The sequence below is a fragment of the Anomaloglossus baeobatrachus genome, chromosome 1, assembly GCF_048569485.1.
Source record: "Anomaloglossus baeobatrachus isolate aAnoBae1 chromosome 1, aAnoBae1.hap1, whole genome shotgun sequence".
Classification (NCBI taxonomy): domain Eukaryota; kingdom Metazoa; phylum Chordata; class Amphibia; order Anura; family Aromobatidae; genus Anomaloglossus; species Anomaloglossus baeobatrachus.
Genome location: NC_134353.1, coordinates 269,197,245 through 270,350,677, shown reverse-complemented (window position 1 = coordinate 270,350,677; position 1,153,433 = coordinate 269,197,245). Strand labels below are relative to the sequence as shown.

Sequence of the window (1,153,433 nt, the reverse complement as noted above, 5' to 3'; positions counted from 1 at the left end):
TGATTTCCACCACATATGAGGTATCTGCATACTCGGGAAAAATTGCACAATACGTTTTATGGTGCATTTTTTCCTGATACCGTTGTAAAAAGAAAAAAAAAAGCTACCTTGTTGCTGCAAAAATTTAAAAAAAAAACAAATTTTCACGGTTCAACGTTATCAACTTTCAGTGGAGCCCCTGGGGGTACAAGGGGCTCACTAAACATCTAGATAAATTCCTTGAGGGGTCTAGTTCCAAAATGGGGTAATTTGTGGGGGAGCTCCACTGTTTAGGCACCATAGGGGGGGTCTAAAAACGTGACATGGCGTCCGCTAATGATTCCAACCAATTTTGCTGTCAAATGGTTCCCTTCTCTTCTGAGCCACGCCATGCGCCCAACAATTGCTTCCTACCACATGTGAGGTATCTGCGTACTCAGGAGAAATTGCACAATACGTTTTATGGTGCATTTTTTCCTGATACCCTTGTGAAAAAAAGCTACCTGGTTCAAGTAACAGTTCTGTGGTAAAACAAAAGAAAATTGTATTCATGGCTCAACATTATCGACTTCTGTGGAGCCCCTTGGGGCTCACCAAACATCTAGATAAATTCCTTGAGGGGTCTAGTTTCCAAAATGGGGTCACTTGTGGGGGAGCTCCACTGTTTAGGCACCTCAGGGGGTCTCCAAACGTGACATGGTATCCGCTAATGATTCAAACTAATTTTGCTGTCAAATAGTGCTCTTTCTCTTCTGAGCCCCGCCATGCGCCCAAACAATTACTTTCCACCACATATGAGGTATCGTCGTACTCAGGAAAAAATGCACTATAAATTTCATGGTGTATTTTTCCTCATACCCTTGTGGAAAAAAAAGCTACTTAGTTGAAGCAACAGTTTTGTGGTAAAAAAAAAAAATTCTTTTCACAGCTCAACTTTATAAACTTCTGTGAAGCCCCCAGGTGTTCAAAGTGCTCACCAAACATCTAGAAAAATTATTTGAGGGCTCTAGTTTCCAAAATGGGGTCACTTGTGGGGGAGCTCCATTGTTTAGGCACCTCAGGGGGTCTTCAAACCCGACATGGCATCCGCTAATGAGTGCAGCTAATTTTGCGTTCAAAAATTCAAATGGCACTCCTTGCCTTTCGACCTCTGCCGTGCACCCAAACAATTGATTTTTACCCCATATGGGGTATCAGCGTACTCAGGAGAAAATGCACAATAAACTGTAGGGTGCACTTTCTCTTTTCTCCCTTGTAAAAATGAAAATGTTATGGCTAAAGTAACATTTTTGTGTTAAAAAGTAAAATTTTCATTTTTTCCTTCCACATTGCTTTGGTTCCTGTGAAGCACCTAAAGGGTTAATAAACTTCTTGGATGTGGTTTTGAGCAGTTTGAGGGGTGCAGTTTTTAGAATGGGGTCATTTTTGGGTATTTTCTGTCACCTCGGCCTCTCAAAGTCACTTCAAATGTGATGTGGTCCCTAAAAAAATTATTTTGTAAATTTTGTTGGAAAAATTAGAAATTGCTGATGAGTTTTGACCCCTTCTAACTTCCTAAAGAAAAAAAAAATTCTTTCTAAAATTGCGCTGATGTAAAGTAGACAAGTGGGAAATGTTCTTTCGTAACTATTTTGTGTGACATATCACTCAGATTTATGGGCATAAATTTTCAAAGTTTGAAAATTGCGAAATTTTCAAAATTTTCGCACAATTTCCTAAATTTTTACAAATAAACGCAAAAAGTATCGGCCTAAATTTACAACTGACATGAAGGACAATATGTCACGAAAAAACAATCTGAGAATCGCCAGGATCCGTTGAAGCGTTCCAGAGTTATAACCTGTCAAAGTGACACTGGTCAGAATTGCAAAAAATGGCCCGGTCATTAGGGTGTTTTAGTGGCCGGGGGTGAAGGGGTTAATACGCCTTTTATTGAATTAAAAATGCATTTAGAATAGAAAAAATAATTTACTATTTGGTACAGAAACCTTTGTTTGCAATTACAGAGGTCAAACGTTTCTTATAGTTCTTGACCAAGTTTGCACACACTGCAGCAGTTATTTTGTCCCACTCCTCCATACAGAGCTTCTCTAGATTTTTCATTTTGCAGGGCTGTCACTGTGTAACATTGAGTTTCAGCTCTCTCCAAAGATTTTCTATTGGGATCAGGTCTGGAGGCTGGCTAAGCCACTCCAGGACTTTGAAATACTTCTTACGGAGCCACTCCTTAGTTGCCTTGGCTGTGTGTTTCGGGTTGTCATGCTGGAGGACCAAGCCATGAGCCATTCTCAATGCTCTTACTGAGGGAAGCAGGTTGATGACCAAAATATCACTATAGTTGTCCTGTCCCCTTTGCAGAAAAGCATCCCAAAGTATGATGTTTCCACCCTTATGCTTCATGCTTGTGATGGTATTCTTGTGGTTGTACTTATCCTTCTTCTTCCTCCAAACATGGTGAGTGGACTTAGTACTAAAAAGTTCTATTTTGGTCTCATCTGACCACATGCCTCCTCTTGCTCATCCAGATGGTCATTGGTGAACTTCAAATGGGCCTGGAGAGGTGCTGACATGAGCAGGGGGACCTTGTGTGCCCTGCAGAAATTTAATCCATGACGGCATAGTGTGTTACTACTGCTAATCTTTCAGACTGTGGTCCCAGTTCTCTTGAGATCATTGACCAGAGGTCCTCCAGTGTAGTTCTGTGCTTATTCCTGACCTTTCTCAGAATCATTCTTAACCCTTAAGATGAGATCTTACATCAACCCACAGACCGAGTAAGATTGATAGTCATCTTGCGTTTCTTCCATTTTCCAATAATTGTGCCAAAAGTTGTTGCCTTCTCACCAAGCTCCTTGCCTATTGTCATGTAGCCCATCCAAGCCTTCTGCAGGTCTACAATTTTGTAACTGGTGTTCTTAGGCAGCTCTTTGGTCTTGGCCATTTTGGAGAGGTTGGAGTGTGATTGATTGAGAGTGTGAACAGGTGTCTTTTATACAGGTTCAAACACGTGCAATTAAAACAGGTAATAAGTGTAGAGCAAGAGAGCTTCTTAACCTTTTCACCTCCCAGAAAGTTTACATTTTTCGATTTTTCTTTTAAGATCCATATTTTTTAATCTTTCGGTCAATATTGCCATATGATGGCTTCTTTTTTTGCTGGGTGAGTTGTACTTTTGAATTAAATAATTCGTTTTACAAAAGGGTGTACTCGAAAATGGAAACAAAAACCCTAGTGTGGTGAAATTGCAATTACATGAATGTTTTGGTGGTCTTTTATTTCTCACTTTCACTATATGGTAATGTCAGTTTGAAGTTTCACATCGGTAAAAGTTCGTAGATATCATACATATATACTTTTACTTTTATTTAAGAGGTGAAAAAAATTTCAGCAGTTTGTCTAAAAAAAAGTGTTTTTGTCACCATTTTCCGAGACCAGTAGCAATCTATTTTCTCTGAATCTAGGGCTCAGTGATTGCTTTTTTTTGAGTCTTGAGCTGATATTTTAATTATACCATTTTTGCATAGATATAACATTTTGATAGCTTGTTATTGCATTTTAATGAAATATTGTGGTGACCAAATAATATATTTTTGCCGTTTGGTACACTGCGTAGCAATAAAAAATCAGATTAATTGATTTTATACTTTGTTTGGGCATTTCTAAATTCAGCGATACCAAATATGTGTATATCTTTTATCTTTTTAGTTGTTTTATTTTCAAGGGGAAAAAGGGGGTGATTTGAACTTTTAGACTTTCTATTTTTTCTAAAACTTTTTTTAACTTTTTTATTGATTTTACTAGTCCCCCTAGTGGACGTTAACACTACACTGTCCGATCACTTGTGCTGCAGCATCGCTCTGATCAGAAAAAATGCTCTGTTGATGTGAGTGCTGGCGCTCCGTCAGTTCTCACAGGAAATATGTTATGGTAGTGTCAGGGATCATTAGCTGACCACGCTCTACCATGGCACTGATGGGGCGAGGAATGGCGCGATCTCCGCCTTGACCATTTAAATCATGCTGTCATATTTTGAAAGCGCAATTTAAGTTGTAAGCAGGCGCAGATGGATCTCCGATCCGCCCGAGCCTGTTCACCACACATGTCTTCTGATCGGACCAGCAGATATGTCCAGGGATTACCACGGGCTCACCACCAGAGCCAGCGGTTTCTGGGGGTACACAATGTAGGACATATATATACATCCAAGGTCATGAAAAGGTTAAAGAAGAAATAACAGGTCTGTGAGAGCCAAAACTGTTGCTGGTTGATAGGTGATCAAATAATTATTTCATGCAGCAAATTAATTATTTAAAAATTATACAATGTGATTCTCTGGATTTTTTGGGGATTCTGTCTGTCACAGTTGAAGTGCACCTATGATAAAAAAAATACACATCTCTCCATTCTTTGTAGGTGGGAAAACTTGCAAAACTGGTAAGTTTTTCCCCCGTGAAACGCTCGTGCGCATTGGGGTGGGCGTCACAGTTAGGCTATGTTCACACTGGGCATTTTTGCAGTGTTTTTTAGCTGCATATTTGCCTTGTTTTATGCAAATCCATGCTTATAAAATGCTGTTTTTTACAGTCCAAGCAAAGTCTATGAAATTTCTCATGCAATATCAACATAGCAGAGCTAAGATTGCACCATATGTACAGGAGAATATTGCACTATACACTTCCTTGAACACTGGTTTTGTTTGTCAAACATTAAATGCTGCATCCCTGGTTTCTCTTCCCCTCCAGTCACAAACACTGACAACAGCATACTGACAACAGCTACTTCAGATAATAAAAAACATTCAGGCCACGTCTCCTTGTTCTGCTCTTGAGCTGCTCCCATCCTGTCACAACATCAAAAGGGCTTCAACAGTGGGAGCTGCCCATTAAAGGGAATGTATCATTAGGTTTTTGCCTCCTCATCTGAGAGCAGCTTAATGTAGAAAAAGAGACCATAATTCTAATGAAATATCACTTAGTTTACTGGGTGTATAGCCATTATGACACAATCAGAGTTCTTACATGTACCATGAAGTAGAACTAAGAAAGCTAACCCCGCCCACACCAAGCCCTCAAAGTACATTGTCTGTTGATAGCTGCTCACTAGGGGAGGAACTGTGGTCAAACTATGTTTAACCTCATAACGACGGCCATACGACTTAAAGCGTCGGGAAAAGAAGGGTACTTATTCTGTTCCGACGCTTCAAGACATCAGGCCAAAAAAAGCCTGTAGCGCCCCCCACAGACCTAAAATCTTGGAGGTTTCAGCTACCAGGGGTAGCTGAGACCCCCCAGATCATGAATCGGGGTGGTTTTTTTGGACCCCGATGATGTGATCGTCGGCATACACCATATACCGACGATCACATAGAAAAAAAAGAAATGGCTTGTAAAACGGATTTCTTTTTAATCTGACGTGATCAAACATGTAAGATGAGAAAGAAATATAAACCCCTAGTGCCCCCAAGGCCCCTGGTACCAGAGAATACCCCCCCTACCCCTAGCCCCCTCCGGAACATTCAAAATGGCGCCGAAAGGCACCGAAAAGTGCCGTCGCCGCTGGCTCTGCATTAATTTCCCTCCGATCTGAAATGATCAAACATTTCAGATCATAGAGAAATGTCCTCCCCATGAGCTTTCCTCCGGGACATCGGAGCTCTCTGGTCCCCCGGAGCCCCCTCCGGTTCTCCAGAGCCCCCCCTTCCCCACTCGGGAGCATGCAAGATGGCGGCGTGCACAGTAGCGCACGGCCGCATTCATCCTGTTCTCATTTCTGTCGCATGTTACACATCACATGCGACAGAAAAGTCGTCCCCAGGTCCTGCCAGCTCTCCTGCCATCAGCATCCGGTCTTCCCCGCTACCTGGCTGCTGCTCCGGTCCCCGTGATCACTGCGCCTCCTTCTGGAAAGCTGGCGGCGCATGTGCAGACAGCAGCTGTCAGCCAGCTCCTTGCAAGCAGGGATGCTGACCTCACTGCTGCTCATGCTGCTGTACTGTGGACCGGGGGAGCGTGAGTGCAGTAATCTGCAGCCCCACTCGTCACATGGAGGGCCTGCTGTTCTAGAAAATGGGGGTATTTTCTCTGAGCGTGACCCTCATATTCTGGAATGAGGTTACTGCAGGTCACTCTTCCCTGGGTTGGACCGGGGGGAGTGTGAGTGCAGTATTCTCAGATTACTGCACTCACAGTGCTCACATGAAGAGCTTGCTCTTCCAGAAAATGGGGGATACATTCCCAGAGTGTGCCCCCATATTCTAGAAGGTCCAGAGTCATCGTGGGACCTCCAAAGTGGATTCAGCGGACCGGAGATTGTTTATTTTCAATAAATTGGTGAAAGAGGGAATGTGTTGGGGAGCATTTTTTCAAATAATTTTTTTTTTTGTCTTTATTTCTTTTCTATTACTGACTGGGTTAGTGATGTCGGATATCTACTTAGATGCCTTTGGGCTTGATGCCAGGGGACATTACAGCTGGTATCAGCCCCGTATATTACCCCGTTTGCCATTGCACCAGGGCACAGGATGAGCTGGGGCGAAGCGCCAGGATTGGCACATCTAATGGATGCGCCACTTCTGGGGTGGCTGCGGCCTGCTATTTTTAGGCTGGGAAAGGCCAAATAACCATGGCCTTTCCCACCCTGATAATACCAGACCACAGCTGTCTGCTTTATTTTGGCTGGTAATCCAATTTGAGGGGGACCTCACTTTTTTTTTAGTATTGTTTCTAAATAATTATAAAAAACAGCCTGAGGTGACCTCCAAATTGGATGACCAGCCAAGGTGAAGCTGCCAGCTGTGGTCTACAGGCTGCAACCGTCTGCTTTACCCTAGCTAGCTATCAAAAATGGGGGGACCCCATGTTGGTTTTTTTTTATTATTTATATTTGGGCTAAATACAAGGCACAAAACAATGAAAGTCACTAACGGGCACCAGCTTAGAATATGCAGGTGGTAGGACATTATATATGTGTTAGACATCTATCCATCCATCCATCCTAGCTCCTTAGGCTATGTGCCCACAATCAGGATTTGCAGCGTTTTGGAGGCAGAGTGTTTTACTGCGTCCATAACGCTGCGTTGTGCAGTACAAGCACAGAGGAAGGATTTTAAGAAATCTCCTGCCCACGTCACTTCTTTTCTCTGCAAGAAGGCCTGCGGAGACACCATAACATGTTTCTCAACGCTGGCAGGAAACTAGCCAGATCTTTCACCGGGAAGGAACAACCACGGGAAGGGCAGTCTCCAGTCAAGGAGACCACCTATGCCAAACATGGTATCCATCCACAGACAGCCGTTTCGGGGTATTTGCCCCTCATGAGTGTGGAGGAGGAATCTGGCTAGTGGGAGCATTGCCTAGTAAAAGACTATGTGAGCAAGGATGGTTGACCTTAGGGAGATCAACATCCACCACTGCGGAGACACCATCACGTGTTTCTCAACGCAGTGATTCTAGAGCAATGCCCCCTGGGAAATATTCAAAGCAAGAAGGGGGGGGGGGGGTTTCTGCTATTTATCCATCTTAGGGGCCCTACAAATGCGACATGGTTCCTGCACTTTTTCAGCCAAACTTCCTTTCCAAAATTCAAATATTGCTCCTTCCATTCCAAACCCTCCCAATTGTCCAAACAAAGGTTTGTGTCCACATGTGAAGTATCCCCACGCTTATAAGAAAATGGGTAACAAACGTTGGGTCCAATTTTGGAATTACCTCTTGAAAAAGTGAGAAAATTGATGCTAAAACAACATTTTTGAGAAAAAAAAATGAAAATTTTCAATATGACAACGTAATGTTATCAAAATCTGTGAAGTACCTGTTGGTCCAAAATGTTCACTATACCCCTAGATAGAAGCCTTGAGAGGTCTAGTTTCCAAAATAGCATCACTTGTGGGAGTTTCTGCTGTTTAGATACCTTAGCGGACCTGTAAATGCAACATGGTGCCCGCAATCTATTTCAGCCAAATTTGCTTTAAAAAATTCAAATATTGCTCCTTCTGTTCCGAGTCCTCCCATTTGTCCAAACAGATGTTTCTTACCACATGTGGCATATCGGCGTGCTCAAAAGAAAGTGGGTAACATGTTTTGGGGTCCATTTTGTTGTCTTATTTCTTCTAAATGTGAATAAATTTGGAGTAGAGCAACATTTTTAGGTAAAAGTTTATTTTTTGCTTTTTTTCATTCCACATTGCTTTAGTTCCTGTGAAGCACCTGAAGGGTTTTGAGTACTTTGGGGGGGTGCAGTTCTTTAGAATGGGGTCACTTTTGGGTATTTTCTGACACCTCGGACTCTCAAAGTCACTTCAAATGGGATGTGGTCCGTAAAAAAATGGTTTTGTAAATTTTGATGTAAAAATGAGAAATTGTTGATGAACTTTGAACTCTTCTAATTTCCTAACAAAAAAAAAATGTTTCCAAAATCACGCTGATGTAAAGTAGACATGTGGGAAATGTTATATATTAACTATTTTGTGTCACAGAACTCTCTGGTTTAACGGTATAAAAATTCAAATGTTGAAAATTGCAAATTTTTCAAAATGTTTGCCAAAATTCAATTTCTTTTATAAATAAAATATTGTCCAAAATTTTGTACTAACATGAAGTCCAATATGTAACCAAAAAACAATCTTAGAATCAACGGGATCCGTTGAAGCGTTCCAGAGTTATAACCTCATGAAGTGACACTGGTGAGAATTGCAAAATTTGGTTTTGTCATTAAGGTGAAAATTAGCTCCGTCACTAAGGGGTTAATGCCCTGTTATAGCCTATGTAGTAAACACAATGATAAGCTCTTGGTGCTAAAACATGCAAGAAATAGCATGCAGCCTGATAAGAGACAAATTGTTGAAATCTGTGTTTTAACCTCCACAGCATGCTGTCCTTAGATTACATAGCAAAAATCCCTTTAAATTTGAATAACATTTGTGTGCATTGAACTTTTCTGGAAAAGCTGCAAGAACAGGCAAATTAAAATTTTGCATGATACGCTCACATCTAGGTGATTGGAAGCTACTGTTTTGGCACATGACAGAAGCTATTCTCCACAAATCAAATTTCCCAAGAAAAGCTGCACAAACAGGGGAATTTGAGTGGCTGAAGAGGTGTGTATAAGGTTTTATTATTTTTTTAATATGTTGATGGCCTTTTTTTGAGTGCAGATGCCAGTAGTCATCATTGTGATAAATCCATGCAGAAGTTACAAAAAAAAAATCTATGTTTTGGCACATACAGATTTTTGTAAAATTTGAGTTCCACTCAGATTTATTCTCTTCTTACTCCAGCACAAGGTACCTCTAGTATTACATCAGAATCTTAATTGGGAGCAGCTCTTCCCACACTTATAGGCCTCTTTTACACGTCCGTGAAAATCACGCACGTTTTAAATGGATGTGTCAAAGGTGCGTATTGCCCTCGGTGTGCCGTGTGTATGGCACACATATGTTCTCCGTGTGTTATTGTGTTATGTTGAGTTATTGTAAGAATGGGAATTTTCTACTCACCTGTCCCTGGCGTCGCAGTCCGTGGTGCTGATCTTCGGTCTCCGGTCCTGTCAACTCCCCGCTGCTGTTGCTTCTGGCCGCAGTGAAGTGAATATTCAATGAGTATAATGAGCAGTGGTCGGCAGCAAGTGACAGCAGCGGCAGAGACAGGAGGGCTGGAGAAGGTGAGTAAAGGTTTGGGGTTTTTTCTCACAGACACATGTCTTTTCTCCGGTGCGTGTCACATGGAACACATCCGTGTGGTCCATTTGCATTACATGTGACATGTTTGCGTTCTGTGTGACACCCATGATGCCGGAGAGAAAACAGACATGTTGCCGTGAGAAACACACGGACACAAGTAAGTACGGAACGGACACACGTTCCGTGCGAAAATACTTACGTGTGTCCAAAACCATAGGAACACATAGGTCTACATGTGTACGTGTCTCCGGTACGTGAGAAAACTGCCAAACACGTACCGGAGGCACGTATGTCTGAAAGAGGCCATAGGTGAAGGAGAGCTTCTGCACATACTCATAGGAACCTGCCCTGACATTTTATGACAGATTTCTGTCAGTGTAACATAAGTCATTTTAATTCTTCTAAAGTGATTACCTTCCTACACAAAGCAATTGTGATTTACTAATTACCGTAAATGCATTTAGGAATCTACTTATAATGACATCTCCTTAGTTATTTCTTTTTTTACTACATTTTAAAAAGTTATCTGGAAAAAGCAATTTTAGACACAGGAATAAAGTTAATAATTAGTGATGAGCAAGCAATAAAATGTTCGGGTGGTTGGTACTCTAATCAAACAAATCGGAAAGCTCAGATGAATGTATCAAGTAAAGAGTATAATGGAAGTCAGACCACCCCAAAAAGTCTGAATGGCAGTAAAATTGCTTAAATAGACTGATAAAGTGCTCAACTGGAACGGGAATAGTATGGGGAAGATGCATGGACACATCTCTGACTCCCATGCAGCTGCTGGGAATAATGTGGTCCGAATATTACACCACTTTTAAGGATTGATAATAAAACATACCAAACTGAAGATAATATGAATGTTAGAGTAAAAAAAATATTAGGAAACATTATTTTTTTGAATAATGACTTGTATATAAGGCTAATTTAAAAAGAGGGGAAAAAACACCTCCTCCCCCCATTAGGTTATGTTCACATGTACTGTTTTTGCTGCATTTTTGTACTTTCTCAAATTAATTTATTGAATGCAAATTAAAAGCTGATTTTACTCTCCCAACAAAAGTAATGAGATTTCATAAAGCTAAGAAATAAAATTGTTTATTTTTTCTGACTGAAATAGGAAACTGCTGGGTTTCTGCATGAATGCTAAGACAGTGCAAACTGTGCGTGTTCATCTTTTTTTATGCGGTTTTTAGTGCAGAATAAAATCTGCAGCATGTAAATTCTTTCATAGTTTTTGCAGTGTTTTTTCATCCCAGAATGTACAGATTATTACTTACAGCAAAGATGGATCTGCAGCTGTACGTTACCTTGGCCAAAAACTACTACTCCAGCAGGATACAGCTAAGCCCCCACTAGGGGGAGGTATCACAGGTGCAGGAGGAGCAAATCACACACACACCCACTTCCAAACATGGAGAAGGCGATTGCTGAATGGTAAAACTGCACACTGATGGCTTTCATAGAGCGTTGTTCACACTAATAGGCTGCGGGTTTGTGACTGTGCATCTGCAAGTGTGAACATCGCTTTATGTAAGCCATCAGTGTGCAGTGTTACTATCCATTAATCGCCTCCGCCATGTTTGGAAGTGTGTGTGGTTTGCTTCTCCTGCACCTGTGATGCCTCCACCTAGTGGGGGCTTAGCTGTATCCTGCTGGAGAAGTAGTTTTTGGCCTAGGTAACGTACAGCTGCAGTTCCATGTTTGCTGTAAGAAATTATATTTATTCCTCTTTTTTATTGCTTTTTTATATTATATAGTGTAGGGACCTACAAGAATCAGTTTCCCATGACGAGCGTTGTAGGCTCCCGTCTTATGGCCATAACACCAACAAAAATCCTCATTTTTTTTGTACAGGATACAGCCAGGCCCTTTCAGTTAGACCTTGCATATTAGAGTTTCTGTCCCTGTATGATGCGCAGTGGAGTACGGCTTGGCAGCCTGCCTGATCTAATAGTATGGGCGTCACCTAATAGGCTGCGGGCTTGTGACTGTGCATCTGCATGTGTGAACAGCGCACTATGTAAGCCATCAGTGTGCAGTTTTACCATCCAGCAATCGCCCCTCCATACTTTGGAAGCATGTGTGTGATTTGCTCCTCCTGCACCTGTGATGCCTCCACTTAGTGGGGGCTTAGCTGTATCCTGCTGGAGTAGTAGTTTTTGGCCTAGGTAATGTACAGCTGCAGTTTCATCTTTGCTGTAAGTAATGACATTTATTCCCCTTTTTTATTGCTTTTTTATATCAGAATGTACAGAGAACACATTGAAGAAACGCATACAAAACACTCAACAAACTTGTACCGAGGCAGAAACCCGATGCAAGAGATGCAGATTTGGTGCAAAAATTTCTACAATTAAATACTCTGCGTGAGCACATAGCCTAAGGCTGTGTGCACACAGGGCTTTTTTATCTAGCTATTTTGATGCATTTTATAATGCAACTTGGTCAAAAAACTGCAAGCAAATCCATGTGCCCGCAAAGTCAATGAGAAACCTGTAGTGTAGTGTACATGTTGATTTTTTTTTCTTGAAGATTTGGTGGAGAAAATAATCTGCAGCATGTGAATCCTTTGAGCATTTTTACCTGTGCTTTTCACCAATACAATAAAATACGCATGCTAAAAAGCATAATAAATTAAGTAAAAAACAAGGCAAAAAAGCATGTTTTTGTGCTGCAATTTTTCTGCCAAGAAATGCAAAAATGGCTAAGAAATTTGTGCAACAAAAGACTCAATATATGCCATACCCTTGGTGTGAATGTAGCCAAAGGGGTGTAGCAGGTAGTTTTTCTCTCTAGTTAAATATGCCTTAGAAACAAGTCCTTAAACAGGAAAGAATGTTTCCTAAAATTTTGTTCATTAAAATCCACTTTACTTTTGGCTTTGTATGTTTTATTGTCAGTTGGTTAAAGGGGCATTATACTCTGATAACATAGTTTTCAGCAGCAACTTTAGAGTCAGAGATGTGATCAGGAATCTTCCCCATGCTGTTCTCATTCCATTTCAGCGGTGTTAACATCCATTTCAGTGATTTTCAGGCCCCACCAACTTCCAGGGGGGCTGCCAGAAAAATTCTTGCGCTTCCCATTAACTTTCATAATGGCCATTACTCAAGACGAGCAATTGAGCATTACAATTTGCTCTGCTTGAGTAACAAGCATCGGAGCATTTTAGTGCTCACCCATCCTTAACTGTAAGGCCTGTTTCACACGTAGTGAAAAACACAGACGTTTTTCACTGACGTGTTATAAACGCAAATGTCCCTCCGTGTGCCGTGAATCCCGGCACACGTGGGTTGTCCATGTGCTATCTGTGATCCGTGCTCCATGATACGTGATTGCCCATGGAAATAAACTCACCTGTCCCCGCTCTTGCTGTCAGTAGTGCTGAAGAGTCCCGCGATGCAACATCTGTCCACCACTGTCTCACCTCTGCTGCTACTTCTGGGTCACGGTGTCATGCATAAATGAATAGGCATGCCACTAATTGGCTGGGCATGAAGCTGCGGAGAGCAAAGGCCGAACACCGCATCGCTGGAAAAGATGAGTTTAAAAAGCTTTTTATTTTCAAAGTCTGTGTTTTTCTGGTACGTGTTTCACGGATCATACCATAGTGTGGTCCGTGGGACATCAGTGATGCCAAAAAAAAATGGACATGTGTCCGTGCAGAGCACATGGACACGCGTGTATGCCACACGGAGACATAGTCAGTGAAAAATCACTGATGTGTGTGGAGACCCACTGATTTTAATGGGTCTGCGTATGTCAGTGATTCTGGTATGTATAAAAAAAGCACATACATACCAGACTCACTGACGTGTGAAAGAGGCCTTATGCAATGAAACCTGCCTAAATGCCTCAATTAAAACACATTTTCAGACTAAGAGCAGTATTATTAGAGAATAGAATGTATTTAAATTTACCCTGAAAATGACTGCTATGGTCTGTTAGGTTAGAATAAAATCGATTTCAATTAGCCCTGAAAAAAACTGTTATGCGGGCGTCACACGGGACGATCTATCGTGCGATCGCATGAGCAATCGTACCCGCCCCCATCGTTTGTGCGTCATGGGCAATTAGTTGCCCGTGGCACACAAAGTCGTTATCCCCCGTCACATGCACTTACCTGCTGAGCGACGTCGCTGTGGGCGGCAAACATCCTCTTCCTGAAGGGGGAGGGACATTCGGCGTCACAGCGACATCACACAGCCGCCGGCCAATAGAAGCGGAGGGGCAGAGATGAGCAGGACGTAAACATCCCGCCCACCTCCTTCCTTCCGCATTGCCGGCGGGACGCAGGTAAGCTGTGTTCATCGTCCCTGGGGTGTCACACAGAGCGACGTGTGCTGCCATGGGAACGATGAACAACCGGAGCACAGAAGAAGAAACGACTTTTTGAAAATGAGCAACGTGTCAATGAGCAATGGTAAGGTGAGTATTTTTGCTCGTTCACCGTCGCTCGTAGCGGTCATACGCTACGATATATCAAACGATGCCGGTTACGATGTGCGTAACTTACGACGTGACCCCACCGGCATATTGCCCGATATATTGTACCGTGTGACGCCTGCATTAGTTTAATGTTACACCAGCAGGTACTGTGATTATATAAGATACTGTCCCTACTCCAGCAGTATCTCTCCTTACTCTTAATGCAGATGAAAGTGGTAATATTAGAGAATAGATAAAATTATTTTTTATAAAGCAGCAGCAAGTGTTGTAAAACTAGAATCCCTGCATACATGTATCTAATACAGTATCCCTACTCCAGAAGCTAAACCTACACTACTTGCCAACTAAAAGCAGTATTATTAGAGAATATAATGTATTTAAATATTTAAATTAGCCTTGAAAAGGACTGCTTTTTGTGTGTAGCAGCAGCAAGGTCAGTAAGGCTAGAATCCCGGCCTATATGCCCCCAAATACACTATTCCTACTCCAGAAGCTGACTCTACACTAGTTGCAGACTAACAGCGGTTTTAGGATTAAATATAATCTATTTCAGTTAGCCCTGAAAAGCACTACTGGTTTAATGTTGCACCAACAGGTTCTGTGACAGCATAAGACACTGTCCCTTCTTTAGCATTGTCTGTAAATATAGAAACCCTGCCTACATGGATCTAAAATACTATCCCTAACCCCGAAGCTAACCCTACACTAGTTGCAGACTAATAGCAGTATTAGTATAGAAAATAATCAATTTGAGTTAGCCCTGAAAAGGACTGTTGGTTTAATATTGCACCAGCAGGTACTGTGACGCTCTAACACACTGTCCTTTCTCTATCTGAAATTGTCCCTACACTATTTCCAGGTACAGTGAAATAATCATGGTGTCACCGGGTCTTATAAAGACCTGATAACACTAAGCGGCCAACCAATCACAGTAATGTAAGTAGCAAACATGGATATGGCATTACCGTGATTGGCAGCCAATTACCACATGCTTAGTTGTTGAAAAAAAGCCACAAAACAAGCAGAGCAGGGAGTCCAGCATGGCGCCTGAGTCGCAGGATATTCAATTGAGTATCAAGTGATTAAAAAATCTCAATGCTCAATCTAGTACCAAGCCGTGCGGTGTACACTCGCCCATCACTATTAATAAGCAAAAACATGCTAATTGCACCTCACTTATGCCGGTCAGTTCTCTCTAGTTGCTATCTAGTCCTCCATTGATCTCTTTTTATTATTACAGCAATCATGTCCTGTCACAGAGACTTGTGACCACTACACTCAATCAATCATTGGTTGTAATGGATCATTGTAGCAACCATTGATTGCCTGCAGCCTTTTCATATCCCAGTGTTGGGATGTCCTCACTGCAACCAAAAAGGAGAGCAGGATCAGGGACATCCCTGAGATAAAACATAGTTTTGTCCCTTAACTTATCTCTAGCATTTCAGAAAAATTTGCTCTCCGCAGATAACCATTGCAAATTTTTTTAGATAGCATTCATATATATATATAAAATGATAATAATAACCCCTAAACTTTTATATATTATTTTAGAATTTAAAAAGTTGATATGGAAAGGACAAAGAACAAAACTCAACAAAAAACTCTAACTGTGAAGTAGAGTAGAAAATATGACTGTGAACCCTTAGGGAAAGTTGATTTTTACAGGCTTAAAACTCAATAAACAGCATGTTCAATGACTTACAGTATTCTTTTCGTCAGATTGCATTGACTTCAAAAAATCAGTGAGTCAGTATATATTCCAACTAAAAGAGTTAACAATTACAAATTTTCACTGAATTTCGCAATAGAAAATGTGTATACTGTTATTTTACTTTTTATAGTCCTTTGATGAAAAGAGTTACAAGTGATGTTCTTAAAACATAATATTTTATCTGCTGATCACTTAAAAGTATTATTTTATTTCTACAGATGCATAACAAATATTAAAGGGAACCTATCATGTCTCCAAATGCTGTGAACCTGCAGATTTATAGCATTCTTATAGTATCTTACTGAAAGTGCGACTACTCAGACTTTTTCCCTTTCAGGTGCCGCTGGCTTTCAGTCATAGAGGCGGGCTCAGAGTGATGTTAGCTAACGGCATTGTGAGTGGCAGCTGGAAATATGCCTCTGCACTTTGATTGACAGTTCGCTCTGCAGTGCATCTGTGCTGAGTGAGCTGTCAATCCAAGTGTCGGCGTCTGCTTTCAACAATCACTCACTGTTATCTGACCTCTGATTTAAAGGGAATCTGTCACCAGATGCCTATAATACTCACCTAACAGTCGGTGCAGAGCAGACGGGTCAGATGGGCGTCTCCGTTCTCCGGATTTTGGATTCAGATTTTCTATTTTGTGCTGCTCCAAACTTTTTGTCTTTTTATACATATATATATATATATATATATATATATATAGATAGATATATATATATAGATATATAGATATAGATATAGATAGATAGATAGAGAGAAAGTTAAGCTGGGAGTTTTCCAGCTCTAAAAGAGTCCAACTGAGTGCGAAGTCCCTGCACTCAGCTGCTTAACACAGTGTGGCAGCTCCAATCATTGAAAGAAGCTGCTTCATTTGTAGCCTAAGCATTCGAGCACCAGCACCATGCAATGCTTGGCACGACTCCTTCATCAATAAAGCATCCAAGCATACAAATGCTTAATAGAGTATCGCGCAATAAAAAGCATGATTGCTCATTAGTGAAGAGAAAGCACCAAAATGCTCGGTTGCTTGTTACTTGAGTCAAACAATTACTAATGCTTGGGTTCTCATCCCAAGTACAGAGCATAATGATAGTCAAAGGGAAACTTGAGCATTTTTCATGCAGACCTAACCAGGAGGTCTAGGGGTCTTAAAATTTCTGAAATGGAAGGAAACACCACTGAAATGGAATAGGAACAGCATGGGGCAGATGCTTGGACACATCTCTGACTACCAGATCGCTACTGGGAACTATGTTGTTAGAGTATTACCCCACTTTTACAGACTAAAAGTAAAATATACAAAACCAATGATAAAATTAGCTTTGACCCCTTCACTCACCCAGCCTGTTTTCACCTTCATGTCCAGGCCATTTTTTTTTCAATCCTGACCAGTATCACTTTATGAAATTATGACTCTGGAATGCTTCAAAGGATCCCGTTGATCCTGAAAATATTTTACCGTGACATATTGTGCTTCATGATAGTTGTAATTCTAAGATGATTTGTTTTGGTTATTTGTGAAAATATCAGAAATTTAGCAAAAATGTTGAAAATTTTGCAATTTTCAAATATTGAATTTTTATGCTCTTAAACCAGAGAGTTATGTGACACAAAATAGTTAATAAATAACATTTCCCAGATGTCTACTTTGCAGCAGCATAATCTTTGAAACATTTTTTTTCTTAAGAAGTTAGAAAGGTTCAAAGTTTATATGCAATTTCTCATTTTAAAAAAAATGCACAAAAACATTTTTTTAAGGATGACATCACATTTAAAATAACTTTGAGAGGCCTATGTGACAGAAAATATGCAAAAGTGCCATGGTACTAAAAACTGAACTTCTCAAAATGCTCAAAACCACATCCAAAAAAAATATTTACCCTTTAGATGCTTCACAGGAACTAAAGCAATGTAGAAGGAAAAAAACTTAAATTTTACTTTTCCAACAAAAATGTTAATTTAGCCATAAAATTTTGCATTTTGCATTTTCACAACTGTGACAAGAAAAATGCACCGTACAATTTGTTCTGCAAGTTGTCCTGAGCACATCGATACCACATAAGTGCTGTAAATATACTGGGCTCAAAAGGGAAGGAGCATCATTTGAATTTTAGAGTGCAAAATTGTGTGGTATAGATAGCGCATTCCATGTCTTGTTTGTAGAGCCCCTGATGTGCCTAAACCATGGAGCTCCCCCACAAGTGACCCTTTTTGGAAACTAGATCCCTTAAGGAAATTTATATTTTTGAACCATGAAAATATAAAAATAAATTTTTACCACAAAATTTTTCCTTCAACCAGATACCGTTTTGTGATAGTCGCATGGCAGGGCTCGGAATGGAAGGAATTTTAAAGCGCAAAATTGTCTGAAATAGATAGTGGATGCCATGTCATGTTTGGAAAGCCCCTAATGTGCTTAAACAGTGGAGAACTACACAAGTGACCGCATTTTGGAAACTAGACTGCTAAAGGAATTTATCTAGATGGTTGGTGAGCACATTGAACCCGTAGGTGCTTCCCCGAATTTTATAACATTGAGCCATGGAAATGTAAAAATTAGGGATGAGTGAGCATGCTCGACACTACTCAGTGCTCGCCTGAGCATCTCAGTGCTCGGTATACTCGGCGAGCTTAGAGTACCGGCGAGATGCTCGGACAGATGCTCGGCTCTCCCTCCCTGCATGTGGATGCTGTTTACAGAGTCAGCCCACATGCAGGGATTGGCTGTCACACACTGTAAGGCCACAAACAACATGGCTGTGGCATTATAGTGATTGGCTGGCCGCACAGCGTCATCAGCTCTATAGGACAGCTGACACCACTGTGCTTGGCAGTGTGATCCACAGTCAGCTAGTGTAGGGGGAGGTGTTCTGAGCCAGGGACAGATTTACTGTGTGTGTCTTAGGTAGTGTAGGTACTAGGAGATGTAAGGTCACCGCTGCCACCATTGCCATAGTAATCTACCGAGCGGGTTACTATAGCATCGGTGATCTCTAATCACGTGATTACTGGGGCCGCTATGCACTGGCTCCTGCAGGAGCTGCAGGAGTTAACTCCCTGTTTACCGGCTCCACTATTCAGCGGCTTATGCAGGGAATGTCCAGCCATAAAACCTCTCAGGAAGGAGACGGGTTCTGTGTACCAGAGAGGAATGTGCTTTAGGCTAGTTTCACACTTGTGTTGGACGGGATCCATAGCATTGTGTTGTGTGACGCATGCAATGGATGCGTTGCATATAGTGGCACAACGGATGCTACGGATCGTACAAAATAACGCAATCCATTATAGGTTTCTTTTCCTTGACTTTACACATCTGGGCATGCGCAGTTGTGTAAAGACGGATGCGTTAACGAAATCCGTCAAAATGATGTCCATTATAAAAACAACGGACGCCGACGGAATCCTGCAGGTTGCGTCTTTTTGACACTCCGCCAAGTGCAGAAAAACGCTACATGCAGCGTTCCATCCGCCCGACGGTCACTGATGGTCAGCGTCAAAACAACTGATGCACCGCGGGGCGGATGCAATGCAAGACCATCCGTTGCTATCCGTAGCTAATAGAAGTCTATGAGGAATATAACGGTTTCCTGCAACGGTTACCGGAATTCCTCAAGGCTGCGGATAGCAACGGAAGCCGTCCAACGCAAGTGTGAAAGTACCCTTAGACAAACATATCAACCCCAGAACAAAGGCAAAAGCCTTTGTGAAGATGTTGGCAGAACATGGTAAGATTGTGTCATTATCCAGAGTGAAACGTGTACTGTACCAACATGGGCTGAAAGGCCACTCTGCCAGTAAGAAGACATTACTCCAAAAGAAACATAAACAAACAGATTAATGTTTGCAAATGCACACCGGAACAAAGACCTTAATTTCTGGAGACATGCCCTGTGGTCTTAAAAACTAAAATTGAACTGTTTAGTCATAATGACCATCATTACTTTTGGAGGAAAAACACCATCCCAACTGGAAAACAAGGGGGTGGCAGCATCCATTGTGAGGTTGTTTTACTGCAGGAGGAACTGGTGCGCTTCACAAAATAGATGGCATCATGAGGAAAGAAGATTATGTGGCAATACTGAAGCAAAATCTCAAGACATCAGCCAGAAACTTAAAGCTTCGGTAGAAATGAGTCTTCTTTATATATAAAGCTGAGTATATGTATGTAGCTATGCATGTACAGTACAGACCAAGAGAATGCCAAGAGTGGGCAAAGCAGTAATCTACTTTGAAGAACCTAGAATATAAAACATATTTTCAGTTGTTTCACACTTTTTTGTAAAGTATTTCATTCCACATGTGTTAATTCATAGTTTTGATGCCTTCAATGTGAATCTACAATTTTCAGTCATGAAAAGAAAGAAAACTCTTTGAATAAGAAGGTGTGTCCGAACTTTTGGTCTGTACTGTATGTATGTGTGTACGTCCGCTAAAGGAATCAGCACTGTCGCATTCACAATCACAAAATTTGTATGGGCTCTATTGTTTGGGATCAAGTTCAAGATCAAATTTGCTTGTCGAACCAGATTTTCGAACTGTGATGGTTCAGCGAACCCGAATATAAACGCACTTGTTCATAACCAGTAAACCCATATTTTTAGACAGTTACAGACTTTGCTGATTCTCATGGTAAATTGATTAATTGTAATTCATAGTTTTCAAAAATGTGTCAAGTCTAACGTATTTAAATTTAAATGTACAAAATATTGTGTAAACTTATCTTTTAGTGTCAACCTAATTTCCATTTATGTCATTTAAGAAAAAAATACATACGTGATAAAATATGCATTTGCTTTATATTGCTCCTACGGTACAAACATAGTATGGATAATGTAAATAAATTATAGTATAATTTAAGTAATAATAATAATTTATAATCCATGTAAGATACAAACAAAATACTGAAAAATAAAATAAGAAAGGAAACAATTTTAAATTATAATTTTTTAAATATCTTTTTTGCCCCTGTTGGAGGTTTGCAAACCTGATATTTTTACAGAATAGAGCCACTAGTTTATTAAAAGTCACCAATATATTACAAGCATAGCTTACAATAAATGTTTGCTTTAAAAAGTAATTTGAGCTTTGATGATGATGATGATGATGATGAAATAAAGTGAACAGATATGTTTAAATTAGATTTAACCCCTTCAGCCCCCAGGCGCTTTCAGTATTTCCGTTGTTTTTTTTTTGCTCCCCTTCTTCCGAGAGCTGTAACTTTTTAATTTTTCCGTCAATTTTCCCATATGAAGGCTTGATTTTTGTGGAGCGAGTTGTGATTTTAAATTAAATTATAAGTTTTACCATATAGTGTACTGGAAAACAGCAAAAAAAATCCAAGTGTGGAAAAACTGCAAAAAAAGTGTGATCGCACAATAGTTTTTGAGATATTTTATTCACCATGTTCACTATATGGTAAAAATGATGTGTTGTTGTGATGCCTGAGGTCGGTGCTAGTTTGTAGACATTAAACATGTATAGGATTACTTGTATCTAATCTAAAAAAATTCACAAGCTTGTCCAATAAAAGTGGCATACGTTTTGCGCCATTTTCCGAAACCCGTAGCGTTCTCATTTTTTGGGATCTATGGCTCAGTGATGACTTATTTTTTGAGTCTAGAGCTAACATTATTAGTACCATTTTTGCTCAGATGCTACGTTTTGATTGCCTGTTATTGCATTTTGCGCAAAACTTGCGGTGACCAAAAAATGTAATTTTAGCGTTTGGAATTTTTTGCCGCTACGCCGTTTACAAATCAGATTAATTGATTTTATATTTTCATAGATCAGGCATTTTTGAACGCGACGATACCAAATATGTGTATATTTTTTATTTTTTTTAATTCTTTGATTTTCAGTGGCGTGAAAGGGGGGGTGATTTGAACTTTTAAGTTTTTTTTTTTAATTTTTTAAAACTTTTTTTATTTGTTTTTTTTTTGTTCTACTAGTCCCACTAGGGAGCTATATGGATCAACAATCTGATCGCTCTGCCCTATCTGCTGATCACAGCTAAAAAGCTATAAACAGCAGATATGTTCACTTTCTGCTTCACTCGGCTCTGGGCCGAGTGAAACCGAAAGTAGTTCAAGTTAGCTACTGGAGTCATCACATGACCCTGTGCTACCATCTCAACCACCGAAAGTCACGTGATCACGCATGTGACTTCCGATGGAGGCGGCGGTTAGTGAAAGTAATGGCCGCACGCATATACGTCTCGCTGCCAGACTTTGGCAGCAAGATGTAAGGGGTTAAAAGTTGCAGGTGGAAGTGATTCCACTTGTAACTTGCAGGTGCACCTGTCAGCTGTTAAAAACAGCTGATATGTGCGCGGATCACCGTGACCTGCCCATGGCAGGGGGCGGGGATTAACCTCACACGATCCATGATGGATATATCCATCATGGGTCGTGAAGGGGTTAAGGCAATTTTTATTCATATGGTGTGTAAAAAAATAAGAAAAGTAAATATTGCTGACTCACCAGCTCTTCACTACTGCCACTGACAACTTTTTTTTTTTTTTACACGAATCACTACACTGTACTGCATGACAACACATTGCATGTCTTGCCACTGTATCATCACTTCTGTAATCTGTCAGCAAAAACTAGGGACAGCAATGGGGAGGCATCACTTGATCTGTGGATGGTGAGTAAAGCCTTTTATATTATTTGAATAAATATTCATGTATACCAGAAGAATTAAACAAAAAAAATGTAAAACCTAAATTAAAGTGTATCTGTCACCAGGTTGTTGCTACCCATCTGAGAGCAGTATAATAGAGTAGAGACCCAGATTCCAATGCTGTGTCAATTACTGAGTTGTTTGCTGTCATTTTGATAAAATCAATGCTCTCTGCAGACCTAGCAGTTATATAGAGCTCATGAATATGCTGGACTACCTGCCAGCACGTCAAGTAGTCCTCTAATGATAATCTACTGCTGATTAAAGAGTGATTTTATCAAAACTACACTAAGCAACCCAGTAAGTCAAACACCATTGGAATCAGGATCACTGACCCTATGTCAGGCAGCTCTCAGATTAGGATATAAATCCGTGTATAAATTAGTGCATAGTCACACAGTAAGGACAATATTTGTATTGGGTCTTCTATGTCTTGTAATTAATTTAAATAAAAGATAATGAAAAGTTAACTTCTTTTGTAATCTTGCTTGTTTTTTAGTAAACTAATACTGAATTTTAAAAAACTTGTGTTTAACAGTTTCAATTTACCATTCAGTACTAAATTTGAAAAATATAAAGATGTTTTCATTATGAGATGCAAAAAAACCTATATATTGCTTCTTTTTATGTCACTTTAGAGTGTTTTTTTCCTTTTACTGGCCAAGTAAAATGTAGAATGATTTGGCTGATATCAAAATATCTCCTTTCTCCTTCATGTAACCTAGACATTAGCTTTCAGCTTCAATTATAATGGATATACTATTTATGTGCACTTCAAATGCTTTGAAAACATGTCTTTAAGAGAAACTCCACAGGAGGCCAGAAGACTTCAAAGTAACCGTAGGACAAAACAGTTAATGTACTCAATCAGAACAGTTGTTTGTTCAAACCTTTCTTGCCACAAACATGCAATCTTAAAAGCAGACATAAACATCATAAAGTAACATACTCAAGCACCAAAGACAAAAAGTTAAAGAACAATTGCAAAGAGAATCACAGCAGACTACAATTCATTTGGGCTTAGCAATACAAATGATCAAATCTGAGAAAATTCAAATTCACTAAACTGCACAGATTTTACAGAGAAATTTGATTTAGAATATTAAAAATTAAAAATGGAGTCGAGGTTTTCTGTAAAACCAAAGAAATGTACCATGTGGATGGAGGAATCAAAATGCTCAGTCTTTGTCATGGCCAGGGGTGAGATCAAGCCCTAAGTGATAAAGGATGATGCGATCCAAAATTGGCTACATCCACTCTCAAAGAAACAAGGAAGAGCGTTTCTGGGGATTCTGGGATACTGCTATCGCTTCATTTTTAAATTTCGTCATGGTAACCATACACCTGACTGACCTCCTGAAGGGTTGGCTATGAACTTGTGGTCTAGAGGTTGGATTAGGCAGTGAACAGAGAAAAACAACCAGAAATGTCCCTGAGTTGGAAACTGTAGTTTTGTGAGAAGAATTAGTTAATTGTAAAGAAGGAGTGTGTTATGAATTGGCGCTGACATAGCAGCAAGCAGCCTGCTGTGGTTTCTGCTACACCCAGGCACCGGCCGCCATTTTTGAATGTGCCTTGGGTTGTCCAGCTGGCTGCTTATTCTTCCACGTCTAAGTGTGGAGTGGCGGCTAGGGTGCATGTGCATGCCGATTTTATCTTAGCCAGAGCCTAAGGCGGGCTTTGCACACTACGACATCGCAGGCCGATGCTGCGATGCCGAGTGCGATAGTCCCCGCCCCCGTCGCAGCAGCGATATGTGGTGATAGCTGGCGTAGCGAAAATTATCGCTACGCCAGCTTCACACACACACCTGCCGTGCGACGTCCCTGTGGCCGGCGACCCGCCTCCTTGTTAAGGGGGCGGGTTGTGCGGCGTCACTGTGACGTCACACGGCAGGCGGACAATCGGAGCGGAGGGGCGGAGATGAGCAGGATGTAAACATCCTGCCCACCTCCTTCCTTCCGCATAACCTACGGAAGCCGCAGTGACGCCGGTAGGAGATGTTCCTCGCTCCTGCGGCTTCACACACAGCGATGTGTGCTGCCGCAGGAGCGAGGAACAACATCGGACCGTCGCGTCAGCGTAATTATGAATTATGCCGACGCTGCACCGATGATACGATTACAACGCTTTTGCGCTCGTTAATCGTATCATCTAGGATTTACACACTGCGATGTCGCATGCGATGCCGGAAGTGCGTCATTTTCAATTTGACCCCACCGACATCGCACCTGCGATGTCGCAGTGTGCAAAGCCCGCCTAAGTCCAGTGCTTTACCTGGTGATCATGCTCAGCCTGTTAGTACTATTTCTGAAGCTAAGTCCTCAGTTCAGGCAATTGAGCATGCTCCCACACTTAAGGCCACTTTACACACACAGATAAATCTTTGGCAGGACTGTGGTTGCAGTGAAATCATGGACATATTGTTCCATTTGTACACAGCCACAAACCTGCCACTGATTGTCCACAATTTCACTGCAACCACAGATCTGCCGCAGATTTATCTGTGTGTGTAAAGTGGCCTTTAGTGCGAAAAGCCTCTTTGCAGAGGTACTTGAACGTTGTGCCTACTGAGCATGCTCAGGTTTATTTCTGAGGCTAAGTCGGTTATTCAGGCTACTGAGCATGCTCAGGCACTTAGTGGATTGGAGGCTAAGTCTGTTAAGGACTTCACTAGGCATGTCTGTGAGGTGGCAGGCTCTGATAGACCAGAGGACATCAGATGTCCTGATGACGTGGCCACTCCAGAAGGACTCGCTGTGGCTCGCCCCTAAGACCTGGCACCCCACTATTGGTCGTCAGACGATGACTGGTGAGGTGTTTAGGGCAGTGCTGCTAGTGTGTATTCAGTGAAGTGGCAGTTCTGGATAGGCCACTGGTGACATCACTGATGATGTGGCACTCCATTATTGGTCCCTGGAAGCACCATTGTGGCCCACCCTGGGTTTGGAGCAGACCCTAGGTGATAAAAGGGGCTGGAGACAGCATTGAGGTACGCAGTCTTCATATATGCTCTGTGATAGCACACCTCAATGTGTAGAGCCCATTGTAGCTACAGCTTATTAGATTGAAAGTTTTTTTTTTAAGATATATGGTGTGCACACGGCCAAACAAAGGGGGTTGAGGTGCAAATGTGAGGACCAAGGTCCCGAGACACAGTCAAAATTGCAACACTGCACTCTCAAGAGCAAAAAATGAAGACTGAACAAGGTTTGTTCTTTGCAAAACTCTTGTAGTTTTATTTTTATTGAAAATGTGACAGAGGAACGTTTCGGCCAAATAAAAGGCCTTTCTCACGCCTAGTCACTAGGATGAAGGAAAAAGTGATAATCAGTTTTATACAATAATATACAATATTTACATATGTACATATAAATAACACAAAACCATGAGAGGTATGGTCTTGATGCATTTGAGACAACGACAAGAAGTAAGAAGAAGGTGAGGAAAAATCTGAATAAAAGAGATACATATAAAGAGTAAAAAGTTATTAGTTGAGAAAAGATAGTAGCTTAGCATGGGGAGGGGGCGAGGGGGAGGGGGAGAAGGAGAAGAGAAAGAATAGGGGGCATTGGCATACCTTCAAGTGGGAGATTTGACTTTTGTAAAGGAGATTCTGCAGGTGCAGGGATACATGTAATAGAGGTAGTCCACCAAGAATATGGCTGGTTTGAGTTCACAGTGAACAATTTCTGCAAATAAATGTTATATAAACATGTGACTAATTATGTACATATCTCATGTAAATAATCTTTGGTATGTGTTTAGATACCTGTTTTGTTACCCTTAAAAGGGGGTATACGTCCTCCAAGGTGTATATAGTAATTAAGAGGATATTTCAAACGTTGTGCCTTTAATATTACAAAGTGTATTAAGCGCCACATGTAGTGTACATTTTTCTAAGCAAACATCTAGTCAAGTTACTACCTTAAGCTTGTTGAGAATGGAGAATCTTGTTTCTAATGTAGCTCTAGCTATATGGTAAAAGGAATTTCCATCTGTAAGACAGTAAAGTAAATGACCAGAGTGCCATAGTGGGGTGTATACGATTGGTATAGGGCTAAATGCCTAGTAAGAGGAATAAAACACCATATAGTACAAGGATCAGCACATAGTGTAAGAGTAGAGACTGATATTCAGTCTGTTTGTATTCAAAAAAGGAGCTGCAGTACCTGTGGCTTGTTCATCAGGGGTTACTATGCAGTGGTGGACTGAGCCCTCTAAAGTAAAATTGGAGTTTATATTAAGAGTCTGCATAACAGTGTTCGCGGTTACCCTCCAGAGCGTTGTGGACATACCTTGCTGCCTCCTTCCCAGGATGTGGCTGAATGCGCTGTATGTCAGGGTTAGCCGGCTATTTAACGCCACCACCCGGAAGTGCCCAATGCCGTCCGCGCATGCGCGGTAGGGGTATGCGTCAGTATTAGGTTATATGTGGTACCGTTGAGTCTGCAAGAGAAGCGCCCGCGCATGCGCAGTGTGTTGTATTATGGACTTAGAAGAAAACACGCAGCACTAGAGACATGCTGGCCACATGTATATGTAATTAAGTCTGTTAACAGTGGAAAGTAGGTCAGGAAAGGGAAGAGGGAGCCGCACTACTAGTAAAAAAGCATAATACTAAGGTGGGAGTTTTTTAGAGAAGAAAAATACATATGTATTAGAAAACAACAGGAACAATAAACCAGAAGGCCTGGACATGTTGGATATTGCATGATTATATACTTAGAAGGATAGTATAGAGCCAGGGCTCAGAGGAATAGTACAGTATAGACTCTTTTGAATTCCAGAGATATATAACAAACAGTAGAAGAGTTACATATTGATATAAGATAATAGACTTCTTTCTTATTCAAAGAGGACTAGGAGGAGATTCGGAGCTGTAAAAATGCTTAGTTAATTGCATATAGTTCAACTTTATTGTTTTTTTGTACATTTCTTGTATACGTTTTTATTGTATACAAGTGGCAGAGGGTCCCAATATACTAACAAGTGAATTATTGATTATATGATTATATAGAAGTGCAGATTTATACTTTACCATCTATTGAAGGGTGTGCGATGGAAGAAGAGAGAAAGATGGCAATGATGCCTTTTTTTCAGGGTTTCTGCAAATAATATACACTAGTTAGTATATAGATGAGAGGAAAAAATACATGCTAGAAAAGAAAATATTGAATTAATCAATGTAATGATATTATAAATTTTGGGCATCGACGGGTGATAGGTGTGAACAAACGGAATTCTATCTGTTGATGTCATATTTTTGTCAATTGAGGTAGAGGCAATTGCTATTTCTTTTTCCGCTTTTAATAGTGTATTTGGATATTTTCGCTCTGTCTGTCATTTCTTCTAATCTCTCTTGTTGAGTGGTTTTGTCAGATACTATCCTGGTTACCCGTTTAAATTGGGACCTGGGTAGACTATTTTTGGTTGATTGGGGATGACAGCTACTGTACAACAACATACAGTTGCGGTCTGTGGGTTTTCGGTATAGGTCTGATGACAATTTTCCCGATTTGTCCTTTTCTATATTGGTGTCTAAAAAATTGATTTTATCAGGGCTGTAGTTCAGTGTAAATTTCAGTTCTGGCCATATGGTATTGATATGTCTGTCAAATGTTAAAAGGCTATCAATGTCACCTCGCCAGATGCAGAACACGTCATCTATGTAACGAACCCATAGATGAGACAGTTGATCAAAGGATGGATAAGAGTAGATGTAACGTCCTTCAAAGTAGTCCATGTATAAATTAGCATAGGCCGGGGCCATGTTCAAGCCCATCGCGGTCCCTTGTGTCTGTACATAAAAGTCGTCCCCAAATAAGAAGTAGTTCTCATGTAGAACCAAGTTAAGAAGGCCTACTGTGAAATCTATTGATTCTTGGTTGAGTTTGGAGTTATTGAGGGCTAGTTTGGTGGCCCTAATGCCCTTATCATGTGAAATTGAAGTGTACAGACTGCTGACATCCCATGTACACAGAATGCTGTCAGGGGGGATGTGTCCCAATTCTCTAATTTTTTGTAAAAAATTATTAGTGTCCAAAATGTATGATCTGGTGTTTTTAGTTAATGGGGTCAAGATCTTCTCCAAGTAGATGGAGAGTGGTGCTAGAACAGACTCTGTGGAGGCGACGATTGGTCAGCCATGGGGGTTTGTGAGAGATTTATGAATTTTGGGTAGAACGTACAATACTGGGGTTATAGGGTGTGATTTGGTCAGGAAGGTACACGTAGTATTGTCAATAGTACCATTGTCTAAATAGACAGATAGAAAGTCTTTGATTTTTTGCTGTATTTTGAAGATAGGGTCAGAGGAAATTTTTTGATAGGTGGTTGTGTCTTCTAATTGGCGTTTGATTTCCCTGATATAGTCATGGGTATTCATTACTACAATGGCTCCCCCTTTATCTGCTGGTTTTATCGTGATTTCCTTGTTATATTTTAGGGAATTTATGGCCATTCTCTCAGATGCATTAAGGTTGTTATGTGTGGGGAAAAAAACAAGTGCATGTTCATGGATATTATCCTTTATGTCCCGGTCTACTAAATCTATAAATGTCTCTACTGCATGATGTGTCTTTGGAGGCATATAGTGACTATGGTTACGTAACCCTAATGTTTTGATGCTAGTTTCTTTGGGTAGTGTAGAAGAGTCTGTGGTTTGATTAGGGTTAAGACCAAAATGTGTCTTTAATCTCACTAGTCTATAAAATTTCTTTAAATCATTTTCTAAAGAGAAGGCGTCCCATCTAGGCGTGGGACAAAAGGTGAGGCCCTTATTAAGAACAGAAAGCTCATTAGGTGCTAGAGTGTAGTCTTATATATTAGCCACTAAATTGGGACCCTTACCTGTGATCGAAGAGTCATCCCCCAGTCTCCTCCTCCTCGACCTCCTCGTGGGTTGCCTCTTTTTTTCTCGCGTCCTAAAAAAGAAGTGGAATTTACTCTGCTGCCGCTGGACTCGCTCCCGGAGCTTGGTGATTGATTGTAAGCACTTTGTCTTTGCCATTGTCTTGTGGTGTTTAATGACCGGTCGTTCCACCTATACACTCGGTTGTGTAAATAATCCTCGGTGTCCCTTTGGAACTTTTGTCTTTTCTTATCTTCAAGATTTTCTTAAACTCTTTTAATGTTTCCTCTGTTTTATTCTTGAGAGTAGTCAAGTCACTAGGAGTCAGGCTGTCCGCCAATTGTGTTTCGATGGTTAGAATCTTTTCTTTAGATTCTTTGATGGCAGTCTGTAAGTATTCAATAGTAAGAACTATTAGGTCCAGTGAGCACTTATTCAGAATTTGCTGATATTTCTTACAGTAGTAGACAATGGTACTATTGACAATACTACGTGTACCTTCTTGACCAAATCACACCCTATAATCCCAGTATTGTACGTTCTACCCAAAATTCATAAATCTCTCACAAACCCCCCTGGCCGACCAATCGTCGCCTCCACAGAGTCTGTTCTAGCACCACTCTCCATCTACTTGGAGAAGATCTTGACCCCATTAACTAAAAACACCAGATCATACATTTTGGACACTAATAATTTTTTACAAAAAATTAGAGATTTGGGACACATCCCCCCTGACAGCATTCTGTGTACATGGGATGTCAGCAGTCTGTACACTTCAATTTCACATGATAAGGGCATTAGGGCCACCAAACTAGCCCTCAATAACTCCAAACTCAACCAAGAATCAATAGATTTCACAGTAGGCCTTCTTAACTTGGTTCTACATGAGAACTACTTCTTATTTGGGGACGACTGTTATGTACAGACACAAGGGACCGCGATGGGCCCGAACATGGCCCCGGCCTATGCTAATTTATACATGGACTACATTGAAGGACGTTACATCTACTCTTATCCATCCTTTGATCAACTGTCTCATCTATGGGTTCGTTACATAGATGACGTGTTCTGCATCTGGCGAGGTGACATTGATAGCCTTTTAACATTTGACAGACATATCAATACCATATGGCCAGAACTGAAATTAACACTGAACTACAGCCCTGATAAATCAATTTTTTAGACACCAACATAGAAAAGGACAAATCGGGAAAATTGTCATCAGAACTATACCGAAAACCCACAGACCGCAACTGTATGTTGTTGTACAGTAGCTGTCATCCACAATCAACCAAAAATAGTCTACCCAGGTCCCAATTTAAATGGGTAACCAGGATAGTATCTGACAAAACCACTCAACAAGAGAGATTAGAAGAAATGACAGACAGATTCCGAGAGCAAAAATATCCAAATACACTATTAAAAACGGAAAAAGAAATAGCAATTGCCTCTACCTCAATAGACAAAAACATGACATCAACAGATAGAATTCCGTTTGTTCACACCTATCACCCGTCGATGCCCAAAATTTATAATATCATTACTCAACACTGGCCTCTATTGAAAAAAGCGTATCCACAAATTGGGACCTTTCTTCTCCCACCAATAATGTGCAAAAAAAGACCCAAGAACATAAAAGACTCTTTAGGTAGGGCTGACGTAGGGAGAAATATTAAATCCGATACACAGACCTTTCTGGCAGCAAAACGCACCGGCACCTTTCCATGCTTAAATTGTCCATCCTGTTCCAATGTAATAAAAGGTGACCATTTTACTCATCCAAGGTCTGGTAAGAGCTTCCACATCAAGGAATATTTCACCTGCGAGAGCAATTTTGTTATTTATCTTATTAAATGTCCGTGTGGCCTCCTTTATGTTGGTGAAAGAATTCAACATGTGGGTGCTCGCATCGCTAGCCATAAATCCACCATTAGGTGTGGCAAACTATGGTTACCTATCCCCTACCACTTCAATGAGGCTAAACATACGGTAGCACAATTATGTTACCAAGTGATCGAGAAAGTGCATAGAGCAAGAAGGGGAGGCAACCATATTGAATTTCTTAAACGAAGAGAGACCTATTGGATTCATAAGTTACAGACACTCTCTCCCAAAGGCCTCAATAGAGAAATGGATTGGCCTTTATGATTAATTCAATATTTTCTTTTCTAGCATGTATTTTTTCCTCTCATCTATATACTAACTACTGTATATTATTTGCAGAAACCCTGAAAAAAGGCATCATTGCCATCTTTCTCTCTTCTTCCATCACACACCCTTCAATAGATGGTAAAGTATAAATCTGCACTTCTATATAATCATATAATCAATAATTCACTTGTTAGTATATTGGGACCCTCTGCCACTTGTATACAATAAAAACGTATACAAGAAATGTACAAAAAAACAATTAAGTTGAACTATATGCAATTAACTAAGCATTTTTACAGCTCCGAATCTCCTCCTAGTCCTCTTTGAATAAGAAAGAAGTCTATTATCTTATATCAATATGTAACTCTTCTACTGTTTGTTATATATCTCTGGAATTCAAAAGAGTCTATACTGTACTATTCCTCTGAGCCCTGGCTCTATACTATCCTTCTAAGTATATAATCATGCAATATCCAACATGTCCAGGCCTTCTGGTTTATTGTTCCTGTTGTTCTCTAATACATATGTATTTTTCTTCTCTAAAAAACTCCCACCTTAGTATTATGCTTTTTACTAGTAGTGCGGCTCCCTCTTCCCTTTCCTGACCTACTTTCCACTGTTAACAGACTTAATTACATTTACATGTGGCCAGCATGTCTCTAGTGCTGCGTGTTTTCTTCTAAGTCCATAATACAACACACTGCGCATGCGCGGGCGCTTCTCTTGCAGACTCAATGGTACCACATATAACCTAATACTGACGTGTTACACGTCGTGGCTCTCTTATTGCAAGGAATGAGGTGTTCCCCCATTCCTTGTCTGCCACGAGCCCTCCTGCTCAGCGGCGCCAAAGGTCTGGGAGACTGTGCAGTCTGCAGGAGTTGCCTTCTCAGAGACACAGCAGAAGGGTGACACCTAGTGGTTCTCCCCTTGCAAGGAATGGAGCGGTCTCCCATCCCTTGCCTGCCACGAGCTCTCCTGCTCAGCATCACGGAGGCTCTGGGAGGTTGCGCAGTGTGCAGAGAATAGATGCTCAGGGAAGCAGCAAGACTTCCCATGTCTCTGCACATTGTGAAACCGGGGATCCCGCCTTTATGACCCAGAGGCAGGAAGATGAGCATGTGCTCCACGTGACATCTTCTGATTCGCTCACTGATATCACACGGCCCGATGACGAGGCTGGTGATGTGCTGAATCCTGCCTGGCTGGGCCAGGACGTCACGAATCCTGATTGGGTCACGCCCATCTCGTGCCCGCCCTTGGGTGGAGCTACACCTCCTTAAAAAGCTCCCCCTGCCATCATGGCGGCGTGCGACCGTCCTTCTATGTTTGGATGTCTGGCAGCGTGCTGCCACGCCACTGCTCAGGCACTATTGTCTTTGGTGGGCTTTGCCCTTGCTGCTCAGGCAGCACCTAGTTTGCAGGTCTTGCCCCTGCCTTGCTGCTCCGGCAGTATCCCGTTTAGCAGGCTGTGTTCCTGTCCCAGGTGAGCTCCTCGAGTCTCTGTCGGACTCACTTGGTTTCTGAAGCACACGTGCGTGGGCACCTCTGTGCTACCCCCGTGCCATATTCCTGTGACTCCCGCTGGCACACGTGTGTAGGCACCTCTGTGCGTCCCCGTGCAACAGGTACACCGTACGAGAAGCCCCGAGCCATATAACCCTCACGGGTTAGGGCGGACCGGTGTACATAGATTGTCTGTGACGTTCCAGACGATCACTAGCAGCAACCCTCTCACTCTTTCCTGACCATAGCAGCGGTCCCTTACACCGCACAGTGGACCTTGACCGGCGGAAGCTGTCCATTTCCCATCTTGGCACGCTTCCCCGGGTCCCCCTCGTAACACTGACGCATCCCCCTACCGTGCATGCGCGGACGGCATTGGGCACTTCCGGGTGGCGGCGTTAAATAGCCGGGTAACCCTGACATACAGCGCATTCAGCCACATCCTGGGAAGGAGGCAGCAAGGTATGTCCACAACGCTCTGGAGGGTAACCGCGAACACTGTTATGCAGACTCTTAATATAAACTCCAATTTTACTTTAGAGGGCTCAGTCCACCACTGCATAGTAACCCCTGATGAACAAGCCACAGGTACTGCAGCTCCTTTTTTGAATACAAACAGACTGAATATCAGTCTCTACTCTTACACTATGTGCTGATCCTTGTACTATATGGTGTTTTATTCCTCTTACTAGGCATTTAGCCCTATACCAATCGTATACACCCCACTATGGCACTCTGGTCATTTACTTTACTGTCTTACAGATGGAAATTCCTTTTACCATATAGCTAGAGCTACATTAGAAACAAGATTCTCCATTCTCAACAAGCTTAAGGTAGTAACTTGACTAGATGTTTGCTTAGAAAAATGTACACTACATGTGGCGCTTAATACACTTTGTATTCTTTAAGGCACAACGTATGAAATATCCTCTTAATTTCTATATACACCTTCGAGGACGTATACCCCCTTTTAAGGGTAACAAAACAGGTATCTAAACACATACCAAAGATTATTTACATGAGATATGTACATAATTAGTCACATGTTTATATAACATTTATTTACAGAAATTGTTCACTGTGAACTCAAACCAGCCATATTCTTGGTGGACTACCTCTATTACATGTATCCCTGCACCTGCAGAATCTCCTTTACAAAAGCCAAATCTCCCACTGGAAGGTATGCCAATGCTCCTATTCTTTCTCTTCTCCTCCCCCTTCCCCCCCCTCCCCATGCTAAGCTACTATCTTTTCTCAACTAATAACTTTTTACTCTTTATATGTATCTCTTTTATTCAGATTTTTCCTCACCTTCTTCTTACTTCTTGTCGTTGTCTCAAATGCACCAAGACCATACCTCTCATGGTTTTGTGTTATTTATTTGTACATATGTAAATATTGTATATTATTGTATAAAACTGATTATCACTTTTTCCTTCATCCTAGTGACTAGGCGTGAGAAAGGCCTTTTATTTGGCCGAAACGTTCCCCTGTCACATTTTCAATAAAAATAAAACTACAAGAATTTTGCAAAGAACAAACCTTGTTCAGTCTTCATTTTTTGCTCTTGAGAGTGCAGTGTTGCAATTTTGACTATTAGATTGAAAGAGCTAGGTAGGGCTAGGTGTCCAGTGCCTGTCACACCAAGACTCGGGGTTCAGCACAATGGGGTCAAGCGCCGCGCTTCCCTCCTACTGTCCAGTCCTGCTTGGGCAGCCCAGTGGAGTTAACTGGGCTGTGGCTGCTGCGCCACCTGTCTTTTGCTGTGCACCTTACGCGCAGGGACCCTTTGGTGTTAACAGGGGTGTTCTTGGTCTGGGTGTGTGGACCCTGTGGCATGAACAGGGTCCACAGTCTCCTGATCCAAGTGCTAGTGTCTAGCCTTCCCATTGATATGGATGCATGAAAATATATGGAATAATGCCCCAGTAACCAAATGGTTCCTAGCACTCCAGTATTTTAGATTCCATGTACAGCGAAGGCCCGAGAAACTACATGGCAATGCTGATGCTCTGTTGGATGTCCACTGTCTGATGGCAGAAGGTGCCAAGACCTACAGCTTTGGGAAGAGAGGGGGATTAGGAAGATGACTGGTGGACACATCATGATGGTAAATAAGTATCAGAAAGGTGGTTATTGTCTGTGGTGTTAGTCGGGAAGCAAACTCCAGTTCATTTAGTACTGAGAGTTTTAATATAGGGCGTGGCAAGGGAAGGGTTTACAAGCAGTGAGAGAAACGGGTGGGATTGGTTGCTTAGATATCTCAACCCCAGGGCATGGTAAAGTGTACAAAAGAAAGTCCAGGTGAATTCATAATTGTCTGTATGCAAAAGTGTGCAGACCTATATTGTTGTTTGTCATTGCTAAGGACTAAGGGCTAGACATAAACCTGAGCAGGCAGATCCCCACTATTTCATCCCTAATATATATATAAACCCTGTCACAGGGCAGCTAGGTGAGGAGGAAAAAACACACTCGCATGACTTACAGAGTGACACTTGCATGTCACTTGCATCTCACTCCAAGACTGTTTCAGGAGCAACAATGGAGCCATATTTCACATGTATGAATGAACTCTTAATTAGGGGTTATTCACATAATTAGAATAAGGATTTAGGAATTCAAACTATTTCATATGTACCCACCACTCCTTTAAGGGACCAAAGAAATAGGACAATTGTCTCAAAAGCTCTTTAAATGTCACAATGTGAACTGTCACTTACTCTAGGGGACCCTGCACTATTCCTGACCTCTGGATTACCCCTGAAGGTGGAGACAACAGAGTCCCATGCCCTACTGTTCTCCTGACTAGATCTAATCTGTTACTTCCCCCACCAGGGAAGGAAAGGTCAGGAGGGTGATGCAAAGATTAAGACAGTCAGGTGAAAACCACAACACAGACACCTTCAAACTCAATAAGAACAAACAGTAAGAGACTAAAGAGAAAAGCAACAGCATGAAGACAGCAAGAAAAAGACAATAAGGGTTAACACTAGAGTTGAGCGCGGTTCGTGGTTCGAGGTTCTCCAGTTCTAGGCTCGAGAAATTTTGGGGCCTGTTCTAGATCGAACTAGAACTCGAGCTTTTTGCAAAAGCTCGATAGTTCTAGAAACGTTCGAGAACGGTTCTAGCAGCAAAAAAACAGCTAATTCCTAGCTTGGTTTCCGCTGTAATAGTGTAAGTCACTCTGTGAATCACACTATTATGACATTTCAGTGTATAGTGTGCGTGAACAGCGCCTTCAGATCACTGCTGTTTCTATAATGGCGATCGTCATTGTTTGTTTTTTTTTCCTTGTCTTCCTTCCCAAAGCGCGCGCGTGTAGTGGGGCGGGCCAGCATGTCAGCCAATCCCAGACACACACACAGCTAAGTGGACTTTTAGCCAGAGAAGCAACGGCATGTGTGATAGGATGTCCATGTCACATGTCCCTGCATTATAAAACCGGACATTTTCCTCCAGGACGCCATTATCTCTTCTGCGTCTTTGGTGTCAGACATCACTGTCGCAGCTCCGTCCTCCTGAGTCCAATCGCCGATACAGCTGTATGCGCTCCATACACAGCGTTAGACAGCTTAGGGAGAGCACTTTCTATCAGTCCTTTTAAGGGCTCAAACCGGCAGGGTCAGAGAGCCATAGGTGACAGGTCCTGAAAACAGAGACAGCGTCTGTGTAGCCAAGGCCAGGGATTTCGTCGCTGCATTTCACCATTAGGGGGGAATAGAAAGGCAGGCTTCCATTCCTCTACCCAGAGCCCCACAATCCTGGTACTGTACCCTCCTGTCCTCTGCACACTCCAACTCATTATAACTAAGCCATTATACTAGCAAACAGTCAGTGTACCTAGTGGCATCCTAAACGTGGCTATTGGACTTTGCTATAGTCCCACTAGTGCAAAGACATTTGCAGAGCATGTCTGCCTGCATTGCACACTCCAACTCTTTTTAACTAAGCCATTATACTAGCAAACAGTCAGTGTACCTAGTGGCATCCTAAACGTGGCTATTGTACTTTTGTCTAGTCACACTATTGCAAAGATATTTGCATCACGTCTGCCTGCATTGCACACTCAAACTCTTTTTAACTAAGCCATTATGCTAGCAAACAGTCAGTGTACCTAGTGGCATCCTAAACGTGGCTATTGGACTTTTGTGTAGTCACAGTAGTGCAAAGATATTTGCAGCACGTCAGCCTGCATTGCACACTCCAACTCTTTTAACTAAGCCATTATACTAGCAAACAGTCAGTGTACCTAGTGGCATCCTAAACGTGGCTATTAAACTTTTGTCTAGTCACACTATTGCAAAGATATTTGCATCACGTCTGCCTGTATTGCACACTCCAACTCTTTTTAACTAAGCCATTATACTAGCAAACAGTCAGTGTACCTAGTGGCATCCTAAACGTGGCTATTGGACTTTTGTCTATTCACACTATTGTAAAGATATTTGCAGCACGTCTGCCTGCATTGCACACTCAAACTCTTTTTAACTAAGCCATTATACTAGCAAACAGTCAATGTACCTAGTGGCATCCTAAACGTGGCTATTGTACTTTTGTCTATTCACACTATTGTAAAGATATTTGCAGCACGTCTGCCTGCATTGCACACTCAAACTCTTTTTAACTAAGCCATTATACTAGCAAACAGTCAGTGTACCTAGTGGCATACAAGAAGTGGCTATTGTACTTTTGTCTATTCACACTATTGTAAAGATATTTGCAGCACGTCTGCCTGCATTGCACACTCAAACTCTTTTTAACTAAGTCATTATACTAGCAAACAGTCAGTGTACCTAGTGGCATACAAGAAGTGGCTATTGTACTTTTGTCTATTCACACTATTGTAAAGATATTTGCAGCACGTCTGCCTGCATTGCACAGTCCAACTTTTTTTAACTAAGCCATTATACTAGCAAACAGTCAGTGTACCTAGTGGCATCCTAAACGTGGCTATTGTACTTTTGTCTATTCACACTATTGTAAAGATATTTGCAGCACCTCTACCTGCATTGCACACTCCAACTCTTTTTAACTAAGCCATTATGCTAGCAAACAGTCAGTGTACCTAGGGGCATCCTAAACGTGGCTATTGTACTTTTGTCTATTCACACTATTGTAAAGATATTTGCAGGACGTCTGCCTGCATTGCACACTCCAACTCTTTTTAACTAAGCCATTATACTAGCAAAAAGTCAGTGTACCTAGTGGCATACAAGAAGTGACTATTGTACTTTTGTCTATTCACACTATTGTAAAGATATTTGCAGCACGTCTGCCTGCATTGCACACTCCAACTCTTTTTAACTAAGCCATTATGCTAGCAAACAGTCAGTGTACCTAGTGGCATCCTAAACGTGGCTATTGGACTTTTGTCTATTCACACTATTGTAAAGATATTTGCAGCACGTCTGCCTGCATTGCACACTCAAACTCTTTTTAACTAAGCCAATATACTAGCAAACAGTCAGTGTACCTAGTGGCATACAAGAATTGGCTATTGTACTTTTGTCTATTCACACTATTGTAAAGATATTTGCAGCACGTCTGCCTGCATTGCACACTCCAACTCTTTTTAACTAAGCCATTATGCTAGCAAACAGTCAGTGTACCTAGTGGCATCCTAAACGTGGCTATTGTACTTTTGTCTATTCACACTATTGTAAAGATATTTGCAGCACGTCTGCCTGCATTGCACACTCAAACTCTTTTTAACTAAGCCATTATGCTAGCAAACAGTCAGTGTACCTAGTGGCATCCTAAACGTGGCTATTGGACTTTTGTCTATTCACACTATTGTAAAGATATTTGCAGCACGTCTGCCTGCATTGCACACTCAAACTCTTTTTAACTAAGCCATTATACTAGCAAACAGTCAGTGTACCTAGTGGCATACAAGAAGTGGCTATTGGACTTTTGTCTATTCACACGATTGTAAAGATATTTGCAGCACGTCTGCCTGCATTGCACACTCAAACTCTTTTTAACTAAGCCATTATACTAGCAAACAGTCAGTGTACCTAGTGGCATACAAGAAGTGGCTATTGTACTTTTGTCTATTCACACTATTGTAAAGATATTTGCAGCACGTCTGCCTGCATTGCACACTCCAACTTTTTTTAACTAAGCCATTATACTAGCAAACAGTCAGTGTACCTAGTGGCATCCTAAACGTGGCTATTTTACTTTTGTCTATTCACACTATTGTAAAGATATTTGCAGCACGTCTGCCTGCATTGCACACTCCAACTCTTTTTAACTAAGACATTATGCTAGCAAACAGTCAGTGTACCTAGTGGCATCCTAAACGTGGCTATTGGACTTTTGTCTATTCACACTATTGTAAAGATATTTGCAGCACGTCTGCCTGCATTGCACACTCAAACTCTTTTTAACTAAGCCATTATACTAGCAAACAGTCAGTGTACCTAGTGGCATACAAGAATTGGCTATTGTACTTTTGTCTATTCACACTATTGTAAAGATATTTGCAGCACGTCTGCCTGCATTGCACACTCCAACTCTTTTTAACTAAGCCATTATGCTAGCAAACAGTCAGTGTACCTAGTGGCATCCTAAACGTGGCTATTGTACTTTTGTCTATTCACACTATTGTAAAGATATTTGCAGCACGTCTGCCTGCATTGCACACTCAAACTCTTTTTAACTAAGCCATTATGCTAGCAAACAGTCAGTGTACCTAGTGGCATCCTAAACGTGGCTATTGGACTTTTGTCTATTCACACTATTGTAAAGATATTTGCAGCACGTCTGCCTGCATTGCACACTCAAACTCTTTTTAACTAAGCCATTATACTAGCAAACAGTCAGTGTACCTAGTGGCATACAAGAAGTGGCTATTGGACTTTTGTCTATTCACACGATTGTAAAGATATTTGCAGCACGTCTGCCTGCATTGCACACTCAAACTCTTTTTAACTAAGCCATTATACTAGCAAACAGTCAGTGTACCTAGTGGCATACAAGAAGTGGCTATTGTACTTTTGTCTATTCACACTATTGTAAAGATATTTGCAGCACGTCTGCCTGCATTGCACACTCCAACTTTTTTTAACTAAGCCATTATACTAGCAAACAGTCAGTGTACCTAGTGGCATCCTAAACGTGGCTATTTTACTTTTGTCTATTCACACTATTGTAAAGATATTTGCAGCACGTCTGCCTGCATTGCACACTCCAACTCTTTTTAACTAAGACATTATGCTAGCAAACAGTCAGTGTACCTAGTGGCATCCTAAACGTGGCTATTGTACTTTTGTCTATTCACACTATTGTAAAGATATTTGCAGCATGTCTGCCTGCATTGCACACTCCAACTTTTTTTAACTAAGCCATTATACTAGCAAACAGTCAGTGTACCTAGTGGCATCCTAAACTTGGCTATTGTACTTTTGTCTATTCCCACTATTGTAAAGATATTTGCAGCACGTCTGCCTGCATTGCACACTCAAACTTTTTTTAACTAAGCCATTATGCTAGCAAACAGTCAGTGTACCTAGTGGCATCCTAAACGTGGCTATTGTACTTTTGTCTATTCACACTATTGTAAAGATATTTGCAGCACGTCTGCCTGCATTGCACACTCCAACTTTTTTTAACTAAGCCATTATACTAGCAAACAGTCAGTGTACCTAGTGGCATCCTAAACGTGGCTATTGTACTTTTGTCTATTCACACTATTGTAAAGATATTTGCAGCACGTCTGCCTGCATTGCACACTCCAACTTTTTTTAACTAAGCCATTATACTAGCAAACAGTCAGTGTACCTAGTGGCATCCTAAACGTGGCTATTGTACTTTTGTCTATTCACACTATTGTAAAGATATTTGCAGCACGTCTGCCTGCATTGCACACTCAAACTCTTTTTAACTAAGCCATTATACTAGCAAACAGTCAGTGTACCTAGTGGCATACAAGAAGTGGCTATTGTACTTTTGTCTATTCACACTATTGTAAAGATATTTGCAGCACGTCTGCCTGCATTGCACAGTCCAACTTTTTTTAACTAAGCCATTATACTAGCAAACAGTCAGTGTACCTAGTGGCATCCTAAACGTGGCTATTGGACTTTTGTCTAGTCACACTAGTGCAAATCTATGTGCAGCACCTCTGCATGACACCCTCCTGCTCTGTTTTTAATAAGCTATAATGATAGCAAAAAATACTGTCTTTTTACAGAGACTGTATTTCATGCTACTGAGCATGCTCAGGCACTTACTGCATCAGAGACTAGGTCCGGTAATGAACTCTTTGGCCCTGCCCCTGATGTGGGGGGGCACATATAGACCACAGGGCATCAGGTGTCCTCCCAAATGGCTTGCAGAGGCCCACCCCTATGACTTTTCACCGCATTATTGATGGTCAGACGATGACTGGTGAGGTGTTTGGGTCATGGCAGCCATGAGGTCATCATTGAAGTTGCGGTTCCAAATAGGACGCTAGTTATGCCACTCATGACGTGTCACTCTACTTTTGTCTCCAGGAGGTGCATTGTGGTTCACCCTGGTTTGGGGCGGACCCAGGTTATAAAAGGGGCTGGAGCCAACAAGGAGGTGCGCAGTCTTCTATTATGCTCCGAAAGAGCACACCTCCATGTGTTGAACCCATTGCGGCTTTAGGCCAGAGGTAGGCAGGGATAGGGTGTCGATGCAGGCCACCACCACAGTTGGTAACGCAGAACGGTTAAGACCAGCTCCTGTCGTACCAGTCCTGCTTGTGCAGCCCAGTGGTATTAACAGGCCTGCTGCTGCTGATGCGCCTGCTGTCCACAGGTGTGCCCCTACGCACACGGTCAGCATACTCAATGGCCCCTGTGTTGTTAACAGGGAGTTCCTGGGCTGGATGGGCATGTGGACCCTGTGACGCTAACAGGGCTCACAGTCTCCAGATCCGAATGGCGTCTAACTCGGTTCAGGCTACTATTAGTTTCATAGCCACACAGCTCTGTATCCTCCACCAAACCTTCCAGTTGCCAACCTCTCCTTTTCCAACTGGGAGCACGGTGGACACTGACTGCTGATGGGGATATATACCTTTCTCTTTCTTTTCTTATTAATTTTCGTTATATAGCGGTAACATAGTATATACCACTTTATCCAAATCTGCCAGTCCCACTGTAACAGATGGTGTTTCTTCAGCAAATGTTACTGTTGCTTAACCACAAAATCCACGGACCAAAACTTTTTTCCCCTTTCCAACACAACTGTTCCCCTTTCCACCAGCATCTGTCCTTTTTCAACTCATTTTGGTATATGACCAAAAGTGCAACTCTGCAGGGACACCGTACTCAACGCCATCTCAGCACAGCAGCCATCCCTCGGTCCCTCCGATGTGGACAAGTAAAAGACCATTTCCTTCTATCCATGACAAAGCGTTGAGATTCACTCTGTGCAGCACTGGTGTTTAGTGGAAAAGTAGATCTAAGATTGCGTACCACATTCTGCAGATACTCCTGTATATGTGCGTCCATTTCTATGGCAGGAATTATTTTGCCAAATTTTGTCTTGTACCGGGGATGTAACAGTGTGGCAACCCAGTATTCTGGATTACTTTGAATTCGTACAATCCGAGGGTCATGTTGTAGGTAGTGCAGCTGGAAGCCGCTCATGTGTCTTGTGCATCCAGGAGGACCAAGTCCTTGGTGTGTTGGTGGCAGAGAGGTGAGAATCGTGCCTCCTTCCTCTGCCCTCTCCCCACAACCTCGCACAACCGAAATGTGAGCAAGCTCTCACTCATCTGCTGAGTCTTCCATGCCCATCGCCAGTTCGTCCTCCATTTCTTCATGGGCTCCTGCACCTTCCTCAACACATTTTGCTGATACTATGCGCCCTTGTTAATCCCTCTCCCTCACCATTACTGCCGCATAGGTGCCGCTGACCATCTGGACCTCGTAGATCTTGTTATCCCTTCCGCATTTGACTCCTCCTGTACTTCCTCCCCTTCCTCTTGTCCCAACACCTGACTCCGAATAATAATTACAGTGCGCTCCATCATGTAGATGACCAGAATTGTCACGCTGAGAATGACATTGCCAGTGCTAAACATCTTCGTCGACATTTGTAAACTGTGTAGCAGGGTGCATAGGTCCTTGATCTGACACCACTCCAGCAGCGTGATCTGCACCACCTCTGGATCAAGTTTTTCCAGGCTATATGTCATAACGTATTGCAGCAGGGTTCGGCGGTGCTGCCACAAACGCTGCAACATGTGCAGATTCAAAATCCTGCGTGTGGGCACATCGCATTTCAGGCGTTTAACCACCAGACCTAAAGACTTCTGTAGCGACGAAAGTTGTTGAGCTGCTGTGTGCGCACGATGGAAGTGAGCACATAGCGAGCGTGCACGCTGCACAAGGCCATGTAGGCCGTGATGGTGTTTTAAAAATTGCTTGAGAATTAGGTTCAACACGTGAGCCATACAAGGCACGTGTGTCACATTGCCCTGACGATGGCCCGCAGCCAGGTTTGCATCATTGCCGCACACGGCTGTTAAGTCACCAACGGAGTCCGCTCCGTCAATTTGTACTCCGGTCGCCAGGTGACAACGTGTTCCTTTCATGAATAGTGCTGATGATGGGAGAGGAGTCGATGCCAGCGGCGCAGGTGGACGCAGGTTATGCTCACCCACTGGGCTGCATTACCTTGACAGATGCAGAATCTCTGGCTGAATGTAGCTGGTGGGTATCTCACAGATGAAATACCATCATTCAGCTACAACCAATGGGAAGACACCACACCCTTTTTTATGCCCATCCTGTCTGCAGACCACTGCCAGACATAGCTATGACCTCTGGTTACTTTTACCCCCAGTTCAGTTTTATGATTTTGTGTGCTTGTTACCTGACTACTTTTCCTGCTTGCTGTTTATGTACCTTGTTGGCCGATCCGCATTTCACCTCTGCTTGTTTTCTGATTAAGTCCTGGCCGTCCCATTCTGTTCCTGTTCCTCAATTAATGTTTTGACCCTGCCTGACTACTATTCTCTGGAACTGCAGCCTTCCACAGGTATTAATCACCTTGGGCCCTGTGCAATTCCTAATCCCTCACAAAATCAAGGCACTCGGAATTTGAAGAGGAAATTTGAAAATAAACAGCCAAATAGGAATAAACAAGGGAGAAAGGACTTCAATGATGATCCGCTTAAGGTAATCAACCTATCTGATTTTGAATTAACACCGACTGATATTTCAGTCCTTTCTAAAGGACTAACTTTTGCACCATCTGCACGTTTTGACATTTTTACAGCCATAAAAGACCTGCATCTCTTTGGTCGGAATTTGATCTTTAAGAAATGGTTTCATAATGAGGATGAAAGAAGTCTCTTTCCCTCAGATGAGGAACAAGAATCTATCCGTATTCTTGAAGAATTGGCATTGGAGCATACACTTGGTGACAAGGGTAAGATACCTGAAACTATCTGACAGAAGTCTCAAAAATTTCCCCCATTGGCTTCTTGTCCAGCAGTAGACCTCTTTGTAAAACTGGTCTCGGAAGATTTTGGTAAAATCTCTAGAAATATCTATAGAGAGAATTTGTCCCTAGAAGAGAGGCAGAGTCTGAACCGCCTGAAAAAAATCCCGGGAGTTCTATTTAAACCCTCAGATAAAGGGGGTAATGTGGTCCTTTGGCCACAGAAAATGTATGAGACAGAAGCATATAGGCAATTGAGAGATGGACATTGTTATAAGAAATTGACCTTTAACCCTTTAAATTCCTACAGGAGTATTTTGACAAACATCTTGGAGAAGGGTGTATCATCAGGACAGATCACCAGGAAATTATCAGAGGCCTTGAATGTTTCCAATCCAACTGTACCTACCCTGTATTTTTTACCAAAAATACACAAAAATCAAGAAAATCCCCCAGGTAGGCCAATTGTATCTGGTGTTGGTGGTCTTATGGAAAATGCATGCCAGTTCATCGATTTTCATCTTAAAAAATCTGTTGAGAGTTTACCATCATATCTTCAAGATACCTCAGATCTTTTGAAAAAATTGGATCAGGTTTACATTGAGGACGACATGCTCTTGGTGACCTGCGATGTAGAGGCGCTTTATACCTCCATCCGTCACCAAGATGGTATTAGAGCTACCTCTTTCTATTTAGAAATGAGTAACATGGAGGCTGACTTCACTGATTTTTTGTTGGAATTACTGAATTTCACTTTGACGCACAACTTTTTTATCTTCAACAAAGCTTTCTACCTACAGCTCCAGGGAACAGCGATGGGGGCGGCTTGTGCCCCATCGTATGCAAATCTTTTCCTGGGGCTGTGGGAGAGGGAGCTGTTCCTCTCGGATGGTGATTCATCAATGGACCGGGTCATATTTTGGGCCCGGTACATTGATGATATTTTCATCATCTGGAGGGGAAGTGTTGAAGAATTAAGGATATTTTTTGAAGCCTTAAATGTGAACCGATACAACCTTCGCTTTACATATAAATACGACACAAAGGAGATTGATTTTTTGGACGTTGTAATAAAGAGAGATCAGAAAAACCAAATCCAAACGGATATGTTTAGGAATAGAGTTGAGCGCGGTTCGTGGTTCGTGGTTCTCCAGTTCTAGGCTCGAGTGATTTTGGGGCATGTTCTAGATCGAACTAGAACTCGAGCTTTTTGCAAAAGCTCGATAGTTCTAGAAACGTTCGAGAACGGTTCTAGCAGCAAAAAACCAGCTAAATCCTAGCTTGGTTTCTGCTGTAATAGTGTAAGTCACTCTGTGAATCACACTATTATGACATTTCAGTGTATAGTGTGCGTGAACAGCGCCTTCAGATCACTGCTGTTTCTATAATGGCGATCGCCATTTTTTTTTTTTTTTTTTCTTGTCTTCCTTCCCTAAGCGCGCGCGTCTTGTGGGGCGGGCCAGCATGTCAGCCAATCCCAGACACACACACAGCTAAGTGGACTTTTAGCCAGAGAAGCAACGGCATGTGTGATAGGATGTCCATGTCACATGTCCCTGCATTATAAAAACGGACATTTTCCTCCAGGACGCCATTATCTCTTCTGCGTCTTTGGTGTCAGACATCACTGTCGCAGCTCCGTCCTCCTGAGTCCTATCGCCGATACAGCTGTATGCGCTCCATACACAGCGTTAGACAGCTTGGGGAGAGCACTTTCTAGCAGTCCTTTTAAGGGCTCAAACCAGCAGGGTCAGAGTTAAGGTGACAGGTCCTGAAAACAGCGCCAGCGTCTGTGTAGCCAAGGTCAGGGATTTCCTCCCTGCATTTCCCTATTAGGAGGGATAGAAAGGCAGGCTTCCATTCCTCTACCCAGAGACCCACAACCCTGCCACTGTACCATCCTGTCCTCTGCACACTCCAATCCATAACTAAGCCATTATACTAGCAAACAGTCAGTGTACCTAGTGGCATCCTATACGTGGCTATTGGACTTTGCTATAGTCACACTAGTGCAAAGACATTTGCAGCACCTCTACCTGCATTGCACACTCCAACTCATTATAACTAAGCCATTATACTAGCAAACAGTCAGTGTACCTAGTGGCATCCTAAACGTGGCTATTGGACTTTTGTCTATTCACACTATTGTAAAGATATTTGCAGCATGTCTGCCTGCATTGCACACTCCAACTTTTTTTAACTAAGCCATTATACTAGCAAACAGTCAGTGTACCTAGTGGCATCCTAAACGTGGCTATTGGACTTTTGTCTACTAAAACTAGTGGAAAGATATTTGCAGCACGTCTGCCTGCATTGCACACTCCACCTTTTTTAACTCAGCCATTATACTAGCAAACAGTCAGTGTACCTAGTGGCATACAAGAAGTGGCTATTGTACTTTTGTCTATTCACACTATTGTAAAGCTATTTGCAGCACGTCTGCCTGCATTGCACACTCCAACTCTTTTTAACTAAGCCATTATGCTAGCAAACATTCAGTGTACCTAGTGGCATCCTAAACGTGGCTATTGGACTTTTGTCTATTCACACTATTGTAAAGATATTTGCAGCACGTCTGCCTGCATTGCACACTCCACCTTTTTTTAACTCAGCCATTATACTAGCAAACAGTCAGTGTACCTAGTGGCATCCTAAACGTGGCTATTGGACTTTTGTCTATTCACACTATTGTAAAGATATTTGCAGCACGTCTGCCTGCATTGCACACTCCAACTTTTTTAAACTAAGCCATTATACAAGCAAACAGTCAGTGTACCTAGTGGCATACAAGAAGTGGCTATTGCACTTTTGTCTATTCACACTATTGTAAAGCTATTTGCAGCACGTCTGCCTGCATTGCACACTCCACCTTTTTTTAACTCAGCCATTATACTAGCAAACAGTCAGTGTACCTAGTGGCATCCTAAACGTGGCTATTGGACTTTTGTCTATTCACACTATTGTAAAGATATTTGCAGCACGTCTGCCTGCATTGCACACTCCAACTTTTTTTAAACTAAGCCATTATACTAGCAAACAGTCAGTGTATCTAGTGGCATACAAGAAGTGGCTATTGTACTTTTGTCTATTCACACTATTGTAAAGCTATTTGCAGCACGTCTGCCTGCATTGCACACTCCAACTCTTTTTAACTAAGCCATTATGCTAGCAAACAGTCAGTGTACCTAGTGGCATCCTAAACGTGGCTATTGTACTTTTGTCTATTCACACTATTGTAAAGATATTTGCAGCACGTCTGCCTGCATTGCACAGTCCAACTTTTTTTAACTAAGCCATTATACTAGCAAACAGTCAGTGTACCTAGTGGCATCCTAAACGTGGCTACTGTACTTTTGTCTATTCACACTATTGTAAAGATATTTGCAGCACGTCTGTATGCATTGCACAGTCCAAGTTTTTTTAACTAAGCCATTATACTAGCAAACAGTCAGTGTACCTAGTGGCATACACGAAGTGGCTATTGTACTTTTGTCTATTCACACTATTGTAAAGATATTTGCAGCACGTCTGCCTGCATTGCACACTCCACCTTTTTTTAACTCAGCCATTATACTAGCAAACAGTCAGTGTACCTAGTGGCATCCTAAACGTGGCTATTGGACTTTTGTCTATTCACACTATTGTAAAGATATTTGCAGCACGTCTGCCTGCATTGCACACTCCAACTTTTTTAAACTAAGCCATTATACTAGCAAACAGTCAGTGTACCTAGTGGCATACAAGAAGTGGCTATTGTACTTTTGTCTATTCACACTATTGTAAAGATATTTGCAGCACGTCTGCCTGCATTGCACACTCCAACTTTTTTAAACTAAGCCATTATACTAGCAAACAGTCAGTGTACCTAGTGGCATACAAAAAGTGGCTATTGTACTTTTGTCTATTCACACTATTGTAAAGCTATTTGCAGCACGTCTGCCTGCATTGCACACTCCAACTCTTTTTAACTAAGCCATTATGCTAGCAAACAGTCAGTGTACCTAGTGGCATCCTCAACGTGGCTATTGTACTTTTGTCTATTCACACTATTGTAAATCTATTTGCAGCACGTCTGCCTGCATTGCACACTCCAACTCTTTTTAACTAAGCCATTATGCTAGCAAACAGTCAGTGTACCTAGTGGCATCCTAAACGTGGCTATTGTACTTTTGTCTATTCACACTATTGTAAAGTTATTTGCAGCACGTCTGCCTGCATTGCACAGTCCAACTTTTTTTAACTAAGCCATTATACTAGCAAACAGTCAGTGTACCTAGTGGCATCCTAAACGTGGCTATTGGACTTTTGTCTATTCACACTATTGTAAAGATATTTGCAGCACGTCTGCCTGCATTGCACACTCCAAGTTTTTTTAACTAAGCCATTATACTAGCAAACAGTCAGTGTACCTAGTGGCATCCTAAACGTGGCTATTGGACTTTTGTCTATTCACACTATTGTAAAGCTATTTGCAGCACGTCTGCCTGCATTGCACACTCCAACTCTTTTTAACTAAGCCATTATGCTAGCAAACAGTCAGTGTACCTAGTGGCATCCTAAACGTGGCTATTGTACTTTTGTCTATTCACACTATTGTAAAGATATTTGCAGCACGTCTGCCTGCATTGCACAGTCCAACTTTTTTTAACTAAGCCATTATACTAGCAAACAGTCAGTGTACCTAGTGGCATCCTAAACGTGGCTATTGGACTTTTGTCTATTCACACTATTGTAAAGATATTTGCAGCACGTCTGCCTGCATTGCACACTCCACCTTTTTTTAACTCAGCCATTATACTAGCAAACAGTCAGTGTACCTACTGGCATCCTAAACGTGGCTATTGGACTTTTGTCTAGTCACACTACTGCAAATCTATGTGCAGCACCTCTGCATGACACCCTCCTGCTCTGTTTTAAATAAGCTATAATGATAGCAAAAAATACTGCCATTTAGTGGCAACATAGAACTGGCTGTTGTATTCCATTAGTGCCCCACTGGTGACAAGCTATTTATAGCACCTCTACATGACACTCTTCTGCTCTGTTTTTAATAAGCTATAATGATAGCAAAAAATACTGCCATTTAGTGGCAACATAGAACTGGCTGTTGTATTCCATTAGTGCCCCACTGGTGACAAGCTATTTATAGCACCTCTACATGACACCCTCCTGCTCTGTTTTTAATAAGCTATAATGATAGCAAAAAATACTGCCATTTAGTGGCATCATAGAACTGCCTGTTGTATTCCATTAGTGCCCCACTGGTGACAAGCTATTTATAGCACCTCTACATGACACCCTCATGCACATTTTGCTACGCTAATGTTATAGCAAACTCATGGAATTCATTGCTGCATTTCATAATTCGGAGGGATAGAAAGTCAGGCTTCCTTTAGCTTTTCCTTCTGTTCATAGACAGCATCTCCAAGAGCAATTTCCCCTCCACGTCTAAGTGTGGAGAGGCAGCTAGTGCGCATGCGTGTGCCGATTTACCCCAGCTGCAGCCTAATTACAGTGTTTCGCCTAGTGAGTATGCTCAGCCTGACTGTGTTATTCCTGACACTAAGTCTTCATTTCGGGATACGGCGCATGCTCCCACACTAAGTGTGAAAAGCCTCTTTGCACAGGTGCTTGCATTCCGTGCCGGGTCTAAGTCCTGTTTTGTGCCTAGACACCATGCTAAAGCTGATAGTCTTTTTTCAGAGACTGTATTTCATGCTACTGAGCATGCTCAGGCACTTCCTGCATCAGAGACTAGGTCCGGTAATGAACTCTTTGGCCCTGCCCCTGATGTGGGGGTCCCATATAGACCACAGGGCATCAGGTGTCCTCCCAAATGGCTTGCAGAGGCCCACCCCTATGACTTGTCACCGCATTATTGATGGTCAGACGATGACTGGTGAGGTGTTTGGGTCATGGCAACCATGAGGTCATCATTGAAGTTGCGGTTCCAAATAGGACGCAAGTTATGCCACTCATGACGTGTCACTCTACTTTTGTCTCCAGGAGGTTCATTGTGGTTCACCCTTGTTTGGGGCGGACCCAGGTTATAAAAGGGGCTGGAGCCAACAAGGAGGTGCGCATTCTTCTATTATGCTCCGAAAGAGCACACCTCCATGTGTTGAACCCATTGCGGCTTTAGGCCAGAGGTAGGCAGGGATAGGGTGTCGATGCAGGCCACCACCACAGTTGGTAACGCAGAATGGTTAAGACCAGCTCCTGTCCTACCAGTCCTGCTTGTGCAGCCCAGTGGCATTAACAGGCCTGCTGCTGCTGATGCGCCTGCTGTCCACAGGTGTGCCCATACGCACACGGTCAGCGTACTCAATGGCCCCTGTGTTGTTAACAGGGAGTTCCTGGGCTGGGTGGGCATGTGGACCCTGTGACGCTAACAGGGCTCACAGTCTCCAGATCCGAATGGCGTCTAACTCGGTTCAGGCTACTATTAGTTTCATAGCCACACAGCTCTGTATCCTCCACCAAACCTTCCAGTTGCCAACCTCTCCTTTTCCAACTGGGAGCACGGTGGACACTGACTGCTGATGGGGATATATACCTTTCTCTTTCTTTTCTTATTAATTTTCGTTATATAGCGGTAACATAGTATATACCACTTTATCCAAATCTGCCAGTCCCACTGGAACAGATGGTGTTTCTTCAGCAAATGTTACTGTTGCTTAACCACCAAATCCACGGACCAAAACTTTTTTCCCCTTTCCAACACACCTGTTCCCCTTTCCACCAGCATCTGTCCTTTTTCAACTCATTTTGGTATATGACCAAAAGTGCAACTCTGCAGGGACACCGTACTCAACGCCATCTCAGCACAGCAGCCATCCCTCGGTCCCTCCGATGTGGACAAGTAAAAGACCATTTCCTCCTATCCATGACAAAGCGTTGAGATTCACTCTGTGCAGCACTGGTGTTTAGTGGAAAAGTAGATCTAAGATTGCGTACCACATTCTGCAGATACTCCTGTATATGTGCGTCCATTTCTATGGCAGGAATTATTTCGCCAAATTTTGTCTTGTACCGGGGATCTAACAGTGTGGCAACCCAGTATTCAGGATTACTACGAATTCGTACAATCCGAGGGTCATGTAGGTAGTGCAGCAAGAAGGCGCTCATGTGTCTTGTGCATCCAGGAGGACCAAGTCCTTGGTGTGTTGGTGGCAGAGAGGTGAGAATCGTGCCTCCTTCCTCTGCCCTCTCCCCACAACCTCGCACAACCAAAATGTGAGCAAGCTCTCACTCATCTGCTGAGTCTTCCATGCCCATCGCCATTTCGTCCTCCATTTCTTCATGGGCTCCTGCACTTTCATCAACACTTTTTGCTGATACTATGCGCCCTTGTTAATCCCTCTCCCTCACCATGAATGCCGCATAGGTGCCGCTGACCATCTGGACCTCGTAGATCTTGTTATCTCTTCCGCATATGACTCCTCCTGTACTTCCTCCCCTTCCTCTTGTCCCAACACCTGACTCCGAATAATAATTACAGTGTGCTCCATCATGTAGATGACCAGAATTGTCACGCTGAGAATGACATTGCCAGTGCTAAACATCTTTGTCGACATTTGTAAACTGTGTAGCAGGGTACATAGGTCCTTGATCTGACACCACTCCAGCAGCGTGATCTGCACCACCTCTTGATCAAGTTATCCCAGGCTATATGTCATACCGTATTTCAGCAGGGTTCGGCGGTGCTGCCACAAACGCTGCAACATGTGCAGATTCAAATTCCTGCGTGTCGGAACATCGCATTTCCGGCGTTTAACTGCCAGACCCTAAGACTTCCGTAGTGATGAAAGTTGTTGAGCTGCTGTGTGCGCACGATGGAAGTGAGCACATAGCGAGCGTGCCCGCTGCACAAGGCCATGTAGGCCGGGATGGTGTTTTAAAAATTGCTGGAGAATTTGGTTCAACACGTGAGCCATACAAGGCACGCGTGTCACATTGCCCTGAGGATGGCCCGCAGCCAGGTTTGCATCATTGCCGCACACGGCTGTTAAGTCACCAACGGAGTCCGCTCCGTCAATTTGTACTCCGGTCGCCAGGTGACAACGTGTTCCTTTCATGAATAGTGCTGATGATGGGAGAGGAGTCGATGCCAGCGGCGCAGGTGGACGCAGGTTATGCTCACCCACTGGGCTGCATTACCTTGACAGATGCAGAATCTCTGGCTGAATGTAGCTGGTGGGTATCTCACAGATGAAATACCATCATTCAGCTACAACCAATGGGAAGACACCACACCCTTTTTTATGCCCATCCTGTCTGCAGACCACTGCCAGACATAGCTATGACCTCTGGTGAGTTTTACCCCCAGTTCAGTTTTATGATTTTGTGTGCTTGTTACCTGACTACTTTTCCTGCTTGCTGTTTATGTACCTTGATGGCCGATCCGCATTTCACCTCTGCTTGTTTTCTGATTAAGTCCTGGCCGTCCCATTCTGTTCCTGTTCCTCAATTAATGTTTTGACCCTGCCTGACTACTATTCTCTGGAACTGCAGCCTTCCACAGGTATTAATCACCTTGGGCCCTGTGCAATTCCTAATCCCTGTATAGGGGTTAAAGGGTTTCAGGGTTCTAGGGGTCCTGCTTGGTGGGTGGCTTCCCTCTAGCCTATCATTAACAGCCCATCTGAGTGTGTGGATCAAGGAAGGCGTTACACCGTGCTCTCTGCAGAAGGCCATGTGGTCCAGGATAGTGCTTTAAAAATGGCTGGACAACCAGGTTCAACACGTGAACCACACAAGCCATGTGTGTCACATTGTCACAGCGAAGGGCCGCACCCATGTTTGCATCATTGTCGCACCCGGCCTTCCCTGGCTGCTGGTTGAGTGGAGACAACCATTGATGAAACTCGGTATCCAGAGCTAACCGTCCACAACTTCTCAGCGGTGTGACTCACATTTCCCATACATTTCAAAGTAAAACTTTGACCGCCTGATGGCATTGAGCTCTGCTGCCAGCATAGTAAGGAGGTGTGTGGTAGTCCTTGTGCGCAGTTACAAGGAAGGGTGGCCTGACCACACAGGGTTTGCGCCAAGGTGGAGGACCCACACGAGGTTGAAGAGGCAGAAGCAGTGTATTAACTTATACATACAGAAGAAGGATTGAAACAACTCGTGGGGACGGCAAGACTTGGACAGCAGACCCTTCTCCATCTCTCACCATAGTTTGCCAGTGCCCAGTCAGTGACATGTAATGACCCTGTCTATGCTTACTGGTCCAAGTATCTGTGTTGAAATGCACCCTGTCGCACACAGAGTTTCTCAAGGAAGTGGTGATGTTGTGTGCGACATGCTGGTGTAGCGCGGGCATGCTGTTCTTGGAGAAGCAGTGGTGATTGGGCATCTTGTACTGGATCACAGCGACAGACATAAGGTCTCTAAAATCCTGTGTGTCCACTAGGCGGAAAGGCAGCATTTTGGTAGCCAACAGCTTACAGAGGGATAGAGTCAACCTCTTCGCTTTGTCATGGGTCGCAGGAAGTGGCCTTTTATTTTACCACATCTGAGGGACAGAGATCTGGCTGCTGTGTGTAGACGGTGTTGAGTAGGGTGTCCCTGGAAAAATGCAGGTTTGTGAGGAAAGTGCAGGCGGAGACATGATGTTGCCTTCATCCAACGTTGGTGCTATCAATGTCTGAGAGAGCTGTACACACGTACTTGTTTCCCCTTCCAAACCAACTGACGACCTACCAAGCAAACTGCTTGTTGCGGTTACAGTGGTGGAAGTTGTGGGTGGAAAAACAGGTGTGACAGCTGTCCCCACAGTCCTAGAAGATGACGAGCGCGCGGATGCACTGGAAGGGGCAGGCGGTGGATGGTTCGCTCCGCTAGGCCGCATTGCAGCACGGTGAGCTTCCCACCGGGCCATATGATATTTATTCATGTGACGATTCATGGAAGAAGTTGTCAAACTGCTGAGGTTTTGACCTCTACTAAGAGAACCATGACAAATTTTACAGATCACATAATTTGGGCGATCTTTTTCTATGTCAAAAAAGGACCAGGCTAGGCAAGGCTTAGAGGCCATGCGACCTGTTGATCCACCCCGAATAATGCTCAGAGGCAGAGTGGTGGCTGAGGATGCAGTTGTAGACGTGCTACCAGTGCTCTGACTCTGTCCAGGAAGGCGCAAGGTAACTTCGTCGTCGGTTGCATCCTCCTCCACCGCCTCTGTTGACCTCCTCGAGTGTCTGACTGTGGGTTGACAGTAGGTGGGATCTAGAACTTCATCATCAATTGTTGTGTTTGCACTCCCCTCCCCCTCACACCGAGTCTCTTCTTGCCCTGACCGAATATTTCAGTTGTCATCCCAATCGGGTATCTGCGTCTCATCTTCATCAGTATGTTCCTCATTGTCTATAACCACAGGTGTTGGAAAGGCAGCATTTTGGTAGCCAACAGTTTGCAGATGCTGAAAGTCAACCTCCAAGCCATGTCATGACCTTCTAAAAGCATGTAAAACACAGCGAGGGGACTCCAACCACAGTCTCCCTCGTTGCCACTAACTGGGCCACACACACCCCACTTGACTGGCATCAGTTGACCCCCCTTTTGAAAAAGAAAAAGATGCTTTGCATGAAGCACTCTCAAAAATACGCGTGCCTTTCCCGTCCCCTGGCTGACCCAGGGGAAGAAAAGTCCTCTGAGACCCATGACTTGTTCATCTTGGTTCTTTTAGAAACACAGCGAGGGGACTCCAACCACAGTCTCCCTCGTTGCCACTAACTGGGCCACACACACCCCACTTGACTGGCATTAGTTGACCCAATTTTCAAGATGAAAAAGATGCTTTGCATGAAGCACTCTCAAAAATACGCGTGCCTTTCCCGTCCCCTGGCTGACCCAGGGGAAGAAAAGTCCTCTGAGAGCCATGACTTGTTCATCTTGGTTCTTTTAGAAACACAGCGAGGGGACTCCAACCACAGTCTCCCTCGTTGCCACTAACTGGGCCACACACACCCCACTTGACTGGCATCGGTTGACCCCCCCTTTTGAAAAAGAAAAAGATGCTTTGCATGAAGCACTCTCAAAAATATGCGTGCCTTTCCCGTCCCCTGGCTGACCCAGGGGAAGAAAAGTCCTCTGAGACCCATGACTTGTTCATCTTGGTTCTTTTAGAAACACAGCGAGGGGACTCCAACCACAGTCTCCCTCGTTGGAACTAACTGGGCCACACACACCCCACTTGACTGGCATCAGTTGACCCAATTTTCAAGATGAAAAAGATGCTTTGCATGAAGCACTCTCAAAAATACGCGTGCCTTTCCCGTCCCCTGGCTGACCCAGGGGAAGAAAAGTCCTCTGAGACCCATGACTTGTTCATCTTGGTTCTTTTAGAAACACAGCGAGGGGACTCCAACCACAGTCTCCCTCGTTGCCACTAACTGGGCCACACACACCCCACTTGACTGGCATCGGTTGACCCCCCCTTTTGAAAAAGAAAAAGATGCTTTGCATGAAGCACTCTCAAAAATACGCGTGCCTTTCCCGTCCCCTGGCTGACCCAGGGGAAGAAAAGTCCTCTGAGACCCATGACTTGTTCATCTTGGTTCTTTTAGAAACACAGCGAGGGGACTCCAACCACAGTCTCCCTCGTTTCCACTAACTGGGCCACACACACCCCACTTGACTGGCATCAGTTGACCCCCATTTTCAAGATGAAAAAGATGCTTTGCATGAAGCACTCTCAAAAATACGCGTGCCTTTCCCGTCCCCTGGCTGACCCAGGGGAAGAAAAGTCCTTTGAGAGCCATGACTTGTTCATCTTGGTTCTTTTAGAAACACAGCGAGGGGACTCCAACCACAGTCTCCCTCGTTTCCACTAACTGGGCCACACACACCCCACTTGACTGGCATCAGTTGACCCCCATTTTCAAGATGAAAAATATGCTTTGCATGAAGCACTCTCAAAAATATGCGTGCCTTTCCCGTCCCCTGGCTGACCCAGGGGAAGAAAAGTCCTCTGAGAGCCATGACTTGTTCATCTTGGTTCTTTTAGAAACACAGCGAGGGGACTCCAACCACAGTCTCCCTCGTTTCCACTAATTGGGCCACACACACCCCACTTGACTGGCATCAGTTGACCCCCATTTTCAAGATGAAAAAGATGCTTTGCATGAAGCACTCTCAAAAATACGCGTGCCTTTCCCGTCCCCTGGCTGACCCAGGGGAAGAAAAGTCCTCTGAGAGCCATGACTTGTTCATCTTGGTTCTTTTGGAAACACAGCGAGGGGACTCCAACCACAGTCTCCCTCGTTTCCACTAACTGGGCCAAACGCACCCCACTTGACTGGCATCGGTTGAGCCCCCTTTTGAAAAAGAAAAAGATGCTTTGCATGAAGCACTCTCAAAAATACGCGTGCCTTTCCCATCCCCTGGCTGACCCAGGGGAAGAAAAGTCCTCTGAGAGCCATGACTTGTTCATCTTGGTTCTTTTAGAAACACAGCGAGGGGACTCCAACCACAGTCTCCCTCGTTTCCACTAACTGGGCCACACACACCCCACTTGACTGGCATCGGTTGAGCCCCCTTTTGAAAAAGAAAAAGATGCTTTGCATGAAGCACTCTCAAAAATACGCGTGCCTTTCCCGTCCCCTGGCTCAACCAGGGGAAGAAAAGTCCTCTGAGAGCCATGATTTGTTCATTTTGGTTCTTTTAGAAACACAGCGAGGGGACTCCAACCACAGTCTCCCTCGTTGCCACTAATTGGGCCACACACACCCCACTTGACTGACATCAGTTGATGCCCCTTTTCAAAATGAAAAAGAAGCTTTGCATGAAGCACTCTCAAAAATACGCGTGCCATTCGCCTCCCCTGGCTGACCCAGGGGAAGAAAAGTCCTCTGAGAGCCATGTCCACATTGTCAGTGGACAGACGCGTGTGCTTATCTGCCAGCAGACCCCCAGCAGCACTGAAGACAGGTTCCGAGAGAACGCTGGCTGCAGGACATGACAAGATCCCCAAGGCGTACGTGGCGAGCTCAGGCAATTTATCCAGATTGGAAGCCTAAAATGAGCAGGGCTCAAGTTGCACAATAATGGAATCGATGTTTCCTTGCATATACTCATATATCTGTGTGTCCTCCTCTTTTTCCTTGTCCAGCTGTTTTGTTTTCGCATGAGTATATGTCCTTGTCACTTTCCCATGTGTTTGTGTTGTGTTGTGAGTTGTTTGTCACCTTTTGGACACCTTTGAGGGTGTTTTCTAGGTGTTTTTCTGTGTTTGTGATTGCCTGCCATTGTTTCCTATGCAGTTCGAGTTCGGTTCGTCGAACGTTCGACGAGCCGAACTCGAACGGGACCTCCGTTCGGCGAACCGACCTCGAGCCGAACCGGGACCGGTTCGCTCATCTCTAGTTAACACCATAATCGCTCACAGCATAATGAACAACAACCACCAGTGCGTCTGGATCACAACACCCCACCAGCCCAGTTTAGGTAAGCTATAGCTGGCATTAAATGAATAATCCAGCTAGCGTATATAAGACAGGAGCAAATGTGACTGGCTACCCCACAGCACGTAATCAAAGAGACTAACAAGCAGCCCAACATAAATTAACTCTTGTTAGCCTGCTAAATCTGTGGGTCAATGCCCCATCTCCCTGCACTGATCACAAACATCAGATAAGTTAGCAGGTAGAGTGCCAGAATCTGTATTTTCCGAAGATGCTGCCCGCCAGCACAGTTGGCGATGCCTGCATAAATCTTTTTGTGACAGTACCTGTCCTTCTAAGAAGGGTCTCTGGACCCATTTTATTTGGATAGCGACAGTGAAAACTACTGACCAGTCCCTCAGCATGGATATCCAAGGCTGGTAGCCAAGTCCTTCCTTCATGATCATAACCCCACCAATGAACCAAATGGTGCAACAAATGGCGCACAAAACAGGAATCAAATTTTTTTTAAATCTGAAACTAATGCGCCATTAACTAAGACCAGAGGGAGAGGTAAGGAATAGAGATGAGCGAACCAGTCGCGGTTCGGCTCGAGGTCGGTTCGCCGAACGGAGCTCCCGTTCGAGTTCGGTTCGTCGAACGTTCGACGAACTGAACTCGAACTGCATAGGAAACAATGGCAGGCAATCACAAACACATAAAAACAACTAGAAAACACCCTCAAAGGTGTACAAAAGGTGACAAACAACTCACAACACAACACAAACACATGAGAAAGTGACAAGGACAAATTCTCATGCGAAAACAAAACAGCGTTACGAGGAAAAAGAGGACGAGACACAGATATAGGCATGGCATGCCCTTCTAAAATCATGTAAAACACCGCAAGGTGACTCCAAGCAGAGTCTCCCTTTTTTCCAAAAATTGGGCCACACAGACACCCCTTCAGTGGCAGCACTTGTGCCCCAGTTGTACACTTCACAGGTAGACTTACATCAAGCACATTCAAAAATACGCCATACTTAACCGTCCCCAGGATGGCACCGGGGTAGGTAGTAAACTCTTTCCTGATCCCAGCTCTGTTCATCTTGGATCATTTTTAAAAAACACAGCAAGCAAGGGTTACTCCAAGCGGAGTGTCCCTTTTTCCAAAAATTGTGCCCCACACACACCCACCCATTCAGTGGCAGTACTTGTGCCCTAGTTGTACCCTTCACATCTAGATTTGCATCAAGCACATTCAAAAATACGCCATACTTAACCGTCCCCAGGATGACACCGGGGTAGGTAGCAAAGTCTTTCCTGATCCCAGCTGTATGCATCTTGGATCATTTTTTAAAACTATGTAAGCAAGGGTTACTCCAAGCGGAGTGTCCCTTTTTCCAAAAATTGTGCCCCACACACACCCACCCATTCAGTGGCAGCACTTGTGCCCTAGTTGTACACTTCACAGCTAGATTTGCATCAAGCACATTCCAAATCCACAAGCATTTACTCTCCCCAGGATGACTCAGGGGTAGTAAATTCCTGGTAGATCCATGACTTGTTCATTTTGATGAACCTTAGTCTGTCCACATTGTCACTGGACAGACGCGTGCGCTTATCTGTCAGCACACACCCAGCAGCACTGAAGACACGTTCAGAGACAACGCTGGCAGCTGGACACGACAAAATCTCCAAGGCGTAAGTTGCGAGCTCTGGCCATTTTTCTAGATTTGAAGCCCAAAATGAGCAAGGCTCCATTTACAAAGTCATGGCATCGATGTTCATTTGGAGATACTCCTGTATCATCCTCTCCAGCCGTTGACTATGTGTCAGACTTGTTGTCTCTGGTGGCCTTGCAAAGGAGGGTCTAAAAAAATTATGAAAAGATTCCATAAAATTGCTGTTACCAGCACCAGATACAGTCCTACTGGTACGGGTAGACTGTTGAAGATGAAGAGACCGTCCGATGTTTGTCAAGTTACAACTGTGAGATTCACTCCCTGCGCCTGCATGGTTGTTTGGTGGAAAAGCCGAGCTAAGATCGAGTAACAGCTTCTGCTGATACTCCTGCATACGTGCGTCCCTTTCTATGGCTGGAATTATGTCACAAAATTTGGACTTGTACCGGGGATCTAATAGTGTGGCAAGCCAGTAGTCTTCATCACTTCTAATTTTGACAATATGAGGGTCATGTGGGAGGTAGTGCAACAAGAAGGCACTCATGTGTCTTGCGCAGCCATGCGGACCAAGTCCACGTTGTGTTTGTGGCATAGAGGTGCTACCCGTTCTTTCTTCCTCTGACATCTCCCCCCAACCTCTTTCAACTGAAATTTGACCAAGGTCTCCCTCATCCGCTGAGTCTTCCATGTCCATGGACAGTTCGGCCTCCATTTCTTCATGTTCTCCTGCACCTTCCTCAACATTTCGCCTGCTACCATGCGCCCTTGTTGATCCCTGTCCCCCATGGTCCCATGCCTGCTGCGTTGGTGATGATGAACGTCTGGACCTTGGTGATGTTGCTGTCCCTTGCGCATATGAATCCTCCTGTAGTTCCTCCCCTTCCTGTTGTCCCACCCCCTGACTCCGAATAGTGTTTAGCGTGTGCTCCAGCATGTAATTGACTGGATTTGTCATGCTGATAATGGCATTGTCAGCGCTAAACATATTCGTCGCCATGTCGAAACTGTGCAGAAGGGTGCATAGGTCCTTGATCTGAGACCACTCCATCAGGGTGATCTGCCCCACCTCTGCATCTCGTTGGCCCAGGCTATACATCATGACGTATTGCACCAGGGCTCGGCGGTGCTGCCACAGTCGCTGTAACATGTGGAGAGTCGAATTCCAGCGTGTCGCCACATCGCATTTCAGGCGATGAACCGGCAGGCCGAAAGACTTCTGGAGTGATGCAAGTCGCTCAGCTGCGGCGGTTGAACGGCGGAAGTGAGCAGACAGTTTTCGTGCCCTGGTCAGAAGGCCATATAGGCCGGGATAGTGTGTTAAAAATTGCTGGACAACAAGGTTAAACACGTGAGCCATACAAGGCACATGTGTCACCTTGCCCAGGCAAAGAGCCGCACCCAGGTTTGCAGCATTGTCGCACACGGCCTTACCAGGCTGCAGGTTGAGTGGAGACAACCATTTATTAAACTCCGACCGCAGAGCTGACCACAACTCCTCAGCTGTGTGGCTCCTATTACCAAGACATGTCAAGCTAAAGACCGCCTGATGCCGTTGCGCTCTGCTGCCAGCATAGTAATGAGGGGTGCGTGATTCCTTCTGCTCAGTGAGAACGCTGGTGGCCTGACCAGGCAGGCTTGGGGCGGAGGTGGAGGACACAGATGAGGTGGAGGAGGCAGAAGCAGTGGCGGAACTTGGACAGACAGAGGATTGACACACAAGTCGTGGTGACTGCAAGACTTGTGCAGCAGACCCTTCACCATCTATCACCATAGTTACCCAGTGCCCAGTCAGCGACATGTAACGTCCCTGTCCATGCTTACTGGTCCAAGTATCGGTGGTGAAATGCACCCGTTCACACACAGAGTTTCTCAAGGAAGCGGTGATGTTGTGTGCGACATGCTGGTGTAGCGCGGGCACACCTTTCTTAGAGAAGTAGTGGCGACTAGGCATCTGTTACTGAGGCACAGCGACAGACATAAGGTCTCTAAAATCCTGTGTGTCCACTAGGCGGAAAGGCAGCATTTCTGTAGCCAAGAGCTTACAGAGGGATAGAGTCAACCTCTTAGCTTTGTCATGGGTCGCAGGAAATGGCCTTTTATTGACCACATCTGAGGGACAGAGATCTGGCTGCTGTGTGTAGACGGTTTTAAGTAGGGTGTCCCTGGAAAAATGCAGGTTTGTGAGGAAAGTGCAGGCGGAGACATGATGTTGCCTTTATCCAACGTTGGTGCTATCGATGTCTGAGAGAGCTGTACACACTCACTTGTTTCCCCTTCCAAGCCAACTGACGACCTACCAAGCAAACTGCCTGTTGCGGTTACAGTGGTGGAAGTTGTGCGTGGAAAAACAGGTGTGACAGCTGTCCCCACAGTCCTAGAAGATGAAGAGCGCGCGGATGCACTGGAAGGGGCAGGCCGTGGATGGTTCGCTCCGCTAGGCCGCATTGCAGCACAGTGAACTTCCCACTGGGACCTATGATATTTATTCATGTGACAATTCATGGAAGAAGTTGTCAAACTGCTGAGGTTTTGACCTCTACTAACAGAATCACGACAAATTTTACACATCACATAATTTGGGCGATCTTTTTCTATGTCAAAAAAAGACCAGGCTAGGCAAGGCTTAAAGGGCATGCGACCTGCTGAGCCCCCCCGACTAGTGCTCAGAGGCACAGTGGTGGCTGATGATGCAGTTGTAGACGTGCTACCAGTGCTCCGACTCTGTCCAGGAAGGCGCAAGGTAACTTCGTCGTCAGTTGCATCCTCCTCCACCGCCTCTGTTGGCCTCCTCGAGTGCCTGACTGGGGGTTGACAGTAGGTGGGATCTAGAACTTCATCATCAATTGTTGTGTTTGCACTCCCCTCCCCCTCAGACCGAGCCTCTTCTTGCCCTGACCGAATATTTAAGTTGTCATCCCAATCTGGAATCTGCGTCTCATCGTCATCAGTATGTTCCTCATTGTCTATAACCACAGGTGTTACAGTTTGTGACAAAGGGTCAACATTATGCTCAGAAACTTCGTCCTCACGGCCTGAATCAGAGTCACAAAGGTTCTGGGCATCACTGCAGACCATTTCCTGGTCTGTACTCACTGTAGCTTGGGAGCAGACCTCTGATACCCAGGCTATAGTGTGACTGAACAGCTCTGCAGACTCAGCCATCTCAGTTCCACCATACTGTGCAGGGCTGATGGAGACTTCAGGGCTGGGAGAAAGCAAGTTTGATTGGGATGACAACTCAGAGGACTGGTGTTTTTTGGATGCGGTAGTTGAGGTGGCTGAGAGGGCACTTGTTGGACCACTTGAGATCCATGCAAGCATTTTCCTTTTTTGGCCATCATCTACCTTTGTTCCTGTTGTTTGTGTCCGTAAAAAAGGGAGCACATCGGATTGTCCACGGTAAGTAGTAGACATCTTACTTTTGCTGGTAGATGGTCTATCTTCAGCAGATGATAATGGAGCTTTGCCACCTTCCCCACGGACAAACCCTTTTTTTCCTTTTCCACCACGCCTCTTCCCCTTTCCACCAGCATCTGTCATTTTGCCACTCATTTTGATTGCGACAAGATTGTGCACTGAAAATGTGGTAGTAAAAATTGGGAGGAGGTGTAGATTGCTGCGGTGGTCTAGCTTTATTAACAGCAGAATAATAAAGAATAAATATCCCTGACAATGCAACTACGGCCCTTAAACTGGCAGCATAAATTGCTAGTATAATGGCTTAGTAACAATGAGTAGGAGTGTGCAATGCAGGTAGACGTGCTGCAAATATCTTTGCAACACTGGGACTATACAGAAGTCCAATAGCCACGTTTAGGATGCCACTAAGTTCACTCAGTGTTTGCTAGTATAATGGCTTAGTTATAATGAGTTTGAGTGTGCAATGCAGGCAGACGTGCTGCAAATATCTTTGCACTACTGGGACTATACAGAAGTCCAATAGCCACGTTTAGGATGCCACTACGTTCACTGAGTGTTTGCTAGTATAATGGCTTAGTTATAATGAGTTTGAGTGTGCAATGCAGCCAGACGTGCTGCAAATATCTTTGCACTACTGGGACTATACAGAAGTCCAATAGCCACGTTTAGGATGCCACTAAGTTCACTGAGTGTTTGCTAGTATAATGGCTTAGTTATAATGAGTTTGAGTGTGCAATGCAGGCAGACGTGCTGCAAATATCTTTGCACTACTGGGACTATACAGAAGTCCAATAGCCACGTTTAGGATGCCACTAAGGGCGGCTTTGCACGTTGCGACATTGCATGTGCGATGTCGATGGGGTCAAATCGAAAGTGACGCACATCCGGCGTCGCAGTCGATATCGCAACGTGCAAATCCTTTTTGATACGATGAACGAGCGCAAAAGCGTCGTTATCGTATCATCGCTGTAGCCTCCGACATTTCCATAATGCCAGTGCAGCGACAGGTGCGATGTTGTTCCTCGCTCCTGCGGCAGCACACATCGCTGTGTGTAAAGCCGCAGGAGCAAGGAGCTTCACCTTACCTGCCGCCGGCTGCATTGAGAAGGACGGAGGTGGGCGGGATGTTTACATCCTGCTCATCTCCGCCCCTCCACTTCTATTGGCCGACTGCCGTGTGACGTCGCTGTGACGCCGCACGACCCGCCCCCTTAGGAAGGAGGCGGGTCGCCGGCCAGAGGGACGTCGCACGGCAGGTATGTGCGTGTGAAACTGCTGTAGCGATAATAATCGCTATGGCAGCTTTCACTAGATATTGCACGTGTGATGGGGGCGGGACTATCGCTGCAGCATCGGTAACACATTGTTACCGATGTCGCAGCGTGCAAAGCCCGCCTAAGTTCACTCAGTGTTTGCTAGTATAATGGCTTAGTTATAATGAGTTTGAGTGTGCAATGCAGGCAGATGTGCTGCAAATATCTTTGCACTGCTGGGACTATACAGAAGTCCAATAGCCACGTTTAGGATGCCACTAAGTTCACTGAGTGTTTGCTAGTATAATGGCTTAGTTATAATGAGTTTGAGTGTGCAATGCAGCCAGACGTGCTGCAAACATCTTTGCACTACTGGGACTATACAGAAGTCCAATAGCCACGTTTAGGATGCCACTAAGTTCACTGAGTGTTTGCCAGTATAAAGGCTTAGTTATAATGAGTTTGAGTGTGCAATGCAGGCAGACGTGCTACAAATATCTTTGCACTACTGGCACTATACAGAAGTCCAATAGCCACATTTAGGATTCCACTAAGTTCACTGAGTGTTTGCTAGTATAATGGCTTAGTTATAATGAGTTTGAGTGTGCAATGCAGCCAGACGTGCTGCAAATATCTTTGCACTAGTGGGACTATACAGAAGTCCAATAGCCACGTTTAGGATGCCACTAGGTACACTCAGTGTTTGCTAGTATAATGGCTTAGTAACAATGAGTTTGAGTGTGCAATGCAGGCAGACGTGCTGCAAATATCTTTGCACTAGTGGGACTATACAGAAGTCCAATAGCCACGTTTAGGATGCCACTAAGTTCACTCAGGGTTTGCTAGTATAATGGCTTAGTAACAATGAGTTGGAGTGTGCAAAGGGCAGGAGGGTACAGTGGCAGGGTTGTGGGTCTCTGGGTAGAGGAAAGGAAGCCTGCCTTTCTATCCCTCCTAATGGGGAAATGCAGCAAGGAAATCCCTGACCTTAGCTACACAGACGCTGTCATCTTGTGTAGCTATTAAACTCTGTTTTCAGGACCTGTCACCTATGGCTCTGACACTGCCGGTATGAGCCCTTATAAGGACTGATAGAAAGTGCTATCCCTATGCTGTCCAGCGCTGTGTATGGAGCGTATACAGCTGTATCGGCGATAGGAGCTGCGCCAGTGATGTCTGACACCAAGGACGCGGAATGCAGATAATGGCGTACTGGAGGAAAATGTCCAGTTTTATAATGCAGGGACATGTGACATGGACATCCTATCACACATGCCGTTGATTCTCTGGCTAAAAGTCCACTTAGCTGTGTGTGTATCTGGGATTGGATGACATGCTGGCCCGCCCCACTACACGCGCGCGCTTAGGGAAGGAAGACAAGGAAAAAAAAAAAAATGGCTATCGCCATTATCCAAACAGCAGTGATCTGAATGCGCTGTTCCCGCACACTTTACACTGAAATGTCATAATAGTGTGAGTCACAGAGTGACTTACACTATTACAGCGGAAAGCCAGCTAGGAATTAGCTGGGTTTTTTGCTGCTAGAACCGTTCTCGAACGTATCTAGAACTATCGAGCTTTTGCAAAAAAGCTCGAGTTCTAGTTCGATCTAGAACAGCCCCCAAAATCACTCAAGCCGTGAACTGGAGAACCACGAACCGCGAACCGCGCTCAACTCTAGTAAGGAAATATAGGTTCTAGAAGCCATTTAATTTTTTAACATAGCTGAACTAAATAACTGTTTGAGATCCTTATCTTCTTCCACTCTTTTAATCAGATTCATGGTGCTAAAAAGTTCTTTATACTTAATCTTAGGTGCACCTATAATCTAATTTGGGTCAAACAGAGGTATGAGTGGAAAACGGCCTTTAATACACTGGAGGGGCACTTAAAAAACCTGGTTATGCTGTTTAGGCTTACCAGCACACCTGCTGCATTCAAACACTGTTAATTATGTATTTTCTCTTTTTTTGGGGACATCTGTAATCATATACCTAAATGACTTTCTCATATACTCAAGGCATTATCCGTCTGATTCTGGACATTTCAGACAAGTACTTACTAATTCTGAGAGAATAAGTTGTATGCTAAACTTGAGAAGTGTCTATTCGCTGTACAGGAACTTCCTTTTTTGGGGCATATCATTTCTGTGGCAGGTTTCTGGATGCATCCCACTAATTTACAGGATATATTAAAACGTTGTTTAGGTTTTTCAAATTATCACAGGAAATGTATTAAAAACTTTTCTGCCATAGCAAAACCTTTCACTGACATAATTAATAAAGCTATGGACTTCTCAAGATGGTCTTGGGTGGTTTGACCATCTCAAAAAATGCTTCTCATTGGCACCTTTATTCATACAGCCTTATGTATCTGAGCCTTTTATGACGGAAGTTGATGCATTAGAAGTGGGTAGAGGAGCTGTGTTGTCTCAGGGTCCCTTGTTTTGGTAAGCTGTGCATATGCTCCTTTTTCTCTAAGAAACTATTGTCAGCAGAACATAATTATGATATTGGTAACAGGGGGTTACTTGCAATCAATTAAGCATTTGAGGAATGGTGACAACTTTTGGAGGGAGCTGTCCATCCTGTTACAGTAATTATCAACCATCTTTTCTACCATGAGTCTGTAAGGCATCTTACACCTTGGACCAAAATTCGTCATTTGCCTGTGTAACCTGTACGCACTCAAAGGCATCACACTCTGAATGCTTGCAGCCTTTAAGTGTTCCCAGTCGACCTTGGTCAGAAATCTATGGATTTGATTACTGATCTACCGTACTCTGCTGGTAAAACAGTAATGTTGGTGATTGTTGATAGGTTTTCTAAAATGACACAATTTATCGTCTTACCAACCTTATCTAATGCCAAGACTTTAGCTCAGGTTTTTGTTCAGGAAGTCATTAAACTCAATTAAATTCCCTCTAATAATGTCTTGGATAGAGGAACTCAGTTCTTTGGCACGTTTTGGACAGTGTTTTGCTCTCGGTTAGGGATTAAGTTATCAAATTCTGGGCAAAGAGACCATGTAAATTAAAATTTTGAGCAGTATTTACATTGTTTTATATGTGATAATCAGGAACAGTGGTCCTCCTTCCTTCCTATTGCCAAATGTGCCATTAATCATCGTCATGAATCCACTGGGTATCACCATTTTTTGTGTCTATGGTCGGCATCCCCATTTCTGTACACTTCAGAAGGAGCATTAGTCGGGTGTACCTCGGGAAAATGTATATGTCTTATCTTTATCATGTACTTGGGAGAATGTTCACCAACATTTGCATGACATGGGTTCTAAATCTAATAATGCGACTGACTGTAGATTTCTACTTTATCCAGACGTGTGTAGGTGATCTGGTGTGGTTTTCTACCAAGAACATTAAACTCAAAATACCTTCATTGAATTTAGGACTTTGGTTTATTGATCCTAATAAAATTACTGCGGTCATTAATCCTGTGGCCTTCCACCTGGAACTTATGGCATGATTTAAAATCCGTAATGTTTATAACAGGTCTTCTCTGCAAATGAAGACGTCCTAATGTGTCCCTTCACCAAACTCTTTGAAAGCTGATCTCTCAGGACCAAACAAATTATAGAGTTTTTACTTGGTCAATTATGCACCCGGGATCAACCTTATGGTGCTGTCTTTAGGCCTATTGAATGACATCTCCTGACTTACTTCCTCTGAGAACACGTCACAAAAATCAGAGACCGGAACAGGAAGGTTAGTAGTGACTGCCGAAAAATAGGTGCAAAAACAGTGGTCTTTACAATATGTCCTCCATTTCCTTATCTCTGGAGTTTGCCAATCTATGGTCGGCTTATATAAGGCTAACCATGGAAACCCCAATACCATTTGTGCAGGAAAGCATTGAGAACAAAACATGAAATTCATTCAAATGCAGTACCTCTATACAGAATTCCACCTTTAAGAGGTAAAGAATTCATTGCAAATATCTAATCAGGATTTGATAACACCTTCAAATCCAATCCTGTGGAATGAGCAAACTGTTCATTGATCATAGGAATCTCTTTACCTCCAAGCTTTACCCTGGTGGGTATTACACATTTAAACACCATTGTGGAGGATATACATATACCCAGGTTGGGATCCCCCAACAACCTGGGTTTAGGAGTTCTCCAACTGCCATTTTTCCCTGGGCAGAAAGGGAAAAGCACTGATAAAATGTCCCTTTTTGCCATAGAAAGTACAGTGGAGGTTTTCCCTCCACGGGACATCCCTCTGAGCTCCATGGGCTCGGGTGAGGCCTCTGAAAATATTAGAGGTACAGAAACCCATTCTCCAGATAACTTAGATTCATGGGTACTCTGCTTAAATCGGAAATCAATACGCATTACCAAGGATATAGCCCACTTTAAAGAAGATGTTGTCTCATACATAACCAATGCCTACTTTACCCTCTCTGACAACCCATGAATAAACTTGCTTTTCAACTCAGAGTCATTCCACATTGTGTCTGTGGACCAGCATTAGAATTCAGCACAATAATAGGCATAAGTAAGTCGTATGTCCGAAACGCACAAACCGGGGCTGGATGCCCGGTATACGCAATTTTAAAGAAGGATTTTAATGTGTTAATAAAGTCTTGCAGAATTTTATGAGGAATGGTGTGCGGGATTCCTTCATACTATTCTTTTAAAGAAGTTGTGAAGAAATATCTATATCAACAACACAGATGAGCGAATCGGTCGCGGTTCGGCTCGAGCTTGGTTCGTCGAACGGAGGTTGCGTTCGAGTTCAGTTCGGCGAACCGGTTTGACGAACCACTCGAACCCCATAGAAAACAATGGGAGGCAATCACAAACACATAAAAACACATTATAAATGTATACATACAGTTAATAAACATTGCCATAACACTTACCGGTGCCTGCGATCCGTCATGCACTCTGTCTCCTGTCGCTATTCCTCCCGATGATCGCCGCATCCTCCGGGAACCAGCACTGATGACAGGTCCCATCATAACGTCAAAATAGCCATGTGACCAGTCACGTGTCTATTATCTCATTGGCTACAGAATGGTCACATGGCTTTGACGTCATGCTAGGTCCTGTCATTGCATCTCTCCAGTACACGGTGCACGTGTGTGTATCGCCGTGTAACGGCGACATGCGTTGGCATATGGTCGACTCCCCGTTATGCTTTGCCGTTCCGTTAGGGACCGGCTGACACAGCCGGTCAATAAAGGAGATTACCGTTGCCATAGCAACGCGCCTGTTAGCGGTGATGTCACTGCTAACAGCAGCACTGGGAATCACATGATCAGAGCACCGTTGCTATGGAAACCGTGTGTCAGCGGTAACGTTACCGCTAACAGCCAGCAGCACTGATCACTCACGGAGTGAAGACTGCACGGGGCGCAACAGCGTCTTTCTCTCATGCTGTGCTGCTCATGAAGCAGAGCTGCATGGGCTGAAGGAGAAAGACAGAAGAGCATGGATCATGGAGGGATAAGAGGGATTAATAAACATGGAGTCTCTAAGTGTGTGTATTTATTTCTATTAAAGTATTTTTTTCTCTGTGTGGTGTCTTTTTTTAACCATTTATTGGAGATTCTTAATGGCTGGGTCAAACTTGCCTGACATTAAGAATCTCTGACTTAATACTAGCTAGTAAAACAAAGCTAGAATTAACTCATAATTACCCAGCAAGCCACCCGGCTCCAGGGCAGCTGGAAGAGTTGGATACAGCGCCAGATGATGGTGCTTCTATGAAAGTACCATTTTCTTGGGCGGCTGCGTATTGCAATTCCAACCCCCAACCCCCAGCTGCCTATTTGTACCCGGCTGGGAACCAAAAATATAGGGAAGCCCTTTTTTTATTATTTCATGAATTTTATGAAATAATTAAAAAACAAATGACGTGGGCTTCGCCATATTTTTGTGTCCAGCCAGGTACAACTAGGCAGCTGGGGATTGGAATCCGCAGCACTGGTTGGCCTGAGCTTTCTGGGCCCCTCTGCTGCGAATTGCAGTCCGCAGCCGCCCCAGAAAATGGCGCTTTCATAGAAGCGCCATCTTCAGGCGCTGTATCCAACTCTTCCAGCTGCCCTGGTGACGGGTAGTTCGCTGGGTAATAATGGGGTTAGGGCTAGCTGTATATTATCAACTGAAATCATTATTACCCAGCGAGCCATCGGCATCAGAGCAACTAGAAGAGTTGGATACAGCGCCAGAGAGTGCTATGAGAGCGCCATTTTCTGGGGCGGCTGCGGACTGCAATTCGAAGCAGAGGGGCCCAGAAAGCTCGGGCTAACCTGTGCTGTGGATTCAATCCTCAGCTGCCTAGTTGTACCCGGCTGGACATAAAAATGGAGCGAAGCCTAAGTCGTTTTTTTTTTTTTAATTATTTCATGAAATTCATGAAATAATTAAAAAAAGGGCTTCCCTATATTTTTAGTTCCCAGCCAGGTACAAATAGGCAGCTGGGGGTTGGGGGCAGCCCGTACCTGCCTGCTGTACCTGGCTAGCATGCAAAAATATGGCAAAGCTCACGTCATTTTTTTTGTAGTTTTTTGGCAAAAACAAAAAAAAATGGGAAGGTAACACCAAGCAGTGGGGGTTAGCAGCCAGTAGCTGCTTGGATTACCCTTAGCTAGCAATACAAAAAATGCAGTGGGAGCCCATATATATTTTTTTAATTACCTTATTTTTTGCTTTATAAGAGGCACCTGATTATAAGACGCACCCCCAAATTTGGTGAAGGAAAAGAGATTTTTTTTAATGTTAAATGGGGTCCATCTTATAATGCCAGTGTCCGTCTAACAAATCATATAGGGTATATGTCCCTCATAGCCCCCATCCTAAAATTAGCCCCCTTAATCTGGATATGGCCCCCTTATATTGAATATAGCCCCCTTGTGCTGGCACACGTTCCTCAGTGCTGCCTATGGCCACCTATGGATTGCACACGTTCCCTGTGCTGCCTATGCCCCCCTATGGATTGCATAAATTCCCCTGTGCTGCCTATGGTCCCCTATGGATTGCACACGTTCCCCTGTGTTAGATATCGCCCCATGCTGCTGCCCATAGTAAAATAAAACACTCTTTCCTTACCTCCTCCAGCGCTGATCTCCCTCCTGTCTCCCTCCGTGCTTCTGTTTCTCCACTTCCTGGTTCTTGCTGCCGGTCATGTGATCGGCACAGCAGAGTGAGCTCATCTCTGCATGCCTGATCACAGTGGAAGCAGGGACACCAGGGAGAAACGCTGGAAGAGGTAAGTAAAGCTTTTTTATTTTAGGATGACCAGCAGCATGGGGGCCATATCTAGCACAGGGGGGCCATGTGCGATCACAGGGGGCCGCAGACGCATATATTATGCACCGCTCCCCCAGCCCGTCATTGCAGTGCGATTTCAGTGCCATGGTGATGGACAGCGGCTGTGCATATTATATGAGCGGGAGCAGGAGATCTAACGCTGCCGCCCGCAGAGTTAACCTGCCCCCAGCACCGCTTCAGAGCTGCTGCCCCCACCTCCCCTGGACCCTGCAGTGTGTATGTATATATATATATATATGTATATATATATATATATATATATATATACACACCCTTCCTATATTCGACTTATAAGACGCACCTCCTACTTTCCCCCAAAATTTGGGGGAACAAAAGTGCGTTTATAAAGCGAAAAATACGGTGTTTATTTAAATAACTAAAAACAAAAAGGGCTTCCCTGTATTTTCATTGCCTGACATCACAATGCTGTAAAAATAAATCTTTAAAAAAAATGACATAGCGCTCCGCGGTATTTTTGATTCTCAGCGCAGATAAAGCAGACAGCTATTGGTTGCCACCCCCATCTGCCTGGCGTTACCTTGGCTGGCAATCAAAATACAGGGAAGCCCATTAATTTTTTTTCTTTAAAAAAATAGTTAAAAAAAAAATGACGTTGGGTCCCCCATTTTTGATAGCCAGCTAGGGTAAAGCAGAAGGCAGTAGCCTGAAAACCACAGCTGACAGCTTTACCGTGGTTGGGGATCCAATGTGGAGGTCACCCCAGGCTCTTTTTTTATAATTATTTTACAGCTGTGGTCTGGTATTCTTATGGTGGGAAGGTCCATAGTTATTGGCCCTTCACAGCCAAAAAATAGCAGGCCGTAGTCGCCCCAGAAATGGTGCATCCACTAGATGCGCCAATCCTGGTGCTTCACCCCAGCTCATCCCGTGCCCTGGTGCAGTGGCAAACGGGGTAATAAATTGGGTTGATACTAGCTGTAAAGTCACCTGACATCAAGCCCAGCAGTTTATGATGTCATGGCGTCTATCAGATACCCGACATCACAAACTGTCAGTACTAACAAAAAAAATAGACAAAAAAAAATTCATTTGAAAAAACACGCCCCAAAACATTCCCTCTTTCACTAATTTATTGTAAGGAAAAGAAATAAGGGGGTCCCACGATGACTCTTGACCGTCTAGAATATGGGGGGACACGCTCAGAGAAGTTATCCTCCATTTTCTAGGAGTGCAGATCCTCCATGTGAGGAGTGTGGGTGCAATGAATCTGCACCCACTCTCCCCGGGTTCACAGCAGCAGAGTCCATGTCGTAACTGTTGCTACCAAAGCTGCAATGCCCTGCTCATGAGGTAAGGGCATGCCTAATCAGTAGAACTATTCTACATTTCCAAATATTGGTATTTGCTGATATTGTTGCTATTCCACTTACTATATATTGGGGATAGGATCTTGGAGATGGAATACCCCTTTAAGTCCAGTTATCCAGCTGAATGAATACTTAACAACAGAGCTCGCTATTTAGAGATGTTTTTTTGTGGCGTATAACGGACTCTCATGTTTGGTAGTCGTTCAGCAGGGCAACTATAAAATCAAATACCTCCATTTGAAAATGTAGTATAGCTTTCCTGAACAACTATGTCCCTTACCTCATGAGCAGGGCATTGCAGTAGCTTATAGATGCATGGTTAAAACCACTCACTGTGTCTGAACACAGGAAGCTGAGCTGACAGCCGCTCTGTGCATGCGGCAGCGTCTATTGTGAAGGATGGGGCCGCGGGAGATCAACGCTGCACAGGTACCGTGGGACATCGGGGAACACTGGTGGGGTTATAGGAGGTAACCTGGCAGGGCCTGGGGAGGAGTTTTCTGTTGCATGTGTCATGGCACATGCGACAGAAATCAGAGGAGTAGAGTGAATGCGGCCGGCGCGCTGCTGTGCGCGGCCATCTTGGATTTACGGCAGGGGGTTGGGGGGGTCACTTTGGCGACACCGGGGGACCGGGGAGCAGATTTATCTCCCATCTGACATGTTTGTTCATGCCAGATGGGAGATAAATAATTTTTTACCGGTGCTGCCATTTACTGTAATGTGATCATTGGTATACGGTGTGTACCGGTGATCACGTGAGCGGGGATCAGAAAAACCGGCTTGAATCATGATCTCTGGGGTCTTAGCTACCCCTGAAACCCCAGAGATTTTCTGACGCTGGGGGGCGCTATTCACTTATTTCTGCCTGCTGTTTATAAACGGCAGATTAGAATAAGGCTACATTCACACTACTGATCTGTTTTTGCGGTCCGCAAAAAACGGTCCATTTTTTTCACAGGTGCATCTGTGGGGCATCTGTTTCATAAGACTTATGACTAAGGACTCTGTTGGTTTTAAATTTGAAGTCCAAAACGTGTTACGTTTTCCTATGAACTGATGCATGTTTCTACCTTTGGTCTTCACATGTTTTTAAGTGCATCAATAAAGGAAAATAAATCTTTTATTTTAAGAAGGAATTCGTGCTGGATCCTTCTTTTTCTTTTGCTGCTGTCCATTACATGCTGGTTAGGACTTACCAGCGGATCCCGTGCACCCTGAGGATTCAGCAGTTCGGGTCACAGGTGAGCTGAATTTTCCTTTTGTTATAATGAGACTGTTTGTCTGAGCACATGGCCCTTTGTGTTTGGAAGTTGCAGACTTCTTGGAAGACACTGAAGGGGAGAGTACAGCCAGGATAGAGAGGCTGTGCTGTGAGACACAGTCTCTGACAGTGGCAGTGCTGTGCTTGGAAAGAAGCAAGTTTCCAAAGCACGTGGAAGGTAACCTTTCTGGAAAAGGGGTTGTTTACTGACTGAGGTCAGTGAGTGATTGTTTCAATACTTTCACTGAGATTCTTTTGCTGGATTGTATCCGAAGCCGTGCGGTTGTACCCATGGATGAAATGGACTGTGTTTCATATACCCTTTCTTGCTTTGAAGCCGCAAGAAGGCCTATGTTATGTTGCTGGAGTGTCGGTTTATGTGTGTCAATAAGCCAACTGAACTATTTGAAAAAAAAAACTGTTCCTATGTGTGCCTCAACAAGCAGCCAAGCAAATGTCCTCCATTACATTCAGTGAGCGCAATCTCACTATATATATACAGTACATATACAGTTGAAGATTTGTGTCCAGCTTAATTGAATTCCCATTAACTTTATAATTTACAATGTCCAAGTACAATTGAAACCAGAAATTTACATACACTATCACTTTATCTAAAAAGACACCTATGCATGTTTTTCTCACTTTTTTGACATGAAATCAGAATAAAACTCTCCCATTTAGGTCAATTATCTTAAGGTATTTGTATTACTTTCTGCAGAGTCAAAGGTTTACATACACTAAGGGGTACTTTGCACGTTGCGACATCGCTACTGCGATATCGTCGGGGTCAAATCAAAAGTGACGCACATCCGACGTCGGTAACGATGTAAAGCCTAGATGCGCCGATAAACGATTGCAAAAGCATCGTAAATCGGTGATCTGTGTAGTGTCGGACATTTTCATAATGTCGCACCAATAGGAGATACGATGTTGTTCCTCATTCCTGCGGCAGCACACATCGCTGTGTGTGAAGCCGCAGGAGCGAGGAACATCTCCTTACCTGCCTCCACCGGCTATGCGGAAGGAAGGAGGTGAGTGGGATGTTTACGTCCCGCTCATCTCTGCCCCTCCGCTTCTATTGGACGGCTGCCGTGTGACGTCGCTGTGACGTTGCATGACACGCCCCCTTAGGAAGGAGGCGGGTCGCCGGCCAGAGCGACGTAGCAGGGCAGATAAGTGCGTGTGAAGCTGCCGTAGCGATAATGTTCGCTACGGCAGCTATCACAAACTATCGCATGTGCGACGGAGGCGGGTACTATCTCGCTCGGCATCGCTAGCATCGGTCATCACAGCAGCATCACAGCGACGTGTCTGAGTTGCCACCCAATAGCAGCGGAGGGGCGGAGCTGAGCGGGACGTAACATCCCGCCCACCTCCTTCCTTCCACATAGCGGCCGGGAGGCAGGTAGGGAGAGCTTCCTCGTTCCTGCGGTGTTACACGGAGCGATGTGTGCTGCCGCAGGAACGAGGAACAACCTCGTTACTGCTGCAGTAACGATTTTTGAGAATGGACCCCCATGTCACGGATGAGTGATTTTGCACGTTTTTGCAACGATGCAAAATCGCTCATCGGTGTCACACGCAATGGCATCGCTAATGCGGCCGGATGTGCGTCACCAATTCCGTGACCCCAACGAGTTCGCATTAGCGATGTCGTAGCATGTAAAGCCCCCTTAAGAACACCATCCCAACTGTGAAATAAAGGGGTTGCAGCATCATGTTCTGGGATTGTTTTGTTTTGCAGCAGGATTGACTTGTGCACTTCACAAAATAGATGGCATCATGAGGAAAGAAGATTATTTGGAAATAATAAAGCAACATCTCAAGACATCAGCCAGGAACTTAAAGCTTGAGCGGAATGACCTGAAGCATACTGCCAAAATGGTTACAAAGTGGCTTAAGGATAACAAAGTCAATGTTTTAGAGTGGCCATTACAAAGCCCTGATGTCAATCACATTGAACATTTAAAGGCAAAGCTGAAAAGGCAGGTGTGAGCAAGGCAACTCAAAAACATGGCTCAGTTACACCAGTTCTATCAGGAGGAATGGGCCAAACTCCTACCAACTATTGTGAAAAGCTTGTGGAAGGATATCCATAATGTTTGATCCATACAGTTTAAGGGCAATTGAACCAAATACTAAGGAAATGTATGTAAAGTTTTGACTTTGCAGAAAGTAATAAAGCTTTAAAACATTCTCTCTCTCATTGGTCTGGCATGTAGCAAATATAAATAATGTTGTAATCCTAATTGACCTAAAACAGGAAAGGTTTATTCTGATTTCACGTCAGAAGGTGAGAAAAACACGCATATATAACTTTTTAGATAGTGTATGTAAATGTAGCGCCTCAAGGAGCAGGGTACTCATAGCGTACTCATAGCCGGGCCGTTGAGGGTTAGGTCTGGAGATAGCATGGGTGGACTTGCCCGGTTTCATTGCCCTGAGGCGTACACAAATGGAGGGGAAAGTTGGGTGATTGGAATGGTTTGTCATGACATAACCTTTGGTACGCGGCCAGGTATTTACCTGCCGCTGCAGGGATCCTCGCTGGGGCCGGTGTTAATGTAGCTCAGGTGTTGTCACTCCCCACAGGCGGAACAGGACCCGGGAGGATGATGGGGGTGGCAGTCCCTGGGAGAGCTGAAGCGCGGGGCGATAATGTCGGTAATCAGTCTCAGAAAGCAGCTGCGTTTCCTGATTGGATGCTGCACCCCAGGTACTGGTTTCTGCCGTCACGGGCTCCGGTTAATCCTAAAAAAGCCACCACCAGTGAGAGAGAGAGAGAGAGTCCTTTCTGCAGTGTGTCCCCGTTAGAAGTGTGGAACCCAGGCTGAGCTCCTGCTCCAAACCTCGGGCCCCGTGAAGAAGAAAAGTCCCAAGTGGTTTGTGTTGTCAGAACTGTGGTCCCGACTAGACTGAAGTGTGTGTGATGGTTGCACCTACCTCTACCCCAAGTAGCACCCGCCCCCAGGTGGTTGTCCTGGGGACTGGAAAGTTCCATGTCTCGAGATGGCCACCCCCGTCTGCCCCAAGCCAACCCCCCATGAGAAGGCACCTAACTGTATGTAAGATGAAATGTGACAACACCGATGGTTAACCCCCTCCTCACCTGAGATGAATACCGCACCCTGACTGAGGCGCAGTACCCTGTAGCCACCGGAGCCTCAGGGGCGCCACATAAACTTCTGGTTTCAATGGTAATTAAATTATATATATATACATATACACACACACACGAGTGCATCTCAATAATTTAGAATATCATCAAAAAGTTAATTTTTTTCAGTAATTCACTACAAAAAGGGAAACACATAATATAGAGACATTGCAAACAGAGTGATCTATTTCAACACAAGTGACCACACACTTAGGGGTACTTTGCACGCTGCGACATCGCTACTGCGATATCATTGGGGTCAAATCAAAAGTGATGCACATCCGGCGCCGGTAACGACGTCGCAACGTGTAAAGCCTAGATGCGCCGATAAAAGCGTTGAAAATCGGTGATCTGTGTAGCGTCGGTCATTTTCATAATGTCGCACCAATAGGAGATACGATGTTGTTCCTCGTTCCTGCGGCAGCACACATCGCTGTGTGTGAAGCCGCAGGAGCGAGGAACATCTCCTTACCTGCCTCCACCGGCTATGTGGAAGGAAGAAGGTGGGCGGGATGTTTACGTCCCGCTCATCTCCGCCCCTCCGCTTCTATTGGCCTCCTGCCGTGGTACGTCGCTGTGACGCCGCACGACCCGCCCCCTTAGGAAGGCGGCGGGTCGCCGGCCAGAGCGACGTTGCAGGGCAGGTAAGTGCGTGTGAAGCTGCCATAGCGATAATGTTCGCTACGGCAGCTATCACAAGATATCGCATGTGCGACGGGGGCGGGTACTATCGTGCTCGGCATCGCTAGCTTATGCTAGCGATGTCGCAACGTGCAAAGTAACCCTTAGACACTTCAAGGTGCTCGTTATCTTTGATTTTATGATTTTTGGTGGTACCTTTCACTTTGCACCTTTAACAGGGACATGAGGAGATCATGTGCGGTGATGCCAAAATATTTCAGCAGCAACTGTCAGAAGAAGCCAATGGTGGGGAACGGCAATTACTGTTTCAACAGGTGGATTATGATGAGACACAGTTGCCAACAAGTCATGTTAAGTCAACAAGTCAGCAAGTCAGGACAAGGAGTAGGTGAAAGAGTAGGTTGTGGATGATGATGTCACTGACCCAACCTGGCAAGGTGGCATGCAGAGCGAGCACAATAGTGCAGAGAGGGAGGGATCCACAGCACTGCAACAGGCAGGATGAGGCCATGGGGTGGCCAAAGAAAGACATGGTTTTCACTACTACCTACATCCCCTCCTGCTTTTCTTCCTCAACCTTCATCTACAAATTTTCATTGCTATCATTCACAAGCTGAATCACTGCAGCAGTGCCTTGGTGAAGCTGCAACAGACTCTGCTGAAACTCATATCTTTAGGTGACAAACAGCTCACCACCATAGAGTTATGAAAAGGTCTAACAGACCGGATAGATATCTGGATCTCACTGCTGAACCTCCAACCAGGCATGGTTGTGTGTGATAATAGCTGTAACCTTGTTGCGGCTCTGAAGCTTGATAAGCTGACACATGTACCATGCCTGGTCCAAATGCTCAATTTCGTGGTTTAGCACATTCAGAAAACTTTCTCAGATTTCCCTGAGCTACTTGTCAAAGTACATTGCTTGTGTGTCCGTTTCCGCAAGTCAGCTACAGCTGCCGCCGGTCTGGAAATGTAGCGCTTGCAAGCATCAGCTAACCAACTAGTTTGCGACATGCACACATGCTGGAAGTCAAAACTACACCTATTGGCAAGACTTTGTGAGCACTAGCGAGCAGTAGTTGAGTATCTGCTATTACATGCCCATCGATATTCCAGTCAGCCTAAACACATAAGAACAGATGAGTGTGGAAAAGTGAATCTAAGCAGAAAAGGTCAGTGTTCATACCAGACACCTGGTGTCTGTGTTCAATGTTCGGGTATTGTTTGTATGGGGTGTGACGATGTGGGCCTCAAGGGTATGGGGTGCTACGCATCAGGTAGCGGGATTAAAGCATGCCAGATCAATTTGACACTTTAACAGCCCATACGGTTTATTAACAGCTCCATAAACCATACTAGGTCACATAACATAAAGATGCCGTTCCTTGGCTTTCTCCTCAAAGGCCAATACATAATATAAAGTCCACACACTGTTTGATTTCCACACAGGTGTCCCTGACCCTTGTCAGTATTCAGACACCGGTTTCAGTCCTGGTTACCTTCCTCTGAAGGTTGCTAGTGTCCTTACCAGGTTCCCCCTGGCTCCAGCCAGGCTTTACACATGGACTTATACCATCTCCAGAAGGTCTCCTTAGCAGAGCAAAACCCTGCATCTGCTCTCACCCTCTGCAACACACACACTGACAGTCTAGAGCCAGTCTCCCCTAGACTGCCCTAGACACTCTGCTCCAGGTTCAAAAACACAGGATTGATTTAACCCTTTGGAGCCACACCCACAGGTGGTAAGGAGTGGTTAATCAGCCTCACACACCCTTCCATGACTCTGCATGTAATGCAATCCTGTGGAACCACAGGTCCCAGCCAACTTCACATTGCAGAGCACCAATCCTTCTGCAAAACATACCGGCCATTTACAATGCTGCCGGTTGATGCCTCGCATACCTTCCCCCTCTGTTCAAACCTGTAGGGGAGAACACTTGCCCATGACCTGGGGCGCTGAGACAGGGAATCCACGCTGCAGTGCCCCACCAGTCGAGAGGGCCATCTCAGTCGCCCAAGAGCATCAGTCCCTGAGACATAGTCCGGCACTGTCACCAAACCCTGTCTGGTCAACCTAGGGTCAAAGGACGTCCCATTTCCAGACCGATCTCTCCCTGACCCCCTCCCAGGGTCACCGCAGTAGAGAGACTCATTACCAGTCAAACCTACAGTCTTGTCCGAACCTAGGTTTTCTCGTGTACCCCCAGGGTTACTGTCAGGAACTCTAAGCTCATAGTGGCCACTATCTACAGGACATCATAGGTTGTTTCTCTGTCAGCGATTTCTTTTATCGCGTGTCTCAACTACTGGACTGACACTCCACTTTCCTCTTCTTTCCCCCGAACAACGGGTTGAACACGGCTTATGTCTTCCACACAGGCGGCGAACCTGCTCCTCAAATTTCAGATTTTCTTGCCTCAACTGCTCCATGTCATGTATATATTTCACACGATATTCAAGAAGACTTCATACGTTTCCAAGACTCTCTACAGTCCCGACACCGACGAATGGAACCATACCAGCTTCCCGGGGTATCTTGTCCTCGTCATCATCTGGGATTCTTAATCTCGTCACTCCGGATTTGTCCATGGATTTGTCCATGGATTTGCATGACTCGTCCATTTTTCCCGAGGACTTTCCTTACTAGAACACTGGGTATCTGGATGACATCTTCTACCAGACTTCTACCAGCTTTCCTTGGATGCTCGAGCCGTCTAGCGGCTTCTTCGTTCTGCAACCGGAAGTTCCACTTCATGCAAACACATCTGAAGTGCATGTCACTCAGTATAGCCACCCGCTTCACTGTGGTTTCAGTGGTGGACAATACAACTAATTGTGCAGCCTCCGGCGACCAGTACACTTTACGTGCTTCCACAGCCTTCTTAAACTCTTCACGCTGGACTCCCTGGTACATGCTTCTCTCAAGTCTTCCGGTACATCCACCATGCACTTGGCCAAAGATGTCTCATCCTTCTTTGCTGACACCACATGATTGTCTTGTCGAACTTTCAGGGTCAGCTCTCTTTGGGCTTCACCTGCTTCAACCTATTTGGCCAGGAGAGACACTTGTTGCTCTATCTGCTCCAAGGCTACCTGGGACCTGGACTGGCACTCTGCCAAGCAACTTCGGAGCTCTGCCACTTCTTTCTCCAGCTCGCTTACTCTACTCTCAGTAGTCTGCCTAAGAAGTATTTCTTGTTTCAGATGGTCTTTGACCATCCTGTTGATTGAGTCTTCACTTGCAGACCTCTCTGGTCCATGACAGACTTTGTCAGGGGCTTCTTCGACCTCTACACCTCCGGCCTCTTCATGGGGTACGACTATATCATATTCAACCCTCTCTTGGGTCTCAGCTGCTTCACCTTCAGCACCAGCTGTTTCTTGGGTCTTCACTGCAGTACCTTCAACTTCCTCTGGGGTCTCTGCAGTGTCACCTTCAGCCTTTTCTTCCATTCCTGCCAGGATGTCACACCCTTCAGTGTGGTGCTCTGTTTGTTGTAAAGCTTTGGTGCTATTTTCACTGTCCATCATCCTAGCACTGGATGGACCACCAGTCTTCTTACCATAATCTTTGTGTTTTTTCTCCCCATCACCACTCTCTAGGATGTCATCTCCTACAGTGCTTTCCAGGATTTCATATCCTATAGTGCTCACACTCACCAGACTATCAGCTTCACACTTGGCAATTATAGGGGACACCACCATTATTACCTTGGTCAGCTCCTTTTCTGCAGTTTCAGCCTGCTGATTTCTCTTCTTACAATGTGTCAGCTTAGATTCCTCTTTCTTTTGCAGGACCTCGCTGTCTGGCTCTACATTAGCAGTTGTCTCTAGCAATGAGCCTTCCTCACCAAGGAACTCAACCTTCTCTTCCCCCTCAGACGGTATACCCTGCGCTACCTCTCGGCGCTTATTATGTCTTCGGCGTCGGGAGGAGGTATTACCCATCTCACTTATCTGCCCCTTACTGTACTCGTTCATCACCTTTCTTGAGTCAGTGTCTTTACTGGAGTCATCGTCACTCCCCCTGGTGTCCTGGACTACCATGTCCCCGCTTAACCAGGTATTGGTCTCCTCCCCTGGAACTACTTGGATTTTAGTGGTCAGACTGTCACTTCCCTTTGGAGACATCACGTCACTAACTTGGGGAGACCCTCTATTTACCTTGGTCACCCCTAACTCTGGACGCTCCTTATTTGGAGGTACCATCTGCTCATTGCATCTCAATATACCACAGGAAATCTGTATAACCTCATATGAAAAAGAGTCTTCCTTAGGCGGGGGCCGACTCATTGCTGTGCAATTGGTCCCGGCCTCTGTCTTCCATAAGTCCTTAAATAACTCAAAGTCCCGTCCTATGATAACTGGATAGAGAAAATACGGAACTACACCCACATCAGGGTGCCCCAAACGGCTGCCCGCCTGAATCATCACTCTGGCCAGGGGATATTCTTTAGTGGTCCCATGCACACAGCTTCCTTCTATTGTCCTACCGACCGTAAAATGGAGATTGGGTATGAATCTCACCATGGTCAGCTGGCTCCCCGGGTCTAACAGACCAGTCACTCTTATACCATTCAAGTCCATGGAGCACTCCTGTGGCCTCATACCGGATGGATAGTTTATACCGCAGGTAGGACATATGTAAGGTGAACTCCATTACCCCTTACTATAGTCCACCCGCTCTAATGTGGAATGCTCCACCCCCTTGTGGGCAACTATTCCTCTAAGGGCCTCCACCCTCTTTTGGGCAACCACCCCTTTATGGGACTCCACCCCCTTTTGGGCCTTCAGAGACTCCCTTTTAGTGTCTTTAGACCCCAGTTCACACAGTTCCTTTTTATTTCGCTGGGCACCCTGTGTCCGCACAGGCCCTAGAAGGGAGTTCATAAACTGGTCCACTGCTGCCACATCACTGAGCACAGTTAGCTCCTGCGGTCCACACACAAAAAAACACCTCCATAGCTTCCATTTGAGGTCCCTCCATGCTGAAACGAGAAGACAAACAGGTGGGGCGCTCCAATGGGTAATACCCGGTGGTCTAAAGAGGGGGAGGGTTAGAGTACCGCTAACCTTACCAGGCTGTTCCACCCATACAACCAGTATCTCAAGCCTGTGTTGTATCACTGCTCACCAAGCAGGACCCAGCAATCCCGGATTGGCCTGGAACCTCTAGTCACAGGTCTCCCGCCACTGCAGCATGGAAGCCCGCAGACCTGCCAATCCACCACCAGCTGCTTGAGTGCGCAGACAAAAATTTTCGTGGACCCGCCGATCCACCGCAAACCCCTTGTATCCACTGAAATCCATCTTAGGCCATTGCCCTTAGCAACCAGGCTGCATGCCCCTAGCAACCAGGCCGCATGCCCGCATTCTCCACCATAATGTGACGATGTGGGCCCCGAGGGTATGGGGGGGGACGCGTCAGGTAGTGGGATTAAAGCACGCTGGATCAATTTGCCACTTTAACAGCCCATACAGTTTATTAACAGCTCCATAAACCATACTAGGTCACATAACATAAAGATGCCATTCCTTGGCTTTTTCCTCAAAGACCAATACATAATATAAAGTCAACACACTGTTGGATTTCCACACAGGTGTCCCTCACACTTGTCAGTATTCAGATACCAGTTTCAGTCCTGGTTACCTTCCTCTGAAGGTTGCTAGTGTCCTTACCAGGTTCCCCCTGGCTCCAGAAGGTCTCCTTAGCAGAGCAAAACCCTGCATCTGCTCTCACCCTCTGCAGTACACACACTGACAGTCTAGAGCCAGTCTCCCCTAGACTGCCCTAGACACTCTGCTCCAGGTTCAGAAACACAGGATTGAATTAACCCTTTGGAGCCACACCCACACGTGGTAAGGAGTGTTTAATCAGCCTCACACTCCCTTCCATTTCCATGACTCTGCATGTAATGCAATCCTGTGGAACCACAGGTCCCAGCCAACTTCACATTGCAGAGCGCCAATGCTTCTGCAAAACTTACCAGCCATTTAAAATGCTGCTGGTTTATGCCTCACAGGGGATAAAGTTTATATAGAGACTGCAGCGCAACCAATCAACAAGCTGTATTACAAGTTACATTTCTACTGCTGTGAACAATAAAGAAAAAAAATTATGTGGGCTCCTGCCTATTTTGGATAATCAGTGCAGGTAAAACAGACAGCTGGGGGCTACAACCCTCAAATGTCAGCTCTACCTTTGCTGGTTACAAAAATATAGGGGACCCCATACCAATTTTTTTATTTAAATAAATAAATTAAAAAACAGCATGGCTTTCCCTTTATTTTTGATAACCAGCCAAGGTAATGCAGAGAGCTGGGAGTTGGTATTATCAGGGTGGGAAGGATCATGGTTAATTGGCCCTACCCAGCCTTAATATAGTAGACCGCAGCCACCCTAGAAGGGGCACATCTATTAGATACGACACGTCTGGCTCTTTACCCAGCTCTTCCTGATTGCCCTGGGGCAGTGGAAATTAGGGTAATACTTTTAGGGTTGATGTCAGCTGTAAATTGACAGCTGTCATCAAGCCCAGGGGTTAGTAAAGGGGAGACATCAATCAGACAGCCAAAATACTAACCCTAAAGTAAAGATTTAAAATAAAACACACAGAACAAAAATAGCTTATTTGATTAAACACTCCCACACAAACCCTTGTTCACCAATTTATTAATAAAAAAAATATTCTGGAGGTTCCAACGTAATACAAAGATTATTGTAGCACAACACCATCAATTCCTTTGTTGTAAGAACATTCCTCAACTGGATTACGCAGGAACATCAGAGGTTTTTTTTACTAATAAATTGGTGAACGAGGTGTGTGGGAGAGTCTTTAATCAAATAAACTTATTTTTTCTGTGTGTAGTATTAATTCTATACTCACCAAGGTAGTAATGGGGGTGTCTGATAGACGCCAACCCATTAGTAACCCTTAGGCTTGATGCCAGCTGTCAATTCACAGCTGAAATCAACCCCCAAAATATTACCCCAATTTCCACCGCATCAGGGTGATCCGGAAAAGTCAGATAAAGCACCAGAATTAGAAGATTTAATGGATGAGCCACTTCTTGGGCTGCAATTTCCAGGCTGGGAAAGACCAAATTACCGTGGTTACTCCTACCCTGATAATTCAAGCCCACAGCTGTCTGTTTTAACTTGGCTGGTTATCAAACAAAAGGTGTGGGATTCCCTCTATTTTTGATAGTCAGCCAAGGAAAGCTGACAGTGGAGAGTTGCAACCCGCTGGTGCTGCTTTACCATCTGCTCATTGTCAAAAATAGGCAGGACAGCATGTCTTTTTGGTAATTTAATTCCTATTAGCATTTGTTTGCAGTGTAATCATATCCATTTAACTTCCTTTTGCAGTCTCCTAGCCCTTACTAAGAACATTTTACAGCCATTTTACAGCACACAAGTTGCCCTATATGGGCTTTGGCATCCAAGGTCAATTTCAGGTACAGTCTGGGTTCCGAATCAAAGTTTTATTTATAGTCCGGCCAAACATCCACAGGTCTGCTCATCACTACCAATGATTGGCTATTGATATCCGACATCTGTGTGGTTCAGCGAATCATTGAGGACTCAATCAAGATGGTAATCGGCGATAACACTGTAACCGGCGTAAGCATCCAGCTTCTGTGTCTACTCAAAAGGCCCCTTTACACACTGAAACTTTCTAGCGATCCCACCAGCGATCCCAACCTGGCCGGGATCGCTACAAAGTCTCTGGTGAGCTGTCAAACAGGCAAACCTGGCCAACGACGCAACAGCGATCCGGACCTGCAGAACGACCTAGCTAGTCATTGGGGACGTTGTAAAGCAGCTTTTTGAAAGGGAAGTCGCTAACGAAGTCGCTGTAAAGTCCCCTTTACACACTAAAACTTTGCTGCACAGCGGGAAACAAAGGACCAAAGAATGGTCCTGAACGATTTGTAGCGATCACAACTTCACAGCAGGGGCCAGGTCGCTGATGTGTTTCACACACTGCAATGTCGCTGGGGAGGTCGCTATAACGTCACAAAACCGGTGACGTTACAGCGATGTCGTTTGCGATGTTGCAGTGTGTAAAGCCACCTTAACACTCACTGCTCACAATTAAAGAGAATATTTTGCATGCAAGTCAGGTGGAGATGGAAGAAGAAGGTACAAGGTTATCCTGCCCAGCTTTGTCTCAGCTGCTACAGTACTTGGACAATGACATGGCAGTGGTATGGTGGATACCTAGGGCCCAAAACTATCCACACCATCAGTGCCTCTAGTGTTGATCTGTGGACTGCTTATTCATGCTTCTCGATATCATTGTAAGCCAGGGTTCAATGGTCCAGAGGGTCCATGTTTGATCACCCGCACACCTATAGAGTACCTTCTCTATGTCTCTTGCTGCGTGTATTGCGATTTCTTGTTCAAATTTAAGCTAGGCATTCCACTGAGTGCATAGACTTAACCAGGTTAGGAGTCTGAATTTTTTTTAAAACTGTCCCAAAATGTAATCAAATCCTCCACTTCTCTTGTAGCGTGTATTGCAATCCCTCCTTGGAATTCTTGCTAGGACAAGCAATGAGTGCATAAACTTTAGCAGGGTAGGTGTTGTGAATGTCAGTTATGCTTTTGCTGCTGTGAGGCTCCCTCTTGTAGCCAGGAATGGTTTGGACATAGGCCAGGTGTGCTGGAGCAATGGGCGTTTCCATTGCTAACTCTCTGCCTATTTAAACCTTGGCCTAGTGGCAGACTGAGCCGGTTACCATTATCCTGTAGCTCTCCAGCCTTTTCATCTTGCTTCTGACCACATCTACCCCTGATAAGTGCTTGGTTCTTTCTTATTGTGTTTTTGTTCTTTTGTTCTTATCTGGGTTGTCAATTATTGTGGTTGGTTTCAGTTTATTTGCATGCAGGAATCTTCCCTCTCTGTTGCTTTACTGGGAAGCTCCCTGCAGCCATGTTTGGAGTTTTGCTCCTATAATTCCATAATTCCATGTGTTTGTTGCTTCTTGAATTTGTAATTGTTCCTGTTTTCTGTTCATTGGTTTGACAAGACCGCCTGATATAGGACGGAGTTCAGATCGTGCGATCTGAGGACCTTTTTACACTATCAGGTATTTGGATTTTTGAAGGGTTTTTCTCTGGCCACCATCAGCCTCTTTCCTATCTTTTCCTATTTAGTCATTGAGGCCTTACCTTTGCTAATCCTATCATCCATCTGTGTATTGTATTTTCCTATATCACTGTAGTCTTTGAATGTGGGGGGCTGCTATACGTTTTGCGGTCTATTTCTGAGGCAGAGTTATTCATCCTTCCTTCCTTTAGGATAGCTAGTTCTCTGGCTGGGTTTGCGGTGCATAGGATGTTAGTTCACCCCTCAGCTACTTCTAGTGTTGATGGTTAGTAAGGGGCCAGATTAGTTGCCAATGCTCTTGTCCCCTTTTTGCCAATGATCTATTGTGATCTTCCATGGTTCTGGATCATAATGTAGGAGTCTGAATGTTTATAAAATTGTCCCAAAATACTTTTTTACCAGTGTACTTGTCTGAATGGCTTCAAAATTGTCCCAAAATGTAGTAAAAGGCCCTCCTCTATGTCTCTTACTGCATGTATTGCAGTATGCAAATCAAAAAGGTCCGTGAAGCCTCTGAGGCATATCTGGCTTTTTCTGTGTCGAGACTCCTAAAAGCGGCTCCACTGACCTTTTTGATTTGCATACTTCCCAGGGGGCAATGCACCTAGGATTTCACTGTGTTGAGCGCCCTCGCTGGCTGCCGGCAGTGTTTTCTCTGGCTAGTCTCCCCGAGATCATTGATTGTTTTGTCTTGTTTATCTAACATTTGGCGACTTTTGCAGCTACTGCATAGGCTTTTTGAGTATAGGAGTCCCACTTACTAACAATTTTAACAGAAGGTGTTGCCATTCTCACCAGATATGTTACCCATTGATTATGTTTGGGATGCTCTGGATCAGCGTATACTGTATGTTCAAGTTACTGTCAATATCCAGCAACTTCACACAGTCATTGAAGAGCAGTGGACTAACATTCCACAAGCCACAATCAACCGGATCAGCTATATGTGAAGGAGATGTGTTTCACTATGTGAGGCAAATGGTAGTCACACCAGATTCTGAATGGTTTTCTAACTCACCCCCTAATTCTGTAAATCTGCACATTTTAGAGTGGCATTTTATTGTAGCCAACCTAAGGCACTCCTGTGCAATCTTACTGTCTAATCTGCTTGAATTGCCAAACCTATGAAGTGGATTCGTTATATCAGCATAGAAGTTCTCACTAACACAGATTTTGACAAATGTGTGAACAATATTTGAGAAACAAATTTATGTACATAGAAAAAGTCTTAGATCTTTGGGTTCAGCTCTTGAAAAATGGGAGCAAACACAGAAGTGTTGCGGTTATATTTTTGAACAGTTTATAAATATACACTCTGTATTTTGCATGCTTTTATTATGGTCATACTGCATGATATAACAAAAATGTATTGTTTATAATTGGTGCGAAAAGATCAAATATTTCTTATAATTAAATGTATTCATTTCAGAGAAAACGTTTGCACACTAACATTTTTGTAATTCATATGTGATATATTCAGTGTATTCAGTTTAGTCTCATGTAGCATGGTCAGATGGAAGAAAAGCTGTTTATTATCTTGTCTTGGAATTTACAATACTGCTTAGGGAAATGCACTGTTTATTCAAGGGTTCATAAACACTTTTAAACCATCTGTGAGCCTCAGCTTTATGCTTTCAGAAATGACAGTCATGTCAAAATTCTTACAAGTAAAATTGACCTTCATAGAGGAATAGATGAATATATATTTCCCCTTGTATTGAAAGATTGAGAATTTGGTATGTTTCATACTAAATTTGTATGAATAAAATGTATATTGTTGAACAAATATATATGTTTGTATAATGTAACTTTAAAATGTTTAATATATGTCAGATTTACCATTGTTATTTCGTTGCTAGACAATTGATTAAAGTGTGGCTGAAAATCATATAAGTATATGGAAGTAACCCTTTCATGTCATCCTTTATTATTTCTTTCCCTGGAATTCTGTGTATTCTCCTTTAAGTTGGTATTGTCTAGAGATAAGTGGAAGATCAAGTTTGAGTCAAGTTTCCTGAAATTTGTGCTTCCTCACAAATTTATAACATATTGCAATTCAATTAATGATTCTTGAAAACAAGACATGCCTGGCTACAATTTTGGTAAATTATTTAAGGCCAACATATGATGCTTATAAACTAAAAATTGTCACTCACCTCGCCACTTACATGTCCTGCTGCTCACTGCCTTCCATTTGTTCCTCTTCTTTCAAACGTAGTGCATCCCATCACTGGCATCTTCAGTAGGGATGGGCGAACCCACCAGTGTTCGGTGTTCAGGAGCCTCGCCCAAACATTTTGCAAAGTTCTCATTCGGGTTCTGATATAATGCGAACCCCGAACTTGGACTTTACAGTTATGTGATGGGGCGAGGGGGGCTGTAAAATAAAAAAATATAGCTAATAATAAACATGTCATTATACTTACAGGTCCCGTGACACGTCCTGCAGACTCTATCTCCTGCCGCTTCTCCTTCTGAGTACAATCATCGCTGTGTCGCCCGGTAACCAAAGGACCTTCTGTGACGTCATAGCATGTAACCAGTCACGTGTGAATTTTGTATTATCTCATTGGCTACAGACTGGTCACATGGCTATGAAGTCATGCTAAGTCCTGTCAGTGCCTCTTGCCGGTATGCGGTGCTCGCCCAAGAGATGCTCGGGCACATGCTCGGCTCACCGTCCCTGCAATTCGGTGCTCTTTACAGAGTTAGACCACATGCAGGGATTGGCTACCACAGCCGGTGAATCACGGAGCTGGGAATCAGGTGATCGGAGATCACCGTTGCTATAGTAACCCACCCGTCAGGTTACCAATGACAACGGATGGCAGCGGTGACGTCACCGCTTACCAACCCGTAGCTTCTGCTCACTCATTGAGTGATCACACAGCACAGGGGAGCAGAAGCGTTCTTCCTCCCCTGTGCTGTCTGATATAGCAAAGCTGCATGGGCTGAAGGAGAAGGAAGACAGAAGACCAGGATCGTGGAGGGGTGAGAGGGAGTAATAAACATGGAGTCCCTGAGTGTGTCTGTGTATTTATTTCTATAAAAGTATTTTTTCTCTCTGTGTTGTCTTTTTAATTCTTTATTGGAGATTCTTACTGGCCGGGTCAAAATTGCCTGACATTAAGAATCTCTGACTTAATACTAGCTGCTAAAACAAAGCTGGTATTAACCCCTTATTACCCAGCGTGCCACACGTCAGAAGGGCCCCTGGAAGAGTTGGATACAGCACCTGAAGATGGCGCTTCTATGAACGCGCCATTTTCTGAGGCGGCTGCAGACTGCAATTCGCAGCGGGGGCGCCAGAGAGTTTGGGCCAACCTGTGCTGCGGATTCCAATCCCCAGCTGCTTAGTTGTACCTGGCTGGACACAAAAATGGGGCGAAGCCCATGTCGTTTTTTTTAATTATTTAATGAAATTCATGAAATAATTAAAAAAGGGCTTCCCTATATTTTTGGTTCCCAGGCGGGTACAAATAGGCAGCTGGGGGTTGGGGACAGCCAGTACCTGCCTGCTGTACCTGGCTAGCATACAAAAACATGGCAAAGCCCAAGTCATTTTTTTTTTTAGTTTTTTGGCAAAAAACTTTAAATTTAAAAAAAAAAAAAGGCTTCGCTGGATTTTCCATTGCGAGTGAAGGTAACACCAAGCAGTGGGGGTTAGCAGCCAGTAGCTGCTTGGATTACCTTTAGCTAGCAATATAAAAAATGCAGCGGGAGACCACACATTTTTTTAAAATTATTTATTTAAATAACTAAAAAAATGGGCTTCCCTGTATTTTGATTGCCTGACATCACAGTACTGTAAAAATAAATAAATCATTAAAAAAAATGACATAGCGCTCCACGGTATTTTTGATTCCCAGCGCAGATGAAGCAGACGACTACGGGCTGCCACCCCCATCTGCCTGGTGTTACCTTGGCTGGCAATCAAAATACAGGGAAGCCCATTATTTATTTAAAAATATAATTAAAAAAAATGCGTGGGCTCCCCCCGTATTTTGATCGCCAGTCAAGTAAAGCCAAGGATCTGGGGGCTGGGATTCTCGGCAGCCCGCAACCGCCCCTGGAAATGGCGCATTGTTTCTTAGCGCCATTTCCAGGCACTTTATTTGGCTCGTCCAGCGGCCCTGATGGCAGTAGCTCACTGGGTAATAAAGGGGTTAATACCAGCTTTGTTTTCTCAGATGGTACTAAACCCAAAATTCATGGTGTCATGCCAAACTAGACATGGCCACCATAAATTTCTAACAGTAAAAAAACACAACACAGAGAAATTTTTTTTATTAGAAATTAAACAAAAAAGACTCCATCTTTATTATAAAAAAAAATCCTTAGTCCGACATAATCCACAGGGACAGCAATGTCAACTCTGCTTCATCACTGTGCACAGACAGTGTCTATACATAGTGAGATGCACAGAGAGCCATGTCAGGTCTGCTACATCGCTCTGGACAGAGCGATGAAGCAGATGCTGACAGTGAGTGGATGATTGCACTTGCGTCTCACATTGCATCACCCCACTCTCCCGGCAGGAGCACTTCAGCTGTGGAAATACATGCAGCTGACTCGCTGCCATTGGGATATTGTGCGCTGTGATGCAATGACACTCGCATAACAGCGCACCAGGACCTTTGATGACGTCATAGTCACGTGACCAGTCTGTAGCCAATGAGGTAATACAACATTCACACATGACTGGTCTCATGGGTATGACGTCACGGTCACGGCAGGTCCTTTTAGCCAGAGGTGCTTACCGGGGGGGAACAGTAATGATCGGACGGATGAGGAAGCAGAAGCACTTTGAGACTGCAGGACGCGTCACGGAACCTGTAGGTATGATCATAATGTTTTTTTAATATTGTGCTTTTTTTTTAACAGCCCCTGGAGCCGAACTGTAACACGAGCTGTAACACAAACATCCCAGAAAGCTCGTGTTCGGGGTCGTGTGCAAAAATACCATGTGTTCGGTACGGACCCTGAAGTTTACAGTTTGGGTTCTCCCATCCCTACTCTTCAGTATAAATCATGTCTTCTAGCTGCAAGCAGGCTTTGGGGGTGACTTAACATCATACCGAGAGATTAATGGCTAGGTAAGTTTTAGGGAGGGATTTTTTTACATCTTAGGCCTCTGCCACACTCACGTGTAAAAAACGTACGTTTGCAGTAGTCCGTTTTTTGTGTCCGTGTTCCGTATTTGCAGTCCGTTTTTCCCCTCCGTGTAGTGTCCGTATGCATATCGTGTGTCATACGTGTGTACGTGTGTGCGTTTTCCTGTGCGTGAAATACGTCAGTGTGTGTTCCGTGTGCAGTCCGTTTTTTGTGCGTGTTTAACATGTTTCACACATTGAGATAATGGTGATTACTTGGAATTAAATGACACATAGGTGTATGTGATTAGGACATAAATATAAGTTAACTATAAACTGTTTCCTGCTTGTATTTTGCCTTGGAGCACCTATGTGTTGTGACAAAATTTTCGCAATGCCATTATCCACGGAGGCCTTAGTGTTTTTATGTTGGATTATATCTCGTCGTTTTGGCGTTAGACGGCACATGTTGCAATATGATAATGTAAGAAGAACCAGATTGTGGGTGCATCAACTAATGATGATGCGGCCTATGCATGGTCATTTCCATACTTTATTTTTTGAGTTACGGAATTTCCCAGATAAGTTTTTTTCATACTGCCGTTTGTCAGTTGAGAGTTTTGATTACTTACTAAATATTTTACGACCTCATTTGCAACATCAGGACACTTGGATGCGGCTTTCCATTTCCCCAGAGGAGAGATTTATGGTGACTCTGAGGTATTTTTTTTTTATATAATTTTTTGTAAATGTGTTATTTTTCACATTGAAATGTGTAATTGATCTTTATTGATGTAATATCTGTTTTGAATCAATGTTTGTGTTTTCTTTTGATTGCTTTAATTTAAAATAACATATTGTTAATTGTAAATCATTGTTTGTCTTGTTTTCATAGATTCTTGGCGACTGGTCAATCTTTTAGTGCTTTACATTTTGATTTTTTGTTGGGGAGATCAACCATTGCCGTTATAGTACGTCACACATGCGACATGATATGGCAACATTTAAAAGAACAAATGATGCCTCAGCCAAACAGAGAAGATTGGTTGAAAATCTCTAAGGGCTTCAAGGACTCTGTTGACTTTCCTAACTGCATAGGAGCTTTGGATGGCAAGCATTTCAGAGTTAAAAAGCCACCAAACTCTGGGTCACGTTATTTCAATTTTCATAAGTTTTTTTCCGTTGTTATTTTGGCATTGGTTGACACAGAATACCGTTTTATTTATGCAGACATTGGGGCCTATGGTAGTGCCTCAGATGCCCGTATTTTCCGTTTATCAAGATTAGCCCAACGCCTGCAAGAAAATGCATTATTGATCCCCCCACCAGTTGCCCTACCTGGTACATCTGGACCGTTGGCACCATATGTGATGGTAGCAGATGCAGGATTTGCATTATCCAAACATGTTATGCGACCATATCCAAGGAGATCCATTGATGACAGGAAACAGTACTTTAATAATCGGCTAACTAAAGCAAGACGTTATGTGGAGTGTGCATTTGGTATTTTAGCTAACAAATGGCGCATTTATCAGACAACTATTCAGTTGCAGCCAAACTTTGTCACATCTGTCCTCAAGGCTACCATAGTGCTTCACAATTTCTGTCGGATACATGAAGGAGGAACTTATGTGGATGATGAATTTCAGATAAACCATGTTGTTAATCCAACAGGTGAACCTATGTCTCATAATTCCGTGACATCTGGTTTACAAATTAGAAATTTATTTACTGATTACTTTAATTTTTTTGATGATAATAATAATAGTGATGTTTGTTAAGATTGGCATGGATTTATTTCGATAAAAATTTATTATTTTTTCTTATACGAAAATGTGTAATTTTTTCTAAACATCTAAGAGCTTAAATCTTACTTGTATTAAAGTGAAAATGCGTTAATCATCAACTGACATTTCTGTTAACAACATGGATTTCTGAATGTTGTATGTATGTTTTTGTAAATTTCTGTGTTACTATCATGTTTTTTTTGTTATTTTAAACTTACAACATTAATAATGTTAAACGTCTATTGAAAAAATGCAATATTATTTATAAATTTAAATAATAAACATGATAGTTTTTTTCACAAACATATTTTTTTATTAATAATAAGCATATTAATCCATAAAGTAATGATGTTATTTTTTCACATCAAAATAAAAAATGAACATATTTTTCATCTTCTGTAAAATTTTACAAAATGTAAATTTTTATGGTATTCTTTCTAAAATTAAAAATATACTTTACTTACAAGAGTACATTTTCAAAAATGTGTGCATTGCTTACAATGTTGTAAAATTGTCGAACAATTAAGTTGGTCTCATGTTGGACATTGACATAGACATAATAAATGTAAACTGTGTTTTGAGAATATAAGAAGTAATCTAACCATCAAATTGGTTGGGTACAAATGTGTTCCTAAAATTAAAAAAAAAACCATGCCATCAAACATATATGTGATCCGTCACTAAATATAATCACACATGTTTTTTTTTTTTTTTAAACTCAGAGTTTACACATTTTTGGAAATCCCTCTTTTTTTAAATTTTGACACATTCATCATATTTGTTGTTTGAATGTAAAGATTACCAAAAATGTGTATCATAAGTCAACAAGATCTTCTAGTGAAGTAACCTGAGTGTTGCTGAGTATGTTGTTTTGTGTGGCCTCAGAAATGGTATTTTCAGGAATGGAAGCAGTTGTTTGCTGAACAACATTCCTATTACTAACTACAGTAGTGTGTGGAACAGTCTGTTGCATGCTTGTTTGTCCCAACACATTGCCTGTTGTTGAGTACACCTGTGGATCTACATGGGTAATTGGGTATTGTGTGTGTGTATGTTGTTGACCTTGAGGATAGTTGACTGATGTTTGTAAGTGTGGTGTAGGTAACATAGTTGAGATTGGATAATGAGGCATCATGAATGATTGTGGGTATGTTGAACCAGGAAACAAGTTAGGTAAACCACCAATATTTGTGGGTTGAGTAAAGTAACTAGTACTTGGAGTGGGTTGTAAATTCATATAGTTTATGGGTTGCTGTGAGGTAGCACTTTGTACAGTGCTTAAGGCACCAGTATTGGTTGCAACATACCCTTGTCTAATTGGTGTTGGGAATAACGTACTTGAAGCAATTGAAGGTTGACCAGATTGTTGTAATACTGGATTATTGACTATTACAGTTGCCATTGTTGTTTGTGTTGAAATTGTATTTTGATTGTCTGTTGTGTTTGGGACTGTATGTTGTTGCATAATGGTACGCCAATTTTCTATGGCCTCATATACTCTCACTGGTTCCTGTTCTGCCTGACTAGCTGAAAGTAGGGTCAGCATAGCAGCACGTACACGTTCCTGCCTATCGGATGGAATTTTGGTTAAGCTAGAAGATAAAGACCGACAAAAGCGCTCGGCATCTGTTTCTGGAATTAGAGTGTTCATTATGTGAATAATGCGTGTGTCAATTATTTCCGGTAAGGATCTCATTTCCTCAGGTCTGCGGATTCTTCTTGCACGTAGAGGTTGTGGTGCAAAACGTGGAAGTACATTTGTTTGTGTTGATTGTGTAGCTGGTGTGGTTGTTTGTTGTGTGGATGAGCCTTGGGTGTTGGTTTGTGCACTCTCTGTCCCACCCTCATGTGATTCAGTTGCTGCATCTTGTTGAATCTCTGGATTTTCACTGTCTTCTCTGCCAGGTTCTTGTTCTGATGCTGAGGTGGCTGTAGCAGAGGGACCTGCTGTTGGTTGATCATCTGAATCGTCTAGATTATCCTCCGTTCTATAAGAAATGAGACAACATATTACAATCTTAACATTTATATTTGTACAATTATCTTCATGAAGTAAATGAATGTAGCATTTTTTTTTTTTTCTTCTAAAAAAAAAACAAAACTTACTGTGTTACTTCTAAGATGGGTGCTAGGAAGCTTATTTGTTCATAATAAACATATCTGCGTTTGCGGCCTTGGCTGGATGAGGATGGTATAGGGTTGTACTCCCTTCGGTACTGATCACGTGCTGAACGCCAACGCCTTTTGACCAAGTCAACTGTGTAATTTTAAAAAATATGTCACTTGCAACATTCACCATAAATCTGCACACATTAATTAAAATAATGTTTGCTAAATGTAATATACAATTTAACAAAATAATGTTGGCCAAATACTTTTGAGGAAAAAACATTTTTTTATATATTCTTCATTCAAAAGCATTTTTAGACATTCACACATAACAAAATATTATTTCTGATAAATTATCTTTGAAGTAATTGTCATATATATTTAAATTTTCCTTTTTTTTTTTTAACAATATCATTTGGCAATAAATTAATAGAAATATTATTTAATTAATGTAGGTCATGATATTGAAATGTTATTTAACTAAATTAAAAAAAAATATTAAAAATAACAAAACATGAATTGAAATTGTGATACTAAAATTAGACTAATAAAACAGGGAATTTAAAAACACATGACAGTTTAATCAGTTAATTAATTAACTTCATGAAGAATTTAAAGTCAGATTACAAAAATAAGTATACTTTGATTTTTGTAAGTTATGAAATGTTTGGTTAACTTTTAAAAAATTTAACATGAACTCAATATATAGAGTAGTACATATACCAATTCTTCACAAAGATTTTTTAACTAAAAGACAACATAACTATAACAAAACATTCACAGTTTGTAATTATTTGAAAAATCCTAATATATATATTAAATAAATAAATATAAAAACATACAACAACTTACCATATTTAGCACGCTTTGCAGGCGAACATCTAGCCCATGCATTATTGGGGTACACTTCCTCAGCTACTTGATTCCAATGGCGGTCAACTGTCAGTCGGTCATGGTAACCATCAACACGTGTATCCCATAATGGTGGGTGAGTCTCGACAGCTGTTATCAGTTTCTCCGTGTCCACCCGTGGTGCCATTATTATATTTCGAAGCCGAAATTTTGCTCAAAATATATCTTACAATACACAGAACTACAACTGCTTGCTTGCTCACTCCTTCTGCAAATGCATAGTTAGTTTTGTGCAAAAAAAATATGTTAGCTACGCCACCTGAAAGTATTTGAGATTGTAACAACCTTTCTAATTAAAACACGGACACGGACCACACGGATAGCATACGGAGGCCATCCGTATCACGTACGTGTAAACACGGACCCATAGGATTTAATGGATCCGTGAGGACGTTATGCCGGTGGAAAACGGACATGTCAGCGCTTTTTCGGCACGCTCAAACGTACGCACGGAACGGACACACGCTCCGTGCGCAAACACTGACGTGAGGCTTTTTATATTAAAAATACTGTGTCAACATCAGCACGTGTCTCCGGTACGTGTAAAAAATGCCAAAAACGTACCGGAGACACGGATGTGTGGCGCAGGCCTTAAACTGTGTGCAGAATTATTAGGCAAGTTGTATTTTAGAGCATTTTTTTATTATTGATTAACAACTATATTCTCAATCAGCCCAAAATACTCATAAATATCAAAGCTTAATATTTTTGAAAGTTGGAGAGGCGCTTTTTTTAGATTTGGCTATCTTAGGATACCTGTTTGTGCAGGTAACTATTACTGTGCAGAATAATTAGGCAACATAATAAAAACCAAATATATTCCCATAGCACTTGTTTATTTTTACCAGGTAAACCAATATAACTGCACAAAATTTAGAAATAAAAATTTCTGACATGCAAAAAGAAAACCCAAAAAAAATTAGTGACCAATATAGCCACCTTTCTTTATGATGACACTCAACAGCCTACCATCCATAGATTTTAGGACTGGTAACAGGATAATGAAAAGATTTTCTTTTTTATTTCAGCAATCCAACGCGTTTCAGAGATGAGGACCGTCTCCTTCTTCAGGGAAAAAGAAATCAACATCATGATTCATGAATCATGATTTCTTTTTCCCTGAAGAAGGAGACGGTCCTTGTCTCTGAAACGCGGTGGATGCTGAAATAAAGAAGAAAATCTTTTCATTATCCTGTTACCAGTGTTTTTTAATGCGGCATATACCCGTTTTCCTCTATGCACTAATTTTACTACGTCCTGCACGGGGCCCCTGCTTGAACCACGCGGACACTCACAAGCGTTATAAGGAGTTGTGACTGGAACAATCCAATTATGTGAGTGTACCTCTTTTATTTCCTAACGGTAATACCGGGTAAGACCCTATTGCGCCTTCTGTCTCTCCATCTCTAGCAGATCCATAGATTTGGTCAGTTGCTTGATCTGTTTACTATCAACATTGAGTCCAGCAGCCACCACAGCCTCTCAGACACTATTCCGAGAGATGTACTGTTTTCCCTCCCTGTAGATCTTGCATTTTATCAGGGACCACAGGTTCTCTATGGGGTTCAGATCAGGTGAACTAGGGGGCTATGTCATTATTATTCATCTTTTAGACCTTTACTGGACAGCCACGCTGTGGAGTAGTTGGATGCATGTGATGGAACATTGTCCTGCATGAAAATCATGTTTTTCTTTAACGATACCGACTTCTTTCTGTACCACTGCTTGAAGAAGTTGTCTTCCAGAAACTGGCAGTAGGTCTGGGAGTTGAGCTTCACCCAAAAAGGTCCCACAAGTTCATCCTTGATGATACCAGCTGATACCAGTACCCCACCTTCACCTTCTTGGCGTCTAAGTCAGAGTGGAGCTCTCTGCCCTTTACTGATCCAGCCTCTGGCCCATCCATCTGGCCCATCAAGAGTCACTCTCATTTCATCAGTCCATAAAACCTTTGAAAAAACAGTCTTAAGATATTTCTTGGCCCAGTCTTGACGATCTATCTTATGTTTCTTGTTCAATGGTGGTCGTTTTTCAGCCTTGCTTACCTTGGCCATGTCCCTGAGTATGGCACACCTTGTGCTTTTTGATACTCCAGTAACGTTGCAGCTCTGAAATATGGCCAAGCTGGTGGCAAATTGCATCTTATCAGCTTCACGCTTGATTTTCCTCAATTCATGGGCAGTTATTTTGCGCCTTTTTTGCCCAACATGCTTCTTGCAACCCTGTTGGCTATTTGCCATGAAACACTTGATTGTTCAGTGATCACACTTCAAAGGTTTGGCAATTTCAAGACTGCTGCATCCCTCTGCAAGACATCTCACAATTTTGGACTTTTCAGAGCCCGTCAGACTGACTAAGAGCCATTGGGTTCGAAATGCATCCTCTCTGACAGTTGTTTATACCCTGTTTGGACCTTTTTTTATATGAATTTTAATTTGATTTAATACAATTTTTGGATTTTAATATCCCTTGGACTTTGTTGCTGGATTACCCTCTGTCTACAATCTGGATTGCCAGTATACTCTTTCCCTTGCACGAGTCCTGGATACGGTGACCCCTCCTTTGGCTACAAGTGAGCGGATACCAATCTTTCTTTTTGTCCCTGTATATGGCCACAGTATTAGCAAGTGGAATGTATGTATTACCACACAGTATGGGGAGAGAGGATGGGGAGGGTGAATGTATATATGGCCACACAGTATGAAGAGAGAGGATGGGGAAGGGGGATGTATATATGGAAACAGTATGGGGAGAGAGAGTGAAGAGAAAATGTATACAGACATAGTGTGGTGAGCAAGGGGGATGGGGAGTTTCAGGACTATATGCGAGCAAGGGGGGAATTTTGAGTACATGGTATGGGGAGCAAGTGGACAGAATGGGGAGCTAGGCATAAATATATGGGGACACAGTATAGATAGTGAGAGGGAATGAGTGCAGAGGTAGTGAGGAGACAGTATAACAAATGTGAGCTGGCACATAATAGAGACTGGGTGGTGGGTGGTATGGAGAGGGGACAGCATGGGGGGACTGTATGAGGCCATAGTAAGGAAGAGTGTGTGATGAGGGGCACAGTCTAAAGAATGGACAGTAAAGTGGAGATAGTGTAGAGGACAATGTGGAGAGGGGGCTTAGTATGGTCTTCTCAGCTTATAAATAAAAGCCTGCTGCCACCCCATAAGAGGTGCATCCATTAGCTGTGCCAATTCTGTCAATTTTCCTGGTTCTTTCCGATTGCCCCAGTGCAGTGGTAATCAAGGTAACCCATTACTAATTTTTCAAGTGTAAAGTTAAAAAACACACATAGAAAAAAAATAGTTTATTTGAATAAAGACTCCCCCACACTCCTTGATCACCAGTTTAATAATTATAAATAAATCCTTGACAATCTGATGTAATCCAATGGTGTAATATCCCACGATGCCCATTGAATCGTATGGAGATTCGTTCTCAGTACTTTATGAGAATAAGGTTCCATAGGTCCATCCTGGTCAGTGTCAGGCACGGAATTTCTCACTGTTGCGAAAAATTCCATGCCTACTCCTGACCACGAGTGACCTATGGAGCCTCGTTCTAAGAACAAAGCTCCTTAGGATTCAATGGACATTGTCGGACATTACACCATTGGATTATGTTGGAACTTTGAGGATTTCTTTTTATTCAGTAAATAGGTAAATGAGGGATTGTGGGTGAATCTTTATTCAAATAAGCTATTGTTTTCCTCGGTGTATGTTTTTTAACTGTACACTTGCCAGGTTTATTTTTAATGTTGCAACTGTTCTCTGTCAACTGAATGCATTGGTGGTAGGATTGAATCACTGGGGAATTCTATATGCAGTTTTATAATTTGATTTCATTTTACTTTTCATGGTTCACTTGATCAACTTAGTGGTAAATGCTAATAGTAATGAGCATTAACAATAAAACAAGAGGGTGCCTTTGCATATTTCACCTCATTATATTAACACACCTCAGCTCATCATATACATAGTAACTTAAGCTACAAATCTGTGCTTTATTTTATGAGCCTGGGGAAGAAAAGCACCTTCAGCAAATTGCATGCTGATTTTTCATATAACTTGAAAAATAAAAGATGGTTATTGGTAATTAGAAATCAGCAGATGAGGCAAAATTAGTTTGTGTAGATTTTCCCAGGAAATTTCATTAGCAGATAAGTTATTCTCTGTTAATTTAATGTCCTTTATCATCTTTTGGGGGTCTCAAGACCTCACAGCATAATAAATTTAACATATAAAAAAAAAACCTTATACTTACCTCACTGCTTACATCTCTGGATTCTCTGCTCCTCACCATCACCCGTCTGGTCATCATTGCATCTTATCACAGCTGCGGAATCTGAAGGCCTATTGGGACTTCCGGCTCTGATGAGGTCCGTAATTGTTCTGCACAAGTGGGGGTAAGGTCAAGATATCATGGCAAGTACCACACCCTTATGTGTGAATATTTCCAAGACCTCCTCCGAGGCAGAAGTTTCAGCAAAATGTGAAGATACCTAAGGATTCATCGTTAGAAGGTTGTGGTAAGAAGATGCAATAAGTATCTGACTGGAGATGGGCACAGCAGAGAAGCCAGAGAGGTGAGCAGTAAATGAGTAGAAGTAATTTTTAAAAATATTTTTTTTCCAATGACCCATCAGCAAAACAGTGGCCAACAGCTGTTATTTTACTGTATCTGAGCAGAAGTGAATTGCAAAAAATCGGAATTTTGATGAATACAGATTTTTTTCTCATATTGGAGTAGAATTCAATTCCAGTCAAATACATCTACTCATCTATAATTACAACATAAGAAACCTTTAGTTATTGCTGTGTTCACATTTTCAGTCTGTGCCGAAAATAAAAAAATTAGGAATTTCAAACTTTTAATTTTTATGTCCTTTAACCAGAAAGTTATGTCACACAAAATAGTTAATAAATACATTTCCCACATGTCTGCCTTATATCAGCAACATTTTTGAAACATAATTTTTGTTTGTTAGGAAATCAGAAGGTTAAAAGTTTATCAGCAATTTCTCATTTTTCCCAAAAAATGTACAAACCAATTTTTTAAGGACCACATCACATTTGAAGTGACTTTGAGAGGCGTATAGTGGGGAAAAATTATTTGAAACACTGCTGATTTTGCAAGTTTTCCCACCTTCAAAAAAAATGAAGTGACAGACAGTATAAATAATACATTCCAAAAAATAGCATTATATGATTTCTGAATAACTAATTTGCATTTAATTGCAAATTTATTTTAATTTGCATTTTATTGCATGAAATAAGTATTTGATGCAATAGAAAAACCCACCTTAATATTTGGTATACAAACCTTTGTTTCCTGCATTTCTTGATGAAATTTGCACACATTACAGCAGAAATTTTGGATCCTTCAGGATTTAAGGCTGTTGCCAGGCAACATTGTGTTTTAGCCCCCTCAAAAGATTTTTTATTGGGTTCACATCTGGAAACTGGATAGGCCTCTCCAGGACATTGCATGCTTTTTTGGATCCACTCCTTAGTTGCCCTGGCTGTGTGTTCTGAGTTATTGTCATCCTGAAAGACCCCTCTTCAATGCTCTTACTGAGGGAAGGAGATTTTTTGCCAAAATATTGCAATACATGAGCCCATCCATCCTCCATTCAATATGGTGCAATTGTCCTCTCCCCTTTTTCAGAAAAGCACCCCAAAGTATGATGCTTCCACCCCTTGCTTAACTGTTGGGATGGTGTTCTTGGGGTTGTACTCATTCTTTTTCTTCCTCCAAACATGGCGAGTGGTACTGATACAAAATGTTCTGTTTTGGTCTCATCTGACCACATTGCCTTTTGCTATGCCTCCTCTGGGTCACCCATATGGTTATTGGCATACATCAATCGATCGAGACTGAACATGTGCTGGTATGAGCAGTATGACCTTGCATGCTCTGCAGAATTTTAATCCATTACTGTGTTGTGTGTTACAAACAGCTATGTTTGAGACTCTCCTCAGGTCATTGACCAAGTAGCCCCGTGTAGTTCTGGGCTGATTACTGACCAAGTCAGATTGACAGTCATGTTTTGTTTTTTCCATTTTTTAATAATTTCGCTATCAGTTGTTGCCTTCTCACCAAGCTGTGTGCCTATTGTCCTGTAACCCATTCCAACCTTGTGCAGGTCTACGATTTTGTCCCTGGTCTCCAAAAATAATTCTTTGCTCTTGGCCATGGTGGAGAGGTTTGAAGTGTGGTTGATTGATTGGGCGGCATGGTGGCTCAGTGGTTAGCACTGCAGTCTTGCAGCGCTGGAGTCCTGGGTTCAAATCCCACCAAGGACACTATCTGCAAGGAGTTTGTATGTTCTCCCCGTGTTTGCGTGGATTTCCTCCGGGTTCTCCGGTTTCCTCCCACACTCCAAGGACATACAGATAGGGACTCTAGATTGTGAGCCCAATGGGGACAGTGTTGCCAATGTATGTAAAGCGCTGTGGAATTAACAGCGCTATATAAATGAATAAAATTATTAATTATTATTATTGATTGAATGTGTGGACTGTTTTTTTATACAGTTAAAAAGTTCAAACCTGTGCAATTAATACAGGTAATGAGTGCAGATTATTGGGGCTTCTTAAAGAAAAGATAACAGGTCTGTGAGAGCCATAATTCTTGCTTGTTGGTACAGGTGATCAAATACTTATTTTATGTAATAAAATGCAAATCAATTAATTATTTAAAAATCATACAGTGTGATTTTCTGCAATATTTTGGGGGGATTCTATATGTCCCAGTTGTAATGTACCTAGTATAAAAATTACAGACCTCTCCATTCTTTGTAATTGGGGAAACTTTCAAAATCAGCAGTGTATCAAATACTCCCCCGCCCACCCACTGTATGTGACAGAAAACATCCAAAAGTGACACCATTTTAAAAATTGCATCCATCAAAGTGCTCAAAACCACATGCAAGAAGTTCATGTATTCATAAGATGCTTGACATGAATTAATAATCCACAGTGGAAAAAATAAATTACATTTTACCTTGTAATGTTGCTTTAGCACCAATTTATTCACTTTTACAAAAAGTAGTATGACGAAAAGGAACCCAAATTTGTTACCCAGTATTTACTGAGTACAGCAATATCCCACATGTGGTCAGAAATCTCTGTTTGGACAAATGGCCAGGCTCGGAAGGAAAGGAGTACTATCTGAATTCTGGAAAAGCAAATTTGACTGTAATATATTTTGCGAGCACCCTATTGCATTTGCAGGGTCTCTAAGGTACTGTAAAAGCAAAAAACCCCACAAGTGACTGCATTTTGGAAACTATACACTTCAAAGATTTTTCCACGAGTAATGAGTATAGTGAGCATATTGAATTACAGGTACTTCACAGAATTCGATAACATTAGGTTGTCATATTGAAAATTTTCATTTTGTTCACAAAAATGTTTTATGCTTTAGCACCAAATTTTTCACTTTTATAAGAGGTACAACGAAAATCATGATTTGTTACTCACTTTCCTATGAGTGTGGGGATACCACAAATGTAGTCAACAAGTTTTGTTTGTACAAACAGGAGGGCTTGGAACGGAAGGAACAATATTAAAATTTTGAAAAGCAAATTTGGCTTAAATACTTTGTGGGCACCATGTCACCTTTGCAAAGCTCCTATGGTACCAAAATATCATAAACTCCTACAGTTGACCCCATTTTGGAAACTGGATCCCTTAAGGAATTTATGTTAGGCCTCTGCCACACTCACGTAAAATTCACGCACGTGCCGAGAGACACGTATTTCCCCTGCGTGTTGCGTGCAGGTAAGTACGTGTCTCTGGTACGTGCGGGCCACGTGTGTTCTACGTGTGCTATCCGCGATAGCACACGTAGAACCGGTAATTTACATACTCACCTGGTCCTTCCTGCTGTCCGCGCTGCTGTCCGTGGTGCTGATCCTCGGTCTCCAGCCCTCCCGTCTCCCCGCTGCTGCTGCTGCTGCCAGGCAGTGAAGTGAATATTAAATGAGAATAATGAGCGGTGGTTGGCAGCAAGAGGCAGCAGCGGCAGAGACAGGAGGGCTGGAGAAGGTGAGTTAATGTTTTTTATTTTTTTTTCACTGACACGTGTGTTTTCTCCGGCGCGTGTCACATGGGACCGCATCCACACTACACCTGTGTGGTACGGGTGCGGGCCGTGTGACACCCGTGCTGCGGGAGAAAACACTGACATGTCAGCGCTTTGAAAAACACACACGTACAAACGCACACGGACACATGTTCCGTGTGGTTTTACGTGTCTGTGCCTGCTACAATAGGGTAGCATTGCTTAACGTGTCTCCGTGCCGCCGGTACGTGAAAAAAATGACAAACACGTGCCGGCGGCACGGATGTGTGTCGCAGGCCTTAAGGTGTGTTGAGCATTTTGAACCCATGGGTGCTTCACAGAACTTTTTAAAATGTTAGTCATGTTTTTTCCTGTAAAGTGTTATTTTAGTCGAAATGTAATTTTCACAAGGGATAATAGGAGAAAATGGACCCTAAAAATTTGTTACAAAATTTCTCCCAAACAAAGTGATATCCCATACATAGTAAAAAAATATATAATATTTGGGCACTTGACAGGGCTCAGAAAGTGAACACGGCTATTTGATTTTTGGAATGCAAATATGGGCAATGTGTTGCATTTGTAGAGCCTCTGAAATGCCAAAATTGCAGAAACACCCACTTGTCACCCCATTTGGCAAACTAAACCCTATGATAAATTAATCTATTGGTGTGTTGAGTATTTTTAACCCACAAATTACCCAGAATTGTATTAGATTGGACCTTGAAAACAAAAAATGTTGAGTTTTTCAGCTAAAATGTATTATGCCATTTATGCCGAATATGTCAGTGCCCCATTTGAGGTTGTAAACTACTGTCTGAGTACATGGTGATGATCAGATGGAAACATGACATGTTATTTAGATTGCAGATTCCATTTCAACTTATTGTGGCCTTTCTGAGCCAAGCCCCTGAGGTTCTAGATCAGCAGAACCCCCACAAGTGACCCCACATTGGAAACATCACTGCATAGGGTATTCATGTAGGGAAGTAATGAGTATTTTGAACCCACTGGTGGCTTGCAGAATTTTATAACAGTGGGATGTAGAAACATAATATCTAAGTGGTAAAAAATGTAATTTTTTTTTTATTAGCGGCAAATTTGTCAGTTCCACAAAAGTTAAAAGGTGAAAGTGGACCTCACAGTTTATTGGGCAATTTCTCCTGAAAGCGGTGATGCCCTATATGTCATCACAAACTATTGCTTGGCCACACAGCAGGGTTGAGTATGATAGAGCACTATTTGGCTTTTAGAGTACAGTTTGTTACAATAGTTTGCGGGCTACATTTGTAGAGCCCCATACCATATGTGTCAAAAAACAGAAAAAAAAATAAAAGTGACCACATTGCAGAAATTGCTCTTCTCAAATTATTTATCTATAGCTGCAGTAACTTGTAGTATCCATGCCACACTCCTTTTCTGGAGACTTACAAATATGCCAGTTTAGTCCCCAAATATTGTGCCCCATATATTGTAGTTCCCCCATGCATTATGCTTAGCTTTTGATTCTGGAGGCACACAACCCGTAAAATACTAAGTGCCCTTTTACCACTAAAATAGTGTGGCTGCTTATTGCAGTTTAGGCACAAGGAGGCTCAGAAGGAGGGGGCATTTACATATGGAAGCTCAGATTTTACTGGATTTTATTTTGGGGTTGGGAGTCATATCCCTTTTCCAGAGTCTTGTTTTACCAGTAACGTGGGACCCCTCTATATTGTCAGTGACAGATGACAGACCTGAATGGGTCTGGTTTGTGGGGGTAAGTTAGGGGATTATATTGGTAACATATTGAGATACAGAACATTTTTTTGATGATTTTCAGTATAACCACTTTAACCCTAAGCTTCGTTTTCCCCTTTATGGCCAGGCCACTTTTTGCAATTCTGACCGGTATCATTTTGACAGGTTATAACTCTGGACACTTCAACAGATCGCAGTGATTCTGAGATTATTTTTGGTGACATATTGCACTTCATTATAGTGGTATACTTTGGCCCAACTTTTTTTACATTTGTTTGTGAAAATATCAGAAATTTAGCAAACATTTTGCAATTTCCAAACTATAAATTTTTATACCATTAAATATGAGAGTTATGTCACATAAAATAGTGAATAACATTTCCCACATGTCTATTTTACATCAGCGCAATTCTTGAAACATACATTTTTGTTAGGAAGTTAGAACGGTTCAAAGTTCATCAGCAATTTCTAATTTTTACAAAATCATTTTTTTAGGGACCACATCACATTTGAAGTGACTTTGAGAGGCCTAAGTGACAGAAAATATCCAAAAATGACAACATTTTAAAAACTGCACACCTCATATTGCTTAAAACCACATCCAAGAAGTTTATTAAACCTTCAGGTGCTTCACAGGAGCTAAAGTAATATAGTGGAAACCTACTGTTTGGGCACAGAGCAAGGCTCAGAAGAAAGGAGCATCATTTGACATTTTGAATGCAAAATTAGCTGTCATCTTTAGCGGACTATATTTTGGAAACTAGACACCTCAAGGACTTTATTTAGATGTTTAGTGAGCACCTTGAACACCCAGATGGTTCACAGAGTTGTATAACATTGATCCATGAAAATAAAAAAATACATTTTTACCACAAACTTATTGCTTCAACCAGATAGCTTTTCTCCCACAAGGGTAACAAGAGAAAATTCACCATACAAATGAATGTGCAATTTCTCCTGCGTTCGCTCCTACTACATGTATGGTGGTAATCTATTGTTTGTGCACAAGGCAGTGCGAGAAGTGAAGGAGCACCATTTGAATGTTTGAAGGCAAATTTAGCTGGAATCATTAGCAGACATTATGTTGCATTTGGAGAGCCCCTGAGGATCCTAAACAATTGAGTTCCTCCACAAGTGACCCCATTTTAGAAACAAGAATTCTCAGGCAATATATCTAGATGGTTTGTGAGCAACTTGAATCCCAGGTGCATTGTAGAATTTTATATTGAGCTGTCAAAATGAAAATATACATTATTAACCACAAAAATGTTGCTTTAACTGCAAATTTTTAATTTTCACAGTGAAAACAGGACATAATGAACCAAAAAATTTCTTGTGCAATTTATCCTTATAAAGTTGATACCCCATATGTGGTAAAAAACTACTTTTGAGGCACAGTACAAAATGAAGAAGGGAAGGAGCACCATATTTGAGTTCAGATTTAGTTGGAATGGTTTGCGTGTGTCTTGTCACATTGGCAGAGCCACTGAGGTGCCAGAACAGCAGAAATAAAAAAAACAAACACATGACCCTATTTTACTGAAACCCTCAATGAATTCATCCAGGGGTGCAGTGAGAATATTTAAACTACAGGTGTGTCACAAAATTATATACTATTGGGCAGTGAAGAAGAAAAAATTACATTTTTACCACTAAAATGTTGTTTTAACACCAGATTTCCAATTTTCCAAAAAGGAATAGAAAAAAAAAGCACCATAATGTGTTACATATTCTCTTTTGAACGGGGCAATACCCCCCACATGTAACTGTACAATACTGTTTGGCCGCACCGCAGGTCTTGTGAGGGAAGGAGCGCCATTTGATTTTTGGAGCACAGATTTTCCTAGAGTAGTTTGCAGACACCATTTGCAGAGCCCCTAAGTGCATTACGCTGTCTGGGAATTCATCTACGGGTGTAGTGAAAATTTAGTCTCTAGAAAACACCAATGGTGTGAAATGCAATGAATGTTGCAGAATTAAAAAATCTAAGTAAGCCCTTGTTATGCCCAGTACATTGTAGTGCCCATAAGTTGTGCCCAGCTTGTGCTTCTAGAGACCTGCACCCCGTAAATTAAGCAGGATCTCCTCACTTCAGTAAAACCAAACATGTGGATGCTAACTGTGGTTTAGGCACATTGTGTGGCTCAAGAAGGAAGGGGCATTTGAATTCGGGAGCACAGATTTTGCTGGACTTCTTTTTTGAGAGGGGAGCCATAGCGTTTTTCCAGAGCCCTTGTGTTACCAGTATCGTGGAAGACCCCTATATTTCCATTAACAGATGACAGACCTGTGTGGAGACTTGTATTTTTGTGGGTTGAGTTGAATGCTATTTGGTGGAGATTTGGGTAAAGAACATTTTGGATCAGTTCCCATTTATCCTTTGCTCTATGCTGAGCACTTTCATCAGTGTTTCCATCTACATCTCAGGTGAAATCCACAATGTATCCATTCAATAATGGTGCTGCAGAGTTACTCCAGACTCTCTTTGGCCTCTGTTCAGCGGTGTTGGTCTTTTCAAAGGTGAACAAAACTGTTATTGACCGCTCTTTTGTGCACGAATAAAAAGATGGACACCGCTGGACCACACCCTAGACAGGAGGTCAAAGTGACTCCCTCTGTCTCATTACAGTGAATTTTCTATCGGGAATTATGTCTGAATCACGTTTTCAGAGATTTATATGTAATCCCCAATGTACACGCTCAGCATAGAGTGCAGGATAAATATGAGCCACGCCTACTGCAATCTTTGGGAGACAAAATGAACAAATTAACTTGAAGAATTGGCTTTATTTATTCATTATGCCATTCACCTTGAGAAAAACAAAAGACCTCATAACCAGTATATATATGAAACCATCAGAGACCTCCTCTAGTGAGGGGCCCTGTGGTGAACACCTACTCCATGGAATACATAAAAAGAAAGGAGGAACAGAGTATATATGGTGCAAAATAATAACAATGTTTATTTAGAAATGCATGATTAAAATGATACACACAAAATCAGGGCCATGATTAAAAGGGTTAAAACCACATGGAAGGGTGGTGGCACTATACGACTCAGAGTGCCTTGGTTTAACACTGGATATAAAGTTACATAGAGAATGAAAAATCCATGAAAGGTAAACAACAGTATGTAATACAATGAGTCACAATGCAGTAAAACCAAATTGAATCAGATGCTGTGAACAGATTCTGGCTGAGTATTTATGTCCACTAAAGTGCATGTGCCAAATAGGGACCATGAGTCATAATAGAACCATGGGGATAATAGTGTAGCAATTACCATAATAGGATTAACGTATGTTTCGCTAAACAGTGAATCACAGTAGCTCCAGCTTCATCAGGGAAAGGCGATTTATATGTAATCCCCAATGTACATGCTCAGCATAGAGTGCAGGATAAATATGAGCCACGCCGTACTGCAATCTTTGGGAGAAAAAATTAACAAATTAACTTGAAGAATTTGCTTTATTTATTCATTATGCCATTCACCTTGCAGTATAAATGATTGGGCGGCTTTACGTCTCTGGTCAGTATGATTACAGCAATACCAGGTTTATATAGCTTTTTAGGTTTGGCTACTATCACACTAAAACATATTATTTTTACAAAACAAAAGTTTTTTGCATCACAGAATTTTAAAGTCTATAGATATTTTATTTTTCTGCCAACATAGTCATGTGAGGGTTTGTTTATTTGTTGGTTGAGTTGCAGTTCTTATTGGTACTATTTTGGGCCACATAATATTTTTTGATCGCTTTCTATTCCACTTTTTGTGAGGCAGAATCATGAAGAAACTGCAATTTAAGAATTGTTTTTTGTTTTTGTTTTTTTACGCCATTTACTAATAGCATAAAAGCCATTCACCATTGCCATAAAACTGATAAGACAGCTGTATTCTTCACGTCAGTACGATTACCACATTTAGGGTATGTGCCATATTGCAGATTTTTTTTTGCACATAAAACTGCATCTCTTAGAAGGAAAAATGCTGTGGTAAAAAGCATGCATTTTTTCAGTTCTTCATGTGTTTTTTCATGCATTTTTTACACATTGAGATAAAAGATCTGCAATATGGGCACAACACTTCAGGATTCTCATAAACTTTGCTGGGCTGCATTTATTCTAGAAATATTGATTAAAATCTGTAAGAAATTTAAAAAGTGCAGCACACATTTTTTTTTTGTTTTGACACTTTTACATCGTAAAAACAACTTTCCATAAAAAAAAATCAGTTTTTGCATTGCTGTATTCTGAATTCGCTATCTTTTTCAGTTCTCACTGACAGAGCTGTATTGTGGCTTTTGTTTGAGGGACAAGATGACATTTTCAGTGGTGCCATTTTTTTCATATATGCCTTTTTGATCATGTTTTATTACACTTTTTATGTGAGCTGTATGATGAAAAGACAGACTTTTTGCTACATTTTTTATTTTTTTTTTTTTACTATGCTCACTGAAGGGGTTAACTAGTGTGACATATTTATAGATTGAGTTGTTACAGGTGCAGAACACCAAATATGTGTACTTTTTTGTTTATATTTTTTTTACAGAAATTTACATCTTTATTGGAATTTTTTTAATATTTTTTTGTTCTTTATTTTCAGATATGTATTAATTTTTTTTAACTTTTTAACTTTTTTACTTAATTTATATGACAATACCTTTCAGTAATCTGATCACTGATCTAACCCACTGCAGTGCATGATCACTGCAGTGGATAAAATCTGTTAGTGCTGCACTCCGCACTGACAGATTGCCTCACACACCATGCATCTGGCATAGTCTGTGAAACTCTCTGTACCTCAGTAACCCAGGGTAATCATGACGACCCTGGGTTTCCATGGCAGTCTTCAAGGATATGATCACCTCGGAAAGGTAACCGATCCTTCCCCGTTTACAGCGCAGGAACCCCTCTATCGTCATGACGTACTGGGTATATCATTGGTCAAAATGACACCAACTTTCATTCCATATCTAGTATGACCAATGTAATAAAGAGGATAAGGCTGAGATCACATTCTTGTGGTCTGCCCTAAGTACCATATAAATCCACCAAAAATGTTATTCAGACAAAACCCCCAACAGAACCACTCACTCTAATGAGGCAAATTAATACATTTTGGATTCTGTTGGGAATCTATTTTGGTGGTGTCTACATTTTTGGATGTGCACAGAACTGTGGTAGTCTACACTTCTGGGCTAAAAAGATGCCTAAAATAATGTGACACCTCTAAATAAATAGTTTTTTCATCGCCATGTTCTGAGAGCTTTACCATTTTCAATTTTTGCAAAACAGGGCTGTATGAGGGCTTTTTTTTCGCGTGACTAGGAGATTTTTTTGGTAACATTTTTGGGAACATACATTTTTTAAATTTAATTTTATTCAGATTTCACAGCTGGAGAACAAAGAAATATCAGCAATTCCCTTTTTTATATACTGTATATACAGTATATATATATATATATATATATATATATATATATATATATATATACACACAGTACAGACCAAAAGTCCAAAAGTTTGGACACACCTTCTCATTCAAAGAGTTTTCTTTATTTTCATGACTCTGAAAATTGGAGATTCACATTGAAGGCATCAAAAGTATGAATTAACACGTGTGGAATGAAATACTTAACAAAAAAGCATGAAACAACTGAAAATATGTCTTATGTTCTAGGTTCTTCAAAGTAGCCACCTTTTCCTTTGATTACTGCTTTGCACACTCTTGGCATTCTCTTGATGAGCTTAAAGAGGTAGTCACCGGAAATGGTTTTCACTTCACAGGTGTGCCCTGTCATGTTTAATAAGTGGGATTTATTGCCTTATAAATGGGGTTGGGACCATCAGTTGTTTTGTGCAGACGTCTGGTGGACACACAGCTGATAGTCCTACTGAATATAACTGAATAGGATAACTGAAGTGAGCACTAATATATATATATATATATATATATATATATATATATATATATTATGAGTGCAAGCCAAAAAATACATACTATATATAAGGATAAGGCTGCACATCAAACTTAGATAATGGTATAATGCCTCAAGCATATGGAAAAATATTGGAATATACAATGAAAAATGCTACTTGCTAATTTGAACATGTGAATAATGAATTGCATACCTGCCATGAATATAAGGAAAAAGGAGATATTTAGCAATCACATTGATCAATGTAACTGAGCCCCAAGACCTCGTCAAGGTATATCTCTATATTGGGGTCCCTAGCTCTGTGACCCTAACTGTGTGTCATCTCATTGCAATTAAAAACTGCTGTGGGTGGAGAGGGGTAACTAAGGACTTTCTTATATAGGAGATGGAAAAAACATGGCCGAAAGGGGCAGAGCTGTGTTCACATTCAGAAAAAAACTACATATAACTGAATAGGATAACTGAAGTGAGCACTAATATATATTGTGAGGTAGCACGGTCGGCTGCGCAGCAGAAGACACGGGATCCAGGCATTAAGGTTCACAGCACACGGTTTAAATGTCCAAACGAAAGTCCACAACAATATACATGTGCCTCTCCAGCAGAGAGCTCAGGGAGTTCTGTTCACTCCCCCACACCCGGCACGCCTGCCCTTGTTCCTGTTTCCATTTAACCCTTCCTTCAGCCTGTAAGGAAACAGCATTAACCCTAGAGTGGATTTACTTTCTATCATGGAGTGAGCACAACCGGGGCGAGACATACCGGCCGTCATAGATAACCCTGGTCACAGTCTCACATACCCCCCCCCTCAGTTCAAGCGTGCGGGGTTGAACTCCCGCCATCAAACACGGGCCGCGGAACAAGGCATCGGCGTTGCCCTGCAACCTACCGGCCCGGTGTTCAACCGTAAACCGGAAGTTCTGCAGAGAAAGGAACCACCGGGTAACCCGGGCATTCCGTTCCTTGGCGGACCTCATCCAGACCAGTGGAGAGTGATCCGTCACCAAGCGAAACTGCCGTCCCAGCAGGTAATAGCGTAGGGACTCCAAGGCCCACGTGATCGCCAGGCACTCCTTCTCCACTACGCTATAATTCCGCTCGGGAGGGGTGAGCTTCCTACTTAAGAAGGTGATGGGGTGTTCCTCCCCCTGAACCACCTGAGACAACACTGCCCCCAGGCCGACCTCTGAGGCGTCAGTCTGTACTATGAACTCCTTCCGGAAATCAGGGTGTACAAGAACGGGCTGTCCGCACAGGACCCCCTTCAGGGCCCGGAAGGAGTCCTCGGCCTGTGGAGTCCAGCTCACCATGACGGACTTCTTGCCTTTGAGAAGGTCCGTCAAGGGGGCTGATAGTCCCGCAAAATCCTTTACAAACCTCCTGTAGTACCCCACGATACCCAGGAAGGCCCTAACCTGCTTCGTGGTCAGGGGTCTAGGCCACTTCTGGATCGCCTCAACCTTGTTAATTTGGGGCTTAATCACTCCTTGGCCTATCACGTAGCCCAAGTAGCGGGCTTCCGTGAGTCCCAACGCACATTTCTTGGGATTGGCTGTCAATCCGGCTGTTCGAAGCGCGTCCACCACCGCTTGTACCTGTTCCAAGTGGGTCTGCCAATCGGAGCTGTAAATAATGATGTCATCAAGGTACGCTGATGCATACGCCTGGTGGGGTTCCAGCACTAAGTCCATCAACCTCTGGAACGTGGCCGGAGCGCCATGTAACCCAAAAGGCAAGACAACATAGTGGAAGAGACCCTCCGGCGTAACAAAAGCGGTTTTCTCCTTGGCGGACTCCGTCAGTGGCACCTGCCAGTACCCCTTGGTCAGGTCGAGCGTGGTAAAATATCGCGCCTGTCCCAGCCTATCAATCAGCTCATCCACCCGGGGCATGGGGTAGAGATCGAACTTGGAATATTTCGTTCAATCTCCTAAAGTCATTGCAGAACCTTAAGGAGCCATCGGGTTTTGGTATTAGGACAATCGGACTAGCCCATTCACTTCGGGATTTTTCGATGACCCCCAGGCGTAACATTGTCTTTACTTCTTCCGATATGGCTTGTCGTCGAGCCTCCGGTACCCGGTATGACTTCAGGCGTACCTTCAGGTGGGGCTCGGTGACAATATCATGTCGTATCAGACTGGTCCTACCGGGCAGCTCGGAGAAGACATCGGGGTTCTGCTGAACCAACCGTCTGGCCTCTTGCCTCTGAGTCTTGGTGAGGGCTTCTCCAATCCTTACTTCCGGTTCGTCCTCTCCGGAGGTCGCTGGAGCCGGATGTGAACGACCCGAAGAGGAGGGAGGTGGGGAAAAAACAGCCATCAGGCTTTCCCGTTCCTGCCAAGGTTTTAATAAGTTGACATGGTATATTTGTTCAGGTTTCCGCCTATCGGGCTGCAATACTTTATAGTTAACCACCCCGACTCTTTCCTTTATCTCGTAGGGGCCTTGCCACTGAGCCAGGAATTTACTCTCCGCCGTGGGGATTAATACCAACACCCGATCCCCGGGTTTAAAGGTCCGCAGGGTGGCTTGTCTATTGTAGCGGCCGCTTTGCGTGGCCTGAGCCTCCTGTAAATGCTCCTTCACAATTGGCATGACCGCGCTTATGCGGTTCTGCATACCCAAAATGTGTTCAATCACACTTTTATGGGGGGTGGGCTCTTGCTTCCATGTTTCCTTTGCCAGGTCCAACAATCCCCGGGGATGTCGCCCGTATAACAATTCAAAAGGCGAAAACCCCGTGGATGCCTGTGGCACCTCTCGTATGGCAAACATCAAATAGGGAAGCATCATATCCCAGTCTTTCCCGTCTTTTGAAATCACCCTTTTGAGCATGGTTTTCAGGGTTTTATTGAAACGCTCGACTAAACCGTCCGTCTGAGGATGATACACAGACGTACGCAACTGCTTGATCTGGAGTAGCCGGCATAGCTCTTTGGTCACTTTAGACATGAACGGGGTCCCCTGATCCGTAAGGATCTCCTTGGGCAACCCCACCCGGCAGAACACAGCAAACAACTCCCGAGCTATAAGCTTTGCTGCAGTATGTCTGAGAGGTATCGCCTCGGGATACCGGGTGGCATAGTCAACGATCACTAGGATGTGTTGGTGCCCTCGAGCGGACTTTATGAGGGGCCCCACCAGATCCATCCCTATCCGTTCAAAAGGGACTTCTATAATGGGTAACGGTACCAACGGACTGCGAAAAAGGGTCAGGGGTGCGGTAAGCTGACACTCCGGGCAGGTTTCGCAGAACCGTTTTACCTCCCCAAAGACCCCGGGCCAATAGAACCTTTGCAATATTCGCTCCTGCGTTTTCTTGACCCCTAGGTGGCCACTCATCAGGTGTTTATGAGCCAAGTCGAGGACCCGCCGGCGATGCGGCTGGGGCACCACCAACTGTTCTAGCCCACGCCCCGTATTTCTTCTACCCGGTAGAGTAAATCTTGCTTAAGAGCGAAATGGGGGTACCTTACCTGGGCACCGGGCAGCTGTGCCACCCCGTCAACTACTGTCACCCGACTCCGGGCATGTATTAACGTAGGGTCCTGGAGTTGGGCTGTCCCAAACGTATCCGGGGACGCCTCCAACTCCGGGATGGGCTCGACCATCTCAGCCTCTCCTGCCAATACCTCTGGGGGTGACCTATCGGGTTCACACTCTGTCCCTATCATGGTGACCCCTACGGCAGGCGGCCCGGATTCAGGATTGTAGGGCTCAGGTCCCGGACTGACCAATATCTGAGGGGACTTAGGGGGTCCCCTCCATAAAGTCCAAAAATAGGGCAGATCCCTTCCTAGGATCACGTCATAAGGAAGAGTGTTAAGAAGTCCCACCTCATGTTGCACCTGACCGCAAGGTGCTGTGATGGTGACAATCCCCGTGGGATAGTCTCGGCGGTCCCCATGTATGCAAACCACCCCCACGGTACGTCCTGTGGCCTTTACTTTAGCCCTCAAGGTGGATCGCACAAGGGTCACTAAGCTTCCGGAATCCAACAATCCTATAACCGGACATCCATTCACCTGTATTTGGCACAAGTGGGGCTCCGTCTCTGGGGAGACCAGGTCAGCGGTACACACCACCTGAGCATACATTGAACCCCGCCGGGTAACCCCACAATCCATGGGCTCCGTGGTGAGTGGACACTGGGCTTCCATATGTCCCACCCGCTGGCACCGCCAACATCGAATGGGGACGGAAACCCCCTTGTTGGGTTGTCGTTTAGGGTACAGAACCTTCCGGACCTCAGGAATGGCGGCCGCGGCCTCAGACGGGTCGGTAGGGGACTCCTGCACCGTTGTCAGCGGTGGGTCCTTGGCCCTAGGCTTGGAGGGGCCGGACCGACGGGCGGTACGGAAAGTCTCAGTGTCCCGTATCAAGTCCTGCGTAGCCACATGCCGCTCTACCAGGGACACTAATTGGTCCAGGGTACTCGGGTCACCCTGTCCTACCCACCGTTGAACGGTGACGGGTAAAGTGCGCACAAAACGATCCACTACTACCCTTTCCACCATTTGCGCCGGGCTCAGAGTGTCAGGCTGCAACCACTTTTTTACAAGATGCAACAAGTCATAGGCCTGGGAGCGTACGGGTTTGGCTTCCTCATAGAACCACTGATTTACCTGCTGAGCCCGCACATAGGTATTCACCCCCAACCGAGCCAGTATTTCGGCTTTCAGGGTCACATAGTCAATGGCGTCCTCGGTACAGAGGTCCAGGTACGCTTTTTGGGGTTCCCCCGTCAGATAGGGCGACAATACCTCAGCCCACTGGGGGGTCGGCAGCTTTTCCCGCTCGGCCACCCGCTCAAACACCACCAGGAATGCTTCCACATCATCCCCCGGGGTCATCTTTTGCAACGCTTGTCTCACCGCTTTCCGGACGCTGCCGTCGTCACCCGGTCCCGGGGTTGTTGCTGCCGGTCCGGCACAGATCGACTTGGCCAGGAGAACCATCTGTTCTTGGTGCCTTTTTTCCTGCATTTGCAAGGATTGCTGCTGACATTCCAACGCCCGGAGCAGGTGTGCATTGGTCTGTTGCTGCTGTGCATTAGCCTCTTGTAGCTGTGCATTAGTCTGTTGCTGCTGCCTTAGTATGTCCTCCATGGCGTCGTCGGGTTTGGGCTGTAGTATAGCCGCTCGAATCCAGGACATGTGCTACTGGGTCACCAGGGATGGATGCTACACCTCACCGGCTGTCATGCCCGCCGATTCTCCACCATATGTGAGGTAGCACGGTCGGCTGCGCAGCAGAAGACACGGGATCCAGGCATTAAGGTTCACAGCACACGGTTTTAATGTCCAAACGAAAGTCCACAACAATATACATGTGCCTCTCCAGCAGAGAGCTCAGGGAGTTCTGTTCACTCCCCCACACCCGGCACACCTGCCCTTGTTCCTGTTTCCATTTAACCCTTCCTTCAGCCTGTAAGGAAACAGCATTAACCCTAGAGTGGATTTACTTTCTATCATGGAGTGAGCACAACCGGGGCGAGACATACCGGCCGTCATAGATAACCCCGGTCACAGTCTCACAATATATATATATATATTATGAGTGCAAGCCAAAAAATACATACTATATATAAGGATAAGGCTGCACATCAAACTTAGATAATGGTATAATGCCTCAAGCATATGGAAAAATATTGGAATATACAATGAAAAATACTACTTGCTAATTTGAACATGTGAATAATGAATTGCATACCTGCCATGAATATAAGGAAAAAGGAGATATTTAGCAATCGCATTGATCAATGTAACTGAGCCCCAAGACCTCGTCAAGGTATATCTCTATATTGGGGTCCATAGCTCTGTGACCCTATATTCCAATATTTTTCCATAGTCCTACTGAATAGACTGTTAGAATTTGTATTATGGCAAGAAAAAAGCAGTTAAGTAAAGAAAACGAGTGGCCATCATTACTTTAAGAAATGAAGGTCAGTCAGTCCAAAAAATTGAGAAAACTTTGAAAGTGTCCCCAGTGCAGTGGCAATAACCATCAAATGCTACAAAGAAATTGGCTCACATGAGGACCGCCCCAGGTAAGGAAGACCAAGAGTCACCTCTGCTGCAGAGGTGTTACATCACCACCGGAGTCCGCTCCAGCAACATCTGCTCCGATCGCCAGGCAACGCCGTGTTTCTGCTGTGGATGGGGCTGGTGATGGGAGAGGAGTCGATGCCAGCGGCACTGGTGGGCGCAGGCTCCGATCATCCACTGGGCTGGTTTATCTTAGGATTTGCAGTACCACTGGCTGACTGTGGGTGGCGTGTGTCTTCCAGCTGAAGTTGCCAGCGTTCAGCTACAGCCAATGGGAAGACACCACACCCTTTTAGTTCCCCCTCCTGTCTGCTGACCTCTGCCAGAGATAGTTCTGATTTCCTGGCTCCTGGTCCGCCCTATTCTGTTTTGTGATTCCTATGTGCTGACTTCTGCGTGTTTTCTGACTATCCTTCTGCCTGCTGTTTTTGTACCTCGCTGCCCAATCCGGATTTGACCTCTGCTACATTTTCTGGTTTTGTCATTGCCTGCGGATTCTGTCCTTGTTCTGCTATTCCTGTTTTGACCCTGCCTGATGACTACTCTCATCGGACTGCAGCCTTCCACAGGTAGTGATCTCCAGGGCCCTGTGTAATTCCAAATCCCTGTATAGGGGTTAAAGGGTTTCAGGGTTCTGGGGGTCCTGCTTTGTGAGTGGCTTCTCTCTAGTCTGTCCATTACATCCCACCTGAGTCTGTTGATCCAGGCAGGCGTTATAAGTATACATTTATATGAGTCACCAGCCTCAGAAATCACAGGTTAACTGCAGCTCAGATTAGAGACCAGGTCAATGCCACACAGATTTCTAGCAGCCGACACATCTCTAGAACAACTCTTAAGAGATGACTGTGCAGCAGGCCTTCAAGTTAAAATAGCTGCTAGGGAACCACTGCTAAGGACAGGCAACAAGCAGAATAGACTTATTTGGGCAAAAGAACACAAGGAATGGACATTAGATCAGTGGAAATCTGTGCTTTGGTCTGATGAGTCCAAATTTGAGTTCTTTGGATCCAACCACCATGTATTTGTGCGATACAGAAAAGGTGAACGGATGGACTCTACATGCCTGGTTCTCACCGTGAAGCATAAAGGAGGAGGTGTGATGGTGTGGGGGTGTTTTGCGGGTGACACTGTTGGGGATATATTCAAAATTGAAGGCATACTGAACCAGCATGGCTACCACAACATCTTGTAGTGGCATGCTACTCTATCTGGTTTGCGTTTAGTTGGAACATCATTGATTTTTCAACAGGACAATGACCCCAAACACACCTCCAGGCTGTGTAAGGGCTATTTGACTAAGAAAGAGAGTGATGGGGTGCTACGTCAGATGACCTGGCCTCCACAGTCACCAGACCTGAACCCAATCAAGATAGTTTGGGATGAGCTGGACCGCAGAGTGAAGGCAAAAGGTCTAACAAGTGCTTAGCATCTCTGGGAACTCCTTCAAGACTGTTGGAAGACCATTTCTAGTGACTACCTCTTGAAGCTCATCACGAGAATGCCAAGAGTGTGCAAAGCAGTACTCAAAACAAAAGGTATCTACTTTGAAGAACCTAGAATATAAGACATATTTTCAGTTGTTTCACACTTTTTTGTTAAGTATTTCATTCCACATGTGTTAATTCATAGGTTTGATGCCTTCAATGTGAAACTACAATTTTCAAAGTCATGAAAATAAAGATAACTCTTTGAATCAGAAGGTGTGTCCAAACCTTTGGTCTGTACTGTATATATATAAAATTTGTTTTTTGCATGGTTCAGCATGTGGAGAAAGTGATAAGTAGAGATGAGCGAACCGGTCGCGGTTCGGCTCGAGTTCGGTTCGCCGAACGGAGGTCTCGTTCGAGTTCGGTTCGGCGAACTGGTTTGGCGAACCACTCGAACCGCATAGGAAACAATGGGAGGCAATCACAAACACATAAAAACACCTAGAAAACACCCTCAAAGGTGTCCAAAAGGTGACAAACAACTCACAACACAACACAAATACATGGGAAAGTGACAAGAACAAATTCTCATGCGAAAACAAAACAGCGTTACAAGTAAAAGAGGATGCGACACAGTCATAGGCATGGCATGCCCTTCTAAAATTATGTAAAACACCGCAAGGAGTCTCCCTTTTTTTCAAAAATTGGGCCCCACACACCCACCCCTTCAGTGGCAGCACTTGTGCCCCAGTTGTACACTTCACAGCTAGATTTGCATCAAGCACATTCAAAAATATGCCATACATAACCGTTACCAGGATGACCCCGAAGTAGGTAGCAAAGTCTTTGCTGAACCATGACTTGTTCATCTTGGCTCCTTTTAAAAAACACAGCAAGCAAGGGTTACTCCAAGCGGAGTCTCCCTTTTTTCCAAAAATTGGGCCACACACACCCACTCCTTCAGTGGCAGCACTTGTGCCCCAGTTGTACACTTCACAGGTAGATTTCCATCAAGCACATTCAAAATCCACAAGCATTTACTCTCCCAAGGATGACACAGGGGTAGTAAGTTCCTTGTGGATCCATGACTTGTTCATTTTGATGAACGTTAGTCTGTCCACACTGTCACTGGACAGACGCATGCGCTTATCTGTCAGCACACACCCAGTGTTACGGTTGCTGCGAGCGCTGGAGACTAAGTCCAGATTTCTTGCTACTGCACATGTGCGAGCGCTGGAGACTAAGTCCAGATTTCTTGCTACTGCACATGTGCGAGCGCCGGAGACTAAGTCCAATCTTGGAGCCATTGCACATGTGCGGGTGACATCATCGCTGACACGAGGTCACATGTCTCTGACACCTTCTATGCCGATTGGTCGCTGGTCATGTGCTTGTGACGTCTTGCTCGGTGATAGGCCAGCATGACGTCACTCCTGTCGTTCTGGCAGCGGATTGGCTCTGGTGTCCTCCATCTTGGATGAGGCACAGAGTCTATATAAGACCCTGACACACACCGCATGGTGCTCAGTCCTCTTGGTTCATGCATATGAGTAGACGCTCTGTGCGCGTTCCTCTAGGCATTCCTCTGTCTATGCTAGGTGAGCGCTACCGGCAGGGTAGCGTTCTTATACCTTACAGCTTCGGCTGCTGTCCGTATCCTTACCTCTTAGGGGAGCGGACATAGGCAGGTGCCTGAGGCACATGGTCTGGCTGGGCCTTGTGATTCTACTCGTAGGTGGACGTTGCCGCTAGGGTAACGTTCCTTATACTGCGTCTGGCAGTTGTTCGTATCCTCGCACACTAAGGGAGCGAACAGAGGTAGGAGCTTTGTGCGGCTTACGCTGCTGTTCGTCTCTTTTGCACCACTAGAAGAGCGGACCTAGGCAGGTGCCATATCTAGTGGTTCGTGTCCTCGCACACTAGTGGAGCGAACGCAGGTAGGAGCTTTGTGCGGCTTACGCTGCTGTTCGTCTCTTTTGCACCACTAGAAGAGCGGACCTAGGTAGGTGCCATTTCGCACACATTGCCTTTGTCTCTGTGATTATTAACAGAGATCATTCCACACACCCTCCAAGTAAGGGAGGAATTGCTTTACTTACTTATTATATCCTTCTGTGAGTTAACAGAGGTATTGCACTCTGCCATAGTCTGCAGCAAAGTCTTTGCACGGTGGACCCTGACTGTCTGATACTCCTTTCGGTTATTATCAGACAGCCCCCCGTAACATTAGGACTGAGCCAAGGGTCTGGCAGTTATGGCAGAATATCAGCAGTTACACCGTTACATACAAGTACTTGAGTCACGGCTCAAGAGTATAGAGGATAAACCTCAGACCATGGTGACATCTGCACATGATCCTCGACTTGCTCTGCCAAACAGATATTCTGGCGATGCCAGATCATGTCGTGGTTTCATTAGTCAGTGTCAGATACACCTAGAGGTTAACTCTTCTCGCTTCTCTACGGAGAGGTCCAGAGTAGGCTTTATCATCTCCTTACTTCAGGACAAAGCCTTAGAATGGGCGACTCCCCTATGGGAGCGCTCTGATGTGGTTACTCTGAGACATCAAGACTTTCTTGATGCTCTTAAGGCGGTATTCATGGGTCCGCAGGTTACCCATGATGCGGCCCTGAGACTGTTAGATCTATCTCAGGGTTCGTTATCCACTAGTTCTTATGCCATTGCTTTTAGAACTCTGGTGGCAGAACTAGATTGGCCAGAGAAGGTGTTGATTCCTATCTTCTGGAGAGGGTTGGCAGGCTATGTCAAGGATGCCCTTGCTACTCGTGAGGTCCCTGCTTCTCTGGAGGACTTGATCACAGTAGCAACGAGGATCGATGTACGCCATAAGGAACGTAGACTCGAGGTCTCTTCCTCACGCCCTAAGCATCGGGCTATTCCAGTTGTTGAGGGTCCACTACCATCTTCCTCAGCATCTGAAACATCTCCCACTCCTATGGAGTTAGGTCATACGTCTTCCAGACTACGCAAGTCTGGTCCTCCTATATGTTACGTATGTCGTCAGGCTGGGCACTATGCCAACAAGTGTCCTAGTCGTCAGGGAAACTCCCTGGCCTAGTAACCATTAGAGGGGGGTTACTAGAGACGTCTTCTGCACCCTCTAAGTGTTGTATCCCAGGTCAGCTCTCGTTATCTGAGAATACATGGCCTATTATGGCTTTTGTGGATTCCGGAGCTGACTGGATTTTTGTGTCCTCAGGATTTGTAAAGGGACACAATATTCCCTCTATCATGTTAGAGGCGCCTATTCCTGTCCGTGTTGTTAATGGAACTATGTTGTCTGACTCCATTACATTGAGGACAGTTCCCTTGCGCCTTTCCCTGTCTTAGGGTCACATAGAGGAGATTTCTTTTCTTGTTTTGCCTGAGGGTATAGACGACATCCTTCTGGGTCTCCCATGGCTTCGGACTCATGCTCCTCACATTGACTGGGAGTCTGACAGCATTATTAGTTGGGGTTCGAAATGTCAGTCCCGATGTCTTCCCTTACCACCTAAGGTCATTGCGGTTGCATCTACTGATCTCTCTCCCATACCTACACCCTATCTGGATTTCGCTGACGTGTTCTCCAAACAGGGTGCTGAGGTTCTTCCACCCCATAGGCCGTATGACTGTGCCATAGACCTTATCCCAGGTTCGGTTCCACCTAAAGGCAGGGTTTACCCCCTGTCGATACCTGAGTCGGAGGCCATGTCGACCTATATAAGAGAGAGTTTAGAGAAGGGGTTCATTCGTAAGTCTGTCTCTCCCGCGGGAGCTGGGTTCTTCTTTGTTCGGAAGAAAGAGGGTGATTTGCGTCCCTGCATAGATTACAGGGGTCTCAACGCAATCACAATAAAGAACAAATACCCATTACCTTTAATTTCGGAGCTCTTTGACAGACTGAGAGGAGCTCAAGTTTTTACGAAGTTGGATCTGCGGGGTGCGTATAACTTGGTACGAATTTGAAAGGGTGACGAATGGAAGACCGCTTTTAACACCCGAGACGGTCACTATGAATACCTCATCATGCCTTTTGGGTTATGTAATGCACCCGCAGTATTTCAGGACTTCGTAAACGATGTGTTCAGGGATTTACTGTTATCCTCAGTAGTGGTGTATCTGGACGACATCCTGATTTTTTCTCCTGATCTGGAGACTCATCGTCAGGATGTCGTTCGTGTCCTTTCCCGTTTAAGGGAGCACTCTTTGTTTGCTAAACTCGAGAAATGTGTATTCGAGCAGTCCTCATTGCCTTTTTTGGGTTACATTATCTCACAAGAGGGTCTGGCTATGGATCCTGCGAAGCTCTCTGCTGTCCTGCAATGGTCCGAACCTCATTCCTTGAAGGCGGTGCAACGCTTCTTAGGATTCATAAATTATTACAGGCAGTTCATACCCCATTTTTCTACTTTGGTGGCCCCTTTGATGGCCTTGACTAAGAAAGGTGCTAATCCCAAAGCCTGGTCTACTAAGACATCTCAGGCTTTTGAGGCAGTAAAAAGACACTTTTCAACTGCTCCCGTTCTTCAAAGACCCGATGAGAGTAAGCCCTTCCTCTTAGAGGTTGATGCCTCTTCAGTGGGTGCTGGTGCGGTCTTGTATCAAAAGAACGGTGCAGGTAGAAAAAGGCCGTGTTTCTTCTTTGCTAAAACCTTTTCACCGGCAGAGAGAAACTATACCATTGGGGATAGGGAACTGCTCGCCTTGAGATTAGCCTTGGAGGAGTGGCGTCACTTGCTGGAAGGAGCGAAACATCCTTTCCAGGCCTATACAGACCATAAGAATCTGACGTACTTACAAACCGCTCAGCGTCTGAATCCTCGCCAAGCCCGCTGGTCCTTGTTTTTCTCCCGCTTTCACTTCTCCATCAACTATTTGTCTGGGAGTAAGAATAACAAGGCAGACGCCCTGTCTCGCTCTATGCTTTCTACCCAGGAAGAGATTGACGAACCTCGTCTTATCCTTCCCTCCAGGGTTTTTCATACGCTCTCCCCTGTGACGTTAGACCAAATCCCACCGGGCAAGACCTTTGTTCCGCCTGATCGACAGAATGATATACTGTCATGGGCCCACACCTCAAAGGTGGGTGGGCATTTTGGTATTAGGCGGACACGAGAGTTACTGGAGAGGTGGTATTGGTGGCCACACTTAGCCAGCCACGTCAAGAGATATGTCGGTTCCTGCTACTCGTGTGCTCGCAACCGTCCATTACGGCAGAGACCGGCTGGGCTCTTGCATCCTTTACCAGTGCCAGATAGACCATGGGAGGTGGTAGGCATGGACTTTGTGGGTGATCTTCCATGTTCACAGGGACATAGATTTGTGTGGGTCATTACGGACCATTTCTCCCGGATGGTTCATCTCGTACCGTTATCGAGAATCCCATCTTCCAGGGTACTAGCCAAACTATTCCTCAAGCATGTCTTTAGGCTTCACGGGATGCCAGATCGTATCATTTGTGATAGAGGCCCGCAATTTACTTCCCGTTTCTGGCGAGATCTTTGTAGCCTTCTGCAAATTGAGTTGAATCTCTCTTCGGCATACCATCCGGAGACTAATGGTTTGGTTGAACGTACCAATCAATCTATGATTATATACCTTCGACACTTTGTTGCTGAGAACCACGATAACTGGTCCTCCCTCCTACCCTGGGCAGAATTTGCCCTTAACAATTCGCTGGCTGAGGCCACTGGGCAGACACCGTTCGTACTCAATAATGGGCAACACCCTAGGGTACCGGTACCGTTTCCCGCTGCTGCACCTCCTCCTCTTGTGGCCGACTGGGCAACTAATGCCAGAGAGGTTTGGGATCGGACTCAAGAGTTGATCCAAGCAGCTAAGGACCGTATGAAGACGGTGACCGATCGGTTTCGTCGCCCGGCTCCTGTCTTTTCTCCAGGGGACTTTGTGTGGCTCTCTGCAAAACACGTGAGACTTAGAGTGAGCTCTGTCAAATTTGCTCCTCGCTTCCTGGGTCCTTATGAGGTTCTTCGACAGGTAAATCCTGTAGTCTATCAATTGAAGTTACCTGTCCATCTTAGGATTCATGACAAATTCCATGTCTCACTGCTAAAGCCGGCTATTTTACCTCACGCTCGTGAAGTGCACTCTCCTGCCTCTGATTCCTCTCGCTCTAGCTATGAGGTACGAGCCATAGTTGGTTCTAAGCTGGTTAGAGGGCGCAGGTTCTTCTTGATAGATTGGGAGGGCTATGGCCTGGAACATCGCTCTTGGGAGCCTGAGGAGGCTGTCCATGCTCCCGACTTAGTTGCCGATTACCTGCGTCGCCGGGAGGGGGGCCCTTGAGGGGGAGGTACTGTTACGGTTGCTGCGAGCGCTGGAGATTAAGTCCAGATTTCTTGCTACTGCACATGTGCGAGCGCTGGAGACTAAGTCCAGATTTCTTGCTACTGCACATGTGCGAGCGCTGGAGACTAAGTCCAGATTTCTTGCTACTGCACATGTGCGAGCGCCGGAGACTAAGTCCAATCTTGGAGCCATTGCACATGTGCGGGTGACATCATCGCTGACACGAGGTCACATGTCTCTGACACCTTCTATGCCGATTGGTCGCTGGTCATGTGCTTGTGACGTCTTGCTCGGTGATAGGCCAGCATGACGTCACTCCTGTCGTTCTGGCAGCGGATTGGCTCTGGTGTCCTCCATCTTGGATGAGGCACAGAGTCTATATAAGACCCTGACACACACCGCATGGTGCTCAGTCCTCTTGGTTCATGCATATGAGTAGACGCTCTGTGCGCGTTCCTCTAGGCATTCCTCTGTCTATGCTAGGTGAGCGCTACCGGCAGGGTAGCGTTCTTATACCTTACAGCTTCGGCTGCTGTCCGTATCCTTACCTCTTAGGGGAGCGGACATAGGCAGGTGCCTGAGGCACATGGTCTGGCTGGGCCTTGTGATTCTACTCGTAGGTGGACGTTGCCGCTAGGGTAACGTTCCTTATACTGCGTCTGGCAGTTGTTCGTATCCTCGCACACTAGGGGAGCGAACAGAGGTAGGAGCTTTGTGCGGCTTACGCTGCTGTTCGTCTCTTTTGCACCACTAGAAGAGCGGACCTAGGCAGGTGCCATATCTAGTGGTTCGTGTCCTCGCACACTAGTGGAGCGAACGCAGGTAGGAGCTTTGTGCGGCTTACGCTGCTGTTCGTCTCTTTTGCACCACTAGAAGAGTGGACCTAGGTAGGTGCCATTTCGCACACATTGCCTTTGTCTCTGTGATTATTAACAGAGATCATTCCACACACCCTCCAAGTAAGGGAGGAATTGCTTTACTTACTTATTATATCCTTCTGTGAGTTAACAGAGGTATTGCACTCTGCCATAGTCTGCAGCAAAGTCTTTGCACGGTGGACCCTGACTGTCTGATACTCCTTTCGGTTATTATCAGACAGCCCCCCGTAACACCCAGCAGCACTGAAGACACGTTCAGAGACAATGCTGGCAGCTGGACACGACAAAATCTCCAAGGCGTAAGTGGAGAGCTCTGGCCATTTTTCAAGATTTGAAGCCCAAAATGAGCAAGGCTCCATTTGCAAAGTCATGGCATCGATGTTCATTTGGACATACTCCTGTATCATCCTCTCCAGCCGTTGACTATGTGTCAGACTTGTTGTCTCAGGTGGCCTTGCAAAGGATGGTCTAAAAAAATTATGAAAAGATTCAATAAAACTGCTGTTACCAGCACCAGATACGGTGCTACTGGTACGGGTAGACTGTTGAAGATGACGAGACCGTCCCATGTTTGTCAAGTTACAACTGGGAAATTTAGTCCCTGCACCACGGTTGTTTGGTGGAAAAGCGGATCTAAGATCGAGTAACATCTTCTGCTGATACTCCTGCATACGTGCGTCCCTTTCTATGGCTGGAATTATGTCACAAAATTTGGACTTGTACCGGGGATCTAATAGTGTGGTAAGCCAGTAGTCATCATCACTTCTAATTTTGACAATACGAGGGTCATGTTGGAGGTAGTGCAGCAAGAAGGCGCTCATGTGTCTTGCGCAGCCATGCGGACCAAGTCCCCACTGTGTTTGTGGCATAGAGGTGCTAACCGTTCTTTCTTCCTCTGACATCTCCCCCCAACCTCTTTCAACAAAAATTTGACCAAGGTCTCCCTCATCCGCTGAGTCTTCCATGTCCATGGACAGTTCGTCCTCCATTTCTTTATGTTCACCTGCACCTTCCTCCACATTTCGCCTGCTACTATGTGCCCTTGTTGATAACTGTCCCCCATGGTCCCATGCCTGCCACGTTGGTGATGATGAACATCTGGACCTTGGTGATGTTGTTGTGTCTTGCGCATATGAATCCTCCAGTAATTCTTCCCCTTCCTATTGTCCCACCCCCCTGACTCCGAATAGTGTTTAGCGTGTGCTCCAGCATGTAAATGACTGGAATTGTCATGCTGATAATGGCATTGTCAGCGCTAAACATATTCGTCGCTATGTCGAAACTGTGCAGAAGGGTGCATAGGTCCTTGATCTGAGACCACTCCATCAGGGTGATCTGCCCCACCTCTGCATCTCGTTGGCCCAGGCTATACGTCATGACGTATTGCACCAGGGCTCACGGTGCTGCCACAGTCGCTGTAACATGTGGAGAGTCGAATTCCAGCGTGTTGGCACATCGCATTTCAGGCGATGAACCGGCAGGCCGAGAGACTTCTGGAGTGATGCAAGTCGCTCAGCAGCGGTGGTTGAACGGCGGAAGTGAGCAGACAGTTTTCGTGCCCTGTTCAGAAGGCCATCTAGGCCGGGATAGTGTTAAAAATTGCTGGACAACAAGGTTCAACACGTGAGCCATACAAGGCACATGTGTCACCTCGCCCAGGCGAAGGGCCGCACCCAGGTTTGCAGCATTGTCGCACATGGCCTTACCAGGCTGCAGGTTGAGAGGAGACAACCATTTATTAAATTCAGTCTCCAGAACTGCCGACAACTCAGCCACTGTGTGACTCTTATTTCCAAGACATTTCAAGCTAAAGACCGCCTGATGCCGTTGCGCTCTGCTGCCAGCACAGTAATGAGGGGTGCGTGATTCCTTCTGCGCAGTTAGAACGCTGGTGGCCTGACCAAGCAGGGTGGAGTAGCCAGACGAGGTTGAGCAGGCAGAAGCAGTGGCAGAACTTGGACAGACAGAGGATTGACACACAAGTCGTGGGGACGGCAAAACTTGTGCAGCAGACCCTTCACCATCTATCACCATAGTTACCCAGTGCCCAGTCAGCGACATGTAACGTCCCTGTCCATGCTTACTGGTCCAAGTATCGGTGGTGAAATGCACCCGTTCACACACAGAGTTTCTCAAGGAAGCGGTGATGTTGTGTGCGACATGCTGGTGTAGCGCAGGCACACCTTTCTTAGAGAAGTAGTGGCGACTGGGCATCTGGTACTGGGGCACCGCAACAGACATAAGGTCTCTAAAATCCTGTGTGTCCACTAGAGTTGAGCGCGGTTCGAGGTTCGTGGTTCTCCAGTTCACGGCTCGAGTGATTTTGGGGGCTGATCTACATCGAACTAGAACTCGAGCTTTTTTGCAAAAGCTCGATAGTTCTAGATATGTTCGAGAACGGTTCTAGCAGCAAAAAAAACCAGCTAATTCCTAGCTGGCTTTCCGCTGTAATAGTGTAAGTCACTCTGTGACTCACACTATTATGACATTTCAATGTATAGTGTGCGGAAACAGCGCATTCAGATCACTGCTGTATGGATAATGGCGATCGCCATTTTTTTTTTTTCCTTGTCTTCCTTCCCTAAGCGCGCACGTGTAGTGGAGAGGGCCAGCATGTCAGCCAATCCCAGACACACACACAGCTAAGTGGACTCTTAGCCAGAGAAGCAACGGCATGTGTGATAGGATGTCCATGTCACATGTCACTGCATTATAAAAACGAATATCTGCCCGTCCGGACGCCATTATCTCTTCTGCGTCCTTGGTGTCAGACATCACTGGCGCAGCTCCGTCCTGAGTCATATCGCCGATACTGCTGTATTCGCTTCATACACAGCGCTGGACAGTTTAGGGATAGCACTTTCTATCAGTCCTTTTAAGGGCTCATACGGGCAGGGCCAGAGCCATAGGTGACAGGTCATGAAAACAGAGTTTAACAGCTACACAAGATGACAGCGTCTGTGTAGCTAAGCTCAGGGATTTCCTTACTGCATTTCCTTATTGGGAGGGATAGAAAGGCAGGCTTCCATTCCTCAACCCAGAGACCCACAACCCTGGCACTGTTCCCTCCTGTCCTTTGCACACTCCAACTCATTGTAGCTAAGCCATTTTACTAGCAAACACTGAGTGTACCTAGTGGCATCCTAAACGTGGCTATTGGATTTCTGTTTAGTCCCACAAGTGCAAAGATATTTGCAGCACGTCTGCCTGCATTGCACACTCCAACTCATTATAACTAAGCCATTATACTAGCAAACACTGAGTGTACCTAGTGTCATCCTAAACGTGGCTATTGGACTTCTGTATAGTCCCACTAGTGCAAAGATATTTGCAGCACCTCTGCCTGCATTGCCCACTCAAACTCATTGTTACTAAGCCATTATACTAGCAAACACTGAGTGTTCCTAGTGGCATCCTAAACATGGCTATTGGACTTCTGTATAGTCCCACTAGTGCAAAGATATTTGCAGCACCTAAGACTGCATTTCACACTCCAACTCATTGTTACTAAGCCATTATACTAGCAAACACTGAGTGTACATAGTGGCATCCTAAACGTGGCTATTGGACTTCTGTTTAGTCCCACTAGTGCAAAGATATTTGCAGCACGTCTGCCTGCATTGCACACTCCAACTCATTATAACTAAGCCATTATACTAGGAAATACTGAGTGAACTTAGTGGCATCCTAAACGTGGCTACTGGACTTCTGTATAGTCCCACTAGTGCAAAGATATTTGCAGCACGTCTGCCTGCATTGCACACTCAAGCTCATTATAACTAAGCCATTATACTAGCAAACACTGAGTGAATCTAGTGGCATCCTAAACGTGGCTATTGGACTTCTGTATAGTCCCAGTAGTGCACAGATATTTGCAGCACGTCTGCCTGCATTGCACACTCAAACTCATGACTCCGGAATGTCTGACTGAAGGCCTGTGACCTTCCCCAACAACACCCTACCCCCTAGGGTTCTTATCTAAAATAAACACAAACACTGTGTGACGTTGGAATATAAAGGCCACAGCAGCCCCATTTATTCATGACATAAACATCAGCCATGTAACAATACAACTCTTCATTGAAGAACCCGAAAAGGAAGGGGGGGGTACCTGAAGGTTAACCAAAATGTGCTTTGCAACATCAGCCTGTCTCCTGACCCTCAGCCGCAACACACCGACTCGAGAGCCCAAGCCAGATGTTGCCCCCACTACGTCCCGCTGAGACTCAACCCAGCAAGGACCCGTTTACCAAACAATTGCACCGCTAGAGGTAACCCGCTCCGGCACTGGGTTCCGTCCTCTCCTCTGTGCAAACCCCCACCTTCAGACACCCCCCTCCTTTCCGCCGCTGCGACAAATACGATCTTCCTTCTTTTCTTCATCGATGTCGAATCCACAATTAGGGCGGGCGGGCGGGAACGATTCCAGTCACGTCCAGGTAGGAATGGCCCACCCCCCTCTGACCTGCCCTATATACGACCCCCTATAGCCACCACCCCCTGACCAATCACACTGACCCCTGATCCTAACTGCCCCTTAGCACCACCCCCAAATTTCGCGCCCAAACTGACTTTCTCCATTAACCCCTTATTAACCCTATGGCCTGGCATCCCTCCTAGTCATGTAGCCCTCCCTTAAGCCCCTTCGGGTCAGCAGTCCGGGCTCTTCCTTGACTCCGGAATGTCTGACTGAAGGCCTGTGACCTTCCCCAACAACACCCTACCCCCTAGGGTTCTTATCTAAAATAAACACAAACACTGTGTGACGTTGGAATATAAAGGCCACAGCAGCCCCATTTATTCATGACATAAACATCAGCCATGTAACAATACAACTCTTCATTGAAGAACCCGAAAAGGAAGGGGGGGGTACCTGAAGGTTAACCAAAATGTGCTTTGCAACATCAGCCTGTCTCCTGACCCTCAGCCGCAACACACCGACTCGAGAGCCCAAGCCAGATGTTGCCCCCACTACGTCCCGCTGAGACTCAACCCAGCAAGGACCCGTTTACCAAACAATTGCACCGCTAGAGGTAACCCGCTCCGGCACTGGGTTCCGTCCTCTCCTCTGTGCAAACCCCCACCTTCAGACACCCCCCTCCTTTCCGCCACCGCGAGCTCGCATGACCCCTTGTGCGCGCGAGTCCTCCCACACCAACAAAGCCTTCTCAAGCCCCTCCATCAGCCCTAAGGCCCAAATATCATTTCCCACCGAATTTAAATGGACCCCGTCCCGGCGCAACAAGTCGGCGGACGCCGCTTCCAACTCCGGGTGCCGAACAGAGACACCCCCAACCCGGGAAATGAACCGCCCAATCTCCCGATTCACTTTACTTCGCGCCCTGTTTACTGCCTCCACCGACCTGGCGTGCCGCCATGTCAGCCGCGCAACCATATCCGACCAGACAATTACTAGACCCGGGTGGGAAGACAGGAGCCGCAGGCAGTCACATTTTATGTCTTGTATCAGGTCCCTGGAAGCCCGGAGACCCAGGTCATTCCCACCCGCTTGTAGTACTACCACGTCCGGTGCTCTGTCCAGCTGCGAATGGTGGCGCCAGGTAGGCAACACCTCACTCCACAGCATGCCCCTGACCCCGATCCATCGCACAGTAGCCTTTTCTCTGGGAACCCCCAACTGGCGGCCGTCCGGTCGTATTCCCGCACGGAACGCCCCCCAATACACGTATGAGTGGCCGAGCACCCACACCAACAATGGGAAACCTACAAAACAAAAGGTGATAACACAACAGGGGAGAGGGGGAGGGGGGGGGAGGGGGGGGGGGCACAAGGAAGAAAATGGGTAATGATTACCAAACCAATACAGCCCCCGACCCCCCCCCCCCCTCCCCACCCATAGCTCACAACAAGTTCGGCCGGACGTAAGATCGAAACCTGGCCGAGTCCCATCGTCCAATCTTACAGAGAGCCTGCGCGCCCAGACCCCAACGAGCCGCCTGAGTCGCAGCCCCAATCCGAAAGGAGTGCGACGCGAACTCAGCCTCGTTGAGACCGCAACACTGCAGGCACCTCCGAAAGATGCAGACAAATTGGTAACTCGACAAGGCTGACCCGTCCTGGTGGGACAAAAGGGACCCCGAGCGAGCTCCCCTCACCTCTAAAAACGCCGACAGCCATCTGACAGGGCACTCCGCTAAACCAGGTACACCCCATAGTTCCACCATCCGACCTCTACCCAGCTGGTCCGTCTTTGACTGTCTCAAGCAACACCGCACCACATCCATACCGCATTCCACGTCCTCCAGCAACAAACCTCCGTGACTCCTCGTGTTTCTGCTCACCAGTTCACTAATTCTAAACGCCCCAAAGAAGGCCAAAACAAAAGCGGTCCCGAACAACTGGCATTCATACTCCGAACAGCACACCCGAGGCAACACCGACAACAGCTTGCCCAGCAGCTCAAAAGATACCGGGCGCCGAAGGTCTCGGCGCGCCCCTGCCCTCCGGTAACCCTTCATCACCTGGCGCACCCAGAAATCCTTCGTAACGTCCTTCCAGCCCAATAACTTGAAAAAGAAGGAAATGCCCGCTAACCTGCCCGCCACGGCCGACCACGAAAGGCCTTCTTCCTTAGCCCTGCCCAACATAAACAAAACTAAATAAACTCTGTCACCTTCAGATACATGACCTCCCACCTCATCAACCAACTCGAGCCAACGGTCCCACGCTGAATTATAGCTGCGCCACGTACTGGGTGCCACCGAATGTCGGATCAATTCCCAGGCCGGCTGCAAACCAGGTCCCCCAACCAGACGGGCCATACGGTCTCCTGCTGCTCCGCGTCCGGCGCCAGCATTCGAAAGCGGTCCCACTGGAAGCGAGATAAAGCATCAGCCACAGAATTCAGCACCCCCGGCACATGTACAGCGCAGACCCACAAGTTCAACTCCAGACATTTCAGCACCAAGTGACGCAAGAGGTCCACCACCGGGGGGGAATCAGCTGTCAACTTGTTAACACACTGAACCACCCCCAGGTTGTCACACATGAAACGCACCTTCCTGTCTTTCAAATCCTGTCCCCAAACCTCTAAGGCCACGACAATAGGGAAAAGTTCCAACAGGGCCAAATTCCTAGTCAGACCGCAAACCCGCCACGAATCCGGCCACCTGCCGACACACCATCTCCCCCCAAAATATGCGCCAAATCCACTGGATCCCGCCGCGTCCGTATACAGCACCAACTCCTCATTTGACACCACCTCACGAAGCCACAATGACCGTCCATTGTACAGCTGCAAAAAACGGGACCACACTCTCAGGTCCGCCTTATGCTCCACCTTCAAACGCACAAAATGCAAAGGGTGCAACACACCGGTGGTGGCTTGAGCCAAGCGACGGGAAAAAACTCTCCCCATCGGCAATATTCTACACGCAAAATTCAACTTCCCCAACAGGGACTGCAAGTCCCGTAAACGAATCTTCTTGGCCTCAATGGCCCCTGGAACACAACGCCTCAAATCCACCAGCTTGTCCTCCGGCAAGCGGCACTCCATGGCAACCGTATCCAGCTCGATACCCAGGAATTTCAAAACCGTAACCGGACCCTCCGTCTTCTCCGGCGCCAACGGAACGCCAAACCGGCGAGCAACCTGCTCCACTGTCCGAAGCAAAAGGGAACACTGCGAGGATCCCGCAGAACCCATGCACAAGAAGTCGTCCAAGTAATGCAACACTGAATCTAGACCCGCCTCCTCCTTAATTACCCATTCCAAGAAACAACTAAACTTCTCAAAATAAGAACATGAAATTGAACAGCCCATAGGCAAACAACAATCTACATAAAACTTGTCCTCCCACCAACACCCCAACAGGTGAAAACTGTCCGGGTGCACCGGCAACAGGCGGAAGGCCGCTTCTATATCTGTTTTCGCCAACAGCGAACCACAGCCCAACTTCCTTAACCATTCCACAGCCTTATCAAAACGGACATACGAAACCGAAACCAGCTCAGGATCAATACCATCGTTCACCGACCGGCCAGTAGGATAGGACAAATGGTGGATGAGCCGGAACTTGTTAGGTTCCTTTTTTGGGACCAACCCCAACGGGGACACAACCAAGTCCGGCAATGGAGGGGCATCAAAAGGCCCCGCCATCCGTCCTAGCTCCACCTCCTTCCGTAACTTATCCGCAACAACCTCACCATGTAGGCGCGTCGACTGCAAATTTTTTAAACGAATCTCTCCCGTCTTAACCACTGACGGTATCTTGAAACCAAAACTAAAACCGTCACTCAACAATTCCGCCGATCCCCGGTCCGGGTATCTACTTAGAAACGGCGCCATCCGATCTACCCTCACCGGGGTCCTCCCTTTTTGACGAAGACTCCGCGGCCTTTCCTTTTCCCTTCCGGAAGCACTTAAGGTGACTGTGGGCGCCACCACAGCCCGAACACTCGTGCTTGAACCGGCAGGAAGACCCAAACCGGCATTCCTTCTCATTAAACTGCCAGCAAACGCCCTTTTTGGGCCCCGACGAGGTGCCAAACGATCCCCCGCCGGTGCCCCCTGGAAAGGACTGTGATGCCGACTTCGGCGCAGCCATCAGCCGCATCCATAGACTAATTTCTTTGTGGTCCCACCGTAAACTGGGTCTGACCGCCTTCCTCTGGCGAAACTGCTCGTCATATCTTAGCCAAGCAGTCCCCCCATAGGTCCTATACGCCTCACAGATAGAATCCAGATAACAGAAAAGCGCTGTACAGTTATCCGGAGCCTTTTCCCCCACCACACCGGCCAGTATCACAAAGGCCTGCAACCAGTTCTGAAAAGTGCGGGGAATAAGGCGATAACGCCGCCGTTCTTCCTCGTCCTTTTTGCTCTCATCCGGTTTAACCCGATCCAGATTAAACTTTTCCAACGGAAGCAATGAGAATATTTCGACATATTCATCCTTCCATATTTTTTCCCTGGTCTCCTGCTTCAGATGCGCCCCCAACGGGCCATCAAAGCAAACATACACTTCCCCTCTCGCCTTGTCATCCAATCGAACAATGTCCACTGCAGCCGCAGCTGCGGCAGCGGGAGCCGCAGCTGGGGCCGCGGGAGCCGCCACCACCGGCTCACCAACCGCATTGCCACTAGCAACCCCTCCGACCGCAGGAGTCGCAACCTCCTGCCCCGTCGCTCCCTGCCACACCAAGCTAGGGCCCCCCACAGGGGCAAACAAACCCCTAACCAACCTCAACAACTCGGATGCCACACTGCCGTCACCCGTCACCACATTCACGACCCGCCCGCCACTCGGGCCACCAAGTAAACCACCCGTACCACCAACCACATTCACGCCCTGCACGCCATCCGTATCACCAGACACACCATCCATAGCCAAACCAGGTGCACGAGAAATAGAAGAAACTGTGGTCTTACCAGGCTGACTCCGAGAAGATCCCGAAACAGCCGTCACATGTTCTCCGCGTCGCACTCCAGCCGCCTCGCCGACCTCCACGATCTGGTCCCCGTTGCCGTCCTCCGCGACGTCCTCCTCCAGAGTTGCCTCCTCGTCCTCACTGGACCCAGGCCCAGGGAGCCCGCCGTCCGGCAGACTCGACCTTAGGCCCCGTCCGCCCGCAGCACCATCCATCCTCCGCGACGATCCAGACGCTGGCTCCGCCACATAAACGCCGCCTGGGGCATGCCGTCCGGCATCCCCGCGTGCTCCGGCTGATCCCGACGCCGTCCCTTCGTTGTCCCTCTGCTGCGATCCCAGGCCGGGCCCCGCTGATCCGGGCCGTCTCCGTACGGACTCCCCCGCCGCCACTGGGACCCCATGCTCCTGCATGGGCCCCGCTCTGCTCCTAAACCTTGCCGCCGCCGCCACTGTGGCCTCATCTGCGCCCCGCGATCCCGCTGGCCCACGCAACCCAGCTGGCCCCCATGACCCCGCTGGCTCATACGACCCCGCCAACCCACGCGACCCCGCCGACCCACGCGACCGCGCCGGCCCACGTGACCGCGGCGGGTCAGGTGACCGCACCGGGTCAGGCGAGCCTGCCGGATCGCGAGGACGCGGCGGGACGGGTAAGTACGCGGGGTCACATGACCGCGCACGGTCAGGTGACAGCGCCCGGTCAGGTGACATCGCCGCCCCACGTGACCGCGCTGCCCCACGTGATCGCGCCGCCCCACGTGACCGCGCCGCCCCACGTGACCGCGCCGCCCCACGTGACCGCGGCGGGTCAGGTGAGCGCGCTCGGTCAGGTGAGGCCGCCGGAGCACAGGGGGACGCCGGGTCACGCGAGCGCAGCGGGCCCCGTGACCGCGCCGGGTCAGGTGACCGCGCCGGGTCAGGTGACCGCGCCGGGTCAGGTGACCGCGCCGGGTCACGCGGGCCGCGACGCGCGCGTCACTGCCGTGCGCCGCGACCCGGAAGAGGAGGGGAGGCCGGCCGTGTCGCTCACCGCCCCGTTGCCTTGGCGCCCGCGGCCCGACTTCCGGCCGGGGCCTCGCGACGTCCCGGCTCCCGGATCCACCGCCGCACATCCACTCGGGCTCCGTCTCCGCCGCCGGCTCCTCGGCGTCATCTCCGGGCTGAGGCGCTCTGGGGGCCGAGTTCTTCGCTGCCGCTTCGGAGGCAGGGGGGTCCCATCTTCCTCGCCGACGCCGGACCATCGCTGGAGCTGCTCGTCCATCCAACGCTGTCCACGCTGCTCCGCCATCCTCTTCATCTGTGCCATGAAGTCCTCCATCTTCGGGATCCAGCCACAACGATTCCAGTCACGTCCAGGTAGGAATGGCCCACCCCCCTCTGACCTGCCCTATATACGACCCCCTATAGCCACCACCCCCTGACCAATCACACTGACCCCTGATCCTAACTGCCCCTTAGCACCACCCCCAAATTTCGCGCCCAAACTGACTTTCTCCATTAACCCCTTATTAACCCTATGGCCTGGCATCCCTCCTAGTCATGTAGCCCTCCCTTAAGCCCCTTCGGGTCAGCAGTCCGGGCTCTTCCTTTATAACTAAGCCATTATACTAGCAAACACTGAGTGAACCTAGTGGCATCCTAAACGTGGCTATTGGATCTCTGTATAGTCCCACTAGTGCAAAGATATTTGCAGCACGTCTGCCTGCATTGCACACTCCAACTCATTATAACTAAGCCATTATACTAGCAAACACTGAGTGAACTAAGTGGCATCCTAAACGTGGCTGTTGGACTGCTGTGTAGTCCCAGAAGTGCACAGATATTTGCAGCACGTCTGCCTGCATTGCACACTCCAACTCATTATAACTAAGCCATTATACTAGCAAAAACTGCTGCAACTTAGTGGCATACAAAAATTGGCTGTTGTACTCCATTTGTGCCCCACAGGTGCCAAGCTATTTACAGCACCTCTGCATGACACCCTCCTGCTTTGTTTTTAATAAGCTATAATGATAGCAAAAAATACTGCCATTTAGTGGCATCATAGAACTGGCTGTTGTATTTCAGTAGTGCCCCACTGGTGCCAAGCTATTTGTAGCACCTCTGCATGACACCCTCATGCAGATTTTGCTACGCTAATGTTATAGCAAACTCAGGGAATTCATTGCTGCATTTGATAATTCGGAGGGATAGAAAGTGAGGCTTCCTTTAGCTTTTCCTTCTGTTCATAGACAGCATCTCCAAGTCCACACCCAAAGAGCAATTTCTCCTCCACGCGTAAGTGTGGAGAGGCAGCTAGTGCACATGCATGTGCCGATTTACCCCAGCTGCAGCCTAACTATAGTGTTTCGCCTAGTGAGTATGCTCAGCCTGACTGTGCCATTCCTGACGCTAAGTCTTCATTTCGGGATACAGCGCATGCTCCCACACTTAGTGTGAAAAGCCTCTTTGCACAGGTACTTGCATTCCGTGCCGGGTCTAAGTCCTGTTTTGCGCCTAGACACCATGCTAAAGCTGATAGTCTTTTTTCAGAGACTCTATTTCATGCAACTGACCATGCTCAGGCACTTACTGCATCAGAAACTAGGTCCGGTAATGAACTCTTTGGCCCTGCCCCTGATGTGGGGAGGCCCATATAGACCACAGGGCATCTGGTGTCCTGACGATGTGGTCAGGCCACTCCCAAATGGCTTGCAGAGGCCCGCCCCTATGACTTGTCACCTCATTATTGATGGTCAGACGATGACTGTTGAGGTGTTTGCGTTGTGGCAGCCATGAGGTCATTATTGAAGTTGCAGTTCCAAATAGGACGCTAGTTATGCCACTCATGACGTGTCACTCTGCTTTTGTCTCCAGGAGGTGCAATGTGGTCCACCCTGGTTTGGGGCGGACCCAGGTTATAAAACGGGCTGGAGCCAACAAGGAGGTGCGCAGTCTTCTATTATGCTCCGAAAGAGCACACCTCCATGTGTTGAACCCATTGCGGCTGTAGGCCAGAGGTAGGCAGGGATAGGGCGTCGATGCAGGCCGCCATCACAGTTTGTAACGCAGAACGGTTAAGACCAGCTCCTGTCCTACCAGTCCTGCTTGTGCAGCCCAGTGGCATTAACAGGCCTGCTGCTGCTGATGCGCCTGCTGTCAACAGGTGTGGCCCGAATGCACACGGTCAGCGTACTCAATGGCCCCTGTGATGTTAACAGGGAGTTCCTGGGCTGGGTGGGCGTGTGGACCCTGTGACGCTAACAGGGCTCCCACTTTCAAGATCCGAGTGGCGTCTAACTCGGTTCAGGCAACTATTAGTTTCATAGCCACACAGCTCTGTATCCTGTATCCTAACCTTCCAGTTGCCAACCTCTCCTTTTCCATCTGGGAGCACGGTGGACATTGACTGCTGATGGGGATATGTACCTTTCTCTTTCTTTTCTTATTAATTTTCGTTATATACCGCTAACATAGTATATACCACCTTATCCAAATCTGCCAGTCCCACTGTAACAGATAGTGTTTCTTCATCAAATGTTACTTTTGCTTAACCACCAAACCCATGGACAAAAACTTTTTTCCCCTTTCCAACACACCTGTTCCCCTTTCCACCAGCATTTGTCCTTTTTCAACTCATTTGGTATATGACCAAAAGTGCAACTCTGCAGGGACACCGTACTCAATGCCATCTCAGCCCAGCAGCCAGCCCTCGGTCCCTCAGATGTGGACAAGTAAAAGCCCATTTCCTCCTATCCATGACAAAGCGTTGAGATTCACTCTGTGCAGCACTGGTGTTTAGTGGAAAAGCAGATCTAAGAATCCGTACCACCTTCTGCAGATACTCCTGTATACGTGCGTCCCTTTCTATGGCTGGAATTATTTCGCCAAATTTTGTCTTGTACCAGGGATCTAACAGTGTGGCAACCCAGTAGTTAGCATTACTTCGAATTCGTACAATCCGAGGGTCATGTTGTAGGTAGTGCAGCAAGCAGGCGCTCATGTGTCTTGTGCATCCAGGAGGACCAAGTCCTTGGTGTGTTGGTGGCAGAGAGGTGAGAATCGTGCCTCCTTCCTCTGCCCTCTCCCCCCAACCTCGCACAACCGAAATGTGAGCAAGCTCTCACTCACCTGCTGAGTCTTCCATGCCCATCGCCAGTTCGTCCTCCATTTCTTCATGGGCTCCTGCACCTTCCTCAACAATTTTTGCTGATACTATGCGCCCTTGTTAATCCCTCTCCCCCACCATCCCTTGACTTCCGCCTAGGTGCCGCTCACCGTCTGGACCTTGTAGACCTTATTATCCCTTCTGCATATGACTCCTCCTGTACTTCCTCCCCTTCCTCTTGGACCAACACCTGACTCCGAATAATGCATACAGTGTGCTCCATCTTGTAGATGACCAGAACTGTCACGCTGAGAATGGCATCGCCAGTGCTAAAAATCTACGTTGATATTTGTAAACTGTGTAGAAGGGTGCATAGGTCCTTGATCTGACACCACTCCAGCAGCGTGATCTGCACCACCTCTGGATCAAGTTAGCCCAAGGTATACGTTATACCGTATTTCAGCAGGGCTCTGCAGTGCTGCCACAGACGCTGAAACATGTGCAGATTCAAATTCCTACGTGTCGGAACATCGCATTTCAGGCGTTTAACCGCCAGACCCTAAGACTTCAGGAGCGAAGAAAGTTGTTGAGCTGCTGGGTGCGAAGGATAAAAGTGAGCACATAGCAGCGTGCCCGCTGCACAAGGCCATGTAGGCCGTGATGGTATTTTAAAAATTGCTGGAGAATCAGATTCAACACGTGAGCCACACAAGGCACGTGTGTCATATTGCCCTGACGAAGGGCCGCAGACAGGTTTGCATCATTGCCGCACACGGCTGTTAAGTCACCAACGTAGTCCACTCAATCAATTTGTACTCCGGTCGCCAGGTGACAACGTGTTCCTTTCGTGCATAGTGCTGATGATGGGAAAGGAGTCGATGCCTGCGGCGTAGGTGGACGCAGGTTATGGTCACCCAATGGGTTGCGTTACCTTGACAGATACAGAACCACAGGCTGAATGTAGGTGGAGGGTATCTCACAGATGAAGTACCATCATTCAGCTACAACCAATGGGAAGACACCACACCCTTTTTTAGGCCCCTCCTGTCTGCAGACCACTGCCAGACAAAGCTATGAACCTCTTGTTACTGTTACCTCCAGTTCAGTTTTATGAGTTTGTGTGCTTGTTACCTGACTACTTTTCCTGCTTGCTGTTTATGTACCTCGTTGACCGATCCGCATTTCACCTCTGCTTCTTTTCTGATTAAGTCCTGGCCATCCCATTCTGTTCCTCTTCCTCAATTAATGTTTTTGACCCTGCATGACTACTATTCTCTGGAACTGCAGCCTTCCACAGGTATTGATCAACTTGGGCCCTGTGTAATTCCAAATCACTGTATAGGGGTTAAAGGGTTTCAGGGTTCTGGGTGTCCAGCTTGGTGAGTGGCTTGCCTCTAGCCTATCCTTTACAGCCCATCTGAGTGTGTCGATCCAGGCAGGCGTTAGATCGTGCCCTGTGCAGAAGGCCATGTAGGCCGGGATAGTGTTTTAAAAATTGCTGGACAACCATGTTCAACACGTGAGCCATACAAAGCACGTGTGCCACATTGCCCTGAAGAAGGGTCGCAGACTGGTTTGCATCATTGTCGCACCCGACCTTCCTTGGCTACTGGTTGAGTGGAGACAACCATTGATGAAACTGGGTCTCACTCTCCAGAGCTAACCATCCACAATTACTCAGCGGTGTCTCACATTTCCCCTACATTTCAAAGTAAACATTTGACCGCCTGATGGCCTTGAGCTCTGCTGCCAGCATAGTAAGGAGGTGTGTGGGATTCCTTGGGCGTAGTTACAAGGAAGGGTGGACTGACCACACAGGGTTTGGGCCGAGGTGGAGGACCCACACGAGGTTGAGGAGGCAGAAGCAGTGGAGGAACTTGTACATACAGAGGAAGGATTGACACACAAGTCGTGGGGACGGCAAGACTTGTACAGCAAATTCTTCTCCATCTCTCACCATAGTTACCCAGTGCCCAGTCAGCAACATGTAACTCCCCTGTCCATCCTTACTGGTCCAAGAATCTGTGGTGAAATGCACCCTGTCACACACAGAGTTTCTCAAGGAATCGGTGAGGTTGTGTGCGACCTACTGTGGTAGCGCGGGCACGCCTTTCTTGGAGAAGGAGTGACGACTGGCCATCAGCTCTTGGGGCACTGCAATGGGCATAAGGTCTCGAAAATCCTCGGTCTCAAAAGGGTGTAAAGGCAGCCTTTCTGTTGCCAACAAGTTGCAGATGATGTCTCCCTCGTTTACACTAATTGGGCCACACACACCCCACTTGACTGGCATCAGTTGACCCCCCTTTTGAAAAAGAAAAAGATGCTTCTCATGAAGCACTCTCAAAAATACGCGTGCTTTTCCCGTCCCCTGGCTGACCCAGGGGAAGAAAAGTCCTCTGAGAGCCATGTCCACATTGTCAGTGGACAGACACGTGTGCTTATCTGCCAGCAGACCCCCAGCAGCACTGAAGATAGGTTCCGAGAGAACGCTGGCTGCAGGACACAAAAAGATCCCCAAGGCGTACGTGGCGAGCTCAGGCAATTTATCCAGATTGGAAGCCTTAGATGAGCAGGGCTCAAGTTGCACAGTAATGGCATCGATGTTTCCTTGCATATACTCATATCTGTGTCTCCTCCTCTTTTTCCTTGTCCAGCTCTTTTGTTTTTGCATGAGTATATGTCCTTGTCACTTTTGCATGTGTTTGTGTTGTGTTGTGAGTTGTTTATCACCTTTTGGACACCTTTGAGGGTGTTTGCTAGGTGTTTTTATGTGTTTGCGATTGCCTGCCATTGTTTCCTATGCAGTTCGAGTTCGGTTCGTCGAACGTTCGACGAACCGAACTCGAACGGGAGCTCCGTTTGGCGAACCGACCTCGAGCCGAACCGCGACCGGTTCGCTAATCTCTAGTGTCCCCAAGGCGGAAAGGAAGCATTTCGGTAGCCAAGAGCTTACAGAGGGATAAAGTCAACCTCTTAGCTTTGTCATGGGTCGCAGGAAATGGCCTTTTATTTGTCCACATCTGAGGGACAGAGATCTGGCTGCTGTGTGTAGACGGTGTTGAGTAGGGTGTCCCTGGAAAAATGCAGGTTTGTGAGGAAAGTGCAGGCGTAGACATGATGTTGCCTTCATCCAACATTGGTGCTATCGATGTCTGAGAGAGCTGTACACACGCACTTGTTTCCCCTTCCAAACCAACTGACGACCTACCAAGCAAACTGCCTGTTGCGGTTACAGTGGTGGAAGTTGTGCGTAGAAAACCAGGTGTGACAGCTGTCCCCACAGTCCTAGAAGATGAAGAGCGCGCGGATGCACTGGAAGGGGCAGGCGGTGGATGGTTCGCTCCGCTATGCCGCATTGCAGCACGGTGAGCTTCCCACTGGGACATATGATATTTATTCATGTGACGATTCATTGAAGAAGTTGTCAAACTGCTGAGGTTTTGCCCTCTACTAACAGAATCATGACAAATTTTACAGATCACATAATTTGGGTGATCATTTGCTATGTCAAAAAAGGACCAGGCTAGGCAAGGCTTAGAGGGCATGCGACCTGCTGATCCACCCCGACTAGTGCTCAGAGGCACAGTGGTGGCTGAGGATGCAGTTGTAGACGTGCAACCAGTACTCCGACTCTGTCCAGGAAGGCGCAAGGTAACTTTGTCGTCAGTTGCATCCTCCTCCACTGCCTCTGTTGACCTCCTCGAGTGCCTGACTGTGGGTTGACAGTAGGTGGGATATAGAACTTCCTCATCAATTGTTGTGTTTGCACTCCCCTCACCCTCGAGCCTCTTCTTGCCCTGACTGAATATTTAAGTTGTCATCCCAATCTGGTATCTGTGTCTCTTCGTCATCAGTATGTTCCTCATTGTCTATTACAACAGGTGTTTCAGTTTGTGTATAAGGGTCAACATTTCGCTCAGAAACTTGTTCATCACGGCCTGAATCTGAGTCACAAAGGTTCTGGGCATCACTGTAGACCATTTCCTGGTCTGTACTCACTGTAGCTTGGGAGCAGACCTCTGATTCCCAGGCTACAGTGTGACTGAACAGCTCTGCAGACTTAGCCATCTCAGTTCCACCATACTGTGCAGGGCGGATGGAGACTGGTGCTGGGAGAATGCAAGTGTGATTGGGATGACAACTCAGAGGACTGGTGTTTTTTTGGATGCGGTAGTTGAGGTGGCGGAGAGGGCACTTGTTGGACCACTTGAGATCCATTCAAGCATTTTCTGTTTTTGGCCATCATCTGCCTTTGTTCCAGTTGTTCGTGTCCGTAAAAAAGGGAGCACATCGGATTGTCCACAGTAAGTAGTAGACATCTTACTTTTGCTGGAAGATGGTCTATCTTCAGCAGATGTTAATGGAGCTTTGCCACCTTCCCCATGGACAAACCCTTTTTTTCCTTTTCCACCACGCATCTTCCCCTTTCCACCAGCATCTGTAATTTTGTCACTCATTTTGATTGTGACAAGATTGTGCACTTAAAATGTGGTAGTAAAAATTGAAAGGTGGTGTAGATTGCAGCGGTGGTCTATATTTATTAACAGCGGAATAAACAACAATAGCTATCCCTGACAATGTAACTACGGCCCTTAAACTGGCAGCATAGTTTGCTAGTATAATGGCTTAGTAACAATGATCTTGAGTGTGCAATGCATTGGTGCTGCAAATAGCTTTGCACTAGTGGGACACTGATGGAAATCCAACAGCCACTTTTAGGATGCCACTAAGTTTACTCAGTGTTTGCTAGTATAATGGCTTAGTAACAATGAGCTTGAGTGTGCAATGCAGTGGTGCTGCAAATAGCTTTGCACCAGTGGGACAATAATGTAAGTCCAACAGCCACTTTTAGGATGCCACTAAGTTTACTCAGTGTTTGCTAGTATAATGGTTTAGTAACAATGAGCTTGAGTGTGCAAAGGGCAGGAGGGTACAGTGGCAGGGTTGTGGGTCAGTGTACAGGAAAGGAAGCCTCACTTTCTATCCCTCCTAATGGGGAAATGCAGCAAGGAAGTCCCTGAGCTTAGCTACACAGACGCTGTTATCTTCTGTAGCTGTTAAAATCTGTTTCCACGGACCTGACTGTCACCTATGGCCCTTAGCCTGCTGTTATTAGCCCTTACAAGGGCTAATAGAAACTTCTATCCCTATTCTGTATAGCGCTGAGTGTAGAGCGTACACAGCAGTATCGGAGACAGGAGCTACACCAGCGGTGACTGACACCCAGACGTAGAAGAGATAATGGCGTCCGGACGGGCAGATACCCGTTTTTATAATGCAGGGCCATTATCCCAGCAGCAGTGATTTGATGCGCTGTTCCCGCACACTATACGCTGAAATTTTATATTAGTGTTATTACAGCGGAAAGCCAGCTAGTAATTAGCTTGGCTTTTTGCTGCTAGAATCGTTCTCGAACGTAACTAGAACTATCGAGCTTTAGCAAAAAGCTCGAGTTCTAGTTCGATCTAGAACAGCCCCCAAAATCACTCGTACCGCGAACTGGAGAACCACGAACCGCGAACCGCGCTCAACTCTAGTGATAAGACCAGTTTATTCTTTGGGTCAGTTTTTCTTGCAGCGATACCATATTTATAATACTATGTTTATATTTTGATACTTTTACAAACTAAAATGTATGTTTTTCAAAAATTATTTTGTTTTGCATCGCAATATTCTGAGCACTGTAACTTTTTTATTTTTACATGAATGAGCCATATTAGATCTTGTTTTTGATGGGATAGTTTAGCATTTTTATTTCTAACATTCTTTTTACATATGACTTTTGATCTGCTTTTAATCATATTTTTTGTATGATTGAAAAATGCAATTTTTTTCATAATTTTTCTTTTTATTTTTTTTTATAGTATTTGCCATACAGAATAAATAACGTGACATTTTTATAGATTTAGTTGTTCCGAACACTGCAATACTAATATGTTTACATTTTTTGTTTATTTTCAACACAAAAGCTGCATTGTTAGTGGCAAAGAAAGTTTTTGTGGTTTGTGTGCACTTTTTTCATGTTTTTTTTTATTTTTTTACACATTTTATTTGCTTTTTTATTTTTTTTTTACATACCACTGTGGTACATGATTTTTTTTTACTTTGATCACTAATTACATGTACTGATGTACTTGTATATTGCAGCACATGAGACCTGTCAGTAATTCACTGACACAGCCTGTAAGACCCAGCATAGCAGGATTGTACAGACGAACATACCCTGGGGTTATTAGATGTACATTTGGTCATGGTACCACAGCTATGACCGGCACCTGCGGTTATATTCACGGGGGCAATCCAGCCATAAGGTTTTTGTAACACCCCTTTAACCTCTGAAATGTCACTGTTGCAATTGACAGTGGTATTAAAGGACTTAATTGGCTCCAATAGGTTATAAAATCCGTCGTGGCCGATGCCAGTGTGTGTCTGCTGTCATATTCAGCTTTCACCATTGGAATTTTCTCCCGTTAGGTAGTGCTAGTTACTTAATCCTTAGTGTTGTGAAAAAGCAGTGCATAAGGCCCCTCAATAACCAGAGTAAAAGGTGTATCAGCGGTCGTTAAGGGAATAATTCAGGATGGTGAGGCAGGAATAAATTTATGAAGATTCAGTGGACTTACTCACTGGAGAAGTTGATCTAATGCTCTGAACCACCTTTCCAGCATTTTCAATTTTATTTTTAATTCTTCACATATATTTAAAATATATGTTCTACAATTAATTTGAAATTGATTTAATTGATATTTTCAATCAATAGGGCTTTGGTACTTTCAAGATATGCACATGATCTGTCTAAGCTATTACATTTTTTGCCAGAGGCCCAACTGAGCTTTACACTTTATTGCACACTTAGACAATATTTGAAAAATGTGATTTAAAAGATATTCTTCTTTGATATTAATTAACAAAGGAGCTGTCATGCTGCTTTAGGCTATGTTCACACTTTGCGTTTTCACCTGCGTTTCCGCTGCTTTTAGAGTCAGTTTTGAACTGCAGCGTTTTTGTGCCCAAATGCATGCGTTTTGATTTTCCATTAAAGTCAATGAGAAATCATGAATTCTTGTACACACTTTGCGTTTACAAACGCATCACAAAATTTGCATAAGTTTGGTCAAAAACCATGCGTTCAGAAAAGGACCCTGTCAATTGTTTTTGCCATTTGTGCTGCGTTTTGTTAACATTGAAGTCAATGAGAAGTTGCAAAAAGCAAGAAATATCAAAATTCCTGCGTTTTACCTGCTTTTTCATTGCAGAAAACATGCGTTTTGGACTACCAAAACGCATGCTTTTTGGACATCAAAATAATGAATTGATATGTTCCTTTACACACACACATAATCCGACAATTAAATTTAAGAAAAATATGCATTTATTGTTATTTTACCGATAAAATGTATCTTAACGCTATAATTTTATTAAATATATCTTTTTCCATTATTTTTCCCATTAATATAAATTTGTCCCTTTTTTTTCTACTTTTTCATTCCGTCTGAATGTTTCAACTTTATTTAGTAGTGTCTTGATGTTCAAAACGCATCTGTCAAAACGCAGGTGAAAAAGCATGCAAAAAGCGCTGAAAACGCATCTGAAACGCGGTAAATACGCATGCGTTTTCAGCGCTAAATTTCTTAAAAAGGCAACTTTGGCTAAATCAATTAAGCCCAAAACGTGCGTTTACAACTGCATGTAGGATGACGGAAAGTGCGCACATAGCCTAAGGGCCCGAAGTAAGATTGTGACATGATTAAACGGCACCATTTTTGTCTTTTAAAGACAGTTTTCAATGCCACTAAAGTATGTGCTTTTTATAGTATGAGATGGTGTTATCAGCTGATAAAGATTATATTTCCGTGTATTATTTAGGTATGCTATTTATATGTAAGTTTACTTTCAAGAAAAATTAAACAGATTTGGAGAGAAAGCCTAAAGCCAGTGTTACCGTAAATTCCTTTTACTAATTTTCTCTTTCCTTTGATAAATGATTTATTAGTTACGGTATATAATACATACAGTGAAAATAAAATAAAATAGCATGAAAACTGGAACTAAAATTGTTGATTTTCTTATTTAAACTAAACAAGTATTCTGCATCAGATTTATCTTTTTGGGTTTTGCTCTTCTGATTAACTACTGTAAATGATCTATGAGATAAGGATAAAACCAGCTTTCCAATCCCTATCTAATAGTAGTAAACCCACTTCCTAATTAGAAGAAATCTTACCTTCTTTTCCTTTTGTTAAACTTTTCTAAACATAGTATTTTCACTGCGTTTTTGAGCTTTTAAAACAACTTTATTTCATACATTATTTAAATTAGGAGCATTTTTTTGGATAACATTTTTTTTCTGGGAACATCTCCCATGTAATGTTTGAGCATTTATGAAGTCCTCTAAAAATCAATAGTACACCTAAAATAAAGACTAGGACATGATATTTGTATTACCCCAACACCAGAAGTGCCAAAAAGATCCACAAACAGAAAAAAACACCATTTATTAATAGTTTTATACTTAGATTCATAGAATGCTAGAGTTGGAATGGACCTCCTGGGTCATCTAGTCCAACGCCCTGCTCAAAGCAGGATTCACGAAATCATTCCAGACAGATGTCCGTCCAACCTCTTTTTAAATACGTCCATTGAAGGAGAACTCTCCACCTCTCGTGGCAGCCTGTTCTACTAGTTGATCAGCCTCACTGTCAAAAAGTTTTTTCTAATTTCTAATCTGTGTCTCCTCCCCATCAGTTTCATCCCATTGCTTCTAGTCTTTCCTTGTAAAAATGAGAATTAGGCCCTGTGTGCACTTACCAGATTTTGCAGCGGATTTTCTGCGGATTTGCTGCATGTTTCGCTGCAGAAAATGTTCATAACATCTGTGCAGTGAATCACCAGCAAAACCTATGGGAAAAAAAAATCCTGTGCGCACTAGGCGGATTTTGACAGCTGCATGTTTTGCTGCGGGATTCCCGCAGAAAAAACAATTGCATGTCAATTCTTTTCCGCACGTCGCTGCGGGATTTCACTCCATTGACTCCAATGTAATCGTGAAATCCCGCAGGGAATAACGCAGGCAGCAAATTCTGTGCGGTTCACTGCGTTTTCCTGCGTTATTCCCTGCGGTATTTCGCGGTTTACCTCCGGTAATGTACTTGCCTGCGGTTTTGCAGGGAAGTGATGTCATTATGACAGGAAGAGGAAGTCGTGCAGAGAGTAAACACACAGACATCACAGACACACACAGACATCACAGACATAGAACACAGACACATAGAACACACATAGAAATCAAACGGAAATATAGAAAACAAAACACGTGAGCTCCGCTGTATTTTTACCTTCCAGCCGAGATAAGCACACAGCGGCGGCCCGGTATTCTCAGGCTGGGGAGGGAGAGGGGCAGGGTTAATGTCCCCCGCCTCACTCCCCCTCCCGCAGCCGAGAATATCAGCCGCAGCTGCCCCGACACTGTCGCATGCATTATGCGGCAGTACCGGAGTGTCCCCGGCTCTTCTTGCTGCCGTGTAGCAGCGGCAGTCAAGGTAATACAAGGGGTTAATGGTGGCGGATCACCGCTATTAACTCCAAGCTTGATCATGGCAGCGTCTATGTGACAGCTGACATGATCATCCCGTAAGTAAAGTGAAAAAAAACACACACCGAAAAATCCTTTATTTTAAATAAAACACAAACAAGCCTCGTTCACCCTTTTATTAACCCCCCTAGAAACAAAGCTCTGACGTAATCCACAGCTCTGGCGTAATCCACAGATCCTGCGCTGCTTACATCCAGCCACGACTGACACTGTCACAGCGCTGAATGCAGGCTTGCAGCGAGACAGCAGAGGTAACCACAGGGCATTTCCCATGGCCAGTAATGTGAACTCACTGCCAACCGTGAGAAATGCAGCTATCTGTCCTATCTATCTATCATCCTTCTATCTATCCCTCTGTCTGTCTATCTATCTATTCTTCTATCTATTCTTCTGTCTATTTCTCTATCTCAGAATGAAATTACTTTTTTTTTTTTTTTGCAATGTGCTTTATTTCATTGAATACAATAAAGCACATACCAACCCGCACGCGGCAAAACCGCGGCAATACCGCGAACAATACCGCGGAAAAACCGCAGCAAACCGCGGCAAACCGCATGCGGTATTCGGATGCGGTTTGCCGCGTTTTTTTACCGCGGGTGCGGTAATCTTTGAATACCTGCAGAATTTTCTTGAGAAAATTCCATTTTTCAGTGCGCACAGGGCCTAAAACTGATCCCTCTACAGTGTGACTTTATTATTGGATGTCAGCAAACATCTGAATTTGGAAAGCATACATACTTTCTGGTTATGGGTAAATTTTAAAAACACTGTACATTGCAAATACAGTATAATTGAGGGACACTTTTCATGGTGATAATGATGATGGTGATGGCAACACCTGTTGGGTCAAATTGCCTCCACCTCAAACCTGTCACTAACCTCCTTACAGCCATATCAGTCCTCTGTCCCTGCTAAGGGTAACATCAATCTTTGCATTCCCTAGTTTGGGAATCCTTACCTTGGGTATAGTACTCTCAGACCCTGGGCTGGCTCTTGCTTCTCAACCACACCACACATTCGTTTCATTATACTACTTATCAGTGGATTGGGTTTCCCTATCGAGGATGATTTGTTTTATAACCATTGTGATGTTCCATTATTATATGGTGGTTATCTGAGGCTACTATCATTTTACTTGTGAGATATACAATATATGTACTGTATATATGTGTTTGTGCTGTTTTATATTGACTACAATAGACAGTACAATTATAAATATAAACCCCTACAGCAATATATAGCTGTAGGGGTTTATATTATATAATTGTATTGTCTATTGTAGTCATTATTTATGGCAATTATGTCCTTTATTGGGGCTATAGGGTGCTGTTATGTGTTATTTTAAATGTTTTTAACCCTTGTTTGCTGTGATTGGCATTTAATAAAGTCTCATAATTTTAAGATTTATTGTTATATTTAATTCCTGGTGTGCACAGGTTTACATGTGGTGCTTTTTTCTTCTTTATATGTATTCTCTTGTCTGCATGATGTAGCACCCGTGACGGCCATTTTCAGTATTTTGGTGCACCCCATCTCTATTTCATTTTTTGATGATGATTAGGATGTGGATGATAATGATAATATTAACTCCTTCACACCACAGCCTGTTTTCAACTTCATGATCAGGCCATTTTTTTAAATTTTTAAATTCAAAAGAGGTTTATTAGGTTAGAACTTTGGAATGCTTCAGCATATCCTGGTGATTACCCAAATGTGTTTTTTTTGTGATAAATTGGACTTCATGTTAATGGTAAATATTGAACAATATTTTTTGTGTTTATTTGTGAAAACATTAAAAATTTGTTGAAAATTTTCAAAACTTTCAAATTTTTAATTTATGTACCCTTAAATCAGAAAGTTATATCACACAAAATAGTTAACAAATAACATTTTCCACATGTCTACTTTACATCCGCACCATTTTTGAAACATATTTTTTTTTTGTTAGGAAGTTAGAAGAGTTAAAAGTTTATTAGCAAGACCATTATTTTTTTTAGGGATATAATATATGAAGGGATTTTGAGAGGCCTGGGTGACAGAAAATACCCAAAAGTGACACCATTCTAAAAATTCATCTACAGGTGTAGTGAAGATTTAGTCTTTGGAAAACACCCAAATCAAATGCAGTGAATGTTGCGGAATTAAAAATTGCAAACAAGCCCTTGTCACCTCCAGTACATTGTAGGGCCTGTACATCATGCTCAGCTCATGCTTCCGGAAACCTGCACACTGTAAATTGAGTGATCTCTCCTCACTACAAAAACATGTGGATCTTAACTGTAGTTTTGGCACATTGTGGAGCTCAGAAGGGAGGGGGCATTTGGGTTTTGGAGTACAGATTTTGCTGGATTTATATTTTGAGTGGGGGAGCCATAGTACCATATTTTTCGGACCATAAGACGCACTTTTTTTCCCCCAAATGTTGGGGGAAAGTTGGGGGTGCGTCTTATGGTCTGACTGTGGCTGCGGGGAATGAGGGTGCTGCGGTGGAGCGGGTCATCGGGGGCACGAGCAGGCTACTATAGCAGCCTGCCGTGACCACGTGTGCCCGCTCATTACATATGCACGCCCATCCTCCCGCCCATTTCTCAGCGCAGAAGCCGGCGCTGACAGGTGGGTGGGAGGACGAGCGGGGACGCGCGCATAGTAAAGAGCCGGTCCACATGATCACCCCTGGCAATTACAGCCTGGAGTGATCATGTGCGGCTGTATTCACTGCCCCCCGCACATCATTATCAGCACGGGGTTCAGTGAATCAGTACACTCACCCGTCCCCGTGTGTGGAGCCGTTCCCCCACAGCACGCGATGTCTTCCTGTCTGTGCCGGTCAGCTGATCGGCACAGACAGGAAGACATCGCGTGCTGCAGGGGAATGGCTCCACACACGCAGGTCAGCGGCGCAGAGAGGAAGATGATCGGTGCTGGAGGGAGTGAGGAAAAGGTGAGTATAAACATTTGTTTTTTTTTCTCTGTGCTATAGGATACAGGCCATATACCAGGATGGTATATGAGCACGATGGGGGCATATAGCAGGATGGGAGTATATGAGCAGGAGGGATGGGGGGTATATGAACAGGATGGAAGTATATGAACAGGATGGGGGTATATGAACAGGATGGATGTGGGGTATATGAACAGGATGGAAGTATATGAACAGGATGGATGGGGGGTATATGAACAGGATGGGGGTATATGAACAGGATGGGGGTATATGAACAGGATGGGGGTATATGAACAGGATGGGGGTATATGAACAGGATGGGAGTATATGAGCAGGACGGATGGGGGGTATATGAACAGGATGGGGGGTATATGAACAGGATGGGGGTATATGAACCGGATGGGGGGTATATGAACAGGATGGGGGGTATATGAACAGGATGGGGGCTATATGAACAGGATGGGGGTATATGAACAAGATGGGGGTATATGAACAGGATGGGGGTATATGAACAGGATGGGGGTATATGAACAGGATGGGGAATATGAATAGGATGGGGGAATATGAGCAGGATGCTGGTATATAAGCAGGATGGGGGTTTATAGCAGGATCATATACAAGGCAGGAGGATCATTACCAGGATGGGGTACCTTAGTAGAGAATTTGGGGACATTACCCCCATAACAGTGTCAGCAGCAGATCCTCGCCCCATAACAGTGTGTCATGACCACAATTTTTTTGCTTAAAGTTTTATTTTCCTATTTTCCTCCTCTAAAACCAGGGTGCGTCTTATAGTCTGATGCGTCTTATAGTCCGAAAAATACGGTATTTTCCAGAGCCTTTCTGCTACCAGTAACGTGGAATTATATTTCCTTTATTAGATGACAGACCTGAGTGGGGACTTGTGTTTAGCTAGAGTTGAATACTCTTTGGTGACAATTTTGGATGCAGAACATTTTAGATAAGTCCACATTTAAGGGTGCTTTACACGAGCGATAGCACCCGCCCACGTCGTTGGTGCAATATGTGGTGATCGCTGCCGTAGAGAACATTATCGCTATGGCAGCGTCACACACACATACCTGCTCTGCGACGTCGCTCTGGCCGGCGAACCGCCTCCTTTCTAAGGGGGCGGTTCGTACAGCATCACAGCGACGTCACATGGCAGCCGTCCAATAGCAGAGGAGGGGCAGAGATGAGTGGCCGGAACATGCTGCCCACCTCCTTCCTTCCTCATTGCCGGTGGATGCAGGTAAGGTGATGTTCGTCATTTCTGTGGTGTCACACACAGCGATGTGTGGTGCCGCAGGAACGCCGAACAACATCGTACCTGCAGCAGCAACGATATTAAGAAAAGGAGCGACGTGTCAACGAGTAACGATTTTTCACGTTTTTGTGCTCGTTGATCGTCGCTCCTTGGTGTCACATGCTGCACTGTCAGTAATGGCGCCGGATGTGCGTCACTAACGACGTGACCCCGATGATATATCGTTACCGATATCGCAGCATGTATAGCACCCTTTATTCTTTGCTCAATACTGAGCACTTACATTGGGGTTTCTATCAACATCTACATCTCTGAAAAACATGATTCTGGTATAACCAAGGGATCCATTCACTAATGAGACAGCACAGTTACGTTGGCCTCTGATCAGTGATGTCCATATTTTCAAAAGTGAACAAAATTGTTGTTGCCTGCACATTTGTGCACACCTAAAAAGATACTCTAGTACATGCCCTTATTATCTCCCGCCTGGATTATTGCAACCTCCTGCTCTGTGGCCTCCATTCTAACAGTCTGGCACCCCTAAAATATATTTTAAACTATGCTGCCTGGCTAATCCACCTGTCCCCCCGCTACTCTCCTCTCTGCCAATCCCTTCACTGGCTTCCCATTGCCCAACGACTCCAGTTCAAAACCCTAACTTTGACCTACAAAGCCATTCACAACCTGTCTCCTCCCTACATCTCTGACCTAGTCTCCCGGTACTTACCTGCATTTGACCTTCGATCCTCACAAGATCTCCTTCTCTACTCCCCTCTCATCTCCTCTTCCCACCATCGCATCCAAGATTTCTCCTGTGCCTCCCCCATACTCTGGAATGCTCTGCCTCAACATATCAGACTCTCGCCTACTTTGACAAGCTTCAAAAGAAACCTAAAGACCTACCTCTTCCAACAAGCCTACAACCTGCCGTAACTCTCAGTCTGATACAGCGCCGCACAATCAGCTCTACCCAACTTACTGTATCCTCACCTATCCCTTGTAGACTGTGAGCCCTTGTGGGCAGGGACCTCTATCCTCCTGTACCAGTCTGTGCTTTGTATTGTTTATGATTATTGTACTTGTCCCCATTATGTATACCCCTTTTACACGTAAAATTCCATGGAATTGATGTCGCTATATTAATAAATAATAATAATAATAATATCACTTTTATTATCCCCTTCATTGAATGAATGTCATACAAAAATAAATACATATTGGGGCAAAAACCTATGTTTTTTTTGTCATACAGTAAAAAAAAAAAGAGATCACTGGCTTTGTATATGATAACAGGGATTTCATCAACTATAAAACACAAGGATTGGTATATTTAGTGATTTATTACTTTAGCAAAAATGATGTCAGAAATACATTGGACAATTTAGAAGGAGGATCTTGGCACACAATTGGGATATCTGTTGAAAGGAACATACCCCAATAGCCAGGTGTGTCTGTCTTGAAAATAGCGTTGACTTAAGATGCATTAAGTTTCAGAGTATTGATGCTGTTAGACCGTCCTGTAGAATAGGGGATTGGAACAATATGATCCTTAGAAAGGATGCCCAGTAAATCTATAAACTAAAATCTCTGGCACCACAAAACGTGAATGAATTGGTGTCTTATACACCTTTTATTTAATTCCTATAAATATGGTAGTTGGAGTTAACATATGGGTTTCACCTAATATATGAGAAAATAAAAATTATTTGGTCACTTTTTGTTGAATTTGTACTTATGTATCCCTTTGCCTCTATTGTTCTGTAGTAAGGGATTCTTGAGTGACATATACCTGTATCATGGTGAAATTCATATAGTTCCTAGTGGTCTTTTATAGGAATAAAGGACACTATATAATGTAGGTATCTATAATGGCATACATGTATTGGCATACATGTAATATTATCAAAGGTCATCCCCCTTGGTAATCAAATATATGTATATAGCCAGTGCCTGATAGTATTGTCATTGTGCACTCTGAATTGCCTGTATTTCAGCAGCACCAAGGATGACGGATACGTAATCAGTATTAAGCATTGTGCTGTCATAGCTCTAACCGCACCCCCAAATATGTGCTATCTTGTGACTGCTTTCAGCCAGATCAGATTGGCTATATGGTACGATCTCATCAATTGGCTGTTTGGCACATCAGCTTGGATGCGTCTAGTTGTTTTTAATAGACCAGTCCATGTAGGCATGTACGGATCCAATCGTGGTCACCAGAGTCCCCATGAGGCTCTGATGACAATAATAAATAATAATAATAATACCGTGTATAATGTGGCTATCCATTACATGGTTGGTGAAATGCATAGAGATGTGTGACATTTGAGAGACAGGGGTATCTTTCTAATATTATACTTGTACTGATCTAATCTCTCATCACTTTTAATTAACTATGGAATGGAAATGTAGTTAATGTCTCTATTCATAATATACATTACTAGCAGGGGATCTCTTTGAGGGATTTTGCAGCAGCCTAATGTTTTAGAAATTACATCAACGTTTCTAGCAATGGACATAATAAAATCATATTCCATTGTTATTGTGGAATTAAAGCAACATGAAATACTGCACAAAGGAATTAGCGTACGTATTCCTTAGCAATCCCTTTGTAATATGGATAGTATTTATTAGGGCTGTATTTTTCATAAGACCCCTTAGAATGTTCTAACATTATTTAAAGCTATGAGTTTAATTATTTATTATCTAGTAGTGATGGGCGGATCTGGACTGTAAAAATCCGGATCCGCACAAGTTAAAAAGTATCCATGCACGGACCTCGAGTCTGGGGTCCTCAGGGATTGTCTAAATCCAGCAACTTTGTAAATTAAAAAAATAAATGAAAAATAAATAAAAAAGGGAAAAACAGACATGCTATACTTACCAGTTTCCCGAGTGGCTGTAACTCTATTTTTGGAGCCACTTATACTACGTCCGGGGCTGCTCATAAGCCAACAGCTGGGGGCTGTTATTTTCAGACTGAGGAGATGCATGTTTATTGTGCCCCAAGCCTAAAAGTAGCAGCCTGCAGTCACCCAAGTTTGTCGCAGCCATTAGATGTCACATTTCCGGCTTATCCTATTTGCCCTGGTGTCGTGACAATTGGGGTAATAAGGGATTAATGATAGCTCACAGCTGCCAATAAGCCCTAAATTGGTAATGGAGGAGCCTATGAGATCCCCCATTACTAATCTGTAAGGGAAAAGAAATAAAACACAAAAACACAGCAAAAATTCTTTATTTCAAATAAAATACAAAAAACCCCACCCTCATTCTCCCTTTTAGTAACCCCCGACACCCAGGTCCGACATAATTAACATGAGGTCCCATAATCATTCCAGCTCTGCTACATACTAAAGTCAGCACATGGGCACAGAACATGACCACACACTGTTGTCTTCAGGTAGAGAATGATTAAACCACAGCTATGAGCGTTGATGTTACTGTTTATTTAGTCACAGCTTGAGGTTCCTCCACATATGACCTCAGCTAACTTGACCTCAGGTGACCTCATTGAACTCAATGACCTCATCTGTTGTCACAGAGTTCATAGACCTGCATCTCTTGTCCATAAACTGCATTTTTTTGCCAATAGATGCAGATTTGATGTCGAAATTTATACACCATATTCCTGAACCACATCTGCAAAAATAAATGCACACAACGCTTTTAATGTCATTTTGGTGTGGTTTTCTGCCAGAATGTGCAAATTTAGTGCTGAAATCTGGTGCAGACACGAACATTTTGACACCATATTCTTGTATCAAATCTCAATTTTCTGGCAAAAATGACATCACTATCACGCAAAAACTGCATCTTGTTTTGATGTGGTGTTTTTTTGCCAGAAGATGCAGATTTGGTGCAGGAATATCATTTATAAATTTCAGCACCATATCTGCATCTCTTGGCACAAAAACTGTGGATTTCTGCCAGGAGATGCAGATCTGTTAATTCACCTGTTAATAAATTGGAGAAAGATTTATTTGTATTTTATTTCAAACAAAGGATTGCCGCATCTAATGAATGCAACAATTCTGGGTGGCTGCAGGCTGGTATTTTAGGCTGGGGGCGGCCAATAACCATGGGCCTCCTCAGCCTGAGAATTCCAACCCCCAGCTGTTATTGATTTCTAGTTACTCTCCAGCTGTTTGCTATATGTCAAACTTTTACATTATGCTAGTGCATTGAATGGCCTAAAAAAAACGTGTTTCACAACTCAAAGAAATTGTTTCTACCACTGAAACTGCTGCTGCTAATGTTACTGTGATATCGACTTGATGTTTCTGGTGTTGGAAGTCTAGAACTGTGATGCACACTTTGTGCCTCATTGCTGCTTTGATTTGGGCAAAACCACTTTTAAGATTGTGTACAAGCTTGTTTTGATACTCCAGCATGCACGCGTCCATTTCCAGGGTGGAAGCATCTGACAAAATTACACTTGTACCATAGATGTAACAGATCGGCCATACAGTAGTCAGCACAATTTTAATCATAACAATATGAGCATCATGTAGCAGCAAGAAGGCGCTCATATGTCGGACGCTTCTGTGAGGTCCAAATACATGGTGTGTTGGTGGCGCGGTAACACCCAAGTTTGCTTACTCCCTCCACTCCCACCAACTATAGACAACAGAGAGGGGATCAGTATCTTCTTCATATCTAGACTGTTGTGCGCCCATCACCTCTTCCTCCTTATACTCCTCCAATTGCTCCCCAGCTCCTGCACCTTCATTAACAGTTTGTTTGGCATCATGAGCCCCTGTCAATTGCTGTACTCCACTCTCCTATGCCACTCGCCTCAACGATGACAGTCCAGACCTCAGAGATATTGGTATCCTTTTTGCATCCTCGTCTGTTTCCTCCTCTTCCTCTGGAAAAACCACATCCTCCCGCAGACAATTCAAAGTATGCTCCAGCATGTAGATAACTTGAATAGTGATACTGATGATGACATTGTCAGCGCTCACCATATTAGTAGGTGTTTCGAAACTGTGCAGAAGGGTGCAGAGGTCCTTCATCTGTGACAACTCTGCAAACATAATTTTCCCCACCATAGGACTGAGTTTGCCTAGGCTATGCGTCATGACATACTGCACTAGGACTCGTCACTGCTGGCATAATCTCGGCAATATGTGTATACTGGAATTCCATCATGTTGGTAAATTGTATATTAACCAGTTAACCGGCAGACCGAAGACCTCTGTAGTGATGCTAGTCGATAAGCCACGAGGTTCGAACGGCAGAATTTAGCAATCAGCGACCATGCCTTTTGCAGCACCTCATCCAGGCCAGGATAGTATCCAAGTGTGCACCGTTATTGCACACAGCCTTCTGTGACACCTTGTTGAATAGAGGCACCAGTTGCTCAGACTTGGCCTGGATACCTGTCCACAACTGTACAGCTGTGGGACTGCATTCTCCAATTCATTTGAAGTGCAACATTGCCTGACTGCGGTGAGCTCTGGCTATGCAATACTGAGGTGGGAGGTATTCTCTCTGCACTGTTGGAACGAAGGTCACATTAAAGGAGAGTTTGAGGGTGAAGACTAGAGATTTGCGATGTTCTAAACGAACCGTTCGCCAATTTCAAATTCGAGTGATTTTGGGCGGTGTTCCAGTCGTTCAACAAACTAGAACGATTTGCGTCAAGTTCGGCAGTTAAAGTTACCGTTCGATAACGGTTCGATCACCAAAAGCGTGGCTTTTCACAGTAAGGCTATGTGCGCACGTTGCGTATCTGCATGCATCCTGCGTCCCCAGCACAATCTCTCTCTCTTTCCCACTCACCGATCACGGGCGTGGCGCTGCACGGCTGTCACAAAGCTACGGTGGCTTTTTCTCTTTTGAAAATGGCTGCCGCTCATTATTCAATCTGGTATTCCCTTCTTTCCCCACCCACCGGTGCCCATGATTGGTTGCAGTCAGACGCCCCCACGATGAGTGACAGCTGTCTCACTGCAACCAATCAGAGCCGCCGGCGGGCGGGTCTATATTGTGCAGTAAAATAAATAAATAAATAATAAAAAAAAAACCTGCGGTTCCTCCCAATTTTGATACCAGCCAAGATAAAGCCACACGGCTGGAGGCTGGTAATCTCAGGATGGAGAGCGCCACGTTATGGGGAGCGCACCACCCTAACAATATCAGCCAGCAGCCTCCCGGAATTGCCGCATCCATTAGATGCGACAGTCTCTACCCGACTCACCCGAATTGCCCTGTTGCGGTTGCAATCGGGGTAATAAGGTTAGGTTAATCATGACAGGCATCTTCCCGAGGTACCTTCCATGATTAACGTGTAAGTGAAAGTAAATAAACACACACAACGTAAAATCCTTTATTTGGAATAAAAGACAAAAAAACCACTCGTTATAATCCCTAAACAACAATCCAGGTCCGAAGTAATCCACACGACTCTTTCAGCTCTGCTACATGAAGCTGACAGGGAGCGCTGTAGAACACGAGCGCTCTGTATCAGGTCCACGCAGCAACTGAAGTGAGCCGCGCTGTCACCCCGTAGACTTCACTCAAGTAGTGCCTGCGTGTGATATCGCTCTCTCTCTCTTCTCTCTCTCTTTTTCTCTCTCTTTCTCTCTTTCTCTTTCTCTCTCTTTCTCTCTCTCTTTTTCTCTCTTTTTCTTTCTCTCAGACCTGGCGATGATCAGCTGATGCGGTCACCTGACAGAATCAGCTGACACTATAAGTCGAGTGGTGAGGCCGGCTTTTTACCGCCCGGCCAGCTAAACTATCAGCTGCTGCTGTCAGACAGGAGTCTGCACAGAAGTGTGTAGTTTTTTTTTTTTTTGCACTGATGCATCAGCTGATTGTATAAAAGCCGTTTATACAATCAGCTGCTGTGTGATGTGATTCAGGCCCTTGAACCTAATACATCATCTGATCGCTTTGCCTTCCAGGAAACAGATCTGATGATATTGGATCCGGATTGGACGACATGGGACCCTTGACCCAGGAATACTGCGGAAGGGGGTTCTTTATTTCAATAAAGATGGAGTCACTAATCGTGTTGTGTTTTATTTCTAATAACAATATTTTTCTGTGTTGTGTTTTTTTTTACCTGTACTAGAAATTCATGGTGGCCATGTTTAATATTGGCATGACACCATGAATTTCGGGCTTAGGGCCAGTTGATAATATACAGCTAGCCCTAACCCCATTATTACCCAGCGAGCCACCCGTCACCAGGGCAGCTGGAAGAGTTGGATACAGTGCAAGAAGATGGCGCTTCTATGAAACCACCATTTTCTGGGGCGGCTGCAGACTGAAATTCACAGCAGGGGTGCCCAGAAAGCTTGGGCACCCTGCACTGCGGACTCCAATCCCCAGCTGCCTAGTTGTACCTGGCTGGACACAAAAATTGGGCGAAGCCCACGTCATTTTTTTAAAAAAATTATTTCATGAAAAAAAAGGCTTCCCTATATTTTTGGTTCCCAGCCGGGTACAAATAGGCAGCTGGGGTTGGGGGCAGCTCGTAGGTGCCTGCTGTACCTGGCTAGCATACAAAAATATGGCGAAGCCCATGTAATTTTTTTTGGGGGGGGGAACTATCTGCTGTCTGTCCGTATGGAGGAGAGCAGACAGCAGCTGCAGAACTACAAGGCTCAGCATCCTCCATCCAGAACTGTATGCTGGAGGGAGAGGCAGGGGAGCAGAACTGCAAGGCTCAGCATACTTCATCCACTAGTGTATGTAGGAGAGCAGAAAGCAGCTGCAGAACTACAAGGCTCAGCATCCTCCATCCAGAACTGTATGCTGGAGGGAGAGGCAGGGGGAGCAGAACTGCAAGGCTCAGCATACTTCATCTACTAGTGTATGCAGGAGAGCAGAAAGCAGCTGCCGAACTACAAGGCTCAGCATGCTCCATTCACTAGTGTATGCAGAAGAGCAGACAGCAGCTGCAGAACTACAAGGCTCAGCATACTCCATCCAGGACTGTATGCTGGAGGGAGAGGCAGGGGGAGCAGAACTGCAAGGCTCAGCATACTTCATCCACTAGTGTATGCAGGAGAGCAGAAAGCAGCTGCAGAACTACAAGGCTCAGCATGCTCCATTCACTAGTGTATGCATGAGAGCAGACAGCAGCTGCAGAACTAAAAGGCTCAGTATACTCCATCCAGGACTGTATGCAGGAGTTTTTTGCCCACCAAAAAAATTACGTGGGCTTCGCCATATTTTTGTATGCTAGCCAGGTAGAGCAGGCAGGTACGCCTGACCCCAACCCCCAGCTGCCTATTTGTACCCGGCTGGGAACTAAAAATATAGGGAAACCCTTTTTTTAATTATTTCATGAATTTCATGAAATAATTAAAAAAAAACGACATGGGCTTCGCCCTATTTTTGTGTCCAGCCAGGTACAACTAGGCAGCTGGGGATTGGAATCCGCAGCACAGGTTGGCCTGAGGTTTCTGGGACCCTCTGCTGTGAATTGCTGTCCACAGCCACCCCAGAAAATGGTGCTTTCATAGAAGCGCCATCATCTGGCGCTGTATCCATCTCTTCCAGCTGCCCTGGTGACGAGTGGCTCGCTGGGTAATAATGGGTTAATACTAGCTTTGTTTTACTAGCTAGTATTAAGCCAGAGATTCTTAATGTCAGGCAAGTTTGACCCGACCATTAAGAATCTCCAGTAAAGGGTTAAAAAAAAGACACCACACAGAGAAAAAATACTTTAATAGACATAAATACACAGACACACTTAGAGACTCCATGTTTATTACTCCTGCTCACCCCTCCACGATCCTGGTCTTCTGTCTTCTTTCTCCTTCAACCCATGCAGCTCTGCTACATCAGACAGCACTGCATGGGAGGAAGACGCTGCTGCTCCTGTGCAGTCTAATCACTCAGTGAGTGAGCAGAGGCTGCGGGTTGTAAGTGGTGATGTCACCACTGCTACCGTTAAAATAGTAATCTGACAGGGGGGTACTATAGCAACGGTGATCTCCGATCACCTGATTCCCTGTGCAGCTATTCACCGCCTGTGGCATCCAGTCCTTGCATGTGGGCTGACTTTGTAAAGAGCGCCGACATGCAGGGACGGGGAGCCAAGCATATGCCCAAGCATCTCGCCGGTACACGAAGATGCTCAAACGAGCACCGCGTACTGGAGAGATGCACTGACAGGACCTAGCATGACGTCTAGCCATGTGACCAGTCTGTAGCCAATGAGATAATACAAACGTGACTGGTCACATGCTATGACGATGTCACAGAAGGCCCTATCATCAGTGCTGGTTACCGGGAGGGCACATCGATGATCAGAAGGAAAAGCGGCGGGAGACAGAGTGCAGGACGCATCGCGGGGACCTGTAAGTATAATGGCAATGTTTATTAACTGTATGTGTACATGTATAATGTGTTTGTATGTGTTTATGTTTGCCTGCCATTGTTTTCAATGGGGTCCGAAGGTGTTCGTCGAACTTTCGCCGAACTAAGCCACCGTTCAACGAAACGAACCGAACTCGAACACTAGGGGGGTGGCTCAACACTAGTGAAGACGAAGGCCTTAGAAGAGGTGGAGAAGGCAAAATCAGTGTAGTAACTGGTAGTTAGAGAGGTTTGTCCCGCAAGCCTTTGGGAATTGAAGACTTGTGGAGCAGCCCCTTTCCCACCTGCCCCCGCAGCCACTAGAGTCACCCAGTGCTTAGTCAGTGAGATATAACACTTGTGGCCATGCTTTCTCATCCAGCTGTCAGTGTTGAAATACACCCTGTCAGACACATATTCTTTCCTCAGACACATATTCTTTCCAAGAAAGGGTGATGTTGTTTGCAACATGCTGGTGTAGTGCAGCCACAGCTTTATCATGAAAGTTCAGGTTTGTTTCATCATGGGACATTGCTATGGACTACGGTGGACCTTTTTTTGAGAAAAGAAAATCATGAATGAAAGCTGTAATCTGAATGGGAGGGGGACTTGTTGTACAACCTCATAATCTTTGTTGTCCACTCAAACAAGGGAAATTGGGATGCCACCTCCGAGGACTGTACTGTGTGTGATGATGAGTTGGAGGAAGAGGTGGAGAGATCACTTGATGCAACTTATTTATATAATGAAGAGAAATATTTTTGTCTTTCAGGGTATATGGCTTATTTGTTTGGTTTTATGCAGAATATATGATTGTATACAGTTTTAAAGTTTTGATCTCCAACAAATCTTTATTATGAATATTCATATAGACAATTTTCCCATAATGGCAAACTCCGCTTATGGGGAGACAGTTACCGTTATTCCACTTACTCCTTTTATTTGATATCTGGCTGTCACATCACAAACAATATTTGGATTTTTCGGTCACCTTCATTATACTAGCTTCATGATTGATGTACCCTTTGTTTTAGTGCAGTAAGATTCCCAGACTACTGCAGATTGGGTCTCCTTATTGTGGGTTGCCTGTAGCAGGAGGGCTCCCAGATTGGCAGGAATGCAGCTACCTTTCACTCATTCACATCTCTTACTATCCTTAAATGTGTCTAGCAACAACAGCCTGTGAAGCTAGTAATACTGCCACCTGACTAGGGCTGAGCAGAAAAGCAGTTTTAGCTGTTGCATGAGGTATGAGGGCTCCCAGCAGAGTAGGCCTAAACTGGTCACTCACCCACCCACCTCTTTAGTTTAACTTAATTTAAAAGCTGTACATTCTGGGCCAGACCATGAATGGTGCATGGCTCATGCCTGACTGCTGTGCAAAGATATTATGAGTACTGTGGAGCTATCAATGAGACTGTCTGCTCTAAATATTTGGAAATGTGGAGACTCCAAGTTGGGTCTCAAAACTGTGTCTTGTCTGTAGTGGCAGGGATCTCAGAGGAACAGACCTACTCCTGTCACTCATCCACCTCTTTATTTGAAAGCTGTAAATTGTAGATCAGACCATATGTGTTGCATAGCCCATGCCTCACTGCTGTACCAAAACACTGGGTTACTGTAAGCCAATTGATGCCTGGTGTCTGCCCCTAATTGTTGGACATGTGTAGACTCCAAGTTGGGTCACAAAATTGTGTTTTGTCTGTAGTGTCAGGGGTCTAAGAGCAACAGGCCTACTCCTTTCACTCATCCACCTCTTCATTTGAAAGCTGTACATTCTGGACCAGACCCTGTCTGCTGCATGAGCCATACCTGACTGCTGTGAAAGACACAGCACATAGGTGCTCTGGGGCAATTGATAAAACTGTCCTGTGTCTGCCAATAATTTTGGGAAATAGGGATGGGAACTCATAGTTTAAAGTCTTTGTTGTGTGTTGCCTGTAGCAGGGCTCCCAGACTGGCAGGCACTCATCCACCTAAATATTTCTTATGTTAATATTCTAGGAAGCTAATGGCTGTGCCACAACAGTGTGGTTCCCACTGTAAAATGATGTGACCTGTTTTGGCAGCTTTTGGGCCCCTAAAAGCTGTTGCCTAAGCCTTTGTTTTTGCCTCCCATTGAATTCAATGGGGTTCAGATATGTTTGTTGAACCGTTCAGAGAACACAGGTTATGTCAGCGAACATGAACCAAACTGAAGCTTGTGAGGTTCGCTCATCTCTATACCTCACCACCTAATATTTCTTATATTTCTGATGCAACACATGCAGTTCTGAATTACATCACATTTACATTTTTTTAACCAATCAGTTCAGTGAAAACCATTCTGTTGTTGCAAGTACTGGCTTTTTTTTAAGTACCCATAAACTCTTCTGATAATCAGCACAACCTATTTGTAGCTTATATAGTTTTATAAAAAAAAAATTTGGATGATGAAATTTATGGTGTGTGCCATGCAGAGAGCATGTGTTACATTGCCTAAATGCATGGAAGCCACAATGTTTCTGGCAAGTTATTTTAATATTTCTTCCATAGTTACGACCAATCATATAGTGACAGTTAGTTAGTAGCATCTAGTCATAACATGGATACTTAAGTTCCTGCAATGTCTTGCACATGATGTAAGTGACATAGTGAATCAAGAGAAATATACTACATTTCAAATTCGAGTATTGGCTAATAATATTAATTATACCTACTACATATTGGGATAAGATCATGAAGATGGGAATACCCCTTTTATTATTTTTCAACTCTGAAATGGTGCTTTAAATGTAAGTCCCCTGACTCTTCTCATAAACTCATGTTCCGTCGGCTTCACTTTTTCCACTCCAGGCCAGCAGTGCCTTCTTGTAACTGTAAATTCTGACTGGCCAGAAGTCAGAAGTAACAATCTCCCAATGCATCCCTTTGAGAGCCAGAACGAATCTGGAGCAAGACTGCGTAGTGACCTCTTACATGCTCCTTGAGACACTGGAGCTGCCGGTAGGTCACAAATGCCCGGAGATTGACTGGAGCAGCAGCAATAGAAGATGAAGCCGCCAGAGGGTGAATATGAGACAGGGGTCAGGGGACTTAAGGGGGCTTTACACGCTACGATATGATATCGTTAATGTTTTATCGTCGGGGTCACGTCGTTAGTGACGCACTTTCAGTGTCATTAATGGTATCGCAGCATGTAACACTTACTAGTGACCTTAAACGTCCTCCAAAGTGGTGAAAATCGTTCACCATGGAGAGGTTGTCCTAAAACCAAAAATTGTTAATGGTTGTTTATAGACGTTGTTCCTTGTTCCTGGGGCAGCACACATCGCTGTGTGTGACACCGCAGAATCTAGGAACCTCACCTTACCTGAGTCCCGCCCGCAATGAGGAAGGAAGGAGGTCGGCGGGATGTTCGTCCCGCTCATTTCCAACCCTCCGCTTTGATTGGCCGGCCACTTAGTGACATCGCGGTAACGTCGCCGTGACGCCGAATGCACCTCCCCCTTGAGGGAGGGATTGTTCGGCAGTCACAGCAAAGCCGCCGACCAGGTAAGTGCGTGTGACGCTGCCATAGCGATAATGTTCGCTGCGGCAGCGATCACACGATATCGCATGCACGACGGGGGCGGGTGCTTTTGCATACGATATCGCTAGCAATTGCTAGAAATATCGTAGCTTGTAAAACCCGCTTTAGATTGAAAGCAACACTCCAGCGGTACAATAATAACAAATTCTGTGGTGGTCCTTGAAACAGTTGTGTCAAAAAAGGCTTGCACAGTTAAGTGTCCTCATTTATTGTAACTTTTATTTTTTAAATATTTTTATTTAAGTAGATAAATAACTTCAACCCATAAGGATAACTTAACAATAAATTACACATGACCTCTGAATGTGGCAACATCTCACAGTATAGTTCTGGGGTGTGCAGTTGTAACAATTTTGAAAAACTTAATTTTTTTTGTTGTTTTTTTTGGTTTAAATTCTGTCCCACCAGTTCCATAAAACTTAAAAATTACATTGCCAGTTAGGTATATCTATGGAAAGGAAGATGCACCAGAAGTCAGAGGTATTATTGTTTAATTTGCTGTTATTAAATTAGGTTAGTAAATCAGTCATGCAAAATACTAAACTTTTTAGAAAATGATTATATATTTTTTTTAGTTTAACCCCTTAACGACCGTGGACGGTAAAATTACGTTCTAGTGGTCATAGGGTTAATCTCACGCTGCTACCACCGCACGTCAGCACACATCTCAGCTGATTTATCTAGGCACGAGCGGAATCGTTATCCACCTGTGCCGTTTAACCCTTTAAATGGTGCTATCAATAAGTGACAGCGCCATTATAATCATGAGCACGGTAATTGTTTATATACTGAGGATACTGGAAGTCACGTGACGCGATCACGTGACTTCTGGTGGTTGTCATGGTAGCACAGGGTCATGTAATCACTCCTGTAGCTCACATGACTCACTTAGGGCTGCTTCTCACTTGTGAGTTTCTCACAGTAGAGCAATGCGAGAAAAACTCGCATTGGAATCGGACACATGTTAGTCAATGATTCAGCTCGCATTTGCAGTTTTTTTCTCAGTCCATATCGGACTGAGACAAAAATCGCAGCATGCTGCTTTTTTGCGAGTTTCTACTGCGAGTCTCTCCAATGCAAGTCTATGGGAGCGTATAAATGATCGGATGTCACGGGACGGCACTCACACCATCCTAGTGATATGCGATTTTCTAAATACATTTCTCGCATGTTTCCTAAAACACTGGAAACGAGTGATGTGTCACAATGTCTGTCAATCACTATTCTCTGTCAGTCGGTCTCTCCCTCTCGGTCTCTATTCTCTCTCTGTCGGTCCATCACTATCTCTGTCCCTCTCTCACAGTCTGTCGGTCATTTTCCCCTCCTCTCTCATACTCACCATTCCTCGATCCCCGGCACGGCGCTGCACGGCGTTCACACTGCTGCGGCGGCTTTTACTATTTTGAAAAAGTCGGCCGCTCATTAAACAATCTCGTATTCCCTGCTTTACCCGCCCACAGGCACCTATGATTGGTTGCAGTGAGACACGCCCCCACGCTGAGTGATAGGTGTCTCACTACACCCAATCACAGCAGCTGGTGGGCGTGTCTATACTGTGCAGTGAAATAAATGATTAAATAATTAAAAAAAAGGTGTGCGGTCCCCCCAATTTTAATACCAGCCAGATAAAGCCATACGGCTGAAGGCTGGTATTCTCAGGATGGGGAGCTCCACGTTATTGGGGAGCCCTCCAGCCTAACAATATCAGTCAGCAGCCGCCCAGAATTGCCGATACATTAGATGCGACAGTTCTGGGACTGTACCCGGCTCTTCCCGATTTGCCCTGGTGCGTTGGCAAATCGGGGTAATAAGGAGTTAATGGCAGCCCATAGCTGTCACTAAATCCTAGATTAATCATGTCAGGCGTCTCCACGAGATACCTTCCATGATTAATCTGTAAGTTACAGTAAATAAACACACACACACCTGAAAAAATAATTTATTAGAAATAAAAAACACTAACAAATTCCCTGGTTCACCAATTTAATAAGCCCCAAAAAGCCCTCCATGTCCGGCGTAATACACGGACCTCCAGCGTCGCATCCAGCTCAGCTACATGAAGGTGACCGGAGCTGCAGAAGACACCGCCGCTCCTGTCAGCTCCACACAGCAACTGAGGTGAGTAGCGCGATCAGCTGAGCTGTCACTGAGGTTACCCTGTGGCCGCCACTTGATCCAGCGGTGGCCGCGGGTAACCTCAGTGACAGCTCAGCTGATCGCGTTACTCACCTCAGTTGCTGCGTGGAGCTGACAGGAGCGGCGGTGTCTGCTGCAGCTCCTGTCACCTTCATGCAGCAGAGCTGGAAGCGACGCTGGACCATCCTGGATTACGCCGGACATGGAGGGCTTTTTGGGGCTTATTAAATTAGTGAACCAGGGAATTTGTTAGTGTTTCTTATTTCTAATAAATGATTTTTTCAGGTGTGTGTGTGTGTTTATTTACTGTAACTTACAGATTAATCATGAAAGGTATCTCGTGGAGACGCCTGACATGATTAATCTAGGATTTAGTGGCAGCTATGGGCTGCCATTAACTCCTTATTACCCCGATTTGCCAACGCACCAGGGCAAATCGGGAAGAGCCGGGTACAGTGCCAGAACTGTCGCATCTAATGTATGCGGCAATTCTGGGCGGCTGCTGACTGATAATGTTAGGCTGGGGGGCTCCCCATAACGTGGAGCTCCCCATCCTGAGAATACCAGCCTTCAGACGTATGGCTTTATCTGGCTGGTATTAAAATTGAGGGGAACGCACGCCTTTTTTTTTAATTATTTAATTATTTTTTTCACTGCACAGTATAGACATGCCCACCAGCTGCTGTGATTGGGCGCAGTGAGATACCTGTCACTCAGCGTGGGGGCGTGTCTCACTGCGACCAATCATAGGTGCCTGTGGGTGGGGAAAGCAGGGAATACGAGATTGTTTAATGAGCGGCCGGCTTTTTCAAAATAGTAAAAGCAGCCGCAGCAGTGTGAACGCCGTGCAGCGCCGCGCCGGGGATCGGGGATCGGTGAGTATGAGAGAGGGCTGCTAACTTCAGTCACTCAGGGGATTACCGGTCACCGGTGAGCCCTTCACAGGTGACTGCTAATCAGGACGCGGCACAGACAGAGCCGCAGCATGACAATGAAGTCGGGTGAAGTTCACCCGAGTTTATTCTGATCGTGCGGCTCTGTCTGTGTCTACTGTCATCTGCCATTTAGCTCTGCTACATGGCTGTCTGTGTCTGCTGTCAGCGGCCATGTAGCAGAGCTGAATGGCAGATGACATAGTAAAAAATACGCATTACACACGCATTACACACGCATTACACACGCATTACACACGCTAGTAAAATTATTAATTTATTCAGAAAAAGCATCACAGTTGTGTTGCACTCGGACCTAACGTGAGCTAAAATCAGCCGAGTTTTTTTCAGCCCAGTCGGACCGATTTTACTCGCATAGATGTGTTTCCAGCCTTACTGTTTCACCCGGCCCAGAACTGGGTGAGACTGCTGTGCATCTGTGATCAGCAGATATGGCAGAGCGATCAGACAATTGATCCATATAGTCCTCTAGGGGATCTAGGAAAATAGAAAAAAAAGCTTAAAAAAAAGTTTTAAAAAATTTAAAAAAAATAGAATAAATAAAAGTTCAAATCACCTCCCTTTCGCCCCATTGAAAATGAAAGGGTTAAGAAAATAAAAAATATACACATATTTGGTATCACCGCATTCAGAAATGCCCGATCTATCAAAATATAAAATCAATTAATCTGATTGATAACGGGCGTAGCGGCAAAAAAATTCCAAACGCCAAAACTACGTTTTTTGGTTGCCACAAATTTTGCACTAAATGCAATAACAGGCGATCAAAACGTAACATTTGCTCAAAACTGTACCATTAAACATTTAAGCTTGAGACATAAAAAATAAGCCAAACTGAGCCATAGATCCTGAAAATTGAAAACACTACGGGTCATGGAATATGGATTAAAATGTACGCTACTTTTTTCAGACAAACGTCTGATTTTTTTTAACCCCTTAGCTAAAAGCAAATCTATACATGTTTAGAGTTTACAAACTCACAATGACCTCAGGCATCACAAGGACACATCAGTTTTACCATATAGTAAACATGGTGAAAAAAATATCTCAAAACAATAGTGCTATCACACTTTATTTTGCAATTTTTCCGCATTTGGAGTTGTTTGCCATTTTCCAGTACACTATATGGTAAAACTCATGGTTTCATTTAAAAGTACAGCTTGTTATGCAATAAATGAGCCCTCACATGACCATATTGACTGAAAAATAAAAATGTTACGTCTCTCGGAAGAAGAATGGCGAAAAAAAATGGAAAGCGCAAAATCTGCCGGTGATGAAGGAGTTAAAATTCTCACCCTCGTGACTAAAAATACATATTCATTTTTTTTATTGAATAGCGCACTAACCCATGTTATTCAATGAGGCATTTGCAGATGACTGATCTTTTTCACTGACATAATCAGTCTGTTCTAATAATTGTAGCATGCAAAAATGGACGAGATTCACAATTGAAGTCTATGGGTGCAAGAAAAAAATCCGATGCCACAGTATAGCATCCTATTTTTATGGATACATTGCAACTCTGTAATAGGAAAGTGTAAACAGTCCAGTAAATCATTAATAGCTGCTAAGTAATACAAATGGATTATATACGGACTGCACACAGATCTTTTATACTGTCATGTGAACCTACCCTACACGCAGCGACATCGCTAGCAATGTCGCTTGTGAAAGCACCCGCCACTATTGTTTGTGCGTCACGGGCAAACCGCTGGCCGTGGCGCACAATGTCGCTAACACCCGTCACACGAACTTACCTTCCTAGCAACGTCGCTGTGGGCGGCGAACAACCTCTTCATTAAGGGGGAGGTTTGTGTGCCATCACAGCAATGTCACACAGCGGCCAACCAATAGAGGCAGAGGGGCGAAGAGCAGCCGTATTAACAACATGCCCACCTTGTTTCAGGAGGACGAAGGTAAGCTTATGTTCGTCGTTCCCGGGGTGTCACACGTAGCGATGTGTGCTGCCTCAGGAATGATGACAACAACCTACGTCCACAACGACCAACGAGATTTTGAAAATGAACGACGTGTCAACGATCAACGATTAGGTGAGTATTTTTGATCTTTAACACTCGCTTGTAGCTGTTACACGCAACGACGTTGCTAACGACGCCGGATGTGCGTCACGAAATCCATGACCCCGATGACATATCGTTAGATATGTCGTTGCGTGTAAAGCCCCCTTTAGACGTTACATTACTAAGTTGTAGTTGTGAAAAAATGAAGATGCAAAAAATGATGGCATATACAGTGGCTTATTTGGAACAAAATAAAAAAAGAGATCTTTACGGATCAATCTATTTACAGTCACACGGACTATGCAGGTACAGCAGAGATGGAGAAAAAGGGATTCATTGACAATGAAAGTTAAAATAATCCAAATATGTTATTTAGTGCATAAACAGTAGGAAACTCAAAATTGATAGTGTTGGTGCCTCAAAAATTATCTGGGTGAAATGGTGGAAGAGCACGAGAGAAAGGCCAATCTACGAAACACTGTTTATCTCTAAAGTACAGTACATTTAAGTACAGTATGTATCTAGAAAACTATAGAGTAATTTTCTATTTAGTTATTTTTTTTTTATAAATGAATATCACTAAATAATATTTGTTTAATACTGTAAATTAAGTGAAGCAAATAAAGGCAATATGTTGTGTTTGCATTTGTGTATTCACTAATGAGAAACATACAGTTACTGACAAGGTCAACATTAAGACATCTGCTAAGTTAAATGCAATATGTTGGGTAGATTTTAAGAGATATAATATTTATTGATAGATGTTGATGGAAAGTATGTATATGTACTTTCTTGTAAAATCCTCAAAATGTTGAAATTACCACTACACTACTGTACAGCACTTAAATAGTTTGTAAATGTTTACTTATATTCTTGATGAAGTACTCATAATTAGTTTTGAGTGAATATACTCGGCACTGTTAGTAACTCACATAAATATTAAGGTATTCGCGATATCTGTTACTAGTAGAGTATTTTGGTATTCACCTCATGAGTTTCGAGACCTCTCCCCACATGTTTAGCACCTGTTAGTCAGCCAATAAACATGCAGGGATTGCCTTCCAATCACAATAATGTCATAGCCATCTTTGCTACTGGCATTACTTCGATTGGGAGGAGCAGTGAAAAAAAAATGACTAAAGCGGGCTTTACACGCTGCGACATCGCTAATGCGAACTCGTTGGGGTCACGGAATTCGTGACGCACATCCGGCCGCATTAGCGATGCCGTTGCGTGTAACACCGATAAGCGATTTTGCATCATTGCAAAAACGTGCAAAATCACTAATCGGCGACACGGGGGTCCATTCTCAAATCTCGTTACTGCAGCAGTAACGAGGTTGTTCCTCGTTCCTGCGGCAGCACACATCGCTGCGTGTGACGCCGCAGGAACGAGGAAGCTCCCCTTACCTGCCTCCTGGCCGCTATGCAGAAGGAAGGAGGTGGGCGGGATGTTACGTCCCGCTCAGCTCCGCCCCTCCGCTGCTATTGGGCGGCGGTTCAGTGACGTCGCTGTGACGCCGCACGGACCGCCCCCTTAGAAAGGAGGCGGTTTGCCCGTCACAGCGACGTCGCCGGACAGGTATGTATGTGTGACCGGTCTGGGCGATGTTGTGCGGCACGGGTAGCGATTTGCCCGTGTCGCGCAACAGATGGGGGCGGCTACCCACACTAGCGATATCGGGACCGATGTCGCAGTGTGTAAAGTAGCCTTAAGGCTATGTGCGCACTAGGAAATGGAATTTTCTTGAGAAAATTCCGCATGCTCTCAAAGATTACCGCACCCGCGGTAAAAAAACGCGGGAAACCGCACCCGAAAACCGCATGCGATTTGCCGCGGTTTGCTGCGGTTTTACCGCGGTATTATTCGCGGTATTGCCGCGGTTTTGCCGCGTGCGGGTTGGGATGTGCTTTATTGCATTCAATGCAATGAAGCACATTGAAAAAAAAAAAAAAAGTCATTTAATTCTGAGATAGTAGATAGATAGATAGATAGATAGATAGATAGATAGATAGATAGATAGATACATAAAGAGACAGAAGAATAGATAGAGGGATAGATAGAGGGATAGATAGATGACAGATCGCTGCATTTCCCACGGTCGGCAGTGAGTTCACATTACCGGCCGTGGGAAATGACCGGTAATTACCTCTGCTGTCTGCTGCATTCAGCCTGTGTCTGTGACAGTCGCGGCTGGATGTCAGCAGTGCAGGACGCCGGAGCCGGAGCTGTGGATTATGCCGGAGCTGTGTGGATTACGCCGGAGCTTTGGTGCGGGAGGGGTTAATAAAATGGTGAACGAGGCTTGTTTGTTTTATTTAAAATAAAGGATTTTTGGTGTCTGTGTTTTTTTTCACTTTACTTACGGGTTGATCATGTCAGCTGTCACATAGACGCTGCCATGATCAAGCCTGGGGTTAATGGCGGTGATCCACCACCATTAACCCCTTGTTATATTACCCTGACCGCCACTGCTACACGGTGGCAGGAAGAGCCGAGGACACTCCCGGTGCTGCCGCATAATGGATGCGACAGTCCCAGGGCAGCTGCGGCTGATATTCTCGGCTGCCGGAGGGGGAGTGAGGCGGGGGACATTAACCCTGCCCCTCTCCCTCCCCAGCCTGAGAATACCGGGCCGCCGCTGTGTGCTTACCTCGGCTGGACGGTAAATATGCAGCGGAGCCCACGTTCTTTTTTTTCTATATTTCCGTTTTCTTTCTATGTGTGTTCTATGTGTCTGTGTTCTATGTCTGTGATGTGTGTGTGTCTGTGATGTGTGCGTGTGTTTACTCTGCACGGCTTCCTCTTCCTGTAATGACATCACTTCCCTGCAAAACCGCAAGCATGTGATGTACATTACCGGAGGTAAACCGCAAAATAACGCAGGGAATAATGCAGGAAAACGCAGTGAACCGCACAGAATTTGCTGCCTGCGTTATTCCCTGCGGGATTTCACGATTACATTGGAGTCAATGGAGTGAAATCCCGCAGCGATGTGCGGAAAAGAAGTGACATGCACTTGTTTTTGCTGCGGGATTCCCGCAGCAAAACATGCAGCTGTCAAATTCCGCCCAGTGCGCACAGGATTTTTTTTCTCCATAGGATTTGCTGGTGATTCACTGCAGAGATATTATGAACATTTTCTGCAGTGAAACATGCAGCAAATCCGCGAAAAATCCGCGGCAAAATCCGGTAACTGCGCACATAGCCTTACTGAGTTTTCTTGCAGTTGCCACACTGCTTCCAAGTCCGCTCATTAGATCTTTTATATATGCACTGCTTCCCCCGCCCATTCCGCTTCTCTTGGCTGCAGCCAGGCTGCCTGCGTGCCACTGTCTCTCATTGTCTGGTTCCCCTAATGGAGTGTAAAAATAACCAAATTAAAAAAATGTTGCAGAGTGACCCATATATAGATACCCAGCACAGATAAAGCAGAAGACTACAGGCTGCATCCCCAAGCACATTATCTTGCCTGTTTATCAAAATAAGAGGGACACAATGCATCTTTTATTTTTTAAATAACAAGCTTAAAAATGGAGGGGTCTCAAAGATCTCTCCCCATTACTAATTCCCAGCTTGATAAGAGCTGTGATTTGTTGACAAATCACAGCTGTCATTAACCCCTTATAACACCTAAATTGCCACTGGGAAAAGCTGGAAAAAGCACCAAAATTGTCGCATCTAATAGATGCGACAATTCTGGGTGGCTGCAGTATGCGCTTTCTTGGCTGGGGAGGGACCAATAACCATGGGCCTCCCCAGGCTAAGAATACTATCCCCCAGCTGTCGGCTTTAGCTTGGCTGTATATAAAACTTGGGGGGACTAGATGCTTTTTTTAAAAAAATATTTATCTAGCCCCTTCACCCCCAGCTACAAAAACACCCTTATGACTAAGCCATTTTTTGCAATTCTGACCAGTGTCACCTTGACAGGTTATAACTCTGGAACTCTTAAACGGATCCCGGTGATTCTGACATTGTTTTTTCATGATATATTGAACTTCATGATAGTGGTAATTTAGGCCTTTGTTTTTTGATTTATCTGTGAAATATTTGGAAATTTGGCAAAAATTTTACAAATTTTGCAATTTTCAAACTTTGAAATTTTATGCACATAAATCCGAGAGATGTCACAAAAAATAGTTACTAAATAACATTTCCCACATGTCTACTTTACACCAGCGCAATTTTGGAAACAAGTTTTTTTATGATAGGAAGTTAGAAGGGTTCAGTTCGTCTGCAATTTCTCAAAATTTGCAAAAACATTTTTTTGAGACCATATTACATTTGAAGTTACTTTGAGAGACCTAGGTAACAGAAAATACCCAAAAGTGACACCATTCTAAAAACTGCACCCCTCACACTGCCCATAAATTACATCCAAGAAAGAAGTTTATTAACCCTTTAGGTTCTTCACAGGAACCAAAGCAAAATGGGAGGAAAAAAAATGAAAATTTTACTTTTTTAGTTTTTTTTTAACAAAAAAATGTTAGTTTAGTCATAACATTTTGCATTTTCACAAGGGTGTCAAGAAAAAATGCACCATAAAATTTATTGTGCAATTTGTCCTGATGACACAGATACCTCAAGTGTGGTGGAAATCAAATGTTTGGGCGCATGGCAAGGCTCGGAAGGGAAAAAAGCTACATTCGAATTTTTGAAAGCAAAATTAGCTGAACTCATTAGTGGACACCATGTTGCGTTTGGAGACCCCCTGAGGTGCGTAAACAATGGAGCTCCCCCACAAGTGACCCCATTTGGGAAACTAGTTCCCTCATGGAAGTTATCTAGGTATTTGGTGAGCACCTTGAAATTGATAATGTTGAGCCTTAAAAAGGAAAAAAAAATTATTACCAAAAAATTTTTACTTCAACCAGGTAGTTTTTTTTCACAAGGGTATCAGGAAAAATTGCACCATGAAATATATTGTGCAATTTCTCCTGAGTACGCAGATACCCTATATGTGGTTGAAATCACCTGTTTAGGCACATTGCAGAGCTCAGAAGGCAAGGAGCGCCATTTGACTTTTCAAACACACGAATGCCAATAAGTGATGTGCATCGCTGAACGGTCGCTGCACTGATGAGGTGCAAAAAGTGATGGGGATATGGACAAAAAAAAAAGTCCTGCCCAAAATTGAGCACATACGCAGATGCGTGATGTGCATCACTGATCAGCGCTCGGCCAGACACATGGACAGATGAGGTGCAAAAAGGGACAGGGGATGAGGGGCAAAAAAATTATACTTTCAGGACCAGAAAATTAGCAGGAGTATCACTGACAAGAGCAATAGCAGGAGGAAAAAAAGGCACAATGATGGACGGCTTAACACAGGACGCAGCAGCAGGCAGTAAGATAGACAGCTCACCGAAGACCCAGGAAGGACCCAGCGATGGAGGCAGATGCAATTGGACCAATGAAGACCTCAGATGACCTAGTGGCAACAGGTAGGGGATGTCAGAGGGGAATAGCAGATGCCTAGTGGGAGCTAGTAGAAGCCGAGGGATCGCACCAAACACAGAGGCAGGAAAATCTGGGCAGCAGGAGAGAACACAGGTGGGGCAGATAGAGAGATCACAGGGGGAATTTAAAAAGATCACAGCAGATATGGGGGGACAGATAATCAAAGGGGAAGCACACAATACATACAGCGGCAGCAGGATGCAGGAGCAGTGAACGGACAGCGCCAGTGACATGGCACTACAAGTACCAGTAGCGGCATGGTGCAGACATGCTGGGAGAGAGCTATTCAGGACAAAACAAACCTGAGAAGGGTAGTCACCGCCATGTCAGACTGCTCTCCCTTTACACTGATTGGAGGAATTGCGCATCATAGCTTGATCGCACCAATCAGTGCTGCACGAAGGGGGCCATGTTTGCTGGCCTGCAGCCTATGACCTGCTGCTGCTGCAGCAAATCATAGCTGAATCTCATCAGATCCCACTGTTTGGGGCATTTTTTTAGCCACAAACAGTGCGATCTTTGTGATTGGCAGCTTAGATTTGAACAGCCAATCACAGCGATCGTGGATGGGGGTCAAGCCTGGGGTCAAGCAAAGGTCCCCTGCTATAAGAAACAGCTGGGGGCATAATTTGAAAGGCTATACCGTTACATCCCTGGTCTTTAACTCACATAAAAATAGGACGTAACAGTACAGCCCGCGGTTGTGAAAAGGTTAAATGATTTGACAAAAAGCCACATGGGGTCCCTCTTATATTGATATAGTGCTGGCTGGTCATCTTTAAGTTAAAAGTACTCTAGATCTTGCATTGCGTTACTTTTGGTGGCCAAGAGTCTGGAGGGATGTGGTATACTATGTGTCTGTGTCACGGTCTGGGGACAGATCACAACCGGGGGGGCGTTCGAGGCACTCAGATCTGGGTGGTGGCTGTGGCTCGAGTGGCAGCCGGATCTGGGGCTCGCACAGTGGTCCATCGCCCACGAGTGAAAAGGGGTTATTTACAGGGGATGGAGTCTTTGGCGGTGACGCCACCAGTGGGATGCGGTGAGGGATGCTGACACCGCCGCTGCCTTGTATGTAGATGCCCAAGGCCGATGGAGTGGTGCAGCAAGGTGGGATTCCCTCCACGGGTAGGGGAGGTGTAGCCTCATTGACTATGCAATACTGTCAATACCTAATGCAAGGCTTAATCTCAGGTGTTTGCACATGAGATTGTCAAACTCCATGGAGTCCCCTCTAATATTCTCTCTGATACAGGAATTCAGTTTATTGTCAACTTTTGGAAAGATTTCTGATCTCAGTTAGGGAATTAAACTATCAAATTCATCAGCATTCCACCCTCAGTCTTATGGGCAAACAGAACGTGTGAATCAGAATTTGGAACAGTGTTCGTGTGTTTTGTTTCTGATACTCCAGAAGAGTTGTCCTTGTTCCTTCCTCTCGCTGAATTTGCCATGAATAATTGCCTCCATAAATCTTCTGATATATCTCCTTACAGTTCTGTACATTTCAAAAGGGGCGCTCATCAGAGGTACCTGGCAAGGATCTATTTGTCTCAGCATTATGATCCACATGTGAGAGGGTTTACTAGCATTTGCATGACATGGGTTCTAAGTATAAACGTGCAGCTGACTGTAGACATGTGCCTGGTCCACACCTGTGTGTGGGTGATCTAATGTGATTGTCTCCAAGAAACATTAGGATTAAGTTACCGTCACTGAAGTTAGGATCTCAGTTTATTAGTCTATACAAAATCACAACAGTTATTAATCCGGTTGCATTCCCCTTGGCATTACCAATATGTTGCAAGATTCATAATGATGTCCATAGATCTCTGTTAAAAAAATATGTGGGTTTGGGAACCCCTCTTACCTTGCCTTTGAATCCTGTCTAAAGGCCCCGTCACATGCAGCGACATATCTAACGATATATCGCCGGGGTCACGGATTCCGTGACGCACATCCGGCATCGTTAGTCTACCGCTCCGGGGCTCGGCTGGCTGCCGAGCCACTCGGATCTGTGCTCATCGGTGGGTGGCTCGAGCTCCTCCTGGACCCGGGGGTCACGTCGCTTTGAAAGGAAGCTGGCGCTACGTGTAGGGACTTGGTGGGGAAGGTTCACGGCCGAGGCCGTGGCGTTTAGGGATGTAAGTTCGTGACGCCACCCATGGGTTGTGGTGAATGTGGACACCACCGCTGCCATTGAATAGGCTCCTGGGGACGGTGTTATGCAGCCTGGTGTTGACCCCTCCATGGGCAGGGGCTGATGATTCCGGGGCCTGGTGGTTGTGAGGTGCGGGCGGGATGGTGCGGTGCTGCGCGCAGCCCGAGTGCACTGTTGTACTCACTATGACAGATACTCCGGAGTCTCTGGTAAACCAAAAAGGATGGTGGTCATCCCGCATCTCCGATTCTATTGGGTGGCCGCTTAGTGACGCAGTTGTGACGCTGCACGTTCGCCTTCAGCCTATGACCTGCTGCTGCTGCAGCAAATCATAGCTGAATCTCATCGGATCCCACTGTTTGGGGCATTTTTTTAGCCAAAAACAGTGCGATCTTTGTGATTGGCAGCTTAGATTTGAACAGATAATCACAGCGATCGTGGATGGGGGTCAAGCCTGGGGTCAAGCAAAGGTCCCCTGCTATAAGAAACAGCTGGGGGCATAATTTGAAAGGCTATACCGTTACATCCCTGGTCTTTAACTCACATAAAAATAGGACGTAACAGTACAGCCCGCGGTTGTGAAAAGGTTAAATGATTTGACAAAAAGCCACATGGGGTCCCTCTTATATTGATATAGTGCTGGCTGGTCATCTTTAAGTTAAAAGTACTCTAGATCTTGCATTGCGTTACTTTTGGTGGCCAAGAGTCTGGAGGGATGTGGTATACTATGTGTCTGTGTCACGGTCTGGGGACAGATCACAACCGGGGGGGCGTTCGAGGCACTCAGATCTGGGTGGTGGCTGTGGCTCGAGTGGCAGCCGGATCCGGGGCTCGCACAGTGGTCCATCGCCCACGAGTGAAAAGGGGTTATTTACAGGGGATAGAGTCTTTGGCGGTGACGCCACCAGTGGGATGCGGTGAGGGATGCTGACACCGCCGCTGCCTTGTATGTAGATGCCCAAGGCCGATGGAGTGGTGCAGCAAGGTGGGATTCCCTCCACGGGTAGGGGAGGTGTAGCCTCATTGACTATGCAATACTGTCAATACCTAATGCAAGGCTTAATCTCAGGTGTTTGCACATGAGATTGTCAAACTCCATTGAGTCCCCTCTAATATTCTCTCTTATAGAGGAATTCAGTTTATTGTCAACTTTTGGAAAGATTTCTGATCTCAGTTAGGGAATTAAACTATCAAATTCATCAGCATTCCACCCTCAGTCTAATGGGCAAACAGAACGTGTGAATCAGAATTTGGAACAGTGTTCGTGTGTTTTGTTTCTGATACTCCAGAAGAGTTGTCCTTGTTCCTTCCTCTCGCTGAATTTGCCATGAATAATTGCCTCCATAAATCTTCTGGTATATCTCCTTACAGTTCTGTACATTTCAAAAGGGGCGCTCATCAGAGGTACCTGGCAAGGATCTATTTGTCTCAGCATTATGATCCACATGTGAGAGGGTTTACTAGCATTTGCATGACATGGGTTCTAAGTATAAACGTGCAGCTGACTGTAGACATGTGCCTGGTCCACACCTTTGTGTGGGTGATCTAATGTGATTGTCTCCAAGAAACATTAGGATTAAGTTACCTTCACTGAAGTTAGGATCTCAGTTTATTAGTCTATACAAAATCACAACAGTTATTAATCCGGTTGCATTCCCCTTGGCATTACCAATATGTTGCAAGATTCATAATGATGTCCATAGATCTCTGTTAAAAAAATATGTGGGTTTGGGAACCCCTCTTACCTTGCCTTTGAATCCTGTCTAAAGGCCCCGTCACATGCAGCGACATATCTAACGATATATCGCCGGGGTCACGGATTCCGTGACGCACATCCGGCATCGTTAGTCTACCGCTCCGGGGCTCGGCTGGCTGCCGAGCCACTCGGATCTGTGCTCATCGGTGGGTGGCTCGAGCTCCTCCTGGACCCGGGGGTCACGTCGCTTTGAAAGGAAGCTGGCACTACGTGTAGGGACTTGGTGGGGAAGGTTCACGGCCGAGGCCGTGGCGTTTAGGGATGTAAGTTCGTGACGCCACCCATGGGATGTGGTGAATGTGGACACCACCGCTGCCATTGAATAGGCTCCCGGGGACGGTGTTATGCAGCCTGGTGTTGACCCCTCCATGGGCAGGGGCTGATGATTCCGGGGCCTGGTGGTTGTGACGTGCGGGCGGGATGGTGCGGTGCTGCGCGCGGCCCGAGTGCACTGTTGTACTCACTATGACAGATACTCCGGAGTCTCTGGTAAACCAAAAAGGATGGTGGTCATTCCGCTCATCTCCGCATCTCCGATTCTATTGGGTGGCCGCTTAGTGACGCAGTTGTGACGCTGCACTTTCGCCAGCAACAGCGACGTCGCTAGGCAGGTAAGTCCATGTGCCGGCTCCTAACGATATTGAGCACCACGGGCAGTGATTTTCCCGTGACGCACAAATGACGGGGACGGGTGCTTTCACCAGCAATATCGCTAGCAATATCTCTGGATGTAACACCCCCTTTAGTCGATAGATCATTAGAATTTCAGATATCCAAAACCATTGATTCTCTTTTAATTCACCGATCTTTATAGTACTTGGTTCATTGGTGAGGTTATGGTCCTGAGGAGAGGACTTGGGTACCAGCCTCAGATATCCATGCTGAGCACCTGGTTAGGACATTCCATTGTCTCCTTCCTGAGAGACTGGGTCCTGAGGCCCCTCTGAAAGGGAGGGGTTCTCTCACATGGAGTTTTGCACAAACTTAACCGACTGTCATGGTGGTGTTGGGCTCTGTTCTGCCACTCCAATCAATGTTTTCTCTGGTGTCTGGCATTAACACAGGCAGACTCAGACATCGACCTGCTGTATGCTGCTCCACCCATGCCAGATATACTATACTGTGTCTATGTTGGTCTGTGAGGTGTGGTGTTCCAGATTTACTGGTAAAAGTTGTGCTTATTGCTTGGTGTGAATTTGCAGTTTACCCCTGTAGTTTTGTAGCTTCCTTCCTGCTCTTTTTTTCCTCCAGAATCTCTTATTGTCTTTACCTTTGTGCACGTGCTGTGTGACAGAATTTAGTTTTTTCCTTGTCTGTCTTTATTTGTTGGTTTCATCAGACTCCAGCCTTGTCCTTCCCTGGAGGGAGGGGGAGGAATCAGATCATGACTGTTCAGGAGTAGGTCCAGTTTAGGAGCCCCGATTTCCCAATATCCCATAGTAATCATGACAGTGTCCTTTATCTGACTGACAACATTCATCAGTGAGAACCCTTTACTGTGTTATAAATTGTTTATGGAACATGGCTTTTGCTGTAAAATTTAATTAATAAATGTCAGAAAATTCCTACTAGAACAGCTAAATATAAGAATATGTTCACAATTATGCAACCCTATATCAGCAGGTAAATTGAGATTTTGGACATCTTATAAAGTCACATGAAGGGGAAAAGGAAAATTTAGCTCACCTATCAGCTGTTCACCGACTCCTGCTAGGATCCCATGCACGGATAAGTAGGGCTGCCTTGTAAATCCACATGGAAAGAAAAGAAATCCAGCGCAGTTCCTCAGGATGAATTAAAATCCATTTTATTGGTAACAACTAGTAAAAAGTAAAAATCTCCGGTAAACAGCAAGCGTAAATGACCACACAGTGTAACTTGAGACTACGCATTTCGACATGTTGTCTTATTCATGAGAAAACGAGAGAACAATAAGGGTACTACCGTGCTGGTGCATAATGACTTAATACCATGTATGAAAAATTTGCTTTTATTGATACAAAAGTGCACAACAATAGATACATCAATAGTAGTAAAACAATTTTGTATAGGATAAGAGTCTATGGAAAAGATAACCTGATACAGAGGCAGAAGGAGCAAAAAAGGTCCCGCATGAGGAAGAGAGGCTCCGCCCAAAAAAAGAGACTCCCCCCAAAAAAAGTGTTTTGAGAGATCATACAAGGGGGTATGATGGGAGTCTGTCAACCACACATGCGGGAGTGGTCCCTACACGTGTTTCGTGTCTGCTGCTTCATGCGAAACACATGTCGGGACCGCCCCCACATGTGTGGTTGACAGACTCCCCCCACCCTCGGTATATGCTATAAGCAGGTAGGTCTCCAGGTGCCACATCACCACCAATGATTTCTTTTACATGATGTTTGTTCTGCACTTTGTCACTTTTGGTCATTGGTGGGTATATCAAAAATGTGGCCCTCTGATTGACTCCTTATCATTGCTTGCTTCAGCATATACCTTTTACTTGCCCCCCCCCACTTTTGATCTACATGGACGACACTCATTAGTGGGATCATTCCTACTGCCCATACCCCCTTGTATGATCTGGTAAAACACTTTTTTTGGGTGGAGCCTCTCTTCCTTTTTTGCTCCTTCTGCCTCTGTATCAGGTTATCTTTTCCATAGACTCTTATCCTATACAAAGTTGTTTTACTACCATTGATGTATCTATTGTTGTGCACTTTTGTATCAATAAAAGCACATTTTTCATACATGGTATTAACTCATTATGTACCAGCACGGTAGTACCCTTATTGTTCTCTCATTTTCTCATATTATGAATTGTGGTATGTGCGAATTACTCTTCTAATGAGGTCTAGCGCTCTTGCTCTTTGTTTTTTTATAGTTGTCTTAGGCCATGTGCGCACGTTGCATTCTATTCCGCAGCATGTAAGTCACTGCCTGTGCGTCTCAGAACGCAGCCGAAAAAGCTGCATTCTGAGACGCATTCAGCAGAACGCAACGTGCGCACATTCCTGGAGAATTCGTGCATTCTGGATGCTTGCTCTGCCATAGACAGAGTGGGAAAAGCATCCAGAGCGTACATTTTTCACAGTGCAGTCCCATTTGGCTCTGCAGCATCCCCATAGTCTTGCAGCAGAGCCGAGTGGGACCGCACTGTCAAAAAGAGCATGGCTGGCTGCGAGACAGAGCCGTGCGATCAGAATGAACTCGGATAAACTTCACCCGACTTCATTGTGATCGTGCGGCTCTGTGCGTGTGCCGCGGTTTGATTTGCGATCACACGTGAAGAACTCACCTGTGATTGCAAATCCCCTGAGTGACTGAAGTGAGCCGCGCAATCAGCTGTGTTTTAACTCAGGTTACTCACGGCCACAGCTGCAGTCCTCCACCTGAGAGCGGTGGCCGCGAGTAACCTCAGTGACAGCACAGCTGATCCCGCGACTCACTTCTACCACCGCCCCTGTCAGCTTCCGATGTAGCAGAGTTGAAAGCGTCGTGGGACCTTGCGTGGATTACGTTGGACCTGGAGTTGTTTTTGAGGGGTTAATAAAGTGGTGAAAGAGGGTGGTTTTTTGTCTTTCATTCCAAATAAAGGATTTTTTGGATGTGTGTGTTTATTTTCTTTAACTTACAGGTTAATCATGAAAGGTTTCTTGGGAAGACGCCTGCCATGATTAACTTAGGACTTAGTGGCAGCTATGAGCTGCTGCCATTAACTCCTTATTACCCCATTTGCCACCACACCAGGGCAATTTGGGATGAGTCGGGTACAGTCCCGGGACTGTCGCATCAAATGGATGCAGCAATTCCGGGCAGCTGCTGATATTGTTAGGCTGGGGGGCTCCCCATAACATGGAGCTCCCCATCCTGAGAATACCATCCTTCAGCCATGTGGCTTTACCCTGGTTGGTATCCAAATTCGGTGGACCGCACATCGTTTTTTTTTTTTAATTACTTATTTATTTTTTTTATTGCTTGATTTAGAAACGCCCACCGGCGGCTGCGATTGGTTGCAGTGAGACAGCTGTCACTCAACATGGGGGCGTGTCTGACTGCAACCAATCATAGGCGCCGGTGGGCGGGGGAAGCAGGGAATATGTGATGGATTAATGAGCGTCCGGCATTTTCAAAAGAGAAGCCGCCACAGTGTGAACGCCGTGCAGCGCAGCGGCGGCGATCGTGGATCGGTGAGTATGAGAGAGGGGGTTGGAGGGAGAGACTGAACATGCACAGAGAGAGAGTTAGAGACATAGAGAGAGAGAGAGAGACCGACTGACAGAGTGAGATAGACGAAAGACCTGCCTTTGTTATGTTAAAAAAACATGTGGATCGCAACAATAATACAGTGCAAATGCACTGCTTAACATTTTGGCAGTGTTTTTCTACAACTCATTGATTTCAATGGGTGTAGAACGCTGCCAAAATGGCAAAAATAATTGACATGTTGCTTCTTCAAACGCAGAGATTTTGACGAATTTTTTACACCAAAAACGCTGCGTTTTTAAAAGCATCGTGCACACAAGAAAGCCCTATTTTCCATAGACTTTGCTTGGAAATCAAAACGCATGCAATTTTGCATTAAAACGCAATGTGCGCACATGGCCTTATTCATGTTCCATGGGATTCTGAATGCCGGTATCGTAAAAATGGATGGACTGTTTTTAGGATACCGGCATTCAGAATCCCATGGAACATGAATAAGACAACACATCGAAATACGTAGTCCGATGTTACACTGTGTGGTCATTTACGCTTCCTGTTTACCGGAGATTTTTACTTTTTACTAGTTGTTAGCAATAAAATGGATTTTAATTCATCCTGAGGAACTGCACTGGATTTCTTTTCTTTCCATTTGGACATCTTATATTCCCTTTATAAGGTATCTGTCAATAGATTTTTGCTATGTAATCTGGGAGATACATGATGTAAGGGCAGAGACTTTTATTGCATCTAGTATCTCTTACTGGATGGCTTGGCTTAGTTTAGATAGAATTGTTTTCTCTATTGTAGATGTAGCAGTGGTCAGAATGCTGTGCCATGTATACCCCTGCCCACGGTCAAGCTGCTAATCAGTGGTGGGGGCTGGGTTGCATAGGTTAGCCTGAGTGAACTTTACATAACCGTATACATCGGACGAGTGTAATGTGAGAAAATCTCGCATTGCACTCTGACCAATGTTAGTCAATGAGGGAGAGCAGATTCTGGATGAGAGAAAAGTCGCAACATGCTGCGATTGTATTCTGAAAACATCCGAGACTCGCCAATACAAGTGAACGGGTGTGAGAAAAAAACGAACGTCACACGGACCATCCTAGTGACGTCCATTTTTATGGATACATTACTATCATGTAGCACAGAACACTGTAAATGCTCCTGTAAATGAGCGTAAATAACTAACAGCTGCTGTGAAAGAAAACGGATTGCACACGGACAGAACATGGACAGCACACGGACAACACTAAGAGCACACAGATGACAAGTGAGAAAAAATCGTCCTACTCTCCTGGACGAGAATGGGACTGTTTTTACATACGTTTATGTGAGTCCAGCTTAAGGCCCAGTAAGGCAGTCATAATCTTCTGCTGATAAAATGTGTCGCCTCAGGGATGCTGAGCCTCTTCAGGGATGCCACAGGGTTTCTTTAATATGGCAACAGGTACTGTTAGTTTTGTATATGTCGTGACGCCACTCACGGCTTGCAATCAGGGATGTGAGTGATCACCGCTGCAGGTTTTTACGAGTGTCTGGGGCTGATGGGTCTGCAGCCAGATGATGTAGCCTCCCGTGAGTGAGGCAGGCCCCAAGGGCTCGGGTGAGCAGAGAAGTGAGTCCTGGAATAACACAAACTGAGTCCAAAAGTCTTTAACTGGTCTTTACTCACTTCAGTTGTTATGGTGAGGTGACCCGGGCGATGCTGTGATTAACCAGGTAAGAACCAGGGCTCCTTCGGACCAGTCTGAGGGTAACCTGTTAGATCGCCTTCCTAGCACTTCTGTGTTGGGATAAACCCCTGACTTGAAGTACCATGGGGGTCTATTAAGGGAGTCGCAACTACCTTTTCTCCCCTGTGTTTGGCCCGTTTGCCGGCAGCGTGGACCAGGTGAGATGGCTTCAAGCTCTGTCTCCTTATGGGTCCCTGCGTTGCTGCTGAGGCTCAGACTCTGTGTGGTTGGTGAGGCACTTGTAGTTCCCCTCACTGGCAGGTTTAGCAGATAGTTAAACTGGAGTCTGCTCTAGACACCTGTCCCCGTACGTGCCTAGTCACCAGGATCACCTCTTTATTCTGATTACCCGGTGACCGTTCTCCCCCCGCCAACTGTCACTACACAGCGCAAGGTCTGACTAGTGGCCACACGCCTATCCCCTAGCGACCGCCACTCACCACTACCAGACTGGCTCACTCCACTCTTTTCATGACAACCTCTGCACTTTAGCTCTCAGCCTCTCTGCTCCACCTCTTGATGAGATTTGAAAGCTAGCCCCCTTTGGAGACTACCCAGGGGTCCCCTCTAAAGGTGTGGGAGACATGGTTGCTATGTGTCTGTGCGTACACACTTCGTTCTGGCCCTTTGGATTTCCTGGAAGTACTGTCCCAGCATGGGTGCAGTACTCAGTGTGGTGCCGGACTGGGTCAAGGGCGCCACAAAAACACTGAATTGAAATTACAGCACAAAGCCAACAAGTGACATGTCAGTGTCTTCAGGCTATCTGTTCCTACATTATGCTGCTTTAAGATTAAATAACAAAAACCTGCTCCCTTTAATTACTTCAGAATTTAACTAAAATGGGGAGGCCCAGGAATTCAGTGCTCACGGAGGTCACTAAAGATATGACGAGCACCAGATTGAGGGTCGTAAGGCCCTAAAGAGTAAAGGGGACAGTGAGGTAAGAATATTCTTTTTTTTTTATTCTTTATCCTATCAATGGCTCTTTATGGTTCAAAAGAATGGCAGCTAGTGGCTGCCATTTTGCTAAATCCATGCAGATATTACAAAAAAAAAAAAATCTAAATTTTGTCCAATGGGATTTTTTAAAAATATTCAATCAACATTCAATTCTGCTCAAATCTATTTGCATATATCTATCCCTTACCAATTTTCGCCCACATCTAAAATCAAGGCATTTTCTTAAATGTAAGTAGAAATAGCATGCTTTTAGAAAAAATGCACAAAGCTTTTGTTTTCACTTGTTATATACAGTATATAGTGGTAGATCAGCCCACTCAGCTGCTTCACAAGGTAGCCAGAGGAAAAACGTCTCATTTCAATTTCAACAGGTTTATGCAAGGCATCATAAACCATATGAGTTAAAGTAAAAATTAATGGCCTTACCGGCATAAAGAAAACAAATAAACAATAGTCAGTCCATACATATGTGGTTTCCGCCCGCCAGGATCAGGGTTCACCCTCTTGCACTGAGAGCTAGCTCTGGAGGTACTGCTGCCACCCAAACACAGAACAGCTAAAGCATTTTCAACCCACCCGTCTTCAGCGCTGCTTGTCTCCGGCCTATGCTGGATGCTGCTTAAGACCCGCAACACACATCCGTTTTTTTTGTACGTGTGCGGTACGTATTTGCACGTACCGGAGACACATACACATGGAGACCCATGTTATTCAATGGTAGATGGTACACACACGTAAAATCACACGGAACGTGTGTCCGTGTGATAAGTACATGTGTGCGCTTTTCTGCACGGACGACATGTCCGTTTTTGACCGGCAGCACGCAGGCACGGACCCGCTAAAGTCTATGGGTCCGTGCCTGCACGGAGTATGTCCGTGTTCAGCACATTTCGTGCGTGTGCGTTTTTACACTAGCGATCTTATTTTTATTTTTTTTTAAATTAAATTCAGTATACTTACCTTTTTTTCTGCTGTTCTCAGTCATACTTACATTGGCGCTCGTTTTTTTTCTTCCCCCGGCTCATACCGCTCCCCGATCACCAGCGTGGCGAGGAACAGCTGTGCAGAGAGTACGCGGCAACAATTACTTTGAATATGCCGGCCGCTCATTAATCAATCTCGTATTCCCTGCTTTCCCCACCCACGGACGCCTGTGATTGGTTGCAGTCAGACACGCCCCCCACGCTGAGTGACAGGTGTCTCACTGCACCCAATCACAGCAGCCGGTGGGCGTGTCTATACTGTGCGGTAAAATAAATAAATAATTAAAAAAACTGGCGTGCGGTCCCCCCCAATTTTAATACCAGCCAGATAAAGCCATACGGCTGAAGGCTGGTATTCTCAGGATGGGGAGCCCCACGTTATGGGGGCCTAACAATATCAGTCAGCAGTCGCCCAGAATTGCCACATACATTATGTGCGACAGTTCTGGGACTGTACCCGGCTCTTCCCGATTTGCCCTGGTGCATTGGCATTCGGGGTAATAAGGAGTTTTTGGCAGCCCATAGCTGCCAATTAGTCCTAGATTAATCATTGCAGGCGTCTCCCCGAGATACCTTCCATGATTAATCTGTAAATTACAGTAAATAAACACACACACCCGAACAATCCTTTATTAGAAAAAAAAACACTAACAAATTGCCTTGTTCACCAATTTTATAAGCCCGAAAAAGCCCTCCATGTCCGGCATAATCCAGGATGGTCCAGCGTCACTTCCAGCTGTGCTGCATGAAGGTGACTGGAGTTGCAGAAGACACCGCCGCTCCTGTCAGCTCCACGCAGCTAATGAAGGGAATAGCGCGATCAGCTGTATTTAGCGTTGGCCGCGAGTTACCTCAGTGACAGCTCAGCTGATGGCGTGGCTGTCTTCAGTTGCTGCGTGGAGCTGACAGGAGCGGCGGTGTCTTCTCTGCAGCTCCGGTCACCTTCATGCAGCACAGCTGGAAGCGACGCTGGACCATCCTGGATTATGCCGGACATGGAGGCTTTTTCGGGCTTATAAAATTGGTGAACAAGGCAATTTGTTAGTGTTTTTTTTTCTAATAAAGGATTGTTCGGGTATGTGTGTTTATATACTGTAATTTACAGATTAATCATGGAAGGTATCTTGGGGAGACGCCTGCAATGATTAATCTAGGACTTATTGGCAGCTATGGGCTGCCAAAAACTCCTTATTACCCCGAATGCCAATGCACCAGGGCAAATCGGGAAGAGCCGGGTACAGTCCCAGAACTGTCGCATATAATGTATGCGGCAATTCTGGGCAGCTGCTGACTGATATTGTTAGGCTGGGGGGCTCCCCATAACGTGGGGCTCCCCATCCTGAGAATACCAGCCTTCAGCCGTATGGCTTTATCTGGCTGGTATTAAAATTGGGGGGGACCGCACGCCATTTTTTTGAATTATTTATTTATTTTACTGCACAGTATAGACACGCCCACCGGCTGCTGTGATTGGGTGCAGTGAGACACCTGTCACTCAGCGTTGGGGGCGTATCTGACTGCAACCAATCACAGGCGTCTGTGCGTAGGAAAAGCAGGGAATACGAGATTGATTAATGAGCGGCCGGCATATTCAAAATAATTGTTGCCGCGTATTCTCTGCACAGCTGTTCCTCGCCGCGCTGGTGATCGGGGAGCGGTAAGTATGAGAGAGGGCTGCTCACTTCAGTCACTCGGGGGATTAGCGGTCACTGGTGAATCCTTCACAGGTGACCACTAATCAGTACACGGCACACAGACAGAGCCGCGGCATGACAATGAAATCGGGTGAAATTCACCCGAGTTCATTCTCATCGCGCAACTCTGTCTGCTGTCAGCCGACATGTATTAACGACATTGTGAAACACACAAACGGACATTCCACACGGACATTCCACGTATACATACACGGGCATTTTACACACAAACACGGACATTTTACACGTACACACGGCTCGCATACGCCATCACACAGATGCCATACGTACCAGAGAAACGCCCCAAAAAAACGGAACACGGACCCGAAAAACGGACCGTGTCACACGGACGTATTTTATGCGGAAGTGTGTTTTAGGCCTAAGAGCTGGCTTATTACTGGCATGCATATTCATGTATGCAGCCACAGCTGACCCAGAAGTAGCTGCAATGGAGGTCAGTGCCTGCCGGAAACACAGCAAAGGCAAAGAGTTCAGGACCACGGAAAGCAGGAGCGGGGACAGGTGAGTTATACGTTCATGTGCAATCACGTATCACGGAGCACGGATCACCGATTGCACATGGACAACCCACGTGTGCCATGAAACACGGCATATGGAGGGACATATGCGTTTTTAAAACGTCAGTGGAAAACGTCTGTGTTTTTCACTGACATGTGAAATAGGCTTAAGGTGGAGATAAAAGAACAGCCGTGCCACCCATCTCTTTGAGGCATCTTTCACATGTCCATGTGTCTGGTATGTGTGAGGTCTGTTTTCACATGTACCGGAGACACAGACACACGTAGACCCATTACAATCAATGGGTTTGGGCCCCGTGCATGTTTTCACAGAGACCGTGTGTCCGGGTGTCACATGGACCATATAGACTGCACATTGATGTGCTCCGTGTGACATCAGTGTGACACGTACTGGAGAAAACCACGTGTCTGTGAAATAAAATGATTTTCTATACTAACTACTAACCTGTCTCCTGTGCTGATGTCTCCAGCAGTGCTGTCACTTGCTTCCGATCCCCGCTCACTATGCTCATTGCATATGCACTGCACCGAGGACCGGAAGCAGCAGCAATGCTGGAGACAGCAGCATCATGGACAGGTAAGTATAGAAGTTCATGCTGTCAGTGTGCTATACGGATGTCACACAAAAACACACTGACAGCCCACGCTGAACACACACACGGACACACACATACGCACCTACACCACAGACCGTGCAATACGTGTGTGTTTTGCACAGATGTGTGAATGTGGCCTGACTGTTCACAAAAAACACAGCCCTTATCATGGCTGATTAACCCTCTCAACACCATAATGATGCCGGAGCTTATATTCTGGGTTTCATATCACTGAAGTAAATAACTTAAGTGAAAAAAATCTCCCCTCCAGGATTTTACCATTGACCATCTAACAATATACAGTATATATACTATTTAATCAGTGACTGACTTGATACTCTACCTTTCAACAAAAGAACCAGTGCAGATAGATCAAGGTAGGCAGACACATCCTTTGTTATTTCTTGATTAGCTATTTGCTAATGATAATTTACATGTTGAAAGGTGTAATTTGCATTAAGATGTTTGCTGGGGTAGAAGGAAGTAGGAATACTTATTTGCTTATAAGAATTTTATATTTTTAAAGGATTTTAATGGATTAAGGTGTTTGCAGAGGAAAAGTTTGTAGATAGATGTGGAAGTGCTGCTAAAGGTAATTTTTGTTTTGGTTATTTCTGTTATGTCTTCCTAAAGGCTGACCAACAATTTTTCACTGAGCTATGTATTGTTTGCAGAAAAATAATTGAGTCAGAAGACACAAGAGCACAAATATGAAATAGGTTTCCATTAATTTTCATTCCACATTGCCAGAGTTCATGATCTGGTGGCAGTGATTTGTTAGAATGATGTATGTATTCATTTTGCGCAAACAAGCTCCTTCCAAATTACTTAACGCATACTATATAGAAGCTACAAACAAGGAAAATTACACTGGCCTTATTAATAATACTCTATATAGTTTTATTTGCTTCTTGGCTATCAGTTACTTCTAGAGAGGGGCAAATAGTGAAATATTTGAGTTCGGATTATTCAAGCTAAATAATTTCTAATATTTGTATATTCATACCAAATAATGAACCCAATGCAAGTCAATGGGAAACTCAAATAATTTTGAGGATGACCTTGGAAGTAGGTCTGGGAGGGATGTAAAATGCTGCAATAGATGGAAAAGTGCTGAAACTGAATGAGGACAGCATGGGGAAGATGCCTGGGTGCATTGTTTGACTCACATTTTGTCTCTTGGTATATTGTTGTCAGAGTATTGCACCACTTTTATGGAGCAACACTAAAAGCTCCAAAACCCAATCAAAATTGCATTTTGCATGAAAAAATGTCCAGAAACATTCTATCCTGTATAATGTACTTATATACAAGGCAAAAAAAAAAATATTATTAAAAAAAAATCCTTCATTCATGAGGTTCTACTAAAACATTAAAATGAAGGTTCAGGGGAACAAACGACTTGCTTACCAAAACCCTAGATGGTGCATCACATTGAGCCTTAGCAATCTCAGAATCCACCACAGTCCTGAAAGCCGACACCTCCACTGCCTTCTGAAGAATGGGGACAAGTTCCTCACAGGGTTCTCCCCCTGGAAAACTCCTGGGCAAAGCATCGACTTTAATGGTTTTAGAACCAGAGCGATAAGTAACTAAAAAATTAAACCTTTTAAAAAATAATGACCACCTAGCTTGTCTCATCGAAAGACGCCTAGCTGACTCAAGGTTAGGAAGGATTTTATGTTCGTTAATTACTGTCACAGTGTTAAAAAATAAATGTCCCTTATTTATTTTTCTTTAAGTATACGAGGAGGTGCAAGAGAAGAATGACTTCAAAATATAAAAATAAATAGATATATTTTATATTGAATAAAATTGATCGATAAAAATAAACGAGTTCCTTATATGTTAATCAGTAACAGAAAAGGAAAACAATAGTATTGTTCTTCAGCTTGCGTGATAATCTGTTTGAAGTTTATAGTAATAATAATCCATTTCTCTACTAAATTAGTAAAGTGAGTTTCTTCTTTCAATTATGCTTGCATGAGGCCTAGTTCATGTGCTTCCATCGAGTGTCTTCCTGTATGTCTGACATGCTGTAGCAGCGAGAAGTGACCCCACCCTCCCCCCGAGGAGTGTCTCCCTGAATGTCATATGGTATGGTATACAGTCAATGACAGAAGTTCTGTCACTTATCCATGTTATGTAAATAAAAGCTTATAACCTGACTTTAAATTCATCTATTGGTTTCATAAATTACTCTTTTGAAATCTGAAACTCTCCCAAATTTAGTTTAAGTTATGAAAATAAAGTTGCTGCAAAGCTCAAATATTGATCATTTAATGAACACAGAAAGGTCAGATTTTGGTAAGACAAATGTTTTGCCGCCTTGTCATATAATGCACCCAATCCTAGTTTACATCCTCACCTGTGCTCACTAAATGATTGGTTAATTAGTGGGTGTGTATAAAAAGAAACCCAGCACCCCAGACCTTCAGTTGAACTGCAACTTGACCTCTGACAACATGCCAAAAATTCACCCTGCGACCAAAGCCTTGATTATCAAGAGGCTGAAGAACAGATCCACTGCAGAGGAGGCTGGCACCTTTAATGTGTCTCAGCGTCAAGTACAAAGAATTAAAAAAAGATTTGAAGAGACTAGAGATGTTTTTGACAAGCCCAGGTCCATCAGGCTCTGCAAAACAACTGCTCAGGAGGAATGTTGTTGGTTAGAAAATCGAAAGCCAGCCCCTCATCCACTGCAGCAGAGCTCCAAAAGGCCTGGTCACCTCAAGTCACTGTGTCAACTAGAACAGTTTGTAGGATTCTGTCTCGAAATGGACTCCATAGTGGAATCAGTGCCCAGAAGCCAGCACTAAACAAAAGGCAATTCTAAAGACGTGTGGCATTTGCCAAGTCCCTCAGCCTGCTAAACAGATGGATGCTGGAAAAGTGGCAGAAGGTGGATTTATCTGATGAATCTTCAGTTGAAATATACCACAGCCACCGCAAATACTGCAGGAGACCTACTGGAGCTCGTATGGATCCAGAAAACAGTTAAGTTTGGTTGTGGAAAGATCATGGTCTGGGGTTACATTCCGTATGGGGGTGTGCAAAACATTTGCAAGGTAGAAGGCAATATCAATAGCCTAAAATATCAAGAAGTATTAGCTACCTCTTACATTCCCATTCATAAAAGGGGTCAAATTCTGCAGCAGGATGGTGCTCCATCTCATACATCCATCTCTATAATAAAGTTCCTCGTAGCAAAGAAGATCAAGGTGCTCAAGGATTAGTCAGCCCATACACCAGACATGAACATCATTGAGCATGTTTGGGGTAGGATGAAAGAGGAAGCTTGGAAGACAAAACCAAAGAATCTAGATGAACTCTGGGAGGCATGTAGATTGCATTCTTTGCTATTCCTGATGACTTCATCAATAAATTGTATGAATTATTGTTGAACCACATGGATGCAGTCCTTCAAGCTCATGGAAGTCACACAAAATATTAAATATGGCTCTAATTGGAGCACAACTTCATTCACCAATGTTATGCAACATATTTTGTGTATTAGAAGTTAATTATTTGTTTGAATTTCACATTACTTTCTGTGGACGACAAAACTTTTGTCTTGCCAAAATCTGACCTTTCTGTGTTCATTAAATGATCAATATTTCAGCTTTGCAGCAACTTTATTTTCATAGCCTAAACCAAATTTGGGAGGGTTTCAGCTTTCAAAAGAGTAATTTATAAAACCAATGGATGAAATTAAAGTCAGGTTATAAGCTTTTATTTACATAACATGGATAAGCGACAGAACTTCTGTCAGGAACTGTATATAGTTTTCTAATGCAGCTGTCAATGTCCACCTAAGGGAATTCTGTTTTACACATGATGTAAGTTTCCGTTATAAATAGACAAGACTATATCAGCATATATATATATACATTCAATACAGACTCAAAATATTAATTATTAAAATTATTATTAAACACACAGGATGAATAGCTCAAGTGCCCTCAATTCTTGAAACGTTAATTTCATCACCAGTAATTCTCTGTCACCAATATCATAATTATGTTCAGCCAAAGATAATTTCTTATGAAAGCAGGCGGATGGGAGCAGTTTACCAAGAGATGGACTTTGAGACAATTCAGCTCCCACTTCTGTTGCATAAACCTCCACAGTAAAAGGTTGAGATTCATCAGGCTGTATCAATACGATTGCCAACAAGAAGCATTTTTTAAGACAATAGAAAGCCTCCAAAGCACTCTGAGTCCATTTAGAAATGTCTGTACCTTTCATAGTCATGTCAGTAATAGAAATTGTTAATAAACGTCCGCTAAAAATAATTCATAAACCCTAAAAAAGTTACACAGCTTTAAGGTTCTTGGTAAAGTACCATTTTAAAATAGTCTGTACTTTAGTGCGATCCATCTGAAAACCTGCAGCTGAAGTAATGTAACACAAAACAGATGTTCCTGAATGGTTAACACACATTTTTTAGCTTAGCGTACAATTTATTCACTCTGAGAATTTGTAATACTTGTCTGACATTCCAAATGAGACCCCAAATCTTTTGAATATATGACAATGTCATCAAGGTAAATGATTACAAATTTCCATAACAGATCAGAAAACACATTATTAACAAAATTCTGGAAAACTTCAGGCATGTTGGTTAGACCAAATGGCTGCACCAGATTTTTGAAATGCACCTGTGGCAAATTAAATGCCGTTTTCCACTCATCCACCTGTTTGACCCGGATCAGATTATAAGCCACCCTAAGGTCAAATTTAGAGAACCATTTAGCATCAGCAATCTGATTAAATAGCTCAGGAATGAGTGGCAGGGGATATGGATCACAAACCATTTTCTGGATAAGCACACAAATTAAAATTTTGTACGAGCCGTAGTATGTTCGTTCAGGTTTGGTAACCCTGAGCCCTTTCTCTAAAAGTCGGTAATGTTCGGTTTTGTTCGATCACTGATCGTGTTTTAAAAAAATGCTTTTCTAATAATATGTTATGCCTTTGGATAGGATTGTGGTGCTGTATAATGAATGAGGGATGTGTTTAATGAGGGGAGGCGGTGGGGACTCGTGAGAAGCCAGACACACTCGGTGGCATTTTATTGTCTTAAACTTTATTCGTTTTTAATCCTGCAGCCAATCACAGCACAGCAAACATCCACAAGGTTCAGACACAAGGGCTTGTGTCATTGGCTGCCTAAGTCACATGTCTATCTGTGTATAAAAAGCGTACATGTGGTATCAGCGCCATTTTGTGAATATTAAACGTTACGGAAGATGCTGCCTCTACTGCTGGCAATGGGGCTGCTAGACAGTTAGCTTAGCTAAGGGTTTAATGCTAAGTAGTTGAGATAGCTGGGAGAGCAGTAGGGTAGAATAGGGATGTGCAGTGTAGGTAAAACTGTGTGCCATAAATTGCCAGTTAAGGATGGAAATAGGGATAGGTACTTGCCAGTGCCTGCTAAAGAGTTGCAAGTGAAGGCTCTAAATAGCTCTTTCTAATTATTACAGCCTGCTACCAATGAGCCAATCACATTTCTAGGTATTGTTATTTAGTACTGTTTGCTGTCAATTTGCTAGTGAACTAGATAAAAAGGTCTTGGCAGTTTTCATTGCCTGGTCAAAATTACGCAGTCAATCATATTTCTAGGTATTGTTAGTTAGTAGTGCTTGTTGTAAATGTGCTAGTGAACTAGATAAAGTCTTGGCAATTTTCATCACCTGCTCAAAATTCCACAGTAATTCACATTTGTAGGTGTTGTTAGTTAGTATAGCCTTCTGTAAATTTGCTAGTGAACTAGATAATAAAGTCTTGGCAGTTTTCAGACCTAGTCAAAAGTACAAAGTCAATCATATTTCTAGGTCTTGTTTTTAGTGCCTGCTTAAAATTTGCTAGTGAGTTAGGTAAAAAAAGTCTAGGCCTTTTAATGGCCTGGTCAAAATTATGCAGTCAAACACATTTCTTGGTATTGCAATTTAGTATTGCATGCTGTAAATTTGCTAGTAAACTAGGTTAAAAGGTCTTGGCAGTTTTCAGGGCCTGGTCAAAATTACTCATTCACTCACATTTCTAGGTCTTGTTAGTAGTGCCTGCTGTAAATCTGCTAGTGAACTAGGTAACACGATTTTGGTAGTTTTAAGGGCCTGGTCACAAAAACGCAGTTAATCATATTTCTAGGTATTGTTAGTTAGGAGTGTTTTCTGTAAATTTGCTAGTGAACTTGCTAAATAGGTCTTGGCATTTTTCAGTGTCTGCTCAAAATTACAAAGTGAACCACATTTCTATTTATTGGTACTTTTCATTGCCTTCACAATATTGCCAAATCAGGCAAGAAATAAATAATTTATCTTTTGTGTCAGGTGTTGAAAGATGTGGGCAAAGTGTGTGCAAAACATCTGCTTGAAAGGGGAAGAGTACATCAACCATGAGTGGTAAATCCCAATGAGGTTGTGGTGAAAGAGTGAATACGTGGCATGTTTGAGGTGTACATGTGGGAAGTACTGTTATTCAAAGCTCTAGTGAACAAATACCAGCTCATCCTATCTCAACAGAAATGAGAACTCCTGTAACTGGACAGCCTATTCCACTAAATTTTATTGGCATCCGCACATCACTTCAACTTCAAAAGGAGGCTGATAAACAGCATGTGTTAGAATGGATGGCAAGCGTTGCATCAAGTGGCCTCTCCTCCTCTTTCTGCACCTCAACATCACACGCAGGTTCATTCCTCAGAAGTGCCACCCCAATTACACTTGTTTACCCCAATGCCACAAATCTCCAACTGGCAAACTGACTCTGTTGAGCCACATATGGGCGAGTCTGCGGAGCTGTATCCCATGGGCATCAGAGGTGTGCTCCAAAGATTTCCAGATTTAAGAGAAGGAAACATCTGCACTGATGCCAAAGTTGGATCCTGGTCCGGATTAAATAGGGTCCGAGCAGGATCCCCATCCTCATTAACTGATGTTAACCTCCAGGGGTGGAGGTGATGATGATGAGACTCAGATACCTGAGATGCACAGGTACTGTTATGTGATATCAAGTCAGGAAGAGGAGTGGGACCACATAGAGCCTACTGATGAAATTGGAGATATACTTGATGTGAACCCAGTGGCATGCAGATAAGTAGCTCAGCAGATGAAGAGGAAGAGGGGGAGGAGGAAGCCAAGGAGGTTACATTGGCAATTGCCATACAAACACGTAGTGATGCAACCATAAGAAGCACAGCATCCGCAGCCACAACTCTGGCTGAGGCAAGTGGGGCTGCAGTTTGAAAGAAGGGTAGCCTAGCCTGGGCATTTTTGAGACAGTAAATAATGACTCTATGCATGAACTGGCAATGCGGAAGCAACATGCATTACTGTGAGAGTCTTGCTGCTCTAAAATACGGTCTACTGGGCATACTCAACCACCAGTCGCTCATCTCTACTCATGAAAGTTTAGCCATGGCCAAAGTCCCACCATTCTTCTTTTTAACAAAGAATAAACCAGCAGCCACCAGATACAAGGGTGGCCTAATGTGTCATTTATCCAATTTCTACATAATATACTCCTTGAGAACTAATCTCTCAGGGTCCGACAAGTTATGCAGTCTTCACTAGGGCAATTTTTCCCCTAGCCTCAACATTATGGTGCAGTCATAAGGTCTATGCAGCGGCAACTCCTGACAACCCTTCTCAGAAAAAAAATTTGAAATTTGAGATAGTATCCGGAAGATTAGATGTAACCACTGAAATACAAGAAATACAAGTTCCTACAGAGCATTTTTTATGTCTCTTGTCTATGTGATGTGTGTAATTGTGCACCTATGTGTGTCTGGTGCAGCTCATCTCTGTGGATGTGATGTGTGTGTGATGGTGCACCTGTGTGTATGTATGATGCCCCGCTGTGTGTATGTGTGTGGTGCAGCTCGTCTCTGTGAATGTGATGTATGTGTAATGATGTGCCTCTGTGTATATGATGCCCCGCTGTGTTTGTCTGGTGCAGCTCATCTCTGTGTATGTGATGTGTATGTGATCGCACAACTGTGTCTGTTTGATGCCCTGCTGTGTGTGTCTGGTGCAGCTCATCTCTGTGTGTGATGGCACGGCTATGTGTATGATGCACTGCTGTGTGTCTGGTGCAGCTCATTTCTGTGTATATGATGTGTGTCCTGTATGTGGTGATGCACCTGTGTGTGTGTATGATGCCCTGCTATGTGTCTCGTGCAGCTCATCTCTGTGTATGTGATGTGTGTGATGGCGCTCTTTTGCGTGATTGATGCACTGCTGTATGTGTCTGGTGCAGCTTTTCTCTGTATGTATAATGGCATTGATGTGTGTGTATGTTGCCCTGCTGTGGGTATGGTGCAGCTCATTTCTGTGTATGTTGCCCTGCTGTGTGTCTGGTGCAACTCATCTCTGTGTGTGTGTATGTGTGTGATGTATGTGTGATGGCGAGCCTGTGTGTGTACAATGCCCTGCTGTGTTTGTCTGGTGCAGCTTATCTCTGTGTGTGTTGGCGCGCCTGTGTGTGTATGATGTCCATATGTGTATCGGTAGCAGTTCATCTAAGTGTGATGTATGATGTCATGCTTATGTGTGTATGATGCGCCAATGTGTGTCTGGTGCAGCTATTATGTATGTATGTGTTATGGAGCGCCTGTGTGTGATGCCCTGCTGTGTGTCTGGTGCAGCTCATCTGTGTGTGATAGCACATTTGTGTGAGTGTACAATGCAATGCTGTGTGTTTCTGGAGCAGCTCATATCTGTGTTTGTGATGTGTATGATGGTGTGCCTTTGTGAGTATGATGCCATGCTGTGTTTGTCTGATGCAGCTCATCTCTGTCTACATAATGTGTGTATGATGGCACAACTGTGTGTTTGATGCCCCGCTGAGTGTGTCTGGTGCAGCTCATCTCTGTGTGTGTAATGTTTGTTGTTACATAGGACTGTGTATCTACATTATTGTAGTCAGAAAGTTCAAGGTGTTATCGGTGTTGTCACATAGGACTGGTGGGGAAATTACTACATTATCTGTAATCAGAGAGTTATCACTGTGTTATCTGTGGTGTTACATAGTACTGCAGGTGACATCTACAACATTATTTGGTGTTACATAGGACTGCAGGTGACATGTACTAAATTATCTGTAGTCTGAGAGATACATTTTCTATTTGACAGGAGTGGATGGCTGCAAAACATATGCCTCTGGATTTGGGGCCCCGATCTTTTCTGACCCTAGCAACACCCCTGGTTGCAAACATGGCCTAATGATGCTATGTGGCCAACTAATCACAGTATTGCCAGTAGCCAAGATGTCTACAACATTACCATGATTGGCAGGCAATCCCTGCATGTTTACTGGCTGATAAAAAGATGGGAAACATGAGGGACGGGGATTTAAGAATGGCACCCAAACAGCAGAATACTCAATCAAGTATCAAGCATCTTGAGCACAGTCATGCTCGATCGAGTAACAAGCAGTACCAAGGACGTTCGAACATCACTAATAATAACCTGCTGCCTTAACCCCTTAAGGACGAAGCCAGTTTTGTACTTAATGCCCAGGCCATTTTTTGTAATTTTGACCAGTGTCCCTTTATAAGGCTATAACTCTGGAACGCTTCAATGGATCCCGGTGATTCTGAGATTGTTTTTTCGTGACATATTGGGCTTCATGTTAGAGGTAAATTTAGGATGATATTTTTTTTTTTTTGTGAAAAAATATGAAATTTGACAAAAAAAATTAAAATTTTGCAATTTTCAAACTTTTAATTTTTATGCCCATAAACCAGAGAGTTATGTCACACAAAATAGTTAATAAACAACATTTCCCACATGTCTACTTTACATCATCACAATTTTTGAAACAAAATTTTTTGGGGTTAGGAAGTTATAAGGGGTCAAAGTTCATCAGCAATTTCCCATTTTTTCAAGAAAATTTACAAAACCATTTTTTTAGGGACCACATCACATTTGAAGTGACTTTGAGAGTCCTAGGTGACAGAAAATACCCAAAAGTGAGCCCATTCTAAAATCTGCACCCCTCAAGGTACTCAAAACCACATCAAAGAAGTTTATTAACCCTTCAGGTGCCTCACATGAACTAAAGTAATGTGGAATGGAAAAAAAAAAAAACATTTTACCCAAAAATGTTGCTTTAGCATCAATTTTCTCACTTTTTCAAGAGGTAGCTCCAAACATTGGAGCTCACACTTTGTTACCCACTTTCTTATGAGCGCGCCGATACCCCACATGTGGCGAGAAACCTCTGTACGGGCAAATGGTAGAGCTTGGAATGAAAGGAGCAATATTTGAATTTTTGAAAGCAAATTTGGCAGAAACAGATTGCGGGCACCATGTTGCATTTACAGGTCCCCTAAGGTACCTAAACAGCAGAGACCCCCCTCAAGTGACTCCATTTTGGAAACTAGACCCCTTAAGGCTTCTATCTAGGGGTATAGTGAGCATTTTGGACTGACAGGTACTTCACAGAATTTGATAACATTAGGTTGTCATATTGAAAATTTTCATTTTTTTAGCAAAAATGTTGCTTTAGCATCAATTTTCTCACTTTTTCAAGAGGTAGCTCCAAAAATTGGAGCTCACACTTTGTTACCCACTTTCTTATGAGCTCGCCGATACCCCACATGTGGTGAGAAACCTCTGTACGGGCAAATGGTAGAGCTTGGAACGAAAAGGATCAATATTTGAATTTGGGAAAGGAAATTTGGCTGAATTTGGAATATAATCTCAAATTTGCAGAGCTTTTTGGTTTCAAGAACAGAAAAAACCTATAAATGTCTTTGTAAGTTATACCCTGTAATGTATTTGTTTACAGAGGTAGGGAGTAGTTTGACACCATTTTTTATGCAGCTGATGCCTATTTTATAGATGGTGCACCATTTGGTCTTCAGGGTAAAACTGATGGAATCCCAGAACCTATTCAAAGCTTACAGAGACATTGTGCTACCAAACAAGAAAATCCTTCCAGGAATTATTACTCACAAAGGGCGGCATGCCCCTAAAAACACATTTACTGGACTTGGTCTTGCTAACAAAACAGTTGTAGAAGGAAGAATAAACTTTATTGGATGGAAGGGCAAAATGTTCAAATGTGGAGGAGTTGGCAGCCACTATGTGGCAAACCTGAGTGTGCCAAAGATGACAGAACACCAGCAGGGCCGGAAGGACAGCCTTATCTTCCAAATAACTGGTCGTACAATGTCTTCTTAGCTCCATCAATCCCTATATGAGGGACAAATGTGCCAAGCGACATGGTACACCATAACAGGCTCCTGCCCGCCAAGGTAAGAACCGCTATGTGCACAAAACGACCAATTCGTTACAGAATTCTGAAAGTATTGTTCGATGCAGGTGGTTCGGCAAGAACCCTGCAGTAAAGCCCATAGTGTTTGAATATGGCACAGCATCATTGTTAGGGGATCCTCCAATAAAATGATCATGCCCAAGATAAATGCAAAGAAATGTTTTGTGTAGTAAGACCTAGTGGTAATATGAGTCAAACTAAAATAATTGGTAAAAAAAAATGTTTGAGTAATGAAGTCCAGGAAAGTTGTCAAATGATGAGACTTTTCAAGAACATTAGTAGAGTCCACACTCTGGAGTCTAAAGACGTGGGCATGTGGACTGGGTTTTGTCTGAATAATTGTTTGGTATGTGATGATAAAGTCCTGGAATTAATTGTGAAATGGGGTAAAATGTGTTTTACTGCTGAAAATTTTCTCTTTATTACTAGTCCAAGAAAAAAAAATTATTGAACAGAAATATAAAAGTAAAGTATTTGCAAAATTAAAAAAAAGCTGCTACCACACAGTTTGGTGTAATTTATTTATGCCAATTAATAATTGAGGGATGTGTGGTAGGTTTCAAAACAGGGGGAGATGCAAAGGCCTGGTTGGGAGGGGCACATGGGGCAGTAGTACCGGGAATCACTCCTTGTGCCGTGCTTTCTACAAACACGGCATCTTTTTTGGGGATACCTTTGGGTGGGAGTGTAAGGGATGGGGTGAATGAAATGACGCTCGGAAAGTCTCCGGACATCCTCTGACTCGAAGGCTTCCTCCTGTGCCTCCGAGTCAAAGAGGAGGCTCTCAATAATTTTCTCCTGGTATTGGAGGAAAGAGAGCGGTCCTTGAGATTTTTTATAGAGGATGAAGCTATTATAGGTAGCAACCTGTAGGAGATAGATTGCTACCTTTTTATACCAGGTCCTGGTTTTCCGCTTCACTAGATAAGGCTGAAGCACCTGGTCAGACAGATCTACACCTCCCATGAACTTATTGTAGTCTGCGACACAGAGCGGCTTCTGTTTGTCCCTGGTGGCGCCCCTGTCCCTGACCGTCACAGTGGTGTCCGCATGCAATGTGGTGAGCATGAAAACGTCCTTGCGGTCTCTCCATTTTATGGCAAGAAGATGGTCACTTGCCATTGAGGAGGACGCACCCTTCTCCACACGTTTAGACACCAACTGTGAGGGTAGACCAACTCTGTTTTTTCTGATTGTTCCACAGGCCCCTGTGTTTGCAGCGTGGAGGGATTTAGAAAGGGGGACACCGGTGTAGTAATTATCGGTATACACGTGATGGCCTTTCTCAAGGAAGGGGGTCATTAGCTCCCAAACAATTTTGCCAGGGATGCCAATTGCCTGGGGGCAGTTTGGGGGGTTGATTTGGCGATCCCTCCCTTCGTAAATGAGAAAGGTACACGTGTAACCGGTTGTGCTTTCGCACATTTTGTATAATTTTATACCATATTTGGCACGCTTGGAGGATATAAATTGGCGGAAAGACAGACGGCCCTTATAGCTCATAAGGGACTCGTCTATAGAAACATTTTTGTCAGGGGTATACGAATTTAGGAAGGTAGTTTTTAGAAGGGATATTAGGGGTCTCAATTTATAAAGTCGGTCATAGTTTGGGTCATTTCTTTGGAGGGCTTGGGAATTATCGTTAAAGTGCAGGAATCGCAAAAGGGTCTCATATCGGGATCGGGTCATGATGGCTGCAAACACAGGGGTGCTGTGCACTGTTTTTGTTGCCCAGTACGAGCGGAGTGTAGGTTTTTTCACTAACCCCATGTTAAAAGTAATGCCCAAAAATTTTTTAAGTTCGGGGACATTTGTGGGGATCCAGGAGCGGGAATGGATGGAGGTAGGATGTTGGGATATATGTTGACGGGCATATAAATTGGTTTGGTGGACAAATAATTGGAGGACTTCTGGGGTAACATAAATTTGGAAAAAATCTAATGGGGTAAAATTTGTGACATTTACATTTATACCGGGGGTTGCTACAAATGGAGGAATTTGAGGGGAGAAGGACGGGTCAGGATACCATAGTGGCCGGGGAAGGGCACTACTTGGACCTGCCTCTGACGTTTCAGCAGTGACGACCGACTCCGCTACCATCGGGCTGTCAGATCCCGAGGAGGAAGCCGAGTCGTCACCATCCGAAAATCGCTCGATTTCAGAGGCAGACTCTGTATCCGAGCCTGAACTGCCGGAAGCAAGAAGCATGTATGCCTGCTCGGCGGTAAATGTTCTCTGCGCCATTACGGTATTTTTCACTGCCTAGCAAAAAAAAGAAAAAAAAAATACTACAATTTTTTTTTTTTTAAATTTTTTGAAAATTTTTTTTTAGATTTTTTTAACCCTAACCCTGATCCTAACCCTGATCCTAACCCTGATCCTAACCCTGATCTAACCCTGATATAAGAAAAAAAAAAATCTAAAATAAAAATTCTAACTAAGGGGGGATTCTGACGGAGGTGATGAAGATATTTGGGGGGGGGATATTTTGGGTGAGGATATTGGGGATGAGGATGAGTGATTTATAATAAAAATTGGTGGGTTTTTTTTCTGACAGAAACGGCAGCAAATGTAGTCTCTCTCTCTCTTCTCTCCCAGATCAACTACAAGGGAGAGAAGAGGGAGGCAGACCCAAATGCTGCCATTTCCAAAATATTTGGGGTATTTGATCACTGTGATAGGGTCTAACACAGTGATCAAATGTCAGGAACCAATGAAATTAATTCCTGACGTTGCTAGGTGGAAGGAGGCAGACTTTGGCGGTCGAACTGCGCATGCGCCCGCCATTTTACACGGACACGAGAAGGAGGGGGGCCGGGGGAATGCCGTGGGAACTCGGTAACGAGACCCAGGTACCGGGGGGGACCGAGAGGGACCGGACAAGGACCATTCTCTCACATTTGACTGTTAGATCACGTCAAATGTGAGAGAAACCATTAAAATCCATTAAAAACCGGCATTTCATTTTGCTGGTACATGCTTGCCGTTATTCGGTTAATAACGGCGATCACCGTACCTTTAAATGAAAAAACCGGCCTGAACCGTAATCTCCAGGGTCTCAGCTACCCCCGGCAGCTGAGACCCCGGAAATTTTCCGACTCTGGGGGGCGCTAGACCCTTTTTTCCGAGCGCCGTTAAAAAGCGGCGGATCGGAAAAAGTACCCTAATATGTCGCCGTTAAAAGGCGTATCGGCGGTCGTTAAGGGGTTAAGATAATGTAGCAGGTTTTACTAGTAACACCAAATGTGGCATCACAAGCTACTATATGTGGTATGTCCACTAACAAACCCACAGGGATCTTTCTGAGGAATCTGGAGGCTGTACAGTGAAGAACACAGCATAAGCAGTCCTTGGCTCATCCCTTGTATAAAATTGTATGAAACATCATATACACCCCAGATTGATATCCACAGTGCCTACAAGTAGTATTCCTTCTGCTGCAGATTTAGCAGGTTTGATAAGATGCAAATAAGTTAGAGCCTGCAAACTTCAAACAAGAGCAGGATTTATTAACAGATGCATAAATCTTACAAACCAATAAGTTATGTTGCTCAGTTAAATTTTAATACATTTTCAACATAAAAGTGTGGGTCAATTATTATTCAACCCCTAGGTTTAATATTTTGTGGAATAACCCTTGTTTGCAATTACAGCTAATAATCGTCTTTTATAAGACCTGATCAGGCCGGCATAGGTCTCTGGAGTAATCTTGGCCCACTCCTCCATGCAGATCTTCTCCAAGTTATCTAGGTTCTTTGGGTGTCTCATGTGGACTTTAATCTTGAGCTCCTTCCACAAGTTTTCAATTGGGTTAGGTCAGGAGACTGACTAGGCCACTGCAACACCTTGATTTTTTCCCTCTTGAACCAGGCTTTGGTTTTCATGGCTGTGTGCTTTGGGTCGTTGTCTTGTTGGAAGATGAAATGACGACCCATCTTAAGATCCTTGATGGAGGAGCGGAGGTTCTTGGCCAAAATCTCCAGGTAGGCCGTGCTATCCATCTTCCCATGGATGCGGACCAGATGGCCAGGCCCCTTGGCTGAGAAACAGCCCCACAGCATGATGCTGCCACCACCATGCTTGACTGTAGGGATGGTATTCTTGGGGTCGTATGCAGTGCCATCCAGTCTCCAAACGTCACGTGTGTGGTTGGCACCAAAGATCTCGATCTTGGTCTCATCAGAACAGAGAACCTTGAACCAGTCTGTCTCAGAGTCCTCCAAGTGATCATGAGCAAACTGTAGACGAGCCTTGACATGACGCTTTGAAAGTAAAGGTACCTTACGAGCTCGTCTGGAATGGAGACCATTGCGGTGGAGTACGTTACTTATGGTATTGACTGAAACCAATGTCCCCACTGCCATGAGATCTTCCCGGAGCTCCTTCCTTGTTGTCCTTGGGTCAGCCTTGACTCTTCGGACAAGCCTGGCCTCGGCACGGGTGGAAACTTTCAAAGGCTGTCCAGGCCGTGGAAGGCTAACAGTAGTTCCATAAGCCTTCCACTTCCGGATGATGCTCCCAACAGTGGAAACAGGTAGGCCCAACTCCTTGGAAAGGGTTTTGTACCCCTTGCCAGCCTTGTGACCCTCCACGATCTTGTCTCTGATGGCCTTGGAATGCTCCTTTGTCTTTCCCATATTGACCAAGTATGAGTGCTGTTCACAAGTTTGGGGAGGGTTTTAATTAGTCAGAAAAGGCTGGAAAAAGAGATAATTAATCCAAACATGTGAAGCTCATTGTTCTTTGTGCCTGAAATACTTCTTAATACTTTAGGGGAACCAAACAGAATTCTGGTGGTTTGAGGGGTTGAATAATAAATGACCCTCTGAATAAACTTTTCACAATTTAAAAAAAAAATAAAAAAAAGAAATAACATTCTTTTTTGCTGCAGTGCATTTCACACTTCCAGGCTGATCTACAGTCCAAATGTCACAATGCCAAGTTGATTCCGAATGTGTAAACCTGCTAAATCTGCAGGGGGTTGAATACTACTTGTAGGCACTGTATATAACTGTCATAAAACTGTCAGCTCATCATGCAAAAAAAGAAAACCCTTTCACACGGCTCAGTTGATGGAAAATGAAATGTCTATTAAAAAATGGAGACACAAACCAAAACAATATTTGATCAAATTTTAGATTCCACTTAAATGAAAAAACAATTTGAGCAAATCTAGTATCTATGTAATTTTACTGATCTGATCATGATTCAGGCCTAAAACACACTTCCGCAAAAAAAACATCCGTATGACACGGTCTGTTTTTCGGGTCCGTGTTCCGTATTTTTGGGGCGTTTCTCCGGTACGTATGGCATCCGTGTGATGGTGTATGCGAGCCGTGTGTACGTGTGGAATGTCCGTATTGACACAAAATACGTACGTGTGCAGTCCGTATGCCGTCCGTTTGTTCAGATCCGTATTTTCACACAAATAACCTTGTTAGCCCTTCTAAATGTGCTCCTGGTGTGAAATTGGTCAATTAACTACCCAATTTGTTTAGTTTGTATAAAAAACCTTTAAAAACATGGCTTCAGAGCTAATTCTCACATTAGACACACTCCAAAATGTCTCTCTCCAATGAAGCAACCATGTATTTGCTCTGGTTGATATCTAGGAGATTTGGGGTTAGGCGACATATGATTGAAGAAGAGCCACCACGGGAGAAAAGGATGTGGATTCACCCCCTTGTGAAGCGCAGGAAAACACATGGGCATTTTAATATTTTATATAGAGAAATGTGGAAATTTCCTCCTAAATTCCAAGCCTACTGCTATCTCACCATGAATTAATTTGACAACATCCTTGGCCTTGTGTACCATCGTTTGAAGCATCAGGACTAGAGATGAGCGAACCAGCCGTGGTTCGGCTCGAGTTCGGTTCGTCGAACGGAGGTCTCGTTCGAGTTCAGTTCGGCGAACGTTCGACGAACCGAACTCGAACCAATAGGAAATATTGGGAGGCAATCACAAACACATAAAAACGCATTATAAATGTACACATACAGTTAATAAACATTGCCATAACACTTACCGGTCCCCGCGATCCCTCCTGCACTCTGTCTCCTGCCGCTATTCCATCCGATGAACGCTGAATCCTCCCGGTAACCAGCACTGCCAGCAGTGATGCAGGACTCATCGTGACGTCAAAATAGCCATGTGACCAGTCACGTGGCTATTATTTCATTGGCTACAGACTGGTCACATGACTCTGACGCGTCATGTAGGACCTGTCATTGCACTCTCCGGTACACGGTGCACATTTGTGTATCGCCGTGTACCGGCGACATGCTCTAGCACACGGTCGACTCCCCATTCCGTTAGGGACCGGCTGACACAGCCGGTCATTAACGGAGATCACCATTGCCATAGCAATGCAGTTAGCGGTGACGTCACCGCTAACCGCGGCTCCGGGAATCACATGATCGGAGCCCTGTTGCTATGGTAACGCGTCTGTCAGCGTTACCGCTGTTACCGCTAGCAGCACTGATCTCTCACGGAGTGAAGGCTGCACGCTGCTTCCCGTGCAGCCTTCACGGAGTGAAGGCTGCACGGGAAGCAGCGTCTTCCCCCATGCAGCAGTGATGTAGCAGAGCTGCATTTGTTGAATGAGAAAGATAGAAGACCATTTGTCGTGGAGGGCTGACAGGGGGTAATAAAGATGGAGTCTCTAATGTGTCTGTGTATTTATTTCTATTAAAGTATTTTTTCTCTGTGTGGTGTTTTTTTTAACCCTTTATTGGAGATTCTTAATGGCTGGGTCAAACGTGCCTGACATTAAGAATCTCTGGCTTAATACTGGCTAGAAAAACAAAGCCAGTATTAACTCATGATTACCCAACAAGCCACCCGGCTCCAGGGCTGTTGGAAGAGTTGGATACAGCGCCAGATGATGGCGGTTCTATGAGAGCGCCATTTTCTGGGGCGGCTGCGGACTGCAATTCGCAGCAGAGGCGCCCAGAAACCTCGGGCTAACCTGTGCTGTGGATTCCAATCCCCAGCTGCCTAGTTGTACCTGGCTGGACACAAAAATGGGGCGAAGCTCACGTCATTTGTTTTTTAATTATTTCATGAAATAAGTGAAATAATAAAAAAAACGGACTTCCCTATATTTTTGGTTCCCAGCCGGGTACAAATAGGCAACTGGGGGTTGGAGGCAGCCCGTGGCTGCCTGCTGTACCTGGCTAGCATACAAAAATATGGCGAAGCCCACGTCATTTTTTTGGTGGGCAAAAAACTTCTGCATACAGTCCTGGATGGAGTATGCTGAGCCTTGTAGTTCTGCAGCTGCTGTCTGCTCTTCTCCATACAGACAGACAGCAGCTGCAGAACTACAAGGATCAGCATACTCCATCCAGGACTGTATGCAGAAGTTTTTTGCCCCCTGAAAAAATTATGTGGGCTTCGCCATATTTTTGTATGCTAGCCAGGTAAAGCAGGCAGGTACGGCTGCCCCCAACCCCCAGTTGCTTATTTGTACCCGGCTGGGAACCAAAAATAAAGGAAAGCCCTTTTTTTATTATTTCATGAATTTCATGAAATAATTAGAAAACAAATGACGTAGGCTTCACCCCATTTTTGTGTCCAGACAGGTACAACTAGGCAGCTGGGGATTGGAATCCGCAGCACAGGTTGGCCTGAGCTTTCTGGGCCCCACTGCTGCGAATTGCAGTCTGCAGCCGTCTCAGAAAATGGCACTTTCATAGAAGCGCCATCTTCTGGCGCTGTATCCAACTCTTCCAGCACCTGCCTGCTATACCTGGCTAGCATACAAAAATATGGCGAAGCTCACGTCCTTTTTTTCTATTTTTTTGCCAAAAAAAATAAAAAATGCTTCCCTGGATTTTCCATTGCCAGTGAAGGTAACACCAAGCAGTGGGGGTTAGCAGACAGTAGCTGCTTGGATTACCCTTAGTTAGCAATACAAAAAATGCAGCGGGAGCCCATATATATTTTTTTAATTATTTATTTAAATAACTAAAAACAAAAAGGGCTTTCCTGTATTTTGATTGCTAGACATCACAGTGCTGTAAAAATAAATCTTTAAAAAAAATGACGTAGCGCTAAATGACGTAGCGCTCCGCGGTATTTTTGATTCTCAGCGCAGATAAAGCAGACAGCTATGGGTTGCCACCCCCATCTGCCTGCCGTTACCTTGGTTGGCAATCAAAATACAGGGAAGCCCATTAATTTTTTCTATTTAAAAAATAGTTAAAAAAAATGACGTTGGGTCCCCTCATTTTTGATAGCCAGCTAGGGTAAAGCAGACGGCTGCAGCCTGCAGACCACAGCTGGCAGCCTCACCTTGGCTGTTAATCCAAAACTGAGGGCACCCCACGCTGTTATTTTAAATTCAATAAATAATTAAAAAAAAAACACGTAGGGGTCCCCCCAAAATTGGATCATCAGCCAAGGTAAAGCAGACAGCTGGGGTCTGATATTCTCAGACTAGGGAGGTCCATGGTTATTGGACTCTCCCCAGCCTAAAAATAGCAGGCCGCAGCCGCCCCAGAAGTGGCGCATCCATTAGATGCGCCAATCCTGGTGCTTCGCCCCAGCTCATCCCGTGCCCTGGTGCGGTGGCAAACGGGGTAATATATGGGGTTAATACCAGATGTGTAATGTCACCTGGCACCAAGCCCTGGGGTTGGTGAGGTCAGGCGTCTATCAGATACCCGACATCACCAACCCAGTCAGTAATAAAAAAAAATAGACGACAAACACATTTTTATTTGAAAAAACACTTCCCAATACATTCCCTCTTTAACCAATTTATTAGAAAGAAAAACAAATCCAGGTCTGCTGTAATCCAAGGGGTTGCCATGACGATCCACACTGTCCCAGTCAATGAAGAGCAGGATGTTCCCCATTGGCTGGGAGAGCGGTGCAGTGACCTGAGCTAACATCAATGGGTCAGCCCAGGTCACTGCAGGGGATGACAAGTGCTGCTGTCAGCGAGGTACAATACCTGCGCTGATCTCCTGCACACTGACTTCAATCATATTCACAGCCAAGTATCGCGAGCGGCCCGTGACGTCACCGCTAGTCAGTCTCGGGTCGGAAGTGAGAGAAGGTGATGTGACAAGCGGCGGCCATGGAGGACAGTGACAGCGCTGAGGTCTGGACTTCATCACCGCAGGTAAGCCGAGCGGGACAATGTGTGCAGAGTGCCAGGTGGGTGGAGCCTAGTGGGGTAATGTGTACAGAGAGTCAGGTGGGTGGAGCCTAGCGGGACCATGTGTGCAGAGTGACAGGTGGGCGGAGCCTAGCGGGGTAATGTGTGCAGAGTGACAGGTGGGCGGAGCCTAGCGGGGCATTGTGTGCAGAGTGCCAGGTGGGTGGAGCCTAGCGGGATTATGTGTGCAGAGTAACAGGTGGGCGGAGCCTAGCGGGACAATGTGTGCAGAGTGACAGGTGGGCGGAGCCTAGCGGAGCCATGTGTGCAGAGTGCCAGGTGGGCGGAGCCTAGCGGGACCATGTGTGCAGAGTGCCAGGTGGGCGAAGCCTAGCGGGGTAATGTGTGCAGACTGTCAGGTGGGTGGAGCCTAGCGGGACCATGTGTGCAGAGTGACAGGTGGGCGGAGCCTAGCGGGTAATGTGTGCAGAGTGACAGGCGGGCGGAGCCTAGCGGGCCAATGTGTGCAGAGTGCCAGGTGGGCGGAGCCTAGCGGAGCCATGTGTGCAGAGTGACAGGTGGGCGGAGCCTAGCGGGACAATGTGTGCAGAGTGCCAGGTGGGCGGAGCCTAGCGGGACCATATGTGCATAGTGACAGGTGGGCGGAGCCTAGCGGGACCATGTGTGCAGAGTGACAGGTGGGCGGAGCCTAGCGGGGTAATGTGTGCAGAGTGACAGGTGGGCGGAGCCTAGCGGGGCATTGTGTGCAGAGTGCCAGGTGGGTGGAGCCTAGCGGGACCATGTGTGCAGAGTGACAGGTGGGCGGAGCCTAGCGGGGTAATGAGTGCAGAGTGACAGGTGGGCGGAGCCTAGCGTGGCATTGTGTGCAGAGTGCCAGGTGGGTGGAGCCTAGCGGGATTATGTGTGCAGAGTAACAGGTGGGCGGAGCCTAGCGGGACAATGTGTGCAGAGTGACAGGTGGGCGGAGCCTAGCGGGACCATGTGTGCAGAGTGCCAGGTGGGCGGAGCCTAGCGGGACCATGTGTGCAGAGTGCCAGGTGGGCGAAGCCTAGCGGGGTAATGTGTGCAGACTGTCAGGTGGGTGGAGCCTAGCGGGACCATGTGTGCAGAGTGACAGGTGGGCAGAGCCTAGCAGGTAATGTGTGCAGAGTGACAGGCGGGCGGAGCCTAGCGGGCCAATGTGTGCAGAGTGCCAGGTGGGCGGAGCCTAGCGGAGCCATGTGTGCAGAGTGACAGGTGGGCGGAGCCTAGCGGGACAATGTGTGCAGAGTGCCAGGTGGGCGGAGCCTAGCGGGACCATATGTGCATAGTGACAGGTGGGCGGAGCCTAGCGGGACCATGTGTGCAGAGTGACAGGTGGGCGGAGCCTAGTGGGGTAATGTGTGCAGAGTGTTAGGTGGGTGGAGCCTAGCGGGACCATGTGTGCAGAGTGACAGGCAGGTGGAGCCTAGCGGGGTAATGTGTGCAGAGTGACTGGTGGGCGGAGCCTAGCGGGACCATGTATGCAGAGTGACAGGCGGGCGGAGCCTAGAGGGGTAATGTGTGCAGAGTGACAGGTGGGCGGAGCCTTGCGGGACCATGTGTGCAGAGTGACAGGTGGGCGGAGCCTAGCGGAACAATGTGTGCAGAGTGCCAGGTGGGCGGAGCCTAGCTGGACCATGTGTGCAGAGTGCCAGGTGGGCGGAGCCTAACGGGACCATGTGTGCAGAGTGCCAGGTGGGCGGAGCCTAGCGGGGTAATGTATGCAGAGTGACAGGTGGGCGGAGCCTAGCGGGGCAATGTGTGCAGAGTGTCAGGTGGGTGGAGCCTAGCGGGACCATGTGTGCAGAGTGACAGGTGGGCGGAGCTTAGCGGGGTAATGTGTGCAGAGTGACAGGTGGGCGGAGCCTAGCGGGACCATGTGTGCAGAGTGACAGGTGGGCGGAGCCTAGCGGGGCAATGTGTGCAGAGTGCCAGGTGGGCGGAGCCTAGCGGGACCATGTGTGCAGAGTGCCAGGTGGGCGAAGCCATGTGTGCTGGCAGCGAAGTGCGAAGTGGGTGGAGCCTAGCGGGGTCATGTGGCGCTGAGGACGTCAGTGTTGTGGACTGCTTGGCTGGGGACAGGTGAGTGTATGTGTGTGTGTGTGTGTGTGTGTGAGTGTGTGTGTATATGCCGCATGCAGGAGGGGGCGGAGTGAGCTGAGCGGGGAAGTATCGGCTTCCTGCACGTAACTAGGATAAATATTGGGTTACTAACCAAAGCGCTTTGCCTGGATACCCGATGTTTATCTTGGTTACCAGCTTCTGGCAGGCTGCCAGCGATGGCTCCTGCACACTGTAGCTGTAAAAAGCCCTGCTTTTTGCTGCTAGAACCGTTCTCGAACGTAACTAGAACTATCGAGCTTGAGCAAAAAGCTCAAGTTCTAGTTCGATCTAGAACACCCCCCAAAATCACTCGAACCGCGAACTGGAGAACCGCAAACTGCGAACCGCGCTCAACTCTAATCAGGACAGCTCTATGCGCCTTAGCATCTCCCCTGAGGAACAACTGTTGGTGACTTTACGGTAGGTGTTGTCATGTATACTCATGCTTTAACGGTTATATTGAAATACATGTTAAGTTGCTAAGGCATCATTTTGTAGATCCCTTAACCATAGTGCAATTTAAAATTAAAATCTGAGAAGTCCCATCTACCATTCTATCTCTACCAAAATTGAAGAAACAAGAGGCTTAGGCTGCTTTCACATCTCCGGTTTCTGCAATGCGGCACACTCCGGCAATTTGCAGGAAAATCGCAACCGGTTTTTTTTGCTGCCGGTTGCGATTTTCCTGCATAGACTTTAATTAGTGCCGCATTGTGCCGCATGGCCTTGCGTTCCATCCGGTTTTTGCCGCATGCGGCAGATTTAGCCGATGCGGCGGCCGGATGGAACGTTGCCTGGCACGTTTTTTCATGCGGCAAAAAAAACCGCATCACGCCGCATTCGGCCGATGTGGCGCATTTTTCAATGCATGCCTATGGCGGCCGGATGCGGCGCGATGCGGCAATAACCGCATCCGGCCGCCGCATGCGTTTTTTGCCACTGTGCATGCTCTGTAGCATGCCGCAAGCGGCAAAAACCGGACTGGCCGCAAAGGAAAAACTTATGCAAAGGATGTGGTGTTTTCACCGCATCCGTTGCATAGCTTGCACAGCCGGATTGAGCCGCAGAGCTCAAGCCGGATGTGTGAAAGCAGCCTTAACTCAAATAAGCTTGTTTATTAAACACAAAATTAAATATTTTTCCAATATGGAAAGTAAAGATCACATATGCTTTTACCAACCAAAGAAATTATAAAACAACATACAAAGTATCTCGCCAGTCATTGGATGATACAAATATTTGGTGTGAAATGCAAATTACAGGAATAGTCAAAGTAATGTCATGTTTTTATTCTATTTCAGTTACCTAGCAACTGGGTAGAGTTGAGCGCGGTTCGTGGTTCGTGGTTCTCCAGTTCGCGGCTCGAGTGATTTTGGGGGCTGTTCTAGATCGAACTAGAACTCGAGCTTTTTTGCAAAAGCTCGATAGTTCTAGATACGTTCGAGAACGGTTCTAGCAGCAAAAAAAACAGCTAATTCCTAGCTGGCTTTCCGCTGTAATAGTGTAAGTCACTCTGTGACTCACACTATTATGACATTTCAGTGTATAGTGTGCGGGAACAGCGCATTCAGATCACTGCTGTATGGATAATGGCGATCGCCATTTATTTATTTTTTTTCCTTGTCTTCCTTCCCTAAGCGCGCGCGTGTAGTGGGGAGGGCCAGCTTGTCAGCCAATCCCAGAGACACACACAGCGAAGTGGACTTTTAGCCAGAGAAGCAACGGCATGTGTGATAGGAAGTCCATGTCACATGTCCCTGCATTATAAAACTGGACATTTTCCTCCAGCACGCCATTATCTGCCTTCTGCGTCCTTGGTGTCAGACATCACTGGCGCAGCTCCTATCGCCGATACAGCTGTATTACGCTCCATACACAGCGCTGGACAGCTTAAGGATAGCACTTTCTATCAGTCCTTTTAAGGGCTCATACCGGCAGGGTCAGAGCCATAGGTGACAGGTCCTGAAAACAGAGTTTAACAGCTACACAAGATGACAGCGTCTGTGTAGCTAAGGTCAGGGATTTCCTCGCTGCATTTCCCCATTAGGAGGGATAGAAAGGCAGGCTTCCTTTCCTCTACCCAGAGACCCACAACCCTGACACTGTACCCTCCTGCCCTTTGCACACTCAAACTCATTGTTACTAAGCCATTATACTAGCAAACACTGAGTGGCATCCTAAATGTGGCTATTGGACTTCTGTATAGTCCCAGTAGTGCAAAGATATTTGCAGCACGTCTGCCTGCATTGCACACTCAAACTCTTTATAACTAAGCCATTGTACTAGAAAACACTGAGTGAACCTAGTGGCATCCTAAACATGGCTATTGGACTTGTGTATAGTCCCAGTAGTGCAAAGATATTTGCAGCACGTCTGCCTGCATTGCACACTCAAACTCATTATAACTAAGCCATTATACTAGCAAACACTGAGTGAACCTAGTGGCATCCTAAACGTGGCTATTGGACTTCTGTATAGTCCCACTAGTGCAAAGATATTTGCAGCATGTCTGCCTGCATTGCACACTCAAACTCATTGTTACTAAGCAATTATACTAGCAATTTATGCTGCCAGTTTAAGGGCCGTAGTTGCATTGTCAGGGATATTTATTCTTTATTATTCTGCTGTTAATAAAGCTAGACCACCGCTGCAATCTACACCACCTCTCAATTTTTACTACCACATTTTCAGTGCACAATCTTGTCGCAATCAACATGAGTGGCAAAATGACAGATGCTGGTGGAAAGGGGAAGAGGCGTGGTGGAAAAGGAAAAAAAGGGTTTGTCCGTGGGGAAGGTGGCAAAGCTCCATTATCATCTGCTGAAGATAGACCATCTACCAGCAAAAGTAAGATGTCTACTACTTACCGTGGACAATCCGATGTGCTCCCTTTTTTACGGACACGAACAACAGGAACAAAGGTAGATGATGGCCAAAAAAGAAAAATGCTTGAATGGATCTCAAGTGGTCCAACAAGTGCCCTCTCAGCCACTTCAAGTACCGCATCCAAAAAACACCAGTCCTCTGAGTTGTCATCCCAATCAAACTTGCTTTCTCCCAGCTCTGAAGTCTCCATCAGCCCTGCACAGTATGGTGGAACTGAGATGGCTGAGTCTGCAGAGCTGTTCAGTCACACTATAGCCTGGGAATCAGAGGTCTGCTCCCAAGCTACAGTTAGTATAGACCAGGAAATGGTCTGCAGTGATGCCCAGAACCTTTGTGACTCTGATTCAGGCCGTGAGGACCAAGTTTCTAAGCATAATGTTGACCCTTTGTCACAAACTGTAACACCTGGGGTTATAGACAATGAGGAACATACTGATGACGATGAGACACAGATACCAGATTGGGATGACAACTTAAATATTCGGTCAGGGCAAGAAGAGGCTCGGTCTGAGGGGGAGGGGAGTGCAAACACAACAATTGATGATGAAGTTCTAGATCCCACCTACTGTCAACCCCTAGTCAGGCACTCGAGGAGGTCAACAGAGGCGGTGGAGGAGGATGCAACCGACGACGAAGTTACCTTGCGCCTTCCTGGACAGAGTTGGAGCACTGGTAGCACGTCTACAACTGCATCATCAGCCACCACTCTGCCTCTGAGCACTAGTCGGGGGGGGCTCAGCAGGTCGCATGCCCTCTAAGCGTTGCCTAGCCTGGTCCTTTTTTGAACTAGAAAAAGATCGCCCAAATTATGTGATGTGTAAAATTTGTCGTGATTCTGTTAGTAGAGGTCAAAACCTCAGCAGTTTGACAACTTCTTCCATGAATCGTCACATGAATAAATATCATAGGTCCCGGTGGGAAGCTCACCGTGCTGCAATGCGGCCTAGCGGAGCGAACCATCCACGGCCTGCCCCTTCCAGTGCATCCGCGCGCTCTTCATCTTCTAGGACTGTGGGGACAGCTGTCACACCTGATTTTCCACGCACAACTTCCACCACTGTAACCGCAACAGGCAGTTTGCGTGGTAGGTCGTCAGTTGGTTTGGAAGGGGAAACAAGTGAATGTGTACAGCTCTCTCAGACATCGATAGCACCAACGTTGGATGAAGGCAACATCATGTCTCCGCCTGCACTTTCCTCACAAACCTGCATTTTTCCAGGGACACCCCACTCAATACCGTCTACACACAGCAGCCAGATCTTTGTCCCTCAGATGTGGTCAAATAAAAGGCCATTATCTGCGACCCATGACAAAGCTAAGAGGTTGACTTTATCCCTCTGTAAGCTCTTGGCTACCGAAATGCTGCCTTTCCGCCTGGTGGACACACAGGATTTTAGAAACCTGCAAGTATGTAATTCATTATTCACATGTTCAAATTGGCAAGTAGCATTTTTCATTGTATATTCCAATATTTTTCCATATGCTTGAGGTATTATACCATTATCTATGTTTGATGTGCAGCCTTATCCTTTGTATAGTATGTATTTTTTGGCTTGCACTCATAATATATATATTAGTGCTCACTTCAGTTATCCTATTCAGTTATATGTAGTTTTTTTTCTGGACGTGAACACAGCTCCGCCCCTTTCGGCCATGTTTTTTCCATCTCCTATATAAGAAAGTCCTTAGTTACCCCTCTCCACCCACAGCAGTTTTTAATTGCAATGAGATGACACACAGTTAGGGTCACAGAGCTAGGGACCCCAATATAGAGATATACCTTGACGAGGTCTTGGGGCTCAGTTACATTGATCAATGCGATTGCTAAATATCTCCTTATTCCTAATATTCATGGCAAGTATGCAATTCATTATTCACATGTTCAAATTGGAAAGTAGCATTTTTCATTGTATATTCCAATATTTTTCCATATGCTTGAGGCATTATACCATTATCTATGTTTGATGTGCAGCCTTATCCTTTGTATGGTATGTATTTTTTGGCTTGCACTCATAATATATATATTAGTGCTCACTTCAGTTATCCTATTCAGTTATATGTAGTTTTTTTCTGAATGTGAACACAGCTCCGCCCCTTTCGGCCATGTTTTTTCCATCTCCTATATAAGAAAGTCCTTAGTTACCCCTCTCCACCCACAGCAGTTTTTAATTGCAATGAGATGACACACAGTTAGGGTCACAGAGCTAGGGACCCCAATATAGAGATATACCTTGACGAGGTCTTGGGGCTCAGTTACATTGATCAATGCGATTGCTAAATATCTCCTTTTTCCTAATATTCATGGCAAGTATGCAATTCATTATTCACATGTTCAAATTGGCAAGTAGCATTTTTCATTGTATATTCCAATATTTTTACCTTTTGCTTGAGGCATTATACCATTATCTATGTTTGATGTGCAGCCTTATCCTTTGTATAGTATGTATTTTTTGGCTTGCACTCATAATATATATATTAGTGCTCACTTCAGTTATCCTATGCAGTTATATGTAGTTTTTTTTCTGAATGTGAACACAGCTACGCCCCTTTCGGCCATGTTTTTTCCATCTCCTATATAAGAAAGTCCTTAGTTACCCCTCTCCACCCACAGCAGTTTTTAATTGCAATGAGATGACACACAGTTAGGGTCACAGAGCTAGGGACCCCAATATAGAGATATACCTTGACGAGGTCTTGGGGCTCAGTTACATTGATTAATGCGATTGCTAAATATCTCCTTTTTCCTAATATTCATGGCAAGTATGCAAATCATTATTCACATGTTCAAATTGGCAAGTAGCATTTTTCATTGTATATTCCAATATTTTTCCATATGCTTGAGGCATTATACCATTATCTATGTTTGATGTGCAGCCTTATCCTTTGTATAGTATGTATTTTTTGGCTTGCCCTCATAATATATATATATTAGTGCTCACTTCAGTAATCCTATTCAGTTAAAGCTAAGAGGTTGACTCTATCCCTCTGTAAGCTCTTGGCTACCGAAATGCTGCCTTTCCGACTAGTGGACACACAGGATTTTAGAGACCTTATGTCTGTCGCTTTGCCCCAGTATCAGATGCCTAGTTGCCACTACTTCTCTAAGAAAGCTGTGCCCGCGCTACACCAGCATGTCGCACACAACATCACCGCTTCCTTGAGAAACTCTGTGTGTGAACGGGTGCATTTCACCACCTATACTTGGACCAGTAAGCATGGACAGGGACGTTACATGTCACTGACTGGGCACTGGGTAACTATGGTGATAGATGGTGAAGGGTCTGCTGCACAAGTCTTGCTGTCCCCACGACTTGTGTGTCAATCCTCTGTCTGTCCAAGTTCCGCCACTGCTTCTGCCTCCTCCACCTCATCTGGGTCCTCCACCTCCGCCCCAAGCCTGCCTGGTCAGGCCACCAGTGTTCTTACTGCGCAGAAGAAATCACGCACCCCTCATTACTATGCTGGCAGCAGAGCGCAACGTCATCAGGCGGTCTTTAGCTTGACATGTCTTGGGAATAAGAGTCACACAGCTGAGGAGTTGTGGTCAGCTCTGCGGTCCGAGTTTAATAAATGGTTGTCTCCACTAAACCTGCAGCCTGGTAAGGCCGTGTGCGACAATGCTGCAAACCTGGGTGCGGCCCTTCGCCTGGGCAAGGTGACACACGTACCTTATATGGCTCACGTGTTGAACCTTGTTGTCCAGCAATTTTTAACACACTATCCCGGCCTAGATGGCCTTCTGACCAGGGCACGAAAACTGTCTGCTCACTTCCGCCGTTCAAGCGCCGCAGCTGAGCGACTTGCATCGCTCCAGAAGTCTTTCAGCCTGCCGGTTCATCGCCTGAAATGCGATGTGCTGACACGCTGGAATTCGACTCTCCACATGTTACAGCGACTGTGGCAGCACCGCCTAGCCCTGGTTCAATACGTCATGACGTATAGCCTGGGCCAACGAGATGCAGAGGTGGGGCAGATCACCCTGATGGAGTGGTCTCAGATCAAGGACCTATGCACCCTTCTGCACAGTTTCGACATGGCGACGAATATGTTTAGCACTGACAATGCCATTATCAGCATGACAATTCCAGTCATTTACATGCTGGAGCACACGCTAAACACTATTCGGAGTCAGGGGGTGGGACAACAGGAAGGGGAGGAACTACAGGAGGATTCATATGCGCAAGGGACAACAACATCACCAAGGTCCAGACGTTCATCATCACCAACGCAGCAGGCATGGGACCATGGGGGACAGGGATCAACAAGGGCGCATAGTAGCAGGCGAAATGTTGAGGAAGGTGCAGGAGAACATGAAGAAATGGAGGACAAACTGTCCATGGACATAGAAGACTCAGCGGATGAGGGAGACCTTGGTCAAATTTCAGTTGAAAGAGGTTGGGGGGAGATGTCAGAGGAAGAAAGAACGGGTAGCACCTCTATGCCACAAACACAGCGTGGACTTGGTCCGCATGGCTGCGCAAGACACATGAGTGCCTTCTTGTTGCACTACCTCCAACATGACCCTCGTATTGTCAAAATTAGAAGTGATGATGACTACTGGATTGCCACACTATTAGATCCCCGGTACAAGTCCAAATTTTGTGACATAATTCCAGCCATAGAAAGGGACGCACGTATGCAGGAGTATCAGCAGAAGCTGTTACTCGATCTTAGCTCGGCTTTTCCACCAAACAACTGTGCAAGTGCAGGGAGTGAATCTCCCAGTTGTAACTTGACAAACATAGGACGGTCTCGTCATCTTCAACAGTCTACCCATACCAGTAGGACTGTATCTGGTGTTGGTAACAGCAATTTTATGGAATCTTTTCATAATTTTTTTAGACCCTCCTTTGCAAGGCCACCAGAGACAACAAGTCTGACACATAGTCAACGGCTGGAGAGGATGATACAGGAGTATCTCCAAATGAACATCGATGCCATGACTTTGCAAATGGAGCCTTGCTCATTTTGGGCTTCAAATCTAGAAAAATGGCCAGAGCTCTCCAGTTACGCCTTGGAGATTTTGTCGTGTTCAGCTGCCAGCGTTGTCTCTGAACGTGTCTTCAGTGCTGCTGGGTGTGTGCTGACAGATAAGCGCACGTGTCTGTCCAGTGACAATGTGGACAGACTAACGTTCATCAAAATGAACAAGTCATGGATCCACCAGGAATTTACTACCCCTGTGTCATGCTGGGGAGAGTAAATGCTTGTGGATTTGGAATGTGCTTGATGCAAATTTAGCTGTGAAGTGTACAACTAGGGCACAAGTGCTGCCACTGAATGGGTGGGTGTGTGTGGGGCAAAATATTTGGAATAAGGGACACTCCGCTTGGAGTAACCCTTGCTTACATTGTTTTTAAAAGAAGCCAAGATGAACAGAGCTGGGATCAGTAAAGACTTTGCTACCTACCCCGGTGTCATCCTGGGGACGGTTAAGTATGGCGCATTTTTGAATGTGCTTGATGCAAATCTAGCTGTGAAGTGTACAACTAGGGCACAAGTGCTGCCACTGAATGGGTGGGTTTGCGTGGGGCCCAATTTTTGGAAAAAAGGGAGACTCCGCTTGGAGTAACCCTTGCTTTTATTGTTTTTAAAAGAAGCCAAGATGAACAAGTCATGGTTCAGCAAAGACTTTGCTACCTACCCCGGTGTCATCCTGGGGACGGTTAAGAATAGCGTATTTTTGAATGTGCTTGATGCAAATCTAGCTGTGAAGTGTACAACTGGGGCACAACTGCTGCCACTGAAGTGGTGGGTGTGTGTGGGGCCCAATTTTTGGAATAAGGGACACTCCGCTTGGAGTAACCCTTGCTTACATTGTTTTTAAAAGAAGCCAAGATGAACAGAGCTGGGATCAGGATAGACTTTGCCACCTACCCCGGTGTCATCCTGGGGACCGTTAAGTATGGCGTATTTTTGAATGTGCTTGATGCAAATCTAGCTGTGAAGTGTACAACTGGGGCACAACTGCTGCCACTGAAAGGGTGTCTGTGTGGGCCAAATTTTGGAAAAAAGGGAGACTCCGCTTGGAGTCACCTTGCGGTGTTTTACATGATTTTAGAAGGGCATGCCATGCCTAAATCTGTTTCTCATCCTCTTTTTCCTCGTAACACTGCTTTGTTTTCACATGAGAATTTGTCCTTGTCACTTTCCCATGTGTTTGCGTTGTGTTGTGTCTTGTTTATCAACTTTTGGACACCTTTGAGGGTGTTTTCTAGGTGTTTTTATGTGTTTGTGATTGCCTGCCATTGTTTCCTATGCAGTTCGAGTTTGGTTCGTCGAACGTTTGACGAACCGAACTCGAACGGGACCTTCGTTCGGCGAACCGACCTCGAGCCGAACCACGACCGGTTCGCTCATCTCTACAACTGGGCAATCTATCAGCAGTCTACATTTCGAATTCTTATTGGGAAGGTCCACAATTGGCAAGATTATCCTGCATACCTGCACTGTGCTTTGGGAGATCCTTAGGCATCATGTCATGCAGCTGCCTTCAACACAGGAATGGATGCACATTTCAGATGAATTTTTGGAGAAAACAGCTTTCCCAAATTGTATTGGTGCCATTGGCGGAAAACACATTAGAGTGAAGAAACCACCAAACTCTGCATCAAGATATTTTAATTATCATAAATATTTTTCTGTAGTTGTTTTGGCCGTGGTAGATATAAACTACTGCTTTTTATTTGCTGATATTGGGGCCTATGGCAGTGCCTCAGATGCACGCATTTTCAGAAGTTCACGTTTAGCAAGACGATTAATGTCTGATAGTTTAAAGTTTGCCTGCACCAAGACCATTGCCTGGTACTAATGGCTAAATTGTCCCTTATGTAATGGTTGCAGATCAGGGGTTTGCATTGTCTAGGCATTTGATGCGTCCATATCCCAGAAGGGGGCTGGACAGATCAAAAGCCCTATTTAATAGCAAATTGGCCAGGTCACGTTGCTATGTTGAACGTGCCTTTGGCATTTTGGCCTCAAGATGGCGCATTTATCAAACCACCATCCAACTCCAACCAAGCACCGTCAAGGCTGTCATTAAATCGACAGTAGTGTTACATAATTACTGTAGATTACATGAAAGCAATGATGAAGACATTGAGAAGTTGCCTGCTTTAAATGCACCATTTGTAGAGAATGGTAGTGTCAGAACCACTGTGTCCATTTCTGGTCTACAAGTGAGGAATCAGTTTAAAGAATATTTTAGTTTAAATCGCCATAGTCATGTATAATTTTGGCATTGTTATAGTTTTGTTTCACTTGGTTACATAAGCACAAACACATATGTATTACAAAAGAGAAAATGACCATACATAGGTATAATTTGAGGTTTTTTGGTTGGTTGGTTGTGTTTATGGTCCCCATAAGCTATTGTGATATAACTATATTGTTTTAACATCAGAAATTTTTGTTAATCTAAAAACAGTACTACTGAATGTACATGACTAATAAAATTATGGCAAATTTGATTTGAAAAAGTTAGTCCAGACTTATTATTTTACCTATGTATGTATGTTATCTTTTGCAAGACACCCTGTATTTTTTCTTTTTTTTTTAAATACAATTTTGTCAGGGACATTAGCCCATACAAAACACCATACTTTATTATGTAATAATGTCACGCAAACATAATTTGTTTGACACTATTGGAATACAAGTATGGGACCAGACCATATGCAGATACTGCATAGTGGCTGGATTTTTAATAATAAAGGTGTCTGAATGTTAGTGTAGTAGTTTATGTGCGTGCATTTTTTCCCTAAACCCAGTTTATTCTAATGGGTGGTCCAAACAACATGTCCAGAGCAAGGCATCATTCTAACAGGCTGGTATTGTTTTTGAAGTGACAGACTAATTGCTACTGTTTTTTGTAAATGAAAACAATCAAAGTAATGTGTTACATTTTGATATGTTTCCCCACCAGCAATACCCTAGAAAACATACCAAAATGTAATATAATACATACAATATCAATTATGATTCAACTAAATCCTCTAGGCTAGTGATGTTTTCCTGTGTAGGCTCCATTGCATTGACATCTACAGAATATGTTTGCTGCACAACAGTAGATGTTGTAGTGAGTGACTGATCAGTGTTTCCACTAGTAACAGTTGTTGTACTTGGAACAAATAATGAGGCAGTTGTTTGAGCAGATGGAAGACCAAGTGTAGGTGGTACATAATGATGTGTTGGAAGAGGCTGAGTATGTGTGTATGTGAAGTTAGATGGGTAAGTCTGTTGTTGAAAGTACTGTTGTTGTAGATTATTAGGAACATGATATGCTGTTGGTTGTTGAATCATTTGAGGTAGTCTATGAACATTACTAACAATACTAGGATAGTTAAAAGAGGTTTGCATTGGTGTCTTTTGGGGTATTTGTGGGACAAATGTTGGTTGTTGAGATGGCCTTTGTGTCACTAATGTACCTGTTTGGTGTGGGACAACTGTTGGCCTAATTTGTACATCAGTTACCATAGAAGAAGATGGACACTGTATATGTGTTTGTTGTACTACAGGATTTAGTTGGTTCATCTGTTTGGCTTTCCACAGTTTGTTGAGTTGTGTTTGTGTGTGGGCCACGTGGATTGGCTCTCCATTGTTCTATCACTTCAAAACAATAAATGGGTTCTGGCTCACGTTGGGTAGCAGATATTAGTGTTATTAAGGACGCCCTCAATCTGTCCTGCCTATCAGGTGCAACCAATGCAAGAGAGGGAGAAAGGGAGCTGCAAAATCTTTCTCCATCACTCTCTGGTATCAGTGAATTCATCATGTGTATAATTCTGGTATCAATGATATCTGGCAGGGAACGTAAATCTTCATAATGCCTATGTCTGCGACCACGGATAGATTGGGCTACTGTGCGCATGGTATTAGTTGATATTCTTGGCTGTGTGCCTGCATGTTGCTGTGGACTACTCTCCGCAAGAACTGGTGAAGGGCCACTTTGTTGCCCTGTAGACTGGCCTGCAATTACATTAGTGGATTGACTTGTGCCCAAACCAAAATCAGAGGACATTTCTTCTGCGTCTGGCTGACTGGTGTTGGGGATTGGTGGAGGTTGATATGAAGTAGGCTCCATCTCAGAAGCAGAGGTCGCTGTTAATACTGCTGACTGGGCTTCCTCACTATCTTCCAGGTTATCCTCTGTACTTTGATGACAAAAAAAAAAAGAAAATTAGTGTGTGCCTTTTAAATAAAACCACCATGTGATGTAATGGTAGAAACTTACTTTGGTACTTCCATAATGGGCATAAGGAAGCTCAGTTTTTAATAATGGACATATTTTTTCTTTTTTGCAGCGGCACCTGTGGTGGCCACAGGGTTATACTCTTTTCTGAACTGGTCACGGGCTGAGCGCCATCGCCGTTTGACAAGATCCACTGTAAAAAAAATAAAAAAAAATATAAAAAATAAGATCACAAATTCTAACAATTGTAGATTCCAAAAAATTAGACATTAGTCTTTTATTGCAGCAATTGTAAAAAATAGGAACACACATCCATGTGTATGAAAACAACAACCCATAACACTCATATAGTGACATAATAGCACAATAACCATGGGAAACAAAAAAAGTTCACCGGTAAAAATCTTAAACCACTGAATAATCATTCATCTCCTTATAATTTAAAAAAAAAATAAAAATAAACCTACAGTAAGCCATGAGCAACAAAATGACTACTAACCCATGAAGTGCCATATGTTCCACATATATTTTCCATTATACAATACACATTACTGTTACCATTCCAGACATGGTGACACCAAGGAACTTGCATAATAAACCAAACATAGAAATACAACTCAAAATGTATAGACAAATCACAGCACAATTGCAATAGACAAAGCACAGAAATGCAAACAAAACCAAACCGAAAACATGTTTAATAGTGGCTTCCCCACCCTGAAATGCCATTTGTGCATGCATAAAATACTTTGCAGACCACATATACAAATGCTGATGTCGCGGGCGGGGAGGAGGGTGTCAGCACACCGCGCTCACCCCTTCTGCTCGGGTCCGGCAGTTGCTCCTGGTGGCTCGAGCTGCGGGCCGGATCCCGGGGTGTCTCGAGCGACACTCCTCGCCCGTGAGTGAAAAGGGGGGGTGTTTGTTGGGATTATAGTTCGTGACGCCACCCACGGTTGTGGTGATGGCACCACCGCTGCTCAGTGTGGGGGTCCCGGGGATGGTGATGGGAGCAGCCAGGTGTTGTGTTGCCCCTCCGTGGGTAGGGGTTGGTGATCCCGGGGCCCGGTGAAGAGATGTGAAGTGTAGGGCCTGGAGGGCGCAGGGACGCGGGGGCAGCGCTGTGCCTTGCGGCACTGTGGTACTCACTCAGCCTGAGACACGGACACAGTTTGTACGGTAAACCAACGGCTGGTAGGACGGTCCCACAGACGGTTGCACCTGCACTCCCGGTAGGTGACGGTGACGTCTCTCTTCCTTGCACCTGTTTGACTGATGGTAGCGGTGGATTCCCTCCGGTTACCCGCTCCCCGGCTGCAATCTGGGCCGGAGGAGCTCTACACTTTGCCCGCAGGCGCTGGCCCTGGGGAAACTGGTGCCTTGGCGGTGGCGGTCTCTCCCCGGTAATGGTCGGGCTGTTGCCGTGAATCGGGACTTTGTTGCTGGGGGATCTGCGTCCCCGTCGCTGACGGATTCGGCAAATTGGGCGACTCCAAGCCTTGCCGGGGTCCGAGAGGCCCCTGCCCTGGTGCTGACTGTCCTTCGGAACACTGCTCCAAACCACCGGGCACACAGCCAACGGGGTCCTTCCAGGAACTTCCAAACGGTCCCCCTCCGGACAGTCACCGCCGTCGCTGACCTTGCTGTTCTAGCCCTACACACAGCTGGGCTCTCAGGCTTTGCACTCTCTCTGCGCTGTCTCCACTTCTTGCTTTCCTCCTTTTCCACTTTCCTTTCCTTACTTTCACTTCTGGTTGTTTACTCTAGCCCCTGCCTGGGCTAATCTGCTGTTCACTCCTTCATGTCCCTGACAGTTCTGCCTGGTAACTTCCTGCCTCCAGAGTTGTGAGCTCCTTGGTGGGCGGAGCCAACCGCCTGGCCCACCCCCTGGTGTGCATCAACAGACTCTTGGAGGAAGGCAACAAGGGTTTCTGGTTAGCAGGTGTGCCTACCTGGAGTGTGGGGTGTAGTGGTGTTGTTATCTGTGTCCCCTGGCTTGCCCAGGGCGACACATTCCCCCTTAGCAAAATGCAGACCGTCCGCGGGCTGCCGTCCTACACCGGTTTTATTTTTCTGTAAAAAGGGGATAACAGGGTTAAACATAACATAAGCATTTTCAATAAACTCTTCCCAAGACGGGAGGCACATTTTACTTTTTAACGTTTCAACGGTGTACGGTCACGGTTTCCGCTCTCTCCCACCCAAGTAACCTGGCCCTGATGCTGCCCCTAAAACCCAGGCAGCACCCCTTGACCCACAGTCCAGCACAAGTCACCCGAGCGGGATCTGTCCTTCCCTCCAGAGGGTAGCCACCGGTCCCTTTGGTGGCTGGGCCCTGGCCTGCTCTGCTCAGGGCCCTCCCTCCAACCTGCCTCTCCGGAGGCGGCATTGCGGAAACGGTAACGGTACCCAACATATTTACAAGCCACTAACGTTTGTGGTTGCCCTGCAGAGTTCACGGGCTTGTCCATGGATAGTTCCCATGCATTTTTAAACTTTAAACGGTCCCCACGGGGACAACGGTGCCGGCTCCTGCCGGTTGCTAATCACAGCTGACAATCAGGTGACTTCTCGGGTAATCATTTTCATCTTTCAAAACTTTCAACAAACTTTCAAACAAACAAAGCGCTGGTCCCTACGGGGACGGTGCTGCGGGCCTCCATTGCCCTACTCCGGTCCTGCTGCTGCTTCATCCGAGGGAGGGGGTGCAGAGCTCATCTTGCCCTCCGGGCTGCCCCTCAGCTTTACATCCAGGGCAAACCACCCCCTCTCTCCGCAGTGCCGAGTGTACCGCACCATGTCTCCCGGGATAAGATTGCGGCCAGGATGCTCTTCGGGCAGGTGAGCATGCACATCCCGCCGAGCTACAAATACCTCGGCCTCCAGGCCCGGCTCGTATATGAACCCGTAGCCCCGGCGGATATCGAATCGCCTCACCTGCCCCTCGTAGAACGGGCCCCGGACACGGAAGGTCGCTTGCCGCAGGTTCTCCTTTTCCCGTATGACTCGGGCCACCAGCTCGGCTTTCCTACGCTCCCTCTCCGCGATCTCCAGGCCCAGCTTGGTCGGCTCCCTGTCCCAGTATGGCTCCGGCGCACGGGTTGAGCCCGGCGGGACATTCAGCACGTTACCCACTGTCAGGAAGGTGGGTGGCGTATCCCGCGGTGTCATGGCCTTGGGCGCTGCCTTGCAGCAACAACCCGGCGCCACCTCAGCCGAGGTGTGGGGGATGGGCACAGGGGCTTTCCGCAGTTGGGCCTTCGGCTCGGTGCGGGTCATCGGCTCCGGCTTGGGGAACTGCTCGGGGACTGTCTCTGGCGCAATCTTCGGGGCCTTCCATGGCAATGCCTCCGGTTTGCTTCGGGCTCCGGCTACAGGTCGGTCCGCTGGGGCGGACGGGCTGGGTATCGCTACCGGTTGCGGTGGCAGCGGGCCTAGTGGCGGGGTCACGGCCTCCGAGACAGGTGGCGAAGGAGGCAACGGGGGGAGAGGGCTTGGACCGGGTCCCTCAGCCGCAGCGACCGGTCCCTCCGGGACATAGGGGCGTGGGTCACTCACCCTCCCTTCCTCCGCTTCCTCCTCGCGTCTCCGCACGGCTGCCAAAACGTCCGCCATGTCGGTCTCCCACTCCTCCAGGAGGAGCTGCATTTTGACCTGCAGCCTTAGATGGAGCTGCGCGGTCCGGATCTCCACCCACGCTGCGGTTCCCGGTGCGGGGGCCACGGTGTTTCGGGACGGCATCCACATGGTGTCTTTGCTGTTTGCTTCCAGGAACGGGATGTTTGCAGAGTCCTGGCGTCCCTGCTTTTATAGCGGCGACTACATGCCGCCAGCCGCCATCGCGTCCCCCTTAGCTCTTTCCGGCCCCTCCTCTCTCGGGGCGGAGTTTTGGCCTTCGCGCCTCTACTGCTCGAGAAGACGCTCGAGCGGGAACTTTTCGCGCCAAAGATGGCGGCTTCTGAAATTTTTCTGCCGGATACCTCCGGCGGTAACAAGGCGCACCTCTACCAGACGGCAGAGCGGTAAGATCCTGTTCGTGACGCCAAGTTGTCGCGGGCGGGGAGGAGGGTGTCAGCACACCGCGCTCACCCCTTCTGCTCGGGTCCGGCAGTTGCTCCTGGTGGCTCGAGCTGCGGGCCGGATCCCGGGGTGTCTCGAGCGACACTCCTCGCCCGTGAGTGAAAAGGGGGGGTGTTTGTTGGGATTATAGTTCGTGACGCCACCCACGGTTGTGGTGATGGCACCACCGCTGCTCAGTGTGGGGGTCCCGGGGATGGTGATGGGAGCAGCCAGGTGTTGTGTTGCCCCTCCGTGGGTAGGGGTTGGTGATCCCGGGGCCCGGTGAAGAGATGTGAAGTGTAGGGCCTGGAGGGCGCAGGGACGCGGGGGCAGCGCTGTGCCTTGCGGCACTGTGGTACTCACTCAGCCTGAGACACGGACACAGTTTGTACGGTAAACCAACGGCTGGTAGGACGGTCCCACAGACGGTTGCACCTGCACTCCCGGTAGGTGACGGTGACGTCTCTCTTCCTTGCACCTGTTTGACTGATGGTAGCGGTGGATTCCCTCCGGTTACCCGCTCCCCAGCTGCAATCTGGGCCGGAGGAGCTCTACACTTTGCCCGCAGGCGCTGGCCCTGGGGAAACTGGTGCCTTGGCGGTGGCGGTGTCTCCCCGGTAATGGTCGGGCTGTTGCCGTCAATCGGGACTTTGTTGCTGGGGGATCTGCGTCCCCGTCGCTGACGGATTCGGCAAATTGGGCGACTCCTAGCCTTGCCGGGGTCCGAGAGGCCCCTGCCCTGGTGCTGACTGTCCTTCGGAACACTGCTCCAGACCACCGGGCACACAGCCAACGGGGTCCTTCCAGGAACTTCCAAACGGTCCCCCTCCGGACAGTCACCGCCGTCGCTGACCTTGCTGTTCTAGCCCTACACACAGCTGGGCTCTCAGGCTTTGCACTCTCTCTGCGCTGTCTCCACTTCTTGCTTTCCTCCTTTTCCACTTTCCTTTCCTTACTTTCACTTCTGGTTGTTTACTCTAGCCCCTGCCTGGGCTAATCTGCTGTTCACTCCTTCATGTCCCTGACAGTTCTGCCTGGTAACTTCCTGCCTCCAGAGTTGTGAGCTCCTTGGTGGGCGGAGCCAACCGCCTGGCCCACCCCCTGGTGTGCATCAACAGACTCTTGGAGGAAGGCAACAAGGGTTTCTGGTTAGCAGGTGTGCCTACCTGGAGTGTGGGGTGTAGTGGTGTTGTTATCTGTGTCCCCTGGCTTGCCCAGGGCGACACACTGACATTACTAGAAAACTGCAATGAATACTTCAAAAGGCCAAATAAATACACTCTCCTGTTTGTGAGTCTCCAGTGTAGCTCAAAATGAGTCAGGCCCATTAATAAATGCCAAACCAACTATATAAATATGTTTCTAATCTGCCTACAGAATGTGCACATGTAGGTATAGACAGAAGCAATGCAAATATCTGTACTCACCATATCTATTTTTCTTTCCTGGGGTACATTGAGACCATCCATTCCTAGGGTAGACTATCTCTGCCACAGGCATCCATGCTCGCTCCACCATTAACCTGTCATGATAGCCATCAACACGTGTGTCCCACAGCTCTGGATGCCTCTCCACTTCTCCATTCAGCCTCTCTGTATCGATTCTGGGCGCCATGCTCAGTACCTGTGTTGTTCTCTGTGCTCAAAGTTCCCCTGCAGTGAGAGGACAGGTGCCCAGCTGCTGTCTGGCGTGCAAATGAGACAGGAAATGTATGTTTGGCGCCAGAATTAATGACCATCAATTGACCTGATAGATTGGTAACAAGTGTTTCAGATTTTGTGATGAAAAACGAACACGGACGATACATACTGAACGCGGACATACTCCGTGTGCGGTCCGTGCAGGCACGGACCCAAAGACTAAAGCGGGTCCGTCCCTGCGTGTTGCTGGCCACAAACGGACATGTCGTCCGTGTAGAAAAACGCACACACGTACCTACGACACGGACACACGTTCCGTGTGATTTTACGTACGTGTGCCATCTTCCATTGAATAACATGTGTCTCCGTGTGTACGTGTCTCCGGTACGTGCAAATACGTACTGCACACGTACAAATTACACGGATGTGTGTTGCGGGTCTCAGAGTGATTTTTACCACTCTAAAACCAAAACTCAAAATACAATGATGGAATTGCATTTTCTTCTCAAATTTACCACACTTGATTTTTTTCTCCCCATTTTCCAGCCAAACAGCTAAACGGGTTCTTCAAGCATAGAAAAAAAATGAAGTAATATAATGATGTCTTGTTAAGTAAATTCTTAAGTTCCCTTAATTAGCAAATCACAATAATGTTTTACGGAGATGTTTACTAAAGAACATTATAAGAAGCATATAGGGAGATAAGCTGAAGCTTCTCACACTAGAGGTGAATATAGGTTTTCCAGCTCCTAGGGCAAGAATTCTGTTTCACGACCACCCCTCACATGTGGTTTGAGTAGTCATCTTCTGACTGCTTATTCGTATGCACACTTACAGTCACATGTGAAGGAGCTGTTATTCATACTTCTCAATGTTCAGTGGAAAGCTGCTACCCTTACTTCAATGAGGGAAGCAAAAAGAGACGTTCAATGTCACATGACCATAAGCATGAAAATAAAATATGAGTGGAGTGGACATGTGATGCCTGCTGGAATCAGCAAAAAGAGCTGAATCATTACAGTCAGTATATTGCACACTGTTAGGATTGGTCGTGCTACAGTGTTTAGTTTTATAATTAAATGACTTGTCCAGGTTTGTGATTAAAGTCTGCAGTTACTGTGTGACTGCAGACTTTTGAATCCTCATATCGTGAACACTAAACACTTTTCAGATTGTCCCATGCTGGTGGCAAGAGTGGATGGGCATCTGAGAGCAAGAATGTGATTTGCATACTTTCGACCACATACTGACAAGACGTGTCCAGCCTCACTCAATTCACTTGCATTGTGAGAGACCAGGCATGTCTTTTTGGCCCGGAACTGCATGTATGTAAGTCACATACTTGCGAATTTGTGACCTTCCTCTCTCACCGCCGGCACCAGAGAATTCTGACATCGTTCAGTGAAACCTCTGCAAAAATTCAGAAATCTGCAGTCACATAGAATGACCCCTTTTATTCTCCTATCATACATAAAAACATAGTAACTTTTAACTTGTCATATGGTGCAATACTTTACTAACCTCTTACCGACATTGGACGTACTGGGTACGTCATACCTCATGTCGATATACTCACTGCCGGCTGCAGCGGGCTGCCAGTGAGTTTCGCACATATCAGCTGATTTGAACAGCTGACATGTGCGGCTATAAAGCATGAGTGGATCTCCATTCGTGCCTATTAACCCCTTACACCGTCCTGCTGTCAAAATGTGACAGTGCGGTGTACATCGCAGCCACGGTAAGCTCTCACTCACCCGGCTCTATCGGAAGTCAGATGATGTGATCACATGGAGCCGATGGTTTCCATGGTAGCACAGGGTCATGTGATGACTCCTGTAGATATCATGAGTCAATGCCCCTTACAGCCAGCAGAAAGCCATGTGTGAGAGGAGAGCAGCTTTTCTGCAGATCAGCACAATGCTGCTCTGATCTACAGAAAGGAACAAGCGATCAGACTGCTGAACCTTATAGTCCCCTAGGGGGACTACTAAAATAAACAAAAGTGAAAAAAAGTTTAAAAAAAACCCCCAAAAACTTAGAAGTTCAAATCACCCCCCATTCACCCCCATTGAATACTAAAGGGTTAAAAAAATAAAAATATACACTTATTTGGTATTGCTGCGTTCAGAAATGCCCAAACTATCAATATATAAAATCAATTAATCTGATCAGTAAATGGTGTAGTTGCAAAAAAATTTCAAACGACAAAATTACGTTTTTTGGTCGCTGCAAATTTTGCACAAAATGCAATAACAGGCGATCAAAACATAATATCTGTACAAAAATTATAGCATTAAAAACGTCAGCTCTAGATGCAAAAAATAATCTTTTGATGAGCCATAGGTCTCAAAGAATGAGAACGCTAAGTGCACCACTTTTTTGGACAAACAGCCAATTTTTTTTTAACCCCTTATATAACAGTAAACCTATTAATGTTTGGTGTCTGCAAATTTGTACTGACCTCAGGCATCACAACGACACATCAGTTTTACCCTATAGTGAACACAGTGAATAAAATCATGCAATTGCAGGTTTTTTTTAAATTTTTCCGCACTTGGAATTTTTTTGCCGTTTTTCAGTACACTATGTGGTAAAAATTATCATTTCATTTAAAAGTACAAGTCGTCCCACAAAAAATAAGCCCTTACATTGCAAGGTTGACCGAGAAATGAAAACGACATGGCTCTCGGAAGAAGGGGAGCAAAAAACAAAAATGGGAAATCACCCAGGGTGAAGGGGTTAAAGGGAATCTGTCACCAGGTTTTTGCTACCTCATCTGAGAGCAGCATAATGTAGAGATAGAGACCCTGATTCCAGCGATGTTTCACTTACTGAGCTGTTTGCTCTCATTTTGATTAAAATCAATGTTTTCTCTGCTGCAGATCTAGCAGTTATACAGAGCTCAGGAATATACGGGACTACCTGGCAGCACACCAAGTAGTCCTCTAATGATAATCTACTGCTGTTTAAACTGGGATTTTATCAAAACTACACTAAATATCTCAGTAAGTGACACATCACTGGAATCAGGGCCTGTTATGCTGCTCTCAGATTAGGTGGCTAAAACCTGATGACATATTCCCTTTAAAAATAGCCATGTATAATGTAATCTTACAAGTTACTTGTTGTTACATGCACAGGATCAGAACTAATAACAGAACAAGAATACATCACCAGAAACACAGCACCACAACCCTCATCAGTACAGACCATCATATGTACATGGTACATAAATTGTTCTTTACAATGGACAGAAGATGCTGAGATTTCTTATCAGTAGTGATGAATGAGCTAGCTCGCCACTGCTCGTTACTAAAGCAAGCATCGGAGTGTAAAAATGTACAAATTTCCCATTGACTTCCATTTTACTTGGTACGTTAGTTGCGCTGGAGAATACAATGCCCTATTTAGTAAGGAGCAGTGGTGAGCTTATCACTACTGATCAGTCATCATAACACTGCATCACATACATGAACCACAGTATTGATGAGAATTAGTCAGTATCACAAATATTCATTTACATTCAGGTACCTTTATAGCTGATGTTGTCTCTGATTGGACAAGATGAAGAAAAGAAAGAGAATAACTCCAGATGCCATGATAACTTTTCACTTTCACAGATCATATTTGAAGACTTCCACCTTATCCGGTCTTCTACAGCACATCCCAGTACGATACCCTTTTTTAATAACAGAATGATTATAGTGCTCTCAAATAAAAACATTTTCCATATTCTGTGCTCCTGAATAAATAATTTCCCCTCACTGTATTTCCTGCATAAAATATGACACACACTGTCCCTGAAATGGTATATGCCTTCCACACTGCCCTCTCCTTTTCATACTGAACCCCCTCTTCAGACTGTCATCTACACTGTGTCCTCCTACACTGCCCAGTCTTTATACTGTGCCCCCTCCTCACACTCCTCCTCCTTAGGATACTGTACACTTCTGTCTGTGCTCTTTCCTCCCTTCCTCCTAGTGTCCCCTCTCCCATTCCCCCTCTAACCATACTGTCTCCTCAGATATTTCCCCCCTTACTCCCCAACTGTTTCCTCACACATCCCCCTTGCTCCCTATTTTGTATCTGCACCCATAACACTCCGCTCACCATACTTTTTCCGCACCCGTCCCCCATTCGCTTCTCATACTGATCATACTCTCTCACCCTCACTTCCTAATCTGTTTCCTCAAATTCCCCCTTCCCTATTCTGTATCAGCACCCATCTTCCCATCACTCCTCATTCTTTGCCAGCACCCAGCACCCCCTCCTTGATCCCCAAACAATGTGCTCAAATAAACCCCAAATTACAATAAATCTTCATTGTCTTCTGCTCCACTGGAACATTTATCACCAATGCTGTGTGTGTGCTTTGGACTTGACCACACTGCAGACGTCGCCCTGACCCGAAAGTGACAGCGGTTAGGGCTTCAATTGTACTTGCATGTAAAATACAATTTAGCTCTGGGAGCCGGCGCTTTGTACCTTGTCTCAGCTAGCATCAGTTTCACAACTGGCTCAGAGAACGGCAGAATCCCAGTCTGGGGGGCAGCAAAATGAATCTGCCTGGGAGACACCTCAGACCACTTCATCAGATGACCAGATGACACCCCTCTGCTAGATTTGCCCAAAACAAAAGCCCTGCCTTGGGCCCCCTGGGTATGCTAATGCCTATGGTATGTACTCTAAAGCTATGTCCAGGTCAACATTGAGAAGAACAGGGTGGCAGTTGTATTACCAGTCAATTCTTATCTCTAGCCCCCCAATATCTGCAATTTTAGATCAAACTACCCACTATGAGCAAATTTTCCTTTTTGGAAAAAGAGTGTGGTAGAGCTTCCTTCTCCACATACATACACCTTGTTGCCTTTCAGGACAGTTTTCTAACAATGTAGCAAGAAAACATGAACCTCTTTGGTATACTCCAGTGACAATTCCTAGACAAAATAAATGTGATTTGCCTATTAAAAGGTGTTTAGGAATATTTTTTAGAATAATATTTTCTCTCATTTTATATCTTTTCTCTTCCCATAACACCTTTATTCAGTGATTTTATTTTCTGCAATAATAGATACCGGTAATTTTTTTTTCTCCTACATCTGACAGATCCTAAAATGTACTCTGTGCTTCATTCTTTCTTTGTCCCCAATAAAATAACTCCTTTGTTTGTTTTTAGATGGAGAAAGTATCTAATACTTATTTTATGGCTCAATTGTAAAGCAGTCATCTCTGAAATTAAAAGGTACAAATTTGAGTTTCTGCCTTCATTCCTTTATACAATTCAGTGTATTTCTGTTTGATATTTTTATTGTATCCACAATTTATGTAACTAAGGTTGTACTATATAGATCCAAATTACTGTGTGTTTGCTTGGAAAAATTTGACACTTACAGAAAGCGCACGCATTTTCCATCTTCTGTACATGATCTAATTTCACAGAGCATTTACTTCAAGGAACAATACATACAGGCATAATATTAATTCAATTGTGCTACCAGAATCTCTGGAATAAACCCACATCGCATAATTGCTTAGAGAAAGTAAAAATTGTAGATTAATTCAAATGTAATAATACAATTATGTCTGCAGTATAACTGACTAGATATGAAATTTGGAGCACATATTTTTAACACAGCTTGCATGCACATGTAATTTCACTCTTTGTCATAAAGATTTTATGCACAATATGTATTATGTTATTATGATAGTATTAAAGACTTAAAAGTGCTGCAAGAATAGGAAAATCTGTTGGTAAATATTGAAAAAAGTATAATATTCTGATTAATTTGGGCTGTATAGCTTCAATTTAAAGGGACCCTGTCACCAGGTTTTCTCCATATAAAGTACAAACACCTTCATTAAGGCTTCTTTTACAGTATAGTAGAATGCTGTATAAAAAAGTCCCATATCCCCTCTGTAGATCCCCAAAAGTTATTAAGTATTAAGTATTAATTCCACAGACAATGTGGTCCGGTCCTGAGGGCATCACTGGTCTTCTTCCGGCGCCTGCCTTCATCCTACAATGGCCATTCTCCAGGATCCTTCATGTGAATGACACATCTACATATTTTCACTTATTCATGCTCCTGCGTAAACTCAACTCTCTCGGCCTTGACAAAGACAGAACAAAGTACTATCATGAGCATATGTCGGGAAAGGACAGAGAAAGAAAGCCATGGAACCCATAGGGTGTAGGGGCGACATGACAGTCTGGAGGGTAAAGAGTTGATGGGGTTAAATGGTGATATTATTATAGGAGGGTGGAAAAAGATGATGATTGGTTAGGGAAGTGAGTATGATGGGAGGAAAAAGGAGGAGCTGCATGGAGGAAGTGGGGGTCAGTTACCTTCTCTTGCACTTCCTGGACGACAGCTTAAAGTAGTTAACGGGCTTTAGGGGTTTGGGTTCACAGTTATTCTTATGCACATGGGGATTAATCCATAGGTGATTGATGCCTCATATCTGTGGCCTGGAGGTTTGCAGCCGGGGATGATATTGGGTTGGAGGTAAATAGTAGAGTTGAGCGCGGTTCGTGGTTCGTGGTTCTCCAGTTCGCGGCTCGAGTGATTTTGGGGGCTGTTCTAGATCAAACTAGAACTCGAGCTTTTTTGCAAAAGCTCGATAGTTCTAGATACGTTCGAGAACGGTTCTAGCAGCAAAAAAAACAGCTAATTCCTAGCTGGCTTTCCGCTGTAATAGTGTAAGTCACTCTGTGACTCACACAATTATGACATTTCAGTGTATAGTGTGCGGGACAGCGCATTCAGATCACTGCTGTATGGATAATGGCTTGTCTTCCTTCCCTAAGCGCGCGCGTGTAGTGGGGAGGGCCAGCATGTCAACCAATCCCAGACACACACACAGCTAAGTGGACTTTTAGCCAGAGATGCAACGGCATGTGTGATAAGATGTCCATGTCACATGTCCCTGCATTATAAAACCGGACATTTTCCTCCAGCACGCCATTATCTGCCTTCTGCGTCCTTGGTGTCAGACATCACTGGCGCAGCTCCTATCGCCGATACAGCTCTATACGCTCCATACACAGCGCTGTACAGCTTAGGGATAGCACTTTCTATCAGTCCTTTTAAGGGCTCGTACCGACAGGGTCAGAGCTATAGGTGACAGGTCCTGAAAACAGAGTTTAACAGCTACAAAAGATGACAGCGTCTGTGTAGCTAAGGTCAGGGATTTCCTCGCTGCATTTCCCCATTAGGAGGGATAGAAAGGCAGGCTTCCATTCCTCAACCCAGAGACCCACAACCCTGGCACTGTACCCTCCTGCCCTTTGCACACTCCAACTCATTGATACTAAGCCATTATACTAGCAAACACTGAGTGAACTTAGTGGCATCCTAAACATGGCTGTTGGACTTCTGTATCGTCCCACAAGTGCAAAGATATTTGCAGCACCTCTGCCTGCATTGCACACTCAAACTCATTGTTACTAAGCCATTATACTAGCAAACACTGAGTGAACTTAGTGGCATGCATCCTAAATGGGGCTATTGGACTTCTGTATAGACCCAGTAGTGCAAAGATATTTGCAGCACGTCTGCCTGCATTGCACACTCAAACTCATAGTTACTAAGCCATTATACTAGCAAACACTGAGGAAACTTAGTGGCATCCTAAACGTGGCTGTTGGACTTCTGTATAGTCCCACTAGTGCAAAGATATTTGCAGCACGTCTGCCTGCGTTGCACACTCAAGCTCATTGTTACTAAGCCATTATACTAGCAAACACTCAGTGAACCTAGTGGCATCCTAAACGTGGCTGTTGGACTTCTGTATAGTCCCACTAGTGCAAAGATATTTGCAGCATGTCTGCCTGCATTGCACACTCAAACTCATAGTTACTCAGCCATTGTAATAGCAAACACTGAGGAAACTTAGTGGCATCCTAAACGTGGCTGTCGGACTTCTGTATAGTCCCACTAGTGCAAAGATATTTGCAGCACGTCTGCCTCCATTGCACACTCAAACTCATTGTTACTAAGCCATTATAATAGCAAACACTCAGTGAACCTAGTGGCATCCTAAACGTGGCTGTTGGATTTCTGTATAGTCCCACTAGTGCAAAGATATTTGCAGCACGTCTGCCTGCATTGCAAACTCAAACTCATAGTTACTAAGCCATTATACTAGCAAACACTGAGGAAACTTAGTGGCATCCTAAACGTGGCTGTTGGACTTCTGTATAGTCCCACGAGTGCAAAGATATTTGCAGCACGTCTGCCTGCATTGCCCACTCAAACTCATTGTTACTAAGACATTTTACTAGCAAACACTCAGTGAACCTAGTGGCATACTAAACGTGGCTGTTGGATTTCTGTATAGTCCCACTAGTGCAAAGATATTTGCAGCATGTCTGCCTGCATTGCACACTCAAACTCATTGTAACTAAGCCATTATACTAGCAAACACTCAGTGAACCTAGTGGCATCCTAAACGTGGCTGTTGGACTTCTGTATAGTCCCACTAGTGCAAAGATATTTGCAGCACGTCTGCCTGCATTGCACACTCAAACTCATAGTTACTAAGCCATTATACTAGCAAACACTGAGGAAACTTAGTGGCATCCTAAACGTGGCTGTTGGACTTCTGTATAGTCCCACTAGTGCAAAGATATTTGCAGCACGTCTGCCTGCGTTGCACACTCAAACTCATTGTTACTAAGCCATTATACTAGCAAACACTCAGTGAACCTAGTGGCATCCTAAACGTGGCTGTTGGACTTCTGTATAGTCCCACTAGTGCAAAGATATTTGCAGCATGTCTGCCTGCATTGCACACTCAAACTCATAGTTACTCAGCCATTGTACTAGCAAACACTGAGGAAACTTAGTGGCATCCTAAACGTGGCTGTCGGACTTCTGTATAGTCCCACTAGTGCAAAGATTTTTGCAGCACGTCTGCCTCCATTGCACACTCAAACTCATTGTTACTAAGCCATTATACTAGCAAACACTGAGTGAACCTAGTGGCATCCTAAACGTGGCTGTTGGATTTCTGTATAGTCCCACTAGTGCAAAGATATTTGCAGCACGTCTGCCTGCATTGCAAACTCAAACTCATAGTTACTAAGCCATTATACTAGCAAACACTGAGGAAACTTAGTGGCATCCTAAACGTGGCTGTTGGACTTCTGTATAGTCCCACGAGTGCAAAGATATTTACAGTACGTCTGCCTGCATTGCCCACTCAAACTCATTGTTACTAAGACATTTTACTAGCAAACACTCAGTGAACCTAGTGGCATACTAAACGTGGCTGTTGGATTTCTGTATAGTCCCACTAGTGCAAAGATATTTGCAGCATGTCTGCCTGCATTGCACACTCAAACTCATTGTAACTAAGCCATTATACCAGCAAACACTCAGTGAACCTAGTGGCATCCTAAACGTGGCTGTTGGACTTCTGTTTAGTCCCACTAGTGCAAAGATATTTGCAGCACGTCTGCCTGCATTGCACACTCAAACTCATAGTTACTAAGCCATTATACTAGCAAACACTGAGGAAACTTAGTGGCATCCTAAACGTGGCTGTTGGACTTCTGTATAGTCCCACTAGTGCAAATATATTTGCAGCACGTCTGCCTGCATTGCACACTCAAACTCATTGTTACTAAGCCATTATACTAGCAAACACTCAGTGAACCTAGTGGCATCCTAAACGTGGCTGTTGGACTTCTGTATAGACCCACTAGTGCAAAGATATTTGCAGCACGTCTGCCTGCATTGCACACTCAAACTCATAGTTACTAAGCCATTATACTAGCAAACACTGAGGAAACTTAGTGGCATCCTAAACGTGGCTGTTGGACTTCTGTATAGTCCTACTAGTGCAAAGATATTTGCAGCACGTCTGCCTGCATTGCACACTCAAACTCATTGTTACTAAGCCATTATACTAGCAAACACTCAGTGAACCTAGTGGCATCCTAAACGTGGCTATTGGACTTCTGTTTAGTCCCACTAGTGCAAAGATATTTGCAGCATTTCTGCCTGCATTGCACACTCAAACTCATAGTTACTAAGCCATTATACTAGCAAACACTGAGGAAACTTAGTGGCATCCTAAACGTGGCTGTTGGACTTCTGTATAGTCCCACTAGTGCAAAGATATTTGCAGCACGTCTGCCTGCATTGCACACTCAAACTCATAGTTACTAAGCCATTATACTAGCAAACACTGAGGAAACTTAGTGGCATCCTAAACGTGGCTGTTGGACTTCTGTATAGTCCTACTAGTGAAAAGATATTTGCAGCACGTCTGCCTGCATTGCACACTCAAACTCATTGTTACTAAGCCATTATACTAGCAAACACTCAGTGAACCTAGTGGCATCCTAAACGTGGCTATTGAACTTCTGTTTAGTCCCACTAGTGCAAAGATATTTGCAGCATTTCTTCCTGCATTGCACACTCAAACTCATAGTTACTAAGCCATTATACTAGCAAACACTGAGGAAACTTAGTGGCATCCTAAACGTGGCTGTTGGACTTCTGTATAGTCCCACTAGTGCAAAGATATTTGCAACACGTCTACCTGCGTTGCACACTCAAACTCATTGTTGCTAAGCCATTATACTAGCAAACACTCAGTGAACCTAGTGGCATCCTAAACGTGGCTGTTGGACTTCTGTATAGTCCCACTAGTGCAAAGATATTTGCAGCACATCTGCCTGCATTGCACACTCAAACTCATAGTTACTAAGCCATTATACTAGCAAACACTGAGGAAACTTAGTGGCATCCTAAACGTGGCTGTTGGACTTCTGTATAGTCCCACTAGTGCAAAGATATTTGCAGCACGTCTGCCTGCGTTGCACACTCAAACTCATAGTTACTCAGCCATTATACTAGCAAACACTGAGGAAACTTAGTGGCATCCTAAACGTGGCTGTTGGACTTCTGCATAGTCCCACTAGTGCAAAGATATTTGCGGCACGTCTGCCTGCATTGCCCACTCAAACTCATTGTTACTAAGCCATTTTACTAGCAAACACTCAGTGAACCTAGTGGCATCCTAAACGTGGCTGTTGGATTTCTGTATAGTCCCACTAGTGCAAAGATATTTGAAGCACGTCTGCCTGCATTGCACACTCAAACTCATAGTTACTAAGCCATTATACTAGCAAACACTGAGGAAACTTAGTGGCATCCTAAACGTGGCTGTTGGACTTCTGTATAGTCCCACTAGTGCAAAGATATTTGCAGCACGTCTGCCTGTGTTGCACACTCAAACTCATTGTTACTAAGCCATTATACTAGCAAACACTCAGTGAACCTAGTGGCATCCTAAACGTGGCTGTTGGACTTCTGTATAGTCCCACTAGTGCAAAGATATTTGCAGCACGTCTGCCTGCATTGCACACTCAAACTCATAGTTACTAAGCCATTATACTAGCAAACACTGAGGAAACTTAGTGGCATCCTAAACGTGGCTGTTGGACTTCTGTATAGTCCCACTAGTGCAAAGATATTTGCAGCACGTCTGCCTGCGTTGCACACTCAAACTCATTGTTACTAAGCCATTATACTAGCAAACACTCAGTGAACCTAGTGGCATCCTAAACGTGGCTGTTGGACTTCTGTATAGTCCCACTAGATCAAAGATATTTGCAGCACGTCTGCCTGCATTGCACACTCAAACTCATAGTTACTAAGCCATTATACTAGCAAACACTGAGGAAACTTAGTGGCATCCTAAACGTGGCTGTTGGACTTCTGCATAGTCCCACTAGTGCAAAGATATTTGCAGCACGTCTGCCTGCATTGCCCACTCAAACTCTTTGTTACTAAGCCATTTTACTAGCAAACACTCAGTGAACCTAGTGGCATCCTAAACGTGGCTGTTGGATTTCTGTATAGTCCCACTAGTGCAAAGATATTTGAAGCACGTCTGCCTGCATTGCACACTCAAACTCATAGTTACTAAGCCATTATACTAGCAAACACTGAGGAAACTTAGTGGCATCCTAAACGTGGCTGTTGGACTTCTGTATAGTCCCACTAGTGCAAAGATATTTGCAGCACGTCTGCCTGCATTGCCCACTCAAACTCATTGTTACTAAGACATTTTACTAGCAAACACTCAGTGAACCTAGTGGCATCCTAAACGTGGCTGTTGGATTTCTGTATAGTCCCACTAGTGCAAAGATATTTGCAGCACGTCTGCCTGCATTGCACATTCAAACTCATTGTTACTAAGCCATTATACTAGCAAACACTCAGTGAACCTAGTGGCTTCCTAAACGTGGCTGTTGGACTTCTGTATAGTCCCACTAGTGCAAAGATATTTGCAGCATGTCTGCCTGCATTGCACACTCAAACTCATAGTTACTCAGCCATTATACTAGCAAACACTGAGGAAACTTAGTGGCATCCTAAACGTGGCTGTTGGACTTCTGTATAGTCCCACTAGTGCAAAGATATTTGCAGCACGTCTGCCTGCGTTGCACACTCAAACTCATTGTTACTAAGCCATTATACTAGCAAACACTCAGTGAACCTAGTGGCATCCTAAACGTGGCTGTTGGACTTCTGTATAGTCCCACTAGTGCAAAGATATTTGCAGCACGTCTGCCTGCATTGCACACTCAAACTCATAGTTACTAAGCCATTATACTAGCAAACACTGAGGAAACTTAGTGGCATCCTAAACGTGGCTGTTGGACTTCTGTATAGTCCCACTAGTGCAAAGATATTTGCAGCACGTCTGCCTGCGTTGCACACTCAAACTCATTGTTACTAAGCCATTATACTAGCAAACACTCAGTGAACCTAGTGGCATCCTAAACGTGGCTGTTGGACTTCTGTATAGTCCCACTAGTGCAAAGATATTTGCAGCACGTCTGCCTGCATTGCACACTCAAACTCATTGTTACTTACTAAGACATTATAATACCAAAAATTGAGTAAACTTAGTGGCATACAAGAAGTGGCTGTTGTACTCCATTAGTGCCCCACTGGTGCAAATCTATGTGCAGCACATCTGCATGACACCCTCCTGCTCTGTTTTTAATAAGCTATAATGATAGCAAAAAATACTGCCATTTAGTGGCATCATAGAACTGGATGTTGTATTCCATTATTGTCCCACTGGTGCCAAGCTATTTCTAGCTCCTCTGCAGGACACCCTCATGCACATTTTGCTACGCTAATGTTATAGCAAACTCAGGTAATTCATTGCTGCATTTGATAATTCGGAGGGATAGAAAGTGAGGCTTCCTTTTAGCTTTTCCTTCTGTTCATAGACAGCATCTCCAAGTCCACACCCGAAGAGCAATTTCTCCTCCACGTGTAAGTGTGGAGAGGCAGCTAGTGCACATGCGTGTGCCGATTTACCCCAGCTGCAGCCTAACTATATTGTTTTGCCTAGTGAGTATGCTCAGCCTGACTGTGCCATTCCTGAGGCTAAGTCTTCATTTCGGGATACAGCGCATGCTCCCACACTTAGTGTGAAAGCCTCTTTGCACAGGTACTTGCATTCTGTGCCGGGTCTAAGTCCTGTTTTGTGCCGAGACACCATGCTAAAGCTGATAGTCTTTATTCAGAGACTCTATTTCATGCAACTGACCATGCTCAGGCACTTACTGCATCAGAAACTAGGTCCGGTAATGAACTCTTTGGCCCTGCCCCTGATGTGGGGGGGCCCATATAGACCACAGGGCATCAGGTGTCCTGACGATGTGGCCAGGCCACTCCCAAATGGCTTGCAGAGGCCCGCCCCTATGACTTGTCACCTCATTATTGATGGTCAGACGATGACTGGTGAGGTGTTTGTGTCGTGGCAGCCATGAGGTCATTATTGAAGTTGCGGTTCCAAATAGGACGCTAGTTGTGCCACTCATGACGTGTCACTCTGCTTTTGTCTCCAGGAGGTTCATTGTGGTCCACCCTGGTTTGGGGCGGACCCAGGTTATAAAACGGGCTGGAGCCAACAAGGAGGTGCGCAGTCTTCTATTATGCTCCGAAAGAGCACACCTCCATGTGTTGAACCCATTGTGGCTTTAGGCCAGAGGTAGGCAGGGATAGGGCGTCGATGCAGGCCGCCACCACAGTTGGTAACGCATAACGGTTAACACCAGCTCCTGTCCTACAAGTCCTGCTTGTGCAGACCAGTGGCATTAACAGGCCTGCTGCTGCTGATGCACCTGCTGTCCACAGGTGTGGCCCCAATGCACACGGTCAGCGTACTCAATGGCCCCTGTGATGTTAACAGGGAGTTCCTGGGCTGGGTGGGCGTGTGGACCCTGTGACGCTAACAGGGCTCCCAGTCTCAAGATCCGAGTGGCGCCTAACTCGGTTCAGGCAACTATTAGTTTCATAGCCACACAGATCTGTATCCTCCACCTAACCTTCCATTTGCCAACCTCTCCTTTTCCATCTGGGAGCACGGTGGACATTGACTGCTGATGAGGATATATACCTTTCTCTTTCTTTTCTTATTAATTTTCGTTATATACCGGTAACATAGTATATACCACCTTATCCAAATCTGCCAGTCCCACCGTAACAGATGGTGTTTCTTCATCAAATGTTACTTTTGCTTAACCACCAAACCCACGGACAAAAACTTTTTTCCCCTTTCCAACACACCTGTTCCCCTTTCCACCAGCATTTGTCCTTTTTCAACTCATTTGGTATATGACCAAAAGTGCAAGTCTGCAGGGACACCGTACTCAATGCCATCTCAGCCCAGCAGCCAGCCCTCAGTCCCTCAGATGTGGACAAGTAAAAGCCCATTTCCTCCTATCCATGACAAAGCGTTGAGATTCACTCTGTGCAGCACTGGTGTTTACTGATAATAGCAGATCTAAGAATCCGTACCACCTTCCGCAGATACTCCTGTATACGTGCGTCCCTTTCTATGGCTGGAATTATTTAGCCAAATTTGGTCTTGTACCGAGGATCTAACAGTGTGGCAACCCAGTAGTTAGCATTACTTCGAATTCGTACAATTCGAGGGTCATGTTGTAGGTAGTGCAGCAAGAAGGCGCTCATGTGTCTTGTGCATCCAGGAGGACCAAGTCCTTGGTGTGTTGGTGGCAGAGAGGTGAGAATCGTGCCTCCTTCCTCTGCCCTCTCCCCCCAACCTCGCACAACCGAAATGTGAGCAAGCTCTCACTCATCTGCTGAGTCTTCCATGCCCATCGCCAGTTCGTCCTCCATTTCTTCAAGGGCTCCTGCACCTTCCTCAACAATTTTTGCTGATACTATGCGCCCTTGTTAATCCCTATCCCCCACCATGACTTCCGCCTAGGTGCCGCTCACCGTATGGACCTTGTACATCTTATTATCCCTTCTGCATATGACTCCTCCTGTACTTCCTCCCCTTCCTCTTGGACCAACACCTGACTCCGAATAATGCTTACAGTGTGCTCCATCTTGTAGATGACCAGAATTGTCACGCTGAGAATGGCATCGCTAGTGCTAAACATCTTCGTCGACATTTGTAAACTGTGTAGAAGGGTGCATAGGTCCTTAATCTGACACCACTCCAGCAGCGTGATCTGCACCACCTCTGGATCAAGTTAGCCCAGGGTATACGTCATTCCGTATTTCAGCAGGGCTCTGCGGTGCTGCCACAGACGCTGAAACATGTGCAGATTCAAATTCCTGCGTGTCGGAACATCGCATTTCAGGCATTTAACCGCCAGACCCTAAGACTTCAGAAGCGATGAAAGTTGTTGAGCTGCTGGGTGCGAAGGATGAAAGTGAGCACATAGCAGCGTGCCCGCTGCAAAAGGCCATGTAGGCCGGGATGGTATTTTAAAAATTGCTGGAGAATCAGATTCAACACGTGAGCCATACAAGGCACGTGTGTCACATTGCCCTGACGAAGGGCCGCAGACAGGTTTGCATCATTGCCGCACACGGCTGTAAAGTCACCAACGTAGTCCACTCAATCAATTTGTACTCCGGTCACCAGGTGACAACGTGTTCCTTTCGTGCATAGTGCTGATGATGGGAAAGGAGTCGATGCCAGCGGCGCAGGTGGACGCAGGTTATGGTCACCCACTGGGTTGCGTTACCTTGACAGATACAGAACCACAGGCTGAATGTAGGTGGTGGGTATCTCACAGATGAAGTACCATCATTCAGCTACAACCAATGGGAAGACACCACACCCTTTTTTAGGCCCCTCCTGTCTGCAGACCACTGCCAGACAAAGCTATGAACCTCTTGTTACTGTTACCCCCAGTTCAGATTTATGAGTTTGTGTGCTTGTTACCTGCCTACTTTTCCTGCTTGCTGTTTATGTACCTCGTTGGCCGATCCGCATTTCACCTCTGCTTGTTTTCTGATTAAGTCCTGGCCATCCGATTCTGTTCCTCTTCCTCAATTAATGTTTTTGACCCTGCATGACTACTATTCTCTGGAACTGCAGCCTTCCACAGGTATTGATCAACTTGGGCCCTGTGTAATTCCAAATCACTGTATAGGGGTTAAAGGGTTTCAGGGTTCTGAGTGTCCAGCTTGGTGAGTGGCTTGCCTCTAGCCTATCCTTTACAGCCCATCTGAGTGTGTCGATCCAGGCAGGCGTTACACCGTGCCCTCTGCAGAAGGCCATGTAGGCCGGGATAGTGTTTTAAAAATTGCTGGACAACCAGGTTCAACACGTGAGCCATACAAGGCACGTGTGCCACATTGCCCTGAAGAAGGGTCGCAGACTGGTTTGCATCATTGTCGCACCTGACCTTCCCTGGCTGCTGGTTGAGTGGAGACAACCATTGATGAAACTCGGTCTCACTCTCCAGAGCTAACTGTCCACAATTCCTCAGCAGTGTCTCAAATTTCCCCTACATTTCAAAGTAAACATTTGACCGCCTGATGGCCTCGAGCTCTGCTGCCAGCATAGTAAGGAGGTGTGTGGGATTCCTTGGGTGCAGTTACAAGGAAGGGTGGCCTCACCACACAGGGTTTGGGCCGAGGTGGAGGACCCACACGAGGTTGAGGAGGCAGAAGCAGTGGAGGAACTTGTACATACAGAGGAAGGATTGACACACAAGTCGTGGGGACGGCAAGACTTGTACAGCAAACCCTTCTTCATCTCTCACCATAGTTACCCAGTGCCCAGTCAGCGACATGTAACGCCACTATTCATGCTTACTGGTCCAAGTATCTGTGGTGAAATGCACCCTGTCACACACAGACTTTCTCAAGGAAGCGGTGATGATGTGTGCAATATGCTGGTGTAGCGCGGGCACAATTTTCTTGGAGAAGGAGTGGCGACTGGGCATCGGCTCTTGGGGCACTGTGATGGGCATAAGGTCTCGAAAATTCTCTTTAAAAATGGTTAGAAAGACAGCATTTCTGTACCCAACCGTTTGCAGATGCTGAAAGAAAACCTCTAAGTCATGGCATGCCCTTCTAAAATTATGTAAAACACACAGCGAGGGGGTCCAACCACAGTCTCCCTCGTTGCCACTAATTGGGCCACACACACCCCACTTGACTGGCATCGGTTGACCCCCCGTTTGAAAAAAAAAAAGATGCTTTGCATGAAGCACACTCAAAAATACGCGTGCCTTTCCCGTCCCCTGGCTGACCCAGGGGAAGAAAAGTCCTCTGAGAGCCATGACTTGTTCATCTTGGTTCTTTTAGAAACACAGCGAGGGTACTCCAACCACAGTCTCCCTCGTTGCCACTAACTGGGCCACACACACCCCACTTGACTGGCATTGGTTGACCCCCCTTTTGAAAAAGAAAAAGATGCTTTGCATGAAGCACTCTCAAAAATACGCGTGCCTTTCCCGTCCCCTGGCTGACCCAGGGGAAGAAAAGTCCTCTGAGAGCCATGACTTGTTCATCTTGGTTCTTTTAGAAACACAGCGAGGGGACTCCAACCACAGTCTCCCTCGTTGCCACTAATTGGGCCACACACACCCCACTTGACTGGCATCGGTTGACCCCCCTTTTGAAAAAGAAAAAGATGCTTTGCATGAAGCACTTTCAAAAATACGCATGCCTTTCCCGTCCCCTGACTGACCCAGGGGAAGAAAAGTCCTCTGAGAGCCATGACTTGTTCATCTTGGTTCTTTTAGAAACACAGCGAGGAGACTCCAACCACAGTCTCCCTCGTTGGCACTAATTGGGCCACACACACCCCACTTGACTGGCATCGGTTGACCCCCCTTTTGAAAAAGAAAAAGATGCTTTGCATGAAGCACTCTCAAAAATACGCGTGCCTTTCCCGTCCCCTGGCTGACCCAGGGGAAGAAAAGTCCTCTGAGAGCCATGACTTGTTCATCTTGGTTCTTTTAGAAACACAGCGAGGGGACTCCAACCACAGTCTCCCTCGTTGCCACTAATTGGGTCACACACACCCCACTTGACTGGCATCGGTTGACCCCCCTTTTGAAAAAGAAAAAGATGCTTTGCATGAAGCACTCTCAAAAATACGCGTGCCTTTCCCATCCCCTGGCTCACCCAGTGGAAGAAAAGTCCTCTGAGAGCTATGACTTGTTCATCTTGGTTCTTTTATAAACACAGCGAGGTGACTCCAACCACAGTCTCCCTCGTTGCCACTAATTGGGCCACACACACCCCACTTGCATGGCATCGGTTGACCCCCCTTTTGAAAAAGAAAAAGATGCTGTGCATGAAGCACTCTCAAAAATACGCGTGCCTTTCCCGTCCCCTGGCTGACCCAGGTGAAGAAAAGTCCTCTGAGAGCCATGTCCACATTGTCAGTGGACAGACACGTGTGCTTATCTGCCAGCAGACCCCCAGCAGCACTGAAGACAAGTTCCGAGAGAACGTTGGCTGCAGGACATGACAAGATCCCTAAGGCGTACGTGGCGAGCTCAGGCAATTTATCCAGATTGGAAGCCTAAAATGAGCAGGGCTCAAGTTGCACAGTAATGGCATCGATGTTTCCTTGCATATACTCATATATCTGTGTCTCTTCCTCTTTTTCCTTGTCCAGCTCTTTTGTTTTCGCATGAGTATATGTCCTTATCACTTTCCCATGTGTTTGTGTTGTGTTGTGAGTTGTTTGTCACCTTTTGGACACCTTTGAGGGTGTTTTCTAGGTGTTTTTATGTGTTTGTGATTGCCTGCCATTGTTTCCTATGCAGTTCGAGTTTGGTTCGTCGAACGTTCGACGAACCGAACTCGAACGGTTCGCTCATCTCTAGTAAATAGTTAGGTGTAAGGTTTGATGTACAGTTGATGGTTAATGCTACTTGGGGTTTTAATCCATAGGTGATTAATGCCTTGTATCTCTGGTTCGGTCTGTTGCGGCCAGGGATCTTGTTATGGTGGTGGAATATGGTTTCTGGAGTGGACCTATGGCAGGGTGGATCTTGTTCAGACGCAGTTTACCGAAAAATGTTATTTGATTGGCGAGTCACTTGTAGGATATGGTGGCTCCGGTTACAGGGATCTTGCAGGCATGGGGTTCTGCAAGGTTGGGTATTGATCCGTAGGTGATTAATGTCTCGTATCTCTGGGACGGTGTGTCGCGGCCAGGGATTGTGTTCCGATGGTGGTGTATGGCTTTTGGACCGGACTTGTGGCGGGGGTAGGTCTGGTCCAGAGGCGGTTTCACAAATAATGTTATTTGATTGGAGAGTCACTTGTAGGATATAGTGGCTCCGGTTACAGGGATCTTGCAGGTATGGGGTCTTGCAAGGTTGGGGTATTGATCCGTAAGTGATTAATACCTCATCTTCGGCCCGGTGTGTTGCGGCCAGGGATCATGTTTTGGTGGTAGAAGGTGGTTTCTGGACCGGCCTACCCAGGGTTACGTATTGTATTATGTACTGTATTATTATGGTATTACCTATTGTTAAATGTTGGGGACGCCCGTTGGATGGCACCCTCTTGTGTTAGTGTGTAAGCAATAGGCAATAAAGGGCTGCTGTGGCCAATTCAACCAAGTCATAAGCAGTGTCCGTGTATTATTTATACAGGGTAGGGGTAATTAGGAGGAGTAATACTGGAATCAACGACAGAACAAATCCCTCCTGGAACTGTCATGCCAATGACCTAGAAGTCAACAGGCACATGCGCCCAGCATTACTTTGCCTTGCCCCTGGCAGGGCAAAGGGAAGTGCGATTGTGCTGAGCATGAAGGAGGTTACTGTGTAGATGACGTAGGACGCATCATCCACATGATGGAAGCTGGAGGACACCCATAGTAGGAAGAGAGAAGATGCCCAGATTAAGATTTAAAAAGCCCATAGGACAGTACTGCGCCATCTGTGGGTATATTAATAAGTCTTTTGTGGAATCTGAAAAGGACATTCGGGACTTTTTTAGAGCATTTTAGTATGCTGTAAAGCAGGCCTTAAAAGTGTTGACCCTTGAGCAAACCTTCTGCTGGCTCTCCTGAGCACCCTAGATAGGTACAGTACCTATTCACTTAGCAGGATACCTTGCCCTGGCTGAGTCTAAACTGGGCCCTTGTTAATGAATGGATGTAATTAGCACTTAGTCAACCCCACTAAGCTATAAAGAAGACACATGAAGCAAAAACAGGGGTAAGTGAACAAACAACTTACAGTTAGGTCCAGAAATATTTGGACAGTGACACAATTTTCGCGAGTTGGGCTCTGCATGCCACCACATTGGATTTTAAATGAACCCTCTACAACAGAATTCAAGTGCAGATTGTAACGTTTAATTTGAAGGTTTGAACAAAAATATCTGATAGAAATTGTAGGAATTGTACACATTTCTTTACAAACACTCCACATTTTTGGAGGTCAAAAGTAATTGGACAAATAAACCAAACCCAAAAAAAAAAATTTATTTTCAATATTTTGTTGTGAATCCTTTGGAGGCAATCACTGCCTTAAGTCTGGAACCCATGGACATCACCAAACGCTGGGTTTCCTCCTTCTTAATGCTTTGCCAGGAGTTTACAGCCGCAGCCTTCAGGTCTTGCTTGTTTGTGGGTCTTTCCGTCTTAAGTCTGGATTTGAGCAATTGAAATGCATGCTCAATTGGGTTAAGATCTGGTGATTGACTTGGCCATTGCAGAATGTTCCACTTTTTTGCACTCATGAACTCCTGGGTAGCTTTGGCTGTATGCTTGGGGTCATTGTCCATCTGTACTATGAAGCGCCGTCCGATCAACTTTGCGGCATTTGGCTGAATCTGGGCTGAAAGTATATCCCGGTACACTTCAGAATTCATCCGGCTACTCTTGTCTGCTGTTATGTCATCAATAAACACAAGTGACCCAGTGCCATTGAAAGCCATGCATGCCCATGCCATCACGTTGCCTCCACCATGTTTTACAGAGGATGTGGTGTGCCTTGGATCATGTGCCGTTCCCTTTCTTCTCCAAACTTTTTTCTTCCCATCATTCTGGTACAGGTTGATCTTGGTCTCATCTGTCCATAGAATACTTTTCCAGAACTGATCTGGCTTCATGAGGTGTTTTTCAGCAAATTTAACTCTGGCCTGTCTATTTTTGGAATTGATGAATGGTTTGCATCTAGATGTGAACCCTTTGTATTTACTTTCATGGAGTCTTCTCTTTACTGTTGACTTAGAGACAAATACACCTACTTCACTGAGAGTGTTCTGGACTTCAGTTGATGTTGTGAACGGGTTCTTCTTCACCAAAGCAAGTATGTGGTGATCATCCACCACTGTTGTCATCCGTGGACGCCCAGGCCTTTTTGCGTTCCCAAGCTCACCAGTCAATTCCTTTTTTCTCAGAATGTACCCAACTGTTGATTTTGCTACTCCAAGCATGTCTGCTATCTCTCTGATGGATTTTTTTCTTTTTTTTCAGCCTCAGGATGTTCTGCTTCACCTCAATTGAGAGTTCCTTAGACCGCATGTTGTCTGGTCACAGCAACAGCTTCCAAATGCAAAACCACACACCTGTAATCAACCCCAGACCTTTTAACTACTTCATTGATTACAGGTTAACGAGGGAGACGCCTTCAGAGTTAATTGCAGCCCTTAGAGTCCCTTGTCCAATTACTTTTGGTCCCTTGAAAAAGAGGAGGCTATGCATTACAGAGCTATGATTCCTAAACCCTTTCTCCGATTTGGATGTGAAAACTCTCATATTGCAGCTGGGAGTGTGCACTTTCAGCCCATATTATATATATAATTGTATTTCTGAACATGTTTTTGTAAACAGCTAAAATAACAAAACTTGTGTCACTGTCCAAATATTTCTGGACCTAACTGTATATATATATATATATATATATATATATATATATATATGTTTTTCCAAGAGTAGTGGCGGGAGACAGAGTGCAGGACGCGTCGCGGGGACCTGTAAGTATAATGGTAATTCGGTTCGTAATATGTATAATGGCAAACCGAACCGAACTCGAACGCTAGGGGGGTGGCTTATCTCTAGTGTTATATTCTGACTGACAGTGCTATAGATCTAGCAACCCAAGATAATGCATCCACAATCAAACTATTTTATACAATGCAAATCTTAAAAATATTTTTATCTTCTTAATATGTATTGTATACAATGAAGTGATAAAGATAATATTGAAACAAAAATATAAAAAAATAAATAAAATTAAAAAAAAAAATTGGTATCATTATTTTTTTAATAAAACACTGATGGGAAAAATGAACATACTGGCCAAATATTTAAGGAATCTGATACAAATTACTGCTTGAAATCGGGCCATTTTTCTCCATGTATGAGAATGGGATACCAGAATTAGACCTAAGAATTTGTTTACAAAGTTAGTTTTCAAGTTCAATAAAATATGTAATGTAAAAAAAAATACTATTAGGCCCTGTCTCACTAGAAAATGGAATTTTCTTAAGAAAATTATGCAGGCTCTTAAAGATTTCCACACCTGCGGGAAAAAAACGCAAAAAATCTGCACCGAAATCCGCATGCGGTATGTTGCGTATTGGTGTGGATTTGGTGCGGAATTGCCGCAGGTTGTTCCCTGTGGGATTTCACAGTTCTCCCCGCTCCTGCTGTCCGTGGTGCTGAAGTCTCCGGGCCGTGCTTTTGTCCCGCGCGGCTGCCTCTGGCGCTCTGCTGTTTGCGGGTCAGCTGTGCACTGTATAACTGCATATGCATGAGCCGGCCTGGAAGCAGGAGAACAGTGTCCGGAGGCAACCTCGCAAGAGAAGGTGGGTATAAGATCAGCAGTGACTTCAGCCAGCTGATGTGCAGTGACTGCTAGAGTCCTCCACCTGGAGTCCTCCACCTGTCACTGCAAAGCATATCAGTGAAGTCACCGCTGATCCCGTGCGGCTCACTTCACTTGCGTCCTGACCCTCACAGTGAGCAGTCATGGTCTATGGTGCTCACTGCAAGTGCCAGGTGTAGCAGAGCTGAAAGCGTCATGTGACATCTTGTGGATTACGTCGGACCTGGAGGGCTGTTATTAGGGGTTAATAAAGTGGTGAAAGAGGGGGCTTTTTTGTCTTTTATTTCAAATAAAGGATTTTTGGGGTGTTTGTGCTTATTTACTTTCACTTACAGTTTAGTGATGAGGGGGTGTCATATAGACACCTGCCATCACTAAACTAGGACTTACTGGCAGCTATGGGCTGCTGCCATTAACTCCTTCATTACCCCGATTACCACTGCATCACGGCAATGGGAAGAGCCAGGAAAAGTCCGGGACTGTCACATCTAATGGATGCGGCAATTCCGGGCGGCTGCTGGCTGATATTTTTCGGCTGGGGCCTCCCCATAACATGGGGCTCCCCAGCCTGAGAATACCAGCCCCCAGCTGTGAGGCTTTTTCCTGGCTGGTTATCAAAATTGGGGGGGACCGCATGCCGTTTTTTTTTTAATTATTTATTTATTTATTTTACTGTACGCTATAGACCCACCCACCAGCGGCTGTGATTGGTTGCACTGAGACAGCTGTCACTCAGCATGGGGGTGTGTATGCCTGCAACCAATCACAGGGAAGGAGTGAATATGAGATGGAATAATGAGCCGGCTCTGGAAGATGAAAGAGCCGCCGCGGGAGCAGTGTGACAGCCGCCCGGTCATCGGTGAGTATGAAGCACTTGCTCCTACCCATTTGGGCCAGATTCTGTTCCCCATAAACTTTATATGGGTAGCAGCATCTGGCCAGATACCGGGGATCAATCGTCCGCCAACGCAGAGTAAGCGGGTGATTGATTTGCCAGCCCTCGAAACCGCAGGGACTTGCGGAAAAGAAGTGACATGCAATTGTTTTTGCTGCGGGAATCCCGCAGCAAAACACGCATCTGTCAAAATCCGCATAGTGCGCACAGCATTTTCTTTCCCATAGGATTTGCTGGTGACTCACTGCAGAGATGTTATGAACATTTTCTACAGCAAAACATGAGGCAAATCCGCAAAAAATCCGCCGCAAAAAACGGCAAATACGCACAGGGCCTTAACATGCTGATATATGGTTAATCTGCAGGTTAATAGTGTTCCAACACCGTGCATCCGGCTCACTGAAAGCCTCGCAGCTGGGAGAAAATTAACATTATTCCTAGTGGCAGCCTTGGGTTTTCAGTCATGGGTTGGCTGTTTAAGTCAACCACTCAGTGCACAGTGATCAACAGGTGCAGGGCCGGCGTCAGCACCCGGCAAACCCGGGCAAATGCCGGGGCCCTGGAGAGCCGGGGGCGCCCACTCGGCCTCGTCAGTTCTCCTGTCCCTTGGCCGGGGCCCACTAGCCTTTACAGTTCTGCTGCCCCCGGCCGAGTTCCAGGGACCGCAGTCCTCGGCAGCAATCTGCGGCGCCGTCACTTTAAGGCGCGCAGACATCCTGGTTTGAACTTCATCTGTGGGCGGAGCTACCACCTTCTTAGTCCCACAGATGAAGGAGGCGAGCTTCTGTCCGGCGCTGTGTGGGCCCCCTCTCCACCATGACCTAATCGGGTAAGTGCCCTCCCCGCCTCCCCATTATGGGCCCCCGTGAGCTGCTTCTACCCCCCCAGATGTATGCCCTGCCAATCCCCCCCCGCCGATGCTGCGGGTGCTGTCCCCGCTGAGCCGCGGGTGCTGTCCCCGCAGAGCCACGGGTGCTGTCCCCGCCGATGCTGTGTTTGCGGGCCCCGCCGATGCCGCGGGTGCTGTCCCCGCTGATGCCGCGGGTGCTGTCCCCGCCGAGCCGCGGGTGCTGTCCCCGCCGAGACGCGGGTGCTGTCCCCGCCGAGACGCGGGTGCTGTCCCCGCCGATGCCGCAGGTGCTGTCCCCGCTGAGCCGCGGGTGCAGGCCCCACAGAGCAGCAGAGTTGTGTGTGTTTGTCTGTATGTAGCAGAGTTGTGTGTGTTTGTCTGTATGTAGCAGAGTTGTCTGTGTTTGTCTGTATGTAGCAGAGTTGTGTGTGTGTGTCTGTATGCAGCAGACTTGTGTGTGTGTGTGCTTGTCTGTATGTTGCAGAGTTGTGTGTGTGTGCTTATCTGTATGTAGCAGAGTTGTGTGTGTTTGTCTGTCTGTATGTAGCAGAGTTGTGTGTGTTTGTCTGTCTGTATGTAGCAGAGTTGTGTGTGTGTTTGTCTGTCTGTCTGTATGTAGCAGAGTTGTGTGTGTTTGTCTGCCTGTATGTAGCAGAGTTGTGTGTGTTTGTCTGCCTGTAGCAGAGTTGTGTGTGTTTGTCTGCCTGTAGCAGAGTTGTGTGTTTGTCTGCCTGTATGTAGCAGAGTTGTGTGTTTGTCTGCCTGTATGTAGCAGAGTTGTGTGTTTGTCTGTATGTAGCAGAGTTGTGTGTGTTTGTCTGTCTGTATGTAGCAGAGTTGTGTGTGTGTGTGTGTGTGTCTGTAAGTGTATATGACTGTATAGATTTGTCTGTTTATATGTATTTTTGTGAGTTTGTCTTTAAATATGTATATGTACGTGTTCGTATCGGTGTCTGTGTGTGGATGGGGCCCACTGGGACTCTTCCGCCCGGGGCCCACAAAAACCTGGAGCCGGCCCTGAACAGGTGTAACCACGTCCCAAGCGCTGACTGTCAGCTGACTCAGCATTGCATCAGTACAGAGCCAGCTAACAGTTAGTACCGAGGCGTGATGCCACCTGTGGTTTGCGGCTATTAAGCCGCCGCTGCTGTATGAGGCCTTCGGGGCTGGTGGAATGGCAGCTTGGATGGTCCTGCTCCCCACAGGTGGAGCGGTGCCCCGGGGCAACAGTTGGTGTTTGTAAGAGTCTATGCAGTGATGGAAGTCTATGCAATGATAGAAGTCTATGCAGTGCAGATGAAATAACAGAGGCAACACCAAGGGTGCAGTCTGGACCTCGGTTTTTACCTTTGGAATTGACTGCTCTTCCTCCAGTTTCTAGGGACCGTCCCCTGTCTGCAGCTTGATCCCTCCACCTGATCTTTCTGTGGAACAGGCCCTGTGCTTGTAAGCGGTCCAGTGGCCCTGGAATCCCTTCTGTATTTCTCGGTCGTGGTGTCACCTGGACCTAGCTGGGTCCCAGGGTCGTCACCAGGAAGCGTCACTTTCTCCTTCTTGCTCCTGACTGACTAGAGCACCACTCTTCTTACTCCTCTCAGCTCTCCTTCTTACTTCAGCTCCAAACTCTATCTGACTAAACTTGACCTCCCTCTTTCTACTCTACTCTCGGCTGGCTCCTCCCACCTCCCCAGTTGCTAGGCCCCACCCAATGGGAGAAGGGATGGGTCTTATGCCCCCCCATCATACAGCATGGGGGTGGCTGCCACTATCCCCGGTCCCAAAATATGCCTAACAATGGGTGTAGTGCAGATTTGCCCGTGGACCGGCGTTTACTCCTTTCCTTACCCAGGATGGGACATCACACCTCTGGCTGGGGTGCAATGTTCCTGTGGCGACGGGAACCCCAGGGGCGCCACAATAGCGTTTCTTTTTAGATAACAGTGTCCCCTTAATGGGAGCTGTCTAAATCTGTTTGTAATTGATGGTAGTAACGAGTTTGACTCTCTCCTAGTACATGTCTCATGGCAGTCACATGCTTTTCCTGAATGATAGGTATGACCCTTGTCATTTTTAGCTGTCAATATAATCTTTCCAGAAATAGTAATACAGATTAGTCCAGCTCACCCCGTGAACCCTTGCATTAATCGGCGGTCAGAAGCACAGGATCTCACTGCTGCTCAATGCTGCACTCAGGTGAAGGAGGTAACTGCTCCAGCTTCCACACTTCTTGAAATAAAATCCAGCTATTAACGAAAAATATTTAGAATGAACAGTTCATCACAGTACATTTCATAAGTGACATAGCAGGTCCTTGGCGAATTGCACAACCGACACCAGACGCATTTCGAGCATACAACTCTTAAACTTGGTGAGTACTAATATAGCCACCAGAAATACATGGTGGCTTTATTAACAACTGAAATATGCACCAAATATAATCATATATAGTGATAAAAAAACTGGTAGCATTTTGTTTCTTGAACTTTCAGTCAGAGCATGCACATTCTTTATTTAAAGTACTTCAACAAGAGCATAATTCCATACATCTAAACAAGAACATATGTTGCTAAAATAATGTCATAAAATATTGATTTTGCTAATACAGGAATGCTTGATACTTAGGGTGTTATAAAGCAGGATTCCATTTTTTCAGCTGAATAATACATTAAGAGAAAATATAATGTTTGAAACACAAGCAAAAATTTCCAGTGAATGTAGAGGGAATAAAGGTTACCCTTCATAATCCAGGAATATAGTGTCAATCATTGATTTTATTGTTGTTCATGAAAGTATGTAAAAAAGGTGAACTCTAGGTTCAGCTATAATTTATGACAAGAAGATTATTTTTAGTAGTCGTTTTATTATTTTTCCCTGGGTTTTAGAGTCTTAAGGTCACGGAATTAATACAAGATTTCGAAAGCATACATTTTTATATCATTTTTAACAGTAACATTTTTAGATTTTAAAAAAGTATTTTTTATTTAACCTTATTTTAATGAAGGCCTGTTGATAGAACAACCATGCCCATATAACATCACCACAGTTTCTGGGTGATTAAACAATGCTTACAGTGATTGTTGGAATATTTTGGACTCATTTTGGCTATTAAAAAACACCTATTCTTGTAATGCCATATATAAATTGTGTTAAAAGGGCTAATCAGCTTACCTACACTTTATCATTAGTTAGTTACATCTCCTCCCTTCCACCAACAGGATTTTGATTGATAGTTAAAGGGAATCTGTCATCAGATTTTTGTCACTTAATCTGAGAGCAGCACAACGTAGGGACAGAGACACCGATTACAGTGATGTGTCACTTACTGGGCTGCTTAGTATAGTTTTGATAAAATCACTGTTTAATCAACAGTAGATTATCATTAGAGGACTACTTGGCGTGTGCAATCAGAATGTCCAGCATATTCATGAGCTGTCAGATAGTCCAGCATATTCATGAGCTCTGTATAACTGCTAGATCTGCAGCAGAGAAAACATTAATTTTAATCAAAATGACAACAGTCCAGTAAGTGACACATTGCTGGAATAAGGGACTTTGTCTCTACATTATGCTGCTCTTAGATGGAGGAACAAAAACCTGGAGGCAGAATCCCTTTAAGAAACCTTTCTGAATTCGGGCAAATTTACTATATTGTACCCATGATGTGAACACATTGAAGATAGAGCTGGAAGATGACCTTCTTCATACCTCATACTATGTAGACTGTAATTTCTACTGAGCAAGTGTCAGGTTTCAGCAGCATGTTAGGTGTCAGCAGCATGTCTGTTCGCTGTCCAAGCTTCAAATAATGGCGCCTGGAGTCAGCGTGTGCTGAATCCAGCTCTCTTGGATGAGAGCTTAATCTGCGCATGTGCCACTCCAGGCGCCATTTCTTTGAAGCACACTCATCACACCAGCCTGCTCTACCACACAACCACCGCAGCTTCCGCTGCCAGTACTGATCTGTCACTGCTGCTAGCACTTACCTGCCACCGCGGTTACCACCACTGCTGCCAGCACTGACCCACAGCCGCTGCTGCCAACACTAGCCCGCCGCAGCTACTGCCAACATTGATCCGCCGCCGCTGCCAGCACAGCCTATGCCTCCTGTGACCCCCGCTCCACCAACACTGCCGCCCTCCTCCAGTAAGACAACACCAAAGTATGAGACGGACCCTATTTTTTTTATGGTTTTTTATTTCTAAATTTCTAGTGCGTCTTATAATCTGGTGTCTTATTAAATACTGTATATATATATATATATATATATATATATATATATATCTGTCTGAATTTACATCTTTGGGATCATTTCAGGACCTGTGGGGAAAAATGTATGATTACTTGTTGACTGACATGTGATGGACAGGATATCATGTAAACTGCTGAGTACACACAGTTTTACTAAAGGGGGCTTTACACGCTGCGACATCGCTAATGCGGAGTCGTTGGGGTCACGGAATTTGTGACGCACATCCGGCCGCATTAGCGATGATGCTGCGTGTGACACCGATGAGCGATTTTGCATCGTTGCAAAAACGTGCAAAATCGCTCATCGGTGACATGGGGATACATTCTCGATTATCGTTACTGCAGCAGTAACGATGTAGTTCGTCGCTCCTGCGGCAGCACACATCGCTATGTGTGACGCCGCAGGAACGAGGAACCTCTCCTTACCTGCCTCCCGGACGCTATGAGGAAGGAAGGAGGTGGGCGGGATGCTCTTCCCGCTCATCTCCGCCCCTCCGCTTCTATTGGGCGGCCGCTCAGTGACGTCGCTGTGACGCCGCATGAACCGCCCCCTTAGAAAGAAGGCGGTTCGCCGGTCACAGCAACGTCGCCGGGCAGGTAAGTATGTGTGACGGGTTTGCGCGATGTTGTGCGGCACAGGCAGCGATTTGCCCGTGTCGCACAACAGATGGGGGCGGGTACCCACGCTAGCAATATCGGGACCGATATCGCAGCGTGTAAAGTAGCCTTTATACAATGAATAAGGAGACATAAATCCAAAACCCTTTTGTGTGTAAACGTGGATATTCCTTGTTATGCATTTTTCTGTTTTTATGAAATTAAAGTTTTTTAAGAGAATTTCTCAATAAATCTGGATTTTATGGAATTTGGATGCCAACATTTATCCCACAGTTTTGTTATCCAATTTCTTATGACTGCAGGGATACCCCACATGTGGTCAACAACCTCTGTTTGGACAAATGGTAGGGCTCAAAACAAAAGGAGCAACATTTGAATTTTAGAACAGCTGAAATAAAATGCGGACACCATGTCGCATTTGCAGGGCCCCTAAGATACCTATACAGCAGAAAACCCCCACAAGTGACCTCATTGTGGAAACGAGACTCCTTAATGATTTTATTCAGGGGCATAGTGAGCATTTTGAACCCACAGGTAGTTCATAAAAATGTTCCTGTAGCAGCAAGTTGCTCACTTTTAAGCTATGTGTCCACAATCCAGGATGCAGTGTCAGCCCTCCTGCAGAGATGTGAGTGTTGTCCACAGTAGAACGCAGCAGCCAGTGCCCACTATCAGGGCTTGAGCCACTGCTGACTTTAGCTATATTGTCCTCACCGAGAACATTCGTGTCTCCGCAGCATAAATTGACATCCTGCAGTTTGGGAAGCCACGCTGCAGGTCAGTTTATTCTGTGGAGAAAAGAAGCACTGTGGGCAGGAGATTTCTAGAAAACCTTTCACTGCGGTTGTACTGTACAATGCAGAATTTTGGACACAGCAAAAACACTCTGCATCCAAAACACTGCAAACGCTAATCTGGGGCACACAGCCTAAAAAGCTAGGATAGTTAGATAGAGAGATGACAAACACATATATTATAACTCAACCCCCTACTTATTCTAAGCTTGTACACTTTAATGGCTTTCATGTGGCACTAAAGAGTGTTTAAACTTGTATTTAGCCAAAAAATAAATAAATAATTTAAGAAACAATGTGGGTTTTCCCCCATTTTTGATAGCCAGCTAGGGTAAAGCAGATGGCTGCAGCCTGCAGACCACAGCTGGCAGCTTCACCTTGGCTGGTAATCCATAACAGAGGTCATCCCATGATTTTTGTTTTTTTTTATTAAATATTTATAAATAAATAATTTTTAAAAAAGGTGGGGTCCCCCTAAATTGGATTACCAGTCAAGGTGAAGTTGACAGCTGTGGTCTGGTATTCTCAAGGTGGAAAAAGCCATGGTTATTTGGCCCTTCTAGAAAAAAGTACCCCTGCGATTCATAAAATGTAACTTTTAATAGTACCAACAATAAAATGTATAAAAATACTGAATGAAACCCAGATGTTCTTTAAAAACCAAAGGTACCACAATAATTTTTGAATATTTGGGTACAGAAATTTGCAATATGCCAATCATAAATGTAAACATATACTGTATATGCTAAAGATTTTATGCAAAGTACATACCTATATAAAACACCATGTGCTAGAAAAAAGGAAAGCAAAATATTATGTCACAACAACTAACTCAATAGAGGGAGAAAAAAGGGGCATGCAAATATTGCACTATGTCCAATTCATACAGTATATATAGACACAGAAATTTATATCTATGGTAAAGATAATATTCCACTACAAGGTATCATCTATGGGAAGAAATAGTGGTGCAGAAAACCAAGGGTGGGAGTTTTCTTGCGAGATGGATGTTCAGTGTATTCCCATACAGGAGTAGGTCTCCATCACCATCAGAGGTTTTTGGTGTATACAGGAGGGATCGTTGTTGAACCCAGGCTTAGCCTAGTAACAACTACATAATGGGTGAACGATTCCATGTTTGTCCTGTTAGTTCTGGGCACCACATTTTAAAAAAGACATCAACAAACTGGAGCAAGTTCAGAGAAGAGTGACTAGAATGGTGACTGGTCTGTAAACCATGTCCCATGAGGAACGGTTACAGGATTTAGGATTGTTTAGCTTGCAAAAGAGAAGACTGAGAGGAGACTTAATAGCTGTCTACAAATATCTTAAAGGCTGTCACAATGTAGAGGGATCAGTTTTATTCTCATTTTTACAAGGAAAGACTAGAAGCAATGGGATGAAACTGATGGGGAGGAGACACAGATTAGATATTAAAAAAAACTTTTTGACAGTTAGGGGGATCAACTAGTGGAACAGGCTGCCACGAGAGGTTGTGAGTTCTCTTTCAGTGGAAGTCTTTAAAAAGAGGTTGGACGGACATCTGTCTGGGATAATTTAGTGAATCCTGCTTTGAGCAGGGAGTTGGACTAGATGACCTAGGAGGTCCATTCCAACTCTAAAATTCTATGATTCTATGTTTCTATGAATAACTACTATACCCATCATCATCCCCCATTTCTTAGGGGAGGATAGGTTGTGCTCAGCTGCTATAATCCTGGTGCTCGGGAGAAAAAATAGTCAATCAAGAGGGATAGTCCCGGCACACAGTGTATGAAAAAATAGGGCAAGTCCAGGTATAATATGCTTGAACAAGATTTCTTTATTTTTCACCAAAATACTGTACTGCCCGCCCAACGTTGCGGCTCACGCAGGAGCCTTCACCAGGGGCCAAGAGTACTAAGACAAACATGGTATGAGAAAGAAAACAAACAGAAACAATTTTTACAATATGCATCATGACATTACATCAAGGGAAAACATGAAAAAAATAACCTATTTGGGACTGAGAAAGTAATGGAAGACAATTGTCGTGGTGTGAGGCGTAACACAAAAGGATATAACCGCTAAGGAAAAAAGGGGAAGGAAATCCTAAGGATATGAAAAGAAAAGAAAAAAAGAAGAAAAGAAAAAGAAAGCAGAGACAAAGGAGGAACATAGAAAAAATAGTGAGGAGGGGAGGGAAACATAGGAAAAAGAGAAAGGTATGCAGTGGTCAAGAGGCAAAAAATGATAGAGGACATACCCGAGGTAAATGGTTATGGTAAAAGATCATGTAGGTACATCAGGACCTGAGAACAGGAGGGAAAATTAGGGAAAGGAAAAGAGGAAAAGGAGATGCACAGGATATAACATGGTGTAAACAGGGAGGAAAAAATAGTAAGACCATGGTTGACTTACTTAGTAGAGTCAGCTAAAGGGATATTCCGGCAAGAGGAGATTATTGCTACATGTGAAGCAAACAAGGGAAGCGCCTAATGTGGAGACATATGAATAGTATAAGCGGAAAGAGTTAGAGGGACAACAGTGATAAGAGAGACGAGAGGGGGGTTGTATATAATGGATACGTACCAATAAGGGGCTAGCATACAATGTGAAGGGGCTCACACGGTGGATTAGGGTACAGGATGAATGCTGCCAATTAAAACTAGTGTCAGTAAAAGGTAATATATTGTAAAAATAAAGCAGGTATAAAGATGGGAATACATACCAATGGGACACTGTCATATTTGTACTACAATTATTAATCATATGTAGTATGACAAATGAATTGTCAGGATGACATCAGTGGTGCTAGAGGAGAAAGATAATAATGACTGTAATGGTATGTAGATGGCAAAAAGAGACAAGGGGAGGATAGGAACATACCTAAGAGCACTAGGATAAAGGTGAGAGCACCAGGAGAAAACCTGCAATGTCATCAAGATATAGAGTAAGTCACAAGGAGAGTGAGCAAAGAGATCATAGTAAAGCAGCATAAAGGAAACATCTTACCTAGAGCGGCATGGTGATATGATCACTACGTGGAGGGAGCCCAGGGACTGTGAGGAGGGTGAGCCTCTATATACCGGCTTATGAATATCCATTGGTGGAGTATAAATCACCGCTTCCAGGTGTGGGGATGGCCCGTGGGTGTGTGTGTGACGCGCAACCACCGCCCCCCAATGGGCGGAGCATAGGCGGTCGGTGCGCGCCAGGCATCCACACACAGGAGTGGCAGTGCAGGTGTGCGAGCGTGTGCGTGACGCGCGGCACCCGCCGCGCCCACCGGTGGGCGGGACATCGGCGGGCGGCGCGCGCCAGGCACACACACAGTGTGGTGTGTGTCAGAGGAAATGATATATAAGTGTACGCGTGATGCGCGGCGGCCGCCACGCCCCCGTGGGCGGGGCATAGGCGGGAGACGCACGCCAGGCACACGCCCATAGTGTGTAAGGATTCAGGGGTAAATATATGACGCAATGATGACGTGCATACGCATGCGCGTTGCACAGTACCCATTCCACGCTCCAGTATATAGAGCGCAGATGGACGGTATGGAACGGACGCATGCGCTGTGCAGAGGGATCAGTGATGAACATCATTATCCGAAGCTACTCCTTGTGGATAAGGAATCCTAGGTGAGACAGATAGGCAGCTGTGGAGCATGCTGTAGCGGAAGACGGCCTGAGTGCATATTATAAGGCATGTGGAGGGTGTTCTAGGATATCTAAGAAAAAGGGATAGAAAATATCATTAAAAACATAAGTAAAATCACATACATGGAATTACATGAGTGATATGCTAAATAGGTGCTAACACATTTATCTCAGATAACTGTGTATTGACTAGTAAGATCTAGAGAACAATACTATAGTGCCAAAACATGATACAGTATGCCATAATGGAGGCAATATAATACGAAGTACATTACAGTGGGGTCATATAAGATGTCAAAGTGCAAAAGTTGTAGAAGATACAAGGACAAATGAATACCGTAATGTCAAGGATAAGTACCATAGGTACGATAGGACTCCTTTAGAACCTCATAAAACATATAAAAAACCATTATGAGCAAATATGATTTCAACAGACAATTTCATATTCCCTATTGAGCCCCATGGGCTCCAGGGTTTTAAGTGTATGGATCCAGAAGGCTTCTCGCAGCTTGAGTCTCTGGATCCGACTACCACCTCTGCGAATCGGGGGAACATGTTCGATAACCTGGTACCGCAACTGGGCTATGGAGTGGTGGTGTGAGATGAAGTGAAAAGGGATTGGTAGTAGGGTTTGTTTGCAACGAATAGTGGATTTATGCTTGCTTATGCGGTCTCGGATATGTTGGGTCGTCTCCCCAACATACCCGAGACCGCAGGGGCATTTAATGAGATAGATGACATATGAAGAGTCGCATGTGAAAAGACCCTTAATGGAAAAATGCTGACCGGTATGTGGATGAGTGAAGGTGTTCCCCTTAGTCACATTAGAGCATTGTGTACAACCTAAACAGGGGAAGGTTCCATTCCTCTGTGTGGTCAAGGTGGACTGAAAGTGAGAGGGTTTTGAAGAGCCGATGTCGGCTCTTACCAAATGATCTCTCAGATTTTTAGATTTCTTATGGCAGAAGAGTGGAGGATGGCTGAATTCAGGAATAGATGGATAAGACCGGGAGAGTAAGGGCCGGTGTTGGCGGATGATATTCCGAATGGGTGTCTTAAAAGGATGGTATGTTGACACAAAAGGGATCCTCGTAGGCATAACGGCTCTAGGAATATTATCAGTAGGTAATACATTATGGTGGGATATATGTGGTGGGTAACCACGTTCCTGAAATTTCAAGCTCATGTCAGCATGACGAGTGTTTCTGGTCTCCGGGTCAGATACAATACGGGCAATCCTATGGTGTTGAGAAAGGGGTAGAGAATTCTTTATGTGTTTGGGATGACTACTGGTGTAGTGTAAGAGGCTATTCCGGTCAGTTGGCTTGGTATATAAGTCTGTGATTATATGACCATCTATGTCCAGTGTTACGGTGGTATCTAGGAAGTTGATAGATCTGGGATCATGATGTAATGTGAAGGTAAGGTTAGGGATACATACATTCAGAGAGTCAAAGAATGAAAGTAAATCCGGGAGCTCACCATGCCAGATGACAAACACGTTATCAATGTAACGTTTCCAAGTCAGTACGTGAGACTGAAATAGTGGAGAGTTGTAGACATGGCGATCCTCGAACCAGGCCATGAAAATATTGGCATACGGGGGTGCCACATTTGACCCCATCGCAGTACCCTTCCGCTGGATATAGTATTGGTCACCAAATAAGAAAAAATTGTGTTCCAATACAATGCGTAGAAGGTCTTGGCAGAAAGTATGTTGCTGCTCAGAAAAAGGGCTGTACCGTTCAAGGAACCAGTTAACAGCCTCTATACCAAGATGGTGGTCAATACTGGTATAGAGGCTGTTAACATCCATTGTCACTAGTAGGCAGTTGGTGGGTAGTGTTCCAAAGGTATGAACATGGGATAGGAATTCTGTGGTGTCCCTAAGGTATGAGGTGATGGAAGGAACCAGAGGGGACAAAATTTTATCAAGAGTAATGGCCAGAGGGGAAAGGATTGAATCGGTGGATGCAACGATGGGTCGTCCTGGAGGGCGGATCAAATTTTTGTGGATCTTGGGTAAGATATAGAAGACTGGTGTAATGGGATTGGTCTTGTGGAGATACTCAGCTAGCTTTTTATCAATAGTGCCGATCTGTAGATGATAATTGACTGTGTTAGTGATGACACTACATATGTTAGAAGTGGGATCTCGTGTAATCGGGGTGTAAGTATTAGCATCACTTAGTTGGCGAGTAATCTCAGAGAGATAGTAGGCTTTGTCCAAGACCACTATGGTCCCGCCCTTATCCGCAGGTTTGATAATAATATGTGAATTGTTCTTGAGACTAGAAATTGCACGTGTCTCGTCAGGTGTTCAATTGTGTTTAAGGCGGAATGTGCCTTTGTGTATACTATCCACGATATGGTTGATATCGTTAGAGACCAAGGAAATATATGTCTCCACTGGATGGTGATTTTTAGGTGGAGAGAAAGTACTAGGAATACGTAGACCTAAACCCTTTAGACAAAATGTATCGGAAGACACAGGACTACTAGTGTCCATGGGACTAGGTTGTAGGTTGTCAAAGTGCACCTTGAGGCGGAGGTTCCTAAAGAATCTCCTTGTCTCCTGATCTAAGGTAAAGGAATCGAAGGGTGGGGTGGGACAAAACGATAAGCCCTTCTGGAGGACTGATGACTCGCTGGGGGACAGAGTGTAGGAAGAAATGTTGAAGACCAGATTGGTCTTACCTGCGAACGGGTCGTCACGGTTCTCGGGACGAATTCCCTTGCTCCGCCGCGTTTTCCTTTTTGCGGTCGTCGCTGACCTGAAAAAAGAGAAGAGTGAGCTTGATTCTGCTCGCTGTCCGAGCTGTTGGACGAGGTATAATGTCCAGGGTAGGGTGGACGTCTTGGATAGGTGTAGCTGGATGAACGCCATGTATACACTTGGTTCTTAACGTAATCTTCTTGGTCTCGCTGGAATTTCGATCGTTTGCGTATTTGTAGGTTTTTACGAAATTCAAGGATCGTGGATTCAGTTTTGGTTTTGATGGACGAAAACTCTGTGGATGAAAGGGTATTCTGTAGTTGTTGCTCAATGGTGATAATGTTGGCACCAATTTCGTTGATCTCCTTCTCTAAGAATTCTATGGTTAGTAATATAAGGTCCATTGAGCATTTATTTAAAATGCTCCCATATTTATCGCAGTAAGAGGTATTGTCCGAAAAAAGGGTCGGTCGTAGGGGGATGCGAAGTCCGCGAGGAATCCTCTTCGCCCTATGGTACTCGGCTAGAGTGATGTAGTGTAGTTCCAGGGCGGTGTGTCGGCGTAACTCCTTCTCGTAGTCCTTGCTTCGAATCTCCTCAGTGGGAGTCACAAGAAATTGATTAGATACATGCACTTTAGATAATATAGCGGAAGTATCATCATCATTATATGAGAATGTAGAAAACGACATATCCGGAGGAGGGATAGAAAAGCAGGAGCAACAACCAAAAAAATCAATAGTCACAGGGGAGGATAGGTTGTGCTCAGCTGCTATAATCCTGGTGCTCGGGAGAAAAAATAGTCAATCAAGAGGGATAGTCCCGGCACACAGTGTATGAAAAAATAGGGCAAGTCCAGGTATAATATGCTTGAACAAGATTTCTTTATTTTTCACCAAAATACTGTACTGCCCGCCCAACGTTGCGGCTCACGCAGGAGCCTTCACCAGGGGCCAAGAGTACTAAGACAAACATGGTATGAGAAAGAAAACAAACAGAAACAATTTTTACAATATGCATCATGACATTACATCAAGGGAAAACATGAAAAAAATAACCTCTTGACCACTGCATACCTTTCTCTTTTTCCTATGTTTCCCTCCCCTCCTCACTATTTTTTCTATGTTCCTCCTTTGTCTCTGCTTTCTTTTTCTTTTCTTCTTTTTTTCTTTTCTTTTCATATCCTTAGGATTTCCTTCCCCTTTTTTCCTTAGCGGTTATATCCTTCTGTGTTACGCCTCACACCACGACAATTGTCTTCCATTACTTTCTCAGTCCCAAATAGGTTATTTTTTTCATGTTTTCCCTTGATGTAATGTCATGATGCATATTGTAAAAATTGTTTCTGTTTGTTTTCTTTCTCATACCATGTTTGTCTTAGTACTCTTGGCCCCTGGTGAAGGCTCCTGCGTGAGTCGCAAGGTTGGGCGGGCAGTACAGTATTTTGGTGAAAAATAAAGAAATCTTGTTCAAGCATATTATACCTGGACTTGCCCTATTTTTTCATACACTGTGTGCCGGGACTATCCCTCTTGGTCATCCCCCATTTCTTGACACCGCTGGGGTCACGGAACTGGGCCTAGCTGCTGTGACATCCCACCCCCTACACCAGCCCGGTGATGAGTAACCCCCCAGACCCCGTGGGCGCGTCACAGGAGAAAGTGAACTCATGTTTCCATATAGAGCAGAGAAGAGAAAAGAGAAGAATTAACTGTGTATAAAGGCAAGATGTGTTATTGTAAGTACACAGTGCTATATTATATGATGATTAGAACATATTAAGAAGATAAAAACTTTCATGGGAGTGCTTCTTTAAAATGCTGACTTGGCTTACAAATTTCACATATTAAAATACAATTAGAGGAAAATCCTAAAAAGAAATTCTAATAAATGGAGATCTTACTGTGCTATTCACAGGTGTTAAAGAATATGCTGCTATGTATTTGTCCAATGTTTTTGTCCATACATCAACAGGTCAAAGCTTAAAAAAAGATTCATGATTGCTCCCCTTGTAGCTCAGATCTGTTTAATCTAGGCCAGGACTTTAGTCTGTGACCAGTGAGACATACACTGTGCAGTGAGCTCCGAATACTGATTGTGGACAGGATCCACAGCCAAGAATATGCAGGTTGTGAGATATGGTTTGCAACGAGACAAAAAAAAATGTCTGAATTTGGCAAAATAAAGGGATAAGCAACTTCCATGGCACCTCATGTCTCAAATTTTGTCTCTGAAGGGCTTAATAAAGATGGCCATAAACCGCTAGTCAAGTCATGTTCCCGCCCTGATGCCTGTACCTTGTATGTTCTTCCTTCATTGTTGGTGAACACACTATTTAATATCATATGAACCATGTGTAAGTCTGGCTTCATATGCTGTCGACACTACTTATCTATGGAATGGTTGGATATTACACCTTTCCAGATGTGACAGTCTCAAGCTAAAAATATACCATACATTAGCAATAATCGTAGCATTTATATGTGCAATAAACTGATTAGCAAAAAAGGTGTTCAGCAAAGCAAGAAATTGATAACATTCACTGCAGGGTTACCCGGAGCTGCTCCTTCACAGAGATACATTTTCTTAAACATGTGATTTGGAAGGTCATCCCCAGAAGCAGCTCCTCCAAAAGCAAATCAAACATTTCAATGGTCATTCGTGTGTAATCATGAAACCTCTCTGGGTGCCTCCTCATTTTCCCATACATCCATGAAAAGTGTCTTCTGGTCTGGCGCTTGCCTAGTAATGGGTGGACCCAAATTCAATGACGCCTCCTTGGACCCTGTCTGGTTGGGCAAGTTCCACCATACTGTTGGGATATAACCCAATAATTTAGGACACGTTCTGTCAGGCTCAAACATGACATTTGCAAATGATCGCCAGACATTTTCAAGTAAACAAAGGCTTCTCAGTTCGGTGTGATGTGGAGAGATGGTGAAGGCCCAGAAAATAGGTATGTACACACAGCAAAAATGGCCTGAAAGAGGGCTTTATATAGGGTTTCCTAACAAATAATACAAGTGGTCAATCAAATATCAAATATGTGGAATCTGTTCAAAAAACACATGGCATACTCAAAACACACACGAGTCATACGGAGGTCAATCGCATTAAAAATGCACACATGCATTACAGTGGACTGACACTCGCAGGACAAATGAATTTTAGGTGGAAAAATGAAAATAACTTGCAGTACACTCGCATGACATACGCAAGTCACGCTAGGAAAAATACGCAGAAAAGCATAGCACACGCTGAGACAACACAGGGTGGCTGAGGAAAAAGTCAATTGCAGAGCACTCGCATGACATACGGATGCTAGGCGAGGAAAAAAAACGCACACTCGCATTACATATGCAAGACCATATGCATGACACTCATCCCACTTTTTGGGACGACTATCGGAGATATTATTTGTACACAAGTCGAACCATACCCTAATGCGACTACAATGTGAGTGTGCGATTATTTTCTCACCTAGTATCTGTATGCAATGCTTTTCTTCTCAGCAGTTATTATTTCATAATCATTTACAGGACTATTTACAATGTTCTATGCTACAAAATGGTAATGTATCAGTAGAAATCATACGGAAGATCCATGTGACGGAGGTTTTTTTTTTCTATACCCATTGACTTGCATTGATGATTCTCAGCCAGGTCGAATACTGATGAGGAAAAAAATCTCAGATCAGAACTACATCATGGAATAACTTTGATCCAAGACCAATCCGATATGTTATTGGATTGCACTCATCCAATTTATGTGAGCATACCCTTAGTATTATTATATAGCAAAATTATCTCCATAATTTTAAACATTTTATATCAAATATTTATTGTCTCTTCCTAGCACTATTTTTCTAGCTTAAATACATGGTATATATGCATAAGAAGAAGGGTATATTCAGATTGCTTTTTAAAACTACATAAAGCAGAGCTTATTAATTCTGGTAGTGCTGTCTTCTTTTTGACAACCTTGTCTATACACATGCCAGACTCATGACAAGACCATGACTCAAATAGCAAAAAAATGGCAAGTGGCCTTTAGAAAAGACATTTTAGCTGAGCCTAGATGCCTTCAACTTAAATGATAAGATGGATTGTAAAATATATATTTTTAGGAATGATTAAAGTGCTGTCACAGTTGTGTGGTATTGGACTGGGGAAGGATTTAGTGCAAAAATATACCATTTTTATGGAAAAATCTATAGCTGCCTAATAAAAGAAACAAATAGTAAATCTTTACTTGAGCAACCTTTCTGGTTCCAGAACAGACATGAATTTCCTTTTCTGTTTCAGTATTTAAACAGTTCCTTGAAAATGTATTCATACCATGTAAACTTTTACACTTTATTTCACGATACAACTGCAAACATAAATGTATTATTTTTTTAACTTTATGTAATATGCCAACAAAAAATAGCAAGTATTTGTAAAGTGTAAATGAAACAATGCATTGATTTTTCAATATTTTATAAATATAAATTTGAAAATTGTGACTTGCATTTGTATTCAGATCACTGTAGTCTGAAACCCTTAAATAAAATCCAGAAAGACTAAGTGCTTCTAGAAGTCACCTAATTAGTAAATTGAATCTACTTGTATGTGTATTGTGTAGTTTTTTTCTCAATATAATTAAAGCTGGTCTGTGAAGGCCTCAGAGATTTATTTGAGAACATTAGGATTTAAGCAGCATCATGAAAACAAAAGTACACACCAGAAAGGTCAAGGATAAAGTTGTGGAGAATAGTAAAGTAGAGATACTTATATATAAAAAAAATAGCTCAAGATCTAAAAATCTGAAAGGAACACTGATCAATATGTAAGAATAGTGGACTGTTGCTGTCATGTGACTTCCCCTTAAGATGCTGACCGTATTGTGTAGTGTAATGTAAATAATGTCTTGCATCTTTTGTAAATATTGTTATATGTGAACTGTGATGTATTGTAATTAGGGATGATCGAATACGTCAATTTTTCGGCTTTGCGATTATTTTCCGAATAGGTCACCATTATGCAAATATTCGATGCGCAATGTAAGTTTATGGGAAGCCCGAATAGTTCCAAATAGCTGTTATTCGGGGTTTCCCATAGACTTACATTGCGCATCGAATATTCGCGAATAGTCGAATAGCGGTGATTTATTCAACATATATTTGCAAAGCTGTATATTTGAGGTATTTGATCATCCCTAATTGTACTGTGTTCCTGTAAAATGCATAGTGTAAACTTTGATGTGTAGTGTTGATAATGTGTACTGTGAAGTATGGCAAAGCACTTTTTTAGCAAGTTACCAGATCATAGGGTAAAAAACAGATAGGCTAGCCCATATTTTGCAGGATTAGTTGACAGGGTAAGAGAAATGTCTACAACCAAATACTCATTGTGTGCACATCATCTAATCCAATAATCCAGCATTGAGTTCAAGGACTTCACCAAAGGTGAGGTCACTTAATTCAATGAGTTCACCTCAAGTCAGTTCAAATGAGATCACAACTGGGGTACTGAGGGAACCTCAACAATGACATCAGGTGAACTCACTGGCATCACCACTCTTGCAGCTGTGGCTCTGTCAGCGAGTTCCTGACGCTGCAGTGATCAGTCACATTTTCAAATATGACCTGTCAGTGTGACCTTAGATGTAGCAGGATTGGGATTGTCGTGGAAGCTCTTTTGGATTACATCGGACCTGCAGGGGTGTTTTGGGCGTTAATATATTTGTAAAAGAGGGTGTGTTTTGCATTTTTTCTCTGTTTTGTATTTATTTCGTTTGACTTGCAGGGTTAGTAATGAGGAGGTCTCATAGACCCCTCCCCATCATTAACTTCGGGTTTGATGACAGCTGGGATTTTTTTGACAATTCACAGTTGTCGTGAATAGAGCTGGGAGGACTCGCAGAAAACCGGGACTGGCGAGTCCCTGCTAAATTTGAAAAAAATCAGTATCATGTAAGTCAATGGGGACCAGAATCTGTAAATGAAAAATTTTGGTAGAAGGGAGAGGGGGGTAGGAGTCCACACGGTGTACTCACAAAAGATCAATCAGGGCCGCAAGCTGCTTCCATCCACTTCCTGAGCCAACAAGTAACTGTCATTGAATTTTCACAGCTTTACCCGCCCATTGGCACGTGTAATTGGTTGTAGATAGATGTGCCCCCACCCTGAGTGTCAGCGTGTCAGCTGACTGCAACCAATTACAGGTGCCAGGATGGCCAAATTAAATTGGGTCCATCTTGAGAACCGTAAGGCTCTGAAATGATTCTTAGGCTTCGCAAATTAGTATAGGAAGTTAATTAGGATTTTTTTGACCATTGCAAGACCCCTGACCAAATGACCAAAAAAGGGGCAGACTTTACTGACTGGTCTGACAGTGCTTTGAGTGCATTTGATTCTCTTAAGAAATGCTTTGCGTCAGCTCTGGTATTTATTCAGCCCAATGTGTCTCTTTCTTTTACTGTGGAGATGGAGGCATGTGAGATAGGGTTTGGGGCATTTGGGGTTGTGTTGTCTAAGGGTCCATCACCTGGTGAAACTCCGTCCTTGTCCTTATTTTCTAGGAAGCTGCCACCAGCCGAGCATAACTACGATATTGGGAATAGGGAGTTACTTGCCATCAAATTGGCCATTGAGGAATGGAGCACTTCCTGGAGGGGGCTGTCCCCCCAGTTGTTGTCATCACCAGCCATAACAACTTATTGTATCTCAAGTAAGACAAGCTCGGTGGTCCTTGTTTTTCAATAGGTTTAACTTTATTGTTACCTTCTGCCCTGGGTCTGAAAACACCAAGGTGGATGCTTTATCCAGATGTTTTCCAGATGGAGAACCCCAGGAGGAACCAGTGCCCATCCTGTAGAAAGGTGTAGTGGTTTCAGCACTCAGTGCTGAGGTGGAGTTTGAGATTGATAAGGCTTAGGATGAGGCACCATCCGGTGTCCCTGCTAACAAGTCATTTGTTCCCTAGAACCTTCGTTTTAAGGTTTTGGGGGAGCACCATCATGTAGTCCTGCCTGGTCATCCAGGAGTGAAGGGTACTCTGGACCTCCAGTTGTATCTTTTTTGGTGGCTTAAGATATGTAAGGATGTTGTCTCTTATGTTTCCGCATTTACCATATATGCGCAATATAAGCCATCACACTCCCGTTCGCCTGGGTGTTTGCTTTCGTTATCCATTCCTAGCAAACCATGGACAGATATTTCTATGGATTTTATTACTGATCTGCCCTCTTCTGCTCGTAATACGGTGATTTTAGTTGTGGTTGACAGATTTTCCAAAATGACCAATTTTGTTGCTTTGCCCTCCTTACCTAATGCCAAGACTTTGGCTCAAGAATTTATACAGGAGGTTGTCAGGCTCCATGATGTATCGTCTGATATCATTTCTGATAGTACACAGTTCATTGCAAATTTTTGGAAAGCATTCTGTGCTTGCTTGGGCATTAAGTTGTCGCATTCATCTGCTTTCAACCCACAATCTAATGGTCAGAATGAATGTATGAATCAAAATTTGGAGTAATCTTTACGTTGCTTTGTGTTGGACAATCAGGAAGAGTGGTTGGCGTTCTTTCCTCTGGCTGAGTTTGCCATTAACAATTTAGTAAGACGGTGGCGTCTTGTACTGTATGGCGGTGTCACACACAGTGATGTGTGATGCCGCAGGAACAAGGAACAACATCGCTAACAAGCAGAAAATGATTTTTTGTTTCAGGACGACCTCTCCGCGACAGTACAAGTCGGTGGCATCATTAGTCCTTTGGTGTATCACCGTGTTTCTGTGTCTATGGTCAACATCCTCAATTTTGTAGATTACGTGAGGGTCACTCTTCCGGGGTACCAGAGGAGGGTCAGGTAGGGTCTGTTTTGGCATCCACATGGAGAAATGTTCAGCAACATTTGCTTTGCACGGGGACTAAATATAAGCATGTGGCAGATCTGTGTGTTGGTGATTGGGTGTTGTTTTCAACTAGAAACATCAAGCATAAGTTACCATCACTAAAGTTGGGACTGCGTTTCATTAGTCCATTTCAGATTTCCCGTCATCAATAAACTTGCTTTCCAGTTAGCGTTACCGGCTGTCTACAAAATCCATATTGTGTTTCATAAATCCATTTTAAAAAGATTTGTGGGTTCTGTGACCACTTTTCCCACCCCTCCACCTCCGGTTTTGGTCATTGGTTCTTTGGAATTTGAGGTCTCTAGAATCATTGATTCCTGGTGGATTCATCGTTGTCTGCAATATTTGATGCACTGGCATGGTTACAGTTCTAAGGAGAGGACATAATCAGGCTTTACACGCTGTGATCTCGCTAGCGAGATCGCATGCGATCGTACCCGCCCCCGTCGGTTGTGCGGCACAGGCAAATCGCTGCCCATGCCGCACAACCTCGCTTAACCCCGTCACATGGACTTACCTGCCCTGCGAAGTCGCTCTGGCCGGCGAACCGCCTCCTTTCTAAGGGGGCGGTTCGTGCGGCGTCACAGCGATGTCACACAGCAGGCGTCCAATAGAAGTGGAGGGGCGGAGATGAGCAGGACGTAACATCCCGCCAACCCCCTTCCTTCCGCATTGCCGGTGGAAGCAGGTAAGGAGATGTTTGTTGCTCCTGCGGTGTCACACATAGCGATGTGTTATGCCACAAGAACGAGGAACAACATCGCTAACAAGCAGGAAACGATTTTTTGTTTCAGGACGGCCTCTCCGCGGCAAACAATTTTGATCGCTTTTGCGATCGTTTAAGGTCGCTCATAAGTGTCACACACTGCGATATCGTTAATGATGCCGGATGTGATCACAAACACCGTGACCCCGACGATAATTCATTAACAATATCGTAGCGTGTAAAGCCCGCTTTAGTACAAGCGTCAGATATCCATGCAGAGAACTTGGATAGGGGCTTTTGATTGCTGCCATCCTGATAAGCCAGAGTTGGCAGTCTCTGAGGGTCCTGAGGCCCCTTGTAAAAGGAGAGGTACTGTCATGCGGTGTTCTACTTTACTCTTGCTGGGTGTCTTGGCGACATTAGACTTTGTTCACGCTGCAGAGTCCAACAAGCTACCTTGGATTCTTTAGTTGCACGGCCTGCCATGGGCATCAACTGGTTCTTGCTTCACTGCTCTCCAGCACAGCGGTAGTTAATTTTTGCTGGTCTGTCATCAGCTGTTGGGAGCTCAGGCTGCTGATCACCATCTCATGCCTTTATTCATAAGCTTATGGAGACTGCAACTCTATGGTGGATATAGCTCTTTGGTTCCTGTTGATATCCAGTCACATAGTGATCATCAGTTTGCGGTTCAGCTTGGCATATGAGTTCTTCAGTTGTGAAGTTACTTCCTACCCCTTTTACGTTACTCCTCAGTTCACATATTGTCCCTCCTTTGTGTTTGAGTGCAGTGTGCATGAGTTTTCGTTTACCCTTGTCTGTGACTATTTGTGAGGTGTTGGCACTGGGTCTCTGACCCGCTCTCTGGGTGGGAGAAAGTAGTATCAGGACTTAGATGGGAGACAGGGTCACGTTGGAGGTTGAACCCTGACTACCATCAAGTTTACCATCGGGATAAGGAACAGCACAGAGGTCCCAGTCTTAGGGTCTGTTCCATCCTGTGACAATCGTCCTACTAACTATCTCAACTATCTAAAATTAAACCCCCCAGCTAAGCTTTCTGTCTAGCAGAACCGCAACCGCGAACAGTTGTCAAACAGATCCAATCTTTGCCGATTTTTTAGAAAATTGCTTGTGAATGTGAATGTAAGCCCAATCTGAATGAGCCAAGGCTCGTACGGAATTTTTCTCATCTCTAGTCAGGAGAATAGTCAGGCATGGGACTAAAGCGGGCTTTACACGCTGCGACATCGCTAATGCGGAGTCGTTGGGGTCACGGAATTCGTGACGCACATCCGGCCGCATTAGCGATGCCGTTGCGTGTGACACCGATAAGCGATTTTGCATCATTGCAAAAACGTGCAAAATCGCTAATCGGCGACATGGGGGTCCAATCTCAAATCTCGTTACTGCAGCAGTAACGAGGTTGTTCCTCATTCCTGCGGCAGCACACATCGCTGCGTGTGACGCCGCAGGAACGAGGAAGCTCCCCTTACCTGCCTCCCGGCCGCTATGAGGAAGGAAGGAGGTGGGCGGGATGTTACGTCCCGCTCAGCTCCGCCCCTCCGCTTCTATTGGGCGGCGGTTCAGTGACGTCGCTGTGACGCCGCACGGACCGCCCCCTTAGAAAGGAGGCGGTTCGCCCGTCACAGTGACGTCGCCGGACAGGTATGTATGTGTGACGGCTGTTGTGCGACACGGGCAGCGATTTGCCCGTGTCGCGCAACAGATGGGGGCGGGTACCCACACTAGCGATATCGGGACCGATATCGCAGTGTGTAAAGTAGCCTTTAGACATCTCCACCAATAAGGGTAAACCAGGGTCCTCTAGCTTGTGGGAGAGCTTAGGAGCTACCCTATCTCTGCTATCCTGCAGTCAAAACATGGCAGAAGTACTCCAAAGCAAGCAGGAATTATAAATGAAAAGGACATAATGAAAAAGCATAAAAGAGCAAACAACATAAAAAGAAAAGAAGAAACTTGTAACAGATTTTTTTAAACATAAAGAAAGCTAGATCACAGAATTTCCCCTACCAGTGTCATAACTTAAATTGAATTATGCCTTTGAAACTCATAAAATCGCACAATATGTGTGGGGAGGTAGTCAGGGAGAGGAGGAGGGGGCTAGCTAAGAAAGCTGCACAGTAAAATAAAAAGCAAGAATAAATTATGGTTTAATATGTCCAAAACTTTATGAAATTTTAAACCATCAGGGCAGGAGCTGGATGCTGAGGTGTCATGGTGGATGCCTATTGACGTGGTGCCCGCATGATCATTTTAATGTGGTAACCTCAGATTATGTTGGTCTGTTTGTAATTTATTATAATGAATATAGTCAATTACCCTAACTGTATTATTATAACTCGATTAGTGTGTTGTTCTTCCACTAAAAATATGCACGATTTGTACTGTATATAACACAGAAACAATATACTGTCTGCATAGTGATAGTATGATGTTCCTTAATGTCTCAAGTTACAGTTTGTTTTCTTAAGTCTGATACTCTTGCAACATGATACCAATAAAATCCAATAACCATGACCTTGAAGAACTGTTACGGAGTCTTATTTATAGAAAAAGTGATTGCATAAAAATTGGTCTCACAGCGAGAGGTGGAAAATGTGAGCTATTATGCACCATGACCTTTGAAATTGACCTTTCAAGTGAACATTATAGCATTGATAGAAGCTACTGGTTTGATCTTCCCTACAACCAAGTTACTCAGCCTTATTTGTATTAGCACATACTAGCATATTGCCTTTGCATACTGTATACTTATGTGGTTATAGGATGTTAAACTCCTACAAATATTGCAGGGTTAAATGTAAAATAAATACTTTATTGCCATAATATATACTGTATAGAGACATGATAGTATGAAGCCACAGTGTCTGTGAACAGCCAAGCGATTATGTAGTTATTCAACTGCTGCCACTGATTTGTCATAAACAGCACTCCACTGCCTCCAATTGTCAGCACAATCCACAATTGACTGATAATTTATTGAAGAGGCCACGGCTGCTTTCACTACTATGTCGATGATTTTACTGGGTGGTGGCACAGTGAACATATAGTATATAAACATCTAATTCCAACACAAGGGAATAAATATACTTCAGTACAGCTCCGCAATAACTAAAGAAAAACTATCTGCCTCCACCAATCGTGTATACAGGCCAATTGAACACCGTATATAAAAGATATTACAAAGAGGACAAAACAAAACAGTATACCCAATGACATAAAATAAAACTAATAAACAAAAAAAAAGTACCAGACCTGTGGTCACAGGTATGGTATTGATCTTTATGGAGGGGAGTACTCAATTAAAAAATGGTGCCTTAAGGGTTCTTTACACGCTGCGACATCGCTAACGATATATCGTCGGGGTCACGGTGTTTTTATGTCGCACATCCGGCGTCGTTAGCGACATCGCAACATGTGACAGCTAGGAGCGACGATCAACGATCGCAAAAACGTTAAAAATCGTTGATCGTTGACACGTCGCTGATTTTCATAATATCGTTGGTGGTGCATGCCGCTGGTTGTTCGTCATTCCTGCGGCATCACACATCGCTATGTGTGACACCGCAGGAGCGACAAATATCTCCTTACTTGTGTCCACCGGCAATGAGGAAGGAAGGAGGTGGGCGGGATATTCGGCCCGCTCATCTCCACCCCTCCGCTTCTATTGGACGGCTACCGTGTGACGTCGCTGTGACGTCGCATGAACCGCCCCCTTAGAAAGGAGGCGGTTCACTGGCCACAGCGTCGTCGCAGGGAAGGTAAGTCCGTGTGACCGGTGTAAGCGATGTTGTGCGCCACGGGCAGCGATTTGCCGACAGGGGTGGGTACGCTCGCTAGCGATATCGATAGCGACATCGCAGCATGTAAAGTGCCCTTTACAGTGAGCTTTAGCTCCCAGAACTGACAATGCCAATAATTAAGAATTTGATTTATCCAGGTAAAATTAATGCTCATATACCTTCTCTTGTCCAAGATGAAAGATATTAATGCCATGTTTCCTATCCTGTTTTTAGCTTTCCTTATATATAAAACATGGCATAAGACAATCCCATTGATCTGGCTGATATTAATTTGGGGCTGATTGGCAGAACATACTGCAATGAAATTATATGCAGTGCATTCGTGCCAAAAATATGTCTCCCATAATATAGGATCTACATTGGTCACAAACAAAATAATATTAATAAGTAAAATCTGATGCCATCCTCTCTTCTTGTAATTCTTTTGAACATAGGAAAACATATCTCAATATATCCTAAAAGTCACGCCCCCAGCCTCTTATACAGACTTTGTATCAGTTATCCATTCTATAAACATCACAGAAAAATAAACAGTCCTTAACAAGAGTGATGGGCAAGCATGCTCGACACTGCTCTGTACTCGATAAAGCATTGGGGAGCTTAAGAAACGCAGTCTTGGATTGAGTACCATGGGTGCTTAAGCCAAATGCTTGAGTCTCCGTTCTTTTAGCTGCCCTAACACATCCCCTGGTCATCTCAGTGACCATCATCCACATGCAGAAGGCAGCAGCAAACTTCGACCGGCAACCTCCATTCTGTCTTCCGGCCACTACAGTCCCTTTCATCAGTTGCCATCACCTGGCAACTTCCATTCCATATCCACTGTTGAAATGCTCCAACGTAACATGCCAAAGTAACTGTGCAGTTAGTTACGCTTGAGTCCCCATTATGGAAAAAGAGAAAATAATTTATTTTTTGAACCAATCATTAGAGCAGAACTAACTGCACAATTTTTTTGCTGTGGGGAACATTTGTACAGTGCACATGGAACAGAAGTGGCTGTGCCTTACCAGCTGCATGCAGATGATAGGGACTGAGGTGGCCAGGAAGACAGAAAGGAGAGTTTTTGGCCAATGTCTGCTGCCTGCTGCACACAGATGATGAGTGTCAGACGGAGGTTTGCTCAAAACTCGCCAATTGTCATGGCGGCATCCGACATTGTTCACACTACAGATTCTGACACTCCATCCTATGGTTTCTCTGGTGTATCTAAGTTAAACAGGCAGGTTTGGGTGTAGACCAGCTGTGTGATCATTCATTGTCAAGCTAGCAAGTTAATTTCTGCTAGCGTTATGATCACCTCTGGGATCACATTTTGTTGGAAACTTATCAAATTTGCTACCAGCCTTTTTAATATGGTGGAATGTATCTACCCCCGCCAACTATACTTTATTGCTTTGTTCGTCTGTGTGCTGTTGTGTCCCAGTCCTGCTTGGGATTTTATTGTATAGTGCTTGGAGTTGTTGTGGAGTTTGTCTTGTTATTTTCTGCCTGCTCTTATTTTCCTCCTTATTTCTTATTGTGTTATACCACTGTGTGAGCGTGCTATGGGATAGATTTTTGGCTTCCTCTTTTTGTCTATCTCTGTGGGTTAAATCACAATACTGGCCTACCTTCCCCTTGGGTAGGAAGGAGGGGGTATAAGATCAGGGCTGGTCAGGAACAGAGCCAGGTAGGCGGCTCAGACATCCTCCGTTTCAGAGGTAACTCTGAGATCAGGGATAGCTAAGGCCCTTCTTGCTTGAGGATCAGTCTAGGAGCCCCTGTCCCCAGCTTTCTCCATAACCACTGTTACAAAGGGACTGTGGAGGCTGGGGGCTGTATTAGCCCACATCTTGGGGAAAAATATTCTCGAGACACCCATTAACTCCTTTTGTTCTCGGTACTTGAGTCTAGTGTAGCACCCCTGAAACCATCAGGGTGCTACAAGGTTCTGCACCCCCACAAGGATGCAGGGCCTACCCCCTTAGGGACCCAAAACCCCAGTGCCGGTAACAACAAAAGCCCAGGTAATCTCAGTTTTCCCCAACAATCCCCCATACAATGGTAACCAGCTAGGGTGTGACCATGGATGGCCACCTAGAGGTGGAGCCACTCTAGTGCACTGGTTTACTAGGTGGGAGGGGCAGACTGTGGACAGAGTAGTCAGTCTAAGAAAGAGTTGATGGAGGAGACATCCTGACTCGGGTTAACTGTGACCTGGTACCCAGGAGAAGAAGTTGCCGGTGGAGTACAGTGGAGTACTCCCGTAGCTATGCACAGACGGGGTACAGGACCCCAGGACAGGAAAGAGCTTCAAGTCGACCTGTTAACACCTGCACAGCAAGGGGACTATCAAGGACCTTGATGACCCTAAAGAATCCAAAGACTCAGTAGCAAAGGGAGAACCGGGGACAGGACCAGAGACTCCAACCCCACAGGGCTCATGCTACTGTCAGGCGGACAGAAGTGGACAAAACACAGAACGGGGACACCCAGTGTTCTATACCATGGGGACCCACTTTCCAAAGACAGGTGCAGGGGAAGAAAGTACCAGAGAAAACCAGGCTGGCACTGGGAAGAAGGGGACCTGGAGGCAAAACCATCCAGCCTCGGGCCCCCCAGTTACCATCTGAAGAAAAGTGAGTAAACCAGTTGCACTGAATATCTGTGTGGACTCCCATCTAATGATGCCCACTGCACCATACACCCGCTGGGGCAAAACCCTACTTGCAGAGTCACTACCATACTAGTTGTCAATACCACCAGCCCCAGTAGAGCCATTCTGCAGCTGCGGCTCCCTATACTTAGCTGCAACACCACAAGTGGCGTCACGTAAAAACTTTATTCAACAATTCTCTGTAAATATCCCCATTACAAAAAGGGCCCAGGGCACAGAACCGGGTAACGGCCACCACTGTGACATTCACCAGACGTACACTGCCCAGAACCGAGTACCCCATATCCCTGGGTGCGACACTAGCATTTTCAAGCGTCCAACATGCTCGATTCATGTATCTAGCACCCAAGTACATTTGTGCTCGCTCATCACTAATTAACAACTACCAACAGGGTGAAGATAAGCCACGCCCCTGGCGTTCGAGTTCAGTTCGGTTCATCGAAACGGAGGCTCCGTTCAATGAACCGTTCGACAAACCACTCGAACCCCATTGAAAACAATGGCAGGCAAACAAACACATAAAAACACATTGAAAACACCTTCAAAGGTGTCCAAAAGGGGACAAACAACTCCCAAGACACCACAAACACATGGGAAAGTGACAAGGACATATGCTCATGCGAAAACAGAAGAGCTGGATGAGTAAAAAGAGGAGGAGACATAGGCATATCATGCCCTTCTAAAATCATGTAAAACACAGCAAGGGGAGTCCAAGCAGAGTCCCCCTTTTTTCTAAAAATTGGACCACACACACCACTTTAGTGGCATCACTTTTGCCCCAGTTGCAAACTGGATGTGTGGATTTGCATCAAGCACATTCAAAAATACGCCAGCCTTAACTGTCCCCAGGATGACACCGGGGTAGGTAGCAAAGTCCTTGCTGAACCATGACTTGTTCACCTTGGCTCATTGTTAAAAACACAGCAAGGGGACTCCAAGCAGAGTCTCCTTTTTCTCCAAAAATTGGGCCACACACACCACTTCAGTGGCATCACTTTTGCCCCAGTTGCAAACTGGACATGTTGATTAGCATCAAGCACATTTAAAAATATGCCAGCCTTAACTGTCCCCAGGATGACACCAGGGTAGGTAGCAAAGTCCTTCCTGAACCATGACTTGTTCATCTTGGCTCATTGTTAAAAACACAGCAAGGGGACTCCAAGCAGCGTCTCCCTTTTTTCTGAAAATTGGGCCACACACACAACTTTAGTGGCATCTTTTTTGCCCCAGTTGTAAACTGGATGTGTTGATTTGCAACAAGCACATTAAAAAAAAAGCCAGCCTTAACTGTCCCCAGGATGACACCGGGGTAGGTAGAAAAGTCCTTGCTGAACCATGACTTGTTCATCTTGGCTTATTGTTAAAAACACAGCAAGGGGACTCCAAGCAGAGTCTCCCTTTTTTCCAAAAATTGGGCCACATACACCACTTTAGTGGCATCAGTTGTCCCCCAGTTGCAAACTAGATAGGTTGATTTGCATCAAGCACATTCCAAAATACGCCAGCCTTTACTCTCCCCAGGATGACACAGGGGTAGTAAAGTCCTTGCGCATCCATGACTTGTTCATCTTGATGAACGTTAGTATGTCCACATTGTCACTGGACAGACGCGTGCGCTTATCTGTCAGCACACACCCAGCAGCACTGAATTAACGTTCCGAGACAATGCTGGCTGCGAGACAAGACAAAATCTCCCATATAACCATGAAAAACCTCTAAAAAAACAATTTTATTAAATATTCATTAAAATACTCCCAATCAGTTCAACACTAGACAAAAAGTCGTGCTTGTGAATAGTGTATAAGGTCCTAAAAATAGGGCAGTAGGCCAAGGGCGTGCTCCCCCCGTTCGTGATTTTTAGGGGGTATCGCAATATGGGATGGAGGGACCTAGTATTCCCTAATGTTTATCCCTACCTGGCAACGGAGGTGAATACACCTTAAAGTTTTTGGGTGCCCCCGTTCCTCGGTGGCTAGCCCTAAATGCCCCTGTCACTATTCCTGGCCTATAACCACCACCAGTGCGTTGTGTTGGGGTGATTAAGTGGTCATGCGTCAAAAGTCCTATGTCAAGACCTTATATAAATCAAACACAGATATTGTACATCACCAGTATTCCAGTTATATAGTTTCAAACACTATCCGCCCTCAATCATTAATTCAGCTAGTACATCATATTGTTGAGGGAGATATCAAAGGAATTTCTGGGGAGATGAAAAAAGGTCTTGGCAGAAGGTATGATAGGCCCAACTGTCCTAGTACTTATCTTGCCAGGACTGTTATTACTCCCATTGCTCCCGACACGTTTCTCCCCAATATAGCAGGGTTCATCAGGGGAGATGTAAATTGCAAGTTGTCACTATCCAAATTAGGCCATCAATCTCATGCTTCCATATGTCCTTCCTATAATTAGGTCGTTTTTAGTTACCCTGTGGGGGTCCGGCTGCTGTCCTGGATTACCCCGTCACGTGCTGATTGTAATGGTGAAAATCTCCTCCCAGATCAACAATGCATCATAAGGGAGAGTCTGAAAACAGTGAGTGCTTGGAATAGCAGCGTTTCACTGTGGCACTGACTACTTAATAGTAGAAACTGTGCAGAAGGGTGCATAGGTCCTTGATCTGAGACCACTCCAGCAGCGTGTCCTGTCCCACCTCTGCATCTCGTTGGCCCAGGCTATACGTCATAAGGTATTGCACCAGGCGGTGCTCGGCGGTGCTGCCACAGTCGCTGCAATACGTGGAGAGTCGAATTCCAGTGTGTCGGCACATCGCATTTCAGGCGATTAACCGGCAGTCCGAAAGACTTCAAGTCGGTCAGCTGTGCCGAATGAACGGCGGAAGTGAGCAGAGAGTGACCGTGCCCTGTGCAGAAGCCCATCTAGGACGGGATAGTGGGTTAAAAATTGCTGGACAACAAGGTTCAACACGTGAGTCATACAAGGCACGTGTGTCACCTTGCCCCGGTGTAGGGCCGCACCTAGGTTTTTAGCATTGTCGCACACGGCCTTCTCTGGCTGCAGGTTGAGTGGAGACAACCATTTACTAAACTCGCTCTCCAGAGCTGACCACAACTCCTCAGCTGTGTGACTTTTATTTCCCAGACATTTCAAGGTAAAAACCGCCTGATACCATTGAGCTCTGCTGCCAGCATAGTAAGGAGTTGTGCGGGATTCCTTGTGTGCAGTTAAAACGCGGGTGGCCTTTCCAGGCAGGCTTTGGGTGGAGGTAGAGGACCCAGATGAGGTTGAGGAGGCAGAAGCAGTGGAGGAACTTCCACATACAGAGGATTAACGCACAAGTCGTGGGGACGGCAAGACTTTTACAGCAGACCCTTCTCCATCTCGCACCATAGTTACCCAGGGCCCAGTCAGCGACATGTAATGCCCCTGTCCATGCTTACTGGTCCAAGTATCGGTGGTGAAATGTACTCTGTCACAAACCTGGTTTCTCAAGGAAGTGGTGATGTTGTGTGCAATATGCTGGTGTAGCGCAGGCACACTTTTCTTGGAGAAGTAGTGGCAACTGGGCACCTGGTACTGGGGCACTGCAACCGACATAAGGTTTCAAAAATCCTCTGTATCCACCAGGCAGAAAGGCAGCATTTCTGTAGTCAACAGCTTGCAGAGGGTGAAAGTCAACCTCTAAGCTTTGTCATGGCTCGGAGGAAATGGTCTTTTTATTGTCCACATCTGAGGGACCGAGATCTGGCTCCTGTGCGGAGATGGTGTGGAGTAGGGTGTCCCTGGAAAACTGCTGGTCTGTGAGGAAAGTGCAGGCGGAGACATGATATTGCCTTCAACCAAAGTTGGTGTTCTCCATGTCTGAGAAAGCTCTACAACAGCACCTGTTTCTCCTCTCAAAACAACTGATGATGACCTTCCAAGCAAACTTCCTGTTGTGGTTAAAGAGGTGTAAGGTCTGCGTAGAAAAACATGTGTGACAGCTGTCCCCACAGTCAAAGAGGATGAAGAGCGTGCGGATGCAGTTGAAGGGGCAGACGGTGGTTGGCCCGCTCCGCTAAGCCGCATTGTAGCACAGTGAGCTTCCCACTGGGACTTATGCTTGTTATTCATGTGACGGTTCATGAACGAAGTGGTCAAACTAGTGAGGTTTTGGCCTCTACTTACAGATTGGCGACAAAGCCTACAGATCACATGAGTTGGGTGATCCTTTGCGATGTAAAAAAAGGACCAGGCAATGCAACTATTAGAGCCCATGCGACCTGCAGAGCCACAAAAACTTGTGCTCAGAGGCAGAGTTGTGGCTAAGGATGCAGTTGTTGACGTGCTTCCAGTACTTCGTCTTTGTCCAGGAAGGCGCAAGCTAACCTCGTCGTCAGTCTCATCCTCCTCCACCGCCTTTGCTGATCTCCTCGAGTGCCTGACTGTGGGTTGACAGTAAGTGGGATCTAGAACTTCATCATCAACCGTTGTGTTTGCACTCCCCTCGCCCTCAGACCTAACTTCTTCCTGCCCTGACTGAATAGTTAAGTTGTCATTCCAGTCAGGTATCTGAGTCTCATTGTCATCAGTATGTTCCTCATTGTCTCCACCAAGAGGTGTTACAGTTTGTGAATGAGGGTCTACATTATGCTCAGAAACTTGGTCATCAGGGCCTGAAGCAGAGTCACAAAACTTCTGGGCATCACAGCAGACCGTTTCCTGGTCTGTACTAAATGTAGCTTGGGAGCAGACCTCTGATTCCCAGGCTATAGTGTGATTGAACAGCTCTGCAGACTCACCCATCTCTGTTACACCATACTCTGCAGGGTGGGTGGAGACTTGAGAGCTGGGAGAAAGCAAGTGCGATTGGGGTGACAACTCTGAGAGCTGTTGTTTTTTGGATGTTGAGGTGGAGGAGAGGCCACTTCTTGGAGCCCTTGAGATCCATTCAAGCATGTTATTTTTTTGTGCATCATCTACCTTTGTTACAGTAGTTCGGTTCCATAAAAAACGGATCACATCAGATTGGCCACGGAAAGTAGTAGACATCTTACTTTTGTTTGAAGATGGCCTTTCTTCAGCAGATGTTACTGTAGCTTTACCACCTCCCCCACGGACACAAACTTTTTTTTCCCTTTCCAACGCGCCTGTTCCCCTTTCCACCAGCATCTCTCCTTTTGCCTCTCATTTTGTTTGTGACCAGATTAGACACTTAAAATGTTGTAGCAAAAATGGAAAGGTGGTGTACAATGCAGAGGTGGTCTAGCTTTATTGACAGCTGAAGAACCAACACTGACTACCCCTGACAATGCAACTATGGCCCTAAAACTGGCAGCACTGTTTGCTATAAAAATAGCGTAGGAAAAATGGGCAGGAGGGTAGAATGCAGAGGTGGTGGACCTTGCTTGGCACCAGTGGGACACTAAGTTAGTATAGCAGACACTTTTTTCATGCCACTAAGTGTCAGAACTGTTTGCTATAAAAATAGCTTAGCAAAAATGGGCAGGAGGGTAGAATGCACAGGTGCTGTAGGTAGCACGACAGCAAAGGAAGCCTCAGTTTCTATCCCTGCCAATGAAAAAATGCAGCAAGGAATTGCCTCAGCTGATGAAAATCCCTAAAGCGCTGTGTAGATTGCACTGTATGGCTATAGCGCACACAGCAGCAGCAGCGAGAGCGGGAGCAGTGACTGTCACCCACCCACAGCAGAGAGATAATGGCGGCGACGGGGAAAATGGCCGGATCTTATAGAGCAAAGACATGTGACATGCACAGCCTATGACACATGCCCTTGCTTGTCTGGCAAAAATCCACTTTGCTGTGTGTGTCTCTGTGATTTGCTGACAGCCTGGCCCGCCCCACTGTACGCGCGGTTAGGGGAAAAAAAAATGGCGATCGGCATTCTTTCAACACTCAGCAGCAGCACTGATCTAAACCCCGTCACCCCCGCACACTATACGCTGAATTTTGATGATAGCGTGAATCACAGTGACTCACACTATTACAGTGAAAAGCCAGCCAGTAACTAGTGAGGCTTTTTTTTGATCGAACCGTTCTCGAAGGTAATTCGAACTACCGAACTTTTACCAAATCGTTCGAGTTCATCGAACAACTCGAACACCCTCCAAAAACACTCGAATATGAAATTGGCGAACCTCGAACATTACTCATCTCTACAAATTACACAATTTATTCTAGTAAAACCTTTTAACTTGAATCTTATTTTCAGCAAGATTTACAGTGGGGGAATGAACAAGTTTACTTTAGGATAGTATGTTTCAATTATTAGGGCAGAATGGTGGCTCAGTGGTTAGCACTGTAGTCTTACAGAGTTGGGTCCTGGGTTCAAATCCCACCAAAAACAATATCTGCAAGGAGTTTGTATGGGTTTCCTCCAGGTTTCTTGCCACACTCCAAAAGACATACAGATAGGGAATTTAGATTGTGAGTCTCAATGGGGACAGTGTTACTAATGTATGTAAAGTGCTGTGGAATCAATAGCGCTATATAAGCAAATAAATATTATTTATATTCTGCATAATTGCATGCCAGAATTCTACCCGGTTCCATTGGTCAAATATAAACAAATTTGTGATGGCTGTGGAATAGGCTAATAACCTACAGTTGTTTTTTTTTTCCATAGCAAAGAATTTTGTTGATGTGAGATTTTGTTTAAAGTATTAAATGAAAATAAATTTGTGAATAATTTGCCTGCATTTGTAGCACCCCTGAAGCCATCAGGAGCTACAAGGTACTGCATCCTGTCAATGATATAGGGCCTTCCCCCAGGTACCCAGAAGACCAGTGCCGGTAACAGCAAAACATGTATTTTAATCACTGTTTGCCCCATTCCCAAAGACTGGTGACAGATTGGGGTTGGACCCAATGGCTAGCCACCTAGGGGTGGAGCCAATCCAGTCCCAAAACAACAACTAGAGGGGAGGAGTCAGATAGTCAGTAAGTGGAAGTGAGAGGAGACAGATGTAACCACACTGACAGTAGAGTGTAACGTTGACCTGAGGGCCCAGGTGTGTGGTTGCCAGTGGAGTACTCCTGGAACCATAGCACAAATGGGGTACAGAACTCTAGGTCAGGCAAATGCTCCTGGTAGACCTGATAAAATCTGCACAGTGAGGGGACCATCGAGGACCTCACTGACCGTAAAGTTCAGGACACAGTAGCAACGGGAGAACCGGGGAACAGGACCAGAGAAACCGAGCTACCTGTTATATGGACTAAGACTGGAAGAGAACCAGGAGGGGACCCCCAGATGCTCCAAGCCACAGGGCCCCCCCAACCAGAGACAGGTGCAGGGAAAGACAGCCACCAGGTCATCACACCGGCACTGGAACTAAGGGTACCAGTGGTGAGGACCAGCCTTCATTGGGTTGTCAGCCATAACAAAGCTGTGAGTAAAAGGAACCAGTTACACTGCAATCCCGTTGTGTGGCCTACATTCTTTCCGCACCCAACAACATCATCTATTCCCTGGGGCCTGGCCCTACTTGCGGAGGGCCCTACATCCAGGCTGCAACTAACACCAGCCCCAGTAGTGAGAACTGTGCAGTGGTGGCTCCATCTACCTAGCCGCAACCCGCAGTGGCGTCATGGCAAAAACTTTTATTACATTTCACCTGTAAATAACTCCCTTTTTAAAGCAGCCCCCAGGGTCACGGAACTGGGCAACGCCTACCCAGTTAACTGTCCCAATGTAACCAGGCCTGGGACTGAGTACCCCATAACCCTGAGGCACGTCACATTGTTGAATATAGTAACCTACATTACCTTTCATAAATCTTTCCTCGGCATATGTGTAAGGTTTCATGCACATTGCAGAAAAGTGTTCAGAAAATTAAATGATGGACCAAAGGAATTATTGTCCCCAACAATTTGGTATCTAACAGAATATGCCACATAATATGAAATTTGAAAAAATAAAAAAAATATTTGTGCCTCCTAATGAAATTTGAGACAAATAAAGACAGAATGGGTGCATTTTTTATAAATATTAAAGAAAATAATGTCTGATTTTTTAAAAACTAAAAAATCATAAGTGGAAATACATAGCAGATACTCACTTCAATCCCAAACTAGTTCATTGGAAAGAAATACAGTACACAATCCCTTAGGCATGACATGTTTTCTGACAAAGTATAACATTGCAATGATTTACAAAGATATTAAGATGGAAATGATGATGTTGAACAATATTTTCAATAGCTGTAAGTGTGTTGTGGGAATCGTGATTTCTGAGAAAGAAAATTAGTTATGTAGGTAACATTATTTTATAATTTCCCAAAGGACATTTACACAGGGAAGCATTTTATTATACTGTAAAATAAAGTTGTCTTGTGCTCACTTTATATATAATCTACTACAGAAATATTCTCATCAAGGCAAATCAGTGCTCAAGGAATAAGTTGTCGCCAACAAGAATTGTTGCAAAAAATGAGAAAGTCTGCAAAGTGCTGCCTGATAATGTATTTTTATTGCAAATGAATTCCTTTGGTTTCATGGGGTTTTAAGTTTAAATTTAAAATTGTTCTTAGATGAATGGCTCTGTGATCAGCTAGCTGGCCATTATTCTGTTTACTTGTGACTGGACTGACACAGTATAACATAACAGTAGCCTAAGTTGCGCTAATGTTTTGCTCCCATTTTGAAGAAAAAGTACATAATTGGTCAAATGTTAACTAAAACAACTAAGCTTCTTCATGGCAATGTCCATGGCAGACAGGTAGCTGTTATTAGGGCTTCAATGGCCAGTCTTTGCACAAACCACTCCATCTATCAAATCACCGGCTTTCTCCCTTTAAAACATATGCAAGGGTCTGGACTTAAGCGGGCTTTACACTCTACGATATATCTAACGAGATGTCGGAGGGGTCACGTCGTAAGTGATGCACATCCGGCATCGTTAGTGATATTGTAGCGTGTGACAGCTATGAACGAGCAGAAATACTCACCTTCTCGTTCATCGTTGACACTCATTTTCTAAAGATCGAACGTCCAGTTGTTCATCGCTCCCGAGGCAGCACACATCGCTCCGTGTGACACCCTGGGAATGATGAACTGCAGTTTACCTGCAGCTGCCGGCAATGCTGAAGGAAGGAGGTGGGTGGGTGGTATGCGTCTCGCTCATCTCCGCCCCTCCGCTTCGATTGGCCGGCCGCTTTGTGATGTCGCTGTGACGCTGAATGTCCCTCCCCCTTCAGGAAGTGGATGTTCTCCGCCCACAGCGGGGTTGTTTGGAAGGTAAGTACGTGTGACGGGGGGGTTATAACATTGTGCGACATGGGCAAGAAATTGCCCATGCCGCACAAACGATGGGGGCGTGTGCGATCGCAAATGTGATCGCACAATAAATTGTAACATGCAAAGCAGCCTTTACACAGGGGCCCCTGAATTGGTCAATTTCTGGATGATGGAGCAAGCTGGTGGCGAGAAGACGCATCACACAATGACTACCATAAGGTAAAAATTAAAGGCAGAATCTTTGGGCAGTAGAATAATCAGAAAATGGTGTAATGTCAGAAAATAGTAAAACAGACTACAATCACAGTAGTATTCACTGTAATTGGCACTGGAAACTGAAACTCATGAATTTAAATGGATCCAGTCACCAGGTTTTTCCATAAAAACTGTGGCCACCACCAGTAAACCCCTATATACAGCATTTTACGATTCTAAATCAGTATAAACTAAAAAGCCCTAAAAAATATCCTCTTTAGGCTGGTTTCACACTACGTTTATTTAACATCCGTCCATAACGTTTTTTAGCGGAAAAACGGATCCAGTGCAAATGCGTTTTCACTTCAATGCATTTGCAATGGACTCGCGTCCACCTGCGTTCGCATGCGTTTGCGTGCGTTAGACACAGGATCCGTACTTTTGCGTTATTTTAACATGTTTCAAAAACGCTACTTGTAGCGTTTTTTACCTTTGTCAAAATAACGCATCTCACAGGATCCTTCACATTGCGCCGCGAGCTGCAATGCATTTCAATGAGTGCTGGATCCTGCCTAGCAGAATGCGTTGAGTTGTGTTGTAACAGGATCCTGCTTTTGTACTGAGCATGCCCAGAAAGTACTGAGCATGCCCAGAACCAGTCTCGCGTGATCTGTCTCTCTCTCCTCCTCCCTCCCTCACCCTCTCCCTCTCTATCTCTGTCTTTCCCCCTTCCTCTCCTCCCTCTCTCTCCCACCTGAGAGCTGCGGACACTCGTAACCAAGGTAAATATCGGGTAACCACTTCTCTTAGTTACCCGATGTTTACGTTGGTTACGTGTGCAGGCAGCCCTGCTCCTAGCAGCTGCAGACACTCGTAACCAAGATAAATATCGGGTATCCAAGCCCGATGTTTACCTTGGTTACGAGCGTCTGCAGCTGTCAGAAGCCGGCTCCCAGTCTGGCACGTTTAGTTCCCCTCACTCCCGATCACATGACTCCAATGCCCGCCCCTAAACATCCAGTGACAGGATCCTGCAAAGTAAGACATGCGTTTACATGCGTTTTTTGCTGTAAAAGCAGGATCCGCTTTTGCAGCAAAAAAACGTTCAGGACGCATGTTAAATAAACGTAGTGTGAAAGCAGCCTTAACTGCTTTGTGTGGATGATGCGTCTTACGTTATCCATACAGTTTCCTCCATTGCGCTCTTGCACATGCACACTTCTCTCTGTCCAGCTAAGAGCAGAGGAAAGTATTTAAGTACACATTCACCAACGTTCTTTGACCTTCTACCCATGCGCATTATAGTACTTTGTTCTGTCCCCAGGAAAGGCAGAGGGCAGAGAGAGCTGCATGTGTGCAGAAGCAGGGAAAGAAGATGGCAATCGCAAGTGTGATGCCCTGGCCTATCAGGTCGTCACAGAGTATAGTGAAATCTGCCCTTCTGTGCAATATCCACATCCTCCTTGGTTACGGGTCCCTAACCAAATGGTTTTGCCAAAGACCAGCTAATCGAAACCCTAGGAACACTCTGCACCACACCCATCAGACACAACAGTGGACGTGCCTGAGTGGAATAGGGTCGCCCACCTGGGGGGGTTGGTTAAGGGGAGGTCAGAAGTGTCAGGAGCGGTTCAGTTGAAGTTGAAGGTGAAAGTGAGAGGAGGTCAGGAGATGGGCTTCTTGAAGTTACTAGGTAGCAGACATTGGTCTAGGCCTGGTAGGAGCTGGACCCCTGGTCACAGGGGATTGTGACAAGGGGCACAGCATTGTCGTGGAGGACAGCCGGCGGCCTTGTACCATCACTGGGCTGGGACAAGGGCACGACGGGGTGCGTGGACCCTAGGTCAGGGACTAGCTTCAGGCAACCTGACAATTTACCCGATAAGAACGGAGCCTTCAAGATCCGCTCTCCACCCGCTCCAAAATCGGGTACTAGCGCAACGAGAGGAATAGGACTTTCCACAAATACGTCCAAGAAATCCCAAGCGTGAACCCTTAGAGCAAGCTCCCTCAGTTAGCCATACTGGAGAGCGAGATTCGACTAGTTTCAGGCTACAAGGACCAACCAGTGTGAAACAAGGTGCCAAGGGAAAGGTCACAAATCAACAGGCAACACCAATGGCAATGGGACCCAGGCGTGCTCCCTCTCAGCGATAGCCATGTCCAGAACTTTGGTTTACTATGGTTGTCGTTGTCAGCGTTATTGGAATGAGTGAATACACAAGTCACCCTTATCTCCCCAACGGCACCTCCCTGTCACCATCACCGAGCCTCGTGGAGGGGTTAAACACCTGGCTGACCACTTCATCGCCACCGGGTACTCCCAGCTGCAGCAGTGGTACTCCACCTTACCACACACCATGGGTGGCGTCACAAACTATTCCATATAACGCTATCCCCTGTAAATACCCCCCTTCATGCAAGTGGCTGTGAGACCCTCGGATCCGGATGCTCCTCGAGCCACTGCGTATCTGCATCTGAGCAGCTTGGCTGCTGACACGGGGACGGTACACAAGCATAAAGGAGGCACCAAATCTAGACCAGCAAAGCCCATCGTGCTGGACCACCCCACAGCTGAGTATAAAAAAGGTCTTTATGTTATTTAGATGGAGACATATACGGTATTCTATAAAACTATGTGCATGGGTTTACTTGTGGCGGCCACAGTTTATATGGGAAAAACCTGGTGACTGGTACCCTTTAAATAGAGGGTAACCCTGTCCAGAGCTGACAGCAGGTAGAAACACAGGTCTACCATATTGTGGCCTTGCATCACTCACCAACCAAAATGGACCCAGAGAGAGAAGGCACCAGTGTGGATGTTACATTTGGCAGCATTGTCTGTAAGGCTAGAATCCTTGCCTCCAATAGACTATTCCTTCTCCAGTAGCTTCCTCTTAACTAAATTCAGTTAAGGTCAGTATTATTAGAGAATAGGATAGATTGGTTTTATGCAGCGGCAGCATGGTCTTTAAGGCTAGAATCCCTTCCTGCAGGCCTCTAATTCACTAACCTTTCTCCAGAAGCTCACACTACACTAAATGCAGAATAAGAATGGTTTTTATTATAGAATAGAATAGCATTCAATCAGCCTATTGGTTTACTGTTGTATAAACAAGTGCTGTCACACTATAAGGCTATGTGCACACGTGTGCGTAATTCATGCAGTTACGCTGCGCTTTGTAGCGCAGCGTAACTGCATGCGTCCTGCGTCCCCTGCACAATCTATGGAGATTGTGCAGGGGCCATGCGCACGTGGCATATTAGAACGCAGCGCTTCGGCTGCTGCCCGAATCGCTGCATTCTAAGAAGTGACATGTCACTTCTTCCGTGCGCTTTGCCGGCAGCCCCTGCTCTGTCTATGGCAGGAGCTGCAGGCAGAGCGCACGTTCTCTGCCGGCACCATGCGCTTCAGAACGGAGCTTTTCAGCTGCGCTCTGAAGCGCACCTTTTCGGTGCGGTGCAGAGCGCACACGTGCGCACATAGCCTAACAGACTGTCTCTTCTCCAGCAGAATCTCTCCCTAAGCCCTACACTACTTCCAAGTACAGTACGGCAAACATGGCATATCTCAGTCTTTTATAGACCTGATGACACTATGCGGCCAACCAATCACAATAATGCCTGTAGCCAAGATGTCTACTGCATTATCAAGATTGGATGGCAATCCCTGCCTGTTTACTGACTGATATAAAGCTGGAAAACATGTGTAGCGGAGACTCGAGCATGGCCAATGTGCAGCAAAATGCTTGATTGAGTATTGAGCACGTCAAGCACGTTAATGCTATATTGAGTACCGAGCACGTTCATCCATCACTAATTATAGCATATTGTGATAAAAGAGGAACAATGATACTAATTTATTACTGCATTTGCCCCTTTTTGTTACATTTTTGGTGTTATGCAATTTTTGTTGACAGAAAATGTATCCATTCACCATTTTTGACTTTTCAAAAGGTTTCAAAATGTGTCTTAATTTACCTTTAGTCCACCTCCATAGTGCTTTTAGGAACACTAGCAATTTTTGCAACATTTTGAAAAACATAATAATATTTATTCATTTATATAGCACTGTTAATTCCATAGCACTTTACATACCTTGGCAACACTGTCCCCATTGGGGCTCACAGTCTAAATTCCCTTTCTGTATGTTTTTTTTTTTTGGAGTGTGGGAGGAAACCAGAGACCACGGAGGAAACCCACACAAACACAGAGAGAACATGCAAACTCCTTGCAGATGTTGTGCTTGGTGGGAATTGATCCCAGGACCCCAGCGCTGCAAGGCTGCAGTGCTAACCACTGAGCCACCGTGATTTCTTTGCTCTAAAAAGTCTCAAACATAGTTACGAATAGAAAAAAACCCTGTATTTTTTACTTTGTGCAAAACTGAAGAACAATGTGAACCATTTTGATGAATGTGGCTTAAGAAACGACTACCACAGAAAGAAAAGTGACTTAAAAACCCTCCAATGATAAATTGGGCATAATGTCTCAACACATGATGATACTGTATATTATTTTAAAGGTAGGAACTCATATTTTCTCAGACACAATCTTTTCTCCTACCTTCCATTCACATAGCCATAGAGTTACACAATAAAATACTGTCAGCCTGCAGGTTACACTAGAAGAAACGTTAGAGCTTCCTCCGCTTTCGGGTTATTTTAAAGCTGATGTTAAGAAATTGACTTTAAAGTACGTTAACATCACTTACTAATATCTCCTTTTTAAGAAAACCTACACATGCGCAATTGTACAGGCTGAATTATTTTGTTTGAACGTGGCCTAATTGAATTTTTATTTTTTGCCATATACTTCTTTTAAGATTAGCTAATATAAAAGTTATCCAACTTCACTTTTTTTTTCAAAGGCAACTAAATGACTATGTTGATTTTATCTTATTAGCTTTTTAGTATTTGTTTACTTGACTGCACCACTAAACAGCTTAGCTAGCAGTGTTTTCCAGATTTATTATAGCCTATCCATGGTAAAATAGGAGCCATGTCTCAGCACATAAGCATGCTTCATGGATATGGTAATGAGGCCAGCTGTTATATAAAAGAGTATAGATTCCTAAAGTATTATTGCTTTAAAAAAATAAGTAAAACATTCTGTATATTTGTACTTTGTATTTAATGCAGATATTACATTGGCTTTATTCCTAGTAAACATCTGTGTCATTTTGGAACAAAATGAACCGAACGATGACCGTCAACTGCATTCATAAATTGTTGTGCCTTGGTTTTCTTGGCTTATTGCCTAGCTTACTGTAATCATTGTGGTAGTTTAACAGAAGGCAGATAGTTGTATTTTCTATTTGATTGCTTAGGTCTGTCTTTTTGTGCTATATGCTGTGTGTCCAATATAATCTACTGTATAGGCTGGGTTAATTGTCCTTCTATCGCCTGTTGCAGTTTACTTCTGCATTGTAATAACTACTGAAACTGTAGTTAGGTATATATATTTTTTTTTAATATAACTTTTGGGCGTTTTAGATTGTCTTTGGCCTAGGTAACATTCTACTTTTGGTATGACTATTAAAAAAAAATGTTACCTAATATTTTTATTATCAGAGGAAATTGATATTCTGCAATAATGCTAACTAATATTACTAATGCTTTGTTTTCAAAATAAACATTTATTGAAGTTTGATTTTGTAGCACATCAGGTAAATTTACAAAAATATAAGGAAATATAAAAATAAATTAAAATGTGTATATGAAGTTGAGTATGATATGAGTCAAAAAAGGGTGTACAATGATAAAATATTACATTTCCAAAATAAATATAATAAATAGTCGTAAAACAATTTTCAGAAAAGGACAGAAATTCAACAACCATAACAGAGATAAAGTCAGCCTTCCTTATCAATACCAGATCACAGTATCAAAGCACTACAAGATGCAGCAAAGCCCCATAATATAGGTATGGGCAGCCAAATACTGTGCATCACACGCATCTGTATTACTGACATCCTAAAGCCAGCCTCATCTGTGTGCATGAAAAGGTATTCACAGAAAAAAATGACAAGGGTCATAAAATATAATTAATTTTATTAGTATATTTAATAAAACCAAGAACTAAGGGCAAAATAGTCTCACAAAACATATAATAATGTGCTCAATATAGATTATACAACATTAATAAACAGCAAAATCCATTACAAAAAAAATCAAAAAATACAAAAAATTATAGTACCAAAAAATATATAAATGTTCTTTCATAAATCTTACACATAGTCATGTAGAAATTAGTATAATATCCAGATGATGAATAATTAGGTATAAATATAAAGTGCAGGAATGCAAAGCTTCATAGAAAAGCAAAAATATGGAAAAATGTATATTAGTAATTCATTATAGTATAGTATCCAGATGATAAATAACTAGATATAAATATAAAGTGCAATTATGCAAAAATTAATAGAAAAAACATGAATATGAAACAATTTATATTAGTAATCCATTATAGGTGTAATCAATGATGAAAAATAATATCTATGATATCCCACAAAAATATTAATTGTTCAATATTAAATAATTAGGTGCAAGTGCAATGATAAATATAGGAAGATTATTAACCCCTTCACGACTGGCCGATTTTGCGCTTTCTTTTTTTTTTCGTCATTCTGCCGAGAGCTGTTTTATTTTTCAGTCCATATAGCCATAAGTAGGCTTATTTTTTGTTGAGCGAGCTTTATGTTTAAATGAAACTATTACAGTAGTTTTACCATATAGTGTACTGGAAAACGGCAAAAAAAATTCCAAATCAGGAAAAATTGCGAAGTACAATTGCACGATTGTTTTTGAAATATTTTATTCACTGTGTTAAATATATCGTAAAACTGATATGTTGGTGTGATGCTTCAGGTCAGTGCGAGTTCGTAGACATCAAACATGTATAGGTTTACTTTTATTTAAGGGGTTAAAAAAAAAAAGTTTTCCGCCATTTTCCGCGACCTGTAGTGTTCTCATTTTTGGGGTCTAGGGCTCAGTGACAGCTTATGTTTTGCGGTTCAAGCTGATGTTTTTAAGGGTACTATTTTTATGCAGATGCTATGTTTTGATCACCTGTTATTGCATTTTGTGCAAAAAAAATAATTTTGGCATTTGAAATTTTCTGCCACTACGCCATGTACCGATCAGATTAATTTATTTTATATTTTGATAGATCAGGCATTTCTGAACTCGGCGATATCAAATGTGTGTATATATATTTTTTTTAACTCCTTAATGTTCAATGGGGCAAAAGGGGGGTGATTTGAACTTTTAAGTTTTTTATTTTTTTTAATTTTTTAAAACTTTCTTTATTTTACTAGTACCCCTAGGGGGCTATAAGGATCAGCAGTCTGATCGCTCTTCCATAGCTGCTGATCACAGCTACACAGCTGGGAACACAAGATATGCTCATCTCCTGTCTCACACAGCTCTCGGCCGTGTGAAACAGGAAGTGAGTCATGTGAGCTACAGGAGTCAACACATGACCCTGTGTTACCGAGACAACCATTGGATCCCTATGATCATGTCACGTGACTTCCGGTGTTAGGTGGTGAGTAGACTTTAACTGCGACTGTGATTATTATGACGCTACCACATTTTGACAGTGCTATTTAAGGGGTTAACAGGTACAGACAGATCTCAGATCTGCTCGTGCCTGCTAGGCACACATGTCAGCTGTAAAAATCAGCTGACATGTGCGCGGATCCCTTCGGCTGCCCACACTGGCCGGGTAGGATTAACACTATGACAGCTGGGACGTAATTTCACTGCCCACAGTCATTAAGGGGTTAATAAATTATATTGATACATATGAAATAAAAATGTGCTAATTGCATTCCAGCTGCACTTTTGTCTATGGTGTCCAAAAGCCAAGCAGGATCAATGCTGTCTAATATACCATTGACTAATAGGCAGGACTATCAGGATCATATACATATAAAGTGAAAATTGTGCATTAGCTTTATGAAATCTCATAGCTTTTGATGGCACTGTAAAATCAGCTTTCATTTACATAAAACTCATTAAAAATGCTGCTTAAAAACACTGCAAAAATGCAACGTGTGAATATAGCTTTAACAACCAGGCCATCACTCACCATATTTCCCTGTCACCTCTGATTACAGTAGATAACATATTAGAGAGATAAAGAAAACTAAATGCCAGTAGTCACCGGTAAATGTAATTGTAACATTTTACTACTTTATCGTGGTGTGTGACATGGTCCGGCAAATCCTATTCAATTTATGAAACAGGGGCTCTGAAACTCGCAAAGCCCATGCAGTCAATGCAAGACAAGGCAAAAGTTAGAAAAAACATTGACACCAATATTAGACATAATGAAGGTCCTCACACTCAGGGTGTTAATTGTTAGGAAGTGGGACTACTATACTCATAAAGCCTGCTAGTGTAGTACGTTCAAGGGCTGCCACAAATTAGGAGTGACTGCAATATGGCCAGTGAGATATATAGAGAATAGAGTTTAATTCAATTGTCATACAATATTACAAAGAATCTGCCTCTAAGGGCGGCTTTGCACGTTGCGACATTGCATGTGCGATGTCGATGGGGTCGAAAGTGACGCACATCCGGCGTCGCAGTCGATATCGCAACGTGTAAAACCTTTTTGATACGATGAACAAGCGCAAATGCGTCGTTATCGTATCATCGCTGCAGCCTCCGACATTTCCATAATGCCGGTGCAGCCACAGGTGCGATGTTGTTCCTTGCTCCTGCGGCAGCACACATCGCTGTGTGTGAAGCCGCAGGAGCGAGGAACTTCACCTTACCTGCCGCCGGCTGCAATGAGAAGGACGGAGGTGGGCGGGATGTTTACATCCTGCTCATCTCAGCCCCTCCACTTCAATTGGCCGCCTGCCGTGTGACGTCGCTGTGACGCCGCACGACCCGCCCCCTTAGGAAGGAGGCGGGTCACCGGCCAGAGGGACGTCACACGGCAGGTATGTGCGTGTGAAACTGCCGTAGCGATAATAATCGCTACGGCAGCTTTCACTAGATATTGCACGTGTGACAGGGGTGGGACTATCGCTGCAGCATCGGTAACACATTGTTACCGATGTCGCAGCGTGCAAAGCCCGCCTAAGGCTAAGGGCCCCACTTTGGGTTATCTACTTGCAGTTCTAAACGCACGTTTTGGGCTTAATTGATTTGACCAAAGTTGCCTTTTTCAGAAATTTAGCGCTGAAAACGCATGCATATTTACTGCGTTTTAGATGCGTTTTCAGCGCTTTGTACATGCTTTTCCACCTGCGTTTTGATAGATGCGTTTTGAACATCATGACACTGCTAAATAAAGTTTAACTAGTCAAACTCAATGAAAAAATTGGAAAAAAAGTAACAAATCTATATTTTTGTGAAAAATAATGAAAATAGATTAATTTAATGAAATTATAGCGGTAATATGATATTTTATGCAAAAATTGCAATTTATTAAAAATCTTATTTTTAATTGTCGGACTATGTGTGTGTGTAAAGGGACATATGAAATCATTATTTTGATGTCCAAAAAGCATGCATTTTTGAAGTCCAAAACGCATATTTTCTGGACTGGAAAAGCAGGTAAAACGCAGGAATTTGCTGGAATCTTGGTTTTTGCCATTTCTCATAGACTTCAATGTTAGCAAAACGCACCCAAAATATCAAAAACAATTGACATGTTGCTTCTTTGAACGCATGATTTTTGCCACAAAATATGCAAATTAAATGCAGCGTTTTAAAACGCAAAGTGAGGTCAGAAATTTCACAATTTCCATAGGATAACATGGAAAAACAAAACGCAAGCCATTTGGCCATAAAACGCTGCAACTCAAAACGCTGCAGAAACGCAGGTTCAAAACGCAAAGTGGGGCCCTAGCCTAAAACTGGCAAAGACTAGACACTCAGTGCAAGGCCTAACTAGAATTCCATGGATAGATTGTAATGCACACAGCAAGAGATGAAGAGTAGGGCCTCTTACTACATGTTGTGTCAATTCTAAAAAGATTCAGACTCTTACCCTTCTACAGCTTATGCAATCATTGCAAGGACTTTCTAGAATTTTAAGGAGGGATTGTAAACGCAGCGAGAAATGGAGAGGAGGGCCTCTGACTTCATTTTGTGTCACATCTAAAAAGATGCAGTCTCCAACCCTGCAACAGCCTATGCACTCATTGCAAGGACTTTCTAGAATTCCAAGGAGGGATTGTACACGCAGCGAGAGATGGAGAGAAAGGCCTCTGATTACATTTTGTGTAAATTCTAAAAAGATTCAGACTCCTACTCAGATACAGCCTATGTACTTATTGCAAGGAATATCTAGAATTCCAAGGAGGGGTTGTACATGCAGCAAGAGCCGGAGAGGAGGGCCTCTGACTACATTTAATATCAATAATAAAAAGTTTCTGACTACTTCCCTTGTACAGCCTATGCGTTCATTGCAATAACTAAGTAGAATTCCAATGAGTGATTGCACACAGCAAGAGATGAAGAGAAGTGCCTCTGACTAGATTTTATGTCAATTCTAAAAAGATTCATGCCACCACCCTGGTACAGCGAATGCAGTCATTGCAAGGACTATATAGTATTCCAAGGAGGGATTGTACATTCAGCAAGGGTTGGACAAGAGAGACTCTGATTATTTTCTGGGATAATTTTAAAAACATTATCTTCCATCAAACCGACACCCTCGTAGAACTATTCAGGCTTCAGTGGTGTTGTGTCTTGCCCCCCCCAGATAGGGGGACAGTAAGTTTGGTCTCATGCATGAGCATTTTTGTTGTGCTCACGAAGCAGGAAGAGTTCGACCTGCCGCACGATCTTGACCTGTGCGTGTGACGTCAATAGCACGTCTATTTCCCAATTCCTTACAGCACGGCTGGAGATTTTTAAATAACAGAGCCACCTGACATTGGTATTAAAAGGTAATAGAATCTAATATATGTAGGCAAGAAAACATATTTCGGTTATAAGTTTCAGCTTCAAGGAATTTAAGTTAAAACTTTTTTTATATGCCAATAATGGTAAGCTACCCCTTTCGTCAGCAGCTAGCCCTTTAGTATAAAAGCCTATGCACTAAGTGCAAGAACTGCCAAAAATTAGAATAAAACACTCGGACAAACCTTTGAAGAGATGGAAATGAGGGTCTTTTAATACATTTTGTTTAAATTTTAAAAACATTCTTAATTTCTGATGCGCAAACTGGAATAGAATCTGCAGTCAGTGCAAGGCCCAACTAAATTTACCAGGGGGCATGTAAATACAGCCAGCAATGGATATAAAGGAGAAACAATGATTCCATTTTTTGTCACATTTTGAAAACACTCTAATTTCATTACTCTCAAAGTGAGAAAGGAGCTGTAGTCAGTGCGAGACCTAAGTAAAATAGCCAGGAGGCATGGCAGTACAGCCTTCAACAAACATATAGGAGTAACTACAGTGCTGCTCACCATTATTGGCACCCCTTACTTTTTTTTTACACTGTATAATATCTTCAGAAATAAATGGAAATGTAACGGAGTTATATCTTCAGGATATTTTAATTAGTGGTCCAAAGTAATAAACAATAGAACATTATTTGTCAAGTTGCATGTGGCAATTTCAAAGAAGAAACAGAAGAAACAGCATGCGCAGCAATAAAGGCACCCCTAATTAATACTTGGTTGCATACCCTTTGGCATTTATAACAGCCTCCAAATGTCTCTTGTAGCCACCTATAAGTTTCTTGCACTTCTCAGGTGGTATTTTCTCCCATTCTTCTTTGCAGTTTGTTCAAGCTCTTGAATGTTTGCAGGGTTATTTTTCCAATTGCAGATTTCAGTTCGCCTGAAAGATTTTCAAACGGATTGAGGTCAGGACTTTGTTGGCCATTTTAAAACAAAAAAACAAAAATAGCCGAGCAGAAGTATATAAATGTGGTAACGATTAAAATATAACCTTTAATAAATAATGTCTAAAAGAAAGGACCACACAACATAAACATAAAGGTTTGTAAAACCAACCTAATGAAGGAGCAGATTTTAGGCTCCAGTTATTGTCAATACAGAACAAAACTCCACAAAAGAAGGGGTTACCCTCCACCGTGGTAATAATTATGACAACACTAGACAGGTTGTCAGACACAATTGTTAAGCAAGGTCAAGTAAATATAACTTACTACTATCTCAATAATGAAAAAGAGGATTGTCCAATATATAGAGGGGGGGCAAAATTATAGCCTCACACTACCCCTCAATTGGTAACAATCTGACCTTAGATGCTCCAAGACCTCCCGACGCGTTTCATAATTAGGCTTACTCCTCAGGGGATTATGGTCATGAGGGAGCTGTAAAAATGAGCAAAAGTGGTCAGAGTAATCACTGAACCTACATCAGGAAACTAGCACATATTGTAAGAGCACACATGTCTTTACCTTTAGTACAATGGACCTCCAGCTTGATGTGTCTGGGCCTGGCATAAAGCACCGAGCTTTCAAAAAGCCGCCCTTAAATGTCATATGATTAAATGGGGGTGGCCAAATCTAGCCCAATGAGGTGAAGAAACACACACACACCCCATACACCCCCAGCTGGGCGGAGCCCCCATGAAATGTGGGCAGGGTAACATCCCCCTCAATGGCGTTAACCTACCGCCAGTCGGAAAGTCAGAGCGGTGAGTATATCGCCGCCCACCACAATGACGTTCAGTAACGTGTAAGCCCCGTCAGCACCCACTTCCGGTCGCGCGATAGCTAAGCACAACACTATGCGCAATCGCCGACCGGAAGTGCGAACCACGTGTAATCGGTCACGTGACGCTCAAGGAGATCACGCGACCGCCGTAATGCGCAATTGCCGACCGGATGTATAAACCAAGTGTAATCGGTCACGTGATACTCCAAGAGATCACGCGACCACAACATTCTCCATTTTAAAACAAACCATTTTTTATTTTTCAACCATTCCAGTGTACTTTTAGAAGTGTGCTTTAGATCCTTGTCTTGCTGGAGGACCCATGATCTTTGACTTCATGTCTTTTCTTCAGCAATGGTTTCTTCCTTGGCCTTCACCAATAAAGATCTGCTTGGTTTAGTGTGGAACGTAAGTTACCTGTTGAAACCATAGCTCCAGACTGTTCCAGATTGGCCTTCAGGTTTTTGGATGTTTGGCTGTGGTGTTTTTTCCCCCATTCGCACCAATATTCAAAGACATTTCTTGTCAATTTTGACAATGACTGTGGACTCAGGTGGACCCAGGTGTTTGGCCCACCTAGGCAGTTGTTCGTATAACATGTGCCTTAGTATGCTGGTGGATGTCACAATGGTGGTGGAAATGATCCCAGATATATGGCCGGACACTGGTCACCACCGGTCCCCATATAAGTCTGGACAGAATCTGGTACTTAAAAATGATTGTAGAATGGATAGGGGCATAGGGGACCCTGCCCCGATCATTAGCCGGATGTTTCTGAGACTTCCAGGCCCGGATCTGGCACTCGGATATTTTTAAAACCGCACGAATCTTTACTTTTACAGTCCGGGTCTGCGCATCACTATCTGTAATACAGCCACAGACATTATTGTTTGGAAACTGCCCATGTCCACCAGCCTGAATGACAGCATTTTAAAGGCAAGCATTATGGAAATGCTGTCATTCAAGACCAGAGCTCGTGGGTAGCTAGGGGAGTATTTCCTCCTTCCATTGAGACTTTGGCGGATGGAACACTGCAGACTTAAAGACTGCAGGCCATTACTGTAGCAGAAGAAAGAACAAGAGTAGGTAGAGTTCTTTTCTTATTTCTCAGGAAAATATACCACCAAAGCTTGTGCTTGAAAGTTAGATGACGCATCATGCAGGTGCAACTACTACTCTCTTGTCATCAGCACATTCCTAGAAGAAATGCTATATTAAGGAGTTCTATTGAGCAGGCTTTGCTGGGCGGTTTGTACTGACATGAAGGCCGGTAGCTGACTTACTGGCTATGGACCTTCCACAAGGCTTTTGCCCCATGTTATTTCTTTTGCTGTGCTGCCAGTTCATCAGCCACCTCTTCATTACAACTACACCCGTCCCCATCAAGGCCTTGACTCCAAGTGGGGTCAAACACCTCGTCATCACCATCTTCCACCCACTCCTCAGCTCTGCCATCCTTCCCATCTCTGTAAACTTTTTATTTCTGAAACCATATACTGCATTACATCACACAGCTTTGTGTAGTGGTCCAAAACAGCAGTGTACAGGCAGTGTTATCTAATAGTGTAATCTACCAAAAAACAGAGTTTTTTTCCAATGTGTTATATTCTGTGAATATCTCACAGAAACTTTATGTTGCGTTGCATCATGCAGCTGTGCATAGCGGTCAAAACAGCTGCATGCAGGCTTTGTGATAATCTTTCTCTGTATGCAGGTCGTTTATTAGTCTGAACTTGTTTGTGTGCCAAAGAATGAGGAGAACATCTAATGGACAGGTAACCATGGTGGTACTGCTGGTGCTTTAGCTGCGTTAAGGTGAGGACATGGTAAATCTATGCCTGCTATGCTCCAAACTGAAACACCTTCATCCACTGTAGGCAGGCCACAGGCTGGTCTTTGTAATTTCTTAGGCCCGAGTACCACTGTACGAATGGTAAGGCTAGAGTATGTTGAGGTGGTTTTAGATTATATTTCTATGAGTGACTCCAGTTCCTTTGCATTGTATTCCACACAGTACACACCTGAAAATTCATAGTCATCTGCTAAGTTCCATAGTCATCTTCCTTTCACCTCAACACTTTCAAAATCAGCCAAGAAGTGTGAGCCACAAGTCATGCAGCAGTCTCTTTTGCTTTTTGATGACTCTGCTGGCTGAGGTTCCATGACCCATCCACCTGTCCCTGCCCCAGAGGTGAAGGAGAATATATGCACTGATGTCCAACTACTTGTGTTGTAGGATGAGTCCGTGGTAGGGATGGTAGACACTGCATGCGGATCACCACACCACAGATCAGAGGATGATAAAACACAGGTGCAAGGGGGAATATATAATCTGGTCATGGTGTGGAATTATTTCTCCCTTGAATGTGGTATTTTTTCTCACTATATAGCGGTAAAATTTGATCTGGTCAAGGTGTGGCAGTATTTGTTTCTTGCAGGTGGCATTATTCTGTCACTATGTGGTGGTGATATGTAGTCTGGTCATTGTGGGGTGGTAATTTTCCTTTGTATGTGCTATTAGCCAGTCACCATGTGGTGGTAATTTGTGGTCTATTCATGGTGTGATTGTATTTGTCCCTTGTATGTAGCATTCAATCACTATGTGGTGGTAATATCTGATCTTGGCATGGTGTGGCAGTATTTGTCACTTGTATCTGGTATTATTTGGTCACTATGAGGTTGTGATATGTGGTCTGGTCATTGTTTACTGGTATTTCTCCTTAGTATTGGCTATTATTCAGTCACTATGTGGTAGTAATGTGTACTATTTCTCCATTATATACAGTGCCTACAAGTAGTATTCAACCCCCTGCAGATTTAGCAGGTTTGATAAGATGCAAATAAGTTAGAGCCTGCAAACTTCAAACAAGAGCAGGATTTATTAACAGATGCATAAATCTTACAAACCAACAAGTTATGTTGCTCAGTTAAATTATAATAAATTTTCAACATAAAAGTGTGGGTCAATTATTATTCAACCCCTAGGTTTAATATTTTGTGGAATAACCCTTGTTTGCAATTACAGCTAATAATCGTCTTTTATAAGACCTGATCAGGCCGGCACAGGTCTCTGGAGTTATCTTGGCCCACTCCTCCATGCAGATCTTCTCCAAGTTATCTAGGTTCTTTGGGTGTCTCATGTGGACTTTAATCTTGAGCTCCTTCCACAAGTTTTCAATTGGGTTAAGGTCAGGAGACTGACTAGGCCACTGCAACACCTTGATTTTTTCCCTCTTGAACCAGGCCTTGGTTTTCTTGGCTGTGTGCTTTGGGTCGTTGTCTTGTTGGAAGATGAAATGACGACCCATCTTAAGATCCTTGATGGAGGAGCGGAAGTTCTTGGCCAAAATCTCCAGGTAGGCCGTGCTATCCATCTTCCCATGGATGCGGACCAGATGGCCAGGCCCCTTGGCTGAGAAACAGCCCCACAGCATGATGCTGCCACCACCATGCTTGACTGTAGGGATGATATTCTTGGGGTTGTATGCAGTGCCATCCAGTCTCCAAACGTCACGTGTGTGGTTGGCACCAAAAATCTCGATCTTGGTCTCATCAGACCAGAGAACCTTGAACCAGTCTGTCTCAGAGTCCTCCAAGTGATCATGAGCAAACTGTAGACGAGCCTTGACATGACGCTTTGAAAGTAAAGGTACCTTACGGGCTCGTCTGGAACGGAGACCATTGCGGTGGAGTACGTTACTTATGGTATTGACTGAAACCAATGTCCCCACTGCCATGAGATCTTCCCGGAGCTCCTTCCTTGTTGTCCTTGGGTTAGCCTTGACTCTTCGGACAAGCCTGGTCTCGGCACGGGTAGAAACTTTCAAAGGCTGTCCAGGCCGTGGAAGGCTAACAGTAGTTCCATAAGCCTTCCACTTCCGGATGATGCTCCCAACAGTGGAGACAGGTAGGCCCAACTCCTTGGAAAGGCTTTTGTACCCCTTGCCAGCCTTGTGACCCTCCACGATCTTGTCTCTGATGGCCTTGGAATGCTCCTTTGTCTTTCCCATGTTGACCAAGTATGAGTGCTGTTCACAAGTTTGGGGAGGGTCTTAATTAGTCAGAAAAGGCTGGAAAAAGAGATAATTAATCCAAATATGTGAAGCTCATTGTTCTTTGTGCCTGAAATACTTCTTAATACTTTAGGGGAACCAAACAGAATTCTTGTGGTTTGAGGGGTTGAATAATAAATGACCCTCTGAATAAACTTTTCACAATTTAAAAAAAAAATAAAAAAAGAAATAACATTCTTTTTTGCTGCAGTGCATTTCACACTTCCAGACTGATCTACAGTCCAAATGTCATAATGCCAAGTTAATTCCGAATGTGTAAACCTGCTAAATCTGCAGGGGGTTGAATACTACTTGTAGGCACTGTATAGTACTATTTGGTCACTATGTGGTGGTAATATACAGTTATGTCCAGAAATATTTCGAAAGTGACACAAGTTTTGCCATTTTAGCTCCTTACCAAAACATATTCAAGAGATATTATTTTATAATCAATATGAGCTTAAAGTGCAGACTCTCAGTTTTAATTTGAGGGTATTAACATTCTAATTGGAGTAAAGGTTTTGGAATTATAGCTGTTTAATATGTAGCTGCCTCTTTTTCAAGGGACCAAAAATAGTTGGACAATTATCTCAAAAGATTTTTAATGTTTTTCACAGGCTATTCTCTCATTAATCTATTCAATTAAGCAGGTAAAAGGTCTGGAGCTGATTCCAGGTATGGCATTTGAATTTTAAAGCTGTTGCAGTTAGCTCACAACAAGTAGTCAAATGACCTCTCAATGGATGAAAAATAGATCATCATTAGGAGAAAAAAACAGAAGAAATACATCAAACAGATAGTAGAGATGTTAGGAATAACCAAATCAGCTATTTAGTACATTCTGCAAAAAATAGGGCACACTGGTGAAATTGGGAGCTCAAAAAAGCCTGGACATATATGGAAGACATAGCGGTGGATGATCTCAAAACCCTTTCCATGGTGAAAAAAAATTCACAACATGCAACCAAGTGAAAAACACTCTCCAGGAAAGAAGTGTTTCAGTACGTAAGTCTCCCATAAAGAGTAAACTTCATGAGAACAAATACAGAGAGTTCATCCCAAAGGCAAACCATAAGTAAGCCTTAATAATAGAAGACCCAAATAAGACTATGCCAAAAACATCCAAAGAAGCCAGCCCAGTTCTGAAAAATCATTTTGTGGTGGTAATATGTGGTCTGCATTCAGGCGCCATGTTAAAGATAACCTGTCAGGTCCAATATGCAACCAGAACCACGAGCAGTTCTGGGTGCATATTGCTAATCCCTGCCTAATAGCCCTTGTATACACTAGCATAAATAAGTGCTGGCGACTCCAGCTCATGCGCAGTGTGCATCCATCCTCTGCTGACCACCATTAAGAGTGAGGTATGTGCAATACCACTGCACATTCATTAGAATGTTAGTGCTCCCACAGGGACGTGCTAACATGCTATGTGAGTCGATTAGCCAAGAGAAGTAGCGCCCTTGCGACAAATTGCTGACCTCATTAACATATAATAAACAATCTTTAGAAATACTTTTTCAAAAGATCTGTTTATTTATGCTATTATAGACAGGGACTGCTAGGCAGGGAATAGCAATATGCACCCGAAAAAGTGAAAAAATAGCAAAAAAAGAGAAACTCTGCAATTGTTTTTTTTTTTTAATTTCTAGAGTTCACTTTGCCATAATACAACCTGGCAATATTATTATCCAGGTCCATACAATGACATAGAGTGACTTGTGAAAGTATTCGGCCCCCTTGAATTTCTCAACCTTTTCCCACATTTCAGGCTTCAAACATAAAGATAAAAATTTTAAATTTTATGGTGAAGAATCAAAAACAAGTGGGACACAATTGTGAAGGTGAATGATATTTATTGCTTATTTTAAATTTTTGTAATCATGATTAAGGGTGATTGTTTCACCTGAAACGCATAGTGCTGTGCTGGTCATGTCATCCGCTGTCTGCATGCTAAAATAAAGACCATGGCTTTCCTCGCCTGAAGAGCTGGACGTTTTTCCTTTCTTTTAGTTGTCCTAAATGACTGATGATGATAAATATAATCCACCTGTATGTAATGAAGTCTCCGTATAAATGCACCTGCTCTATGATAGTCTTAGTGTTCTGTTTAAAGCACAGAGAGAATCATGAAGACCAAGGAACACAACAGGCAGGTCCGTGATACTGTTGTTGCGAAGTTTAAAGCCAGATTTGGTTGCAAAAAGATTTCCAAAACTTTAAACATCCCAAGAAGCACAGTGCAAGCGATCATATTGAAATGGAAGGAGTATCATACCACTGCAAATCTACCAAGTCCCGGCCGTCCCTCAAAAATGTCATGTCAAACAAGGAGAAGACTGATCAGAGATACAGCCAAGAGGCCCATGATGACTCTGGATGAGCTGCAGAGATCTACAGCTGAGGTGGGAGAGTCTGTCCATAGGACAACAATCAGTCGTTCACTACAAACATCTGGCCTTTATGGAAGAGTGGCAAGAAGAAAGCCATTTCTGAAAATATCCATAAAAAGTGTTGTTTAAAGTTTGCCACAAGCCACCTGGGCGACACACCAAACATGTGGAAGAAGGTGCTCTGGTCAGATGAAACCAAAATCGAACTGTTTGGGCACACTGCAAATCATATGTTTGGCATAAAAGCAACACAGCTCATCATCCTGAACACACCATCCCCACTGTCAAACATGGTGGTGGCAGCATCATGGTTTGGGCCTGCTTTGCTTCAGCAGGGACAGGGAAGATAGTTAAAATTGATGGGAAGATGGATGGAGCCAAATACAGGATCATTCTTGAAGAAAACCTGTTGGATTCTGCAAAAGAAGACTCAGACAGAGATTTGACTTTCAACAAGACAATGACTCAACACATAAAGCAAAATCTACAATGGAATGGTTCACAAATAAATGTATCCAGGAGTTAAGGCCCCGTCACACTAAGCAACATCGCTAGCAACATCGCTGGTAACGAACAACTTTTGTGACGTTGCTAGCGATGTTGCTGTGTGTGACATCCAGCAACAACCTGGCCCCTGCTGTGAGGTCGTTGGTTGTTGCTGAATGTCCTGGGCCATTTTTTAGTTGTTGCTGTCCTGCTGTGAAGCAGAGATCGCTGTGTGTGACAGCGAGACAGCAACAACTAAATGTGCAGGCAGCAGGAGCCGGCTTCTGCGGAGGCTGGTAACTAATGTAAACATCGGGTAACCAAGAAGCCCTGTCCTTGGTTACCCGATATTTACCTTTGATACCAGACTCCTCCGCTCTCACTGCCTGTGCTGCCGGCTCCAGCTCTGTGCACAGATAGCTGCAGCACACATCAGGCAATTAACCCGATGTGTGCTGTAACTAGGAGAGCAAGGAGCCAGCGCTCAGTGTGCGCTGCTCCCTGCTCTGTGCACATTTAGCTGCAGCACACATCGGGTTAATTAACCTGATGTGTGCTGTAACTAGGAGACTGGGGGCTGGTCACTGGTTGCTGGTGAGCTCACCAGCAACTCGTGTAGCCACGCTCCAGCGATCCCTGCCAGGTCAGGTTGCTGGTTGGATCGCTGGAGCGTCGCAGTGTGACAGCTCACCAGCAACCTCCTAGCAACTTACCAGCGATCCCTATCGTTGTTGGGATCGCTGGTAAGTTGCTTAGTGTGACTGGACCTTTAGAATGGCCAAGTCAAAGTCCAGACCTGAATCCAATCGTGAATCTGAGGAAAGAGCTGAAAACTGCTGTTCACAAACGCCTCCATCCAATCTCACTGAGCTCCAGCTGTTTGCAAAGGAAGAATGAACAAGAATTTCAGTCTCTCGATGTGCTAAACTGATAGAAACATACCCTAAGCAACTTGCAGTTGTAATCATAGCAAAAGGTGGCACTACAAAGTATTAACTTAAAGGGGATAAATAATATTGCATGCCCCAATTTTCAGTTTTTTATTTTTTACGAAAATTTAAAATAAGCAATAAATATCGTTCACCTTCCCAATTGTGTCCCACTTGTTGTTGATTCTTCACCATAAAATTTAAAATTTTTATCTTTATGTTTATGTTTGAAGCCTGAAATGTGGGAAAAGGTTGAAAAATTCAAGGGGGCCGAATACTTTCACAAGGCACTGCAGCCACCAAACAAATAGTTTTTGTTTTATGTAAGTCATGGGAAAAGAATTAGAAATTTTTGAAAAAAAAAAGTAACTACTTTACAAGAGACATAGTGTTTTCAATTTTTGGGATATGGAGCTGTGTGAGGACTTATTTTTTGTGCTTTAAGCTGATGTTTTAATCATAATATTTAGTGGTATATATGATGTTTTGATCGCCTGTTATTACATTTTTTTCTGCTGTTGCAGCATCTGAAAAACTGCTATCCTGAAGGTTTTTTTTTCTCATTATGCTGTTTAACGATTGGATAAATATATTTTATATTTTTATATATCAGACTTTTATGAAATCATCGATATAAAATACTGTATGTGTATTTTTTGTTTATTCATTTTTAATATGGTAAAAGGAGGGTGATTTGAACTTTTAGTTGGTCATTTTTTTAAAACTTGTTTTCTACTTTTTACTGTATTTCATAATCCTCTTTGGGGAATTGATCCTTCAATAGTCTGATCCCTTGCTCTACATAAAGCGATGCCACAACTTTGCTATATACTGAAGAAATCACAGTCTCCTATGAACGCCGGCCATAGGCTATTTTTCATAGGAGTACTGTAATTACAGACACAGGTATCATCATCTCACTGCTGGTTGTCATAACAATTCATTGGTGTTCCACGATCGCGTTGCAGGCATTTTGATGGGGGGGTCAGAATAGCGTTTCCCCAGTGGCATTTTAAAAGGCTAACAGCTGTGGGCAGAGCACCACTCTACCTGCTGCTATTAGAGGCACTTATCAGCTAATTAAATCAGCTGACTTGTGCATTGAAAGATGCAAGCCCGGCTTCTGAGCTCGCATCAAAGGCAGGTAGATGAGCCATAGTATGTCATAGGGCATTTAGGGGATTAAAAAAAATAGTTGTGGTGTAGTTAGTTTAGTTTGATTAGTAAGACCAGTTTCAATTCCACATACTTAAGTATAAAGGCCACTTTACACACAAAGATAAATCTTTGGAAGATCTGTGGTTGCAGTGAAATCATGGACATATTGTTCCATTTGTACACAGCCACAAACCTGGCACTGATTGTCCACAATTTCACTGCAACCACAGATCTGCCACAGATTTATCTCTGTGTGTAAAGTGGCCTTAACTCTGGTATTTGGAGGGCTTTTATTCAAGATCAAGATCTTCTCTCCTGTAACATGACCTCTTCTTAAAGTAGCTTTCTTATACGTTTGAGCAAAGAACACCAAACTAGTAAGTTGGTTACGTGGATTTATTAGCATGATTGGTAAGTATTTTTTAACCACTAGAGGTTAAAAAAAAATTGTCAGCAGCTTTTTGCTACCACATGTGACAGCAACATAATGTAGGCAAGGAGATTCTTAATGCAATGGTATATCACTTAGATTACTGGCTGAAGCTGTTCTGAAACAATCAAATAATTTAGATTTAAGAACACAGTAGAGCATAGAGCTGCCATATGAGGCGCTCAATAGAGATTGTGCATTCACTGTGAGGTGCCAATCACAGCAGGCGGTGTGTCAGACTGTCAAGCATATGTGTCATGTAATGGTAATCACAGCTTAACAAACCCTTCAGTTAATGTAAACAATTGCACACACACTGATAAGAGAAGCACAATTGCTTTTTATTTTTTAACTCTTACAGCATGCTGTCCTCAGCATACACAACAAAAGCCTGCTGCCAGATTCCTTTTCAGTATGTTTAATAACAAAACTTGAATGGTCTTTCGAATAATAACCCATTAAAGTATTCCTAAATTATTTATTAAATTGTACCTCAGATTACAGTGGCTTGGATTATAGAAGTTTTATAATTTCAAAATAAAATTTAGCAAGTATATGCCAAGAAATTTCCATGAACATATGGCTGATTAAACATTGACCTTTAAAGAGATATTGAAATACAGTCTTCAGTGTTATACAGAAATGTTATACTCAGGGTAGCATGTATAGTTTTTACATTTTAACCATTTTTGAGAAACTTTAAACTATTCCTTACTGACATATTACTTTAAAATTGAGAAGTTGTCAAATATTTCCCTTAGTAATCAATATGATAAAAGCCATTACAGGCTTACCTTTTTCTATAAGGAAAATTAAAAAGAAGATTCTAACAATTTTAGAGAGCAAATGTGGACACATAATATGAATATATTAATATGATGATATAAAAAAGCTGCTATAATTAACTTCAATTAATCATCTATGTGAAAAAAAACAACAGAAATACATTGGGAAGAATTGATCAAGACTGGCACTTCATACAAACAGGCGAGGCCTAGGTAAGTTCTGAAATGTTCTCATTTTGGGTCATGTAGCTTCTTAATTGAGTAGATTCTCAGTTAGAACATCAAGGTGGAATTGACCTGATCACATAGTCTAAGGCAATGCTAAACAGTAGTGATGAGTGAATATTGTCAGCACTACTCATTACTCAAATGAATATTAAGGTATTTGTGATATTCGTTATTTTAGTATTCACTTCATGAGTTTCAAGTCCCCTCCCCGCATGTTTGGTGCATGATTTTCACCCACTAAATATGCGAGGATTGCCTGCAAGTTACAGTAATGCCATTGCCATTTTTCCTGCTGCCATTACTTTGATTAGCAATTGGCAGGCGCAGTGGAAAAAAAATGATGTGTGGTCCTCCATCTATTTGTGATAACCAGTGCAGGTAATGTAGATAGATGAAGGCTATAACCCCCAGCTGTGTTATGTATCTTGTCTGGTTATCACACTGCTTTTATTAAAATTGTTTAAAAAAACAATAAAAAAAAATATGTGGCTCCTGTCCAATTTTGATAACCAGATACATTTTGGTAACACAGGCAGCTGGGGACTGGTATTCTCAAGCTGGGAAGGTCCATGGAATTACACCCCCAGCTTTAAAATAGCAGCCCACAGCCACCCCGTAAATGGCAATTAAATTAAATAGACCAATTGGGGGGCTTCACCCAGCTCATCCCAATTGCTCTAGTGTAATGACAATATGACAATTTGGGTAATATATTTTGATGTTGTCAGTTTTGATTTGTCAAAAATCACAGCTGACATCAAGCCCTGTGTCGGTAATGGAGAGGTGTCTATGAGACCTGCACTACCAACCTTGTAAGTATAAAGAAAAAAAACCCAAACACCAAATGCCAAGATAAACCACACAGCTAAGGGGCTGCAGCTCACAGATGTCTACTTTACCTGCGCTGGTTATCAGAAGTAAGGGGGGACATCACTTCAAAATGATGTAATACTCTGACAACATTGTTCCCAGTAGTGAGCTGTGTTTCAGAGATCCAGGTATCTTCTCCATGCTGTTTTCACTCAATTTTAGCAATTTTCCATCCATTTCAGCATTTTTACAGCTCCGCTAGAAATTCTGAGAGGTTCCGTCGGAAAATATTTGAGTTTCTCATTGGCTTGCACTAGATTTGTTATTCATGCCAAATATACAAGTAGTACAAAATATTTGAGACAAACAATCCGAATCACAGACCCTGTCATTAAGCCTAAGCCGCCAACTAGGGGGGTCATGAAGATATCTACAAAGAAGTGCAATGAGCAAAAAATTCTCAGATGCCTACCACAAACTGGTTATGACCTCCCAATACGTTGCATATTTCCAGACACAGACATGGCAGACAAATGCTGCATACCCACCAGCTGCCTGGGTTCTGCCAGGCGTAGTGCTTGAAGATAGTCTTGTAGCTACTACTGAATACTGCATGCATCAGCTTGCAGCCTATGTAAGAACTTAAGCGCTTGCAAAACGAGGCCTGTGGTCAAAGCACTGTGGTCCCTGGGTTTCTGGAGTGACATCACTTGCAGAAAATGGCCCATAGGCTGGAGGTTCTGCCCTCCTGCTCTAAATACTTGCATAGATTATTATAAGGCAGCAGGTATTCTGTTTCTCCCAGGAAATACAATATTACTATTGAACAAAATGAAATTATGATAATTATCGGAAGAATTTTCCATCATATTTTTGTTTAACTAGTTAACATATGGCAAGAGTGAAAATATAGAATGAGGACTTTTAAACAACAGAAATCTGTATAAGGTGATGGTAGTTTCTACCAAAAATATGTATTTTTTGTCATATTAATGTCTGCAGGTGTAGTGATGTTTGAAAGATATTGTAAACTATGCTGACATATAATCTTTGTAACTGACAATAGCTGTGAATTTTATTCAAAGAAAAATGCATTAAATAAAAGTAAAAAATCAATAGCCTGACTATGGCTTAGCAATAACACAGAATGCTTATATTTAGTTCATATCACTGGGGAGTAGGAAAATTGTTACCTGAGATGTTTAACCTGTTTTTAAGTCAGATTTTGCTTCTTATTCTAAATTTTCGCTTTTTAATGAGCTCTAGTTAATGAAATGTGATATATTCTATGTATATGTATATGACCAATCAAACACTAGGACTGATGTCTATTAAGAAATGTTTTTGTTTGCCCACTTGGTAATTAAAATTAATTCAAACATGTAGAATTTTTTTATTTATGAAAAATGTAAAAGTGTGAAGTGATGTTCTTGATTTCTGAATAAAGAAGCAAATGTAACTGTGCCTGATTCCCCTGCTTCCAAGCTTTGGCGCCCAAATAAAAGCACTGCACTTTCTCTTCTCTCTTTCTGTGTGTGTCTTTGGGTGTGTCCCTCTGTGTTTGTCTGTGTGTCTGTGTGTGTCTCTATCTCTGTGTGTCTCTGTGTATGTTTCTATGTCTGTCTCTGTCTCTGTGTGTCTGTCTCTCTGTGTCCCTCTTTGTGTGTGTCTCTGTGTGCCTCTGTGTGTCTCTGTGTGTCACTATCTCTGTGTGTCTGTTTCTGTCTGTGTGTCTCTGTATGTATCTGTGTGTCTTTTTGTCTGTCTCTGTGTATCTCTGTCTTTGTGTGTATCTGTCTGTCTGTCTATCTCTGTGTGTCTCTCTGTTTGTCTCTGTGTCTGTCTCTGTATGTCTCTGTCTATGTGTGTGCCTTTGTCTCTGTATGTTCTATGTGTGTGTGTGTCTGTCTCTGTCTCTGTGTGTTTACATCTGTGTGTGTCTATTTATGTTTTTCTTTGTGCTTATGTCTCTCTGTGTCTCTGTGTGTCTCTGTGTCTGTCTCTGTATGTCTCTGTGTGTCTGTTTCTGTGTGTCAGTCTCAGTGTGTCTCTGTCTCTGTGTGTCTCTGCCTCTTTGTGTCTTTGTCTCTGTGTGTCAATCTATGCGTCTGTCTCTGTGTGTCTGTGTCACTGTCTCTGTGTGTCTCTGTGTGTGTCTGTCTCTGTGTGTCTTTCTCTGTGTCTCTGTGTGTCTGTCCCTTCATATTACCTCACACATAAGCTTCTTATACTAAGAATGTCCTTCTTTGTCTATAGCAACCAGTCAGAGCTCCTATTAAAGAGTTGTAGCTCCCAGTTCTATTGACTTTAATGTAAGTAGTTTTTTTGGTGAATAACAATAAAACATAGTCTATTACACTCTCTGAGTTACATGAGGTGTCTGTGCAAAATTTTGTGATTGAAAATGCGACGATGCAGATTATTTTAGCATACATACACACATTCATACGTACATACACACACAAATACACAGACACTCCGTTTTATGTATTAGATTATTATTGTTATTATTATCATTGTTGTTATTAATATTAAGGCACCATTGATTCATTGGTGCTTTATATGTAAAAAAGAATTAAAATGCAAAATACAAATATAAACTACAAACTAAAAGTGACAGACAAGTAGAGAGGGGAAGAGGACCTTGCACTCATGGGCTTACTATATACAAGGTAAAGGAGAAAAAGAATATAAATTAGTGGGTTGCAGTGACTCCGTTGGTAGTAAATTGGCAGAGGATTTATTGCAGGCTTTAGGCTTTTTTGAAGAGATGAGTTTTCAGGTTATGTTTGAAGTCTCCAAATGTTGAAGACAATCCAAAGTGTTGGGGCAATAAATTGGGAATGAGGATTGGGTAACTCAGGAAAAATTTTGAGGGTGATATTGTGAGGAACATACTAGAGAGTGTAGGAAACAAAGGTCTTTTGAGGACCAGAGATTACATGTGGGAATAATTGTGAAGAGATTAGGTTGGAGATGTAGCTAGGACAGTGTTTCTCAACTCCAGTCCTCAAGACCCACCAACAGATAATGTTTTCAGGTTTTCATCAATCAGGTTTTCAGGATTTCATTAACCCCTTAACGACCGCGGGCAGTAAAATTACGTCCTAAATGTCATAATGTTACTGCCCGCGGTCCTCCGGCGGCAGCATGCCGCGATCGGCGCACATCTCAGCTGATTTTCACAGCTGAGATGTGTGCCTGCTAGGCACGAGCAGAATCGTTATCTGCTCATGCCGATTAACCCCTTAAATGGCGCTGTCAATACGTGACAGCACCATTATAAGCGCGATCGCGGTAAACATTTACTTACCGCCCGATACCAGAAGTCACGTGACGCGATCACGTGACTTCCAATAGTTGTCATGGTAGCACAGGGTCATGTGATGACTCCTGTACTACACAGGACTTGCTTTCACTTTCGCTGTGCCCGCTGCACAGCAAAAGAGAAAGAGAGCGTATCTGCTGTTTACAGCTGTGTAGCTGTGATCAGCAGATACTGCAGAGCGATCGGATTGCTGATCGCAATAGCCCCCTAGGGGGACTAGTAAAATAAAAAAAAAAAGTTAAAAAAAAGTTTTAAAAAATTAAAAAAAAACAAAAAAACCTAAAAGTTCAAATCACCCCCCCATTCGCCCTATTGAAAATTAAAGGGTTAAAAAAAAAAATATACACACATTTGGTATCGCCGCGTTCAGAAATGCCCGATCTATCAAAATATAAAATCAATTAATCTGGTCAGTATACGGCGTAGCGGCAAAAAAATTCCAAACGCCACAACTTTTGCACAAAATGCAATAAGAGGCGATCAAAACGTAGCATCTGCGCAAAAATTGTACCGTTAAAAATGTCAGCTCGGGATGCAAAACATAAGCCATCACTGAGCCATAGATCCCGAAAAATGAGAACGCTACGGGTCACGGAATATGGCGTAAAACGTGCGCCACTTTTTTCGGACAAACTTCCGATTTTTTTTAACCCCTTATATCAAAGTAAACCTATACATGTTTGGTGTCTACGAACTCGCACTCACCTGAGGCATCACACCCACACATCAGTTTTACCATATAGTGAACACAGTGAATAAAATATCTCAAAAACATAGTGCTATCGCACTTTTTTTGCAAATTTTCTGCATTTGGAATTTTTTTGCTGTTTTCCAGTACACTATAAGGTAAAACTGATGGTTTCATTTAAAAGTACAGCTCGTTCCGCAAAGAATGAGCCCTCACATGACCATATTGACTGAAAAATAAAAAAGTTACGTCTCTCAGAAAAAGAATGGCGAAAAAAAAACGGAAAGCGAAAAATCGGCCGGTCATGAAGGGGTTAATGTTGCACAGGTGATTGAATTATTCCCTGTCTAATATTGAGGAAAACCTGAAAACATGATCTGTTGGTGCGTCTTGAGGACTGGAGTTGAAAAACACTGATCTAGGAGATAGATTGTGGACAGCTTTTTAAGGCATTGTTAGTAGTTTGAACTAACAATGTTGAGGAATTGGAATTCAGTGAAAGGATTTGCAGAGGACAGAGGTAAAGGAGTAGTGAGCGGAGAGGTGGATTAATCAGATTAATGGATTTTATGACTTGTGGAAATATTATAGACAGCTATTCAGACATTTTGAAGAACAAGTAATGTATACTTCTAAGAATGTAAAAAAAAATAAAAATATTTAGTAAGATGTTTTAAAATTTGATTACCGTATTTTTCGGACTATAAGACGAACCGGACCATAAGACGCACCCTGGTTTTAGAGGAGGAAAATAAAATTTTAAGCAAAAAATGTGGTCATGACACACTATTATGGGGCGAGGATCTGCTGCTGACACTGTTATGGGGGTAATGTCCCCAATTTCTCTACTAAGGTACCCCATCCTAGTACTGATCCTCCTGCTTTGTATATACAGTATATGTCCCTCATCCTGGTATAGCCCACATCCTGCTATATACCGTCATCCTGGCATATGGCCGCATCTTGCTATATACCGTCATCCTGGCATATGGCTGCATCCTCCTATATACCCCATCCTGTCATATGGTCCCATCCAGCTATAAAACCCATCCTGGCATATGGCTCCATCCTGCTATATAACCCATCCTGCTATATGCCCCCATCCTGCTATATACCCCATCCCGGTGTATGGCCCCATCCTGCTATATACCCCTAACCTGCTATATGCCCTCATCCTGCTATATGCCCTCATCCTGCTATATGCCCTCATCCTGCTATATGCCCCCATCTTGCTATATACCCGCATCCTGCTCATATACTCCATCCTGCTCATATACTCCCATCCTGCTATATAGCCCCATCCTGCTATATACCCCCATCCTGCTCATATACCCCCATCCTTCTCATAATATACTTCCATCCTGCTCATAATATACCCCCATCCGGCTATATGCCCTCATTCTGTTATATACCCCCATCCTGGTATATGGCCCGCATCCTGTAGCACATAAAAATAAATAAACATTCATACTCACCTTACCTCACTCCCTGCAGCATCGCTCCTCCTCTCATCTGTTTCGGCTGCAGCGCCGCTGACCTGTGTGGAGCCGGCCATGATCCCTGCAGCATCGCAATGTCCTCCTGTCTGTGTCGGCCACTGCTGCATGTGGACATGTGCGCACAGCGATGATGTCATCACTGTGCGCACTGCTAGTGTCCACACAGCCGCCGCCGGCACAGACAGGAGGAGATCACGGTACTGCAGGGATCATGGCCGGTGAGTGTACTGATACACTGCACCCCGCATGGATGATGATGTGCGGGGGGGCAGTGAATATAGCCGCACATGATCACTCCAGGCTGTAGTTGCCAGGGGTGATCACGCGGGCCGGCTGTTTATCCCTCGCCCATCCTCCCACCCTCCTGTCAGCGCCAGGTTCAGCGCTGAGAGATGATGGGCGGGATGATGGGCGTGCATATTAAATGAGCGGGTCCACGTGATCACGGCAGGCACTGCTACAGCCTGCTCTTGCCGTCGATGACCCGCTCCCCCGCAGCACCCACATTCCCCGCATCCCTACATTCAGACTATAAGACGCACCCCCCACTTTCCCCCAACATTTGGGCTAAAAAAAGTGCGTCTTATAGTCCGAAAAATACGGTATATAAATATTTGCAAATATTATTTTGGACCTTACAGTCTTCTATTAATATTCTTCATGTCCTTCACTTGAACCTGCCATGTTAGATTTGTGAACACATCAACTTTTACTGCCCTGCAGGCCACTCAAGCTGTGTTTGCTTGCATTGTTATGTTACAGATGAATATGATATTAATGTTATGTTGTGCTACTGGATGCAATCTTTCTTCATGATGATATTACATGTGGCTACTGTGTGCATCCCTGAATCCTAGTCTGAAAACAAATCTTGAAGTTATTTTTTAGTATTTATTTTTTAAATATTACAAGTCTGTTAAGAAAAGGGGAAGAAAATATGAGCATGATGAGTAGTACAATTAGTTATATGCTCCTCTATAAACACTCATATGCTCAAATGTATGCAGTTTATTTAATGGTTAGTTTAAAGCTGATACAGATTTATTTAAAGCTATTTTCAAGGCAGTGAGCGAGTAATTTTACCATACCGCCATATATTATCTCAATGCAAATCAGATATCATCTGGTGCATTGTATTATGTCTCAGCAATATGCCAATACTGGTATCATGTTAAGCATGTTGGTTGATCGTAAAACAGAAAAACCTGCTGGCAGGGCAAACACAGTGTTTCTTAAGGTGGCTTTACATGCTACGACATCGCTAAAGCCACATCACGGATTTTGTGACGCACATCCGGCCGCGTTAGCGATGTTGTTGCGTGTGACACCTATTAGCGATTTTGAATTGTTTCAAAAACATTCAAAATCGCTAATCGGTGACATGCCCCCTAATCTCAATTATCGTTGCTGCTGCAGTAACGATGTTGTTCCTCGTTTCGGCGGCAGCACACATCGCTACGTGTGACACCGCAGGAACGAGGAACCTCTCCTTACCTGCGTCCTGCCAGCAATGAGGAAGGAAGGAGGTGGGCGGGATGTTCGTCCCGCTCATCTCCGCCCCTCCACTTTGATTGGGTGGCCGCTTAGTGACGTCGCTGTGACGTCGCGGTGACGCCGAATGCACCTTCCCCTTGAGGGAGAGATTGTTCGGCGGTCACAGTGACGTCGCAGAGCAGGTATGTGCGTGTGACGCTGCCGTAACGATAATGTTCGCTACGGCAGCGATCACCACATATCGTTACAATGACGGGGGAGGGTGCTATCGCGCTCAACATCGCTAGCAATTGCTAGCGACGTCGTAGCGTGTAAAGCGGTCCTTAGGCTATGTTCATACACTGCATCTTTTACTGCGTTTTTGGTGCTGCACTTTTGAGGTCACAAAGATTCACCTAAATGCATGCATTTCCTTCCCCCAGCAAAGTCTATGAGATTTCTATCTTGCTGTCCACACTGCATTTTTGAAGATGCACCCAAAATGCACCATGTCAATTCTTTAAGCCTTTTTTGCCAGCAATTTTGAGCCCTTCCAGTCAATAGATTTGACTTAAAAAATGCATTGGGCAAAATATGGTTAAAAAGGCATCAAAAAGGTGTCAAGAAAACTCATGCGCTTTTTAACGCGTTTTTGTCACAGTTGCGTTTTTTGGGGCCAAAAACGCTCCATCTTTGTTGTCAAGAAAAATACAGTGTGTGAACATAACCTAAGAAATGCCACCACTTGAGCATAGTGACTGATTCAGAAAAATGAAATTGGCCAGATTATGGCATTTGTGTATATAAATCTGTTGCATGCTACATTTCTGTTTACGCAACCTCATGTTCACGCAGGCTTGTTACATAAATTTCAGTGATGGGAAATGCTTAGAAAATGTTCACAAATTGCATTTTTGCTCCTTTTTTTTCATTGGTTTTATGCAAATAAATACTAATAAAAAGCTGCTTTCTACAGTACTAGTAAAACCTGTGAGATTCCAGAAATCCTCTGCACAGACACACATCTACTTTTTTTCCTGAGTTTAATAAAAAAAATGCTGCGTTTTTTAAAGATGCATCATGTCAATTCTTTCACTGCTTTTGCTGCTTTTTTTCCACCATTGAAAGCAGTGAGTGAAAAAATTCAGATGTGATGTTTGCTGCATTGTTTTACTACATTTTTCCTGCAATTTTGCTCCTTTTTTGCTGCTTTTTTGGTGAATGAAACTAACTTTCTTCAAACATGTACTGTAGACAAATAACACCAAAGACATTGGAAAAAAATGCGGCAAAAATGCAGCAAAAATGCACAGATTTTACACTGCTAAGAGATCAGGTTTTGCTGCCAAAACAGCAGCAAAAACACACTGTGAGAACATAGCTTTACTAGTCAAAACAGTAGAATTAATTTTTATTTGCATTGTACTTTAAGTATGTTTGAATAGTTTTCTCCTGACATTTATTCACAGTAATTTTAATAAGCTTATATTATTATTATTTTATATTTTTTTTTATTTTATTTTTTTTTTCAAATACCATTAGTTACATGTGCTGTACATGTAAAGAGGGTTTACAAAAAAAATAAAAAAAATAAAAAAATTACATGTAACAGTGAAAGACTGGTACTGATGAGGTTATGACCAAGCCCTCACTACCTATAATCTACACAAATCGAAAGTAAACCCATTTTAAAAACTCAAGGAAATACCATGTCTCCAGCTTATTAGCCATATTTATGTATTCTAAATAAATATATACAGTATTTTGAGCATAATTTGCATTATATACATAAATTTGAAATACCATATGGATTATTACTAAGTATTTAAGTGAATTTAACACTCTAAATCTTGTGGTATACAGTGACCTGCAGCGTCAATTGGTTGTCTCCGATCTTTCACTATTAAGTGTGACACGATCGTATAGCGCGCATGCCACTAGAGTTCTCACCTATTGAAATGTATTAGGCCATTAGGTAATGCCATGAAAGCAAAATTGACAGTTTTAATACACTGTAATATGGAAATATTTTAATGCATTATATTAAAGATTATTCCCAGAGTCTAAAATGTCCTAAAAGTAAAATAAGTAAATTTCCCTTGTCTTGCTTTATAACTGCTTCATTATTGTTAAAAGAATTAAAAAGAATTAAGAGTTGTTTATCGCCACATCTATAACGGCATTAACTATAGTTTATCTGAAAAAATAAAAATATAAACACCAGAATTTGTGCTTTTTGGTCATCTTGTTAAAAAAAATACAATTGTATAAAAAGTCATCAAAAGCCCAGAACTCTCAAAATAATACCAATTATAACTATGATTATTTATGCAAAAAACAAGACTTTAAGATCTGTTGACAAAATGTTTTAAAAGTTAAACTTAAAATATGGTGAGAGATAAAAACATTTTTAATAAGATATTTATTGCAATTCATAATAAAACATACATTAACTATACGTTTGATATTGCTGTATCTGTAACAACAAACTATAAAATAAGCATGCTCTTTTTAACACTAAGTAGGGAAAGTAGAAAAATGAACCAAAAACTCCAATACTGCTGCTTTTAGTCACATTGCATCTTCAAAAATGGCATAAAAGTGATCACAAAATGGCATGTCGCCCAAATGGTACCAATAAAAACTGCAATTGTTGCCCCCCACCAAAGAAAAATAAAAAAAATAGGCTGACTTTACAGCTTGTGGATTTCACAATATGATGACGCAAATATATTTTTGTTTTTCTAAACTATATTTTTATTTTGAAAACATAAGTAAAGGTGTAAGACATGGTAATCAAGTTAATCAAACACACAATGTAGTTAATATATAGTTTATACCACATGGTAAATGTTTGTTTAAATTATTTTAGCTTTTAACATTTGTTGCACATTAATTTTATAAAGCCATCTTTGGGGTAGAAATGATTACTACACTCTTGATAAATGCATTGAAAGGGGTAGTTTCCAAAATAGGATCTAGTGATGGGCGATTAGTAACTATTTGTGTTTGGATTATTCCTAACTAGGGCTGAGCGAATGTATTTGCCACTATTTGGTATCCGACGGATAATAGGGTACCGAGGTATTCGCTATCCAACGGCTAATATGATATTCGCTCTGATACTTTCATTTTCGTTTCTGGACTTCCTGGCGCCTTTTCCAGCCAATGAACACATCTGACGTTGCTTGCCCTCACAGTAACGCAGCAGCCATCTTTGTTGTGGTGTTACTGTGGTTGGCTTGGCCGCACAGCGTCATAGGGGCTATATAAGGCAGCCACCATTTTGTGTGCACGCATTCATTCCTGAGCTGCCGGTGTAGTGAGACTGTATTGTGTCTGGTACAGCGTTTTTCTAGCCAACTAATACTAGTCCTTCTAAGGGCTGAAGCTATTTAGCGTTACATGTTAGCGACTGTGTAAATCATAGAAACAGGTATTGGGACAGTGCAGTGCATTCTATGAGATACTGTTCCTGCTGCACAATCCAAAATAGTCCTTTTAAGGGCTGAAGATAGTGTCCACTGTGTGCTAGCAGCTGTGTAAATCATAGCACTGCTGCAAAAAAAATAAAAAATCCTCTTATTAGTGGTGCATATGGTCTGTTACTGCAGTGTGAGATATAGTGAAAACTTATTCACAGGCAGGGAGAGATTTAAAGCTGTCCTAACATCTGTTACTAATAATCAACAATCTCAGCACTGCTACATCCCTTGTGTCTGTTATACTAGCAATAGGTATTACAACTTGCAAAAAAAAAGGTCCCAAAATTGTAAAAACAACAGGTCCAGGTGTAGTGTAGTGCCTGTCAGCCACTATCTCAATTCACAGTCTCAGTGTGCCTCAAGTCCAGTACCTTCCGAGAAACAACCTAGCATACTTTTGGGGGCTTCATATCTTACAGAACCTACATAGTGGCTTGCTGCAACTAACACACAGTCTCAGTGTTACCCAATTTTTATTAATACTTGGTGTCAGGGGCAAAACTTCTGCCTCAAGGCCAGTACCTTCCTATCAGCCACCTAATGTAATTTTGGGAGCTTCATATCTTACAAAACCTACATAGTGGCTTTCTGTAACAAACACACAGTCTCAGTATTACCCAATTTTTATTAATACTTGGTGTCAGGGGTACAACTTCTGCTTCAAGGTCAGTATCTTCTTACAAGCAACCTAGCATACTTTTGGGGGCTTCATATCTTACAGAACCTACATAGTGGCTTTCTGCAACTAATACACAGTCTCAGTGTTACCCAATTTTTATTGATACTTGGTGTCAGGGGCACAATTTCTGCTTCAAGGCCAGTACCTTCCTACAAGCAACCTAGTGTAATTTTGGGAGCTTCATATTTTACAGACCCTATCTAGTGGCTTGTTCTTACTAAAACACAGTCTGAGTGCCAAAAATCAATACTAAAATAAATGTGTTGTCAAACCTTGTTTTCTTTAGGGGCTGAAAGACATTCACAACATCTTTGTCAACTCCTCCAAGTGGTAGTTTGTCCAATAAAGCTACCTTTTGTTTTTTAGACTTATAGAATCAGCTATCGTGAGAAACTATTAACACAAATTTAACAACATAAGTGTTGTTCCACTGCCTATAGAAAAGGTCACGTTAAAGTATTCACCTTGAATAATCAAACCAAAAAATGGGAAAAAGAGGGGGTAAGGGTCGTGGACGAGGTGGTAGTGACAGTGGTGGTCACTAGAGATGAGCGAACCAGTCGCGGTTCGGCTCGAGGTTGGTTCGCCGAACGGACCTCCCGTTCGAGTTCGGTTCGTCGAACGTTCGACGAACCGAACTCGAACTGCATAGGAAACAATGGCAGGCAATCACAAACACAGAAAAACACCTAGAAAACACCCTCAAAGGTGTCCTAAAGGTGACAAACAACTCAAACACATTGGAAAGTGACAAGGACATATACTCATGCGAAAACAAAACAGCTGGACAAGGAAAAAAAGGAGGACACACAGATATAGGCATGGCACGCCCTTCTAAAATCATGTAAAACACCGCAAGGTGACTCCAAGCGTAGTCTCCCTTTTTTCCAAAAATTGGGCCACACACACACCCACCCCTTCAGTGGCAGCAGTTGTGCCCCAGTTGTACACTTCACAGCTACATTTGCATCAAGCACATTCAAAAATACGCCATTCTTATCCATCCCCAGGATGACACCGGGGTAGGTAGCAAAGTCTTTGCTGACCCATGACTTGTTCATCTTGGCTTCTTTTAAAAACAATGTAAACAAGGGTTACTCCAAGCGGAGTCTCCCCTTTTTCCAAAAATTGGGCCACACAGACACCCACCCCATCAGTGGCAGCACTTGGGCCCTAGTTGCAAACAGGATGTTTTGATTTGCATCAAGCACATTCAAAAATACGCCATTCTTATCCGTCCCCAGGATGACACCGGGGTAGGTAGCAAAGTATTTCCTGATCCCAGCTCTGTTCATCTTGGCTTCTTTTAAAAACACATCAAGCAAGGGTTACTCCAAGCGGAGTCTCCCTTTTTTCCAAAAATTGGGCCACACAGACACCCACCCCATCAGTGGCAGCACTTGGGCCCTAGTTGCAAACAGGATGTTTTGATTTGCATCAAGCACATTCAAAAATACGCCATTCTTATCCGTCCCCAGGATGACACCGGGGTAGGTAGCAAAGTCTTTGCTGATCCCAGCTCTGTTCATCTTGGCTTCTTTTAAAAACACATCAAGCAAGGGTTACTCCAAGCGGAGTCTCCCTTTTTTTCCAAAAATTGGGCCACACAGACACCCACCCCATCAGTGGCAGCACTTGGGCCCTAGTTGCAAACAGGATGTTTTGATTTGCATCAAGCACATTCAAAAATACGCCATTCTTATCCGTCCCCAGGATGACACCGGGGTAGGTAGCAAAGTATTTCCTGATCCCAGCTCTGTTCATCTTGGCTTCTTTTAAAAACAATGTAAGCAAGGGTTACTCCAAGCGGAGTCTCCCTTTTTTCCAAAAATTGTGCCCCACACACACCCACCCATTCAGTGGCAGCAGTTGTGCCCTAGTTGTACACTTCACAGCTAGATTTGCATCAATCACATTCAAAAATACCCCATAATTAACCGTCCCCAGGATGACACCGGGGTAGGTAGCAAAGTCTTTGCTGATCCCAGCTCTGTTCATCTTGGCTTCTTTTAAAAACACATCAAGCAAGGGTTACTCCAAGCGGAGTCTCCCTTTTTTTCCAAAAATTGGGCCACACAGACACCCACCCCATCAGTGGCAGCACTTGGGCCCTAGTTGCAAACAGGATGTTTTGATTTGCATCAAGCACATTCAAAAATACGCCATTCTTATCCGTCCCCAGGATGACACCGGGGTAGGTAGCAAAGTATTTCCTGATCCCAGCTCTGTTCATCTTGGCTTCTTTTAAAAACACATCAAGCAAGGGTTACTCCAAGCGGAGTCTCCCTTTTTTCCAAAAATTGGGCCACACAGACACCCACCCCATCAGTGGCAGCACTTGGGCCCTAGTTGCAAACAGGATGTTTTGATTTGCATCAAGCACATTCAAAAATACGCCATTCTTATCCGTCCCCAGGATGACACCGGGGTAGGTAGCAAAGTCTTTGCTGATCCCAGCTCTGTTCATCTTGGCTTCTTTTAAAAACACATCAAGCAAGGGTTACTCCAAGCGGAGTCTCCCTTTTTTTCCAAAAATTGGGCCACACAGACACCCACCCCATCAGTGGCAGCACTTGGGCCCTAGTTGCAAACAGGATGTTTTGATTTGCATCAAGCACATTCAAAAATACGCCATTCTTATCCGTCCCCAGGATGACACCGGGGTAGGTAGCAAAGTATTTCCTGATCCCAGCTCTGTTCATCTTGGCTTCTTTTAAAAACAATGTAAGCAAGGGTTACTCCAAGCGGAGTCTCCCTTTTTCCAAAAATTGTGCCCCACACACACCCACCCATTCAGTGGCAGCAGTTGTGCCCTAGTTGTACACTTCACAGCTAGATTTGCATCAATCACATTCAAAAATACCCCATAATTAACCGTCCCCAGGATGACACCGGGGTAGGTAGCAAAGTCTTTGCTGATCCCAGCTCTGTTCATCTTGGCTTCTTTTAAAAACACATCAAGCAAGGGTTACTCCAAGCGGAGTCTCCCTTTTTTTCCAAAAATTGGGCCACACAGACACCCACCCCATCAGTGGCAGCACTTGGGCCCTAGTTGCAAACAGGATGTTTTGATTTGCATCAAGCACATTCAAAAATACGCCATTCTTATCCGTCCCCAGGATGACACCGGGGTAGGTAGCAAAGTATTTCCTGATCCCAGCTCTGTTCATCTTGGCTTCTTTTAAAAACAATGTAAGCAAGGGTTACTCCAAGCGGAGTCTCCCTTTTTTCCAAAAATTGGGCCACACAGACACCCACCCCATCAGTGGCAGCACTTGGGCCCTAGTTGCAAACAGGATGTTTTGATTTGCATCAAGCACATTCAAAAATACGCCATTCTTATCCGTCCCCAGGATGACACCGGGGTAGGTAGCAAAGTCTTTGCTGATCCCAGCTCTGTTCATCTTGGCTTCTTTTAAAAACACATCAAGCAAGGGTTACTCCAAGCGGAGTCTCCCTTTTTTTCCAAAAATTGGGCCACACAGACACCCACCCCATCAGTGGCAGCACTTGGGCCCTAGTTGCAAACAGGATGTTTTGATTTGCATCAAGCACATTCAAAAATACGCCATTCTTATCCGTCCCCAGGATGACACCGGGGTAGGTAGCAAAGTCTTTCCTGATCCCAGCTCTGTTCATCTTGGCTTCTTTTAAAAACACATCAAGCAAGGGTTACTCCAAGCGGAGTCTCCCTTTTTTTCCAAAAATTGGGCCACACAGACACCCACCCCATCAGTGGCAGCACTTGGGCCCTAGTTGTACACTTCACAGCTACATTTGCATCAATCACATTCAAAAATACCCCATAATTAACCGTCCCCAGGATGACACCGGGGTAGGTAGCAAAGTCTTTGCTGACCCATGACTTGTTCATCTTGGCTTCTTTTAAAAACAATGTAAGCAAGGGTTACTCCAAGCGGAGTCTCCCTTTTTTCCAAAAATTGGGCCACACAGACACCCACCCCATCAGTGGCAGCACTTGGGCCCTAGTTGCAAACAGGATGTTTTGATTTGCATCAAGCACATTCCAAATCCACAAGCATTTACTCTCCCCAGGATGACACAGGGGTAGTAAATTCCTTCTGGATCCATGACTTGTTCATTTTGATGAACGTCAGTCTGTCCACATTGTCACTGGACAGACGCGTGCGCTTATCTGTCAGCACACACCCAGCAGCACTGAATACACGTTCAGAGACAACGCTGGCAGCTGGACACGACAAAATCTCCAAGGCGTAACTGGAGAGCTCTGGCCATTTTTCTATGTTTGAAGCCCAAAAGGAGCAAGGCTCCAGTTGCACAGTCATGGCATCGATGTTCATTTGGAGATACTCCTGTATCATCCTCTCCAGCCGTTGAGTATGTGTCAGACTTGTTGTCTCTGGTGGCCTTGCAAAAGAGGGTCTAAAAAAATTATGAAAAGATTCCATAAAATTGCTGTTACCGGCACCAGATACGGTCCTACTGGTACGGGTAGACTGGTGAAGATGACGAGACCGTCCCATGTTTGTCAAGTTACAACTGGGAGATTCCCTCCCTGCACCTGCACGGTTGTTTGGTGGAAAAGCCGAGCTAAGATCGAGTAACAGCTTCTGCTGATACTCCTGCATACGTGCGTCCCTTTCTATGGCTGGAATTATGTCACAAAATTTGGACTTGTACCGGGGATCTAATAGTGTGGCAATCCAGTAGTCATCATCACTTCTAATTTTGACAATACGACTGTCATGTTGGAGGTAGTGCAACAAAAAGGCACTCATGTGTCTTGCGCAGCCATGCGGACCAAGTCCACGCTGTGTTTGTGGCATAGAGGTGCTACCCGTTCTTTCTTCCTCTGACATCTCCCCCCAACCTCTTTCAACTGAAATTTGACCAAGGTCTCCCTCATCCGCTGAGTCTTCCATGTCCATGGACAGTTCGTCCTCCATTTCTTCATGTTCTCCTGCACCTTGCTCAACATTTCGCCTGCTACTATGCGCCCTTGTCGATCCCTGTTCCCCATGGTCCCATGCCTGCTGCGTTGGTGATGATGAACGTCTGGACCTTGGTGATGTTGTTGTCCCTTGCACATATGAATCCTCCTGTAGTTCCTCCCCTTCATGTTGTCCCACCCCCTGACTCCGAATAGTGTTTAGCGTGTGCTCCAGCATGTAAATGACTGGAATCGTCATGCTGATAATGGCATTGTCAGAGCTAAACATATTCGTCGCCATGTCGAAACTGTGCAGAAGGGTGCATAGGTCCTTGATCTGAGACCACTCCATCAGGGTGATCTACCCCACCTCTGCATCTCGTTAGCCCAGGCTATACGTCATGACGTATTGCACCAGGGCTCTGCGGTGCTGCCACAGTCGCTGTAACATGTGGAGAGTTGAATTCCAGCGTGTCGCCACATCGCATTTCAGGCGATGAACCGGCAGGCCGAAAGACTTCTGGAGCGATGCAAGTCGCTCAGCTGCGGCGCTTGAACGCCGGAAGTGAGCAGACAGTTTTCGTGCCCTGTTCAGAAGGCCATCTAGGCCGGGATAGTGTGTTAAAAATTGCTGCACGACAAGGTTCAACACGTGAGCCATACAAGGTACGTGTGTCACCTTGCCCAGGCGAAGGGCCGCACCCAGGTTTGCAGCATTGTCGCACACGGCCTTACCAGGCTGCAGGTTGAGTGGAGACAACCATTTATTAAACTCGGACCGCAGAGCTGACCACAACTCCTCAGCTGTGTGACTCTTATTACCAAGACATGTCAAGCTAAAGACCGCCTGATGCCGTTGCGCTCGGCTGCCAGCATAGTAATGAGGCGTGCGTGATTCCTTCTGCGCAGTGAGAACGCTGGTGGCCTGACCAGGCAGGCTTGGGGCGGAGGTGGAGGACCCAGATGAGGTGGAGGATGCAGAAGCTGTGGCGGAACTTGGACAGACAGAGGATTGACACACAAGTCGTGGGGACGGCAAGACTTGTGCAGCAGACCCTTCACCATCTATCACCATAGTTACCCAGTGCCCAGTCAGCGACATGTAACGTCCCTGTCCATGCTTACTGGTCCAAGTATCGGTGGTGAAATGCACCCGTTCACACACAGAGTTTCTCAAGGAAGCGGTGATGTTGTGTGCGACATGCTGGTGTAGCGCGGGCACACCTTTCTTAGAGAAGTAGTGGCGACTAGGCATCTGGTACTGGGGCACAGCGACAGACATAAGGTCTCTAAAATCCTGTGTGTCCACTAGGCGGAAAGGCAGCATTTCGGTAGCCAACAGCTTACAGAGGGATAGAGTCAACCTCTTAGCTTTGTCATGGGTCGGAGGAAGTGGCCTTTTATTTGACCACATCTGAGGGACAGAGATCTGGCTGCTGTGTGTAGACGGTGTTGAGTAGGGTGTCCCTGGAAAAATGCAGGTTTGTGAGGAAAGTGCAGGCGGAGACATGATGTTGCCTTCATCCAACGTTGGTGCTATCGATGTCTGAGAGTGCTGTACACACTCACTTGTTTCCCCTTCCAAACCAACTGACGACCTTACAAGCAAACTGCCTGTTGCGGTTACAGTGGTGGAAGTTTTGCGTGGAAAAACAGGTGTGACAGCTGTCCCCACAGTCCTAGAAGATGAAGAGCGCGCGGATGCACTGGAAGGGGCGGGCGGTGGATGGTTCGCTCCGCTAGCCGGCATTGCAGCACGGTGAGCTTCCCACCGGGACTTATGATATTTATTCATGTGACGATTCATGGAAGAAGTTGTCAAACTGCTGAGGTTTTGACCTCTACTAACAGAATCATGACAAATGTTACATATCACATGAGTTGGGCGATCTTTTTCGATGTGAAAAAAGGCCCAGGCGAGGCAAGGCTTAGAGGCCATGCGACCTGTTGATCCACCCCGAATAATGCTCATAGGCAGAGTGGTGGCTGAGGATGCAGTTGTAGACGTGCTACCAGTGCTCCGACTCTGTCCAGGAAGGCGCAAGGTAACTTCGTCGTCGGTTGCATCCTCCTCCACCGCCTCTGTTGACCTCCTCGAGTGCCTGACTGGGGGTTGACAGTAGGTGGGATCTAGAACGTCATCATCAATTGTTGTGTTCGCACTCCCCTCCCCCTCAGACCGAGCCTCTTCTTGCCCTGACCGAATATTTAAGTTGTCATCCCAATCGGGTATCTGCGTCTCATCTTCATCAGTATGTTCCTCATTGTCTATAACCACAGGTGTTACAGTTTGTGACAAAGGGTCAACATTATGCTCAGAAACTTGGTCCTCACGGCCTGAATCTGAGTCACAAAGGTTCTGGGCATCACTGCAGACCATTTCCTGTTCTGTACTCACTGTAGCTTGGGAGCAGACCTCTGATTCCCAGGCTATAGTGTGACTGAACAGCTCTGCAGACTCAGCCATCTCAGTTCCACCATACTGTGCAGGGCTGATGGAGACTTCAGAGCTGGGAGAAATCAAGTGTGATTGGGATGACAACTCAGAGGAATGGTGTTTTTTGGATGCGGTACTTGAAGTGGCTGAGAGGGCACTTGTTGGACCACTTGAGATCCATTCAAGCATTTTCCTTTTTTGCCCATCATCTACCTTTGTTCCTCTTGTTCGTGTCCGTAAAAAAGGGAGCACATCAGATTGTCCACAATAAGTAGTAGACATCTTACTTTTGCTAGTAGATGGTCTATCTTCAGCAGATGATAATGGAGCTTTGGCACCTTCCCCACTGACAAAACCTTTTTTGCCTTTTCCACCACGCCTCTTCCCCTTTCCACCAGCATCTGTCATTTTGCCACTCATGTTGATTGCGACAAGATTGTGGACTGAAAATGTGGTAGTAAAAATTGAGAGGTGGTGAAGATTGCAGTGGTGGTCTAGCTTTATTAACAGCAGAATAATAAAGAATAAATATCCCTGACAATGTAACTTAGTTATAATTCATTGGAGTGTGCAACGCAGGCAGATGCGCTCTGCAAATGTCTTGGCACTAGTGGGACTATAGCAAAGTCCAATAGCCACGTATAGGATGCCACTAGGTACACTGAGTGTGTGCTAGTATAATGGCTTAGTTATAATTAGTTGGAGTGTGCAACGCAGGCAGACGTGCTGCAAATGTCTTGGCACTAGTGGGACTATAGCAAAGTCCAATAGCCACGTATAGGATGCCACTAGGTACACTGAGTGTGTGCTAGTATAATGGCTTAGTTATAATTAGTTGGAGTGTGCAACGCAGGCAGATGCGCTCTGCAAATGTCTTGGCACTAGTGGGACTATAGCAAAGTCCAATAGCCACGTATAGGATGCCACTAGGTACACTGAGTGTGTGCTAGTATAATGGCTTAGTTATAATTAGTTGGAGTGTGCAACGCAGGCAGACGTGCTGCAAATGTCTTGGCACTAGTGGGACTATAGCAAAGTCCAATAGCCACGTATAGGATGCCACTAGGTACACTGAGTGTGTGCTAGTATAATGGCTTAGTTATAATTAGTTGGAGTGTGCAACGCAGGCAGACGTGCTGCAAATGTCTTGGCACTAGTGGGACTATAGCAAAGTCCAATAGCCACGTATAGGATGCCACTAGGTACACTGAGTGTGTGCTAGTATAATGGCTTAGTTATAATTAGTTGGAGTGTGCAACGCAGGCAGATGCGCTCTGCAAATGTCTTGGCACTAGTGGGACTATAGCAAAGTCCAATAGCCACGTATAGGATGCCACTAGGTACACTGAGTGTGTGCTAGTATAATGGCTTAGTTATAATTAGTTGGAGTGTGCAACGCAGGCAGACGTGCTGCAAATGTCTTGGCACTAGTGGGACTATAGCAAAGTCCAATAGCCACGTATAGGATGCCACTAGGTACACTGAGTGTGTGCTAGTATAATGGCTTAGTTATAATTAGTTGGAGTGTGCAACGCAGGCAGATGCGCTCTGCAAATGTCTTGGCACTAGTGGGACTATAGCAAAGTCCAATAGCCACGTATAGGATGCCACTAGGTACACTGAGTGTGTGCTAGTATAATGGCTTAGTTATAATTAGTTGGAGTGTGCAACGCAGGCAGACGTGCTGCAAATGTCTTGGCACTAGTGGGACTATAGCAAAGTCCAATAGCCACGTATAGGATGCCACTAGGTACACTGAGTGTGTGCTAGTATAATGGCTTAGTTATAATTAGTTGGAGTGTGCAACGCAGGCAGACGTGCTGCAAATGTCTTGGCACTAGTGGGACTATAGCAAAGTCCAATAGCCACGTATAGGATGCCACTAGGTACACTGAGTGTGTGCTAGTATAATGGCTTAGTTATAATTAGTTGGAGTGTGCAACGCAGGCAGACGTGCTGCAAATGTCTTGGCACTAGTGGGACTATAGCAAAGTCCAATAGCCACGTATAGGATGCCACTAGGTACACTGAGTGTGTGCTAGTATAATGGCTTAGTTATAATTAGTTGGAGTGTGCAACGCAGGCAGACGTGCTGCAAATGTCTTGGCACTAGTGGGACTATAGCAAAGTCCAATAGCCACGTATAGGATGCCACTAGGTACACTGAGTGTGTGCTAGTATAATGGCTTAGTTATAATTAGTTGGAGTGTGCAACGCAGGCAGACGTGCTGCAAATGTCTTGGCACTAGTGGGACTATAGCAAAGTCCAATAGCCACGTATAGGATGCCACTAGGTACACTGAGTGTGTGCTAGTATAATGGCTTAGTTATAATTAGTTGGAGTGTGCAACGCAGGCAGACGTGCTGCAAATGTCTTGGCACTAGTGGGACTATAGCAAAGTCCAATATCCACGTATAGGATGCCACTAGGTTCACTGAGTGTGTGCTAGTATAATGGCTTAGTTATAATTAGTTGGAGTGTGCAACGCAGGCAGATGCGCTCTGCAAATGTCTTGGCACTAGTAGGACTATAGCAAAGTCCAATAGCCACGTATAGGATGCCACTAAAAAACACTTAGTGTGTGCAAGTATAATGGCTTAGTTATAATTAGTTGGAGTGTGCAACGCAGGCAGATGCGCTCTGCAAATGTCTTGGCACTAGTGGGACTATAGCAAAGTCCAATAGCCACGTATAGGATGCCACTAGGTACACTGAGTGTTTGCTAGTAAAATTGCTTAGTTTAAAAAAGTTGTAGTGTGCAATGCAGGCAGACGTGCTCTGCAAATGTCTTTGCACTAGTGGGACTATAGCAAAGTCCAATAGCCACGTATAGGATGCCACTAGGTACACTGAGTGTTTGCTAGTAAAATTGCTTAGTTTAAAAAAGTTGTAGTGTGCAATGCAGGCAGACGTGCTCTGCAAATGTCTTTGCACTAGTGGGACTATAGCAAAGTCCAATAGCCACGTATAGGATGCCACTAGGTTCACTGAGTGTGTGCTAGTATAATGGCTTAGTTATAATTAGTTGGAGTGTGCAACGCAGGCAGATGCGCTCTGCAAATGTCTTGGCACTAGTAGGACTATAGCAAAGTCCAATAGCCACGTATAGGATGCCACTAGGTACACTGAGTGTGTGCTAGTATAATGGCTTAGTTATAATTAGTTGGAGTGTGCAACGCAGGCAGACGTGCTGCAAATGTCTTGGCACTAGTGGGACTATAGCAAAGTCCAATAGCCACGTATAGGATGCCACTAGGTACACTGAGTGTGTGCTAGTATAATGGCTTAGTTATAATTAGTTGGAGTGTGCAACGCAGGCAGACGTGCTGCAAATGTCTTGGCACTAGTGGGACTATAGCAAAGTCCAATAGCCACGTATAGGATGCCACTAGGTACACTGAGTGTGTGCTAGTATAATGGCTTAGTTATAATTAGTTGGAGTGTGCAACGCAGGCAGACGTGCTGCAAATGTCTTGGCACTAGTGGGACTATAGCAAAGTCCAATAGCCACGTATAGGATGCCACTAGGTACACTGAGTGTGTGCTAGTATAATGGCTTAGTTATAATTAGTTGGAGTGTGCAACGCAGGCAGACGTGCTGCAAATGTCTTGGCACTAGTGGGACTATAGCAAAGTCCAATAGCCACGTATAGGATGCCACTAGGTACACTGAGTGTGTGCTAGTATAATGGCTTAGTTATAATTAGTTGGAGTGTGCAACGCAGGCAGACGTGCTGCAAATGTCTTGGCACTAGTGGGACTATAGCAAAGTCCAATATCCACGTATAGGATGCCACTAGGTTCACTGAGTGTGTGCTAGTATAATGGCTTAGTTATAATTAGTTGGAGTGTGCAACGCAGGCAGATGCGCTCTGCAAATGTCTTGGCACTAGTAGGACTATAGCAAAGTCCAATAGCCACGTATAGGATGCCACTAAAAAACACTTAGTGTGTGCAAGTATAATGGCTTAGTTATAATTAGTTGGAGTGTGCAACGCAGGCAGATGCGCTCTGCAAATGTCTTGGCACTAGTGGGACTATAGCAAAGTCCAATAGCCACGTATAGGATGCCACTAGGTACACTGAGTGTTTGCTAGTAAAATTGCTTAGTTTAAAAAAGTTGTAGTGTGCAATGCAGGCAGACGTGCTCTGCAAATGTCTTTGCACTAGTGGGACTATAGCAAAGTCCAATAGCCACGTATAGGATGCCACTAGGTACACTGAGTGTTTGCTAGTAAAATTGCTTAGTTTAAAAAAGTTGTAGTGTGCAATGCAGGCAGACGTGCTCTGCAAATGTCTTTGCACTAGTGGGACTATAGCAAAGTCCAATAGCCACGTATAGGATGCCACTAGGTTCACTGAGTGTGTGCTAGTATAATGGCTTAGTTATAATTAGTTGGAGTGTGCAACGCAGGCAGATGCGCTCTGCAAATGTCTTGGCACTAGTAGGACTATAGCAAAGTCCAATAGCCACGTATAGGATGCCACTAGGTACACTGAGTGTGTGCTAGTATAATGGCTTAGTTATAATTAGTTGGAGTGTGCAACGCAGGCAGACGTGCTGCAAATGTCTTGGCACTAGTCGGACTATAGCAAAGTCCAATAGCCACGTATAGGATGCCACTAGGTACACTGAGTGTGTGCTAGTATAATGGCTTAGTTATAATTAGTTGGAGTGTGCAACGCAGGCAGACGTGCTGCAAATGTCTTGGCACTAGTGGGACTATAGCAAAGTCCAATATCCACGTATAGGATGCCACTAGGTTCACTGAGTGTGTGCTAGTATAATGGCTTAGTTATAATTAGTTGGAGTGTGCAACGCAGGCAGATGCGCTCTGCAAATGTCTTGGCACTAGTAGGACTATAGCAAAGTCCAATAGCCACGTATAGGATGCCACTAAAAAACACTTAGTGTGTGCAAGTATAATGGCTTAGTTATAATTAGTTGGAGTGTGCAACGCAGGCAGATGCGCTCTGCAAATGTCTTGGCACTAGTGGGACTATAGCAAAGTCCAATAGCCACGTATAGGATGCCACTAGGTACACTGAGTGTTTGCTAGTAAAATTGCTTCGTTTAAAAAAGTTGTAGTGTGCAATGCAGGCAGACGTGCTCTGCAAATGTCTTTGCACTAGTGGGACTATAGCAAAGTCCAATAGCCACGTATAGGATGCCACTAGGTACACTGAGTGTTTGCTAGTAAAATTGCTTAGTTTAAAAAACTTGGAGTGTGCAATGCAGGCAGATGTGCTCTGCTAATGTCTTTGCACTAGTGGGACTATAGCAAAGTCCAATAGCCACGTATAGGATGCCACTAGGTACACTGAGTGTGTGCTAGTATAATGGCTTAGTTATAATTCGTTGGAGTGTGCAACGCAGGCAGATGCGCTCTGCAAATGTCTTGGCACTAGTGGGACTATAGCAAAGTCCAATAGCCACGTATAGGATGCCACTAGGTACACTGAGTGTTTGCTAGTAAAATTGCTTAGTTTAAAAAAGTTGTAGTGTGCAATGCAGGCAGACGTGCTCTGCAAATGTCTTTGCACTAGTGGGACTATAGCAAAGTCCAATAGCCACGTATAGGATGCCACTAGGTACACTGAATGTTTGCTAGTATAATGGCTTACTTAGAATGAGTTGGAGTGTGCAGAGGACAAGAGGGTACAGTGGCAGGATTGTGGTGCTCTGGGTAGAGGAATGGAAGCCTGCCTTTCTATTCCCTCCTAATGGTGAAATGCAGGGAGGAAATCCCTGACCTGGGCTACACAGACGCTGTTGCTGTTTGCAGGACCTGTCACTTATGGCTCTCTGACCCTGCCGCTTTGAGCCCTTAAAAGGACTGCTAGAATGTGCTCTCCCTAAGCTGTCTAACGCTGTGTATGCAGCGCATACAGCTGTATCGGCTATAGGACTCAGGAGGACGGAGCTGCGACACTGATGTCTGACACCAAAGACGCAGAAGGCAGATAATGGCGTTCGTGAAGAAAATGTCCGGTTTTATAATGCAGGGACATGTGACATGCAGATCCTATCACACATGCCGTTGCTTCTCTGGCTCAAAGTCCACTTAGGTGTGTGTGTGTCTGTGATTGGCTGACATGCTGGCCCGCCCCACAAGACGCGCGCGCTTAGGGAAGGAAGACAAGAAAAAAAAAAAAAAAATGGCGATCGCCATTATAGAAACAGCAGTGATCTGAAGGCGCTGTTCACGCACACTATACACTGAAATGTGATAATAGTTTGATTCACAGAGTGACTTACACTATTACAGCAGAAACCAAGCTAGGATTTAGCTGTTTTTTGGCTGCTAGAACCGTTCTCGAACGTTTCTAGAACTATCGAGCTTTTGCAAAAAGCTCGAGTTCTAGTTCGATCTAGAACATGCCCCAAAATCACTCGAGCCGCGAACTGGAGAACCACGAACCACGAACCGCGCTCAACTCTAGTGGTCACCCAAGCAGTGGGATTGAGCCAAAGAAAAAGGTTCTTTCTTTATCTACCTCTGCCTTCCTATCCCAATTTTCTTGTCCACGTGGGAAAGCACTCTTGCGCCCTGAACAGTGTGAACAGGTAACAAGTTGGCTAGCAGAAATGCCTCCAGTTACTTGTCGAGTAGCAAATCCCAAGGGTCCACACAGACAGACTTGAGTATCCCGGAGGCTGGCCCATTGAATCCTCAGCCTGGTCATCCTTCCTCACAACATCAGTATTCTAAGGAAACATATGACACCAAAGCAGGTTACTCTGAGGAACTGTTTAAGGGACCCTTTTACCTTTCTTGCCTCTCACCGCACAACACCACCAACGCAGGTGAGGCCGTGGTGTGCAGTGATGCACAGATCTTTGAGCACCCAAGGCCAGAAGAAAGCCATGTTGTTTGCCATGACATGCTGGGCAATCAGTTGGAAGTGTTGGAGGATGATGAGACACAGTTGTCCTCAGGTCAGCCTGAAACCTCCATTCCCGAAGATATTGACCTTCAGGAATTTGAAGACGACCTGGTCGATGATGAGGTGACTGATCCAACATGGACGGATGGCATGGATTGCGAGATCAGCAGTGCAGAGGAGCATGTGCCCATAGTCAGCAAAAAGGCTGTAAGACATAGCGTTTAGACCACTGCCAGAGGTCAATAAACTGTGCACATTACACCACCACCTGTGGCAACTCAGAGTCCAAGGGTCCGTGCACCACTTGTGCCATCTCAGAGTCCAAGGGTTCGTGCACCACCACAGCCATCTCAGAGTCCAAGGGTCTGTGGTGCGATTGTGTGGGAGTTTTTTTCCAAGAGTCCTTCGGACCAAACGGTTGCCATTTGTCAAATTTGTCAGGCCAAGCTTAGTGAGGTAATAATACTTCCAGCTTGGACACCTCCAGCATGAGAAACCATATGTTAGCCAAGCACACCACTAGGTGGTTGACTGCTCTAGGTGAAAAACACGATTTCCAGACTAAAAACTCTGCCACTTCCCCTGGGCTGCCTGCTTCCCAAACTGTTCTGCAAGAAGGTGGCACTGGTGCCTCCTTCTCCCGACCTGATGTTGGCTAAACTCAATCATCAACGACATCAGCTTTGATATCCCAGCGTTCCATTCAATTGTCAGAACATCGGTACTCTGCCTAGCTGCCTCTATTTTTCTCATTGTGCCGTCCCGCTCTCCACAATCTCATGTCTGTAAACATCAAAAGGGCTCTCACCATTGCCATAACAGGGAAGATCCACTTAACCACAGACACGTGGACAAGCAGAAGTGGACAGGGACGCTACATCTCACTGACGGCACACTGGGTGAAACTGATTTTGGGTGATACTGAGTCTGGGCCGGCAACATCCCATATAGTTCTCACACCCAGAATAACGGGGCCCCCTTCAAGCACAGCTTCAGTAGCCTCCTACACAGCAACAACTCACTACTCCTCCTACTCTTCATCTGGCTTCTGTGCATCCTCCTCAATATCCGCCGGTGTCCAACCGTCGACATCATTCCCCAGCTGGGATCTCTGCAGCACTGCCTCAGCTAAGCGGCAACACGCTCTACTGAATCTCATCTGTATTGGTGACAAATTTCACACAGCACCTGAGCTTTTGCAAGCAATAACTGAGCAGACAGATTAGCGGCTTGATCCATTGGACCTCCATCCAGGGATGGCAGTGTGCGATAATGGTCGTAATCTAGTGGCTGCTTTAAAGCTTGGAAAGCTAGTACACATTCCTTGTATGGCCCACGTTGTAAATTTAGAAGTTCAGCATTTTCTGAAGAAATACCCTGGGATACCAGACCTACTTACCAAGGTATGACATATTAGCGCACATTTCCGCAAGTCATCTCCCTTTTTTGCTGGCCTGGCAGTGCTGCAGGAGTGCTTACACTTGCCTCGTCACAGACTAATATGTGATCTCCCTATGAGATGGAATTTAACCTATCATATGTTGGCCAGGATCCATGAGCAGCAGAGGGCAGAATCCCAATTCCAGCTGGAATATGCCAATCAGACACAGCTGCCAGACATAAGTACTGCCGAGTGGGTGTGGATTGCAGACATTTGTCAGGTCTTGGAGAATTTTGATTACTGTACCAACATTGTGAGCAGTGAGGATGCTGTTATCAGCATTACCATTCCACTGATTTGTTTATTGAAACGCTCTCTGGATGGTCTGACTGACCAAAGTGTTCATGCAACCAAGTTGTCTGTGGAGCCAGACTTCACAATGGTAGCTAGTAATCCACAAAAACCTCGTCCAACAAGCTCAGGCCACCTTTGCTCAGCATCATGAGGATGAGGATGATGAGGAGGATGATGAAGAACAGGATTGCTTTGAAGGCGGTAAACAAGAGATTGACAACCCAAGCTTCAGGGCTGCTGTCCCGCACAGATGGCCTGAGGAGGAGCAGGAGGAGGAGAGAGAGACTGAGGAGGAGAGGAGGTTTAGGGAGACAGAATCTATTCTTAGCAGTGACACACAAAGGTTTCCAGTTTGGAGTCTGGGACACATGGCACAGTTCATGTCACACTGCCTTTCTCATGACTATCGGCTAGTCCATATTTTTGGCAGACAACAAATACTGGTTATGTACCTTCCTTGACCCAAGCTAGAAAGACAAATTTGCCTTGCTACTTGTGGAGGCAAATAAGAATTGTACTACGGAAACATTCAAGAGGGCTGTAGTGGAGCAGTTTATGAAACAATTACTCTCAAATCATGCTGGCGTCAGAGGTAGCATGTCATCTCACGCAATAGGATTACAAGAGAGGGCTACGCATAGTAGAAGCAACACAGGGAGGGGACTAATGTGCCAAAACTGGTCCATTTTCCAAAAACTGTCAACTGCGAATCAGATACTGGTTGGTGGAACGATGACAAGGAGGGAACAGTTAAGTAAGATGGTGAGGGACCATTTAGGTGACCGTATCAGCGTGCTTTCAGAGTCTACTGTTCCCTTTAACTATTGGGTTTCCAAGCTCAACACTTGGCCAGACCTCGCATTATACGCTTTGGAAGTGCTAGCTGACCCTGCTGCGAGTGTGTTGTCTGAGCGTGTTTTCAGCTCAGCAGGGTCAATAATAACAGATAGTTGCCCACGACTATCCACAGAAAGTGCAGACAGTTTGATGATGACCAAAATGAACCATAGATGGATTCCCCCAGAGTATCTCGGGCCGTCTGTTTACAATACCCAATAATAAGTGTGGCCCCAAAATTTAGATTTCTTAAGATCAAATAAGTTCTATTGTTTCTCATTCAAGACTATTTTGTCTTCCATCATCTAATGACACCGCATGACTAATCTAACTTGTTATGCTGCTGCAATGTAATTGTTTTGCTCAATCACCCAGGGCAAAATTTTTCAAGCTTTTGTACATTATGCACTGGCACAAGCACTGTCGAGGCTACACTGTCTAGAACAATTGGTCAGGCAGTCTCTATTTGTGTTCTTTATTGATGCTGTGCTCCACGGTGTGTTACACATAGCCCCTGCAAAACCAGCATTTTTTTTAGCTCCTTGGCATGTTATGCCCTGTTGCTTATCCTGCCAATTTTTTTAAAATAAGCTCTTGGGAGCTGTTGGGAGTACCTAATGATGCAGTGCTCCATAGTGTCTTAACCATTTCCTCCTGGGGAAACTGAATTTTTTTAAATCCTCAGTGTTAGCTAGTGGAATAAAGCCTGAGTTCCAGAGTGAAACAACTGCCACTTTCCCTTGGCTGCCTGCTTCCCAAACTGTTGTGCAAGAAGGTGGCGCTGATGCTTCCTTCTCCCAACCTGATGCTGGTGAAACTCAATCATCAACAACACTCAGCTTCGGTGTCCCAGCGTTCCATTCAGTTGTCCATACCACAGACCTTCAAAGAGAAGCAAAAATACCCTGTTACGCACCCAAGAGCAGAAACAATAACTGCACACATTGCAAGATGGATAGCCCTTGAGATTTTGCTGTATCGGCTTGTGGGAACAGAGGCTTTCTGCGACCTTTTGGCGGTGTGAGAAAATGAATGTATTAAACTCCTTGTCATGTTATTCCCTGCTGCTTATCCTACTATTTTTTTTTTTAAATAAGGTGTTCGGAGCTGTTGGGAGTACCTTGTGATGCTTAGCTACATGGTGTCTGAGCCCTAGGGAAACAGAATGTATTAAACTCCTTGGCATGTTATGCCCTGTTGCATATCCTACCATTTTCTTTAAAATACGCTGTTGCGAGTGGTTGGGAGTAACTAATGCTGTGCTGTGCTACATGGTCTTTGAACCATTCCCCACTGGGGAAATTGATTTTTTTTAAATCCTTGGAATAAAGCCTGAGTTACAGAGTGAAACAACTGCCACTTCCACGGTGCTGCATTCTTCACAAACTGCGGACTAGGCAGCAGGCGATGATGCCTCCTGCTCCCAACCTGCTTTTGGTCAGATGCAATCATCATCAACGACATCAGCTTCGATGTCCCAGCGTGGCGTTTGTCCATAAAACATACATTTCTGAATCATTTGAATAGAATTTGAATAGAGGGCCGATGGTGTTGGAGCTGGTGGTGTTGGTGGGGGAGGAAGAGGAGGAGGGCAAGGCCAACACCCAAATGGCCACATTGGAAATAGCACTTTAAAGTGTTATGGAGTTATGGATTTATGGATTCCAACTTTCACACTAATGATATAGTGGACGCAGAAAACTACAAAGGACTGCCATCCCTCCCCAATGTATGTTACAGGGCCCACCTGAGAGCCTTAAGAAGTCTGAGATTTGGGGACAGTCAGTGGCCCTTAGAGGGCCACTGGAGCCGGTGGTGCTGGTAGAGGAGGAGGAGGGCAAGATCAACATCCCAACGGGCTCATTGTAGCTGACCTTTTAAAGTGCTGTCAAATATGTCCCAAAAAAGGAGGTGTGAGACAGACACCAACATAATGTATGTTACAGCACTTTCTAATCAAAAAAGAAGGAAAAATATAAAAATTGAAACGTGTGAACATATGATAAAGTGGTTTTTTTTGGATGTTGGGGCTTTATTTGACATTTTATTACAGTTATTAGGCAATGGAAACTGTTTCTTAGCAATGTCCCCTCTTTTGCTTTGGTTTGAGAGCTGTTCTGGCGACTACGTAAACGCCGCGTTCTGCTCTGACCAAGTTATTCAAAGACACCAGAAATGCAGTCAGGCACCTTCTACAGGCTGTGCCCATACTGTTTCAGCCTACTCCCATCCATTTCAGCCTTTTCCTCAGTCACCACAGGTTATCGTAAAATTATTCTGGTTACCCATAGACTTACATTGGGGGTTGAATATTCGTGAATACTCGAATAACGGCGAGGTATTCGCCGGATATCTGTCGAAGCGAATAATAGGGTATTCGATCATCCCTATTCCTAACGAATCCCAAAGAACTATTCCTGTACTCGTCATGCACCCGTAGCTGTGATGTACTTGCACCAGATTCTTACTTCAGTCAGTACATGGAGACGAACGCTAATCATTAAACATGTCCGTTTCATTAAAGCCCATTTCCCACATCATTGAAAAACACACATGTTTTTCACTGACGTGATAAAAGGTGAGAATGTCACTCTGTTTCCCGTGATTTTGGTGCACTTGTGATCTCCGTGTGCAATCCGTGATAATACATGGAGATCAGGCACTTATACTCATATGTCCAAGCTTCTGCTGTCTGTTGTGCTAAAGTCTCCGACTCTCCTGTCTCCGGCCGTTGCTGTCTCAACGCTGCCATTACTTCTGGGTTGGCTGTGCAGTGCATATTCATGAACATAATTAGCCGGCCTGTACGTGTTTTTTCTGGTACATGTTTCATGGATCACACCACTGTGTCCCTTGGGACATCAGTGATTCCGGTGATAAACAGACGCGTCTCTGTGTAAAGCACATGGACATGCGTGTCCTCCACATGGAAACACTGTCATTGAGAAATCAGATTACATGTGGTGATGTGCTACTAATATAGATGAGCGAATGTATTCGCCACTATTCGGTATCCGATGGAAAACAGGCTATTCGCACCATTCGCTAGCTGACGAATAAAACAGTATCCGCTCCGATACTTTCAGGTTAATTTCTGACTTCCCGGCGCCTGTTTTCCAGCCAATGAATATGTCGCGGGCGGGGAGGGCGCTGCGCTCACCACGTTTGGGTCCGGCGCTGCTGCTGCTGCTCGGTGGCTCGAGCGGAGGGCCGGATCCGGGGACTCGAGCGGCGCTCCTCGCCCGTGAGTGAAAAGGGGATGGTTTGGTTTTGGGGATGTAGTCCGTGACGCCACCCACGGTTTGTGGTGATAATGGGACACCACCGCTGCTCTGGACGGGGATCCCGGGAGCGATGACAGGGAGTAGCTGAGATGTTTCTCTCCCCTCCGTGGGTAGGGGAGTTTGGTGGTCCCGGGGCCCGGTGGTAGCGACTGGAGGGTGGATGGCAGGAGTAGGGAAGGTGCAGGGTCGCGAGGCAGCGTAGTGCCAGACGGCACAGTGGTACTCATTCAGCCAGTAACGTACACTGAGTCTCTGGTGAAAAAAACGGCTGGATGGACGGGTCCCACAGACGGCTGCGGTGGTCACTCCCGGTAGGTTGGCGGTGACTGTCTCTCCCTGCACCTTTGATGTGATTTCGGCCCCGATGGCTTCCCACCGGTAACCCGCTCCCTAGCGGTGTATTAGCCAGAGGAGCCCCTTTTGCCCGCAGGCACTGGCCCTGGGAACTCTAGCTGTGGTGGTAGCTGTATTTCCCTTCACGGTTGAGCGGTTGTCTTTAGTCGGGTCTTTGCTGCTGGGAAACCCTGGAGGTTCCCGTTGCTGACGGATTTGACCGGTTTAACGGCGACTCCAAGCCTGGTCGGGGTCCGTAGGCCCTGCTGAGTGGTGCTGGCTTCTCTACGCTCCCTGGTTCGGTACCGGCAGGCCACCACCCGTCCCCGGTCCTTACGGTTGTGCGTCAATCGGCCTCGCCTGCAGACGGTCACCACCGTCTGCCAACCTTGCTGTTTCTGTGCCCGGGCCACGTACCTGGACACGGTCAGACTGCTCCTTTACCACTTTACTCCTTCACTCTCCAAACTGTTCTACCCTCAACTCTCAACTGCCTTCCTTTTCATGCCTCCAGGACTGTGAACTCCTCGGTGGGTGGAGCCAACTGCCTGGCTCCGCCCCACCTGGTGTGGACATCAGTCCCTGGAGAGAGGCAACAAGGATTTGTGTGTGACTCTGGTGTTCCTAACCGGGGTGTGGGGTGTGTTGTTGCTGTACCTGTGACGTCCTGGCTTGTCCAGGGCGCCACAAATACATCTGATGTTGCTTGCCCTCACAGTAACGCCGCAGCCATCTTTGTTGTTGTGCTACTGTGATTGGCTTGGCCGCACAGCATCATAGGGGCTATATAAGCCAGCGGCCACTTTGTGAACACACAGTCATTGGGGAGCTGGCTGTGTAGATAGACTGTCTTGTGTGCGGGAGAGCGTTTTTAGATTAAACTAATAAATAGTCCAGTAGCTGCTAGCAGCTCCATAAATCACGAGACCGCAAATCTGTGAATGCGGACGCAGCTATAAGGCCAGTGACAGTGCAGTGCCTTGTAAGTGATAGCGTTCATGCTGTAAACTCCTAAATAGTCCTTCTAAGGGCTGAAGCCAGTAGTCAGTAGCTGCTAGCAGCTTCATAAATTGCCAGGCTGCAAAACAGTGAATGTAGACAAGCTAAGAGGCCAGTGTTAGTGCAGTACTTTGTTAGGTGAGAGCGATCTATCTTAAAAAAAAAAAAAAATCCTCTTATTAGTGCAGCATACGGTATGTTAGTGCAGTGTCTGATATAGGGAGAGCTTTTTCAGAGGCAGGGAGAGATTTAAAGCTGTCCTGACATCTGCTACTAATTAATCAACAATCCCAGCACTGCTACATCCCTTGTGTCTCTTCTACTAGGGATAGGTATTGCAAATTCCTAAAAAAAGATTCCAAAATTTCCAAAACAACGGGTTCAGGTGTAGTGTAGTGCCTGTCAGCCACCATCTCAATTCATACTAGCACAGTTGCGTCCTTGTGTTGGTTTCATAGTGTACATAAACTCCATAGTACCCTACTGCTAAAACAACCTAGTGTAAGTGTAAAAAAAAAAAATGCTGTCACGGCCTGTAGTTTTGCCTGAAGCCAAATACCGTAATAGCTCAAACCTAGCATCCTGGTGTTTCATTCATATCTTACAAAACCTAGATAGTGGCCTGCTGCTACTAAAAAACACAGTGTCAGTGTACCGCCCCACGGGCTCGGCCGGCTGCTGAGCCGCTCGAATCCGTGCTCGTCGATGGGTGGTTCGAGCTCTCCCACGGACCCGGGGGGTCACGTCGCTCTGAAAGGGGGTTGGCGCTACACGCAGGGACTTCGGTGGGGAGTTCCACGGCCGGGGCCGCGGTGGTTTGTAGGGGATTTAAGTTCATGAAGCCACCCACGGGTTGTGGGGAATAGATGGACACCACCGCTGCCGTTGACTAAGTCTCCCTGGGATGGTGTTGCACAGCTTGGTGTTGACCCCTCCGTGGGTAGGGGAGTGATGGTCCCGGGGGCCCGGGGGAGGTGCAGAGGCAAGGGGATGGGTGCGATCTGGGTGCTGGTGCGGTGCGGTGCACGGCCCAAAGGCACTGGTGCACTCACTATGATACAACACACCGGAGTCTCTGGTAAACCAAATGGGGTGATGAACGGTGCCCACAGCCAGCTGCAGCTTCCCCTTAACAGGTTGGTGGTTTCCGCCTTTCTCCTGCACCTCTTTAATGTGAATGTTATGACTCCTATGCCTAAGCAACGGTAGTCCGCTCCCCGGCTTGCTGTGTGTCGGGAGAGCCCTGTTTGCCCGCAGACGCTGGCCCCTTGGGTCTCTATGCCTTGGCAGTGGCTTTACCCTAATGGTTGGGCTGTTGTCTTCAGTCGGGTCTTGTGTGGGAAAGGTCCTAAAGTCCAGTCCTCAATCAGTTGATTCGACTCAGCCTAGTGGTTTCTGGGCTTCGTAGTGGGTCTGAGTACTCCTCCTGGTGCTCCGGTTTCCAATCGGCTCCCCGGTTCGGTACCGGCGGGCCACCGCCCGACCCTGATCCCTATGGTTCCACCGGCTGTAATCCCAGTTCCTGCAGGTGGCCACCACCGTCTGCCTCCTAGCCAGAGGTAACTGGGCTCCAACCCAGACACCTGGTAGACTATGACAGGCCTGGTCACAGGTCTGCCCTTCAACTTGACTTCTCTCCTCCACTGTCAAAGCTAATCTACTCTAGAACTCTCTGTTTTTTCCACCTCCAGGCCTGTGAACTCCTCGGTGGGTGGAGACAACCGCCTGGCTCCGCCCCCTGGTGTGGACATCAAACCTGGAGGGTGGTGACAAGGGTTTGTAGGCTGGCTGCTGTCACCTTTCTAAGGAGATGGGGGGTGTGTGCATGGGACTACCTGGGACGACCTGACTAGTCCAGGGTGTCACATCAGTGTTACAAAATTTGAATTAATAGTCGGTGGCTCTATATCTTCCTGAAGCCAAATACCATTATGGCACCAACCTAGCATCCTGGTGTTTCATTCATATCTTACAGAACCTAGATAGTGGCCTGCTGCTACTAAAACACTGCCAGTGTTACAAAATTTTAATTAATAGTCGGTGTCAGTGCCTTTACTTCTGCCTGATGCCAAATACCATTATAGCACCAACCTAGCATTCTGGTGTTTCATTCATATCTTACAGAACCTAGATAGTGGCCTGCTGCTACTAAATAAAGCATAAATATAAAACATAAAAGCATAAAGCATAACGATGGTACTGGAAGTCAAATCTACTGATGGTCTGTCCAATTGGGGCAGTGTAGAGGGAGAAAAGAAAAGGGTTAAGGACTGAGCCTTGAGAGACCCCAAGAGTGAGAGGAAGAGGGGATGATGTGGAGCCAGAAAATGATACGCTGAATAAGCGGCCAGAAAGATAGGAGGAGAACCAGGAGAGCACAGTGTCCTTCAGGTCGATTGAATGGAGCATGGAATAAAAGACAAAAAAACCCTGTTTCACCACTTTATTAAACCCCCAAATACCCCTCCAGGTCCGATGTAATCCACAGAGGTCTCACGACGCTTTCAGCTCTGCTACATGAAGCTAAGAGGAGCGGCAGTAGAACACGACCTCTCTATCAGCTCCACGCAGCAACTCAAGTGAGCCGCGCGATCAGCTGTGCCCTCATTCAGGTGACACGTGGGCACAGCTCTCGGGTGGAGGACTACAGCAGTGACCGCGGGTCACATGAGTGACGGCACAGCTGATTGCGCGGCTCACTGCGGTCACTCAGGGGATTTGCGGTTACCTCTCTCTGTCTCCTCCCGACCGCAAATCTCCTTTTGCCAGCAAAATATTAAAAAAAAAAAAACGCAAAACATTCACAATGCACTGTGACGGATGCCTCACAATGCAAGTGTGAAAGCAGCCTAATGTGTGCAGGGGGCGGAGTGCCGAGCGGGTCCATGGCGCTGAGGACGTCAGTGCCGGGGACTGCATGGCTTAGGACAGGTGACTATCCAGGTGTGTGTGTGTGTGTTCAGTGTATACATGCGGAGGGCGGGGGGAAGCAGAGCCGAGCAGAGAAAAGGGTCGGGTGTCGTCCTGTCGGCGCGTAGTTCGGGCTGTTCAGTTAGGCTCCTTGCACACGTAGCCAGGGTAAATATCGGGTAACTAAGCAAAGCGCTTTGCTTGGTTACCCGATATTTACCTTGGTTACCAGCGTACACCGCTTAGCGCTGGCTCCTTGCACACGTAGCCAGGGTTATTATCGGGTAACTAAGCAAAGCACTAACTAAGCAGAGTAACCTTCTGTTGGTGCTCTGGTACATGGTTGACTCCCGGGTTCGGGACCGGCGGGCTCCAACCCAGGCCCGGTCCGTACGGTTCCGCCGGTTGCTGTACCAGTACTCCTGCAGACGGCCACCACCGTCTGCCTGCCTGACGTTCTCTAAGGGGCCCAGGCTCCTACCCGGGTCCCTGACAGCTGCTCCACTATCACTCACTGTCAACTCCAAAAACTCTTCTACAAACCGTTTGAACTTCCTGACCCAGGACAGTAGTCTCCTCGGTGGGCGTGCCTTTCCACCTGACTCCGCCCACCTGGTGTGCTCTACTGGCCCTGAGGGAGGCATCAGGTCTCCCTTTCGGGTGACATGTGTGTGACCTTACAGGGGATGGGGGTGTGTGTGTATGTGGTAGATGTTATTACCTGTGACCCCTGGGGTCCAGTGCGTCACATCAGCAATGACAAACTCTCTATTCAGATTCACCATAACAGTCTGCTGAATTTCCTGCTTCAACCTTTATACAGACTATGATGGTCCCTCGAGAAGACATTACAGGAAAGCCCACCTGAGGTCATGTGATCTGTTTCTACCTAATACAATTTTCTGCCGTATGTAAAATGGCAGAAGTCATTTTAGATGATCTGCACAAAGTAAATTGCAAATTGTTTGCCAGGTTCAACGGATTCCTAAAAAGTTGACACAAATTGGATTAACATTAAATCAATTTACTCATAGACTTGCACTGACTGATTTATTGAACCATTGTTGCAGATTTCTAGTTATAGGTTTTACTCTTTATGGTTTAAATTTGCAAGTATTAGTAACAATAAGCAAGCAGTTACCATGGCTCAGTAACAAATGAACTTTGATTTCATATGTCTAACTACAAGTATGAATAAACTGAAAAAAGGGAACTAGTAATGAGAATAAATAGATCTACAGTATCACATTTTATATAACTTTCAGCCTAATTCATCAGAATTTTGGAGTAAGGTTGATACAATCAGTACAAATTTTTTTGTGCAACTAACAATTGCAAAAAAAGTAAGCTGCTTTTTTACATTTTTAGAATTGTGCTACTTTTAGAGAAAAAATATAACTTTTGTCATTGAATATACTAAAAAGTTAAAAAAAAAACAACCAATCAGGAAAATTAAGAACAAAAAAGTTGGACAAATATTGGTAGAGGTATGTGTCATCATTTGTGTGAAATCATCCCCTTGTGATCCAGCGGGCAAAACGCATGTCGTGGTGCAGACATCTTAGTTTGGGTAATTATATTAATACTAGAAGGTGGCCCGATTCTAACGCATCGGGTATTCTAGAATTTACGTATTGTGTAGTTAATGTATGATTTTTGTTATATATATATATATGTCTATACTATTACATAGGTATCTTTATGTATGTACACTTGTGATGGATGGCTGATTTCATATTAATAGTATTCATCTATACCTATGTGTATAACCATGCAGAAGGGTACCTGGTCATCCTCAGACATTGGCACAGCTCCTTCTAAGGTGTCACTGGATCTGAGACCCCGGATCAGTGGTTAACGTCCCCTGATGAACCTTGGTGTATTTGTAACTGGGGAGAAACGCGTCAGGACGCCATGGGACTGTCACTTCACTATATCCATATGACCTTTAAGATAAGTACCCGGACGTTTTCTATCATCTCCTGTGACAGGTGTTTTATTCTGTGCAGGGCCGTGTAGGGTTGCTTTAGGGCTTCCCGACAGTGAATGGGGTCGCCAAAAATAGTTAGGGCGTCATACCCTCCATTGTTACATAGGGACTTCTAGGGCCTACTAGGGTCAGTCTGTATAAGCCATTATTTATATGCTTTAAAAGATCTGCTGGATAGAGGATTGGTATTTTTTCTTGTTGCAGGTTGTCAACATACTGGGAATCTACCCTTTTTAGATTGCTGTGGGTATTACACTATCTACATATATTCAATAGAACTAGTTAATTACATTAATAAATGTTCCTTCTGCATATTATGTTTTGTTATTGCCTATACTCTGCCCATTCTTTTTAAATCACTTGTTTGTGTTATGGGCTTAATCTTTAAATTGATTCAATAAGTTTTTTGTTTTTGAAGGTTATATTAAAAGACTAAATATGGCCAAACATGTCTGACAAACTCATTATTATTTACTACTCAAGATTGGTGTAAATTATGACAAAAATATCCTTTAATTGAGATTGGAATGCAATTTCTGGTGCATGGAATAAAAAGATTAGCTAAATTCATTAAGAGTTGCATGCCTATAAATGAATTTGATGCATCATACTTCAATGCACATTTCATCAACACTGGAATGAAAATGCTTTTGGATAGTATTGTGGTGCTGTATAATGAATGGGGGGATGTGTTTAATGAGTGGACAGGGGTGGGGACTTGGGAGAAGCCATGCATGTGCAGCTTCATTTTTTTTCTTAACTTTATTTGTGGATGTTCTTGCAGCCAATCATGGTGGAGCAAACATCCACAAGGATCAGACACAAGGGCTTGTGTCATTGGCTGCCTAAGTCACATGTCAATCTCCATATAAAATGTGGACATGCGACATTGGCGCAATTTTGTGAATATAAAGAGTTAGGCTACTTGTCAGTGCCTCCTAAAAAATTGCCAGTGAAGGATATAAATAGCTATTGCTACTTATTACAGCTTGCTCCCAATTATCCAATCAGTCACATTTGTAGGCATTGTTAGTACTGACTGCTGTAAATTTGCTAGTGAACTAGATAAAAAGGTCTTGGCAATTTTCTTTGCTTGTTCAAATTTTGCAATCACATTTCTAGGTATTATTAGTTAGTAGTGCTTGTTGTAAATGTGCTAGTGAACTAGATAACTAGGTCATGGCAGTTTTCATCGCCTGCTCAAAATTATGCAGTAATTCACATTTGTACGTATTTTTAGTTAGTATTGCCTGCTGTAAATTTGCTAGTGAAGTAGGTAAAAAAGTCTTGGCAGTTTTCATTGCCTGGTCAAAATTACGCATTGAACCACAATTCTATTTATTGGTACTAGTTACTGCTTTCACAATATTTATATATCTTGTAAGTTAGGTGTCTGAGAGGTGTGGCCGTAGGATTGCGAAACATGTGTTTGAAAGGGGAAGGGTACATCAACCATGAGTGGTAAATCACGACGAAGTTGTGGTGGAAGATTAAATAGGTGGGCTGTTGTAGGTGTACATGGGGGAAGTTTTGCTAGTCAAAATTCTAGTGGGCAAACACTGGATCATCCAATCCCAAGAAAAATGACAACAACTTCCATTATTAGACAGCCTACTCCACTAGATTTCTTTGTCAGCCGCACATCATTTCAACTTTGAAATAAGGTTGATAAACAGCATGTATTAGAGTGGATAGCAAGCGCTGCATCAAGTGGCCTCTCCTCCTCATCGTGCACCTCAACTTTACAAACAGTTAATTCTTCAAAAGTGCCACACAATTACACTTGTTTCCCCCATCTCCAACCGTCAAACTGACTGTCGGGAACTACACATCGGTGAGTCTATAGAGCTCTTCACACATTCTATCCGATGGGCATCAGAGGTCTGCTCCAAAGATTCCCAGACTCAAGAGGAAGAAAGCATCTGAATCGATGCCCAAAATCTTTGTCAGTTGGATCCTGGCTAGGATAAAGTTGGGTCCAAGCAGGTTTCCGACCCTTGTCACATGACGTAAACCCCCGGGCAGGTGGTGATGATGATGAGACTCAGATATCTGAGACGCACGCGTTCTGTTATGTGATGTCAGGTCAGGAAGAGGAGGACTGGGACAACATAGAACCTGATTATGAACTTGTAGATCCAACTTGGTGTGAACCCAGAGGCACACAGCTGTGCAGGAAAAATAGAAGTATGAATCCAGCACTGGTAAAAGTTAATTTTCTTGCTTTATTTTTTCAAAGTTAAAAACATAGCAGTGGAAAAAATTAGAGCATATTCAGAATTAAAAGCGTAACCAAAAGGCGCGTTTCGAACAACTATATGTTCTTGTTCACCTTGAACAGTGTGCTGTTGTCTCTCCTTTTCAACACAATGTTGAAGGTGATCAAGAACATATAGTTGTTCGAAATGCGTTTTTGGTTACGCTTTTAATTTTGGAAATGCTGTAATTTTTCCCACTGCTATGTTTTTAACTTTGAAGAATTAAAGCAAGAAAATTAACTTTTACCAGTGTTGGATTCACACTCCTATTTTTCCAATTGCCTTTGTAGACACCGGCCACAGGATCCGTGCATTGCCCTCATGGACATCCGTTTGGCTTTCTAAAGGGAACTAATATGTGGTGAGCAGATATAAAAACTTTTTTTTCACGCAGCTGTGCAGCTCAGCAGAAGAGGAGGAGAAGGGGGAAGAGGAAGCCGAGGAGGTTACGTTGGTAATTGCCATACAAACACGTAGTGCAATGTAAGTCAATGGGGAAAAACTCGCAAAGTAATGAGTAACCCGAATGACGTACTATTCATACAAGTAGCCAATAGTGTGGAATTTAGATTACTCATTACATTGCGAGTATTCCTCATTGACTTGCATTGCGCACGCTATTCGGAACAAATATGCGAGTAGTAGGTAGTACTCGTTATGCATTTAGCAAGTACGAATAGTTAATTACTCGCTCAACTCTAGTAATGATGCAACCATGAGAAGCACTGCATCCTCAGCCACAACTAAGCCTGTGGCCAGCAGCAGTTGTGGATGTGCAGTTTGCAGGAAGGGTTTTCTAGCCAAGGTCATATTTGAGCCAAAAAAGGATGACCCAACTTTCGTTATCTGCCAGCGTTGTAAACAATGACTCAGTAGAGGCAAAACTTAAAATAATTTGACAACTACATGCATTAACCAGGACATGCGTAAGCAACATGCCTTACTGTGGACATCTTGATGCGCTAAAATGAGGACCACCGGCTGCCAAATCAGCCACGCCTCCTGATTCTCCCTCCTCCTGTGTCCCCGTTTTTCTATTTTCACACAGGTCTCCGACCGCATAACTTCAATTTGCTTGCCCTTTACAGTCAGGGTGAGTGAGAGCCCATCCGCTGTTATGGAAGTGACCACGCCTGGTGTTTTTGACCAATGTGAGACACAAAGGTCACATCTTGTGTTTTGCATGGAACATACCTCCTGCTGTACAAACACACTATTGGGAAGTTGAGGATATGATTCCACTGTACTGCTATTTGTATGCAATGTTTTTAAATATCAAGACTCCAATATGGGTCTCCAAGTTGTGTCTTGTCTGTAGTGCCAGGGTTCTGGGAGAAAGAGGCTTATGCCTGTTACTCATGCATCTCTTTATTTTTAAAAACCTAAATGTCAGCCCACATCCTGTTTGTTGCAAGGATCATACTTCCCTGGTGTGAAGACACATTATGGGGAAATGGTGGGGGGCAATTGATGCCACTGTCCTGCTATCTGCCTGAAAAGTTTTTAATCTCAAGACTCCAATATGGGTGTTCAAATTGTCTTTTGTCTGTATTGCCAGGGTTCTGGGAACAAGAGATGCCTATGTCATTGGTGACTATGCCTGTCACCAATGTATCTCTTGATATTTAAAATGAAAATGCCATGCAACATCCTGTGTGTAAGTTAACACAATCAGGCAGTGCTTAAATTAAATTAATATACATTGGATAACACAGTCATACAGTTGTAGAGTTGTGGACCACTATCCAGGCCCAGTTTAATCAATGGCTGTCTCCACTGAACCTGAAGCCAGGAAAGGATGTGTGTGATAATGGTGTAACCTGGTGGTGACACTACGCCTGGGCAACCTTCACACGTGTATTTCATGGATCAACCTGGTTACACAGAAATTTCTAGGGCACTGTTCTGTACTGGATGTGCTGCTGCAGAAGACACAGTAACTGTGTGCTCAATTTTTTAAAATTAAAATTTCAGCCCACATCCATTGTGTTGCATGGGCCATAATTTCCTGCTGTTCAAACGCACTATGGGGAATTGTGGGGGGAGGGCAATTGATGCCACTGTACGGCTATGTGCGCACAGTGCGTTTTTCGCGGCGTTTTTGCGCGTTTTTCGGGTGTATTTTTGGCCTCAAAACTGCAGGACTTTGCTTCCCCAGCAAAGTCTATAAGTTTTCATTTTTGCTGTCCGCACACATCTGTTTTTTTTACCTGCGTTTTTAAGTTAAAAAAAAAAATGGACATGTCAGTTCTTTCCTGCGTTTTTCTGCGTTTTCCCCCCATGCAATGCATTGGAAAAACGCAGCAAAACTCAGAGATCAAAAACGCAGCAAAACGCAGCCAAAAACGCACCAAATCGCGGCAAAAACGCATGCGTTTTTTGATGCGTTTTTTCAACGCAGGTGCGTTTTTGTGCGTTTTTAGCGGCCAAAAATGCACAAAAACGCAGCGTCAAAAAGACGCAGTGTGCGAACCTAGCCTATTGCTGTCTGCCTGAATGGTTTTTAATGTCAAGATTCCAAGATGGGTCTCCAAGTTGTGTCTTGTCTGTGCTGGCAGAAGTATGGAAACACGAGCGCTACACCTGTCTCTAATCCACGTCTTTGATTCTTATGTCAATAGTTTAGGAAGATAGGTTCACTCATCTATTATCAAAACACGGTGTGGTTGTGATGCTGTATTTTGCTGGGAGATGTAGGTTTGATGCATGAATGTGTTCTATAAATTCCAGCAGCAAATCTGCATCTCATGGCATAAAAATGCCGTGTTCAGGAATCAAATCTGAGTGCACAAATCTTGTTCTGAATTTGATGTTTGCAAATGTTTTCGAACAAGTTTGCTCATCTTTTGTCTCTATCCATGCATCGTATTCGGTGAATTAAACAAAATTAAGAATAAAAATTCTTATCTACTTCCTCCACTTATCCCCAACCTATATAATCAGCTTATGGTTTTCTAAACTTGATCTTAAAGGGGCTTGTAATTTGATACACATCCGGAAGGGTGATGAGTGGATGATGGTGTTTTTAACACCTGGGAGTCTACCGTATTTTTCAGACTATAAGACGCACCGGACTATAAGACGCACCCTTGTTTTAGAGGAGGAAAAAATAGAAAAAAAAAATAAAATTAAAGTAAAAGAATGTGGTCATGACACACTGTTATTTTACTGCTGACAGTTACTGAGGTAATAATATCCCCAAATTCTGTCCTTATATCCTCCATTCTGGGTACCTTCCAGGTATATATGGCCCCCATCGTGGAATATGTATGTTCCCCATCATTATATGTATGATCCTCCAATCTGGTGTGTGTGTGTGTGTGTGTATATATAGTTATATTGTGTGTGTGTGTGTGTGTGTGTGTATATAGAGTTATATAGTGTGTGTGTGTGTGTGCATATAGTTATATAGTGTGTGTGTGTGTGTGTGTGTGTATAGTTATATAGTGTGTGTGTGTGTATATAGTGATATAGTATGTGTGTGTGTGTGTGTGTGTAAATATATATATATATGATCCAACCCCATCCAGGTGTACAGTAATGCCTATACTATATTATTTATTGCCTTACTTTTACAGATGTGCTGCTCACCATGCTTCAGTTTGGTCCTGGCATTACAAACAAAGTCTCCCACATCTCAAGGACCTGCAGTGATGTAATGAAGAGGCGGGGACTGTGCTGCTCTGGCCCACCCCTCTGCATTACATCACTGTAGGTCTTTGTCAGCTACGGGAGACTCTAATGCAGAGGCAGGAGCAAAGTGAAAGTAATTTGAGCCCTCAGCACAGAGACTGCGGCTGTGTTGTGAAGGTATGCCGTGCTCTGGCCCGGACACTGTAGTGATCTGCACTTCCCCCAGGCCAGACATGACTGCAGCGGCACCCTGCTCCTGCCTCCTAAACAGCGGACACACAGTCTCCCCAGCCGGGGAGTTGGCGTCTGGAGCTCCCACGTGTGACCGCTGTTTACATTAAACAAGTATTCATTAGCTGCTCCTCACACCCGCTGACTGCAGAGAGAGGTGGGCGGGGAGCAGCTAATGAATGTTTGTTTACTTTAAGCAGCGGGCACACGTGGTTTCTCCAGCCGCCAGCTTCCTGCAGCAGCAACCCTCCCTGCCTCCTGTGATCCCACTGCATAGCGCTGACTCCCCACAGCTCCCTACCCCGCAGCTTCAGACCATAAGACGCATCCCACACTTTCCTCCCAAATTTGGAGGAAAAAAAGTGCGTCTTATGGTCCGAAAAATACGGTATTTGAAAATCTTATGCATTTCGGATGAACCAATGCATCAGAAGTTTTTAAAAACTTTATTATTGATATTTTTTCTGATTGTATTGGAAGGTTTACCGTAGTCTACCTGAGCAATATTCTAATTTTTTGCCTGGTCTGGATTCACACTATTAACATGTCCATTTTGTTTTGCAAAAGCTTAGAAAACATTAATTTGCTAAGTTGGAGAAATGTATTTTTTTTTTCTGTGCAGGAAATATCATTCTTTGAGTTCATTGTTTCAGTCAGTGGCGTAGCTACTGCGGGGGCAGAAGGTACGGTCACCCGGGCCCCGTGCTCAAAAGGGGCCCACCCGCAACTACAATACTGTTAATTATATATGTGACACTTCACCTTTAAATATAGTGGCTTGGTCGCATCACGATGTACAGGACGCGCCCGAGCAGCAAAGTGTGCGTTGCCAGGTCCTACCACACCGCGCACCTGTCTGCTGATTATTCCCGGCTGTTCCTCCAGGACCTACGGTGCTCAGTGTCGGCTGCACCTTCCTCTTCCTCTGGTGCCCGTCATTCTCTCCTACTGCGCAGGGAGCTCCGGGCTGCTAGTAAGATGCAGATAGCATCTAAGTTTGTGTACAGACAGGGAGGGAAGTGAGGTATTGTGGAGGCAGGTGGCAGAGTGTTCATTACTGTGCAGTGTGGAGGCTATATAGTATAAGGGCCTGATAACGTGTATGTAATGAGGTGATGTGTATGAGAAATGGGGGCTATTACACTTTGCAGTGTGTGAGCCTAATATGTATGTAATATGGTGATGTGTGTGGGGGAGGGGGCTATTACACTGTGCAGTGTAGGGGCCTGATAACATGTATGTAATGAGGTGATGTGTGTGCGGGAGGCGGGCTATTACACTGTACAGTGTGGGGGCCTGATAACATGTATGTAATGAGATGATGTGTGCGGGGGAGAGGGGCTATTACACTGTGCAGTGTGGGGGTCTGATAATATGTATGTAATATGGTGATGTGTGTGGGGGAGTGGGCTATTACAGTGTAGTGTTATGGTCTGTACTGTGTGTTGCATTGTATACTTACTTTGTGCTGCTGGTGGGTGTTATGCTGTCAGGGACGGAATTTTTAATTAAAGTATATTTAGAAAAGTTATTTCAATATTAAATTAAAGAGATATACATTAAATATGAATGACAAATTTGGTTATGAACCAACCCTGTAATCAGAGGTCCAGCATTAGTCTCCTGTGGGCCCATCATACTGTCATACATACAGTCAGGTCCAGAAATATTTGGACAGTGACACAAGTTTTGTTATTTTAGCTGTTTACAAAAACATGTTCAGAAATACAATTATATATATATAATATGGGCTGAAAGTGCACACTCCCAGCTGCAATATGAGAGTTTTCACATCCAAATCGGAGAAAGGGTTTAGGAATCATAGCTCTGTAATGCATAGCCTCCTCTTTTTAAAGGGACCAAAAGTAATTGGACAAGGGACTCTAAGGGCTGCAATTAACTCTGAAGGCGTCTCCCTCGTTAACCTGTAATCATTGAAGTAGTTAAAAGGTCTGGGGTTGATTACAGGTGTGTGGTTTTGCATTTGGAAGCTGTTGCTGTGACCAGACAACATGCGGTCTAAGGAACTCTCAATTGAGGTGAAGCAGAACATCCTGAGGCTGAAAAAAAAGAAAAAATCCATCAGAGAGATAGCAGACATGCTTGGAGTAGCAAAATCAACAGTCGGGTACATTCTGAGAAAAAAGGAATTGACTGGTGAGCTTGGGAACTCAAAAAGGCCTGGGCGTCCACGGATGACAACAGTGGTGGATGATTGCCGCATACTTTCTTTGGTGAAGAAGAACTTGTTCACAACATCAACTGAAGTCCAGAACACTCTCAGTGAAGTAGGTGTATCTGTCTCTAAGTCAACAGTAAAGAGAAGACTCCATGAAAGTAAATACAAAGGGTTCACATCTAGATGCAAACCATTCATCAATTCCAAAAATAGACAAGCCAGAGTTAAATTTGCTGAAAAACACCTCATGAAGCCAGCTCAGTTCTGGAAAAGTATTCTATGGACAGATGAGACAAAGATCAACCTGTACCAGAATGATGGGAAGAAAAAAGTTTGGAGAAGAACGGGAACGGCACATGATCCAAGGCACACCACATCCTCTGTAAAACATGGTGGAGGCAACGTGATGGCATGGGCATGCATGGCTTTCAATGGCACTGGGTCACTTGTGTTTATTGATGACATAACAGCAGACAAGAGTAGCCGGATGAATTCTGAAGTGTACCGGGATATACTTTCAGCCCAGATTCAGCCAAATGCCGCAAAGTTGATCGGACGGCGCTTCATAGTACAGATGGACAATGACCCCAAGCATACAGCCAAAGCTACCCAGGAATTCATGAGTGCAAAAAAGTGGAACATTCTGCAATGGCCAAGTCAATCACCAGATTTTAACCCAATTGAGCATGCATTTCACTTGCTCAAATCCAGACTTAAGACGGAAAGACCCACAAACAAGCAAGACCTGAAGACTGCGGCTGTAAATGCCTGGCAAAGCATTAAGAAGGAGGAAACCCAGCGTTTGGTGATGTCCATGGGTTCCAGACTTAAGGCAGTGATTGCCTCCAAAGGATTCACAACAAAATATTGAAAATAAAAATATTTTGTTTGGGTTTGGTTTATTTGTCCAATTACTTTTGACCTCCTAAAATGTGGAGTGTTTGTAAAGAAATGTGTACAATTCCTACAATTTCTATCAGATATTTTTGTTCAAACCTTCAAATTAAACGTTACAATCTGCACTTGAATTCTGTTGTAGAGGTTTCATTTCAAATCCAATGTGGTGGCATGCAGAGCCCAACTCGCGAAAATTGTGTCACTGTCCAAATATTTCTGGACCTAACTGTAGATAGATGTAGACGAGTTATGGTCTCTTCATACTGTGTATAGGGGAGCTGTGGGGACATTATACTGTGTATAGGGCAGCTGTGGTCCCATCATACTGTGTGCAGGGGAGCTGTGAAGACATCATACTGTATATGGGATCTGTGGTCCCATCACACTGTGTATAGGGGAGCTGTGGTACCATCATATGGAGTATAGGAGAGTTGTGGTCCCATCATACAGTATGTATGAAGGTGGTGGTCCCATCATACGGTATGTAGGGGGACTGTGGTCTCATCATACAGTGTGTAGGGGGGCTGGGGTCCCATCATATAGTGTCTAGGGGGGTTAGTGTCCTATCATATGGTGTGGAGAGGGGCTGGAGTCCCCTCATACGGTGTGTAGAGGGGCTGGGGTCCCCTCATACGGTGTGTAGGGGGCTGTGGTCCCATCCTGCGGTGTGTAGGGAGCTGTGGTCCAATCCTACGATGTGTAGTGGGGCTATGGTCCTATCATACGGTGTGTAGAGGGCTGTGGTCCCATCATAAGGTGTGTTAGGGGCTGTGGTCCCATCGTACGGTGTGTAGGAGGGCTGTGGTCCCTTTGTACAGTGTGTAGGGGGGCTGTGGTCCCATCATACGGTGTGTAGGGGGGCTGTACTTGGGAGACTCAGGAGACATTGTTAAATGTTAAGTGAACACTTAAGAAGCATTATTGTTACAGGGGCACTCAGGGAATTGCGACCATTAAAGGTGCACTGGAGGCATTATTACTTTCAAGGGGCAAAATGTGGACACTTTTCTAGGGCACTTGCCAAGGCAACAATATTTTCTAGGGGGCAATTTTACCATGTAGAGGGTACAAAGGAGGCATTATTACCATATAAGGCTCACAGTGGTGGCATTACTATGTGGGGCAGTCTGTTTTTGTGCCACACTGCAGGTGCATCATTAGGGGCACATTAGGCAGCAGTGGCTCAGTATTGAGTTATCAGCAGGATGAGGAGTTTGGGCAGGTCAGAAATAGACGAGGACAGTGCTGGAAATGCGAGAAGTCAGATGTGTCTTTGTTGTAATTTTTGCAGACAATTTTTGGCTGGAGAAGTCATGTTGGGCTCGGCCAGATAGAAAAGACGAAAAAGGGAAAGGGTCCATCAGAAAAAAACATTAGCTGTACGCCACTGTCTGCAACTGTACTGTTATCTCTTACATGTACTGCAGACTGGTATTTGCCACTATATGATCACCCTATGGTGGTAATATCAGTGTTGGCTTTTGTGTAGATATGTTTTCAGTAACAGCGCGGTCATGTGCTGAGGTTCCTGTATACCCATTATTAAGGCATGCGACTATAGTTGTTACCTGGTTAGGGGCCCGTTGAGATGTTTCGCCCCCCTCAAAGCTGAACCACTAGCTACGACTCTGGTTTCCGTCAAAGGTTTTGAAATGGATCCTTGCAATGTGCAGGTCCTAATTGATTGAATGCTACCTCAGGACCTTAATTGCAACTGTTTTGAGGATTCCCCAATAAAGAAAATTTATTAGGGTTTTCTCTCAGATCATCAAATCCCTTACTGATCTCACAGGTAATGAGTTGAAACTTAACGTTTGGTTATCAGATGCTGTTGGGGCTTTTAATAAATGTAAAAATTGTTTTATGTCCACTCCAGTTCAATATGGAGGTGGATGCTTCTGGAATTGGGGTAAGTGCTGTATTGTCTCAAGGCCCAAATTGTTAACCAACTCACAGCCATGTGCCTTTTTTCTCTAGGAAATTCTCAACTGCTGAGAGAAATTATGTTTATAATTGTGAGGTGCTTGCTGTGAAATTAGCTATTAAAGAAGTGGAGACATTTTTATTATAGAGAAGTATTCATTATACAAATTCTGCTTATATTGAATCAGCCAAATGGCTAACCCTAAGACAGTTTAGATGGTCCTTCTTTTTCTCTAGATTCAATTTTTCTATCGCATTCAGGCCGAGTTCTAAAAACATGAGTGCTGATGCTTTGTCAAGTAGCGTTAGGGGTACTTGGCACGTTGCGACATCGCTACTGCGATATCTTCGGGGTCAAATAATCGAAAGTGACGTACATCCAGCGCCGGTAACGACGTCGCAACGTGTAAAGCCTAGGAAAGAAGATGAACGAGCATGAAACAATCAAAAATCGGTGATCTGTGTTACGTCGTTCATTTTCATAATGTTGGTGTGTCCGCAGGTGCGATGTTGTTTGTTATTCCTGCAGCTCCACACATCGCTGTGTGTGAAGCCGCAGGAGCTACAAACATTTCCTTACCTGCGCCCGCCGTCCACCAGCAATGCGGAAGGGAGAAGGTGGGCGAAATGTTTACATCCTGCTCATCTCCGCTTCTATTGGCCGGCCGATTAGTGACGTCGCAGTGACGTCGCTGTGACGCCGAACGCACCGCCTCCTTGAAGGAGGGATTCTTTGACAGTCACAGCAATGTCACTGACCAGGTAAGTGCGTGTGAAGCTGCCGTAGCGATAATGTTTGCTACGGCAGCTATCACAAGATATTGCATGTGCGACAGGGGCGGGTACTATCGCTCTCGGCATCGCTAGCATCGGCTAGTGATGTCGCAGCGTGCAAAGTACGCCTTAATTCCATTTCTCCTCAAGAACCTCCCTCCTCCATTCTTATCCCGGGTATTGTGCTTTCTATGGTATCCTCAGAGATGAAATCAGAGATCCACAAACCCCAATCGTTGGCTCCTACCATTACTCCAGAGTGCAAATTATTTGTTCCTGTGTATCTGAGATTATGTCTGTTGCAGGAATTTCCTGATTCCATTTTGAGTGGTCATAGCTGCTCAAAAAGCTATTGCAATTTTTTTGGGTGGGCATCCTTGATATTAAAGGCTTTGTGGACCTTACACATGTACTAAAGTCTGTCATAGGTGGCCGGATATAGAATTGCCTCCATTACCAATTTCAGAAAGACAATGGACTCATTTGTCCATGGATTTCATTACTGATTTGCCTCTGTCTGGTAGGAAAACTGATTTGGGTGGTAGTCGACTGATTCCATAAACAAGCCCACTCGATTCTGTTATCAGGGTTACCTAATATCAAAAATCTTTGCAGGTTCTTTATCAATCAGGTAAAATTGGAATCCCTCTGAACATGGTATCTGATAGGAGGGTTCAAATTCTGAACAAATTTTACACAACATTTTGTAAAAAATTGGGGATTGACTTGTCCTTTTCCTCTGTGTATCAGCCTGATATCTACAGTAAGACAGAGAGGAAACATTTTAAGATGTTTAGTTGCTGCTCAGCAGCAAGTCCTCATTTTAAGTCTTGCAGAGTTTCCCTTTAACAGTCAGGTCAATCAGTCCACTGAGCCCTCTTCTTTCTTTTGTAACTAGGGTTTTCATCCTCATTTTGTTGAATTTTCCAGGATGAGTTCTGGTTGTCCTAGAGTAGAAGTAGCCATACAGAAACTCAGAGATGTCTGGAAGGAGGTTCAAAAGAATATTGAAGTGGCAGAACTTTGCCAAAAATGAAAGGTTGATAAGAAGCATTTGACAGGCCCCATCTTCAAAGTAGGAGATAAGGTTTGGTTTTCTGAAAATATTAAGCTGAAGGTACAGCGTAATATTGACATAGTTGGTCCTAAATTTATTGGCCTGTACAAGATTATAGCGATAGTCAAGCCAATTGCCTTTAGATCAAACCTCCCTCAGTCTCTTTGTGTCCCTAATGTTTTCACAGATCCTTGTTAAAGAATCTGTCACCTCAGTATTGTCTCCTTTGTCGGTACCTCCTTCTATTTACATTGATGAGGAATTGGATTACGAGGTACAGAAAATCGTGGAGTCTCAGAAGGTCTGGATTTCCCTCCAATATCTGGTTCATTGCAAGGAATAGAGAGAATCAGGGCTCCAGCTCGTTCTGTTTAGGCCGATCGTTTGGAAACGGTTAGAGCTGAGCGAGTACTGACATATTCGTAATCACTATACTCATAATGAGTACTTTGTAACAATCGCGTATTCATTCCAAACAGCGAGTACAATGCAAGTCAATGGGAAATGCGAGACATTTTCTGCTGGACCCAACAAAGAGGTCTGGGGGATGGGAATGTGATGAAACTGAATGGGGAGAGCCTGGAGAATATTTCTGCATGCATCTCTCTCCCTCTCTTTCTTTCTCTCTCTCTCCCCCTCTCCCTTTCCCTCTCTTACTCCTGCTCCCGCGATTGGTAAGTATGAAGCACAGCCAGCCAGTCCCAGCAATGCTACAACCAAGATGACTGTGGCATTACTGTGATTGGTTAAAAAGTCCAGCATGTTTAATGCCTGCAAATCAAGTGCCAAGCCTGCTGGGTGGGACAAACGAATATCATGAGGTGAGTATGCAAAAACTCGTAATGTAACAAGTAATCCGAATACCGTACTATCCATGCAATTAGCGAATAGTAACAATTACACTCGCTCATCACTAGTCAGGCCTTTCCATCGCAGTTTCCCAAGAGCAACCTGGGGGTTTTATGCCTGCAAATCAAGTGCCAAGCCTGCTGTGTGGGACAAACAAATATCATGAGGTGAGTATGCAAAAACTCGCAATGTAACAAGTAATCCGAATACCGTACTATCCATGCAATTAGCGAATAGTAACAATTACACTCGCTCATCACTAGTCAGGCCTTTCCATCGCAGTTTCCCAAGAGCACCTGGGGGTCTCGTAGTTGTAATAAAGTGTACTGTTACGATTCCTTCCCTCATTATGTCTTCAAACAGTTTGCTGTGAAATCAAGGTGTACTAAGCTGTCAGTTTGGTGAGTGACAGCTCAATCATCCAACCTGGGGCTGGGGAGTGCTGAGCTCTCAGCAAGTTGAGTGACAATATAATACTGGCAGATGCTGGGTTTATTCAGATGGTCCCTGTTCTCTATGATTTTCCAGCAACTTAGCTGATCAGATAATCCCAGAACACTTAAGGCCCCGTCACACTAAGCAACATCGCTAGCAACATCGCTGCTAACGAACAACTTTTGTGACGTAACAGCGATGTTGCTAGTGATGTTGCTTAGTGTGACATCCAGCAACAACCTGGCCCCTTCTGTGAGGTCGTTGGTTGTTGCTGAATGTCCTGGGCCATTTTTTAGTTGTTGCTGTCCCGCTGTGCAGCACAGATCGCTGTGTGTGACAGCGAGACAGCAACAACTAAATGTGTAGGCAGCAGGAGCCGGCTTTTGCGGACACTGGTAACCACGGTAAACATCGGGTAACCAAGAAGCCTTGTCCTTGGTTACCCGATATTTACCTTCATTACCAGCCTCCTCCACTCTCACTGTCAGTGCCGACTCCTGCTTCTTGCACATGTAGCTACAGCACACATCGGGTAATTAACCCAATGTGTGCTGTAACTAGGAGAGCAGGGAGCCAGCGCTAAGCGGTGTGCGCTGCTCCCTGCTCTCTGCACGTGTAGCTGCGTGCGCTGGTAACCAAGGTAAATATCGAGTTGGTTACCCGATATTTACCTTAGTTACCAAGCGCAGCATCTTCCACGCGGCGCTGCTGGCTGGGGGCTGGGACACTGGTTGCTGGTGATCTCACCAGCAACTCGTGTAGCCATGCTCCAGCGATCCCTGCCAGATCAGGTTGCTGGTGGGATCGCTGGAGCGTCGCAGTGTGACATCTCACCAGCAACCTCCTAGCAACTTACCAGCGATTCCTATCAGGTTTGATCGTTGTTGGGATCACTGGTAAGTTGTTTAGTGTGACTGGGCCTTTACAGTCGTGTAATTCTGCTTAGTAGTGCTTGTTGGCCTAGTTTATCTGCACTCTGCATTCTAATCTATTGCTTCCAGACCTTGGATCTCAACTGATTTACCGCTTGCCTTATCCTTTTGCTTTGATCCGCTCTCCCCCAAATATTCTAACTCCAGACTGTCACCTGACTACGCCTCTGCTTATCGCATTAATCCTCGCTGTGCTCTCGGACCCCATAACATTAGACTACCCGGCCTCACAACATGTCCGTATAGTGACTAGCATCACATTAGTGACTAGCATCACACTTAAACATCCTGTCGATTTTTGGCATGTTTAGACCTGATTGAACAAGATATAAAAAATATATTTTTTAAAATGTCACATTTTTAAATAAATAAATAAATCAAGTATAGTATTCTATAACTTAAATGTTTGCTTAATTTTTCAGTATAATGAAAATTTCTGATATGTTGCAATGAACGCATTCAGAAGAAACATTTTCAATAAATTATTATTTCAATAGTCTAAGAATTTGTTGGTATAGAAATTATTACAATAGCCCTTTCATTTGTTATCTGCAAAGTGTTTCAAAGTCTTACTTGAATAGCAAAAGTGACTTTTATCTCTATCTTATATTGTGTACGGCATTTCTCAATAAATCACTCTAAATTATGTTATATATTGCTTTAATTACCTTTTAAATTGTGTATAATTGTATTGCAACTCTTCAACATGGTTCCAAAAAAACTTAACTATAAATGTTTTGCTAGGATTTAAAAAAAAAAAAAAAAAAAAAAAAAAATAGTCCTAATTAAGTAACTGCTCTTTCATTTGTGGATTTGACTATATCTTCTAAGGATGAGTGGTTTTTATATTGTTTTACTCTTGATCCATCATTTAATCTTTTCATCTCTTCTCTAAACTGCTCCTTGGTGCTGATCATCATAATCCTTAAGCTTTTACAAGAATTATTTGTTAAATGACAGACAGGTCTCAATTCTTTGCCTTTCTCCCACTGTAATTTCATAATGGGTTTTTAAAGCATCTTGTGGTTTGACTTAGATCTTTGTATATTGCATGTTTTTCTTTGTGTGTGTTTTCTGTAAAGGCAAGTATTTGTTATATTGTTTAATGACAGTCCTAATAAAATTCATACTATATGTGCCAAAAATTGTACAGCCACATTCTAGTTTTGTGCATAGGTTACACAATTGGTTCTTAAAAAGGAAAGTGTGAATTTGCATTAAGATATGTAACATCTTCTGTGGGATTGCTCAGTTGTAAAGATTAGTGGATTCATAGTTCATAGCTCACAATTGTACCGGATTTAATGGAAGAGTCCTATATTTGGATAACTACCCTGCTATCCAAGGCAATCTGCTGTAAGTACTAGTAAAAACCTTAAAAAATTCATAATACATCTAGATAACAGAACTTTTAGATAACAGAATTTATACAATAATTAATATTTTGAGTCTGTATTGAATATATATATATATATATATATATGCTGACAAAGCCCTGGCTATGTATAATGTTGGAGGCTTACATCATGCGTACAGCAGAATCTCCTTAAATGGCTCCTGAACCGCTGTATTGGATATATATATATATATATATATATATATATATATATATATATATATATATATATATATATATCCAATACAGCGGTTCAGGAGCCATTTAAGGAGATTCTGCTGTACGCATGATGTAAGCCTCCAACATTATATATATATATATATATATATATATATATATAGAGAGAGAGAGAGAGAGAGAGAGAGAGACATAGATATAGATATATATATATATATATATATATATATATATCAGTTCCTTGCGAAAGTATTCGGCCCCCTTGAATTTTTCAACCTTTTCCCACATTTCAAGCTTCAAACATAAAGATAAAAAATTTAAATTTTATGGTGTAGAATCAACAAGTGGGACACAATTGTGAAGTTGAATGATATTTATTTAAAATTTTTGTAACAAAATAAAAAACTGAAAATTGGGGTGTGCAATATTATTCGGCCCCTTTACTTCAGTGCAGCAAAATCACTCCAGAAGTTCATTGAGGGTCTATGAATGATCCAATGTTGTCCTAAATGACTGATGATGATAAATATAATTCACCTGTGTGTAATGAAGTCTTTATATAAGTACACCTGCTCTGTGATATTCTCAGTCTTCTGTTTAAAGAGCAGATAGCATCATGAAGACCAAGGAACACAACAGGCAGGTCCGTGATACTGTTGTGGAGAGGCCTAAAGCCAGATTTGGTTACAAAACACGTTTCCAAATCTTTAAACATCCCAAGGAGCACTATGCAAGCGATCATATTGAAAGGGAAGGAGTATCATACCAATGCAAATCTACCAAGAGCCGGCCGTCCCTCAAAAATGTCATGTTAAACAAGTAGAAGACTGATTAGAGATGCAGCCAAGAGTGTTGGGAATGTTAGTTATGTTTTGGCTGCTGGGAGGCTCCCTCTGGTGGCCAGAAATGGTTTGGACTTGGACCAGGTGTGTTGTGCAGTGGGTGTTTCCTTTGCCAACTCTCTGCTTATTTAAATCCTGGTCTGATTGCAGGCTGTTGCCGGATGTCAGTTGTTCTTTGTATCTCCAGCCTGCTTAATCCTGCTCTACACCACATCTTCCCCAGATAAGTGCTTGCTCTTTATTTATTGTCTTGTTCTTTTGTTTATCTGGGTTTGTCATTTGCTGTGGTTATTTTCAGTTTATTCGCTTGCAGGGATTTTCCCCCCTCAGTGGATTGTTGGGGAACTCCCTGCAGTTCTGTGTGGAGTATAACTCCTTTGGGTCCATATGTTTGTGGCTTGTTGACTTTGTTATGATTCTTGTTTTCTGTTCATTGGTATGACAAGGGCACCTGGTATAGGACGGAGTTCAGATCGTGCGATCTGAGGGCCTTTTTGTACTATCAGGAAGTTCGTATTTTGCAGGGTTTTTCTCTGGCCACCATCAGTCCCTTTCCTGTCCTTTCCTATTTTAGTCAGTGGGGACCTTTTGCTAATCCTGTCATCTACCTGTGTATTGTGTTTTTCCTATATCACCGCAGTCTTTGAATGTGGGAGGCTAGCTATTCTTGTCTATTTTCTGAGGCAGAGAGTTATTCATCTTTCCTACCTTTAGAATAGTTAGTTCTCCGGCTGGGTTCGCGGTGCACAGGATGTTAGTTCACCCCTCGGCTACTTCTAGTTGTGATGGTTAGTAAGGGGATGGCGGCCAGATTAGTTGCCAATGCTCTTGTCACCTTTTGCCAATTATTTGTGGTGGTCTTCCATGGTTCCGGATCATAACACAAGAGGCTCTGGATGTCACTCTGGATGAACTGCAGAGATCTACAGCTGAGGTGGGAGAGTCTGTCCATAGGACAATAATCAGTTGTACACTGCACAAATCTACCCTTTATAGAAGAGTGGCAAGAAGAAACCCATTTCTCAAAGATATCCATAAAAAGTGTCATTTAAAGTTTGCCAAGCAGGGTTGGGCCGGTATTGACCTGGATTCAGCACTCGGGTAGTAAAACAAAAGGTAGAAAGAAAAAAAGTAAAGCGAGCGTGCTATACTTACCAGTCTCCGGAAGAGGGGCAGAGGAGCGAAGCATGATTGTAGTGGAAGGGAAAAAACATGGCCAAGCTCACTAACCCAGCTGGTCACGCCCACTAACCTAGAAGGAGCCCATACATTCTAGGATCATCTGTGCCTGCTCCCGCGGCCCCTCCTACTTTCGGTGCACCTCATTAGGCTCATGCATATTCATTCCTCCCCCCTTCCCCCACTGGAGTCTGTGGATTTATCGTACAGTAATAAATAAATAAATAAAAAAAATGATGTAGGATCTCCCCATATTATGATACCTAGCACAGATAAAACCTACGGCTACAGGCTGCAGCCCCCAGCTGTAGGTTTAATCTTGGCTGGGTATCAAAATAAGAGGGGTTTTTTTTAAATTATTTAAATAAAAAATAAAAAAAACAGCATGCGGTCCCCCCAATATTGATACCCAGCCAAGATAAAGCCCCCAGCAGTTACCCTGCTCTTCCTGAATTGCCCTGGTGCGGTAGCAATCGATGTAATAAGGGGTTAATTGCAGCTCATAGCTGCGACTAAGCCCTAGATTGGTAATGGCAGGCATCTATGAAACCCCCCATTACCAATTTGTAAGTGAAAAGAAATAAACACAAACACTGAAAAAGTTCTTTATCTAATATATAAAGCTGAGTGTATGTGTGTATGTAGGTGTGTGTATGTGTGTGTGTGTGTGTGTGTGTGTGTGTGTGTGTATGTCCGCTAAAGGAATCCGCACCATCGCATTTACAAACACAAAACTTTGTACAGATGCCTCATGTGACTCAGGGAATGTCATAGACTATGTTTTGACAAGAAAATTTAACCCCATGCTTTACAGTTACTCTCCAAAAAACATGCCTCCGTTAAAGTTAATGGAGCTGCGAGCTACAGGCCCATTAATAGGAGCTATGAGTGGTTGCTATAGGAACAAAGGACATTCATAGTATAAGAAGCTTATGTGTGAAGTGATATGATGTCGGTAGAGAGACAGACACAGACAGACACAGACTGAGAGACAGACAGACAGAGACAGACAAACAGGCACAGCAAAAGAGGCACACAGGGAAAGAGACAGAGACACACAGAGACCAATAGGAAAAAAAAAAAAGCCAGACAGACAGAGACAGACAGAAAGACACACGGGGAAAGAGACAGACAGAGGAAGACAGAGAAAGAGACAGAGAGACAGACAAGGAAAGAGACACAGAGACAGACAAAGACAGATGGGGAAAGAGACAGACGGGGAAAGAGACAGATATGGAAAGAGACAGATGGGGAAAGAGACTGACAGCAAAAGAGACAGATAGAGAGATAGACAAAAACAGACAGGGAAAGACGGGGAAAAGACAGACCGGGGAAAGAGACAGCTCAGGGAAAAAGATAAACCAGGGAAAGAGACAGACCGGGAAAAGAGACAGATGGGGAAAGAAACAGATGGGGAAAGAGACAGACAGGAAAAAAAACAGACGGGGAAAGAGACAGACAGAGAAAGAGATAGACAGGGAAAGAGACAGACAGCAAAAGAGACAGACAGCAAAAGAGACAGACAGAGAGACAGACAAAGACAGACAGGGAAAGATGGGGAAAGAGACAGATGGGGAAAGAGATACACCTGGAAAGAGACAGACCTGGAAAGAGACAGACGGGGAAAGAGACAGACGGGGAAAGAGACAGATGGGGAAAGAGACAGATGGGGAAAGAGACAGATGGGGAAAGAAACAGACAGGGAAAGAAACAGATGGGGAAAGAAACAGATGGGGAAAGAAACATATGGGGAAAGAGACAGACCTGGAAAGAAACAGACAGCAAAAGAGACAGACAGCAAAAGAGACAGCAAAAGAGACAGACAGAGAGACAGACAAAGACAGACGGGGAAAGACGGGGAAAAAGTCAGATGGGGAAAGACGGGGAAAAAGTCAGATGGGGAAAGAGACAGTCGGAGAAATAGTCAGACGGGGCAAGAGACAGACAGACACAGAGAGAGAGAGACAGACACAGAGGGAGAGAGACAGAAACAGAGAGACAGACACAGAGATACAGAAAGACAAAGATATAGAGAGAGACAGACAGACACAGAGATAAAGATAAAGAGAGACAGAGAGACTGATACAGAGACAGACAGAGAGATAGACACAGACAGACACACAGAGACAGACAGGGAAAAAGACAGAGAGACAGAGACTGGGAGAGAGACAGAGAGACAGTTACTATCCCAGGCGACACCCGGGTACTACAGCTAGTTTGAAATAAAATACAAAAAGCCCCCTCTTTCACCACTTCATTAACCCAATAATCACACCCCTGCAGGTCCGACACAATCCACACGAGGTCCCACAGTGATTCAGCTCTGCTACATCTTAAGATCATAGTGAGCAGCCATAGAACAGGACTGCTTACTGTGAGCTCCAAAGAATGAATGAGCCGCACTATCAGTGGTCACTTCACTCAGGTGATTTCCGGTCACAGCTGGCGATACCTGTGACCGTAAATAGCCTGAGTGAGGTCACCGTTGAATGAGTGGCTCACTAACTCTCTGTATAGACCCGCAGACCAGGTCTGTGATTGGTTGCAGTCAGATGCTGGGGGCGCGTCTGACTGCAACCAATCAGAGATGAAAGCAGCGAATCTGTAATGAGCGGGAAAGTGGAGGAGCCACGGGAGTGTAAGCTGTGCCGGTGATTCGGTAAATATAGCACGACTGCTCCAATCCCCCTATCTCCACACCATTTAAGTGCTGGCCAGATATCCTGGATCAATTCCGGGCCTAACCAAGTTTTTTATTAATCCAGTTAGACCCGCTGATCCAGGGTATCTGCGAGTACACCTGTCACTAGGGTAAAAACCATAGCAAAAGCGCTGAAAAGAATTGACCTGTTCATTCTTTTCAGAACGCAGCAAAACCGGAGGTATTTCACAAAACCGTCAGGAAAAAATCTGCAGGTGTTTGTATGTGCATGAGATTTCAGAAATCTCATAGACTTTGCTGGGACTGTAAAAAGCAGTGTTTTATTAGCAAGGATTTGCATAAAACCAAGGCAATTTTATAGCTAAAAAATACTGCAAGAACGCTGCAAAACTGCCCAGTGGGAACATAGCCCTACTCCTACCATCCTTTGTAAAGATTAAATAGAAGTGTTGTCAAAAGGCTTAAACTTTGTGCCTAATCAAAAATTCAATATTTTTCAAAAATTACTAGACACTAATAGATTCTCCCATCTTTTAACTGTTAAGAGACTTTTTTTGTTGCAAATTCCCATTCTAAAAAAGAACAAAATACTCTTATGAATGCATGAATTGAAGGGTGCAACGATTTGTGAGGATAAAGTTAATGATGGCCAGGAAGTTATTCTGAAAAATCCTAAATACTACCCCCCAAAATCACACATATCAGCATTGTATACGTTTAAATCTGTTGTTGAAAGAGAATTAATTTCTTTGTATCATAATACTAATACTAGATACTAATATATTAGTAACAACACACCGTGTGGACAAATGACATTTATATTAGATATAAAGAATAATGACAGTCTGATAGTCAAGAAACCCAATATATCTGGTACCATTGTCATCATGGATAAAAAAAAAATGTATTTGATTCAAATGATAACACATATAGGAGGCAAACTTTACCAAACGACCCTACTAATATCTTTAAAAATATTTTGCACAATCTGCTTGCAGATGGAATGTGCTTGAACAAAATCAATCAAAGAATTAAGGATCTAATGATACCTGAGTATCCTCTGACACTCATATTCCATCCATGGTCTCCCTAAGACACATATGGAGATATTCCTCCCCCATCTCGCTATGACCCATCATATGCTCTCTGAATTAGAGATTTATGCGGGCGTCACACGGTACGATATATCTGGCAATATGTCGTCGGGGTCACGTCGTTAGTGACGCACATCTGGCATCATCAGAGATATCATACCGTGTGACACCACCGAACGACTGTGAACGAGCAAAAATACCTTATCGTTGCTCGTTGTCACGTCATTCATTTTCATAATCTCGTTCCTCCTTCTGCGCGCCGGTTGTTCGTCGCTCCCGTGGCAGCACACATCGCTCCGTGTGACACCCCGGGAGCGACAAACACAGCTTACCTGCGTCCCGCTGGCAATGCGGAAGTAAGGAGGTGGGCGGGATGTTTACGTCCCGCTCATCTCCGCCACTCAACTTCTATTGGCCGGCTGCCATGTGACGTCACTGTGATGCCGAACAGCCCTCCCTCTTCAGGAAGAGGAGGGGGGTTAAAACATTGTGCGCCACAGGCAAGTGACGCACAAACGACAGGGGCGGGTGCGATCGCTTATGCAATCACACGATTTATCATCCCGTGTGACGCCCGCATTAGTTTATGAGTAGATGAATATTTATGTCCATTAGTACTCATTACCCCAAGTTATATTAAGTATACCAATGATGTTTTACGTCCCTTGAGTAAGATAGTATGGAAAGATATGTTTTCTTTTGTTTCATGTGACATTGTTAATTTATATTTTTGAATTCCGCACTGCACAATCTTGCTATTAGAGCTTAGGAATACCATTTGAGTATGGCTATTAATTATAGTGAAGACCTAAAACATTTTATTGTGATGGCGGTGGAATACCCCCTTAAACATAATTTGTTTCTATTTAATAAAGAATACTTTCTACAGATAAAAGGAGCCCCAATGAAAACACATTGCTCACTATTTTTGGCAGTCCTTTTTTTTTTTTTTTGTGGGAAAAATGTTCCTGCTATTGTGACAACAATCCTTTTGCAAATAATATTGTCTGGCATGTCCGCTATGTCGATGATATCCTTATCATTTCAAGGAACAACATGGCGGAAATACAGGACTTTATTAAATATTTTAATTGTAATTAAAATAATTTGAGAATTCCCGCAGCACATTCACAATCTGCTACTTATTTTTTGGACATGGAATTGTTAGGAAATATTGACACAGGTAAGGTTGATACTCTTATTTATCGTAAACCTGTTAGTGGCAACGCAATACTCCATGCTGACATTGAAAATCCGAGTCAGACTGTCAGGGCTGTACCCTATGGAGAGTTCTTAAGAGTGAAACATGTTTACTCTGAAGATAGGGATTTAAAAAAATAAAGTACTATCATTACTACCAGAAAAATATTTTTAGTTCCCTCAGTAATATTAAAAATCTTAAATGGGATGAGTTGCTCACTAAATGCACAACTAACAAAAGAAAAAACTTTGCCAGCAACCAAGTCCCTAATTTTAGTACACCGTATAGTTGTCAATATAAAGATGTGAATAGGATCATTAATAAAAATGTTGGTATTGTATAGCAGGATAACATACTTAGTAAAATTTTGGATAATGGGCACATAGTTGTAGCCAAAAGAGAGAAAAATCTCAAATGTATTTTTCCTTGCTTTTTTATTGTTAAAACTGGTGAACATAAAAAAAGTGGATATCTACCACGGGTTTTTTCAGTTTTGGCAAATAATGTAATATGTGCCTTTTTACTGATAAAAGAAAAAGCCAAATAGCCAAATAATAAATTGTATGATATACAGTTTTATCAATTGTGATTCTGATCATATAATTTATTGCAATGTACTTTATGAAATTTGCGTTATGTCAGATGCACATCAAGAAAAAATAAGAAAAGAATTTCAGAACATATATATAGCATAAATAAAAATAATAATACTTATTCAGGATATTTTTAAATTTCGTGGACTTTCATAATGAAAACATGACAAGCATGCAATAGTATGGCATTGAAAGAGTTATACCCTCAGCACTGGGTGAGGATTGAAAGAAAAAATCTTTTTGGAAGAAATGCATTGAATTTTGAAATTAAATACTAAACAGCCTAACGGCATGAATTGCCATTATGACACTATGTTATTGAATTGAATTATGCATTTTTATATGTATATTCTTATGATTTAACTACATTTAGAGAGTGGGCAGTTAGGGACATATATAACATCTCTCCCCATGCTTACTGGTTAAAAACAATAGAGATAAAAGAATCGGGTTTGATGCTGCGCTAAAAACCACAATGTCACAAAGTTGTAAAAAATTCCTTTTCTTTATTTCCAAAGGTCATGGACCTTTGGAAATAAAGAAAAGGAATTTTTTACAACTTTGTGACATTGTGGTTTTTAGCGCAGCATCAAACCCGATTCTTTTATCTCTATTGTTTTACTCCACGGCTATATCGGGGCTGCAGCTTACCGCTTCCTTTACATTCAATTGTTTCGGCTTTTCCAGGAGTTGTGCCTGTCACAATCATAGCAGCTGAGTACCTGTCTTGTTGTTATATTTCCATTTATCATCGGATAAGACCCTATGTGCGCTTTTTTCCACAGTTTCTTCTGACATGCTTACTGGTTGACGTATCGGTGGTTATGAAGATATTTCCACATATGGCATTGTGCATTGCACACCTGATGTGGTTTGCAATATGAGTGTGCACAACAGGGATGACATGACTGGAAAAGTAGTGGTGGCTGAGAAAATCATACTGTAGACAATCACCGATTTCAGTTTTTTAAAACTGTTTCCACCAGCTGGAATGGCAGCATTTCAAAGCCAGTAATTTTTAAATGCTGTTGTTCAGGACCAGGGCTTGTAGGTGGGTATCTGGGTACTAGAAGGTGGCCCGATTCTACGCATCGGGTATTCTAGAATTTACGTATTGTGTAGTTCATGTATGATTTTTGTTTTATATATATATATATATATATATATATATATATATATATATATATATAGATGTTGTTGTGTGTAGTTACCAAGTGTTTGTGTAGGGCGCTGTACATGTTGCATTGTTTGTGGAGCGCTGTGTGTCTGTCGCGTTGTGTGTGTGTGTTGCGCGGTTTGTGTGGGTGTGGTGTGTTTTGGGGGAGGTATGTTTTGTGCAATGTGTGTGTTGTGCGGTATGTGCGTATATTTATGTATGCCGCGGTGTTTGTGTGTTGGGTGTTGTGTGTGTGCGGCGTTGTCTGTGTGTGTGGGTGTCTGTGTAGGGCGGTGTTTGAGGTTCTCAGTGTGTGTGTGGTGTGTTGTGTGTGTGTGTGTTGGGGGGAGGTGTGCACCTCCCATCGTGCTCCATCCCCCATGCTGCGCACACCCCATTGTGCCACATCCCCCATGCTGCGCAACCCCCATCGTGCTCCATCCCCCATGCTGCCCAACCCCCATCGTGCTCCATCCCCCATGCTGCGCACCCCCATCGTGCTCCATCCCCCATGCTGCACACTCCCCATCGTGCTCCATCCCCCATGCTGCGCACTCCCCATCGTGCTCCATCCCCCATGCTGCGCACCCCCCATCGTGCTCCATCCCCCATGCTGCGCACCCCCATCGTGCTCCATCCCCCATGCTGCACACTCCCCATCGTGCTCCATCCCCCATGCTGTGCACTCCCCATTGTGCTCCATCCTCCATGCTGCGCACTCCCCATCGTACTCCATTCCCCATGTTGCGCACCCCCATCGTGCTCCATCCCCCATGCTGCGCACCCCACATCGTGCTCCATCCCCCATGCTGTGCACCCCCATCATGCTCCATCCCCCATGCTGCGCACTCCCCATCGTGCTCCATCCCCCATGCTGCGCACCCCCATCGTGCTCCATCCCCCATGCTGCACACTCCCCATCGTGCTCCATCCCCCATGCTGTGCACTCCCCATTGTGCTCCATCCTCCATGCTGCGCACTCCCCATCGTACTCCATTCCCCATGTTGCGCACCCCCCATCGTGCTCCATCCCCCATGCTGCGCACCCCACATCGTGCTCCATCCCCCATGCTGCGCACCCCCCATCATGCTCCATCCCCCATGCTGCGCACCCCCCATCGTGCTCCATCCCCCATGCTGCGCACCCCCCATCGTGCTCCATCCCCCATGCTGCACACTCCCCATCGTGCTCCATCACCCATGCTGCGCACCCCCCATCGTGCTACATCCCCCATGCTGTGCACCCCATCGTGCTCCATCCCCCATGCTATAATAGTTCTCCTATTATACTCAGAGAGGAGTATAATAGGAGGACTATAATAGGAGGAGTAGTCCTGGGGGGAGAGGAGTATAATGCCGGCTCCCTGCACATGTGTACCGGGAGCCGGTGTACGCTGGTAACTATGATACACATCGGGTAACTAAGGGACCTTAGTTACCCGATGTGTATAATGGTTACCAGCGTTCACCGGCTCCGTCACGATCCCAGCATCGCAAGGTTATGTCTGGCGCTGCTGGGATCGTGACGGTGCCGGTGTACACTGGTAACTATGATACACATCGAGTAACCAAGGGACCTTAGTTACCCGATGTGTATAATGGTAACCAGCGTTCACCGGCTCCGTCACGATCCCAGCATCGCAAGGTTATGTCTGGCGCTGCTGGGATCGTGACGGAGCCGGTGTACACTGGTAACTATGATACACATCGGGTAACCAAGGGACCTTAGTTACCCGATGTGTATAATGGTTACCAGCGTTCACCGGCTCCGTCACGATCCCAGCAGCGCAAGGTTATGTCTGGCGATGCATGCGGAGGGCCGAGGCGAGCGGGCAATCCATGCGGAGGGCGGGGCCAGGCTGAGGCGAGCGACCAATCCGTGGGGGGGCGAAGCCGAGGCGAGGCGAGCGGCCAATCCGTGCGGGGGGCGGGGCCATGGCGAGCCCAGCAGCCAATCAGCTTTGTGTCACCGTAAGGACACAATTTTGGAGCAAGACAGACAGACAGACAGACAGACAGAATAAGGCAATTATATATAGATTAGCTCTTTCTCTCCAGGGTTTGGTGGATAGAAAGCTAAACACTTCCTTGTTGATGGTGGTGCTGTCACATCCTTTCTTTGTAGGAAGGCTGGTGACCGTGTAGAAGAAGCCAAGAATACAGTTTTTTTTTTCAGATGTCTACTCCACTGCAGCTCGTGCATAGGAAATAAAGGTCGCAATTCCTCAAATGACTCAGTAATCACAGATTTTCCTCACTCCCTGCCATTAACATCTATACAAAAAAACCCCAAAACATTACACCAGAAGCTTCATGACATGGGTGTCCATGGCCAGCAGCTCTATGCAAACCATACAATAAGAAATGTTGAATAAAGTACTGTAAAACATGCTACCACCTGACTGGAGCAGTGAAAATATGTTCTGTGAAGTGATGCATCATGTTTCCCTATGTCAAAGTCAAATGGACCAGTTTGGGTTTGATGATTGCCAGGAGAATATTACCCAAATGACTATATTGTGTCCACTGTAAAGAGAAGGGATAATGCTATTAGGTTGCTTTTTAGTTCCAGTAAAGGAAAATATTTATTTTTCAGCATGCCAAAATATTTAGGCCAATTACATGCTTCCAAATTTTTGAAACAGTGTAGAAAGGCCCATTTCAGTTCCAGCATGACTGTGCTCTCTGCACAAAGCAAGATGCATAATGCCATGGTTGACTGGTATGGAATAACTTGGCAGAGCCTCAATGAGCCTTGGCTTTAATCCCCTTGAACAACTTTAGAACAACTAAAAAGGAGAACTAGACTCTGTGGTCCAACATTAGTGTCTGACTTTAAAAACTCTCTTCTGGATGAATGGTCAAAAAATTCTCACAAACACTCTAAATTCTTGTACAAAGTTTTTACAGAAGGGTGTATGGTTTTACTGCTGGAAAATGGGAACCAACTATATAGTAATGTGAATGGGTTATATGTAGGTGTCCCAATACACTATATGAAAAAAATAATTTAAAAGCAAATATACCTTCCGAGATTTGGGAATAGTCTTGTGTGCGTTGGCCCTGTGAGGTTTTAATTACATGTATAAAAGTGCGAGCCTGTCTTTTTTTTATCAGGGACATCATAAGTTTAGAGGCTTTATCCCCATGGAGGAACATACGATTTCTCCAACCAAGGTAAAATTTAGCCGACTGTTTATTGAGTATGTCTCTAAGTGCCACACGTTTCGCGGTCAGTTGTTCTAATGTCTGTTGGGATAGGGATTTTTTATGTTGAGTTTCCAACGTGGCAATCTCAGCATACAAAGTCTGCAAAAACAATTTCCTCTGCTTGTTGAGGTGTGAGGAAATGGAAATCAATTCTCCCCTAATGACCGCCTTGTGCGCTTCCCACAAAATTGGGGCCGCAATGTCTTGTGTCTTATTCTCTGCAAAATAATTACGGAGGCATTTAGATATCCGTTTCCTATTATCTTCCGAGGAGAGAATTGATTCATTCAATCTCCATGTACGGTGGAGCCAATACGGCCTTAGGAGTGAGAAACTGACCGAGACATAAGCATGATCAGAGTAAGGCGTTGACTGGATCGCTGTGTCAGTGACATTAGGTAGTAGATGCCTAGGTAAAAAAATGTAATCTAGTCTATGGTATGATTTATGAGGATGAGAGAAAAATGTAAAGTCTTTAGTTGTGGGATGTTGAATGCGCCAGATATCGATCAAAGAGAGGGAAAAGAGAGAGCATTTAATCCGAGATAGGTCCCTTAGAGAGATGTGACTTTTTTTTGCAGTGGAGTCTAGTTTAGGTTCCAAAGCCACATTAAAATCACCACAAAGTATTGGAGTACCTTCTGAGAAAGCACGGAATTTTTTGAGTGTGGATATCAACCAACGGATCTGTTTGACATTTGGGGCATATACATTCCCTAGGGTTACCATAGAGCCGGCTAATATACCCTTGACGAATATGAACCGGCCCTCTGGGTCAATAGCGACATCACGAGCTAGGAAGGGTATATCTTTAGCAAGGGCTATAGAGACCCCCCTAGAACCTTTGTTTGGGGAGGGGGCATGGAACCAGGTATTGTAATGTGCTTTGTTGAAGCTTGAGATTTTGCCTTCACGGAAATGCGTTTCCTGATAGAAGATCATGTCTGCGTGCATCTTATGTAGGCTATGTAGAGTCTGTGACCTTTGTATGGGGGAATTTAGCCCGTGTGCGTTAAGGCTTATCGCCGTAAATACCTTATGATGGCGCTGCCATGATGATGCATGCGGAAGGACAATATTTTCTTTTTCCATCGGGATGAGTGGACCAGACCTATGACCAATGTGGGAGAAGAAGAGATAGAGATAATAGGGGGCAGAGAGAGGTTCGGAGGAGAACAGGGTATTAGTATCAACATTTTCAACTATTTGAAATTCAAGACAAATATGAGTGTGCGTCAGAAGGGAGCAATAAGTGCAGAACCCCTATAATGACTTCATGTTTTAACTAGCATAAACAATAATGTGCAACATTAGACCCAATCATAGGCCCCTTCAAGGGGGCTTGCCTTCAGAGTTCATCTGGAGTTTCTTTGCCGCTTTTCGTCTGGATCTGTGGGTCTTCGGGGTGAGGCTGTGCCACGGTGTCGGTTCTGGGAGCAGTTGTAGTGTAGATGTCGAGTGATGGATTTCAAGCTCTGGGTATTTCTCCAAAGTGATTCCCAGATCTTCGCAAATCCGTCTTATTTCAGCTGACGTTTTGGCTTGGTAGTGTTTCCCATTTCCTGTTATAGCAATGCCAAATGGGAATAACCAGCGGTACGGAAATTGGCGTTGGCGTAACACTGTTGTGAAGGGTTGTAGCAATCTCCTTTTGGCCATGGTGGTGGAAGCGAGGTCTTGGAAAATCAGAATTTTAGAGCCTTCGTGACTTATGGACTCAGCTTCTCTGGCTTTTTTAATAATAAGTTCTTTAATTCGGTAATCCAGGAAGCGGCAGATGACATCTCTTGGTGGTTCCCCTAGTTTGGGTCGGGGTCTCAGAGATCTATGAGCTCTTATCAAATCCAATGTTGGAGCAGGGTCAGAGTCCACCAGGTCAGAAAAAATGCCCTGTAGGGTCGGGATCAGATCTTCATTTGCCACCGATTCTGGGAGTCCCTTTAGTCTGAGGTTGTGTCTTCTTTCTCTGTTTTCATGGTCCTCCAGGATGGCATGTATTTGATTGATATCGTCCTCCTGTTGGCGTAGGCAGGAGATGACAGCATTGGAAGTGGAGGTTAATGTGGCTTGAGAAGCTTCCAAGGTTTCCACTCTATGTCCAATTTGGCCGATTTCTTGTTTAATGTCTGATAGATCCTTCACTACAGGTTCCAGTGCATTTTTGAGGATCCGTTTTATGAAAGATCTTGAGATGGGGAGACTCTTGCTATTATCAGCACCCTCAGTGTCGCTTTCGTCATCATCCACATCTTGTACATCATTAGTAGACATGCTTTGGGGGCTGTCTGTTTTAGCATCGGCTGTATGTAGGTGTTTTTTGAGAAACTTATCGACATCAGCCTGAGTAGTGGACTTAGCTGGTCTAGGCAGAGAACTGGCTCGTGTGTTGCCAATTTTGACCATGTTAAGGTCAGACATATGTGGTTTTATGCTTGAGTGAATGAATAGTAGGGGTTAGGCCACTTTACTCCCCCTACACAGCACGGAGTCTAGAACTTTGTACGCCCCTAGAGAGGGGGAAGAAGGCAAGAAGAGAGTGTCTCTATGCTAGAGGTACTTCTGTGTGACCACTCTCTATATCATCTCCACTATAAGGCTACTCTGATAGCCTCGGGGCCCGGAAAGGTGTGTGGAGCCGGGTCTTAAGGATTTTGCTTGCCGCTAGCCAAGTTGTGGGAGTCCAATCGCGAGCCGACAGAGTGCCCTGCAGTGTGGAGGAGTACAGATCATCCCCCTTTGAATCTTAATTTCTCTGGGTTGTTTTGAAAAGGGGGTCGCCTTTAACAGGGTACCGTTCCCCCTTCTTCTCCCTCCACCAGACAGATTTCCAGTGTGGGGGGATTATGTTCAGCATCTCCCACTCAGCACTGGCCCCTGCACTCCCCGTGTCTCAACCCTCAGCAGCGTGACCGGCCGCTGATCCACAAGGGAGAGCTATGTAGGGGGACGCTGGGGTGCCGAAAGCCCGCGGTTAGGCCCGTACGTCGCTGCAGGCTGGATTCAGGGCTCGCCGAGGGTCTCTGGGGCAGGTGAGGAGCGGGCGCGGGGCTGGACAATAAAGTAGTTCTCACTCACCAGATCTTCTCCCCGGGCGCTGCAGAATCTCCAGAAGCGCCGCTCACAGCCGCCGCGAGATCTCCAGCCGAGTCCCAGACACTCCAAGCGGCCTCCCCAGGATCCCACGCGGCTCACAGTCTCCTCCACTCCGGTCCCCCGTCTATCAAATCTGGTGAGTGTCGGGGCTCTCGTTCCCTGCAGGCCGACCAGCTTGCTCCCACGGCCTGTGGGGTCGTTGTACTGTCCACCGTCCTCAGGGCCGGGCGGATGTTTATCTAAGATGGCAGCGGGCCTTCTCCTGTTGTCGTCGGGCTAGCTTGGTCCGGGTCGAGGGGGGGTGAGGACAGTCAGGCCTCCGGGCCCCGGTCCGCTCTTTCTGAGCCCGCTGGTGGTCTCTATATGTCCTCCGGCGGGTGCCTGCAGTTCTCAGGGGCCACGCTTCTCGGGCCTCGCCGCCTCCAGTGCCCTGTCCGGTCACAGTGTTGGAGGGCTCCTAGGGGGTGCCCGTGTGGGAGCAATTAGAAAATGAGGGTCTCTCCCCTCCTGGGCTGTTCTGGGGATGAGGATGGGGGAGCCAGACGGGTATATTTTCCGTCGGGGAGCAGGATGTCTGTTGGTAGTTCAGGAGCTCCGACATCCACGTCTGCCTCTGACAGCGGCCATTTTGGACTCCAAAAGCAAATATACCTTCTTGTCATTTCATTTTTAAATAAAAGAGAAAAATTGCAATCTTTGATACTTTAAAAAAAATCTGAAAGCTGCTTGCATATGGGGCTTTAATGTAACAGATAATGCAGAAATTCATATACATGTATTACAAATGGAAATTTCAGAAAGGTAGCCCGAAGCACATAATTATGATACCCGTAATAGGCATAGAACACTGATAATGTGTATTTATAAAACATTTATAAGGTTTAATATGCATGATTAGCGGTATCAGTTGAATACATAAATGTATGTAAGCTTCTGATATGTAAGTGCAAGCAATTAAATCGTAAAATATAAATCAATTGGCAAGCAAAATTTTTATACTATAGAAATAATGGAGGTCAGAAAATCTAATATATAAAGCTGAGTGTATGTATGTATGTATGTATGTATGTATGTATGTATGTATGTGTGTGTGTGTGTGTGTGTGTGTGTGTGTGTGTGTGTGTGTGTGTGTGTGAATATGCCCGCCAAAGGAATCTGCACTGCCGCATTTACAATAACGAAATTTTGCACAGACGCCCCGTGTGACTCAGGGAACGTCATAGACTATGTTTTGACGGGAAAATTTAACCCCGAGCTTTACAGTTACTCTCCAAAAATCCTGCCTCCATTAAACTGAATGGAGGTGGGAGCTACAAGCTATTAATGGCAACTGTCAGTGGTTGCTATAGGAACAAAACAAACTGTTAATATAAGAAGCTTATGTGTGAGGTAATAAGATGTTGGTGGGGAGACGGATAGAGAGAGACAGAAAAAGATAGACAGACAGACAGAGACAAACAAAGACAGACAGAGACAGACATGGAAAGAGACAGACAGAGACAGACGGGCAAAGAGACAGATGGGCAAAAAGACAGATGGGGAAAGAGACAGACCGGGAAAGAGACAGACCTGGAAAAAGACAGCCCTGGAAAGAGACTGCCCTGGAAAGAGACAGCAGGCAAAGAGACAGCAGGGCAAAGAGACAGCCAGGCAAAGAGAATGCCGGGAAAAGAGACAGTCGGACAAAGTGACAGACGGGCAAAGAGACAACCCTGTAAAGAGACAGATGGGCTTTGATTGGGCGGCCATTTAGTGACGTCGCTGTGACGCAGAGCGAACTGCCCCCTTAGAAAGGAGGCGGTTCGCCGGTCACCGCGACGTCGCTGAGCAGGTAAGTACGTGTGACGCTGCTGTAGCGATATTGTTCGCTACGGCAGCAATCTTCACATATCGGCATAACGATAGGGGCGGTGTTATGACGCTCGCCATCGCTAACATTGGCTAGCGATGTCACAGCGTGTAAAGCCCGCTTTACTATGTGCTGTGGAGATCAATGCAAAAAAAACCAACATACTTTGCTTAATTTGCTGTATCTTTCATTTGTCTTCTGAACAAAATCTATGGCAAATTGAATCAATACTGTTGCTAAATCTCAGTCTTCTGCAACCACAAAAAAAGACTGTTAATATTATTTATTTATTTATAGAGCACAATTGACTCCATGCTGCTGTACATTAGGAAGGTTTATATACAGAATACAGATATAAATTACAGTAAACAATGACAGACTGTTACAGAGGGAAAAGGGCCCTGCCTTTGTGGGCTTACATTTACAGGAAAACAAGGAGTGAAACATTAGGTTGGGGGAAGTTAGCAGCAGCTTCAGTGATGATGTAGTGGCAAGGTGCTCATTGCAGCCTATAAGCTTCATTGAAGAGATGGGTTTTCAATTTCCGTTTGAAGGATCCGAATAGTCCGCAGCACGCAGATAAGGGTGCTTTACATGCTGTGACATCGCTAACGATATATCGTCGGGGTCACGTCGTTAGTGACACATATCCGACGTCGTTAGCGACATCGCAGCGAGTGACACCAATGAACGACGATCAACGAGCGCAAAAACGTGAAAAATCATTGCTCGTTGATACGTCGTTCATTTCCTTAATATTGTTGATGGTGCAAGTACAATGTTGTTCATCATTCCTGCGGCATCACACATGGCTATGTGTGACACTGCAGGAACGATGAACATCTCCTTACCTGCGTCCACCGGCAATGAGGAAGGAAGAAGGTGGGCGGCATGTTCCGGCCGCTCATCTCCGCCCCTCCTCTGCTATTGGATGGCTTCTATGGGATGTCGCTGTGATGCCGCACGAACTGCCCCCTTAAAAAGGAGGCGGATCGCCGGCCAGAGCGACATCGCAGGGAAGGTAAGTCCGTGTGACGGGTGTTAGCGATGTTGTGCGCCACGGGCAGCGATTTGCCCATGTCGCACAACTGACGGGGGTGGGTATGCTCACTAGCGATATCGGTACCGATATCGCAGCGTGTAAGGTACCCTTTAGTCGTACTGGTTGGGGCACTGAATTTCAGAGAATGGGGGACACTCAGGAGAAGTCTTGGAGGCGATTGGGGAGGAAATAATAAGCATAGAGGAGATAAGGAGATCCTGGAAGGAAGGAAAATATGGGATGGTAGATATGAGATTAATTTGGAGACAGTCAAAGGAGTCAGATTATGGATGGCTTGTAGGTCAGTGTTAATAGTTTGAATGGGGTACGTTGGGAGCCAATGAAGGGAATTTCAGAGGGGAGAAGCAGAGGTATAGCAAAGATAGCAGTTTAGTAGTCGGGTAGCAGAGTTAAAGATGGTCTGCAAAGAAGCTAGAGTGTTAGCAGGGAGGCCATAGAAAAGGATGTTACAGTAGTAGAGGAGGGAGATGATGAGGGAATTCAATAGCATTTTAGTAGATTCAGGGTTGAGGAAGGAAAGGATTCTCTAAGTGTTTTTGAGGCATGTAGTAACCAGAGACCAAATGTGCAGTTTGAAGGACATTGCAGAGTCAATGGTTACTCCAAGATCACACACTTCAAGTACAGGGGAAAGCATGATGTGATTTATTATGATGTATCATTCAGGTTGGGGAGTTAGGTGAGATGGATGAGAGATGATGAGGTCAGATTTGTCCACATTCAGGTTTAGAAAGCGTAATGAGAAGAAGGATGCCATGGCTGATAGACACACCAGGATTCTGGACAGTAGAGAGGTGACATCTGGCCCCGAGAGATAAATCTGCGTGTCATCAGCATATAGATGGTACTGGAAGCCATAAGAATTTGAGTTGTACCCGGCCAAACGTAAAGATGGAGAAAAGTAAAGGTCACAGGATAGAGCCCTATGGGACACCACCAGGGAGAGGGCGGGATGGTGAGTAGTGTTGGAGTGGGAGATGCTAAATGTGCTGTTGGAATAGTATGAGGAGAAAGCTTTGACCCAAGGGAAGAAAAGATTGGTAGTAGGAGAGAGTGGTCACCTGTGTCGAAGGCTGAGGACAGGTCTGGAAGGGAGAGTGCAGAGAAATGTCTCTTAGCTTTGATAGTAAGTAAGCCATAAGTAATTTTTGTGAGAGCAGCTTCAGTATAATGGTGGGGAGAGAAGCTATATTGTAGGTTGTGGAAGACTGCTTTGTGTATAATGACTGTTGTCAATACTGCCTGCACTGCTGAGCCTTAATTGTGAGCCCCACTTCACATTTTGAAAAGCACTGGTATAAATTAGATGATTAACTAGAATTAACTGATAAGGTGATCTGTAAAGATACTGCTGTTACGACTCCACTTTCATGTTGAACGGCTTGGTCAATGAAGAAATTAGGGGTGCTTCACACATAGCGAGATCGCTACCGAAATCGCTGCTACGTCACGGTTTTGGTGATGCAACAGTGACCTCATTAGCGATCTCGCTGTGTGTGACACTGTGCAGTGATCTGGCCCCTGCTGTGAGATCGCTGCTTGTTACACACAGCCCTGGTTAGTTTTTTTGGTCGTCGCTCTCCCGCTGTGATGCACAGATCGCTGTGTGTGACAGCGAGACAGCGTCGAAATGAAGCGAGCAGAGAGCAGGAGCCGGCATCTGGCAGCTGCCGTAAGCTGTAACCAGGGTAAACATCGGGTAACCAAGGTGGTTACCTGATATTTACCTTCGTTACCAGCCTCCGCCGCTCTCACACTGCCAGTGCCGGCTCCTGCTCTCTGCACATGTAGCTGCAGTACACATCGGGTTAATTAACCCGATGTGTACTGTAGCTAGGAGAGCAGGGAGCCAGCGCTAAGCAGTGTGCGCAGCTCCCTGCTCTCTGCACATGTAGCGACGTTATGATCGCTGCTGTGTCGCTGTGTTTGACAGCTAAGCAGCGATCATAATAGCGACTTACTAGGTCACTGTTACATCACAGAAAATGGTGACGTATCAGCGACGTCGTTGTCGCTGTCGCTATGTGTGAACCCAGCCTTATGGTTCTCTACAAACAGTATTGCCACTAAATCAAAATGTAAATAAAAAATGTACAATAAAACCAAGAGGAATCCAATTATTACAGTGTAAACTACTCCAATTCAGTCCAGTAGATTGGTGTCCCATTTTTGAGATACACTCTTTTACCTAAACAGTATCCTAGAAGGGTATTTTAAATTTACGGCAACTTAAAATATTAATTCAAAGGCAATTTATATAGAATAACTATATTCAGTTTTATGCTATTTTGCAGATTTAGCAATATGCAATAGCAAAATCAGCACAACAACATTTATGGTCATCTTGATAAGGAAAATGTTTTTTAATCTACCAAAAATACCAAACATCCTGTAAACATTCGAAAGCAAACTATACAATAAATGTATACACTGCCAATGACTTGCAAGCTGTTCTGTAGACAGTATTCTAATGAATATTAAAATACATCTTGAGTGCTGATTACTCAATTAAATTTGAGTGATGTGATTAAAATCATGGCGCACAGATATAAATAAGTAATTCAGTGTAATAACAGACACAATCTCTGTTCTTATACTTTATTTTTAACCTTATTAGAGTCTGGTGTCTTCACATTTAAAACACATTTTTATTTTTATAGAGCCCATGAAGAGTTCATACAGAGTTTAAAGTCATTGTTGTATTGTTGTATCATTTACAATGCAAGATTTGGCCCTAGGGTTATTATTTTACCTTTTTATTCACACCATCTGGAGACTGTAGAATCGCAAATGTATAATAACAATACTGACCAAACAATATCTGTTTGGAATGAAGATTACTATCATCCTTTTTAGTCAAAAATTGTAGATTCAGGAATTAAGGAATATAAATGTTTGTTGATTAGAAAATAATGTAAATATCCTTCTATCTATCTATCTATCTATCTATCTATCCATCTATCCATCTATTTATCTATACATCTATCAGAGATGGGCAAGCACTAAAGTGATCTTGTGCTCTTTACTCGAGTGGAGCAAGTCAGAAACTCTCAAAGGGCTCAACTTGAGAAACAAGTATAAAGGAAATCAATAATTGAGCACATACAGCCAGCCATATACAAAATATTTCCGGGGCAAGGGAAGTCAGAGCTTTTTTTCTAGACAAAATACATCCAAAATATTCTTTTATATTAGGAGCTGGCATCCCATTCATTCAGTGAAGGGAGTCGACTCTTTGTGTTCTTGTTTCACAGATGACACATCTGAACACCCATGATACTCAGCCGAGCACTACAAGTGCCCGAGCACCCCGATGCTCAATTGAGTTTCTAGCAGTGGCAAACACGCTCACTCATCCCTACTATTTATCTATATATGTCACGCTAGGTATGGGGAATTATTAAGCAAACGGCGAAAGGGAAGTAAAACCCTGTGTCTAGGGAAAGGGGAGATGGTGACCTCTGACCAAATGAAAGTTAGCTACTGGGTAACAATTCACTGATAGAATAAACAAGATAGCAAAGTGAACAATAACAATTACGCCTAAAACATAGCCTTTAATATTTCCAATACTAAAAAGGTCACACTATGACCTATATTAAAAAGGACAGGACAAAAAACAATAAGGAAATAATAGCCAATAATCATTTACCATGATCCTAAAAATCAGACTAACTGGCTTATCTAGAATTGACCTTATGATAAGGTGATGTAAATAATGTATCCAACACTAAAAAAAAACGCCAATATGGCAGTGACAAGTACAGGAAAGGAACGGTCTTACCCCATCTGCCGTATAACCCTTTCCCTGCTTGGTGAAGCACTGGTACTGGATTGTATTGGCTACCAAAGAAAAGATAACCTGGTCCTTATCTGAATGACTCAGAATCCTCACAGGTTCCAAATAAGCATCCAGCGGTGTGCATAATTCTCCCAACGCGTTTCTTATATCATCAGGGGAGAGAAAAACTCCAATATCCCGGTCAAGAAATGATCCACACAAAATGGCACAATTATTCCATCAAGACCAGGAGAATCCTGGGCAGAGCGCCTAAGGTCAATTCTAGATAAGCCAGTTAGTCTGATTTTTAGGATCATGGTAAATGATTATTGGCTATTATTTCCTTATTGTTTTTTGTCCTGTCCTTTTTAATATAGGTCATAGTCTGACCTTTTTAGTATTGGAAATATTAAAGGCTATGTTTTAGGCGTAATTGTTATTGTTCACTTTGCTATCTTGTTGACCTCTGACCAAGCCTACCACTGGGCCCTGGGTTCCTTCACTGCCCTAGATAGGTTCCCCATCTATGCACTGAACTGGATACCTGGCCCTAGGCTGACCATGATCTGGGTCTTAGGTAGGGAGCAGATGGGTTGAGCCCCTTGTCAACCCAGTAAGCGCTAAAGGACACACAAGGATAGCAAACAATGGAAAATAACAAACAGCTTATCTCAAAGTAGATACAGGGAGAGGGACTTCAAAAATGCAACAAAGTACTCCAGAGGATTACAAGCCGACTGCTTACACTCAGGATCTTTAGGAAGTTAGAGCGATCACCAGCACCGAGTAATAGGAAGTGAACATATTTAAAGCCACTAGGCTGATGAAAGGCAGCTGAAGGGGTGAGGGTCCTAAAGAGAAGGGGATGCAACTAAACAGAAATTATAGAAGGTAAGGGAGTAGTTTGTGCAGCCAAATGCTGTGACCTTCTATAGCCAGACACCACAGGACTCTCTGTTACCCGTGACAAACCTATGACTATCTATCTATCTATCTATCTATTTATCCATCTATCTATCTATCATCTAGACACAAAAATTGTCACACCAGGACATTCTGCAAACAAGTACTGGGTTTAGAGTGACTCAAGTGGCATTTTGGTTTAACCTCATAACGACGGCCGTACGACTTAAAGCGGCGGCAAAACAGGGTACTTATTCTGTTCCGCCGCTTTAAAGCGCCGGCCCGAAAAACCCTGTAGCGCCCCCCAGCGATCGAAAAGCTCGGGGGTTTCAGCTACCGGGGGTAGCTGAGACCCCCCAGATTATGAATCGAGGTGTTTTTTCTGGACCCCGTTAATGCGATCGCTGGTATATACTGTATACCGGCGACAACATTAAAAAAAAATAAATGGCTGGTAAAATTGATTTATTTCTCATCTGACATGATCAAACATGTCAGATGAGAAATAAATATGAGCCCTTAGTGCCCCCAAGGCCCCCGGTACCAGAGAAATCCGTCCAACCCCCCCTCCGGAAAATCCAAGATGGCGCCGACGCGCGCTGAAAACTCCCGCCGCTGCCGGCTCTGCATTCATTTCCCTCCGAACTGAAATGATCAAACATTTCAGATCGGAGGGAAATGTCCTCCCCCTGACCTCTCCTCCGGTACACCGGAGCCCTCTGGTCCCCGGAGCCCCCTCCGGTTCTTCAGAGCCCCCCTCCGGAGCATGCAAGACGGCGCCGACGCGCGCTGAAAACTGCCGCCGCCCGCTCTGCATTCATTTCCCTCCGATCTGAAATGATCAAACATTTCAGATCGGAGGGAAATGTCCTCCCCCTGACCCCTCCTCCGGTACACCGGAGCTCTCTGGTTCCCCGGAGCCCCCTCCGGGGGACCAGAGAGAGGGATCTGGAGAACCGGAGTTCTCACCACCGTTCCCAGTCTCTCTCCCACCCGATCTGGGATCCCCCGTTTCCCCAATCCCCTCCCCTGTACCTCAATAAAAAAAAATCACCGGTCCCCCGCGTCACTCCGCGGCCCTCCTTCTTCTCTTCTCCGGGAAAATGGCGGGCGCATGTGCAGTGTTCTTGGTATAATCTGCCTCCTGCACCCGGCAACAAAAAAAAAATTCTGATTGGCTGTTTAGATTTGAATACTGTGATAGATCCTATCACAGTAGTCAAAATGCCAATATTTGATAAATATGGCAGCATTTAGGTCTGCCTTTCTCCTCTCTCCCTTGTAGTTGATCTGGGAGAGAAGAGAGAGAGACTACGTGCTGCCATATAGAGAGAAAAAGTTTTCAATTCACTAAAATCATCATAATCAATTCCCAATTTTTCTGATCACCCCCCTGTGATCATCCCCCCCTCCATCATTCAGTCATCCCTCGCTTCGTCATTCCCCTAAATATATTTTTTTATAATCTTTATAAAAAAATTTAGGGTTTTTATAAAAAAAAAAAAATACTAGTGTTAGGTTTAGGTTTATTTTTTGTTAGCCAGGGATAAAAACAAAAACCATGGCCCGCAGAATGTTTACGGCAGAGCAAGCGTCCTCACTGCTTGCCTCCGGCAGTTCTGGGTCAGAGACCGAATCGGCCTCAGAAAGAGAGTTTTCGGATAGCGGTGACGATTTGGCTTCCTCCACGGGGTCCCACACCCCACCAGTCGCCACTGCTGAAGCGTCAGGGGCAGGACCTAGTTCTGCAGTCCCCCATGCTCCCTGGTACCCCGACCCGTCCTTTACCCCACAAATTCCCCCTTTCATAGGAGACCCTGGCATCAAAATAAATGTCACCAATTTTGCCCCACTGGATTTTTTCCAAATTTTTGTTACCCAACAAGTACTTGAGCTCATCACCCACCACACCAACTTATACGCCCGCCAATATATTGCCCAAAAGCCAACATCTGTCCATTCCCGGTCCTGGATCCCCACAAGTGTCCCGGAAATCAAAAAATTACCCTCAACATGGGAATAGTGAAAAAACCCAGTATCCGCTCCTACTGGGCAACCAAATCTGTCCACGCCACCCCTGTATTTGCAGCCATAATGTCCCGAACCCGATACGAGACCCTATTGAGATTCCTCCATTTTAGTGATAATTCCCAAGTCCCCCCAAGAACTGACCCCAATTATGACCGCCTTAATAAATTGAAACCCCTAATATCCCTCCTGAAAGAGTCCTTCCTAACTTCCTACAGCCCAAAGGAGAATGTTTCGGTTGACGAGTCCCTAATGAGCTACAAGGGCCGTCTCTCATTCCGTCAGTTTATTCCCTCCAAAAGAGCCAAGTATGGCATAAAATTATATAAAGTGTGCGAAAGCACCAGCGGGTACACGTGTAACTTGATCATTTATGAGGGTAGGGACCGCCAAATAAGCCCACCCAACTGTCCCCAGACAATTGGCGTCCCAGGAAAAATTGTCTGGGAGCTAATGTTCCCATTTCTTGGTAAAGGTTACCATGTGTACACCGACAACTACTACACCAGTATCCCCCTATACCAATCCCTCCATGCTGCAAATACAGGGGCCTGTGGGACAATAAGGAAAAACCGTGTTGGTTTGCCGGCACAGTTAGTGTCCAGACGTCTAGAGAGGGGGGCGTCATTCGCACTGGCATGTGACAAACTGCTTGCCGTAAAGTGGAATGACCGCAAGGACGTCTACATGCTCACCACCCTGCATGAGGACACCACTGTGTCGGTCAGAGAGAGGGGAGCCACCAGGGACAAACAAAAACCCTTTTGTGTGACACAATACAATAGGTTTATGGGTGGTGTGGACCTGTCTGACCAGGTACTCCAACCATACCTGGTGAAGCGGAAAACGAGGGCCTGGTACAAAAAGGTAGCAATCTACCTAATACAGATTGCTACCTACAACAGTTTTGTACTGTATAAAAAAATCACAAGGGGCCCTCACATTTCTGCAATACCAGGAAAAAATTATTGAGTCCCTCATGTTTGACTCAGCGGCACCAGAGGCAGCCTTCGAGTCAGAGAATGCCCGGAGACTAACAGAACGGCATTTTATGCATCTCGTGCCTCCTACTCCCACCCAAAACCGTCCTAAAAAAAGGTGCCGGGTATGTCGCAAGCAGGGTAGGAGAAGCGACTCTAGATATTACTGTCCCATGTGCCCTTCCTAGCCAGGACTTTGTGTTACCTTCTGCTTCGAGATCTACCACACATCTCACAATTATTAGACGTCATACACTATTCCCAAATTGTGTGGTAGGGTTTTTCTTTCACAACGTTTATATTTCCTGTGTAGTGAGCCCCTGTGTTACTTGTCAAATAAAATGTACTATTTTCATCAGTAAAACACATTTTACCCCATTTCACAAATAATTCCAGGACTTGATCACTCACATACCGAAGTGTTATGCAGACAAATTCTCGTCATATGCCCACGTCTGCGTTCTCCAGAATGTGGACCCCGCAAATGTTCTTGAAACATCTGATCATCTGACAAATAATTCCAAGATTTGATCACTCGCAAAGTGTTAGCACCAGTCATCTTAGTCTGACTGCTATTACAACTATGTCTTGGTGATACGGGCATGATCATTTTATTGGAGGATCTGAAGCTGTTCTGTAATTTTACACCTTGGGCTTTACTGCATGGTTCTTGTCGAACCTCCTGTACTGGACAATACTTTTATAACCCTGTAGGGGACTGGTTGTTTTGTGCATATAGCGGTTCCGACCTTGGCAGGTAGGAGCCTGTTATGGTGTACCACGTCGGCTGGCACAATTGTCCCTCATATAGGGATTGATGGTGCTAAACAGACGTTGTACGACCAGTCTCTGAAAAATTAACGTGTCCTTCTAGCCCTCCTGGTGTTCCTTCATCTCTGGAACAAGCACAAGTCTGCCATATAGTTGGCAGTATTTTCCTCAACATTTTGCCCTTCACTCCAAGATAAAATGTACAAAAAAATCCATTTATGTTTGTTTTCAGTTGTTCTAAAAACACATAGGCTCTGCAAATCTAATAATCCAAAATTTGAAAAGTGCACCTTCCCTTCCAAGTCCTGCAGTTTGCCCAAACAGAAGTTTTTGACTACATGTTGGGTATCGCTGCACTCGTAAGAAAGTGGGTAACAAACTGAGGGGTCCACTTTTTGGTGTTACCTCTTGTAAAAGTGGAAAATCTGGTGCTAAAGCATCACTTTTGTGAAAAAGAAGAACATTTTCAATAGGACAACCTATTGTTATAAAATTCTGTGAAGTACCTGTGGGTTCAAAATGCACACTATACCCCTAGATAAAATCCTTGAGTGGTATAGATTCCAGAATGGGGTCAGTTGTGGGGGGCTCCACTGTTAAGCCACCTCAGGGGGTCTCCAAACGCAACATGGCGTTCGCTAATGATTCCTGCCAATTTTGCAGTCAAATGGCGCTAGTTTCATTCTGAGCGCTGCCGTGCACCCAGACAGTTGATTTCCACCACATATGATGTATCGGCAAACTAAGGAGAAATTGCACAATACATTTTATGCTGATTTTTTTCCTGTTACCCTTGTAAAAAAAAAGCTACCTGGTTGAAATAACAATTTTGTGGTAAAAATGAATTTTTTTATTTTCACAGCTCAACATTATAAACTTCTGTGAAGCACCTGGGGGTTCAGGGTACTCACCAAACATCTAGATAAATTCCTTGTAGGGTCTATATTCCAAAATGTGGCCACATGTTGAGGAGCTTCACTGTATAGACACCTCAGGGGCTCTCCAAATGTAACATGGCGTCCGCTATTGATTCCAGACAATTTTGCAGTCAAATGGCACTCCTTCCCTTCCCAGCTCCTCCGTGTACCCAAACAGTTGATTTCCACCACATATAAGGTATTGCCAAACTCAGGAGAAATTGCACAATACATTTTATGCTGATTTTTTTCCTGTTACCCTTGTAAAAAAAAAAGCTACCTGGTTGAAATAACAATTTTGTGGTAAAAATGTATTTTTTTATTTTCACAGCTCAACATTATAAACTTCTGTGAAGCACCTGGGGGTTCAGGGTACTCACCAAACATCTAGATAAATTCCTTGTAGGGTCTATATTCCAAAATGTGGCCACATGTTGAGGAGCTTCACTGTATAGACACCTCAGGGGCTCTCCAAATGTAACATGGCGTCCGCTATTGATTCCAGACAATTTTGCAGTCAAATGGCACTCCTTCCCTTCTGAGCTCCTCCGTGTACCCAAACAGTTGATTTCCACCACATATAAGGTATTGCCAAACTCAGGAGAAATTGCACAATACATTTTATGCTGATTTTTTTCCTGTTACCCTTGTGAAAAAAAAAGCTACCTGGTTGAAATAACAATTTTGTGGTAAAATTTTATTTTTTTATTTTCATGGTTCAACGTTATAAAATTCTGTGAAGCACCTGGGGGTTCAGGGTACTCACCAAACATCTAAATAAATTCCTCGAGGGGTCTAGTTTCCAAAATGGGGTCAGTTGTGAGGGGTTTCTGCTGTTTAGGTACCCTAGGGACCCTACAAATGCAACATGGTGCCCGCAATCTTTTTCAGCCAAATTTGCTTTCCAAAATTCAAATATTGCTCCTTCTGTTCCAAGCCCTCCCATTTGTCCAAACAGAGGTTTCTTACCACATGTGGGGTACCACCGCGCTCATAAGGAGTTAGGTAACAAACATTGGGGTCCAATTTTTAGAATTACCTCTTGAAAAAGTGAGAAAATTAATGCTAAAGCAACATTTTTGAGAAAAAAATGAAAATTTTCAATATGACAACGTAACGTTATCAAAATCTGTGAAGTACCTGTGGGTCCAAAATGCTCACTATACCCCTAGATAGAAGCCTTGAGGGGTCTAGTTTCCAGAATGGCATCACTTGTGAGGGGTTTCTGCTGTTTAGGTACCTTATCGGACCTGTAAATGCAACATGGTGCCCGCAATCTATTTCAGCCAAATTTGCTTTCCAAAATTCAAATATTGCTCCTTCTGTTCCAAGCCCTCCCATTTGTCCAAACAGAGGTTTCTTACCACATGTGGGGTATCACCGCGCTCATAAGAAAGTGGGTAACAAGTTTTGTGGTCCATTTTGTTGTGTTATTTCTTATAAAAGTGATTATATTTGGGGTAGAGCAACATTTTTAGGTAAAATTTGTATTTTTTGCTTTTTTAATTCCATATTGCTTTACTTCCTGTGAAGCACCTAAAGGGTTAATAAACTTCTTCAATGTGGTTTTGAGTACCTTGAGGGGTGCAGTTTTTAGAATGGGGTAATTTTTGGGTATTTTCTGTCACCTAGGCCTCTCAAAATCACTTCAAATGTGATGTGGTCCCTAAAGAAAAGGTTTTGAAAATTTTGATGTAAAAATGAGAAATTGCTGATGAACTTTGAACCCTTCTAACTTCCTAACAAAAAATGTTTTTTTTTCCAAAATTGTTCTGATGTAAACTAGACAAGTGGGAAATGTATGTATTAAGTATTTTGTGTCACAGAACTCTCTGGTTTAACGGTAAAACAATTCAAAAGTTGAATATTTCAAATTTTTCAAAACTTTTGCCAAAACTCATTTTTTTTCACAAATAAACGCAAAAAATATTGTCCTAAATTTGGTACTAACATGAAATCCAATATGTGACGAAAAAACAATCTCAGAATCACTGGGATCCGTTGAAGCGTTCCAGAGTTGTAACCTCATGAAGGGACACTGGTCAAAATTGCAAAATTTGGTCTGGTCATTAAGGTGAAAATTAGCTCCGTCACTAAGGGGTTAAGATACTAAACCTTTTTCAAGCATTGTTATAGTATATACATCCAGGAAGGTGTGGAAAAAAATGCTGGAAAGTAAGAAAAAGTTACAGCTATGGGTAAACAATTGGTATCTGATGGTAACCAACACATTGTTTAACAGTTTGGCATTATAGGAAAGTTTGGCCTTTATGCCAGTCCATTTATTTTCTTTTTCGATTGCGTTGAATGAGCTATAACTTTTTAATTTGTTTGGTGACGTTGTCATGTGGGGGCTTGATTTCTTAAGGATGTCATATTTCTTAGTTGTATCTTTTTGAGGCTTATAGCACTTACTAACAAACTTCTCTTAATAACTCTTTATGTAGAAGAAATATGAAGAAATTAGTTAAAATAATTTTGCTATTTGCAAAGCTGCATAAATATAATGTTAACTTTATTGCGTGGTTCAGTATTAATTTGTTGATATCAAAATTGATAACGTTTTATCTATTTTTTTTTTTTGCTTATTTGTAATTAATATACTATCTGAAAAAAATAGGTCTGGAATCGTCATATTCTGAGAGCTTTAAGTTTGACAAAATAATGCACATAGGGTCCAGGACTTGATGATGGATATCTATTTTTGCCGCAAAATTCTGTGTTTGTTTGTCCTATAAACATTGGATGGTACTTTGCATGGGTAACATGGTTGTCCAGACCATGGGAAATGGAGAGTCATGGTTCTGTTTCTCAATTGATCATTTTAAACATACAGTATATGTGATTCAGTAAGAATAAGTGGCACAGCTGAATGAATAATCTGTATTGCTGAATTGTGATCTTACAGCTGAAGAACCTGAAAAATAGCTACCTGTCACGATGGTTATGTAGTAACTGGGAATGGAGGCTCTTAAACTGGCCCTCATGCTAGGAAGACCTGACTGTCCCTTATCACAAAGGTCTTCTGAGGTGAGAGGTCTGGACTGCCAGCATAGCCCTGACTCCTGATTTATCCCCATATCTAATACCCCTCACCCCCAACCTAGGTAAGAACCGGAACTGGAGTGGTAAATCCCACACAACGAAGACAGACAGGGGGAAAACAAAGCTCAAATTCCCAGCAATCACTCACAGAGGTATAGAGAAAACATGTTCAGGAAGAAATAAAGAAAAGGCAGGAAATAATAAAACAATAAGAGTATTTCTACAAAATACCAGAGTAGCTTAAAGCAGTTGACCAGAAACTGGACCACCATGCACATGAGACAATACAGCTCCCACCAATACCTCAGAAGCTCCAACCTCCACAGTGAAAAGAAGTGCACATCGTGTTGTATTATATATGTTGTGTTGTAAGAACCGGTGATGATGTGAAGCATTTCTTCAGACAGTCAAATTCAAGTAACGCACTCTCAGACCAGTCAGAAACGTCCATACCTTTCTTCGTCATGTCAATCAGGAGTTTTGCTATAGCAGAAGTTTTTTTAAATTATTGTAATTGTTCGCAAAACCCAAGAACCTTTTCAGCACCTTAAGATTTTCAGAACATTCCCATTTTAGAATAGCCTGCAGCTTGGCGGGATCCATCCTAAACCCAGAGGTAGAGAAGATGTAACCAAGAAATGTCAGTTCCTTAACAGCGAATACATATTTCTCAAGCTTAGTGTACAGCTTGTTAACCCTGAGTTTCTGCAACACCTGTTTAACATTCACGTGTGACCTGAGATCTAGAGAATAAATGAGAATATTATCCAGCTATATGATAACAAATTTTCCCAACAGGTGAGCAAATACATCATTACCAAAATGTTGACTACTGCAGGTGCGTTGGTTAAACCAAATGGCATTATCAGATTTTCAAAGTGGTCCTCAGGTGTATTAAATGCCATCTTCCTTTCACCCTCCTGTCGGACCTGAATCAGATTTAAGGCCCCTCTGAGGTCGACTTTTGAGAACCCCTTTGCCCCAGAAATCTAGCTAAATAGGTCTGGAATCAGAGGCATCGGTTATGGGTCACAAACCGTAATCTGGTTGAGCTCCCAAAAATCCAGACATGAATGTAGTCCACCATCTTTTTTTTTTTTGTTTACAAAGAAAAACCCCACTGTTACTGGAGAAGAGGAAAGCCTAATGTGAGCACTGACCAAACTCTCAGTTATGTATTCTTTGAGAGCTTGTCTCTCAGGACCGGACAGATTATACATACTGCACAATTTGGCCCCTGGCTTCAGCTTTATGGTGCCGTCATAATGTCTGTGAGACAGTAACTCCTGACAACTCTTCTCAGAAAAGACACATCACAAAATTCTGACAATGGCTCAGGGATAATAGAGGTTACAGTTGAGACATAGGCCCCCAGACAGTGTTTCTTACAGTAAGAGCTCTACTGAACAATGTCTTGGGTCTTCTAGTAAACTACCGTACTGTGTTGTATGAACCATGGTAATCCTAACACAATTTGTGGAGGTAAGTCTTTGAGCACACGGCATGTTATGAGTTCGGAATGAAGTACCCCAAAGCAGAGTTCAAACCCCTGTACATAATCCCTGAAGATCCCTTTCATGAGAGGTGACGAGTCAATGGCAAAAATCTGTATAGGACTGGATAACTTGTCAACTCTTAACCAAGAGGAACGGGCAAACTCTTTATCAATAATATTGGTCAAGAAATTACTATTAAGAAACACTTTTATAAAGACCTATTGCCCCCCCTATCTTTAACCCGACAGGTAAAAGACATTGAGATACCATGGTGGAGAAGATATGTGGTCCCAGGTTGGAATCCCCTAATCCCCATGGGTCTAAGGGTACCTTCACACTTTAGCGATGCAGCAGCGATCCGACCAGCGATCTGACCTGGTCAGGATCGCTGCTGCATCGCTACATGGTCGCTGGTGAGCTGTCAAACAGGCAGATCTCACCAGCGACCAGTGAACAGCCCCCAGCCAGCAGCGACGTGCAAGCGACGCTGCGCTTGCACGGAGCCGCCGTCTGGAAGCTGCGGAGACTGGTAACTAAGGTAAACATCGGGTATGGTTACCCGATGTTTACATTAGTTACCAGTGTGAGCAGGGAGCAGGGAGCCGCGCACACTGAGCGCTGGCTCCTTGCTCTCCTAGCTACAGTACACATCGGGTTAATTAACCCGATGTGTAATGCAGCTACATGTGCAGAGAGCAGGGAGCCGCGCACACTGAGCGCTGGCTCCTTGCTCTCCTAGCTGCTGTACACATCGGGTTAATTAACCCGATGTGTACAACAGCTACATGTGCAGAGAGCCGGAGCCGGCAGCACAGGCAGCGTGAGAGCTGCAGAGGCTGGTAACTAAGGTAAATATCGGGTAACCACCTTGGTTACCCGATGTTTATCTTGGATACAGCTTACCTCAGCTGTCAGACGCCGGCTCCTGCTCCCTGCTCGCTTCATTTGTCGCTCTCTTGCTGTCACACACAGCGATCTGTGTGTCACAGCAGGAGAGCGGCTTTGAAGAAAACGAACCAGGGCTGTGTGTAACGAGCAGCGATCTCGCAGCAGGGGCCAGATCGCTGCTCAGTGTCACACACAGCGAGATCGCTAATGAGGTCACTGCTGCGTCACAAAAAGCGTGACTCAGCAGCGATCTCGGCAGCGATCTCGCTGTGTGTGAAGCACCCCTAACAGCTTTCCTACAGCAGACCACTCTTAGGCACCAAGGGCCAAGCACTAATAAATGTTTACTTTTTACTTTAAAAAAACATACATTTCCTCTTTTATAAAAGGGAAACTCTCTCCTCACCTGAGACATTCCACCAAGCTGCATGGGCTCGGATGAGGCCTCCAGTGGTGAAACAGGTGCTGCTAACCCCTGCCAGATAGATTTATAATGAGAACTCTGATAGAAACGGTGATCTATTCAGATTACAAAAGCCATCGCACACTCAAAAGAGGGAGGAGTCTCAGTTATCACGAGGACTTCCTTAACCTTCTAGGAAACACCCTGAAAAAACTGTTTCATAAGAGCATGGTTGTTCCCCTGTGTCCACTGACCAATGCTGGAATTTAGAGCAGTACTCCTCAGCCAGGTGACTCCCCTGTAGAAGTGAACAGATATTAAACTTGGCCAACAGCACCCTATCAGGATCGTCGTAGATGAGACAAAGTGCAGAAGAAAAAGGTCCATGGACCCAGCACAGGGTAATCAGGAGGCAAGGAAAATGCCCAAGATTGTGGAAATACAACTGAAATGCCTCACAGAAGACAAACCGACTGTGATTCCCAGCAAACCACTCCAGAAGTGGCAGTTTAGGCTCAGATGATCCGGTAACCAACCCGGACTGCGCTGAGGTAGAAGACTGAACCGCCCCTTTAAATTCTGCCACCTGGAGTCACAGCACCTGCAACTGACTCACAAGAGAGGCTATGGTGTCCATGAAGAGATTTGGATGGATCAAAAATAATGTCACAATGGTAACATAGTAACTGGGAATAGAGGTTCCTAAACTGGCCCTCATGCTAGGGAGTCCTAACTGTTCTTTATCCCTGGGATCTTCTGAAGGTGAAGAGGCCTGGACCACCAGCGTAGCCCTGACTCCTTGGTATAATACCCACTCCCCCACCAAACCAGGAGAGAACCGGGATTGGAGCGGTAAATCCACACAAAAAGACAGACAGGGGGAAAACAAAACTCAAACTCCCAGCAGTCACTCACAGAGGTATAGACAAAAGGTGTTCAGGAGGAAATAAAGATAAATAGGAAATAATCAAACAAGAGTATTTCCACAACACACTAGAGTACTTACAGCAGTTCACCAGATGCTGGATCACCATACACAGACTGGAATCACAAAAAGCTATTGGCATGGAGGAGCTTTTTCCATCATCTTTTAAAGGGCAGAGGTGGCTCTGTTAGATATCCAGAAATCTGTCACCCTAGCAGCAATTTACAGGCCAGCAAAAATGAACTAATTCTAGACCGATCATTAGTAAGCACACAACAAGTCGACTCCAGGATCTAACTAAGCAACTCTAAAGCGGTGGTGTGTCAGACTTTGCAGTGTGAACAGGCTCAGAAGGCATCATGACACCTGGTGAGTTTAGAGATAAACACCATGTGACTAGAAGATTCAGCCATTACTGAAGTACACAACATTATCAACAAAAAAAGATATTTACTCACATATAATATGAACCTTTATTAGAATAAAATCAAACTCATATAAAACACTGTCAAGAAACAGATGATAAAAACTGGGATCACCTAACAGACATCCAAAATAAATAGTGGACCAAAATCAGTTAATCAAGTAATCATACATACAGACTCGAGGCTTCTATAAATAATATAATGCCAAAAAAATAATTAATGATTACACATGATATCACAATTACAAAGGGCACAAGTGTGTCCAAAACACAATAATTGCACATACTATTACAATTTACAAAGGGAGCAAGTGTGTCCAAAACATACTACACATAATAGTATCTGCATATATAGAACCCAAAAAATCATATAGTAAAGGTCCAAAATAAGTGAATACAGTCAATGATTGCCTACATAGAAAGTCCAAAGATGGGGTAGGTTGTGGTGTCCCCGTGCATCCAATCGGTCTATAAGGCTTTGTCCAGGACTCCTTCAGTTAGTGTTTGTGCAGTTTGGTGAAAAAAAAATTCCATGGTGTATTGATTTTCCCTGTTCCTTTGACGAGTCTCCACCTTGGTCTTGGAGTCTCACATTGGCTGGAGAACTGACGTCCCATTGACAGCACTGTAGCCAATCAGTGAGCTTAGCGGCTCTATCAGTGTAGATGGTACTCCTTTCTCAGAGCCGCTTAGCTCACTGCTTGGCTGCTGTGCTGTAAACATGACATTATCAATGTAACCCAGGCAGTGGGCAGCAGCAGAAACTAGCTAGTGGACCAGAGGAAGGTGAATATAGTGCAGTGTTTTTTTATACCAAACTTGCTTAGAGACAAGCATTAAATGAAAGGGGACAACTTCTGTAATATTGATTCAGCACCATTTGAAGATATATCTGATAAGTTGCACAATTTATTTCATTAATGCACTACTACCCCTGGCTATTTAACCCTCTAAATGCCATGATCAATAGCAATCACTGCATTTAGAAGGCTGAGAGATGGAGGAAGCTCCATTGGCACCCTCTGGGTCTGTCAAACATGGTGGCTAGTTAGGCCCAGCCATAAACAGGATGTAATGGGCATTCTGCCATTGTCAAAATAACAAGTCTAAATCAATCCAATGCATATTTATCGCAATGCATTAGACCAGAGATCAGACAATTAAAAATTAAAGTATCACAGAAGAACTGAGTAAAAAAATAAAAAAGAGTGAAAAATGCAAAAACATACACAAAATAAGGAAATCAAACATTATAAAATATTATGCCAATAAATCCACTTTTCTATGTACAAACAAAAATAAACCAAAAAAGTACACATATTTGATATCCCCACATATACATAATCTCATATATAAAATTGTCCCACTATTTAACTTCTATAATAAACACTGAAAGATATATAAATCAAATAGTTTTCGCCATTTTTTTAGTTATCAAACTGTTGAACAAAATGTGCATTAAACAACTGTATTATGATGCAACACTATGGGAACCCCAGCTGTGACCTTAATGCCGGATTACCGAGTTAGGCAACTTGAGCACATGTTCAGTATTTGGTTGCAGACATTTCTGCATCTCTCGGCAAAAAAAACAGACTGATACTGCATGCGTTTTAATGCAATTTTTTATTTTTTTAGAGCAAAAATGTCTGCAACCAAATGTTCAATATGTGCACATCTCCTAATCCAGAAATTTAGCATTGAGTTCAATGACTTCACCTGGGGTGAGGTCACTGATTTCAATGAGTTCAGGTCATTTCAACTGAGATTACAGCTGGGGTACCTTGGGATCTGCCAGCTGTTACATCAGATTAACTCACTGATGTCACCTCTCACAGCTGCGGCTCAGTCAGTGTGCCTCTGACGCCGCAGTGTGCGGTCAGATTTTCTAATGTGACCGTGCATTGCAACCTCAGATGTAGCAGAGCTGGGGTCATTGTAGGACATTTTGCATGTGGAATACGTAGGTCTGGTATTTTGGGGGTAATAATTTAGAGAAAGCGAGTGTTTGATTTTTCTGGTTTTGTAAAAAGGATTTTTCTCTGTGTTTTGTATCTTTTTCTTTTGACTTACAAGGTTAGTAATGGGAGGGTCTCATAGACCCATTACTAACCTCAGGATTGATGAGAGCTGTGATTTTTATACAATTCACACCTGTCATTAACCTTTTATATTTCCCCGATTGCCACCACACCAGGGCAATCTGAATGAGCAAGATAAAGTACCGGAATTGGTGCATCTAATAGATGCGCCAATTTTGGGGTGGCTGTGGGCTGCTATTTTTAGGTTGGTGGGCCCAATAACCATGGGCCTCCCCAGTATGAGAATACAAGGCCCTAGCTGTCCACTTTTGTCTTGGCTAGGTATCTCAATTTGGGGACCTCACAATGGTTTTTTTATTATTTATTTAAAATATATAAAAGAAGCATGAAGTCTTTCACATTTTGATACACAGCCAATATAAAGCACAAAAGCTGGGGTTTGCAACCTGTAGCTGTCTGCTTTATCTGCGCTGGGTATCAAACTATAGGGGACCTTGCACCATTTTTTCCAATTATTTTTTTATTTTTAAACTCGACTTCAGGACCCAGACAGCTAGTGTTGTGAGGGCAACCAATCACAGATGCTGCCACAGAGGGTGGGCAATTGAAGCAGGACTGCAACCAATTACAGACACTATCACAGAAGGTGGGTGGGGGAATCAGTGGATATTCATGAATTTTAGTGACCAAACCCAGAAGCAGTGTAACAGCTGTGGGGAAACTCTGTAAGTATTATTCTCTTTCTTTAATGACTGCATATCATTTTTTTTTACTGTGCCTCTCAATAACATTAATGCCAGTAGCAAAAACAGCTATAACATTACTGTGATTGTCAGGCAATGTTTAGTGACTTGAAATCAGGCACCAAACATATTGGGACAAGACTCAAAACTCACGAGGAGCAAAATTCTTGACAAATGACAGGTATCGTGAATGCCTTATAATTCATGCGAGTAGTGAATAGTGCTGAGTATATTCGCTCATCTTTATTAATGATACTAAGTTGGGATTGATTTCAGCTCTGAATTATCCAAAAAACACAGCTGACATCAAACCCTGGTTTTAGTAATGAATAGGTGTCTGACAGTAGGTTAAAAGAAAAAAAACACACCACCTTTATTTTAAACAAGCTCTATGACTCTTTATGTGGTTCACTAATTTCATTGTAATAAAAACAAAAAAATAATCGTCTAACATAGTCCAAGGAACTCAACATAGACCAGCAAATTTGACTTAGTCCACAAATGGGAACAGTAAAACATAAAAAAGCAATAAATGAAACCAAGAGACTGTCCTTCATTCACCAATTTATTAGAAAGCGATGTTTCCCGACTCAGAACGAGGTTTTGTAAGCTTTGAGCAGCAGCCGCTCCCGGCTCATGCTGTGCTCTGCAGGAACCAGCAACTATGATGAGCGATGTTGTGAGTAACATTACTGATGTCACTGCTTTTCACAGTTTCAGGTTGTTGTGCAGCACAGCATAACTCAAAGATTCTGAAGATCAATAATTTTACTGATGTCATCACTCTTCATAGTTGCCAGTTCTCATGGAGCGCCGCTTGAGCTGGGAGTGCTTGCTGCTCAAAGCCTATGGAGAATAGTTCTGAGACTCCATATTCTTTGATCGTTGGAGTTTGGGAACCTTGTTGGAAGTGCTAGACTACATTGGACCTGATTAGAAACTTTATTTTCTAGTAAATTGGTGAACGAGGGACAGTCTCTTGTTTTTATTGCTGTCTTTACATGTTTTTCAGGTTTCTATTTGCAAACTACCGTATTTTTCGGACTTTAAGACACACTGGACCATAAGACTCACCCTGTTTTTAGAGAAGGAAGATAGGAAAATAAATTTTTAAGCAACAAATGTGGTCATGACACACTGTTATGGGGCAAGGATCTGCTGCTGACACTATTATGGGGGTAATGTCCCCAAATTCTCTACTAAGGTACCCCATCCTGGTAATGATTCACCTGCCTTGTATATATATATATATATATATATATATATATATCCCTCATCCTGGCATAACCCCCATCCTACTATATACTGCCATCCTGGTATATGGCCGCATTTTTCTATATACCCAATCCTGGCATATGGCCGCATCCTGTCCTGCTATATACCCCATCCTGGTATATGGCCGCATCCTGCTATATAATCCCATCCTGGTATGTGCTCCCATCCTGCTATATACCCCCATCCTGGTATGTGCTCCCATTCTGCTATATACCCCCATCCTGCTATACACCCTCATTCTGGTATGTGTTCCCATCCTGCTATATACCCCAATCCTGCTATATACCCCCATTCTGGTATATGCCATCATCCTGGTATATACCCCTATCCTGTTATATACCCCCATCCATCCTGCTATATACCCCCATCCTGCTATATACCCCTATCCTGCTATATATCCTGCATCCTGTGGCACACAAAAAAAAATAACATTTATACTCACCTTTCCTTGCTCCACGCAGCATTGCTCCTCCTCCTGTCTGTGCCGGCAGCAGCGCCACTAATCTGTGTGGAGCCGGCCATGTTCCCTGCAGCATTGCTCATCCTCCTGTCTGTGCAAGCCGCGGCTGTGTGTGGACATGTGCACACAGTGATGACGTCATTGCTGTACGCATCGCTAGTCTCCACACAGCCGCGACCAGCACAGACAGGAGGACATCGTGGTGCTGCAGGGGAATGGTGAGTATTCTGATTCACTGCACCCTGCGCTGATGATGATGCATGGAGGGCAGTGAATACAGCTGCACATGATCACTCCAAGCTGTAGTTGCCAGGGGTGATCATGCAGGCTGGCTGTTTAGTATGCGCGCATCCCCCACCCATCATCCCACCCACATGTCAGCGCCGGCTTCAGCGCTGAGAGATGATGGGCGGGAGGATGGGCGTGCATATATAATGAGCGGGCCCACATGGTCACGGCAGGCACTGCTGCAGCCTACTCGTGCCCCCGATGACCCGCTCCACCGCAGCACCCTCATTCCCCACAGCCCTACATTCAGACTGTAAGACGCACCTCCCACTTTCCCCCAACATTTGGGGGGGGGGAAGTGCGTCTTATAGTCCGAAAAATATGGTACATCAGATTCCTTGTGCTACGTTGGACCTGCATGTTTTCTATTTCTTATAAATAAATTGATGAACCAGGGAAAAAGCCAACTGATGCTTTTTTAAAAATTAACTATTTTTGGGTGTGTTTTTCCCTTTTACATACTGGGTTAGTAATGGAGTCTCTAATAGACACCTCTCCATTAATAAAACCAGGGCCTAATGCCTACTGTATTATTGGACAAAAAAAACAAGAAAGCCAGCTAAGCTCAAAATGGCATGTCTTATAAGATGTGCACTGTGCCAAAAATTCCAAACTGTACTATTATAAATTTGAGATTTTTGGCAAAAAAGAGAATTGCCATGATGTCACGGGATAGCTCAAGAAATTGCATTTTTTTGACAAAAATTTCAAATGTTAAAATAGTACAGTTTGGAATTTTAATGCAGTGCACATCTTATAATACATGCCATTTTGAGTTTAGCTGGCTTTTTTTGTTTTTTTTCTGTATTATTGAACACTATACAGCTGATATCAACCCCAAATACTATTACCCAGATTGCAAATACACCAGGGCAATCAGAAAGATTGGTGGTCAAGCACCAGAATTGGAGCATCTTGCAAAGCTCCACTTCTGGGGTGGCTGTGGGATGGTATTCCAATAACGATGGAGTTTCCCAGTCTGACAATATCACCTTGTAGCTGTCTACTTTAACTTTGCTGGTTATCAAAAAAAGAGAGTATCCCACTTTATTTTAGATTATTTATTTATTAAATGAAACAAGCAGGGCAGTCATGGCCTAGTGCAGCATGTGAGAAGCAGCATTGTGCAGAGCTCCCGGTAGAACTCACCAGAATATCCACTGTACCTACTAGTGAGGAGGCAGAGAATCCAATGCTTAAAAATGTTTTTGAGGTGGTGTCTTTTTGTAAATCTACTCTAACTGCTCTATCACAAGTGGCAGACTTAAAAAAAGATTTCTAATATATGTTTAGAGCTTCAAAGGGTCACTGAGAGAACGTAAACAGTGGTAAAGAGAGTATGTAAAGCAGAGGATGTCATAACAAATATGCAGAATGTACAGACAAGATGAAACCAGCATATACCTGATCTACTAACGAAAATTAATGATATAGAAAATCGCCTGAGGTGAAAAAACCTCAGGGTTATAAAAATCCCCTTATAATCTGAAGGGAAGAATCCCACTAAATATATACAAAGTTGGCTGAGAAACAAATTTGATCCTGACAGTCTAACATTATTGTTCGCTATAGAAAGGGCGCACCTTGTCCCATTCATGCCACTACCATCAGGTTATCCTCCACACCAAGTGCTGACTAAAGTATGTCTGTAGACAATGTTTTGAGAAATGCCAGGGATACGTCGAACTTAAAGAAAAACCAAATTGTGTAGTAATACCCATAAAAACAATTTTATTAGTCATAAATTCTAAAAACAACCAATAACATTCAAACAGACAAACAATGTGCGTGTAGTGTGAATATACACACTTGGTAGAGAGGTATAAGGAGAAAAAAAAAAAGCAACACTGAGAACAAACGTGGCATCTACCCACTGGACCTAGGTGAACGGACCATATGGGACATTGGGACCGGACCTATTGGCTCCCATAGGCATTTTAGACAACTGGCAAGCGATTCAGCTTCCAGCTGCCTGACCTGATCCCCTGATGAACCCCAAATTATAAGTGGGGGGAAACTCATAGGGTTAAGGATCACTATACCAGACATAACTATATCATCTATCAAGATTGGGAGATCTGGGACATCCAATCACTGGATCTACTGTAGCCCTGGAGGACTATCAACAAATAGGGTGCCCTTTTCCACATCAGTGGCAATATTATTGACCATTTATATGCCAATGCTGCAGGGTCACCTATATCTGTTTGATTTCTAATCCATTAATGTTAGTGAGTGACTTGAATTGATATATATGTGTATAGTCCTGGAGGACTACCAACAATTAGTGGGATGTCCTTTTACACATCAGTGGCAATATTATTAACCATTTATATGCCAATTCTGCAGGGTCACCTATATCTCTTTTGGTTCTATTCCATCTTTGACAGAGAGTGACTCGCGTATTATTCATATGTGAATATTGGATTGGTTTTCTGGTCAATTGATGTTTTGAGAGAGGGGCTGATATTGAATTATCTCCACGGAGTCAAGATAATCTTAGCTTGCATAATAACCTAATGAGAGATGTTTGCTAATGGTTGTTAACCCAGCGGGCTATTTTTATATGTTAAGAACTCTTTACATATACTAAAAGACCAGTGTTTATGACCTCTGATCTTAATTGTATGGAATATTGCTACAAACAGCGGATATAAATATATAATGTTATCCATCCAGGTCTCTAATTAAATGTATTGTATGTATGGTATTCATGTGCTGAATCTATTGCACCTTGCACCTTTGGTTTTTGGTGGTGGAATATCTTGAGGTAGGTAGGAGCAGAGAGGGTGAGCCGCCGTTGAATGGGGGCACCACAAAACTAGGGTGCTTAAAGCCCCACTGTCAGGTAGGACTGAGTGGAGGGAAAGACAGTACCCCCAAGTATCTATTTGAATTATTTTGTTATCATGCTCACCTCAGGCCCCTCCATATTTCTTCTCCTTATACCTCTCTATCAAGTGTGTATATTCACACTACACGCACATTGCGTGTTTGTCTGTTTGAATGTTATTGGTTGTTTATAGAATTTATGACTAATAAAATAGTTTTTATGGGTATTACTACATAATTTGGTTTTTCTTCATGAGGTACCCTTGATATGGTCTTGGACTAATTTTTTATATGTTGAATTTATCCATAAATGAAGAAAAGTTTCCATTTTCCCCGACTACTCAGCTGAAATTCAAAGACAGAGAATTAAGTCCACGGAAACCAAGAAACATCTGAGGAACATGGGCTTTTCATATTCAATGATGCACCTGGCTAGGGGCATTGAGGGAAACCCACTTCTTCTTTAGCCCAGAGAATACCATGAAATGACTTGACCAAAATGAGCTCCAAATCATACTGGGAAACACTTAAAGCTAACAGATATCAGCAGACTTTCCCTAAAAGGTACATTTTAAAGCAGGATCCCTAGGACTATCTCTGACGGAAAAAAACAACAGATTAATAACTGTTGCATTTTCTGATTATTTGTTGCAAAATAATAGCCGTAAATATCCGCAAGATTATAGAGTTTAAGATTTAAGGAGAAATTATCAATTTTATTTGTTGTATTCGCACCGTTTGGTTTGGTAAATTTAAAGGTGACATGGAGATTGAAAACAAAGGGTTTTCAGTTGAAATATGGGTGCTGAATGCCAAACAGAATAAGAGGCGGGAAAGTTTAAAGAGAAGTTTTAGAAAAATACACCTTCATATGAAACAACACCCGCCTAAATGAATTTCTTAACCTATGTGGTTTTGAAAATTGGAAATTAGCTAAGATTTAATATGTCAGCCAACTGCTTAGTAATGATGCTACTATTAAGTCTTTTGAAATATTAATATGTTTGTTTCAATACCTTCAAATCAAACACACTTACCAAATTCATTGCAAAATAATAAACATCCAAGTTCAAAAAGATATTATTTTAGATTCAATATGCTCAGAAGGAAACACAAAAGGAGTAATATCTGATGTGTATAATGATTTACTGTTTAATTTCTAGATACATTTCCACTAACGGTGCAATCAAAATGGAAATTAGAGCTTTGGCCTATCTCTGAAGAGAAGTGGTTATCAATTTTTGAGTATGTCCCCAAGCTATTGGTAAGTGAACCCAAATATTATCACAACTTCTCATAATACAAAGACCATATAAAACCTTCCTTATAATGTTATAATGTTGAAGGCAGGACTTATTGCCGGACCGAAGATGTCATAAATGTTTAGATGAAGATGCAGGAATATTACACATGCTATTTTAGTGCCCATGACTATATGCCTTTTGGATAGTGGTCTAAGTTCTGGCACATATAGCGTACATAACTACAGAAAATATTAAGAAACTAGCTATTGCACGATTGTTATTATTTCCCATTAGCTGATAGCAAAACATTGGATTGACAAAAATCCACCATCTCGAAAGAATATATTAAACAGGTAAATTCTTTGGTTCATACAAAGAGTAATATACCAGAAAAGAGGAAGAATAACTTATTTTGATAAGCTGTGGTCCCACTGGCTGCAACTCTAATACCAGAGTTTTCTAAGATGGAAGTCGCTTAACTACAAAACAATGCAAATAAGAATCTGTTATCTTAATGTACAAACTTTGACTTTATTATAAGATATTAATCATATATGAAAAGAATATATAACTCTTGATGAGATGCTGTGTGTGTTTATAGGGCTTGGGACGAGTGAATCAGAAGGGAAGAGTAAAGTTGTGAAACTTTCATGTTTTCAATATATTTCTTTAAAACTATAAGCTTGTAATGTTAAAATCTCAATAAAAACCATTTGATTTTTTTATTTTTTTTTAAAAAAAAACAAGCATAAAAACCTGTAGAATAAACTCAACATGAAAGGCTATAAAGGGGTCAAGTTTCTAATACAGTGCTGCTCACCTTTATTGGCACTCCTTCATTTTTTCATAGACTGTACAATATTTTTAGAAGTAAATGTATCAAAGTTATATACTCAGAATTTTTTAATTAGTAGTTTAGAGTAATAGAACAATAAAACATTGTCAACTTACATATTATAATTTCAAATAAGAAACAGAATAAGCAGTATGTGCAGCAATAAAGTCACTCCTAATTAATACTTGTTTGCAAACTCTTTAGCATTGATGACAGCCTTCAAACATTTTTTGTAGCCATCTATAAGCTTCTTGCACTTCTAAGCTGGTATTTTCTCCCACTCTTCCTTTGTAGTTGGTTCAAGCTTTTGAAGATTTGCAGGGTTCTTTTTCCTAATCACAGATTTCAGCTCACCCCAAAGATTTCCAATGGGATTCAGGTCAGGGCTAATTGTTGGAAATTTTAAAAAAAAGTCCATTTTTTTCTTTTTCAACCATTCTGGTGTATTTTGGATCTGTGATTTGTATCATTGTCTTGCTGGAGGACAAGTGATCTTTGACTCAAACCATTTTTCTTACACTGGGTAGGGCTTTTATAATATATCTTGCTAATTCTCTAATTCCATGATTCCTGTGATAAGGTCATGGTGTTCTGTACCAGATGCAGAAAAGCAACCCCACAGCATTATGGTTCCTCCACCATGCTTAACTGTTGGTAGAGTGTTATTTTCCTTATAAGCTTCATTGTAAAAGACACTTTTTCTTTGCATTGCCAAAAAGGTCTGTTTTTGTTTCATCTGCCCACAGAAGATTTTCCCAGAAGGATTGTGGTTAGTCAATGTACTCTTTGGCAAAGATCAGTTTTTACTTTTTATGTCATTTCTTCAGCAATGGTTTCTTCCTTGGCCTTCGCACATAAAGCTCTGCTTGGTTTAGTGTATGGCATATGGTACTTGTGGAAACCAATGACCCAAGACTGTTCCAGATTGGCCTTCAGGTCTTTGGATATTTGACCTTGTGTTTTTTCACCCCCTGCACCAACCTTTGAAGATATCTCTTGTCAATTTTCCTCTTTCTCACACATCAAGGAAGGTCCTGAAGTTTCCATGTTTGGCAAACTTCTTAATAACATTGTGAACTGTTGAAATTGGGATACCAAGTCCTTTGGAGATGGCCTTATACCATTTGGAAGTCTACTGTTTGCTAATACTAGCCATTCTGATGTTCTCAGACAGCTCCTTTGTCTTCACCATTGTGACAAAGCAACAGGGCCTACTATGTAGCTGATTAAAACACTTTAGTAATCATTCATTGGCTAATTCACAGCACATGGGCACTGACAATTTATCACAGGTGATTTTCATTTGTGATTTACCAAAGATAAGTCAAAATGTGTTTCCATACTAATTTAATATAAAGGGTGCCAATACCAGTGCCTCAGCAAGCTTCAGTTTTTCCTATATTCCCTCCCATTGTTTTTTGTTCTAAATTGTTGTTCATGATTTGCTCTTTTGCATTTAACACAAGCGCTCTATACAAAAAACTTTAACTTGATTTATTTTTTCAGATGTTCCACATTATATACTTAAACATCATGGGCGCAATTAACAATGAGCAGGGAGGTTGCTAAATTATATATATATATATATATATATATATATATATATATATATATATATATATATATATATATATATATATATATATATATATGCAGGATATATCTATCCATCTGTCTATCTATCTATGTCTGTCTCTCTGTCTATCCATCTGTCCATCTATCTAGCCTTCTACCTATTTATTATCCATTTTATATTTTGCATATGATTGCTTTATTATTTTTTCAAATAGCTTTCAAGATTACATCTAGCATGTATGGAAAAAATGATGTTAAATATACATTGCATAAAAATCGCATACGCTTGACATACGATGTCATATGGATGCTAGCCAAGAAAAAATTCCACACTTGCATACCCTGTAGGGAATTTTTGCTGTTCTAGCATCTCAGGTGCTCTGCCAATGTGATATGCCACCCGCAAACCATTTCAGCAAATTCTGAACTCAAATATGGCACTGTTTCCCTTCGTCACTTTGTACTGTGCCTTAAATGCAGTTTTCCATTCCATAACAGGGATTGTCATACTAAGGAGAAATTGCATAAAAAATGTTTAAGGTATATTTATGGTGTATTTTCTCCTGTTACCCTTATGAAAGTGATATATTTGGGGTTAAACAACATTGTTGTGGTAAAATGTATTTTTTCATTTCCACAGTTCAACCTTATGGGGGTTCAAGGTGCTCACAGAACATCTTGATAAAGTCCTTGAGGGGTCTAGTTTCTAAAATGTGGTCCCTTGTGGGAAGTTCCACTATTTAAGCAAATCAGGGGCTCTCCAAACACAACATGGTGTCTGCTATGTATTCCAGAAAATTTAAATGACGCTCCTAACTTTCTGAGCCCTACCGTGTACCCAAACAGTAGATTTTCACTACACATGCAGTATCAGTGTAATGCTCACCAGTGTTGAGGTGGCGAGCGAGAATGGAAACACTCCTGTGTATAAAGAAAATCACAGACTCCTATAAATGCCTGCTACAGGCTTACTTTCACAGGAGAATTGTAATGACTGGCTTTAATTGCCCTGTGATCATGCTGCTATGTCCCGATGGGTACATGGAATGATACATCCCCCTGCTGACATGTATTAAAAGCAACTGTCAGAGATTAACAGTCAGGTTTATTAGGTTAACTGTAGGGATGGGTGACATGCTCGGAAGTGCTCGGTACTCATTCGCACATTAGGGTGCTCGGGTACTCGCTGAGTATCGAAAGTACTCGGATGTTTCATTTGTGAAACATTAAGCACAAAGCACAGGCTTGCTTTCCTGCCTGATGTAAAAAGGCAGCCCAGTGAGAGCCATTCAAAGTCTCTGGATGGTTCTTCCGGGGGATTCACAATGTTCTCAGACATAGTGTGACCACACAAAAAAAACAGTCCTCCCTCCTGCCAGAAATGCTCTGTTTATGGCTGGATGTATGTGCACGGAAACCATAACAGGCCAATCATTGACTTTCTATAATGCTCGGTCCTTGCGTTAAGCTCATCCAAGCATTTAACCACCTTGAATCGAGTAACGAGTAGAGATGAGCGAACCGGTCCGGGTTCGGCTCGAGGCCGGTTCGCCGAACGGAGGTCCCGTTCGAGTTCGGCTCGTCGAACGTTCGACGAACCGAACTCGAACTGCATAGGAAACAATGGCAGGCAATCACAAACACAGAAAAACACCTAGAAAACACCCTCAAAGGTGTCCAAAAGGTGACAAACAACTCACAACACATGGGAAAGTGACAAGGACATATACTCATGTGAAAACAAAAGAGCTGGACAAGGAAAAAGAGGAGGACACACAGATATATGAGTATATGCAAGGAAACATCGATTCCATTATTGTGCAACTTGAGCCCTGCTCATTTTAGGCTTCCAATCTTGATAAATTGCCTGAGCTCGCCACGTACGCCTTGGGGATCTTGTCGTGTCCTGCAGCCAGCGTTCTCTCGGAACCTGTCTTCAGTGCTGCTGGGGGTCTGCTGGCAGATAAGCACACATGTCTGTCCACTGACAATGTGGACATGCCTCTCAGAGGACTTTTCTTCCCCTGGGTCAGCCAGGGGATGGGAAAGGCACGCGTATTTTTGAGAGTGCTTCATGCAAAGCATCTTTTTCTTTTTCAAAAAGGGGGGTCAACCGATGCCAGTGAAGTGGGGTGTGTGTGGCCCAGTTAGTGGCAACGAAGGAGACTGTGGTTGGAGTCCCCTCGCTGTGTCTCTAAAAGAACCAAGATGAACAAGTCATGGCTCTCAGAGGACTTTTCTTCCCCTGGGTCAGCCAGGGGACGGGAAAGGCACGCGTATTTTTGAGAGTGCTTCATGCAAAGCATCTGTTTCATTTTGAAAAGGGGGATCAAGTGATGCCAGTCAAGTGGGGTGTGTGTGGCCCAATTAGTGGAAACGAGGGAGACTGGTTGGAGTCCCCTCGCTTTTGAAAAAAGAACCAAGATGAACAAGTCATGGCTCTCAGAGGACTTTTCTTCCCCTGGGTCATCCAGGGGAGGCGAAAGGCACGCGTATTTTTCAGAGTGCTTCATGCAAAGCATCTTTTTCTTTTTCAAAAGGGGGCTCAACCGATGCCAGTCAAGTGGGGTGTGTGTGGCCCTGTTAGTGGAAACGAGGGACACTGTGGTTGGAGTCCCCTCGCTGTGTCTCTAAAAGAACCAAGATGAACAAGTCATGGCTCTCAGAGGACTTTTCTTCCCCTGGGTCAGCCAGGGGACGGGAAAGGCACGCGTATTTTTGAGAGTGCTTCATGCAAAGCATCTTTTTCTTTTTCAAAAGGGGGCTCAACCGATGCCAGTCAAGTGGGGTGTGTGTGGCCCAATTAGTGGAAACGAGGGAGACTGTGGTTGGAGTCCCCTCGCATTTTAAAAAAGAACCAAGATGAACAAGTCATGGCTCTCAGAGGACTTTTCTTCCCCTGGGTCATCCAGGGGAGGCGAAAGGTACGCGTATTTTTCAGAGTGCTTCATGCAAAGCATCTTTTTCTTTTTCAAAATGGGGTTCAACCGATGCCAGTCAAGTGGGGTGTGTGTGGCCCAGTTAGTGGAAACGAGGGAGACTGTGGTTGGAGTCCCCTCGCTGTGTCTCTAAAAGAACCAAGATGAACAAGTCATGGCTCTCAGAGGACTTTTCTTCCCCTGGGTCAGCCAGGGAACGGGAAAGGCACGCGTATTTTTGAGAGTGCTTCATGCAAAGCATCTTTTTCTTTTTCAAAAGGGGGCTCAACCGATGCCAGTCAAGTGGGGTGTGTGTGGCCCAGTTAGTGGAAACGAGGGAGACTGTGGTTGGAGTCGTCCCCTCGCTGTGTCTCTAAAAGAACCAAGATGAACAAGTCATGGCTCTCAGAGGACTTTTCTTCCCCTGGGTCAGCCAGGGAACGGGAAAGGCACGCGTATTTTTGAGAGTGCTTCATGCAAAGCATCTTTTTCTTTTTCAAAAGGGGGCTCAACCGATGCCAGTCAAGTGGGGTGTGTGTGGCCCAGTTAGTGGAAACGAGGGAGACTGTGGTTGGAGTCCCCTCGCTGTGTCTCTAAAAGAACCAAGATGAACAAGTCATGGCTCTCAGAGGACTTTTCTTCCCCTGGGTCAGCCAGGGGACGGGAAAGGCACGCGTATTTTTGAGAGTGCTTCATGCAAAGCATCTTTTTCTTTTTCAAAAGGGGGCTCAACCGATGCCAGTCAAGTGGGGTGTGTGTGGCCCAGTTAGTGGAAACGAGGGAGACTGTGGTTGGAGTCCCCTCGCTGTGTCTCTAAAAGAACCAAGATGAACAAGTCATGGCTCTCAGAGGACTTTTCTTCCCCTGGGTCAGCCAGGGGACGGGAAAGGCACGCGTATTTTTGAGAGTGCTTCATGCAAAGCATCTTTTTCTTTTTCAAAAGGGGGCTCAACCGATGCCAGTCAAGTGGGGTGTGTGTGGCCCAGTTAGTGGAAACGAGGGAGACTGTGGTTGGAGTCCCCTCGCTGTGTCTCCAAAAGAACCAAGATGAACAAGTCATGGCTCTCAGAGGACTTTTCTTCCCCTGGGTCAGCCAGGGGACGGGAAAGGCACTCGTATTTTTGAGAGTGCTTCATGCAAAGCATCTTTTTCTTTTTCAAAAGGGGGCTCAACCGATGCCAGTCAAGTGGGGTGTGTGTGGCCCAGTTAGTGGAAACGAGGGAGACTGTGGTTGGAGTCGTCCCCTCGCTGTGTCTCTAAAAGAACCAAGATGAACAAGTCATGGCTCTCAGAGGACTTTTCTTCCCCTGGGTCAGCCAGGGAACGGGAAAGGCACGCGTATTTTTGAGAGTGCTTCATGCAAAGCATCTTTTTCTTTTTCAAAAGGGGGCTCAACCGATGCCAGTCAAGTGGGGTGTGTGTGACCCAGTTAGTGGAAACGAGGGAGACTGTGGTTGGAGTCCCCTCGCTGTGTTTTACATGCTTCTAGAAGGGCATGACATGGCTTGGAGGTTGACTTTCATCATCTGCAAACTGTTGGCTACCAAAATGCTGCCTTTCCAACAACTGTGGTTATAGACAATGAGGAACATACTGATGAAGATGAGACGCAGATACCCGATTGGGATGACAACTGAAATATTCGGTCAGGGCAAGAAGAGGCTCGGTCTGAGGGGGAGGGGAGTGCAAACACAACAATTGATGATGAAGTTCTAGATCCCACCTACTGTCAACCCACAATCAGACACTCGAGGAGGTCAACAGAGGCGGTGGAGGAGGATGCAACCGACGACGAAGTAACCTTGCGCCTTCCTGGACACAGTCGGAGCACTGGTAGCACGTCTACAACTGCATCCTCAGCCACCACTCTGCCTCTGAGCATTATTCGGGGTGGATCAACAGGTCGCATGGCCTCTAAGCCTTGCCTAGCCTGGTCCTTTTTTGACATAAAAAAAGATCGCCCAAATTATGTGATCTGTAACATTTGGCATGGTTATCTTAGTAGAGGTCAAATCCTCAGCAGTTTGACAACTTCTTCCATGAATCGTCACATGAATAAATATCATATGGCCTGGTGGGAAGCTCACCGTGCTGCAATGCGGCCTAGCGGAGCCAACCATCCACCGCCTGCCCCTTCCAGTGCATCCGCGCGCTCGTCATCTTCTAGGACTGTGGGGACAGCTGTCACACCTGTTTTTCCACCCACAACTTCCACCACTGTAACCACAACAGGCAGTTTGCTTGGTAGGTCGTCAGTTGGTTTGGAAGGGGAAACAAGTGATTGTGTACAGCTCTCTCAAACATCGATAGCACCAACGTTGGATGAAGGCAACATCATGTCTCCGCCTGCACTTTCCTCACAAACCTGCATTTTTCCAGGGACACCCTACTCAACACCGTCTACACACAGCAGCCAGATCTCTGTCCCTCAGATGTGGTCAAATAAAAGGCCACTTCCTGCGACCCATGACAAAGCTAAGAGGTTGACTCTATCCCTCTGTAAGCTGTTGGTTACCGAAATGCTGCCTTTCCGCCTAGTGGACACACAGGATTTTAGAGACCTTATGTCTGTCGCTGTGCCCCAGTACCAGATGCCTAGTCGCCACTACTTCTCTAAGAAAGGTGTGCCCGCGCTACACCAACATGTCGCACACAACATCACCGCTTCCTTGAGAAACTCTGTGTGTGAACGGGTGCATTTCACCACCGATACTTGGACCAGTAAGCATGGACAGGGACGTTACATGTTGCTGACTGGCCACTGGGTAACTATGGTGATAAATGGTGAAGGGTCTGCTGCACAAGTCTTGCCGTTCCCACGACTTGTGTGTCAATCCTCTGTCTGTCCAAGTTCCGCCACTGCTTCTGCATCCTCCACCTCATCTGGGTCCTCCACCTCCGCCCCAAGCCTGCCTGGTCAGGCCATCAGCGTTCTCACTGCGCAGAAGGAATCACGCAACCCTCATTACTATGCTGGCAGCAGAGCGCAACGGCATCAGGCGGTCTTTAGCTTGACATGTCTTGGGAATAAGAGTCACACAGCTGAGGAGTTGTGGTCAGCTCTGCGGTCCGAGTTAAATAAATGGTTGTCTCCACTCAACCTGCAGCCTGGTAAGGCCGTGTGCGACAATGCTGCAAACCTGGGTGCGGCCCTTCGCCTGGGCAAGCTGGCACACGTGCCTTGTATGGCTCACGTGTTTAACCTTGTTGTCCAGCAATTTTAACCCACTATCACGGCCTAGATGGGCTTCTGCACAGGGCATGGTCACTCTCTGCTCACTTCTGCCGTTTAAACGCCGCAGCTGACTTGACTTGCATTGCTCCAGAAGTCTTTCAGCCTGCCGGTTCATAACCTGAAATGCGATGTATCGACACGCTGGAATTCGACTCTCCACATGATACAGAGACAGCACCAACGAGCCCTGGTGCATTACGTCATGACGTATAGCCTAGGCCAATGAGATGCAGAGGTGGGGCAGATTACACTGCTAGAGTGGTCTCAGATCAAGGACCTATGCACCCTTCTGCACAGTTTCGACATGGCGACGAATATGTTTAGCGCTGACAATGCCATTATCAGCATGACGATTCCAGTCATTTACATGCTGGAGCACACGCTAAACACTATTCGGAGTCAGGGGGTGGGACAACATGAAGGGGATGAACTACAGGAGGATTCATATGCGCAAGACACAACAACATCACCAAGGTCCAGACGTTCATCATCACCAAGGCGACAGGCATGGGACCATGGGGGACAGGGATCAACAAGGGCGCATGGTAGCAGGCGAGATGTTGAGGAAGGTGCAGGAGGACATGAAGATATGGAGGACGAACTGTCCATTGACATGGAAGACTCAGCAGATGAGGGGGACCTTGCTCAAATTTCAGTTGAAAGAGGTTGGGGGGAGATGTCAGAGGAAGAAAGAACGGTTAGCACCTCTATGCCACAAACACAGCGTGGACTTGGTCTGCATGGCTGCGCAAGACACATGAGTGCCTTCTTGTTACACTACCTCCAACATGACCCTCGTATTGTCAAAATTAGAAGTGATGATGACTACTGGCTTGCCACACTATTAGATCCCCGGTACAAGTCCAAATTTTGTGACATAATTCCAGCCATAGAAAGGGACGCACTTATGCAGGAGTATCAGCAGAAGCTGTTACTCGATCTTAGATCCGCTTTTCCACCAAACAACCGTGCAGGTGCAGGGAGTGAATCTCCCAGTTTTAACTTGACAAACATGGGACGGTCTCGTCATCTTCAACAGTCTACACGTACCAGTAGGACCGTATCTGGTGCTGGTAACAGCAATTTAATGGAATCTTTTCATAATTTTTTTAGACCCTCCTTTGCAAGGCCACCAGAGACAACAAGTCTGACACATAGTCAACGGCTGGAGAGGATGATACAGGAGTATCTACAAATGAACATCGATGCCATGACTTTGCAAATAGAGCCTTGCTCATTTTGGGCTTCAAATCTAGAAAAATGGCCAGAGCTATCCAGTTACGCCTTGGAGATTTTGTCGTGTCCAGCTGCCAGCGTTGTCTTTGAACGTGTCTTCAGTGCTGCTGGGTGTGTGCTGACAGATAAGCGCACGCGTCTGTCCAGTGACAATGTGGACAGACTGACGTTCATCAAAATTAACAAGTCATGGATCCAGAATGAATTTACAACCCCTGTGTCATCCTGGGGAGAGTAAATGCTTGTGGATTTTGAATGTGCTTGATGCAAATCTAGCTGTGAAGTGTACAACTATGGCACAACTGCTGCCACTCAATGGGTGGGTGTGTGTGGGGCACAATTTTTGTAAAAAAGGGAGGCTCCGCTTGGAGTAACCCTTGCTTACATTGTTTTTAAAAGGAGCCAAGATGACCAAGTCATGGTTCAGCAAAGACTTTATCTACCTACCCCGGTGTCATGCTGGGGATGGTTAATTATGCCGTATTTTTGAATGTGCTTGATGCAAATCAAAACATCCTGTTTGCAACTAGGGCACAAGTGCTGCCACTGATGGGGTGTCTGTGTGCCCAATTTTTGGAAAAAAGGGAGACTCCGCTTGGAGTAACCCTTGCTTGCTGTGTTTTTTAAAAATGATACAAGATGAACAGATCTGAAGGCAAGATGAAGGCAACATCATGTCTCCGCCTGCACTTTCCTCACAAACCTGCATTTTTCCAGGGACACCCTACTCAACACCGTCTACAGACAGCAGCCAGATCTCTGTCCCTCAGATGTGGTCAAATAAAAGGCCACTTCCTGCGACCCATGACAAAGCTAAGTGGTTGACTCTATCCCTCTGTAAGCTGTTGGCTACCGAAATCTTGCCTTTCCGCCTAGTGGACACACAGGATTTTAGAGACCTTATGTCTGTCGCTGTGCCCCAGTACCAGATGCCCAATCACCACTGCTTCTCCAAGAAAAGCATGCCCTCGCTACACCAGCATGTCGCACACAACATCACCACTTCCTTGAGAAAATCTGTGTTCGACAGGGTGCATTTCAACACAGATACTTGGACCAGTAAGCATAGACAGGGTCATTACATGTCACTGACTGGGCACTGGCAAACTATGGTGAGAGATGGAGAAGGGTCTGCTGTACAAGTCTTGCCGTCCCCACGAGTTGTTTCAATCCTTCTTCTGTATGTAGAAGTTAATACACTGCTTCTGCCTCTTCAACCTCGTGTGGGTCCTCCACCTTGGCGCAAACCCTGTGTGGTCAGGCCACCCTTCCTTGCAACTGCGCACAAGGACTACCACACACCTCCTTACTATGCTGGCAGCAGAGCTCAATGCCATCAGGCGGTCAAAGTTTTACTTTGAAATGTATGGGAAATGTGAGTCACACCGCTATTCCAGAGAATAGTAGTCAGGCAGGGTCAAAACATTAATTGAGGAACAGGAACAGAATGGGACGGCCAGGACTTAATCAGAAAACAAGCAGAGGTGAAATGCGGATCGGCCAACATGGTACATAAACAGCAAGCAGGAAAAGTAGTCAGGTAACAAGCACACAAAATCATAAAACTGAACTGGGGGTAAAATTAACCAGAGGTTCATAGCTATGGCTGGCAGTGGTCTGCAGACAGGATGGGCATAAAAAAGGGTGTGGTGTCTTCCCATTGGTTGTAGCTGAATGATGGTATTTCATCTGTGAGATACCCACCAGCTACATTCAGCCAGAGATTCTGCATCTGTCAAGGTAATGCAGCACAGTGGGTGAGCATAACCTGCGTCCACCTGCGCCGCTGGCATTGACTACTCTCCCATCATCAGCACTATTCATGAAAGGAACACGTTGTCACCTGGCGACCGGAGTACAAATTGACGGAGCGGACTCCGTTGGTGACTTAACAGCCGTGTGCGACAATGATGCAAACCTGGCTGCGGGCCATCCTCAGGGCAATGTGACACACGTGCCTTGTATGGCTCACGTGTTGAACCGAATTCTCCAGCAATTTTTAAAACACCATCACGGCCTACATGGACTTGTGCAGCGGGCACGCTCGCTATGTGCTCACTTCCATCGTGCGCACACAGCAGCTCAACAACTTTCATCACTCCGGAAGTCTTAGGGTCTGGCAGTTAAACGCGGGAAATGCGATGTTCCGACACGCAGGAATTGGAATCTGCACATGTTGCAGCGTGTGTGGCAGCACCGCAGAGCCCTGCTGAAATACGGTATGACATATAGCCTGGGATAACTTGATCAAGAGGTGGTGCAGATCACGCTGCTGGAGTGGTGTCAGATCAAGGACCTATGCACCCTGCTACACAGTTCACAAATGTCGATGAAGATGTTTAGCACTGGCAATGTCATTCTCAGCGTGACAATTCTGGTCATCTACATGATGGAGCACACTGTAATTATTATTCGGAGTCAGGTGTTGGGACAAGAGGAAGGGGAGGAAGTACAGGAGGAGTCATATGCGGAAGGGATAACAAGATCTACGAGGTCCAGATGGTCAGCGGCACCTATGCGGAATTCATGGTGAGGGAGAGGGATTAACAAGGGCGCATAGAATCAGCAAAAAGTGTTGATGAAAGTGCAGGAGCCCATGAAGAAATGGAGGACGAACTGGCAATGGGCATGGAAGACTCAGCAGATGAGTGAAAGCTTGCTCACATTTCGGTTGTGCGAGGTTGTGGGGAGAGGGCAGAGGAAGGATGCACGATTCTCACCTCTCTGCCACCAACACACCAAGGACTTGGTCCTCCTGGATGCACAAGACACATGAGCGCCTTCTTGCTGCACTACCTACATGACCCTCGGATTGTATGAATTTGAAGTAATCCTGAATACTGGGTTGCCACACTGTTAGATCCCCGGTACAAGACAAAATTTGGCGAACTAATTCCTGCCATAGAAATGGATGCACGTATACAGGAGTATCTGCAGAATGGGGTACGCAATCTTAGATCTACTTTTCCACTAAACACCAGTGCTGCACAGAGTGAATCTCAACGCTTTGTCATGGATAGGAGGAAATGGTCTTTTCCTTGTCCACATCGGAGGGACCGAGGGATGGCTGCTGTGCTGAGATGGCGTTGAGTACGGTGTCCCTGCACAGTTGCACTTTTGGTCATATCCCAAAATGAGTTGACAAAGGACAGATGCTGTTGGAAAGGGGAACAGGTGTGTTGGAAAGGGGAAAAAAGTTTTGGTCCGTGGATTTGGAGGTTAAGCAACTGTAACATTTGCTGAAGAAACACCATCTGTGGGTGGCAGATTTGGATAAAGTGGTATATAATCTGTGACCGCTATATAACGAAAATTAATAAGAAAAGAAAGAGAAAGGTATATATCCCCATCAGCAGTCAGTGTCCACCGTGCTCCCAGTTGGAAAAGGAGAGGTTGGCAACTGGAAGGTTTGGTGGAGGATACAGAGCTGTGTGGCTATGAAACTAATAGTAGCCTGAACCGAGTTAGACGCCATTCGGATCTGGAGACTGTGAGCCCTGTTAGCGTCACAGGGTCCACATGCCCGCCCAGCCCAGTAACTCCCTGTTAACAACACAGGGGCCATTGAGTACGCTGACCGTGTGCGTAGGGGCACACCTGTGGACAGCAGGCGCATCAGCAGCAGCAGGCCTGTTAATGCCACTGGGCTGCACAAGCAGGACTGGTAGGACAGGAGCTGGTCTTAACCGTTCTGCGTTACCAACTGTGGTGGTGGCCTGCATCGACACCCTATCCCTGCCTACCTCTGGCCTAAAGCCGCAATGGGTTCAACACATGGAGGTGTGCTCTTTCGGAGCATAATAGAAGACTGCGCACCTCCTTGTTGGCTCCAGCCCCTTTTATAACCTGGGTCCGCCCCAAACCAGGGTGAACCACAATGCACCTCCTGGAGACAAAAGTAGAGTGACACGTCATGAGTGGCATAACTAGCGTCCTATTTGGAACCGCAACTTCAATGATGACCTCATGGCTGCCATGACCCAAACACCTCACCAGTCATCGTCTGACCATCAATAATGCGGTGACAAGTCATAGGTGTGGGCCTCTGCAAGCCATTTGGGAGGACACCTGATGCCCTGTGGTCTATATGGGACCCCCACATCAGGGCCAGGGCCAAAGAGCTCATTACCGGACCTAGTCTCAGATGCAGGAAGTGCCTGAGCATGCTCAGTAGCATGAAATACAGTCTCTGAAAAAAGACTATCAGCTTTAGCATGGTGTCTAGGCACAAAACAGGACTTAGACCCGGCACGGAATGCAAGCACCTGTGCAAAGAGGCTTTTCACACTTAGTGTGGGAGCATGCGCTGTATCCCGAAAAGAAGACTTAGTGTCAGGAATAACACATTCAGGCTGAGCATACTCACTAGGCGAAACACTGTAATTATGCTGCAGCTGGGGTACATCGGCACACGCATACGGACTAGCTGCCTCTCCACACTTAGACGTGGAGGGGAAATTGCTCTTGGAGATGCTGTCTATTAACAGAAGGAAAAGCTAAAGGAAGCCTGACTTTCTATTCCTCCGAATTATGAAATGCAGCAATGAATTCCATGAGTTTGCTATAACATTAGCGTAGCAAAATGTGCATGAGGGTGTCATGTTGAGGTGGTAGAAATAGCTTGTCACCAGTGGGGCACTAATGGAATACAACAGCCAGTTCTATGATGCCACTAAATGGCAGTATTTTGTGCTATCATTATAGCTTATTAAAAACAGAGCAGGAGGTTGTCATGCAGACGTGCTGCACATAGATTTGCAGTAGTGTGAATAGACAAAAGTACAATAGCCACGTTTAGGATGCCACTAGGTACACTGAGTGTTTGCTAGTATAATGGCTGAGTTAAAAAAAGTTTGAGTGTGCAATGCAGGCAGACGTGCTGCAAATATGTTTACAATAGTGTGAATAGACAAAAGTACAATAGTCACGTTTAGGATGCCACTAGGTACACTGAGTGTTTGCTAGTATAATGGCTGAGTTTAAAAAAGTTTGAGTGTGCAATGCAGGCAGACGTGCTGCAAATATGTTTACAATAGTGTGAATAGACAAAAGTACAATAGTCACGTTTAGGATGCCACTAGGTACACTGAGTGTTTGCTAGTATAATGGCTTAGTTTAAAAAAGTTTGAGTGTGCAATGCAGGCAGACGTGCTGCAAATATGTTTACAATAGTGTGAATAGACAAAAGTACAATAGCCACGTTTAGGATGCCACTAGGTACACTGAGTGTTTGCTAGTATAATGGCTGAGTTAAAAAAAGGTGGAGTGTGCAATGCAGGCAGACGTGCTGCAAATATGTTTACAATAGTGTGAATAGACAAAAGTACAATAGCCACGTTTAGGATGCCACTAGGTACACTTACTGTTTGCTAGTATAATGGCTTAGTTTAAAAAAGTTTGAGTGTGCAATGCAGGCAGACGTGCTGCAAATATGTTTACAATAGTGTGAATAGACAAAAGTACAATAGCCACGTTTAGGATGCCACTAGGTACACTGAGTGTTTGCTAGTATAATGGCTTAGTTTAAAAAAGTTTGAGTGTGCAATGCAGGCAGACGTGCTGCAAATATGTTTACAATAGTGTGAATAGACAAAAGTACAATAGCCACGTTTAGGATGCCACTAGGTACACTGAGTGTTTGCTAGTATAATGGCTGAGTTAAAAAAAGGTGGAGTGTGCAATGCAGGCAGACGTGCTGCAAATATGTTTACAATAGTGTGAATAGACAAAAGTACAATAGCCACGTTTAGGATGCCACTAGGTACACTGAGTGTTTGCTAGTATAATGGCTGAGTTAAAAAAAGTTTGAGTGTGCAATGCAGGCAGACGTGCTGCAAACATGTTTACAATAGTGTGAATAGACAAAAGTACAATAGTCACGTTTAGGATGCCACTAGGTACACTGAGTGTTTGCTAGTATAATGGCTGAGTTAAAAAAAGTTTGAGTGTGCAATGCAGGCAGACGTGCTGCAAATATGTTTACAATAGTGTGAATAGACAAAAGTACAATAGCCACGTTTAGGATGCCACTAGGTACACTGAGTGTTTGCTAGTATAATGGCTTAGTTTGAAAAAGTTTGAGTGTGCAATGCAGGCAGACGTGCTGCAAATATGTTTACAATAGTGTGAATAGACAAAAGTCCAATAGCCACGTTTAGGATGCCACTAGGTACACTGAGTGTTTGCTAGTATAATGGCTTAGTTAAAAAAAGGTGGAGTGTGCAATGCAGGCAGACGTGCTGCAAATATCTTTACAATAGTGTGAATAGACAAAAGTCCAATAGCCACGTTTAGGATGCCACTAGGTACACTGACTGTTTGCTAGTATAATGGCTTAGTTATAATGAGTTGGAGTGTGCAATGCAGGCAGACGTGCTGCAAATATGTTTACAATAGTGTGAATAGACAAAATTACAATAGCCACGTTTAGGATGCCACTAGGTACACTGAGTGTTTGCTAGTAAAATGGCTTAGTTTAAAAAAGTTTGAGTGTGCAATGCAGGCAGACGTGCTCTGCAAATGTCTTTGCACTAGTGGGACTATAGCAAAGTCCAATAGCCACGTTTAGGATGCCACTAGGTACACTGAGTGTTTGCTAGTAAAATGGCTTAGTTTAAAAAAGTTGGAGTGTGCAATGCAGGCAGACGGGCTCTGCAAATGTCTTTGCACTAGTGGGACTATAGCAAAGTCCAATAGCCACGTTTAGGATGCCACTAGGTACACTGACTGTTTGCTAGTATAATGGCTTAGTTAAAAAGAGTTGGAGTCTGCAATGCAGGCAGACGTGCTCTGCAAATGTCTTTGCACTAGTGGGACTATAGCAAAGTCCAATAGCCACGTTTAGGATGCCACTAGGTACACTGAGTGTTTGCTAGTATAATGGCTTAGTTATAATGAGATGGAGTGTGCAGAGGACAGGAGGGTACAGTGGCAGGATTGTGGGGCTCTGGGTAGAGGAATGGAAGCCTGCCTTTCTATTCCCTCCTAATGGTGAAATGCAGGGAGGAAATCCCTGACCTTGGCTACACAGACGCTGTTGCTGTTTGCAGGACCTGTCACCTATGGCTCTCTGACCCTGCCGGTTTGAGCCCTTAAAAGGACTGCTAGAATGTGCTCTCCCTAAGCTGTCTAACGCTGTGTATGCAGCGCATACAGCTGTATCGGCGACAGGACTCAGGAGGACGGAGCTGCGACAGTGATGTCTGACACCAAAGACGCAGAATGCAGATAATGGCGTCCTGGAGGAAAATGTCCGTTTTTATAATGCAGGGACATGTGACATGGACATCCTATCACACATGCCGTTGCTTCTCTGGCTAAAAGTCCACTTAGCTGTGTGTGTGTCTGGGATTGGCTGACATGCTGGCCCGCCCCACAAGACGTGCGCGCTTAGGGAAGGAAGACAAGAAAAAAAAAAAAATGGCGATCGCCATTATAGAAACAGCAGTGATCTGAAGGCGCTGTTCCCGCACACTATACACTGAAATGTCATAATAGTGTGATTCACAGAGTGACTTACACTATTACAGCAGAAACCAAGCTAGGATTTAGCTGGTTTTTTGCTGCTAGAACCGTTCTCGAACGTTTCTAGAACTATCGAGCTTTTGCAAAAAAGCTCGAGTTCTAGTTCGATCTAGAACATGCCCCAAAATCACTCGAGCCTAGAACTGGAGAACCACGAACCATGAACCGCGCTCAACTCTAGTAACGAGGATTCAGGCATTTTAGCGCCCGGACCATCACTAGTTAACATCCGTGGCCAGAGCTCCATTCTAACTACTGCTGCCAGAGGCAGATGATGGCTGGATAACACGGGGACCAGACATATGACACAACTAAAAAGTCATATGTCAGGGAGAGGTTAAGTTCACATTTTTCTTCAATGAACTTGAATTGGAGGTCTCCCTTCTTTTTTGAGTGACCACAAGGTGATCAGATGGAGATTGTCTTCTAGAAGATTATACAAATTGCATACTTGTTTGATTGGCACTGCTTTAGTTTTACCCTTAGATATTTTTCGTTAAAACTTTAATAATATGGCCATTTGTCTTAAATAATAATAAAAGTAGTCACTGTATACACATTAGATACTTCTGCTAGTTTATTTGGGTAAAATATAGCCATACCTATAAAATGAATATGTAATATTTTAGAATCAACATAGCTAGATTAAAAATCATTGAATTTAACCAATGAGCTTTGTAACAAAAAATTTACTGAACACAGATAATATAATTATGATTGGTGAAAAGTGTTACTGAAACACAAAGCTTGATCAAATATACTTTTCATTAAATTGTTTCAATCCTAGAGTATTTCAGAATTATATTGATTCAAAAATTTGCATAATTAATTTTCAAAATTTCAGAATAATGTGCCTGCAAGCCTTAATACAGACAGTTAGCTTTCATTGCCTAATGGAAATATTATTCATAATTTTGGTTGTCATTATAAATTACAAAGAGAAGCTGAGTGTGAATATCAGAAGAATAATCTCTACATTTCTTGCAGCAAATTATTATGAGCATACTTATAAAAGACATAATTGAAAACTTTTATGGCATGAATACCTCTTACTCTAACAGTGCTGATACTAGGATGAACATAGCAACAATTTATTTAGCAAGTAATTATGTCCAAAAGAGTTGGCACCCTTGAAATTGTTACAAAAAATACCCCAAGTATTTTCCTAGAATATTATTGCAGTTCCACATGTTTTGTTATACACATGTTTATTTCCTTTGTGTGTATTGGAACAACACAAAAAAAACTGAGACAAAAATGCAAATTGCACATAATGTCAAACAAAACCACCAAAAAGGGAAGGACAAAATAGTTGTAACCTTTCTAAAATTGTGGGTAGAAAACTTTGCTTAAAGTATGTGTTGCTCATTCAAACTCACCTATGGCAAGTAACAGGTGTGGGCAATTCGAAAATTATACCTTAAACCATATAAAAAGGGGAGACGTTGACTCAATCTTTGCACTATATGTCTGTGTGTGACACACTAAGCATGTAGAACAGAAAGAGGAGGGGACAATTGTCTGAGGACTTCAAAACCAGAATTGCTGAAAATTATCAACAATGTCAATGTTACAATTTATTTTCCAGAGATCTTGAGGTTCCTTTATCCATGGTGCACAACAGAAACAAGAAGTTTACAACTCCTGGAAAATTTAGCTAATCTCCCTTGACATGGACGTCAGAGAAAAATTGATGAAATGTGGTAACATAGAATAATCTGGATGGTAGATGAGCTGCCCCACTCAAGTTCTCAGGGTAAATCCACATCAGCACAAACTATTCGTTGACATTTGAATGAAATGAAATGCTAAGGCAGGAGACCCAGGAGGACCCCACTGCTGACACAGACTTAAAAAAGCTAGACTGCAGATTGGCAGTTTGGCAAAATTTACTTGAGTAAGCCAAAATCTAACTGGGATCTACTACTTTGAAACCATCTTGTAGACAGATGAGACCACTCATACACCTGTTACTGTTTAACCTAGAAATGCTTGCCCAAGCCCTGTCTCAGGCTCTGTCGCTGGCCATCTCCCATGCATCCATGCTGTGCCATTAGACTACTTGTACTCTGGGGCAGTTGATTTCACTTTAGTGGTATCTGCCCCTAATTTTTTTTAACTGTGAAGACTCCAAGTTTGATCTTAATGTTGTGTGTTCCCTGTAGTGGCAGGCATTAGAGATGAGCAAACCTGTTCAAGAAAGGTTCTCCAATTTCAAATTTGATATGAGCCTCAGCATGTTCAGCTTGGGCTGGGTAACTTGAGCACTTTCCCTAAAAGTTGGCAATATACGGTTTTGTTTGATTACTGATTGCACTTTAAAATAATGCTTTTCTAATAACATGTTATGCTTTGTATAGGACTGTGGTGCTGCATCATGAATGGGGGGATATGTTTAATGAGTGGAGGGCTGGAGACTCAGGAGAAGCCAGAGGCGTGCAGCACCAATTTTTTCTCCTTAACTTTCTTTTCAAATGTTCCTGCAGCCAATCACCAGGAGAAAAGAATGGGTATGATTGCCGTGCTGCCATAGTCAGAGAAACATCCAGGAGTAGGTCCATAGTGATTTATTCCTTTGCGTTTCAGAGAGAAACCTCAACCTCAGGAAAATCAGAGATTTCAATATTAAAACGGTACCTATTTACCCCTTTACAACCCAGCGATTTTCCATTTTTCACTTTTGTTTTTTCCTCCCCTTCTTTCAAAAGGCATTTTTTTTTATTTTTCCATCAATATATCCATATGAGGGCTTGCTTTTTTGTGGGAGGAGTTGTACTTTTGAATGACACCATTCATTTTGCCCCATATTGAACTGGAAAACAGGAAAAAAATCCAAGTTCCGTGAAATTGCAAAAAAGTGTAATTGAACAATTGATTTTTGTTTTTTTTATTTACCATGCTCACTAACAAGGTAAAAAAGACTTTGCAATATGTTTTGCCAGGTCATTACGAGTTTGTAGCTAACAAACATGTATAGTTTTACTTTTATTCAAGTGGTGAAAAAAAGTCAGGCATTTGTCAACAAAAAGAATTGTGTTTTGACACCATTTTCCGAGACCTGTAGCGGTCTCATTTTTCAGGATCCGGGACTGTATTGTGGCTTATTTTTTTGTGTCTTGAGTTGACATTTTTAATTTTAACATTTTGAGGTAGATGCAATATTTTGATTATCTGTTACTGCATTTTTATTAAATGTTGCGATGTCCAAAAAAGTAAATCTGGCATTTTGATTTTTTTTTTCCTTGCTATGCCCTTTACTAATCAGATTAATTGATTTGATATTTTTCGATAGCTCATGCCTTTATGAATGCAGTAATTTCAAATATGTGGTTTTTTAAGTTATTATTATAGTTTTATTTTCTATGGGTCAATGAGGAGTGTTTTGAAATTTTAAGGGGGATTCATATTTTTTTAAAAAAAAATTTACATGTGTTATTTATTTTATTAGTTTCCCAGCATTCACAGGAATTGAGTCATGGCAGCATCAGGGGTCATCAGCTGACCCCACATTGTAATGACACCCTATAGGCACCCTGTGATTGCGCCACAGAGCTGGCAATGGTGGAAGTTAATAGCGCAATCCCCTCCGAAGCGCATTAGATTGTGCTGTCAGAGTTTGACAACTCAATCTAACTAGTTTCCACAGCTATGCTAAATTTTGCAAGACTGCTTTAATTTGGGGTGAAAACAGCAAAAATCACAAAAATTTTCTGCAACTCGACATTGTGCACAAATGTTTTAACTTTTCAAATGTTTTATGCCAGTGTTGAGGTGTAAAATCTTTGATTACTCAGCACTCATGTGTTTGAAATATGAACAATGAATTGATGTATTTTATCATCAAGACACAACACATACTATAAAATAATTGATTGTACACTTGCACGCACAGTAAATTCCAAATAAGATCAACAGTATGCATGTGACATCTCTAATATTGCATTACAAAAATCCCTTTATATGAAAAACCTTTACTAGGTCCATATAGAGTATGAGTACACAAATACTAATTCAGTAGCTTAGGACTTAAATGGTTATTCCAAGCAATTTGCCCCATATCCACAGACAAGCAGAATACATGATGCTCTCTGGCAGTCTGCTGAGACTCTAAGCAATTTTGAGAATAGTGTTTTGTGAACTAGAAGCTATCTTGAATTAAGTGGAGGTACGCATGCTTGGCCTCTGTTCCATTCATTGTCTATGGAAATTCCTCAAATGGTTGAACTGAGCTTTTTCCGGCAGCCCTATAGACAATTAATATAGCAGAGGTTGAACATGCGCACATCAGCTCAATTCTAGATGGGGCTCAGAAGAGTAGAGATGAGCGAACCTGTTAGGTAAAGGTTCGCCAATTTCAAATTTGGTATGAGCCTCAACCTGTTCGATTCAGGTTTGGTAACCTGAACACTTTCTCCAAAAGTTATCAAATGCTTGGCTCTGTTTGATCACTGATCGCATTTAAAAAAAAATATTTCTAATAATATGCTTTTGTATAGGATTTGGTGCTGCATGATGAATGGGTGGGGGTGTTTAATGAGTGGAAAGGGTGGGGACTCGGGAGAAGCCTGAGGCATGCGGTGCAATTTTTTTTCATTCACTTTATTTGCGTATGTTATTGGAGCCAATCACAGTGAAGCAAACATCCACAAGTTTCAGACAAAAGGGCTTGTGTTATTGGCTGCCTAAGTCACATGTTCGTCTGCATATAAAATGCAGACATACGGCATTTTGCACCATTCTGTGAATGTTGAGGAAAGGTGCTGTTGCTGATGCTGCTGCTGGGGCTGCTAGACAGTTAGGTTTTCTAGGTGTTTAACCCCTTAAGGACGAAGCCAGTTTTGTACTTAATGACCAGGCCATTTTTTGCAATTCTGACCAGTGTCACTTTATGAGGTCATAACTCTGGAACGCTTCAACGGATCCCGGTGATTCTGACACTGTTTTTTCATGACATATTGTACTTCATGATAGTTATAAATTTAGAACGATATTTTTTGCTTTTATTTGTGAAAAAATCGGAAATTTGATGAAAATTTTGAAAATTTTGCAATTTTCAAACTTTTAATTTTTATGCCCTTAACCCAGAGAGTTATGTCACACAAAACAGTTAATAAATAACATTTCCCACATGTCTACTTTACATTAGCGCAATTTCTGAAACAAAATGTTTTGGGGTTAGGAAGTTAGAAGGGGTCAAAGTTCATCAGCAATTTCCCATTTTTTCAACAAAATTCACAAAACCATTTTTTTAGGGACCACATCACATTTGAAGTGACTTTGAGAGGCCTAAGTGACAGAAAATACCTAAAAGTGACACCATTCTCAAAACAGCACGCCTCAAAGTACTCAAAACCACATCCAAGAAGTTTATTAACCCTTCAGGTGCTTCACAGGAACTAAAGCAAAGTGGAATGAAAAAAAGCAAAAAATAAAATTTTACCTAAAATGTTGCTCTACCCCAAATTTATTCACTTTTAGAAGAAATAACACAACAAAATGAACCCCAAAACTTGTTACCCACTTTCTTATGAACGCGCCAATACCCCACATGTGGTCAGAAACCTTTGTTTGGACAAATGGGAGGGCTCGGAACAGAAGGAGCAATATTTGAATTTTGGAAAGCAAATTTGGCTGAAATAGATTGCGGGCACCATGTTGCATTTACATGTCCGCCAAGGTACCTAAACAGCAGAAACCCCTTACAAGTGACACCATTTTGGAAACTAGACCCCTTAAGGCTTCTATCTAGGGGTATAGTGAGCATTTTGGATCCACAGGTACTTCACAGATTTTGATAACGTTACGTTGTCACATTGAAAATTTTCATTTTTTTCTCAAAAATGTTGCTTTAGCATCAATTTTTTCACTTTTTCAAGAGGTAATTCCAAAAATTTGACCCCAATGTTTGTTACCCACTTTTTTATGAGCGCGGTGATACCTCACATGTGGTCTGAAACCTTTGTTTGGACAAATGGGAGGGCTTGGAACGGAAGGAGCAATATTTGAATTTTGGAAAGGAAATTTGGCTGAAAAAGATTGCGGGCACCATGTCGCATTTGGAGGACCCCTAAGGTACGTAAACAGCAAAAAAACACCACAAGTGACCCCATATTGGAAACTAGGCCCCTCAAGGAATTTATCTAGATGTTTGGTGAGTACCCTGAACCCCCAGGTGCTTTACAGAAGTTTATAACGTTGAGCCATGAAAATAAAAAAATAAAATTTTACCACAAAATTGTTACTTCAACCAGGTAGCTTTTTTTTTCACAAGGGTAACAGGAAAAAAATCACCATGAAATTTATTGCGCAATTTCTCCTGAGTTTGTTGATATCTTGTATGTGGTGGAAATCAACTGTTTGGGCACACTACAGGGCTCAGAAGAGAAGGAGTGCAATTTGACTGCAAAATTGGCTGGAATCAATAGCGGACGCCATGTTGCATTAGGAGAACCCCTGAGGTGCCTAAGCAGTGGAGGTCCCCCACAAGTGACCCCATTCTGGAAATAAGACCCCTCAAGGCTTTAATCTAGGTGTATATTGAGCATTTTGAATCCACGAATACTTCACAGAATTTGATAAGCTTAGGTTGCCATATTGAAATTTTCATTTTTTTCACAAAAATGTTGATTTAGCGACACATTTTTCACTTTTTCAAGAGGCAACAACAAAACGTGTACCCCACAGGTTGTTATCTAATTTCTTGTGAGCGCAGGGATACCACACATGTGGCCAAAAACCTTTGTTTGGATAAATGGGAGGGCTTGGAATGGAAGGAGCACCATTTGAATTTTGGAAAAGTTGAAGTAAATTGCGCGCACCATGTCACATTAGCAGGGCCCCTTGGGCACCTATACATCAGAAACCCCCCACAAGTGACCTCATTTTGGAAACTGGACCCCTCAAGGATTTTATTCAGGAGTATAGTAAACATTTTGAATCCACAGGTACTTCACAAAACTGTTGCTGTAGCAAAAAATTTCTCACTGTTAAGGGGGCTTTACACGCTGCGACATCGCTAATGCGGAGTCGTTAGGGTCACGGAATTGGTGACGCACATCCGGCCGCATTAGCGATGTTGCTGCGTGTGACACCGATGAGCGATTTTGCATCGTTGCAAAAATGTGCAAAATCGCTCATCGGTGACATGGGGGTCCATTCTCGATTATCGTTACTGCAGCAGTAACGATGTAGTTCGTCGCTCCTGCGGCAGCACACATCGCTATGTGTGACGCCGCAGGAACGAGGAAGCTCTCCTTACCTGCCTCCCGGCCGCTATGAGGAAGGAAGGAGGTGGGCGGGATGTTCCGGCCACTCATCTCCGCCCCTCCGCTTCTATTGGGCGGCCGCTCAGTGATGTCACTGTGACGCCACACGGACCGCCCCCTTAGAAAGGAGGCGGTTTGCCGGTCACAGCGACGTCGCCGGGCAGGTATGTGTGACGCATCTGCGCGATGTTGTGCGGCACGGGCAGCGATTGCCCGTGTCGCACAACAGATGGGGGCGGGTACCCACGCTAGCGATATCGGGACCGATATCGCAGCGTGTAAAGTAGCCTTTAGGCTATGTGGCCATGATCCAGCGACACGGCGTCTAGTACCCAGTGTCAGCCTCCTGCAGAAATGTGAGTGTTGTCCACGGGAGAACGCAGCTGCCCATGCCCACGATTTGGGTTCAGGCTGCTGTGGACTTTAGTTCTATTCTACCTGCAAAGAACACTCATCTCCGCAGCATAAATTGACATGCTGAGGCTCGGGAAGCTGCGCCACAGGTCGATTTATGCTGCGGAGAAAAGAAACACAGTGGGCACGGGATTTCTAAAAATCCTGCCACTGTGCTTCTACTGCACAACGCAGCGTTATGGACGCAGGGAAAACACTCTGCGCCCAAAACGTTGCAAACCCTGATTGTGGGCACACAGCGTAAAATGCTACAATGGATGAATGGATAGATGTCAAACATATATAACGTCCCACCCCCCTGCATATTCTAAGCTGGCGCCCTTTAGTGCCTTTCATGTGACACTAAAGGATGCCTAGCCTTGTATTTAGCCCAAAAAAAAAAAAAAGAATTAAAATAAATGACGTGGGGTCCCCCCTATTTTTGATAGCCAGCTAGGGTAAAGCAGACAGCTGTAGCCTGCAAACCACAGCTGACAGCTTCATCTTGTCTGGTGATCAATTTGGAGGGCTCCCCAAGCTGTTTTTTTTTTTTAATTATTTATAAATAAATAATTAAAAAAAAAAAACAAACGTGGGGTCCCCCCAAATTAGATCACCAGCCAAGGTGAAGCTGACAGCTGGGGTCTGGTATTCTCAGGATGGGAAGAGCCACGGTTATTGGACTCTTCCCAGCCTAAAAATAGCAGGCCGCAGCCGCCCCAGAAGTGGCGCATCCATTAGATGCGCCAATTCTGGCGCTTCGCCCCAGCTCATCCCGCGCCCTGGTGCGTTGGCTAACGGGGTAATGAATGGGGTTGATACCAGGTGTGTAATGTCACCTGGCATCAAGCCCAGCAATTAGTTATGTCACGGCGTCTATCAGATACCCGACATAACTAATTGACAGTAATAAAAAAAAAATTGACAACAAAAAAAATTTATTTGAAAAAACACTCCCCAAAACATTCCCTGATTGACCAATTTATTGAAAAGAAAAAAAAAATCCACAATAATCCATTTGGACGTCCACGTCGCCTCTGGACCTTCTAGAATATGGGGGACACGTTCAGGGAACGTATCCCCCATTTTCTAGGAGGGCAGACCCTCCATTTGAGGAGAGTGGGTGCAAAGAATCTGCACCCACCCACCCTCCCTGGGTCACAGCTGCAGAGAGCGAGCAGCCAGCGTCCTGAACACAGGAAGCTGACAGCTGCGCTCTGCTCATGTGACCGGAGTCTGCTGAGAAGGAGCCGGAGGAGGGGGCCGCGGGGGATCAGCGCTCCGGTATGTATGACACCGGGGGACACCGGGGAACACCAGGGGGGGGTAGGGGGGATCCCGGCAGGGCCTGGGGAGCAGGTTTCTGTCGTATGTGTTATGGCACATACGACAGAAACCATAGGAACAGTGGAAATGCGGCCGGCGCGCTGCTGTGATCGCCGGTGCGCGCGGCCATCTTGGATTTTCGGGAGGGGGTTGGGGGTCGGGGGGGGCACTTTGGGGACACCGGGGGACCGGAGGGAACCGGGAAAAAGATTTATCTCCCATCTGGCATGTTTGATCATGCCAGATGGGAGATAAATCATTTTTTACCGGCGCGGTCATTTACTATAACTTGATGATCGGTATACGGTGTATACCGGTCATCAGGTGAGCGGGGACCGGAAAAACCGGCCCGAATCATGATCTCCAGGGTCTCAGCTACCCCCGGCAGCTGAGACCCCGGAAATTTTCTGACTCTGGGGGGCGCTAGACCCTTTTTTCCGACCGCCGTTAAAAAGCGGCGGATCGGAAAAAGTACCCTTATTTACCGCCGTTAAAAGGCGTATCGGCGGTCGTAAAGGGGTTAATGATAGGTAGTTGAGATAGATATTAGAGTGATAGTATAGAATAGGGATGTGCAGTGTAGGGAAACGTTTGTGCCCCAAATCAGCATTCCATGATAGAAATAGGGATTGCTACTTGTCAGTGCCTGCTAAAGAGTTGCCAGTGAACAATCTAAATAGGTATTTCTCCATATTACTGATTGCCCCAAATTAAGCAGTGAAACACATTTCTAGGTATTGCTGCATATTATGGCCTGCTTCAAATTAGCCAGTGAAATACATGTCTAGGTATTACCATGTAATACTGCCTGCTCCAAATTATCCAGTGAAACACATTTCTAGGTATTGCTATGTATTACTGTCTGGTCCAAGTTAGGCTGTGAAACATATTTCTAGGTATTGCTAGGTATTGCTATGTATTACGGCCTGCTCCAAATTAGGCAGTGAAACACTTTTCTGGGTATTGCTAAATATTACTGTCTGCTCCAAATTAGCCATTGAAACACATTTGTAGGTATTGTTAGTAAGTACTGCATGCTGTAATTTTGCTAGTGTCTGTAAATTTTCAGTATCTGTGCCAAATTACGCAGTGAGCCATATTTCGAGTTATTGGTACTTTTTAGTACCTTCACAATATTGCCAAGCCAGGCAGGAAATAACTAATTTATTATTTCTGTCAGATGACTGACAAGTGTGGCTGTAGGGTTGCAAAACATCTGCTTGAAAAAGGAAGAGTACATCAACCTTAGTGGTAAATCACAATGAGGTTGTGATGGAACAGTGAATAGGCGGGGTGTTGCAGGTGTACATGGAAAAAATTCTGTTAGTCAAAGCTCTAGTGAGCAAACACCAGATCATCCTATCTCAAGAGACATGAGAACAAATTCCGTTACTGGACAGCCTACTCCACTAGATTTTTTTGTAGTCGCACAATGTTTCAACTTCAAAAAGAGGCTGATAAACAGCAAGTGCTAAAGTGGGTGGCAATTGCTGCATCAAGGGGCCTCTCCTCCTCTTCCTGCTCCTCAACATCCCACACAGTTCATTCCTCAGAGATGCCACACCAATTACACTTGTTTCTGCCCACATCACAAATCTACAACCGGCAAGCTAACTGTGGGGAAGCACAAATGGGTTAATCTGCACAACTGTTCACACATACTATTCCATGAGCATCAGAGGACTTCTCCAAATATTCCCAGACTCGAGAGGAGGAAAGTATCTGCACCGATGCACCTACTCTTTCTGAGTTGGATCCTGGCTCAGATGAAGTAGGGTCTGAGCAGGATCCCGACCTTCGTCAACTGACATCAGCCTCGGGGGTGGAGGTGATGTTGATGAGTCTCAGATGACTGAAGTGCACATGTGATGTCAGGTCAGGAAAAGGAGGAGTGGGAAAACATAGGGTCTAATGATGAAGTTGTAGATCTCACTTAGTATGAACCCAGAGGCACACAGCTGGGTAGCTCAGCAGATGAGGAGGAGAAGGAAGACAAGGAGCTCATGTTGGCAATTCCAGCACAAACACGTAGTTATGCAACCATAAGAAGCACTGCACCCTCAGCTACAATTCTAGCTGTGGTAGGTAGCTGTTGCCTGTCTGTGGTTTGCAGGAAGGCTTGCTTCTCCTGAGTCTTTTTTGAGACCGCAAAGGATAACCAAACTTTCAATATCTGCCAACATTGTAAACAACTCAGTAGATGTAACAATTATAATTTGACTGCTACTTGCATTCACCGGCACATGCACAAGAAAAATGCATTACTGTGGGAATCTTAGTAAGTTAAATTGCAGCCTACCGGGCTTACCCAAACACCAGCTGCTAAATCAACTGAATCTGCTGCTTCTTCCTCCTCCTGCATCACTGCCAAAACTATTCTCACATAGGTCTGTGACCACAGAAACTCCACTTAATTGACCGCTAGAGTCGGGGTGAGTGACAGCTTGTCAGCTGTTATTGAAGTGACCATGACTGGTGTTTTTGACCTATGTGAGACATCAAGGCCACATCCTGTGTGTTGCATGGACCATACCTCCCTGATGTGCAAAGCGACTATTGGGAAACAATTATGGGGGCAATTGATGCCACTATCCTGCTGTATGCCTGCAATGTTTTTAAATATCAAGACTCCAAGATGGGTCTCCAAGTTGTATCTTGTCTATTCTGGCAGAGGTGTAGGAGCAAGAGGCCTAATGCTATCACTCATTCCACTTTTTATTTTTAAAAATTTAAATGCCAAGCCACATCCTGTGAGTTGCATGGATCATACCTCCCTGCTGTGCAAAGACACTATGGGGAATGGGGGGAGGCAACTGATTTCAATATCTTGCTGTCTACCTGAAAGGTTTTTAAATCTCAAGACTCGAAGATGGGTCTCCAAGTTGTGCATTGTCTGTACTGGCAGGGATATGGGAGCACTAGCCTCCACCTGTTTCTCATCCACCTGTATATCTTTTATGTTACTAATCTAGGAAGCTAATGCCTATGCCAAAACAGTGGGGCTGCACTGTAAAACATATTTTTGCTGTTTTGGAAGCTTTTGACCCCACCCCCCTCCCCTTTCCCCGCAAAAGTTGCTTTCTCTGCCTTAGGTTTGGCCTGCCATTGAATCCAATGAGGTTTGAAAAGGTTAGTTGAACGGTTCGATGAACAGTTTGGCGAATGTAGCATTTGTTTGGTAAAGCTCAGTGAATCAAACTTTGAAAGATTCTCTCATCTCCACAGAAGAGCCCAGTTCCTGAATTCTAGAACTCTAATCCCAGGTTAGCAGGCGGTCCTAGTGGTTGTTTCCCAATCAGTAATTATTCCATATAATTATGGGACAACTTACTATTTTGATAATAATCCTTTAATTTTAAGTCTAACAATGCATATTTCCTTGACTATATACTAGAACAATACAATTTGATCTAGTGCAATTTGCATAATAAAAAAAACCCATAGTACAAGGCGTTAAAAGAGTTGTTCCCTTTTAGGAAATCTTGATCCCCAGGCACAGTTTGTTATAAAAAAAAACACACCATGCCTTGTATTGGCTACAACACTGATGAAATGCTGAGAGTGTGGAAGCGATTTATCAAGTTCTGTAGCTCTACCCATATTGATAGCATGCTGCCACACTTTTAATGTGACATCAGGGGGGCAGTTAATGCCAAATGCTGTTAGCAATGGCAGAGACTCAGCGTTAGACCTAGAGACGGCAAGTAAAGAGCTGTTTTTTATTTTTTATTTTTCATATCAAACTATACCCGGGTATCGGACTTGTCTGAATTTTTCTTTTCAGTTTTATCTCACTCACTGGTTGCCTATGCATAGAACTTGCAAACGTTCAATGGTCTTCAATTATGAGTTCTCTGATGTTAATGTTGCATGAAAGTTTGTTTTCTGAGAATGCAGTAGATTAGTAGACTATTGCTTTTCACTTATACTCTTTAAGGGGGATGAGGGGAAAATCAGGCTTGAGGCTTGCATTGCTTCACCTTCTGAAAGTCTACCCTGTGTTCCAAAGATGTCACTGGAGTCAAAAGCTCCCTACACATTTCTGAAACTTTTATTATTTTCCTTGAGGACTTGGCTATTGCCCATCTGCAACTAATGATTTAAACTCCATTGTTCATGTGACCGTCATTCTGTCCATTGTGTTTTGCCTGAAAAGTTCATATTTGATTCATATTTATCATACTGATCTTCTTATATAGGTCATGTCCCATATTGCTCTACCATCCTAATAGTTAAATTGCTTACATGTATAGAATAAATCTACCTCTGCCATCTACTGTACATTCTGTCTGATGCTGACAAACACTCAATATGAAAAACGTTTCATTATCAATTATGCACTCAAATTAATGCCAATATTTTTATTTTATACTAATTATAAAATTGCTCAGTAAAAGCAATAATTTGCAGAATAACATGCTATTGCTATATGTAAAAATAATATTCCTATACACCATACAAGAAAAAAAAAAGCAGAATGTTGCAGTCAATAGAATTAAAACTAAAAATGTTAGCAATTTTTTTTTGGGGTCGTGTACTCAGATATAGGAACTCATCAACCTTTCAAAAAAATTCCAAATATTTTAAAAAGTGAATATTTAATTTTCCTTATTCAACCCTTTAGGGGTTTATATATTCAACTGAAATCACCACCTTGTTTCAGCTTTCAAATGTATCATGGCTTCCATTTTAATGTACTAAGGGTATTTTTTAAAATATTTACACTGATGGTTGATGTCCCTTTTAAATTACCAGTAAGCTTTCCATTAAAATTAAAAGTAGTAGGTGACCTAAAAGCCTCTTGTAATGGTTCTAAAATGTTCCCATAATCTGGTTTGCAGGGATCTCTTTGTCCTACCTACATACATCAAATTAAAAGGCCAATGCATCACATAAATTATTCCCTTACTGGGACATGTAATGTGATCTTTATTCTTGAAGGCACTCTTCTCCATATTGATCATTTTGTAAGACATATTTTTTTTATTTATTTATTTTTCATTCACATACTTTTTATAACAAAGATTTATTAATCTCATCTGATCTATAGAAATAACGTTTAACATATCTGAATTTACAGTACAGAGAAAACCAAAAACTGAGACACTACTTGAAAGGAAGAAAATGAAAAATAAAATAGATTTATTCTTCAAATATGCAAGGTTACATCAGCAAAATGCTTCCTTTATCAAGTGTTATGCATTAATCAAGTTCTAATTCAGTTATCTCTATTACATTGGAGGATCTTTTTGGCTTTCTCCAAGGATTTTTTTTGCATCCTCTATTGTGACTGTGCCATTTAGTTAATTTAATATATATCCTGTATATATAGTGTAGAAACATCTTGTAGTCAATATGTGGCAGTGCATGGATGAATTTTTCATATTGAATGTTTGACAGTGACATATTTGACACATAAGCACTTTGACTTTGAGGATGGTGAAGTGATGTGTGATATTCCAGAAATATGAAGATCAGTATGATGAATAAGAAGCACATACGATTCTTTAAGTTCTTATTGATAAGATCATGTCATGTATACTGCAGAGTCTGTATAATTGATTTCAACTTGGTAACAGCCAACTATTTACCTTAAGCTATCATTTATGAAACAGAAATCCAATTACAGATATTACATGCAACTATGTGACTTCTACTCTGGTGCTGTGCCATGTTTGTATATATAATTTGTGTTAGGGCATATGGATTTGTTCCAGTACCTTACTATGGCTAAATACGTTGCTTGACAAGTTCTGGTTTGCCGAGTGAAAACTCGTTTATATACCCATGTGTTGAGATACATAAATATACTGTATACTGTATTGCATACTAAATACGGACTGTGCAAAAAAATTCAGTGTCTGAGTTAGGGTGCACTTCATATGCTAACCACTCGATCGAGCTGAGCTCGGGCATGCTCAGTGCCCAGTGAAAATCGCTTGCAGTGTTTCAATGGCTCTCACTGGGAATGAAAACAATATTTTCAGATGTCGTGTGTACAAAAAAAATACACCCCCCAAGAAAATATTCTGTTTATGGCTGGCTGTATATGGGCGGAGAGCCAAACTGCCCAATCATTGACTTCCAATGGGTTTGGGCTCCGGTATTAAATTCAGATCAAGTCCAGGTCCTGAACTGATCTTCATCTAAAGTCAGGCTGAACCCAGCGAACCCAACCTTCCACGGGTCCGCTCATCCTACTTCTAAGCACTGACTACTGAATATTACATTTGTTTCTTCATAAATATTTTAATCAGACAGTATTTCATGTCCCTATAAATTAATTTGCTATGTAAAATGCCTGATTCATTTTCCTAAAATGCATCATTTTGAAACTGACATTATTTTTTATCTGATTTCAAAGAAAACTATTAAGGAGCATTGTTTATTGCTGACTTCTCCTAACACAAGAAAGTGAAATTGCATGCTACACCGGCTACTTGGCAAATGACTACATAGGACAGATGGTTTTTCATTATCTGTTATACAAAACTACAAGACTTGCAACAGTGTGTTTTGTATTGATGCTTATTCATCTGCAAGGGAGTAATTTTCAGGCTGCCTGTCCAGAACACATTTTAAATCTTTCTTTGCTTCGACAGAACATCTGCTAAAACTAGGATTGTCAATGTCAATATTTTATTGGTAGTAAGCTACAGGCTGTCTCAATCCTCATTCAAAGCCAACAAAATGAATATAAAATAAGATTTTGGGGCTGGAGTCCAGTGTACACTGTCTGAATGTTTTCTTCGCTTAGTGTGCAATCTAAAGTCTTATTCAACACTCATTTGATTGTTGATAACATATGGGAAGAACAATTATCATTGAAAAAAAGCAATTTCTTCTTGTAACAGCTTAAACTTAGTTGAACAAATGGCATTTGAAAATGTTTATTCAAAGAGTGGAAAGGCCATTTTACATAATGACGCCCTGTGTCCTCAATGCTCTAGAGAATACAAGCCTATCCTAATAATTATTGTATTGTCACCATTCAGAAAAGTGTCCTGTAATATATCATGTAATATGATGCCCACATTACAAAAACAATCATATAAACTAGAACTAGAACTAAATATTGGAACATATTACAGCTGGAAAAAAAAAACAATTGATGAACCACTCTTCAGAAACTTAAATATCACAGTGGGAAACTGGGTTCAGATTGAACCAAAACTAACATCTGCAAGCACTTTGTATGTTCTCCCCATGTTTGCATGTGTTTCCTCTGGGTACTTCGGTATTCTTCCACACAATATAGACATACTAACAGGGAATTTATATTGTCAACCCAAATGGGAACAGTGATGGTGATGCTATAAGTGAATAAAATAAAGAAATACTTCCTTATTGCCAATATCTCATAATTCATAAAATGAAATATTTGGGGAAATGCTTATCAATTGGACTATAATTGTCATACCTGTGAAATTGGCCTCAAACTTTGTAAAAACAAATGTTTTTTTAATACTGTAAAACTAAATTTAGTTGGTGTTTTTTGTTCTTTCCATCTCACGTGGCTATTTGGGCCTTCTCAGCCTAATAATAGCAGCACACAGCCATATAACTGACACATCACAATAGATGCAGCAATTCTGGTGCTTTGCCCTGCTGTTTCTGATTGGTTAATGGGGTTAATGTCAGCTGTGAATATTCAAGTTCAGGGGTTAGTAATGAATAGGTGTCTATCAGATCCCTCTATTACTAACCCAGTAAGAGTAAAGTAAAAAAAAAAACAATCACAGGAAAAAAATAGTCTATTATAATAAAGACTCCACCACACGTTCTCTCGTTCACAAATTTAATTAAAAAATGTTCCCATGTAACTCTGTTGTAATCCATGATCCAGGACTCTAACTCCAGCAACCGTGTGTAGCAGTAAAGTACAGCTAATAACTGACACGATTCATCCCTTCCGACAAGTGCCAGACCTGGAATTTCTCACATACGGTGATATCAATCTGTTACTGACATCACCGTGTATGTGAAACTCCGGGTCTTATGCTGACATGAAGTGATCTATGAAGCCTTGTTGAAAAATGGCTACATATGTCTTTTCTTTTTCTCTGTATATTTAATGGAAATAAAGAGGATGTATCAAACCAATACTTTCTACTACATTTTATAGTCCCCTGAGTAACCTTTATTATTTTTAGCATACTTCGACCTGCGAGTCTCTGATTGCTTGTACTATACATAGCAATACCACAGTACTGGTTTGTATATAGCTAAAATCATGATCTCCTATCAATGACGGTCATTGACTGGCTTACATAGCAATCCATCATAACTAGAGTTGATCAAACCCGCCAAAATCCAGGATCGGCGGATCACTACCATATTGAAGAAAATGTCTGGATCCGCTCTGGATTCCGGTGCCCATATAAGTCTATGGGGACCAGAATCTGGAGATTAAAAACGTTTGTGGAAGGGATAAGGGGGTAGGAGCATGCACGGTGTGCTCACCCGAGGCTGTGTCATGGCAGCAAACTCCTTCCGGGTCACGCTTTTCCCTTCCGGAGCCGACAATTCAATATTCCTTGTTTTGTCCGCCCACCGACGCATGTAATTGGTTGCAGTTAGACTCAGAAACACATGCACACTCCTGTCAGAAGTGTGCACGGCTGTGCCGGTGATGTGATGTCAGACTCGTACGACTGAACATGAGCATACATGTACCTAGAAAAACATGCACGCTCCTGTCAGAAGTGTGCTCGGCTATGCTGACTCGTGGGAGTCCCTTGCAAGTGTGTCTCGGCCGTAAAAGAAACTGCATGCAGATTTTTTTTATTATTTAAATAAATAATTTTTTAAAAAATGACGCGCGGCCCCCCGTAATTTTGATACCCAGCCAAGATAGAGTCAGCTGGGGGCTTGTATTCTCAGCCCGCAGCTGCCCAGTATTGCCACAACTATTTGATGTGACAATCCTGGTGCAATACCGGCTCTTCCCGTTGGCCTGGAGCGGTGCAAATCGGGGTAATACAGGGTTAATAGCAGCGTACAGCTGGTTAGTGATATTACAGGCGTCTATGAGATACCGGCATCACACTAACCTGTACATGATAGTAAATAACACAAACACAGAGAAAAATCCTTTATTTGGAATAAATTACAAAACACACACCGTCCTTCACCTCTTTATCAACCCCCAACACCCTGCAGGTCCAGCGTAATCCACACGAGGTCCCACGCCGCTTCAGTTCGGCTACATAACACAGCTAGCGGCCATAGAACACGACCGCTGGCTTTGCAGACAATGACTGAGCCGCGATGACTGCATGGCAGGCAGATACTGTCATAGGCTAGGGGCGCGTCTGCCTGCAACCAATCACAGACGAGAGGACGGCCGGTGGGTAGGGAAAACACGGAAAGCTGTTTGTATACAATGCACAGTACAGGAAGTGAATTCAAAACCCAGAAGCAAAGTGCCACCATGACCATGCCACTGAGTCTCGGTAAATATGAAACGCTGTTTTATTTCTGATTTTCTTTGTTTTTCAATTATTTTTCCAAGTGCTGGATCCGGATCGTGCACCCGGAATCCCAGATCCGGGTCCGGCACCCGGGAATCTTTGCAACCGCGTGGAACCGTTTACATGTTTACAGTCCAGATCCGCTCAGCCCTAATCATAACAGATACAGGGATCTTCAGCAGACCCCCTGCTATCATGTCAACCTGTTGGGGCCCTGCAAATCTATTGTGAAGTTAGTGATAAGTTATTAGAGGAGCATGCCATGTGCTGTTAGTGTCACTATCACAAATTGACAGTGTCATATAACAGATTAACAGCCATGCTGTTAGATTAAGATGATGGCTGAGTAACACAAAAATGTGAACTAAAGGCCCAGTCACACTAAACAACTTACCAGCGATCCCAACAACGATCCAACCTGATAGGGATCGCTGGTAAGTTGCTAGGAGGTTGCTGGTGAGATGTCACACTGCGACGCTCCAGCGATCCCACCAGCAACCTGACCTGGCAGGGATCGCTGGAGCGTGGCTACACGAGTTGCTGGTGAGCTCACCAGCAACCAGTGACCAGCCCCCAGCCAGTAGCGCCGCGTGGAAGCAATGCTGCGCTTGGTAACTAAGGTAAATATCGGGTAACCAACCCGATATTTACCTTGGTTACCAGCGCACACCGCTTAGCGCTGGCTCCCTGCTCTCCTAGCTACAGTACACATGGGGTTTATTACCCAATGTGTACTGCAGCTACATGTGCAGAGAGCAGGGAGCTGCGCACACTGCTTAGCGCTGGCTCCCTGCTCTCCTAGCTACAGTACACATGGGGTTAATTACCCGATGTGTACTGCAGCTACATGTGCAGAGAGCAGGGAACCGCGCACACTGCTTAGTGCTGGCTTCCTGCTCTCCTAGCTACAGTACACATGGGGTTAATTACCCGATGTGTACTCCAGCTACATGTGCACAGAGCAGGAGCCGGCACTGACAGCTGAGAGCAGCGGAGGCTGGTAACGAAGGTAAATATCGGGTAACCAAGGTAAGGGCTTCTTGGTTACCCGATGTTTATTGTGGTTACCAGCCTCCGCAGAAGCCGGCCCCTGCTGCCTGCACATTTAGTTGTTGCTCTGTCGCTGTCACACACAGCGATGTGCGCTTCACAGCGGGAGAGCAACAACTAAAAAATGACCCAGGACATTCAGCAACAACCAACGACCTCACAGCAGGGGCCGGTTTGTTGCTGGATGTCACACACAGCAACATCGCTAGCAACATCGCTGCTACGTCACAAAAGTTGTTCGTTAGCAGCGATGTTGCTAGCGATGTTGTTTAGTGTGACTGGGCCTTTAGTTCCTGAGCCCGTATCAAAGTCTGGGAGTTTGTATGTTTCTTACCAGAGCATCAAATGTTGGAAGGGGTTAAACTCTGAAATCTGTTACATACTTATTGGATTAAGGTATGGCCTCACAATTTATTTAAGACAAATTTTAAAACTATATGAAACATATCCTTATTGGATAATATTTTGAAACTTTGTTACAACAGGGAATTCCAAATGAGGGAATCAAGAAAGGTTAGTGGGAAGTGACTCTCCTACAGGTGAACTTGATTCATGTATCTCATTAGATTAATCCTAGGAAGAAATTGGAAAGACAAGAGAAGGTCTTATCTGGGAGATAAAGAGGAATGGTAAAATCAACAGCCAAGCTCACCTTGTGTTGAGACAATGACAACTACAGAACTTTCAATGTATGTAACATGGCTGCTACAGCACACCTAAAGAGATGATTCAAAATGTAGGAGGAAAGGGAGAAAAACTGCACTACCATGGAAGAATACCAGATCCAGAAGTGGTAGAAATAGGGATTTTGTTTTATTTGTCAACACACTTCTGAGACTCATTCTTCTTCATAAGGACAAAAAAAAAAATCACAAATTTGGGTTTTTTGTCCTGATGAAGGAGAATCAGTTTAATAAAGACATTGACAAATAAAGTCTCTGGATCTGTGTTTCTTCCATGGTAGTGCAATTTTCCTCCCATTTATCCTCCATTTTGAGTCATTACAATAATGCTGCTATTAGAGGGAAAATAAGCAACAGAATGGCTAGAGTAAGGCACCACAAAGCCAAATCAAGAAACAAAAAAATTGCAAATAGGTCAAATGTAGCTTTATTAAGAAAATAAGAAAAAAACATAAATATATTCAGCACAGCAAACGTAAAGGTGGGTTAACCAAGAGGGAAAATTCCAAACTAAGAATGACACTTATCACAGCAATATATAAAGGATATATATCCCAAACAATTCTAATGGTGAATAAGTATGTACAAAATCAGGTATGCATAGTATATGAATTGATTTGAGTTGGAGTGGAAAAGAAAGGACAATTCCCTGGAAGCAGTTCAGAAAGAGCACAAACATTAGCAGCAGCAAAGTTGGAACAGCTAGCTCTCAAACACACCCGACGCATGTTTCATATTATTTATTCTTAATTGTATTTCTTTGACTAAAATACACTTTAATCAATAACTAAAGACACTAATGGGTGGTATAAAATATTGCAGGAAAAATATGTTTACTCTATTAGCAGAGTAGAGCAGGTATGTAAATTTTTTTACAAATATCACTAACCTCCAACTTCAACCTTATAAACATTGATCACTGTATAGTAAAGCCAGAGTTATGTCTAATTAAATATTCTTATTTAAATTTAAATAAGGCTATGGATGCAAAATGATAGATAATCAGAAGGTAGTGTGCTTACATTAGATGGAAAATATATTGCACAATTTCTAGCTATGTTAGTCATCTTCATTATGTGGCTTCTGGAATATAATTCAATATCTTATTATTCTGCTACAGCCCAACATGAACTTTCTGAATTATTAGGGATATACTTGCAACAAGTTTATGTTGTCTTGTCTCTCTGAATTTGTTAAATTTACAACCTCAACCAAATTCAATATTACATTTAAAACAAACTGCCTACATTCCCTGCTCTACTGTTTGCAATTCATTTGCTTATTACTTTTAATGTTTTTTCCATATATCATTCTGTTTGGTAGATTATTGCTTCAAGGACAAACAATAAACCACATGCAAATTTAAATAGATCCATTATGCAAAAGTATACCAAAAAGAAGTGAAGGTTGCATGTGTTTTCTTTGAATTAGATTTAGATTCATACTAACTCATTTATTTGCATATCACAATTATAAAATTTGCTGGGTAAACAAAACAGTGTAACTGAAGCCCTAAGGAAATATTCAATAAAAGAAAAGAAAATGATTTTGTTTGGGAACACTTTATTCCTTTTGTAGTTTTGCAGCAATGGAATGGTACGCATAGCATGTACTTTTCCTTTACGATAGTTTGAAAAGTAAAATAATGTAATTTTAGGATATTTTTACAGTTTAAAAGAAAAAAAACTATTGAATTGTTATTCTTAACATTCATATTACGAGCCTGAAAGTTACCGTATTTTTTTGACTATAAGATGCACTGGACCATAAGACGCACCCTTGTTTTAGAGGAGGAAAATAGGAAAATAGAATTTTAAGCAAAAAATGTGGTCATGACACACTGTAATGGGGCGAGGATCTGCTGCTGACACTGTTATGGGGGTAATGTCCCCAAATTCTCTACTAAGGTACCCCATCCTGGTAATGATCCTCCTGCCTTGTATATGATCCTCCTGCCTTGTATATATATGTCCCTCATCCTGGTATAGCCCCCATGCTGCTATATACTGCCATCCTATTATGTGCTCCCATCCTGCTATATACCCCTTCCTGGTATATGGCTGCATCCTGCTATTTACCCCATCCTGGCATATGACCACATCCTGCTCATAATATACCACATCCTGGTGGATGGCCTGCATCCTGTGGCACACAAAAAAATAAACGTTCATACTTACCTTTCCTCGCTCCACACAGCATTGCTCCTCCTCCTGTTTGTGTCAGCAGCAGCGCCGCTGACCTGCGTGGAGCCAGCCACGATCCCTGCAGCATTGCGATGTCCTCTTGACTGTGCAGGCCCCAGCTGTGTGTGGACACGTAAGCACAACGATGATGTCATCGCTGTGCGCACCGCTAGTCTCCACACACAGCCGCGGCCAGCAGACAGGAGGAGAGTGATGCTGCAGGAATCGTGGCCCGTGAGTATACTGATTCACTGCACCCCGCGCTAATGATGATGCACGGGGAGCAGTGAATACAGCAACACATGATCAGTCCAGGCTGTAGTGTCCAGTGGTGATTATGCGGGCTGGCTGTTTATTATGCGCGCATCCCCTGCCCATCATCCTACCCACGTCTCAGCGCCAGCTTCAGCGCTGAGAGATGATGGGCGGGACGATGGTCGTGCATATTAAATGAGCGGGCCCATGTGGTTATGGCAGGCACTGCTGCAGCCTGCTCGTGCCCCTGATGACCTGAGCCACCGCAGCACCCTCATTCCCCACAGCCATGCCCTACATTCAGACTATAAGATGCCCCCCCCACTTTCCCCCAACGTTTTGGGGAAAAAAAGTGCGTTTTATAGTTCGAAAAATACGGTAACAAATTAGAAGTTAATGATGATGGTATATGCACAAGAATAGTAACTTAATTTGTGACAAAAAAATATTTTTGCATAACAAATTATTTATGTTTTAGATATTTTTTTTATCATGTGGCCGATGATCTGGGGTTGGCTATCAGAATGTTGACAGATAAAAGGTTCTATCCTGTAACAGGACTGGATATCACAAGCCCTCTAAAGGTGAAAAAATATCTAGAAATGTCCAAAAAGTCTAAGCTTGGTGATTTGCTGGGTAAGCATATATGGTTATTTTACATGTGTAGAGGGCAACAAAAAACAACTAACGTGCAAGAACAAGACATTTGTAAATTGCTTATGGTATTATTGCTCTCTTTTTTATATGCCAGGTTGCAATCTTTCAAAAAATAATCTATATTTTCTTAACATCTGTAAGCTTTTAACAATTTCTGTTGATTGTGGCTTAGTCTCTGCCTGAACCTCATAGTGGGGAATCATGCTCTATGGCACTCACTGTGAATTCAGATGTAGCAGACCTGGAAGCGTTGTGGGACCTCGTAGTGTTGATTACATCAGACCTGGGTGTTTTGGGGGTTAATAAATGGTGAAGGAAGGTATTTTAATATTTTTTTTAAATAAAGGATTTTTCTTTGTGTTTGTGTTTATTTCTTTATACTTATAAAATTAGTCGTTTGGGTGGTCTCATAAACACCCCTATTACTAATCTAGGGCTTATTGGCAGCTGTAAGCTGACATTAACCCCTTATTACTCCAATTGCCACTGCGCCAGGGCAATCAGAAAGAGCCGGGTAAAGCGCCCGACTTGTCACATCTAATGGATGTGGCAATTCCGGGTGGCTGCAGGCTGCTATTTTTAGGCTGTGGGGCTCCCAATAAGCACGGGTCTCCCCAGCCTGAGAACATCAGCCACCAGCTGTTGGGCTTTATTTTGGCTGGGAATCAAAATTGGGATTGGACCAGACATTGGTTTTTTAAAACTATTTATTTAAATAATGATGATAATATTAATAATAATAATAATAGCGGTTTCTCTTGTTTTGATACAAAGCCAAGATAAGTGCACAGCTGTGCGCTGCTGCCTGTAGCCATGGGCTTTATCTGTGCTGGTAGCAATACAAGGGGAATAGCACCCCAATTGTTTTATTTATTTATGGGACTAACATGTAATCTCAACCCTATTTTAAAATGTGCAATTTTTATTAATATTCATTAAATGTACCCACAAACAGACACACGAACATATAAATGAGAATAGTTCACGTTATCCTTGTAAATAACTAAGGAGTTTTATATACACACTCACTTTAGGAAAGGAAAGGGAAACTAATATAGCCCTATAAGGGTAGTGTATCCCTACCTGACAACGGAGGGTATGACACCATGAGTTACCGGGCGCCCCCGTTCCACGTCGGCTCTCCCTCTCCCTGACCCTGATATAGGGATGGGATGGAAAGCCCTATAGTGGTGCTTGCACAGTACAATATATATGAGTTCCCAAATGGTAACACTCCTCCCTATATTGTTTTTCTTAGATCAAGAAGGTATCAATTTACTGATCTATAACCAGGAATTTTTATTCATGACACTAGCACTGTACAAGACGTATAGACTTCTATTCCTAATAAATTATCTTTATACAAGGTAGTGATCCATAAGAGTTATTTACAACCACATATGTCACAGGGTAGTATACCCCAAAAGTATATTACAGTTACCTAGAGTCATATCACAAGAGGCTCAGATAATTTCCCCATTATACCCCAGGAGCTGAAAGAAAATTGGGATACAAAGACCCCTGCAAATTACTGCAAAATAGAAGAGGTTGCTCCAATCATATTCTATATAATATAATGTAACAGGGAGAAAAACCTTCATAGGTTCATCAGGAGGCTAAGGGGAGACAGCAGCGGGTCCTGTTCAGTAACAATCCATGGCTGTAAGCAGCGTTCACGTGCATGAATGAGGCATTTAAAGCATGGCGCCGGGGGAAGGGGCGGTCACATGAACCAATCAGACAAAAGGGCTTCAGTGTCTGAAGAAACCAAACACTAGATGCCAGTAACACACACTGAGCATGCCCCATAGATCAAAAGACATAGGGCACACAGAGGTCCAGGGGAGTGTCAGTGGTGAACTAAGCATCCAGTCATAACATGATAGGAATGGCCACATGAAAATGTTTAACCATTGAAGCCACATACAAGCGCGATCACATGACAATTCAGCCAGATGGCTTTTATTTATTTATCTCTATTCAAAGGACACAGACAGCGGGTATGATTCCAACCAATCACAGATGCTGTCTCAGAGGGTGGGTGTGTGGTACAACAGCAGCCAAACAGAGACGCCGGTGGAAGGGGAAAGGACGGAATATGCATTAGTGATAATTGTTGGACCTGGAAGTAGCGCTGCAGTCATGGGGACTTGGTATGTATGTACTGCTTTAACTCTTTTTTTATTTTCTTTCTTTTACAGCCCATCAACATCATTTTACAACACATTACATTTGCCTCCCATTGTACTGAATGGGTTCGGCTAAGATCGACGATCAGATCAGCTGGTATCATCGAACAGGTGGGATAGGCGATCCTTAACAGATCCTTGGCAGGTTCGCTTATCTCTATTCAAAAATCACTTAGAACGGGATGGAAACAAAGCACTGGAGAGTTCTGAAGCAAAAAGCAGTAAGTTCGGATCTAAATCCCATTTCACACCTTTGGAGAGATCTTAAAATTGCTGTTGGGAGAAAATACCCTTGAAATATGAGAGTTGGACAAGTTTGCAAAAGATGAGTTATGCAAAATTCCAGCTGAGAGGTGAAAAATGCTAATGGTTATAAGAAATGATTTGTTGCATTATTTCAAAAGGTGTTCCTGGCCCATTTTTGGAGTTTTGTGTAAAATTATGTCTAATTTGCCTTTTTTCCCTTTGTTTTAATGTTGATATATACTGTATATATACAGTGGGTAAAATAGGTATTTGCTGATTTTACACATTTCTCACCTAAAAAGAATGGAGAGGTCTGTAATGTTTTATCATAGGTACACTACAACTGTGACAGAAAAATCCAAAACAGATATCCAGAAAATCCCACTGTATGATTTTTAACACTAGAACTACTGGACTCGTGACACCTATATAGAAATACATGGTGCAAAGTAGTCAAAATGACTACCTCAGTAGTTCTAGTGTTAAATAGTTAATTTGCATTTTATTGCATGAAATAAGTATTTGATCACCTACCAACCAGCAAGAATTCCTTCTCTCACAGACCTGTTATTTTTTCTTTAAGAAGCCCAAATACTCTACACTTTTTACCTCTATTAATTGCATCTGTTTGAACTCGTTACCTGTAAAAAAGACACCTGTCTAGAGATGAGCGAACCGGTCCCGGTTCGGCTCGAGGTCGGTTCGCCGAACGGAGGTCCCGTTCGAGTTCGGTTCGTCGAACGTTCGACGAACCGAACTCGAACTTCATAGGAAACAATGGCAGGCAATCACAAACACATAAAAACACCTAGAAAACACCTTCAAAGGTGTCCAAAAGGTGACAAACAACTCACAACACAACACAATCACATGGGAAAGTGACAAGGACATATACTCATGCGAAAACAAAACAGCTGGACAAGGAAAAAGAGGAGGACACACAGATATAGGCATGGCACGCCCTTCTAAAATCATGTAAAACACTGCAAGGTGACTCCAAGCGTAGTCTCCCTTTTTTTCCAAAAATTGGGCCCCACACACACCCACCCCTTCAGTGGCAGCAGTTGTGCCCCAGTTGTACACTTCACAGCTAGATTTGCATCAAGCACATTCAAAAATACGCCATAATTAACCGTCCCCAGGATGACACCGGGGTAGGTAGCAAAGTCTTTCCTGATCCCAGCTCTGTTCATCTTGGCTTCTTTTAAAAACACAGCAAGCAAGGGTTACTCCAAGCGGAGTCTCCCTTTTTTCCAAAAATTGGGCCCCACACACACCCACCCCTTCAGTGGCAGCAGTTGTGTCTCAGTTGTACAATTCACAGCTAGATTTGCATCAAGCACATTCAAAAATACGCCATTCTTATCCGTCCCCAGGATGACACCGGGGTAGGTAGCAAAGTCTTTCCTGACCCCAGCTCTGTTCATCTTGGCTTCTTTTAAAAACACAGCAAGCAAGGGTTACTCCAAGCGGAGTCTCCCTTTTTTCCAAAAATTGGGCCCCACACACACCTACCCCTTCAGTGGCAGCAGTTGTGCCCCAGTTGTACAATTCCCAGCTAGATTTGCATCAAGCACATTCAAAAATACGGCCTAATTAACCGTCCCCAGGATGACACCAGGGTAGGTAGCAAAGTCTTTCCTGATCCCAGCTCTGTTCATCTTGGCTTCTTTTAAAAACACAGCAAGCAAGGGTTACTCCAAGCGGAGTCTCCCTTTTTTCCAAAAATTGGGCCCCACACACACCCACCCCTTCAGTGGCAGCAGTTGTGCCCCAGTTGTACAATTCACAGCTAGATTTGCATCAAGCACATTCAAAAATACGCCATTCTTATCCGTCCCCAGGATGACACCGGGGTAGGTAGCAAAGTCTTTCCTGACCCCAGCTCTGTTCATCTTGGCTTCTTTTAAAAACACAGCAAGCAAGGGTTACTCCAAGCGGAGTCTCCCTTTTTTCCAAAAATTGGGCCCCACACACACCCACCCCTTCAGTGGCAGCAGTTGTGCCCCAGTTGTACACTTCACAGCTAGATTTGCATCAAGCACATTCAAAAATACGCCATTCTTATCCGTCCCCAGGATGACACCGGGGTAAGTAGCAAAGTCTTTCCTGACCCCAGCTCTGTTCATCTTGGCTTCTTTTAAAAACACAGCAAGCAAGGGTTACTCCAATCGGAGTCTCCCTTTTTTCCAAAAATTGGGCCGCACACACACCCACCCCTTCAGTGGCAGCAGTTGTGCCCCAGTTGTACAATTCACAGCTAGATTTGCATCAAGCACATTCAAAAATACGGCCTAATTAACCGTCCCCAGGATGACACCAGGGTAGGTAGCAAAGTCTTTCCTGATCCCAGCTCTGTTCATCTTGGCTTCTTTTAAAAACACAGCAAGCAAGGGTTACTCCAAGCGGAGTCTCCCTTTTTTCCAAAAATTGGGCCCCACACACACCCACCCCTTCAGTGGCAGCAGTTGTGCCCTAGTTGCAAACAGGATGTTTTGATTTGCATCAAGCACATTCCAAATTCACAAGCATTTACTCTCCCCAGGATGACACAGGGATAGTAAATTCCTTCTGGATCCATGACTTGTTCATTTTGATGAACGTCAGTCTGTCCACATTGTCACTGGACAGACGCGTGCGCTTATCTGTCAGCACAAACCCAGCAGCACTGAAGACACGTTCAGAGACAACGCTGGCAACTGGACACGACAAAATCTCCAAGGCGTAAGTGGATAGCTCTAGCCATTTTCCTAGATTTGAAGCCCAAAAGGAGCAAGGCTCCATTTGCAAAGTCATGGCATCGATGTTCATTTGGAGATACTCCTGTATCATCCTCTCCAGCCGTTGACTATGTGTCAGACTTGTTGTCTCTGGTGGCCTTGCAAAAGAGGGTCTAAAAAAATTATGAAAAGATTCCATAAAATTGCTGTTACCAGCACCAGATACGGTCCTACTGGTACGGGTAGACTGTTGAAGATGACGAGACCGTCCCATGTTTGGCAAGTTACAACTGGGAGAATCACTCCCTGCACCTGCACGGTTGTTTGGTGGAAAAGCCGAGCTAAGATCGAGTAACAGCTTCTGCTGATACTCCTGCATACGTGCGTCCCTTTCTATGGCTGGAATTATGTCACAAAATTTGGACTTGTACCGCGGATCTAATAGTGTGGCAAGCCAGTAGTCATCATCACTTCTAATTTTGACAATACGAGGGTCATGTTGGAGGTAGTGCAACAAGAAGGCACTCATGTGTCTTGCGCAGCCATGTGGACCAAGTCCACGCTGTGTTTGTGGCATAGAGGTGCTAACCGTTCTTTCTTCCTCTGACATCTCCCCCCAACCTCTTTCAACTGAAATTTGACCAAGGTCTCCCTCATCTGCTGAGTCTTCCATGTCCATGGACAGTTCGTCCTCCATTTCTTCATGTTCTCCTGCACCTTCCTCAACATCTCGCCTGCTACCATGCGCCCTTGTTGATCCCTGTCCCCCATGGTCCCATGCCTGCCGCCTTGGTGATGATGAACGTCTGGACCTTGGTGATGTTGTTGTGTCTTGCGCATATGAATCCTCCTGTAGTTCATCCCCTTCCTGTTGTCCCACCCCCTGACTCTGAATAGTGTTTAGCGTGTGCTCCAGCATGTAAATGACTGGAATCGTCATGTTGATAAAGGCATTGTCAGCGCTAAACATATTCGTCGCCATGTCGAAACTGGGCAGAAGAGTGCATAGGTCCTTGATCTGAGACCACTCCATCAGGGTGATCTGACCCACCTCTGCATCTCGTTGGCCCAGGCTATACGTCATGACGTATTGCACCAGGGCTCGGCGGTGCTGCCACAGTCGCTGTAACATGTGGAGAGTTGAATTCCAGCGTGTCGCCACATCGCATTTCAGGCGATGAACCGGCAGGCCGAAAGACTTCTGGAGCGATGCAAGTCGCTCAGCTGCGGCGCTTGAACGGCGGAAGTGAGCAGACAGTTTTCGTGCCCTGTTCAGAAGGCCATCTAGGCCGGGATAGTGTGTTAAAAATTGCTGGACGACAAGGTTCAACACGTGAGCCATACAAGGTACGTGTGTCACCTTGCCCAGGCGAAGGGCCGCACCCAGGTTTGCAGCATTGTCGCACACGGCCTTACCAGGCTGCAGGTTGAGTGGAGACAACCATTTATTAAACTCGGACCGCAGAGCTGACCACAACTCCTCAGCTGTGTGACTCTTATTCCCAAGACATGTCAAGCTAAAGACCGCCTGATGCCGTTGCGCTCTGCTGCCAGCATAGTAATGAGGGGTGCGTGATTCCTTTTGCGCTGTGAGAACGCTGGTGGCCTGACCAGGCAGGCTTGGGGCGGAGGTGGAGGACCCAGATGAGGTGGAGGATGCAGAAGCAGTGGTGGAACTTGGACAGACAGAGGATTGACACACAAGTCGTGGGGACGGCAAGACTTGTGCAGCAGACCCTTCACCATCTATCACCATAGTTACCCAGTGCCCAGTCAGCGACATGTAACGTCCCTGTCCATGCTTACTGGTCCAAGTATCGGTGGTGAAATGCACCCGTTCACACACAGAGTTTCTCAAGGAAGCAGTGATGTTGTGTGCGACATGCTGGAGTAGTGCGGGCACACCTTTCTTAGAGAAGTAGTGGCGACTAGGCATCTGGTACTGGGGCACAGCAACAGACATAAGGTCTCTAAAATCCTGTGTGTCCACTAGGCGGAAAGGCAGCATTTCGGTAGCCAACAGCTTACAGAGGGATAGAGTCAACCTTTTCGCTTTGTCATGGGTCGCAGGAAGTGGCCTTTTATTTGACCACATCTGAGGGACAGAGATCTGGCTGCTGTGTGTAGACGGTGTTGAGTAGGGTGCCCCTGGAAAAATGCAGGTTTGTGAGGAAAGTGCGGGCGGAGACATGATGTTGCCTTCATCCAACGTTGGTGCTATCGATGTCTGAGAGAGCTGTATACACTCACTTGTTTCCCCTTCCAAACCAACTGATGACCTACCAAGCAAACTGCCTGTTGCGGTTACAGTGGTGGAAGTTGTGGGTGGAAAAACAGGTGTGACAGCTGTCCCCACAGTCCTAGAAGATGACGAGCGCGCGGATGCACTGGAAGGGGCAGGCGGTGGATGGTTCGCTCCGCTAGGCCGCATTGCAGCACGGTGAGCTTCCCACCGGGCCATATGATATTTATTCATGTGACGATTCATGGAAGAAGTTGTCAAACTGCTGAGGTTTTGACCTCTACTAAGAGAACCATGACAAATTTTACAGATCACATAATTTGGGCGATCTTTTTCTATGTCAAAAAAGGACCAGGCTAGGCAAGGATTAGAGGCCATGCGACCTGTTGATTCACCCCGAATAATGCTCAGAGGCAGAGTGGTGGCTGAGGATGCAGTTGTAGACGTGCTACCAGTACTCCGACTCTGTCCAGGAAGGCGCAAGGTAACTTCGTCATCAGTTGCATCATCCTCCACCACCTCTGTTGACCTCCTCGAGTGCCTGACATTGGGTTGACAGTAGGTGGGATCTAGAACTTCATCATCAATTGTTGTGTTTGCACTCCCCTCCCCCTCAGACCGAGCCTCTTCTTGCCCTGACCGAATATTTAAGTTGTCATCCCAATCGGGTATCTGCGTCTCATCTTCATCAGTATGTTCCTCATTGTCTATAACCACAGGTGTTACAGTTTGTGACAAAGGGTCAACATTATGCTCAGAAACTTGGTCCTCACGGCCTTAATCAGAGTCACAAAGGTTCTGGGCATCACTGCAGACCATTTCCTGTTCTGTACTCACTGTAACTTGGGAGCAGACCTCTGATTCCCAGGCTATAGTGTGACTGAACAGCTCTGCAGACTCAGCCATCTCAGTTCCACCATACTGTGCAGGGCTGATGGAGACTTCAGAGCTGGGAGAAAGGAAGTTTGATTGGGATGACAACTCAGAGGACTGGTGTTTTTTGGATGCGGTACTTGAAGAGGCTGAGAGGGCACTTGTTGGACCACTTGAGATCCATTCAAGCATTTTCCTTTTTTGGCCATCATCTACCTTTGTTCCTGTTGTTCGTGTCCGTAAAAAAGGGAGCACATCGGATTGTCCACGGTAAGTAGTAGACATCTTACTTTTGCTGGTAGATGCTCTATCTTCAGCAGATGATAATGGAGCTTTGCCACCTTCCCCACGGACAAAACCTTTTTTGCCTTTTCCACCACGCCTCTTCCCCTTTCCACCAGCATCTGTCATTTTGCCACTCATGTTGATTGTGACAAGATTGTGCACTGAAAATGTGGTAGTAAAAATTGAGAGGTGGTGTAGATTGCAGTGGTGGTCTAGCTTTATTAACAGCAGAATAATAAAGAATAAATATCCCTGACAATGCAACTACGGCCCTTAAACTTGCAGCAAAAATTGCTAGTATAATGGCTTAGTTATAATGAGTTGGAGTGTGCAATGCAGGTAGAGGTGCTGCAAATGTCTTTGCACTAGTGGGACTAGACAACAGTCCAATAGCCACGTTCAGGATGCCACTAGGTACACTGAGTGTTTGCTAGTATAATGGCTTAGTTATAATGAGTTGGAGTGTGCAATGCAGGTAGAGGTGCTGCAAATGTCTTTGCACTAGTGGGATTATAACAAAGTCCAATAGCCACGTTTAGGATGCCACTAGGTACACTGAGTGTTTGCTAGTATAATGGCTTAGTTATAATGAGTTGGAGTGTGCAATGCAGGTAGAGGTGCTGCAAATGTCTTTGCACTAGTGGGACTAGACAACAGTCCAATAGCCACGTTCAGGATGCCACTAGGTACACTGAGTGTTTGCTAGTATAATGGCTTAGTTATAATGAGTTGGAGTGTGCAATGCAGGTAGAGGTGCTGCAAATGTCTTTGCACTAGTGGGATTATAACAAAGTCCAATAGCCACGTTCAGGATGCCACTAGGTACACTGAGTGTTTGCTAGTATAATGGCTTAGTTATAATGAGTTGGAGTGTGCAATGCAGGTAGAGGTGCTGCAAATGTCTTTGCACTAGTGGGATTATAACAAAGTCCAATAGCCACGTTTAGGATGCCACTAGGTACACTGAGTGTTTGCTAGTATAATGGCTTAGTTATAATGAGTTGGAGTGTGCAGTGGACAGGAGGGTACAGTGGCAGGATTGTGGGGCTCTGGGTAGAGGAATGGAAGCCTGCCTTTTTATCCCTCCTAATGGGGAAATGCAGCGACGAAATCCCTGACCTTTGCTACACAGACGCTGTCGCTGTTTTCAGGACCTGTCACCTATGGCTCTGACCCTGCCGGTACGAGCCCTTAAAAGGACTGATGGAAAGTGCTATCCCTATGCTGTCCAGCGCTGTGTATGGAGCGCATACAGCTGTATCAGCGATAGGACTCAGGACGCAGCTGCCCAAGTGATGTCTGACACCAAGGACGCAGAAGAGATAATGGCGTCCTGGAGGAAAATGTCCGTTTTTTTGACTTACACTATTACAGCGGAAAGCCAGCTAGGAATTAGCTGTTTTTTTGCTGCTAGAACCGTTCTCGAACGTTTCTAGAACTATCGAGCTTTTGCAAAAAGTTCGAGTTCTAGTTCGATCTAGAACAGGCCCCAAAATCACTCGAGCCTAGAACTGGAGAACCTCGAACCGCGAACCGCGCTCAACTCTACACCTGTCCACACACTCAATCAATCACACTCCAACTTCTCCACCAAGGCCAAGACCAAAGAGCTGTCTAAGGCTACGTGCGCACGTTGCCTTTTATTGTGACCACAAAAATGCAGCATTTTTGTGCATTTTTGGCTGCTGAAAAACGCACAAAAACGCACCTGTGGTAAAAATGCATAAAAACCGCATGCAATCTTGCGCATTTTAACGTGTTTTACCACGTTTTTTGCCGCATTTTTGTTGCTGCATTTTTCTAATGCATTACATGGGGGAAAAATGCTTTCAAAAGCGCAGAAATAATTGACATGTTGCATCTTTATGGTCACCACAAAAACGCACCTAAGATAAAACTGCACTGTGCGGACCACAAAAATGAAAACTCATAGACTTTGCTGGAGAAGCCAAGTCATACAGTTTTAAGACCAAAAACGCACCCGAAAAATGCACAAAAACGCAGCAAAAAAGGCACCGTGTGCACATAGCCTTAGAACACCAGGTGCAAAATTGTAACCTGCAGAAGGCTGGGATGGGCTAACAGACAATAGGCAAGCAGCTTGGTAAGAAAGCAACAATTGTTGGTGCTATTATTAGAAAATAGAAGACACACAAGATGACTGCAAATTTTACTTGGTCTATGCAAGATCTAACCTTGTGAGGTAAGGATGATTCTGAGAACCATCCAGACTCAGCTCAAAACTAAATGGGAGGACCAGGTCAACGACCTGAAGAGAGCTAGGACAACAGACTCAAAGATTACACACTATGTCTTAGATTAAAAACCTGCAGTGCATGCAAGGTCCACCTGCTCACATCAGCACATGTCCAGGCCCATTTTAAGTTCACAAATGACCATTTGAATGATGCTGATGATTCAAGGGAGAAGGTCATATGTTCCAATGATACCAAAATAGAACTTTTTGGTTTCAACTTCACTTACCATTTTTGGTGGAAGAAGAAAGATGAACACAACCCCAAGAACACTGTCCAAACTGTGAAGCATGGGGGGTGGAAACAACATACTGTACTTTGGGGTTACTTTTCTGCAAAGGGGACAGAAAGACTGCACCATACTGAAAGGAAGCATGGATGTGTCATTTATCTCGAAATTTTGGCCAACAACCTCCTTCCCTCAGTAAGAGCATTGAAGATGGGTTGTGGCTGGGACTTTCAGTATGACAATAACCCGAAACACAAGCAGGGCAACTAAGGAGTGGAGTTAACTAAGCTTAATTCTGAAATTGAATCTGATTTCGTTAAATGGGAGGGGGAGTTAAAGGCAACAAAAACTAAGAAGCTCCAGAGAGACTTAATTAACTTTCAGAATAACCAGATATACAGGTGGCAGGGAAAGAAATTGTCCCCACGGTTCCTTAATAGGTCCAGGTCCCAATCTATCTCATCTATGACAGGTGAAGAATCATTAACTTATGTTTCTAAGAGTAATTCAACATTATTTAAATCTTTCAAGAAAGGTACCTTAGACTCTACTAAATCCAATAGAAGAGGATTCTCCAGTAAGAGGAAGATCCCTTCAAGAGACACTCAGGACACAAAAATGGAAACAAGGTCACCTTGAGGTAATAAATCTTTCTTCCCATGTATTATCTGATGCTCAATAGCAAGTATTGAAATTGGGGTTGACTTTCATGCCCAATAACCCATTCGACTATTTCACAGTGGTAGAAAATCTTAATTTGTTTGCCCGTAAATTAAAATTAAAAAAATTACATTTAAAACGGGACATTCAAGGTCACCATTATCTTACCTAGAGCAAGAAGCATTGCAAGCTCTTGAAGATCTCTTAAATGAACAAACCGCTATAGCTACTGCTAAATTTCCTGCGGCGCTATTTCCCAGATCGTATTTCCAGAAGTTGAAATCTTTACTAAATTTGTCTTGAATGACTTCAAAAAGAGTTAGGTTTAAAAATTAAAAAAAAATATCATTTATCTAACATCCAACATACAGCGCTCTATGAATTACCGTGTTTTCTAAAAATAAGCCCTCCCCCAAAAATAAGCCCTAGCAGGGATTTTCAGCATTTTCGAAGCAATGCATAAATATAAGCCCTCCCCCGAAAATAAGCTTAGTCCCGGATCAATAATGAAGTGTCCGTGCAGCTAAAAAAGGTTACAAATACTGCAGTACACTTTATTATAGACAGCGGCACCCGGCAATTACACTCACCCGATGCTGAGCAGCAGGACCTGCAGTGATCACACACCCGCACTCATCAGATCTCTCACACACACACACACACACACACACACACACACAATCAGATCTCACTCACAAACATCGGATCACACACACAATCAGATCACACACACAAACATCGGATCACACGCAAACATCAAATCACACACAAACATCGGATCGCACACAAATTGGATTGCATACACACTCACCTCATCCAGCGACATCGATCTTTTCTCGCTGGCAGAATACTGAGAGGCAGTGCAGTGGAGCGCAACGAACAGGACCTGCGGCGGGACACGTGACTTGCTCTCATCATTCCCTGCGGCCGTAAGCGCTGGATGTGATGTGATGTATGCGATCGGCTGTGTGTGTGCGATCGGCTGTGTTTCAGGGATCTGCTGTGTGTGTCTGGGATCAGCGGTGGCGGTGTGTGTGCCTGCGATCGGCTGTGTTTTTCTGTGATCGGCTGTGTGTGTCTGCATTTGGCTGTGTGTATCTGTGATCGGCTGTGTGTGCCTGTGATCGGCTGTGTGTATCTATGATCGTCTGTGTGTGCCTGCGATCGGCTGTGTGTATCTATGATCGGCTGTGTGTGCCTGCAATCGACTGTGTGTGTCTGCTATCTGCTGTGTGTGTGGGATCTGCTGTGTGTGTCTGCGATCTGCTGTGTGCATCTGTGATTGGCTGTGTGTGTCTGCGATCGGGCTGTGTGTATCTGTGATCGGCTGTGTGTGCCTACGATCGGCTGTGTGTGTCTGCTATCTACTGTGTGTGTGTGTGATCTGCTGTGTGTGTGATCTGCTGTGTGTATCTGTCACGCTCTCCGGGTCCCCTGCTCTGCTCCCCGGCTCACCTGCTACGCTCCCCGGCTTCCCTGCTTCTCTCCCCGGTCTCCAGCCTCCATTGCCTGCGGTCTCCAGGCGGCCCGGTCCCCGCTCCCGGCGCCCGTCGGCTACTCAGCCCCAGCCCGGCTCTCCTGCGTCCTTCTCACCGCTCCCTGCCCTGGCTTCTGGCACCCGGGCCTCGCGCATGCGCATTAGGGCGCGCGCGCGGTCATTGACCCTTTCTTAAAGGGCCAGCGTCCACTGACAGGAAATTGAACACACAGGTACAGGGTATAAAGGGGTTTAGTGTCCAAGTGGGCGGGGCCTGTTCTTCGTGTTTCCTAAGCTAGGAGTCAGGTCTCCTTGTGTCTCTGTGCCATACTTACCTATCTCTCTTCTAGAGCCACTCCTGCCTCGCCATCCGGTCCTGCCGATTCCCGAACGCTGACTATCTGCCATCCCGTCAGTCCGTACCATCTCTGATCCCTGTGGTGACCCGTCCTCTCGCTCCATCGGTTCCGGACTCTGCCTGACAACATCTCGGCCTCCGAACCTGAGCTCCGTCACCCGGACTACCATCAGTGACTCCGTGGTCCCAGGGACTTCTCCATTCCACTCTTGTGCACGGACAGTCCTGCTACCCGTAGTGCCCCGGCTACCGGACCCCTTGCCTTCATCAAGGAGTTCGGCCCAGTGGATCCACCTCCTGGGTCTGCCCGTCCACCTGGCCCTAACAGTATCTGTGATCGGCTGTGTGTGCTTGTGATCAGCTGTGTGTATCTGTGATCGGCTGTGTGTCCCTGCGATCAGCTGTGTGTATTTGTGATTGGCTGTGTGTGTCTGCGATCGGGCTGTGTGTATCTGTGATCGGCTGTGTGTGTCTGCGATCGGGCTGTGTGTGTCTGTTATCTGCTGTGTGTCTGGGTGATCTGCTGTGTGTGTGATATGCTGTGTGTGTTTGCGATCGGGCTGTGTGTGTCAGTGCATCAGCCAGCAGCAGGGGAGAACGGCATACAGCACCGACCGGAGTTCACAGGGAGGACCTGGGAGCCATGCAGACATCCGGGTCTGGTGAGTATGAGTCTCCTGGGAAATGGGGGGGTCTGCTTTTTTGGGGGTAAACCTACCCCCAACCGTGTTTCTCTAATAATAAGACCTCCTCCAAAAATAAGCTCTAGTGCTTTTTTGGGGGGCAAAAAAAATACAAGACAGTGTCTTATGTTTGGAAAAACACAGTAAAAGAGCTACAGGATGTGGTTATTAAAAGTGCAGACAAGGGGTGAAACGTTGTGATCTCGCCAGTAGGGCTTTATGAAAGAGAAGCATTTTGTCAACTTAATCATAAATAAACTTATCTAAAACTAACTCGTAACCCTATATCTTCATTCAATATGGAGTTAGAAGCCATACTCGATAAGGCATTTTTGAATAAGATTATTCCTAAAAAGATTATGGAGGGCCTAATAACTAAATATCCCAAAACACCTACGTTCTTTTTACTGCCTAAGGTTCACAAGGATGCCACCAATCCCCCTGGACGCCCCATTGTCTCGGGGATTGGTAGCGTCTGTGATACTATATGAAAATTTATTCAGTTTTATCTTAAGCCCTTGGCACAAGATCTTCCCTCATTTGTACGGGATACCACTGATGTAATTGTCCAGGATGGAGGGTCTCCACATCGACCACGACAAGTGGTTGATAATGGAAAATGGGGAGTCCCTCTATACTTGCCTTGCACATCATATTGGTATTGAGGCGATGCGTTTTTTTCTTGAGAGCAGCTCCTTGGGCGGCCCTATACGTGAATTAATTATTGAACTTTTTGAATTCATTTTGACTCATAACATGTTTGTTTTCAAGGACCGATTCTACCTGCAGAGGCGCGGTACTGCCATGGACGCAGCATGTGCGTCAGCTTATGCTAACTTATTCCTTGGTAAATGGGAAAGAAGCATCTTTCATAATAACATCTTATTTTCTGAACATGTAATTTGTTGGTATCGATACATAGATGATGTGCTGTTCCTGAGGCAAGGTGCCGAATCTCTGCTGGTTGAATTCATGATAAATCTTAACCAGAATGATTTAAACATCAATTTATCATATAACGCACATCAAAAACATATGGACTTTTTAGATATTCATTTTGAAGTGGGGGCCGATGGCGCAGTGCAGACGGATATTCACAGAAACAGCACTTCTGTGAATTCCCTTTTGCACGCATCATCGGCTCAAACACAATCCACCATTAGGGCCATTCCAACGGGGCAGTTCTTGAGGGCGAGACACGTGTGTTCAACTGACCAGGGTTATAAGACTCAATCTCTGGACCTTATAAAACACTTTAAACAGAAGGGATATAGCAATCAATCCATTAAACATGCTACCTTAGGGTCAAACAGAGAGCAACTCCTTTTTAAATATGCCGCTCCTAAAAAACAAAATCAGATTCATTTCTACCTTTAATTGCCAATGGCAAGCTATTAAAAAATCATTACAGAACCACTGGGAGGTTTTAAGAACCGATGATGTCCTGGGCAGGAGTCTTTCAGATTTCCCCCTGATGTCACCTCGGAAGGGAAGAAATCTGAAAGACATCCTGGTTAATAGTCACTATGTGGCACAACCAACAAATCCATTTGGTGTTGTTAAAACTATATGGAGGGGAGGTTGTTACTCATGCGGAGACTGTTTGGCATGCAGGGATGGAAATATTGTCAGGAGTTTGGAGATTGATTCTGTGGGTAACAGAAAACATAAAATTTTGAAGTACATATCATGCAGCAGTACTTATGTCATCTATTACGCGACAGGCCCTTGTCCAAACGTCTAGATTGGACTCACTTCTAGACAAGTCTGAGTACACACAAGAGAACATGTTCACGATATCATTAACTCCAGACAAACTGACGATATTTCATCTCTTAGAACCCTCCCACGGCACTTTAAAATTTCACATAATTCCAACCCCTCTGAACTTAAGGAGAAGGGCATTGATGCCCTCCACTGTGGTATCAGGGGAGGTGACTTGAAGAAACACCTAACACAATTAGAGTGCCGTTGGATTGTTACCTTAGCAACCACGATTCCCATTGGCTTAAATGAAAAATTAAGTTTCACCCCTTTTTTGTAAACAATAGTTTCCATCATTTGTTTGATTGTTGTAATTTTCTCCCTGTAATGATAGATATTTACTTGATGACTCATTTTTAATTGTTGCTTTGTCTCTGTCTTTTTACATTTTTAGTGATTATTCATCATGAGCAGTTTTTGTCCCCATTGATGTACTGCCTTTGAAATGCCCATCAACACAACCATCACTTGACTATTTAAGGTCGAAATTGACTCCTCTTCATATTGACTAGCGCAATTATTCATCTAAAGTAAAGAGACAATATAAATTTATGCATTACGATTCTATTCTTATATATTTTGTCTTGTGCTTTCATTACTGTATGCTCTGTTTTGTGATAATGTCACTACGGATTTATATAAACATAGTATTTAGGCTTTATATTATTATATTACTTATGGAAATATTATGACAGTTGTCACTCATTATCCATAACCTTACATTTAAACGACTTTTCATTTTTATATATAGCTGTACAGTCCACCCCTATGGGATTTGAGGATGGCTATGATCTTGACTAGTGATGAGCGAGTATAAAAAAGCTCGGGTGCTCGAGGCTCGGGCCGAGCATCCCAAGATACTCGTGTACTCGGCCCGAGCACCGAGCCCAATGTTATCCTATGGGAGACCCGAGTATTTTTGTGAAATGAACCCCGGCAGCATGTAGAAACCCTAAAAATGTCACAAAAGTCTCAGAAGAGTACTCAAATGACATGGCAACAGCATGGGAAAGAACCCTTGAAGCATTTATCACTCAAAAGTCACAGCTGTGAACAATTTTGTCCACGCTTTACGCCATTTTTACGGACTCACCAGAAAACCTTCCAAAATGACACCAAAATGAATTTTCATGGCGGAAATGTTAAGGGCACATACCCAATAGTGAGATAGAGCTAATGTATGTTACTTTTTGAGATTAATACATGAAAGATTTTACGTAAAACATTGTGTGGCACTCCGATGTCCCTGAGAAGAGATGTACATAAAGGCCTATGAGTCTAATGTGCCCATTTTGAGGAAGTGAGTCTTTGTAGTATTTTCCTTTGCCAGGGCAGTCCAAAATTGTGAGGTTCACCAATGCCCCTGCATACAGACGTGCATGAGGGCCTGTAAACCTGAAGTGCCCATTGTAAGGAAGTGGGTCTATTGTAGTATAGCCCTTAGGCAGGGCAGCCAAAAATTGTGAGGCTCCACGTCGTCCCTGGATAGAGACGTGCATGATGGCCTGTAAACCTGAAGTGCCCATTGTAAGGAAGTGGGTCTATTGTAGTATAGCCCTTAGGCAGGGCAGCCAAAAATTGTGAGGCTCCACGTCGTCCCTGGATAGAGACGTGCATGATGGCCTGTAAACCTGAAGTGCCCATTGTAAGGAAGTGGGTCTATTGTAGTAAAGCCCTTAGGCAGGGCAGCCAAAAATTGGGAGGCTCCACGTTGTCCCTGGATAGAGACGTGCATGATGGCCTGTAAACCTGAAGTGCCCATTGTAAGGAAGTGGGTCTATTGTAGTATAGCCCTTTGGCAGGGCAGCCAAAAATTGGGAGGCTCCACGTTGTCCCTGGATAGAGACGTGCATGAGGGCCTGTAAACCTGAAGTGCCCATTGTAAGGAAATGGGTCTATTGTAGTATAGCCCTTAGGCAGGGCAGCCAAAAATTGGGAGGCTCCACGTTGTCCCTGGATAGAGACGTGCATGAGGGCCTGTAAACCTGAAGTGCCTATTGTAAGGAAGTGGGTCTATTGTAGTATAGCCCTTTGGCAGGGCAGCCAAAAATTGGGAGGCTCCACGTTGTCCCTGGATAGAGACCTGTTAGGTTCTTAGTGCCTCCGTGCTTGCATTTAAAAACCGCACGTGTGTGCCTGTTGGTGGCAGCTTTCCGCTGCACTTGTGTGCGTTTTGCAAAAACTTGGATATAACGCACAAGTCTAGTGAATACACATCAGCACAGCATTGCAAAATGCGCAATGGCGTTGTCAACGAACAAGGAAGTGGACGTGATGGTGGTGCAGGCAGAGGCCGAGGTCGTGTGCAAGCTCTAATTTCGCCACAACAAAGGGCCACATCTACTCGCTCGCACATCCTGTCCCAAATTCTTGGGGACCGCAGCAGTACACCGCTCTTGAACCAAGACCAGTGTCAACAGGTTGTTAGTTGGATAGCGGATAATGCTTCCAGTCAGATTGGCACCACCACAAACACTCTGTCTTCCACACGGTCAAGTGTCAGTAGCCGTGATACTGCACCGCACATTTCAGAACCTGATCCTCCTTCCTACCACCAGGCCGAGTACACGTCCACGGACATTACTGATCCCACACTTGGACACTCGGAAGAGCTGTTCGTTCACGTTTCCATTCACACATTCTGGCCTCTCGCCAGCTCCTGTTGAAGTGGGCCATGACGAGATTGTATGTACAGATGCCCAAATATTTGAGCAGCCACGTTCTCACGAAGTTGGCAACGTGTCTCAACAAGGGGTGGACGATGATGAGACACAATTGTCAGGAAGTCAGGAGGAGCAGGGTGCGGAAGAGGAAGACGACGTGGTGGATGATCCAGTAACTGACCCAACCTGGCAGGAGGATATGCAGAGCGAGGACAGCAGTGCACAGGGGGAGGGAGGCGTAGCATCCCAACAGGCAGTAAGAAGCAGGGTGGTGGCCCCAGGCAGACGTCAGGCAACTGTTCCCTGGAACAACACGACACAAGGTGCCTGTACAAATGTTAGGTCTTCCCGAGTCTGGCAGTTTTTTAAGTTGGCTCCAGATGATTCTAAAAAGGCCATTTGCAACACCTGCCGTGCCAGCATCAGCAGGGGTACCAAAACTAGCAGCCTGACCACCACCAGCATGATCAGGCACATGTCAGCCAAGCACCCGACTTTGTGGGATGTACAACAGAGTCGAGGAGCAGTGCTTGCTGATGTCACTGCTACGTCTTCGCTTGGTGTGCATGCGAGCCAATCCCCTGTCCATGCTGCCCGCGAACAAGCCTCCTCCGGCCCTGCACCTGCAGTTGCCCACGCAGAAATAACACCATCATCAAGCACGTCCTTGTCCCAGCGCAGCGTTCAGTTTTCCATTCAGCAAACCTTTGAACGCAGGTGCAAATACACTGCCAACGCCCCACATGCCACAGTTCTAAATGCTAACATTTCGCGACTGCTTGCGCTGGAAATGTTGCCTTTTAGGCTGGTTGAGACAGAAGCATTCCGCGACCTGATGGTGGCAGCTGTCCCACGTTACTCGGTCCCCAGCCGCCACTATTTCTCCCGGTGTGCCGTCCCCGCATTGCATAACCACATGTCACAAAACATCACACGTGCCCTGAACAACGCTGTTTCAGCCAAAGTCCACCTAACCACAGACACGTGGACAAGTGCATGTGGGCAAGGCCGCTACATCTCGTTGACGTCACACTGGGTTAATATTGTGGAAGCTGGGACCCAGTCTGAGCGAGGGACGGAACACGTCCTTCACACACCAAGTTTTGCAGGCCCTACCTCAGTCAGGGTTTCACCCACACTCTACAGCTCCGGAATGTCATGCTCCTCAGCCTCCTCCTCCTCCTGCGCATCCTCATCCACTTTACCCTCCACACCAGTCCCAAGCTGGAAGTGTCGCGGGCGGAGGAGGGGACGCTGCGCTCTCCCACTGCTCGGGTCCGGCTGCCGCTGCTCTTCGGCTGCTGCTGCTCGGTGGCTCGAGCGATGCCCGGATCCCGGGGACTCGAGCGGCGCTCATCGCCTGTGAGTGAAAAGGGGTCGTTTCAGTTTTGGGGATATTGTCCGTGACGCCACCCACGGTTGTGGTGATTGTGTGGACACCACCGCTGCTCTGGACGGGGATCCCGGGAGCCTGTGACAGGGAGCAGATTTGTTGTTATTTCTCCCCTCCGTGGGTAGGGGGGTTGGTTGTCTCGGGGCCCGGTGATGGGGTAGAGATGGATGACAGGCGGGTTGCGGGGCCTGATGAGGTGCAGGGTCGCAGGGGCAGCGCTGTGCCGCACGGCACGGAGGTACTCACTCAGCCCAATGATGATGACACAGTTCACGGTAAAACAAGTGGCTGGATGGACGGGTCCCTCGGACGGCTGCGGTTGTTCCTCCCTGCAGGTTAGTGATGACTGTCTCTCCCTGCACCTAAGTTCAGTGTTGGTAGTGATGGTTTCCCACCGGTAACCCGCTCCCCGACCTGGATATGGGCCGGAGGAGCCCCTTTTGCCCACAGGCGCTGGCCCTGGGAGACGGTTGCCCTTGGCGGTGGCGGTGTCTCCCCTTCACGGTTGGACGGTTGCCTTCTATCGGGACTTGGCTGTTTGGAAACCCTGAGGTCCCCTTCACTAATGGATTTGGCAAATTCACGGCGACACCAAGCCTTGCCGGGATCCGAAAGGCCCCTGCCAATAGTGCTGGCTTCTCTTTGTATACCGGTCCGGTACGGCCGGGTCACCACCCGTCCACGGTCCTTACGGCAGACTCCAATCGGCCTCCACTGCAGACGGTCACCACATCCTGCCAACCTTGCTGTCCTGTCCGGGCCACACACCCGGACCAACTTCAGGCTCTTTGCTGTCACTTTTCTCCTCTCTACTACTTTCCTCCTTCCACTTCCTTAGCTTAACTCTCACTGCCTGTGTTTTCCCTCCTCCTTGGTGGGTGGAGACCAACCGCCTGGCTCCACCCCCTGGTGTGGACAACAGCCCCTGGGGAAGGCAACAAGGATTTTGTGTTTTGACTATGATATGCCTGCAGGGAGTGTGGGGTGTGTAAGTGTTGTGCTCTGTGGCCCCTGGCTTGTCCAGGGCGACACAGAAGCACTGCAGCACTGCCTCGGCAAAGCGGCAACAGGCTGTGCTGAAGCTAATCTGCATAGGTGACAAACCCCACAATGCAGAAGAGGTGTGGACAGCTCTGAAACAGCAGGCAGATCACTGGCTCACACCTCTGAACCTAAAGCCAGGAAAGGTTGTGTGTGACAATGGCCGGAACCTGGTGGCGGCTTTGAGGCGAGGCCAGCTGACACATGTTCCATGCGTGGCCCATGTGCTCAACCTCGTGGTTCAGCGGTTTCTAAAGTCATACCCAGAGCTGTCTGATCTGCTGGTAAACGTTCGCCGCTTGTCTGCACATTTTCGAAAGTCACCTACTGCTTCAGCTGGCCTTGCCGGCTTTCAGCGCCATTTGCATCTTCTGGCTCACAGACTGGTGTGTGATGCCCCCACGCGTTGGAATTCAACTCTGCACATGTTGGTCAGGATATGTGAGCAGAAGAGGGCAGTTGTTGAGTACCTGCATCACCTAAGCCGTCGGGAAATGGGTCAAACTCCACACATAACACCTGAGGAGTGGAGATGGATGTCTGACCTATGTACCATCCTCCAAAACTTTGAGGACTCCACCAAGATGCTGAGCGGCGATGATGACATTATTAGCGTGACCATACCGCTTCTCTGCCTTCTAAAATGGTCTCTGCTCAAAAAACAACCATGATGCATTGCAGGCGGAGCGCGATGAGTTTGAGCAAGAAACAGTAGTGGGTGTGGATGATAACACACAGCCCAGCCTCGTCTCATCACAACGTGCAGTGGAGGACTATGACGAGGAGGAGGATGAAGACATGGAGCAACTCTCTGGCCAAATTGAGGATATGACATGCAGTCATATCCTCGGTTCAGCGTGGCTGGCCAGAGGACAGGGTAGATGATGAGGAGGAGGAGGAGGAGGAGGACAGCATGTTCAGTCATCGTGTTGGTCAGGATACTGAAGTGATGGCTGTTAAGAGTCTGGCACACATGGCTGACTTTATGGTAAGCTGCCTGTCTTGTGACCCTCGCGTTAAGAACATCTTGGCCGACAATCATTACTGGTTGGTAACACTGTTAGACCCACGCTAAAAGGAGAACTTTATGTCTCTTATTCCCGAGGCGGAGAGGTCAGGCAAAATGCAGCAGTTCCAGAAGGCCATAGTCACGGAAGTAGGCAAAGCATTCCTCTCACAAAACGCTAGCGGCATAGGTCAGGAATCAGTGGACAACCAAGGCGTACAGCCGAGAGGGGCACAAGTCCAATCCGCCAGAGGTAGGGGAACAGTCTTTAAGATGTGGGACAGTTTTCTCAGCCCCTCACATACCACAGCCCCTGAGGTGCGGGGTAGTGGCACAAGAAATCCTAAGTTTGCCCAGATGCTCAAGGAGTACCTTGCAGATCAAACAACTGTACTCCGACATTCCTCTGTGCCTTACAATTAATGGGTATCCAAGCTGGACACGTGGCATGAATTGGCTCTCTACGCCTTGGAAGTCCTGGCCTGCCCTGCCGCTAGCGTTTTGTCAGAGCGTGTTTTTAGTGCCGCAGGTGGAATCATTACAGATAAACGCACCCGCCTGTCAACTGTAAATGCTGACAGGCTGCCTCTGATCAAGATGAACAAGGGTTGGATTGGGCCAGACTTCACCACACCACCAGCAAATGAGAGCGGAATTTAAAGTTTGTAACGGGAATTTGCCATGTACCTCCACTCACCCATGGTAACACACTTCTGGACTTTGGCTAATCGCTGGACTGCTCCTCCTTCTCCTCATGCGCCATCATGATGACCGTTACAATAGTTAGGCCGTTGTTTCAGGTATACCCCCAGTGGTAAATTTTTTCGCCCATTCTTTCAGAATGGGCATTACAACGACAGGAGACCCGCTCCTTTGCAATGGGAACAATGTTTTGAGGCCCTCATGCACATCTCTATCCAGGGACAATATGGAGCCTGACGCTGCCACCGACAGGCACACACGTGCGGTTTTTAAATGCAAGCACGGACGCAATAAGAACCTAACAGGTTTTTAGGAGCGACAATTACTGAGAAGTCTGACACTATCAGCCACTGCTGACTGACGTGTATTATTCACTAGACTTGTGCGTTATATAATAGTTTGTGCAAAACGTGCACCTGTACGCTGCCACCGACAGGCACACACGTGCGGTTTTTAAATGCAAGCACGGACGCAATAAGAACCTAACAGGTTTTTAGGAGCGACAATTACTGAGAAGTCTGACACTATCTGGACTGTTTTAGACTGTGTACACCAGCCCCAGATATGATGAAGGCTGGTATACGGTCACCACTAGGAATGGCTATATACCCTGCCTGCCTGCCTGCCTGCCTGTATACTGCTACAATAGTCCTGACAAGGACTCTTCTGGTCACTAGCCTGTATTCCGACCTGGCTATACCCTGCCTGTATATAGCAACAATAGTCCTGAGAAGGACTCTGCTACTGTACTCCGACCTGGCTATTCCCTGCCTGCCTGTATACAACTTATTGTATGTCCTGAGAAGGACTTCTGGTCACACTGTTTGCAGCCCTGCTCCGGAACTAACTATAAAGGGCCGCAAACCTTTCCCTGAAGCAGCAACACTCTCCCTGCACTGACTGTCCGGATGGCTGTGAGCAGAGCACAGCGCGCCTGCCGGTATAAAGGCTCGGTCACGCTGTGCGGGCCGGCCAATCACTGCAATTCCACAACTAACAGGGCTGTCGCATTGCAGTGGTCTGCCAGCAAATCCCTGCATGAGGGCTGGCTCTCAAAAGAGCGCCAACATGCAGGGATGAAGACCACGAGTACAGCACGAGTATCGCGAGATTACTCGGTCCCCGCCGAGTAGCCCGAGTACAGTGATACTCGTGCGAGTACTGAGTAGTAACAAGCATGCTCGCTCATCACTAATCTTGACTAATCAACTAATGATTTGATTATGGATTGTGAATGTTATAGATCATATTTCTTTATGGATACTACTGTATTTTTACATGATATATGCCTTTTGATTCCTTGATTCCATTTTGATATCATTATACCTATAAGATCTGTTTTAACGGTAATGGCTATACATATATTTAATTACGCAACATACCCTATATTTGTGTGACGCCCTGGACTAGCCAGGTAGTCACAGGTAGGCCCTTGCACAACCACCCTTCCCCTAATAAGGTAACAGCAGCCAACCTAAAAAGCCTTGTCACCTCTCTCAGTGTTCAATGGTCACACCAGGGGGTGGACCCTGTGGTTGGCCACACCCACCAAGGAGTCCAGAGGGCCTGAGACAGGAAACAGTCATTGAAGTCAAGGCAGTTGAGTGTAGTCTAGAGTGTGTGGTGGAGTTCAAGTTGAACTGCAGCAGGCCTGAGGCGTCAGGTCTGCAGCGGAAACACTGACCGGTGCCGGGGTCGTAGCCCTGGTACTGTGGCAAGGAGGCAGACGATGGTTGCCGCCTGCAGGAGCCGGGAAGATGGCTGGTGGAACTGTAAGGAACCGGGACAGGTTAGTGGCCCACCGGTACCGAACCGGAGAACCAACTGGAAACCGGAGCACCAGGAGGGGTACTCAGACCCAGAAAAGGGTCCAGAAGCCACTGGACCACGTCAAATTTACTGATTGAGGTCTGGACCTTAGCTCGTTTCCTGTCCCAAGACCCAAAAGACGGCAACAGCCCACTGAGGGGGATAGAAAGCCACCGCACAGGTAGAGAGATCCCACGGGCCAGCGCTTGCGGGCAAACGGGTTTCTCGACACACAGAAAGCCAGGGAGCGGACTACCGTTGCTGAAGCATAGGCAGTCAAGTTCTACAAAAAGAGGTGCAGGAGAAAGGCGGGAATCACAAACCTGGTGGGGGACCAGATGTAGCTGGCTGCGGGCACCGACCACCATCCTTTTTGGTTTACCAGAGACTCTGGTGTATTTGTCAAAGTGAGTACAACAGTGCCCTCGGGCTGTGCTCCGCACCGCACCGCACTAACACGCCCGCACCTCGCAACCACCGGGCCCCGGGACCATCACCCCCTACCCACGGAGGGATCAACACCAGGCTGCGCTGTGCAACACCGTCCCCGGGAGCCTAGTTAATGGCAGCGGTGGTGTCCACACTCACCACAACCCGTGGGTGGCGTCACGAACTTACATCCCTAAACACCACGGCCTCGGCTGTGAACCTCCCCCACCGAAATCCCCTCACGTAGCGCCAGCATCCCTTCAGAGCGCTCGAGCCACCCACCAAACGAGCCCGGATCCGAGCGGCTCGGCTGCGGCCGAGCACTGGACGGTACATTTGCATATTCTTATACATAGCACATGGGGAGTGTGTTTCATGCCGGGATCAGCTGCTCCTCCGGTGTGCGCGTGGGCTCCAGTGGACGCTTCCGGGTTTATACACCTAGCGGCCTCTAAAATTCTGACACGCATGCTCCAGTGATGTCACCAGGAGATTTCTCCCTGAACATGCAGGTGTCTGCTTGAGTGCTGCCGGGTAGTATTCATTGTCCCCGGGTGTCTACTGTGTCGCATGCGCCATATTGACAGAGGAGCATCACCTGGTAACCTATTGATTAATGATGGTGGTAATTTGACACTATATACTGTAAAAGCGGGCTACAGAGACATGGTATGTGTCCACCCCCCTGCTGAAGAAGCTTATGTGACACGCGCGGTCGGGACGGGAGTGGGGAGCTGTATACTTTCCTTTGTGTCGACTGACAGCAACCTAGGTAGTCTATTGCTATGGGTAAGCTATTAGCATACAAGATCTGATCTGCTGTGTAATTATGCACTATACCTGGGATAGCGTTATCCTATCATTATCAGCATATGCTTTCTATATTTAGCTCTGATTTTGAGTTTATCATATGAGATAATGCACATGGTGATAGATTTTTATATTCAATAGACGCTCTCTTATTTTGGAATATATATATATTTAATTAACCCTTTCTTTACACGTTGCCATTCGACACATGGGGATTTTCTCCCTTAAGGGTCCTCTATTAATTATATACTATCATGATGACACATTTTTTTACAATGTCTTTGTATGTTTTGGTACTCAATAAAATGTTTGAATTTTTGGTCTTGTTTGGGATTTGGTTTGTCACAGTTGAAGTGTAAATGTGATAAAAAATTACAGACCTCTCCATTCTTTGTAGGTGAAAAAAATTATTTTCATTACTTTATATACACACAGTATAACACAAAACTGAGTACACCCATCATATATTTGTATTTTATTATCTCTTTCATTGAACAACACTGGATATATGGCATTTTGATACTATGTAAACTGGTCAGTTTATAGCTTGAATAGTGGTGTAAAATTGATGTGCATTTTAAGTAACTCAATATGCAGCCATTATTGTCAAAACCTCTGGCAACAAAAGGGAGTACACCCCTAAGTGAAAATGGCCAAATTGTGCCCAAAATGTTAATATTTTGTCTGGACACCATTATCTACAAGCATTTTCTAAACTCTTTTGGGCATGGAGTTCACCAAAGCTTCATAGAATCTTCTTCCACTCCTCCATGATAGAAGAGACTGTGGAAAAAGAAGCGCAATAGGGTCTTACCCCAATATATACAGGGTGAGGAAATGAGCAATACTACTCATAATTTGATGTTCTTTGCCAGTTTGTCCTGAGGAAGGGAGCTGTGTCTCCTGAAACGCGTAGACCTGTGCATGAAATAAAGCAACATTAATCTTAAGCTTTCATGATCTGTTGGTCATTGGCGCGGCTTTGAAACCCTTCTCTACCACTCTCTGTTGACTCCTCCATGATGACATTACAGAGCTTGTGCATGTTAGAGACCTTCCACTTTCCTCCTTTACTCTGTTTTTTTTAGCAAGGCAATGGTCGTCTTTGAGGTGTTTTTGGGGTCATTATCATGTTGGAATACTGCCCAGCATCCCAGTTTAAAAAGAGAGGGGATACTGCTCTTGTTCACTATGTCAAAGTAAATTTTGCATTTATGGTTATCTCAATAAACCCTGGCTCTATACAGCTAGCAGCACTCATACAGCCCCAAACCATGACACTAGCACTACCATTCTAGACATGCTTGAGTGGAGGCAAGACACACTTATCTTTTTACTACTCACTTGGTTGTCGCCACAAACGTTTGACACTTATAGGAACCATATAAATATATTTTGTTCTCATAAGAAAACAGGGCATGGTTCCAGTAATTCATTTCCTTAGTATGCTTGTCTTCAGCAAACTCTTTGCGAGCTTTCTTGTTCATCATCTTTAGAACAGACTTTCTTATGAGAAAACAGTCATGCAGATCAATTTCATGCAGTGTGTGGTGTATGGTCTGAGCACTGACAGGCTGACCTCTGCATCTGTTCAACCTCTGCGTCAATGCTGGAAGCATGCATACATCTATTTTTAAAATACAAACCCTGGATGTGATACTGAGCACATGCACTCAACTTCCTTGGTCTACCATGGCGAGGCCTGTTCTGAGTGGAATTTGTCTTGTTAACCGCTGTGTGGTCTTGGAAATTGGGCTGCACCTCAGTATCAGGGTGTTGGAAATCTTCTTCTAACCTAGGTCATCTTCATGTAGAGTAAAAGTGATAATACTAAATGTAACATACCTGCTCCCCATTCACCCTGGAGACCTTGTAACACTAAAAAGTCACGTGACATCTGGGAGGGAAAATAGCTTATTAAGCACAATTTGACCAGTTCACATAGGGTGTACTAGGACTTGTAGTGCTGTCCAGACAAAGAGCCTAGGGGTTAATTCCTAGCTTGTTTAGTAGAGATGAGTGAACCTGTTCAAAAAAGGCTCTCCAAAAACTGGTTCGGTACGAGCCTGAGCTTGCTAGTTCAGGCTCAGCAAACACAAGCACTACACTTAAAACTCAGTGTTCGGTTCGGTTTTCCCACAAACACCGAGTTTCCAAAAATACATTTGGAATCTGAAGCAAAGGGCTAGGAGCAAGCACTTCATGCTCACCGATCACTGGGGCGTTTGTCCCACTTCTCCCGCATGTCTGTACACTGCTCTTGTGTCCTCCCCTTCACTTCATGTGCCACTAATCACATATGCATTGCTTTCCCCGCCCATCGGCCGGCCTTGAGTCTGTGATTGGTTGCAGTCAGACACGCCCCCAGTCTGTGTCACAGCATTTGACTGCAACCAATCACACACCTGGTCTGTAAGTTAGTAGTGTCATGGTATAAAAATGTATTAATAAAACAATTGGCGTAGGTTCCCCCCCATATTCTGATACCCAGCACACATAAAGCCCATGGCTACAGGGTGCAGCCCTGTGCTCATCCTGGCTGTGTATCAAAATAAGAAGAACTGCATGCGGCTTTTTTTTTAAACTAAATAAATAATTTAAACAAAACAGCGTTTAGTCCCCCCCAATTTTTATGCCCAGCTATGATAAAGCCTGATAGCTGGGGCTGGTATTCTCAAACTGGGAAGGACTATGGTTATTAGGCCCCCCAGCCTAAAAATTACAATCTGTGGCTGTCCGAGATTGTCGCATCCATTAGATGCGTTAAGCTTGGTGCCTTGCCCGGCTCATCCCAATTGCCCTGATGCGATGGCAATCGGGGTAATTAGGGGTTAATAACAGTGCACAGCTGTCATCAAGCCCAAAATTAGTGATGGGAAGGGATCTTTTATGAGACCACTCATCATTAATTCTATAAGTAGAAGGAAAAACACAAACACAGAGAAAAATCCTTTATTTGGGATCAAGCACAAACCACCCTCTTTCACCACTTTATTAACCCCAAAACACTAGGTTCGATGTAATCCACACAACATCCCATGACTGTCCTGGCTTTGATACAGCCGAGTCTGAAGAGACCGAACATGTCCAATCTCTTCAGGCTTTGGGAAACACTGAGAAGAAGAACCCGGCTGGCAGCAGTGACGTCACTCAGTTCATCAGAGGTCACACCAGGGTTCCCATGGTATAACCTCTGGTGACTCTTTCACACATCCATTTTCACACATACAGGAGACACAGACACATGTGTAGACCAATTAAAATCAATGACCCCCACTTCTATTATAATCAACTCTTTGCCCACGTGGACTTAGAAAAATAATGTTGCTTCCTCGTATCAGCTATGTTAACAGAGGCCTTTGCTGATGTCATGCCCATGTGACCAGAAGAGGCGGCCTTTCTGGTCACATGGGTAAAGATGGTTGACCTTGGGGAGATCAACATCCAACACCGCGGAGACACCATCACGTGTTTCTCAACGCAGTGACACTAGAACAAGGCCCCCCACAGCTGTTTCGGGTATTAGATGTTGATCTCCCCGAGGTCAACCATCTTTACCTATGTAGTCTTCTACTAGGCATTGCTCCCACTAGCCAGATTCCTACTCCACACTGATGAGGGGCAAATACCCCGAAACAGCTGTCTGTGGATGGATACCATGTTTTGGTATAGGCAGTTTCCTTGACTGGAGACTGCCCTTCCCATGGTTGTTCCTTCCCGGTGAAAGACCTGGTTAGTTTCCTGCCAGTGTTAAGAAACATGTGATGGTGTCTCCGTGGCATTCTTGTTTTGCATATTTTCCCAGGTGGCCTTGTTCTAGTGTCACTGGGTTGAGAAACACGTGATAGTGTCTCCGCGGTGTTGGATGTTGATCTCCCCGAGGTCAACCATCTTTACCTATGTAGTCTTCTACTAGGCATTGCTCCCACTAGCCAGATTCCTACTCCACACTGATGAGGGGCAAATACCCCGAAACAGCTGTCTGTGGATGGATACCATGTTTTGGTATAGGCGGTTTCCTTGACTGGACACTGCCCTTCCTGTTTTTGTTCCTTCCCGGTAAAAGACCTGGCTAGTTTCCTGCCAGAGTGGAGAAACATGTGATGGTGTCTCCGCGGCATTCTTGTTTTGCATATTTTCCCAGGGGGCCTTGTTCTAGTGTCACTGTGTCGAGAAACACCTGATGGTGTCTCCGCGCTGTTGGATTTTGATCTCCCCGAGGTCAACCATCTTTACCTATGTAGTATTCTACTAGGCATTGCTCCCACTAGCCAGATTCTTATTCCACAGTGATGAGGGGCAAATACCCCGAAACAGCTGTCTGTGGATGGATACCATGTTTTGGTATAGGCGGTTTCCTTGACTGGAGACTGCCCTTCCTGTGGTTGTTCCTTCCTGGTGAAAGACCTGGCTAGTTTCCTGCCAGCGTTGAGAAACTTGTGATGGTGTCTCCGCGGCATTCTTGTTTTGCATATTTTCCCAGGGTGCCTTGTTCTAGTGTCACTGCGTCGAGAAACACCTGATGGTGTCTCCGCGGTGTTGGATTTTGATCTTCCCGAGGTCAACCATTTTTACCTATGTAGTCTTCTACTAGGCATTGCTCCCACTAGCCAGTTTCCTACTCTACACTGATGAGGGACAAATACCCTAAAACAGTTGTCTGTGGATGGATACCATGTTTTGGTATAGGCGGTTTCATTGACTGGAGACTGCCCTTCCCGTGGTTGTTGCTTCCCCATGAAAGACCTGGCTAGTTTCCTGCCAGTGTTGAGAAACATGTGATGGTGTCTCTGCGGCATTCTTATTCTGGTCATGACGGGCATGACGTCAGATAAGGTCCATTTAGCCATTGGGATTTACATGTTACCATTACAGTAGCAGATGTAGACATGCGGACCCGGAAGCACCAGCATTGAGGTTGAGTACCCAGTAGAGTGTGTGCAGTGACAGGAGATCATTGGAATATCTAATGAACTCGGATGACCTCCTGACGACACCGCCGCGACACCAGTGCTTCCGGGTGTAGCGGGGTTGTTGTCAGGAGGTCATCCAACTTAAGGGTTTAAAAGGCTTGGATAAAGGCTTGGGTTCTGTTAGATAAAGGTGAGCCATGCCACGGGGGTTCGCTCATCTATATTGTTAGTATTATCTTCCTGCTGTGAGCCCTGGAAAAATTTGCAACCTTTTAATCTTTTCAACCTGTGTTTTCCAATGGCAGTTGTAATTACTAGTAATGAGCGAGCATTACCATGCTCGGGTGCTTGGTACTTGTAACGAGCAGTTGGATGCTTTGATTAGACTTAATTACCCATGTATAATGAAAGTAAATGTGGCGCTTCCACAGAAAATTTCCCAGAAAAATGTTACAGTTCTCCACTAACTTCCATTATAGTTGGGTAGCGATGGATGGAATCGCAGATACTCGGAATTGGTGGGTACAACGAGTTAAAAAAAAACCCGGTTTGGGCCTGGGATTGATGCTGGAAATCTAGCCAGATGCTGGTCCCATATAAGTCTATGGGGACAAGAATGCGGCACTTTAAAATGGTGGTAAAATGGATAGGGGGACTGGAGCAGGCGCAATATACTTACTGAGTCTTTGCGTGGCTCTAACACTTCTTCCAGCGCTGCTCATTATCCTTCATACATATTCACTGCTTCCCCCACCCACAAGTGGTCCCCACATCTCTGATTGGTTGCAGTCAGACACACCCCCATCCTGTGTTACAGTATGTCTGACAGAATTAAATCAGAGGCTAAGTAAGTGTGTGTGAATCTATTGCTGTAAATATAAATAAATAAAAAAATTGGCTTAGGGTCCCCCCATATTATGATACCCAGAACAGATAAAGCATACAGCTACACTGCAGTCCCCCAGCCATGCACATTTGTTGCCTGTATATTAAAAGAAGAGGAGCTGCATATGGCTTTTTTTAATTATTTTAATACATTTTCAAAAATAGTGTGCGGTCTCCCCAATTTTGATACTCAGCTGGAAGTTGGTGTTCTCAGGCTGGGAAGACCAATGCTTATTGGGCCCCCCAACCTAACTAAAAGTAGCCTGCAGCCATCCAGGATTGTCGCATCCATTAGATGCGACAATCCTGGAATTTTACTTGGCTCCTTCCGATGGCCCTGATGTGGCAATTGGGGTAATTAGAGTTTAATAACAGCTCACAATGTGCCACTAGATTAGTAATGGAAGGCGTCTTTGATGCCCCCCATTACTAATCTGTAAGTGAAAAGAAATAAACACAAACATCAAAAAACTACCTTATTTGAAACAAAATCCAATAAATGACACTCTCTTTCACCCCTTTATTAATACCTAAAGTAAACAGGTCCAATGTAAACCAAACAAGGTCCCATGACTATTCTAGATCTGTCAGATCTGAAATGACAGAACGCAGCCATAGAACATGACCATCTGCTGTGAGCTTCAGGCAGAGAATGAGCTGCTTGATGAGCGGTGATGTCTCTCAGGTTATTTACAGTCACAGCTGAAGGTTCACATGGTCCTCTATTTATGATTGCATGTAATCTCACCTGACATCACTTAGTTCAATGAGGTTGATATAGAAGGGTTAATAGTTTCTATATTTCTTGATTTTAAATATTTTATTGTTCGATTAGTATATCTGGTGAAGGTTCATAACCATTATGGAACCTTCGGAATACGAAACAAGCACAAGGATTATTATTGTCTGCTAAATGTTTTTCTTATCTCATATGCATGACTCTACATTGTTGTTTTTCTCAAACTTAAAGGTCATATGATCAACTTGTAAATTTCCAGCTAGAAGCCTTTTTTTTGCAATATCACATTGATCTGTAAATGGTATAAATAATCTGTACCTTGGCTAAATAAACAGAAAACTGATCATGCTCACATGAATGCAGGTCTTTTCTCCGAGCGCTCGATCTTGATTAGGCCTGAAGAGGCCTAATTCAAAGGACCTCACTGGTGATCCCATAAGCTGACTTTTGAAACAGAACAGCTACAACAAGGTCATCTGAGGTCAGGTTATCTGTGATCACAGGTGGAGGACAATGGGAACCACCAGTTGTGACCGCAAATAACCTAAGTGGCGTCACAGCTAAGGCTGGGTTCACACATAGCGACAGCGACAAACGATGTCGCTGTTACGTCACCATTTTCTGTGACGTAACAGCGACCTTGTAAGTCGCTGTTATGATCGCTGCTTAGCTGTCAAACACAGCGACGCAGCAGCGATCATAACGTCGCTACATGTGCAGAGAGCAAGGAGTCGCGCACACTGCTTAGCACTGGCTCCTTGCTCTCCTAGCTACAGTACACATCGGGTTAATTAACCCGATGTGTACTGCAGCTACATGTGCAGAGAGCAGGGAGTCGCGCACACTGCTTAGCGCTGGCTCCTTGCTCTCCTAGCTACAGTACACATCGGGTTAACTAACCCGATGTGTACTGCAGCTACATGTGCAGAGATCAGGAGCCGGCACTGGCAGCGAGAGCGGCGGAGGCTGGTAACGAAGGTAAATATCGGGTAACCAGGGAAAGGGCTTCCCTTGGTTACTCGATGTTTATCTTGGTTACACCTTACCGCAGCTGCCAGATGCCGGCTCCTGCTCCCTGCTCGCTTCATTTCGTCTCTCTCTCGCTGTCACACACAGCGATGTGTGCGTCACAGCGGGAGAGCGCCTTTGAAGAAAACAAACCAGGGCTGTGTGTAACGAGCAGCGATCTCACAGCAGGGGCCAGATCACTGCTCAGTCTCACACACAGCGAGATCGCTAATGAGGTCACTGTTGCGTCACCAAAACCGTGACGTAGCAGCGATTTCGGTAGCGATCTCGCTATGTGTGAAGCACCCCTAAGGGAACAGGGATTATCACATCTAATACTAGGAGGCTGCAGACTGCTATTTTTAGACTAAAGGGGGCCCAATAATCATGGGTCTAGTCAGCCTGAGAATCCCCAGCTGTTAGGCTTTATCATGGCTAGGTATCAAATTTGAGGCAGGGGGCATGCTGTTTTTTTTAATGATTTATTTAAATAATAAAAAAAAACACATTCAAATGAATAAGTGAATGGCTGGGGGCTGCAATCTGTAGCCGTATGCTTTATCTGTGCTGTGCATAACAATATGGGGGGACCCTAAGCCAATTTTTTTTAAAAATGTACTTATTGTTACACTACCATATGGACCCACAGTCAGCACCTCTAATTAAAAGCACTCAGATACCCTGTCAGACAGGCTGGGGGCTAGTCGGACTGCAACCAATCAGAGATGTGGGGACTGCCCATGGGTGGGGGAATCAGTGAATATCTATGAAGCTAATCAGTGGCCCCGGAAGTAGACTGAGCGGCCCCAGAAGCAGTTACAGCCATGCCGGAGATTCAGTAAGTATAGTGCACCTTCTTTATTCTTATTTGCTTTATTTTTACTTTACTGTTTTATTACCAGAGTAGCCGCACCCAGATCATTACCAATCATTCCCCAAGAACTTCAGGACCTGGCACGGTGCTCGGGTAGTTTTGAACCCTTGAGAATCCAGACTTTTACAGTCTGCGTCCGCCCATCACTATACTTGGGTACTCGAGTTGCGCCTATCCGAGCATCTAAATGCTCGTTATGAATATCCAGCTCCCGAGCATGGTGGTGCTAGCTCATCACTAGTAAGTACTAATTTATCTTGTCCACAACTCTGTGCTCTGATCGATTAGTTCTAGGGGTTATTCCATTTCAGACCTTGGCCCATTAACTGGTTTTTCTTCTGACTGACAATATTGTCCCTTCTTTGTAACTCCTGATTTTGACCCAAATATCTGACTTTCCTACCAACTTGTTTCATCAGCTACTCAAAGGACTCAACTTAGGGCCATGTTGTAAGTCCACATCTCAGCACAAGGGTTAAAGGGTAAAGACCAATGGCGACTCTGGACATGAAAGTTGGAGAGCTAACATAAAGCCTGTCTGTGAAAACTGTATTTACAGCTGGCAACCACAGACAGATCCTCTTTGAACACTTATAATTCCAAATAAAATCTCTTTTTAAAAATAATTTGTCATCAACAAGTTGAAATGAAACTTCCTCAGCTCACCACAATATCTAGCACCACCATCTGATACAGTCTGTGTTAGCAGGAGGAAGCATTTCAACAACATGATGGAAGAGTATATGTCCACATGTCTCCATGTTCTGAGTGCCCCATTTAGCTACTGGGTCTCCCTTTACATCTTGGAGGTGATTGTCTGCCCTGTGGCAAGTGTACTGTTGGATCATGTGTTCATTCTAATTGCCATTACCAAATGCCATACCAAATGGCTGCAATGACACAAAGAGTGAAAAATTTAAAGGGGTCTGAATTCTTCCCTGTATATTACTGAACAGACTACAGAGTAAATGAGTGACTCTCTGCCAACCCTGACTCCTGGACAGTCCAGCCTAGCTTGCAACTTGCATATTGTCTGCAACGTTTAGATAATATGCATGCTCTTAAGCTACACTAGGTTGTGCTGAAGGAACATTTTTTGAAGCACATGTTGGTAATCGACATGAATTTAAACTTATCAATTGTGATTGAGTCAATGAATAAAGGTTCCCCAGTGTGGCAAAATAAGAGCATTTCTATAAATAAAAATACTATGACAATTATTATTATTATTATTATTATTATTATTTTTTAATGTAATATTGAAAAATTGGACTATAGTTATCTTAACCATTAAAAAGGTTAAAGTTAAATTAGTGGACAACCCCAGCCTAATCAATTAACAGTGCATACACCCCTTCTGCAGCGGTGCTGTTCTAGTGATGTTGGCATTGCTTTTCCTGGAGGAGACATGACCTTGTTGAATCACTTATTGGCTGCAGCTCATCAAAATTCCAACATTATAGACATCTACTGTGATGATATATTGAAGGCTGCAACTAACGAGCAGCTGACATGTAACCCATCTACCACAGCAGCGCAAATCGCTGGATTCACACTGCTGTAGTAGGTAGGTAAGCATTGATCCTATTTTAGATTAGGTCTTGAATTGATGAAACTGGGTCATCTGGTTGTGAAAAGCTCCTTAGGCTAACAGTGACACCCTACAATTTTGTCTATGGAATAATATTCATTTTCTTCCAATATATCTTTTGAAAATATATTTTAAAAACTTTGTTGTTTTTTTAAATAAATAGATAACTATGTGAAGCACCAAATTGATGAGTAAACTCTTTCTAGAAAAAAAATGTAATAGCATTACAAGCTAGTGTAAAGATATGGATACATCCTAGAAGATTTTAGTGATATCAATCACAGTCCAGTGGTTTCTTTTGGTGTTATAATACACAGTATTGCATATAACAGGGAGGGTCTTTTTTCAGCCATATATTTTGATGCAGAGAAAAACAATTCTAAAGTGACCTTTAGAAAAAAGCTATATGCAGAACATAAAGTGCTTTGTCCACCTGCATGACTACATGCTGTGCGAAGTGATGAGTATGAGTAATAAATATAGTAATGTCAATTTGATGTCACAACTAAACTGTCACTGTGATACATAATGGATCATATTGTGAGATTTTCATGTAGGTCACTTAGCAGAGCACTCATTCGACAGTTACTTATCTCTGTGGGAGTTGTGTGAAAGTAAAACTGGAGAATATCGAAAGGAAAATACAAACATGTTCTAAGATAGTGGCATATTTATGTAATTGTTTAACATGACAAAAATATATAGTTAAATATATACAGTATCAACTAGCAATGTATCTCTAGAATAACAAAGTCTGTCAGTATCCATTTTTAGGCACAGTAAAAAAACAAGAAACATTTTTTTAATACATCTTTTGTAAAAAAAAAATCACCCATATGAATAACTTTGTCTTGTATTCCAAGTGAAGGTCAAAGAGTGAAAAAATAATAGCGAAAAATGTTATAAAGTAAAAAATATATATTAACACTAGCTGAAATAAGTTTACTCATGTACATAGAAAAAAATAGTAAGTGTGTGCCGAAAATTAAATCAAATGCAAGAAGCATTCCCCATGAAGGTAGAAAGTTAAAATGTATTGTTTATTAAATAGCTAAAATACATATATCAATATTTAATTATAATATATATATACACATATTGTAGGGAAAGCGGGAGCACAATAAACAGGTATCTAGAGATTGTGGTATACTGTATATTAATAATGTTAAATTGTAACGGCGAAGAATAAATTGTAATAATAATTGTAGGTCCTATGAATAGTTGATAAAGAAACATGATTATAGTATAAAACATTCATATACAGAAAAGTGCAGATGCATAATTATTGCTATGTTTAGATACTAATCAATGAATACTCCAGAGAAAAAGGTATATAAATCACGCCCATTGCAATGCAAACATATTAAATAGTTACTCCAAATCAATCACCAAATACCTGGGCACGTTAAACAAATGCTTCCTCAGAGGCTACATGTCAGTGTGCCATATGTCCTCCACTTATAAACCCTCTCAACCAATAGAATGTTATTGCAGCACCATATAATGTTACCTTATTTTCAATGAATTTCCATCCCTGTGTTAAGGGGGGCATAATTTAGGGTGATGCAATCCAAGTTATGCATCCATGTCTTAAACCCGTCTGCATTCCAAATCATGAGTCATTTGTCAGGCATGCATGCTATGCTATTCGTCCACACAGACCAGAAACGTTCACGGATCTAGGTAGAAATATATGAATCACTTTATTACGGAAGTTCAGATACATTTAAGAAATCAGTTGGATAGGAGCAACAAATACGTAACAGTTCTCTTATTGGGTAAATTGTAAAAAGAGCTTATTCTGAGATATATGTGTATTTGTGTTTTAGCATTTTATATTAAGCTAAGTCAGCATAAATCACTTATGACTAGAAAGTCCTCTATCTGAGTACAGCTCAAACGCCATTTTGAGTCCTGTTTTTGGATATCTTCATATGGTCAGTATTCAGAATTATAAGGCTATGTGCGCACGTGTGCGTAATTCATGCAGTTACGCTGCCCTTTGTAGCGCAGCGTAACTGTATGCATCCTGCGTCCCCTGCACAATCTATGGAGATTGTGCAGGGGCCGTGCGCACATGGCGTCTTAGAGCGCAGCGCTTCGGCTGCTGCCTGAAGCGCGCGTTCTAAGAAGTGACATGTCACTTCTTCCGTGCGCTTTGCCGGCAGCCCCTGCTCTGTCTATGGCAGGAGCTGCAGGCAGAGCGCACGTTCTCTGCTGGCACCATGCGCTTCAGAATGGAGCTTTTCAGCTGCGCTCTGAAGTGCACCTTTTAGGTGCGGTGCAGAGCGCACACGTGCGCACATAGCCTAACAGTCCATAACCATGTCCATAACATCTGGATACATGGTTTTTGGAAGTATTTTAAGAATAATGTTTATGAGAGATAATCAAATGGCAAATCCATGGCCTGGAAGTAGTCGGTTTCATTCCACCTTGGAGTGCATAGTGAAGAATACCGAACGGCGCTTGAGCCCCATATGTGGAAGAATTTTTGGATTAGTCTTTACAGGACCATGGCATGTTTACAAACCAAAAGTAAGTGGTTGCATTCCGCCTTGGTGTGCATAGTAAAACACCTCGATCTGATGTGTCAGTTGTGTGTAAAGTAAAATTGTGTTCCAACCTGGAGCACATATGTATGCGAACCATTGTGTAAAACAACCACAGGGAAGAAAAGTAACGTTTTCTTTTTGAAAATGTATAAAAATAAAAAAACCATTAGTTGTAATATGCAGCTCTGAGGCATTAAACCAAAACATATCTGCTAAAAAAATACATTAAATATAATTTTCACTATGGAAAACACATGTGACTGCACACCACAAATGCACCGGTCAGGTGTCCATCCCACTGAACCGGTTAGTTTATGTAAACAGAAATACACGTTGAAATAATTAATGTTAGTTCATTCACTAATTTGTTCAAATATTACAATTATGATATATTGCTAACTGACTATAAATATTCCTATAACACTTATGGGCTGACCCCAATGAATGTCTCCTCCCCATAATCCTATAGAATGTAAGCCCGCAAGGGTAGGGCCCTCTTCCCTCTGTACTAGTCTGTCTACTGTAACTTGTATACGTATTTTGTATGTAACCCCCTTCTCATGTACAGCACCATGGAATTAATGGTGCTCTATAAATAAATAATAATAATAATAATAATAATGAATGTGAGTAATGTGAAAAAAGGTACACACAGAAAAATATACCCTCTCTTCACACTACATACCTTCTTTCCTTCTTTTAATATGAATATAAAGTATGAAACACTGAAGAGGTCTGTACTGAAAGTGAGTATAAATTAAATATAGATAGGTGCAAATTTAAGGTAAGTAAAATAAAAAAATAAAACACACGACAGACTATGTTGCTGATACGTACAAGAATGACCATTCGGTACGTTATCCATAAACAAAAAACAATACTTAGCAAATTTTCCTCAAAGGTACATATGATAGTTATATCAAAAGTATGATAATCACACTAGCTGAAATAAGATGCACCAATTCATTGAGAGATGTGCACATTTTAATGACTTTGGTACATTTTTCATGTGGCCTCCTCGCCTGCTAGAAAAGTTACTCCAGCCAGGGTGTGGTGTATAATTTTAGCATAACTTACACCTCTTTTGTGGCATATATCAATTATGATGAATTTTCCCGAGCTCAGCACACTTTGGCATACCATACTGTAGCCTGCAAGGGCTTGCTTAAAAACTCTGAAACTCAGAATTTTGGGGGCAATTCTGGTGAAAAACCCTTAAAAAATTGGCATATTAGAAGTTATTTCTTAAAACTCATCATACTCCAGCACTAGGGCCCTGGTGGTCCTGCCAGTTTTTGTTATAGATATGCAGACTTGCTGATATGACATGCTAACGCTGCATCCAACCGATTGCCTTTAGATAAGAGGTCAGTATTTGGCTGTAGTATTATATAGTACAGGGAGTAAACTCTTTCAGTACTCTAAATGTCTGATTTTTATTAAATTTGTATATTATCTTAAAATGCACTTTATTATTATTGTCAATTTAACTATAATCTATCTAACTTATCTACCCCCACAAAGCAGTACCTATCAAAAAGCAATGCACATAAACCCAAAGATCTTAGTATACTATGATAACGCAAGTCTGCAAGGGTAAAATAGTTTGAAAAGTAAGAGGTGATTTTTATATATTTTTGATTGTTGAACTCATTAAAACATACAGAATATAAAACAATTAATCAAATATATTTGTTTCACAAACACTGACTCCATAGGATTTTTCTTGCACTAGACTTTGACCCTTTTTATGTGACCTTTGGCAGATGATTTTGGTGTAATTAGATAAATTAGAAATTAATAAAATACCTGGCCCTTAACCCCTTCATGACCGAGGACACACCGGCACATTCTAAATCATGAAGGGTTGATCACCACCGTCTGCTGCAGTGAGTCTGTGGCGATCCCCCACATGTCAACTGAATTGAACAGCTGACATGTGTGCCACACAAGCGCAGGTGGGTCCACAATCTACCCTTGCCTGTTAACTCCTTAAATCGCACTGTATACTGCTGTATATGCCTTCTAGTTATGTCTAGAGATGAGCGAACCGGTCCCGGTTCGGCTCGAGGTCGGCTCGCCGAACGGGGGTCCCGTTCGAGTTCGGCTCGTCGAACGTTCGACGAACCGAACTCGAACTGCATAGGAAACAATGGCAGGCAATCACAAACACATAAAAACACCTAGAAAACACCCTCAAAGGTGTCCAAAAGGTCACAAACAACTCACAACACATGGGAAAGTGACAAGGACATATACTCATGTGAAAACAAAAGAGCTGGACAAGGAAAAAGAGGAGGAGACACAGATATATGAGTATATGCAAGGAAACATCGATTCCATTATTGTGCAACTTGAGCCCTGCTCATTTTAGGCTTCCAATCTTGATAAATTGCCTGAGCTCGCCACGTACGCCTTGGGGATCTTGTCGTGTCCTGCAGCCAGCGTTCTCTCGGAACCTGTCTTCAGTGCTGCTGGGGGTCTGCTGGCAGATAAGCACACATGTCTGTCCACTGACAATGTGGACATGGCTCTCAGAGGACTTTTCTTCCCCTGGGTCAGCCAGGGGACGGGAAAGGCACGCGTATTTTTGAGAGTGCTTCATGCAAAGCATCTTTTTCTTTTTCAAAAGGGGGCTCAACCGATGCCAGTCAAGTGGGGTGTGTGTGGCCCAGTTAGTGGAAACGAGGGAGACTGTGGTTGGAGTCCCCTCGCTGTGTTTCTAAAAGAACCAAGATGAACAAGTCATGGCTCTGAGGACTTTTCTTCCCCTGAGTCAGCCAGGGGACGGGAAAGGCAAGCGTATTTTTAAGAGTGCTTGATGCAAAGCATCTTTTTCTTTTTCAAAAGGGGGCTCAACCGATGCCAGTCAAGTGGGGTGTGTGTGGCCCAGTTATTGGCAACGAGGGAGACTGTGGTTGGAGTCCCCTCGCTGTGTCTCTAAAAGAACCAAGATGAACAAGTCATGGCTCTCAGATGACTTTTCTTCCCCTGGGTCAGCCAGGGGACGGGAAAGGCAAGCGTATTTTTGAGAGTGCTTCATGCAAAGCATCTTTTTCATTTTGAAAAGGGGCATCAACTGATGTCAGTCAAGTGGGGTGTGTGTGGCCCAATTAGTGGCAACGAGGGAGACTGTGGTTGGAGTCCCCTCGCTGTGTTTCTAAAAGAACCAAAATGAACAAATCATGGCTCTCAGATGACTTTTCTTCCCCTGGGTCAGCCAGGGGACGGGAAAGGCACGCGTATTTTTGAGAGTGCTTCATGCAAAGCATCTTTTTCTTTTTCAAAAGGGGGCTCAACCGATGCCAGTCAAGTGGGGTGTGTGTGGCCCAGTTAGTGGAAACGAGGGAGACTGTGGTTGGAGTCCCCTCGCTGTGTCTCTAAAAGAACCAAGATGAACAAGTCATGGCTCTGAAGACTTTTCTTCCCCTGAGTCAGCCAGGGGACGGGAAAGGCACGCGTATTTTTGAGAGTGCTTCATGCAAAGCATCTTTTTCTTTTTCAAAAGGGGGCTCAACCGATGCCAGTCAAGTGGGGTGTGTGTGGCCCAGTTAGTGGAAACGAGGGAGACTGTGGTTGGAGTCCCCTCGCTGTGTCTCTAAAATAACCAAGATGAACAAGTCATGGCTCTGAGGACTTTTCTTCCCCTGGGTCAGCCAGGGGACGGGAAAGGCACGCGTATTTTTGAGAGTGCTTCATGCAAAGCATCTTTTTCTTTTTCAAAAGGGGGCTCAACCGATGCCAGTCAAGTGGGGTGTGTGTGGCCCAGTTAGTGGCAACGAGGGAGACTGTGGTTGGAGTCCCCTCGCTGTGTCTCTAAAAGAACCAAGATGAACAAGTCATGGCTCTCAGATGACTTTTCTTCCCCTGGGTCAGCCAGGGGATGGGAAAGGCAAGCGTATTTTTGAGAGTGCTTCATGCAAAGCATCTTTTTCATTTTGAAAAGGGGCATCAACTGATGTCAGTCAAGTGGGGTGTGTGTGGCCCAATTAGTGGCAACGAGGGAGACTGTGGTTGGAGTCCCCTCGCTGTGTTTCTAAAAGAACCAAAATGAACAAATCATGGCTCTCAGATGACTTTTCTTCCCCTGGGTCAGCCAGGGGACGGGAAAGGCACGCGTATTTTTGAGAGTGCTTCATGCAAAGCATCTTTTTCTTTTTCAAAAGGGGGCTCAACCGATGCCAGTCAAGTGGGGTGTGTGTGGCCCAGTTAGTGGAAACGAGGGAGACTGTGGTTGGAGTCCCCTCGCTGTGTCTCTAAAAGAACCAAGATGAACAAGTCATGGCTCTGAGGACTTTTCTTCCCCTGAGTCAGCCAGGGGACGGGAAAGGCACGCGTATTTTTGAGAGTGCTTCATGCAAAGCATCTTTTTCTTTTTCAAAAGGGGGCTCAACCGATGCCAGTCAAGTGGGGTGTGTGTGGCCCAGTTAGTGGAAACGAAGGAGACTGTGGTTGGAGTCCCCTCGCTGTGTCTCTAAAATAACCAAGATGAACAAGTCATGGCTCTGAGGACTTTTCTTCCCCTGGGTCAGCCAGGGGACGGGAAAGGCACGCGTATTTTTGAGAGTGCTTCATGCAAAGCATCTTTTTCTTTTTCAAAAGGGGGCTCAACCGATGCCAGTCAAGTGGGGTGTGTGTGGCCCAGTTAGTGGAAACGAGGGAGACTGTGGTTGGAGTCCCCTCGCTGTGTCTCTAAAATAACCAAGATGAACAAGTCATGGCTCTGAGGACTTTTCTTCCCCTGGGTCAGCCAGGGGACGGGAAAGGCAAGCGTATTTTTGAGAGTGCTTCATGCAAAGCATCTTTTTCATTTTGAAAAGGGGCATCAACTGATGTCAGTCAAGTGGGGTGTGTGTGGCCCAATTAGTGGCAACGAGGGAGACTGTGGTTGGAGTCCCCTCGCTGTGTTTCTAAAAGAACCAAAATGAACAAATCATGGCTCTCAGATGACTTTTCTTCCCCTAGGTCAGCAAGGGGACGGGAAAGGCACGCGTATTTTTGAGAGTGCTTCATGCAAAGCATCTTTTTTCTTTTTCAAAAGGGGACTCAACCGATGCCAGTCAAGTGGGGTGTGTGTGGCCCAGTTAGTGGAAACGAGGGAGACTGTGGTTGGAGTCCCCTCGCTGTGTCTCTAAAAGAACCAAGATGAACAAGTCATGGCTCTGAGGACTTTTCTTCCCCTGAGTCAGCCAGGGGACGGGAAAGGCACGCGTATTTTTGAGAGTGCTTCATGCAAAGCATCTTTTTCTTTTTCAAAAGGGGGCTCAACCGATGCCAGTCAAGTGGGGTGTGTGTGGCCCAGTTAGTGGAAACGAGGGAGACTGTGGTTGGAGTCCCCTCGCTGTGTCTCTAAAATAACCAAGATGAACAAGTCATGGCTCTCAGAGGACTTTTCTTCCCCTGGGTCAGCCAGGGGACGGGAAAGGCACGCGTATTTTTGAGAGTGCTTCATGCAAAGCATCTTTTTCTTTTTCAAAAGGGGGCTCAACCGATGCCAGTCAAGTGGGGTGTGTGTGGCCCAGTTAGTGGAAACGAGGGAGACTGTGGTTGGAGTCCCCTCGCTGTGTCTCTAAAATAACCAAGATGAACAAGTCATGGCTCTGAGGACTTTTCTTCCCCTGGGTCAGCCAGGGGACGGGAAAGGCACGCGTATTTTTGAGAGTGCTTCATGCAAAGCATCTTTTTCATTTTGAAAAGGGGCATCAACTGATGTCAGTCAAGTGGGGTGTGTGTGGCATAATTAGTGGCAACGAGGGAGACTGTGGTTGGAGTCCCCTCGCTGTGTTTCTAAAAGAACCAAAATGAACAAATCATGGCTCTCAGATGACTTTTCTTCCCCTGGGTCAGCCAGGGGACGGGAAAGGCACGCGTATTTTTGAGAGTGCTTCATGCAAAGCATCTTTTTCTTTTTCAAAAGGGGGCTCAACCGATGCCAGTCAAGTGGGGTGTGTGTGGCCCAGTTAGTGGAAACGAGGGAGACTGTGGTTGGAGTCCCCTCGCTGTGTCTCTAAAAGAACCAAGATGAACAAGTCATGGCTCTGAAGACTTTTCTTCCCCTGAGTCAGCCAGGGGACTGGAAAGGCACGCGTATTTTTGAGAGTGCTTCATGCAAAGCATCTTTTTCTTTTTCAAAAGGGGGCTCAACCGATGCCAGTCAAGTGGGGTGTGTGTGGCCCAGTTAGTGGAAACGAGGGAGACTGTGGTTGGAGTCCCCTCGCTGTGTCTCTAAAATAACCAAGATGAACAAGTCATGGCTCTGAGGACTTTTCTTCCCCTGGGTCAGCCAGGGGACGGGAAAGGCACGCGTATTTTTGAGAGTGCTTCATGCAAAGCCTCTTTTTCTTTTTCAAAAGGGGGCTCAACCGATGCCAGTCAAGTGGGGTGTGTGTGGCCCAGTTAGTGGCAACGAGGGAGACTGTGGTTGGAGTCCCCTCGCTGTGTCTCTAAAAGAACCAAGATGAACAAGTCATGGCTCTCAGATGACTTTTCTTCCCCTGGGTCAGCCAGGGGACGGGAAAGGCAAGCGTATTTTTGAGAGTGCTTCATGCAAAGCATCTTTTTCATTTTGAAAAGGGGCATCAACTGATGTCAGTCAAGTGGGGTGTGTGTGGCCCAATTAGTGGCAACGAGGGAGACTGTGGTTGGAGTCCCTTCGCTGTGTTTCTAAAAGAACCAAAATGAACAAATCATGGCTCTCAGATGACTTCTCTTCCCCTGGGTCAGCCAGGGGACGGGAAAGGCACGCGTATTTTTGAGAGTGCTTCATGCAAAGCATCTTTTTCTTTTTCAAAAGGGGGCTCAACCGATGCCAGTCAAGTGGGGTGTGTGTGGCCCAGTTAGTGGCAACGAGGGAGACTGTGGTTGGAGTCCCCTCGCTGTGTTTTACATGCTTTTAGAACGGCATGACATGGTTTGGAGGTTGACTTTCATCATATGCAAACTGTTGGCTACCAAAATGCTGCCTTTCCAACAACTGTGGTTATAGGCAATGAGGAACATACTGATGAAGATGAGACGCAGATACCCGATTGGGATGACAACTTAAATATTCGGTCAGGGCAAGAAGAGGCTCGGTCTGAGGGGGAGGGGAGTGCAAACACAACAATTGATGATGAAGTTCTAGATCCCACCTACTGTCAACCCACAGTCAGACACTCGAGGAGGTCAACAGAGGCGGTGGAGGAGGATGCAACCGACGTCGAAGTAACCTTGCGCCTTCCTGGACACAGTCGGAGCACTGGTAGCACGTCTACAACTGCATCCTCAGCCACCACTCTGCCTCTGAGCATTATTCGGGGTGGATCAACAGGTCGCATGGCCTCTAAGCCTTGCCTAGCCTGGTCCTTTTTTGACATAAAAAAAGATCGCCCAAATTATGTGATCTGTAAAATTTGGCATGGTTATCTTAGTAGAGGTCAAAACCTCAGCAGTTTGACAACTTCTTCCATGAATCGTCACATGAATAAATATCATATGGCCTGGTGGGAAGCTCACCGTGCTGCAATGCGGCCTAGCGGAGCCAACCATCCACCGCCTGCCCCTTCCAGGGCATCCGCGCGCTCGTCATCTTCTATGACTGTGGGGACAGCTGTCACACCTGTTTTTCCACCCACAACTTCCACCACTGTAACCGCAACAGGCAGTTTGCTTGGTAGGTCGTCAGTTGTTTTGGAAGGGGAAACAAGTGAGTGTGTACAGCTCTCTCAGACATCGATAGCACCAACTTTGGATGAAGGCAACATCATGTCTCCGCCTGCACTTTCCTCACAAAGCTGCATTTTTCCAGGGACACCCTACTCAACACCGTCTACAGACAGCAGCCAGATCTCTGTCCCTCAGATGTGGTCAAATAAAAGGCCACTTCCTGCGACCCATGACAAAGCGAAGAGGTTGACTCTATCCCTCTGTAAGCTGTTGGCTACAGAAATGCTGCCTTTCCGCCTAGTGGACACACAGGATTTTAGAGACCTTATGTCTGTCGCTGTGCCCCAGTACCAGATGCCTAGTCGCCACTACTTCTCTAAGAAAGGTGTGCCCGCGCTACACCAGCATGTCGCACACAACATCACCGCTTCCTTGATAAACTCTGTGTGTGAACGGGTGCATTTCATCACCGATACTTGGACCAGTAAGCATGGACAGGGACGTTACATGGCGCTGACTGGCCACTGGGTAACTATGGTGATAGATGGTGAAGGGTCTGCTGCACAAGTCTTGCCGTCCCCACGACTTGTGTGTCAATCCTCTGTCTGTCCAAGTTCCGCCACTGCTTCTGCATCCTCCACCTCATCTGGGTCCTCCACCTCCGCCCCAAGCCTGCCTGGTCATGCCACCAGCGTTCTCACTGCGCAGAAGGAATCACGCACCCCTCATTACTATGCTGGCAGCAGAGCGCAACGGCATCAGGCGGTCTTTAGCTTGACATGTCTTGGAAATAGGAGTCACACAGCGACTGAGTTGTGGGCAGCTCTGGAGACTGCTTTTGATAAATGCTTGTCTCCACTCAACCTGCAGCCTGGTAAGGCCGTGTGCGACAATGCTGCAAACCTGGGTGCGGCCCTTCGCCTGGGCAAGGTGACACACGTGCCTTGTATGGCTCACGTGTTGAACCTTGTTGTCCAGCAATTTTTAACACACTATCCCGGCCTAGATGGCCTTCTGACCAGGGCACGGAAACTGTCTGCAGTGCTCACTTCCGCCGTTCAAGCGCCGCAGCTGAGCGACTTGCATCGCTCCAGAAGTCTTTCGGCCTGCCGGTTCATCGCCTGAAATGCGATGTGGCGACACGCTGGAATTCAACTCTCCACATGTTACAGCGACTGTGGCAGCACCGGCGAGCCCTGGTGCAATACGTCATGATGTATAGCCTGGGCCAACGAGATGCAGAAGTGGGGCAGATCACCCTGATGGAGTGATCTCAGATCAAGGACCTATGCACCCTTCTGCACAGTTTCGACATGGCGACGAATATGTTTAGCGCTGACAATGCCATTATCAGCATGACGATTACAGTCATTTACATGCTGGAGCACACGCTAAACACTATTCGGAGTCAGGGGGTGGGACAACAGGAAGGGGAGGAACTACAGGAGGATTCATATGCGCAAGACACAACAACATCACCAAGGTCCAGACGTTCATCATCACCAACGCGGCAGGCATGGGACCATGGGGGACAGGGATCAACAAGGGCGCATGGTAGCAGGCGAGATGTCGAGGAAGGTGCAGGAGGACATGAAGATATGGAGGACGAACTGTCCATGGACATGGAAGACTCAGCAGATGAGGGGGACCTTGGTCAAATTTCAGTTGAAAGAGGTTGGGGGGAGATGTCAGAGGAAGAAAGAACGGTTAGCACCTCTATGCCACAAACACAGCGTGGACTTGGTCCGCATGGCTGCGCAAGACACATGAGTGCCTTCTTGTTGCACTACCTCCAACATGACCCTCGTATTGTCAAAATTAGAAGTGATGATGACTACTGGCTTGCCACACTATTAGATCCCCGGTACAAGTCCAAATTTTGTGACATAATTCCACCCATAGAAAGGGACGCACGTATGCAGGAGTATCAGCAGAAGCTGTTACTCGATCTTAGCTCGGCTTTTCCACCAAACAACCGTGCAGGTGAAGGGAGTGATTCTCCCAGTTGTAACTTGACAAACATGGGACGGCCTCATCATCTTCAACAGTCTACCCGTACCAGTAGGACCGTATCTGGTGCTGGTAACAGCAATTTAATGGAATCTTTTCATAATTTTTTTAGACCCTCCTTTGCAAGGCCACCAGAGACAACAAGTCTGACACATAGTCAACGGATGGAGAGGATGATACAGGAGTATCTCCAAATGAACATCGATGCCATGAATTTGCAAATGGAGCCTTGCTCCTTTTGTGCTTCAAATGTAGAAAAATGTCAAGAGCTCTCCAGTTACGCCTTGAAGATTTTGTCGTGTCCAGCTGCCAGCGTTGTCTCTGAACGTGTCTTCAGTGCTGCTGGGTGTGTGCTGACAGATAAGCGCACGCGTCTGTCCAGTGACAATGTGGACAGACTGAGGTTCATCAAAATGAACAAGTCATGGATCCAGAAGGAATTTACTACCCCTGTGTCATTCTGGGGAGAGTAAATGCTTGTGGATTTGGAATGTGCTTGATGCAAATCAAAACATCCTGTTTGCAACTAGGGCACAAGTGCTGCCACTGATGGGGTGTCTGTGTGCCCAATTTTTGGAAAAAAGGTAGACTCCGCTTGGAGTAACCCTTGCTTGCTGTGTTTTTTAAAAATGATACAAGATGAACAGATCTGAAGGCAACATGAAGGCAACATCATGTCTCCGCCTGCACTTTCCTCACAAACCTGCATTTTTCCAGGGACACCCTACTCAACACCGTCTACAGACAGCAGCCAGATCTCTGTCCCTCAGATGTGGTCAAATAAAAGGCCACTTCCTGCGACCCATGACAAAGCTAAGTGGTTGACTCTATCCCTCTGTAAGCTGTTGGCTACCGAAATGCTGCCTTTACGCGTAGTGGACACACAGGATTTTACAGACCTTATGTCTGTCGCTGTGCCCCAGTACCAGATGCCCAATCACCACTGCTTCTCCAAGAAAAGCATGCCCGCGCTACACCAGCATGTCGCACACAACATCACCACTTCCTTGAGAAAATCTGTGTGCGACAGGGTGCATTTCAACACAGATACTTGGACCAGTAAGCATAGACAGGGTCATTACATGTCACTGACTGGGCACTGGCAAACTATGGTGAGAGATGGAGAAGGGTCTGCTGTACAAGTCTTGCCGTCCCCACGAGTTGTTTCAATCCTTGTTCTGTATGTAGAACTTAATACACTGCTTCTGCCTCTTCAACCTCGTGTGGGTCCTCCACCTTGGCGCAAACCCTGTGTGGTCAGGCCACCCTTCCTTGCAACTGCGCACAAGGACTACCACACACCTCCTTACTATGCTGGCAGCAGAGCTCAATGCCATCAGGCGGTCAAAGTTTTACTTTGAAATGTATGGGAAATGTGAGTCACACCGCTATTACAGAGAATAGTAGTCAGGCAGGGTCAAAACATTAATTGAGGAACAGGAACAGAATGGGACGGCCAGGACTTAATCAGAAAACAAGCAGAGGTGAAATGCGGATCGGCCAACAAGGTACATAAACAGCAAGCAGGAGAAGTAGTCAGGTAACAAGCACACAAAATCATAAAACTGAACTGGGGGTAAAATTAACCAGAGGTTCATAGCTATGTCTGGCAGTGGTCTGCAGACAGGATGGGCATAAAAAAGGGTGTGGTGTCTTCCCATTGGTTGTAGCTGAATGATGGTATTTCATCTGTGAGATACCCACCAGCTACATTCAGCCAGAGATTCTGCATCTGTCAAGGTAATGCAGCACAGTGGGTGAGCATAACCTGCGTCCACTTGCGCCGCTGGCATCGACTACTCTCCCATCATCAGCACTATTCATGAAAGGAACACGTTGTCACCTGGCGACCGGAGTACAAATTGACGGAGCGGACTCCGTTGGTGACTTAACAGCCGTGTGCGGCAATGATGCAAACCTGGCTGCGGGCCATCCTCAGGGCAATGTGACACACGTGCCTTTTATGGCTCACGTGTTGAACCGAATTCACCAGCAATTTTTAAAACACCATCACGGCCTACATGGCCTTGTGCAGCGGGCACGCTCGCTATGTGCTCACTTCCATCGTGCGCACACAGCAGCTCAACAACTTTCATCACTCCGGAAGTCTTAGGGTCTGGCAGTTAAACGCCGGAAATGCGATGTTCCGACACGCAGGAATTGGAATCTGCACATGTTGCAGCGTGTGTGGCAGCACCGCAGAGCCCTGCTGAAATACGGTATGACATATAGCCTGGGATAACTTGATCAAGAGGTGGTGCAGATCACGCTGCTGGAGTGGTGTCAGATCAAGGACCTATGCACCCTGCTACACAGTTTTGAAATGTCGACGAAGATGTTTAGCACTGGCAATGTCATTCTCAGCGTGACAATTCTGGTCATCTACATGATGGAGCACACTGTAATTATTATTCGGAGTCAGGTGTTGGGACAAGAGGAAGGGGAGGAAGTACAGGAGGAGTCATATGCGGAAGGGATAACAAGATCTACGAGGTCCAGATGGTCAGCGGCACCTATGCGGCAGTCATGGCGAGGGAGAGGGATTAACAAGGGCGCATAGTATCAGCAAAAAGTGTTGATGAAAGTGCAGGAGCCCATGAAGAAATGGAGGACGAACTGGCGATGGGCATGGAAGACTCAGCAGATGAGTGAGAGCTTGCTCACATTTCGGTTGTGCGAGGTTGTGGGTAGAGGGCAGAGGAAGGATGCACGATTCTCACCTCTCTGCCACCAACACACCAAGGACTTGGTCCTCCTGGATGCACAAGACACATGAGCGCCTTCTTGCTGCACTACCTACATGACCCTCGGATTGTATGAATTTGAAGTAATCCTGAATACTGGGTTGCCACACTGTTAGATCCCCGGTACAAGACAAAATTTGGCGAACTAATTCCTGCCATAGAAATAGACGCACGTATACAGGAGTATCTGCAGAATGTGGTACGCAATCTTAGATCTACTTTTCCACTAAACACCAGTGCTGCACAGAGTGAATCTCAACGCTTTGTCATGGATAGGAGGAAATGGTCTTTTACTTGTCCACATCGGAGGGACCGAGAGATGGCTGCTGTGCTGAGATGGCGTTGAGTACGGTGTCCCTGCACAGTTGCACTTTTGGTCATATCCCAAAATGAGTTGAAAAAGGACAGATGCTGTTGGAAAGGGGAACAGGTGTGTTGGAAAGGGGAAAAAAGTTTTTGTCCGTGGATTTGGTGGTTAAGCAACTGTAACATTTGCTGAAGAAACAACATCTGTTACAGTGGGACTGGCAGATTTGGATAAAGTGGTATATAATCTGTGACCGCTATATAACGAAAATTAATAAGAAAAGAAAGAGAAAGGTATATATCCCCATCAGCTGTCAGTGTCCACCGTGCTCCCAGTTGGAAAAGGAAAGGTTGGCAACTTGAAGGTTTGGTGGAGGATACGTCTGTGTGGCTATGAAACAAATAGTAGCCTGAACCGAGTTAGACGCCATTCGGATCTGGAGACTGTGAGCCCTGTTAGCGTCACAGGGTCTACATGCCCACCCAGCCAGGAACTCCCTGTTAACAACACAGGGGCCATTGAGTACGCTGACCGTGTGTGTAGGGGCCACACCTGTGGACAGCAGGTGCATCAGCAGCAGCAGGCCTGTTAATGCCACTGGGCTGCACAAGCAGGACTGTTAGGACAGGAGCTGGTCTTAACCGTTCTGCGTTACCAACTGTGGTGGTGGCCTGCATCCACCACCCTATCCCTGCCTACCTCTGGCCTAAAGCCGCAATGGGTTCAACACATGGAGGTGTGCTCTTTCGGAGCATAATAGAAGACTGCGCACCTCCTTGTTGGCTCCAGCCCCTTTTATAACCTGGGTCCGCCCCAAACCAGGGTGAACCACAATGCACCTCCTGGAGACAAAAGTAGAGTGACACGTCATGAGTGGCATAACTAGCGTCCTATTTGGAAACGCAACTTCAATGATGACCTCATGGCTGCCATGACCCAAACACCTCACCAGTCATCGACTGACCATCAATAATGCGGTGACAAGTCATACGTGTGGGCCTCTGCAAGCCATTTGGGAGGACACCTGATGCCCTGTGGTCTATATGGGACCCCCACATCAGGGCCAGGGCCAAAGAGTTCATTACCGGACCTAGTCTCTGATGCAGGAAGTGCCTGAGCATGCTCAGTAGCATGAAATACAGTCTCTGAAAAAAGACTATCAGCTTTAGCATGGTGTCTAGGCACAAAACAGGACTTAGACCCGGCACGGAATGCAAGCACCTGTGCAAAGAGGCTTTTCACACTTAGTGTGGGAGCATGCGCTGTATCCCGAAAATAAGACTTAGCATCAGGAATAACACAGTCAGGCTGAGCATACTCACTACGCGAAACACTGTAATTATGCTGCAGCTGGGGTACATCGGCACACGCATGCCCACTAGCTGCCTCTCCACACTTAGACGTGGAGGGGAAATTTGTCTTGGAGATGCTGTCTATGAACAAAAGGAAAAGCTAAAGGAAGCCTGACTTTCTATCCCTCCGAATTATGAAATGCAGCAATGAATTCCATGAGTTTGCTATAACATTAGCGTAGCAAAATGTGCATGAGGGTGTGATGTAGAGGTGCTAGAAATAGCTTGTCACCAGTGGGGCACTAATGGAATACAACAGCCAGTTCTATGATGCCACTAAATGGCAGTATTTTGTGCTATCATTATAGCTTATTAAAAACAGAGCAGGAGGTTGTCATGCAGAGGTGCTGCACATAGATTTGCAGTAGTGTGAATAGACAAAAGTACAATAGCCACGTTTAGGATGCCAATAGGTACACTGAGTGTTTGCTTGTATAATGGCTGAGTTTAAAAAAGTTTGAGTGTGCAATGCAGGCAGACATGCTGCAAATATGTTTACAATAGTGTGAATAGACAAAAGTACAATAGCCACGTTTAGGATGCCAATAGGTACACTGAGTGTTTGCTAGTATAATGGCTGAGTTTAAAAAAGTTTGAGTGTGCAATGCAGGCAGACATGCTTCAAATATCGTTACAATAGTGTGAATAGACAAAAGTACAATAGCCACGTTTAGGATGCCACTAGGTACACTGAGTGTTTGCTAGTATAATGGCTGAGTTTAAAAAAGTTTGAGTGTGCAATGCAGGTAGACATGCTGCAAATATGTTTACAATAGTGTGAATAGACAAAAGTATAATAGCCACGTTTAGGATGCCACTAGGTACACTGAGTGTTTGCTAGTATAATGGCTAAGTTTAAAAAAGTTTGAGTGTGCAATGCAGGCAGACATGCTTCAAATATCGTTACAATAGTGTGAATAGACAAAAGTACAATAGCCACGTTTAGGATGCCAATAGGTACACTGAGTGTTTGCTAGTATAATGGCTGAGTTTAAAAAAGTTTGAGTGTGCAATGCAGGCAGACATGCTGCAAATATGTTTACAATAGTGTGAATAGACAAAAGTACAATAGCCACGTTTAGGATGCCACTAGGTACACTGAGTGTTTGCTAGTATAATGGCTGAGTTTAAAAAAGTTTGAGTGTGCAATGCAGGCAGACATGCTTCAAATATCGTTACAATAGTGTGAATAGACAAAAGTACAATAGCCACGTTTAGGATGCCACTAGGTACACTGAGTGTTTGCTAGTATAATGGCTGAGTTTAAAAAAGTTTGAGTGTGCAATGCAGGCAGACATGCTGCAAATATGTTTACAATAGTGTGAATAGACAAAAGTACAATAGCCACGTTTAGGATGCCAATAGGTACACTGAGTGTTTGCTAGTATAATGGCTGAGTTTAAAAAAGTTTGAGTGTGCAATGCAGGCAGACATGCTTCAAATATGTTTACAATAGTGTGAATAGACAAAAGTACAATAGCCACGTTTAGGATGCCACTAGGTACACTGAGTGTTTGCTAGTATAATGGCTGAGTTTAAAAAAGTTTGAGTGTGCAATGCAGGCAGACATGCTGCAAATATCGTTACAATAGTGTGAATAGACAAAAGTACAATAGCCACGTTTAGGATGCCACTAGGTACACTGAGTGTTTGCTAGTATAATGGCTGAGTTTAAAAAAGTTGGAGTGTGCAATGCAGGCAGACGTGCTCTGCAAATGTCTTTGCACTAGTGGGACTATAGCAAAGTCCAATAGCCACGTATAGGATGCCACTAGGTACACTGAGTGTTTGCTAGTAAAATTGCTTAGTTTAAAAAAGTTGGAGTGTGCAATGCAGGCAGACGTGCTCTGCAAATGTATTTGCACTAGTGGGACTATAGCAAAGTCCAATAGCCACGTATAGGATGCCACTAGGTACACTGAGTGTTTGCTAGTAAAATTGCTTAGTTTAAAAAAGTTGGAGTGTGCAATGCAGGCAGACGTGCTCTGCAAATGTCTTTGCACTAGTGGGACTATAGCAAAGTCCAATAGCCACGTTTAGGATGCCACTAGGTACACTGAGTGTTTGCTAGTAAAATTGCTTAGTTTAAAAACAGTTGGAGTGTGCAATGCAGGCAGACGCGCTCTGCAAATGTCTTTGCACTAGTGGGACTATAGCAAAGTCCAATAGCCACGTATAGGATGCCACTAGGTACACTGAGTGTTTGCTAGTATAATGGCTTAGTTTAAAAAAGTTGGAGTGTGCAATGCAGGCAGACGTGCTCTGCAAATGTCTTTGCACTAGTGGGACTATAGCAAAGTCCAATAGCCACGTATAGGATGCCACTAGGTACACTGAGTGTTTGCTAGTAAAATTGCTTAGTTTAAAAACAGTTGGAGTGTGCAATGCAGGCAGACGCGCTCTGCAAATGTCTTTGCACTAGTGGGACTATAGCAAAGTCCAATAGCCACGTATAGGATGCCACTAGGTACACTGAGTGTTTGCTAGTAAAATTGCTTAGTTTAAAAAAGTTGGAGTGTGCAATGCAGGCAGACGTGCTCTGCAAATATCTTTGCACTAGTGGGACTATAGCAAAGTCCAATAGCCACGTTTAGGATGCCACTAGGTACACTGAGTGTTTGCTAGTATAATGGCTTAGTTATAATGAGTTGGATTGTGCAGAGGACAAGAGGGTACAGTGGCAGGATTGTGGTTCTCTGGGTAGAGGAATGGAAGCCTGCCTTTCTATTCCCTCCTAATGGGGAAATGCAGGGAGGAAATCCCTGACCTTGGCTACACAGACGCTGTTGCTGTTTGCAGGACCTGTCACCTATGGCTCTCTGACCCTGCCGGTTTGAGCCCTTAAAAGGACTGCTATAAAGTGCTCTCCCTAAGCTGTCTAACGCTGTGTATGCAGCGCATACAGCTGTATCGGCGATAGGACTCAGGAGGAGGACGGAGCTGCGACAGTGATGTCTGACACCAAAGACGCAGAAGGCAGATAATGGCGTCCTGGAAGAAAATGTCCGTTTTTATAATGCAGGGACATGTGACATGGACATCCTATCACACATGCCGTTGCTTCTCTGGCTCAAAGTCCACTTAGCTGTGTGTGTGTCTGGGATTGGCTGACATGCTGGCCCGCCCCACAAGACGCGCGCGCTTAGGGAAGGAAGACAAGAAAAAAAAAAAAAATGGCGATCGCCATTATAGAAACAGCAGTGATCTGAAGGCGCTGTTCACGCACACTATACACTTAAATGTCATAATAGTGTGATTCACAGAGTGACTTACACTATTACAGCAGAAACCAAGCTATGATTTAGTGTTTTTTGCTGCTAGAACCGTTCTCGAACGTTTCTAGAACTATCGAGCTTTTGCAAAAAGCTCGAGTTCTAGTTCGATCTAGAACAGGCCCCAAAATCACTCGAGCCTAGAACTGGAGAACCACGAACCACGAACCGCGCTCAACTCTAGTTATGTCTATGCCCCAGTGATCTCTATTTCCCCTAGTGCTGCATATGTCCACAGTGATGTTTATGCCCCCAGTGATTTCTATGCCCCTATAAATCTGAGTGATGTGCATGCTCCTGCCTCTGTAGTGATTTCTTTGTTCCCCTGCCCCATCCAGTTATGTCAAGGGAGGTGATTTGAACTTAATTTTTTTTTATTTCTTAAAATCTTTTTTTTTTACAGCATTTAATAATTTCCTTGGGGACTTGAGGTTCTGATCGTCTGAGTGCTTGTGCTGTACAAAGCAGTGCATCAGCACTGCTATGTAGAGCCAAAATCATGATTATCATCTTCTATGAAAGCCAGCTCTGGGTTGTCTTTCACAGAAGGATTCGTATGATAGCCATGGGGCTCTTCAGCAGACCTTTGGCTTTTAAGGCAATCCATCAGTAACATATGATCTCATCATGAGTGGGCCCATGAGAACGTAGAATAACATGCCCGCCTGCCAGCATGTGTTAAATGCCACTGTCAGAGATTGATAATGGCATTAAACAGATAGATAGCTGAGAGGCGGAGCTCCAATCTTCCCACGGCTGTTAAAGGCACATGACTGCTGATTAAATCAGCTGTCATGTGAGAGAAAGCTGCAGTGTCAAAATTTGAGCTTGCTTCAAAGGCAAGGAACGGGTTAAACAAAGAAAATGCATTACCTTCACATCTGTGAGTGGCACAAATATGTGAAACTTTAGGATTGTTTGAAGATCAAATTAAGAGCCATTTTTTTTAAGCATGAATATTGCATCCCATGTGCAACTTGCTGAAGATCAAGTGTGGCGCCCTGGACAAGCCAGGACGTCACAAGCACACCACCTACACACCCCACACTCCCGGTCAGGCACACCAAAGTCAGACACAAACCCTTGTTACCTTCCTCCAGGGGCTGATGTTCCCACCATGGGGGTGGGCCAGGTGGTTTGCCCCACCCACCGAGGAGTTCACAGTCCTGGAGGCGGGAAAAGCAGAGAGATCAGTTTGAGAGTGGAAAGTGGAAGGAAGGAAAGTGGTAGTAGAGCAGACTGAAATTGGTCCGGGTGTGTGGCTCGGACGGATCAGCAAGGTTGGCAGACGGTGGTGACTGTCTGCAGGAGTGACCTATTGGAGCTAACCGTAAGGACCATGGACGGGCGGTGGCCTGGCGGTACCGGACCGGTACGCAGAGAGAAGCCAGCACCATCCGGCAGGGGCTTACGGACCCCGGCAAGGCTAGGAGTCGCCGTGAATTTGCCAAATCCGTTAGCGAAGGGAACCTCCTGGGTTTCCCAGCAGCCAAGTCCCGAAAGAAGGCAACCGTCCAACGGAGAGAGGGAAACACAGTCACTGCCACGGCTAAAGTTCCCAGGGCCAGAGCCTGCGGGCAAAAGGGGCCCCTCCAGCAACCATCCAAGCGGGGGAGCGGGTTACCGGTGGGAACCCATTGGAACCGTTACACTACATAGGTGCAGGGAAAGGCAGTCACCAGCAACCTGCCGGGAGAAACAACACCGCAGCCATCTGTGGGACCCGTCCATCCAGCCATGTGTTTTACAGAGAACTGTGTCCTCATCATTGGCTGAGTGAGTACCACCGTGCCGTGCGGCACAGCGCTGCCCCCGTGACCCTGCACCTCGCCAGGCCCCGTAACCCGCCTGCCATCCATCCCTACCCCATCACCAGGCCCCGGGACAACCAACCCCCTACCCACGGAGGGGAGAACTAACATCAAAGCTGCTCCCTGTCACCGCTCCCGGGATCCCCGTCCAGAGCAGCGGTGGTGTCACCAACTTCACCACAACCGTGGGTGGCGTCACGGACAATAACCAAATCCCCACCATCCAATCCCCAACCCCTTTTCACTCACGGGCGAGGAGCGCCGCTCGAGTTCCCGGGATCCGGCCCACCGCTCGAGCCACCACCGAGCAGCAGCAGCCGCAGCAGTCGCGGCCGGACCCGAGCAGTGGGAGAGCGCAGCGTCCTCTCCTCCGCCCGCGACACAAGCAAGAAGGCAATTGCAACAAGGTACAGTGAATGGGTGAAAACAAATTAAGCTTCAGTTTAAAATAGAAGCATTGTTTTTTCATAAAAGTGATTACACCCCTCATATTTTTATAACTATTTTATTATATATTTTATTTTCATGGGACAGCACTGAAGATATGACACTTTGATACAATGTAAAGTAATCAGTGTACAGCTTACATAACAGTGTAAATTTGGTGTGACCTGTAAGTAGCTCAACATACAGCCATCATTGTAACAACTGCTGGCAACAAAAGTAAGTAAACACCTAAGTGAAAATGGCCAAATTGTGCAAATTAGACACTTTCCTTCCCAGGTGTCAAGTGATTGATTAGTGTTACAAGGTCTCAGGTGTGAATGTGGAGCAGGTGTGTTAAATTTGATGTTATCCCTCACACACTCTCTCATACTGATCACTGAAAGTTCAACATGGCACCTCATGGCAAAGAATTCTCTGAGGATCTGAAAAGAAGAATTGTTGCTCTACATAAAGATTGCCTAGGCTATAAGAAGATTGCCAACACCCTGAAACGGAGCTGCAGTATAGTGGCTAAAGCCATAGAGGGGTTTAGCAAGACTGGTTATACTCAGAACAGGCCAAGGTCGACCAGAATAGTTGAGTGCACATACTCAGCATCAAATCCACAGTTTATCTTTTCAAAAAAGAGGGATGAGGGATGCCAGGTCAGCCTGTCTGTGCTCATACCATTTGCCACAGCTGCATTAAATTGGTCTGCATGACTGTTGTCCCAGAAGCAAACTTCCTCTAAAGATAATGAAAAAAGAAAGCCCACAAACAGTTTGCTGAAGACAAGCAGACTAAGGGGTACTTTGCACACTACGACATCGCAAGCCGATGCTTGCGATGCCGAGCGCGATAGTACCTGCCCCGTCGCAGCAGCAATATCTTGTGATCGCTGCCGTAGCGAACATTATCGCTACGGCAGCTTCACATGCACTTACCTGCCCTGCGACGTCGCTCTGGCCGGCGACCCACCTCCTTCCTAAGGGGGCGGGTCGTGTGGCGTCCCAGCGACGTCACATGGCAGGCGGCCAGTAGAAGCAGAGGGACGGAGATGAGCGGGACGTAAACATCCCACCCACCTCCGTCCTTCCGCATAGCCGGCATGAGCCGCGGTGACGCAGGTAGGAGATGTTCCTTGCTCCTGCGGCTTCTCACACAGCGATGTGTGCTGCTGCAGGAACGAGGAACACCATCGTACCGTCGCTGCCGCGCAATTATGAAAATGTCGGACACTACACCGATGATACGATTATTGAGCGCAAAAGCATCGTAATCGTATCAAAAACGCTTTACACACTACGATATCCACAGCGACGCCGGATGTGCGTCACTTTCGATTTGACCCCATCGACATCGCAGCTGCGATGTCGTAGTGTGCAAAGTACCCCTAAGAACATGGATTACTGGAACCAGGTCCTGTGGTCTGATGGGACCAAGATAAACATATTTGGTTCAGATGGTGTCGTGCATGTGTGACACCAATCAGGTGAGGAGCGCAAAGACATGTGTGTATTGCCAACAGTCAAACATGGTGGTGGGAGTGTCATGGTTTGGGGTTGTATTATTGCTGCCGGCTGTGGGGACCTACAATTCAATAAGGGAATCATTAATTCCAACATGTACTGTGACATACTGAAGCAGAGCATGATCCCCTCTCTTTGGAAACTGGACAACATGTCAGTATTCCAAATAGATAACAACCCCAAACACACCTGCAAAACAACCACTTCCTTGCTAAAGAAACTGAGGATAAAAGGTGCTGCATTGGCCAAGCATGAGTCATGTGTGTGTCCCCTTCTGGGGAGACCTATGAAGAGTCAGGAATTAGAAGGTCACAATGCCTTATTGCTTATAGATTCACTACTTGTATTTTAGGGACATTTACTTGCAGGTGACTGTGACCCTGCCTCTCCCTCCCTAGCACCAGCGTTAAGTATTGTATCATGTTCCTTGTGTACCGAGAGTATAGCGGCGCCCGCTTCCTCATACCTGGTGGAACCTTGATAGTCACTGCGTGACAGCATGTCTCCAGATCTTAACCATATTGAGTACTGTGGGGCATCCATAAATGAAGGTGGAGGAGAGCAAGGTATCTAATATCCATCAACTCTGTGATGTCATAACGGAGAATGGAAGAGAATTCCAGCGGCAACCCATGAAGCTCTAGTAAACTCCATGCCCAAGAGAGTTAAATAACGGTGGCCAAAATAAAATGTTGACACCTTGGGTACAATTGGCCATTTTCACTTACAGGTGTACTCACTTTTGTGGCTAGTGGTTTAGACATTTTTTGCTGTGTTGAGTTATTTAGATGGTACACCAAATTTACATTGTTATTGTTATACAAGCTGTACACTGAGTACATTGTATCAAAGTGTCATATCTTCATTCTTGTCCCATGGTAAGAAATAATAAAGAAAATATTTAAGAAAAATGAGTTAAACATTGTGGCAGTATTATCATTGTTTTGGCCTGCTTTTCAACATTTGGGAAAGATGGCTTGCCCTTATTGATGAAATAATTAATTGAAATTTATTAGCAAATGTTAAAGTAAAATAATAAATTATTTGTCCATTAGCTGATTAAAACAAAACATGGATCATGCAGCAAGCAAAAGTGCACCAATCATTCTACAAAAAAATAGTTAAAGACGAATAAAGCTAAAATTTTGGAATGGACAAGTCAAAGTCCTGACCTTAATCCTATAAAGTTTTATGGAAGGACCAGAAGTTCATTAGAGGAAACCCACTGGCATAACAGAATAGAAGCTGTTTTGTGGGGAGTAGTGGGCTAAAATTCCTCCAAGTCAATGTGCAGTGCTAATCAACAACTACTGTAAACATTTAGATGCAAAATAAAAATAAAAATTACAAAGTCTAACATTTTTGACTCATTTGTTAGAGTTCATTCTCTATGTAATTTCAGTACGTTTGCTAAAATATTATATAGATATAGGTCAAACTTATGCTGAAATATGGAGAAGGTTTACAAACGTACAAGCAATACTGCATGTGTGTTAACACTAGAACTACTGGACTCGTGACACCTATATAGAAATACATAGTGCAAAGTAGTCAAAATGACTACCTCAGTAGTTCTAGCGTTAAAGGGGTTGTCCACTACTTTTACATTCATGGCTTTCCAGTTAAATTAATAGCAGGTGGTACCTGGCAGAAGACGGAGCAACTCCGGAACTGAGCATTTCTATCTACCTGCTGCCACTGCCGACACAGGGAACAGCTGCTTGGTGGGGGTGCCAGTGTCAGCCCTCGGCAGATCTGACATACATGACCTATCAATGTAAAAGTAGTGGATATCCTTTTTATGTAAGATGTTTGCTAGCTATGTAACAGTGACACGTTTAATAATGATGAGTATGTGATACTCATCGAAACGTTTGTGGTTCAGTGGTGTGTGTGTGTGTGTGTGTATGTTGTCATCTTAATCTTTTTTTAACAACTTGATGAAAAATCACAAACAGCCAACACTTTTATAGACTTATTGGAAAGTCAAATTGAACCATACAGATGATAAGTGATCTACAGTATATCTATGGTGCACAATGTGAACATATTAGTGACAAATCATGTGAACTGCAAACTACAATGATCTTTACCAGCTTCTCTTGCTTCAAAAGTACACATAACATCACATTTTTGTCAGACATTGGAAGAATATTTTATTTTTACATATTATCTAGAAATATACAAATGGTTGGCAGTGATGGTAGTTATACATCAGCCTTTGTAGAGCCCATACATTTACGTCAGTCAATTTTTTTCATTAGCTAGGGCCATTTAATTTGCAGTGACCATAAATTAGTGCCTTCTTTCATATTGTCATACTGATCGCTTTTGTTGTGTCCTTGCAAAATTGTCAACTTTTGTTGTGCTCAAACAGGAGTGACAGCCTTTTCAAATTACTGTCAGTCTTTTTGTTATCAAAACACACTAAGTAATTCACCTCCTCCTTTTCCTGCAAACACTTCATTCTTGTGCCTGTCTATGCCAAGCTGAATGCCATTCTATGTAGAAAGTTACTTCTCAATTCTGGGAAAACAGAATATCCTCAACTAAAGTATGTAGAAAACTCTACTATACATCTTTAGCACTGATACGGTTTTAAAGGGAATCTGTCACCAGATTTGGCGACTATAAGCTGCGGCCACCACCACTGGGCTCTTATATACAGCATCCTAATATGCTGTATATAAGAACCCAGGCCACTGTGTAGAATGTAAAAATGACTTTGTGATGCCTCTGAACTAGTCAGGGTGTCACAGGGTACTGCACTCCTTCCTCTTCTGGAGCAGGACTCACCCCCCCATGGTTCTGGGATCCTGAACTTTGGTATTGCTCCATCAGCATGCAAATCCTAGTCACACCTCACACCACACCCTGTCAGGCACACCAGTGGGTGGTCTAGCTGGAACAGGGCCACTCGCCTAGGAATCAGACAGACTGATGGAAGGGATTATAGTCAGATCAGTAGTAGCCCTCAAAGAGTGAGCAGCTGGGAGTTGGAGCTCCCTGGGTACTTTTGGCTGGGTCGCAGACGGTGGTCTGGGCCCGAAGGAGTCGGAGACTCGGTTGCAGGGTATTAGAAAAAGGTGTCAGGTTTAGTTTAGGGGAACGGTCGGCACTGGAGTACCTAGTAACCAAACCAGTACCGAGCACAGCTCAGTACTGGACCCTAGATCAGGGAGTAGCTTCACGCAACCTGATAATTAACTTGTGGAGGATAGTCTATTTATGAACTTTCCCCAAGAGCTCAGAGATCGAAGGCATCAACACAAAGAGGGGGAAAGGGCTTTCCAGCTTACACGGCCCACTAAAATCCCAAGTGTCAGCCATCGATGGCCCAGCGCTCCTACTTAACAGTGGGGCATGGGAGCCCGACAGCTTCAAGCAGAGGGGTCACTCAGAACATCTAAAATACAGTGCATGGAGGCAAGGTACAGACTATCAGCAATACCAATGGGAGCGGGCTCCAGGACGAGCTCACCTGAAGTGGCAGCGGCACCCAGAGACTTGGTTTACGTCTGTGTAAGAGTCTGCTTTGTGGTCGCATCACTACCAACACTGCCTGAGTGAGTACGCTGTCCTCCCCTGTTTCCAATCTGCACCACGCTCCCCTACGCCTCCATCCATCCAGAGTCCCGAGGCCTCCCGTACCCGTGGAGGGAACATCATCTGGCTTCCCCACTCCATCTCCCCTGGGGTACTCCCATCGGCAGCAGTGGTAATCCCCTTACCGCAAACCACTGGTGGCGTCACAAACTTTTATCCCCTGTAAATACCCCCTTTACATTTGAAATGGCCGCGAGCCACCGGGTCCAGAGACTCTCGAGCCACAGCAACCCCCGAATCCGAGTGGCACGACCGCTGCAGGGGCGGCACAACTTTATAGTGCTCACCTAAATGGTCGGTATGATGCAGATAGGTCAGATGAGTCTCTCCATTCTCCGGGTACGGCGCCTCCTCTTTCGGCTATCTTTGTCCTCCTTCTTCTGATGCCTGGGTGCATGACGCGTCCTACGTCATGCACACAGACAGGCATTGAGGTCCCACTCATTCGTACTACAATACTTTGATCTGCCCTGTTCAGAGCAGATCAAAGTATGCCTGCACAGGACCTCAATGCCCGCCTGTGTGCATGATGTAGGACACGTCATGCATCCAGGCTTCAGAAGAAGGAGGACAAAGATAGCCGAAAGAGGAGCCGGTGTACCCGCAGAATGGAGACACTCATCTCACTAATCTACACTGTACCGACTGTTTAGTTATGTATTATAAAGTCATTTTTACCCTCTACACAGTGGCCTGGGTTCTTATATACAGCATGTTAGAATGCTGTATATAAGAGCCCAGTGGTGGTGGCTGCAGCTTATAGTCACCAAATCTGGTGACAGGTTCCCTTTAAGGTGGAAAGATATTGCAATCATTAAACTTAGTTATATAGAAACCACATTGCTCATGTCTATTAATAAGAAAGAATATATAAAATGCTTTCCTTCAATCATCGTACAATTTGCAATGTAGTAAATCTGTGTTCCTACGAGTATCTACATCATGCAATACAGAATATTTACTCTAGCCTTTATTATAAATGCAACAGTACTCTTACTTTATTAAACCATTGTTTGTTCTTTAAAAGACCAATGGCTAGTATCACATAAAATCTTTCTAATTCTTTGTTTTACGCAGCTGGTGACTTTGAAATAGTAGCTCTTAAACTGATGTTATATTAACCTTAATAAGAACCTTGAAGAAAAGGATTATATCCTGAAGGCATGCTTGAAGTTTGTAAACCAGCTAAAGTACATCTATATTTTATAGTAAAAGTTGAAAGGTTTCAAGACAACCATTTTTTTTTTGTTCAAACACAAGAATTTTATATGAATATTTGGAAATACAAGTATTGTTTCTTTGTTCTTTAAAACTGAATAAAATGTTTTTAAGATGCTCCATATTTGTATATATTTTACTATAGTACCTGGTAATTACATTTTCTTTCTCTGAGATGTGAGCACACTGTACTCAATAATTTGTCACCAATCTGCTGTCCTTACCTTTTTCACCTGGACAAACTTTGAAGCACCCATTACCAGTGAGTAGAGTTGCGAGGACCCGTTAATGTTTGGGATTTGCAGCTTCAACCAGACTTTAGATAAAGTTCAGTTCGGTAACAGAACTTGACCTGAACCCAATTGGAAGTCACTGATTGGGCAGTTCTGGTCTCCGCCCACATGCAAACAGCCATAAACAGACAACTTCCTGGAGAGAAAGGGCAAGGTTATTTATTTATTTTTGTACACACTACATTCGATAACACTGTTGTTACTCCCAGTGTGAGCAGTTCAAGCACTACAAGTGACTCGCACTGGGCTGAGCACTGAGAGTACCCAAGCACAGCTATGCATGTTTGAGTGGCTTGCATACATAAAACACCTGAACCCCAAACTGGAATACTAATTTTTTGAAAAAGCTTGAACTATACTGTTCTACTGCACTGATCTCTACCAGTGAGTAGAGATAAGATGACCAAAAACTTGAACGTTCGATCAAACACAGACTTTACAAAACAATCAGTGTTCAAGTTTGGAGTTCGGGTGCTCTATGTATGCAAACCACTTGAGCATACATTTCTGTGCTCAGATACGCTCGGTGCTCTGCAAAGTGTGAACCACTTGAATGGGTGCATACATAGAAATCCCATAGCATGGGGTCCCATAGCAGAATGTCTAATTGCCCTCCCTGACCCCAAAAAAAAAAAAAATATTTTCTGGGTCACAAAAGATATAAACCCAAAATTACAAGACTGACAATAAATTAACAAAACATATCCTACCGGGATATACCAACTGATTATATTACAAAAATATCCCAATAAAACTATAAACTGATTAAAAAAGTTTTTTTATTGATGGCATGTTAAAATACATATAGACACAAACAATTTAAAGAAAGAGAAGAGTAAAATAAATCTAAAGGCAAGGGAAGCAGGTCATACACCATAAATGCCAGAGCATATGCCGTAAAAAGTCACTGTAAGTTAAATTACTAAGGCCCCTTTCACATTGCATTTTTCTCTACGTCCACAGGTCCCGTCGGGGCATCCGTCCGGACCGCCCCTCCCCCACTCTGCAAAACGTGCTCCGGACGCATGCGTCCGACAGGGCCATTCACTGTTATGGAGCGCACTGCGTTAGTGTGTGCTCTGTTTTGTGCAATTTTGTGCATATATACGTTTCTGCAGACGGACACCCGAACGTAGGTGGGCTACGCTCGGTTGTCCGTCTGCAGAAACGTATATGTGCACAAAATTGCACAAAACAGAGCACACGCTAACGCAGTGCGCTCCAGAACAGTGAATGGCCCTGTTGGGCGCATGCGTCTGGAGAACGTTTTGCAGAGTGGGGGAGGGGCGGTCCGGACGGATGCCCCGACGGGACCTGTGGACGTAGAGAAAAACGCAATGTGAAAGGGGCCTTAGTTCTGGCAATAAAAACTGCAGATAACAATATTATATATTATAATTAATATAGGCACTAGAACAAAGATGCAGTTTATAATAACCTCATAATGGTAAAATACCCAATATCACCATATCCATAGATGCCCTACTATATTAATCTGCTCAGATGCCAATTACCAGACCTGCTGCCATAACAATGGTGTAGTACCGCTCCCTCGCCAGCCCTCCCCGACCCCCCAAAAAAAAATATTTGGCTCGGTCACAAAAGAGCCAACTGCAAAACTTTACATTTACAGCCCTTACTAAGTAATTTTACTACTATTGAAGCCCCTAGATTCCCCGTTCATTGCAGCCATAAAGTATGATGCAACAAAAGTTCCCCACAAACACTGTATAATACGCCACAGTGAATTCCTCCACCGTATCCTCCACATGCACAGTATGATGACATTACTGTGCTCCCCTTAAACTACCTTGGCCATAAATGGTGACCCTGGCCAACACAGTAAGATCCCCAACTGTGACCTCCACACAGCCCTCCATGATGTATAATGGGTCTATATATAATATAATGGCCCCTACTATCCCTCCAAATAGTATTATGGACCCCACACAGCCCTCCACACGGTATGATAGACCCCACTCAAACCTTTAAACTGTATAATTGCTTGCCTACAGTATAATGACCCTCAAATAACCAGATAAAGTATAAAGGCTCCCTTACAGGCCTCCAAATATTATATTGGCCCCACAAAGCCTTCCATATAGTAGAATGGCTCACATATAGTCCTCCATATAGTAATGGGCCCCATATAGTACTCTATATAGTATAATGCTTACTCATAGTCCTCCATAGAGTATAATGGGGCCCACCTAGTCCTCCATATCGTCTAATGCAGCCCATAGTCCTCCATGTATTACAATGCACTTCATAGTCCTCCATATAGTATAATGCACCCTATAGTCCTTCATATATTATAATGCCCTCTCCATAGTAGTTCGTATATTATAACGCATTCTCTATAGTTCTCCATATATTAAAGTGCACCACGCATAGTCCTTCATATTGAATAATGTACCCATTAATCCTCCATATATTATAATTCACTCCCCATAGTCCTTCATATAGTATAATGCATCCCATAGTGCTTCATATAGTTTAATGCACTCCTCATAGTCCTCCATGTATTATAATGCATCCCGATATTCCTCTATATAGTATATTGTACCCAATATTCCACTATATAATATAATGCACCCATATTGCTCCACATAATATATGCAGCCTCATATTACTCCATATAGTGTTATGAAACCCCATAGTCCTCCATATAGTATTATGCAGCCCTCATAAAGTATTATGCAGCCCCATATAGTATTATGCACCCTCATGCCCTCATGTAGTAGCATACAGCCCTCATATCGTTTAATGCACCCCCTTAGTCGTCTGGCCACCGTGAATAAATACATACTCACTTCTCATCGTTCCTCCTCTGCTCCAGTCTCCTCAGCGTTTGTCCACTGTTCTGCCTCTCTACACATCTCAGCACAGCAGCGTGAAGTAGTGACGTCATCATGCTCCGCTGTGCTGAGACATCAAAGTGCTCCCTCTATCATCAATGATTTCAATTGTATCGGAACGGGAAACTGCAATGCCGATAAAATTGAAAGTGCACCGGGCCTCACTCACTCATGGGCCCTTTAGCGGTTGCGTGGCCTGTGTTTTAATGGCTCGCACTGGGGGTAAAAATAGCGTCATCAGTTGTAGTGTTTCCAAAAAAATAGATAAGTGCTGTGTGTATGGCTGGCTGCATGCGGGCGAAGAGCTGAACTACCAAATTAGTGACTTCCAAGGAGGTCCAGATCAAGTTCGGGTCCAGAAAAGAACTTTATCTAAAGTTTATCTGAATCCACAGAACCCTAACTTTCATGGGTTTGCTCATCTCTACCTGTGAGTAGTAAGAATCTCTCTACCTAAGGAATGCTCATTCATCTCATTAAAATTAACCAAATGGCTCTGAGCATGCTAAGGACTTAGATTTAGGGGTACTTTGCACACCACGACATCGCAAGCCAATGCTTGCGATGCCGAGCGCGATAGTCCCCGCCCCCGTCGCAGCTGCGATATCATGGTGATAGCTGGCGTAGCGAACATTATCGCTATGGCCGTTTCACATGCACTCACCTCTCGTGCGACGCCGCTCTGGCCGGCGAACCGCCTCCTTCTAAAGGGGGCGGGTTGTGCGGCGTCACTGCGACGTCACATGGCAGGCGGCCAATAGGAGCGGAGGGGCGGAGATGAGCAGGATGTAAACATCCCGCCCACCTCCTTCCTTCCACATTGCAGTCGGGACGCAGGTAAGGTGGTGTTCCTTGCTCCTGCGACTTCCCACACAGCGATGTGTGCTGCTGCAGGAGCGAGGAACAACATCGAACCGTTGCGTCAGCGTAATTATGGAATTCGCCGACGCTACACTGATGATACGATTACGACGATTTTGCGCTCGTTAATCGTATCATCTAGGCTTTACACACTACGATGTCGAGAGCGACGCAGGAAGTGCGTCACTTTCGACATGACCCCACCGACATTGCACCTGCGATGTCGTAGTGTGCAAAGTACCCCTAACTGTCAAAACAGACCAACAATGTATATAAGCTGCTGCATTATATTTTTATCAAATTTGTTACCATATTGTGAATTCTACTATTAGTTCCTTGTCAGCTATACAATTGACAGTCAGAATTCATTAAGTGTTGTAACTTACATTTCAAGAACACAGCCATATTATATATTTGTGCACAAACTTAATATGGCTTCCATAGGGTGACTATCACTTTATCTTTCTAATTTCATGAGGAGTAATACTGAGTAAGAATACAGATTTATCCTACCTTACTTTTTTCCAACCCAACATTCCTCTTTCCTTTTCTCCGAAGACTAAAATAATTTTATGAACACCGTGTCCCAAGATCTTTATACTATGTGTTTGTTAGTGTAGTTCTTATGTGAATTCCAACCTGTCAAATTTTTTGCTAGAATGCTACAAAACTGTATTGAATTATTTTCAGAAGAAAATGGAGTCTCTAGAAAAATTGAATAAGGTATGAGTGGATTGCAGACATATGTAGCTTTATATTTATAGCATCTAACAGCAAAAATATAGGAACATGGATTCTCTTCAGACCCTTATTATAAAGCCTCACGGGACTCCGTGTACCTCCCCAAAATCTCCTGAGAATAGTTATGACAAGTGTATTCATGATTCGCACGGTGCAGATTTGGGAAAATCCGTGTATGTTTTTTTATAGCAAAAGTTAAAAGTGGTTCTAAAAGAGATAAAGAAAATGCTAATGAGGCTCATATTTTATATTCAATCCTAGTTTTGCCTGAAACACTACATGAAAACAAATCGTGTGAACCCATTTTACAGCTTTTATTTTTGTACATGGAACACCTGGATGCACAGCATGTTTCTGTTTGTCAACAAGTACAGTGAGAAATAAATTACATTTATATAGAGACATCTGCTTGTATCTACATCCAGGGTGAGATTCTTCTAATAGACACTAATTTGTGTGTTAAACTGCAAGCGTTAGACAGATCTACAATTTGTGTAAAAATTAAATGTATGGGATGAATGGTCCTATTAATGTCTAAGGCTGCATTCACACATCAGAGGGACACGTCCTAGTACTGTCCGTTGTTTTATCAGAAATAATTTAGTTGCATAAAGTTAAATGTATGTATTCAACAACTATTAAAATCCGAGAGTGAGATCCGTATGACTCGGAGCATGCGGTATTCTGATTCTGACATGCAGATTAGATTCTGCTATCCAAAAGAATCTATCAACAGGCATGCATCCCAAAACTACAATATTTTTTTGATTCTAAGATGCACTTTTTCTCCCAAAAATTTTGAAGGAAAATGATGGGTGCGTCTTATAATGCGAAGGTAGCTTACCGGGAAATGGAGAATTGACGCTGTGCTGGCTGTGGGGCATTGTGCTGGCTGTGGGGCACTGAGCTGGCTGCGGTGGGGATTCTGCTGGCTGTGGGGTGCTGTACTGGCTGTGGGGCGCTGGCTGCGGTGGGGGTTGTGCTGGCTGCAGGGCACTGAGCTGGCTGCGGTGGGGATTCTGCTGGCTGTGGGGTGCTGTGCTGGCTGTGGTGGGGGTTGTGCTGGCTGCGGGGCACTGAGCTGGCTGCGGTGGGGATTCTGCTGGCTGTGGGGTGCTGTGCTGGCTGTGGGGCGCTGGCTGCGGTAGGGCATTGTGCTGGCTGCGGTGGGGATTCTGCTGGTTGTGGGGTGCTGTACTGGCTGTGGGGCGCTGGCTTCGGTGGGGCTTGTGCTGGCTGCGGGGCACTGAGCTGGCTGCGGTGGGGATTCTGCTGGCTGTGGGGTGCTGTGCTGGCTGTGGGGCGCTGGCTGCGGTGGGGCATTGTGCTGGCTGTGGAGCACTGAGCTGGCTGTGGTGGGGATTCTGCTGGCTGTGGGGTGGTGTGCTGGCTGTGGGGCGCTGGCTGCGGTGGGGCATTGTGCTGGCTGTGGGGCACTGAGCTGGCTGCGGTGGGGATTCTGCTGGCTGTGGGGTGCTGTACTGGCTGTGGGACCCTGGCTGCGGTGGGGGTTGTGCTGGCTGCGGGGCACTGAGCTGGCTGCGGTGGGGACTCTGCTGGCTGTGGGGTGCTGTGCTGGCTGTGGGGCGCTGGCTGCGGTGGGGCATTGTGCTGGCTGTGGGGCACTGAGCTGGCTGCGGTGGGGATTCTGCTGGCTGTGGGGTGCTGTGCTGGCTGCGGTTTGGGCTGTGTGAAGCAGGGTTCTGAAGCGTGTGATATGCTCTGTCGGTGGTGTGGGGTTCAAATAATGGTACCTGGAGTCGGCATGTGCGCAGATCGAGCTCTTGCCTCAAGATCTCATCTACGCACGTGCAGCCTCTGGCCAGTTGATATCCCAGCAGCCAACTTAAGGAAAATGTCGAAAAAACAAAAAAGCTAGCATCAAAGTGCACTTCAGCACTAAAAATTCCAACTGTACTTATTACAAATTTGAGATTTTTGGCAAAAAATTGCAATTTCTTGAGCTGCCCCGCCACGTCACGGCAAATCTCTTTGAGGCAGTCCTACGCTAAAATATGTTTATAAAATGTGCCAGACGGCCTCACATGAAATATTTTTTTTTTTTAAGGAAAATGTCGCCTGGAAGTGGTGCATGCGCAGATGAGATCTTGGCTTGTCATTGAGCCAAGAGCTTAATCTGTGCATGCGCTAACTCTGGGCACTATTTATTTAAATCCTGCACCGCCAGTAGAGCATCTGTGACTCCCATTGCACCACCCTGCTCCACACAGCCAGCATGGCTCCAGCAGCCAGCACAGCCCCCACCACAGCGCCTGCAGCATCGCTCTACTCCAGCATTTACCCTGCCGCACCCCCCCCTCTGGTAAGACACCACCGGAGTATAAGATCAACCCCATTTTTATTTTGTTTTACCTTTTTAACTCTAAATTTGGGGTGCATCTTATAATCCGGTATGTCTTAGAAAACAAAAAATATGGTATTTATATGGACATGTGGCTTTTTCAAAAACAAGTCCAGCAATACCACTACATGGCCAGTTCTTTCCTCTGTTACTGAGAAATCAGCATTTGAATTGATTTCCAAATGAGTCTGATGAACTTTTTCTAGAGCTGAAGCCTCTATCACTACAGTTCTATTAACCCTAGAACGCGCAAGCAATTCAGTCTACCATAGAAAACAAATGACCTAGCAGACCTGCGAGGCCCCAGGTATGCATTCTAGGGTTAACCACTCAGCACTGCCTCCTCTTGCTTTACTGATAGCTCTTTTGCCTGAAGTCACAAATCATAGAGCCTGAAGTCAAGCAAGACGAGATAGCATTGGACGATGAATAGTGCTAGCACCAGTGGGGAAATGATCCAGCATGAATTCACACATGAATGTCACCAGTAGTAGTGGCATAATCTAGCAAAGGAACTACATGGTGCTCAATCTTATAGAGGTGTCCGTGCATGCAAACAGTTCAAGAGAAAAAGTTGGCACTGACCGTTCCAATTATAACCTTCTTTATTTCTTTATGCAGAGTGATAATGGCAACACATAGATGATGGCTGCTTCACACCAACAAGTGCTTCGACAGGTCCTGCCAGATCTTGTTGAAGCATTTGTTAGTGCGAAACAGCCATCATCCAGGAGTCGCTCACATAAGTTTTACTTATTTTCTCATATCCTTGATTCTAAAAAATAAACTTTGTGGTAAAATCTCAGACATTTATCTGCGTGATTACATGTTGGTATTTATGTATACTAATATAAGGCCTTATTGGCATCAATTGGAGATGGTGCACTTAAAGATCTATGCCATTTTAAAATGAAACAATACATTTTCAATCTTAAATAATCCACCAGGAAATATGTAATGTGCTAGTCTATGTTTAATTGCATTGTTAAGGGAATCTGTCAACAGGTTTTTGCTACCACATCTCTGAGCACTATAATATAGAGACAGAGACCCTGATTCCAGCCATTTGTCCCTTACTGAGATGTTTGCGGTCATTTTGATAAAATCAATGCTCTCTGCTGCAGATCTAGCAGATATACAGAGCTCCTGATTATGCTGGACTACCTGGCACCAGGCCAAGTAGACCTCTAATGGTAATCTACTGCTGATTAAACAGTGACTTCATCAAAACTACACTATGTAGCCCAATGACATATCGCTGGAATCAGGATCTCTGCCCTTACATTATTTGCTCTTTTATTAGGTGGCAAAAACCTGGTGACAGATTCCCTTTTATTATGATTTAACTTGATCTTTGTGAATCAACAAATAAGAGATATTAACTGCAATTAGCTAGCTATAAAGTCAACTCCTAGTCAGGTTGTTTTCTGCAGAATTTTTGCAGTACCTTGGTGAACACACAATCCTTTCATATACCAGTCCACCCCTGAGTGTGATTATGCTGTCATCTTAGTATATAAAATGACTTGGGTCAGACTCATCATCTATCCCCTATATAATAAAGAATAGATAATGTATGAATAGTATTTGACCCATCACTTGGCTTCTTCCCACACATGAGAATGGGTGTGCGGGTGTCCAGTGAGCCACAATTCAATGGAGCAGGCTCATACATGTGCATTACCATTCCATTTAGTGTCTATGTAGCCTTGAGATCCGAGTGGTACATAATCTCCATCAGTCCCATCAATACTGAATGAAGGTTTTATATAGCAAATTCAACCACTTCTTATCACCTAGACTTTGATCAGGATATTCTTGGGAAACCCTTTACATTTTTGCCATTGGCTGTGTCTACATGCAGAATCGTGACCTTGGCAAAAATGTTTAAATGTAAGTGTTACATTGAGTGAAGATCTGTGCTTAACTTTTCTATAAGATGTATTTTAACATATCTCAATATAATCTTTGCATGTAGCCCATGCCATTCAATGGGATACAGATTATTTCACAGCTCAGGGAGAGGGCACCCTGGCAAGGTACAAGGACTGAAACTATAGATAGATATTTATTAGATATTTTCTGTCATAAAGAAAGTATTCATAGTAGGCTGCACTTGACAGAAGTCAAAAACGCTTATGACTATCCTCAGTAAATCCATGTAATCCTATAGCCTTTTTGAGCTTGTCAGTAGCAAAAGTTCAATTAATGCAAACTGATCTGAAAAAAGCTTTCCGTCTTTATTTACATAGGAATGGATGTCAATTTTTTATGTTTATTGAACAGGTTATTGATTAATTAAGTCTCAGTTACATATTGGTTACATTACACAGGATGTTTACGTGCAGTTTGTCCAGAAATGAATTCTAAATGCTTTGCATTAATCTTCCTTCCTTCTTTTTTCTTTTACATCTATTGGTTAGGCTTTTTATTGTATAGTGACATATTCTACATTATGTGTAATTTTTATTTTCTTTAAAGCGGCCTTAAAGAGATTCTGTCAATGACTTTTCAAACCAAGTACAAGTTTGGTACACCTTTTATATGGAAAAACATTTAAGTTTCTCCCACATACTTGTTTTTCAACTACATACACCCTTATCTGGCTCTACAAAGCCAAAGCTGTCAACCAAAATAGTGGGCCTCATGCTTTATAAAGTTCTGGTTTCTGGTGTTGAGTGCCGGATATAGCTTCTGCTACCTTCGTTCCAGTGATTATCCAGTTCTATGGTGAGTTCTGCAGTTGTGCATGCATTTCCTTCCCCTTTTTCGTTACTCCCCTGTTCACATACTGCCCCTTCTTTGTGTTTGTGTGCAGTGTACAAAAGTTTGTTTACCCTTGTCTGTGCCTACTTGTGGGGTTTTTGTTACTGAGCTTCCTGCCCGCTCTCTTGGTGGGGGGAAGTAGCATCAGGGCTTGGACAGGAGACAGGGTCACACTGGGGGCTCAAACCTGGCTACCATCAAGCGTATCTTTGAGATAAGGGACAGTGTAGGGGCCCCAGACTTAGGGTCAGCCTTGGAGCCCCTTTTCAATTAGTACATAGCCAATGAAATTATAATTAATTCCTACTGTACCGGGGAGCAGTGAAGCCAGAACTAGCTGATGCCCATGACAGGCTGTGCAAATCAGGAAACCCAGGCTGTTTGTTGGACACTGCAATGTGAACAGAGTCTGACGCCGCCATAATACAGAGTGAGTGCAACACCGAACATTGCACAACAGATTACATGCTTTTTTTCCTTTTTAAAGTTCACTACAATTTTTTTAGGCTGGGTTCAGTTGGCTGTACTAAAACTCGAGTGAATCATGTCTGAAAATTGCGGACTTGACTGGCTATGTGTGCTGGTCTACTCTAAGTGCTCATCAACATGGAGGACTAGCACATGGGCTACCTTTAAATGACATACACTATTCTGGTCCATAAGTTGAATTAGGCAAGTCCTTACTATAATGTTTTGCACAATCACCATCTGCCTCTGATAAAAATTGTTGGTGTGTGGTGGCACAATGGGTTTGACTGGAAGATTCTGTTGTCTCCTGAGCACAGGTCAGCACACCGACTACAATATGGCCATCTGAATAGAATCATAAAAAGTTGAATTTTTTTTCCGTACAATTTTAGATGTGCAATATATACAATATATTCCTTTCCTTTTTAATTTAAGCAATATCTGTATAGGACATTAGTCCTATTTATGTATTTTAAAAGCTGCAATGTATGAATGCTTTCATATTGGTAATAGTTGTTTTTTTATCATTTATCAAAATGCAAACTTAATTACCAGAAAATAAATCTAAATCAATACTTCTGCATTATGTATGGGGGAAACTATAATAGCTAATATCCCACTGGGTCAGAGACAAAAGAAAATTAGAGATAAAGCATTCAAAGGGGAAAAGGTATTAAATAAGTCGCATAATGGCCGAAGAAATAGTGTTATTTTTTTTGTACACACTTAGCAGCTTCTTATGAAATATAGTATATACATTGTAAATGTAGATGCCCATTTACTGTGTAGGAGAATATGCTTGTTGTATGTTTCCATTAGCAACCAGTAGAATTAACAGTGTAATTTTTGGCATAATTAAGAATTATTAACACTGTAAGTAGTGAAATGGGCAGTCGTGGCCAATCGTTTTAAGGCCCCCTTGTCACGCTCCCGATACCTCAGCACCGCTCCTTACCCACTGACCAAGTCGCACCATCCCAGCACCGCTCCGTGACCACTGATTCTGTCCACGTGTCCACCGGTCATGGCTACCGCCCCCGCTCGTGCTCTCCTGTGTTCTGTTCCTGGTCTCAGGACTCTGACTCTGTGTTACGGGGGAACCGGCAGATTAAGACCAGGGGGTATATATCCTAATCGCCAGTCGGGGCCCACCGTGCTCCAGATGACAAAGGAGCTTCTGGCACCTGAGGGTTAGGCGGAGACTATAGAGCTGGATGGCTCTGAGATAACCCAGGAACTCTGGGAACCGGTCACGTGTGTTGGGACACGTCAGACCGGACGACAACCCGATTAGCGTTTTGGTGCACCTAGCGCTACACCAACCACGTGTGCAGGAAACACGTCAGGCCGGGTGGTAACCAAGTAGCGTTGACCGGAAGACCGCCACGAAAGCGCCCTGTCGGCCACGTGTGTAGGACACGTCAGGCCGAGCGGTCCTCCGATTAGCGTTTCTGGCCACTTCTCGACTGGCCACGTGTGTGTAGGACACGTCAGGCCAGATGGGTACACCAGTAGCGTTGACCGGGAAGCCAAGGAGGATAAGGAACACCCTGTTAACTCCACAGGGGTCCTGGGGTACGCTGTCCGTGCGCGTAGGGGGCACAACCGGACAGGTGGCGCAGCAGGTGCGTTGTCCGTGTGCGTAGGGGTCACAATCGGACAGGTGGCGCAGCAGGTGCGTTGTCCGTGTGCGTAGGGGGCACAATCGGACAGGTGGCGCAGCAGGTCCGTTGTCCGTGTGCGTAGGGAGCACAATCGGAAAGGAAGCACAGCAGTCGCAGCCCAGTTAACGCCACTGGGCTGCTATAGCAAGTCTGGAACGGCAGGAGGGAAGCACGGCGCCTGACCCTGATGTGCCGAGCCACGAATCTTGGCGTGACAGGCACCGTTCGCCTAACCCTACCTACCGCTTCCCAACATAGGCTTATGCCGCAATGAGGCTCTAACATGGAGGTGTGCTCTGACTGAGCAAAAGTGAAGACTGCGCACCTCCATGTTGTCTCCAGCCCCTTTTATAACCTGGGTCCGCCCCAAACCCAGGGTGAAACCACCAAGGTCCAATAGCAGAGTGCCACGTCATCAGTGACGTCACATGCGACCTATCCGGAACCGCCACGTCATTGATGACCTCATGGCAGCCACGCCCCAAACACTTCACCAGTCATCGTCTGACGACCAATACTGAGGTGCCAGATCATAGGGGCGGGCCTCTGCGAGCCAGTCCGGAGTTGCCACGTCATCAGGACACCTGACACCCTCTGCCCTATTAGGGCCTGCCACCTCACGGACATGCTCAGTGAGGTCCTTACCGGACCTAGCCTCTGATGCTCAGAATGATGATGAGAATGCTCAGTAGCCTGAGCCACAGGCTTAGAAAGCAGACTATCAGTTTGAGCATGCTCAGTAGCCTGAACTGAGGACTTAGTCTCAGACATAACACAAACAGGCTGAGCATGCTCACTAGGCAAAACACCGGGCTTAAACTCTGGCTGGGGTAAATCGGCGCACGCATGCGCACTAGCCGCCTCTCCACACTTAGACGTGGTGGAAGGAACAGCCAACTGGACGACCCGAGGCACGGCCAAGAACGGCAGCCGGCGCCTGGGCGCAACAGGAACCGCAGCAGGCTGCTTGCGGCTATGGCGGCGCCGGTTCGTAACAGTACCCCCCCTCTAGCGGCCCTCCCACTCGAATGGTCTATAGTCGCCACAGATACCACTGAGCAACGGGCGGAAGATGGAGACATGCAGTGGGAGCTACAAGACTCGCTCCACCGCGTAATCACCCCAGACGACCAGTCGATATGTGGGGAATGTTGCTTCAACCAAGGAATACCCAGCAGAATATCATCTGCACCCTTAGGGAGAACCAGAAATGAAATGGTCTCCCTATGCCCAGATGACATGGCAAGGGTAATGGACACTGTCCGCTGGTGAATTACCTTGGGCAACAAGGTCCCATCCAATACACGGACTCTCACTGGCCTTGGCATTTGCACCAGTGGGATGGCATGCCGCCGGGCAAAAGAGGAGGAGATGAAACTATTCCCAGCACCTGCGTCCACACTTGCCCTTGTGGACCATGTTGACCCCTTAAAGGAAATGGACGCGGGAAACGTCACCCTAATGGATGATGCAGAGTCCAGTCTACCTTCAGCTATGGTCACCAATCGCGGTCGCTTACCCTGACGCTTTGGGCAACGGTTGGCATAATGACCATACTGCCCACAAGCGAAACAGGAAATGCCCTTGTGACGCGAAGACCTAGCAACACCAACCCTAGCGATGTCCATAGGGACAGAGATGTCCTCTAAGGGAGGTGTAGTAGGAGAGACCACTACAGTGGCTGAACGACCCTCTGACATGCGCTCCAGCTGACGTTCGGAGGTCCGCAGGTCAATGCGGCTAGCCAGAGTCATGAGGCCCTCAAGGGTAGTTGGTACCTCACGCGACGCTAATGCGTCCTTCACGTGCGAGGCTAATCCCCTCCAGAACAGTGGAATGAGAGTCCTCTCTGACCACCCCAGTTCTGCAGCAAGTGTCCTGAAACTCACAGCATATTGACTTGAGGAGGTAAGCCCCTGCTCCAAAGTCAGTAGCTGTAGGGCCGAGTTGTGAGTGACCTGAGGCCCCAGGAACACTTGTCGTAAGGACTCCAAAAACTCCTTAGAGTCCTGTACTACGGGGTCATTCCTCTCCCACAATGGTGTAGCCCACTCCAGTGCTCTATCAGAGAGCAAGGAGATGATAAACCCCACCTTTGACCTCTCTGTAGGAAACCATTCAGCCAACAGCTCTAGATGGACTGAGCACTGGTTCACAAATCCCCTACATGCCTTGCTGTTCCCCGTAAACTTGTTGGGCAGCAAGAGGTGAGGGAGGGTTGGAGTAGGCTTGGTGATGGACACCATTGCAGCCGCTTGAGCCACCACATCATCCATATCAGCAGCAAGAGCAGACCTCTCCAGAGACTTCACTCTGGCATCAAGCTGCAGTATGAACTGACGTAGCTGCTCCATCTCCGCCATGCCAGCCAGACCCTGGCGCAGTCTTACTGTTACGGGGGAACCGGCAGATTAGGACCAGGGGGTATATATCCTAATCGCCAGTCGGGGCCCACCGTGCTCCAGATGACAAAGGAGCTGCTGGCATCTGAGGGTTAGGCGGAGACTATAGAGCTGGATGGCTCTGAGATAACCCAGGAACTCTGGGAACCGGTCACGTGTGTTGGGACACGTCAGACCGGACGACAACCCGATTAGCGTTTTGGTGCACCTAGCGCTACACCAACCACGTGTGCAGGAAACACGTCAGGCCGAGTGGTAACCAGGTAGCGTTGACCGGAAGACCGCCACGAAAGCGCCCTGTCGGCCACGTGTGTAGGACACGTCAGGCCGAGCGGTCCTCCGATTAGCGTTTCTGGCCACTTCTCGACTGGCCACGTGTGTGTAGGACACGTCAGGCCAGATGGGTACACCAGTAGCGTTGACCGGGAAGCCGAGGAGGATAAGGAACACCCTGTTAACTCCACAGGGGTCCTGGGGTACGCTGTCCGTGCGCGTAGGGGGCACAACCGGACAGGTGGCGCAGCAGGTGCGTTGTCCGTGTGCGTAGGGGTCACAATCGGACAGGTGGCGCAGCAGGTGCGTTGTCCGTGTGCGTAGGGGGCACAATCGGACAGGTGGCGCAGCAGGTGCGTTGTCCGTGTGCGTAGGGAGCACAATCGGAAAGGAAGCACAGCAGCCGCAGCCCAGTTAACTCCACTGGGCTGCTATAGCAAGTCTGGAACGGCAGGAAGGAAGCACGGCGCCTGACCCTGATGTGCCGAGCCACGAATCTTGGCGTGACAGGCACCGTTCGCCTAACCCTACCTACCGCTTCCCAACATAGGCTTATGCCGCAATGAGGCTCTAACATGGAGGTGTGCTCTGACTGAGCAAAAGTGAAGACTGTGCACCTCCATGTTGTCTCCAGCCCCTTTTATAACCTGGGTCCGCCCCAAACCCAGGGTGGAACCACCAAGGTCCAATAGCAGAGTGCCACGTCATCAGTGACGTCACATGCGACCTATCCGGAACCGCCACGTCATTGATGACCTCATGGCAGCCACGCCCCAAACACTTCACCAGTCATCGTCTGATGACCAATACTGAGGTGCCAGATCAAAGGGGCGGGCCTCTGCGAGCCAGTCCGGAGTTGCCACGTCATCAGGACACCTGACACCCTCTGCCCTATCAGGGCCTGCCACCTCACGGACATGCTCAGTGAGGTCCTTACCGGACCTAGCCTCTGATGCACTAAGTGCCTGAGCATGCTCAGTAGCCTGAGCCACAGGCTTAGAAAGCAGACTATCAGTTTGAGCATACTCAGTAGCCTGAACTGAGGACTTAGTCTCAGACATAACACAAACAGGCTGAGCATGCTCACTAGGCAAAACACCGGGCTTAAACTCTGGCTGGGGTAAATCGGCGCACGCATGCGCACTAGCCGCCTCTCCACACTTAGACGTGGTGGAAGGAACAGCCAACTGGACGACCCGAGGCACGGCCAAGAACGGCAGCCGGCGCCTGGGCGCAACAGGAACCGCAGCAGGCTGCTTGCGGCTATGGCGGCGCCGGTTCGTAACACTCTGACTAATGCCTCTGTATAGGACCAGGCCGCGCCCACTCTCCTGGTCTTATAGGCCCAGCACACCTGAAGCAGGAAATGACATAGGGCTGTGCTGGGTATATAAGACTTGCCTTTCCATGTGGCCGGGGCTTGATCAACGTGTCTTGAAGCCTTGTCTTGTGAGCTAGGTGCTCAGGTCCCCTTGTACTGTGTCCTGTTACCTGTACCAGCATTCTGTACCGTCTTAAAGAACTCCGTGACCCTGGTGACCTGGTTATACCTGTCCCTGCCACGCCAGTGCTCCGGCTGCCGTGTACCCTGCCCTCCGGTGGGGTGCATGGTCCAGTGGATCCACCTCCTGGGCCTACCAGTCCTCCCTGCCCTGACACCCCTTCACACGTCCATGTCTCCGGTACGTGTTTGGTCCGTTAAGTCACGTGCCGGAGACACAGGCACACGTAGACCCATTAAAATCAAAGGGTCTGCGCTCACATCCATGTTTTGCCATGGACCGTGTGTCCGTGTAGAGCATATGTGTGCCTGTATGCTTTACATGTAGACATGTCCGTTTTTCTCTGGCATCACGGGTGTCACACGGACTGCACACGGACCGCATGGATGTGATCGGTGTGACACGCACCAAAGAAAACACACGTGCCTGTGAAATAAAAAGCATTTCTATACTCACCTTCTTTAGCACTTCTGTCTCTGCCGGTAGTGGCACTTGCTTCCAACCCCAGCTCATTATGTTCATGAATATTCACTCCACTGCGGATCGGAAGCAGCAGCAGCGGGGTGTCGGCAGGGCGGGAGACCGCAGATCAGCACCACGGACAGCAATACCAGGGACAGGTAGTCAGAAAGTTCCCGTTCTCCGTGTGTTATCACGGATAGCACACGGAGAACACACGTGCACCATAAACATGGCACACGGAGGGCAATACGCACCTTTGACACGTCCGTGGAAAACGTGCGTGATTTTCACGGACGTGTGAAAGAGACCTAAGACTGACACAAATGTTGATTTTCACAAATTCGGCTGGTTCGATATTTTAGTATTTGCAATCTCATCTTGAGATGTTTCTGTGGTATATTGAATTATAATTTAAAGTTAAACTAGTTCAAAAACAAGTTTATGAAAAGGCTCAAAAATTACAGTGGTGTTCCTTATTTCTCAAGACCTCTGCAATTTGCCCTGGTATGCTGTACATCAGCTTCTGGTTCAAATCCTAACTGTTGGCAAGTAGGGATAAGTGGATTACTGGAAATTTGCTAATCAAACTTCCTAAAAAATGTGATAGAATAAAAAACCTAACTGCTTTGAAAATACATACGTTTACAACATTGTAAGTTCCGCTTGGAGTCAAGTCTTTTTAATGTCAACATGACTTCAACTTATCTAGCTAGTGGAAAGCTGATAGAAACCAGAAGAAAACAAACAGCATATTCAAGAACACCCTGCGGTATCAGACCTTTTAGGCTATCTAAATGATATAGTTTAAAATATATCCCTTTTAGGACAATAGATATTATAGTTTTAGTTTTATAAGACGCAGTGACAGTGGATTATAGGACGCACCCCAAATTTAGAGATTAAAAAAAGGTAAAAAAAAAAATGTGGTCCGTCTTATACTCTGGTATTGTCTTACCGGAGTTGGGCGCCAGAGGTGGTGGAGTGGGGTCACAGGAGGCAGAAGCTGGGATGGCAGTGGTGGCAGGTCAGTAGTGGCAGTAGTGGCAGTGGGTCAGTGGTGGCAGTGGCAGTGGCGGGTCAGTGGTGGCAGTGGCAGCGGGGTGGTCAGTGGTGGCAGCAGCGATGGCGGGTCAGTGGTGGCAGTGGTGGTGGTGGGTCAGTGGTGGCAGTGGCAGGTCAGTGGTGGCAGCGGCGGTGGCGAGTCTTTGGTGGCATCGGTGGGTCGGTGGTGGGTCATTTTAGTGGTGGCAGTGGCGGGTCAGTGGTGGCAGCGGAAGCTGCGATGGTTGTGTGGTGGAGCAGGTCGGTACGGCGAGTGTCCCAATCTGTCCAGGCTTCAAAGAAATGGTGCCTGGAGTGGCTGCATCTGCGCACGCGCTGACTCCCACCACTGTCATTTGAAGCCGGGACCGCGGATAGACTAGGACACCTGCCGCACAGCCACCGCATTCCACACAGCCACCCTGCTGCCTGACCAGCCACACAGAGTTGCAGCCAACAGGCCATTCAACCACCTGAACAGAGAGGCCGCCGGCTGCCCGCACACACCTACAGGCACCCGGCCGCCGGCCGCACGCACGCACCGTCAGGCACCCGACTGCTCGCACACAGAGCCGCACAGACAGCCCCCTGGCAATTTCCCTCCCGGTAAGCTATATTCAGATTTTAAAATACATTATATGCATTGCCATTGTTTACAAATAGGAGTTGAAAAGTGATGGAGCTTTGGCATGGTCATGTGCTTGGGTGCAACAGTATTTATGTTTGGGGAGTAAAAACTGCTTTGTAATTTAAAAGAATTTAAATAATTTAAAAAAGTGCATGTGGTTCCTCTACTTTTGATACACAGCCAATATAAGCACATAACTGGGGGCCTGCAGCCTGTAGCCATATGCGATATCTGTGCTGGGTATCATAATATGTGGGGACCCTATGCTAATTTTCTTACTAATGTATTTATTTTTATACCAATATTGATGCGGACAGCATGTGTGATTGAAAGCAGGCATGCTGTCATATATGGTGGGGGCGCTGTCTGACTGCAACCACCAGAGACACGGGGACTGTCGGTAGGCAGGGGGAGCAGTGCATATGCATGAAGATAATGAGTGGACCAGGAGGTAGAGTGAGCGGCCTCAAAAGCAGTGTAAAACTGCAGACACTGGTAAGTATGAAACGCTTTCTCCAATCCCTCTATCCCTTCTACCATTTTTAAGCACCTGTTTCGGGTCCCCATAGATCTCCCCAGATATCTGGGATTAATACCAGGCTGAACCGAGTTTGTTTTATAAAATGTCTGGTTAGACCCATCGATCTCGGGTATCTGGGGGTCCACCCATCACTAGAAGGGAGGTCGAATATAAGCAGCTAATGGCGTAAAACCATAAAGTAGATATATCAATGTAAATGGCAGACAATAAAAATGGTCAGCCAGGGAATCGTACATGATTTGATAGTGTACAAAAACATAAGGTGAATTCTACCCTTAGGGGTACTTTGCACGCTGCGACATCGCTAGCCGATGATAGCGATGCCGAGCGCGATAGTACCCGTCCCCGTCGCACATGCGATATCTTGTGATAGCTGCAGTAGCGAATATTATCACAACAGCAGCTTCACACGCACTTACGTAAGTACCTGTCCTGCGACGTCCCCCTGGCCGGCGACCCGCCTCCTTCCTAAGGGAGCGGGTTGTGCGGCGTCACAGCGATGTCACACATTGGGAGGCGGCCAATAGAAGCGGAGGGGCGGAGATGAGCGGGACGTAAACATCCCGCCCACCTCCATCCTTTCGCATTGCCGGTGGAGGCAGGTAAGGAGATGTTCCTAGCTCCTGAGGCTTCACACACAGCGATGTGTGCTGCCGCAGGAACGAGGAACAACATCGTATCTCCTATTGGTGCGACATTATGGAAATGTCCGACACTACACAGATCACCGATTTACACCGTTTTTGCGATCGTTTATTGGCGCATCTAGGCTTTACATGTTGCAACGTTGTTACCGGCGCCAGATGTGCGTCACTTTCAATTTGACCCGAACGATATTGCAGTAGCGATGTCGCAACGTGCAAAGTACCCCTTAGAGTAGTTTGATGATAGAATAAAGAGGTGGAGGTGGGGCTTATCAAGATCACACATTGGAATAGAAGATGGGTCTGTAGTAGTAATTAGAAGCCATTGCTGTCTGGAAACAAGGGCTTATTAATCACTGAATCAGCAGTTCTATTTTGTTGTGAAGTGGAATTCACAGAGGTTCAGAAGGAGTAAAAATACAGAAAAGGTATATAAAAAAAAACAATATGTTTTTATGCTATCATCAAGCTAATCTAAGGGTAGAATTCACCTTATGCTTTTGTACACTATCAAATCATGTACAATTCCCTGTCTGACCATTTTTATTGCCTGCCATTTGCATTGATATATCTACTTCAGCTAATATCACTTCAGCTATTTTATTTCTTTACCTATGGAGGGGTGCTTTAAATTTAAGTAATCTTCCCCATGTATTATATTCACCTGCCACTGTCTTTATATTTTATAGCGTCGCTCTTGTTAGACTCTGGTGATTTGGGATCTGCCGGCAGCTCCAGTGTTTCATGGAACACAGTAGGAGGTCAAAAATCAATTTAAGTCTATAAGACACTTTTTCTGGCTCTCATAAGGCTGCTTTACATGCTGCGACATGGCTAACGATATATCGTCTGTGTCACGTCATTAGTGCCGCACATCTGACGTTGTTAGCGACATCGCAGCGTGTGACACCTAGGAGCGACGATCAACAATCGCAAAACATCAAAAATCATTGATCGTTGACACGTCGCTCCTTTTCATAATATCATTGGTGGTGCATGCCGCAGGTTGTTCGTCGTTCCTGCGGCATCACACATCGCTATGTGTGACAGCGCAGGAACGATGAACATCTCCTTACCTGTGTCCACCGGCAATGAGGAAGGAAGGAGGTGGGCGGGATATTCCGCCCGCTCATCTCCGTTCCTCAACTTCTATTGGACGGCTGCCGTGTGATGTCGCTGTGACGCCGCATGAACCGCCCCCCTTAGAAAGGAAGCGGTTCATCGGCCACAGCGACGTCACAGGGAAGGTAAGTCCGTGTGACAGGTGTAAGCGATGTTGTGCACCACGGGCAGCGATTTGCCCGTGACGCACAACCGATGGGGGCGGGTACGCTTGCTAGCGATCTCGCTAGCGAGATCGCAGCGTGTAAAGTACCTTGTAGAGTTATATTAAGTGCTTGTGACACAACTTCTGAATTACGGTCAGTCAGAAGTTACGGGCACATGATGCCCCCACTTCAATAGAGCAGAACTGAAAAAGGATGAAGATGGCGGCAGGTGAATATAATGAGGGCAGGGGACTTACATTTAAAACACAACTCCAGAGCTGAAAAAAGCAAAACGCTGGTAAGGCACATTAACATATTTGCTTACTATTAACATTTTTAAATAATAATGTAAGAAACAACAAAGTTGCTTAAAGCTCATTAACTTGAAAACATTTGTCAGTTATTCATATATAATTAACTTCTGTTCTTTGCAAGCATAGGAAAGAGTAATCAGTCTAACTGAATAGTTGTGTAGTTTAATGCCAATGCATTATCTGTTATTTGAGTATTATAATTACATAAATAAATCAATTTTTTTAATGCAAACATTCTAACATATTATTCTGCTATGAGATTTATTAAAAATACTTTATTGCATATTATATAGCAAAGCAGTATATTATTAGCTTGCAGCATGTGGAAGCAACTCCTAGAGAATACAGTATGTGTATGACACTTGGAACCCATTTTGAGCTCTGTAACTCAAACAAAGCCCTTCTAATGTCCATGTGACTTCAATATATTAGATTAGAAGGAAATAGATGGTAGTTGGTTAAACCAGCAGCCTAATCACACACTGCAATTTTAAACTTTTTAGGTTTGTATTGCACACATTCCTCAAAAATTATCCTTTTTTTTGGAAGGAGGAGGAGTGGGGGAGCAGATGCTTGGTTTATTTTCTATACACAGGTAATGCAAGCTAAGGCTTTTTGCACAAGACATCAAAATCTTATCCTTAAATTGTCAAATAGGAAGGAAAATAAATCTTTTTTTAGTGTCAGAAACTGATTTGCGAATCAGATAATGATTAAGCAATTAAAATAAATCCCCTTTTTTAAAGATATAAACCATGAGTACTGTTTTCAAAGGGAAAAGGCTATATTTTGGGAGCTGTTTCATGTTTGTGAATACTTAAGAGTACATTTCCCAGTAGAAACAGTAGAGTCTAGAGCTATGTTAAAAAGTGGGCAGGCAAGAGATGTGTGGCTATTGTGGCTGTGCAGTGGCTGCTGCAGGAGCAGCATGGTAGATAGGAAGGAATAGAAAAGAAGATGTGTGGAAGTTTACAGCCAGCATCAACAGTACGAGAAGCAGGTACACCATTGATGACATGATGGACATTAAGTATAGGCCCAGCTGAGCAGGCCCTCCAGCACTGGTAGCAGCAGAATGGTATAGAACACAGACAATGAATCGGAGGTAGGTGGTATGGCTGCTGTATTCATTGGCCTTAGTCATAGGTGAGTGAAAGTCAGCACTAAACTATGCCTGATTAACTTTTACAAATGTGATTTTTTTTTCTCTTGTGGAAGATAACCTTCTCTACTAGCCACATTGAACAACATCTCTAAAGTTAAACTGGAGAATGCACATGGCAGTCCATCTATATCCAACTGGGTCCATTCTTGCCACTGGTCCAATCTGTTGACCTCAAAATTGATTGGATTTGAGCACAGGGTATCTACTGGATAAAAGACACAGTGAAGGTCAGATTGATCCTGCTTGTTTAGATGGTGCAACTCTGCTGCCATGCATCAGGTTATTGCGCTAACAAATAAACCATCTAATTAATTATGCCATATATATCATTGGTTCTGCTACCAGCATGAACTTTGCCAAATTTCTCCCCAAAATTGTATTTGCTGCAATTAAATTTGAGCACATCCCAATTCTGAGAACCTCTTTCCCGTGTCGGAAGAGGAAGAGAGGGTGACAGAGAGATGAAAGGACCTCACTAACCATAAGATCTAACATTTTCCAGGGGAGATAGAGAACCCAGCTGACCATTAGAGCGTAAACTTTACAGGGGACAGAAAGAGAACCTTAAAAATTAAGCTTGCTCTCTACATCTGAAACAGGGAGAGAATCCGACTGACTGTAACAGGGTGTAAATGTACATAAGATAAACTTGTATGTTTGTTAATATATTGTTTATATAAATATATATATATATTTAAGTTATAGCATAGAGTATATATATATATATATATATATATATATAATGTATGCTATAACTTAAATAGCCACTAGGCGTCACTAGAGGGCAGGCACACTGCTAGACAGTAAGGGGTTAAATTTGGTTTCCCTGGTAACGTAGACAGAGAGAGACAGTTAAAAAGTTCAGTCAAGATCTGAGGGACTGTGTAAGAGGAAGAAGGTTGTGTTTTTTCCTGTGTTTTGGACTAATTAGATTTCTTTTTTTTTTCTTTTGTGGACTGCTTATTCGTTTTTTTTCTATGGAGCTCCTACTGCCCCTGACGAGGGGAATTCATCTGAGTGAATTTTTCTCTAGAAAATGCTTGGATAAAATCATCTAAGACTGAATCAGAAGCAGTCTGAGGGGGACGGACGCCATCTTGGGTGAAAGACTGTGAGTAACAATTGACCTGAGACCGATTGGTGTATAATAGTCAGTCAGGGACAGATAGATAGGATAAAAACTCATTGAACAAAGATTATTCTTCGAAAGATTATTCAACTGAGAAGGAGCTGTGTTTGCTTGTTATACTGAGGCGTTTGCCCTAAACCAGAATTTATTAGAAGTTAAGCTGTGTTGTGCTGATAATAACAGATTAAAACTACTTGACAATTTTACCTTTACTTCATCACACTGTCTGGAGACAGTGAGGTACAAAATATTGAATAGAGGTACATGTACATATATTTACTTGTTTCTGACTGTATTTGGGAGGTTGGCCGGGTATCCTGATTGAATTGTAAACATAAGGGGAGGTGGTTGTAAGATTATATCCTTTGAGGGATCATGTGCCATTATCTGTAGTAGTGCACCCGGGTAAGCCCCATCAATAGATAAAGGAGGGGGTGGTATAGTGGGGGGGAATATAATCCAGTTCATCCCTACAGACTGACACTTGAAGCCCTCCAAGTTGCATAAACTTTTGTTTATTCCGGGCTGTTGTGGTCTATAAGTTGTAAGAGAACTGGGGTTTTTTTGTCTATTTTTTTTTGCTTGAGACTTAAAGAAAACTGTTATTCAGAATCTTTGTGTCCCTGGGTTTTCCATAGTGCCATGGTATCTTAATAGTCATAACGACCAGCATTCAGTCATTACATGACTATAAGAGCTTTCACACAATAGAATAGAGAGAATTACCCAGTGAATGTGGATTTGGAGAATGGCATATAAACTGTGCTCCTCTGGGAATCGCTGATCTAAGTACTGAGCCACAATGTATGATAATCCATAAGATGTCACAGCTGCAGGTCTTTATGTGTTAGCTCACAAGTTCATGCAAAATGATGTTAGCCCACAGTATGAATGGAAATAGAAATGGTGGTGAGCAAAATCTTCAAAATCTTTGTATATATTTTTACAAACTATGAATCAAATCTCAAAATGTATCAATTCTTGTGAATCTGAAAAATGAAATAAATTTGACTCAAACTCGATCTTCCACTGATCAATCCACTCATCTCTAGTGGTAAGGAATCTTCCATTAAACTCGAGCACACTCCATGCTTTTGTAAAAAGCCAGGTGGTCTGGCATCAATTGTTTGTCATCATTTACCTTATTGTAAGCGTGGTGACAGCATGGAGTCTGCAGATTATTTGGATGGGTGGATTTTACTATTAATGAATATGACTCCTTGTCCTGTCTATGGATGTCCGAAAGTGCTATACACCTGTAGCACTGTGAGTGCATGGACATATCTGTAGTACTGAGAGCATATATGGATATTGTCTAAGTATTCAAAATTATTTCTTCACACGGGTGACAGTGCCATATATGGATAGTTTACTAAAAGATGGTGAGCACTTGGTAACCAAGAAGGTGCTAACAAAGGGGGTCCAAAACCCATTCATCAATAATAGTCCAAAAATTGCTGCACACTTGATTAGAGATGCATTTTTTTTTATTTATTTATATGTGAGATGAATGAATATACAGTGAATTTAGTCAAATGGCGGCTATTGAAGTTATTGACGTTTCGACCAAGCAGTCTTAGTCACAATGTCGCTCAGTGTGACTAATGGTAAGAATCGAACCAAAGGTAAAGGCTCCTGGACAGATATAGAAAGTACCCTGGTAGAGGCTGGTAGAGTAGGAGGTATCTAATAGAGGAACAATATGAAATTTCAAGATCCTGGGTAGGCATCTATGGCATATAGTGATAGATGCCGTCCTGTTTAGGCAGGCCCATAGTCTTATAGTGCCAGGGTCCAGCCGGTATGAGATCAAAGAAACTGTGGTAGGTTTATAAAGTTCAAATATAGAAGCTAAACAATAGCTCTGGTCCCGCAGTTTATTGGGGGGATTATTTGGTTCCTGCTGAGGCTGGTGTGTCCTGGCATGAGAATCAGGCCAAGAATATATATGGATAGCACATAGACACTTTAAGGATATCTGAGATTTTCTACATCTATTCAGTTTGGTCTGCAAGTAAATAAGAGCACAAAATACCCAGCAAATCCTTGAGAATTTTAAAAAGGAAAATATGCTCTGATTTTAATGATTGCAGGACACTGAGTGGATGTTCCATACTGATATATAAAGTGGATTAAATATTGTTTCAGCAGCAGTAATATGGTGGATTTAAATGTGTAGTATGGTCAAGACTCTGGAGATCTCATTTTAGAGCTATGTTTATCACAATATTGGTTGTATATATTTTGCTGGATGATTGATTGTCATAAGAGAATATAAAAACTAAAGATATTTTTTGGTGACTTCAGTGCCATTTTTTTTGTTTCTTATTTCTTTCTTTTTGAAGACTTATGTGCAGCTTGCGGGAAAGGTTGCTTTTATGGCTATTATAGTTGTGGAAAAAGTTTAAGCCAAGTGGATTTGTTATTGCCAAGTCTGATAGAGAGCATGCCCAGAAGGATTCAGGCAGTGTTGAAAGCCAAAAGGTGGATTTACAAAATACTAACAAAATAATAAAAAATACAATTTAGATTTTTAAGAGCAAAACGGTAACAATGCAGTGACACAACAAGAATCTACATAACTAATCATATACTAAATAGTTGCAAGTCAAATGTATATATGAGATAACCAATATGGTTGTCTATAAAATGAAGGTAGTCTCATGTTTAAAGCTGTAGTGGGTGGTGGAATATGAAGCCTGAAAGTCAAAAGTTAAAAAACGTTGTTACTCTTTTGCTTGTCAGAATAAGCAATGAAGTACTCAAATCCAAGTTGGTTGCCAATACACTTGAATCCTTCTATAATACCCGAACTTGACTTTCTGTGAGATTTGTGATTAATTACATATTTGCTTTTCCCAGCTCCACATTGGCTTCTGTATGTTGCTTTTCATTACATTGTCAAATTATTATTATTCATTAAATTGTAAGAACATTATTGTAGATGAATCTGTTATAAATCAAATACAAAATCCTTATCCTTTTGGTATTAAGATATCACTTTAAAAGCACTGGGGTCCCTCAACCTGATTGTACTCCTCTTAAGATTTAAGGGATTTGGTATTCCAAATAATCTTATTTCATTCTCTGTCAGGGCAGTAATTCTACACTCCAAAGTCCTTGTACCAATCACTTGTAATACCACTTTCTGTTAGATTCTGAAGAAAACCCATCCGCATTTTCTTTCCCTGTTAATACGCTTATATTAGCTATTAAGTGTGCTATAGAAATATACTGCGTAATGTGTCCTTCTTCAATTTCCGATTCCATAAGTGAATTCTTTATTGATATGCTCTAAGCCAAGAAAATATGACCCACATTAATTCCAATGTAAACAGAAAGTCGCTTGACACAATCAGACTGCCGGGAATAAAACAATAAGTAAAACACACATTAAAGCTGCAAACCAACTCACAAAAAGATCAGATAACAAAATTTGATATAAGAACAATCTTTATTTATCAATAAAATATACATAAGAAAAAGAGGGGATGTAGCAACAGGGAGGATACACAAGGTGGCATACCAGAGCAGCTGGGAGCAGAGATATGTGCAGCGTTATAAAAGAGTCACCAAATAACCTTATTATAAGGAGAAGGGAAAGCCAGCATGTATTGATAAAGTATATTCAGGCCAAATCCCAGGATAAGACAATACAAAAGGCATCCAATGGTGACAATTAGGTATTAACAATGAGCACACATACTTACAGCTGGAATGGCGCCAAGTCCCATCCGACGCGCGTTTCAGCGTCAGCCTTCGTCAGGGAGGGGGGCGTGGCGACATACCGGCAGGGTAGGTGTATTTATATGGAAATCCAGTCAATCAATAATCGGATTAATTAGGCGGCGCATGCGCAGTGCAAGTCGGCACTGAGCCCAAGCAGGAAGTACGCGTCATCGTCACTTAGCAACCGAAGTCATCCCACTATGAGTCACCGCTACACGTGACAACAAAGTCACGTGACGCGATGACATCAGGGGGGCGAGCACGGACAATATAGATACGTCCACTGCGTGGGCGCTGTCCGGAGACCGCGCATGCGCACTAAATCCAGATGAAGCCAAGACATGAAGTATATTACAATCCGGTATTTATTTACCCAGAGAGAGTATATATATGTATTAATCAAAAGCGAGCAGGGAATACATATGCATATTAATCAAAAAATAATAATAAAAGGTAGTAGATGTTAATAAATATAATTCATTACTTTAAAATCCATAATTCATATATAAATATATATTTGTGAAAAAGAAATGTATGCGCATACACATATATGTATGCAAAAAGGCATATATAATATAGTTATTAGACAATAAATACACATGCATATGTAACCCTGCAAGCTTATTAAGAATCTTTCATATACATGGAAACTCATTTTCACATCTTTTTACTTCCCCTCCCCCCCTTTTTTTTCTATTGTTATTATAATGTTTCTTCTTTTCCATGTATATGAAAGATTCTTAATAAGCTTGCAGGGTTACATATGCATGTGTATTTATTGTCTAATAACTATATTATATATGCCTTTTTGCATACATATATGTGTATGCGCATACATTTCTTTTTCACAAATATATATTTATATATGAATTATGGATTTTAAAGTAATGAATTATATTTATTAACATCTACTACCTTTTATTATTATTTTTTGATTAATATGCATATGTATTCCCTGCTCGCTTTTGATTAATACATATATATACTCTCTCTGGGTAAATAAATACCGGATTGTAATATACTTCATGTCTTGGCTTCATCTGGATTTAGTGCGCATGCGCGGTCTCCGGACAGCACCCACGCAGTGGACGTATCTATATTGTCCGTGCTCCGTGCTCGCCCCCCTGATGTCATCGCGTCACGTGACTTTGTTGTCACGTGTAGCGGTGACTCATAGTGGGATGACTTCGGTTGCTAAGTGACGATGACGCGTACTTCCTGCTTGGGCTCAGTGCCGACTTGCACTGCGCATGCGCCGCCTAATTAATCCAATTATTGATTGACTGGATTTCCATATAAATACACCTACCCTGTCGGTATGTCGCCACGCCCCCCTCCCTGACGAAGGCTGACGCTGAAACGCGCGTCGGATGGGACTTGGCGCCATTCCAGCTGTAAGTATGTGTGCTCATTGTTAATACCTAATTGTCACCATTGGATGCCTTTTGTATTGTCTTATCCTGGGATTTGGCCTGAATATACTTTATCAATACATGCTGGCTTTCCCTTCTCCTTATAATAAAGTTATTTGGTGACTCTTTTATAATGCTGCACATATCTCTGCTCCCAGCTGCTCTGGTATGCCACCTTGTGTATCCTCCCTGTTGCTACATCCCCTCTTTTTCTTATGTATATTTTATTGATAAATAAAGATTGTTCTTATATCAAATTTTGTTATCTGATCTTTTTGTGAGTTGTTTTGCATGATTGTATAGATCAGAATATCCATTATATTTGTGAATAAGTGGGTGGTGGCATCTTTTTTCCTTATACTAGGAGACCACCTTATCATATTTAATTCCCATTATATTCACATCTTGCCAAAGCTGATTTTTGGTGTCTTGTATGTTTTTTCTGTTTTGCAGAATCTTACAGCTATTGGAATGGATTACAAATCCAGGGATACCACCTGGACTTCTAAGATTGATGGGGTATTTAACAGGGAGGGTGCTGGTGTTTTTAACAATGATGATCAGAGGGATATTTTACAGTTACAGAAGGCTATCAAAAACAAATTACATAGGCGCACCAAACTCTGGTGGAATGGTGCTTTCTTAAAGAATTACAAACAAAAACAACTAGTACCTAGGGGTTTGCGTATACAAATCTTTCCTTCTTTTCAGGTTGAGGATGAGACTTTTGTCTCTAGGTGGGAAGAGATATGTACCACCAGTTCATTGAAGTTTATTGATTTACTTATTGATCTGGGTGGCAAGACCATCACAACCCTAGAGAAAGAGATTGATGAGGATTTTACGAAGCTGAAAAGCATTACTGACAGTAATAACATGTCTATCTTTGACTCCCAAATGGAAAAATGCTTTGATGAATGGGAGAAAACAATCCAAGACAATCAATCCCAGAAATTATCTAGAGACTTAAATGATTTTCAGTCCAATCAGGCATACCGTTGGAGGAGGAAAAATGTAAGAAAAATAGGCCAAAGGAGTCGTACACCATCTATGACCTCAATCTCATCATCTGAGAATGCATCAGACACCTCACAAAATCAAGGCATCACCACTCGGAATCTGAAGAGGAAATTTGAAAATAAACAGCTGAATAGGAATAAACAAGGGAGAAAGGACTTCAATGATGATCCACTCAAGGTAATCAATTTATCTGATTTTGAATTAACACCGACTGATATCTCAGTCCTATCTAAAGGACTAACTTTTGCACCATCTGCACGTTTTGACATCTTTACAGCCATAAAAGACCTGCATCTCTTTGGTCGGAATTTGATCTTTAAGAAATGGTTCCACAATGAGGATGAAAGAAGCCTCTTCCCCTCAGATGAGGAACAAGAATCTATCCGCATGCTTGAAGAATTGGCATTGGAGCATACACTTGGTGACAAGGGTAAGATACCTGAAACTATCCGGCAGAAGTCCCAAAAATTTCCTCCATTGGCCTCCTGTCCAGCAGTAGACCTCTTTGTAAAATTGGTCTCGGAGGATTTTGGTAAAATCTCTAGAAATATATATAGAGATAATCTGTCCCTAGAAGAGAGGCGGAGTCTGAACCGCCTGAAAAAAATTCCGGAAGTCCTATTTAAACCCTCAGATAAAGGGGGTAATGTGGTCCTTTGGCCACAGAAAATGTATGAGACAGAAGCATATAGGCAACTGAGAGATGGACATTGTTATAAGAAATTGACTTTTAACCCTTTAAATTCCTACAGGAGTATTTTGACAAACATCTTGGAGAAGGGTGTCTCATCAGGACAGATCACCAAGAAATTATCAGAGGCCTTAAATGTTTCCAACCCAACGGTACCTACCTTGTATTTTTTACCAAAAATACACAAAAATCAAGAAAATCCTCCAGGTAGGGCAATTGTATCTGGTGTGGGTGGTCTTATGGAAAATGCATGCCAGTTCATCGATTATCATCTTAAAAAATCTGTTGAGAGTTTACCATCATATCTTCAAGACACTTCAGATCTTTTGAAAAAATTGGATCAGGTTTATATTGAGGACGACATGCTCTTGGTGACCTGCGATGTGGAGGCGCTTTATACCTCCATCCGTCACCAAGATGGCATTAGAGCTACCTCTTTCTATTTAGAAATGAGTAACATGGAGACTGACTTCACTGATTTTTTGTTGGAATTACTGAATTTCACATTGACGCACAATTTCTTTACCTTTAACAATGCTTTCTACCTACAGCTCCAGGGAACAGCGATGGGGGCGGCTTGTGCCCCATCGTATGCAAATCTTTTCCTGGGGCTGTGGGAGAGGGAGCTGTTCCTCTCGGATGGTGATTCATCAATGGACCGGGTCATATTTTGGGCCCGGTACATTGATGATATTTTCATCATCTGGAGGGGAAGTGCTGAGGAATTAAGGATATTTTTTGAAGCCTTGAATGTGAACCGATACAATCTTCGCTTTACATATAAATACGACACAAAGGAGATTGATTTTTTGGACATTTTAATTAAGAGAGATCAGAAAAACCAAATTCAAACGGATATGTTTAGGAAGAACACGGCGGTGAACTCTTTGTTGCACGCAACCTCTTCACATCCCCCACAGATGTTCAGAGGAATCCCTGTGGGACAGTTTTTACGCTTGAGAAGAGTTTGTTCAACAGATTCAGATTTTTGGAAACAGGCGGATCTCATGAAGAAGAGATTTCTTGAACGGGGTTATAGTAGGAAAAATATCAACGCGGCCCGCATCAGAGCAGGCAATAACAACAGACAAACCCTACTATATACCAAACAAGATAAACATAAAAAAGATCAAGTTAGGTTTATAACAACGTTCCACTCACAATGGAATGCAATGAGGAGAAGCATAGAAAAGTTTTGGCCGATCCTATGTTCAGATTCATCCCTCAGACAGTACCTCTCACCAAACCCTAGTGTCACAGCTAGGAGGAGTAAGAATTTGAAAGATATGCTGGTCTTCAGCCACTATCAATCGACAAAAAAGCCAATTTTTGACCTCAAGATACGACCTAATTGGGGTTGTTTTCCCTGTGGGAGATGTGTGGCCTGCCCTAATATTGAACGTGCCACGTCTTTCCCAAATTCAAATGGACAGGTGACATATATCATTACACATCATATTACATGTACTACAACGGCTGTGATTTATCATGCCACCTGTCCTTGTGGGAAAATCTATGTGGGTTTGACTACACGTGCTTTGAAAGTACGTGTAAGAGAACACATCCGTGACATCATAGCGGCGGCAAAGGAGGACGACATTGAGTCACTCATGACGATTCCGAAACACTTCAGAAGATTCCATCAATGTGATTCAACACAATTGAAAGTCCGCGGCATTGATCATGTCCCTATGAATATCCGTGGAGGGAATGTGGCCAAAAAATTGGCTCAGTGTGAAAGTCGTTGGATCTGGACTTTGGATACTATACATCCAAAAGGGTTAAATGAAAACCTTAGCTTCACATCATTTTTGTAAAAAATTCTCCACTTGGCCTCTTTTGATACAATACTTGGTTCCACATTGTTAATCTGTGAGCCTATGTATTTTTATACGCATGCATACATTGTTGTAAATCTGTGCATATGTGTATGCGTATATATATGTGTATATGCGTGCATATATGTATGTGTATATATATTTCATACATTTGCCTCTGTTTTATTGTTTCTTATCCTCCTGATCATTATTACACACTTGGCAGGGATTGTTTATCTCTGGTTTTAATGGGTTTTTTAATATTTTTTATCTAGTGTTTCATTAAATTTTCTTTCTTTTCTACAGTCTTTCTGCAATTTGATGTTTTATGCCCATCATCTTCATCCAGCCTATGATTATCCTCAGGATTTCCAGGACATGAGTTGTTTTTGTTTTTATATGATCATCGGTGGACCCAGTATATATTTTGACAGCTATATAAGCTTAAGAATCCCCCTTTTTTTAAATCTGATTGTATTTTTTAATATACATTTTTTAAGAATCATTATCTCTTACATATTTATCAACATTCACTCTTCACCTCCACATCGGTTAAACTATGCTGTTTGTGTATACACACTGCTCATTTGCTATTGTTTTTCTTTCAAACTGTGCTGACTTTCTTAAGAATATTCATTTTTACACGGATATTTTTGGATATCTTTACATACATTTACACACGTTTCTCACCTTCACATCACTACTAAGTTAGTCATAAAAATGTTTTTATTTTTTTTTTCATATAGTTATATCTGGTTGCAGATAAAACTTCTTCTTACACATTATCCATACACATTTTTCATTAGTGAGCTTATGTTTTCACTCATTTTCACATCTTTTTACTTCCCCTCCCCCCCTTTTTTTTCTATTGTTATTATAATGTTTCTTCTTTTCCATGTATATGAAAGATTCTTAATAAGCTTGCAGGGTTACATATGCATGTGTATTTATTGTCTAATAACTATATTATATATGCCTTTTTGCATACATATATGTGTATGCGCATACATTTCTTTTTCACAAATATATATTTATATATGAATTATGGATTTTAAAGTAATGAATTATATTTATTAACATCTACTACCTTTTATTATTATTTTTTGATTAATATGCATATGTATTCCCTGCTCGCTTTTGATTAATACATATATATACTCTCTCTGGGTAAATAAATACCGGATTGTAATATACTTCATGTCTTGGCTTCATCTGGATTTAGTGCGCATGCGCGGTCTCCGGACAGCGCCCACGCAGTGGACGTATCTATATTGTCCGTGCTCCGTGCTCGCCCCCCTGATGTCATCGCGTCACGTGACTTTGTTGTCACGTGTAGCGGTGACTCATAGTGGGATGACTTCGGTTGCTAAGTGACGATGACGCGTACTTCCTGCTTGGGCTCAGTGCCGACTTGCACTGCGCATGCGCCGCCTAATTAATCCGATTATTGATTGACTGGATTTCCATATAAATACACCTACCCTGCCGGTATGTCGCCACGCCCCCCTCCCTGACGAAGGCTGACGCTGAAACGCGCGTCGGATGGGACTTGGCGCCATTCCAGCTGTAAGTATGTGTGCTCATTGTTAATACCTAATTGTCACCATTGGATGCCTTTTGTATTGTCTTATCCTGGGATTTGGCCTGAATATACTTTATCAATACATGCTGGCTTTCCCTTCTCCTTATAATAAGGTTATTTGGTGACTCTTTTATAACGCTGCACATATCTCTGCTCCCAGCTGCTCTGGTATGCCACCTTGTGTATCCTCCCTGTTGCTACATCCCCTCTTTTTCTTATGTATATTTTATTGATAAATAAAGATTGTTCTTATATCAAATTTTGTTATCTGATCTTTTTGTGAGTTGGTTTGCATGATTGTATAGATCAGAATATCCATTATATTTGTGAATAAGTGGGTGGTGGCATCTTTTTTCCTTATACTAGGAGACCACCTTATCATATTTAATTCCCATTATATTCACATCTTGCCAAAGCTGATTTTTGGTGTCTGACACATTAAAGCTGAAAGAGATCTTGTCCAAATGAGATAAAGTGGCAATCAACATCTGTAAACAGGTTCAGAGTAAAGGGGGCTTTACACGCTGCGACATCGCTAATGCGGAGTCCTTGGGGTCACGGAATTTGTGACGCACATCCGGCCGCATTAGCGATGTTGCTGCGTGTGACACCGATGAGCGATTTTGCATCGTTGCAAAAACGTGCAAAATCGCTCATCGGTGACATGGGGGTCCATTCTCGATTATCGTTACTGCAGCAGTAACGATGTAGTTTGTCGCTCCTGCGGCAGCACACATCGCTATGTGTGACGCTGCAGGAACGAGGAAGCTCTCCTTACCTGCCCCCCGACCGCTATGAGGAAGGAAGGAGGTGGGCGGGATGTTACGTCCCGCTCATCTCCGCCCCTCCGCTGCTATTGGGCGGCCGCTCAGTGACATCACTGTGACGCCGCACGGACCGCCCCCTTAGAAAGGAGGCGGTTCGCCGGTCACAGCGACGTCGCCGGGCAGGTAAGTATGTGTAACGGGTCTGGGCGATGTTGTGCGGCACGGGCAGCGATTTGCCCGTGTCGCGCAACAGATGGGGGCGGGTACCCACACTAGCGATATCGGGACCGATATCGCAGTGTGTAAAGTAGCCTTTAGAGTGACAAACTTGGCAATTGGGCACAAACAAAATCTGGCACTCTGAAAAATATATGATTCAAGTAGTGAATTTTAATCATGGTCCAATGGAAACTGTGTAACACGTGATGTTGGTCAAATATCTTTATCAAACTTACACTATAGAAAAAACACAGAAAACATTTGTAAAATAAAAAAACAGTACTGATATATGCACAAATAAAGGATGATGGTCACCGTGTGGGTGGACAATTACAGATATAATATATAATGTACATGCTTATACTAGTACATAATAGAATCACCATAATTAGTGATGAGTGGACTCGGACTGTAAAAGTCCGGATCTGCATGGGTTCAAAAGAAACCAGGCACCAACCCCGGGCTTGGAGTTCTCGGGGAATTGCGGGCAATGATCCAGACCACAAAATTTCACAGCAGATAGTGCTGAAATATACTTTAGGGCAAAATTCAAACTTTAAGTCAAATACAACAAAACCGGGTTATAAAAAATAACCAAACACAAGTATTATGCCCAATAAAATATTATATTTATTATTTATGAAATAAAATCAGGATTAAAATACATCCATTAAATAATACATAACCGGTGTTAAATTAATAAATAAATGATAATACAGTTTCCACAGTCAATAAATCAGGCTGGTACTAAATAAATTACTAGCTGCCTTTTCAAATAAAGTGCTTAATATAATGTGCTTAGACCATACTAGAAATCCAAATAAATATCAAATAATATCAAATAAATAAGTTGCTAGTGCATTGTGCAAAACTACATACTAACTAAACTGTATTCTATATAAAGTGTTCATGCCTTGTACCAAGTAAACTGCAAAACAAAGAATTACAGGCAGACAATAGAAATCCAGTTCCTGCTTACCTAATAAGACTGTGCTTTGTGCGACCCCCTCACCCCTACGTACGTTTTGCTTCTCTTCATTAGGGAGTGTGTGTGGGGAGGGGGATCGCCATGTTTTTATAGCCCAAAATCACCTGTGGCTCTTTAAAATTAAAATTTATGGTACCGCCAGATAGACGACAGTGCATGCATCACTATCGTCATACTAATAGAGAATATGGCTCCCGAGTAATTACGACGCATGCGTAACATACTCCTTTATGCCACGGATGCACAACTCCTTCATGTGGCAAGTTGTACATCCAATATAGTATTGATTACAGGTTAAACATGTGGCCATATATATTATATGAGTGCTGTTGCAGTTGCTCAACTTTTTATGGGATAAGATTTATTGTTCAAACTATTAATTTACCAACCAATACGATGTATATATTTGCACAATTTGCATTTGTTAATTCCGCAGGAAATAAAGATCCTTTGCAGCTAAGCAATATAGTTTAAGCTGATTTAGTACTCGTAGAAGTGTACAGGCTAAGTGAAATATAGTTGTCTAAATTCTTATTTTTCCGGTAACACATTTTATCCATTGAGACAAAATTATGGACATGGTGTTATCCTGTAATAATTATTATGCAAATTTACACATGGTCCCCAAAATATCATTAATATCTACACAATACAGAGTAGAAAAAAGTGGAAGGACAACATTAACTGTTTGTGGGGAATCATGTCCACATGTATTAGCCAAGCGAAGAGATAGATCAGATAGCAAAGAAGAGCGAGTTCTAGTTAGAGAAATGCTCAGAGCCCTATTAATGTGATAAAATTTATTTCCGCATCTTGATAAATGTGTACTAAAAGTTTTATCCTCTGTGAGGCTACGCTCACTGAATGTAATGGGGGACACTCACTTGGCTGCTATAACTGAGGCACACAGGAACACTTTTTCCATTTAAAGGTCCAGTGGTTATTTAATGCTGCATAAACCACATTTGCTTAAACACAAAAACCTCTTCCTGCTTAAAGGAACATCAATGCTATTACAGTACGTTTAACTGAGGTATCATACACATTGATTTGGATACAATCTTTCACATTAGCGCATTAGTAACGGACCCAGCCAGTATACACACCCACGGCTTTCAAGGCTGTTACCCTCTGCAAAAGGTTTCCATCAGCTTTTCTGGAGCTTGAGCAGGGCTCCCACGGTTTCCTAGGAAGACTGCCTCTGTGAGATCACCAACTGGGAACTGTGCCTTGCTCTCAGCCACAGACACCGGTGAGTCCAGATCCCAGGAGGACTCCAGCTTCCTAAGTGCAGAGCGATCACAGGTTCCATACACCTGGCCTCATAGTAAGTGACATCAGGGGCAACTGCAGCCGACTCTAATGCACATGGACTCCTTCCAGGGTCTCTCCAGAAAGTGAAGTCCTTCCAAGCACCCAGAGACCATGTGACCAAACAAACAGTCTCTTAAATCAGCCAGGACACACCCACAGGTGGAGGTATATGATTCTCCAGGCCTGTCCATCACCATGACTTTTGTTAAAGGGAGCCTGACCCTTCAATACCACCCATGTCTGGTGGAACTACAGGTCCCATAATAACATTTTCAGTTGAACATCGCAGGGGACCTTCTCCACTGTGACACATAGCAACCATTTACCACATTGGTGGTCACTGACTCACACCTCAGACATGAATCCTTCCTCAGTAAAGCATAATCAATGTGCCCTGATTAGTTCCCTCACAGATAGATTCTGCATAATGTGCAGAGGATAGAAACTATCGCATGTATCAAAGTATTGCCACTCATGAGCTTACGAAAAATATTGGAATTTATTTCTCAAGACTTGTGGTTGCCCCATAGATGAACATCCAGAAAATAAACCACACGATCATAGAATTCCACTTTGAATTTAAGGTTCAAGTTATTACTGTTCAAGTACATTACAAATGCTTGTATCCCATCATCTCTCAGGTGGTCACATATTACGCTCATATCACAATCATGCCATATTTATATCACTTTACTTTACGCATCCTGCAAACAGGTATTTTTTTTAATTGAGCATTCATTTGCTGCCTACATTCACACACCTGTTACTAGGTAATTATACTCATGCTTGGATATATGTCCTATTTTTTCCACAGTATAGTACCTACGATTAAGGACTCCATCCAAAACAAGTTAGGTGTTTCTGTATTTTTTTCTCCATGTTTTATTTTTTTTTAAATAAACGAGAGCATTAACATTGGTGCTGGACACATATTGCCCTTTCTTGTTTGGAGATTTAAGAAGTTTATTATTCCTTTTGGTACATCATAAGAATTAAAGGAATGTGGAAAGAAAAAATACACATTCTATCTTTTTTCTCACAAAAATTTTGATTTAGCCTCAAATTTTACATTTTCACAAGGGGGAACAGGGGAAAATGGACCATACAGTTTATTGTACAAATTCTCCTGAGTACAAGTCCCTCAAAAGTGGTGGAAAACTAAAATTTTGATGCAAGCCAGGGATTGGAAGGGAAAATGCACCATTAAACTTCTGGAGTGCAAAATTGACTGGATCAGATAGCAGACACCATGTAGCATTAGCAGAACCTTTGATGTGCCTAAACATTGCAAATCCCCCATAAGTGGCAATATTTTAGAAACTGCTTCCCTTAAAATAATTTACCTAGAAATGTAGTAAAATAGACCACATAATATGTTGTGCAATTTCTCTTGAGTACAGGAATACGCCAAATGTGGTCAGAAACTCTTGCTTATGCACACGGCAGGTCTCAGAAGGGAAAGAATGCTATTTGATGTCTGGCATGCAAAATTGTCTGGTATAGATTGCAGATGTTATGTCGCATTTGTAGAGGTACGAAGGTTCCAAAACAGCAAAAAAAAGAAATCCCCCAAAAGGGACACCTTTTTGTAAACTATATTCTTCAAATAATTTATCTAGGGGTGTGGGGAGCATCTTAAACCCATTGGTTCTTCATAAAATTTTATAAGATTGGGCCATGAAAATGAAATATTAGGTTTTCAACAGAAATTATGCTGAAGGCCCACATTTTTAATTTTTACAAGGGTAACAGGAGAAAAAGGACCACAAAATTAGTTTACAACCTATACCTCTTAATGAAATAATCTAGTGGTGCAAGGAGCATCTTGACACGACATATGTTTCACAAAATGTTATACCATTGTGGGGTGAGGAAAAAATAATTATATTTTTACCAATAAAATGTTGTTTTAGCCTAAGATTTTACATTTTGACAAGGGTAAATAGGTAAAAATTGCCTCACAATTGTTACACAACTTCTTTTGAATGTAACAATATCCCATATGTGACTGTCCAGTAACATTTGGCCTCGTGAGATTCGAAAGGGAAGGAGCACTATTCGACTTTTGAAGCTTAGTTTCCTAAAATAGTTTGTGGACCCAATATGCAGTGCCCCTCAGTACCAGAAGAGCAGAAACCCCCTCAAGTAGCATCAATTTGGAAATAACACTCCTCTAGGAATTCATTTGTGTGTAGTTATGATTCTGTTTCCATGGGTGTATTCAAGAAACAAGCAGCAATGGATGATGCTGAGTGAAAATGAAAATCTGCCATTGTAGTGCCAACATTGTAGTGACTGCACCCTGTAAATTAAGTGGACTCTCCTCAATATGGAAATTACAAGCATGTGGACAATAATGTATAGATCAAAAAGGAGAATGGCATTAGGATTTGGGAGAATAGATTTATCTGGTTTTCTTTTGGGGGGAGGAAACATATTGATTTTCCAGAGCCTCTGTGCTACCAGTAATGTGGAAACCCCTATTTATTTTGTTATCAGATGACAAACCTGAGTGGAGACTTCTTTTTGTGGGTAGAAGCTATTTTTGGTGCCCTTTTTTTGTAATGGACATTTTGGATCAATTCACCTTTATCTTGTGTTCTGCGCTGAGCATTTACATTAAAGTTTCCATTTAATCTAAAAAATCTGTGAGTTAAGTAATTCCACAATGGATGGATTCACGAATGAGGCAGCAGAAATAATGTGGACGCTGTGTGGCTTCTGTTCGGAGGAGCCTGTTTTTTTAGATGTGCACAAAAGAGGTGGTCAACTGCACTTTTAATGGGCATTTAAAAAGATGGGCATGGCGGGATCATAGGCCAGAGAGAGTCCAAAGTGTTTCCATCTACCTCATTGTAGGGAGTCTTCCATCTGGGGTTCCATCCCATATTTCAGATCTTTATTTTTATTTATGTTTGGACACTTTGATGAAGTAGAAAAAATATTGTTTTTGTATAGCTGTATTCTGAGAGCTATAGATTTTTTATTTTTCCATTGATGGAGCTGTATTACTGTTACGGGACTGCCCACTGATAGGGGATAGTAAGCTATCTAGCAGTCAGTGCCCACTGTGCAGAATAATCTGCTGCTGGTGAGAGCAAAGGAAAGGGGTACTATACCACCTCAGCGGTACTGTCACTGTTGCTTCACAGTGGCACTAGAACCTAAAGCGGTGCTCACTGTTAAGTCACAGCAAGACCAGTTTAGGGCAACCTTAAGGAGAAATGCTAACAGAGAGATAAGGATGGACCTGTAGCTCCTGCCCAATTACAGGGACTACAAAATGTAAGCGAATGGGTACCCCAACCATGGTCCACAGACTAACACCTCTGTTACCTCACAGAAATGTGTAGAATAAGATTGTAGCTAGTGTATTAATGCAAATAATATGGTAGGTGGACATGTAGTGCCTGCTCAATTACATGAACTACAAAACATAATCGGATGGTTGCCCCAATCACAGTCCACTAACCAACACCAGTGCTACTTCACACTGATAAGGTAGCTAATAATGTCACAGGAGTATAGATATAAAAACCCTGTGAATGCAGATGGGAAAACCATTACAGGTCATGGAGATCCCTTATTGCTAGCCTCTAAACAGATCTTAGAGATAGCAGCGTATAGGTGTAGGTGTAGGTGTAGGTGCAAACAGTACTATCCGTATTGTCTAGGCTCAGTGAAGCCCCTGTCTGAACTCCTTGTGCTAACCACAACTAAGGAGTCAGTGAGCTCTCTATGCTAGCCGCACAGATGAATCAGAGACACTGAGGGCGGTGCGTGCGATGTCGCCGGCCTAATCCGGCTCCACTAAGGTGGATGGAGGCGAGCACTCATGTAAACTAGTAGATGCTGAGACCCTGCCTAACCCGTTTCACTAAGGTGCCAGGAAATGGATAACGGTGTTATGCTAGTGACTACAGGGTCCCTGCCTAGCCCGATCCACTAAAGTGCAAGGATGCGGGTAATATTGGACATCACACATGAGGCGTCTACCCCATGCATGCACCAAGAATGTCTGAGCACCGAGAAGTGTGCTGCAGGGTCCTATATAGACAAAGCCCCTCCCACAAGATGGGGGCGCTCCTGGCTCAATCCACCAATCACCAGCGAGTTTGTCATGAATGACGTCAGCTGCGACCAATCAGCAGCCAACATGTCACGGTCATGTGATCCCATGTCATCACTGACGTCAGCCGTGACCAATCAGCAGCCAGCATGTCCAGGTCATGTGATCCCGTGTCATCGATGATGTCAGCCACGGCCAATCAAGAAGCGACACGTCATAGTCATGTGATCTCGGATCACGACCAATCGATGATTGCCATGTGGCGAGCATGCTCGGAAGGAGCAAAAGAGGACTTAGAGCAAAACCCACTTGCAAGCTCGCACATGTGCAGAAGCCCCATTTCAGGACTTAAGGGGGCTTTACATGCTACGATATCGTTAATGAATTATCGTCGGGGTCACGGTGATTGTGACGCACATCCGGCGTCATTAATGATATCACAGTGTGTTACCCTTATGAGCAATCTTAAACAATCGCAAATGCGGTCAAAATCGTTTGCCGCGGAGAAGAAAAAATCGTTTTATGCTTATTAGCAATGTTGTTCCTCGTTCCTGCGGCACCACACATCGCTATGTGTGACACCGCAGGAGCGACGAACATCTCCGTACCTGCCTCCACCGGCAATGCGGAAGAAAGGAGGTGGGCGGGACGTTACGTCCCGCTCATCTCTGCCCCTCCACTTCTATTGGATGCCTGCCGTGTGATGTCGCTATGACACCACACGAACCGCCCCCTTAGAAAGGAGGCGTTTCGCCGGCCAGAGCGACGTTGCAGGACGGGTAAGTGCATGTGATGGGGTTAAGCGAGGTTGTGCAGCACGGGCAGCGATTTGCCCGTGTCGCACAACCGACGGGGGCGGGTACGATCGCTTGCGATCTCGCTAGCGAGATCGCTGCGTGTAAAGCCCACTTTAGCCTCACTCACAAGGGTGTCACAGATGACCAGAATGTCGCTGCAAGGAAGCAGAGAGGGAGGAAGATGAACGCGAGGCAGCCAACCCACGACCCGTACCAATTACAGCTTGTTCTTTCCAGGACCAGGAGATGTTTTCAGGGAAACCATTTTTTTTTACATTCATATTTTTAATTTGAGTTTTATTCCACTTTTATTTTGAAGTTATAATGGAAAAAATAGTTTTTTGCCACTGTTTTTATTAATTTTTTTACCATGTTCATTCTAAAGCCGCTTTACATGCTGCGATATCATTACCGATATCGCTAGTGTGCGTACCCGCCCCCATCGGTTGTGCGACACGGGCATATCGCTGCCCGTGGCGCACAACATCATGCGGACCCATCACACTACTTACCTGCCTACTAAGTGGCCGCCCAATCAAAGTGGAGGGGCAGAGATGAGCGGGACGAAAATCCCGCCCACCTCCTTCCTTCCTCATTGCTGGCGGGACGCAGGTAAGGAGAGGTTCATCAATCCTGCAATGTCACATATAGCGATGTGTGCTGCACAGGAATGAGGAACAACATCATTACTGCAGCAGCAATGATAATTGAGATTAGGGGGGATGTCACCGATTAGCGATTTTGAACGTTTTTGCACCGATTCAAAATCGCTAATAGGTGTCACACACAACGACATCGCTAACACGGTCGGATGTGCGTCACAAAAATCCGTGACCCCAACGAGATCGCTTTAGCGATGTCGCTGCGTGTAAAGCAGCCTTAAGGGTTACAAAGTTTGACAGGTTTATAGATTGTGTCAATTTGGAATCCATGATACCAAATATGTGTACTTTATTAGTTTATTTTGTTTTTACATAAATATTCTTATTTTGTAGAGTAATATATCTTACAGTGATGCCACATTTATATTTTTGTTTATGTTTTGACACTTTTATCCAATAAAAAACAATTTAAAGAAAAAATATTGTTTTTGCATCGCTATTAGTGATGAGCGAGTACTAAAAAGCTCGGGTGCTCGAGGCTCGGGCCGAGCATCCCAAGATACTCGTGTACTCGGCCCGAGCACCGAGCCCAATGTTATCCTATGGGAGACCCGAGTATTTTTGTGAAATGACCCCCGGCAGCATGTAGAAACCCTAAAAATGGCACAAAAGTCTCAGAAGAGTGCTCAAATGACATGGCAACAGCATGGGGAAGACCCCTTGAAGCATTTATCACTCAAAAGTCACAGCTGTGAACAATCTTGTCCGCGTTTTACGCTATTTTACGGACTCACCAGAAAACCTTCCAAAATGACACCAAAATGAATTTTCATGGCGGAAATGTTAAGGGCACATACCCAATAGTGAGATAGAGCTAATGTATGTTACTTTTTGAGATTAATACATGAAAGATTTTACGTAAAACATTGTGTGGCACTCCGATGTCCCTGAGAAGAGACGTACATAAAGGCCTCTGAGTCTAATGTGCCCATTTTGAGGAAGTGAGTCTTTGTAGTATTTTCCTTTGCCAGGGCAGTCCAAAATTGTGAGGTTCACCAATGCCCCTACATACAGACGTGCATGAGGGCCTGTAAACCTGAAGTGCCCATTGTAAGGAAGTGGGTCTATTGTAGTATAGCCCTTAGGCAGGGCAGCCAAAAATTGGGAGGCTCCACGTTGTCCCTGGATAGAGACGTGCATGATGGCCTGTAAACCTGAAGTGCCCATTGTAAGGAAGTGGGTCTATTGTAGTATAGCCCTTTGGCAGGGCAGCCAAAAATTGGGAGGCTCCACATTGTCCCTGGATAGAGATGTGCATGAGGGTCTGTAAACCTGAAGTGCCCATTGTAAGGAAGTGGGTCTATTGTAGTATAGCCCTTTGGCAGGGCAGCCAAAAATTGTTAGGCTCCACATTGTCCCTGGATAGAGATGTGCATGAGGGCCTGTAAACCTGAAGTGCCCATTGTAAGGAAGTGGGTCTATTGTAGTATAGCCCTTTGGCAGGGCAGCCAAAAATTGGGAGGCTCCACGTTGTCCCTGGATAAAGATGTGCATGAGGGCCTCAAAACATTAAGTGTCCATTGTCAGGAAGTGGGTGTATTATAGTAAAGCCCTTAGGCAGGGCAGCCAAAAATTGGGAGGCTCCACGTTGTCCCTGGATAGAGACGTGCATGAGGGCCTCAAAACATTAAGTGTCCATTGTCAGGAAGTGGGTGTATTATAGTATAGCCCTTAGGCAGGGCAGCCAAAAATTGGGAGGCTCCACGTTGTCCCTGGATAGAGACGTGCATGATGGCCTGTAAACCTGAAGTGCTCATTGTAAGGAAGTGGGTCTATTGTAGTATAGCCCTTTGGCAGGGCAGCCAAAAATTGGGAGGCTCCACATTGTCCCTGGATAGAGATGTGCATGAGGGCCTGTAAACCTGAAGTGCCCATTGTAAGGAAGTGGGTCTATTGTAGTATAGCCCTTTGGCAGGGCAGCCAAAAATTTGGAGGCTCCACATTGTCCCTGGATAGAGATGTGCATGAGGGCCTGTAAACCTGAAGTGCCCATTGTAAGGAAGTGGGTCTATTGTAGTATAGCCCTTTGGCAGGGCAGCCAAAAATTGGGAGGCTCCACGTTGTCCCTGGATAGAGACGTGCATGAGGGCCTCAAAACATTAAGTGTCCATTGTCAGGAAGTGGGTGTATTATAGTATAGCCCTTAGGCAGGGCAGCCAAAAATTGGGAGGCTCCAAGTTGTCCCTGGATAGAGACGTGCATGAGGGCCTCAAAACATTAAGTGTCCATTGTCAGGAAGTGGGTGTATTATAGTATAGCCCTTAGGCAGGGCAGCCAAAAATTGGGAGGCTCCACATTGTCCCTGGATAGAGACGTGCATGATGGCCTGTAAACCTGAAGTGCCCATTGTAAGGAAGTGGGTCTATTGTAGTATAGCCCTTTGGCAGGGCAGCCAAAAATTGGGAGGCTCCACATTGTCCCTGAATAGAGATGTGCATGAGGGCCTGTAAACCTGAAGTGCCCATTGTAAGGAAGTGGGTCTATTGTAGTATGGCCCTTTGGCAGGGCAGCCAAAAATTGGGAGGCTCCACATTGTCCCTGGATAGAGATGTGCATGAGGGCCTGTAAACCTGAAGTGCCCATTGTAAGGAAGTGGGTCTATTGTAGTATAGCCCTTTGGCAGGGCAGCCAAAAATTGGGAGGCTCCACGTTGTCCCTGGATAGAGACGTGCATGAGGGCCTCAAAACATTAAGTGTCCATTGTCAGGAAGTGGGTGTATTATAGTATAGCCCTGAGGCAGGGCAGCCAAAAATTGGGAAGCTCCACGTTGTCCCTGGATAGAGACGTGCATGAGGGCCTCAAAACATTGTTCCCATTGCAAAGGAGCGGGTCTCCTGTCGTTGTAATGTCCATTCTGCAAAGAATGGGCGAAAAAATTTACCACTGGGGGTATACCTGAAACAAAGGCCTAACTCTTGTAACGGTCATCATGGTGGCGCATGAGGAGAAGGAGGAGCAGTCCAGCGATTATCCAAAGTCCAGAAGTGTGTACCCATGGGTGAGTGGAGGTACATGGCAAATTCCCATTACAAACTTTAAATTCCGCTCTCATTTGCTGGTGGTGTGGTGAAGTCTGGCCCAATCCAACCCTTGTTCATCTTGATCAGAGTCAGCCTGTCAGCATTTTCAGTTGACAGGCGGGTGCGTTTATCTGTAATGATTGCACCTGCGGCACTAAAAACACGCTCTGACAAAACGCTAGCGGCAGGGCAGGCCAGGACTTCCAAGGCGTAGAGAGCCAATTCATGCCACGTGTCCACCTTGGATACCCAATAATTGTAAGGCACAGAGGAATGTCGGAGTACAGTTGTTCGATCTGCAAGGTACTCCTTGAGCATCTGGGCAAACGTAGGATTTCTTGTGGCACTACCCCGCACCTCAGGGGCTGTGGTACGTGAGGGGCTGAGAAAACTGTCCAACATCTTAAAGACTGTTCCCCTACCTCTGGCGGATTGGACTTGTGCCTCTCTCGGCTGTACGCTTTGGTTGTCCACTGATTCCTGACCTATGCCGCTAGCGTTTTGTGAGGGGAATGCTTTGCCTACTTCCGTGACTATGGCCTTCCGGAACTGCTGCATTTTGGTTGACCTCTCCACTTCGGGAATAAGAGACATAAAGTTCTCCTTGTAGCGTGGGTCTAACAGTGTTACCAACCAGTAATGATTGTCGGCCAAGATGTTCTTAACGCGAGGGTCACGAGACAGGCAGCTTACCATAAAGTCAGCCATGTGCGCCAGACTCTTAACAGCCAGGACTTCAGTAGCCTGACCAACACGATGACTGAACATGCTGTCCTCCTCCTCCTCCTCCTCCTCATCTACCCTGTCCTCTGGCCAGCCACGCTGAACCGAGGATATGACTAGTGTGTGTTATCACCCACACCCACTACTGTTTCTTGCTCCAACTCATCGCGCTCCGCCTGCAATGCATCATGTTTGTTTTTGAGCAGAGACCGTTTTAGAAGGCAGAGAAGCGGTATGGTGACGCTAATAATGGCGTCATCACCACTCACCATCTTGGTGGAGTCCTCAAAGTTTTGGAGGATGGTACATAGGTCGGACATCCATCTCCACTCCTCAGGTGTTATGTGTGGAGTTTGACCCATTTCCCGACGGCTTAGGTGATGCAGGTACTCAACAACTGCCCTCTTCTGCTCACATATCCTGACCAACATGTGCAGAGTTGAATTCCAACGCGTGGGGACATCACACACCAGTCTGTGAGCCGGAAGATGCAAACGGCGCTGAAAGCCGGCAAGGCCGGCTGAAGCAGTAGGTGACTTTCGAAAATGTGCAGACAGGCGGCGAACTTTTACCAGCAGATCAGACAGCTCTGGGTATGACTTTAGAAACAGCTGAACCATGAGGTTGAGCACATGGGCCACGCATGGAACATGTGTCAGCTGGCCTCGCCTCAAAGCCGCCACCAGGTTCCGGCCATTGTCACACACGACCTTTCCTGGCTTTAGGTTCAGAGGTGTGAGCCAGTGATCTGCCTGCTGTTTCAGAGCTGTCCACACCTCTTCTGCATTGTGGGGTTTGTCACCTATGCAGATTAGCTTCAGCACAGCCTGTTGCCGCTTCGCCGAGGCAGTGCTGCAGTGCTTCCAGCTTGGGACTGGTGTGGAGGGTACAGTGGATGAGGATGCGCAGGAGGAGGAGGAGGCCGAAGAGCATGACATTCCGGAGCTGTAGAGTGTGGGTGAAACCCTGACTGAGGTAGGGCCTGCAAACCTTGGTGTGGGAATGACGTGTTCCGTCCCTCGCTCAGACTGGGTCCCAGCTTCCACAATATTAACCCAGTGTGCCGTCCACGAGATGTAGCGGCCTTGCCCACAAGCACTTGTCCACGTGTCTGTGGTTAGGTGGACTTTGGGTGAAACAGCGTTGTTCAGGGCACGTGTGATGTTTTGTGACACGTGGTTATGCAACGCGGGGACGGCACACCGGGAGAAATAGTGGCGGCTGGGGACCGAGTAACGTGGGACAGCTGCCGCCATCAGGTCGCGGAATGCTTCTGTCTCCACCAGCCTAAAAGGCAACATTTCCAGCGCAAGCAGTTGCGAAATGTTAGCATTTAGAACTGTGGCATGTGGGGCGTTGGCAGTGTATTTGCGCCTGCGTTCAAAGGTTTGCTGAATGGATAACTGAACGCTGCGCTGGGACAAGGACGTGCTTGATGATGGTGTTATTTCTGCGTAGGCAACTGCAGGTGCAGGACCGGAGGAGGCTTGTTCGCAGGCAGCATGGACAGGGGATTGGCTCGCATGCACAACCAGCGAAGACGTAGCAGTGACATCAGCAAGCACTGCTCCTCGACTCTGTTGTACTTCCCACAAAGTCGGGTGCTTGGCTGACATGTGCCTTATCATGCTGGTGGTGGTTAGGCTGCTAGTTTTGGTACCCCTGCTGATGCTGGCACGGCAGGTGTTGCAAATGGCCTTTTTAGAATCATCTGGAGCCAACTTAAAAAACTGCCAGACTCGGGAAGACCTAACATTTGTACAGGCACCTTGTGTCGTGTTGTTCCGGGGAACAGTTGCCTGACTTCTGCCTGGAGCCACCACCCTGCTTCTTACTGCCTGTTGTGATGCTACGCCTCCCTCCCCCTGTGCACTGCTGTCCTCGCTCTGCATAACCTCCTGCCAGGTTGGGTCAGTTACTGGATCATCCACCACGTCGTCTTCCTCTTCCGCACCCTGCTCTTCCTCCTGACTTCCTGACAATTGTGTCTCATCATCGTCCACCCCTTGTTGAGACACGTTGCCAACTTCGTGAGAACGTGGCTGCTCAAATATTTGGGCATCTGTACATACGATCTCCTCATGACACACTTCAACATGAGCTGGCGAGAGGCTAGAATGTGCGAATTGAAACGTGAACAGCTCTTTCGAGTGTCCAAGTGTGGGATCATTAATGTCAGAGGACGTGTACTTAGCCTTGTGGTAGGAAGGAGGATCAGGTTCTGAAATGTGCGGTGCAGTATCACGGCTACTGACACTTGACCATGTGGAAGACAGAGTGTTTGTGGTGGTGCCAATCTGACTGGAAGCATTATCCGCTATCCAACTAACAACCTGTTGACACTGGTCTTGGTTCAAGAGCGGTGTACTGCTGCGGTCCCCAAGAATTTGGGACAGGATGTGCGAGCGACTAGATGTGGCCCTTTGTTGTGGCGAAATTAGAGCTTGCCCACGACCTCGGCCTCTGCCTGCACCACCATCACGTCCACTTCCTTGTTCCTTGCCAACGCCCTTGCGCATTTTGCAATGCTGTGCTGACGTGTATTCACTAGACTTGTGCGTTATATCCAAGTTTGTGCAAATCGTGCACCTGTACGCTGTCACCGACAGGCACACACGTGCGGTTTTTAAATGCAAGCACGGACGCACTAAGAACCTAACAGGTTTTTAGGAGCAAAAATTAATGAGAAGTCTGACACTAACAGCCACTGCTGACTGACGTGTATTATACACTACACTTGTGCGTTATATAACAGTTTGGTAAAAACGCACACAAGTGCACCTGTACGCTGCCACCGACAGGCACACACGTGCGGTTTTTAAATGCAAGCACGGACGCACTAAGAACCTATCAGGTTTTTAGGAGCAAAAATTAATGAGAAGTCTGACACTATCAGCCACTGCTGACTGACGTGTATTATACACTACACTTGTCCGTTATATAATAGTTTGGTAAAAACGCACACAAGTGCACCTGTACGCTGCCACCGACAGGCACACACGTGCGGTTTTTAAATGCAAGCACGGACGCACTAAGAACCTAACAGGTTTTTAGGAGCAAAAATTAATGAGAAGTCTGACACAATCAGCCACTGCTGACTGACGTGTATTATATAGTGATGAGCGAGTACTAAAAAGCTCGGGTGCTCGAAGCTCGGGCCGAGCCTCCCAAGATACTCGTGTACTCGGGCCGAGCAACGAGCCCAATGTTATCCTATGGGAGACCCGAGTATTTTTGTGAAATGACCCCCCGGCAGCATGGAGAAACCCTAAAAATGGCACAAAAGTCTCAGAAGAGTGCTCAAATGACATGGCAACAGCATGGGGAAGACCCCTTGAAGCATTTATCACTGAAAAGTCACAGCTGTGAACAATTTTGTCCGCGTTTTACGCCATTTTTACGGACTCACCAGAAAACCTTCCAAAATGACCCCAAAATGATTTTTCATGGCGGAAATGTTAAGGGCACATACCCAATAGTGAGATAGAGCTGGTGTATGTTACTTTTTGAGATTAATACATGAAAGATTTTACGTGAAAACATTGTGTGGCACTCCGATGTCCCTGAGAAGAGACGTACATGAAGGCCTCTTGAGTCTAATGTGCCCATTTTGAGGAAGTGAGTCTTTGTAGTATTTTCCTTTGCCAGGGCAGTCCAAAATTGTGAGGTTCACCAATGCCCCTGCATACAGACGTGCATGAGGGCCTGTAAACCTGAAGTGCCCATTGTAAGGAAGTGGGTCTATTTCAGTATAGCCCTTTGCCAGGGCAGCCAAAAATTGGGAGGCTCCACATTGTCCCTGGATAGAGACGTGCATGATGGCCTGTAAACCTGAAGTGCCCATTGTAAGGAAGTGGGTCTATTTCAGTATAGCCCTTTGCCAGGGCAGCCAAAAATTGGGAGGCTCCATGTTGTCCCTGGGTAGAGACGTGCATGAGGGCCTCAAAACATTAAGTGTCCATTTTAAGGAAGTGGGTGTATTATAGTATAGCCCTTAGGCAGGGCAGCCAAAAATTGGGAGGCTCCACGTTGTCCCTGGGTAGAGACGTGCATGAGGGCCTCAAAACATTAAGTGTCCATTTTAAGGAAGTGGGTGTATTATAGTATAGCCCTTAGGCAGGGCAGCCAAAAATTGGGAGGCTCCATGTTGTCCCTGGGTAGAGACGTGCATGAGGGCCTCAAAACATTAAGTGTCCATTTTAAGGAAGTGGGTGCCCTTAGGCAGGGCAGCCAAAAATTGGGAGGCTCCATGTTGTCCCTGGGTAGAGACGTTCATGAGGGCCTCAAAACATTAAGTGTCCATTTTAAGGAAGTGGGTGTATTATAGTATAGCCCTTAGGCAGGGCAGCCAAAAATTGGGAGGCTCCACGTTGTCCCTGGGTAGAGACGTGCATGAGGGCCTCAAAACATTAAGTGTCCATTTTAAGGAAGTGGGTGTATTATAGTATAGCCCTTAGGCAGGGCAGCCAAAAATTGGGAGGCTCCACGTTGTCCCTGGGTAGAGACGTGCATGAGGGCCTCAAAACATTGTTCCCATTGCAAAGGAGCGGGTCTCCTGTCGTTGTAATGTCCATTCTGCAAAGAATGGGCGAAAAAATTTACCACTGGGGGTATACCTGAAACAAAGGCCTAAGTATTGCAATTTGTAACGGTCATCATCATGGTGGCGCATGAGGAGAAGGAGGAGCAGTCCAGCGATTATCCAAAGTCCAGAAGTGTGTACCCATGGGTGAGTGGAGGTACATGGCAAACTTTAAATTCCGCTCTCATTTGCTGGTGGTGTGGTGAAGTCTGGCCCAATCCAACCCTTGTTCATCTTGATCAGAGTCAGCCTGTCAGCATTTTCAGTTGACAGGCGGGTGCGTTTATCTGTAATGATTCCACCTGCGGCACTAAAAACACGCTCTGACAAAACGCTAGCAGCAGGGCAGGCTAGGACTTCCAAGGCGTAGAGAGCCAATTCATGCCACGTGTCCAGCTTGGATACCCAATAATTGTAAGGCACAGAGGAATATCGGAGTACAGTTGTTCGATCTGCAAGGTACTCCTTCAGCATCTGGGCAAACTTAGGATTTCTTGTGGCACTACCCCGCACCTCAGGGGCTGTGGTACGTGAGGGGCTGAGAAAACTGTCCCACATCTTAAAGACTGTTCCCCTACCTCTGGCGGATTGGACTTGTGCCTCTCTCGGCTGTACGCCTCGGTTGTCCACTGATTCCTGACTTATGCCGCTAGCGTTTTGTGAGGGGAATGCTTTGCCTACTTCCGTGAGTATGGCCTTCCGAAACTGCTGCATTTTGGTTGACCTCTCCTCTACGGGAATAAGAGACAAAAAGTTCTCCTTGTAGCGTGGGTCTAACAGTGTTACCAACCAGTAATGATTGTCGGCCAAGATGTTCTTAACGCGAGGGTCACGAGACAGGCAGCTTACCATAAAGTCAGCCATGTGCGCCAGACTCTTAACAGCCAGGACTTCAGTAGCCTGACCAACAAGATGACTGAACATGCTGTCCTCCTCCTCCTCCTCCTCCTCCTCCTCATCTACCCTGTCCTCTGGCCAGCCACGCTGAACCGAGGATATGACTGGTGTGCATGTCATATCCTCAATTTGGCCGGAGAGTTGCTCCATGTCTTCATCCTCCTCCTCGTCATAGTCCTCCACTGCACGTTGTGATGAGACGAGGCTGGGCTGTGTGTTATCACCCACACCCACTACTGTTTCTTGCTGCAACTCATCGCGCTCCGCCTGCAATGCATCATGTTTGTTTTTCAGCAGAGACCGTTTTAGAAGGCAGAGTAGCGGTATGGTGACGCTAATAATGGCGTCATCACCACTCACCATCTTGGTGGAGTCCTCAAAGTTTTGGAGGATGGTACATAGGTCTGACATCCATCTCCACTCCTCAGGTGTTATGTGTGGAGTTTGACCCATTTCCCGACGGCTTAGGTGATGCAGGTACTCAACAACTGCCCTCTTCTGCTCACATATCCTGACCAACATGTGCAGAGTTGAATTCCAACGCGTGGGGACATCACACACCAGTCTGTGAGCCGGAAGATGCAAACGGCGCTGAAAGCCGGCAAGGCCGGCTGAAGCAGTAGGTGACTTTCGAAAATGTGCAGACAGGCGGCGAACTTTTACCAGCAGATCAGACAGCTCTGGGTATGACTTTATAAACCGCTGAACCACGAGGTTGAGCACATGGGCCACGCATGGAACATGTGTCAGCTGGCCTCGCCTCAAAGCCGCCACCAGGTTCCGGCCATTGTCACACACGACCTTTCCTGGCTTTAGGTTCAGAGGTGTGAGCCAGTGATCTGCCTGCTGTTTCAGAGCTGTCCACAGCTCTTCTGCATTGTGGGGTTTGTCACCTATGCAGATTAGCTTCAGCACAGCCTGTTGCCGCTTCGCCGAGGCAGTGCTGCAGTGCTTCCAGCTTGTGACTGGTGTGGAGGGCACAGTGGATGAGGATGCGCAGGAGGAGGAGGAGGCTGAAGAGCATGACATTCCGGAGCTGTAGAGTGTGGGTGAAACACTGACTGAGGTAGGGCCTGCAAACCTTGGTGTGGGAAGGACGTGTTCCGTCCCTCGCTCAGACTGGGTCCCAGCTTCCACAATATTAACCCAGTGTGCCGTCAACGAGATGTAGCGGCCTTGCCCACAAGCACTTGTCCACGTGTCTGTGGTTAGGTGGACCTTGGGTGAAACAGCGTTGTTCAGGGCACGTGTGATGTTTTGTGACACGTGGTTATGCAACGCGGGGACGGCACACCGGGAGAAATAGTGGCGGCTGGGGACCGAGTAACGTGGGACAGCTGCCGCCATCAGGTCACGGAATGCTTCTGTCTCCACCAGCCTAAAAGGCAACATTTCCAGCGCAAGCAGTCGCGAAATGTTAGCATTTAGAACTGTGGCATGTGGGGTGTTGGCAGTGTATTTGCGCCTGCGTTCAAAGGTTTGCTGAATGGATAACTGAACGCTGCGCTGGGACAAGGACGTGCTTGATGATGGTGTTCTTTCTGCGTAGGCAACTGCAGGTGCAGGAGTGGAGGAGGCTTGTTCGCAGGCAGCATGGACAGAGGATTGGCTCGCATGCACAACCAGCGAAAACGTAGCAGTGACATCAGCAAGCACTGCTCCTCGACTCTGTTGTACTTCCCACAAAGTCGGGTGCTTGGCTGACATGTGCCTGATCATGCTGGTGGTGGTCAGGCTGCTAGTTTTGGTACCCCTGCTGATGCTGGCACGGCAGGTGTTGCAAATGGCCTTTTTTGAATCATCTGGATCCAACTTAAAAAACTGCTAGACTCGGGAAGACCTAACATTTGTACAGGCACCTTGTGTCGTCGTGTTGTTCCGGGGAACGGTTGCCTGACTTCTGCCTGGGGCCACCACCCTGCTTCTTACTGCCTGTTGTGATGCTACGCCTCCCTCCCCCTGTGCACTGCTGTCCTCGCTCTGCATATCCTCCTGCCAGGTTGGGTCAGTTACTGGATCATCCACCACGTCGTCTTCCTCTTCCGCACCCTGCTCCTCCTCCTGACTTGCTGACAATTGTGTCTCATCATCGTCCACCACTTGTTGAGACACGTTGCCAACTTCGTGAGAACGTGGCTGCTCAAATATTTGGCCATCTGTACAGACGATCTCCTCATGACCCACTTCAATATGAGCTGGCGAGAGGCCAGAATGTGTGAATGGAAACGTGAACAGCTCTTCCGAGTGTCCAAGTGTGGGATCATTAATGTCCGAGGAGGACGTGTACTCAGCCTGGTGGTAGGAAGGAGGATCAGGTTCAGAAATGTGCGGTGCAGTATCACGGCTAGAGATGAGCGAACCGGTCGCGGTTCGGCTCGAGGTTGGTTCGCCGAACGGACCTCCCGTTCGAGTTCGGTTCGTCGAACGTTCGACGAACCGAACTCGAACTGCATAGGAAACAATGGCAGGCAATCACAAACACAGAAAAACACCTAGAAAACACCCTCAAAGGTGTCCTAAAGGTGACAAACAACTCAAACACATTGGAAAGTGACAAGGACATATACTCATGCGAAAACAAAACAGCTGGACAAGGAAAAAGAGGAGGACACACAGATATAGGCATGGCACGCCCTTCTAAAATCATGTAAAACACCGCAAGGTGACTCCAAGCAGAGTCTCCCTTTTTTCCAAAAATTGGGCCACACACACACCCACCCCTTCAGTGGTAGCACTTGTGCCCCAGTTGCACACTTCACAGCTACATTTGCATCAAGCACATTGAAAAATACGCCATAATTAACCGTCCCCAGGATGACACCAGGGTAGGTAGCTAAGTCTTTCCTGATCCCAGCTCTGTTCATCTTGGCTTCTTTTAAAAACACATCAAGCAAGGGTTACTCCAAGCGGAGTCTCCCTTTTTTCCAAAAATTGGGCCCCACACACACCCACCCCTTCAGTGGCAGCAGTTGTGCCCTAGTTGTACACTTCACAGCTACATTTGCATCAAGCACATTCAAAAATACGCCATTCTTATCCATCCCCAGGATGACACCGGGGTAGGTAGCAAAGTCTTTGCTGACCCATGACTTGTTCATCTTGGCTTCTTTTAAAAACAATGTAAGCAAGGGTTACTCCAAGCGGAGTCTCCCTTTTTTCCAAAAATTGGGCCCCACACACCCACCCATTCAGTGGCAGCAGTTGTGCCCCAGTTGTACACTTCACAGCTAGATTTGCATCAAGCACATTCAAAAATACGCCATTCTTATCCATCCCCAGGATGACACCGGGGTAGGTAGCAAAGTCTTTGCTGACCCATGACTTGTTCATCTTGGCTTCTTTTAAAAACAATGTAAGCAAGGGTTACTCCAAGCGGAGTCTCCCTTTTTTCCAAAAATTGGGCCCCACACACCCACCCATTCAGTGGCAGCAGTTGTGCCCTAGTTGTACACTTCACAGCTACATTTGCATCAAGCACATTCAAAAATACGCCATTCTTATCCATCCCCAGGATGACACCGGGGTAGGTAGCAAAGTCTTTGCTGACCCATGACTTGTTCATCTTGGCTTCTTTTAAAAACAATGTAAGCAAGGGTTACTCCAAGCGGAGTCTCCCTTTTTTCCAAAAATTGGGCCCCACACACACCCACCCCTTCAGTGGCAGCAGTTGTGCCCTAGTTGTACACTTCACAGCTACATTTGCATCAAGCACATTCAAAAATACGCCATTCTTATCCGTCCCCAGGATGACACCGGGGTAGGTAGCAAAGTCTTTCCTGATCCCAGCTCTGTTCATCTTGGCTTCTTTTAAAAACACATCAAGCAAGGGTTACTCCAAGCGGAGTCTCCCTTTTTTTCCAAAAATTGGGCCCCACACACCCACCCATTCAGTGGCAGCAGTTGTGCCCCAGTTGTACACTTCACAGCTACATTTGCATCAAGCACATTCAAAAATACGCCATTCTTATCCGTCCCCAGGATGACACCGGGGTAGGTAGCAAAGTCTTTCCTGATCCCAGCTCTGTTCATCTTGGCTTCTTTTAAAAACACATCAAGCAAGGGTTACTCCAAGCGGAGTCTCCCTTTTTTTCCAAAAATTGGGCCCCACACACCCACCCATTCAGTGGCAGCAGTTGTGCCCTAGTTGTACACTTCACAGCTACATTTGCATCAAGCACATTCAAAAATACGCCATTCTTATCCATCCCCAGGATGACACCGGGGTAGGTAGCAAAGTCTTTGCTGACCCATGACTTGTTCATCTTGGCTTCTTTTAAAAACAATGTAAGCAAGGGTTACTCCAAGCGGAGTCTCCCTTTTTTCCAAAAATTGGGCCCCACACACCCACCCATTCAGTGGCAGCAGTTGTGCCCCAGTTGTACACTTCACAGCTAGATTTGCATCAAGCACATTCAAAAATACGTCATTCTTATCCGTCCCCAGGATGACACCGGGGTAGGTAGCAAAGTCTTTCCTGATCCCAGCTCTGTTCATCTTGGCTTCTTTTAAAAACAATGTAAGCAAGGGTTACTCCAAGCGGAGTCTCCCTTTTTTTCCAAAAATTGGGCCCCACACACCCACCCATTCAGTGGCAGCACTTGTGCCCTAGTTGTACACTTCACAGCTAGATTTGCATCAAGCACATTCCAAAATACGCCATAATTAACCGTCCCCAGGATGACACCAGGGTAGGTAGCAAAGTCTTTCCTGATCCCAGCTCTGTTCATCTTGGCTTCTTTTAAAAACAATGTAAGCAAGGGTTACTCCAAGCGGAGTCTCCCTTTTTTCCAAAAATTGGGCCCCACACACACCCACCCCTTCAGTGGCAGCAGTTGTGCCCTAGTTGTACACTTCACAGCTACATTTGCATCAAGCACATTCAAAAATACGCCATTCTTATCCGTCCCCAGGATGACACCGGGGTAGGTAGCAAAGTCTTTGCTGACCCATGACTTGTTCATCTTGGCTTCTTTTAAAAACAATGTAAGCAAGGGTTACTCCAAGCGGAGTCTCCCTTTTTTCCAAAAATTGGGCCCCACACACCCACCCATTCAGTGGCAGCAGTTGTGCCCCAGTTGTACACTTCACAGCTAGATTTGCATCAAGCACATTCAAAAATACGTCATTCTTATCCGTCCCCAGGATGACACCGGGGTAGGTAGCAAAGTCTTTCCTGATCCCAGCTCTGTTCATCTTGGCTTCTTTTAAAAACAATGTAAGCAAGGGTTACTCCAAGCAGAGTCTCCCTTTTTTTCCAAAAATTGGGCCCCACACACCCACCCATTCAGTGGCAGCACTTGTGCCCTAGTTGTACACTTCACAGCTAGATTTGCATCAAGCACATTCAAAATCCACAAGCATTTACTCTCCCCAGGATGACACAGGGGTTGTAAATTCCTTCTGGATCCATGACTTGTTCATTTTGATGAACCTCAGTCTGTCCACATTGTCACTGGACAGACGCGTGCGCTTATCTGTCAGCACACACCCAGCAGCACTGAAGACACGTTCAGAGACAACGCTGGCAGCTGGACACGACAAAATCTCCAAGGCGTAAGTTGCGAGCTCTGGCCATTTTTCTAGGTTTGAAGCCCAAAAGGAGCAAGGCTCCAGATGCACAGTCATGGCATCGATGTTCATTTGGAGATACTCCTGTATCATCCTCTCCAGCCGTTGACTATGTGTCAGACTTCTTGTCTCTGGTGGCCTTGCAAAGGAGGGTCTAAAAAAATTATGAAAAGATTCCATAAAATTGCTGTTACCAGCACCAGATACGGTCCTACTGGTACGTGTAGACTGTTGAAGATGACGAGACCGTCCCATGTTTGTCAAGTTACAACTGGGAGATTCACTCCCTGCACCTGCACGGTTGTTTGGTGGAAAAGCAGATCTAAGATCGAGTAACAGCTTCTGCTGATACTCCTGCATACGTGCGTCCCTTTCTATGGCTGGAATTATGTCACAAAATTTGGACTTGTACCGGGGATCTAATAGTGTGGCAAGCCAGTAGTCATCATCACTTCTAATTTTGACAATACGAGGGTCATGTTGGAGGTAGTGCAACAAGAAGGCACTCATGTGTCTTGCGCAGCCATGTGGACCAAGTCCACGCTGTGTTTGTGGCATAGAGGTGCTAACCGTTCTTTCTTCCTCTGACATCTCCCCCCAACCTCTTTCAACTGAAATTTGACCAAGGTCTCCCTCATCTGCTGAGTCTTCCATGTCCATGGACAGTTCGTCCTCCATTTCTTCATGTCCTCCTGCACCTTCCTCAACATCTCGCCTGCTACCATGCGCCCTTGTTGATCCCTGTACCCCATGCTCCCATGCCTGGCGCCTTGGTGATGATGAACGTCTGGACCTTGGTGATGTTGTTGTGTCTTGCGCATATGAATCCTCCTGTAGCTCATCCCCTTCCTGTTGTCCCACCCCCTGACTCCGAATAGTGTTTAGCGTGTGTTCCAGCATGTAAATGACTGGAATCGTCATGCTGATAATGGCATTGTCAGCGCTAAACATATTCGTCGCCATGTCGAAACTGTGCAGAAGGGTGCATAGGTCCTTGATCTGAGACCACTCCATCAGGGTGATCTGCCCCACCCCTGCATCTCGTTGGCCCAGGCTATACGTCATGACGTATTGCACCAGGGCACGGCGGTGCTGCCACAGTTGCTGTAACATGTGGAGAGTTGAATTCCAGCGTGTCACCACATCGCATTTCAGGCGATGAACCGGCAGGCCGAAAGACTTCTGGAGCGATGCAAGTCGCTCAGCTGCGGCGCTTGAACGGCGGAAGTGAGCAGACAGTTTTCGTGCCCTGTTCAGAAGGCCATCTAGGCCGGGATACTGTGTTAAAAATTGCTGCACGACAAGGTTCAACACGTGTGCCATACAAGGTACGTGTGTCACCTTGCCCAGGCAAAGGGCCGCACCCAGGTTTGCAGCATTGTCGCACACGGCCTTACCAGGCTGCAGGTTGAGTGGAGACAACCATTTATTAAACTCGGACCGCAGAGCTGACCACAACTCCTCAGCTGTGTGACTCTTATTCCCAAGACATGTCAAGCTAAAGACCGCCTGATGCCGTTGCGCTCTGCTGCCAGCATAGTAATGAGGGGTGCGTGATTCCTTCTGCGCAGTGAGAACGCTGGTGGCCTGACCAGGCAGGCTTGGGGCGGAGGTGGAGGACCCAGATGAGGTGGAGGATGCAGAAGCAGTGGCGGAACTTGGACAGACAGAGGATTGACACACAAGTCGTGGGGACGGCAAGACTTGTGCAGCAGACCCTTCACCATCTATCACCATAGTTACCCAGTGCCCAGTCAGCGACATGTAACGTCCCTGTCCATGCTTACTGGTCCAAGTATCGGTGGTGAAATGCACCCGTTCACACACAGAGTTTCTCAAGGAAGCGGTGATGTTGTGTGCGACATGCTGGTGTAGCGCGGGCACACCTTTCTTAGAGAAGTAGTGGCGACTAGGCATCTGGTACTGGGGCACAGCGTCAGACATAAGGTCTCTAAAATCCTGTGTGTCCACTAGGCGGAAAGGCAGCATTTCGGTAGCCAACAGCTTACAGAGGGATAGAGTCAACCTCTTAGCTTTGTCATGGGTCGGAGGAAGTGGCCTTTTATTTGACCACATCTGAGGGACAGAGATCTGGCTGCTGTGTGTAGACGGTGTTGAGTAGGGTGTCCCTGGAAAAATGCAGGTTTGTGAGGAAAGTGCAGGCGGAGACATGATGTTGCCTTCATCCAACGTTGGTGCTATCGATGTCTGAGAGAGCTGTACACACTCACTTGTTTCCCCTTCCAAACCAACTGACGACCTTACAAGCAAACTGCCTGTTGTGGTTACAGTGGTGGAAGTTTTGCGTGGAAAAACAGGTGTGACAGCTGTCCCCACAGTCCTAGAAGATGAAGAGCGCGCGGATGCACTGGAAGGGGCGGGCGGTGGATGGTTCGCTCCGCTAGGCCGCATTGCAGCACGGTGAGCTTCCCACCGGGACTTATGATATTTAGTCATGTGACGATTCATGGAAGAAGTTGTCAAACTGCTGAGGTTTTGACCTCTACTAACAGAATCATGACAAATGTTACATATCACATGAGTTGGGCGATCTTTTTCGATGTGAAAAAAGGACCAGGCTAGGCAAGGCTTAGAGGCCATGCGACCTGTTGATCCACCCCGAATAATGCTCATAGGCAGAGTGGTGGCTGAGGATGCAGTTGTAGACGTGCTACCAGTGCTCCGACTCTGTCCAGGAAGGCGCAAGGTAACTTCGTCGTCGGTTGCATCCTCCTCCACCGCCTCTGTTGACCTCCTCGAGTGCCTGACTGGGGGTTGACAGTAGGTGGGATCTAGAACGTCATCATCAATTGTTGTGTTTGCACTCCCCTCCCCCTCAGACCGAGCCTCTTCTTGCCCTGACCGAATATTTAAGTTGTCATCCCAATCGGGTATCTGCGTCTCATCTTCATCAGTATGTTCCTCATTGTTTATAACCACAGGTGTTACAGTTTGTGACAAAGGGTCAACATTATGCTCAGAAACTTGGTCCTCACGGCCTGAATCAGAGTCACAAAGGTTCTGGGCATTACTGCAGACCATTTCCTGTTCTGTACTCACTGTAGCTTGGGATCAGACCTCTGATTCCCAGGCTATAGTGTGACTGAACAGCTCTGCAGACTCAGCCATCTCAGTTCCACCATACTGTGCAGGGCTGATGGAGACTTCAGAGCTGGGAGAAATCAAGTGTGATTGGGATGACAACTCAGAGGACTGGTGTTTTTTGGATGCGGTACTTGAAGTGGCTGAGAGGGCACTTGTTGGACCACTTGAGATCCATTCAAGCATTTTCCTTTTTTGCCCATCATCTACCTTTGTTCCTCTTGTTCGTGTCCGTAAAAAAGGGAGCACATCGGATTGTCCACAATAAGTAGTAGACATCTTACTTTTGCTAGTAGATGGTCTATCTGCAGCAGATGATAATGGAGCTTTGCCACCTTCCCCACTGACAAAACCTTTTTTGCCTTTTCCACCACGCCTCTTCCCCTTTCCACCAGCATCTGTCATTTTGCCACTCATGTTGATTGCGACAAGATTGTGGACTGAAAATGTGGTAGTAAAAATTGAGAGGTGGTGAAGATTGCAGTGTTGGTCTAGCTTTATTAACAGCAGAATAATAAAGAATAAATATCCCTGACAATGTAACTTAGTTATAATTAGTTGGAGTGTGCAACGCAGGCAGACGTGCTGCAAATGTCTTGGCACTAGTGGGACTAAAGCAAAGTCCAATAGCCACGTATAGGATGCCACTAGGTACACTGAGTGTTTGCTAGTATAATGGCTTAGTTATAATTAGTTGGAGTGTGCAACGCAGGCAGATGCGCTCTGCAAATGTCTTGGCACTAGTGGGACTATAGCAAAGTCCAATAGCCACGTATAGGATGCCACTAGGTACACTGAGTGTGTGCTAGTATAATGGCTTAGTTATAATTAGTTGGAGTGTGCAACGCAGGCAGATGCGTTCTGCAAATGTCTTGGCACTAGTGGGACTAAAGCAAAGTCCAATAGCCACGTATAGGATGCCACTAGGTACACTAAGTGTTTGCTAGTATAATGGCTTAGTTATAATTAGTTGGAGTGTGCAACGCAGGCAGATGCGCTCTGCAAATGTCTTGCCACTAGTGGGACTATAGCAAAGTCCAATAGCCACGTATAGGATGCCACTAGGTACACTGAGTGTTTGCTAGTATAATGGCTTAGTTATAATTAGTTGGAGTGTGCAACGCAGGCAGATGCGCTCTGCAAATGTCTTGGCACTAGTGGGACTATAGCAAAGTGCAATAGCCACGTATAGGATGCCACTAGGTACACTGAGTGTGTGCTAGTATAATGGCTTAGTTATAATTAGTTGGAGTGTGCAACGCAGGCAGATGCGTTCTGCAAATGTCTTGGCACTAGTGGGACTATAGCAAAGTCCAATAGCCACGTATAGGATGCCACTAGGTACACTGAGTGTTTGCTAGTATAATGGCTTAGTTATAATTAGTTGGAGTGTGCAACGCAGGCAGATGCGCTCTGCAAATGTCTTGGCACTAGTGGGACTATAGCAAAGTCCAATAGCCACGTATAGGATGCCACTAGGTACACTGAGTGTGTGCTAGTATAATGGCTTAGTTATAATTAGTTGGAGTGTGCAACGCAGGCAGATGCGTTCTGCAAATGTCTTGGCACTAGTGGGACTAAAGCAAAGTCCAATAGCCACGTATAGGATGCCACTAGGTACACTAAGTGTTTGCTAATATAATGGCTTAGTTATAATTAGTTGGAGTGTGCAACGCAGGCAGATGCGCTCTGCAAATGTCTTGGCACTAGTGGGACTATAGCAAAGTCCAATAGCCACGTATAGGATGCCACTAGGTACACTGAGTGTGTGCTAGTATAATGGCTTAGTTATAATTGGTTGGAGTGTGCAACGCAGGCAGATGCGCTCTGCAAATGTCTTGGCACGAGTGGGACTATAGCAAAGTCCAATAGCCACGTATAGGATGCCACTAGGTACACTGAGTGTGTGCTAGTATAATGGCTTAGTTATAATTAGTTGGAGTGTGCAACGCAGGCAGATGCGTTCTGCAAATGTCTTGGCACTAGTGGGACTAAAGCAAAGTCCAATAGCCACGTATAGGATGCCACTAGGTACACTAAGTGTTTGCTAGTATAACTGCTTAGTTATAATTAGTTGGAGTGTGCAACGCAGGCAGATGCGCTCTGCAAATGTCTTGGCACTAGTGGGACTATAGCAAAGTCCAATAGCCACGTATAGGATGCCACTAGGTACACTGAGTGTGTGCTAGTATAATGGCTTAGTTATAATTAGTTGGAGTGTGCAACGCAGGCAGATGCGCTCTGCAAATGTCTTGGCACTAGTGGGACTATAGCAAAGTCCAATAGCCACGTATAGGATGCCACTAGGTACACTGAGTGTGTGCTAGTATAATGGCTTAGTTATAATTAGTTGGAGTGTGCAACGCAGGCAGATGCGTTCTGCAAATGTCTTGGCACTAGTGGGACTAAGGCAAAGTCCAATAGCCACGTATAGGATGCCACTAGGTACACTGAGTGTGTGCTAGTATAATGGCTTAGTTATAATTAGTTGGAGTGTGCAACGCAGGCAGATGCGTTCTGCAAATGTCTTGGCACTAGTGGGACTATAGCAAAGTCCAATAGCCACGTATAGGATGCCACTAGGTACACTGAGTGTGTGCTAGTATAATGGCTTAGTTATAATTAGTTGGAGTGTGCAACGCAGGCAGATGCGCTCTGCAAATGTCTTGGCACTAGTGGGACTATAGCAAAGTCCAATAGCCACGTATAGGATGCCACTAGGTACACTGAGTGTGTGCTAGTATAATGGCTTAGTTATAATTAGTTGGAGTGTGCAACGCAGGCAGATGCGTTCTGCAAATGTCTTGGCACTAGTGGGACTAAAGCAAAGTCCAATAGCCACGTATAGGATGCCACTAGGTACACTGAGTGTGTGCTAGTATAATGGCTTAGTTATAATTAGTTGGAGTGTGCAACGCAGGCAGATGCGCTCTGCAAATGTCTTGGCACTAGTGGGACTATAGCAAAGTCCAATAGCCACGTATAGGATGCCACTAGGTACACTAAGTGTTTGCTAGTATAATGGCTTAGTTATAATTAGTTGGAGTGTGCAACGCAGGCAGATGCGCTCTGCAAATGTCTTGGCACTAGTGGGACTATAGCAAAGTCCAATAGCCACGTATAGGATGCCACTAGGTACACTGAGTGTGTGCTAGTATAATGGCTTAGTTATAATTAGTTGGAGTGTGCAACGCAGGCAGATGCGCTCTGCAAATGTCTTGGCACTAGTGGGACTATAGCAAAGTCGAATAGCCACGTATAGGATGCCACTAGGTACACTGAGTGTGTGCTAGTATAATGGCTTAGTTATAATTAGTTGGAGTGTGCAACGCAGGCAGATGCGTTCTGCAAATGTCTTGGCACTAGTGGGACTAAAGCAAAGTCCAATAGCCACGTATAGGATGCCACTAGGTACACTAAGTGTTTGCTAGTATAATGGCTTAGTTATAATTAGTTGGAGTGTGCAACGCAGGCAGATGTGTTCTGCAAATGTCTTGGCACTAGTGGGACTAAAGCAAAGTCCAATAGCCACGTATAGGATGCCACTAGGTACACTGAGTGTGTGCTAGTATAATGGCTTAGTTATAATTAGTTGGAGTGTGCAACGCAGGCAGATGCGTTCTGCAAATGTCTTGGCACTAGTGGGACTATAGCAAAGTCCAATAGCCACGTATAGGATGCCACTAGGTACACTGAGTGTGTGCTAGTATAATGGCTTAGTTATAATTAGTTGGAGTGTGCAACGCAGGCAGATGCGCTCTGCAAATGTCTTGGCACTAGTGGGACTATAGCAAAGTCCAATAGCCACGTATAGGATGCCACTAGGTACACTGAGTGTGTGCTAGTATAATGGCTTAGTTATAATTAGTTGGAGTGTGCAACGCAGGCAGATGCGTTCTGCAAATGTCTTGGCACTAGTGGGACTAAAGCAAAGTCCAATAGCCACTGTGAGGTAGCACGGTCGGCTGCGCAGCAGAAGACACGGGATCCAGGCATCAAGGTTCACAGCACACGGTTTTAATGTCCAAAACAAAAGTCCATAACACAATACAGGTGCCTCTCCAGCAGAAAACTCAGGGAGTTCTGTTCACTTCCCCACACCCGGCACACCTGCCCTTGTTCCTGATTCTATTTAACCCTTCCTTCAGTCTGTAGGGAAACAGCATTAACCCTATAGTGGGTTCACTTTCTATCATGGAGTGAGCACAACCTGGGTGAGACATACCGGCCGTCATAGATAACCCCGGTCACAGTCTCACATACCCCCCCCCTCAGTTCAAGCGCGCGGGGTTGAACTCCAGCCATCAAACACGGCCCGCGGGACAAGGCATCGGCGTTGCCCTGCAACCTACCGGCCCGGTGTTCAACCGTAAACCGGAAGTTCTGCAGAGAAAGGAACCACCGGGTAACCCGGGCATTCCGTTCCTTGGCGGACCTCATCCAGACCAGTGGAGAGTGATCCGTCACCAAGCGAAACTGCCGTCCCAGCAGGTAATAGCGTAGGGACTCCAAGGCCCACTTGATCGCCAGGCACTCCTTCTCCACTACGCTATAATTCCGCTCGGGAGGGGTGAGCTTCCTACTCAAGAAGGTGACGGGGTGTTCCTCCCCCTGAACCACCTGAGACAGTACTGCCCCCAGGCCGACCTCCGAGGCGTCAGTCTGTACAATGAACTCCTTCCGGAAATCAGGGTGTACCAGAACGGGCTGTCCGCACAGGGCCTCCTTCAGGGCCCGGAAGGAGTCCTCGGCCTGCGGAGTCCAGCGCACCATGACGGACTTCTTGCCTTTGAGAAGGTCCGTCAAGGGGGCTGATAGTCCCGCAAAATCCTTTACAAACCTCCTGTAGTACCCCACGATACCCAGGAAGGCCCTAACCTGCTTCGTGGTCAGGGGTCTAGGCCACTTCTGGATCGCCTCAACCTTGTTAATTTGGGGCTTAATCACTCCTTGGCCTATCACGTAGCCCAAGTAGCGGGCTTCCGTGAGTCCCAATGCACATTTCTTGGGATTGGCTGTCAGTCCGGCTGTTCGAAGCGCGTCCACCACCGCTTGTACCTGTTCCAAGTGGGTCTGCCACTCGGAGCTGTAAATAATGATGTCATCAAGGTACGCTGATGCATACGCCTGGTGGGGTTCCAGCACTAAGTCCATCAACCTCTGGAACGTGGCTGGAGCGCCATGTAACCCAAAAGGCAAGACAACATAGTGGAAGAGACCCTCCGGCGTAACAAAAGCGGTTTTCTCCTTGGCGGACTCCGTCAGTGGCACCTGCCAGTACCCCTTGGTCAGGTCGAGCGTGGTAAAATACCGCGCCTGTCCCAGCCTATCAATCAGCTCATCCACTCTGGGCATGGGGTAGAGATCGAACTTGGATATTTCGTTCAATCTCCTAAAGTCATTGCAGAACCTTAAGGAGCCATCGGGTTTTGGTATTAGGACGATCGGACTAGCCCATTCACTCCGGGATTTTTCGATGACCCCCAGGCGTAACATTGTCTTTACTTCCTCCGATATGGCTTGTCGTCGAGCCTCCGGTACCCGGTATGACTTCAGGCGTACCTTCAGGTGGGGCTCGGTGACAATATCATGTCGTATCAGACTGGTCCTACCGGGCAGCTCGGAGAAGACATCGGGGTTCTGCTGAACCAACCGTCTGGCCTCTCGCCTCTGAGTCTTGGTGAGGGCTTCTCCAATCCTTACTTCCGGTTCGTCTTCTCCGGAGGTCGCTGGAGCCGGAGGTGAAGGACCCGAAGGGGAGGGAGATGGGGAAAAAACAGCCATCAGGCTTTCCCGTTCCTGCCAGGGTTTTAATAGGTTGACATGGTATATTTGTTCAGGTTTCCGCCTACCGGGCTGCAATACTTTATAGTTAACCACCCCGACTCTTTCCTTTATCTCGTAGGGGCCTTGCCACTGAGCCAGGAATTTACTCTCCGCCGTGGGGATTAATACCAACACCCGATCCCCGGGTTTAAAGGTCCGCACGGTGGCTTGTCTATTGTAGCGGCCGCTTTGCGCGGCCTGAGCCTCCTGTAAATGCTCCTTCACAATTGGCATGACCGCGCTTATGCGGTTCTGCATACCCAAAATGTGTTCAATCACACTTTTATGGGGGGTGGGCTCTTGCTCCCATGTTTCCTTTGCCAGGTCCAACAATCCCCGGGGATGTCGCCCGTATAACAACTCAAAAGGCGAAAACCCCGTGGATGCCTGTGGCACCTCACGGATGGCAAACATCAAATAGGGAAGCATCATATCCCAGTCTTTCCCGTCTTTTGAAATCACCCTTTTTAGCATGGTTTTCAGGGTTTTATTGAAACGCTCCACTAAACCGTCCGTTTGAGGATGGTACACAGACGTACGCAACTGCTTGATCTGGAGTAGCCGGCATAGCTCTTTGGTCACTTTAGACATGAATGGGGTCCCCTGATCCGTAAGGATCTCCTTGGGCAACCCCACCCGGCAGAACACAGCAAACAACTCCCGAGCTATAAGCTTTGCTGCAGTATGTCTGAGAGGTATCGCCTCGGGATACCGGGTGGCATAGTCAACGATCACTAGGATGTGTTGGTGCCCTCGAGCGGACTTTACGAGGGGCCCCACCAGATCCATCCCTATCCGTTCAAAAGGGACTTCTATAATGGGTAACGGTACCAACGGACTGCGAAAATGGGTCAGGGGTGCGGTAAGCTGACACTCCGGGCAGGTTTCGCAGAACCGTTTTACCTCCCCAAAGACTCCGGGCCAATAGAACCTTTGCAATATTCGCTCCTGCGTTTTCTTGACCCCCAGGTGGCCACTCATCAGGTGTTTATGAGCCAAGTCGAGGACCCGCCGACGATGCGGCTGGGGCACCACCAACTGCTCTACCCCCACGCCCCGTATTTCATCTACCCGGTAGAGTAAATCCTGCTTAAGAGCGAAATGGGGGTACCTTACCTGGGCACCGGGCAGCTGTGCCACCCCGTCAATTACTGTCACCTGACTCCGGGCATGTATTAATGTAGGGTCCTGGAGTTGGGCAGTCCCAAACGTATCCGGGGACGCCTCCAACTCCGGGATGGGTTCGACCGTCTCAGCCTCTCCTGCCAATACCTCTAGGGGCGACCTATCGGGTTCACATTCTGTCCCTATCATGGGGACCCCTACGGCAGGTGTCCCGGATTCAGGATTGTAGGGCTCAGGTCCCGGACTGACCAATATCTGAGGAGACTTAGGGGGTCCCTTCCATAAAGTCCAAAAATAGGGCAGATCCCTTCCTAGGATCACGTCATAAGGAAGAGTGTTAAGAAGTCCCACCTCATGTTGCACCTGACCGCAAGGTGCTGTGATGGTGACAATCCCCGTGGGATAGTCTCGGCGGTCCCCATGTATGCAAACCACCCCCACGGTACGTCCTGTGGCCTTTACTTTAGCCCTCAAGGTGGATCGCACAAGGGTCACTATGCTTCCGGAATCCAACAATCCTGTAACCGGACATCCATTCACCTGTATTTGGCACAAGTGGGGCTCCGTCTCTGGGGAGACCAGGTCAGCGGTACACACCACCTGAGCATACATTGAACCCCGCCGGGTAACCCCACAATCCATGGGCTCCGTGGTGAGTGGACACTGGGCTTCCATATGTCCCACCCGCTGGCACCGCCAACATCTAAGGGGGACGGAAACCCCCTTGACGGGTTGTCGTTTAGGGTACAGAACCTTCCGGACCTCAGGATTGGCGGCCGCGGCCTTAGGCGGGACGGTAGGGGACTCCTGCACCGTTGTCGGCGGTGGGTCCTTGGCCCTAGGCTTGGAGGGGCCGGACCGACTGGCGGTACGCAAAGTCTCAGTGTCCCGTATCAAGTCCTGCGTAGCCACATGCCGCTCTACCAGGGACACTAACTGGTCCAGGGTACTCGGGTCACCCTGTCCTACCCACCGTTGAACGGTGACGGGTAAAGTGCGCACAAAACGATCCACTACTACCCTTTCCACCATCTGCGCTGGGCTCAGAGTGTCAGGCTGCAACCATTTTTTTACAAGATGCAACAAGTCATAGGCCTGGGAGCGTACGGGTTTGGCTTCCTCATAGAACTAATGAATTAGCTACTGGGTATAAATTCACAAAATTGGTCAAAGGATAGCTCAGTGAATAATAGAGAACCTAAAATATAACCTTTAATATAATTATAATTAAAAATCCAATTAGGACTTAAAAAATATAAAACCGCCAATACACTCAACACCTGCAGAGGTAGAGATTGGCTAGTTAGAGAATGTGGACTTTATTGTTCATGTAACCAGTTACTGTATATAACCGGAAAAATAGATCCGCAGCATATTAATGAAGTATGTGCTGTATATTATACCGCCATATAGTCACCTGACTCAGATGAATGGCAGTAACACAATTGGTAGAGAAAATCAGGAACGGTCTTACCCAATCTGCCGTATACACCTTTCCCTACTTATAAGGCACTGGATGCTGGATAGTCTTGGTAACCACCATAACGGAGAAAACACCTGGTCCTTTATCTGAATGACTCAGGATCCCCACTGGTTCCCAACATGCGTCCAGCCGTTGTGCATGAAACTCCCAACGCGTTTCTTATATCATCAGGGGAGCATAAACATCCCAAATTCCGGTCAAAAATGACCAACACAATATGGCATAAGTTAATCCATCACCTCCAGGAATAACCTGGGCAGATCGCGTCTGCCCAGGTTATTCCTGGAGGTGATGGATTAACTTATGCCATATTGTGTTGGTCATTTTTGACCGGAATTTGGGATGTTTATGCTCCCCTGATGATATAAGAAACGCGTTGGGAGTTTCATGCACAACGGCTGGACGCATGTTGGGAACCAGTGGGGATCCTGAGTCATTCAGATAAAGGACCAGGTGTTTTCTCCGTTATGGTGGTTACCAAGACTATCCAGCATCCAGTGCCTTATAAGTAGGGAAAGGTGTATACGGCAGATTGGGTAAGACCGTTCCTGATTTTCTCTACCAATTGTGTTACTGCCATTCATCTGAGTCAGGTGACTATATGGCGGTATAATATACAGCACATACTTCATTAATATGCTGCGGATCTATTTTTCCGGTTATATACAGTAACTGGTTACATGAACAATAAAGTCCACATTCTCTAACTAGCCAATCTCTACCTCTGCAGGTGTTGAGTGTATTGGCGGTTTTATATTTTTTAAGTCCTAATTGGATTTTTAATTATAATTATATTAAAGGTTATATTTTAGGTTCTCTATTATTCACTGAGCTATCCTTTTTCCTCATAGAACCACTGATTTACCCGCTGAGCCCGTACATAGGTATTCACCCCCAACCGTGCCAGTATTTCGGCTTTTAGGGTCACATAGTCAATGGCGTCCTCGGTACCGAGGTCCAGGTACGCTTTTTGGGGTTCCCCCGTCAGATAGGGTGACAATACCTCAGCCCACTGGGGGGTCGGCAGCTTTTCCCGCTCGGCCACCCGCTCAAACACCGCCAGGAACGCTTCCACATCGTCCCCCGGGGTCATCTTTTGCAACGCTTGTCTCACCGCTTTCCGGACGCTGCCGTCATCACCCGGTCCCGGGGTTGTTGCTGCCGGTCCGGCACGGATCGACTTGGCCAGGAGAACCATCTGTTCTTGGTGCCTTTTTTCCTGCAATTGCAAGGCTTGCTGCTGACGTGCATTGGCCTGCTCCATCTGTTCTTGGTGCCTTTTGTCCTGCACTTGCAAGGATTGCTGCTGACGTGCATTGGCCTGATCCATCTGTTCTTGGAATTTTTTTTCCTGCACTTGCAAGGATTGGAGCAGGTGTGCATTGGTCTGTTGTTGATGTGCATTAGCCTGTTGTTGCTGTGCATTAGCCTGAGCCAAATGCTTTAGTATGTCCTCCATGGCGTCGCCTGGTTTGGGCTGTAGTATAGCCGCTCGAATCCAGGACATGCGCTGCTGGGTCACCAGGGATGGATGCTACACCTCACCGGCTGTGATGCCCGCATTCTCCACCATATGTGAGGTAGCACGGTCGGCTGCGCAGCAGAAGACACGGGATCCAGGCATCAAGGTTCACAGCACACGGTTTTAATGTCCAAAACAAAAGTCCATAACACAATACAGGTGCCTCTCCAGCAGAAAACTCAGGGAGTTCTGTTCACTTCCCCACACCCGGCACACCTGCCCTTGTTCCTGATTCTATTTAACCCTTCCTTCAGTCTGTAGGGAAACAGCATTAACCCTATAGTGGGTTCACTTTCTATCATGGAGTGAGCACAACCTGGGTGAGACATACCGGCCGTCATAGATAACCCCGGTCACAGTCTCACACCACGTATAGGATGCCACTAGGTACACTGAGTGTGTGCTAGTATAATGGCTTAGTTATAATTAGTTGGAGTGTGCAACGCAGGCAGATGCGCTCTGCAAATGTCTTGGCACTAGTGGGACTATAGCAAAGTCCAATAGCCACGTATAGGATGCCACTAGGTACACTAAGTGTTTGCTAGTATAATGGCTTAGTTATAATTAGTTGGAGTGTGCAACGCAGGCAGATGCGCTCTGCAAATGTCTTGGCACTAGTGGGACTATAGCAAAGTCCAATAGCCACGTATAGGATGCCACTAGGTACACTGAGTGTGTGCTAGTATAATGGCTTAGTTATAATTAGTTGGAGTATGCAACGCAGGCAGATGCGCTCTGCAAATGTCTTGGCACTAGTGGGACTATAGCAAAGTCCAATAGCCACGTATAGGATGCCACTAGGTACACTGAGTGTGTGCTAGTATAATGGCTTAGTTATAATTAGTTGGAGTGTGCAACGCAGGCAGATGCGTTCTGCAAATGTCTTGGCACTAGTGGGACTAAAGCAAAGTCCAATAGCCACGTATAGGATGCCACTAGGTACACTAAGTGTTTGCTAGTATAATGGCTTAGTTATAATTAGTTGGAGTGTGCAACGCAGGCAGATGCGTTCTGCAAATGTCTTGGCACTAGTGGGACTAAAGCAAAGTCCAATAGCCACGTATAGGATGCCACTAGGTACACTAAGTGTTTGCTAGTATAATGGCTTAGTTATAATTAGTTGGAGTGTGCAACGCAGGCAGAGGCGCTCTGCAAATGTCTTGGCACTAGTGGGACTATAGCAAAGTCCAATAGCCACGTATAGGATGCCACTAGGTACACTGAGTGTTTGCTAGTATAATGGCTTAGTTATAATTAGTTGTAGTGTGCAATGCAGGCAGACGTGCTCTGCAAATGTCTTTGCACTAGTGGGACTATAGCAAAGTCCAATAGCCACAGATAGGATGCCACTAGGTACACTGAGTGTTTGCTAGTATAATGGCTTAGTTATGAGTTGGAGTGTGCAGAGGACAAGAGGGTACAGTGGCAGGATTGTGGTGCTCTGGGTAGAGGAATGGAAGCCTGCCTTTCTATTCCCTCCTAATGGTGAAATGCAGGGAGGAAATCCCTGACCTTGGCTGCACAGACGCTGGCGCTGTTTTCAGGACCTGTCACCTTAACTCTGACCCTGCCGGTTTGAGCCCTTAAAAGGACTGCTATAAAGTGCTCTCCCTATGCTGTCTAATGCTGTGTATGCAGCGCATACAGCTGTATCGGCTATAGGACTCAGGATGACGGAGCTGCGACAGTGATGTCTGACACCCAAGACGCAGAAGGCAGATAATGGCGTCCGTGAAGAAAATGTCCGGTTTTATAATGCAGGGACATGTGACATGCAGATCCTATCACACATGCCGTTGCTTCTCTGGCTCAAAGTCCACTTAGCTGTGTGTGTGTCTGTGATTGGCTGACATGCTGGCCCGCCCCACAAGACGCGCGCGCTTAGGGAAGGAAGACAAGAAAAAAAAAAAAAAAAATGGCGATCGCCATTATAGAAACAGCAGTGATCTGAAGGCGCTGTTCACGCACACTATACACTGAAATGTGATAATAGTTTGATTCACAGAGTGACTTACACTATTACAGCAGAAACCAAGCTATGATTTAGCTGTTTTTTGGCTGCTAGAACCGTTCTCGAACGTTTCTAGAACTATCGAGCTTTTGCAAAAAGCTCGAGTTCTAGTTCGATCTAGAACATGCCCCAAAATCACTCGAGCCTAGAACTGGAGAACCACGAACCACGAACCGCGCTCAACTCTAATCACGGCTACTGACACTTGACCGTGTGGAAGACAGAGTGTTTGTGGTGGTACCAATCTGACTGGAAGCATTATCTGCTATCCAACTAACAACCTGTTGACACTGGTCTTGGTTCAAGAGCGGTGTACTGCTGCGGTCCCCAAGAATTTGGGACAGGACGTGCGAGCGACTAGATGTGGCCCTTTGTTGTGGCGAAATTAGAGCTTGCCCACGACCTCGGCCTCTGCCTGCACCACCATCACGTCCACTTCCTTGTTCCTTGCCAATGCCCTTGCGCATTTTGCAATGCTGTGCACTGCTGACGTGTATATTCACTACTTGTGCGTTATATCAAAGTGTGTGGAAATTGCACACAAGTGCACCTGTACGCTGCCACCAACAGGCACACACGTGCGGTTTTAAAAACCAAGCACGGACGCAATAATAACCTAACAGGTTTTTTTGGGGAGCGACAATTACAGACAAGTCAGACACTATCTGGACTGTTTTACACTGTGTACACCAGCCCCAGATATGATGAAGGCTGGTATACGGTCACCACTACCCTGCCTGCCTGCCTGCCTGTATACTGGTACAATAGTCCTGACAAGGACTCTTTTGGTCACTAGCCTGTATTCAGACCTGGCTATACCCTGCCTGTATATAGCAACAATAGTCCTGAGAAGGACTCTGCTACTGTACTCCGACCTGGCTATACCCTGCCTGCCTGTATACAACTAGAATAGTCCTGAGAAGGACTTTTGGTCACACTGTTTGCAGCCCTGCAACTGAAAAAGCTATAAAGGGCCGCAAAGCTTTCCCTGAATCAGCGACACTCTCCCTACACTGACTGTCTGAATAGCTGTGAGCAGAGCACAGCGCGCCGGCCGATATAAAGGCTCGGTCACACTGTGCAGGCCGGCCAATCACTGCAATTCCACAACTAACAGGGCTGTGGCATTGCAGTGGTCTGCCAGCTAATCCCTGCATGAGGGCTGGCTCTCAAAAGAGCGCCAACATGCAGAAATGAAGACCACGAGTACAGCACGAGTATCGCGAGATTACTCGGTCCCCGCCGAGCAGCCCGAGTACAGCGATACTCGTGCGAGTACCGAGTAGTGACAAGCATGCTCGCTCATCACTAGTATTATACACTACACTTGTGCGCTATATAATAGTTTGGTAAAAACGCACACAAGTGCACCTGTACGCTGCCACCGACAGGCACACACGTGCGGTTTTTAAATGCAAGCACGGACGCACTAAGAACCTAACAGGTTTTTAGGAGCAAAAATTAATGAGAAGTATGACACTATCAGCCACTGCTGACTGACGTGTATTATACACTACACTTGTGCGTTATATAATAGTTTGGTAAAAACGCACACAAGTGCACCTGTACGCTGCCACCGACAGGCACACACGTGCGGTTTTTAAATGCAAGCACGGACGCACTAAGAACCTAACAGGTTTTTAGGAGCAAAAATTAATGAGAAGTCTGACACTATCTGGACTGTTTTAGACTGTGTACACCAGCCCCAGATATGATGAAGGCTGGTATACGGTCACCACTAGGAATGGCTATATACCCTGCCTGCCTGCCTGCCTGTATACTGCTACAATAGTCCTGACAAGGACTCTTCTGGTCACTAGCCTGTATTCCGACCTGGCTATACCCTGCCTGTATATAGCAACAATAGTCCTGAGAAGGACTCTGCTACTGTACTCCGACCTGGCTATACCCTGCCTGCCTGTATACAACTAGAATAGTCCTGAGAAGGACTTTTGGTCACACTGTTTGCAGCCCTGCTACGGAAATAGCTATAAAGGGCCGCAAACCTTTCCCTGAAGCAGCAACACTCTCCCTGCACTGACTGTTTGGATGGCTGTGTGCAGAGCACAGCGCGCCCGCCGGTATAAAGGCTCGGTCACGCTGTGCGGGCCGGCCAATCACTGCAATTCCACAACTAACAGGGATGTGGCATTGCAGTGGTCTGCCAGCCAATCCCTGCATGAGGGCTGGCTCTCAAAAGAGCGCCAACATGCAGTGATGAAGACCACGAGTACAGCACGAGTATCGCGAGATTACTCGGTCCCCGCCGAGTAGCCCGAGTACAGTGATACTCGTGCGAGTACCGAGTAGTAACAAGCATGCTCGCTCATCACTAATCGCTATAGCTTTTTATTTTTACACTGATGGAGCTGTATTGCAGCCTGTCTTTCATGGGAAAAGGTGATGTTTTCAACTATACCATTTTTTTACAATCATCTTTTTGATCATGCTTTATTCCACTTTTATTTTGCCGTTATGTTGAAAAACACTTTTTTTTGCTACTGTTCTGTTTTTTTATACTGTGTTCATTGTAGGGGGTTAAAAAATTTGACAGCTTTTTAGATAGTGCCATTCTGGAATCGCCAATACCATTTATGTGTACTTAATTAGTTTATTTTTTGTTTTTACAGAAATATTTTTATTTTGTGGTACAATATTTTTTGTTCTTTATTTTCTGTGTGGGTGTTTTTCAGAATTTGTAGTTTTTTAACTACTTTTTACTTATTTAAATAGTTTCTCTAAGGGACTTTGACATCAATTCTTCTGATCACTGGCTCATGCATTGAAATAGACATTTATTGCAATACATGAGACCTTTCAGATTACAGTGACAGAATTCCTGTTAGACTCTGCTTATGTCTGGGTCTGAGAGACTACCTTACCTGGAAAATGATCTTGAAAAAGGATGTGATTGTTTGACTTCCAGGTGCCTTGAAAACCATCGGCTCAGTGTTATTTCATGGCACGGTGATAATGGGGCAAAGAGAAGGAGTTCCTCCCTCTCACAACCTTCTAAATACCACAATTGCTATCAATCAAGGCTTCTAGAAGGTTTATCAGCCAGGGGCAGTGCACTCACTGGCCTTGGCTGTTATTGCAGGACCTTGAGTTTCAGCTAAGCCAAGTTCCTGTAGTGATTGTGCTTGGAAGTAATGGTATATCAGCACTTCTTGCTGATAATATGCTGTAATTGGTCAGTCAGATTGAATGGCTAATTACAGCGATCAAAGTGTTGGGACCTCTTCCCATGCCAGTCAGCTGTCAAAAATTTCCGCTGGTATGGAGCTTTTACTTTATGTTTTCACATAGTGAGTTTGAATTCTTGAGAGACATAGCACATCATGATGAGAGAACTGACACTTGCTCATGACATGCTATGTCCGTCCTTCAGTGTTACGGGGTAAAAAATCTTAAATCAGCTCTTGTACATGGAACCTAAATGTATCTCAGTAATGGTGGAATATGTTAGAATTTGGAGCCTCCCATTCAACTTTGGCTTAGGGTCCCATTTTGTCTAAAACTGGCCATTTGTAAGACATGACTTATTTATCTAATATCCATTATAAAACTTTCAGCATTGAAGTCAGCTTGATGCATGTGGATGATAACCATTTTAAGTGTAAAAACAGAGGCATGATCCAGAATATGCTACTGACCATGCAGTTGGTGTCAGTGGTGGCAATGGTGCTTCTAGCAGTTCCCACATTTCTAGCCACAGTACAGGGGTTTTCTTGTAACTGTCATTTGTCTGTGGCCAAAGCATTTGCTTACAATACAATTTATAAACAAATATGATAGTTAAAAAAAAATGCTTAACCAAACTTACCTAACCCTTGAGAAAGAAAATGTATGAAACATAAATGCTAGATAGGGTAAACATGACACTTAAAAAGTGCACGCCCAAAGAATTAATTTGGCATGTACAGGTCTTATATTTATATACCTAAACATGTATGCCAAAACAGACCTGCACAGCTAAATGTGTCCATTTTTTTTCAATATTTTTTAACATTTTTAAATAACCAAAATAAATTTGGGCCTCTTGCCAAAATAGGTGGCAGGTAACTACAACAATTGTAAATTATTCAATTCCATCAAGACGTGAAAATTTTAATTAATATATCTCTCAACTTCATTTTGCAGAGGATTGATAATTAATTTCGAATTGATAATTATATAAGCCACAGTTAGCTTCAATAAAGGATAATTACATATAAATGCACAAATAATAGAAATTATATATTTAGTAAGCTTGGTATATAATGCTTGTCGTATACATTTTAACTTTTCAAAGCCAAGATATCTAAGTGATTATGTTAATCAGATTTATGAATAATTGAAAATATATTTTTGGTCAATTTTCTTTTTCTATAATTGGATATCTAATTGGATATTCAACAAAAGCTCTCATAACAAAAATAGAATTAGTATCATTTGTCTTCACGAAGGATCTTGTTATCAAACTATGTTTGGCTTTACGTACCGCTTGAAGGTCATTTGATGTATTGGTTTACCAGGCTGAACCTCTGGGAGCTTTATTTTACATGGTTGTTTAAAAATACCTCAATGCACAAAATATTCAAAACTTGCAATATTTGGACTCTTCTAGCAATCTATATATGTATGTATATATTGTCACAGGAGAGAAGAAAATTGTCTTATAGATACAAAAAAAAAAACAGCATACAATGTATTCAAGTGTATATAACATGAAAAATGAAATAATGGATGAAGGTACTCCAAAACAAGTGGCCATGAAAACCATGCTTGCTTCAATGAATAACAATTTTAAACACATAATTTAATATGCACATTTAATATACACTGGAGATGATTGATTCAATCCACTGTAAAATGGCTTAAAGTTAAATTTCATTAAATTTACAGGTCCTGGCAACTTCAAACAATTTGCAATTCAATTTTTATGAATCTCCAAAAAAAAAAGAAAAAATCCTGCCCTTATTTAACACATTGCTGAAGACTGCAACACCCCAAAAGAGGCCACATCTGCAGGTTCTATTGCCTTGAAGATATGGCATCACATAGTCAAGCACAGCCAATCAGGCAGAAATATTACAGGTACTATAAAAGATGTAGCAAAGCAAAGTAATAGCCATTTTAGGGTTTAGCTGCCTAGAGATAGGGAGTCAGGGTACTCAACTAAAAATTAAAGATAAAGATAGAAATGTCATAATTATATACAGTGCTGGCCAAAAGTATTGACACCCCTGCAATTCTGTCAAATAATACTCAGTTTCTTCTTGAAAATGATTGCAATCACAAATCCTTTGGTATTATTATCTTTATTTAATTTGTTCAATGAAAAAAAAATGTCATAAAGCCTGATTGGATATAATTCCACACCAAACATAAAAAAGGGGGTGGACAAAAGTATTGGCACTGTTTGAAAAATCATGTGATGCTTCTCTAATTTGTGTAATTAACAGCATCTGTAACTTACCTGTGGCACCTAACAGGTTTTGGCAATAACTAAATCACCCTTGCAGCAAGTTGACATGGATTAAAGTTGACTCAACCTCTGTCCTGTGTCCTTGTGTGTACCACATTGAGCATGGAGAAAAGAAAGAAGACCAAAGAACTGTCTGAGGACTTGATAATCCAAATTGTGAGGAAGCATGAGCAATTTCAAGGCTACAAGTCCAACTCCAAAGACCTGAAAGTTCCTGTTTCTATGGTGCGCAGTGTCATCAAGAAGTTTAAAGCCCATGGCACTGTGGCTAACCTCCCTAGATGTGGAAGGAAAAGAAAAATTGACGAGAGATTTCAACGCAAGATTGTGCGGATGGTGGATAAAGAACCTCGACTAAAGGGTACTTTACAAGCTGCGATCTCGCTAGCGAGATCGCAAGGGTTCGTACCCGCCCCCATCGGTTGTGCGACATGTGCAAATCGCTGCCCGTGCCGCACAACCTCGCTTAACCCCATCACGCGCACTTACCTTCCCTGCGATGTTGCTCTGGCCGGCGATCCGCCTCCTTTTAAAGGGGGCGTTTCATGCGGCGTCATAGCAACGTCACACGGCAGGCGTCCAATAGAAGCGGAGGAGCGGAGATGAGCGGGACGTAACATCTCGCGCACCTCCTTCCTTCCGCATTGCCGGTAGAGGCTGGTAAGGAGATGTTCGTCGCTCCTGCGGTGTCACACACAGCGATGTCTGGTGCCGCAGGAACGAGGAACAACATTGCTAATAAGCAGAGAACGATTTTTAGTTTCAGGACGACCTCTCCGCGGCAAACGATTTTGACCGCTTTTGCAATCGTTTAAGGTCACTCGTACTTGTCACACACTGCGATATCGTTAATGACGCCGGATGTGCGTCACAAACACCATGACCCAGACGATAATTCATTAACAATATTGCAGCGTGTAAAGCCCCCTTTACATCCAAAAAAGTTCAAGCTGCCCTGCAGTCCGAGGGTACAACAGTGTCAACCCGTACTATCTGTCGGCGTCTGAATGAAAAGGGTCTGTATGGTAGGATACCCAGAAAGACCCCACTTCTTACCCAGAGACATTAAAAAGCCAGGCTGGAGTTTGCCAAAACTTACCTGAGAAAGCCTAAAACGTTTTGGAAGAATGTTCTCTGGTCAGATGAGACAAAAGTAGAGCTTTTTGGGAAAAGCCATCAACATAGAGTTTACAGGAAAAAAAAGAGACATTCAAAGGAAAGAACACGGTCCCTACAGTCAAACATGGCGGAGGTTCCCTAATGTTTTGGGGTTGCTTTGCTGCCTCTGGCACTTGAATGCTTGACTGTGTGCATGGCATTATGAAGTCTGAAGACTACCAACAAATTTTGCAGCATAATGTAGGGCCCACTGTGAGAAAGCTGTTTTTTCCTCATAAGTCATGGGTCTTCCAGCAGGACAATGACCCAAAACACACTTCAAAAAGCACTAGAAAAAGGTTTGATAGAAAGCACTGGAGACTACTAAAGTGGCCAGCAATGAGTCCAGACCTGAATCCCATAGAACACCTGTGGAGAGATCTCAAAATGGCAGTTTGGAGAAGGCACCCTTCAAATCTCAGGGACCTGGAGCAGTTTGCCAAAGAAGAATGGTCTAAAATTTCAGCAGAGCATTGTAAGAAACTCATTGATGGTTACTGGAAGTGGTTGTTCTCGGTTATTTTGGCTAAAGGTTGTGCAACTAAGTATTAGGCTAAGGGTGCCAATACTTTTGTCTGGCCCATTTTTGGAGTTTTGTGTGAAATGATCAATGATTTGATTTTTGTTTCATTCTCTTTTGTGGTTTTTCATTGCAAGCAAAATAAATGAAGATAATAATAACAAAAATTTGTGATCTGCAATCATTTTCAAGAAGAAACTGAGTATTATCTGACAGAATTGCAGGGGTGCCATTACTTTTGGCCAGTACTGTATACTGTATATGTGTATAGCATAATATCATCAATGGTTTAGTAACATCTCTGAGGGTTCACCATCAATAATGAAGTAGCAGAATCCAATTTAAAAGTGTCCCTTTTTAGTGCCTAGATAAGTCCCTATTTACATTATGTAATTTTGTTTATGTTTAGACTGGATGCTAGTAGATATCCTGATGCACATGTGAAATGTGTGATTAGTTAGAACTGAAAAACTGATGTAACTTTTTCATGTTCTTGAGTAAGCTACATAATCCTATTCAGCAGAGTAAAGGAAAAATGTATACAAGATACTAAGCTTAATTTATTTGACATGGTGGCTTATGAAAGAATGACACATACTGTACTGTATGGCATTGATTACAGATATCAATTGAACATATGCATCATGAGTAGTGATGGGCAAAAACAAACTGTAATTTGTCAAAAATTCACAGCTGTCATCAATCCCTAGGTTAGTAATGGGGAGGGGTCTATGAGAACCCTCATTATCAATTGTGCAACAAAAAGAAATAAACACGAAACACAGAAAAATCTTTTATTTAAAAAACAAACACCCTCTTTCTCCAATTTATTAACACTCAAAACACCTCTGCAGATCCAACGCAATCCCCACCATAATGATCCTGACTCTGCTACATCTTAAGGTGGCAGTGCACGGTCATGTCTTTGAGTTCAAAACTGGTAATTTACACGGTACCCAAGCTGTACTGAACTCAACTCAGGTGAACTCAATGAACTCAGTGAGGCCTATGTGAGCATGTTGAGTAATTGGTTGAAAAAAAAAAATCTGCCTGAATCTGTGTCTTCTGGCAGAAAAATGCATCAAAAATGCATCGTGTTTAATAACCAAATACTCAAAATATGCACATAGCCTAAGCTGGTAATCCAGCATTGAGTCCATTAAGTTCCCCTCAGGTTAGCTCATAGCGTTCACCTGAAGTGAGTTCATAGAGTTCATTGACTTGACCTGCCACAGCTGGGGTACCATGAGAGCCACCAGCTGTGATATCAGGTAAATTCACTAATGTCACCACTCTCACAGCTGTGTATCCATAATGCAGCAGTGATCAGTCAGATTTTCAAATGTGACTGCGCACTATGACCTCATATGTGTCAAAGCCAGGATCGTCATGCGACGTTGTATCTGTGGAAAGATGGTGTTTTTTTAAATAATGGATTTTTCTCTGTTTTGTGCTTACTTCTTTTATGCAATTAGTAATGGACAGGTCTCATATACCTCTCCCCATTACTAACTTCAGGATTGATGACTGCTGTCAATTTTGACAAATCACAGCTGTCAATAACCACATTTATTATGCTGATTGCTACTGCTTCACAAAAATAAGGATGAGCTGGATAAAGCACATCTAATGGTTGCAACAATTGTGTGGTGGCTGCAGGCATTTTTTTTAGGCTGGGGAGAGTCAAATAACCATGGGCCTCCCCAACCTGAGAATACGAGCCCCCAGCTGTCTGCTTTTTCTTGGCTGGGAGTCAAAATTGGAAGGGACTGCATGCTCTTTTTTTAAATTGATTATTTATGTAATTAAAAAAGCCATGTGGAGTCCCTCATATTTTGATACACAGCCAATATAATGCAATATAATGCACACAGATGGTGGCTGCAGCCTCTAGCTGTCTGCTGGGTATCAAAATACATGGACCTATGCCATTTTTTCCAATTAATTATTTACAGGGATACAGACAGCTAATGTGAAGGTAAAAAGTCACAGATGCTGGCATTCCGGCAGTCTGACTGCAACCAATCACAGATGTTGTTACAGAGGGTGGGCAAGTGAAGCAGTGAATAGTAATAAATTGAATGAGCAGAACTGGAAGTAGCATGGCAGCAGCGTGGATACTCAGTAGGTAAAATTGTCCAGCTATAATCCCTTTTTGCTTCCTTTTGCAGCCTTCCAACCTTTACTGATACCATTTTATAACACTTAAGTTTGGGTCCCTGAGACTATGGGTTTCAGCATCCAGGGTCACGTTGGGGTCAAGTCCGGTACCGAATCAAACTTTCTTTTTAGATAAGCTGGACCCGCCAAACACAAACATCTGCAGGTTTACCCATCTCTATTCATGATCTTTAAAAGAGTTGGCCACTGCTTAATATATCCCTTTCATGTGAGCTAATTGCCATAAATGTTTTTGGAAATACCTTGCTTTGTCAAATTCTTTTGCAACCATTCTTTTGTAACAGCCCTTATAGTCACGTAAACTCTGGCTGATAATCCTTTGACAAAGAACATGAAACATTAAAATCTTCCAGTGTTCCTTGCTTTATAAACTTTTGGTTTGCTGTGTCAGTGGTCAGAGCTCCATTTATATGTAGATGCACTGGATATCAAAATTAGAGAAAAATGTATGATCACTTGATTTTTCAGAAATAATGTAATCTACCTTCATCAAAATTTGAAGATTTTTTGTAAGGGGTACACCATGCCACTAGAACAGCGCTTTACAAAAGATCCAAAGTTTATCAACATTAGAACTTTACTTTGTCCAAAACGTGATGATCATTATTAGAGAACAACAATAACTGCAGCACAGTGAAAGATTAAATCTAAATTTTCTGAAGGTAATAACAGTCACTAATCAGTAGGAAGTGTACAACACTAGTCTCTCACACTACTCTGCTGTGATTTTGGTCCACTCTTCTCCTAGTCTCTTCTACAGTTCTTTGACTGTTGTAGGTTTCTTGGCCAAATCTTTGCAACCAAGGATTGTCTAGATGTTTTCTGTTGGGTTTAGATCAGGACACTAGGCTGGCAATTTTATTGTTTCAATGTTTTTCTGTTTTAAGGAACTTCTATGTGACAGGGGGAATTGTCTTGCATTAAAATTGGTGACTGATTGAGTGATGATTGCAAGTAAGGAACGACGTGTTGTTGAATAAGGTTCTGATACACACTTGCATTCACTCTGCAATGTATCTGTTTGACAGTTCTTACTATTGCTGCAGAAAACATTCCCCAAACCATGATACTTCCTACACCACATTTCACTGACTTGTTAACACACTTTGGGTTCAGTCTTTCCCCAGTTTGTCAATGAACATAAAATTTCCCATCAGACCCAAATACAGTAAACTTGCTTTCATCACTAAAATGAACTGTGGACCAATTCTCCTCTGTCCACACAACATGCTCCTCACCAAAGGTGAGTCTAGCCTTTTGATCCTTTCTGCTAATGAGAGGTTTGTCACTGCAGAGTGGGCGTTCAATTCAAATGCTCTTAACGTTCTGACACTGCATGACGAGACAGATCTTTACCCTGTTCAATGCTGAACTGGCGAGCAATTCCAGCTGCAGTGTTGAAATGATTACCCATGGAGATTCTCTGCATTATCCTGTCCTCTTTTGCATTTGTCTTTCAAGGGCGACCAGCCTTCTTGGGGTACTTGAGTTTGCCATGTTGTAAGTATGCAATATTCTTGAAATCACATACTTGGAACGACCAACTTTTCTTGCTATGGTTGATAGGGTCGTTACTTTGGCCTTCATCTAAATAACCTGCTGCTGGAGGGTTTCAGTCACCTTGGAACGACACACCATAATGGCACAAAATAACAGCTGCCATGAAGCCATGGATCAGTAATGGGGAGGGGTGTATGAGACCCCAATTACTAATCCTGTAAGTCAAAAGAAAAGAAACACAAACACACAAAAAATCTTTATTTTAAATAAAATTACACCCATTTTCACCAATTTATTAACCCCCAAAACATCCACGCAGGTCCAACATAATTCAAGCGAAGTCCTACAATGATTCTGGCTTTGCTACATCCAGAGTCTGCAGTGACCGATGACATGACCGATCACTGCAGACTCCGCAATACATTGATGGCAGAGGGGGGACATGGCGGTGAGAAGCAGTGATGTTAGTCAAGTCAACAGAGGTCACACTCAGGTCATCTGGGAAGTCCAAGAAACTTAAAAGCTCTGTTAAATGCTCCTTTAAGGCTTCCGGGCCTCACAGCTGCCAGGAGGCTAGGTTACCAGAGCTCACAGGCAACTAGTCTCACAGCAGCTGTCAACCTGGTAACATTGAGGTAGCCTTTAAGAAGGCTTTTAATGTTCTTTGAGTTCCAAGCTGGTGTAACATCTGGAGGCTGTAAACTTTGAACTCACCTAGCTGAACAGTCCTAGCTGCCCAGACATGGAGGTTAGTCCAGATAGTGGCATTTCAAGTTAGATTTTTAGTCTAGCTGCCCAGACAAGGATGTTTTTAACCTAGATAGTGGCATTTTAGTTAGGGACCCGGAATATTGAGATTTACCTTGCCGTTTGGTTTCCGGGCTTACATGCATTGGCCAATTCATAAACTAAAAATCTCATTTTTTTCATATAGCAGTAATGCAGTACCAGAGTTCCCTTATACATTGATGGCATTTAGTGTGCGGCTGTATCCATTTTGTATTTGCTAGGTTTTTTCAGCTGGCATCTATACACACTTGTAGGATGTGCAGGTCAGTCTTTTGAAATATTTGCAGTGTTTTTTTTCTGACTGAACACTCCGCCCTATAAACCAGGCTGTGTTCACAATCCTTATACAAGGAGACTTAGCTGCCCAGACATGGAGGTTAGTCCAGATAGTGACATTTCAAGTTAGATTTTTAGTCTAGCTGCCCAGACAAGGATGTTTTTAACCTAGATAGTGGCATTTTAGTTAGGGACCCGGAATATTGAGATTTACCTTGCCGTTTGGTTTCCGGGCTTACATGCATTGGCCAATTCATAAACTAAAAATCTCATTTTTTTCATATAGCAGTAATGCAGTACCAGAGTTCCCTTATACATTGATGGCATTTAGTGTGTGGCTGTATCCATTTTGTATTTGCTAGGTTTTTTCAGCTGGCACCTATACACACTTGTAGGATGTGCAGGTCAGTCTTTTGAAATACAACTGCCAAGAGACCAGTAATCTTTAGGTTTACAGAGCTCCCAGCCACCGGGTCTTGCGGCAGCTGTCAACCCAGTTACCTTAAGAGAACTTTCTAGAGAGACTTAAGAGAGCCTTTACAATTCCTTGAGCCATGTTCCGTGAGCAGTTCCTTTTGCTACAAAGCAGATTTTTTTTGTGTCAGAATGTTCTCCAGAATAGTTTGTCACCATCATGCACATGGACAATTTGAGTGCAAATTCAACATTTGGGAATACAGATTTCAAATTAACGTAAAGGGGACGAATAATATTGCATGACCCACTTTTCAGTTATTTATTTTTTAAAAAAGTTTAAAACAAGCAATAAATTTCGTTCAACTTCACAATTGTGTCCCACTTGTTGTTGATTCTTCACCACAACATTAAATTTTTTATCTTTATGTTTAAAGTATGAATTGTGGGAAAAGTTTGAAAAATTCAAGGGAGCCGAATACTTTTGCAAGACACTTTACCTCTGCATGTTTTGTCAGTTCAAAGTTTAGTGTGTCTAGAATAGAGAGGAAAGTTTCCATCTTGAACTTTTACATTTTATTGAGAGGTCCCTGTTCTGCTGATAAATCATTATCATATCTACTAAGAAGCACACTTAACTAGAGATGAGCCACCCCCTAGTGTTCGAGTTCGGTTCGGTTTGTCGAACGGCGGGTGTTTTCATCGGACGTTTGACGAATGTTCGACGAACACCTTCGAACCTCATTGAAAACAATGGCAGGCAAACACAAACACATACAAACACATAGAAAACACAACAAAAAAAAGGTTCAGCTTACCAGCGTAGAAGCCACAGGACAAATCAGGAGATGCATGGATCGATCCAGATGAGCCAGTTCTGGTATGAAGTACGTATACACAGAGTAAACTCCTTCTATGGTGTCCAAAAGGGAAACTACTCAGAAGTCCTTATAGGGCAAGGACATGTGACATACACATCCAATGACACATGCCCTTGCTTGTGTGCAAAAAATACACTTTGCTGTGTGTGTGTGATTGGCTGACAGCGTGGCCCGTCCCACTGTACGAGCGGTTAGGAAAAAAAAATGGAGATCGTCATTATTTCAGGAGCCCCCGCACACACCGGCCTCCATCATCCCCGCACACAACTCCTCTATCATCACCGCACACACCGGCCTCCGTCATCCTCGCACACACCGTCCCCATCATCCCCGCACACACCGGCCTCCATCATCCCCGCATACAACGTCCCGTCATCCCCGCACCCACCGGCCTCCATCATCCCCGCACACACTGGCCTCAATCATCCCCGCACACACCGGCCTCTTTCATCCCCGCACACACCGGCCTCTTTCATCCCCGCACACACCGACCTCTATCATCCCCACACACCAGCCCCCATCATCCTCGCATACACTGACCCCATCATCCCTGCACACACCGGCACTACCTGAGTGAAGTCTCCGGTGACAGCGCGGCTCACTTTAGTTGCTGCGTGGAGCTGACATCGAGCGTTCGTGTTCTACAGTGCTCTCTGTAGCTTCATGTAGCAGAGCTGAAAGCGTCGTGTGGATTACTTCGGACCTGGATGGGTGTTTGGGGATTAATAAAGTGGTAAATGAAGGGTTTTTTTGTCTTTTGTTCCAAATAAAGGATTTTTCATTGTGTGTTTATTTACTTTCACTACAGATTAATCATGGAAGGTATCTTGGGGAGACGCCTGCCATGATTAACCTATCACTTAGGGGTACTTTGCACACGTTTTCGATACGATTAACGAGTGCAAAAGCGTCGAAATCGTATCATCGGTGTAACGTCGGTCATTTCTATAATTCCAGAAGGACCGATGTTACGATGTCATTCCTCGTTCCTGCGGCAGCACACATCACTGTGTGTGAAGCTGCAGGAGCGAGGAACATCTCCTACCTTCGTCCTGCGACTCACGCCGGCTATGCGGAAAGAAGGCGTTGGGCGGGATGTTTACGTCCTGCTCATCTCCGCCCCTCTGCTTCTATTGGCCGCCTGCAGTGTGACGTCGCTGTGACGCCGCACGACCCGCCCCCTTAGGAAGGATGGGTCGCCAGCCAGAGTGACGTCGCAGGGCAGGTAAGTTCATTTGAAGCTGCCGTAGCGATAATGTTCACTACGGCAGCTATCACAAGATATCGCAGCTGCGACGGGGGCGGGGACTATCGCGCTCGGCATCGCAAGCATCGGCTCGCGATGTTGTAATGTGCAAAGTACCCCTTAGAGACAGCTATAAGCTTCCATTTAACTCCTTATTACCCCGATTGCCACCGCACCAGGGAAATTTGGGATGAGCCGGGTAGAGTCCCGGGACTGTCGCATCTAATGGATGCGGAAATTCCGGGCAGTTGCTGGCTGATATTGTTAGGGTGGTGGGCTCCACATAACATGACGCTCCCCATCCTGAGAATACCAGCCTTCAGCCGTGTGACTTTATCTTGGCTGGTATCAAAATTTAGGGGAACCACACGTCTTTTTTTAAATTATTTATTTTTTTATTTTACTGCACGATATAGACCCGCCCACCGGTGGCTGTGATTGGTTGCAGTGAGACAGTTGTCACTCAGCGTGGGGGCGTGTCTGACTGCAAACAATCATGGGCGCCGATGGGCAGGGAAAGCAGGGAATACGAGAAAAGCCGCCGGAGCTCTGTGACAGCCGTGCAGCTGATCGGTGGGTAGGAAAGAGAGAGGGATTGTGCTGGGGATGCAGGACGCATGCAAATACGCAACGTTTGCACATAGCCTTACTGTGAAAAGCCACGCTTTTGGTCATTGAACCATTATCAAACGTTAATTCGAACTATCGAACGTGAAGCAAATTGTTCGAGTTCGTCAAACAACTCGAACATTGCCCAAAACTACTTGAATTTGAAATTGGCGAACGCTTCAATTCGAACACCGCTCATCTCTACACTTAACGTTCATTCCTGTTTTTTTCCTATCACTGTAATCTGTATTTGAACACATACTCCTGGCAATGAGTTTAGATTCTCTAGATTTATCCTTAGTTTCCTATAGATCATTTTTCATATACTCCAGAAGATTTGTGGCAACAAGGATGTTCACGTCCTTTGATTACAGGCCCTTGCTTGTTTTTTTTCTTTTCTTTCTAGCATGTCATTCCATAGAATTGAGAGAAAGATTGCTTTCAGGTTTTCAAATTTTTAGCTCAATTCTTTTACCTCTCACCCTTTATTTACATATTTACTGTTTATATGGATGGATAAAGGGCAGAGGCTCCTGGGAGCAGGAGGTTTTCGGAGATGGCGTGCCGGCAAGCTCCCATGCGCAGTGCTGGCTCTGCTATATTGACGACATTTTTGTTGTCTGGGAGGGAACCATCTCTGAATTTGAATCTTTTGTGCATCGACTCAACTCCAGTGACCTTAATATAGTTTTGACACATTGTGTTGACTCTAGGAAAATTGACTTTCTAGATATTCAGATCTCCATTGGAGATGTGGTGTCTACAAATATTTTCCGTAAATCCACCGCGGTGAATGATCTCCTGCATGCGACCTTGAGACATCCCATATCGACAATTGATGCTATCCCGACAAGCCAATTTCTGCAATTACGCAGACTTTGTTCCTCAACAGATACCTTTCCCGAAGAGTCTAGGGACATTCGGGAGAGGTTCGCCAATAGGGGATATAGCGGGAGATGTATAAAACGAGGATATCAGCGAGCCTTTGGGTCTGTATGTAATCAGTTATTAGCTGGGAACACAAGGGAGAGAGAAACAAAATTGGGATCCATGTTTAGCTTAATTTCTACCCATTGTCGTCAATGGGGTAAGATCAGGGAGATCCTCAATAAACATTGGGGCATCCTTTGGACAGAACCCTCGATGGCAGGATATCTTCCAGAACGCCCAATGATGATGGCAAGGAGGTGCATGAGCTTCAGGGATATGCTTGTCCATAGCCACTATGTGGTGGAGAAACCTCCTCCTCTTTTTGGATATGGACCCCCACGTCAGGGCTGTTATCCTTGCGGCTCCTGCCGAGGTTGCCAAAATATTGTCCGGGCCACCTCTTTCCTATCAGTAGATGGGAGGAGGGAGTTCCGCATCCGTGATGTCATCTCCTGTGGGAAGTCAGCCGTAATTTATTACGCCACATGTGGTTGTGTCAAGGTGTATGTCGGGCTGACTTCCCGGGAACTCCGGATTAGGACAAGAGAACATGTCCGAGACATCATCGCGGCAAGCGAGGCTACGGATTTGGCAGTTTTAAAAACAATCCCCAGACACTTTTTTGAGTTTCACAATTGTGACCCCAAAACCTTCAAGATTCAGGGAATTGACAGAGTTCACTTGGGTATTCGTGGGGGTGACATTAAAAAATGGCTAGCGCAGGTGGAGAGTCGCTGGATCTTAACTTTGGGCACAATGTCCCCCCATGGCCTAAATGAACGCCTCAGCTTTGCCCCATTCCTCTGATTTAGAGACACCTAGGATGAGTCTTTTGTAAAGTGGTGGCCTTCTTCCTCTCTACCTCTCTGTATAGCAGCCCCTGCACTTTAGTAGTCCTATTGCGGGCTTTATTTTTATTCTTTGTATTAGAATGTGATGTTGTTTATGCCTTCTTTATGATGATCATGTGAGTAGATTTTTAAGATCTGGTTCTCAATTTTAACAGTGTGTCTTTTTTATTTTTAATTGCCCCTCTGCCCACATCTTCTCCTCATCTGGATCTGTGGCAGCTTCCCACTCTGGAGAAATTGGGATTCCTTTGTACCTGATGTATACATTGATGTATGGATATACTAATAATAAACATGCGTCTTTATATTATATGTACTTAATTATGATTATGTAACGCAATTTACGATTTTTCATATGTATATATAATATACACTTCAGGGTGCTCGTAGCTCTCTTTTTTACCTGTCTCTTATTTTGCTACTTGTTGCTACATGGCTATTTTCTTCTTTTTTCTCTTTAATTCCTTTAATTTTGGATGATGAATTGTCTCCGAATGAGGACTGTCATATATGTTCAAATCAACAGTACTTTTACTTACCGATACATTTCTTGTTATTTTGGACGGTATTAGTCTGTTTGTGACGTATGTTGCAAGCTTTGAATACCTAGTAATCCAGGATATGGGTGTTGTCCACCCCTGACGCGCGGCCAAGTGTGTCTCTCTTGCAAGCATGGTTATGACGCCGTCCTTAGCAGCGGAGATCCGGACTTACTTACTGATGTCACAGGAAGTTTTCTTCCCTCCAATCTCTGCTGCGGACGCCAGGTGGCTGAATGCCGCCGCACTCAGAACACCGGCCGTGCGTAACAACAACTGGGTGTGCCTGGGCGTGATGGGGCTCACACGGGAGGTTTAAAAGGCTTCACATCTCCACACTTTTTTATCTGTCCCCCGAAGAAGCGTAAGAAACATGAAACACGTGTCGGGACGCTGGTCCCCACGTGCAACCTAGGTTCTTAACTGTACTAACATGGGTGGGTGTTTATACTGATGTCTGATCGTTGTGACATGACTATTTATTTAGTGCATCTTTCCTGCACCTGTTTTTATACCTTGTTTATGAATAGCAAGACTCACCCTGCATACTAATAAACATTTATCCAGGGGCATGTGGGGTCTTTTCTATTCCCCCTCTGCACTTTATCCATCTGTTTGATTTTGACTTTGTCTGATTTATACTGTCCTGAAGTATTGTTACAATAAATATTTATATAGCATGATTGATTTTTGGCTCATGGGATGGTTATTTCTACTAATTAGCAAAATTTAAAGACTTCTTATTTTTCGTGTTCTTATATTCCTTTAGGTTGTTGCATTATACGTGCCATGAGATTTGCCCTAGGCCCCTGTCTTTTAGTCCTTTATATTTGTTTGATTTTGTAGAAAACCTCATACATAGCACAAACAGCATAAAAATGTGCTGACAATTATGCGTCATACGGACTCTTGACCACAAAATCTTTTCTTAAAGATGATTTCAATACATTTCAGTAATGAGCAAAACTAGCAAAAAACAAACATACATATGCTGAGTAGTGATAGGTGGACCCAGACTGTAAAAGTCTAGATCCGCGTGGTTTCAAACGGACCCGAATGCAGGACCCGGGCCCGGAATTCTCAGAGAATTCTGGCGAATGGCCTGGGTCTGGCAACTCAGGGAATAAACAAAAGAAAGGAAAAATAAAGAAAATAAGAATGAAGCAAACGAGCTATACTTACCTATGGAGACCTGAGTCCAGTGCTTAAAAACGATGGTAGAAAGGGATAAGAGGATTTGAGCAAGCGCTTCATACTTACTGAATCTCTGACACAGCTTTAACTGCTCATTCTTCTTACGGGACTGCCCATTATAGTTTATCCAAATGCACTGCTTTCCCCACCCACCTTTCATCCTGATGTATGTGATTGGTTGCAGCCAGATGCGCTCTAGCCTAGGTGACAGTGTCTGACTGCAACCAATCACAGACCCAGTCTGCGGGTCACTATCATGACATAAAAATATATTAATTAAAAAACAAAATTGGTATAGGGTCCCCCCATATTATGATACCCAGCATAGATAAAGCTTATGGCTCCAGGCTGCAGCACCCAGCCACGTGCTTATATTGGCTGTGTGTCAAAATAAGAGGAACCATATGCTTTTTTTTATTATTTAAATAAATAACTTAAAAAAACAGAATGCGGTCCCCCCAATTTTGATACCCAGCAATAATAAAGCCCAACAGCTGGTGGCCGGTATTCTCAGGCTGGAAATACCCATGGTTATTGGGGCCCCCTAGCCTAAAGGCAGCAGCCTGCAGCCATCCAGGATTGCCACATCCATTAGATGCAACTGACTTGGCACTTTACACAGCTCTTCTCGATTGCCCTTGTGTGGTGAAAATTGGGGTAATAAGGTGTCATATCAGTTCACAGCTGATACTAAGCCCTAGATTTGTAATGGAAGGTGCCTATGAGGTCCCCATTACTAATCTTTAAGTAAAAAGAAATAAACACAAACAACAAAAAAATCCTTTATTTAAAGTAAAATACAAAACAAACCCACACTCTCTTGCACCATTATTAACCCCCAACCCACCCAGGTCTCACAAAATCACCACAAGGTCCCACAATGATCCCTGCTCTGCTGCATCTGAAGTCACAGTAAGCAGTCACAGACCAATGATCACCCGCTGTGAGCTTCAGGCAGAGAATTAGGAGCGTGATGAGCGGTTATGCTACTCAGGTTAGTTGCAGTCACAGCTGATAGTTCCCACGGTCCTCCAACTATGATCGCAGGTAACCTGACCTCAGTAAACTCAGTGACCTCACCTCAGTTAAGACCTGCATCTCCTGGCAGAAAACCACATTTTGTTTTGCCAAAAGATGTAGATTTGCTGCTGAAATTTTTACACCATATTCCTGCACCCGATCTACAACTCCTCGCAAGAACCGCATCAAAGGGAGATTCTTTCTTGTACAATAGGTGACATAAAAAGCAATACAAACTACCTAGATATGGTGAATACAGTAACCATTCACATTTTGAACACTCACCGTTCCTCAGTTCACTTTTGAACACATTGTTTCTAAAATACCTTGATTTCATATTCTCTTCTCCAGCTTTTTTTATATACTCTGTGCAAGTTTGAAAGGTTGTTATCATGATTCTGACATGATGATGGCCCAAAATGAATCTAGTAATCTACTGTGTTAGTATCATTATTGTTACATAACCCCACATTTGTCTCTTGGATTGCAAACTCCGTTAGTTTTACAGATTTGGATTTTTCCTTATGTAAAGTGTCATCAGCAGCAGAAAAAGGTAATGATGCTGGAAACTGGATGATTGATAGCACATGGAGTGGATGCTGATCTGGAACTATATCTGAAGGAATAGTGCTTGTGGCTGACATTGCAGTAGTGGATGCTGATGTGGATCGTATAGGTCAGAAAATGGTATGAGTGGCTGTCAAACCTGTGTTGAACCACAATGTTAATTTTGGAAATTCCTTCTCCTCTGCAGCTCACTTCTTCTTTTTGCTCCACTCAAAATATTGCATTTAATTTCTGCTGAAAGGGTTAGCCACCTGGTCGTAGAAGCAGAAGTGAAGATCATACATTCTAGACTTCTAGCACACTACTCTTATTACTTTGCTCCTGCAGCCCCCCTGCATAATATCTTACCATATCAGGGTTTGCTTTTCGCAAGGAGGACAGTTGAAGCTGGAATCTTATAAGACCTTGGTTAGCTAAGAAAAAAATATTTTCTTTTTTTAAGCTATATTTTGCTGTTCAACAGTAAAGGATACAGTGTAATACTAGGTCATCAGCATGCAAAATTCTCAGCTAAATGCAGCTGTTCTTTTAGTGTAAAGATGTCCAAAGGTTTTCCTACTCTTTAATATAAACAGGCCTATGCGTAAAATGGCCCTGACTTCGATCACAACAATGGCAAACGTGGATAGATTTTTTTATTTTTTCCTAAGTGAAAAAAAAGTTGGAAATTTGTAAAAAAAATGACTGCGCTATCATATTTTGAGACTTATAATGATTAAAATTTTCAGTAGATGGGGCTTAGCAAGGACTTGTTTTTTGTCCTAAGCCAAAGTTTTTATTGCTGCTGTTTTGGGGTAGATAAAAAAAGTGCAATTCTGGCTTTTTGATTTTTATTGTCATTATATATTGTACAGATAGGGTTAATTAATTCAGTATTTTATTAGATAAACTTTTATGAATTAAACAATATCAAATTTGTGGGGGGGGTTTATCTCTATGTTTTTAAGGCAGTAAAACAGGGGTGATTTGAAGTCCCATTTCTTTTCTATTGAGAGAATCTTTCTGAATCTAGTTGGCATGCAACAATTCAGCTGTTGGGCAATATAGGGAATTATAAAAGTAAGCGCGTCACACACTGAAAACTTGGCAGTGTGCAAGAACTAAGAGTGATTACAAACTTTTCTTTTGAGACAGGACAAGCTAGGTAAGGTGTTTAAGATGTATTTTCCACAAATCCACTGCAGTATTGTTCTGTTTAAATTCTGTTTCTTGAAATTTATACAAGTAGATTTGAATTCTACTCGAATTTTACAAAAATCCATAATCTTCAGAATGCAGATATTAAGCAATTTGGTCTCCTCAAATTCTGCAAAGTAAAAGTCAGGTGGTCATCATTTTGGTGAACCACAAAGGCAGGCAAAAGAAAACAACTAATACTCATCTAACTGCTCACTTCTACAGCCACCTACGCTGCTCACTCATGCCCATACAGTCCTTGAGGCATCGTATTGCTGCAAATGCTGCATCTTCCCAGTAGGCCAGACATCTATCCATGACTAGGCCCAAGGTAGCCCTACGCATGTTCACAGTCTTCCAGCTGGCAGGTGGCACTGCATCATATATATATATATATATATATATATATACATATATATATATATAATTCTACTACTGGGAAGATGCAGCATTTGCAGCAATACGATGCCTTAAGGCAGCCTATATAATATTATTATTTATTATTATAGCGCCATTTATTCCATGGCGCTTTACAAGTGAAAGAGGGTATACATACAACAATCATTAACAGTACAAAACATACTGGTATAGGAGGAGAGAGGACCCTGCCCGCGAGGGCTCACAGTCTACAGGGAATGGGTGATGGTACAATAGGTGAGGACAGAGCTGGTTGCGCAGTGGTCTACTGGACTGAGGGCTATTGTAGGTTGTAGGCTTGTTATATAGGCTTGTTATATATATATATATATATATATATATATGTACATATATATATATATATATATATACATAGCCATATATCAACAAGATCCAGAAGCACTGGCGTTATTCTTTGACAAAGATAATTTTATAATGGATTGAAGCAAAATGGAAAACTGTTCTAAGGTCAGATGAATCAAAATTTGAATTTCTTTATGGAAACTATGAATGTTGTGTCCTGTGGACTCAAAATGAGGAAATCCATCCATCTTGTTATCAGTGCACAATTCAAAAGCCTGCATCTGTGATAGTATGGGGTTGCATAAGTATATATGGCATGAGGAGCTTACACATTTTAAAAGGTATTATCAATGCTAAAAATTATATAGTGCTTTAGAACAATATGAGCTCAATTCAGACAATGTCTATATCAGGAAAGACCTTGAGTCATACAGTAACACAATGCAAAGCCACATACTGCATCCATCAAAACATCATGGCTTTACCGAAGAAGAGATTGGTTGATGAACTGGCCCACTGTAGTCCAGAACTTTCACTTTTAGGCTATGTTCACAGAGTGCATCTTAAGATGCAGTGTTTTTGACCCCCAAAAAATGCACAAAAAAGGCACCTGCGGTAAAACCGCTCATGCATTTTGCCGCGTTTTTACCACATTTTGCCCAATGCATTTTTTAAGTCAAATTTATTGACTGGAAGGGCTCAAAAACGCTGGAAAAATGTAAAAAAAATTGATATGCTGCATCTTGGCTGTATTTTCAAAAATGCAGCTAAGATGCCGACAAAAAAAAGATGCCCAGTGAGGACAGCAAAATAGAAATCTCATAGACTTTGCTGGGAGAAGGAAATGCATGCATTTAGGTGCAACTTTGTGACATCAAAACACACTAAAAGATGCACTGTGTGAACAAAGCCTTAGGCAACAGTTGGTGAATTATTTAATGAAAAATCCAAAAAAGAAGACGCATGAGCTTGTTCCTGTTCCCTAATGAAACTGATAATTTTTAAATGGCTTGATAAAATTCCATTGCAGGGTTTAGAAATTTTACAAATAGCAAATGCGTAATCAAATCTCTCAAAATAGTGAATTTTTCCAGTCGTAGAAATCACAATAGCTTCTCACTTTACCTAAACAAAGTGATTATTTTTGGAAAGTTTGTGTAAAAGCTATTGCTTCTCTTTTAGCAAAGAAAAATATTGTCCCTAAACAAGAATATTTTTTTTCACCACCCCTTGTGAAAAATCTACTGCTTCTTCCATGTGTATAAACAGCAGCAAAACAGGCAATTGCCCACAAAAAGACAAAAAAGCAACTATTCCAAGGAAAGTAAAAGGCATCAGACTTTTCTCATATGCAGAACGCAGTCCAAGCTTCACCAGTGTATTTGATCAGAATGTCAATCAGAGTTTGGTCAGTTTGTCAGTTATTGTCATAAGAGTTTAGTCAGAGTTGAATAAAGAAGATGGCACCCAAGTTTTGTCCGATTTTTTCCCAGACCCAGAGCCTTGCATTGACACATTTGATCCAACACTCAGATAAATATCAAATACATCGACATGCTCTTTCCGGACAACTTGGTCTGAGGAAGAAATAGCACATGTACTACGACCGATTCTTTTTAATCTCTTTATTAATGACCTTGTGGATGGGATTGATAGTGAAGTGTCAGTTTTTGTTGATGACACCAAACTACGTAGGATATTAAAAACTGACCTTGATAGTACAATAATACAAAAAGATCTGGATAAGATGTCAGAATGGGCAGACACTTGCCAAATGACATTTAATGTTGATAAATGTAAATTAATACATTTTGGACATAGCAATCCTCTTGCTGTATATACATTAAATGAAAGTAAACTCGGAACAGGAGAAGGACTTGGGGATTCTGGTTACATATAAGCTGAGCAGCAGTACACAATGTCAGGCAGCAGCTGCAAAAGCAAACAAGATTTTAGGAAGATTAGATCCTGTGATCCCAATGTATTGTTACCCCTCTAAAAGTCACTTGTAAGGACATATCTGTAAAGTGGGATCCACATTTTAAAAAGGAAATTAACAAGATAGAGTCAGTTTAAAGGCGGGCAAATAATAGATTATTGAAATGAATAGAAGGCCTCCCATATGATGAGAAGTTGAAAAAGTTGGATTTGTTTTACTTAGAAAAAAGACATCTTAGAGGAGATCTCATTTATATGTAAGTCATGTGTGGTCAATATAAAGGACTGGCACATGATTTATTCATTCGAAAGACAGTACTAAGGACCAGGGGGCATACACTGCGAGTGAAAGAAAGCCGATTCCGGCAGCTAAATAGGAAAGGGTTCTTTACAGTTAGAGCAGTCAGACTGTGGAATGCCGACCACAAGAGGTAGTAATGGCAGATACTAAAAACATTTTTAAAAAAGGTCTGGTTGATTTCCCTAGGACAGACAACATTGTTGGTTATAAATGATTTAATGACAAAATGTATAATTGGTGGATGAAGGTTGAACTAGATGGACCTAGGTCTTTTTTCAACCTATGTAACTATGTAACATGTTAACTACCCAATAGATTCTTATAGGTGCACATGTCATGAATAAAAACCTTGTGAGAGAAAAACTGACATGTGAATGGGAAATGAGTTTGTCTAAGAGCACATGAATATCAAATTTCATGTTTAGACAGTAACTGCTGGGTCAACCATGGATCTTCTGAACCAAAGTAACAGCTGCATAGACATTTACAGTGCCTTGAACAAGTATTCATACCATGTGAACTATTCCAAACATTTTATTCTCAAACTTAAATGTATTTTCTTGAGTTTTGTGTGATAGGTAGCAAGTATGTGTGAGGTGTAAGGAAAATATTGCATGGTTTTCTAAATATTTTTAAATAAAGGTTGTGACATGCATTAGTGTCCAGCCCCCCTGAATCAAGGACCACATTTTTCTGCAGTTACTGCTGCAAGTGGTTTGGTGTATGTCTCTATCAGCTTTGCACATCAAGACCTTGAAATATTTGACCATTTTAATCCAGCTCGGTGGGATTGAATGGAGAGCATCTATAAACAGCAATTTGCAAGTCTTGCCACAGATTCTCAAAGGAATGTTTGTCTGGATTTATATCTGGCCATTCAAACATGAATATGCTTTGATCTAAATCATTCTATTGTAGCTCTTGCAGTATGTGTAGTGATATTGGCCTGCAGGAAGGATACCACCATGTTTGACGGTGGGGATGTTGATTTCAAGGGGATGTGCAGTGTTAGATTTCTGGCACATATAGATTTTGCATTTAGCCCAAAAAGTTTTACTTTGGTCTCATTTGACTAGACCACCTATTACCACATGCTAGCTATTTCCCCTATTTGTTATGACAGGCTAATAGGAGACTTTTTCTGAGTTCCTCTTGGCCACAGACTACATAATAGTTAAATGTGTAGGGAAACAAAGTGCAAGGAAAAGCCAAAAGCTGCAAAATTTGTAATGAAATTTGTAATGAAAGATCATAGCAAAAATAATTTTTAACCCAAGAAACCTGCATTAAAATAATCCAAAAAATGTCCCCAAAGGTGGCCAACCCATTAAAATAATCATGCAATTTTTTTTTTGTTTGCCACTACCACATCACTGGGCTTTGCTATTATGCTGCCTGACAAAAGCGGCTCTACTATTCCCCTTGGCATACTTAAGTCCTCAAATGTGTCACCTAACAAATATCACAAAAACGCAGTTATTCTAACCAATACTGTGTCACATTACTAATCCACTGCAAGATTCAGCAAGGTCACAGGGTAAAAAGGCATCAGCCTACCAATCATGAGTGTGACCAACAGACCATGGTTACACATGTCAGTGTGACTGGCGAGCTATACAAACCTTATCTATGTAAATATAATATACTAGTCAACCCCCCACTTTCTTTCCGATTGGTTGATGTGTGAATGCTTGTTTTGTCAAGATTGGATACCTTTGCTGCCTCCACCTTTTTATCATTAGGACTTGCTGCATCCAAGTACTAAATTAGTATTGTAACAAAGCAATAGTATGTATTACTTGAATTTTCTGTGATGTTTTTGGATTTGATGTCCTTGTCTTACAGTCAAACCCAGCTCTACCATACTGGCTGTTCTGCATCAAGACCTCATCATTGCGTCCCAACAAAACTAGGTCTGCCAAACCACTTGGCTGTTCTACAGTAAACCTCAACTGTGACTAATGTTGAGCCCAATTTGCAGAAATACTGGGCTCTGCTGCATCTAACCTCAAGTCTGCCTCATATCAAATTGAGCTCTACTGTTCCACACTCTTTAACATGCTGCCCACCATATCAATGCTTTTCCACACTACTTTTAATGATACACTAGCAAAGCAATTCTCCCTCCACTCCCCATAGGCCATCATGACACTGATGAGGAAGCAAAAGTTAACATAGGGATATATAGAATAATGGTATATCTCCCCAGCGCATACAACACTCACCAGCTTAAATACTTGAAGCTTCATCAGCCCAAATACAATATTGCCATTACTACTAGCCCAGTGCACAACATCACAGAAAAATAGAGCACAATGTGAACTAAACACGTTCAGCAAAAATAAAAGTAAAATAAAAGTTTAACATAGAAATATCTAACTATACAGTAAAGGCAAAGAACACAATGCAGCACTAAGTATCTTCTAAGCTATACCAAATACAACTCCAGCAATGCCAAATATAGTGCAGCTGTTAAAATCTCATAAAGGGTACTTGAAGAGCGCCAAATTTCACAGTGCCTTACTAAGTACCTATTAAGCAGTGTAAATAACATCATACAACATTGCTTCCTTGTCTCTCTTTCTACTTTTCTACAACTGCTAGTAAGCAATCTAGCAGCACTCTGCTCAAACAATAGAATTCCTATTAACCCCTTCACGCCGATTTTTCGCTTTCCGGTGGTTTTTTTTCCGCCATTCTTCTTCTGAGAGACGTAACTTTTTTATTTTTCAGTCAATCTGTGAGGGCTCATTTTTTTGTGGAACAAGCTGTACTTTTAAATGAAATCATACGTTTTACCATATAGTGTACTGGAAAATGGCAAAAAAATTCCAAATGCAGAATAATTGCAAAAGAAGTGCGATAGCACTATTGTTTTTGAGATATTTTATTCACTGTGTTCACTATATGGTAAAACTGATAGGTGGGTGTGATGCCTCAGGTCAGTGCGAGTTCGTAGACACCAAACATGTATAGGTTTACTTTTCTATAAGGGGTTAAAAAAATCGGAAGTTTGTCTAAAAAAAACTGGCGCACGTTTTACGCCACGTCACGTGACTTCCGATATCGGGCAATAAGTAAAAGTTTACCGCGATCGTAATTATAATGGCACTGTCAGTTATTGACAACACCATTTAAGGGGTTAAACGGCACGAGAAGATAACGATTCTGCTCATGCCTAGCAGGCACACATCTCAGCTGTGAAAATCAGATGTGTGGCGATTGCGGCATGCTGCCGGCGGCAGACCGCGGGCAGTAACATTATGATTGCTAGGATGTAATATTACTGCCCGCGGTCGTTAAGGGGTTAATGAAGTATTTTTAAGGTTCCATTTTCTTGTCAATTCAGACATTCTGTGTTTTCTGTTCCATTTTAGGAACTGACAAACAGAATAAGTGATTAGTTGGATCAGTTATGGTAAAGGAAGCAACTGTTGATTACTATAGGGTCTGTTTAGTGTCTGTTTTGTAGAACAAAATAAAAAATTCTGCCTGTAGAACTTCTGTTCTGAAAGACAGAACCCGGATGTGTACCCCACAATATTCAATATGTGCTTCCATTTGCAAAGCTTATGAAAATTTAACTGATCACCTATTCTGTTTTTTTTCAGAACAGTTCTTAAGGTCCACTCAGTGGAAGGTTTAAGCATATGAACTCCTTGGTAATTTTGTAATTCACATGACTATAGATCTCTATCAGGTTAAAAATCAAATTGCTGTTTAATTGCCTCAGACAAATGGCTAATTTTGGATCATCACATCTAAAATGATGTATGTGTAATGTCGGCTATCATCACTTCTCATTGAAAGCTGTGAGACAGAGGTGGCAAGAAGTCCAGGGTTAAATAACAAGAGTAAATGTCAAATTCAGAGGGGCACGACAAAAGAGCAAACAGGTCCCAATGCATCATCAAATCAAAACAGTGCAGATAGAGACAAAGGGGATAAGCAAATGAATAGTCAAAGGCAAGGGTCAAGGTCTGGCAGCAAGAGTTCATAACAGGAAAACATGAGGTAATAGTGCCAGTCGTGAAGAGAGCTCAGAGGAGCATCCTAGACAAGTAAAATAACAAAAGCATTCCTGGACTCCTCAGCCTCCTCCTGCAACCCTCTGCCCTAAGCACTGGACGTCCAGTGGCTTGTCACAAATACGGGCCTAGGTAAGGATCCAACTGTTGGGACTTTCACCCTTCTGCAGAATGGGAAACTTTTACCTTTGTTAGAATAATAGGTGAAGTGCACAAGTGTGAATGTCACTCAATTCATTCTTCATGATGCTGCTAAAAAGACACTGCTTACCACTTAGCCATTCGCCAGAATATGAATGCGCATCAGTCAGGCATGTGCATGTTACTCAATATTAATGGAGATAATAGTGACCCATTTGTCCAACAACTGAGGCTACAAGAGTTCAGACCCCCACCAAGCTGCAAGTTACCACTTATCTCGTGGATAGGTGGTAACTTATCTTCACTGGACAGCCCATTTAAGCAGTATACTTGAGAAAATAATTTGTATCTGTACAATTATTCATCTTTACAAAGTTCTTTGGTTAGAAGGCTCATCAACATAAAATGGTATACAGTTAACAAACTAAAAAGGAGCTCCAGCCTTAAGAGAAGAAAGCTACCTGCTCCCCCATATGGAGTAAGTTCTGTAATTTTTCTAAAGTATGGATAGATCTATATTTATTGGTGTCTACTCACTCTTTTGTTTTTTGTTAGCTGTATATGGATTTAGGATGTCCAATGCCTTGGGCAATTAGTTTGGAAGCAGCAGGCTGACCCCAGATCTTGGATAGCTTCTTTATTAGTGTGAATGGCTTCTATACAGGCCACTTTACACGCTACGACATCGCTCAACCAATCTCGTTGGGGTCATGGAATTTGTGACACGCATCTGGCCTCTTTAGCGATGTCGTTGCGTGTGGCACCTATGAGCAATTTTTCATTTAAAAAAACGTGCAAAATAGCTAATCGGTGACATGCCCCCATATTCCCAATTATCGTTGCTGCTGTGTTATGATGTAATTCGTCATTCCTGCGGCAGCACACATCGCTTTGTGTGACACCGCAGGAATGAGGAACTTCACCTTACCTGCGGCCGCCGGCAATGCGGAAGGAAGAAGGTGGGCGCGATGTTACGCCCCGCTCATCTCCGCCCCTCCGCTTCTATTGGGCGCCCGCTTAGTGACTTCGCTATGATGCGGAACGAACCGCACCCGGTCACAGCGACGTCGCTAGGCAGGTAAGTAGTGTGACAGGTCTGAGCAATGTTGTGCACCACGGGCAGTGATTTGACCGTGTTGCAAAACCAATGGAGGCAGTTACGCACATTAGCGATATCGGTAACGATATCGCAGCGTGTAAAACGGCCTTACCACTCACAGATTGTAAATTCTAATTGCTGTTTAATGTTTGAATTTTAATTTTCGCTCTCCAATCAGTTGTGTTCCAATTTATTCCTTTTTTTTGTGTTTTCAACAGAAAATGTTGGCTACCTCAGAAATAAAAAAGCAAGCTACATGTAAAATATAAAAATAATATATAATAAGAAAGTTTCAAGTTTTTACATTTTTTTTTAAGTTTGATATCTACTTATGTTCTATTCAGTTTCTAAAAGTTATAGTCTCTGGGGATGAACATTACCTCATTATTAAATGTCTTTTATTATTCTCTTCTTGTATTACAGATAATTCACTAAGCAGAATAAGGTTTCTCCTGGAATTTTGCTTCCATTGCTGGACCCCATTGCCAATACTTGAAGATACAAAATATAAATGGACACAAACTAGTTTATATAGGAGTTCATATTATTTATTGATCCATACTTTACATTAAAGAATACGTTTCTCTACATTTTCCTGCATAAAGTATTACAATCTTTTAGCCCATTTTAAACATAATGTATTTTTGACCCATATTTTCAAATATATATTTAGTTTTGCTGATATTATATTAATGTTCAGCTTCTTCACATACTGTATATATTGTAAACACACATAATTGATATGACAGGCTTTTCACAACTTTAATTCTTCCATCCGTAAGTGTGCATTTGCTAAAACAAAATTATTGATTTTTATCCTTTTTTCAGTCTAAGGCGGCTGAAGCACAAACTTGTTACTATATCATTGCTGCTTCCAGAACGGGAAATTGTTGCTTCTCCTCCACCAGCAGCGATTTTTGTTTGTACAGGAAAACTTTGCAGTCTGTGAGGGAAGCAGCATTAACAAAGGCAGGAGATGAACCTGGCAAACCAGTAATATACACAAAATCATGTCCCCAACACATCTGGTAAAATAAAGAGAAATTGGCTAACCCATTTAAGATTTTATATAAGTTTTAATACTCCGATTTAAAAGGCACATGCACCACATCAATACTGGTTCTGTTGCCAGATATAACTTTCTGTGCATCTACTTAGTTAGCAACATAACTTTTATGGTTTTTATAGAACGTTTGTTGAGGGGGAGAATTGTTGCGTTACTTTTTTACATAACATTATACTAGCACAATTTAATAAGCACATACAACTTTTTGTACCTACCAACCAACATAGCATTCATCTTAAGTTATGGTTTTTTGATATGGAATATAATAGTGTTTTAGAAATGAAATTTTTAAAAACATTTTACATTAGCTTTTTGCATATGTCTTTCAATATCATAAAATGGTAGAATTGGAAGGGACCTCAAGGGCCATCAGGTCCAACTCCCTGCAAGTGCAGGTTTTCCTAAATCATCCCAACTATATGTTTATCCAACTTCTGTTTGAAGATTTCCATTGATAGAGAGCTCACTACCTCCCGTGGTAGCCTGTTCCACTCCCTGACTTCCCCAACTGTCAGAAGGTTTTTCCTAATGTCTAATCTGTGTCTCCTTCATTTTAGTGTCATCCTATTGCTTCTTGTATTTCCTTGTGTTAATGAAAATAGGATGGTTCCCTCTGCACTTTGATTATCTTTCAGATATTGGTAGATCACTATTAAGTCTCCTCTCAGCTTTTTCTTTTGCAAACTAAGCATAGTTAAAAGGTTGAAAAAGACCTAGGTCTATCTAGTTCAACCTTCCCCCTATATATATATAGAAATAAATATATATATATATTGTGAGGCAGTGACAGGGGTAATATTTGAAGACCGCTATGTGTCCCCCAGAATGTGTCTGTAAACCCTCTGAGTTTGCTATAGCTATTACTGGGAGTATAGCACAAAGGGTAACAGGGAGACAGATCCCTCCTCCCAGTCCAGGTTTTGTAGCAATCCTCATGTCCGGCATTTTCGTTTAAATCATGCAGAGCACAGCAGGGTGTGTCTCAGTGGAGAGCCAGGCTTGGTGAAGCTAACACATGCTGTGTGAGCTGGGCTGGCTCTGTGTGGAGTGAACACAGGCCAAGAGTGTGAGCCTAGGAGAACCTTACACAGATCCCTGCGGTTAACGGGGTCCCAAGGTAACAAGACTTTTTGATGCAAAGAATTTGTCTATATGCACCGGCTGTTATCCGGAAGAGACTTTAACTGTGGGAAATTGGATCTATTTATGCTGCAACAATAAATAGACTGTTGGTGTGAACACGCTGCTGCCTCACTGCCTCACGTTTTTTGCCCAAACAACGCTGCTACCTCACATTATGGTGGAGAATGCGGGCATGGCAGCCTGGTTGCTAAGGGCAATGGCCTAAGAGGTACTTACCCGGAAAAAAAAATAAATAAATATTTTTTTTTTCTACTGACTGTTTGCGGTGGATCGGCGGGTCCACGAAGCCTGCAGGCGTTGCAGCCTGGTTGCTAGGGGCAACAACCCAGTTTTCACATGCTTATGATCAAGCCTGCAAAGTTACAGTTTACCTCAGCAGCCACTATGGAGGATCTTGTAAAGCAGCTGGCCCAGTCTACTGCTCAACTACAGCAGGTTTTTGCACAAACCAGTGCACAACAGCAACAGGCTAATGCTCAGCACCAGCTCAGCACCAGCTAACCAGCGTTAGCTCAGCAACAGGAGACAAACAGCTTATTGACTAAACAGCTTTCTGCTCTGCGAGAAGCGCTCCCAGCGGTAACTCCAGGTCATCCAGTCCTTCCTGCGGCCCAGGACAGAGTAAGGGCGGCACTTACAAAGATGAGTGCAGAGGACGACCCAGAAGCCTTTCTCTCCGTGTTTGAGAGGACCGCTGAGCGAGAGAAATTGTCTACCGACCGTTGGACTGATGTCGTGGCCCCGTTTTTGGTAGGTGAACCCCAAAAAGCCTACCTGGATCTCAGCACGGAGGATGCCAAGGACTATGGCATACTGAAAGGTGAGATCCTTGCACGAATGGGGGTTAACACTTATCTCTGGGCCCAACGAGTGAACCAGTGGTGCTTTGAGGAGGGAAAACCTGCACGCTCACAGGCCCATGTCTTACTGGACCTTGTAAAAAAATGGCTGCAGCCGGAGACCTTGAACCCCGGACAGATGATTGAGCGGGTGGTGATTGAACGGTTTGTGCGGACTTTGCCAGACCCCATTCAACGGTGGGTGGGACAGGGGGACCCCGGTACCCTAGACCAGCTAGTGACTTTGGTGGAACGCTACACAGCTACCCAGGAGTTGGTCCGGGACTCTGCTTCACGGCGGGCACTCAGTAGGGATACGCCCCCTTCACAGTTGGTAAAAGACTCCCGTCCCCCCTCGTGTGCTGTCCCGTCTTCATCCCTGGCAGAGAGTAAACCCCAGACTAAGGTTAGCCGGAGTCCCGGTTCCCCAAAGTCAGACACCCGAAACAGGGACACCTCTGCTGTTATGTGCTGGCGGTGCCATCAGCTCGGGCATGTGATGGCACAGTGCCCACTCACATCAGAACCCATGGACTGCCGGTACGCTCGCCGGGTATCAATGTCTGCCCATACTGTTTGTACCGTAAGCCCTGTTACTATGGGGGAGGAGCCCCATCTCTGCAAAGTATGTGTTAATGGCTATACACCAGAGGCTTTGTTGGACTCAGGAAGTGTAGTGACTCTTGTACATGCCTCCTTGGTCTCCGGGAAAAACCCTACGGGACATAAAGTAGGGGTACTTTGTATTCATGGAGACCTACGTGAATACCCTATGGAAAGGGTCACCATTGCTACCTCGTGTGGAGAGGTTCAACATGAAGTGGGGGTGATGAAAAGACTTCCATATGCTGTTATTTTGGGAAGAGACTTGCCCCTGTTCTGGACATTATGTGGGAGGCGACCTAGCTCTCCGAGGTGTATGATTGAACCAGGCCCTGAGCCGGACGATCCCGACTCAAGGATACCTGCCGTAGGGGTCACCAGTATAGGGACAGAGTGTAACCCTGCCAGGTTCCCCCTAGAGGTAATGGCAGGAGGAGTTGAGCCACCCGAGGCACTCCCGGAGTTGAATGTGTCTCCAGATAATTTCGGAACCGCACAGCTCCAGGACCCCACATTGGCTCCTGGACGTGGAAATGTACAGGTAATTGATGGGGTACCCCAGCGGCCTGGTGCCAGGCTCGAAACTCCCTACATGGCTCTAAAGCGAGAGTTGCTCTATCGGGTTGATACAATCCGGGGGGGCGGAAATAGTGGAACACTTGGTGGTCCCTCAGCCGTTCCGCCGTCAGACCTTGGAATTGGCTCATAACCACCTAATGAGTGGGCACCTAGGTGAAGAGAAAACGCGGGAACGCATGTTTCAGTGGTTTTACTGGCCAGGGGTCGGCGCAGAAATCAAGAGGTTCTGTGAGTCCTGCCCAGTTTGTCAGTTGACCGCACCAACGTACCGTTTCCGTAGTCCTCTGATACCTTTACCCATTATAGAGGTGCCTTTTGAGCGGATTGCTATGGATCTGATCGGACCCATTGTAAAATCAGCCCGTGGTCACAAGCACATCCTGGTAGTGATGGATTACGCGACACGTTATCCGGAGGCCATTCCACTACGTCACACCTCGGCGAGGCTTATTGCTCGGGAGTTGTTTGCTATGTTCTGTCGTGTGGGGTTACCCAAAGAAATCCTGACCGATCAGGGCACTCCCTTTATGTCTAAAATTACAAAGGAACTGTTCAAACTCCTCCAGATCAAGCAGCTACGCACGTCAGTGTACCATCCCCAGACTGATGGTCTAGTGGAACGTTTTAATAAAACCCTGAAGGCTATGTTGAAAAAGGTGGTCTCCAAAGAGGGGAAAGATTGGGACATGTTATTGCCCTATTTAATGTTCGCTATCCGCGAGGTCCCACAATCTTCCACCGGGTTCTCGCCATTTGAGTTACTGTATGGCAGACATCCGCGGGGACTGCTAGATATAGTTAAGGAAACTTGGGAACAGGAGCCCACCCCTCACAAAAGCACAGTGGAATACGTTATGGGTATGCAGGATCGTATCACGGCAATAATGCCCATTGTTAAAGAGCATTTGCTGGATGCTCAGGCAGCCCAAAGTACTCAATATAATAGAAAGGCCTCCATCAGGTCTTTTAAACCGGGAGATCGTGTCTTAGTCCTAATACCTACTGCAGAAAGTAAGTTCTTAGCCAAATGGCAAGGTCCCTATGAGATCCGGGAGAAAGTGGGGGAAGTAAACTATAAGGTGTATCAGCCAGGTAGAAGAAAACCAGAGCAAATCTACCATGTAAACCTGCTGAAGGCGTGGAAAGACAGGGAATGTATGGTTGCTGACGTAACGTTGGACCTAACCTTTTCAGGTGCCTTGACAACAACAAAGGAGGAGTCCCCTGATGATGAATTGGGAGTGAGGATAGGGGATTCTCTCTCAAAACAGCAGAGACGGGAGTCTCGGAGGTTAGTGCAGCAGAATACGGATGTGTTCTCAAGCCTACCCGGCCGAACAACCGTAATCCACCATGATATTGTCACTGAGCCTCAAGTAAGGGTACGCCTGAGGCCATACCGGGTACCAGAGGCTCGTAGGCAAGCCATTGCGGAGGAGGTAAAAAAGATGCTCCAACTAGGGATTATTGAAAAATCCACGAGCGAATGGGCCAGTCCCATTGTGCTGATCCCGAAACCAGACGGTTCTTTAAGATTCTGTAATGACTTCCGAAAGTTAAATGAGGTTTCGAAATTTGATATGTATCCCATTCCCAGGGTCGACGAGCTGATAGAGAGACTGGGACGGGCCCAGTACTTCACGACTCTCGATCTCACTAAAGGTTACTGGCAGGTGCCGCTGACAGAGGCGGCAAAAGAAAAGACCGCTTTTGTCACGCCAGGGGGGCTCTATCACTATGTTATCTTGCCATTTGGCTTACATGGGGCTCCGGCCACGTTTCAGAAATTAATGGACATAGTGTTAGAACCCCATCAACCATATGCCTCCGCATATTTGGATGACATCATCATCTATAGCAGTGACTGGAGCACCCACTTTTCTCAGGTACAAGCAGTAGTGGATTCGCTCAGAGCTGCTGGTCTGACGGCGAATCCAAGCAAATGTGCTATGGGTCTCAAAGAAGCCCGTTACTTGGGGTATGTGATAGGCCAAGGGGTTATCAAGCCACAAGTAAACAAAATCGAAGCCATTCAAAACTGGCCTCGTCCCCTTACCACAAAACAGGTAAGAGCCTTTCTGGGTATAATGGGGTATTACCGACGATTCATACCCAATTTTGCTGGAAGGTCGGCGCCTTTGACCGATCGCTTAAAAGGGAAGAAGTCGGTCATGGTCCACTGGACTACACAAGCAGAGGAAGCCTTTCAGGCGCTAAAGGTAGTCCTATGTTGTCAGCCTGTCCTTGTCAACCCTGACTTTCAAAAAGAGTTTATAGTACAAGCAGATGCCTCTGAGGTGGGTCTGGGTGCAGTTCTGTCCCAGGAGGTAGATGGAGAAGAGCATCCGGTCACCTATTTGAGTAGAAAACTCACCCCGGCAGAGAAGAACTACAGCATAGTGGAGAAGGAGTGCCTGGCCATAAAATGGGCTCTGGAATCCCTACGCTACTACCTGCTGGGGCGACACTTTCGCCTGGTGACAGACCACTCCCCTTTGGTCTGGATGAGGAATGCTAAGGAGAGAAATGCTAGAGTCACCAGGTGGTTTCTCTCCTTGCAGAACTTTCACTTTTCTGTGGAACACCGGGCTGGTAGGTTGCAGGGCAATGCGGATGCCCTGTCCAGAGGTCCCTGTATGTTGGCAAAAGTTCAACCCCGCCCGTTTGAACTGAGGGGGGGGATATGTGAGGCAGTGACAGGGGTAATATTTGAAGACCGCTATGTGTCCCCCAGAATGTGTCTGGAAACCCTCTGAGTTTGCTATAGCTATTACTGGGAGTATAGCACAAAGGGTAACAGGGAGACAGATCCCTCCTCCCAGTCCAGGTTTTGTAGCAAACCTCATGTCCGGCATTTTCGTTTAAATCATGCAGAGCACAGCAGGGTGTGTCTCAGTTGAGAGCCAGGCTTGGTGAAGCTAACACATGCTGTGTGAGCTGGGCTGGCTCTGTGTGGAGTGAACACAGGCCAAGAGTGTGAGCCTAGGAGAACCTTACACAGATCCCTGTGGTTAACGGGGTCCCAAGGTAACAAGACTTTTTGATGCAAAGAATTTGTCTATATGCACCGGCTGTGATCCGGAAGAGACTTTGACTGTGGGAAATTGGATCTATTTATGCTGCAACAATAAATAGACTGTTGGTGTGAACACGCTGCTGCCTAACTGCCTCACGTTTTTTGCCCAAACAACGCTGCTACCTCACAATACATATATATATATATATATATACAGTGTGTATATATATATATATATATATATATATATATATATATATATATATATGTCAATATATAGTTTATAACCAACAATGTTTTGTGTACTGAGGAAATCATCCAGCCTTTTTTTAAAAATTGTTATAGTATATGCCATTACTACCTCTTGTAATAGGGCATTCCACAATCTGACTACTCTAACTGTAAAGAACCTTTTCCTGCTGCTGAAATCACCTTTCTTCCACTCGCAGTGAATGCCCCCTGGTCCTTAGTATTGTTTTTGGAAGGAATAAGTCATTTGCCATCCTTTGTATTGACCACACATGTATTTATACATATAAATGAGATCTCCTCAGAGACGTATTTTTTCTAAGCTAAACATATCTAACTTTTTTAACCTCTCATCATATGGGAGGCCTTCCATTCCTTGTAGTAGTCTAGCTGCCCGCCTTTGAACTGACTCTAACTTCTGAAAATCCTTTTTAAAATGTGGAGTCCAAAACTGAATCCCATATTCCAGATGTGGCCTTACAAGTGATTTATAGAGGGGTAACAATACATTGATATAATCTCTCTTTTTTACGCCCTAAAATTTTGTTTTCTTTTGCAACTGCTGCTTGACTTTGAGTACTGCTGCTCGCTTACTTGTAACCAAAATGCAAAAGTCTTTTACCTGTTCTGTAGCCCTGAGTTTACTTCCATTGAATGTACATAGAGCAATAAGATTACTCCGTCCTAGGTGCATTATTTTAGAGTTATCAACATTAATCTCATTTGCCAAGTGTCTGCCCATTTCAACATCTTTTCCAAATTGATTTGGAATATTGTATTATCAAGGTCCATTTTTAATATCCTGCATAGTTTGGTGTCATCAGCAAAGACTGACACTTTATTCTCAGTCCCATCCACAAGGTCATTAATAAAGAGATTAAAAAGAATTGGTCCGGGGCGTGTCCAGGATGCTGAGCTGAGTGGACTTGGGGAAGAGGAGCTCCTGTTGACCCTCAGCTAAATCAGCACTTAGCATAAGCACAAACCTACTCACCGGCTCTCAGGATGGGACCACGGAGGATTAAACCGTCGCAGCAGGCATCGGTGGCCCCCCCGCTGCACACCACGGCGCTGGATACTTTCTTGGGCCTGGAACATGGTCCAGGGGAGGCCCAGACGCCATCTTTCCAGGAGCATGGAGGGGAAATGGAGGCACTTGCCCGGCCTGCTAAGCAGCAAGAGAAGGAGGAGTGGGTGAGCGGGGACACAGGGGAAAGTGGAGGAATCTCTGCAGCAGTTCCAACAGGGAATGCCTTGGCTCAGCAGCCCTGCACTGCATCGGATCCTCAGGCACAGCAGCAGCAGGCCCAGGAGCACATAGTGGCTGTGGGAGATAAGGTGGAGGTCGGGGGGCAGCCCTCCCCACTGCCAGGAGAAGAAGGGACTGCAGCTACAGCTGGTAATATCAGGGAACAGAGCAGCCTGCTTCCCCCCTCTGGGCCTCGGTGTGGAGATCAGCTTCCCCAGCACCAGACTAAAACTCCAGCGTCTATTACTGCAGGTGCTCACCTTAAAGGGCCAGACACCTTCTATAAGGACATGCATGATTTCATAAGTAAACTTCCTTCTAAAGAGGACTTTCAATGCCTCATACGTGAGGTTAAAGCAACTTGCAGGTCAGAAATAGCTGAAGTGAGGAGAGATTTGCAGCAATTGTCTGGCAGAATTGAATCCCTGGAGGAAGAGCATGACATCACCAGATCCCATGTATCCGAATTACACAAACTGGCAACATCGCAACAAAAAATAATGGAGGATATGCAGTCTCACATAGAGGATCTCGACAACAGAGGACGCCGTTGCAATGTCCGTGTGAGGGGGGTCCCAGAGTCAGATGGGCCCGAGGACACAAACTCCATACTACAATCCATCTTTAATGAAGTGTTGGACGCTCCCCCTTCTAACATCATCAAGCTGGACAGGGCACACAGGGCTTTACAGCCGAAGAATTTATCCACCCAACCCCGGGACATCATTTGTTGCATTCACGACTTCTCCACCAAAGAACTGATCATGGCTAAGGCTAGAATGAGGCGCACGGCACCTGTGTTCAATGGCAAGGAAATCCAGCTTTTCCCGGATCTTTCTCGCATCACACTCCAGAAAAGGCGGCACCTCAAACCCCTCCTCACGAGCCTGAAGGAGCACCAGGTTCCATACCGCTGGGGTTATCCGTTTGCACTAACAGCGCGCAGAGGGGGTAAATCGGCGACCCTTCGCACTCCAGCAGATACCACTCTGTTCTGTGAAGCACTGGACATTCCAGCGGTCTGTATCCCAGATTGGGACTTGCAAAGGTTGGAAGGGCCGCCCCCTCCCGTGTGGTCCAAGGTGAGGGGTGGAGGGCGTGGGGCTTTGGGGGGGAGAGGAGGTAGGGGCCGCGGGTCGCCCCCCTCCCCGGCTCACCGTTGAGGACACTTCTTAACCTGGTTGGTGCCTATTTCTTATACCCTCTGAGTTCCAGTGGCTGAGCATGCTTTGTGATACTGTGACTCTCTCTACAGCAAGCCTCTGACTGTCCATTGTGTCATCTGCGGCCTTCTGGGTCTGTTGAGCTGCATAAGGGGGGGGGGCTGTAGCCACAATGATGCCGTGGGTGGTAGGGGGGTTGGCGGGAGCCCGGTCCCCTTACTTGGAGTTAGTGGTTGAGGTTTTTTGTTTTGTTTTTTTTCCCCTTGTTTCCTTTTGGCACGGGCCCGTGCCCACTGGACTGACCCCCGTGGGAGGGCTACTGGGGAGTGAGGTGGGTGGCTCTCTTAGCTCAGACGGGTTGGGGAACCTCCCTCTAGGTCTCTCCCTTCCGGGTTGACCCCCCGGGAATCTATGCCTAAGGTTTATGCATTTTGGTTAATGTTCTTAATTCATGTTCATTTCTATGTTTGTCCTTGGCTTCCCCCCTCCCCGATGTTTTTTCCTTATGTGTCCTTTCAGGTACCACCCCTTCTAGAGTCCCTGGGAGCTGCGGCCCTTTGTCGTATGGACCATCTCCTCTGGCCGGCTTCACAGGGGAAGTCATGCCCCCGACGGTATAGGTGTGCCATTAGCTTTTTCTTACTTCTAAGTTTTAGACATGACCCGCATTATCTCTCTTAACGTAAAAGGTCTGAATTCACCCCGTAAGAGGAAATTGCTGCTACAGGAACTGAAAACATCAGGTGCAGACATAGCCTTTATCCAAGAAACACATTTTGTGGAATCAAACACTTTCAAATTTGCGTCCCACCGCTTTCCCATCCATTACTCGGCTTACTCGGGCTCCAAGAGGGGGGAGTTGCTATTTTAATATCCTCCAGTTGTCCTCTACAAATTACGGGTTCTCACTGCGATCCAGAGGGTAGATATGTGATTCTGGAGGGCCAACTGGGGGGATCCCCGCACATTCTGGCCAACATTTATGCACCTAATGAAGGGCAGATACGCTTTCTTAAGAAAATACTCGATCTGATAGGCGGACTGGCACCGGCCTCTACGGTGTTGGGGGGAGACTTTAACATCCCTTTTTCGGAGGTGGCCGACAGACTCTCTGTGGGTGGACACCCTCCATCGGGTGCTTTGAAAAATTTGTCCCGGGACTTTCGTAGGCTCATTAGATCAGGGGCTTTATACGACGCTTGGAGGGTGGACCACCCGGGAGAGAAGGCCTTTTCCTTCTACTCGCATCCGCATCAGACGCACACCAGAATAGACTATTTTTTCATTGACTCACAGCTGCTGGGGCGTCTTGAGAGGGTGGAAATGGGATCCATTACGTGGTCAGACCATTCCCCACTCATAATGGACTTCAAGAAAGATGGTCCTCGACCTAGGCCTCAGCATTGGCGCCTTAATGAATCTCTGATCAAAAATCCCGACACTAGGGCCTTTTTAAATAAGCAACTGGTCGAATTCTTTCAGTTGAACACGGGCACGGTCACGTCGCCGGCAACACTCTGGGAAGCTCACAAGGCAGTGATGAGGGGACTATGCATTAGAGAGGGCGCCAGGGCTAAAAAGAATGCCACAAGCCAGCGGGACTCTATAACGGCCCATCTTAAGCTACAGGAGGGGAGACTGGCGGCTGCCCCATCACTGACTATTCTTAGGAGAGTCATCAGCCTTAGGGAAAAGTTGAGAGACTTGGCAATTGGCAGAGCAGAAAAATTGCTAACCTTTTCCAAACAAAGATACTATGAAAGGAGTAATAAGGCTCATGCCTTACTCGCCAGGCAGCTTAAGGAGCGCGCTACATCCTCATGCCCTCAGGCTCTGCGCGACGAAAAGGGCACTATCCACTATCACCCCGCTTCAATAGCTGACATTTTTTTCAATTACTACAACAAGCTTTATAACCTTCCGGTTCCCCCGGGCATGGCTTCGCGCGGGGCTGGGGCACTTGGGGACTATTTTTCGGCCCTTGAGCTCCCTTCACTGCCTTGCGGAGCAGCCGCGGCTTTGAATGAAGAGATTACTACAGAGGAACTGGAGCAAGTTCTGGAAGCCCTGCCTGGCGGGAAGTCACCGGGCCCGGACGGCTTTACTTATTTTTATTACAAGGTGTTTGCGGCGGAGCTCCTCCCACACATGGCCGCCTTGTTTAACTCTTTCCTTCAGGGTGACCCTATCCCTCCATCCATGCTACACTCCCATTTAATCCTCCTGCCCAAGCCACCCAGGGACCCATTGGACTGTGCTAATTATAGACCAATAGCCCTTTTGAACTCCGATTTGAAGATGTTCACCAAGCTCTTGGCGGCCAGGCTTAATCGATGGTTGCCCCAACTCGTGTATAAAGACCAGGTGGGTTTTGTCCCTTGCCGTCAGGGGGGGGACAACACCAGGAAGGTCATAGACCTGGTGGATGTGGCAAATCGGACGAAGCAACAGGCGTTGGTGTTGAGTCTAGATGCAGAGAAGGCTTTTGACCGCCTTGCGTGGCCTTTTCTCTTCAAGACAATGGAGGTCTTTGGGATCTCGGGTGGCTTTATGCGGGCCTTGAAGTCCCTGTATAGCGCTCCTACGGCCTCTATCAAACTCCCCCTCCACATCTCTAAGCCTTTTCTCATCTCCAATGGCACCAGGCAGGGGTGCCCCCTGTCCCCCCTCCTTTTTGCGCTATGCATAGAGCCCCTCGCGGCCTCGGTCAGGAGCAACCCAGACATCTCGGGGGTCCTGGTCAGGAATAAACCGTTTAAAATCTCACTTTTTGCCGACGATGTGCTCATTACACTTACTAACATCCATGTGTCCCTTCCAATTTTAATGTGCACCTTGGGTAGGTACGGGAGCCTTTCGGGGTATAAGATCAACTCTAGCAAAACGGAGGCAATGCCCTTGAATCTCGACCCGGTGGCCCTGGATTACCTGCGTTTGAATTTTAAGTTTCGTTGGAAGACAGATGCGGTCAAGTACCTGGGGGTTAACCTCACATCTACTTATGATTCCCTCTATAACCTTAACTTCCCCCCCCCCTTTTCCGAGAGCTGAGAACTCTTTTGAGCAAGTGGTTGCCCCTCCCTCTTTCGTGGATGGGGCGCATTGCGGCGGTTAAAATGAGCTTGCTCCCAAAATTATTATATTTCTTTGAAACCCTTCCAGTTAAGGTACCAATAAAGGAGCTGAAGTCCCTTCAGGCGGCTATCCTTAGATTTATTTGGTGTAACAAACGTCATAGGGTGGCCAGGGAGGTGTTGATGGCTCGGAGAAACAGGGGGGGGCTTTCTGTCCCGGACATCCTAAAATACTATTGGGCGGCCCATCTTAGGAGGATCCCCTGTTGGGTGTCCCTTTGGGCATACAACAGGTGGACTGAGATTGAAAAACTTTGGCTGGCGCCTATACATCCAAACGCGCTCCTGTGGCCCCCGGCCCGGTGTGATTCGCCCCCCCCTCTTCTTGGACCGATGCAGTTCACTAGGGACCTCTGGGCATTTTGCATTAGAAGATTTCCTTTGGCATCCCCCTGCTCCCCTCTGGTGTCCTTCATATACCAACCCTTGCTCCCAAGCAGTCTGGAGTCGGACATGGTGCACCCCTGGCTCAAGGCAGGTCTATTCAGATTTGCAGACATTATAGATGGAAGTACAATGCAGATCCATTCCTTTGAGTACCTTAGAGATAAATTCTCTCTCTCTAATCGAGAGTTTTTCCAATATCTGCAGATCAGAGACTTGGCTGGCTCCTTGTTTGGCAGGGCAGGGGCCTCGATTCCCACAGATTTTGAGAAAATTTGCAGAAGGGGCACTGATACTAAGGGGCTGATTTCGGAAATTTACATTTTGCTTTCTGATTCACGGGAGGGGCCCGAGGGGTCTTTTCCATACATGCGGAAATGGGAGTCTCTATTGGGAAGGCGGATACTTCCTCGGGAATGGGCAGCAATCTGGGGAAACGCCGCCAAGACGTCAATATGCACACTATATAAGGAAAATATCTATAAAATTTTGCTATTTTGGTACCACACTCCAGATTTCCTTCATGGCATAGACCCCTCCATACCGGCTTGTTGCTGGAGATGCGGGGGAGGCAGGGGCACCATTCTGCACATATTCTGGTCCTGTCCAGGGATAGTCCCCTTCTGGGAGCGGGTTAGAGGGTTGATCCATAAAGTACTATATATAGAGGTTGATCTTGATCCCCTGATCTATGTTCTGGGTCTTGGGAATGGGGGATTGGGAAAAACGGCCTCTAAGCTTTTGTCCCACATCCTTACGGCGGCCAGATGCTTAATTGCAAAGAATTGGAGGCAGCCAGGGACACCCTCACTCCAGAGCCTCAAGTATAGATTACTGGACGTTAGACGCATGGAACATCTCACGGCACTATTGCATGACACAGTTGACCGCTTCCAGGCCGTGTGGGCACCATGGGACTACTTTGCGGGACAGGAGGATCTGTGAGACTGAGGCCTATGGAAGGAGCATGGACTCTTGAAACCCTTCCCTCTTCCCTCCTATTTCTCCTCTCCCCTCCTAACCCTCCTCACCTGTCCTGTCATTGTTTGTCTAGGTTCGATAAGAATTGTGAATTTTATGTTTTATTTTATGTATGAAAAACGTAAATTGAAAATCTCAATAAAAATTCAAAGTTTAAAAAAAAAAAAAAAGAATTGGTCCTAGCACAGATTCCTGCGGCACCCCACTGCTAACTATAGTCCAAATAGAGAATGTACTATTTATGATAACTCTTTGTTTCCTATCATTCAGCAAATTCCTTACCCATCTGCTTATAGTTTCCCAGAGTCCTTGTGTCTGGAGCTTCATTACAAGACTATTATGTGGCACAGTATCAAATGCCTTTGCAAAATCCAAATAAACCACATCCGCTGCATTGCCAATATCCAGATTTGCACTTACCTCCCCATAGAAACCCAATATGTTGGTTAGACATTAGCTATGTTTCATGAATCAATGCTGGTTATCAGTTATTATATCGTTGCATGTCATCTCTTAAAATGCCCTCAAAAACCTTGCACACCACTGATGGCAGACTTACCGGATGGTAGTTGACTGGATCCACCCCCTTACCTTTCTTAAATATTGGTACCATGTCAGCCTTTCTACAATCTTCAGGTACCAACCCTGTTACAAGAGAGTCTAAGATGATAAGATACAGTGGTCTGTGAATTACTGAGCTCAATTCCCTCAATATCCTTGGATGAATGCCATCTGGCACAGGGGAATTGTCAATGTTTAATTTACTCTAATTCAAGTGTACTTCTTCTAGTGTTAAATTAGTTGCATGGGGCGATTTTGATGTTTGCCTTGTTAAATGATCCCTGGAACAGTCAGTTCCTTGGTGAACATGGATGAAAAGTGCCTTATTTATTATCTCAGCCTTTTCTTTGTTCTCTATAATTACCCTGTTATAATCTTTTATGGGACAGATACCATCTTGTTTTTTCTTTTGGCATTGATACATATATTTTTTTTTTAATCAGATACATTTTTATTTTTCATAAAGTATACAAAACATGTGTTATATTTTCAGCAATAATGAGCAGAACTATAAACTTTCCCTCCCCAACATCCCCTCCCCCTGCCCCCCCTCAGCGTACATATTACCCATATCAATATCAAAGATCTTACATTTTAATCCTTCAATAGCATATACAGTGCCTACAAGTAGTATTCAACCCCCTGCAGATTTAGCTGGTTTACACATTCGGAATTAACTTGGCATTGTGACATTTGGACTGTAGATCAGCCTGGAAGTGTGAAATGCACTGCAGCAAAAAAGAATGTTATTTCTTTTTTTATTTTTTTTTTTAAATTGTGAAAAGTTTATTCAGAGGGTCATTTATTATTCAACCCCTCAAACCACAAGAATTCTGTTTGGTTCCCCGAAAGTATTAAGAAGTATTTCAGGCACAAAGAACAATGAGCTTCACATGTTTGGATTAATTATCTCTTTTTCCAGCCTTTTCTGACTAATTAAGACCCTCCCCAAATTTGTGAACAGCACTCATACTTGGTCAACATGGGAAAGACAAAGGAGCATTCCAAGGCCATCAGAGACAAGATCGTGGAGGGTCACAAGGCTGGCAATGGGTACAAAACCCTTTCCAAGGAGTTAAGCCTACCTGTCTCCACTGTTGGGAGCATCATCCGGAAGTGGAAGTCTTATGGAACTACTGTTAGCCTTCCATGGCCTGGACACCCTTTGAAAGTTTCCACCCGTGCCGAGGCCAGGCTTGTCCGAAGAGTCAAGGCTAACCCAAGGACAACAAGGAAGGAGCTCCGGGAAAATCTCATGGCAGTGGGGACATTGGTTTCAGTCAATACCATAAGTAACGTACTCCACCGCAATGGTCTCCGTTCCAGACGAGCCCGTAAGGTACCTTTACTTTCAAAGCGTCATGTCAAGGCTCGTCTACAGTTTGCTCATGATCACTTGGAGGACTCTGAGACAGACTGGTTCAAGGTTCTCTGGTCTGATGAGACCAAGATCGAGATCTTTGGTGCCAACCACACACGTGACGTTTGGAGACTGGATGGCACTGCATACGACCCCAAGAATACCATCCCTACAGTCAAGCATGGTGGTGGCAGCATCATGCTGTGGGGCTGTTTCTCAGCCAAGGGGCCTGGCCATCTGGTCCGCATCCATGGGAAGATGGATAGCACGGCCTACCTGGAGATTTTGGCCAAGAACCTCCGCTCCTCCATCAAGGATCTTAAGATGGGTCGTCATTTCATCTTCCAACAAGACAACGACCCAAAGCACACAGCCAAGAAAACCAAGGCCTGGGTCAAGAGGGAAAAAATCAAGGTGTTGCAGTGGCCTAGTCAGTCTCCTGACCTTAACCCTATTGAAAACTTGTGGAAGGAGCTCAAGATTAAAGTCCACATGAATCACCCAAATAACCTAGATAACTTGAAGAAGATCTGCATGGAGGAGTGCGCCAAGATAACTCCAGAGACCTGTGCCGGCCTGATCAGATCTTATAAAAGACGATTATTAGCTGTAATTGCAAACAAGGGTTATTCCACAAAATATTAAACCTAGGAGTTGAATAATAATTGACCCACACTTTTATGTTGAAAATTTATTAAAATGTAACTGAGCAACATAACTTGTTGGTTTGTAAGATTTATGCATCTGTTAATAAATCCTGCTCTTGTTTGAAGTTTGCAGGCTCTAACTTATTTGCATCTTATCAAACCTGCTAAATCTGCAGGGGGTTGAATACTACTTGTAGGCACTGTATTGGAATGTATATAACTAACTATCTCTGCCCCTAGTCCAACATCTCCCAACTCTAATATTTATCCATATTGCAACCACGGATTCCACAATCTATCAAAAAATGCAAGTTGTTTCCTTTTCCCATATATGCTTCTCTCCATTCCAACAATATGATTAACATATGTGACAAATTCCCCTCTAGTTGGTGGGTCCCCCTGCATCCAGTGTTTGGCAATTACTTTCCTTGCCGCATACAGCAGTCTGGCTATCACTATTTTAAAATTATTGTCTACTCTAATTTCTTCCACGTAACCTAGAAGACATACCAGGGGTTGTCTGGGAAGTTTACATCTATAAGCCCCTTCTATTCTATTAAGAACAGTTATCCAAAAGGGTGCCAACCTGGGGCACATCCACATCATGTGGAAAATGCCGGCACCTTCTCCATTACATCTAGGACAGTCGGAGTTACTCCTCAATCCCATTTTACACATAATTAGCGAGGATCTATATGCCCTATGCACCACGTAGAGGTGGGATAATCTTGCTGGTTCACTCATTGTTAATTTCGATATGTATTCCAAAACACTATCCCATACCTCATCAGTGATCCCTTCTATCTCTGCCTGCCATTTAGTCCTAGTGTTTACAGGGTGATTAAGCAAATATGTATGCAGTAGGTCCCTATATATAGTAGACATGATTCCTCTTGTGGGTCCACTACTACACACATATTTCAGTAGTAGGTCTGCTTGTACCAGCAATGATTGCTTAACCCCCTGAGCCACCACTGCATGCGCCAACCGTTTGTACTGGTACCACCCAAGTGGGGATATCCCAAACTCATCCTGTATTTGTGTAAACGATTTCAGATGTCCCTGGCTAAGAATTTGCCCCATATACCATATACCTTTACGTGCCCATTCCTTAATTTTGCCTATCTTGTATATCTCAGAGCAGTTTTCATTGTCCCACAACGGAGAGAATTCAGTTATTGCTGTAATCCCTCTTATTTGCTTGATCTTCCTCCAGATTCTATTCATCAGGCTAAGTGTGGGGCTCATTTTTCCTATTGTCCCAAATGATCCATCCTCCAGTCCGAACACTAATGGCTTCCGATGCAGAACATGCCCTAACAGTCTGGATGCTGGGTCTACCACCCTCAAATCTGCCCATCACCTGAAATGTTGACTCTGAGCTGCCAGATAATATATTCCCTGATTTGGTAGTGCTAGCCCCCCCTCATCCTTCGGTCTCTGTAGCGTCTCGAGTTTAAGTCTGGCTTGTTTGTTCTTCCATATTAGAGCACTGAACAGAGAATCAATCTCCTTAAAGTGACTCTGAGGGATAAAAACAGGAGAATTGTGCAACACATAGAGTATCTTGGGCATAAGCACCATTTTAATAAGATTAATCCATCCTATTCCTGAAAAATAAAGCTTATTCCAAGCAGTTATCTTACTTCGCAGTTGCTTCAGCAAAGGGACTAGATTAATAGTAATATAATTCCCAATTGGCATGGATACCTGAATGCCCAGATATCTAAACTGGTCCACAACCCGCAGTCTGTTGACCTCATCACCCAGGATCGACCTATCCACTCCCACGTCCACCTGAAACAGATTCGATTTGGTCCAATTGATAGTCAGTCCAGAGATCCCCCCGTACCGCTCGATCACCTGCATGGCATAGCTCAACGATGCCCCTGGGTCTCCCAGAAACAATAGAATGTTGTCTGCATAGAGGGCTATCTTCTCTTCTAGATGGCCATATACAAATCACTTTATGTCTCTGTTCTGCCGTATAGCAGCCGCCAGTGGTTCCACTGCCAGAGCAAAAAGGAGAGGCGAGAGCGGACATCCTTGGCGAGTACCCCTTTGTAGATCCACCGTGTGTGACAACATTCCATTAATCCTCACTTTAGCTATTGGTCTAGTATATAACAGCTGTATCCAGGATATAAAATTAGGGCCAAATCCCATATGTCTTAACACTCCCCACAGGTATCCCCATTCCACACTGTCAAATGCTTTATGAGCATCTAATGAAGCTATTACTCTCTGTCCCGGATTGTCCAACGGCAGTTGCATGTTAAGGTATAATCGTCGTATATTTTTTCCGTGGATCTATTAGGCATAAAACCCAACTGATCCTGGTGGATTAGGGTAGATATCACTTCTGTTGATCGATTAGAGAGTACTTTGGCCAAAATTTTTACATCCGTCGTTAACAGTGAGATGGGCCTGTATGATTCGGGGAGTTTTGGATCCTTATCCTCTTTAGGTATTACTGTTATTATCGCCTCCATCATAGACTCTGGCAGTATTCCCCTCTCCCTTGCCTCCTCCAAGACACTCAGCAAATTGGGTAAGAGTATTTCTTCCAAAGATTTGTATACCTCCACCGGTAGACCATCTACCCCCGGGGCTTTTTCATTTGCCATGCCATGCAAAGCTCTCTCTATCTCCTCAAGTGTGATAGGGCCCTCTAGACTGTGTTTCTCTGTCTCTGTAATTTTGGGTAATGTCATTGTACCTAAGAAAGCCTCTAGGTCGCTCTGTCTCGTCTCCCCTCTAGTGGAATATAATTGCTCATAAAAGGCTGTGAACGTGTCCAGAATATCTACCCCCCTCCGTAACCAAATCTCCCGTTGTGGTGCGGATGCAATGCACAAAGGATGATTGTCTCTGGGCTGCCGTCACCACCGACAACAGATGTCCCACCTTTTCTCCCTCTGCATAAAAGTTCTCTTTTTGAAAAGCCTGCTTTCTAGCTACTTTCTCCAATAGCACCTTATTAACTTCTTCCTGAGCAGCCTTTAGCTTCTGCCTATTCTCTAGTATGGGCTACGTTACCATCTCTGCTTCTCCCTTCAAGTCCTCTAAGCAATCAATTTCCCCCTGTCTACTACGAGACTTACACCGGAAAACGTCTCTAAATAAAAGGCCTCTCAGGTATGCCTTCATGGCGTCCCAAACTACCAATGGATCCGCACTGCCTCTATTAAGGGCAAAATATTCCAGAATCTCACTGGCTATACCGTCCATGTCTATTCTTTTTACCCAAACTGGATGTGGCATTGATACATTTATAAAAAAAAAATTGGCGTTTATTTTAATGCATGACAATTTTTGTTTCAGTAGCTGATTTTGCTAGCTTGATTTCTTTTTACATTTCCTATTGAGAATTTTATACTAGTACCTTGTACTTTGTACTGTCTTATTTATTCATAGTGGTTTCTTTTTATTCCTGGACATTTTATTACTAGAGTGTATAAGTGTTTTACAGGACTTGCTCCATTTTTGTTCGATATTCCCAGTTACCATGACATTGTTCCAATCTAGACTATTAAGATCTTCCCTTAATTTGTTCAAATCAGCTTTCCTAAAATTCCAGGTTTTAGCATTTACCCTTTCAGATTTTGTATCAAATATTACATTTTAACTTACCATATTATGGTCACTGCTGCCCAAGTGCTCCCGGACCTGTATATCTGAAATTATATCTGGTGTATTTGACAGGACCAAATCCAGCAAATTATCTCCCCTGGTTGGTTCATCTACCATCTGAGAGATGTAAATGACTTGAATTGTAGATAATAACTTGCAGCACAACCTGAATATTCTATGTCCCACTGAATGTCTGGATAGATGAATAGATCCCCAGATCTTTTAGCCAGTTATAATATGGCGTGGTTTGCAGACCTTTTACCATCTTGGTTACTCTTCTCTTCTATCGATGTCTTTCTTGAATTGGGGAGCCCAGAACTGTACACAGTATTCCAGGTGGAGTCTGACCAGGGCAGAGTATAAGGGAATAATGACCTTTCTTGCTCTAGATTCAATGCCTGTCTTGCTACATCCCAGAATATTGTTAGCCTTTTTAGCAGCAGTACCATACTTTTGGCTCACATTGAATATGTGATCTACTATTAAGCCCAAGTCATTTTCTTCAGTGATATCACCTAGTTCTATTCCTCCCATACTTTATATGCTTTTTTATATTTCTGTTAGACAGGTGTATTCGAGTTTGGCAACTATACTGTTGGCTGTTGCAGTGTTTTTATACCATGTTACTACATGTTTACATTTGTTGCTTTGTCATCCTTTTTAGCTCAGGAGTACTTAAGGCAAAAAATTGCAAAGTCTTACACTAAATTAAGACATTAAACTGTGCCTTTCTGTTTGGCACACCTATTTAAAAAGTAAATTCGAGACATATACACTGGATGGTTACATAGTTACATAGTTATATAGTTAAATAGGTAGAAAAAAAAGACTTAGGTCCATTAAGTTCAACCTTCCTCCACCAATTATGAATTCTTTGTCACTAAGTTGTCTCTAACCACAATGACATTTTTGCTGGGAAACACATCCTGCTCTTTTCTAAAAGCTGGTATACTGTTGTAGATCATTTCATAGTCTGACTGTTCTAAAGTAAAGAACATTTTCCTATTTACTGTATTTGTTGGCTAAGAAAAACTTCTACTAAAAAATGTGTGCATTTTATAGAACGGAGGCAACTTCATTTAATGGAAGATAATTCTACCTAATCACAGAAAGCTTCCCTCTCTCCTCCTGCTGGGAACTGATCTATATGATTGGTGCAGAGCAGGACAGGAAACATCCGGGATTGTTTGCTGGCTGCACCAGCTGAGCAGCTAAAGGACCTTCTAACTTTTTAACTCTGTTTAAGTCACATTACCTGAAAGGTCCTAAAGTTAACTGTGCAGAAGGTCCTTCATCTGCTCCTCTCTTAAGATCCTGATCAGGAACTGCATGATGTGATCATGTGTGTATGTATATACATATTTGTACGTGTAACTACAAGATGTGTTAAAGTGTGTATGCATATGTGTGCATGCAGCAAACATCCATATTTTCCAAGAATGTGGAGTTTTGTAAATCTTGAGTAAATTCAATTCCACTTGAATAAATTCATCCATCTCTAATACATTTGCATTAATAAGACAAATGAGAATAGTGCCCTGAAAGCATAAACTTCTGAACCCATGACAGGAAACTTTACATTCAATGATCATATAATTTAACATTATATTGTAATATTTCTGGTGGGATCAGATATCTAAAAAAAAAAACCGTATAAACCAGATACACATTAAGACAAAATCCAAAGCTGCTGCATTTCCATGAATAAATAGGAAACTGTATCATTTGCTGTCAGAATTTCACCTAAAGATTTGTTTATGGAAGGAAATCCCTGCTTTAAAGGTTAGTATATTTTACTATTCAATTGATGCTCTAAAAAAAAAAAAAATATCTAGATACTAAAAAATGATACTCCTGTACAAATCACTTTAGCTGCCCTTTATATCTTACAAAATGTAAAATAAACAAAAAGATCCTTGCAGCAATCATGCAAATATTACATTAGTAACCAAATTGTTCACTGAAATAACAATAATTGGCAATTATTGAAGTAATAATAATTATAAGTAAATATTTTTTTGCAGAGATCCAAAAGTAAAGCCGAAAATACAACCACCAGTGTTTTACTACACCTAAAGCAAAACTCCTTTGTGAGAACACTTATGGACACATAATGTATGGTAAATATTCCAGATAATCACATCGAGCTACAGACTTTGAGTTGAATTTCCTTAAAATTGAAGATTTCCATAGTTTGTGATTTGATTTGCATAGATAGGCAAAAAACAAAGGCCTCCTGTTATTTCACACACTGATGAAGAGTTTCAGAATAGGTTAATGACAATATGGTAAGCCAAAACAAGAATGCCGCGGAGACACCATCACATGTTTCTCATCGCTAGCAGGAAACTAGACAGGTCTTTCACTGGGAAGGAACAACCATGGGAAGGACAGTCTCCAGTCAAGGAAACCGCCTATACCAAAACATGGTATCCATCCACAGACAGCTGTGTTTCAGGGTATTGGCCCATCAGTGTGGAGTAGGAAACTGGCCAGTGGGAGCATTGCCTAGTAGAAGACTACATAGGTAAGGATGGTTGACTTCGGGGAGATCAACATCCAACACCGCAGAGACACGATCACGTGTTTCTCACTGCAGTGACACTAGAACAAAGCCCCCTGGGAAAATATGCAAAACAAGAATGCCGTGGAGACACCATCACATGTTTCTCAATGTTGGCAGGAAACTAGCCAGGTTTTTCACCGGGAAGGAACAACCACGGGAAGGGCAGCCTCCAGTCAAGGAAACCGTCTTTACCAAAACATGGTATTCATCCACAGACAGCTGTTTTGTGGTATTTGCCCCTCATCAGTGTGGAGTAGGAAACTGGCTAGTGGGAGCATTGCCTAGTAGAAGACTACATAGGTAAGGATGGTTGACCTCGGGGAGATCAACATCCAACACCGCGGAGACACCATCACGTGTTTCTCAATGTGGTGACACTAGAACAAGGCCCCCTAGGAAAACATGCAAAACAAGAAAGCCGCGAAGACACCATCATATGTTTCTCAGCACTGGCAGGAAACTAGCCAGGTCTTTAACCGGGAAGGAACAACCACAGGAAGGGCAATCTCCATTCAAGGAAACCACCTATCCCAAACATGGTATCCATCCATAGACAGCTGTTTCAGGGTATTTTCCCCTCATCAGTGTGGAGTAGGAAACTGGCTAGTGGGAAAATTGTCTAGAAGAAGACTACATAGGTAAGGATGGTTGACCTTGGGGAGATCAACATCCAACACCGCGGAGACACCATCACGTTTTTCTCAACGCAGTGACACTAAAACAAGGTCCCCTGGGAAAATATGCAAAACAAGAATGCCGTGGAGACACCATCACATGTTTCTCAATGCTGGCAGGAAACTAGCCAGGTCTTTCACCGGGAAGGAACAACCACGGGAAGGGCAGTCTCCAGTCAAGGAAACCGCCTATACCAAAACATGGTATCCATCCACAGACAGCTGTTTTGGGGTATTTGCCCCTCATCAGATGGTGTCTCCGCGGTGTTGGATGTTGATCTCCCAGAGGTCAATCAACCTTACCTATGTAGTCTTCTACTAGGCAATGCTCCCACTAGCCAGTTTCCTACTCCATACTGTAGGCGGCTTCCTTGACTGGACACTGCCCTTCCCGTGGTTGTTCCTTGCCGGTGAAAGACCTGTCTAGTTTCCTGCCAGAGTTGATAAACATGTGATGGTGTCTCCGCGGCATTCTTGTTTTGCATATTTTCCCAGGGGGCATTGTTCCAGTGTCACTGCGTTGAGAAACACGTGATGGGGTCTCCGCGGTGTTGGATGTTGATCTCCCCGAAGTCAACCATCCTTACCAATATAGTAAGCCAGACTTACCCATAATACATTACAGCTATCACACTACATGAGGGGTCTCTGGGTGTATGGGCTGCACAAACAAAAAAAAGTAACTTAGGGGGCCACACTGATTGCAGGACAAAGGGACATTTTTATTGGTACCATATTTTTTTCTCTACATCTTTGGATCACTGTTTTTTTAACATTTTTTGCTGGTTTATTATAACAAATTTGCACTTTTTTGTTTAAATATACGAGGGGCTGCTGATAAGTCTTTGGCTTTGTGATTTTTTTTGTTTCTATGGTAACGAATGTTACATCACATGAACACCTTATGTGTCTAAAATATGTTTTCAAAATGTGTTTGTTGCTTATGGCAACAGTGTTCTACGCACGTGGGAAATCAAAATGGCGGAGTCTAATGCGATATTCACAGCAACTGAAAGCAGAGAAGTGACAAAATTCTTGTTTCTGCAAGGAAAGTCCCCAAAGGATACTTATGGTGATATGTTGCAGACATTGGGGATCAATGCCCTTCATATTCCACAGTTGAGAGTTTGGGTTGCCAAATTTAAAATGGGCCACTTCAGCACCAAGGATGAGGAACGTCCTGGATGACCGAGAGTGGTTGCTGTTCCAGAGATCGTCGATACTGTGCACAACCTCATACTGGAGAATCAACGAATTTCAGTAAAGCAATAACAGACATCATGGGGATTTGCCGTGAATATATTTGTGTCATTATCCATGAACATTTGGGAATGAGGAAGCTATCTGCAAAGTGGGTCCCCAAATGTTGAACAACAGATCAGAGAAACATGCGAGTGATAACTTCCCGGTCCATTTCTCAGCATTTCTGGATTGATAAGAACTTCCTGGATTGACTGGTCACTATGGATGAGACCTGGATTTATTTGTATAACCCCGAAAACAAGAAGCAGTCAAAAGAGTGGAGGCACAGTGGTTCTCCTCATCCAAAGAAGTTCAGGGTGCAAAAATCAGCCACTAAGGTGATGGTGTCTGTGTTCTGAGATAAGGAGGGCGTGCTGCTAGTGCACTACCTTCAAAAGGGTTCCACCATTAATGCAAGGTATTACATTGAACTTGTAAATCAATTAAAGGCCAAAAGGCGCAGCAAGCTGTCCAAAGAATCTTTTTCCTGCAAAAGAAAGCCTCTGCTCACACTGCAAAAGCGGGCTTCCAGCTGGTTGACCACCCCCCCCTTATTCACCAGATCTAGCTTCCTCCGAATATCATCTGTTTCCAAACCTAAAGAAACACCTCAAGGGTACCAAATTTCACACCATTTCTGATGGCATGATTGCTACGGATGCCTGGTTTGAGGCACAACCAAAATCCTTCTTTTTGCTACCAATGATACCAATGTAAGAAGTGTGTTGACATCAGTGAAGAGTATGTGGAATAAACATAAAGTTTCCTCATCCTATCTCGTTTCTTTCTGGGTAAAGCAAAAGACTTATCAGCAGCCCCTCATATATATACTACAGTTCAAAAGTTTAGGGTCACTTGGGTATTTCTTTATTTTCGAAAGAAAAGGACTTTTTTTTCAATGAAGCTAACATTAAATTAAACAGAAATACACTCTATTCATTGTCAATGTGGTAAATGACTATTCTAGCTGCAAAAGTCTGGCTTTGAATGCCATATCTACATAGGTGAATAGATGATTTCCAACAACCACCACTTCAGTGTTCTAATGGTACGTTGTGTTTGCTAATTGTGTTAGAAGGCTAATGGATGTTTAGAAGTCCTACCGCTCCCCTCCTCCAGCTCTCCTGACTTCCTCCCTCTGCCCATGTCTGCATTCCCTGACCACCCCGTGACCCCCTTCATCTCATATCTTTATTCTGTTCTGCTCTTCCCGGTGTTCTGTCCTTCTCCCTCCATTTACCTCCCTCTGTGTTACCCACCTTCTCCTCTTATTCTTATACCGGTTATATAGTTGAACTTTAATACTGACTAACTCCCTTTGTGTACCGACTTAGTCTTGTCCTTTAACTTTGTTTCGTTTTTCCCTCTTGTCCTGATATTACCTTTCAGTGCATCAACCTCGGCCTATTTGATCTCCTAGGTTCTGTGCCACCTAGGGTTTCCTTATATTAGTTTATATCTGGTTGTGCTTTGGTGACACCTGGTGGTTCAACCCTGAACTGCATCAGGTTTGCATCACATATACTTGCTGCAGTGCTGGCTAGCCCCTCCAAAGAGTAAAGGTCAAGCTCACCCATGTGTCCAATTTGGAGACAAAGAAGTTAATTGAGGCAGACACTTCAGTTCCGGATACACATTTGGACACTTACTCTTCCACTACATTGTTGCAACGCTGCCTCCTTCTAATAAGAACTGTATCAGATAGGATGGCCAGATGTTGTGGTGTACTGAGGAAGTTTTTCCACATTTCAGCCAGGAGGTGGTGTTGTTGGCCCTGCTGCATTGGCCCCTTACTCCTTCTTCTCTGTGCTTTTTGTGACAGGTGTATGCCTGTTGCTCTGAGAACATTGCCACTTCAAACAGGATACAACCTGAAGACGAATCTTGGAGTCTCTATATTTCCCAAAATTATAATCACACAGCAGGACAGTGGCATCTCAATCTCTACTTGAAACTCACAGCGGGTTGTCACACTCTAAGGCCATTTACTGTGCCTTCAGATGTAGCAGAGGTGTAATCGTCTGGGACCTTGTAGTGTGGATTACGTCTTACCTGGTTGTTTGGGCGGGTTAATAAATTGGTGAAAGAGGGTGTTTTTTTAAATGATTTTTCTGGGTATTTGTGTTTATTTCTTTTTATTTATAGGATTAGTGGTGAGGCTTCTCATAGACCCCTACCCATAACTAATCTAGGGCTTAGTGGCAGCTCACAGCTGTCATTAAACCCCTTATTACACCAATTCTGAGCAGCAGCAGGGTACTAGTTTTAGGCTTTTCGGCATTAACCATAAGCCCTCCCTCAGCCTGAGAATACCTGACCCTAGCTATACGATAATAGTTTGCGGTTGCACTAAAGCTTTTCTTCTACCTTATTATCTCTTTAACTAGAATTTTGGTACTGTATGATGAGCAGGGTGACATATTTGATGAGGGGAGGAGCTGGGGAGAGGACTGGTTTTTTCCTTAACTTTATGTATGGATGTTCTGGCAACCAATCAGGGCAGAAAACATTTACACGTTCAGACACAAAGGCTTATGTCATTGGCATCCTAAGTCATATGTCCTTCTACGTATATAATGAGGACATGTAGCATCTGTACCATATTGTGCTTGCTATAGCTTAGGGATGGTGCTGCCACCACTGCTGCTAGATAATTAACTTAACTATTGGGTTTAATTTTAAGTAGTTGAGATAGTTAGCAGGGCAATAGAGTAGAATAGGGAAGTGCAGAGGCGTGCAGTGTAGAGAACATTGTGTGCAACAAATCAGCATTTCATCATCTAGTGATTGCTAATTGTGTGGTCCTTCCAGAAATTGTTGTTTCAGCCTTTACATAGTTATATAGTTACTTAGGTTGAAAAAAGACATTGGTCCATCTAGTTGAACCTTCCTCCACCAGTTCTACATTTGGTCACTAAGTCATTTATAACCAACAATGTTGTGTGTACTGAGGAAATCATCCTGCCCTTTTTTAAAAGCTGTTATAGTATCTGCTATTACTACCTCTTGTGGTAGGGCACTCCACAGTCTGACTGCTCTAACTGTAAAGAACCCTTTCCTATTTAGCTGCCAGAATCACTTTTCTGCCAGTCGCAGTGTATGCCCCCTGGTCCTTAGTATTGTCTTTGGAAGAAATAAGTCATGTGCCAGTCCTTTATATTGACCACACATGTATTTATACAAATAAATGAGATCTCCTCTGAGACGTCTTCTTTCTAAGCTAAACATATCTAACTTTTTCAACCTGTCATCATTTGGAAGGCCTTCCATTCCTTGTAGTAGTCTAGTTGCCGCCTTTGAACTGTCTCTAACTTCTGAATGTCCTTTTTAAAATGTGGAGCCCAAAACTGGATCCCATATTCCAGATGTGGCCTTATAAGTGATTTATAGAGGGGTAACAATACGTTGGGATCACGGGATCTAATCTCTCTTTTTATACACCGTAAAATCTTGTTTGCTTCAGCAGCTGCCGCTTGACATTGAGTACTGTTGCTCAGCTTATTTGTAATAAGAATACCCAAGTCCTTCTCCTGTTCTGTAGTCCCGAGTTTACTTCCATTTAATGTATATGCAGTTATAGGATTACTCCATCCTAGGTGCATTACTTTACATTTATCAACATTAAATCTCATTTACCAAGTATCTGCCCATTCTGACATCTTATCCAGATTTTTTTTGTGATATTGTACTATCAAGGTCAGTTTTTAATATCCTACATAGTTTGGTGTCATCAGCAAAGACTGATACTTTACTATCATTCCCATACACAAGGTCATTAATAAAGAGATTACAAAGAATTGGTCCTAGCATAGATCCCTGCGGCACCCCACTGCTGACTATAGCCCATTTAGAGAATGCACCATTTATGACTACTCTTTGGTTCCTATCATTTAGCCAATTCCTTACCCAGTTGCATATAGTTTCCCCTAGTCCTTGCTTCTGGAGCTTTAGTATAAGGCTATTATGTGGTACAGTATCAAATGCCTTTGCAAAGTCCAAATAAATCACATCAGCTGCATTACCAATATCCAGGTTTGCACTTACCCAGTCATAGAACCCCAACAGGTTGGTTAGGCATGACTTATCTTTCATGAATCCATCCTATTTGTCAGTAATTATATTATTTTCTGCAATATATTTTTGCATGTCATCTCTTAAAATGTCCTCAAAAACTTTGCATACTACTGATGTCAGGCTTACTGGACAGTAGTTGCCTGGATCTACCCTCTTACCTTTCTTAAATATCGGTACCACATCAGCAATCCTCCTATCCTGAGGCACCAACCCTGTTACAAGTGAGTCTAAAAAGATGAGATACAGCGGTCTGTTGATTACGGAGCTCAATTTCCTCAATATTTGTGGATGAATGCCATCTGGCCCTGGGGATTTGTTAATGTTTAATTTACTCAGACATAGGCGCACTTCTTGTGTTAAATTAATTATATCGGGTGGTGAACTTTGATTTTTCACTTGTTGAATGAGCCCTGGTACGGTCAGTTCCTTGGTGAACACAGATGAGAAATGCCTATTTAATATCTCAGTCTTTTGTTTGTTAACTTGTTATTATATTTTAAGGGGCTGATACTGTCCTTTGTTTTCCTTTTTGCATTAATAGAAAAGAGAGGAGAGAGGGCGCTCCTGTGTGGAACCGTAAAACAATGGATAAAAGTGTAGTTTAATACACTCACCTGATGCTGTTGTACACCAGGTACAACACTGTAAAAGATGCTGACGGGGGTTCCAAGGCTCACCGTTCCTTACCGCCGGGGTCCTGTCCTGTCAGTCCCACTGGAGTTCTTGCCGGCGTAGCCGCTGAAGTGATCCAAAGACAGGTGCAGAGCAGAGCCATTTTACCAGCTGCGGATAGCGACTCCTCCTTCAGACCGACTGTTCCCGTGATCCCGGTGACGGTGTAAAACCAGCCCCGTATTCTAGCGTCAGTGAAGATAGCACCTCCTGACCTGGCTGCAGCAGCTATGTGGGCTCCCGATGGGAGAGATAAACTTCAATTCAATATGAAAAAAACACGGTGTCGGCCGCGCTGCCCAGACTGGAGATGAGGATGGATATAGATAGTTATGAAGTTATAAAGTTGTTTTATTGAATTATTATAAAGCCACAACGCGTTTCGGGGGCATGTCCTCCCCCTTCCTCAGGTAGTTCCTTTATAACTTCATAACTATCTATATTCATCCTCATCTCCATTCTGGGCAGTGCTGCCAACACCGTGGTTTTTTTATATTGCATTGACCTTTTTGCATTAATGTATTTTTAAAAGATTTTGGGATTTATATTAATGTCATTGGCGATTTTTGTTTCAGAAGCTAATTTTGCTTGCTTGATTTCTTTTTTACATTTCCTATTGATATATTTATACTTCTGAATTGCTATTTCTGTAATCTCAGCCTTGAAGATTTTAAACGCCCTTTATTTTTGGTTTATTATACTTTGTACAGTCTTATTTATCCATAGTGGTTTCTTTTTATTCCTGGACATTTTATTACCAGATGGTATAAGTTTTTTACAGGACTCTAGTAGTATAACCTTAAGCTTACCCCATTTATGTTCTGTATCCCCAGTTACCATGACTTTGTCCCAATATACACATTTAAGCTCTTCCTTTAATTTGTTGAAATCAGCTTTCCTAAAATTCCCGGTTTCAGCATTTCCTCTTTTAAATGTTGTATTAAATATTACGTTGAAGCTTACCATATTATGATCGCTGGTGCCCAAGTGCTCCCAGACCTGTAGATCTGAAATTGTAACCGGTCTATTTGACAGGACCAGATCTAGCAGATTATCTCCCCTTGTCGGTTCATCTACTATCTGAGAGAGGAAATTGTCTTGAATAGTAGATAAGAACTTACAGCTTTTAGCAGAACCAGAAGATTCTATGTCCCACTGTATGTCTGGATAGTTGAAATCCCCCATAATAAGAACCCGATTATTATTAGCTGCCTTTTCAATTTGTTGCAGCATTTCACCCTCTACCTGTTCAGGTATGTTAGGAGGCTTATAGCAAACTCCAATTAGCATTTTTCCATGATTCCCCTCCCCATGTACATTTACCCATACTGCCTCTACATTGTTGCAGTTCCCCCCAATTTCATCATTCAACACAGGTTTTAGGTTAGATTTGATAAATATATACACCCCACCACCTTTTTTGTCTTTCTTGTCCTTCCTGAATGTAGTATAACCCTGTATGTTTGTCAGCCAGTCATGGCTTTTATCCAGCCAGGTTTCCGTAATGCCCACCACATCATAATCCATGGTTGACATAAGAGTCTCCAATTCATTCATTTTGTTTGCATGATTTCTTGCATTTGTCAGTAGACATTTAATACTATTAACACATTTATTACTCTTAGCATCCCTACGTTCCTTGCATGTCCCATCCCCCCTAATCCTTCATTGACCCCTACTGTTTCACTGTCTCTATCTGCTCTATCTATCCCCTTATTTGCTCCACTACCCTCCCTTCCCCAGATCCTAGTTTAAAAGCTCCTCCATCCGTCTGACCATTTTCTCCCCCAGCACAGCTGCACCCTCCCCATTGAGGTGCAGCCCGTCCCTTCTGTAGAACCTGTAGCCGACTGAGAAGTCAGCCCAGTTCCCCATGAACCCGAACCCTTCCTTCCTGCACCAATTTCTAAGCCACGTATTTATCTCCCTAAGCTCCCGCTGTCTTTCTAGTGGCACTCATGGCACCGGTAGTATTTCTGAACACACCACCTTGGAGGTCCTGGACTTAAGCCTCTCTCCTAGTTCCCTGTAATCATTTTTAAGGACTTTCCACCTGCCTCTAACTTTGTCATTACTATCAATGTGCACCATGACCGCTGGGTTTTTCCCAGCCCCACCCAGCAATCTGTCTATCCGATCTGCAATATGCCGAACCCGAGTACCCGGCAGACAACACACTGTTCGGCTTTCATGGTCTCGGTGACAGATGACCCTGTCTGTCCACCTAATTAAAGAGTCCCCTACCACCAACATCTGTCTAGGGTTCGCTGCACTCCTATTTCCCTCCTTCTTATAGCAGTCATTATCCTGGTTGCTAGGAGCAACGTTCTGCTGTAGTGACCCTAGTCCTGGCCCTTCATTCCTAATATCAGCCAAACAGTCATATTTACTAGGTTGTGCCAGGTCAGGACTAGGCTCCCTGACACTTTTCTCCCTACCTCTTCTTCTAACTGTTACCAGCTACCTACCTCTGGGTCCTGATCTTCCCCACCTCCACCCTCTTCCATACCACTGGCCCCAGCCAGAGAAAGCTCAGTGAGCTCTAAACTCCTCTCCAGGTTTGCAATGCCCCTGAGTGTTGCAAGCTGCTTATTTAGATCAGTTACCTGGGCTTCCAAACATGCAACATGCTTGCATCGAGTGCAGACATATTCACCCTCAAATGGCTGCTCAAAGCATGCATACATCTGACAAGATACACACCTGGTAGCATTGTCCATGGAGCACCTATTAAATGGGGATAAACAGTAAAGTAGTAAAACAAAGAAAAAGAAAACAATGGGAAATGTATAACGATAAATTCAAACTATGTTATTGTGTCAAACTATGAGATTGTGTTTAAACTATGCACGTATCTGTAATCCCCACACTTTGCTGCAGAATCTCGCATACTCAGCAACGTAACTTATTCTGGTTGGTTTATATAGTTCCACAAGGACTACCAGAAGCTCCCAGAAGCTTCTAGAAACAGGTGTTGCTAATACTACTAATTAAATCACAAGACAAACTTTTTTTTTTGTTTTTTTCACAGTATCAAAGAAAAACATACACACAATTCCCTAATGAAATTAAACAATTACAGTTATCACCACTATGAGATTGTGTTTAAACCATGCACTTATCTGATCTGCAATGCCTGCTCTTTGCTGCAGAACCTCGCATGCTCAGCAACCTCGCATATTCTGGTTGGTTTATATAGTTCCACAAGAACCACCAGAAGCTCCCAGAAGCTTCTAGAAACAGGTGTGGCTAATACTACTAATTAAATCACAAGACAAACTTTTTTTTTTTGCTTTTTCACAGTATCACAGACAGACACAATTCCCTAATGAAACTAAACAATTATAGTTATCACCACTATGAGATTGTGTTTAAACTATGCACTTATCTGATCTGCAATCCCCGCACTTTGCTGCAGAACCTCGCACGCTCAGCCAAAATAGAGCAAAATCTGTTCTCAAGTTCTAAAATGCTATTTCGGCCTCTAAATAGTGCAAAATCTCTTCTCCAGCTTCATATTTCTATTTCAGCCTCTAAATAGCGCAAGATCTTTTCTCCAGTTTTAAATTTCTATTTCAGCCTCTAAATAGTGCAAAATCTATTCTTCAGTTTTAAATTGCTATTTTACCCTCTAATTAGTGCCAAATCTGTTCTCCAGCAATATAGTACATTGCTTATTCAGCCTCTAAATACTGCAACATATGTTCTCCGTCTTTACATTGCTATTTCAGCTTCTAAATAGTTAAAAAACAATCTGTAGTCCAGGCCAAAATTACAATTTAATCATCTAAATAGTGGTAATTGTGTGGTCCCGCTAAATATTGCTATTTCATAATCTAATTAGGGATTGCAAAATCCGTGGTAATCCAGGCAAAAATTGCCTTTTCATTATCTAAATAGTGGTAATTGTGGTCCAGTCACAAATTATCATTTCATCATCTAAATAGAGATTGCTACTTCTGTGGTACTGTCAGCATCTGTGGCCTACCCCAAATAGACATTTCAGCATATAGATGCTGATGAATAAATCTGGTCGCCTACCTCAGTATCTCAGCAGAAATAAAAAGATATTGATTTGTGTGTGGGCCTAGAATACTTACGTATCACTGAAGATAAGTAATTGAAAACTCTGTGCCCATTTCCAAAAATTAAGGGCAGACACCATGAAAGTGGGATCAATTGCCTCAGAGGACCGATAGTGTTGTGACACAGCAATCAGGCATGGGCTATGCACCAGACATGGTCTAGGCCAGCATCTGTAGCTTTCAAATTAATTTAAAATGAAGAGGTGGCAGGTGATACCAATTTACCTGCTGATCATTCCTGGTACCTGTCAGATGTGCCGATGCAATGTCACCTGCATAACCATTTTTTCATACTGGTCTGATCAGATTCATAACCTAAACGGTGCTCAATTTTTTATTTATTTTGTTAGACATTTAGGGATAAGATTCTTGCACCTGATTTTTAGAATAAAAGTAGCATTAAAAAAGCCAAATGGTAAAAGCAACGAAAAAAACAAGGAGGAGCGGCCGCAAACATAGAAAGTCATGTGTACCAACACAATCATTTTACGAGGGGGAAAAGGAAATGAATATTGATAATAATAATTTTTCTGTTATAAATATGTCGGCATGCATTTTAAACAGCAGTGAAATTAGTGTTTTGAAAAGGGGTTTAAATTTTGTTCCCAACAAGAGGTTTGATCTTTTTAAAACAATACTAGATGTTAATAAGTTTATCCGAAAATTAACAGTAAAAAAACACTTTTTTCACGATGAAAATGAGGTTAATGTTCCTAATGTTTCAAATGCATCAGCTGACATTTTTTTCTCTCCTATGTCATTTAAAGAACAAATGGCTTTACAAGATTTGCATGATTTGTCAAGTGATAGTGGTGCCGGACCCAATTCACATTGTGCGGTTTCCCACTTTAATGTTCCTAATCCCAGTTTTTATCCCATACCTTCGAGGTGTGACCAGATGACTGATTTCCAGAACATAGTAGAAAAGGAGTTAACTGCCCTTTCTCATTTACAAGAACCTATGGTTCAAAATTTGTCTAAGACTGAGAAGGATGCGATTATTTCCTTGCAAAAAAACTCTAACATCATAATAAAAAATTCTGACAAGGGGGGGCAGTCGTAGTTTTGGATACTGGACTTTATGAAAGGGAGGTATTGACTATGTTACAGGATTGTGATACCTACAGGAGAGTCGATCATGACCCCTCTGCAGATATAAAAAAATCCTTGGAAAAAATTCTAGAAGAAGGCTTACATTTGGGTTTAATTGATGAAAAATTGAGAGATTATCTTAATCCATCGTATTGTTTAATACCACTATTACATGCCTTACCCAAGTCACATAAAAACCAATTTCCCCCAAAAATGAGACCGATTGTCTCAGGTATAGATTCTTATACTGAACATCTAGCAGAGTGGTTGGATAACCACCTTCAATTTCTTCCTAAAATGTCTCCTGGCTATGTCCTGGATAGCAAACATGTGTTGAATATTATTTCTCAGATGAAATGGCAAGATAATTTTAGTTGGTTAACTTGTGATGTGCAATCACTGTATACATCCATTCCACATTCCCTTGCCATTTTAGCGTTGAAAGATTTGCTCAAAAAATATTCTGACTACTCACTTGAATTGCAGGACTATTTGATTGATGTAACTGAGTTTTTACTCAAAAACAACTATTTTACTTTTTTAAATAAAGGATATATTCAGTTACAGGGATGTTCAATGGGCGCACGGTTTTCCCCCTCTCTAGCAGGCATATTTATGTTTTGGTGGGAAGAACAATATATTTTTAATCAGTGCAATCCTTTTTTCTCGGATATAGCATTATATCTGAGATTTATAGATGATGTACTTATTGTTTGGCAAAATCCAAACAAAAAAATTGAGGATTTCATATCATATATTAATAATAATGCCCATAATCTTTTTTTCACTTTTTTTCATGATGTATCAAAAATTAATTTTTTGGATATACAATTCCATGGGAAGGGTGACAATGGAGAAATTAATTGTAGTCTTTATAGAAAACCCATATCAGGCAACTCATTATTACATGCGGGAAGTTGCCATCCAAAGCAAGTTATAAACAACATCCCTACAGGTGAATATGTCCGTGCTAGGAGATGTTGCAACACCCAAAATGGTTTTGAGGCAGAATGCAGCACTATTGAAAAAAGGTTTTTGGCAAGAGGGTATAAAATGACAAATCTCCAGAAAGCCAAAACCAAGGCAATCAAAGTGAGTAGGTCACAATATTTGGACATGAATAAAACCAGAGGTAATCCCCAGAAAGAATTGTCAGTTGTCTTTTCAACAACATACAGTAAAAATTATTATGATGTAATTAAAATTGTTAAAAAATATTTACCCATTTTATCTACAGATGACACATTACACAAAATCTTAAAAAATGGAGTTAAATTTGTTTCAAAAAGGAACATTACATTGGGATCCATGTTATCACCTAGTGATCATATGAATAGGTGCGGTTCCACTAAAAAAGAAAAAAACACTGGCAATTGGTTACCCAGCACAGGCTCTTTCAAATATGGCCACAGATCGTGTGGACTATGCGGTTATATGTCAAATGTGAAGGAATTTTCTTCATTTACAGATAAAAAAACGTATAAAATAATGTCACTCATAAACTGCAGTTCAGACCATGTGGTTTATTTAATATCGTGTACTATTTGCCAGTTACAATATATAGGCAGCACTTGTCGTTCTCTCAGAAAGAGGATATCTGAACACATTTATGATGTTAATAATGCCACCACCAGAAAATTATCAGGAGCGTCTCAACATTTTCGCGACGCACATGCAGGTAATTTAACAGGCATGAAAGTCAATGCCATTGAAAAAATTCAACTACCTAGAAGAGGTGGAAATTTGAAAGATATCCTTTTTCAGAGAGAAATAAAATGGATGTTTTTAATGGGCACAAGATTTCCGAAAGGTTTAAATAAAAGAAATGAATTAATGTTTGCATATTAATCTGGCTAAAAAAACTTTGTATATATATAAGTGTTATAAGCATTATATGGAGTGATATAACTCAAGGGGTTAATGTTTTTGTAATTGTCTTGCTCTCTCCTTGTATTTGATCACATGTTTGGGTTCAGCCCTTTTTAAACAGTTCTGTGACTAGATGGTTTAGAGACTGAATAAGAACTGGATGTTCGAAACGCGTCCTCTCTGACATGGGCTTGACCACCATGCATGGACTTTTTAATGATAAGAAAATAAAGGAATTTTTATTTTAAAGAACAAAATTCCTGGAGTTTTGTGCTGGTGAAATCCTTCAACCAAGTCCTGAATGTAGTATGCTGAGCTTTGTAGTTCTGCAGCTGCTGTCTGTCTGTATGGAGGAGAGCAGACAGCAGCTGCAGAACTAGTAGGCTCAACATGTTCCATTCACTAGTGTATGCAGGAGAGCAGACAACAGCTGCAGAAAGACAAGGCTCAGCATGCTCCATTCACTAGTGTATGCAGGAGAGCAGACAGCAGCTGCAGAACTACAAGGCTCAGCATACTCCATCCAGGACTAGTAGGGTAGGAATCCAACAATTAGGTCCAAAATAGGTTAAAAATTAATTCTTTCTTTATTTCATGTTCAAGTTAAAAAATTTTCCATCATGAATTCACAGGGAATACAGGTGAGATGACGCGTTTCGAACAGAGTAGTTCTTAGTCTGTCTCACAGACTAAGAACTACTCTGTTCGAAACGCGTCCTCTCACCTGTATTCCCTATGAATTCATGATGGAAAATGTTTTAACTTGAACATGAAATAAAGAAAGAATTAATTTTTTAACCTATTTTGGACCTGATTGCTGGATTCCTACCCTACCTATGCTGCTGCTGAGGTCTGCCTACCTCTCTTTCCGTGCACGGTTCGAAGCCAGGTGGCTTGCTGGGTAATAATGAGTTAATGCTAGCTTTGTTTTACTAGCTAGTATTAAGCCAGAGATTCTTAATGTCAGTCAAGTTTGACCTGGCCATTAAGAATCTCCAAAAAAGGGTTAAAAAAGACACCACACAGAGAAAAAATACTTTATTAGAAATAAATACACAGACACATTTAGAGACTCCATGTTTATTACTCCCTGTCAGCCCTCCACGATCCTGCTCTTCTGTCTTCTTTCTCCTTCAACCCATGCAGCTCTGCTACATCAGACAGCACTGCATGGGAGGAAGAACGCTGCTGATTCCTGTGCAATCTATTCACTCAGTGAGTGAGCAGAAGCTGTGTGCTGTAAGCGGTGACGTTACCGCTGACAGGCGGGTTACCACAGCAACGGTGCTCCGATCATGTGATTTCCAGTGCCGAAATTCACCGGCTGTGGTATCTAGTCCTTGCATATTGGCTGACGCTGTAAAGAGCGCCCACATGCATGGACGGGGAAGGAGATGCTGGAACGATCACCGCGTACCAGATAGATGCACTGACAGGACCTAGCATGATGTCTAGCCATGTGACCAGTCTGTAGCAAATGAGATAATAGACACATGACTGGTCACATACTATTTTGACGTCACGATAGGTCCTATCATCAGTGCTGATTACCAGGAGGACACAGCGATTATCGGAAGGAAAAGCGGCGGGAGACAGAGTTCAGGACGCGTCGCGGGGACCTGTAAGTGTTATGGAAATGTTTATTAACTGTATGTGTACATGTATAATGTGTTTTTATGTGTTTGTTTGCCTCCCATTGTTTTCAATGAGGTTCACGTGGTTCGTCAAACGGTTCGTCGAACGTTCGTCGAACGGGGCCTCCGTTCAACGAACTGAACTCGAATGCCAGGGTGGTGGCTCATCTCTACACTTCACTTTCTCCTCTCAATGCTCCGCTCCTCAAGTCTGACACCTTTCCACTTGAACTTCAACTCTCCACTCTCTTTTCCCGCCCCGGGTTCTCCAGACCCCTAGGTCTGGTCTTACCCACTGGTGTGCCTTTCCTACTCTGGGGGGGTGACTAGGGTTTTGTTGGCTGAGTGTATCCCAGAGTGGGAAGGTGTTATGCGGGGGCCTACTCTATGTGTGACCACCTGGTGCTCCAGGGCGTCATACATTCTCCTCTGGAAGCTATTCAGGGAGAGTGCTTAAATTAGAGACGGTATATGGGCAATGTTTAATTGCCATTGCAGTAATAGTATACCCATGCACCGTTAACAAAGTCGATAACCCCCTGTCACATGCACTTAACTCCTGGTGGGAGGCCTGTGGGCGGCGAACATCCTCTTCCTGAAGGGGGAAGGACGTTCGGCATCATAGCGACGTCACACGGCAGCCGGCCAATAGAAGCGGAGGGGCGGAGATGAGCGGGACGTAAACATCCCGCCCACCTCCTTCTTGCCGGCGGTATGCAGGTAAGCTGTGTTCGTCGCTCCCGGGGTGTAACACGGAGCGATGTGTGCTGCCACGGGAGTGACAAACAACCGGAACACAGAAGGAGGAATGAGATTATGAAAATGAATAACGTGTCAACGATGAACGAGAAGGTGAGTATTTCTACTCATTCATAGGTGTCACACGGTACGATATCTGACGATGCCGGATGTGCTTCACTAACGACGTGACCCCGACGACATATCGCCAGATATATTGTACCGTGTGACACCCGCATTAGACTATGTGCACACAATCAGTGTTTGTTCAGGCTTTTACTCAGCTGAAATTCCACATGAAGTCCACACCACTGTGCACTTGTGCTTATTTCTTGAATTTTTTAATGCATTTTTGCATATTCTAAGGGGTGCAGGAGGTGGGCTTTTTCAACTCTTTTAATTTTGACCTAAATAAAAGTTGTTTTACTTGAAATAATGTTTTCCTGTAAAATTCATATTATCTTTAGTTTTGTATGTTTTATTGTCAGACCGTAAAAGTGAACTAATAGTCTTGCAACATTGTTCCATGCAGCAATCTGGGAGTCAGAGATGTATCCAGGCATCTTCACCCATGCTGTTCCCATTCCATTTGCGCACTTTTTCCATCCATTTCCGCAATTTTATTGCCCAGCAGACTGCCTGGGAGGGTCTTCTGTAAAAATGCTTGAATTTCCCTTTGACTTCCATTATACTCAGTACTCAAATCAAGCCCATCTGAGCATCCAACCTGCTTGATTCAAGTACTGAGCACTTGAGCATTTTAATGCTCGCTCATCACTAATTACAATCTGTTCTTACATTCTCCAATAACTGTTTGTTATAAGTTTGATTCACAAGCAAAAGGTCGCTGGATTGAATCGAGGAGCAACCATGAAGAAGACTTCATAAGAATTGAGAAAAAGTATCATCCAGCTCATCAATATTGGTCTCTTAGCCAAAAATTTTCCAAACTACATCATGAGAGGTATTTTTTATCAAAATAGATTCATTTTTCTATGTCTATATAGACTCTAAGAAAATGTAAACCAATTGACACAATTTCAATTAATAATTTTAAAATTATTATTTTTTATTCAGAATTTAAAAAAAAAAACCAAATCATAAAAAGGATGATACCACAAGTGTGGAAGGAGACAAATAAGGCAAGAGAAGGATATTCAATTTACAACATTCAAATATATATTATTTGGCATATAAATAATAAATTATAAGTAAATAACAATTCTCAATAAATACCAACAATAAATACTAAATATTAAATACATAGCATATAGAATATAATTTTATATATATATATATATATATATATATATATATATATATATATAAAGTGTGACTGTGCTTCCTGCAATATCCTAATCACTGATAATCACTACCTTACTTACTGCTGCTATGTTATCCAAATATCAACTATAGTGGCTGTGCACTCTCATTAGTGCACAAATATTCAATGCAATGCTGTGCACTTACTTATCCAATTAGATAATTGTGTCAACCTCCAGCCTCCGATGTGCGTTTCGTCACCTTTATCATGAGAGTGCCATTATAGTGAAAGAATCTGAAATTAAGTCCGTCCATTCATTCAAAAGGCAAGAGGTGAACTTCCAGGCAAAATTTTGCAGTCAACAAGTCGGCTCATCCCAAAGTTTATAAATTCTGGAGCGACAAACATGGCAGTCAAGGTGGCTCATATGCTTCATAATAGTGAGTTCACAGATGTCCATGGACGCACCTTGTGATGCACATTACCAAAGTCTGGAATGATGGCCCAGATAAAAGTGAAGAAGCTTTGACTTCAATATTGTCATAAGAAGTATCAGCTCGAGTTTGCAAAAAATTATGCAAATTAGACAGTAGAAGATTTTAAAAGGGTGATTTAGAGCAATGAGATGAAAGTCAATAGACTAGGCTTTGATGGGTGCAAATTGGTCTGGAAGAAATAAGGGGAAAATGGTCTAATGGGTAAAGAAATTGAAGGAACTGTCAAGTTTGATGGCAGACGCCTGATGATATGGGGTTGATGTACAGCCAGGGGTGGGATTCAGCCGGTTCTGTCTGGTTCTGGAGAACCGGTTGTTAAATTTAGCACTGGCAAGAAACAGCTCTGGTGATCCGGTTCCCTGTATTCATTTGTGTTAGTGTCTCTTTAAGACACTAGCACAAATGAATCTCCATACCTCCGCGCCGCACTTCCTGGTTCAGTGAAGCCTGTCGGCTCCATTACCCGGCGTGCAGCGACGTGATGACGCTGCAGAGAGGTCACTGCAGTGTGAGGAGGTAGCGCCTCCTCCTGCTGTTTGCCAGCGTCAGCGTGCAGAGAGCCGCGGAGGAGGACAGAAGACAGAGAAGCAGCCGCCGGTGTTTGGAGCAGGTAAGCGATTATAGAGCTGAAGATACAGGGAAAGGGGCTGCATAAGAGGGCAGCTATATGGGGAGAGAGGCTACATAAGAGGGCAGCTATATGGGGAGAGAGGCTACATAAGAGGGCAGCTATATGGGGAGAGTGGCTACATAAGAGGGCAGCTATATAGGGAGAGAGGCTACATAAGAGGGCAGCTATATGGGGAGAGAGGCTACATAAGAGGGCAGCTATATGGGGAGAGAGGCTACATAAGAGGGCAGCTATATGGGGAGAGAGGCTACATAAGAGGGCAGCTATATGGGGAGAGAGGCTACATAAGAGGGCAGCTATATGGGGCGAGAAGCTACATAAGAGGGCAGCTATATGGGGAGAGAGGCTGCATAAAGATGGCAGCTATATGGGGAGAGAGGCTGCATAAAGATGGCAGCTATATGGGGAGAGAGGCTGCATAAAGATGGCAGCTATATGGGGAGAGAGGCTGCATAAAGATGGCAGCTATATGGGGAGAGAGGCTGCATAAAGATGGCAGCTATATGGGGAGAGAGGCTACATAAAGAGGGCAGCTATATGGGGAGAGAGGCTGCATAAATATGGAAGCTATATGGGGAGAGAGGCTGCATAAAGATGGCAGCTATATGGGGAGAGAGGCTGCATAAAGATGGCAGCTATATGGGGAGAGAGGCTGCATAAGAGGGCAGCTATACGGGGAGAGAGGCTGCATAAAGATGGCAGCTATATGGGGAGAGAAGCTGCATAAAGATGGCAGCTATATGGGGAGAGAGGCTGCATAAGAGAGCAGCTATATGGGGAGAGAGGCTGCATAAAGATGGCAGCTATATGGGGAGAGAGGCTGCATAAGAGGGCAGCTATATGGGGAGATGAGCAGCATAAAGATGGCAGCTATATGGGGAGAGGGGCTGCATAAGAGGGCAGCTATATGGGGAAAGGAGGCCACATAAGATGGGAGCTATATGGGGAGAGGGGCTGCATAGATGGGAGCTATATGGGAATAGGAGGCCACAAAAGATGGCAGCTATATGGGGAGAGGGGCTGCATAGATGGGAGCTATATGGGGAGAGGAGGCTGCATAGATTTGAGCTATATGGGAAAAGGAGCACATGGGATAAGATCTGCTGGGAAAAGAAGCCATGATGGGATGGGATCTGTAGGGGGAAGGTCGTCCGTTCCAATTTTAGCAGGGCTCCTTTAGTAATAATTTTTAAAAATTGTAGAAAAACCATTTAATACAATATGACTGAAAGTGACGGGAACAACTGGTGCTGGACAGGAGAGTGAAGGTATAGGAGGGGAAGGAGATTTTACTTTAAATTACTTGTATTTTTTGGTTGAGGAAAGTGCGTGAAAATGGGTGTGGCTAACAAAATGGGTGTGGTTACAGAATGGGTGTGGTTTTCAACTGGGCGGAGTTTACAGAGAACCTGTTGTTAAAAATTTGAATCCCACCCCTGTTTACAGCCAAAATCATTGGATACTTGACCAGGATCGATGGTGGTCTCAATGCTAACCTATATTTGCGTATCCTATATCACAAGTAACTTAGTGTGAACACAACCGGGTAAGTAGGTGCTGGTAGATGTGATATAGAATCCCCAGTGGTATTCAAATATAGAATTCACTGCACTCTTCAAAAGATTTCCTGCAAATGTGTTCTTTTTATTTATTCAGACAGTTGATGGGCTGGTGATGGTACAGGAAAATGTGACACAGAGACGTTTCAACTTGCTTAGGTCTTTATAACAACGTTGCTCTAGTGTAATGGTGCAGAGGCGCTCCTACGCCTATGTCCCAGCTGGCACACAGACAAATCAGCTGAGACACAGGCGTGGGAGTTCCCCTGATCCATTACACAAGAACGACATTGTAACAAAGACCTAAACAGGTTAAAACTTCTATGTGTCACATTTTCCTGTACCTTCTCCTGTCATCATCTGCCTGTATAAATAAAAAGAACACATTTGCATGAAATCCTTTGAAGAGTGTGGTGAATTTATTTTTGAATACAAGTAATTTCATACACTTGAGTACTCTGAGTATCAAATGGATGACATAGTGTTCCAGCAGAACAATGAACCTAAGCGTACTTTGATATTGGGGAAAAAAGGTTCAATGACAATGAAGTAGAGGTGATGGATTGTACCCCACAGTCCCCAGACCTCAATCCCATCAAACACTTTTGGGTAGAGTCAAATAAAAAGCTGAATACATACACAAGTGAGTTGACCAGTATGCACCAACATTGGGAAAGTTCAAAAGAGGCCTGGGATCAGATTTTGGTCAAAACATGCTTAATTCTACATGAGGGAATGCCGAGAGGGGTTCAGGCTGTGCTGAAAACCAACGGTGGATTTATGATATACAAACAAAATAATACAAATAAAAAGTTAGATTTTTAGGAGCAAAACAATAACAATACAGTGACATGACAACAATCTGCATAACTTATCATATGTTGAATCATTTTAAGTCAAATTTATGTGTGAAATATACAAGATGATTGTATATAGAATGAAGGTAGTCTCACGTTCGAAGTTGTAATGGATGGTGGGATATAGAGCCTGAAAGTCAATTGTTCAAAACGTTACTTGTTTGCTTGTCAGTATACCTGGCATGTTTAATACAACTATTTATGTTTAGGTTATATGACTTTACAAAATAAAAATACATTCTTGAAAATACTGCATGTTTCTTAGGATTGTAAAAGTACTATAATAAACTTTAAGATTAAAATAACAAACCCAGAGCAGAAGTGTATTGATTTTCTTCTATGTATGCTTAACTAAATTTTGTGAGAACATAGTTTTTGTAATTCTTAAAACCCAGACTTACAATTTAGTAAGAAGTAAATGCATTATTTTGGTTTCCTTAGATTCTAAGTACATAAATAAGATTTTGATGGATGGATGTTAAAATGAGAAATTCATTCTGCAGAACAGTTAATGGTAAAGTGGATTTCTGCAAACTGATTTCTATCACTGCACATTAACCTTGAAAAACAGTTTTAAACACCATGAAGAACAATTTTTCCTCTATACGACAGTAATTATATGTTTGTGTGTTATATTGTATTACTAGATGTGCCCTAAAACATAGGATTTATTTTATGTATATTATCACACTTTTTTGGACACTAATTTCCACTAAGTTTAATATATATGCAGTGATTGGCCAAATTTAGTTTTGTTTACCTATACAAAAAACACATAAAAAGTCACATATAAATATACTATATATTATACACTATATAGTAATATATCACATCAATATCACATTAACAGAAAGTAATTGTTCTTATCACATTTATGAACATAGTTTGTGATGTGTTTTCCCTCTTACATTGTACTACAGTAATAAGGTAATAAATGATAAATGATGTTTTGCTTTCCATATTCTCTATTAGAACATATGGACTTCATAAAGGGTGTTCCCTTTTTAATAACTATAGCTATATACATAAAGTATAGAGCAATTTTTGCAATGATTGCCTCTACAAAGCCTTACGTTATATTATATAGTTATTTATTAATTTGAATAGAGATCATATAATCCTGCATTTTTCTTTCAGTGGTCACTATGAGGAAATTAAAAACTACATAGACCTACAGCTTACAGGTGGGTGATTATTCTACTTCAAGCAATGCAAATGTTAAAAAAAATTCACCTTTTCTTCTCGCAGTAGATTCAGCATTGACAATATGGCAGTACTAATGTAAATACAAAACAGTAAGCAACAGAACTCAGCAGCAGGGCGGCCATCAGGGCATTACAACCATGACTCCTGTAAGGGGCCCCGTGAGCAGAAGCCAGTAGGGAGGCCCAGCCGCTCACAGCACGGGCCCCTCACTATTCATTCCTCTGCTCACCGTGCTCCAGGGAGCAGCGCTACTATCAGGGCAATGAGGGGGGCCCAGGCCACTCATAGAGAGCTGCCCTCTATCTTCCTGCTCCACACTGATGTATGTGATTGGTGCAAAGCAGGACAGGAAACTTTCCAGACCAGAACTGAGGCTGAGAAGGTGAAGGACCTTCCAGGTCATCTGACTAATCATGTGCATGATCACATGTCCAGAACGGTGAATTGGAAGGTCCTGTAGCTGTTCAACTGCAGCAGCCTCTGTGCTGGTCCCAGGGGCTACTCTCCTGCTCTGCACCAAACAGGAACTGCAAAATAAGGTAATGTATAGTGTGTATGTAAATAAATGTGCCTGTTGTAGGGCTGTGTGTGTATATATAAACATAGAAAAAAAAAATCCAGCAGCTCATCTAGACCTTGCAATTCATGTGGTGAAAAGATTAGATGCCCAGTTCCAAGACAGGCCGGATCCTGCCGAAAAGCATGCACTACTCCGTGAGTATATATGCATGTGACGCGCCCATGGGGTTGGGGGGTTACTCGTCACCAGGCCACGATGCTTCTGCTGGGTCGCCGTGGTGGCGTTGCCCGGTTCCGTGACCCCGGCGGTGTCAATAAAGATTTGGGATGGGGATGATGGGGGCAGTTGTTCGTGACGCCACCTGTCCTGCGTGGCCAATAATAGCCATCGCTGAGGGTGCATTCTCTGCAGGGGCGGATGGTGATGTACCCACAGGTAGAGCTAGGCCCCAGGGGGATGATGGTGGTAGTAGTCTCTCAGACGCTGTCAGTGCTGGGGGCGCAATGGTGAGGGCGCTGGCAGTAAGGGGATGACCCAAGCGGTGCAGTTCAAGGTCACTTTATTCACTGCTCCCACACACTGCTGTTGGAAGTGCCGATTCCTGCTGTGATGAGCTCCAGCCGATCCTGGATACTTCAGAGGCCACCACTGGTGTTGTGAACTCAGAGACCTTCCTTCCTGTGCTATGTGGTGAATCCCTGAGACATGAAGCATTATAGGGACTCCTAGTCTGTGTATAAATCTTGTCCCATGGGCAGGAAACTCGAGTCCCTTGTTGAGCCAGACCGTGGTCCCGACTCCTGGCTCTACTAATATAGGTCTCCATTCCCTGACAAAGCTGGTCCTGAGGAAATAATCAAGCTTTCCCCTCAGTGACCTTGTAACTCCTGCATCTCTCTATGTTCCTGTCTGTGAATCTTCTCCTCTTTCCCTGAGGGAGCTCTAAAGCATTCACCTCAGCGCCGGTCCTGATGGAGCTCCCAAGCACTCCCCTTAGTGCCCACTTTCCTCCTGTCCCAGTCTGTTCTTTCTTTTATCTCAGTGTGTCACCTCACTTCCCCCAGTGCTGCCCCACCTCCCAGGCCATTGTCCTAGCAACAGGAAAGTCCCAGTGGGAAACACCTAAACTGTGTGTTGTGTGAATGTAATTGTGGTTGTTACCAGCAACGACCTCCTCCGTAGCCAAGATGAATACTGCATCTTTAGTGACGTGCAGTACCCTGTGGCACCTGAAGCCGCAGGGGCGCCACATACCCCCCACAGCAAATCACAGCACGTCTGTGGGCTGTAAACAAGGCAATTCAGTGGAAACTGCAATATTTGGTTTACATATTATCAACAACTTTTCTCCCCTTTATGGGAGGTATGGGCTCTTGAAATTTGCAAAACATTATACATTTCACATCTGTCCCATGGAACCGGTTGACACTGTAAATGCATAAAATATTAATATAAAATATTCACCTTTAGACAATAAAATATTTTTCTTTCTCATTGTATTTTCACTTTCACTTGTGCAATAAAACCTTCACTTTGCATTTTACATAACCCTGTTTCATTTCACAAATAAGTATAGAAAAACTTTTTCATTGCCCCGGGGCACTTTCCCTTTTTGCGTTTTTGTTTTTTGCTCCCCTTTTTCCGAGAGCCGTAAGGTTTTTAGTTTTCCGTCAATCTTGCCATATGAGGGCTTGTTTTATGCGGGACAAGTTGTACTTTTAAATGAAACCATAAGTTTTACCATATGGTGTACTGGAAAACAGCAAAAAAATTCCAAGTGTGGAAAAACTGCAAAGAAAATATGATGGCACAATAGTTTTTGGGATGTTTTATTCACGGTGTTCACTATATGGTAACATTGATGTGTGGGTATGATGCCTGAGATTGGTGCGAGTTTGTAGACATCAAACATGTATAGGTTTACTTGTATCTAAGTGGTTAAAAAAAATTCACAAGCTTGTCCATTAAAAGTGGCGTACGTTTTGTGCCATTTTCCGAAACCCGTAGAGTTCTCATTTTTTGGGATCTATGGCTCAGTGATGGCTTATTTTTGCGAACTGACGTTTCTAATGGTACCATTTTTGCGCAGATGCTACGTTGTGATCGCTGGTTATTGCATTTTGTGTAAAACTTGCGGCGACCAAAAAACGTAATTTTGGCGTTTGGAATTTTTTTGCCACTACGCCGTTGACCAATCAGATTAATTGATTTTATATTTTGATAGATCAGGCATTTCTGAACGCGGCGATACCAAATATGTGTATATTTATTTATTTTTTAACCCTTTCATTTTCAATGGGGGGAAAGGGGGGTGATTTGAACTTTTAGGTTTGTTTTTTTTTTATTTTTTAAAACTTTTTTTTTACTTTTTTTTTTATTTTACTAGTCCCCCTAGGGGGCTATAGCGATCAGCAATCCGATCGCTCTTATCTATCTGCTGATCACAGCTATACAGCTGTAAACAGCAGATACAGTCACTTCCTGCTTCCTCGGCCTCCCGGCCGGGTGAAAACGAAAGTGAAACATCATAGCTGCAGGCGTCATCACATGACCCTGTGCTACGATGGCAACCACCGAAAGTCACATGATCACTCACATGACTTCCGGTGGGGGCGGCGGTAAGTGAAAATCTTCACCACGTGTATATACATCTCGCTGCCAGACTTTGGCAACGAGATGTAAGGGGTTAATGTTACGGGTGGAATGCGATTCCACTTGTAACATGTAGGCACACATGTCAGCTGTTGAAAACAGCTGATATGTGTGCCGATCAACGCCGCCTGTTCGCGGCAGGGGGCGGGGCTTAACGGGACACGCTCCATGACGGATATATCTGTCCATGGTCGTGAAGGGGTTAAGTGCAACATACATTCAAGTGAAAAACTTTCAGCAGCAACTGTATGGGGGATACATTTCACTATTGCTACATATGCTAAAAGATTCTCAGAACACATTTTGATCAAAACCTGTAAGCCCATCTGCAAGTGACAAGGCATCCTCTTTACCCCAACAGACTCACCGCTGGGTATTTATGCCACAAACTGGGTGAGATTATGATCCAGCTTTACTTTGATCTAGAAAACATGGCATGTTGTTTCATAATTTTTTTTTAATTTACATTTGCAGCAAAGATAGTGGTAACCAATCAGTAAAATTTCTAAATTGGGATATGGTGGGGGTTAGTTATGTTTATAAATAAAATGAACTACATATTGGAAAATCTCTGTAAGTTCACATGCACACGATTATTTGGTGATCTTTTTTTACCCTCAGTATTTATAAGGCAAGGCCAGGAGTGAGTGATAAATACAGAAGTGGTGCCGTGTTTCTATTATACTTTTCTTCTGATTGTTCCACTCCTGGTTTTGGCTACAAATACTGAGGTAAAAATCCACCAAATACTCATTGTGTGCACGTGGCCTAACTCTTTTTCTTTTGAATACTACATTAAATTTAGCCATGATTTTATCCTGTGTCCTGCTAGACTTTTTTTCTATTTTACTCATTGAAGAGTTCTTTACTTCCAAACCAATGTATAGCAATCAGTTGAGAAGCCATAGGGCAAGCATGCTATATGTTAATGATTTGGTGAAGAGAGACTATGTTAGGTCCCCTTTCACACATCCGTGATTCCGGTACGTATGATGTCAATTTTCATACATACCGGAGACATGGACATACATTACATACATTAAAATCAATGCGTCGGCGCACACATCCATTTTCTCAAGGGCATTTTGGCAAATTATGGATTAATATAGCTCTACTGCATATTCTCTTTGTAAATATTGATAAATACATAATAAGTAAGGAACTTATAAAGTACAAGAAAATTACCAAAACAATACAAAACAATGTATAAAAATTTTAAAAAATATTTTTATATTCTGTTGATTCAGTATATGAGTCTTGTGGAAAGAATCTAGCACAAATAGATTTTCTCCATTGATACTCATGGAAATAAAGTAATACTAATTCTCCAAAACTGTACTTTCAATCTTAAGTAGAGTAAGATAATATAGTGCGGTCAAAGTGGCCTAATGCTCCTCGGACCTCCACTATGAGACCTATTAAAGATTTATTTAGACCATATTTGTGTTTGTGCACATTAATGTCTAAGATAGTCATAGACGTTGCTGTCTTCACAATGCTCATTGACTTTCTTGAAGAGGATCACTCACATGCAAAATCACCTCTCCTAATTATGGCTGCAAAAAGTGGTCAGGTGAGGTCCAGATCTTCAAGATGGAAACTACTTACATTAACATTGGCCTGATTTTAGGGGTACTATACAATAAAAAATCTTGAAGTGTAGCTTGCTTCTTTAGAAATGTGTAAGTTACAATAATTGAATAATAATAATGATCATTATTGAGTAAAAATTGTATACAGGTGAATATATAGGGCGGCACGGTGGCTCAGTGGTTAGCACTGCAGTCTTGCAGCGCTGGGGTCCTGGGTTCAAATCCCACCAAGGACACCATCTGCAAGGAGTTTGTATGTTCTCCCCGTGTTTGCGTGGGTTTGCTCCGGGTACTCCGGTTTCCTCCCACACTCCAAAGACATGCTGATAGGGACTCTAGATTGTGAGCACCAATGGGGACAGTGTTGCCAATGTATGTAAAGCGCTGTGGAATTAATAGCGCTATATAAATGAATAAAATTATTATTATTATTAATACCAAATTAATAATTATCTGTTCAAGCTAATTAGTGCATTGTCTAGAATTAAAGCTCCTTTTGCATATATTGTGATTGTTACTTCTAGGTTAATTTGCTAGTCATTTTTGAAGGTGCATCTAATTTACCTATTAAGTAAAGTAATTGTATGATAATGCAAAGGTGAAATGATTTTGTGGTATTCAGAATGGCAAAACAATTCTATATTTGAACATTTACAAAGTTCCTACAGTACATCAGATTTGGTTATTTTTTCTAGAATGTGCTGTTAAAGGGAATCTATTAGTAGGTTTTTGTTATGTAGTCTGAAGACAACATGCTGAAAGGGTTAACACAAATATTTCAGTGATGTGTCTCTTATCAAGGTCGGAACTGTTGTTTTCATGAAATGTTTGTTTTTGCTTTAGGACCTTATCATTGCTGGACTAAATTGTATTGTGCCTGGCAGTCCAGCACGCCCTTCTTGTGATTAGCAGCTCACTGTGTATAGACATTGTACATACATTCTATGCTGCATTGCTAAATCTAAAAACTTGTGTCAGAACCTTTGCACCCAGTAAACTAAGTGATTCATCATTGTATTCAGGGTCTTTTTGCCTGCATCATGCAGTTCTCAAATGAGAGAGCAAAAAAATGCTGACAGATTCCCTTTCATTTTAGAAGAATATTATAAGAAGGATATTTCACTACTATGACTTACAACAAAATTAATAAATGACTTGCTATAAAATTGTACTTCAATAGAGTATTTTAAATAAATGTAAATGATGAAAATAAACCTATTTACGACCTCTATGCTTCTATCTTACATTTTGTTTCTGAGTTACGCATTATATATAGCTTTTCAAGGGCTTTGGATAACAGATGTTGTTAGTATAACATGAGATACTATAGTACAGTTAACTATTTGTATTTGCTTGTTTATATAAATCAGAGCTGATGATAATCACCCGGCGTTCATTATATATTCCTGAATGAGATCTGAGTTGCAATTACCTGTCACATTATCATTTGTTATTGCTGCCTTTGACAGAGGTTTATGTGCCATATGGCATGGTTCCCACAAGCAAAACACAAATACAATATGTATGTAAAATGACTACATTTTTTTTTAGAAAATTATCTTCATCTAGAAAAAAATCAAACCTGTTTTCTGTGTTTTTGAAACTATCAAGAACATCTTAAATATATGCTTAAACCCATTAAAACTATGTGCACACAGTGCATTTTCATATCGTTTTTGGGTGCAGTTTTGTCACAGAACTCCATGCAAATCCTTATGCCAGCAAAGTCAATGAGAATTGTGAAGTTTTGTGCACTTGTTACTTTTTTACCCCGTAAACTAAACTTCTCATATCATGATTCTCACCAGAATACACCACTATTAGCAATTAAATAACCAGGAGGGAAAGATAAGGGAAAAGAGGAGTGAATATTATTCAAAATTAAATTTTATTGATCAATTAAAATTTTGGTTACTGTAACCTAAATCCCATTTGACAACGAGGAGATACACTTTTACTGAAGACCCTATGGAATCCATTTACTACCTAAAACAAGGGAGATAATAATTATTGTGTGCCACACTGTTGTGGTCAGTATTCAGTAGTATGTGAAGATATCCAAAACAGGCCTCAAAATGGCATTTGAACTGTACTCAGACATGGGACATTCTGATCATAAGACTTTTGTGATTTATGCTGACTTAGCTTAATATAAAATGATGAAACACTTAAAAATATAAATCGGCAGTTTCTGTAACCCTATTCCAGCATGCACCGTGCACTGTCAGTTGCAAAGGCGCAGTTCGAATTGCGCCTGTGCAAGTGACATACACGTCACCACAGCTTACTGGCATGAACTATGCATGCCAAAGAAGCGGTGACCTCACCGCTCTTCCCACACACGTGCAGTAGCAGCCACGACTGGTACTGGTGCAGTACCAGCCGTGGCTGCTACTGCGCATGTGTGGGAAGAGCGGTGACGTCACCACTACTTGCGCAGTTTGTGCCTGGAAGCTGTGGTGACATGCTCGTCACCACAGCTTCCAGGCACAAACTGCGTGTGCGCAAGTAGCGGTGATGTCACTGCTCTTTCCACGCACGTGCATTACTGCGCCTGTTTGGGAAAAGCGGTGATGTTCATTTCACCGCACTTCCAATGCGATAGCATTGGGCCTATTTCTAGTATACATATATAATCTCAGAATGAGCTCTTTTTGATGTTTACCCAAGAGAATAAGTGTATGTATTCTTGGCTCATATCCAACGGAATTCTATAAATCTATTTGAACTTCCGTGATTGAAGCAGTCATCTTTTCTACTCAGACTCATGGTCATCTCTGGTCTGTGTGGAGTCGACGTATAGCATACCTGACATACATTTGACTCATGATTTGGAATGCAGACGGGTTTAAGACATGGATGCTTGAATTGCCTCACCCCAAAATTATGTTCCCCTTATTTCTATATAAGACACTTCAGCAGAGCTCAAAATCTATATAAATTATTAATGTGCACAATCACTTCTATATAAATTATTCGACTGTAGCACAAATGATTTGGTCACTCTTGCAACTCTCTGCTGAACAGTGCTAACGTGCTATAATGTGAAGCGTTAATGTGGACAATATTCAGTATTATATAAAGATATCCAGAACAGGGCTCAAAATAATGGCATTTGAAATGTGTACCAAACCCATTGTCTGTGCTCAGAAATCATAAGACTTTTGTGACTCATGCTGATTTAGCTTAATATAAAATTATTAAATATATATATACAGTATGTATTTCAGAGTAAGCTTTTTTTGCCAATTGGCCACTAGAAGTGTATTCATTCTTGGATACCATCCAAGTGGATTCATTTCTTATATTATTCCTGTACTTCCTTAAAATAATGCAGTCATCTTTTCTACTTAAACCCGTCTTCATCTCTGGTCTCTGTAGGTTAATATTGCATGCATGCCTGACATGTCTCTTAATTTGAACTGCAGTTTATGATGTGGATGCATACTTGAATTGCATCACCCCAATCTCCCCTTATCATCTAATATGCTATACTATGAAGCGCTATTGCACTGTTCTCAGAGTTGTCAGCCGCTGCTTGTCAGTAGCTATTTGGCATAAGCTACATATCTGCGCTTGGTCTATAGCGTTGGTCTACAGGATTGCCGCTCAATCAATGCTGATAGGGCAAGGAATGTTGGTATAATGAGTAGCATATGAGCACATATCTAAGCACTGATTGTATGTGCGCTAATACAATGATCTGCTGAACACTAAAACATCAGCTGTGAAGTGCTATTGCACTGCTCTAGCAGTTGTCAGCCGCTGCCTCTCAGTAGCTATTTGTTGGTATACCCTCAGACCTGCACTTGGTGTATAGCACTCGTCTAAAGGGTCACCACTCATTCATTGTTGGTTAATGCAAGGAATGTTGGCATATTGAGCAGTATGGGAGCACAGAAAGGACTAATATGTGCGGAGATCTACCCCTCAATCGGACGGGAACTGTCCAAATGTTTCAACAGCTAATCTGTCTTCTTCTAGGATTTGCAGCAGACAATTAACTGCAGCATGTCAATGCTCTCCATATTTTTCCCAGCATTTTTCCAAAACAAAAAAATGCATCAAAATGGTATAAAAGGGCATAAAAAAATGCACAGATGTGTCAGAAACATGCAGCAATAATGAAAAATTGTTCCTGCCAAGAGATGCAGATTTGGTGCAGAAGTTTCTGCAACCAAATACTCAGGGTGTATACATAGCCTTATGAAAAGAGAAAAACTAAAGTATTCAGATCAAATACTGTATTTCATGATTAAAATTCTATTATTTTCTAGTTACAAATGATTTCTGCTCCTTTCTGAATAGGGAAACCCTGCTTAAGTGATTTTCATGAGATAGTAGGTAATTTAACTGAGGTCGGTGTCTCAATATATAATCTACATATTTGGTTCAATTTTCCTTAAACAAGCTATCTAACCTATATTTTACAAACTCTTCTGGATAATATAATAACATATATGTATAACACTCCATCTCATTTCACCACTGCTCAATAATTAAGAAACTCCAGGTGGAGCAATAGGTATATTGCTCACCAAGCACCTATTCACAAATAATTCTCCTATTTGTGAAAGTTCGAGACTTCACATAGATTTTTCCTTTTTGCTCTTTTTCTCATAAACGTAAAAATCTCTTAATAATTATTTTTATTGTGTATGTTTTTATAGCAATTTTAATAATTTATGTCTATTTGTAAAATAACTTGTATTTTGAAGAATTCTGCTTCATCTGTGCATTGTTTTTATTCAATTGTGAAGGATCCCGCCAAGTTTTTTGAAAGGTGGGCTGTCCTATGACATCACAGGAGTATGTATATATGTCGATGTGGCCTTGAAAATAGCATATTTTATGTTTTCTACACCTGTGTCCTGAAGAAGGGAGCAGAGACTCCTGAAACGCATTGACCTGTGCATGAAAGAATAAAGAAATAAATTATACGTTCCTGATGTGGTGATAGCGTAGCTCAATTACCATTTCTTCTACTACGTTTTACATAGAGGTTTTTGCAAGCAAGTGAATTCAAACATCAAGTACATATAAGTATAGTAACCACCTAATAAAATAAAACTATTATTTTAATATTCTTTTGTATTTTTCATTGATCAATCACTGGACACTTTAAAATATAATGTAAGAAGATCACTCACCCTGCTTTGCAAGATTAGTAAAGTTTTTTGTAAATGTTTCATTATTTTCTCCTGTAATAATTCATGAAAAAAAAGTGACGTATGCCCCTTTAATAGAGCCTGTCATTGGGACCTTTGTTGAATTTTTTATTAATTATTAACGGCCTTTAGCTCGATGCCAAAGCATGGCAACTTCATGGATGAACGCTCTGAAGGAAAATCGATCTTGAGCAAGCCTAGTTAGCTTCACCAAGGTCTTCTCTGGTCTTTTCTTGATTATATCAAGTCATCAGCTTGGTGGTTTTTCTTTTGCCTTGTTTCTTCACTTCTTCCGACCATGATGTTCTTCTCCAGTAGGCAACTCATAGCTTAGTTGTTGAAACGCAAACCTTTATTATATATCAGTGGACCCAAAAGTGGTGCGTCACCCTGGCTTTTGCGAATTATCCTGTTGCATTGGCAATCAGGGTAATGGTTTATGGGATTGATGTCAGCTATGTAGTGTCAACTGGCATCAAGCCCATGTGTTAGTAATGGAAAGGCATCTGTCACATACCAATATTATTAACTAAATAATAATAAAAAAACACAAGAAAAAATGTCCCTCATTTACTATATTATCCACCAAATCTGTCATAGTCTGAAAAAGGATATCTGAAAAAAAAACACAATCATACAAATACAGAGAAATAAAACAGAACACTTACCACATTGTTTTTTATTTTATAAAAAAAAAATATTTCAAGCTGGTTTGATGTAGCCCACAGATTCCATCTAGCAAAGTCTATGACACTCTATAGGCTTTGCGTACAAGCAATTCCGGGTCACGTTGCACTACTTAAGATCCGGACCTTTTGATGAATGGTGGCACCAGTAACGTTACCACTGTTCAGGGTCACTAAGTCACCAGGTACTCTAGATCACTCTGTACTGCATGAGACCTGGCAACTCTGTAGAGCGATGAGATCATTAATGTTACCATTCATCAGAGTCTCCGAGTTTTCAGCTCTTATTAGGATAGCTTTGCCAAGGAAGTCAAACTTGCTGCATATGCCTGCTTCTCTACCACTTGAAATGGAATCTTTATTTCCAAAAAATGATCGAGTCTTCAGAAAGTATTTGAATATAATAAAAATGTATTTAAAATGAATGTTAAAATTAAAAAAGAGAATAATATATATTTTACAAAATTTTAAGGATCATTTTTGTGCTACAAAGATTGACATTCTGTTCACATACTGATAACAAAATCACCCTTGTCCTTCAGTTATATTCTACAAGTCTATGTTGTCCTAAATCATTGTTTTTCAAAACAATTAACTATACCATTGACTACTGCACATTTAACATGTATTTTACCAAGCAACTCAACTAAATTCATGAAATTACTCCATTAAAAATAAAACAAAAAGTGTTTTAGCATTCCATCAGTGAAAAAATATATAATAATAATAATAATAATAATAATTTCACTCCTTATAGTTTGTATTTCTATTCAACTTACATATAAAGGAAAAAATGTACTTGTTCCTATACAGAATTTATACTTGAAATCACAACTAAAAATGTCACATTAAGTACCTATTTGAATTTATTCTTTATGATATGATATCAGTCTTATTTATACTTCCTGGTAGATCTAGCAAGAAAATAAACCCCATGACTCATTTGAGAATTATGGCTGCCTTTCAGCAGTAAGAATTAGTCAATATCCCATTTTTCAAATCCAGATTCATTATTGACCAGCAAGAAATGATTTACAGTATAAAGGAAAATAAAATCCCAATAAAACATTTTTTCCCTTTTTTTCCTTTCTTATCATTTACTCAATATTATTCATAAATAACTAGATTGGTACTCAATAGGAATATGTTTTTCTTTTTACAATCAAAAACAATTGAATGTTTCTCAAGAAATATTTCATTAATTTCCATATTAAAAGCCATGTTTGACACATTTTAACAAATTGACTTGTCAAAAGAAATGATATCTGTGAAGTAAGGTATTAGAAAACAGATTCTGCAATAAGTATGGTGTACACATGTCATGTCTTAATTCAAACTATAAGTATGCAGTTATCCTGGCTTTGAGGAGACAATGACTATTTTTCTTCTTTTTGCATCCTTCAGTTATAATCAACATTATTTTTAATGTATTTTTATTTTCCAATATTTTCTCAATAAAAGCCTCAATTAAAAAAAAAATATGATACATTTTTCCTGTGGTTGTATTACCTTATTCTAAGAGCCATTTTTTTCTCTGATGATAGAGATGTATGAGGACTTGTTTTTACAAACAGAGTAAAAAAATTTACTAGTACATTTTTTTGTGTATATCACATTTTGACTACTTTTCTATTTTTTAAACAGATTAGTAATGTGAATAAAAGACTGCAATTCTGCCAATATTTATATATTTTTAAGGTGTTTACTATGTGTGATAAATGTTGCATTCATTTTAAAATATGTTTTTTTTCTTACTGCAGTAGTACAACTTATATGTACTTTTCATATTTATTTAATGACATTAATAACTGAACGCCAGTGCTGTAAATATATGACAGCAAAAAAAAAAAACAAAAAAACTTCACAGTGTTCATAACCTAACTCATGTGCATCATGTGTAGTACCTAGCTGTTTATGCTGCAATGTCTCCTTTTTGCATTCACTAACAGGAGACTGTGTGCACATTTAAGGCCCCGTTACATGCAGCGATATATCGCCGGGGTCACAGATTCTGTGACGCACATCAGGCCTCATTTGCGATGTTGTTGCGTGTGACAGCAAAAAACAAGCGTTAACTATGGAAAATACTCACCTTATCGTCCATCGTTGACACGTCGTCCCTTTTTAAAAAATCGTTGCTGTTGCAGGACGCAGGTTGTTTGTCATTCCCGAGGCAGCACACATCGCTACGTATGACACCTCGGGAACGACGACCTGCAGCTTACCTGCGGCCGCCACCAATGCGGAAGGAAGGAGGTGGGTGGGATGTTATGTCCCGCTGATCTCCGTCCCTCCGCTTCTATTGGGCAGGCGCTTAGTGACGCCGCTGTGACGCCGCACGAACCGCCCCCTTAGAAAGGAGGCGGCTCGCAGGCAACAGCAACGTCGCTAGGCAGGTAAGTCTGTGTGACGGCTCTAAACAATTTCGTCCGCCACAGGCAGCAATTTGCCGGTGACGCACAAACGACGGGGGTGGGTGCTTTCCCCAGCGATGTCGCTAGCGATAACACTGCGTGTAACACCCCCTTTTGGCTCTAAAAACAATTAAAAAGAACAGATGAATCTAAAAATAAAAGTAGCAGCAAGTAGAGCAACCAAATGCATGTACTAAATCATATATCCGGCCACGGACCAGATGCTATACGAAAGTGGACCACTGTCCTACAAGGTTACCAGATTGCCTATAAAAAGCTAATAGCCTCCCCAACGTGTTTCACCATGTCTGGCTTCATCAGGGGGCTATCCTCAAAACACGTAAATCTGGACTATCCTGACATTTTTTTAATGTATCTCTGTATGTGAATAAAGAAAAAAACTTTTTACAATGTTGAAATAAAAATCAAGTTTTTTTATGTGCTGGACTTACTTCTTTTTTCTACTTGGATCCTTGTCTGTGCACTGGGTACAGGTGAGCTGGTCTATTTTTGTTTTTTCTATTTGTAATCTAATCAAAATGCAATTTGGATGAAAATGGCAGATTACAAAACGCAGAACGTTATATTATTATACACTCAGTCCATTTTAAATTACAAACTGCAGCTCTACAATTTCCCACACACTATTCAAATAAATTCATTGCATATTGACTGTCAATGTCTTGCTCATCACTAGAGATGAGCGAACCGGTCCCGGTTCGGCTCGAGGCCGGTTCGCCGAACGGGGGTCCCGTTCGAGTTCGGTTCGTCGAACGTTCGACGAACCGAACTAGAACCAATAGGCTATAATGGGAGGCAATCACAAACACATAAAAATGCATTATAAATGTACACAAACAGTTAATAAACATTGCCATAACACTTACCGGTCCTCGCGATCCCTTCTGCACTCTGTCTCCTGCCGCTATTCCATCCGATGATCGCTGAATCCTCCCGGTGACCTGCACTGCCAGCAGAGAAGCAGGACCTATCGTGACGTCAAAATAGCCATGTGACCAGTCACGTGGCTATTATCTCATTGGCTACAGACTGGTCACATGACTATGACACGTCATGTAGGACCTGCGAGTGCATCTCTCCGGTACACGGTGCACATATGTGTATCGCCGTGTACCGGCGACATGCTCTAGCACACGGTCGACTCCCCGTTCCGTTAGGGACCGGCTGACACAGCCGGTCATTAACGGAGATCACCGTTGCCATAGCAACGCAGTTAGCGGTGACGTCACCGCTAACCGCGGCTCCGGGAGCACCGTTGCTATGGTAACGCGTCTGTCAGCGTTACCGCTAGCAGCCAGCAGTGATCACTCACGGAGTGAAGGCTGCACGCTGCTTCCCGATTGTAGTGAGCATTGTAGTTAGGATGGAGGTTCCCCAGCCCCAAGTGATGCCCCTCACTACAATCGTCACTACTACTACACTAGAAAGAAAGAAGACAGAAGAGCAGGATCGTGGAGGGCTGACAGGGGTAATAAAGATGGAGTCTCTAATGTGTCTGTGTATTTATTTCTATTAAAGTATTTTTTCTCTGTGTGGTGTCTTTTTTTAACCCTTTATTGGAGATTCTTAATGGCCGGGTCAAACGTGCCTGACATTAAGAATCTCTGGCTTAATACTGGCTGGTAAAACAAAGCCAGTATTAACTCATGATTACCCAACAAGCCACCCGGCTCCAGGGCTGTTGGAAGAGTTGGATACAGCGCCAGATGATGGCGCTTCTATGAGAGCGCCATTTTCTGGGATGGCTGCGGACTGAAATCCGCAGCAGAGGCGCCCACAAACCTCGGGCTAACCTGTGCTGCGGATTCCAATCCCCAGCTGCCTAGTTGTACCCGGCTGGACACAAAAATAGGGCGAAGGCCACGTCATTTGTTTTTTAATTATTTCATGAAATAAGTGAAATAATTAAAAAAAACGGGCTTCCCTATATTTTTGGTTCCCAGCCGGGTACAAATAGGCAACTGGGGGTTGGAGGCAGCCCGTGGCTGCCAGCTGTACCTGGCTAGCACACAAAAATATGGCGAAGCCCACGTCATTTTTTTGGTGGGCAAAAAACTTCTGCATACAGTCCTGGATGGAGTATGCTGAGCCTTGTAGTTCTGCAGCTGCTGTCTGCTCTTCTCCATACAGACAGACAGCAGCTGCAGAACTACAAGGCTCAGCATACTCCATCCAGGACTGTATGCAGAAGTTTTTTGCCCCCTGAAAAAATTATGTGGCTTCGCCATATTTTTGTATGCTAGCCAGGTACAGCAGGCAGGTACGGCTGCCCCCAACCCCCAGTTGCCTATTTGTACCCGGCTGGGAACCAAAAATAAAGGGAAGCCCTTTTTTTATTATTTCATGAATTTCATGAAATAATTAGAAAACAAATGACGTAGGCTTTTCCCCATTTTTGTGTCCAGCCAGGTACAACTAGGCAGCTGGGATTGGAATCCGCACCACCGGTTGGCCTGAGCTTTCTGGGCCCCACTGCTGCGAATTGCAGTCTGCAGCCACCTCAGAAAATGGCATTTTCATAGAAGCGCCATCTTCTGGCGCTGTATCCAACTCTTCCAGCACCTGCCTGCTATACCTGGCTAGCATACAAAAATATGGCGAAGCTCACGTCCTTTTTTTGTAGCTTTTTGGCAAAAAAAAAAAAAAATGCTTCCCTGGATTTTCCATTGCCAGTGAAGGTAACACCAAGCAGTGGGGGTTAGCAGCCAGTAGCTGCTTGGAATACCCTTAGCTAGCAATACAAAAAATGCAGTGGGAGCTAACATATATTTTTTTTAATTATTTATTTAAATAACTAAAAATAAAATGGGCTTCCCTGTATTTTGATTGCTGGACATCACAGTGCTGTAAAAATAAATCTTTAAAAAAATGACGTAGCGCTCCGCGGTATTTTTGATTCTCAGCGCAGATAAAGCAGACAGCTATGGATTGCCACCCCCATCTGCCTGCCGTTACCTTGGTTGGCAATCAAAATACAGGGAAGCCCATTAATTTTTTCTATTTAAAAAATAGTTAAAAAAAAAAAATTACGTTGGGTCCCCCCATTTTTGATAGCCAGCTAGGGTAAAGCAGACGGCTGTAGCCTGAAAACCACAGCTGGCAGCTTTACCGTGGTTGGGGATCCAATGTGGAGGTCCCCTCAGGCTCTTTTTTATAATTATTTTATAAATATTAATAATTACACAATAAAAGTAGGGGACCCCCCAAATTGGATCACCAGCCAAGGTAAAGCGGACAGCTGTGGTCTGGTATTCTCAGGGTGGGAAGGTCCATAGTTATTGGGCCTTCACAGCCTAAAAATAGCAGGCCGCAGGCACCCCAGACGTGGCGCATCCACTAGATGCGCTAATCCTGGCGCTTCACCCCAGCTCATCCCGTGCCCTGGTGCAGTGGCAAACGGGGTAATAAATCGGGTTGATACTAGCTGTAAAGTCACCTGAGATCAAGCCCAGCAGTTTGTGATGTCATGGCGTCTATTAGATACCCAACATCATAAACTGTCAGTACTAACAAAAACAAAAAATCGACAAAAGAAATTTATTTGAAAAAACAGTCCCCAAAACATTTCCTCTTTCACCAATTTATTGTAAGAAAAAAATTAAAGGGGTCCCACGACGACTCTGGACCGTCTAGAATATGGGGGGGAGACACTCAGGGAACGTATCCCCCATTTTCTAGGAGTGCGGACCCTTCATGTGAGGAGTGTGGGTGCAATGAATCTGCACTCACTCTCCCCGGGTCCACAGCAGCAGAGTCCATGTCGTAATGGTTGCTACCAAAGCTGCAATGCCCTGCTCATGAGGTAAGGGCATGCCTAATCAGGAGAACTACTGTAGAGGAAGCTCTGCTCACTGGTATATAGGTGCTCAGAGGTAATAATAGATAAAATTAGTGAGTAACCTCGGCACTCTATATCTCCCAGACTAAGTCAGTAAGTCACAACGGATAGTAATGCAAAATCACTCTTTATTGGTCCGTATTAAGAAAATTTTTTTTTCATAAGCATATATGTTTTTGTCCAAAACAAGTTACAAATGACGTTTCGGCCTGAGCCTTCGTCAGATTGGACTTATCTGCATGTAATCATGAAAAATGACAATAATCAGTATCACATAAGAGTGAGAGAACAATAACATAAACTCGAACAATGTAGAGGTACAATTGGGATGCAGCAAAAAAATTGCAACACAGCAAGAAATGAAACACATGATACAAATGTCATAATACAGTACAAGGACAATATAGTAATGACAAATATGGGGTCAGAGTAGACTTAGACAGCTCTGGTACGAAAGAGATGTCAATCATAAAGTAACATGTGCAGTAGGTGTAGAGCTACACTATGCATGGCAGAGCTAATGGGTAGACCGACCATAGAAAAAGTAGAGAAAAAGTGGAGAAAAAGTGGAGAATAAGTGGAACATAAGAGGAGAAAAAGTGGAGAAAAAGTGGAGAAAAAAGTGGAGAAAAAGTGGAGAAAAAGTGGAGAAAAAGTGGAGATTAAGAGGAGAAAAAGTGGAGAAAAAAGTGGAGAAAAAGTGGAGAAAAAGTGGAGCATAAGTGGAGAAAAAGTGGAGAAAAAGTGGAGAAAAAGTGGAGCATAAGAGGAGAAAAAGTGGAGAAAAAAGTGGAGAAAAAGTGGAGAAAAAGTGGAGCATAAGAGGAGAAAAAGTGGAGAAAAAGTGGAGAAAAAGTGGAGCATAAGAGGAGAAAAAGTGGAGAAAAAGTGGAGAAAAAGTGGAGCATAAGAGAAGAAAAAGTGGAGATTAAGAGGAGAAAAAGTGGAGAAAAAGTGGAGCATAAGAGGAGAAAAAGTGGAGAAAAAGTGGAGAAAAAGTGGAGCATAAGAGGAGAAAAAGTGGAGATTAAGAGGAGAAAAAGTGGAGAAAAAGTGGAGAAAAAGTGGAGAAAAAGTGGAGCATAAGAGGAGAAAAAGTGGAGAAAAAAGTGGAGAAAAAGTGGAGAAAAAGTGGAGATTAAGAGGAGAAAAAGTGGAGCATAAGAGGAGAAAAAGTGGAGAAAAAAGTGGAGAAAAAGTGGAGAAAGTGGAGAAAAAAATGGAGAAAAAGTGGAGAAAAAGTGGAGAAAAAGTGGAGAATAAGAGGAGAAAAAGTGGAGAAAAAGTGGAGAAAAAGTGGAGAATAAGAGGAGAAAAAGTGGAGAAAAAGTGGAGAAAAAGTGGAGAAAAAGTGGAGAAAAAGTGGAGCATAAGAGGAGAAAAAGTGGAGAAAAAGTGGAGAAAAAGTGGAGAAAAAGTGGAGCATAAGAGGAGAAAAAGTGGAGAAAAAAGTGGAGAAAAAGTGGAGAAAAAGTGGAGCATAAGAGGAGAAAAAGTGGAGAAAAAGTGGAGAAAAAGTGGAGCATAAGAGGAGAAAAAGTGGAGAAAAAGTGGAGAAAAAGTGAAGAAAAAGTGGAGCATAAGAGGAGAAAAAGTGGAGAAAAAGTGGAGAAAAAAGTGGAGAAAAAGTGGAGAAAAAGTGGAGAAAAAGTGGAGAAAAAGTGGAGATTAAGAGGAGAAAAAGTGGAGAAAAAGTGGAGAAAAAGTGGAGCATAAGAGGAGAAAAAGTGGAGAAAAAAGTGGAGAAAACGTGGAGAAAACGTGGAGAAAAAGTGGAGAAAAAGTGGAGAAAAAGTGGAGCATAAGAGGAGAAAAAGTGGAGAAAAAGTGGAGAAAAAAGTGGAGAAAAAGTGGAGAAAAAGTGGAGAAAAAGTGGAGAAAAAGTGGAGATTAAGAGGAGAAAAAGTGGAGAAAAAGTGGAGAAAAAGTGGAGCATAAGAGGAGAAAAAGTGGAGAAAAAAGTGGAGAAAACGTGGAGAAAACGTGGAGAAAAAGTGGAGAAAAAGTGGAGCATAAGAGGAGAAAAAGTGGAGAAAAAAGTGGAGAAAACGTGGAGAAAAAGTGGAGAAAAAGTGGAGAAAAAGTGGAGCATAAGAGGAGAAAAAGTGGAGATTAAGAGGAGAAAAAGTGGAGAAAAAGTGGAGAAAAAGTGGAGCATAAGAGGAGAAAAAGTGGAGAAAAAAGTGGAGAAAAAGTGGAGAAAAAGTGGAGAAAAAGTGGAGATTAAGAGGAGAAAAAGTGGAGCATAAGAGGAGAAAAAGTGGAGAAAAAAGTGGAGAAAAAGTGGAGAAAGTGGAGAAAAAAATGGAGAAAAAGTGGAGAAAAAGTGGAGAAAAAGTGGAGAATAAGAGGAGAAAAAGTGGAGAAAAAGTGGAGAAAAAGTGGAGAATAAGAGGAGAAAAAGTGGAGAATAAGTGGAGAAAAAAATGGAGAAAAAGTGGAGAAAAAGTGGAGAAAAAGTGGAGCATAAGAGGAGAAAAAGTGGAGAAAAAGTGGAGAAACAGTGGAGCATAAGAGGAGAAAAAGTGGAGAAAAAGTGGAGAAAAAGTGGAGCATAAGAGGAGAAAAAGTGGAGAAAAAGTGGAGCATAAGAGGAGAAAAAGTGGAGAAAAAGTGGAGAAAAAAGTGGAGAAAAAGTGGAGAAAAAGTGGAGAAAAAGTGGAGAAAAAGTGGAGATTAAGAGGAGAAAAAGTGGAGAAAAAGTGGAGAAAAAGTGGAGCATAAGAGGAGAAAAAGTGGAGAAAAAAGTGGAGAAAACGTGGAGAAAATGTGGAGAAAAAGTGGAGAAAAAGTGGAGAAAAAGTGGAGAAAAAGTGGAGCATAAGAGGAGAAAAAGTGGAGAAAAAAGTGGAGAAAAAGTGGAGAAAAAGTGGAGAAAAAGTGGAGCATAAGAGGAGAAAAAGTGGAGATTAAGAGGAGAAAAAGTGGAGAAAAAGTGGAGAAAAAGTGGAGAAAAAGTGGAGCATAAGAGGAGAAAAAGTGGAGAAAAAAGTGGAGAAAAAGTGGAGAAAAAGTGGAGAAAAAGTGGAGATTAAGAGGAGAAAAAGTGGAGCATAAGAGGAGAAAAAGTGGAGAAAAAAGTGGAGAAAAAGTGGAGAAAGTGGAGAAAAAAATGGAGAAAAAGTGGAGAAAAAGTGGAGAAAAAGTGGAGAATAAGAGGAGAAAAAGTGGAGAAAAAGTGGAGAAAAAGTGGAGAATAAGAGGAGAAAAAGTGGAGAATAAGTGGAGAAAAAAATGGAGAAAAAGTGGAGAAAAAGTGGAGAGAAAGTGGAGAAAAAAATGGAGAAAAAGTGGAACACCCTTTGGTACCTTTCATGTGGCACTAAGGGGTGCTTAGCTTTGTATTTAGCCAAAAAAATGAAAAAAAAATGACATAGGGTTCCCCCTAGTTTTGTAGCCAGCTAGGGTAAAGCAGACGGCTGCAGCCTGCAGACCACAGCTGGCAACCTCACCTTGGCTGGTAATCCAAAACTGAGGGCACCCCACGCTGTTATTTTAAATTAAATAAATAATTTAAAAAAAAAACACGTAGGGGTCCCCCAAAATTGGATCACCAGCCAAGGTAAAGCAGACAGCTGGGGCCTGATATTCTCAGACTAGGGAGGTCCATGGTTATTGGAATCTCCCCAGCCTAAAAATAGCAGGCCGCAGCCGCCCCAGAAATGGCGCATCCATTAGATGCGCCAATCCTGGTGCTTCGCCCCAGCTCATCCCGCGCCCTGGTGCGGTGGCAAACGGGGTAATATTTGGGGTTAATACCAGATGTGTAATGTCACCTGGCATCAAGCCCTGGGGTTGGTGAGGTCAGGCGTCTATCAGATACCCGACATCACCAACCCAGTCAGTAATAAAAAAAAAATAGACGACAAACACATTTTTATTTGAAAAAACACTCCCCAAAACATTCCCTCTTTAACCAATTTATTAGATTGAAAAACAAATCCAGGTCTGGTGTAATCCAAGGGGTTGCCATGACGATGCACACTGTCCCAGTCAATGAAGAGCAGGATGTTCCCCATTGGCTGGGAGAGCAGTGCAGTGACCTGAGCTAACATCAATGGGTCAGCCCAGGTCACTGCAGGGGGGTGACAAGTGCTGCTGTCAGTGAGGTACATTACCTGCGCTGATCTCCAGCACACTGACAGCCCCTGTCACTGAGGTCAATGACCGGCGCCTTCACATCAAGTATCGCGAGAGGTCCGTGACGTCACCGCCAGTGTCAGTCTCGGGTCGGAAGCGATAGGTGATGTGACAAGCGGCGGCCATGGAGGACAGTGACAGCGCTGAGGTCGGGATGGCGGGACTTCATCACCGCAGGTAAGCCGAGCGAGCGAGCGAGCGAGCGGGCGGGCGGGCGGGGGGGGGGGGGGGGTTGGATGTGTGTGTGTGTGTTTGTGTATGTGTATGTATGTGTACATGCCGCGGGCAGGAGGGGGTGGAGCGAGCTGAGCGGGAAAGTGTGGGCTTCCTGCACGTAACTAAGATAAACATCGGGTTACTAACCAAAGCGCTTTGCTTGGATACCCGATGTTTATCTTGGTTACCAGCTTGTGGCAGGCTGCCAGCGATGGCTCCTGCTCACTGTAGCTGTAAAAAGCCCTGCTTTTTGCTGCTAGAACCGTTCTCGAACGTATCTAGAACTATCGAGCTTTTAGCAAAAAGCTCGAGTTCTAGTTCGATCTCGAACAGCCCAAAAATCACTCGAGCCTAGAACTGGAGAACCACGAACCACGAACCGCGCTCAACTCTACTCATCACTGTTGGAGTGTTTGCTGTCTTTTGGATAGTGGAAACTGCAACAGACTATATCAGGAGTCAGCTCTGTTACCACAGTAAGCCAAAAGTCTTTCACTACAGTTCACAGATAGCTCACTATCCCCATTGGTAATACCAGTTACCTCCATCTCTCAGAAGCATAGATAAAGTCTGTAACATTATGGGAAACTCTAGGCCTTTAGCTGTTTTGAGTGCATTGTCCCTCCACTTGGCTTCTTGGCCTCCTCAGCTTCCTTTTTTTTACTTCTCCAGTAACTCAGATTTCTCAGCTCATAAGGTCGTTCTCTTCGGTAACTCAGTCTTCACAACTCACAGGTTTGACCTCCTCCAAGGACTTCAGTGCCATTACCCTTGCTCCTCTGTGTGCAGCTATAAAGCAACTCAATCTGCTCAGTATGTTTGACTTGGTACTAATCTGGCTGTTGACTCCCCTTCTGCCTTGGCCTCAGAGGGTTTTATATTTCCCAACTGCATCACAGATAATCACATGTTCTTGTCCTCTTTTTGCCTTTATTTCTCTTCTTTTAGTTCCTGAATAAATCTATGCATTCCTACTCTTCAAACTCTGTCCAGCAGATGGTGATGTTTCTTCACACAAGTTTCATTTGTGCATTTTCTGATGTTTGAATCATCCTCTTCCTTACACAGGCTCTGTTTTTTGTCCAGCAAAAATAAAGGTACATCCCCATAGACTAATTTCATGGATATAAGAAGGAGCCTCTTTATCATTTGTTGTAACTAGAATCTAAATCTAACCATAAATTTGAGATAGTCGTTGGTTGAACTTTCGTTCGGAGATGTTTAATGCCAAACACCTGTAGCAACAGCTTATAACCTATGCAACAAAAGGATCAGGCATTGAAGTTTTAACTCTCTGATCTATCACTCCCCAATATCATCTGCTAGATTCCCCCCAGAACATCAGGTGATTGGATGGTTTATTGAATTGTGTGGGTTTGGATAACTTTCATCTAATGTGTTTAAGGACTTTTACCCTATATGCCTACTGGTGTACATTTCACTTATCCTTCCTCCACTTGCTAGTCATGCATTTAAGAAGCCAAGAGATAATCACATTTTTTGAAATTCAGATTAACCAAGTTCAGTGATACATTCCCATATTAAGCTTTTATACAGGCTATGATAGCCCCTAGTGATTGGTTGCACTATCCAATCTGATAAATACAACCAATATGGAAAGGAAATATAAGCATTAATGCTCAATAGTTTAAATGTGCCATTTTATTCCTAAGAGTTGTATGGAGAAGGCTATTTGAAAATTCAAATTATAACTAGGGATGATCGAATATCACAAATTTTCCGCAATATTTGGCTTCTCGAATATTCGATGAATAGTTTGCCGCTATGCGAATATTTGATGCACAATGTAAGTCTAGAGGAAGCCCGAATAGTTGCTATACGGCAACTATTTGGGATTCCCAGAGACTTACATTGCGCATCGTATATTCGCAAATAGTCGAATAGTGGTGACCTCTTCGGCAAATATGGGAGTTGCCGAATATTAGAGGTATTCGATCATCCCTAATTATATCGTATATATGAAAAATATCTAAAATACAAATGTCCACAAAAATTTAGTTTATTAATTAATCCAATCAAAATATTCTGCTAGGGGAAAAAATGATAGTGAAAAAATAATGCACATGTACCATAAAAAGCGGCACAGCAAAGAGAAATGACAAACAAAAATGATAAATATTTTAGTGAAAACAACTCCACCATCCAAGGATACACCTGTTAAATGAACTGGAGTAGAGCTAATATACAAGAATACAATGAGCATATATACACTCAATTAAAAATCTGCATGTATAACACATTAATATAAGTTAATATAATGGTGTCCAATTATGGGTAGAGTTTGTATAATATATATTCAAGAGCGCAGGCAGAGCACAGAAATAAGCATGTTATATAACGCTGACAAGTCTCCGGATTATAAAGTGTTACTTGAAGTAATATCCCACTCTGCTGTGCCGACACCAAGTGTTTTGGAATGTAGCTTTGATCACATATTTTGGAGATGTAGATGGAAACCCCAATGTAAGTACTCAGCATAGAGCTCAGGATAAACATGAACTGATCCAAAATATTCTGTACCCAAATCAACATATAGCATACAAACCAACCTACAAAAACCCAAGTCCCCACCCGTCTGTTTTCTGTTAAGGGAAATATAGGGGCCACCTTTCCTTCTGAGACCCACAAAGCACAAGCTGGGCAAAATGTACGGACACTACAATGTACTGGGCACAACAAAAACATATTTGCAATTTTTAGTTCTGAAACATTCACCGCATTTGACTCCATGGGCATTTTTCCTGAGACAAAATGGTCACTATGCCCATGCATGAATTCCAAGAGGTGCAAAGTTTTCAAAATATGGTTTATTGATGGGGGTTTCTGTTGTTCTGGGACTTAGGGGCTCTGAAATGGGAGTCCACAAACTTCAAGGAAAATCTGTGCTTTAGAAATCAAATGGCACTCTTTATCTTCCGAACCCTGCTATGTGGCCAAACAGTGTTGTAACATCACATGTGGGGTATTGTCTCATTCAAAAGAAATTGTGTAACACATTATGGTGTCTTTTTTAACTATTTTCCTTATTTTTGCTGTGTATCAAAATAGGAGAAATCACGTGACTTTTTTTAAAAAAAAATATTTAAAGAAATAATTAAAAAAACAGTGCACGGTCCTCCCCAATTTTTATACCTAGCCAAGATTAAGCCCTATAGCTGGAGGCTGGTATTCTTGGATTGGGGAGACCCATGCTCATTGGCAGTTCCCAGCCTAAAAATAGCAGCCTGCAGCTGCCTGGAATTACTGCATCCATCAGAAGTGACAGATCCAGTGCTTTATCCAGCTTTTACCAATTGCCCTGATTCTGTGGCAATCGGGGTAATAAGGTATTAATGGCAGCTCACAGCTGCCACTAAATCCTAGGTTAGTAATGGGAGGCATCTATGAGATCCCCTCATTAGTAATCTGTAAGTAAAAGGAAATAGACACAAACAGCCAAAAGTCCTTTAGTTGAAATAAGACAAAAAAGCACCCTCATTACCACTTTATTAACCCAAAAACACCCTTGCAGGTCCGACGTAATCCACACAAGGTCCCATGACAATTCCAGGTCTGCTACATCTGAATTCACACCAAGCGGCCATAAAACATTACCGCTGTGAGGTTCAGGCAGAGACTGAGTGAGCCGCATGTCAGCGGTGACGACACTCAGGTGATTTGCAATCACAGCTGGAGGTTCACATGGTCCCCCACCTGTGAGTGCAAGTATCTTGAGTGACGTCAACACTAATCTTAGATGGGGAAGTGAAGTGAGAAAAATATAGGCAAAAATTAATTTATCAAACTGCCATGTGCATAAGCATTCACTCCTTTTTTCTATGAAGACTCTAATTTCTGGGGCAAGTAATTACCTTTATAACTCACATGCGTAGTTAAAGGAAGTCAATCTGTTTGCAATCTAAGTGTCACATGGTCTGTCAGTATATACACATATTTTCTGAAAGGCCACAGTGGCTGCAATACCTTTAAGCAAGATGCACCACTAAAAGAGATAGGCGAACCCGCAGATGTTCAAGTTTGGCAGGTTGCTGCTGGACTTAAAAAAAAATCTGGTTTAGGACCAGACCTGAACTAAACTTGACTCCGGATGTCGAACCCCATGTGCTCCTAAGGGACCTGAAGAGCTATAAAGTGGTGTAAGTAGGGCAATAGGGTTGAAAAAGGAAGCAAAATGGAGATTAAAGCAGAACAATTATACTTTCCGAGTTTGTACACGGTTGTTACACCATTTTTTTTACACCAGCTCATTAAATCTCATGAATATTCACTGTTTCCCCCACCCACCCTCTGTGACAGCATCTGTGATTGGTTGCCATCACACAAGCTGTCTGGGTACTCAAAGTGAAGTTTAAAAATAAATAAAGAATTGGAAAAAATTGGCATAGGGTCCTCCCAAAGAAGGAAACTGAAGTCTGCAGCCCTCAGCTGTGTACATTATCTTGTCTGTGTATCAAAATATGAGCAATTCGACTCAACTTTTTTAAATTGCTTAAATGAATAATTTTAAAAACAGAGTGCGGTCTCTTCCAATTTTATTAGCCAGCCAAGATAAGAGGACAGTTGGGGACTGGTATACTCAGAATGGGGAGGCCCATGATTATTGGACCCTTTCCAACCTAAAAATAGCTCCTAGTGTCAAGGCCAGGTGGACGGGCAGACCCAGGAGGTGGATCCACTGGGCCGAACTCCTAGATGGTGGTAAGGGGTCCGGTAGCTGGAGCACTATAGGCAGCAGAACAGTCCGTGCACAGGAGTATAACGGAGAAGTCCCTGGGACTACGGAGTCACTGGTGGTAGTCCGGGTGACGCAGCTCAGGTTCGGAAGCCGAGAAGATGTCAGGCGGGGTCCGGAACCTTTGGACCGAGATGACAGGTCACCGCAGGGATCCGAGATGGTACGGACTGTCAGGATGGCAGATGGACTGCGTTCGGGGTTCGGGATTCGGTCTGGACCGGATGGCGAGGCAGGCACGGCTCTACAAGAGAGATAGGTGAGTATATACACATATACACCAGGAGACCTGACTCCTAGCTTAAGAAACACGAAGATCAGGCCCCGCCCCCTTGGACATAAACCCCCTTTATACCCTGTACCTGTTTTGCATCATTTCCTGTTAATGGACGCTGGCCCTTTAAGAAAGGGTCAATGACCGCGCGCGCCCTAATGCGCATGCGCGTGGCCCGAGTGCCAGAAGCCAGAGCAGGAAGCTGCGAGGAGGAAGCAGCAGGGCCAGGATGGGGCTGTGAAGCCGACGGACGCCGGGTGCGGGGACCAGGACGCTGGGGACGCGCTGGCAAGGGGTGCTGGAGAGCGGGGAGCGGCGGTGACCGGACCAAGGAACCGGGAAGCGAGACGGGGGACCCGGGGAGCGTGACAGGTGAGCCGGAGGGCAGCACAGGGGACCCGGGGAGCGTGACAGTACCCCCCCACGCCCCCCTCCCCGCAACCGGGACAGGAAGGCACGGATCAGCGGAGTACCCACATTCTCCCGGGGCTCCCAGGACCTATCCTCAGGACCATACCCTGCCCAGTCCACCAGGAAGAACTGTCGACCCCGTACGGTCTTCATGGCCACGATATCCCTTACCGCATAGATGTCGTCATCGGCTATAGGAGGAGGAGCCGAACTGGCAGCAGCGGAGAAGGGACCCAGGACAACCGGCTTGAGCAGGGAGACGTGGAATGAGTTGGGTATCCTCATCGTGGCCGGGAGCTGTAGCTTGTAGGAGACCTCATTGATCTTGTTGAGGACTTTAAACGGCCCGATGTAGCGAGGACCCAGCTTGTAGGATGGTATCTTCAATCGGACGTACTTGGATGCAAGCCAGACTAGATCTCCAGGAGAGAAACACGGAGGATCCAGATGTCTCTTGTCTGCGTGTCTTTTCATCCGCAGGGAAGCACGCCCAAGGGACGCCTTGACAGAGTCCCAAATGGTTACAAAGTCACGGGCTACAGTATCAGCAGCAGGGACATCCGAGGAAGGGGATACAGGCAATGGGACGGAGGGCTGAAGTCCGTAAACGACATGGAAGGGAGAGCTGGAGGAGGACTCACTGACATGGTGGTTATGGGAGAATTCAGCCCAAGGAAGAAGCGTGGACCAGTCGTCGTGATGGGCGTTGACATAGTGACGTAAGAAAGAGGTCAATATTTGATTGACCCTCTCCACTTGGCCATTAGACTGAGAATGGTATGCAGATGAAAAGTCCAGAGTCACTCCCAGATGGTTGCAGAGAGCCCTCCAGAAGCGGGAGGTGAACTGAGTTCCTCTATCGGATACGATGTGAGATGGAAAGCCATGCAAGCGGAAGATGTGATGTATGTAGGCGTCCGCGAGTTCCTGAGCAGAGGGCAATCCAGCCATAGGGACGAAATGAGCCATTTTAGAGAATCGATCCACCACGACCCATATGACTGTGTGTCCGGAGGACAATGGCAAGTCTGTAATAAAGTCCATCGCTATGTGTTGCCACGGAACTGAAGGTATCGGCAGAGGCAGAAGACGGCCATATGGCAGGTGTTTGGGCGTCTTGTTCCTGGCACAAGAGGAGCAGGCAGAGACAAAAGCAGCGACGTCCGTGCGAAGGGATGGCCACCAGTAATGGCGTACAATCGCACCCCATGTTCTCTTCTGACCAGCATGACCGGCTGTTTTCGAGGCATGACCCCAGTGTAACACTTTTTGCCTGTCTGTCTCAGAGACATAGGTCTTCCCGGGCGGTATCTGGGCCAGGGTGACAGGGGCCACCGGAATGATTTTGCTAGGACAGATGATGGGTTGGGTAGTCTCCTCCTCCTGCTCCATGGGCATGAAAGACCTGGACAAGGCATCAGCGCGTACATTCTTGTCCGCGGGTCGGAAATGGAGCTGGAAATCAAACCTGGCAAAGAATAAGGACCACCTGGCTTGCCGTGGGTTCAGTCGCTGAGCAGACCGCAGGTATTCCAGGTTCTTGTGGTCCGTGTAAATGATAACGGGGTACACTGCTCCTTCCAGAAGGTAGCGCCATTCCTCCAGAGCCAGTTTTACTGTCAATAGCTCTCGGTCACCGATGGTGTAGTTGCGTTCAGGCGCTGAGAAGCTCTTGGAGAAGAATCCGCAAGTCACCATCTTCCCGGAGGAGGATTTCTGCATGAGCACTGCTCCGGCTCCTGAGGAGGAGGCATCCACCTCCAAGGTGAACTGGCGGTTTAACTCCGGACGGTGAAGTACAGGAGAGGAAGCAAATGCCCGCTTCAGCGAGCCAAACGCGGCGTCGGCCGCAGGTGACCAGTCCTTTGGATTAGCCTCCTTCTTGGTCAAAGCGGAGAGAGGAGCAGTCAGAGCCGAGAAGTGAGGGATGAACTGGCGGTAGTAGTTGGTGAATCCCAGGAAGCGTTGGATTGCCTTCAGTCCAGAAGGAGGAGGCCAGTTGAGAATGGAGGAGACCTTCTTTGGATCCATCTGCAGTCCGGTATCAGAGATGATGTACCCCAGGAAGGGGAGAGAAGACTGCTCAAAGACACACTTCTCATACTTCGCGTACAGACGGTTCTCTCTCAGTCTTTGTAGAACCAGCTGCACGTTCTCTCTGTGGGTCTGGAGGTCCGGAGAGAAGACAAGGATGTCATCCAGATATACTACCACACAGAGGTAAAGAAGGTCCCGGAAGACGTCGTTCACCAGTTCTTGAAAGACGGCTGGGGCGTTACACAGGCCGAAGGGCATCACGCGGTATTCATAGTGCCCATCGCGAGTGTTGAACGCGGTCTTCCATTCGTCCCCAGAGCGGATGCGGACCAGATTGTAAGCACCCCGAAGATCCAGCTTGGTGAACACACGAGCTCCTCTAAGCCGGTCAAACAATTCAGGGATGAGCGGCAGAGGGTACTTGTTTTTTACGGTGATTTGATTCAAACCCCGGTAGTCTATGCATGGGCGTAGGTCGCCCTCTTTCTTCTTGACAAAGAAGAAACCTGCTCCAGCAGGAGAGGAGGATCTCCGGATGAATCCCCTTGCCAAGCTCTCTGTGATGTAAGTAGACATGGCCCTTGTTTCGGCTGGAGACAATGGATGTATCCGTCCTCGAGGTGGTGTAGTTCCAGGGAGCAGGTCGATGGCACAATCGTAGGGACGATGTGGCGGAAGTACCTCGGATTCCTTTTATCAAAGACGTCTGCAAAGGACCAATAGGCCGAGGGCAGCCCCGGTAGGTTCTCTAGAACCGGAGGTCGTCGGATGGGTTGTATGGTCTTCAGGCACTTCTCATGGCACGAAGAACCCCATCGGGTGATTTCGCCAGTGCCCCAGCTGACTGATGGTTCGTGTGTCCGCAACCAGGGAAGTCCCAGCAGGATTTGATGGGACATGTGTGGGAGGACGTAGAGAGCGATGTTCTCGGTGTGCAGGGCCCCGATACGCAGTTCCACCGGCTTGGTGATCCAGGAGATGGTGTCAGAGAGGGGTCTCCCATCCACAGAGGCAATCACGAGGGGCTTGTCAAGTGGAGTAACAGGCACCTGGTACTTGTCCACCGTGGCCTGCTGGATATAATTGCCTGCTGCCCCGGAATCGAGGTATGCCTCAGCCGTGAACCGCGTCTCTCCCGTTGTCACTTGCACAGTCCATGTAACCGGGTCTGAGAGAGTCCCAGCACCTAGGGTGGCCTCTCCTACCAACCCTAGGCTTTGGAGTTTCCCGGCCTCTCAGGACAGGAGCGTAGCAGGTGTGTGTCCTCTCCGCAGTAAAAGCAGAGGCCCTTGGCGAGCCGCTCAGCTCTACGTTGTTCAGACTGCCGCACTCTGTCGATCTGCATGGCCTCGTGGACGGGGGCCCCAGCTGTCGAAGACTGAAGTACGGCGGGCTTCTGCGGAGGAGAGGAATGCCGTACCGGTCGTCTCTCACAGGACACTTCCTTGGATCGCTCCTGAAAGCGGATGTCCACTCGAGTCGCTAGGGTAATCAGGGCATCCAGGGTGGTCGGTACGTCACGACCCGCCAGCTCATCTTTAATTCGCCCCGAGAGTCCTTCCCAGAAGGCGGCGGTTAGGGCCTCGTTGTTCCACCCGAGTTCCGAAGCCAAGGTGCGAAACCGGATTGCGTATTGGCCCACCGTCAGAGTCCCCTGACGCAGCCGGAGAAGAGACGAAGCAGACGCGGAGGCGCGTCCGGGCTCATCAAAGGTGCCACGGAATGCCTGCAGGAAGTCCTGGATGTTTGTGGTCACAGGATCCCCCTTCTCCCACAAGGGGTTCATCCACGCCAGTGCCTCACCCTCTAGATGGGACATGATGAAGGCGACCTTGGCTTGATCAGAGGCAAACAAATGCGGCAGCTGCGTGAAATGGAGGGAGCATTGGTTTAAGAATCCCCTGCAGGTCTTGGGGTCTCCGGCGTACCGGGGTGGTGAGGCCAAACGAAGTCTGGGAGTATCTGAAGAAGTCGCCACGGGAGCTGGAGCCGTGGCTTGACTAGTGGAGGCCCGGGATGCTGAAGACGTGACTGCCGCTTGTAGCGTGTTCAGGCGGGCGTCCACAGAAGACATAAATTGCAGCATGCGGGTCTGAGTCTCACGCTGGCGTTGGAGTTCCTCCTGTACGGCTGCTAGTGCTGCAGCGGGATCCATGGCCTGATCTTACTGTCAAGGCCAGGTGGACGGGCAGACCCAGGAGGTGGATCCACTGGGCCGAACTCCTAGATGGTGGTAAGGGGTCCGGTAGCTGGAGCACTATAGGCAGCAGAACAGTCCGTGCACAGGAGTATAACGGAGAAGTCCCTGGGACTACGGAGTCACTGGTGGTAGTCCGGGTGACGCAGCTCAGGTTCGGAAGCCGAGAAGATGTCAGGCGGGGTCCGGAACCTTTGGAGCGAGATGACAGGTCACCGCAGGGATCCGAGATGGTACGGACTGTCAGGATGGCAGATGGACTGCGTTCGGGGTTCGGGATTCGGTCTGGACCGGATGGCGAGGCAGGCACGGCTCTACAAGAGAGATAGGTGAGTATATACACATATACACCAGGAGACCTGACTCCTATCTTAAGAAACACGAAGATCAGGCCCCGCCCCCTTGGACATAAACCCCCTTTATACCCTGTACCTGTTTTGCATCATTTCCTGTTAATGGACGCTGGCCCTTTAAGAAAGGGTCAATGACCGCGCGCGCGCCCTAATGCGCATGCGCGTGGCCCGAGTGCCAGAAGCCAGAGCAGGAAGCTGCGAGGAGGAAGCAGCAGGGCCAGGATGGGGCTGTGAAGCCGACGGACGCCGGGTGCGGGGACCAGGACGCTGGGGACGCGCTGGCAAGGGGTGCTGGAGAGCGGGGAGCGGCGGTGACCGGACCAAGGAACCGGGAAGCGAGACGGGGGACCCGGGGAGCGTGACAGGTGAGCCGGAGGGCAGCACAGGGGACCCGGGGAGCGTGACACCTAGCCACCAAAAAAGTTGTGCATTCATTAGATGCGCCCAACCTGGCACTTTACCCTGCTCATCTTGAATGCCCTGGTGCTTTGGCAATCGAGGAAATATAAGGGTAATGATGGCTATGATTTGTCAAAAAAATCACAGCTGTCATCAAGCCTAAGGTTATCAGTGGGGAGGAGTCTAGAGACTCCACATTAGTAATTGTGTAAGTAAAAAGTAATAAACACAAAAGACAGAGAAAAATCATTTATTTAAAAACAAAAATAATTAAAGATCTCAAATTCGTAAACCCCCAAAACACGTTTGAGATTCAATATAGTAAACACCACAATGTCCCTCAACAATCACGGCTCTGGTAAATGCTAAGGTCGCAGTGCGAGGTCACACTTGAAAACATGACCAAGCACTGTAGATGTAAGTGAGTTCACCTGAGGTCACAGCTGTAAAATACAATGTTAAAATAAAAGTACCAAAAAAAGTTTTACACACAGACATCATGGATTCAGGGGGTTAGTGGAAATAGGTAAGTGAGACCAAGTGAAAAGCGCACAATAGATGACAACAAATAACATAGCATACAACATAATTTAATAATCAGGGGAAACTTGAATCAGTTGAAACAAGAAATAAAATAAATACAGTGACATGCTGGGACTTGCAGTACCATAATATCAAAATAAGTGGTATAATAATGAGGACAGAAAAAAAACAAAATCAGAATAGAATATTAGTGTTGGAATGGACCTCCTGGGTCATCTAGTCCAACCCCCTGCTCAAAGCAGGATTCACTAAATCATCCCAGACAGATGTCCATCCAACCTCTTTTTAATAGAATCATAGAATTGCTGGTAAATGTGTATTGCATATACCAATGACAAACTGAGATCTCAATCTGTGCATGTGTCCCCACCAGTGTCATTCTTCTGAAGACCGCAGGAGGTAATCTTGTGCATGCACAGGAATTGGTGCCATTTTAATGAAGGCTGCCAGGAAATCAAGCTGTGCAAACACCGCCTATGGTTAATCAATTGTCAGCATGTACATTCAATAAGGAAGAGGCTAAAGACCCTCCCCATAGGTAGGCAAAGCGGAAGACCCTTCCCATAGTCCCGCCCCAAAGTCTCGCCCCAATGCACAGTGACCAAAACTTCTAATAAAGATTTAGAAAGAAAACAGACTGTGGATTTTTACATTGAATGTATGAATTAAATCAGTATAACAGCGCTATTATGCCAATACCTTTAGTTTATTGTGCATAGCCGTGGTAACATTTGTAATGTTACATAAATCTAAGACAAAAAAAAGCATACATTTAATATTATTTTCAAAAATGAATTCTACTGTATTACCTTATAAGTTGTACTAGGACGTAATGAGAATAAGATCTTTATAGTTCTAACATTATAATAAAAATAAATTACATGTAAAATGTGTTTAATTCATTTACTGTTAATTTGAAAAATATTGTTATTACCTGGTATAATTAAGTTTACAATTGCTGACTTGTTAAGATAGAACTAATTGCTATTACTTCTTTGTTTAACGTTAATTAAACAATTTATCATTATCTTTCAGTCTACCTCCATCTCTCTTATGATTTCCATGCTTGTTCTGGCACACAAATTAAATTTAGCAATGAATGTTTCAGCCTTCTCTTATACACAAATATGCCTTTGTTCGTCAACTGAGGGAATAGTAAACTAATTGATTTAAGTATTGCAATTATTAAAAATAAATAACTGTAAGCTTATTTAAGACCCAACGTAGTAAATTAATTTAGAAGCAATAAGCACACAGTAAGATAAACAAGCATCAGTAATCAAACAGGGAACTGGGGGAGCCTCTGTAATTGTTAGTTTCAATAGGTAATTAGTTGCTTTTATATACTGTACAAAATATTAGCATGTACTATTCAGTGGCATACAAACAAATCACAGTGCTGTATAGCAAAAGTTCTAATTGACCCCAGCTAGAAAAAAAATGAAATAAAAATATTATACATATTTATACAGTATATCACAAAAGTGAGCACACCCTTGACATTTTTGTAAATATTTTATTATATCTTTTCATATGACAACACTAAAGATATAACATTTTGAAACAATGTAAAGTAGTCAGTGTCCAGCTGGCTTATTTTTGTAAATTTAGTGTGCCCTCTAAATAACTCAACATACCGCCATTAATGTCAAAACCGCTGGCGACAACAATGAGTATATCTTTAAGGGAAAATGGTTAAATTGTGCCCATTTAGCCATTTTCCGTTCCCAGTGTTAAGTGACTCTTTAGTATTAGAACAAGGCCTCAGGTGTGAATGGAAAGCAGGTGTGCTAAATTTGATGTTATCACTCACACACTATCTCAGGCCCCCTTCCCACGCACGTGTCTCTGGTACGTGCTAGGTCCGTGCCCGCATGCACCAGAGACACGGGCACACGTAAACCCATTAAAATCAATGGGTTTATGTGCACCCACGTGTTTAGCCACTGGCCCGTGCCCCGGTGTGGAGCACACGTGAGCCTGTGTGCTCCACACGGATGCATCTCCGTGTTCCTCCGACAGCACAGGTGTCACGTGGCCCGCACATGTACCACACAGAAGTAGTGTGGATGCGGGCCCACATGACACGCGCCGGAGAAAAACACGTGTCATTTAAAAAAAAAAAAAAACTCACCTCCACGATTCCTGCAGTCTCTGCCGCGGCTGTCACCTCCATCCAACCCCCAGTGAATTTGAACAATGCATCTTCTTCACTGGGGGCCGGAAGCAGCATCAGCAGGGCATGGCCTGTGCCGGACGCTGTCATTCAGCACCATAGACAGCTCCGGAAGAAAAAAGTAAGGTGGGGCTTTCCGTTCTCCATGTGTTATTACGTATAACACACGGAGAACACACGTAGTGCCATAAACACGGCACACGCAGGGGAACACGCGCCCTTGACACGTACGTGAAACACGTACGTGATTTTCACGGACGTGTGAACGGGGCCTCTTACTGGTCACTGGAAGTTCTACATGACAACTAATTCTCTGAGAATGTATAAAAAAAGAATTGCTGTTTAAATAAAGATGGCCCATGCTATAAGAAAATTACCATCACCCTGAAACTCAGCTGCAGCACGGAGACCAAGACCATAGTGAAGTTTTACAAGACAGGTTCCACTTAGAAGAGTCCGCACCATGGTTGAATAAAGAAGTTATGTGCATGTCCTCAGCTTCATATTTAGAGATCATATTTTCAAAATAGACATAGAAGTGCTATCAGCATTGCTGCAGAGAATAAAGGTGTGAGGGATGAAACATGGTAGAGGGGTGTTACATGAAAATGGTGTAAGCCTGGATATCTGCTCTAGAACTTTTAGTGCCATAAGGTTTGTTAGGGCATTTCTGGGCCAGGTATTATGGATAGCCGGAGATATGGGGGAGTCTTGCTATCTGCATACCTCCACCCATGGGAGTGTTTGACATTTGGCTGACAGGCTGCATGGTTTAAAATGTTCTCTGTCTGTTTGGCACATGATCTGGGAGTGTAGGTGAAAACACCTCTGATAATCAGCTCAGCTAGAGGCTAACTGGGTCTGTCTGTTTGTGGAGGTTGGATACGCTGACCGGGGTCCGTGTGCAGAGGTGAGGATGCCTCCTGTGAGAAGTCTCTATGCTGGGACTTATTGTGTACAGTCACTGAAGTGCCGTTTGGGAATGTATCTGATTTCCTGTATTTAAATGTAGTTTGATTTCTGGCAGTATGCTTTATACAGTTTAAATATAGCAGCCTGAAGTTTTATGCAAAGTGCCTTTCATGCCTACCTCGATGCAACTGAGATACAAGCTGAGTGAGTACCTCCGTTACAGTGGGGTCAGCATGTTTGTGCTCAGAACATATGTCATACATAGCAGGCTTTCTTGTCCATCAACTTTGCAAGAGAGTTTCTACTTGCACGACATCTATGATGACCAATTTCATGCTAACGGTTTCCTGAAGAAAAACAGACATAGGACATGGATCTCCAAGAGAAAAAAACTTTACGGCTGAAATCCTTTTGCTAAAAATACCTTTCTTCTTTATTTATCCATTTTAAAGTGACATATCATGAAGCAGGATAGCACGTTAATGCGTTTTGGCTTAAAGCCTTAATCATAACATATCCAAACTCTACAGCACAAACACTTAAAAATATTTACCACTCCCCCTCAATGAGGTCATATCCCACAATTAGAGAATAAGGAGCACCTATGAAAAAGGACACGACACAGCATGGTGGTGCTCAGAATATACAGTATGTTGTACACAGCATAAAATTGGTCTGCAAGGCTGCCATCCCAGTAGAAACCCTCTTGCAAAGTTCAGGCACAAGAAAGCTCACTAACAACTTCCTGAAGAAAAACAGACATAGGACATGGATTACTGGAACCATGTTCTGTGGTCTGAGGAGAAAATAAACTTATTTGGTTCAGATGGTGTAAAGCGAGTGTGGTGGAAACTAGGTGAGGAGTACAAAGACAAGTGTGACTTGCCTATGATCAAGCATGGTGGTGGGAGTGTCATGGTCCTGTTCTAGGAGATACAGCTCACTGGAAAGCTGCACTGTTTTCTTATTGAAGTGTTCCCCTCCGCAAAGATTTGTGCCATTCGTGTGACATGAAGTCTAGTAATTTATGTTTAACTTTTTTGTTTTAATTTCACTGTATATACTGTATTGTCTTGTCCACTTTGTTACATCTTTTGTATCTTTTTATAGACCCTGAAGACTTGTCGAATTAAATGAATAAAATTTGGTAACTTAATTCCTGTTAAATCGCACCACTGAAGCCTCATAATGCAAAATGTTATCCATAACGGGTGTCCAATCGGCCTATGCAAACAATTGGTGGTGGCAGCTTGGTTTTCTTTAACTTATTTTGGACATTGGCAGTGACTGTACCAAATTATAGATATACCCTTGTGTTGGATTGGATGTGTATATATTACACTAGAGAAAAAAAATGTTTGGTACCTCAGGTATTAAGCTTGATGTTATCTATAGATAATTAAACTGAACTAGTAGAAAGAATGGTATCTTCTTTCCATCACCTTGGCACCTTGGTTGTACAATGAGTATCATGGTATATGATCTCCACAGCCACCTGGATCATTTCTCACAAAACAATGGGGAACTAAATAAAGAGCAGGGTGAATGATTCCACCAAGATTTAGGAACTATAGAAAAAAGATATCAAGGATACTGGAATAGCCATGGGATGGTGAATTGCTGCTGGTCTATTCAAAGTGATTGCACTGGTGCAATTTACATTAAGGGTGGTGTCACACACAGCGACGACGACAACGACGTCGCTGCTACATCACCATTTTCTGTGACGTTGCAGTGACGTCCCGTCGCTGTCGCTGTGTTTGACATCCAGCAACGACCTGGCCCCTGCTGTGAGGTCATCGGTCGTTGCTGAATGTCCAGCTTCATTTTTTGGTCGTCGCTCTCCTGCTGTGACACACACATTGCTGTGTGTGACAGTGAGAGCGCGACGAAATGAAGCGAGCAGGGAGCAGGAGCCAGCATCTGGCAGCTGCGGTAAGCTGTAACCAGAGTAAACATCGGGTAACCAAGGGAAGACCATTCCCTGGTTACCTGATATTTACCTTCGTTACCAGCGTCCGCCGCTCTCGCTGCCAGTGCCGGCTCCCTGCTCTCTGCACATGTAGCTGCAGTACACATCGGGTAATTAACCCGATGTGTACTGTAGCTAGGAGTGCAGGGAGCCAGCGCTAAGCGCGGCTCCCTGCTCTCTGCACATGTAGCACAGCGACGGGTGTCGTTATGATCGCTGCTGCTTCTACTGTGTTTGACAGCTAAGCAGCGATCATAACAGCGACTTACAAGGTCGCTCTTACGTCACAGAAAATGGTGACGTAACAGCGACGTCGTTGTTGCTGTCGCTGAGTGTGAACCCAGCTTAAGACATCTTTAATGTGCCACTTTTGTGAGGCATCCTAATAAATGAGTAGTTTATCAATGACAACTTTTTATGAATGATTAATTATGCATGTTTTTATGCATGTCTTATTCTTTAAATTTTCTATAAATATAATAAATCTACATGTATGAATTTGTTTTAATAACCAAGAAGGCAAAAATAATGATTAGTAGATTAGTAGACATCAGTGCTAGAGTTTGATTGGTCATATGCATATACATATATAACCTCTCATTAACTTCAGTTGATGGAAGAAAATAAGGACAGATTTAGAATCCGCAAAAAAACCCTTGACCTTAAAACAGGTTAACTCCTTCATGGCCTATGACATAACAGTACATTATTGGTTGTGTCCCTTGCTTTGATGTGCAAGCCAATGTTCACAGGAGATAGTTATTTCTTCTGTACAGAGCAGTGCTGATGTGCTGTTCTATATAACATAAGTGATCAGTTGATCGCAGCTTCAATTCCCCTAGGGGACAAGTAAATGCAATATAAAGTAAAAACAGTCATATTTTTAAATATATGAAAAAAATAAAATAAACGCAAAAGTTCAAATCAACTACCTTTTGCCCCACTGAAAACAAAACAAAAAAAATAAACATATTTGGTATTGTTGTTTTCAGAAATAGCCTATCAAAATACAAAATAAATTATTCCAATCAGTAGATAGCGTATTGACATTTTTTTTATTTTTTTTTAAAAACACCAGAATTGCATTAGTATCTAAGTACATGTACTGACCTATAGAATTATACTTCTGGTTCCGGTTCATATAGCTTACATAGTAAAAACCTCTCCTCTATCATTTTTCATTATACTATATGGCAAATGGTGTCATTCAAATGTATAACTCAGTCCACAAAAAACCCTCATATGGCCATATTGAAGGAAAAATAAAAATGTTATGGCTCTTGAAAGAAGGGTAAAAAACCAAAAGTGCAATAATAGAAAATTGCAAGGTCGTGAAAGGGTAAAATATCTCCAGAATAAATTTTGGTATGGACCAGTGTTATTCGTTCACTGTGAAAGCACCCAATAACTGGCCTGGTAAAAAAAGGAACCATAGCCTTGTCCTTCAATTGTCAGTCAATTGTGTGGTTGCCCTGGGGATTGTAGGCAGCAGAGTGCTGTTCATGACACTTTGGTGGCAGCAGTGGGTTATCTGGAAGATTATTTTGCTTTTCTTGACATTTACAATGTTTCTCTTAATGAGGCTGGCAAAGGCACTAAAAGCTATTGGGATCCATGGAATATAGAAGACTTGTGACCTGTATCAGAATGATACCTAATGATAATTCAAGGAGCTTCATGGAGAAAGTGAGAGGTGAGTATTTATTTTCTTTTACCCTGGCATAGGATTAGTATGCTTTGGATTGGGAGAGACTGCAGAGCATAATAACAAATATTCGATTTGCGTATAAGTTTGAGTCGTCAAACTTTCTGGTCAAATTTATGTGAACTGTCAAATTTTAATTTTAACAGATTCACTCATTCCTAGTGATGAGCGAACCCATGGATATTTGGGTTTGCCAAACCAGCACAGGAAAAAGAACAAGATCGGCAAATGAACTTGACGCCAAACTTAACCCCGAACAATGAACCCCATACAAGTCAATGGGGACGAGACGTTTGGGGCTGTAAAATGGCTGTAAACTGGCTGTAGTAAGTGCTAGGTGGCTGTGGTGGAAGTTAAATGGTAGTAAGAGCAGGATATACATACCATGTTTCCTGGTGTTCCTGGAGGATCACTCTGCAGTCAGATTCTCTTCTGGGCCTGCTAACTAAGGTTCATGAATATTCACTGCTTCCTCCGCGCACTCTCTGTGCCAGCATCTGTGATTAGTTGTAGACTGCTATACACGCCCCCACCCTGTGTCCGCATCTGGGATTGGTTGCAGTCAGTTTGCTGCATACTAGTGTAAAAATAAATAATTAAAAAAAAAAAAATGTAAACTCCCATCATATTTTGATAGCCAGTGCAGATAAAGCATCAGCGGCAGGCTGCAGCCCAATCTTTGCCATGTCTGGATATCAAAATAGAGAAGGAAAAAAGTTGTTGGTTCCCATTTCTGACTTTCAGCCATGGTAAAACAGACAGTTGGGGGCTGGTATTATCAGGATGGGAGGTGCCATGGACATTAGCCCCCAGCCTAAAATGTCTATACCAACCCCCACCTGTTTGCTTTACCACAGTTGGATAACAAAAGTGGGGGGACCATGTCTTTTTTTCCCCCTCTATTTTGTTTTCCAGCCATGGTAAATCTCACAGGTTGGGGTTGCATCCTGTAGGTTTTGTTTTAGTCTCGCTAACTAAAAAAAATTATAAACATATTATTTTTTTTAAAAATTATTTATTTATTTCGTTTTACACTAAAACTGATTTCAACTAATCACAGGAGCCGACAAAAGGTGGGGGATGTGTGTAGCAGTTTGCAACCAACCACAAACACTGGCACAGAATCAATATACATGACTCTTCATTATCAGTCTAGGAAGATAGTCTGACTGCTGCATGACTTTCTGGGATACACCAGGAAACATGGTATGTATAATTATCCTTCTCTTACTACTATTTAACTTCCATTTGTAGCCCACATCATTTTTCATTTTATTTTTACAGTGACATCCCTGGCCAATCCCAACCATGTCAATACTTGGCATGGTTGTGGTGGCTCCAGAGGTGCCCACAGCCTAAAAGCTTGCTGATTTGCTGTTTTGCAACATTTTAACAACCTTTATATGCATGGCAATCGTGAATACGAACCGGACGTCAAGTCAAAAGTCTGTGTTCAGTGTTCAGAATTGAACACAAGGCGTTCGTTATGGACCCCAAACTTTACAGTTCGAGTTCACTCATTCCAACTCATTACTAATGTCTATGCTTTATTATTATGTATTGACTGATTTCACAATGTTTCATGGTATGATTACTAAACTTTTACTTTGCAACAATATTACTTTATAGAATAACAATATACATGGCTCTGAATTCCAAATTTTAGATTTTCCTTTCTTTTCAAAGATTTCCTCTAAAATTATTGTTAAACTCCTGTTTGTAAGCTACACAAAACTGATTAAATCATAGCAGCTTGTTGAACTGCACACACTTTCAATAAAGCAAGCTATTTTTATTTTCCCATATCTTAAAAATGATCTATTCTTGCCTATGGCAAGGTGAAGACTAGCTGCACATATTTTCATTGTTAGTAGTATAAATAGACAGAGCTGTGGTAGGAAAAATATACGGCTTGCTTAATAAAACTAGAAATATGTAATTTTTCTTTTGTAAATCCTTAACTAATTTACTGTGCAGCATTTTAATATAAGTCTCATTAACTATTCACCAACATTCTGCACCAATTTCTAAGGGAAAATTACACTGGAAAATGCTGATTGAACTTTATGTTTTGTTGAAATGTAGTTTTTACATCTTTCTTATTGTCTAAAATAAACTAGAAAAATACAGGAACATACTAACATTTATAGGGTGTGGGACACAGGACAATAACCACTCGTAACAATTATTGAACTTAACAGCAAATTAGATTTATTAGCAAATTGCCAAACTTTCAACTACTTTCTGTAAACCAATGATCAAATAATAAAGAAGAAAAATAGCTTAACAAAACCAATATGACAAGTGATTTCTCTCATTTTAAAACAAAACACCACTTTTAATGACTACTCATTGTCAGTATTATTCAAACCCTTCATGACAAGCATCTTTTGTACTTAATAAATCACCTTTGATAGCCATCATCTACAAGTTATTGTGTCAGGCAGCGCCGACGGATTCAGACCCAAATTTTTTATCCAACTGGGTGGCTGAGTTAGACACCACCTTTACTGATGATGAAAAACAGAAAGCATACTTATTTATACATAAGATGTTAATGGCTGGATATGCCAAAGGAAAAAATATAAAATCTTAACCAGGTGGTACCACTATCCAGTGAAACTACATAAGATTTTTCCCTCTGTGTCCGAGTTGTGTTGACGCTGTGGAGGGGAATGAGGTATGATAATACATATTTGGTGGGATTGTACTATGATTTGAGCTTTCTGGATAGCGCTTTTTCAGACACACACTAAAATCACCGGAGAGATGGTTTTTCTCCCTCACCACAGATCTCTTTGTTATCTATATTTCTCGGCTCCAATAAATCCCAGAAGGGATACTTGTTATGGTTATGCCTCACTGCTTCTCGTTAGGTGGTGCTCAGGCATTGGCAAACGACGGCGGCACCATCTTTACGGGAGTGGCCTTCATATATCATATAGAGGATTTATCCACTGAAGCGACAGGTGACAATGAGAGATACTTGAATATTTGGGGCACTGGATTCTTTTTAAAAATACTAATGCATATTGGGATTTTTTTGGTCCATGAGAAGCTACAGATCTTGAGGGCTTATGTTAATATTTTGAAACTTTAGACTCCCATATCTGAGTGTCTCATGACCTTCCCTACCCCCTTTACCCACCCCCTCTGCTTGTCTTTTGTCTTTCCTCTCCCTTTTATCTCCATTTTCTCTCTTAGTTTGCTTCATATGATTCCTGGAAGTGACTTTTGTTTTCTTTTTTGTGTATCTGATCTTTTTTCTCCTGTTATTCTCTCTCATATATAGGTTTGTCTTTTCCTCAAAAGGATAGGCGACAAGTTAATAAAAATAAACATTTTTAATCCCAGGGTACTTTATATGCTATTACTAAAAGATTACGTATGTAATGGTGTACTCAGGATATACATATGTGCAGCAGGGTTCTTCCTGTAGTGCTTGTTTGGATAATTACTTCCTGTCTTTTACGTTGCTTTATTTTCTAGTAAAGATTATACATTATAGATCACCTTTGGTTGTTATGACCTGCTGCAAATTTTACGCATAGATAGACAAAGCCTGGCACCACTTCTGAGGAATTTTAACACTTTCCTCATGCACAAATGCCTACAGTTCACTAGTATTCTTGGGTTGTCAAGAGAGTCATCTAAAAAGTTAAACGAAGAGTTGGCCTCAAACAAGAAAGAGCATATAAAAATAGGAAAGGCATTAAATGTTCCTTTTGAAAAAGATGGAAGCAAAACTCACAAGTTCATAGTTAAGGCAGCACTGGCAGCACTACCTTGATGTGGCAGAGAGAGGAAGCTAAAACCAGCTGCCACCACATTCTTAAGGAGTCAGATAGTCAAAAACTCTGCAGTGATTGCAAAATACCTGTAGCAATATTTGGCGACAACAGGCACTAAAGTTTTAGTTTGGACAGTTTGGCACATATTAAAAACTGAAGTTTTCTATCCCTGAAATTGAAGCAATACACCTATTCTGATGCAAAAGCCAAAGAAAAGTCAGCTCAAACTTACTGAAAAATTTGCAAATATTCCACAGCTGTTTTAGAATTCTCTTCTGTTAATTGTTAAAATAAAACTGGAACTTTTCAGGCCTATAAATCAGGAGTGTGATGAAGAAAAATGAAATATATATTTAAAAGATCATGCTGTCTACAGTGAATCAAGGCAATGATAACTCTGGAACTGAGTCAAAGTCCGGAGTCAAACCCTCACCCCTGACTACCACCCTGCACCACCCTACACACAAAGAAAAAAAGAAAGTTTGCAAGTTTTGGATCAACATAATTGTACTTGTATGGAAAATACTATTTACCGTTCATTTTTTCTGCACAATGAACTCCATAAAAACAAAACCCAAAAAGCAAATGAGGACTTGTGTTTTTTTTGCAAATTTTTCTCACATGGAATATTTTCTAATTTTACAGTATATTATATTTTAATATGAATGGTATAATTAAAAAAGACAACTCATCCCGCAAAAAAAAGTCCTCAGATGGCCATGTGGGGGATATATAAAAAAGTTATGGCTCTTGCACTAAGGAGAATGCTGACAGGCAGTCAGTCAGTGTGGGGCATGGTTACAGGTGCGATCATTATGTATTGATCATTGGCTGAAGCTGTGCTGGCCACACTTCCAATGACTGAAACCCCAAGGCTGCCGGGACAAATAATGTTCATTACCTCCCAGCAGCTGGGTTTTCTGTGAAGCGGCCTTATGGTTTTAGAATGCTATTAGCCTGCAGATTAACCCTATATCTGCAGGTTAATAAGTTTTAGGAAATGACAAATTCCCTTTAAGATATAAAGTATGGAGACAAAATTATAAGTCATATTTATACCCCAAATGGCACAGACCAGGATTGAGGATTGTTCGGTTTGGGATAGAAGTTTTCGGAATACAGAGCATATCTTGGGATACATTATATTGAATATAGAAGACAGTGGAGCTGAGATGTCAGCCTATATTCAAGGATCCAAGGCACCAGAGATAATTTAAAAGTTTTTTTATTCATTCCAGCATATTAAAGAGCAAAAATAGTAAAAAAAAATAACCCACTGTAGTAACATTTTGGCAAAATATCCTTTATCACGCAAGACAAGAATAAAAGTAAGTATCGATATTGCTTGATGTAGCCCATATGGTCCAATTTTCACTACAAAGTTTTGCTACTAATTTTGCCTTTTAATCTGTTTGAATTTTTTTTAAAAAAAAATGTAAGTTTTGAAACATTTTGATGTCTCGAACATTTCGACAGAGAAGACCAGCCAAATCATTAGTAAATCTTTCAGTCATAATTGTTTATGTAGGACAATGTGCCACCAAGAAAAAAAATACTTTTTTAACCAAATCAAAAGATAATTTCATGAAATTTGTTCATACCTCAGTGTACGTCTACCTGTGTAGACTAAATCATATTCAGAAACCGCTCACTCCCGATAAATTCACACCAAATCTGCTATATATCTAGCCCTAGATAGATTCCTGTATGTCTAACTATAACTTAAAATACAGTTTTTACTTTTATTAATTTGAAAACTAAATTTCTATGATAATATGAAATGAGATGTAGGTTTATTTATATAGACTTAAAAAGACATTGATTTAAAAAGAACCAAAGTCATTGATATTTATTGTTCTTCCCTTCTTATGTATATTGAAGCTGATGCATAAACTATAACTGCGGCATCGGGTCAGGTTTCCATGGTCATTATAGGTCAGATTAATGATGCACTGCATGTTCGTTCTGCTATTGCTTCAATATAGAATGTAGAGGCTGTATACTTCTCATTAAATATATTGTATTGTTATACTGGTAAATTGTTTTGCTCCATTAAGAATATGGCATGCCCCGTGCCCTTAATGATTTTCAATATTTCCTGGTAATTACTATAATCAGTGTCATTGGTGCAAACCTCAACAATGACTTGATAATAGAACATAAAGATGACATAACAATGGTTTTCTTTGTACTGTAGATTAAAAAGAAAAAGAGTACATTGAGTAGAAAATGACCGATTATCCAAAAGTGTCATTCATGTCATAGATTACTGTACAACATTATCTTATTTTCCTTCCCTCAATGGAAACCTTGCACGAGACCCGCTTCTTAACAAGCTTAGTAATATGATTAAATATAATAAAGACTTTGGTTCATGACCTTTATCTCTAACTCAAAACAGGAAAACTAAGAATGAATGTCATTAGGATATTTGGCATAAAATAAAAGAGAGATAGATTTAATTAAATTATATACTATTGTTAGAAAGAAAGGTCATACTAAGAAAATGTCATTTTGGAAGTATATTAGTAGCTACCCTCCAGTGTTATTTGCATCTAAAATGTATACTTTGTACTTGACATTTAGAGAGGAAATTGGAACTGCTTATTATGGATGATTGAATACTTTCTTTTCTTCTTCAGTTTGTTCACATTGTATGTACAGTAATCAGATTGATGTTACATGCAGTGGTTGCTATGCATGAGAGAATAACTCATCTGTAGATTAGTGAGAAACGATATAGGCAGAGGTATGAAGGTACAAATAATCAAATGAACTTATCAAAGCTATCAAGAAGAAAACATTATGTACTTTTTTGTGATTAAATGATAATGCATATACCTCTCTATCCAAAAAAATTGAAGCATTTTTCAGGGATTACAATGATGACTTTGTTTAGCATATGATATTAATGTTTAATCGGCAGTGGTATAGATATAGGTCCAGAATATTTAGAGAGTGACTAAATCTTCATGATTTGGACTCTGGAAAAAGGGGATTGTCAACCACATAAAAAAATGTTCTTATACACAATCAATTGTAAAAACTTTGTATTAGTAATACTATATAATGCTTATACGTGTAGAATGATATACATAAGACTGTAATGAGCGCTAAGAAACAAATAGAGAAAAAACCATGGGCGTCATCACTTAAACTGTCTTTTGTAATGCTTATACGTGTAGAATGATATACATAAGACTGTAATGAGCACTAAGAAACAAATAGAGAAAAAACCAAGATATAGTCAAAATATTATTTGATTAATACAAACAGAACAAAATATATACAATTGGCAATACAGATATGACAGTAGAATTACAGTAGAGGCAAGAAAAATGGGCCTACATGGTAGTAAAATGAATAATTAGAATTACACTGTGGCTAATTATCCATAGGGTATGTGGGAAACAATATGCCCTGAAACGCTGAACAAATAGGTCTATTGGAGACAACTATTGCATAGCAATATCAAAGGAAATCCTATAATAATAAAGTGATAACTATGAGCAGCAAAATTCAGCTGAAAAGGTGCATATGGTTAGAGAAAGGTGCCTGCACAATAAGGTACCACTGTAATAAAAATTGAATAGTGCATTATAAAGTTATAAAGTGACAGTGCAATGTCAGAAAAAGGGCATTAATTCATGCAAAATTGCAGATGCAGCATAAATTAATGCAGAGTAAAATACACAAAGGCAATATATAAAAAATAAAGCACTAGTGCAATATGAACCAAAGTTAATGCATGGTCAGTATATGATCAATTAATTTGATTTACTTGGACCAGCACTCCTCCCATTTGGCACAGGCTTTTTTAATCAGCAGGAGGCTGCAAGACGGGTTTTTCCTTTTTCTGATCTCAGTTCACAGTCTGGGAGCTTGTGGTAGGTAAGGTGTCCAACTCCAGTCACAGGCTGTTTGTGCTGTGTGGTGACCATTGTTGCTGTGGTTTTGTGTCTGTGGGGCGGTGTGACCTGAGGTCTTGGGGACTCAGCATCCTATCACCAGTATAGCAGTGGATTTACTTTATATATGAAAATCCTGATGGTTGGTTCTCTCTAATTTAGTGACCCAGTCAGAGGTTCACCGTTACATGGCAGTGGGCTTCACACAAACTTATGATTTTTGGATGTGTGGTCCATGTCTTTTTCTACTACTATGGTGTTTGATCAAATAATGCACTTCAAAATGTTAGTGGGGGTTGAGAGATAACTGCACAGAAAATGTGCCAATGCAAAGAACATTGATATACAGTGTGTTCACCCATATCCTGTCCACCGCCACTAACTTGAGAATGGCAGCTGCTATAGGCATAGAAGTGGTGTCTAGGTATAGTAAAGTAGCCATGCACTACATAATGAAACCACCTATAGTGCCACCTGGTGGAAAACAACGGAGTTAGCTTTTTTATCTTGAAAACGGAACGAGATAGAGAAAAAAAGTGAATTACAAAGTTGAAGGGCATCATCAATTCAGTACAAATCGACACCTTGCATACAGAAATGCTGTGATTAGAACGTGTACAGGATATGGGTGGACACACTGTATAATTAGACTTCATAAACACAGATAAAATTATCTATGGAATGTACAGGAGCAGAAACCACTTGAGTCCAGAAAAACAAAGGGTCAGACGTGATAATAAAGAAACTTTACCTAACCCCCTAACAAATTTTCAAATGACAAATCATGCTTTAACTCAGGACTTTATAAGGTATGTTTTTAGAGCATTCCAAAGTTCAATGAGGACAGACATGAAAAAAAAGCTATTTAATGTCTTTAAGTCCTAATTAAATTTGATTCCATTGTATACAGAGTAGAGTGCACTGAAGTAAAAGTTTCAAATCTTGCCAAAACTACAAAAAAATTACTAAATAAAAAAAAAAGATATGAGGGATGACATCCAAGCATTAAAAGCTAAAATTGTCAATCTTGATTAGTGCAATAGAGAAAACAATTTAAAAATCAGGGACATACAAGAAAGAGTCCAGAGCGAGAACTTGCTGTCGTACTTAAAAAATGTCTTAGAAAAAAAATCTCTTTGCTTTCTGATATTTAAGCATCCTTTGACTTAGTTCACAGACTCCCAAAGCCAAAATTTCTATCTTCGGTTTTACCAAGAAGTGTGATAATAAAAATCCCATATTTCTAAACAGAGGACCGTCTAATAACATTTCTTAAGAGAAACAAGAAGTTTCCAGCTCCATTTGAATTCTTTAAAGGGACAAATCTTTCAAAGAAAACATTAACATAAAGGACATTGTTTGCAAAGATCATAAAATTTCTCCATCAGAAGAATCTATCATTTGGTTGGAGATCCTCCACTAAGCTGCTTCTTATGCACCAGAGGAAAACTGTCCTGCTTTTGAATCCAGAAGAAGGCTTAAAAATTTTGTAAGAACTGATTATAGGAATATCATGGCTCATTTTTAGATAATCATTAACGTCAATGGGGATAACAAATTTCTCTTATTAAAAAGAAACACTGAACCTTAATGTTCTTTATCTCAAATAGAAGCTTGAGGTATAAGATTGCTTAACTTTTACTTCATCAGGATCCTCCTAACTGTGCATTTTGTTTTATAGTTTGTCTTTTTTTTAAGATTTAATGAGTTACCTAAATTACTTTTTTCAGATTAATGGATGAAGTAAGGATCATTAATATTTTTTTGTTTATATTTTTTAAATATTCAAGCATTATATATATTTATCTTATTGTGATTAGCGGTGTTTTGTCTTAATTTTATGTCATTTAATGTCAATGGCCTAAACAGTCCACAAAAGAGATTTGCGACATGAAAAACGATAAACAATTCAAAATCAGATATCATTCAGCTGCAAGAAACCAAATTCAACCAATTTTAGTAATACACATTTCCCAAACACCCTTAAATCTTCCCAAATTAAAAAAAAGCAGGTTTTATTATCCTGATAAAAAAATCTGTTAGGTTTGAATATATAGAATATCAGAAAATAATGACAAAGATGTAAGATTCATCATTCTTACCTGTAAAATAAATGAAAATATAGTGTATATACTTTAGCAAATATACAGTGGGTACGGAAAGTATTCAGACACCTTTAAATTTTTCACTCCTTGTTTCATTGCAGCCATTTGGTAAAATCAAAAAAGTTCATTTTTTTTCTCATTAATTTACACTCAGACCCCCATCTTGATAGAAAAAAACAGAAATGTAGAATTTTTTGCAAATTTATTAAAAAAGAAAAACTGAAATATCACTTGGTCTTAAGTATTCAGACGCTTTGCTCAGATCCCTATATTTAAGTCACATGCTGTCCATTTCATTATGATCCTCCTTGAGATGGTTCTAATCCTTCAATGGAGTCCAGCTGTGTTTAAATAAACTGATATGATTTGATTTGAAAAGGCACACACCTGTCTATGTAAGACCTCACAGCTCACTGTGCATGTCAAATCAAGTGAGAATCATGAGGTCGAAGGAACTGCCCAAGGAGCTCAGAGACAGAATTGTAGCAAAGCACAGATCTGGCCAAGGTTACAAAATAATTTCTGCAGTACTCAAGGTTCCTAAGAGCACAGTGGCCTCCTTAATCTTTAAATGGAAGAAGTTTGGGACCACCAGAGCTCTTACTAAACCTGGCCGTCCAGCCAAATTGAGCAATCATGTGAGAAGAGCCTTGGTGAGAGAGGTAAAGAAGAACCCAAAGATCACTGTGGCTGATCTCCAGAGATGCAGCAGGGAGATGGGAGAAAGTGCCACAAAATCAACTATCAATGCAGCCCCCCACCAGTCGGGCCTTTATGGCAGAGTGGCCAGACAGACGCCTCTCCTCAGTGCAAGACATATGAAAGCCCACGTAGAGTTTGCAAAAAAAAACACATGAATGACTCCCAGACTATGAGAAATAAGATTCTCTGGTCTGATGAGATGAAGATAGAATTTTTTAGTAATAATTCTAAGCAGTATGTGTGGAGAAAACCAGGCACTGCTCATCACCTGCAAAATACAATCCCAACAGTGAAACATGGTGGTGGCAGCATCATGCTACGATGAGTGCTTGATTGAGTACCGAGCAGTGCGTAGAACAATAATTCTTTTGATAAGCAGTTATATATTTTTATACTGGTCTTTGGATGTTAAAGCCTTTCTTTCTTTGGTTCTAACAGATGATTACTATAGTGATCTATTTATCCTGGCATTTGAACTAATTGCAGCTTTGATTTTCATTGATTATTTAATCAAAGTCATGTTTGTTACAACCTCACGAATTGGTAATTTTGCTAATATTGAGTGAGTCACATTATTTCCCAAATTTCATATAGAGTATTTTCTGCTTGTTTATGAATATTGTAGGTGCCAGAACAATGTTGCTAGCTGTTCAAAATGTTTTCTGTTCTGTACCTACACACAGGAATGATAAATATGCAAATTACCTCTTCAGAGAGGAAGAGGCAGGGCCACCATCAGGGCATTACTACTGTGCCTGGTGTAGGGGGCTCAGTGAAGAGAGGGGACCCGGACAGGTCCGGGGTAATTACTTAGCTTTGTTAAGCACCGGGCATGCCAGGCATCCCCTTTTCACCAGGCCCCAGTCACAGCCGCAGCAGAGGGGCCCGGCGGTGTTGTTTCAGCCACTGCTTACAGACACACAGCTAAATTGCAGGTGAAGCCCTTCTAGGGCATCGCATGCAAATTAGCCATGTGGCCGGAAGCGAGGCAGTGGAGCAGAGCAGAGCAGGGAGGCAGCGCGTCATCACACAGCACTGTGATGAGGTCATCACTCTGTGCCTTGTCACAGTGCTGCTGCGGGCAACGCAGAGGTGGCGAGGAAGCGGAATCCTGCGGGGAAAGGTAGGCGTCGGTGAGCTGAACATCGCCGTGGGTGCTGGGGGGGCGGTTCTGCCTTGCTTGAGCTCAGGGTTGAAACCGCGGGCATGCAATGAGGTTTTCTGCAGTTCCCGGGCAGATTCCCGGGGGCCGCAGTGCTCGGGTGCTTACATTTTACAAATGTGGTCAGGACCTGCTGCATACCTGGAGTCCGCCCTCAGGTGTTGTCTGCCCACTTCCCACTGCTGTCTAGTCCTCCACAGTCCTGTGTGCAGCCCCCCCTCAGTGCTGTATGCAGCCCGCCCACAGTGCTGTGTGCAGCCCCCCTACAGTGCTGTGTGGAGCCCCCCTACAATGCTGTGTGCAGCCCCCCCTACAGTGCTATGTGTAGCTCCTCCGCAGTGCTGTGTGCAGCCCCCCCACAGTGCTGTGTGCAGCCCACCCCACAGTGCTGTGTGCAGCCTCCCCACAGTGCTGTGTGTAGCCCCCCCACAGTGACAGTGCTGTGTGCAGCCCCCTCCAGTGCTGTGTGCAGCCCCCCCACAGTGCTGTGTGTAGCTCTTCTACAGTGCTGTGTGTAGCCCCCCCACAGTGCTGTGTCCATCCCTCCCACAGTGCTGTGTGTACCCCCCCACACAGTGATAGTGCTGTGTGCAGCCCCCTTCCGTGCTGTGTGCAGCTCCCTCCAGTGCTGTGTGCAGTCCCTTTACGGTGCTGTGTGCAGCCCCTCTACAGTGCTATGAGCAGCCCCCCCGCAGTGCTGTGTGCAGCCCCCCCCACAGTGCTGTGTGCAGCTCCCCCACAGTGCTGTGTGTAGCCCCCCCACAGTGACAGTGCTGTGCGCAGATGCCTCCAGTGCTGTGTGCAGTCCCCTCCAGTTCTGTGTGCAGCTCAATACAGTGCTATGTGCAGCCCCCCCACAGTGCTATGTGTAGCCCCCCCACAGTGCTGTGTGCAGTCCCCCCCACATTGCTGTGTGCAGCCCCCCCACAGTGCTGTGTGCAGCCCCCCCACAGTGACAGTGCTGTGTGCAGTCCCCTCCAGTGCTGTGTGCAGCCCCCTCCAGTGCTGTGTGCAACCCCCTCCAGTGCTGTGTGCAATCCCCTCCAGTGCTGTTAATACCCCCCCCCCAGTGTTGTGTTCCCTCTAATGCTGTGTACCACACTCAGTGATGTTTGCCCCCCTAGTGATGTCTGTGCTCTGCAATTGCGGTCCGTGCCACCGAGTGCTGTCCGTGCCTCCCTAGTGATGTCTGTGTGCCCTCCTAGGGATGTCTGTAATGTAATTTTTTGAGGGAAATACTTCATCTGGAACAACTGCAAGAGTGCTAACAATTTTGGCAGTGTGTTTGTGTATATATGTATATATATATATATGTGTGTGTATATATATATATATATATATATATACACTAGCTGTAGTACCCAGTGTTGCCTGGGTTAGTAACTGTCTCTCTATCTCTCTCCCACTGTCCCTCTCTCCCAGCCTCTATCTGTCTGTCTCTTTCCCTGTCTATCTCTTCTCTTCATGTCTGTCTCTGTCTGTCTGTATCTGTCTGTCTGTGTCTGTCGGTCTGTCTGTCTCTGTCTGTCTGTCTGTCTTTTTTCCTGTTTATCCCTGTCTGTTTCTTTCCCTGTGTGTCTCTCTGTGTCTGTCTATGTGTTTGTCTCTGCCTCTTTCCCTGTCTGCCTCTTTACCTGTCTGCTTCTTTCCCTGTCTGCCTCTTTCCCTGTCTGACTCTTTCTGTTTGTCTCTTTTCCTGGCTCTCTGTCTTTCTCTCTGTCTCTGTCTCTTTCCCTGTATTTCTCTGCCTCTTTCTCTGTCTGTCTCTTTCTGTCTGTCTGTCTCTTTCTGTCTATCTCTTTTCCTGTCTGTCTCTCTCTCCGTCTGTCTCTCTCTCTCTGTCTGTCTGTGTCTTTCCCTGTCTGCCCCTTTCTCTCTCTCTCTGTCTCTCCACCGATATCATATTACCTCACACATAAGCATCTTATACTAAGAATATCCTTCGTTGCCTATATAACCAATCACAGCTTCTAGTAATAACCTGTAGCTTCCAGCTCCATTGACTTTAATGGAAGCAGGTTTTTTGGAGAGTAACTGTAAAGTGCGAGGTTAAATTTTCTTGTCAAAACAATAGTCTATGACATTCCCTGAGTCACATGAGGCGTCTGTGCAAAATTTTGTGATTGCAAATGTGACCGCGCGGATTCCTTTAGCGGACATACACACACACACACACACACACATACTGTACATACATACACTCAGCTTTATATAATATATATATACTGTATATGTATATTTACATATATATATATATATATATATATATATATATATATATATATATGTATGTATGTTTTATATATATATATATATATATATATATATTTTTTTTTTTATATATAGATATATATATATATATATATATATATATTACATGTTTTTCCAAGCATGGTGTTAAGAGTGTGGAAGGTTTGAGGGGTGGAAGCGGGGCTGGGGTGGAGCCTGGGCAGAGTCTCAAGGGGGCCCGAAGATTTTGCCAGTATGGGGCCCTGAAATTCCTAGTGGCAGCCCTGGGAAGAGGACTTTAACTCTAGTGCCACCTATTGGAAGTAGTACTTCTAAAAGTGAATATTGAGCCTTTAATGAGCCTTGCTGTATGACTGAGGATATAAGCCAAACCAGAATCTCTATTTGAAGACACCATCTTTTGGGGTATTGCCTCTTGTCAATGCAAATATGAGATCTGATTTACCTAGGTGAGAGACCAAGATTGAATTATAAGGGGTAAGTTTTTTTCCTTGTGGAGCCATGGACCTGGCATGTCACTTTCTACAAGGAGAAAACTTACCCCTGAAACTTTTAGGAGCAAAACAGAAACAATGCAGTGACATGACAAGAATCTTATAACCAATAATATTCAAAATTAGTTACAAGTCAAATTTATATATAGACAAGAAGATTGCTGTAAAATGAAGGTAGTTTCATGTTCAAAGCTGTAATAGATGGTGAGATATGGAGCCTAGAATTCAAAAGCTCAAAAAAATGTTAAGCATTTGCTTTTCAGTGTATGTCAAAAATGTATGTTAAAACAATACATGGCCCTAGTAATGGACTTGGTAGCACTATACAAATAATACCTACTTTCATGGCTAGAAATGTTGGAGTAAGTGGCAGCAGCAACACCACTGGTGCAGCAACTTTCCTCGCAATGGTAGGTAACACTTGGATTCCTTTGACTCTAGCAATCCAATCATTGGAAAGGATCTGGAGGGCATAATGAAATAGCTTTGGCATCACTCATCTTACTCAGAGCAGAATGATGTAGCCTCTTACAGTGACACTAACAGCTGGAATCAGTCGTCTGCTCAGTCTAACTCCCCCGTTGCCATAACACTTCTATTCCATTATTTCAAAGCATCTATTTCTGTTCTGCCCATATACTCTTAACCCACAGCCCCCTGGGGGCAAAGGAGTATGCTAAACAGAAAAGCTTTTCTACTCTGCAACCTCTGTAAAAAGAGACTAAGTCATGGAAAATGCAGCTCAAATACACCATTAAATATGACTCTAAAATAGTACAGTAATTAAAATAACCTGCTAATTTGGTCAACTGAAGGAGGCCAGCAATCATTGCAAGTCTCAAAATATCCTGCACCCCTTTCTCACCAAGCTACTTTTTCTGTTATCCGAGCCACTCCTTTTAGTGAGTGTGATACCATCATCACTGTTTGTTACCATCTTCACCACCATCATCACTATCATGCAACTTCACTGAATGTCTTTCTAAGTATGCCTCATCCTTCTTCTTAATTGCAATTGATAATATCCATACTTGGTTGTGTATAATGGATACAATTGTATGCTCTAAAGGGGGCTTTACACGCTACGACATTGCTAATGCGAACTCGTTGGGGTCACGGATTGGTGACGCACATCCGGCCGCATTAGCGATACCGTTGCGTGTGACACCGATGAGCGATTTTGCATCGTTGCAAAAACATGCAAAATCGCTCATCGGTGACATGGGGGTCCATTCTCAAAAATCGTTACTGCAGCAGTAACGAGGTTGTTCCTCGTTCCTGTGGCAGCACACATCGCTCCGTGTGACGCCACAGGAGCGAGGAACCTCTCCTTACCTGCCTCCCGGCCGCTATGCGGAAGGAAGGAGGTGGGCGGGATGTTACGTCCCGCTCAGCTCCGCCCCTCCGCTGCTATTGGGCGGCCGCTCAGTGACGTCGCTGTGACGCCGCACGGACCGCCCCCTTAGAAAGGAGGCGGTTCGCCGGTCACAGCAACGTCGCCGGGCAGGTAAGTATGTGTGACGGGTCTGGGCGATGTTGTGCGGCACGGGCAGCGATTTGCCCGTGTCGTGCAACAGATGGGGGCGGGTACCCACACTAGCGATATCGGGATCGATATCGCAGTGTGTAAAGCCCGCTTTAGTCCTTCACTGGTTTGCCAACTAGGCTCTCACCTGGTGAAGATGGTGGTTCAGTCGCTGCCTTACCACCTTGTGGAGTTTGTTGCCTTTTGAGAAAATCTCCCCATTTACACAGAAAATGTCTCATTGTGCACAATTTGGCCATTTTCACTTAGGTGTACTCACTTGTGTTGCTGACAGTTTAGACATAAATGGCTGTTTGGTGAGTTATCTAGAATGCCCATCAAATTTACACTGTTATACAAGCTGTGCACTGACTACTTTACATTGTATCAGTGTCATATCTTCAGTGTTGAACCATGAAAAGATAAAATAAAATATTTACAAAAATGTGAAGGATGTACTCTCTTTTGTTATATACTGTATATGTACATTAATAAAGATGCATCATCAGAGGAATAGTCCAAATTTACAAAAAACAGGACCGAGTCTAAAACATAAGCATTACCTAACTTTTTCATTAACTTTTCCCTTGTGAATTTAGACTCTAGACATAGAGTAAACACACACAATAAGTAGCATATTCATGTAGTGGTCTTAATGGTATTTCCAATGACTGAATTTCTATGTATGAATTAGTTCAATATTGTAAGTCTAGGGGTAAATGTTTCTTTATGGGAAGAGTGACAAGCTGGCATGAGGAGACTTATAGGCCACGCAATGCTTCTCTAGAAAATTAAGTTTGCAAATGTCTTCTTCAGAGAGGAAGAGGACTTGAATTCTTATACCAAATAAAGGGGGTTGCAATCCTAAAAGACAATATTAACCCTTTAGTGAGCCTTGTCACATTGTTTGGATAAAAAGAGCAATCAGACATTCCATTTTAGATACATGTATTGAGGTATTTGCCTGTCATCAGTGCAAATCAAAAGGTAATATCTGAAGAGCACTTCTGCATATCATACATTGTATTATTTGTTCATATAATCCATCAGCAACTAAATACAGCTAAAACATGTCATCTTGTAAACCATCTGCTATGCTTCAATATATGCATGTCACTTCCTTGAACAATGCAGTCTTCAATTTTCAAGAAAACTAATGACTTTCTCACTAATTAAAAGTGTAACTGACGCACCACATGTTGCTATGTTTGGAAATACTTGATTGTTCACAGGCAGCAGCACATTATCACATATCTTTTAGTGTCTGCTTCCTAAATACATAAATGTTCTGGTGTATGTCATTATAAAAAAAAATAAAGTTCCATGTCATTTTTTTACAATCTAAAATGGAATCTGTCACCAGGATTTTGCTATCACATCTAAGGGCCCAGTCACACACAACGACTTACCAGCGATCCCGAAAATGATGCAACCTGATAGGGATCGCAGGTAAGTCGCTGGGAGGTCGCAGGTGAGATGTCACACAGTCAGATCTTACCAGCGATGCAGGAACAATACAGGTCACAGTAGTGACCTGTATAACAATCTCAGCAGTCACTGTGACCCTGTCACACAGTGTCAAACACAGCGATGTGTCCTGCCCAGCAGGACATCGCCTTTGAAGAAAATGACCTGGACCATTCTGCAATGACTAGAGATCTCACAGCAGGGGCCTAATTACTGGTAGGTGTCACACATAATGAGATCGCTAACGGGATCGCTACTGCGTCACAGAAACCGTGACTTAGCTGCGATCTCGCTAGCGATCTCGTTATGTATGACGGTACTTTAAGAGCAATGCATTGTAGGAAAAGAGTCCTTGATTCCAATAATGCATCATTTAGTTCATTGGGTGCCGCAGTGGTGACACAATCAGAATTTTTGATGCACAATGTATTAAAAGTCAGTAAGGTCACCCTGCCAACACCACAGCTTTTTGTGTACATTGTCTGTTGACATTGAGCTGCTTATAAGAGGACAGGATGTGGCCGACCTAGCAGGCGCATGAGCTATAGGGTACCTTCACAAGCAGCGATCCGACCAGCGATCTGACCTGGTCAGGATCACTGCTGCATCGCTACATGGTCGCTGGTGAGCTGTCAAACAGGCAGATCTCACCAGCGACCAGTGACCAGCCCCCAGCCAGCAGCGACGTGCAAGTGACGCTGCGCTTGCACGGAGCCAGCGTCTGGAAGCTGCGGACACTGGTAACTAAGGTAAACATCAGGTATGGTTACCCGATGTTTACCTTAGTTACCAGCTCACACCGCTTAACTTAGCGTGTGCAGGGAGCAGGAGCCGGCACTGGCAGCGTGAGAGCTGCGGAGGCTGGTAACGAAGGTAAATATCGGGTAACCACTCTACAGCTTACCGCAGGCTGTCAGACGCCGGCTCCTGCTCCCTTCACATTTAGGATTGTTGCTCTCTCGCTGTCACACACAGCGATGTGTGCTTATCAGCGGGAGAGCAACAATAAAAAAACGAACCAGCACTGTGTGTAACGAGCAGCGATCTCACAGCAGGGGCCAGATCGCTGCTCAGTGTCACACGCAGCGAGATCGCTAATGAGGTCACAAAAAAACGTGACTCAGCAGCGATCTCAGTAGCGATCTCGCTGTGTGTGAAGTACCCCATAGTCTGGACAGTAAAAATCTCCAGGTGATAAAACCTTCATTGTAAATAAACAATACCACACAACCTAATAAGTGACATATAACTGAAATGTGTTTCAGTCATTATCTCCTGTTATCTTCAGATTGTATAGCTAAAACCTTGTCAAATTTAATATAATTTAACTGGACTTTTCATTCTTTCATTTTATTAATGCCATTAAAAGTATAGTTATAACCACTTTTAGCGAACAGGAAATTTAAAGGAGATAAATAAATTGATTTGATGCAAATCAAATGTGTTGCATTTGATGAAATATGAATGTCCTTATAAAGTCAAATAATTTGCACATACAAAAAATAATTGTCTTCATCTTGAAAATAAAATGCCGTCCCACAGCCTGTGTGTTGCATGGACCATACCTCCCAGCTCTTTTAATGCCCTATGGAGAGGGGGCAATTGATACTACTGTGCCGCTGTCTGCCTGAAAGGATTTTAAATGTCGAGACTAGTAGATAAGTCTCAAATTTGACTCTTGTCTGTACTGACAGAGATATGGGAGCACCAGCCTTACACCTGTCTCTCATCCAGCTCTATATTTCTTCTGAAAAATGGCCTAGGAAGCTAATGGCTATGCCAAAATAGTGGTGCTGCACTGTAAAATGTATTTTTGCTGTTTTGGAAGCTTTTGACTCCTTTAAAGGTGTTTTCTGTGCCTTACATTTGGCCTCACATTGAATCCAATGGGGTTCGGAAAGGTTCGATAAAGGTTCAAAGTTCGGTTCAATAAAGGTTTGCGAATGTACCACTTGTTTGGTTTGGTTTAGAGAAACGAACCGCAGAAAGTTCGCTCACCTCTAATGACCAGTAACAAACATAGGTCACTAATGGCAGTATGATCAGGAGGTGTATAGTGTCTAGAGAAGACAATTAAGACAACTAAACAAGTAGACAATCAAAACAGATACTACAAAAAATAAATAGAGATCACATATTAACCCCTTAGTGACAGAGCAAATTTTCACCTTAATGACCAGACCAAATTTTGCAATTCTGACCAGTGTCACTTCATGAGGTTATAACTCTGGAACGCTTCAACGGATCCCGGTGATTCTGAGACTGTTTTTTCGTCACATATTGGACTTCATGTTAGTACCAAATTTAGGACAATATTTTTTGTGTTTATTTATGAAAAAAATTGAATTTTGGCAAAAATTTTGAAAATTTAGCAATTTTCAACTTTTGAATTTTTATACCGTTAAACCAGAGATTTCTGTGACACAAAATAGTTAATAAATAACATTTCCCACATGTCTACTTTCCTTAAGCACAATTTTGGAAACAATTTTTTTTTTGTTAGTAAGTTAGAAGAGTTCAAAGTTTATCAGCGATTTCTCATTTTTACATCAAAATTTACAAAACCATTTTTTTAGGGACCACATCATATTTGAAGTGACTTCGATGGGCCTAGATGACAGAAAATACCCAAAAGTGACACCATTCTAAAAACTGCACCCCCCAAAGTACTCAAAACCACATTCAAGAAGTTTATTAACCCTTCAGGTGCTTCACATGAACAAAAGCAATGTGGAATGAAAAAAAGCAAAAATTAAATTTTACCTAAAAATGTTGCTCTAACCCAAATTTATTCACTTTTAGAAGAAATAACACAACAAAATGGACCACAAAACTTGTTCCCCACTTTGTTATGAACGCCCTGATACTCTAAATGTGGTCTGAAACCTCTGTTTGGACAAATGGGAGGGCTCGGAACAGAAGGAGCAATATTTGAATTTTGGAAAGCAAATTTGGCTGAAATAGATTGCGGGCACCATGTTGCATTTACAGGTCCGCTAAGGTACCTAAACAGAAGAAACCCCTCACAAGTGATGCCATTTTAGAAACTAGACCCCTCAAGGCTTTTATCTAGGTGTATAGTGAGCAGTTTGAATCCAAGAGTACTTCGCAGAATTTGATAAGCTTAGGTTGCCATATTGAAAATGTTCATTTTTTTTCACAAAAATGTTGCTTTAGCATCAAATTTCTTACTTTTTCAAGAGGCAACAACAAATCGTGGACCCAAGAGGTTGTTATCCAATGTCTTATGAGCACAGGGATACCCCACATGTGGCCAAAAACCTCTGTTTGGATAAATGGGAGGGCTTGGAATGGAAGGAGCACCATTTGAATTCTGGAAAAGTTGAAATAAATTGCGGGCACCATGTCACATTAGCAGGGCCCCTTGGGTACCTATACAGCAGAAACCCCCACAAGTGACCCCATTTTGGAAACTGGATTTTATTCAGAAGTATAGTAAGCATTTCGAATCCACAGGTACTTCACAAAAATGTTGCTGTAGCAACAAATTTCTCACTTTTAGGCTATGTGGCCATGATCCAGCGACAAGGCGTCTAGTACACAGTGTCAGCCTTCCTGCAGAGATATGAGTGTTGTCCACAGGAGAATGCAGCTGCCCGTGCCCACGATTTGGGTTCAGGCTGCTGTGGACTTTAGCTCTATGCTACCTGCAGAGAACACTCTTGTCTCCGCAGCATAAACTGACATGCTGAGGCTCGGGAAGCTGCGCCACAGGTCAGTTTATGCTGTGGAGAAAAGAAGCACAGTGGGCATGGGATTTCTAAAAATCCTTCCACTGTGCTTCTACTGCACAACGCAGCGCTATGGATGCAGGGAAAACACTCTGCTCCCAAAATGCTGCAAATCCCGATTGTGGGTGCACAGCCTAAAATGCTACAATGGATGAATGGATAGATGTCAAACAAATATAACGTCCCATTCCCCTGCATATTCTAAGCTGGCGCCCTTTAGTGCCTTTCATGTGGCACTAAAGGGTGCCTAGCCTTGTATTTATACCCCCCAAAAAATAATAATTAAAATAAACGACATGGGGTCCCCCCTATTTTTGATAGCCAGCTAAGGTAAAGCAGACAGCTGTAGCCTGCAAACCACAGCTGACAGCTTCACCTTGGCTGGTGATCAATTTGGAGGGCTCCCCAGGTGTTTTTTTTTTAAAAAAAACAAAAAACGTGGGGTCCCCCCCAAATTAGATCACCAGCCAAGGTGAAGCGGACAGCTAGGGTCTGGTATTCTTAGGGTGGGAAGAGCCATGGTTATTGGACTCTTCCCAGCCTAAAAATAGCAGGCCGCAGCCGCGCCAGAAGTTGCGCATCCATTAGATGCGCCAATCCTGGCGCTTCGCCCCAGCTCATCCCGCGCCCTGGTGCGGTGACAAATGGGGTAATATACGGGGTTGATACCAGCTGTAATGTCACCTGGCATCAAGCCCTGGGGTTAGTGATGTCACGGCATCTAAACAGATACCCGACATCACTAACCCAGTCAGTAATAGAAAAAAATAAAGACAAAAAAAAAAAAATTATTTGAAAAAAAAAACTCCCCGAAACATTCCTCTTTCACCAATTTATTGAAAATAAACAAATTCCGGTCGCTGTAATCCATTTGGAGGTCCCACGATGACTCTGGACCTTCTAGAATATGCGGGGCACGTTCAGGGAACGTATCCCCCATTTTCTGGAAGAGCAAGCTCTCCATGAGCAGTGTGGGTGCAGTAATCTGAGAATACTTCACTCAAACTGCCCCGGTCCAAGCTAGGGCAGAGTGACCTGCAGTAACCTCATTCCAGAATATGAGGGGCACGCTCACAGAACGTACCCCCCATTTTCTGGAACAGCAGGCTCTCCATGTGAGGAGTGTGGCTGCAGATCACTGAACTCACTCTCCCCCGGTCCACAGTACAGCAGCATGTGCAAGCAGCGCGGTCAGCGTCCCTGCTTGCAAGGATACAGCTGACAGCCGCTGTCTGCACATGCGCCGCCAGCTTTCCAGAGGGAGGCGGAGTGATCGCGGGGACGGAGCAGCAGCCAGGTAACTGAAGACCGGGGGATGAGGGGGGGTGACGGCGGGAGACCTGGCGGGACCTGGGGACAACTCCTGGGGCCGGATGAATGCGGCCGTGCGCTACTGTGCGCTACTGTGCGCTGCGCGCCGCCATCTTGCATGCTCCGGAGGAGGGAGGGTGGAGTGCTCTGGAGAACCGGAGTGGGCTCCGGCGGACCAGAGGGCTCCGGTGTACCGGAGGAGGGGTCAGGGGAAGGACATTTACCTCCGATCTGAAATGTTTGATCATTTCAGATCGGAGGGAAATGAATGCAGAGCCGGCGGCGGCGGCAGTTTTCGACGCGCGTAGGCGCCATTTTGGATGTCCGGTGGGGGGGGGTATTTCTCCAGTACCGGGGGCTTTGGGGGCACTAGAGGATTATATTTCTTTATCATCTGACATGTTTGATCATGTCAGATGAAAAAGAAATCAGTATTATTGGCCATTTTTTTTTTTTATGTGTACGTCGGTATACGGTGTATACCGGCGATCACATTATCGGGGTCCAAAAAAAACACCCCAATTCATAATCTTGGGGGTCTCAGCTACCTCCGGTAGCTGAAACCCCCGAGATTTTTTGTCACTGGGGGGCGCTACAAACTTTTTCCGGCCTGACGTCTCAAGACGTCGGAACAGGATAAGTACCCTGTTTTTCCGACGTCTTGAGACGTTAGGCCGTCGCTATGGGGTTAAAGGTGAGAAGAAAGGCCATATGCCCCTTTATAATAGGATGGGACCAGTACATTTTGGTAAAATCACTTCCCATAAGCAAGCACATTCTGCAGGTGGCTAGTAAACATATCTAATATATGAATGTTATAGCAATGAAAGAGGTTCAAAAAATTATTTAAAACTGCAATAACACAGTGTTCAGCATGCGTGACTTTTTTATTTTGTCAATCCTCATGAATAGAATCACAGATTGCTCAAAATTCCAAGAAACTACGGATTTCAGAAAATTAAATTTGAAATGTATGCTTTACAGATAGATTTGCTGATTTATAATTAAGAGCAATAATTTTCAGTCCAATTTTTAAATTATATTTTAAAAAGCGTGAAAAGTCTGTCAGTTCACAGTGTTACTCAATGGGATGTCGGTTATTTTCAGGCTGCTATCCTTTTCTATGGTGATGTCACTATACTACTAAAGGTGTGTTTGCATTAAAGGGACTCTAAACCGTATATATATGGTTGCCAGTAAATCATGGAAAAGGGCCACAAAAAATGATTGTAAACATAAGAAATTATTGTAGTATGTTCAAAATGGAAAATTGGTCCCAAACACTAAGGGCGGCTTTGCACACTACGACATCGCAGGTGCGATGTCGGTGGGGTCAAATCGAAAGTGACGCACATCCGGCGTCACTTGCGATGTCGTAGTGAGTAAATCCTAGATGATACGATGATCGAGCGCAAAAGCGTCGTTATCGTATCATCGGTGCAGGCTCCAACATTTCCATAATGCCGGTGCTGCGACAGGTACGATGTTGTTCCTCGTTCCTGCGACAGCACACATCGCTGTGTATGAAGCCGCAGGAGTGAGGAACAGCGCCTTACCTGCCGCCGGCCACAATGCGGAAGGAAGGAAGTGGGCGGGATGTTTACATCCTGCTCATCTCCGCCCCTCCGCCGCTATTGGCCGCCTGCCGTGTGACGTCGCTATGATGCCGCACGACCCGCCCCCTTAGGAAGGAGGCGGGTCGCCGGCCATAGTGACGGTCGCTGGGTAGGTGAGTGCATGTGAAGCTGGCGTAGCGATAATTTTCGCTACGCCAGCTATCACAAGATATTGTACCTGCGACGGGGGCGGGGACTATCGCGTGCGACATCGCAGCATCGGCTTGCGATGTCGCAACGTGCAAAGCCCGCCTAAAGCTACAAGGAATGACTATAGCAATGAACACGATAAAATGTAATCTTTATTGAAACAAAAAATAAAAAGAAACTGCCAAAAGTATTCCTCACAGAACCCTGTAAGAATAAATAAAACATTATTGAAAATAAATATTATATGAAATAAAACCACAATGAAAACAAAAGAAAAGAAAAAGGAAAAGGCAATAAAACATGGGAAAAAATAAAAATAATGATAAATGGGAACAATGTATAAAAAGGGATATAAAACTAGTAAAAACAAAGGAAAGGGGAATCAAAAGATTGTCTGATATGAATATTAGAGATGAGCGAAAACCGAAATATTCGTAATCGCTAAATTACTTTGTAATACTCTCGTAGTTATTCTGAACAGCAAGTACAATGCAAGTCAATGGTAAGTGCTAGTAATTTTCTGTTGGACCCAACAAAGAGGTCTGAGGACCTGAGGAAAAGGCTGAAATGGATGGGAAAGTGATGAAACTGAATGGGGAGAGCATGGAGAATATACCTGCATGAATTTCTGACTTACATATGGTTTCTGGGAATAAGGATGTCACAGTATTACACCAGTTATTCTTTCTCTCTCTCCAAGCACTTCATACTCACCGATCACCGGCACAGCTGTTACACTGCTCCTGCAGCCTCTCATTCTTCTTCCCTATTCTTTCATTAGGCTCATACATATTCACTGCACCCGCTCATTAGACTCATACATATTCACTGCTTCTCTTGACCACTGGCGTCTGTGATTGGTTGCAGTCAGACCTGAACACACGCTGAGTGACAGCTGTCTGAATGCAACCAATCATAGATGCGGACACACATCACAGGACGGGTCTATATCGTACAGTAAAATAAATCATTTTAAAAAAGGCGGATGGTTCCCCCAATTTTGATACCCAGCCAAGATAAAACCCCACTGCTGGGGGCTGGTATTGTCAGACTGGGGAAGCCTAAAAATATCAGCCTCAGCCACCCAGAATTACCAAATTCATTAGATGCGACAGTCCCAGCACTTTATCCAGCTTTTACCGATTGCACTGGTGTGGTGACAATTGGGGTAATAAGGAGTTAATAGCAGCCCATAGCTGCGACTAAGTCCTAGATTAGTCATGGCAGGTGTCTATGAGACACCCCCTCTTCACTAATCTGTAAGTGAAAGTAAATAAACACAAACACCTAAAAAATCCTTTATTTGAAATAAAAGACAAAACAGCACCCTCTTTCACCACTTTATTAACCCCCCATACACCCTTTCAGGTCCGACATAATCCACATGAGGTTCCGTGATGCTTCCAGCATTGCTACATCTGATGCTCAAAGCGACCGCCATAGAACAAGACTGCCCACTGTGAGCTCCATCCAGCAAGTCAAGTGAGCCACGCGATACGCACTCACTCACTCAGGTGAGTCCTCCACCTGCAGTTCACTTCAGTTGCGGACTCCAGAACGCATGAACTTCTGCTGTGACCGCAAATCACCCAAATCACCTTGGTCAGTCATGTTCTATGACACTCGCTGTGACAGGACAGGGATATAGCAGAGCTGAATCACCGTGGGACCTCGTGTGGATTACCTCGGACCTGGAGGGGTGTTTGGGGATTAATAAAATGGTGAAAGTGGGGCTTTTTCGTCTTTTATTTCAAGTAAAGGATTTTTGAGGTGTTTTTGTTTATTTACTTTCACTTACAGATTCATGATGGGGAGTGTCTCATAGATGAATACCAACAATAAACTGAGGCTTATTAGCAGCTGTGGGCAGTTGTTAACACCTTATTACCCCGATTGACATCCCACTAGGGCAATGGGAAAAGCCTGCCTCAGTGCCAGAATTTACGCATCTTATGGATGGACCATTTATAGGGCGGCTGTGGCTGCTATTATTAAGCTGGAAAAGGCTAAATAATGATGGCCCTTCCCACCCTAATAGTATCAGCTCCCTGTTGTCTAATGTACCCTGGCTGGCTTTAGAAAAATGGGGGGGACCCCAAGTCATTTTTAAAAAAATAAGTAAATAAATCAAATAATTAAAAAAGCATGGGATCCCTTCTAATTTTCATAACCAGAAAAGGTACAGCAGACAGCTAAGGGTTGCAGCCTGCAGCTTCTGCTGCTCCTTTGCTGGGTTTTAAAAATGGGGGGGACCCTACATCATTTTTTTTATTACCCCAAAAAAAACCCAAAAAACAACAGCTGGCCAAGCTGGCTATCACTCTATCAAGCTATTCTGTTATTTATTTCTTCTATTGTATATGTTCTTTCTTTCTATCTATTCTATATGGTCTTTCTATCTATCTATCTAGCTATCTATCTACTTATCTATCTATCTATTCTATATTTTCTATCTATCTATCTATCTATCTATCTATTATTTCTATCTATTCTTTCTATCTATTTTTGTCTATACATCTATTCTAACTATCTCAATTATCCTATTATATTTTGCTTCTCCTTTAAAAAAAGCATTAAAGTGAACCTGTCTGGTCCAATATGCACCCAGAACCAAGAACAGTTCTGGGTGCATATTGCTAATTCCTGCCTCCCTACATCTCGTAGCATAGATAAAGAGATCTTTAGAAAAAGTATTTCTAAAGATCTTTTATTGTATGCTAATGAACTCGGGGACTAGTCCCAAGGACGGTGCTTCCCTTGCTGGTCGGCCCCATTAGCATGTTAGCACACTCTTGTGGGTGTACGAACATGCTAATGCATGCACAGCGTCAGAGGATGATCTCACTGTCCTCTCTGCCGCCATCACTGCCTGATGCTGTATTTCAGCTCAGTGTGCATGATCCCGGACTTTCAGTCATGCCTACTACTTGAAGCCGGGCTGCGTACACCTGGCTTCATAGTGCGCATGACCGAATCTCCAGGGTTATGTGCACTGAGCCGAAACACAGCGTCCGGCGGTGATGGCAGCAGAAAAGTGAGTGAGCTCATCCTCTGATGCTGTGCATTCATTAGCATGTTAGCACGCCCACAGGGGCGTGAAAGATGCTAATGTGCCACCCCCACGCCAGCCATCGGGTTGCTCGGATCCGGATCTACGGAATGGCTCGAGGGGTTCTTCCAGACCCGGGGGTCGCGCGGACAATTCGAATAAAAGGGAACGTATTTGTACGGGATTTGCTGTAATTAGTCTGTGACGCCACCCACGGTGTGTGGTGAAGTGTGGCACCACCGCTGCTCTTATAGGATACCCGGGGGCAATGGGATGGCAGCTGGATAGTAACCCCTCTGTGGGTAGAGATGGATGCTCCGGGGCCCATGGTTGTGCAGGGTTGCTGGGACCAGTAAACTTACAGTTCGGTTTTCCTGGTGCTGGATGAGGTTGCACTGATGTGTGGAGTCAATAAACACAGAGTCCTTTTTGGTAAACCAAGGTGTTGGTGGCCGGCTGCCACAGATGGGTGCATCTGGTCCCACACCCAGGCTAGTGGTCAATGTCTCTCTCCTTTGCACACTTTGTGTTGTGTGTTGGACCTCCCGGTGTGAAAAACGGGAGTCTGCTCCCGATACTATTGTTGGGAGCCTTGCCTGCTGACGCTGACCCTTGGGATCTTCCGGGCCCTGGTGGATGCCCTATCCCTCTCGGTGGGTGGTTGTCTCTTTTCGGGACTTAGGTTGGGACAGGATCTGTAATCCTGCCCTCAACTGGTTAATTAGCTAGGCCGCTGGTGCCGGTCCTGGCTTCAGGGTCCAAATACCCCCTTTGTGCATGGTTTCTGGGTCAGTTCTCCAGTGTCGGTACCGGCAGGCTACAACCCTGCCTCGGTCCACCTCGGATCTTCACAGCCGTCTTCCCGTCTCCTGCTGACACTGATCACTGTCTGCCACCTAGCCGGTGCACCAGGGCTCCAACCCTGACGCCTGTCAACTGCCACCTCTCAACTTGAACTCCAAAACTTTACTGACTGCTTTCCCACCCCCGGGCTCTCCAGACCCCTAGGTGGGCATTTCTCATCTGCCTGGTCCGGCCCACTGGTGTGTCTGTACTACCTTGAGGGGGTGGCTAGGATTTCAGGTCGGCTGAATGTAACCCTGTGTGGGAAGTGTTGTGCAGGGGCCTATGTGTGACTACCTGGTTTTGCCAGGGCGTCACACTAATGGGGAAAACTAGCAAGGGAAGCAAGGCCCTTAGGACTAGTCCCCGAGCTCATTAGCATACAATAAAATATCTTGAGAAATACTTTTTCTAAATATCTCTTTATCTATGTTACGAGATGTAGGGACAGTTAGGCAGGGATTAGCAATATGCACCCAGAACTGTTCTTGGTTCTGGGTGCATATTGGACCAGACATGTTCTCTTTAACAAAAATGCAGCAAACTCGCACCATCATTACAAGCTATTTTTTTTTACATTTCCAGGCTCTCTGTGACAAGGTGCAGTTTTGGTTGCAGTTTTGGTTACAGTTTGGGTGCAGTTAAAACTTCAGCATGCGCATATAGCCTTAAACTCTGTCCCCGCTTGAAAATCTCTCCCTTCCTACACTACAGTGACCTAGTATACACTGAAGGTAGCCCTGAAAAGGGCTTTTGTATTAGGGTAAATTCACATGACTGTCCCGTTTTTGCGGTCCATAAAAAATGGTCCTGCTTTTCCTCATATGCATAAGTGTGACCACTGTATCCATTCCGTATATGGTTCTTTTTACATCTGGGTGTCTTCCGGTTACATACACCCAAAAAACTAGAAAGCTAAAAAGATAGATAGATAGATAGTGATAGATAGATAGATAGATAAGAAAGACATATATAATGTCCCATTCCCCTGCATTTTATAATCTTGCACCCTTTAGTGCCTTTTATGTGGCATTAAAGGGTGTTAAGCCTTGTTTTTAGCCACAAAATCAGTATTTTCCCACAAAAAATGACTTGGGGTCCCCCCTATTTTTTGTATCCAGTTAAGGTAAAGCAGGCAGCTGTGGTCTGGTATTCTCAGACTAGGGAGGTCCACAGTTATTGGAACTTCCCCAGCCTAAAAATAGCGTGGTGCAGAAGTGGTGCATCCATTTGATGCGTCAATCCTGGCGCTTCGCAAGAACTCATCCCGTTGCCTTGGTGCGGTGGCAAATGGGGTAATATATGGGGTTAATACCATCTGTGTAATGTCACCTGGCATCAAGCCTTGGCATTAGTGATATAAAGGCGTCAATCAGATATCCCCAGCACATTCCCTTTTTTATCAATTTATTGGAAAGAAAAAACAAATCCAGGTCCGGTGTAATCCAATATGGGGGTCACACGATGATCCATACTCACTGTCCCTGTTAATGAAGAACAGAATGCTTCCCATTGGCTGGGAGAACAGTGCAGTCACCTGAGCTAACATCATTAGGTCAGGCCAGGTCACCCCAGGGCATGATGAGCGCCGACGTTATGAAGTTAGCTAGGTACATTACGTGCGGTGATGAACTCCGCTGAACTTGTGATGTCAGTGCTTGTCACTGAGTTAGTGTTGCAAGCGGCCAGTGACGTTACCGCTAGTAACAGTCTTGACTGTAAGATGTGAGAACGTGACTTCATAGAAGTCAGTAAAGATCACTAATGTCACAAGTTCAGTGGAGATCATCACCGCAGGTAATGAACTCAGCTAACCTCATGAAGACTTCACTCATCATCCCCACAGATGCTCACACACTGCTGTGTGTGTCACTGCGAGGCAGGAAGGGGCACACGACGGATGCCACATGCGCAGCCAGCCAATAACAGTAATGCCACAACGAAGATGGCTGTTGCATTATCGTGATTGATTAAGAAGCCCAGCATGTTTAGTGGCTGCAAATCAGGCACCAAACCTGCTGGGCAGTAGATATGAATATAACGAGGCGAGTACACAAAAACTCACAAACAATATAACGAGTAACCTGAATACCTTACTATCCATGCAAGTAGTGAATAGTAACGATTACAGTTACTCATTACTAATGAATATACACTGTGTGCAGAATTATTAGGCAAATGAGTATTTTGATCACATGATAATTTTTATACATATTGTCCTACTCCAAGCTGTATAGGCTTGAGAGACAACTACCAATTAAATAAATCAGGTGATGTGCATCTCTGTAATGAGGAGGGGTGTGGTGTAATGACATCAACACCCTATAAAAGGTGTGCTTAATTATTAGGCAACTTCCTTTCCTTTGGTAAGAAGAGAGATTTGACTGGCTCTGAAAAGTCCAAAATTGTGAGATGTCTTGCAGAGGGATGCAGTAGTCTTGAAATTGCCAAACTTTTGAAGCGTGATCACCGAACAATCAAGCGTTTCATGGCAAATAGCCAACAGGGTCGCGAGAAGGAAGTTGGGCAAAAAAGGCGTAAAATAACTGCCTATGAATTGAGCAAAATCAAGCGTGAAGCTGCCAAGATGCCATTTGCCACCAGTTTGGCCATATTTCAGTGCTGCAACGTTACTGGAGTATCAAAAAGCACAAGGTGTGCCATACTCAGGGACATGGCCAAGGTAAGGAAAGCTGAAAAACGACCACCTTTGAACAAGAAATATAAGATAAAACGTCAAGACTGGGCCAAGAAATATCTTAAGACTGATTTTTCAAAGGTTTTATGGACTGATGAAATGAGAGTGACTCTTGATAGGCCAGATGGATGGGCCAGAGGCTGGATCAGTAAAAGGCAGAGAACTCCACTCTGACTCAGACGCCAGCAAGGTGGAGGTGTTGTACTGGTATGGGCTGGTATCATCAAAGATGAACTTGTGGGACCTTTTCAGGTTGAGGATGAAGTGAAGCTCAACTCCCAGACCTACTGCCAGTTTCTGGAAGACAACTTCTTCAAACAGTAGTATAGGAATAAGTTGGTATCGTTCAAGAAAAACATGATTTTCATGCAGGACAATGCTCCATCACATGCATCCAACTACTCCACAGCGTAGCTGGCCAGTAAAGATCTGAAAGATGAAAAAATAATGACATGGCCCCCTTGTTCACCAGATCTGAACCCATAGAGAACCTGTGATCTCTCATAAAATGTAAGATCTACAGGGAGGGAAAACAGTACACCTCTCAGAATAGTGTCTGGGAGGCTGTGGTGGCTGCTACACGCAATGTTGATCATAAACAGATCAAGCATCTGACAGAATCTATGGATGGTAGGCTGTTGAGTGTCATCTTAAAGAAAGGCTGCTATATTGGTCACTATTTTTTGGGGTTATGTTTTTGCATGTCAAAAATGTTTATTTTTAAATTTTGTGCAGTTATAAACAAATAAATAAAATGAAAATGAAAATAAACAAGTGAGATGGGAATATATTTGTTTTTTTATTAAGATGCCTAATAATTCTGCACAGTAATAGTTACCTGCACAAACAGATATCCTCCTAAGATAGCCAAATCTAAAAATAACCTACTCCAACTTCTTTTGGGTTGATTGAGAACATAGTTGTTAATCAATAAGAAAAAAAATCCTCAAAAATACAACTTGTCTAATGATTCTGCATGCAGTGTATGAAGCACTAATCTTAAAAAAAGGAGAAAAACTAATGCTTTCATTCAGTCGATATGGAACAACAGTATTCAGTGTGTAAATCCAACAGGAATCTTTTTTGTGATAAAGATCTTTTCCAATTACCTCCCTTTACTTATAAAAACTCTGTCAGTTGCTTGGAGTTCCGAATCATTTAGATTGCAATGATGGAACAACTTGAAGTGACAGAAAATATGAGTGATGTTTGAAGTATCACTTTCATCTTTAGCAGAAATTATAGCAAGGAGATTTTCTATAGCTCTCTTTCTAAATTCTCGAAACGTAAGTCAGGCATATTTTAGGTTGTATGGAGATGATGCTTCATAAATGACTCTTTGGTTCTGCAGGTGATAGTATGCGTGATCTTATATTCAATACTATCTGTGGAGTCAAAAAATGATTAACCCGTTCGTCATTAGGGCACGCAATTCAATAGGCACATGGTATACATGCCCAAGGGGTTTTCTAAGAATCCAAACAAGTCTGTTGTGCAATGCCTTTGTGATGACAATAAACCAAAAAATCTATGAGATTTTGGATGTCTTCAAGATAATACTGGGGTGAACAAGTAAATAATTCTTCAGAGTGTGATCCATGTGGAGAATTTCCCAATGTTTCGTTAACCCCTTAACGATCAAGGATGTACCGGTACATCCTTGGTCGCCTTCTTCCAGTTACTGCATGCTCCGGAGACGAGTCCACAGTATTCCTCACACATGTCTGCTGATCTGATCAGCAGACATGTGTGGCTAACAGGCACATTTGGATCAGGGATCCACCCACACCTGTTAACCCCTTAGATTGCACTGTCAAAGGACCGTGGTGGGGATTGCACCATTTCCTGTCGCCATCAGTAGCTCCTTGATGCAATTATGGGGTGCCAATGTGTTGTCATAGTAGCGCAGGTTCAGCTGATGACCCCTGACGGTACCATGACTCACTTCCTGTGAAAGCCGACAGAACAACAGCACTCACAGGAGATGAACATTTCTCCCAATCAGAGTGATGCTGCACCCCTAGGTGGACTAGTAAAATCAATTAAAAATGTAAAAAGTTTTTAAAAATATGAAAAATAAAGAAACTGAAAAGTTAAAATCACTCCCCTTTTGCCCATTTTCAAAATAAAATTATTAATAGAATACACATATTTGGTATTGCCACGTTCATAAACACTCAGTCTATCAAAACAAAAATCAATTAATCTGATCAGTAGATGGTGTGGCGGCAAAAAGATTCCAAAGACAAAAATTACGTTCTTTGGTCCCGGCAAAATATCATTAAAATGCAATAACAGGCAATTAAAACAGTACATCTACACAAAAATGGTATAATTAAAAATGCCAGCTCATGATACAAGAAAAAAGCAATCACTGAGCCCCAGATATTAAAGAATGTGAACCCTATCGGTCTCAAAATATGGTGACAACAGCACTATTCCTTTTTTGGACAAATTTCTGATTTTTTTTTTCACCACTTAGATAAAAGTAAAAGTATACATGTATGGTAACACAAACTCATATGACCTGGGGCAACAAACTAATATATCAGTCTTACCATATAGTGAGCATCATTAATTAAAAAAAATCTGCTATTTCACTTTTTTCACTACTTCTCCACATTGGGAATATGTTCCCAATTTTTCAGTACACTATATGATAAAATGAATGGTGTCATTCAAAAGTACAACTCATCCTACAAAAAAAAAAGTCCTCATATGGCAGTCTTGAGGGAAAAATAAAAAAAGTTATGGCTCTCAGAAGAAGAGGAGGAAAAATGAAAGTGAAAGACTGAAAATTGCCGGCGAGGGGAAGGGGATAAAGCAATCCTTACCTCATCTGAGAATGATATGAAGGTGGACATGAATCTCACAATATCATCATGAATAATGGATTTCCTAGATTTCTTAAGAAGAAGTTGCTCAGTTTGTTTGGCTTGCTGGTATCCTCTAATGATGTCTCTTGAATGACATCATTTCATTTTGAATGTGTTTTTAAAATGGCCTTTTAGTAGATTTCTGATTGTGTGTTGGGGATGGGCGACCTTGCATGTAGTACAGAATTGACGGAAGTCTCCTTTCTGTGGAGATCAGAATGGAATGGTCCATCAGCATGCACTAGAAAATTGACATCCAGAAAATCAATAGATTTAAGACCAATCTTATATGTAAGTTTAATATTCATGTCCTGGTTTAATGTCTTCACGAATGACTTCAAATCTACACATTGCCCTGCCATATGAAAATGATGTTGTCAATGTTCCTTGACCACATATGGACATGATCCAACATATGGGTGAATTTTGTCAAGAAGATCTTTCTCTCCCACAGCCTCAGGAAAATATTGGCATAAGAGAGGGCACAACTGGTACAAGGCTGGTACCTGGACCTGGAGGTGGAAAATATCTTTGAAGAAGAAGAAACTGTGCTTCAGAGTAAATTCAAGAAGCATCAAAATGAGATTAAGCAGTCTCTTCTCCATATTGAACATATTTATGAAGAAACTTACCGCCTCAGGCCATTATGTCACATAGAGGTGTAGAGGGAGTCCACATCAGTTGTTACAAGCTATCAAAAGTAGATCTTCCAAATCAATATCCAACTGTTCCAACTGATTTTTAACATGATCAATAATAGTTTACATAAAAGATCTTGAACCCATGTCCTAGAAAAATCCACTTAATGGATAAATTTGAATATGTAACCCTCTGGGAATGAGACCTCTACATAAGTACTGTTTAAAAGTTTTTGTTCCACCATAACTTCATACAGCAGTGCAATAACTCACCCATGTGTTTTCCAAAAATTCTCTTGCTCTTGGTGTCAATTTGATCAATAGTCTGAGTATCACTGCTGAAAAGTGATTCTGCCTTCATCAGCCAATTGCTTTCTCTTGCCCTAAAATCCATCCTGATAAATGGAAAAAATTTATGAAAACCTATTTATATTGTTGCCAGTAAACCCCCCCAAAAAGGCACAGAAAATTATTTTAAACATAACAAATTATTGTAGTTTAGTTAAAATGGAAAACTGGCCCCAAACACAAAATTTACAATGAATGAGAACAGCAATGAACACGATAAAATTGAATCTTTATTGAAAAAAAAGATTATTGCTAAAAAGACTAAAAATGTATGATGCACAGACAAAAATTACTGAAAAAAGATACACAAAAGAATACTGATCATGTGATAAAAATAATTAGGCACTCAGAATATAAGACAATGAATAAAAAGTTAAATAATCTCAAAAAGTGCACAGTGGATGTATGAGGAGGAAAAATTATCAAATGCATACAGCATGGGGGTAAGAGGGATCATTGAGTGCACAGTGCAAATTTGCAGAAATAATAGTCAAATTAACCATGCGCATAGATGGGAATAAGTATAAAAAAGCACAAACTGCACATTGCATGTAAGCAGCAAAGATGTGTAAGTATATGGTAGATGCTAACAGCAATAGTCCCTAAGTGCATAGTGCATGCAAACAGTCATGATCATGAAGTTCACAGTATGTAGAAAAAGCAATATCATTGTGTGCACAGAGCATGAAAGCCAAACTGATAAAAAGTGCGTAATAAAAAAACAAATATCTACACAAAAAAATGGAAGAAGGCCATAAGTTAAAATAAACTTCAAATTAAAAAGTAATGAATAGAGATGAGCGAACAGGTCGCGGTTCGGCTCGAGGTCGGTTCGCCGAACGGGGATCCCGTTCGAGTTCAGTTCGTCGAACGTTCGACGAACCAAACTCGAACCTATAGGCTATAATGGGAGGCAATCACAAACACATAAAAATGCATTATAAATGTACACAAACAGTTAATAAACATTGCCATAACACTTACCAGTCCTCGCAATCCCTTCTGCACTCTGTCTCCTGCCGCTATTCCATCCGATGATCGCTGAATCCTCCCGGTGACGGCACTGCCAGCAGAGATGCAGGACCTATCGTGACGTCAAAATAGCCATGTGACCAGTCACGTGGCTATTATCTCATTGGCTACAGACTGGTCACATGACTATGACGCGTCATGTAGGACCTGCGAGTGCATCTCTCCGGTACACGGTGCACATATGTGTATCGCCGTGTACCGGCGACATGCTCTAGCACACGGTCGACTCCCCGTTCCGTTAGGGACCGGCTGACACAGCCGGTCATTAACGGAGATCACCGTTGCCATAGCAACGCAGTTAGCGGTGACGTCACCGCTAACCGCGGCTCCGAGAGCACCGTTGCTATGGTAACGCGTCTGTCAGCGTTACCGCTGTTACCGCTGACAGCCAGCACTGATCACTCACGGAGTGAAGGCTGCACGCTGCTTCCCGATTGTAGTGAGGATTGTAGTGAGGATGAGGTTCCCCAGCCCCAAGTGATGAGCTGGTGAACCTCATCCTCACTACAATCGTCACTACTACTACACTAGTGAGGATTGTAGTGAGGATAAGGTTCCCCAGCCCCAAGTGATGAGCTGGTGAACCTCATCCTCACTACAATCGTCACTACTACTACACAAGTGAGGATTGTAGTGAGGATGAGGTTCCGCAGCTCATCAAGTGATGAGCTGGGGAACCTCATCCTCACTACAATCGTCACTACTACTACACTAGAAAGAATGAAGACAGAAGAGCAGGATCGTGGAGGGCTGACAGGGGGTAATAAAGATGGAGTCTCTAATGTGTCTGTGTATTTATTTCTATTAAAGTAATTTTTCTCTGTGTGGTGTTTTTTTTTAACCCTTTATTGGAGATTCTTAATGGCCGGGTCAAACGTGCCTGACATTAAGAATCTCTGGCTTAATACTGGCTAGTAAAACAAAGCCAGTATTAACTCATGATTACCCAACAAGCCACCCGGCTCCAGGACTGTTGGAAGAGTTGGATACAGCGCCAGATGATGGCGCTTCTATGAGAGCGCCATTTTCTGGGACGGCTGCGGACTGAAATCCGCAGCAGAGGCGCCCAGAAACCTCGGGCTAACCTGTGCTGCGGATTCCAATCCCCAGCTGCCTAATTGTACCCGGCTGGACACAAAAATTGGGCGAAGCCCACATCATTTGTTTTTTAATTATTTCATGAAATAAGTGAAATAATTAAAAAAAAACAGGCTTCCCTATATTTTTGGTTCCCAGCCGGGTACAAATAGGCAACTGGGGGTTGGAGGCAGCCCGTGGCTGCCTGCTGTACCTGGCTAGCATACAAAAATATGGCGAAGCCCACGTCATTTTTTTGGTGGGCAAAAAAATTCTGCATACAGTCCTGGATGGAGTATGCTGAGCCTTGTAGTTCTGCAGCTGCTGTCTGCTCTTCTCCATACAGACAGACAGCAGCTGCAGAACTACAAGGCTCAGCATACTCCATCCAGGACTGTATGCAGAAGTTTTTTGCCCCCTGAAAAAATTATGTGGGCTTCGCCACATTTTTGTATGCTAGCCAGGTACAGCAGGCAGGTACGGCTGCCCCCAACCCCCAGTTGCCTATTTGTACCCGGCTGGGAACCAAAAATAAAGGGAAGCCCTTTTTTTATTATTTCATGAATTTCATGAAATAATTAGAAAACAAATGACGTAGGTTTCGCCCCATTTTTCTGTCCAGACAGGTACAACTAGGCAGCTGGGGATTGGAATCCGCAGCACAGGTTGGCCTGAGCTTTCTGGGCCCCACTGCTGCGAATTGCAGTCTGCAGCCACCTCAGAAAATGGCATTTTCATAGAAGCGCCATCTTCTGGCGCTGTATCCAACTCTTCCAGCACCTGCCTGCTATACCTGGCTAGCATACAAAAATATGGCGAAGCTCACGTCCTTTTTTTGTAGTTTTTTGGCAAAAAAAATAAAAAATGCTTCCCTGGATTTTCCATTGCCAGTGAAGGTAACACCAAGCAGTGGGGGTTAGCAGCCAGTAGCTGCTTGGATTACCCTTAGCTAGCAATACAAAACATGCAGCAGGAGCCCATATATATTTTTTTAATTATTTATTTAAATAACTAAAAATAAAATGGGCTTCCCTGTATTTTGATTGCTGGACATCACAGTGCTGTAAAAATAAATCTTTAAAAAAATGACGTAGCGCTCCGCGTTATTTTTGATTCTCAGCGCAGATAAAGCAGACAGCTATGGGTTGCCACCCCATCTGCCTGCCGTTACCTTGGTTGGCAATCAAAATACAGGGAAGCCCATTAATTTTGTCTATTTAAAAAATAATTAAAAAAAAAAAATGACGTTGGGTCCCCCCATTTTTGATAGCAAGCTAGGGTAAAGCAGATGGCTATAGCCTGAAAACCACAGCTGGCAACTTTACCGTGGTTGGGGATCCAATGTGGAGGTCCCCTCAGGCTCTTTTTTATAATTATTTTATAAATATTAATAATTACACAATAAAAGTAGGGTCCCCCCCAAATTGGATCACCAGCCAAGGTAAAGCAGAGAGCTGTGGTCTGGTATTCTCAGGGTGGGAAGGTCCATAGTTATTGGGCCTTCACAGCCTAGCAATAGCAGGCCGCAGGCACCCCAGACGTGGCGCATCCACTAGATGCGCCAATCCTGGCGCTTCACCCCAGCTCATCCCGTGCCCTGGTGCAGTGGCAAACGGGGTAATAAATCGGGTTGATACTAGCTGTAAAGTAACCTGAGATCAAGCCCAGCAGTTTGTGATGTCATGGTGTCTATTAGATACCCAACATCATAAACTGTCAGTACTAAAAAAAAAAAAAAAAAAATCGACAAAAGAAATTTATTTGAAAAAACAGTCCCCAAAACATTTCCTCTTTCACCAATTTATTGTAAGAAAAAAAATAAAGGGGTCCCACGACGACTCTGGACCGTCTAGAATATGGGGGGGAGACACTCAGGGAACGTATCCCCCATTTTCTAGGAGTGCGGACCCTTCATGTGAGGAATGTGGGTGCAATGAATCTGCACTCACTCTTCTGGGGTCCACAGCAGCAGAGTCCATGTCGTAATGGTTGCTACCAAAGCTTCAATGCCCTGCTCATGAGGTAAGGGCATGCCTAATCAGGAGAACGACTGTAGAGGAAGCTCTGCTCACTGGTATATAGGTGCTCAGAGGTAATAATAGATAAAATTAGTGAGTAATCTTGGCACTCTAAATCTCCCAGACTAAGTCAGTAAGTCACAACGGATAGTAATGCAAAATCACTCTTTATTGGTCCGTATTAAGAAAAAAAATTTTTTCATAAGCATATATGTTTTTGTCCAAAACAAGTTACAAATGACGTTTCGGCCTGAGCCTTCGTCAGATTGGACTTATCTGCATGTAATCATGTAAAATGACAATAATCAGTATCACATAAGAGTGAGAGAACAATAACATAAACTTGAACAATGTAGAGGTACAATTGGGATGCAGCAAAAAAATTGCAACACAGCAAGAAATGAAACACATGATACAAATGTCATAATACAGTACAAGGACAATATAGTAATGACAAATATGGGGTCAGAGTAGGCTTAGACAGCTCTGGTACGAAAGAGATGTCAATCATAAAGTAACATGTGCAGTAGGTGTAGAGCTACAGTATGCATGGCAGAGCTAAAGGGTAGACCAACCATAGAAAAAGAACGGAGAAAAAGTGGAGAAAAAATGGAGAAAAAAATGGAGAAAAAGTGGAGAAAAAGTGGAGAAAAAATGGAGAAAAAGTGGAGAAAAAGTGGAGAAAAAAATGGAGAAAAAATGGAGAAAACGTGGAGAAAAAGTGGAGAAAAAGTGGAGAAACAGTGGAGAAAAAGTGGAGAAAAAGTGGAGAAAAAGTGGAGAAAAAATGGAGAAAAAGTGGAGAAAAAGTGGAGAAAAAATGGAGAAAAAGTGGAGAAAAAGTGGAGAAAAAGTGGAGAAAAAATGGAGAAAAAGTGGAGAAAAAGTGGAGAAAAAATGGAGAAAAAGTGGAGAAAAAGTGGAGAAAAAGTGGAGAAAAAAATGGAGAAAAAGTGGAGAAAAAAAGGAGAAAAAGATGGACAAAAAGTGGAGAAAACGTGGAGAAAAAAATGGAGAAAAAGTGGAGAAAAAGTGGAGAAAAAAAGGAGAAAAAGATGGAGAAAAAGTGGAGAAAAAGTGGAGAATAAGTGGAGAAAAAATGGAGAATAAGTGGAGAAAAAATGGAGAAAAAGTGGAGAAAAAGTGGAGAAAAAGTGGAGGAAAAAGTGGAGAAAAAAGTGGAGAACAAGTGGAGAAAAAAGTGGAGAAAAAGTGGAGAAAAAAGTTGAGAAAAAGTGGAGAAAAAGTGGAGAAAAAGTGGAAAAAAAAGTGGAGAAAAAAATGGAGAAAAAGTGGAGAAAAAGTGGAGAAAAAGTGGAGAACAAATGGAGAAAAAAATGTAGAAAAAGTGGAGAAAAAGAGGAGAAAAAATGGAGAATAAGTGGAGAAAAAATGGAGAAAAAATGGAGAAAAAGTGGAGAAAAAGTGGAGAAAAAAGTGGAGAAAAAGTGGAGAAAAAGTGGAGAAAAAGTGGAGAAAAAGTGGAGAAAAAGTGGAGAAAAAAATGGAGAAAAAGTGGGGAAAAAGTGGAGAAAAAGTGGAGAAAAAATGGAGAAAAAAATGTAGAAAAAGTGGAGAAAAAGTGGACAAAAAATGGAGAAAAGGTGGAGAAAAACTGGAGCACCCTTTGGTGCCTTTCATGTGGCACTAAGGGGTGCTTAGCTTTGTATTTAGCCAAAAAAATGAAAAAAAATATGACGTAGGGTTCCGCCTAGTTTTGTAGCCAGCTAGGGTAAAGCAGACGGCTGCAGCCTGCAGACCACAGCTGGCAACCTCACCTTGGCTGGTAATCCAAAACTGAGGGCACCCCACGCTGTTATTTTAAATTAAATAAATAATTAAAAAAAAACACGTAGGGGTCCCCCAAAATTGGATCACCAGCCAAGGTAAAGCAGACAGCTGGGGCCTGATATTCTCAGACTAGGGAGGTCCATGGTTATTGGACTCTCCCCAGCCTAAAAATAGCAGGCCGCAGCCACCCCAGAAGTGGCGCATCCATTAGATGCGCCAAGCCTGATGCTTCGCCCCAGCTCATCCCGCGCCCTGGTGCGGTGGCAAACGGGGTAATATATGGGGTTAATACCAGATGTGTAATGTCACCTGGCATCAAGCCCTGGGGTTGGTGAGGTCAGGCGTCTATCAGATACCCGACATCACCAACCCAGTCAGTAATAAAAAAAAATAGACGACAAACACATTTTTATTTGAAAAAACACTCCCCAAAACATTCCCTCTTTAACCAATTTTTTAGAATGAAAAACAAATCCAGGTCTGGTGTAATCCAAGGGGTTGCCATGACGATCCACACTGTCCCAGTCAATGAAGAGCAGGATGTTCCCCATTGGCTGGGAGAGCAGTGCAGTGACCTGAACTAACATCAATGGGTCAGCCCAGGTCACTGCAGGGCATGACAAGTGCTGCTGTCAGCGAGGTACATTACCTGCGCTGATCTCCTGCACTGCTGACAGCCCCTGTCACTGAGTTCAATGACCGGCGCCTACACACCAAGTATCGCGAGAGGCCCGTGACGTCACCGCTAGTCAGTCTCGGGTCGGAAGCGAGAGAAGGTGATGTGACAAGCGGCGGCCATGGAGGACAGTGACAGCGCTGAGGTCGGGATGGCGGGACTTCATCACCGCAGGTAAGCCGAGCGGGACCATGTGTGTGTGTGTGTGTGTGTGTGTGTGTGTGTGTGTACGTGTGTACAATACATGCCGCGGGCAGGAGGGGGCGGAGCGAGCTGAGCGGGGAAGTGTGGGCTTCCTGCACGTAACTAGGATAAGCATCGGGTTACTAACCAAAGTGCTTTGGTTGGATACCCGATGTTTATCTTGGTTACCAGCTTCTGGCAAGCTGCCAGCGATGGCTCCTGCACACTGTAGCTGTAAAAAGCCCTGCTTTTTGCTGCTGGAACCGTTCTCGAACGTATCTAGAACTATCGAGCTTTTGCAAAAAGCTCGAGTTCTAGTTCGATCTCGAACAGCCCCAAAAATCACTCGTGCCTAGAACTGGAGAACCTCAAACCTCGAACCGCGCTCAACTCTACTAATGAACATGATTGAGAAAAATACACGTTAGGAGATAGCGCCCGATGCATGTTTCGCTGTGGCTTCTTCCAAGGATATACTGGTAATGATAAAAAACAAAAATGAAGATACAAGGGTTCCATTATAGAACAGCTGTGGGTGATTTGGAGGGGGAGAATGGGGCGTTCAGGGGAGTGCGATGTGGAGCAACAGCAAAAAATTCCTGTTAATAAATGGATAAAATATAAAAGAGTCCATAAAGTAATTATTAATTGATTGAAGTCAAACAGCCAAAAATGTTCCTCACAGAACCCTGCATGAAAAAATAAAAATCTAATGAAAGTAAATCATATATGAAATCATCCCTGTACCAAAACAAAGGGAAATGGAAAAAACATGGTAAAAAATGAAAAGGATGATAAATGGGAACAATGTATGAAAAAGGGAACAATATATAAACTGGGATATAAAAACCAATAAAAAAAAGGAAAGGGAAAACTAAAGATGGCCTGAAACAAATAAATACAAAAATAATGTTTTCATTCAGGCAAATGGAACAATAGTAAATCCAACAACATTTTTTTTGTACCAAAGTTCTTTTCCAATTACCCCTCCCTTTTAGTTACAAAAACTCTGTCAATTGTTCGTTTTTTCAAAAATGATGACTTGCCTTTTATATTGCTAAAGCTGTGTAGGCATTAAAGGGACTCTATCAGCACAGGGTGACTGTTCTCATCAAGTACTGACGCTCATGTATCAGTGTGGAGCTAATCATATAAATCTACTTTCCCTTCTGCTTGTTTCCCTCAATCTCCACCTTACCCTCTTCTGTGATTGACAGCTCTGGCTTCATAGAGCCAGAGAAGGGAGGAGATAGATAGAAAACCAAAGCAGGTGGGAAGGTGGATTTAAATGGGTAGGGAGCTTTACCATGATGCACGTGTATTTCATGTGAACAGTCATCCTGTGCTGAGAGAGTTCCTTTAAATATAAGCATACCTATTTTGCAGTATTTTTTTCACTCTTGCCTAGAATATTTGCATATCAATGTACAGTATATCTACTTTCTTCCTTAGTAAACCATCTCTCCACTTTAAGCAAAGTACAAAGTTAGAACAAGACAATAAAAAGGAAGGGGGAGTGACATGTATAAACTCATTACTCTTGGCTCGGGATGAGCACATTTTTTCAAATTCATACAGTAAAATTAGATTTGTATCAAATGATTTTGGGGCAAAAAAAATCTACCAGGAAGAGGATATGAAAATGTCATGTCTTCCCGGCCTCCCCCATACTTCAGAAGCCTCTGGTCTTTCAAATGGCTCAATGCCTTCTTTCCAGTCTCTTCTGTTTCATTGGCCTTCTTTTTTCTATTAGGCACCAAGCTGTCGATGGAAATCATTGACGTCATAGATAGGCATCCCCAAAACCTCTTTTTGACTTCCCTTATACATGTATGACACATGTTGGAAGCAAGTGTATGGAGTGGGCTCACGCTATACACGATAGGTATGTTTAAAAGTTAATTTCACCATTCCCTTTTGCACCATTGAAGATAAACATAATAAAAAATACACATATGTGGGATCAGTGAACACTGTAAATAAAAAAATTCAAGACTTTATTAAATTAATTAATTTTTTGGGGTTGCTGCGATACCACAAAAAAATTCTGTAACAAACAGTCAAAATTTGATTTCTAGCACAAAATGGTATCAATAATAATGTTGTCTAGCACCGCAAAAAAGAATAAAAACATAAGCCATCACACAGCTTTATCGACTGAAAAATGAGAAAATTACTGGTCTGGTCTTGGAAAATGGCAACACAATCTCCCAAATTTTTTTTTCAAACTTCAGATTTTTTTTTTCACTACTAAAATAATATAATAACCGGATGTTTTGTATCACTGTAATCATACTGCTGAGGAAAATCATATTGAAAAATCATTTTTACCACAAAATGTACACAGTACAAACAATTCCAACAAAAAGTGTAAAAATTCTGTTTTTCACTATTTCTCCACATTTGGAATTTTTATCTCATTTAACAGTACGCTATGTAGTAAAATGAATAGTGTCATTCAAAAGTACAACTCGTCCTGCAAAAAAAACGTGGACAGAAAAATAAAAAAAAATGTGGCACTGGGAAGAAGGGGGAAAAAAATTATAACTCAAAAAAAAAAAATTGTCCCTGTCATGAAGAGGTTAATCATACATTATTCACCTATAGACTGATTGATATTCTAAATGATAGCTAATTAGCAGACCAACGTTCTCAGATTAGCTGCTGTTTATAAATTCATGCTATTAGAAATACATCAGGAAGGGCAAGCATGGAGAGTTAATTTCCATTACACCAAGATCAAAATAATTATAAAGTACAGTTTAATTATGGGACATTAAATATACAAAAATTAAAATATTAATATGTAGCGAAACTTTATAACCTGTCTGGCTACAAAATAGCTAATTTTATTTTATTTACAGGTTTTACTTTAACACAAACATTAACGCAGAGACTAATTTTCCAGCACTTTTGGTTTTAAACATCTCTCATCAGCATGTAAATGTTGCATGGCAAATCTAGAAGGACAATTCTGCAATCAAGAAATAGGTGTCAGGTTTTGCAATTATCTAAAGCCATTGAAACATCTGTCTATTTTTCTAAAACTACGAGATATATTTACAAATCACAAAAAAGTAAAGGAATTACCATGGACAGCAAAAAAACTGTTTTAAAAGTCTTTTTAAAACCATTTTACATTATATATATATATATATATATATGTATATATATATATATATATATATATATATATATATATATATATATATATATATATATATATATATATATTACAGCTGCAAGTCGCTTGGGGTATGTGTCTATCAGTTTTGCCCATCGAGAGACTGAAATTCTTGCTCATTCTTCCTTTGCAAACAGCTCAAGCTGAGTGAGGTTGGATGGAGAGCGTTTGTGAACAGCAGTTTTCTGCTCTTTCCACAGATTCTTGATTGGTTTCAGGTCTGGACTTTGACTTGGTCTTTCTAACACCTGGATACATTTATTTGTGAACCATTCCATTGTAGATTTTGATTTATGTTTTGGATCATTGTCTTGTTGAAAGACAAATCTCCGTCCCAGTATCAGGTCTTTTGCAGACTCCAACAGGTTTTCTTCAAGAATGGTCCTGCATTTGGCTCCATCCATCTTCCCATCAATTTTAATCTTCCTTGTCCCTGCTGAGAAAAAGCAGGCCCAAACCATGATGCTGCCACCACCATGTTTGACAGTGGGGATGGTGTGTTCAGGGTGATGAGCTGTGTTGCTTTTATGCGAAACATATCGTTTGGCATTGTGCCCAAAAAGTTCATTTTTGGTTTCATCTGACCAGAGCACCTTCTTCTACATGTTTGGTGTGTCTCCCAGGTGGCTTGTGGCAAACTTTAAACAACACGTTTTATGGATATCTTTGAGAAATGGCTTTCTCCTTGCCACTGTTCCATAAAGGCCAGATTTGTGCAGTGTACGACTGACTGTTGTCCTATGGACAGACACTCCCACCTCAGCTGTAGATCTCTGCAGTGCATCCAGAGTGATCATGGGCCTCTTGGTTGCCTCTCTGATCAGTCTTCTCCTTGTTTGAGATGAAATTTTTGAGGGATGGCCGGGTCTTGTTAGATTTGCAGTGGAATGATACTCCTTCCATTTCAATATGATCACTTGCACAGTGCTTCTTTGGATGTTTAAAGTTATGGAAATCATTTTGTAACCAAATCCGGCTTTAAACTTCTCCACAACAGTATCACTGACCTGCCTTTTGTGATCTTTGGTCTTCATTATGCAATCTGCATTTTAAACAGAACACTGAGACTATCACAGAGCAGGTGCATTGATATGGAGACTTGATTACACACAGTAGCTTATATATATTATCATCAGTCATTTAGGACAACATTGGATCATTCAGAGATCCTCAATGAACTTCTGGAGTGAGTTTGCTGCACTGAAAGTAAAGAGGATGAACAATATTGCACGCCCCAATTTTCAGTTTATTATCTTTTAAAAAAGTTTAAAATAAGCAATAAATTTTGTTCAACTTCCCAATTGTGTCTCACTTGTTGTTAAGTCTTCACCATAACAGTAAAATATTTATTTTTATGTTTGAAGCCTGAAATGTGGGAAAAGGTTGAAAAATTCAAGGGGGCCGAATACTTTTACAAAGCACTGTATATATACAGTATATATATATATATATATATATATATATATATACTGTATAGTTTATTAAGAATTAAAAAGGTTTTCTGATCTATAAAACCCCTAATATAAATCTGGTTAGGGAATAAACAGGAATAACATTACTCTTTCGTAATTTTTTGTATTTTATCTTGTACTATTTTAAGTTTATCCAAAACGTATTATTTGCGAAACTATGTGCAATTTTATTGAAATATTGTACTCAATTTGCCAACATATTAAACAACTGCTCAATGGACTTAATGATATTAACTATAAAACAGTTACAAATAGCAATTTCTGAATCTAAAGTGTTAAAATTGCAGCAATTGAAATCCAGCTAAAAGATTCTTTGAAATCTGATGAACTTGATTCATTAAAGAATACAATTAATAAGATCCAGCAGGATTTAAAGAAAGAGATCAAACAGAAGAAGAGGAACCAGTATATCTGAGATTCAGAGGATTATATCTATAACCGGATATACAGATGGCAGGACTCATCAGGCACTGCAAAACCTTTTTCATTCCAGGGAAACCGATGTACTGGATCTCAATCCTCAGGATCTGGCAGCGAATATCCTACCCCATCCAAGGCTCCTTTTTTAGGGAGAAAACTAAGGACCCGATGAGAGTTCTTAGGAAAGCCGGACGTCATCATAGGAGACGCCGCAGATCCAATACGGACTCGAGCACATGTCAGGGAGAATCCCTAGTTTTGAATTTATCATCTGAATCTCTAGATTCAAATCAACTACGAGTTTTATCTAAGGCCTAAAACACACTTCCGCAAAAAAAACCTCCGTATGACACGGTCCGTTTTTTGGGTCCGTGTTCTGTATTTTTGGGGCGTTTCTCCGGTACGTATGGCATCCGTGTGATGGCGTATGCGAGCCGTGTGTACGTGTAAAATGTCCGTGTTTGTGTGTAAAATGCCCGTGTATGTGTACGTGGAATGTCCGTGTGGAATGTCCATTTGTGTGTTGCACAATGTCGTTGATACATGTTGGCTGACAGCAGACAGAGTTGCGCGATGAGAATGAACTCGGGTGAACTTCACCCAACTTCATTGTCATGCCGCGGCTCTGTCTGTGTGCCGCGTACTGATTAGCGGTCACCTGTGAAGGATTCACCAGTGACCGCTAATCCCCCGAGTGACTGAAGTGAGCAGCCCTCTCTCATACTTACCGCTCCCCGATCACCAGCGCGGCGAGGAACAGCTGTGCAGAGAATACGCGGCAACAACTACTTTGAATATGCCGGCCGCTCATTAATCAATCTCGTATTCCCTGCTTTCCCCACCCACCGGCGCCTATGATTGGTTGCAGTCAGACACGCCCCCCACTCTGAGTGACAGCTGTCTCACTGCACCCAATCACAGCAGCCGGTGGGCGTGTCTATACTGTGCAGTAAAATAAATAAATAAATAATTAAAAAAAACGGCATGCGGTCCCCCCTTCATTTTAATACCAGCCAGACAAAGCCATACGGCTGAAGGCTGGTATTCTCAGGATGGGGAGCCCCACGTTATGGGGAGCCCCCCAGCCTAACAATATCAGAGATTCCTTCCATGATTAATCTGTAAATTACAGTAAATAAACACACACACCCGAAAAAATCCTTTATTAGAAATAAAAAACACAAACATATACCCTGGTTCACCACTTTAATAAGCCCGAAAAAGCCCTCCATGTCCGGCGTACTCCAGGATGGTCCAGCGTCGCATCCAGCTCTGCTGCATGGAGGTGACCGGAGCTGCAGCAGACACCGCCGCTCCTGTCACCTCCACGCAGCTAATGAAGGCGTATTCTCTGCACAGCTGTTCCTCGCCGCGCTGGTGATTGTGGAGCGGTATGAACCGGGGGAAGAAAAAAACCGAGCGCCAATGTAAGTATGACTGAGAACAGCAGAAGAAAAGGTAAGTATACTGAATTTAATTTTAAAAAAAAGAAAAATAAGATCGCTAGTGTAAAAACGCACACGCACGAAACGTGCTGAACTCGGACATACGCTGTGTGCGGTACGTGCAGGCATGGACCCATAGACTAAAGCGGGTCCGTGCCTGCGTGCTGCCGACCAAAAACGGACATGTCCGTGTAGAAAAGCGCACACACGTACTTACCTCACAGACACACGTTCCGTGCGATTTTACGTGTGTGTGCCATCTACCATTGATTAACATGGGTCTCCATGTGTACGTGTCTCCGGTACGTGCAAATACGTACCGCACACGTACAAATTACACGGATGTGTGTTGCGGGTCTAAGGGATTATCTTTTTGTCCATTAACTAACTTTGATTTTTTTACATTGGACATTGATCTTCAGAAATCTTTCCGCTCTTTGAGGTTATGCACCCAATTTTCAGACAGAGACACTACTACATCTGAAGGTAATACATCTAATATTATTTATCTTCATAATTAGATCTTAGGGTCAAGAGTAATATGAACCCTTTAAAGTCATTTCATCTAATTGAAACTTATGTGAATTTAGTACAGAGAGATGTAGATGCAATGGTTAAAAAATTTAAAAGTGGGGCTTTGTGTCATCATATTCTTAATAAGGAAAAAAGAAAAGCTTTAAAATCTCTCAAAGAGGACGTGTCCTTAATAATTAATTCAGCGGATAAAAGGGGTAGTTTGGTGGTAATGGATAAAACAGCCTATATAGAAGAAATTTTGTAACAATTATCAGATAGAAATGGTTATGAAATTCTGAAGAATAATCTAATGTTTGATATCACTAAAAAATTAGAAGAGATTGTAGGTAAATATTTAGCTCTTAAAATACTTGATGACAAAACAGTCTCTTTTTTAATTAATAAGCATCTAATTACTCCAGTGTTATATACACTGCCCAAAGTGCATAAATCGCTGGAAAAAACGCCCATGAGGCCAATGGTGGCACTGACAGATTCGATCTTGTCAGCACCAGCTATCTTCGTAGAGAATATTTTAACTCCTCTTATAATATTGTCATTTTTATTAGACACTTCACAGTTTCTGAGTGATATTAAACATGTCAAAATTAGCAATGATGACCTTAGATGTTTGCAATCTATATATGTCCTTTGTACATAGCAAAGGAATAAGAGCTGTGAAATGGCTGTTACAATCGTCCAATCATACTGACACACAGATTTATTTTTGGATCTGCTATCTATCATTTTTGAAAAAAATTATTTTTTGTTTCAAGATACATTTTACAAACAGCGGTGTGGTACCGCGATGGGTTCAAATGTTGCACCTCCGTATGCTAAGTCCTATATGGCTTGGTTTGAAGAAAATTTCATCTATTCAAATAATTTTTTCAAAAGCCATTGTTTATTTTGGTGCAGATTTATAGATGATATATTTTGCGTGTGGAGGTACGACATTCGAGCTCTCGAGGTTTTTGTTCAGGAACTTGGTACAATTTGGGTAGAATTAAAACTTACTATGCGGGTTTCTTCTGAAAAAATTAGTTTTTTGGATGTGATGGTTACTAAGGAAATTAACTATACCCTGATTACAGATGTATACAAAAAAACAACAGGCAGGAACAATATATTATTATTTTCTAGTAACCACCCTCCACATTTAAAGTAATCATTGCCCTATTCTCAATACCAAGGGGAACGCGGAATCGTCACTGACCCTCAATTATGTGAGACGAGACTTGAGGAAATGTCTGAAAAATTTTCTCAGCGAGGGTATCCTTAGGGGTACTTTGCACACTATGACATTGCAAGCCGATTGTAGCGATGCCGAGAGCGATAGTCCCGGCCCCCATCGCACATGTGATATCTTGTGATAGCTGCCGTAGCAAACATTATCGCTACGGCAGCTTCACATGCACTTACCTGCCCTGCGACGTCGCTCTGGCCGGCGAACCGCCTTCTTCCTAAGGGGGCAGGTCGTGCGGTGTCACAGCGATGTCACACGGCAGGTGGCCAATAGAAGCAGAGGGGCGGAGATGAGTGGGACGTAATCATCCCGGCCACCTCCTTCCTTCCTCATTGCAGCCGGGACGCAGGTAAGGAGATGTTCCTTGCTCCTGTGGCTTCATACACAACAATGTGTGCTGCCGCAGGAACGAGGAACAACATCGTACCTGTCGCTACAGCGACATTATGGAAAGGCCCGACACTACACCGATCATACAATTTCGACACTTTTGCGCTCGTTAATCATAATAAAAACAATTCACATACTCCGATGTCGACAACGACGCCGGATGTGCATCATTTTCGATTTGACCCCACTAACATCGCAGCTGCAATGTCGTAGTGTGCAAAATACCCCTAAATCCTTATTAGAAGATCAGAGATCTAAAAAGCTTGTTGTAAAAAATAAGGAGAAGCGCATTGCATTTACTAATACATATCACCCGTGGTCAGTGTTTGAACACCGTCATCTGTACAAACATTGTATATATTATCTAATTCCTATCCAAAAATTAAAGAATTCAACCTACCCTTTAATCTGTCACTGTAGATCACAGAATTTGAGAGACAAAATTGTAAGAGCAGATCTAAAGCTGGGTTCACACACAACGACAACGACGTTGCTGTTACGTCACTATATCCTGTGACGTAACAGCGACCTTACATGATCGCTAGTTAGCTGTCAAACATGTAATTTTAAGCAGCAACGGAGCAGCGATCATAGTGACCTCGACGGTTATTGGGACGTGTCACACGCGTTGCTGTGCGACGACTCAGACCTTGATAGAGGCGTGGTGTTTACCCCTAGACATGTTTTGCGTTGCCTATTTTCATGCCACTCTGTTCCGATTGGTGATCGCTACAGCGCCTTTGCGTTGCCTTTTTTCATGCCCCTCTGTTCTGATTGGTGATCACTACAGCGGCACCTGATTGGGTGACTGTGCCAAACAAAGGAAGACACAAAGAACGACACACTAGCGACACCAGACAGAGACTCTACTACATGGAACAAAGAATGGAACTTAAAGAATGAAATCACTGTAACGCCTTCGGCAAGTTACCCAATCGGAATGCTGTTATGACCACCAATTGGAGTCGTGGGGGCGTTGTAAAATACATCGCAAAAACACGCCTTTGTCTTGACTTCAGTCCTACGTCCCTGCCTTCAGTGTCATTGCCACCGTCGCTGCTGTGGTGTCAAACACAAGGATCCATGTGGTGCAGCGGGATAGCAGCGATCAAAAAATGACCTAGAATATTCAAGAGTGAGCAGCGATCTCGCAGCAGGGGTCTGATCGTTGTTATGTGTCACACACAGTGACGTCGCTGTTGAGGTCGTTTCTACGTCACAGAAAATGGCGACTAAAGGTCCAGTCACACTAAGCAACTTACCAGCGATCCCAACAACGATAGGGATCGCTGGTAAGTTGCTAGGAGGTTGCTGGTGAGATGTCACACTGCGACGCTCCAGCGATCCCACCAGCAACCTGACCTGGCAGGGATCGCTGGAGCGTCGCTACACGAGTTGCTGGTGAGCTCACCAGCAACCAGTGACCAGCCCCCAGCGCCGCGTGGAAGATGCTGCGCTTGGTAACTAAGGTAAATATCGGGTAACCAACCCGATATTTACCTTGGTTACCAGCGCACGGAGCTACACGTGCAGAGAGCAGGGAGCAGCGCACAATGCTTAGCGCTGGCTCCCTGCTCTCCTAGCTACAGCACACATCGGGTTAATTAACCCGATGTGTCCTGCAGCTACATGTACACAGAGCAGGAGCCGGCACTGACAGTGAGAGCGGCGGAGGCTGGTAACAAAGGTAAATATCGGGTAACCAAGGACAGGGCTTCTTGGTTACCCAATGTTTACTGTGGTTACCAGCCTCCGCAGAAGCCGGCTCCTGCTGCCTGCACATTTAGTTGTTGCTGTCTCGCTGTCACACACAGCGATCTGTGCTTCACAGCGGGACAGCAACAACTAAAAAATGGCCCAGGACATTCAGCAACAACTAAAGACCTCACAGCAGGGGCCAGGTTGTTGCTGGATGTCACACAGCAACATCGCTAGCAACGTGACAAAAGTTGTTTGTTAGCAGCGATGTTGCTAGCGATGTTGCTTAGTGTGACGGGGCCTTTAGCAGAGATGTCGTTGTCGTCGTCGCTGTGTGTGACACCATCTTAAGTGGTAAAACTAAATTAGCACAAACCTTCTTATCTACTCCTGTTATGGGCTCCTTCCAGTGCCTTAATTGTGTCCATTGTTCAGGGATTATCAAAGGAGACTCCTTTCATCACCCTGCTTGGGAGAAACATTTAAGATAAGGGGATATTACACTTGTGACAGTAGCTACATAGTATACATTCTGAGGTGTCCTTGCGGTTTAATCTATGTCAGGGAAACAACCCTGAAACTAAAGCTGGTGTCACACACAGTGACAACGACGTCGCTGCTACGTCACCATTTTCTGTGACATTGCAACGTCCCGTCGCTGTCGCTGTGTGTGACATCCAGCAACGACCTGGCCCCTGCTGTGAGGTCGCCGGTAGTTGCTGAATGTCCAGCTTCATTTTTTGGTCGTCACTCTCCCGCTGTGACACACACATCGCTGTGTGTGATAGCGAGAGAGCGACGAAATGAAGCGAGCAGGAGTCGGCACTGGCAGCTGCGGTAAGCTGTAACCAGCATAAACATCGGGTAACCAAGGGAAGACCTTTCCCTGGTTACCCGATATTTACCTTCGTTACCAGCCTCTGCTCTTGCTGCCAGCGCCGGCTCCTGCTCTGTGCACATGTGGCTGCAGTACGCATCGGGTAATTAACCCGATGTATACTGTAGCAAGGAGAGCAAGGACCCAGCGCTAAGCAGTGCGCGCGGCTCCCTGCTCTCTGCACTGTGACATGTAGCTGCAGCACACATCGGGTTAATTAACCCGATGTGTACTGTACCTAGGAGAGCAAGGAGCCAGCGCTAAGCGCGGCTCCCTGCTCTCTGCACATGTAGCACAGCGACGTTATGATCGCTGCTTCTGCTGTGTTTGACAGCTAAGCAGCGATCATAACAGCGACTTACAAGGTCGCTGTTACGTCACCGAAAACGGTGACGTAACAGCGACGTCGTTGTCGCTGTCGCTTAGTGTGAACCCAGCTTTAAAGATAGGCATTCCAATCATAATTACACAAAAGAATGTTTTATTACAGTTACCACAGCACTTTGCTGAACACAAGAACAATGTGTCACAATTGCGTTTTCAGATCCTGGAGCAGATTCCCCAGCCCAGGAGAGGAGGAGATCCTATCAGGACATTGAAACAGCATGGGATATACTGGATACACCGACTGCAGTCTCTCCATCCACTTAGACTGAAAAGGATTTACGATGTAACTTGCTTTTTGTAAATCAGCCATATAAGTAATGAAATATTTCATCTACTTATCAAAATTTATTTTTATTTTTTTATTTTTTTCTTTCTTAAAAATGTGATTGATTACAATAAATCACAATATAACATTTATAGAAATATATATTTGATATTTTACAAGAAAATATTTGTAATATTATAGATGTATTAATTTATATAGAAAATGTTAATGAAATTCATTTTAGTTTATAACGTTTGATGATTAGATGTTACATGTGAATTTTTGCAAGGGCGAAAAATTAACCCTTTGATTTATTGGGCTGTTTAATCAGAGTTTTCTTATATGTCTAAATCTGATGTAATTGTGATTTAACTGTCATCTTGATGAATCTGATCATCTTTAATTAAATTGAACTGACAAGCATATATGTAACTGCAATTACCATAATTTAATTAATTAATTTAATATGCAGATGAGATGGGTGGCTCAGCCACAAAGGAAGTAATCCACTAATTGCAAATACATATATATATATATATATATATATATATATATATATGTGCATTCGTTTAATTTATAGATGTGAAAAAGGCTCACTATCAGCCGAAACGCGTAATTATTTACCCCTGTATATTTATGTGGAATAAATTCTAAAAAAAATCCAGAAAATTTGTTCAAGTTATGTGTAATTTTAGGGGGATTTGAAATAAAAAAAAAGAAGAAAACCTCTGTACATTGCTGCCAGGGCTCAACACAATCAGGTAGTGTTTAAATTAAAATCCATGGGAGAACCTAGTCACACAGTTGTATTATTATGGACAGCTATCAAGAACATGTTTCAGCAATGGGTCTTTCCGCTGAACCTGGAGCCAAGGAAGGCTGTGTGCAATAACAGTGCAAACCTGATGGTGGCCCTACACCAGAGCAACCTCACACATGGGCCTTGCATGATTGACTTCCTCAACCTGGTTGTACAGCAATCTCTAGGCAACTATCGGAAACACTAGACACATGAGTGCCTTCTCCTGCAGCATAATTCCTGAATTGCTAGGATTATAAATAGTGCTGACTAAAGGGTTTCCACTCTCTTAGAGCCATGTTAGAAGAGTAAATTGTGCCAGATTCTTACCCTGCTTGACAGGGGTGCACACATGCTGGAGTATGGAACCAAGCATATACACAATCTTAAGAGTGCTTTTCCCCAAGACAGGAGTGGGGTTACCCAGTGTGCCTCGCAGTCCTTCACATCAAACACCGAGAATGTTAATTCATCATCACAGAAACATTAGCAGCAGCAGTTTAAGAGGCAGAAGCTATTTCTCCAACTCGAGGAACACATTTTTTTACACCATCCCATGGACGAGCAGAACAGAGTACAAGTCTGACATATAGTGAACGACTAGAAAAGATGGTGCAGGAGTATTTCGAGCTCAATATCGATGCCATCATGGGTGGGTCGGACCCTTTTGTATTTTGCGCATCAAAAATGGAAGAGTGGCCTCATCTAACCCATCACGCCTTTGAGGTTTTGTCATGCCCGGCAGGCAGTGTTCTCTCAAATGTGTCTTTAGCAGTGCTGGTGGAGTATCGATGAATAAGAGTGTCCGGATGTCCACTAAAAGTGTAAATCACCTTATTTTCATCAAGATGAACAAGTCATGGATCTCCAATGATTTTTTCACCCAGTTGCAGATTTTGCAGAATAGGCCATAATGTACTTTTTAGTGTGCTGTATTAATAATGCATTTTTGCAGGCTGTGATACCTTTGTCATAACTTCTGTTGCTACTGCTGATGATGTTACTAATAAGTGCCTTTTATGTGCAACAATCCACAGCTGTTACTTTTAAATCTTGATGTTTTGTTCTGTTTGAAGCACTTCTCCTTCTATTCCTCCTCCATTTGCTTCCTCCTGATTAAAGACAATCCTATTGTCTTTAACCTAGGAGGTCCATTGCAACTCTAATATTCTATGATTGTATTAAAAAGAGGTTGGACGGAGATCTGTCTGGGATGATTTAGTGAATCCTGCTTTGAGCAGGGCGTTGGACTAGATGACCCAGGAGTTCCATTCCAACTCTAATATTCTATGATTCTATTCTATGATTCTATTTTTATTTACATTGAGACACTTATTCGGGTCTCCTTTTTGTGTGTTGCCTCTAGATGCTGGGGTCTCAGAGCACAAGGCCTACACCTGCCACTCATGAATAAATATTATTATATATATTACTAGCTGTAGTACCCGGGCGTTGCCCAGGATAGTAATTGTCTCTCTGTCTCTCTCCTAGTCTCTGTCTGTGTGTTGCTGTCTGTCTGTCTCTCTACCTATCTCTTTCCTTGTCTGTCTGTGTCTATGTCTCTGTCTGTTTCTATCTCTCTGTCTGTATTTGTATCAGTCTATCTGTCTCTACCTCTGTGTCTGTCTGTCTCTCTCTCTCTCTCTATCTCTGTCTGTCTCTATGTGTGTGTCTGTCTGTCTCTCTCTTTCCAGGGTGGTCTCTTTCCCCATCTGTATCTTTCCAGGTCTGTCTCTTTCCCCGTCTGTCTCTTTCCCCGTCTGTCTCTTTACCCGTCTGTCTCTTTACCCATCTTTCTTTCCCCATCTGTCTCTTTCCTGCTCTGTCTCTTTCCAGGTCTGTCTCTTTCCAGGTCTCTCTCTTTGCTTGTCTGTCTCTTTGCCTGTCTGTCTGTTTGCCTGCCTGCCTCTTTGCCTGTCTGTCTCTTTTCAGGTCTGTCTCTTTGCCCGGCTGTCTCTTTGCCCGTCTGTCTCTTTCGAGGGCTGTCTCTTTCCAGGGCTGTCTTTCCAGGGCTGTCTTTTTGCCCGTCTGTCTCTTTCCAGGTCTGTCTCTTTCTAGGTCTGTCTCTTTCCTCATCTGTCTCTTTCCCAGTCTGTCTCTTTCCAGGTCTGTCGCTTTCCAGGTCTGTCTCTTTCCAGGTCTGTCTCTTTCCAGGTCTGTCTCTTTGCGCGGCTGTCTCTTTACCCGGCTTTCTTTCCCCATCTATCTCTTTCCCAGTTTGTCTCCTTCCCGGTCTGTCGCTTTCCTGGTCTGTCTCTTTCCCGGTCTGTCTCTTTCCAGGTCTGTCTCTTTGCTCGTCTGTCTCTTTGCCTGTCTATCTCTTTTCAGGTCTGCCTCTTTGCAGGTCTGTCTCTTTGCAGGTCTGTCCCTTTGCCCAGCTGTCTCTTTGCCTGCCTGTCTCTTTCCAGGGCTGTCTTTTTGCCTGTCTGTCTCTTTCCAGGGCTGTCTCTTTCTAGGTCTGTCTCTTTCCTCATCTGTCTCTTTCCTCATCTGTCTCTTTCCCAGTCTGTCTCTTTCCAGGTCTGTGTCTTTCCAGGTCTGTCTCTTTCCAGGTCTGTCTTTTTGCTCGTCTGTTTCTTTCCAGGGCTGTCTCTTTCTAGGTCTGTCTCTTTCCTCATCTGTCTCTTCCCCGGTCTGTCTCTTTCCAGGTCTGTCTCTTTCCAGGTGTGTCTCTTTCCAGGTCTGTCTCTTTGCCCGGCTGTCACTTTACCCATATTTCTTTCCCCATCTGTCTCTTTCCCAGTTTGTCTCCTTCCCAGTCTGTCTCTTTCCCGGTCTGTCTCTTTCCCGGTCTGTCTCTTTCCCGGTCTGTCTCTTTCCAGGTCTGTCTCTTTGCTCATCTGTCTCTTTGCCTGTCTATCTCTTTTCAGGTCTGCCTCTTTGCAGGCCTGTCTCTTTGCAGGTCTGTCCCTTTGCCCGGCTGTCTCTTTGCCCAGCTGTCTCTTTGCCCACCTGTTTCTTTCCAGGGCTGTCTCTTTCCAGGGCTGTCTCTTTCCCCATCTGTCTCTTTCCAGGTCTGTCTCTTTCCATGTCTGTCTCTTTCCCGGTCTGCCTGTTTGCCTGTCTATCTCTTTGCCTGTCTGTCTTTTTCCAGGTCTTTCTCTTTGCCCGTCTGTCTCTTTCCAGGTCTGTCTGTTTCCAGGGCTGTCTCTTTACCCATCTGTCTCTTTCCAGGGCTGTCTCTTTCCAGGGCTGTCTCTTTCCTTGTCTGTCTCTTTCCCAGTCGGTCTCTTTCCAGGTCTGTCTCTTTGCCCGGCTGTCTCTTTGCCTGGTTGTCTCTTTCCAGGTCTGTCTCTTTCCAGGTCTGTCTCTTTCCAGGTCTGTCTCTTTCCAGGTCTGTCTCTTTGCCCATCTGTCTCTTTCCAGGGATGTCTTTTTCCAGGGCTGTCTCTTTCCAGGTCTGTCTCCTGGCCCAGCTGTCTCTTTGCCTGGCTGTTTTTTTGCCCAGCTCTCTCTTTCCAGGTCTGTCTCTTTCCCCGTCTGTCTCTTTAGCTGTCTGTCTCTTTAACCATCTTTCTTTCCCCATCTGTCTCTTTCCCAGTCTGTCTCCTTCCCGGTCTGTCTCCTTCCCGGTCTGTCTCTTTCCCGGTCTGTCTCTTTCCAGGTCTGTCTCATTGCTAGTCTGTCTCTTTGCCTGTCTGTCTCTTTTCAGGTCTGTCTCTTGCAGGCCTGTCCCTTTGGCCGGCTGTCTCTTTGCCCGGCTGTCTCTTTCCCCGGCTGTCTCTTTGCCCGCCTGTCTCTTTCCAGGGCTGTCTCTTTCCCCATCTGTCTCTTTCCAGGTCTGTCTCTTTCCATGTCCGTCTCTTTCCCGGTCTGTCTCTTTTCCTGTCTGTCTTTTTCCAGGTCTGTCTCTTTGCATGTCTGTCTTTTTGCCCTCTGTCTCTTTCCAGGTCTGTCTCTTTCCAGGGCTGTTTCTTTCCAGGGCTGTCTCTTTGCCCGTCTGTCTCTTTCCAGGGCTGTCTCTTTCCCGGTCTGTCTCTTTCCCGGTCTGTCTCTTTCCTGGTCTGTCTCTTTCCTAGTCTGTCTCTTTCCTGGTCTGTCTCTTTGCCCAGCTGTGTTTTTGCCTGGTTGTCTCTTTCCAGGGCTGTCTCTTTCCAGGGCTGTCTCTTTGCCCAGCTGTCTCTTTGCCTGGCTGTCTCTTTCCAGGGCTGTCTCTTTGCAGGGATGTTTCTTTTCCGGTCTGTCTCTGCCCGGCTGTCTCTTTGCTCGGTTGTCTCTTTTCAGCACTGTCTCTTTCCAGGTCTGTCTCTTTCCAGGTCTGTCTCTTTCCAGGTCTGTCTCTTTTCCTCTCTGTCTCTTTCCATGTCCGTCTCTTTGCCTGTCTGTCTTTTTGCTCATCTGTCTCTTTCCAGGTCTGTCTCTTTCCAGGGCTGTTTCTTTCCAGGGCTGTCTCTTTGCATGTCTGTCTCTTTGCAGGGATGTCTCTTTCCCTGTCTGTCTCTGCCCAGATTTTTCTTTGCTCGGTTGTCTCTTTCCAGATCTGTCTCTTTCCAGGTCTGTCTCTATCCAGGTCTGTCTCTTTTCCTGTCTGTTTCTTTCCAGGGCTGTCTCTTTGCCCGTCTGTCTCTTTGCCCGGTTGTCTCTTTGCCTGGCTGTCTCTTTCCAGGGCTGTCTCTTTCCACGGCTGCCTCTTTCCCCATCTGTCTCTTTCCAGGTCCGTCTCTTTATAGGTCTGTCTCTTTGCCCATCTGTCTCTTTGCCCGTCTGTCTCTTTGGCTGTCTGTCTCTTTCCAGGACTGTCTCTTTCCTCATCTGTCTCTTTCACGGTCTGTCTTTTTCCAGGTCTGACTCTTTCCATGTCTGTCTTTTCCAGGTCTGTCTCTTTGCCCGGCTGTCTCTTTGCCCGGCTGTCCCTTTGCCCAGTTGGGTCTTTCCAGGGCTGTCTCTTTTCAGGGCTGTCTCTTTCCAGGTATGTCTCTTTCCAGGTATGTCTCTTTGCCTGTCTGTCTCTTTGCCTGTCTGTCTCTTTCCAAGGCTGTCTTTTTGCCTGTCTGTCTCTTTCCCTGGCTGTCTCTTTCCCCGGCTGTCTCTTTGCCCTGCTGTCCCTTTCCAGGGCTGTCTCTTTCCAGGGATGTCTCTTTCCAGGTCTGTCTCTTTTCCCGTCTGTCTCTTTGCCCGTCTGTCTCTTTTTCTGTCTGTCTCTTTCCAGGTCTGTCTCTTTCCAGGGCTGTTTCTTTCCATGCTGTCTCTTTCCAGGTCTGTCTATTTGCCTGTCTGTCTCTCTGTCTGTTTCTATCTCTCTGTCTCTTTCCCCGTCTGTTTCTGTCTGTGTCTCTGTCTGTCTGTCTGTCTGTCTTTTTCTGTCTCTCTCTATCCATCTCCCCACCGACATCTTATTACCTCACACATAAGCTTTTTATACTAACAGTTTATTTTGTTCCTATAGCAACCACTGACTTTTGCTATTAATAGCCTGTAGCTCCCACCTCAATTTAGTTTAATGGAGGCAGGACTTTTGGAGAGTAACTGTAAAGCGCGGTGTTACATTTTCCTGTCCAAACATAGTCTATGACGTTCCCGGAGTCACATGAGATGTCTGTGCAAAATTTCGTGATTGAAAATGCGATGGTGCGGATTCCTTTAGCGGACATACACACACATACACACACAGACACATACACTCAGCTTTATATATTAGACTAGCTGTAGTACTCTCGGCATTGCCCGGAATAGTAACTGTCTCTCTGTTTCTCTCCCAGTCTCTTTCTCTCCCCCAGTCTTTGGCGGCTTTGCACGTTGCGACATCGCAAGCCGATGCTGCGATGTCGCACGTGTTAGTCCCCACCCCCGTCGCAGCAGCGATATCTTGTGATTTCTGGCGTAGCGGACATTATCGCTACGCCAACTTCACATGCACTCACCTGTCCTGTGACGTCGTTCTGGCCGGCATCTCGCCTCCTTCCTAAGGGGGCGGGTCGTACAACGTCAGAGCGACGTCACACGGCAGGCGGCCAATCAAAGCGGAGGGGCGGAGATGAGCAGAATGTACACATCCCGCCAACCTTCTTCCTTCCGTATAGCCGCCGGTGGCAGGTAAGGTGATGTTCCTCACTCCTGCGGCTTCATACACAGCGATGTGTGCTGCTGCAGGAACGAGGAACAACATCGTACCTGTCGCGGCAGCGTAATTTTGAAAAAGTCGGAGCCTACACCGATGATACGATAACGACGCTTTTGCGCTTGTTAATCGTATCATCTAGGATTTACACACTACAATGTCGAAAGTGACGCCGGACGTGCGTCACTTTTGATTTGACCCCACCGACATCGCACGTGCGATGTTGCAACGTGCAAAGCCGCCCTTTGTCTTTTTCTCAGTCTCTGTCGGTCTCCCTCTCTGTCTCTCTCTCTATCTCTTTGTCTCTGTCTGTCCCTCTCTTTCCCCTTCTGTCTCTGTCTGTCTCTTTCCCTTTCTGTCTCTGTCTGTCTCTTTCCCTGTCTGTCTGTCTCTTTCAGTGTCTGTCTCTGTCTGACTCTTTTCCTGTCTGTCCCTCTCTGTCTCTTTCCCTGTCTGTGTCTTTCTCTGACTGTCACTTTCCTTGCCTGTCTTTTCCTTACCTGTGTCTTTCCCTTTCTGTCTCTTTCTTTGTCTGTCTCTTTCCCTGTCCATCTCTTTCCCTGTTTGTCTCTTTCCCTGTCTCTCTTTCCCTCTCCCTTTGTCTATTTGACTGTCTAGTTGTCTATCTCTTTGTCTGTCTCTTTCCCTGGCTGCATTGTGACACACCAATATTCCATTTAAGGGTGTTTCTGGCAATTCTTCTGAAGTTCGCGTCTTAAAAATTTCCTCTTAAAACATAGTCTACGATGTTCACTGAGTCAAATGGAGTGTCTGTGCAAAATTTTGTGATTGTACATGCGACGGTGCAAATTCCTTTAGCGGAGATACATACATACAAAGATACATACATACACTCTGCTTTAAATAGTAGATTAATTTATGAACCTGTCCTTTTGTCTGCACCAAATTTTTGGAAATATGAAAACTCCTAGTTGGGTCTTCAAATTGTCTTGACTGTAGTGGCAAAGGTCTCAGAGCAAAAGGCCTACACCTGTTACTCACAACCTTACTTTTCATTTTAAAATTGAAAATGCTGGGCCAGACCCTGTGTGATGCAAGGCCCATGGCTGACTACTGTGCAAAGGCACTATGGGCACTGTGGGGCAATTGATCCCACTGTCCTGCTGTCTACCTATATTTTTTGGAAAAGGGAGAATTCAAGATGGGTCTCCAAGTTCTGTCTTTTCTCTAGTGGCAGGGATCTCAGAGCAACAGGCCTACTCCTGTAATTCATGTCACTCCTCCATCCACCCACCTCTTGATTTTAAAGCTGTAAATGCCGGACCAGACCCTGCGGGGTGCAAGGCCAATGGCTGACGGCTGTGCAAAGACACTATGCATGTCTTTGCACAGAAATCAGCCATTGGCCTTGGTTACTGTTCTGCTGTCTGCCCATAATTTTAGAAATGTGGAGACTCCAAGATGGGTCTTCAAGTTTTGTCTTGTCTGCAGTAGCAGGGATCTCAGAGCAACAGGCCTACTCCTGTCACTCATTTCACTCATTCATCCCCCACCTCTTTATTTGAAAGCTGTAAATCCTGGGCCAGACCTTATGTGGTGCAAGGCCATGCCGACTGCTGTACAAAGATACTATGGATACTGTGGGACAATTTATGCCACTGTCCTGTTTTCTGCCCATAATCTTTGGAAATGTGGAGACTCCAAGATGGGTCTCCAAGTTTTGTCTTGTCTGTAGTGGCAGGGATCTCAGAGCAACAGGCCTGCCACTCATGCGATATTTCTTATGTTGATAGTTTAGGATGTTAATGACTGTGCCAAAATTGTGTGGCTCCACTGTCAAATGGTTTGAGTTGTTTTGGCAACTTTTGGGCCCCTCTGAAGGTGTTGACTATCCCTTTTTTTGCATACCATTGAATTCAATGAGTTTGGCTAGGATTGGTAATCTGTTCGGCAAACTCAGGCGGGTTCGGCGATCTTGAACCGATCCGTACCTCGGGAGGTTCGTTCATCTCTAGTTAGTATACAGATTGTACTGGAAACCAAATCTGCTGATGGTTTGTCGAATAGGGGCAGTGTATAAAGAGAAGAGAAGGTGACCTATGAAGGGGAATAGGAAAGGTAGGATAGCCAGCAAAACATACAGTGAAGGAGCGGTCAGAAAGGTAGGACAGCCTGGAGAGAGGCTGATAGAGCAGATCATAGCAAGAAGAAGCTGGTGATCCATGGTGTTGAATGCAGCAGAGAGATCGAGGAGAATCAGCAAGGAATATTAGCCATTAGATTAAGCTGTTAGTAGATCATTAGAGACTTTAGTAAGAGCAGTTTCAGTAGAGTGTAAGGAGCGAAAACTGGATTGTAGAGGGTCAAAAAGATAATTATCTGACAGAAAGTGGATTTGATAAGAGTGCACCACATGTTCCCGAAATTTGGAGATGAAAGCCAGATTGGAGACAGGTCTGTAGTGTCAAAGGATGGTTTTTAAGTAATGGGTGTATGCTGGCATGTCTGAAGGATGGGGAAAGACACCAGATGAGAGAGAGAGGTTAAATATTTTAGTTAGGTCAATGGTAACAGCCAGACCGACAAACTTAAGGAGATGTGAAGGACTAAGGTGAAGGGTGCAGGTAATAGGATGAGAAGATGCTAGGATCCTGGTAATTTCTTCTTCAGTGATCAGATCGAAGAGTGAAAATGAGCTATATGACGTGTAGGAGGGAACCGTATGCATGATCTTATGTGACTGTGCAGAAATTTGTTGTTGTATATGGTCAATTTTTTCTTTAAAATATTTGTCGAGGTCATCCGTGCTGAGGTTGGTGGTTGGGAATAGTGCAAAAACAGGAGTGGTCCTGCACCACCGCACGTTACCTGCGGTACCGCATACGCCAGGAGGTCAACCTGCAAATCGTTCAAAAATCAGGAGCTGGCATACAGGTTGCCTCCGGCCTTTTACTCTACACCTGTTTGAATAAAAGACTTTTCCAGCACAGCGAAGGAGTGCGGTCCTCTCTTTTACCTTGTTACATTGTTGGTGGTTGGGGCCTGCACTCTTGGACCAAGGAGGGAGTGGAAAGTATCAAAGGGTCATTTAGGATTGTTTGCTAATGAGGTGATGAGGGTGTTAAAGTAAGCTTCTTTATAAAGGTGAAGGGCAGTATTGTATGTTAAAAGCTTAAACTTATAATGAATAATCCAGAGTGGATTTCCTCCAAAGACATTCAGTGCAGCTAGAGCATCGCTGGGGAAACCTGTATACAGCATGTGCCAGGGCTGCTGCCAATCTATGCCATATTGCTCTGTGTGTAGCAGGTGCAGCTTCATTCAGGACATTTTGCAGTGTTTCATTATAAGGCTTCATGATTGGGACGGTGTTCTTGGGGTTGTATTTGTTGTGGCTGGGGGACAGACCACGGAAGAGGGGCTGCTCGAGACGCTTGGATCTGGGCGGTTGCTGTGGCTCCAGTGGCAGCCGGACCCAGGCTCGCACAGCAGTCTGTCGCCCACAACTGAGAAAAGGGGGGTATATTTACAGGGTTGCGTGGGTTGCGGTGATTGTTGGTGACACCGCCGCTGCCTTGGTATGGGGTGCCTGGGGCTGATGGAGCAGGGCATCAGGATGGTATCCCCTCTACGGGTAGGGGAGGTGTTGTCCCGGGGCCCAGGTGTAGGTGGAGTGCTGGGACGCAGTCTGCAGGGCTGTATCGGATGATACCTGTGTACTCACTGTTTGAATAAAGTCACACAGAGTCCAGATAGTAAACCAAGTGCCGGATACCAGAAGCATCTGTAGGGGTATGCTCAGGTCCCGCAAACCGATAGACAGGACAGGGGCCCTTACTCCTGCACTTCTGTGTTGTTGTCTTGTGTGTTGATTAGTCCGCATGAAACGGGGAAAGTCCACTCCTGGTGACTTTTCTGTGGGAGCTGTGGCCCTCGAGATCTGACCCTTGGGATTTTACCAGGCACTTGCAGATGCCCTATCCCCCGCATTGGGCTTCTATCTCGCTGTATCTGGGCTGCTAGTGGGACAAGACTTGGAATCTTGTCTCCTGCTGGTTAATTGAAAAGGTGCTTGCAGCTGTCCTCGCCCTAGGGTCTAGGTACCCTGACTGTGCACAGTCTCCAGACCGGATTCCCTGCTGTCGGCACCGGCTACAACTCTGCCACAGTCCACTTAAGGTCTCCTGTGACTGGATCTCCGTCACCTGTGGCCCTGCCGTCTGCCACCTAGTCAGCTCAAGTAGTTTAGTAGTCTGGGAGCTACAACCCCCGACTACCACTTCACTCCTCTCACTTCTACTGTCTCCTCTCAACTCTCCTCTGTTCCCTCCCCTTGACACCTCAGAACCCATAGGTGGGCGTCACCATCTGCCTGGCCCCGCCCACTGATGTGTCCCTATTGCCCTGGGGGGGTGACTAGGCTTTTGTGGCTGGTGTTATGTACCTGTGTGGGGTTGTGTTGGAAGGCCAAGGAGGAGAGAATCCTGCATCTGGGAGAGGCATGCAGTTTTCTGTGGCAACCTGATTTTGTCAGGAGTCAGACGTCACATATTCTTCCTTCTTTTTCCTCCAATACAGCAAGTGGAGTTGATATTAAACAGTTATATTGTGGTCTTATATGGTCACATGACCTTCTCCCATGCCTCCTTTTGTTCATCCAGGTGGTCATTAGCTATCTTCAAACAGGCCTGGAAATGTGTTGGCGTGAGCAGCGGGATCTTGCATAGCCTGCAGGATTTTCATCCATGATGGAGTAGTGTGTTACTAATGATTATCTTTGAGACTGTGGTCATAGCTCTTTTCATCTCTTTTCATTAACTCGGGCCTTTTTATAGTTCTGGGCTAATTCCTGACTAGAGTTGAGCGCGGTTCGTGGTTCGTGGTTCTCCAGTTCGCGGCTCGAGTGATTTTGGGGCATGTTCTAGATCGAACTAGAACTCGAGCTTTTTGCAAAAGCTCGATAGTTCTAGAAACGTTCGAGAACGGTTCTAGCAGCCAAAAAACAGCTAAATCCTAGCTTGGTTTCTGCTGTAATAGTGTAAGTCACTCTGTGAATCAAACTATTATCACATTTCAGTGTATAGTGTGCGTGAACAGCGCCTTCAGATCACTGCTGTTTCTATAATGGCGATCGCCATTTTTTTTTTTTTTTTTCTTGTCTTCCTTCCCTAAGCGCGCGCGTCTTGTGGGGCGGGCCAGCATGTCAGCCAATCACAGACACACACACACCTAAGTGGACTTTGAGCCAGAGAAGCAACGGCATGTGTGATAGGATCTGCATGTCACATGTCCCTGCATTATAAAACCGGACATTTTCTTCACGAACGCCATTATCTGCCTTCTGCGTCTTTGGTGTCAGACATCAGTGTCGCAGCTCCGTCCTCCTGAGTCCTATAGCCGATACAGCTGTATGCGCTGCATACACAGCGTTAGACAGCTTAGGGAGAGCACATTCTAGCAGTCCTTTTAAGGGCTCAAAGCGGCAGGGTCAGAGAGCCATAAGTGACAGGTCCTGCAAACAGCAACAGCGTCTGTGTAGCCCAGGTCAGGGATTTCCTCCCTGCATTTCACCATTAGGAGGGAATAGAAAGGCAGGCTTCCATTCCTCTACCCAGAGCACCACAATCCTGCCACTGTACCCTCTTGTCCTCTGCACACTCCAACTCATTCTAAGTAAGCCATTATACTAACAAACACTCAGTGTACCTAGTGGCATCCTATACGTGGCTATTGGACTTTGCTATAGTCCCACTAGTGCCAAGACATTTGCAGAGCGCATCTGCCTGCGTTGCACACTCCAACGAATTATAACTAAGCCATTATACTAGCACACACTCAGTGTACCTAGTGGCATCCTATACGTGGCTATTGGACTTTGCTATAGTCCCACTAGTGCAAAGACATTAGCAGAGCACATCTGCCTGCATTGCACACTACAACTTTTTTAAACTAAGCAATTTTACTAGCAAACACTCAGTGTACCTAGTGGCATCCTATACGTGGCTATTGGACTTTGCTATAGTCCCACTAGTGCCAAGACATTTGCAGAGCGCATCTGCCTGCGTTGCACACTCCAACTAATTATAACTAAGCCATTATACTTGCACACACTAAGTGTTTTTTAGTGGCATCCTATACGTGGCTATTGGACTTTGCTATAGTCCTACTAGTGCCAAGACATTTGCAGAGCGCATCTGCCTGCGTTGCACACTCCAACTAATTATAACTAAGCCATTATACTAGCACACACTCAGTGAACCTAGTGGCATCCTATACGTGGCTATTGGACTTTGCTATAGTCCCACTAGTGCCAAGACATTTGCAGCACGTCTGCCTGCGTTGCACACTCCAACTAATTATAACTAAGCCATTATACTAGCACACACTCAGTGTACCTAGTGGCATCCTATACATGGCTATTGGACTTTGCTATAGTCCCACTAGTGCCAAGACATTTGCAGCACGTCTGCCTGCGTTGCACACTCCAACTAATTATAACTAAGCCATTATACTAGCACACACTCAGTGTACCTAGTGGCATCCTATACGTGGCTATTGGACTTTGCTATAGTCCCACTAGTGCCAAGACATTTGCAGCACGTCTGCCTGCGTTGCACATTCCAACTAATTATAACTAAGCCATTATACTAGCACACACTCAGTGTACCTAGTGGCATCCTATACGTGGCTATTGGACTTTGCTATAGTCCCACTAGTGCCAAGACATTTGCAGCACGTCTGCCTGCGTTGCACACTCCAACTAATTATAACTAAGCCATTATACTAGCACACACTCAGTGTACCTTGTGGCATCCTATACGTGGCTATTGGACTTTGCTATAGTCCCACTAGTGCCAAGACATTTGCAGCACGTCTGCCTGCGTTGCACACTCCAACTAATTATAACTAAGCCATTATACTAGCACACACTCAGTGTACCTAGTGGCATCCTATACGTGGCTATTGGACTTTGCTATAGTCCCACTAGTGCCAAGACATTTGCAGCACGTCTGCCTGCGTTGCACACTCCAACTAATTATAACTAAGCCATTATACTAGCACACACTCAGTGTACCTAGTGGCATCCTATACGTGGCTATTGGACTTTGCTATAGTCCCACTAGTGCCAAGACATTTGCAGCACGTCTGCCTGCGTTGCACACTCCAACGAATTATAACTAAGTTACATTGTCAGGGATATTTATTCTTTATTATTCTGCTGTTAATAAAGCTAGACCACCACTGCAATCTTCACCACCTCTCAATTTTTACTACCACATTTTCAGTCCACAATCTTGTCGCAAATAAACATGAGTGGCAAAATGACAGATGCTGGTGGAAAGGGGAAGAGGCGTGGTGGAAAAGGCAAAAAAGGTTTTGTCAGTGGGGAAGGTGCCAAAGCTCCATTATCATCTGCTGAAGATAGACCATCTACTAGCAAAAGTAAGATGTCTACTACTTATTGTGGACAATCCGATGTGCTCCCTTTTTTACGGACACGAACAAGAGGAACAAAGGTAGATGATGGGCAAAAAAGGAAAATGCTTGAATGGATCTCAAGTGGTCCAACAAGTGCCCTCTCAGCCACTTCAAGTACCGCATCCAAAAAACACCATTCCTCTGAGTTGTCATCCCAATCACACTTGATTTCTCCCAGCTCTGAAGTCTTCATCAGCCCTGCACAGTATGGTGGAACTGAGATGGCTGAGTCTGCAGAGCTGTTCAGTCACACTATAGCCTGGGAATCAGAGGTCTGCTCCCAAGCTACAGTGAGTACAGAACAGGAAATGGTCTGCAGTGATGCCCAGAACCTTTGTGACTCAGATTCAGGCCGTGAGGACCAAGTTTCTGAGCATAATGTTGACCCTTTGTCACAAACTGTAACACCTGTGGTTATAGACAATGAGGAACATACTGATGAAGATGAGACGCAGATACCCGATTGGGATGACAACTTAAATATTCGGTCAGGGCAAGAAGAGGCTCGGTCTGAGGGGGAGGGGAGTGCGAACACAACAATTGATGATGACGTTCTAGATCCCACCTACTGTCAACCCCCAGTCAGGCACTCGAGGAGGTCAACAGAGGCGGTGGAGGAGGATGCAACCGACGACGAAGTTACCTTGCGCCTTCCTGGACAGAGTCGGAGCACTGGTAGCACGTCTACAACTGCATCCTCAGCCACCACTCTGCCTATGAGCATTATTCGGGGTGGATCAACAGGTCGCATGGCCTCTAAGCCTTGCCTAGCCTGGGCCTTTTTTCACATCGAAAAAGATCGCCCAACTCATGTGATATGTAACATTTGTCATGATTCTGTTAGTAGAGGTCAAAACCTCAGCAGTTTGACAACTTCTTCCATGAATCGTCACATGAATAAATATCATAAGTCCCGGTGGGAAGCTCACCGTGCTGCAATGCCGGCTAGCGGAGCGAACCATCCACCGCCCGCCCCTTCCAGTGCATCCGCACGCTCTTCATCTTCTAGGACTGTGGGGACAGCTGTCACACCTGTTTTTCCACGCAAAACTTCCACCACTGTAACCGCAACAGGCAGTTTGCTTGTAAGGTCGTCAGTTGGTTTGGAAGGGGAAACAAGTGAGTGTGTACAGCTCTCTCAGACATCGATAGCACCAACGTTGGATGAAGGCAACATCATGTCTCCGCCTGCACTTTCCTCACAAACCTGCATTTTTCCAGGGACACCCTACTCAACACCGTCTACACACAGCAGCCAGATCTCTGTCCCTCAGATGTGGTCAAATAAAAGGCCACTTCCTCCGACCCATGACAAAGCTAAGAGGTTGACTCTATCCCTCTGTAAGCTGTTGGCTACCGAAATGCTGCCTTTCCGCCTAGTGGACACACAGGATTTTAGAGACCTTATGTCTGTCGCTGTGCCCCAGTACCAGATGCCTAGTCGCCACTACTTCTCTAAGAAAGGTGTGCCCGCGCTACACCAGCATGTCGCACACAACATCACCGCTTCCTTGAGAAACTCTGTGTGTGAACGGGTGCATTTCACCACCGATACTTGGACCAGAAAGCATGGACAGGGACGTTACATGTCGCTGACTGGGCACTGGGTAACTATGGTGATAGATGGTGAAGGGTCTGCTGCACAAGTCTTGCCGTCCCCACGACTTGTGTGTCAATCCTCTGTCTGTCCAAGTTCCGCCACAGCTTCTGCATCCTCCACCTCATCTGGGTCCTCCACCTCCGCCCCAAGCCTGCCTGGTCAGGCCACCAGCGTTCTCACTGCGCAGAAGGAATCACGCACGCCTCATTACTATGCTGGCAGCCGAGCGCAACGGCATCAGGCGGTCTTTAGCTTGACATGTCTTGGTAATAAGAGTCACACAGCTGAGGAGTTGTGGTCAGCTCTGCGGTCCGAGTTTAATAAATGGTTGTCTCCACTCAACCTGCAGCCTGGTAAGGCCGTGTGCGACAATGCTGCAAACCTGGGTGCGGCCCTTCGCCTGGGCAAGGTGACACACGTACCTTGTATGGCTCACGTGTTGAACCTTGTCGTGCAGCAATTTTTAACACACTATCCCGGCCTAGATGGCCTTCTGAACAGGGCACGAAAACTGTCTGCTCACTTCCGGCGTTCAAGCGCCGCAGCTGAGCGACTTGCATCGCTACAGAAGTCTTTCGGCCTGCCGGTTCATCGCATGAAATGCGATGTGGCGACACGCTGGAATTCAACTCTCCACATGTTACAGCGACTGTGGCAGCACCGCAGAGCCCTGGTGCAATACGTCATGACGTATAGCCTGGGCCAACGAGATGCAGAGGTGGGGCAGATCACCCTGATGGAGTGGTCTCAGATCAAGGACCTATGCACCCTTCTGCACAGTTTCGACATGGCGACGAATATGTTTAGCTCTGACAATGCCATTATCAGCATGACGATTCCAGTCATTTACATGCTGGAGCACACGCTAAACACTATTCGGAGTCAGGGGGTGGGACAACATGAAGGGGAGGAACTACAGGAGGATTCATATGTGCAAGGGACAACAACATCACCAAGGTCCAGACGTTCATCATCACCAACGCAGCAGGCATGGGACCATGGGGAACAGGGATCGACAAGGGCGCATAGTAGCAGGCGAAATGTTGAGCAAGGTGCAGGAGAACATGAAGAAATGGAGGACGAACTGTCCATGGACATGGAAGACTCAGCGGATGAGGGAGACCTTGGTCAAATTTCAGTTGAAAGAGGTTGGGGGGAGATGTCAGAGGAAGAAAGAACGGGTAGCACCTCTATGCCACAAACACAGCGTGGACTTGGTCCGCATGGCTGCGCAAGACACATGAGTGCCTTTTTGTTGCACTACCTCCAACATGACAGTCGTATTGTCAAAATTAGAAGTGATGATGACTACTGGATTGCCACACTATTAGATCCCCGGTACAAGTCCAAATTTTGTGACATAATTCCAGCCATAGAAAGGGACGCACGTATGCAGGAGTATCAGCAGAAGCTGTTACTCGATCTTAGCTCGGCTTTTCCACCAAACAACCGTGCAGGTGCAGGGAGGGAATCTCCCAGTTGTAACTTGACAAACATGGGACGGTCTCGTCATCTTCACCAGTCTACCCGTACCAGTAGGACCGTATCTGGTGCCGGTAACAGCAATTTTATGGAATCTTTTCATAATTTTTTTAGACCCTCTTTTGCAAGGCCACCAGAGACAACAAGTCTGACACATACTCAACGGCTGGAGAGGATGATACAGGAGTATCTCCAAATGAACATCGATGCCATGACTGTGCAACTGGAGCCTTGCTCCTTTTGGGCTTCAAACATAGAAAAATGGCCAGAGCTCTCCAGTTACGCCTTGGAGATTTTGTCGTGTCCAGCTGCCAGCGTTGTCTCTGAACGTGTATTCAGTGCTGCTGGGTGTGTGCTGACAGATAAGCGCACGCGTCTGTCCAGTGACAATGTGGACAGACTGACGTTCATCAAAATGAACAAGTCATGGATCCAGAAGGAATTTACTACCCCTGTGTCATCCTGGGGAGAGTAAATGCTTGTGGATTTGGAATGTGCTTGATGCAAATCAAAACATCCTGTTTGCAACTAGGGCCCAAGTGCTGTCACTGATGGGGTGGGTGTCTGTGTGGCCCAATTTTTGGAAAAAAGGGAGACTCCGCTTGGAGTAACCCTTGCTTACATTGTTTTTAAAAGAAGCCAAGATGAACAAGTCATGGGTCAGCAAAGACTTTGCTACCTACCCCGGTGTCATCCTGGGGACGGTTAATTATGGGGTATTTTTGAATGTGATTGATGCAAATCAAAACATCCTGTTTGCAACTAGGGCCCAAGTGCTGCCACTGATGGGGTGGGTGTCTGTGTGGCCCAATTTTTGGAAAAAAAGGGAGACTCCGCTTGGAGTAACCCTTGCTTGATGTGTTTTTAAAAGAAGCCAAGATGAACAGAGCTTGGATCAGGAAAGACTTTGCTACCTACCCCGGTGTCATCCTGGGGACGGATAAGAATGGCGTATTTTTGAATGTGCTTGATGCAAATCAAAACATCCTGTTTGCAACTAGGGCCCAAGTGCTGCCACTGATGGGGTGGGTGTCTGTGTGGCCCAATTTTTGGAAAAAAAGGGAGACTCCGCTTGGAGTAACCCTTGCTTGATGTGTTTTTAAAAGAAGCCAAGATGAACAGAGCTGGGATCAGCAAAGACTTTGCTACCTACCCCGGTGTCATCCTGGGGACGGATAAGAATGGCGTATTTTTGAATGTGCTTGATGCAAATCAAAACATCCTGTTTGCAACTAGGGCCCAAGTGCTGCCACTGATGGGGTGGGTGTCTGTGTGGCCCAATTTTTGGAAAAAAGGGAGACTCCGCTTGGAGTAACCCTTGCTTACATTGTTTTTAAAAGAAGCCAAGATGAACAAGTCATGGGTCAGCAAAGACTTTGCTACCTACCCCGGTGTCATCCTGGGGACGGTTAATTATGGGGTATTTTTGAATGTGATTGATGCAAATCAAAACATCCTGTTTGCAACTAGGGCCCAAGTGCTGCCACTGATGGGGTGGGTGTCTGTGTGGCCCAATTTTTGGAAAAAAAGGGAGACTCCGCTTGGAGTAACCCTTGCTTGATGTGTTTTTAAAAGAAGCCAAGATGAACAGAGCTGGGATCAGGAAAGACTTTGCTACCTACCCCGGTGTCATCCTGGGGACGGATAAGAATGGCGTATTTTTGAATGTGCTTGATGCAAATCAAAACATCCTGTTTGCAACTAGGGCCCAAGTGCTGCCACTGATGGGGTGGGTGTCTGTGTGGCCCAATTTTTGGAAAAAAAGGGAGACTCCGCTTGGAGTAACCCTTGCTTGATGTGTTTTTAAAAGAAGCCAAGATGAACAGAGCTGGGATCAGCAAAGACTTTGCTACCTACCCCGGTGTCATCCTGGGGACGGATAAGAATGGCGTATTTTTGAATGTGCTTGATGCAAATCAAAACATCCTGTTTGCAACTAGGGCCCAAGTGCTGCCACTGATGGGGTGGGTGTCTGTGTGGCCCAATTTTTGGAAAAAAAGGGAGACTCCGCTTGGAGTAACCCTTGCTTGATGTGTTTTTAAAAGAAGCCAAGATGAACAGAGCTGGGATCAGCAAAGACTTTGCTACCTACCCCGGTGTCATCCTGGGGACGGATAAGAATGGCGTATTTTTGAATGTGCTTGATGCAAATCAAAACATCCTGTTTGCAACTAAGGCCCAAGTGCTGCCACTGATGGGGTGGGTGTCTGTGTGGCCCAATTTTTGGAAAAAAAGGGAGACTCCGCTTGGAGTAACCCTTGCTTGATGTGTTTTTAAAAGAAGCCAAGATGAACAGAGCTGGGATCAGGAAAGACTTTGCTACCTACCCCGGTGTCATCCTGGGGACGGATAAGAATGGCGTATTTTTGAATGTGCTTGATGCAAATCAAAACATCCTGTTTGCAACTAGGGCCCAAGTGCTGCCACTGATGGGGTGGGTGTCTGTGTGGCCCAATTTTTGGAAAAAAAGGGAGACTCCGCTTGGAGTAACCCTTGCTTGATGTGTTTTTAAAAGAAGCCAAGATGAACAGAGCTGGGATCAGCAAAGACTTTGCTACCTACCCCGGTGTCATCCTGGGGACGGATAAGAATGGCGTATTTTTGAATGTGCTTGATGCAAATCAAAACATCCTGTTTGCAACTAGGGCCCAAGTGCTGCCACTGATGGGGTGGGTGTCTGTGTGGCCCAATTTTTGGAAAAAAAGGGAGACTCCGCTTGGAGTAACCCTTGCTTGATGTGTTTTTAAAAGAAGCCAAGATGAACAGAGCTGGGATCAGCAAAGACTTTGCTACCTACCCCGGTGTCATCCTGGGGACGGATAAGAATGGCGTATTTTTGAATGTGCTTGATGCAAATCAAAACATCCTGTTTGCAACTAGGGCCCAAGTGCTGCCACTGATGGGGTGGGTGTCTGTGTGGCCCAATTTTTGGAAAAAAAGGGAGACTCCGCTTGGAGTAACCCTTGCTTGATGTGTTTTTAAAAGAAGCCAAGATGAACAGAGCTGGGATCAGCAAAGACTTTGCTACCTACCCCGGTGTCATCCTGGGGACGGATAAGAATGGCGTATTTTTGAATGTGCTTGATGCAAATCAAAACATCCTGTTTGCAACTAGGGCCCAAGTGCTGCCACTGATGGGGTGGGTGTCTGTGTGGCCCAATTTTTGGAAAAAAAGGGAGACTCCGCTTGGAGTAACCCTTGCTTGATGTGTTTTTAAAAGAAGCCAAGATGAACAGAGCTGGGATCAGCAAAGACTTTGCTACCTACCCCGGTGTCATCCTGGGGACGGATAAGAATGGCGTATTTTTGAATGTGCTTGATGCAAATCAAAACATCCTGTTTGCAACTAGGGCCCAAGTGCTGCCACTGATGGGGTGGGTGTCTGTGTGGCCCAATTTTTGGAAAAAAAGGGAGACTCCGCTTGGAGTAACCCTTGCTTGATGTGTTTTTAAAAGAAGCCAAGATGAACAGAGCTGGGATCAGCAAAGACTTTGCTACCTACCCCGGTGTCATCCTGGGGACGGATAAGAATGGCGTATTTTTGAATGTGCTTGATGCAAATCAAAACATCCTGTTTGCAACTAGGGCCCAAGTGCTGCCACTGATGGGGTGGGTGTCTGTGTGGCCCAATTTTTGGAAAAAAGGGAGACTCCGCTTGGAGTAACCCTTGCTTACATTGTTTTTAAAAGAAGCCAAGATGAACAAGTCATGGGTCAGCAAAGACTTTGCTACCTACCCCGGTGTCATCCTGGGGACGGTTAATTATGGGGTATTTTTGAATGTGATTGATGCAAATCAAAACATCCTGTTTGCAACTAGGGCCCAAGTGCTGCCACTGATGGGGTGGGTGTCTGTGTGGCCCAATTTTTGGAAAAAAAGGGAGACTCCGCTTGGAGTAACCCTTGCTTGATGTGTTTTTAAAAGAAGCCAAGATGAACAGAGCTGGGATCAGGAAAGACTTTGCTACCTACCCCGGTGTCATCCTGGGGACGGATAAGAATGGCGTATTTTTGAATGTGCTTGATGCAAATCAAAACATCCTGTTTGCAACTAGGGCCCAAGTGCTGCCACTGATGGGGTGGGTGTCTGTGTGGCCCAATTTTTGGAAAAAAAGGGAGACTCCGCTTGGAGTAACCCTTGCTTGATGTGTTTTTAAAAGAAGCCAAGATGAACAGAGCTGGGATCAGCAAAGACTTTGCTACCTACCCCGGTGTCATCCTGGGGACGGATAAGAATGGCGTATTTTTGAATGTGCTTGATGCAAATCAAAACATCCTGTTTGCAACTAGGGCCCAAGTGCTGCCACTGATGGGGTGGGTGTCTGTGTGGCCCAATTTTTGGAAAAAAAGGGAGACTCCGCTTGGAGTAACCCTTGCTTGATGTGTTTTTAAAAGAAGCCAAGATGAACAGAGCTGGGATCAGGAAAGACTTTGCTACCTACCCCGGTGTCATCCTGGGGACGGATAAGAATGGCGTATTTTTGAATGTGCTTGATGCAAATCAAAACATCCTGTTTGCAACTAGGGCCCAAGTGCTGCCACTGATGGGGTGGGTGTCTGTGTGGCCCAATTTTTGGAAAAAAAGGGAGACTCCGCTTGGAGTAACCCTTGCTTGATGTGTTTTTAAAAGAAGCCAAGATGAACAGAGCTGGGATCAGCAAAGACTTTGCTACCTACCCCGGTGTCATCCTGGGGACGGATAAGAATGGCGTATTTTTGAATGTGCTTGATGCAAATCAAAACATCCTGTTTGCAACTAGGGCCCAAGTGCTGCCACTGATGGGGTGGGTGTCTGTGTGGCCCAATTTTTGGAAAAAAAGGGAGACTCCGCTTGGAGTAACCCTTGCTTGATGTGTTTTTAAAAGAAGCCAAGATGAACAGAGCTGGGATCAGGAAAGACTTTGCTACCTACCCCGGTGTCATCCTGGGGACGGATAAGAATGGCGTATTTTTGAATGTGCTTGATGCAAATCAAAACATCCTGTTTGCAACTACGGCCCAAGTGCTGCCACTGATGGGGTGGGTGTCTGTGTGGCCCAATTTTTGGAAAAAAAGGGAGACTCCGCTTGGAGTAACCCTTGCTTGATGTGTTTTTAAAAGAAGCCAAGATGAACAGAGCTGGGATCAGCAAAGACTTTGCTACCTACCCCGGTGTCATCCTGGGGACGGATAAGAATGGCGTATTTTTGAATGTGCTTGATGCAAATCAAAACATCCTGTTTGCAACTAGGGCCCAAGTGCTGCCACTGATGGGGTGGGTGTCTGTGTGGCCCAATTTTTGGAAAAAAGGGAGACTCCGCTTGGAGTAACCCTTGCTTACATTGTTTTTAAAAGAAGCCAAGATGAACAAGTCATGGGTCAGCAAAGACTTTGCTACCTACCCCGGTGTCATCCTGGGGATGGATAAGAATGGCGTATTTTTGAATGTGCTTGATGCAAATGTAGCTGTGAAGTGTACAACTGGGGCACAACTGCTGCCACTGAAGGGGTGGGTGTGTGTGTGGCCCAATTTTTGGAAAAAATGGAGACTCCGCTTGGAGTCACCTTGCGGTGTTTTACATGATTTTAGAAGGGCGTGCCATGCCTATATCTGTGTGTCCTCCTCTTTTTCCTTGTCCAGCTGTTTTGTTTTCGCATGAGTATATGTCCTTGTCACTTTCCAATGTGTTTGAGTTGTTTGTCACCTTTAGGACACCTTTGAGGGTGTTTTCTAGGTGTTTTTCTGTGTTTGTGATTGCCTGCCATTGTTTCCTATGCAGTTCGAGTTCGGTTCGTCGAACGTTCGACGAACCGAACTCGAACGGGAGGTCCGTTCGGCGAACCAACCTCGAGCCGAACCGCGACCGGTTCGCTCATCTCTATTCCTGACCTTTCTCGGAATCATACTTACCCCACAAGGCAAGATCTTACAGGGAATCTCAGACTGAGTTAGATTTATAGCCATCTTGTGTTTCTTCTATTTTCTAATAATTGCATCAACAGTTGTTGTCTTCTCACCAAGCAGCTTGTCTACTGCTTTGTAGCTAATGTCAGTATTGCACAGGTCTACAATTTTTTCCCTGGTTTATTTAAGCAGCTATTTTGTTTTGGCCATGGTGGAGAGGTTGGAGTGTGATTAATTGAGTGTGGGGAAAGATGTCTTTTTTACAGGTAAACTGAAAAATAAGGAGCGCTGATAGTGTAATACCAACAGATCAGTGAGGTAGATCAGGAAAAATACACTCACCTGAAAAGGTTGTGAGATAGTCACAACCACTGATAGAGCATAGGATGAAGGCATCTGCTGCAGCCCCACAAGGATGTGCATACAAATCAGAGTGAAGAGGGGGTTAATGCCGCGCATCAGCCAAAATGAAGATGTAGCACGTTGATGTTATAAACGTATTCTTTTATTCCATTGGTCTACGCGTTTCGAGGATACACCTCTTCTTCAGGACCAGTGCATCAACATAGTACTATGTTGATGCACTGGTCCTGAAGAAGAGGTGTATCCTCGAAACGCGTAGACCGATGGAATAAAAGAATACGTTTATAACATCAACGTGCTACATCTTCATTTTGGCTGATGCGCGGCATTAACCCCCTCTTCACTCTGATTTTTTACAGGTAATGAGTTTGAACAGATTCAAATGATACAGGTAATGAGTGCAAAGGAGTAGGGTTTCTTAAACAAAAAAATGACAGGTCTGTGAGAGTTAGTAATCTTGCTGGTTGATAGATGATGCTTATTTCATGCAATAAAATGCAAATTCATTTATTATATATCATACAATGTGAATTTTTGGATTTTTTTTTTAATTCTCTCTCTCACAGTTGACGTTTACCTACTATACAATTACAGACCTCTCCATTCTTTTTAGGTGGGGACACTCCTTGACTAACTTTACTCATCCGCTGTAAACTCAATGTTCACCACACCACCGCTCTACTAACCTAAACAACGACACATAGCTGCAGCCACAGTAACCTCTAATCACCTCCTTCACAATCCCAATGGCATTGAGAAACACTGTTTTAGGCCTCTTTCACACATCAGTGATTCTGGTACGTATGTTGCAGTTTTTATACGTACAAGAATCACGGACATACGCAGACTCATTATACTGAATGGGTCTGCGCACTCATCAGTGATTTTTTACTGACCATGTCTCCGTGCGGCATACACGTGAGTCAGTGATTGCCGAACAGAGACAAGTCCGTTTTTTCTGGCATAACTGATGTCCCACAGACCACACTATGGTGTGGTCCATGAAACACGTACCAGAAAAACATGGACATTGAAAATAAAAACATTTTACATTCACCTTCTCCAGCACTGCTTGTCTCCAGCCTCTGCTTCCTCTGCTTCAGAGCCGGCTGCTTATTCTCATGCATATTCATGTATGCAGTCACAGCTGACCCGGAAGTAGCTGCAGCGGGGGTGGAAACACATCAGAGCCGAAGAGTTCAGCACCACGGACAGCAGGAGTGGGGACAGGTGGGTATATGTCCATGTGCAAGCACGTATCACAGAGAACCGATAACTTCTACTGTCTCCTCCAAGCGGAGTCTCCCTTTATTCCAAAAATTGGGCCACACAGACACCCCTTCAGTGGCAGCACTTGTGCCCCAGTTGTACACTTCACAGCTAGATTTGCATCAAGCACATTCAAAAATACGCCATACTTAACCGTCCCCAGGATGACACCGGGGTAGGTAGCAAAGTCTTTGCTGAACCATGACTTGTTCATCTTGGCTTCTTTTAAAAACAATGTTAGCAAGGGTTACTCCAAGCGGAGTCTCCCTTTTTTTCCAAAAATTGTGCCCCACACACACCCACCCATTCAGTGGCAGCACTTGTGCCCTAGTTGTACACTTCACAGCTAGATTTGCACAAAGCACATTCAAAAATACGCCATACTTAACCGTCCCCAGGATGACACCGGGGTAGGTAGCAAAGTCTTTCCTGATCCCAGCTCTGTTCATCTTGGATCATTTTTAAAAAACACAGCAAGCAAGGGTTACTCCAAGCGGAGTCTCCCTTTTTTTCCAAAAACTGTGCCCCACACACACCCACCCATTCAGTGGCAGCACTTGTGCCCTAGTTGTACACTTCACAGCTAGATTTGCATCAAGCACATTCAAAAATACGCCATACTTAACCGTCCCCAGGATGACACCGGGGTAGGTAGCAAAGTCTTTCCTGATCCCAGCTCTGTTCATCTTGGATCATTTTTAAAAAACACAGCAAGCAAGAGTTACTCCAAGCGGAGTCTCCCTTTTTTTTGCAAAAATTGTGCCCCACACACACCCACCCATTCAGTGGCAGCACTTGTGCCTTAGTTGTACACTTCACAGCTAGATTTGCATCAAGCACATTCAAAAATACGCCATACTTAACCGTCCCCAGGATGACAGCGGGGTAGGTAGCAAAGTCTTTGCTGAACCATGACTTGTTCATCTTGGCTTCTTTTAAAAACAATGTAAGCAAGGGTTACTCCAAGCGGAATCTCCCTTTTTTTTCCAAAAATTGGGCCCCACACACACCCACCCCTTCAGTGGCAGCACTTGTGCCACAGTTGTACACTTTACAGCTAGATTTGCATCAAGCACATTTAAAAATACGCCATATTTAACAGTCCCCAGGATGACACCGGGGTAGGTAGCAAAGTCTTTCCTGATCCCAGCTCTGTTCATCTTGGATCATTTTTAAAAAACACAGCAAGCAAGGATTACTCCAAGCGGAGTCTCCCTTTTTTTCCAAAAATTGTGCCCCACACACACCCACCCATTCAGTGGCAGCACTTGTGCCCTAGTTGTACACTTCACAGCTAGATTTGAATCATGCACAATCAAAAATACGCCATACTTAACCGTCCCCAGGATGACACCGGGGTAGGTAGCAAACTCTTTCCTGATCCCAGCTCTGTTCATCCTGGATCATTTTTAAAAAACACAGCAAGCAAGGGTTATTCCAAGCGGAGTCTCCCTTTTTTTCCAAAAATTGTGCCCCACACACACCCACCCATTCAGTGGCAGCACGTTTGCCCTAGTTGTACACTTCACAGCTAGATTTGCATCAAGCACATTCAAAAATACGCCATACTTAACCGTCCCCAGGATGACACCGGGGTAGGTAGCAAAGTCTTTGCTGAACCATCACTTGTTCATCTTGGCTTCTTTTAAAAACAATGTAAGCAAGGGTTACTCCAAGCGGAGTCTCCCTTTTTTCCAAAAATTGGGCCCCACACACACCCACCCCTTCAGTGGCAGCATTTGTGCCCCAGTTGTACACTTCACAGCTAGATTTGCATCAAGCACATTCCAAATCCACAAGCATTTACTCTCCCCAGGATGACACAGGGGTAGTAAATTTCTGGTGGATCCATGACTTATTCATTTTGATGAACGTTAGTCTGTCCACATTGTCACTGGACAGACGCGTGCGCTTATCTGTCAGCACACACCCAGCAGCACTGAAGATACGTTCAGAGACAACGCTAGCAGCTGGACACGACAAAATCTCCAAGGCGTAACTGGAGAGCTCTGGCAATTTTTCTAGATTTGAAGCCCAAAATGAGCAAGCCTCCATTTGCAAAGTCATGGCATCGATGTTCATTTGGAGATACTCCTGTATCATCCTCTCCAGTCGTTGACTATGTGTCAGATTTGTTGTCTCTGGTGGCCTTGCAAAGGAGGGTCTAAAAAAATTATGAAAAGATTCCATAAAATTGCTGTTACCAGCACCAGATACAGTCCTACTGGTACGGGTAGACTGTTGAAGATGACGAGACCGTCCCATGTTTGTCAAGTTACAACTGGGAGATTCACTCCCTGCACCTGCACGGTTGTTTGGTGGAAAAGCCGAGCTAAGATCGAGTAACAGCTTCTGCTGATACTCCTGCATACGTGCGTCCCTTTCTATGGCTGGAATTATGTCACAAAATTTGGACTTGTACCGGGGATCTAATAGTGTGGCAATCCAGTAGTCATCATCACTTCTAATTTTGACAATACGAGGGTCATGTTGGAGGTAGTGCAACAAGAAGGCACTCATGTGTCTTGCGCAGCCATGCGGACCAAGTCCACGCTGTGTTTGTGGCATAGAGGTGCTACCCGTTCTTTCTTCCTCTGACATCTCCCCCCAACCTCTTTCAACTGAAATTTGACCAAGGTCTCCCTCATCCGCTGAGTCTTCCATGTCCATGGACAGTTCGTCCTCCATTTCTATATGTTCTCCTGCACCTTCCTCAACATTTCGCCTGCTACTATGTGCCCTTGTTGATCCCTGTCCCCCATGGTCCCATGCCTGCTGCGTTGGTGATGATGAACGTCTGGACCTTGGTGATGTTGTTGTCCCTTGCGCATATGAGTCCTCCTGTAGTTCCTCCCCTTCCTGTTGTCCCACCCCCTGACTCCGAGTAGTGTTTAGAGTGTGCTCCAGCATGTAAATGACTGGAATTGTCATGCTGATAATGGCATTGTCAGCGCTAAACATATTCGTCGCCATGTCGAAACTGTGCAGAAGGATGCATAGGTCTTTGATCTGAGACCACTCCATCAGGGTGATCTGCCCCACCTCTGCATCTCGTTGGCCCAGGCTATACGTCATGATGTATTGCACCAGGGCTCGGCGGTGCTGCCACAGTCGCTGTAACATGTGGAGAGTCGAATTCCAGCGTGTCGCCACATAGCATTTCAGGCGATGAACCGGCAGGCCGAAAGACTTCTGGAGCGATGCAAGTCGCTCATCTGCGGCGGTTGAACGGCGGAAGTGAGCAGACAGTTTTCGTGCCCTGGTCAGAAGGCCATCTAGGCCGGGATAGTGTGTTAAAAATTGCTGGACAACAAGGTTCAACACGTGAGCCATACAAGGCACGTGTGTCACCTTGCCCAGGCGAAGGACCGCACCCAGGTTTGCAGCATTGTCACACACGGCCTTACCAGGCTGCAGGTTGAGTGGAGACAACCATTTATTAAACTCGGACCGCAGAGCTGACCACAACTCCTCAGCTGTGTGACTCCTATTACCAAGACATGTCAAGCTAAAGACCGCCTGATGCCATTGCGCTCTGCTGCCAGCATCGTAATGAGGGGTGCGTGATTCCTTCTGCGCAGTGAGAATGCTGGTGGCCTGACCAGGCAGGCTTGGGGCGGAGGTGGAGGACCCAGATGAGGTGGAGGAGGCAGAAGCAGTGGCGGAACTTGGACAGACAGAGGATTGAAACACAAGTCGTGGGGACGGCAAGTCTTGTGCAGCAGACCCTTCACCATCTATCACCATAGTTACCCATAGTGACAGTGCCCAGTCAGCGACATGTAACGTCCCTGTCCATGCTTACTGGTCCAAGTATCGGTGGTGAAATGCACCCGTTCACACACAGAGTTTCTCAAGGAAGCGGTGATTTTGTGTGCGACATGCTGGTGTAGCGCGGGCACACCTTTCTTAGAGAAGTAGTGGCGACTAGGCATCTGGTACTGGGGCACAGCGACAGACATAAGGTCTCTAAAATCCCGTGTGTCCACTAGTCGGAAAGGCAGCATTTCGGTAGCCAAGAGCTTACAGAGGGATAGAGTCAACCTCTTAGCTTTGTCATGGGTCGCAGGAAATGGCCTTTTTTTTTTACCACATCTGAGGGACAGAGATCTGGCTGCTGTGTGTAGACGATGTTGAGTAGGGTGTCCCTGGAAAAATGCAGGTTTGTGAGGAAAGTGCAGGCGGAGACATGATGTTGCCTTCATCCAACGTTGGTGCTATCGATGTCTGAGAGAGCTGTACACACTCACTTGTTTCCCCTTCCAAACCAACTGACGACCTACCAAGCAAAGTGCCTGTTGCGGTTACAGTGGTGGAAGTTGTGCGTGGAAAACCAGGTGTGACAGCTGTCCCCACAGTCCTAGAAGATGAAGAGCGTGCAGATGCACTGGAAGGGGCAGGCCATGGATGGTTCGCTCCGCTAGGCCGCATTGCAGCACGGTGAACTTCCCACTGGGACCTATGATATTTATTCATGTGACGATTCATGGAAGAAGTTGTCAAACTGCTGAGGTTTTGACCTCTACTAACAGAATCACGACAAATTTTACAGATCACATAATTTGGGCGATCTTTTTCTATGTCAAAAAATGACCAGGCTAGGCAAGGCTTAGAGGGCATGCGACCTGCTGAGCCCCCCCCCGACTAGTGCTAAGAGGCAGAGTGGTGGCTGAAGATGCAGTTGTAGACATGCTACCAGTGCTCCGACTCTGTCCAGGAAGGCGCAAGGTAACTTCGTCGTCGGTTGCATCCTCCTCCACCGCCTCTGTTGACCTCCTCGAGTGCCTGACTGGTTGTTGACAGTAGGTGGGATCTAGAACTTCATCATCAATTGTTGTGTTTGCACTCCCCTCCCCCTCAGACCGAGCCTCTTCTTGCCCTGAGCAAATATTTAAGTTGTCATCCCAATCTGGTATCTGCGTCTCATCGTCATCAGTATGTTCCTCATTGTCTATAACCACAGGTGTTACAGTTTGTGACAAAGGGTCAACATTATGCTCAGAAACTTGGTCCTCACGGCCTGAATCAGAGTCACAAAGGTTCTGGGCATCACTGCAGACCATTTCCTGGTCTGTGCTCACTGTAGCTTGGGAGCAGACCTCTGATTCACAGGCTATAGTGTGACTGAACAGCTCTGCAGACTCAGCCATCTCAGTTCCACCATACTGTGCAGGGCTGATGGAGACTTCAGAGCTGGGAGAAAGCAAGTTTGATTGGGATGACAACTCAGAGGACTGGTGTTTTTTGGATGCGCTACTAGAAGTGGCTGAGAGGGCACTTGTTGGACCACTTGAGATCCATTCAAGCATTTTCCTTTTTTGGCCATCATCTACCTTTGTTCCTGTTGTTTGTGTCCGTAAAAAAGGGAGCACATCGGATTGTCCACGGTAAGTAGTAGACATCTTACTTTTGCTGGTAGATGGTCTATCTTCAGCAGATGATAATGGAGCTTTGCCACCTTCCCCACGGACAAACCCTTCTTTTCCTTTTCCACCATGCCTCTTCCCCTTTCCACCAGCATCTGTCATTTTGCCACTCATGTTGATTGCAACAAGATTGTGCACTGAAAATGTGGTAGTAAAAATTGAGAGGTGGTGTAGATTGCAGCGGTGGTCTAGCTTTATTAACAGCAGAATAATAAAGAATACATATCCCTGACAATGCAACTACGGCCCTTAAACTGGCAGCATAAATTGCTAGTATAATGGCTTAGCTACAATGAGTTGGAGTGTGCAATGCAGGCAGACGTGCTGCAAATATCTTTGCACTACTGGGACTATACAGAAGTCCAATAGCCACGTTTAGGATGCCACTAGGTTCACTCAGTGTTTGCTAGTATAATGGCTTAGTTATAATGAGTTGGAGTGTGCAATACAGGCAGAGGTGCTGCAAATATCTGTGCACTACTGGGACTATACAGAAGTCCAATAGCCATTTTTCTGATGCCACTAAGTTCACTCAGTGTTTGCTAGTATAATGGCTTAGTTATAATGAGTTGGAGTGTGCAATGCAGGCAGAGGTGCTGCAAATATCTTTGCACTAGTGGGACTAAACAGAAGTCCAATAGCCACGTTTAGGATGCCACTAGGTTCACTCAGTGTTTGTTAGTATAATGGCTTAGTTATAATGAGTTTGAGTGTGCAATGCAGGCAGAGGTGCTGCAAATATCTGTTCACTACTGGGACTATACAGAAGTCCAATAGCTATTTTTCTGATGCCACTAAGTTCACTCAGTGTTTGCTAGTATAATGGCTTAGTTATAATAAGTTTGAGTGTGCAATGCAGGCAGACGTGCTGCAAATATCTGTGCACTAGTGGAACTATACAGAAGTCCAATAGCCACGTTTAGGATGCCACTAAGTTCACTCAGTGTTTGTTAGTATAATGGCTTAGTTATAATGAGTTTGAGTGTGCAATGCAGCCAAACGTGCTGCAAATATCTGTGCACTACTGGGACTATACAGAAGTCCAATAGCCACGTTTAGGATGCCACTAAGTTCACTCAGTGTTTGCTAGTATAATGGCTTAGTAACAATGAGTTGGAGTGTGCAGAGGACAGGAGGGTACAGTGGCAGGGTTGTGGGTCTCTGGGTAGAGGAAAGGAAGCCTGCCTTTCTATCCCTCCTAATGGGGAAATGCAGCGAGGAATTCCCTGACCTTAGCTACACAGACGCTGTCATCTTGTGTAGCTGTTAAACTCTGTTTTCAGGACCTGTCACCTATGGCTCTGACCCTTCCGGTACGAGCCCTTAAAAGGACTGATAGAAAGTGCTATTCCTATGCTGTCCAGCGCTGTGTATGGAGCGTAATACAGCTGTATCGGCGATAGGAGCTGCGCCAGTGATGTCTGACACCAAGGACGCAGAAGAGATAATGGCGTCCGGACGGGCAGATACTCGTTTTTATAATGCAGGGACATGTGACATGGACATCCTATCACACATGCCGTTGCTTCTCTGGCTAAAAGTCCACTTAGCTGTGTGTGTGTCTGGGATTGGCTGACATGCTGGCCCTCCCCACTACACGCGCGCGCTTAGGGAAGGAAGACAAGGAAAAAAAAAAAAATGGCGATCGCTATTATACATACAGCAGTGATCTGAATGCGCTGTTCCCGCACACTATACACTGAAATGTCATAATAGTGTGTGACTTACACTATTACAGCGGAAAGCCAGCTAGGAATTAGCTGGTTTTTTGCTGCTAGAACCATTCTCGAACGTATCTAGAACTATCGAGTTTTTGCAAAAAAGCTCGAGTTCTAGTTCGATCTAGAACAGCCCCCAAAATCACTTGAGCCACGAACTGGAGAACCACGAACCACGAACCGCGCTCAACTCTAGTTAGGAGACAGGTGTGATACAAAGTCCTGTAAGAAAAAACTCTGCCAGCCCAGCTGATATGTTTTCAATGTCTATAATGTGCCTTATAAAGTAATTTTAAAAAAATATACATAACTCCTGGAACAGTTATGTTCTTGAGGTCTTAATGTGTTCCGTGATGACCTTGTGATATTATTTATGAAATGCTGATGGAGATCAGGAACTGTGTCAAACTGATAAGGTGACACTTGATCTATCTCATTTGATCTTGTCTCCCTACCTGCAGCTCCTGTTAGTAAAGTGCAAAGAGTGGAGGTGGACAGCAGCATTAGTGTAAACAGTGAGAATAGCTGTTGACCAAGAGTACGTATTGGGGCTCACTCACATTAGTTTTTAAATCAGGCCAGCGCAATGCAAAATAATCTCACATTGCACTCGGACCAATGTTGGCCAGTAAAGCAGAGCAGATATGTGATTTTTTTATCATGCTGATTCAACATGAGCAAAAAATCTCAGCATTCTGTGATTGGCAGCATATTTTGGCTTACATGCACCCATACTAATATGAGTGTGAATGAAATATCAGACAGCACTCGGATGACATCCAAGTGCAGTGCAATATATTTAGAGACAGGGATTGGAGAAGATGGAGAGAATGTGAGGGATTCAGAGCACAGTAGAATGACACTCGGCTCATGCTCGTAGAGGAGATTGAGCCAAGTGACAGCATGTCACATCTGATGCTCTTGCAATCGGATACCATATGATAGTCTGACCCCAGTATTATTTTTAGGCTGGACTCACAAAAGTGTACAGAAAAGATCCCATTCTCATCCAGGAGAGTAGGACTAGTTTTTCTCACTTGTCATTTGTGTGCTCTCAGTGTGCTGTCCGTGTGCAATCCATTTTTTTCTCAGCAGTTATTAGTCATTTATAGTCATTAACAGGATCATTTACAGAACAATTTACAGTGTTCTCTACTACATGATAGGATTGTATAAAAAAAAAATGGACATCACTAGGATGGTCCGTGTGCCGTCCGTGTGGCGTTCTTTTTTTTCTCGCACCCATTGACTTGTATTGGCGAGTCTCGCATGATTTCGGCAACAAATCGCAGCATGTTGCGGCTTTACTCTCATCCCAAATCTGGATGAGAAAAGCTGACCATCTGCTCTGCCTCATTGACTAACATTGGTCCGAGTGCAACGCGAGATTTTCTCGCATTGCACTCGTCCGATTCATACGCTCGTGTGAGCATGCCTTTAGGGAGAGACATGTGTTCAGTCTAGCCATGGGAGACAGGTAAAGCTTCATGTAGCATTTCCTTGTGTTGTCTACTGTTTTGTCACCAGTAATTTTGGTGCCTTGTAATTCCAAAAATTAGGTAAGAGAAAAAAAAGAAAAAACTTGTTTTTATGCACATTTATTTTATCTACAGGAATATATAGTTTATAAACCAAAAATTGGTGAAAGGTCATTCTTAAACTTTAAAGTACTATAAGCTACAGAACCTGAAAATATCAATCTACATATTTATGTAACAGTTCATTGAATGTGTCTGAACATTTAACCACTTTTTCTAAACAAACAGATAATTATTTAGGTTATGTTGCAATACTATTTTTTTACATCTCTTAAATGCTCAATCAACTGAAGCTTCATCTGATCTTATTCCAGAAGGTGGCACTAAAAGACTTATTTCTTTATTTATCTCTTCATTAATGCATTTTGATGAGGAAGCTTCAACCTTTTTTTTTCACTGAGAAGCCATTTGTTCATTGACAGACAAATTGCATAGAAAGCTCAAGACAGGAAAACATTTTAATTTGGTAGACACTGAACAGCAGGCAATCTACAGCATGTGTTGGCATTTTCAAGTGCATGTGCAGCTTTGAAATTGAATGCACTAGAAACATACTGTTGTTCACTAGAGACTGCATAAATTAAATTGAAGCATCCTTACTTAAAGATCTGTCTGGAAAAAACACTTTAGTCTATTGATAAGCGTACACTTGCTTAATTGTTACAAAAATGTCAAGAGCTGAGAAAAGTATGAGAAAATACAATGCTGATGTGTAGAGCTGCATAAGCGCTATTCTTATATACACAGTCATGAAAAAGTATGATATCTTAACCTCTTAATACTTTACATCAGCACAATTTTTAAAACATCGTTTTTGGGGGATTAGGGAGTTAATAGGGTTAAAAGTTTATCACAAATTTCTTATTTTCCCAACAGAATTGACAAAACCTTTTTTTAGGGACCACATCAAATTTAAAGTGACTTTTAGGGATGTATGTAGCAGGAAATACCCAAAACTGACATCATTATAAAAGCTGCACCCCTCAGGGCTCAATCCCACATTCAACAAGTTTATTGTCAGTTCACATGCTTCACAGGAACTAAAGAAATGTGAACGGAAAAAAAGGAAAATTTTACTTTTTCCCACAAAAATGTTGTTTTAGCAACAAATTTTGCATTTTCACAAGCGTAAAGCGGACTTTACACGCTATGATATTGTTAATGATTTATCGTCGGGGTCACGTTGTTTGTGACGCACATCCGGCGTCATTAACGATATCGCAGTGTGTGACACTTATGTGCGACCTAAAACGATCGCAAAAGCGGCCAAAATCGTTTGCCGCTGAGAGGTCGTCCTAAAACAAAAAATCGTTCTCTTCTAATTAGCGATGTTGTTCGTCGTTCCTGCAGCAGCAAACATCGCTATGTGTGACACCGCAGGAGCGACGAACATCTCCTTACCTGCCTCCACTGCCAATGCGGAAGGAAGGAGGTGGGATGTTTACGTCCCGCTCATCTCTGCCCCTCCGCTTCTATTGGACAGAGGCCTTGTGACATCGCTGTGACGCCGCACGACCCACCCCCTTAGAAAGGAGGCGGATCACTGGCCAGAGCGACGTCACAGGACAGGTAAGTCCGTGTGACGGGGTTAAGCGACGTTGTGCACGACGGGCAGCGATTTGCCCATGTAGCACAACCGAAGTGGGTGGGTACGATCGCTTGTGATCTCCCTAGCGAGATTGCAGCGTGTAAAGCCCGCTTAAAGAGAAAAAGTTCACCATACAATTTGTTGTGCAGTTACTCCTGCGTAATGTAATAGAAAACTACTGTTTGGGTGCTTACACTGAGCCGAGAAAAAAAACCTTTTCTCACAAAAATATTTTTTTAGCAACAAATTTTTCATTTTCCCAAGGGCAAAAGGGAAAAAATACACCATAAAATTGGTTGTGCAATTTCTTCTGAGTACACCAATACCCCATATGTCCCCAGACTCAGAAAAGAAGGAGTGACATTCAACTTTTAGAATGCAAAATGTCTGGAATTGGTAGCAGGCACCATGTTGTGTTTCTAGAGCCCCTGATGTGCTTAAACAGTGGAAACCAAACACAATTGACACCATTTTGGAAAGGAGACATCTCAAGGAATTTAACTATGTGCTGAGCACCTTGAACCAACAGGTGATTCTCAGAATTTTATAGTCCGTAAATTGCATGCATTCAACTAGGGAAGACAAGGTGAAAATGAATAGGTCCAAAAGAGACCACATTCTGTGCTAGAGAAAATCACTGCACACTCTTAGGGGTACTTTGCACACTATGATATCGTAGGTGCGATGTCGGTGGGGTCAAATCGAAAGTGACGCACATCTGGCGTCGCTGTCGACATCGTTGTGTGTAAAGCCTTTTACATACGATTAACGAGCGCAAAAGCGTCGTTATCGTATGATCGGTGTAGGGTTCGACATTTCCATTATGCCGCTGCTGCGACTGTACGATGTTGTTCCTCATTCCAGCAGGCAGCACACATCGCTGTGCATGAAGCCGCTGGAGCGAGGAACAGCTCCTACCTGCATCCCGCCGGCTATGCGGAAGGAAGGAGGTGGGCGGGATGTTTACGTCCCACTCATCTCCGCCCCTCTGCTTCTATTGGCTGCCTGCCGTGTGTCGTCGCTATGACGCCGCACGACCCGCCCCCTTAGTAAGGAGGCGGTTTGCTGGCCACAGCGACGTCGCAGGGCAGGTGAGTGCATGTGAAGCTGGCGTAGCGATAATGTTCGCTACGACAGCAATCACAAGATATCGCACCTGCGACGGGGGCAGGGACTATCGCTGCAGCGTCGGTAACACATTGTTACCGATGTCGCAGCGTGCAAAGCCCGCCTTAGAATCTTATTGCAATTTTATTTATGATAGTTTAGAAAAATTGTGAGCAAAAAAATGCCCATCTCTGACGTTTCTGCCTAAGAGTCTTTGATCTCAAGATCGCTAGAAGGAAACAAAATTATATACCATAAAGTTACAAAGTATTTACAGTATATATATATATACATATATATATATACTGTATGTATATATGTATATATATATATATATATATATATATATATATATACATAGATAGATAGATAGATAGATAGATAGATAGATAGATATAGATGAAGAAGGAGATGTACCGATGCCTAAGGCCACATGGGTATGTATAAGAAATCAATTCCATGTAATCATCTATAGTGGAAAAAGGCCCAGTTACAGTGTAGTATCATATACATCCTAAAAGTATAACACTTCATTCAGTCTATTTAGTAATATATCACTCTAGACATTATCATGAGATACATGGTATGACGATGGTGAAAACACCTATACCGGATGCACTGGGAGAACAAAGACCACTTTACACTAAACGTTTTGTACATCATGTAGCTGTAACAAATAACACACATATTTATACTGTTTGTTTAATAGTTTATCATTGCATACATTATAAGAGGATCGTGTAGGAATTAGGGAAGGAGGAGTTGGGCAATGAATTGATAATGAAAGTATAGATAATGTTGTGGTTGATGAAATGTACCTGTCACAAGATGTCCTGGGTTTAGAGGGTAGTGTGTGGGGTAAAGTGAGTATTGAATTCTCTGTGAAAGAAAAAATTAGAATAGTATAAGCCACTAGTATGGCAATAAGGGGAAGACAAAAAACAAAGTAATGTGACTCATACCTATGGTAGGAGATCCTGCCAGGGGTGTAAACAGGAGTAAGAGAATGAGTCCTGTGAAGATAGGAATGACTGGGTAAGTGCTGGGCATATAGATGCAAACGGAATTTAAATGTATCTCACCTAGTATAGGTATATGTGTTGAGAAGTAGCATGAGGCATTCCCGTGCCTATCCTGCATTGTGTGCAGATAACATGGGGAGGATGACGTTTATAATACTATGCTGTTGCGCTGACCCATAAGTATCGCAGGTATCTGCGCACGAGCAAACTATGTAGTTGTACTGTTGTATATTGTATGTTGTATAGTATACTCTGCCATGCCTGACCCAGAAGTCACTGGCGCATCCCATGGGTGCCTGGCATGAGGCTTTGTGTAATGGTTTGCATCGTCTCTATGGGGACCAGCGGGCATTCGTAGTTGGGTGTGGTATGCTGAATAGGGCGGTGTGTGTTGTGAGCTCTGGCTTCAGGATCAGCATGGATGTAATGGAACAATGTAGTATTAATCTAGTGTGGGCGGCCATGGAAGTAGGTGATTGAGTAGAAATGAAATATGTAATGTATGAGTATATATATGGACATAGATCAGCATATGTGTAATGGAATAATATAGAATTAATCTGGAACGGAGGGCTATAGATGTAAGTAATTAGGTGGATATGGAATATGTGATATTTCAGTGTATGTGTCAACGTGTAGGTGTGTGAATATATGTACAATCCAAAATATGTAGACAGTTGTATTAATATAGATGTACGATTGTTCTTATCATGAACGGTCAGGATGAGGAGAGAAAAAAAGGAAAGGGAAAAAAAAAATTCCACGATTTCCAGTGCATCATAATTCTGTCTAATAAAAGAGGAGAAACAATTACATTATATCAACTAGAAACTAGATCATTTCCCTATTTAAGCCATTGGGTTTGTTATGCGCCGGAATCCTCCAATTTCATGGGTCAGACTCCGGGTGCCCTTGGGTGCTTCTGCTTCCTCGCCTGAGATGCCCCCTGTGGATACACCGCCTAGGCACCGGTCTCATCGTCTGGCTAACATCCGTGACGTTCTGCTGGCTGCTTGGTTGCCAGAGCCTAAGTGCAGAGAATGGACCCCTGCAGACTGAATGTGCTCGTTCAGAGCCTAAGTCCAGAAATCAGACTAATGATCATGCTCAGGCTGGATGTGCTCAGTCAGAGCCTCAAGGGTACTTTATATGCTGTGATATTGGTACCGATATCGCTAGCGAGCGTACCCGCCCCCGTTGGTTGTGCGTCACGGGCAAATCGCTGCCTGTGGCGCACAACATTGCTAACACCCATCACACGGACTTACCTTCCCTGCGACGTCGCTCTGGCCGGCGATCCGCCTCCTTTCTAAGGGTGCGGTACATAATGTGTCACAGCGACGTCACACGTTAGCCATCCAATAGAAGTGGAGGGGCGGAGATGAGCGGGACGAACATCCCGCCCACCTCCTTCCTTCCTCATTGCGGCCGGCCACAGTTACGAGGTTGTTGCTCATTCCTGCGGTGTCACACATAGCGATGTGTGCTGCCGCAGGTACGACAAACAACCTCACTACTGAATAGACAACGATTTTTGCTAAGTGAACGATGTCTCACATACCAATGATTTTTACCTCTTTTGCGATCAATTAAGGTCGCTCATACGTGTTAAACGCTGCAACGTTGCTAACGACGCCGGATGTGCGTCACAAACACCGTGACCCCGACGATATATCGTTAGCGATGTCGCAGCGTGTAAATGTCCCTTTAGTCCAGAAATTGGACTACTGAACATGCTCAGGCAGGATGTGCTCAGCCAGGGCCTAAGTCCAGAAATCAGGCTACTGAACATGCTCAGGCTGTTTATGCGCTGCAAGAACCTAAGTTCAGTAATTGGGCCACTAAGCATGTGCGTGACATGGCACATTCTGATTGGTGGTTGGATGTTAGATGCCCTTGTGGCACCCTGGACTATCCAGGTCATCACAGGTAACACACAAACACCCCCACCCCCCCTTTAGACAGTAACATTAGCCAAACATAAAATCCTTGTTGCCTCCCTCCATGGTCTGATGTCAACACCAGGTGGGGTGGAGCCAAGCGGTTGGCCCCACCCACCGAGGCGTTCACAGGCCTGGAGGCGGGAAAAGAGAGAGAACGAGTTTGGAGTTTGAAGTGTGAGGAGTAAACACTTGGGTGTCTGGGTTTGTGGTCCAGGCACTGACAACAAGGTTGGCAGATGGTGGTGGCCATCTGCAGGAGTGGTGAAGCAACGCAGAACCGTAAGACCGGGGTCGGGCGTTGGCCCGCCGGTACCCACCGGGGAGCAAAGTGAAGCCAGCCCACACAGGCAGGGCCATCAGACCCCGACCAGGCTTGGAGCCGCCGACAATAGTCAAATCCGAGTGTGACCGGAACCCCATGGGTTTCCTAACAGCCAAAGACCCGATAGAAGGCAACCGCCCACACCGTGAGGGTATATAGCTACCACCTAAGGCTAGAGACCCAAGGGCCAGCGCCTGCGGGCAAACGGGCTCCTCCGGCATCCATTCACCAGGCAGCGGACTACCGTTGGGGATCCACCGTAGTCAAACAAATACATCAAGGTGCAGGGAAAGACAGCCATCACCTGTCCGGGGAGAGACACTGCAGCCGGCTGCGGGACCCGTCCATCCAGCCGTTTGGTTTACCGAGGACTTTGTGCATCTCTTACTGAGTGAGTACACCCGTGCCATCCGGCACCGCGCCGCGCTGTCCCTGTAACCCTGCACCTCACCAACCCTGCCTCCCCGTCACACCACCGGGCCCCGGAACCACCGACCCCTACCCACGGAGGGGGAAAACAACATCCCAGCTGCTCCCTACCATCGCTCCCGGGATCCCCATCACCAGCAGCGGTGGTGCCCATCTTAACCACAACCCATGGGTGGCGTCACAGACTAAATCCCCAAAACCAACCACCCCTTTCACTCACGGGCGAGGAACGCCGCTTGAGTCCCCGGATCCGGCCCACCGCTCGAGCCACCAAGCAGCAGCAGCCACAGCAGCGCCGGACCTGAGCGTTAGCGAGCGCGCGGCAGTGGCGGCGTCCTCCCCGCCCGCAATACCCTGATGACATGGCAATTTTGGATTGGCCTGTAGACTACACCCATGCCGACTGAAAGTGAGACTGTTTGGGGCGGTTCTTAGGTTATATAAGGATGCCGCCCATGCCAGTCGGCGCGCAGTCATGATATAGCCTAGTTTGTGGGTGTTTGGCTGGATGGTAGTAAGGCGCCCTAGTCTCTAAGTGTATGCTGGTCAAGCATGCCATATATCCCACTAAGACAGGTCGATGGAATAGCGTTATTCCTTCTCTAGCACTGACTGTATGCTAGTTAAGCATGCAGTGCCCTGCTAGGTTTCTTGTATTTGTCTAGTTTAGGTGTGTGCACAGGTATTGTGCAACACACAATCTATTTACAGCAAGTTGCTTGAATTTGCATCTGTCCTGTCTTCTTTTTTCATTTATAACAGCACGGGTTGTGCTCTGTCGTTCTATCCTTTTCAACTATTTCTATTATACTATTGTGTTGCTGTTAAGTCTATGTGAAAAGCTACAATGTGCAGTTACTAAAGGCCCCATCACACACAGAGATAATTCTTTGGCAGATCTGTGGTTGCAAAGAAATCATGGACATATTGTTCCATTTGTACACAGCCACAAACCTGGCACTGATTGTCCACAATTTCACTGCAACCACAGATCTGCCACAGATCTGCCACAGATCTGCCACAGATCTGCCACAGATCTGCCACAGATCTGCCACAGATCTGCCACAGATCTGCCACAGATTTATCTCTGTGTGTGACAGGGCCTCAAGTCTATGTGCAGTCAACAGTGTGTCATTTAATAATTACCTGCAGTTGTTGTTGTCCGCTGTGCCCTCTGGGCCCTTAGTATAATGCAGCTATCTGTTGCACGATGGAGCCCGGGTTCTGATTAGTTTCTATTCTAATTCCTTTCTAAGCCGTCAACCCGTAACAGGGTGTCATTGTCTGGAGTGTGTGAATTCAATAACTTTCTCTCCGTTTTAATAATTGTATGTGATTGCCACCTCTTCTGGGTCTGGGGACTCCTTCCAAGACTAGAAAAAATTCATTTATGTGTGTAATGAGTCTTTTGAGCCTACATTTTATGAAAGGTTTTGGTATAAAACTAGTGAAAAAATATTTTTTTTCTTTTTCAAAAAAGTGTCACTTTTAGGACAAATCCACTCAAATACAAGAAAACAGTCAAGTAGTCTATACACAGGGCCTAAGATCAATTAAGGGTTGAGACTTGATCCCAGAGAGCTAAGGCTATGTGCGCACTGTGCAATTTTTCGCGGCGTTTTTCCGCGTTTTTCGGGTGCGTTTTTGCCCTCAAAACTGCAGGACTTTGCTTCCCCAGCAAAGTCTATGAGTTTTCATTTTTGCTGTCCGCACACATCTGTTTTTTTTCAGCTGCGTTTTTGTGGTGCCACAAAAACACAGCATGTCAATTATTCCCGCGTTTTTCACTGCGCTTTTCATCCATTGAGTTCAATGGGATGTTGAAAGACGCAATGAGAAACGCAAATAGCTGCGTTTTGGTGCGTTTTGGTGCGTTTCTAAGACCAAAAACGCAGCTATAAACGCAGGAGGTGGGTAGTAAAGTGACGTGTACAGGAAGAGGATTCCTTCTGTCAGTATATACAGAAGCGTGAATCCTCCCGGTATCGTCACCGTCGCTTCCATCTCCCGTCCGGTGCATGTATGCTGCCGTGCGGCGCCATGTCTGGGCGGGAGGTGGAAGCGGCTGCGAAAACAAAAGTTAACAGTAGAAAAAAAAAAAAGTTATACTCACCTTTCTGCAGCCTCCCAGTGCCATGGCCGCTCCCATCTCCTCTCACGGTATCGCCACCCCCGCTCCGGCTGTGTGCAGACGGCCGGGACACCTCCGATGGATGCAGGACCTGGCGATGGATCAGCTGATGCAGTCACCTGACGCATCAGGTGATCGTAAGTATCGCGGTGACGCGGGCGCCCGGCCAGTATCAGCGGATGCGTCAGGAGACTTCATCCCTGATTACCGGCAGCTGCTGCAGCGATCGGACGGGATCAGACTCCCGCCCCATCGCTGCAGGAGCTGCCGGTAATCAGCACATAAGTGAGTATTATTTTTTTTTTTTTTGCACCGATGCATCAGCTGATTGTATAAACGGCTTTTATACAATCAGCTGATGTGTGATGTGCTTCAGCCCCTAGAACCTGACATCATCTGATCGCTTTGCCTTCCAGCAAACCGATCAGATGATATTGGATCCGGATTGGACGGCGCGGGACCCTGACCCAGGATTACTGCGGAGGGGGGTTCTTTATTTCAATAAAGATGGAGTCACTAATTGTGTTGTGTTTTATTTCTAATAAAAATATTTTTCTGTGTGTTGTGTTATTTTTTATCTTTACTAGAAATTCATGGTGGCCATGTCTAATATTGGCGTGACACCATGAATTTCGGGCTTAGGGCCAGCTATACAGCTAGCCCTAACCCCATTATTACCCGGCGAGCCACCCGGCATCAGGGCAGCTGGAAGAGTTGGATACAGCGCCAGAAGATGGCGCTTCTATGAAAGCGCCATTTTCTGGGGTGGCTGCGGGACTGCAATTCACAGCGGGGGTGCCCAGAAAGCATGGGCACCCTGCACTGTGGATTCCAATCCCCAGCTGCCTAGTTGTACCTGGCTGGACTCAAAAATTGGGCGAAGCTCACGTCATTTTTTTTTAAAAATTATTTCATGAAATTCATGAAATAATTTAAAAAAAAAGGACTTCCCTATATTTTTGGTTCCCAGCCGGGTACAAATAGGCAGCTGGGGGTTGGGGGCAGCCCGTACCTGCCTGCTGTACCCGGCTAGCATACAAAAATATGGCGAAGCCCACGTCATTTTTTTTGTTTGGGGGGGCAAAGAAATCCTGCATACAGTCCTGGAAGGAGGATGCTGAGCCTTGTAGTTCGACAGCTGCTGTCTGCTCTCCTGCATACACTATTGGATGGAGGATGCTGAGCCTTGTAGTTCTGCAGCTGTCTGCTCTTCTGCATACACTAGTGGAGAATGAAGAACACATTGAAGAAGGAAATTACATCAGACCTTTTTTTTTTGTTCACTGATAAAAAACGCATAAGGACGCAGTGAGCAAAAACGCAGCAAAATGCAGCAAAAAAACGCACCAAATCGCGGCAAAACGCGTGCGTTTTTTGCCGCGTTTTTTCGACGCAGGTGCGTTTTTGAGCGTTTTTAGTGGCCAAAAACGCACAAAAACGCAGCGTCAAAAAAACGCAGTGTGCGCACATAGCCTAACATGTGGACACAACATACTCATGACAATTGCACTCTATATGACAAGACACTACATAGATCAAATGATATAGTTCTGTAACCATAAAAAAATGGATACTCACAATATCTAAACAAAATTTACACCATTAGGACAGGTAGGATATCTTACTATAAGAAAAGTTGACTATAGAAATGTCTGTTACACCATTGGGTGATAGTTGATTAACTATACAAGGAAAATAGTCTTTCGTAAAAGATAATAAGTCTGATTCTCCAAATCTTTCAATCTAGAAATCTGGTAAAAAAAAATCTTTTAAAAAGTCACAAAAATAAAGACACAACATGGGGTTGTGACTAAATTTTATATCTTTTGAATTTACAGTTTCTCCCAGCTCTGACAAAATTGTCACAGCTGGGGCATGAGGAATTGCAGAATGCCCTATAACGAGCTGGGGCATTTCCTACACCATAAATCTCACTTCCGTAACTTTCCAGAATGAGATTCTGGTGTACAGAATGGAGGCTCACGCCACTTGGAAAAAAAATCCAGGTTCATGAAGAGATCTGAACCTCCTCATGAATTTAGGAACATCTCACTCCAGGGTGCCCCCTCATCAAGACCAGTGTGAACAACACCGGTCTTGATGAATCAGGCCCATAATGTCAATTGTAATGGGCAATAAATACCTGTGTATAAGTCGCTGATTTAGAGATTTATTTTCATTTTAATTTTTCTTGTTGGGAAGGAATTTTTAACTGTAAAATTAAGTAAATATTGTATCATATGGGTTTTTGCTATCCTCAAAATCAACATTGGTGGCTTAATTATTAGACCTATTTTTTCAATCTTATCAGTTATGTTACCCCATCTTACTGATTATTAGGCCGGTGTCACACTTGAGAGTGACTTGTGCAAGAATTGAGTGGCATCACCTGACATAACCCGCCTCTCTAAAATTGGAGCGTACGGCTGCATGTATGTCGGTACTGCTGCACGCTCATGTCTGCAGAGCGGCAAGATGTGCCGATGATGTGACTCGATTCTCGTGTGGGTCACTCGCAAATCTGACACCGATCTCACAGGCAATGTTGCATGAAACATTTCACCCAAATGAGGAATTAATTGATGAGCTGTGTCTGACTAGCAACAGCTACATCATTGTTTTTTATTTTTTTTTTACCCAGGTAATGTAGATAGCGGTCCAACAAAGGAGCTGCTTATTGTAATGGACACTCATTGCTGTCCTATGTGTGATAGTGAAAAAAATGATACAAATAGAAGAGCAGCATCTGTCAAAATAATATTGTTCCGTGAAAGTTAAACGGGATGTTATAATCAATTTAAAAGACATGTGCAGCACCTTTCCCTGACACAGGCACAGAAAGATGTTGCTTCATTCCAGAAGGGACATCTGTAGTTGACAGCCACTTTGGAATATGACACATACATGATACTTGCTGCGTGTCAGACAGCTGCCTCAGGCTGAGGACAGAGGAACTGCACGGCAACTTTAAATATAAAGATTTCTCATATGGATAAAGAGCAAACTGACATATTGTTGCTAGAGCGCACGGTTGTATGGAATGCTCAAATACTTGTTTATTAATTTTTTAATATTGTTTTAAACCCATTCTGCCTATTGAAGTCACTGTAGGTCCACATTTCAAGTAGCATACCGCAGTCCACTATTCAGTTATGCCTCAAAGAAAAAAAATGAAATATCCAATGTATCAGGTAGGTTCTGTAGGAAAGCTTCTTTATTGTTCAGAGCATAGAAAAATTAAAAAAAATGAAATTTCACCCACATATGGCCTTTTTCAAGCCATTAATTGGAAAAATAACTTTTAGATACAAAGAGGCATCAAGTGTTATTTATGTAAGACATTAATGGGTTAGGCGGGCTTTGCTCGTTGCGATATCGCAAGCCGATGCTGCGATGTCGCACGCGATAGTCCCCGCCCCCGTCGCAGCAGCGATAACCTTGTGATAGCTGCCGTAGCAAACATTATCGCTACGGCAGCTTCACATGGACTCACCTGTCCTGGGACGTCGCTCTGGCCGGTGACCCGCCTCCTTATTATGGGGGCGGGTCGTGCGGCGTCACTGCGACGTCACAGGGCAGGCAGCCAATAGGAGCGGAGGGGTGAAGATGAGCGGGATGTAAACATCCCGCCCACCTCCTTCCTTCAGCATATCCTACGGGAGCCGCGGTGATGCCGGTAGGAGATGTTCCTCGCTCCTGCGGCTTCACACACAGCGATGTGTGCTGCCGCAGGAACGAGGAACAACATCGGACCGTCGCGTCAGCATAATTATGCATTACGACGACGCTACACCGATGATACGATTACGACACTTATGCGCTCGTTAATCGTATCATCTAGGCTTTACACACTATGATGTCGCCTGCGATGCCGGATGTGCGTCACTTTCAATTTGACCCCACCGACATCGCAGCTGCGATGCCGTAGTGTGCAAAGTACCCCTTACTCCTGCATTCTCTTCCTATCGTTCTAACCTTCATTGATATGGGATTTCTAAAGAACCAAATTTACACAGGTGCATCTCAATAAATTAGAATAAAAAAGTTAATTTATTTCAGTAACCAATTACAAAAAGGGAAATGCAAATATTATATAGAGTCATTACAAACAGAGTGATCTATTTCAAGTGTTTATTTCTGTTAATGTTGATGATTATGGCTTACAGCCAATGAAAACCCAAAAGTCATTATGTCAGAAACTTAGAATATTTTATATAAGGCCAAGTGAGAAAATGATTTTAAACTCAGAAATTTTGGCGCCTACTGAAAAGTATATACAGTAAATGCCCTCAATACTAGGTCGGGGCTCCTGTTGCATGAATTACTGCATCAATGCAACGCAGCATGGAGGCGATCAGCCTGTGGCACTGCTGAGGTGTTATGGAAGCCCAGGTTGCTTTAATTGTAGCCTTCAGCTCATCTACATAGTTGGGTCTGCATTGTTAGGTCTGGTGTCTCTCATCTTCCTCTTGACAATACCCCATAGATTTTCTATGGGGTTTACGTCAGGCGAGTTTGCTGGCCAATCAAGCACAGTGATACTGTGGTTATTAAACCAGGTATTGGTACTTTTGGCAGTGTGGACAGGTGCCAAGTCCTGCTTGAAAATGAAATTTCCATCTCCAAAAAGCTTGTCAGCAGATGGAGGCATGAATTGCTCTAAAATTGCCTGGTAGATGGCTGTGCTGACTTTGGCCTTGATAAAACACAGTGGACCTACACTAGCAGATGACATGGCTCACCAAACCATCACGGATTGTGGAAACTTCACACTAGACCTCAAGCAGGTTGGATTGTGACCTCTCCACTCTTCCTCCAGACTCTGGGACCTTGATTTATAAATGAAATGCAAAATTTAATTTAATCTGAAAACAACACCTTGGACCACTGAGCAACAGTCCAGTTCTTTTTCTCCTTGGCCCAGGTAAGACGCTTCTGGCATTGCATATTGGTCATGAGTGGCTTGCCACTAGAAATGCAACAGTTGTTGCCCATGTCCTGGATACATCTGTGTGTGGTGGCTCTTGAAGCACTGACTCCAGCAGCAGTCCTCTCCTTGTGAATCTCCCCCAAATTTTTGAATGGCCTTTTCCTAACAATCCTATCAAGGCTGTGGTTATCCCAGTTGCTTGTGCACCTTTTTCTACCAAACTTTAACCTTCTACTCAATTTTCCATTACTATGCACTCTGTAAACAGCCAGCTTCCTTAGCAATGACCTTTTGTGGTTTACCCTCCTTGTGGAGTGTATCAATAACTACCTTCTGGACTGTCAAAATCAACAGTCTTCCAATGATTCTGTAGCCTACTGAACTAGATAAAGGGACCATTTTAAACACTGAGGAAGAATTTGCAGGTGTTTTGTGGTAAATATTGTAATTTTTTGAGATAATGACTTTTGAGTTTTCATTGGCTGTATGCCATAATCAGCAACGTTAACAGAAATAAACACTTGAAATAGATCACTCCTTCTGTAATGACTCTATATAATATTTATAATGTTTCCCTTTTTTCATTGAACTACTGAAATAAATTAACTTTTTGATGATATTCTAATTTATTAAGATGCACCTATATATTTTGATAAACTCTTAATCACACTAAAACACACGTAAAAGTACAAATAGAGAAAGTCTTTTGATATTAATATATATCACTAATATTATTATTTATAAAATAAACAGTATGCAGCTGTACAGCATTATAAATACTCACTCAACCGCTTGATGTTTGTATTTGATGGTGTTTGGTGATTATAATCAAATAGTAATGAGTGAATAAATTTAAATTGAATTGTTGTATTTTACAAAAATATGCATACACATAATTCTCTCTGCACACCAGAGCATAATAAACATAAAATGTGAATAATAAAAAAAATCCTTGTGCTCACCTGAGAGCTTACCTCTCTAGCCCCTCATCTACTCTCCACCACCCGTCCATTCCTCATCACATCTCCTGCTTCCCTGCTATTCATGATGGAATTCCAGGTCTCTCACATTGTGGCAAACTTCTTAAGGCTGCTTTACACGCAGTGACATCGCTAGTGATGTCACTCGTGAAAGCACCCGCGCCCGTCGTGTGGGCGTCACGGGCAAATCTTTGCCCATGGCGCACAATATCGCTTGTACCCGTGACACGTACTTACCTTCCTAGCGACATCGCTGCGGCCAGCGAACTGCCTCTTTTCTAAGGGGGCGGTTCATGCGGCATCACAGCGACGTCACACGGCAGGCATCCAATAGAAGCGGAGGGGCGGAGAGCATTTGCAGGAAAGTCACACCCACCTCGTTGCCGGAGGACGCAGGTACGGTGTTGTTCGTTGTTCCTGGGGTGTCACACGTAGCGATGTGTGCTGCCTCAGGAGCGACGAACAACCTGCGTCCAGCACCATCAATGATATTTGGGATTTGAACGACGTGTCAACAATCAATGATTAGGTGAGTATTTTTGATGGTTAGCGGCCATTCGTACGTGTCACAAGCAACGACATCGCTAATGAGGCTGGATGTTCGTTACGAATTCCGTGACCCCAATGACATCTCGTTAGCGATGTCGTTGCGTGTAAAGCCCTCTTAAGTGTCATGACGCCCAGGTGGGTCCAGCACAGGAGCAAAGGGTTGCAGCATACAGTATGTCATGACAACATTGACAAAATTACCCTTCTGAATGTAAACAGTTACCTAGGCCACATTTTGAACCCTATACATAGGGAACAAACCTTTACCAGAGACCCACGGAACTCTGAACCAGACATTCTGTTTCTTAATACATATCACACATTCATGCACAATATAAAATAGCTTTTGTTTAAACACTGGTAAATTCAGTCTCAACTTATCGTATAGTAAAATTTAAAACACTCTCTTCAACATGCTAAAAAAAAGAGGAAACAATTTGTGTGAAACACTAGTTAGGGCTGATATAGGCCTATTATACTGTAGGCTGTAAGCCCTCTCTACCAGTCTGTATTTGTTAGTTTGTGTATTTAAATTTATTTCTATATATTTTATGTAACTCCTTGTAATGCATAGCATAATTGAATCAATGGTCCTCTAAAAATTGATAACAATAATAATAATAATAATAATAATAAAAATCACAATAACAGACCATTAGTCTTTGAAACATGGCATTTTTCCATGCTTAAACCATAGTCAATGCATTAATGTTTTAAAGAGTGACCAAATTATACATCCACACATTAGAAAGATATACTGTAAATGCCTCATGTCTGCCGGATGTGCGTCATACCACATGCCATCAGCTTTTTCCTACAAGCGTGTGGTCCCCTCTAATTTTGATACCCAAGCCAACAGCTGGGGACTGGTATTCTCAGACTGGGGAGTCCTATGATTATTTGCCCCCCCCCCCAGACTAAAAATAGCAAGCTGCAGCCACCCAGAATTGTCGCATCCAGTAAATCATCTTGATTGTCCTAGTGCGGTGGCATTCAAGGTAATATAAAGGGTTAATGACATCTCACAGCTATCATGGAGCCCTAGATTAGTAATGGGAGGTATTTACGAGACTGCCCCATTACTAATAATTTAAGTGAAAACATATATTCACAGACACAGAAATAATCCTGTATTTGAAATTAAATGCAAAAATTCCCCCACCCTCTATCTCCAATTAATTAACCTTAAACACCCAGTTACAACATAAGCCACATGAGTTCCCACAATGATCCCAGCTCCGTTACATACTAAACATGCGAGGATTGCCTGCCTATCACAGTAATGCTGTAGCCATGTTGGTTACTGACATTACTGTGCTTGGCCGGTTACATCATGTCATTGGATCTATATAAGACTTGACTCAATCTAAATCGGATCCAGTATAATGAGAGCTGCTGGAGAAGAAATAGTGGTATCGAACATGGCATTTAGAGAGTTAATACATTTTCTCTCTCATTATCCTGGCATTTGGCAAATATAAATAATTTTGGTAATCCTAATTAACCTAAAACAGGAAAGGTTTACTATTATTTCATGTCAGATAGTGAGAAAAACATGCATATGTGTCTTTTTAGATAGTGTATATAATACAGGAAAGAATATTCTAAATGCTTTTTCTTTGTAAATATCCATTTTGTCTTCGGTTTTGTATATTTTATTGTCAGTCCGTAAAAGTGGCATAATCCTCTTAAAATATGGTTCTCAGCAGCAATCTGGGAGTCAGAGAAGTGTCAAGCCATCTTTTTCATGCTGTTTTCATCCATTTCCATCCATTTCATCCATTTTCCTGCCCCTTAAGGCCTACTGGGAGGGTCTTTCAGAATAACAAAAGTGAGACAAATCAGAAGAGAAAGGAGGAGTGGCCCATTAATAATCACACCATAGTTAGTTCTGTATATCCATTTTTATTTGAATGTTCTATTTCCAATTTTGAACTTCTTAAAACAATGAATAAATGGGGCAGAAAGGCCACAATTTTTAACCTTTCCTATGTCTTGAACAATTAAGACTTTTTTTGAGCAACATACAGTGGCATGCAAATGTTTGGGCACCCCTGGTTTAACTTACTGTTATTGTGAACATTTAAGCAAATTGTTGATTAAATGATTTCTTAAAGGCATAAAGTTAAAGATTACAGATTTCCATGATATTTTAGGCAAAAACAAATACATTTATTTTCATGTTCTACATTTTAAAAATGACAAAAAGGAAAATAGGCTGATGCAAAAGTTTAGACAACTTTGGAAATTTGTGCAGTCAGATAACTTTGACCAAAGTTTCAGACCTTAACCAACCTGTTAGGGTTCTCCCTTGTTCACCATCATCATTAGGAAAGGCCAGGTGATGCAAATTTCACAGCTTTATAAAATCTCAGCTTCCTTTTACCTTGTGCCAAAAAACAACAGCCATGGGTTTTTCTAAGCGGCTGTATAGCAGTGAAAATGGTGTAGGCCCATAAAGCAAAAGAAGGCTATAAGAAGATAGCAAAGCATTTTTAAGTTGCCAATTCCTCAGATTGAAATGTACTGAAGAAATTGAAGTTAATAGGAACAGTGGAGGTCAAGAGAAGGTCTGGAAGACCAAGCAAGGTTTATGTGAAAGCTGCTTGCAGGATTGCTAGAGAGACAAATCAAAACCCCGTTGTGGAACATTATTCTACTTTTCAGAAACATCTGCAAAAATATAGTCTTTATAAAAGTGACCAAAAGAAAACTTCTCCTGCGTCCTCACCATAAAATAGTGTCAGAAGTATGCAAAAGAACTAAGCCAGATGAATTTTGGAAACAAGTCCGGTGCACCGATGAGGTTAAAATAAAACTGTTTGGCCACAATGACCAAAAGTATGTGTGGGAAAAAAGGGCACAGAATTTCAGGAAAAAAATATCTCACCAACCATTAAGCATGGGGTTCGATCAATCATGCTTTGGGGTTGTGTTGCAGCCAATGGTACGGGAAACATTTCATGGATAGAGGAAAAAAAGGATTCAATGACATTTCAATGCATTTTCTAGATGCAAACATAACACCATCTGTAATAAAGTTGAAGTTGAAGAGAGGATGGCTTCTACAAATGGATAATGATCCTAAACACACCTCAAAATATATATTACGCATATGGCTGATGATTTTATTTGGACTCGTGATTTTGATAACCTGAAAACTGGTGGGCTGTCAAAGTGACGACTAGCAGTTATTGTTTGATTGGTGAGGACTGTTTGCAGAATTGGAGATTTTCCAAGAGTGATGGTGGGACTGTAAAAAGATTGAGGGGTAGAGGTGGAACTGGGATGGAGGCGGAATCTCAAGGGGTCCCAAAAATTCCTGGGGGCAGCCCAGGTGGTGATGCAAAAGTGACTTCTCCACATATGGAGCAAAAACTACACTTTGTTAATGAAAAAACAAGGAAAGAAACATACAGAAACATTTTAATACGCTAAGAAGTTCTAAAACTGTATACCTTACACAGAGAGCATTTTTAAAAGTAGGTGATACAACTGTAATTTAGGATGGCCATTTTTTGACTAGTCACCCTAAAATGATATAAAACTGAAGGCTCAATAGACCAAACAGATGATTTAATAGACTAGCTACTAACAATGCAATGATGATGAGGAAATAATTAAGACATCATTTTTCTATAAGCCTACATGAAAGGTGTTATAAGTAATTACAACTTCCTCTTGATCTTGAAAATTAGAGCCAATTTACAAATTTAAGTATCATGTTTGTTTTCAGCAAAACATAATTAGTGAAGTTCAACAGTTTTGTCTCTGAACCAATTTGGCTGTAGGACAGTGTTATCAGTCATGTTCTCCACTTCCCTCCCACTTTCTGAATTTTCCATTCATTGTGAAAAAGCAGATCAAGTCAAGGCAGACAAAAAACGCAGCTCAATGTAGGCAGAAAACCATCACGCAGAACTTGATTCAGATCAGGACATCTCAGCTCAGATGTACACTGGAGATCAAAATTAGAGAAAAAAATACAATTTTTTGAATGTTAAGGTCATTGTGAAGTCCTATGTGAATATTTCCTAATATGAGTAAACTAGCAGTATTATTTCATAAATTGAATTTTATCAAAAGCACGTAATAAAATGTAAATGACATAAATGTAAAAGAACACTGATCAAAGTTAGAGAACACTTTCAGATATCTGCAAGTTATTGGTGTTAATCTGGCACCTAGTGTTAATTTTCATAACTATCTGGCAAACCCTATTTAACTGGCAGCCTAACTTTCCAGTTTCCACTGATTTTGCAAAAATAGTGTGTGATTCCAAAGTTACTTAAACCCTCCAGCAACAGGTTGTACAGATGAACACTAAAGAGGTGACCCTATCAGCCATAGCAAGAGAAGTTGCTTGTTCCAAGTCTTTGATTTCAAGAATATTGCTTCTTTACAACATCACAAACTCTTTAAAGTCCCCTAAGAAGGCTGGTCATCGTCAAAAGATAACTGCAAGAGAGGACAGGATAATGTGGAGAATCTCTATGAGTAATCCCGTTAACACTGCAGATGGAATTGCTCGCCAATTCAGCACTGATCATGGTAAAGATCTGTCTCGTCATACAGTGTCACAACATTTAAGAGCATTTGGACTGAAAGCCTACTCTGCAGTGACCAAACCTCTCATGAGCAGAAAGAATAAAACGGCTAGACTTACTTTTGGGGATAAGCATGTTGTATGGACAGAGAAGTGGTCCACAGTTTATTTTAGTGATGAAAGCAAGTTTAATTTATTTGGGTCTGATTGGAAACATTATGTTCATCTACAAACTAGAAATAGACTGAACCAAAAGTGTGTTAAGAAGTCAGTGAAAGGTGGTGAAGGAAGTGTCATGGTTTGGGGAATGTTTTCTGCACCAGGAGTATAACAACACATGTCCTTACTCACTCAATCAGCCAGCAATTTTCATGCAGGACAATGCTCCCTATCACAGAGCAAAATGGGTAAAGCAGTTCCTTGAAACAGAAAACATTGAAACAATGAAATAGCAAACCCAGAGTCCTGATTTAAACCCAGTAGAAAACCTCTGGAAAATCCTTGGTGACAAAGTTATGGCCAAGAAACCCACAACAGTCAAAGAACTGTGGAAGAGACTGGAAGAAGAGTGGACCAAAATCACACCAGAGTAGTGTGAGAGACTAATGATGTCCTGTGGTCGCAGATGGGCTGAAGTCATTCAAAGCAAAGGCCTGTACATTTCCTACTGATTGGTGACTGATGTTACCTTCAGAAAATTTAATTATAATGTGTTACAGTCATTGCTTTTCTCTAATTATGATCATCACGTTTTGGACAAAATAAAGGGTTTATGGTGATATATTTTTTATCTTTTGTAAAACACTGTTGTAGTGACATGGTGTACCCTTACAAAAAAAATTCAGATGCTGATCAATGTAGATTACATTATTTCTGAAAAAAGCAAGTGATCATACATTGTTCTCTAATTTTGATCTCCAGTGTATAATGTTGATGCAGCATGTCTCTGTAACCTAAAAAGTGCCTGAAGAGTATATACTTCCCTCATTGTTCTGTGCTGTCTACAGTAGAGGTCACAGCAGATTGTCCTTTCTTGCCAGCACCCTGTTGATTGCAAATTACGGATAGAGGATGCAGAAGGGAAAAATGATAAAAATGCAAGCTATAAGTTATATAACAGTCAGAAATTGTGTTATTCCTCATGCTGTAGCAGGCACAGATGGACAAGAACTATATACAGTGCCTACAAGTAGTATTCAAGCCCCTCCAGATTTAGCAGGTTTGATAAGATGCAAATAAGTTAGAGCCTGCAAACTTCAAACAAGAGCAGGATTTATGAACAGATGCATAAATCTTACAAACCAACAAGTTATGTCGCTCAGTTAAATTTTAATAAATTTTCAACATAAAAGTGTGGGTCAATTATTATTCAACCCCTAGGTTTAATATTTTTTGGAATAACCCTTGTTTGCAATTACAGCTAATAATCGTCTTTTATAAGACCTGATCAGGCCGGCACAGGTCTCTGGAGTTATCTTGGCCCACTACTCCATGCAGATCTTCTCCAAGTTATCTAGGTTCTTTGGGTGTCTCATGTGGACTTTAATCTTGAGCTCCTTCTACAAGTTTTCAATTGGGTTAAGGTCAGGAGACTGACTAGACCACTGCAACAACTTGATTTTTTTCCCTCTTGAACCAGGCCTTGGTTTTCTTGGCTGTGTGCTTTGGGTCGTTGTCTTGTTGGAAGATGAAATGGCGACCCATCTTAAGATCCTTGATGGAGGAGCGGAGGTTCTTGGCCAAAATCTCCAGGTAGGCCGTGCTATCCATCTTCCCATGGATGTGGACCAGATGGCCAGGCCCCTTGGCTGAGAAACAGCCCCACAGCATGATGCTGCCACCACCATGCTTGACTGTAGGAATGGTATTCTTGGGGTCGTATGCAGTGCCATCCAGTCTCCAAACGTCACGTGTGTGGTTGGCACCAAAGATCTCAATCTTGGTCTCATCAGACCAGAGAACCTTGAACCAGTCTGTCTCAGAGTCCTCCAAGTGATCATGAGCAAACTGTAGACGAGCCTTGACATGACGCTTTGAAAGTAAAGGTACCTTACGGGCTCGTCTGGAACGGAGACCATTGCGGTGGAGTACGTTACTTATGGTATTGACTGAAACCAATGTCCCCACTGCCATGAGATCTTCCCGAAGCTCCTTCCTTGTTGTCCTTTGGTTAGCCTTGACTCTTTGGACAAGCCTGGCCTCGGCACTGGTGGAAACTTTCAAAGGCTGTCCAGGCCGTGGAAGGCTAACAGTAGTTCCATAAGCCTTCCACTTCCGGATGATGCTCCCAACAGTGGAGACAGGTAGGCCCAACTTCTTGGAAAGGGTTTTGTACCCCTTGCCAGCCTTGTGACCCTCAACGATCTTGTCTCTGATGGCCTTGGAATGCTCCTTTGTCTTTCCCATGTTGACCAAGTATGAGTGCTGTTCACAAGTTTGGGGAGGGTCTTAATTAGTCAGAAAAGGCTGGAAAAAGAGATAATTAATCCAAACATGTGAAGCTCATTGTTCTTTGTGCCTGAAATACTTCTTAATACTTTAGGGGAACCAAACAGAATTCTAGTGGTTTGAGGGGTTGAATAATAAATGACCCTCTGAATAAACTTTTCACCTTTTAAAAAAAAAAAAAAAAAGAAAAAGAAATAACATTCTTTTTTGCTGCAGTGCATTTCACACTTCCAGGCTGATCTACAGTCCAAATGTCACAATGCCAAGTTAATTCCGAATGTGTAAACCTGCTAAATCTGCAGGGGGTTGAATACTACTTGTAGGCACTGTACGTGTCTAATAGTTCATGATAATTCACAATTCCACCTGCTTTGGAGGTGTTGATGGGTCCCTTATCTCATATGCCAGTGCGGTTACATGGTTTGCACCAATTGTATGTCAGACCCTGTCTTCACGCACACACACAGGACACCTTATCCTGAAAAGTTACTTTAAAGCACAGCTACGCTATAATTAAGGATCTTGCATTAAAGAAAACATGTCAGTTTTTGCACATGTAACAAGCATAGATCTCTTGGAGAATTTCTAAGCAAGTACAAATTTTTCCTGTCTTGTGTTTTAAAAATAAAATTGGGGAATATGTTTTAATTATATTTGAGTAACATTCAAAACCAAATTTATGTAACAAAAGAGATTTTAATATATAACCACATAAGTGAAAATATTTTTTTAAATATTTATGCCAATAGATTGACTGGTTACATATTTCTATGAGGAAACAATGTAGTATTTTATATCAATGTGTGTACATTTATTGTGTTTCAAATAATGTGCATCATACATGTTGCTATTTTTTATCTTTCCTATTATTTTATCAAGTCCCAGCCATGCTTGTGCTTTGTTTCCTTTTTTTTTTTCCATTTAATAGCTTACATCTTTCTTTTTTATGCTTCCAGAGAAGAGAAGAGAGAGAGAGTAAACTTTTTCATTACACTTTCAGCACAAGAAGCTTAGCATTTCAAATCCCAAACATGTTACAATTTTTGAAAGCACTATATAAGAATTATTGGATAAGTCAACAACAAGCTCATAATTTTTCCAAAGCACAATCACTGAGATTGAGCAAAGACCATAAACTGGGCTTTATAAATCTGCAATGCTAAGACAGATGAAAGATGTCTGCTGATCTATGGCAGGCATTATAAATGATCTTAAAGCTGAATGCACATTGGGAAAGAACTTATGAGATGCAGGCACTGTACTATAAACAATGGGTTTGCGATTTTACTTTGCCATTGTGAGATGCACATACTTTAATTATTGCTGTGACAAACTATATATATATATATACAGTATATATATATATATATATATATATATATATACATATATATATATATATATATATATATATATATACATATATAGATATGTACTGTATTTTTCAGATTATAAGATACACCTGTCCTCCCAAAAAATGAGGTGGAGAATTGGCAGGGGGCTGTCTATGCAGCTCTCTGCGCGGGTGGCCAGGTGCCTGTCAGTACGTGCGGGTGGCTGCCTTTTTGTGCCGGCAGCCGGGCTGCCTCTCTGTGCCAGCGGCCGGCTGCCTCTCTGTGTGGGTGGGCGGGAGGGCAGCCTGCTGGCTGCTACTCTATGCTGGCGGCCAGCTGGCTGTGCGGACCTCGGTGGCTGTTCTGGCATCGGAAGCTGCAGTGGCTGTGTGACGGGTGTCCCAGATAGTCTGTCTGTGGTCCGGGCTTCAAATGATGGCTCTTAGACGAGAGCTCCATCTGCGCATTAGCCACTCTGGGTGCCATTTCTTTGAAGCCCGGACTGCCAACAGAGCATCTGGGACACTTGCCGCACCAGCCTGCTCCACCACACAACCACCACAGCTTCCGCTGCTAGCACTGACCTGCCGCCGCTGGTATTAGCACTGACCTGTCACCGCCGCTGCCAACACTGACCCGCCGCTGCTGTCACACTGACCCACTGCCACTGCCAGCACTAACCCGCCGCCACTGCCAGCACTGACCTGCTGCCGCTGTTGCCAGCACTGACCCACCGCAGCCGCTGCCAGCACTGACCCGCCACTGCTGCACACTTACCCACCGCCACTGCCAGCACTGACCTGCCACCGCTGCCAGCACAACCTCTGCCTCCTGTGACCCTGCTCCACCCCCGCTGCCGCCCTCTCCGGTGAGACAACACCACAGTATAAGACAGACACCATTTTTTTTATTTTTACCTTTTTTATCTCTAAATTTGGGGTGCGTCTTATAATTCAGGGCATCTTATAAAACAAAAAAATACGGTATATACTGTATGCAGGGTGGGCCATTTATATTGATACACCTAAAAAACTGGGAATGGTTGGTGATATCAACTTCCTGTTTGTGGCTCATTAGTATATGAGAGGGGGGAAACTTTTCAAGATGGGTGGTGACCATGGCGGGCATTTTGAATTCAGCCATGTTGGATCCAACTTTATTTTTTCCAATGGGAAGAGGGTCATGTAACACATCAAACTTATAGAGAATTTCAGAAGAAAAACAATGGTGTGCTTGGTTTAAACATAACTTTATTCGTTCATTAGTTATTTATAATTTTATGACCATTTATAAATAGTGTTCAAGTTGCTGCCCATTGTGTTGGATTGTCAGTGCAACCCTCTTCTCCCACTTTGGATACACTGATAGCAACACCGCAGAAGAAATGCTAGCACAGGCTACCAGTATCCGTTGTTTCAGATGCTGCACATCTTGTATCTTTCACAAAAACCAAAAGGTAATATTGAGGTAGTTATTACGAGAAAAACCACCACTAGAACTACTCTCATAAAAATATTTTAATTATAAATATTAAAAAGGAACATATGTAGTGTTCCTATCTTACAATTTCGTACATCAAATAGACATATATAGATAACAAGTGCAAGTGTCAACCATGGTTAACCCACGCCTGAGCCAAGTTATAGACAGTGGTTTATAGAGAGGGGGACAGATGTTAGTACGTCGCTGTCCGACTGGTAGTTGTATAATGTACACTGTGCCTGCCTCCTTGTTTGTAGATGTATATGTAGATTATACTCCACTAAAAGGGTATCTAACTCTCACTGTCCTTGTCAGCTTCCAGCAGGGATAACCACCACCAGAAAGTGATAAAAGTGCAAACAGATGAACCATAGACAAACAAACAGTGGCAATGCGTTAGCTGTCCAGGGTTCTCATATTAGGCATAAATTCCCTAATTAGGATTGCTGGATAATATTAGGTAGGAGCCTGGAGTTCCACTAAACTAATGGAACCCCCTGCTCTCCTGACGCGTTTCACCCCCCCTAACGCAGTAAAAAGGGGATCATCAGAGGATTTTTTGTAAGTCACTTCTCAAGAAAGGACACAGGGGACCAGTCCTCTTATTTAGAGAGCTAATGTAGGTGTTCCCACTTGGTGTGTAGTTACATAAGCGGACCATTCAAAAGTCCAGGATAAGGATGACGCTTATTCAGTAGTTGGTCCCTGTATATATAGAGATGTAGTGGTATGGACCCTTTTGGTCAATATATAGGCCGTTTTTTCTCCACTATAATTTTCCAGGAGACGTTTGGTCCTGGGCTAATAATGGGTTGTGAATTCGTCCCTCCTCTTGATGGAACCAGAGTGGGTTTATCAACCTTCAAACATAATCCGGGAATTAAAAGTATATATAGGTGACCTCTTTTCAGGCAGAAATTTTAGGATATGACAGACAATATGTCCTGTAGGGGCTGTCAGCAGTGTGTAGGTAAAAGACCACCCTACCACAGGGGGATAAAATGAGTCACCTCCTACAATTCCTTAGTCCTGGAGCTCTACCAGTAAGGACTGTGAGTCCCGAGTGACACTCACTCTACCACACTGGGAGCTCAAACGTGGTCCCTGCCGTCTCGGTCTGTGTCTGCTGCCTGGATCGCAGGAGGTGACTCATTTTATCCCCCTGTGGTAGGGTGGTCTTTTACCTACACACTGCTGACAGCCCCTACAGGACATATTGTCTGTCATATCCTAAAATTTCTGCCTGAAAAGAGGTCACCTATATATACTTTTAATTCCCGGATTATGTTTGAAGGTTGATAAACCCACTCTGGTTCCATCAAGAGGAGGGACGAATTCACAACCCATTATTAGCCCAGGACCAAACGTCTCCTGGAAAATTATAGTGGAGAAAAAACGGCCTATATATTGACCAAAAGGGTCCATACCACTACATCTCTATATATACAGGGACCAACTACTGAATAAGCGTCATCCTTATCCTGGACTTTTGAATGGTCCGCTTATGTAACTACACACCAAGTGGGAACACCTACATTAGCTCTCTAAATAAGAGGACTGGTCCCCTGTGTCCTTTCTTGAGAAGTGACTTACAAAAAATCCTCTGATGATCCCCTTTTTACTGCGTTAGGGGGGGTGAAACGCGTCAGGAGAGCAGGGGGTTCCATTAGTTTAGTGGAACTCCAGGCTCCTACCTAATATTATCCAGCAATCCTAATTAGGGAATTTATGCCTAATATGAGAACCCTGGACAGCTAACGCATTGCCACTGTTTGTTTGTCTATGGTTCATCTGTTTGCACTTTTATCACTTTCTGGTGGTGGTTATCCCTGCTGGAAGCTGACAAGGACAGTGAGAGTTAGATACCCTTTTAGTGGAGTATAATCTACATATACATCTACAAACAAGGAGGCAGGCACAGTGTACATTATACAACTACCAGTCGGACAGCGAGGTACTAACATCTGTCCCCCTCTCTATAAACCACTGTCTATAACTTGGCTCAGGCGTGGGTTAACCATGGTTGACACTTGCACTTGTTATCTATATATGTCTATTTGATGTACGAAATTGTAAGATAGGAACACTACATATGTTCCTTTTTAATATTTATAATTAAAATATTTTTATGAGAGTAGTTCTAGTGGTGGTTTTTTTTTTTACATCTTGTATCTTCACATCATAAACAATTGCCTTCAGATGACCCCAGAGATAAAAGTCTAAGGGGGTCAGATCAGGAGACCTTGGTGGCCATTCAACTGGCCTATGATGACCAAATCACTTTCCAGGACACTGTTCATGTAGGAATGCTCGGACCTGACACCCACAATGTGGTTGTGCACCATCACATTATGGGTTATTATGAGCAAAACATCAGTCTCTTTTTTATGGTGCCGTCATGAAAATTGACCTTAACTGAGGCAAGTGAGGCCCGCAGTTCTTTGGATGTTTTTGTGGGGTCTTTTGCAACCTCTTTCACACAGTTGCCAACAAGTAATATTGTTAAGTCAACAAGTCAGGATTACAAGAGTTAGTGAAAAAATACTCACTCACTAGCTGAAAATGACCAGCAAATAGCAGAGGCTATACATCATATATATTGGTCTGAAAAAATCAGAAAAGGATGAAAATACTTTCCAACTAAAATATTATTTATTGAATGTATTGAGTCATATTTAAAATTCTAATATAATAAATTAACAGAGACTCCACATAGGGTCCCAAACACATAAAAAAAACCAACACAATATCTATAGTTTAGATGATTGTCATGGGTGTGTCACGTGTGATAGGCAGTCATGAGGTTTTTGGCCATAGAAGGTCACAGCACTTGGCTGCGCAGAATGCTCCCTGACTTTCCATTGTTCCTGCTGTCAGTATTCATTGGTATAGATAGCTTTCCTGCTGTATTCATCGCTCTCCCTTTTGGACCCAGCAGGAGCTCAACTTCCACCCAGCTGTTGATCATCAGTATTTCCTTTGTGTTTAAGAACCCCTCCCTTCTTTAGACTGGTGCTGGTGATATTTTTCAGGTCCTTCAAGTCTTGGTTGCAAGCAGGTGGCTTGTACTCCTCAGTGGTATCGTTGCTGAAAACTGCTGAACTTCTACCTGAGTCAACTAATGGTAAGTAGTTCATGCTCTTCCCCCTACAGTATGTGTGTCCTTTGTGTCTTCTATATTTGTTTAGTGAGGTTGATGAAGAGCTCATCCCATCCATTCCCTATTTAGCGTCCACCACTAGGGATACCTAGGGTCAGGTATCTGGCTGGCTAGGTGAGGAACCTTTCTAGGATGGTGAAAGACCCCAGGAACCAGCAGTAGGTTTTGTCAGGGAGTCACCATTTTCCCCTTCCCTAGATACTGGGTTTACCTTCCCTCCCCTTTGGCCATATGCTTGGTACTTCCCCGTACCTAGTGTGACATTAGCCACACAAAAAAGTGGGTTTTTTTCTCTTTAAAAAAAGAGGGATTTTTTTCCTTTTTGTCTTTATTGCCTCATGGATTATGTTGCTGCCTTGGGTGAGCAGCTGCAGGCTGTGTCCCTGGAGGTTGCAGACCTCAAGTTAGCTGCGCAGCACCAGCAGCAGTCTCCCAGACAGGTTTGCTGAGGGTAAAGACAATTTTATTGTCTTTAAGGAGACTTGTAAACTGTACTTTAGGCTTTGGCCTTACTCCTCTGGAGAAGAGGAACAGCGGGTGGGGATTTTGATCTCACTGTTGCAAGAGGATACACAAACCTGTACTTTCTCATTGCCAAATGGCTCCGATTGTCTCCGGTTAGTGGATGAATTTTATGAGGCCTTAGGTCCCATTTATAATGATCCCGACTGAGTCTCCTTGCCTGAGTCCAGGCTGTGTCGCATCTAGATCAGTCAGCATAGACTTAAGGGTGCTTTACACGCTGCAACATCGCTAATGATTAGTGATGAGTGAGTACTAAAAAGCTCGGGTGCTCGAAGCTTGGGCCGAGCCTCCCAAGATACTCGTGTACTCGGGCCGAGCAACGAGCCCAATGTTATCCTATGGGAGACCCGAGTATTTTTGTGAAATGACCCCCCGGCAGCATGGAGAAACCCTAAAAATGTCACAAAAGTCTCAGAAGAGTGCTCAAATGACATGGCAACAGCATGGGGAAGACCCCTTGAAGCATTTATCACTCAAAAGTCACAGCTGTGAACAATTTTGTCCGCGTTTCACGCCATTTTTACGGACTCACCAGAAAACCTTCCAAAATGACCCCAAAATGATTTTTCATGGCAGAAATGTTAAGGGCACATACGCAATAGTGAGATAGAGCTGGTGTATGTTACTTTTTGAGATTAATACATGAAAGATTTTACGTGAAAACATTGTGTGGCACTCCGATGTCCCTGAGAAGAGACGTACATGAAGGCCTCTTGAGTCTAATGTGCCCATTTTGAGGAAGTGAGTCTTTGTAGTATTTTCCTTTGCCAGGGCAGTCCAAAATTGTGAGGTTCACCAATGCCCCTGCATACAGACGTGCATGAGGGCCTGTAAACCTGAAGTGCCCATTGTAAGGAAGTGGGTCTATTTTAGTATAGCCCTTTGCCAGGGCAGCCAAAAATTGGGAGGCTCCACGTTGTCCCTGGATAGAGACGTGCATGATGGCCTGTAAACCTGAAGTGCCCATTGTAAGGAAGTGGGTCTATTGTAGTATAGCCCTTAGGCAGGGCAGCCAAAAATTGGGAGGCTCCACATTGTCCCTGGATAGAGACGTACATGATGGCCTGTAAACCTGAAGTGCCCATTGTAAGGAAGTGGGTCTATTGTAGTATAGCCCTTAGGCAGGGCAGCCAAAAATTGGGAGGCTCCACATTGTCCCTGGATAGAGACGTGCATGATGGCCTGTAAACCTGAAGTGCCCATTGTAAGGAAGTGGGTCTATTTTAGTATAGCCCTTTGCCAGGGCAGCCAAAAATTGGGAGGCTCCACGTTGTCCCTGGATAGAGATGTGCATGATGGCCTGTAAACCTGAAGTGCCCATTGTAAGGAAGTGGGTCTATTGTAGTATAGCCCTTACGCAGGGCAGCCAAAAATTGGGAGGCTCCACATTGTCCCTGGATAGAGACGTACATGATGGCCTGTAAACCTGAAGTGCCCATTGTAAGGAAGTGGGTCTATTGTAGTATAGCCCTTAGGCAGGGCAGCCAAAAATTGGGAGGCTCCACATTGTCCCTGGATAGAGACGTGCATGATGGCCTGTAAACCTGAAGTGCCCATTGTAAGGAAGTGGGTCTATTTTAGTATAGCCCTTTGCCAGGGCAGCCAAAAATTGGGAGGCTCCACGTTGTCCCTGGGTAGAGACGTGCATGAGGGCCTCAAAACATTAAGTGTCCATTGTCAGGAAGTGGGTGTATTATAGTATAGCCCTTAGGCAGGGCAGCCAAAAATTGGGAGGCTCCACGTTGTCCCTGGGTAGAGACGTGCATGAGGGCCTCAAAACATTAAGTGTCCATTGTCAGGAAGTGGGTGTATTATAGTATAGCCCTTAGGCAGGGCAGCCAAAAATTGGGAGGCTCCACGTTGTCCCTGGGTAGAGACGTGCATGAGGGCCTCAAAACATTAAGTGTCCATTGTCAGGAAGTGGGTGTATTATAGTATAGCCCTTAGGCAGGGCAGCCAAAAATTGGGAGGCTCCACGTTGTTCCTGGGTAGAGACGTGCATGAGGGCCTCAAAACATTAAGTGTCCATTGTCAGGAAGTGGGTGTATTATAGTATAGCCCTTAGGCAGGGCAGCCAAAAATTGGGAGGCTCCACGTTGTCCCTGGGTAGAGACGTGCATGAGGGCCTCAAAACATTAAGTGTCCATTGTCAGGAAGTGGGTGTATTATAGTATAGCCCTTAGGCAGGGCAGCCAAAAATTGGGAGGCTCCACGTTGTCCCTGGGTAGAGACGTGCATGAGGGCCTCAAAACATTAAGTGTCCATTGTCAGGAAGTGGGTGTATTATAGTATAGCCCTTAGGCAGGGCAGCCAAAAATTGGGAGGCTCCATGTTGTCCCTGGGTAGAGACGTGCATGAGGGCCTCAAAACATTAAGTGTCCATTGTCAGGAAGTGGGTGTATTATAGTATAGCCCTTAGGCAGGGCAGCCAAAAATTGGGAGGCTCCACGTTGTCCCTGGGTAGAGACGTGCATGAGGGCCTCAAAACATTAAGTGTCCATTGTCAGGAAGTGGGTGTATTATAGTATAGCCCTTAGGCAGGGCAGCCAAAAATTGGGAGGCTCCACGTTGTCCCTGGGTAGAGACGTGCATGAGGGCCTCAAAACATTAAGTGTCCATTGTCAGGAAGTGGGTGTATTATAGTATAGCCCTTAGGCAGGGCAGCCAAAAATTGGGAGGCTCCACGTTGTCCCTGGGTAGAGACGTGCATGAGGGCCTCAAAACATTAAGTGTCCATTGTCAGGAAGTGGGTGTATTATAGTATAGCCCTTAGGCAGGGCAGCCAAAAATTGGGAGGCTCCACGTTGTCCCTGGGTAGAGACGTGCATGAGGGCCTCAAAACATTAAGTGTCCATTGTCAGGAAGTGGGTGTATTATAGTATAGCCCTTAGGCAGGGCAGCCAAAAATTGGGAGGCTCCACGTTGTCCCTGGGTAGAGACGTGCATGAGGGCCTCAAAACATTAAGTGTCCATTGTCAGGAAGTGGGTGTATTATAGTATAGCCCTTAGGCAGGGCAGCCAAAAATTGGGAGGCTCCACGTTGTCCCTGGGTAGAGACGTGCATGAGGGCCTCAAAACATTAAGTGTCCATTGTCAGGAAGTGGGTGTATTATAGTATAGCCCTTAGGCAGGGCAGCCAAAAATTGGGAGGCTCCACGTTGTCCCTGGGTAGAGACGTGCATGAGGGCCTCAAAACATTAAGTGTCCATTGTCAGGAAGTGGGTGTATTATAGTATAGCCCTTAGGCAGGGCAGCCAAAAATTGGGAGGCTCCACGTTGTCCCTGGGTAGAGTAGAGACGTGCATGAGGGCCTCAAAACATTAAGTGTCCATTGTCAGGAAGTGGGTGTATTATAGTATAGCCCTTAGGCAGGGCAGCCAAAAATTGGGAGGCTCCACGTTGTCCCTGGGTAGAGACGTGCATGAGGGCCTCAAAACATTGTTCCCATTGCAAAGGAGCGGGTCTCCTGTCGTTGTAATTTCCATTCTGCAAAGAATGGGCGAAAAAATTTACCACTGGGGGTATACCTGAAACAAAGGCCTAAGTATTGCAATTTGTAACGGTCATCATCATGGTGGCGCATGAGGAGAAGGAGGAGCAGTCCAGCGATTATCCAAAGTCCAGAAGTGTGTACCCATGGGTGAGTGGAGGTATATGGCAAACTTTAAATTCCGCTCTCATTTGCTGGTGGTGTGGTGAAGTCTGGCCCAATCCAACCCTTGTTCATCTTGATCAGAGTCAGCCTGTCAGCATTTTTAGTTGACAGGCGGGTGCGTTTATCTGTAATGATTCCACCTGCGGCACTAAAAACACGCTCTGACAAAACGTTAGCAGCAGGGCAGGCCAGGACTTCCAAGGCGTAGAGAGCCAATTCATGCCACGTGTCCAGCTTGGATACCCAATAATTGTAAGGCACAGAGGAATGTCGGAGTACAGTTGTTCGATCTGCAAGGTACTCCTTCAGCATCTGGGCAAACTTAGGATTTCTTGTGGCACTACCCCGCACCTCAGGGGCTGTGGTACGTGAGGGGCTGAGAAAACTGTCCCACATCTTAAAGACTGTTCCCCTACCTCTGGCGGATTGGACTTGTGCCTCTCTCGGCTGTACGCCTCGGTTATCCACTGATTCCTGACCTATGCCGCTAGCGTTTTGTGAGGGGAATGCTTTGCCTACTTCCGTGAATATGGCCTTCCGGAACTGCTGCATTTTGGTTGACCTCTCCTCCACGGGAATAAGAGACAAAAAGTTCTCCTTGTAGCGTGGGTCTAACAGTGTTACCAACCAGTAATGATTGTCGGCCAAGATGTTCTTAACGCGAGGGTCACGAGACAGGCAGCTTACCATAAAGTCAGCCATGTGCGCCAGACTCTTAACAGCCAGGACTTCAGTAGCCTGACCAACAAGATGACTGAACATGCTGTCCTCCTCCTCCTCCTCCTCCTCATCTACCCTGTCCTCTGGCCAGCCACGCTGAACCGAGGATATGACTGGTGTGCATGTCATATCCTCAATTTGGCCGGAGAGTTGCTCCATGTCTTCATCCTCCTCCTCGTCATAGTCCTCCACTGCACGTTGTGATGAGACGAGGCTGGGCTGTGCGTTATCACCCACACCCACTACTCTTTCTTGCTGCAACTCATCGCGCTCCGCCTGCAATGCATCATGTTTGTTTTTCAGCAGAGACCGTTTTAGAAGGCAGAGTAGCGGTATGGTGACGCTAATAATGGCGTCATCACCACTCACCATCTTGGTGGAGTCCTCAAAGTTTTGGAGGATGGTACATAGGTCTGACATCCATCTCCACTCCTCAGGTGTTATGTGTGGAGTTTGACCCATTTCCCGACGGCTTAGGTGATGCAGGTACTCAACAACTGCCCTCTTCTGCTCACATATCCTGACCAACATGTGCAGAGTTGAATTCCAACGCGTGGGGACATCACACACCAGTCTGTGAGCCGGAAGATGCAAATGGCGCTGAAAGCCGGCAAGGCCGGCTGAAGCAGTAGGTGACTTTCGAAAATGTGCAGACAGGCGGCGAACTTTTACCAGCAGATCAGACAGCTCTGGGTATGACTTTAGAAACCGCTGAACCACGAGGTTGAGCACATGGGCCACGCATGGAACATGTGTCAGCTGGCCTCGCCTCAAAGCCGCCACCAGGTTCCGGCCATTGTCACACACGACCTTTCCTGGCTTTAGGTTCAGAGGTGTGAGCCAGTGATCTTCCTGCTGTTTCAGAGCTGTCCACAGCTCTTCTGCATTGTGGGGTTTGTCACCTATGCAGATTAGCTTCAGCACAGCCTGTTGCCGCTTTGCCGAGGCAGTGCTGCAGTGCTTCCAGCTTGTGACTGGTGTGGAGGGTACAGTGGATGAGGATGCGCAGGAGGAGGAGGAGGCTGAAGAGCATGACATTCCGGAGCTGTAGAGTGTGGGTGAAACACTGACTGAGGTAGGGCCTGCAAACCTTGGTGTGGGAAGGACGTGTTCCGTCCCTCGCTCAGACTGGGTCCCAGCTTCCACAATATTAACCCAGTGTGCCGTCAACGAGATGTAGCGGCCTTGCCCACAAGCACTTGTCCACGTGTCTGTGGTTAGGTGGACCTTGGGTGAAACAGCGTTGTTCAGGGCACGTGTGATGTTTTGTGACACGTGGTTATGCAACACGGGGACGGCACACCGGGAGAAATAGTGGCGGCTGGGGACCGAGTAACGTGGGACAGCTGCCGCCATCAGGTCACGGAATGCTTCTGTCTCCACCAGCCTAAAAGGCAACATTTCCAGCGCAAGCAGTCGCGAAATGTTAGCATTTAGAACTGTGGCATGTGGGGTGTTGGCAGTGTATTTGCGCCTGCGTTCAAAGGTTTGCTGAATGGATAACTGAACGCTGCGCTGGGACAAGGACGTCCTTGATGATGGTGTTCTTTCTGCGTAGGCAACTGCAGGTGCAGGAGTGGAGGAGGCTTGTTCGCAGGCAGCATGGAAAGGGGATTGGCTCGCATGCACAACCAGCGAAGACGTAGCAGTGACATCAGCAAGCACTGCTCCTCGACTCTGTTGTACTTCCCACAAAGTCGGGTGCTTGGCTGACATGTGCCTGATCATGCTGGTGGTGGTCAGGCTGCTAGTTTTGGTACCCCTGCTGATGCTGGCACGGCAGGTGTTGCAAATGGCCTTTTTTGAATCATCTGGATCCAACTTAAAAAACTGCCAGACTCGGGAAGACCTAACATTTGTACAGGCACCTTGTGTCGTCGTGTTGTTCCGGGGAACGGTTGCCTGACTTCTGCCTGGGGCCACCACCCTGCTTCTTACTGCCTGTTGTGATGCTACGCCTCCCTCCCCCTGTGCACTGCTGTCCTCGCTCTGCATATCCTCCTGCCAGGTTGGGTCAGTTACTGGATCATCCACCACGTCGTCTTCCTCTTCCGCACCCTGCTCCTCCTCCTGACTTGCTGACAATTGTGTCTCATCATCGTCCACCACTTGTTGAGACACGTTGCCAACTTCGTGAGAACGTGGCTGCTCAAATATTTGGCCATCTGTACAGACGATCTCCTCATGACCCACTTCAATATGAGCTGGCGAGAGGCCAGAATGTGTGAATGGAAACGTGAACAGCTCTTCCGAGTGTCCAAGTGTGGGATCATTAATGTCCGAGGAGGACGTGTACTCAGCCTGGTGGTAGGAAGGAGGATCAGGTTCTGAAATGTGCGGTGCAGTATCACGGCTACTGACACTTGACCGTGTGGAAGACAGAGTGTTTGTGGTGGTGCCAATCTGACTGGAAGCATTATCTGCTATCCAACTAACAACCTGTTGACACTGGTCTTGGTTCAAGAGCGGTGTACTGCTGCGGTCCCCAAGAATTTGGGACAGGACGTGCGAGCGACTAGATGTGGCCCTTTGTTGTGGCGAAATTAGAGGTTGCCCACGACCTCGGCCTCTGCCTGCACCACCATCACGTCCACTTCCTTGTTCCTTGCCAATGCCCTTGCGCATTTTGCAATGCTGTGCACTGCTGACGTGTATATTCACTACTTGTGCGTTATATCAAAGTTTCTGGAAATTGCACACAAGTGCACCTGTACGCTGCCACCAACAGGCACACACGTGCGGTTTTAAAAACCAAGCACAGACGCAATAAGAACCTAACAGGTTTTTTTGGGGAGCGACAATTACAGACAAGTCAGACACTATCTGGACTGTTTTACACTGTGTACACCAGCCCCAGATATGATGAAGGCTGGTATACGGTCACCACTACCCTGCCTGCCTGCCTGACTGTATACTGGTACAATAGTCCTGACAAGGACTCTTTTGGTCACTAGCCTGTATTCAGACCTGGCTATACCCTGCCTGTATATAGCAACAATAGTCCTGAGAAGGACTCTGCTACTGTACTCCGACCTGGCTATACCCTGCCTGCCTGTATACAACTAGAATAGTCCTGAGAAGGACTTTTGGTCACACTGTTTGCAGCCCTGCAACTGAAAAAGCTATAAAGGGCCGCAAAGCTTTCCCTGAATCAGCGACACTCTCCCTGCACTGACAGTCTGGATAGCTGTGAGCAGAGCACAGCGCGCCGGCCGATATAAAGGCTCGGTCACGCTGTGCAGGCCGGCCAATCACTGCAATTCCACAACTAACAGGGCTGTGGCATTGCAGTGGTCTGCCAGCCAATCCCTGCATGAGGGCTGGCTCTCAAAAGAGCGCCAACATGCAGAAATGAAGACCACGAGTGCAGCACGAGTATCGCGAGATTACTCGGTCCCCGCCGAGCAGCCCGAGTACAGCGATACTCGTGCGAGTACCGAGTAGTTACAAGCATGCTCGCTCATCACTACTAATGATATATCATCGGGGTCACGTCGTTAGTGACACACATCCGGCACCGTTAGCGACATCGCAGCATGTGACATCAAGGAGCGACGATTAACAATCTCAAAAACGTCAAAAATCGTTGATCGCTGACACGTCGCTCCTTTTCATAATATCGGTTGCATGCCGCTGGTTGTTCATCGTTCCTGCGGCGTCACACATCGCTATGTGTGATGCCGCAGGAACAACGAACATCTCCTTACCTGCGTCCACCGGCAATGAGGAAGGAAGGAGGTGGGCGGCATGTTCCACCCGCTTTTCTCTGCCCCTACTCTGCTATTGGGCGGCCGCTTAGTGACGCTGCAGTGATGTCCCTATGACGCCGAAAGCACTTCCCCCTTGAAGGAGGGATTGTTCGGTGGTCACAGCGACGTCGCTGAAGAGGTATGTGCATGTGACGCTGCCGTAGCAATAATGTTTGCTACAGCAGCGATCACCAAATGTCACACGAACGACGGGGGCGGGTGCTATCGCGCACGACATCGCTAGCTATCGCTAGCGATGTCGCAGCGTGTAAAGCACCCTTTACTGTTCAGAATTTCGTAGATGTGCAACTGACACTAAATGGAATGACCCAGATCTCAGAAGCCAATTCTGTCAAGGCCTTTCAGAAAAATCGAAAGATGCCTTAATGATTTACAAGACTCCTGACAACACATTTATAGGTATTGCTAGTTAGCCATGCGTGGCCTAAAAAGTTGCTAGAGAAGTATATCAAAAGGGGTTCCTGGCAATTTTCATTGCCTGCTCAAAATTACGCAAACAGATTTATAAATATTGCTAGTTATCCATGTGTGACCTAAAAACTTGCTAGGGAAGTATGTAAAAAGTGGTTCTTTGCAATTTTAATTGCCTGCTGAATATTATACAAGCATATTTATAGATATAATTGACAAACAAAATACCTACTTCACATTTTCATATTAAATGGGGTCTACCATCAATATGTATGGTGGTAAAGCCTTATATCACTCCACAAGCCATTAGAACAAAGAAGAGGAAAGGAGTTTTTGTTGGTAAAAACTATGCACAAAATCTTCATTAATGCATGATTAGAAAGAGCTTCAACAATAGAACCTATAGTAGCGTGGAAAAGTACATGTATCAAAATACGTCACAATTGCTACAATGGGTGCACAATATGTGGACACCGACATTGTCTCAAATCCAACACTAAATGCACATGAACAAAGACATAAAATACTGTACACATGGACATATAAAAAAGATACATAAAGTGGGTATTACACATTGCCAACACAGGGGGTATATCACACCTCATGTATAATGTCCATTGTTGTATATACTGCCAGCCTGAGAGCAACAGTGGTTCAGTCAAAATATCAATTAGGTCAAATAAGGATAAAAATATAAACCTGCTAAAGTGCCAGTGACAGTGCTGGGTAGAGTACAATCTCCGTGTGGAGAACCCTGATGCGCATTTTGCATTGGTTATGGCCATTTATTCATGGGTAAGTGTGTGCCTGTAACCTGATAGGACCTTCTTGAAGTCATACTAATGGTCATGTGATCGTCATTAGGTCCAATACGCTTAGGCTCGTACGGTGCATGTGCGGCTGCGTGACCCGTCGCACACGCCCCTGCAAGGATCAGAGCCCGCGTGTGCTGGAAGCTCAATGGTAACCATGGCTTCAGGATACACAACAATGGGCCCGAAAGATGCCACGGGGGAGCGTAGAGGGGACTATATATATACACTACAGACCAAAAGTTTGGACACACCTTCTCATCTCTAGAACAACTGTTCAGAGGAGACTTTATGCAGCAGGCCTTCATGGTAAAATAGCTGCCAGGAAACCACTGCAAAGGACAGGCAACAAGCAGAAGAGACTTGTTTGGGCTAAAGAACACAAGGAATGGACATTAGACCAGTGGAAATCTGTGTTTTGGTCTGATGAGTCCAAATTTGAGATCTTTGGATCCAACCACCGTATCTTTGTAGAAAAAGTGAACGGATAGACTCTGCATTGCTGGTTCCAACGGTGAAGCATGGAGGAGGAGGTGTGATGGTCTGGGGGTGCTTTGCTGGTGACACTGGTGTGGATTTATTCAAAATTGAAGGCATACAGAACCAGCATGCCTACCATAGCATCTTGCAGCGGCGTGCTATTCCATCCGGTTTGCGTTAAGTTGGACCATCATTTATTTTTCAACAGGACAATGACCCAAAACACACCTCCAGGCTGTGTAAGGGCTATTTGACTATGAAGGAGAGTGATGGGGTGCTACGCCAGATGACCTGGTCTCCACAGTCACCAGACCTGAACCCAATCGAGATGGTTTGGAGTGAGCTGGACCGCAGAGTGAAGGCAAAAGAGCCAACAAGTGCTAAGCATCTCTGGGAACTCCTTCAAGACTGTTGGAAGATCAATTCTAGTGACTACCTCTTGAAGCTCATCAAGAGAATGCCAAGAGTGTGCAAAGTAGTAATGAAAGCAAAAGGTGGTTACTTTGAAGAACTTAGAATATAAGACATATTATCAGTTGTTGCACACTTTTTTAAGTATGTCATTCCACACATTTTAATTCATAGCTTTGATGCCTTCAATGTGAATGTACAATTTTCAGGTTTGTCCATACTTTTGGTATGTACTCTCTCTCTCTCTCTCTCTCTCGCTCTGTGTTTTTATATATATATATATATATATATATATATATATATATATAATCTAGACAAACCAATGATTGCATCCCTAGTATTTCATCCTAAAGGATAAGAAGATATGCCACATAGCATAGTGGATAGTTTATTAAGGGTGCAAAACATCAGGATGTCTGTTTGGGGGGATGAAGGGTGTCAAAACTGATGGATGGTCAAGAGAGGCAGTTGATCCAAGAAAGGTAAGAACTGTCAGAACACAACAAACACAAAATCAAAACATATAAAACCTAAAATATAAGTGTACAAAAATAAAAACATAACAAACACAGAAAGAATTCCACCATAAGTAGAGATAATTGTTATGGATGGTGTTTCTGTTGGTTTCGTTGTTGCTGGTTGTGAAGGGGTTAAGATTCTTTTTGAGGATGTTTCTGGACTCCCTCTAGTGGCTAGTGCTGGAAGTGAGTTAGGTTCCTTGCTTTACACTGAGACAGTTGTGGGGCTTAGCTCTAAATCCAATGGCCAATCATGTCCAGCCCTTGAAGTAGAAAGGAAGAGATTCTGCCTCAAGCTGACGCCGGTGATATTGTTTCCTGTGTCAGTTTTCCTCCAGTGAACATGTATTGAACACCAGGTTCTCTTGTCATGTCGGCCGAGTGCCTATGACCCGCTGGAAACTTCTCCAGTGTGCCCCAGCTTGTCTTTTTCTTTTGGAGATCTCCAGTGCTGTCTGCTGCAGTTTGTCTGCTTTTTGGATGCAATTTTTGCCTTTTTTTTAGTCATCCTGATCTTGCCTTTGAAGCCTGGGATTAGTACTTTGTCTTCTTTCCTGTGACTGAATGACTTTCATGAATTTTTCTCTTGTGTGCAATGTGTATTTTGATTCTGTTTCAATTAGTTTTGAAATCCTATAGAAACTGATCATTCTCAGTGAAAAAATGCATAGTGAGTTTTTCTCTCTTTCTGAACATAGTTCTGCGTTTTTTCACTCAAAAGGTTTTTTTGTGACAAACCCCTTTTGGATGCAATCCTGTCTGGTGCCTTGCACAAGAATTCCCTAATGTAGTGGGTGGAGGGTCGTGTGGTCCTAAGGGAATTTTGATTATCAGCAGTTGGAATAAATTATGTTTTTTTGCTGGCTGCACCCAGTGATCTATCCCATCCTTTTGAGTCTTAGTTAGCAGGGTCTCTCTTTGCTCAAGTATATTCATAACCAACTTTGTATTGTTTGCTTCTTATATCATCATCAATATATGTTGGGGGGTTTTATTATCTCTTTGGGGTTGTTCCAAGGCAAGTTAGGATTCCTTTCTTCATCTTTGAGGTTAGCTAGTTTCTTAGGCGGTCTAGGTAGAGTAGGCATGCTCCACCGCTATTTCTAGTTGTGAATATATAGTGAGGAGGTTGCAGCCTGTTAGTTCCCAACCACTCTTGTGCTCTATTTTTGATGTTTACCAGATTTTTTCCTCATGGACTTTTGGGGTAGTAGTTCATAGCTCTTGGGTTGCCTCTAACCGTGGATAGGGAAGGCGTTTACTTTTGAATTGGATATTCACAGAAATGTCAGCGGTCTCCTGACCATAACTGATAATGACACATATTACCGAAAAAAGTAGAAATTAAAGCCTGCTTTACACGAGTCAATCCATCGTGCGATTTATTTGGCAAAGTCTTTTTTTTTTTTTTTTTTTGTATCGCTGATAGGTATTTGTCCATGTGTCACACGTTGAGTGTTGTCAAACGACCACAAAGCGCTCATCGATATATTGATTGGCTATGGCGGACGTCCAAAAGGCTTCACACATGTTTTCCTTTGGTCAATCTGTCTTTTATATGGGCGTAATTAGGCAAACTATACAGCCCTCCGTGACGTTGTCTGGATTGTTGCACGCCCTGAATTATTCTGACTTGCTCAATCCAGTTCTGCTAATGTGGTTGATTGGTTACATACCATATATATAGTTTCGCTTCAGCGCCGTCTTTTATAACAGTAATAACCTATCACAACGCATCTGCTACAACCAATCCGATTAGATTAGGCGTGATTATTTAAAACCACAAATACGCCCTGAACGTTTACTGACGTCACAAACAACTACGAGGATGGCCGATTACACGGTGTCACACTTTGCAATGTGTCGTTCATTAAGACTAAACTGACCGATTTTATGGAATTAAACGATGTGTACACGATGGCCGAATTTCAAACGATTAGGCATTGGTTGGACTCGCAAGGAGCTGTCACATGAGGAGATGTCGTTACGAATGACGGAAGTGCGTCACAAAATCCGTGACCCCAACGATGCATCGCACAATAGATCGACTCGTGTAAAGCAGCCTTTAGACTTCCATTTAGTCCCTTAGGGCTCATGGTATTCATCATCACAATCCATTTATTTTCTGGGCTAATATCTTTTTGATATTGTCCCCTCTAATGTCACATGTACTAAATCATTGCCACGGACCCTCAAAGACCTGGACTCACAACCATGATACTGGTAAAAATGCCGCGGTAAAGTTTTTAATGAGTTGTTACCCACTACTTTCCTTGCTGTGCCAATGTCTCTCACATGGTCCCTAACTTTGACATGGAGTTTGCATGATGTGAGCCCCACATAAATTTTAGGGCACTCACGTGTACCATAATAAACTACTTTAAAACTCCCACAAGAGATGTAATGGTTAATGCTGAAATCACATGTCCCATCCACTGATGTGTATATAGAGCTGAGAGAGATACTGGTGCAAGGAAGGCAATGACCACATGCATATGACCCTCTGATGGGGCGATTGTGACCAAATAAACCTGGGACTTTAGGGGCATAATGGCTATTAACGAGCACCTTAAATTCCTGGCTCGTCTGGTAGTTATCAGAGGTCTATCTGACAGGCACGAGGTTATCTTTGTCTCTGTTTTGAGGATGGGCCATTATTTAGACAAAATCCCCCTCATAGAATTCCATTCAGAATTACACGTGGGGAGAAATCTAACTGATTCATCTCTCTGTCCATCCTGTATAGTGCTAGAACTCTGTAAGAGTTGACAGTGGAGAGTCTTTTGGCCCTTCTTAATGCATCTGCAGATATAACCTTTCTGAGAGAATCTAGCCTGCAGATTACAGGCCTGTGCCTCAAATTTATCTTCTGTGGAGCAGATCCTCTTTGCTCTAAGGAACTAACCAACTAGGGTGCCATGTATCGTAGAAGTACTATATGCCAAAGAGGCATGCAGCAAAGAATTCACTGCACACTCCTTTCTGTGTACATCATTCTGGTGGAGGCCCGAAAGGTTCACCTCCAAACTGAAGTCCAGAAAATCCATTTTTTTAATACTCACCTTGTAAGTAAGTTTAATGTTCCTGGTATTATCATTAACCAAACTCATGAACAATCCAAGCTGCTCCATTGTGCACTGCCAGATGATTAGAAGGTCATCAATATAGCAGAGCCAAAACTACACATGACACGTTGCCTGTGTCACACCTGCACGCAAAAAGCTCCCTCTCCCATTAACCCAGAAAGAGATTTGCATATGAAGGCGCACAGGCGACACCCATGGCTGTGCCCTGCCTCTGCAGATAAAACCAATCTTTGAATGTAAAAATATTATGGTTCAGGACATAATAGAGCAGCTCTAACATCAGTTTACACAAAGGGTCATTCCAGTTGCTGTTCCTTAGAAAGTAGCAGACCGCCTCCAAACCTGCATCATGATTGATGCAGGTATAGAGGGACTCCACATCAGCTGTTCTAATAACCATATCTGGATCCCCAGAGATCCTGTCAATCTAAATCAGGATGTCCGTCGTCTCCTGGACAAAAGATGGCAGCATCTCAACCAAAGGCTTTAAGTAAAAATCGATAAATTTACAAACAGGTTTGCATAAACCATCAATTCCGGACACTATCGGACACCCCATTGGAGTCATGGGGTCTTTGTTGATCTTGGGTAATAAATAAAAAGTTGGTACTTTGGGGTCAGGACAGTGAAGCCCTCAAATATTTTTTAATAATATTCCCTCAAAAACCTTAAGGAGGATTTTTGCAGCTGTTTTGAAAAAACGTGTAAGAGAGTTGCAATCTAACCTACAGTAGGTGTCTTTATTTCTCAGGTGTTTGTATTTCTCCTTTTCATACTTGTTATTAGGCCAAAACATGATGTTTCCTCCTTTGTCCGCCGTCTTAATCACCCTATCATCCAAGGATTTAAGTTCTTGTAGGATAACCCTCTGTTGACTCGTCAAGTTGTCGCTTTTGCGTTTGGTGGGAATATTTTTAAATTCTTCCACCACCAACCGGGTAAAAATATCAATGGTGTGGCAGAGGGACAAAGGGGGAAACCACATATGAAAGAAATTACTTGACCTTTGATCACAGAGGTGGCACAATTCTCTTTTTAGAAAGACGTGCTCTGTAGAAATATGGAACAAACGTAGACAGAAATGTACCTCCCATATTAAACGGGGATCATAATTAGCATTGACTTTTTATTAATACAAGTTACACCCACATACCTCTACTCTGGTGACTCATAACAGGGCTGAACTTCAGAGGACTATAGGATGTGTCATAGTTTTACAAAATTATGAGATTCACATCTTTTAGAATACATTCCTATGCAGGAGATATTATCATTATTTTTCCTATCATTATTTTATCTTTTCATAGATAGGAGACATGGCATAGTTGACATCTATCTGGCCAATATCCATTTAGTGTAACCAGGCCATTGCCTATCAACACAAAACCATGCTTTCCATTTGCCATTAAATCCTGATTCTCAAAAAATATAACTTTCCTATTTATTACATTGACACATTTCATAAAACTTCACTTCATAATTTTTATAAAGTAGACAAAGCACTTTGCTTCTTCTGTACAAGCTCAGGCTCTTATCTCTACTGGTCGTAAATATGCCCTTCTCTACATTCTTGTGCATGCATACTGAGCCTGGACTCACATCTGCTATCCATTTGAGTTCTCTATAATTACCTTCTGAGGGGGTAAGCGGCATAGGAGGTATGTGAAGTATTAGATTGCAACCTCTCTTTCCCCCTCAATTTAAATGTGACCACTCTCCAGAGACAAAAATGATGTCTTATGGATTTTATAATTTCTTTATGACACTATGATAGTGATGGGTGAGCATATCCACCACTGCTTGATAGTCGATCGAGTATCATGGTGCTTGGGCACTCACAATACTCAATTGAATATCCCTGGTGCAAGACACCATGCCTGAATCCCCACACCCCATGTTTCATGGCTGTTTCTCAGCTATTGACTGCTGGCATTACTGTGATTGGCCGGACGCATTGCATCATCAGGTCTATATAAAACCTGGTGATGCGATGCACGGCTCACTCTACATGTACACAGTGTAAGGAGAGTTCTGAAAAGGTATAAGTGATTCTGAACTGTAAAGTTCGGAGTTCAGCTACTGTTCATACGTTGATAGTTTGTTGAAAAGCCAGTCAACAAACTTTATTAACTATGGAAGTTGCTGTGAATAATACAAAAAAATGTTGTTGACTCCTTGGCTCTCGCCTATTTTTTATAACCAGTGCAGGTAAAGCACGCAGCTGTGGGCTACAACCCTCAGCTGTAAGCTTTACCTTGGCTAGTTATGAAAAGTAGAGGTTATCTTATGCTTTTTTTTACATTTATGAATAAATAATTTAATAAAGGACTTGGGGTAGCCCCTATTTTTGATAACCAGCAAAGGTAAAGCTGATAGTTGGGGGCTGGTATTATCAGGCTGGAAGGACCCATGGTAATTTGTCTCCTCCAAGGCTACAGTGCATCCATTTGATGCGGGCTGCAGCTGATCACCACTGACCTATAGCACCTCATTCTTATTAGCTCCATAGGAATTGATGGTCGTCATGGGATATTACTCCATTGGATTACATCAGAACTTCCAGGATTTCTTTTTAATTAATAAATTGGTGAACAAAGGAGTATTTGAGAGTGTTTATTCACTTTATGGATTGGGACAGAATGTCACAAATTTTTTATTAAATAAATTGGCGAATGAGGGCATCTGGTGGAGTGTTTATTTATAGTGATGAGCGAGTACTAAAAAGCTCGGGTGCTCGAAGCTCGGGCCGAGCCTCCCAAGATACTCGTGTACTCGGGCCGAGCAACGAGCCCAATGTAATCCTATGGGAGACCCGAGTATTTTTGTGAAATGACCCCCCGGCAGCATGGAGAAACCCTAAAAATGTCACAAAAGTCTCAGAAGAGTGCTCAAATGACATGGCAACAGCATGGGGAAGACCCCTTGAAGCATTTATCACTGAAAAGTCACAGCTGTGAACAATTTTGTCCGCGTTTTACGCCATTTTTACGGACTCACCAGAAAACCTTCCAAAATGACCCCAAAATGATTTTTCATGGCGGAAATGTTAAGGGCACATACCCAATAGTGAGATAGAGCTGGTGTATGTTACTTTTTGAGATTAATAGATGAAAGATTTTACGTGAAAACATTGTGTGGCACTCCGATGTCCCTGAGAAGAGACGTACATGAAGGCCTCTTGAGTCTAATGTGCCCATTTTGAGGAAGTGAGTCTTTGTAGTATTTTCCTTTGCCAGGGCAGTCCAAAATTGTGAGGTTCACCAATGCCCCTGCATACAGACGTGCATGAGGGCCTGTAAACCTGAAGTGCCCATTGTAAGGAAGTGGGTGTATTATAGTATAGCCCTTAGGCAGGGCAGCCAAAAATTGGGAGGCTCCACATTGTCCCTGGATAGAGACGTGCATGATGGCCTGTAAACCTGAAGTGCCCATTGTAAGGAAGTGGGTCTATTGTAGTATAGCCCTTAGGCAGGGCAGCCCAAAATTGGGAGGCTCCACGTTGTCCCTGGATAGAGACGTGCATGAGGGCCTGTAAACCTGAAGTGCCCATTGTAAGGAAGTGGGTGTATTATAGTATAGCCCTTAGGCAGGGCAGCCAAAAATTGGGAGGCTCCACATTGTCCCTGGATAGAGACGTGCATGATGGCCTGTAAACCTGAAGTGCCCATTGTAAGGAAGTGGGTCTATTGTAGTATAGCCCTTAGGCAGGGCAGCCCAAAATTGGGAGGCTCCACGTTGTCCCTGGATAGAGACGTGCATGAGGGCCTGTAAACCTGAAGTGCCCATTGTAAGGAAGTGGGTGTATTATAGTATAGCCCTTAGGCAGGGCAGCCAAAAATTGGGAGGCTCCACATTGTCCCTGGATAGAGACGTGCATGATGGCCTGTAAACCTGAAGTGCCCATTGTAAGGAAGTGGGTCTATTGTAGTATAGCCCTTAGGCAGGGCAGCCCAAAATTGGGAGGCTCCACGTTGTCCCTGGATAGAGACGTGCATGAGGACCTGTAAACCTGAAGTGCCCATTGTAAGGAAGTGGGTGTATTATAGTATAGCCCTTAGGCAGGGCAGCCAAAAATTGGGAGGCTCCACATTGTCCCTGGATAGAGACGTGCATGATGGCCTGTAAACCTGAAGTGCCCATTGTAAGGAAGTGGGTCCATTGTAGTATAGCCCTTAGGCAGGGCAGCCCAAAATTGGGAGGCTCCACGTTGTCCCTGGATAGAGACGTGCATGAGGGCCTGTAAACCTGAAGTGCCCATTGTAAGGAAGTGGGTGTATTATAGTATAGCCCTTAGGCAGGGCAGCCAAAAATTGGGAGGCTCCACGTTGTCCCTGGATAGAGACGTGCATGATGGCCTGTAAACCTGAAGTGCCCATTGTAAGGAAGTGGGTGTATTATAGTATAGCCCTTAGGCAGGGCAGCCAAAAATTGGGAGGCTCCACATTGTCCCTGGATAGAGACGTGCATGATGGCCTGTAAACCTGAAGTGCCCATTGTAAGGAAGTGGGTCTATTGTAGTATAGCCCTTAGGCAGGGCAGCCCAAAATTGGGAGGCTCCACGTTGTCCCTGGATAGAGACGTGCATGAGGGCCTGTAAACCTGAAGTGCCCATTGTAAGGAAGTGGGTGTATTATAGTATAGCCCTTAGGCAGGGCAGCCAAAAATTGGGAGGCTCCACATTGTCCCTGGATAGAGACGTGCATGATGGCCTGTAAACCTGAAGTGCCCATTGTAAGGAAGTGGGTCTATTGTAGTATAGCCCTTAGGCAGGGCAGCCAAAAATTGGGAGGCTCCACGTTGTCCCTGGATAGAGACCTGTTAGGTTCTTAGTGCCTCCGTGCTTGCATTTAAAAACCGCACGTGTGTGCCTGTTGGTGGCAGCTTTCCGCTGCATTTGTGTGAGTTTTGCAAAAACTTGGATATAACGCACAAGTCTAGTGAATACACATCAGCACAGCATTGCAAAATGCGCAAGGGCGTTGTCGACGAACAAGGAAGTGGACGTGATGGTGGTGCAGGCAGAGACCGAGGTTGTGTGCAAGCTCTAATTTCGCCACAACAAAGGGCCACATCTAGTCGCTCGCACGTCCTGTCCCAAATTCTTGGGGACCGCAGCAGTACACCGCTCTTGAACCAAGACCAGTGTCAACAGGTTGTTAGTTGGATAGCGGATAATCCTTCCAGTCAGATTGGCACCACCACAAACACTCTGTCTTCCACACGGTCAAGTGTCAGTAGCCGTGATACTGCACCGCACATTTCAGAACCTGATCCTCCTTCCTACCACCAGGCCGAGTACACGTCCACGGACATTACTGATCCCACACTTGGACACTCGGAAGAGCTGTTCGTTCACGTTTCCATTCACAAATTCTGGCCTCTCGCCAGCTCCTGTTGAAGTGGGCCATGACGAGATTGTATGTACAGATGCCCAAATATTTGAGCAGCCACGTTCTCACGAAGTTAGCAACGTGTCTCAACAAGGGGTGGACGATGATGAGACACAATTGTCAGGAAGTCAGGAGGAGTAGCAGGGTGCGGAAGAGGAAGACGACGTGGTGGATGATCCAGTAACTGACCCAACCTGGCAGGAGGATATGCAGAGCGAGGACAGCAGTGCACAGGGGGAGGGAGGCGTAGCATCACAACAGGCAGTAAGAAGCAGAGTGGTGGCCCCAGGCAGACGTCAGGCAACTGTTCCCCGGAACAACACGACACAAGGTGCCTGTACAAATGTTAGGTCTTCCCGAGTCTGGCTGTAATACTATTGTATGTATTGAGGATTTCGATTGCGTTAGGGCATTGACAACCAGAGACGAGTTCTTGGTGCAAGACGTTTATAATATGCAACCAGCAAATATGTACATAAACGGAACAAAAACACAGTAGAACATAAATACAGGAAATACCTTCCAGGGACGGAGCGAAAGGGAATTCCCGGGACCGCGCACCGGACTCCCCCAGGGAGACCACCAAGAGCGAACCCCTATACAGGGACTGTCTGGCAATCACCCCAGAAGCCCTAAATGCGCAGCAGCCGGGACACAAAAGGGCAATAGGTAAGTCCAAAAATGTCCGTACGTGATGTGAGTCCAGAGTGGTATTAAACGGAAGGAACCGGGCAGAAGTGCCGACCAAAGACGGCAAACGGAGTCCGGGCACAGCTAGATGATACCAGATGAAGTCCAGAGTCGGTGTCGGTTGTTTTCCAAGAGGATCCGAATAACAATCAGGAACCAAAAGCAGCAGGGCAGGAGCACACAGGAAGCAGTATACTCAGGCACTGGACTAAGCTTTAGGGGCGGCTTTTAAACAGATGGACAGGAAGTAGGGCAACAGAACAGAAAACTCCATGTTAACAAAGGGCAAGCTCTTTCAAAAGAAAACTGGAAAACCCGGAACTCTGACACTGGCAGTTTTTTAAGTTGGCTCCAGATGATTCTAAAAAGGCCATTTGCAACACCTGCCATGCCAGCATCAGCAGGGGTACCAAAACTAGCAGCCTGACCACCACCAGCATGATCAGGCACATGTCAGCCAAGCACCCGACTTTGTGGGAAGTACAACAGAGTCGAGGAGCAGTGCTTGCTGATGTCACTGCTACGTCTTTGCTGGTTGTGCATGCGAGCCAATCCCCTGTCCATGCTGCCTGCGAACAAGCCTCCTCCACTCCTGCACCTGCAGTTGCCTACGCAGAAAGAACACCATCATCAAGCACGTCCTTGTCCCAGCGCAACGTTCAGTTATCCATTCAGCAAACCTTTGAACGCAGGCGCAAATACACTGCCAACACCCCACATGCCACAGTTCTAAATGCTAACATTTCGCGACTGCTTGCGCTGGAAATGTTGCCTTTTAGGCTGGTTGAGACAGAAGCATTCCGCGACCTGATGGTGGCAGCTGTCCCACGTTACTCGGTCCACAGCCGCCACTATTTCTCCCGGTGTGCCGTCCCCGCATTGCATAACCACGTGTCACAAAACATCACACGTGCCCTGAACAACGCTGTTTCAGCCAAAGTCCACCTAACCACAGACACGTGGACAAGTGCATGTGGGCAAGGCCGCTACATCTCGTTGACGTCACACTGGGTTAATATTGTGCAAGCTGGGACCCAGTCTGAGCGAGGGACGGAACACGTCCTTCACACACCAAGTTTTGCAGGCCCTACCTCAGTCAGGGTTTCACACACACTCTACAGCTCCGGAATGTCATGCTCCTCAGCCTCCTCCTCCTCCTGCGCATCCTGATCCACTTTACCCTCCACACCAGTCCCAAGCTGGAAGTGTCGCGGGCGGAGGAGGGGACGGTGCGCTCTCCCACTGCTCGGGTCCGGCTGACGCTGCTCTACGGCTGCTGCTGCTCGTTGGCTCGAGCGATGGCCGGATCCCGGGGACTCGAGCGGCGCTACTCGCCCGTGAGTGAAAAGGGGTGGTTTGGGTTTTGGGGATATTGTCCGTGACGCCACCCACGGTTGTGGTGATTGTGTGGACACCACCGCTGCTCTGGACGGGGATCCTGGGAGCCTGTGACAGGGAGCAGCTTTGTTGTTATTTCTCCCCTCCGTGGGTAGGGGGGTTGGTTGTCCCGGGGCCTGGTGATGGGGTAGACATGGATGACAGGCGGGTTGCGGGGCCTGATGAGGTGCAGGGTCGCAGGGGCAGCGCTGTGCCGCACGGCACGGAGGTACTCACTCAGCCCAATGATGATGACACAGTTCATGGTTAAACAAGTGGCTGGATGGACGGGTCACTCGGACGGCTGCGGTTGTTCCTCCCTGCAGGTTAGTGATGACTGTCTCTCCCTGCACATAAGTTAAGTGTTGGTAGTGATGGTTTCCCAACGGTAACCCGCTCCCCGACCTGGATATGGGCCGGAGGAGCCCCGTTTGCCCACAGGCGCTGGCCCTGGGAGACGGTTGCCCTTGGCGGTGGCTGTGTCTCCCCTTCACGGTTGTACGGTTGCCTTCTATCTGGACTTGGCTGTTTGGAAACCCTGAGGTTCCCTTCACTAACGGATTTGGCAAATTCACGGCGACACCAAGCCTTGCCGGGATCCGAAAGTCCTCTGCCAATGGTGCTGGCTTCTCTTTGTATACTGGTCCGGTACGGCCGGGTCATCACCCGTCCACGGTCCTTACGGCAGACTCCAATCGGCCTCCACTGCAGACGGTCACCACATCCTGCCAACCTTGCTGTCCTGTCCGGGCCACACACCCGGACCAACTTCAGGCTCTTTGCTGTCACTTTTCTCCTCTCTACTACTTTCCTCCTTCCACTTCCTTAGCTTAACTCTCACTGCCTGTGTTTTCCCTCCTCCTCGGTGGGTGGAGACCAACCACCTGGCTCCACACCCTGGTGTGGACAACAGCCCCTGGGGAAGGCAACAAGGATTTTGTGTTTTGACTATGATATGCCTGCAGGGAGTGTGGGGTGTTTAAGTGTTGTGCTCTGTGGCCCCTGGCTTGTCCAGGGCGACACAGAAGCACTGCAGCACTGCCTCGGCGAAGCGGCAACAGGCAGTGCTGAAGCTAATCTGCATAGGTGACAAACCCCACAATGCAGAAGAGGTGTGGACAGCTCTGAAACAGCAGGCAGATCACTGGCTCACAACTCTGAACCTAAAGCCATTAAAGGTCGTGTGTGACAATGGCCGGAACCTGGTGGCGGCTTTGAGGCGAGGCCAGCTGACACATGTTCCATGCGTGGCCCATGTGCTCAACCTCGTGGTTCAGCGGTTTCTAAAGTCATACTCAGAGCTGTCTGATCTGCTGGTAAAAGTTCGCCGCCTGTCTGCACATTTTCGAAAGTCACCTACTGCTTCAGCCGGCCTTGCCGGCTTAAGACGCCGTTTGCATCTTCCGGCACACAGACTGGTGTGTGATGTCCCCACGCGTTGGAATTCAACTCTGCACAAGTTGGTCAGGATATGTGAGCAGAAGAGGGCAGTTGTTGAGTACCTGCATCCCCTAAGCCGTCGGGAAATGGGTCAAACTCCACACATAACACCTGAGGAGTGGAGATGGATGTCCGACCTATGCACCATCCGCCAAAACTTTGAGGACTCCACCAAGATGGTGAGCGGCGATGACGACATTATTAGCGTCACCATACCGCTTCTCTGCCTTCTAAAATGGTCTCTGCTCAAAAAACAACCATGATGCATTGCAGGCAGAGCGCGATGAGTTTGAGCAAGAAACAGTAGTGGGTGTGGGTGATGATAACACACAGCCCAGCCTCGTCTCATCACAACGTGCAGTGGAGGACTATGACGAGGAGGAGGATGAAGACATGGAGCAACTCTCCGGCCAAATTGAGGATATGACATGCACACCAGTCATATCCTCGGTTCAGCGTGGCTGGCCAGAGGACAGGGTAGATGATGAGGAGGAGGAGGAGGAGGACAGCATGTTCAGTCATCGTGTTGGTCAGGATACTGAAGTGATGGCTGTTAAGAGTCTGGCACACATGGCTGACTTTATGGTAAGCTGCCTGTCTCGTGACCCTCGCGTTAAGAACATCTTGGCCGACAATCATTACTGGTTGGTAACACTGTTAGACCCACGCTAAAAGGAGAACTTTATGTCTCTTATTCCCGAGGCGGAGAGGTCAGGCAAAATGCAGCAGTTCCAGAAGGCCATAGTCACGGAAGTAGGCAAAGCATTCCCCTCACAAAACGCTAGCGGCATAGGTCATGAATCAGTGGACAACCGAGGCGTACAGCCGAGAGAGGCACAAGTCCAATCCGCCAGAGGTAGGGGAACAGTCTTTAAGATGTGGGACAGTTTTCTCAGCCCCTCACGTACCACAGCCCCTGAGGTGCGGTGTAGTGCCACAAGAAATCCTAAGTTTGCCCAGATGCTGAAGGAGTACCTTGCAGATCGAACAACTGTACTCCGACATTCCTCTGTGCCTTACAATTATTGGGTATCCAAGCTGGACACGTAGCATGAATTGGCTCTCTACGCCTTTGAAGTCCTGGCCTGCCCTGCTGCTAGCGTTTTGTCAGAGCGTGTTTTTAGTGCCGCAGGTGGAATCATTACAGATAAACGCACCCGCCTGTCAACTGAAAATGCTGACAGGCTGACTCTGATCAAGATGAACAAGGGTTGGATTGGGCCAGACTTCACCACACCACCAGCAAATGAGAGCGGAATTTAAAGTTTGCCATGTACCTCCACTCACCCATGGGTACACACTTCTGGACTTTGGATAATCGCTGGACTGCTCCTCCTTCTCCTCATGCGCCACCATGATGATGACCGTTACAAATTGCAATACTTAGGCCTTTGTTTCAGGTATACCCCCAGTGGTAAATTTTTTCGCCCATTCTTTGCAGAATGGACATTACAACGACAGTTGACCCGCTCCTTTGCAATGGGAACAATGTTTTGAGGCCCTCATGCACGTCTCTACCCAGGGACAACGTGGAGCCTCCCAATTTTTGGCTGCCCTGCCTAAGGGCTATACTACAATAGACCCACTTCCTTCCAATGGGCACTTCAGGTTTACAGGCCCTCATGCACGTCTCTACCCGGGGACAACGTGGAGCCTCCCAATTTTTGGCTGCCCTGCCTAAGGGCTATACTACAATAGACCCACTTCCTTCCAATGGGCACTTCAAGTTTACAGGCCCTCATACACGTCTCTATCCAGGGACAACGTGGAGCCTCCCAATTTTTGGCTGCCCTGCCTAAGGGCTATACTACAATAGACCCACTTCCTTACAATGGGCACTTCATGTTTACAGGCCATCATGCACGTCTCTATCCAGGGACAATATGGAGCCTGACGCTGCCACCAACTGCCACACACATGCTGTTTTTAAATGCAAGCACGGACGCAATAAGAACCTAACTGGTTTTTAGGAGCGACAATTACTGAGAAGTCTGACACTATCAGACACTGCTGACTGACGTGTATTATACACTAGACTTGTGCGTTATATAATAGTTTGTGCAAAACGCGCACCTGTACCCTGCCACCGACTGCCACACACGTGCTGTTTTTAAATGCAAGCACGGACGCAATAAGAACCTAACTGGTTTTTCGGAGCGACAATTACTGAGAAGTCTGACACTATCAGACACTGCTGACTGACGTGTATTATTATACACTAGACTTGTGCGTTATATAATAGTTTGTGCAAAACGCGCACCTGTACCCTGCCACCGACTGCCACACACGTGCTGTTTTTAAATGCAAGCACGGACGCAATAAGAACCTAACTGGTTTTTAGGAGCGACAATTACTGAGAAGTCTGACACTATCAGACACTGCTGACTGACGTGTATTATACACTAGACTTGTGCGTTATATAATAGTTTGTGCAAAACGTGCACCTGTACCCTGCCACCGACTGCCACACACGTGCTGTTTTTAAATGCAACCACGGACGCAATAAGAACCTAACTGGTTTTTAGGAGCGACAATTACTGAGAAGTCTGACACTATCAGACACTGCTGACTGACGTGTATTATACACTAGACTTGTGCGTTATATAATAGTTTGTGCAAAACGCGCACCTGTACGCTGCCACCGACTGCCACACACGTGCTGTTTTTAAATGCAACCACGGACGCAATAAGAACCTAACTGGTTTTTAGGAGCGACAATTACTGAGAAGTCTGACACTATCAGACACTGCTGACTGACGTGTATTATTATACACTAGACTTGTGCGTTATATAATAGTTTGTGCAAAACGCGCACCTGTACCCTGCCACCGACTGCCACACACGTGCTGTTTTTAAATGCAACCACGGACGCAATAAGAACCTAACTGGTTTTTAGGAGCGACAATTACTGAGAAGTCTGACACTATCAGACACTGCTGACTGACGTGTATTATACACTAGACTTGTGCGTTATATAATAGTTTGTGCAAAACGCGCACCTGTACGCTGCCACCGACTGCCACACACGTGCTGTTTTTAAATGCAAGCACGGACGCAATAAGAACCTAACTGGTTTTTCGGAGCGACAATTACTGAGAAGTCTGACACTATCAGACACTGCTGACTGACGTGTATTATACACTAGACTTGTGCGTTATATAATAGTTTGTGCAAAACGCGCACCTGTACGCTGCCACTGACTGCCACACACGTGCTGTTTTTAAATGCAAGCACGGACGCAATAAGAACCTAACTGGTTTTTAGGAGCGACAATTACTGAGAAGTCTGACACTATCAGACACTGCTGACTGACGTGTATTATTATACACTAGACTTGTGCGTTATATAATAGTTTGTGCAAAACGCGCACCTGTACCCTGCCACCGACTGACACACACGTGCTGTTTTTAAATGCAACCACGGACGCAATAATAACCTAACTGGTTTTTAGGAGCGACAATTACTGAGAAGTCTGACACTATCTGGACTGTTTTAGACTGTGTACACCAGCCCCAGATATGATGAAGGCTGGTATACGGTCACCACTAGGAATGGCTATATACCCTGCCTGCCTGCCTGCCTGTATACTGCTACAATAGTCCTGACAAGGACTCTTCTGGTCACTAGCCTGTATTCCGACCTGGTTATACCCTGCCTGTATATAGCAACAATAGTCCTGAGAAGGACTCTGCTACTGTACTCCGACCTGGCTATACCCTGCCTGCCTGTATACAACTATAATAGTCCTGAGAAGGACTTCTGGTCACACTGTTTGCAGCCCTGCTCCGGAACTAACTATAAAGGGCCGCAAAGCTTTCCCTGAATCAGCGACACTCTCCCTGCACTGACTGTCTGGATAGTTGTGAGCAGAGCACAGCGCGCCGGCCGGTATAAAGGCTCGGTCACGCTGTGCAGGCCGGCCAATCACTGCAATTCCACAACTAACAGGGCTGTGGCATTGCAGTGGTCTGCCAGCCAATCCCTGCATGAGGGCTGGCTCTCAAAAGAGCGCCAACATGCAGAAATGAAGACCACGAGTACAGCACGAGTATCGCGAGATTAATCGGTCCCCGCCGAGCAGCCCGAGTACAGCGATACTCGTGCGAGTACCGAGTAGTGACAAGCATGCTCGCTCATCACTATTTATTTACTATAAATACTGAAACTGTAATGCCCTGCTCATGAGGTAAGAGACATAGCTATACTGGAGAACTATGCTACATTTCTAAGTGGAGGTATTTTCTAGTATTGATATTACACCTACGGTACTCCATATTGGGATAGCATATTGGAGATGGGAATAACAATTTAAGGGTTAAGCAAAAGCTACTGCTATATGTAGATGCATTTTTTGCTGTACAAAGGATTCACCCAATATACCAAAAGCAAAGGTTTATATACATTTGCTACTCACATACATATGATGTTGTATCATTTCTATCATTTAACCCTTTAACGCCGGAGCGCAGGGTAAGTAGTCCTCTAGAGATAATATACTGCTGATTTAACAGTGATATTTTCAAAACTACACTAAACAGCTCAGTAAGTGACACATCGCTGGAATCAGGATTTCTGCTCCTTCGTTATGCTGCTCTCAGATTAGGTGTCAAAAACCTGGTGACAGATTCCCTTTAGTTCACAATACCCACAGTTTTAAACGCATTTGTTTAGACAGGCGTATCACCCCACCTCACTTGTCTAATGTTTAACATTTTGCCCTTATAATATTTTCTTCCAAATCTGGTTCTTTTTATTATCTGTTTACACCCTCCATGCACTTAATAACCATCTGTACCTGTACTTGTACACATACTGGCTGGTGACCAGTTCATGCAGCGATACGTGAATGCCCTATTTACTATACTGTTGGATGGACCAGAGCACATTTTACCATTTACCTTTTGTGCCTCCCTTATTTCCTCATAGATTGTAAGCAGCGAGCAGGGCCCCACTCCTTTTGGGATCTGTGTAATTATGCTATTCTGTAATGTCTGATATTATCTGTATTTGTCCCCTTTGAAATGTAAAATGCTACAGAATATGTTGGCGCAAGATAAAAAAATATATATAAAGTTTGCTTTTGTTGGACATTTGTTTTATTTTTGTTTATGTTAATGTTTCTCATGTAATTTTTTGCATTCATTGTAGCATGGCTGCTGGATAGTCATGTGCGAACTCGCAGATACCCTAATCGTCGGGTCCAACCTGATTTAAAAAAAACAAAAACAAAACAAAACAGTTTGGGTCCAGAATTAATCTGGCTGGACACCAATTCCCAAATAAGTCTATGAAGAACCAAATTAGCTGCTTTAAAATGGTGGTAGAAGGGAAAGGGAGAATAGAACAACCGTGTTATAATTGGCACACACGCTATGTGTGTCCCTATCGTGGTCTCTATCGTGGTCTAAAAATAAATAAATAAATTACAAATATTGATTAGGGTCTCCCCATATTATTATTCCCAGCACAAATTAAACATATGTCTGCAGGCTGCAGCTCTCAGCTGTTTTCTTATCTTGGCTGTCTATCAAAATAATTAGGCTACCCATCCATGGTAAAGCCAACAGGTGAGGTGAGGTCATTGAGTTTAATGAGGTTGCCTGAGGTCAGTTTACTTGTGGTCAAAGCTAAGGTACAATAGGAACCTCCAGCTATGACCACAAACTGAGTGACATCACCGCTTATCGCTGTGGCTCAGTCTCTGCCTGAAGTCACAGCGTGTGGGCTGCTATTTTAAGGCTAGGGATGCCCCAATAACCATGGGCCTACCCAGCTTGAAAATACCAGCCCCCAGCTGTAGGCTTTATCATAGCTGGGTATCAAAATTAATTATTTAAATATCTTAAAGTGCTGCATGCAGTCCCTCTTATTTTGATACACAGCCAAGATATGCACATTGCTAGGGTCTGCAGCCTTTAGTCGTATGCTTTATTTGTGCTAGGTAGCATAATATGGGGAACCCTATGTCAATTTTTTTAATTTATTTATTTTTACACCACAATAGAGACACACTCAGCGTGTGCTATTGCAAGCAGTCAGACACGCTGTCACACAGGGTGGCAGTGTGGTCTAACTGCAACCAATCACAGACTTTGGGACTACTGGTGGGGGGAAAGCAGTGTATATGCATGATGTTAATGAGCAGGAAGTATTGCAGCGTGCGGGAAACTGGTAAGTATAACACGCCTGCCCTATCGCTTTTTTCTTTCTTTTTCCTTTTATTTTTTTAATTACCTGAGTGACCAGATCTGGATAATTACTCAGAGTTCCCGGAGAACTCCAGCCCAGGATTAATACATGGGTATTAGGTAACCCTCACGGATACGGACTTTTACAGTCCAGGTCCGCCCATCACTCATGATGAAGGTCTGCTTTATAACATTACAATGTCATTTATGTATTATTTTGAATTGCTGCCTTTCAAAGTTTTATAAAATACATTAAATGCATATTAGTTAAAGGGGATGTATGCTATTTTTTTTTTTTTTTACAATGCACCTAAGCACTAACAGGCAGATAGTTGGTAACTACCTGACTGTTGAACCTGGCGCGGTTTTCCGCCAGCCATTCAGTGGCTTCCACTGACGTCACCTTCACAGAATAGAGGCTTCTTTTTGGCTCTACTTTGTTAATGGAGCATCATTGCTAGCATAATTTTGACTGACAGCCAGCTCCTGCTGCCTTACTATCGGAAGCAGTCTGTCAATCAAAATTACACTGGCGGTCACATTCCATCAACAACGCAGCCTGGAAGAAGAAAAGCTTGTCTGTTGTGGTTCAGCAGGACCAGTCGGTGAATATGGCGCCACAGACAACAGATATTAGGAATTACTTGCCTGTTAGTTTTTTGACACATAGTAAAAAAAAAAAGACCCAGACCACCCCTTCTAAGTATGGTGCTGCAAATAGATTAGATAGTGCTGATTTTCTGAAGTATACCATGAACATGCTATAGTATAAATATATTGTACTGCTTTGGGTATTCCAGTTTCTTGATGTATCACTAAAGAAACCCTTATCAAATACTTCTCTCCGCTTGCTGACAGTTCACCATAGAAACATGGGTCCATTTCTTTATTTTCTGTAAATAGTACTGTGTAAATGTGTTACTATAGTTACAATAGGTTACTTCTGTTCACTGTAGAGGGATGATACTCCTAAAATACATTACTAAGTGAGGGAAACATACAAACTCTATATCAGTGATGCCTTTTATCAGCTTTCAATGGGATCAAAGTGCCGTTAGGCAGTGCTAACCACTCAGCCATGTTTCATCTACTGCACTGTCAAGTTTTCTAAGGAAGGAGACAATGTTGTGAGGCTCGAATATCATCACCCTTTGCTATAGGATTTCTAAAAGATTATTTTACTTATTGTTTATATACTGGAAAATAATGTGTTTATCATTATCTATTTTTTTCCGCAATAGTTGCTGTTATTCACCTAAATCAACACATCTTTCTGGATGTCAAGACAATTATTGAGTTGTGCGTAACGTGAGATCATGTGAAATAGGAAAAAACAGGAACTTGACAATTCGACAGTTAATTATACATTTTCCAACTATCATCAGATTGTGTTGTGTGAAAAGAGGGAACAATGCAGCAAAATGAAACTAATACTTCACTTGGAGCCCAGTGTTGTATCTGTCTCAGTGTTGGATTCTCTATCTTTAAATATATATACTATATACTCACCTATTAGGCATAACAGAAAAAAAAGTCCTGCTTGATATTTCACAGGTTCCCATGTTGCCAAATCCGCTGTAATGTGCATGGAGTATACAGTGCTCTATCGCTAGGAGATATCCGGCTTCATCTGCAGCAGATCTTTTAACCAAGGGGTCCTGTGGATTGGGATTGTTTTTTAAGTACATCCAACAGAAACACAATAGCATTACAGTCAGGCACATTTGAAGGACTGTGCAGCAGGGGACATTTTCATGTTAAAAGAAGTCACTGCCATTAAGCAACACAGTACTCATTAAAGTGTGGATTTGGCTTAAAATAATGTTTAGTGATACGTATGAAGATAACGTCCCCATGAATATCAGAACTCAAGTTTCTCAGTTAAAAACTACCTCCACCGAATTGCCTTCTAACTGTAAGAATTTTTGTTGCCATCTGTTCCCTAGGTAAATATCATATACATGCACGCACGCGCACACACACACACACACACACACACACACACACGTCCGTATGTTATACACAAAAATTCTACCTTTGTCCATAGCTGCATGGACAGATTATAAGTATGGATGATCGAATCCCTCAAATATTCAGCTTCGCGAATATTCAACGAATAGGTCACCGCTATGCGAATATTCGATGCGCAGTGTAAGTCTATGGGAAGCCCGAATAGTTCCAAGTAGTTGTTATTTGTGTTTCCCATAGACTTAAATTGCGCATTGAATATTCGCGAATAGTTGAATAGAGGCGACCTATTCGGCAAATATTTGCGAAGCCGAATATTTGAGGTATTCGATCATCCCTAATTATAAGCTCTTTCAGAATAGATGTCATCAGCATGGGAACTTTGATAATATACAGCCCTCTTTATAGCAAACTGTAATGTCAAAAAAGTGTTCTGACACCTTTCTACAATGGCTATTATGACCATTTTTAACAATTCATGATAAATGATACAAAAATGTATCTCATGATCAGACAAGATGGGCAGAATTTGCTCACCAAGTGCATCAATAAATCTTGGGTGCTTTGTTTATCTGTTGGTATGTCCTACTGACTGCAAACCAACAACATTCCACAAGACCTGACGTTTTAGAAAAGCTATGACTCAGTCATCTAACTATCCTATTTTGGCTCTTGTCAAACTCACTCCAACCATTGAGCTAGTTTTAGATTAAATGATAATTGTAAAGACTTGAATGATTATGACCCATCACGCACCATAATTATATAATGTAAATGCTTACAATGACCAGATGATTTGGCTTAAAATGCCTATTCTTCATTTTTCAAATTTTGTGGCTGGCAAAAAAGTTTTTTGCTCAGCACTAGGGAGGTCAAAATAAATGGAAGTCGTTTGTTTCTTCAGCAATATCGTAATTCAATTAACCCCTTCACGACCTTGGACGGATCTATCCGTCCAGGATCGTGTCCCGTTAAGCCCCGCCCCCTGCCGCGGGCAGGCGGCGTGGATCGGCACACATATCAGCTGTTTTCAACAGCTGACATGTGTGCCTGCTAGCCGCGGGTGGAATCGCTTCAACCCGCGGCCATTAACCCCTTAAATCTTGCTGCCAAAGTCTGGCAGCAAGATCTAAATGCGCGCGGCCATGTTTTTTACTTACCGCCGCCCCCACCGGAAGTCACGTGTGTTATCACGTGACTATCAGTGGTTGCCATCGAAGCACAGGGTCATGTGATGACGCCTGCAGCTATGATGTTTCACTTTCATTTTCCCTCAGCCGAGAGCAGAGGGAAAAACAAAGTGACTGAATCTGCTGTTTACAGCTGTATTGCTGTGATCAGCAGATAGATAATAGCGATCGGATTGCTGATCGCTATAGCCCCCTAGGGGGACTAGTAAAATAAAAAAAAAGTAAAAAAAAAGTTTTAAAAAATAAAAAAAAACAAAAAACCTAAAAGTTCAAATCACCCCCTTGAAAATTAAAGGGTTAAAAAACAAATAAATATACACATATTTGGTATCGCCGCATTCAGAAATGCCCGATATATCAAAATATAAAATCAATTAATCTGATTGGTAAATGGCGTAGTGGCAAAAAAATTCCAAACGCCAAAATTACGTTTTTTGGTCGCCGCAAGTTTTACGCAAAATGCAATAACAGGCGATCAAAACGTAGCATCTGCGCAAAAATGGTACCATTATAAACATCAGCTCGAGACGCAAAACATAAGCCATCACTGAGCCATAAATCCCAAAAAATAAGAACGCTATGTGTTTCGGAAAATGTCGCAAAACGTGCGCCACTTTTATTTGACAAACTTGTGAATTTTTTTAACCCCTTAGATACAAGTAAACCTATACATGTTTGGTGTCTACAAACTCGCACTGACCTGAGGCATCACAATTACACATCAGTTTTATCATATAGGGAACATGGTGAATAAAACATCCCAAAAACTATTGTGCAATCACACTTTTTTTGCAGTATTTCCACACTTGGAATTTTTTTGCTATTTTCCAGTACAATATATGGTAAAACCTATGGTTTCATTTAAAAGTACAACTCGTCCCGCAAAAAACAAGCCCTCATATGGCAAGATTGACGGAATAATAAAAAAGTTACGGCTCTCGGAAGAAAAGGAGCAAAAAACAAAACGCAAAAACGGAAAGTGCCCGGGGGCTGAAGGGGTTAATGGCATGCATATGCAAAAATGAATTACTCAGGTGATGTGTTCTGATTGGTTGGTCGGACTTGGCTCCTATATCACTAAAAAAAGTTATGAGGTGAGAAAAGATGGTGAAAGGTTGCCGCATAAAGACATTAGCAATTTTGCTAACTTTTCACACACGTTACCAATTATGTTTAGGTACAATAACTGCTTGAACATAATGTATTCATAAATTTTTCCATGACTATCATTACATGTAAATGCTTGACTGCCTTTGTGGTGAGGTCGATTATACTAAACCCATCATTACTCTTGCACATTTTTCTTGCTTTAAACATGTAGTTTTTAAAGGATATGTACAACTTTGCACAGATTTTTTTTCTATTGTGTTCTTAGCTTAAATATTGCTAAATTATTTCCATAATTATTAATAAGATTCTTCCAAAATTTTGAAGTAAGCTATTTTTTTAATCATTTATCCAAAGAAAATTAATCAGATTTTTTTTTTATCTCTAAAGGTCCCATTACACGCAACGACGTATCTAACGATATATTACCGGGGTCACGGATTCCATGACGCACATGCGGCATCGTTAGCGACGTTGTTGAGTGTGACACCAACGAACATCGCTAGCGATGTCGCTGCGTGTAAAGCCCCCTTTAGGAAACCTGTTATCAGGATCTTATACTCCAATCTAATAGCATGTATGTAAAGGCATTTTATATTGATCAAAATCTTACCTTGGTCACAGAAATCCATTTTACTGGAAATTCAACATTGAAATTCTATACTAATGCAACAGGGTGGGACAATGAACCTGCAGCTCTCATGCCTCTCTCCCTATTTTCTACCTTCCTCATGGGTCTGCCTGGCAGGTCATTTCTGTTTTAGTGACCTGTCTTTCCTGTCCAAAATCCATCAGTCACAGACATGATGCAAATGGCAGGTGAGAAACAAATGAGCTCTTGAAGCTCATTAGCATAAAATTTTAACAATGGATTTGTCCAAAACAGCAGATCAGAATTCTACAAGCAAGGTAAAGGTTTAATGAGCATTATATTGCATTTACATACTGAATATTATTATTAATGTTATTATTTATTATAGCGCCATTTATTCCATAGTGCTTTAAATGTTAAAAGGCGCCTTCATAGACAAGTACAATACAAGGCACAGACTGGTACAGTAGGAGAGAGGACCCTGCCTGCAAGGGATTACAGTCAACAAGGGATGGGTGAGGATACAGTAGGTGAGGATACAGTAGGAGAGAGGACCCTGCCAACGAGAGCTCACAGTCTACAGGGAATGGGTGAGGATGCAGTAGTTAAAGTTAGAGTTGATCAAGCAGTGGTACAGTGGACTAAGGATTATTGCAGGTTGCAGGCTTGTCAGAAGAGGTGGGTCTTCAGGTTCCTTTTGAAGCTTTTGGTAGGCCAGAGTCTAATATATGATGAAAACGAGCGGCAGAGTATGGCTGAGGTGCAGGAGAAATCTTGTATGCTATTGTGGGAAGAGGAGATAAGAGTAGAGGAAAGAAGGAGATCTTGTGAAGATCAGAGGTTGTGTGTAGGTAAGTGCCAGGATAATACATCACAGATGTGTGGAAGAGACAGGTTGTGGATGGCTTTGTATGTCATGGTTAGTGTTTTGAATTAGAGTCTTTAGGCAATGGGAAGCCAGTGAAGAGATTGAAAGAGAGGAGAGGCTAGGGAATATCGGGGGGACAGGTGGATTAGTCAGGCAGCAGAGTTTAGGATAGATTGGAGGGGTGCGAGAGTGTTAAAAGGCAGGCCAGAAGTAGGTTGCCATAGTTGAGACAGGAAATGAAGATGACATGTGTTTTTGCAGATTCTTCGTGGTGAAAAGGGCTTGGATATGTGACTTGAAGGACAGAGCAGTCAATGGTTACCCCCAAGCAGCGAGCATGTAGGACCGGGGAAAGTGAGCAGCCATTGATTTTGATGGATAGGTAAGGTAGAGTATTAGAGTGAGCAGTGGGGAAAATGATGAATTCTGTTTTGTCCATGGTCAGTTTTTTTAAATTGAGCAGAAAAAAAGGTAACAGACAGATACTGTGGAATTTTGGTTGGTAAAGAGGGGATAATAAGTCCAGAAAGGTAGATATGCATATCATCAGCATAGAGAAGATACTGAAAGTAGTGGGACAATAAGCTGTTTTAGGCTAAAGGTGTAGGTGGAGAACAGCAGGGGTCCTAGAACTAAACCTTGGGGGAAACCTACCAATATAGCCGGCAACTGAAGAATGGTGATCTCCGCACAGCATGCTGCTAAATAGCTGTCATCAATTGTCAGAGTTGAGTTGCTCCGAATCATCTCTCGGAGCTTATCCTGTAAAGACTTATTAGCTATCCCAGGAATGAACTGGTCCCTCAGGATCTTGTCCAGCTCCTGAAAGGCACCCATGCTCGCTGAGTCATGTCTCCGGATCTCCTACATTACTTCTTGCAATGCGTTCGCATACCGCATAAGTGTTTCTCCTTCACGCTGTGACCGATTGAAGAATCTACTGACTCGCCCACCCCAGGGCCTTAGGTTACCCGGTGTTGGACCGGACTAGTCCGGGGTAGTCAGAGGTGGCGGGGCCCGACTCCGTGACCCTGGTGGAGTCAATTAAAGTGGCGGTATGGATGGGAGATGGTGATGTTAAAGTTTATAATATATATTTGTGACGCCACCTGTGGTAATTTGCAGCTATGGAGATGCAGCTGCTGGAAGGGACCTCCGGGGCTGATGTTATGGCAGCTAAGGTGTTTCTTGCTCTCCACAGGTAGAGCTGGTACCCCGGGGCAACCTTTGGTGCTTTTTAGAGTCTATGGGGTTGGTGAATGATGGGGTGCAGAATGAATCAGATGACACAGGGCTTGCAGCTAAGATGTTTACTCACTGTTTCTGAGTCCAGGTGTCGACAAACCAGTTGCCCAGCAGTATGCTGGGATCCACTGTGAGGGACCTCCGCCGATCCCAGGTAGTTCAAGAGCCAATGCCGGTGCACCCCTCTTTGTGTCTCTTTCCCTGACTGACTTCTTAGCCTTGACTCTATTAGTTGAACTGGTCTTGGCCTCCACCACAGGACCTGAACAAGGGCCTTGCCTCACTGGTTTCTTGCCCTCTTCCCAGGGGGACTGTGGCAGGTTGTGGCCCCGGGCGCTTGCAACCACCCCGGGCCTTCGGTGTTACTTTATGAGGAAATATTTTTCTTCCCTCTGTCTGGGGACCGTCCCCGAATGCAGCCAGATCCCTCCACCCGATTTTCCTGTGGAACAGGCCACGAGCCAATATGCCCTTCCGTGGCCCTGGAATCCTTTCTTTTCCTTCTTTAGGTGTCACCTGGGCCTAACTAGACCTCAGGATCTCCACCAGGAACTTCCTTCTGTCACTTTCTCTCCTTCACTCTCCTGAGGTAACTACCTCCCTCTCACAGACTACTGCTTCACTGTCTAACTCCCCTCGAACTCCCTGCTTCCCTTTTTTTCTACTCTTACTTTCTGACTCCTCCAACACACCCACTGGCTAGGCCCCACCCACACTATTGGGGACCAGGAATGGGACTTATGGCCCCATGAATACATCTATGGGGGTGACTGTCACTATCCTTGACCCAGTGTATGCCTACCAATTGGTGTGTGCAAGTTTTAGTCTATGGATCGGCATATGACCTCATTCTTACCCAGGATGGGATATCACACCTCTGGCTGAGGTGCAATATCTATGTGACAACGGAAGCCTCAGGGGTGCCACACTACTCCTTAGCTGTGCCACTTGCACACAGGCCCCATGGACCCTCTCCAGCAGGGTAAATATCTTCTCAATGGTATCTCTCTCGGATTCAGGGCGCACCATCAGTGTCCGTCAGGCATCACCCTCTAGGGCATTCAGAGCTACTTCTGCCTGTAATTCTGGAGTCAAGTTACACATTTTAACTGCACTCCGAATCCTCTCCATCCAATCCTGAAGTCTGATGTTGCTACCATAAAACCTAACCAAAGGAGGGAACAAAGTTCCCTCTGGAAGGTACCCCTTCTGAGCTAATACCTGGGGCGTCGGCTGATCTGGCATGTGGGGCGGGACTACTAGTGCCTCTCCGTTCCCGTCCATGGCAATTTTTGTATCCTGTAAGTCGTGTACAGGGTGGGCTCCTTTCCATTAAGCACACCTCTCGCTTTTGCTTCAGCTCAAACACAGCACCTCCTCAGGTCTCCAAGTCCACAGCCGAAGTCAGTTGAGCTGTTGCTATAGTAACCAAACAGGCAAAGGCAGATGCAAAACAGCGGCCTCTTGTGGCTGGTCAGTAACAATGCATACAATGAACAGTAAATAATCATTTTGCATTCACAGTGAATAAAGGTCATTAATACACTCTTACCCTATCACACACTGCCGTGATGACTTCAGTGCACTGGTTTGCCAGTGGCCTTTTTTTGTAATTAAAACTTGGTGATATTGGTGTTATTTTGGGGGTATAATAAAGTATGAGGAATTCTTCTATATGTGGGGACTACTGTGAGGGGCTAATATACAGTTGAAAATTCAATCCAAAAAAGGGGGGGAGGGGAGGAAAAATCCAGCACCGAAGTAAAAAATACTTGTTTATGCCAACAATTTAAAACATGTGTAGTTACGCCTTACGTGTTTCGAAGAGACAAAAAACTCCTTATTCATAGGCAACATAGTAACAAATGAAAGCAAAGATGGCTATAAATATATATAAATATATACACTATGTGGCTATATACATCCTGTTACTGAGCTGGATCTACATAAAGTAGTACCATATGAATGTTTAAAAACAAGATTGTGAAAAATTCACAAATAACATTACACAAAAGAGACAGTATATAATATATACTGTACAATATCAATACATATATAACAGATCAGAGCGAAAATAAAGGCCCCCTGGATAACGGGCATTTAGTTTAAGAATCCAATACGCCTCCCTAGCAAGCAACATTTTCTGCCAATCTCCACCTCTATACGGTCTATTAACCCTCTCAACTCCCTGAATTTTAGTGAACTGATATCACCACAATGGGTGTCTCTGAAGTGTTTTGAGACCAGAATTACGTCCTGTCTGAGAAGTCAATATGGCTCCAGCAACATGTTCACCTATTCTCTTTTTCAAATTCCGGGTCGAACATCCAATATAATATTTTTGACATGTTGTAAATTAAGTCATATACATTAGATATGTGGTATTACAATTTATGTAGGTCCCAATTTCATAATTGTTACCACTATTGTCTGAAAAATTGTCCCCCCATAGTATAAATTTACAGATACTGCATTTTGTATGTCCACATTTGTAAGTACCCTTATAGTTTAACCAGGTTTTATTACATTGATTATCATGGAAAGTAGATGGCGAGATAAAATCCCCAATACTTTTCCCTTTCCTGGCAACATACCTAATTCCATTTTTCAAAATTTGTTTTTTTCATCCTAATATAATATGGAGAGATTGCGTTTAATTAAATTCTTAATGACATTGAAGTCTAAAGAGTAGGGGGTAGAGAATGTTAAAAAATATGGGGGCCATTATACTATTTGGGAGCAACTGTGAGGCCATCATACAGTTTGGGGGCTGCTTTGGGGACATCAAACAGTGTGTGCTCTTATAAAGTGTGGGGACTACTGTGGAAGCCAGTATACAGTGTGAGCCACTGTACTGGCCATTATACATTGTGTTTCCATCACATAGTATGGGGACTACTATGGGGGTCATAATAATTTGTTTTGGAGAGACAGTGGGGACATCATACCAGATATAGAGGCGCTATGGAGTGTCGTAATGTGTATAGGTACCCATCATACTGTGTATAAGGAGTTGTTGGCTTATCATACTGTGTATTTGGGAGCTATGGATCCATTATACTGTGTGTAGGGTTGATGATGGCACATTATACTGTGTATGGGGAGCTGTGGACCCATCATACCGTGTATAGAGGTTTTTGTATATGGGGGAACTTAGGAGACGTTATTAAATGTTAAATGGGTACTAAAAACAGCACTATAGTTATTAGCTAAATCAGACGTTTGTGCCTGTGAAAGGTGAACATGCGGTATTATTACCCAATAGGGGAAAAATGGGGATAATATTTTCTAGGGCACTTGCACAGTGCAATAAAATTTTCTAGGGAGCAGGTTTACCATTTATAAAGCACAGACAATGCATTTTACTTTGTAATTGGCACATTTTTGGACATTATGGGAAGCAGCAAGAGGAACCCTATTATTTTCCCACACAGCAGGTGTAGTAATAGGGACACTTATGGCAGCAATGGCTTGGCATTGGGGTGACAGCAGGATGAGAAGTTTGTACAGGTTCGGAATAGTTGAGGACTTTGCTGGAAATGTGAGAAGTGAAGTGTGTCTTTGTTGTAATATCTAGAGATGAATCCTGGATGGAAGACATTGTCATGTTGGTCTGGGCCAAATGGAAAAGATGGGAAAGCAAACGACTGCATAAGAAAGAATGTTAGCTGTAAGTAACTGTCTATTACTCTACAGTAGTCATTAAACATGTTTTGCTGGACTGGTATCTACCAATATATGGCCACAACTTGACATAATATCAGTATTGGTCTTTGTATAGAGATTTTGTTTCAGTAACAGCTTTGTCATCTGCATGAGGTTCCTCTATGATTCACTGTCGAGAAAACCAGCATTTGCAATGTTCCTTTATAAAATCATCACTTTATTTATTCCATGAAAAAAAGTTAAAAACAGGCTGTTCTATGCGTTTCGAGCAATCTCACTCTTAATCATGACGAACGATTAACAGTGAGATCGCTCGAAACGCATAGACCAGCCTATGTATTTGTTTTTAACTTATTTTTATAGAATAAATTAAGGGATAATTTATTGTGTATGCTCGTTTTCTCAAATTGGATCATTGCTGCTTAGGAGCCATCCTGATTTTTTTCCGTGCACCGCTCCCATTGAGACCTCCTGAACGCATATATGGTGAGCTGATGCTGGTTCTATTCACTTGTTTATAAGGTTACTCTATACCCACAATTAGAGTGCACTATGGTTACCTTGTAAGGGGCCCACTTGGATCCCTCCCAGCTGAGCTGAACCCCTAACTTTGCCTCTCCCACAAGAAAACCATCCTTTTTTAATATTAAACATTATAACTTAAAATAATTATTCAAGCAATGTTTTTTTCATTTGCTTTAACTCTGTTGAAAACATATTTTATAAATAGTGTATGAGATTTATAACTTTTCCACTTCTAATTTACAACATTTTGTTCCCACTAAGTGAAAAATGTCATACACAAAGAAATAAACATCATTGGGGTCAATTTTCTTCTTGCTTCAACATAAAATAAATGTTTGTTTCCATGTTTCCAGACTAGACTATTTATCTGGGATATAACAGTTCAGACTCCAGCTAAATAACAAATATGTTTTCTGTGTTGGAGTAGGTCAAGAGTTATAAAAAGAGCCATGCTCTCATAACACTATGTAGATGTGTATATCATGGTTTTCAGAGATTATATAGAAAATACATTCTTGAAAATGTAATTATTTTTGCACAGTTCAGCATTAATAGAATATGTTTCTTATTTAATATTTTTAAGTACAATACATTGGTTTTGTAGCTTTATAAATGAAAATTAAATCCACCAATGTCACATGTAATTAAGACCTGTATCAGAAGTTCTTGGTGGTCTAGCAAAAAAGAACTTGATCTGTCCTATAGATGATTACTGTTTGCCATTTTAAAATTAAAAGAGTAATCCATTAGCATAAAAACAAATAGATTATTTTTAGTGAAGTTTAGCAGATCTACTAAAATGAATTAAAACAACTTTGACACATTTTTCCCAAAAATGTGATTCATGGCCATAAGACCTTACACTTTACAGGTAAGAGTGAAAGACGAACCTGTTGACCATAAGGGTATATTCCCATGATCCGGATGTCACTGAGAGTCTGTGCCCATGATAAGGGCTCTGTGCGCTGCAGATAGGTCTGCTTTACCTTGGGTGGTTAGCAAAATGGGGGGACCCCATGCATTTTTCAATTATTTATTTTGTAACTTTCTAGCTGTGACCTATAAGTCAAAGATGCATGCAGGCATCTCCTGCATGCTGTTCCCATTAATTTAGAACTCTGTTTCCATCCATTTCTGCTATTTTCTCTTTGGCGGATTTGCTGAAAAAATACTTGAGTTCCCCATAACATTCTATCATACTCATTACTTGAAAAGACGGTCTGAACATTGGACTCGCTTGATTTGAGTACCAAGCATTTCAGTGCTCAGTTATTACTAGTCGAATTTCAGGAAATTTGTAGGTCACAGCAAATTTGATTAATCTGCGATTCCATACTTGTGGATCGTCTTAGGAAAATTCCTGGTGCCATTACAGACATTGTTGGAGCTTGCATCATCTAGAAAGCAAACTTGGGTGACATCAGACATGGCCTGCACAGGCTTTCACAAAGTCCCTTTCAGCTATCAAATCACATGGTATGACACAGTCAATCAAGACTATTACTGATATAGAAACTGCGTGGATCCTTTGAAACTCGAATTCACCAACTTCCCTGAATGTTCACCAAAAATTTACAACAAATACATTTATGCAAATCTTTTTTCTAGAAAGTTTGTAATTACTTGGAAAATACATGTGAAAGAAAGGAGGGAGAAAGAACCCTGCTGACCATAAGACATTACACTCTACAGGAGAAAGAGATAGAATCCCACTGACCATAAGAGTTTACATTCTACAGGAGAGAGCGAGAACCCTGCTTACCAGAGCAGATTACACTCTACAGGAGAGATAAAGAAAGGACCCTGCTTAGGCTAGGTTCACACACTGCATTTTTTTACGCTGCGTTTTTGTGCGTTTTTTGCGACATAAAACGCACAAAAAAGCACCCGCGGCAAAAAAACGCGGCAAAAACGCATGCGTTTTTACCACGAATTGGTGCGTTTTTGGCTGCGTTTTGCTGCATTTTTGCTCACTGCGTTTTTATGCGTTTTTTATCAGTGAACAATGCCATTAAAGATTGTTGAAAAAAAAAAAAAAGGTCTGATGTCATTTCCTTCTTCAATATGTTCTTCATTCTCCACTAGTGTATGCAGGAGAGGAGACAGCTGCAGAACTACAAGGCTCAGCTTGCTACATACAAGACTGTATGCTGGAGGAAGAGGCAGGGGGAGCAGAACTACAAGGCTCAGCATACTCCATCCAATAGTTTATGCAGGAGAGCAGACAGAAGCTTCAGAACTACAAGGCTCAGCATCCTCCATCCAGAACTGTATGCAGGAGTTTTTTGCCCCCCCAAAAAAATGACGTGGGCTTCGCCATATTTTTGTATGCTATCCAGGTACAGAGGGTAGGTACGGGCTGCCCCCAACCCCCAGCTGCCTATTTGTACCCGGCTGGGAACCAAAAATATAGGGGAGCCCTTTTTTTTAATTATTTCATGAATTTCATGAAATAATTAAAAAAAAAATGACATGGGATTCGCCCAATTATTGAGTCCAGCCAGGTACAACTAGGCAGCTGTGGATTGGAATGGTGCCCATGCTTTCTGGGCACCCCCGCTGTGAATTGCAGTTCGCAGCCACCCCAGAAAATGGCGCTTTCATAGAAGCACCATCTTCTGGCGCTGTATCCAACTCTACCAGCTGCCCTGGTGACGGGTGGCTTGCTGGGTAATAATGGGGTTAGGGCTAGCTGTATATTATCAGCTAGCCCTAAGCCCGAAATTCATGGTGTTACAACAGTATTAGACATGGCCACCATGAATTTCTAGTAAAGATAAAAAAACACAACACATAGAAAAATATTTTTATTAGAAATAAAACACAACACAATTAGTGACTCCATCTTTATTGAAATAAAGAGCCACCCTTCGCAGTATTCCTGGGTCAAGGTCCCGCACCGTCCAATCCGGATCCAATATCATCAGATCAGTTTGCTGGAAGGCAAAGCGATCAGATGATGTGTCAGGTTCTAGGATGTGAATCACATCACACATCATCTGATTGTATAAAAGCCGTTTATACAATCAGCTGATGTATCAGTGCAAAAAAAAGAAAAAAAAAATACTCACTTATGTGCTGATTACCGGCAGCTCCTGGAGCGGAGTCTGATCCCGTCCGATCGCTGCAGGAGCTGCCGGTAATCAGCTGATGAAGTCTCCTAATAGCATCAGCTGATAGGTGAAGCCGGCTGGGCACCAGCGTCACCGTGAGACTTACAATCAGCTGATGCGTCAGCTGACTGCATCAGGTAATCCATAGCCTGGTCCTGCAGATATAGGACGTGTATGAGAGCACATAGCCGGAGCGGCGGTACCGGGAGAGGAGCTGGGAGTGGACATGCCACCGGGGGTCTGCAGACATGTGAGTATGACATTTTTTTTTCTACTGTTCACTTTTGATTTCACAGCTGCCTCCACCTTCCGCCCAGCCATGGCGCCACACGGGAGCGGACATGCACAGGACTGGAGGTAGGACGCAGCGGTGGCGGTACCGGGAGGATTCACGCTTCTGTGTTTACTGACAGAAGGAATCCTCTTCCTGTACATGTCACTTTACTAACTTTTATTGTACATGTCACTTTTATTAACCTTGCGTTTATAGCTGCATTTTTAGTCATAGAAACGTACTAAAACGCAGCTATATTTGCAACTTGCATTTTTCATTTCATTTTTGAACATCTCATTGAACTCAATGGGTGGAAAACGCAGTGAAAAACGCAAAAATAGTTGACATGCTGTGTTTTTGTGTGCAGCACAAAAACGCAGCTAAAAAAACGCTGTGTGCAGACAGCAAAAATGAAAACTCATAGACTTTGCTGAAGAAGCAAATTCACAGCGTTTTCTGCGCAAAAACGCACCCAAAAAACGCGCAAAAAAGCCGCAAAAATGCACTGTGTGAACTTACCCTTACTATAAGAGCTCACACGTTAGAGGAGAGAGCAAGAAAGGAATCAGGTGACAATAAGAGCTGGTATTTTACAGGCAAAAGAAAGAACCTGTTAACCATAAGAGCTTAAACTCTATAGGAGAGAATATTCTTACAAAGTAACTCTGGAGATGGAAAACTCTGCTTGTACAAAATGTGCTCCACTGGGAACTGGTGATCTCAGAGACTCTAGGGAATTATGGAGAGGCTCGCGAGGAAACACAAAATGATTTTACCAATAAAAAAAACCCTCACAACATAAATAACAGCTCCAAAATACACAGGTACATCTCTTAAAATTAGAAAATCCTCAAAAAAGTTAATTCAGTATCAGTAATTCAATACAAAAAAGGAAACATATATATTATATAGAGTCATTACAAACAGAGTGATCTACTTCAAGAGTTTATTTCTGTTAATGTTGATGATTATGGCTTACAACCAATGAAAACTCAAAAGTCATTAACTCAGAAAATTAGAATATTATATAAGACCAACTGAAAAAAGAATTTTAAACTCAGAAATGTTGGCCTACTGAAAAGTATATACATTAAATCCACTCAATAGTTGGTTGGGGCTCCTTTTCCATGAAAATGCTGACAGGTTGACTGTTCTCAAAATGAACACGGCCTGAATTGGCCTGACTTCTCAACTCCAACGGATGACAGCAGAGGAACAGAAAGCCACTTCAAATGTTCTGGTTTCAACATTGGTGTCCTGTTCCCCCCAAAACATGAGACAGGAAGCTAGATCTAGATAATAAGTGTGTTTGCTGTGCTGCTGCAGCAGGCCCAGTTGGCCCTGGCTTACTTCCATGGCTTATACAGGCACTACCATCAGTGGCACATCCACAAATATGTCTCTTCCTGCCGGCCATTTTAAATTATGCACTTAGGTAATGTAATAGTGGTATTTTTAGAGAATACATATATTTTTTTGGTTACCTGAAGCACACTATGTAAAACTAGAATCCCTGTTTACAGGCCCGTACTCACGAGCCCAACTTCAGAATCTCAACTGAAAATAAATGCAAACTAGGAAACTAAAGCGGGCTTTACACACTATGATATATCTAACGAGATGTCGGCAGGGTCACGATGTGGGGCGGGTGCGATCGCAAATGCGATCGCACGAGAAATTGCAACGTGTAAAGCAGGCTTTAGAGTATTATCATCAGAGAATAGAAAGGATTTTTTAACTAGTAGCAGTACGCCATGTAAATCCGGAATATCTGCCTACAGGCCATAATACACAATCATTACTCCGGAATCCCAACAGACACTAGTTTCAAACTAAGAGAGGTATTATTAGAGAATAGAATATATTATTTAGCTAGCAACAGCACTGTTTGTAAGGCTAGAATCCCTGCCAACAGGCATGTTACACACGATCTCTACTCCAGAAGCTAACTCTACACTAAAGGCAGATAAGAACGGTATTATTAGAGAATAGAATAGATTTTGTAGATTTGTAGCTAGCAGCAGCGGCACACTGTGTAAGGCCATGTGCCCACGCTGCAGAAAATGCGCGGATTTTGCCGCGGATTTCTCGCGGAAAAGATGCGGATTTTCCGAAAATCTGCAGCAGCGGCACTTCCCAGCCATTTCTATGGCTTTTTGGAAATGCTGTGTCCATGCTGCGGATTTTTCCGCGGCGGATTTGCCGCGGATTTTGATCCGGAAAAATCTGCAGCATGTCAATTATTGTTGCGGATTTTGGTGCGGATTTTGGCTTTAGAATTGGGGAAAAAAAAAAATCTGCACCAAAATCCATGGTAAATCCGCGGCAAATCCGTGGCAAAAAAAAGGTGCGGATTTGCCGCGAAAGTCGCGGATTTTCATGCACAAAAATCCGCAGCAACATTCTACCGTAGACACATAGCCTAAAGCTAGAATCCCTGCCTATAGACCTGTGATACATGATCCCTACTACAAAAAACTCACCTGATAATAATTGCAATCTAGCAGCAGCACCTTCTGTAAGGCTAGAAAAATAAAACAGCAAAAGATAAATTAAATAAAAAAATGAAATATAAAATAAAACACAAAAAACAGAAATGGAGTATTTCTTTTCCAAAAATAATACAAATAATTTTTATTTACAAATAGATTATACATTGGGTAGATACATTTTTCTATAAGCTCATTTTGTGACTGCTATTTGTTTTTTGTTTTTTAAAAAGAATCCTTTTGTATTTATTTATGGATTTTTCACATATACATCTTTTATGTCTAATTATTGATATATAGGAATGTGTTTATTATTTGTTTTCTGATGTTCTTCCATAATACAATAACATAATTTTAATGTGAATTTTGTATATCTAATTGTTGACATGTGCTGCATATATGCGGACGATTGAATGTAAATGTGTAAATTACCTTTTTTTTCTTGATACTGTATTGACATGTCCTTTTATTGCATCCATGTGAATTTGGCTTTACTACTATACTCCCTGACAGACGTTCTGTCACTTATCCATGTTATGTAAATAAAAGCTTATAACCTGACTTTAAATTTATTCATTGGTTTTATAAATTATTCTTTTGAAAGCTGAAACCCTCCCAAATTTAGTTTAGGTTATGAAAATAAAGTTGCTGCAAAGCTGAAATATTGATCATTTAATGAACACAGAAAGGTCAGATATTGGCAAGACAAAAGTTTTGTCGCTTTGTCATATAATGCACCCAATCCTAGTTTACATCCCCCCCCTTGCTGACTAAATGATCGGTTAGTTAGTGGGTGTGTATAAAAAGAAACCCAGCACCCCAGACCTTCACTTGAACTGCAACTTGACCTCTGACAACATGCCAAAAATCCACCCTGCGTCCAAAACCTTGATTATCAAGAGGCTGAATACCAGATCCACTGCAGAGGTGGATGGAACCTTTAATGTGTCTCAGCGTCAAGTACAAAGAATTAAAAAAAGATTATTTTGAAGAGACTGGAGATGTTTTTGACAAGCCCAGTTCCTGCAAAACCCGCAGGACAACAGCTCAGGAGGAACGTTTGTTGGTTAGAAAATTCAAAGCCAGCCCCTCTTCCACTGCAGCAGAGCTCCAACAGGCCTGGTCACCTCAAGTCCCTGTGTCAACTAGAACAGTTTGTAGGATTCTGTCTCGAAATGGCCTCCACAGTCAAATCAGTGCCCAAAAGCCAGCACTAAACAAAAGGCAATTAAAAAACCGTGTGGAATTTGTCAAGTCCCACAGCCTGCTAAGGAGATGGACGCTGAAAAAGTGTAGGAAGGTGGATTTCTCTGATGAAACTTTAGTTGAATTACACCACAGCTGCCGCAAATACTGCAGGAGACCTACTGGAGCCCGTATGGATCTAAAATACACCCAGAAAACAGTTAAGTTTGGTTGTGGAAAGATCATGGTCTGGGGTTACATTCAGTATTGGGGAGTGCAAAACATTTGCAAGGTGGAAGGCAATATCAATAGCTTAAAATATCAAGAAGTATTAGCTACCTTTTACATTCCCAATCATAAAAGGGGTCAAATTCTGCAGCAGAATGGTGCTCCATCTCATACATTCATCTCTACAACAAAGTTCCTTCTGGCAAAGAAAATCAATTTGCTCAAGGACTGGCCAGCCCAGTCACCAGACATGAACATCATTGAGCATGTTTGGGGTAAGATGAAAGAGAAAGCTTGGAAGACAAAACCAAAGAATCTAGATGAACTCTGGGAGGCATGTAAGACAGCATTCTTTGCTATTCCTGATGACTTCATCAATAAATTGTATGAATCATTGTTGAGCCGCATGGATGCAGTCCTTCAAGTTCATGGAAGTCACACACAATACTAAATATGGCTCTAATAGCACCACAACTTCATTCACCAATGTTATGCAACATATCTCTGTATTAGGAGTTACTTATTTGTTTGAATTTCACATTACTTTCTGTGGGCGAAAAAACTTTTGTCTTGCCAAAATCTGACCTTTCTGTGTTCATTGAATGATCAATATTTCAGATTTTCAGCAACTTTATTTCCATAACCTAAACCAAGCTTTCAAAAGAGTAATTTATAAAACCTATGGATGAATTTAAAGTCAGGTTATAAACTTTTATTTACATAACATGGATAAGCGACAAAACTTTTGTCAGGGAGTGTATTTGCTTGTGTTGGGCACTTTTAATTGCAATTTCTTTTTAACCTCATAACGACGGCCGTACGACTTAAAGCGGCGGCAAAACAGGGTACTTATTCTGTTGCGCCGCTTTAAAGCGGCGGCCCGAAAAAACCCTGTAGCGCCCCCCAGCGACCGAAAATCTCGGGGGTTTCAGCTACCGGGGGTAGCTGAGACCCCCCAGATTATGAATCGGGGTGTTTTTTTTGGACACCGATCATGTGATCGGCGGTATACACCGTATACCGACGAACACATGAAAAAAAAAGAAATGGCCGGTAAAACTGATTTCTTTTTCATCTGACATGATCAAACATGTCAGATGAGAAAGAAATCTAACCCCCTAGTGCCCCCAAAGCCCCCGGTACCGGAGAGTCCCCCCACCCCCACCCCTACCCCCCCTCCGGAGCAGTCAAAATGGCGCCGAAGCGCACAGAAAACTGCCGCCGGCGCCGGCTCTGCAGTCATTTCCCTCCGATCTGAAATGATCAAACATTTCAGATCGGAGGGAAATGTCCTCCCCCTGACCCCTCCTCCGGTCCACCGGAGCCCTCTGGTCACCGGAGCCCCCTCCGGTTCTCCAGAGCCACCACCCCCCTCCCCCCTCCGGAGCGTGGAAGATGGCGGCGCACAGCGCGCGGCCGCCTTCATTCTGCTCTTTCTGCCGCATGTGACACGTCACATGCGGCAGAAAGGTGTCCCCAGGTCCCACTAGGTCACCCCCCCCAAGCCCCCGGTTATACGTTACCTGTCTGCCGCTCCGGGCCCGCGATCGCCGCCTCCTTCTTCAATGCTGGCGGCGCATGCGCAGACAGCGGCTGTCAGCTGGATCCCTGCAAGCAGGGATCCTGCTGACGTCGCTGATGCACAAGCTCCACTGTGGACCGGGGGAGGGTGAGTGCAGTGATCTGCAGCCACACTCCTCACATGGAGAGGCTGCTGTTCCAGAAAATGGGGGGTACGTTCTGTAAGCGTGCCCCTCATATTCTGGAATGAGGTTACTGCAGGTCACTCTGCCCTAGGTTGGACCGGGGCAGTGTGAGTGCAGTATTCTCAGATTACTGCACCCACACTGCTCATGGAGAGCTTGCTCTTCCAGAAAATGGGGGATACGTTCCCTGAACGTGCCCCCCATATTCTAGAAGATCCAGAGCCGGCGCGGGACCTCCAAAATGGATTACAGCGACCGGAATTTCTTTATTTTCAATAAATTGGTAAAAGAGGAATGTTTCGGGGAGTGTTTTTTCAAATACATTTTTTTTTTGTCTTTTTTTTTTCTATTACTGACTGGGTTAGTGATGTCGGGTATCTGTTCAGATGCCGTGACATCACTAACCCCAGGGCTTGATGCCAGGTGACATTACAGCTGGTATCAACCCCATATATTACCCCGTCTGCCACCGCACCAGGGCGCGGGATGAGCTGGGGCGAAGCGCCAGGATTGGCGCATCTAATGGATGCGCCACTTCTGGGGCGGCTGCGGCCTGCTATTTTTAGGCTGGGAAGAGTCCAATAACCATGGCTCTTCCCACCCTGAGAATACCAGACCCCAGCTATCCGCTTCACCTTGGCTGGTGATCTAATTTGGGGGGGGACCCCACGTTTTTTTTTTTTTTTTTAAAAACGCCTGGGGAGCCCTCCAAATTGATCACCAGCCAAGGTGAAGCTGTCAGCTGTGGTTTGCAGGCTACAGCTGTCTGCTTTACCCTAGCTGGCTATCAAAAATAGGGGGGACCCCACGTCGTTTATTTTAATTATTAATTTTTTGGGGGGCTAAATACAAGGCTAGGCACCCTTTAGTGCCACATGAAAGGCACTAAAGGGCACCAGCTTAGAATATGCAGGGGAATGGGACGTTATATTTGTTTGACATCTATCCATTTATCCATTGTAGCATTTTACGCTGTGTGCCCACAATCAGGGTTTGCAGCGTTTTGGGCGCAGAGTGTTTTCCCTGTGTCCATAATGCTGCGTTGTGCAGTAGAAGCACAGTGGAAGGATTTTTAGAAATCCCATGCCCAATGTGCTTCTTTTCTCCGCAGCATAAACCGACCTGTGGCGCAGCTTCCCGAGCCTCAGCATGTCAATTTATGCTGCGGAGATGAGTGTTCTCTGCAGGTAGCATAGAGCTCCACAGCGGCCTGAACCCAAATCGTGGGCTTGGGCAGCTGCGTTCTCCCGTGGACAACACTCACATCTCTGCAGGAGGCTGACACTGTGTACTAGATGCCGTGTCGCTGGATCATGGCCACAGAGCCTAACAGTGAGACATTTGTTGCTACAGCAACATTTTTGTGAAGTACCTGTGGATTCAAAATGCTTACTATACTCCTGAATAAAATCCAGTTTCCAAAATGGGGTCACTTGTGGGGGTTTTCTGATGTATAGGTACCCAAGGGGCCCTGCTAATATGACATGGTGCGCGCAATTTATTTCAACTTTTCCAGAATTCAAATGGTACTCCTTCCATTCCAAGCCCTCCCATTTATCCAAACAGAGGTTTTTGGCCACATGTGGGGTATCCCTGTGCTCATAAGACATTAGATAACAACCTGTGGGGTCCACGGTTTGTTGTTGTCTCTTGAAAAAGTGAGAAATTTGATGCTAAAGCAACAGTTTTGTGAAAAAAATGAAAATTTTCAATATGGCAACCTAAGCTTATCAAATTCTGTGAAGTACTCGTGGATTCAAACTGCTCACTATACACCTTGATAAAAGCCTTGAGGTGTCTTGTTTCCAGAATGAAGTCACTTGTGGGGGACCGCCACTGTTTAGGCACCTCAGGGGCTCTCCAAATGCAACCTGGCGTCCGCTATTGATTCCAGCCAATTTTGCAGTCAAATGGCACTCCTTCCCTTCCGAGCCCTGCCATGCGCCCAAACAGTTGATTTCCACCACATATAAGGTATCGCCAAACTCAGGAGAAATTGCACAATAAATGTTATGCTGAATTTTTTCCTTTTACTCTTGTAAAAAAAAAAGCTACCTGGTTGAAATAACAATTTTGTGGTAAAATTTTATTTTTTTTTTTTCATGGCTCAACGTTATAAAATTCTGTGAAGCACCTGAGGGTTCAGGGTACTCACCAAACATCTAGATAAATTCCTTGAGGGGCCTAGTTTCCAAAATGGGGCCACTTGTGCGGGGTTTCTGCTGTTTAGGTACCTTAGGGGACCTCCAAATGTGACATGGTGCCCGCAATCTTTTTCAGCCAAATTTCCTTTCTAAAATTCAAATATTGCTCCTTTCGTTCCAAGCCCTCCCATTTGTCCAAACAAAGGTTTCAGACCACATGTGAGGTATCACCGCGCTCATAAAAAAGTGGTTAACAAACCTTGAGGTCAAATTTTTGGAATTACCTCTTGAAAAAGTGAGAAAATTGATGCTAAAGCAACATTTTTGAGAAAATTATTAAAATTTTCAATATGACAACGTAACGTTAACAAAATCTGTGAAGTACCTGTAGATCTAAAATGCTCACTATACCCCTAGATAGAAGCCTTGAGGGGTCTAGTTTCCAAAATGGTGTCACTTGTGAGGGATTTCTTCTGTTTAGGTACCTTAGCGGACCTGTAAATGCAACATGGTGCCCGCAATCTATTTCAGCCAAATTTGCTTTCCAAAATTCAAATATTGCTCCTTCTGTTCCGAGCCCTCCCATTTGTCCAAACAGAGGTTTCTGACCACATGTGGGGTATCGGCGCGCTCATAAGAAAGTGGGGAACAAGTTTTGAGGTCCATTTTGTTGTGTTATTTCTTCTAAAAGTGAATAAATTTGGGTTAGAGCAACATTTTTAGGTAAAATTTAATTTTTGCTTTTTTTCATTCCACATTGCTTTTGTTCATGTGAAGCACCTGAAGGGTTAATAAACTTCTTGAATGTGGTTTTGAGTACTTTGGGGGGTGCAGTTTTTAGAATGGTGTCACTTTTGGGTATTTTCTGTCATCTAGGCCTATTGAAGTCACTTCAAATGTGATGTGGTCCCTAAAAAACTGGTTTTGTAAATTTTGATGTAAAAATGAGAAATTGCTGATAAACTTTGAACCCCTCTAACTTCCTAACAAAAAAAAATTTTGTTTCCAAAATTGTGCTGATGTAAAGTAGACATGTGGGAAATGTTATTTATTAACTATTTTGTGTCACAGAAATCTCTGGTTTAACGGTATAAAAATTCAAAAGTTGAAAATTGCTAAATTTTCAAAATTTTTGCCAATATTCAATTTTTTTCATAAATAAACACAAAAAATATTGTCCTAAATTTGGTACTAACATGAAGTCCAATATGTGACGAAAAAACAATCTCAGAATCACCGGGATCCGTTGAAGCGTTCCAGAGTTATAACCTCATGAAGTGACACTGGTCAGAATTGCAAAATTTGGTCTGGTCATTAAGGTGAAAATTAGCTCCGTCACTAAAGGGTTAAATAAAGGATTTTACTCTGTTTTGTGTTTATTTATTGTTACTTAGACAATTAGTAATGAGGGGCTCCTTACTCATTAAAAATCTCGGGTTTGATGACAGTTGTAATTTTTGACAAATCACAGATGTCAATAACCCCTTATATTATGCTGATTGACACCATTCCACTGCAATGTGGATGAGCACCAGGATTGGCTTATCAAATGGATGTGCCATTTCTGGAGCTGCTGTGGGGTATTATTTTTTAGCCTGGGGAGGGCTCCCAAGCCTGAGAATACTAGACCTTAACAGTATGTTTTATCTTGTCTGGGGAACAAAATTTGGGGTGACTACATAACTTTTTTTAAAATTATTTTTTTAAATATATAAAAAAAAGCTATGTGCATGAGGTCACTGGTATTTCAATACACAGTCAAGCTAACGTACACAGCTGGGGGCCCTATGCTATTTTTTTCAACAATTTATTTATTTTTACACTCCACTTTAGGACCCAGACAGCTAGTGTGAGAGCAACCAATCATAGACACTGGCACGCCGAAAATCTTACTCCAATCAATCGCAGACGCTGTCACACAAGGTGGGTAGTTGTAACCTCAGCTGCAGTTAGCAGTCTTTTCTGCTATAAACAGCTGATCTTTACTTCTTCGTATGCTGCTTAAAGCTCCTTCCTAGGCTGACCATGTAGAAGGAGCGTGTAGCTGCTTAGCTGCGCTGTCAATACTATTGCAGCTGCAAAGTTTCCTATGGAAGAATCCAAGGAGTGCTTTATGCTGTGTTTTTTCCCCCTACTCTTGTGTCTTAACTTTCTCGTGACAGCTTTTTGTAGAAGCAAGATTAGTGTCTCACTGACATTGACTAGTCAGGGTCAGTTCAGGACCAGCCAGGGCATAGGCACATAATCAGCATATGAGGGAAGGACCCATCTAGAGATGTTAGGCAGTGCAGGGATCAGCCTTTGGTGAGTGTTAGGAGGTGACCCTGCTACCCCCTACCTAGCATTAGGGTTTACTGTTGTAATATTTCCCTGATCTACGCTAAGTGCTGCGTTCCACTTCAGGGGTTCCCTTGTCCCTGGCTTGACACCTCTTGTCCCACCATGAAATTTTTGACAGCCCAAACTTTTTACAGGATTTCATATATATCCAGTGACAGATCTTGCACTACACATGCAGGGTTTATCTCTGTAATTGACAGAATTGTGGTCATTGATAGTTTAGCAGCTAGAGCAGATTGTGGGTCTGCTCGTCTTGGCTCTCAGCCAGACTGAACCAAAATCCAAGATAGCCCTTCCAGAAAGGTTTTCTGGGGGGAGGGATACATTTGTGGTTTTCAGAGAGGCTTATAAATTGTATTTCAAGCTTTGCCCTCGCTCCTCTGGGAGTGAGGAACAGCAGGTGATTGTTGTCTGTCTCCTGCAAGGAGGTTCTCAGTCCTGGACCTTCTGTATACAGACCCATTCTCAGTCCTTTCAGTCATTGGATGAGTTTTTTGTGGCCCTTAGTCTTATTTGTGAGGATCCAGACTGAGTTTATCTTGCTGACTTCAAGATATGTAAACTTCAGTGCAAGGGGAAAGTCAGTCAGCTGAGGAGTTCTGTCTAGAGTTCCACAGATGGGCCTATGTCATCAGGTGGAATGATCCTGCTCTCAGAAGCCATTTTTGTTAGGCCCTGTCTGAAAGGCTTAAGAATGCCCTGGCTATATTTGAAGCCTCAGAGTCTTTTGGGGCCGCCATGGTTTAGATATCTGGATTGAAAGACGCCTAAGGAATAGACCTTGTCTGACCCATTTATCATTAAATCTTCCCAGGGGTGAAAGTTCTCCCATGGTTTTGGATGAACCCATACAGTAAAGGAGAGTCTCTCCTCAGTCTGGGTCAACTACGGTGCACCGCAAGATTCTTGAAGAGGCATTCTGAGGGTCTACACAATGTTCTGTTTGGAAAACCTTTGGCGTTAAAGTATATGCTACTTCCTCAGATGTCACATATCTAAACAATTAAACTTTGTTTCAGGTAAAGTATACACCTTCATAGGAACTATATTATTTAGTGGCAATGGATTATCACAGCAAGAAAATGGACCCTGCAACACTAGAGTTATGTGAGGAACATGACTACATTTTCATTTTATTCTTTAAATTGTCCAAATTTGTTCATGACATATAGCAAATTTCTGTACTATAACACATCATGCAACTTTTCAAATTGTACAACTTTGCGTCAAAGTGGCTATGGCTCGGTGATTAAAATCAATTGTTCAGTAAACTACATCAAGCAAGAATTCTTTTCTCAGTCAAAGTAATTGTTAAGCCTCGACTTTATGACTTATCAATATTCTGGTTCAATACTATGTCAATATGCTTTCAACAGGTTTATAATATGCTTCATTGAAAATATTTAGACATTTCTTTAACTTTGGAAACAGTGAGCTTCCAAAATGGATCAGTAAGTATTGTAACATATCTTAGGCTATGTAATTCAGCCATTATTAGCATTTTCACACAATGAAAGGCATAAAAATAAAACCCCAAAAAGCCATGTTGGTGTTGCATTTTTTTTTCGCAAGTTCACTGCCTGCACTTGGATTTTTTTTCCTTTTCCTTGTACATTGTGTGGTAAAAAAAGTTTCACTCAAAAGTACAAGTCATTAGTACAGATGAGCAAACCTTTCAAACTTTGGTTCACCGAGCTTTACTGAACAATGCTATATTTGCCAAATTGTTCAACGAACCATTTGACAACCCTTTCGAATCTCATTGGATTCAATGGGAGGCCAAACCTAAGGCACAGTAAACACCTTTAGGGGGATTGAAAAGCTTACAAAACAGCAAAAATACTTTTTATGGTGCAGCCCCAATGTTTTGGCATAGCCATCAGCTTCCTAGACTATTGACATAAGAAATATAGAGGTGGATGAGAGACAGGTGAAGGTTTGGTGCTCCCATACCATTACCAGTACAGACAAGACAAACTTGGAGACCCATTTTTGAGTCTTGAGATGTAAAAATATTTCAGGCTGACAGCAGGACAGTGTCATCAATTGTCCCCCCATTTCCCCACAGTGTGTTTGCACAGCAGGAAGTATGGTCCATGCAACACAGGATGTGTCCTGACATTTCCCATAACTCTGGCACTACAGACAAAAAAACAATTTGAAGACTGTTCTTGCAGTCTCCACATTTCCAAAAATTAAAGTCACACAACAGGAAAAGTGGCAACAATTGGCACAGACTAGTCGAATGCCAATACATGGATGTGTGGGACCAGACCTGTAACAAGGGACTGAACAAGTATTTCTACCTTCACCAGAGACAGCAAGATGACAGAGAGGTGTAGACCTCTTGACCCTGGTACTACAGACAAGACACAACTTGGAGACCCATCTTGGAGTATTGATATTTAAAAACCTTTCAGGGAGACAGCAGAACCGTGGCATTAATTGCCCCCCAATTGCCCCCCATTTTCCCAGAGTGTCTTTGCACAGCAGGGAGGTATGGTCTATGAAACACACAGGATGTGGCCTAGCATTTCAATTTGAAAAATAAAAAGGGATGAGAGACAGGATTAGGTCTCTTGCTACCACACCCCTGCTAGTACACACAAAACACAACTTGGAGATCTGTCTTGGAGTCTTGAGATTTAAAAACCTTTCTGGCAGACAGCAGGACAGTGGTATCAATACGCCCCATTCCCCCCCCATTTCCCTATCGTGTGTTTGCACAGCAGGGTGGTATGGTCCATGCCGCACACAAGATGTGGCCTGGCATTTCCTTTTTAAAAAGTGAGCACACAGCAACCATGTATTCTGCAGCAGCGCATCAAAGCTGTAATAGTAACAATCAAAGGCGGACAAGTAGTGTAGCATGCAAATATTTTTATTAATATAAAATGTAATCAAATTTCTTTCAGTGAAAAAAGTCCTCAGGGGGAAGCTGGTTCATTTAAATGGCAATCTGGTAAGAAAGCGAAACATATGTTGGGTCTCTCACTATGAGGGGTGGTGGTTGATTCCCGTATTATTTATAGTATTATTCCTGTATTATAGTGCAGGTCAGAATCTTTACTTCTAATAGTTTATTAACATTGTCTGACCAACTTTGACTAGCACTATCTTTATGTAGCCTATATTGTCTTTGCTGCTATAATTGGGGAATTTGTGCATGCACTTGCACTTTACTTTTTGATAAATAAATGTGATTTTAGTCCACCTTTTACCCTCTATATTGCCAATGATATGCTGTTACCATGAATTATGCATGTTCATTGTCCTTTTGTTCCATACTGTATCCTTGATTTTGACATAACTTTTTTCACTGAAAGAAATTTGATTACATTTTATATTAATACAAATATTTGCATGCTACACTTCTTGTCCGCCTGTGATTATTGCTTGTTATGGAGTTTGTACATATTTCCTTAGGTGCATGTAGACATGAGCCTTATTGGACTACTTAAAATGGTATTTTTTGGAATTTGGTTAATAAGGCTGGAACAGTACCCTAGAAATTTCTGTACAACAAGGTTGAGCATGTGAGCCATGCAATGCACATGTGATGTCACTCAGGCTTAGTGCCATCAACAGGTTTGCACTGTTACCACACACTTCCATAGCTTCAGGTTCAGTGGAGACAGCCATTGATCAAACTGGGCTTGGATAGTGGTTCACAACTCTACGTCTTCCAAAGCATATTAATTTAAGCACTGCCTGATTGTGTTGACTTACAAACAGGATGTGGCCTGACATTTTCATTTTGAAAATCAAGAGATACATGAGTGACAGCTGTAGGCCTCTTGCTCCCCAAGACACTGGCACTACAGACAAAAGACAATTTGAAAACCCTACTTGGAGTCTCCATATTTCCAAAAATAAGGTCAGACAAAAGGAAAAATGGCAACAATTGGCACACACTAAAAATAGTGGAACACAACAACATGGATGCTTAGGACCACCCTCTAACAAGGCCTGAACCAGCATTTCAACCTTCACCAAAGATAACAAGATGACAGACAGGTGTAGGCATCTTTGTCCCAGAACAGACAAGACACAATTTGGAGACCCATATCAGAGTCTTGAGATTTACAAACCTTTTAGGTAGACAGCAGGGCAGTAGCATCAATTTACCCCCCTTCCCATTTCCCCATATTGTGTTTGCATGGTCCATGCTACACACAGGATGTGGCCTGGCATTTTAATTTTGAAAATGAAGAGATACATGAGTGACAGGTGTAGGCCTTTTGCTACCAGGACCCTGGCACTACAGACAAAAGACAATTTGGAGGCCCTAATTGGAGTCTCCATATTTCCAAAATTTAAGGTCAAGCAACAGGAAAAGTGGCAACAATTGGCACAGACTAAAAGTAGTGGAATGCCGCAACATGGATGCTTGAGACAAGCCCTGTAACCAAAAGAGGATAACTCCAGGATTTAAAGGACAATGTGAAACAAAGGATCAAATGAATGTTTTTTTATATTTGATTTTTTGCAAAAAAAAGTGTACCACAACCAAAAGCAAAGCCAACATTTCAGTTTTCTGCAAGCCTTTATCAAGGTTTTGCATATTGAAATGGTTGAGGGGGAAATGAACGTGTTTGCTGTCTGAAGCGATGTTTTACACAAGACAGAAGTACCCATAACTGCAGAAATAATGCCACCGCTGCTGAATACACTGGCATTGCTGACCCCTAGGACCTTGTCCTACTTCCTGTTGGCACCACATTGCTGGCTCTCTCCTTACCTCATCCCTCCCATGCCTCCCATCCACATGTCATGCATTATTTCTGGGTTTGGGGTGGACCCTTGGTAATAAAAGGGCATGGAGACTGCATGGAGGTGTGCAGTCTTCAAATATGCTCAGAATCCATGCACATGCTTATGTTTAGAGCTCATTGCGGCTACAGCCTTTAGTTCTGGAAGCGGTAGGTAGAGTTAGGCGTCCGGTGCCTGTGACAACAAGATTCATGCCTCAGCATGTTAGGGTCAGGCGCCACACTTCCCTTCTACTGTCCAGTCCTGCTTGGGCAGCCTAGTGAAGTTAACTACTTCGACTGTACCGGTGTGCCCCCTATGCACACAGACAGTGTACCCCAGGACCCCTGTGGTACTAACAGGGAAGTTCCTGGCTGGGGTGTGTGGCCCCTGTGACGTGAATAGGGTTAAAAGTTTATCCTTATCAAAGTGACATTTAACGCTGGTCAGGTTCCTATTATTTCAGAACCATGAAGCTCTGTATTATCCACCTGACCTACGGGTTGCTAGCAGCTCCTTCTGGGAGCATGGTGGACCCTGACTGTCGATTGGGATATACAACACCTTATCCTAATCCGCCAGTCCTCCCGTAACAGCGTATTTAGCTACATCACTACCAAATTTAAAGCAGGCACTGCTAACTAAGAATACTGAAAAATGTGGGTGACTGCGTAATTTTGAGCAGGCAACAAAAAGTTCCAAAATGTATTTAGCTTGATCACTAGCAAATTTACAGCAGGCACTACAAACTAACAATACCTAGAAGTGTGGTTCACAGCATAATTTTAAGCAGGCAATGAAAAGTGCCTAGACATATTTAACTAGTTCACTAGTAAATTTACAGCATGCACTACTAACTAACAATACCTAGAATTGTAACATGGTAACATAATAACATAGTATCTAAGGCTGAAGGAAGGTAATGCACCCACGCCATTTATTATTTTAGTTGCCCGCCTCTAAACCCTTTCAAGTTCAGTAATGTCTTTCTTGAGCACCGGCACTCAAAATTGAACACAACACTCCAAGTGTGGTCTGACGATTGATTTGTACAGAGGGAGAATGATGTTTTCATCCCGTGCCCCCAGACCTCTTCCAATGCATCCCATCACCCTATTTACTTTGGTGGCAGCTGCCTGACACTGGTACTCCAATTTAGCTTCTTATTGACTAAGATGCCTAAGGGCGGCTTTGCACGTTGCAACATCGCACGTGCGATGTCGGTGGGGTCAAATCGAAAGTGACGCACATCCGGCGTCACTTTCGACATCGTTGTGTGTAAATTCTAGATGATACGATTAATGAGCGCAAAAGCATCATTATCGTATCATCGGTGCAGGCTCCGACTTCCATAATTATGCTGCCGCGACAGGTACGATGCTGTTCCTCGTTCCTGCGGCAGCACACATCACTGTGTGTTACGCCGCAGAAGCGAGGAACTTCACCTTACCTGCCGCCGGCGGCTCTACGGAAGGAAGGAGGTGGGCGGGATGTTTACATCCTGCTCATCTCCGCCCCTCCACCGCTATTGGCCGCCTGCCATCTGACGTCGCTATGAAGCCGCACGACCCGCCCCCCTTAGGAAGGAGGCCGGTCACCGGCCAGAGCAACGGTCGCAGGGCAGGTGAGTACATGTGAAGCTGGCATAGCGATAATTTTCGCTACGCCAGCTATCACAAGATATCGTACCTACGACGGGGCGGGGACTATCGCGTGCGACATCGTAGCATCGGCTTGCGATGTCGCAACGTGCAAAGCTCGCCTAAGTCTTTCTCCATGTCTGATTTCCCCAGCAGTTTCCCATTTAGTAAGTAATCGTAGCATCTGTTTCTTCTTCCCATGTGCATAACCTTATACTTATCTGTGTTAAACCTGTGGTTGACTGCCAATTTAAGCAGGCAATGAAAAGTGCCAAGATATATTTAGCTAGTTTACTAGCAAATTTAAAGCAGGTACTACTAACTAACAATACCTAGAAATGTGCGCAAATGCATAATTTGTATCAGGCACTCCAAATTGCTAACATGTATTTTGCTAGTTCACTAGCAAATTTCCAGCTGGCACTGCTAATAATATCTAGAAATGTGGTTGAATGCATGATTTGTATCAGGTACTAAAAAGTGCCAAGACGTATTTAGCTAGTTTACTAACAAATTTAAAGCAAGCAGCACTAACTAACAATATTGAGAAATGTGGTTGATTGCATAATTTTGAGCCGGGCCAAGATGTATTTAGCTAGTTCACTAGCAAACTAACAGCAGGCACTACTAACTAACGATGCCTAGAGATGTGGGTGAATGCGTAATTTGTATCAGGTACTCAAAAGTGCCAAAATGTATTTAGCTAGTTCCCTAGCAAATTTACAGCAGGCACTACTGACTAACACTACCTAGAAATGTGTTTCACTGCCTCATTTGGAGCAGGCTGTAATAAGTAGCAATACCTATTTACATCATTCACTGGCAACTCTTCAACAGGCACTCACAAGTACCGTGTTTTTCCAAAAATAAGATACTGTCTTATATTTTTTTTCCCCCCAAAAAAGCACTAGGGCTTCTTTTTGGAGGAGGTCTTATTCATGAAGAAGCACGGTTGTTTGTAAGTTTAACCCCCAAAAAACCAGACTCCCCTACTCATACTCACCAGACCCAGATGTCTGCGTGGTTCCCAGGTCCTCCTGTGATCTCCGGTGGTTGCTGCACGCCATTCTCCCCTGCTGCTGGCTGACATACTGACACACACAGCCTGATCGCAGACACACACAGCAAATCACACACACAGCAGATAACACACACAGCAAATCACACACAGCAAATCACACACACACAGCAGATCACACACACAGCAGATCACACACACAGCAAATCACACAATCACACACACAGCAGATCACACACACAGCAAATCACACACACAGCAAATCACACACACACACAGTAAATCACACACAGCAAATCACACACACAGCAGGTCACACACACAGCAGATCAAACACACAGCAGATCACACACACAGCAGATCACACACAGCAAATCACACACACAGCAAATCACACACAGAGGATCACACACACAGCAAATCACACACACTGCAAACCACACACACTGCAAATCTCACACACACAGCAAATCACTCACACTGCAAATCACACACACACTGCAAATCACACACACAGCAAATCACACACAGCAGATCACACACACAGCAAATCACACACACTGCAAATCACACACACACAGCAAATCACACACACAGCAAATCACACACAGCAAATCACACACAGCAGATCACACACGCAGCAAATCACACACACTGCAAATCACACACACAGCAGATCACACACACAGCAAATCACACACACAGCAAATCATACACAAAGCAGATCACACACACAGCAGATCACACACAGCAAATCACACACACAGCAAATCACACACACAGCAGATCACACACACAGCAGATCACACACACAGCAAATCACACACAGCAAATCACACACACAGCAGATCACACACACAGCAAATCACACACACAGCAAATCACACATACACACACAGCAAATCACACACAGCAAATCACACACACAGCAGGTCACACACACAGCAGATCAAACACACAGCAGATCACACACACAGCAGATCACACACAGCAAATCACACACACAGCAAATCACACACAGAGGATCACACACACAGCAAATCACACACACTGCAAACCACACACACTGCAAATCTCACACACACAGCAAATCACTCACACTGCAAATCACACACACTGCAAATCACACACACACAGCAAATCACACACACAGAGCAGATAGCAGACACACACAGCCGATTGGAGGTACTAACAGACGACCACAGATACACACAGCTGATCGCAGGCACACACAGCCGATCACAGATACACACAGCCGATCGCAGGCACACACAGCCGATCCCAGATACACACAGCTGATCGCAGGCACACACAGCCGATCACAGATACACACAGCCAATCGCAGACACACACAGCAGATCACACACACAGAGCAGATAGCAGACACACACAGCCGATCGCAGGTACACACAGCCGATCACGGATACACACAGCCGATCACAGATACACACAGCCGATCACAGGCACACACAGCCGATCACAGATACACACAGCCGAACGCAGACACACACAGCCGATTGCAGAAAAACACAGCCGATCGCAGACACACACACAGCTGATCCGAGACACACACAGCAGATCACAGACACACAGCCGATCGCACACATCACATCCAGCGCTTGTGACCGCAGGGAATGATGAGAGCAAGTCACATGTCCCACCACAGGTCCTGTTCGTTGCGCTCCACAGCACTGCCTCTCAGGATTCTGCTGGCGAGAAGAGATCGGTGTCGCTGGATGAGGTGAGTGTGTATGCGATCCAATGTGTGTGCAATCCGATGCTTGTGTGTGTGATTTGATGCTTGTGTGGCGCCCTGGCCTAGCCAGTTCGTCACAGATAACACACAAACACCCCACCCCCATCAGACTTACAACTGCCATTGTGGGGAGAGGGGCTGGTTTGCCCTGAATGTCGCGCAGAGGAAGAGCCGCAGTGAGCAGATGAGGCCCCAGCCCCCTCCTCCACTAAGCCATCTGGATGCGGAGCAGGAGGAGGTCCTGGAAGAATATGACCTTAAGTAGTGGCAGCGGTTCGCCGTTGCAAGCAGTTGTCCCCCGTTGGGACCCTCAGCAGTTTAAATTGAATGACTTTAATGAACCGCGAACGTTACCTGATTGTCTACATGTGATTATTCTGGCCGTTGCCGGCAAGTTGTCCCAGGAGGGACCCTGTGTTTACCACCTGCATGAGAGACTACTCATGGACATGGCCGAGAACTGGCAGGCCACCCACGAACTTGTGGGCTTGTAAATAAGTTGAGGGGTGATTTTCCGTCGGAGCCGCCTCCGGAGAGGCAGATTGGAGGAAGGGCCCGCAGCAGAGTAGGCTGGGGCCCGGCCACCACCAGGACCGGTGGCCATCCTCCGGGGGTCAGGGGTCCCCCAAGGACGTGGGGTCCCCTGAAGTGACAGCCATGTTCGAGTAACCATACCCATTCCCGCTCGGGCAGCCTGAACCTTGACTTGGGTCAAGGGGTGCTGCCCACTTCTTAGGGGCAGCATCAGGGCTAGGTTGCTTGGGTGGGAGAGTGGAAGACATCCGTCCGTCCGTCAGTAAAAATGTTTTTGTTTCTATATGCAATGTTTAAGTGTCCTCACAAAAATGCTTATATGTTTGAAATGTTACATGTTATTTATATTTTTACAGTTTTGAAAATCAAAATAAAACCGGTGATGGACGGGCAGCCTGCGGACAGTCTGCATTTCACCAAGGGGGAATGTTGCGCCCTGGCCTAGCCAGGTCGTCACAGATAACACACAAACACCCCACCCCCATCAGACAGGGACACCAGCCAAACACAAAACCCTTGTTGCCTGCCTCCAGGGTCTGATGTCCCCACCAGGTGGGGCGGAGCTAAGCGGTTGCTCCACCCACCGAGGAGTTCACAGGCCTGGAGGCGGGAAAAGTGACAGTTCAGTTGAAGAGTTTGAAGTGAGAGGAGTGAACACTTGGCTGTCTGGGTTTCTGGCCCAGGCACTGACAGCAAGGTCGGCAGATGGTGGTGGCCGTCTGCAGGAGTGGTGAATCGACGCGGAACCGTAGGACCGGGGATGGGCGAAGGCCCGCTGGTTCCGACCGGGGAGCATAGTGAAGCCAGCACACACAGGCAGGGCCATCGGACCCCGACCAGGCTTGGAGCCGCCGACAAATAGTCAAATCCGAGTGCAACCGGAACCCCAAGGGTTTCCTAGCAGCCAAAGACCCGATTGAAGGCAACCGCCCACACCGTGAGGGTAACAGCTACCGTCTAAGGCTAGAGATCCAAGGGCCAGCGCCTGCGGGCTAACGGGCTCCTCCGGTACCCATACACCGGGGAGCGGACTACCGTTGGGAATCCATAGTAGTCAGCAGAAGAACATCAAGGTGCAGGGAAAGACAGCTGCCATCACCTCTCCGGGGAGAGACACTGCAGCCGGCTGCGGGACCCGTCCATCCAGCCATTTGGTTTACCGAGGACTTTGTACCTTTCTTGCTGAGTGAGTACACACGTGCCATCCGGCACCACGCTGCGCTGTCCCTGCAACCCTGCACCTCACCGACCCTGCCTCCCCATCACATCATCGGGCCCCGGGACCACCGACCTCTACCCACGGAGGGGGAAAACAACATCCCAGCTGCTCCCTACCATCGCTCCTGGGATCCCCGTCAACAGCAGCGGTGGTGCCCATCTTCACCACGACCCGTGTGTGGCGTCACGGACTAAATCCCCCAAATCAACCACCCCTTTCACTCACGGGCGAGGAGCACCGCTCGAGTCCCCGGATCTGGCCCACCGCTCGAGCCACCGAGCAGCCATCGCAGCAGCGCCGGACCCGAGCGTTGGTGAGAGCGCAGCAGCGACGGCGTCCTCCCCGCCCGCGACAACTTGGCGTCACGAACAGGATTGAACCCATCTACTTACCAGTAGAAGTGCGCCTTGTGATCTCCGCCGGCGGTGTCCGGCCAAAAATTTTGAAGCGTTGCCATCTTGTCGCGAAAATCTCCCGCTCGAGCGTCTTCTCCAAGCAGGGAAGGCGCGAAAGCGAAGCCCCGCCCCCAACAAACGGAAGTGCTGAAGAGTACCAAGGGGGCACGAGAGTGTGTCTGCCTGATGTAGCCGAGGCTATAAGAGCAGGGACGCCAGGACTCTGCAAACAATTGGTTCCTGGAACACGGTCATGCAGGATGTCCCGTCCGACCAGCAACGCGGAAATCCCAGAGCCCACGCCAGGAACAGCGGCGTGGGTGGAAGCCCGGACCGCACAGATGTGCTGTCACCTTCAAGCCCAGGTTCAGTTCTTGATGGAGCGCTGGGTTGCTGAGATGAAGGAAGTGGCGGTGGCCATGCGGAGACGCGAGGTGGAGGCAGAGTTTGAGGAGCGGGTAAGCGACCCACGCCTCTATGTCCGGAAAGGACCAGCCGCTGCGGCTGATGGGCTCGGCCTGCACCCGCTCACCCTCCTGCGTCCCCCGCCATCCATATCGCTTGCTGTCACCCCTCCACTCGGTCCGCTACCCCCGCGAGGTGGAGGCAGAGTTTGAGGAGCGGGTAAGCGACCCACGCCTCTATGTCCGGAAAGGACCAACCGCTGCGGCTGAGGGGCTCGGCCTGCACCCGCTCACCCTCCTGCGTCCCCCGCCATCCGTATCGCCTGCTGTCAGCCCTCCGCTCGGTCCGCTACCCCCAACATTGGTAGTGGAAGCCAACCCGTCCGCCCTAGAGGACCGGCCTGGGGGCGTTGTTTGGGAACGGAGTGCGTCTCTCCCGCTGCCATGGAAGAAACCGCGGGAAGTAGCCGTCCGCGATGAGAATCCGTCAGCCCCGGAAATGGCCGCACCTGAGACCGTCCCGGCTCTGGCAATCCGCCCGGTCATGGAAGGACCGGCCGCTGCTGGCCCGAAGGCCCAACCGGTGAGGTCAGTGAACCCTGAGTCCCCCGCCTCGGCTGAGGCTGCGCTGGGCCGCCACTGTCAAGCAGCAGTACAGGCCACGACACCGCAGGACCCCCACGAGAGAGAACCGGTAGTGGCCGGTGTGGGTGTGGTCCAGCGGGGCCCGACCCGGGCGCAGGGGTCTGCCAACGCCCCATTCTGGGACAGGGAACCGAACCCGTTGGGCCAGGAGATTGCCGCCAGGGAGCAGCAAAGGGCCGAAGTGATGGCGAGGGTGATCAGAGAGAAGGATGCACTCCGCCATGCCACCTTTCGGGTGCGGGGCCCAGTGTACGAGGGTCAAGTCCGGCAGTTAGACCAACGGAGGGGGTTTGGCTTCATCTATGAGCCTGGAGGCCGAAGTATTTGTGGCCCACCGTGATGTCAATTCGCACCTCCCCACGGGCCACCAAGGTCGTGATCTATTGCCGGGCGACCCAGTGACTTACACCCGCCACTGTGGGGAGAGGGGCTAGTTCGCCCTGAACGTCGCGCAGAGGAAGAGCTGCAATGAGCAGATGCGGCCCCAGCCCCTTTCTCCACCAAGCCATCTGGATGTGGAGCAGCAGGAGGTCCTGGGAGAATATGACCTTAAGTAGTGGCAGCGTTTCGCCATTGCAAGCAGTTGTCCCCCGTTGGGACCCTCAGCAGTTTAAATTGAATGACTTTAATGAACCGTGAATGTTACCTGATTGTCTACATGTGATTATTCCGGCCGTTGCCGGCAAGTTGTCCCAGGAGGGACCCTGTGTTTACCACCTGCATGAGAGACTACTCATGGACATGGCCGAGAACTGGCAGGTCACCCACGAACTTGTGGGCTTGTAAATAAGTTAAGGGGTAATTTTCCGTCGGAGCCGCCTCCGGAGAGGCAGATTGGAGGAAGGGCCCGCAGCAGAGTAGGCTGGGGCCCGGCCACCACCAGGACCGGTGGCCATCCTCCGGGGGTCAGGGGTCCCCCAAGGACGTGGGGTCCCCTGAAGTGACAGCCAGGTGCGAGTAACCATACCCATTCCCGCTCGGGCAGCCTGAACCTTGACTGGGGTCAAGGGGTGCTGCCCACTTCTTAGGGGCAGCATCAGGGCTAGGTTGCTTGGGTGGGAGAGCGGAAGACATCCGTCCGTCCGTCAGTAAAAATGTTTTTGTTTATATGTGCAACGTTTAAGTGTCCTCACAAAAATGCTTATATGTTTCAAATGTTACATGTTATTTATATTTTTACAGTTTTGAAAAGAAAAATAAAACCAGTGATGGACGGGCAGCCTGTGGACGATCTGCATTTCACCAAGGGGGAATGTTGCGCCCTGGCTTAGCCAGGTCGTCACAGATAACACACAAACACCCCACCCCCATCAGACAGGGACACCAGCCAAACACAAAACCCTTGTTGCCTCCCTCCAGGGTCTGATGTCCACACCAGTTGGGGCAGAGCTAAGCGGTTGGCTCCACCCACCGAGGAGTTCACAGGCCTGGAGACGGGAAAAGGGACAGTTCAGTTGAGGAGTTTGAAGTGAGAGGAGTGAACACTTGGCTGTCTGGGTTTGTGGCCCAGGCACTGACAGCAAGGTCGGCAGACGGTGGTGGCCGTCTGCAGGAGTGGTGAATCAACGCAGAACCGTAGGACCGGGGACGGGCGACGGCCCGCCGATACTGACCGGGGAGCGAAGTGAAGCCAGCACACACAGGCAGGGCCATCGGACCCCGACCAGGCTTGGAGCCGCCGACAAATAGTCAAATCCGAGTGCGACCGGAACCCCAGGGGTTTCCTAGCAGCCAAAGACCCGATTGAAGGCAACCGCCCACACCGTGAGGGTAACAGCTACCGCCTAAGGCTAGAGACCCAAGGGCCAGCGCCTGCGGGCAAACGGGCTCCTCCGGTACCCATACACCGGGGAGCGGACTACCGTTGGGAATCCATAGTAGTCAGAAGAAGAACATCAAGGTGCAGGGAAAGAAAGCCGCCATCACCTGACCGGGGAGAGACGCTGCGGGACCCGTCCATCCAGCCATTTGGATTACCGAGGACTTTGTACCTTTCTTGCTGAGTGAGTACACCCGTGCCATCCGGCACCGCGCCGCGCTGTCCCTGCAACCCTGCACCTCACCGACCCTGCCTCCTCGTCACATCATCGGGTCCCGGGACCACTAACCCCTACCCACGGAGGGGGAAAACAACATCCCAGATGCTCCCTACCATCGCTCCCGGGATCCCCGTCACCAGCAGTGGTGGTGCCCATCTTCACTACGACCCGTGGGTGGTGTCACGGACTAAATCACCCAAACCAACCACCCCTTTCACTCAGGGGCGAGGAGCGCCGCTCGAGTCCTCGGATTCGGCCCACCGCTCGAGCCACCGAGCAGCCATCGCAGCTGTGCCGAACCCGAGCGTTGGCGAGAGGGCAGCAGCGACGGCGTCTTCCCCGCCCGCGACACTTGCATGTGATCCGATGCTTGTGTGTGCGATCTGATTATATGTGTGATCTGATTATGTGTGCAATCTGACTGTGTGTGCGATCCGATGTTTGTGTGTGATATCTGGTGTGTGTGAGATCTGATTGTGTGTGTGTGTGTGAGAAAGATCTGATGAGTGCGGGTGTGCAATAGCTACAGGTCCTGCCGCTCAGCATCGGGTGAGTGTAATTGCCGGGTGCCACTGTCTATAATGAAGTGTCCTGCAGTATTTTTAACCTTTTTAGCTGCACGGACACTACATTATTGATCCGGGACTATGACTTATTTTTGGGGGAGGGCTTATATTTAAGCCTTGCTCCGAAAATGCTGAAAATCCCTGCTAGGGCTTATTTTTGGGGGAGGGCTTATTTTTTTCAAAAACACGGTAGCAATCCCTGTTTCTATCATAAAATGCCAATTTGCGACCCACACCTTTCCCTACACAGAACGTCCCTATTCTACACTATTGCTTTCATACCTATCTCAACTACCTATCATTAAACCCTTAGCTAAGCTAACTGACTAGCAGCACCAGTGACAGCACCTTCCTTAATGTTTAACATTCACAAAATAGCACCAAAATCGCATGTCCACATTTTATATGTAGATGTACATGTGACTTAAGCAGCCAATGACACGAGCCCTTGTGTCTACACCTTGTGGATGTTTGCTGTGCCATGATTGGCTGCAGGAACATCTACAAATTAAGTTAAAAAAAAATAAATAATCGATGCCGCTCGCCTCTGGTGTCTCCCAAGTCCCCACCCCCTCCACTCATTAAACACATCCCCCATTCATCAAGCAGCACCACAATCCTATCCAAAAGAATAACATGTTATTAGAAAAGCATTTTTTGAAAACATGATCAGTGATTGAGCAAAACCGAATGTTGCCAACTTTTGTTGAGCTGAATAGGCTAAGGGGTACTTTGCACACTACGACATCGCAGCTGCCGATGTCGGTGGGGTTAAATCTAAAGTGACGCACATCCGGCATCGCTGTCGACATCGGAGTGTGTAAATCGTTTTTGATACGATGAGCGCAAAAGCATCGAAATCGTATCATCGGTTGTAGTGTCAGTCATTTCCATAATGTCACGGCAGCGACAGGTACGATGTTGTTCCTTGTTCCTGCGGCAGCACACATCGCTGTGTGAGAAGCCGCAGGAATGAGGAACATCTCCTTACCTGCTTCCCGCGGCTCACGCCGGCTATGTGGAAGGACGGAGGTGGGCGGGATGTTTACGTCCCGCTCATCTCCGCCCCTCTGCTTCTATTGGCCACCTGCCGCGTGACGTTGCTGTGACGCCACACGACCCGTCCCCTTAGGAAAGAGGCGGTTCGCCGGCCAGAGTGACGTCGCAGGGCAGGTAAGTGCATGTGAAGCTGCCGTAGCGATAATGTTCGCTATCACAAGATATTGCAGCTGCGACGGGGGCGGGGACTATCGCGCTCGGCATCGCTACCATCGGCTTGCGATGTCATAGTGTGCAAAGTACCCCTAAGGCTCATACCAAATTTGAAATCGGTGACCCTTGATTGAAAAGGTTTGCTCATCTATAATCATTAGTGATGGGCGTAGAGTATGTGTTCGGATTATTTGTAACGACTCCCAAAGTACTATTCCAGTATACGTCATTAATAACAAACTTAATGTAAGTCAACAAGGAGCCTGAGCATTTTTCTTGTGATTACTGGAATAGTACTCAGACCAAACAAAAATGAAAAATAAGAGGATTTTTTCAGCTCACCCTTTTCAAATGACTCCTGGACTTTCCAGTCGCTGACATTGTACTTTGCATGGCTCGATATCCAGCAACAACAGGAAAATACGAGTGGTGAAGAGATCCAGCATCACGTCTCAAGTAGATAAAGATAAGACATCCATCTTATGCGTATTGAACCCCAACCGGTTGTTAATTATAGACAAAATGCGCCATATCATTGTGAGCTGTGAATGACCTAACTCCAGGTCAGGCTTAATGACGGCATTTCTGATCAACTCTTTAGTTAGAGAAATGCAGCTGTATAGCATTGATGTATAGCAAATGAATCAAACACTTCAACCCACATGGGACACACTGAGCACATAAAAAAATTAACATCATCTGATTATATATTAAGTAAACACAATCAGCAATATTGTTTCCTTCAAGAATTGTACAATCAAACATGACAAGTCCAGGAGGTCACAGTTATCAACTATGGACTCATACAAATGTGGCAATAAGTCATGTGGCTTGTGCAAGTATATGGTAAACACTAAAGCTTGCTTTACACGCTGCAATATATCTTACAATGTGTCGGCGGGGTCACGTCGTAAGTGACGCACATCCGGCATTGTAAGGCACATTGCAGTGTGTGAGAGGTACATACGATTGCGATTGAACGGTAAAACGTTCATCGCATACACATCGTACCTGTCTCTAGAATTGAACGTCAGATTGTTCATCGTACCCGGGGTAGCACACATCACAGTGTGTGACACCCCGGGAACGATGAACAGATCTTAGCTGTGTCCTGCGGCTCCCGGCCCACAATGCAGAAGGAAGGAGGTGGGCGGGATGTTTGTGTCCCGCTCATCTCCGCTCCTCCGCTTCTATTGGCCGGCTGCCGGTGACGTCGGTGTGACGCTGAAGTCCCTCCCACTCCAGGAAGTAGACGTTCGCCGCCCACATCGAGGTCGTATGGAAGGTAAGTATGTGTGACGGGGGTTAATCGTATGTGCAGCACATTCAACAAATTGAACGTGCCTCACATACGATGGGGGCGTTGCAAATCGCATTCGAAATCTTATGCGAAATTGCAACGTGTAAAGCAGGCTTAAGTGCTGCTAGTGCTATTCGTAAACGTTATACAATTATTTTGTTTATGGATTGCCGCAGTACTTTCTCTGTATTTGTCATTACTTGCACTAAATGTGACAAACAATATGTGGTGTGTTTTGCTCGTACGCTAAGGAAATGCATCTCTGGGCATGTATACAATGCCCAAAATTCCAGAACACGTAGATTATCAGAAGCATCAAAACATTTTTTAAATGAACACATATGTTACAGATATACGGGATGTTACAGATATGCGTGTTAATGCTATTGAGCATGTAAATCAGCCGAAGAGAGGGGGAGATAGATATTGGCTTCTGTGTGATAGGGAAGCCAAATGGATCCCCCCATATAAAAGTAGCGCATCGTGAGGTATGAATTTGAAAACAAATGTTATTTATATTTGCTGAATATATATCAAATGATGTTAATTTTCTTATGTGCTCTATGTGTCCCTTGTAGGTTGAAGTGTTGGATTAAATTGCTAGAAATTGCTGGTTTAATACCACAACTGCAGTCCTCTACCTAATGAGTTGATTGTAAATGCCTTCATTAAGCCTGTCCTGGAGAGAGGGCAATTAAAGCTCACAATGATATGGGGTATTTTGTCTATGATTAAGAACCTGTCAAGCTTTGATAAGCGTAAAACAGAAGTATGTTCACCCATTGGTTTTAAAATGTTTTTCATTTTGATGTGAATCCCGTAAGGAAGGTTTTTATCTACCTTGGGACGTGATGCTGGATCTATTTACCACTGGAATAGTACTCGGTATTAGGAAAGCATTTTCCGAAAATGAATAGTTACTATTTGCCCATCTCTACAAGTCATCCATGAAAAATAATCTCTGCTACAGCTACATACATAAATAGAAAAATAGATAAAAAAAAGTATTAGCTCTTGGAAGAAGGGCAGGAAAAAACAAAAGCACAAAAAATTGGCTGCATTGGGAAGGGTTAATAGATTTAAAATACTGTGATGTTTTTATTCATTCTCTTTACTAATTTATAATTATTTGTTTACAGTATTTATATACTATAGAATGCATGTACCAGTCTTTCATTGCTAGTTGGCTTACTGTAATTTATATCCATATTTTGTATGTAAACAACTTTTCATGTACCTCACCATGGAGTCAATGGTGCTCTATAAATAAAAATGATATGGCTATTTTACATACAATTTGTCAATAGGGTGATACAATAAATAATGCTTCTATTTTATTTCCATAAAAAAGGTTAACCTATTACACTAAAAATGAAATAAGCTCTACATGTATTATAGAAAAAAAATATATAATTGAAAAGAGACTGCCAGTTGCCATGAATTGTACATTTGTATAAAACTAAAAATCCCTCTATTCTAAAGAACAGGTCATTTATAATAAGATATACATTTCAGTTACCTATTTTTACAAACACTTTGCAATTTTACCCATTTCAGAACTTGAGACTACCCCTTCATCTATTAGTAATACAGTATGATATAAACATTACTCCACACAATCTATTAATATGTGAATTAACTACAATACTAGCATTCACTTAAATTGAGAATGAACTGAAAAGAACTTTGCTGTTCAGAATAAATACTTCTGCATCTTTAAATTATTGACAAAAATATTTAAAAAAATGTTTCAAGTTATTTAAATGTACAAAGTTATAGGATAACTAATGATTAATTTATTTTAGAATATACATTTATCCCTACAATATATTAGTTTCATCAGAATAATCATTACTTGGTACTTTATCAATGTCTTCTATGTAAATATATTCATGGAATAAATGTGACTCTGGTCAGGTCAAATTTGCAACTTAATAAATGAAGGTGCTATTAAATCAATATGTGTTATTTATTAGGTAGAAGGGTTGCATTGTAAATTATTCACATCCCAACATCTAAGCTAAGATTAATAAAGGTACAGCTCTAATGTTTAAATAGACAAAGCAACAGATTTACATTATAGGCAAACTTTAAATATGTGTTTAAGAGATACTGACTACATTATATTTACAATACTCTTCTTAACTGCAACCAAAAAATATCGAAAAACAGTTGGTGTTTACCTATACTAAACAAAAAACATACAAGGATAAGTTTCTCATTTGTATCACCTATAGGGTACAACCCTGCAAGGCTTTACGTTTTAAAGGGAACCTGTCACCAGATATGGTGACTATAAGCTGCGGTCACCACCACTGAGCTCTTATATACAGCATTCTAAAATGCTGTATATAAGAGCCCAGGCCGCTGTGCAGAACATAAAAATGACTTTATAATACCTAAACGGTCGGTTCAGTGCAGAATGGTCAGATGGGTGACTCCATTCTCCAGTACCGGTGCCTCCTCTTGCACCATCTTTGTCCTCCTTCTTCTGAAGCCTGGGTGCATGACACATCCTACGTCATGCACACATGCCAGCATTGAAGTCCTGCGCAGGCGTACTACAATACTTTGATCTGCCCTGCTCAGGGCAGATCAAAGTGTGCCTCCGCAGGACCTCAATGCCAGGGCATGTGCATGACATAGGACGTGTCATGCACCCAGGCTTCAGAAGAAAGAGGATAAAGATGGCTGAAAGAGGACGCGCCGTACTTGGAGAATGGAGACACCATCTCACCATTCTGCACCTAACCAACCATTTAGGTGAGTATTATAAAGTCATTTTTATGTTCTACACAGCGGCCTGGGCTCTTATACATAGCATGTTAGAATGCTGTATAAAGGAGCCCACTGGTGGTGGCCGCAGCTTATAGTCACCAAATCTGGAGACAGGTTCCCTTTAAATACCCATACAGTTGCCAATGGATATCATAATTCTCAAAACCCTTTTATACTATATACTGCTCTGGAATCTGTAATGTGGGGGCTGGTGGATTGTGATTTTAAAGGACTGATAGGAGGGAGAGCTAAGCAGCTGTCTAATTTTTGGATAGATATTAATGGGCATGGACATAGCTGGTTTTAATCTCATGGGTTAACTCCCCAGCCTGAAATATTTCTACTGTACATACTCAGCCAGAGTTGGGTACAGTCAAGGAAAGCTCACATAATTTTTTGCCTCCTTTCTCCCTCCTAACTATGGGTTGTTTTCCATTTCTCTTGTGTATCAATTGTTCACTAATGATCAAGGGACATAGGTCTATGTACAATGTTACCTAGGTATGAAACGTGACATTATTTGACCTTTGGACCATATTCCATCACTTTGTTTTTGCAGCGCCGCTCTAAATTGCTAATGATGAACCATCACTAGTATTTCATAAGGAGTAAAGATTTAGATTTACCAATCTCTAAACATTTTGTTGATGCTAAACTCACATAGAGACAGATAAGATTCAGGATTATAGATCATATAAGGCCCTCAACAAAAGAAAGCTTGAATGGATACATAGGCTTAATAATTTGAACCCCAAATTCCTAAATGTAGAATTTAAGATGAGCATAGTGCTTTGAAATGTTTTGGGTTTTTGTCTACTGAGTTAAGTGTCAATTTAACTAAAGGGGTGGAGGAGGCCTTTTTTCTCTTTATTCATTTTCCTTATTTTCATTATATTAATGTCATTATACAGGAAATAATCTTTCCTAACATTTTGTTCTTTAAAATTCATTCTATGTTTGGTGTTGTATGTTTTGTTTTCAGTCCATAAAAATGGCATGATACTCAGACAAAATTGTTCCCAGCAACAACCTAGGATGCTGAGATTTTTCCAGTCGTCTCCCTCATGCTGATCCCATTTCATTTCAGCGGTGTTTTCATTCATTTCAGTGTTTTTCAGACTCCCACTGACTTCCCGAGGAGTATGCTTTAAAAATTTCCAATTTACTTCCATTATAATCCTTGTCTAAGATGAGCACCGATCTAGTATTGGCCCCTTAAAATATAATAACAAGTTAGTTATAGAGGACAAACAAAAGACTGAGATATTAAATAGGCATTTCTCATCTGTGTTCACCAAGGAACTGACTGTACCAGGGATCATTCAACAAGTGAAAAATCAAAGTTCACCACCCGATATAATTAATTTAACACAAGAAGAAGTACGCCTACGTCTGGGTACATAAAAAATTGACAAATCCCCCGGGCCAGATGGCATTCATCCACGAATATTGAGGGAATTCAGCTCTGTAATCAACAGACCGCTGTATCTCATCTTTTTAGGCTCGCTTGTAACAGGGTTAGTGCCTCAGGATTGGAGGATTGCTGATGTAGTACAGATATTTATGAAAGGTAAGAGGGTAGATACAGGCAACTACTGTCCAGTAAGTTTGACATCAGTAGTATGCAAAGTTTTTGAGGACATTTTAAGGGATGACATGCAAAAATATATTGCAGAAAATAATATAATAACTGACAAACAGCATGGATTCATGAAAGATAAGTCTAACCTACCTGTTGGGGTTGTATGAGGGGGTAAGTGCAAACTGGTAATGCAGCTGATGTGATTTATTTGGACTTTGCAAAGGCATTTGATACTGTACCACATAATAGCCTTATAAAAAAGCTCCAGAAGCAAGGACTAGGGGAAACTTTATGCAACTGGGTACGGAATTGGCTAAAAGATAGGAAACAAAGAGGAGTCATAAATGGTACATTCTCTAAATGCACTATAGTCAGCAGTGGGGTGCCACAGGAATCTGTGCTAGGACTGATTATTTTTAATCTCTTTATTAATGACCTTTTGGTTGGGATTGATAGTAAAGTGTCAGTCTTTGCTGATGACACCAAACTATGTAGGATATTAAAAACTGACCTTGATAGTACAATATTACAAAAAGATCTGGATAAGAATGTAAAGTAATGCACCTAGGACGGAGTAATCCTATAGCTGCGTATACATTAAATGGAAGTAAACTCGGGACTACAGAACAGGAGAAGGACTTGGGTATTCTTATTACAAATAAGCTGAGCATCAGCACTCAATGTCAAGCAGCAGCTGCTAAAGCAAACAAGATTTTAGCGTGTATAAAAAGAGAGATTAGATCCCGTGATCACAACGTAATGTTACCCCTCTATAGATCACTTGTAAGGCCACATCTGGAATATTGGATCCTGTTTTGGCTCCACATTTTAGAAAGGACATTCAGAAGTAAGAGTCAGTTCAAAGGCGGCTAACTAGACTACTACAAGGAATGGAAGGCCTCCCATATGATGACAGATTGAAAAAAGTTAGATATGTTTAGCTTAGAAAAAAGACTTCTCAGAGGAGATCTCATTTATATGTGTGGTCAATATAAAGGACTGGCACATGACTTATTTCTTCCAAAGACAATACTAAGGACCAGGAGGCATAGACTGCGAGTGGAAGAAAAGCGATTCCGCCAGCTAAATAGGAAAGGGTTCTTTACAGTTAGAGCAGTCAGACTGTGGAATGCCCTACAACAAGAGGTAGTAATGGCAGATACTATAACAGCTTTTAAAAAAGGGCTGGATGATTTCCTCAGTACACACAACATTGTTGGTTATAAATGACTTAGTGACCAAATATAGAACTGGTGGAGGAAGGTTGAACTAGATGGACCTAGGTCTTTTTTCAACCTAAGTAACTATGTAACTAAAAAATTTGAATAACAAGCACCCAAACATTTTTGTGCTCACTCATCACTAATACCTAATATATATTATGTTCAAGCCTTTTAAATAAACCTGAAAGTTTACAAGTCAATTGAATGTCAGTTTCATTTTTTCCAAAATGTTGGCATGCAGAGATGAAGAATCAATCAGTCACTGTCAAAGATCAAACATAGTTTCTTACAGTTTCAATTAAAAAAAAACACAATCAAATTGTGTACCCAATTGTATAGGGTGCTTTACACGCTGCAACATCGCATGCGTTTGCGCGATAGCACCCGCCCCATCGTGTGTGCGATATGTGGTGATCGCTGCCGTAGCGAACATTATCGCTACGGCAGCATCACACGCACATACCTGTTCAGCGACGTCGCTGTGATTGCCGAACAATCCCTCCTTCAAGGGGGAGGTGCGTTCGGCATCATAGCGACGTCACTGCCACGTCACTAAGCGGCCGTCCAATAGCAGAGGAGGGGATGAGATGAGCGGGCGGAAGATCCTGCCCACCTCCTTTCTTCCTCATTGCCGGCGGGACACAGGTACGGTGAGTTTCCTCGTCACTGCGGTGTCACACGTACCGATGTGTGCTGCCGCAGTAACGACAAATAACCTCGCTACTCACCTGTCAACGATTTTTGGTTTTGGAGCGACCTCTCCAATACCAACGATTTTTACCTCTTTTGTGATCGTTTTAGGCCGCTCAGAGGTGTTACATGCTGCGATGTCACTAACGACGCCGGATGTGCGTCACAAACACTGTGACCCCGACGATATATCGTTAGCGATGTTGCAGCGTGTAATTCTAAATAAAACTAAAATATGCAAGAAGGAACAAAATATGGAACTGCTCACCACTGTTGGGTTTGCCCGGATAAACCTTCTTCAGCACATCCAGGAGTCAAGCAGGGACTCGCGGCAGCCTGACGGCACATATGAGGGAAGAGGAGAGGGGAAAAAGTAAAGTCCAGCTAGAGAAGCTTTTCTTTGTAAAATTGGCTAGTAAGACGTGAGGAAGGCGACTGAATGCCAAAACACGTTGTCTGTGTCACTCTACCACCCATAGAGTCGGAATTTAATTGCCTGAGTACATTGACAATTTTTAAGGGTGAAATAAAAAATAAAACTATGTGAAGGTACCCCCTAAAATAATTAAAAGAACCACAAAAGGAGAAATCTCAATTGACTTTACAGATTTTGTTAATGAAGCAACATCGTTCTTAATATTGTAACTCAATATACACTGTGTTCCAAATTATTATCCAAAAAATATTTTTCCATATTTTCCTAAATTAACTTTATGAATTGCAGTCATTGTTATTTTCCAGTCATCTACTATTCGAGTATAATTGAAATGTTTTTGATCATACTGCCTATGAAAACAGTATATTTTTAAAAATAATAAACACTCAAAATGCACTCAAAATGCATGTTCCAAATTATTATGCACAGCAGAGTTTTCAACCTTTTTATTTTTATTTTGAAAAACAAAATGGTGAATTGTGAAATTATAAGCATTATCGGCTTATTACAAAATGAAAACAAACTGTTTTCAAGTCAAAACTTAATTCTAGGTGATGTTACATTTGCACATAGGACCCCTTGTTTGAAAGAAGCTTCTGAACTCTCTCGTCCATTGAATTTGTCAGTTTTTGGATGGTTTGTGCTTCAATTGTTTTGCATGTGGACAGAATACCTTCCCAGAGCTGTTGCTTAGATTTGAACTGCCTCCCGCCATCATAGACGCTCCTTTTGATGATGCTCCAGAGGTTCTCAATGGGGTTGAGGTCAGGGGAAGATAGTGGCCACACCATAGGTTTGTCCTCTTTTATGCCCATAGCAGCCAGAGATGCAGATGTGTTATTTGCAGCATGAGACGGTGCATTATCATGCATGAAAATGATCTTTCTGCAGAATGCACGCTTCTTCCTCCTGAACCATGGCAGGAAGTGCTGTTTTAGAAACTCCACATAGATTATGGAGTTCATCTTTACCCCTTCAGGGATCCTAAAGGGGCCAACAATCTCTCTCCCTATGATTCCAGCCCAAAACATTACTCCACCTCCTCCTTGTTGGCGCCTTAGCCGTGTTTTCATGTGGAGTCCATCAACCAGCCATCCTCCACTCCATCCATCTGGACCATCGAGCATTGCACGGCACTCATCGGTGAACAAAACAGTTTGGAAGTCAGTCTTCATGTATGGTTTGGCCCATTGGAGCCGTTTCTGCTTGTGTTCAGTGGATAGAGGTGGTCAACAGGATGGCTTACGCACAGCTGCAAACCTCTGAAGGACCCTGCATCTTGTTGTTCGGGGGACGTTGGAGGTATCAGCAGCTTCAAAAACTTTTCTGCTGCTATGGCAAGGCATTTTAGCAGCTGCTCTTTTAACCTGACGCAATTGCCTGTTGGAAAGTCCTCAATTTCTCCTTATCAGCATGCACACGTGTGTGCTGTGAATCAGCTACATACTTCTTGATTGTGCGATGATCAAGATGAAGTGTCTTGGCAATGTTGATTGTAGTCATGCCTTGACCTAAATACGCCACAATTTGTTACTTCTCAGCAGCCGACACATCCTTTTTCTTTCCCATTTTGGCAAAAAATGTAGGCTGCTTAATAATGTGGAACAGCCTTCTTAAGTAGTCTTGCCTTTATTTGGACACACCTTCCAAACTAATTTGCACAGGTATCTGCAATTGCTTTCAGTGATATAAAGAGCCCTGACACACATCACCATCAATGAGTTTACATGACAAACAAAAAATTTCTGACCTTATCACTCCTAAACTCTTAGGATAATAATTTGGAACACAGTGTAAATGTAAAGGAAAGGGGTCACCTTATGAGTAAAATTGAATTTTCTCTTGGCTCCATAAAAACATTATTTACTTCTCTGAACATGAATTTAGATATTGTTGTTATATACATTTTTTATATGTTGCTTGTTATTCTATTCATTACACTTTGCATTTTGTAATACCTCATCATGGAATAACTTATTAAAACAAGTTAATAAAAAAACAGGAAAAAAATGACTTGTTTTCTTGCCAGTTTAAGAGAACTATACACTATCAAAAAAAAAATATATAAACATTTTGTTTAAAAATTTTGTGGAGTGTAATGGAAATAAATGTGTCAAAATGGATACATCTGCTTTTTCTTCCTCTATTTCAAAAGGCTGATGGAGCACTAGTTTAGGTATGCTCAATTAATCTGTCACTGCATGATGTATATTGGTGACAGTAAATGTAGGTTGATATTTTTAAGACTACTATATGTCTGTAACAACACCAAATCTTTTTGTATATTTCCTGGACTTCTGATTTTAAACTTTATCACAAGTATTTTGTGATATATTGTTTTAAAATTTGGAAGAAAAGAAGGAAGGAAGGAAAAGAAGGAAAGAGAGAAAAAGAAAGAAAGAAAGAAAGAAGGAAAGTAAAAGAAAGAAAAAGAAAGAAAAAAGAAAGAAAGAATGAAGGAAAGAAAGAAATAAAGAAGGAAAGCAGGAAAGAAAGGAAGGAAACGAAGGAAGGAAGCTCAACCATGGAACTCCATGTCATGAAGCAGAGCATTGATAACTTTTATGCACTATGCTTCACAACACTCCCGCTCAGTAACTTTCCATGGTTTCCGCTTCATGGCTGATCTTCGGTGATTCCTACATGCCTGTATTTTTTATGCAAATGCAACACTGACATATAATCTACTGCAATGATCGAGCAAAGCATCGAGCATATGATTGATCAGAGTATTAAAAAATGTCCCATAAAAGACTAACATAAAAAAGTGGAGTTAAACGTTATAAAAAAAATCTAATATAATTAAAAGTGGTACAGCTGAAAAAGTAATCTTGTCTAGAGATGAGCGAACCTTTCAAAGTTCGGTTCATCGAGCCTTACCAAACAAATGCTACGTTTGCTGAACCATTCGCCAAACCAAACTTAGTAACTGTAGTTACTAAGCACTATGGTGTGCATGGAGGATGAGGAGAAAGATGAATAGGTGCAGCGTATTATGATTAACATTGAGAAGAAGGGAATAAGGGAGAGTTATGTTAGTATGTTGAGGTGATAGGCCTGACTAAAGAGATGTGTTTTTAAAGCACACTTAAAAACACGGGGGCTGGATATTAGAGGATTTGTATGGGGTAGTGTATTCCAGAACACTGGTGCAGCAAGAGACAGACGTGTGAGGTTTGGATTATGGAGGATGTTAGTCTTAGATGAGATAGAGAATGGAAGACACAGGTAGAGTGATAGAGATGTGGGATGAAATATAGGGTGGTGAGGAACTGTGAAGAGCTTTGTGGGTGAAAGAGATAATAAAATAAAGAATATGACCCTGACTGCTGCATTCATGGTGGATTGGAGATTAGACAGTTTGGTTAGAGAGAGACCGATACATAAAGAGTTGAAGTAATCCAGACGAGACTAAATAAAAGCGACAGTAAGCGTTTTTGAGTTTCAAAGTTGACAAAAGGTTAGATTCTGAAGATGTTAATAAGATGCAGGTAACATGAGTGAGTTAGTGATTGTACATAGCGACAAATGGAAAGTTCTGTGTCAAATATGACCCCAAGGCAGCGAGTGTGCCACTTGGCAATTATAGTTTAACCACCAATGGTAATTGAAATATAGGATATAAGTAGGTTAGTAGAGAAAAAAATAAGAAAGTTCAGTTTTGCAGAGACTCAGTTTCAGATATTTGAAGGACATAGCGTTGAAGACAGCAAACAAACAATCTCTGGTGTTTTGTATTAAGCTGGGGGTGATGTCAGAAGAAGAGGTGTAAAATTGGGTTTCATGAGCATAGAGATGATAATCGAAACCAAATTTGTTGATAGTCTGACCAAACGTAGGGAGCGTAGACTGAGCCCTGAGGAATCCCCAATTGTTAGAGTAAGATTAGATGAGTAAGAGCTGGCAAAATACACAGTGAAGAAATGGTCAGAAAGGTAGGAGGAGAACCAAAAGAGAATAATGTTCTTAAGGCCAACAGAACGGAGCATATTGAGGAGGAGCTGGTGATTCACAGTCAAAAGCAGCAAAGAGATCTAGGAGAATCAACAGGGAGTACTGACCAGTAGATTTACACATGTGGTCAAAATTGTTGGTACCCCTTTTTTAATGAAAGAAAAACCCACAATGGTCACAGAAATAAGTTGAGGAGTTGGCCAAAATAACTGTCGAGAGGTGCAGAAGTCAGTTACAGGTATAGTTTGATTGCCTCAAAAGGTTGTGCAACAAAATATTAAGTTAAGATGGAAACCATCATTTCTGTCTAGGCCTATTTCATGAGTTTTATTTTTTTAAAAATTCCATGGAAGCAGGGTTGAAAAGCAATGTCTGACTTTTATTTGTTCATTTTCATAGATTTTTTTATTTATTATTACTTTTGTCAGATTTATGTTATTTCTGGGACCCTTGTTGGTTTCTCTTTCATTAAACGAGGTGTAACAACAATTTTGACCACTTGTGTACCTCTTAGTAGGTTATTAGAGACTTTAATAAAAGCAGTTTCAGTACAGTGTTCCAGAAACCAGACTGTAAAGGATCAAGAAGAGAGATACCATGAAGAATTAATAACAGTTTGTTAACATATATGTACCCCAAAATTATGCCACTGACAAACATAACCCATACAGAAATAAATATAAAAAAACATGACTATGTCAATAATAATAATAATAGCTCCTGCAACAGCATAATAAAAAGTAAAAAATTAAAATGGTGTGTCATAAAGGTCAAAACTGGCTGTGATCTTAAGGGTTTAAGTCAATGGTTCAAACAAGTGTCTCCTGGAAGTTCCTGTTCTGTCCATTGCCAAAATACAATAATTTGTAAGTAAGCTCCTACATTTATTAATACCATGACAATTTCCTAGAGACAGGCACTCGCATACATAGAGAAGTAGTTATTTCTAGAACCACAATAATCTGAATTATTCTAACCCATGTCTTGCAAATACTAATGTTGATGTAAACGTTTAACAAATATGAGTCTCTTTTTAACCTTGAGCATTATTTTAAAATCTAGTAAAAAAATAATTTTGCATTCAAATTTTCTTTTTAGCTGCTCTAAACTTTAAAATGTTCAAAGTACAACCTCTTTTAATACTACAATGACATTTAGCAAACTATAACTGAGCTTGAGGTTTTGCAATAAAAAAAATCACTTACAAGATATCTATATCGTTCTCAAGGGGGAAAAAAATATCTGACAATGGAAAATTAGGTCATTATTTATTTATACTAAATTGCAATTTTTAGAACATTTCCTTCCATTACTATAATTTATTACTGTAAAACATTGTATAATATCTGTCCCTCTGTAGCAATTGTTGTAGTTTAGATAGATATTAGTGGATAGGCCAGGAAGGTGGGAACAGACATTTACAGTAACTTGTTTGATGGGCAGTTTTCTTTCCTAAATAAAAGCAATATTAATTATTCAGAATATGAGTATGTTTCCTTTGAGATATCAAAAGGAAAAATTATAATATGTTTTTCACATTGAAATGTTATTGAACCTGGTAGGTTATCATAATATACTATGCGGACATTCTATAGTGTAGCTTCTTGTGGAAACCATTTCAATTCAAAATTGTTCAACAAAATGTATACAAATATTAAAATAAAATTAGGTTTTATACATTTTAGGTCAATGCTATGTCTACTCACACAATCTAACATTATTTTCCATCAAGTTGCAAAATCTGGATCTTATTCCACCACGTTCCTCACACGGCAGGGACGCAACAATGTGTTATGTGTTAATTCTTACCCAAAAGAATACGGATGTTTTTTTCAGAGCATAAGAGATTTGACTAACTAAAATTAAAGATTTAAAAAACTAAAAAGTATTAGAAAATAAAGGCACAAGCAAATGCAAACTTGTCATAACAAGTGACAGCAGAAAGACAATAAGCTTAAATTTCTTAGTATTATATCTGTTTCTTTGAGTATAGGAAAAAGAAAAGGTAGCTTTCTTTTCTATTTTTCACACATTTTCTGCCTAGCTTTTAAGCTGTTTTTTCAAAACTGACCACTGAATATACAAAGGAATTGCTTGTTGAATGGACTATAAGATAGGTTTGATACCAAACGTGCATTCATTTTTTCTTTATACATACAATATATGCAGTGACATACAAAAGTCTTGGCACCCCTGGTCAAAATTACTGTTATTGTGAACAATTTAGAAAGTTGAAGATTAAATTATCTCTAAAAGGCATAAAGTTAAAGATGACACATTTTTTTGTATTTTAGGCAAAAAAATATACATTTTTTTCCTACTTTTACATTTTTAACTTAGAAAAAAAGGAAAATAGCCCAATGCAAATGTTTTGGAGTCGTGCATGGTTAATACCTATTGTAACACCCCAAACGTGTTTGGGGTGTTACTATAGGTAGGAAGCTTCTGGAGGAAAACCTGTTAGATGCTGCAAAAGACTTGAGACTGGGTATATGGTCACCTATCAGGACAATGACCCTAAAAATAATGCTAGAAATACAATGGAATGGTTTGCATCAAATCAAATTCATGTGTTTGAATGGCCTAAAGTCTAGACCTAAATGGCATTGAGAATCTGTAACAAGACTTGAAAATTGCTGTTCACAAATGCTCATCCTCCAATCACACTGAGCTAGAGCTTTTTTGCAAACAAGAATCGGAAAAAATGTTACCCTTTAATTTTGGAAAGCTGTTAGAAACATATCCTAAAAAACTTGCACCTTTAATTGCAGTGAAAGATGATCCTACAGAGTCAAGGGGACTGAATACAAATGCACATCACAATTTTCAGTTATATTTTTTAAACTTTAACTTACTGTTGGTATACCACATAAAATTCCAATAAAATACATTTACGTTTTTGAGTGTAATGTGAAAAAAATCTAGAAATGTTCATGAGGTATGAATACTTTTTCAAAGCTGTGTATATATTTCACCTCTCGCTCTACTTGTTTATTAGCCCATCACATGCTGTATTTTGCCCTTTTTACATGTTCTTCCTATTTCCATCATTTATGAATGTTGTTTTGTTTCTATTTTAGTTTGCCTTTTAGGCATACATAGATTACTTTGATTTTGCCTTTTGGTTTAGTGCACATGCACTGTCCTAATGCAATATTCCTAACCAGACACATGAAATGTTATGCGCATCACTAATGCCGTCCTATACAGCCAAGATAAGTGCACAGTGGGGGGGGGGCTGTATCCTGTAGCCATGGCTTTATCTGTACTGGTATCAATAGGGAGGGAACCTACAACGTTTTTTAACTCATTTATTTATCACCAGTGAAAGGACACAGAGAGCGTTTGTGATTCCAGCCAATCACAGACGCTGTCTCAGAGGGTGGAGGTGTGGTTCCACAGCAGCCAATCAGAGACACCAGTGGAAGGGGAAAGCAATAAATATGTATGAGGAATATTATCGACCTTGAAAGTAGCGTTGCAGCTGCGGGGAGACTCGGTAAGTATTTACTGCTTTAACCATTTTTTATTTTCTTAATTTTACAACCCTCATACACCATTTTACAAAACATTACTTTTGTCTCACATTGAATTTAATGTGTTTGGCTAGGATCGACAATCAGCAATCTCAGGCAGGATCAGCGATCCTGAACCAATCCGATCCTTGGAAGGATCGCTCATCTCTAGCCTTTTCTTACCTTTCTTCCTGCTTGTTTACCTTTCACCCCAGGTTATGTGCATATAACATTTATATTTCCAGTTTATGTGTGAATTTTTCTACTTGCTTCACTTATCCTTGATATTTTTCTATATATTTGGCATTGATGTTTCCACACTCTTTACTGTTACTTGATCACTGTATGTAGCACATATTGTCTTCAATCATGTCACACTTGTGATTGTATGTTTTCTGTTATGTTTTGGATATTTTTCTACATCATCCTAGGACCATAGATTACATCTATTCTACTATATCGCTTGGCAATGAGAGGTTTTGGGTTATTGGTTTATCACAACATTACTATGACTTTTCCTTCTGCATTGATTGCATTCTCAATTGATTGTATTGCCCTCTTGCATGTATTGTTGTCAATAAACATTATATGTTTTTTTTAATTGACCTATGTTATGGACCATTTCTGTCTATTCATAAATTAAAATTTTGTTCAATAATTCCAGAAGTGTGTTATTCCTGTTTAAGAAATGATCTGTATGTTGTTATGAATTACATACAGATGTACAGTGCTGGCTAAAAGTATATGCACCCCTGCAATTCTGTCACATAATACTCAGTTTCTTTTTGAAAATGATTGCAATCACAAATTCTTTGGTATTATTATCTTAATTTATTTTGCTTGCAATGAAAAAACACAAAAGAGAATGAAACAAAAATCAAATCATTGATCATTTCACACAGAACTCCAAAAATGGGCCAGACAAAAGTATTGGCACCCTTAGCCTAATACTTGGTTGCACAACCTTTAGCCAAAATAACTGCGAACAACCGCTTCCAGTAACCATCAATGAGTTTCTTACAATGCTCTGCTGGAATTTTAGACCATAATTCTTTGGCAAACTGCTCCAGGTCCCTGAGATTTGAAGGGTGCCTTCTCCAAACTGCCATTTTGAGATCTCTCCACAGGTGTTATATGGGATTCAGGTCTGGACTCATTGCTGGCCACTTTAGTAGTCTTCAGTGCTTTCTCTCAAACAATTTTCTAGTGCTTTTTAAAGTGCGTTTTAGGTCATTATCCTGTTGGAAGACCCATGACCTCTGAGGGAGACCCAGCTTTCTCACAATGGGCCCTACATTATGCTGGAAAATTTGTTGGTAGTTTTTAGACTTCAAAATGCCATGCACACGGTCAAGCAGTCCAGTGCCAGAGAGAGCAAAGCAACCCCAAAACATCAGCAAACTCAGCCATGTTTGACTGTAGGGACCGTGTTCTTTTCTTTGAATGCCTCTTTTTTTCCCTGTAAACTCTATGTTTAAGGCTTTTCCCAAAATGCTCTACTTTTGTCTCATCTGACCAGAGAACATTCTTCCAAAACGTTTTAGCCTTTCTCAGGTAAGGTTTCTCAGCCTGGCTTTTTTATATCTCGGGGTAAGAAGTGGAGACTTCCTGGGTATTCTACCATACAGTCCCTTTTCATTAAGACGCCGACGGATAGTATGGGTTGACACTGTTGTACCCTCGGACTGCAGGGCAGCTTGAACTTGTTTGGATGTTAGTCGAGGTTCTTTATCCACCATCCGCACAATCTTGCGTTGAAATCTCTCATCAATTTTTCTTTTCCTTCCAGATCTAGGGAGGTTAGCCACAGTGCCATGCGCTTTAAACTTCTTGATGACACTGTGCACCGTAGACACAGGAACTTTCAGGTCTTTGGAGATGGACTTGTAGCCTTGAGATTGCTCACGCTTCCTCACAATTTAGATTCTCAAGTCCTCAGACAGTTCTTTCTTTTCTCCATGCTCAATGTGGTACACACAAGTACACGGGACAGAGGTTGAGTCAACTTTAATCCATGTCAACTGGCTGCAAGTGTGATTTAGCTATTGCCAACACCTGTTAGGTGCCACAGGTAAGTTACAGTTGCTGTTAATTACACAAATTAGAGAAGCATCACATGATTTTTCAAACAGTGCCAATATTTTTGTCCACCCCTTTTTTATGTTTGGTGTGGAATTATATCCAATTTGGCTTTATGACAATTTTTTTTTTCTCATTGAAGACATGACGACAAATTAAATGAAGATAATAATACCAAAGAATTTGTTATTGCAATCATTTTCAAGAAGAAACTGAGTATTATCTGACAGAATTACAGGGGTGCCAATACTTTTGGCCAGCACTGCATAGTATCTTTATATTGAATTATAAATATTCTGCATAATATTTAAAATTTTCTACAAATGTCCATACTGTATACTGTATATGTTACTAGTAGTACTACTATGGTGTCTTGCATCATATATGGTCTTAAATGCTTCCTATTATCGGTGCTGTTAACTAAAAAACCCAGGCTTCTTTGGTCTAGCAAAGGACTTCACGATATTGTGACATAAAACAAAATGCATTCATAGAGATGTCATGGTTAGAGTTGAGCGCGGTTCGTGGTTCGTGGTTCTCCAGTTCTAGGTTCGAGTGATTTTTCGGCTGTTCGAGATCGAACTAGAACTCGAGCTTTTTGCTAAAAGCTCGATAGTTCTAGATATGTTCGAGAACGGTTCTAGCAGCAAAAAGCAGGGCTTTTTACAGCTACAGTGTGCAGGAGCCATCGCTGGCAGCCTGCCACAAGCTGGTAACCAAGATAAACATCGGGTATCCAAGCAAAGCGCTTTGGTTAGTAACCCGATGTTTATCTTAGTTACGTGCAGGAAGCCCACACTTTCCCGCTCAGCTCGCTCCACCCCCTCCTGCCCGCGGCATGTACACATACATACACATACACAAACACACACACACACATCCACCCCCCCCCCCCCCGCCCGCCCGCCCGCCCGCTCGCCCGCTCGCTCGCTCTCTCGGCTTACCTGCGGTGATGAAGTCCCGCCATCCCGACCTCAGCGCTGTCACTGTCCTCCATGGCCGCCGCTTGTCACATCACCTATCGCTTCCGACCCGAGACTGACACTGGCGGTGACGTCACGGACCTCTCGCGATACTTGATGTGAAGGCGCCGGTCATTGACCTCAGTGACAGGGGCTGTCAGTGTGCTGGAGATCAGCGCAGGTAATGTACCTCACTGACAGCAGCACTTGTCACCCCCCTGCAGTGACCTGGGCTGACCCATTGATGTTAGCTCAGGTCACTGCACTGCTCTCCCAGCCAATGGGGAACATCCTGCTCTTCATTGACTGGGACAGTGTGCATCGTCATGGCAACCCCTTGGATTACACCAGACCTGGATTTGTTTTTCAATCTAATAAATTGGTAAAGAGGGAATGTTTTGGGGAGTGTTTTTTCAAATAAAAATGTGTTTGTCGTGTATTTTTTTTTTATTACTGACTGGGTTGGTGATGTCGGGTATCTGATAGACGCCTGACCTCACCAACCCCAGGGCTTGATGCCAGGTGACATTACACATCTGGTATTAACCCCAAATATTACCCCGTTTGCCACCGCACCAGGGCGCGGGATGAGCTGGGGCGAAGCACCAGGATTGGCGCATCTAATGGATGCGCCACTTCTGGGGCGGCTGCGGCCTGCTATTTTTAGGCTGGGGAGATTCCAATAACCATGGACCTCCCTAGTCTGAGAATATCAGGCCCCAGCTGTCTGCTTTACCTTGGCTGGTGATCCAATTTTGGGGGACCCCTACGTGTTTTTTTTTTTAATTATTTATTTAATTTAAAATAACAGCGTGGGGTGCCCTCAGTTTTGGATTACCAGCCAAGGTGAGGTTGCCAGCTGTGGTCTGCAGGCTGCAGCCGTCTGCTTTACCCTAGCTGGCTACAAAACTAGGGGGAACCCTATGTCATTTTTTTTCATTTTTTTGGCTAAATACAAAGCTAAGCACCCCTTAGTGCCACATGAAAGGTACCAAAGGGTGTTACACTTTTTCTCCATTTTTTTCTCCACTTTCTCTCCACTTTTTCTCCACTTTTTCTCCATTTTTTTCTCCACTTATTCTCCACTTTTTCTCCTCTTATTCTCCACTTTTTCTCCACTTTTTCTCCACTTTTTCTCCTCTTATTCTCCACTTTTTCTCCACTTTTTCTCCACTTTTTCTCCACTTTTTCTCCATTTTTTTCTCCACTTTCTCCACTTTTTCTCCACTTTTTTCTCCACTTTTTCTCCTGTTATGCTCCACTTTTTCTCCACTTTTTCTCCACTTTTTTCTCCACTGTTTCTCCTCTTATGCTCCACTTTTTCTCCACTTTTTCTCCACTTTTTCTCCACTTTTTCTCCTCTTATGCTCCACTTTTTCTCCACTTTTTCTCCACTTTTTCTCCATTTTTTTCTCCACTTATTCTCCACTTTTTCTCCTTTTATTCTCCACTTTTTCTCCACTTTTTCTCCACTTTTTCTCCATTTTTTTCTCCACTTTCTCCACTTTTTCTCCACTTTTTTCTCCACTTTTTCTCCTCTTATGCTCCACTTTTTCTCCTCTTAATCTCCACTTTTTCTCCACTTTTTCTCCACTTTTTCTCCACTTTTTTCTCCACTTTTTCTCCTCTTATGCTCCACTTTTTCTCCACTTTTTCTCCACTTTTTCTCCACTTTTTCTCCTCTTAATCTCCACTTTTTCTCCTCTTATGCTCCACTTTTTCTCCACTTTTTCTCCACTTTTTCTCCACGTTTTCTCCACTTTTTTCTCCACTTTTTCTCCTCTTATGCTCCACTTTTTCTCCACTTTTTCTCCACGTTTTCTCCACGTTTTCTCCACTTTTTCTCCACTTTTTCTCCTCTTATGTTCCACTTTTTCTCCACTTTTTCTCCACTTTTTCCTCTTATGCTCCACTTTTTCTCCACTTTTTCTCCACTTTTTCTCCTCTTAATCTCCACTTTTTCTCCACTTTTTCTCCACTTTTTCTCCACTTTTTCTCCACTTTTTCTCCACTTTTTTCTCCACTTTTTCTCCACTTTTTCTCCTCTTATGCTCCACTTTTTCTCCACTTTTTCTCCACTTTTTCTCCACGTTTTCTCCACGTTTTCTCCACTTTTTTCTCCACTTTTTCTCCTCTTATGCTCCACTTTTTCTCCACTTTTTCTCCACTTTTTCTCCTCTTAATCTCCACTTTTTCTCCTCTTATGCTCCACTTTTTCTCCACTTTTTCTCCATTTTTTTCTCCTCTTAATCTCCACTTTTTCTCCTCTTATGCTCCACTTTTTCTCCACTTTTTCTCCACTTTTTCTCCTCTTATGCTCCACTTTTTCTCCACTTTTTCTCCACTTATGCTCCACTTTTTCTCCACTTTTTCTCCACTTTTTTCTCCACTTTTTCTCCTCTTAATCTCCACTTTTTCTCCACTTTTTCTCCACTTTTTCTCCACTTTTTCTCCACTTTTTCTCCACTTTTTCTCCACTTTTTCTCCACTTTTTCTCCACTTTTTCTCCTCTTATGTTCCACTTTTTCTCCACTTTTTCTCCACTTTTTCTCCACTTTTTCTCCACTTTTTCTCTGTTCTTTTTCTATGGTCGGTCTACCCATTAGCTCTGCCATGCATACTGTAGCCCTACACCTACTGCACATGTTACTTTATGATTGACATCTCTTTCGTACCAGAGCTGTCTAAGTCTACTCTGACCCCATATTTGTCATTACTATATTGTCCTTGTACTGTATTATGACATTTGTATCATGTGTTTCATTTCTTGCTGTGTTGCAATTTTTTTGCTGCATCCCAATTGTACCTCTACATTGTTCGAGTTTATGTTATTGTTCTCTCACTCTTATGTGATACTGATTATTGTCATTTTTCATGATTACATGCAGATAAGTCCAATCTGACGAAGGCTCAGGCCGAAACGTCATTTGTAACTTGTTTTGGACAAAAACATATATGCTTATGAAAAAAAAATTTTCTTAATACGGACCAATAAAGAGTGATTTTGCATTACTATCCGTTGTGACTTACTGACTTACTCACTAATTTTATCTATTATTACCTCTGAGCACCTAAATACCAGTGAGCAGAGCTTCCTCTACAGTAGTTCTCCTGATTAGGCATGCCCTTACCTCATGAGCAGGGCATTGCAGCTTTGGTAGCAACCATTACGACATGGACTCTGCTGCTGTGGACCCGGGGAGAGTGAGTGCAGATTCATTGCACCCACACTCCTCACATGAAGGGTCCGCACTCCTAGAAAATGGGGGATACGTTCCCTGAGTGTCTCCCCCCCATATTCTAGACGGTCCAGAGTCGTCGTGGGACCCCTTTATTTTTTTTCTTACAATAAATTGGTGAAAGAGGAAATGTTTTGGGGACTGTTTTTTCAAATAAATTTCTTTTGTCGATTTTTTGTTTTTGTTAGTACTGACAGTTTATGATGTTGGGTATCTAATAGACGCCATGACATCACAAACTGCTGGGCTTGATCTCAGGTGACTTTACAGCTAGTATCAACCCGATTTATTACCTCGTTTGCCACTGCACCAGGGCACGGGATGAGCTGGGGTGAAGCGCCAGGATTGGCGCATCTAGTGGATGCGCCACGTCTGGGGTGCCTGCGGCCTGCTATTTTTAGGCTGTGAAGGCCCAATAACTATGGACCTTCCCACCCTGAGAATACCAGACCACAGCTGTCCGCTTTACCTTGGCTGGTGATCCAATTTGGGGGGTCCCCTACTTTTATTGTGTAATTATTAATATTTATAAAATAATTATAAAAAAGAGCCTGAGGGGACCTCCACATTGGATCCCCAACCACGGTAAAGCTGCCAGCTGTGGTTTTCAGGCTACAGCCGTCTGCTTTACCCTAGCTGGCTATCAAAAATGGGGGGACCCAACGTAATTTTTTTTTTTAACTATTTTTTAAATAGAAAAAATTAATGGGCTTCCCTGTATTTTGATTGCCAACCAAGGTAACGGCAGGCAGATGGGGGTGGCAACCCATAGCTGTCTGCTTTATCTGCGCTGAGAATCAAAAATACCGCGGAGCGCTACGTCATTTTTTTAAAGATTTATTTTTACAGCACTGTGATGTCCAGCAATCAAAATACAGGGAAGCCCATTTTATTTTTAGTTATTTAAATAAATAATTAAAAAAAATATATGTTAGCTCCCACTGCATTTTTTGTATTGCTAGCTAAGGGTAATCCAAGCAGCTACTGGCTGCTAACCCCCACTGCTTGGTGTTACCTTCACTGGCAATGGAAAATCCAGGGAAGCATTTTTTTTTTTTTTGCCAAAAAGCTACAAAAAAAGGACGTGAGCTTCGCCATATTTTTGTATGCTAGCCAGGTATAGCAGGCAGGTGCTGGAAGAGTTGGATACAGCGCCAGAAGATGGCGCTTCTATGAAAATGCCATTTTCTGAGGTGGCTGCAGACTGCAATTCGCAGCAGTGGGGCCCAGAAAGCTCAGGCCAACCGGTGGTGCGGATTCCAATCCCAGCTGCCTAGTTGTACCTGGCTGGACACAAAAATGGGGCAAAGCCTACGTCATTTGTTTTCTAATTATTTCATGAAATTCATGAAATAATAAAAAAAGGGCTTCCCTTTATTTTTGGTTCCCAGCCGGGTACAAATAGGCAACTGGGGGTTGGGGGCAGCCGTACCTGCCTGCTGTACCTGGCTAGCATACAAAAATATGGCGAAGCCACATAATTTTTTCAGGGGGCAAAAAACTTCTGCATACAGTCCTGGATGGAGTATGCTGAGCCTTGTAGTTCTGCAGCTGCTGTCTGTCTGTATGGAGAAGAGCAGACAGCAGCTGCAGAACTACAAGGCTCAGCATACTCCATCCAGGACTGTATGCAGAAGTTTTTTGCCCACCAAAAAAATGACGTGGGCTTCGCCATATTTTTGTATGCTAGCCAGGTACAGCTGGCAGCCACGGGCTGCCTCCAACCCCCAGTTGCCTATTTGTATCCGGCTGGGAACCAAAAATATAGGGAAGCCCGTTTTTTTTAATTATTTCACTTATTTCATGAAATAATTAAAAAACAAATGACGTGGGCTTCGCCCTATTTTTGTGTCCAGCCGGGTACAACTAGGCAGCTGGGGATTGGAATCCGCAGCACAGGTTAGCCCGAGGTTTGTGGGCGCCTCTGCTGCGGATTTCAGTCCGCAGCCGTCCCAGAAAATGGCGCTCTCATAGAAGCGCCATCATCTGGCGCTGTATCCAACTCTTCCAACAGCCCTGGAGCCGGGTGGCTTGTTGGGTAATCATGAGTTAATACTGGCTTTGTTTTACCAGCCAGTATTAAGCCAGAGATTCTTAATGTCAGGCACGTTTGACCCGGCCATTAAGAATCTCCAATAAAGGGTTAAAAAAAGACACCACACAGAGAAAAAATACTTTAATAGAAATAAATACACAGACACATTAGAGACTCCATCTTTATTACCCCTGTCAGCCCTCCACGATCCTGCTCTTCTGTCTTCTTTCTTTCTAGTGTAGTAGTAGTGACGATTGTAGTGAGGGGCATCACTTGGGGCTGGGGAACCTCCATCCTAACTACAATGCTCACTACAATCGGGAAGCAGCGTGCAGCCTTCACTCCGTGAGTGATCACTGCTGGCTGCTAGCGGTAACGCTGACAGACGCGTTACCATAGCAACGGTGCTCCCGGAGCCGCGGTTAGCGGTGACGTCACCGCTAACTGCGTTGCTATGGCAACGGTGATCTCCGTTAATGACCGGCTGTGTCAGCCGGTCCCTAACGGAACGGGGAGTCGACCGTGTGCTAGAGCATGTCGCCGGTACACGGCAATACACATATGTGCACCGTGTACCGGAGAGATGCACTCGCAGGTCCTACATGACGTGTCATAGTCATGTGACCAGTCTGTAGCCAATGAGATAATAGCCACGTGACTGGTCACATGGCTATTTTGACGTCACGATAGGTCCTGCTTCTCTGCTGGCAGTGCAGGTCACCGGGAGGATTCAGCGATCATCGGATGGAATAGCGGCAGGAGACAGAGTGCAGAAGGGATCGCGAGGACCGGTAAGTGTTATGGCAATGTTTATTAACTGTTTGTGTACATTTATCATGCATTTTTATGTGTTTGTGATTGCCTCCCATTCTAGCCTATACGTTCGAGTTCGGTTCGTCGAACGTTCGACGAACCGAACTCGAACGGGACCCCCGTTCGGCGAACCGACCTCGAGCCGAACCGCGACCGGTTCGCTCATCTCTAGTCATGGTTCTAGTGGGAGTGAAGAGTCCAAGACTAGTGTGAAGAAGTCCAAGGTCTCAGCACATTGCGGTGGTTGGTAGGAAAAAGTGCTAAAGATAATCCTTTTACTGAAACACACATATTTTGTAAAATTTTGTAAAATCCAATAAATTAGCCCAACTCCAGCAACATCTTTAAGGGCTGTGCACTGTCAATGTATATGCAGTCATGGCCAAAAGTGTTGGAAACTTTGAAATTATGAGGTAGTTCAAGACCCCTGTAGGCACAAGTATATTAATTTATAAAGTATAAAAATGTAGACTTGTAGATAATAGGATGTTGCTAAGGTTGGACTTGCTCTGCTGCCAGATGATTACAGTGCAAGGAATTTAGAGATACGTTTTTGAAGTAGCCCACAGGGGGAAGAGCCACTCACAGGGAAAATACATACTATATCTTAGATCTTCAAATATGGCTTAAATACAATTGAGTTTGGATGTGCAGGTTGAGTTATACCTAAAATGGCTGCAGTTAGTGGATGATCATGTTTACTCCAAAGAGACAAAATGACAGAGAGGTAGCAAGAAGTCCTTCTAATGTTTGGAAATTCATAGAAGAGAGTTAAGTGCTTTAAATAAAGAAATGGCTCAAATACTTGAGATTGAGCAAGTTGGCATACTGCAAGCTGGGCCCCTGACCCTTCCTGGTAGGGGTTAATAAAAACTCTGATGTGACAGGGATCCACAATTTTGTATGGAGCACTTGGCAGTGACTTCAAGAAGGGAGAACTTTGTTTGGATTTTGGTGATCCTCTTACCCTCCTCTTGTCCAAACATGATAAGGCTTTCAGAGGAAGTGCATGAGAAGATGAGCCTCGATCTATCCAAGGGCATGGGTCTCGATCACCATCATAGTTATTATGCCCCTTGTAGGTCCTCTTAAGAAAAGGAAAGCAAAGGTGGACTATTAGATAGGGAACAAAACTTAGGAGACTTTACTGTTGTGTATCTGAAGTTTTATGAAGAGTAAGTTCACAAAATTTGTGACTGCTACTTTACTCTTAAAGTGCAATGTGTTGAATGAAAAGAAACATTAAGAAAGAACTGTTTGCCTCATTGTCTATCTTCAATGTGGGAAGGATCTGGTTCTCCTGAAATATCGTCAATTAGTATTCACCCTAAAATATGCCCAGCACCACTCAAACTTTCCCACCAAACCAGTTCCACCACACTATCACTAGAGATGAGCCACACCCATATAGTTCAAGTTTGGTTCGGTTTGTGGAACGATGGACAAGTTTGTCGAACGTTCGATGAACATTCGACAAACCAACTCGAACCCCATTGAAAACAATGGCAGGCAAACACAAACATATACATACACATAGAAAACACCTTCAAAGGTGTCCAAAAGGGGACAAACAACTCCCAAGACACCACAAACACATGGGAAAGTGACAAGGACATATACTCATGCAAAAACAAAAGAGCTGGACGAGTAAAAAGTGGAGGAGACACAGATATAGTCATGTCATGCCCTTATAAAATCATGTAAAGCACAGCAAGGGGACTCCAAGCAGAGTCTCCATTTTTTCCAAAAATTAAGCCACACACATCACTTCAGTGGCATCACTTCTGCCCCATTTGCAAACCTGACAGGTTGATTTGCATCAAGCACATTCCAAAATACGACAGCCTTAACTGTCCCCAGGATGACACCGGGGTAGCAAAGTCCATGCTGAACCATGACTTGTTCATCTTGGATCATTTTTAAAAACACAGCAAGGGGACTCCAAGCATAGTCTCCTTTTTTCCAAAAAACGAGCCACACACACCACTTCAGTGGCATAACTTGTGCCCCAGTTGCAAACGTGACATGTTGATTTGCATCAAGCACATTCCAAAATACGCTAGCTTTAACTGTCCCCAGGATGACACCGGGGAAGCAAAGTCCTTGCTGAACCATGACTTGTTCATCTTGGATCATTTTAAAAACACAGCAAGGGGACTCCAAGCAGAGTCTCCTTTTTTTCCAAAAAACGGGCCACACACCACTTCAGTGGCATCACTTGTGCACCAGTTGCAAACCTGACAGGTTGATTTGCATCAAGCACATTCCAAAATACGCCAGCCTTTACTCTCCCCAGGATGACACAGGGGTAGCAAAGTCCTTGCGGATCCATGACTTGTTCATCTTGATGAACGTTAGTCTGTCCACATTGTCACTGGATAGACGCGTGTGCTTATCTGTCAACACATACCCAGCAACACTGAAGACATGTTCAGAGACAACGCTGGCTGCGGGACACGACAAGATCTACAAGGCGTAAGTGGTGAGCTCAGGCCATTGTTCAAGATTGGAAGCGCAAAATGAGCAAGGCTCCAGTTGCAAAGTAATGGCATCAATGTTCACTTGGAGATACTCCTGTATCATCCTCTCCAGCCATTGACTATGTGTTAGACTTCTTGTCTCTTGTGGCCTTGCAATGGATGGTCTAAAAAAATTATGAAACGATTCCATAAAATTGCTGTTACAAGCACCAGATACGGTGTTGCTGATACGGTTTGACTGATAATGACGAGACAGTCCCATGCTTGGCAAGTTACAACTGTGAGATTCCCTCTGTGCACCACTGTTGTTTGATGGAAAAGCCGAGCTAAGATTGAGTAACAGCTTCTGCTGATACTCCTGCATACGTGTGTCCCTTTCTATGGCTGGAATTATTTCACCAAATTTGCACTTGTACCGGGGATCTAATAGTGTGGCAACCCAGTAGTCATGATTACTTCTAATTCGGACAATCTGAGGGTCATGTTGTAGGTAGTGCAGCAAGAAGGGCGCTCATGTATCTTGCGCATCCATGCGGACCAAGTCCTTGCTGTGTTTGTGGCATAGAGGTGATAACCGTGTTTCCTTCCTCTGACATATCCCCCTAACTTCAGTCAACCAAAATTTGACCAAGGTCTCCCTCATCTGCTGAGTCTTTTATGCCCATCGACAGTCTGTCCTCCATTTCTTCCTTGTCTCCTGCACCTTTATCAACAGTTTGGCTGCTAACATGCGCCCTTGTTAATCCCTCTCCCCCACCATCCCATGCCTGCCGCCTTGGTGATGCTGAACATCTGGACCTTGTAGATCTTGGTATCCCTTCTGCATATGAATCCTCCTGTACTTCCTCCCCTTCCTCTTGTCTCATCCCCTGACTCCAAATAGTGTTTAGAGTGTGCTCCAGCATGTAAATGACTGGAATTGTCATGCTGATAATGGCATTGTCAGCGCTAAACATATTCGTCGCCATGTTCAAACTGTGCAGAAGGGTGCATAGGTCCTTGATCTGAGACCACTCCAGCAGCATGATCTTCCCCACCTCTCCATCTCATTGGCCCAGTCTAAGCATCATAATGTGTTGCACCAGGGCTCGGCGGTGCTGCAACTGTCGCTGCAACATGTGGAAAGTCGAATTCCAGCATGTCGCCTCATCGCATTTCAGGCGGTGAACTGGCAGGCCAAAAGACTTCTGGAGCGATGCAAGTCGGTCAGCTGCGCTGGTTGAATAACGGAAGTGAGCAGAGAGTGACCGTGCCCTGTGCAGAAGCCAAGCTAGGCCGGGATAGTGGGTTAAAAATTGATGGACAACAAGGTTCAACACATGAGTCATACAAGGCACGTGTGTCACCTTGCGCCGGCGAAGGGCCGCACCCAGGTTTGCAGCATTGTCGCACATGGCCTTCCCTGGCTGCAGGTTGAGTGAAGACAACCATTTACTAAACTCGCTCTCCAGAGCTGACCACAACTCCTCAGCTGTGTGACTCTTATTTCCCAGACATTGCAACGTAAAGACCGCCTAATGGTGTTGAGCTCTGCTGCCAGAATAGTAAGGAGGTGTGCGGGATTCCTTGTGCGCAGTTACAACGCGGGTGCCCTGACTAGACAGGCTTTGGGCGGAGGTGGAGGACCCAGACGTGGTTGAGGACGCAGAAGCAGTGGAGGAACTTCGACATACAGAGGATTGATGCACAACTCGTGGGGATGGCAAGACTTGTACAGCAGACACTTCTCCATCTCCCACCATAGTTATACAGTGCCCAGTCAGCGACATGTAACGCCCTGTCCATGCTTACTGGTCCAAGTATCGGTGGTGAAATGCACTCTGTCACACACAGAGTTTCTCAAGGAAGTGGTGATGTTCTGTGTGACATGCTGGTGTAGCGCAGGCATGCCTTTCTTGGAGAAGTAGTGGCGACTGGGCATCTGGTACTGGGGCACAGCGACGGACATAAGGTCTCGAAAATCCTCTGTATCCACCAGGCGGAAAGGCAGCATTTCTGTAGCCAACAGCTTGCAGAGGGTAAAAGTCAACCTCTTAGCTTTGTCATGGCTAGGAGGAAATGGTCTATTAATTGTCCACATCTGTGGGACCAAGATCTGGCTGCTGTGCGGAGACAGTGTTGAGTAGGGTGTCCCTGGAAAACTGCTGGTCTGTGAGGAAAGTGCAGGCGGAGACATGATGTTGCCTTCATCCAAAGTTGGTGCTCTCGATTAGAAATGAGCGAACCTCTGGAGGCTCGAGTTCGACTCGGTTCGTCGAAGGGAGACCGCGTTCGAGTTCAGTTCGGTGAGCTGTTCGACGAACCTCTCGAACCCCATTGAAACCAGGCAGACACAAACACATAAAAACACATTATAAATGTACACATACAGTTAATAAATATTGCCATATTACTTACCTGTCCCCGCGATGCGTCCTGCACTCTGTCTCCAGCCGTTTTTCCTTCCGATAATCGCTGCGTCCTCCTGGTAACCAGCACCAGCATAGGACCTATCGTGACATCAAAATAGCCATGTGACCAGTCACGTGTCTGTTATCTCATTGGCTACAGACTGGTCACATGGCTTTGACGTCATGCTAGGACCTGTCAGTGCATCTCTCCAGTATGCGGTGATCATTTGTGTATCTCTATGTACCGGCGACATGCTCTGGCACACGGTCGACTCACCGTTCTGCTTCCCCATTCTGTTATTCACCGGCTGCCACAGCCGGTCAATAACGAAGATCACCGTTGCTATAGAGCAGGATCGTAGAGGGCTGATAGGGAGTAATAAACCTGGAGTCTCTAAGTGTGTCTTTATTTCTATTAAAGTATTTTTTCTCTCTGTGGTGTCTTTTTTTTAACCTTTTATTGGAGATTCTTAATGGCTGGGTCAAGCTTGCCTGACCTTAAGAATCTCTGACTTAATACTAGCTAGTAAAACAAAGCTAGTATTAACTCATTATTACGCAGCAAGCCACCCAGCTTCAGGGCTGCTGGAAGAGTTGGATACAACGGCAGATGATGGCGCTTCTATGAAAGCGCCATTTTCTGGAGCGGCTGCGGATTGCAATTCCCAGCAGAGGGGCCCAGAAAGCTCGGGCTAACCTGTGTTGCGGATTCCAATCCCCAGCTGCCTAGTTGTACCTGGCAGGACACAAAAATGGGGCGAAGCCCACGTCATTTGTTTTTTAATTATTTCATGAAATTAATTAAATAATTAAAAAGAACGGGCTTCCCTATATTTTTTGTTCCCAGCCGGGTACAAATAGGCAGCTGGGGGTTGGGGGCAGCCGTACCTGCCTGCTGTACCCAGTAATCCTGGGTCAAGGGTCCCGCACCATCCAATCTGGATCCAATATCATCTGATCGGTTTGCTGGAAGGCAAAGCGATCAGATGATGTGTCAGGTTCAAGGGCCTGAATCACATGACACACGGCTTTTATACAATCAGCTGATGCATCAGTGCAAAAAAAAACCCAAACTACACACTTTAGTGCAGACTCCTGTCCGACGGCATCAGCTGATAGTTTTGCCTCTATTGATAAAGATAGGCAGATTTTGTAATCTTGAAGCCTGCAGTGCTGACTGAAGTCTCTTCTGACCGCGCGATTCACTTCATTGCTACGTGGACCTGATACATCGCGATGGTGTTCTACGGTGCGCTACATCTTCAGGGAGCAGAGCTGACAGTGTCGTGTGGATTACGTTGGACCTGGAGGGGTATTTGGTGATTAATAAAGGGGTGAAACACTGTGTTTTTTGTCTTTTATTCCAAATAAAAGATTTTTCTAGGTGTATTTATGTACTTTCACTTTCAGGTTGATCATAGACAGGGAGACACCTTGCATGATCAACCCCGTTATCACCCCGATTCCCACCGCACCAGGGCAATTCGGGATGAGCTGGGTAGAGTCCGGGACTGTCGCATCTAATGGATGCGGCTATTCCGGCCGGCTGCTGGGTGATATTGTTAGGCTGGAGGGCTCCCCATACCGTGGCGCTCCCCATCCTGACAATATCAGCCTCCAGCCATGCGGCTTTATCCTGGATGGTATCAAATATGGGGGAAACCTCTTTTTTTTTTTATTATTATTTATTTATTTATTTTACTGCACGATATAGACCCGCCCGCCGGCGGCTGTGTCTGACTGCAACCAATCATAGGCGCCGGTGGGCGGGGAGAGCACGGAATAACCAATGGACTAATGAAGCGGCAGCCATTTTCAAAAGAGGAAAAGACACCGCAGATTTGTGACAGATGTGAAGCGAGACGCCCGTGATCGGTGAGTAGAAAAGGGGGAGGGATTATGCTGGGGATGCAGGATGCACTCAGATAGCAACGTGTGCACATAGCCGTACTGTGAAAAGCCACGTTTATGGTGATCGAACCGTTCTCGAACCTAACTCAAACTGTCAAGCTTTCAAGAGTTCGAGTTCAATCCCGAGCAGCCCCCAAAATCACTTGAACATGAAATTGGTGAATCTCGAACCTCGAACATTGCTCATCTCTACTCTCAATGTCTGAGAGAGCTCTACACCAGCACCTTTTTCCCCTTCCAAAACAACAGCTGTCCCCACAGTCATAGAGGATGAAGAGTGCGCGGATGCACTTGAAGGGGCAGACGGTGGTTGGCCCGCTCCGCTTGGTCGCATTGTAGCACAGTGAGCTTCCCACCGGGACTTATGCTTCTTCTGCAACTTATAATTGTTATTCATGTGACGGTTCATAGACGTAGTAGTCAAACTAGTGAGTTTTTGGCCTCTACTTACAGATTGGCGACAAATTTTACAGATAACATGAGTTGGGTGATCCTTTGCGATGTCAAAAAAGTACCAGGCAAGGCAACTATTAGAGCGCATGCGATCTGCAGAGCCACCCCGACTTGTGCTCAGAGGCAGAGTTGTGGTTGAGGATGCAGATGTTGATGTGCTTCCAGTACTCCGACTCTGTCCAAGAAAGGTGCAAGGTAACCTCGCTGTCAGTCGCATCCTCCTCTACCGCCTCTGTTGACGTCCTCGAGTGCCTGATTGTGGGTTGACAGTAAGTGGGATCTACAACATCATTATCAACCGGTGTGTTTGCACTCCCCTCGTCCTCAGACCTAACCTCTTCCTGCCCTGACTGAATAGTTAAGTTGTCATTCAAATCAGGTATCTGAGTTTCATCGTCATCAGTATGTTCCTCATTGTCTCCACCAAGAGGTGTTACAGTTTGGGAATGAGGGTCTATATTATGCTCAGAAACTTGGTCATCAGGGCCTGAATCTGACTCATAAAGCTTCTGGGCATCACTGCAAATCATTTCCTGGTCTGTACTCACTGTAGCTTGGGAGCAGACCTCTGATTCCCAGGCTATAGTGTGACTGAACAGCTCTGCAGACTCACCCATTTCTGTTACCCCATACTCTGCATGGTGGGTGGAGACTTGAGAGCTGGTAGAAAGCAAGTGCGATTGGGGTGACAACTCAGAGGACTGTTGTTTTTTGGATGTTGAAGTTGAGGTGGAGGAGAGGCCACTTGTTGGAGCACTTGAGATCCATTCAAGCATGTTCTTTTTTTGTGCATCATCTACCTTTGTTTGAGTTGTTCGGTTCTGTAAAAAAGGGATCACCACAGATTGTCCACGGAAAGTAGTAGACATCTTACTTTTGCTGGAAGATGGCCTTTCTTCAGCAGATGTTACTTTTACTTTTCCACCTACCCCACGGACACAAACTTTTTTCCCTTTCCAACACGCCTGTTCCCCTTTCCAACAGCATCTGTCCTTTTGCCACTCATTTTATTTGTGACCAGATTGGACATTTAAAATGTTGTAGCAAAAATGGAGAGGTGGTGTACAATGCAGAGGTGGTCTAGCTTTATTGACAGCTGAAGAACCATCACTGACTATCCCAGACAATTTTAGTATGCTACTAAAAGTGTCAACACTTTTGGCAATGAAAATTGCGTAGCAAAAATGGGCAGGTGTGTAGAATGCACAGGTCCTGTAGGTAGCTGGACAGCAAAGGAACTCTAAAGGCTGCTTTACACGCTGCGATATCGGTACCGATATCGCTAGCGTGCTTTCCCGCCCCCATTGGTTGTGTGACACAGGCAAATCGCTTCCCGTGTCACACAACATCGCCCAGACCTGTCACACATACTTACCTTCCCTGCGACATCACTGTGACCGGCAAACCGCCTCCTTTCTAAGGGGGCGGTTTGTTCAGCGTCACAGCGACATCACAGCAGCGTCACTGAACCGCCGCCCAATAGAAACAGAGGGGCAGAGATGAGCGGGACGTAACATCCCGCCCACCTCCTTCCTTCCGCATTGTGGCCTGGAGGCAGGTAAGGAGAGCTTCCTCATTCCTGTGGTGTCACACGGAGCGATGTGTGCTGCCACAGGAACGAGGAACAACTTCGTTACTGCTGCAGTAACGATAATTGAGAATGGACCCCCATGTCACTGATGAGCGATTTTGCACGTTTTTGCGACGATGCAAAATCGCTCATCGGTGTCACACGCAACGGCATTGCTAATGTGGCCGGATGTGCGTCACAAATTCCGTGACCCCAACGACTTCGCATTAGCGATGTTGTAGCGTGTAAAGCCCGCTTAAGTTAGTATCCCAGACAATTTTAGTATGCCACTAAAAGTGTCAGCACTGTTTGCAATGAAAATTGCGTAGCAAAAATGGGCAGGTGTGTAGAATGCACAGGTGCTGTAAGTATCTGGACAGCAAAGGAACACTAAGGCGGGCTTTGCACGCTGCGACATCAGTAACAATGTGTTACCGATGCTGCAGCGATAGTCCCGCCCCCGTCGCACGTGAAATATCTAGTGAAAGCTGCCGTAGCGATTATTATCGCTACGGCAGTTTCACACGCACATACCTGCCGTGCGACGTCCCTCTGGCCGGCGACCCGCCTCCTTCCTAAGGGGGCAGGTCGTGCGGCGTCACAGCGACGTCACACGGCAGGCAGCCAATTGAAGTGGAGGGGCGGAGATGAGCAGGATGTAAACATCCCGCCCACCTCCGTCCTTCTCATTGCAGCCGGCGGCAGGTAAGGTGAAGTTCCTCGCTCCTGCGGCTTCATACACAGCGATGTGTGCTGCCGCAGGAGCGAGGAACAACATCGTACCTGTCACTGCACCGGCATTATGGAAATGTCGGAGGCTGCAGCAATGATACGATAACGACGCTTTTGCGCTCGTTCATCGTATCAAAAAGGATTTGCACGTTGCGATATCGACTGCGACGCCGGATGTGCGTCACTTTCGATTTGACCCCACCGACATCGCACGTGCAATGTCGCAACGTGCAAAGCCGCCCTAAGTTAGTATCCCAGACAATTTTAGTATGCCACTAAAAATGTCAGCACTGTTTGCAATGAAAATTGCGTAGCAAAAATGGGCAGGTGTGTAGAATGCAAAGGTGCTGTAGGTAGCTGGACAGCAAATGAACACTAAGTTAGTATCCCAGACAATTTTAGTATGCCACTAAAAGTGTCAACATTGTTTGCAATGAAAATTGCATAGCAAAAATGGACAGGTGTGTAGAATGCACAGGTGCTGTAGGTAGCTGGACAGCAAAGGAACACTAAGTTAGTATGCTAGACAATTTTAGTATGCCACTAAAAGTGTCAGCACTGTTTGCAATGAAAATTGCGTAGCAAAAATGGTCAGGTGTGTAGAATGCACAGATGCTGTAGGTAGCTGGACAGCAAAGGAACACTAAGTTCGTATCCCAGACAATTTTAGTATGCCACTAAAAGTGTCAGCACTGTTTGCAATGAAAATTGTGTAGCAAAAATGGGCAGGTGTGTAGAATGCACAGGTGCTGTAGGTAGCTGGACAGCAAAGTAAGCTTCACTCTCTATCCCTGCCAATGAAAAAATGCACCAAGGAATTGCCTGAGCTGAAATCCCTGCACAGCGCTGGCACAGACCTGCCTAGCAAAAATGGCTATGAACGGCTGTAATGTAGCCCTGAAAAGGGCTGAAATTACAAGTAGTCCCTAATCCCTAAAGCGCTGTGTAGATTGCGCTGTATGTCTATAGTGCACACAGCAGCAGCAGCGGGAGCAGGAGCAGTGACTGTCACCCTCCCGTAGCAGAGAGATAATGGCGGCGATGGGGAAAATGGCCGTGTCTTATAAGGCAAGGACATGTGACATGCACAGCCTATGACACATGCCCTTGCTTGTCTTGCAAAAATCCACTTTGCTGTGTGTGTGTCTGTGATTTGCTGATAGCCTGGCCCGCCCCACTGTATGTGTGGTTAGGAAAAAAATAAAAAATGGTGATCGCCATTCTTTCTGCACTCAGCAGCAGCAGCACTGATCGCAGCACTGATCTAAACCCCGTTCCCCCCGCACACTATACGCTGAATTTTGATAATATCATGATTCACAGTGACTCACACTCAGGGCCGGCGTCAGCACCCGGCAAACCCGGGCAAATGCCGGGGCCCTGGAGAGCCGGGGGGGCCCACTCGGCCTCGTCAGTTCTCCTGTCCCTTGGCCGGGGCCCACTCGCCTTTACAGTTCTGCTGCCCCCGGCCGAGTTCCGGGGACCGCAGTCCTCGGCAGCAATCTGCGGCGCCGTGACTTTAAGGCGCGCAGACATCCTGGTTTGAACTTCATCTGTGGGTGGAGCTACCGCCTTCTCAGTCCCACAGATGAAGGAGGTGAGCTTCTGTCCGGCGCTGTTTGGACCTCCTGTCCACCGTGACCTAATCGGGTAAGTGCCCTCCCCACCTCCCCATTATGGGCCCCCGTGAGCTGCTTCTAGCCCCCCAGATGTATGCCCTGCCAATCCCCCCCAGCCGATGCCGCGGGTGCTGTCCCCGCCGATGCCGCGGGTGCTGTCCCCGCCGATGCCGCGGGTGCTGTCCCCGCAGAGCCACGGGTGCGGGCCCCACAGAGCAGCACAGTTGTGTGTGTTTGTCTGTATGTAGCAGAGTTGTGTGTTTGTCTGTATGTAGCAGAGTTGTGTGTGTGTGTGTTTGTCTGTATGTAGCAGAGGTGTGTGTGTGTGTCTGTCTGTATGCAGCAGACTTGTGTGTGTGTGTGGTTGTCTGTCTGTATGTAGCAGAGTTGTGTGTGTTTGTCTGTCTGTATGTAGCAGAGTTGTGTGTGTTTGTCTGTCTGTATGTAGCAGAGTTGTATGTGTTTGTCTGCCTGTATGTAGCAGAGTTGTGTGTGTTTGTCTGCCTGTATGCAGCAGAGTTGTGTGTGTTTGTCTGCCTGTAGCAGAGTTGTGTGTGTTTGTCTGTATGTAGCAGAGTTGTGTGTGTTTGTCTGCCTGTATGTAGCAGAGTTGTGTGTGTTTGACTGCCTGTATGTAGCAGAGTTGTGTGTGTTTGTCTGTCTGTATGTAGCAGAGTTGTGTGTGTTTGTCTGTCTGTATGTAGCAAGGTTGTGTGTGTGTGTGTGTGTGTGTGTGTGTCTGTAAGTGTATATGACTGTATAGATTTGTCTGTTTATATGTATTTTTGTGAGTTTGTCTTTAAATATGTATATGTACGTGTTCGTATCGGTGTCTGTGTGTGGATGGGGCCCACTGGGACTCTTCCGCCCGGGGCCCACAAAAACCTGGAGCCGGCCCTGCTCACACTATCACAGTGAAATGCAAGCTAGTAACTAGGTATGCTTTTTGGTGATCGAACCGTTCTCGAACGTAACTCAAACTACCGAACTTTTAGCAAATCGTTCGAGTTCATCGAACGACTCGAACACCCCCCAAAATCCCTCAAACATGAAATTGGTGAACCTCAAACATCGTTCATCTCTAACTACCACACACAGTATCCCCCACCCTGTATGGGACAAATGCTACCGCACAGGGATACCCTCTCAAAATGAAGTATTTCTCCCAGAAAATTATTGCAATTACAAATGTTTTGTTATGCACATGTTCATTTCTTTTGTGTGTATTGGAATACCACAAAAATAATGGGAACAAAAGGCATATTAAACACAAGATGACACAAAACAAAAAATGAGCCAGACAAAAAAAATGTCCCCTTTAAAAAATTGTGGGTAAACAACTTTGTTCCGAGCATGTGATGTTCATTCAAACTCCCCTGTGGCAAGAAACAGGTGTGGGCAATATGAAAATACACTTGAAACCAGATACAATGGGGAAAATTGACTCAATCTTTGCATTTTGTGTCTATGTATGTCACACTAAGCATGGAGTCCAAAGAGAGGAGAAAAGAACTGTCTAAGGACTTCAGAACCAAAATTGTTTGAAAATATGAAAATATGAACTATGTCAAGTTTACAAGTCCATCTCCAGAAATATTTTCCTTTGTCCAAAGTGCTCAATATAATTAAAAAGTTTACAGCTAATGGCTAGAGATGATCGATGTTCGAGGCTCGAGGTTCGCCAATTTCATGTTCGAGTGATTTTGGGGGGTGTTCGAGTTGTTCGACGAACTTGAGCCTTTTGCTAAAAGCTCGACAGTTCGAGTAGCATTCGAGAACTCTTCAATCACCAAAAGCGTGGCTTTTTACAGCTACGTGTGCAGGGAGCCATCGCTGGCAGCCTGCGGTAAGCTGGTACCAGGGAAAATATCAAGTATCCAAGCAAAGCGCTTTGCTTAATAACCCAATGTTTACCCTGGCTACGTGTGCAAAAATCCCCAAAAGCCACACAGAAGCAATTCCGTGTGACTTCCGTCGGATGCCACTGCAGTCTGTGTCCCGCTCCAGCTCCAGCCCCACGGCTGCCCGCTCAGCAGTGTCCACAGCTGCCTGCACTGTATGGTGTCCGCAGCTGCCCACACTGCAGTGCCAGCAGCCGCGGGGATGACAAGCGCTGACATCAGAAGGTTAGTGAAGTTCCTTACCTGCGGTGATGAAGTCCTGCCCTCCCGACATCAGCGCTGTCACTGTCTTCCATGGCCGCCGCTTGTCACATCTCCTCTCGCTGCTGACCCGAGACTGTGACTAGCGGTGACGTCATAGGCACCTGCGATACTTGGTTGTGAAGGCGGCGGTCATTGAACTCAGTGACAGCTCTGCTATCAGGGGTGGAGCGATCACCGCAGGTAATGTACCTCGCTAAGCTCCTGACAGCAGCACTTGTCATGCCCTGCAGTGACAGCTCTGCTATCAGGAGTGCAGCGATCACCGCAGGTAATGTACCTCACTATCCTCCTGACATCAGCACTTGTCATGCCCTGCAGTGACAGCTCTGCTATGAGGAGTGCAGCGATCACCGCAGGTAATGTACCGCGCTATCCTCCTGACAGCAGCACTTGTCATGCCCTGCAGTGACCTGGGCTGACATATTGATGTTAGCTCAGGTCTCTGCTTTGCTCTCCCAGCCAATATGGAATATTCTGTTCTTCATTGGCTGGGACATTGACTATGGTATGGATCGTCATGGGACCCCCTTGGATTACATAAGACCTGGATTTGTTTTTCTTTCTAATAAATTGGTGAAAGAGGGAATGTTTTGAGAAGTGTTTTTTCAAATAAAAATGTGTTTGCCGTCTATTTTTTTTAATCCTGACTGGGTTGGTGATGTCGGGTATCTGATAGACGCCTGACATCACGAACCCCAGGGCTTGATGCCAGGTGACAATACACATCTGGTATTAACCCCATGTATTACCCCGTTTGCCACCGCACCAGGGCAACGGAATGAGCTGGAGCGAAGCACCAGGACTGGCGCATCTAATGGATGCGCCACTTCTGGGGCGGCTGCAGACTGCTATTTTAGGCTGGGGAGAGTCCAATAACCATTGACCTCCCTAGTCTGAGAATATCAGACCCCGGCTGTCTGCTTTACCTTTGCTGGTGATCCAATTTTGGGGGGACCTCCATGTGTTTTTTTTTTTTAATTATTTATTTAATGTAAAATAACAGCGTGAGGTGCCCTCAGTTTTGGATTACCAGCCAAGGTGAAGCTGCCAGCTATGGTCTGCAGGCTGCAGCCGTCTGCTTTACCCTAGCTGGCTATCAAAAATAGTGGGAACCCAAGGTGATTTTTTTTTTTAAATTTATTTATTTTTTTCGCTAAATACAAGGCTAAGCACCCCTTAGTGCCACATGAAAGGCACCAAAGGGTGCAAAATTACATAATGCAGGAGAGTGGGACATTATATTATTTTCCCTCCATCAGTTTTTTTGCAGTACGCAAAAAAATTGAAGGCACACGGATGACAAACGGATGACATACGGACCGTATATGGAATGGAAACGGATGCCACATGGATGCATCCGTGAAAAAAACGACCGTTTTTTGCGGACCGCAAAAACGGATCGGTCGTGTGAATGTAGCCTTATTCTGATCTGCCATTTATAAACAGCAGGCAGAAATAAGTGAATAGCGCCCCCCAGTGTCAGAAAATCTCCAGGGTTTCAGGGGATAGCCGAGACCCTAGAGATCATGATTCAGGCCGGTTTTTCCGGTCCCCGCTCACGTGATCACCGGTATACACTATATACCGATGATCACGTTACAGTAAGTGACAGCGCCGGTAAAAAAATATTTATCTCCCATCTGGCATGAACAAACATGTCAGATGGGAGATAAATCTCCTAACCGGTCCCCTCCGGTCCCCCGGTGTCGCCAAAGTGCCCCCCCGACCCCCTCCCAGAAATCCAAGATGGCCACACGCACAGCAGCGCACCGGCCGCATTCACCTTACTCCTCTGATTTTTGCCGCATGTGCCATGATATATGCCACATAAAACTCCTCCCCAGGCCCTGCCAGGTCATCCCCTATAACCTCACCGGTCTTCCCCGGTGTCCCACGGTACCGGTGCAGCGTTGATCCCCCGCGGCCACCTACTTCACAATAGATGCTGCCGCATGCACAGAGCGGCTGTCAGCTCTGCTTCCTGTGTTCAGTCACAGTGAGTGGCAGTAACCATGCATCTGTAAGCTACTACAATGCCCTGCTCATGAGGTAAGGAACATAGGTGATCAGGAGAGCTATACTACATTTCCAAATTGAGGTATTTGATTTTATAGTTGCCCTGATGAACAACTACCAAACATGAGAGACCATTATACGACACAAGAAAACATGTCTAAATAGCGAGCTCTGTTGTTTAGTATTCATTCAGCAGGATAACTGGACTTAAAGGGGTATTCCATCTCCATGATCCTATCCCCAATATATAGTAGGTGGAATAGCAATATTATCAGCAAATATCAACATTTGGAAATGTAGAATAGTTCTCCTGATTAGGCATGCCCTTATCTCTTGAGCTGGGCATTGCATCTTTGGTAGCAATAATTACGACATGGACTCTGCTGCTGTGGACCCGGGCAGAGTGGGTGCAGCTTCATTGCACCCACACTCCTCACATGGAGGGTGTGCACTCCTAGAAAATGGGGGATACATTCACTGAGCCTGTCCCCCCATATTCTAGACGGTCCAGAGTCGTCGTGGGACCCCCTTATTTTTTTACTTTACAATAAATCGGTGAAAGAGTAAATGTTTTGGGGAGTGTTTTTTCAAATACATTTTTTTTGTCTATTTTTTTGTTAGTACTAACAGTTTGTGATGTTGGGTATCTGATAGACGCCATGACATCACAAACTGCTGATCTTGATGTCAGGTGACCTTACAGCTAGTATCAACCCCATTTATTACCTCGTTTACCACTGCACCAGGGCACGGGATGAGCTGGGGTGAAGCGCCAGAATTGGCGCATCTAGTGGATGCGCCACTTCTGGGGCGCCTGCGGCCTGCTATTTTTAGGCTGTGAAGGGCCAATAACTATGGACCTTCCCACCCTGAGAATACCAGACCACAGCTGTCCGCTTTACCTTGGCTGGTGATCCAATTTGGGACATACGTTAATTGGTAAAATATTTCAATTGAGATAGTAAAGTGGATCTTCCAAACCCCAGGTCCAGTTGAGCACATGGGCCACAGTGCAACAGGCAGCTGAGGGATGACGGAAAAAGGTAATAGAAGTGCTGGAGGCTGCATGGGACTTAAGAAAACTAAAAGTCTTACTATCAAGACACATGTGTGTGTCTTAGTGAGCCTTATGTAGTCCCAGGCAGACAGCCACATGGAAGAATGTCGGGCTACCTGCAAAGCCCATGGAGTCCAATAGAGTCCAGTGGACCAGGTTAATGGGGAAAAATCTTGGATCTGGAACAAGTGTGAAACACCAAAATACTTTTCTGAAGTCCTCAACGCCAGCAAAGGCTGTATGTGCAGGGCAGGCTTAATAAGACGTTTATGGGTCAGTCTACACACAGCTGCAGTGAACGTATATGCCCATAGACTTAAGGGGGCTTTACACGCTGCGACATCGCTAATGCGGAGTCGTTGGGGTCACGGAATTTGTGACGCACATACGGCCGCGTTAGCGATGTTGCTGCGTGTGACACCGATGAGCGATTTTGCATCGTTGCAAAAACGTGCAAAATCGCTCATTGGTGACATGGGGGTCCATTCTCGATTATCGTTACTGCAGCAGTAACGATGTAGTTCGTCGCTCCTGCGGCAGCACACATCGGTATGTGTGACGCCGCAGGAACGAGGAAGCTCTCCTCACCTGCCTCCCGGCCGCTATGTGGAAGGAAGGAGGTGGGCGGGATGTTACGTCCCGCTCATCTCCACCCCTTCGCTGCTATTGAGCGGCCACTCCGTGACGTCGCTGTGACGACGCACGGACCGCCCCCTTAGAAAGGAGGCGGTTCGCCGGTCACAGTGACGTCGCCGGGCAGGTAAGTATGTGTGACAGGTCTCGGCGATGTTGTGCGGCACGGGCAGCGATTTGACCGTGTCGCGCAACAGATGGGGGCGGGTACCCACACTAGCGATATCGGGACCGATATCGCAGTGTGTAAAGTAGCCTTTACTGATGAACCTGCCCACTGCCCTGTGTGCACAGCTGATGCTGCAGATGTCAGAGTGGCATTTTGACTGATCAGAGAAACTGTGCAGTGTCTATAGTATATACATTCTTTAAAAAAATGAAAGTTACCTTTTAAAAATCATTGCACTCAACCAAAGAGCATTTTGTTTATTTGTCAGGGAGTTGTCGTCCTGTTTGGCCAGGCCCACAAATACTTTTTCCCTGAGCAGCCCATATTTTGTTTATCTTGTATAGTTCACTTTACTATGTGTTGCTATACAATGTGAACAGACCAAGGACTGGGACATTTAAAAGAGTGTTGTATATTGTACAAGCAGATTTGCATTCCCATTTCCATTTCCATGCCTAATGGATCTATAACTGTTTATTTACTGATAGATGTTTATTTAAAGGGAACCTGTCAGGTCCCTTATGCCCTCCAAGCCTGCAACATTTACGTTTGCATGTACAAATTTCCTTCCTAACCAGCTCTGTATAACATCATTCTCTAAAATAAGATTTAAAAAAAGCTTTTATTACCTCAGTTTTTCTTATTCAGAATAGTCCTGTGAGTAGTCTCAAGGGCATTAGTCCCCCTGAGTTGTTAGCCCTTTTTCTATGTTAGCATGCCCCTGGGGATGTAATCACATAATTTTCAAAACAGTGGCGTCACTGCCAGCTCCCGGAAATCTTGCAAAAAAGCGCTTATCATTCTGGCCATGACAGTGCACGTCAGAAGTAGGATGTTTTTTTCCCAGCTTCAAAGGGTACACTGCACATGATCCAAAGTAGTTTGCGCTATGGACTATGTGCAGTGAACCTCAGAAGCTGAGTGTACACTTCCTGACTTCAGAAGTGCACAGCGCATGATAGGAAGTGCAGAAGGCTTATGCAGGCATCACAGGAAGACGATATATCGTGCGATATGTCGGCGGGGTCACGTCGTAAGTGACGCACATCCGGCATCGTTTGATATATTGTAGCGTGTGACAGCTACGAGCGATGGTGAATGAGCAAAAATACTCACCTTATCGTTGCTCATTAACACGTCGCTCATTTTCAAAAACTCGTTTCTTCTTCTGTGCGCCGGTTGTTCATCGTACCCGAGACAGCACACATCGCTCCGTGTGACACCCCGGGAACGATGTACACAGCTTACCTGCGTCCCGCCGGCAATGAGGAAGGAAGGAGGTGGGCGGGATGTTTATGTCCCGCTCATCTCCGCCCCTCTGCTTCTATTGGCCGGCCGCTGTGTGACGTCGCTGTGACGCCGAACGTCCCTCCCCCTTCAGGAAGTGGATGTTCGCCGCCCACAGTGATGGGGGTTTAACGACTTTGTGCGCCACAGGCAACTAATTGCCCGTGACGCACAAACGACAGGGGGGGGTACAATTGCTCGTGCGATTGCACGATAGATCGTCTCGTGTGACGCCCACATTAGGATCATTTGCAATGCTGCCTATGAAGCTGGGACGAGAATATCCAGCTAAAGCAGCGGAAAGGATCCACGTGCAAGGGTGAGATTTCTGGGAGCTGGTGACGTTGTTTTTGGAAATCATGTTATTACGCACACAGGGATGTGATAGCACAGAAAAAAGGGCTGATTACTTAAGGAAACTAATGCCCCTGTGAGTAGTCAAATGCCTAATTTGAATAAGGAAAAGGGATGTAATAACTGCTTTTTAAAAGTTTTATTTTAGAAAATGATGTTATAAAGGGATGGTTAGGAAGGGAATTTTGATGTACAAATGTAAATGCTGCTGGCTTGGAGATCATAAGGAACCTAAAAGGAAACCATCAGCAGTCTTTTGCTATGCCATGTGAAGATAACAGGTGATAGGGGTTTAAAGAAAGATTTTAATGATGTGTCACTTATTACACAATGTGTTGCTGTTTACTTACAATGAAGGTTTCATTTCCAGGTGATTATCACTTCTCCAGACTACATTGCACATGAGCCTTTGTCCATCCATGCCCACTTACTTTAATAAACAGCTCACTGTCTATAGACAAATCACACAAAAAGCGGCAGCGTTCTGGGCTCATCTACATGCTACATCTAAGAACTTTGATCCTGTCAAAAATACTGCACCCAGTAAACAAAATGACACTTTGTTGGAATTAGGCTATCTTACCCTATAATATGCTACTCTCAGATTAAATAGAATAGCAAAAACCTGTTGGCAGATTCCCTTTAAACCTATCAAATTTACTCATAATGTGGTCCATCAGAATCATTGTGCATTATGACAAAAAAATGCAGCATTCTATAGTAGATGGAAATATATAACATAGAATCTGAGAAAAAAATGTAAAATATAACATTTTGTTCTGCACATTTAGCGATAAAATAATAATTGATAGAAGAAAAAAATATAGATTTTTTTATTTTGTGCCTGTAAAAAAATAAAAAAAACCTGTGAGTGTATATTTGTACTCAAATTATGGAAAATAAACATGGATTTTGAACTTTCACTAACAGGATAATTATATACTAGTGTATAGGTCTACTGTAATTTCTCAGGTTTTATTCTGTAAATTAACTAACACTCATTAACATGTAATTACTGTTCAATTACATATGATAGTGTTAGAAGCATCAATTGAAGTAGATAAAATAATAGTTTAATTGAATGCCTGAGGAGTCTAATGGGTTCACTTTTCCTTGAAATGGATTCTGCTTCATGTCCCATTGGTGTAATTCAAGATCAATAATTTGAGCCATGTATACTTCACAAGTCTAATGTGTAACTCTTAACAAAATTTGTAAACTAAATAGCGTGAAAGAAATCACTGAAACATTTTCAGTAAACATACAGTAGATTGGGAAAATCTTCATGTAAAATAAATAAAAATATGGCAGAATTTTTAAGAATTTTATTCAATTATATAGAATAGAGAAAAAAAATCTTCATCATCTTGCACATTGCAAAATATAGCATCAGATATAGAAGGCTCAAAAAACCCTAGACACGACTGTGTGATCCTCCACATATTGCTTTACAGGATGGACTCTCAGAGTATGTATAAAGCCTAGGTAATGAATGCAGCAGGCATTTTGTAGAGATTTAGGATTGTGAGCGTACGTTAATGCTCAGCAATAGAGATAGGTGCAGAGAGCCATAGCACATTAGACATATACTAAAGACAGTAATGTGTTGAACAATTGCAGCACTGAAGAAAATTAAGCCCGCTTTACACACTACAATATATCTTACGATGTGTCGGCGGGGTCACGTCGTAAGTGACGCACATCCGGAATCCTAAGGTACATTGTAGTGTGTAACAGCTACGTGCGATTGCAATTGAACGGTAAAACGTTCATCGCATACACGTCGTTCATTCCTCATGAATTGAACGTCAGGTTGTTCATCGTACCCGGGGTAGCACACATCGCAGTGTGTGACATCACGGGAATGATGAACAGATCTTACCTGCCTCCTGCGGCTCCCGGCCAGCAATGCGGAAAGGAAGGAGGTGGGAGGAATGTTTATGTCCCGCTCATCTCCGCCCCTTAGCTTCTCTTGGCCGGCTGCCGCATGACATCGATGTGACGCCGAACGTCCCTCCCACTCCAGGAAGTGGACGTTCGCCGCCTACATCGAGGTCGTATGGATGGGTAAGTACGTGTGACGGGGGTTAATTGTTTGTGCGGCACATTCAACAAAATTGAACGTGCCGCACATACGATGGGGGCGGTTACGATCGCATACGATATTGTATGCAGAATCACAAGGTGTAAAGCAGGCTTTAGTGTAGAAGATTGCTAACAATACAGAGATTTATTTGGTACAAGAAAAATATGGAGGAGAGAGAAGAGAGTTGAAAGCAGCAATGCCATAGTCAGATTGATCATTGATATTATGTAGCTAGCATTTGTCCTATGTGCATGTGAATTACAATTACCGTATTTTTCAGAGACTAAGGGGTACTTTACATGCTGTGACATCGCTACCGATATATTGTCGGGGTCACGTCATTAGTGACGCACATCCGGCGCCGGTAGCGACATAGCAGCGTGTAACACTAATGAGCGACGATCAACGATCGCAAAATCATTCCAAAACGGTGATCGTTGACACGTCGTTCATTTCCTTAATATCGTTGCTGCCACCAATACGATGTTGTTCGTCGTTCCTGTGGCAGCACACATCTCTATGTGTGACACCGCGGGAGCGACGAACATCTCCTTACCAGTGTCCACTGGCAATATGGACGGAAGACAGTGAGCGGGATGTTATGTCCCTCTCATCTCCGCCCCTCCGCTACTATTGGCTGGCCGCTTAGTGACGCCGCAGTGACGTTGCTATGACGCCGAACGCACCTCCCCCTTGAGGGAGGGGTTGTTCGGCGGTCACAGCAACGTCGCTGACCAAATATGTGCGTGTGACGCTGTCGTAGCGATAATGTTCGCTACGGCAGCGATCACTAAATGTCGCACGAGCGACGGGGGCGGGTATTATCTCGCTCGACATTGCTAGCAATCGCTAGCGATGTCGCAGCATGTAAAGTATCCCTTAGATGCAGTTTTCCTTCCAAAAATTTGGGACGTAAATGAAAGGTGCATCTTATAATCCAAATGTTGTTTACCATGGATGGTGGAGAGGGGTCGCAGGAACAATCCCGTGGGCACTGTGCTTGAGCTGTGCTGTGCTGGGGCTGCGGGCCAAGGGCACTTTGCTGTGCTGGGGCTGCAGGCACTGTGCTAGGGATGCAGTCGCTGTGCAGGAAGTGCAGGCGCTGTGTTGGAGCTGCAGACGATGTGGTGGAGCTGCGAGCGATATGCTGGAGCTGTGCTTTGCTGAACTGCAGCCCAAAGGCACTATGCTCTGCTGGGGCTGCGGACACTATCCTGAAAATGTTGGCGGTGCAGACATCAAAATAATGGCACCAGGCGTCGGCAAGTGCGCAGATGGAGCTCTCGGCTCAAGATCTCATCTTTGTACTTTTGTAAAACTCTTTGTACTTTCCGCTCTGATTGTGTCTGCGGAAAATCACCCGGCCGACCTGTTCAAGGTGACCCACACCCTCTTTAACATCAAGAGAGCGGCGGAACCCTTGCAGGGTAGTGCTCAGGATTTTAACAACTTTTTCGCAGACAAGGTTGTAAAGATTCGGGCAGACCTGGACTCCAATTGGAATGAAATGTTGACTGATATTGATTCAGTCGAGGTGATTGGGGCACGCCTTGAGCGAGTTATCTGGGATAGGTTTGATCTAGTGTCACCTGATGAAGTTGACAGGGCCATTGAAGCTGTGAGCTCTGCCACTTTTTTATTGGATCCATGCCCCTCCTGGCTGGTTGCCGCCCGTAGAGAGGTAACACGGAGCTGAAAACAGGAAATTGTGAATGCTTCTTTGAGGGTGGGGTCCTTTCCGGCTCCTTATAAGGAGGCAATGGATTGTGTGAGGATAATCCCCACCACCTGCCGTAGGCAGTCCGCGGGGATTTGCGCAAATGTCTGCTGATTTCAACAGCTGACATTTGTGCCTGCTAGGCGCAAGTGGAATCACGTTCCACCCACTCCTATTAACCCCTTACATATTGCTGTCAAAATCTGACAGCGAGATGTAACAGCATGCCGCCTTAAGCATAACTTACCCAGCGCTATCGCAAGTCATGTGACTTGATCATGTGACTTATGGTGGTTCCCATGGTAGCAAAGGGTCATGTGATGACTCCTGTAGCTATCATGAGTCACTTTCTCTCACTGTCGGCAAACTGCCGTGTGTGAGAGTAATGCAGCTTTTCTCCAGATCTCAGCTGTGTAGCTGCGATCTGAAGAAATGGAAGAGCGATCAGACTCATGATTGTTATCGTCCCGTAAAGGTGTTAGTAAAATTAAAAAAAAGGAATTTTTTTTTAAAAATTAAAAAAAAATAAAAAACCTGAAAAGTTAAAATCAACCTCCATTCGGCCCATTGAAAATAAAAGGGTTAAAAAAATGAAAAATATACACGTATTTGGTATAGCCACATTCAGAAATGGATGGCCTATCAAAATATAAAATCAATGAATCTGATTGGTAAATGGGTAAAAAATTCCAAATGGCAATATTAAGTTTTTTGGTCGCTGCAAATTTTGCGCAAAGTGCAATAAAAGGTGATCAGAATTTAGCATCTGCATAAAAATAGTACTGTTAAAAACATGAGCTCAAGCCGCAAAAAATAAGCCACCACTGAGCCTCAGATCCCAAAAAATGAGAGAACGCTATGCATTTTTGAACATGGCGCAAAAAGTGCACCACTCGTGAATTTTTTTAACCCCTTAGATAAAAGTAAACCTATATAAGTTTAATGTCTTCAAACTCGTACTAATCTGTAACATCATACCAATGCATCAGTTTTATTATATAGTGAACATGGTGACAAAAATATCCCAAAAACTATTGTGAGATTGCACTTTTTTTGCAGTTTTTCCACACTTGAAATTGTTTTGCTGTTTTTCAGTACACTACATGGTAAAACTTATGATTTATTTTAAAAGTATAGCTCGTTCTGCAAAAAGCAAGCCCTTATATGGCAAGATTGACAGAAAAATAAAAAAGTTACAGCTCTCGGAAGAAGGGGAGCAAAAAAAAAACCCGGAAAAACAGAAAATCGCATGGGAGTGAAGGGGTTATTTACAGTTTATCAATTACTGTAATATCCCTTAAAATGCATTATTTTTAGATTTTTATTATAAATAATAATAGTAGTTATTATTATTATTATTTCCTATTGTGTTCCTTTTTCAAAGAGCAAAGACCAGATCTTTAACAAAAGTAGTAATAATTACTGCTCTGTAAACTGCATTATTTTTTTGTCTAGGACATAAGGCTGGCATCACACGCTATGATATATAGGGCGATATGTCGTCAGGGTCACGGATTCCGTGACGCACATCCGGCATCGTTAGACATATCAAAGCGTGTGACAGCTACGAACGACTGTGAACGAGCAAAAATACTCACCTTATCGTTGCTCGTTGACACGTCATTCATTTTCAAAACATTGGTCCTCGTTCTGTGATCCGGTTGTTCATCGTTCCCGAGGCAGCACACATCGCTCTGTATGACACCCCGGGAATGACGAACATAGCTTACCTGCGTCCCGCCGGCAATGCAGAAGGAAGGAGGTGGGCGGGATGCTACATCCCGCTCATCTCCGCCCCTCCGCTTCTATTGGCCGGCCTCTGTGTGATGTCGCTGTGACGCCGAACATCCCTCCTCCTTCAGGAAGAGGATGTTCGCCACCCACAGCGTCGTCGTCCGGGAGGTAAGTGCGTGTGACAGGGGGTTAACGACTTTGTGCGCCACGGGCAACTAATTGCTCATGACGCACAAACGACGGGGGCGGGTACGATCGCTCGTGCGATCGCACGATAGATTGTCCCGTGTGACGCCGGCCTAAGTAATTGTCTGAATTGAAACGTGTTACTTTTCTGTGGTGTATTGTTTCAATTTTTCATTCTTACATGTAAGTACAAATCAGAAGGTTATCAAAAGTGGTGCTTTAAGCTAAACGGGGAAAAATAATTGAATGTCTCTAGAAAGAAATATGTCTATTTTTTATTTTTTTTTAACAGTCATGGCTGAAAATGTTGGCACTAGGGATTAGAGCACCCGCTGATGTTCAGGTTCACCTAGTTCTGGACCTAGACTTCACCTGAACTTGACAACAGACCCAGAGCCCCATAAAATTCAAAGGTGACTGAAACGTTTGTGCTTTAAAATGGCAGTAAAATGGTAAAATGGTCATTGTAAGGGCTAGGGGACTGAAAAATGAAGCAAAATTGGGATAAGAGAATAATTGTCTTGCAAACAAATGTGAATAGGGAGCAAATTAAAAATTATGATGTAGAGTCCCTCCTACTTTTGATAACCAGTACAGGTAAAGCAGACAGCATCAGCCCAGGAGTTAGTAATGGATAGGCATCTATCAGACACCCCCATTGCTAACCTTGTAAGTGTACAGTTAAGAAGCAAACACAAGAAAAAATAGTTTATTTTAATTAAGACTCCCCCATACTCCTTCATTCAATTTATTAATTTAAAAAAAGCCTTGAATTTCCGACATAATACAATGGTGAACTCCCTCACACTCCCTTGTTCAACAATGTATTAATTTAAAGGGAACCTGTCAGGTCCAATATGCACCCAGTACCAGGAGCAGTTCTCGGTGCATATTGCTAATCCCTGCCTAATCGTCCCTGTATACACTAGCATAGATAAAGAGATCTTTAGAAAAAGTATTTCTAAAGATCTTTTACCATATGCTAATGAGCAAGGGGACTAGTCTCCTGGGCGTTAGTTCCCCTGGCTAGTCGGCTCATTAGCATATTAGTACACCCCTGTGGGCGTGCTAATATGCTACTGAATGTGCAGCGTCAGAGGAGGATCTCACTCACCTCTCTGCTGCCATCAGGTCTGACACTGGATTTCGGCTCAGTTCACATGACACTGGAGGTTTGGTCATGTGCACTACTTCAGTTTGTAGCCAGGACACCCACACCTGGCTTCATAGAGTACATGACCAAAACTCCGGGGTCATGCACACTGAGCCAAAATCCATCATCGAACATGATGGCGGTGGAGAGGTGAGTGAGATCATTCTCTGACGCTGCACATTCCTTAGCATGTTAGCACACCCAGTGGGGTGTACTAACATGCTAATGGAGCCGATAAGCAAGGGAAGCAACGACCAGGAGACTAGTCCCCTCACCCACTAGAAAATGATATAAGATCTTTAGAAATACTTTTTCTAAAGATCTCTTCATCTATGCTACCAGATACATGGACGGTTAGGCAGGGATTAGCAATATGCACCCAGAACTGCTCATGGCTCTGGGTGCATATCTGACCTGACAGGTTCCCTTTAAAGTAAATTCTCATAGTTCTGATGTAATCCAAAAGTTTAATGTCCCATGAAACACATCAAAACCTATGAAGCTGCGTTCTCAGAACATTCTCAGAACAAGGTTCCATTCATGCTTGTGAGAAAATGTGTGCCTGTAGCTGACTGTAAGTGAGCTATGCAGCTTTGTACTGAGAATGTTCTCCATAGGTCTCTCGCTGTCAGTGGCAGGTAAAGAATTACTCACCGGCGTAAGAAATCCAGGTTTGCCAGTGACCGCAAGTGACCTATGATGTCTTGTTCTCCAAACAAGGATTTGTAGGATTCGATGGGTGTCATTGGACATTACATCACTGGATTATCTTGGAAATTCGAGGATTTCTTTTAAATTCATAAATTGTTGAACGAGGAAGTCTGGGGGAGTCTTTATTTACCATTGAATTACGTCAGAACTTCAATGATTTTTTTACTTAATAAATTTTCTTTTATGTGTATGTTTTTTAACTGTATACTTACCGTGTTAGTAATAGGGGTGTCTGATAGATTCTTATCCATTACTAACCCCTGGGCTTGATGTCAGCTGTCAATTCACAGCTAACATCAACCCCAAAAGTATTACACTGATTGCTACAATACCAGAGCAACTGTGAAGAGTCGGGCAAAGTGCCATAGTTAGGCCATCAAATGGATGTGCCACTTCTGGGGTAACTGCGGGTTGCTATTTTTAGGCTGGGAAGGGTAAATTAACTATGGGCTTTCCCAACCTGATAATACCAGCCTCAACCTATTTGTTATACCTTAGCGGGTTATGCAAAATAGGGGGCAACCTACACCATATTTTTAAATGATTTATTACATTTTTTAAAATAACACAGCCCACAGTGTCTGCTTTACCTGAGCTGGTTATTAAAAATTTGGAGGACTTCACATCATTTTTTTTTTTCCATTTGGTTTGTTCACTGCAGCATATAGGCATTTTCCCCCATGACAAAAAGCCTTTCAACGAACTGCAACTGCACTCCAAACTCAGACTTCCATGAAAACTCCCTGTTAAGGTTTGAGCCCTGGACACCAGATGTCTGGTATGAACCTTGAATTTTAGAGTTCCAGTTGCTCATCCCTGGTTGGCACCCTTGAAATTGTTCCAAAAAATTGAAGTATTTCTTCCAGAAAATGTATGTAATTACACATTTTTTTATACACATGTTTATTCTTTTTTTATATTGGAAGAACACAAAAAATATTGCGGGAAAAAAAAGGAAAATTGGACATAATTTCAGACAAAACTCCAAAAATGTGATGAACAAAATTTTTAGCATCTTTCGAAAATTGTACATAGACAGCTTTGTTTCAAGCATGTGATGCTCATTCAAACTGACCAGTGTGGCAAGTCACATTTGTGGGAAATATGAAAGTCACATCTCAAAGTACATAACAAGGGGAAGAAGTTGACTCATTCTTTGCATTGTGTGCCACACTAAGGATGGAGAGAAGAAAGAGGAAGAGAGAACTATTTGAAGACTTGAGAACCAAAATTGTTGAAAAATATCAACAATCTCAAAGTTACAAGTCCATTTTCAGAGATGTTGATTTTCGTTTGCTCACAGTGCTCAACACACAGTAACTGTTGCTAAACTTGCAAGGGAAAAACTGATGCAAGGATACAACTCAGGGTAGTGTGCATGGTAGTTAAGCAGCCTCAATAAAGTTCCAAAGAAATTCAAGCATGCATAAAGGCTCAAGTTACATCAAGTTGATGGCAGCTGTGATTTTTGACAAATCCCATCTGACATTAACCCCATATATTACCCCAATTGCCACCACACCAGGGCAATCGTGAAGATCCATGTAAAGCACCACAATTGGCACATCTAATGGATGCACCAATTGTGGGGCAGCTTCAGGCTGCTATTTTTATGCTGCGGAGGTCACAATAGCATCCCAGCCTGGGAATACCAGTCCCCAACTGTCTCCTTTACCTGCTCTGGTCATCACAAATCGGTGGTGGACCACACATTTTTTCTGTTTTTTTACTGCACTTGCCAGTCACAGAAATGCCGTTAGCAAAGATGGTTACAGTAATACTGTGATTGACAGGCAATCCCCATATGTTTAGTAGCTGAAAATCAGGTGCCAAACATGTGAAGAGGGGAATCAAAACTCATGAGGTAAATACCAAAATACTCGATGAGTAACGAATATCCCGAATACCTTAATAGTTGTGACAGTCACAAATAGTGCTGAATATATTCGCTCATCACTATCCTTTAGTGAACCAATAAATGTAGGATGGGTCTATTTAATACCTATGCTTTATATTAACCCCTTCAAACCCGGCCACTAAAACACCCTAATGACTGGACCATTTTTTGCAATTCTGACCAGTGTCACTTTGAAAGGTTATAACTCTAGAACGCTTCAACGGATCCCGATGATTCTGACACTGTTTTTTCATGACATATTGTACTTCATGATAGTAGTAAATTTAGGCCATTATTTGTTGCGCTTATTTGTTAAAATTTCAGAAATTTGTTGAAAGTTTTGCAATTTTCAAACTTTGACATTTTATTGCCTTAAATCCAAGATATGTCACACAAAATAGTTACTAAATAACATTTGCCACATGTTTACTTTACACCAGCGCAATTTTTGAAACAAAATTGATTTTGTTAGAAAGTTAGAAGGGTTCAAAATTAATCAGCAATTTCTCATTTTTTAAACAAAATTTGCAAAATCATTTCTTCTAGGGACCACATCACATTTGAAGTGACTTTGAGATGCCAGGAGACAGAAAATACCCAAAAGTGACACAATTCTAAAAACTGCACCCCTCACACTGCTCAAAAAACATCCAAGACGTTTATTAACCCTTTAATTTCTTCACAGGAACCAAAGCAATGTGGAAGGAAAAACATGAACATTTTACTTTTTTATATAAAAATGTTAATTTAGCCATAAAATTTAGCATTTTCACAAGGGTTTTAGGAAAAAATGCACCATAAAATTTATTGCACAATTTGTTCTGAGTACGCTGATATCTCATATGTGGTGGAAATCAATTGATTGGGCGCACGGCAGGACTCGGAAGGGAAGGAGCGACATTCAAATTTTTGAAAGCAAAATTAGCTGGACTAATTAGTGGATGCAGTTTCACGTTTGTAGACTTCCTGAGGTGCATAAACAATGGAGCTCTCCCACAAGGTATCTCATTTTGGAAACTAGACCCATCACAGAATTTATCTAGATAAATACAGCACCTTGAACCCCCTGAGAGCCTCACAAAAGTTGATAACTTTGAGCCGTGAAAATATATATTTTTTTTTTGTACCACAAAATAGTTACTTCAACCAGGTAGCCTTTTTTTCACAAGGGTATCAGGAAAAAATGCACCATACAATTTTGTTGTGCAATTTCTCCTGCGTATGCGGATACCTCATATGTGGTGGAAATCAACTGTTTAGGTAGACAGCAGGGTTCAGATTGCAAGGAGTGCCATTTGACTCTTCAAATGAACGGATGCCAATCAGTGATTGCATCACTAATCGGCCGCTGCAGGACGCACACACGGATGAGATGGAAAAAGCTACTGGGGATACGGACAAAAAAAAAAGTCCTGCCCAAAATTGAGCATGGATGCCAATGCAGAATGTGCATCACTGATCAGCATTCGGCCGCTGCAGGACACACACACGGATGAAGTGCAAAAGGCAATGGGAGATATGGACAAAAAAAGTCCTGCCCAAAATTGAGCACAGACGCCGATGTGTGATGTGCATCACGTATCGCCGCTCGTAGGATGCACGGACAGACAAGGTGCAAAAAGGAACAGTGGATGAGGGACTAAAAAAAATATACTCACAGGGCCAAAAGATTAGCAGATGCAATCAGACCAATGAAGATCTAGGATGACCCAGCGGCAGCAGGTAGGTGAGGTCAGATGGGGACAGCAAATGCCGAGGGGAAGATGGGGAAGAAAGAGAGATCGCAGATTAGTGGGAGATAGAGAAATCACAGATCGGCAGGGGGGGAGCATGGGAGCGTGCAGGAGCAGCAGGATGCAGGAGCAGTGATTGAACAGCGGCGGTGGCAGGGTACTACAAATACCAGCAGGGGAACGGCATGCAGGTGGGGGCAGATAAAGATATCAGGGGGTAGATAGAAAGATCTCAAATCAGCAGGGGGCAGCACCAGAGTGCGCAGGGGCAGTGCAGGAGCATGCAGGGGCAGCAGGATGCAGGAACGGCAATCAGACAGTGGTGGTGGCATGGTTCTACAAGTACCAACAGGGGCACAGCACGCAGGTGGCGGCAGATAGAGAGATGGGGGAGCAGATAGATTGCAGATCAGCAGGGGGGCAAAAAGGGAGTGTGCAGCGGCAGAATAGGAGCATGCAAGGGCAGCACGCAATACTTACAGCTGCAGGAGGATGCAGGAGTGCCGATCGGACAGCAGCAGTGGTGTGGCACTACAAGTACCAGCAGGGGCACAGCACAGACATGCTGGGTTAGGGCTCTCAAAGCCAAAATAAGCCAGGGGAAGGCGGTCACCACCAGGTCAGACCGCTCCCCCTGCACGCTGATTGGAGTGATTGCGCGTCATAGCACGATCACTTAAATGAGTGCTGCAAGGGAAGGGCGACGTGTTTGTTGTCCTCCAGCATATGATCTGCTGCAGCAAATCATAGCTGGATCTCACCGGATTGCACTGTTTGGGGCATTTTTTTAGCCAAAAACAGATTCAAATTTGAACAGCTAATCACAGCAATCGTGGATGGGGGGTGGCGATGCAGGGGGCATCATTTGAAAGCGGTTGCTATGGCCACGACAAACAAATTTATTTTAGACCGAAAACACACATCCGTTAAAACCACGTCCGCGTAAAATGGGCTGTTTTTCGGGGCCGTTTTCCGTTTTTTAGGTCCGTTTTTATGGTATGTGTGGCCTGCGTGTGTATCCCGTATGCTAGCCGTATGTGCGTGTGGAATGTCCGTGTGTGCGTGAGTGAAATAACTGACATGTGTGTGTGTTGTCCGTGTGAAATGTTGCGTGTGTGTGTGTGATGCACAATGTCGTTGATACATGTCGGCAGACAGCAGACAGAGTTGCGCGATGAGAATGAACTCGGGTGAACTTCACCCGACTTCATTGTCATGCCGCGGCTCTGTCTGTGTGCCTTGTACTGATTAGCGGTAACCCGTGAAGGACTCACCGGTGACCGCTAATCCCCTGAGTGACTGAATTGAGCAGCCCTCCCTCATACTCACCTTTCCCGGATCTCCGGCGCGGCTCTGCACTGCTGTTATAAAAGCTCCGGCGGCTTTTACTATTTTGAAAAAGCCGGCCGCTCATTAATCAATCTCGTATTCCCTTCTTTACCGCACGATCAGCTGCTGTCAGTCAGGTAACTCACGGCCGCGATTTACCTCAGTGACAGCTCAGCTGATCGCGCTACTCACCTCATTCGTTGCGTGGAGGTGACAGGAGCGGCGGTGTCTTCTGCTGCTCCTGTCACCTGCATGCAGCAGAGCTGGATGCGACGCTGGAGGTCCGTGGATTACGGCGGACATGGAGGGCTTTGTCGGGGTTAATAAATTGGTAATGAGGAACTTTGTTAGTGTTTTTTATTTCTAACAAAGGATTTTTCGGGTGTGTGTGTTTTTTAACTGTAATTTACAGATTAATCATGGAAGGTTTCTCGGGGAGATGCCTGACATGATTAATCTAGGATTTAGTGGCAGCTATGGGCTGCCATTAACTCCTTATTACCCCGATTTGCCAACGCACCAGGGCAAATCGGGAAAAGCCGGGTACAGTGCCAGAACTGTCGCATCTAAAGTATGCGGCAATTCTGGGCGGCTGCTGACTAATATTGTTAGGCTGGGGGGCTCCCCATAATGTGGGGCTCCCCATCCTGAGAATACTAGCCTTCAGCCGTATGGCTTTATCTGGCTGGTATTAAAATAGGGGGGGACCGCACGCCATTTTTTTTAATTATTTATTTATTTATTGTACTGCACAGTATAGACACGCCCACCGGCTGCTGTGATTGGGTGCAGTGACACAGCTATCACTCAGCGTGGTGGGCGTGTGTGACTGCAACCAATCACAGGTGCCTGTGTGCGGTAAAGCAGGGAATACGAGATTGATTAATGAGCGGCCGGCTTTTTCAAAATAGTAAAAGCCGCTGGAGCTTTTATAACAGCAGTGCAGCGCCGTGCCGGAGATCGGGGAACGGTAAGTATGAGAGGGGGGGGGAACTGACCGACAGACAGCGAGAGGGACAGATAAGACAGAGAGACCGACCGACCGACGGACTGAGGGAGAGAACGAAACAGAAAAAGAAAAAAGACCGACATCACATGAAAAAAGCACAAAACGTACAGGCAGCAAACAGAGATGTGTCCGTGTCACTCGGAAGTGCACACAGACCCATTGACTTTCATTGGGTCCGTGCTGCGTGTTGCGTACTGAAAACGGACATGCTTCCGTGCAAAACGAAGACACAAACGTAGCACGCACACGGACCCACGGACCTTAATGAAAAACGCACATGTGTCCTCAAACATTAAATAACATTGGTGCACGTTTGGCCGTGTCTCCGGTATATACGGAAACGGACCAAACACACACGTTTTCTACGGATGTGTGTTGCAGGCCTTAGGTAGTAAAATGACATCCCTGGTCACTAAGTCACATAAAAATAGAACGTAATATTACTGCCTGCGATTGTGAAGGGGTTAGGAGTAAATCAGCATAAAATATTTTAACATACTGAATATCTAAACTATTCACACTGTGCACCTCATTTTGTATTGTAATGCATACTTAATAGACGTATTTTTTTCTCCAATGGACAAGTCCTTTTAAAGTAGTTGTTCATGTTTTACAAATAACCAAGCAAACTTTTCTCATTTCATTACCTTAGACCAAGTCAAATCATGCAAAGGTTAGGTTCTTGGGTAATAAATTGAATTGTTTACAGTTTTCTTTAAGGGAAGGTGCCATAAAAAATGTCAATAGCTGAAAAAAAGAGTGACCAGAATGGTGACTGGTCTGCAAACCATGCCCTATGAGGAATGGTTACAGGATTTAGGATTGTTTAGCTTGCAAAAGAGAAGACTGAGAGGAGACTTAATAGCTGTCTACAAATATTTTAAAGGCTGTCACACTGTAGAGGGATCAGTTTTATTCTCATTTTCACAAGGAAGACTAGAAGTAATGGGATGAAACTGATGGGGAGGAGACAGATTAGATATTAGAAAAAACTTTTATGATCAATGAGAGTGATCAATGAGTGGAACAGGCTGCCACGAGAGGTTGTGAGTTCTCCTTCAATGGAAGTCTTTAAAAAGAGGTTGGACGGAGATCTGTCTGGGATGATTTAGTGACTCCTGCTTTGAGCAGGGCGTTTGACTAGATGACCCAGGAGGTCCCTTCCAACTCTAATATTCTATGATTCTATTAATGTTTTATTTAAATATTATCATATGTTTTTAATTGCACAAAATATAAAAATAATTTATAAAGATTGATATTTTCCTCTCTTAAACACTAGGGTGAGCAGCTGCTGAAAAACCTAGCGTACAACTAGCTCGCATTGCAACAGAACTAAAAGGGCGGAATTTGCTCTCATGTGTGATGGTACGCCTCCCCTCCCCTTCTGGGTGTTTGTAAAAGGATAGGGTAGCATGAAGTTTAGCATCACAGTGCAGAGCAATTTTGTTGGTGACTGCAAAGTGATCTTGAACTGTGGAAAGTGTCATCAAGGATGGCTGGCATAATGGCCCACTGTATAATGTGTCCATATACTGTGCCAAAAATTTACTGTGCCAACATATTACTGTGCCCTATATTACTGTGCCCCATAATACTGTGCCCTTCATATTACTATGTCATCATATTACTATGCCATATATTACTGTGCCATCATATTATTGTGCCCCCATATATTGTGCCCATAATACTGTGCTACCATATTGTAAGGTTCTGGTGGTGGAACCGCTGGGCCGTGCACCAGACTCCTCCAGTGGAGCAACCCGGAGCTAACCCCTATACAGGGACTGTCCGGTCACCCCGTCAGAGGGCCTTGATGCACGGTAGCTGAAGCACTAGCTGTGTGGGCACAGTCCATTCCGGAAGGAGGAAGGAAGATGTCCCTGAGGTCACAAGGGTCCAGATGGTAATCTCAACAACAAGGCTCTGGTTCCGGTGCCGGGTGGAGATGACAGGTGGAACCGTATCCAACTGGACGAGATGACGGAGGTCACCACGTGGCGTTGGGGATCAGAGCTGGGTCCAGACTGAATAAGATGGTGGAGTCCTCAGCCGACAACCCCCGACAGGAATTACGCAGCAGTCGTGGTTAGGACTGGATGGCGTGGCATAACGGGCTCTGCGAGACAGACAAGGGTTAATACCGGACAAGGCAAAGGGGGACCTGAACTCCTAGCTTTAAACACGTAGAACAGGCCCCGCCCACCTGGAATAAGAATCCTCTTATACCCTGTACCTGCAAGCCAATATCCTGTTTCTGGACGCTGGCCCTTTAAGAAAGGGTCAATGACCGCGCGCCCTAACGTGCATGCGCGAGGCCTGAGTGCCTGAGACCAGGGAAGGAAGCGGCGCCGAGGAAGCAGGAGTGCCGGGCAGATTGTCCTGCGATTCAGAGGGGCGCCTGGAGCGGGAACGCCTGGAGGATACCGGCGGGAGAGAGGGAGCAGGAGAACCGGGAGCAGGAGTGGTGAGCGGAGCGTGCCATCAGGAACTGGGGAGCACAGCACGGGAACCGGGGAGCGCGGCACAGGAACCGGGGAGCGCAGCACGGGGACCGGGAAGGGCAGCACGGGGACCGGGGAGCGTGACACATATTACTGTGCCACCATATACTGTGCCCCATATTAAGGGGGCTTTACACGCTACGACTATTGCGAAGTCGTTGGGGTCACGGAATTGGTGACGCACATCTGGCCGCATTAGCGATGCCGTTGCATGTGACACCTATGAGCGATTTTGCATCGTCGCAAAAACGTGCAAAATCGCTCATCGATGACATGGGGGTACATTCTCAAATATCGTTACTGCAGCAGTAACGAAGTTGTTCCTCGTTCCTGCGGCAGCACACATCGCTCCGTGTGACACCGCAGGAACGAGGAAGCTCTCCTTACCTGCCTCCCGGCCGCTATGTGGAAGGAAGGAGGTGGGCGGGATGTTACGTCCCGCTCATCTCCGCCCCTCTGCTTCTATTGGGCGGCGGTTCAGTGACGCAGCTGTGACGTCACTGTGACGCTGAACGAACCGCCCCCTTAGAAAGGAGGCGGTTCGCCGGTCACAGCGACGTCGTTGGGCATGTAAGTACGTGTGACGGGTCTGGGCGATGTTGTGCAGCACGGGCAGCGATTTCCCCGCATCGCACAACAGATGGGGGCGGGTACCCACGCTAGCGATATCGATTACTCTGCCCTATTTTACTGTGCACTATATTACTGTGCCCCCATATTACCATGCCATCATATTACTGTGCCCAAAAATAATGTGCCCCAAATTACTGTGCACCATATTAGTGTGCCCCATATTACTGTGCCACCATAGTACTGTGCCACTATATACTATCCCCCATATTACTGTTCCCCATATTATTCTGCCCCCATATTACTGTGCACTATATTACACTGTGCCCCTATATACTGTGCACCATATAACTGTGCTCCCACAATATTGTGCCACCTTTTATTCCAGCAGCTTCTCCTTGTCAATGCTTTGCTTGCACTGAGCACAGAACATTGACAACAGGAACTGCGAGGTGCAGAGGTCCGAGGTCAGTACATGCGGCAGGCAGCGGTGATCTGCAGCCTGAGCCTGACATTATACTATTGCAGTCATCCTGCGATCACCGCTTCCCACCATCAGTACTCACCTTGGACATCCACTTCCGGCAGTTTCTCCTGTCAGCCTGCTGTCTTGGCAGCTCCTCTGGGTAGCTCTCAGAGCACAGAGTGGTGACAAGAGGAGCTGCTGGGAGTTGATGTCCAAGGTGAATACTGGTGGTGAGGAATAGTGATGTGTCGGTCGTGAACGATCCGACACAAAGACCCGGCTCCCTGCTGTGAACGACAGGAGCCGGATCACCAGTGTGAGCCACTGAAATCACTAAACGGCTCTTTTTGCAGTCAAAACCCCGCCCACCCGCAGCTAAACTCCGCCTAATTAGCAATCTAATTGGCCATTTGTAAGTGGGCAGGGCTTAGCCGCGGATGGGAGGGTCTTTGGCGGCGTTACTATAATCTTAAATATGTGTTCACCTTGGGGTGAACACATATTTAATAAGGAGCCGAGAACGAGCTGAAAGATCCATCTTTTTGGTGAACGGAGCCATAGGAACCGGCTCACCAAAAAGAGCCGGACTGCCCATCACTAGTGGGAAGTGGTGATCATAGCCTAAGATCATTAGTACAATACCAGGCTGAGGCTGCAGATCACCACACTGCCGTCGTGTTCAGGGGAAAGTGGAGCACACAATATGCATTGTGGGCTCCTCAGAGACGGCGCTGATCTCCTCCATCTGCTTTGATAGCACAGCCCAGAGGACATCTCCAGGTCACAGCAGGGAGTAGCTACAGTGCAGAGATAGGGGTGGATGCCGACTATTAGGGTATGTGCCCACGATGCGTTTTTACATGCTTTTCAGCAGCGTTTTCAACTGCACCTTTTTAATGCCAAAATGCATGCGTTTTTATTTGCAAGCAAAGTCTATGAGAAATAGGCATTTCTTGTGCACACCATGCTGTCCTAAACGCTGCGTTTAATTTGCAGAATTTTGGGCAAAAACTCAGCGTTCAAAGAAGCAGCATGTCAATTGTTTTTGCCATTTGGGCTGCATTTTGCTAACATTGAAGTCAATGGGAAGTAGCAAAAAGCAAGCAACATCAAAATTCCAGCGTTTTACATGCTTTTTAGGTGCAGAAAACATGCATTTTGGACTACATAAACACATGCGTTTATGACATCAAAATAATGGAATGATATGTCCCTTTACACACACATAGTCCGACAATCAAAATAATTAAAAATATTAATTTAGTGATATTTTAGCCATAAATAGTATAAAACCGCTATAATTATATTACATATAACTAGTTTCGTTTTGATATAAATAATTATATTTGTTTTCTTTTTTTTTCCCCTTTTTCATAGTGTTTGTATGTATAAACTTTATTTAGCAGTGTCTTTATGTTCAAAACGCATCTGACTTTAAGCAGTGATAAAGCATGTAAATCGCGCTAAAAACGCGGCTAAAATGCAGTAAAAATGCACGCGTATTTATCACGTTTTTGTGATCAAAACCAACTTTGGCCAAAAACATTTCTGCCAGAGGATACGTTTAGAACTACAACTAGCTCGACGCATCGTGGGCACATAGCCTTAGCCCCAATCCGCAGGAGCTGCTGTATTTGCAGTGTGTGACGTTACACACTAAAAATCTAAGATGGCAGCTCACAGTGTTTGAGTAAAAATAGAATTTAATAAAAGCTAATTAAACAATGAATTCCATGTTTTATTAAAAATAATTGATTCCATAATCAGTAATTATTAATAAAAAATTACAATTGTGGCACCTTCCCATTACCGTATTTTTCGGACCATAAGACGCACTTTTTCCCCCACAAATGTTGGGGGAAAGTGGGGGGTGCATCTTATGGTCTGACTATAGGGCTGCGGGAATGTGGGTGCTGCCGTGGAGCGGGTCATCGGGGGCTCCAGCAGGCTGCAGCAGCACCTGCAGTGACCACGTGGGCCCGCTCATTACATATGCACGCCCATCCTCCCGCACATCATCTCTCAGCGCTGAATCTGGCGCTGACAGGTGGGTAGGATGATGGGCGTGGGGTGCGCGCATAATTAACAGCCGGCCGTGATCACCCCTGGCAACTACAGCCAGGAGTGATCATGTGCGGCTGTATTCACTGCCCCCCATGTATCATCATCAGTGCGGGGAGCAGTGAATAAGTACGGCATACTCACTGGCCACTTCCGTGCAGCACGCGATCTCCTCCAGTCTGCCGGTCAGCTGATCTGTGTAGAAAGCGGTGAAGACAGCGATGACGTCATCGCTGTGCGCGCCGCTAGTCACGCAAGTCAGCTGATCGGCAGACTGGAGGAGATCGCGTGCTGCACGGAAGTGGCCGGTGACGGCTCCACACTGATCAGCTAGCCGGCACAGACAGGGGGAGGAGCGATGCTGCATGGAGCGAGGAAAGGTGAGTATAAATGTTTATTGTTTTTTTGTGTGATACAGGATACAGGCCATATAGTAGCATGAGGGTATATAGCAGGATGGGGCCATATTGCAGGATGGCAGTATGTAGCAGCATGGGGCCATATAGCAGGAAGAGGGTATATAGCAGCATGGGGCCATATAGCAGGGTGGCAGTATATAGCAGCATGGGGCCATATAGCAGGATGAGGGTATATAGCAGCATGGGTCCAAATAGCAGGGTAGCAGTATATAGCAGCATGGGGCCATATAGCAGGATGAGGGTATATAGCAGCATGGGGCCATATATCAGGGTGGCAGTATATAGCAGCATGGGGCCATATAGCAGGGTAGCAGTATATAGCAGCATGGGGCCATATTGCAGGATGAGGGTATATAGCAGCATGGGGCCATATAGCAGGGTGGCAGTATATAGCAGCATAGGGCCATATAGCAGGGTGGCAGTATATAACAGCATGGGGCCATATTGCAGGATGAGGGTATATAGCAGCATGGGGGCCATATAGCAGGGTGGCGGTATATAGCAGCATGGGGCCATATAGCAGGGTGGCAGTATATATCAGCATGGGGCCATATAGCAGGATGGCAGTATATAGCAGCATGGGGGTATATTGCAGGCTGAGGGCATATTCCAGGATGGCAGTATATAGCAGGATGGGGGTATATGAGCAGGATGGGGGTATTTAACAGGATGGGGGTATATATCAGGATGAGGGACATATATACAAGAATGGGGATTATATACAAGGCAGGAGGATCATTACTAGGATGAGGTATCTTAGTAGAGAATTTGGGGATATTACCTCCATAACAGTGTCAGCAACAGATCCTCGCCCCATAACAGTGTGTCATGACCACATTTTTTGCTTAAAATTTTTTTTCCTATTTTCCTCCTCTAAAACCAGGGTGCGTCTTATGGTCCGGTGCGTCTTATAGTCCGAAAAATACGGTAAATAGTCCAGGAGATTTTGTCTACTTTACTGGGCTCAGTACACAAATTACCAACTTCTCTCAATTGCTCACAGTCCTGTTCACACCAAATCTCTGCAATCTAAGCAATATACTATATCTTTTCAAGCAATCAAAAACTTATCCAGTGTGACTTTACTTGTCAGTGCTCCTTTGATTAATCATTTATTTGCAACAGGTTCCAGTTGCATACATTGCTGTCAATTGCTCTTCTGGAAGCTACTACATTGCATTTATATAGAAGGAAAAGATATTGGCACATCCAACGTAAAATAATTTCTTTCTTTAATGTAACATAGTATTAAAAAGCCATCCATATTTGGAAGGCCCTTTGGAAGGATGGACTATTTTAATACTATGTGACAATAAATAAAGAAATTATTTTACGTTGGATGTGCCAATATCTTTTCCTTCTATTCCACTTATAGTCCACCTGGCGGACTTCATATCGTTGCACTTCGTGGATGTGTGGTGACCTATTCCATTGGACGTGTCGAGCTTTCCTCCACCTCGTCTGCTGTTGCATTGCATTTACTTCTCTGTTGCTCCTGTGTTTAAAGGGAACCTGTCAATGTATGAGTGAAGCCAGGTATGCTTATATCTGAAATTCTGTTCCATTTTAGCGAAAACATAATTTGAAAACCTGGCTTTGGACCATAGGGAGAGACCTGACTAGTTTGGTGCAGCTCGTGACTAGCATCTACCTTTCACGCTCTCCAAGCTATTGACAGTTCACTCCCTATGAACACAAAAGGGAGAGATTTGACAATCAAATGAAGTGGGGCAAGGAGAAGCTGGGTTTTTTATGCCAGGTTCTGATTCATGCTCCCTCAGCATGAATCTAGTGATAGTTCTTTTTAATCATTACCTTGCATTCCTGTGGTTGACTGTTTCCCTGCTAGAACATACCAGTTTCCTATACAGTTGGTGCTCCTGTCAGCATCCAATCACCTTTCTCTGCTTTACATGTGCTATGTGCTCTGCTTGTTTGTCTGTCTGCCTGCATATCCTGCTGTCATGATCCATGTGTCAACCATAAAGGCCATTTGCGATGGACCATAATCTCTGATTCAGTCTGTTTACCATGGCTTGCAAGTTAGAGAACCAACCACATCACATGAACTAATAATACTAATAAAGAGCTATGTGTGGAGAAATTTATATTCTCCTATTTTATTAATAAAAACACCCAAAAAGTGCCTGTTCACATATCACAGAGAACCAAGCTTGTTGTAGGTGGCGTAACTGGGCTCTCTTAGCAGTGTTTTCTGTGTGTGTAAAATTTAGTGCTGCTTTTGGCATCTTTCTGACCTGGATTTCACCATAACTTTTTTAAGGGTCGATGGTTTCATGTTTAAAAAATGGATTTTTAAAAAATATATAATACTAGCTGTAGTACCCAGGCGTTGCCCGGGATAGTAACGGTCACTGTGTCTGTCTCATTCTGTCTGTTTCTATCTGTCTGTCTCTGTATCAGTCTGTCTCTATCTGTGTCTGTCTCTTTCCCAGGTCTGTCTCTTTCCCCGTCTGTCTGTCTGTCTTTGTCTGTTTCTTTCCCCGTCTGTCTCTGTCTGTCTCTTTCCCAGTCTGTCTCTGTCTGTCTCTTTCCCCATCTGTCTCTGTCTGTTTCTTTCCCCTTCTGTCTCTGTCTGTCTCTTTTCCCGTCTATCTCTTTTCCCGTTTGTCTCTGTCTGTCTCTTTCCCCATCTGTCTCTTTCTGTCTCTGTCTGTCTCTTTCCCCGTCTGTCTCTGTCTGTCTTTTTCCCCATCTGTCTCACCATCTGTCTCTTTCGCCATCTGTCTCTTTCCCCATCTGTCTCTATCTCACTGTTTCTTTCCCCATCTGTCTCTTTCCCAGGTCTGTCTCTTTCCCCATCTGTCTCCCCATCTCTTTTCCTGTCTCTTTCCCTGTCTGTCTTTGTCCATCTCTTTTTCTTTCTCCATCTGTCTCTATATGTTTCTTTCCCCATCTGTCTCTGACTGGTTCTTTCCCTATCTGTCTCTGTCTGTCTCTTTCCCAGTCTGTCTGCGTCTGTCTCTTTCCCCGTCTGTCTCTTTACCCGTCTGTCTCTTTCCCAATCGTTTGTCTCTTTCCCTGTCGTCTGTCTCTTTCCCCGTCTGTCTCTTTCCCTGTCTGTCTGTCTCTGTCTGTCTCTTTCCCTGTCTGTCTGTCTCTGTCTGTCTCTTTCCCCGTCTGTCTGTCTCTTTTACCATCTGTCTCAGTCTGTCTCTCTCTCTGTCTCTTTCCCTGTCTGTCTTCTTCCCTGTCTGTCTGTCTGTCTGTCTCTCTCTCTCTCTATCCATCTCCCCACCGACATCATATTACCTCACACATAAGCTTCTTATACTGTGACTGTCTTTTGTTCCTATAGCAACCAATCACAGCTCCTATTAATAACCAGTAGTTCCAGGCTCCTATTCACTTTAATGTAGGCAGGTGAAGCGCGGGGTTAAATTTTCCCAGCAAAACATAGTCTATGACGTTCCCTGTGTCACATGGAGCGTCTGTGCAAAATTTTGTGATTGTAAATGCGATGGTGCAGATTCCTTTAGCGGACATGCACACATACATACATACATACACACACACATACATACACTCAGCTTTATATATTAGATGCCAATTTTAATGCTATTGATTTCATATTCATGTTCATATAATATACTATACCATCTGTATCTTGTTGTGGACCTACAGCATTTCTGAATGTGACCAGATGACAGCGAACCACAAGAGATTAATTATTTTACTTACCAAGGTAAAAGAATGGTACACATCAATTCAAGATTCTAACATTGCTTTGGAACATTGGTCCTGATTGATGACTACTGACTTATCAAGTCTATTGTCACAGGCAATTACATCTGCAAGTTAAATATTTAAAAGAATGACATAAAGCTTTCTCAAAGACTTGAAGGAAAGTATCACTGGTGTGTTGTGAAATCCTGAAAACGTTTTCTATTGCAATGTACTCCTTACATAAAACAGCATGCAATATTTATAAAAACAGACGGAAAATGTGGAGCATATATATATATATATATATATATATATATATATATATATATATATATATATATACGCAATATTTACATATACTGCATAACTTTGTTGGTGCTGGTCTGTTATGACCTTGGTCTGGTGTGATCTCCTAAGTGGGATATATTAAGTGGAGTGTCAGAAATATACCAGAAATGTCCTAGAAGTAACCAGAAGGTAAAATTTTACTCTCTCTAACTAAGTTTGCCACTGTCACAATTTATTTGTTAAACCCCATACTTAACACCTTACTCCCACCATGTTCACCTATGCCCTCACTGTCTTTGCCCCTCTCCACCTTACTCTCCTTCACTATCCCCACTCCCCAGCACTCTCCAAACAAATATTCATCTCCCCTTCCCTCCTGCCTTCTCATCTGTCCTCATTGGCTGACCTGCTCATAAATCTCAGATCGCTCCTTATATCAGACAGACCATGCCGTCCACTCTCGTTTTCCCACCTGCTCTCCCTTTCTCTACTTCTTCTCACTGCTGGTGACATATCCCCCAACCCTGGCCCCCCACAGATAGTACACCCATCTTTATCACCCCCCTATCACTCCCCACATACTAGTAACTACCGCAATCTCTCCAATATAAAACCCATTCCCCTCTCACCTACTCCAATGCTCCCTCTTTCTGGAGCACTCTGGAATGCCCATTCTGTCTGTAACAAACTGCACATCATTCACGATCTCTTTACCTCCAGCAATCTATCCTTTCTGGGCCTCACTGAAACATGGCTGACACCCTCTGACCCTGCCTCCCCTGCTGCGCTATGCTACGGTGGCCTGCACTTTACCCACACTCCTCGCCCTGGCAATAGACAGGGTGGAGGAGTAGGCTTCCTTCTTTCTAACAACTGCTGCTTTAACCCAATCCCTACTCTACCCTCCCTTGTCCTGCCTTCCTTTGAAGTGCACTCTGTTTGAATCTATTCTCCCTCTAACCTCCATGTGGCTGTCATATACAGACCCCCGGGCGCTACCACTGCCTTCTTTGACCACTTCTCTGCCTGGCTTCTACACTTTCTCTCTGCTGACATTCTCACCATCATCATGGGTGACTTCAACATCCCCACTGACAACCGCCAGTCAACAGCCTCCAAACTCCTGTCCCTCGCTTCGTCTTTTGGTCTAACTCAGTGGTCCACCTCTGCCACCCATAAAGATGGACACACACTAGACCTTATCTTCACCCGCCTCTGTTCCCTTTCTGACCTCACAACTTCCCCCCTCCCCCTATCTGACCACCATCTGCTGACCTTTTCAGCCCTGTCCTCCTCACCTGCCCCCCCTGTCCAACGCCTAGCACATCCACGCAGAAACCTTGCACATCTCAACATGCACACCCTCTCTGACTCTATCCTTCCACTGTCCTCCATATCGTCACTCCACAACACAAACAGTGCCACGATTTTCCACAACACCACTCTCACATCAGCTATTTATTCAGTCGGTCCCCTTGTGCATGGCAGAGTGAGACGAATCAATAGACAGCCCTGGCATAACAGCCTCACTAAAAAACTACAACAAGTGTCTAGGGCTGCAGAGCGGTGCTGGAAGAAAACACACTCCCAGGAATACTTCACCATATTCAAAAATGCAATTCACACATTTCGTTCAGCCCTCACCTCCGCAAAACAGGATTACTTCAGGAACCTCATATCCTCTTTAACACACAACCCCAAACATTTATTCAATACTTTCAACTCTCTCCTTCGCCCACCACTGCCCCCTCCAACCTCCCTCATTTCTGCAGAAGACTTTGCTACTTATTTCAAAGAAAAAATCGACCAAATAACACGTCTTCTCTGCTCAGTCCCTACAACCCCTTCACATAACAGACCACTGCCCCTCCCCCATAAACTTCCTCCCCACCATCACCGAAGAAGAGCTTGCACGTCTTCTCTCAAAAGCGTACCTCACCACCTGCGCACTTGACCCCATCCCATCCCACTTCCTCCCCAACCTCGCCACTATCCTTATTCCAGCCTTAACCCATCTTTTCAACCTATCTTTAAGAACTGGTACCTTTCCCTCTGCCTTTAAACATGCAACAGTCACACCTATCCTAAAGAAACCTTCCCTCGACCCAACCTCTACTAACAGCTACCGCCCCATATCACTACTCCCGTTCACCTCAAAACTCCTGGAACAGCATGTCCATGCTGAACTTTCCTCCCACCTCTCATCTAACTCTCTCTTTGACAACCTACAGTCCGGCTTCCGTCCTCATCATTCTACCGAAATTGCCCTGACTAAAATCACGAATGACTTACTGGCAAAGCTAACAAGCATTTCTCCATACTCCTACTTCTAGACCTGTCCTCAGCCTTCAATACTGTCGACCACTCCCTCCTATTGCAGATCCTCTTTTCCCTTGGTGTCAGAGATCTTGCCCTCTCTTTGATCTCTTCATACCTCTCCAACCGCACTTTTATTGTCTCCTACTCCCACACAACCTATTAATCCCGCCATCTCCTTTGGCATCCCTCAAGGCTCTGTCCTGGGACCCCTACTTTTTTCTATCTACACATTTGGCCTGGGACAACTCATAAAGTCCCATGGCTTCCAGCACCACCTATATGCCGATGATACTCAGATCTACCTCTCTGGCCCAGATGTCACATCTCTGCTGTCCAGAATCCCAAAGTGTCTATCTGCTATATCCTCCTTTTTCTCTTCTTGCTTCCTAAAGCTCAATGTGGCCAAAACTGAACTGATCATCTTTCCTCCATCTCACCTACACTCTCCACCTGATATATCTATTACAATAAATAACACCAGGCTTTCGCCAGTACACAAAGTTCGCTGCCTCGGAGTGACCTTTGACTCTGCCTTGTCCGCCATACCACACATCCAATCCCTCACCACCTCCTGCCGTCTTCAACTCAAAAATATATCCGGAATCCGTCCTTTCCTCAACTCGCAATCTACAAAAATGTTAGTGCATGCCCTCATAATCTCCCGCCTCGATTACTGTAACATCCTCCTCAGTGGCCTCCCTGCTAACATGCTCGCCCCTCTCCAGTCCATCCTTAATTCTGCTGCCCGTCTGATCCACCTCTCTCCTCAATACCACCCTGCTTCTCCTCTCTGCAAGTCCCTCCACTGGCTCCCAATCTTCCACCGCATCCAATTCAAATTACTAACACTGACCTACAAAGCTGTGCATAATCTGTCTCCTCAGTATATCTCCGAACTAATCTCCCACTACACTCCAACACGTCACCTCCGGTCCTCCCAAGATCTCCTCCTCTCTCATTCGCTCCTCACGCAACCGACTTCAAGACTTCTCCCGAGCATCCCCAGTCTTCTGGAATTCACTGCCTCAACACGTCAGACTATCTGCTACCCTTGCAAGCTTCAAACGTTACCTGAAAACCCATCTGTTCAGAAATGCCTATAATTTACAATGACCTCAATGCTTCACTATTATGCGGAGCCGCCGCCCGACCACCGAGCGGGGCTGCCGCCCGACCAACCTACACTCCACCTACTGTCTCCTCCCCAAAATCCTATAGATTGTAAGCCTGGTGCGCTATAAATAAATAATATATATATATATATATATATATATATATATATATATATATATACACACGCATTTTACACATATATATATATATATATATATATATATATATATATATAAAAATATATAAATTTGGGATATTTGGTTCTTGAGAACTTTATGAAATTTATGCAAAATGTAAAACATGCAGGCTACAGTGATATTTTATCATGAAAGTAGGGCATTTAAGTAGGAGCGTGCAATGGTGTTTCCTCATGTCATACTTTTTGTTGAGACAGAACCCAGCATGTTATTGTATCCTGAGGCATGGCATCTTACTCTTCTTAAAGGACAGCCCTCAAGTCATAGAGGTTCTGAGACAGAGCTATGAGCCTCTACACTGCAACTCAGCTGACCCCATAAGTTTTCCATGGGATTCAGGTCTGTGGAAAGTGCATGCGCCTCCATTTGAAGTACCCTCAGTATCCAGCAGCCATTTCCTAATGATGCAACCTCGTTGAGCTGGAGTATTGTCGTCCATGAATATGAAATTAGGCCTGTGTTGTTCATGCAGAGGCACAATGACTGGATTAGTGATGTTATTCAAGTAATAAGGGTTGTTACTGTACCATTCACAAAGTGTAGGGCAGTTTTGTATTGAGTAGACACCTGCCCACACTGTAACAACACCACCACCAAAGGGCTGTTTCTAGCCTCAAAATTGTCTATCTCAATCTGGTCTACTTCCTTCTTTTCTACCCCAGGTCACCCACTTCATATGCTCTTGATGACAAAAGAGTACACATACATTTCTATCACACACTGGGTCTTCACTAACTTTCTAGAAACCATCTCTCTACCTATGAGCTAAACCTTCTCATTGTGGGCTAGTCCCAAGACTTAACTGTTTCTGTCATTGCTTGCTGTCTGTTGCTGGGCAGAACTCAACCTCCTAATAGGACAGTGCATAACATTATCCACGACAACATCATAACATGTTACATTGCTCCATATAGTCTTGCAGTATACTACACATTACGTCACAATTCACATATTACATTACAAGACACAGGATACAATTCATATGACAATACAATAATGAAATTGGTGTCTTTAAGGAATGAAATGTGACAGCAACCACTTCACCTCCTTATATTAATACATAATCATACAGATTAAAAAATGTACCTGATACACTCCTTTACTGATGATAGATTTCTTTTTCATCTTTCCTTCTAAAAAGTGATCATATGACTGAAGAAAACACAAGGATATATCATTTTTCTTTGTAGTTTCTCTCTTCAGTTTTTGCACATGCATACCTTACACAATATAATTTTTTTTATTTTTTTTGTCAGTGATTTTCAAACACTTAAGCATTTCTGTCCTCTGTTATCACAGCAGTAATTTCCCCAAATGCTTTTGATTTTGAAACATATTTATTAAAGTTAAAACAAGGCCGACATAGCTCATATGTGAATTACATGGTTAACAATAAGTGTCAAGTACATTGTAACATTTGTTTTAATGCTGTTTAGCTGATAGGTCAATGAAAACAAATACCCTTTGTTAATTATTGCAATAGTGGGATGCAATTCAGATTAGTAAAGATTAGTCCAGTAGTCAATTATGGAATACACCTCCAAGTCGTAATTGTTGCTATGTGACCATTTATTCTCCTCAGTTCATTATTATCTCTTGGCATCCACATTGGCAATGTTTTTCATTTTCTCAATTTAATTGCTACCACTGTACGACAATGCAATAACCCAGCATGACAAAATCATCCTATCATTTATTTCAAATCTTTGGTCTGTATTCAGATATTTTATAGCATAGAAATAGAATTGACCAAAATAAAAGTCATATTTAAAAATATAATGCTGATTCATTTTACTGAAAAAAAGAGCTAACAGACATCACAACAAAACCCTGCAATAACAAGAAAGAAAATAACACCCAATAAATTTGTCAAATCTTGTAGCTGTAATTGTTAAGATTATTTTCTACATTTTTAAGGGGGATGTCTCATCAAAGATGTACCATTTAATTTAGAGATCTAAAATAGTGCTAAACTGAAAGGAGCAAGTCTGATTTCCGACACCTTTGGCAAACAGTGAATCCTGACAGCGGAGGCATTTGTCAGACGTTAGTTTCCCAATGATCCAACAGCGCAAGATTTAATATTGTCACTGGCAGTTAAAGAGGTTGTCAGGAGATAATTTGGGTGATTGGAGGTATGTCATTTTTTATTTTTTTTCATCAGCCTTTAACTAAAAAAAAAATGAATTCCAGACAACTCATTTAATGGGAACCTGTCACCAGTTTGTCCCCTATATACTGCGGCCACCACCAGTGTTCTGCCTTCTGTATTCAATTTTTGTTTTTGCGTTGCTTTTATGTGCTGTTCATGTTTATTTACTAGGTTGTACTTTGGCTTCCTCTTGTGACCAAAACTTTAGTTGCACCAGTCTTGTATTTCATGCTTCCTTTTTCCTCCCCCTTGCAGTGCATTCTGGGTAGGAAGCCTCATTTCCTGCTGGCTCACAAGCTAAACACAGTCTCCATTTTTATCCCCTGGTTAGAGAGAAGTACACGTGCGCAGGAGCGTAATGGCTGACTCTGTGTGGATGACGTAGGACATGTCATCCACATGAAGCAAGTAGGAGGACGGTGATTGCAAGGAGAGAGTTGGCACCGGATCAAGACTAATAATGCCTATCGGACCTAACAGCACCACAGGTGAATATAATAAAAGATGTTTTTTATGTTATACAGATCAGCCTGGGAACTTATATACAGCATCCTAGAGCTCTTTATGTAAGAGCTTACTGGTGGTGGCCACAGTTCATAGGGGTCAAATCATGTGACAGGTTCCTAAAGTACAAAATAAATTGGCTATTTACATGAACCCAAAGAGTTCAAATCTGTAGTCAGTTTCAAAGCTCCAGATGATTCCCACAATCAAAATTTATCAGAGGGTAGGTGATACCTCTAACTAATATAGTACAATATTAGCCAACTTAAACTAGTACTTATTCCAAGTAAAAGAGACGTACACTGCTGTAAGTCCTGAGATTCAATAGATACTAGAAGCTTATTAATTTTTGCAAGTGTATTTGAAAATAGGACAACCAGTGACACAGATTACATTTAGAGCTGGGACTTGTTTTTTCCAATAATTTACATTTTTATAAATGTATACAGTGATTTAGTAACATATTGTATTTCGAAAGCTCTGCTTTTAGTAACATTAGTCACTGGAAGTATTAATTCTGAACACTTCCTAAGTATGTGTTTCTTCATTGACATTGTGTGTCCTACTCTCCATGGCAAATGCTATGGTAAAAAATCTGGGTTAATTACCATTACGATCTCATCAGGCAGACATCTGAAAGCAAAATTGATTTCCTCATTAGTGGAATCTATTTATACAAAGTGATAATTATACATTTATGAATTATTCAAGTGACAATGACAGACCCTAAACAAATGCAACAATAAGTTATGCTATTTTTGTATGATATTTTATTTTATTGTAAGGTGGATTCATTTCTATAGAATAATTGTGTAAAATGTAAAAATATTTGACAGAGGGTTTTTTTTCCAATTATATTGTTCTACAGTAAGGAAATCCTAACATTGAAATTGTTCAAAAATGTAAAAAAATATATAGTTTTAGTTTACAATTAATCAAGCAAAAAAACAACCCAAATGCAAAAATGAGAATAAAATTGAAAACTCCTTGACTGTACTTGGAAAACACCACAACAAAACAGACTACTTGTCATTATTCTGGTTAGCGGTGCTCTGTTATCGTGCAAAGCCTATGCTGGGCCTCATATTGTCCTCTGGTTCACAGTCTAGTCCTGTGTTGTGTGGGAGGGGTCTGTTTGTTTGAGCCTCGTTCCGGGTGATTGCTCTGCTTTATCTGGGAGTTGATTCACCTGGAATGCTGCTAGTGATAGTTCCTGTTTGGCAGTGTATGTCTCTGGTCCTGTAAGTGACTGGCCTGATCTTGTCCCGCTACCTAATTCCTCATACCTTCTCCCGTCTCCTCCCCAACTCTGACCCGACTCCCTGTCTTCCTGACCTTTGGCTAGTTTCCTGACTCCGGCTCCTCTCACTCCCATATACCCGACATGTCCTCTTGGCTTCTCGACATTGGCTCATCCCCTGACTTTGGTTCTGTTTTTTTACTGGTTCTTAATACAACTTTATGGCCTACAGACCCTCGGCTCTCACTTCGGCTTGTCTTTCTCCCTCCATCACTGACGTTATCTCCCGGCTTCTGACTCCTGGCTTAACCGACTATCCCTCACTAGTGTGTCTAGTGACACCTAGTGTAAACTCCCTGCAAATATTCTCCAGTAGTGTGTCTGGTGACACCTAGTGGTGTAGTGTCTCATTACAACTGGGTGTTTGGCCTCACACTGCTGAGTTTTATAGCATTTATCAGGTTAAACTTTAGACATAATTGTTTAACTTTTATTATTTCATCATAATTTTAGTGCTTGGTGAAAATAATAAAATCACATGATTCTCTCTCCAATGCCAGCTTTCCACTACTAATCTGGTATTGGCTACAGTGGCCATGTTATGCAATTTAAGTTTATTTTACAACTCTGCTTAACCATGGAATGAAAACATTTGAAGCCCCTTCAATTTATTAAAATAATAATGGCTCAGGATCCAAAGTGTCAACTTTTGTACAGTACATAGCAAGGATTGAAGACAATGAAACCAATTTTAAGAATGTTTTTCTACCATTTTTCTTTCTTCTAACATCATGTGCTTATATTTTTATACTCTTTCTAGATATTGTGGAGTTCAACTCTTTTAGACAACTTTGAGGCAAGGAAAAATTCTATCCCTCCAAATTTTTATTTTTTACATATAAATATTTCAAATCTAAGAGCAAAATTAGGTGATTTTTTTTTCTTATTACACTATGAATATTTCGGAAAACACTTTCCAAATATGCCTACTAATTTATTATTCTAACTTTTGAACTAGATTCACTCTTGATTAGGTTAATATGTGTGTGGCGCCCCAGCGGTCTGGTTGCCACAGTAGTGTTGTCCCACAAAGGTCAATACTAAGCCTGGAAGCAAGAGGGGGGAGTCCCTTGGCCAGTAATTACCTTCAAACAATACAGTTCCTACTCAGGTCAGCAGGGGGAGCTCTCACCTGGGAGAGGAGTTAGTGAGGTAGTGAGGAGAAATAGTTAGAGAAAAGTTACAGTTGAAACAGACCGTTGAAGAGAGAGGAGTGAGAGTGAGGAGCTGGAGTAATGCAGACATGCGAGCTGGGGTCTGGGGTTATGATAGATCAGCCCAGAAAAGAAAGGTCTGCCGCGAGGCACAGGAGGAAGATTCTGGGGAGAGTGGAGCTGAATCAGCTAACCTCAGAAGAAAACGCCAAAAACCGGACATCGGAGTCTGTGGTTGCTAAAGTGCTTGAGGCCCGGTAACCGAATCCGAAGAGCAGGAGGACTGCAGGTCTCCTGGCCCCCAAAACAACCCGAAGGTACAGGCGCACATGAGGGACTCTGAGTCGTTGCTAGCAGAGCGGCACCAGTGAAGACCCGTGTAGCCTACCATACGGGTAATGGGTAGTACCACAAGTCCCAGCAGAGAGGGCCTCCATTTGGACTAATGCAGCGGGGTCCTGTAAAAGAGAAGAAAGGCGTAGAAGGCCTCAATATTCACCTGGCCAGGGAGATACCCCCCAACTGCTTCCAGGCTAACCGGATCACTACCACCATCTGCACCAGTCTCCCAGGACTTCACCGGTTGTTGCAGAGTAAAAGGAAGGAGGTAAAGAAACTGCTGTGTTGATCCGTTATTATCCGTATCCCGACCCTGCACCCTGAAGTTCACCGGGTTCCCAAAATAGACTTTGCAACCTGTGGGGAGCACTATCACCTCAGCTGCACCATCACCAACTGCCCCGGGGAACCTGCAGCGCAGCGGTGGCCCACATAGCTGCAAAAACCACAGGTGGCATCACAAATTTGACCTATTATTAACTATAATTCCCATTCACATCATCTCCCATTATTATTAAAAGACACCGCCAGGGTTACGGAGCCAGACCCCCGCCACCGCTGACTAGAGATGAGCGAACCGGTCCCGGTTCGGCTCGAGGTCGGCTCGCCGAACGGGGGTCCCGTTCGAGTTCAGTTCGTCGAACGTTCGACGAACCGAACTCGAACGTATAGGCTAGAATGGGAGGCAATCACAAACACATAAAAATGCATGATAAATGTACACAAACAGTTAATAAACATTGCCATAACACTTACCGGTCCTCGCGATCCCTTCTGCACTCTGTCTCCTGCCGCTATTCCATCCGATGATCGCTGAATCCTCCCGTGACCGGCACTGCCAGCAGAGATGCAGGACCTATCGTGACGTCAGAATAGCCATGTGACCAGTCACGTGGCTATTATCTCATTGGCTACAGACTGGTCACATGACTATGACACGTCATGTAGGACCTGCGAGTGCATCTCTCCGGTACACGGTGCACATATGTGTATCGCCGTGTACCGGCGACATGCTCTAGCACACGGTCGACTCCCCGTTCCGTTAGGGACCGGCTGTCACAGCCGGTCATTAACGGAGATCACCGTTGCCATAGCAACGCAGTTAGCGGTGATGTCACCGCTAACCGCGGCTCCGAGAGCACCGTTGCTATGGTAACGCGTCTGTCAGCGTTACCGCTGTTACCGCTGACAGCCAGCACTGATCACTCACGGAGTGAAGGCTGCACGATTGTAGTGAGCATTGTAGTGAGGATGGAGGTTCCCCAGCCCCAAGTGATGAGCTGGTGAACCTTATCCTCACTACAATCGTCACTACTACTACACTAGTGAGGATTGTAGTGAGCATTGTAGTGAGGATGGAGGTTCCCCAGCCCCAAGTGATGAGCTGGTGAATCTCATCCTCACTACAATCGTCACTACTACTACACTAGTGAGGATTGTAGTGAGCATTGTAGTGAGGATGGAGGTTCCCCAGCCCCAAGTGATGAGCTGGTGAATCTCATCCTCACTACAATCATCACTACTACTACACTAGAAAGAAAGAAGACAGAAGAGCAGGATCGTGGAGGGCTGACAGGGGGTAATAAAGATGGAGTCTCTAATGTGTCTGTGTATTTATTTCTATTAAAGTATTTTTTCTCTGTGTGGTGTCTTTTTTTTAACCCTTTATTGGAGATTCTTAATGGCTGGGTCAAACGTGCCTGACATTAAGAATCTCTGGCTTAATACTGGCTAGTAAAACAAAGCCAGTATTAACTCATGATTACCCAACAAGCCACCCGGCTCCAGGGCTGTTGGAAGAGTTGGATACAGCGCCAGATGATGGCGCTTCTATGAGAGCGCCATTTTCTGGGGCGGCTGCGGACTGAAATCCGCAGTAGAGGGGCCCAGAAACCTCAGGCTAACCTGTGCTGCGGATTCCAATCCCCAGCTGCCTAGTTGTACCCGGCTGGACACAAAAATGGGGCGAAGCCCACGTCATTTGTTTTTTAATTATTTCATGAAATAAGTGAAATAATTAAAAAAAAACGGGCTTCCCTATATTTTTGGTTCCCAGCCGGGTACAAATAGGCAACTGGGGGTTGGAGGCAGCCCGTGGCTGCCTGCTGTACCTGGCTAGCATACAAAAATATGGCGAAGCTCACGTCCTTTTTTTTGTAGTTTTTCGGCAAAAAAAATAAAAAATGCTTCCCTGGATTTTCCATTGCCAGTGAAGGTAACACCAAGCAGTGGGGGTTAGCCGCCAGTAGCTGCTTGGATTACCCTTAGCTAACAATACAAAAAATGCAGCGGGAGCCCATATATATTTTTTTTAATTATTTATTTAAATAACTAAAAATAAAATGGGCTTCCCTGTATTTTGATTGCTAGACATCACAGTGCTGTAAAAATAAATCTTTAAAAAAATGACGTAGCGCTCCACGGTATTTTTGATTCTCAGCGCAGATAAAGCAGACAGCTATGGGTTGCCACCCCCATCTGCCTGCCGTTACCTTGGTTGGCAATCAAAATACAGGGAAGCCCATTAATTTTTTCTATTTAAAAAATGGTTAAAAAAAAAATGACGTTGGGTCCCCCCATTTTTGATAGCCAGCTAGGGTAAAGCAGACGGCTGTAGCCTGAAAACCACAGCTGGCAGCTTTACCGTGGTTGGGGATCCAATGTGGAGGTCCCCTCAGGCTCTTTTTTATAATTATTTTATAAATATTAATAATTACACAATAAAAGTAGGGTCCCCCCCAAATTGGATCACCAGCCAAGGTAAAGCGGACAGCTGTGGTCTGGTATTCTCAGGGTGGGAAGGTCCATAGTTATTGGGCCTTCACAGCCTAAAAATAGCAGGCCGCAGGCACCCCAGACGTGGCGCATCCACTAGATGCGCCAATCCTGGCGCTTCACCCCAGCTCATCCCGTGCCCTGGTGCAGTGGCAAATGGGGTAATAAATCGGGTTGATACTAGCTGTAAAGTCACCTGAGATCAAGCCCAGCAGTTTGTGATGTCATGGCATCTATTAGATACCCAACATCATAAACTGTCAGTACTAACAAAAAAAAAAAAATCGACAAAAGAAATTTATTTGAAAAAACAGTCCCCAAAACATTTCCTCTTTCACCAATTTATTGTAAGAAAAAAAATAAAGGGGTCCCACGACGACTCTGGACCGTCTAGAATATGGGGGGTAGACACTCAGGGAACGTATCCCCCATTTTCTAGGAGTGCGGACCGTTCATGTGAGGAGTGTGGGTGCAATGAATCTGCACTCACTCTCCCCGGGTCCACAGCAGCAGAGTCCATGTCGTAATGGTTGCTACCAAAGCTGCAATGCCCTGCTCATGAGGTAAGGGCATGCCTAATCAGGAGAACTACTGTAAAGGAAGCTCTGCTCACTGGTATATAGGTGCTCAGAGGTAATAATAGATAAAATTAGTGAGTAACCTCGGCACTCTAAATCTCCCAGACTAAGTCAGTAAGTCACAACGGATAGTAATGCAAAATCACTCTTTATTGGTCCGTATTAAGAAAATTTTTTTTTCATAAGCATATATGTTTTTGTCCAAAACAAGTTACAAATGACGTTTCAGCCTGAGCCTTCGTCAGATTGGACTTATCTGCATGTAATCATGAAAAATGACAATAATCAGTATCACATAAGAGTGAGAGAACAATAACATAAACTCGAACAATGTATAGGTACAATTGGGATGCAGCAAAAAAATTGCAACACAGCAAGAAATGAAACACATGATACAAATGTCATAATATAGTACAAGGACAATATAGTAATGACAAATATGGGGTCAGAGTAGACTTAGACAGCTCTGGTACGAAAGAGATGTCAATCATAAAGTAACATGTGCAGTAGGTGTAGAGCTACAGTATGCATGGCAGAGCTAATGGGTAGACCGACCATAGAAAAAGAACGGAGAAAAAGTGGAGAAAAAAATGGAGAAAAAGTGGAGAAAAAGTGGAGAAAAAAATGGAGAAAAAGTGGAGAATAAGTGGAGAAAAAGTGGAGAAAAAGTGGAGAATAAGTGGATAAAAAGTGGATAAAAAGTGGATAAAAAGTGGATAAAAAGTGGATAAAAAGTGGGGAATAAGTGGAGAAAAAGTGGAGAAAAAAATGGAGAAAAAGTGGAGAAAAAGTGGAGAAAAAGTGGAGAAAAAGTGGAGAAAAAAATGGAGAAAAAGTGGAGAAAAAGTGGAGAAAAAGTGGAGAATAAGTGGAGAAAAAGTGGAGAAAAAGTGGAGAAAAAAGTGGAGAAAAAATGGAGAAAAAGTGGAGAAAAAGTGGAGAAAAAAGTGGAGAAAAAATGGAGAAAAAGTGGAGAAAAAGTGGAGAAAAAAGTGGAGAAAAAATGGAGAAAAAGTGGAGAAAAAGTGGAGAAAAAGTGGAGTAAAAATGGAGAAAAAGTGGAGAAAAAATGGAGAAAAAAATGGATAAAGAGTGGAGAAATAGTGGAGAAAAAGTGGAGAAAAAGTGGAGAAAAAATGGAAAAAAAGTGGAGAAAAAGTGAAGAAAAAGTGGAGAAAAAATGGAGAAAAAATGGAGAAAAAAAATGTAGAAAAAGTGGAGAAAAAGTGGAGAAAAAAATGGAGAAAAAGTGGAGAAAAAGTGGAGCACCCTTTGGTGCCTTTCATGTGGCACTAAGGGGTGCTTAGCTTTGTATTTAGCCAAAAAAATGAAAAAAAAAATGACGTAGGGTTCCCCCTAGTTTTGTAGCCAGCTAGGGTAAAGCAGACGGCTGTAGCCTGCAGACCACAGCTGGCAACCTCACCTTGGCTGGTAATCCAAAACTGAGGGCACCCCACGCTGTTATTTTAAATTAAATAAATAATTAAAAAAAAAAACACGTAGGGGTCCCCCAAAATTGGATCACCAGCCAAGGTAAAGCAGACAGCTGGGGCCTGATATTCTCAGACTAGGGAGGTCGATGGTTATTGGACTCTCCCCAGCCTAAAAATAGCAGGCCGCAGCCGCCCCAGAAGTGGCGCATCCATTAGATGCGCCAATCCTGGTGCTTCGCCCCAGCTCATCCCGCGCCCTGGTGCGGTGGCAAACGGGGTAATATATGGGGTTAATACCAGGTGTGTAATGTCACCTGGCATCAAGCCCTGGGGTTGGTGAGGTCAGGCGTCTATCAGATACCCGAAATCACCAACCCAGTCAGTAATAAAAAAAATAGACAAACACATTTTTATTTGAAAAAACACTCCCCAAAACATTCCCTCTTTAACCAATTTATTAGAATGAAAAACAAATCCAGGTCTGGTGTAATCCAAGGGGTTGCCATGACGATCCACACTGTCCCAGTCAATGAAGAGCAGGATGCTCCCCATTGGCTGGGAGAGCAATGCAGTGACCTGAGCTAACATCAATGGGTCAGCCCAGGTCACTGCAGGGCATGACAAGTGCTGCTGTCAGCGAGGTACATTACCTGCGCTGATCTCCAGCACACTGACAGCCCCTGTCACTGAGTTCAATGACCGCCGCCTTCACAGCCAAGAATCGCGAGAGGCCCGTGACGTCACCGCTAGTCAGTCTCGGGTCGGAAGCGAGAGAAGGTGATGTGACAAGCGGCGGCCATGGAGGACAGTGACAGCGCTGAGGTCGGGATGGCGGGACTTCATCACCGCAGGCAGGGCCGGCTCCAGGTTTTTGTGGGCCCCGGGCGGAAGAGTCTCAGTGGGTCCCATACACACGCAGACACACACACATACACAGATACATACACGTACATATACATATTTAAAGACAAACTCACAAAAATACATATAAACAGACAAATCTATACAGTCATATACACTGACATACATAGATACACATCATACATGCATACATACAGAGACACACACTGCTATGCTGCATACATACATACAGACACACACATACTGCTCTGCATGCATACATACATATAGACAGACACACACACTGCTCTGCTACATACATACATATAGACAGACACACACATACTGCTCTGCTGCAGACATACAGACACACACACACACTGCTCTGCTGCATACATACAGACAGACACGCATACTGCTCTGCTGCATACATACATACAGACACACACACACACTGCTCTGCTGCATACATACATACAGACACGCATACTGCTCTGCTGCATATATACATACAGACACGCATACTGCTCTGCTGCATATACATACAGACACGCATACTGCTCTGCTGCATACATACATACAGACAGACACGCATACTGCTCTGCTGCATATATACATGCATACATACAGACACGCATACTGCTCTGCTGCATATATACATACATACATACAGACACGCATACTGCTCTGCTGCATATATACATACATACAGACATGCATACTGCTCTGCTGCATATATACATACATACATACAGACACATATACTGCTCTGCTGCATATATACATACATACAGACACGCATACTGCTCTGCTGCATGCATACATACAAACAGACACGCATACTGCTCTGCTGCATATATACATACATACAGACACGCATACTGCTCTGCTACATATATACATACATACATATAGACACGCATACTGCTCTGCTGCATATATACATACATACATACAGACACGCATACTGCTCTGCTGCATATATACATACATACATACAGACACGCATACTGCTCTGCTACATATATACATACATACATATAGACACGCATACTGCTCTGCTGCATATATACATACATACAGACACGCATACTGCTCTGCTGCATGCATACATACAAACAGACATGCATACTGCTCTGCTGCATATATACATACATACAGACACGCATACTGCTCTGCTACATATATACATACATACATATAGACACGCATACTGCTCTGCTGCATATATACATACATACATACACGCATACTGCTCTGCTGCATACATACATACATACAGACACGCATACTGCTCTGCTACATATATACATACATACAGACACGCATACTGCTCTGCTGCATATATACATACATACAGACACGCATACTGCTCTGCTACATATATACATACATACAGACACGCATACTGCTCTGCTACATATATACATACATACATATAGACACGCATACTGCTCTGCTGCATACATACATACATACAGACACGCATACTGCTCTGCTGCATACATACATACATATAGACACGCATACTGCTCTGCTGCATATATACATACATACAGACACGCATACTGCTCTGCTGCATACATACATACATATAGACACGCATACTGCTCTGCTGCATACATACATACATATAGACACGCATACTGCTCTGCTGCATACATACATACATATAGACACGCATACTGCTCTGCTGCATGCATACATACAAACACACACCTTGCTCTGTGGGGCCCACACACGCGGCTCCGGGGGCCACACACACGGCTCTGCGGGGCTCACACACGCACGGGGGGACAGGGAGGGGCGGGGAGGGAGTGATGTCCCACTTACTGATCAGGTCACGGTGCAGATGGGGCCCACACAGCGCCGGAGGGAAGCGATGTGCTGGGGGTCGCTGGCTGGCACTGTGACTCCTTCATCTGTGCAACCGAGCAGGACGCCGGGCGGTAGCTCCGCCCACAGATGATGCTCAATGCAGGAGAACACAGTGAGCCCTAAAGGGCCGGCAGCCACAGTTTCCAGTGCCAAGGACTGCTGCCCCCGGGCCGACCGCAGGTAAGCCGAGCGGGACCATGTGTGTGTGTGTGTGTGTGTGTGTGTGTGTGTGTGTGTGTGTGTGTATGTGTACATGCTGCGGGCAGGAGGGGGCGGAGTGAGCTGAGCGGGGAAGTGTGGCCTTCCTGCACGTAACTAGGATAAACATCGGGTTACTAACCAAAGCGTTTTGCTTGGATACCCGATGTTTATCTTGGTTACCAGCTTGTGGCAGGCTGCCAGCGATGGCTCCTGCACACTCTAGCTGTAAAAAGCCCTGCTTTTTGCTGCTAGAACCGTTCTCGAACGTATTTAGAACTATCGAGCTTTTGCAAAAAGCTCGAGTTCTAGTTCGATCTCGAACAGCCCCCAAAATCACTCGAGCCCCGAACTGGAGAACCTCGAACCACGAACCGCGCTCAACTCTACCGCTGACATCCCTGGACTAGTCCGACTGGGTTCCGAGTGCCCTCGGCCCTGGGTAAGGGGTGTCACGTGTCTTAACTGAAACACCAGCTAAACCAATGTTGCTGGAAAAGTGACTCTGGAGATAAAAATTATGGAGGCACTTGTTCTAAAGGGTGAATTTATTCACTTGGGCAGAATATATGAAGATTGCTTGTAAAGGAGTAATATTTTCTTGACTTCCTTAGTTTCCATTGCTTAGATGATATATTTTTCTCTAGTCTGATTTTTCTTATTTGTACAATAAAATACATTTCCACATCTTTGAACACAGCAAACAAAGACACATATCTATGCAAAAAAAAAAAAAACCAGCCCTGGGGTGCTATACTTCAGAGCTCCAGCCATGTATACTTAATTATTTCTATTGATTGCTTCAAGGAATTGATTTTAACCCAGCTCCGCTAATATATCACTGGTTAGCTGCTTGGAAAAAGTTGCACTGTTAGTGGCTAGAAACATATCTGAATATTTTACAAAAATGAATAAATATTCTGTAACATTAAAGGGGATTTGTAGAATTTAAAGGCATGGTCCTAAGGGAGGGAATGTTACAAAATAAATTAATAATTAGTACACCTTGAATCTCCCATTACCCCTTTGCCACAGCTGGTAATGGAGGTGATGACGCCCTGTCGATCAATCACCGTATCACTGTATACAATCACTGCCATCAGCATTAAAGCTTCTATGCGTATAATGTGACAATTGAAGGCAGTGATTTACTGCAGCAGTTTAGTGACTGATACACTGGACATTTCATCATTAGACCTATCGATAACACCAGAGTGAAGGCACTGGATCAGCAGTGAATTCAGTTGGTAAGTATTTGCTATTTAATAATTTCCTTGAAAAGCCCTTTAAAATTTTAAGTAGAAATAAGCATAAACAGACATTTGCAAGCTGACAGTTGGAGAAATGTTGCATGTAACAGATTCATGAGAAGTCTGTATATTTTATCAAATGGCCTCCACAGTCAGACAGTGCACTTTGCTTAGTGGAATATATCGAGTCTCCTGGTTTTCGCAAATTAACCCCAATGCAAAGATTTTATCTTTACTAAAAGAATTTTCAAATAGCATCTGCATTGTCTCAAGCTCCTTGGACCAAGAACTAACAGAAGAGAGCCAGACTCTAAATTAAAGTTTGATCAGATTAGGTTCAAAATTTGAGTTCACAAGCACAGCCATGGTGAAGTTGGGTCAGAATTAAGGCACATTGCAAATGCAAGCAAAGGGTCAAACTGTTTGAGTTTAAAACCGGAGCAGGAGGATAAATTCAGTATAGAAGTAAAAAAGAGGGATCAAAGTTCATAGATAATTACATATTTTAGCACACAAAAATCATCTAAGTAAACAAAACTATCTAGATCAGGGGACTCTAAATAGGGCACTATGCCAAGTGATGTACAACTGCACAAGCCGATCTTTTGACATTTCATTTTACAAAGCTCACTGATTTTTCCAGAAAATTTGATTTGCATTCAATTGGTTAATTTCAAAACCCCTTTCAAGATCATTACTGCAAACATAGCCGAAGTAATATATGATGGCAACTTGTGGTAACCAACAGTCTGTTTAATACCATACAGCAACGACTTTTTATGCTTCTTCAACTTAAAATCCATTCCAAAAATGATTCCTTTTTGTTGGGTGAGATGCCTGTGTGATGGTGATAAATATGTGTGCCGCCCAGGGCTATGGGGTACTCGGTCCCCGGCAGTGTACTACTGGGATGTCACTGGGTGGCCGTTGCCTGATTCCGTGGCCCTAGGGGTCACTTTCAAAAGGGGATTATATACAAGGGAATAGTTAATAAAATCTATGTCATGACGCCACTTGCGGGTTGCGGTTATGGTGATGGGGCTGATGTGATGGCAGCCTGGATGTTGAGCCCTCCACAAGTAGGGCCGGGGCCCCAAGGTGTTAGGTGATGGAGTTATGTGTGGAAATAAAGGTAGGCCACATGAGGAGTTGCTGTGTAACTGGCTCTCTTTACTCACAGTAGATGGTAACTGGTACCTGGAGGAAGGCTGGTATTCACCTCTGGTCCCCTTTGTCCCAGTGCTGTTTGGTGACCTGGTGGCTTCTTTCCCCTGCACCTTTCTCAAGTTGATGGGTCCCCGTGCCTTGGAGCGTCTTGGGGTCCCCTCCTGTTTGTCTCTCAGTTTCTGGTCCGTACGGCGGCAGTGTGAACCCTGTAGGGTCGGTGTTCCATTCCGGTCCCTGGTTCTCTCATTACTGCTGGTGCCCCCGAACTTTTAAGGTCAGTGAGATCCTGGATGGTTGCCTCACTGTGCAGATTTTTATCAGATCTGCTTAGAGCGTTAGCCTGACCTAGGGCTCTGTGCCCCATCAGTGCTATGGTTTCGGGAGTACTTTACCGTACTCCACTGGCAACCACACACCTGAGCCCTCAGGTCTACATTACACTCATATGTCAGAGCAGTTACGTCCATCTCCTCTCGCTTCCACTTACTAACTCGAACTGTCCAACTGTTGTCCCCTCCAACCTGGTTGTTGTCTAGTGGACTGGATCAGCTCCACCCCTGGGTGGCCATCCATTGGGTCCATTTCTAGTCTGTCACTAGTCTGTGGGGATGGGAAAAAACTGGGATTATAATGTGTTTTGCTGTTACCGGCACTGGTCTTCCAGGTTTCTGGGGGTAGGCCCTGCATCTTTGGCTGGATGCAGTACCTTGTAGTGCCCTGATAGGTTCAGGGGCGCTTCATATTTGGTTTATATTGAAGAAGCCATGCAAATGATTTTCCAAGAAATATCCCTTTTTGGGGAGTTCCAAGAATTCCCACCTTCAAAGAAAGTACAAATCAAGAAATTCTAGGTAAAAACCAAACAAATGACAATGGTAATAGCCTTCAGTATTAATGTGACATGTACCAACTTCAAATTATACCAATAAAACAGGTGTTTAAAATACCTTACTGTTTGTAACAAACGCTTTATGAAGCAGACATCCACAGGGTTAAGTAACTGTACTTTTTTCACACAAATCCCCATGTTTCAAAAAAAATGTGTGACCAAGAAATGCTAAGTGAATGCAACCCCCCCGAAAAAAAAAATAGCAGCAGGTCACAGTATTGGATTGGATTGTAGACTGATAGAACATGTGTGCGAAAAACAGCTTTCCTTATCACTCATTTAAATAATTATATTCTGTTCCTTTTCTTTTAGTATTTTGGTATTTCTCCCCTTAACAAAATGAACAAATCAAGAAATACTGTATAGATGCTAAAAATTAACAGCATCAACAGGCCACAGCATTAATAACTATTATAACAGGTGTGAAAAAAATCAGAGTGACAGGCATTTTGTGAGGCATTTATTTTGCTTTTCTTTTAGCACTATGGTTGGCTTGCTTCTGCATAAATGTAAAAATGTGTGATTGAATTGTAACATCAGCACTATACCTACACTGATCATGAAAGATGGAGCCACAGCCAACTAGTGTATATGGGACTCCCCCGCTTCACAGACTTGACTTGATCTTTTGTTATATTTATTTTCCTTTAAAAAAAATGAGTATTTTTGTCTTTTCATCACACAGCGATCTTCTATATTTCTATGCTTTCATACATTATCAGTACAATATGTTCAGTAATATATTGCTTTCTCTTTATCTCTATTGCTATAAATGCCTTTCACTATTCTTGTGTAACACAAAATGTCTACTGCATTCCCATTTGTTGTTTTATACTGGCTACACTAGTCCTTCCTGTATAGTTGTGCTAATATTGGGAAGTCTGCTTTCCCACATCCAAGTTCATGTCATCCTTCAATGGCTTATACAATTTTCTGCAACGTGTCTAATGGTTGGTGCACATAATGAATTGCATATTGTTCAAATTTACAAGATTCAGTAAATTCCTAAATCACATTAATTTGTTTTTACATTTATTTGATTCCCTCACCTATTATATGCTAGCCACCTAATTGCCACACTAGGCTCCCTGACTTGCCAAATAACTGAATTATAGAAAGGACAGGAATCAGCTGGACTTTATAAACATCTGAGTGACTAAGTGATCAGCGACTGCACTGCCCATAATTTCTATGGCCTGAAACACACTTCCGCAAAAAACACGTGCGTGTCGTGCGTTTCGTTTTACGGGTCCGTGTTCCATTTTTGTTGTCCGTTTCACCGCTACGTGTGACATCCGTGTGATGGCGTATGCTCGCTGTGTGTGTTGAATGTCCGTGTATGCGCGAGATACGTACTTGTCATGTCCGTGTTCAGTCATTTTGTCTTGATCCGTTTCTGATGGAAATTGACGATAAAAATACCTATTCATGAGATTCTGGTGTGTCTAATTGGATTACAGCTGCCATAATCACTACTAATTGGTAACCTTTGTTTAATCTCTTTTTAAAGGGTTAAAGGCCTTAAAGGACCAGTCACACACAACGACTTACCAGCAATCCCAAAACCGATACAACCTGATAGGGATCGCTGGTAAGTCTCTGGGAGGTCACTGGTGAGATGTCACATAGGTAGACCTTACCAATGGTGCAGTAACGATCAGCGACCTGTATAGCGATCTCGTTAGTGATCTCATTAGCGATCTTGTTATGTGTGATGGGACCTATAAAATAGCTCAAAACTATGAACTACTGAAAATGCACACGGATGGTATAGATAGCACACGTACATGCTACGTGTCATGTACATGCAGGCACGGATCCATTGACTTTAGTGGGTCCGTGTCTGCATGATGCCGGAGAAACGCGGACATGTCATCCGTGTTGAAAAACGCACACACGTACAAACCTCACGGACACACGTTCCGTGTGGCTTTATGTGTGTGTGCCTGTTACCATAGGGTCACTGAAAGAAAGATAGCGCATATGAGAAGCACCCGTGGGACAGAGTTAGTTACAATGTATTGAAAACTGCTCACCTGGTTAGGTTGTGCGCCCTCGCACAACCTCGGTGCTGATCGTGTAAATCCTCTGGAGGATGATAGGTAGTCTTTGGCTGGCGTTATCCGATGTTAAGCTGGGTGGATCTGGGGAGATAACCGCTCCTTGTTCCTGGTTCACCGACTCATGAGATCCTGGAACTAATTGCGGCCCTTTGTCTTCCTTCCAAGGTATTTGGGATGATTAAATCTATTACTTTCAGCAGCTCTAAACCGGAATCCCTTAGGGGAGTTGAGGTATATAGAGAATAGAAAAAGCCGGTCCTATGAGCGCTAATAATAGATCTATTATCTCAAGTTTTCTTTGTGAATAATTATGCTTTATTTGTGACAGTTAGATTAAAATAGAGCTCTTGTTATCACTACGCGTTTCAGCAAGATATACTGATATATATTTCCTCTTACTGAGGAAAGCAGTATATCTTGCTGAAACGCGTAGTGATAACAAGAGCTTTATTTTAATCTAACTGTCACAAATAAAGCATAATTATTCACAAACAAAACTTGAGATAATAGATCTATTATTAGCGCTCATAGGACCGGCTTTTTCTATTCTCTATGTTACCATAGGGTAACATTGGTGCACATGTGTTCGTGTCGCCGGTACATGTCAAAAAATCCCAAACACGTACAGGCGGCATGGATGTGTGTTGCAGGCCATATAGAGTGGGCTGAGAGTACTTCAGTAACATTGATAGGCATCAGAGACCATCACTGGCTGAGGCAAGGTAAGTATGTTATGTAAGTTACAGCTTTCATGCTATGTTCTACTTGTACATGCTAGAAATGAGTAAAGATAAGTGATTTTACATTTCAATAGAATGGGATTCTATTCAAATATTACAAAAATAAACTTTAATAAAAATGCACATTTGCTTTCACACAAATTCAGCAAAATGTAAACAGTTTTTTTTTTACAGTAAAGTGACATCAAAGGATAAAAAAAAAATCACACTGACCTTACCGTTCTCCTCTACAGATGCCCCTTTACCATTAGTGATGAGCAAACCCATGGATGTTTGGCTTATTCAAACCAGTACAAACTAAAAAAAATGGGCTTGGCAGTGGAACGTCACCATGGACGCTGAAATCCATAAAAGTTTAAGCGATCAAAATATGTTATGTGAACAAACATGGTACCAGTAAAAATGTCAATTCATCCCGCAAAAAAACAAGTCCACACATAACTCTGTTGGTAAAAAAAATGGAAAAATCATAGTTCCTAAAATCATCCTATGCACATTTTTTAAAGTTTTTTAGAGTGTAATAGTAGCCAAACATAAAAACCCAATATAAACCTGGTTTGCTGTAAATACACTGCCCCAAAGAATAAAGCCATGTTATTACATAGACATTTATACCGCATTGAATAGCATAAAAAAAATAAATTATTGACCTGCTGTTGATTTGTTTATTCTGCCTCTAAAAGATTGCAGTAAGGCTCGGCTCACATTGATCCGGCACTCTACGCTGAGCGCTTACACCTGGGTTTCCATATAAATCTTTGAAATACAGGATTCAAATAGAACACCTGACAGATCATTCACTTTAAAGAAGCAGATGAGACTGTGGACTCTCTCTGAATCTGATCTGGATATATGTGCAGGAGGGAAAACGGGTCTATGCCGCGCTAAAAAAACGACTGGTGTCGGAATAGTAAAAAATTTTTTTTTATTTCAGCAATCCAACGCATTTCAGGGAAAAAAGAGATATTTCTTTTTTACCCTGAAGAAGGAGACGGTCCTTGTCTCTAAAACGCGTTGGATTGCTGAAATAAAAAAGAAATTTTTTACTGTTCTGACACCAGTGGTTTTTTTAGCGCGGCATAGACCCGTTTTCCCTCCTGCACATATATCCATTACGTCTCTACGGGGCCGCTGCTTGAACCACGCGGGCACTAACATGCGCTTCAAGGAGTTTTGACTGGCACAACCCAATCAGGTGAGTGCACCTCTTTCCTTTTTCATTTTCAACATTTTACCGGGTAAGACCCTATTGCGCCTTCTGTCTCCCCATCTCCCTTTAGCTACAAGTCTTCTGACTCTGATCTAGCAGTGCCCAGCTATTTAAGCATTCATAAAAGTGCAGTCAGCCACAGTTTTGTGAACTTCTGAAAAGACAAAAAACACTAAACAGAGGTTTGATGGAGGCCAGAGTAACTCTGATGCCTCAATATAGTACAATGATCCCTTGCGGGTGTAATCTGAATCATGTCATTTGGAAATTTAGCTGTAAACCACAAAGTAAGTGCTTATTGTAGAGCACAGGATAAATATGATCCAAAATGTCATTTAAAATGGTCTCAATAAAAGCTTCAACTCATTCCACAAAAAAACAAACCTCTACTCAAGTTCTTCATCTGTCAATGGAAATATAGGGCCTTCCACTTTACTGGTAACCCAAATGCTCTGGATAAGTGCCATGGCTTCCTCCAAAAAGAAATCTAGCACAATCTGAGCTCCCAAATCCAAATTTCCCCTCCTTTCTTAGCCCCACAATAAACCTAAACTACATCTAGCATCCACATGTTCCACATTTCTGTAGTGAGGAGAGCCCACTTAATTTACCAGGTGTGTGTCCAGAAGCATAAGATAGGCACAATCTATGGGCATTACAATGTATTGGGCACTACAATGGCAGATTTGCAATTTTCACTAAGCAACAGCCATTGCTGCTTGTTTCTGAAAAACAAATTCACAGATGAGTGTCATTTCCAAAATGGGGACACCTGAGAGGGGATTTCGTTCATCTAACACTTAAAGGCTGTGTATATGGAATTTGCAAACCATTCTAGGGAAATCTGTGCTTTAACACTAGAAGTCCCAGAAATTTCGAGCTCCCCCTGAAGTCCCAAAAGAGGGTCCAAACTGAATAGAACTAACTGGAAACTAAATGGCTAAACTCAATGGAAAACAACAACCTCCTGTGGTGCGACAGTAATGGCCTTAATTACAGAACAAAAGACGGTGACTATAGGATGTTAGCTAAAATCCTTCAAGTCATTCTTCCAAAGGAAGAAATGTTAAATGACCCCTCTCTGGGACTTCTATTGTTAAGGGTCAAATAGCGCTCCTTCCCTCCATCATATGTCTGGCTGTGTGGCTCAACAGTACTGTACAGCCACATAAGGAGTTTTTCCACGCTCAGCAGAAATTGTGTGACACATTTGGTTGCCATTGTTACCCATTTTCCCATGTGAACATGTAACATTTGGGGCTAAAATAACATTTTGTAGTAGAAATGTAATTATTTATTCTTCATCACTCAAAGGTATAAAATTCTGTGAAACACCTGTGGTGTCAAAATGATCACTGCACCCCTAGGTAAATTCACTGAGAGATGTATTTTGTAAAATTGGGTCACTTATGGGAAGTTGTGCTGTTCTAGCACCTCAGGATCTCAGTCAATTTCACATGGCACCCTAAAATCTTTACAGCAAAATCTGCATTGCTGCATGGCTCTATATGGTGCTCTTTCCCTTCTGAGCTTTTCATTGTGCTTCAAAAGTAGGTTTCAACCACATGTGTGGAATTGGCAGACTGTTACAGTTGCTGTGGCTCTGGAGACTATGTCCAGATTTCTTGCTACTGCACATGTGCAAGATCTGGAGACTAAGTCCTATCTTGGAGCCATTGCACATGTGCGGGTGACATCATCACTGACACGAGGTCACATGTCTCTGACACCTTCTAAGCTGATTGGCCACTGGTCATGTGCTTGTGACACGTGGTCACATGTCTCTGACACCTTCTATGCCGATTGGTCGCTGGTCATGTGCTTGTGACGCTTTGCTCGGTGATAGGCCAGCGTGACGTCATTGCTGTCATTCTGGCAGCGGATTGGCTCTGGTGTCCTCCATCTTGGATGAGGCACAGAGTCTATATAAGACCCTGACGCACGCCGCCCGGCGCTCAGTCCTCTTGGTTCATGCATGAGGGTAGACGCCCTGTGCACGTCCCTCTAGGCATCTCTCTGTCTATGTTAGGTGAGCGCTACCGGCAGGGTAGCGTTCTTATACCTTAAAGCTTCGGCTGCAGTCCGTATCCTTACCTCTTAGTGGAGCGGACATAGGCAGGTGCCTGAGGCACATGGTCCGGCTGGGCCTTGTGATTCTACTCGTAGGTGGACGTTGTCGCTAGGGTAACGTTCCTTATACTGCGTCTGGCAGTTGTTCGTATCCTCGCACACTAGGGGAGCGAACAGAGGTAGGAGCTTTGTGCGGCTTATGCTGATGTCCGTCTCTTTTGCACCACTAGAAGAGCGGACCTAGGCAGGTGCCATATCTAGTGGTTCGTGTCCTGGCACACTAGTGGAGCGAACGCAGGTAGGAGCTTTGTGCGGCTTACGCTGCTGTCTGTCTCCTGGCACCACTAGAGGAACGGACCTAGGTAGGTGCCATTTCACACTCACTGCTTTTGTCTCTGTGATCTTTAACAGAGACCATTCCACACACCCTCCAAGTAAGGGAGGAATTGCTTTATTTTCTAATTATATTCCTCTGTGAGTTTAACAGAGGTATTGCACTCTGCACTTGTGCTATTATTTTTTACAGTGGCACACTTATATACCCCTTATCCTCTGCCATAGTCTGCAGCAGAGTCTTTGCACGGTGGACCCTGACTGTCTGACATTCCTTTAGGTTTTATTATCAGACAGCCCCCCGTAACATTAGGACTGAGCCAAGAGTCTGGCAGTTAAGGCAGAATATCAGCAGTTACACCGCTACATACAAGTACTTGAGTTGCGGCTCAAGAGTATAGAGGATAAACCTCAGACCATGGTGACATCTGCACATGATCCTCGACTTGCTCTGCCAAACAGATATTCTGGCAATGCCAGATCATGTCGTGGTTTCATTAGTCAGTGTCAGATACACCTAGAGGTCAACTCTTCTCGCTTCTCTATAGAGAGGTCCAGAGTAGGCTTTATCATTTTCTTACTTCAGGACAAAGCCTTAGAATGGGCGACTCCCTTATGGGAGCGCTCTGATGTGGTTACTCTGAGACATCAAGACTTTCTTGATGCTCTTAAAGCGGTATTCATGGGTCCGCAGGTTACCCATGATGCGGCCCTGAGACTCTTAGATCTATCTCAGGGTTCGTTATCTACTAGTTCTTATGCCATTGCTTTTAGAACTCTGGTGGCAGAACTAGATTGTCCAGAGAAGGTGTTGATTCCTATCTTCTGGAGAGGGTTGGCAGGCTATGTCAAGGATGCCCTTGCTACTCGTGAAGTCCCTGCTTCTCTAGAGGACTTGATCACAGTAGCAACGAGGATCGACGTACGCCATAGGGAACGTAGACTCGAGGTCTCTTCCTCCCGCCCTAAGCATCGGGCTATTCCAGTTGTTGAGGGTCCACTACCATCTTCCTCAGCATCTGAAACATCTCCCACTCCTATGGAGTTAGGTCATACATCCTCCAGACTACGCAAGTCTGGTCCTCCTATATGTTACGTATGTCGTCAGGTTGGGCACTATGCCAACAAGTGTTCTAGTCGTCAGGGAAACTCCCAGGCCTAGTAACCATTAGAGGGGGGTTACTAGAGACGTCTTCTGCACCCTCTAAGTGTAGTATCCCAGGTCAGCTCTCATTCTCTGATAATACATGGCCTATTATGGCTTTTGTGGACTCCGGAGCTGACGGGACTTTTATGTCCTCAGGATTTGTAAAGAGACACAATATTCCCTCTATCATGTTAGAGGCGCCTATTCCTGTCTGTGTTGTTAATGGGACTATGTTGTCTGACTCCATTACATTGAGGACAGTTCCCTTGCGCCTTTCCCTGCCTCAGGGTCACATAGAGGAGATTTCGTTTCTTGTTTTGCCTGAGGGTATAGACGACGTCCTTCTGGGTCTCCCATGGCTTTGGACTCATGCTCCTCACATTGACTGGGAGTCCGACAGCATTATTAGTTGGGGTTCAAAATGTCAGTCCCGATGTCTTCCATTACCACCTAAGGTCGTTGCTGTTGCATCAACTGATCTCTCTCCCATAACTACACCCTATTTGAATTTCGCTGACATGTTCTCCAAACAGGGTGCTGAGGTTCTTCCACCCCATAGGCCGTATGACTGTGCCATAGACCTTATCCCAGGTTCGGTTCCACCTAAGGGCAGGGTTTACCCCCTGTCGATACCTGAGTCGGAGGCCATGTCGACCTATATAAGAGAGAGTTTAGAGAAGGGGTTCATTCGTAAGTCTGTCTCTCCCGCGGGAGCTGGGTTTTTCTTTGTTCAGTAGAAAGAGGGTGATTTGCGTCCCTGCATAGATTACAGGGGTCTCAACGCAATCACAATAAAGAACAAATACCCGTTACCTTTAATTTCGGAGCTCTTTGACAGATTGAGGGGAGCTCAGGTTTTTACGAAGTTGGATCTGTGGGGTGCGTATAACTTGGTACGAATTCGAGAGGGTGACGAATGGAAGACCGCTTTTAACACCCGAGATGGTCACTATGAATACCTCGTCATGCCTTTTGGTTTATGTAATGCACCCGCAGTATTTCAGGACTTCGTAAACGATGTGTTCAGGGATTTACTGTTATCCTCCGTCGTGGTGTATCTGGACGACATCATGATTTTTTCTCCTGATCTGGAGACTCATCGTCAGGATGTCGATCGTGTCCTTTCCCGTTTAAGGGAGTACTCATTGTTTGCTAAACTCGAAAAATGTGTATTCGAGCAATCATCCTTGCCTTTTTTGGGCTACATTATCTCACAAGAGGGTCTGGCTATGGATCCTGCGAAGCTCTCTGCTGTCCTGGAATGGTCCGAACCTCATTCCTTGAAGGCGGTGCAATGCTTCTTAGGATTCATAAATTATTACAGGCAGTTCATACCCCATTTCTCTACTTTGGTGGCCCCTTTGGTGGCCTTGACTAAGAAAGGTGCTAATCCCAAAGTCTGGTCTACTGAGACATCCCAGGCTTTTGAGGCAGTAAAAAGACACTTTTCAACTGCTCCCATTCTTCAAAGACCCGATGAGAATAAGCCCTTCCTCTTGGAGGTTGATGCCTCTTCAGTGGGTGCTGGTGCGGTCTTGTATCAAAAGAACGGTGCAGGTAGAAAAAGGCCGTGTTTCTTCTTTGCTAAAACCTTTTCACCGGCAGAGAGAAACTATACCATTGGGGATAGGGAACTGCTCGCCCTGAGATTAGCCTTGGAGGAGTGGCGTCACTTGCTGGAAGGAGCGAAACATCCTTTCCAGGTCTATACAGACCATAAGAATCTGACGTACTTACAAACCGCTCAGCAACTGAATCCTCGCCAAGCCCGCTGGTCCTTGTTTTTCTCCCGCTTTCACTTCTCCATCAACTATCTGTCTGGGAGTAAGAATAACAAGGCAGACGCTCTGTCTCACTCTATGGTTTCTACCCAGGAAGAGATTGACGAACCTCGTCTTATCCTTCCCTCCAGGGTTTTTCATACGCTCTCCCCTGTGACGTTAGACCAAATCCCACCGGGCAAGACCTTTGTGCCGCCTGATCGACAGAATGATATACTGTCATGGGCCCACACCTCAAAGGTGAGTGGGCATTTTGGTATTAGGTGGACACGAGAGTTACTGGAGAGGTGGTATTGGTGGCCACACTTAGACAGCCACGTCAAGAGATATGTCGGTTCCTGCTACTCATGTGCTCGCAACCGTCCATTACGGCAGAGACCGGCTGGGCTCTTGCATCCTTTACCAGTGCCAGATAGACCATGGGAGGTGGTAGGCATGGACTTTGTGGGTGATCTTCCGTGTTCACAGGGACATAGATTTGTGTGGGTCATTACGGACCATTTCTCCCAGATGGTTCATCTCGTACCGTTATCGAGAATCCCGTCTTCCAGGGTACTAGCCAAACTATTCCTCAAGCATGTCTTTAGGCTTCACGGGATGCCAGATCGTATCATTTGTGATAGAGGCCCGCAATTTGCTTCCCGTTTCTGGCGAGATCTTTGTAGCCTTCTGCAAATTGAGTTGAATCTCTCTTCGGCATACCATCCGGAGACCAATGGTTTGGTTGAGCGTACCAATCAATCCATGATTATATACCTTCGACACTTTGTTGCTGAGAACCACGATAACTGGTCCTCCCTCCTACCCTGGGCAGAATTTGCCCTTAACAATTCGCTGGCTGAGGCCACTGGGCAGACACCATTCATACTCAATAATGGGCAACACCCTAGGGTACCGGTACCGTTTCCCGCTGCTGCACCTTCTCCTCTTGTGGCCGACTGGGCAACTAATGCCAGAGAGGTTTGGTATCGGACTCAAGAGTCGATACAAGCAGCTAAGGACCGTATGAAGACGGTGTCCGATCAGTTTCGTCGCCCGGCTCCTTTCTTTTCTCCAGATGATTTTGTATGGCTCTCTGCAAAACACGTGAAACTTAGAGTGAGCTCTGTCAAATATGCTCCTCGCTTCCTGGGTCCTTATGAGGTGCTTCGACAGGTAAATCCTGTAGTCTATCAATTGAAGTTACCCGTCCATCTTAGGATCCATGACAAATTCCATGTTTCACTGCTAAAGCCGGCTATTTTACCTCACGCTCATGAAGTGCACTCTCCTGCCTCTGATTCCTCTTGCTCTAGCTATGAGGTACGAGCCATAGTTGGTTCTAAGATGGTTAGAGGGCGCAGGTTCTTCTTGATAGATTGGGAGGGCTATGGCCCGGAACATCGCTCTTGGGAGCCTGAGGAGGCTGTCCATGCTCCTGACTTAGTTGCCGATTACCTGCGTCGCCGGGAGGGGGGCCCTTGAGGGGGAGGTACTGTTACGGTTGCTGTGGCTCTGGAGACTATGTCCAGATTTCTTGCTACTGCACATGTGCAAGCACTGGAGACTAAAGGCCCCGTCACACACAGAGATAAATCTTTGGAAGATCTGTGGTTGCAGTGAAATCATGGTCATATTGTTCCATTTGTACACAGCCACAAACCTGGCACTGATTGTCCACAATTTCACTGCAACCACAGATCTGCCGCAGATTTATCTCTGTGTGTGACAGGGCCTTAAGTCCTATCTTGGAGCCATTGCACATGTGCGGGTGACATCATCGCTGACACGAGGTCACATGTCTCTGACACCTTCTAAGCTGATTGGCCACTGGTCATGTGCTTGTGACACGTGGTCACATGTCTCTGACACCTTCTAGGCCGATTGGTCGCTGGTCATGTGCTTGTGATGCTTTGCTCGGTGATAGGCCAGTGTGACGTCATTGCTGTCATTCTGGCAGCGGATTGGCTCTGGTGTCCTCCATCTTGGATGAGGCACAGAGTCTATATAAGACCCTGACGCACGCCGCCCGGCACTCAGTCCTCTTGGTTCATGCATGAGGGTAGACGCCCTGTGCACGTCCCTCTAGGCATCTCTCTGTCTATGTTAGGTGAGCGCTACCGGCAGGGTAGCGTTCTTATACCTTACAGCTTTGGCTGCAGTCCGTATCCTTACCTCTTAGTGGAGCGGACATAGGCAGGTGCCTGAGGCACATAGTCCGGCTGGGCCTTGTGATTCTACTCGTAGGTGGACGTTGCCGCTAGGGTAACGTTCCTTATACTGCGTCTGGCAGTTGTTCATATCCTCGCACACTAGGGGAGCGAACAGAGGTAGGAGCTTTGTGCGGCTTATGCTGCTGTCCGTCTCTTTTGCACCACTAGAAGAGCGGACCTAGGCAGGTGCCATATCTAGTGGTTCGTGTCCTCGCACACTAGTGTAGCGAACGCAGGTAGGAGCTTTGTGCGGCTTACGCTGCTGTCCGTCTCCTGGCACCACTAGAGGAACGGACCTAGGTAGGTGCCATTTCACACTCACTGCTTTTGTCTCTGTGATCTTTAACAGAGACCATTCCAAACACCCTCCAAGTAAGGGAGGAATTGCTTTATTTTCTAATTATATTCCTCTGTGAGTTTAACAGAGGTATTGCACTCTGCACTTGTGCTATTATTTTTTACAGTGGCACACTTATATACCCCTTATCCTCTGCCATAGTCTGCAGCAGAGTCTTTGCACGGTGGACCCTGACTGTCTGACATTCCTTTAGGTTTTATTATCAGACAGCCCCCGTAACACAGACTCAGCAGAAAAAATTATGTAAAAAATTGTACTGTTGGTTTTCTCTAATTTAACTGATCAGATGAGAAGGTGGTGGAGAAAGCAGAGTAGGAGACGGCAACACAAACAGAGAAATATACAGTAACCCAACATGTGATAAAATGCTTTCTGCTTCAGGCCCAGCCACCACTACAATTACCCAGTAGGCAGGCAGATATAATGTCACTGCCCATGTTTAGTGATCCAGGAATCAGTTATGATGTGGACCTTGCCACTGATGAAGTTGCGCAGCGCACACCTGATGTGGTCTGCAACATTTCAAGCAAGGCAAGGATGGCCTGCCTGGAAAAGTAGTGGCGGCTGGGAAACACATTCTGTGGGACAGCCACCTCCATCATAAGTAAAGATGAGCGAACCGGTCGCGGTTCGGCTCGAGGTCGGTTCGCCGAACGGATGTCCCGTTCGAGTTCGGTTCGTCGAACGTTCGACGAACCGAACTCGAACTGCATAGGAAACAATGGCAGGCATTCACAAACACATAAAAACACCTTGAAAACACCCTCAAAGGTGTCCAAAAGGTGACAAACAACTCACAACACAACACAAACACATGGGAAAGTGACAAGGACAAATTCTCATGTGAAAACAAAACAGCGTTACGAGGAAAAAGAGGACGAGACACAGATATAGGCATGGCATGCCCTTCTAAAATCATGTAAAACACCGAAAGGTGACTCCAAGCGGAGTCTCCCTTTTTTCCAAAAATTGGGCCACACAGACACCTTATCAGTGGCAGCACTTGTGCCCTAGTTGCAAACAGGATGTTTTGATTTGCATCAAGCACATTCAAAAATACGCCATACTTAACCGTCCCCAGGATGACACCGGGGTAGGTAGCAAAGTCTTTCCTGATCCCAGCTCTGTTCATCTTGGATCATTTTTAAAAAACACAGCAAGCAAGGGTTACTCCAAGCGGAGTCTCCCTTTTTTTCCAAAAATTGGGCCACACACACACCCACCCATTCAGTGGCAGCACTTGTGCCCTAGTTGTACACTTCACAGCTAGATTTGCATCAAGCACATTCAAAAATACGCCATACTTAACCATCCCCAGGATGACACCGGGGTAGGTAGCAAAGTCTTTCCTGATCCCAGCTCTGTTCATCTTGGATCATTTTTAAAAAACACAGCAAGCAAGGGTTACTCCAAGCGGAGTCTCCCTTTTTTTCCAAAAATTGGGCCACACAGACACCTTATCAGTGGCAGCACTTGTGCCCTAGTTGCAAACAGGATGTTTTGATTTGCATCAAGCACATTCAAAAATACGCCATACTTAACCGTCCCCAGGATGACATCGGGGTAGGTAGCAAAGTCTTTCCTGATCCCAGCTCTGTTCATCTTGGATCATTTTTAAAAAACACAGCAAGCAAGGGTTACTCCAAGCGGAGTTTCCCTTTTTTTCCAAAAATTGGGCCACACAGACACCTTATCAGTGGCAGCACTTGTGCCCTAGTTGCAAACAGGATGTTTTGATTTGCATCAAGCACATTAAAAAATACGCCATACTTAACCGTCCCCAGGATGACACCGGGGTAGGTAGCAAAGTCTTTCCTGATCCCAGCTCTGTTCATCTTGGATCATTTTTAAAAAACACAGCAAGCAAGGGTTACTCCAAGCGGAGTCTCCCTTTTTTTCCAAAAATTGGGCCACACAGACACCTTATCAGTGGCAGCACTTGTGCCGTAGTTGCAAACAGGATATTTTGATTTGCATCAAGCACATTAAAAAATATGCCATACTTAACCGTCCCCAGGATGACACCGGGGTAGGTAGCAAAGTCTTTCCTGATCCCAGCTCTGTTCATCTTGGATCATTTTTAAAAAACACAGCAAGCAAGGGTTACTCCAAGCGGAGTCTCCCTTTTTTTCCAAAAATTGGGCCACACACACACCCACCCATTCAGTGGCAGCACTTGTGCCCTAGTTGCAAACAGGATGTTTTGATTTGCATCAAGCACATTCCAAATCCACAAGCATTTACTCTCCCCAGGATGACACAGGGGTAGTAAATTCCTTGTGGATCCATGACTTGTTCATTTTGATGAACGTCAGTCTGTCTACATTGTCACTGGACAGACGCGTGCGCTTATCTGTCAGCACACACCCAGCAGCACTGAAGACACGTTCAGAGACAACGCTGGCAGCTGGACACGACAAAATCTCCAAGGCGTAACTGGAGAGCTCTGGCCATTTTTCTAGATTTGAAGCCCAAAAGGAGCAAGGCTCCATTTGCAAAGTCATGGCATCGATGTTCATTTGGAGATACTCCTGTATCATCCTCTCCAGCCATTGACTATGTGTCAGACTTGTTGTCTCTGGTGGCCTTGCAAAGGAGGGTCTAAAAAAATTATGAAAAGATTCCATAAAATTGCTGTTACGAGCACCAGATACAGTCCTACTGGTACGGGTAGACTGTTGAAGATGACGAGACCGTCCCATGTTTGTCAAGTTACAACTGGGAGAATCACTCCCTGCACCTGCACGGTTGTTTGGTGGAAAAGCCGAGCTAAGATCGAGTAACAGCTTCTGCTGATACTCCTGCATACGTGCGTCCCTTTCTATGGCTGGAATTATGTCACAAAATTTGGACTTGTACCGGGGATCTAATAGTGTGGCAATCCAGTAGTCATCATCACTTCTAATTTTGACAATACGAGGGTCATGTTGGAGGTAGTGCAACAAGAAGGCACTCTTGTGTCTTGCGCAGCCATGCGGACCAAGTCCACGCTGTGTTTGTGGCATAGAGGTGCTACCCGTTCTTTCTTCCTCTGACATTTCCCCCCAACCTCTTTCAACAGAAATTTGACCAAGGTCTCCCTCATCTGCTGAGTCTTCCATGTCCATGGACAGTTCGTCCTCCATTTCTTCATGTTCTCCTGCACCTTCCTCAACATTTCGCTTGCTACTATGCGCCCTTGTTGATCCCTGTCCCCCATGGTCCCATGCCTGCTGCGTTGTTGATGATGAACGTCTGGACCTTGGTGATGTTGTTGTCCCTTGCGCATATGAATCCTCCTGTAGTTCCTCTCCTTCCTGTTGTCCCACCCCCTGACTCCGAATAGTGTTTAGCGTGTGCTCCAGCATGTAAATGACTGGAATTGTCATGCTGATAATGGCATTGTCAGCGCTAAACATATTCGTCGCCATGTCGAAACTGTGCAGAAGGGTGCATAGGTCCTTGATCTGAGACCACTCCATCAGGGTGATCTGCCCCACCTCTGCATCTTGTTGGCCCAGGCTATATGTCATGACGTATTGCACCAGGGCTCGGCGGTGCTGCCACAGTCGCTGTAACATGTGGAGAGTCGAATTCCAGCGTGTCGGCACATCGCATTTCAGGCGATGAACCGGCAGGCCGAAAGACTTCTGGAGCGATGCAAGTCGCTCAGCTGCGGCGCTTGAACGGCGGAAGTGAGCAGACAGTTTTCGTGCCCTGGTCAGAAGGCCATCTAGGCCGGGATAGTGTGTTAAAAATTGCTGGACGACAAGGTTCAACACGTGAGCCATAGAAGGTACGTGTGTCACCTTGATCAGGCGAAGGGCCGCACCCAGGTTTGCAGCATTGTCGCACACAGCCTTACCAAGCTGCAGGTTGAGAGGAGACAACCATTTATTAAACTCGGACCGCAGAGCTGACCACAACTCCTCAGCTGTGTGACTCTTATTCCCAAGACATGTGAAGCTAAAGACCGCCTGATGCCGTTGCGCTCTGCTGCCAGCATAGTAATGAGGGGTGCGTGATTCCTTCTGCGCAGTGAGAACGCTGGTGGCCTGACCAGGCAGGCTTGGGGCGGAGGTGGAGGACCCAGATGAGGTGGAGGAGGCAGAAGCAGTGGTGGAACTTGGACAGACAGAGGATTGACACACAAGTCGTGGGGACGGCAAGACTTGTGCAGCAGACCCTTCACCATCTATCACCATAGTTACACAGTGTCCAGTCAGCGACATGTAACGTCCCTATCCATGCTTACTGGTCTAAGTATCGGTGGTGAAATGCACCCGTTCACACACAGAGTTTTTCAAGGAAGCGGTGATGTTGTGTGCGACATACTGGTGTAGCGCGGGCACACCTTTCTTAGAGAAGTAGTGGCGACTAGGCATCTGGTACTGGGGCACAGCGACAGACATAAGGTCTCTAAAATCCTGTGTGTCCACTAGGCGGAAAGGCAGCATTTCGGTAGCCAAGAGCTTACAGAGGGATAGAGTCAACCTCTTAGCTTTGTCATGGGTTGCAGGAAATGGCCTTTTATTTGTCCACATCTGAGGGACAGAGATCTGGCTGCTGTGTGTAGACGGTGTTGAGTAGGGTGTCCCTGGAAAAATGCAGGTTTGTGAGGAAAGTGCAGGCGGAGACATGATGTTGCCTTCATCCAACGTTGATGCTGTCGATGTCTGAGAGAGCTGTACACCCGCACTTGTTTCCCCTTCCAAACCAACTGACGACCTACCAAGCAAACAGACTGTTGCGGTTACAGTGGGGGAAGTTGTGCGTGGAAAACCAGGTGTGACAGCTGTCCCCACAGTCCTAGAAGATGAAGAGCGCGCGGATGCACTGGAAGGGGCAGGCCGTGGATGGTTCGCTCCGCTAGGCCGCATTGCAGCACAGTGAGCTTCCCACTGGGACCTATGATATTTATTCATGTGACGATTCATGGAAGAAGTTGTCAAACTGCTGAGGTTTTGACCTCTACTAACAGAATCACGACAAATTTTACACATCACATAATTTGGGCGAGCTTTTTCTATGTCAAAAAAGGACCAGGCTAGGCAAGGCTTAGAGGGCATGCGACCTGCTGAGCCCCCCGACTAGTGCTCAGAGGCAAAGTGGTGGCTGAGGATGCAGTTGTAGACGTGCTACCAGTGCTCCGACTCTGTCCAGGAAGGCGCAAGGTAACTTTGTCGTCGGTTGCATCCTCCTCTGTCGCCTCTGTTGACCTCCTCGAGTGCCTGACTGGGGGTTGACAGTAGGTGGGATCTAGAACTTCATCATCAATTGTTGTGTTTGCACTCCCCTCACCCTCAGACCGAGCCTCTTCTTGCCCTGACCGAATATTTAAGTTGTCATCCCAACCGGGTATCTGCGTCTCATCTTCATCAGTATGTTCCTCATTGTCTATAACCACAGGTGTTACAGTTTGTGACAAAGGGTCAACATTATGCTCAGAAACGTGGTCCTCATGGCCTGAATCAGAGTCACAAAGGTTTTGGGCATCACTGCAGACCATTTCCTGGTCTGTACTCACTGTAGCTTGGGAGCAGACCTCTGATTCCCAGGCTATAGTGTGACTGAACAGCTCTGCAGACTCAGCCATCTCAGTTCCACCATACTGTGCAGGGCTGATGGAGACTTCAGAGCTGGGAGAAAGCAAGTTTGATTGGGATCACAACTCAGAGGACTGGTGTTTTTTGGATGCGGTACTTGAAGTGGCTGAGAGGGCACTTGTTGGACCACTTGAGATCCATTCAAGCATTTTCCTTTTCTGGCCATGATCTACCTTTGTTCCTGTTGTTCGTGTCCGTAAAAAAGGGAGCACATCGGATTGTCCACGGTAAGTAGTAGACATCTTACTTTTGCTGGTAGATGGTCTATCTTCAGCAGATGATAATGGAGCTTTGCCACCTTCCCCACGGACAAACCCTTTTTTTCCTTTCCCAGCACGCCTCTTCCCCTTTCCACCAGCATCTGTCATTTTGCCACTCATGTTGATTGCAACAAGATTGTGCACTGAAAATGTGGTAGTAAAAATTGAGAGGTGGTGTAGATTGCAGCGGTCGTCTAGCTTTATTAACAGCAGAATAATAAAGAATAAATATCCCTGACAATGCAACTACGGCCCTTAAACTGGCAGCATAAATTGCTAGTATAATGGATTAATAGTTACTATCAATTTGAGTGTGCAATGCAGGCAGACGTGCTGCAAATATCTATGCACTACTGGGACTATACAGAAGTCCAACAGCCACGTTTAGGATGACACTAGGTACACTCAGTGTTTGCTAGTATAATGGCTTAGTAACTATCAGTTTGAGTGTGCAATGCAGACAGACGTGCTGCAAATATCTGTGCACTACTGGGACTATACAGAAGTCCAACAGCCACGTTTAGGATGCCACTAGGTACACTCAGTGTTTGCTAGTATAATGGCTTAGTTATAATGAGTTGGAGTGTGCAGAGGACAGGAGGGTACAGTGCCAAGGTTGTGGGGCTCTGGGTAGAGGAAAGGAAGCCTGCCTTTCTATTCCCTCCTAATGGGGAAATGCAGCGAGGAAATCCCTGACCTTAGCTACACAGACGCTGTCTCTCTTTTCAGGACCTGTCACCTATGGCTCTGACCCTGCCGGTACGAGCCCTTAAAAGGACTGATAGAAAGTGCTATCCCTAAGCTGTCCAGCGCTGTGTTTGGAGCGCATACAGCAGTATCGGCGATAGGACTCAGGACGGAGCTGCGCCAGTGATGTCTGACACCAAGGATGCAGAAGAGATAATGGCGTCCGGACGGGCAGATACTCGTTTTTACAATGCAGGGACATGTGACATGGACATCCTATCACACATGCCGTTGCTTATCTGGCTAAAAGTCCACTTAGCTGTGTGTGTGTCTGGGATTGGCTGACATGCTGGCCCTCCCCACTACACACGCGCACTTAGGGAAGGAAGACAAGGAAAAAAAAAAAATGGCGATCGCCATTATCCATACAGCAGTGATCTGAAGGCGCTGTTCCCGCACACTATACACTGAAATTTCATAATAGTGTGAGTCACAGAGTGACTTACACTATTACAGTGGAAACCCAGCTAGGAATTAGCTGTTTTTTTTTGCTGCTAGAACCGTTCTCGAACGTATCTAGAACTATCGAGCTTTTGCAAAAAAGCTCGAGTTCTAGTTCGATCTAGAACAGCCCCCAAAATCACTCGAGCCGCGAACTGGAGAACCACGAACCTAGAACCGTGCTCAACTCTAATCATAAGTGCTTTGTGTCCATCTCCACCAGCATTTCAAAGGGCTGAAATTAAAAAGTGATGCCATTCAGCACAAGGGCTTGTGGGTGGGCTGGAGGCTACTTCTTCCTTCTCTCAATTGTTTGGAGAATGGACAGCTGAACATTTCAATGGGATGGTGAGGAGATGCTTATTGACACTGCTGATGGTGGAGCTGTCAAATCCTCTCTTTGTGGGGAGCTAGGTGTCCCTGTTGCTCTAGAGCTGGAGGAAGAGGCTGAGACTACAGCAAAAGAGGAAACAGGAACAACTTCAAATTGTTCCTGAATTTTTTCAGGTGTGTACTCTACTGCAGCTCGTGCTTGGAATTCAGATGCTTCATTATACAGGTGGTGATCAGATTCAGACTATTTATGCCTCGTTTCACGCTCTGATGGCACAGCATGCAAACCATCCATGTCTTATCATCAGTACATTGCCTGAAAAAAATCCATGCAAGGAATTGAGCTGACTTTTGTTTGCTCAATACATTGGTGTGGTGAGCAGTAGCAGCTGACTTACTGGCTAGAGGCAGCCATCTGTGCTTTTGCATTCTGCTTCCTCTTTTGCAGTACAGATGTGGCTACCATGGCCACCATCTTTTACTTCGCACTGTGCATGCCTCTTAGATGGCCTTGACTCTATATAGGTCTAGAACTTCATCATCCCTGCATCATCCTCTACCCATGTCTCACCCCTGCCTTCCTTGCTGGTCAGCAGTTTGCAAAAAGCTTGCAGTAGTTGGCAGCTGTTTTTCGATGTGCTGCAGTGGACTGCTGACTGCGTGTACTAACCCTTCTATATCCTCATCCTCAAACAGAACAAGTGGTTGGTCATCAGTGCACTCAATCTCTTCAATGTCTGAGTCAGGGCTAGGTCGCTGGCCCATGGATCCCAAGCCAACGGAGTCATCAAAAAGCAAGAAGTGACTGCTGCATGACGTGGGGCTCAGAGTGCTTTGTTGATTTGCAAGGGGGTGAGGTGAAAGACAGATGCCCATGAGTCACAGGTGCAATCTCTGTGCTCTTACCAGTGGATCAAGTGGAATATAAAGTGAAGAAACTGTAGGTACACTCAACCATCCAATCTAAAACCATCTGTACTTGTTCTGGCCTCACCATTTATACAGCAGTACTTCAGCCAACAACATTACACATAATGTTCTGCTGCATACATGTGTGACGCCCTGGGCAAGCCAGGGGTTACAGGTCATAACACCACCACACCCTACACCCCAGTTAGGAACACCAAGGCTAACCAAAAATCCTTGTTGCCTTCCTCCAGGAGCTGGTGTTCACACCAGGGGGTGGGCCAGGCGGTTGGCTCCACCCACCGAGGAGTACACAGCTCTGGAGGCGGGAAAACCAGGCAGATCAGTTTAGGAGGTGAAGGAGTAAACAGTAAAGTGAAAGGAAGCGAAGTGAAGTGGTAAAGGAGGAAAGTAAGAGTAGTGACAGCAAGGTCAGCAGACGGCGGTGATAGTCTGCAGGGGGACTTCTCGGAGGTTGCTGGAAGGACCGCGGACGGGTGGTGACCCGGCGGTCTGGAGCAGTATACGAAGAACAGTCAGCACCAGGGCAGGGGCCTTTCGGATCCCGGCAAGGCTAGGAGTCGCCATAATTTGCCAAATCCGTCAGTGAAGGGGACGTCTGTCTCCCAACAACCAAGTCCCGATTGAATGCAACAGTCAAACCGTAACGGAGAGACACTGCCACCGCCAGGGCACCAGTTTCTCAGGGCCAGCGCCTGCGGGCAAAGTAGGGCTCCTTCGGCCCAGCTTGAAGCCGAGGAGCGGGTTACCGGTGGGAACCCATCGCAACCATCATCATCTTAGGTGCAGGACAAAGGGACCGTCACCGTCAACTACTGGGGAAAAGCAAGTGTAGCCGTCCGTGGGAACCGTCTTTCCAGCCGTGTGTTTTATCGAGAACTGTGTCATCGTCTCAGGCTGAGTGAGTACCACAGTGCCGCAAGGCACAGCGCTGCCCCCACGTCCCTGCGCCCACCAAGCCCTGCATCTCCCACCTCATCGCTGGGCCCCGGGACAACCAACCCCCTACCCACGGAGGGGAGGACAAACATCTAGCTGCTCCATACCATCACTCCCGGGATCCCCATACAGAGCAGCGGTGGTGTCAACAAATCACCACAACCGTGGGTGGCGTCACGGACAATAAACTATATCCCAAATCCCAAAACCCCCTTTTCACTCACGGGCGAGGAGTGCCGCTAGAGTCCCCGGGATCCGGCCCATCGCTCGAGCCACCGAGCAGCAGCAGGCCGCAGCAGCCGCGGCACCCGGACCCGAGCAGTAGGGAGAGCGCGGCGTCCCCTCCTCCGCCCGCGACACATGCACCAGAGGAAAGAGTTTCATTGGGGTGCATAACAGATACAGATCAAATTCTCTCCCTGTAGCAGCTCCACCACCAACACCAGCAGCACCACAGCCCCACACATGCCCTATTTTCTGCTCTTCTCATTCTGGTGCAGAGTATGAAATGGCCTGTATACAGTACAGAGAGAAGTGACAAATAGAACTTTGCCAAGTAATGGAGGAATAACCTCAGTAGGTGCTGTAATTCACAGTGTACACAGGTGCATAAGCCCTTACTTGCACTAAACTCCCTCTAGCTTGTAATCAGGCATACAAGAGCACTAGTCTCACCTCTGCAATAAAGAAACACAATTGTAGGAAAACAGACAGGGGAAATAAACACAAAAATCAAAAACATTCCAAACAGCTGCAATGCAGCTAACACCACAACTGCAAATGAGCCTGGCTCCTTACAAAGTGGACCACATAGAAATGAGGATTCAAATTTTATCATCAGCATCAGATGATAAGACACATGACTTTTTTAATAGCAAGTGTGAGTGGGAGCAAAAGAGCTGCACCTGGGATTAACACTAAAGACAGTAGCCAGACAAGAAACAGTGCTTAACCTTTAAAGCACTCCAAGTAAGTAGAGGTTATTCAAACAGCAGTAGTGGATCTGGGAGTGCTAAGGTGTTGTGATCTTCTGCTTCCAGACTTGCCTGATGTGTACCCCAGACGGGAACACTCATGACAGTACTCCCTTCTCACGAGGGGCCTCTGGACCCTCAGGACTGAGCTTATCTAGTTAACATGCATGGAAGGAATTTATTAACCTTCTGGCATTCACTTCCAATGCTGGTATCCACATCCATTCTTCAAGACCATACTCCCTCCAGTGCCTCAAATATTGAAGAGAGTGGCAAACAAAGTTAATATCCATGATTCCGCTATCAATATTCAGCTAATTTTGTGCTCCAAAAGTCGAAATATATGGGGTTTCAACATAAGCGGGCTTTACACGCTACAATTTATCTAACGATGTGTCGGCGGGGTCACGTTGTAAGTGACGCACATCCGGCATCGTTAGATACATTGTAGCGTGTGAAACCTCCGTGCGATTGCAATTGAACTTTAAAACATTGATCACATACACATCGTTCAATTACTAAAAATTGAACGTCCGGTTGTTCAATATTCCCGAGGTAGCACACATCGCAGTGTGTGACACCCCGGGAACGATGAACTGCAGCCTACCTGCGTCCCGTGGCTCCCGCCGGCTGTGCAGAACGAAGAAGGTGGGTGGGATGTTTACGTCCCGCTCATCTCCGCCCCTCCACTTCTATTGGCCTGCTGCCGCGTAATGTCGCTGTGACGCCGAACGTCCCCCCCACTCCAGGAAGTGGATGTTCGCCGCCCACATCGAGGTCGGATGGAAGGTAAGTACTTGTGACAGGAAAGAATCATTTGTGCGACACGGTCAACAAATTGAACGTGTCGCACATACGATGGGGGCAAGTCACATCGCATACGATATTGTATGCGAAATTGTAAGGTGTAAAGCAGGCTTTACACAAGAAAATTGCTCAACAATCTGCATTGACCATTTTCTCCTGTTACCGTTGGGAAAATGTACAAATTTGGGGGAAAAAAACATGTTTGTGGGAAAAATATATTTTTTAATTTTCATGGCACAATGTTATAAAATTCTGTTAAGCACATGTGGGATCAAGGTGCTAACTAACTCTTGAAATAAATTCCCTGAGGGGTGTTTTTTCAAAATGGGGTCTCTTATGGTACTTTACACTGTTTAGAGCCATCCGGGGCTCTGCAAATGTAACACAGCATCTGCTATCTATTTCAGCCAGTAGTTTTCTACTACATGTGGGATATTTCTGTACTCAGGAGAAATTGGACACCAAATTGTATTATCCATTTTCTTTTGCTTCCGTTATGAAATGCCAAATTTGAGGCTAAAAATATTTTTGTGGGAAAAAGCAAAATTTTCATTTTTTCCTTCCACAGTGCTTTATCTGGAATCTGTGAAGCACCTAAATGGTTATAAAGTTCTTGAATCTATTTTTAACCCCTTTGAGTGGTGCAGTTTTTTAAAATGGTGTCACTTTGGGGTATTTTCTGTCATATAAGTCCCTCAAAGTCAGTTCAAATGTGATGTTGTCCCAAAAAAAATTATCTTTGTACATTTTGTTGGATATATGAGAATTTAACCCTTCTAACTTCCTAACCCAAAAAATTATGTTTCAAAAATTGTGCTGATGTAAAGCAGACATGTAATAAATGTTTTTTAACTACTTTTTGTAACATAACTCTTTTGTTTAGGGGCATAAAGATAAAAATTTGAAAATTGTTACGTTTTTAAAATTTTCACCACAATTCCAATATTTTTAAAAATAAACATAAAAAAAGTCAACCTATATTTATAACTAACATAAAGTACAATGTGTCACAAAAACCACAGTATTAGAATGACTGAGATCCGTTGAAGCACTCCAGAGTAAATTTTGGTTTTGTCAGGAAGGCAAGAACAGGCTCTGGCAGTAAGGGGTTAAGCTGTTCTATATTAGGCTATGTTCCTATGGTCAGTATCCATTGAGTTTTTGACACAGCAGAATTTCTGCACCATGTATGAACCTTAGTTTACTTGCATTTTTAATTACATTTTTGTGTTTTTTAATGCTTTATTTTTTATCACATTTTTGATGCTGCGTTTTTTTGTCCCTGTTTGCTGTGTAAAGCCATTTTGTTTTGAAAATTCCAGGTATTGACATCACTAGGTGCGGATTATATGTGTTTTTGATGTGTTTCCTCCATGTAAACACCAAAAGTGCATGTGCATTTTTTACCTGTGGAATTTTTGCATCTAATGCAAGTTTATGGGTAAATTTCACACAGAAGACACAGCATAATTGCAAAAGAAATTGACATGGAAAAATGCACTGCAGGTCAATTTATGCAGCGTAAAAATAATTATAGTGTACATGAAATTTCTATTAATCCCATCCACTTTGCTTATACTGTAAAATGCTGCATTCCTGAAGAAGCGAATATATGCAGCATCAAAAATAAGAGTAAAACTAATCTTGGATACATACCCTTACAGATATTAAAATAACTTTCAGACAGCTGTTTAATAATAATAATAATAATAACAGTTTTGTAGGTAAGAAGCAGCAATATACTAAATGATATACTCAATCAGCAGAACAAGAACAGACATCATTGCCAAATCATAGACAAAAACGTTATTTGAGCTCTATATGCAAAGTTGACAAACAGCAAAAAATTGTTTTGCTCCCATTCATTAAGACATTGCACAACTTTGTCTATTGCTACTTGTATAATTTCTCATTGATTGAAAGTAAATTTTGTCTTTGTTACCCAGTGGAATGCTTTAAGTTACAATAAATTTCAATAAAAAGCTTAATTTATATTTAGTTTTCCTGGCAGAATCAATATAGTAGGGAAATTCTACATAACAAATGTGTATGATATATCTAATGGCTATGCCAAAAATAAGTATGGAAAATCAAATAGATCAAATTTAAAGGGGTTGTTCAAAGCCTGAAAAAATTAATCTAATCTAAATCCTAATCTATTTGTTGCCCCAATCTAAACTAATTTCTAATATGGCTGTATTAAATATTTTTTACCCTTTCCTACCTACACTATATAGCTATTATTGACTTAGTATTTTCTACTTCCTCTCTGAGTACACTAAAGGCCACTTTACACGCTGCGATATCGGTACCGATATCACTAGCGTGGGTACCCGCCCCCATCTGTTGTGCGACACGGGCAAATCGCTGCCCGTGCCGCACAACATCGCCCAGACCCGTCACACTACTTACCTGTCCGGCGACGTCGCTGTGACCGGCGAACCACCTCCTTTCCAAGGGGGTGGTTCGTTCAGCGTCACAGCAACGTCATAGCGCCGCCCAATAGAAGTGGAGGGGCGGAGATGAGCGGGACATAACATCCCGCCCACCTCCTTCCTTCCACATAGCGGCTGGGAGGCAGGTAAGGTGAGGTTCCTCGTTCCTGCGGTGTCACACAGAGCGATGTGTGCTGCCACAGGAACGAGGAACAACTTCGTTACTGATGCAGTAACGATTTTTGAGAATGGACCCCCATGTCACCGATGAGCGATTTTGCACGTTTTTGCGACGATGCAAAATCGCTCATAGGTGTCACACGCAACGGCATCGCTAATGCGGCCGGATGTGCGTCACCAATTCCGTGACCCCGAGTTCACATTAGCGATGTCGTAGCGTGTAAAGCCACCTTTAGTTTTAATATCCCAGTAGGATGTAGTTACTATGTCAGCCTCTTCCCCCTCCTTGAAATAAAGCATTTCAGGGGCTGCTCTGTCCCTGCTGTGTCCCTGCTCTGTCCCTCCCTGGACAAGAAGGAAATACACTCACCTGGTGAGGTTGTGCCAGTCACAACTCCTTATGATCGCTTGTGAGTGTCTGGTGGCTTAGCAGCGGCCCCGGAGAGGAATTGTGATATATACAAGTTCAATAGGAACAGGTTTAATGCCGCACTAAAAACCACAGATGCTGTAGATTAAAAAGATTTCCTTTTATTTTACAGTTCTACGCATTTCACAGACATCTCCGTCTCCTTCCTCAGGAAAAAAGAAATCATACCTATGATTTCTTTTTTCCTGGTATAGACCAGGATCTCTGCAACCTAGGTGAGAAGGACTTTACCAGGTAGTCAAGCTATTTAACCTAAAAGACAAGACCGCCTAGATCTATGCCTCCCATGGCAAAAATGTTTGATTCCACATTGCACAGAGGCCTACGCCAACCAGATTCTGCTATAACCTTAAAAAGACCCTGTCATTACGATTTAGCATCTATATATATAATTGCCTTATTCTGTCTGTCTGTCTGTCTTGCACCAAAATTCTGTCGTTACCGTGACAAACGTCTCATTGGCCGCTCGCCTCGGCTCCGCCCCCCACACAGATTGGCCGCTCGCCCAGGCTCCGCCCCCCCACACGGATTGGTCTCTCACCCCGGCCCCCTGCACGCATTGGCAACTCGGCCACGCCACGCCCCCTCACGCATTGCACGCTCGCCCTGGCCCCACCCCCCGCACGCATTCCCCGAACCGACACGGAGCCCCGACTCCCAGGTGAGTGCTGTACCCCCGGGAGCCCACACCAGCGTACGCCGGCAACCCAGCCGACACATACCCTCGCATTGCTGGGGTTGCCGGCGTACGCTGGTGTGGGCTCCTGTGCTTACGGGGGGCAGGGTACGCTGGTAACCATGGTACACATCGGGTAATATTGTGCAGCATGGTTACCAGCGTACACCGGCTCCCGGTACACATGTGCAGAAGAGAGAAGACAGAAGAAAGAAGACCCCCGATCATACTCACCAGAAGCCGACCGGGAGCAGGTGAGCGCATCAAGGTCCTGCAGCGGCGGAACACACACACACGCACACACATAAGAACAGACACACACACACACACATCAGATCACACTCACTCTCACACACACCTCACACACACATCAGATCGCATCCACACACAACATCCAGTGATATCGCTTGCTTCTCGGCGGCGATACTGTGCGTTCAGTGACCTTCCAGGACCTGCCAGAGGATCACATGGCCGGAAGCATGTGGTATCTCCGGATGTTGTGAGTGTGTGAGCGCGTATGTGCGATATCGTCAATGTGTGTGTGCATGTATGCAATCGTGTGTGTTCGTGTATGCGATCGGATGTGCGCGTGTAAGCGATCGGATGTGTGCGTGTAAGCGATCGGATGTATGCGTGTATGCGATCGGATGTGTGAGTGTATGCGATCGGATGTGTGCGTGTATGCGATCGGATGTGTGCTTGTCGGCAGAAGGCAGCTGCTGGGACAGCCCACCGGAGGGCACAGGGAGAAGCGGGGTGTGAGTGTATGCCATCAGATGTGTGCGTGTATACTGTCTGATGTGTGACTGTGGAGCACGAGGGGGGGTGCGCAGCATAGGAGGTGGAGCACGATGGGGAGTGCGCAGCATGGGGGATGGAGCACGATGGGGAGTGCGCAGCATGAGGGATGGTGCACGATGGGGAGTGCGCAGCATGGGGGATGGAGCATGATGGGGGGTACGCAGCATGGGGGATGGAGCACGATGGGGAGTGCGCAGCATGGGGGATGGAGCACGATGGGGGCTGCGCAGCATGAGGGATGGAGCACGATGGGGGGTGCGCAGCATGGGGGATGGAGCATGATGGGGAGTGTGCAGCATGGGGGATGGAGCACGATGGGGAGTGCGCAGCATGAGGGATGGAGCACAATGGGGAGTGCGCAGCATGGGGGATGGAGCACGATGGGGAGTGCGCAGCATGGGGGATGGAGCACGATGGGGGGTGCGCAGCATGGGGGATGGAGCACGATGGGGGTTGCGCAGCATGGGGAATGGAGCACGATGGGGGGTGCACAGCATGGGGGATGGAGCACGATGGGGAGTGCGCAGCATGGGGGATGGAGCACGATGGGGGGTGCGCAGCATGGGGGATGGAGCACGATGGGGGGTGCGAAGCATGGGGGATGGAGCACGATCGGGGGTGCGCAGCATGGGGGATGGAGCACGATGGGGTGTGCACAGCATGGGGGATGGAGCACGATGGTGATGCGCAGCATGGGGGATGGAGCACGATGGGGGGTGCGCAGCATGGGGGATAGAGCACGATGGGGATGCGCAGCATGGGGGATGGAGCACAATGGGGGGTGCGCAGCATGGGGGATGGAGCACGATGGGGGTGCACACCTCCCCCCAAAACACACACACACTGCCACCCGTGCACCGCACAACACACCACACACACTGGGAACCACAAACACCACCCTACACAGACACCCACACACACAGACAACGCCGCACACACACAACACCCAACACACAAACACCGCAGCATACACAAATATACGCACATACCGCGCAACACACACATTGCACAAAAGATACCTCCCCCAAAACACACACACGCACCCCACACCCATACAAACCGCGCAACACACACAGCACCACACACAGATAACACTGCAGACACACAGCGCTCCACAAACAACGCAACACACACACAGCGCTCCACAAACAACGCAACACAAACACAGCGCTCCACACAAACAACACCGCTCTCACACACCCCCACCCAGACAATACCCAGAACATTTACAGCCCCTACACAAACACTTGGCAACTACACACAACAACATCTATATATATAACAAAAATCATACAATAACGACACAATAAATTCTAGAATACCCAATGCGTTAGAATCTGGCCACCTTCTAGTGTTATAATAAATGCCTGGCCATAATGGTGCTGTTATACTAATTCAATGGATATATCCATTCTCTGCCAGCTTTAGAGCCTCAATCCTTGCCCGAGATACTAAGTGCATACCCAGTGAACAATGGATCCTTCATTACTCAGGTGACTACAGGGTGCTTCACACGCTGCGATATTGCTAAGGAGATATTGTCGGGGTCACGGTGGTTGTGACGCACATCTGGCCTCGTTAGCGAGATCGTAGCGTGTGACTCCTCTGAGCGACCGTAAATGATTGCAAAAGAGGTAAAAATCGGTGGTCATGGAGAGGTCGTCCTAAAACAAAATAAAGTTTTCTGCTCAGTAGCAATGTGGTTCTTCGCTTCTGCGGCACCACACATCGCTGTGTGTGACACCGCACGAGCGACAATCATCACCTTACCTCCGTCCACCGGAAAAGGAGGAAGGAAGGAGGTGGGCGGCATGTTCCGGCCGCTCATCTCCTCCCCTCCTTTTCTATTGGACGGCGGTTCAGTGACGCTGCTGTGACGCTGAACGAACTGCCCCGAGAAAGGAGGCAGTTCGCCGGTCATAGTGACGTCGCAGAGCAGGTATGTGCGTGTGATGCTGCCGTAGCGATAATGTTCACTACGGCAGTGATTACCACATATCGGCCGTACGACAGGGGCGAGTGCTATCGCGCTTGACATCTCTAGCAAATGCTAGCGATGTTGCAGCGTGTAAAGCCCCCTTAACTTCCAGTCTAAAGGACTAGGACTTTTTATTCTTGAAGCCATATATCAGGTGAAAATGAGAGCTTACATGTGTCTTTTTCCATATCAATCCAATGTAATATCTTTTCTGCATCATGTCATTGTAATCTGAACATATCTGAGTGTAGCCTTGTGCCAAAAATTACTGCTTGGAGGTATCTTACAACAAGCATTTTCTTAAGCTATGTTGAAATGCTTGATTAATTTTTTGAAAACTAAAACTTATTTTAATAGAAATGATACTAGATCCTGGGAGAAGGAATAAACCATTTATAAGCAGCTGATTTTGCCTTTAAGTTGTGTTTTAGCACCAGATATCTAAGTAATTGTAGAGCTATAGCTGGACGTCCTTATTTGCTGTACTATAATCACATCCAACAATATATAAGCTCTAGTCTTCAAATATGTTGTACAAGAAATTGTACAACAAAACGTTAGATGACACTGTTCTCATCTTTTTGGTAGAAACAAAGCATATGTTCTTTTTAATATTATTATTAATGCTATAGATACATCCTATGCACACATCGCTGACCAGAAAGTAACCTGAAAGAATATTTTTTACCCTTTAACCACAGGATTAATTTAGTCTTTCAGATAGCAACTACATTTTTCCTACCTCATTAGATAAATCAATTTCTGATACTACCTGTAATTGTGTATTTCTTTTGTGGTCACATAGCCTTTAAGTAGTAGGCTGTTAATTCTATAGGTAATTACACCTGTTCAAGTTAGATTGGAGCAAAGTTATTTTACAGAATAGAATAGAAGATTAGTTTCTTTACAGTAAACATGGTGTGTGTGTGTGTGTGTGTGTGTGTGTGTGTGTGTGTGTGTGTGTGTGTGTCAGTGTATATGACTGTGTATAGATTTATATGTGTTTTTGTGAATTTCTCTTTAACCCCTTAGTGACGGAGCTAATTTTCACCTTAATGACAAGACCAAATTTTGCAATTCTGACCAGTGTCACTTCATGAGGTTATAACTCTGGAACGCTTCAACGGATCCCGGTGATTCTGAGATTGTTTTTTCACCACATATTGGACTTCATGTTAGTACCAAATTTAGGACAATATTTTTTGCGTTTATTTATGAAAAAAATTGAATATTGGCAAAAATTTTGAAAATTTAGCAATTTTCAACTTTTGAATTTTTATACCGTTAAACCAGAGATTTCTGTGACACAAAATAGTTAATAAATAACATTTCCCACATGTCTACTTTACATCAGCACACTTTTGGAAACAAATTTTTTTTTTGTTAGGAAGTTAGAGGGGTTCAAAGTTTATCAGCGATTTCTCATTTTTACATCAAAATTTACAAAACCATTTTTTTAGGGACCACATCACATTTGAAGTGACTTCGATAGGCCTAGATGACAGAAAATACCCAAAATTGACACCATTCTAAAAACTGCACCCCCCAAAGTACTTAAAACCACATTCAAGAAGTTTATTAACCCTTCAGGTGCTTCACATGAACAAAAGCAATGTGGACACAACAAAATGGACCCCAAAACTTGTTCCCCACTTTCTTATGAGCGCGCCGATACCCCACATGTGGTCAGAAACCTCTGTTTGGACAAATGGGAGGGCTCGGAACAGAAGGAGCAATATTTGAATTTTGGAAAGCAAATTTGGCTGAAATAGATTGCGGGCACCATGTTGCATTTACAGGTCCGCTAAGGTACCTAAACAGAAGAAACCCCTCACAAGTGACACCATTTTGGAAACTAGACCCCTCAAGGCTTCTATCTAGGGGTATAATGAGCATTTTAGATCCACAGGTACTTCACAGATTTTGTTAACGTTACGTTGTCATATTGAAAATTTTAATAATTTTCTCAAAAATGTTGCTTTAGCATCAATTTTCTCACTTTTTCAAGAGGTAATTCCAAAAATTTGACCTCAAGGTTTGTTAACCACTTTTTTATGAGCGCGGTGATACTTCACATGTGGTCTGAAACCTTTGTTTGGACAAATGGGAGGGCTTGGAACGAAAGGAGCAATATTTGAATTTTGGAAAGGAAATTTGGCTGAAAAAGATTGCAGGCACCATGTCACATTTGGAGGACCCCTAAGGGACCTAAACAGCAGAAACCCCGCACAAGTAACCCCATTTTGGAAACTAGGCCCCTCAAGGAATTTATCTAGATGTTTGGTGAGTACCCTGAACCCCCAGGTGCTTCACAGAATTTTATAGCGTTGAGCCATGAAAAAAAAAAAATAAAATTTTACCACAAAATTGTTATTTCAACCAGGTAGCTTTTTTTTTTTACAAGAGTAAAAGGAAAAAATTCAGCATAACATTTATTGTGCAATTTCTCGTGAGTTTGGCGATACCTTATATGTGGTGGAAATCAACTGTTTGGGCGCATGGCAGGGCTCGGAAGGGAAGGAGTGCCATTTGACTGCAAAATTGGCTGGAATCAATAGCGGACGCCAGGTTGCATTTGGAGAGCCCCTGAGGTGCCTAAACAGTGGCGGTCCCCCACAAGTGACTCCATTCTGGAAACAAGACACTTCAAGGCTTTTATCTAGGTGTATAGTGAGCAGTTTGAATCCACGAGTACTTCACAGAATTTGATAAGCTTAGGTTGCCATATTGAAAATTTTCATTTTTTTCACAAAAATGTTGCTTCAGCATCAAATTTCTTACTTTTTCAAGAGACAACAACAAACCGTGGACCCAGCAGGTTGTTATCCAATGTCTTATGAGCACAGGGATACCCCACATGTGGCCAAAAACCTCTGTTTGGATAAATGGGAGAGCTTGGAATGGAAGGAGCACCATTTGAATTCTGGAAAAGTTGAAATAAATTGCGGACACCATGTCACATTAGCAGGCCCCTTGGGTACCTATACAGCAGAAACCCCCCACAAGTGACCCCATTTTGGAAACTGGATTTTATTCAGGAGTATAGTAAGCATTTTGAATCCACAGGTACTTCACAAAAATGTTGCTGTAGCAACAAATGTCTCACTTTTAGGCTATGTGGCCATGATCCAGCAACACGGCGTCTAGTACACAGTGTCAGCCTCCTGCAGAGATGTGAGTGTTGTCCACGGGAGAAAGCAGCTGCCCATGCCTACGATTTGGGTTCAGGCCGCTGTGGAGCTCTATGCTACCTGCAGAGAACACTCTTGTCTCCGCAGCATAAATTGACATGCTGAGGCTCGGGAAGCTGCACCACAGGTCGGTTTATGCTGCGGAGAAAAGAAGCACATTGGGCATGGGATTTCTAAAAATCCTTCCACTGTGCTTCTACTGCACAACGCAGCGCTATGGACGCAGGGAAAACACTCTGCGCCCAAAACGCTGCAAATCCCGATTGTGGGCGCACAGCCTAAAATGCTACAATGGATGAATGGATAGATGTCAAACATATATAACGTCCCACCCCCTGCATATTCTAAGCTGGCGCCCTTTAGTGCCTTTCATGTGGCACAAAAGGGTGCCTAGCCTTGTATTTAGCCCCCCAAAAAATTAATAATTAAAATAAACGACGTGGGGTCCCCCCTATTTTTGATAGCCAGCTAGGGTAACGCAGACAGCTGTAGCCTGCAAACCACAGCTGACAGCTTCACCTTGTCTGATGATCAATTTGGAGGGCTCCCCAGGCGTTTTTTTAAAAAAAAAAACAAAAAACGTGGGGTCCCCCCCAAATTAGATCACCAGCCAAGGTGAAGCGGACAGCTGGGGTCTGGTATTCTCAGGGTGGGAAGAGCCATGGTTATTGGACTCTTCCCAGCCTAAAAATAGCAGCCCGCAGCCGCCCCAAAAGTGGCGCATCCATTAGATGCGCCAATCCTGGCGCTTCGCCCCAGCTCATCCCGCGCCCTGGTGCGGTGGCAGACGGGGTAATATATGGGGTTGATACCAGCTGTAATGTCACCTGGCATCAAGCCCTGGGGTTAGTGATGTCACGGCATCTGAACAGATACCCGACATTACTAACCCAGTCATTAATAGAAAAAAATAAAGACAAAAAAAAAATGTATTTGAAAAAACACTCCCCGAAACATTCCTCTTTCACCAATTTATTGAAAATAAACAAATTCCGGTCGCTGTAATCCATTTTGGAGGTCCCACGCCGACTCTGGACCTTCTAGAATATGGGGGGCACGTTCAGGGAACGTATCCCCCATTTTCTGGAAGAGCAAGCTCTCCATGAGCAGTGTGGGTGCAGTAATCTGAGAATACTGCACTCACACTGCCCCGGTCCAACCTAGGGCAGAGTGACCTGCAGTAACCTCATTCCAGAATATGAGGGGCACGCTCACAGAACGTACCCCCCATTTTCTGGAACAGCAGTCTCTCCATGTGAGGAGTGTGGCTGCAGATTACTGCACTCACTCTCCCCCGGTCCACAGTGGAGCAGCCTGTGCAGCAGCGACGTCAGCGTCCCTGCTTGCAGGGATCAAGCTGACAGCCGCTGTCTGCGCATGCGCCGCCAGCATTCAAGAAGGAGGCGGCGTGATCGCGGGACGGATCACCAGCCAGGTAACGTAAGACCGGGGGCGGACGCGGGGGGACGGCGGGAGACCTAGCGGGACCTGGGGACAACTTTCTGTCGCATGTGACGTGTCACATGCCGCAGAAAGAGCAGGATGAATGCGGCCTCGCGCTACTGTGCGCTGCGCGCCACCATCTTCCACGCTCCGGAGGGGGGAGGGGGGGGGCGGCTCTGGAGAACCGGAGGGGGCTCCGGTGACCAGAGAGCTCCGGTGGACCGGAGGAGAGGTCAGGGGGAGGACATTTCCCTCCGATCTGAAATGTTTGATCATTTCAGATCGGAGGGAAATGAATGCAGAGCCGGCGGCGGCAGTTTTCTGTGCGCTTCGGCGCCATTTTGACTGCTCCGGAGGGGGGGGTGGGGACTCTCCGGTACCGGGGGCTTTGGGGGCACTAGGGGTTTAGATTTCTTTCTCATCTGACATGTTTGATCATGTCAGATGAAAAAGAAATCAGTTTTACCGGCCATTTCTTTTTTTTTTATGTGACCGTCGGTATACGGTGTATACTGGCGATCGCATTAACGGGGTCCAGAAAAAACACCCCGATTCATAATCTGGGGGGTCTCAGCTACCCCCGGTAGCTGAAACCCCCGAGATTTTCGGTCGCTGGGGGGCGCTACAGGGTTTTTTCGGGCTGCCGCTTTAAAGCGGCGGAACAGAATAAGTACTCTGTTTTGCCGCCGCTTTAAGTCGTTATGAGGTTAAATATGTGTACGTATGCCTGTATGTATCTGTGCATGTCTATGTGTGGTGGGGCCCACTGAGATTCTTTCGCCCAGGGCCCACAAAAACCTGGAGCCGGCCCTGCCAGACCCCACTCCCACTATCCCCACAATAACTGCCGTGTGTACAGGCTCCTTCAGCACATAACACGCCCCCGTTACCGGCCTCACCACACAACTGTCAGTCACACCGTGACCCCTGCACGCCGCGCACAGCCGCCCTCAGTCAGGAGAGCAGACTGTGACGTCACCAGTCAGCTGACTGCAGGAAGCCTCCTGAGACCGCGCATAGTCAGGTGGGCGTGGGTTTCCGTCTATAAGTGCGCAGACGCCCGAGGAGTGCTCATTCCTCTCTGGCAGTTTGTGTGGAAATTGCGTGGTGTGTGAGTTGTAGGTGGTAGTCCGCGCCTGTGGTGGTTTTGGTGCCGATGGAGTGAGGTGTTTTCTTGAATTTATTTATTTTTTTATAGGTATTTCCCTAGTGACATGGCTGAGACAATGGAGCAGCAGGTAATTCCCTCTATGCCGTCCTGTGTAATGGGTGATAGTGCCGTGTAGTGCTGTCAGGAGCTGCTGTTTCCACCCTGGTATATATTGGGCATGGAGGGGGCTGATGAAGTGGAGCTTATAGTCTGCCCCTTACTGTGGGGTCTGAGCCCCCCTATTAGTGCAGCAGTAGATGGCTCCTCAGTGCCCCTGGTATATGCCCTGTGGGAGGCTCTCTGGTATCTGCCATCTGCTGGTGCCAGGCTGTGTAGTGCCCCAGGTGCACAGGATCTGCTGGCAGTGCCCACCTCAGGCCGGGTTTGGTGCAGATCTCCAGGTGTTGGTGCTTCCATGTGAGGATTATGGCCAGGACTGTTCTGTAGCGCTGTGTGGAGCTGTAGAGCAGTACATGATCTGATCACTGATGGAAATGGCTGTGCTCCTATGGGTGTCTTCCTATACCTGCAGTCTGTGCTGTGGTCAGTGCTGGCAGTGAGCAGGTGCTGCAGTGAGTGCGGCTCATCAGCTTTAACCCCTTAGTGAGGGTCCTGAATTCTTTATTTTCAGAGATGACCTAATCCATATGTGATGCATGTAAAGGGATCTGTCAGCAGGCTCTCATCCCCTTAATGTGCATGTAGATTCCAGAAATCAAGCTCAGCACAACCTTTACATGGCCAGTCTTTGAGAAATCAGTGTTTTTTTAATTCATGTGCAAATGAAGCTGTGGATCTGACACCTGTCACTCCAGCTCTGTGCCACCGCTTACTACTTCATTGAGAGCTCCATTGCCTGAGGTTACCCAGCATAGAGGCTCATTATAGCAAGAGGTGGTGCTGGGTGAGGAATAGAGCTGGAATGGCAAAGGCATGAAGGCTACCATAACCCTTCAGCCTTATTTGCATATGAAAGTGAGGCTTATTTAGACATGGAGGAACAGACTCCTAATGTGAGGGGTCTTCTGGATTTGTCTCTGAAAGCTGCATGGGCATGTAAACAGATTAGTTGGTTTTGAAGTCTGGCTTTCTCCACTTTTCTCTAATGGCCCATTTAGACAAGGTGGTCTTCATGACATATTTAGAAGTGTCTAAACAATTATCTGTGCGTATTATGATTGACAGCACATCTCTAGTTGCCTACATGCTGATTGTTTAATAGAGATGAGCAGACCCATGCACATTTGGGTTTGTCTAATATGGAATGAGAAGTTATATCTGGAAACGAAACCTGACCCAAGACAACAAAGCCCATAGACGTAAATGGGGACAAGATGTTCTGTGCTGTAAAATGGTTGGAGTAAGGGCTAGGTGGCTGCTCAGGGGTTAAGAGCAGTGTGCCCACGTGTGCGTATTGCATGCAGTTATGCTGCGTTCTGCACTGCAGCGTAACTGTGCAGGGGACTCAGGACACATGCAATCTTTGTGCATAATCCATGCCCACGTTGTGTTTTAGAACGCAGCGATTTGCATGCTGCCAAATCACTGCGTTCTAAAAAGCAACATGTCACTACTTTTGTGCGCTCTGCATGCTGTCTCCATTCTGACTATAGGGAGAGGCAGCATCCAGAGCGCATGAATTCTGCAGTCGGCAAAGTTTCAGAACGGAGCTTTTCAGCTGCGCTCTGAAGCGGACATTGCGCTGCGGTGCAGAGCGCACACACGTGGGCACATAGCCTTATACATTTCCTGAAAGATTACACTGCAGTCACACTTCTCCTGGCCTGCTCATTAAGCTTCATGAATATTCACTTTTCCCCTGCCCAGTGTGCCAGTGTCTGCAGACTGCTATATATGCCCCCCTTTCTTCTAGTATCTGTGATTTATTGTATGGTACTGTAAAATAACTTGATGAATGGCATATGGTTTTGCCATATTTTTGATTACCAGCAGGGGTAAAACTAGCTGCAGCCTCCAGGGGTCTGCTTTACACTGCTTTCACACTGTTTTTCTAACATGCCTCATAAATGTTTTTTTGCTGCGAAAGCAGATCCTGTTTTTGCAAAGAAACGCATGTTATTTTCCAGGATCCTGTCACTTGAAGTTTATGGGCGGGCATTGACATCATGTGATCGGGAGTGAGGGGAACTGAATGTGATGGACTGGGAGCCGGCATATGACAACTGCAGTAAGCTGTAACCAAGGTAAACATCGGGTAACTAAGAAGCGCTTTGCTTGGTTACCCGATATTTATCTTGGTTACGAGCGTCCACCGCTCTCAGGAGTGGGAGAGAGGGACTGATCACGCCAGGCTGGTTTCTGGGCATGCTCAGTAGAGCAAGCAGGATCCTGTATCAGCATGCCAGCGTTCACATGTGTTTGCATGCTGTTTAGTCAGGATCCAGCAATTTGCAGTATTTGGACGCAGCTCAAACGCTACAAGTAGCGTTTTTGAAAAAAGTTTAAACTGCAAGTTGCTGGATCCTCACTATAACACATGCAAATGCATGTGGACATGAGTCCATTGCAAATGCACTGAAGTGAAAACGTATTTGCACTGGATCTGTTTTTGCGGGGGAAAAAAAAAAATAATTCCAGGACGCATGTTAAAAAAAGTAGTGTGAAAGCATCCTAAGGCTACTTTCACACATCCGGTTTGAGCACTGCGGCTCAATCCGGCTGTGAAACCTATGCAACGAAAACACCGCATCCTTTTGCATAAGTTCTTACATGCGGCCAGTCCGTTTTTTTCCGGTTGCGGGACGCTACTGAGCATGCGCAGTGGAAGAAACCGCATGCGGCGTCCAGATGCGGTTTTTTCCGCATCCAGCGTCCATAGGCATGCATTGAAAATGCGCCGCAGCGGCCGGATGCGGCGCAATGTGGTTTTTTTTTTTTTTTTTTGCCGGAGCAGAAAACGTTGCAGGCAACGTTCCATCCGGCCGCGGCATCGGCTAAATCTGCCGCATGCGGCAAAAACCGGACTGAACGCAAGCCCATGCGACACAATACGGCACTAATGTAAGTCTATGCAAAAAACCCCGCAACCGGCGGCAAAAAGGTTGTGGTTTTTCTGCAGAGTGCCGTATTGTGCCGCAGAGCAAAAATCGGATGTGAAAGTAGCCTTACTGTGGCTGTTTATGAAAAATAAAGATCCACCCAATTTATTTAAATTAAAAAAAGTGCTGTTTTTTTTTGTTTTTTTTTCTAACCAATCCATGGTAAAGCTGACTGCTGGTGTATTCAGTTTCAGAAGGTCTGTGGATATTGCCCCATAACAGCCTAAAAATACTAACCTGCAGCCAACCCAGACATGGCACATTCATTAGATGTAACACAACTCATCCTGATGTAGTCCCATGACCGGACTGCTCTGGTGCTTTGTCCTGCAATCCAGCAATGGTTTAACTCAGTTAATTGAGCAGCAGGCAGCCCTCAGTTGAACCCTGTCTGATTGCAGGATACAGCTGCACAGCAATCCCCAGTGTGAACTCCAATGATCAGACTGCTGTCCCACAGTTCAGTAAGGCCGGTTTCACACATCCGGCTTTTCGCTGGTTTACCGGATCCGGCGCTCTCCCATACAGTGACTACAGTACAGTGACAGCTCAACAAGCGCCGGTCACATGCTGTCATGTGACCGGCGCATGTGACCCGGAAGTTACAGCGCTGTCACTGTACTGTATTGTCTGTACAGGAGAGCGCCGGATCCGGTAAACCGGCGAAAAGCCGGATGTGTGAAACCGGCCTAATCTGGCAGTGGATTCACCAGTGGTCACTTGGTATCATGGGAACCTGGCTGTGACATCCAGTGCACAATCCAAGAGATGGTTCCCACCTCTCCCCAAACCTGTCTGATCTCAGTTACATTCAATCCATATGCTTTACCCTGTTAGTGGCCTCCAGGTCCCGCACTCCTGTGATCCAGCATAATTAGAGGTTTTATTCTTGAGGAGGGGATGGATGCGGCAATGGAAATTGGGTAAGATTGTTATTGGTAAGCATTTATTGCTATAGAAGAAATACCTTTTCCTAGGTGCATCTTTAGGATCCAGTGATCATTGCAGCATGCCATGTTGTTGTAAAATGGAGACTAAACTGATTAGTCTGACCCTGGGGATTTAGTCTAGTTCATGGAAGAATTAATTTTAATAATTTAATTTGAATGGAATTACCAGACTGTACAAGTGATTTGTTGGTTTTTTTTTTTTATTTCTTGTGTAGAATGTGGTGGTAAGGTTGATAAACCTCCCATTTGTGAGCTCTACATTTGACATGGTGTCCTCCACCTACGTGACCACTAAAGACAACCATCCCTACCTGAAGTCTTTATGTGACATCGCAGAGAAAAGTGTGAAGAGCATCACTTCTGTGGCCATCACCAGCGCCATGCCAATCCTGCAGAAACTCGAGCCTCAAAGTAGGTTTAGCGTCTTGATGGTGGTCACTGTCAAACATGTAATTTTGTTTTTACTTTTTGTCTGTGGTAATCTGCACACCAAATGCTTGGTGGGTTGTTGCAAGGCAACTTGTCCTGAAGATCAGCAAATTCATCTGGAAGTGGAGTACTGAAACATACAAATCTGTATTTTCCAGAATGCAGACTTGTGGGTGGTTTGGTGTTTTTGTTTTTTTTCCAGCCTTTTATGGTGCAGAGGAATAGTCTACTTTCCAATCCTCACTGCTTCTAGTAACCCTGAGCCTTTCACAGAAATGGGATTTCTGCTACAATGTCCAGGATGGTTCAGTGCAGCCAAGGTTATGGTGCATTTTCTTGGACTTTTAAGCGCTTGCACAGAACCCTTTTGACCCTCATCAGAGCTGTCAGGCAAAGTCTAGTGTTAATCTGAGGATAGGGGGGGGGGGAGATGAGGGTCTGGACAGTGGAGCATTGTGGGTTCAAGACATTAAGGCTACATGCTCACACTGCATTATTTTACCACAGTTTTGGTACCAAAATTGCATGCATTTCCTTCCCCAGTATGGTCTGAGACTTCATTTTTACTGTGGCTATATTTGCAGTTATTTTTTCTATTACATTATTGTGATGACCTCAGAAGCTGCATGTTTCTTTGCATTTTGTAGCAGAGTTTCTAATTAGTGATGGGAGGACTTGCAGATTAATCCCCTGCCGACTCGGTGGGCAGTGATTGATCCCTGCATCTGGCCAGTTGCCTTTTCATAGTCTATTGGGACCAGAATCTGGCACAAAGGGGTAGGAGCAAATCTTTATACTTGCCTTGTCACCGGTGCAGCTGTAAGCTCCCACAGTCACTCATTCACTTCCAAGCCACTCATTACCTATTTTGAATATGCACTGCTTTCCCCACCCACCAGCATCTGATTGGTTGCAGGCAGACATGTACACACGCGCACAGTGATGGCATGTCTGATGCTTCCAATCAGATGCTGGTGAGCAGGTATATATTGTACCGTAAAATTTCACATGGGGGCCTCACCATATTATACTTGGCACAGCCTACAGCGGCTGTCAGCCCCAGCCATGAGCTTATCTTGGCTGTGTAGCAAAATAGGAGGAAACACATGCTGCTTTTATTTATGTACCAAAGTAGGTAGAAAAGTGTATAGTTCCCTGATAAAGCCAGACAGCTGGGAGCTGGGTTTCTCAGGCTGAGGAGACTCATGCTTGTGGTGCCCCATTCCTCAGCCAAAAAGAAAAAAAGGCAGCCGGCAGCTGCCCAGGATTGCTGCCTTCATTAGATGTTACAATCCTGCCACTTTACCTGGCTGTTCCTGATTGGTGTGGTGGCAATTGGGGGTAACAGGGGCTTAATTACTGCCCACAGCTGCCACTAAGCCCTAGATCAGTAATGTGAGGCATCTCAGACCCCCTCATCAGTAATCTGTTATCAAAAAGAAGCCCCCCAAAATTCCTTTATTTGAAATGAAATACAAAAAATGGGAAATGCACCTACTGGTAAGTCAGTTTCCAGTAGTCTCTCATGACAGCACAACAGGAGGTAATCCCCTTGACCTATACAGGGGCAGGATCGGAGGTTTTAAGACCCCCCCCCCCCCCCCTCCACCCTCCAGTGTCTTTTTCTAGTACTTGCAGAGGAAGGGATACACTATTTATACCAACAAATACAGTTTATTTTGCCAATGAGTTAGTAAGAGAATGGAAGTAAGGGTGTTATCCTGAGGGACTAATGGAAACTGAATTACCAGTAGGTGTAATTCCCATTTTCCAGATCGTTCCACAGGAGCAATACCAAATGGCTCAGGGGGGGTACAGAAGCCTTAAAGTGGTGGTTCACCCTTTTTATCTTTTTCTAACTTTTCACTATCAATGTAAATTCTTATTGTAGGTCTATTTTCACTTCCTGCAGAGTAGTGCTATACTGCACGCTCAGTGCTGATCACATGACCCCAGGTGCTGTGGCCTCTGGCATCCACTGATGTCACGTCAACGTCCAAGCTCTGAAAGTTAAAACGTAATATCAGAAGCTCGTGTTGCCTCTGATCGTGAGGGACTGGGCTGTAGGCGACACACCATGTCACAGCCCAGCATGAGGGGGGAAGGTTTACTTACCATCCTGCAGCTGTGTGCAGGGGTCAGCACCAGGAGAGGGAGAGGCGTCATCATGTCAGGTGAGTATTTTATCGCAGAGCGCAGTGTGCATCTGCAGAGCAGTGTGTTCTTCCCCCTGGCTGTGCAGAGATGGAGCTGCTGCTGTCATTGATGTGATTTCTCTCAGTGCTTCGATAACATACAGAGACAGGGAAGATGGCAGGGAGGAGTTTGGGTGGAGTGCTGAGTGGGTGTGATAGATGCAGTCCTACAGACCACTGCAAAGGATCATGGAAGTTGTAGGAACTGAACCAAAGAAGTCAGGAGAGATATTAACCCCATCATAGCTGGAGCCAGCAATGAGGATGTGCTGCTAGAGCACAATAAAAGGTAATAGTGTTAAAATAATGTGTGGAAAGGAATATAAGATTTCTGAGAAAAATAAAGTGGTGTTTACTGGACAACTCCTTTTTAGGACCCAAGTCCCAGGCAAGAACTTGGTTAGATATAGTAACCAATTTGTAAACTCCAGAAATCTGGATAGTATGATCAATCTGAAACTGTATGCAGTGCATATTAAGGTTTATCATTGAGAAGTAACATGCCTGTTTTAGGATCCAGAAATTGCCAAGCCTGTTCCACCAGAGGTCACATTCTGGCCCCAGAAGTCCAAAGACTGTGCCTTGGGTAATGATGGACCCGCCATACAGTAACCTAGTCCTATCCTGACCTGGTATAAAAAACAAACCCTCTACCACCTGGGGCAGACTGCCTAACTAGGAATGGACTATACTCCATTAGTGTATAATTGTCACTAGTGTAGACATACTACACAGCCTTCAATGGTGACCAGGGAACATCTAGAGGATCGAGTGTCTCTTTTAATCCCAGAGTGATTCTTCATTTGAGAGCAGGGAGACCCTAGATTTTCTTGTGAGAGCATTGAGCCTATGAGGTAGACTATGGAGCTCTCTGCCACCAGATGAGGCGTCCTCTTGGTTATCACAATTTGATAGATAAATACCAAATACAGCCTTTATCTTGCCTGATCAATATGCATCCACCCAACGTGTGTCATTATAATTACTCATCAGGGGAGTCTTAAAGAGATGCTCTGCATCCCGTCAGTATCTTTGTTCCTGACAGGGCATAGTTTAGGATATTAAAATGCATATTGATCAAGCAATATAAAAGGCTGCATTTGGTATAAGTCAAATTGTGATAACAAAGCGGAAGCCTCAGCTTATATATATATATATATATATTATAATTTTTTTTTTTTTTTTGTACCCAGTTTATCATGGTAAGACTTTTACTTTTTCTTTGCCGGGACCCATTTAATGTGAAGGGTGGGATCCTGAGCTACTATAAAAAGGTCTGTGGTTCTACAATTGTCCTATTGCGCTAAATCCAATTATTTCTCCAGAAGGCGATTCCTTTGTGCATTACTAGGGCATTACTACTGTGCCTGGTGTAGGGGGCCCAGTTAAGAGGGGGCCCGGACAGGCCCAGGGTTAATGCTTATCTTAAGCCCTGGCAGGACGGGCCCCTCCTTCACCAGGCCCCAGTCACAGTTGCCCGGCTGTCGTTTCACCTCCTTATGACTATAATCACTATTTGCATGTGACAGGGCGGGGAATGCAAATTAGCCATCTGGTGGAGTGGAGGCAGTCATTGGAGCAGGGCGCCGGCACATCATTGCTGGACCTTGCAGCAGTGTGGTGAGGTCATCACTCTGCAACCTCCATTACCCTCCTGCAAGTAACGGCGGCAGAGGTGGCGAGGACGCAGCAGCCAGCGGGACAGGTAAGCGCTGTGAGCGGAAGACATTCGCCAGGGTGTGTGAGGTGGCCCGCCCGCTCATCTCAGACCGGGAGGGCCCACTGCTCTCAGCCCGGGGTAGGGGCGCTGATCCCAGCCAGGTTCAGGTGATCTCAGACTGGGGGGGCCTCCCAACCCCTGCCTTACCTCAGCTAGATGCGTGGGAGGACGCTGAATTGCATCAAGGGCAGGTGAGTATGTGAATCATTTGTGATGGGCTCTGTGTTATGTGTAAGATGTGTCCTGCATAGTGTGCTGTCTGTGGGCGGGCTTAGATATATATCTATATTACTGTACATATGTGTTTTTGCAAGAGTAGCAGTGAGACTAGGAAGTTTGAGTGGTGGAGGCGGGGCTTGGGGTGGAGCCTGGGCGGAGTCCCAAGGGGGCCCAAAAACTTTGCCAGTATGGGGCCCTGAAACTCCTAGTGGCGGCCCTGGGCCCTTGGTAGCTTGACAAGAAGGCTGAGACCCCTGAGCCTGTAATCCTTTAATCTGATTAAATTTCAAAGGATAAATTTGCACCATGCTAGGAGCACCTGTCATGCAACTCTCCTGAAGGGACAGGAAAAACACTGGAGGTGGGGAGGGGCATTTTAATCAAGTTGGTGTGCAGTCATGGAACATGACTGCCTACTGAGTTTTAGGCAGACTGAGCCATGCGATCAGCTGTGACATCACTCTGGTTAGCTACAGCTGGAGGTTCCCACTGCCTTCCACCTGTGACCACAGGTAACCTGACCTCCGGGGACCTCAATTAACTCGAGTAAGATCACTGAAGTCACCTGAGGTAAAGTTAACCACCCAAAGTCCTTTTAGTTTTTATTTCTTCTCACTTACAGATTAGTAATGTGGGAGTGAGGTCTCAGCTGCCTCCTATTACTAATTTAAGTCTTGGTGGCAGCTGTGAGCTGACATCACCCCCGAAACCCCCCCCCCTTAAACTGCAATCTCAGGGCAATCAGCAAGAGCCAGGTAAAGTACCAGCAATCCTTTGCAGCTGGCACTGGGGGGGGGGGGGGGTGTCTGACTGCAACCACACCATTGGGCAGGGGAAGCGGTGCATATGTAAATGAAGGTAATGAGTAGCCCCAGAAGTGAATGAGGCCACGGGAGCAGTTACAGCCACACCAGTGACTTGGTAAGTATTGCATACTCATAATTTTTATTTCTATTTTTTGAGCCCCAGTCTGCATTTTGTAATCACAGGCTTCATTTTTTTTTTTTTTTTTTTTGGTCACTACCCAGATTCAGCATGTGCACATCGCCTAAATTCAAATAGAATATCTTCTCGACATATTTCCCAGGAGATGCCACACAAATTCCAAATTTGCCCACCTTTATTCTTTACACTAGAAACATAAACAAGGCCTTTATCATGGAAGGGCTGTATCTTGTAACCTACAGTCCATTCTCTCCTAGCATCGAAGTATGCATAGCACCTTGCCAGTATTTGCCAGAACTCTGCTGGCATCAATATGTAGATGTAACTTTTTTCTTTTCGCCTCTCCCTTCCCAGTTGCTCTGGCAAACAATATTGCCTGCGTTGGACTTGATAAAATTGAAGAAAGGTTGCCTATTCTGTATCAGTCTTCTGAAAAGGTAAGCTACTGAAGTCATGTAGAGCCTTAAAGAAGGTGTCCACTACTTAAACAGCCCCCATCTCAGTCCCCTTGTTTGCTCACATAAATAAATGTGCCTATACTCTTTTCCAGGCTCCACATGATGACCCACTTGCCCCATTACCAATCTCCACTGGCGTCCTTCTCCCCACCTTTGGACATTTTTGAGCAGGAAGTCAGCACAGCACTCACATCCTGCTGAAATGTCCAGTTGGGGAGTCACTGGGTGCTTATTGGTCGTGGGTCCCGCATGTCATGGCCCTGGGAATGTGGCTTTTGACATCTCTGCAACTTCACCAATGGGGTATAGGCTTATTTCTTTGTCGCTCCATTGGGAGACCCAGACAATTGGGTGTATAGGCTATGCCTCCGGAGGCCGCACAAAGTATTACACTTAAAAGTGTTAAGCCCCTCCCCTTCTGCCTATACACCCCCCATGCTCCCACGGGCTCCTCAGTTTTTTGCTTTGTGCGAAGGAGGTCAGACACGCACGCACAGCTCCACAGATTGGTCAGCAGCAGCTGCTGACTATATCGGATGGAAGAAAAGTGGGCCCATATAGGGTCCCCAGCATGCTCCCTTCTCACCCCACTCTTGTGGGCGGTGTAGTTAAGGTTGAGGTATCCATTGCGGGTACGGAGGCTGGAGCCCACATGCTGCTTTCCTTCCCCATCCCCCTCAGGGCTCTGGTGAAGTGGGATCCTATCGGTCTCCAGGCACTGAGACCGTGCTTCATCCACAACTCCTGGGAGACTGCTGGATAGGAGCCGGGTATCGTTCAGGGACATGGCCCTGCTACTTGGAGGTACTCTGTGTCCCCGTGGGGACCGCGCACAGCAACACTCCAGCATTGCTGGGTGTGCTAGTGCACCGGGGACCGCGGCGCTGACCGGGTTAATATGTGCCATTACACACTCAGCGCTGCTGAGTGTTTATGTATAGGGACTGCCGCACTAACCGCCGCTGCCAGGGAAACACTGCGGCGCGGCTGGGACTTGTAGTGCGCCGGGGACTTTCGCGCCGGCCGCGCTTTTACGGCGGCCGCGTTTATTACTAGAGTCCCCGGCTTTTTGCGGCCTAGTTTCCTTTCCTCCCGCCCACAGCCCTGACAGGCAGGGGAAGGGCGGGACGCTGCACAGAACGAGCAGCACTGAGGGCTGGAGCATGCTTTGCATACTCCACTCCCCTCACTGTGCACAGTGCAGGCACCAGCTCCCGCACTTTCTGAGCCACGCCCACGGCTCCCACCTCTCCTCAGGACGCCGGCAGCCATTCCTGTCAGCTCCTTGGACGCTACAGAGGGGGACAAAGTCTGGGAGACTCAGGCAGGGACTCTGGTGGCCTCACAACCACTTTAAGCGGGTGGTAAGCAGCACCTGTGGTGCTAGCCCCATTGTGCAGTAGTGTAACATTATATGTTTATGGTATACATATTTTACACTGTATGGTGCACAGTTGATTTCTGGCTATATACCCTATTGTGTTACTCAGGGAAGATAATAGCATGGCGCCCACGAAAGGCAGGGGTGCCAAAACACAGGCTTATTATGCTGCCTGCGCCGCATGTATGACCCCGCTACCGGCAGGTTCCACTGACCCTCATTGTGTGCACTGTTCGGCCCCTGTGGCACTTACTCAGCTAGAGCCTCTGCTAAGGGGGGCCCAGGGGGAGCCACCTGCTGACACTGTTCAGGTGACGGGGACAGAGTTTGCAAAACTCTCTGAGACTATGGCTAAGATACTAGAAGCCTTGCAGTCCAGGCCGGTATCTCAGCACAGGGACTCTGTTGAATCTTTGTCCCCTGGCCCACCTCAGTTGGACCAACAATGTCCTCCTGGGGTGTCTCATGGATCCCAGGCTGAGGGTTCTGACACAGACCCCGGCCCCAGACCGACTAAGCGAGCTCACTTGACAATTCCCTTGACATCCTCATATTGTTCAGGGTCTCAGCGGGGGGAATCTCTAGTTGATGATGCGGACACAGCTGATCAGGATTCTGATCCTGAGGCCGCTCTCAATCTTGATACTCCGGACGGGGACGCCATAGTGAACGACCTTATTGCGTCCATCAATCGTATGTTGGATATTTCTCCCTCAGCTCCTCCGGTGGAGGAGTCAGCTTCACAGCAGGAGAAATTCCGTTTCAGGTTTCCCAAGCGTACAGAGTATGTTTCTGGACCACTCTGATTTCAGAGAGACAGTCCAGAATCACCATGCTTGTCTAGATAAGCGTTTTTCTAAGCGCCTTAAGGATACACGTTATCCCTTTCCCCCTGACGTGGTCAAAAGTTGGGCTCAGTGTCCCAAAGTGGATCCTCCAATCTCCAGACTGGCAGCTAGATCCATACTTGCAGTGGAAGACGGGGCTTGACTCAAAGATGCCACTGACAGGCAGATGGAGCTCTGGTTGAAATCCATCTATGAAGCTATCGGCGCTTCTTTTGCCCCAGCATTCGCAGCCGTATGGGCGCTGCAAGCTATCTCAGCAGGTCAAGCGCAAATCGACGCAGCCACACGCACGTCTGCGCCACAGGTGGCGTCCATAACCACACAGACTTCGGCATTTGCGTCTTACGCTATTAATGCTGTTCTGGACTCTGCGAGCCGTACGGCGGTTGCAGCCGCCAATTCGGTGGTACTCCGCAGGGCCTTGTGGCTACGGGAATGGAAGGCAGATTCTGTTTCCAAAAAGCGCTTAACCAGTTTGCCAATTTCTGCCAACCGATTGTTTGGCGAGCGTTTGGATGAAATCATCAAACAATCCAAGGGAAAGGATACATCCTTACCCCAGCCCAAACCGAAAATACCCCAACAGAGGAGGGGGCAGTCGAGTTTTCGGTCCTTTCGGGGCGCGGGCAGGTCCCAATTCTCTTCGTCCACAAGGCCTCAAAGATCAAAGGAACTCTGATGCATGGCGGTCTAAGTCACGTCCTAAAAAGGCCACCGGAGGTGCCGCTACCAAAGCGGCTTCCTCATGACTTTCGGCCTCCCCACTCCGCATCTTCGGTCGGTGCCAGGCTCTCCCGCTTTTGCGACACCTGGCTGCCACGGGTAAAAGACCGTTGGGTAAGAGACATTCTGTCTCACGGTTACAAGATAGAGTTCACCTCTCGTCCCCCGACTCGATTCTTCAGGTCATCCCCGCCTACCGAGCGAGCCGAGGCTCTTCTGCAGGCGCTGGGCACTCTGAAGGCAGAAGGAGTGGTGGTCCCTGTTCCTATTCAGCAACAGGGTCACGGTTTTTACTCCAACTTGTTTGTGGTCCCAAAGAAGGACGGGTCTTTCCGTCCTGTCCTGGACCTGAAACTTCTCAACAAACACGTAAAGACCAGGCGGTTCCGGATGGAATCCCTCCGCTCCGTCATCGCCTCAATGTCCCAAGGAGATTTCCTTGCATCGATCGATATCAAGGATGCATATCTCCACGTACCGATTGCACCAGCGCTTCTTGCGCTTCGCCATAGAAAACTAACACCTGCAGTTCGTGGCACTGCCGTTCGGCCTGGCAACAGCCCCACGGGTTTTCACCAAGGTGATGGCTACTGTAGTAGCGGTCCTCCACTCTCAGGGTCACTCGGTGATCCCGTACTTGGACGATCTGATCAAGGCACCCTCTCTAGAGGCATGCCAACACAGCCTCGACGCTACCCTGGAGACTCTCCAGAGTTTCGGGTGGATCATCAATTTTCCAAAGTCAAATCTGACACCGGCCCAATCGCTGACATATCTTGGCATGGAGTTTCATACCCTCTCAGCGATAGTGAAGCTTCCACTGATCAAGCAGCGGTCACTACAGACAGGGGTACAATCTCTCCTTCAAGGCCAGTCACACCCCTTGAGGCGCCTCATGCACTTCCGGGGGAAGATGATGGCAGCAATGGAGGCAGTTCCGTTCGCGCAGTTTCACCTGCGTCCACTTCAATGGGACAGGAAGCCGACGTCCCTCGACAGGAACGTCTCCCTCTCTCAGGCGACCAAAGCTTCCCTTCGGTGGTGGCTTCTTCCCACTTCATTATCGAAGGGGAAATCCTTCCTACCCCCATCCTGGGAGGTGGTCACGACGGACGCGAGTCTGTCAGGGTGGGGAGCAGTTTTTCTCCACCACAGGGCTCAGGGTACATGGACCCAGCAAGAGTCCTCGCTTCAGATCAATGTTCTGGAAATACGGGCAGTGTATCTTGCCCTGAAGGCGTTCCAGCAGTGGCTGGAAGGCAAGCAGATCAGAATTCAGTCGGACAATTCCACAGCGGTGGCATACATCAATCACCAAGGCGGCACACGCAGTCGGCAAGCCTTCCAGGAAGTCCGGCGGATTTTGATGTGGGTGGAAGCCACGGCCTCCACCATCTCTGCAGTTCACATTCCAGGCGTGGAAAACTGGGAAGCAGACTATCTCAGTCGCCAGGGCATGGACGCAGGGGAATGGTCCCTTCACCCGGACGTGTTTCAGGAGATCTGTTGCCGCTGGGGGGTGCCGGACGTCAACCTCATGGCGTCCCGGCACAACAAGGTACCGGTGTTCATGGCACGGTCTCAAGATCCCAGAGCTCTGGCGGCAGACGCCTTAGTTCAGGATTGGTCGCAGTTTCAGCTCCCTTATGTGTTTCCTCAGCTGGCACTGTTGCCCAGAGTGTTACGCAAGATCAGGGCCGACTGCCGCCGCGTCATCCTCGTCGCTCCAGACTGGCCGAGGCGGTCGTGGTACCCGGATCTGTGGCATCTCACGGTCGGCCAACCGTGGGCACTACCAGACCGACCAGACTTGCTATCTCAAGGGCCGTTTTTCCATCTGAATTCTGCAGCCCTCAACCTGACTGTGTGGCCATTGAGTCCTGGATCCTAGCGTCTTCAGGGTTATCTCAAGACGTCATTGCCACTATGAGACAGGCTAGGAAACCAACGTCCGCCAAGATCTACCACAGGACGTGGAAAATTTTCCTGTCGTGGTGCTCTGCTCAGGGTTTTTCTCCCTGGCCTTTTGCCTTGCCCACTTTTCTGTCCTTCCTTCAATCTGGACTGGAAAAGGGTTTGTCGCTCGGCTCCCTTAAGGGACAAGTCTCAGCGCTCTGTTTTTCCAGAAGCGCCTAGCCAGACTTCCACAGGTGCGCACGTTCCTGCAGGGGGTTTGTCACATCATTCCTCCTTACAAGCGGCCGTTAGAACCCTGGGATCTGAACAGGGTGCTGCTGGTTCTTCAGAAACCACCATTCGAGCCAATGAGAGATATTTCTCTCACGCCTTTCGCAGAAAGTGGTTTTTCTAGTAGCAGTCACTTCACTTCGGAGAGTGTCTGAGCTAGCAGCGCTGTCATGCAAAGCCCCTTTCCTGGTTTTTCACCAGGACAAGGTGGTTCTGCGTCCGGTTCCGGAATTTCTCCCTAAGGTGGTATCCCCCTTTCATCTCAATCAGGATATCTCCTTACCTTCTTTTTGTCCTCATCCAGTTCACCAATGTAAAAAGGATTTGCACTTGTTAGATCTGGTGAGAGCACTCAGACTCTACATTTCTCGTACGGCGCCCCTGCGCCGCTCGGATGCACTTTGTCCTTGTCGCTGGCCAGCGTAAAGGGTCACAGGCTTCCAAATCAACCTTGGCTCGGTGGATCAAGCAGCCAATTCTCGAAGCCTACCGTTCGGCTGGGCTTCCGGTTCCCTCAGGGCTGAAGGCCCATTCTACCAGAGCCGTGGGCGCGTCCTGGGCTTTGAGGCACCAGGCTACGGCTCAGCAGGTGTCAGGCGGCTACCTGGTCGAGCCTGCACACTTTCACGAAACACTATCAGGTGCATACCTATGCTTCGGCGGATGCCAGCCTAGGTAGACGAGTCCTTCAGGCGGCGGTTGCCCACCTGTAGGAAGAGGCCGTTTTATGGCTCTCTTACAAGGTATTATTTTACCCACCCAGGGACTGCTTTTGGACGTCCCAATTGTCTGGGTCTCCCAATGGAGCGACAAAGAAGGGAATTTTGTTTACTTACCGTAAATTCCTTTTCTTCTAGCTCCAATTGGGAGACCCAGCGCCCGCCCCTGTTTTTTTTTTGTGTACACATGTTGTTCATGTTGAATGGTTTCAGTTCTCCGATATTCCTTCGGATTGAAGTTACTTTAAACCAGTTTTTAATTCTTTTCCTCCTTCTTGCTTTTGCACCAAAACTGAGGAGCCCGTGGGAGCACGGGGGGTGTATAGGCAGAAGGGGAGGGGCTTAACACTTTTAAGTGTAATACTTTGTGCGGCCTCCGGAGGCATAGCCTATACACCCAATTGTCTGGGTCTCCCAATTGGAGCTAGAAGAAAAGGAATTTACGGTAAGTAAACAAAATTCCCTTCTTTTACAGGGGCAAAGGGGCAGTCTTAGTGGACAACAACCCCCCCCCCCCCTTAAACTTTACCTACTGTCATATTAGAGGTGTCATCTTGTATATTTTTAGGTTGTGGCTAAGGCCTCAGAAGCAGTTGTTGGTGCCAGAGATGCTGTTATCCATAGTATCACAGGAGTAGTGGATAAAACCAAGGGAGCTGTGCAGGAGAGTGTGGAGATGTCTAAGGCTGTTGTAAATGGCAGCATTAATACTGTTCTGGGAAGCCGTGTAGTGCAGATCATAAGCGACCGTGTGGACTCTGCACTAACTAGGTCTGAATGTCTTCTGGAACAATACCTGCCACAAACAGATGAAGAGCTAGGTAAGCGAAACCTAGCAAGCCAATGGTGACCCAGCCTGGGAAACTTGCCTACCTTTGTGGACAGGGTACATGAGATTTGTTGGTTTCAGTCCAAAAAAACTAGCCTGACTAAAGGGTAATTTCCATTTTTATAAATGGGCACAGTTTTATTTCTTGTGACCTTTGAAAGGCTGGTCTGGCACTGAATGCCAATTTAACCAACTTCCTAACTAAAATGCCCTAGATTTGGCTAATATCACATTTTAGACATCACCAGAAATGCAGTGAGATATCACAGGAGGCTGCCTCAGCTTCATGCAGCTTCTCTCACCATATTAATCTTTTGAAGGGGTGCTTTGGTTTTGTCGTCCACCCCCCCCTCCATCTTTGTAATCACAATCTTGTTAATGTTTCTGCATTTTGTTCATTTTTGTTCCAGCTAATGTATCCAGATAAGCTGTTAATATATGGGCATTACAAATTTCTTTATAGCGAAGGACACAGCTGAAACACAAGGCATTGAGATGTCCCAAGATAAGCCTGGCTACTACGTGCGCCTGGGATCCCTCTCTACTAAGGCCCGCAGGCGTGCTTATCAACAGGCCCTGACCAGGGTGAAGGATGCCAAATGCAGGAGTCAGGAAGCCATTGCTCAGCTCCAGAACACCATTGACCTGGTTAGTACATGTAATTCAAATGTACTGAAAAATCATCTACATTAAGGTTAGGCTCCATTGCTGCTACATGGAATAGAATCATAAAATTTGTGTACTTGGTACACTAACATATTCATGGTAACCCATCAGCCACAAGGTGACCTTTTCTGGTACAACCTAGAGCCAATCAAATGACTCAGATTAAAGGTCTACAAATGGTTTAATGTACTTGTCCTACAAAAGTACACTTGAATCAACAGATCTTGGCATAAGGGCCAATTGAATGTTTTCAAATGATCCTGTGGTATCTCAATTGTGGTGTACCATCCAATCATGGCTATATCTAACCATTGCAGAGTGTTCCAGTTCATGGTCTGCACAGACCATAGCTCTCAGCCCTGGGGCAGTGGGAGAGGTGCAAGGTGCCCATAACTGACAACAGCTGGGTCTTGTAGATGCTGCTTTCTGAATATCTAACTTCTTACCAGTCTGTCACCTCTCCAGTTCTGAGCTCCTCAATGTCCATGATAGCCAAGCTCAGGACTGAGGCAGAAACTCTCCTGTGGTCTGTTTAGTCTGTGCACTCAGTGACTTGTGCTTCTCCCACCCAGTACTCTACATTAAAAGACCGCCACTACAGAATATTGCAACAGCGCACTTTAAAAGGTTTCAGTGCAGGTTTATTATCCAATTGCAGAATTTAACGTTCCAAGATTAAACAAGTTAAATGTTTAATGTGGGCATCCCTCCCCTTTTTTAAATGGGATTCAGCATTCATTGAAACCTTTGGGCTGATAGCAATGCTTAGTCAATGTAGAGAAGTCTTAACAAAAACCCTTCACCAGTGCTTCTGTACAAGGGGTGATTCATAAAAGGATGGTGCAAATATCAAAGGCCTCTACTCTTGCATCTTTTGAATTGCCCCACTTGTACACACAGCAGCTTGTATCTATTCACACTTGCCTTTCTCTGCTAAAAGGTGCCGTGTGGTTTGTTTTTACTTGTAATTTGACACTTCTTGAGTTTAACAAATTGATTCTTATCTGTAAAACTTTGCAGATTAGAGATCTTGCACTAAAATGTAACCAAAAACCAGTCCTAAATTTTTAGTGTATAGGTTAGCTTTCATATGAAGAATGGTGTCTGGCTGAATCTTGCAGATCAGCTTAAGAGATTGCAGTTGTTCCTAAGGAGATCCCCTCTGTAATGGGAAATTCCTCACTGAATATGGTTTTGTTTTTAACACTATGAAATTTGATAATGGTTCAGGGTGTCCTTGCTTGCCGGTCAGTGATGAGGGCAATCTGACCTGTTGTCCAGAGCTCCGGGAGGCCTGTGGTCAGATTGCCCTCATCACACGCTGCGTGCTGGGCAGGGAACAGGACAGATCCTGCAGCGCTACACAGTGTAAGAGCAGAACGCAGGAATCTCTCCTCTGTACCCTGCCCGACACTTTTCTATGACACGCACGCGCCCTGATATCATCAGTACGGCGTGCGTGTCAGTTGAAAAGTTCCCGCCCGGCATGAGAAGAAGCTGAAGTGGCGGGGCCTGTACGGAGAGAAGCAGCGGCTCCTAGTAGTACAGCATCGGCACAGCCTGGGCATGTGAAAGAAGCTGCTCAGCGGGGGTCTCGTACGGAGGTGCCTGAGGAGGGGACAAAAAGAGGTGAGTGGTTATTAGTAACCTGTGGGGACAATGGGGGGAAGGGGGGGTAACTGACAAATATTTGGGGTGTAGGATGAGAATGTAGTTTTACAGGTGTGGTATATGGGGGGCGGGTGTAGTGGTAGTTTTATAGGGGTGTAGTATAATACGTGTGTGTATATAGGGGTGTAGTGTATAATACGTGTGTGTGTATAGGGGTGTAGTATAATACTTCACCCCTATATACACCTGTATTATACTGGGTGTTTTTTTTTCTATCCGAGTTAATCATTAGTCTGACCCTCAAACAATCCCAATTTCTCATGTGGCCCCATGGGAAAATTAATTGCCCACCCGTGGTCTAAGATATTACAACATTGCTTATTTTCATGAGTGCTATTTTCTGAAATTTGACCAACACTTGCCTGATAAGCATAATAGTCTTGGTTCTGGCTCTGATATTGAGGATATTTCAGGGTACCTGAATAAGCCAAATGTAGTGCATATAATCTCACCTGCTTATATACAACTTTTCAGATTGAATATGCAAGAAAGAACATAAATAGTGCAAATCAGAAGATCCATGATGCTCAGGAGAACATATACAACAAGTGGGTGGAGTGGACAAAAGGCTCCAGAGAAGATGCTGGTGGGGAAACTGAGGGTGCAGAGGTAATGACACTCCCTTGAGTCTTATGCTAGGCATCATCTGTGTACTGGAAACATAACATTTCTTCTCCTTACAGGAAATTGAATCCCACACACTGGCTATTGCCCGGCATCTTGCTAATCACCTGCAAAGCACATGTCTGTCTCTGGTCTCCAGTGTCCAAGGTCTTCAGCAAAACCTTCAGAACAAGGCTCAAAGTATTAGTGCCATGGCTGCAGATATCTATCAAAACTTCCACTCTGCCTCTTCCTTCAGAGACATGTCTGACAGCCTCTTAACCGCCACTAAGGACAAGATTACCCAAATAAAGGATGGTATGGATGAGATGATAACCTACTTTATAAATAACACTCCACTAAATTGGCTGGTAGGTCACTTCACTCCAGAACTGGCTGGTAGCCAAGATAAGGAGGAAGAAATTGATGATGGAGGCTCAGACAAAAAGTAAAAAAAAAAACCCCACCTGAACTGTCAAACATCACTGACTTGTCATTTGTTTTCCATCTCCTTGCTTTCCCCCTTAATCAGAGGGCCAGTATCTGGCAACAGACCATGGAAGATGTGAAGGGTTGGCGGTCATTGACCCTTGTCTTGCTCTTGGTCTTTATTTTTGTCTTCACAAATCCAGCTTAACTGTAACCAGTATCACTAATGTATAACCCCCAGTATGTAACTGTTTTAATGAACCTTTTGTATGTTAATAAAATACTGCATTGACTTGTCTGTCAGATGTGTATAAACTTCACAACCATAGTTGATGGGTAAAATCTGTGGTCTGAAGGAAAGCTTTAAACTTCCAGATTACTCCATGGAATCTTTAGAATTCACCTTTTGAAGGGAGGAGCTAGAGGCACACTGACAATGCAAGTTATTCTAAGACCCCATTGGCAGTGCTTCATAGAACTTCACAATCACCAGCTACAATTTCTGTAATGGGAGAATCTGAAAGCTGGCTCTAATGCAGGGACCATTTGTCGCAGTTACAGCCATCACTTACTATAGATGGAGCAGTGACTGAAGCAGTGCTGTTTCCACCCCTATGCCTGACATTATTCCCCCTCAGGAGTGTTTTTAGCTTGTGTTTTTTTTTTCTCCACAGCAGCACCGCTCTCAATATGGGTGCAGGGCAGGTTCAGCACCATATTTAAAGGGAATCTGTCTTGCATGATTTATGCAATCTCAGATGTAGCAAAAAACAGCTGAGGACCTGAATCCAACAATATAGCACTTTAATTACTGGTTGCAATCATATACTAGGATGGGGCTACATTACTCCATAACAGTGCATCATGACCCCTCCCTACTTTCCACCTTTAAAACCTAGGTATGTCTTACAGTCCAGTATGTCTTATAAAATATACAGTAGATCCCTGTGCTATGTAGGCATTAACTGAAATGATCTGTATTGTCCACACTGGTGCAGGCAGTGTTCTCTTCATTATGCCAAAGGTTTAGAAAGACATGGACCAGACATCCAGTCATATTTAGTCTATTGCTGCTAGGCCAAAATCTCTGCACATAAACATGAGGTTCTTATCAGACTGTATGAAACCCAGTGCAACATCAGTGAACCCCCTGGGTGGGTCCCTAAACTGGAGCTTGTGGAAAGAGTAGTCCAGCTACTTTCATGGGTTTTGGGTCTGTATGGTGGCCCTCATTGCATTAATTGTCTGTACGGTGGTGTGGCCTGGAACCTTGAGGACCTTTCCTTGCAGCATAGGTGTTGAGGTGCATTATTGCTGCAGTGATTTGTGCAGTGAGAAATCCTTTACTTCTATGCCATTGGAACTCCAAATTAATAACATTTGTTTTAAAAGTGCTTGGAGAGCAGCACAGCCAAATGAGGTGTACTGAAGGTATGGTTTTATTACCTCATGTGACCAGCTTATATAGAACATCACACAAAATTACCATGCACCAATTAGAGCTGCAGGGGTGTGTAGAAATGTGAAACTTCACAGCCCATCAGTGTAAACTGAATCATATGACCTTATTTAGTTATACTACAAGATGTAGTCTATAGAATACAAAAGTTGTATTCTTACAATCCTTTTGTGACTAATTATGGCCATATCGGGAGATATATAGAAGTATGCTACCCACATCCTCAGGACTCTCCTACCTGCTTATCAACCTAGATACCCTTAATTACCATATTTTTCGCTTTATAAGACAACTATTGTTCCCCCAAATTTTGGGGGGAAAATAGGGCTGGGGGCAGGTGACAGCTGTGGGCGGCAGCGTTTGATCTCCTGCTCCCGCACATATAATATGCACAGCTGCTGTCCATCAGCAGTGTGGTGCTGAAACTGCATCACACTGAGGGGCTGGGGCATATTAGATCTGCCTGCGCCCTCCTTTGATCGCACATTATTCCCCCCCCTGTGTTAGAGATGGGCCCCCATGCTGCTGCCCATAGTAAAATAAAAAAAGCTTTACTTACCTCCAGTGCTGGTCTCCAGTCTCCTGCGGTCTGTGATAAGACATGCAGAGATATCACTCTGCTGCGCCGATCACATGACCGGCAGCAAGAACCAGGAAGTAGAGGAAGCCGGAGCTGAACTGCGAGGTGGGATACACGAAGAGGGACAGCGATGAGAAGGTAAGGAAAGTGTTTTGTTTTATGGGCAGCAGCATGAGGGGCATATCAAGCACAGGGGAGGTGTACCATCTATAGGGGCCATGGGCAGCACAGGGGGTTATGTCCCAGCACAAGGAGGCTATATTCAATATAAGGGGGCCATATCCAGATTAATTTTAGGATGAGGGACATATATCCTATATGATGTTAGACGGACACTGGCATAAGATGGACCCCATTTAACATTAAAAAAAATAAATTCTCTTTTCCTTCACCAAATTTGGGGGTGTCTTATCACGTGCGTCTTATAAAGCGAAAAATATGGTATATCACAGCACTAAAGGATCTCTTGTCTTGTTTCTGTATCCTAGTCAAAGAACTTCTAGTCAGATTTTCCTTACATGTGGACCTGATCATCTTTATGTAGTACAGAGTTGCACTTTTACAGCTACAAATGCCAATATGCAAGACAATACCAGTTATACAGGTCTGTGTGTTACCCATGAAAATTGCCCACTTAAACTAATTGTTTAGTTCAGGGCGGAGAAGGTTTCTCCCACCATGAGCCCTTGTTTGCATAGGGTTTCTGTAAGCATGTTTCCCTTCTATTGGTTATTTCCCATAGATCAGCCCCAATCTGAAGATTGTAATGTTGCTGTGGTTAGATTCTGGATCAGCCCACCTAGTCTTGACTCGTGGCTCTTTCTTGCATGTCTTTTTAGGATTAATCAGTCTCCTGGCTTGAGACCTTTTGCTACTGACTCTGGTTTAGGATCTGGAATTGGAGAATATACCTGTTTATCACACTATTTAGTCAATTCTAAAAATTGTACATCCCTGGTCACTATCCTGCTGATGTAGCTAGGGGAAATAATGTTCTAGGAGCTAAACCCAAAAATCTTATATAGACCTGTTTAGAAAAGAAAATATGCATTTGGTCCATGCCTTACCAGTGTCTACATTTTTACCTTCTATATTTTTACTGTGACTTATTCAGTCTTTCCATGACTGTGGGTGGTGAGAAATGTGGAAACCTGTTACTTCCCAGTTACTGTAAGATCTCTCTAATCTTCCTATAAAATATGCACTTTTTTTTTTTCCTTCACGACAGCACCACCAGAGAGAGGTACATCCATCTTAGGACAGGAACCCCACTGAAATAAAAGGGCGGCATCTCTCTACCACATCAGTTTCGGTTTCCTGTCCCAGAATAGGAGAACCAGAAGTGCTGTGGTGCTGCTATAGTGAAGGTGACCGGTCCTAGGGCTGTGTGCAGCTGGAGAATTGCACGACTCCATGGAGTCAGCCCTGGATGCGTTCTCGAGGGATTTTTTTCCCGGTGAGGGTAAGAGATGGGGCAAGCACTTGATACAAGCTGGTTTTGGCACCCGGCGGCTGTGCCTGCCAGAGCCGCAGCTTCCTCCCCGGCCTTGTGTCCCTGCACGGCGGCTGTCCCAGCAGGTGGTACGTGTGGCAGTGATTAAGGTAAGCGTATCTGTGCATAGCCAAGCGGTCCTGGTTCGGCGCCAGGTAGCTGTTCCTGCCAGAGCCACCGCTTCCTTCCTGGCGGCTGTCCCAACAGGTGGTACGCGCGGCAGCAGCTTCCTCCCACTTCAGGAAATTAGCTGGAGGTGACGTCACAACTAAGCGTCGCCTCTGTGCATGTTCGGTGGGCAGTAAGAGGACACTGCCCACCGCTAACTTCCGCAGAGGGATAAATCGCTGGCTCAGCTGGTCCCAGGTTGCTCTAGCCTGCTGATCCTCTAGATTTGATGGAGGAATCACAGAACGCATCCTGCGAGCATGAAGAGAGCGATCAGCATGGGGAGCACAAAAAGCAGTCACTGAAGCTGTCGCTGCGTCAAGGAGCCGTGGAAGTGGTTCTAGTGGGGGTCGTCCTACACAAAAGTCTACCGCCTGCTGGAGTTCCGAGGACCCCTCGTTCACCTGAACCAGATAAGCCTAGGAAGAAGTCAGCCAAGACCAAGCATAAGGAATGTCCCTTGTGCAGAGCCTCATTGCCTTCTGACTACCAGAAGAGGTTATGTGGAACTTGCATTCAGAAGACTGTTGCGGAGGAGGCACCAGATCTCGCTAGCAGCCTAAAGGATGTCATTCGAGCGGAACTTTGAGAATCTCTTAACGGGTTTGCTTTTCCAGCCGCTCCTGCCATGTCAGCCAGATCTGTCCTGCAGGAACGAGAGTCAGGGGAGACGTCTGCCTTGAACGTAAGAGACGCCGGGGCCTGGAACATAAGAGACGACGTGCCTTTCCAGTTCACGACAAAGTGAAAAGACTGATTAAAGACCAGTGTGACAAGCCTGATAAGAGAGCTTACCCTCCGTCCCTGTTCCGGAAAAAGTATCCTTTCCAGGAGGAAGATTCCTGTCTGTGGGACCATTGTCCTAAAATTGATGTAGCCGTGGCTAAGATGGCGAAACTAACCTCCCTCCCATTTGAAGACATGGGCTCTTTGAAAGATCCGTTGGACCGGAAAGCAGACACCTATCGTCGCCCAGCTTGGAAAACATCTGTGGGAGCACTCCGGCCAGCTGTCGCTGGTACCTGCGTAGCCCGATCCCTGATGGTCTGGATCCAGAAACTGTAGGATCAGACTAAGGAGGAAGCCCCCCGTGATCAACTTCTTGCATCTATCCCCAGAACGAAAGTAGCGGCGGCTTTCTTGGCTGATGCGTCAGCAGATACTCTGAGGTTATCTGCTAAGTCGGCAGCTCTGGGAAACTCGGCAAGAAGGTCGCTCTGGTTGAAAGGGCGGCCACGCGACTCACACACAAAGTCAAAGCTTTTTGCCATGCCTTGCGAAGGGGACTACCTTTTCAGTAAACCACTCGATGACATCCTGGAGAAAGCTGGTGACAAAAAGAGGGTTTCCTACCTTTTCCTCTATTCCCTTTAGGCAGCGCAGCTTCCGAAGGAAACGGTTCTCCAGGAAGAAGCAACCCTAATCCCAGGAGGGGTGGAGAGACAGCAAGAAGAAGCGCTCAGGCTTCTCCTTCGGCCCTTCTACCGAGAGTAAGAAGCCGGCTCGGTGATGTCTCCATCCAGGTAGGAGGTCGTCTCTCCTCCTTTTACCCCACCTGGTGTCAGATCTCATCCAGTGATTGGATCTGTGGAGTTGTTAGAGATGGGTTCAAGCTGCAATTTCATTCGACCTTTATGGGGTCATTAATCATTACATCACTCGGCAGGTCGGTAGAGAAGCAACTCGTCTTACAACAAGAGGTTGAAGGCCTTCTGTCCTCGTGGAAATCCCCAAAGGAGAAGAAGGTTATGGATTCTACTCCCCGCTGTTTCTGGTCCGAAAACCGGACGGTTCTTTCAGGATGATTATCAATTTAAAACGCCTCAACTGTCATCTGGTGTATCAGCATTTCAAGATGGAATCAGTTTAGTCGGCCATCAAGAGGCTGTTTCCTGGGTGTTTTCATGGCAGTGTTAGATCTGAATGACGCATATTATCATATTCCTATCCATGCTGCCCATCAGAAGTTCTTCTGAGTAGCCCTTCCTATGGGTGGGGTAGTCAGACACTTTCAATTCAGGGCCCTTCCCTTCAGCCTAGCAATGGCTCCAAGGATATTCACAAAGGTGGTGGCAGAGGTGACTGCTCTCACCCACGAGAGGGGGATCCTCATTGTGCCATATTTAGATGACTTCCTAATCTTGGGGGCATCAAAGGACTTAACGACTCTTGGTTGGCTTATAAACTTTGAGAAGTCAAGACTACAACCCGCCACCCGCCAGTTATTCTTGGGCCTCATTCTGGACTCTTCTTCCCAACTCTGCCTCCTACCTCCGGAGAAGGTGTCCAGTCTCAGGACTCGGGTCTCTATGGTCATCTCACACCCAGTGCTCACACTCAGGGAGGCTATGTCTCTACTAGGATCCCTGGTGGCATGCATCCCGACAGTTCCCTGGGCTCAGTTACATATATGCGTACTCCAGGGGGAGGTATTGCAGGCACAGAGGCTATTGCATGAGCATTTAGACAAGAGCATTACTCTTTCTTCTTGGGTTCCCCTATCCCTCCGTTGGTGGCTGCAGATTCAGAATCTTTCGACTGGGGTCCCTTGGTCACTGTGGTTTTCCGACGTCATCACTACTGACGCCAGTGCATGGGGGTGGGGGACTCATTTAAGAGATCATGTGAGGCAAGGCCCCTGGATTCCACAAGAAGGTCGTAACTTATCAAATCTCAGGGAATTATGTGCGGTTGGGAAGGCTCTATACTCCCTCCTTCCACTCCCGGTGGGGAGCGACGTCAGGGTTCTCTCAGACAATAGGGTGGCAGTATGATACATCAACCACCAGGGGAGCCTGAGGTCTCCCTCCCTTATGAGGGTGACAGAGCAGATCTTTTCCCTGGCACAGGTACATCTATCTTCCCTCACGGCACTTCATATTCGGGGGGTGGACAATGTAAGGGCCGACTTCCTGAGCAGGAGTCCTGTGTGCCAGGGAAAATAGTGCCTGCACGAGGAGGTCTTCCGGCAGATAGTGTAGCTTTGGGGGTCTCCAACTATGGACCTTTTTGCCACCCGAGCCAACAGAAAGGTCAGTAGGTTCTGCTCCCTCAACCCACAGGACAGGCCCTGGGCAGTGGACGCATTCCACATATCTTGGCACTCCGGTCTCCTTTTATCCCTTCCCACGCCTGATTTTGATTCTGGCAGTTCTGAGGAAAGCCCGGGAGGACAAAGCACGGTTGCTGCTGATAGCCCTCTTTTGGCCCTGGAGGGCTTGGTTTTTCTGGCTACGAAAGATGTCAGTATCAGACCCTTGGATCCTCCCGGAGAGACACGATCTCCTCTCCCAGGGCTCTCTACTTCATTCAAAACTTCCGGGCCTTCATTTGACGGCCTGAAATTGGAGAGGCAACTGTTTAGAGGGTCAGGGGTTCTCCTCTGGTCTAGTTTTCACTCTCTTGCGGAGTAGGAAGCTAGCTACCACCAAGATATACGCCAGGGTATAGAGTCGGTTCTTGTCCTGTTCCGGAAGGAGTCCATTGGGCGAGCCTCTGGTGGGAGACATTCTGGAGTTCCTTCAGAAGGGGTAGGAGATAGGACTGTCAGTCAGTACTTTAAAGTCCAGGTATCAGCCCTAGGGGCTTTATATAACTAAGACTTAGCAGGTAATTGGTGGGTTAAGCGGTTCATGTCCTCCTGTCAGAGGCCTCTTCCCTGTTTACTGTTTCCTCCATGGGATCTCCATCTGGTTCTGGGCTGACAGGGCCCCCGTTTGAGTGCCTGACTGGTGCTTCTATTAAATTCCTGACATTTAAAGTTGCTCTGTTAGTGGCCCTGACATCAGCTAGACGAGTCAGCGGCCTTCAGGCCATCTCGGTAAACCCCCCCATATGCAGTTTTTTGATGACCGAGTACTCCTGCGGACTGACCCTGCCTAGTTACACAAGGTAGCTAGGTCTTTTCATAGATCTCAGGAAATTGTCCTTTTTTCTGTCCAGCCCCTATGAATCCTAAGGAGGAACAATTACATACCTTGGATGTGTCTAGGGCCTTAAGACAGTACATTGAGGTCACTAGGCCCAGGCAGAAAAGTCAGTCTCTATTCCTGTGTTTTCAGGGTTCTAAACGGGGGTGTTCCGCTTCCAAGGGTTCAATAGCTAGATTGGTCAGGGAGGCGATTAAGGCAGCATATGTAGCCCAGAATAGACCCATCCCGCAAGGTATCACAGCTTATTCTACCAGAGCGGTGGGCCGAGAGAGCTGATGTCCCCTTGGATCTCATATGTAAGGCGGCTACCTGGTCTTCTCCTACGACCATTTTTCAGCACTACCGTTTAAACTTGTCGGCCACAGTGGATCTGACCTTTTGGTAGAAGGGTTCTAGAGGCTATGGTCCCTCCCTAAGGTTGTTGTCTTCAGAATCTCTCTGGTGGCGCTGTCGTGGTGAAGGGAAAAATCTTAAATTACTCACTGGTAATGATTTTTTCCAGAAACCACGACAGTGCCACTGCTTCCCACCACTTTCTTACTTATCACCCTTCGGCTTATTGGTATCTACTGTCCGACAGATTTTCATTTCATTTGGTGTAGGTGATGTTATGGTGTTTATTTGATTTATTGTGTTTCTGGTATTCCTCTCTATGCTCTGTAACCAAACTGATGCGGTAGAGAGATGCCACCCTTTTATTTCAGTGGGTTTCCTGTCCTAAGATGGGCGGACCTATCTCTCTGGTGGCGCTGTCGTGGCTTCTGGAAAAAATCATTACCGGTAAGTAATTTAAGAATGCCCGCTTTTGGAAACCCATTTTCTACATACCACCTCAATGTGCTTTTCAGCAATAACGTCGTTTTGTACACTGTATTGCCTCAAACCAAACCTTGAAAGAAATTTACACAACACGCACAAACTTGCATGACGGCACAAGGCCTACTTATAAAATAAGACACCATACTTGAATAAAATAAATGACATTAAATGACATTTATTAAGGGTTACATAAATTAATGAATCAATAAATAAACCAATATATTCTCTAGTCCCTTCCACAACATCATAGGAGGTTGCCTTTCCACGGCCTAAGGCCCTGTGCGCACTAGAAAAAGGATTTTTCTCAAGAAATTTGTTGAGAGTCTGAAAGATTAGCACACTTTAGTTAAAAAAACGCACCAATAACGCATGCGTTTTTACCGCATTTTTACGCGATTTTGATGCTTTTTTTTTCTGCAGGTTGGTCCCTGCGTTTTTTTACCATTATCTATTGAAAAAAACACAGGTACCTCCAGAAAAAAAGTGACCTGCTCATTCATTTTCTCAAGAAATTCTGCAGAAAGAATGTTCTTGAGAAAAAAAAAATGCAGTCTGTGCACAGCTATATTTTTTTCCATAGGTTTTTTTGGGGAATGTCTGCAGAAAGGTTACAACCATTTTCTCAAGAAATTTCTGCGGCAAAAAACCCGCGGGTAAAAACGCAACGTGCGCACAGGGCCTAATAGGGACAGGATGTACAAGAGAGGTTAAAAGAACCCTCCCACCTCCCATTATCCAGTGTCTTTCCTATCCCCATGGGGCATGGAGAGGTTTTTTTCTTTTTCCTATGGTGTAGTGGCCGACGAACTGCAGCATATATTTTTTTTTTACCTTACAGCTGGGCAGTGGTGGTCGGGCTCTCTACTCCTCCTTCTGCTGCTTCTCTCACCTTGGTGGGGGATCGCCGCTCCAGTCTTCCAGATCCCCTCTGTGGCGATGTGGGCTCACCGGCCGCCTCCTGTACACGCACTATCCTGCATGGCCTGGAAGTGTTGACGGGGAATGGGACATCCTGGTCACACGCTTCCCCAGCTTGGGCACTTCCGGCTGGCATGAATGGCGTATTGGACACACCAATGATAATGGCGGCCTGTCTGGGACCGTGGCAGGAGGCGGGGAATATGTGACTATCACTGGGGGGGGGGCAGGTTTTTCTACATAAAAAGCTGCCCTGAAGGCATCTGAACCGCGGTTGGTCTGGCTGACATGTATTTCCCTGCATCTACAGAACCTAGTGCTCCCCCTGCCATAGTAAGTTTGAAGGGGAGGGGTCCCTCCTGCCTGGATGCAGGCTTTTACTGACTGCTCCCTTATCTGTTTTCCCTTAGAAAGACAAGCCTGCCCCTAGGAAGTCTGAGAGAATTTAAAAAAATGCTCAGTCTGTGCAAAGAAACTCCCTTCATATTGGGATAAGAAGCTCTGCCAGCAGTGTACGGACAAGATTATTAGAGCTGAACAGCCTTCTCTGGTAGATAAGTTATGGTCCATGATGAAGCAGGAAATAGAAGCCGCACTAGCCTCGATCCCTACTGCTGATCTCTCCTCCCCTAAAAGGATGAAGCTCCAAACAGCCTCGTCTGATCAGGAGGAGGCCCTTGATTCAGTTTCTGATGGACCTGATAAGGCCTTGCCCTCCGGGAGATCTGAGCGATCTTTCCTATTCTCTGATGATTTGGGAGATCTCATTGGGGCAGTTTGGAGCACTTTGGGCTTGGAAGAGGAGCAGTCCCACTCCCTTCATTCGGTTCAGGATGAAATGTTCGCCAGCCTGAAAATGACAAAACAAGTTGGGTTTCCGGTCCACGCTAACATCTTGAGCCTAATTTCTCAGGAATAGGAATTTCCTGAGAAACGGTTCAGGAGCAACCTCAGCTGCAGGTTTCCCCTAGAGAACAATGAGACTCACTGGAAAGTCCCAAGGGGGGGATGTGCAGGTAGCACGTGTGGCTAAGAAGACAGCGCTCCCCTTTGAGGATACTTTCCAGCTCAGGGACCAGATGGACCGCAAGATCGAGAGCCTTATGAAAAAATCTTGGGAGGCATGCTCTTCCACCATTCAGGCAAATATTGCCTCCACTTGTGTCTCTAGGTCCCTTCTCAAGTGGCTTGACCAGTTAGAAGCACATATTTCCAAGGTGACCACTAGGGATGATCTGCTGGCTTCACTTTCCTTTCTCAGGAAGGCTACCAGTTTCCTGGCAGACACGTCTGTGAAGTCAGTCCGCCTGGCGGCCAGGACCTCGGTGTTGTCCAGCTCTGCCAGATGTGCCTTGTGGCTGAAGGCGTGTATAGGAGACTCCACTTGCAAAATGAGACTCTGCTCTCTTCCCTTTAAAGGGGACTTGGTGTTTGGGCCAGCGCTAGATGACAGTCTGGATAATTCAACTGATCGGAAGTCCCCTCTGGAGCAGAAACCCCCCAGCAAATGGCCCTTTCGTCCCTCGGTGCCTCAGATCTTCCAGCTCAAGGGGAATGGGAAGTCTAGTCGGTGCAGCTACCCCAAGCACAGAGGAAAGAATATCCTCATCCCTTCCCAGCAGCAGCATGACAAACAGTGACTCGGTTTTGGTGGGGGGGCATCTATCGGATTTTCTTCCCCAATAGCGGACCATCACCAACTGCCAGTGGGTACTGAAAGTCATTTCAGAAGGTGTTCTGGTAGAATTCCTCTCTCCCCCTCCACCAGGTCTCTGAGTCACTGCCCTTTCATCACAGGGTTCCCAGGATCTCCTGTATTCAAAATTACAGGAGTTAATTAATTCCAAAGTCATCTCCCCGGTTCCAAGTCAGGAGGTAGGTGTGGGCCACTACTCCCACCTCTTCCTCATCAGGAAGCCGTCTGGAGACGTCCGTATTATCATGAACCTGAAATGTCTCAACGGGTTTGATACCGTCGTTTCAAGATGGAGTCTGTAAAATCGGCAATTCCATTGATAGAGCGGCACCACCAGATGGCTACAATCGGCTTGAAGGACGCCTACTTACATGTGCCCATTCATCCTCAGCACAGGAAGTACCTCAAATTTGCAATTTTGCAGAAGGGGGAAGTCCTTCACTTCCAGTTCAATGTGCTCCCCTTCAGGATCTACTCAACCCCATGGGTGTTCTCAAAGATCATGGCCGAGATAGTTGCCTTCCTAAGGGTTCAGGGTATCTGTCTGGTGCCATATCTGGATGACCTCCTTCTCATTGCTCCCTCCACCCACACCCTTAGGAGCCATGTGGAAAAGTCTTTGGGTTGGATCCCCAATTTCAAGAAGTCTCAGCTACAGCCCTCCCCCACACAACGATTTCTCAGGGTGCTGTTAGACTCTGACAGGCGGGCATCCTTTTTCCCAGAGGACCACAGGTTGACCCTTCTATCCAAAATATCGGCTCTTCATCGGCAAGAATCTCCCACTGTTTGAGCACCTATGTCGGCTCTGAGATCAATGATATTCTGCATTCCATCTGTCATGTGGACCCAGGCCCACTCTCGTTGTCTTCAAGATCATATCCTGTCACATTTGGACAGACTCCCTTCCTCCCTGAACAAAAGATGTCGCCTGTCAGGGAGTATCACCTCGTCTCTTCTCTGGTGGTAGAAGCCCAGCAACCTGCTAGTTGGGGTTGCATGGACACAGACGCCTCTCATTACTCTGACAACAGATGCCAGCCAGCGGGGGTGAGGGGCTATGGTTGCCAACACCCCATTTCAAGGAGTCTGTAGTCATTACGTCAACTTCCATTCCTCCAACTACCGGGAACTGAGGGCGGTCTGGGAAGCCCTCCTGTCAGCTCAAGATCTCAAGGTCTCTGACGTTTTGGTCTATTCGGACAATGTCACCACGGCGGCGCATCTCCAACAACAGGCACTGCAAGATCCGGTGCCCTGAGGTTATTGTCCCGGATTTTTCTCTGGGCAGAGAAGTTCCTGCTGTCCCTCTCTGCCGTCCACCTAAAGGGGTCCTTGAACCTCCAGACAGACATTCTAAGTCGTCAGTATGTTCACACAAGGGAGTGGAGCCTGGATCAAGCAGTGTTCTACTCTCTGGTGGCAAGGTGGGGTATTCCAGAGATCGACCTGTTTGCGTCAGAGGGAAATAGAAAGGTCGCAACATTTTTCTCCCTGAATCCACGGGACAACGTGGTGGAGGTGGACGTCTTCTGCCACATCTGGTCCTTTCGTCTCGCCTATGCCGTCCCGCCTATCCCTCTTCTGTCAAGAGCCCTGCGAAAGATCAGGGAGGACGGAGTCCCAAGTATCCTAGTAGCTCCTCTCTGGCTGAAGAGGAGTTGGTATGGCTTCATCATGGCTCTCAAAGTTGATGGCCCGATCCTCCTGAGTCCAGACCCTAGCTTGCTATCCCAGGGTCCGCTATTCCATCGGGATCCTTAAAAGCTCAAGTTGGCTGCTTGGCTTCTGAGGCCTAGGTGCTAAGGGCCCAGGGTCTTTCTGATAAGGTCGTGGCTACTCTGCAAGAAAACGTAAACCTGTTACTAATAGTATTTACAATAAAATCTGGATGAGAGTCTCCTCCTGGTGTGGTGCTCATCCTTCTGACCTACTCCTTCCTAACATAGCGCAAATTCTAGAATTCCTCCAGAATGGATTGGACTTGGGCCTTAGGCGGGCTTTGCACGTTGCGACATCGCAAGCCGATGCTGCGATGTCGCACGCGATAGTCCCCGCCCCTGTCGCAGGTACGATATCTTGTGATAGCTGGCGTAGCGTTAATTATCGCTACGCCAGCTTCACATGCACTCACCTGCCCTGCGACCGTCGTGCTGGCCGGCGACCCGCCTCCTTCCTAAGAGGGCGGGTCGTGCGGCGTCACAGCGACGTCACACGGCAGGCGGCCAATGGCGGTGGAGGGGCGGAGATGAGCAGGATGTAAACATCCCACCCACCTCCTTCCTTCCGTAGAGCCGCCGGCGGCAGGTAAGGAGATGTTCCTCGCTCCTGCGGCTTCACACACAGCGATGTGTGCTGCCGCAGGAACGAGGAACAACATCGTACCTGTCGTGGCACCGGCATTATGGAAATGTCGGAGCCTGCACCGATGATATGATAACGATGCTTTTGCGCTCGTTCATCGTATCATCTAGGATTTACACACTACGACATCGCAAGTGACGCCGGATGTGCGTCACTTTGGATTTGACCCCACCGACATCGCACCTGCGATGTCGTAGTGTGCAAAGCCGCCCTTAAACCCAGCACATTGAAGGTGCAAGTTTCAGCCCTCTGTTCCGTCTTCAATACGGATCTGGCAAGTTATCGCTGGATTCGTCACTTTATGGTGTCTGCTAGCAGGATTTGTCCTCGACAGAGGATTCTCACACCTTCCTGGGACTTTAATGTAGTCCTTACTGGACTTTCTCGATCTCCTTATGAACCTCTGTCATCCTGTAGTATACTCTCTCTCTCACAAGGCTGCATTTCATGTTGCAATTACTTCTGCTCGGAGAGTTGGGGAGCTTCAAGCATTATCCATCCGGGAACCATACTTGACCATCAGAGATGACAGCATTGTCTTTCGACTGGACCCTTTCTTCCTTCCCAAGGTAGTTTTGGATTTCCATCGCTCCCAATCCATCGTTCTTCCTTCCTCCTGTCAGCATCCTCGGGGGAGGAAGTCTTCCATTCTCTGGATGTTCGCAGGACGGTGTTACACTATCTAGAACTGATGGTGCCTTGGCGTATTGATCATAACCTCTTCATCCAACCCTTCGGTCGGAATAAGGGCAAAAAGGTGGCTAAAAGCACTATAGCTAACTGGATCATGTGAGCCATTAAAGAAGCCTACCTCAACCCTCAACCAGCAACTGTCACCACCGACTGGATTTACTGCGCATTCCACCAGATCTACCTCTGTCTCCTGGTCTCAATGGGCAAGGGCTTCTCCCGAGCAGATCTGCAAGACAGCTACATGGTGTTCGCTACATACTTTCACGAAGCATTATCGTCTGGACCTGGATTCCAACAGGGATTTGGCTTTTGGCAGGAAAGTTCTGCAGGCTGTGGTCCCCCCTAGGTATCAATTTGTTGGTATTCCTCCTATCCTGTTGTGGAAGGGACTAGAGAAATGGATTATTTTTACCGTTAATTCGGTTTCTAGGAACCTTCCACAACAGCACTTCATTCCCTCCCTGTTCCTCAATATTCCTGGAATGTGTTTTAATACTTCTCATGTGCTCTGGATTTTTGTAAGACACTGGCTAATGAGAGGTGGGAGGGTCCTTTTATCCTATCTTGTACTTCCTGTCCCTATTAGGGCGTGGAGAGGCAACCTCCTATGCTGTCATGGAAGGTTCCTAGAAACCGAATTAACGGTAAGAATAATTCCTCCATAACATTCCATAAAAACCAATCCGCCAGTAAAACTGGTGACTTTACCCAATATTTTAATAAGAGAAGTCCATAACAAACCAGTCCACCAGTAAAACTGGTGACTTTCCCTCTAACAAACCTCACGACGAAATCATTTCTTGAAGCAGTCTTTCTCCAGGGAGAGAGGGTAGGTGTTCTTGCTCTTCAAATATTCTGACAGCCAGCTGATGGAAAGCCGCTACTTTTATACTTAAACTTCTCGCATTTTTTACCAGCTGATGCAATCAGCTGGCAGAAAAAATGGGAGTGCAAAAAACGGAATAAACCGGTCAGGACCAGAACACCACAGAGCTACTGTCTAGAATTTTGTTAACCCTTTCCTCACACAGACAAAATGAGCACCAAAAATACAACTGAATAGTGAGGCCTGTGTTATCATGCGGTCGCTACGGCATACAAGACACCGTGCTCTGTACATGCCAACACAAGGCCTACCTATGAAATAAAAGACACCACACTTGAGTAAAATAAATGGCATTAAATATTACATTTATTAAGGGTTACATAAATTATTCAATATAATCAATATTTTTTTAATTTAAATTGCTCCATTACATTCCATAGATACCAGTCCGCCAGTAAAACTGGTGACTTTACCCACACGCCAAGGACCAACAGGCCTTGGCCCACCCCCACTAACAAATATCACAGCCATTTCTCAACACAATTTTGGAGCCCCAAATTGAAGATGTCCAATCCCACGCAAGCATATAAAAAATATGGCGAAGCCCACGTCATTTTTTTTTTTTTTAGTTTTTAGGCAAAAAAAACTTTAAAAAAAAAAAGGTCTTCCCTGGATTTTCCATTGCCAGTGAAAGTAACACCAAGCAGAGGAGGTTAGCAGCCAGTAGCTGCTTGGGTTACCCTTAGCAATAGAAAATGCAGCGGGAGCCCACGCATTTTTTTTTTTTTTACCCCTAACTCTAGGGTTATGTATGTGTTTTGTTTTTTTTGTTTTTTTTAATGAATTTAAATATAAAAAAAATCGACATGGGCTTTGCCCATCGAGCACTAGAGCATTTTACTGCTCACTCATCCTTACTCCTGAACACACAGCCAGCAGAACAAGTAATCAGATGACTCCAGTGTCGGCCGATTACTTGTTCTGTGTCCCCCTGCATCCATCACAGCATGTGCGGGCTGTGAGGTCAGCTGAGTTCATTCTGGCAGTGGAGTCAGCTGATCTGAACTCAGCTGAACTCCTGACCACACAGCCCGCACACGGTCACACGTGATCTGCAGCAGGCCAGATCCTGTTAACCAGCATCCATCGCAGCATGTGCGGGCTGTGATATCAGGAGTTCAGCTGACTCCAGTGGCGGCCGATAAATTCTGTGTCCCGCTGCAAAAGGATCCAGTAAAATAACAATTGCTGTTGCATGCGTTGCACATTTAATCCACAGGATCCGGTCATATGCGGTTTGCATTTTTTTGCAGACAGGCAAAAAAAACGCTGATGTGAAAGTAGCCTGCAAAATGCATGCCACTCGGATGATACGGATGACACACAGAGACTAGACAAGAGGGGAAAAAGCAATCTCATGAACCAAACATTTTTTTTTTACTTAATTATTTAGTTTTTTCACATGTTGCGCTGGCTAAGGCTGCTTTCATGCATCAGTTTTTTGCCATCAGGCACAATCCGGTGAAAAACGTATAAAGCCGGATCTGTTTTTTTTCCTCATTGAATCGTATTAGCGCCGGATTGTGCCTGATGCCCTTGTGTTGCATTCGTCGTGCACAGATCCGGCGAAATGTATGTGTCCAGCTGCCGGAACAGACGCAGCATGCAACTTTTTTTGGCAGTGGCAACAAAACGGACCACGCCAGATCCGGCGTCATGTACAATGAAAGTCTATGGGCGCTGGATCCATCGTAATGCACCATACAACACATTACAGCGACTGATTCCGTTTTTTTCTACTGAGCATGCTCAGTAGCACAACGGATCCATTCAAAAACTGAAGGAACTGATGGAAAAAACTGATGCAACTAATCCGTTTTTTCGCCTGATCTATTGCATCAGTTTCTACACCGGATTGTGCCTGATGCCAAAAAAGTGATGTGTGAAAGCAGCTAATCATAATTTACACATGCACGCACACACTGTAAACTGTATGAGAACAAGCAGAAGATAGACGCTTTCTTCCCCTGGTTGTGCTGGGAGCTTCTGCTGTCTCTGTTGTGATTTCTCTCAGTGCTTCCATACAGGGAAGACGGCAGGGAGGAGTCTTTGGGTGGAGAGCTGAGTGGGTGTGTTAGATACAGTCCTAAGAATTATGGGAGTTGTAGGAACTGAACCCAGGAAGTCAGGAGAGAGATTAACCCCATCAGAGCTGGAGCCAGAAATGAGAATGTGCTGCTAAAGCACGATAAAAGGTAATATTGCTGAAATAACATAACATATTAGATGTGTGAAGAGGCACATATTAGCAAGATTTCTTCTTTAAGCTTTACCACATTGCATGCAACTTGTCATGGATTGTTGACTGCTGTAGAAACAAATGCAAAAAGACCTGGGTCCAGATAGAACACAGTTTTTCAAATTTGTGCACCCTCCCTTGGGCCGCTTCGGCCACCGCTAATACTCTGAAAACACATCCTATGATTGGGCACACACTAAAAATTTGTCTGGATCCTTTAGTGTGTGGGGTGGAGATTCCTCCGCTTTCTAACCTTACTCCATTTATTAGCCACCCGGGTTTTAGCCCGATCTCTACTGACCCCGTTTTTAGGGCATGGAGTAGGGCGGGTTTTGACAGAGTGACTGGCTGGGATGGAGACACGGACTGGCCTTCATTTGCCGATCTGAAAACTGCTACAGATTCAATCCCACTAGGGAGTTGGAAGTACACCCAGCTGAAACACTTTCTAAACACTCTCCACCCTAGGACGCAGTTCTTTTTTTTTTAACTATATTTTTATTCAAATTTTTCAATAACATAACACTGGCATAATCGAATTCAGCATTGTAAATTCAATTCAAAAACATTACATTGTCATGTTTGATCATCCCAAATTCCATACCAATTTTTAAAATCAATAACCGTAACATGGCAAGATAAAGCAAAGGAAAGCAGCGACCCCTTAACCCATCATTCTTATCATTCCCCCCATTGAACCCTTGTGAACATGGTAATGACATACAATAAAGAAGTCCCACTCAAATCGGTTATTTCCCCCTCTCCTTTTAGTCAGCTTTCGGCCTTTCCTCCCCCACCTCCAAGCCATCCAATGTATCCTTCAATTTTTCAGTATGATACCAGACTGTGTCTTTGAAAGGTGATATAATCCTGACTATCTCCTCCCGAGTACAATAGGCCAGTATGAATTTCTTCCATTTGTTAAAGTGCTGTCGTATTCTATCTGCCCTTCTCTCTGCATCCAATCCTTCTATTTCAAGAGGATGCATGAGCTGACCCAAGATCTCTTCAATCGCGGGGACCCTAGACTCCAACCAATTTTTTAGTATCGCTCTCTTGGCTGCCAGAAGTAACACATGTATAAATCTGGGTGGGTTAGTCATCTTCCCTTTGGTATCGTTCCCCTCCTCCCAATGGTGAAAAATAGCGAACCCAGGTGAGAGACGAACTTCAAGACCCCACACCTTTTGTATACAACTTTTGATCTGTGACCATAATGGACTCAAATGGGGGCAGGACCACAACCCGTGAAGGAGATCAGTTCCACTACTCTTACACTTAGGGCAATATGTAAGCCTGTCTGGCTTTGTTGCTGATGGAGGGAGATTAAAACCATAAATTGCCTTGTGCATAATTCTAAATTGGGTTTCTCGCCAATTCTCATTTAAAATTGATTTACGAAGAGCATTCCACCCTCCCCTAATTTTTACCCCCATAGACGGGTCCTCAAATTGTTTTTCCCAAGATTTAAATAAACCTTCCAGGTGCTGTCCTATTAATAGATCACGCATGGCTCCATAAAGAAAAGAGATAGATGATGAAGTTATTGAGTTCTTTACCAGACAATCAAAAGAGTTAAATACTACCTCCTGGGTCACATCATGCAACTGAGTCATAATACTATATCTCACTTGGTCATATTGGATTACTTGGTTAGGCCCCAGGCCATACTGCGCTATAATTTCGTCTCTACTCAACCATCTAGGCTCTGAGGTGTGCAAGAGATGAGCAACAGTCCTTATACCCCTCACCTTCCACTCTTCAAACAGCTTATTGCTTGTCCCCTGCACAAACTCCGGATTCCCCCATATAGGCAAGTATTTGGATATTTTATGGGGAAGTTTGTAGTTTTTCCTCAACGCCTTCCACGCTGCAATCGTGTCTTTAAATAAGGAACAATGCTTGATTTTCACTGGGAGATTAGCCTGCCTAGTATGAAGCAATGCCACCAGATCCCAAGGTTGTGCATAGTCTCTCTCAAGCTCCAACGCTGAATAATGCCTAGAGCCTTTAATCCAATCCAATATATATCTAGTCAAACAGGCTATATTGTAACCCCGAATGTTCGGCAAACTCAGACCTCCATGAACCTTAGATGCCATCAACTTCTTAAGCCCTATACGAGGGCGTTTCCCCCTCCAAATGAAGTGTGAAAAAGCTCTATTTAGCTGGACAATATCTTTATGCTTGAGAAGCAGGGGAAGTGTTTGAAGATGATACATTAATTTTGATATCGACATCATCTTAATTAGGTGGACTCTACCAATTAGGTTCAATGGAAGGTCGTGCCATCTTTTAAGATCTTGCTCTATTTGGCTCAGAAGGGGTGGATAGTTTAGACTATAGAGGGTTGCCGGAACCTTACCTATTTTAACTCCCAAGTATGTGATATATGACTTAGCCACTGTAATTCCTTCAAAAGGGTTCTGCTCCCGTGTTTGAACATTTGTCCCTCCCAGGTATAGGAGCTCGCACTTTGACGCATTAATCTTGAAGCCTGAGTACGCTCCAAACTCTCGCAAAATTTGTAAAATCTCGGGGACCTGCTGAGCTGGATTCGAAAGGAAAAGCAAAATGTCATCCGCAAAAAAAGCTGACTGAATTTGTCTATTATTTACAGAAATACCCTGGAAGGTGCTATGTATAGATAACAATCGTACCAATGGTTCCAGAGCCAGATTAAAAAGTAATGGGGAAAGGGGGCAACCCTGTCTGGTTCCTTTCAGTAACGGAAAAGGGGCTGAAAGATATCCTGGAATGTAAACTTGAGCCTTTGGATTTGTGTAAATTTCTCTAATGTAGGTATAAAATGACCCCGAAAAACGCATTTCATCCAGAACTCTATAAAGCCATGACCACTCAATATTGTCAAAGGCTTTCTCGGCATCTATTGTAAGCAAAGCGGGAGATTCTCCTTTCAGAGGCCGAAGGTTAACCCTATCCAGGACAAGAACTTTTCTAATATTTAGTGTCCCTGATCTTTTCTGAATGAAACTGGCCTGTGCTGTGGAAATCAGTTGGGGAAGAATTATAGCTAGACGATTTGCCATAATCTTTGACATTATCTTCATATCTAGGTTGATAAGTGATATGGGCCTATACGAACCCGGATCCTTCGGGTCCTTCCCCTGTTTAGGGATCAATTTTATATATGCCCGGTTATTATTTTGGAAAGACGCATTACCGTCTAGTATGCTATTATACAGCTCTAGTAATGTAGGTAAGATCTCTTCCTTTACTGTTTTATAGAATTCTCCCGTAAATCCGTCAGGGCCAGGGGCTTTATAATTATGCATGGAGTTGATTGTCCCCAATACTTCTTCCCCCGTAATTTTGGCATTCAGAAAAGTGCGATGCTCTTCTGTGGGTCGAGGTAGTGTGACTTTAGATAAAAGATTATTATCGGGAAATTTGTCTCGCTTTTCCGACGAATAAAGGTTTCTATAATACGTGCCTAAAGTCTCAATTATTGTCTTAGGGTTTTTGTGTATCTCCCCCTTTTGATTTTTTATTTGCATGGGTCCCTGAGTTATAATCCTATTTTTCGCTAAGTTGGCCAGTATTTTCCCTGCTTTATTTCCAAAGCGATGTAATGTAGCTTCTTGCATTGACCTAGCCATTTTGTTCCCGTTTTTCCGCCCACCCATTAAAAGCTCTTTGGGCTATTAGCCATCTATATCTATGGTCCCTATCAGGATGCTTTTGAAAAGAAGTATATGCTTCCCTCAATTTATGGGAGGTTTCAGTAAATTTAAAATGAGCCTTTTTCTTCAAATAGGAAACATGTGCTATCGTTCTGCCCCGTAATACTGCCTTCGCCTGTCCCATAATAACATAGGTGTGTCTTTATGTTGATCATTATGTACCATAAATTCCGTCCACCATTCCTTTAATTTCAAGGAAAAATCTTCGTTATCTTTAAGGAAGGAAGGATATCTCCACAGATAGTCCGTTCCTCTGGGATAGATGTTTGCTAGGTCTAGCACCACCGGGGCATGGTCAGAAATCACCAAATCCTGGATAGTAGCTGAGTGGAGCGCACGTACCAGGTTCCCTGAAATAAGAAAGTAGTCAATGCGAGACCAGGAGCTATTAGCATGTGAATAGTGCGTAAATTCCCTATCCTGAGAGTGCAATAGTCTCCACGCATCCCATAAGGCCGTGGCATTTAACAGAGGACGCATAACTTTATCATGGCCGCGCGGTACATTTGGGGGGCCTTTAGCATTTTTCCTGTCCTCTAGCACAGATACCACCGAGTTGAAATCCCCCCCAATTATTAGATTAAAATGGGCATGTTCTAAAATGTTGGCCTCAAGTCGTTGAAAGAATGATTTGTTGTTTTCGATCGGGGCATAAATATTAAAGATTTTATAAATTCCTCCAGGTATCTCCACTGAGACCATCTGAACCCTACCTTCCGTGTCCGCATATGTTTCCAGGACTTGATGTTGTAATCTCCTACTGACTAATGTAATAACCCCTGCTTTCCTTTTAACTGAAGATGACCCATAGACTCCTCCAACCCACAATTTCCCCATCCTCTGCATGTCTGAACCTTCCAGATGAGTTTCCTGAAGGAGCGCAATGTCCGGTTTGAGGCGATTAAGGTGGCGTAATATCTTAATTCTTTTTTGGGGGGAACGTAACCCCTTAACATTCCAGGTAACTATTCTCATGAAGCACATGTAATAAATGGAAATCCTACCTTTCGTTTACCATGTTTTTGCTGCCCTCCCTTGCCAAAAGAAAATTCAACCAATTAGACAATTGAACATAGTGCTCACTTGCAATAATGAGAGTAGTAGTAATAATAATAACTCTGTGTAAAATCTTTGCTACTTCACTTGAATCCAAAATCCCCAAACATTTCAAACATCTCCCTCCCCTCCCCCCCAACTATATCATAATACTCAGACTTCACTTTTTTCTGATCATTTTCCAAGCTCAGTCAACCTTATACTTGTATAGCATTTAACCAATATAAAGGAGTGTCCCACCTACAAAGAAAGAGAAAGAGGAAAAAAAAAAAAAAAAAAAAAGGTTCTCTTTCCTTTCCTCCGCCTCAGATTTCTTGAACTTTTTCCACTGCGGCTTCTCCAACCTAAATCAAAAACAGGTGTCCCACCTTGAACTTTACACATCCGACATTTGTCTATTTGTCTCAGGTTCCCTTAAGTTCCTTGTTTTGTTTTCTCCGGTCCTTCGGGGAAGCTGTAGCGAGCTTCACAGAGCTCCCTTTGGTCACTCTCTGGTCCGGTGAGTCGTTGCGCCCTTGTCCTGGAGAATTCCTGAGGTCACGAGGACTGCTGATCCGCTCAATAAAGGCCTCTGCCTCCTTTGGACTTGAGAAAGAATTGTAGGATCCATCCTGATGTCTGATAATCAACGTTGCCGGGTACTTTAACTGGAAGCGTATATTTCTCTTAAATAAGGCTGAGCATATGTATGAGAATGCCCTCCGCTGCCGTGTGACCTCCGCAGAAAAATCCTCGAAGAGCAAGATGCGCGAGCCTTTCACCTCCAAGGCATGTTTCAATTTCTTGTATGCCTGTAATATTTCCTGTTTATTGGAGAAGTCCAAGTATTTCATTATGACTTGTCTTGGGCGTCTGTTATTTTCACTCTCATCACCTCTCCTTGGCGGACCAATGCGGTGCACCCTTTCCACTTTTCTCCTTCCTGCTACTCCCAGGGTTGTAGGAATAGTGGATTCACACAATGTACGTAGCTCACCAACCGGTTATGTTTCAGGCAGGCCGACAATGCGCAAATTGCTTCTTCTGGAGCGGTTCTCCAGATCGTCCACACGGTCCCTCAGGATCAGATTCTCCCTGGCCAGACGCATGACTGGAGTGTGGTCAGAGCTGAAGTCCTCCTCTAACGTCGACATTCTGGTTTCCATAGCCGCAACCTGTTCCACCGTCTCATCAAGTTGGTTCTGTATGGCACTGAGAGCTGTTGCTATTGATGCTTTAATTGTAGCGGAAATGTCAGGTAGCAAACGATTGGCGACTTCATCAGCCAGACGCTTATAATCCATACCCTCCATTGTTTTGAATACATCCGGGGTCCCCGGGGAATCCTCCATCTCCATCTGATGAGTATTTTCAGGTGACCGAGAGACACTTAATTCTGTATGGGCAGTCACAATCTTTTTTTCACACTGTACGCTGGATGTATGAGGATTTTGTGTTTTGGAGCTGCTGCGCAGCAGGTATCTTTCCATCAAATAGTGAATGAAGGGACGTAAGTTTTGACACTGATTTAGTGTGGGTTGTCAGACAAATCTTGATTCTGCTCCCCCTTTTGTTTATTCTCACTTTCACCCCTTTCTCCCCCCTGCCAGAGTTATATGAATTCTCACTGTCCTGTAACTTTGCAGGGATGTATGTTTAAACTGCCCTCCTTCAGCTTCCCTCACTTTTGCAGGAGCGTTGCACTGATTCTGTATGTCTAGAGATTCAGCCCCTGCTTGTTAAGCACGGTCTGGACAGCGATGGGGGAAGGGCCCAGGGATTCCCTGCTTTTTAACTCTGCTCTTTGCAGAACTTGTCAGTAGAGTTGTTTGCTGCTGATATCTTATCAGGACTCCCGGAGATTTATTATTCTGCTGCAGATTAACTGTTTAGTGCTGGGGGAGTGAGTGATCTGTGCAAGGTAAGCCCTCAGCTGTGTCCTGCTCTCTGTGTACAGATCTGATTTTAGTGCAGGGCAGGCTCCGGCGCCATCTTTATCACGCTGCCAGATCTTGAGAGGGAGGGGGAGAGTGAAGTTCACCGCGCTGTTTCAACTGATTATCTCCACGGCTCTCCATGAGCTTCCCTGCATGCAGCAACTTCACTCACCGGTGGTATGGAGCGGGGGAGGCTGGTAGGTTGTCCGGTATATATGTCAGAGCTGCAGGGAATGACAGAGCTCAGACGTCCTGTGTCCTACATGATCAGCGCAGGATCTGGAAGTCAGGATGCAGTTCTTGTCGAATAGGACCCTTTTTGAATCTACGTGTCTGGCATCGGGACCTAGGCGGCATACACTTTCTATGTCCTACGCTTTGTTAATCTCACCTCCAGACCAGCTACCCGCACCCTTCATCCTGCAATGGGAAAGTGACTTAGGTATAAGTTTCTCCTCAGAGCAATATACTAGTGTGCTGCCCCGGTGTTAATCGGGCTGCTCGGATCCGGGATCGTCATGGCTCGAGGGGTCCGGACCAGGCTTGGCGGACACTCTGATCCGTAAAATGGGTTATTTACAGGGGTAAAGTTTGCGACTCCACCTGCGGGTTGCGGTAATGAGAGTACCACCGCTACTTGAGGGAGGACCGGGGCAGATGGTGTGAAGCAGCAAGGTGTCAGTCACTCCGCAGGTATGGAAGACCGCGGTCTCAGGGGGTTGGTACATTTGGGAGAACAGGGTGCAGGGACTAGAGTACTCACTGCAGGTAGTTGTGGTGTCGGATGAGGTGGAAAAAGGAGACACACACACTGTAGGTAAACCAAAGGCTCTGAATACAGCTGCCGGGAGCCCGTCCAAGTACCCGGTCCCACCGGTGTCACTTAGTGATTCGGAGCCTGTCTCCGTGCACAATTTATCTGTTGATGGTCCCCGTGGCTTGAAGCTGTTGGGGGCACTGCTCACTATGTGTAGTGTAGCCGTGCTCCTAAGGGCTGGCACTTGGGACCTCAGTGTGTTTCTGTGTCTGGAAAAACCCTGCTCCTTCGTTGTGCTGTTGTCCTCAGTCTCTGAGCGTTTAGGGAAGTCCTTGAAGATCCTCTCCCTCTTAGGTGAATTGTCAGGACGTTGAATCGGTACCCCGTCGTGCTCGGTACCGGTCAGTTCTGTTGGGCTCTTCTAGTGCCGACAGTCCCTCCAAGACTACGTCCGTCACACCCCTGTCCGACGTCCCTGCAACTGGTCCCGACTCCTCTGGACCCGGATCACTGCTTGCGACTCAATCAGTTGTTTTCTTAGCTCCCCAGGAGCTAACTCTCCCAGCTCCTCACTCTCTGGAGCTCACTTCTCCACTCTCCCCTTTCAGTTTGCCCAGTTCCCAAGTGGCTGGCCCATTTTCCAGCTAGTCCAACCCCCCTGGTGTGTCTGGCAGTGAGTGATGTGAGGTGATTGGATTTTGTTGTGCAGATGGGAGTGACACCAGCTTGCTGGGTACCTGGAATCATGGGGGAGTAGGCCCTGCACCCTGGCTAAGGATGCAGTTCCCTGTAGCACCCTGATGTATTCAGGGGTGCTACACTAGGATACAGTCATATGAAAAAGTTTGGGCACCCCTATTAATGTTAACCTTTTTTCTTTATAACAATTTGGGTTTTTGCAACAGCTATTTCAGTTTCATATATCTAATAACTGATGGACTCAGTTATATTTCTAGATTGAAACGAGGTTTATTGTACTAACAGAAAATGTGCAATCCGCATTTAAACAAAATTTGACAGGTGCAAAAGTATGGGCACCTCAACATAAAAGTGACATTAATATTTTGTAGATCCTCCTTTTGCAAAAATCACAGCCTCTAGTCGCTTCCTGTAGCTTTTAATGAGTTCCTGGATCCTGGATGAAGGTATATTTGACCATGCCTGTTTACAAAACAATTCCAGTTCAGTTAAGTTTGATGGTCGCCGAGCATGGACAGCCCGCTTCAAATCATCCCACAGATGTTCAATGATATTCAGGTCTGGGGACTGGGATGGCCATTCCAGAACATTGTAATTGTTCCTCTGCATGAATGCCTGAGTAGATTTGGAGTGGTGTTTTGGATCATTGTCTTGCTGAAATATCCATCCCCTGCGTAACTTCAACTTCGACACTGATTCTTGCACATTATTGTCAAGAACTTACTGATACTGAGTTGAATCCATGAGACCCTCAACTTTAACAAGATTCCCGGTGCCGGCATTGGCCATACAGCCCTAAAGCATGATGGAACCTCCACCAAATTTTACTGTGGGTAGCAAGTGCTTTTCTTGGAATGCCGTGTTTTTTTGCCTCCAGGCATAACGCCTTTTTGTATGTCCAAACAACTCAATCTTTGTTTCATCAGTCAACAGGACCTTCTTCCAAAATGTAACTGGCTTGTCCAAATGTGCTTTTGCATACCTCAGGCGACTCTGTTTGTGGCGTGCTTGCAGAAATGGTTGTTTCGCATCACTCTACCATACAGCTTCTACTTGTGCAAAGTGCGCTGTATTGTTGACCGATGCACATTGACACCATCTGCAGCAAGATGATGCTGCAGGTCTTTGGAGGTAGTCTGTGGATTGTCCTTGACTGTTCTCACAATTCTTCTTCTCTGCCTTTCTGATATTTTTCTTGGCCTGCCACTTCTGGGCTTAACAAGAACTGTACCTGTGTTCTTCCATTTCCTTACTATGTTCCTCGCAGTGGAAACTGACAGTTTAAATCTCTGAGACAACTTTTTGTATCCTTCCCCTGAACAATTATGCTGAATAATCTTTGTTTTCAGATCATTTGAGAGTTGTTTTGAGGAGCCCATGATGCCACTCTTCATAGGAGATTCAAATAGGAGAACAACTTGCAAGTGGCCACCTTAAATACCTTTTCTCATGATTGGATACACCTGCCTATGAAGTTCAAAGCTCAATGAGGTTACAAAACCAATTTAGTGCTTTAGTAAGTCAGTAAAAAGTAGTTAGGACTGTTCAAATAAAAAAGTTGATAAGGGTGCCCATACTTTTGCACCAGTCAAATTTTGTTTAAATGCAGATTGCACATTTTGTTTTAGTACAATAAACCTCATTTCAATCCAGAAATATTACTGAGTCCATCAATTATTAGATATATGAAACTGAAATAGCTGTTGCAAAAACCCAAATTGTTATAAAGAAAAAAGGTTAACATCAATAGGGGTGCCCAAACTTTTTCATATGACTGTATGTAGTTTGGGTTATAAAACGTCTATTAGCTTGATACTGCAAGAGGCCAATTACAAAATCCTCACATGCTGGTATAGAGTCCCCTTTTGTTTGCACACTATGTTTCCCTCAGTGGACCCAGTATGTTGACGGTGCAGCAGGGCAGAAGGCACTTTCCTACATATTTTCTGGGACTGTAGTGTGTTTCAACCCTTCTGCACCAGGGTATGTCAAATTCTCCGCACAGTGACAGGGTTTACAGGAGAAATGGGTCCAAGTACAAATGCTCTCTCTTGAGATTTTTGATTATGGCGGCTCGTTCATGTGTCCCCCTAAACTGGAGGAGTGTCACCTGTCCAACTGTAGCTCTATGGATCTCAAGAGTCAATGACCTTATGCACATGAAGGACTTGACTTCTTCGATCAATGACACCTATGAAAAGTTCTGGGACACATAGTATTACTGGATGGACTTTCAGCAGACAGGCGAGTATAAGGGGGCACGAAGATAATTCGGTGAAAGCGTCGCCCTGCTGACTTTGGGTGAATCAACGCTTCTTCCACCCTCCTCTCATAAACCCCCACTACTCCCCCTTTTAATTATGTGACTTTCTCTGTGATGATTTGCAATTTTTAAGTAAGCTTTTCTTGAAATGTGATTTCCTGTTGTACAATCAATCGTTGTCAAGCTAAATAAAGAATTATAAAAAAAAAACCAATCATCACACTCTCCAATATGGCATGGAGTTCTGAACAACCTGAGGGTTATGGGGGATTGATATTAACGCATGGCTGAGAAAAGAAATTTGTCAAGTCCGGACCTGTGTGGGAATACTTACATATGGTTGGCCACTAAGAATATCAAGTTGAAGGTTCCATCTTGGAAACTGGTTCATAGGTTCATTTGTCCATAGAAAGTGATCACCATTATTAACACTGTGACCTTTCATCGTGAGCTACACCCAGCACTTAAAATACATAATGTTTTTCACAGAAATTTGATGCATCTCTGGAGTCAACACCATTACCACCGCCTCCAATTAACAACAATCTTGAGATTCACGTGACAAGAGTCGTCGATTCTCATTTGGTTTGCAGTTTTTCTCCAATATTTGGTACTCTGGATGGGTCACGGCCCAGAGGAAAGGAAATACAGTGCCTTGCGAAAGTATTTGTCCCCCTTTAATTTTTCAACCTTTTCCCACATTTCAGGCTTCAAATATAAAGATAAAAAAATTAAATTTTATGGTGAAGAATCAACAACAAATGGGACACAATTGTGAAATTGAACGAAATTTATTGCTTATTTTAAACTTTTATAAAAAATAATAAACTGAAAATTTGGGTGTGCAATATTATTCGGACCCTTTAAGTTAATACTTTGTAGCGCCACCTTTTGCTGCAATTACAGCTGCAAGTTGCTTGGGGTATGTATCTATCAGTGTTGCACATCGAGAGACTGAAATTCTTGCCCATTGTTCCTTTGCAAATATGTCGAGCTGAGTGAGGTTAGATGGAGAGCGTTTGTGAACAGCAGTTTTCAGCTCTTTCCACAGATTCTCGACTGGATTCAGGTCTAGACTTTGACTTGGCTATTCTAACACCTGGATATGTTTATTTGTGAACCATTACATTGTAGATTTTGCTTTATATTTGGGATCCTTGTCTTGTTGGAAGACAAATCTCCGTCCCAGTCTCAGGTCTTTTGCAGACTCAAACAGGCTTTCTTCAAGAATGGTCCTGTATTTCGCTCCATCCATCTTCCCATCAATTTTAACCATCTTGCCTATCCCTGCTGAAGAAAAGCAGGCCCACACCATGATGTTGCCACCCCCATGTTTGACAGTGGGGATGGTGTGTTCAGGGTGATGAGCTGGGTTGCTTTTACGCCAAACATATCGTCTGGCATTGTGCCCAAAAAGTTCGATTTTGGTTTCATCTAACCAGAGCACCTTCTTCCACAAGTTTAGTGTGTCTCCCAGGAGGCTTGTGGCAAACTTTAAACGCCACTTTTTATGGATATCTTTGAGAAATGGCTTTCTTCTTTCCATAAAGGCCAGATTAGAGCAGTGTACAACTGATTGTTGTCCTATGGACAGACTCTCCCACCTCAGCTGTAGATCTCTGCAGTTCATCCAGAGTGATCATGGGTCTCTTGGCTGCATCTCTGATCAGTCTTCTCCTTATTTGAGATGACATTTTTGAGGGACGGCCGGGTCTTGGTAGATTTGCAGTGGTATGATATTCCTTCCATTTCAATATGATCGCTTGCACAGTGCTTCTTGGGATGTTTAAAGTTGTGGAGATCTTTTTGTAACCAAATCTGGCTTTAAACGTCTCCACAACAGTATCACGGACCTGCCTGTTGTGTTCCTTGGTTTTCATGATGCTTTCTGTGCTTTAAACAAAACACTGAGACTATCACGGAGCAGGTGCATTTATACGGAGACTAAATTACACACAGGTGGATTATATTTATCATCATCAGTCATTTAGGACAACATTGGATCATTCAGAGATCTTCAATGAACTTCTGGAGTGAGTTTGCTGCACTGAAAGTAAAGGGGCTGAATAATATTGCGTACCCCAATTTTCAGTTTATTATTTTTTACAAAAGTTTAAAATAAGCAATAAATTTCATTCAACTTCACAATTTTGTCCCACTTGTTTTTGATTCTTCACCATAAAATTATTTTTTTTTATCTTTATGTTTGAACCATGAAATGTGGGAAAAGGTTGAAAAATTCAAGGGGGCCTGTAAGTACCGGAATAAGAAGTGAACGCAAGTAGATTGGTGCAATCATACTATGCATTTGATCTGAACAAGACTAATCCTGAAAGTCCAGAGGCCCCTCGTAGAAGTGGGAGGCACTGACATGGGTGTTTCTGGGGCTGGAAGGTCCCAACGCGTTATTATCTGCAGGAATACAGCTTGTGTTTGAGTGTATCTACTTTCTTATGGAGCTCACACCAAACCTCCTCTCCCAAGGAAGTCCACAAATAACGAAACACGTGTCGGGAATGGAGGCAAGTCACTGTAAGTACCGGAATAAGAAGTGAACGCAAGTAGATTGGTGCGTTCATTCTATGCATCTGATCTAAACAAGATCAATCCTGAAAGTCCAGAGGCCCCTCGTAGAAGTGGGGGGCACTGTCATGGGTGTGTACCATTCTGTCGAGACCTCTGTTGAGTCTGGGACTGGAAGGTCCCAACGCTTTATTATCCGCAGGACTGCAGCTTGTGTTTGAGTGAATCTACTTTCTTATGGTGCTCACACCAAAATCCCCCCGAAGAAGTCCACAAACGACGAAAACACGTGTCGGGTAACGGGGGCCTACAAATTTAATATCCTTCATAGTAGGTAATTGTGCAGCCTTTTGGAATCTTACATTTTATATTCAGTATCATAGTTATTCATATAGTTTGCCTGTATATTGTTTCTTACTATTTCTGAAAGATATGGCACAAGGCACTTTAAAGCAGTATTCACTAGTTCATTGTTTATATAATGTGTAAATCATAAAACATCAGGCACATAGTACTGGGCACTTTAATTTCATACAGTATTGGATTTTTGCAAATTTATTATATTTAATATCTGATATACTATTTATTACATTGCATTTTTCTGAATATTCAATTTCCGGTGTATTATTTGTAATACTGTATTTTTTAATAACATTAATATATTATATATTTATAATGTCATAATTCAAAATTTGCACTTTAATTCATATTTTTCTAATTGTTTAATTATTTTTACTGAATATCCTGCTTGGCCTTATATTTTTGATCATTTTTTTGTATAGCCTCTGTGGGGATTAACTCTGTTTAAATATTTGCACATATACCCTGGTTATTTAAAATTGGTTTTAAATGTTTTTAAATGAAATACAGTGGAACCTTGGATTACGAGCATAATTGGTTCTGGGAGTGTGCTCTTAAACCAAGTTACTCTTATATCAAAGCAAATTTTTCCATAGGAAATAATTGAAACGCAGACAATTCGTTCCACAACCCAAAAATATTTAGTGTATTTATACAAACTTATTACAGGAATACAACATAATGTAATGTATTCATATAAAATTATTACAGTACATTAATACAAAATACTGTAAAATGCAGTAGAAAACATATAAAACTGCACATCAGCTTACAATAGAAGTGTTGGAGTGCAGGAGGTACAAAACAAGCAATGTGCTGTACTGGTTATCAGAAAGAAAGTACAATACTGTATCCACAAATGCAAATTGATAAGGCACACTATATAGTATATACTGTACTGTATACAGAATACAGTACAAAGGTCGGAACTGGAAGTTTGCATGGTGAGTATTTGCTCTTCTTGCAAAGCATTGCTCTTAAACCAAGTTACAAATTCTTAAAAAGCTTTGCTTGTCTTGCAAAACGCTCTCACCAAGTTACTCTTAATCCAAGGTTCCACTGTATATATATTTTTATACAGTATCATTGTTTTCTTCGAGCCACCATTGACCCTTTGGAATGGGAATTCGCCATCCACCATTCCACAGGAGTATGTTTGATAATATTTTCTTATGGTGCTGTAGAGCTTAAGGACTATTTCCTTTCTAGCTATCTTTTGTATCCTTAATCTGAGGTGCAGCTTTGTGACCACTCCCTAAAAAGTCATGTGTCCTACCACCTGATACCACTTATAGAATTGCATTCTAATACAGTCCACTTTGGAAGAAGCCAGTCTCTGGAAGAAGCGGAGGAGTCGTGACAATTACAGCTGTGGTGTTTAGCTGCATTGGAGGAGCTTGGAGTGTTTTCCTTTTTAAGGCTATGTGTCCACGTTGCGTTGTGTCCCTGCAGAAATTTCTGCAGCGATTGAAACAGCACATGTGCGCTTCAAATCGCGGCAGAAACACTGCGTAATGAATGCAGTGAAAAGCTGATTTCATGCGCTCTGGATGCAGCCCCCACCATAGACAGAGCGGGACCTGAATCCAAAGCGCACTGAATTAGTGACATGTTGCTTTTTAGAACGCAGCAATTTGGTAGCATGCAAATCGCTGTGTTCTAAACAACAACATGCGCATGGATTAAGCACAATCTTCATAGATTGTGCTGGGGACGCATGCAGTTACGCTGCAGTGCAATACGCAGCGTAACTGCATGCAATACGCACACGTTGGCACAGAGCATAAGTCTATTTTCCCTCTCTCGGTCTCCCTTCCCTTGTATTATTGCAGAGGTGAGACTAATGCTGTTGCCAGCCTTCTCACTAGCCAGGGTGAGTTTAGGGCAAGCGAGTGCTCAGGCACATGACAGCAACAGGGGGAGGAAGAAACTTGTATAGGGCATTAGAAAGTGTAGTGTATCAGGTAGTAGGTGAGTGGCAGGAGGTGTCCCCATTCTCTTATCGCCAGGGCCTTCCTTCTATACCACACCCATTTTTACCGCTGTATTTTGCAGCACAATGAGCATCTATATCCTCTGGCATTACACAGCCCTTCAGAATTTTACGAGACCCCTAACTTTCAAAATATCTTTGCCCCTGGAGATCCCAGGCAGAATATATTGTGGTCATGTTTCCCACCACCATTTTACCATTCTATAGATAGTGTGACGTTGCACACAGTTCACACACGGCATCATCAAGGGGTTACTCACTCGCTTTGCTGGTCTCCAAGGTAGCACACAGGAGCACGGTTGTATTTAAAAAAAAAACAAAAACGTCCAGGTTGCTTTATTTACATTCAAACAAAAAGCAGTTCAGTGCAGGAAAGCAACATTCATATTTCCCAATATGGCATTTCTGGGTCAGACCAGTATCAAGGCTTCTCACAAGAGGTTCCCATTGACCCCCAGTCAGCTGTAGTGAGCCCCCCCCTCTCTCTCTCGGGGCGTTTCCTTCAGAGAGGCTTCAATACCTCTGTTGGCAGATGAGCAGCCTCTCCACACTGGCTGCTGCTCAGACACTCTCTGCCATGTGCCAAATATTAGGCTTCATTTTAGAAGTCAGCAGTGACACCTCCAACACACCCATGGGCAGGGTATGTGGATGGCCAGACCCAACCATCTCTCCAGCCATCCATGATACTGGGCTATATTAACTACATACTAAGAACCTGTGGCACTACAGGTACCAGCATGGAGTTCCAGAATCACACCACTTCCGTGGTACATACTGACCAATCATATTCAGGCCAGTCACCTTGTCACAATAGGAAAAATGATATATGTATTGTCACTTATGTGCCCAATATTCTTTTGAAAGTCACAGGCAGGGCCTCACAAATATGAAAAAATATGCATGTTCTTCCTCTCGTGATAACAATTTTGAAAATGTACCTCACATAATTTTTTTTATACAAATCCCAATATTCATCACTGACTACCAATTCCCAAGTGTCTAGCAGGATCAGCGAAAGCATACGCCATTGGGAAGGCAGTTCTCCTCCTCTGTGTAAACTAATCTGAATAACATAGAAAAAAATGAACATTGGGCAAAGGCACTTAGAAAATCCAATATTCTTTATTTAAGATTCATTAAAACATACTCTGTAAGTGTGAACACATCATCTCTGTATCTCAGACTTGTGGCCTCTTTCTTAGCACATTTCTATGCAATAATTACCTGTCCACACCAACGGGCTCTAGCTGAACAGAGGCGGGATGTTAGATTGCAAGCTTGCTTTCTTCCTTTTAATTAGTTTCTTTCTTCCCAGCTATACTTATGTTCAGTGTTCGGATGGATATGTCCTCTCTAGAGATCAGAAAGATGTCATGAATTTTACAATTTCTCTATGACAACTTGTATTCTAAAGCGGGCTTTACACACTGCGATATCGGTCCCGATATCGCTAGTGTGGGTACCCGCCCCCATCTGTTGCGCTACACGGGCAAATCGCTGCCCGTGCCGCACAACATCACCCAGACCCGTCACACATACTTACCTGCCCGGCGACGTCGCTGTGACCGGCGAACCGCGTCCTTTCTAAGGGGGCGGTCCGTGCGGCGTCACAGCGACGTCACTGAGCGGCCGCCCAATAGCAGCGGAGGGGAGGAGCTGAGCGGGACGTAACATCCCGCCCACCTCCTTCCTTCCGCATAGCGGCCGGGAGGCAGGTAAGGAGAGCTTCCTCGTTCCTGCGGTGTCACACGGAGCGATGTGTGCTGCCGCAGAAACGAGGAACAACCTCGTTACTGCTGCAGTAACAATTTTTGAGAATGGACCCCCATGTCACCGATGAGCGATTTTGCACGTTTTTGCAACGATGCAAAATCGCTCATCGGTGTCACACGCAACGGTATCGCTAATGCGGCCGGATGTGCGTCACCAATTCCGTGACCCCAACGAGTTCGCATTAGCGATGTCGTAGCGTGTAAAGCCCCCTTAAGAGTACAATAAAAGTCAAATTTTCTTTTTCTTGACATACAATTATTAAAAAAGATAATGAAAATCAATTACAATTATAGTATATCACAAAAGTGAGTACACACCTCACAATTTTGTAAATATTCTATTATATGTTTTCATATGACAACACTGAAGATATGACACTTTCATACAACGTAAAGTAGTCAGTGTCCAACTTACATAACAGTGTACATTTGGTGTGTTCTCTAAATAACTCAACACACAGTGAATAATGTCAAAACTACTGGCAACAAAAGTGAGTACAGTCCTAATTGAAAATCGACAACACAGGGCTGGTGAATATTAGAGATTATGTGCTCCTCCACCTTCCATTTGAGAATGCCCCACAGATATGTAACCCCTTTGCGACAGCCATACGGATTAAAACGGCGGTAGAAAAAGATACTTATTCCGATCTGCTGTTTTAAAACGTCGGTTAGAAAAAAGTAAATAGCGCCCCCAGCATCAGAAAATCTCTGGGGTTTCAGCATTTTGATGTCAGGTATTTGATAGATGCCGTGACATCACTAACCACTGGGCTTGATGCCAGGTGACATTATCAACCCCATTTATTACACCGTTGCTATGCCACCAGAGCAACGGGATTAGCTGGGGGAAGCACCAGGATTGGCGCATCCAACAGATGCGCCACTTTTGGGGCAGCTGTGGCTTGCTATTTTTAGGCTGGGAAGGGACAAATAACCATGGCTTTTCCCACCCTGAGGATACCAGACCCCAGCTATCTACTTCACCTTGGCTGGTGATCCAATTTGGGGGAAACCCCACATTTTTTTAATTACTTATTTATAAATAATTAAAAAAAACAGCCTGGGGTGCCCTCTGTTTTATATCACCAGCCAAGGTGAAGCTACCAGCTGTGGCCTGCAGGCTGCAGCTGTCTGCTTTACCCTAGCTGCTACCAAAAAGGAGGGCCCGACGCCACTTTTTTATTTATTTTGTTGGCTAAATACAAGGCTAAGCACCCTTTAGTGCTACATGTAAGTCACTAAAGGGTGGCAGCTTAGAATATACAGGGGGTGGGACATTATATAGGTGTTTGACATCCATCCATCCATCCTAGCTTTTTAGGCTGTGTGCCCACGATTAGGGTTTGCAGCATTTTGGAAGCAGAGTATTTTTGCTGTGTTGTGCAGTGTGTGACAAATTTGGCTCTAGAGCAACATTTTTGTGAAGTAGCTGTGGATTCAAAATGCTTACTATACCCATGAATAAAATCCTTCAGGGGCCTAGTTTCCAAAATGGGGTCACTTGTAGGGGTTTCTGCTGTATAGGTACACTAGGGGACCTGCAAATGTGACATGGTGCCCGCAATTTATTTCAACTTTTCCAAAACTCAAATGGTTGCCTTCCATTTCAAGCCCTACCAGTTGTCCAAAAAGAGGTTTTTGACCACATGTGGAGTAACCCTGCGCTCATAAGAAATTGGTTAACAAACTGTGAGGTCCATTTTTTGGTGCTGCCTCTTGAAAAAGTGAGAAATTTGGTGCTAAAGCAACATTTTTGTGAAAAAAAAAAATGAAAATTTTCAATATGGCGACCTAAGGTTATGAAATTCTGTGAAGTACCTGTAGATTCAAAATGCTCACTACATCCTGGATAAAATCCTTCAGGTGTCTAGTTTCCAGAATGGGGTCACTTGTGGGGGAGTGCCACTGTTTAGGTTCCTTTGGGGCTCTCCAAACGCGACATGGCTTCTGCTATTAATTCCAGCCAATTTTTGCAGTCAAATGGTGCTCCTTCCTTTCCGAGGCCTGCCGTGCGCCCAAACAGTTGATTTCCACCACATATGAGGTATCAGCATAATCAGAAGAAATTGCACAATGAATTTTTGGTGCATTTTTTTCCTGTTACCCTTGTGAAAAAAAACTATTTTATTTAGTTGAAGTAACAATTTTGTGGTAAAACTTTATTTTTTTTATTTTCACAGCTCAACGCTACAAACTTCTGTGAAGCCCCCGGGGTTTCAAAGTTCTCACCAAACATCTAGAAAAATTTGTTGAAGTGTCTAGCTTCAAAAATGGTGTCAATTGTAGGGGGTTTCTGCTGTTTAGGTACCTTACGGGCCCTACAAATGCGACAGTGCTCGTAATCGTTTTTAGCCAAATTTGCTTTCCAAAATTCAAATATTGTTCCTTCTGTTACAGGCCCTCCCATTTGCCCAAACAGAGGTTTCTGACCACATGTGGGGTATCAGCTCAGAAGAAACTGGGTAACAAATTTTGGGGTCCATTTTGTTGTGTTATTTCTTCTAAAAGTGAATAAATTTGGGCTAGAGCAACATTTTTAGGTAAAATGATCATTTTTATTTTTTTTTCATTCCATATCACTTTAGTTCCTGTAAAGTACCTGAAGGGTTAATAAACTTCTTGAATGTGATTTAAAGTACTTTGAAGGGTGCAGTTTTTAGAATGGTGTCACTTTTGGGTATTTTCTGTCACCTAGGCCCCTCAAAATCACTTCAAATGTGATGGAGTCCCTAAAAAAACGATTTTGTAAATTTTGTTGAAAAAATGCGAAATTGAACCCTTTGAACTTCCAAAACCCCAAAAAATTTAGTTTCAAAAATTGCGTTGATGTAAAGTAGACATGCGGGAAATGTAATTAAGTACTTTGTGTGACAAAACTCTCTGGTTTAAGGGCATAAAAATTAAAAGTTTGAAAAATGCGAAATTTCCATAATGTTCATCAAATTTACGATTTTTACACAAATTAAAGCAAAAAAAAATATTGTCCTAAATTTACCACTGTCATGAAGTACAATATGTCACGAAAAAACAATGTCAGAATCACCGGGATCCGCTGAAGCTTTGCAGAATTATAACACGTGAAAGTGACACTGGTCAGAATTGCAAAAAATGGACTGGTCATTAAGTACAAAACTGGCTTCGTCCGTAAGGGGTTAGTAGGGTTTAGGTCTGGAGACATGCTTGTCCAGTCCAGCACCTTTCTGCTCAGTTTCTTTAGCAAGACAGTGGTCATCTTGGATGTGTGTTTGGGGTCGTTATCATGTTGGAATACTGCCCTACGGCCCAATTTCTGAAAGGAAGGGATCTTGCTCTGATTCAGTATGTCACAGTACATGTTGGCATTCATGGTTCCCACAATGAACTAGCTCCCCACAGTCAACACTCATGCAGCCCCAAACCATGACACTCCCACCACCACCATGCTTGACTGTAGGCAAGAAACACTTTGTACTCCTCACCTGGTTGCCGCCACACATGCTTGAAACCATCTGAATCAAATAAGTTTATCTTGGTTTTATCAGACCAAGATAAACGTATTACTTATCACTGGGTTTCAGTAATCCATTTCCTTAGTCTGCTTGTCTTCAGCAAATTGTTTGTGGGCTTTCTTAAGTATCATGTTTAGAAGGGGCTTCTTTCTGGTACAACAGCCATACAGACTGATTTAATGAAGTGTGCGGTGTACGGTTTGAGCATTAACAGAGATTGAACAATGCTGGTAGCCCTGTAGCAGTCAATTTTGAAAAGACAACCTCTGGATATAATACTGAGCACATATATTCCACTTCTTTGGTCTACCATGGTGAGGCCTGTTCTGAGTGAATCCTGTCTTGTTCAAAGGAATATTTCACTAGGTTTTTAACACCTACCGTAATCTCAAAGCAGTATAATGTAGTGGCATAGATCCTGATTCCAGTGATGTTTCACTTACTGGGCTCCTTATTGTAGTTTTGATAAAATCACTGTTTAATCAGCAGTAGATTATCATTAAAGGACTACTTGGTGTGTTGCCAGGTTGTCCAGCATATTCATAATCACTCTATAACTGCGAGATCTGCAGCAGAGAAAACATTGATTTTAGCAAAATGACAGCAAACAGCTCCGTAAGTGACACATTACTGGAATCAGGGTCTCTATCTCTACATCATGCTGCACTTAGATGGGGGAGCAAAAATGTGGTGACAGATTCCCTTTAATCGCTGTATGGTTTTCTCAAATGTGCTGAAGCTCAGTGTCAGGGTATTGACAATCTTCTTATAGCCTAGGTCATCTTACTGTAGAACGACAACTCTTTTCTAGATCCACAGAGAACTCTTTGCCATAAGATGTCATGTTGAGGTTTCAGTGACTATTCACTGCAGTATTGAAAAAATCCCTGGATAATGTACACCTCACGGAAAAAGAGAATATTTTTAGTGCATATATATATATATATATATATATATATATATATATATATATATATATATATATATATATGTATATATATATATATATATATGTATCTATATATATAATTGCCTTATTCTGTCTGTCTGTCTGTCTGTCTGTCTATCTGTCTGTCTATCTGTCTGTCTGTCATGCTCCGAAATTGTGTCCTTACGGTGACACAAAGCTGATTGGCCGCTGGGCTCGCCATGGCCCCGCCCCCCCCCACGGATTGGCCTCTCGCCCCGGCTCTCTGCAGGCCCCGCCCCCTCACGCAATCCACGCTCGCTCTGGCCCAACTGACACGGAGCCCCGATTCCCAGGTGAGTACACACACACATCAGATCACACTCACTCTCACACTCACTCTCACACACACCTCACACATCACAACATGCTGGGATATCTCTTGCTTCTACACCGGCTCCGTCAGGATCCCAGCAGCGCCACACATAACCTTGCGATGCTGGGATCTTCACGGAGGCCGTGAAAGCTGGTAACCATTATACACATTGGGTAACTAAGGTCCCTTGGTTACCCGATGTGTATCATAGTTACCAGTGTACACCGGCTCACACTCACTCTCACACACACCTCACACACACATCACATCGCATCCACACATCAAGGTCCTGCAGCGGCAGAAAATACAGACACATAACAGCACACACATAACAGCACACACATAACAGCACACACATAACAGCACACACATAACAGCACACACATAACAGCACACACATACACACACACAAATCAGATCACACTCACTCACACACACACATCACATCGCATCCACATACTCACAACATCCTGGGATATCGCTTGCTTCTCGGCCTCGATACTGTGCTGTTGTGATCTTCCAGGACCTGCCGGAGGATCACATGGCCAGAAGCATGTGATATCCCCGGATGTTGTGAGTATAAGCGCGTATGTGCGATATCGTCAGTGTCTGTGTGTGTGAGTGGATGCGATCGGGTGTGTGTGAGTGGATGCGATCGGGTGTGTGTGAGTGGATGCGATCGGGTGTGTGTGAGTGGATGCGATCGGGTGTGTGTGAGTGGATGCGATCGGGTGTGTGAGTGTCGGCAGAGGAGCACGGCGTGCTGGAGGAGGCTGGGAGCAGAGAGGCTGATCATGGGGAAGGCTGGGAGGAGAGAGGCTGATGCTGGGGGAGGCTGGGAGGGGGAGGCTGGGACGAGGGAGGCTGATGCTGGTGGAGGCTGATGCTTGGGGAGGCTGATGCTGGGGGAGGCTGGAAGGAGAGAGGCTAATGCTGGTGGAGGCTGATGCTTGGGGGGGCTGATGCTGGGGGAGACTGGGAGGGGAAGGCTGATGCTGAGGGAGGCTGGGAGGAAGGAGGCTGGGAGGAGAGAGGCTGATCCTGGGGAAGGCTGGGAACGGGAGGCTGATGCTGAGGGAGGCTGGAAGGAGAGAGGCTGATGCTGGGGGAGGCTGGAAGGAGAGAGGCTGATGCTGGTGGAGGCTGATGCTTGGGGAGGCTGATGCTGGGGGAGACTGGGAGCGGAAGGCTGATGCTGAGGGAGGCTGGGAGAGGGAGGCTGGGAGGAAGGAGGCTGGGAGGAGAGAGGCTGATCCTGGGGAAGGCTGGGAAGGGGAGGCTGATGCTGGGGGAGGCTGGAAGGAGAGAGGCTGGAAGGAGAGAGGCTGATGCTGGTGGAGGCTGATGCATGGGGAGGCTGATGCTGGGGGAGACTGGGAGCAGAAGGCTGATGCTGAGGGAGGCTGGGAGGAAGGAGGCTGGGAGGAAGGAGGCTGGGAGGAGAGAGGCTGATCCTGGGGAAGGCTGGGAAGGGGAGGCTGATGCTGAGGGAAGCTGGAAGGAGAGAGGCTGATGCTGGGGGAGGCTGGAAGGAGAGAGGCTGAGGCTGGGAGGAGAGAGGCTGATGCTGGGGAAGGCTGACGCTGAGGGAGGCTGGGAGGGGAAAGCTGATGCTGGGGAAGGCTGGGAGGACGGAGGCTGGGAGGAGAGAGGCTGATCCTGGGGAAGGCTGGGAGAGGGAGGCTGATGCTGGAGGAGGCTGGAAGGAGAGAGGCTGATGCTGGCGGAGGCTGATGCTGGGGAGGCTGGGAGAGGGAGGCTGATGCTGAGGGAGGCTGGGAGGAGGGAGGCTGGGAGAGGTAGGCTGAGAGAAGAGAGGCTGATGCACACACACACACACACGCGCGCGCACTGCACAACACACACACACACACACTGGGAACCACAAACAACTGCCCTACACAGACACCCACACACACAGACAACGCTGCACACACACAACACCCAACACACAAACACCGCGGCACACACAAATATACGCACATACCGCACAACACACACATTGCACAAAACATACCTCCCCCCAAAACACACCACACACACACAAACCGCGCAACACACACACAACGCTACAGACACACAGCGCTCCACAAACAACGCAACACACATACAACACCGCTCTCACCCCCCGTCACACCCAGACAACACCCAGAACATGTACAGCGCCTACACAAACACTTGGTAACTACAGACAACAACATCTCTCTCTATATATATATATATATATATATATATATATATATATATATAACAAAAATCATACATGAACTACACAATACGTAAATTCTAGAATACCCGATGCGTAGAATCGGGCCACCTTCTAGTATATATATATATATATATATATATATATATACACAGTACAGACCAAAAGTTTGGACACACCTAATCTCTAGAACAACTGATAAGAGGAGACTTTGTGCAGCAGGCCTTCATGGTAAAATAGCTGAGGAAACCACTGCTAAGGACAGGAAACAAGCAGAAGAGACTTGTTTGGGCTAAAGAACACAAGGAATGGACATTAGACCAGTGGAAATCTGTGCTTTGGTCTGATGGGTCAAAATTTGAGATCTTTGGATCCAACCACCGTGTCTTTGTAGAAAAGGTGAACGGATGGACTCTTTATGGCTGGTTCCCACCGTGATGCATGGAGGAGGAGGTATGATGGTGTGGGTGTGCATTGCTGGTGACACTGTTGATGATTTATCCAAAATTGAAGGCATACAGAACCAGCATGCCTACCACAGCATCTTGTAGCGGCGTGCTATTCCATCCGGTTTGCGTTTAGTTGGACAATCATTTATTTTTCAACAGGATAATGACCCCAAACACACCTCCAGGCTGTATAAGGGCTATTTGACTAAGAAGGAAAGTGATGGGGTGCTACGCCAGATAACCTGGTCTCCACAGTCACCATACCTGAACCCAATCGAGATGGTTTGGGGTGAGCTGGACCGCAGAGTAAAGGCAAAAGGGCCAACAAGTGCTAAGCATCTCTGTTAACGCCATCAAGACTGTTGGAAAACCATTTCCGGTGACTACTTCTTGAAGCTCATCAAGCGAATGCCAAGAGTGTGCAAAGTAGTAATGAAAGCAAAAGGTGGCTACTTTGAAGATCCTAGAATATAAGACATATTTTCAGTTATTTTACACTTTTTAAGTATTTCATTCCACATGTTTTAATTTATAGTTTTGATGCCTTGAATGTGAATCTACAATTTTCAGTCCTGAAAATAAAGAAATCTCTTTGAATGAGAAGGTGTGTCCAAACTTTTGGTCTGTACTCTGTGTGTATATATATATATATATATATATATATATATATATATACTGTATATACAGTTTATTAAAATTATTTACTATTAATAGAATGACCTGAATAATAACCAGTGCACTAATAAAACTGATTTCCTGATTTCCAAGAACAAAATCCTTAAAGTCCTTTCGTGGGATGATGGTGGACAAGACTAACAAAAATGTGAGAGATATTTGAGACATTTTTGTCTCTGGTTATTTACTATTAATAAAATGACCTAAATAATAATTTTAACACGTATGGAATAAAAGTTAAGTCTTATCCCTTTTGGTGAGGTGTATATTCCAGTGACCAGTATGAGAGAGTGTGGGAGCGATAACACCAAATTTATCACACTTGCTCCCCATTCACACCTGAGACCTTGTAACACTAATGAGTCACATGAAACTGGGGTGGGAAGGTGGCTAATTGGGCCCAATTTGGCCATTTTCACTTAGGGATGTACTCACTTTTGTTGCCTGCGGTTTAGACATTAATGACTGTGTGTTGAGTTATTTGGAGGGCACACAAAATTTACACTGTTATACAAGCTGTACACTGACTACTTTAGTAGAGGAGAAAAACAACAAAATCAGCTCACACTTGGGGCCCCTTCACATGTCACTAATTCTGGTACGTATGATGCTGTTTTTACATGTACCAGAATCATGGACATATGCAGACCCATTAAAATCAATGGGTCTGAGCACACATCTGTGATTTTTCACTGACCGTGTTCCGCACGGAGACAAGTCAGTTTTTCTCTGGCATCACTGATGTCACGAGGACCACGCAGTGGGGTGAGCCGTGTAACATGTACCAGAAAAAAACATATCATTGAAATAAAATTATTTTTAGTTCACCTGTCTCCAGCAATGCTGTCACGGTCGTTGCTGTCTCCTGCTTCCAGGCCGACTAATTATGCTCATGAATATTCACTGCACCGCCGACCCGGAAGTAACAGCAGCGGCTGAAGACATCAGCGGCGTGGACAGGTGAATATAGAAGTCCCTGATCTCCGTGTGCGATCACGGATAGCACACGAAGAACACACACATGCCAAAATCGTGGCACACGGAGGGCCAATTGCATCTTTAACACGTCGGTGAAAAACGTGTGTTTTTCTCTGACATGTAAAGGAGGCCTTAGTATGTTGTCCATATCTTCTGGAACCAAGAGGAAGTACGAGAATTCACCGCTGCTGGGCATTGAGTTGTACATATAGAGGAAGAAAAACGATGCAGCTTCCAAACCAGTAAATTCCTTAAAACTTCTTTTATTGAAAAAATATAAAAAATATAATAAACATGATGAAACACAAAAATCGGACAAGGCAGGTAGAACGTTACTCTTATGCTTTACCTCCCTTGTATGATTTTTGTCTATACAAACTAACTCATGACAGTGGTCATCAGATGACCCCCGGCTGTCATTATAACTTATCGACACCCTGTGTTTGCGTCAAGGGATCGCCGATGGCTCATCTAGCCCAGCTATGGGCTGCCAATAACTCCTTATTACCCCGATTTGCCAACGCACCAGGGCAAATCGGGAAGAGCCGGGTACAGTCCCAGAACTGTCGCATATAATGTATGCGGCAATTCTGGGCGGCTGCTGACTGATATTGTTAGGCTGGGGGGCTCCCCATAATGTGGAGCTCCCCATCCTGAGAATACCAGCCTTCAGCCGTATGGCTTTATCTGGCTGGTATTAAAATTGGGGGGGACCGCACGCTTTTTTTTTAATTATTTAATTATTTATTTCACTGCACAGTATAGACCCGCCCACCGGCTGCTGTGATTGGGTGCAGTGAGACACCTGTCACTCAGCGTGGGGGCGTGTCTCACTGCAACCAATCATAGGTGCCTGTGGGCGGGGAAAGTAGGGAATACGAAATTGTTTAATGAGCGGCCGGCTTTTTCAAAAGAGGAAAAGCCGCCGCAGCAGTGTGAATGCCGTGCAGTGCCGCGCCGGGGATCGGTGAGTATGAGAGAGGAGGGGAAAATGACCGACAGACTGTGAGAGAGGGACAGAGATAGTGACGGACCGACAAAGAAAGAATAGAGACTAAGAGGGAGAGACCGACTGACAGAGAATAGTGATTGACAGATATTGTGACACATCACTCGTTTCCAGTGTTTTAAGTCCCCTTTACACACTGAGACTTTGCTGCACAGCGGGAAACAAAGGACCAAAGAATGGTCCTGAACGATTTGTAGCGATCAGCAACTTCACAGCAGGGGCCAGGTCGCTGATGTGTTTCACACACTGCAATGTCGCTGGGGAGGTCGCTATTACGTCACAAAACCGGTGACGTTACAGCGATGTCGTTTGCGATGTTGCAGTGTGTAAAGCTACCTTTATAGTATCTGCCATTACTACCTCTTGTGGTAGGGCATTCCACAGTCTGACTGCTCAAACTGTAAAGAACCCTTTCCTATTTAGCTGCCAGAATCGCTTTTTTTCCACTCGCAGTGAATGCCCCCTGGTCCTTAGTATTGTCTTTAGAAGAAATAAGTCATGTGCCAGTCCTTTATATTGACCACACATGTATTTATACATATAAATGAGATCTCCTCTGAGACGTCTTTTTTCTAAGATAAATATATCTAGCTTTTTCAACCTCTCATCATATGGGAGGCCTTCCATTCCTTGTAGTAGTCTAGTTAGCCGACCTTTGAACTGAATCTAACTTCTGAATGTCCTTTTTAAAATGTGGAGCCCAAAACTGAATCCCATATTCCCGATGTGGGCTTACAAGTGATTTATAGAGGGGTAACAATACGTTGGGATCACGGGATCTAATCTCCCTTTTTTACACACTAAAATCTTGTTTGCTTTAGCAGCTGCTGCGTGACATTGAGTGCTGCTGCTCAGCTTATTTGTAATCAGAATCCCTAAGTCCTTCTCCTGTTCTGTAGTCCTGAGTTTACTTCCATTTAATGTATATGCAGCTATAGGATTACTCCGTCCTAGGTGCATTACTTTACATTTATCAACATTAAATCTCATTTGCCAAGTATCTGCCCATTCTGACATCTTATCCAGATCATTTTGTAATATTGTACTATCAAGGTCAGTTTTTAATATCCTACATAGTTTGGTGTCATCAGCAAAGACTGACACTTTACTATCAATCACATCCACAAGATCATTAATAAAGAGATTAAAAAGAATCGGTCCTAGCACAGATCCCTACGGCACCCCACTGCTTCCTATAGCCCATTTAGAGAATGTACCATTTATGACTACTCTTTGTTTCCTATCTTTTAGCCAATTCCTTACCCAGTTGCATATAGTTTCCCCTAGTTCTTGCTTCTGGAGCTTAAGTATAAGGCTATTATGTGGTACAGTATCAAATGCCTTTGCAAAGTCCAAATAAATAACATCAGCTGCATTACCAATATCCAGGTTTGCACTTACCCCCTCATAGAACCCCAACAAGTTGGTTACACAGGACTTATCTTTCATGAGTCCATGCTGTCTATCAGTTATTATATTATTTTCTGCAATATATTTTTGCATGTCAACCCTTAAAATGCCCTCAAAAACTTTGAATACTACTGATGTCAGGCTTACTGGACGGTAGTTGCCTGGATCTAGCCTCTTACCTTTCTTAAAGGGAACCTGTCATCAGAAATTTGGCTTTCAACTTAAATGTTTCCCCCTCTGCAGCTCCTGGGCTGCATTCTAGTAAGGTTTCTATACTTTTTGTGCCCCCTTTTAAACCAAAATAAATACTTTATAAAGTTATACCTTTTGGTATGAAAATCTTGTAAATTCTCCATGGGGGCGGGCTGTCTGGTGTCCGTTGCTGTCCCTTACGCCGTCCCGAGGTCCCGTGCACGCCAGGACACCTGGTGATGTGGTCGTAGGCACGAGAGTATGGGCGGTGCTGTGATTGCATCGCAAGTGCCCGCCCATACCCTCGTGGCCGCGCTCTCCCCTCTGTACGTCGTTCAGATCCTCTCCGCTTATCCTGTGCTGTGCTGCTCCGCTCCTCCCATCTATTTCCTGCTGCAGGGTACGATGGGAAGGAGGTGATGTCTGGTCATTTGGCCGGCGCAGAACGCTGGAGGCAGAGGAGAAAGGGCGGGCACGAGAGTATGGGCGGGCACTTGCGATGCAATCACAGCGCCGCCCATACTCTCGTGCCTGCGACCACGTCACCAGGTGTCCTCGCGTGCACGGGACCTCGGGCGCAGTGGGCGGCATCCTGGGATATGAAATGGAGCAATGGGGGATGGCATCAATCTGCAGGAGGGACAGCAACGGACACCAGAGAGCCCGCCCCCATGGAGAATTTACAAGATTTTCATACCAAAAGGTATACTTTTATAAAGTATTTATTTTGGTTTAAAAGGGGGCACAAAAAGTACAGGAACCTTACTAGAATGCAGCCTAGGAGCTGCAGAGGGGGAAACATTTAGGTTGAAAGCCAAATTTCTGATGACAGGTTCCCTTTAAATATCAGTACCACATAAGGATTTATCCAACCGCCCCGATAGAGCAAGACATTACCGGATTTCAGTCTACGCTCTGCTGACGCAGTCTGCTTAATGTCCCTCACTGTTACCTCTTCCTCTCAGGTAGAAAGCAATAATATATTGGCGGACTAGTGCCCCAATATTTTCCAGAATACATTATGAGAGCCACATAATTCTCCCTCATTCTTTGCTGTAAAGGTTGGGAGGGTTGTGGTACATGAGGCCCAGAATCCACTCCCATTATCCCCACTGTGGGAACAATAACTGCCATGTGTATGGGGCTCTAATGCCCTGTGTGCAGGGAGAAGTGATACATACATTACACCACACTCCACTCCCATTATCTCCACTGTGGGGAACAATAACTGCCATGTGTATGGGTCTCTAATGCCCTGTGTGCAGGGAGAAGTGATACATACATTACACCAGACTCCACTCCCATTATCTCCACTGTGGGGAACAATAACTGCCATGTGTATGGGGCTCTAATGCCCTGTGTGCAGGGAGAAGTGATACATATATTAAAGCAGAACCCACTCCCATTATCCCCACTGTGGGAACAATAACAGCCCTGTGTATGGGGCTCTAATATCCTGTGTGCAGGGAGAAATGATACATTCATTACACCAGACCCCACTCCCATTATTCCCACAATAACTGCCATGTGTATGGGGCTCTAATGTCCTGTGTGCAGGGAGAAGTGATACATACATTACACCAGGCCCCACTCCCATTATCCCAACAATAACTGCCATGTGTATGGGGCTCTAATGCCCTGTGTGCAGGGAGAAGTGATACATACATTACACCAGACCCCACTCCCATTATCCCCACTGTGGGGAACAATAACTGCCATGTGTATGGGGCTCTAATGCCCTGTGTGCAGGGAGAACAGTGATACATACATTACACCAGACCCCAGGGCCGGCGCCAGCACCCGGCAAATCCGGTCAAATGCTGGGGCCTTGATCTGCCGGGGGCCCACTCGCGGTGGCAGGAGTAGCGCACCTCTACTCAGGGGGGCCTGATGGCCGCGCTGTCACCGCCCCCCTCCCGAGGATCGCGCTTTCAATTGTATGGGCATCGCAGGTGCTGATACTATTGAGAGCAATGATGAGAGAGTGAGCGGCGCACTCCCTCTCTCATCATTCTCTCCGCTGTAACTGTCGGCGTTCTGAAAGCTCTGCAGCAGAGTGCGGTGACGTCATCACTGTGCGCCTGCTGTGAGGTCAGAGTGAGCAACAGCAATGCGCGCCGAGGAGACCGGATCAGCGGGGGAACGAGGAGAAGTGAGTATTAATCACTGTATACTACATGAGGGTGCCTACTGCTATCTGGCGCTGCACTGTGCTATATTCAGGCTGTGATATATACAAGCTGTATACTACATGAGGGTGCCTACTGCTATCTGGCTCTGCACTGTGCTATATTCAGGCTGTGATATATACAAGCTGTATACTACATGAGGATGCCTACTGCTATCTGACTCTGCACTGTGCTATATACAGGCTGTGCTATATACAAGCTGTATGCTACATGAGGGTGCCTATTGCTATCTGGCTCTGCACTGTGCTATATACAGGCTGTGCTATATACAAGATGTATACTACATGAGGGTGCCTAATGCTATCTGGCTCTGCACTGTGCTGTCTGGGTCTGCAATGTACTATATAGGGCTGTGTACTACATGAGGATACCTAATGCTATCTGGCTCTGCACTGTGCTATATAGGTGCTGTGTACTACATGAGGGTGCCTAATGCTATCTGGCTCTGCACTATGCTATATAGGTGCTGTATACTACATGAGGGTGCCTAATGCTATCTGACTCTGCAGTGTACTATATAGGGGGCTCTGCACTACATAAGGGTGCCTAATGCTATCTGGCTCTGCACTGTGGTATATAGGGGCTGTATACTACATGAGGGTGCCTAATGCTATCTGGGTCTGTATTGTGCTATATGTGGGCTGTATACTACATAAGGGTGCCTATTGCTATCTGGGTCTGCATTGTGCTATATGTGGGCTATATACTACATGAAGGTGCCTAATGCTATATGTGTCTGCCTTGTGCTATATGTGGGCTGTATACTACATGAGGATACCTAATGCTATCTGGGTCTGCATTGTGCTATATGGGGGCTGCTTAATGTTATATGCGGGCTAAATAGTGCATATGGGGGCTACATAATATTATATGGAGGACAATGGGGGCTGCATAGTACTATACCCCCAGAGTTGTATGTCCCCTCTACCCAGGTGCTGTATACCCCCTCAGATCTGTATGTTCTCACCACCCAGGTGCTGTATACCCCTTCCGAGCTGTATGTCCCCCCACCCCAGTGCTGTATACCCCCCAGAGCTGTATGTCCCCCACCACTCCAGAGCTGTATATCCCCAGAGCTGCATGTCACCCCCCAACTCACAGCTGTTTGTCCCCCCACCTCAGAGTCACTGCCCTCCTCTAGAGCTGTATGCCTCCCATTGCTGTATACCCCTTTCCTCAGTAATATGTAATCCCCCCAGTAATGTGTATGTCTCCAGCCTCTCTTGTGATGTATATACAGCAGTGTTAGTGTGCTCTATGTGCGGCCATGTCTGTTATACAAGCCGGGAGGTGAATGAGGCTGTTGCCGGCTTCCCAATATTAGAAATATATATACTGGATAAATATCTAAAAATAATGTGTGTGTGTGTGTGTGTGTGTGTGTGTGTGAATGTGTGTGTCTGTGTGTGAATGTGTGTGTCTGTGTGTGAATGTGTGTGTCTGTGTGTGAATGTGTGTGTCTGTGTGTGAATGTGTGTGTATCTGTATGTGTATGTGTGTGTGTCTGTGTGTCTATGTGTGTGCATTATGTGTGTGTTTGTGTGTGTGTGTGTGTGTGTTTGTTGCTGCAGGATGAATGCTTACATTTCTAACTATTATTTCTGATCATTTTTCTTTAAATTTTTAACTTTATTTGCAGTGTACTTCCATCTTGTAAAATCATTGACACCATTGAAAATGTTCATGAAAATTAAGTAATTCTTCTAGAAAATTATTACAATTACACTTTTTGTTATACGCATGTTTTTTTTCCTTTTGTTTGTGTGTGTACAACACAAAAAAAACACAAAAGAAAAGGCAAATTGGACATCATTTTCAGTGCACACCCTTTAGATTAAATATTTGCAATCATTCACTTCCTATAACCATCAACAAGCTTCTTATAGATTTCAACTGAAATTGTGGACCACTCTTCTTTGTAAACTGCTCCAGGGTGCCTTCTCCTAACAGCAATTTTAGGATCTATTTAAAGGTGTTCAACTGGATTTTGATCCGGACTCACCGCTGGCCACTTCAGAACACTCTAGCACCTTTTTTCAATCTGTTTCTGGGTGCTTCTTGAAGTGAGTAGTGTAGGTACCAGGGTGCAGAGGGTGCAGTCATCCCAGGCCCTGTGCTTTGAGGTGCCAGAGCTGCTACGACTCTTAACTATATTGGCATATTCAGCACACCATTATTGTTAAGCTGTGTATAGAGCAGGGAGACACGATCGCCCTGTACTATCGCTATCCGTTCTATAGATCACAGAGCACTTTAACCCTGCAGTCTATAGCACTGCAGGGTAATACTGTGGTTGAGGCTTCGGCACACATATAGGACTTCAGAGACCCGATGCAGTGACGTCATCACACAGGAACTCTGATGTCCTGAGCGTACGTCAGGGCTTTGAACGCTATGGTAGCACGTTGCCTTGCCAATGGACTCATCAGGATCCTGGATTAGGTGAGTATATTATGTTTTTTATTTTAACTAAAACTGTGGTGGACTTTTGGGGCATAGAAACAATGGGAGAACAACATGCAATGTGGGGACTAGTGTGGGGGCCATGAATCAATGTGGGAAGGCTCTCATACATTGTATAGACTGCTGTTGGGCGCTCTCATAAAGTGTTGGGGTCACTATACAGTTTTGGGGCTAATGTAGGTTCCATTACACAATATAGGACCTAATGTGGAGCTATTATTGAGTTTTGTATTAATGTGGAACCATTGTACAGTTTAGAAGCTAATGTAGGGCCATTATGCAATTTTGGTACTACTGTGGGGAGCTCTCATACCGTGGTTGAGCCCCTTATACATTGTAAGGACATCTGAGGGCTGTTCAAAGTGTGGAGGACATTGTACAGCATGAGAGCTAATGTCAAGGGCATTATACAGTGTGTGTTGATACACTGGCCATTATCCAGTTTGATGGCTACTGTTGGGACCTTTAGAAAGTGTTGGGTAATTATACAGTGTTTTGGGGAGCAGTTGGAACATCACACTATGTGTAAGGGAGCTAAGGGCCCATCATACTATGTATAGGAGAGCTGTTGGCTCAGTTTACTGTGTATAGGGGCGTTGTGGGCTTATCTTTACTGTGTATAGGAAAGCTCTAAATTGGCAGACTCAGGTCACTTAAGAAGCATTATTGTTATAGGGATACTCGTGGCTGTCACACTGCTTCCTGGTTCAATCACTAAAGTTCATGAATATGCACTGCTTCCACTGCCAACTCTCTGCAACAGTGTCTGTGATTGGTTGTAGTCCTGCTTCCCCTGCCCACCCTCTGTGTCGATATCTGTGAAGTGAAGTGTAAAGATAAATAACAGAATTTTAAAACGTTGCAGGATCTCCCCATATTTTGATACCTAAAGCAGACAAAGAAGACAGAGACAAGCTGCAACCCCCAGCTGTACATGTTATCTTAGCTGTGTATCAAAATATGAGTGACTCAATGCATTTTTTAAATTATTTAATCTTGATACCCAGCCAGAATAAACTGAACAGCTGGAGACTGGTATTCTCTTATTATTGGGCCCCTTCTAGCCTAAAAATAGCAGCCTGCAGCTGCCTCTGGATTGTCAGTTCCATGGGCCTCACCAGCCTGAGAATATCAGCTGTTTGTTTCACCTTGGCTAGATATCAAAAATGAGGTGGACACCACAATTTTTTTAAATTATGTATAATAATAATAGTAATAATAATAATAATAATAATAATAAAAATGCATGTAGTACCTCGTATTTTGATACATAGCCAAGATAATGCACACACCTTAGGATTGCAACCTGTAGCTGTCTACTTTATCTGCACTGGGTATCAATATACAGGGGACCCTACACCATTTTTTGCAATTATTTATTTATTATTACACTCCATTTCTTGACCCAGACAGCTAATGTGAGGGCAACCAATCACAGACGCCACCACAGAGGGTGGGAGAGGGAAGCAGTAAATATTAATTAGAGTTAATGATTGGATCAGTGTAACAGCCTTGGTAAACTGGATAAATGTAATTCTCCTGCTTTAAAGTTAACCTGTAAGGTGCAAGATGCACCCAGAACCACAAGCATTTCTGGGTGCATATTGCTAATCCCTGCCAACCATCCCTGTATACATTAGCATAGATAAAGGGATATTTAGAAAAAGTATTTCTAAAGATCTGTTATCTTATGCTAATGAGCGTAGGGACTAGTCCCAAAGGCATGATATCCCCGACTAGTTCACCCTCTTAGCATGTTAGTATGCCCACAGGGGCGTACTAACATGCTATTCAATTCGGCATCACCAGCGGTGACGTGCGTACCTGTGTTTGCTTTGACCGCACTTCATGAATGCCGGGCACTTGTGGTCATGTGCAGTAGGAAGCCGAGTGTACACATCTCAGCGTCTTAGAGGTCTACTGTGCATGGCTGGAAGTGTGGTGCATTCAGCACAGCATTCACCATGGACACAGTACGCATGTCACCGCTGGTGATGCTGCATTGAATAGCATGTTAGTATGCCCCTGTTGGCGTACTAACATGTTAAGAGGGCGGACTAGTTGGGAGATATAAACACCCTTGGGACTAGTCAACGCGTTCATTAACATACGATAAAAGATTTAGTGTGTACAGGGACGGTTAAGCAGGGATTTGCAATATGCATCCAGAACTGCTCGTGGTTCTGGGTGCATATTGCACCTGACAGGTTCCCTTCAATGACTGCATGTCTTTTTTTTAGAGTTTTTGGTGGCAGACATTTTTACACCAAATCTGCAGCTCCTGGGTAAAAAACGCACCAAAACCAAATCGTAAACACATGTGGTATTGGTGATTTTTTTACCAGGAGATGCAGGTTTGGTGCAGCCCTTCCTCTGGCCTCTGACAGCCATCTACATGGCATCATCACTATTGACTGTGGGATGAATATTTTCTTTAAAAGCTAACAACTAGGGCTGATCCAATCCACCAAAATCCGGGACCGGCGGATCCCTGCCGGATTGAAAAAAAAGTCCGGATCCGCTCCGGATTCCGGTGCCCATCTAACTCTATTAGGACCAGAATCTGGAGATTAAAAACGTTTGTGGAAGGGATACGGGGGTAGGAGAACACACGGTGTACTCACCCGAGGCTGTGTCATGGCAGCAAACTCCTTTCGGGTCACGCTTTTTCCTTCCAGAGCCGACAATTCAATATTCATTGTTTTGCCCATCCACTGACATGTGTAATTGATTGCAGCTAGATGCGCCCCCAACCTGAGTGGCAGCATGTCAGCTGACTGCAACCAATCACAGGCGGCAGGATGGTCGGTGGACAGGAAAAGCAGTGCAAGTGTCTGCGGGTCAGTATGGTGAAAGTGCATGTCATTCAGAAACACATGCACATTCCTGTCAGAAGTGTGCGGCTGTGTCGATGATGCAGTGTCAGACATGTACAAGTCTGAAAAGACATCAACCAGCACAGCCTGCGCTCTCTGAGCATGAGCGTGCATGTACACAGCAACACATGCACGCTCCTGTCAGAAGTGTGTGCGGCTGTGTGAGTGATGCGGCTTTTTTTATTATTATAATTATTTAAATAAATAATTTAAAAAAAACGTCATGCGGTCCCCCCTAATTTTCATCCCCAGCCATGATAATGCCACCTGAGGGCTGGTATTCTAGCCTGCAGCCACCCGGTATTGCCACCTCTATTAGATGTGACAATCCCGGTGCAATACCGACTCTTCTCGATTGCCCAGAGCGGTGGCAATCAGGATAATAAGAGGTTAATAGCAGTGCACAGCTGCTACTAAACCCTAGGTTAGTAATTGCACAGGTCTATGAGATACCTGCATCACACTAACCTGTACATGAAAGTAAATAAAACAAACACAGAGAAAAATTCTTTATTTGGAATAAAGTACGAAACACACACCCTCCTTAACCTCATTATTAACCCCCAACACCCTTCATCTCCGGCGTAATCCACACGAGGTTCCACGCCGCTTCAGCGACTGCTGGCTGTGCAGACAATAACAGCCGCGATGACTGCACAGTAGGGAAATAGTGTCACAGGCTGGGGGGCGCGTGTGCCTGCAACCTATCACAGACGAGAGAACGGCCGATGGGCAGGGAAAACACGGAAAGCTGTGTGTATACAATGCACAGTACAGGAAGTAAATTCATGACCCGGAAGTAGTGTGTCGACATGATACCGAGTCTCGCTAAGTATGAAACGCTGTTTTATTTGTGTTTTTCTTCAATTTTCAATTATTTTCACCAGTGCCGGATCCGGATCGTGCACCCAAAATTCCGGAAATCTTTGCAACCGCGCGGATCCGGACTTTTACAGTCCGGATCCGCACAGTCCACTCAGCCCTACTAACAAACTTTCTTTAATGTGATTGTTTAGCTTGTGAACCCATACAATGTTGCTGCCTTAATAGTTCACATTAAGTCCCATGATGTAACAGTAGGTCATGGAGCAGGAAAGAGTAAAGTTTTAACTATTTATAAGAGCCAGTTTGAATTATTTTAATGATTTAGTTTTAATTATTTTAATGATTTAACTACAAAAGAATAGCTATCCGGTAGATATACCATAATATTATACTGATATCAAAGTCTTACATTTATCAGAACAAAATATCTATCTATTATATATTTGCCTTCCTATCCAGAGTTGTGAATCCTAACATCACATGCACTCTGAACTGGGGGATGATCAAAAGAAATCGGGTTAAATGCTGCGCTAAAAACCACAATCCAAAGATATATCATGAATTCCTTTTCTTTATTTTCACAGGTCAACGCGTTTCAAAGGCATCTCCACCTTCTTCATCAGGAAAAAAGTCAGAAAGGAACAGCATAACCTATGCTGTTCCTTTCTGACTTTTGTCCTGATGAAGAAGGTGGAGATGCCTTTGAAACGCGTTGAACTGTGAAAATAAAGAAAAGGAATTCACGATATATCTTTGGATTGTGGTTTTTAGCGCAGCATTTAACCCGATTTCTTTTGATCATCCCCCATCCTGTTGCAATATCGGGGCTGCAGCTGACCACTTTTGTATTCATTTATTCCATGCTGACAAGGAGTTGTGCCTGTCACAACTGAAGCAGGTGAGTACCTGTCCTATTCCCTGCACCTATATCTATCGGTTAAAACCCTATGTGCGCTTTCTTTCCACAGTTTTTGCTATCATGCACTCTGAACTGTGAGGAACCGCCTGTGTCAAAGCCGGGATTAGGCCACCATGTAGCATGCGATATGTGTATTCCTGCCCACATTTCAACTAGATGAGTGCAGCCTCATTCACGTCAAGTGTATGGAGTGAGGTCATACCCAATAAATCAAAAGGTGACTGGAAGTATACATATCGCATACTTGGGGATACATGACCACCATTGCTGGCTCTGTCTCTGACCTTGGCCAAATCCTCATAGTATACAGTGTGTGTGATGTGAGGATTCACAAGTCTGCAGTCCCATAGATTGATTGCAGACCTGTGGATTTAGACCAGACAACCCCTTTAGAGTTAAGAAGTTTATTTTGTGCTGAGAAGGAGAATAGGAAGAGGAATTAAGACCTAAAAATTTTCATTTTTTATATTCATAAAAGCTGTCAAATTCTAATTTAAATTTCAATCTCTATGCATTATCTATGAAGTCATGTTTTAAAAAGTTTACCCCTATTGTGCTCCACAAGTGATGCTTCATTTTGACTGCCTCCAGAAGCACCTATGAATTTATTTAGTTACTGCCTTGGAAGATTAATTCATGCATATATTATTGGTGAGTCTGAAGGCAATGGAATCTGACACAGAGTAAGGAGAAGGATACAATTAAAGTTTGTGATTGCTAGAGCCAAGAGACCCGGGGTGGCAAGCAAAAGACCCAAGCAATGTGCATCTGTCATTAAGTGCTAGCAATGTCACAGTCAACATAAATTTTGAAACCTGCAAGGATGCAAAATAAATCAAGCTCATGTTCTCCTCTATTTCTCCCTCAGATGCGCGAATATAAATCCTTGCATGAAAACTATTTTGGCATTTTTTGTCCAAGTATATATAGGCAAGGGTATGACTAAAATGATATGCAAAGGATATTGTTATTAGAGTGAATATTATACGCATCGATTATCGTAAAATATGTATAGTTCACAGGTGTTTATAGTTTGGTGTCTTTGTTTGTATATGTGTCTATTTTTGTTGTAAAAGATGAAAATGTGTTTGTTTCATAAAAATAAATCTGATTTGAAAAAAATATATATAGCGAAAAAAAAATTGAGAAGCAGAAGCTCATATTTGGAACACATTTTTTAAGTACAAAGGGTTAAAAATCACCTCTAAACAAAGTATTCATAGTATGGTGATATTGTTGCCTTCTAAATTCTCAGTTTTTAATAATGTTGAACATAGTTTCTAAAAGTTTTTAGGCAAGGTAAAATTGGCGGATAACTCATAACAGGTAATTTATTATTTCACACTACAACACACATAAAACATTAAGGATCCTCTACTATTGTTTATAATGTCAGAAGAAATCTCTAGATGGTCAAATAACCTAATATTCCTCTGAAGCTTATTCCGTTACAATCTCATTAAAATGTAACCATGCAGAACCACTACATCCCTTTTATAGGTTTATAGCTGATGTCTTGAATTTTGGGAATTGAGTTTGCAAAATTGAAAATGCCACATTTGATTTTATGTGATTAATAAACACCACTGTGCATCACAACCTGAATGACAAAACGGACAATTAGATAATGGCACTTTATAAGGACAGTTAAGTTAGCAATCCAGGCTCTATTTAATCCAGGGTCATTTTTAGATAATTCAGTATTTTTATATTAACAATATGAATAGATAATATTTATGCAAAATATAAATACAAGATACATATATAAATACAATTCTACAGTTGTGTTTATAAATTAACATTTCTAAAACTTCTTTGACTCATGATTAGACTATAATTTGGACACAATGTATCTATATTAAAGGGGTGATCTATACATTGAGATTTTATCTGAGATGACATGTTATTGCCAGCAAAATACAGGGTCTTGGGGAAATGTCCCTTTCTCTAGATAAATACCATATCACGCTGTACAAACGGCTAGTAAGACGTCGTACAGCGTATTCCCCACTAGATGGCAGCAGAGTAGTGAAGGAGAGACAAAGTCACACTGTAACAGAATGGCAGATGAAGTAACTTCAGCAGGCAGTTAACAGGCGAACCACCAGGGTGCAATAGAGTAGTCAAACAGTCAGGGTCTAGCCAGAAAAGTCAAGTAACTGCAAGGGGAGTATAAAAATCAAGTTAGAAAACAAAACCAAGTCAGAAGCTGGGAGATCAGGTATGCAGAGGGAAACACAAACATCAGACAAGAGCAGGAAGTCAGGGACCGGGACAGGCAGACGAATGGGGAAGGATACAAGTCAAGACACAGTAGCAGGGAGGCAGGACAGATCGGGAACACTCACCAGAGCCAGTATACATGCTGCAAGGCAGAAATGTCACTGGCACTGAACCATAGGTAGAGAAGCAAGATATAGTGTCCTGGGATCCAGAACGAGGCAAGGGAAGTTAACCCCTGACATGACCAGGCGGGAGCTGGGTGTAATCACAGCAGGGAAAAGCCAGCCTGGATCATGACATACCATACAGTAGAGTACCTGGGAGAAGCCTATTCCATAGCATTCCATGATATCTACTATAACCTAAGCCTTGTGCCCTTTCAGTTCTCTCTGTGCAACAATTGTGATAAGGAACTAGGAAATAAGCTCTAAACTCACTTTTAGATTTAGAAGTACATAGAAATAATGAATTTTAGAGCAATGTATATTATTTCCCTGGCAGCAGTCATGAGGGGCTACTAAACTGTCACTCAGATAAAGCAAACTTTGAGCATAAAGATGAAAAAAAGAGGTTTATATTGATAAAACACTAGAAAAAGTATGAAAAAAGCTGTTTAATTCTGTATCTGAGATAAATAAGAATGTGCAAACAGAATTAGAGACAACAAAACTTTTCACTTAGATTCAATTCAATCTATTCATCCACATGGCTTAAAAGGATTTCCCTATCTCATAAATTGATAGCATATCATTAAAATATGCCATCACTTACGAAGCAATGGAAGCCCAAATAATCCAGCGCTACACCATCAATGTGCAGCCTTCATTTTCAAGATTGTTGAGAGTCCCAGCAGTTGTGCCATCACTGATCATTAAGTAATGGTATATTTCCTTCATTCTCAAGATTGATGAGCATCCCAGAGGCTGGACTGCTACAAATCAGAAAGTTATGGCATATCTGAGCAGTATGTCTTCACTTTATCTGATGGGAAAAGCCCTTTAATGCAATAAGAAATCACTGTTATTAAAGCAGATGTACTGTACTTTATAAAGTTTAAGGTATTAGTGCATGATATCCCTGTGATATTCTTTGAATCAATGACTCATGCAACCATAAAAATCTTATCTTAGCATAAAACTGTGTATCAATTTAGTTTATAGAACCCTGTTTGGCAATTAGATTTTAAAATGTTCATCCACAATTAGACATATATTGACAGGTCATGTTTCTTGCTTGACAGCAGAAGTCAGATGAATGAATGGCCTAGGATGTTGGCCTATCTATAAAGTTAAAAATAAAAAGATAAAAAGTACAATAAAAAAGCCAGTAAAGGCCACGTCTCACTAAGCGACATCGCTAGCGACATCGCTGTTAAATCACGGTTTTTGTGACGCAACAGCAATCTTGCTAGCGATGTCACTGTTTGTGACATCCAGCAATGACCTGGCCCCTGCTGTGAAGTCGCCGGTAGTTGCTGAGTGTCCTGGGCCATTTTCTTCAAAGGCGATGTCCTGCTGGGCAGGATGCATGGCTATGTTTGACACTGTGTGACAGGGTCCCAATGACAGCAGAGATCGTTATACAGGTCGCTACTGCGACCTGTATCATTACTGAGTCATTGGTAAGGTCTGACTGTGTGACATCTCACCAGCGACCTCCCAGCGACTTACCAGCGATCCTTATCAGGAAGTATTGTTGTTGGGATCACTGGTAAGTCGTTGTGTGTGACTGGGTCTTAACTTACTTACTCATGGCAGACACTTTTTGGATGGCCATACGACCTTAAAAGACCTTTATCCATCCCAGGAACAAGGGTCCCCTTATCTCCAATTGCTAGAGGTGCCCTGGCTTCAATGACACAGGAGGTGAAAGCACGTGTGCTTGTAATTATATTTGCTGCAATGGAAATTGCAAACTATCGAGCCTGTGGACTTTACTGTATCTGGTACTCTCATTGCAGTGAATAGAGAGATGTTTATGCACCAACATGTCTCCAGTCACTGCCATTTGGGCAACAGTCAGGATGAGGCACCACTAGACCTTCGTTCTGATGATAGATGTGAGTCCCAAAGCAGGGGCTCATGTTCTGTTAAACATTTATGGTATACCTCTCTGTAAATGTCTGGACGGAGAAAATCCCTTTAATATACAGAAAGACTTCTCATGTCTCTTCTGAAAAATACGCTTTGTCAAAGTTCCCTATAGATTTAAATATACACTGGAGATCAAAATTAGAGAACAACACACAATTTCCTAAATATTAAGGTCATTGTGTAGTTCTATGTAATTATATCCTAACAGTAGTATTTTAAGCTTATTTCATAAACTGATTTATTCCAAAGCACATAATAAAAATGTAAATGATTTAAATTTAACTGGCAGCCTAAATTTCCAGTTTGTTCTGACTTTGCAAAAATGGTGTGCCATTCCAAAGTGACTGAAACCCTCCAGCAGCAGGTTGTCCAGATGAAAGCCAAAGAAGTGACCCTATCAGCCATAGCAAAAGAAGGTGGTAATTCCAAGTCTGTGATTTTGAGAATATTGCATCTTTACAACCTCACAAACTCTTTCAAGTATCCCAAGAAGCCTGGTTGCTCTTGAAAGACAAATTCAAGAGAGTAAAGGATAATGCAGAAAATCTCCAGAGGTTATCGTTTCAACACTGCAACTGGAATTGCTTGCCAATTTAGCACTGAACAGGATAAAGATCTGTCTCATCATACAGTGTCACAACATTTAAGAGTTTTTGGACTAAAAGCCCATTCTACAGTGACCAAACTTCTCGTTAGCAAAAAGAATCAAAAGGCTAGACTCACCTTTGGTGTGTGGAGAGGGGAGAAGGGGTCCACAGTTCATTTTAGTGATTTAAGCAAGTTTAATTTATTTGGGCCTGATAGAAAACATTATGTTTGTCGACAAACTGGGGAAAGACTGAACCCAAAGTGTGTTAAGAAGCCAGTGAAAGGTGGTGAAGGAAGTGTCATGGTTTGGGGAATATTTTCTGCAGCAGGAGTTGGACCTCTCATACAGCTACATGGCAGAGTGAATGAAAGCGTGTACCAGAACCTTCTTCAACAACACGTGGTTCCTTACTTGCGTTCATCACCCAATCAGCCAGCAATTTTCAAGCAGGACAATGCCCCCTATCACACAGCAAAATGGGTAATGTAGTTCCTGGAAACAGAAAACATTGAAATAATGAAAATGGCTAGCCCCGAGTCCTGATCTAAACCCAACAGAAAACCTCTGGAAAATCCTTGGTGACAAAGTTATGGCCTAGAAACCCACAACAGTCAAAGAACAGATGAAGAGACTGGAAGAAGAGTGGACTAAAATCACTCCAGAGCAATGTGAGAGATTAGTGAAGTCTTATGGCCGCAGATGTGCTAAAGTGATTCAAAGCAAAGACCGGTACACGTCCCACTGATTGGTGACTGTTGTTACCTTCAGAAAATGTACTTATATTCTTTCTCTGTGCTACAGTTATTGCTGTTCTTTAATTATGATCATCACGTTTTAGGCAAAGTAAATGGTTTATGCTGATAAACTTTGGATCTTTTGTAAACATTGTTCTAGTGGCATGGTGTACCCCTTACAAAAAACCTTCAAATGTTGATCAATGTAGATGACATTATTTCTAAAAAAAAGAAAGTGACCATACCTTGCTCTCTAATTTTGATCTCCAGTGTAAGTTTTTTTAATTGACTTAGCAACTCTGACTGAATTAATCTGAAAACAAAACAATGCCGTTGTGATATCTCTAACATACATTTCTTTACAACACTTCAATGCTTAGTTTATATTTGTGAACAAATGAAATATTCATTAATCTTTGGCTTTTCACTAAGGGGTGCTTCACACATAGCGAGATCGCTACCGAAATCGCTGCTACGTCACGGTTTTGGTGACGCAACAGTGATCTCATTAGCGATCTCGCTGTGTGTGACACTGAGCAGCGATCTGGCCACTGCTGTGAGATCGCTGCTCGTTACACACAACCCTGGTTCGTTTTCTTCAAAGGCGCTCTCCCGCTGTGACGCACACATCGCTGTGTGTGACAGCGAGAGAGCGACGAAATGAAGCGAGCAGAGAGCAGGAGCCGGCATCTGGCAGCTGCGGTAAGCTGTAACCAAGATAAACATCGGGTAACCAAGGGAAGCCCTTACCTTGGTTACCCGATATTTACCTTCGTTACCAGTCTCCGCCACTCTCGCTGCCAGTGCCGGCTCCCTGCTCTCTGCACATGTAGCTGCAGTACACATCAGGTAATTAACCCAATGTGTACTGTAGCTAGGAATGCAGGGAGCCAGCGCTAAGTGGTGTGCGCGGCTTCCTGCTCTCTGCACATGTAGCTGCAGTACACATCAGGTAATTAACGCAATGTGTACTGTAGCTAGGAGTGCAGGGAGCCAGCGCTAAGCAGTGTGCGCGGCTCCCTGCTCTCTGCACATGTAGCTACAGTACACATCGGGTTAATTAACCCGATGTGTACTGTAGCTAGGAGAGCAAGGAGCCAGTGCTAAGCAGTGTGCGCGGCTCCCTGCTCTCTGCACATGTAGTGACGTTATGATCACTGCTGCGTCGCTGTGTTTGTCAGCTAAGCAGCGATCATAACAGCAACTTACAAGGTCGCTGTTACGTCACAGAAAATGGTGACGTAACAGCAACGTCGTTGTCGCTGTCGCTATGTGTGAACCCAGCCTAATTCTCTTAGCCATACCCTTTTTAAACACACACCTTTATTTGTGAAAGGAAAAAAAAAACACTACATTTGGAACACACTTTAGGGAGATTTACTAAGGTTTTTGAACAAATTTTCTGCTGTCAAAAAATTTGTAAATTTTGACATAGATTTTGGGGCAAAATTTGTTTTTGTGACTTTACCACTTTCAACACTTTTGAAATGGGTTTGAACACTTTAGTTATGAAAGCTAGATTTATAAATTACTAAATTTTCAAAGTCACAAAAAAAATCACAAGAGGAAAGGGTAGAGTTAAAATTTGATAAACAGCTCTAAACAAAGATGCTATGGTTGCTCTAAAGAATGCCACTTGTAAAAGGTTATCTTGACTCAGATAGCAAAGCACTCAGTTAGCACAACAAAAAGAAGAGTAAAGGCCGCTTTACACGCTGCTACATCGCTCAAGCGATCTCGTTGAGGTCACGGAATTTGTGACGCATATCCGGTCGCTTTAGCGATGCCATTGCATGTGACACCTATGAGCAATTTTGCATCGTTGCAAAAACGTGCAAAATCACTCATTGGTGACATGGGGGTCCATTCTCTAATATCATTACTGCAGCAGTAACAAAGTTGTTCCTCATTCCTGTGGCAGCACACATCGGTACGTGTGACACCGCAGGAATGAGGTACCTCTCCTTACCTGTCTCCCGCCCGCAATGCGGAAGGAAGGAGGTGGGCGGGATGTTGGTCCCGCTCATCTCCGCCCCTCTGCTTCTATTGAGTGGAGGTTCAGTGACGCAGCTGTGACATCGCTGTGACACTGAACGAATCGCCCACTTAGAAAGGAGGCGTTTCGCTGGTCACAGCGACATCGCAGGGCAGGTAAGTAGTGTGACGGGTCTGGGCAATGTTGTGCACCACGGGCAGTGATTTGCCCATGTCGCACAACCGATGGGGGCGGGTACCCAAGCTAGCAATATCGGTACCGATATCGCAGCATGTAAAGTGGCGTTAAGTTGACACTAGATATGGACAATTACTGTATGTTAAAGCAGGATCGAATATCCGTCAATTTTAAAAAAATTGATTCTTTACAAGAATTTAGCAAAATAGCAGCTGGCTACCAGTGTTGACAAGAGGTTATTAAAAAAATAATTTTCACCCAACTGCTAACCAACTGACAAATGTCCACGAGAAAATGTCTACTTCTTTCATAAGGCATTGCCATATTCACTCTGTGAATGTGAAAGTGCTGGACATAAGTGGCATCCAAATAGTGGCTGCTATACTAATTTTGTGTCCCACCGGTGCCAAGCATTTTCCAGCACCTCTGCATTAAACCTTCATTCACATTTTGCTACGCTATTTTTATAGCAAACAGTGCTGAATATAAGTGGCATCCAAACTGTGGCTGCTATACTAATTTTGTGTCCCACTGGTGGCAAGCATTTTCCAGCACCTCTGCATTAAACCCTCATGCACATTTTGCTACGCTATTTTTATAGCAAACAGTGCTGGACATAAGTGGCATCCAAAAAGTGGCTGCTATACTAATTTTGTGTCCCACCGGTGCCAAGCATTTTCCAGCACCTCTGCATTAAACCCTGATGCACATTTTGCTACGCTATTTTTATAGCAAACAGAGCTGGACATAAGTGGCATCCAAACAGTGGCTGCTATACTAATTTTGTGTCCCACCGGTGCCAAGCATTTTCCAACACCTCTGCATTAAACCCTAATGCACATTTTCCTACGCTATTTTTATAGCAAACAGTGCTGAATATAAATGGCATCCAAAAAGTGGCTGCTATACTAATTTTGTGTCCCACCGGTGCCAAGCATTTGCCAGCACCTCTGCATTAAACCCTCATGCACATTTTGCTATGCTATTTTTATAGCAAACAGTGCTGAACATAAGTGGCATCCAAAAGTTGGCTGCTATACTAATTATGTGTCCCACCGGTGCCAAGCATTTTCCAGCACCTCTGCATTAAACCCTGATGCACATTTTGCTATGCTATTTTTATAGCAAACAGAGCTGGACATAAGTGGCATCCAAAAAGTGGCTGCTATACTAATTTTGTGTCCCACCGGAGCCAAGCATTTTCCAGCACCTCTGCATTAAACCCTGATGCACATTTTGCTACGCTATTTTTATAGCAAACAGAGCTGGACATAAGTGGCATCCAAACAGTGGCTGCTATACTAATTTTGTGTCCCACCGGTGCCAAGCATTTTCCAACACCTCTGCATTAAACCCTAATGCACATTTTCCTACGCTATTTTTATAGCAAACATTGCTGAATATAAATGGCATCCAAAAAGTGGCTGCTATACTAATTTTGTGTCCCACCGGTGCCAAGCATTTGCCAGCACCTCTGCATTAAACCCTCATGCACATTTTGCTATGCTATTTTTATAGCAAACAGTGCTGAACATAAGTGGCATCCAAAAGTTGGCTGCTATACTAATTATGTGTCCCACCGGTGCCAAGCATTTTCCAGCACCTCTGCATTAAACCCTGATGCACATTTTGCTATGCTATTTTTATAGCAAACAGAGCTGGACATAAGTGTCATCCAAACAGTGGCTGCTATACTGATTTTGTGTCCCACCGGTGCCAAGCATTTTCCAGAACCTCTGCATTAAACCCTCATGCACATTTTGCTACGCTATTTTTATAGCAAACAGTGCTGAATATAAGTGGCATCCAAAAAGTGGCTGCTATAATAATTTTGTGTCCCACCGGTGCCAAGCATTTGCCAGCACCTCTGCATTAAACCCTCATGCACATTTTGCTACGCTATTTTTATAGCAAACAGTGCTGGACATCAGTGGCATCCAAACAGTGGCTGCTATACTAATTTTGTGTCCCACCGGTGCCAAGCATTTTCCAGCACCTCTGCATTAAACCCTAATGCACATTTTGCTACGCTATTTTTATAGCAAACAGTGCTGGACATAAGTGGCATCCAAACAGTGGCTGCTATACTAATTTTGTGTCCCACCGGTGCCAAGCATTTGCCACCACCTCTGTATTAAACTCTCATGTACATTTTGCTGCGCTATTTTTATAGCAAACAGTGCTGAATATAAGTGGCATTCAAACAGTGGCTGCTATACTAATTTTGTGTCCCACTGGTGCCAAGCATTTTCCAGCACCTCTGCATTAAAGCCTGATGTACATTTTGCTACGCTATTTTTAAAGCAAACAGTGCTGGACATAAGTGGCATTCAAAAAGTGGCTGCTGTACTAATTTTGTGTCCCACCGGTGCCAAGCATTTTTCAGCACCTCTGCATTAAACCCTGATGCTCATTTTGCTATGCTATTTTTATAGCAAACAGTGCTGGACATAAGTGGCATCCAAACAGTGGCTGCTATACTAATTTTGTGTCCCACCGATGCCAAGCATTTTCCAGCACCTCTGCATTAAACCCTCATGTACATTTGTCTACGCTATTTTTATAGCAAACAGTGCTGCCAGTTTTAGGGCCATAGTTGCATTGTCCGGGATAGTCAGTGTTGGTTCTTCAGCTGTCAATAAAGTTAAACCACCTCTGAAATCTACACCAACTCTCAATTTTTGCTACCACATTTTAAGTGACTAATCTTGTCGCTAACAAAATGAGTGGCAAAATGACAGATGCTGGTGGAGAGGGGAACAGGCGTGTTGGAAAAGGAAAAAAAAGTTTGTGTTCGTGGGGAAGGTGGCAAAGCTACATTAACATCTGCTGAAGATAAGCCATCTTCCAGCAAAAGTAAGATGTCTACTACTTTCCGTGGACAATCCAATGTGCTCCCTTTTTTACGGACCCGAACAACTGTAAGAAAGGTAGATGATGCACAAAAAAAGAACACGCTTGAATGGATCTCAAGTGCTCCAACAAGTGCCCTCTCCTCCACCTCAACTACCACATAAAAAAAACAGTCCTCTGAGTTGTTATCCCAATCACAATTGCTTTCTCCAAGCTATCAAGTCTCCACTAGAGATGAGCGAACCGGTCGCGGTTCGGCTCGAGGTCGGTTCGCCGAACGGACGTCCCATTCGAGTTCGGTTCGTCGAACGTTCGACGAACCGAACTCGAACTGCATAGGAAAAAATGGCAGGCATTCACAAACACATAAAAACACCTAGAAAACACCCTCAAAGGTGTCCAAAAGGTGACAAACAACTCACAACACAACACAAACACATGGGAAAAAGACAAGGACAAATTCTCATGTGAAAACAAAACAGCGTTACGAGGAAAAAGAGGACGAGACACAGATATAGGCATGGCATGCCATTCTAAAATCATGTAAAACACCGCAAGGTGACTCCAAGCGGAGTCTCCCTTTTTTTTCCAAAAATTGGGCCACACAGACACCTTATCAGTGGCAGCACTTGTGCCCTAGTTGCAAACAGGATGTTTTGATTTGCATCAAGCACATTCAAAAATACGCCATACTTAACCGTCCCCAGGATGACACCGGGGTAGGTAGCAAAGTCCTTCCTGATCCCAGCTCTGTTCATCTTGGATCATTTTTAAAAAACACAGCAAGCAAGGGTTACTCCAAGCGGAGTCTCCCTTTTTTTCCAAAAATTGGGCCCCACACACACCCACCCATTCAGTGGCAGCACTTGTGCCCTAGTTGTACACTTCACAGCTAGATTTGCATCAAGCATATTCAAAAATACGCCATACTTAACCGTCCCCAGGATGACACCGGGGTAGGTAGCAAAGTCTTTCCTGATCCCAGCTCTGTTCATCTTGGATCATTTTTAAAAAACACAGCAAGCAAGGGTTACTCCAAGCGGAGTCTCCCTTTTTTTCCAAAAATTGGGCCACACAGACACCTTATCAGTGGCAGCACTTGTGCCCTAGTTGCAAACAGGATGTTTTGATTTGCATCAAGCACATTCAAAAATACGCCATACTTAACCGTCCCCAGGATGACACCGGGGTAGGTAGCAAAGTCTTTCCTGATCCCAGCTCTGTTCATCTTGGATCATTTTTAAAAAACACAGCAAGCAAGGGTTACTCCAAGCGGAGTCTCCCTTTTTTTCCAAAAATTGGGCCACACAGACACCTTATCAGTGGCAGCACTTGTGCCCTAGTTGCAAACAGGATGTTTTGATTTGCATCAAGCACATTCAAAAATACGCCATACTTAACCGTCCCCAGGATGACACCGAGGTAGGTAGCAAAGTCTTTCCTGATCCCAGCTCTGTTCATCTTGGATCATTTTTAAAAAACACAGCAATCAAGGGTTACTCCAAGCGGAGTCTCCCTTTTTTTCCAAAAATTGGGCCCCACACACACCCACCCATTCAGTGGCAGCACTTGTGCCCTAGTTGTACACTTCACAGCTAGATTTGCATCAAGCATATTCAAAAATACGCCATACTTAACCGTCCCCAGGATGACACCGGGGTAGGTAGCAAAGTCTTTCCTGATCCCAGCTCTGTTCATCTTGGATCATTTTTAAAAAACACAGCAAGCAAGGGTTACTCCAAGCGGAGTCTCCCTTTTTTTCCAAAAATTGGGCCACACAGACACCTTATCAGTGGCAGCACTTGTGCCCTAGTTGCAAACAGGATGTTTTGATTTGCATCAAGCACATTCAAAAATACGCCATACTTAACCGTCCCCAGGATGACACCGGGGTAGGTAGCAAAGTCTTTCCTGATCCCAGCTCTGTTCATCTTGGATCATTTTTAAAAAACACAGCAAGCAAGGGTTACTCCAAGCGGAGTCTCCCTTTTTTTCCAAAAATTGGGCCACACAGACACCTTATCAGTGGCAGCACTTGTGCCCTAGTTGCAAACAGGATGTTTTGATTTGCATCAAGCACATTCAAAAATACGCCATACTTAACCGTCCCCAGGATGACACCGAGGTAGGTAGCAAAGTCTTTCCTGATCCCAGCTCTGTTCATCTTGGATCATTTTTAAAAAACACAGCAATCAAGGGTTACTCCAAGCGGAGTCTCCCTTTTTTTCCAAAAATTGGGCCACACACACACCCACCCATTCAGTGGCAGCACTTGTGCCCTAGTTGCAAACAGGATGTTTTAATTTGCATCAAGCACATTCCAAATCCACAAGCATTTACTCTCCCCAGGATGACACAGGGGTAGTAAATTCCTTGTGAATCCATGACTTGTTCATTTTGATGAATGTCAGTCTGTCCACATTGTCACTGGACAGACGCGTGCGCTTATCTGTCAGCACACACCCAGCAGCACTGAAGACACGTTCAGAGACAACGCTGGCAGCTGGACACGACAAAATCTCCAAGGCGTAACTGGAGAGCTCTGGCCATTTTTCTAGATTTGAAGCCCAAAAGGAGCAAGGCTCCATTTGCAAAGTCATGGCATCGATGTTCATTTGGAGATACTCCTGTATCATCCTTTCCAGCCGTTGACTATGTGTCAGACTTGTTGTCTCTGGTGGCCTTGCAAAGGAGGGTCTAAAAAAATTATGAAAAGATTCCATAAAATTGCTATTACCAGCACCAGATACAGTCCTACTGGTACGGGTAGACTGTTGAAGATGACGAGACCGTCCCATGTTTGTCAAGTTACAACTGGGAGAATCACTCCCTGCACCTGCACGGTTGTTTGGTGGAAAAGCCGAGCTAAGATCGAGTAACAGCTTCTGCTGATACTCCTGCATACGTGCGTCCCTTTCTATGGCTGGAATTATGTCACAAAATTTGGACTTGTACCGGGGATCTAATAGTGTGGCAATCCAGTAGTCATCATCACTTCTAATTTTGACAATACGAGGGTCATGTTGGAGGTAGTGCAACAAGAAGGCACTCATGTGTCTTGCGCAGCCATGCGGACTAAGTCCACACTGTGTTTGTGGCATAGAGGTGCTACCCGTTCTTTCTTCCTCTGACATCTCCCCCCAACCTCTTTCAACAGAAATTTGACCAAGGTCTCCCTCATCTGCTGAGTCTTCCATGTCCATGGACAGTTCGTCCTCCATTTCTTCATGTTCTCCTGCACCTTCCTCAACATTTCGCCTGCTACTATGCGCCCTTGTTGATCCCTGTCCCCCATGGTCCCATGCCTGCTGCGTTGGTGATGATGAACGTCTGGACCTTGGTGATGTTGTTGTCCCTTGCGCATATGAATCCTCTGTAGATCCTCCCCTTCCTGTTGTCCCACCCCCTGACTCCGAATAGTGTTTAGCGTGTGCTCCAGCATGTAAATGACTGGAATTGTCATGCTGATAATGGCATTGTCAGCGCTAAACATATTCGTCGCCATGTCGAAACTCTGCAGAAGGGTGCATAGGTCTTTGATCTGAGACCACTCCATCAGTGTGATCTGCCCCACCTCTGCATCTCGTTTGCCCAGGCTTTACGTCATGACGTATTGCACCAGGGCTCGGCGGTGCTGCCACAGTCGCTGTAACATGTGGAGAGTCGAATTCCAGCGTTTCGGCACATCGCATTTCAGGCGATGAACCGGCAGGCCGAAAGACTTCTGGAGCGATGCAAGTCACTCAGCTGCGGCGCTTGAACGGCGGAAGTGAGCAGACAGTTTTTGTGCCCTGGTCAGAAGGCCATCTAGGCTGGGATAGTGTGTTAAAAATTGCTGGACGATAAGGTTCAACACGTGAGCCATACAAGGTACGTGTGTCACCTTGCCCAGGCGAAGGGCCGCACCCAGGTTTGCAGCATTGTCGCACACGGCCTTACCAGGCTGCAGGTTGAGTGGAGACAACCATTTATTAAACTCAGACCGCAGAGCTGACCACAACTCCTCAGCTGTGTGACTCTTATTCCCAAGACATGTCAAGCTAAAGACTGCCTGATGCCGTTGCGCTCTGCTGCCAGCATAGTAATGAGGGGTGCGTGATTCCTTCTGCGCAGTGAGAACGCTGGTGGCCTGACCAGGCAGGCTTGGGGCGGAGGTGGAGGACCCAGATGAGGTGGAGGGGGCAGAAGCAGTGGCGGAACTTGGACAGACAGAGGATTGACACACAAGTCGTGGGGACGGCAAGACTTGTGCAGCAGACCCTTCACCATCTATCACCATAGTTACCCAGTGCCCAGTCAGCGACATGTAACGTCCCTGTCCATGCTTACTGGTCCAAGTATCGGTGGTGAAATGCACCCGTTCACACACAGAGTTTCTCAAGGAAGCGGTGATGTTGTGTGCGACATGCTGGTGTAGCGCGGGCACACCTTTCTTAGAGAAGTAGTGGCGACTAGGCATCTGGTACTGGGGCACAGCGACAGACATAAGGTCTCTAAAATCCTGTGTGTCCACTAGGCGGAAAGGCAGCATTTCTGTAGCCAAGAGCTTACAGAGGGATAGAGTCAACCTCTTAGCTTTGTCATGGGTCGCAGGAAATGACCTTTTATTTGACCACATCTGAGGGACAGAGATCTGGCTGCTGTGTGTAGACGGTATTGAGTAGGGTGTCCCTGGAAAAATGCAGGTTTGTGAGGAAAGTGCAGACAGAGACATGATGTTGCCTTCATCCAACGTTGATGCTGTCGATGTCTGAGAGAGCTGTACACTCGCACTTGTTTCCCCTTCCAAACCAACTGACGACCTACCAAGCAAACAGACTGTTGTGGTTACAGTGGGGGAAGTTGTGGGTGGAAAACCAGGTGTGACAGCTGTCCCCACAGTCCTAGAAGATGAAGAGCGCACGGATGCACTGGAAGGGGCAGGCCGTGGATGGTTCGCTCCGCTAGGCCGCATTGCAGCACAGTGAGCTTCCCACTGGGACCTATGATATTTATTCATGTGACGATTCATGGAAGAAGTTGTCAAACTGCTGAGGTTTTGACCTCTACTAACAGAATCACGACAAATTTTACACATCACATAATTTGGGCGAGCTTTTTCTATGTCAAAAAAGGACCAGGCTAGGCAAGGCTTAGAGGGCATGCGACCTGCTGAGCCCCCCCGACTAGTGCTCAGAGGCAGAGTGGTGGCTGAGAATGCAGTTGTAGACGTGCTACCAGTGCTCCGACTCTGTCCAGGAAGGCACAAGGTAACTTTGTCGTCGGTTGCATCCTCCTCCACCGCCTCTGTTGACCTCCTCGAGTGCCTGACTGGGGGTTGACAGTAGGTGGGATCTAGAACTTTTTCATCAATTGTTGTGTTTGCACTCCCCTCACCCTCAGACCGAGCCTCTTCTTGCCCTGACCGAATATTTAAGTTTTCATCCCAATCGGGTATCTGCGTCTCATCTTCATCAGTATGTTCCTCATTGTCTATAACCACAGGTGTTACAGTTTGTGACAAAGGATCAACATTATGCTCAGAAACTTGGTCCTCACGGCCTGAATCAGAGTCACAAAGGTTCTGGGCATCACTGCAGACCATTTCCTGGTCTGTACTCACTGTAGCTTGGGAGCAGACCTCTGATTCCCAGGCTATAGTGTGACTGAACAGCTCTGCAGACTCAGCCATCTCAGTTCCACCATACTGTGCAGGGCTGATGGAGACTTCAGAGCTGGGAGAAAGCAAGTTTGATTGGGATGACAACTCAGAGGACTGGTGTTTTTTGGATGCGGTACTTGAAGTGGCTGAGAGGGCACTTGTTGGACCACTTGAGATCCATTCAAGCATTTTCCTTTTTTGGCCATCATCTACCTTTGTTCCTGTTGTTCGTGTCCGTAAAAAAGGGAGCACATCGGATTGTCCACGGTAAGTAGTAGACATCTTACTTTTGCTGGTAGATTGTCTATCTTCAGCAGATGATAATGGAGCTTTGCCACCTTCCACACGGACAAACCCTTTTTTTCCTTTTCCAGCATGCCTCTTCCCCTTTCCACCAGCATCTGTCATTTTGCCACTCATGTTGATTGCAACAAGATTGTGCACTGAAAATGTGGTAGTAAAAATTGAGAGGTGGTGTAGATTGCAGCGGTGGTCTAGCTTTATTAACAGCAGAATAATAAAGAATAAATAACCCTGACAATGCAACTACGGCCCTTAAACTGGCAGCATAAATTGCTAGTATAATAGCTTAATAGTAACTATCAGTTTGAGTGTGCAATGCAGGCAGACGTGCTGCAAATATCTGTGCACTACTGGGACTATACAGAAGTCCAACATCCACGTTTAGGATGACACTAGGTACACTCAGTGTTTGCTAGTATAATGGCTTAGTAACTATCAGTTTGAGTGTGCAATGCAGGCAGACGTGCTGCAAATATCTGTGCACTACTGGGACTATACAGAAGTCCAACAGCCACGTTTAGGATGACACTAGGTACACTCAGTGTTTGCTAGTATAATGGCTTAGTAACTATCAGTTTGAGTGTGCAAAGCAGGCAGACGAGCTGCAAATATCTGTGCACTACTGGGACTATACAGAAGTCCAACAGCCACGTTTAGGATGCCACTAGGTACACTCAGTGTTTGCTAGTATAATGGCTTAGTAACTATCAGTTTGAGTGTGCAATGCAGGCAGACGTGCTGCAAATATCTATGCACTACTGGGACTATACAGAAGTCCAACAGCCACGTTTAGGATGACACTAGGTACACTCAGTGTTTGCTAGTATAATAACGAATAACGTTTGGAACACCATTCTAAGTCTGAACTGGGTGCAAAAAACCTAAAAAAACATCACTATGGGGAGATAAGGTATGCACACCAGTGACTATGTAAGGGGAATACATGGAATAGCAGAAACTGCTGTGTGAATACTGACTTGAAAAATCCAATAGCTATATGAAGAGTGAAAATGTGAAAAATGGAATCTGCATTACTGCCATGAACATATGAATCAAGAGAAATTTAGCTACTGAATTGATCAATGCAATAAAGCCCCAACACTACGCCAAAGTATTTCTCTACGTTGGGGTCCCTAGCTTGTGTGTGTCCTCTCATGCAGTTAAAAAACTTACCGTGTGTGGGAAGCTGAGACCCAGGCTATTTATGCGTATTATATGGATTGGCAATAGGTGTGGTGGGGAGGGTTCACAAACGAAAAACTACTAACAATAACGAATAACGTTTGGAACACCATTCTAAGTCTGAACTGGGTGCAAAAAACCTAAAAAAACATCACTATGGGGAGATAAGGTATGCACACCAGTGACTATGTAAGGGGAATACATGGAATAGCAGAAACTGCTGTGTGAATACTGACTTGAAAAATCCAATAGCTATATGAAGAGTGAAAATGTGAAAAATGGAATCTGCATTACTGCCATGAACATATGAATCAAGAGAAATTTAGCTACTGAATTGATCAATGCAATAAAGCCCCAACACTACGCCAAAGTATTTCTCTACGTTGGGGTCCCTAGCTTGTGTGTGTCCTCTCATGCAGTTAAAAAACTTACCGTGTGTGGGAAGCTGAGACCCAGGCTATTTATGCGTATTATATGGATTGGCAATAGGTGTGGTGGGGAGGGTTCACAAACGAAAAACTACTAACAATAACGAATAACGTTTGGAACACCATTCTAAGTCTGAACTGGGTGCAAAAAACCTAAAAAAACATCACTATGGGGAGATAAGGTATGCACACCAGTGACTATGTAAGGGGAATACATGGAATAGCAGAAACTGCTGTGTGAATACTGACTTGAAAAATCCAATAGCTATATGAAGAGTGAAAATGTGAAAAATGGAATCTGCATTACTGCCATGAACATATGAATCAAGAGAAATTTAGCTACTGAATTGATCAAGTTTTTACTGTTTTAACTGCATGAGAGGACACACACAAGCTAGGGACCCCAACGTAGAGAAATACTTTGGCGTAGTGTTGGGGCTTTATTGCATTGATCAATTCAGTAGCTAAATTTCTCTTGATTCATATGTTCATGGCAGTAATGCAGATTCCATTTTTCACATTTTCACTCTTCATATAGCTATTGGATTTTTCAAGTCAGTATTCACACAGCAGTTTCTGCTATTCCATGTATTCCCCTTACATAGTCACTGGTGTGCATACCTTATCTCCCCATAGTGATTTTTTTTAGGTTTTTTGCACCCAGTTCAGACTTAGAATGGTGTTCCAAACGTTATTCGTTATTGTTAGTAGTTTTTCGTTTGTGAACCCTCCCCACACACACCTATTGCCAATCCATATCATACGCATAAATAGCCTGGGTCTCAGCTTCCCACACACGGTAAGTTTTTTAACTGCATGAGAGGACACACACAAGCTAGGGACCCCAACGTAGAGAAATACTTTGGCGTAGTGTTGGGGCTTTATTGCATTGATCAATTCAGTAGCTAAATTTCTCTTGATTCATATGTTCATGGCAGTAATGCAGATTCCATTTTTCACATTTTCACTCTTCATATAGCTATTGGATTTTTCAAGTCAGTATTCACACAGCAGTTTCCGCTATTCCATGTATTCCCCTTACATAGTCACTGGTGTGCATACCTTATCTCCCCATAGTGATGTTTTTTTAGGTTTTTTGCAACCAGTTCAGACTTAGAATGGTGTTCCAAACGTTATTCGTTATTGTTAGTAGTTTTTCGTTTGTGAACCCTCCCCACCACACCTATTGCCAATCCATATAATACGCATAAATAGCCTGGGTCTCAGCTTCCCACTAGAGATGAGCGAACCGGTCCCGGTTCGGCTCGAGGCCGGTTCGCCGAACGGGGGTCCCGTTCGAGTTCGGTTCGTCGAACGTTCGACGAACCGAACTCGAACGTATAGGCTATAATGGGAGGCAATCACAAACACATAAAAATGCATTATAAATGTACACAAACAGTTAATAAACATTGCCATAACACTTACCGGTCCTCGCGATCCCTTCTGCACTCTGTCTCCTGCCGCTATTCCATCCGATGATCGCTGAATCCTCCCAGTGACCTGCACTGCCAGCAGAGAAGCAGGACCTATCGTGACGTCAAAATAGCCATGTGACCAGTCACGTGGCTATTATCTCATTGGCTACAGACTGGTCACATGACTATGACACGTCATGTAGGACCTGCGAGTGCATCTCTCCGGTACACGGTGCACATATGTGTATCGCCGTGTACCGGCGACATGCTCTAGCACACGGTCGACTCCCCGTTCCGTTAGGGACCGGCTGACACAGCCGGTCATTAACGGAGATCACCGTTGCCATAGCAACGCAGTTAGCGGTGACGTCACCGCTAACCGCGGCTCCGGGAGCACCGTTGCTATGGTAACGCGTCTGTCAGCGTTACCGCTAGCAGCCAGCAGTGATCACTCACGGAGTGAAGGCTGCACGCTGCTTCCCGATTGTAGTGAGCATTGTAGTTAGGATGGAGGTTCCCCAGCCCCAAGTGATGCCCCTCACTACAATCGTCACTACTACTACACTAGAAAGAAAGAAGACAGAAGAGCAGGATCGTGGAGGGCTGACAGGGGTAATAAAGATGGAGTCTCTAATGTGTCTGTGTATTTATTTCTATTAAAGTATTTTTTCTCTGTGTGGTGTCTTTTTTTAACCCTTTATTGGAGATTCTTAATGGCCGGGTCAAACGTGCCTGACATTAAGAATCTCTGGCTTAATACTGGCTGGTAAAACAAAGCCAGTATTAACTCATGATTACCCAACAAGCCACCCGGCTCCAGGGCTGTTGGAAGAGTTGGATACAGCGCCAGATGATGGCGCTTCTATGAGAGCGCCATTTTCTGGGACGGCTGCGGACTGAAATCCGCAGCAGAGGCGCCCACAAACCTCGGGCTAACCTGTGCTGCGGATTCCAATCCCCAGCTGCCTAGTTGTACCTGGCTGGACACAAAAATAGGGCGAAGCCCACGTCATTTGTTTTTTAATTATTTCATGAAATAAGTGAAATAATTAAAAAAAACGGGCTTCCCTATATTTTTGGTTCCCAGCCGGGTACAAATAGGCAACTGGGGGTTGGAGGCAGCCCGTGGCTGCCAGCTGTACCTGGCTTGCATTCAAAAATATGGCGAAGCCCACGTCATTTTTTTGGTGGGCAAAAAACTTCTGCATACAGTCCTGGATGGAGTATGCTGAGCCTTGTAGTTCTGCAGCTGCTGTCTGCTCTTCTCCATACAGACAGACAGCAGCTGCAGAACTACAAGGCTCAGCATACTCCATCCAGGACTGTATGCAGAAGTTTTTTGCCCCCTGAAAAAATTATGTGGCTTCGCCATATTTTTGTATGCTAGCCAGGTACAGCAGGCAGGTACGGCTGCCCCCAACCCCCAGTTGCCTATTTGTACCCGGCTGGGAACCAAAAATAAAGGGAAGCCCTTTTTTTATTATTTCATGAATTTCATGAAATAATTAGAAAACAAATGACGTAGGCTTTGCCCCATTTTTGTGTCCAGCCAGGTACAACTAGGCAGCTGGGATTGGAATCCGCACCACCGGTTGGCCTGAGCTTTCTGGGCCCCACTGCTGCGAATTGCAGTCTGCAGCCACCTCAGAAAATGGCATTTTCATAGAAGCGCCATCTTCTGGCGCTGTATCCAACTCTTCCAGCACCTGCCTGCTATACCTGGCTAGCATACAAAAATATGGCGAAGCTCACGTCCTTTTTTTGTAGCTTTTTGGCAAAAAAAAAAAAAATGCTTCCCTGGATTTTCCATTGCCAGTGAAGGTAACACCAAGCAGTGGGGGTTAGCAGCCAGTAGCTGCTTGGATTACCCTTAGCTAGCAATACAAAAAATGCAGTGGGAGCTAACATATATTTTTTTTAATTATTTATTTAAATAACTAAAAATAAAATGGGCTTCCCTGTATTTTGATTGCTGGACATCACAGTGCTGTAAAAATAAATCTTTAAAAAAATGACGTAGCGCTCCGCGGTATTTTTGATTCTCAGCGCAGATAAAGCAGACAGCTATGGGTTGCCACCCCCATCTGCCTGCCGTTACCTTGGTTGGCAATCAAAATACAGGGAAGCCCATTAATTTTTTCTATTTAAAAAATAGTTAAAAAAAAAAAATTACGTTGGGTCCCCCCATTTTTGATAGCCAGCTAGGGTAAAGCAGACGGCTGTAGCCTGAAAACCACAGCTGGCAGCTTTACCGTGGTTGGGGATCCAATGTGGAGGTCCCCTCAGGCTCTTTTTTATAATTATTTTATAAATATTAATAATTACACAATAAAAGTAGGGGACCCCCCAAATTGGATCACCAGCCAAGGTAAAGCGGACAGCTGTGGTCTGGTATTCTCAGGGTGGGAAGGTCCATAGTTATTGGGCCTTCACAGCCTAAAAATAGCAGGCCGCAGGCACCCCAGACGTGGCGCATCCACTAGATGCGCCAATCCTGGCGCTTCACCCCAGCTCATCCCGTGCCCTGGTGCAGTGGCAAACGGGGTAATAAATCGGGTTGATACTAGCTGTAAAGTCACCTGAGATCAAGCCCAGCAGTTTGTGATGTCATGGCGTCTATTAGATACCCAACATCATAAACTGTCAGTACTAACAAAAACAAAAAATCGACAAAAGAAATTTATTTGAAAAAACAGTCCCCAAAACATTTCCTCTTTCACCAATTTATTGTAAGAAAAAAAATAAAGGGGTCCCACGACGACTCTGGACCGTCTAGAATATGGGGGGGAGACACTCAGGGAACGTATCCCCCATTTTCTAGGAGTGCGGACCCTTCATGTGAGGAGTGTGGGTGCAATGAATCTGCACTCACTCTCCCCGGGTCCACAGCAGCAGAGTCCATGTCGTAATGGTTGCTACCAAAGCTGCAATGCCCTGCTCATGAGGTAAGGGCATGCCTAATCAGGAGAACTACTGTAGAGGAAGCTCTGCTCACTGGTATATAGGTGCTCAGAGGTAATAATAGATAAAATTAGTGAGTAACCTCGGCACTCTATATCTCCCAGACTAAGTCAGTAAGTCACAACGGATAGTAATGCAAAATCACTCTTTATTGGTCCGTATTAAGAAAATTTTTTTTTCATAAGCATATATGTTTTTGTCCAAAACAAGTTACAAATGACGTTTCGGCCTGAGCCTTCGTCAGATTGGACTTATCTGCATGTAATCATGAAAAATGACAATAATCAGTATCACATAAGAGTGAGAGAACAATAACATAAACTAGAACAATGTAGAGGTACAATTGGGATGCAGCAAAAAAATTGCAACACAGCAAGAAATGAAACACATGATACAAATGTCATAATACAGTACAAGGACAATATAGTAATGACAAATATGGGGTCAGAGTAGACTTAGACAGCTCTGGTACGAAAGAGATGTCAATCATAAAGTAACATGTGCAGTAGGTGTAGAGCTACACTATGCATGGCAGAGCTAATGGGTAGACCGACCATAGAAAAAGTAGAGAAAAAGTGGAGAAAAAGTGGAGAATAAGTGGAACATAAGAGGAGAAAAAGTGGAGAAAAAGTGGAGAAAAAAGTGAAGAAAAAGTGGAGAAAAAGTGGAGAAAAAGTGGAGAAAAAGTGGAGAAAAAGTGGAGATTAAGAGGAGAAAAAGTGGAGAAAAAAGTGGAGAAAAAGTGGAGAAAAAGTGGAGCATAAGTGGAGAAAAAGTGGAGAAAAAGTGGAGAAAAAGTGGAGCATAAGAGGAGAAAAAGTGGAGAAAAAAGTGGAGAAAAAGTGGAGAAAAAGTGGAGCATAAGAGGAGAAAAAGTGGAGAAAAAGTGGAGAAAAAGTGGAGCATAAGAGGAGAAAAAGTGGAGAAAAAGTGGAGAAAAAGTGGAGCATAAGAGGAGAAAAAGTGGAGATTAAGAGGAGAAAAAGTGGAGAAAAAGTGGAGCATAAGAGGAGAAAAAGTGGAGAAAAAGTGGAGAAAAAGTGGAGAAAAAGTGGAGCATAAGAGGAGAAAAAGTGGAGATTAAGAGGAGAAAAAGTGGAGAAAAAGTGGAGAAAAAGTGGAGCATAAGAGGAGAAAAAGTGGAGAAAAAAGTGGAGAAAAAGTGGAGAAAAAGTGGAGAAAAAGTGGAGATTAAGAGGAGAAAAAGTGGAGCATAAGAGGAGAAAAAGTGGAGAAAAAAGTGGAGAAAAAGTGGAGAAAGTGGAGAAAAAAATGGAGAAAAAGTGGAGAAAAAGTGGAGAAAAAGTGGAGAATAAGAGGAGAAAAAGTGGAGAATAAGTGGAGAAAAAAATGGAGAAAAAGTGGAGAAAAAGTGGAGAAAAAGTGGAGCATAAGAGGAGAAAAAGTGGAGAAAAAGTGGAGAAAAAGTGGAGAAAAAGTGGAGCATAAGAGGAGAAAAAGTGGAGAAAAAAGTGGAGAAAAAGTGGAGAAAAAGTGGAGCATAAGAGGAGAAAAAGTGGAGAAAAAGTGGAGAAAAAGTGGAGAAAAAGTGGAGCATAAGAGGAGAAAAAATGGAGAAAAAGTGGAGAAAAAAGTGGAGAAAAAGTGGAGAAAAAGTGGAGATTAAGAGGAGAAAAAGTGGAGAAAAAGTGGAGAAAAAGTGGAGCATAAGAGGAGAAAAAGTGGAGAAAAAAGTGGAGAAAACGTGGAGAAAACGTGGAGAAAACGTGGTGAAAAAGTGGAGAAAAAGTGGAGAAAAAGTGGAGAAAAAGTGGAGCATAAGAGGAGAAAAAGTGGAGAAAAAGTGGAGAAAAAGTGGAGAAAAAGTGGAGCATAAGAGGAGAAAAAGTGGAGAAAAAAGTGGAGAAAAAGTGGAGAAAAAGTGGAGCATAAGAGGAGAAAAAGTGGAGAAAAAAGTGGAGAAAAAGTGGAGAAAAAGTGGAGATTAAGAGGAGAAAAAGTGGAGCATAAGAGGAGAAAAAGTGGAGAAAAAGTGGAGAAAAAGTGGAGAAAAAGTGGAGCATAAGAGGAGAAAAAGTGGAGATTAAGAGGAGAAAAAGTGGAGAAAAAGTGGAGAAAAAGTGGAGCATAAGAGGAGAAAAAGTGGAGAAAAAAGTGGAGAAAAAGTGGAGAAAAAGTGGAGAAAAAGTGGAGATTAAGAGGAGAAAAAGTGGAGCATAAGAGGAGAAAAAGTGGAGAAAAAAGTGGAGAAAAAGTGGAGAAAGTGGAGAAAAAAATGGAGAAAAAGTGGAGAAAAAGTGGAGAAAAAGTGGAGAATAAGAGGAGAAAAAGTGGAGAATAAGTGGAGAAAAAAATGGAGAAAAAGTGGAGAAAAAGTGGAGAAAAAGTGGAGCATAAGAGGAGAAAAAGTGGAGAAAAAGTGGAGAAAAAGTGGAGAAAAAGTGGAGCATAAGAGGAGAAAAAGTGGAGAAAAAAGTGGAGAAAAAGTGGAGAAAAAGTGGAGCATAAGAGGAGAAAAAGTGGAGAAAAAGTGGAGAAAAAGTGGAGAAAAAGTGGAGCATAAGAGGAGAAAAAATGGAGAAAAAGTGGAGAAAAAAGTGGAGAAAAAGTGGAGAAAAAGTGGAGATTAAGAGGAGAAAAAGTGGAGAAAAAGTGGAGAAAAAGTGGAGCATAAGAGGAGAAAAAGTGGAGAAAAAAGTGGAGAAAACGTGGAGAAAACGTGGAGAAAACGAGGTGAAAAAGTGGAGAAAAAGTGGAGAAAAAGTGGAGAAAAAGTGGAGCATAAGAGGAGAAAAAGTGGAGAAAAAGTGGAGAAAAAGTGGAGAAAAAGTGGAGCATAAGAGGAGAAAAAGTGGAGAAAAAAGTGGAGAAAAAGTGGAGAAAAAGTGGAGCATAAGAGGAGAAAAAGTGGAGAAAAAGTGGAGAAAAAGTGGAGCATAAGAGGAGAAAAAGTGGAGAAAAAGTGGAGCATAAGAGGAGAAAAAGTGGAGAAAAAGTGGAGAAAAAAGTGGAGAAAAAGTGGAGAAAAAGTGGAGAAAAAGTGGAGAAAAAGTGGAGATTAAGAGGAGAAAAAGTGGAGAAAAAGTGGAGAAAAAGTGGAGCATAAGAGGAGAAAAAGTGGAGAAAAAAGTGGAGAAAACGTGGAGAAAACGTGGAGAAAAAGTGGAGAAAAAGTGGAGCATAAGAGGAGAAAAAGTGGAGAAAAAGTGGAGAAAAAAGTGGAGAAAAAGTGGAGAAAAAGTGGAGAAAAAGTGGAGAAAAAGTGGAGAAAAAGTGGAGATTAAGAGGAGAAAAAGTGGAGAAAAAGTGGAGAAAAAGTGGAGCATAAGAGGAGAAAAAGTGGAGAAAAAAGTGGAGAAAACGTGGAGAAAACTTGGAGAAAAAGTGGAGAAAAAGTGGAGAAAAAGTGGAGCATAAGAGGAGAAAAAGTGGAGAAAAAAGTGGAGAAAACGTGGAGAAAAAGTGGAGAAAAAGTGGAGAAAAAGTGGAGCATAAGAGGAGAAAAAGTGGAGATTAAGAGGAGAAAAAGTGGAGAAAAAGTGGAGAAAAAGTGGAGAAAAAGTGGAGCATAAGAGGAGAAAAAGTGGAGAAAAAAGTGGAGAAAAAGTGGAGAAAAAGTGGAGAAAAAGTGGAGATTAAGAGGAGAAAAAGTGGAGCATAAGAGGAGAAAAAGTGGAGAAAAAAGTGGAGAAAAAGTGGAGAAAGTGGAGAAAAAAATGGAGAAAAAGTGGAGAAAAAGTGGAGAAAAAGTGGAGAATAAGAGGAGAAAAAGTGGAGAAAAAGTGGAGAAAAAGTGGAGAATAAGAGGAGAAAAAGTGGAGAATAAATGGAGAAAAAAATGGAGAAAAAGTGGAGAAAAAGTGGAGAGAAAGTGGAGAAAAAAATGGAGAAAAAGTGGAACACCCTTTGGTACCTTTCATGTGGCACTAAGGGGTGCTTAGCTTTGTATTTAGCCAAAAAAATGAAAAGAAAATGACATAGGGTTCCCCCTAGTTTTGTAGCCAGCTAGGGTAAAGCAGACGGCTGCAGCCTGCAGACCACAGCTGGCAACCTCACCTTGGCTGGTAATCCAAAACTGAGGGCACCCCACGCTGTTATTTTAAATTAAATAAATAATTAAAAAAAAAAACACGTAGGGGTCCCCCAAAATTGGATCACCAGCCAAGGTAAAGCAGACAGCTGGGGCCTGATATTCTCAGACTAGGGAGGTCAATGGTTATTGGAATCTCCCCAGCCTAAAAATAGCAGGCCGCAGCCGCCCCAGAAGTGGCGCATCCATTAGATGCGCCAATCCTGGTGCTTCGCCCCAGCTCATCCCGCGCCCTGGTGCGGTGGCAAACGGGGTAATATTTGGGGTTAATACCAGATGTGTAATGTCACCTGGCATCAAGCCCTGGGGTTGGTGAGGTCAGGCGTCTATCAGATACCCGACATCACCAACCCAGTCAGTAATAAAAAAAAAATAGACGACAAACACATTTTTATTTGAAAAAACACTCCCCAAAACATTCCCTCTTTAACCAATTTATTAGATTGAAAAACAAATCCAGGTCTGGTGTAATCCAAGGGGTTGCCATGACGATGCACACTGTCCCAGTCAATGAAGAGCAGGATGTTCCCCATTGGCTGGGAGAGTAGTGCAGTGACCTGAGCTAACATCAATGGGTCAGCCCAGGTCACTGCAGGGGGGTGACAAGTGCTGCTGTCAGTGAGGTACATTACCTGCGCTGATCTCCAGCACACTGACAGCCCCTGTCACTGAGGTCAATGACCGGCGCCTTCACATCAAGTATCGCGAGAGGTCCGTGACGTCACCGCCAGTGTCAGTCTCGGGTCGGAAGCGATAGGTGATGTGACAAGCGGCGGCCATGGAGGACAGTGACAGCGCTGAGGTCGGGATGGCGGGACTTCATCACCGCAGGTAAGCCGAGCGAGCGAGCGAGCGAGCGGGCGGGCGGGCGGGCGGGGGGGGGGGTGGATGTGTGTGTGTGTGTGTGTTTGTGTATGTGTATGTATGTGTACATGCCGCGGGCAGGAGGGGGTGGAGCGAGCTGAGCGGGAAAGTGTGGGCTTCCTGCACGTAACTAAGATAAACATCGGGTTACTAACCAAAGCGCTTTGCTTGGATACCCGATGTTTATCTTGGTTACCAGCTTGTGGCAGGCTGCCAGCGATGGCTCCTGCTCACTGTAGCTGTAAAAAGCCCTGCTTTTTGCTGCTAGAACCGTTCTCGAACGTATCTAGAACTATCGAGCTTTTAGCAAAAAGCTCGAGTTCTAGTTCGATCTCGAACAGCCCAAAAATCACTCGAGCCGCGAACTGGAGAACCACGAACCACGAACCGCGCTCAACTCTACTTCCCACACACAGGAAGTTTTTTAACTGCATGAGAGGACACACACAAGCTAGGGACCCCAACGTAGAGAAATACTTTGGCGTAGTGTTGGGGCTTTATTGCATTGATCAATTCAGTAGCTAAATTTCTCTTGATTCATATGTTCATGGCAGTAATGCAGATTCCATTTTTCACATTTTCACTCTTCATATAGCTATTGGATTTTTCAAGTCAGTATTCACACAGCAGTTTCTGCTGTTCCATGTATTCCCCTTACATAGTCACTGGTGTGCATACCTTTGCTAGTATAATGGCTTAGTAACTATCAGTTTGAGTGTGCAATGCAGGCAGACGTGCTGCAAATATCTGTGCACTACTGGGACTATACAGAAGTCCAACAACTACGTTTAGGATGCCACTAGGTATACTCAGTGTTTGCTAGTATAATGGCTTAGTAACTATCAGTTTGAGTGTGCAATGTAGGCAGATGTGCTGCAAATATCTGTGCACTACTGGGACTATACAGAAGTCCAACAGCCACGTTTAGCATGCCACTAGGTGCACTCAGTGTTTGCTAGTATAATGGCTTAGTTATAATGAGTTGGAGTGTGCAGAGGACAGGAGGGTACAGTGCCAGGGTTGTGGGGCTCTGGGTAGAGGAAAGGAAGCCTGCCTTTCTATTCCCTCCTAATGGGGAAATGCAGCGAGGAAATCCCTGACCTTAGCTACACAGACGCTGTCTCTGTTTTCAGGACCTGTCACCTATGGCTCTGACCCTGCCGGTACGAGCCCTTAAAAGGACTGATAGAAAGTGCTATCCCTAAGCTGTCCAGCGCTGTGTATGGAGCGCATACAGCAGTATCGGCGATAGGACTCAGGACGGAGCTGCGCCAGTGATGTCTGACACCAAGGACGCAGAAGAGAAAATGGCGTCCGGACGGACGGATACTCGTTTTTATAATGCAGGGACATGTAACATGGACATCCTATCACACATGCCGTTGCTTCTCTGGCTAAAAGTCCACTTAGCTGTGTGTGTGTCTGGGATTGGCTGACATGCTGGCCCTCCCCACTACACGCGCGCGCTTAGGGAAGGAAGACAAGGAAAAAAAAAAACTTACACTATTACAGCGGAAAGCCAGCTAGGAATTAGCTGTTTTTTTTGCTGCTAGAACCGTTCTCGAACGTATCTAGAACTATCGAGCTTTTGCAAAAAAGCTCGAGTTCTAGTTCGATCTAGAACAGCCCCCAAAATCACTCGAGCCGCGAACTGGAGAACCACGAACCTAGAACCGCGCTCAACTCTAGTCTCCACCCGCCCTGCACAGTATGGTGTACCAGAGATGGCTGAGTCTGCAGAGATGTTCAGTCACACTATAGCCTGGGAATCAGAGATCTGCTCACAAGCTACAGTGAGTACAGACCAGGAAATGGTCTGCAGTGATGCTCAGAACCTTTGTGGCTCAGATTCAGGCCCTGATGACCAACTTTCTGAGCGTAATGTAGACCCTCATTCCCAAACTGTAACACCTGTTGGTGGAGACAATGAGGAACATACTGATGACGATAAGACGCAGATACCTGATTCGGATGACAACTTAAATGTTTGGTCAGGGCAGGAAGAGGCAAGGTCTGAGGGCGAGGGAAGTGCAAACACAACACTTGATGATGAAGTTCTAGATCCCACTTACTGTCAACCCACAGTCAGGCACTTGAGGAGGTCAACAAAGGTGGTGGAGGAGGATGCAACTGACGACGAAGTTACCTTGCACTTTCCTGGACAGAGTCGGAGTACTGGTAGCACGTTTACAAATGCATCCTCAGCCACCACTCTGCCTCTGAACACAATTCGTGGTGGCTCTGCAGGTTGCATGTCCTCTAAGCCTTGCCTAGCCTGGTCCTTTTTTGACCTTGCAAAGGATCGCCCAAATCATGTGATCTGTAAAATTTGTCGGGATTCTATAAGTAGAGGCAAAAAGCTCACCAGTTTGACAACTTCTTCCATGAATCGTCACATGAATACCAAGCATAATTCCCAGTGGGAAGCTAACTGTGCTGCAATGCGGCCTAGCGTAGCGGGCCAACCACCGCCTGCCCCCTCCAGTGCATCCGCCCGCTCTTCATCTTCTATTACTGGGGAGACAGCTGTCACACCTGGTTTTCCATGCACACCTTCCACCACTGTAACCGCAACAGGCAGTTTGCTTGGTAAGTCATCAGTTGGTTTGGAAGGGGAAACAAGTGCGTGTGTACACCTCTCTCAGAGAAGGATAGCACCAACGTTGGATGAAGGCAACATCATGTCTACGCCTGCACTTTCCTCACAAACCTGCATTTTTCCAGGGACACCCTACTAACCACAGTCTACACACAGCAGCCAGATCTCTGTCCCTCAGATGTGGACAAATAAAAGGCCATTTCCTGCAACCCATGACAAACCTACGAGGTTGACTTTATCCCTCTGTAAGCTCTTGGCTACCGAAATGCTGCCTTTCCGCCTGGTGGACACAGAGGATTTTCGAGACTTTATGTCCGTCGCAGTGCCCCAGTACCAGATGCCCAGTCTCCACTACTTCTCCAAGAAAGGTGAGCCTGCGCTACACCAGCATGTCGCACACAACATCACTGCTTCCTTGAGAGACTCTGTGTGTGAGCGGGTGCATTTCACCACCGATACTTGGACCAGTAAGCATGGACAGGGGCATTTCATGTCGCTGACTGGGCATTGGGTAACTATGGTGATAGATGGAGAAGGGTCTGCTGAACAAGTCTTGCCGTCCCTACGACTTGTGCGTCAATCCTCTGTATGTATAAGTTCCTCCAACACTTCTGCCTCCTCAACCTCATCTGGGTCATCCACCTCCGCCCCAAGCCGGCCTGGTCAGGCCACCAGCGTTGTAACTGCGCACAAGGAATCACGCACACCTCCTTACTATGTTGGCAGCAGAGTGCAACGGCATCAGGCGGTCTTTAGCTTGAAATGTCTTGGAAATAAGAGTCACACAGCGGGTGAGTTGTGGGCAGCTCTGCTGTCCGAGTTTCATAAATGGTTGTCTCCACTCAACCTGCAGCCAGGTAAGGCCGTGTGCGACAATGCTGCAAACCTGGGTGCGGCCCTTCGCCTGGGCAAGGTGACACTCGTGCCTTGTATGGCTCACGTGTTGAACCTTGTTGTCCAGCAATTTTTAACACACTATCCCGGCCTAGATGGCCTTCTGCACAGGGCACGAAAACTGTCTGCTCACTTCTGCCGTTCAACCGCCGTAGCTGAGCGACTTGCATCGCTCCAGAAGTCTTTCGACCTGCCAGTTCATCGCCTGAAATGCGATGTGCCGACATGTTGGAACTCGACTCTCCACATGTTACAGCGACTGTGGCAGCACCGCCAAGCACTGGTGCAATACGTCATGACGTAAAGCCTGGGCCAACGAGATTCAGGGGTGGGGAAGATTACCCTCATGGAGTGGTCTCAGATCAAGGACCTATGCACCCTTCTGCACAGTTTCGACATGGCGACGAATATGTTTAGCGCTGACAATGCCATTATCAGCATGACAATTCCAGTCATTTTCATGCTGGAGCACATGCTAAACACTATTCGGAGTCAGGGGGTGGTTCAACAGGAAGGGGAGGAAGTACATGAGGATTCATATGCGCAAGGGATAACAACATCACCAAGGTCCAGACGTTCATCATCACCAAGGCGGCAGGCATGGGACGGTGGGGGTGATGGATTAACAAGGGCACATGGTAGCAGACAAAATGTTGAGGAAGGTGCAGGAGAACATGAAGAAATGGAGGACGAACTGTCCATGGACATGGAAGACTCAGCAGATGAGGGAGACCTTGGTCACATTTCAGTTGAAAGAGGTTGGGGGGAGATGTCAGAGGAAGAAAGAACGGTTAGCACCTCTATGCCACAAACACAGCAAGGACTTGGTCCGCATGGATGCGCAAGACACATGAGCGCCTTCTTGCTGCACTACCTACAACATGACCCTCGGATTGTCAAAATTAGAAGTGATGATGACTACTGGGTTGCCACACTATTAGATCCCCGGTACCAGTTCAAATTTTGTGAAATAATTCCAGCCATAGAAAGGGACGCACGTATGCAGGAGTATCAGCAGAAGCTGTTACTCAATCTTAGCTCGGCTTTTCCACCAAACTCCAGTAGTGCACGGAGTGAATCTCCCAGTTGTAACTTGACAAACATGGGACGGTCTCGTCATCAACAGTCTAACCGTACCAGCAGCATCACATCTGGTGCTGGTAACAGCAATTTTATTGAATCGTTTCATAATTTTTTTAGACCATGCTTTGCAAGGCCAACAGAGAGAAGAAGTCTGACACATAGTCAACGGCTGGAGAGGATGATACAGGAGTATCTCCAAATGAACATCGATGCCATGACTTTGCAACTGGAGCCTTGCTCGTTTTGGGCATCAAATCTTGAAAAATGGTCTCAGCTCGCCACTTACGCCTTGGAGATCTTGTTGTGTCCAGCTTCCAGCGTTGTCTCTGAACGTGTCTTCAGTGCTGCTGGGTGTGTGCTGACAGATAAGCGCACGCGTCTGTCCAGTGACAATGTGGACAGAATAACGTTCATCAAAATGAACAAGTCATGGATCCGCAAGAACTTTACTATCCCTGTGTCATCCTGGGGAGAGTAAATGCTTGTGTATTTGGAATGTGCTTAATGCAAATGTACCTGTCAAGTTTGCAACTGGGACACAAGTGCTGCCACTGAAGTGGTGTCTGTGGGGCCCAATATTTGAAAAAAAGGGAGACTCCGCTTGGAGTAACCCTTGCTGTGTTTTTAAAAATGAGCCAAGATGAACAAGTCATGGTTCAGCAAGGACTTTGCTACATACCCCGGTGTCATCCTGGGGACAGTTAAGGCTTGCGTATTTTTGAATGTGCTTGATGCAAATCTACCTGTCAAGTTTGCAACTGGGGCACAAGTGCTGCCACTGAAGGGGTGTCTGTGTGGCCCAATTATTGGAACAAAGGGAGACTCTGCATGGAGTAATTATTGCTTTGTTTTTTAAAATGATCCAAGATGAACAGATATGGGATCAGCAAAGACTTTGCTAGATCTTCCCCGCTTTCATCCGGGCGACAACTAAGGCTGGCGTATTTTGGAATGTGCTTGATGCAAATCAAAACATCCTGTTTGCAACTGGGGCACAAGTGCTGCCACTGAAGTGGTGTCTGTGGCCCAATTTTTGGAAAAAAGGGAGACTCCGTTTGGAGTAACCCTTGCTATGTTTTTAAAAATGAGCCAAGATGAACAAGTCATGGTTCAGCAAAGACTTTGCTTCCCACCCCGGTGTCATCCTGGGGACAGTTAAGGCTTGCGTATTTTTGAATGTGCTTGATGCAAATCTACCTGTCAAGTTTGCAACTGGGGCACAAGTGCTGACACTGAAGGGGTGTCTGTGTGGCCCAATTTTTGGAAAAAAGGGAGACTCTGCTTGGAGTAACCCTTGCGTTGTTTTTAAAAAGGATGCAAGATGAACAGATCTGGAATCAGCAAAGACTTTTCTGGACCTTCCCCGGTGTCATCCGGGGGCAACAGCTAAGGCTGGCGTGTTTTGGAATGTGCTTGATGCAAATCAAAACATACTTTTTGCAACTGGGGCACAAGTGCTGCCACTGAAGTGGTGTCTGTGGCCCAATTTTTGGAAAAAAGGGAGAGTCTGCTTGGAGTCCCCTTGCTGTGTTTTACATGATTTTAGAAGGGCATGCCATGCCTATATTTGTGTCTCCTCCTCTTTTTCCTCATCCAGCTGTTTAGTTTTTGCATGAGTATTTGTCCTTGTCACTTTCCTATGTGTTTGTGTTGTCTTGGGAGTTGTTTGGCACCTTTTGGACAACTTTGAGGGTGTTTTCCAGTTGTTTTTATGTGCTTGTGATTGCCTCCTATTGTTTCCAATGGGGTTCGAGAGTTCTACGAACGGTTCGACGAACGGCTCGTCAAACAGGGCACCGTTTGACAAACCGAACCAAACTCGAACTCTAGGGGGGTGGCTCATCTCTACTTCCTATAGGCTGAAGAGCTGTTAGCTTCAGCTTTATAGCAAACATATCCATGTTGTCAGACGGGAAAACCCCATAGGTCCCAGCCACTCTAATCTTAGGGGCTTGACAGAGCCTGGGCGACCAGGAGCTTCTCATTCTGACAGCTACTAGCTATTTCTAGTGCCACCAGCAGAGTGAATATGGTGGCGCCTAATGACAGAAGCCAACGTTTAATGAGCAGGTTTTGGTGGATATGTGACACCGGCCCTGTAATCTCTGGTCTTCTGCACCTCTTATATTTGACTTACTCCATCATGAGAAGCTCTCTCGGCTGCTTCACTCTGCACTGTGGCATCTGACACCAAATAGGCCCTTGATATCACTGTGCACCTTCCCATCATGGTGCATAGCATAACGTCATGATAGGCATCCTCCAAATTAATGACTAGACCTAGGGTGATACAGTGATATGAGATGCCTAGTCAAAGGGAAACTGGATGAAAAAGATGCATGAGACAAAAAGGTTTACAAGACTTGACAAGACAGATGAGAACTGAGGTATACATTTTTTTTTTATATTCTACATATATTGTGCACAAGGTTCTGAAGAGATCATACAGAAAAATATAGAACTTTCAATTTGCATTGATTGACTTCAAATCGTATTTCCATGTCAAATTAAAATAATTTTCCAGATTCAAATCTTGACAGATTCAATCATCTCTATTTGACACCAAACTTCAAATGAGTTAATGGCTGATGATTTGTTAGGTAATCCTCTTAAGTTATCAAGATGGTCACTGTGAGACATGATAACTTTTGCTACGTCTGTATATAAAATATATATTTGCGGGTGGGGTGGCCGCTACCGCTTCTCTGGGGGCCCGCTCGGATCCGGGTTCGCTGCTGCGGCTCGAGCGGTAACCGGACCCGGGCTCACACGACAGCCTGTCCTCACAACCGTTGGAAAAGGGGGTTATATACAGGGGGGAATTGTCTGTGACGCCACCCATGAGTTGCGGTGATGGATGGTGACACCGCTGCTGCCTGGTGATGGGGCGCCTGGGACTGGTGGAATGGGGCAGTTAGATGGGATCACCTCCACGGGTAAGAGAGGTGTAGTCCCGGGGCCCTGGTTCGGTACATGGGAGTGATGGCTGCTGAAGGTGGGGCACCGGATTGGACCGGGGGTCAATGGTGTACTCACAGTTCAGTAATTTCACACAAGTCCAGTAGTAAACCAAGTTGCTAGTGACCGGCTGCCGTTGGAGGGTGTATTCGGGTCCCACACCCTGGTTAGTGAACAGGTGTCCTTTCCTCCTGCACGTTGTGTTTGTCTCTCCTGTTGGACGACTTTGCATGAAACGGAGAAGTCCACTCCTGGTTCAGTATGTGTTTGGGAGCTGTGGCCTGCGAAATCTTACCCTTGCGATCTATGTGGGTTCTGACGGAAACCCTATCCCCCGCGTTTGGCTTCCAGTTCGCTCTCTGGGTTTCGGGAGAACAAGGCCTGAAACCTCATCCTCTGCTGGTGAATTAACAAGGAGCATGCAACCTTCCTCGTCCTAGGGTCCAGGCACCCCGACTGTGCACGGCCTCCGGACCGGATTCCCGCTGTCGGCACCGGCGGGCTACAACCCTTCCCCGGTCCACTTTAGGTCTCCCGCGACCGGATCTCTGTCGCCGGTGACCCTGCTCACTGTCTGCCACCTAGCCGGGTAGTCCAAGGGCCCCTACCCCTGACTATACTGCACAGTCTGCCCTTGACTTCAACTGTGAGAGCTTGGCTACTGTTCTTCTTCACCTCCTCCACTTAACTGTTGTGTCCCTAGACTCTTGTGTTCCCGCCTCTGACACCTCAGGACCCCTAGGTGGGTGTTCTCATCCGCCTGATCCCGCCCACTGGTGTGTCCTTATTATCACGAGGGGGTGGCTAGGCTTTTAATGGCTGTGTGTTGTGCCATATATATATATATATATATATATATATATATATATATATATACCTTCTTCACGGTCTCAAGCTTGACACCGTGAAGAAGGTGGCTTCCTTATATCTGAGGGGACCCAGACATTCGAGGGGCTTGACTAGGCGCCAACCAAAACAGATGCCAGGATACTAACTGGGACTGTGGAAGCTGACTTCCAAGATAGGGATGGACTCAGGTACGGACAGGTTCAGGTACAGGCTGGCAGAGTCTCTACTGCTAACAGGTGCAGACGGGATTGCTGAGGTAGAAAGGACTTCTTGGAGGACAGGCAGTCTCCAGTATTGCTGGGTGCAGCCGGGATGGCTGAGGCAGACAGGTATGGAGGGTATGGCTGGGACCAGCAGAGTGTCTAGTACTGACAAGTGCAGCTGGGATGGCTGAGGCAGACAGGACTGCTAGGTGGTTAGGAGCAGTGTCGGACTGGGGTGTCTGGGCCCACAGAGGAAATTGTCTCTATGGGCCCACCCTACAGCTACAGGCAAATACCTGTTAGCTGTTATCCCTGTTATAGTGGGGCATCAACTGTATAACACAGGAGGCTCCTGCACATCTACTGTGCACATCATAACTGGGATGTACAAATATTGTAGTTTGCATTAAAGGGGTTCTGTGGTGAAAACAGGTTATCACAGATCCACAGGTTAGGTAGGTGATAATTTAGTGATTGGTGGAATCCAACCAGTGGAAGTCGTACTGTTCAGTAGAAATGGTAAGTTTTATTTCTGATAGGGCATTTTTATCCCCATTTTAAATTGGAGCAGCAGGTCAGATGTCTGTCCGCAGTTCCATTCATCCTCTGTGGGACGGCCAGAAAAAGTCAAGTGCATCGCTTGCAGCCATTGAGGGAATGAATGGATCAGTGATCGAGTTGTACATTAACTCCAGTCTAATGAGGATAGAAGTTGCACATTTTGCTGATTAGTGCAGGTTCCAGCAGTCAGACACTCACTGATGATTAAGTTATCACTTATCTTTAGGCCACATTCATATATTGAATATTTGGTGAGTTTTTTTTACCTCAGTATTTGTAAGCTAAATTCAGGAGTGGAACAATCAGAGAAACACGTGGACCACTTCTGCATTTCTCACCCATTCCTGGTTTTGGCTTACAAATAATGGATATAAAAAACCCATCAAATACTCAACATGTGCACGTGGCCTTAGAAAAGGTGATTACCTGTTTTTACAAGAGAACCTCTGTAAGTAAATATTTTCTACTGTGTAATAGTCACTGGAAAGTTAGGGGTTAAATGTCTTTAGTCTCTATTGGAAATAATCTTCCATTTATTGATATCAGAGAGAACAAATGACTAACCACAGTCCACTATACCAAGACCAATAATACCACATAGCAGGGAGAAATACTTCCACATCATGACCAGACCACATCATATCGCCACATTGTGACTGAATAATATCACATACAAGGGAAAAATATCGCCACACCATGATGAGACCACATCATATCACCACATAGTGACCAAATAATAGTACCATAATGAAAAAATTACTAATATTACCACTGGTGACATTATACAAAGGAGCGCAATATATAGGGTCAGTATACAGGTAATACAGTGATCACTCATGACATTAAACACAGGAGGTCAGTATATAGGGTCAGTATATAGGTAATGCAGTGATCACTGGTGACATTGTACACAGGAGTTCAGTATATAGGGTCAGTGTACAGGTCTAATCCTATCCCCATATGTTTGATATTGGGGGAAGAGTTAGGTCTTCATACACTATTAGATGTCAGATCAATCCTACAGATATGGATTAGTTTGACTGGTATATATCTAATATATTTAAATATGTGAATATTAGAATAAACTGGTCATCCACATTAAACAGGAACTCAAAAGGTAAAGTATGGCACATAGATTCATCCTAAGCCTCTCAAACCCAACACTATATACCAGGGGTGCATAACATCTTTTGTTCCAAAGGCTGCATTGCCATACTGAACCAATCCCAAGGGCCATAAAAAAATTAAAGAGAGACTGTATGAAAACATCAACAGAACAACCATCAGTACATTAATACATCACAAGAATAATCTTTTGAATGTTTGAGGAGAATGTGGAAAGAGTATGCATACATACATTGATTTTTTTGGAGGAGAACCACAACAACTCCTCCTTATAATCTCAAAACTGTAGGTTTTGAGTATTTTAAGTGTTAACATAGCCACAAAGCAAGTTTTGGATTGCTAAAAGTGTACAGGATCAAAACCACTGTCAGTAGATGAAAACATCACCAGAACCACTGTCAGTATATGAATGCAGTCCCAGAACCACCATCAGCAGATAAATACAGCATCAGAGCCATAATTAGTACATGAATGCATTGCCAGAACCATTGTCAGTACATGTATGCAGCACCAGAACAATCATTAGTATATGAATGCAGTCCCAGAACTGCTGTCAGTAGATAATTACAGTGACAGAACCACCGACAGTACATGAATGCAGCATTAGAACCATCATTCGTAGATGAATACTGCACCAGAACCACCATCAGTAGATGAACACAGCACTAGAACTACGGGAATCACACTTTCCTTCCTCTGCATACTGCCCCCATGATACTGTGCTGTCACACTAACATGCCTTATACACAACAATATTCTTTGGATCCATAAGGTGCTTACCTTTTTCTCTTTCGAATCAGGGTGACGGAAGCAGCAGAGTGATTCTGGCAGCAAGTGATGGATTCAGCAGGGTAATGGCCCCAGTAGGGTGACAGTGGCAGAAAGGTGATCCCCTCAGTAGATAAATACAGCACCAGAGCCCTAATTAGAACAGGAATGCATTGCCATAACCATTGTCAGTACATGTATGCAGCACCAGAACAATCATTAGTATATGAATGCAGTCCCAGAACTGCTGTCAGTAGATAAATACAGCACCAGAACCACCATCAGTACATGAATGAAACATTAGAACTACCATCAGTAGATGAATACAGCACCAGAACCACTGTCAGTATGTGAATGCAGCATTAGAATCATCGTTCGTAGATGAATACTGCACCAGAAGTACAATCAGTAGATGAATTCAGCACCAGAACCATGGAAATCACACTTTCCTTCCTCTGCATACTGCCCCCATGATACTGTGCTGTCACACTAACATGCCTTGTACATAATAATATTCTTCGGCTCCATAAGGTGCTTACCTTTCGCTCTTTGGCATCAGGGTGATGGAAGCAGCAGAGTGATTGTGGAAGCAAGTGATGGACTCAGCAGAGTAATGGCCCCAGTAGGGTGATAGTGGCAGAAAGGGGATCCCCTCAGTGGGTGGATGACCTTTGATCTTTGACGTTATGGATTACTATATATGTACACAATCAAAATGACCATCAGCACATGAATGCAACAGCAGAACCACTGTCAGTAAATGAAAGCTGCACCACGTTTAGTACAGGGATCAATTACAATGTCAGGTCATCCGTCCATACACTTGCAAATCTCAGTATATTCTTAAAGGGAATCTATCATCTCGTTTTTGCTACCCAATCTGAGAGCAGCATAACATAAGGGTAGAGAGCCTGATTCCAGCAGTGTTTCACTTACTGGGCTGCTTAGTGTATTTTGATAAAATCACTGTTTAATCAGCAGCAGATTATCATTAGAGAACTAGTTGGCATGCTACCAGGAAGTCCAGAATATTCATGAGCCCTGTTTAACTGCTTGACCTGCAGCAGAGAAAACATTGATTTCATGAAAATGTCAGCAAACAGCTCAGTAAGTGACACATCGCTAGAATCAGAGTCTCTACCTCTACATTATGCTGCTCTTAGGGGTACTTTGCACACTACGACATCGCAGCTGTGATATCGGTGGGGTCAAATCGAAAGTGCCGCACATCTGGCATCGCTGTCGATATCGTAGTGTGTAAAGCGTTTTTGATACGATTAACGAGCGCAAAAGCGTCGTAATCGTATCATCGGTGTAGTGTCCGATATTTTCATAATTGCGCGGTAGGGACGGTACGATGTTGTTCCGCGTTCCCCTGCGGCAGCACTCATCGCTGTGTGAGGAGCCGCAGGAGCGAGGAACATCAGCTTACCTGCGTCACCGCGGCTCATGCTGGCTATGTGGCACAAAGGAGGTGGGCGGGATGTTTACGTCTCGCTCATCTCCGCCCCTCCGCTTCTATTGGCCACCTGCCGTGTGACGTCGCTGTGACGCCGCACGACCCGCCCCCTTAGGAAGGAGGCGGGTCGCCGGCCAGAGCGACGTCGTAGAGCAGGTGAGTGCATGTGAAGCTGCCGTAGCGATAATGTTCGCTACGGCAGCGATCACAAGATATTGCTGCTTCAACGGGGGCGGGGACTATCACGCTCAGCATCGCAAGCATCGGCTTGCGATGTCGTAGTGTGCAAAGTACCCCTTAGATGGGGGAGCAAAAACAGATTCCCTTTAAAAAAGCCTCCTACTAAGATTTTCATTTATTACATTTGTGAGTATGTGTCTGTAATGTATGTTTATTCATATACTCACCTCCTGCTGCTCTCTCCGGTGTCCAGCCTCATTCTTTGCTGCTTTTTGGTGATGTCACTACAATTGCGATTAGCCTTTTGACTGTATGCTCTCTGCATGAAACAGAAGTCTCTTTAACAATGAAAGTCTGTAGGGCCTCATTCCGTCGCTTCGAAGACTAAAGGGAGCTTTACACGCTGTGACATCGCTAGCGATGTCACTTGCGATCGCACCCGCCCCTGTCATTTGTGTGTCACGGGCAAATCGCTGCCTGTGGTGAACAATATCACCGATACGCGTCACGCATACTTACATTCCTGGCGACTTCGCTGTCGGCTGCGAACAACCTCTTTTTTAAGGGGGCGGTTCATGCGGCATCACAGCAACGTCAATCAGCGGGCCACCAATAGAAGCGGAGGGGCGGAAAGCAGCCGCATTCACGTCATTCCCATCTCGTTGCCGGAGGACGCAGGAACGCTTTTGTTCGTCATTCCCAGGGTGTCACACATAGCGATGTATGCTGCCTCAGGAACGATGAACAACCTACGTCCAAAATGAGCAACGATATTTGGGAAAGGAACGACGTGTCAACGATCAACGATTTGGTGAGTATTTCTGATCGTTAGCATGGTAGCTCGTAGGTGTAACACGCAACAACGTCGCTAACAACGCCGGATGTGCGTCATGAATACCGTGACCCCAACAATATCTCGTTGGCGATGTCGTTGCGTGTAAAGCGGCCTTTACACTCCAAGGCCTCGGTTCCACTTGTGTTTTACATGTATGAGTGAAATCCAATAAAACATCGGATTGCCCTCGCACAAGTGTAAAATTATCGGGCTGTGCCATCTGCTATTTTTTTTCTCATGCCATATTGGCATGAGAAAAGAATCACAGCATGCTGCGTTTGGCAGGGAATCTTGCATCACACACCTATACGTGTCTATAGGTGCATGTGAAACATCGCACTGCACTCAGATGTCATTAGAGTGAAATAAAACATATGCACAGAGAGGGGCGAAGGAGTTGGAGAGATTTATCTCTCCATCTTCTGTGCATCTATGATCCAATCCCAAGATTGCAGCAGAGCCTGAGGGTCATTAGCATATCACATCCCATGCTCTTCCATCGGCTATGATACGCAAGTGGAACCAAAACTAAAAGTCACCTCTGGGACACACAGAGCAGAATGTCCCTTAGAGTCTGGAGATGGGTGACGTCACTAAGTAGTGGAAGATAGTGCTGGACACCGGAGAAAGCAGAGGTAGGTGAGTATATTATCTCACCCACACTACATCACATACACATACACACATTTAATGAATACAAAATTTAATGAGAGGCTTTTTTAAAAATGGTAAGGTTACCAGAAAACATCAGATTTACCTCTCCATACTGTCCCCACTCAGCTTCCACTTATACATACTGTCCCCCTCCTCAGCTTCCACTTATCCACACTGTTCACCCTATACTCCAACTTCGCCATACTGTCCCTCATACGCTCTCACTTATCCATAATGGCCACAATATGCTCCCACTTATCCATACTGTCTTCCCTTTGCCTATGTTCCTACTTGTCTATATTATCCCCCATACGATCTCACTTATCCTTTCTGTCCTCCCTTGCTCTCACTTAGCCATACATTTCCTCCAAGCTCCCACTTTCCATACTGCCCCCGTATACTCCCACTTCTCCATACTGTCCCTTGTAGGCTTCAATTTTTCCATACTGTCCCCCCATGCTCACACGTATCCATACTGTCCCCCATATGCTCAAACTTATCCACACTGCCTCCCCATGCTCCCACTTATCCATATCACTCCCCTATGCTCCCCCTTATCCATACTGCTCCCACTATGCTTCCACTTATCCATACTGTCCCCTCTATACTCCCACTTATCATGCTGTCCCCCAAAGTTCACATCTCTCTATACTGTTCCTTCACTTCTAAATAGTGTGCCCCCATTTCCCATGTGGTCCACTTAATCCCACACTGCTCTCTCTCATACTGTCTTATAATGTGCACTTACAGAGACTATAGCTCCAGCCTCCCACTGTGTCATTGATGCCTCCAGCCATTAAGTGACAGACTGGCCATTAAGCATCACTGCAATGCGCTGCACGATAATGTCACCTACAGGCACATAGCAGTGGCGTTCAATAGTTGCCGGCCAATCAGAGACCACTTGCAGCCTTTGATAGGCCGGTGACCATTAAACGTCACTGCTATGGATTCTGACGTCAACAAACAGCGCATAGCAGTGACATTTGATGGCACAAAGCCTATTCTAATAACCAAGGTTACTGGTGGCAGGCTCCCTCTATATCCAGCCTGGAGGCCCACCGAGAACCCTGGGTCCACTGGAGGATCCCCCGCTTTCTAACCAGGCCATTCCGACCCTGTATGTGCAGGAGGCAGGAGCTGCAGTAATGAACTGGTTGCAGGGCCTACTGGAGGTTTCTCCAGTGTTCCAAAGAATCAGTCCAACTTTGGATAGGAGGGTACAGAGGGCACAGCTGGGACCGGGAGACAGGTACAGGTAGGTGGACACCCATACAGTTAATGGACAGTAGGCAACGGGATCTGACTAGCTAGCTAGACGGACATGCACTAACTAACCTATCATGGTGCTCAGGCCTCTCCACTAGAGGGAGGATGCCTTAATTACTTAGTGCCCCTCATGCATAGCCTGAAAGGCAATCCTGGGAATAAGTGTGATGGCCCTTTCAGAGATCGAGCCTGTGCATGCTTGCACTCCTTAGGAGCCTGTGCGGTGTGCACAGGCCCTGTGAGCAAAAGGGAAGAAGACTGGCATGTGGAGGACCAGGGTGTTGCAGTCCAGCCGCAGTGGTGAATGAGTCACCATACCTGCTGGAGAGGGGTAGAGCAGTACAGAGACGCTGATGCTACACAATATAAAACTATCTGTTAAACGATGGCTCAACTGATCCTTTGACTGGCAGCTATCGCTCAAATTCCTCAAACCACAGGAATGTGCTCTCTGTTAAGTGCTTTTTTGTTCTCTACAAGATTCATTGCATGAGTTCTCTTTCAGCATGTTATCTTGCAAAAGGATTGGAAGTTCAAAATCTCCTGCAGTAGAGTCAGGAGGCCCCCATATACATGGGAGTTTTGGCTGAGTGCACCAATATTGGCGGTATTGGTTAACATTAACTTAATGTGTATGAGGGCCTATAAACAGTATATCCACCTGAATTGCAATTTTCTTCAAAAACTAGTATTTTATTTTATCAGAGTAGAAACTTGTAGATGTCTGGAGCCTATTGAATGTTTTTTTCTTACAATTACAGTAGGAAAAACAGAAAACAGTGACTAAAAGACTCTGTTGTAATATGTAGGAAAGTAATTAAGCAAAGGGAAAAGTTAAGAATTTGCATACCATTTTTAGAAAAGCAAAATCCTTTAAAAGTGTGGACTACCTAGGTGAAGATTGGGCTGTAAGAGTGTGACTAATAATAATAATAATAATAATAATAATAATATTTTTTATTTCCATAGCGCCAACAAATTTTGCATCATTTCACATTTCAGAGACTTTAACTTTTCTATTTTATGTCAATACTATACAAAGGCTAAATAATTCTCAGGATGCCAATGTCTAAAATAAACTAATAATGACTGCCAACATATTTCTCAATCTTTTATTGCATTGTGTCTGGGATTTATGTAGTGTTAGTAAATTAGACATTGAATTGAGGAATTTACACTTTCTTCCCAGTATTCATAGTAACTGTATTATTTCCTGATTTATACAACTTGAAGGTGATTTTTTATACATTTTCTGATCAAAAGGTTCTGGTAAACCCTAAAAAAAGAAAAAAAGAAAAATAGTAGTAAACTGTATTGATGCAGCTAATTTCATTATATGCAGACCATAAAAAGTGTTGTAGCACATTTAACTGTTAAATATCAAATGGATGTAAATATATATATATAAAATTGAAAGTGGTAATTAAGGGCCTTTATAACGTGGGGCCTCTCACTCCTCCAGTGCGGGTTTTCTCTTCACTTGGAGAAGTTGCTTGCTCGAGTGCATGTTGCTTCAGACTACCTTTGCAGTATATTCTGAAGACTCTCTCTCAAGATAAGTTGTGGTTTTTCCTTGTTGTGGCTTCAGACTACTGTTGCTGTACATTCTGAAGATTCCCTCTCATGATAAGTTATTGTTTATTCCTTTTCCCCTTTTTGCTGTTTATTTTTGTGTTTGCTTTTCCCTCCGTGGATTGGTGGGCGGTGGGATTTAGTCCTAGGCTCTGGTTAGTAGACAGGGGCACGTTGGCAGGCCACACCTCCTCACCCTTATAGGTACCTGTGGTTTAAGGGCAAGCGCAGGGCCCCCCAGTGTCAGGATCAGTGCAGGAACCCCTGGTTACCCCCCCTTTGTGTTTCAGCCTCCCTTATTCCTAGGAGTCCACTTGCTGGGTGTATCTCGCCAAACCCAGCGTGACATCAGATTTCCAGTTATTGATTCACCTAAGTGTTGGTAACTTTTCTGCACTATGGGTCTGATTCATCAAGACTGGTGTTCACACAGATCTTGATGAGGGGGTAAGCTAGAGTCAGATGGTCCTGCACACTTTTTCATAAATCAGGAGCATCTGACTTCTGCATGCACCTATATGCGCTACACCAGAAATCTCACTCCAGTTGTCAGATATCGAAGTGAAATTTCAGCCCTTCATGAATTAGCTATATATTAGACATTTATATTAGTCAGTTGCATGACTAAGACTGTGTAATATGGTCAAAAACGCGTTGCAAGTTCATTTTTTCCCTTGTCTAAGGGTTGTCTATACCTACTCTGCATAATTTTGTGCATATGGAAAAAACTACATGGAAATTTTATTTGACGAGTGCCTTCCTTCCCATGCTGGGTTCAACTTTATATATCATGGATTAGCTGTTGCACCTTAGAATTGCCTCAACTCTGCTTATTTTGCCGGAGCTGGGGGGAACTGGTGTAAAGATGCCAAAAGCCACGTAATTTAGGTGCAACTCAGAAAAATCCTGCTCTGCAACAATACGAGGGTCTGCTGATAAGTCTTTGCCTTTGTGATTTTTTTGTTTCTATGGTAACGAATGTTACATCACATGAAAGCCTTATGTGTCTCATATATGTTTTCAAAATATTATGTCTGTTGCTTATGGAAACAATGTTCTATGCACAGTAGGAGAAGACAGGACCAGCAAGCTTTTATAGTTCAAAAGGTTTGACAAAAGTTTATTCTGACAGGTGACAATTCATTAACAAGTTTAAAACCAATTAAGAACAGAGACCATGATTGTGACTAGCAGTGCCATGTTATCCCCCTATCCAGAGACACATATATATATACACATACACATATCTGTATAGACATGGGAGCTGCGTTAGCTGTATTGAAGCAGTAGGGCCACAGTGGCACATAATCAATTCAATGGCAAGACAAATACCGCTGGTAAATATTGCAGGTTGTAAAAAAGTCATTAAGGGGAAACCCCCCCAAGGGATAGAGAGGAGAACAGGAAACCAGAGGTAGTACCTCTGAAAATCTGACCGCAAAAGTCTCAAATGCAAGCCTCAGACCAGCCCAACGTACATTTCAATTCACAATTTTCTTATCTTCTTCAGGGGAAAGGTGCTGTGATGTGTGCCCATCGGGTGCTGGATTATAAATACACGCCGCTGCAATCAGAAACCCCGGAAGTGACGTATCGGCGCATGCGCGGACCGCCGCAGCCAGATCCCGGCGTCAGTCCGCCGTTGCGTCACCCAGCGCATGCGTGGGAGCAGGGACGTGTCTCCATAGCTCCCGCGCAGGCGCACGACGTATAGACAGCGGCATAGACACAGGGAAGGCAGCGCGGACCACGAGTGCGCACAGAACAACCGTGGGTAGCTGTATCACACTGATGCAGGACCATAAGCGATTCATTACAGAAAAACTAGGTGTCCAAAAGAGCAGAGGAAGGAGGCATCTGTATATATATGGCGAAGTTTACGCATTCTTCCATCCTATGTCTCTGCACAATTTGTTGAAAAAATGACCGTATATCCTGAATGAAAAAACAAATAATGCACGTTATTGATGGAACATTAAAAGAGGATATATACAATATAATTAAAAACAAAAATGAAAGGGAGGGAAACATAGAATCAGCGCAGAGGAGCAAAAGATCGCCATTATATACAAAGAAAGGATCATTATCAATCAATAAGGAGCAGTCCAAAACAATAGATAAGGTGGCGAGGGGGTCCACTCTAAAGGAATGATGAGTAGCTGATTGACTCATTTAGTCCCTTTGGGACCAATGTGTCAAGGACCGAAATCCACTTTGCCTCGCATTGTGCCAGGCGTTTTTTGAGGTCACCACCCCTAATGCCCCCGTCTATGACATCAATACCCCTAACTTTTAATTGGGAGGGGTCACAGGAATGGTGAGACCTAAAATGCCTGGGTAAGGTTTTCAGGAGTGTCTCATCTGTTACCGAGCTGGCTGCAGAAATATCCCTCACATGTTCCCTAACTCTAATGCGGAGCTCCCGTGAGGTGAGGCCAACATAGGTCAGGGAACATGTGCAAATGGCAAAATACACCACGTGCGTGGTGCTGCATGTGATGTATTGCTTGATAGTAAATGTGTTCCGACCATCAGAAGAAGAAAAGGTTGTACTTCTGAGGATATTACTGCATGCCATGCAATGGCCGCAGGGATAGCAACCCCGTACTGGGGTCCTAGGACCAAAGAAATTTGTTTTGGGAGGAACATAATGGCTCCTCACCAGATGATCTTTTAAGTTTTTTGCCCTCCTAGGAGTCATCAGGGGATTTTTGGAAAGTGTCTCGGCCAGGACGGGATCTGTTAACAATACCGGCCAGTGTTTTTTCATGATGGCACGCATAGTAGTCCATTCCTGGCTGAACGTGTCAATGAATCTCACTGCAGATCCTGATTGATTGAAATCCTTAGGGGCATACTTTAAGAGTTGTGCAAAAGGTGTTCTTTTGGCCCTATTGTAACCTCGTTTTATGCTTCACTTACTGTACCCTCTGTCAAAGAAACGATCACAATGGTCTGCTGCCTGCGCCTCAAAGGAGGTCTCTGAAGAGCAGATGCGTCTCATCCTTAAGAACTGCCCTGTCGGGATGACACGTATAACTGGTGGATTATGGGCGGATGTGGCATGTAGCAAGGCATTAACGGACGTATCCTTGTGGTATACATCCGTTTGGACTGACCTCTTATCATCAACACGAATCTGGATATCCAAGAAGTCAATCTCATGCTTACTACTCCTATAAGTTAATTTGATTTTAAATTTATTCGAATTGAGTTGCCACATAAATTGATCGAGTTGCTCCGTCGGGCCCTGCCACACAAAGAGAATGTTGTCTATATATCTTAGCCAGCACTGCACATGGGCACACCCCTCCACGCCTCCATCACCAAAAACCAGCCTCTCCCAGTAGTTCAAGAAGAGGCCAGCGTATGAAGGCGCACAGGCCGCGCCCATGGCAGTGCCGCGCCGCTGTAAATAGAATATATCCTTAAAGACAAAGTAATTGTGTGACAGGGCAAAACGGAGCAACTCAAGGATCAAATCGCCCATTGCACCACCCCGACCGGACGCTTAAAGGAAAAAACGCACTGCCCTAAGTCCATCCTCATGGGCTATGCAGGTGTACAGACCCTCGACCTCTGCAGTGACAATCGTCATATCGTCCTCCATAAAAACGCCATCAATGCGCCTCAGGACGTCCCTCCCTGTCATTTTTGTTTTTAATTATATATCCTCTTTTAATGTTCCCATTGGTCTATCAATAACGTGCATTATTTGTTTTTTCATTCAGGATAAACGGTGATTTTTTCAACAAATTGTGCAGAGACATTGGATGGAAGAATGCGTAAACTTCGCCATATATATACAGATGCCTCTTTCCTCTGCTCTTTTGAACACCTAGTTTTCCTGTAATGAATCGCTTATGGTCCTGCATCAGTGTGATACAGCTACCCACGGTTGTTTCTGTGTGCACGCGTGGTCCGCGCTGCCTTCCCTGTGTCTATGCCGCCGTCTATACATCGTGCGCCTGCACGGTAGCTATGGAGACGCGTCCCTGCTCCCACGCATGCGCTGGGTGACGCGACGGCGGACTGACGCCGGGATCTGGCTGCGGCGGTCCGCGTATGCGCCGATACGTCACTTCCGGGGTTTCTGATTGCAGCGGCGTGTATTTATAATCCAGCACCCGATGGGCACACATCACAGCACCTTTCCCCTGAAGAAGATAAGAAAATTGTGAATTGAAATGTACGTTGGGCTGGTCTGAGGCTTGCATTTGAGATTTTTGCGGTCAGATTTTCTGAGGTACTACCTCTGGTTTCCTGTTCTCATCTCTATCCATTGGGGGTTTTTCCCCTTAATGACTTTTGGGCAACCTGCAATATTTACCAGCGGTATTTGTCTTGCCATTGAATTGATTATGTGCCACTGTGGCCCTACTGCTTCAATACAGCTAACGCAGCTCCCATGTCTATACAGATATGTGTATGTGTATATATATATATATGTGTCTCTGGATAGGGGGATAACATGGCACTGCTAGTCACAATCATGGTCTCTGTTCTTAATTGGTTTTAAACTTGTTAATGAATTGTCACCTGTCAGAATAAACTTTTATCTAACCTTTTGCGCTATAAAAGCTTGCTGGTCCTCTCTTCTCCTACTATGCTTATGAGCTTGTGCAGTGGGTGGGCCATTGACTACAATTGGACCCCCCGCTTAATTTCTACGGTTTTGTGGAGTTTATTCCTAATCTGTTATTTTTTTGTGTTTTGCACAGACCTTTCCTCCAGAACCGACATGAATTTTAGAGTATTGATGACCAATGGTGACACAGGCGAGGGAAATAGCGGCGTCTGTTCAGATGATGCAATGATTGCCAAATATAAGGAGTTGTCCAAAAAACGCACAAAATTATGGTGCAACAGAGCCTTCCTGGGTAAATACCTTGAGAAGGGTCTTGTTCCATGGGGTCTTAGGATTCAAGTATTCCCCTTGTTCATATTGGAGGAGGAAGATTTTAAAACCAGATGGGAGGAGCTGGCCCAGAACTGCTCCAAAGGTTTTTTAACCTTATTGAGAGAACATAATTCTAGTTCACTCACTACAATTGAGGTGGAACTTGAGTCCCTTGAAAAGGTAATAAATGACAAATGCACACCAGGGGTTATTTCCCGGTTTAAGACAGAGATGGAACAAGAGTTGGAGAAATGGGAGAAGGAAATTAAAACATATAGACTCAAAAAACTTAACAGGGACATAATGGATTATTCCACAAAGAGGGCCTATAGGTGGAAAGTTGAAGGTGGTAGGGGACGCAACTATGCACGCCCTGCTAAAAACCAATGCCAGAAGTCCACTTCCCTAGTATCTCATACATCTGCTGACGGGTCCTCCTCAGGAGCATCGGAGAGTGCCTATTCCACTGCCGAAACTGTCGGGGCCCGGGTCAAACAAAGAAACCGCCAGCCCGGACAATATGGAAAGACCAAGAAAACAAAAACTTACAGGTAATCAATTTATTGGCACGCACTCTTTCTGATGCTCAGGTGGAGGTACTGTCACGTGGTTTGACGTTTTCCCCCTCCAACTCATTCCATCTCTTCACAGCCTTAAAGGATGTCAATTTGTTTGCCCGCAAACTAATTTTAAAAAAACTCTTTCACAAGTGGGACAATATTTTAGCGAGTCAAGTAGAAAGAGATGCCATCCAAAGCTTGGAAGACCTCCTCCAGGAACAGGAACAAACAACAGCAGGTACGTTTCCTCAGTGATTAATGCCAAAATCCACAAAATTCCCCCCTTTGTCCTTAAGTCCAGCTGTTGACATTTTTACAAGGCTGGTTAGCGAGGACTTCAGAAAGATCCCCACTAAACGTAGGGGTGATAACTTGACACATGCTCAACGGATGGCCCTTACTGAATTACAGAGCTATGGGGATATAGTCATCAAGCCCGCTGACAAGGGGGGGGGATATTGTGGTTCTCTCTTATGAGAAATACGAACGTGAAGTCCTGAGGCAATTACGAGACAAAGAAACGTACAGCAGACTTCCGAGTAGTCCCCTGGTTGGATTCTCTAGGGATCTCATTGCGATCTTGACGAGGGCCTTCGAGGAGGGAACCATTACTAAAAAAATGCTTGAAGGAGTATGCAAAAAATACCCAAAGACACCCACATTTTACATCTTGACGAAGATCCATAAAGACGCCGTCAACCCGCCCGGCCGTCCTATCGTGTCCGGCATAGAGGGTTTGTGTGAGCCTATATGTCGATTTATAGACCATTATTTAAAACCAATAGTAGAAACACTACCCTCTTATGTCCGTGACACGATGGACATCCTGAGGCGCGTTGATGGCGTCTTTATGGAGGACGATATGACGATTGTCACTGCAGACGTCGAGGGTCTGTACACCTGCATAGCCCATGAGGATGGACTTAGGGCGGTGCGTTTTTTCCTTGAAGCGTCCGGTCAGGGTGGTGCAATGGGCGATTTGATCCTTGAGTTGCTCCGTTTTGCCCTGTCACACAATTACTTTGTCTTTAAGGATATATTCTATTTACAGCGGCGCGGCTGTTGTGAATGTTAGTTATGTCTTGGCTGCTGGGAGGCTCCCTCTGGTGGCCAGGAAGGGTTTGGACAGAGACCAAGTGGGTTGTGCAGTGGGTGTTTCCTTTCCTAACTCTCTGCTTATTTAAGTCCTGGTCTGATTGCAGGCTGTTGCCGGATGTCAGTTGTTCTTTGTATCTCTAGCCTGCTTAATCCTGCTTTACACCACATCTTCCCCAGATAAGTGCTTGCTCTTTATTTATTGTCTGGTTCTTTTGCTTATCTGGGTTTGTCATTTTGCTGTGGTTATTTTCAGTTTATTTGCTTGCAGGGATTTTCCCCCTTAGTGGATTGTTGAGGAACTCCTTGCAGTTCTGTGTGGAGTATAGCTCCTTTGGGTCCATGTGTTTGTGGCTTGTTGACTTTGTTATGAATCTTGTTTTCTGTTCATTGGTATGACAAGGGCACCTGGTATAGGACGGAGTTCAGATCGAGCGATCTGAGGGCCTTTTTGTACTATCAGGAAGTTGGTATTTTGCAGGGTTTTTCTCTGGCAACCATCAGTCCCTTTCCTGTCCTTTCCTATTTTGGTCAGCGGGGGCCTCACCTTTTGCTAATCCTGTCATCTACCTGTGTATTGTGTTTTTCCTATATCACCGCAGTCTTTGAATGTGGGGGGCTTGCTATTCTTGTCTATTTTCTGAGGCAGAGAGTTATTCATCTTTCCTACCGTTAGTTCTCCGGCTGGGTTCGCGGTGCACAGGATGTTAGTTCACCCCTCGGCTACTTCTAGTTGTGTTGGTTAGTAAGGGGATGGCGGCCAGATTAGTTGCCAATGCTCTTGTCACCTTTTTGCCAACCGGCGTCGGACTGTTGGTCCCCGGTTTAAAGTAGGGGACATGGTGTGGTTGTCCTCTAAAAATATTCCTATGAGAGTTCCGTCTCCTAAATTTAAGCCCAGATTTATTGGACCTTATAAGATTTCGGAGATTATTAATCCTGTATCTCTCCGTTTGACCCTGCCTGCAACATTTAAGATTCACAATGTCTTCCATAAGTCTTTGTTGAAGAAACATGTGGAGCCGGCAGTTCCTGCAGCAGCGCCTCCTGACCCTGTTTTGGTACAAGGGGATCTGGAGTATGAGGTTGAAAAAATTCTGGATTCCCGTCGCAGTAGGCGTCAGCTTCAGTACCTTGTGAAATGGAAGTGTTATGGGCAGGAGGATAACTCTTGGGTTGTGGCTTCTGATTAGAGTTGAGCGCAGTTCGCGGTTCGCGGTTCTCCAGTTCGCGGTTCGAGTGATTTTGGGGCTGTTCTAGATCGAACTAGAACTCAAGCTTTTTTGCTAAATTCCGATAGTTCTAGATACGTTCGAGAACGGTTCTAGCAGCAAAAAGCAGGGCTTTTTACAGCTACAGTGTGCAGGAGCCATCGCTGGCAGCCTGCCACAAGCTGGTAACTAACATAAACATCGGGTATCCAAGCAAAGCGCTTTGGTTAGTAACCCGATGTTTATCCTAGTTACGTGCAGGAAGCCCACACTTCCCCGCTCAGCTCGCTCCGCCCCCTCCTGCCCGCGGCATGTACACACGTACACACACACACACACACACACACACACACTCTGCACACATGGTCCCGCTCGGCTTACCTGCAGTAATGAAGTCCCGCCATCCCGACCTCAGCGCTGTCACTGTCCTCCATGGCCGCCGCTTGTCACATCACCTTCTCTCGCTTCCGACCTGAGACTGACTAGCGGTGACGTCACGGGCCTCTCGCGATACTTGGCTGTGAAGGCGGCGGTCATTGAACTCAGTGACAGGTGCTGTCAGTGTGCTGGAGATCAGCGCAGGTAATGTACCTCGCTGACAGCAGCACTTGTCATGCCCTGCAGTGACCTGGGCTGACCCATTGATGTTAGCTCAGGTCACTGCATTGCTCTCCCAGCCAATGGGGAACATTCTGCTCTTCATTGACTGGGACAGTGTGGATCGTCATGGCAACCCCTTGGATTACACCAGACCTGGATTTGTTTTTTTTTCTAATAAATTGGTTAAAGAGGGAATGTTTTGGGGAGTGTTTTTTCAAATAAAAATGTGTTTGTCGTTATTTTTTTTTATTACTGACTGGGTTGGTGATGTGGGGTATCTGATAGATGCCTGACCTCATCAACCCCAGGGCTTGATGCCAGGTGACATTACACATCTGGTATTAACCCCATATATTACCCCGTTTGCCACCGCACCAGGGAGCGGGATGAGCTGGGGCGAAGCACCAGGATTGGCGCATCTAATGGATGCGCCACTTCTGGGGCGGCTGCGGCCTGCTATTTTTAGGCTGGGGAGAGTCCAAGAACCATGGACCTCCCTAGTCTGAGAATATCAGACCCCAGCTGTCTGCTTTACCTTGGCTGGTGATCCAATTTTGGGGGGACCCCTACGTGTTTTTTTTTTTCAATTATTTATTTAATTTAAAATAACAGCGTGGGGTGCCCTCAGTTTTGGATTACCAGCCAAGGTGAGGTTGCCAGCTGTGGTCTGCAGGCTGCAGCTGTCTGCTTTACCCTAGCTGGCTACAAAACTAGGGGGAACCCTACGTCATTTTTTTTTCATTTTTTTGGCTAAATAAAAAGCTAAGCACCCCTTAGTGCCACATGAAAGGCACCAAAGGGTGCAAAATTACAAAATGCAGGAGAGTGGGACATTATGTGTTTTTCTGCCATTATAATGACAGAAAAGACTGATATGAAGTGCACAAGCACAAGAAAATCACCAGAGCGCTCTACGCTGTGAAAAGCAGTAGAAAATGGCACTGGAGTGAACATGTGACCGCCTCATGTAGGATGAAGCTATGGATCCTGGGTAAATTTATGCATTTACCCTCCTTCAGTTATTTTGCAGTACACAAAAAAAACGGAAGGCACACGGATGACAAACAGATGACATACGGACCGTCTACGGAACGGAAACGGATGCCACATGGATGCACCCGTGAAAAAAAACGGACTGTTTTTTGCAGACTGCAAAAATGGATCGGTCGTGTTAATGTAGCCTTATTCTGATCTGCCGTTTATAAACAGCAGGCAGAAATAAGTGAATAACGCCCCCCCCGGCGTCAGAAAATCTCCGGGGTTTCAGGGCTAGCTGAGACCCTGGAGATCATGATTCAGGACGTTTTTTCCGGTCCCCGCTCACGTGATCACAGGTATACACCGTACACCGATGATCACGTTACAGTAAATGACAGCGCCGGTAAAAAATTATTTATCTCCCATCTGGCATGAACAAACACTTCTTCTCCACTTCTTCTCCACTTCTTCTCCACTTCTCCACTTCTTCTCCACTTTTTCTCCACTTTTTCTCCTTTTTTTCTCCATTTTTTCTCCACTTTTTCTCCACTTTTTCTCCATTTTTTCTCCACTTTTTCTCCACTTTTTCTCCATTTTTTCTCCACTTTTTCTCCACTTTTTCTCCATTTTTTCTCCACTTTTTCTCCACTTTTTCTCCATTTTTTCTCCACTTTTTCTCCACTTTTTCTCCACTTCTTCTCCACTTCTTCTCCACTTCTCCACTTCTTCTCCACTTTTTCTACACTTTTTCTACACTTTTTCTCCATTTTTTCTCCACTTTTTCTCCACTTTTTCTACATTTTTTCTCCACTTTTTCTCCACTTTTTCTCCACTATTTCTCCATTTTTTCTCTACTTTTTCTCCACTTTTTCTCCACTTTTTCTCCATATTTTCTCCATTTTTTCTCCACTTTTTCTCCACTTCTTCTCCACTTCTTCTCCACTTTTTCTCCACCTTTTCTCCACTTTTTCTCCTTTTTTTCTCCACTTTTTCTACATTTTTTCTCCACTTTTTCTCCACTTTTTCTCCACTTTTTCTTCACTTTTTCTCCACTTCTTCTCCACTTCTTCTCCACTTCTTCTCCACTTTTTCTCCACCTTTTCTCCACTTTTTCTCCATTTTTTCTCCACTTTTTCTCCATTTTTTCTCCACTTTTTCTACATTTTTTCTCCACTTTTCCTCCACTTTTTCTCCACTTCTTCTCCATTTTTTCTCCACTTTTTCTCCATTTTTTCTCCACTTTTTCTACATTTTTTCTCCACTTTTTCTCCACTTTTTCTCCACTTCTCCACTTTTTCTCCACTTTTTCTACATTTTTTCTCCACTTTTTCTCCACTTTTTCTCCGTTCCTTTTCTATGGTCGGTCTACCCATTAGCTCTGCCATGCATAGTGTAGCTCTACACCTACTGCACATGTTACTTTATGATTGACATCTCTTTCGTACCAGAGCTGTCTAAGCCTACTCTGACCCCATATTTTTCATTACTATATTGTCCTTGTACTGTGTTATGACATTTGTATCATGTGTTTCATTTCTTGCTGTTTTGCAATTTTTTTGCTGCATCCCAATTGTACCTCTACATTGTTCGAGTTTATGTTATTGTTCTCTCACTCTTATGTGATACTGATTATTGTCATTTTTCATGATTACATGCAGATAAGTCCAATCTGACGAAGGCTCAGGCTGAAACGTCATTTGTAACTTGTTTTGGACAAAAACATATATGCTTATGAAAAAAAAAATTTCTTAATACGGACCAATAAAGAGTGATTTTGCATTACTATCCGTTGTGACTTACTGACTTAGTCTGGGACATTTAGAGGGCCGAGGTTACTCACTAATTTTATCTATTATTACCTCTGAGCACCTATATACCAGTGAGCAGAGCTTCCTCTACAGTAGTTCTCCTGATTAGGCATGCCCTTACCTCATGAGCAGGGCATTGCAGCTTTGGTAGCAACCATTACGACATGGACTCTGCTGCTGTGGACCCGGGGAGAGTGAGTGCAGATTCATTGCACCCACACTCCTCACATGAAGGGTCCGCACTCCTAGAAAATGGGGGATACGTTCCCTGAGTGTCTCCCCCCATATTCTAGACGGTCCAGAGTCGTCGTGGGACCCCTTTATCTTTTTTCTTACAATAAATTGGTGAAAGAGGAAATATTTTGGGGACTGTTTTTTCAAATAAATTTCTTTTGTCGATTTTTTTTTTGTTAGTGCTGACAGTTTATGATGTTGGGTATCTAATAGATGCCATGACATCACAAACTGCTGGGCTTGATCTCAGGTGACTTTACAGCTAGTATCAACCCGATTTATTACCCCGTTTGCCACTGCACCAGGGCACGGGATGAGCTGGGGTGAAGCGCCAGGATTGGCGCATCTAGTGGATGCGCCACATCTGGGGTGCCTGCGGCCTGCTATTTTTAGGCTGTGAAGGCCCAATAACTATGGACCTTCCCACCCTGAGAATACCAGACCACAGCTGTCCGCTTTACCTTGGCTGGTGATCCAATTTGGGGGGGACCCTACTTTTATTGTGTAATTATTAATATTTATAAAATAATTATAAAAAAGAGCCTGAGGGGACCTCCACATTGGATCCCCAACCACGGTAAAGCTGCCAGCTGTGGTTTTCAGGCTACAGCCGTCTGCTTTACCCTAGCTGGCTATCAAAAATGGGGGGACCCAATGTCATTTTTTTTTAACTATTTTTTAAATAGAAAAAATTAATGGGCTTCCCTGTATTTTGATTGCCAACCAAGGTAAAGGCAGGCATATGGGGGTGGCAACCCATAGCTGTCTGCTTTATCTGCGCTGAGAATCAAAAATACCGCGGAGCGCTACGTCATTTTTTTAAAGATTTATTTTTACAGCACTGTGATGTCCAGCAATCAAAATACAGGGAAGCCCATTTTGTTTTTAGTTATTTAAATAAATAATTAAAAAAAATATATATGGGCTCCCGCTGCATTTTTTGTATTTCTAACTAAGGGTAATCCAAGCAGCTACTGGCTGCTAACCCCCACTGCTTGGTGTTACCTTCACTGGCAATGGAAAATCCAGGGAAGCATTTTTTATTTTTTTTGCCAAAAAACTACAAAAAAAGGACGCGAGCTTCGCCATTTTTTGTATGCTAGCCAGGTATAGCAGGCAGGTGCTGGAAGAGTTGGATACAGCGCCAGAAGATGGCGCTTCTATGAAAATGCCATTTTCTGAGGTGGCTGCAAACTGCAATTCGCAGCAGTGGGGCCCAAAAAGCTCAGGCCAACCTGTGCTGCGGATTCCAATCCCCAGCTGCCTAGTTGTACCTGGCTGGACACAAAAATGGGGCGAAGCCTACGTCATTTGTTTTCTAATTATTTCATGAAATTCATGAAATAATAAAAAAAGGGCTTCCCTTTATTTTTGGTTCCCAGCCGGGTACAAATAGGCAACTGGGGGTTGGGAGCAGCCGTACCTGCCTGCTGTACCTGGCTAGCATACAAAAATATGGCGAAGCCCACATAATTTTTTCAGGGGGCAAAAAACTTCTGCATACAGTCCTGGATGGAGTATGCTGAGCCTTGTAGTTCTGCAGCTGTTGTCTGTCTGTATGGAGAAGAGCAGACAGCAGCTGCAGAACTACAAGGCTCAGCATACTCCATCCAGGACTGTATGCAGAAGTTTTTTGGCCACCAAAAAAATGACGTGGGCTTCGCCATATTTTTGTATGCTAGCCAGGTACAGCAGGCAGCCACGGGCTGCCTCCAACCCCCAGTTGCCTATTTGTACCCGGCTGGGAACGAAAAATATAGGGAAGCCCGTTTTTTTTAATTATTTCACTTATTTCATGAAATAACTAAAAACCAAATTACGTGGGCTTCGCCCCATTTTTGTGTCCAGCCAGGTACAACTAGGCAGCTGGGGATTGGAATCTGCAGCACAGGTTAGCCCGAGGATTCTGGGCGCCTCTGCTATGAATTTCAGTCTGCACCTGTCCCAGAAAATGGCGCTCTCATAGAAGCGCCATCATCTGGCGCTGTATCTAACTCTTCCAACAGCCCTGGAGCCGGGTGGCTTGTTGGGTAATCATGAGTTAATACTGGCTTTGTTTTACTAGCCAGTATTAAGCCAGAGATTCTTAATGTCAGGCACGTTTGACCCGGCCATTAAGAATCTCCAATAAAGGGTTAAAAAAAAGACACCACACAGAGAAAAAATACTTTAATAGAAATAAATACACAGACACATTAGAGACTCCATCTTTATTACCCCCTGTCAGCCCTCCACGATCCTGCTCTTCTGTCTTTCTTGTTCAACAAATGCAGCTCTGCTACATCACTGCTGCATGGGGGAAGACGCTGCTTCCCGTGGAGCATTCACTCCGTGAAAGCTGCACGAGAAGCAGCGTGCAGCCTTCACTCCGTGAGTGATCAGTGCTGCTAGCGGTAACAGCGGTAACGCTGACAGACGCGTTACCATAGCAACGGTGCTCCCGGAGCCGCGGTTAGCGGTGGCGTCACCGCTAACTGCGTTGCTATGGCAACGGTGATCTCCGTTAATGACCGGCTGTGTCAGCCGGTCCCTAATGGAACGGGGAGTCGACCGTGTGCTAGAGCATGTCGCCGGTACACGGCGATACACAAATGTGCACCGTGTACCGGAGAGATGCACTCGCAGGTCCTACATGATGCGTCATAGTCATGTGACCAGTCTGTAGCCAATGAGATAATAGCCACGTGACTGGTCACATGGCTATTTTGACGTCACGATAGGTCCTGCATCACTACTGGCAGTGCTGGTCACCGGGAGGATTCAGCGATCATCGGATGGAATAGCGGCAGGAGACAGAGTGCAGGAGGGATCGCGGGGACAGGTAAGTGTTATGGCAATGTTTATTAACTGTTTGTGTACATTTATCATGCATTTTTATGTGTTTGTGATTGCCTCCCATTATAGCCTATTGGTTCGAGTTCGGTTCGTCGAACGTTCGACGAACCGAACTCGAACGGGACCTCCGTTCGGCAAACCGACCTCGAGCTGAACCGCGACCGGTTTGCTCATCTCTACTTCTGACATTCATGCGGACAGGTTGGTTCGCGCCTTCCATCATGCTCATCCCGAGCGACCCGATGGCGTGTGTGAGGGTTCGGTGACCCCTCCTCAAGAGGGGGGTACTGTTGTGAATGTTAGTTATGTCTTGGCTGCTGGGAGGCTCCCTCTGGTGGCCAGGAAGGGTTTGGACAGAGACCAGGTGGGTTGTGCAGTGGTTGTTTCCTTTCCTAACTCTCTGCTTATTTAAGTCCTGGTCTGATTGCAGGCTGTTGCCGGATGTCAGTTGTTCTTTGTATCTCTAGCCTGCTTAATCCTGCTTTACACCACATCTTCCCCAGATAAGTGCTTGCTCTTTATTTATTGTCTGGTTCTTTGGTTTATCTGGGTTTGTCATTTTGCTGTGGTTATTTTCAGTTTATTTGCTTGCAGGGATTTTCCCCCTTAGTGGATTGTTGAGGAACTCCCTGCAGTTCTGTGTGGAGTATAGCTCCTTTGGGTCCATGTGTTTGTGGCTTGTTGACTTTGTTATGAATCTTGTTTTCTGTTCATTGGTATCACAAGGGCACCTGGTATAGGACGGAGTTCAGATCGAGCGATCTGAGGGCCTTTTTGTACTATCAGGAAGTTGGTATTTTGCAGGGTTTTTCTCTGGCAACCATCAGTCCCTTTCCTGTCCTTTCCTATTTTGGTCAGCGGGGGCCTCACCTTTTGCTAATCCTGTCATCTACCTGTGTATTGTGTTTTTCCTATATCACCGCAGTCTTTGAATGTGGGGGGCTTGCTATTCTTGTCTATTTTCTGAGGCAGAAAGTTATTCATCTTTCCTACCTTTAGGATAGTTAGTTCTCCGGCTGGGTTCGCGGTGCACAGGATGTTAGTTCACCCCTCGGCTACTTCTAGTTGTGTTGGTTAGTAAGGGGATGGCGGCCAGATTAGTTGCCAATGCTCTTGTCACCTTTTTGCCAATGATTTGTGGTGGTCTTCAATGGTTCCGGATCATAACACGCGGCACTGCCATGGGCGCGGCCTGTGCGCCTTCATACGCCGGCCTCTTCTTGAACTACTGGGAGAGGCTGGTTTTTGGTGATGGAGGCGTGTGGGGGTGTGCCCATGTGCAGTGCTGGCTAAGATATATAGACGACATTCTCTTTGTGTGGCAGGGCCCGACGGAGCAAATCGATCAATTTATGTGGCAACTCAATTCGAATAAATTTAACATCAAATTAACTTATAGGAGTAGTAAGCATGAGATTGACTTCTTGGATATCCAGATTCGTGTTGACGATAAGAGGTCAGTCCAAACGGACGTATACCGCAAGGATACGTCCGTTAATGCCTTGCTACATGCCTGCTACATCCGCCCATAATCCACCAGTTATACGTGCCATCCCGACAGGGCAGTTCTTAAGGATGAGACATCTGCTCTTCAGAGACCTCCTTTGAGGCGCAGGCAGCAGACCTTCGTGATCGTTTCTTTGACAGAGGGTACAGTAAGAGAAGCATAAAACGAGGTTACAATAGGGCCAAAAGAACACCTCGTGCACAACTCTTAAAGTATGCCCCTAAGGATTTCAATCAATCAGGATCTGCAGTGAGATTCATTGACACGTTCAGCCAGGAATGGACTACTATGCGTGCCATCATGAAAAAACACTGGCCGGTATTGTTAACAGATACCGTCCTGGCTGAGACACTTTCCAAAAATCCCCTGATGACTCCTAGGAGGGCTAAAAACTTAAAAGATCATCTGGTGAGGAGCCATTATGTTCCTCCCAAAACAAATTTCTTTGGTCCTAGGTCCCCAGTATGGGGTTGCTATCCCTGCGGCCATTGCATGGCATGCAGTAATATCCTCAGAAGTACAACCTTTTCTTCTTCTGATGGTCGGAACACATTTACTATCAAGCAATACATCACGTGCAGCACCACGCACGTGGTGTATTTTGTCACTTGCACATGTTCCCTGACCTATGTTGGCCTCACCTCACGGGAACTCCGCATTAGAGTCAGGGAACATGTGAGGGATATTTCTGCAGCCAGCTCGGTAACAGATGAGACACTCCTGAAAACCTTACCCAGGCATTTTAGGTCTCACCATTCCTGTGACCCCTCCCAATTAAAAGTTAGGGGTATTGATGTCATAGACGGGGGCATTAGGGGTGGTGACCTCAAAAAACGCCTGGCACAATGCGAGGCAAAGTGGACTTCGGTCCTTGACACATTGGTCCCAAAGGGACTAAATGAGTCAATCAGCTACTCATCATTCCTTTAGAGTGGACCCCCTCGCCACCTTATCTAATGTTTTGGACTGCTCCTTATTGATTGATAATGATCCTTCCTTTGTATATAATGGCGATCTTTTTCTCCTCTGCGCTAATTCTATGTTTCCCTCCCTTTCATTATTGTTTTTAATTATATTGTATATATCCTCTTTTAATGTTCCCATTGGTCCATCAATAACGTGCATTATTTGTTTTTTCATTAGGGATAAACGGTGATTTTTTCAACAAATTGTGCAGAGACATAGGATGGAAGAATGCGTAAACTTCGCCATATATATACAGATGCCTCCTTCCTCTGCTCTTTTGGACACCTAGTTTTCCTGTAATGAATCGCTTATGGTCCTGCATCAGTGTGATACAGCTACCCACGGTTGTTTCTGTGTGCACGCGTGGTACACGCTGCCTTCCCCTATGTCTATGCCACCGTCTATACTTCGTGTGCCTGCGCGGGAGCTATGGAGATGCGTCTCTGCTCCCGCGCATGCGCTGGGTGACGTGACGGTGGACTGACTCCGGAATCTGGCTGCGGCGGTCCGCGCGTGCGCCGATATGTCACTTCCAGGGTTTCTGATTGTAGCGGCGTGTATTTATAATCCAGCACCCGATGGGCACACATCACAGCACCTTTTCCCCTGAAGAAGATAAGAAAATCGTGAATTGAAACGTACGTTGGGCTGGTCTGAGGCTTGCATTTGAGACTTTTGCAGTCAGATTTTCTGAGGTACTACCTCTGGTTTCCTGTTCTCCTCTCTATCCCTTGGGGTTTTTTTCCCCTTAATGACCAACCTGCAATATTTACCAGCGGTATTTGTCTTGCCATTGAATTGATTATGTGCCACTGTGTCCCTACTGCTTCAATACAGCTAACGCAGCTCCCATGTCTATACAGATATGTGTATGTGTATATATATATGTGTCTCTGGATAGGGGGATAACATGGCACTGCTAGTCACAATCATGGTCTCTGTTCTTAATTGGTTTTAAACTTGTTAATGAATTGTCACCTGTCAGAATAAACTTTTGTCAAACCTTTTGCACTATAAAAGCTTGCTGGTTCTCTCTTCTCCTACTAATCTAATAGATGCAGCAATACCGGGCAGTTGCGGGCTGAGAATACCAGACCCCAGCCGGTGTTATCTTGGCTGGAGATGAAAATTGGAGGGGAACGCACATCTGTTTTATTTATTATTTTGCGGTTTCTCTTCACACTTGCGAGGGACTCGCGAGAGTCTGCCATGGCATCAACCGGCAAAGCCTCGCACGTGTGACTGTGGGCACTGGATACACAGCACAGATACAGCTGAGGCTGCAGCCGTGGGCTATATCTGTGCTGTGTTTTATTTATTTGTTTATTTTTTACCACCATACTGACCTGCACACACTTGTACTGATTTCCCCCCCCACTGGCTGTCCTGCCTCCTGTGATTGTTGGAGTCAGCTGACACGCTGACACTCAGGATGGGGGCCCTCTTACTGCAACCAATTACACATGCTGGTGGGTGGGCAAAGTAGTGAATATTGAATTGTCGGCTCCGGAAGGTAAAAGTGTGAGCTGGAAGGAGTTTTCCACCATGAAATCGCCTCGGTGAGTATATCGCGCGCTCCTACCCCTCTATCCCCTCCATAGACTTTTTTAATCTCCGGATTCTTGGGCCCATTGACTTATATGGGCACCGGATTCCGGAGAAGATCGGACTTATTTTTAATTCTGGCAGTGATCTGTCTGTCCCGGTTTTTGGGGAGTTTGATCAGCTCTAATCATAGATAATTTGAAAGGAATCTAGTGAGTTCCATGGAAAAACACATACTTTCACAAATACTTATAAGGATCAAAGCTACCGATCCACCACTGATGTGACATTCATGCATTAATCTTAAGGTAGTAATCTTTTTATTTAAAGGGACACTGTCAACAAGTTTTATTTGAGAGCAGTAGAATGTAGAGTCAAAGAAATTGATTCCAAAGATGTGTCACTTACGGAGTTGCTTAGTGTAGTTTTCATAAAATCATAGTTATATTCTCAGATTATTATTATTATTAGTATTATTTATTTATAGAGCACCATTAGTTCCATGGTGCTGTACATGAGAAGGGGGTTACGTACAAAATACATATACAAGTTACAGTAGACAGACTAGTACAGAGGGAAGAGGGCCCTGCCCTTGCGGGCTTACATTCTATAGGATTATGGGGAGGAGACAGTAGGTGGGGTGTAGATGGGGCGGCAGCTCCGCACGGTGGTGGGGCGGCGGCTCCGCACGGTGGTGGGGCGGCGGCTCCGCACGGTGGTGGGGCGGCGGCTCCGCACGGTGGTGGGGCGGCAGCTCCGCACGGTGGTGGGGCAGTGAGGTCATTGAAGGTTATAGGCATTTCTGAACAGATGAGTCTTTAGGTTCCGTTTGAAGCTTGCAAGTGTAGTAGATAGTCTGACGTGTTGAGGCAGTGAGTTCCAGAAGACTGGGGATGTTCGGGAGAAGTCTTGGAGGCGATTGCATGAGGAGCGAATGAGAGAGGAGTAGAGAAGGAGATCTTGGGAGGACCGGAGATTACG

General features: G+C 44.4%; 1 protein-coding gene across 1 annotated transcript; it reads left to right on the top strand.

Annotated features, from left to right (window-relative positions):
- The first annotated feature begins 1,018,663 nt into the window (after positions 1-1,018,663).
- Positions 1,018,664-1,034,666, top strand: LOC142291823 (perilipin-2-like). The gene is made up of 6 exons (XM_075336665.1): positions 1,018,664-1,018,823; positions 1,024,275-1,024,357; positions 1,030,805-1,031,057; positions 1,031,529-1,031,713; positions 1,033,877-1,034,011; positions 1,034,086-1,034,666. The coding sequence occupies exons 1-6, from the start codon at positions 1,018,679-1,018,681 to the stop codon at positions 1,034,455-1,034,457; spliced, it is 1,173 nt and encodes a 390-aa protein (XP_075192780.1). The 5' UTR covers positions 1,018,664-1,018,678; the 3' UTR covers positions 1,034,458-1,034,666.
- The last annotated feature ends 118,767 nt before the right edge of the window (positions 1,034,667-1,153,433 follow it).

Bases quoted from the DNA above. Each gene is read 5' to 3' on its own strand.
- LOC142291823 (XM_075336665.1), top strand. From the start codon at position 1,018,679: ATGGTGTCCTCCACCTACGTGACCACTAAAGACAACCATCCCTACCTG. The intron at 1,018,824-1,024,274 runs GTAGGTTTAGCG...CTCCCTTCCCAG, and splicing joins GCAGAAACTCGAGCCTCAAA to TTGCTCTGGCAAACAATATT. The intron at 1,024,358-1,030,804 runs GTAAGCTACTGA...GTATATTTTTAG, and splicing joins TGTATCAGTCTTCTGAAAAG to GTTGTGGCTAAGGCCTCAGA.